Raw genomic sequence first — 980,386 nt, 5'->3', positions numbered from 1 at the left:
AATTCCTGTCTGACTCTTTGTGACCCCATGGACTGCAGCATGCCAGGCTTCCCTGTCCTTCACTATCTCCCAGAGTTTGCTCAGACTTATGTCCATTGAGTCAGTGATGCCATCCAACCATCTCATCCTCTGTCGCCCCCTTCTCCTCCCACCTTCAATCTTTCCCAGCATCAGCATCTTTTCCAGTAAGTCAGCTCTTCACATCAGGTGGCCAAAGTATTGGAGTTTCAGCATCAGTCCTTCCAATGAATATTCAGGGTTGATTTCCTTTAGGATTGACTGGTTTGATCTCCTTGCTATCCAAGGGACTCTCAAGAGTCTTCAACACCACAGTTTGAAAGCATCAATTCTTCGGTGCTCAGCCTTCTTTAAGGTCCAGCTTTCACATCCCTACATGACTACTGGAAAAACCACAGCTTTGACTATACAGACCTTTGTTTGCAAAGTGATGTCTCTGCTTTTTAATACGCTGTCTAGGTTTGTCATAGCTTTTCTTTCAGGGAGCAAGCATCTTTTGATTATTTTTATTTTTTTTCACTGTCCCCCCCCAATTATTTTTATTAGTTGGAGGTTAATTACTTTACAATATTGTAGTGGTTTCTGCCATACACTGACATGAATCAGCCATGGATTTACATGTGTTCCCCATCCTGAACCCCTCCCGCCTCCCTCCCCATCCCATCCCTCTGGGTCATCCCAGTGCACCAGCCCCGAGCACTTATCTCATACATCCAACCTGGACTGGCAATCTGTTTCACACTTGATAATATACATGTTTCCATGCTGTTCTCTCAGATTTGATTATTTTTAGAACATTGTTATTAAACAACCTATTTTAATTCTGTTGGTCACAAGCTCCAATGTATTATTTGGGAAAACTCTTGTCTCTATTAAAAAAATTAATAAAATCAAAGGGAAAAAAAAGGAGGGAGAACTAGGTCTGAGTGAAGGGAGAGAATCACCACTTGCATTTACTGCCCTGCTGTGATCTGCCCTCTGGAAAGTCCCTGCTCCATTTTATGAGAGACTGGTGTAATGTTTTTGTAAGATCCAGATAGCTGGGATAAGCAGAACCTGTGAGCCATCCAAAACTTCTCTGTGGGCTCCTGCATAAGCCTACTTCTATTTTACCTCCTGCAAATCACCTTGTCTGCAAGTTGTGATAGAAGGGAATAGTGGGAGAAAGGCTGGCAGCTGGAGAGTAAATTCAGTTTCCCTGGGCCTTTTCTTCCAGATCTTACGCACTCTGTCACTTGTTAGTCTAGTTAGTAAATGGGCACACCATTCCACTAGTTGTGTGAGTGACCAGAACACTGTGGGTCCCAGCTGTGCTTGGTCATGACTGTCTGTAACCCAAAGGAAAGCCAGGAACAGCCCTGGCTTTCCCCTCTCCCTCTTTGCTTGGTCTAGGGATGCTTTCCCTTTAGGAGAGAGCTCTGTCTCCAGTGTAGTCAGCTTCCTCAATGCTATCTCTAAGAGGGAAGCTAGACTGACCAACTGGCAGCATTAAGACAAGCCACCATGGTACTTGCTCGGAGAGGAGAGGAGAACCAGCCTTCTGGAAAACACTCCAGACCCGCCTGCCAGCAGCACGCCCACCAGCTCCCAGATCTCAAAATCTGGTCCTCTTTTAGTATCCAGGGATTTTCAAAGCTTCCATTTCTGGAGGATGGTTTCCTTTTTGCTGTCTGGCTCTCACAGGACTAGGGAAAAGCCAGCTCCTTCACAGTTACTTCTCATCATGTCCAGTGAGGTCAGTCCCTCTTGGCCTGGGCTCTCAGCATCTTTCTCCAAGTCACAACATTCTCTAGGCACTTGCTGACCCTGCTGTGTTCTGCCTGTTAAAAGGTCACCTGCGTTTTGAATTCTTTCCACTCTCCTCCCAGTTATTTGTGATAGCCTCTTAGAAGCTTAAAAATAACATTTATTTCCCTGGTGGTTTTGTATATTTCCATTTGGCAAACTCTATTTTGTTCCATGTGTTTCTAAGGGAACAGAAACCAAAATGGTTTATGTCCTACTTCCTACACTGGCCTGACTGATGTTGTCAGACTGGGACTGTCCTTCAGCCAGAGTGGGTACTCCCAACCATAAGCTGGACCTTGATGCAGAAACTATATAAACTACAAAGACAAAGGACATTGTTCGGCTGTTGGGAAAACTACTTCATTGTACTTCCTTTAATCAAGCAGTTAATTTTTTAATAGATAGATTCAAGCCACTTTGCATGGATATGACAATATAAAAGTGGGTTATACCAAGATACTGTGGTTGTGAATTCATTATTAAAACTGAGGGCAATATCAGACATCAAAATGGAAAGCAGCAGTTACCAGGAGAGGTACACTGGGGGACTTCTGGGGAAAGAAAATGTGCTGGAAATAATATATTTGAAGATGTGGGTGAATTATATGAGTGTGCTCACTTGTGAAAATCCAGTGAGCTCTGTAATTTATGATCACGTTTTTCTGCATGTATGTTCTACCCCAACAAAAAGCTGACTTACAAAAAACAGACAAACTGAGGGCTTTGGTTGAGGTAGGCAATTAAAGGAATGAGGACAACTCTTCTTTCACTTGACGTGTATTGTTTTGGTGCTCACACAGTGCTCGGTGGGAAACATAGACTTAGTACGAATTACAGAAATGAAAAAGTTAGTGGCCACGGGGCCTGACTTCAAGGAGTTTACAGTTATGAGTCAGTTACAATATAAATGAAAGTGCTCAGTGTATATACCAATGATGCTAATTAGTCGTGACAAATGCACCATAGTAATGTAGGATGTAGACGTTAAGGGAAACTAGCTAAGAGGAATATGGATTCCCTATACAGTTCTCACAACTTCTCTGTAAATCTAATCCTATTCTGTGTTTAAATTTTTTTAAAAAAATATGCAATGCCATGAGAATGACTGGAAGGAAGAGATTATTTTTGTACTAAGGGAATCAGAGATGACTTTGTAGAAGAAAAGATGTGATTCCTTTAAAGGAAGAATAGGCTCATAATCAAGGAAACTGGGGAAGAAGTTAACTGACAGGTGAAAAATGATACAAGCAACTCTGGAGTTGGATCAGGGGCTTCCCTGGCAGTCCAGTGGTTAAGACTCTGTGTTTCCAATGCAGAGTGTGCAGATTCAATCCCTAGTTGGGAAACCAAGCCATGTGGCCAAAAAAAGTAAAAATTAAGTAAATTAAGCAAAAAGAAAGACAGAAATTTTACAATCAATAGTCAATATATGGAGATAACCTGCGTCCATCAACAGATGAATGGATACAAAGATATGTATGTATATATATAATTCAGCCACAAGAAGAATGGATTCATTTAGCATACTGCATTCAAGATCCATCCTTAATGGCAACATGGACCTTGAATGCAGTATGCTATAAGAAATTAACTCAGAATAAGCCAGATAAAGACAAATACTATATGATTATTACATATGTGTGAACTCTAAAACAGTCAGACTCAAAGAAACAGAATAGAATAGTGGTTACCAGACACATGGGGTGGTAGGAGAGAGGGAAATATTGGTCAAAGAGTTCAAACTTCTAGTTGTAAAGTCATTAAGTTCCCAGGATTGAGTGCATAGCACGGTGATTATACTTAATGATACTATATTACATCCTTTACAGTTCCTAAGAGAGGGAATCTTACATGTTCTCACTGCAAAGAAGAAATGGTCATTTAGGACATGATGCAGGTGTCACACCCTACCCAGTGCTGTGGTGGTAAGCTTTTTGCAATATATAAGTGAATCAAGTCAACATATTATACACTTGAAACTTACACAATGCTACATGTCAGTTTATCTCAGTAAAGGTGGAAAAGAAACTGTGGAATGTATCAGGACTAGAACATGGTTCTGTCAGACTGGTGAGTTGGAAGCAGGAAAGAAGTGGTGTGGAATAGGACCAGAGAAGCAGAGGGTTTTAAAAGCAGATCGGGAACAGCCTTCAACTCTAAAACTTAACTAATGCACAAAATATTAGCTCTTGATTGCCATTAAAACTCACTATTGGGCTTCCCTGGTAGTCTAGTGGTTAAGAAGCCACCTGCCAGTGCAGGGGACACAGGTTTGATCCCTGGTCTGGGAAGATCCCACATGCCACAGAGAAACTAAGTCCGTGCACCACCACTCCGGAGGCCCAGACATTCTAGAGCCCATCTCAGCAACGAGAGAAGCCACCACAACGAGAAACCCGCACACCACAACCAAGGGTAGCCCTTGCTTGCCACACCCAGAGAAAGCCCGTGTGCAGCAGCGAAGACCCAGCGCAGCCAAAAATAAAATAAATGAATCTTTAAAAAAACACTCATTATTTTACAATGAAAGACAAATGTCAATTTGAAAACCGATGGATATTAATACAGGTATTACCCACTTTTCAAAACTTGACCTTATATCATTTCACTTTTACAAAAGGCCTGTTAGTACCTGTTTTTGCTAAAAGAAATCTGAAGAGGATTTTTTTGCTTTTATGAAAAAAGGTGAAAAACAAAAATACAGTTCAGTGTCTGACTTGTAGAGACTGACAGAGGTAGCACCCAGCTCATGTGGTAAGAGTGGCCCTGCCAACCTCCTTCCCCGGAAACTACACTCAGCATCTCAGCATCAAGATGCCATAGCTTTTGCATTCTTCTTTAGATTCCATAGATAAGTTATATCATATAATATTTATCTTTGTATCAATCAGAAACAGACTTGTAGATGGAGAAAACAAACTTATGATTAACAAGGGGGAAAACGGGGAGAGAGACTAAATTAGAAGCATGGCCTTAACAGACACAATCTGCTATACATACAACTGATAAGCGACAGAGGTTTACTGTATGGCACAGGGAACTATATTCAGTATCTTCTAAGAACCTATAGTGGAAAATAAAGTGAAATATATATGTATGTATGACTGAATCATTTGCTGTATATCCAAAACAAACACAATATTGTAAATCAACCAAACCTCAATTTAAAAAAAAAAAAGATGCCATAGCTTTGAACTGTCTGTGAGGATCTGTGCTTTATCTTGATTTCTTTTGTGCATCCTTAGCAAGATGTGTCCTAAGATAATTGCTTTTTTACTTTTTGACATTTCACCTTGTGAAATATTTCCTAGGAACTCTCTATTTTCAGATAGTGGGAGAAACCTATATTTAACTCACTTTCCAAGTCTTTATACATCTACCATGAACTAAAGGAATTAAATTTATTAAACATTCACTATGTACCTCATATTGTGAAATCACTTTATGTCTACTATCTTAATCATCTTAAAATCCTTATGAAGCAGCTGTTATTATTTTATTTTACAGATAAAAAAATCAAGAACGTGTTCATTTCCAACAAACACAAAAGAGTCATAAATGTAAAAAATAGATATAGGCACCTGAGATCTTCTTTGTTTCCAACAAGCACAAAAGTCATAAATGCCAAAAAAATAGACACAGTGCCTAGTGCCAGAAGGTGCTTCAGTGGTTGAAATAGAACTCGGAGTTAAAAATATGTTTACATTCAGATTGTATTTAAATTCATTTTTTAACTAGAGAGAGAGTCATCTGGGACTAATTTAAGTTCTTCAAGACTTAATGGTCTTGATAAACCCATTTATCACGTCGTTTCATGGAATAATTCAGACAAGTGTGTTTGGCAAGGAGTAATTATCACACAGAGTACCCAAAACTGATAAAGCCTGGCCTACACAGACTGGACTAGACATAGCACAGGAGAGCTGTTTTCCAGTTCAGTTGTATAAACTCTTGTTCTGTAGAGTCAGAGACAACACAGCCGTGCTGCATGGACCATAGAGTGGACAGCCCAGATCTGAGCTCTGAATGTTTACAAACAGTTCCAAAGGAAGTGAAACAGACTTAACCTTCCTATCTTGGGGTGGCTTGTGTTGTGACTTGCCTGCAAAGCTAAATTACTGTGTATTCGAGAATGATATGGTCCCATAGTTACTAATGCCATTTTCCCCTCAAATTATAAGATAGAGTGAGGAACAAAATAGGTTTCAGCTTGGCTCTTCTAAATCTCAAATCATGCAGAAATGAAAAAGTCATCAAAGATCCATAGTTTCTATTGAGGATTTCCTTCCTTTGTTTTTTGTTTTATTTTCTAATGAGATTTTCTCTCCCCGTACAAACACATAACAAATTTTACCTTCTTTATATTTGTTGAAAGAAAACTAAATTCTAATTCTCTAAATTCTCAAAGAGAAATCAATTCTAAATTTTGTTTTCCTCTAATTCCTGACAAACTGTGTTGTATACCTGACAGCCATAAGGTGGGAAGGCAGCTGAGTCATTCAAAGAAGCATTTTGTTCTTGATCTTGCCATTCAATATCACAGGGTGTGATGAAAACTGGAACAAATATGGAAATCACAGAGGTGCCAGAACATTACATTTAAAAAATGGAATTATTTGAGTCAATCTGGAATGTCTGGTTCTTTTAGTTTAGGCCTCATGGGTAGCATTGTGCTTCAAAAACAACTTGAATTGGCTACCAGGATTCCAGAAGGGTAACATAATCGTGTACCTTTGTGGGAGATGCTTATCTATGTCTCCTATGAGCAGAAGGAGGCTGGATTCTTCTACCTTTTCAAGTTTCAAAATGAAAATTATTCAAAAAAGTTCCAAACCTGAGTGGAATTTGGAAACAAATGGGAGGAGGCAATTTCTCAGATCTTTTCCATTTGTGCTAGTCTCTTTATTTGAAATAAACACCCAGCATGAATCAAATCCTCTACAGTTACAGACATATGGGGCTTGGGGGAGGTCCATCCTTACCACTTCCCTTATGTGATTTGGCAAGTACAGAAAAGGTCTCCAAGTTAATAATCCTGAATACAAAATTCAGACCTGCGGAGGAGACAGAGATACTGAACTGAGACCCAGGAGCTGGCAGCAGCTCACCTCCCCTTCTGAAAAATGCAGCCTGGAACCCCGAGACCCTCACCCTCTGGATGGACACTGCTCCTTCTGCAAAGTCCTCCACTGAGGGCTGTGAGCACAAGACAGGCCTCTTCTCCCCAGTCATTGATGCACAGCATTGTACGGGTGTTGTCAGACCTCAGAAAAGGGTTGGGGAAAACCAAAGGGAATTATAACATATGAAGGAAGGAATTTTCAGCTGTGTCATCCAACACAGGGGAAAAATTCTCCACTGAGTAAGGGGACACACCCAAACTCCTAACCTAGTCGCCTTGTCACACACTGGGAACGAATCCCCAGGCGCCTTTGGGATTGGAATTTCTTCCCATGGGGGCAGCCTGCCTCCACCATGGCTCCTCTCCTATGTGTAGTACCCATCTCCACATCTGGGCCATCCCATCTCGTAAAAGACTCTAAACGGCTCTAGCAGGACAATCCATGGTGCCTCAAGAGTCCAGTTCCCTTGAGGGCTTCACCTTTGGTCTGGGTTGAAGACATGCCTCTGAATGCGACTTGGATGACCCAGATGCGCCTCCCCTCTACACACACACAGAAGCATTCCCCTGACGTCGTAATATCACAACCAAGAAACGTAATACTATTCAGTCATAAAAAAGAATGAAATAATGCCATTTGCAGCAACGTGGATGGACCTAGAGACTGTCATACTGAGTGAAGTCAGTCAGAGTAAGACAAATATCATATGATATCACTCATTTGTGGAATCTAAAAAACTAATACCAATGTACTTATTTTCAAAACAGAAATAGATTCACAGACATAGAAAACAAACTTGTGGTTACAAAAGGGGATGAGGGGGAGATAAATTAGAAGTTTGGGACTAACATATACATACTACTACTATACATAAAATAGGTAAATGACAAAGACCTACTGTATAGTAAAGGGAACAATACTTAATATCTTATACTAACCTATGGTGGAAAAATAATCTGAAAAATAATATATCTGTGTATAACTGAATCACCTTGCTGTACAATCGAAACTAACACAACAATGAAAATTAATTGTGCTTCAATTAAAAATTAAAAATTTTTTACAAAGAAGTGTTAAACTGATTTAATAATATCATCTAATATTCTAACATAATGCTTCTCAACCTTTAATGTGCATACAAACAACCTGGGGTTGAAGCTGTGTTTCTAACAAGCTTCTAGACGCTGCCACTGCTGGTCAGCTGCCCGAACTCTAAATAGTAAGGATCTAATTAATATACAATCCATATTCAACTATCTTCAATAGTTGAAAAATATCTTTGACAGTTTTTTATTCCTAACTCAGGATCTGGTCAGGAATCATTCATTACACTTGGCTGTCATGTCCTTTTAGACAGAGGATGTGAGCTTTTTCTTGGCTGCTCACTTGGTTACACAAAGACTCAGTCAAAGTGTTGACATTTTCCCTAGTGAGACCCCCCTCACACCAATAAATACTTAGACACAGACCACCCCTCTCACACTCTCAGTGAGGGAGAGGCAGAGGAGAGTGAGATCTTGTCCAGTTGCATCTGGAAGGAATCACCCGGGGAAGGCACTCTTACGGTTAGGTTCTATTATGTGCTTTTTTAAAAAAATGCAAACCACATATACTGACCTGGATTTTCTGAGACAAGTGCAGGTATATGGTGCCTATCTCAGAATAGCAGCACAGCACTCAAACATAGCTGCAAAAGAGTTTTATTATCCTTGTTGCTAGCCTGAAAGGTCTTATCCATTCTCTCCAGAGAAATTAGAGTCCCATGCTACAGGCATGGTGAAACCCATTGGGTGTACAAACTTCATTTCCTATTTTTCAGAGCTTAGAGTTTAGATGAATTCAATCCTTTCTAGAATAACTCTTCTACAGGCTCCAGCAGGGTGGGCCATGGGGACTTGTCCAAATCCCACTACACTGTCCAGCGTGGGCTCTGCCATCCGCCCCCACCTCCAGCTTGGTGCACATCTCATTCACCTGTGCAACCTCGTCACAGTAGTATTTGCTAAAATGCTAAATAGTGCCTAGAAGGAAGGATGAAAGATGCATCCTTACGGCCAGGTAGCTATCGAAGACTTACCTGAAGAATCAAGATGGGTTATTTTTCAAGCTGATAGACAAAAGGGTTATGTGGCAATGGGACTTGACCAAATAGGAGGAAAGGAGAAGCAGGGAACCCAAATAAGCAGGCAGCACAACCAAACATCTGGCACCTGAGATGAGGATGAGCATGTCAAGAAAGGCAGTGGCATTGAAAGGGCCCTGAGCAGCCCCCTGCTCACCAGCCTCATTCTTTGTCCTCAGGTTCACATATTGTGCTCCCAGGCAGCAAAAGAATTATTTCACAGAACGGAAAATAATCTAAGATGATGTTAGATCCAGACACCCTTGTCCCCTCATGTCCCAGTACTGTATCCTCTTACAACATTTTAACAGTAGGAGTATTTTAGCCTCTGCTTGAGCACTTCCTATGCAGGGCACACAGCAGGCCTAGATTCCTACAAAACACTTAATACTAACAGTTAGTGGTGACCAACCTAGACAGCATATTACAAAGCACAGACGTTACTGTGCCAACAAAGGTCTGTCTAGTCAAGGCTATGGTTTTTCCAGTGGTCATGTATGGATGTGAGAGTTGGACTGTAAAGAAAGCTGAGTGTCGAAGAATTGATGCTTTTGAACTGTGGGGTTGGAGAAGACTCTTGAGAGTCCCTTGGACTGCGAGGAGATCCAACCAGTCCATCCTAAGGGAGATCAGTCCTGGGTGTTCATTGGAAGGACTGATGTTGAAGCTGAAACTCCAATACTTTGGCCACCTCATGCGAAGAGCTGACTCAATGGAAAAGACCCTGATGCTGGGAGGGATTGGGGGCAAGAGGAGAAGGGGACGGCAGAGGATGAGATGGTTGGATGGCATCACCGACTCAGTGGACATGGGTTTGGGTGGACTCCGGGAGTTGGTGATGGACAGGGAGGCCTGGTGTGCTGCGGTTCATGGGGTCGCAAAGAGTTGGACATGGCTGAGCAACTGAACGAACTGAACTGAACTGAGTGGTAACTGAGTGCATTCAACATGGGCACCACTCCAGGGGCTTTACAGAGTCATTTAACCTCCACAATAGCCCCAAACCTGTAGTTCTATTATAATCTCCATGTAAAAGATAAGGATATGAAAGGATCCAAATTAGACCAAGATTGGGATTATAGACCAAAACCAAGATTATGCATTCTAAATTGGAACAAGAAGTGGGATTCCAAGGCCAGTGATCTTAACCACTTCTCCAAACTGCTTCTCAAGAAGTCACAAAACAAAACAGTTGCTACCTTACAGAGGATTAAAGCCTAAAACATGTAGTACACATATACTATGTATTCACTCAACTTAAAAATTTTAAACTCATAATGCAATGTAATGATCAAACCAGTCAATCCTAAAGGAAGTCAACCCTGAATATTCATTGGAAGGACTGATGCTAAAGCTCCAATACTTTGGCCACCTGACTCAAAGAGGCAACTCATTAGAAAAGACCCTGATGCTGGAAAAGACTGCAGGCAACAGGAGAAGGGGGAGGCAGAGGATGAGATAGTTAGATAGAATCACAGACTCAATGAACATAAATTTGAGCAGACTACAGAGGAGCCTGGCGTGCTGCAGTCCATGGGGTTGCAAAGAGTCAGACATGACTCAGCGACTGAACAACAAAAACAATGCAATGCAATGCACTTTTCTATAAAATTTCTTGCTGTGGTTTTCTGTTTTTCCTATTTTCTATATTTTACTTGTGGTAGACTCAGCACAGACCTCCTGGGAAAAGACTTATGCCAGAGAGGAACGATGAAGATTCCTCCCATAACTCACCCACAACAGGAGGCTTCCCCCAAGGTTTCAGGGGGGATTTGGCAAGAGATTTATGGGGGAGAGAGGGAAGGGAGATGGCTAAATACTGTCTCTGAGATGATGACTTCCAAATCGATCATTCTTGCCCCAAACTTTTCCATTTTGATATCTAATAGACGTCTCCAACTTAAGTTCAAATTGAAATACTTGATTTACACCACTGCTCCCCAAACTGGCTCTCATCCACCTTGTTAAATCATACCACTGGTCACCTAATTCCTTAAGCCAAAAACATGAGAGTCATTCGAGATCTCCCTCTCCCTAATATCCACAGCAATTCCACTGGCAAGTCCCACTGGTTGTACTTTCTAAAGATATCCAGCATCCAAACATTTCTCATCACCCTGTCATTCTCATCACCTCTTGAGTCTAAGCTACCATCATATTCTGCCTGGATTCCTGCACTAGCCTTGCATCTGGTCTACCTTCTTTGGCCCTTGTTTCCTGAAGAGTCAACTCCAAATGGCAGCAGTGGTCATTAAAAGCTTAAGTGACATCATTTCACCCCCTGCTCAGAACTCTATAATGGCCTCTCATCAAACTTAGAATTAGATACAAATCCCTCAACAAGGTCAACAATGTAAACTCAATATGACTAGTCCCTGACCACCTCTCCAAAAGCAATTTCTATCACTCTCTTCTTGGTCATTTTCCTCTGCCCATGTAGTCCTTCCTGCTGTCCCTAAAACACCCTATGCTTATCTTCCCTTTGCACTGCTTCATTCAGATTGCTTCTCCTTGTCTTTAAACCTTTGTAGGACCTACTCCCTAATTCCTTTTAATGTCACCTCCTCAGAGACAACTTCCTGAACACCCTTTCTGAAATAGCTGTTTCAACCCCACCTCCAACCATCATTCTTTACCACTTTGCTTTGCTCTATTTTTCTTTGTGAACACTTATCATTCCAAAATCATATTTTATATTTACTTATTTATTTTTTACTTATCCTACTAGATTTTAAATTTTATGAAATTGACAATTTTATAATTGTCTTGTTTCCCTAGTGGCTCAGTTGGTAAAGAATCTGCCTGCAATGCAGGAGACCCAGGTTCGATCCCTGGGTCAGGAAGATCCCCTGGAGATGGAAATGGCATCCCATTCCAGTATTCTTACCTGGAGAATTCCATGGACAGAGGAGCAGGGCAGGCTACAGTCTATGGGATCACAGAGTTGGATCCAACTCTGCAACTAACTTTCATAATTGTATTATTCACAAGTGTTTCCCCAGTGCCTGGTAATTTGTAAGTGTTCAGTTTATATTAATTTATTAAACGAATATCAAGATTGCCAGGAGAAATATCAATAACCTCATATATGCACACAGAGCCACCCCAATGGCAGAAAGCAAAAAGAAACTAGACAGCCTCTTGATGAAGGTGAAAGAGGAGAGTGAAAAAGCTGCCTTTAAACTCAACATTCAAAAAACTAAGATCATGGCATATGGTCCCATCACTTCATGGCCAATAGATGGGGAAACAATAGCAACAGTGACAGTCTTTATTTTCTTGGGCTCCAAAATCACTGAAGATGGTGATGCAGCCATGAAATTAAAAGATGCTTGCTCCTTAGAAGAAAAGCTATGACAAACCAAAACAGCATATTAAAAAGCAGAGACATCACGTTGCCAACAAGTCAGTATAGTTAAAGCTATGGTTTTTCCAGTAGTCATGTATGGATGTGAGTGTTGGACCATAAAGAAGGACTGACGCTGAAGTTGAAGTTCCAAATACTTTGGCCACCTGATGCAAAGAACTGACTCATTGGAAAAAGACCCTGATGCTGGAAAGGATTGAGGGCAGGAGGAGAAGGGGACAACAGAGGATGAGATGGTTGAATGGCATCACCAACTCAATGGGCATTAGTTTGAGCAAACTCCAGGAGATAGTGAAGGACAGGGAAGCCTGGCTGCTACAGTCCATGGGGTCACAAAGAGTCAGACACAACTGAGGGACTGAAGAACAACAACCAGTTCACAATTTGTTTTAGACTTTCTCACTGATACCCAGATCCATATAACTTGCTGTCCCTGACCCACAAGTCCAAAAGGAAATTCAAACTCACTACTCCTTCCATTCATCCCCCGTCATTTCCAAGCATAATTAACAGCACTACTATTCATCTCGGCCCTCAAGACAGAATTCTGGGTGTCATTCTAGATTTCACCCTTTGTCTCACCCCTAGTCTATCACCAAATTCCATCATTTCTACTGGTATCAGATTGTGTTCTTGGTCACAAACAATAGAATCCACTCTAGCTGCTTTAAGAAAAATAAAAAAGAACTTACTAAACTATCAGGTAGCACACAGCACCTTCAGGAGGGCCGAAGGCCCAACGTGGCGGATCTGCAGACAAAAACAATGCCCAAGTCACCCTGCCGAGCTGTCCAGAGGAAACCCGTCACTGCCACTGCTGACCCAGGCCCCAAAGACCACAACAAACTCCAGAGTGGGAAATTACAGCTAGGGCCACTGTCTCTCAAAACTCAGTGGCCCCCACTCTCCTCTGCAGAATGTGTTCCCTGTTATCTCTTTCTTCACATCCCTCTTTTCTAAAATCAAGTACTAATGGGCAGAGCCTAGGTCACATGCCTGTTCCCCATGTGTCAGGAAGGCTTCCTGGGAAATTCCCAAAGCATTGGAAGAGTGTTTAAAAAATGCAGGGCAGCCGCAAGGCATCACAGATGTCAGCTCACACTGTCTCCCATTTCCCGAGCCCACCCACCGCTGCGGACTCAGCACTAGTCTTCATAGTTTGTGGTCTTGACTAATATGATCACCTCCTAACTGGTTTCCCCTGTCTCTTTTCTCACCTCTTCACTAATGCTACAGCAACATGTCTAAAAGCTTACCCTTACATACCATCCATTACTTAAAAACAAAAAGTCTCTCAAAAGCTCTCATTGCCTAGAGAAAAGTCCAAACTCCTTCGCCTGGCATAGAGAGCCTTTGGTAACATGGCCCTGCCCATCTTTTCACGATCACCTCCAGGTTCCTGTGCTTCCACTGTACCAAACTATTTGCCCTTCTCCAAACCTTGTTACCCATTCTTCCCTGCTTCTGCTTCTTTGTACACACTTCTTCCTGCTCCTTGGAATGGCCTTCTCCTCAACAAACTCTTACTCATCCTTCAAAACCCATCTCAAGCTTCACCTCTTTGCCTCTACCCTGATCCCTCATTGAGACACCCCAGATTTGGCTCTCCCTTGACATCTGCCTCTACCAGTATTTATTCTATTGTTTTGTAATTCTTTGCTTCCACATTTGTCTCTGTGACAGGAAGGAACTTGACTGTGAACTCCTTTTTTTTTTTTTGACTATGAACTCCTTGAAGGCAGGAACAACTGCCTTATTTTTGTATCCCTAACATGTTGACTGACTCATAGCAGACACAATAAATTTTGTGGATAAACAGAATTGCTGATGCCTCTGCTGCATGTAATCAACTCCATTTATGCCACTTCCTATGTGTCAGGCAATGTACTGGAATATTTATATATATTATATATGCATATATAGATTCCAATATATTGTTTATTAAATAAAGATAATGACTCTATGATTTAAGTATGATTATCCTCATTTTACAGATTGGGGAAAAAGAGCCTTAATGAAGATATAAAAATGAGAAGGGGGCGGCAGAGGATGAAATGGTTAGATAGCATCACCAGCTCAATGGACGTGAATTTGAGCAAACTCCAGGAGATAAGTGAAGGACAGGAAGCCTGGCGTGCTGCAGTCCACAAGGTTGCAGAGTCAGACACAACTTAGTGACTGAACAATAACAACAAATAACATTCCCAGGATCACATCACTAAAAACCAAGTGAGCTGAAATTTGAACTTGTGATTCCAAAGCTTATACTTTTAGTTAATATAATTGATAGCTGCCTGTGAATAAATGAAAATGTGGGAAAAAAGAATAAATAAATGAAAGTGTGAAGCTTCATCTTGCATTCTACTGTTGGAATTACTCTCCAGCCTAAACAACCAGAACAGTGTTCTTGCTTTTTTGTTATTTTATGTTCTTCATTCTGCTTGAAATACAACTGTTTCTTCCCATGCCCTTGGAGACAGTTAGCTCCGTGAGGGCAGGGAGTTTTATCCTTTTCATCTTCACGTCTGCCCATTTGTATTAGTTTCCTGGTGCTTGCCTGGTGGCTCAGACGGTAAAGAATCCGCCTGCAGTGAGGGACACCTGGGTTCGATCCCTGGGTTGGGAAGATCCACCTGGAGGAGGGCATGGCAACCCACTCCAGTATTCTTGCCTGGAGAATCCCCACGGACAGGGGAGCCTGGTGGGCTACAGTCCATGGGGTCGCAAAGAGTCGGACAGGACTGAGTGACTAAGCACAGCTCAGCCTGAGGTTACCAAATATTATACCACAAATTGGGTGGCTTAAACAACAGAAACACATTGTCTCACAGTTCTGGAGGCTAGAAGTCTGAGCTTAAGGTCTGGGCAGGGCCACGCCCCACTGAAGGCATGAAGGGAGGATCTGCTCCAGGCTCTCTCCTAGCTTCTGGTAGCCTCTTGGCTTGTAGCAGCAGAACACTAATTTCCACATGGCATTCTCCCTGTGTGACTGGTCTTTCTGTGTCCAAATTTCCCTTTTATAAGGAGCCAGTCACTTTGGACTAGCGCCCTCCCTCATGACTTCATCTTAACTTGATCACATGCAAAAACCCTATTTTCAAATAACGTCGCATTCATAGGGACTGGAGTTAGGACTGCAACACATTCAAGGGGACACAATTCAACCCGTCACACCACGCATCCAGCAAAGTGTCCTGAGGTTATCAATGCTCACTGAAGTTTGGTTAAAAGGCCTGGAGGGCCCACAGTGAGACCTGGCCTCCAGCCAGTGTGTTTGAGATTTCCTTCTGTGATGGCTCAGACAGTAAAGAATCTGCCTGCAATGCAGGAGATGCAGGTTCGATCCCCGGGTCGGGAAGATGCCCTGGAGAAGGGAATGGCAACCCATTCCAATATTCTTGCCTGGAGAATCCCATAGATAGAGGAGCCTGCTACCATGCGGTAGCAAAGAGTCGGATAGAACCGAGCGACTAAGACACTCATACATCCACGGTGAGGTAGAAAAGCATTGCCAGATGGTCACATTACTCCTTGTGAAATCTCTGCAGGGCTGGTGGGTGGAGAGGAGCTGCAGAGACTTCAGATCATCTTCTCTTAGAAAACAGTATTTTCTTCCAGGAAGGGTATAATGTCCTGGGGCTCATTTGTAGATAAGAAGAAAGGGATTTGAGCTGGCTGCTTTTATGGCAGTGGTGTTGGGCCAAGAGGTTGTAAACATGCCATCCTCTGGAATGTGTCTGCCTGCTTCACTTGGCAGATTCCTCAGGGACTGGATGAGCTCCAGCCAATGTCCAAGGCTCTGCATCCTTACTTGGGACCCATCAGACTCCCCTGCTGTCCACAGCCTACTCCTCTGTGCCTTCCGGCCCCACCCTTGCCAAGGCTCAGGGAAGAATGGTTTTACTCTTTTTTAAAAAAATTTACACACGTATTATATTGATCACTTTTATGCCTGGCACCATGTGTGTGTCATGGGTCATTTAATCTTTTTAATCTTTGCCATAACACCACAAAGCAGAGTTTTTATTTAATTGCAGGATGTATCACAGATAAATGAATGTTATCTGTAAATGTTTAAAATAATGGTGAAATGTGTAACCAGAATGTGCCCAGAATAAAAAACAGAATATTACCAAGTATCCTAGAGGCTTCTGTGGACCTCTCTCCAGTTAAACTGCCTCCACTCCCTGTACCTAAGATTTTTATTAATCATAGCCCTGCTCTTCTTTATAATTTACTAACTATGTATGCACCTCTTAGAGTATAATACTTAGTTTTGCCAGTTTTTATTTTTTATATAAATGGAATCATGCCATTTGTAGTCTTAGTAGATTATTTTGTTACATTTTTCATGCTTTTTTATATCTTTTTATCATTACTCTGTTTCTTGAAAATCATGTTATAGTAGTTCAATCATTTTCTCTGCTGTGTATTTTTCCACTGTATAAATAAGCCATAGTCTATCTATTTTACTCTTTATGGACATTTGGAATGTCACCAGTCAGAGCTATCATGAACAATGCTGCTAGGATATTCATCTATTTTTGTGTTGTTTAGTCACTCAGCCTGCCATGCTCTTCTGTCCATGGGATTTCCCAGATAAGAATACTGGAGTGGGTTGCCATTTCCTTCTCTAGGGGATCTTCCCAACCCAGGGATCGAACCTGTATCTCCTGCATTGGCAAGCGGACTCTTTATACCCGAGCCACCGAGGAAGCCTATGGGACATTCTTCTACATGTCTTTTAACACACATAAGCAGAGTTTCTCCAGGTTACATACTCTGATGTAGAAGGAATAGATTCAGGATATGCACATTTTAACTTTACTAGGTAATGCCAAAATGTTTATAAAATGTTTATACCAAGTTGTATTCTGCATAATTACATTATTCCAAGTTACAGTAGATTAGAGGGCTCATTATTCCATGGACTTGCCATCTGCATTTATCAGAATTAAAATTTTCACCCATCCAATGAGTAGGAAATTATAATTTTAATAATAATATATATTTCCTTGATTGTTAGAAAAGGATGACCACTAGTGAATTTGAGACTCTCTTCATGAAGTGCCTATTTTCATTCTTTTTTCTATTGGACCATGCTGTCTTTTTCTTATTGATAGTACATTTTAATATATTCTGGATGTTAGTCCTTTTTGGTACTTGATTTTATGTGTTGAAATACCTTTTTCATCTTTATGACCTCTTTTTACTCCTTATTTGGTATCTTTTGAAAGATATTTAACCAAATTGAATTTTTCAATTTTTCATTACAGTTTATGTTTTCATATTTTGGCTTAGAAAAACCCTCCTTTACCCTTAGAATACCATAAAGATATTCTCCTAATTTGCCTTCTAAAAGCTTTATACATTTGCCTTTCATATTTAAGTCTTTATTCCATTTGAACTTAATGTTTGTGTGCAGCTTAAGTTCAGATCTGATTTCAGGTTCTTCCACATGCATAACCAATTGTCCCAATACCATTTGTCAACTTCATGCAATCCACCATGGCCACTTTGTCTTCTTTCAAGCGTCCATGTGTACATGTCTGCTTGGAACCCTCTCTTCTATTCCACTGGCCTGTTTTATCTGTTCCTGTATAAATATCACACTGATTTAATTCCCATAGCTTTAGCAGATCTGGCAGGGCAAGTTTCCTAGCGGTCTTCTTCCAGAGAATATTGGCTATTCTAGGCCTCTGTACTTCCATAAAAATTCTAGTATCATTTCATCAAGTTCCAGGAAAACCTCTCAGATAATATTGACTGGAATTCTACTGAATCTCTGTATTTATTGACTTGTAAACTACTGTAACTTCGTACTGAAAAATCTGCTATATGGCTTCACTTATTTCAGTTCAGTTTAGTTCAGTCACTCAGTTGGGTCTGACTCTTTGCCATCCCATGAACTGCAGCACACCAGGCCTCCCTGTCAAATCACCAACTTCTGGAGTTTACTCAAATTAATGTCCACTGAGTCAGTGATGCCATCCAACCATCTCATCCTCTGCTGTCCCCATCTCCTCCAGCCTTCAATCTTTCCCAGCATCAGGGTCTTATCAAATGAATCAGTTCTTCGCATGAGGTGACCAAAGTATTGGAGTTTCAGCTTCGGCATCAGTCCTTCCAATGAATATTCAGGACTGATTTCCTTTAGGATGGACTGGTTGGATCTCCTAGCTGTCCAAGAGACTCTCAAGCATCTTCTCCAACACCACAGGTCAAAAGCAGCAATTTTTCAGTGCTTGGCTTTCTTTATAGTCCAGCTCTCACATCCCTACATGACTCTTGGAAAAACCATAGCTTTGACTAGACAGAACTTGGTGGGCAAAGTAATGTCTCTGCTTTTTAATATGCTGTCTAGGTTTGTCATAGCTTTTCTTCCAAGGAGAAAGCGTCTTTTAATTTCATGGATGCATCACCATCTGCAGTGCTTTTGGAGCCCAAGAAAATAAAGTCTGTCAGTGTTTCCGCTGTTTCCCCATCTTTTTGCCATGAAGTGATGGGACCAGATGCCATGATCTTAGCTTTCTGAATGTTGAGTTTTGAGCTAACTTTTTCACTCTCCTCTTTCACTTTCTTCAAGAGGCTCTTTAGTTCTTCTTTGCTTTCTGCCATAAGGGTGGTATCATCTGCATATCTGAAGTTATTGATATTTCCCCCAGCAATCTTGATTCCAGCTCATGCTTCATCCAGTCCAGCATTTCTCATGATGTACTCTGCATATAAGTTAAATAAGCAGAGTGACAGTATACAGCCTTGACGTACTTCTTTCCCGATTTGGAAGCAGTCCGTTGTTCCATGTCCGGTTCTAACTGTTGCTTCTTGACCTGCATACAGACTTCTCAGGAGGCAGGGAAGGTGGTCTGCTATTCCTATCTCTTAAAGAATTTTCCAGTTTGTTATGATCCACACAGTCAAAGGCTCTGTGTAATCAGTAAAGCAGATGTTTTTCTGGTATTCTCTTGCTTTTTCTATGACCCAGCAGATGTTGGCAATTTGATCTCTGGTTCCTCTGCCTTTTCTAAATTCAGCTTGAATATCTGGAAGTTCATGGTTCACATACTGTTGAAGCCTGGCTTGGAGAATTTTGAGCATTAATTTACTAGCGTGTGAGATGAGTGCAATTGTGTGGTAGTTTGAACATTCTTTCGCATTGTCTTTCTTTGGGATTAGAATGTAAGTTGACCTTTTCCAGTCCTGTGGCCACTGCTGAGTTTTCCAAATTTGGTGACATGTTGAGTACAGCACTTTCACAGCATCGTCTTTTAGGATTTGAAATAGCTCAACTGGAATTCTACCACCTCCACTAGCTTTGTTTGTAGTGATACTTTCTAAGGCCCACTTGACTTCGCACCCCAGGATGTCTGGCTCTAGGTGAGTGATCACAACATCGTGATTATCTGAGTCATAAAGATATTTTTTATATATAGTTCTTCTGTGTATTCTTGCCACCTCTTCTTAATACCTTCTGCTTCTATTAGGTCCATACCATTTCTGTTCTCTATTGTGGCCATCTTTGCATGAAATGTCTCGGTACCTCTAATTTTCTTGAAGAGACCTCTAGTCTTTCTCATTCTTTGTCCTCCTCTATTTCTTTGCATTGATCACTGAGGAAGGCTTTCTTATCTCCCCTTGCTATTCTTTGGAACTCTGCATTCAAATGGGTATATCTTTCTGTTTCTCCTTTGTCTTTCACTTCTCTTCTTTTCTCAGCTATTTGTAAGGCCTCCTCAGACAATCATTTTGCCTTATTGCATTTCTTTTTCTTGGATCATGTATTTAGGTCTTTTTAACCTCTTTCCTTTTGAAGGAGGTAGCCATTACTCAGGCCAAACTACAGGGAAGGAACACAGCCCCACCCATCAGAGCAAGACCTAGATTCTGCCACAGCCAGTCCCTCCCATCAGGAAGCTTCCACAAGCCTCTTATTCTTCTCCATCAGAGGGCAGACAGAATGGAAACCACAATCACAGAGAACTAACCAAACTGATCACATGGACCACAGCCTTGTCTAACTCAATGAAACTATGAGCCACGTCATGTAGGGCCACCCAAGATGGATGGGTCATGGTGGAGAGTTCTGACAAAACATGGTCTGCTGGAAAAGGGAATGGCAAACCACTTCAGTATTTTGCCTTGAAAACCCCATGAACAGTATGAAAAGGCAAAAAGGTTTGACACTGAGAGATGAACTCCCCAGGTCAGTAGGTGCCCAATATCCTACTGGAGAAGAACAGAGAAATACCTCCAGAAAGAATGAAGAGACACAGCCAAAGCAAAAACAGTGCCCAGCTGTGGATGTGACTGGTGATGGAAGGAAAGTCTGATGCTGTAAAACATTATTGCATAGGAACCTGGAATGTTAGGTCCATGAATCAAGGTAAATTGGAAGTGGTCAAACAGGAGATGGCAAGAGTGAACATAGACATTTTAGGAATCAGTGAACTAAAATGGACTGGAATGGGTGAATTTAACTCAGATAACCATTATATCTACTACTGTGGACAAGAATCCCTTACAAGAAATGGAGTAGCCCTCACAGGCAACAAGAGTCCAAAATGCAGTACTTGGGTGCAATCTCAAAAATAACAGAATGATCTTAGTTTGTTTCCAAGACAAAACATTTTCAGTACCACAGTAATCCAAGTCTATGCCCCAGCCACTAATGCTGAAGAAGCTGAAGTTGAATAAATTCTATGATGACTTATAAGACCTTCTAGAACTAACAACAAAAAAAGATGTCCTTTTCACCATAGGGGACTGGAATGCAAAAGTATGAAGTCAAGAGATACCTGGAGTAACAGACAAGTTTGGCATTAGAGTACAAAGTGAAGCAGGGCAAAGCTAATAGAGTTTTGCCAAGAGAATGCACTGGTCATAGGAAACACCATCTTCTAACAACACAAGAGAAGACTCTACATATGGACATCACCAGATGGTCAGTATCAAAATCAGACTGATCATATTCTTTGCAGCTAAAAGATGGAGAGGCTCTATACAGTCAGCAAAAACAAGACTGGGAGCTGACTGTAGCTCAGATAATGAGTTCTGTATTGTCAAATTTAGACTTAAATTGAAGAAAGTAGGGAAAACCACTAGATCATTCAGGTATGACCTAAATCAAATACCTTACGATTATACAGTGGAAGTGAAAATAGATTCAAGGGATTATATCTGATAGACAGAGTGCCTGAAAAACTACGGACAGAGGTTTGTGACATTTTACAAGAGGCGGTGATCAAAAGCATCCCCAAGACGTGCAAAAAGGCAAAATGGTGGTCTGTGGAGGCCTTAAAAATAGCTGAGAAAAGAAGAGAAGTGAAAGGCAAAGGAGAAAAGGAAAAATATATCCTTCTGAATGCAGAGTTCCAAAGGATAGCAAGAAGAGATAATAAAGCCTTCCTAAGTGATCAATGCAAAGAAACAGAGGAAAACAATAGAATGGGAAAGATGAGAGATCTTAGATGTCTTGAATAGGAACCTGGAAATGTTAGGTCCATGAATCAAGGTAAATTAGAAGTGGTCAAAAGGAGATGGTAAGAGTGAACATCGGCGTATTAGGAATCAGTGAACTAAAATGGACTGGAATGGGTGAATTTAACTCAGATGACCATTATATCTACTACCGTGGGAAAGAACCCCTTAGAAGAAACGGAGTAGCTCTCATAATCAACAAAAGAGTCTGAAATGCAGTACTTGGATGCAATGTCAAAAATGGCAGAATGATCTCAGTTCATTTCCAAGGCAAACCATTCATATCACAGTAATCCAACTCTATGCCCCAACCAGTAATGCTGAAGAAGCTGAAGTTGAACAGTTCTATGAAGACCTTCTAGAACTAACACCCCAAAAAGATGTCCTTTTCATTGTGGGGGACAAGGGATTAGATCTGATAGTCAGAGTGCCTGAAGAACTATAGATGGAAGGTCATGACATTACAGGAGGCAGTGATCAAGACCATCCCCAAGAAAAAGAAATGGAAAAAAAGCAAAATGGCTGTCTGAGGAGGCCTTACAAATAGCTGTGAAAAGAAGAGAAGTGAAATGCAAAGGAGAAACGGAAAGATATACCCATTTGAATGCAGAGTTCCAAAGAATAGCAAGGGGAGATAAGAAAGCCTTCCTCAGTGATCAATGCAAAGAAATAGAGGAGGACAAAGAAAGAGAAAGACTAGAGATCTCTTCAAGAAAATTAGAGATACCAAGGGAACATTTCATGCAAAGATGGGTTCGATAAAGGACAGAAATGGTATGGACCTAACGGAAGCAGAAGATATTAACAAGAGCTGGGAAGAAATACACAGAAGAACTGTACAAAAAAGATCTTCACGACCCAGATAATCACAATGGTGTGATCACTCAAATAGAGACAGACATCCTGGAATGTGAAGTCAAGTGGGCCTTAGAAAGTATCACTACAAACAAAGCTAGTGGAGGTGGTAGAATTCCAGTTGAGCTATTTCAAATCCTGAAAGACGATGCTGTGAAAGTGCTGTACTCAACATGTCACCAAATTTGGAAAACTCAGCAGTGGCCACAGGACTGGAAAAGGTCAACTTACATTCCAATCCCAAAGAAAGGCAATGCGAAAGAATGTTCAAACTACCACACAATTGCACTCATCTCACACGCTAGTAAATTAATGCTCAAAATTCTCCAAGCCAGGCTTCAACAGTATGTGAACCATGAACTTCCAGATATTCAAGCTGAATTTAGAAAAGGCAGAGGAACCAGAGAACAAATTGTCAACATCTGCTGGATCATAGAAAAAGCAAGAGAGTTCCAGAAAAACATCTACTCTGCTTTACTGATTACACAGAGCCTTTGACTGTGTGGATCATAACAAACTGTGGAAAATTCCTAAAGAGGTGGGAATAGCGGACCACCTTCCCTGCCTCCTGAGAAGTCTGTATGCAGGTCAAGAAGCAACAGTTAGAACCAGACATGGAACAACGAACTGGTCCCAAATCGGGAAAGAAGTACGTCAAGGCTGTATACTGTCACTCTGCTTATTTAACTTATATGCAGAGTACATCATGAGAAATGCTGGACTGGATGAAGCATGAGCTGGAATCAAGATTGCTGGGGGAAATATCAATAGCCTAGATACGCAGATGATACCACCCTTATGGCAGAAAGCAAAGAAGAACTAAAGAGCCTCTTGAAGAAAGTGAAAGAGGAGAGTGAAAAAGTTAGCTCAAAACTCAACATTCAGAAAGCTAAGATCATGGCATCTGGTCCCATCACTTCATGGGAAATAGATGGGGAAACAGTGGAAACACTGACAGACTTTATTTTCTTGGGCTCCAAAAGCACTGCAGATGGTGATGCATCCATGAAATTAAAAGACGCTTTCTCCTTGGAAGAAAAGCTATGACGAACCTAGACAGCATATTAAAAAGCAGAGACATTACTTTGCCCACCAAGTTCTGTCTAGTCAAAGCTATGGTTTTTCCAAGAGTCATGTAGGGATGTGAGAGCTGGATTATAAAGAAAGCTGAGTGCCAAAGAATTGATGCTTTTGAAATGTGGTGTTGGAGAAGACTCTTAAGAATCCCTTGGACTGCAAGGAGGTCAAACCAGTCAATCCTAAAGGAAATCAACACTGAATTTTCCTTGGAAAGACTGATGCTGAAGCTGAAACTCCAATATTTTGGCTACTGATGTGAAGAACTGACTCATTGGAAAAGACCCTGATGCTAGGAAAGATTGAAGGAGGGAGGAGAAGGGGACAACAGAGGCTGAGATGGTTGGATGCCATCACCGACTAAATGGACATGAGTTTGAGCAAGTTCCGGGATTTGGTGATGGATAGGGAGGCCTAGCGTGCTGCAGTCCATGGATCACAAGAGTCAGACACAAATGAGTGACTGACTGAATCTTTTTCCTAATAAAGTTCTATAATCTTTCCACTAGGCATTTCACATTTTCTTCTTAGATTTATTCATCGTATATATTTTGGTGTTTCCATAAAGTATTATTATTTTTAAATGCACTGCTTTTTGTAAATGGTATCCTGTTGTGAATGACTTTCTAGTAAAATACTGAATAGCTATTCAGTCTCCCTTTTTTCTTTTTTCCTGAATCTTATGTAGAACATTTTCAATATTTCCTTAAAAATTATAATGAATTCTGTAGAGATTTTAATGGACACCACTTTCCAAATTAGGTAAACCTCCTTTCTGTTTGTTTTTTAATCATGAATAAATTTTAAATTTTATCAAATGCCTTTTTCTGAGTCATGTGTGCCTGGCAGCTCTTTGTTTTTTTTGTTTTTGTATGTGGAAAGATTTTAAATTACTAATTCATTTTTTAAAAACTATTGTAGTAGAACTATTCAGATTTCCTACTTTTTGAGTCAGTTTTTCCATTATGTTTTTGTAGGACCCAATCCATTTCATCTAAGTTTTCAAATTTATTGGTATAAAATTGTTCACAATGCCATCTTTATATCTAGGAAATTTTTTCATAATTGAAGTTTTGTTTCTGCTATCTCTTTTTTTCTCCCTCATTCATAGTGTTCTGTTTTCCTAGTGTGTTTTGGGGTTTGATTTTATTGTGAGTTGCTCATTTTCCTTGTAACTTTATCTGAAAAAATTCTTTAAGGCTAGATTTGAAGGTGAGTTCCTCCTTCAGAAGATTCAAATTGCTTCTGCCAGTCTCCTGGGGGCACTAATCTGGTACTATTAGAAGTTGAATACTTTACTTAAAGTTGTTTTGACCCTGAAGGAGTATGAATTCAGGCTGATAGACCCTTATGAGGGCTCAGTTGTGGTTACATAATTCAGGGGGAGGAGTTGTTTAATCCCTTCACCCAGTAACCAGGTCAGTGCACTAATTTCTCTCTGTGGCAGTTCGTGCCAGGGTGTCTTACTCAATCTCCATGCTGAGCAAGCTCTGGGAGTTATCTCCAACTTCTTGAGTCTGACATATCCATCAAAATAGAAATTTGCTGGCTCCCCAGAAAACCTCAGGGTGAAAATTACCTCGTTTCTCATGACTCCTGGACTCCTGGGTTCTCAGTGACTGTTGTTTCCTTTCCTTTTGGGATTCACAGATTCTTTATTTTCAAGACACTTTAACAACATGTTTTGTTTTGTTTTTAAAGGCACTTTTTTTTCCTTCTTTCATTTTAGTTGGTTTAGTTGGAAGTGTCATTCAGTGTATTAATCTGTTATACTGCCAGAAACTAAAACCCAGATAATCTTTTTCCAGATGAGTAAAACGAGGTTTGATGAAGCTATCAGTACAGTTCAGTTCAGTCGTTCAGTCATGTTCGACTCTTTGCGACCCCATGAATCGCAGCATGCCAGGCCTCCCTGTCTATCACCAACCCCCGGAGTTTACTCAAACTCACGTACATCGAGTCGGTGATGCCGTCCAGCCATCTCATCCTCTGTCGTCCCCTTCTCCTCCTGCCCCTAATCTCTCCCAGCATCAGGGTCTTTTCCAATGAGTTAAATCTTCGCATGAGGTGGCCAAAGTACTGGAGTTTCACCTTCAACATCAGTCCTTCCAATGAACACCCAGGACTGATCTCCTTTAGGATGGACTGGTTGGATCTCCTTGCAGTCCAAGGGACTCTCAAGAGTCTTCTCCAACACCACAGTTCAAAAGCATCAATTCTTTAGCGCTCAACTTTCTTCACCATCCAACTCTCACAGCCATACATGACCACTGGAAAAACCAGAGCCTTGACTAGATGGACCCTTGTTGGTAAAGTAATGTCTCTGCTTTTTAATATGCTATCCAGGTTGGTCATAACTTTCCTTCCAAGGAGAAAGCATCTTTTAATTTCATGGCTGCAATCACCATCTGCAGTGATTTTGGAGCCCCAAAAAAATAAAATCTGACACTGTTTCCACTGTTTCCCCATCTATTTCCCATGAAGTGATGGGACCAGATGCCATGATCTTAGTTTCCTGAATGTTGAGCTTTAAGTCAACTTTTTCACTCTCCTCTTTCACTTTCATCAAGAGGCTTTTTAGTTCCTCTTCACTTTCTGCCATAAGGGTGGTGTCATCTGCATATCTGAGGTTATTGATATTTCTCCCGGAAATCTTGATTCCAGCTTGTGCTTCTTCCAGCCCAGCGTTTCTCATGATGTACTCTGCATATAAGTTAAAAAAGCAGGGTGACAATATACAGCCTTGATGTACTCCTTTCCCAATCTGGAACCAGTCTGTTGTTCCATGTCCAGTTCTAACTGTTGCTTCTTGACCTGCATATAGGTTTCTCAAGAGGCAGATCAGGTGGTCTGGTATTCCCATCTCTTTCAGAATTTTCCACAGCTTATTGTGATCCACACAGTCAAAGGCTTTGGCATAGTCAATAAAGCAGAAATAGATGTTTTTCTGGAACTCTTGCTTTTTCGATGATCCAGCAGATGTTGGCAATTTGATCTCCGGTTCCTTTGTCTTTTCTAAAACCAGCTTGAACATCTGAAAGTTCATGGTTCACATTATTGCTGAAGCCTGGCTTGGAGAATTTGAGCATTACTTTACTAGCATGTGAGATGAGTGCAACTGTGCGGTAGTTTGAGCATTCTTTGGCATTGCCTGTCTTTGGGATTGGAATGAAAACTGACCTCTTCCAGTCCTGTGACCACTGCTGAGCTTTCCAAATTTGCTGGCATACTGAGTGCAGCCCTTTCACAGCATCATCTTCAGGATGACCCCGCATCCAAGGACAGGGGCCGCGGCCAAGAGGAGCTACCCCTGTGTCCAAGGAGTGGCGGCTGCGCGGGCACAGGAGGGTCAAGAGGAGCTACTCCATGTTCAAGGTCAGGAGGGGCGGCCAGGAGGAGATACCCCTCATCCAAGGTAAGGAGCAGCGGCTGCACTTTGCTGGAGCAGCCCTGAAGAGATACCCCACGTCCAAGGTAAGTGAAACCCAAGTAAGAAGGTAGGTGTTGCGAGAGGGCATCAGAGGGCAGACACACTGAAACCATAATCACAGAAAACCAGGCAATCTGATCACAGAACCACAGCCTTGTCTGACTCAGTGAAACTAAGCCATGCCGTGTGGGGCCACCCAAGACGGACGGGTCATGGTGATAAAACTATAGCCAGGTCCAAAAGCCACTACATGAGTAGTGCTGACACCTAGAAGGAGCCACAGGTAGTGTGACCTCTCCCATAGCACTCTGGCTATGGACAGGTGCAGGAGATATGATTAAAGCCAGAGACTCTCAAAAGAAAGGTCCCAGAAAGTCTTCTGTCTCCCCTGGGAAGTAGAAGTTGTTGTTGTGTCATGGGGAGAGAGTCTGCCCCCCTGTACAGTCCCCTACTCCATGTCACCTGCCCTTTGATACCATCTTCACTCAGGAATCCGGCAATTCTGTGTACTATATAAGGTAGGAAGAGTCAGGGGTAGGAATGCTCACAGAATCAGCCAAGGTCAGAACTTCAGCTTAGAAGTCATCCCTTAGGGTCTTTCCTGGTGATCCAGTGGCTAAGATTCCATGGTCAAAATGCAGGAGACCAGAGTTTAATCTCCCATCAGGGAACTAGATCCCACATGCCACAACTGAAGATCCTGCATATTGCGGCTAAAAGATCACACATGATGCAATTAAAAATTCCACATGCCATAAATCAAGATCCTGCCTGCTGAAACTGAAAGATCCTACATGCCGGAACTTCCCTGATGGTCGAGTGGTTGAGACTTTGCCTTCCAGTGCAGGGGTGTGGGTTCCATCCCTGGCTAGGAAACTAAGATCTCACATGCCTCAAGGACAAAAAATCAAAACATAAAGCAGAAGCAGTATTGCAACAAATTCAATAAAACACTTTAAAAATGGTCCACACCAAAAAAAAAATTTTTTTAAAGATCCCATATGCCACAACTAAGACCAGGAACAACCTAAATAAATAAATATTTCTTTAATAAGTCATCCCTTAATTTCTTCATTTAACAAATGTTTATTGAATACTGTGCTATTCCTCGGGGATTCACCAAAAACAAGAGCCAATATTTGCATTTATGTAGCTTACAGCTGGTGGAGGAGATCTGAGGGATGCAGCAGGCTTTCTGAAGGCACAAAAATTGCTACAAAGCGGTAAGCACTGGATACTGTGGCAGCACTAATGAGTCAAGGGGTCAAGGAGTGCTTCTGGGAGAAGTAACTTCTAAGCAGAGATCTGAGGGCAAGAGGGGATTAGCCAGGCAGAGAGAGGAGGCGGCTATGGTGTTCCATGCTCAAAATATCCTGGGCTTGGGAGCTGAAGTGAGGAGCAACATGAGAAAAGTCTGGAAGGTGGGTAAGGGCAGCTGGGGGAAGGGTCTTGCCTGTTGCCTTAAGAAGTTTGGACTTTGTCTGGAAGGAAATAGAGAGTTAAGGAGGGTTTTACAGAGAGCTGATTTAGAACAATTGCTCTGCTGCATTATAGGGAATGGAGTGTTATAGGGAATGGAGGGTAGGGGAAATGACATCATGGTGGCCTGAGAGGACTGAGACACATTTAGCATTTAGGGCTTTGAAGCCAGACTGCCTGGGTTCCAATCCTACTTCTATCACGGATTGGCTGTATGACTTCAGGCAAACTGTCCAATCTCTTTTGCCTCAATTTCCTCATTTGTAAAGCAAGAGTATGACAGCATCCACCTTACAAAGTTGTGAAGCATAGATTAAAAGCTTAATATACTAACATATATTAAGAGCTTCATTTTACTGTTATTTAAATGGACAGGACTTTGTGGATGACTGGATAAAGGGAGAGGAGGAAAGAAGAATCAAAGATGGTTGAAGGGACACGGAAACCACGGAAGGACATTCGTGTCTAGTCTACAGCTGGACGTTCTTACTTTCTGGTTCTTACATATCCCTGAAGCCTAGCACACAAAGAGCCGGGAACAGTGATTCAGTCGCTGCTTTGGAGGAGCTAACAAAACAAAGTGATGAGTGTTTGGCTAGAAGAACCCACAGGATGCACAGGAATGGCTCCTGCCTAAGCTCAGGTGGGCAGGGAAGACATCCCAGAAAGACACTGGGCCGCACTATGAAGGACACGTAGGAGCTACTCAGGTGCTGGGAAATGGGGAGAGGAAAATGGCAGGAGATAACCCGGGGAGACGGACAATGAGAAAAGCCAGAGAACAAAAGGGAATGAAGCAGAGGAAGGCAACAGTGGAGGTAAAACAAGAAAACAGCAGTGTTATGACCTAACAGTGTGATGGAGTCCTTCTCAACTCCCTTTTCTCAACACCTACCATGAGAACTGACTTTTCTTTTTCCTTCCTTTATTTTTTCTGGGGAATGCTAACTTCTTAAAATGTTTGCAACATGCAAAATGCTCTTGCCCCATTGCTTGCACTTTTAAAAATAGCTCACAGCAGATCTATTTAATCAGTGTGGTAGGTCATTACAGTGTCTATGTGGCCCTGGGCATCTCCGTGATTCTGCATCCCGGGAGTGGGGCTGAGGCCTGGCTACCCTTCCCTCTGTAGGATGCCCGGAGCACAGGACAGACTTTGACGGTAATGAAAGCGCTTCTCTGCTCCTCTTCACGGGTCAAGTCCATGGCAACGAGCCAGCTAGCACCCTGGACCTCACTCACTGTCAGACTCTCAATATGATGTGTTCTTTCCACTTTCAAGGCTTAGTAAAGCCACCCAAAATTTAAGCCAGAAATGTAGCTGAAGGCCAACACTGACAGCACATCCTCGTGATTTTCCAACATCAGGAACACAGGTGTGCTGGTCGAGACTCTTTATGCCCCTCCCCCTCACTCTTCCCAGACCTCGGTTCCCGGAAACGGACTGCAGCAGCCCCACCAGGCGGCCTCCCCTGAATTCAGCCCCATGAGTCACAGGCTGCTGATTCCACATCCCCAGTGAAATTTCCTGAAATCCAGCACATGGGTGTATGTTTATAAAGTTGGGATACTGGGGGTGATGGTCAGTGCCAGGCGTGGCACTTCCCGGAGGGTTCCTCACTCCTGGGCTCATTCAAGACTGGGGAGACGGACCTGGGTTCAAATCCTGGCTCAGTCTTGCACTCAGACAAGCTAAGCCTCTGTGTCCTCACCAAGAATGGCCCCCAGAAAATGGAGGTGACAATAACTACTGTAAAGGGTTGTTGAAAGGATTAGAAACAATTATATAAGGATTCTAGCACACAGTAAGGATTCAGAAACCGATAGCAACTGTTAAAAATAACATTTTGTAGGATTGGAGGCTCAAGGTGTTAGACTGCATGATTTCAGAGTTTCAGAGAGCAGACTTAGGGGCTGATAGTTTCCTGCCAGGCCAAGCAAAGAGGATGGGTTGCTGGTGGGAGGGTGGGGAAGGGGTGATCAGACCCTAGACCCCAGGGATTCTCTGGATTCTCAGCCCTTGACCCATAGGACAGCAGGGAGTTAAATGGAACATCTTTTCTCCATGGTTCACCCCTTCTTTGGCAGAGGCATGAACTCTCCACCTTCAGGGATCCCTCTGTCTTCTATATAAGCCACTTTTACAACTTCCCCTTGGCTAATGTTTAATATATAATTTTATAATTAGCACTTCCTAGTCACTGTCTCCAACTGCTCTGCAAACCCCTTGGGGACTCTGATGTGATGAAACACACCCCACCCCGCTTTGCCACAAGCCCTCCCCAACCAGTGCTGGCTGAGAAGGGCAGAGAAAGAGTCTGTCCCCTCGTTTCTAGAGGGTCATTTCCTCACTCTCTGCAGGCTGGTATCTCAGTCCAGCTGCGGTCCTTGTTCTGGAATCATTCCACACAGACAGCACCAGATGTAATGCACACACAGTTCACCTCTCAGGCCTACAAGCTTCAGATCCCCTCCACAGTTCTGCCTGGACTGTAGGAGTGCCAGGAGAAAACAGGACTGAGGATGCGAGGCTCCTCAAGGATAATCCTTTGGGATTTGAGCAATCTTCCCAGCCAGACGTTACAATGTGCTAACACCCTTGTGAGTCATGAACTAACTCATGGTCAATTCTGTTTGGAGAACAGGATGAATAATTGAGAGTAACTGGGTGTTTGCTTGAATCTGGGCCTAACCCAGTATTTATTCTGTTTTCTTGTCTCTTTTTGCCTAAAACAAACATGTCTAGTTTCCCATCTTCCTCCACATTCCCGGTCTAATCCTTCACTGGCTCTTAGAGGAAAGTCAAAGCCTTTAACATGGTCTGAAGACACTGCAGGATGGCCCTGCCTACTTCTCCGGCATCTCTAGACTGGATGTGAGGGCACCCACATCCTTGGGGGTATGTGCCTGAAAGTCATGAACTTAATTTTCTTTAAATTTATTTTTTTTTTGGTGGAATAATTTTACAGACAAGTTGCGAAAATAAAACAGAAAGTTCCTCCATTTCTCTAAACCAGCTTCCCGAATGTTAACATCTTACATAACCACAGTCCAATGATCAAAACCAGGAAAATAACATCGGTACAATACTGCTAACTAAACCACAGGCTATATTTGAATTTTAACAGTTTTCCTATTAACATCTTTTTTTCTGTCCCAGGATGCAATTTGGGACCACACATTGCATTTAGTTGTTGTTACTTGTTAGTTTCCTTTAATCTGTGACAGTTTCTCAGTCACTCGTCTTTTATTTTTGATGAGCTCTGGGCAGTTATTTTGTAGAACGTCTCTCGGTTTGGATTTGCCTGATGTTTTCTCACGGTTAGACTGAGATTATGTATTTTTTGGCAAAAATGCCACAGAAGTAATGTCATACTCTTCTCAGCACATCATATCAAGGGGTAGGTGATATTGCTATGTTTTATTACTGCTGATATCAACCTTGATTACTGACTAGAATTACCTTCTTCATGCTCAGCCTCTAAACATACTCTTCCTATTCTCTATCGTAATTCCTTTGGTGAACTTGTCCTTTCTCGTTGGTTTGAGTATCATCTATCTATACCCCAAATATAACCAAATTTGTATGTTTGTTTTAGTTCTCCTCTTTAAACTTTAACCTATATGTCAGTCTATTCATGCTTTCAAATTGATTATCTAGTAAGGATCTCAAACCTAATATTCCAAATCAAACTCCTTAATCTCCAGTAGTCTTTTATATCTTAGTGAATGGCAATCCATCTTTTTAACAGCTCAAAACAAGAAATCTTGGTGTCATCCTTCCCTCTTTTTCTTGCTCACTACATCTAATCCATCAGAAAATGCTGTTGGTTTCCTGGTGGCTCAGATGGTAGAGAATCCACCTGCCAATGCAGGAGACCCCAGTTCAACCCCTGGGTCAGGAAGATACTCTGGAGTAGGCAATGGCTACCTACTCTAGTATTCTTGTCTGGAGAATTCCATGGACAGAGGCTACAGTGCCTGGGGCTGCAAAGAGTCAGACATATTTGAGTGACTAAGACTCTGTATTAAAAATCTGTCCAGGTTCACTTCTCACCACCATCTCAGCTACTGCCCTGAAGTAAGTCATCACCACCAGCACCTTCTACTTGGATTACTGTAACTGTCACCCACCTGATCTCCTTGATGTTAGTCTCGTCCTCCTAGAGTCTTTTCTCCATATAGAAAAAATCTTTCAGAAACCTAAATCAGACCATGTAATTCCTCAAAACCCTCCAATAACCATCCCATATCAATAGCATCCCATCTCGACAGCATCCCGTCCAAAGGTAAAATCCTTCCCTAGTGACCTATATCATCTACCTTCTCCAATCACACCTCTGATCTCATCTCCTACTGCTCTCCCCCATGCTATTCCTTGAAAACCATCGAGTTTTGTCCAATTCAAGGCTACCTTTGCTCATGAATTCTGTTCTCCTTTTCAGTGATCCCTCACACATGAGTGGAGCTCAACTGATCCAGCAGCACAAATTGGAGCCTCAGCCATCCTGGATGATCCCTTTCCCTTGAGTCCAATCCATCATCAAACCCTGTTTTCCCACATAGACAATGCTCAAACCTGTCCATTTCTCATCTCCACTGCTAAAGCCCATGTTCACTATGATCTCTCCTTCCTGAGCTCTTTGCCCACTGCCAATTAATTCCCCCCACTGAAGCCCAAGTGGTCTTTTTGAAATGCAAATCCAGTCAAATCACAGCCTGTTCAAAGGCTCCTCAATGGCTTCCCACTCCTGGTAGACAGCGATCACGATTCTAAACACAGTTTACATATCCCTCCTCCTGTGGCCTCTTCTGTTCCAGCCACAGCGACCTCCTCTCCATTCCTCCTAGGGCACCATGCTCCCCTCACCATGGCCTGCTACTCTGGAAAACACTCCTCAGCCCAGCCTGCTCCCGTTCCCCAGCCCTGCTTTTTGCCTAGTTGAGACCTACACCTACACATACACAACCTAATCATCACTTCTTCAGAGGAGCTCCCTGACTACTCTGTCCAATTGAGCTGTGCGTTCAGTCATGTCCAACTCTTCACGACCCCATGGATTATGACCCATCAGGTTCCTCTGCCCATGGGATTTGGCTGCCAAGAGTACTCAAATACTGCCATTTCCTCCTCCAGGGGATCTTCCCAACCCAGAGGTCGAAGCCACATATCAAGTCTCCTGCATTGCAGGCAGATTCTTTACCCACTGAGCCACCTGGGAAGCCCCCTTTGTTTTATAGGTACTATCAAAGAATCTTTCCTACAGAAATGCTCACCAATTTATAATTGTCTATTCAGTACTGGAATTCTTTGTCAAATATGTCTCTCCCTCATTAGACTATAAATCTTGTTACAGCAGGGAGCAAAGTGTTTGACACCTAGTTGGCACTCAATAAATATTTGTTGAATGAATGGATAAATTGATGGACTGATGAAAATAAAATCATACTTTTGAAAGACAGATCTGGCAAATCAATTAACAGAAGGAAGAGAAAGGGAATTCTGCACAATTAGGAGGCAGACTAACACAGGTCAGGAAAGAGGAACAAAATCCTAAAGTAGGATGCTGCATGTAGAATGGGAAGTAACTGCCTTGGGGGGCTGTGTTGTGCTGAATACCAGGTCACCCACAAATAGCCAGGAACACCATGCTCAGTGCCCATAGCTCACCCCCAACACGGGTGGAGGATCAACAGACATCTGGCATGCTCAGGAGGCTCAGGACTGAGGGAAGTTCCAAGGCAAGGACAAAGGCACTTTCTAGGACATCTCGTCCCTTCAAAAGACAAAGCTGTTTGAATGACAAAGAAATTCCAGTACCCTTTTGCCATCCTCTGGACCCTGGGAGTTCATAAATAGCCTGGTTCCTGTGTTTTAATAGCCTCTGATGTATTTGATTACATTTTCAATTCAAATGGTTCCATTACTACAAGAAGCAACTTCATTACCAGGAGGGCCCACAGCCCAGACTATACTAGCTCCCTGTCATATAATTTAGCCTCAGTCATACCTCAGACAATATTTATACAAGGTCACTTCTTCAAACCACGTCTAGCCTTCCCAAATGACAATATTATTTATGCCAAATGCTTCTCCTAAGGGGTGGAAAACTGCCAACTCTGGTTTAATAGGCTATACGGACAAGCTAGAAAAACATCATTTGTAGCACACACAGTTTATGCATTTAGTATATAACTAGAAGTACAGACTGATCATTGGAATCATGGCCGAAAGCTGGCCCCAGGAAAAAAAAAAAAGCCACAAAAGCAGTAAGGTTTGGATCTTTCCTCCCTGATATTAGTTTTGGAAGCCCTAGGCTTAGCCAGAATTATGAATGCACAAGAGAGAGCTGCTTCAGTGGCTACCTGAATATCCAAAATAGGGGGAAAGCCTGCAAAAGGAAATTTAACTTGGGCGTGTTTGCCCAGCAGCCATCCTCCTGTGGTTGCAAATTAATGTGACCATCCAGTGGAACAGGCAGCCCAGGGGCATTTGGTAACAAAGAACAGTCTAACCCATTGATGTTAATTTACCAAATTATTCACATCCCACAATCTGGAATAGAAATCAGCGGCCAAAAAAATGCCTCCTCTACACCTCAGTCAAAACACCTATAAAAATCTAGATACCAGGAGGCAAAGTCTGGAACATAAACTACTTCATCCTGTTGCCAATGAGTTATTAAAGTACAGAGCATTGGAGCTGCCAGCAGTGTCTGGGCCTCCCTTGCTTCCAAGCTCCACTCTTGGTGGTGTCTTTAATAAGACATTTGGGCAAAATATATTGGTGACAACTCCTTTCTCTTAAAATCTAGTTAAGGATACAAGTCATGCATTCCACTTAATCCCTTAGGGACCTCAGGAACTTGAAAATCTCTCTTGTAGAGAGTTGGCAAATGTTAGGATGCTGAGCTTTCTTCACATAAAGTGAAAATATCTGTCCAGATTTGCATGATTTATTGATGAAAAATATCACTAATAAACAATTGAAACATTATTGTCCTTTAAAGAGATGTTTACTACTCCTATGTAAAAATACTATATCAAATTTAAATTTTAGGAACAAAAATGTCAGATTATAAAGGAGTTTAAAAATTTTAAATTTTCCTTTGTATTGATCAACTTGGACTGGTTCTTGTGTCTTAATATGCATTTTTTTAGAGAATTTACATGTTGCATTTTTGTTTTCAAGCATTGTCTCCAGAGTAATTGCCTCCCATTGGACCAATGTTTAACAGGTCAATGTTTAACCAAAGTTAAACAGGACAATGTTTAACTTTATATCATTATGATTTATTAATAATAACAGAATTAACCCTTTATGATGACTACAGCCTTGACCAAGCAACTCCATGCCCAGAATTCATTTTAGGACAGCATTTAGAGATGTGTGCAAAGATGTGAATGTAAAGACATGCATGCAAAGACAATCATCACAGAATTATTTATTATTGGTAGTAAATGTACAACAATCGAGGACTGGTTAAACAAATTATCTATATGATGGAATACTATATAATCATTAAAAATGTAATACAAAGCAGGAGACACAACCCTCACACACTTCAGACAATACTACAAAACTACAGTAATCAAAAGAGTGTGGTATTGGCATAAAAAACAGCCATACGAAATCAATGAAACAGAAAAGAGAGCTCCAAAATAAATCCACACACCTAGAGTTAATTAATCTTTGACAAGGGGGCAAGAATATAAAATGTGAAAAAGACAGTCTCTTTAGCAAGTAGTGCTGGGAAAGCTGGACAGCTCCATGTAAATCAATGCAGTTAGAACACACCCTCACATCACACACAAAAACGAACTCAAAAATGGCTTAAAGACTTAAATATAAGACAAGACATCATAAAACTCCTAGAAGAGCTCATAGGCAAAACATAAAATCATACCAGTACTTTCTTAGATCAGTCACCCAGGCAATAAAAATAAAACCAAAAATAAACAAATGGGTCTAATCAAATTGACAAGTCTTTGCATAGGAAAGGAAAACATAAACAAAACAAAAAAACAACCTATGGAATGGAAGAAAAAGTTTCAAACAACACGACCACCAAGGACAACCAGTCTGTACAACTCAACAACAAAAAAACAAATAACCCAATCAAAAAATGGGCAGAAGACCAATATAGACATTTCTCCAAAGAAGACATACAAATGGCCAATAGGCACATGAAAAGATGCTCATCAATGCAAATCATTAGAGAAATACACATCAATACCACAATGACGTATCACCTCACACAAGTTAGAATGGCCATCATCAGAAAGGCCACAAATAATAAACCCTGGAGAAGATGTAGAGCAAAGGGAACTCTCCTACACTCTTGGTAGAAATGTAAATTAGTGCAGCCCCTATACAAAACAGTCTGGAAGTTCTTTTAAAAGCTAAAATAGAACTACCATATGACCCAGTGATCCCACTACTGGGCATATATATTGAGAAAACCATAATTTAAAAAGACACATGTTTCCCAATGTTCACTGAAGCACTATTTACAATAGCCAGAACATGGAAGCCACTTAAATGTTCATCAATAGAGGAATAAAGAAGATGTGGTGTGTGTGTATATATATATATATGATGGAATATTACTCAGCCATAAAAAGGAACAGAACTGAGTCATTTGTAGAGAGGTGAATGGACCTAGAGTCTGTCATACAGAGCGAAGTCAGAAAGACAAAAACAAATATTGTATATTAATGCATACATGTGAAATCTAGAAAAATGGCACAGATGAACCTAGTTCCAGGGCAGGAACCAAGATGCAGATGTAGAAAACAGATGTGTGGACGTGGGGCAGGGGGTCAGGGAGGGGGAAGTGAATCGGGAGATTAGGTTTGACATAAATGTACTTCCATGTGTAAGACAGACAGCTAGTGGGAAGCTGCTGCAGAGCGAGGGAGCTCAGCTCGGTGCTCTGAGATAACCTAGAGGGGTGGGATGGTGGGGGGGATAGGAATTCAGTAATGAAAGTGAAAGTCCCTCAGTCGTGTCCGACTCTTTGTGACCCCATCGACTATATAGTCCATGGAATTCTCCAGGCCAGACTACTGGAGTGGGTAGCCTTGCCCTTCTCCAGGGGATCTTCCCAATCCAGGGATTGAACCCAGGCCTCCCACATTGCAGGCGGATTCTTTACCAGATGAGCCACAGGGAAGCCCAAGAACACTGGAGTGGGCAGCCTATGCCTTTTCCAGGGGATCTTCCCAACCCAGGAATTGAACCAGGGTCTCCTGCATTGCAGCCGGATTCTCTACCAACTGACCTACAGGAAAGCCCCTAATATATGTTTACATATAGCTGATTCAATTTGTTGTACAACAGAAACTAACAGAACATCGTAAAGCAATTATACTACAGTTTAAAAAAAAAAGATACACGCACCCCTCTATTCATAGCAGCACTATTCACAATAGCCAAGATAAGGAAACAATCTAAATGTCCATCAACAGATGAATGGATAAAGAAAATATGGTACATACGTATAACAAAATACTACTCAGCCATAAAAAAGAAATAATACCATTTGCAGCAACATGGATGGACCTAGAGATTATCATACTAAGTGAAGTAAGTCAGACATAGAAAGACAAATATCATGATATCCCTTATATATGGAAACTAAAACAGGGCACAAATGAACCTGTCAACAAAACAGAAACAGACTCACAGGCATGGAAAGCTGTGGTTGCCAAGGGACAGGCAGGTGGGGGAAGGACAGACTGGGAGTTTGGGGTTAGTAGATGCAAACTATTATGTATAGAATGGATAGACAACAAGGTCCTACTGTATAGCACAGGGGACTCTATTCAATATCCTGGGATAAACCATAATGGGAAATAATATGAAAAAGAATGCATATGTGTTATATACAGATGTGAGAGCTGGACAATAAAGAAAGCTGAGCACCAAAGAATTGATGCTTTCCACTGTGCAGCTAGAGAAGGCTCTTGAGAATCCCTTGGACTGCAAGGAGATGAAACCAGTCAATCCTAAGGGAAATCAACCCTGAATATTCATTGGAACGGCTGATGCTGAAGCTGATGCTCCAAAATTTTGGCCACCTGATGTAAAGAGCTGACTCATCGGAAAAGATCTTGATGCTGGGAAAGATCGAAGGTAGGAGGAGAAGAGGGTGACAGACAATGAGATGGTTAGATGGCATCACTGATTCAATTGGGCGAACTCCGGGAGATGGTGAGGGACAGGAAAGCCTGGCGTGCTGCAGACTATGGGGCTGCGAAGAGTCGGATATGACTTGGCAACTGAACAACAACATGTGTATAACTGAGTCAGTTTGCTGTACATTCAAAGCTAACACGACATTGTAAGTCAGTTCAGTTCAGTTCAGTTCAGTCGCTCAGTCGTGTCCGACTCTGCGACCCCATGAATCACAGCACGCCAGGCCTCCCTGTCCATCACAAACTCCCGGAGTTTACTCAAACTCATGTCCATTGAGTCGGCGATGCCATCCAGCCATCTCATCCTCTCTCGTCCCCTTCTCCTCCTGCCCCCAATCCCTCCAAGCGTCAGGGTCTTTTCCAATGATCTTTGCATGAGGTGGCCAAAGTATTGGAGTTTCAGCTTCAGCATCAGTCCTTCCAATGAACACCCAGGACTTATCTCCTTTAGGATGGACTGGTTGGATCTCCTTACAGTCCAAGGGACTCTCAAGAGTCTTCTCCAACACCACAGTTCAAAAGCATCAATTTTTCGGCGCTCAGCTTTCTTCACCGTCCAACTCTCACATCCATACATGACCACTGGAAAAACCATAACCTTGACCAGACAGACCTTTGTTGGCAAAGTAATGTCTCTGATTTTTAATATGCTGTCTAGGTTGGTCATAACTTTCCTTCCAAGGAGTAAGTGTCTTTTAATTTCATGGCTGCAATCACCATCTGCAGTGATTTTGGAGCCCCCAAAAAATAAAATCTGACACTGTTTCCACTGTCTCCCCATCTATTTGCCATGAAGTGATGGGACCAGATGCCATGATCTTAGTTTTCTGAATGTTGGGCTTTAAGCCAACTTTTTCACTCTCCTCTTTCACTTTCATCAAGAGGCTTTTTAGTTCCTCTTCACTTTCTGCCATAAGGGTGGTGTCATCTGCATATCTGAGGTTATTCATATTTCTCCCAGAAATCTTGATTCCAGCTTGTGCTTCTTCCAGCCCAGCGTTTCTCATGATGTACTCTGCATATAAGTTAAAAAAGCAGGGTGACAATATACAGCCTTGACGTTCTCCTTTTCCTATTTGGAACCAGTCTGTTGTTCCATGTCCAGTTCTAACTGTTGCTTCCTGACCTGCCTACAGGTTTCTCAAGAGGCAACTATACATCAATAAAAAAGTAAATTTAAAGAAGTCATGTTAGGGCTTCCCTGGAGGGGAAGCTTGCCAATGCAGGAGACACAGGTTCAATCCCTAATCTGAGAAGATCCCACATGTTGTAGAGCAACTGTTGCACCGCAACTATTGAGCCTGTACTCTAGAGACAGGAAGTTGCAGCCACTGAGGCCCCAGCACCCTAGAGCCCGCGCTCCACAGCAAGAGCAGCCACCACAGTGAGAAGCCCTTGCACCATAACTAGAGCGGAGCCCCTGCACACCGCAGCTAGAGAAAGCCCGCAGAGCAATGAAGACCCCGCCCAGCCAAAAACATTAAACTTAAAAATGGATAAACCACTTAAAAATCACTTAATAGAAAATATCCCCTCATAGGAGAAAATTCACAGTACACTAAATGAAAAAGGGAATAACACAAGCAATATATACCAAGTGTATGTCCAGATGGAATAATATCAAAATATTCACCCATGCAAGACAGTCCTGGAGACGCCCCAAAATTATGTGGGTCGGGTTTTAGAGGGAGGCTAAGGAAGTAACACTGATGTGATTTCATTTATACCTGCAGGCAGGTAACACTTGGGGACATCTAGACAGTAAGAATTTTTATTTACACTTTTATTGTGGAAGTAATTTGCTTCCTACTTGTCATCATCCAAGCAAAGAAGGGAGAGCATGGGCATTTTTCACTGTTCCTAGCCCAGTGGTGGTTTGGATGGGGTCTGCATAAGATTCCATCTGGTTCTCTGTCTGAATCGCTTTCCTTAAGTCAAGAGTAAGAAGCCTGACTTCAGTCTCATACAGTGAGATCCCTGTGTCCTCAACAGTAAAGTGTTGCCATATGGTTCATAACATTACAACACTCATGGGTAACCCCTGAAACCGTCTTCATGTCCACATGATCCCAGAGCACAAAGATTTATTTAGGATATTGTAAATAAAACTTGGATAAACAGAAGCATGAAATGGGAGACCCCACAGGCTAAGGGAAAAAAGTTAGAAAAATAGACCTGCTTCATCACCCTCTCTGGCAAATAGATATGACCCATGATTTATTAAAACAGGAGCTTTTTCAAGACATAATTATAGGCAAGAGAAAAAGCCTTTTCCTAAGAGTGTCTCTGTATGCTTCTACTGAGACTTTTGTATTTGAACCTGACACATTTGAAAATCATTCTAATTTTTTCTTAGTGTCACTGTTTGGGTAGTACCTGAACAGAGGTAACAAGTAAAGCAATAGGGGGGACTAAGATCTCTGTGGGCAGGAGTATTATAAGACTGGGGAAGAGGACCAACAAGAGACTCTTGGGATAGACCAACATTTGAGGGAGAAGAGGAAAGAAGTAAATACAAAGGTATCATTCAAGAAGTCAGAGGGTGAATGAGTCCTCTCTGTATCGAACTATGTAAATAACATTTGCTTTAAGGTGGAAATTTTTAGTGAAAAATATGGTTTGAAGGCTATAGTTTTGCTTTGTTTGACGTGAATGGATTTTTGCCTGGGGTTAAATTAATCCAGATGTACTGGATAAAACAAAGCAAAATTATACTTAAATAGATTCAAGAGTTCTACTATTTTACTCGTCTGAAAAAAAAGTTAAAAATAAATAAAGGTTTTCAGGGAGTAAGTGAATTACAAGCATATAATCCTAATCTAAAACACTGAATGTATCAAGAAAAGTTTCTAAATGAGCAGACCTTGAAAGGGTCCTACTGGTTTTACAGACCACACTTTCTCATCCTCAAAGGTTCAACTGACATTTTTGCTAGAACATATTACTAAACAGAGGGGACTAGTGAGGGTTCACTTTTTGTTTCCCCGCCTGCGTGTTGCCTGGCTCCCTCTGCTCGGAAATAACCACAGGGCTTGCTCACTCAGTAGCAATGCTGACAGCATCCCCCACGACTGGAAGGTAGAAAACTTGCCTCTGTGGTTCCCGAGGCCAGGATCAGACTAGAGCAATTATGCAGTGAGTTTGGCCCACCTTGAGGACTTTGGCTCTCAAACGGCAGGGCTACGCAGACTAAACTGAAGGTTGTTTTACAAGAGACCATCAAAATCCTTATTTGCATGTGTGACATTCCTGTGGAGAGGCTGATTTTGAATCAAACTGGCTGGGCCAGATTACAGAACCAGTCTGCCTAGTGTGAATGTAAATAGCATCAGCTGGATCTCATCCCTCCCAGTTAGCCTTGGCCTTCTCTGACCCAATGCATGCTAAGTCACTTCAGTTGCATCCTACTCTTTGCGACCGTATGGACTGTAGCACACCAGGCTCCTCTGTCCCTGGGGATTCTCCAGGCAAGAATACTGGAGTGGGTTGCCATGCCCTCCTCCAGGGGGTCTTCCTGGAGGTTGACCCAGGGATCGAACCCACATCTCTTATGTCTCCTGCCTTGACAGGTGGGTTCTTTACCACTAGCGCCACCTCAGAAGCCCCAAATCACTAGCCAATTGAGTTTAAATACAAATGATCATTCATTGGAAGGACTGATGCTGAAGCTGAACCTCCAATATTTTGGCCACCTCATGTGAAGAGTGGACTCATTGGAAAAGACCCTGATGCTTGGAGGGACTGGGGGAAGGAGGAGAAGGGGACGACAGAGGATGAGATGACTGGATGGCATCACCGACTCAATGGACATGAGTCTGAGTAAACTCCGGGAGTTTGTGATGGACAGGGGGGCCTGGCATGCTGCGATTCATGGGGTCGCAAAGAGTCGGACACGACTGAGCAACTGAACTGAACTGAACAAATGATCCCAACACCTTCCAGCTAACAGGAAAACATCAAGTTTTCTTAGAACAATGGTTGTCAGCAGCCATCCCCACAATCATGAGATCCATTGGTTATTTACATTGTACTAAGTGCTTTACATGCATCATCTCCTCGTATCCTCATAGCAGCCCTGTAAAATGAAAGTGTGAGTCACTCAGTCGTGTCCGACTCTTTGTGACCCCACGGACTGTAGCCCGCCAGGCTTCTCCGTCTGGGGAATTCTCTAGGCAAGAATACTGGAGTGAATTGCCATTCCCTTCTCCAGGGGATCTTCCCAACCCAAAGATCTAACCCAGGTCTCCAACATTACAGGCAGATTCTTTACCATCTGAGCCGCCAGAGAAACCTTCATAGCAGACCTATGGCATGTGATGTCACTGTACTGTCACATGGCCATTTTTCAAGGGGGGAACAAAAACTGAGAGATTAAGGTTAACTCATCCCCGGTCACACAGGAAGAAGGCAACAGATGTGAATGCAGACAGTCTAATTTTCACATCTAAGCTTTCCACCCTTTCTGCCTGATGTCGTATTGCTTATAAGTAGCATGACTTCAGTTGACACTAGCAGCAATGAACTCTGACATCAAAACCAAAAGGCGATGTGATACAAAACAAATCATAAAGTGTGATTAGAAGCTGTGTCATTTTTGTCACACAGAGCTGTGTGAATCGTAGGGAGCCCTCCCACTTGTGGATGGCGATTCTAGTTCATTAAAAATCTGGACTGTATATGGAGGATCCAGACAAAGGATCTGCTCCATGCCTCTGTCTCCCAGGGGTAATAACTCTGTAATTCTGCAGTTCTTCTCTGTTAGGCAGCTCTGGGACTCAGCGCTTTCTCTGTAGAGGCCTGGGGGAATAGAAAACAATCCATAAACAAAGTCCCAAACTGGAGCTGCAGAGGGCAGGTGCCCATAGCAATGCAATTGCACAGACTACTCCCCCACCCCACTTTCAGGGTAGGTGCTGGGGATCATGAGGAAATGGGGACATTTACCCTTCAGCACAGAGATTTCTGGGAGTCATCAGGACACTCTCGGCCTTGAGGACACAAGGCCCTGACAGCCATGCCCAGGGAGAACGGAGCCCAGTAGTTACAAGCTTCCCAGCTCTCAGTCCCTGCGGAGCACCGTCCACATGTGGAGGGGGGTCCTCCACTCATCACCTGGACAGCAGTCTGGCAACCGCTGGCCAAAGTGGTTTATAACATCTGGATAACTGTTTCCAGATGGGGCCTTCCCCTGAAAGACTTGATTAAAAGTTTCACACTCAGCGTCTTGAAATAACTGACATATGCACAGAGAGTTTCTATCATCTGCACCCAGAGCGGAAGCAGCAAGCCAAGCCTAAGATGAGAGCACGCATCCTTCGTAGGATTTCAAGAGCCTCAGAAAACTGCAAGGCTGTTTCTACTGGGTCCACATCAAAGTCCAGCAAATCCAGCTGCGTAGGGAGGCAGTAAAGTGGACTGGACAGAATAAGAGCTCTAGAATCAGATCTGCATCCAAACCCAGAATCTACCCATTGCCAGCAGAGACTTCAACAAGGACTTAACCTCTCAGAGTCTCAGATTTCCTCTCTGTAAAACAGGAATGCAATAGTCCTTACTTAGAGGAGGACTGTGACACGCCTGCACACAGCGGGCACTCAATAAATGGTTTTCTTCTCTCTCCATTTTTTTTTATTATTAGCTGAGTCTATAAACACAATTCACTATCATACTTATTACAAAACTGTTAGCACAATACGTAGGACTAGAAGTTCCTTTTTCAGTCTTTATACAGAACATTAACATTTTAAAAGCATTAACAATAGTAGCAGATGTTTATAATGTGTCCTTTTGAGGAGGAGCTCTAACCATCTTCCATCAGGGAAAAAAAGAAACCCACTCTGAATTTGTCTTATAAACAGATTCAGACCAATCCTGACCCCTGGATTAAAATCCTGTGGTCCCTCATGTCTTCTGGAGCTAGACATCTTGATGTTGAAGAGAAAAGGAAGTCCAACTAGACCTAAGATTGGGGGCTCACGGTAATGACACCTGCAATGCGGGAGACCAGTGTTTGATCCCTGGGTCAGAAAGATCCCCTGGAGAAGGGAATGGCAACCCACTCCATTATTCTTGCCTGGAGAATCCGCATGGACAGAGGAGCCTGGGGGGCTACAGCTACAGTGCATGGGGTCACAAAGAGTTGGACACGACTGAATGTTGTCTTATCAACAGATTCAGGCCAATTCTGACCCCTGGATTAAAATCATGTGGGCCCTCACTTCTTCTGGAGCTAGACATTTTGATGTTGAAGAGGAAAGGAAGTGAAAAGGAAGTCCAACTAGACCTAAGATTAAGATTCACCAAATATGTGAATGGGTCAAACAAAATGATCCTCATTTAGTAGGTCCAGGGAGAGGCTTCCCTGGGGACTCAGTGGTAAAGAATCTGCTTGCCAATGCCGGTTCAGTCCCTGATCCGGGAAGATCCCACATGCAGCAGAACAATTAAGACGGTGGACCACAACTACCGAGCCTGTGCTCCAGAGCCCAGGAGCTGCAACTATTGAGTCCACGCGCCACAACTTCTGAAGCCCTCTCGCCGAGAGCCCGCGTTCCATAACAAGAAAAGCCACGGCAATGAGAAACCCTCAGACCTCAACTAGAGAGCAGCCCCCACTCGCCGCAGAAAAAAGCCCAAGAAGCAGTGAGGACCCAGCACAGCCAAAACTAAATAAATAAAATTAAAAAAAAAAAAAAGGTTCAGAGAGGTTAAGTGATACTTTATGGGTTAGGGTGAACATTTAGTACACATGAGTAAGCTAATTTTCTTCACTTTACAGCACTTCTCACTTATTTTTTTTTAAATTAATTGGAGGATAATTACTTTACAATACTGTGATGATTTTTGCCACACATCAATATAAATCGGCCATGAGAATACATGTGCCCCCCGTCCTGAATGCCTCTCCCACCTCCCTCCCCACCCTATCCCTCTGGATTGTCCCAGATTACTGGCTTTGACTGCCCTGTTTCATGCGTCTAACTTGCACTGGTCATCTATTTTGCATATGGTAATATGTATGTTTCATATATATGCATTTACATACAGTATTTGTCTTTCTCTTTCTGACTTACTTCACTATGTATAATAGGCTCCAGTTTCATCCACCTCATTGGAACTGACTTAAATGTGTTCCTTTTTATAGCTGAGTAATATTCTATTGTGTATATGTACCACAGCTTCCTAATCCATTCATCTGCCAATGGCCATCTAAGTTGCTTCCATGTCCTAGCTGTTATAAACAGTGCTGCAATATACACTGGGGTACATGTGGCTCTTTGAATTCTAGTTTCCTTGGGGTGTATGCCCAGTAGTGGGATTTCTGGGTTGTACGGCAATTCTATTCCCAGTTTTTTAAGGAATCGCCACACTGTTCTCCATAGTGGCTACACCAGCTTGCATTCCTACCAACAGGGTAAGAGGGTACTCTTTTCTCCACACCCTGTGCAGAATTTGTTTGTCGACTTTTTGATGATGGCCATTCTGACTGGCATGAGACAATACCGCATTATGATTTTAATTTGCATTTCTCTAATATTCCCCCACTTATTTTGAAAATTATCAATATAATAATGGCTATAATTTATGCAGCATGAATAATATTCCAGGGCAGTGATAGGCACTTTTCTTACACTATTTCCATGTAACCTTCTTTACATCACGCCTATAAAGCAGGCATAATCATCACCCTGGGTTTCTCTGGGTGAGGAAATTGTAGCTCAAAGAAGTTAAATAGCTTACCACAAACCATAAAGCCAACCAGCAGCAGACCTGGAATTTGAAGCCATCAGTCTAGCTCCACAGGCATCTGCCAACAGCTCTGAAATGATTTCACCTTGCCATGAGGTGAGCAAGAAAACTAGTGAGAATAATTTATCCTGCTCATCACCTGGAACTGCTATGACAGTTAACCTGTGGCATCCGTGATTACTGTGTCCACAATCTGGGCTCTGTCCACTATTCCTTATAGCTGCTATGAGCCCTCTTTTTTTTTCTGGTCTCTATTGCCGGACAGGTGTTCAACACAATAGCTCCCTTTTCCCTCCATCTGCTTCTCCTTGCTCAGTGAGGCCCTGATGCATTACGGGCGGCTGCTCCCCACATGTGCTCACAGCCCCACTGATGAGAAATGGCAGAAGCAGGTATTAAAGGTGGAGGTTCTGGCTTGTTGCTCTGAGTGTATTAAAAACCATTCCCAGACTCCACATAAAGAGTTTTACACACATACCCAGCACATGCGATATGAGGGAGACAGAGAAGCAGACGTGGGGATAACCACAGTGAGACAAGTAACCACAACAGAAGTCTGGAGAGATGGGCCCAAGGAAAGCCGCTTTCACAGACCGGGTGATGGATCGTCTCCTCAGCAGACAGACAGACAGCTCGAGGTACTTATTTTTATAAAAAGCTGACAGAAAGAACTCCAGACGTCCAGGCCCGCTCCCTGTTCAGTCCTGTCCAGAGCTGACTCAGCTCTGTTCCCCTTCGCAGGATGGTGAATTATTCCACGCACTCCTGCTAATCATCCCCATCCAGCTCCTTTCTTTTCTCACAGGTCGTTTAAACGTCTCCTCGTCTGGGTTAGAACTTGGGTGGATACTGAATTCCCTTCTGTTTTCCTCCCCAGGGATGAATTTCTCATACCTAGGGTATTGTTTGTGGGGAAAAATTCTTTCAGTTTAAAGGCCCTTGAGATGATTATCCCAAGAATTTGTCTCACTAGGCTCTTGAAGAGGATACTCACCATTTACTGAGTACACAGTAGGTGCCAGATAATTTCCGTACTCTGTCTCCTTTAACTCTCATAATGATTATGTAAGGTCTTTGTAAGTCCCATTATATAGATCAATAGCTTTGTGCAGTGGCAATATCACAGTCAATGAGGTTTATCCAAGGTGCAATTGTTGCTAATTGAAAACAGATCAAAAAAAAAGAAAAAGAAAACAGATCAATAGCACATGGGACATACATAATAAATGGAAGGGAAGATAAAGCCCCATAGCATACTGATTTCCTCAGTGTTTCTTTATAAACCAGAAGACAGTGTGATATAGTAAAAGGAGCTGATTCTGGACCAGGAGACCTGAATTCTTCTGTGAACATGAAAACCAACCAGCTCTCTGGTCTGGGCAAGACATTTTACCTTTGTGCACCTCTGTTCACTTAATCTAAAAAATGCATGAGTAGACTAGCAATTTCTATACACATGGCTCCTTCTTCCTCTAAATTGCTATGACTATTGCCTGTTTTCATACTGTAGCTAGTATTCATAATGGCAGACTCTCCAAGAATAAAGTCCTCGAACACAGCTAGCCCTTCAGCACTGAATTGACATCCTTCATCACCCAGCTCTGGAGCACATCTAAGCCACATCTGGATAACAAATTAAGGTAGCCATAACACTTTACCCTTTCCAGGCTAATTCAGCAAGCTGTAGCTTTTAGACAAGTTGAAGCAGAACTTCAAACCCTGTGGCATAATAACAGATTCCATTGTCTTACTACCCTGGATCTGAGAGATGTCCTGACAAAAATAGATACTTGATATCATAGTTAGTTATTTTTGCCCCCCCCAAAAACCCCAAAACTTAGTAGATGACAACAAATATTTACTATTATCTTTCATGATTCTGAGCCTTTAAAGACTCAGCTGGGTTTTTTTCTTCTGGAGTCCCTCATATAATTTTAGCAGATTGGAGGCAGAGGCTGGGAGTCTTAAGTTAAAGGTTTTTTCATTCACATGTGTGACAAATGAGCTGAGATAACTGTGGGCTTCTTGGTCATATCTCTGTCCACGTGACTACATTGGGCTTCCTCACAGCATGGTAGCCCTGGGGCAGTCAGATTTCTCATAACTGATTTCCCCCTAAAGTGAGCATTGCAAGAGAGTGAGTTAAAAGCTTTAAGCCTTCTTGTGAACTAATTTGACTTATTCTGTAGGTCACAGCATTCACAGATTAGCCCAGACTCAAATATGTGGAGGCATGAATTCTAGTGCTCAGTGTGAGCACACTTTTTCCCTCTAGGAATGAAGGGATGGCAGTCATCTTGGGGACAAGTTAATCTACTTGGCCTATCTCAGAGCAAAATGAACTACAACAAAGGTCAGTTAGATTCTCAACATTTCTCTCATGTTTCCTTACATACACACACATACACGCACACTTACACAAACAGTTCCAAATGATGCCAATTATAGTGCCATGCTTGAACCCCAAAGATGATTACATAAACATGAAGTAGGAATTACAGGTTTAATCCCATAAAGAATAGGTCACAGAAACCACTCTTCCATTTCTCTCTGAAATAACATTAAGCTCTGTCACTGATGGGAAAGGGAAAGCAACTTAACTGAGGAAAATGTCTTCAGAAGAAATAGTAATGGCAGATCAGTGATCTAGTCAAGTCCATCAGGATGGACATTGAATCCCAGTTATCTTAAGAGAAATCCAGATGTTCTCTTGAAACCATCCTTAAAGGAAGGTGAGCCAGCAGGATGAAGTTGCCAGACTCGATTCCAGACGTCCACACCGATAAGCAGGCCTGACGTGTGGCAGTGGAGATGGGCAGGCTTAAGAACACTAAGAAGCAAAATGAGGACCTGGACAGTATCACTATCAGGAAAGCATATCATAAACCTCAGCATGTGACACTGCCCCAAGAAAAACAGCAACCCAGAGGCCAGCTGAAAAACTAGATTCTGGAGTACAAAAGCAGGTCAGATAGGAAAGTGGTGGTGAGCAAAGTCTGGATGGTGTGTTGGAACCCAAGAGGGATGGCATAAACACTGGAATTACAGGCCCCTAAAGGGCTGAGATGATCTGTAAAAGAAAATACCAGCAGCTCCCGGGGAGGAAGAAAGGCTTAGGAGCCATCAAGGAAGCAGCACAGTGATCCTTTGGGTATGGATGCCAGAGCAGAGCTAGAATTACTGTGGCTTGGAGGTGACTCTAAAGGCCCCCAAAAGAAGCATTTCTTTCTCTTCATGACTCAGAGAAAGTCAGGAATGAATTCCCTAGACACGAAACTTAAGGAGGTTTCTGGCCTCTAATTGGAATATTTAGGATTTGTCAGTCTTGAAATCTGATTGGCACTGCAAGGAGCTCTGTGGATCAATGGGGCAGGAAGATGGAATAGAAAGTTATTTTCCTCTCTGCTTCTGCCTTCAGATGGGAACATGAGGCTTGTTCTTTAAGCTGTATAACTTTTAACACCAGAGGGGCCAACAGGTCCATCATAGTCCACCACCCAACAGAGGGCACTAACTGGACCAATCTTCAGGTTATAGTGCTCAGTTAAACCCGCCCCTCTGGCTCTTAAAGCACTCTCCCATAATTCTGGCAATCATAAAAATCTCTAAGTCTTTTTAATTTATAATCTCATTTCTGGGAATTGGATGTGACTAAACTATCCATGAGCAGGGGAAATGCATGTGCATGAAGATGTTCACAGCAGCATTATTTATAAGTAGACAAACTCAGAGCTTCTCAAACTTTGATGTGCATCTCTTAGAGGTTTTCTTAAAGGGCAGACGTAGTAGATCTGGTAGGTCTGAGTATGGCTCTCAACTCTGCATTTCTAACAAGCTTTCAGGTGATATCCATCCTACTCGGGCCACACTTTGAGCAGCAAGGGGCTTACCTTATATGTAACTTAAAAAAAAAAAAAATCAAACATGTACATTACTAAATAAATGATAGGTACACCTCCTCCATGAAATACTGAAATGGATGTTAAAATGATTTTAAAAACAAGCAATGTGAAAAAGTGTTTATGACATAAACTAAGAGAAAAACACAGGATACAAAATTGTATACATATTAAGATTGCAATTGTAAAAAAAGAAATAGGGAAAACACTGGAAGCAAATCCAAAATTATTAACTGAATGGTTCTTTTAGGATACTGAGATGATGTTTTTCCCCCTCATTTTCAAGTTTTCCATCATGTTGCTACATTACTTTCATAGTCTAAAAATGGTGGTAAACCGGGGAATATTAGGTAATCATACATCCTGCTTTGCTAGAATAGTCTCAGGTGCCTGTTGTCTCTACACAATTATTAATAGTGGTCCCTTCACTCCCAAAATGCTTTATGTAGTTTTATGTAGTTGATAAATTCTTTGGCCATATTAGATACAGGAATGTCTGGAGGCTAGTTCCGTGCTTTTTCTGTTACTCCAAAGCATGTGAAAAGCTGAACTGAAATGCCTGGAGAGAGTAGGCAGGGGATTGGGGGAGGTCTCTGATGTGTACATTGTTTTAATTGATTTTTTTAGAGCAGTTTAGGTTCACAGCAAAACTAAAAGGAAGATACAGAGATTTCCCTTATACTCCCTGTCCCCACACACGCACAGCCTCACCTATTGTCAACATGCTCCACCGCTACAACTGAACCTACACTGACACAGCATAGTCACTGAAAGACCACACTTCACATTAGGGTTCACTCTTGGTGTTGTACATCCTATGGGTTTGGACAAAAGTATAATGAATGACATGTGTCCACCATTACAGTCTCATACACAATCGTTTAATTTCACTCTCCTAAAAATCCTCTTGCACATTTGTTATAGGTGTATTTAGGCTGTGATATAAGACCTCAATAGTATATGCATTAAAAAAACATCTGACACAACCATGAAAGCTAGCAATTTTGAAACAGGGGAGAGATGAAGTCAGATAAATGTTCACTGTGCTTTTTAAAACTCTTGCTTTTTAGTTAGCTCTTTCTGATCTTTTCTCCTAACTGCACACCAGGAGTCATCTCATAAGATGAAATCCTACACATCTTAGGGCTGTGATTTTTCTCCTGCTGCTGCTGATCCTCTAAGACAGTAGAGTTAATGTTTGAAAAGGCTGATAATTTGATTCCTTTTTGCCGCTTTTGCTAATATGTGAAATTTTTAGAGCCAGATTTTTTCATTGCTGCCTTAAAACCACGTAACTTACTAGGTCTTTTACTTTATACCTTATAAACCTGAATCAAACTAATGCTACTACTTATCAGTTAAATATTTTTAAAGTATTAAGAGGAAAACTTCAAAACAATTGAATTAACTAAATACAAGCCAGATTTCCCTACAGCAAATTTTAAGGCACATTCCAATTTCACTGACTTGGAATTTTATCATACAGAATATTATCTTCAAAATGTAAGCAATCAAAAAGAAATATGTGAGCAAAAAAAAAAAAAGTAAGCCATCAATTGCAGCTTGGAAAATATCTTATAAATATACCTTCTGTTGTAATTATTTTATACAAATTGAATTTAACTTGCAATGTTATTTCTTTTGTCTTTATGAGATTAATTTTTTTATTCTTACAGAAATTAATATGTTTCTCTCTCTCACACACACGCACACCCTGGTGTGAAACACTCTAAGTCCTAGGCCCAAACTATTTGCTGTAAGTCCTTGTCTGCTAGTGATTAGGTAGGTGGGAGCTCAGAGAATGATGGTCTTTGTTCTTTTGTTCTCTCTGGTGTATATTCCATTTCACCTGTGTAGAGCTAAACTTACACCCCAAGGACAAATGACACTTAGGTAAATGACAATAGGTGATTCTAAATTGAGAACAGCTATTCAGTATGGGTGTAAGTTCTGATTGATGGTGCATTTAGAAGCAAAAAATAGGAGCCATGGGGTGGATACTGGACTTCACCTTTTAGGTCATTTTAAATAATAGTGAAAGAAAGACAGGAGAGTGAGAGGCAATACTTTGCCATTCCAGGAAAATAAAGGAAAGAAAAAGACAATAGATAAAGCTGAAAAGCAATGGCCTCAGAGCATACAAGAAACAGAAAAAGAGTGAAATAGAGTGTGAACAAACTCTAGGAAAAAAAAAAGTTTAAAAATGCTTAGGGGACAAAGTGTTACTAAAGAAAGGAAATCCTAGCTTGCGAGACTTAACGTGAAACAAGAAGATAAAAATCCTTTATACAATCAGCAAACAAAAGCAAGGAAATATAAATTCTCAAATCCCACGGAGAGCCTGGAAGGGAAGTCAGCGAGACAATGCAGAACATGCAGTTGAGAGGATAAATCATTTCTTTACCTCACTCTACACAAAAAGAAGATAAGGGTCATGGTGAGACATATTTTCCAGCAGAAGGGTAGGGAATTGCTGAAATGCTTTTTCCTTACCACAAAAAACTAACAGAACACCCAATTCCAATGAACAGGATTCTCTCAGAAAGACAAAATCCATTCCTATAGCAAACATGGGTGAGGTCCATCAAGGTGGAAGGAAAAGAGGATGCCCACTCTGGCACCACATGAAATATCTATCAACTCACTGTTGAAGGAAGATCAATAAGGACCTTAGAATTTGTGGGAGCAGCCTCTCTTGAGGGAAGACACTGGGGTTTTCTGGAGGTACAGTCTGAGTAATTGGAAAGTTGGATCATTGGAACACTGGGACCATGAGTTTCTCACCCATAACCACAATTTTGAGAGGGAAATTAAGATTGTTTAAAATAAAGAATCAAATTTACTTAAAAACATTTACTTAAATGTCTCGGCATGTACTTAAAAACAGTACGCACACACACACACAAAAGACCTGGATTCCAAGAAGTAGAAGTCCACCAAGGTCTTACAAACTTGAGGGAAAAAAGAAATGCCTGACATGATATTGAAGCCAAAAATATTTCCCCTTGGCCAAAAAGTATTTAAAGTTCATTTCTCATAATGAAACACAAGTTTGGCATGTATACAGAATGTTTATTTTTTCAAATGGCTGAAAAAGTAGGTAACCAAAACATACAATGTCAATGAACCAAGTTCATTAATTTATCCTGGCTATGGATAATCAGATATGGAGTACCCTGAAAGCAATCATGTGAGTGACCTGAATAATTGCATAGGGGTGTTTTTGTAGTTGGGCCTTAGAAGTGTTGCCCAAAAGGGGACCCTTTCCAGGGCCCGAAACTGGGCTCTTGTCTAACACTTGGAAATGAATTGTCTGAGGAGACACATGTGCTGACAAAGCAAGAGATTTTATTGGGAAAGGGCACCTGGGTGGAGAGCAGGAGGGTAAGGGAACCCAGGAGAACTGCTCTGCCACATGACTTGTAGTCTCCGGCTTTATGGTGATGGGATTCGTTTCCGGGTTGTCTTTAGCCAATCATTCTGACTCAGAGTCCTTCCTGGTGGTGCACGCCTTGTTCAGCCAAGATGGATGCCAGTGAGAAGGATTCTGGGAGGTGGTCGGACCTATGGTGTCTCCTTTTGACCTTTCCTGAACTCTTCCGGTTGGTGGAGGCTTATTAGTTCCATGTTCCTTACCAGGACCTTCTGCCATAAAACAACTCGTGCGAATGGTTACTTATGGTGCCTGGCCAGGGTGGAAGGTTTCAATCAGTGTGCTTCCCCTAACAGAACCACTAGTAATTCCTGTCTCTAACAAATTGTCCTCATTGTTCACTTGCAAAATGGACTCTGCGATAATACTGCTTTTCTCTATACTGGCTTTTTTTTTCAATGCTCCGAAAAAGATCTAAGCTTTTCTGAGAAGCAGCTTTGAAAACAACAAGAGGCTTGGCAATTCAAGTCAAATTAATTTATATACAAACTTGAGTTTCAATGATACAGACAAAAGAGGAAGTGTTTTTGGTTTTGCTTTGTGTGTATGTGTGTTTTAATGAGTGACTTTTCTTGAGAAATTTTTCCTAGTTAGAAAAAAGCCATCAAGGAGTTTTCACAAGCTGTAGGGAGTCTTGCCAACATCTTGATCTTCCTCTTTCTCTTCCTCCTTGGCTTCTGACTGATTTACAAATTTTCAACTTATAAAGGAAAGATGCAAGTACTATGGGTACAGGCAAATACAATTTGCATTTTCCCTAGTAAAATGCATATTTCCTTCCCACAGTTAGAGAGCGGTCTAGAGCATGAAAAGAAGGCCATCTCTCTGACTGGGGCACAAATAAATAGATAAATAAATAAATAGTTAAAGCCTTTTGATGTGCATGAGCAGACAGCTTAAAGAAGATTATTGATAGAGGCTACCGTGCTCTTTGATGCACTGTGTGGAAATAGCTTTTTCCTTAAACCAAAATAATAACAAAAAATAACGGTAAAATATTGGTTAAAAATTGAAGTTTAGGAGAATATTTGTACCTAAGTGGTTATGTTTCTTTAAAAATTTGTTTAGACTGTGTAAAGATCAGTTCAGTTCAGTCGCTTAGTCGTGTCTGACTCTTTGGGACCCCATGAATCGCAGCACGCCAGGCCTCCCTGTCCATCACCAACCCCTGGAGTTCACTCAAACACATGTCCATAGAGTCGGTGATGCCATCCAACCATCTCATCCTCTGTTGTCCCCTTCTCCTCCTGCCCCCAATCCCTCCCAGCATCAGGGTCTTTTCCAATGAGTCAACTCTTCGCATGAGGTGGCCAAAGTATTGGAGTTTCAGCTTCAGCATCAGTCCTTCCAATGAACACCCAGGACTGATCTCCTTTAGGATGGACTGGTTGGATCTCCTTGCAGTCCAAGGGACTCTCAAGAGTCTTCTCCAACACCACAGTTAAAAGCATCAATTCTTCGGTGCTCAGCTTTCTTCACCGTCCAACTCTCACATCCATACATGACTACCGGAAAAACCACAGCCTTAACTAGACGGACCTTTGTTGGCAAAGTAATGTCTCTGCTTTTTAATATGCTATCTAGGTAGGTCATAACTTTCCTTCCAAGGAGTAAGCGTCTTTTAATTTCATGGCTGCAATCACCATCTGCAGCAATTTTGGAGCCCAGAGAAATAAAGTCACCCACTGTTTCCCCATCTATTTCCCATGAAGTGATGGGACCAGATGCCATGATCTTAGTTTTCTGAATGTTGAGCTTTAAGCCAACTTTTTCACTTTCCCTTTCACTTTCATCAAGAGGCTTTTTAGTTCCTCTTCACTTTCTGCCATAAGGGTGGTGTCATCTGCATATCTGAGGTTATTGATATTTCTCCCGGAAATCTTAATTCCAGCTTGTGCTTCTTCCAGAGCAGAGTTCACCAAGATGTACTCTGCATATAAGTTAAATAAGTAGGGTGACAATATACAGCCTTGAGGTACTCCTTTCCCAATCTGGAATCAGTCTGTTGTACCATGTCCAGTTCTAACTGTTGCTTCCTGACCTGCATATAGGTTTCTCAAGAGGCGGATCAGGTGGTCTGGTATTCCCATCTCTTTCAGAATTTTCCACAGTTTATTGTGATCCACACAGTCGAAGGCTTTGGCATAGTCAATACATCTTATTAAAATGTCCTTTTTATATCCATTTATCTTTCTTTTTTTTGGATAGTCTGATTATGGCCAAAGAAATGGCTCTTAATTTTTCTATATTACCAATGAAAACCAAAGTTAATTATTTATATTCAGAATTATCTATGAAGGTTTTTTGCCCAACAGATGTGTTTCTGGCTAGCAAGCTGTAAATTTCTTTAAACTGCATGTTTGCCTGGTGTTTAGTTCTAAACTCCAACATATTAGTCTATTTCACTAAATCATAAAAACTTTTTGAAACAAGAAAAAAATTGCTGTTATTTCAAAAGAATAAAAGGTAAGAAAAGACATATAAAGTATGTTTTCCTTGTTTTTGTTAAGATTACAATTTTAATTTGTTATGGAACACTTCTGTTAAACCAGGAATCCTGTTAGAACACAAATTTGTTGCACTATTTGAGATGAACATACTTTTAGTGTGTAGTGAATCTCCTTATTCAAAAGCTATTTGGAATGAAAAATCCAGTCTAGAAAATAAACCTTATAGTTTGCATTTTTAAAATAACTAACTTGCTGGTAGGAAATTCTTCTTAGATAAACCACACTGACTTTTCAAATGCTATTTTTTGAGAAGAACCTAAGGGTCATTTGTCTGTAAAAATAAGAACTAGGCTGCCTCCAGGGGCTATGCCTTTCATCTACTCTTACCCAAGCATTCCAGTCAATCAGAGCAGGGCCCATCCTCTGGCCCCCTTTGCCTACAGACATCACACCTAATTTTGGCCAATTTCCCCTCTTCTCTTCATCTTCCCTTGTTCTTCCTTTGTTCTCTTCTCAGCTTTCTAAAGGAAAAACTGTAGCATTTAATTTGATAAGCAGATATAAATAAAATTCCCTTTCAGCCTTTAAAAACTGCTTCCCAAAGGTGCAGGAAAACCTTAAATTGTGAAATGTCAAGATGTCACTGAGATGACTCTTTAGCTGTTTAAATATATGTTATTTTATATACAGACACACATAATAAAGTTATACCCTATTCATTAGGAATTTACAATAATTCAACCTGGTTGAGATTAGAGTTTATCTTTCTAGTCTTTAGAAATGATTTTACATGTAAGTAATACCATAAAAGATAATAGCATTGTTTAAATTACTTAAGACTCTGTCTAAGGCCAAATGAATATTGTTTTCTACTCAACAGAAAGCATCCAATAAGAAATCTTGGTAACCTTTTCTTAGCAGCTAATGTGAGTTATTTTTTATTTTGAAAGCAAGACCTACACACCTTTAACCTGTGTAGCCAGTTAGACTGTTAGATCTCTTTTTCACAGTGTGATAAAAAAAAAAAAAAAAACAGACTTTGAAGTTAAATCTGTTTGACCCCCCCCATCACCCACTAGTTTAATAGCTTTGGACAAAAGACTACTTCAAGCCTCAACTTTCTATCTATAAATAGGGATACTAATACCTACGCCAGTGACTTGTTTTAAGTGTACAGTGCCAGATTCCTACTTTGAGATTAGTCACGTACATTTCCTGCCTGTCCCCCAGCTCTCGGTGACCAGTTTCTTCACAGTGATCTGAAGAGAGGAGATGCAGAAAAAGGATGGAGGAGGGGTAGCTTTTGTCAGCTGGTGTTAATGAGTTGACTCATACAGTTGAAAGAAGAGTGATACATCTACCTACCAACAGTGTGGCATTCCAGAATGTTTTTTCTCAACTGTTATTAGAGTTTCTTTTCCTTTCCAAGATGAGTTTTAAATGAATAAAAATGCTGAAGGGTATGGAAAGCTAGGAGATAATTGGCAGTGCAATTATTACATGCCCAACATATCTTGGGAATGACCCTTCAACACCAAGGTATGTGGGCTTCCCTTGTGGCTCAAGCTGGTAAAGAATCCGCCTGCAATGCAGGAGACCTGGGTTTGAGCCCTGGGTTGGGAAGATCCCCTGGAGAAGGGAATAGCTACCCACTCTAGCATTCTGACCTGGAGAATTCCATGGATTGTACAGTCCATGGGGGCACAAAGAGTTGGACAAGACTAAGCGACTTTCACTTCACTATGATCCTACTAACATAGGTTTATTCATTCATTCATCAATCATTCAACTGACATTTATTATGTGCCTGTCAAGTACCCAGCACTGCACTGGGTATTCAAAGCTTTAGCCCTCAGGCACATTACAGCGTCATTTACAGACATATAAACAAGCGCCCTAAAGTCCTGGCACTCAAAGTGTAGCCTGTGGGCCAGCAACATTGGTATCCCCTGGGAACTTGCTAGAAATTCAGCATCTTGGTCTCTTTAACTTTGGTTAAGAAATAAGTATTGTCTCACTGTGACTGATGATCTTATCTGACTAAGTATTTCAAAGTTTTTTGACAAACTTCCCAAATACCAAATTTTAATTAACATTCTTTTGATTTCCAGCTAACTTTGGGATGCTTTAGAGGGCATCTCAGAGAGAAATGTTTAACTAATACTATTTGGTATATTAAATTACATAAAGCTCATTACTACATGAGCAATAAACCTACTTAAGATATACTGTATAGATGAATGCTATTAATAAAGACATTCTAAAAATTATATAAAGTTTCTAAAATTTGGATAAGTCCTGGTATAATGCTATAGTTCTAGTCATTATCTTAAAAGGTTGCATGTCACAACAGTAACTAAGCTTCTATATCAATTACACTGTCATCAGATGTCTAGCCATGCCTTTTCAGTCTTTTGTCATTCATAGGCAATTATTATTTTACTCTGATGGTGTTACCAAAGTGCTTTATCTTCAGGAAGATTCATAGAAAGACTATGGAAGCAGTTACAACAGTTCCACATTAAGATGATGTCTGTGCAGGAATTCCAGCCCAAACCTACATAAAACAAGAAGTTGTCCTGCCCTTGGGGCCCCCAGATCAGGCATCCAAGGATTTTTACTTCCTGACAGGCAGAGTTGATGCCCCTACTTAGCCCTGAAGCAGCTACAGAAAATGGACTATCCCCCTCTGCTTCTCATAAGATTATGGGAGTAGTGGGGAATGAAACAGAAGGGAAGGGGGCAGGGCACACCTTTAAGAGAATGACAGTCATTGAGGACACAACATACACTGGCTAGAACCAACTAGGTCCAAGATGGTGGATAACTGATTTCCACAAAACCTTGAGCCTTAATATACTTCCATAATACATGAACAAGCTACCCACAACACACCCACAGGTGACAGGTCCAAGGCTGACCATAAAAGGCTAAAAAGTGGGCAGTGGCCCAAATTCCTGGAAATCTCTGTCTCTTCCCCAAAAGAGCTGGAATACTCTTCCCACTCATCAGCTTATGAAACTACCCACCCCCTATGAAAACTGACAACACCGTGCCCGCCTCCTCTCACTTTCTGAGATGGCCCACGCTCAGTCTATGGAGTGTTTATTTCCCTAAATAAATCTCTTTCACTTAATGAAAAAAAGAAATCAGCATCTGAGGCCTAAATTTAGGCCTAATGAATCAGAATCTGCATTTTAACAAGGTTACAAGGTGATCTGTATGTACATTATAACTTTAAAAGTAGTGCTTTAAATGGGACCTAATTAAACGCTTTTGTACAGCAAAGGAAACCATAAACAAAATGAAAAGACAACCTACAGACTGGGAGAAAATATTTGCAAACAATGCTACTGACAAGGGATTAATTTCCAAAATATAAAAAGTTTAAAATATATATAAAAAAACAAACAACCCAATAAAAAAATGGGCAGAAGACCTAAGTAGACATTTGTTTGAAAGAAGACAAACAGATGGTCAACAGATACATGAAAAGATGCTCAACATCACTAATTATTAGAGATGTAAATCAAAACTACAATGAAGTACTATCTCACATCAGTCAGAATGGTCATCATCAAAAAGTTTACAAATAATAAATGCTGGAGAGGGTGTAGAAAGAAAGGAATCTTCCTACACTGTTGGTGGGAATGTAAATTGGTGCAGCCACTATGGAGAAGAGTATGGAGATTCTTAAAAAACTAAAAATACAGTTACCATATGATCCTGCAATCCCACTCCTCAGTGTATATCTGGAAAAAACTCTAAAGAAACATGCACCCCAGTGCTCACAGCAGCACTATTTACAATAGCCAAGACACAGAAGGGACTGATGAAGATAAAAATAATGTGGTATATACATACAATGGAATGCTATTCAGCCATAACAATGAAATAATGCCATTTGCAGTAACATGGATAGACCTAGAGATTATCATGTAAGTCACAGAAAGACAAATATCATATGATATCACTTAATGTGAAATCTTAAAAAATGATAAAAACACACATTTATAAAAGAGAAGTAGACTCATAGACATAGAAAACAAACTGATGATTATGAGAGGGAATGGGGGGCTGGAGATAAATTAGAAGTTTGGGATTAATAGACACACACTACTGTATATAAGATAGGTAGCCAATAAGGACCTACTATATAGCACAAAGAACTATATGCAATGTCTTATTATAACCTATAATGGAAAAGAATCTGAAAATATATAGAAAAGTATAACTGAATCACTTAGGTGTACACCTGAACCTAACACAACACTGTAGCTCAGTTCAGTTGCTCAGTTGTGTCCAACTCTTTGTGACCCCATGGACTACGGCACTCCAGGCCTCCCTGTCCATCACCAACTCCCGGAGTTCACTCAAACTCATGTCCATTGAGTCAGTGATGCCATCCACCCATCTCATCCTCTGTTGTCCCTTTCTTCTCCCGCCTTCACTCTCTCCCAGCATCAGAGTTTTTTCCAATAAGTCACCTCTTCGCATCAGGTGGCCAAAGTATCAGAATTTCAACTTAAACATCAGTCCTTTCAATGAATATTCAGGACTTATTTCCTTAAGGATGGACTGGTTGGAGCTCCTTGCAGTCCAAGGGACTCTCAAGAGTCTTCTCCAACACCACAGTTCAAAAGCATCAATTCTTCAGCACTCAGCTTTCTTTATAGTCCAACTCTCACATCCATACATGACTACCGGAAAAACCACAGCCTTGACTAGATGGACCTTTGTTGGCAAAGTAATGTCTCTGTTTTTTAATATGCTGTCTAGGTAGGTCTTAACTTTTCTTCCAAGGAGTAAGCGTCTTTTAATTTCATGGCTGCAATCACCATCTGCAGTGATTTTGGAGCCCCAAAAAAATAAAATCTGACACTGTTTCCACTGTTTCCCCATCTATTTCCCATGAAGTGATGCGACCAGATGCCATGATCTTAGCTTTCTGAATGTTGGGCTTTAAGCCAACTTTTTCACTCTCCTCTTTCACTTTCATCAAGAGGCTTTTCAGTTCCTCTTCACTTTCTGCCATAAGGGTGGTGTCATCTGCATATCTGAGGTTATTGATATTTCTCCTGGCAATCCTGATTCCAGCTTGTGCTTCTTCCAGCCCAGTGTTTCTCATGATGTACTCTGCATATAAGTTAAATAAGCAGGGTGACAATATACAGCCTTGACGTTCTCCTTTTCCTATTTGGAACCAGTCTGTTGTTCCATGTCCAGTTCTAACTGTTGCTTCCTGACCTGCATACAGATTTCTCAAGAGGCAGGTCAGGTGGTCTGGTATTCCCATCTCTTTCAGAATTTTCCACAGCTTATTGTGATCCACACAGTCAAAGGCTTTGATATAGTCAATAAAGCAGAAAGAGATGTTTTTCTGGAACTCTCTTGCTTTTTCAACGGTCTGACGGATGTTGGTAATTTGATCTCTGGTTCCTCTGCCTTTTCCAAAACCAGCTTGAACATCTGGAAGTTCACGGTTCACATATTGTTGAAGCCTGACTTGGAGAATTTTGAGCATTACTTTACTAGCATGTGAGATGAGTGCAATTGTGTGGTAGTTTGAGCATTCTTTGGCATTGCCTTTCTTTGGGATTGGAATGAAAACTGACCTTTTCCAGTCCTGTGGCCACTGCTGAGTTTTCCAAATTTGCTGGCATATTGAGTACAGCACTTTCACAGCATCATCTTTTAGGATTTGAAATAGCTCAGCTGGAATTCTATCACCTCCACTAGTTTTGTTTGAAGTGATGCTTCCTAAGGCCCACTTGACTTCACATTCCAGGATGTCTGGCTCTAGGTGTGTGATCACACCATTGTGATTATCTGGGTCATGAAGATCTTTTTTTGTATAGTTCTTCTATGTATTCTTGCCACCTCTTCTTAATACCTTCTGCTTCTGTTAGGTCCATACCATTGCTGCCCTTAATTGTGGCCATCTTTGCATCAAATGTTCCCTTGGTACCTCTAATTTTCTTGAAGAGATCTCTAATCTTTCTCATTCTTTGTTTTCTTCTATTTCTGTGCATTGATTGCTGAGGAAGGCTTTCTTATCTCTCCTTGCTATTCTTTGGAACTCTGCATTCAAATGGGTATATCTTTCCATTTTTCCTTTGCTTTTCACTTCTCTTTTCACAGCTATTGTAAGGCATCCTCAGACAGTCATTTTGCTTTTTTGCATTTCTTTTTCTTGGGGATGGTCTTGATCCCTGTCTCCTGTACAATGTCACAAACCTCTGTCCATAGTTCATCAGGCACTCTGTATATCAGATCTAGTTCCTTAAATCTATTTCTCACTTCCACTGTATAATAGTAAGGGATTTGATTTAGGTCATACTTAAATGGTCTAGTTACTTTCTTCAATTCAAGTCTGAATTTGGCAATAAGGAGTTCATGATCTGAGACATCGTCAGCTCCCAGTCTTGTTTTTGCTGACTGTATAGCACTTCTCCATCTTTGGCTGCAAAGAATTTAATTGATCTGATTTTGGTGTTGACCATCTGGTGATGTCCATGTGTAGAGTCTTCTCTTGTGTTATTGAAAGAGTGTATTTGCTATGACCATTGTGTTATTTAAAACATTGTAAACAAATCATAATTCAATTTTTAAGAAATGGCTTTTTATTTTATTTTTTCTTCCATTTATTTTTATTAGTTGGAGGCTAATTACTTCACAACATTGCAGTGGGTTTTGTCATACATTGACATGAATCAGCCATGGAGTTACAGAAATGGCTTTTTATAAAGTACCGCATTAATGTGTTATGGCTGTTGGGATTGTGGGCTATACCAGGAACAAGCTGGGACATGATAGGTTGGTCATTTTTACTTTTTGTGGATCCAAAAAGGCTCTACACTAAAAATGATCTATATTAGTTTACTAAGACTGCCATAACAAAGTATTACAAATTGGGTGGCTTAAACAACAGAAGGGCTTCCCTGGTGGCACTATTGCTAAAGAACCCACCTGCTGATGCAAGAGACATAGAGATGTGGGTTTGATCTCTGGGTTGGGAAGATCCCTTGAAGAAGAACATGGCAACCCAGTCCAGTATTCTTGCCTGGAGAATCCCATGGACAGAGGAGCCTGGTGGGCTACACAACCCACAGGGTCACAAAGAATCGGGCACAGCTGAAGCAACTTTGCACACACATGCACAAACAACAAAAATTTATTTCCTCACAGTCCTAGGGGCTAAAAATCCAAGATCAATGTGTCAGCAGCCTTGGTTCCTTCTGAGGGCTAAAGGAGAATCAGTTCCATGCCTTTCTTCTGGCTTCTGGTGGCCTTTGTCATCCCCTGGCTTGTAGATGGTGTTCTTCCGTGTCTTCGCATGGTCTTTCCTCTCTGCAAGTCTATCTGCAACCAAATTTAGTCTTTTTATAAGGACCCCAGTCATTTTGCATTAGGGCTCACTCTAGTGACCACATCTTTTTTTTTTTTTTTCCATTTTAACAGTTTTTAATGAAAGCTGTAGACAAGATAACTTTATTCCTGCATCTTCTCAATTGTTTCTTCCTTATATTTGCCCTTTTCCTTTCCTACTTGGCGAGATTTGGCTTTGCATTCGAGGATCTTTTTGCGGTCTTTGTCCAGTTTTAGTCTGGTGATAACCACCTTGCTGGGGTGAATGCCCACATTGACAGCTGTGCCATTAGCCTTCTCCCGCTGCACTCATTCAATGTAGATGCTGCATTTCTTCCTGTCAACCTGGACCACTTTGCCATTTGCTGCCCTTTGTGGTGCTCTCATACTACCCGAACTTCATCATCCTTTCGGATGGGCATGGATCGAATGTTGTACTGTCTCAGCTCTTTAGAAAGAGGAGAAGACATAATTTTCCTGTGAATGTGGGAAGCCGCATTGAAATGCCTTTTTCGATTCTTGCTTCGGTCAGAAGTCACAAAGGGATTGAACTTCATTTTGGCCACTGGCGCTTCAGCGATGGCCACAGAAGGGAAGAGATCTGCAGGCTGCTTCCGGTTCTCTAGTGACCACATCTTAACTTGACCATCTGCAAAATTATTTCCAAATAAGGGACTGGGATTAGGACTTCAACATCTTTTGGGGGGACAAAATTCAATCCTTAGCATGAGCTTTGACCTCCAACTTGAAAATGATTAGGTATTAGTGAAACAAGCTGGGCATTTCAGGTGGTAGAACCAGAGTTAGTAAAGACACGGGCAGGTGACGAGACCAGCTTAAGGAATCACACCTCTCAGTAACCACCGTTGAAGGATAAGAGCAAACGGAAGGTGAGGGAAGGAAGGAGGCAGATTTACTAGAAAACTAGGTAGGTTTCAAAATGCTGCAACAGAACTGAACTTTTCATTCTGTAGGCAGTAGAGACCCAAAAGGAGGACTCCAACCTTTGGTGATGTGGCCAGATTTCCAGCTCCCTGGAAGCAGGATGCAGAGTGGACTGAGTTGGCCTCTGGAGTCAAGTTACCAGTAAAGGGGTCACTACATTGGTCTCTGTGAGAGATGAGGAGGGCCTGAGCTGGGGCAACTTCAAATAGGATGAAGAGTGGGGGAAATGAGCATCATGAGGAAATGATGATATCAGCCCTGGGTTTGTTGCTTAGTCTGCTTATGTGGGAAATACCTATCTCAGGAGGAGCGTGTTAGACTGAGGACTTGTATTCCTTGAAGAAGAGAGTTTGGCCCAATGAGAAAGCAAGACAAAGGATGCTCCCCTTCTGTAACCCCAATCCCTGGTAATCAACCTACAGACACATCAGCAGAGCTTCCTGGCAACATTCAGACAAAGTTGCAGCAGGAGAAACACTCATGACTCTTCTGGGATTCAGATCAAAGAATAAAGAGGAAGAACCTGGAATGAAAGGCAGTCTCTCTCTCACCAGAAACTTTAGGAATCAACTTAGAATCTTATCTTCCCCAAACCTTGGAGGTGAGCCAGCTCTTAAAGCAGGGTATTGGAAGAAAAACACCCAAGTATCAAATGGCTCAGACGATTTGATAAACACGTGTGCCTGCTGGGAGGCAAGGCTGCTCTTGGAGTCCCTTCATGACTGGGAAGTTAGAGAGCACTGCTCTAGTCCTCACTCAGTCTCCCTCTTTGTAAGCCTTTGGTTCTGCATCCACTTACCTGCGGAACATAAGGTATGGCAGCCTTGAACTGTGGTAAGGCATGCCTCAGAGTAATGCAGAAAGCTCCCCAACTACAGCTGGTTCTCAAAGGGTCCTGGAGCCAAAGTCCTCTCCTAAGCTGACAGACGACACAGACAACTTAAGGGACAAAAAGAAATGACACAGCAGCTAAAAATGAGAAATTTCCCATGATTGCACCCTCCTAGCTTAGACATTTTTTCTGTGAAAGTCCAGATAATAAATATTTTAGATTTTGTGGGCTTAGTGCTTTTTTCTAACAGCACTTTAAAAATGTAAAAAATCATTTTTAGTTTGTGGGCTGCACGATATCAGGGTACAGATGATAGTTTGCTGACCCCTGAAGCCACGGACGACAAGAGATACGAAATCTGTCTTGCTTAATCACTTGAGACATTTGAGTTTTTATTCTCACCTCTTTCTACCATAGAGTCTGATTAATTGGGCTCTTGCAGTTAGCTGACTTGAGAACTCTCCAAGAATTCAGAAGCAAGGCTTGTGTGGCCTGCCATCTTATAAACAAACACACTCTAAGGTCTGAGGTGCAAAGTGATTGATGCACAGGAAGCAAAAGGCCTCTAGTCTTCTACTCACTACCTTAAAACCCTGAGCATTATCTTTTTTTTTTTTTTAACTTTTTGGCCTCACCCTGTGGCATGTGCGATCTTGGTTCCCCAACCAAGGATTGACCAGTGTCTCCTCCATTGGAAGCATGAAGTCTTAACCCCTGGACCACCAGGAAAGTCCCATGAGCACTAGTAAGGAAAGAGGAGCCTCACTGAGAAGCATAAGAAAAGGCCTGCCTCTGAGATGGCATGACTTTACGTTCCCCAAATAGTCATGGGTTATGCTTCCAATTAGCTCCAACCCTCCCTACATCCTGCAGAGAAACTCTTGGCCAGTTCACATGTATTAGGTGTTACATTAGTAGCACACATCATGGTATCGATACAACAGGCCTGGGGTTTGCTTTCTGACTCATGGACATGGTTTCCGTAGAACTACAAGCAGGCAACCTCAACAATGCCCAGTCTGTTCAAGGTACAGACTACTTTAGGAGAGTCTGGTTTAAAGTAGAGTAGATTAAAGGAAATAATCAGAGAAAGAAGAATTACAAAAAAGATTTATGGATAGATCTCAGTTCCAAACCCAAATCTCTATTCTAACATCAAACAACGCAGATACTACTGTGTACTTATATGGATGCAATGGGGTGAATTGGAGTTAGTAAACTTTAGCATATATGCAAAGACAACAATATATGATGAACAATATGGCTCTGGGGGTTTGTGCTATTTTATCCTAGAAGCATTGATAAAACCATTTATTTGAGCATATGCTAAGACAGTTAGATATTTGCCTGATAATTCATAGAGTAAACACACACACTGTGTATTCTTCACACCAAGGAAAAGGACTGAAGACTGCTTGGAGCACTTTGTCATCTTCTCCTGTCCTTCTCACCCCCCAACCCTGCTCAGAACCCTGCTCTCAGGTGCTAAACATTTTCAGTTTACAGTAAGCATCCTGCCAAGAACCGAAGGGAAAACAATGTGCCTGTCATTAGACCATCTGTGAACTGTTCTGTCCCATGAGCCTGGACAAAGCCATGCTCACCACAGGTCAGTCTGCTCCTCGGCTGTATACACGGATGTTTCTCTGTGTGCCTCGGAATCCCCTCAGAGTGACCTCACCATCGTGTTGTCCAGAAAAGTATCAGGTGAAAAATAAAGGGCCACTTTTCAGCTATTGTATTGCTGGCTTGCTTTATGTCCAGAAATATTCTATTTAAATACAGCTTTTGTAGAACTTGGAAAATGCTCACTATAATTGCTAAAATATCAATGTAAACCTTCTTGGCTTTGGGATTTAAATATATCCATGAGCTACTATCAAACTGTGCAAGTTGAAAATTGTCTGCAAAGAAATGAAAGTGACAAATATGGTAGGCATATACAATAGTACAAATGATGAAAAGTAAATTGCCCTTTGAATTATGCTCATTTAATAACTGAAAACATTGTACTGCACAAGGGATTTTATGAGGCATAGCATTTTAACTGCTGTTTCTCAACGCAGCCTTCTATCTGTTCCATCTCCCTCTAAAATGCCATAACCCAATGTCCTGCAACTGTGAAGGAAGGACACACTTTGAGTTATAAAGCTGGGCTCTGCCACGCACAGCTGCCTTCTTAGAATAGTATAGCCCACTGCCAAAATAAATGAACAGCATCTTTTTGTGGAACTTACTGTCAGAAACCCTCTAGCCTCACGTCTACCAGCTTGATTGGTAACAGAAGCAACCCAAGGGAAACTATGTGATGCCTGCTCTCTGCTGAATGCTGCCGTCTGTGCATCTGCTACTCAGACCCAGCTTTTCATAGCAACCATTGAATATGCAAAGTTGAATTTAGGGATGCCAGAGTTAATTAACACCAGCTCCATTTGATGGCAAGCTTTGTAAACAGTCAGGATTCTAACTTCTCTAGACTTGAATTTGGGAGCCTGACAATTTTTAATCCCTTGGAGTTAGGAATTTTATATAAAGTATAAATAGATGATTTCAGGTCATACTTACTTGCCAAAAGATGGAACACAGATTGGTAAGGATGCCTGCACACCTACAGGCTACTGGATGAAGGAGGATTTTCATTTTTAATGGTTAGCAGTCATACTTCGTTTAAATTCAGAGGGAGGCCCAGGCTTTCCCTCTGTGGAGAGGCAATAATCTGAGGCAGGCTCTTCAGAAATCCTAGGTTGTGACTTCCTTTTGCTAATTTTCCTTGCACACACTTTAAGAATGACTACTACTTTGCTGTTCTCAAAGTGACCGTGCAGTTGGATGCAACAGAAGAGGGTTTCATTTTTTCCAAGTTATATGCTGTGCCCTGAAGATACTGCAGAGGTTTAGCATCTTGCCAAAGGCAAATTTCCCCCATATTCTCCCCAATCTACGTACTTCATAGCTCCATACAAAGCACTCCCCTCACACAAAACTCTGAGTTGCCACAGAAACACCCATCTCTTATCTGATACCTGGCATTTGAGGCTCAGCACTTCCAAGTTTAGAAACCAGGCAGCTTCTGCTCTCTGAAATGAAAGGAGACTCCAGTGAGCTTTCATTTTTCCAGAGGCTGAATGTCCAGGTTGCTGCTCTTCCTCTGGCCACTTGCCTTTGGCGTTTTGCTGCCCGTTGACACTGCCACCAAAGCCTGGGAAAGAGACGTAAAGGAAATTAGGATTCAAATCTGCCAATGTGGTTCCTCCTTAGATACTGCCTGGTAAGAGATGTGAAGAGAAGAAGGGTGACATATCTGAACCATTTTTTTTTTAATTGGAGGATAACTGCTTTACAATATTGTGCTAGTTTTCACTGTACAACAACATGAATCAGCCACATACATACACATGTCCCCTTCCTCGTCGGCCTCCCTCCCACTGCCCCAGCCCAGTCCTCGAGGGAATCACAGAGCGCTGAGCTGGGCTCCCTATGTGTCTAAACCATTTTAAAGCGTAAATTATCTAGGAGTTGTAGCCATTTGACAACTTGAAAGTCAGGGACTAAAACGATTTTTAAACCTTTTGTAAATGAACCACTTACTCCAACAAACTAGGAGGACTGTGGACAAGTCAGGAGCCAGAGAAAATGAATCACCGAATGTGAATATGGAGAAAGCTGAAAACTGTGTTGCTGGATGTAGACAAGGAAAGGCTCGGTGCGGTTTCCTGATTGCAATACGAAGGAGTCACATTGAAGGAGAGCTGCAGTTCCTTCCAGTTATGACTCTTCTACAGCATTTCAGCTGAGTGTAAGATTATTGTTTGTTTCTGTACAGAACGGCAATTACAAGGAAAGACCTGGGCACTCAGGGCAGGGCTATTTTGTTTTTCTTCTGCCAGGAGACTTCTCTTTCTAAGGTTGTGAAAGATATCCTGACAGTCACTATGAATCCACCTCTACCATATGAGCAACTGCTATACACCAGGCACTCTGCCAGGGACCCAGGGTACAAAGGTGAATAGGACCCAGACGCTGCCTCCTAGGAGCCCAGAATCTGGGGAGGCAGACAAATGTTTAAAACCACCCCAATACAATATAGTAAGTGCTGCACTAGGGATGACGTATGAAATATTATGAGTTACACAAAAGAGCAAAAGATCTTATCGGATAAGGCGAGGCAAAGAAAAGGATGTAAAGGCATTTCTGGCAATGGTGATGAGTGAGAAGTGGAAGGAACAGGAGCAGCTTGTGTGGCTGAAGTGGAGCAAGAAGGCAAGCACAGCAAAGTGACTGGAGATGAAACTGGAAACAATTTAAAGTAGCTTATACAGCTCGCTAATTAATGTGGATGTCATCTTCAAGGCAGTGGTTCTTGACTAGAGGTAAGTAGTCATGGCAAGAAGTCAAGAATTCATTGTCTACAGATTTAATGTATCTTATGTCTCTGGATAGATATTACCGCCAGTCAATTGCATGTCAATGCTTTATTTCTTAATAACAAAATAAATTATAAATTGTTGCTGAATTCAAAGTAGCTTTTAATTTAGGTAATCTCTCAATTAACAGGTGAAAAGAGTATAGCTCTCATGGGGGCATCCATGATGTTTTTTGACATGAAAAAAAAAAAAAAACCCATGCAAAAAGGATTGGGAAATACTATTTTGGGTGATTTAAAAAAATGTTACTTTAAATAAGGGCTGCAGCATGATTTAAATCATTCACTGTAGGAATGAATGAATTTTGGAATGATCACTCTAAAAGACATTCAAGGATGAATATGAGTACAGTGAAAGGAAGCTGCTCAAGTTGAACAACGATAAGAACTTTGACAGTAACAGGAAGAGACAGAGAAAAGGACAAATTCATGAGGTATGTAGAAAGTAGAAATAAAAGGATTTGTTGACAGACTGAATAGACAGGAGAGAGAAAGAGAAGACAGTAAGGACCACTCCCAGGTTTCACATTTGGACTGTGAAATGAAAGTGGGACATACAGGAAACAGAATTGTTGGAGAGACTAGGAAGCTTGATTTGGGATATATTCACTCAGAGGTGCCTGAGGGACAGAGAAGTGGAGTCCTTGATAGGAGATGGGGAATATGAGTTGGAACCCCAGGACAGAGGCCGAGGCCACAGATTAAGTGATTTCCACAGATACCCAGTGGAAATCACGAGAATAATTAGGAGAGGTAATTGACTCATTGGAAAAGACCCTGATGCTGGGAGGGATTGGGGGCAGGAGGAGAAGGGGACGACAGAGGATGAGACAGTTGGATGGCATCACTGACTTGATGGACATGGGTTTGAGTAAGCTCCGGGAGTTGGTGATGGACAGGTAGGCCTGGCATGCTGCAATTCACGGGGTTGCAAAGAGTCGGACACGATTGAGCGACTGAAGTGAACTGAACTGAATGGAAACCTCAAGAGTGGATGACACTACCCAGAGAGACTTATTGATTGTAAGAAAGGAGCTTAGAAAAGAATGCTATGAAACATCAAACTTTAGGGCTGGGCAGTAGAAGAGTGCTGACAAAGGCGACAGAAGACGCAACAGGATCTGAGGGGACAGTGAGACAGAAACTCAGGAAGAGATGGCAAAAGGCTAGACATCACAGAAGTAAATTAAAAGGCAATAAAAAAGAAGGCAACAAATTCTGGCCACCAAGGGGCCATGGTGACCTATAAGAACCCCTCAGAACAGGAATGGGCAGAGAATCCAGAGCACAGGGCATTGAGTAATGAGTTGTAAACGTAAGAAAAGGAAGCTAGGAATGAAAGGAAAAGAGAGAGAGATACAGGACAGTAGATTGAGGAAAGAGCAAACAAGGAAAGTGATTTCAGACCTGAGGAAACAGAAGTGTACAGGTTTCAACCAAGGAGAGGCTGTCAAGGGAGAGGAATTATGAAGATAGGGAAAAGGGTGTCAATTGACAGAGCCAGTCCCAGCACCAATGAATGGGTTGATTGTGATTACCTCTCCTCCCCAGCAACCTCGACACACTACTAGTTCTTCCCCTGGGCTAGCAGAGAATTTTCACACCACTGTGCCACTGCTGTGGTATGAAATCACTTAATCTGTGGCCTCACGCTGTTCTATCAGCTGGAAATGACTTGCCCACTTACCCTGCTTTCTCTATCTTACACTTGCACTCACCCTTCTGATCCACAGCAAATTCTGCCCTCCTCTGAGAATCCCACCTGATTTCCTCTGCAATTCCCTGTCCTACAAAACAGAGATGAACCTGCTGTGTACCTTTATCACAGACTTTATTTGTACTGCCATCATCATTTTCCTCTGTTTCCCCCAGTAGAATGTGAACTCCTGAGGGCAGGGATTTTGTCATAATATGCTTTGTATCTTAATTGCCTAGACTGTTATCTGATTGACAGGGGCAGGAACTGTGATTGCATACTCACTTTGGAGGATGCTTCAATCCTAGCAAACTCTGTTACACATGTAAGATGATCTTCCTCTTAGAGGAGGAAGCTAAAAATCAGAAACTCTAAACAACTTGCTGAAGGTCACATTATCAAAAGTAATAATGCGGGGGGTGCGCTTCCCTGGTGGCTCTGTAGTGAAGACTCTGCCTGCCAACGCAGGAGACACAGGATCGACCCCTGATCCAGGAAGATCCCACATGCTGTAGAACTAAGCCCATGGGCCACAACTTTTGAGCTTGTGCTCTAGAGCCCAGGAGCCACAACTACTGAAGCCTGTATGCCCTTGAGACTGTTGTGCTCCACAAGAGAAGTCACCGCAATGAGAAGCCCGTGCACCACAACAGAGTAGCCCCTGCTCACCACAACTAGAGAAAAGCCTGATAGCAATGAAGACCAGCTCAGCCAATAATAAATAAATAGAATTTTTTAAAAAGACTTCTTGTTTAAAAAAAACTTAAAATAACAGTAATAATGCAGTCATAGCAAATACATATCATGTTATTCCACCAGACACCGCTTTGGGTCCCAAACGAAAAAAAGATGCAAGATTCAATTGATATGGCCCTTACAGTTTCATGCCTTTTAGCCTCAACAAGCCCCACAATTGCATCTAATCAATCCTTTTATGCTTTTCAGAGTATCCCCTTAACACAATTCCTGCATATTTGACCAACACATTTTTCTTCCTCTCTTTGAGTAGCCATCCTCCTACCACTTCATTACTCTTAGCACATAATTACTGACCCAAGCTCAAAGGTAACCTCTTCTCCAAGCCTGTGTGTACTCAATTCTGCAATTTAATTTCACAAGGTGCAGTTAATTGTGGGATCTAAGTCACATACATATAGCCTATCTGTTACGAAGACTGAGGAAAAATAGGTGTGTTTGGTTATCTTTCTATACCCTGTGATAGAGGACACCTGGAAGGAAAGTGAATGGCTGTTGAAGAAGCTAATCTTCAGTTTCTTCCCTGTATGGACTGCTTCCCTCTCAAATTTAACAGATCCCAAATTAAAACAACATTTTCTGATAAGTCAGATTTCCAATCCTCTCATATTTTTGTGAGATTTTCTGATTTCACACAGAATTTCTGTCAACCCAAACAAAAAATTTAAGTCAACTCTTCTCTATCAGCTGTGCCCAGTCTTTTACAAAGACTCAGTGTTTCCTTTGAGAGGAACTGTTCGTGGACACACACTTTCTGCTCCATCCTTCACATCCCTATCCTATCAAGGGTCTCACTGCCCCAGTGTAAGACTGCTGCCATTGACTCCTAGCCTGTGTACATGCCTCCAAGCTCAATCTCTTCCAAACATCTTTTGTAAAGTCAGGCATCCTTCTGAAGCATGGCTTTCATGATCTCAACTTCTGGTCAAAAATGAATTATTAACACAGGGGAAAAAACATGTGATGTTTGATTAACAATTCCTAATGCTTGTATATGTATGAAAGACATACATATACATATGTACAAGAAAAACTAAAACCGAGATTGTCAATCCATTTCTAAAGTATGCAAGGACAATCTACTAATTACAAAACATTTGGAACTGAATTGAGAAATTCTATAGAAGGTAACAAGGGCTTCCCTGGTGGCTCAGTGGTAAAGAATCTGCCTGCCAATGCAGGAGACATGGATTTGATCCCTGGGTCAGGAAGATCCCCTGGAGAAGGAAATGGCAACCCGCTACAGTATTCCTGCCTGGGAAATCCCACGGACAGAGGTGCCTGGTGGGCTACAGTCCATAAGTCGCAGAAGAGTTGGACACGACTGATCGACTAAAAAACAACAAAAAAATAGAAGGTGACATATTTTTGCCACTTAAAATTGACCCTCATATCCTCAAAACTATCTTAAGCATGTCCCCTACTATGTCCTTCTAGGACTGTTGCTCCCAGACTACAATAAGGAGGGATACAGAAAAATGGGTATGGTGAACAGGCCTCCCATGATGCAGGGTGCTTCAGATTGGATGGAGGCAGAGATAACCCTACTATTGGTGTGGCAGAAACTTCTCATTGCCCCCCCACCCTGCCCCAATATCAATTCTTTCTTCTTCTCTGGTAACATTCTATGGCCAGATGACAGCTTCCAAGAAAGGAACCATCACCTACTCTTCACCTAGGTATCCCCACGAATGAAGTTCTCACCAGTGGCCTTTAAGACAAAGGTGCTCATGCATCTTTAAGAGACAGCTGATGTATTCTCTTTACCCTTTATTTTTCATCCCCTTTTCCACAAAACTTCCCAGGTGGCACCAGTGGTAAAGAATTTGCCTGCCAATGCAGGAGATAGAAGAGACATGGGTTCAATCTCTAGGATGGGAAGATCCCCTAGAAAAGGAAATGGCAACCCACCCCAGTATTCTTGCCTGGAAAATCCCATGGACAGAGGAGCTTGGTGGGCTATAGTCCATACGGTTGCAGAGTCGGACATGACTGAGTACACACACACACACATTTGTGCAAAATAAAATTGAAAAGCTAAAAATTGAAGGTTGGGCAATGATTTCTTATCTGCAAATGCAGATACCAAATCCAGGTATGACAACATTAATTTCAAACAATGGACAAAGTTAAAGCAAAAGACAGTAGGAAGGACAAGGAAGATCATACTCCTTCATAAGGATCAATGATCGGGATCTGCTACTAAGTAACAAAGCATCAAAATACATAAGATAGAAACAATTAAAAATTACGAGGACTTCCCTGGTGATCCAGTGGTTGGAGTCTGCCTGCCAATGCAGGGGACATGGGTTTAATCCCTGGTCTGGGCAGATTCCACATACGTCGGGGCAACTAACCCAAAGCACCACAACTGATGAATCCTGAGAGCCCTAGAGTCCATGTTCCACAACAAGAGAAGCCACTGCAATGAGAAACCCGAGTACCTCAAGTAGAGAGTACCTCCCTCTCACCACAGAGAAAGCCTGCACACTGCAATGAAAATGCAGCCCAGCCTAATAAAATTCAATAAAAAATTATAAGAAGTCAATAGACATAAAACTAGAATGACCTTTTTGATAAGTCAGGTAGACTAAAAATAAATGCAATGAATTCTGGAATTAAATAATTACATTAAAAATTAAACCATTAAAAAATCTAGGTGAAAAACTAACTGATCTGAGAATGGGTAAATCTAAAAACAATGAAGAAACAACAGAAGAAAGAAATGAAAGATTTGTCTGTGTAATTTTAAAATACGTAATCCAAAAAAAAGGTGAATGACATACTAGAAAAAATTATAACAGGTACAACAGACAAAAGGTATTATTCTGAATTTATGAGGGTCTCATAAATATCAGAGATACTAACATTCTATGCTGCTAAGTCACTTCAGTCGTGTCCGACCCTGTGCGACCCCATAGACAGCAGCCCACCAGGCTCCCCTGTCCCTTGGATTCTCCAGGCAAGAACACTAGAATGGGTTTGCCATTTCCTTCTCCAATGTGTGAAAGTGAAAAGTGAAAGTGAAGTCGCTTAGTCGTGTCCGACTCGTAGCAACCCGATGGACTGCAGCCTACCAGGCTCCTCCATCCATGGGATTTTCCAGGCAAGAGTACTGGAGTGGGGTGCCACTGCCTTTTCCAACATTCTAAGCTAGTTCTATACAATTGTTCTAAATCTGCACTGTCCAATAGGGTAGCCACTAACCACAAGAATACTTGAAACAAGGCTAGTGTCACTGTTGATAATATTTGGCGTATATTTGGCTAAATAAATTTTATTATTAAAATAACTTTTCATTAAAATTATTTCACCTGTTTCTTTTTACTTGTTTAATGTCGATACTAGAAAATTTTAATTACATACATGGCTCACGTTAGGTCTTTATTGAAAAGGGCTGTTTTAGAATAAAGACACATTAGGTCTTTATTGAAAAAGGCTGATTAAGAAAACAAAAAATTCACAAAAGAACAATAAACTAGGAAATAATTGTTTGTACCTCACTTATAATCCAAGAAATACAAATTGAAACAAGATACCATTTTTTCTTTGAAATTGACAAAGTTAAAAAAAAAAAAAAAAAAAGACCTCATTGTTGGCAAAGTTTCCATAAAATGGAAACTCTCATAGAGTGCTGATGAGAGTATAAATGAATTCAACCTTTCTTGAAAGCCATTTGGCAATATGAATCAAGAATCTTAAAAACACTTATACTCTTTGACCTACTGTCTCTTGTTTCTAGGAATTCAGCCTAAAGAAATAATTTTTAATGCAATTAAAGCTTTTGTATAAGGCTATCCATCACAGTGCTATTTCTAATACTGAAAAGTTGGAAACAAATAGACAACAACAGAGAAATTGTTAGGTATATTATGGTTCCACCTTATTATTCATATTCTATAGCCTTAAAAATTTTGTAAAAATATAGTGATGAGGAAAATGTTCACAATAAACTGAAAGCAGGACTTATCTTACAGTATAACCATAAAGAATATTGTATTTATGTACATATCATGCATATAAACACTATTTCATATCTTTAATACCTTAATTTCCTAGTTTATAACACATTTCACGAAGTTAGGATCAAAGTTAGATAATGCTAAAAAGGCTCCAAGTGGGTGTGTCTCCGGGTAGTAGAATTATTTTATTTTCATCTTTATACTTTCTTGGGTTTTCCCCTCCAAAATATTCATGAGTATGTACTATTTTAAAAATACGAAGAGAACAATCCCTTTTATGAAAACATCTAGGCCACATCAATCCCCACCCTCTCTCAGGTTGCAAGCCCTCTATGAACCAGAGCCCTTTTCCTTTCCAAATTTATTTCCCATGGCTGCCATTAGTCATGTCAGAGTTCCCTCCATGCCACGTCTGTCCTCGCCTCCCTCTCCCTAATGGGGTCTGACTTCCCACTGAGCATAGGCAGCTCAGAACATTCACAAACCCTCTCATTTATCCGACCAAACAATCCTGAAAGGTGGGAATTATTGTCTGCGCTGTAAAGAGAGAAGGGGGAGAGGAAATGGTGTTTTTTCCACTAACCTACAATTTCACCCACCCTTCTTACCTTCTGCACAACCGTATTTCACCTCCACTCGCTGAGTGACAGGGAGCAAGTTACTTACCTTCTGTAAGGGTGTCTTCTCACATGCAAAAGGCGGGCAACAACGGTACAACCGCCGCGGAGCTTCTGTGAGGACGACGGGATCCCACTACTCAGTTCTCTCGGGCCACTGCCTGGCCTCCTCCTACCATTACTGACCCTTTTCAGGTGGACCCCAACTGACCCCACCTCCTGCCGGTTGTCTCAGGCCAGCGAGAACTAGTCCGGTGCAGACACAAATGAAACCTTTCTTAGCTCAGAGGATGGAGCGCCAGAAGCTCGGGCTCTAGAGCACAAGCTCATGCCACACGTAGTGGGCCCGGCTGCCTTACAGGGATCTCGCGAGAGGGGGCAGAGTTCTCGCGGGGCTGGCTCAAGTGCGCTGCTCAGCTTCCAGAGAGCCGGGCTGAGCACGCCTCTCTGCACGCTGCCTGCGGCCACCGCGGACATCTTGACCTGAGCGTTGTGCTCAGCACTTTTGCACAGGCCTGGCCAGAACTGAGTTATGGGAAACAGCTATAACTCAGAAACTGGTCTAACGGGCTGGGTGCGAGGTCTCTGCATGTGGCCCCCTGTGAACAAGTGAAACCAGACTCAGCACAAAGGATTTTTTTTTTAAGTGTAAACCTTATTTCATTACTCAGATTCCTTTTTATATTTCCCAGGAATCGTTAATGGGCTTTGCCAGTGACAGTGCCAACTCAAGTCCCTCCTCGCCTTCCAACTCTCTCCAGCTCCTAAGACCCATGCCTTTCTCTGCCTTCTCTACTCTTTCTTAACACAGGGCTTGGTGGTTATCTGTGTTAGTTGTGATTCCTCAACTGCACCACAAGCTCCCACCAGGGAGAGGCAGAGCCCTTTACCCCGTCTCTCTCCCCCACCACATTGAGTGCTATGGAACATTCTAGACTTCAACATCTAATTGCTGGAATAATATTTAATTGCTTGAAAAGTCAGTAGCATTATTTCACATGTCAGCTCTTGGGCAAACTGAAAATTTCATACAGGGTGAGCAGCCAGTCACATGGATTTAATAGGCGTCTCCTAGAACATTGTTACAAGCCAAAGACTGAGGAGAGGCCCATCCACTTTACTCAAGCAAACCTAAAGCACCTGCATATTGCCACGATACATCCATTGCCTGAATTAGCAGGGACCCCCCCCCCCCCCCCCAGGGAAGTTCAGGTGGTGCTAATGGTAAATAAAACACCTGACAGTGCAGAAGACCTAAGAGACGCCGGTGTGATCCCTGGGTCAGGAAGATCTGTTGGAGGAGAAAATGGCAACCCACTCCGGTATTCTCACCTGGAGAATCCCATGGACAGAGGAGCTACAGTCCAGGGGGTGGCAAAGAGTCAGACGCTCCTGAAGCGAACTTAGCACACACACGGTGTCCCAGTTTTCTAGCTAACTAATTTCTTCTCCTTCCCATCCTGACCCAAAACATCATATGCTGGATCTCAGTGAGAAATGTCCTCTCCACAAAGCAGCTCACATAAGGGACTCCTTCAGATGAGCCACACCTGTCCCTGGGTCAGCGCATGCTCGGCCCATCACCCACAATGCCTCTGGCCGAGGACACATTCCCCACTGGGCAGACAAGATCCAAGATCAGGATGAGTCTGATATGATACCAAGTTATTAACCATCCAAGGAAAAAACAAACACACAAAAAAACTGTTAGTACACACCCTTAACTAAGGTAGTACTCATAAGAGATAGTTACTGAGATGAAAAGAGGAGTTAGTTTAGGGGAAGCAAAAAACTTAGATACCCAGGATATTTCATCTTCAAACAGATTCAACAAATATTTTCTGAGCGTCTGTTTGGTGCCAGGCATAGTCGGGACACTAGGCACACAGCAGCATTACTGTTACTAAACTCCCACAAGCCTACCCTGCTCCCTGCCACCCGCCCACCCCTCACCACACCCCACGATGATTCAGAACCCTACATTTATCCACAAGCCTGCCTCCCTCGACAGCTTGGTGAAGAGTGATGTGGACACAGAAGGAAACCAATAAATATTTGTTGAAGGAATGAATTGGCCAGGAATCCAAGTCTTTGGTTTCCCCACGCCTTAAGCACAGGACACACAGAGAAACATCCCCTGGGCCCCTGGGAGGGAGGATCCTGCAGAACTGCTCACAGCATCACCTGGAAGCGGGGAGGATGGAATTCTTTACTGGAGAAGCCTCACACACATGCACCAGGGGGCAGAGTGAGCAGTACTTTTGGAGTTGGCTAGGAGCTGGTGCCTTTTCAAGAGAGTCCTCCTGGAGCCGTCTGAGACCTCCCAGTAGAACAACAACATATTTTCTGGGCTTCTTGGCACATTCATGTTTCTAGTCGAAGTGTGGTATCTCTGAAATCCAGCGTGCGATGTCCGGTTCAGGATGGGAAGAGGAGGAAGGCAGTGAGCTGGAAAGTTGGGATTTCTCAGGAAAGGTGGATAATTCATCCTACCCTTTTGGTTGGGGAGGCTGAAGGAACAGTCGCTACTGCTGGGAGACTGTGTAACACAATTCCACTGTCTGAGGCACCTTCCACTCAGTGTCTGAATGGCCAGCCCCATGAAACTGACAGTAATCCAATAACTGGGAGGCATTCTTAGTTTTATGTCCCAAGAAGAATGTGTAACATTCAAAGGACAGTAAACCCCAGACCCACATTGTTCCATTAGACTCTTCCTTACTAGGCAGTATGCACCACTTGGGCACTCTAAGCCTAGCATTATCAGGAAATAATTGAGAAATACAAACAAAGAATTTTGCTACAAATGTTATTTACTACTTCAAAAGAGAGAACTGTTTTCCCTTTTATGGCATCGAAGATATCCATTTTTTGAAAATGTTTTCCTAGCACATTACAAATTACTTCAGAGTTGGGAAATGCTCCTTGCTAGGAAGAGGCTGTGTGCTCTGAGAATTGGTCCTGACTCCTGATTGAAAATATTGTTTATTTGGGCAAATACATTCTTCAGTCAGTAAGGCCTGGGGAGTTTACTATTAGTCCCAAATGTAAACCCCAGTTAGAATTGCTGCTTACAAAAGCTGATTACTATTTAACTCTCATGTTCACAGCACATCTTGCAAATGCCTCCAATAAATGAGAAAACAGTACTTACAAGCAACGCTGACTGAGGTGACCTGAATTACTGCCCCTTTGATCTTTTCTCCTACCTCAACTCTCTCCATTGACTGTCCCGGAAAACACCCGAGGGTTTAGCCTAAAGATGAACTGGCACCAATTTGGGGGGGTGAACAGAGGGGAAGACAGGAAGTTGTGCCTGACGGCTGGCCTGGAGATTGCTTGCTCCCTTCCTGTTTTAAAGAATTGCTGTCTGGACGGGAATTGAACCAGAAGAACCATAGATACACATGGAGTTAGCATTGCCAGATGTAGCAAAACAGACAAAAACTATTGTATGTGACATACTACAATATAGTCCCTGTTGCTCTGAGGTTCAACTTGAACTGGGCGTCCTCACAACTCTCCACTGAACAGATAACCCAGACTTGCAGGAGACAGGGGCCGTAGAAGGATGAGGCCCTTAAACTAAGAGAAAGGTTCTCAAGATCTCTAGGGCAGCCACAAGTACCCAAAGTAGAAGAAGAGAGTCTAAGACTCCTAGAGGGCAAGAGCTAGTCCATCCCATGAGCCTGGTACTCCTGGTCCCCACAGTCGCCCTGGCCAGCAGTGGGAGAGGAATCAAAGAAAAGGAGATAGCAAGCAGGGTATGTGCTTCCCCCTTCCTGCAAGCTCCTCTCTCACGTTTTCTTTTTCCTCCTCTCCCCTTCGACTCTCTTCCTCCTCTCCCCAGTATCTCCTAAAGCAAAACAAACAAACCCTCAAGAAAACAAAAAGTAAAAAAAAAAAACCCTTTGTTTCCACTGTGGTTTCACGTAGGTTGGTAGATTTTCAACCTACGAGGTGCAGACATGGTTGAAGCAATTAACCCTGAGGTGTGAGTGAAGCTTCACTGGGATTTGCAGTCACCAGTCAGGAGGCGAGTCGGGAGCGGGAGGGGCGGTGGGGCCCCAAGAGGAGGGTGCCCCCCAGCCGCCATCCCCGGGGGCTCCCGGAGGCCTCCTGCGGCCGCTGCTGTTTATCAGGCTGCTCACAGGAAGGGCTTCACAAAATAAAATAAAAATCAACTTTCCAGTCGCAGCCCGACGAGTCCCAGGACGGCCAGCTCCCGGCTCCCGCGGACGCACCCCTCATGCCCTCCCTGGCTTTCAGTTCCAACTCCCCATCCCAGGGGGGTCCCCACCTGCTGCCCCCCAACTGCTCTTCCTCTTGTAACAAGAACGTCCATCTCGGGTTTTATTTCCTCCCGAGAAGCCTGAGGAAGCCTCAGGTGGGTTTCCATGTCAACCTTCACTGAAATCCAAACATTTGACTTTCTCAAAGGCAGTTTAACCTCTGCCACCACATCCTTAGAGGGGCAGAGGATTTTTTCCCAAGGCTTAAAAAAAAAGACTAGAGCTTTCAAAAGACTCGGGCTTCTGGGGGACTCTATTCACAGAGTGATAACACATCTTGAAACAGGATATTTATAATTTGTTTGGTTTCACGTTTATCCTCGCAAAGCTAAACAATAATGGCTGAGAGCTATGAAAACACTTAGGTAACCAGAGGGGCCAGAGCAGAGATAAAAAGGGTAATTGGAAACAGAGAAGCTGCCTCCAAGTCGCACCTTCTTGAAGGCTCATAGCTCGGCAGGCTGGAAAGCTCAGGGCAGGCCGCAGCATCCATCCACTCTGGGCATTCCTCAGCCTCCCCTCTTCCAAGGTTTACTTATGCAAGCTTAGATGCAATTTTCCACAGATCCTTGGCCTGGTCCCGGGCCACCTTCCCAGGGAAGAAGCCCGCAGGGATGGGAGCTTGGGGGAAAACAAACACAGCTTCCAAGCTCTGGAACGGGCCACCTGGAAATGAAAGATAACCTGTCGAGATAAGGGATTTACCCGGGCCAGGGTGCGCTGTGGGAAGGGGGCAGGGCAGGAGCAGTGCAGCCTCACATGCCCAACCATCAGATGATGAAACTGGGAGGTAATAAATGGGTCTAGTGAGGCCACACGTGGAATACTATGTTCCTCACGGCCTCACAGGGAAGAGGCACACACTGAGTTGGCTGCCATTCAGAGAAGAGCAATTAGGATGATTAAGAGGCCAGAGGGAGTGACTTAAGGGGAGAGATTAAAAGAATTAAACATGTATACCTTGGCTAAGCTCAAAGCAGAGGGAATGTGGAAACTCTATAAGCATCCTCAGAACATAAACACGAGGAGAACATAGAATTGTTTCACATAGTCCCTGAGGGATGTAACTGGAAGTAATAGGATGGAGGAAAAGAAAACTGAACTACCTGTTGGAGAAAGCTTCTGAATAGGTCCAGATCAACTCTGACACTCAAGAAGTGTCAGGCACACCTAGTGCTCTTGAAACAAAGTCAACAAGGGGAGAAAGAATGTGATAGGAGAGAAACCAGTGCATGTAACACGGACTGGTCTGACAGAGACGCTGTGAAAGGGAAAAAATAACAACACAAGGCAATTTCTTTTAGGGCATAGTCAAAATCTTTGGAGGCTCCCTACTAACTAGAATTGATTATTGGATGTCTTAGCTTGCCATTCAAGGCCCTCTCCCACTGGCCTGAGCTTACCCTCCTAAAATGACTTCTCATCAGCTCTCAACGTTACGCACATCTCCTGAATGTTCCCGCTGTGTTTCCTCCTTTGTTTATGAAATCCCCCAACCTGGAATTCCTCCCCTGACTCCCACTGTCCAGCTATTGAAATCTTACGCAATATTTAGAATCCACTTAAACCCTGCTTCCTCTGGCTACCCTGATCGATCCCAGTGCTCTTCTCTCTCCCTCCTTCCTAGAACCCATTTTGGCAGCTGTGACAAACTACTTGTTTTGTCAGCGAATAGGTTCATGTAGCATTGGAGGCATCGTGAAGTGGAATGTGTATCTTCTCTCTCATCCTTTGCCACCAGCTTTTTGATGCTTCTTTGACAGTTCTTCCCTCCCTGGTGAACCAGAATTCACACAACACTAGGGTCCTGTCCTGCTTTCCTCCTTCCTACCACGCCTTAGTGTTTTCTGACTCTCCTGCAGATGCTGGTGCTCCCCAGAACGCCTTCTCAGCCATTTCTTTCCTTGCTCTGCATTCTCCCTGGAAGATCACTTCCAATCTTGGAGCCGCAAGGACTCTCTCAGCACTAATAACTCACAAGTCTCTGTCCAGCTCAGTCGCTTCTCCTGGGCACCAGGCTTCTCACTGGGCATCTCAAGGTGGAGGTTCCATGTGCTCCTCGACACGCCCCAGGTACAGATCTGAACTCAATGTCTTCTACTTCAAACCTGCTTCTCCTTTTTTCAAGAGAATGCCCCCAACTAGAAATCTCCCTGTCACCCCAAATGAAAATCTCCCAAGTGCCCTTCTTGGCTCATTCCTGCCCCTCCTCCACAATCAATCAATCAATCAATCAATCTCAATCAGTCACCAAGTTCAGTTTATTCTACCATGCCTTGTGTTTGCCCAGGCCTGCCCCAAACTCCCCTCTACTTACCTGGTGACAGTACTTACCTCCTTGACCACTGATGAGAGCACATCCCTTAGACACAGTACTTCTCCCGTTGCATCCAGAGATGAGCCCAGGTGTAAGCTTCTGATCCAGGCCTGGCCAATAACAGCTTTTCTTGGGCCGCTACATTCTGAAGCTGTTCTGAATCACAGAGAGCAGGACTCCTTGGTTTCATCAGACGCTGCAAAGACATGATTTCAGAGCCACCAACAGGTCATGTACCCAGGCCTGAAAGAGTGAACAGCTAACTTCCAGAGATAAGAACAAAAATAGAAAGAGATGGCAGGATGCCATTCCCCAAACCAGCTGTGGCAGGGCCAGTGGCTTCCTTACATTTACATGATTTGGTTACAGGAGCCAAAAAATTCCCCACCTTTAACAGCTTCTTAGAGGTCATTTCTGTCTCTTTGAGAGTTCCTATTAATGTAAAAAAAAAAATCAAATCTGACATACTTCTTCTCATTCTGTGCATATCACCATCAGTCTCACCCAGGCCACTAAGCCTTCCCACTGAATTCTGCAAACAGTTTTACTCCTTTCTGTGTCCCTCAGTGCAGCCACCATGAATTTTCTAGAACTCAAGCCTGATCAAGACACTCCTGACTTAAAAGCCTAATTTCCTGTGCACCCTTGCTCCTACTAACTTCTCTCTATTACATGCTGTGTACCCTGATGTAGACTCCATTCTGCTTGAATTGCTCTTCTCCTAATTTTGACTCATCCTTAAAGTCAAAGTGTAAAATGCCACTTTGTCAGAGAGACTCTGAACTCTAAATTGGATTGTGTGTTAGTCCCTCAGTCGTGTCCGACTCTTTGCGACCCCAGGCTCCTATGTTCATGGGATTCTCCGGGCAAGACTACTGAAGTGGGTTGCCATTCCCTTATCCAGGGGATCTTCTCAACCCAGGAACTGAACCCAAGTCTCCTGCATTGGTAGGTTCTTTATCATCTGAGCTACCTGGGAAGCCCTAAATTGGGTTAGGTATTCTGTTATTTCCTTGATCATAACACTACCTGTCACACTTCTTACAAAAATTATTTCTTAAATGTCTTACCCTTCCCCACTAGTTGATAAGCGCTTGAGAGCAAGTCCATGTCAGCTTTTCCAGAGAGTGAACAGTGGTGAACACTGTGAATTAATAATACTAGCTACCACCTTGCCATTGATGGCTTTCAAATGTATTTCTATACTTTCTCCCTTGGTTCCAGATGTGTATTTCCAACTGCATCCTAAACTGGTCCACTCTCTATGGTCCATGTCCTCCTAGGAAAACAATCTAGATGCCTGGGAGTCACTTTCTGACACCTCCTACCCTCTTCCCCAATAGGCATTCAATCAACAAAGCTTATCTGTTATCCCTTCTACTCTCTGGTTGTGCCAACTCTGCCTAGTAGAGGTGGTAGCCTCCCAACTGGTCGCATTGATTAACTGCCTTAATTCATTTCAATCTAGTCTTGACATTGTACCCAGAGTTGTCTTTAGAAAAATGCGAAGCCAATTGTGTGGCTCCTCTTAAAACTCTTATATGATCTACCCAAGATAGAGTTCCTCTCTTTTATGATCTGGCCAAAGCTGACACTTCTCCCTTCACTTTCTGCCCCTTCTATCTCAATATTGCTCCTGGGGGCTTCCCTGGTGGTCTAGATTTTAAGAATCCACCTGCTAATGGAGGGGACATGGGTTCGATCCCTGGTCCGGGAAGATACCAAATGCCACAGATCAATTAAGCCTGTGCACCGCAACTACTGAAGGCCGTGCACCCTCGATCCGCACGTGGTAGCAAGAGAAGCCTGCACACCACCATGAAGAGGAGCCCCTGTCGCCACAACGACACGCGCAGCAATGAAAGCTGTGTGCAGCAAGGAAGACTCAGCGCGGCCAAAATAAATGCATACAAGTATTGTCTGTGATACTTACATTATCTTTCATGCCTATGTACCTTGGCATATGTAGTTTCCTCTGCCTAGAATGTGCCTTCTCCTAAGTCAGCTTGGCCAGCTTAAGCCAAGCTGAGCTCTGGGAAGCTTACCATAACTTTCTTAAGCAGGTTTAGAGTAGTCTTCCTTCCATGATGGAAGGAAGATAATGATAATGGTAATAATGTATCACATATATACTATATACTTCTTTCTCTGCTACTAACCCATTAGTCTATATGGATTGTTATGTCCAATAAAGAAACTGGGAACTGACGTAAAGAGGTTAAATGACTTGTCTAAGTCTTCACGCTTAATACACTTCCAGCGTCAGGATTCAAACTCAAGTCTGATGGCTCCAAGGTCTATGCTCAGGTGCTTTATGCCATGCTGCTTTCTGTACCTCTGTTATTGCACACACATATTTTATCACTAAATACATTATTTGGTTTATTTCTGTCTGTCATATGAGAGAGTAACTTAGAAGCAGGGCCCATGGCATTTGACGTTTGAGTCCCAGTATGGCAGACAGTCAAAAATGTTTGTTGAATGAATAAATATATCAGTGAAGGTATGGTGAGAAGTGAGAACACTCTGTGGCTTATTCATCTCCAGATGTGGAGAAAATTGTGACAGGCAAGTTTCCCCTCAGTTCTTGTGTCAGCGCACTCATGTTTGCTTTCCACCCTTGGGAATGATGTGAAATTAGAGATAACAGGTGAAGGCAAGTGAGCCAGAGATTCCAGGGAAACTGTGCAGGCCAGTGGAGCAGAAATGCATGGGAATAAGATAAATAATATGAAATTCACAAGAAGCCAAAATTCCACTTAACATTTCCTCAAGAAGATGCTATGTCAGGACCCAAAGTCATTGCCTGTTAGAAAGTTTAATAAAGCCAGTTTTTCCTCCAGAGTTCTAATGCATTACTGTTTCTTTATTGAACCTTGATAACACAGTGAATGCATCTGGGAGTCATATTCAGGCAAGGGTACTTCTAATAAACATCCCGCATGGTAAGTTTTATCTGACCCTGCTTCCTAGAGAAATTGGTGCCAGGAGTAGTCTGGGAGCACAGATGGTAAGATTGGGTTTTAGAGCTGGGTCATTTATAGCCTGCGTGGTGGTAGGTAGAGCACAGATACCCCCCAGCACAAGGTGGAAGTCCAGCTGTCAGAGCTCCATTATTGTGAATGAAGATATTATAGTAGGAAAAAGAAATGACATGAACTGGGGCAAAGTGTCAGGCTTTTGAGGTATATGAGGCAAACAGTAAGTGTAAAGTCAATGAAACTGAATGGATATTGCTAAGCCCCACATCACTAGAAAAAGATAATGAAAAGCTAAAAGCAAAAAACAGGCAATAGACAGTGAAGTGCGAAAGCAAATGGCCTCCCAGGTGTCATACAAAAAAGGCTCCCAGATCCTTCAGGATGACAGAGAAAACTAAGGACCAGGTTTTAATCAGAAGAACAGGCAAACTCCAAAGAAGGTTGAGCTCCCAGCTGTGGCAGGTATGCTACGCCTGGTTGGAAAAGAATACAGCCCTGAATTAGTTATTGTAAACAAACTCATTTCCTTTTACATGGCCTATCATATTAATAGATTTGAGAAGACAATGCAGACATATACATACATAAAGAGTCTGTTCTTGTGCCCTGAGTGGAGAAATATGGTGGATGTCATTCATTCAGTCAACAGGTAAGTTACACAGTGCCAGGCCCTGGGCTAATTCAGTGAGACACCAGACAAATTAATCGTGGTAGAAAAGAAATAAGAATAGAATCCAAAAATGCCATTTGGTGAATTGATTTCTATCTAGAGGGAGGTTTGTAGTGGCATGCCACAAATCTCAAGCATTGTCCATACCTTATGTAATATTATTTATTAGCTATGATTTTGATAAACAATAACAGGAGACCTAGTTGTCACATTTTATATTGGCACAAAATTAAGTAGGTTAGAAAGTACAAAGATGGAAGGATCAAGACACAGCCAAGACTGGAAGCATCAAGGAGAAATGTTCAATGTAGACAAATATAAATTTTACATTAAGAATAAGTACAGGTTGGGGATGACATGGCTTGATACCAGCTCATGAGGAAGAAAGTTGGCTTTGAGTGCAACAAGAGAGTGGGCTCTGAGAGAAGAATTGGATTGTTTGGTACACAGGATGTGATCCACAGGGCACCTGGAATACCATAACCAGTTCTGGGCACCACATTTTAAAAACATTGATCCACTGAAGCTGGTTCAGCGGGTGGCAGTTAGGACATGAGAGGTCTGGAAATCATACCATATGAAAAGAGATTGACGGAACGGAAACCCAGAGAAGACTGAATGGAAACACAGTGGTTATCCTCAAATATGTGGAGGCATTTAGGTAGAAAAAAAGAATGTCTTGTATTTTGTTCCAAACAACAGAAATAGAATTCCGCTCTCCCTCAGACCTGTCCCATAGACAGGCTAGCATTGTCCAGAACAACTTATAAGACAGAATGTAGGACTAGGAGATCGGATTTGATCTCTTCTGAAGATTCTTGTGCTTCCTTGGCGGTGCTAGTGGTAAAGAATCTGCTGGCCAAAACAGGAGATGCAAGAAACATAGGTTCCATCCTTGGGTTGGGAAGATACCCTGGAGAAGGAATGGCAACCTACTCCAGTATTCTTGCCTGGAAAACTCCATGGGAGGAGGAGGCTGGCACACTACAGTCTATGGGGTCACAAAGAGTTGGACACAACTGAGTGTGCACACACACACAAAATTCTTTAGACTCTAACATTCTGTGTTCCCATCTATGAAAAGTGAAAGTCACTCAGTCATGTCCAACTCTTTGTGACCATGAACTATACAGTCCATGGAATTCTCCAGGCCAGAATACTGAAGTGGGTAGCCTCTCCCTTCTCCAGGAGATCTTCCCAACACAGGGATCAAATCCAGGTCTCCCACATTACAGGTGGATTCTTTACTAGCTGAGCCACAAGGGAAGCCCAAGAATACTGGAGTGGGTGGCCTACTCCATCTCCAGGGGATCTTCCAGACCCAGGAATCAAACTGGGGTCTCCTGCATTGCAGGCGGATTCTTCACCAACGGAGCTATCAAGGAAGCTCTTCAAGTGTTCTGGAGTGGGTTGCCATGCCCTCCTCCAGGGGAATCTTCCCAACCCAGGGATCGAACCCAGGTCTCCCACGATGCAGGCAGATGATTTACTGTCTGAGACACCAGGAAGGCCCCATCTGTCAAAATCTGCTCTTAAATACTTCATTCAGACTCAGGCATACACAATGGAAGACAAACTTGTAGCCTCCCCATTACCTCCTGGTAACTGGACTTTGATAGAGTTAAAGACACATCAAAGGGTTAATTTGCTTGCTCGTGGTGAGGCCATTCTAGCTGAGAGTTGTAGTGAACCCTAAAGGGTACGGAGCCCTTTCTGCTGCCTAGAATCTGCAGGGACAGGGCAGTGTTCCCCCAGGAAGCTCACAGCACTTCACTTCCCTGGCACAAGGAAAAATTCCGCCAAGAATAATGTATTTGTTGTTAAATCTGCTCTTCCAGCAGAGCTGTCATTGCTTCCCAGGGAACATCTTTACATCACAAAAGCATCGGTCTCCTTTTAAAATGAATGAATGAATGAACAAAAATGTCAATGCTTTCATTTCCTTTCATCAAAAGCCATGCTTACAGTAATAAAGGACAAACCCGGGTAACTGAGAATACATGAAAGCGGGAGGAAGTACCTAGTAAAGCTTACATTATAAAGGCTCCTTTGGCAGAAAGATTTGCCTGTCTGGATACGAAATTGGCATTTCAGAGCTATATAATTTATGTAAACGGTAGCCACAGAGATATTTTATCTTGGTCATGTGCATAATCTGAAAAGAAAAAAAAAAAACTGGACATCGTCCGGAGGACAACTTCCCGCTGGAGCTTTCTGGATGATTTATCAAGAGACTGCGCATGAGGTCACCTCTTTAGGTGGCAGACGCTTTGGAGATAATTATTATGACCACGACTGGAGACCCTCCTGAGCCTGGGCTCAGGACCCCTCCCCAGCCTCTCTGGGCCGGCTGCCTCCTCCGTAACCATGGCCCACAGCTGTCTGCACACAGTCCTGCAGTACCCAGCCCGACTGGGAGTCATCAGCCCATCTTGCCGGGGCTCTTTCCCAAACAGAGACTCGCTGGCAGTGCGTTTCTGCAGAGACAGCGGCTCCCCTAGAAGGTCGGGGAGCCCGGCCTGGGTTTAGAGCAGCACTCCAGAACGAATGTGTGGTTTTGGAGGATGTGAGGGTTGGAGGGTGTTTGTCTATACTCAGTGTAATTCCACACAGGAGTGAGGAAACTGTAGATGAAGTGAAGGGGTTGGTAAAGAAGTAGAATAAATAAAAATGAACCCCAAACAGTGAGAAGGCCCAGAGTCAGCTGGGTCCTGTTTCTTTGGTCTTGAGTCACATCAGAGAGGTGTAGGCCCTCATAGGGGTTCAGAAGACCTGCTTATGGCCAGTTTTGTTTTAGTATAGTGCCTTGTGAACAAGCTGGAAAGCAAAGACCACTATCAAGCAGAAGCCCAGCACTGGATCTGGATCTGAGGGAACGCTCTGGCAAAGGCTTGAAACTCACAGGGTCCACGTCCACAGACCCCGAGCATGGCTGTGGACAGACAGGCGTGGGGACCTGTTGTACAGGCCTGAAAGGTGGTGGCAACATGACCCTGGGTATTTCTCTATGACAAATTATTGTTTTTTTCCTTAAGGGAAGACTGGAAGTTTGCAGGCTGTTCTTGGCAATTCTGTGTTCCCAGCAAAAGAGTTACCTAAACCATGGATCTGTTTGGAAATCAAGAGATCCTGCTTATCAATTCCTTATCGAGATCTGACGACTCTGCTTCACTCTAAGGGAGGGCTTTCACAGTGCAGTTTCCAGATAGTATCTGAAAGCAGAGAAACAATAGGAGAGGAGAAGATAATTCGAGAATGACCTGAGACTATCAGAAGCTGATAAGATTCAAGAAACCTAAATCCCTAATGACACTGGGGGCAACTTGTAAATTCATTTAGTGACTCCAAAATGGTCTCTTTCTCAAACAAATGTTTTTTGTTATTGTTGTTTTACTTAAACTTCTTCACAGTTAGCAACTTTTTTCTAAATGACATTAGAGTCATTTTAATTGGTAAAAGCAATCTCTTGCATCAGGAGGAATGAGTCATCATAGGACCCAGACATCCCCTCAGTTTCCTCCACAAACACATAGGTGAAAAAGTGGGTCACAAGAGCCTGTCATCCATGTCATATTCTTTGTCGTATGTTTTATTCAACATTGTTTTGTACTTATAAGGAATTGTTACACTAATCATCTTTTTGCCAAATTGGCCACAATATAATCCACCTACCACTGACCAACTACAGAAGAAAAATTAAACAAACGTTTTGCTGTTGTTATCCTTTTTTTCCTAGGGGTTGAGCTTCTGAAGCCAGGAGGTCACTTGGATTATGTATACAATTTTGGTAATTGCATTCCTAGATTCTACAAAATGCCACGGCACTCGCTGGAGTCCAAAATAGCTGTTGCAAACAATGACAATTACTGCCCAGACATTTTCAAACACAGCAGGTTACTGGCTGAGGCCGTGATGGAAACCCTAAAAAATATATAAATATTTTGAAATGCTCTGTAAATCAAATTGATGCCCCAGACACAGAGTGGATTGTCTCGGAGCAGCTGAAATCATTTGTAGGCTGAGAGGCTTTGTGGAAGGGTGTTGGAAAACTATTGCGCTTGTTAATATTAAGCCCCAAAGTCATAATTAAATGATTTTTAAGTTTTTTCTCTCTCCAGGAACAGAGATCACAGTTCTGTCTGGTCACCTTCACCCTATAAAATCCTGTACTCTATTTAAAAAAAAAAAAAAAAATTACAACTTAAATTTCCCCAGTGCTTCCATATGTTCAGATTCCCACATCCAATGGCTGCTATTGGATGATGATTGGCACCTGTTTATGGAAGGGAGACCTGAGGCCCTGGTCCAATGGTGATCTGAGAGGCCTTGAGGATAGGCAGTTGGGGTCAGAGAGGAACAATGATGGCCACAAGAAATCTGCTAAAACAATTTCTGCGGCCCTGGGTCAGCCTATGCAGGAGTTGTGGTGTCTTCTGTTTTGAGTTGGGTGGGGCTAATTTTGTCAAGACTGATGTCCAGAGGGAAGCTTCCAAGTCCTGTCCAGTCGGGGCTAAGGTAAGAAATCTGACACTAACATAGTCACACAGCAGCAGGACAACCTGCCATGAGGCCCAGTCCCACCCCAGGATATGAAAGAGTCTGCTTCAAAAGCCCCAATATGGCAGGCTGCCCTTGGGGAAGTAGAAGGTCAGAACTTAACCCAGTGCACAGCCTTAACGAGGATCTCGTCTTCTTCCAAGAGGAAGTCTGGACCTTGAGTGAGACCAAGGAGAGTTTCTTTTCCTAATAAGTGTGTGTCATGGACAGAATGTTTGTTTTCACCCAGAATGTATATGTCGAAGCCTTAACTCTAGTATAATGGTGTTCAGTAGTGGGAATTTTGAGAGGTAATTAGGTTTAGATGAGGTCATGAGGATGGAGCCTCCATGATGTGATTAGTATCATTATCAGAAGAGAATGAGACCCTGGAGCGAGCTCTCTGCTAACGAGCACACAGATGGGAAGGTAGCTGTTCATAAGCTGAGCGCAGGGCCCTCAGCAGGAACGGAAGTGGTCAGCACCTTGACTTTGGACTTCCCAGCCTCCAGACCTGTGAGAAATAAATATCTGTTATTTAAGCGACTCATTCTATGGTATTTTGTTATAGTACCCCAGGCTAAGATAGTATACTTGCCGGTATACTGGATTTACTGGAAGTAAATCCCTACATTCAAGTGAGTCATTTCCTTTAAAAGCTGAAAACTATTAAAACAAATATCCACCTATATTCAGTTATTTTAAAAATGTTTGTTTCAGGTCCTGGGTTACAGAAAAAAACAAAACTTCCAAACCCCAGAAAGACACGAACCCTGTCCTCAGGGAACTTACAGGCCAGGAAGAGAGGTAGATATTCAAAAAAATGAGCTGAGTGATACATTTAAATTGTCAATGAGTATAATATTAATTTACCTACAGCATTTTCCTGTCTTTTTATTTTTTATGGGCCATGGACCATGTGTTATTTTCCTCTTGGCAGTGAATAAATCTGTGAAAGAAGACTTTTATCATTATTCAGTGATCAGGAAGCTGGAGGGATCAGTTAGTGCAGAGGACATCTTAACTCTTCACGTCCCCCAGTGTCCCCTTTAAGGTGCTTCTAGCCCTTCTGGGGGCCTGCCTCACTGTGGGAACTAACTGCTTCTTCTTGTCAGGCAGCCCTTACAGATCATGGGCACGACTCTCTCGGTTGCTTGTAGCATGAACCCAATTGCTACAGCCTGAATGTTTGTGCCCCCAAATTCATATGTTGAAATCCTAATCCCAAAGATGATGGTACTGGGGGGGACTGAGGCCTTTGGGAGTGCTTAGGTCATGAAGGTGGAGCCTTACGAATAAGTTTTTGGTTGTGCTGGGTCTTTGTTGCTGTGTGGGCTTTTCTCTAGTTGTGTTGGGCAGGGACTACCCTCTAGTTACAGTCCTGGGCTTCTCACTGTGGTGGCTTCTTTTGTCGCAGAGCACGGGATCTAGAGCGGGCGGGCTCAGTAGCTGCGGCGCATGGGCTTAGTTGCCGCATGCCAAGTGTGGGATCTCCCTGGACCAGGGACTGAACCCAAGTTCTGGATTCTTAACCACTGGACCAGCAGGGAAGTCCAGGATTAGTGCTCTTAAAAAAGGAGTCCCAGAGAGCTCCCTTGCCCCTTGCACAATGTGAGACAAGGGGTTCTGGCTATGAACCAAGAAGAGGGTTCTCACCAAAATGCAAAATGCTAACACCTTGATCTTGGAATTCTCAGTCTTCAGAACTCTGAGAAATAAATCTCTGCTTCTTATAAGCCACCCAGCCTGTGGTGTGTTATTATAGCAACGTTAACAAGCAAAGATACCAATGGAAAGGAAATTCCTGATTCACGTATATCAAATAAACAGGTAAGGCCAAGTCATAGGATTCCATGAATGGCCGTGAGGCCAAGCACAGCAGTTGCTATTGGCAGGAGTAGTGAAGCCATACCAACTGCCTAATACTGGGATAATAGAGCACTTTTTTGGGGGATGAAAAATATGCCCCTGTAGTTTCCTCCTCTGGAACAGCCTATGACAAGTCTAATTTCTCTCCAATTTGAAAGTCATCAAAATATTTAAAGACAGGTGTGAAGACTAAGAATCGATCTCCATGCCAAGTATTCTCTGGCCCAAAACCTCACTGCTTAATGTAAAGTACCCTCGTAAGGTGAATTACCTGTACATCTTCTAGTTGGTTCATGTCTGTCCCTCTTTGGTCCTCAGCACAGTCTCCAGCAAGAGGGTTCAGTCACGCTCAGTCATGTCCGACTGTTTGCGACCCCATGGACTGCAGCACGCCAGGCTTTCCTGTCCATCACCAACTCTCAGAGCTTATTCAAACTCATGTCCATTGAGCTGGTGATGCCATTCAACCATCTCATCCTCTGTTGTCCTCTTCTTCTCCCGCCGTCAATCTTTCCCAGCATCAGGGTCTCTTCTAATGAGTCTGTTCTTCACATCAGGTGGCCAAAGTATTGGTGAGAAGCCCTATATCACTGGAAAGGAAATGTCTAAGTTTTCTTCCTAGCATTTGTCTAATAATTATATGCATTTGGGAAACATCTTGGAAGTATTTTGAAGTGTAGATCTACCTGACTGTAATTACCATATATAAAAGAAGACTTCATAAATATTACCTTTCCTGTACTGTCTAAACACCATGAGGTGCCAGAATATACAGACATATTCTGAAAATATACTACTCAGAGGAGAAGGAGGCTCCCAGGTATCACTTCCCAAGCAACAGATCATTCAATTGTCATGATGATTAGTAAGAGTTATTAGCAATTTTTTCTCATTGTCTTCCTCTCCTTTACTGAAATAAAATAGTGGCCTATGCATGACTTAGTCCTATCCTGACTTGTAATTCAAGAACCATTCACTGAGTGGCTGTTATGTGAAGAATACATTTCAACATTTTCTCGACGTGATGGTTCGAGGAGCTATGGATTTACTGACTGTGCATGGAACCCATTGCTTGTAGAATGAAGTCTTATCTTCTTCAATTGATCAGTAAAGATTCTTTAATGCCTAATGATTACATTGTACAATTATATTATAGAATTACAAGTAATAGAAATGAGCTCAATCTAGTAAAAGTGATAAGCGGAGGACGTGGTATAAGGATTGATAAGTGTCTCATGGAATAGCAGGAAGGAGCTCTTTCACAAGGGACTGGGTGGCTGTCAGGAAATAAGGCAACCACTCTCCTGGGGCTGTATGGACTCACCTCTGTTTATTGATGTGTGTTTGCTTCTTCTCTGCTCTATATAGGTCCGCTTTCCAGTACCACCATGTGCATGGCAGAAGATATCTGCTTCACAAAGAAGGTTATACGTCCTGCAGGTCCAGCCATACCCAGGGACTGACCACATTCTTAAATTCCAACTCCACATTTTCAGGGAAACTCCATCAGCCTATCCACCCCAAGGCCCCACCTTATCAGCTGCATCAAGGCTGCAGGAACACATATAACAGATACGGCTCCGAAGGATGAGGGGCCCCTTCTCAGAGAAGAGTGGTTGAACAGGCACCCCATAACGTGTCGCGGCTAGTCCTCCTTCACAGTCTGATCTCAACTCACGGCTTCCATGAATTTATTTGTTTTCATGTATTCACTGTGGTCATCTAAATCTTTTCAACTCATTAAGTGCTCTATCTCCATTTTCAGTCACAGTTTCTTGGTTCCTTCCTCTAACGAAGAGATAGTCATGCTGATTCTCATGAGTGGTCAAACAATCTTCTGTAGGACTGATTCTTGGAAGCAGGTTTCTAAGCCTTGCTAGAATCTTCAGTATCTTTGCTTGGAGTAGAATGAACACTAGATTCTAGCAAACACGTCTGGGAACAGGGCACATGCTGGTTGGCAAATATCCAATGGAAGCAACAGTCCACAGGAACACTCAAAGATACACTCACACTCTAAGAATTAAGGGGGGAGTGGCAGTCCAGGCCCCTACCTGTGACTGAAATGACGGCACAGGATCACCTTGAGATTTACCACAAGCCCGAGGTGGTGGGGGAACAGCCCTGGGACAGCAACAACCTCAAGACCTGGCATTTTACACACAAGATGTCCTTGGAGCCTCGTATCAACACATGGGGTAGGGAAGTATGAGCTACACTCCACCCACAGGAAACTGAAGCAGCAACATCAGACAGGTGACAGGCAGGGGAGGAAGACAGCTCTTCTGACCCCTCACCTAATGCTTTCTCTGCCCCAGTGTCCCCTAGCGCCCTCTAGCTGACCTGTGCCTGAGGATTCTTCTCAAGGAAGGGCTGTCTGTGCTTCCGAGGGGGCAGCAGCTAGTTCCTGAGGCATGGGGCTTGGAATACAATGCTGTTTTAGTATTGTGAGGAACAGATGTAAACAACTGTGATCCGGCCATGGCAACACCATCCAAAGCCCATCTCCCTGGGGGCCTATACCCTTCAACAGCAATCTTATCATCTTGGACAGCTGGTCCACCCTGTTCAACATGCCAAGTCTCTACTGACTGGCACCTCCTGGCCTTGCATTTTATTCTTTTTGGTGGTGCCTGGTGAATCTTTTTCTTTTCTTTTCTTTGTTTTAAAGAACTAAGAGTCCTGCCTGTTTGGTGAAACTAGTTAGCTTCCATTTCATTTCTCAGGATAACTCAAGTGTGTTGATTTTTCCCTTTGCTGGTGATCAACTTGGCATCTATGCCTGTGAGGAAGCTGTTTAGTTTTCCTGTTGTTTCAAGTTCTAGACATTTCAGACTGCCCTAGACTAGCTGGACGGAGGCACTTAGAGGGGTTTTGCGGCCACATGCTCATTCTGAGAGGTCTCACCTGGACCAGCCAGGCGTGGAGTCTGTTCTTTGCCAACTGTTACCCACCGCCTCAGATGGTGATCTAAGGATTGGCAGGTGACTCTGTCCCGTTTGTCACCTGTGGGGCCACATGTCAGAGAAGCAGAGGTGTCTGGTGTCCATCTGCTTCCCTCCAGCAGAGGACAGCCTGGGTCATGCTCACTCCTGCCCCTTTGGGGAAAGGTCTCCATTTCATGTCGCCAACCACTGCCAACTTGAATTCAAAGCCAAACTATGTTGGGCTGTAGAACTTTTTGGATGTTTGATATTGTATCAGGAATACTCCTGAGAAGGAGGCAAGAAGTCTCAAAAGTGCCTCTCTTGGCTGGGAGGCAGGAAACTGATTCTGGAGCTATTTGTATGATACAGCCATGGAAAAGCTAACTCATATCTCCATCACTCAACTTCTCCTTCTCAAAAATGGGGATGATTCTGTCCCTTGAAGCTTCCTGAGGCCCCTGGACAAGGACAGGAGCTGTGTTCAGAAGTACCTGAGTCCTGTGGCAGGAATGCTCCCTGCTTATAAACAGGCAGGATCATCTATTATTTTGTTACTACTTCTCAAACAGGCCAGACTTTGACTTCTGGTGGAATCCCATTTCTCTCCTCTTGGACTGAGAGCTTGAACTCTTCAGGGAGCCAGTTTGTCCCCCATGAAAGACCTCTGGCTCATCAAATGATATTTATTGGCCAGCCTCATGCACAGGGCCCACCACTGGCAACTTAGACAGTGAACACTCCGAGCACAGACTGTTTCTAACTGTGTGTTCAGGACAGCAACTAGAAATTAGCAGCAATCAAGACTCAGTTGAGATCATCATCTTGGGCTATTTTCTGTCTGGCAAGTGTGTGCGTCCAGGCTTCTGCCACAAACCTTCTTAGCTAAAAACCCTCTCTGTCTGCTCTGCAGTCCAGGGAATAGCAGCCCGCACTTTGTGGGCAGGAACTGCTCTCATAACTGTACCTATTTTGGGCAGACACTGAGGGAACAGTCAAGAATTCCTGTAGCGTTAGATCGGTAAAGAAAGGATCTGCCTTGGACTTAACAACTTACACATCTCAAATAGGAGGAGAGAAATTCTGAATATTGAAAAAAATAAGAAAACCAAGAACCATGGAGGGTATATTTATATGAGCTGAGGAAGGAAGTTGAGGGATGGGGCTACGGTGATGAGCGTTCCCTCCACTCCAGGTCTGGACATCCCTGTCTGTCTGAAGCAATGGCCTGCCCTTTCTGAGGCTCTGGCAAGAGTGCCAAGATTTTCCCATGAGCTTATAAGGATGGGCTGTTTTCATTCCTCTAGATAAATTTGGAGGAAGACAGGTTTTACAATGGAATCTCAGAATAGTCATCTTCAGCTGGACCTGGCTTACAAGATTGGGCAGCCAGGCATGTGGCAGAAAAGGAACATTCTATCTGGGGCGCTGTTTTCAGGAAGCATCCCCCTAGAGGGGATGGGAGGGAGAGTGTTATGGAGAGAAGAGAAGGTACAGGAGGGGATCATGTGTGCTAACGTGTCAACATTTTCTTCTTGTATCTTAGTGTGGATGTGTGCTTCCAATGTACTCAAATGAACATCCAAAATAGAAACCACCTAAGTGGTGCTGTTTTGGACAAGTCAGTCTCATGGCAGAAAGAAAAAAGAAGGAGACAACCACCAATGGCCAGGACACAGAGTATGTCACATTTGCTCACATGCCGTTGGCTAAACATAGAAAGTCATATGGCCAAGCCCAAAGTCACCAGGCCAGGGAACAGACTTTATTCTGCAGCAGGGGCCCCCTCAAGTCACAGGGCAAAGGGCAAGGATGAGAAAGTAAAGGAGCAGCTGGGAAGAACAATATATTCCACCACAGCCCTGTATCAAGACCCACTTATGTAGCTAGTATATCCCCAGCCTGTGGGCTTGAGGGTCTTTTCCCAAAACCTCCACAGTGCTTTCAGTTCAGTTCAGTTGCCCAGTCGTGTCTGACTCTTTGAGACCCCATGGACTGTAGCACATGAGGCTTCCCTGTCCATCACTAACTCCTGGAGTTCATTCAAACTCACGTCCATCGAGTTGGGGATGCCATCCAACCATCTCATCCTCTGTCGTCCCCTTCTCCTACCGCCTTCAATCTTTCCCAGCATCAGGGTCTTTTCCAATGAGTCAGTTCTTCACATCAGGTGGCCAAAGTATTGGAGCTTCAGCTTCAGCATCAGTCCTTCCAATGAATATTCAGGACTGATTTCCTTTAGGATGGACTGATTGGATCTCCTTGCAGTCCAAGGGACTCTCAAGAGTCTTCTCCAACACCACAGTTCAAAAGCATCTTTGGCTTGTGAAAGTCAAAATTCTTTGGTGCTCAGCTTTCTTCATGGTCCATCTCATATCCATACATGACTACTGGAAAAACCATAGCTTTGATTAGATGGACCTTTGTCAGCAAAGTGATGTCTCTGTCTTTTAATATGCTGTCTAGGTTCGTCATAGCTTTTCTTCCAAGGAGCAAGTGTCTTTTAATTTCATGGCTCCAGTCACCATCTGCGGTGATTTTTGGGGCGAGCCCAAGAAAATAAAGTCTGTCACTGTTTCCATTGTTTCCCCATCTATTTGCCATAAAGTGATGGGACTGTATGCCAAGATCTTAGTTTTTTGAATGTTGAGTTTTAAGCCAACTTTTTTCCTCTTTCACTTTCATCAAGAGGCCCTTTATTTCCTCTTCACTTTAGGAGACAGCAAATCCTCATAGACTTTCTTTTTTAAATTGTGATTCAATATACACAACATAAAATTTACAACTGTCTTTTTAATGGAGGGTAACCCCCTGGTGGCTCAGATGGTAAAGAATCAGCCTGCAGCGCAGGAGACCGGGATCTGATCCCTGGCTCAGGAAGATCCCCTGGAGAAGGGAATGGCAACCAATCCAGTGCTCTTGCCTGGGAAATCTCGTGGACAGAGGAGCCTGATGGGCTACAGTCCGTGGGGTTGCAGAGTCAGACACAATGAGCAACTAACACTTTTTTCAATGAACACAATTCCGTAGCATAAGCACATGCACATCGTGTACTGCCATCACCATCATCCATCTCCAGAACTTTTTCATTTTCTTCAACAAGAATTCCAATGAAATATAACTCCTCACTCCCCTCCCCACAGTCCCTGGCAATCACTGTTCTACTTTCTGTCTTTATGAAGTTGACTCCTCCAGGTACCTTCATACAGTATGTGTCTTTTTGTGACTGTCTTGTTTTCTTTACCATAATGTCCTCAAGTCTCATCCATATTGTAACAGGCATCACAATTTCCTTCCTTTTTAAGGTTGATAATATTCCATTGTATGTACCACATTTTGTTTATCCATCGATGGACACTTGGGTTGTTTACAGCTTTTGACTGTTTGTAATAATGCCACCACAAACATGGCTGTACAAATGTCTTGAGTCTCTGCTTTCGGTCCTTTTGGTTATCTACGCAGATGTGAAGCTGCTGGAAAATATGGTAATTCTAGGTTGAATTTTTTGAGGAGTGTCCATAGACTGGCCATCCTTATCTCTGAAGTTGTGCTAAGCAGAGACTTCTGCTGTTGACGACTTAGGTCTGTTTTTCCCAGAGTCACTGATTCAGTCCCTCAAACTGCTTCTTCCCATGTTGGAGAATATTAGTAAGAATTTTTAGGATTTTGTTGACTCACCTTCTTTTCTGAGTACCAGTTATGATGGGTAAATTCAAAGGTAGGAGTTGCATGTAACTGTATGGATTGCACAAGACTTCCTTTCAACCACTGTTTTTCTACACTGACAGCAGACAATTATTCTGCCTCTATTGTTGGCTTGTTGGTGGTGATTTTTTTAGTCCTTTAAAAAATTCTCTTGCTTATTTTATTGGATTGAGGGAAGAGAGATTCTATATTATGACTTTATTCTGTCATTTAATCCTGGAAACCTGTTTCTTTAGTTTTTGCTTAAAATTGCAATTTATCTTTTATACAATTTCAGTAATGGCACATGTCTCAAGAGACTGGAGTTCCAGGCTAAGATGTTGTTTGAAAATTATCTGTGGGTTATCACATTTTCCATAGCTTGTCAAGAGAGTAAAACATTCATTTTAATGACACTAACAACTCTCACTAGGAGCTGTTACAGTTTCCTTTATGTAGCAGAGGAAGACCAGTTCTGTGGGTCTGAATATTTTTGCTTTCATGAATAATTCAATAAGGCAGTTAATAAAGATGAGTAGTTGTTCACAGGCAATTGGGGGTGAAATGATGGAAGATGATTCAAGCTTTTCTCAGCAGAGCTATGATATCATTTGGCCAGGTTTCTTCAGGCTCCCTTGAAATGCAGGAAGATTTTGAGCATTATTTACATAAATCTCTGCTCTCAGCTTGGATGAAACTAAGGAAAGCATTTCTTAGACTGTGGATATATGCTCAGCAGGCGCTGCAGGCCTCAGCGTGGGAAGCTCTAAGTGAAGAGCTCCCAAACATCAGGCTTCAGCCCCCGAGGAGGCTTTCAGAGATGTGATATTGTCCCTAGTTCCCTACAAACAGCAGATCCTAGGCGCCGGTAGCAGAGATACTATGAGTTTCATCTCTGCCTTCTTGGAGCTGGAGCATGGAGTGAGGCTTAGTACCAGCCTCTGTGTTCTCAGGGTCCATGTGTTACAGCTTCTGGGAGCACTCTGTCTCCATGACAGTGCTTTCCGCGAGCAGCTGACTCTTCTGCATGCGCCCCTGGAACTGCCACGGCCGTCTTGCACATGAGGGAAGCCACAGGCATGTGGAGACAGGCAGAGGGGAGAGGTAGAGGGAGCCCTGGGTCCTCCAGGACCCTGTGGAACAACGGACTTCCACCTGGAACTGGAACTGCACTGCCCTTAGTGTTCAAGTCACTTGCTTAGTGTTGTAAGTGGTAGGGGTGGTTGAGTCACTAAGTCGTGCCCGAATCTTGAGACCCCACGGACTGCTAGGCTCCTCTTTCCATAGGATTTCCCAGGCAAGAATACTGGAGTGGGTTGCCATTTCCTTCTCCAGGGGATCTTCCTGACCCAGGGATTGAACCCAAGTCTCCTGCATCGCAGGCAGATTCTTTACCAACTGAGCCACCAGGGAAGCCCTCAGTGTTGTATGTGTGTTGTGTTTAGTTGCTCAGCTGCGTCTGACTCTTTGTGACCCCATGGACTGCAGCCCACCAGGCTCCTCCATCCATGGGGATTCTCCAGGCAAGAATACTGGAGTGGGTTGCCATTTCCTTCTCCAGAGGATCTTCCCGACCCAAGGATCGAACCCAGGTTTCCCGTATTGCAGGAGGATCCTTTACTGTTTGAGCCACCCCAGAGAAGCCCAGTCATTAGTGTTGCATAGGTGCAGTTAAAAGCCTTCTTAGTTGAAAAGGAGGTTAAATGGAAAAATAAGAATAAGATGGTAACTTCCAGTAAAGAAAAATGTATTCATGTTTTTAGTGTTCAAATATACTTTCTCTTAGAAAGGATAGATTTTAGAAAAATGTCTTTGCTTGGCAGAGCAAAAAATTAGCCACTCTACATCTGTCTTCAAAGTAGTTTGAAATTTTACTGGTCCATGAAATCTGAAAGTCTGGGAACCGCTGCTCCAACTTGAGAAAAACTCATTTTTGGACCAAGACTCAGAATTGGGTTTTAGCCCAGTTGCTTTCCTCTCTGGCTACTCCTTACATGAAAGACTTGTGATTCCAAGTCCTGCTTTTCACTTGGTTTCCTACTCAGAAGGATGAAAAAGGGTAGGAAAGATTAATTCACTAAGTTTTCTTTTTTTTTAACTGAGATATCAATAAGCCATTGCTCATTCCTTCTCATGCTCTCTAAACATACACACACACACACACACACACACACGAACACACATATACATGTATACACATGCAATACATGCACACAGGCACACACATTCTGTGGGGATGAACATTCTTCCTATTTACCCACCACCTATATTCACCAATTATTAACATTTGCTATATTTGTTTTATTGTTGTTCTCTCTCTAAAACTGCCCCATTTAAAAAAATCGATTATTTGAAAGCTATTTGCAAACATCACAACACTTGCCTACAGATAACTTTCAATGACACCGCTGAACTTGCTACAGTTAATTACGTATGGTTACAGTCAGAAATTTTGCAGTGGAGTTGGAATTTGAGAGAAGTTTCATTAACTAGGGGAGCTTTTGACTCACTGATTGTAAAAAAAAAATATGGATGAAATCATTTGCAGCAACAAGGCAGTTACAGGAAGGCAACACTGTCTTACGAAGCGCAGTCTGGAAGCACCCATGGTCCAGAAGGTCCAGAGGAGAGGGATTGTTTTCTCCATGAGTTCCTTGTTTTTGGACCACTCTTCTGGGACCAACAAGCAGAGAAGGATGTTGGATGTTCCTCTTCCTAAATGTGATTTGCAACAAAGAAAGCTTTGGCACTGGCAGTAACAGAATTGTTTTCTCATAAATCCTGGTTTTCTACAGTCCTGCTGGGCACGACATGCCAGCGGATGAGTCTCTCAACCTCTCTCAGCCTCAGTTTCCTCTTTGATAAAATCAATAATTATTATGATAAGATAATGGACAGAAAGCCCCTACTAATACGACCTGACCTGGAATAGAGCATACAGTATGTGCTCATTAAGTGGCATATACAGTTTTTTTACTTTCTTAAGTTTGAGGACAACAGTTTTAAAAAGAGCAAATGCAATTTCACAATGAAAATATAAGTGTTTATAAAATAGTAGTCTGGTCTCTTTTCAAAGTCTTTATCTTTTAGGGCCATATTCTAAAATATTTAATGATGAAATAATTTTGCTTAAATAATCCACAGTAGAGGAGTATAGATGGAAAAAAGACTAGTCATGTGTTGATAACTGCCAGAACTTCGGTGAAGAAGGCTGAGTAGTTAAACAAGTCTCTCAGCTCTTTGCATATGCATGAAAATTTTCAAAATAAAACAAAATAAACAAAGCTGATACTTACTTTTTTGCCTAAAGCAAAAAAAAAAAAGAAAAAAAAATCAAATTAAATGTCTTCAACAGTGCGGGAAAGAATTCTAATTTCTCAGCACCCCTTATTTTTATAAAACATATTACATTAAATAAATACACTATCACTTATTATTTTCTTCATACACTTCTTAAAGGGATCCTATCTGTCTTGTCAGAGCTTTTCTCCTAGGCAATTATCAGCAACTTAATTACCATGAACTGGATGAAAAAGATCCATTTGGTTAGACTCTTGGTGGTGGGGGGAGGGGAGGCTGTAAGCAGGTTTAAAGTGAAGTTTTCTTTTTGATTTGGAGTGACAGTGGACTCCAAAAGTGTCCCTGACCATAGCTGTCATCACTAATTTTGAAGAACAAGAATTCCTGGCCACCCAAAGAGCCTTTTTGAAGCTGTTTGGAAAGAGAGGGTATGAATTTAAAATGACCTGGCTCTTTGGGGGTGGGGAGTGGAGTGTTGTGTGCCCAGTCATGTTCTCCTCTTTGTGACCCCATGGACTATAGCCCACCAGGCTCCTCTGTCCATGGAATTTTCCAGACTTTGGTGGGGGTCGGGGAGGGTGGGAAAGAAGATACAAAAATTGTGAATTTTAAGGCATGTTCCAGCAAAAATCTTTGAAAAAATTTTTTTTGGTTTGTGTCTTGATATTTACATGGGTATCTGTTTTATATATATAAAAAAAAAACTCATGGTAAAAATTCACACTTCAAAGTTAAATAAATAAGGGAGTAACTATCTTCTTCAAAAGACCACTTGGAATTCCTTACAGTAGCGGTCGACCCCATATGTTTGAGTATCTGTTTACACATCATTAACAACTTCCTTGAAAACTCTAGGAGGGAGGCAGACTGAGGGCGAAGACACTCAGTGCTGGCTTGTCAGCCCCACATGCAGCCAATTCAGTTCAGAGGACAAGGCTCATTTTGGAATTATCATTTAAGAAAATGGGAAATGACTTGAGCTGCAGGAATGCAACACACAGACAGTTGTGTAAACTTGTGGCACATCCCTACGGTGAGGAAGCAGAGCACCCAGTCTTGTGCACTTGGCGGCAGCTTCGCTAGCGGTGCTGATAGACCTTGGTTAATTAGCCCTCTGGAAGGGAATCCTGAAAGGACAGCTGTATGCTAACCTCCAGGGTCTGAGAGGTGGTTCTGCTTCCTGTATTTAAGAGTTAACTCAGTTCTAAGAGGTCAGAGATCTTTCTTCTCCCTAATAGATAACACATCAGGTTAGGTGGTCCAGGTTTCAGCTAATTTTAGAATTGGAAATAGGGACATTTAGCAAAAGCATGTATTATATCAGTCTTAAATTGTATTATAAAGTAATGCCAATAATTTTTAGACAAAACACCAGCACTTTTGCATCCAAATGAGTGAAATCCTTCAAAAAAGTCACTTGCTCAAAGCGTATTTGGAGTTGTTTTTGGAGTTGTTTTTGTGGTATCACCTGGGGTCAATTTGTAAGACAGAAGATATTTGTAACCAAAATGATTATATGCAAATTACTCATCAGATCTGGTTTTGAAATTTTGTGAAAATCAAATCCATCTTACTTGGGGAGATAGTCTAAACAAGCAATTTTAAGACCGCTTTGAGTGATGATTTTGCTCTTAGGATGAGTACAGAGTGCTCTCCAGTGCTTACATGGAAGGGAACAGCACTCATTTGGAGAGTTAAGTTCTTATTTTTTTTTTTTTTTTTTTTATTATTATTTTTTTTTTCCAGTGGGTTTTGTCATACATTGATATGAATCAGCCATGGATTTACATGTATTCCCAATCCCGATCCCCCCTCCCACCTCCCTCTCCACCCGATTCCTCTGGGTCTTCCCAGTGCACCAGGCCGGAGCACTTGTCTCGTGCATCCCACCTGGGCTGGTGATCTGTTTCACCATAGATAGCATACATGCTGTTCTTTTGAAATATCCCACCCTCACATTCTCCCACAAAGTTCAAAAGTCTGTTCTGTATTTCTGTGTCTCTTTTTCTGTTCTGCATATAGGGTTATCGTTATCACCTTTCTAAATTCCATATACATGTGTCAGTATGCTGTAATGTTCTTTATCTTTCTGGCTTACTTCACTCTGTATAATGGGCTCCAGCTTCATCCATCTCAGGACTGGTTCAAATGAATTCTTTTTAATGGCTGAGTAATATTCCATGGTGTATATGTTCTAATGTTTTGATTTTAAAAGCCAGACATAGGAGATAGCTGGTACATGTAGTTTCTGCAGTTGAGATTAAATATGGGAAAAAATGAAACAGCGGGGCCCCTCCTCCTTCCCTTCAGCAGGAGCTTCCCACGTTGGTGGGGACTTGGCTCCTGGGCACAGTAAATAATAACGTCTTCCTGACCCAGCCTGCATTCAGAAAATCCTGAAAGCTAAATGTGGCTGTTCCAGGTTATTATCTTGTTTCATAACTTCAACATACACTTCCTCTTTTAAATCTCAAAATAAAATGCATTTAGTTTCTCAGTTTTACTTTTTCTCTCTTTCAAAGTTTAAAGCTCTTAAATTTGTCTTTATTGCATTTAGGTCAGCTGTGAGAACTTTTTTTTCCCCTACCCATTTTAATTCAAACTTACATTTTAGTAATTTCTGGGAGTGTTTTTTAAAAATATCAAGCCATGCTTATTACTATCTAGATAATAAGTACATATTATCTCTTTTAACTTGGATGTCATCCTCCTTTGCCTTTATATTTGTATAGATACAAAGCATCAGGAGGTTTTTTTATTTTAACAACAACATAAGCAACAAACAGGAACTACATGCTGATTCATTTCTATTGGATTTGAATGGTTAAAAATAAAATACCGAAGTTGATGATATTGAAAGAAGGGGAAGAGAACAGCATGCTTTTTGCTTGCCTTTGGACCACAGAAGCAAGTCCTTAGTGTATGTACACTTCGGTTTTCCTTCTCCGCAGCCTGTTGAGTGGCCTGGCTGAGGGAGGAGCTGGGTGGAGGGCAGAGGCGCATGAGGTCCCTCTCGCTAGGCTGAGTCAGGCCGATGCAGCTGCTGGCCTGGGCACAAGCGTGGGCGGCCACCTGTGGCCCCCAGCACAGCTGTTTGGTAGGGGGCCAGCCAAAGCCCTGTCGGTGGGGTGGAGGCAGGTGGCCAGTCGGACAGCCAATACATTCTGGCATGGGCTAAAAGAACACCTGGTTCCACTCTGTGGACCCACCACAGAAGGTCAAAGAATGTGCTTTCTGGCAGCAGCCCCATGGCCTGGGCTTTCCAGTCCCTATGGTCCTGCTCTGACTGAAACACACTGAAACACCACCATCCTTCTTCAGAACTTACCCCAAAGCCAACACGGGACTCATTCTGCTCCAACTGAGTGGATGCGGGTCAGCAAGGCCATCTGGCTCATCTAGAAATGGCGTGGGGGGCTGTCAGGCAGGGACAGGCTCCGTGGTTCCAAACAGGGCGTTTCAGGAGCGGTGACAGCCTTTGCGTTGCTTGGCTGCCGCCACATCCTCCAATGTCTTTGACCTTCCTTCTCCTCCTCTTCCCACGAACTCTAACCACAGGCTTGGAAACCACTTCTGGTCCCCACCTGTAATTTTGTCACCAGACATAGGAATTTTCAGAGTGAACACCACCACCTACCAGACAGGAGCCCAAAGTTCACCCTTCGGTGACCCCTGAGGCCCCGCCCATGGCCTCGGGCCCACTGCTTCCCAGGAAGTAGGACCCCATCACCTCTGGCCTGGTGAGTCGTTTTCTCTTTGGTAGAGGAGCTTCCTTGTCCCAGAGGTGGGCCAGGTGCCAAAGAAGTGACATTTCCTCACTGGCCTGTGACTATTTGTAACTTACTCAACATCTCTGAGCCTCAGTTTTGGCATCTGTAAATGGGGATTGACAGTATTGTCCTCACAGATTTGTTGAGAGAACATTCCACGGGACAGCATATGCGAAGCGCCTAGCACAGAACCTGGTCACAATAGGGCCTCAGCAAATACTGATATAAATGCCCATGGCTAATGCCAATCTCCAGACACAGTGGGCACACCTGGCCTGGAATGGAACTTCCTGTGGCCATGTTTGCTTGGGATTTCAGGGGCGTCATCTTATAATTGCTGCTCTGTGAGCCCATACGGTAACCTGCTATCCACAACTGCCCTTGCCAGGGCCACAGAGCAGGCCTCCCAAGAACTACATCAGTCTTGGGCTGGTGGATGCCACCAACTTTTGAGTCACTGACCTGAAGAAGCACTCTGAATTCTAGGAGGACTTGCCCCTGTTTATGTGAAACCTCTTGGTAAGGTAAGGTATCCAAGTCAAAAATTTAAGAAGCACCTATAGAGTTCAAGGCTTTCAAAGTGCTAAGGAAAGCCACTGACCAAGAGACAATATAGGCATAACCTTGGTTTGCTCCACAGAGCTGAGCCAGCTCTCAAACCACTGTTCCATTTCTGGCCTCAGATATCATCTGTGGATGAAATGAGGGATGAACGAGGCTAGAAATAACCCTCTGAGAAAGAAACGGGAGAAGAAACCATTTTCCTTTTAAGTTCCAGCCTGAGGTTTTGAAGTCTAAGGCACAAAACCATTGTGAACAGCTGCTTTTTTTAAAACCATGTGTTCGTTTAGTCCACACATTCTGATGATATGAATGAGACAGAATTGCAAAAATAATATAACTTTTTAAATTCAGTGAGTGATCTCTTTTCTGTGACCACTAATTTAGAATTTTCCAGTCCTTCTGGGCTATGACTTTTTTTTTTTTTTCCTCCCTGAATTACATTTCTTTTCCCTTCTTTTAAAAGGAATGAATCTTACTCTTGCCACACAAATTCACGTTATTTTCGTTACCAAGATCAATACCCAAATTTCTTCCTAATTTACTTGAAAAAAATGTCACCTGGCCTCTTGGAGCATAAGGCTGAAGGGTCCCACTGCTCCTCCAGCAGTGGCAAAATCTTTAGAAAGGCAGACTGTCCTTGGGATCAGTACCCTAGGCAAGATAGTGACAGTGAGGTATTTCACAAGGAGAGAAACATTTAACCAGAAGCTTGAAAACAACTGTAGATGAAAAGACAGATTTGAATCTGAGGAATCAAAGCTAAAGCAAGACATTTCTTGGTTGATATTCCCCCTCCCTGACCCATAGTAGCAGAATTAACCTTTGCAGATGCAGTGGGAGGTTGAAATAGTTGGTGCCAGGGTCTTCTTATTAACTGAGCATTCACAATACTTCACGTGTTTTCAGCTACTAAGATGACTTTCAGGAAGCACCCCCTAGGACTATCTAATCACCTTATTTGATTCCTTCTAACGTATACAATTGAATGTGTAGGGTAGGGATATGGGAGTGAGTGGCTTAAAGCACAAACATGTTTTGGACAGTGCACATCTTTTAATATAATTGATGAAGTTGTCATTATGAAAGTACTGAAATAGCTAAGCATGCAGGAGGGACAACTTAATAGCTGCTAAGCTTCCTATTAACTGTTGCCTTTCCATACGATAGGGTCCCCCAGTTCAGCAAAGTGGCTCAGCCTAAGAGGAAACATCTGAAGGTAGCAAAGTATGCTTATCATGTTCCTTGTTCCTAGTCGAATATGAATAGAAAAACCCTTCAAGCCTAAACTCTTTGTTCAGCACCCTTTCTCCAATGAAATACCTTGTGTCTATGCTAAAGAGCTTACATGTAAGGCAAAAAGGAGAGGGCAGAAGAGTTGTGGGCCGTGTGACTAAAGTTACGTGGCAGGAGCCAGCCTGACTTCCCTTCTGGCCTTAGAGCAGCCGGCTGGTGGCATCTGGGGATATAGCCCACCAGAAATAACCGAGGCCTGCATTTAGATGTTACTGACATACAAGTAGGTGTAATCGTGAGGAGGGTAATAAGAAGGCAACAAGTGGGACTTCCCTGGCAGTCCAGCAGTTGAGACTCTGAGCTTCCACTGCTGGGGGTGCGGGTTTGATCCTCGGTCAGGGAACTAAGATCCTGCATTCTTCGCAGTGTGGCCAAAAAAAGAAAAAAGAATGCAGCAAGTTATCTCAATCCAGACACTTCCTGGAAAATTTAGACAATGTAGGGGCTTCCTTGGTGACAGATGGTAAAGAATTTGTCTGTAGTGCAGGAGACCTGGGTTTGATCCCTGGGTTGGGAAGATCCCCTGGAGAAGGGAACAGTTACCCATTCCAGTATTCTCGCTTGGAGAATCTCATGGACAAAGGAGCCTGGCGGGCTACAGCCCATAAGGTTGCAAAGAGTCAGACGTGACTAACACTTCCATTTCACTTTCACTGCAGTATGGTATTGCAAGGGAGAGAGTTCTCCTACCGTGAGTTTAATACCAGCTTTTCAGGGAATAGACAACTTCCATCTGAATCATTCTTACAAGCTGAATTTTTATTTTTACTAAATTATCTATGTTAAAAAAATCTGTGCCTGGTGTGGAATTTCACTCCATCAAGTGTTACAATGACTTTTTCATTTTCATTACAAGCAGGAGACTGAATGTAGAACAAGTGTTAGGAAACATGGCAATAAATTAGAATATAATTTACAAAGCAAAAAAAAAAAGTAACAGTGTACCACATTAATACTGAATATAAAATAAGCAACAACTAATCACAATAATACAAAGGTAATTTCATTCTGTATTATTAAGGATACCTATGTGACATTCACTCAAATAATAAAATTCCTAATGAAATGGACTGTTCAGGGAGTCAGTTGGCTACGCTTACCTTGCCTTTTTTGGTGGGTCTCTATGCAGTGGCAGATACTGCTCTCAGTCATGGGCTACCAGTTTCCTTAGGCTTCTCTAAGTAGCCTACATAGCTCACTCCTTTTGGAGGGCCTGCCAGGGTGGCGCAGCCTCCATAGAGAATCCTATTGTTAATATTTAGGAACAGGGCATCATGCAGCCACGTGATGGATGAGAGAGCAGCAGCAATGTTGTGATGTGATATGGAATATGACTTTCTCAGTCAGGTATAAATTCGAGGCCAATCGAAAGTTTAGTCCTGTTGTATATTCTGTGCTTGGATCTTTCCAGAAAGTAATCTGATGCTGTTTCCAGGTGCTCTCTGCCTCCTGGCCTTGCCGCTGCACAGCCCCCAGAGGGACACGGCTACCCTCCTTTCTAGCACCAGCTGGGGAGCTGCAGGGGGCCCAGGGTTACGGCCCTTACAATGTTAGTTCCTGGGTGAGGGGGAAAGGAGCCTCTAGTCAGCAATGTACGAAATCTTCTTGAAATAAAAACATAAGCTGGTATTTATGTTGGAAAAAAGCAAATCCTGACAGCAAACCTATGTCTAAAAGGTGCCACAGAAACCACCTGTCCTTTGTTGGTTTATTTTATTTCACCAGGCATGTTAGCACCGAGTTAACTGCTCTTTGCAAGGGACCAAAGGAAGTCAGTGCTTGCGGGCTGCCTGCCCTTCACTGATTGGCCGAGGTGGCACCTGGGCTGTCTTCCAAGGCAGCAGAGAGAGACACACTGGCCACTCTCGTCCACTGTCAACAGCCCTCTCTGGAAACTCAGGGACGTGAGCTGTGGTGTTGAGAGAGAAAGCAGGCGAGGAGACACAGACGACCATGACTGGGCATGCCGAGCAATAAACGTCCCAGGCTGCCTGTCCACAGCAAACCTGACGTTTAGGTTGGTTTTTGAAGAGTATGAGTTTCTCTTCCTTTCTGAAAAACCTAACCAACCACTCTTAGGTCACGGTGTATGATACACCTGACACGTCGTTTCAGAGCACAGTGAGGGTTTAAGTCACGCACACTCTTTAGCTGCAAGGAGTATCTTGCAAAGTAGCCATTTGGTTTGAGTTTGAGGTGTTGGTGTCGCATGGTGCACTCGTGTTTTGGATACAAAACACATTCGTCAAGATCCTGCTGCAAGTGTTCAAGTACAACATATTCATATAAGCAAGTACCCTCTTTTTGTTTCTCTTCTTAAAAAGTCTCACTGTCAAATCTTTTTAATGAGCGTGATGTGAAACTTGTGGACAGGGAAAATGTGAACTAGTCAATTTAATTTAGGTGGATTTGATTCTAGAATTTGAGCTACCCAAGAAACTGGGTTTCACATTTAATTGCCATTCAGAGTATCCATAAAAAATACAAAATCCTTGGTTAGGTGACTATTAAAATGATGCTTTATGATCTCTAGTCTTCATGAGTTTTTCTTCTTTGGTTATTGTCCCTTGCCTACCTTAGAACTCACAGAAATAGCACATCTATGTGCAAGCACACTCATCTACCCACACACTCAAAAGCGCCCACACACACACACACACACACTTGCTCTCATATAAATAAATGCCCCTCTGCCATATCAAAGAAGGGACATCTGGAACCCATCATAATTGTCAGCCAAAGGGTCTGCCTGGTTGTCACCGAGCCAGTCTGTCTTTTGCATGGTATCATCTCAGCAAGCTCAGCATGCATATGCAACGATCCAACAGGGCAGAAGCTGGTCTGTGGCTGGAGAGGATGTAAACACGAGTGAGTTGGGGTGACTCAAATGAGAACTGAGGCAGCCTGTGTGCTGGCAGCAAAAGGCCTGGTACTTCAGTCTCTACCATACCCCAGGTCTGCTTCTGCATGAAATTGACATATTTTTCTCTTAAAGTTTTAATGGAAATCTCAGCTTCACTTGCACAATGGCAAGTTGGCCACAGTCTTTGAGCAGTGAATTTATAGACTTGCACAGCCGCAGTAACTGATGCACTGCTTTAAACTAAGTCCTTCATTGTTGTTCAGTTTAATATAGTTTATATATGGCTCACAGCAGTGTTCAGAACAGGGGGATTATTCCTAAGGAAATTAAGTGGAATGAAGAAAAATAATACAAACTTTCATTACTTCTGATTTATAATTGTTCCTTAAATTACAGTTCAAAGCCCATTTTAGAATTTAAATTGTGGTGCTGTTGTAGTGAGATAAAGTATAGTAAATATTTTTAAGCTATGACTTAAGATTTCTGAATCTTCTTTACTTCAATAGTTGACCAAGTCAAAACAGCTACATTTTAAACAGTTTTAAACACAAATGGATTCAGTGTCATTGCTAAGTCCATAATAAAAATTATCTTAATGGTCCAAGGAGGTAAACAGGCTATTGGATTTACTCGAAAGAACACAAAGGTTCCACAGTAAGCAAGTCTCCCTGTGTTGTTTGGATCTCTCCAATCTGGCATTCCCTCCTACTACCGTGTCCAGCACTTTGGATCAATAAATCCCACTTCACAGAAGTTAAAATAATATTGAAATCCTGTCAGCTAGGGCTGACCAGTGGTTACGTTTTCCACAGGGTAATGCATTTGTAAGGACATCAATCCTCTTCCTCTGGGTGGCTCTCTGTGATGAATACATTTCCACGATGAAATGACAAGGCGCTCTCTCTGGCTTTCCGTGGGTCAGTGTCCTTGGCAGGTCTTACAACACATCTGTCTGAAGTATGCTCGACTACAGAACTTGAACTTCAGCACCAGTGGGCAATAAGCCACTTTGTTCACATCTTTGCACTCTAACAAGTGGGGGAAGAAAAGGGAAAACAATTAGAGACACATAAACAAGTACATAAACAATAAGCTTGGATGTTCTGCAGGGACCCCTCCCCCACCCCACCCCGCTGCGTCCCTGGGCCAAAGCACCTTGGCTTTCACATCCATGTGGTTTTTGTTTTCAAGCATACCCTGTCTGGTACACCCTACCAGAAATATTCTTTTGATACATTTTAACACGAATTAAAAAAAAAAATGATTTGCAAGGCTTTTCTCCCAGACTTTTATAAGTATGGTGCATGCCCACTGTGTCTTGAAAGAATTACCATTTGTTGGGATAAGTGATCACTTTAGACAGCTTGGAAACATGAGTCATTTTTCTTACAGAGCTTTTATTGCTTCTTTCTCAAGGGTTATTTTATTCAGCAGTGCAAGGTTATCCAAAATCAAACATGAGTTGCATTGTTTGATACCAGAGTACACATGTCTCCAGAGAATCTCTGCATCTGTGGGGTGTGGGGATGGGCCTTGGTGAATGAAAAGGACTGCTGACAGTGGCCTAGATTTAGCAACTACATTAGACAAAGAGGAAAACTTGGAGGGGGTTGGCCTCAAATGGCAGCAGTCTGTGGGTTATGGAAACATGTAGAAATGTCTTTTTTTAATTTGGAAGTGAGACATGGCCTTCTTTTTTCCTATGTGTGTTTTCTCCTCAGTGCTAGAACTGCCACAGTTGAAATCTGCAGTTCTTGCAGCCAGAAGGTGAATAAATGATTCTTTCTCCACTTCCCCTTGAGGCTGGTTGTAGAAGATGGGGCGGAGGGGCCAATGTAGCAAAATAGACACAGGCTTTTGAGTCTCAGAAACTCCCACCATTCCATATAACCCCACTACTGCTAATGAGGATATTCTTCTCCAGTCCTCTGGTCAGTTTTATCTGGGGGTTTTAAAATACTTTGTAAATCTAGTAATTAAATTTCCATATGCCTCCCAGGATCAAAGTTCCACCCTCATTTTTCCAGGTGGTTATACTGAAGCATCCTGGGTAAATTGTTTAAGGTAATTAGAATCAGGCAGAACACTGGGAAATGTTTAGTGTAACAGAACAGAGTTGTTGTTTCTTTATTTGCCTGTTTTTTTTCTTTGGCTTCATAAATCCACTAAAGTTCAAGAGATCATGTGCATGGTACATAAGCCATATGATAAACATGGAAAATTAAATGCAAAGAAATGGAAAAATTTCTAGTCATTATTATTAAAAAGTAAGGTAACAATTTTATTGACCTCACTTTTAAGGCTTTTTCAGTGAAAGACTTAAAATTTTAAACTGTAACCTTTAATCTTCTGAAAGCATAAGCTCTGCCACCATAGGACTCCCTTGAGTTCTGATTTTCAAAAAGAATAATTGTTATAAATTGGAATAGAAACTTTCTATACTAAGATTCTCAATAAATTTAAGTTTTGGCTGAAAAAAGGAGAGACATTAAAAATTTCTTTAAACTTTGTGCTAAAAAAATCAGATGTTTGGTGAATCAAGTTTGAATTTGAGGTGAAAGTATCTCCATATATTTTAATTTGGAGGTCACCTGTTATTTTCTTTTTCTTCTCTGTCACGATCAGTGAAAAGTAACCCCAAAATTTTAGACTAAGGATATTTTTGTGTTGTAGATTTTCCATAAAAAAGAATATTTTTGTTTTGTGTTGTACAAAAAGAGTTGTATCAGTGTTACCTAGAGGAATATATTATCCAGATAGTGAAGTTATTAAAGTGATGAGAAAAGCTAAGCATAAAGGATGAGGCAACCTAGACAGCATATTAAAAAGCAGAGACATTACTTTGCCAACAAAGGTCCGTCTAGTTGAGGCTATGGTTTTTCCAGTGGTCATGTATGGATGTGAGAGTTGGACTATAAAGAAAGCTGAGCGCTGAAGAACTGATGCTTTTGAACTATGGTGTTGGAGAAGACTCTTGAGAGTCCCTTGGACTGCAAGGAGATCCAACCAGTCCATCCTAAAGGAAATCAGTCCTGAATATTCATTGGAAGGACTGATGTTGAAGCTGAAACTCCAATACTTTGGCCACCTGATGCAAAGAGCTGACTCATTGGAAAAGATCCTGATGCTGGGAAAGATTGAAGGCGGTAGGAGAAGGACAACAGAGGATGAGATGGTTGGATGGCATCACCGACTCAATGGACATGAGTGTGAGTAAACTCCAGGAGTTGGTGATGGACAGGGAGGCCTGGTGTGCTGCAGTCCATGGGGTCGCAAATAGTTGCAAAGAGCAACTGAAATGAACTGAAAGGGTGAGGAAAGCTGATATAATATCACTCATCTTTAATTTCAAAACGCCATCCTAATAGGGTAGCCCTCCAGTGGAGACCATCACTCTCACGCACTGTAACAGGGTTTGGTGGGACTGCTTAAAGTTCCAAATAAACTTTGGCTTTCATCTTCTTTGCCAAAATATAGAAATGATTTAGTTGATAAATGGATAGAGGAGAACTGGCTCTTTTAACAGTACAAGGAAATAAAATTAGTAGTCAGACTACTTGGATTTAAGACCAGCTTTCTATTTACAAACTTTATGACTGAACAAATTTCCTAACCTCTCGGTGCCTAAGAGGTTAAGCATCCTCACCTGTGAATAGGAAAGATGACTGTTCCCACTCCCACATGTAGCATGTATATCCAATGATTCTGCCTAGCACAGTGCATAGAATGGTTATCGGCTCTCAGTAAGTGTAAAATATTGAATTACTATTACTACTATTAGTTATTACTACCTTTTACCACCAGATGACAAGTACGTGGTGCTCTGAATTTCTCAAGGATGCGATACTTAGATTACTACTTAGAAAATGCTGTCCTACAGACACAAGTCAGTATGAAGACAAAGAATATTTCCTGGGGTGCAAGTTTATTGGGAGGTTCATTACTCCCTTGTTGAAGAGTTTCTGAACCAGGAAAATTCTGAGATGAGCAAAATACAAGAAAATTTACAGATTTTTCTTTTAGATTTAGACTTTAGAATTTGATTCAATAGTAGATAATGAATGAAACAAAATATTCATAAATAAATTCTTCCTCCAACCAGTCACCCATTCAGGCCATTACAAATAAAATATTCAGGATTTAGCTCCTGGGACACAAAGGTCCCAGCATGGCCCTTTGGCTGGAGCTATGTGTAGTCTAGGGGCAGCCTGGAGGCCCACTGCCAGGATGTACCCCTCTGAACTTCCCAACACCTCTTCTGAGGTAGTTCTCAACTACCTTGATTCCAAGTAACTTGATTGAAAGCAGGAATTCATTTGGGTCCTAGGAGCAGGATCAAGCTTAGGGAGGCAGGGACATCCCAGGACCTGCGAGCATCACTGGTGAGAGTGGCAGATCCAGGGGTGAATTCCAGCATTGCCTCTTCCCAGTATTTGTTTGTCCTTGGCCAAATGACTTCATCTCTCTAAACCTCGGTTTCTTCATCTGTGAAACGAAGCTCATAGGATGTTGTGAAGCTCGTATGAGGTAACATCTACAACACATGTGTGACTTGGCACAAGAGTGAGCACTCAGTTTATCAGCTCTCATTACTGCTACCAATAACACATTTGAGAACAACCATCCTGTATTATTTCTCTGGGATCCCTGTCAAAAATATATAGGCTCTTCACTGGTATGAATATGTAAATTAACAATAAGATTTTAAGAGAGAGCAGGTAAATTATGATGAGGTGAGGAGTAATCTGGGGTAAGTACCAGGGTTGAAGACTGCCAAGCAGACAATGGGCCTTGATGAGATATTAAATGGTGATTCTTGGGCTATGGAAGGACACTCAGTTTTGATGGAGTGCCGGGGGCTCCCACGAAGAAGGGGCCCTGAGGAAGATTCCATTCCTATACTATGGTTTTACCTTCTAGGGATTGCTTCAGTTCAGTTCAGTCGCTCAGTTGTGTCCAACTTTTTGTGACCCCATGGACTGCAGTACGGCATGCTTCCCTGTCTATCACCAACTCCCAGACCTTGCTCAAACTCATGTCCATCGAGTCGGTGATACCATCCAACCATCTCATTCTCTATCATCCCCTTCTCCTGCCTTCAGACTTTCCCAGCATCAGGGTCTTTTCCAGTCAGTCAGTTCTTCACATCAGGTGGCCTAAGTATTGGAGCTTCAGCTTCAGCATCAGTCCTTCCAATGAATATTTAGGATTGATTTCCTCTGAGACTGACTGGCTGGAGCTCCTTGCAGTCCAAGGGACTCTCAAGAGGCTTCTCCAACACCACAGTTTGAAAGCATCAATTCTTCGGCACTCAGCTTTCTTTATGGTCCAGCTCTCACATCCATACATGACTACTGGAAAAACCATGGCTTTGACTAGACGGATCTTTGTCAGCAAAGTAATGTCTATGTTTTTTAATATTCTGTCTAGGCTTGTTGTAGCTTTTCTTCCAGGAGCAAGCATCTTTTAATTTCATGGATGCAGTCACCATCTGCAGTGATTTAGGAGCCCAAGGAAATAAAGTCTGTCACTGTTTTCACTGTTTCCCCATTTGCCAGGAAATGATGGGATGAGATGTGATGATCTTCGTTTTTTGAATGTTGAGTTTTAAGCCAGATTTTTCACTCTCCTCTTACCCTGTCATCAAGAGGCTCTTTAGTTCTTCTTTGCTTTCTGCCATAAGGGTGGTGTCATCCGCATATCTGAGGTTATTGATATTTCTCCCGGCAATCTTGATTCCAGCTTGTGCTTCATCCAGCCTGGCATTTTGCATGATGTACTCTTCATATAAGTTGAATAAGCAGGGTGACAATATATAGCCTTGACGTACTCCTTTCTCAATTTGGAACCAGTCTGTTGTTCCATGTGAACATGTTGTTCCATATTCTAACTGTTGCTTCTTGACCTGCATGCAGATTTCTAAGGAGGCAGGTAAAGTGGTCTGCTATTCCCATCTCTTAAAGAATTTTCCACAGTTTATTGTGATCCACACAGTCAAAGGCTTCGGTGTAGTCAATAAAGCAGAAATAGATGTTTCTTCTGGAATTTTCTTGCTTTTTCTGTGATTCAATAGATGTTGGCAATTTGATTTCCGGTTCCTCTGCCTTTTCTAAATCCAGCTTGAACATTTGGAAGTTCTCAGTTCACATACTGTTAAAGCCTTGCTTGAAGAATTTTGAGCATTACTTTGCTAGTGTGTGAGATAAGTGTAATTGTGCAGTAGTCTGAATATTCTTTGGCATTGCCTTGCTTTGGGACTGGAATGAAAACTGACCTTTTCCAGTCCTGTGGCCACTGCTGAGTTTTCCAAATTTGGTGGCATATTGACTGCAGCACTTTCATAGCATCGTCTTTTAGTATTCGATATAGCTCAGGTGGAATCCCATCACCTCCACTAGCTTTGTTCATAGTGATGCCTAGGGACTACCTACACTGGAAGAATTGGTCTTCAGAGACATGAAAACCTGCTCATCAAAGAAGATCAACCAATGACCAGTCTTTCATTCTTTGTCTTTTAAGTCCATGAGGGATTAATCTAGTAATGATAACACTAAAAATAATTTATCAGGTGCTTCCTTTATCCCAGGCATTGACTTGGGCAGTTTTACATATTTATATATATTTAATAATTTTAAGTGGGCTTCCCTGATGGGTCAGTGGTAAAGAATCCACCTGCCAATGCAGGAGATGTGGGTTCGATCCCTGGGTCGGGAAGATCCCCTGGAGAAAGAAATGGTAATCCACTCCAGTATTCTTGCCTGGCAAATCCCATGTACAGAGGAGCTTGGCGGACTACAGTTCATGGGGTCGCAAAAGGGTCAGACATGACTTAGTGACTAAACAACAACAATCATTTTAAGTAAGTAAAATGTCAGCTTTATACAGATGGAAAATCTGAGGCTCAAAAAGGCTACATACGAAACTCATTCTGTATCACACAGGTGGTTGGTCTAAGAAGTGGGACCAGAACTCAGGTTTGCCTGATTCCAAAACTACTCTATTTTGGCAGCATTCTTCTCATCTTAATGCAAAAGAGTTTCTGCCTGTCAATATTTATTCTCAGCTGATAACTCTGATAAGTCAATCTTTTGGGACATCATTATTAGGAGGTCTGCTCTTTCATCCAAGAGAAGGGGTAAATGTTTTAAAAAAAAACAATGACAGCTATGTTTTGACTGGATTTCTGAATGATCCTCAGTTGACATTGATTTCTAGCTAATATCTAAAATATCTAAAAATTGGTGTCTCTATACCCAAGTAATACATAATCTGACATAAACAATTATACTAGGAAAGCTACTGAAAGGAATCCTTTTTTTTAGGTAGAATCTTTCTGTAATATAATCTCTTTGTAATTGATCTACTTTGAAGGTCTGGTCTTTGCTATCAAGTTTTCTTCATGCAGATACACTTATATCTACTGCTTTTAAAGCAGTGGAATCTGAGCTAGCAAGTCAAAGATTTTAAGATGACAGAGTCTGATATTTTTCTTCTATTATCTTCATGTACCAGCTAAGCACTCTCTGGGGAGGAGAATGTGAAGACACTCTTTCTATCTTTTTTCTTCTGAGGCTATTAGAATGGTGAGAGGTCCTTACAGTGTGGTTTCTGGGAAATATTTTGTGAACCTAACTAGTCTCTCCTTTTTTAACATCTCCTCGCACGTCCATGTCTTAAAATAAAGTTTTACTTTATCCAAGGTGAGAGATTTCTGGAGGGACAATTTATGGACTATTTCTAAATTCTTCTCAGAGAGACTTAGGGATATATCAAGGGCTGAAAGCCAGCTTCTAGGCCTTATGATATGAATTAGACCCACTATTAGAATCTTAAGTAACTTGCCAGGTATGCTGGAGTGGGTCTCACTGGTAATCTGGGTTCTGGTAGAGTTGAACAATAAAATTAGACAACCTGTTTCATAGGCAACACATGAATTTACTTATCATTGATGTGCCAATGGTTTTTCCCCAGGTACTTTACATTAATCTTTCAAAACTCTGACCTAAAAGACATGATTTTGAACTACTCACACTGAACATAAGCTTATGAATTTAGGATGCAAATGGATTGAGATTCACTGTGACTTTGATGGCTTGACTTAATCAAGGAGTATAAGAGCAACTCCTGAAATGCAGTGTTCCTATATTTATTTCATAAAACACTGCCAAGCCTGCCTAAATCAGGCTTAAATTCTATTAATGGAGGAGTTGGGATACATAGGACATATTCTTCCATGACCAAGTTGGACCATTCAGGATTTTTCTCTGGAGAATGCATGTTCTCTATGCCTGTAAGTTCTTTATGAAATTCAGAGGGAGAATACAGTAAGCAGAATTATGACTCTCATCTAAGGGTCTATCCTTTGGACTACAAAAGTAAAACCAGCTGTACTTTTGTCAAAGAGCCCATAGAGATGCAGAGCCTGGTGAGAAGAGAGAGGCAAAGGCTATGCATGTACAGGTATGGTGCAGGAGTCAGGGGTAGGGGATGTGAAATCGGCATACTTTTCCTGATAAAACTATACTTGAGTCCTTAGTATTTTACATATTCAAACTGGAAAAGGATGAAATAGCATGTTTTGCTTGGGAATTTGATAGCATTCATTGTAGTGGGAACAGTCCACTGACTTTTACTAGTAGAGCAAGGTAATATCAACTATGGGACTTCATTTTGAGTCCACCTTACCATGGACTGAGCCATTTCTTTCTCTCTTTACTATCTTGGTTTCTTCTTACCCAGTCTTATTCTCTGGATGCCACCCACAGTCAACTTGAGGTGCTTTGATCCAATACAAATCCAGGGTTCCCTCCAAACTAGACAGCAGGAATGTGACCCTGAATGTTATGGTGGATTATGAGCTCTTTAAAATGGCAACAAAAATGTCTGGTCTTCCTCACCTGCTTGAACTCAAAGTCCAAATGACCTTCACCATTCATTCCTTTCACTGATTTTAATATATCAGATGCCACCTTAAAACCCAAATTCAGTAGCCGTTTTTGTTCCATGAATCTCAGGAGATTGCTGGAGCTGCTTAGGCAGCTCAGAGTCATTTACTTAAGGGGGACTGAGACCCGCCAAAGGCACCGTTAGACAGCCTGGTCTGGTAAACCAATGTTCACTAGCCACACCTTTCGTGCTCACCTTTCCACACCATGATTCATTACCTGGCAGCAATAAATACTAGATGACAGAGTGCTTTGTGCAACTGAGAAGCTGAAAAGACTCACCATATAAACTACAAGGGAATCTGAAACTGCATAAAGATGAATAAAATGGCATTTGGGATAGAATTTCAGGTGAGCTTGAGTAGGCTAGTCTCAGCTGCCAGACGCACGTTGAAAAAGTACTCTGAGTAGTATTTCAAATGCAGTGATACCCAGTGTGTCTATAATTCACTCTTAGCAGCAATGTAGTGTTACCCTCATCAGTGGCAGTCTGTCAAAATCAGACCTATAATGCCTTTACTCTTAGCCGAAGGTTTTTAGGAATAAAAAGCTAAAGCAGATGTTAAACGTGGCAAATTGTATCTTTCTTCTTCTTCCTCCTAGCTCCCTCTCACCATTTAATTTTTTGATGCTCCACTTCTGATTCTCTTTCTCTTACTACCCTTTGTTGCCTTAACCTTCCTCCATTTCTTCAATCTCTCTCCATTGTTTATTTTTATTTTTTAAAACTTTATTCAAATTCCATTATTTTATTATGGCTTTGGGGGACTAATGTGCTTAATTTCCATACAGATGCCTAAATTCCATACCATGATTAATAGTAACCAGTTCCCTAAATCTGACACTTGAGAGTCATATGTAATACTTCCACAACATATTCTTATTCCTATGTCCAATTGTTCATCAGTGTCTTTTTCTTCTCCTTTCTATTTTGTCCTTTTTTTTTTTTTTTCAATTCATTACCCTCTTTTTTTGCCACCTTTTTAAATTGAATGATATTGCTTTACAGAATTTTGTGGTTTTCTTTCATACATCAACAAGAATCAGCCATTGGTACACCCATGTCCCATCCCTCCTGAACCTGCCTCCCATCTCCCTCACCATTCCAGCCTTCTAGATTGTCACCATTGCCCTCTTTTTGATCCTTACCATATCTGCTTGAGTTCAAGCCTTCATTATCTCTAGCCTGGACTCTTGGCACAACTTTGTAACGCTTCTCCCACACAAGGCTATCTTCCCTCTGCCCCTTTATACACCTGTCAGTCTGTCACTCCCCAATTTCCTTCACTTGTTCCCAGAACTGGTAGATAGAGTCTTACCTTCCTTCCACTGCATACAGGAACCCTCCAAACCAAGTCCCTGTCTCTTTGTAGCCTCATCTCCACTGCCTGCTCATCTGCCACCCTCTGCAGCCATACTGAACTATGTTTGACTCCACCGCTCTGTGACTGCACACACTCACCTTCTGCCAGGAATGCCCAGTATCTCAACATCTTCTCGGCCAACTGTTTCACCTTCCAGTGCCCTGCCCAGTGATGCTTCTGCTGATACCCTCTTCCTCTCTGTACTCCTGGGAGCTTCTGTCTACCCCATCACAGTACTGATCATAGGGTTAAAACTATTTGTTTGCATGTTGTCACCCCTACTAAACTGTGCTTCCTTTGAGGACAGGAATCTTTTGTAGTCTCAGTGGCTGGCACATGGTGGGCATGTTTGCAAATTAAATGAATTTATTGGTTGGATGACTGGAAAGCACATTATTTAAACACCATCGCTTGACAAATGGACAGATATATTTCTATGTGATAAGGCAAGTTCAGTAAAATATTAATGATAGAATCTGATGGTGGATAGTCATTATAAACTTCTTTCAACTTTGCTGTATGTTTGAAAGTTTTTATTATTTTAAAATAAGATATCAGGAGGGGAACCATCTCCTAAACTTCAGTAGTTGAAACAATAATCAAGATTCTATTAGTGGTTCATGTTACCCATAGAGATCCCACTGAAAGATGGTCTTTTAGTTCCCAAGAGATCTTCCTCAGTCCTACTCTGTCCTGCTTGGAGTAGAGATGAACTAGCTTCTCACTAGCCCCTTTTCTAAGAAACAAGGGAACCTGACTCTGGTAGAAAAAAGCAGTCCTCTTTTACCCCCTGCGATAACCAGAACTTGACCTGGGTAACCTTCCCTCACAACTGGACCTTCCTCCCAGTTTCCCCTTTGTAAGAGCGACTTCCTCTCTCCTTGATCTGATTTCCAGAAACCGTATCAGGTCACTCTTACACATTACTTTCATGTAAGAGCCTTTTCTTTTTTGAAATCCATATTATCTGTGCATTTCATATCTCTATGGATGACAAGTTATGACTTAAATCAACTGTTTCATCTGTATTTTTCCAACTACAGATTACAACTGGCTCACAGACCACTTAGTCTATGAAGCTTGCCTTGATTCAAACATTAGAGTCATCAGTGAGCACTCTTAGCATTTGTGTAAATGGTTCCACATAACACATTCCATCTTGCTTGTTTTTTTTAAAGAAGTATCTTCCCTGTAAGACTATGAACTTACAAGCGCATTTGAATTTCCATAATAAATGGCAGAGGCTGGCCACAGCAAGCATTCAATAAGTAGCTTCTGATGGAATGAACAGATAGTTTCAGACACTTTAATATACTCAATATATATGCTATTGGGAAGCTAAGGAGAACACAGAACAAGTTACAACAGCTATACTATTTCTACTTTAATTCTAATTTTATCCTGTCTTAAATGAGTCAACAGCTTTAGGGAATAACAATTTTAAGATTAGTCATACTTTGCAGGATTAATAATTTCCTAAAAGTTTCCTTCTTTACTGAGAAGGCTAAAAATATTGTCCTAACTGCATACTTCAGATTACGGTGATCAAAAGGTGATTTGGCCAGACAGAAATAACTATGAAGTATTTTTCCAAATAATCCAAGAAATATCAGATTAAACCTATCTATTTTAAGAGGATGTTTTTAAGGCAGAAATAAGTACAGTTGCAAAAGATATTCTTCTCACTATAAAAACAGCCTTACATCTTCAGCTGCAAAGTTTATGTACAATAATTATCCACTGTAGAGAACTGTTTGGAGAAATTACTAAAATGGCCTAAAATAAAGTTATAAATATAATTTCAACACACATTATTGTGGGCATGTCAAAAAGCCAGGTCTTTCAACAATTATTAAGCCTTAATCCGTTGACAGTCATGCCAGAAGTCTCTGTACTTCACAATCAGAAGCTCTGTTTTCATGTTAAAATTCTTGATTTTAAGAGTAAATTACAAACAGCATATAAATGTAACTGAAAATGACATGTCCTAGGTAGGGCTCTTCCAAATCTATGTTCAAATCCTGGCTCTTCTACATCCTACTCTTGTAATGTGGGTAAGTCACTCTCTCTGTGCCTTAGTTTCCTCATCAGTAATACCAACTCTCAAAAGGTTGTTATCATGATTATATAATACACATAGATATTTATGTACATGAGATATATATAATGGAAAATAAATATAAAGGGCCTAACATAATACCCAACATACTTTACTATGATAGTTATATCCTCTTTCCCACCTTAATATTTTATCTTTCAACTCTGAAAAACAGACTCCCAAACCCACATGAACTGATTGATAGCCAATAATTTACAATAGATGAAGACTTGTTTGCTGCAAGGCTTAAAGAAATCTTTAAATTTTAGATCATTTAAGGAAAATAGTTTTGCTATGAAAAGTACTTCTGTTTGTCATAGATTTTTGAGCCCTTCTCAAGATAAGGAAAGCTAGATTTATAGAATATCCCTTACCAAAGGGAAAAAAGGAGATGGCATTACAGCCAGAAATTCTGCAAATTAAAATTGTGATTTTGAATTGATGTAGGGTAAAGCTATACTTCTTCGAAACAGTAAACTATAAAGTAAGTATACTGTATTGAGCCACTAGGGAGGTTCCTAGTGGCTCAGATGGTAAAGAATCTGCCTGCAGTACAGAAGACCCGGGTTTGATCCCTGGGTTGGGAAGATCCCCTGGAGAAGGAAATGGCACCCCACTCCGGTATCCCTGCCTAGATAATTCCATGGGCAGAGGAGCCTGGAGGGCTACAGTCCAAGAGGTCACAAAGTGTCAAGACATGACTGAACGACTAACACTTTCACTTTTCATATTGCTCAGATATAAGAAACGGGCCACTTGCAAAGATGCAAGTTTTCTGCATCTTGTCATGCAAGAGGCTTGCTCCTCCTAAAATGAAATTCCTCATGGAAATATTGAAAAATAAGATTAAAAAATATCCCTCAAACTGGATAGATTTTTATCAAAAGGTACAATCTCTTTTTAATAGATTAGTTACCATATCATTTTCATTTGATAAGTATTAACAAATTATAGTCAGCATAGCTCTTTATCTTTTTTTTTAAGTAGAGCCCTATAGCTGGGTTTCTTACATAATTAAAATTCATGGCTTCAGATATTTATATATGAGAAGGTAGTCTAAACTTCCTGACTATGCCCCAGTTGTCTCTGGACTCTCCAGTTTCTGTGATAGTGCCTTGCACATAGTAGCGTTCAGGAGATTTCAAATGGATGCTTGATCGAGTAAACAAAGTACATTCATTTAAATATGATATAAGAAAGTTCAGAATTTGGATGGGTATCTGCTGTTAATACAGAGACTTCCCCATATGTAACAGAAAATTTTCCGAGTCTGAAGACATTGTCCTCCTATATAAACAGCTATACAATAACTGTAAAAAACTTCTATTTTTCTTCAATGAGAAAATTAGTATTTGAAACCTAAGACGTTCCAACCATATGCTTTCATTATATGTATAACAAGCAAGAATTTAACCTTTCCAATAGCATAAATCCATTGTTATAGCCAAAAAGAAACAGAAGTTTTTACTTTCAAGCTTGGTTCATTAGAAATCATTTCTATCTTTCTAGCACAAGTCAAACATAAAATGCTAGGTTGGACAGAACCTTAGAGATTTTCTCCGTTCCAGTCTTTCATTGTATAGATAAGTAAACTTAGCTCCAGAAATGTTAAGTGACTTAATACGGTCAAACAGTTAGTGGAAGAGTCAGGAAAAAAAAAACAACTTAGGTTTCCTGATTATATATCCAGTACACGTGTAGCTTTCCCAATTACTCTATGCAAACACAATACAACAGTGGTTTTATGGGGCTCTCTGAACCCTGTAAATCAATACAGTTAAATCACTAGAGATTACAGTCCCCTTACCATCTGTACTGGAGGTACTGGGGAACTTACCTTCAGTACTGGAGATGGGGGTACTGTCACATTTACTTTCACACTGCTGCATTGATGGAGGTCTACTAGTTTCTGGACAGTCACCTGATGCCTGTCCAGTGTAGGAAAGACATTGCACAGTCCGCATTTGCTGTCCAAGGCCACACTGAGCAGAACACTAAACCAAAAGACAAGAAGAGACAAAATACTGTTCTCAACAATTTTCAGGAGAGAAAATAGATACTATGTCATTTCAAATACTATATATATTAGCTTTTCAAGCCCATATGTAGTTCATCTTGGAGAGGTATATGATTAAATCATTCTATTACATAGCATTGGTTTGGAAACTCAAGGATTGTGTCATTACCCTAGAATATAGAAGTAATATCGTTTCCAGAAGACAACAGATGGAGATTTCTTGGGCTGTTATTCCAACAGTGTCAAGCAGTGCCAGTGAAGTTAAACAAGAGTATAAAGAGAAAATACCTGTGATGAAGTAAAATAGTCAGGGACTCTAGGGCTGGGACATCACTATAGCTCCCTATTTATTAAAGACTTGTGGGAAGACAAATCAGTGATCTACTGCAGTGCTCTGAATCTGATTAAAATATTAGTTCAGTCTAACAGCAGTGACCATTGTGGGCCCTGGTGATGAGACCAGTTTGAAAAAAAAAAAAAAAGAAAAGAGACATTAAATAAGTACCTTGTTTTGTAAGGTATACAAATATGAGACAAATCTGAGAAGAGGTCTGTAGCTAGCCAGTTAGCATGTCTCCCTTTCCTTTTTCACCTACTTGGGATTCATTTACTTTAGAACTGAAGTGCTCTCTGAGGGCTTAGGATTCAGCTGGCCCTGATCAGCTATCCTGGCTGAAGAGTGAAGCTGTGGTCTATTTTCGGGGACTGCCACTCAGAATACTGGAAAGCCTTTGAGATTTGGGATCAAGGAGATGAGGAAATACTTGTGCAAAGATAGGTGATGGTGATATTTACAAGATAAATAGACCGAGGCCCTTGTTGGATTAATTTGCAAAAACTCTCAAGGCACTTATAGGACTTGCCATGATATTCACAGATACTTTTATTTTTAACTTTCTAAATACAGAATGATGAGTAAATGCACCATAAAGATGTAATAAAGCTGGAGAAGGAAATGGCAACCCACTCCAGTGTTCTTGCCTGGAGAATCCCAGGGACAGTGGAGCCTGGTGGGCTGCTGTCTATGGGGTGGCACAGAGTCGGACACGACTGAATTGACTTAGCAGCAGCAGCAGCATACCTAAGATTAATCCCATATAAATAAACCAAACTGCTTTGAATATTATTTCACTATAGTGATGATTTACTATTCCAAACTAAGGAATAGTGTCTCTTGTCTCCTGCCATACAAATATTTCTTTAGGATTAAAAAATTATCAAACACTAAAAAAAAAAAAAAGCAGTTGTAATCTAACAGAACATCCATGCATTTTGTCATTTAGGTATGTTTAAAACTGTGCAGTTAAATTATAGGCTGCTCAAGTTGTAGAACTGCAGAGCCACTAAATTAAACTTTTGAGAATTAACGAATTTTAAGAAATTATAACACATTATCATGATATAAATGAAACTGCAGATGCAGAAGCATGTAAAGCATCGTCTCAAATATATCAAATGCCTTTTATACACATGCACAGATAAACACTACTTAATGGACTCATTTATTTAACAAGTTGGGTACTGAAGATATAAAAGCGAATAGAATGGACAGAAATCCCTGTCCTCAAGAAATTTACTTTATGATGAGGAGAAAAACACAATTAACAAATAAGTAAATTAAAGTAAGAAATTAAAAAAAAAATATAGTGAGTGAGAAAGAGGCGAGGTGCCAGAATGAAGAATGAGGACAGTTATGGAAACTCCCCAAAATATTAGCAAGAGTTATCTACAGGTTGAGATATTGAGGGTGACGTTTTTTCTTCCTGACTTTATTTTCCAAGCTTTCTACAACTCAGGTGTAATACTTTTATCACTATAAAACTTGCTTTTCAATACACATTTCCTAAGAATAGCTGCAGTGTAGTTCATCTAATCTACCTTTGTACTAGAATGTTAACCATAGGGAAAGCTGGGGCTGTAGTCTTCAGTGGAAATGCACTGGTGCAAACAAGCAAGCCAATTCCAGTTACCAATTAGGCACCTAAGACTTCAGTAGAAATGCTTTTCAATGTTCAGTCAAGCCTTAGTTGAGAACATTTTTCCTGTTATGTTATACCCTGGACAGAAGGTGAAGTTATCAAAGTGGCAGTGACTTTAATATTTTATAAAGGTAAACCAAAGTTATCCTACAAGGTATCATACAATGAAGTTCATCTAAAAAAAGGCTGAAGGGTGAGTCAGTTACCATGATTACAGCCGTGAAATAAATTGTGAAAGACGTTGATGCAGGTCATTGAAATTGTCCTTAGAATCAAAATGAATAGAGGAAGACAAGTAAACTCAAGTGGTGATAAATTGTGTAATTTACTCCAGGGAAGAAGAGCTGTTATATATTGAACCTGTAACACGTCAGCAATAACGTGGTCTAAGGGATACGTGTGGGCTATAGCAGATGTGAAGACGAATGCCCCTGTGAAATGAAGTGACTCAGCTCTCAGAGAGCAGGATGCACTGCTGGGCCTTTAATGAGTGTCTGACGTATTATTACTGAAAAGCAATCCCCTAGGTTTGTTTCAATTTATAAATTAATTCTGGTTGGCCATCGTGGGAGGATATCTATAACTGAAATAAATGAAAGTTATTTTATATCAAGAAAAAAAAAAGATGTAATAAAGCATCTTTGAAAGGTATTTTCACTGATTAATTTCAATTTTAGGAAACTGAATTGAAAGTATAGAGGAGAAGAAAAGGACTTGACAACATTTAAAAGAATAAACTCAAACAGGGAAATTTGGTGAAATTATTAACATGCAAAAACTTCTACATGACCTCTATATAACACTACATTGCAACAAAGAATATATAAGAAAGGAAATTCCTACCTGATTTAAATAAAAATCATAAGAGTATGTCTGCTCTGATTCTTTAATAGCATAATATCAATTGTAAATTGTGAAACTATCACACGTCTACAGATAAATACTTAACTGCATTTAATTCTTACTTAAGCTTATGATATGTATTCCACTTGAGCACTTTGTAAATTAAACTAAATATCATTATATGAAAGAACATTATTAATTATTTGTTAGACAAATGCAAATGTTAATTATTTTATGGTCACACTTCTTTTACTTCCCCACAGGGCTGAGCATAGACCAAGAATATTTATTTGCCTTAATGGAGACTGAAAATCTTTGCCCACTCCCCAGAGAAGTCTGTAGATACAGCTACACTCTGGCAATAATGCATTTTGGCCACGGTTTTGGTAATTCTATGAAATGTCATTCCTACTAAGTAATGGCAGGCCCAGAGCACAGACAAAATCATGCTGGTGTAGTTATATGCCACTACAATTTACTTGGACTCTCAGATATTAGAAAATAACTAGCTACAAGGTTAATTGTAAAACCACAGGAAAAGGGCATTGAGTCACTAGAAATTTACTTTCTGGAGCATTATTTTTTAATATAACCTAAATAGGTTTCCTTTTCAACTTTCAAAAGAACAATACTTAATTTGCCTTCTATCCAAATATATCAATTTGCTTTCAAAGGGTTTAAGAGGACCTTCAGCAAGATAACATAATTTAAAACTGAGAAAGAAAAAAATAGGAATTGGAAGAGAAAATATAAATGAATCCTATCAATATAAAACCACAGGGACTTCCCTGGCAATACAGTGGACAGGACTCCGCCTACCAGTGCAGAGGACACGGGTTTGATTCCTGCTTCAGGAAGATCCCACATGCTGCGGAGCAACTAAGCTCATGTGCCACAACTACTGAGCCCAAGGGCTACAACTACCGAAGCCTTCGTGCCCGGAGCCTATGCTCTGCAATGAGAGATGCCACAGCAGTGAGAAGCCCTTGCACCAAAATGAAGAGTAGTGCCTGCTCACCCCAACTGAAGAAAGGCTGCTCACAGCAATGAAGACCCAGCGCAGCCATTAAAAAAAAAAAAAAAAAAGATAAAACCTAATTAAGATCCTTACATGTTTTCTGTGAAGTTAACAGGATTCATTTTCTTAGTGTGAAAATTAAGAAAATGGTGTTAACTGATTTGTTCTTGAAATAGTTGAGAGAGTTGGCAGTAGAAGCCAAAGTTCTGGTCAAATCTCTGGTCATCGAGATTACTTCTCTTTAAGTTAAAATGTTAGAACCCGAGAAGTAGGTGAACGTGGGGAGTGTGTGGGTGTGGGAGAAGCGTGGCTCAGGGACTCTACGTGACCGCTGCTGCCAGTGCACTGCTCACACTCACATCTCACGCCTAGTCTGTTACTCATGTCACGGGCCCCTATAGTGACCCAACCAGGAACCTCAGTGTCTCAAGCTGCTGCTTCCGCAGGGGCCCAGAGTCCAACTGCCTTACCTGGCCCCAGTCTCCTGTCACCCAGCGAGGAGGCGGGCAGCGGCCCAAACTGCAGCGGATGCGGACAGGGGGTTTGCTCTCCTCGGAACACTGTGTTGCTGGGAATGTTTTAGAAAGGTCACTGCTCTTGCACAGAACAATCCGATGCTTGAATCCTGGACCACATTTGGGAGTACACTGTAAATAAAACAAATACTAATGAATAATGATAGTCTAAAGATAGAGAAACATTTGAGGAAAATCTTTCTCCAGCTAAATGTGTATTTGAGTAAACAACATACACATGTACTAAATCTTAAGCAAAGTCTTAACAGATATGAAAATTCCTTAAGTTTTTAAATAGAAGAACTTCTATCTTTTGCCCTAAGGTCTTTAAGAGCTAAATCCAGAGTTTGCTTTTCTTGGCAGCTTATCTTCTGTTATTGTCTGTAGGTTTATTTCTTTTGACTCCTCCCTATCCTTGGCCATATTCAGTTGTGGTAAGATGCTGCTGATTTTTGAAATGTGGAATTCTTGGTTTCTTTTGAGAGTCCCTTGGACTGCAAGGAGATCCAACCAGTCCATCCTAAAGGAGATCCTGAGTACTCAATGGAAGGAATGATGTTGAAGCTGAAATTCCAATACTCTGGTCACCTGATGCGAAGAATTGACTCACTGGAAAAGACCCTGATGCTGGGAAAGACTGAAGGTGGGAGGAGAAGGGGACAACAGAGGATGAAATGGTTGGATGGCATCACTGACTCAATGACATGAGTTTTGGGTTGGTGATGGACAGGGAGGCCTGGTGTGCTGAGGTCCATGGGGTCGCAAAGAGTCAGACACGACTGAGTGACTGAACTGAACTGAGGTGTAGTCTTCTGAAAAAAATTCTTATGGGTACTAGTAGGCCATGAGAAATTACCTTTGTGAAGCAAGCTAAGGATTGATTTAGATGTGTACAGTTGGCCCTCAGTATCAGCAGGGGACAATTTCAGGACCCTGGAGGACACCAAAACCTGTTGATGATCAAGTCCCTTGTATAAAATGACACAGTATTTGCATATAACCTACACACATCCTCCTGTGAACTTTAGATCATCTTTAGATTACTTATGATACCTAATACAATATAAACACTATGCAAATAGGTGCCAGTGCAGCAAATTCACGTTTTACTTTTTGGAACCTTCTGAAATTTTTTTCAGAAATATTTCTGATCTTCGGTTGGTTGAATCTGTGAATGTGGAACCCGGAGATATAGCAGGCCAAATGTACTCTTAGTATGCGGTAGCTAAGAATACATGATCACAGGTAAAGATTTATTGCAGAGAATCTCTGGATTCTTCCTTGTCCATCAGTTAAACATAATGAATTTGATGATTCTTTATTTGGACCAGTAAGCTCTTACACACTGAGGAAAAGAGCCTTCTTCCTGTCACAAAGTCTATTATTTACCTCTTTTTGAAGTTAATTGGAGTGCTCTACAGTTACTGTTCAGGAGTTACCTACTCAACGTGGTGGCTGGCTGAAGTCCTCCAGCTTTCTCCCCTGAACATCTGAGCCTTTCCTTAAAATCTGTACTTCTCAGTGAAGTGAGACCCTTACCCACAATATTTTGAAGCCCTGTTTCTACATCTTTCATTCAAAAACTACTACCAAATTTCCTACAGGAACTACACTAGACTGTAGTGTAGTGTAGACTGTAGGGGGAAGGAAGACCTAAGAATGAATAACTCAGTCTGTATCTCAAGGAGCTCATGGTTTTAATGAAGGAGATATACATGTGAACATAAGAATAAGTAACATTAAAGAGAATGTAAGAATATATAAATTCTTGTGCCCTTAGTCATCATCTACCTATTTTATGATTATGAATTCATATGTCCTCTCATTCCTATCAGACTATAAGCTTAAAATCATTTCATCTCTGCTTCATCTTCATATACAACCTCACCCCATCCTCAGGGTCCAACAAAGGACTTTGAGAATGTACTCAGTAAAGATATTTGGAAATATGTTCAAAACATAAATATATTTGCAAAGATGATGGTTTTGATTTATTTTTAGGTAAATCAAGACCTACTAGCCGTGGGATGGGAATGTCTTAAGGAACAATGTACACTCCCCTGAGCGGCTTTGTCGGTGCAATCTTGAACTGGTCACATGTCATATAGAGAAAGAAAAATAATACAAATTTTTCATGTGTAAATCAAGGACCAACGAACACTCTTCATCATAATGAATGTAGTAACAGAGTGCATTTCCTCCAACTTAGATAACATTTAATTAAGATACGGTTGAAGAAGAATCACATCCAGTTTTTTCCAATATGGTTCCAGAAAAGGCTTTAGTTAGGGATTTAGAGGTCAAGAGAGAAATTCCTGATCCCTGTTATTATGTTTTACAGCCAAGTCAACATCCTTCTTTCCAGCTGCAGCTTCATTCTACCCATATAATCAATCACTAGGTTCTATTAACCGAAGTCCTAAACCTCTCTCACATATGTTGATTTCTGTCTCCACTGCCACTAACCCTACCAACAAACATCATTTCTTGCATGTAATATTGCAATGACTTTCTACCAGGTCTGTTTCTTGCTCTTGTCTTACTTCAATCCACTCTCTAAAGCACATATCTGATTATGTTCTATTTTGATTAAAAAAAAAAATCCTACAGTGGTCTTCAAGATATAAACTCAAACTCTTTAAATATGCTTACTATACACTGATAGGAAGGCTCTGCTTACCTTTCCAGATTCACTTCAATAGGCATAAAGCTAATGCTGCTGCTTACTGCTATGACTGTGTGTGTGTGTGTGTGTGTGTGTGTGTGTGTGTGTGTGTGTGTATTCAGGTGTGTCTGACTCTTTGTATCCTCATGGATTGCAGCTTGCCAGGCTCTTCTGTCCATGGAAGTTTTCAGGCAAGAATATTGGAGTGGGTTGCCATTTCCTACTCCAGGGGAATCTTTCTGACCTGGGGGTCAAACCTGAGTCTCCTTCATCTCCTGCACTGGCAGGCGGTTTCTTTACCACTGAGCCACCTGGGGAGACTTAGTCCTATGACTACTGCTGCTATTAATAATGGTAATTATGGTAGCAGCCGCCATTTAATAAATACTCTAGATATCAATGGCTTCCCTAGTAGCTCAGCTGGTAAAGAATTCGATTGCAATGCAGGAGACCCTGGCTCAACTCGTGGGTTGGGAAGATCCGCTGGAGAAGGGATAGGCATCAAGTGCTATGCTAAGTGCTGTAATCGACAAAGTTCTCACAAAAATCCTATGAGATGACAATTATGTTTAAAAGGAAGAAAAAAACCTTAGGGTAAGTGATTGGTACAAAGACATGCAGTGATTAAATGGCAGACCTAATGTTAACATCTATTGAGTGTTTCCTGGATGTCAGACCCTACACCATGAACTTTGTATATATTATGTCATTTAATCCTCACCACAGCCGTGTTACTTTATATTTCAAAATATTTTACTTTATATTTCAAGATATATTTACTTTATATTTCAAATCATTAGACATGCAACACTATCTTGCAATCATGCATTCTGTAGAATGAATAGAACCCTGATTTGAGTCTCTTGAGCTTGCTCCACTTGTGTTTGGTCCTCTTGACTTCACACAAGTCTTTTCTACCATTTATCAGAGTTAGAAGACACAACCTTAGAGAATTTCTGTCACTCTCTTAATGTTTAATATTATTACTGACAATGATAATCCTACTGCTTTATATTCCACTAGAGTTTCACAGTTCATTATTCTCATATATATTTTTGAGTCTTTTACAGGAAGCGTAAACAATTTAATTGAGGTTAAACAGATAGCAAATGGTAGAGCTGGAACTAAATTCTAAGGCTTCTGTTCTGATCCATACTTTAGCTCTTAGCATTCATAGAAACAAAGTCTCATGAATACATAAGTATTAATTATTATAAAAATAAATGTGGTGAAGTACAAGAGGAAAGAGGGGTACTTCAGACTTTAGGGATATGAGCCGAGACATATAGGATGTACAGGGAATTCCGATCAGTATTTAGTATTCAGTTTAGTGTTCAGTCAATATTTTGAGGCTATGATTAATTTTCTACATTGGGAAAATTTATTGAAAAATGCACTCAAGCCTTTCTCTTTCTCTCTTCATATTTTAAAAGCATATGTATGTATATTAAAGCCTCAGATAAAAGAATGTCTATATGGGTGTAACTGAGTCACTGCGCTGGATAGCAGAGATCTGCACAACACTGTTAATCAACGATATTGCAATTAAAAAATAAAGTTAATTAAAGCCTGGGACATAAGTCTCTTGTTTATTCTAATATCTTTTTATAGTAGCAAGAAGCTTCTGCTCTTATTTGAACACTGTAGTGATATCTAGCAGTCTTCCCAAAGAGCCTGTGCCAAAGTCCTGTTTACAATTAGGAGAAGCAGACAATGCAAAGACAGACGATTCATTCATTTGTCTCTGAGAAGTCCCCAGGGAACCAAAGACAAAACAAAACAAATGAGATCGATGACAATAGGGAGAAGAATAAAAAGAGAAAGCAACACTGAAATTTATTAAGTGTGCTAAGCTCTCTGCATATCATAATCTACCTAACCGTCAGAGAAACCTCACAAAGTGCTGTTTTCACACTCATTTTACTAGTGGGAAGCTGAAGTATTGAGTAGTGCAGATAAATTCACATGGCAGTTCTGAAAAAGATAATGATCTGAAAGATAAATGTACAAATCCTCTGTGGGACAATGTGAAGTTATATGCAAAGCTTAACATACATCTTCTACTGAGGCCAGGAATAATTTTAGAAAATTATAGCCCAAGCTCCACTAAATAAGCCACGGATATTCTATCCTATAGCACTGGAAATAAAGAGATAATCAATTGGATTCTCAAAATAGTGAATGACTGAGAACTACATTAAGATTCAATGAATACAACGGACCCAAGCCCTGAAGATCTAGCCATGAATATTACATGTCTATAGTCATAATCTCAACTCTTCAGAGGGTGATTGTAAAATTAAGTGTTTAAAAATTGCTTGTAAAAAATAATAAAGGCATGGGGATGTCACTCAGACTGGCTTTGATTTAAGTAGGGCTTCATCCTGCAAATTCTTCTGACCTTATGTCAGCGATGCTCAAGCAGAGACATCCCTCAGCTTGTTTTTATTTTTACTTTGTCCCTCTGCTTTATTTAGGCTACATTTCATCTTTGCCTCTCTAGCCTTCTGATGAATAAAGAAGTTTATCTATCTGACAGCCTCAGTTTTATTTAGTTACCAAAAAAAATAAGAAATCCTAGAAAATCAAGAGTAACCATGATTATGCATATGATTAGTAGGCAGTAAATTAATCATGAATGATTCAGAGCATTTTTTAGAGACAATATTAGTCTACACTCATGTAAAGGGCATATTTTTGCACATTTTTTGAGTATGCAGTAAAATTCATTAGAAATAATTAGAAACTGAATACTTAGTTCAGTAATAAAGTAATTTTTTAGACTAAAGTCTAGTTATAAATATCAAAATCCATTCAATTCATTCTTTTTTTTAACATGCTAAAATATGCAAACATGATTTTTATTGCTTTAGTAAATATAAACTTTACTACTTAGCCACAGTCTCCAAATGTAAAGCCTAACTAATAACTGGAGCAAAAAAAAGTCTGTACATAGGAGCTCAAGATGATCAAATCTAGAATGTCTATTCATGTTACTCTATGATGTCATCTTTGTCTCTCAGGTCCTCAGTTACATGGATCTACAAAATCTCAAAACAGAAGTGGACCAATCTCTAGAACCAGGCAGGGACCATAGCATGAATGAGGAGAACTTGCTTCAGGCTGCAGGGAACACATGGGAAGATTTAAAAATCAATGTTCAGTCATCTCATGATGCAGACCTTGTATACAAGAGACAACCTGAAACCATCTTTGTGAATTATTTTGGTACAACAGACTGAAAACAGTATCAGCCAAAGATTACATGGGTACTGTTTCTATCTCTTACTGTCTTCTGTTCAGCATAAGTTAATCAGTTCACTGGACAGTAAAGTTTGTAGCCAAAAATGTAACAAATGAATAATTTCCTCCAAATCACTGCTCATGTTGTCTGTTAACAACCATCAGTTCAATTACTACAGCATTCTATCAGACTGCTGCTGCTGTTGCTAAGTCGCTTCAGTCGTGTCCGACTCTGTGCGACCCCATAGACGGCAGCCCACCAGGCTCCGCCATCCCTGGGATTCTCCAGGCAAGAACGCTGGAGTGGGTTGCCGTTTCCTTCTCCACAATTCATTCTTATAATAGCTGGGTGGAAGGTAATTCAGTGGATAATGATTCTTTAGTAAAATTATTTCTCACTATTTCTCCTTATTGTATATACTATAAAACATCTATCTTTCTTCTTTTATTCATATAATCAGAATCTTACAATTATTTAAAATCTGATCAGACTGTTTGTTTTTTGTTCTTATCTCAATTGGATATAGACGGTGATTTTTACAAGAGATACATTTATACTTCAGTTTAACATTTTATGATTAAGAAGCAAAAACACATTTTGCAGAAAAAAATTTGAAACCACACCAGGGAAAATAATTTGGCTCTCACTTATAAAGGATAGAAACATTAATATTTTGAGGTTAGACTGAATTCTCTCTGGATAAGTGGGTTTAATTTACTTAGTTACGGCACCAGAGTAGAACCTAGGAGTAAACCAGGTGATAGCATAAGTATCTACTAAAACAAAGAATGACTTGGAGGTATATTTTCCCCCACCCCCATCCTCCTTAAGTAATGCTACCTAAATGTAAATCCCATAAAGTCAATTGAGTATGATGCCAGTCATCCACTTGTCAAAGAATAAGTACAAGAAACAGACCTTTTTCAATGGGTACTCTGTGGGAGTCAAAAGAAACCATTTTTATACATCAAAAGAATGGCTAAGGATTGCTGGAGTCCATCTATAGTACACAGCAATGCTTTCAGAGTCACATGCCAAGACAGGGCAAAAACAGAAAGCCATTTAAGTCCAACATAGCATGGGTGATCCCAGGAGTGAGGCTAGATTGTAGGAAGTGGGAAAGCCATGGCTTCATTAGTTCCACAAAAGACTGCAGAAAAGTCATTTTCCACGAAGGTAACTTGGCTGAATTTTTTTTTTTTTTTTTTGGCCATAAGCATGGGGTGGGATTCACTGATGGGGAAAATGGTTCCTGGCTTTGCAACAATGGAAATTTTATGTGAGAGCAGCCGGCAAAGAAAAGAAAAAGGTCAGAGGGTACATTCCTCTTACTGCAACATGTTTTCACCAGTTGAACCTCACCCTTGTGATTAGCAGAGCTCAGACAGCTGATAGTTGGAAGTGGGAAGGGGGCAGAAAAAGAAGGAAAGTTTTCATGGGCGTGTCAGAAAGCTATTGTGTGAAATATCTTTGCAAAAGTAAAGTGAAAGAGCCTGAACACTGCCTGCTCCTCTGCTGGGACCCCCTCTTTTCATTAGTGGGAGATGTTACGTTCCTCTGGGAAGATCAGGCTCCTTGTGCTCACTTTTTTCTCCATAGCTACTGAAACATTTTTTCACTTAATGTTATTTACTTTTACTTATCTTTAATTCATCTAGAGAAGAGGTAGGTTTTGTGGTAAAGGGAAGTAGAACAGTGAGAGTACACCCTCTCCTTTGGAAAATACACCGGAGAGACTGAATGGGGCAAAAATCCTCTTTCCTCCAGAACAAAGGGTCAACATGATGGTATTGATGATGTTCAACTGGAATCTTTGAGATGGTAATGGCAGGATTTCCTGACTCATGCTTACTCCAGAATAGTTTTCCTGCATTGCCTGTAGAGAGACAATAGCCCACTAATTTTTGGGGGGTGGGGGGAGTGGTGATAGTCCTAACATGTGTACTCCATGCCCTCTACTTCTCTCCCCTAAGCTTTGACTCAGCTATCTTAAAGAGATAGCAGAAATGTGATTAGAAGTCCCCTTCACTTACATATATTTCTTCAGGCAGATTCCAGGAGTGCCTAACAGCCTCATAGAATCATTTGAGCAAGTCACTTATAAGATTGGAGAGATGAGAATCGAAATGCTAAGAGTAGGGTAATTACAACCTACATGAGGTTGAATTAGGAAGAAAATCTTAAAATGGTATTTGAAATGGAAATATACAGTAGTTCACACAATCTATTTTTTTAAGGTGGTAATATTTGGTGTTTTATGTTAAAAATAAAAATATAATGACACAGAAAAATGTAGGTCCAGAGACCAATGTGAAGTGAGTCTGCACATGAGAAGGTTTTGCTGATTTAGTGATTGGCAGAAGTTTTTTTCTAGTTTTTGTTTTTGAACTTGTCTGTTTTTCTCTACTTTCTGCAGAAGAATGATGTGGTATAAAGTTCTGTATTCAAGTCTTCTTTAACCTATCACTACTTTTTCAATCTTATCTTCCACTTATTCTTTAAAACAAATCCTTTCCTCCCACCCTACTTTCACCACATATTCTTTGTGTTTTTGTTGTTTCTCTTATCAGGAACACTTCTCCAGTTTCTCAGTTCTCTTCCCAGCTTCAAATTTTACACTCCTACAATATTCAGTTCAACTCTCATCAACTAAAAAGCCTTCTGATTCTACTCCAGGCTATTCTGACCTTCTTAGCTCTGAATTTCTGTATCACTCATACAATCCATCATTGTGTTAAACACTGTTTTATGTTATTCTCCAGTTGTTTCATAGATATTCCTTATTTTCCCAAGTTTATGAGATTCTTTTGAATTCTCCTTAATCCCTATCCCAATAAGGTTAGAAAGCACCCAATTATACTTATTGAGTTGGCCTAAAATCCTTCAAACATTGCAGCCAATCATCAGGTCTCCCATTATGATTTTCCAGTAGCAATGTTGTCATCATTATCAACAACTATTTATGAATTTCTACAAGGGTTTTGGGCACTGACTTGCAAGTAAAACAACTACTAACATGTACAATTCCGTAAAATGTCTCTTCTTTATCAATGGATTTTATCTTCCAAATGAATTTAGGAGTTAATCCGCCCACTGTAGGTAACAGAAGAGTTCATACCTTTTCCATAATCACTGAGTGAATGATACTGGGAATAGCTCTACATTTGATTGAAACACAAATAAAAGTTATGTAGGCAGAATATAATTACTGAAGCTGGACTATGGCCAGGAAACTTGGGAGAACACTCCAAACTTCTCCCAAAGATTCCACAGATAACCACAACTGGTCAGAATCTCCGTTTCAATGTACCATCTTAAACACAGTCTCTCTTTCAACCCCAGCCCTCTAACAAAATAAGGCCACTCAAGTAGTAAGATTCACAGGGAGAAAAGTTACATCCATAGGTTCCTAAAGAACAATGTTTAATTATTTTTGTTTATTTTTTGACAAACTTATGAGGTCTACAGGAAATACCTAAAGCAAGTACCATAATGTTTGCAGCAGGAAATGCATCCTGTTTTGCTAACTTAGAAAAATGACCTTTAGTTATATAGCCAGATACTCATCCTTTCTAACACTAAACAACACTTGAGAAAGATTCAGTTCCTCTTTAGGAAAACTGGAGAATGGTACAATATGTATATGTGTATGTCTCATGCAGAATGAAGAGTCAATTAACTCTACCTCTTAGCTCATTTTTCATAAGACTGTTTCTCTGAGGCTTTGGGATTATATTTGACTCTTTACATGTATGTCACAAAAACATTATCTTAGTCAGCTCTTCCTCACTGATCATGTAACTGGAGGTAATGATAAAATCTGAATTTGACTTTTTGATATGTTATAACCCTCAACTCCATATTTCTTCCACAGAAGCAATTAAAATATATATAGATATATAACATGTGACAATAAATTAACAAATTCATATGTAAGAGTTAAATAGTTAGGCTTGAACATTACTTTGCAAAAAAGATAAACATATCACTCATTTTAAGCCTATAAATGCTGTTCAATAATAGCAAAGAAAAAAATATATATAAGGTATATATATGTACATATATATAAACCTTAACTCACTATAATAGTCTCTCAAATTCACTTCAGGTTTGTTTTTAATCAAATTGATTACTAGTTTCTCATTGAGTTTCCTGACCCCCCAAACCTTTAGTTCCTGGCAAGCAGCAAAAAAATATAACATGGCCAAATTCACTGTTATGCAGTCCTTACTTGTTAAGTTCTAAGATGCTCACACGCTCAGGTGTCCTTAATATTAAATGCTTTGGTATTGATAGTTAAGACATCTCAAAACATACAGCCTCAGATTTCCTTACTTCTGACCAGTCCAAAGCCACCCACTGAGGTGGACACGACTGGTTGTTGCAGGGCTCTTTTTCAATAGGCCGGTGTGTTAAACAACCACTGTAGTCCAGTGTCTCCTCCTCAGAAGGTCCAATCTTCCTGATGCAGAGTACTGCCCTTGTGCGCATCCCACCATCACAAGTCTTGCTACATTCCAACCAGTCCCCAATGAACCACCTGCAGCAGGAAGTGAAAGAAACACAGAAAAGCATTCCCTCAGTGCAGCCAGAGATTTCAGCAGAGTGAAGGCACGATATCAGTGGACTACCTCCTCTTCCCAGAAGAGCTAACATTTCAGTGTTTGTTGATGTGACAAATGACAAACAGAAGAACTTCTTCCATATACATAAGGAAAAGATAAACCACTGTTAGCCGCTTTCTAGAGTACAGTGCATGGGCTTTGCAGAAGGCAAATCCAGGTTCAAACAAGCAAAGCATTATGTGTTTTTAAACTTGTTTTTCTCCTTTTTTTTTTTTTTTTTTTTTACTAATTTCTAAAATGAGGATAACTACCAATCATGAGATTTTCATGAGGATTAAGCAAGGTACATATGAAGCTCCAAGCCACGTGCTGGTAAATGTTAAAAACCGGCTCCTTCTGGGAGGGAGAGAGTCCTGATCCATTGCATTTGCCAGTTTTTGTGATACAGATACTTCGTTATGGCCAAATTCAAGCTATCACCCTGAACATGACCAAGAGAAGATATGCTAGTCACAGGGTCTCAGGAGCTCCTGACAACATGTGACACACAACAAACAAGAAACAGAAGCCATTTTTATTGTTATATTGAGAGTGGTTCTCCCTCAATTGAGTGTTTGGTGATGAAACCACCCTGCAGGAGCAAGGGATTTGTTTCCTGACTCCCAGAAATGTACATCACGCTCTGCATAAGACAGAAGGTCTCTACTGTCCTTCTAGGGGCAGAGACGGCCCAGGTATCCATTCAGAAGACATGGGAGTGCTGAAAACTCTGCAGTAGGAGTAGAGTGCTGAGCCGGGCTGTGAAAACATGGAGATCCCTTGCTTTGACCTCCTTAACTCCTAAAAACAGCTTCTACAAAGCTAATGTGGGAAGAAACAGAAATGTCTTAATAAAAGAACATAGCTCATATTTGTAGGTATACCATGCCTGAAGTCATCAATGAACTTTCATATATGCAATCTCAGGTGTATGTTTGTGTCTGTGTCATATTTCTGCAGGACTCACTTTTTTGGGCACATTAATTGGTCCAAGGGTATGAATCATGATCCCAACCAAACCAAGAAGAATTCAGCTTTAGAATTTCTACATCTAAATGTAAGCAAAAGGAATACTTTCCTTTCTGGTCACAAGGGTGTATAAAGATATAAGAGCTGATGATGGCCATATTTCCTGTCAAGTGGAATTAACTGATCTGAAAGAATGCAGAGGAGGAGCTAGAGTCTTGAAAGTATTTGAGTGCTTGATTCCAGCCATTCCTGAAGCTAGGTCCACTTTTATACTTCCCTCAGCTTTGTTAATATAAACCAATAAATTCTCTTCAGTGCAGAAGCTAGCCAAAGTTGAAGTTGTGCTAGTTTCAGCAGAGTCCTGACTGATACATTATTGTATTTAATGTCATGAATATATGCTGAATGCCTACTATGCTAAAGGCACTGTGCTTTGTTTTATAGAAGTAAGTAAGACACTGTGTTAGGAAAGCAGTTTTCCAAAATCATGATAAGTGCAATGATGGAGCTAGAACTAGATCCTGCATCCACTGTTATCCACTGAATTTCACTTCCAACAATTCAACATTTCTAACAAATAGTAGAATCTAAACCAGAAACATGAGGCCAAAAGACATTTTCTTCAATCCATGCTTATAAATCATGCATACATCCTAAATGGAGATGCTCATGCTCTTGGGTAGGAGACTAACCAGAGAGAAGAGTATAAAAGTTAAGAACAAATGTCACCTCTTTCCATGAGCTTAATTCATTTGTGCCAATTTTGTATGTGGAAGATAATACCTTAGTGAAGTCAGAGTACTAGTATCCTAAATTTGAGCCTACACTCAGCCAAATAAGCCACAATGGCCTTTGTTCATTATTATTTTTATTATCTTTACTGACAGAGGGAAACCAGCATTTAGAAATATCATAATTAACCAGTTTCCCAAACTTAAAATATATTTTGTCAAAAATTTATAATTTTTCAATCTAAAATTTACTTAAAGAGTGACAATTTAATCTGGAATTTTAGAAATCTGACATTAACATCTTTTTTCTAAGTCATTTTCCAGAGGAGATTTAAAGTGATTTTCATATTCTTTCCATTTTGTTTTCCACAGATGAATAGGATCCTAAGTTGTTAGTACCATTTTTGGTAAAGAGGAAAATGTGTACTGAGAATAATAACTTGCATGCCAGCCATAGTGAAACTCTGATTCAATTCGAAACAATGATTTCATCACCAAGATTAGGGGATAAAACAGTAATGTGTATAACTCAGCCACAAAAAGTTCAGTCATACCACCTCCAGCCATGATCTCATTAGGTCTCATAATGTAAGAGGGATGGAGGCCTTCAAATTAAACACAGGTGCCCAGAGTAACAGCAATGATTCAGGAGGTGTTGCTGTTACTTTTGCTCACAAGGCCAGTGCCACCTCTGCCTTTTTATTCTTCATCCTCTCTCTTACTGCCAACCATCTCTTAGCCTAGATGTATCACTCTAGCATTTAACTCGGAATGTATGAAAGTAAAAACATCCACCCTCCTAATTTCCCTTCTGACTTTAACTTTGATTTCAGGCTTAACACTCAGTCCCTCCCTGTTGTATCTTTATTGCTCAGCAAATCATCCCTTCCCATGTCTCTCTAAAGGATTAAATCACCATCCAGATATTTAAGTAGTTTTGCAATTTTACCACTATATCTACTAGTCCCAGTTTCACCACTCTTCTGTCCAGTTTAAGACAGACTGTTTCCTCCATCATTTTCCATGTATTTGACCCTCTGATGACATTCTCCCTATTTCTCTTTTTTCATTCTCTAGATTCAGTGGTAAAATATGAGCATAAAAATTCTCAGAGATTATCAACTGCTGAATCATTATAATCTGCATAGTACTGGGGCTATTTCTTTCTGAGCTGAAGAACCTACAATAAAATTGTCTTCATTCTCACCAGGATGAAGAAGCTATACAGTTAGTGGGATTCATTTTTGAGTGTCTGAAATAAGAGTGGCTTGATATAGCCTGTGTAATCCAATCTACAGTATCTGTACATTAAGAGGATAAACAATAATACTGGGGGAAGGGAATGAGATGATGGGAGTTGACTTCTAGGATCCCTCCCAGGTCTGACATTTTGGAGTTTTATACAGGAATCTGATGATCTTTTCCTAAACTTATAACAGAGTATAGTTGTACATGGGAGTGAGGTGCAATGACTCAAAATAAAAAGATACTATTAAAGAAAACCTTGCCCCTGGGTAAAAATCTCTCTCCAGTCTGACTCCTTTCGCTTACAACTCTTATCATACTTAACATGTTTTGCCTTGTACTATAGTTATTTTTATAGGGCTTCCCTGGTGGCTCGGTAAGGAATCCGCCTGCAATGCGAGAGACCTGGATTTGGTCACTGGGTTGGGAAGGTCCCCTGGAGGAAGGCATGGCAACCCAGGCCAGTATCCCTGCCTGGAAAATCCCCATGGACAGGGGAGCCTGGTGGGCTACAGTACATGGGGTTGTAAAGAGTCGGACAGGACTAAGCACGGTACAGCACCATGTACTGTATTCTATCGCTTTCACCTCTCTGATTTTCACAAATTTAAAAATCAAAGTTACATACAGGTTTATATTCAGTATTTAACGATTCTTCACATGAGGTCATATACAGAAATATTATTGCTATTAAAAGACAGCATGGTCAAAACAGAACTCTTGGCCTTTCTCTTTGGATTCTAACTCAACATTACTTCCTTTTCCTATGGTGAGGCACCAACTTCCTGTCAGTCATGCTCTTTAATGTCAACTCCTCCCTTTTCCTTTTCCTAATGATTTCTGCCTATGTCATGAATCCCACCATTTTCATTCAAAGCCTCTAGAATTCTTGTTTTTTTTCTTCTCTCTCCCTAGTCACCTCACCACCTTGACTATTATTTTTTTTTTTTTCCGCTAAATATGTATGAATATATCTTAGCACAGAGATATATTCCATTTATTTTTTGGATGTTTCAGTAGTATTACATTATGTAAACATACCATAATTAATCAGTTTACTAATTTTGGATATGAAGGTTGGTTCTTTTTTGTTTTGTTTTGTTTTGTTTTTTTAATATACATGCTGTTCTTTCAAAACATCCCACCCTCACCTTCTCCCACAGAGTTCAAAAGTCTGTTCTGTACTTCTGTGTCTCTTTTTCTGTTTTGCATATAGGGTTATCATTACCATCTTTCTAAATTCCATATATATGTGTTAGTATGCTGTAATGTTCTTTATCTTTCTGGCTTACTTCACTCTGTATAATGGGCTCCAGTTTCATCCATCTCATTAGAACTGATTCAAATGAATTCTTTTTAACGGCTGAGTAATATTCCATGGTGTATATGTACCACAGCTTCCTTATCCATTCATCTGCTGATGGGCATCTAGGTTGCTTCCATGTCCTGGCTATTATAAACAGTGCTGCGATGAACAAAAATATGGAACGCTTCACGAATTTGCGTGTCATCCTTGCCATGCTAATCTTCTCTGTATCGTTCCAATTTTAGTATATGTGCTGCCGAAGCGAGCACCCACCTTGACTATTATTCTCATAAAAGAGTTGCTCCTCTAACCACATTACTTTTTCCCAGAAAGGCTTCCTTTGGCTTTTTAAAGTCTCTCAAATAAACATGATTATCAGTATTTCTTTATCAATGCCTCTTTTGTCTATTCTTCCTAGTCACTGTCATTTTCTTTACATAATATAAGGACAAATCTTATTGCCCTCTTTTTTTTTTTCCCATTCTCTACTTAAAAAGTCTCCAATATGACTAAAGGACATTTAAAATATTTCATTATTTGAAAAGATAATTTCTGATTAAAAAGTACCATTTAGGATTATAAATTAATGGTACTGGGAAAACAGTAATATTTGAAAATAAATATAGATCCTTTCCTCCAAGCAGGCAAATATATTTCAGATAGATTAGAGTTTACATTAAAAAAAAAAAGACTTTGAAAGCATAAATATAAAGTGGGTAAGGCCTTCTTAACATTATACCAATGAAAGAAATACAAGTTAAATAGCTTTCCTACATAGTATTTAAAAAACACTTTTATAAGTAAAACTAGATCATAACAAACTAGGAAAAAATATTTCCAAAAGAGTTAATATTCTTAATACATTAAGACTTCATACAAAACAATAACAAAATGATAAGCACTTTGATAGAAAAATGGCACAGGCCATGAAGAGCAAAAACAAAAAAGAAATGACCACTGAACATAATTTTTAAATGTTTAGCTGCATCAACAATTCTAGAAGTACAAAAAATTAAACAGCAATTAGATATCAAGGGTTTTTTCCCCTTTAAATAGTTAAAGATTATTTTAAAAATAATATTACCAAGTGTAGTTCAGGTTAGGGAAACAACAGTCTTATGTACATACTATCAGTGAGAATACACTTTTATACATTCTTTCTAGAGAGCGATATGACAATGTGTCCCAGAGGGTTACAAATAATTCCGTTTACACCAGAAATTTGAGAAGCAAAAATGGTTAATGCTGTGGAATAGAAAGGGATCAAAAGCTAGGACCCAGAGAAGATTGTTCTACAGTGGAAAGTCAATTCAAATAAACATGATGTATCTACTAAATGTTGTAGACAGTGTTTAATGTTCAGAACAACATAATGTTCAATATGCTGAGAACAGACTACAAGACATCATAAATAACTGTTGTTTAGTCGCTAAGTTGTGTCTGACCCTTTTGCAACCCCATGGACTGTAGCCTGCCAGAGTCCTCTGTCCATAGGATTTCTCAGGCAAGAATAGTAGAGTGGGTTGCCTCTTCTTTCTGCAGTGGATCTTCCCGATCCCCGGACTGAAACCACATTTCCTACATTGGCAGGTGTATTTTTTTTTTACCACTGAGCCACCAAGGAAGCCCAAATAATATAATACCACTTTGTTATATACACGTGCCGATGTAGACATTAAAAAAGATGAAAAATATTAACCATGATCTTACAAGTATTATTAAGTTTTTAAAATTTTCTTCTATTTATCTATATTTAAGGAATTTTATGCTTTAATGTGTATTACAAAAACCAAACACGATTGTCACATTGTCATCTGAAAAAACTTCTTTCTCCCACACTCATTTTAAGTCTTTTTGAATTCAGTAGTCTTTCAGTGAGCCTTATCTCTATAATACCAATGTAATGGGAATCTTATTACATATGATAACCATTCTGGATAGTTTATTAAGAGTTCCTTATTCATTTGGTATTGGGGTATAAAAAATAAAAATTAAATTTAAAAAATCCCTTTTTCATAGTCTGAATTCAAAGAAATAAGGAAGAAATTAAAAAGGAACTAACAAGAAAAACTACACTAATAAAGGATATTTTAAATATGTATATTAGCTCTTTTCAACAAAGAAAACTGACTGCATTTTCTTTTTCAAATTCCATTCTCTTATCTCCAAACAACAAAAAAGTTAAGAAGTAACTTTTTATTTTAGAACTACAAAAGAAAGGGAAATACAAAACAATTTTAATTGTTTAGGTTAATTCCAATATGTCAATTATCCTTAAAGTGTTACAAAAAAACTTCAATGTAATATACAAGCATGTAATATATGGGATGGAATGACCAACCACTGAAATCTCAAAGGATGCTTGAATAACAGGCATTTGAACTTAACTGAAAAGGCTGAGGCCCAAATAGAACAAGTGTGACCACGCCCATTCAAATGCCTTAAATGGCTTATCATGATAAACATAATACTCAAAAGTACTGAGTGTTAGGGAAGTAACTTAACTAGGCTGAGGTTCACAATTATATGGAAATACACTTAGGTCTTTAGAAATGTCAAAAAACAGCTTGTGCACTTTGGGCATCACTTTATTTTATATAGCTTTTCAGTTTCTGTTGAGACAAATTTACAAAAATAATTAGCAGAAGAAAGGAAAATAAAAAATAATTAAATATCTTGTCTTTGCAATACATACCATAGGTTGTATTTCTATACTTTCCCATGTCTGGATTTTAAGGTGTTAGTTACATAGTGATCACATTTGAAAAAGAAGAGACATGAAATTTCAAAAATAAAATAAATAAATTCTAAAATAAAAACTTCTATCACCCTAGATTCTGTGTGCTCCTTATTTGGCAGCCACTGAACTTTTCCAGAGACTGAAGTGAAGTCGCTCAGTTGTGTCCGACTCTTTGCGACCCCATGGACTGTAGCCTACTGGGCTCCTCCGTCCATGGGATTTTCCAGGCAACAGTACTGGAGTGAGTTGCCATTTCCTTCTCCAGAGGATCCTCCCAACCCAGGGATCGAACCCCGGTCTCCTGCATTGTACAGACACTTTACTGTCTGAGCCACAATTTCCCTTAAAGATTAAAACATTCAGGCAGATACTGACTCTGGCTATTGAAAGTTCAGAAGGTATTATTGTTTTGGAACACATATCAATAAATGTATCCTGATTTAACCATACTTTGTTGCTGTTGTTTAGTCACTCCGTCATGTCTGATTCTTTGCAACCCCATGGACTGCAGCATGCCAGGCTTCGATGTCCTTCTTCCAGAGCTTGCTCAAACTAATGTCCATTGAATTAGTGATGCCATCCAACCATCTCGTCCTCTGTTGTCCCCTGCTCCTCCTGCCTTTGATCTTTCCCAGCATCACGGTCTTTTCTAAAGAGTTGGCTCTTCACATCAGGTGGCCAAATTACTGGAGTTTCAGCTTCAGCATCAGTCCTTCCAATGAATATTCAGGACTGATTTCCTTTAGGATGGACTGGCTTGATCTCCTTGAAGTCCAAGGGACTCTCAAGAGTCTTTCCAACACCACAGTTCAAAAACATCAATTCTTTGGTGCTCAGCTTTCTTTATGGTCCAACTCTCATTAATCCATACATGACTACTGGAAAAACCATAGCTCTGACTAGACGGCCCTTTGTTGGCAGAGCAATGTCTTTGCTTTTTAATATGCTGTTCAGGTTTGTCATAGCTTTTCTTCCAAGGAGCAAGTGCCTTTTAATTTTGTGACTGCAGTCACCACCTACAGTGATTTTGGAGCCCAAGAAAATAAAGTCTGTCACTGTTTCCATTGTTTTTCCATCTATTTACCATGAAGTGATGAGACTAGATGTGATGATCTTTGTTTTTTGAATGTTGAGTTTTTTTTTTTTCCCCAAAAAATGGGCAATGTGTAGTGTTCTTAAAAACAGATTTTATTTATTTATTTAAAAATTTTTATATGTATTATGTCATAGGTATGGCAAAAACCATGACATGTATGTCATGTCAATGTATGGCAAAACCCATTACAGTATTGTAAAGTAATTAGCCTCCAACTAAAATAAATTAATTAAAAAAAATAAAAACATATAAATGAAAAAAAACTTAAATTAAAAATAAATAAAATAGGAAACAACATAGAGAAAGATTGAATGTTGAGTTTTAGGCCAGCTTTTTCACTCTCCTCTTTCACCTTCATCAAGCGGCTCTTTAATTCCTCTTTGCTTTCTGTCTATGCCATAGGCTTTTTTTAAACCATATTAGGGACCAGAATTCTTTATCCATTTTAAGTCTCAGATTTTTGTGACTCTCTCTTTTAGAGAAAGAATTACTTCATTATAGAATTTCTCTCTCCAGTTCTAGAGAGCCTGGAATACATAAATTCCTTTGCCTACTTTCTTTTTTTTAAATAAATTTCATGTTGGGAATAATTAGCTAACCTTGGGATAATGATTTCTCTGATTTCTGAAAGAAGAATGAAATGCCTTCCATACATGTTCTGTCTTCCATCCATGATAAGGATTAACTCATTATCTTCGTCTTTTTGCACATAATTATTGCCTTTTGCTCAATCAAAAAACCTTTCTTTCATATTATAGAGTGTGGCCACTGACAGCATGTCTCATATTTTTGAATTTTTTAAAAGTCATCATTAAGATGGATGGGCTCTCTTCTTCTGCCTCCTTTTATAGTAAGTTGTAATTGCTACATTAACCAACGGAAAGGGACTGAAGTACACTTCTATGCCTGTGCTCAACACTTAGAAGACAGGATGCCTTAGGATGACAAAATTTAAAACCAGGTCAGCAAATTAAAGCACTGATATTCCATTACAGAATATTTCTAAACAACTAAAAAAGTCTGTAAGCCTTTAAGATAAATATCTGGAAAAGATAGGACTGCATGCCAATCTTTCATAGTTTACTGAATCTAAGATATCATTATTTTATATACCATTAAACAAAAACAATGCTGATTATTACTGTAAGACACCATCAATTGCAAAATGAATCTAATTTCAGAGATGTTAAAATGCGAAAGATATGTGCTTTAGAATTAAGGAAATATGACAACTGCCAGCACTATGCCAGGATCAATCTACTGAAGTTCCTGCTCTAAAGGGGTTACTTACTAAATTTTGTGAATAAACAGGAATCAAAATCCTACCCTCTGTGCTGTTTTACTTGATTTTCTTAGCTTAATTTATTAATATCATATGAATGTATGTTTCCAGATAAGAATATCTAATGTTTTTCTCTTTCTCTTACTTACTCAGGTGGGCAGGGCTCAGTGTTGCAGGCTCTTTGATTTTCAGGTGGCTTACTATCAGGGTCACAGTAATTGTTCTGGACAATGGAGCTGTCATCCAACCTTTTACAGACCACCTCCTGTCTTTGGACACCTTGAGAGAAGGAGGACATCATTAATTGAAGAGTAGTTTACCTTCCAGCAAGTTAGGTATGCATAGCTTTCCTCTGTGGGGAATCAACCTCACTGGATCGATGCTGTCTTATCTGTTCCAGAATACTTGACTGCTTCTCTAAAAAGGAGAGAAGTCCTGGTCATTATATTGCAAATTTAGGCAAAATCACTGTTCTCATATTTAGAAACATAACTGTTTTCAAGTTCAGAAAAGAAACTATTGGTAATTTTAAACAATTGGTATATCCATATGTATATTCTTCTTCATGCTTTCCTTTAAAAAAAGAAACTTTATTTTCCCAAAATATCATCAGATAAAGTGTATGAATATACATTTCAATGCAAAACAATGGTTGTAGATCTATTTAAAAACAAAACATTAGGGACAAATTTACATTTTAATATTTTGTAGGACAAATCCAATCAATTTAGTCTTTGTTAGGAACACATAACATTCACACATTTCATTTTTCTCCCTTCCATTTAAAAAAGGTTTATTTCTCTGAAAGCCCACAAAGTCTAGAATTTAAAGACAGCAGTGAGCCTCTTTGAACTGCAACCCATTAAGTACTCTGTTTGCTTTTGTAAAGTTGGCCCTGTTGATCACACCATCGTCAAACAGATATATACATATTCCATCAAATATTAACTTACAGAATACTTTTCATCCTTAAATATTGGTCTATGTAACTTGTTTGCCACAACTAAAAATATTCTCATAAAAGTTGTAAAATTCTAAATATATGTTTATTATTTTTGGCAAAGATATCCACCACAACTTGTTCACATTTCACAAAATACAAGGACACACACAAACACACTCTTATTTGTAAGCATGCCTGGAAATAGACTTTGTGCAGATTCATTTTCTCTTCAGTGGGGAAGAATCAAAAGAAGCAAAGATAAGGTTTATCAAAGTCTCAGAGAAAAGTCAATCTACAAGACGATGCTAAATATTTCAGATCTTATGCACACTTTTAACTAAGCCCTTTGAATTTGAAGATGGGAAATCTATTTCCCTGATAGGGAAAACTATTAAGTCCCATAGTCTCCATAATGGTGGTGAGCAGTTGAAGAAGATGTATTTGATTACTTGCAGTGGTTCTTACTAATCATCTTCAACAAGTTTTTTGGTTTTCCTAAATTTAGAGCTTTAAAGCACAGCCAAACAACTTACTGGTAAAATGTCTCAGAGTATGTGTTGTATTCATTCCTTCCCAATCCACTGAACAGGCCAAACATCTCAGTTTATGCAACAACAGTTTGGAATTTTTTAACTATTAAACTTAAGATTTTTGAGGGAAGAATGATTCATATCAGGCATATCTTTGACCCATTCACAGATGTTCCACAATATTTACCAGATAGCTCCTCATTGTGTCATTCCAGTGGGCAGATAACTAAGTGCATGTGATTCACCTAGACAAAAATCTCTATTATTAGTCATCAGATTCAACTACCAAATGCCACAATGGCTCAGAATATATATCCGCCCGGCTTCAATACTTTGTTCCTATCAGGAAGAGCAGGAAATTGTTTTTATAGGTTAGCATGGTTATTTTTAAAAAGTCATTCAAATATGATTATACTTGAAGTGGGGGGACTCAAAATATCCATTTACACAAAGGACTTACAACTTTGACTAACTTTTATAAATATATTTAATAATTAAAAAAATACGATTATACTTGCAATAAGAAAGTTGTCATTCAATCTAGTATCTTGGGTGTTTTTCAGAAAAGGATAAGCTTTTAATTTTATGTTTATTGAGGGAGGATAAACATTTTCAACATTACAAAATGTGACTGATATTGCTTGATATCAGTGGCAGAAATATCAATTCAGTTTCTACAGGTTAAGATAAAATTCTACTTCCTTAAAAAATCTTAGAAATGTTGTTTGGTTATAATGATATTAGGTTTTAAAAGTAGCTTAATTATAAAAGCAAGGCCTCTGCAATTTGAATCACAGATGAGATACTAGTTATTAGAGGTAAGACTTACATTTGATTTTAAGATAAATTCTATCCATGTACGATCTTGAAAAAAATTCAACTACATAACATTAATTGTCAAAAATTTGGAAAATACACAAAAACAGAAAGAGCAAAATAAAAATTATCCACAATCTCATATCTTTGCTTTGGATCTTTATTTTTAAGGCTATTTTATTCTTTGGCGTGATCCAGTAATTAAAATTATATAGTACACAAACTAAAAAGGCCAGCTAAACATGGTTGGTGGGTCATTCATTCTTTAACTCATCCATTCATTCATTCAACAGAGAATAATTACTGAATACAAGGCACTGTACTTCTTACGAGATACTGAGCTAAGTGTGAAGAATTACAAATTGACTTAATTTTCTCATGTCCAGTTTCTTAACAACTGGAATTTAGGATATTTAGGGGTGCATTTCAGTTTCATAATTTCAGAATGCTATTTTTTATGAAAAAATTAAAGTTCTTGAATAAGCAGTTGAAATAACTGTATTTTACAAAGACACATTTTCCTTGCATTCATCTTTTATTAATTTTCTTCTAAAATGTCACATTAGACAGTGTGGTATTTCACACTCAAGAACTGACCATACCAGTAATCTATTCCAAATCTTCCTAAAATGCTGAACTGTCTTCCTTCAACAGCACAAATCTTCCAACTTATACCCCCACACTGGGCAGGTTTACAGATTTTTTTTTCTCTTTAAGTCACTAGCAACAGAGTAGCTCTCTAAGGCAATGCACTTAATTGAATGGATTTTTCAACACATACTTATGGATTAAGGAAAATGCGGCTTTTAGCGTTAGAAAATTTAAATCAACTGGAAATAATCTAAACTAAATCAACAAGAGAAATGATTGAGTTTAGAATCTTTTATATGATTAACCCTCTTATACATAGCTTCTTTTAAAGTAATCTGTAAAACATTGCTAAGAAATTGATTTAAACCTTTTTGGGAATAACTACATCCCATTATACAAAACCACTATGTTTCCAAATCTAAAGACGTATAGTTTATAACCCCAAACATAAAATGTCCGTATGACCAGTCAGTACATGCCTAGTCAAAAATAAAATTCTGGTGGTTTAGTGCCCATATCCCCTGGAGATATGCAGGTGTTCAGCAGAATTTAAATGGTCAAACTTAAAACTGCACTAATTGTATTTTATTCTTAAACACCTGAAGTTACAGGCATGCAAATTCTATACCTAATTCTGTTTTTAAACGCAATTCCTCTTCCATGTTTAAAAAAAACAAAAAACTTTTACTGCTTTCATATTACAAAATTTAAGTACAAAGGTATCACTGCCACATTTACTCTAAGCTCTCTAAAACGAGTGTATCCTGTTTAGAGTCTTCCGTCTATCATTTTGATTAGCAGTAGTGGTAGTAGTGTGAGTTGCTCAGTCACGTCCGACTCTGCAATTCCACAGATTGTAGCCCTCCAGGCTCCTCTGTCCATTCTCCAGGCAAGAATACTGGAGTGGATTGCCATTCCCTTCACCAGAGGATCTTCTGACCCAGGAATCGAACCCAGGGGTCCTGCGTTGCGGGAAGATTCTTTACCATTTGAGCTACAGGGCAGCAAACATGTTTCTTAACATAGAAACATAACCTTTATTTTTAGCTTGGAAGCTTAAATTTGACAGATCTTTTATTTCATTTCTGCCAGTAGTTAAAGGTTACAGATGATCTACTTGCCCATCAAAAGTTATGTTGTCCAATAGGAGGAAGGAGTACACAGGCTGAATCACTGCTCAAGGTACACATGAAGAAATGGCATTTAGTATTTGAAATGGCATATACCATAGGAAAATGAGCAAGAAGTCCTGGATGGAATCCTTCATCTTCTGTGCTTATTCTAGGAAATGGTGATGGTTCAAGAATACAGGGTCTTTTGCTCAGCAGTTGCAGTCATAGGGCCAACCCTGAGTAAAAACTTTAGAGAACTTTCCTACTTCTCATTTCTTGCATCCTTTTCAGTCCCTCTTCTATCCCTCTTATAAGCTGCTCGGAGTTCTTATGTCCCATCTCTCTTCTTTCAGATAATTAAATCATTTTATACATACATGTGTAAAAATATTTATCAATTTATTGCTTTTCTCAGGGCATTTTTTTCAAATGCCATGATCAACAAACTAAGATCTTGGCATCTGGTCCCATCACTTCAAGGCAAATAGATAGGGAAACAACGGCAACAGTGGCATTTGGGCTCCAAAATCACTGCAGATGGTGAAGCAGCCATGAAATTAAAAGACACTTGCTCCTTGAAAGAAAAGCTATGACCAACTAGACAGCATATTAAAAAGCAGAGGCATTACTTTGCCGACAAAAATCTGTCTAGTCAAAGCTATGGATTTTTCAGTAGTCAGGTACGGATGTGAGAGTTGGACCATAAAGAAAGCTGAGTGCCGAAGGATTTACATTTTTGAACCGTGGTGTTGAAGAAGACTCTTGAGAGTTCCTTGGACTGCAAGGAGATCAAACCAGTCAATCCTAAACGAAATCAATCCCAAATATTCATTGGAAGGACTGGAGATGAAGCTGAAGCTCCAATCCTTTGGCCACCTGATGCGAAGAACTGACTCATTGGAAACACCCTGATGCTGGGTCTTTGAAGGCAGGGGAGAAGGGGTGACAGAGGATGAAGTGGTTGGATGGCAACATCGACTCGATGGACATGAGTTTGAGCAAGCTCTGGGAGTTGGTGATAGACAGGGAAGCCTGGTGTGCTGCAGTCCATGGGGTTGGAAAGAGTCAGACACAACTGAACTACTGAACTGAACTGGGCAATTCATCATTTTAAAAGTAGAGAGAAGGCACTTAGTGCACAGAAATAACCACTTGAATTTCATTTAAAAGAGTGACATGTATTAAACTAAGAAGGATGGGAGAGATGTTAAGGGCAAGAGAAAGATATTTTAGGTCTTCTCAAATCTACTCATAAGAACCAGCATTTCAGTTTTAGACCATTCAATTGGTAAGTATGTAGTCTATAACTACATGTGAGTATAAGGGAAAGAAAGAGAGAAAAAGTGCAACTTTAGGATTGATGGGCTAATCAACATTTAGATAATTTAATCTAGTGGCAAAGCACATCATATTTACCCAAGCAACAGTTTTTCTGAAGAAGAGGGGGGAGGTTAGTAAATCAGAGCTTATAGTAAAAATGTGGTTGGTGGCTAAGGCAACAATTTGCTTAACCACAGCATCCAAAGTAGCTAACAACTAAGACAACACTATATAACCACAGTATACAGAACATATGGCCAACAATATTAATTTAATCTAAATCTTTAGTGCAGATAGCATCCAGAGAGCAACAAGTGCCAGGAAAAAAAATGTCTCTCTGCTCTGCTGGAATCTGGCTGCTGCGCTGTGATTATTGGCCAGACATAAGCATTCGTAGGGCAGAGCAAAGCCCATCCACCCTGGGTCTAACAGTTGGCATCAGGGTACCAATCAGCTCCACCCATTAGCTTCCTTCTTCTGAAGAGCCTCGTGCTAGTTTTTTTTATCTTCCAAAGGTTTCCTTTCTCTGTCTTTCCAGTGTCTTCCCTTCTGTCTTGAGGAAAATTAAACATCCTAAGAAAGCAGGATTAAGAAAAGGAAAATAAGGCTCTAAAAATATTTATTTTTCTAGAGCAACTGTGTTTAGTGATGGTTAGGTAGGGTGGAACACACAAATACTGTGTTTATTGGAAATCACATTATCCTTAGAGGGAATTCCTACTACTCATTACAAATTAACAGTAATCTCTTCCATGGAAAGACTCTAACTTAACTCATTGAATTCCTACTAAGTTTAAGTCATGGATTTTCTATTATCATAAGGGGGAAAATGAGTGAGACAGACTTGACTTCAATAGATTACGTTAATAACAAAGGGAGAAGATAAGGCAATTACAATTATATTTTGGAAGCTACCTTATCTAGTAAGATCATGCCTTTTCAGACCTGATATTGTTAATTTTATAGTCCTCTCATTTTGTTAAGTTGCTGTCTGATTTCTTTTTCCTTGATATTCGTGGATCTTAAGAATTCTCATAGCCAAATGTCTGTGTGATCATCTCCTTCCACTTTATCTTTTTATGATATATTTTTTTTCACTCCAATTTCTGCCATATTTAGTTACCACCTCTTTTTGAGTTCTAGCAGTGTAGGTAAATGATCTAAGGCAAGTTTTCATTCTCCTTTGTAGAATGAGATAAAAAAAATTAGATGATTTCTAATGTTTCTTTCAGATCCAAAATTCTATGAAAGCTGGCTTTTCTTTTTTTCCCCCCACAATTTAATTTTTCATTTTTCCCCCTTCTATGTCTGCTTTTCCCCTGTATTCTACAGAATATAAGTCTGGAGAACAGGCACTTGATAAGATTCCATTTGGTTTTGAGTTGTTTAAATGTCTCAGTTCTTAGCAGTGTGAGGTATGTAGCAAAGGAGTCAGACACATCAAGAGGCAGAACACTAGAAATAAAAGACTTTATGAGAGGCAAGTTTCCTAATATAAAGAATTAACTCATATTATCCTAAAAAGGTATTTCCATGAACTTTAGTAGGAGTTTATTTGTTTTGGGTATTTCATTAAAAATCTTAGAGGAATGATGCTGGAGTACAAGAAGATTTTGAGCTTCTTTTATTCATTCCCAAATAAAGAAGCTTTTCTTTAATTATATGTGAAATCCTTTTCTTGGAACCAAAAAGCAAATATTTCAGATCTAAATTATAACAAGGACACAATCATAAACAAGCTGTACACTTTTTAAACTAAAATCTTAATTTTGTTTACATAAAAAATGGGAGTAGTAATATCATAAGATCCTATAAAATTGTGATAATGCTTATCATTATAAGAAGCTTTATTTTTTTCCAAAAGTATTTTATGCACAATATCTTGTAAACATGCATAATGTTATGACTGTCAAAAATGAGATTTGGGACAAAATTTCTGTGAAGTGAAACATGACCTGTGACACATAGATCATTAATACAACAGGAATGCACTCAAACATTGCTTTCAGCCCTATCCAAGTTTTTCAATGAGTAAATATATACGCACACCTTATTTATGTTAAGGAAGAACACAATCTCTAAAGCAATAGAAACAAAATGAAAGAGGAAGGAAAACAGCATTAGGAGGAATATTTTAGGTTAGCAGAGATTTCTTGCCCTCAGTTATAAATCTTAACATTAGAGAAAACGCAAGCCACAGTATGCAAGGGTAAACAGTAAAAAATGTCAGGTTCTCAAACTAAACTTTCATATGCAAGATTTTTTACAAGAAGTTAGAAAGCTTAAGTTATATTGAAAATACAGAGTAGAATTCAAAGAATTTTTTAGAAAGTATATTCCATAGGGGAAGCCACATAAGAAAAATGATAAATAGAAATAATTAGAAAAATAAAAGAAAAAACATATTAGCTTCCAGAAGTGTGAATCAGCCAAGAGTATGAGTTTACCTAGCGGAATACTCCTCTGAAGGGCATGTTACATGAAAACTAAGCTAAATGCAGTCGATGGCTACATTTGTTGCTCATTTGCTCAGTGGTGTCTAGCGCTTTGAGACCCCATGGACTGCATGCAGTACACCAGGCTTCCCTGTCCATCACCAACTCCTGGAGCTTGCTCAAACTCATGTCCATCGAGTTGGTGATGCCATCCAAAAATCTAGTTCTCTGTCATCCTCTTCTCCCTCTGCTTCAATCTTTCCCAGCATCAGGGTCTTTTCTAATGAGTCGGCTCTTCACATCATGTGGTCTAAGTATTGGAGCTTCAGCCTCAGCATCAGTCCCTCCAATGAATATTCAGGATTGATTTCCTTTAGGATTGACTGGTTGATCTTGCAGTCCAAGGGACTCTCAAGAATCTTCTCCAACATCACAGTTCAAAAGCATTGATTCTTCAGCACTCAGCCTTCTTTACGGTCCAACCTCTCACATCTATACATAACTACTGGAAAAACCATAGCTTTGACTAGACGGACCTTTATCGGCAAAGTGATGTCTCTGCTTTTTAATATGCTGTCTAGGCTTGTCATAGCTTTTCTTCTAAGGAGCAAGCATCTTTTAATTTCATGGCTGCAGTCACCATCTGCAGTGATTTTAGAGCCCAAGAAAGTAAAGTCTGTCACTATTTCCATTGTTTCCCCACCCATCTGCCATGAAGTGATGAGGCTGAATGCCATGATCTTCATTTTTTGAATGCTGAGTTTTAAGCCAGCTTTTTCACTCTCCTCTACACAGCATAGGCTTTTAGGAGCTGTGATGTTCACAAGTGCCCTGCTATGAGCCTGGTACAACTAACCCCGTATGTTATCCTTCTCAACATTGAAAGTAAACTAAAAGAAGGGGATGATGAGAAAGAGTGAGTAGGGGAATGCCACAGTCAATACAATGATAGACTATTGTCTAGTCTAACAAATATTTTATTTTGCAAAGAGCAAAGCGAAAATTAGGGACTAATGAACAAAGCTCATGAAAATCTTTAATTCCTTGTAAGCTCAAGTCAGTTTTTACAAAGGCCTTGGATCATTAAAAATATCACAGTGATCTGCTTTATGTCTAAGTTTGGTATATACAGGAACCAAATGTAACAGGACCCTCATAGTTTCAAACCGAACACAATACAAACCTTAAACAAAATATCTTTTATAGGGAATTTTCCTAAAAACTAATTTTATATTTCTTCAAAGGGAAAGAAATGACAATGACTAATAGGTTTTTAATTATTTAAACTAAAATTTCCATCTCTTATCTTTTACTTAACTCTGAAAGTAACTTATGGATGGTAATTCTATATCAAAGGGAAGAAAACAATTATATGACTTATTAAAGTCTTTCACACTTCATTCCAGTCAAGTCTATCTTGAAACTCGAAAAATAATTGAATTTTGTTTTCTTCTGTTTCATTTTGGGACCCCATCCACTTTGAGTTTGTTTCCATGTTATAGTGTATGTGTCATTTACAAGCTGCAATACAAGTGTTAGTCATTATTATCTTTACTAAGTCTATAAAAGTCAAGTTTCAAAACCCTTGTTTGTATGAAGCATATTCTGTTAGTTCACTAATAATGTCAAATGACCATTATTAGTGATGTTAAATATCTTAGGCATATTTAACATCACTAACAGAATCAGCAAAGAAATTAAAAGGACATCTGTGAATATATAAAGCATTTGCCTTTGTTTTATCTAGTCCTTTGAGAGCTGGTCTCTTTCAGCCAGATATTAGTACTGGCATAAGGATTGCATCATATTTTTCTAATAATTACTTTTCAAAATTGTTATTTCAGAATGGATTTATTTTATTTTTAAGTGTACAATTATGGTTGTGTTGCATCATTCTTGAAAACAATAAAATATGTAACATTAAGTGCTTTTATAGAAACAAGGTAGAAATATTTAGCTTTCTGAAGGGACCAGGCAATCTGCACGAAAGATTCACTAAAACAATCTGAAAAATCTATTATTAGTAAATAGAATAGTGTATATTATTACATAAACTTGTTAGATAGTAAATTGCAAAGAGGAATTTGCTATTAGGGGCTCTTTTAAATATATATTTGTTTTTTTTTTTTTCTTTTCCCTTTCTCCCTTTTTTTTTTTCTTTTGTTTTAATCACTCGAAACTGAACTAACACAGAGGAAGGAAACATATTCAAGCAGGGCACATCAGAAAAAATAATACAGATATGAAGGAGAAATTTACATACTACTCAAAAGCCCTAGTTTCTTAATGAAAGTGCATAAGAATCTCCATTTTTAAACTCTGAACATCACTAAGACCCTGAATAAGGAGTTTTTATACATTTTTTCCTTGTATGAAATAAAATTCACCATCTACTGAAAGGAAGTGAGGTGACTAATTTTTGTCCAACTTTACTGATACTCATTTTAACTCTAAATTAAAAGTTCTCAGATTTTCTTGGTTCACAGCACCATTAGTGTCCCAATAATTTTTTCAGAGCTCTCCCAGGAAGAAAAAAAATAAGAGCTTCACTTATTAAATAGTTAGGTCCAAAGAATTCAAAAGTAATAATTTGTTTAGTGTATGACCTATGTCATTGTGTTTCCATTGGAAATGTACAATATTTAGCAGTGCCTCTGTGAGTTTGCTGTAGAGTCCTGGGGAATCACAGTGCGGTGTGAAAAATATGACCCTAAATCAGGAAAATACAAACTAGTAACTGGAAACTATGTAAAGGATCTTAAAAATCTTAAAAAGTAGAAACAGTTCCAATACATACAAGAATCTAGGTGAGCCAGGTAAAACCACAAAGAGTAAAATAAAAAAATCTGTCTCAGAAAGACGAAAAACATAGAATTTCTTTTTAAAATTTATATGCTATTCACATACACACACACACACACACACACACACACACACACACACATTAGGCTTAAGATGATATCCAGGGAGGAAAAAGAATAACAAGTAAAATAAGCATCTATATAAAATTTAGGCATCAAACATATAATAAAATTAAACAGACTATGTAAATGCAAAAGAAAAACTGATTAACATTTTAAATAGTCAAAGACAATTGATCAGAAACATTGCTGAAACATGCCATTGTATAAGAAAAATCCGTGCTCTTTGATCATCAAACAAAATCAAAATTGCCTCTAAAAATAAATCTGTCTCACTCTTCCAGTCCTCCATCTAAGCATAGCTTTAGCTTATCTTTTTCTTTTTTTCCCCTGAGCTGCTAAGTAATGAATAGCTAGCAGAGAGATGCTTTGTCAGCAGAAACCTGACCAAATTGGTATATAATTTTTGTACTTCAATACAAAGAGAAAGAAAAGCCTAGAAAAAACAATTTGAAGGACAGGATTGCAGGACAAAGATTGTATATTTAGAGTATAAATGTAAAACTAATACATTAAAATACATATGTATGGCTGACCCTTCTTGGCACAACTAAAGCATCCTTAAGACTTCCTGAATTGTAACAGAACAGGTACAACAGTACAGCAGCAACTCTGTTAACTGTTTTGGAATGTTTTGCTTTAAAGTCTTTGTTAGTTTCTCAGTCCTGTCCAACTCTTTGTGACTCAGGGACTGTAGACCACTATGCTCCTCTGTCCATGGGATTTCCCAGGCAAGAATACTGGAGCAGGTTGCCATTTCCTTGTCCAGGGGGACTACCCGACCCAGCGATCAAACCAGGGTCTCCCACATTGCAAGCAGGGAAGGTTTAAAGTTTAAGGGTTGTATTAAATAAAGGAGGACTTGGGGGGTGAGGTGTAAAGGGACTGGTTTGAATAGTGGGAAATGAGAATACATCTAGAAAGATAGGGGAGGAAATTATCATGAATACTGCTGCATTTTGCAAAAATCCATTCCCTAACAAAAACAACAATTTCCTAAAACAATAAAAGGCCTTCTCTGATTAGAACTTTTAGTCACAAAGAGAGAAAAAAAAGTCTGTTATCGGTATTGTGCGTCTAAATTAAAGTTGGTTGAGTATATATATCACTTATTCATTTTAGCTCCCTAAGTAACACAGAAACTTGAAATGAGAAAAAAGGGTTTTGGAAAATCTATTTAGTATAATTTCACTTGATCTTAGCCCAAAGGTCAAAATATGATATTTAACACAATTTCAGTCAGTTTTAAAAGCATTATTTAGATGCTTATAAATGATTTATTAGGTAAAGAAGAAAGCATGTAAATAAACTACAATAAGCTTTCTAAAGACAAGTCCAAGGACAATGACCACACTAAACAAAATTACAAAATTAATTAGTATTCTAGTACTCTTTTCATTCCCTTCTCTGATACCTCCAGTTACTTTTCCACCCCAGATACTTATACCAAAAGCTCATTAACCTTTGCATTCAACTAGTAGCCAATTAATAACAGAGATGTGAGTAATGCTTTGAGAGGTGTTTGCATCTGAATGCAATTTGAAGACTAAATAAACCTTCAATCAGCCTCAAAGGCAGTACTTAGCCATGGCTACACATTAGACTTAGCAATGGAGCTTTTAAAAATCTGATGCCCACGAAATATTCCTAAACAATTAGACTGGAATATCTGGGGGCAGGACTGAGTGTCAAAGTTGTTTAAAGCTCCCTAAGTAATTCCAATGAACAGTCAAAGCTGAGAATCACCACTTTAGGAAAAACATTTGAAAAAATGAAATTTCAAGCTAGTAAAGGAGAAATTATTAGTGGGGAATATATCATGCTGCTCTACTGTTGTTTGGTCACTAAGTCATGTCTGACTCTTTGCAACCCCATGGACTGTAGCAGCCAGGCTTTCCTGTCCTTCACTGTCTCCTGGAGTTTGCTCAAACTCATATCCATTGAGTCAATGAGGCCATTCAACCATCTCATCCTCTGTCACCCCCTTCTACTCCTGCCCTCAATCTTTCCCAGCATCAGGGTCTTTTCCAATGAGTCAGCCTCCAGAACGAAAACCACCATACGGAAAACTAACCAAAATGATCACATGGACCACAGCCTTGTCTAACTCAGTGAAACTATGAGCCGTGCTGTGCAGGGCCATCCAAGACAGACAGGTCCTGGTGGAGAGTTCTGATAAAACGCGGTCCGCTGGAGGAGGGAATGGCAAATCACTCCAGTATTCTTGTCTCGAGAACCACATGGATAGTACGAAAAGGTGAAAAGATATGACACTGGAAGATGAGACCCCCAGGTTGGTAGGTATCCAATATGCTACTGGAGAAGAGTGGAGAAATAGCTTCAAAAAGAATGAAGAGGCTGAGCCAAAGTAGAAACAATATCGAGTCTGGTGGTAAAAATAAAGTCCAATGCTGTAAAGAACAATATTGCATTGGAACTTGGAATGTTAGGTCCATGAATCAAGGTAAATTGAATGTGGTCAAACAGATGGCAAGAATGAACGTCGACATTTTAGGAATCAGTGAACTAAAATGGACAGGAATGGGCAAGTTTAATTCAGATGACCATTGTATCTACTACTGTGGACAAGAATCCCTTAGAAGAAATGGAGTAGTCCTCATAGTCAACAAAAGAGTCTGAAATGCAGTACTCAGGTGCAGTCTCAAAAATGACAGAATGATCTCTGGTCATTTCCAAGGCAAACCATTCAACACCACAGTCATCCAAGTCTCTGCCCCAAACAAAATGCCAAAAAAGCTGAAGTTGAATGGTTCTATGAAGGCCTACAAGACCTTCTAGAACTAACACCAAAAAAAGATGTCCTTTTCATCATAGGGGACTGTAATTCAAAAGTAGGAAGTCAAGAGATACATGGAGTAACAGGCAAGTTTGGCCTTGGAGGGCAAAATGAAGCAGGGTAAAGGCAAACCGAGTTTTATCAAGAGAACACACTGGTCATAGCAAACACCCTCTTCCAACAACATGAGAGATGATTCTACACATGGACATCATCAAACGGTCAATGGTGAAAGCAGATTGATTATATTCTTTGCAGCCAAAGATGGAGAAGCTCTATACAGTCAGCAAAAACAAGACTGGGAGCTGATTGTGGCTCAGATCATGAACGCCTTACTGCAAAATTCAGACTTAAATTGAAGAAAGTAGGGAAAACCACTAGGTCATTCAGGTATGACCTAAATCAAATCCCTTATGATTATACCATGGAAGTGACAAATAGATTCAAGAGATTAGATCTGATAGACAGAGTGCCTGAAGAGCTATAGACAGAGGTTTGTAACATTGTAGAGGCAGTGACCAAAACTATCCCCAAGAAAAAGAAACACAAGAAGGCAAAATGGTTGTCTGAGGAGGCCTTATAAATAGCTGAGAAAAGAGGGGAAGTAAAAGCCAAAGGAGAAAACGAAACATATACCCAACTGAAGAAAGCCTTATTCAGTGAATAATGCAAAAAAATAGAGGAAAACAATAGAATAGGAAATTAAGAGACACCAAGGAAACGTTTCATGCAAAGGTAGGCCTGTTGCTCTACTGATAATGTCAACTGATGAAAAAGCTCTGTTCAAGGTAAAGGACCATTTTTACTATAAGAGAAAATGCTACACTTAGGAAATCACTAGTTTGAAGTCTTGATTTTAGCAAGTTAAAACTCAAGTTTTACCTATCTCCTGGTGCTATTTAGAATGAGCAAATGAAACAGGGCACCAAAAAATGTTTCATAAACTGTAAAATTTTATTTGTTATTACATAGATGAGCTAGAACCATTTATCATTAAAAAGATTAGTTGTAATGTGATTACAACTGTAATATGGATTATTGTCTAAAAGATTTATCAGTTTACTAATTTACTTTATAAAATCTAAGCATCTAGCCCATTGTTTCTTGAAGTATGATTTCTTAAAGTATGGTTCACTGATACCAGTGAATGCTGGTATTACCAGCATCAGTTGAAAATTTGTTAGAAATGCAAATTCTTGGAGTCTGCCCCAGACCTACCAAATCAGAAAATGGAGGCAGAATCTAGCAATCTTGTTTGAACAAGCCTTCCAGGTGATTCTGATGCATGCTACAACTTGAAAACCATACATCTACCCAAACATCAGTAAAAAGAGAGCATATACAACTAAAATCAAAAGATAAACATATATTATTTATTGTGTGTGCTTAGTAACTCAGTCGTATCTGACTCTTCGTGATCCCATGGATTGTAGCCCACCAGGCTCCTCTGTCTATGGGGATTCTCCAGGCAAGAATACTGGAGTGGGTTGCCATGTCCTCTTCTGGGGGATCTTCCTAACCCAGGAATCGAACCCAGGTCTCTTGCATTACAGGCGGATTCTTTACCGCCTGAGCAAATATTTAAATAAGAAATGTTATTTATTACTTAAATGTTTAAAAGTCATAGCAAAGGCGTATCATCATAAATTGCTACTTAAAAAAAACTCCTAAAGTTTTGTATTTTAAAATAGTACAGTTCTCACTAACTGGCCAAGCTTTATCAATTAACACATTAATCATGAATACAGTAGTAGTATATAAGTTTAGAAGTCAGATTAATTACAGAGTATACAATACTTTGGATAAGGAATTCCCACAATAGTGGGAATAACAATGGTTTAGAAAATAGTCAAGTTTTAATTCTTTCAGAGAGGAAGAGTCACAACTGTATCTTAAAAATCACATTTATCCTGAAGACAACACCCCACCAGCATCTCAATGTTTTTATTCAGGCTAAGGAAGTGTGTCATCACTGACTCAGAGAAAAGACCATTTCTTGGACTGAATCACCAGTAATGTTTCCTGCAGTGTTAGATTTGTCATTGTGTCTGCTAAGCAACAGAAAAACAGTCTCAAAACTTCTTATCTTGAAAGATTTCATAAGAGAAAATACCAACATTGCTCCGAAACTCAAAGTCCAAAGGTCTTGCTATTAATCAGACATATGCAGGATAGCATAGGTGAGAACACTGACGAGTCATGAGCTGACGAGCAATAGAGAGTTCTTTGAGATCTTTCCTGTTCCTTTGTTTTACATTTTAAAAAGTTTTGGCAGTTTCAAGATACCTAGCACCACCTTGGAAAGATGAGCATAGAGTATTCCAATTAAAAACCCATGTTTAGTATTCATCTTTAGTTTCTGAGTGAAACTGAGAAGAAAAGACTTTCCCTGAAAGACTCCTTAACTACAGATGAAGTTCCATTTACCACCACTGAGCATATGACTCTGGCTCTTCCTTTGATCAGGATTCGTGGAGCCCTAAGGGATTTTCCTTCCCTCCATCCTAAGCCTCCAATATTTAAAGAACCCAGGGTTAAAAGCGGGGTTATGCGTAGGAAGAATAACTCTAATGATTGATATCTATACTCTATATTCTAGGGAATATTTTCAACCTATTCAAACAAAAGACTATAATCAAAATTATACTGTCTTTCTCTAGCAATTGCTTTGATCCACCTTACAAGAAAAACAGCAATTCTAAACTCTAATTTCCCCCACTGGAAAGAATAACACAAATATAAAATTATAAAAAGTAATTCACTCCTTTTGCTCATTCACTTACTATAAACATTTCCTGAGTTCCTAGTATGCTCCAGAAATTGTTTTAGATGCAAAATGAGTCTAGTGAGATGCATAGACTTCAGTGATAAGGATGTGAATTCTGTGTGTCTAGAGCCCTAGGTTTCAGATTCTCTGTGAACTAGGACCAGTGGTACTGAAATCTGAGTGAGTATCAGAATCACTTGGAGAACTTGTTAAAACAGAGTTTGGGGCCCCATCCAGAGAGATGTTATTTGGTAGGTCTGAGATGGGTCCCAAATTAGCATTTCTAATAAATTCTCAGATAACACTGATGCTGTTGGTCTGGTGACCACACTTTGCAAACTACTTAGCAAGAAATAACAGCTCATCACACTATGCCTGCCAATTTTAAAAACACTGTACATCTCTCTTCCAAAGAAGGCAATGGCCTTTTAAAGGCTTGTCACTCATAACTGAGCAGAATTCTAGTTTCCAGAACCACCTCAAATATCTGGGATGGTAGCCCCACAAGAGAAGAAAGAAGTACAAATAACAAAGAGAAAATTCTCTTTGCAATGGTTTTGCTTCCTCCTTGTTTTTCTTTTGTTTTATCTCCTAGCACAAGAAGTCTATCTTCTATTATGATTTCTCAAAACTAGGGTCATGGAAAAGGAGAACACACATTCAGATTTTTCATACTTCTTTACTTTAATAAAATCATAGTTTCTCTCCTAAATTCAGTCCCCTTTTTTGTTGGACTATCTCCTTTCTGAACAAAAGAATCAGAGTTAGAAGGAACATTGAGAATTTACTTAATCCCTCCTTGGCCTCAGACAAGACTATATCTAAACCATCCCCAAATATAGCAATTGTCAGTACAAAGATGAATAGGCACTAAGAATTTCCCATTCAACATTCTGTCACATACTTGAAGAAACTAATATACTTTCCCTCAGCCTTCTCTTCTCTGAGATAATCAACCTCGACATTTAAACTTCATTAGATTTCCTAAACTTAAATTCTTTTGACTCTTCTTTAATAAGCTTATCCCACCTTACCTCAGGGCCTGAATTATGTATTTACTGTTATCATGAAGATTTCTTTTTGGTATGTGAAAAGGGGAAAGTTAATTTATGGATTAAATTAAAAGGAATTTAATTGAAACAAAGAAAGATATATGTATAAATGCCACTATAATATAATGGCATTCACTTGAATGATTCATTTCAAATATTCTTTATTTTATTAAAAGAAGTAGTAATGCCCTATGGTTTTAAAATTTTATAAATCACCAGCCATTTCACACATAAAACGGATGGGAATTAGAGATCTTTATAAATATGCCACAGATTACACATAACCATGTTTCATGACACTTCACACAGAAGGAAAACATTATTATTATTCATTTGTTTTTTTTTTCTATGGTGCTTACTACAGTAGTTAGAGTTAATCCGTGATTTAATTCTATATGAGTTTAAAATTACTGAATCTATTATTGTGATTATTCACTTCTGTGAAAAATAATTTCTCTGATTCAAGCTTTGAGAATCAGAAGTATTTAGAGAATCAGTGAGTACAGGACTAGTAGGATAAAGTCCATGTAAACCATGTGTTTCTCAGTAGTTTAGAAAGGAAAAATAGGTAATTGGAACATGGGGTAAAATGGGATGATTCACTTTAGTTCCATCTCTCCCATTCTATATATCACTATTCAAAATTCCACCTTTGCTTTTGGAATGGTGAGGTGCTCTAGTCCAGCACAGACCTGAGGGATACGTTTGTTTCCTGGCCTATTAGGATCAAGGTGTACGGTGGAGGCGATGCATTTAGTCTCCAGAGAGAAGGAAGATGCTGCTTGCACAGCACTTCTACTCACCAGTCCATGCAGCAGCAAGGGTGTTGGCTTTGAAGGAAGCCAACTGTCCTGCTCTCCCAGCCAGAGGTAAAGAATTGCATTGGTGGCCACTAGAGGGAGGAGGATTAGGAATAGAGTAAATTGTGGGGAAAAGGCACCCATGAAAAACGCACATGGGACAACCAACACATCACCAACCACCGCCTAGCAGCTACCTCTCTGAGGGACTACCATGGGGTCTGCAAACACCATTAAGCCAGAGACCCAGACCAGTAATTATTGTAGTATCCCAGAATATAGCCCCTTAACTTGGATGGCTGCAGAAGGGAGTTTGAATAGGATTGTGGGAAACACACAAGCACACAAACACAAACATACAAGCACACAGACATACATTCTCATCCCCCATTACAAGATGTTGCATCTGTGCCGTCTGATTCTTGCTCATTTTCTTATTTAAAACTCTTGATGTTCTTTACCAAGAAAGTGTTCACGGAAAGCAAACAGCCCACCTTCAAGATAGTCTTGGGAGAAGCACCAGCAGAGACACTCATTGTGCCAAGATGTATTTTACCAACAAATCTGTACAAATTACATGAGGTTAAAAACAAACGGAATATAATGTAATTAAAGCAAAGTTTCTTTTGCTAAATTACAGCTTGAAGCAAACCTGCAAGAAATGTTTCCAATTAGCTTCTTTAGCAAACACAAAGCATAGCTCAGAATGTTTTGCTTTCCATCCTGCCCTCTGGGTGGGCTGCCTAGTGGGTGTCTTACCTCCAGCGCAAGTAGCCGAGCATTCTGACCAAGGCTGATGATTCCATGTAAAGCCAACTTCATTGTCTCCACTGCCCGTCCGGGTGATGGGAACATTGAATTTATACCTAATTCCCAAATTCTGTTCCTGAAGCAGAACCTGCCATTGAAAACAACTGGTGAAGATAATTAAAGTACAATGAGCCTGTATTCAGATATTTATTATTTCTTTTGAAGAAGAAAATGTCATAATCTAAGTCTTAAGGGAAACTTAAGACAACTTTTAGAACACATGTACTTATATTGAATATTCTCCTTCCATTTTCATGGGTAATTTGAAGCCATTTCTCTCATTTGCCTTGTTTGGTTATACAAGTATTATTCAAGCAAGTATTGAAAAGATCAGTCACATGGAAAGAGCAGCACAGTCTTAACTTTACACAGATTTTTTCACTCTTGGGCATTTTACCATTATTTAATTTCATCACTTTAATTTCAGATAATAAATCCTGCCCCATCCTACTTCAAAGGACAGATTACAAAGAGGAGAAATGAAGTGGCACAGGCATATTTACCATGACAATGAGATTTTCCGAGGTGGGACCTAAAGCTTCTAAGGATTCTGGTTCATCAGTTGGTCTCTTATAATGAAAAGCTGTCCCAGCAACATCAAATTTCCTCGGCCAGTCAATAGTCCAGGCACCATTAATATAGTAATCATCCCCTTCAGATTTTAAAGCTAAAAAAAAAAAAAAAAAAAAACACTTTAGCTAAAATGTGAAACTTCATTCACTACAATGTAACTGATTAATGACTGCACTGAAGTGTACAATGAATATTCATTTTCATTTAGATATGGGATTCTTGACTATTTTCTTAAGTACAATTTAAAATAGTAATTTTCCATGTGAATGTCAAGAAGATATTGAGTATCTATAATGTTATTGATAGAAAAGAATGAAAGGCTTATCTGAAAGAATAAAAATATGGAACAAGCAAGGGAAATTATGACTAAAGGATGGGAGTAAGGGTGAGGAGCAGACTTTCCTGTCCAAATGTTAAAACAGTAATTATACAAAGACAGGGGTGGGGCAACCTGTGGTCTGGGAGACAGATGGACAGAAAAATAGAACAAAATGGACAGCTAAGAAATAAACACAAGTACAATAGGGAGTTAATGTATAACAAAGGAAGCATCCTAAATTAGTAGAGGAAAGATAACAAGAAATGGAACTAAGGCAAAAGACTAGATTTTAGGCAAAAAAACAAAAAAAAATGCTGAATTTATCTCATTCTTTATATAAGAATAATAGCTATCACAACTCCATTCTAGGTATATATCCAAAAGAAATGAAAATTAGTACTCAAATATTTGTATACACAAGCTTATAGTAGTAATTCCCAGTAGCCAAAGGTGGAAACAACCCAAATGATCATCAGTGAATGACTGGATAAACAAATTGGGGCATATACCAGACAATGGAATAAAAGTTGGCCATAGAAAAGAATGAAGTACTATACATGACTCAATGAGGATGAAACTAAAAAAAAAAAATTACACTAAGTGGAAGAAGCTAGACAGAAAAGATCACCTATTTTACTCTTCTATTTACAAGAAATATCTAGAATAGGTATATCCATAGGGACAAGGAGCAAATTGGTCGCTGCCAGAGGCTAGGGGATGGGAAGTAACTGCTTAATGGACATGGGGTTGTTTCTGGAATGCTGAAAATATTTTGGAATGTATTAAATGCCACTATGTTGTTCATTTTAAAATGTTTGAATTCTATATTATTTGAATCTTTCTTCAATAAACAAAGTTTAAAGAAAAGGAGAGAAAAGAATAAATGCCAGATGTGTAATTATTTAAATGTAAATACAGTTAAGTAATAAAATGTTAGGAGAAAATGTGGGAATATTTAAAAAAAATAATGTTGGGGAATTGAAAGGCTTTTTTTTTTTTGAAAGGCTTTTTTAAGCATGATCAAAACCTCAGAAGGTATAAAGAAAAAGATTAACATCATTTTTTAAACCTCCTTAGGAAAAAATTGTATAAAAAAGTTTAAAAAGATGTAATACAAAAATGTTTATCAGCACTACTACATAAAAACTTGAATAAATAAATGAATGATAATTTTGATAATGATTATCATGCTTTGACAGTGACAAACATGTCAGCTTAATCTTTCTGTTAGTTTGATAACTTATTCAAAAACTTTCTGAGGCCAGGGAAGCAACCTAGACGCTCCTCAGCAGACGAATGGATAAGAAAGTTATGGTACATATACACTATGGAATATTACTCAGCCATTAAAAAGAATACATTTGAATCAGTTCTAATGAGATGGATGAAACTGGAGCCCATTATACCGAGTGAAGTAAGCCAGAAAGATAAACACCAATACAGTATACCTAACGCATACATATGGAATTTAAAAAGATGGTAATGATAACCCTATGTGCAGGACAGAAAAAGAGACACAGATGTATAAAACAAACTTTTGGATTCTGTGGGAGAAGGTGAGGGTGGGATGATCTGAGAGAACAGCATTGAAACATGTATATTACCAAGTGTGAAACAGATCACCAGCCCAGGTTGGATGAGACAAGTGCTCAGGGCTGGTGCACTGGGTAGACCCAGAGGGATGCGATGGGGAGGCAGGTGGGAGGGGGGATCAGGACGGGGAACGCATGTAAATCCGTGGCTGATTCATGTTAATGTATGGCAAAAACCACTACAATAATGTAATTAGCCTTCAAGTAATAAAAATAAATGAAAACAACAACGACAACAACAACAAAACTTCCTGAGACCAGATGATCATGCAGCACCAAAAGACTAAAAGGGTCAAGGTGCAGAGTCTCTGACTCTGGAAATCTACCACTTATCCTTAGGAGTATAGATCATTTTCATTCCCTAATCCCTAACTGCCTGGAAAATATATCTGTACCTTCTTGACTTCAAATATGTTGTAAATTCATTTGACTGTCAAAAAAAGTCTAAACTTTGGAGACAGGAACATGCTAGCTAAAAATTAGTCTTAAATTTGTCTTATATTTAAAATTGTTTGTTTTCAACTCTCAGAGTGATTCTGTCTCATTTGAAACATCAAAATTACCTAGGCAATGTAAGGACAAAATGAAGCAGGGCAAAGGCTAACAGAGTTTTGTCAAGAGAACACACTGGTCATAGCAAACACCCTCTTCCAAAAACACAAGAGACGACTCTACATATGGACATTACCAGATGGTCAATGTTGAAATCAGATTGATTATATTCTTTGCAGCCGAAGATGGAGAAGCTCTATACAGTCAGCAAAAACAAGACTGGGAGCTGATTGTGGCTCAGATCATGAACGCCTTACTGCAAAAATCAGACTTAAATTGAAGAAAGTAGGGAAAACCACTAGGTCATTCAGGTATGACCTAAATCAAATCCCTTATGATTATACAGTGGAAGTGACAAATAGATTCAAGGGATTACATCTGATAGATAGAGTGCCTGAAGAACTATGGACGGAGGTTTGTAACAATGTACAAGAGGCAGTGACCAAAACTATCCCCAAGAAAAAGAAATGCAACAAGGCAAAATGGCTGTCTGAGGAGGCCTTACAAATAGCTGAGAAAAGAAGAGAAGGAAAAGACAAAAGAGAAAGGGAAACATATACCCAATTGAACGCAGAGTTCCAAAGAATAGCAAGGAGAGATGAAGTTTTCTTAAGTGAATAATGCAAAAAAATAGAGGAAAACAATAAAATGAGAAAGGCTAGAGACCTCTTCAAGAAAAGTAAGAGATACCAAGGGAACATTTCATGCAAAGATGGACACAATAAAGGACATAAATTGTATGGACCTAACTAAGCTGAATCACAACAAACTGGAAAATTCTGAAAGAGACGGGACTATCAGACCATCTGACCTGCCTCTTGAGAAATCTGTATGCAGGTCAGGAAGCAAGAGTTAGAACGGAACATGGAACAACAGACTGGTTCCAAATAGGGAAAGGAGTATGTCAAGGCTGTATACTGTCACTCTGCTTATTTAACTTGTATGCAGAGTACATCATGAGAAACGCTGGGCTGGATGAAGCACAAGCTGGAATCAAGATTTCTGGGAGAAATATCAATAACCTCAGATATGCAGATGACACCACCCTTAAGGCAGAAAGAGAAGAAGATCTAAAGAGCCTCTTGATGAATGTGAAAGAGGAGAGGGAAAGTTGGCTTAAAACTCAACATTCAAAAAACAAAGATCATGCCATCTGGTCCCATCACTTCATGGTAAATAGATGAGTAAACAGTGGAAACAGTGACAGACATTATTTTTGGGGGGCTCCAAAATCACTGCAGATAGTGACTGCAGCCATGAAATTAAAAGACGCTATTCCTTGGAAGAAAAGTTATGACCAACATAGACAGCTTTATTTTGCCAACAAAGGTCTGTCTAGTCAAAGCTATGGTTTTCCAGTAGTCATGTATGGGTGTGAGAGTTGGACTATAAAGAAAGCTGAGCACTGAAGAATTGATGCTTTTGAACTGTGGTTTTGGAGAAGACTCTTGAGAGTCCCTTGGACTGCAAAGAGATCCAACCAGTCCATCCTAAAGGAAATCAGTCCTGAATATTCATTGGAAGGACTAATGTTGAAACTGAAACTCATACTTTGGCCACCTGATGCAAAGAACTGACTCATTTGAAAAGACCCTGATCTGGGAAAGACTGAAGGCGGGAGGAGAAGGGGACAACAGAGGATGAGATGGCTGGATGGCATCACTGACTCAATGGACATGAGCTTGAGAAAACTCCAGGAGCTGGTGATGGACAGGGAAGCCTGGCGTGCTGCAGTCCATGGGGTTGCAAAGAGTTGGATACAACTGAGCGGCTGAACTGAACTGAACAAAGCTGAAGAGATTAAGAAGAGGTAGCAAGAATACATAGAACAATTATACAAAGAAGGTCTTAATGACCCAGATAACCACCATGGTGTGATCACTTGCCTAGAGACAGACATTCTGTGATTGTGAAGTCAAGTGAGCCTTAGGAAGCATCGCTATGAACAAAGCTAGAGGAGGTGATGGCATTTCATCAGAGCTAATTCAAATCCTAAAATATGATGCTGTTAAAGCACCACGCTCAATATGGCAGCAAAATTTGGAAAACTCAGCAGTGGCCACAAGACTGGAAAAGGTCAGTTTTCATTGCAATCCCAAAGAAGGGCAATGCCAAAGAAAGTTCAAACCACCATACAACTGTGCTCATTTCACCTGCTGGCAAGGTAATGCTCAAAATCCTTCAAACTAGGTTTCAAAGAATATGATCCAAGAACTTCCAGATGTACAAGTCAGATTTAGAAAAGGCAGAGGACCACAGATCAAATTGCCAACACCTGTTGGATCAACAGAATTCCACATAAACATCTACTTCTACTTCACTGACTTCGCTAAAACCTTTGACTGTGTGGATCACAACAAACTGTGGAAAATTCTTCAAGAGATGGGAATACCAGACCACTTGACCAGGCTCCTAAGAAACATGTATGCAGGTCAAGAAGCAACAGTTAGAAGCAGACATGAAACAACAGGTTGGTTCCAAATCGGGAAAGGAGTTCATCAAGGCTGTATACTGTCATCCTGCTTATTTAACTTATATGCAGAGTACATCATATGAAATGCCGAGGAGGATGAAGTACAGCTGGAATCAAGATTGCTGGGAGAAATATTATAACCTCGGATATGCAAATGACACTACCTTAATGGCAGAAAGTGAAGAGGAACTAAAGAACCTCTTGATAAAAGTGAAAGAGAAGAGTGAAAAAGTTGGCTTAAAACTCAACATTCAAAAAACTAAGATCATGCCATCTGGTCCCATCACTTCATGGCAAATAGATGGAGAAACAATGGAAACAGTGACAGACTTTACTTTCTTGGGTTCCAAAATCACTGTAGCTGCTGAATGTAGACATGAAATTAAAGACACTTACTCCTTGGAAGAAAAGCTATGACAAACCTAGACAGCGCATTAAAAAGCAGAGACATCACTTTGTCCACAAAGTCCGCCTAGTGAAAGCTATATAGTCAGGTACGGATGTGACAGCTGGACCATAAAGAAGAGTGAGCCCTGAAGAATTAATGCTTTTGAAATGTGGTGTTGGAGAAGACTCTTCAGAGTCCGTTGGACAGCAAGAATATCAAACCAGTCAATCCTAAAAGAAATCAACTGTGAATATTCATTGGAAGGACTGATGCTGAAACTGAAGCACCAATACTTTGACCAGAAAGAGCTGACACATTGGAAAAGACCCAGATGCCAGGAAAAGATTGAGGGCAGGTGGAGAAGGGGGTGACAGAGGATGAAATGTTTGGATGGTATCACTGACTCGATGGACATGAGTTTGAGCAGACTCCAGGAGATAGTGAAGGACAGGAAAGCCTGGCATGATGAAGTCCATGGGGTTGCAAATAGTCAGACATGACTGAGTGATTAACAACAACAAATATATCTGAATCTGCACAATACAAAACAGTGAAAACAAAAATAAAAACAAGACATCTAGCAGCTTTGAATTCTCCTTCAATTTAAGCTTTCACTTTTCCATTTTCTTATCTACTCAGTTAAGGAATCCTAAGTCACCTTTGCTAGTATCATAATGTATTTCAGAGCAACACCAAACATTTAAAGGACTGAACAAAAATTTGGTAAGGGAGGAGGATGTGAGGAGGATGTGGCATTACAGACAGAGAATTATCAAAGGTAAAACATCTGATGTTAGAAATCTTATTTTTGTTTTGATTCTTCTGTTGCACAAAGGAATCTAAAATTATGCTGTAAAAATAAAAAAGTCTTCTTAAACAAAGAAAGGAAAAGTCTGATGATACTGATAGTCTATCTAAAGGGGCATTCTAGATATAGTCTTATTTTTTAAAGATTTAAGGAAAAAGAGGTGATATTTTAAGGGGAGTAAGAACTCATAAGGGCCATAACAGAGTCTACATCCATCTCAAGGAATCAAACATCAAGTAAATAGAATTTCCATTTTCTTACACGGGAAATAACCGGGATTGGGCTTACCCTCCAATTATAAACAACTAGAAAACTCATGAAATATATGAAGCAGTTGTTTTTAGACACTGGCCAGGATGGTGAAGGGCTGTGTCATGCAAAAAGGAACACAAAGTGAGTCACATCATTTCCCTTCCTTTCTGCCTGGAGGCACTTTCTGTCTGTGTAGACCAGGAGAACCAAAGCAGAACATGGTGGTCTCATTGAGTTAGGAGACAAAGATCAGAAACTAGGAAGGCTAAAATAGCTGGAATTTGCAGAACCAGAAAATCAGAGTAAAAGGAGGGAATCTGTTACTGAATAGTAGTCTATGTATACACAGGATAAAACTCCATGAGGCCAGACCTCCCCACCCTAATTCTAGACAATCATAAGCAGAAAAATTTCTAGAGCAAGAATTCAGAAGTTTCAAGCGCTAGGGCATTCATCAGAGAATAATGCCTTCTTAGTGGGGCAGAGCAACTCTGGACTCATCTCAACAACGCTCAGAAACAAGCCTCAAAAAGACCAAGCTCACCTACAAGTTTCTTAACACATCAAAGGAAAAAAAAACAACAATAAAAAAATCTACACTCTCAGTAAGAAAACATTCACAATGTACAACATCTAATGAAAAAACTACTACAAATGGCAAGGAGGAGGAAAATATGGTCTAAACCAAGAAAGCCAAGTAAAAGCAAGAGACTCAGAAATGACAGAAATTATAGAATTAGTAGAAAATAACTTTCAAACAACTATTATAAATATACTCAAGAACTTTAAGGGAAAACAAATCTAGTGAAAAAAACTGGAAGATATATATATATATACATATATATATATATATATATATATATTATAGATGGATGCTCAGGTCAACACAAAGAAAGAAAGTATGACAGATACAGTAAATATGTAGGTAAACAGAAAATAATTCTTATTTTAAATTTTTTAAAAGAGTAACTGACTCTTTAAATAAAAAATAACAACAATGAATTGTGTTTATAACATACAAAGAAGTAAAATGTGCTTTTAAAAAACAACACAAAGGATGGAGGAATACAATGGAAGTAATCTGTTGTAAGAGTCTTGTATCATACATAAATGTTGTAATATTATTTGAAGGTATATTGTAATAAAGATGCATTTTGTAAATTCTAGAGCAACTACTATTTAAATAGAACAAAGCAATATAACTAATAAGTCATTGTGTGTATGTGTGCTTAGTCGCTCAGTTGTGTCTGACTCTTTGGGAGCTCATGGACTGTAGCCTGCTAGACTCTTCTGTCCATGGGATTTTCCAGGCAAGAATACTGGAGTGGGCAGCCATTCCCTTCTCTAGAAGATCTTCCTGACCCAGGAACTGAACTTAGGTCTCCTGCATTGCAGGTTGATTCTTTACTGTCTAAGCCACCAGAGAAGTCCATTACTTGGAATACCATAAAACATTTGATAAGACAAAAAGAAAACATAAAAGGATAATAAAGGGGAAAATACAAGGACAGAATAGAAAAACAGCATGACAGACTGAAATCCAATGATTTTAATAATCCTACAAAATACAAATGATTCAGACATAGCTGACTGAGATAAAGTCTTCATGTCCTGTAAAGCTGGAAATATTTAACACGTGGCCCATTACAGAAAAAGTTTGTCAAGCCCCTGCATTCAGAGATTATATTTGAAAAACCAAAGATTGTTAGATACCATAAGAAATGAGAATCAAACAACATGTTGCCTGGAAGAAACATATTTAAGGTTCATAAACACCTACACATGAAAAGTGGATGAACAGAAGAGAATTTACAATGCAAGCACTAACAGAAGAAATCTGGGTTGCTAGATTAGTACCAGTCAAAACAGATGTGGATCAAAGAATACCATCAGAAATAAAGAAGAATATAGGATAATGATAAAATGTTCAATACAGCAATAAAATCTAACAATCTTGAACGTCTACACACCTAACAACAAAGTTCGGAAATAAATGCAGCAAAACCTTACAAACTAATGGGAGAAATAAACAAATCCACAATTCCAGTTGGACATTTGAACATGAATCTTTCAGTATTTGCTGAAACAAACAGGCAGAAAATAAATAAAAATGTACAAGACTTCAACAAAACTATGAACCAATTTAATCTAATTGACATTTCTGGAATACTAAACCCAAAACCACTATAATACATATTCTTCTCAAGGGCACATGGAACATTCACTACAAGAGTCTATACTCTGGGGCATAAAACAAACCTCAACAAAAGAACTAAAATCATACAAAGTATCTTATCTGTCCATAATAGAATTAAAATAAAAATCAATAATGACATCTGGAGGCCCCCCAAATATTTAGAAATGGAATAATACCTTTTAAGCCATGATTTATGGTAAATAAGAAAATATTTTAAATTGAGTGTTAATGAGAAAACAACATATCAAAAGTATATGGGATGAAGTTAAAGCAGTGCTTAGAGGGAAATTTATAGTGCAAACTGCTTATTTTAGAGTAGAAAACAGACTTTAAAAATCAATAATCTAAGTTTCCATCTTGATAAGCTAGAAAAATAACAAATTAAACACAAACTGAATCACTTTGTGTGACTCACACAATTAATAAAGAGAAGAAATAACAATAAAGAGATAATAAAGAGAAGAATGGGAATCAATATGATGGAAAATGGAGAAATAATAGGAAAGTCATTTAAATCAAAAGCCAGCTCTTTGAAAAGACAATAAAATTAATAAACAAAAACTACTAATCAATTTAATCTAATTGACATTTACAGAATACTAAATAATTTATGGAATACTAAAGCAAAGGAGAAAAGGAAAGATATTCCCATTTGAATGCAGAGTTCCAAAGATTAGCCAGGAGAGATAAGAAAGTCTTCCTCAGCGATCAATGCAAAGAAACAGAGGAAAACAACAGAATGGGAAAGACTAGAGATCTCTTCAAGAAAATTAGAGATATCAAGGGAACATTTCAGGCAAAGATGGGCTCGATAAAGGACAGAAATGGTATGGACCTAACAGAAGCAGAAGATATTAAGAAGAGGTGGCAAGAATACACAGAAGAACTGTACAAAAAGGATCTTCATGACCCAGATAATCACAATGGTATGATTACTCACCTAGAGCCAGACATCCTGGAATGTGAAGTCAAGTGGGCCTTAGAAAGCATCACTATGAACAAAGCTAGTGGAGGTGATGGAATTCCAGTTGAGCTATTTCAAATCCTGAAAGATGATGCTGTGAAAGTGCTGCACTCAGTATGCCAGCAAATTTGGAAAACTCAGCAGTGGCCACAGGACTGGAAAAGGTCAGTTTTCATTCCAATCCCAAAGAAAGGCAATGCCAAAGAATGCTCAAACTACGGCACAGTTGCGCTCATCTTACACGCTAGTAAAGTAATGCTCAAAATTCTCCAAGCCAGGCTTCAGCAATACGTGAACCGTGAACTTCCAGATGTTCAATCTGGATTTAGAAAAGGCAGAGGAAGCAGAGATCAAATTGCCAATATCTGCTGGATCATTGAAAAAGCAAGAGAGTTCCAGAAAAACATCTATTTCTGCTTCATTGACTATGCCAAAGCCTTCGACTGTGTGGATCACAATGAACTGTGGAAAATTCTGAAAGAGATGGGAATACCAGACCACCTGATCTGCCTCTTGAGAAACCTGTATGCAGGTCAGGAAGCAACAGTTAGAACTGGACATGGAACAACAGACTGGTTCCAAATAGGGAAAGGAGTATGTCAAGGCTGTATATTGTCACCCTGCTTATTTAACTTGTATGCAGAGTACATCATGAGAAACACTGGGCTGGAAGAAGCACAAGCTGGAATCAAGATTTCTGGGAGAAATATGAATAACCTCAGATATGCAGATGACACCACCCTTATGGCAGAAAGTGAAGAGGAACTAAAAAGCCTCTTGATGAAAGTCAAAGAGGAGAGTGAAGAAGTTGGCTTAAAGCTCAGCATTCAGAAAGCTAAGATCATGGCATCTGGTCCCATCACCTCATGGGAAATAGATGGGGAGACAGTGGGAGCAGTGTCAGACTTTATTTTTTTGGGCTTCAAAATCACTGCAGTAGTGACTGCAGCCATGAAATTAAAAGACGCTTACTCCTTGGAAGGAAAGTTATGACCAACCTAGATAGCATATTAAAAAGCAGAGACATTACTTTGCCAACAAAGGTCCATCTGATCAAGGCTATGGTTTTTCCAGAGGTCACGTATGGATGTGAGAGTTGGACTGTGAAGAAAGCTGAGTGCCGAAAAATTGATGCTTTTGAACTATGGTGTTGGAGAAGACTCTTGAGAGTCCCTTGGACTGCAAGGAGATCCAACCAGTCCATCCTGAAGGAGATCAGTCCTGGGTGTTCATTGGAAGGACTGATGCTGAAGCTGAAACTCCAATACTTTGGCCACCTCATGTGAAGAGTTGACTCATTGGAAAACACCCTGATGCTGGGAGGGATTGGGGACAGGAGGAGAAGGGGACGACAGAGGATGAGATGGCTGGATGGCATCACCGACTCGATGGGCATGAGTTTGAGTAAACTCCGGGGGTTGGTGTTGGACAGGGAGGCCTGGCGTGCTGCGATTCATGGGGTCGCAAAGAGTCGGACACGACTGAGTGACTGAACTGAACTGAAAGAATACTAGAATGATTAAGAAAAAGAAGACACCAATCACCAATGTGAAGAATGAGAGAAGAGCCATCACTGTGGATCCTATAGGCATTCAAAGAGGATAATTAGGTAATATTACCTAAAGCATTAAGCCAATAATTTCAACAACTTTATAGCTATTACAAAAACTGAAGTTTTCATTAAAAACTTCCCACACAGAAAACACCAGGCTTCACAGTTTATTTATAATTGGAGGATAACTGCTTTACAGTGCTGTGTTGGTTTATGCCATACATCAACATGAATGAATCATAGGTATACATATGTCCTCTCCTTCTTGAAATTCCCTCATATCTCCCACCCCATGCCATCCCTCTAGGTTGTCAAAGAGCACTGGGTTGAGCTTCCTGCATCATACAGCAAATTCCCACTGGCTACCTATTTTACATACATACACTGGTAAGGTGTATGTATCAATGCTACCCTCTCAATTTGTCCCATCCTCTCCTTCCTCCACTGTGTCCATAAGTCCATTCTCTATGTCTGCGTCTCTATTGTTGCCCTACAAATAGGCTCATCAGTACCAGTTTTCTAAAGATTCTATATATATGCATTAATATATGATATTTGTTTTACCCTTTCTGACTTACTTCACTCTGTATAACAAGCTTTAGGTTCATCCACCTCACTAGAACTGACTCAAATTCATTTCTTATTATGGCTGAGTAATATTCCGTTGGGTATATGTACCACAACTTCTTTATCCATTCATCTGTTGATGGACATCTAGGTTGCTTCCATGTCCTGGCTATTGTAAATGGTGCTATAATGAACACTGGGCTACATGTGTGGAAGACAATATTTGTAAGATATCAATTCTCCCCAAATTGATCTATAGATTCCAAATAATCTCATTTTGTAGAAATTAACAAGTTGATTCAAAAAAATACATAGAAATGTAAGGGACCTAGCAAAGCAAATGGAGAAGGCAATGGCACCCCACTCCAGTACTCTTGCCTGGAAAATCCCATGGACAGAGGAGCCTGGTAGGCTGCAGTCCATGGGGTCGCTAAGAGTCGGACACGACTGAGCAACTTCACTTTCACTTTTCACTTTCATGCATTGGAGAAGGAAATGGCAACCCACTCAGTATTCTTGCCTGGAGAATCCCAGGGACAGGGGAGCCTGGTGGGCTGCCGTCTATGGGATCGTACAGAGTCAGACATGACTGATGCGACTTAGCAGCAGCAGCAGTGAAGCAAAAATAATTTTGAGAAAGAACAGATTTGAAGACCTAATGCTTCTTATTTTCAAGACTTAATGGAAATCTCTATTAACATACAATGTGGTTTTGGTTTAAGGGGAGAGAACATCAACAGACCCATACAGTTATGTGAGATTGACCTCTCACAGAAATGTCAAGGTAGTTGAAGGGGGAACAATTGTCTTAAATAAATGTGCTATAGCAATTGAATATCTATGTGAAAATAATTTAACCTAAATCCTTACTTCATACCTTACATAAAGATTCAAAATGGACCAAATATCTAAATGTAAAAGCTAAACTCATAATTTATTTAAGACACACTGAAGACAGTCTTTGCAACCTTAGGGTAGGAAAAAATTTTAAGGTAAGATGTGAAGGCACAAATCATAAAAAAATTTACACATTATATCTCATCAAAACTAAAAGACACAATTAAGAACAAGCCACAGACTAGAAGAAAATATTCATAAAAGATATACTTGAGCAGGTATTTATAACTAGTATTTATAAGTAACTTACAACTTCATAAATTTTAAAAAAGTAAATAGGTAAAATATTAGTTTAGGTACTTCACACACAAAAAATATCTCTATGGGTACAGTTAAAAAGACTGACAATGCCAAGAATTGATGAGGACGTAGAACAACTGGAACTCTTTTACATTCCTGGTGGGAATATAAATGATACAATCACTTTTAAAACAGTTAATTCAATCAATTTCTTATAAGGTTTTCTTATTTGTTTTTGTTTAGTCACTAAGTCATGTCCAACTCTTTCGTGACCTCATTATAGCCTGCCAGGTTCCTCTCACAATGGGATTTTCCAGGCAAAAATACTAGGGTGGATTGCCATTTCCTTTTCCAGGGAATATTCCAGATCCAGGGATTGAACTCATGTCTCCTCCATGGGCAGGCAGATTCTTTACTGCCAAGCCACCAGGAAGCACTCTTAAAAGGTTAAACATGACCAGATATTTCACTCTTAGGCTTTTTATCCAGGAGAAATGAAAATACATGTCCATATATAGCTTGTCTGAGAATGTGCAAAGAAGTTTTATTCATCATAGTTGAAGACAGCAAAGACCCAAATATCCATCAACAAATGAGTGGATAAATAAATGATGGTATATTCATAAAATGGAATGCTATTTGGCAATAAAAAAGAAATGAACTGAACTATACACTTACAAAGAATGCATTTTATGCAAATTATTTTTAAAAAAATCAAACCACCCGTAAATAGTAAGGTGTAAACTGCTAATTTTTTGTTTAGTTCTTTCATGTGCAACTTCTTTTTTAACATCAAAGTGTTCTACCTCAAAGCAGTATGTCTTTTCCTTCCTGATACTGTGCTGCTTTTCCTCATTAAAATTTAAAATCTAGCAAAATATGCTACTTACCAATATAGTTCTTTGACATGGCAACTTCTCTGACTTCAATGTGAACAGAGCCTCTTGGTATCTGCACTACTTCCATGTAGCCTGGAACACAGAAGATGACCAGTAATAAGCAGCATCTGGAGCTTTCATCAGAAAATGAGTGTTTAGTAACCATTCAGCAGTTAAGTTTCCTTATTCTTCCATTCTTTCTATGCACTTTATTAAATTATAAGTAATGAGTAAATTCCCCTTTGGGCTCATGAATACATCTAGAGTATTATTTTTCTCTAAATCATCTCAAAATATCTTTAAAGCCTCAAAACATATAATATTGGTTCATGCCTTTTTTTTTCTTCCTCAACACAGGCTCTATGGGAATTCCCATCTTAAAGAAACATTACTAAATGAAGCCAAGTAGAAATGGAATAATATTTCCTTAAAATAACTAATCTGAAGCCACATTTAGTACTTAAAAGATTGAAAGCAATTTGGGGAGAAATCACTGTCTGCTTAAATAAAGAAATTTTTAAAATAAGGGGGAAATCAAGTAATTTGTCTATTTCAAGTACACCAGAGGTGTGAGGAAGAGTTCTTTCTACACACTCACCTCCTCTGGGCAACGAATCATTGAAGAACCCTTCAATGGCATCACATGTGCTTCCATCCCCTCCACAGACTCGACATCTATCTTCCCTAGCATCGGATCCCAAAATATTATCACAACCTACATGCTGAAAACAGAGAAGAATATTCAGTGCGCCAAAAAGAGGAACTCTTGGACCCACTAATCAAATGAATACAACTTACTTATCTACTTGCTTTTCCAGTAAAGGAAAACTAAACAGGAAATGTGAACCACTTCTACCTTCATTCTCTGGTAATTCTAGCTAACATTTCTCAACATATAATTTGAAAGAAAAATATTCTGATTCCCCAGGAATGTATACCTACATTTCTAGACTAGATTTCTTCTTCATTTATAGATACCATGCTTCAGTTCTTAAAATATTGTAATTTGCTGGCAATGGGCTCTTATTTATAACCTCAATTAACTAAGAAAAAATGGCATATGGTCCTATACAACATGGGTGATAACAACAAGAGTCTTTACTGAGCATTATGGTTTGCCCTTTCTAAACCACTGACCCTTTAGGATATCCAATTGTTAGTATTAGTGTCAAAGACTAGTTGTGGAATTGGTGCCTGGGTAAATCCCTACAAGTGAATACCTGTTTCCATCAGCTGAATAAAATTATCATAAAGAAAAAGATGTAAACATGTAATTTTAGAATCTGAAAGTCTACCTTTCTGTTTTGCATTTAATCATAGAAATACAGTTTGTATCTATATTTTTGGCATATTTGGGCACTTTATTTGTAACTTGTCTTTTAGCCATTAATACTAGGCATGTAGTCTCGGAATAAAACCTGTGCCAGGGTCTTTTTTATCTGAAAAACATTTTTATACTATCCCAGAAACAAGTTTTTCTTCAAGTAAATACATAAATACACACACACACACACACACACACACACACACACTGCATCATCTGATACATAAGATACATTCGGAGGCAAGTTAATAAAGACAGAATTTGCAAGAAATTATAACATCAATTAAAGTAGACAGTGGTTTTTGTTTGTTTTTAAATCTTATCTTTTTCAGTTTCTGGCATTCAGTTTATGCTTATCTTTAAGGTAAAACAAAAGCAGACAAGGAAAAAAGTTAAGAGAACAGTGGCTTTTGTGGCTTTTCTTACGATAAGATTCATACACAGTTCTAGGAAAACACCATGGATTTGCTCCTGCAATTTCCAACTGACTGGTCTGGCTAATTCTCTGAAGTAAACGCTTTAAAAAGGTAAGACTAATTCTATAATGAAAACCACTATAAATGCTTCAAAAGAAGACAAAATGAGAAGAGCATAGCTATTTTACATTTTGAGGAAATATTTTGCTATGAAATACATCAAATATTCTTTCATTGAGAACACACAGTGGCCATACAAATAAGAATTGAATCCTCACTCCTTCTCTTTTGCTATCATCTTGTTTATAAGCAGAACATAGGAATAATGAAAATTAAATTCCAAAATATTTTCATAGCTCTAGCAATTCCTATAACTAGAACACCAGAATAAATCACATTTGCAAGGTGCTTGTGAATGAATAATTCTACCTTTAACTGTGTACATTTCTTATAGAAAATCAAATGAGTCCAAAATACTGCACTCTGTATTAAAAATTAGCACAGTATTAATTAGGAGCTACTATCTGAGAAAAAAAGATAACAGCCTCAAAAACCCCAGCAAAAATGGAGTGAGATTCAAAATCTGAGCAACCTTGCATTCTCCATTGATACAGATATCCAGTGAATCCGCATTGCACTGAGTCCCATCAATCACCGCAGGGGCGCGTTCAGTGTAGAAATTGTAACCTTCAGCCAAGCAGTTCAACGCACAAGGTTTTACCCCACCTGGAAGAGTAATAAATGGAGAGATAGGAGAAGAAAGTAAATGGAGTGTTCCTAAGGAACAGTGATTCAATATTATCCATGGCAAATTTATGATTGATATAGACATCACTCTCTGTTCTATTGCTTTCTTTGCTAAAATTTCATGTTTATTTGCATTGCTTGTGCAACTTGACGGAGGATCTGCTGAGTAATATTATGGTTTTAAAATTTCAGGTATTTCCCATATATATTTTCAATATATTTCAGGTCTAAAGGGATCATAGTGGAGGTAAGTGAATATTGAAAAGAAATGGAGGAAATAAAAGCAATTTTTAAAAACTAAAAAAAGAAAAGTTTAAGAAGACCTTGAGAATGACCTCATAAGACAAATACAAATTTATGCAAATGATATCACTTGTTACTGAAGATGATACAAAAACTGGTACTTCAGGCAGAGATACGGTAGTTGTAAAATTAAACTTAAACCTGCTTTAAACATATCAGGGGCTTCCCTCACAGCTGGAGGTTAAGACTCTGTGCTTCCACTGTAGGGGGCGCAGGTTAAGTTGGGGGACTAAGGTCCCATTTGTCGCCTGGTGCTGCCAAAAAGTAAAAATTAAAAACATAAAAATAAATAAATATATTCCATGAATATGGCTTTAGCATGGAGATAAATTCTTATGAGATCAGTAAATCAAAGATAAAAATATATTAAATTTGAATAATTCTATGAGATCAATAAATTAAAGAAATATTGCATAGCATCATATGTATTTTAGCTTAAATAAACTGAATAAAAACTTAAAAATAAACTTTAAATAAAAATCTAAAAAAAAAAATCTAATTTTATACTGTGAATAAATGCATATAGTAACTCGAGCATTTTTATTTTGTAACTGAAATCTGTATTTCAATGGTTGTATGTATTTTTCAAGGTTGATGTGAAACAGGTAAAAATAGATATAAATAGTAGCAATTTAAAAAATAAGAAGAGTGCATATCATAACTTCTCAGTATACTGGAAAAGCAGCAATAAATATGAATTTATTTTATTCAAAACTACACATAAAAAAGCTATTAATAAATACATAATTATTTTAAAATGCTTTCTTTTGAACTCTTGCTTTGGTATTATTATAATGACCTTATAAAATTTATCTTTGAAATAAAAAAAGACTAGTTCTAAACAAGAAAATTAGGCAGGAAGATGACATGCCTAGGTCTTAGTGAAGGTAGAAGCCAGATCTCTACAGGGTGAAGTAAAAGAGAAGCCAGCTGAGTAGAGGAGACAATAAGAGAGAACAATCCATTAGAGGAGATCACTGTTGACGTTTGTCATGTAAGAAGATGGCCAAATATTGCCAGACCTTCTGTTTTTTCAAGAGAAGATAAAAACATTTTAAAACTATAAACTCTTCTTGGCAACTCATCTAAAGTTTTCAAAAATACTGTGGAATTTAAAACATGTATATAAGTAAAAACGGTTCCTGAACTGCCAGTTTACAACTTCTGGCTGAATTCCATGTTTTCTTCCATTTTCAATGTGTACAGGCTATAGAATTTCTATATAACTTATAATGTTATTATTAGGCTTAGGTTAATGATACATTTTGCTGTACTAAGCACAGAAATAACAAGTAATAAATAAAATAATTTCTTCCTGAACTGATAATCAAGGTATTATATTTATTTTTATAAGATTCTTGTGAATAAAATTGCTCTAAATTTCCACAGATCTTACTGGGAATTTTTTTTCATTACTACCCAATATAGTTCTTTCCCCATCTCTTTATTGCAATGCTTTGGAATTTAATACAGCTTTCATGCATCAGGTTTTAAAACGAGAACCTGAGTCTTTTATTTAGACAATTTTAGTATTAATTATGTAAGGCAGTATTTGATAGGCAGGACATATAAATGCTATGGTATATTCCTTAGCCCACTATGCTATATGATAATAATACAAATAAATTTATTCTTCTTTTATTGTTGAAAATGTGTTCAGCTTCCTCCACTACAATAGGTTTTTAGAGGAGGTATTGTTACTATTTCAAGAAGGGATTTAAGATGATTGAATGGAAGGTCACATTATCAGTTACCTTCATTTAAAGCTCATTATGAATTTAGGGTTAATTTACTAAGCACACAATTATCAAGATGCTAGTGATTAAATCTGTGAACTATTTCAGAGACTTACTTCTACAGTAAGACAAAACAATCCCAAATGTATATGTATCTAATAAAAGCAATTCAAAATACATGAAGCAAAAACTTCAACCACACATAAAAAGAAAAGCCATTAAATACTTGAAGATTTTAAGACACTTCCCTCAGGAACTAATTAAAAAACCAGAGCAAAAGAAAATCATAAGGATTATATAAAAGACCTGAACAATATTATGTCAACTTGACATGATGATCATATAGAACACAATATCCAAAAATTGGAGAAAATACATCCTTTTCAAGTATACATAGAACATTCATCAAACTGGACAAGAAGCTGTATCATAAAACAAATTTTAACTAATTTTAAAAATTTAAATCATGTAGACTATTACTGATCATAATATAAATAAATTATAAATCAATAGCCAAAAAATCTAGAAAATTTTAAATTATTTAGAAATAAAAATAACATAGCTTTAAATAATACATGGGCCAAAGAAGAAATCACAATTTAAATAAGAAAATATTTTTAACTGAAGGAAATAAAAATATATAGAATTTTGGGAATGCAAGATAGCAAAATAAACCCCTCAACCAAAATAATAATAAGAGCAAAAAACTAATTAGAAAAAAGGATAAAAACTGTTTTCCTTTGAAAAGAGTAATAAAATTGATAAACTTTAAGCAAGACTGATCAAGAAAAAGAGAGAGGATACATATTATCAATATCAGAAATACAATAGTATATATCACTGCAGATCCCACAGATATTAAATAGGATAATAAGAGAATGTTATGATAGTTTTCTGCCAATAAATTGGCAACATGGAAGTAACATACATTTCCTGAAGACAAACTCAAAAACTGACATAAAAATAAAAAATGTGAATAACTCTGTATCTATTAATGGAGTTGAGTTTAAAATAAAAAAAAAAAATTCTTTTCACAAAGAAAATACTGAGCCTAGATGGTTTAATTAGTAAAATCTGTTCTAAGGAGGAAATATTATCAACCCTACGAACACTTTCAAAGTAAATAAGAATTCTATTTCTGGAAGCCAGATTAACTTTGACACCAAAACTTGCCAAAACCATGAGAAGAAAAAATTTACAAATAAATATTCCTTATGAAGATAGATGCAAACATCCTTAATTAAATATAAGCTATTAAGCCCAATAACATATAAAAAAGGTCATCAACACCTGGGGTTTAATGTGAAAAGCAAATGTTGGTTTGGCATTATGAAATCTATCAACTAAGTCACTCTATTAACAGAATAAAGAAGAAAACACATAAAATTGACACATGCATAAACTGTACTGAAGGGCCAAGTCAGTTAATTAAGGGAAGAAAATAAAATAAAAAGGTAAAAAGATTGGGAAAAAAATAGTACCTATCTCCAGACAGCATGACTATTTACCAAGAAAATTCTAAACAATCTACAAAACAACTATTAGAACTTGTAAGGAAATTTAGAAGGGTCACAGAATATGTAAGTTAATATATAAAAATCAATCTTATTTGTATATATTAGAGCAAATTATTGAAAATGAAAAATTTTAAATCTTTATTTACAATATTGTCAAAATCATAAATTGCTCAGGAAAAGATTTACTAGAAGATGTGCATGACCTTAAACCTAAAACTATAAAGCACAGCTGAGAGAAGTTAAGTAAAACATGGAGAGAGATATCATGTTCATAAACTGGAAAATTCAATAGTTAGCATAGTAGTTCACCCTCTATTGATGCATAGATTCAACAGGACAACAATCATAAGTCCAACATGTTCTTCTGTAAAAATTAACAACTGACTCTAAAACTTATGTGGAAATGCAAAACCCTTAGAATATCCAAAGAGCTCTTGAAAAAAAGACCCAAGTAGGAGAAGCTTATACTACCTATGTTCAAGACTATACAGTTAAAGTAATTAAGTCAGTATGACACCAGGATAGGACTGACAAATACATCAATGAAACAAAATAGAGTTTGTAAATATACTACAAATATATATCATACCCCCAAATTATTTTTAGAGTGTTGATCTAAAGACCAAAAACATAAGGTTTTAAAAGAAAACATAAGAAAATATCTTCCTGAGTTAAGGGAGGCAAAGATTTCTAGGACAGGACAGAGAACACAATGACTATAAAATGTTTAAAAGCTGAAAAATTAGGTCATCAAAATTAAAATCTTATATTCATCCAAAATATTATTTAAAACATAATGAAAAGTAAAGTAAAAATAAAGAAATATTTTCTCCTAAGCTATGAGAAAATACTTATAAAATTTATAAATGAACCACTTGAAAATAAAAAGATAAACATCCAATTTAAAAATAAGCAAAGGGTTCAAACAAACATTTTATAAGAGAAGATATAGAAATGCTCAACAAGCACATGAAAATGTGCTCAACACATTGAATAGTCAGAAAACGCAAATTAAAACTTCATTGAGACAACATTATAATAGACCCAAAAGAAGACTGCGAACACCAAATGCTGGCAAGCGTGAGGAGCAAACAGAACTCTCATACATTGCTGGTAGGAGAGTGCTTGGTACAGTACTTTGGAAAAACATCTGCAAGTTTCTTTTAAAACTAAACTCACAGCTATCCTATGGCCTAGCAATCCTACCCCTAAATATTTACCTATGAAAAATGAAAACTATGCCCATAAGAAGACATACACAAATGTTTACAGCAGCTTATTGATAGCAGCTGAAAACTAGAAACAATACAGGTTTCCATCAATAGCAGAATGGAAAAACAAACTGGTTAGTACAATGGAATACTGCTCAGCAATAAAAAAGAATGAACTAATTACATTTGCAATGATATGGATGGATCTCAAAAACATGAGGCTTAGAGAAGCCTTACATGAGAGTAAATATGGCATGATTTTATTTACACAAAGTTCTGTGACAGACAAAACTAATTGACAAGGGGAAAAAAGTTAGAACTGGTTGTCTCTTATAAGTAGGTGGAGCCAGTTGCTGAATAAGAAGGATGAGGACTATGAGAATTTTGGAGGCAATGGTAAAGTTCTATAACTCAGTAAGGTTTTATAGGTGCACGTGTTTGTCAAAACTCAGGGAAAGTACAGTTAGGTAGGTTAAGATCTGTGTGCTTCATTGTACATAACCTTCCCTCAAAAGAAAAATAAATATTGAACTGCAGTTAATCTTATGCATGCTGAAGTATTTAGAGAGGAAAGTATACTGATGACTATAATTTACTTTGAAATGCACCTGAAAAACAGAATAAATTAATGAATGGATAAAGTGATGACTAGACATGTAATAAGTATATTAAAATATTAATGATAGAATCTTGGTGGGGCATATACAGTTGTCACTGAAAAATTATTTTAACACTGCTCTGTGTTGGAAAGTTTTCAGAGTAGGATGCTGAGGGAATTTCCTGGCGGTCTAGTGGTTAGGACTCAGCACTCCCACTGCTGGGGCCTGAGTTCAATCCCTGCTTGAGGAACTAAAATCCCCTAGCTGCATGGTATAGCCAAGAGAAAAAAAAAGTAAGATGTTGGAAAAACAATAAATAAAAGTTTTTTTAAAGAGTACATTTTATTTTTCTAAGAGAAAATTTGAACAAATTTTAGTTTGTGCTTTGGGAGCATAAGAAAACTTGTGCTTACTGAACAATTAGCGTCTGATGCTTGCCTAAATTAGAGCAAAACATGTTTCCCTAAAAAAGAGCAATAATCACCTGTGTAAAGATCCTTGGCCTTCCATTCAAAGGACTGGATTAATAATAAAAATAACAATAAAAATAATAGCCAACATTAAAAAAAAAAAAAGATTCTTGGCCTTTGGCCAAGAGAGAAACACATTTTCTTAGCTTCTTTTGAGCTGATTTATATCAGGGTGACAATTCCAAATATTTGATAATTATAAATTATTATAATGTCTATACACCTCAAGGAAGTCTCAAGAATTCAGAAATATTTGAATTTACACCCTTTCTAGGAACTCTGTATCTAAATAGAATTAGGTTTTAAAAAATGATTTCTGATCATTTGTACTAACATATTAACTTTACTACAGGGAAACTATTAATAAAACAGGAGACCTTTTTAGTACTAGAGCACTTTCCTGCTTTGATTTGTAAAGATTAATTTTTACTAGTCTGTATACGAATGTATGGGTATGTTTGTATGTATTTATATATTCTCTTATATTTGCAAAGCTCTCAAGCATAATGAAAACTCTGCCAGGTTATACATTACCTCCAGTATAGGGTTTCCAGTTATAATACTTTCCACGGAAAGGCATATTGTCAAAGTCTGCACATTGTTTCTCTCGAAAATCTCGGGCCCCCAAAGGACATGGCTAAAATAAAATAAAATAATAAATAGCATAATTGTTGAAAAATACCAAAACCAAGGGACAATGCCCCTATAATTAAAAATGTCTGAACTCCCAACACATTAGCTCACTCCCTTACTCTTGGGCTATAATTCTGGCATTTGCTTTACTGTTTCACAACCAGTATTCTGACTGAAGTGTCTGAATTGTAATCTTAGCCACAGAAGAAATAACTGAGGTAATTTAAACAAAGTTAAGTGTTAGACAGTTTCCATATAACTTTACACTCAGATGCATGTCACAGTCCACTTTGCAATCAATCAATTAGGTATCTCCTTATAAACAGAGGTAAAAACTAGGTGAAGAAACTAAAACACAAAATCCTTTTTGGTAACAGTATTTGAAAAGTCCAGTTGCCACAACTACTCCCAGCTCTTTATTTTAAGAAATCAAGAGGCAGGTTTGTAACATGACATTCAGCACTATTAATTGTGGTTTGGATCCCAACTACTATAGCTGTTTACTGTCTAGTCCTGACAAAAACCATATTTTGAGATGTGGAATGAACTGGGCAAAATCCTAGGCCTCAAGTCTAAACACCTTTAAATCAAGGAATTTGGACTTATTAAGATTTACATTTAATCTATTAACATCACGGAAAATAAAATACTAAATTTTCAAAGCATGTACATGTGTTGGTTGTTGGAGAAGAGAAGGATGTTGAGAGAGTGAAGAGAGGATTATTTGTTTTTAAAAGATTGGAATGCTTTTTCTACCTAAGTTTTTTAGAGAAGAAAATCTTGCCAATCTAGCTAGGTCTAGATTCCAAATTACACATTATTTAGGGCCATCCTAAACTTAAAGTTCACAAAGAATTAAAAATATAACTTCTCATAGTGTTGAGGAAATATGACCTAATTTGACTTATCTTTTAGAGTTCTGTACCAGTAGCATCTAAAAAGCTAAGTATTGCTTTTGAAACAGGGATGGAGAAAATATTTCCCTTAAACATGACAGAACAAAACAAGTCATTAGATGAAATTCTCAACTGTGAACAAATATGTTACATTCTCAGAGATCATTTTGAGGACATTTTACTACCCTCTCTTAGATCTCTACATTTCCTTGATTCAGTTTTCTGAGATCAGTACATTGCAAATGTCCTTTAAATCAAGTGCAAAAAATAATAAGGCTACAATGTGCAAACATGTGCAAGGTCATCATTACTTGCTACATACTGAGGTTTGAAATTCCACCATATCAAGTTTAAAGCCTCAGATTCTGAAAGTAGTGGCAGCAGGTCTACATTCTGTTATGAGCCTTGCATTTTAAGATATTTTCTGCACATTAAAATATGACACTGCAATGCTAAATCCAATGGTTTTACTTATCAAATTATCCTTCATATTTGCCCTTTAAAAAAATAAAAGAACTATTCACATAGGCTTTGCAATGCACCACACTAGAATGATATGCTTCCACCATCTTTTGTTTCATGGTGTGCTAGTTTTTGGAATAAAGAAAAGCTTCCCATTACAAGACATTTTCGGGAAACCCCAGAAAATGACCAAGGTTACCAGTGGCTTTGTATGCAGTGAGACCAGTTTTAAAGAAAATATCCTCAATTTTACAAAACACAAGTAATTTAAAATACAAAAAAAAAAAAAAAAGAAATACAAGTTTTCACACAATACTTAAGAATTTGTATTCAACCACCTAAAACTTCATCCAGGCATGTCTTTCAATCTATTTGGAGTAAAATATAAAAATGGAAAAACTATAATCCTATCTGAGGCAATAAGTATATGACAGCACATTATGTTGTCTACAGGTGCTGTATATAGGTGAAAGATTGAAGTGTCAAATGAATCAGGGAAATATTTGTTGAGGAAGAAAATCTTGAGTGTATCATAAGAATTATAATAAAAGTGTCATACATAGTTACTCTTTATAACATTATAAAATATTAAAATATTATAGGAATTGAGCTGCTTAAGAAAGAAAACAGACTTCTATTAAGAAAGAAGCCAGGACTTCTCTGTGGTCCAGTGGTTAAGACTCCACGTGCCCAATGGAGGGGAGCCAGGTTCAGGGAACTAGATCTCATATGCTGCAACAAAAGATCCCGTGTGCCACAACTAAGACCCAGCATGGCCAAATAAAAAAAAAACAAAAGAATTAAGCCAAGTAAAGCCATGGGGAAAGAAAAGAAAAGGTCAGTTTTGGGAATAGTTGGATAAAGGCCATCCTGGATGAAAGAAAGGAACTGTATAGAAGCATATAAGTTAACATTTCACAGATAAAAATTGGTTTAAAAAAAAAAAAAGCCCTGAAATAATAAATGAAGTTGAGGGACACCCACTTCAAAAAAAAACAAAAAAGAAACAAAAATCCTATTCTTGACCATCTTATAATTATTATCCTAAACAGCAGAGAAGTAAAAAGTCCAAAAGAAGAATATTAGTTTAATGACATATTTGGATAACATTTCATAAGATTTCTGACCTATTCTTTTCTTGTGATAACCACTCCCAGGGTTAGAATAATAAAAATATTAACAGTAACAACACATACTTACGTTTTTCTAAGCATTTAGTAAGTACCTATTCCATGGCACACTGTTCACAGGTCTCTAGATCTATTATAAGTTCTCTCACCACTCTTGAGGTGGTTATAATTAGAAATCCCAATTTACAACTGAATAAATTATATTTTATTACAGTCTGCTTAGTAATAGTTTCAATGTGCAAAGACACTTCCTTCATCTGAGTGGGGGCTTCCACTGGACTCTGTAAATGCTACAATAACAACATAGGTTTTTAGCTCTTACAATGTACAAAAACCTAATAGGAGTAACTTGGGTTCTAGACCTAGCCTTGTCTTTACCAGCTGCAAGTTTATCTGCTCCAACTACTTTTTTCTTATTTATAAAATGAGAGGGTTAAAATATGAATTTTCAGACAGAAGACAGACAGACTTAGATTTGATTCTAACTGATTTATTTCATTTACCGCCTTCAGCAATGTACTTAACTTTCCAGGTCTCATCTATAAACTAGGGATAATACTAGTATTTACTCTGTAGGTGAGGATTTATGTAAACTGTTTAGTTCTGTACCTGGCAGTGGCTCAGTTCAGTTCAGTCGCTCAGTCGTGTCCGACTCTTTGCGACCCCACGGACTGCAGCACGCCAGGCTTCTGTGTCCATCACCAACTCCTGGCGCTGGCTACCAGATGGTGGTAGCACTCAATAACTACTAGCAGTTGCGTGATCTTTGGTCTAGGCATCCTTAGACTCATTCCTCACCCTCCTGTTGGTCTGCTCTTTATTTCAGGGGAACAAATCTGCAGGCTCTATTTCATAGGATTCTGTCAGTTGACTTCTAGTTGAGTTCAGGCACTGGAAGGCACTAGTGGGAGAAGCTAGGGTATCTCATTTCTTCTCTACCTCCGGCAGCATCTTAAGCAGAAGCAGAGTACTTTTGTGGCTTCAACATCAAATAGCCACCCTTACCCTCAATCCTATGGTTCCAGATTCAGCTGTGTGATTTCAGTCTCTAGCATGTAATAAAACTACCTCCTTCCTGTTTCTTTGGTAGGAGGGGTGGTATCTTTCTGCTGATGCTGATCTATGGGCTTGTCAGCCTCTTCCATTATTCATGTAGCCAATCCTTTGCATTAAATTCCCTCGATTGAAATATTCAGAGGTTCGTATTATTATGGTTGGATCTTCACAGATACTACAGTTTATGATGATAATGATGATGAAGAGGAATAATGAGAAAAAAAAGAGAAGAAAAAGGAGGAAATGATAGTAGTGGTATTGGTACTTGGGAGACTGAATAGAGATATGTTTCCTTGGATTATATTTTGCAATTAATTGGTTAAGGGCAGAGATTGGCACACTTCTGTCAAGGGCCACACAGTAAATATTTCAGACTTCATGAGCCGTATAATCTCTGTTGCGTGTGTGTGTGCTTGGTTGCTTCAGTCGTATCTGTTGAGATCTGTGTCTGACTCCTTGTTACTGACCAAAATAAAAGATGCCCAGGGAATTTTACAAATAAACATTTTATTTTTCTAATTTACTAATCCAGTGGAATCTTCCCCTCTTTTAAAATATTTCAATATACACTGTTAGTCGCTCAGATGTGTCCGACTGGTTGCGACCCCAGGGACTGTACCACCAGGCTCCTCTGTCCATGGGATTCTCCAGGCAAGAATACTGGAGTGGGTTGCCATTTCCTCCTCCAGGGGATCTTCCTGACCCAGGGACTGAACTCGCTTCTCTTGTCTCCTTCATTGGCAGGCGGGTTCTTTACCACCAGCACCACTTGGGGAGCCTATATCATCTGTTATAACTACTCAAATGTGCCAATACATTTTTTAAAGAAGACATAGACAATATGTAAATGATAGGGCTGTGTTCGACTAAAATCTTATTTACAAAAAGAGGCGATGGGTCAAATTTGACCCAGCAGGCACAATTTGCCAATCCCTGATTCAGGATGTTAACACATAGATACATCTGTATGTCAGCATTGTGCAGAAGAACCAAGCTCAATTATTAATTTTTGAGTCAATACAGAATCATACACTTTAAAGAACTGATGTCAGATTATAAAATAATTTGCATAAAATGCTTAAACTTCCTGTACAATTATCCCCATAGGGGTCATACACTCTGTATAATCTACAGAAAGATACATAAAATACTTTTCAGATGACCACAATTATTATCCAGTTCTTTCTTTCAGCCAAAATCTCTTTTCCTACAATACTTTTCTTCTGAACAAATCTAATCCCTAACTGAAAGGTATCTAGACCTTGATGGCTTTCTTATGGGGACATAATAAATTATCATTAGTACTTTTAAAACCAGGCACCAAGAACTGGCCTTAAGGGTCTTTTTTTATATTCAGCAAATATATATAAAAATATTTTTATGTATCACATATGATCTAGGCTCTGGAGATAATGCAGTACATAAAACAGATTAGGTCCCTGCTTTCAGGAGCAGGAGCTCCTGTAGTTGGAGATGAGAAAGAAGAAAAACAATGCAGGGTACTAAGATGGTCGTTAGATGGAGGTTGGGGGAAGTTGTTTTAAATGGTAGACTAAGAGAAATTCTCTCTGATAAGGTGGCACTGAAGCAGAGAGTTAAAAAAACTGAGGACATGACTTATGTACATATCTTTAAAACAGTGTTCCAGGAAACATTAAATGCAAAGGGTCTGAGGCAGTAATGTGTTTGGGAAATTCACAAAATAACATGGAAGATGGAAGGTCTTGTAAATTGGAAACTGCAGCAGACTTGGGGACTTGATTCTATACCTTTCTGTTTCTAGAATTATCAGCTAGTGTTATGTTTTGATTTAATTGTTTCCTTCAGTGGATGCTCTGAATCTGTGTTGATTAGAAATAAGCTTACGAGGAGTTGTATATTCTGGTTGCAAAGAATGAGAGAGCAAAGAAAAGAGTAATTTCTTAAGGAAAAATTCCATAAAATATATTTTTGTTTTGTTTAAGAATAGTGGCGAGTTTAGGGAGCAATGTTTTTTATATTATCTAAGTATAATAAATGCTGACACAATGTCAAAACTGTAACAGGAAATAGGCATAGGCAACAAATTTTTTATGTAAAGCTTGACAGGTTTTCAGCTTCCTAGTGTTAACACTAATCAAGCATCCTCTCCTTCTAAAAAGCAACCAGCAGGGCCCCACATAAATCTAGAAAGCAACACTGCAGGTCTCAGTTATCTTTTGATCTTAGTATTTTCAAAAATACGAAAAATCTTAATATTAGCATCTTTTTCCTCACTTTTTTTTTTAGAGAAATGTGTATGTTAGCACATTCTATGGACTATCTTAGGCTTCCAATCATGTTGACAGATTACAAAAATCTCCTTTCACAATACTTTTTATTGGTAGATAAATCTAAAAAAAAGAAAAAGAGTAATTCATTGGGGCATAAAGTGTTATAAAAAGAAATCTCAGCTTTCGCTGACAAACCGTCCTGGGGTTTTTCTACTACTAGAGTTGAAATCTTCGTTTTATTCCAAAAAATGGGGTGACCTGGGAAATTCCTGGGATCTCTTTGTGCCTTCTTTCATTTGCAAAATACACCCGAAATGTCCTTACCTTCAAGAGCAATACATCCCAATATGTTTGCAAATGAGGAAAGTTCTGCAAATACTGAAGTAAGTCTTCTTGTTGTTGTTCACTCACTTGTGTCTCTTTGTGACCCTATGGACAGCAGCATGCCAGGCTTCCCTGTCTTTCACCATCTCCTGAAGTTTGCTCAAACTCATGTCCACTGAGTCAGTGATGCCATCCAACTGTCTCATGCTCTGTTGCCCTCTTCTCCTCTTGCCCTCAATCTTCCCCAGCATCAGGGTCTTTTCCAATGAGTCGGCTCTTTGCATCAGGTGGCCAGAGTACTGGAGCTTCAGCTTCAGCATCAGCCCTTCCAATGAATATTCAGGACTGATTTCCTTTAGGATTGACTGGTTTGATCTCCTTGCTGTCCAAGGGGCTTTCGAGAGTCTTCTCCAGCATCACAGTTTGAAGGCATAAATTCTTCGGTGCTCAACCTTCCAACTCTCACATCTATACATGATTACTGGAAAAACCATAGCTTTGACTATAGAGACCTTTGTCAGCAAAGTGATGTCTTTGCTTTTTAATACACTGTCTAGGTTTGTCATAACTTTTCTTCCAAGAAGCAAGTGTCTTTTAAATTCATGGCTGCATTCAGCAGCTGCAGTGATTTTGGAGCCCAAGAAAATACAATCTGTCACTGTTTCCACTTTTGTCTCCATCCATTTGCCATGAAGTGATGGGACTGGATGCCATGATTTTGAACACCGAGTTTTAAGCCAGCTTTTCCACTCTCCTCTTTCACCCTCAACAAGAGACTCTTTATTTCCTTGTCTTATGGGTAATAAAGAATGAGAAGCTAGCTGAGAATAAAAACTTGATCCTCTTCCCCCACTTTTCCCTTTCCTCTTTTCTTCCTAAAAAGAGATGGGAAGTCTAGGAAGACAGGAGGATTCCTACAGCCTCAGTAAAAACAACAAAATGAGCACTTTGTTGGCCTTTTCTCTTTTCCACCTTCTGTTTTGTCTTTCTTTCTTGCATGCATGACAAATGCACTCGTATTTCTTCACTATTACACTGGACCAACTTTATACAGTGCCCAAATTTAATGTTCTTTCTCTCCAAGATAGAAACATATTTTTAGCCACTATTACTTGAAGAAGCAGAAGTGGAGGTTGAAGTCTGACCCTTGCTTTACTTAGCAAGGCATGCACTTGACATGGGATTATGTAAAAGGGACATTATTTCTGTTCATTCATCCAGACAGGTGTCATATACATAAAGATACCACATGCCTCTCTTACAAGTTCCAAACAAAATTACTGATTTCTTAATTACCAGGAACTGTTTTATTCTCTCATTAAAAAAATTCACAAAGGCATTTCCAAGGTTAAATTTAGTGTTCAATATACGTAGTGAATCATTTCAACCCCAGTTTTTTTCTTTATTTTAATTGGAGGCTAATTACTTTACAATACTGTGGTGGTTTTTGCCATACATTGACATGAATCAGCTATGGATGTACATGTGTTTCCAATCCTGAACCCCCCCCTCCCTCCTCCCTCCCCATCCCACCCCTCAGGGTCATCCCAGTGCACCAGCCCTGAGCACCCTGTCTCACGCATCCAACCTGGACTGGCGATCTATTTCACATATGATAATATACATGTTTCAGTGCTATTCTCTCAAATCATCCCACCCTCGCCTTCTCCCTCAGAGTCCAAAAGTCTGTTCTCTACATCTATGTCTCTTTCGCTGTCTCGCATATAGGGTCATCTTTACCATCTTTCTAAATTCTATATATATGCATTAATATACTGTATTGGTGTTTTTCTTTCTGACATACTTCACTCTGTATAATAGGCTCCAGTTTCATCCACCTCATTAAGACTGATTCAAATGCATTCTTTTTAATAGCTGAGTAATATTCCATTGTGTATATGTACCACAGCTTTCTTATCCATTCGTCTGTCCTGGCTATTGTAAACAGTGCTGTGATGAACACTGGGATATCAACCCGTTTAAATGTAAACTTCTCATCTTTTCTCTCCCAAATAGTTCCTGGTTTTATGGGAGCAATTGCGCTATACTTTTACTTTTGAAGAAAACAAAAGTCTGATAATCCTACATTGTCTAGAAAAATTTAAATCTCAATCTCATGTTTGATATTATAGTCTCTTATAAAAGTTTTCAAAATTAAAGCTGTTTTTAGATGCCTTGTATAGCCTGTATTTTATTTAAATGCCTTCTATCCATAGCATGACCCTTTTCTCTAAGCCTGTAAAAAAACTTTTACTGTGTGATTTTAAAAATGTCTCTTTAAAGAACAAAATAAAAAGCAAGTTTTTTTCTATGCTTAAAGCTAGTCTTTATTTCTGAAAACAAGATACACACTATAAAATTCATACTACCCTAAAGGTTAATGACACTGCTTCTGCTATTTTTTGCCATCTTATATATATATAGACACATACATACATACATATACATGAAAGTAAACTTTTATAAGTATATTGAAGTGTACTTAAAAGAATAATGTGGTTGATACATATTTGATTTCTAATTATAACTTGGGACACAGTTATAACACTGTTAATTAATAGATCAACTCTGTACTTTGTCATCACTTACCCCATACCTTTCCCTGGGGCAAGGTCTGTAGTTTCATAATTTTCTCAGCTATCTGGTTCTGCTGCAGGTTAAGGTTAGACTGGAAGTAAGACAATGTCAAAGGTGACTAAATTCAGAGCTTACTTTGCCACACCCACCTCCCAAAGGCTCCATCTTTTTTAAGAAGGCTAGAGCAGCATCCGGAAATTCTATGCCTTATTGAATCCTTTCCATGGCACTAGCCTATTGCTAAGCTTTAGTTTCTCATTTAAAAATATTTAAAAAACCAAATAAACAAGGCACTTTTCTGGGCAGTTCAGTGGTTAAGACTGTGCTTCCAATGTAGCGGGCACAGGTTCCCTGGTTGGTGGAACTAAAATCCCACATGCCGCACAGCAAGGTCAGAAAAACAAAACAAAACAAAAAACCAACCCTATCTTTCCCTTTATGAAAGTGATTTGAAGGTTTAATGAGTACTTTTTAAAATATATAAAAGTACTTTGTAATCTCTAAAACATACATGTATACAGTAATAGCTGCACTGATTGAGTAAAGATTAAGTACTAGGAATAGCACTAGATGTTTTAAAGTGTTTGTGCTCCGTCGCAGCTGATTCTTTGTGACCCCATGGACTGCAGCCTGCCAGGCTCCTCTATCCATGGAATTTTCCAGATGAGAATAATGGACTGGGTTGCTATTTTCTACTCCAGGGGATATTCACAATCCAGGGATCAAACCGTCATCTCTTGTGTCTCCTGCATTGGCTGGTGGATTCTTTACCACTGAACCACCTGGGAAGCCTGATTAAAGTGTTACTTCTTTTAATTCTCAAACAGACCTGCAAGTTTGATATAATTACACTATATTTATACAGGTGTTCCTTAAAAATTTAGTGATGTTAGGTATCTTGCCAGGGTAAAATAGCAACAACCAGGATTAAATTTAAGTCAATTCTAATCCAAAGTCCATACTTCTTTCACTATAGTCTTACCTCCGAATATAGGCTATATTTTTCCTGTGTACCACAACCAGGGCAATAACACCATTTAACTGACCTTAAGCAATGAATGGAAGTAAAGAACTGCAGACAGCATGCACCTCTAGCAAAGCAGACTGAAAAAACACCCATGTACTACATAAACTATGTTTAAATTTTAGAACAAACCACAGGTGAACTGGAAAATCCTTTGTCTCCATAATTTTTTATAGTTTTGATGCATAAAATAAAGGAGGAAATGAGATACTTAAGATGTAAGAATAATATGATTGCATCCTAACCAAGGTGGAGCTTAGGTTTTTCACCAGAAGTTCTATCCTAGTCACATTTTCAAGCAGACAGGCAAATCACAAATAGTATGGAAAGAAAACCTTAAGGATTTTCTGGAAAATAGCTAACAATACCAGAACGCTCTTTTTAGAAATGTAGAAAAGTTCTTTGTACTGTAGCTAATATTTCCCCTTTAGGCTTTGATATAAAGTTTGGCTTAATAACCTTAATGTAGGTATATTTTTTACCCATGACAAAAACCAAGTTTGAGTATTTACCACACTGAGGTATAAATTCTTCTACTTAAAATACTATGTACACCAATTTTTACCTTCCTAGAACATTTTACATAATAGTTTTAAGTGACTGCAGTGAAAAGTTTCTCAGGAAAGCAGAAATGTCTGCTTAACAGTCAATATTCTTTTATGCCAATAAAAAGAAGATTCCATATACAAAATAAAGTATTTTTTGAGCAGTACTTGAGTAAACACTTTTAGAAGACTGAGTACCTATCTGGATCTTTATTTCTCATAATGGCACTACTGGATAATCATGTTAGCTCCTACCTGTGCTCATTTATAAACACTGTCAGGACCTTATCAATCATTTAAGTCCAAAGAGGGCAACTGTCCTCAACCAATGAACCCACAGCATCATAGCTTCCATAAAGCTCTGCTCTCCAAACCCAAGTTCCGTAAGACCATGTCTATTAGATTAGTTTATGATTCCAAATATTCTCTTGAAGTTCCTGTTTAATGGTGAGACCAAAATTCATCTAATTATCCTGTCTTTAATAGATGCCTTCTAGGGCTTCCCTTGTGGCTCAGCTGGTAAAGAATCGCCTGGCTTCAATCCCTTAGTTTCTCAGTAGCTTCAAGGCAAGAAGCATATTCATTGTTCCTGCCACAGCTATTGTCTTTACCTGCTATTCTGTCCTAGAAACAATGATGTGAATATCATAGAAAGAATCCTTGTCTAGATGTCAGAGGCTCCTAATACAGGGAACATACTACACATCTAACACACCCTGATGCAGCCAGCCAGCCTGAGTCTCTTGTGCGATAGCTTTGGCCTCTAGGCTGGTCATGCTGCTGTTGAGAGTGGTTAGACCAATTTTATAGCTTGCTTTATTTAAAAATCTTACAGACTGAGATTCTCTCTTTATAAGTTGCCTCTTTCAAGAAACATAAGACAAGTAAAAGACCTACACAAAATAAACACAAGAAAATTAACAAAATGGTAATAAGCTCATACATATCAATAATTATCTTAAATATAAATGGATTAAAAGTACTAACAAAAGACACAGGCTGGCTGGGTGGATGAAACATGTGCATGTATGTACTTCCACTTACCACATCACTCTACTTAAACCCCCAAATTATATGTAATCATCTTACATTGTTAGGTTAATCATGTTTCCATTATAGCTTGTGACTATAATTATCTTTTTTGTCTGACTATTGATTGTGAAAATTGCTAAATGTCTTTTACTACTGTGATTATTTAACTATTATCTGCTTAATAACACTGTATTATGATTGGTCAACAGAAAATAATATAATTCTATATCACTAAAACTATCATTTAATAGGAAAACTGGTAATCACTTTTTAAAAATCCAGATGCATATCAGAATTATCTTGAAATTTTTGAAAAATACAAATGTCCAGGTATTGCTTTTTTCCTCCAGAGCTCCAGATGTGTTTCTAATGAGCATCCATGTTTAAAAACAACTGGCCTATATGATGATTTTATCTAGTTTGTTTCATTTATTCTATTTCATATTCAGTACTCTCATTTTCATTTAGTTTATGTTTTCCAATTTTTGTGTCTCTTTTTATTGTTGTTCTTTCTCAAGCCTTCATCAAGAGTAGTAGAAAAGCTTCTGTACACACACACACATATATATAAATAGTATGTATAATATGATATATATATTAGAAAATCTATGAAATTTTGCCTAGCTAAAAAATTTATGATATTTTGATTCCACTTGTTTGACTTAGTATGAAAACAATGCTTAATTTCTAATTTATATTCACTCAAAAGTTTGATACAGTTCATGTATTCTGGCATCTAATATTACTGTTAAAAGACTAGAAAGTCTACTATCTTAGTGATCTTTAAAAGAAAATTTGAATGAGGCTGGAAACTTCTAATCCAGTTCTAAGAATATAAAGAAATACTGTTGTAAAAAAAACAAACAGGAAATTAACATCATATAGTATAATTATTATATTTTTCATACAGTATTATTAACGTGCAAATTTTGTTCCAATTTCACAAAATGTTACGGTAGTGGCCATTATTTGTTTTCATACCTTATTCAAGATTCCACGTTGTATTTAGTTGCATTAAGCAGCTTCAGCTGCATGTAACAAATTCTGGTCAATTCTCTTCTCATTTTTATTCCATTACAAATATTTTCTAATATTTTTTGCTATATTAATAGCTTCTTAGACATACCCATCATTTAAAAGTGAACATTTAATTTTTTATATACGTGGGGCTTTTAAGGTATCTTTGATATTAATTTCTCATTTTAATATTAATTTCTCATTTAAATGTTTTCTTTTCTGCAACCACCATCTGTGTTTTTTCAGTCTTCTAACTTTATTGTGGCTTTCAATGGCTAAGTCAAAGACCTCTCTTGCTAAATGTAACATTACACTTGAAAATATGTGGGTTATTTTCAAATATCTTTTGATATTGACTTCTAACATAATTCTACAGTGACAAGAGAACAGACTCTGTATGATTTCAATACCTTTAGACAATGAAATTTTTGCACCCTGTTTTATGTCCCTGGATATGTTCCAGTGTCTCCTAGTTTAGAGTCTATGTGTACCTGAATATAATTTGTATCCTACTGTTATAAGAAAATTGTATAAATCTTAATTATGTTGAATTGGTTCATGATGTTTTTCAGGTCTACTATGCCCTTCCACTTTTCTGTATATTCATCTTATTAATTTTTGAGAGTTTGATATTGAAACTCCAACTAAAAAAATCTTAATTTATCTACTTAAAAAATAAGTTTGATATATAGTAGAAATATATATAACCTTGTTCTAAATTTTCCAAGTCTCTTATAAATGTGTTATCATACTTTCATAATTTCATCTGCTATTCAGCTGTATAAAGTCAAAATGTATTTTGACTTCAGTAATGTATTAGTGGCACAAAATAAATCACTTATGAACTAATCTGTGTTGTAGAAACAAGGCTGTAAAAAAACAGACTATAATACAAGATTATAGCATGGTTTTTCTAGATTTCTACTGAACAAATGGAAATTAAAATTATCCTATAAGTGAAGTCACCACTAAGGAGTGGTGAGTACAGAAAATAAGGTTAAAATAATAGGTCTAGTATGTAGAAAGTGCTCAATAAATGTTAGCAGCAGCTACAGCTATTACTACTAGTGTTGCTGCGGGTACTGCTGGTATTGCTGTTAGTACTAGTCCTGATACTGATGCTACTACTTTTGTTGCTGAAAGATAGAAACTAAATGAGTTCTGCTGCAGACATCTGAGGTATACTCAACATCTATCACTCCCTACTTTCTTGCTTGCTTGTTGTTGTTGTTCAGTCACTAAGTCGTGTCCAACTCCTTGAGACCCCATGGACTGCAGCACGCCAAGCTTCTCTGTCCTTCACCATCTCCCAGAGTTTGCCCAGGTTCACGTTCATTGAATTGGTGATGCCATCCAACCATCTCATCCTCTGTTGTCCTCTTCTCTTTCTGTCTTCAGTCTTTTGCAGCATCAGGGTCTTTTCTGACGAGTCAGCTCTTTGCATCAGATGGCCAAAGTATTGGAGCTTCAGTTTCACATCAATCCTTCTAATGAGTATTCAGGGTTGATTTCCTTTAAGCTTGATTGGTTTGATCTCTTGCTGTTCAAGGGATTCTCAAGACTCTTTTCCAGCACCACAGTTTGAAAGCATCAATTCTTTGGCACTCAACCTTCTTTACGGTCCAACTCTCACATCCGTACATGACTACTGGAAAGACCATTATTGTTTAGTCGCTAAGTCGTGTCTAACTCTTTCACGATTCCAGGAACTGTACCCCTCCAGGCTCCTCTGCCCATGGGATTTCCCAGGCAAGTATAGTGCCATTTCCTTCTCCAGGACATCTTCCTGAATCAGGGATCGAACCTGAGTTCCTGCTTGGTAGATGGATTCTTTACCACTGAGCCATCAGGGAAAGACCATAGCCTTGACTATATGGACTTTTGTTGGCAAAGTGATGTCTTTGCTTTTTAATACACTGTTTAGGTTTGTCAGAGTTTTCCTTCCAAGAAGCAAGCATCTTCTAAGTTCATGGCTGCAGTCACCATCCACAGTGATTTTAGAGCCCAAGAAGAGGAAATCGGTCACTGCTTCCACCTTTCTCCCTTCTATTTGCCATGAAGTGATGGGACTGGATGCCATGATCTTAGTTTTTTTAACATTGAGTTTTAAGCCAGCTTTTTCACTCTCCTCTTTCACCCTCATCGAGAGGCTCTTTAGTTTCTCTTCACTTTCTGCCATTAGAGTGGTATCATCTGCATATCTGAGGTTGCTGGTATTTTTCCTGGCAATTTTGATTCCAGCCTGTAACTCATGCAGCCTGGCAGTTTGCATAACGCGCTCTGCACGGAAGTTAAACAGGCAGGGTGGACAACATGCTGCTTTGCTGTACTCCTTTCTCCATTCTGGACCAGTCAGTTGCTCCATGTTTGCTTCCAGCTGTTCTTGACCCACATACAGGTTTCTCATGAGACAGGTAAGATGGTCCCGTATTACCATCTCTTAAAGAGTTTTCACAGTTATGGTCCACACAGTCAAAGGCTTTAGTGTAGTCAATGAAGAAGAAGTGGATATTTTTCTGGAATTCCCTTCCTTTCTCTATGATCCTGCAAATGTTCCCAATTTGATCTCTGGTTCCTCTGCCTTTTCTAAACAGAATTCTAATTTTTGCTCAGGAATCTACTTCTCAGAGAAGATGATCCTAACCCCATTTTAAGGACTTATCTGTATTAGCTGAAACCAGTTATGGTAATATCGTTCCTTTTGCTTGTGATTGGGTTAAGGGTGGACATGTGGCGTCTTGACCAACAAAACATGAAGGAAGTCTGCCGAGGGAGCAGGGAAGAAGCTTTGGTAAAAACTTTTCATATACTTAAGAAAGACACACGGGAGTACTTTATCTCTTCTCTTCCTCTCAATATTGTCAGGGGAAAGTACCTTAGTTGTTCCGTTGCTCCCTTTTTGATGCTTTTCAGTTTCCTTCATAAAAATACGACCTTAGGATATTTTCCTTACTATCTGGTCAGCTCTTTGCTGATTTTAAAATGTTGAAAAAAAATCTTATTCAGCAATCTAAAAAAATTTTTCTGTCAGAGTAATGTCATTACCAAAAACAGGTTTCACATTTGTTTCTAAAATGAACTAAGATTGATTCGATTAAAGAATTTTATACATACTATTTATAATCTTTTTTATTGTTTTTTTTAAAGTCCATATTTACAATGCTTCAGGTGTACAGCAAAGTGATTCAGTTATATCTATCTATATATATATTCTTCTTCAGATTCTTTTTCATTATTGGTTATTACAAGATATTGAATATAGTCTTCTGTGCTATACAGTAGGTCCTTCAAACCAAAAATAGACTCAACAGACATAGGAAAAAAAAACTTAAGGTTAGCAAAAGAAGAAGGGAGAAGGATAAATCAGGAATTTGGGAATGACAAACACAACCTTCTTTATAACAATCAGTTTTCTACTGCAAAGCCAGACTAGCCTTGTGCTGTTCAATACAGCTGCCACTCGCCACATGCGGCTGTTTAAACGAAATTAATTAAAGACTCTGTTCTTCTGTTGCACTAGATGAATTTCAAGTGCTCAACAGCTAATTTGACTGTGCACTGGACGGTGAATATATAGAATGTTTCCATCATTGAGGCCCATTCTCTTGGACAGTGCTGGGCTAGATTATGTGTCTAGAAAGTTTAAATTTTCAATTAGATTAAATTTTAAAAGGCTCCAGCTTGCACAATTTATGCTCAGATAGCTTTATTAACTTGGATAGCATGAAAATAAATTTTGGTGTGGTAATTGTCTCAAATTCTGAACTAGTAGAGACAAGATTAAAGAAAAAACGTTATTTGCATATCCATTTTATATATATATATATATCTTAAATATTATCTCCTTAACATTTGATGAAAGCTGAAACAGAAGACAAAGATACTAATAGAAATGTCAAGTGACCAACAGCAAGCTTTATAAAAACTCTGAGCATATAAAATATGGGTAAAAATGAAACAAGCTTGGTATGTGTGTCTGGCATATCTTTATCTGTTTTTTTATTACCTACCATACATTATTCATATTATATAGCACTTGCGTTATTAGGCCCAAAATGTGGGCCCACCTCTACAACTATATAATAGAAATAGATGGGGATTGAGAGGTGGGTTTGGCTTTCACACTCCTATGTAACACAGTCTAACATACAGTAGGACTCCCTTCTTCTTCTCATGCATAAAACCTCTATTTTCCGAGATTTATGTTATTCATCCAAATCACTATTTGGTTTCATCATTGCTTTTTACTAACCTCATGATGACCACTTCCCATCACTGGTTAAAGAGCTTCATACCTACTTCACAGTTTCACTATATGCTCCAAGTCCTAATGTCACCCACATGGAAGACTCCCCAAACTTCCTACCCTTAACAATCCTTGAACTCTTTGACCTCCATTCAACATTGGGGGAGCACTCCCATGACCATACTCTAGATCTGACCTCAATGAGAACAGTCTCACTTCTCACATCTTAAATTCATATATTAATACATTCCACTCTTGGATCCTGTGACTTGCTATCTCTTTCACCCTGTTTATCCTGCAACCCTGGTTCTTTCATTTTTAAGGGTTTTTCAAAGTTAGAGATCTAACTTTCTCCCTGCTAGCCCTCTTTATAGACTCCTTGTCATTCCCTAGTGTGCAGTGCACGACTCACCAGTATCCTGAAATTCTTCTTGTTTGCTGTTCTGTTGTAGTCTCACCTTTCTCTAACCCATTTTCATCTAAAGCATAAATCTGAGACTAGATTTTAACCTACACACTTTGCACTTTATTTTATTTGTGCCTAGAAATCTCTCAATGTGTCTTCCTTCTTTTCTTTTCCAATTTGCCCTTCAGGTCTTTAGCTTCCTAAGGGAAGAAATCCTTAACTCCCTAATTAGGCTATGTGCCAATTCCACATGTTTTTATAGCATTCCATACTTATTCTATCATATCACTTGTCACCCTGCCTTGTGATTTTCTGTGACTTCCTAAGAAATTATAAAATCCTTGAAGGCATAGACTCTCTCACACTAGCATAGCCTGATAAAAGTAGGCACTCAATTACTTGTTAATTAATGCTGGAAATTTAATATAATCATTGTAATTGAAGCTACACCTAATTATTAAATTGAAGCTACATGTATTATTAAAAATAAGTTTAATAGAACTAAATATCATAAGCTATAAATACAAGTGTGTTAGCAATAATATGAGGAGAAATAGAGTAGGGTAAGGAATAGAGTAGAGTAGAGTAGGAATAGAGAAGAGTAGGAATCCCAGGGTTGTAGGGAGAAGGGAGGGTTGCAATTTTAAATTCAGTATTCTGATTAGGCCTCACTGAGAAGATGATCAGTTGAGTAAAGGTGAGGTAAGGGAGTTAGTGGTGTAGATATCTGGGTTGGAAGAGTATACAAGGCAAAGAGAACAGCTAGCGCAAAAGCCCTAAGGTGGCAGCATGCCTGGCATGTACAAGGAGGGAGACCGTGTGCCTGCAGCAGGGTGAATAAGGAAGAAAACAGTAAAAGATGAGTTCAGGGAAGTAACAGAAGCCCAGAATGTGCAGGCTTGCAGACCTCTGTATGAGTTTGGATTTTAGTAAAACAGAGAGCCATTGAAAGGTGTTGGGTAAAATACACCCAAACTCTGCCTCTTATATTGAGCACTGTAGGGAGCAATAGTAATATCGGGAAATTCACTGAAAAAGCTATTTAGAATAACCCAGGGAAAGATAGGGGACAACTTCCCTGACGGTTCAGTGGTAAAAAATCCACCTGTAATGCAGGAGACACAGGAAACACAGAAGAGCATATGAATGAGGAATAGTGTGGGAGTGTGGGTAATAGTCTCATGATACTATAACAAATTAAAAGCTGTGATTTTTAGATAGGAGAAAGGAAAAACTATTTGGAAGGAGTAATAAGATATAATGACTGGGTATGGGCCTCCCTGGTGGCACAGTGGGAAAGAATCCGCCTTCAATGCAGGAGATGCAACAGAAGCAGGTTCGATCCCTGGGTGGGGAAGATCCTCTGGAGCAGGAAATGGAAACCCACCCCAGTATTCTTGCCTGGAGAATCCCATGGACAGAGGAGCCTGGTGGGCTACAGTCCATGGGGTCACAGAGAGTCGGACATGACTGAGCAATTAACACACACTAATAAGATTTAAAAAAGATAGTCAATTCCCTTCTAGGCCCAATCAATCATGGGCTAGGGGAGAAAACACAAGTCCTTAATTTCAGAGGCCTGCAAAGGAAGCAGTATCTTCAGAGGAAAGCCAGTTTCCATTAGAACAAGAAGGTAAAAGGAAAGAAAATTCAGAGACTTCAAGATATAAGGGATTTTGCTGATGATGAATCACGAGTTTCTGGGGGCACAGAGGAGTTTCAGTGGTTGGGAAGGTATAGGTAACAGCAGGGATATGCAAAGATTTATGGAATTGAATGGAAAGAGACAAGGAATGATGTGGAAGTCTGGGACTTCTTGAAGTGTCAAACGTAAAATGGAATAAAGGCCATACTAAGATTAATCCTTATTTCTTGAACTCAAGAAAGATAGTGGTGGCAAGGTTATGAGTAATGAGGGGCTAGGAAGTTCAGCAGGTGTGTGTCTCTCTCTTGATTCCTTTTCAGGAGAGCACATTTGCTCCTAGTGCTGGAGCTTCCTCTTGACTCTTGTCGATGGAATTGATGGACCTAAAAGGCTGGTTCCATCCAATTTCAAAAATTCATGTGACCCTCACACACATGGATTTCTGATCAAACTAATTCACAGTTTAAAAAGTTTCCCTGCTCTAGGGGAAATGTAAGTTAACTTTTCATAGCAAAATTTGGTTTTACTTACATCTGTGTTGCAGGAGCGATACCGTTTCCTTTCCCCAAGGCAATATTTTCCACCTCCAGAAGGTCTGAAAACACATTTTGTTTAACATGTGAATATAATATATCTAACCACATAAAGAATACATACATTGCTTGATGAAAACATATTGACATTTAAGAAAATAAAAAATTTGACATTTTATTAGTTATTAAAATAATCATTGTGATAGCAATAATGATTATGATTGTTAAACAAAAATTAAGACAATTTACTATGAGTAATTTTATAAGTAATTTTATTAGGCTTTTAATTGTGATGATATATATATTCTTAAGAAAATGTGATTAATGTACTTTCTAATTAACATAGTAAACAGGTATTCAGTTCAACATAATGAGTTTAAAAATCATTTATAATGAAAAGCCATTTGAATCATATTCAACAAAACACATAATCTGATACTATATGTTTATCAAGTAGGAAGTGGAAAGTTTGTTTTTATAGACTAGAAATAAGGAGAAGACACTAAATAACTCTCTGGAAATAGCTTCAGTTCAGAGTATATAATGCAGAAATAAATCTCTATCTCATTTCAAATATTATATAAAGTTTAAAAGAATTAAATCTAAACATCAGATAGGCTTGTATTATATAGATACTTTATAGTACATTCAATTAGGGTGTTAAATACTTGTTTAATTAATTAATTAATTAAATTAATTTCTGGAGTATTTAACATTAGAGAAAGTCACATGCTATCATTTTGGCATGTAATATTTGAATGGAAAAACTAACTTCTTGTTTCAAAAGTGGTCCAAGTCATTCTCTTAAGTATTTTGGTATATTATTTACTACCATAGCGTTTTATACTTTTGGTTATTACATTACAGTAGCTTGGAGCTGAACTTCATTATTCTGCACTTGTTTTAAAAAGATCAAGTCTCAATTTATAATTTTGGTTCACTGATAACTATTATCAGTTTATTACATTATCAATTATCTCATTGATATTAATTACAAATGAGATAATTAAAGTTACACTTTGAATATATTTTGAATGACAGTGAATGCTGACTTTAAACAAGGGGAAAAAAATGGCCCAGTTTGAGCCAGGATGGGAGAAATGGGTTGGTCAGACAAAAACAAGGTAGTGGGAATAGTGGTGGCACTGTTGTGTTATGAGTGGGTGACAGTGAGCTCTGTTTAATAGAATGAAAAAACAGAAGTAATACAAAGGGAAACGATTTCAAACTAAAAAAGAAGTAAAGAGACGACACATTTAGAGGGAGGAACCAAAGACAGGGATACTAAGTTAAAACGGGAAAAAATAAAAATAGACCATCTTTTACCCCATCAGGGGGAAAAAGCAGAGGTGATATCATAACATCATTCTGCACCAAATAATTGTCAGCAAGAAGGCCCTTAACCTGAGTTCTAGACAAAAATGGGAGCACTTGACATGAAGCAGCTAAGGAGCAGTTTAGTCTCTGGTAGGACATAAAAGACCAACTAGAGAAATCATCCACCTGTAATGGGCACTGGTGGGAGGGAGAAGCAATACAGCTTAGCAAGGAATACGGATGGGCTGGCTTTATGCCAGGGGGACTCTGGCTAGAGAAAGAGTGGTGGGAGAGGAGCAGTCTGACCTGCATAAAACAGTCATGAGGAGAAAAGTGGTGGCAGTTCCGGAAGATGATTAATGGGGGCATGTGAATGGAAACTATTTTAACACATGGGCAGTATTCTTTTCATTGTGATTTGTGATGCGAATCAAGGCATTTCAACCCTTGAAGTGCTCTCATTGGTCTTTTTAATACTAATGTAGCAGTAATAATTTTATGTGACATGTGAAAAGACCTTAGGTTTCCTGGGAATAATGGTAATGTAGCTAAGACCAGACCTGGTTTCATCCATAATTCAGTAGTTTTTGGAGGAGGAAATCTATCTGATTATTACTAGATTAAAAGTCTACCTGTGATAGATACACAATGCTTTTCTTTTCTTTTTAGTTACACAGTAAGGTGAAAAGAAGAAAAAGAAAGTCTGTCTAACAAGGCTCCTCCACTTTCCAGTGCCTATTGCTTGTTCTGAAGACAAGCACTTGGCTCACTGGCGAAACGTTTTTACAGATAACATGTGAAACCACAGCTTTGAATCATTTCCAACTGTGTCTTTTTGTTGGCTCCGGCTTACTTTAGCTACTTACGCTGGACTGTCACAGTGTCTTAGGGATGAGGAGACGCCTCCCCCGCAGGTCCTGCTGCACTCTCCCCATAGTGACCAGGGACCCCAGCCCCCATCTATGCTCTGGGGCCAAGTGCCAAAAGGAACACAATCTCCCTGATAACACCACTGCAAGATTTCACAGAAAACACAGAGTTAGCTTTTAGGCAGACAGGGCTACCAGGATAGAAATAAATACATAAGGGTCAGGCACTGACCAATTATAGGCATTAGCATTCTCCCAATAGATAACAGACTGAGAGCTCTTTAACTGTGTTTAGACATTGGTAAAGGTGCATGTGATTTGCAAATTATCTTTAGCTAAGCAATGATTTATAAATCTCTAACAAATACCAGGCGTCTAAAAAACTTGACTTTACTTCTTTTTTTCCTTCTTTCTCTTCCTCCAGACTTTTGGTGTTTTCTCATTATAGAGACCTCAGAAGTCTTTTTTAGATATTTTAGTATTATAACATTTTTTTCTTTATATTCCACTATTATTAGACTCACGGAATGATAATGCAATATGGAAAGTTCCCCAGTAAGGAATTTTTATGATGGCAATTGCTTTCTCTTTAAAAAAAAAAAAAAGGCCGATTGAGGCTACAATAGTAAAAGAATGTGTTGTGGCATTTCATCTACATGAGTACTGCAGACATAATAAAAGTTATGCCAAGACACTAGGGACAGGATACAAAAACCCCTTATATACACTGACTAGCCATGTGTATAGCCCTTACATGAACATGTGAACTGGATTTCTTCTCAGCTTTACTCTCTGCAATAAACCACACATACTGTACATAAGTAGAAAGCCAGGAATAATTTACCGAGATGCAGACATCACATAATCAGCTCATAACTCTAACATGATAAATCTTATTTGCAGAATATGGTAAAAATGAGAGCCGTTTTTAAAAAAACCAAGCACTATGCAAGGCTTTTATTAGTGCATTTTTTCTGAGTTATCAAAATTTGATGAACCATGCTGATGCTTGGAGAAGGAAATGGCAACCCACTCCAGTAATCTTACCTGGAGAATCCCATGGACAGAGGAGCCTGGTGGGCTACTGTTCACGGGGTCACAAAGAGTCAGACACAACTGAGTGACTAAGCAGCATGCTGATGTTATGAAAGTTCTTTGCTTATATGGTGAATAACAATAGTGAACGTTATCAGAGTTGAGTAACTGTCAGCAATGTTAGACTGTTAAATAAAAATTCAACTTTATATTAAAATGTAAAGGGTTTATGACATGTGATGTTTTAAAAGAATCAATTTATTATATTAATTCCATATATCCAGAATTCTTTCACTTTCACCATTTGTACTGCTATCACTCTAGACCAAACTGGCAAATGGAATAGCTTGTTATCTGGTCCCCCTGCCTCACTTTCTTCTATCTATAATCTACCTATTCTCCAGGGAGCTAGCTATCAGAGAGCTCTTTTAAAACATACTATGGTATCATGTTACTCTTTTCCTCAAAAGACTGTAATGGTTTCCTCTTCCCCAAGGTCAACAGTGACTTTTGTGACCTTGCCCCTGCCTCCCTCTCCAGCCTTATTCTCTTTCTGGTACAGAATGTTCCAGACACACTGGCTTTCTTTCTGTTCCTCAATACACTAAACTTGTTCTCTGCTCAGGGTACTTGGATTTGCTGGTCCTCCCAGAAATACTCTTCTAATTCCTTCTATTGTAGTCTTCTCCTCATTCGGTCTCAGGTCAAGTGTTATTCAAAGAGGGGGCCATCTTTCCTTGACCACTCTTATTATGAAGTGGCTGTACCTCACTACCCCTGCCGCCCTCCCCTCCTCCTACTCCAGCATGTACAGAGATTACATCTTCCTGTTTTAGTCCCCTTTACCACTCATTTAAATTATCCATGGCAGAAGATGCGATGGGTTAGATAACATCACTGATTCAGTGGACATGAACTTGAGCAAAATCCAGGAGATAGAGAAGGACAGGGAAGCATGGCATGCTACAGTCCATGGAGTTGCAAAGAGTCAGACACGACTTAGCCACTGAACAGGAATAACTTATTTTTCAAATTATATTTTATTACTTTTATTGTCTACTCTCTTTAGTATACAAAAGCCTTAAGAACCACATGTGGCTATTCAAATTTAAATTAATTAAAATTGAAAATTCTGTTCCTGAGACCCCTTCTAGGATTCCATAGCCACATGTGTCTAGTGGCTATGATACTTGACAGTGTAGATACAGAACATTTCTGTCATCACGGAATGTTCTAATTGAAAATGCTGAATGTCTAGAATAGTGCCCAGAATGTAGTGGATATTTAACAAAGCTTTATTGAATGAATGAATACATTAGTTAAGTTATTGAATTCTGTGTCCCATTTTGGTTACTACATTTCAAGAAGGAACTGGAGATACTGGAGAGTAAAGAAAGTCAAATTCATCTTTGCGTCCTTGGTAGTTGGCATTCAGAGAATGTTTCAGTAGTTGTAACAACATAAGGACTTTTTAAGAAAAGTGCAAAGGAATTATCATTTGTCCATAAAAAATTAGGCAAGAGCAAGTTAAAATTTGGTTGACTATATAAGGCCAAACATTCTGATCCTAAATCGAATAAATGTTAAAGTAGTGCATTAAAAAAGATAATGAGTTTTGGGCAATTAAAAAGTATTATGAAGAGAAAAAAAACCATCTGTCAAAAATGATGTAGCAGAGGTAGTTGGCTGAACCGATAATACAGCACCAACTCTGGAAGCAGGGCCGCTAATTATGTACATGTGAGAGGGAGAATGTTCAAGGTGCCAGCTTGTGATTTACCTAATTGATCTTGAAGACCAACCAGTTTGTATAATGGTATATCAATTGTGTTAGACCTTCATCTTTATAAAAATCATAACAGTGAACCAAATATCCTCTGGTTTTATATTTTTGGTATTACAAATGTTATTTCAAGTAGCTACGTGTAAAAATATTTATGCCTCACCTGTTTTCCTATGAGAGTAACTGAGTAATGTAGTATTAATCAGCAATTACTGTTTTTCCCCCCTGTGGTCTGGAAGGACTGATGCTGAAGCTGAAACTCCAATACTTTGGCCATCTGATGTGAATAACTGACTCATTTGAAAAGACCCTGATACTGGGACTGATTGAAGGCGGCAGGAGAAGGGGATGAAAGAGGATGAGATGGGTGGATGACATCACCGACTCAATGGACGTGAGCTTGAGTAAGCTCTGGGAGTTCGTGATGGACAGGGAAGTCTGGTGTACTGCAGTCCATGGGGTCGCAAAGAGTCAGACACGACAGAGAGACTGAACCGACTGAACACTTAAAAATTCCAAATTTGCATATTTTTTAAGTCGGAAACTTAGCATTACTGATTTCAAATAAGAATAAAATTTGATTTTACATTTATCTTATATAATCACAGAGCTGCACTTAAAGCTCAAAGAGACTTTAAAATTTATGTGGTCTAAGCACTTCATTCTTTCATATGAGGCAACTAGAATCTAAGAAGGTTGACTTGCCCAAGATCACTTACTGAGAGAAAAGGATTTGCTGTCCAAATACACATAAAAAAATGTGGGGAAAAATCAATTGGAGGTGTAGGACTATATATCTGAAGACATTAAAGAATATGCTATTGAATATTTATTGAACTGTTTTTACTACATAAAATACAAAATAACACTAGAGATTTTTTAAAAATTCAATTAGCTGCAAGTATATACATATGTTTTTTCATACCTCCTTGAATATTCTTATAATTAGTAGAGGAAAAAAATTCCACTTTGTGCATTTTTTAGGGCATGAAATTGTGAAGGCCATAAAAACACTGAAAGATGTAGGTTCTAAAATATTAAATAATATTTTTTCACATGTTTTCTAGATGCTCACAAAATACAGCACGGGGAAAGAAATCACATAAAGTCTCTTGTTTTCCTTTTAAAATGTATACTTAAGGTACAAGATAAATACAAATATTCAGTTTGTAAAATGTTGCTCAGTTTTTACCATTAATTAATAATATACATAGCAGCAGTATTCTGTAAGCAGTTTGCTAAAACCTTTTATCGTTAAAATTCATGCTATAGATTATATCTATTCTACAGTCATAACATAATAAGACAATTATATCACAAAGTTAAATAACATAAATTAATGGGAAAGAATGAAGAATTCATAATAATAAGTATCAGCCATTTAGCAGTTGACAAGAGACTAGTGTCTAGTTTAATAATTAATTAACAACTTAGTCTTCAGTCAGTGTGTTGATTTTAGTCACTCAGTCGGGTCAGATTCTTTGCCACCCCATGGACTGTAGCCTACCAGGCTCCTCTGTCCATGGGGATTCCCAATGGCAAGAATACTGGAGTGGGTTGCCAAGATCCAGGGGATCCTCCCAACCCAGGGATCAAACCCAGGTCTCCCACATTGCAGGTGGATTCTTTACCATCTGAGCCACCAGGGAAGCCCACCAGGGAAGTCTGTGTGGAGCCTGTTACAAACTTCAGTTCTCATTTTAGCAACATCCTTCTTCGGTCCAAAGCAAGTCCTTTGTTTCTCTTCTTTAGTTTCCCTAACTACAAAATGGGGATTAATTCCAGTTTTTGATTATAATACGGCTTGGATTAGGATGACTACGGAAATTAGTTCTATACAAACATACCTTCAAAGAAGTTAAAAATCTATCAGATGACTTGTTTAGGTTTGCTCTCTGGCAAAATGTTCTTTTGTGCTTGTTTACTTTCCTCTCAACCTTGTGTTTACAGGAAAGGATGGCTGGAATTTTTGCTACCTCTCCTGGTAGTGTTATGTATCTTAATGTAGTACATGATTTTAAGAGAAGAAACTCATTTAACTTAACAAGTTTTTTAAGAAACCTATAGGGAACTACATGTGAATCAAGTTATTTGAGCTAATTTTCTAGATGAAGATATTAATCAATCTATACTAAGATTTTAATGTAAGTCATAATTAATATAATTAGATTACACCAAATAAACTTTAAGTATACAAATCCTATAAGCACACTAAAGGTGAGAATTCTGAGATTTGTATTTTCTATTTTTATCCTTTTTTAACCTGAAGATGCCCAAACTGTAAAAGTTCTATTTCCACAGGCATAGAGTTTTACTTCATTTCTTAAACTACAAAAGTTAAATATTCAGAGGGAAACTAGTTTTTAATTTTTATTTTCAAGGGTTATATCCAATCTAGTGATCTTGTACTATTCTAAATATCAGTCATATTACTTTAGCCTAAACTATCCAGATACAGTAGATAAATTTGACCTTCTTTTCGCTAATTCAGGTGTGTTTAACCAGATTCAGAAAGGTGAAAGAAGTGAAACTATCACATTACAAACATAAAATCTCGTACTGCTCATTCTTGCTTTTCACATTCCTTCTAAATAAAAGAAATATGTCTTTAAAACTATCTAGAAAGACGATATATTCCAGTGAGGCTTTTAAATTTTTCTTAAGAAACACTTATTCATCATTAAACATTTCTTTCTGTTAAGCCACCTAATTTTATTAATATTATAAATCAAACAATCTAACTTTGAAAATTTGTCAGAATTCTACAAAGTAAAATTTCAGAATAAGTACACACACAGTATTTTAAAATAAATTTTTTAAACTAGATATATTTTAGGATGTAATTATGGTAGATTTTGTACCATAGCCAGCACTGGGTCTAGCCAGCATCTGGAATAAGATAATTCTAAGGAAATCCTAAGATTTTAAAGGATGTAATATTGGTGATTCAATATAGAACATTCTTCCCAAATCAGAAAACCTGAGAGTTGGAGCACAGTGCTATTAGAAGGCTTATCTTTCGCTGTGCAGGTGTGGGAATGCTAAAGTTTATTTCAGCCCAAATCCTAAATCAGAACTTGTCATCCCATACAATTCAAATTTCTAGAGCAATTGGAAGAGTTATTCTTTCTTCACTTCCTGTGTTTATAGTTTGGGACCCAGTCAAAACATATTAAATTCTACTCTAAGAGAATGAAGATCTAAGACTGCAAATGTCCAATTATATCACTGGTGCTTTAAAAGGACATTTAATAATTCTATTCTAATCTAGTCTTGTGTTTATCATGCAAAAATATTAGGAATCAATGTCATGTATATGTAAGCCTAAATTCTGGACTGTGTCTCTAATTGGGTCTTGTAGAATCATTAATATTTTGGCAATAAACCAAGTATATGAAATGTTCTTTGTGGTCACCATCAGAGCTTACAAGAGCTGGGTTTTGATTATCCTTAATATCCTGTTTAGTAACAATGCCAACACTACTATCAGAATTTTTATAGTGTAGATCTTTGTTTACTATTTCAACAAATATGGCATCCCTCCGAGTTCTGTCCAAAGGGCTATTGCTGATGGCATGTCTAACGAAAACTCTTTTACTACAAGTTATACTGACTGATTTGTAGGAGTGTGACCCATGGACATACAGTACCAGTGCACTGTCTGGGCTCATCAAATTTCCTCCTTTGGTTAATGCTACTGTCCCAGAGCACATCCATTCAGACCATATGGTTCTTATTCAGCCCTTGAATGGCTTATTCAGGCAAACATCCAATGGCTGTAATAGCGATGTCAGACCCCCCAGGACTCACGCAAAGATCAGTTTTTAATTTTTTGGCCATATTTCTTACTCCATCTGCTAAATGTGCATGGAACAGTTCCCATACTTACATGGAACATTTGTGGAACTGCGCCCCCGGGCAAAGATCCCGTATCTTTTGCAGCCAGAGTTTGACGAGATCATTGTGGATCCAGTCCTCTGGATATGTCTATGCTATCACTTGAGCCATATTTCTCCCCTCCCCCAACCTTTTAAAAAAAAGATTTATTTAAAAAACTATGAGCAGCTTTGGTTTTATCTTGCTGGCTAGACAGGATATAGGTTCTTTCTTGTTCCTTCTGCTGAGAGTAGTTTTGAAATTCAGAATTAAGATCAGAGGTTGTGATATACTATTCATGCTTCTGAGACACACAAACTCATGCTTACAGTCTGTGATGCTCATTACTACCAGTTAAGACAGTCTGGCAAATAATTTTCTGCCCACCACCATCTAAGGTTGGCACATAATAATGACAAGTAATGATGATGTTCTAATAACATATATTAGCACCATTCCTCTGAGGAAGCCAACAAAAAGCTCACCAAGATAGTATCTCATTCCATTCTCACTCTATCTCTATGAAATATGTAAAAATAGATTTTCTCTCACTTTAAAGTAAGATTCATTATTTTGCCAATTCATTATTTTGCCAACTACCATATATATTTAGCTCAATGTTCTGTCCAGGGGCCTTTTTATTGTGATTCCAGAGATAACAAACTGTTACAAGTAAATAAATGAAAAATCCACTTAGTAATAAAGGGTAAAACATATTGCTAAACCATTTCAGGCTCAGTGACTCAGCATTCCTCTGACAGTGAAAATTTGCCTTTTATTCCATATAATTTCCCATTTGAAAGTAAAGTATAATCAGAGGCGGTAGAGAGGGACAGTTTTCAACTTTGGAATCAGAAAGACCTGGGCTAGAATCTCAGCTTTACTATTCAATTGCTATGTAATCTTAGGCTTTCAAGTTTTACTTTCTTCATCTGTAAAATGGAATTAAAACAGTACCCACTGTAGAAGATTTTTGTCAACAGTAAACAGAACAAATATGTGCTTGGCACAGTGTAAGTATAAAACTATTCATTATCATTTATAACCATTATTACTGATAATGTCAACTATGTATAGATGGCACGAATACAGACTGGTTACACAAAGTTGACCAGACCAACTGAAAACTTTGCTTTAATTTTGTTACTAAGTGTTTGCATGGCTATTTTTGTTTGGATTAAATTTTGGGCTCTTATTTAATATCCAAATTTGTGTGCATGCCCAGTTGCTTCAATCCTGTCCAACTCTGCAACCCTATGGACTGCGGTCTGCCAGGCTCTCTGTGCTTAGGAGCCATTCTCCAGGCAAGAAAGCTAGAGTGGGTTGCTATGCCCTCCTCCAAGGGATCTTTCCAACCCAGGGATTGAACCTTTGTCTCTCATGTCTCCTGCACTGGCAGGTGGGTTCTGTACCTCTAGTGACACCTGGGAAGCCCTAATACCCAAATAGGTATAGCTTTAAGAGGAAAATCTGCATTTGTTAATAGTACCATGCTTCTCTAAGGAAAAAAGCAGCTTGAGATCAACAACAATAAAAATTCATAAACAGATAACAAGGCAAACGCAGTAAGTGAAAAATAAAATAAATTCAGCTCACATGAATAGTTCTTTGTACTTTTCTCCCTTAAAAATGTAAGTTGGGAAAAAAATGTAAGATGATCTAGCTTTCAAAATTTTTTCATAAATTCAAAATTAATGATAGGGATATTTTGAGAGTCTTCTCCTAGCACTCTGTCCTTTCTATTTCTAAGAGTTTTTATGTTTATTTGTTTTTTTCATTCATTCATTTAAAAATTTCCTAAGGCTATTCTATCTATAGACCTTCCATGACTTTGGAAGAACAGCTAAGATTTGTTTTACATATTAATTTGAGATGATGAAATCCAAAGTATTGACTTTATGAAACTGTTGTGAATATTAATGACCTCTTGGGTAGGCAAACTTTGCTACACTTACAAGTTCTTAAATAGACTTTAACGGAGTGCAAGTTGTTGTGCCAAAGTCCACTGGAAGCTGAGACGATTATAAGGAGAGGATAAGGAGGCAGGCAAGGGGTTCTTTTAACCTAAGCATTTCAAATGTTTTCAAATGTATATAAATGTAGAATGCATTTAAACAAAGTATTTAACGATTAAAAAGTTGACAACCATTAGCCTAGATTAAGAAATTGAATCTTTAGAAATCAAATACATTTTTGCCCCATTTGATTTACTTTCTCTTGTCTGTGTTTATTCTTACTTATGCTTAGAAATAATTATATTTCCCTTCTATTTGCTAATCTAAGTTTAAATTCAATATTGTTAGCTTTGATATTATTTAGAACATTTTCTAAGTAGCCTTCAAAACTGTAATGCATATGTAAATGACATCTCTATCAATTATATGCACATAAGCTTTAAAATATGATATTTCAGAGCCCTGCTGTTAAGCACAAATTATGAGATATTAACTGTGTTTGCCATAAAGATGACTGAGTTGGGTTCTCAGATAGCCACTACTTGTGGTTTACCTAATTAGAGTGATCATATAATTTACAGATGCTTTCAGGAGAGCTCTTAAGTGTTTAAAAGAATGAGTTCTTCATGCTTTGGGTTAAAAATTAAAGTAAAATAAAAAGAGATATCAGGTCTAGTAACAGTATTATTACAGGCAAATAGAAACAGTGAGCTGCTGGTGTAAATCACAAGAATAATCATCAATGAATGGCAAGTAAAGAAACAGATTCTCACTGTGACTTTCCCTTTACACTTGTGTATTTCTTCTAAGTATAGATCGATGTAAATTGCTACTTGTCATTGACAAGAATTGTTGGTTCCAGAATAAACCTAGACTATTGTTTCAAGAACGTGGTTCCTAATATTTCTATTACATCTATGAAAAAACAGAAGGAATTTTTGATAGTGTGTGAAGGTCTCTGTATTTTTATTGGCTACTTACAAAAGATTCAAAAAAAGATTCTTAATCTTTTAAAAATGACTCTATCAATTTATACATTCAGCATAATTTACCAACATTTTCAAACTCAGCATGGAAAAACCATCAACATGGCACTAGGTCATGGGTCCTGAATGAAGCCATCAGCAAGGATTAATAAACTTTGACAGCTGCCCAGCTTTCATTCTTTTTATTTAAACATTAGATTTCAAGCCAAAATTTACTATAATCTTTGTTGAAACTAGACCAACTAACATGGAAGAAGTCAGAACTGAGAATAGATGATAGTGTAGTTACTATTGTAAACTCAGTCCATAGCAATAAATTTTAGAATCACATATATAGCAATTCCTAAAGAATTTCAAGAATAGCCTAAAATATTCTTATCTGTTTAAACAATTCCTAATAATTACAGTTTTTGAAAACTAGGCTGATGATACTAAAAATTATTTAGCAATCATTTCTATGCTCAATAAATTATTCTTCTACTATTAGAGCTTTCTCTCATATTACAATTTAAAAATGACTCATTAGACTACAGTTATAAAATCTATTTTAGGATCACATAATTTTCTCGGAAATTGTTGCAAAAAAACAGCCATATGGCTAAACAGACTCTATTAAATAAGAGTGCTGTTGGTCTTTTTTTGTGAGAATATAGCTCAAATGTATACATATAGAAAGATGAAACTGACTCACAAAATACTCAGTATACTTTCCTAAACAATGCATATTTGCAGGTATCAAGATAATTCATTAGGCTAGAAAATTACTATCTTCTCAAGCACATTTTAATTAGTATGCATGATTTTCTAGTGGCTGAATATCAAAACAAGAAATCTGTCAATTTAGTCTACATGTTAAAAGCTAATGAATCTTTTGAGCTTACCCCCTTTTCAATATTCCCAGTTTGACAGAGTGTTCCCTCGGCTGCGGGAATACTGTTGGTGACACAGCGGTTGCTTTTGCTGAGACACCAGAGCTCTCTACACACTTCCTAGGAAAGAAGGCAAAAGCAAGTTGATCAGAAGTAGAGACTAAAATCATATCCACTTGTCCATAAAAAATATCCACAGTATATAAGCCATATTAAGCATTACTTTTCTCTTGCTAGTACTGAAGCATCAGAGATGAGGATTTTAGAGGAGGTCCTTTTGGAAGGTAGGTTACCCGTTTCACAGAATACTTTTTAATATATGTCTTCATAATTCTTTTTTCAATAGATAAAGTATATCTTCATTTTTAATACTGATCAGACTCTTTTTAAAATAATGTACACAAATTCTATTAATAGAGAGTAGTGAGAAGGAAAGAATATGTGGAAAGGACACATATGTTTATTACTCCCCAAAACATACGATAGCACAAACTTTCAAACTAATAGAGTTGCCAAGTAGGTAATTTCCTAGACCTAATGAAATATTCTACTAAAGAGTATTTTTTTAAAAAGAGAGATTATGGGAATGTACAGGGAGTGATTTCTAAAATTATTATATGCCAAAAGAACAATCTAGCAATGTTATTTGCAGTTCATCAATGTAGCCCACTTTCATGAAAGGGAAATTTGGTTTTGAACAAATGCTGCTATTTATGTGCCATTTCCATAACTGATATATTTCCGATGTTATTTGGAGCTGTTCTGTCTTCTTGATTATGACTTCTCACTACCCCACTCCAGCACAGGAGAATTGCAGCATTTAACTGTAATGCTGGCAAGTTAAAATATCTCATTTGGTTCACACATCCGAGGTGGCTCAGTGGGTAAAGAATCTGCCTGCAACGCAGGAGACACGGGTTCAATCCTTGGGCCAGGAAGATCTCCTGGAGAAGGACATGGCAACCCACTCCAGTGTGCTTGACTGCAGAATCGCATGGACAGAGGAGCCTGGAAGGCTACAGCCCATGGAGTTGCAAAGAGTCGGACACAACTGAAATGACTGAGCACGCATGCCCATATTAATCTATCAGATTTTAAAATAAGCTGTCTAACATATACCAAAATAAAGCGTTTGAACAGAATGGCCAAAAAGATTACTTTGGAGAAAATACTGAAAATTTTTAGGTGTTTCTAATATATGCTCACCAACTAGCAGGAGGCAGAGATCAAAACCATCCCCAAGAAAAAAAAGGCAAAATGGTTGTCTAAGGAGGCCTTAAAAATAACTGAGAAAAGAAGAGAAGCAAAAGGCAAAGGAGAAAGGGAAACGATACCCATCTGAATGCAGAGTTCCAGAGAACAGTAAGGAGAGATAAGAAAGTGCTTTTAAGTGAATAATGCAAAGAAATAAAGGAATATAATAGAATGGGAAAGACTAGAGATCTCTTCAAGAAAATTAGAGAAACCAAGGGAACAGTCCATGCAAAGATGAGAATAATAAAGGACAGAGACAGTATGGACCTAACAGAAGCAGAAGATATTAAGAAGAGGGGGCAAGAATACACACAAGAACTATACAAAAAAGATATTAATGACCCAGAAAATCACAATGGTATGATCACTCACCTAGAGCCAGATATCCTGGAGTGTGAAGTCAAGAGGGCCTTAGGAAGCATCATTACAAACAAAGCTAGTGAAGGTGATGAAATTCCAGCTGAGCTATTTCAAATCTAAAAGATGATGCTGTTGAAGTGCTGCACTCAATATGCCAGCAAATTTGGAAAACTCAGCAGTGGCCACAGGACTGGAAAAGGTCAGTTTTCATTCCAATCCCAAAGAAGGGCAACACCAAAGAATGTTCAAACTGTTGCATAATTGCACTCATTAAACACACTAACAAAGTAATGCTCATAATCCCCCACACTAGGTTTCAAAGTACGTGAACCGAGAACTTCGAGACATTCAAGCTGGGTTTACAAAAGGCAGAGGAATCAGAGATCAAATTGCCAACATCCCCTGGATCACAGAAAAAGCTAGAGAATTCCAGAAAAACATCTACTTCTGTTTCATTGATTATGCTAAAGCCTTTGACTACGTAGATCACAAAAAACTGTGGAAAAATTCTTAAAGAGATGGAATACCAGACCACCTGATCTGCCTACTGAGAAACCTGTATGCAGGTCAAGAAGCAACAGAACTGGACATGAACAACGGACTGGTTCCAAATCGGGAAAGGAGTACGTCAAGGCTATTCACTGTCACCCTTACTTAACTTACACACAGGGTAATCATGTGAAATGCTGGGTTGGATGAAGCACAAGCTGGAATCAAGATTGCCAGTAGAAACATCAATAACCTCAGATATGCACATGACACAACCTTATGGCAGAAAGCAAAGAGGAACTAAAGAGCTTCTTGATGAAGATGAAAGAGGACAGTGAAAAAGCTGGCTTAAAACTCAACATTCAAAACACAAAGATCATGGCATCTGGTCCCATCACTTGAAGGCAAAAAGATGGGGAAACAATGGAAACAGTGGTGGACTTTATTTTCTGGGGCTCCAAGATCACTGTGGACAGTGACTGCAGCCATGAAATTAAAAGACGTTTGCTCCTTGGAAGAAAAGCTAGGACAAACCTAGATAGTGTACTAAAAGGCAAAGACATTAGTTTGCCTACAAAGGTTCGTATAGTCAAAGCTATCGTTTCTCCAGCAGTCATGTACGGATGTGAGAGCTGGACAATATAGAAGGGAGAGTGCCGAAGAATTAATACCTTCGAACTGTGGTGTTGGAGAAGACTCTTAAGAGTGCCTTGAACAGCCAGGAGATCAAACCAGTCAATCCAAAGGAAATCAACCCTGAATATTGATTGGAATGGCTGATGCTGAAACTCCAATAGTTAGGCCACCTGATGAATAGAGCCAACTCATTGGAAAAGATCCTGATGCTGGGAAAGACTCAAGGAAGGAGGAGAATGGATGAGAGAAGATCAGATGGTTGGATGGCATTTCTGAATCAACGGACACAAGTTTTAGCAAACTCCGGGAGATGGTGAAGGACAGGGAAGCCTAGAGTGCTACAATCCACGGGGTTGCAAAGAGTTGGACACGACTGAGCAACTGAAAAACAACAACAAACTAGCATCATTAGTGACATTAAAAGTTTTCAATTTAAACTGGAACCAATATATAATATATAAATTTGCAGTAAGAACATATTAATCTGGAGTGTAAAGATGCATTTATATGCAACATTCAATTCTATTGCTATTACTCCCCAACTGCTCTTTTATTCTCAAAGCATAAATGTAAGAACTTATGCCACATATCACAAGAAAAAAAATTGTTTATGGTGATACATATTAATATTTATTGTCACGATAATTTTGCAATATATACAAATATTGAATCATTATGTTGTACACCTGAAACTAATATTATGTTGTCAACTGTATCTTAATTAAAACTTTTAAAAAATAATTTTTGCCACATAAACACAATTCAGAAATACAGCAGTAACATACTGAATTCACTAGTTAATCATTGCTACAAACAGAGATGCCCTACAGAACATAGCAAAAGGGAAGGATTTTTTGGGGCCCCTCTTTAAGGTGTTTCACTCCACCAGGCAGAGAAAGAAGCAAAATTTATATTAGACTTTTAAAATACTCTAAAAAATTCATCTATTATACCTAACTTATCTACTTTAAATCCCATGTGGAGAATTATTGAGCCAGAAGAAAGTTAAAACCCCAGAAAAGAAAAACATGTGCTGTGGATCATAATATAAAGATAAAACTTTCCTGTCCTACAATCCAACATATTACAAATTCTTCTTTCTTTCAAAGTTTCAGTTTCTGTTTAAATAGGAAGCTATTTGTACTAATTTTTTCTTCCTTTTCCACAGGAGATGGTTTTTTACTATATGCTCCTAAATATATTCTCTTAGTTTATTTAAAAGCAGTAGGATTACTATTTTATGCTCTTAAAATATATCATACATCAAAAATACTCATTTCAGATATCAAATATATTATCAAAATATATTTTCAAAATATTGAGTATCAAAAAATACTCAATACAAATATAAAAATAAACTCTCATTTCAAAGAGAAATATATTCACAAAAACAGAAAGCATTGTTAGGATAATGATTGAGAAATTACTAACAATGTTATAATCCTTGACTATATTGATATTGATATTTTATCATTTTTATTAGGTATAAGAGATTCTCTGGTGACTCTCTTTACTCTCGTAAAGAATCTTTCTGCAGTAAAGAATCTACAGTAAAGAATCTGCCTGGGTTCAATCCCTGGGTTGGGAAGATCCCCTGGAGAAGGGAATGGCTACCCACTGCAGTATTCCTGCCTGAAGAATCCCATGGATAGAGGAGTCTGGCGGGTCATAGTCCATGGGATCACAAAGAGTCTGATACAACTGACTAACATCTTCATTAGGTCAAAATCTTACTTTAGACAGAAGAAAAGAAGCCTAAAATTTCTTTAGACTGGAGCCCAAAAAAATAAAGTCTGACACTGTGTCCACTGTTTCCCCACCTATTTCCCATGAAGTGATGGGACGAGATGCCATGATCTTAGCTTTCTGAATGCTGAGCTTTAAGCCAACTTCTTCACTCTCCTCCTTCACTTTCATCAAGAGGCTTTTTAGTTCTTCACTTTCTGCCATAAGGGTGGTGTCATCTGCATATCTGAGGTTATTCATATTTCTCCCAGAAATCTTGATTCCAGCTTGTGCTTCTTCCAGCCCAGTGTTTCTCATGATGTACTCTGCATATAAGTTAAATAAGCAGGGTGACAATATACAGCCTTGACATACTCCTTTCCCTATTTGGAACCAGTCTGTTGTTCCATGTCCAGTTCTAACTGTTGCTTCCTGACCTGCATACAGGTTTCTCAAGAGGCAGATCAGGTGGTCTGGTATTCCCATCTCTTTCAGAATTTTCCACAGTTCATTGTGATCCACACAGTCGAAGGCTTTGGCATAGTCAATGAAGCAGAAATAGATGTTTTTCTGGAACTCTCTTGCTTTTTCAATGATCCAGCAGATATTGGCAATTTGATCTCTGCTTCCTCTGCCTTTTCTAAATCCAGATTGAACATCTGAAGTTCACGGTTCACGTATTGCGGAATGCACATGGTGGTTGCACAGCCATGAAATTAAAAGACGCTTACTCCTTGGAAGGAAAGTTATGACCAACCTGGATAGCATATTTAAAAGCAGAGAGATTACTTTGCCAACAAAGGTCCATCTAGTCAAGGCTATGGTTTTCCAGTAGTCATGTGTAGATGTGAGAGTTGCATGGTGAAGAAAGCTGAGTGCCGAAGAATTAATGCTTTTGAACTGTGGTGTTGGAGAAGACTCTTGAGAGTCCCTTGGACTGCAAGAAGATTCAACCAGTCCATCCTAAAGGAGATCAGTCCTGGGTGTTCATTGGAAGGACTGATGCTGAGGCTGAAACTCCAATACTTTGGCCACCTCATGAGAAGAGTTGACTCATAGGAAAAGACCCTAATGCTGGGAAGGATTGTGGGCGGAAGGAGAAGGGGACGACAGAGGATGAGATGGCTGGATAGTATCACCGACTCAATGGACATGGGTTTGGGTAGACTCCAGGAGTTGGTGATGGACACGGAGGCCTGGTGTGCTGCGATTCATGGGGTCACAAAGAGTCGGACATAACTGAGCGACTGAACCGAACTGATGCAAAGAAAATCCTATCATTGTAAAGGACAAGATTCATAGTATCTATTAGGAAAACACACTATTTAGTCAAGTTATAGAAACTCTATTGATATTTTCCAAAAGTTTCTTAAAAATCTCTACCCTAAAATGGCAAGTGCTTAAGATATTCTTTCCAAAAATTTAATCACAAGATTCTACAATTGAGTCCTCTGATAAAGCACTCATATGCTTCAGGGAATAACACATTTTGAAAGTTTGATTCCCACTTTTAAAAAAAGATTTTATTATGTTAGTGGGCCCCTGGGAATTTGAATCTGCTAGGTATTAACTTTTCACATATTGCTGTTTAAAGTATGGGACAAGAAATCAACGTATGGGGAAATGCTCAAGATGTTAAACTAGTCTTGGAGGAGACTCTGCAGAGTTTTCAAATAGACCTCTCATCTAAAACACCAGCTTGAATAAGAAAGATTTTGAAATCCCAATTAAGAACACCAAGATAAAAAATACTGTCTTGGAAGACCAAAAAAAAAAAAAAACAAGGAAATTTTATTTCTTACTGAGAGAGCAAGAGGTACATTTTCTGAAAGAATTTGAGAACAATTTCACACTTTCAGAAATACCCTTTTTTCTCTAAACTGAATCCTACACCATGGTTGATATATTTGCATGTGAATATTAGTTCCAATTGCATATGTATATCAATTGCTGAATAAGCATCAAAATGTAGGTCCCAACCTCTAATTAAATTAAATGAATACTGAAACAATTTTACTCTTGGAGAAATTGTATAAGAATCATAGTAGGTAGGTTAATTTCCCTAAATAAAATATATAAGGTGATAGAGTATAGAACATGACTGGGTGACTGAACAGTGAAAAATACAGTACAGTTAGTGTGAGGCATTGATGACTTTTTTTTTTTGATTACCCACCAGCTTAGCTCTAGAAAAACATAGTTCTCTTTCACATATGCATTATTCTTCATGGGATAAGGTAAGATTTTTTAAAGATTAGCTAGCTTCACAACCTCTATGAACTAATAAATAATTGCCTATTTCTTATGGCAATCAATTCCCTTCAGTAAACCTACAATTCATTTGAGAAGGCTCTCTATGAGAAACTTGGGTCTTAATGTTTGCCGTTGAAATTAAGGAAGGAGAGAGAAGTCCTCAACAATCTCCATTAAGGGAAATTTGTTACATTACACAGAAAATTGGAAATAATATTTCTAACCTCATAGGATGAACATTTAACCAGTTAGGAGAATTGCATGGTAAAACAAGTAACAGCTTATTTCCCATTCATTCAAGAATATTTGTTGAGCATCCACTATTCACCAGGTAATATAGTTAGTGTTATGAAAAAATAATACTATAACTTAGAATTTATGAGAAACAGGAGAAGGTAGGATATAATTAGACATGTAACCCAATTGCCATGAATTGGTAATGCTCTGTGATAAAGTAATTAATACTCGGGAAAGAAATTAGAAGAATACTGTCAAATATGCTTAGATTTTTCACTAATTTTTAATTTTAATGAACTGTCCTTATTTATTAAATTTTATTATTTTTACTTTCTAAATTTCACAAAAGACTGTAAAATTTCTCAGTGCAGGGTATGTGTGCCTATGGCAATGTTTATAAAAATGTTCCTACTTGGCAAATGTGAGAGATAGCACCCCTATGCTGGTGTGTTAACTTCTGGAGAAAAATTTTCCTAGCATCAAAAAATCTAAGTTTGTGACCCTCCATCATTAACCAAATGTGTGCTTAGATATAGCTCTGTGTTTACCAATGCCTTTAATAACCAATTGTTTCTTATATCCTACCACTATATTCTGAATTCAACTTCTTTCTTCCAGCATACATTCTTCAGTAATTAAAATAGCATTTGGAAGTGGTCAAATAGGAGATGGCAAGAGTGAACGTTGACATTCTAGGAATCAGCAAACTAAGATGGACTTGAATGGTGAATTTAACTCAGATGACCATTATATCTACTACCGTGGGCAGAAATCCCTTAGAAGAAATGGAGTAGCCATCATAGACAACAAAAGAATTTGAAATGCAGTACTTGGATGCAATCTCAAAAACGACAGAATGATCTCTGTTCCTTTCCAAGTTTGCAAACCATCCAATATCATGGTAATCCAAGTCTATGCCCCGACCAGTAACGCTGAAGAAGCTGAAGTAGAACAGTTTTATGAAGACCTACAAGACCTTCTAGAACGAACATCCAAAGAAGATGTCATTTTCTCTATAGGGGACTAGAATGCAAAAGTAGGAAGTCAAGAAAAACCTGGAGTAACAGGCAAATTTGTTCTTGTAGTACAGAATGAAGCAGGGCAAAGGCTAATAGGGTTCTGCCAAGAGAACACACTGGTCATAGCAAACACCCTCTTCCAACAACACAAGAGAAGACGCTACATGTGGACACCACCAGATGGTCAACACCGAAATCAGATTGATTATATTATTTGAGCCCAAAATGGAGGAGGTCTATACAGTCAGCAAAAACAAGACCGGGAGCTGACTGTGGCTCAGATCATGAACTCCTTATTGCCAAATTCAGACTGAAATTGAAGAAAGGGGGGAAAACCACTAGACCAATTCAGGTATGACCTAAATCAAATCCCTTATGACTATACAGTGGAAGTGAGAAATAGATTTAAGGGACTAGATCAAATAGACAAGAGTGCCTGATTAATGATGGATGGAGGTTCAGGACATTGTACAGGAGACAGGAATCAAGACCTTCCCAAGGAAAAGAAATGCAAAAAAAGCAAAATGGCTGTCTGAGGAGGCCTTACAAATAGCTGTGAAAAGGAGAGAAGCAAAAAGCAAAAGAGAAAAGGAAAGATATTCCCATTTGAATGCAGAGTTCCAAAGAATAGGAAGGAGAGATAAGAAAACCTTCCTCAGTGATCAGTGCAAAGAAATAGAGGAAAACAATAGAATGGGAAAGACTAGAGATCTCTTCAAGAAAATTAGAGATACCAAGGGAACATTTCATGCAAAGATGGGCTTAATAAAGGATAGAAATGGTAGGCACCTAACAGAGGCAGAAGATATTAAGTAGAGGTGGCAAGAATACACAGAACAACTGACAAAAAAGATCTTCACAACCCAGATAATCACAATGGTGTGATCACTCAAATAAAGCCAGACATCCTGGAATGTGAAGTCAAGTGGGCCTTAGAAAGCATCACTACGAACAAACTTGGTGGAGGGATGGAATTCCAGTTGAGCTATTTCAAGTCCTGAAAGATGATGCTGTGAAAGTGTTGCACTCAATATGCCAGCAAATTTGGAACACTCAGCAGTGGCCACAACTGGAAAAGGTCAGTTTTCATTCCAATGTCAAAGAAAGGCAATGCCAAAGAATGCTCAAACTATTGCACAATTGCACTCCTCTCACATGCTGGTAAATTAATGCTCAAAATTCTCTAAGCCAGGCTTCAGCAATACGTGCACTGTGAACTTCCAGATGTCCAAGCTGGTTTTAGAAAAGGCAGAGGAACCAGAGATCAAATTGCCAACATCCGCGGGATCATCAAAATAGCAAGAGTTCCAGAAAAACATCTATTTCTTCTTTGTTCACTATGCCAAAGCCTTTGACTGTATGGATCACAGTAAACTGTGGAAAATTCTGAAAGAGATGGGAATACCAAACCACCTGACCTGCCTCTTAAGAAACCTGTATGCAGGTCAGGAAGCAACAGTTAGAACTGGACATGGAACAACAGACTGGTTCCAAATAAGAAAAGGAGTACGTCAAGGCTGTATATTGTCACCCTGCTTATTTAACTTATCATGAGAAATGCTGGGCTAGAAGAAGCACAAGCTGGAATCAAGATTTCTGGGAGAAATATGAATAACCTCAGATATGCAGATGACACCACCCTTATGGCAGAAAGTGAAGAAGAACTAAAGAACCTCTCGATGAAAGTGAAAGAGGAGAGTGAAAAAGTTGGCTTAAAGCTCAAGATTCAGAAAACTAAGATCATGGCATCCGGCCCCGTCACTTCATGGCAAATAGATGGGGAAACAGTGGACAGTGTCAGACTTTATTTTTTGGGGTTCCAAAATCACTGCAGATGGTGATTGCAGCCATGAAATTAAAAGACGCTTACTCCTTGGAAGGAAAGTTATGACCAACCTAGACAGCATGTTAAAAAGCAGAGACATCACTTTGTCAACAAAGGTCCATCTAGTCAAGGCTATGGTTTTGCCAGCAGTCATGTATGAATGTGAGAGTTGGGCTATAAAGAAAGCTGAGCGCCGAAGAATTGATGCTTTTGAACTGAAGTGTTGGAGAAGACTCTTGAGAGTCCCTTGGACTACAAGGAGATCCAACCAGTCCATCCTAAAGGAGATCAGTCCTGGGTGTTCATTGGAAGGACTGATGTTGAAGCTTAAACTGCAATACTTTGGCCACCTGATGCAAAGAGTTGACTCATTTGAAAAGACCCTGATGCTGGGAAAAATTCAGGGCAGGAGAAGGCGATGACGGAAGATGAGATGGTTGGATGGCATCACTGACTCAATGGACATGGGTTTGGGTGGACTCCGGGAGTTGGTGATGGACAGGGAGGCCTGGTGTGCTGCAGTTCATGGGATCACAAAGAGTCAGACATGACTTGCATGACTGAACTGAACTGAAAATAGCAAGGGACTCATTCTTATTTGTCTGAAAATATCTTTGTTTTACTTTCATTTCAAAAGTAATATTTTAGTCAAATATAGAGTCCTAGGCGCTGTGTATCTTACATCTGCCTTTGAAGATATTAAGTTCATTGACACCTGGACTTTACAGAGGCTGATGAAAAATCACTTGCCAGTCTAATTGCTGTTTCTCTCTGACAAAGTCTTTCTAGTTGCTTTCAAGAGTTCTCTTTGTCTCTGCTTTAGAGCAGTCTCACCACTGTAACTATGTGTTCTTTTTATTTCTCTATGCTTTGAGGATTTGTATCTTTGTTTTGGAAAAATTATTAGTTTAGTCATTAAATCTTTTAATATACCTCTTCTCCATTCTTTCTTCTAGAACTTTCTATTCAACTTACATTGGACCTACTCATTCTAACTCACGTCTCTTAATATCTTTCCATATTTTCCACATCAATTGATCTTTTGTAGGCTTAAACTCTGTGGCTTGTGATACTTCCTTTTTAGAGATGTAGGTCTTTACCTCCAAGAGATATCAGTGTCATAAATATTAGTAAGTGGCTTCCAGATATAGCTTCTATCAATGTTTTAAAAATAAAACAAATGAATGCATCTTTACAGATTCTTCACTTGCCCTAATGACTTCATCATCTTAGTTTTGGATATCAAGCTACTAAGCTATCTGTGTCCAGTAAAGAGGCCATTCTATAGGACTTTCAAATGTTTCTAAGAATCTAATGTTATGCTACAGATTTTTCTCTTTGTAAGAAAATTTGCCTGATAGCTTCATACCATTAATGCACTTAGAAACAATCTAAGTGAAGAAACAAGATTTATGCCTTATACTGGCATCATTCCACAATATATCAAATTTTCCTGTGCCTCTCCTCATCAGAGAAGTACATGCTGAAGCTAAAACCATGATATTTAATTATATTTTGCTAGTTTTGTGTGCATGCATGTTAAGCTGCTTCAGTCGTGTCTGATTTTTTACAGCCCTATGAATTGTCCATGGGATTCTCCAGGCAAGTGGGTTCTTGTGTCCTCCTCTAGGGGATCTTCCTGACCCAGGGATCAAATTGCATCTCAAATTGCATCTACTGCATTGGCAGGTGGGTTGTTTAACCCTAGCACAAACTGAGAAGCCCTTTGTTAGTTTTACTTATCTACTATTTTATGTTTTTGTACCTGAATAAGTGATTGTTACTTCAATCATGTTTTTGAAACATGACTTTAAAAAAAACATTACATATAGGATTGGAGATAAAATATGTATGCTGACTTAGAAGTCAGTTCAACTAATGGATAAAAGGTAGAAGGTACACAGGAAATTTGTTAAAAGAGTAGATCCTAAAGAACTTTCCTGGTGGTTAAGAATTCAATTTCCAATACAGTGGGTACAGATTTGATCCATGGTTGAGGAGCTAAGATCCCACATACCTCACAGGCCCCAAAAGCAGAAAATAAACAACAGAAGGAATACTGTTACAAATTCCATAAAGACTTTAAAAATGGTCCACATTAAAAAAAAAACAAACTTAAAAAAAGAGTAGATTCTAAAAGTTCTTATCACAAGGGAACAATTTTTTTCTTTTCTTTTTATTTTATCTATATGAGATGATTGTTGTTTTAGCCGCTAAGTCGTGTCTGATTCTTTTGTGACCACGTGTACTGGAGCCTGCCAGCCTCCTCTGTCCATGGGATTTCCCAGGCAAGAATACTAGAATGGGTTGTCATTTCATTCTCCAGGGGATTTTCCAAACCACGGGTCAAACCCATTTCTCCTGCATTGGCTGGAGGATTCTTTACCAGTGAGCCACCTGGAAAGCCCATATGAGATGATGCATGCATGCATACGCAAGTCACTTCAGTCATGTCCGAATCTTTACAACCCTGTGGACTGTAGCCCACTGGGCTCCTCTGTCCATGGGATTCTCCAGGCAAGAATACTGGAGTGGCTTGCCATGCCCTCTTCCAGGGTATCTTCTCCATGCAGGAATCGAACCTACATCTCCTCAATCTCCTGCACTGCAGATTCTTTAATGCTGAGCCACCGGGGACGCCCATATGAAATGATAAGATGCTAGCTAAGCATATTATAGTAATTATTTCACAACGTATGTAAATCAAATCATCATGCTGTACACTGTAAACTTATACAGTGATCTATGCCAATTATTTTTCAATAAAACTGGGAAAAAAGGTTTAAAAAAAAGCTGGGGACTATGCAGATCGGTTTAATGTACAGAAAAATCTTCCAAAAGTCAGACCTGAGCAATCATAATTTCCTCATCATTGGAGATAATGTAGCATACACTAAATAACTTCTCAGCAATGTTGTAGGCATGAAAAAAGAAAGAAACTAATAATTTTTCAGGGTATACTGGCAACTACTATGCTAGGCATCTTCATACCTGTATCTCATTTCATCATGACAATCTTTTAGAAAGTGTGAGAAACATAAGCTCAGAAAGACTTAGCAATTGCTTCAATCCTACCTAAACCTAGATTTCAATCAGTTGTCTAATATCAATGCCTAAAATATCTCCACACAATTAAGCTACTTTTCAGTTTCTTCTAAGTGTATCAAAACTGAATAAAGTCATTGGTCAGTTAAGGCTGATTAGTAAAGGTTTACTTACAACAACAACATCATACAAAACCCCACTCAATATTCATGTCCTTTATGAACATAATCATAACCCTACACTTTACCTGTATTTTAAAGGAAGATACTTCAACCTAATATTAATTAGCCTCCAATTAAAATAAATAAATGTGTACTAAAATATTATTATGTACTAAGTCATAATATATTCATTCAATATATGATTTTGAGGGCTTCCCTGGAGGCTCAGATGGTAAAGAATCTGCCTGCAATGTGTGAGATCTGGATTCGATTCCTGAGTTGGGAAGACCCCTCTGGAGAAGGGAAGGGCAACCCACTCCAGTATTCTTGCCTGGAGAATCCCATGGACAGGAGCTTGGTAGGCTACAGTCCATAGATAGGGCCGCACAGAGTTGGACACAACTGAGTGACTAACACTTTAACTTTCAAAGTATGAGCTTAGGCATCAACTTATACATTATTATTATTGGAACTTCTGAATGTAACATTGTCATGTACATTAGAATGTACATCTCCAATATAATTAAAGATCCTATGAACATACTCTTCAAAACTTATCTAAAATTTTAATATCAACTCCAAGATTTCTACTCCATTTGATTTTTCAAATGATGGAAGTTTGCAAACATTAATAACAATAAAAATATTAGCAAGTATAAATCATAATCAAAAATACATAGAGAGAGAAGAGTTTTAAAGTAATCATCTAATTATGAAAAATAATTTAGCTGATATCAAGAAAGTAACTTTGTAAAGGACTGAACTTGGGCTCCTTTGATCAAAATAGAATAATTGGTTATTTTATAGTCAAAGATATTAGAATTATCTCTCTTAGTGTTTCCATCCTTTTCAAGTAACTATAGTTGTTAAATGATGCTAAAGAAAAAGGGGGAAGAAAGGCCCTTTGATTTACCTGAGAAAATTAAAATTAGCAGCTGACATGGTGGAAAGTGAAAGTGAAAAGTGAAAGTGAAGTCCCTCAGTAGTGCCCAACTCTTTGCGACCCCACGGATTGTAGCCCATGGAATTTTCCAGGCAAGAGTACTGGGGTGGGTTGCCATTTCCTTCTCCAATAGGGGAAAGGGATATTATAAAAACACAAAACCATTTCATAATTATTATATCATTAAGAAATTAAAACAGTATAAGAAGAGAAAATGCTGTTTTTACTGCTAGATGGTTTTTGTTTTCAATTTTTTAAACAACTCTAAAGATCAATTAAGAGACATACACAAATTTTCTGCCCTTGTGAAATCCTAACCCTATGACATCTTGGGTCCCTGGTTCTGGATATGAAACATTCTCTTTGTCCTCATTATCCTATTGGTAAATCTCTCAACAGCTGTTTGCAATAAAAGATCCTAATGGCCAAAGGGGAGAGCAGAGCACTAAAGAGGTCAAGAAGGAGCATCGGTGATTAGAAAGATTACTTATCATTTTATCACCCAAAGGAAAACTGAAAATCAACATATGGTGACCCTGTGGCCTGGCTCCAGGTGTTTACTAACTATTTGAAGAAAGAGAATAATGCACCCTTATTTCAGCTTTAAACAGATTAATCCTGTTATGTGTGTAATTTAAGTGCAAGAGATCCTAAAAAGGTAAAAAAAAAAAAAAAAGCCATATATATATATATATATATATATATATATATATATATATATATATATATATATATATAGTTACTTGCGTATTTTATACATATACATTAAACACACACACATACATATAAACAAAAGACTAGCCTAGAAATTCAGATTAAATAACTATCAATCTAAAGGGATTAAAAAATATTAAATGGTTAATAAAAACACTTCTAAGAAGCAAGTCAAAGTGTCAGTCGCTCAGTCGTGTCTGACGCTTTGAGACCCCGTGGACTGTAGCCTGCACAGTCCCCTGTCCATGGGATTCTCCAGGCAAGAACACTGGAGTGGGTTGCCATGTCCTTCTCCAGGGGATCTTCTCAACCCAGGGATCAAACCTGGGTCTCCTGCAACACAGGCAGATTCTTTAGAAACCCAGAGTAAGAAGAAGCAAACCCAGAGTAGAAACTACTGATCTCCAAGAATACAAATGATTATAAACCTATGATTTGGGCTTGAAATTTGAGGAAAAATAAAAATTAAATCAACTCCTTGTCAAGTATATGCCTGATAAATACATACGTTTGCCCTCCAAAAGAATATTGAGGTGTTAAAAAAATTCCATGTCTTTTATTCCCTAAGCCCATATCAAACCTTATTGTAGAATATTTATGTCACCTTAAAACCTCAAGGAAAGTGATTCTACAATTTCCCTCAGTACAAAATTCCAGTATTTAATAACTTGAAATTCTTCCTACTACCTAATTGACAACCTTCCAGCTGAAAAATTAAGGCAACTGTGCTTTTTTATGCTCTTGGTGGGGAAGGAGAACAATTTGTTACCAGCAATCAAACTATAATAAATGTTCCAAAGCCTGAAAGTGATTTTGAAGCCAACATTTAGCTTTCTGTTTTATAGGCTACTCAAACTCAATTTCTTTAAATTTCCCTTATATGTACTTGTAAGTATTTCACTATTATCCTCTCTGAAGTTATCTGAATCTCTTAAAAAAATTATGGAGGTAGTCAAAAGTACCCAAAAAAGACTAATAAAAAGTATTTTTAGTGAAATGATTCTCAATGAGAAAGTAAAAATTACTTGAACCTTAGCTAACTCATAGTGATGAAATAATAAACAAAAGAGAGTGAGCATGAAAATATTAAAAAGTGAGTCTAAGAGACAAAATAAGTCAGTCTTAAGTACACTCCATGGAGATAATACCTTGATTAAATAACTCAAATATCTTATCTCTAGCAGGTTACCCTTACTGCAAAGAGCTATACTTTAGGCAGACACAGCTTGATGGAAGGCTTCTTAAAGATATTAATTACTACAATACTGTAAAGTAATTACAGTATTAGCCTCCAATTAAAATTAATAATTAAAAATATAAAGACATTAATTAATATGTTGATAAAAATAATTTATACTGTCCTATATAAAATTATATTTACTTCCTAAGATAATTTGTCTTTGAAATTTTGTGATCCTCTGTTCATCAATAAGTTCTCAATAAGTTCTCCTGGTCTCATTCATTAAAAATCTTTTGTTTTCTACTGCTATTAAGATATAAACCTAGAATTCTTAACAAAGGCTGGAAGTTTGATTTGGATCCTCCTCTTTTCTTGCCTCATGTACATGACAGCTGCTTTAAGAGTGTCAGTCACACTGGCCTTCTCAGCTCTTCAAATACACAGCCTCAGGGTCTTCACAAGTGTCTTCTCTCCTCCATCTCTTTACCAGATAATTTTCACTAATTTCAGTTCAGTTCAGTTCAGCTGCTCAATCGTGTCCGACTCTTTGCAACCCCATGAATCACAGCATGCCAGGCCTCCCTATCCATCACCAACTCCTGGAGTTTACTCAAACTCATACCCATCGAGTCGGTGATGCCGTCCAACTATCTCATCCTCTGTCGTCCCCTTCTCCTCCTTCCCACAATCTCTCCCAGCATCAGGGTCTTTTCAAATGAGTCAACTCTTCGCATCAGGTGGCCAAAGTATTGCAGTTCAAGCTTCAACATCAGTCCTTCCAATGAACATCCAAAACTGATCTCCTTTAGGATAGACTGGTTGGATCTCCTTGAAGTCCAAGAGACTCTCAAGAGTCTTCTCCAACACCACAGTTCAAAAGCATCAATTCTTCGGCGCTCAGCTTTCTTCATGGTCCAACTCTCACATCCGTACGTGACCACTGGAAAGACCATAGCCTTGACTAGACAGACCTTTGTTGGCAAAGTAACATCTCAGCTTTTTAATATGCTGTCTAGGTTGGTCATAACTTTCCTTCCAAGGAGTAAGCATCTTTTAATTTCATGGCTGCAATCACCATCTGCAGTGATTTTGGAGCCCCCAAAAACAAAGTCTGACACTGTTTCCACAGTTTCTCCATCTATTTCTCATGAAGTGATGGGTCCAGATACCATGATCTTAGTTTTATGAATGATGAGCTTTAAGCCAACTTTTTCACTCTCCTCTTTCACTTTCACAAAGAGGCTTTTTAGATCCTCTTCACTTTCTGCCATAAGGGTGGTGTCGTCTGCATATCTGGGGTTATTGATATTTCTTCCAGCAATCTTGATTCCAGCTTGTGCTTCTTCCAGCCCAGCATTTCTCATGACATACTCTGCATATAAGTTAAATAAGCAGGGTGACAATATACAGCCTTGACGTACTCCTTTTCTTATTTGGAACCATCCTGTTGTTCTATGTCCAGTTCTAACTGTTGCTTCCTGACTTGAATATAGGTTTCTCAAGAGGCAGGTCAGGTGGTTTGGTATTCCCATCTCTTAGAATTTTCCACAGTTTACTGTGATCCATACAGTCAAAGGCTTTGGCATAGTGAACAAAGAAGAAATAGATGTTTTTCTGGAACTCTCTTGCTTTTTCGATGATCCCGCGGATGTTGGCAATTTGATCTCTGGTTCCTCTGCCTTTTCTAAAACCAGCTTGAACATCTGGAAGTTCACGGTTCACGTATTGCTGAAGCCTGGCTTGGAGAATTTTGAGCATTACTTTACTAGCGTGTGAGATGAGTGCAATTGTGCGGTAGTTTAAGCATTCTTTGGGACTGCCTTTCTTTGGCATTGGAATGAAAACTGACCTTTTCCAGTTGTGGCCACTGCTGAGTGTTCCAAATTTGCTGGCATATTGAGTGCAGCACTTTCACAGGATCATCTTTCAGGATTTGAAGTAGCTCAATTATATTCCATCACCTACACTAGCTTTGTTCGTAGTGATGCTTTCTAAGGCCCACTTGACTTCACATTCCAGGATGTCTGGCTCTACGTGAGTGATCACACCATCGTGATTATCTGGGTTGTGAAGATCTTTTTCGTCAGTTCTTTGGTGTATATTTGCCACCTCTTCTTAATATCTTCTGCTTCTGTTAGGTCCATACCATTTCTGTCCTTTACCGAACCCATCTTTGCATGAAATGTTCCCTTGGTATCTCTAATTTTCTTGAAGAGATCTCTAGTATTTCCCATTCGGTTGTTTTTCTCTATTTCTTTGCACTGATCACTGAGGAAGGCTTTCTTATCTCTCCTGGCTTTTCTTTGGAACTCTGCATTCAAATGGGAATATCTTTCCATTTCTCCTTTGCTTTTCACTTCTCTTCTTTTCACAGCTATTTGTAAGGCCTCCTCAGGCAGCCATTTTGCCTTTTTGCATTTCTTTTCCTTGGGGATGGTCTTGATCCCTGTCTCCTGTACAATGTCACGAACCTCCGTCCATAGTTTGTCAGGTTCTCTGTCTATCAGATCTAGTCCCTTAAATCTATTTCTCACTTCCACTGTATAGTCATAAGGGATTTGATTTAGGTCATACCTGAATGGTCTAGTGGTTTTCCCCACTTTCTTCAATTTCAGTCTGAATTTGGCAATAAGGAGTTCATGATCTGAGCCACAGTCAGCTCCCAGTCTTGTTTTTGCTGACCGTATAGAGCTTCTCCATCTTTGGCTGCAAAGAATATAATCAATCTGATTTCGGTCTTGACCATCCGGTGATGTCCATGTGTAGAGTCTTCTCTTTGTTGTTGGAAGAGGGTGTTTGCTATGACCAGTGCGTTCTCTTGGCAAAACTCTATTAGCCTTTGCCCTGATTCATTCCATACTCTCACACATTTATCCACCAAATATTTTCCGAGCTCCTATTATGAGGCAGACACTGTGCAATTCACTTTATAAACAGCCATGAGCAAATAGGCAGGCAGCAGCAAAATGAACAAAATATACAGTATGTTAGAAAGTATCAGTAACAAATAATAAGGAAGGAAAAAAAAGTCAGGAAAAATTACACGAAGTGTGTTTGTGTATGTATGTGTGTGTGTGCAGTTTCAGATAAGGTTGTTAGGGCAGGCCTTACTTAGAAGATCACATTTAACTAGCTAACAAGTAATCAAATAAGTAAAATGAGTATGGACTAGTAAGTGCCGTGAAGGAAATAAAAAGCATAATTTCCTTTATGCTTTAACTGGGAGCATAAATGTAAGTAACTGGGAGAAGACTTTTCATATAGATGCATCAGACTAAGGCCAGCCTGCAGAGAAACTGCATGTGAGCTGAGATTGAAGGATGAAATTTAGTCAAAATGTGACCCTTAGAGTATGTTAACATACTCCCCAAAGTACAGATGGCTCAGACTCTCCTAAAGCACTACTAGCATACTAGTTATATAGGATGGTATCATGGATGACATAGATATTCATAGAGGAAAGGGAAATACGTATTGAATGTCTACCAGGAAAAAGGTAAATGAAAAGTATGTTTGTCATACTCTTTAGTTTTTTGAAGTCTTCAAGAACAAGTTAGCTGATGTTCACTGTAAAAAGTGGCTGAGTAAAATCTCTTGGTGGTCAATGAACATTTATGTTGCTTCCATGTCTGAGCTATTTTGAATAATGTTGCAATAAATATGACAGTACATACCTTCTTGAAGATCCTGATTTCAGTACCTCTGGATATACACCCAGGAGTAGGATTCCTAGATCATATGGCAGTTTTATTTTTAATTTTTTGAGAAAGTTCCATATTGTTTTCCACAGTGGCTGCACAAATTTACATCTTCACCAACTGTGTGTAAGAATTCTCTTTTTTCCACATTTTTGTGAACACTAATTATCAGTTTTTAAATAATAACCATCCTAACAGGTGTAAGGTGTTATCTCATTGCTGTTTCGATTTGCATTTTCCTGATGATTAGTGAGGTTTATACCTTTTCATATAATTGTTCATTTGTATGTCTTCTTTTGAGTCTATTAAGTTCCTTTGTCCATTTTTAAATTGGATTATTTGCTTTTTTTGCTAAAACTGTAAGAGTTCCTTATATACTATGGACATTATCCCTTCATCAGATATATGGTTTGCAAATAATTTCTGCAAATTCCATAAACTGGCTTTTCATTTTGATTTGCTGTGCGGAGCTTTCTATTTTGATGTAATCCCACTCATCTATAGTTACTTTTGTTGCCTGTTTTTCATATCAAGAAACCACTGCCAAGACCAAGATCAAGAAGCTTTTCTCCTGTATTTTCTTCTAGGAGTTTTATAGTTTTCAGTCTTACACTTCAGTCTTTAATCCACGTTGAGTTAATTTTTGCAATATGGTGTAAGCTAAGGTCCAGTTTTATTCTTCTGAATGTGGTTGTCCAGTTTGTCCAGAGTCTTTTATTGAAGAGACTATCCTTTCTCTTGACTCAGCTCCACCCATCAACAGAAAATTGGATTAAAGATTTACTAAGCATGGCCCCACCCATGAGAACAAGACCCAGTTTCCCCCTCAGTCAGTCTCTCCCATTAGGAAGCTTCCATAAACCTCTTATCCTTCTCCATCAGAGGGCAGAGAGACTGAAAACCACAATCACAGAAAACTAACAAATCTAATCACATGGACCACAGCCTTGTCTAACTCGATGAAACTATGAGCCTTGTCATGTAGGGTCATGGTGGAGAGTTCTGACAAAATGTGGTCCACTGGAGAAAGGAATGGCAAACCACTTCAGCATTCTTGCTTTGAGAACCCCATGAACAGTATGAAAAGGCAAAAGATAGGACACTGAAATATGAACTCTCCAGGCCTGTAGGTGCCCAATATGGTACTGTAGATCAGTGGAGAAATAACTCCAGAAAGAATGAAGAGACAGAGCCAAGCAAAAACAACACCCAGTTGTAGATGTGACTGGTGATGGAAGCAAGGTCCAACGCTGTAAAGAGCAATACTGCTTAGGAACCTGGACTGTTAGTTCCATGAATCAAGGCAAATTGGAAGTAGTCAAACAGGAGATGGCAAGAGTGAACATTGACATTCTAGGAATCAGCGAACTAAAATGGACTGGAATGAGTAAATTTCACTCAGATGACCATTATATCTACTACTGTGGGCAAGAATCCCTTAGAAGGAATGGAGTAGCCATCATGGTCAACAAAAGAGTGTGAATTGCTTGGATGCAATCTCAAAAACGACAGAATGATATCTGTTCGTTTCCAAGTTTGCAAACCATTCAATATCACAGTAATCCAAGTCTATGCCCTGACCAGTACTGCTGAAGTAGCTGAAGTTGAATGGTTCTATGAAGACCTACAAGACCTTCTGGAATGAACACCCCAAAAAGATGTCCTTTTCATTACAGGGGACTGGAATGCAAAAGTAGGAAGTCGAGAAGCACCTGGAGTAACAGGCAAATTTGGCCTTGGAGTACAGAATGAAGCAGGGCAAAGGCTAATAAGGTTCTGCCAGGGGAACGCACTGTTCATAGCAAACACCCTCTTCCAACAACACAAGAGAAGACGCTACATGTGGACATCACCAGATGGTCAACACCAAAATCAGATTGATTATATTCTCTGCAGCCAAAGGTGGAGAAGCTCTATACAGTCAGTAAAAACAAGACCGGGAGCTGACTGTGGCTCAGATCATGAACTCCTTATTGCCAAATTCAGACTGAAATTGAAGAAAGTGGGGAAAACCACTAGACCATTCAGGTATGACCTAAATCAAATCCCTTATGATTATACAGTAGAAGTGAGAAATAGATTTAAGGGACTAGATCTGATAGAGTGCCTGATGAACTATGGACAGAGGTTCGTGACATAGTACAGGAGACAGGAATCAAAATCATCCCTAAGAAAAAGAAATGCAAGAAAGCAAAATGGCTGTCTGAGGAGGCCTTACAAATAGCTGTGAAAAGAAGAGAAGTAAAAAGCAAAGGAGAAAAGGAAAGATACCCATTTGAATGCAGAGTTCCAAAGAATAGTTAGGAGAGATAAGAAAGCCTTCCTCAGTGATCAGTGCAAAGAAATAGAGGAAAACAACAGAATGGGAAATACTAGAGATCTCTTCAAGAAAATTAGAAAAGAAAAAAGAAAATTAGAGATACCAAGGGGACATTTCATGTTAAGATGGGCTCAATAAAGGACAGAAATGGTATGGACCTAACAGAAGCAGAAGATATTAAGAAGAGGTGGCAAGAATACACAGAAGAACTGTACAAAAAAGATCTTCACAACCCAGATAATCACGATGGTGTGATCACTCACGTAGAGCCAGACATCCTAGAATGTGAAGTCAAGTAGGCCTTAGGAAGCATCACTACAAACTAAGCTAGTGGAGGTGATGGAATTCCAGTTGAGCTATTGCAAATACTAAAAGATGATGCTGCATCTATTGATGATGCTACATCTGTGACAATATACGAGGCTATATATTGTCACCCTGCTTATTTAACTTATATGTAGAGTACCTCATGAGAAACGTTGGGCTGGATGAAGCACAAGCTGGAATCAAGATTGCCGGGAGAAGTATCAACAACATCAGATATGCAGACGACACCACCCTTATGGCAGAAAGTGAAGAGGATCTAAAAAGCCTCTGGTAAAAGTGAAAGGGGAGAGTGAAAAAGTTGGCTTAACGCTCAACATTCAGAAAACGAAGATCATGGCATCTCTTCCCATCACTTCATGGCAAATAGATGGGGAAACTGTCACTGCAGGTGGTGACTGCAGCCATGAAATTAAAAGCTTACTCCTTCGAAGAAAAGTTATGAGCAACCTAGAAAGCATATTAAAAAGCAGAGACATTACTTTGCCAACAAAGGTCCATCTAGTCAAGGTTTTTCCAGTAGTCATGTATGCATGTGAGAGTTGGACTATAAAGAAAGCTGACTGCCAAAGAATTGATGCTTTTGAACTGTGGTGTTGGAGAAGACTCTTGAGAGTCCCTTGGACTGCAAGGAGATCCAACCAGTCCATCCTGAAGGAGATAAGTCCTGGGTGTTCATTGGAAGGACTATGTTGAAGCTGAAACTCCAATACTTTGGCCACCTCATCCTGAAGCTGAAACCCCAATACTTTGGCCACCTCATGCGAAGAGTTGACTCATTGGAAAATACCCTGATGCTGGGAGGGATGGGGGCAGCAGGAGAAGGGGACGAGAGAGGATGAGATGGCTGGATGGCATCACCAACTCGATGGGTATGAGTTTGACTAAACTCTGGGAGTTTGTGATGGACAGGGAGGCCTGGCATGCTGCGATTCATGGGATTGCAAAGAGTCAGACACGATTGAGCGACTGAACTGAACTGAGCTGAAGCTACAAGTATATACAAAGATTGTGATTAAAGTTTGGCTTTTTCTGAGGGAAAAAGCAACCAAGGGAAAAAAGTAACTAAAACCATACAGAAACAAGAATAGAAGTAAAGATTCTTTATAGAGAGACAAAGTTTTACTTAAGGCTCTATATCTTTAGATAGTTGCACACAATCTTTAAATCTAATGCACAAAATGTGCTGCCAAAGCCTCGTAGGAATAATAATATACTTGTCCCTCAAAGACTATTTAAAAAATCACTTTCCTTTGTACTGCACCCAAGAAGAATAACTGGTAGAGTACAAAGTGTGTATCATTTAGTCTTAACTACCTTTTATCATTATTATTTTCTTAAAAGGGATTTTAAACACAGTTTACAAAAAATTGGGAGAAAGCCTTTAAACTTACTTTCAAAAATTTTTGACATACAATTCATCATTTAAAAATCCTATACATTCATTCAACATGTTTACATTGTGTATCTACTGTGAATGTCTCTCTATATTAGATACTGAAATCTTTCTCTATGAAAATTTAAAAAGAATTATTTTTTAACATCTTCTGTGGTAGATCCTTAAACTTTTTTAGACAGACAAGAAGAGTAAACCATGATACCTCCATTGTTTTCCCATAGCAATTTTCCTTGTTTCTCTATTTAGCCTAATGTCATTTTGTCCCCACTCAGTTAACTATGTTAGAATGTGGGCAACTTGCAATGACTTAATACTAAAAGTATAAGTTAAAAACTCTGAGTCAAAGTGAAAATGCCCTCAACCCAGTTATTATAGTACCAGAAAAGGTGGGAAGTGAGGGAGGTTTCAAAATCATAACATTTTAAAGACAAAAGTTGGCATTATAAACTCAGAACTTAAAAAAGAAATACACTGGAAAAATTTTAAATTCTATCTGCATCCCTCCCAAGACATTTGAAATTTATTTAATTAAAGGATTATTCAAACATTTAGAATAAATATTATACAAATGATTTCAGAAAAGGAGCAATGTCAAAGGCCATACTTGTGTTAATACTGATACCAGAGAAATTACATTCATCAAAATTCCATCTTAACAATTGTGTCATGAAAAAAAAACATATAAATGACTAAACAGAAGGTTTAAGACTTCTTACCCCATATTTACATTGGCGAGATGTTGCTCCATACTGGAAACGGCATTGTTCATCAGCATCATACACCTGACCTGGAGCCACAGCTGGATAAAGAAAGTCACGCTTGGGAGGCTCATTATCAAGGCAAGTACCACGGCCTGAACTGTTCAACATAAAGGATCAAAGGAGATTAGGTACACTGTGGACTATTTCAATCTCAGTCATGAAACCATGTATTGAGTTCTTTATTTTAATAATTGATGCATGAAAAACAATATATTCTATCAATATATAATCATGGCAAAATAGAATAACTTTACTAAAACTTGAATAAGACCTCCAATAGTTTTTTCCAGAACTAAGACACAATAAAAGCATCTTGCAAAATAATTTAAAAATGTCAGGTTGGCCTTTAAACACTGATTTAAAACTAATTTCTGGAGGAATCAAAACAATTTCATACTGCTCTAAGCTTCTTGTTTGTTTTCAGTGAAAACATAACCATATCTGGTAGTGGAATCAAAAACAAAATATGGGAAAAAAACTGGTTGTGATCCTTAAAGACCTAATCTATATACTTCCACCTTGGGTAGAACAAATAGATGGTGTGGTAAAACATGTCCAAAGGTTCTTGAAATATTTCAATAACAAATGGGCTGAATGACAGATGAGGCCAAGATCCAAATTCTCTTCTCAAGTATATTAAAAGTGTTTAGTCTCTCAAAAATTTCATATTTCATCTAGGACCATCAGAATTGGAAAAGAGAATGTTCTCCTCTCTATAATTTCTGCTTTTCAAAGTATGCTTCATTCAAACATAATATTTAATTCAGTGGAACAAATAACATAAAGATCGCCAAAAGTCAGACAGAATATCTTAGTTTAAGGAGCTTTATACTTTGCTAAATATAATTGTTCTTTTTATTTAGTCAGTGTGCATAAAATAGGACAGATGCTTTTTTACTTTCATTTCACATGTGAGTAAGTTAGAATTTTTAAAGAATTCCTATGCCAACATTTAAAAATTTTTTCCAACATTCCTGTCAATTGTGCCAGCACTTGTGTTTTTTTTTCCAAATCTTTTCCATCCACTTTGCCAAAGGAAAATAATTTCACAAGTAGAAGTTCCTCAACTATTATTTAGGACAGTACAAATTTTCACTTATAGGTAAGCAAGAAAAAAACATGCATAAAAATAAATTTCATATTCACTTCAAATTTTACATTCTTGTAATGCGAAAGTAAATGTTATATACTAATATATATTTGCCTAGAAGCAAATAAATACCTTTCAAAAACTGAACCATGCTATTCATAAGGTGATAGATTCAAAGACCCCTTTTTCTTTAATTTATGCCTCTTGATTAATTTTTTAATTTTGTTTTGCTTTTTTGATTAATTTTTAAACAATAATGACATTTAGGTGGAATAATAAATGTAGTACCGAATAGATGGATGTTATTATTGGCTATTATAATCATTTCATTTGTCACTGCTCTAGGTGTCTAGCTAATAGAGAAATTTTTTCACCCAGCTATCCATATTTCATGACAGAATGTTTTTTATTTTCTATTCACAATGCTTTTAGAAATTGACATATACTAAGAAAGACCATTTCGAGATGAATTTTAAAAATAGTAAGTTCTTTTTATTATATAAAATAGCTTCACATAGGTATACAAATTTTAGCCAAATAAAATTCTACTAGTAAATTCGAAATTTATATTAAGGTTAGTGATAAAGAGGTCAATGTGAAAGTATAACAAAAGAATTTATTAGATAATTCCATTAGTAGTTTTATTTCCTAATTTTCTTCCTAAGTTATAAATTTCATCTCTATCTACAACCAAATTATAAAAGTCTCTCTGAAAGGAGCTAAATATGTAATAAAAATAAAATATCAAGCTAAGTTCTATAAAATTAATGGAAAACTTTTAAACACTGACATACTAAGTACAGGATCCTACAGATATTAAATATTTGCCAATAGCATAACAAAGAAAGTATAAGATATATTCACTTAATTTGAGTTGGCACCAACTCAAAATCCATAAAAAATTAGTACACATAATTATTTTTAGTACCTAAAATTAAGCTAAAAACTTAAGAGGAAGAAGTATGTGGACCCCCCAAAAGTTTACAAACAGGATAACCTGAGGAAAAAAATAAAACTTGGAAAAAATTCTTTCCTGATAGCTTACAGAACTGGTTCAACCTAGGAAGAAACAACAATAATTACTTCATTTAAAGTTCTTGTTGCCAGGTATTAATGGTCTACAAATCATGGTTGGTGGGCCTTCCTAGTAGCTCAGTTGGTAAAGAATCCGCCTTCAGGAGACCCCAGCTCGATCCCTGGGTTGGAAAGATCCCCTGGAGAAGGGAAAGGCTAGCTACTCCAGTATTCTGACCTGGAGAATTCCAGTACAGTCCATGGGGTCACAAAGAGTCAGACACAACTAAGTGACTTTCACTTTTTGTTTTCACTTTCAATACTGGTTGGCATTCTTTAAAAACTACCAAATCAGATGACTATTGCAGGAGCCTCCAGACAATGAAGAATGCCAGGTACTGTGGTCCCCTGTGGGAAAATCTTTCTGAGAAAGTCTACCCCAAAAGTGATTTGTGTTTCAATTGCTTTGTATTGATGTGGTCTAGTTAGTTATCTAGACATGTGTCATTCTCTTCCCAATAGATATTTTTTTTTTTTGTAGAAGAAACACCACATGAAATACAAGTGAAAAAAATAACAGACCTTTAAATAATAAACATGTATTTAGGAATACAGCATCAACAAAAACCTTTTAAAATGGATTTGGCTATAGTTGTACAAAATATCAATGCTTGCAAGTCAAGTGTTTTAACCTAGTATTGGCTCTAGGATAGCAAGTGTGTGATATCTGCAAGGTTGATTTAAACTGTTTCTACATTTTGGGTAGAAAATGTACCCACATATTTTCCTTCTAGTAATGATAAATATTACATACAGTAAAACCTTGACTGAAGTATTTGAGGGGTAAGATAGTCTTCATACTTTAATTCTTAACTGAGGGTTAAGCTACAAAAACAGTTTTTGCATGATGTTACTAAAATCTGTCTGTTACTTTTTGGTTATTTTCAAGTAAGTTAAACCTATAAACAGTAAGTATTAATTAACTCTTTAGTGGCTCAAGCTGTGTCTGACCCTTAAGCGACCCTGTAGCCTGCCAGACTGCTCTGTCCATTGGATTTCACAGGCAAGAATACTAGAGTGGGTTGCCATTTCCTTCTTCCAGGGATCTTTCGCAGGGATTGTGCCTGCATCTCTTGCATTGGGCAGGCAAATTCTTTAGCCCCGAGCTACCAGGGAAGCCCTCAGAAGATAATAATTCTGGATATTTTCATGCCTCTGTGCCATCAATTGCCATTATGAAATATCACAGATATAGGTATAGAAAGAAGATAGAGGACATAAACCTGAGAGATGTACATTTAACTCTAAGATGTGTTTTCTTTGTTTTTCTTTCCCCTTAGAAAATTTCCAAGTGCTCAATCACAACTCTCTTTGTCTCCCAAAGAATTAATGGTTTTTTCTGTGTAATTCAAATTTCTAATGCCCACATATTACATTTTCATTCTCCAAATAAATAAAAGGTATAAAATCTGAATCTACAGGGAAGAGGATGCAATAATGATTTTTAAAATAATTATTTTTGCCTGATTTTTAAAATAATAATTTATTTGGTTTTCTCAGTAATTATTCATCTCTCAATTTATTAATCTGACAGTTCTTGGATTCTACATAAAATGAGTCATTTTGCAGGTTTTCTTTTATGACTTTATCCTTCTACTCAATACTATGAATGTGAGACACATCCATGTTGAGGTGTGCAACTGTAAGCTATTCATTTATATTGTCCTTTGATATTCCTTTTAAGACTATGTCACTTCTATTAACAAGTGTTTAAATTATTTCTAATTTCTGGAAATTGCAAATTATGCTGATATAAATCATTTTGTATTGTCTTCTGGTATAAATGATTTTCTTAAAAATATTAGATATGAGTTAATTACACATATTTTATAGTTGTTTCCTTTCAATAAAAAGAAGCTATGAGTAATTTTTACTTATCTAAGGTTCCAATTAATCAATATAATCATATAATTATGATACTGAACCTAATGTTATTTATGCTATTTTAAAATTAATAGTGGTAATATTATATATAAATTTTCTTGAATTTTCTCATAAAATGCCACTTTTAAACATAGCGAGCTTGTGCCCTAGAGTCTTGGTGAATTTTTTCACTCAGAAAACATAAACCTCACTCATTAATAAATGAAATGGAGAACACTGTACATTCCACCGACAAGATGTTATTACAACTTACTACTGCTTGGGACAAGATATACTTGTCCTGAGCAAAACTGTATACTCCATAAAAGCAGAACTATGATTAGTTCCCTAGCAGCACATATTTCACAACTAAAAGTCTAATCCTGGTTAATATCTACAGCAGTATAGGTAATTATTGAACTAATACACTCCACTTTTGTTTATGCTTCTAAGACAAGGCAAAAAATGTGTATTAGTTTGAGAACATGCTTTTCCCTTGATTATGAAACTCTCAGTAAATCAAAGTATATTTACATTTCCAGAAATCCTTACAGAATGATAGCAAAGTCATATTTTACGTATTCTACTTCTAATTTAGAGAAGTCTTATTTACAGAGTTCAAAAATTAGCCTTGAAAATAGGAACATGAGCCAGATTTGTGTCTTCAATTAAAATGTACAGATTCTCATGTAAAGTATGGTGTCTTGGCTTTGTTTCCAGAACACATGAAAACATAACTGCAATTTTAGATTTATTTTTCAGTTAAACAATTACACTATAAAGTACAGATCTTCAGCCTGTAACAGTGGGTCAATCTAAGAAATAATTCTTTCTATATAACCCTGAGTATACCTGAACAGTTTCTTAACAACAACAACAAAAAGTTAACAGATAATATAACATCTACTTTTTTCTATCAAGTTGTGCTAACATACATAAATTAAGCAAAAATGAATTGGGTGTCTCATCTATGGCAAGTCAAGTGTCTTACCTACTACATTTTCATAAATTGCTCTACCAATCTTCACAAAACTAACAATACATTACCTTTAAAATGAATTACTCTAAGTCAGATCTTTATCTCTTGCCCTCTATAGGACTGGGATACTTGAACACAACTGAACTAGAGGCTTCCATTATGCAAACACTATGCTAATCATGTTTACTAAGTTATGCTCTTTTTCTCCATATGTAATTATGACTTATCAAAGATATTTATGGGTTAGAGTGAAGTCTCCCAAAAATGTCAGATAGATGGAAGGAGGAGAAATTTGTTTTGCTAAGCTCTTTTTTGGCTCCACATAAAAAAGAGGTCCCATCTATAAAAGTTGTTTCTGTCTAATAGACTATTGATAGTGACCTTCAAAAGTAATTGCTCTAGAAGAATTGTTAAGTGCCTTACTTTTCCTGTTCATCTTATATCACTTCTCTTGCAGCTCTACCTTTCTTTCTAGTTCATCTTCAACCATAATATTGCTTCTCTTTTTTTCAGCTTCCATCCTTTCTGTGAAAATATTTAATTTGGAACTGTAGGAAATTTTGCTACGGATCTCTGACAGTTCAAACAATATAACAGACTTTAATTTAAATAGAGCAAGAGTTGATTCACAGAGGCCCCAGGATTTTTGAAGACTATATGAAATTACTCTGTACTACCACTAAGTGGTGGAAAATGTATGAAAAACTGGCCTCAATTACTTCTGGCTGCCTTCTACTGCCTGGTAAATTAGCCCATAGACAGCAATGAATGTGAGCCATAATACCAGGTTCATCTTCTCTAGTTTCTAAATAAATAAATAAATGAATAAATAAATAAATAAGTCCCGCAGGCAGATAGGAAGGACACTACCTGCAAAGCCGTCGTCGAAAACATCAGAAGCTGGCATAACACGTCCATTTTAACGGTAATGGGTTCTTTATTATTTAATCAGGACGGCTTCTGGGCGATTCATGAACCACTTATTGAATCACCGAGTTTAAGAAATCTGAAAAAAAATATTGGGAGTTGGTAAACACCATCTCCTGATTGATCAATAGCACCTAGTGTTTCAGAATGACACGAGAGACTTTTTTACTCTATTGGCATTTAAAGGCCATGGAATTGCTTTCAGTTGAACATAGTGAATAGTGAATCTCTATAAATCATAGAAAGCTTATTGTTAAAATCCACCATCATCTTTGGCCTATATAGTCACTAAGTAGAGAAAAGTATGCATTCTGTTGGCAGGGCTGCAGTTCCTAAACAATTCATCTTTCAAGATTTCTTTTTCTTGAGAAGAGAAACTAAAATAAAATGTTATGAGTCTTTTTGAGCCAACTATAAAACATAAATGTAACCTCAATCCCTAATCAAAATATCACTGGATTTTTATAAATATCACACAAAGCTGTTAAAGCAATTAAGTCCCCTGCATTAATAAAGAGGAACAAAGAAATTCAAGAAAGTTACTATTATATCTTTGTGCTCCAGTGAACTGACCTTTTTAAAGGGCCTTGTGTTTAAAAAACCTTTATTGCTTGGTCAGATTACAATCAGAGTTGTTTAGTTTACTATTAAAGAGAGGGGGAAAAGATGCCAACTTCTCCCCAAATCCCTATCCGTTGTCTTTCACATCTATCTTTTACTAATGGCTTTAACTTTGTGAGCATTCCCGTGAGGATGCAACAGAAATATTCTTATAAAATACAGGATAATAAACCCACTAGAACCCTGTCAACACTAATTATGCTTACACATAGAAAATGCAAAGAGGCAATAAGGCTTACATAATGCTTTTTGGATTAATTCTTTCAATTAATTCAGTGGAATGATTTATTGCAACTAGTAATAATTTTACATCTCTCACCAAACCAGTGGTGATTTCTTAACTGTATTTTATCAGCAATTTAGGGATTCCCTTTTGGAAAGTTTTAACAGCCTTAACACAGTTTTAACTACACAGGGTCTGGCAAGAGATCAAAACCAGTCCTTGTATTTAGTATAAAGAGATATTCCTAGCAAATGGGCTGTACAACAGAAACAAGACAGAGGAGAGAGAAATGATGTACTTGGGGAAGAAAAAAAAAAAAAAACAAGCAGAGGAAAGTCTTTAAAAATGCACAGGAATACTGAGCATTCATACAGTTTGTCTTTCTGGAGATAGACACTAAGATTCCATTATAAAAACATGAGCCAAGTCAAGGGAGAAATTCCAGATCTGGCTTGATTTCTGGGGAGAGTAGATCTTCAACAGTGCTTAAAATTTAGGTTATATGATCTTGTTAAAACATCTCAGAAAATGATATTGCTAGTGCTTTGTATTAAAAAACTACAAAAAGATGTCAAACAAATTTTCTATGGTCCTTCACCCAGTTTTGGCACAAGGCAAGAATTATAATTTATCTATTACAAAGATTAAAAATTGTTAGGTTATAGTATAGCTATTCAGAAGAGCTGCCTTCTAAATATACTTCCAATTCCTTCAATTTCATTATCACATTAATTCAAAAGAGCCCATTTTAAACACTTGTCTTTTGATCTTTGATTGAGCAAAGCATTTCTCTTGGTAATTTATTAATAAAATCTCTTGTCTGGGGCTTTTAAAAATATGCAATTATAAGTTTTAAGAATATAATCTGGTTCTTAGCAGATATGAACCAAAATCTTAATAAGTAATGTTACCCTACATAGTGTTTGAAAGATAATGTTGGTTGCTCAGTTGTATCCAACTCTTTGCAACCCATGGACTATAGCTTGCCAGGCTCTTCTGTCCATGGAATTTTCCAGGCAAGAATACTGCAGTGGATAGCCATTCCCTTCCCTAGGTGATCTTCCCGACCCAGGGATCAAACCCAGGTCTCCCTCTGAATTTCTAAAACGTTACACTATAATCATGTTAAAGTGAACTTTAAACAAAGACAGTTTTTAAAAAGAATTTCTGTTGCTCTCCTGTACTTTGTGTATGACCAGCTTTTTCAGAATACTTAATCTCTCTTCCTCAGAAAAAAATGGCAGAAAACAGTTGAAGGTAATGATAGAACAACAGTGCTTAAAACCTTGATATTATTTAATATCCCACATAATGAATGTCTATTAAGTGTTTTATATACTTATATAAATTATAAATATAACTTATTATATTATATTAAATTATATATAATATTAAATTATAAATATAAACTTATATAAATACACTCATTATAGTGTTATACATAATTATTTACATGACAACTTGATGATATGTGTATCATTACCTAAATTTATTCAACAAATGAATTCACTGAATATTAGAAAGTTTAAGTAACAAACATGACCAAGGTTACACTGTTAGAGAGTGAGACCTAAGTCTAACAGTTTCCAAAGGTTAATCTTAAAGTTCTACGCAGGTGAAATATAGAAAAACATCTGCTTTCCTAAATATAGTTACACCTGAGCTAATTTATAGTCTTCAAATTTAAATAACCGGACACTTAGAATATACGTTAAAGGACCAGCAAAGAAGTTCTCAAACTGGAGAAAAATGAGTCACTTTAATATATTTTCAAAGACAAATTTTCACTTTCTTATTTCCATTTCCTGGGTGTTTGGTTTTTTGTTGTTGTTGTTTGTTACTATTAGATACTTTGGCATTTCTACAGAACTCAGTTCTTTTTTTTAACTAACAAAATGAAATATGTAATCACTGAATTAAGGCTTGGCTTATGCATTACTAAATTATGTAAATATAAATTCTTTCTGACATTCCTTCCCATTTATTTAACATTTCTAACTCACATCATCAACCCCTTTTACAGTCTTACTCCAGTTCTTTAATCTGTTTGTGTCCCCCTAATTTAGTCTGTGTTCTATTTGAGTACAAATAAAAAATTAAAAATTTGCCACAATGATATGTTAAAGTATTTGGGGGAACAGTCTGAATTATCACTGGGACCTATAAAAGTTACTCATTATGCAAAGTTTGAAGCACTACATATGAGGCTTCTATCAATGGCTTACTTCTGGAGCAATTCATCATCACTCTCCAGAGATTACTTACTCTAGAAAGCTGGTGATATAGTCTCGACTGCAGGCAGACCAGGAAAAGGGATTGGTATTTGCAGTAATGTGAGCTGCCATAAGTTTTGCTGCTTCATGACCTTTTGTCCCACAAGAATTTCCAATTCCATCATGGTTCATACCAAAACTGTTTTGACAAGGAAGAAACATAAGAAACATAAAAGAAAAAATAAGAAAAAAATAAATAAAACAAACCCTCAATATGTTTTATTTCCTTATTGGATCATTTATTAGTCCTATCAACATATGGCTTCTATCAAGATAGACTAGATTCTCTAAGGAAATATAGGATTACTGTAAAGAGATCAAGGAATAATTCAATGATATAATGTGCTTCTAAATCTGTTTAAATTTATAATATACTCTCAAATGTTATCTCATATGATATAGTCTCTCCTTGAACAGACAGGGGATAATATAATTGACCCATAAAAATCATAGTTACTAAGTGTTGAAATTGTTAGTAGAACCTACCGAAAACCTGCTAGAGTTCAAGCTACTTCACAATGCTGAATCCAAAATGGAATTATGAAAAGATAGTTATGATCCATAGAGTTCTATGTTATAGGCCAAACATAAAAACTCTTTTTCTTATTAATATGTATAAAGGAGAATTCAATACATTATGTAATTTATGTTTGTGTGTGCATGTGCTTTCAAATCACCTTTTGAAAAATCTTGATACATTTAAGGATTATGAATATAGTCTTTTCTTTAACATGGCCTCTCTGGTTTTTTAAAGCTTTTCTTTGTTATTTTTTTTTCCCTGTGTCCAATAGCCATGCTGAGTGCTATCAATGTGATCTAAAAACATATCTCAATGATAAATCATAAAATTTTTCTGTAAAGGATCACTGCATATGAATAAATTTAAGTCTTTCATCACAAGTAGCCAGAAGTTTAGGTGAAATCACTAAAAAATATCCTTGTTCTGTCCACTGTGACATTCTAGTAAGTGCACCGTTATATCTGTTCAAGGAGATAAGTAATTTGTGTGACACAAGTAAAAAACAGATAAGAATAGTTGCTGGAGAAAAATTTGGAAAAGTAGTTGAGAACAGATAGTCTCAAGCTAATAAATGTAAGAAAATATCAACACTTTTGGAAGTGCACAGACTTTAAAGATTTGTCAGTAAGAGCAACTGAAGATTTCTAAGCAGGATAATATGGAATTGATCCAAATTTTAGAAAAGTTATTATAGTAATTTTGTGGTGGAGACAATGGAGTGGAAAGAGAATGGAGCCAGGGAGCACAGATAAAAGATGATAACCAGTTGAGAAATGATGTAGATCTGAATGAGGGCATGGGATAGAGAAAAGGGATTGGATTTGAGACATGTATGGGAAGGTAAATTCACAAATATAAAAGAGCTATCATTAAAACAGATATGGTGGGGAGATGGAGGAGGAACTAATTATTCAGGTGTAGGGACTAATGTAAGTAAAAGAAGAGAATTATATGAGAGCCCTAAATGAAACCACCAAATAACCTTCCAAGAATATCAATACCTAGTCTTGGGTTTGACATCAACACACTCAAGTCAACCTCTTCCAGGAACATAATGATGGAGTATACTGTTTGTTGAATTAGATATACATTTTGTCAAAACATATATAAATTTACAGCTATAGATTTACATTAAAAAGTTCCCTACTGTAAATTTATAATTCAATAAACTTAATAGTCTACATTTCTCACAAAGGTTGATGCTACTATGATTTTTTTGGAATAATGACAGCTTTAAAAATATCATTTCTGTTTAGCAGCAGTCTCATACAAATCCCTGACTTATGTTAAGACAGGTGTATGCAGGCATAGATGGCTTAAGAAAATCATTTTTTAAAGATTCCATAATTTCTTATTTACTCTTTTCTATGAAAGTAAAATTTCTTTTGAAATCATATTTCTCCCACCTTACAACAGAAAAATTTACCTTTCACTCATCCATAATTTTATAATAGTTCATTGCCTCAGGGTATAAAAACATGGGTGTCAAGGAAAGAGACAATTAGAAACAGTGTCAGCACTAAGAAGAAGAATGATTTCAGTGATTGAGTAACATACGTAGTTTCTTGGTTTCATCAAGTTTATAGGATGATATAATCAAATTAACAGCTGGTGGGTTGTTAAAAATTTTGATGATAGATCCCCAAGGTTATGTTTTAACAAATAATTCAAAAGAAGTTTAAAGAATTGAGTGATATTTCTATAATAAAATCTCCTCATCTCAACTACTTATGTGATCCAATTTTCTCAACATTCACATCTATAGAAAAAAAACAAAGAAACTGAATTGGTGCTGAAATCCTGTCTTATTCTAAGAATACAGAGGTAAATACAGTAATTGAATCTATACATTTAAAGATAGATCTTCTATTGCTTCTTGGTCTTTTGGCTAAAATCAAGTCTAGTAAAGATATATTTTCTAACATAAACTTCACTTTTATATTTAACTATTTATTAAAATTCATAATATGTATATATTCTTCTAATCAATTGTTAATAACTGTAATGCAATGAACATATAATCCAGAAAAAAGATTTTTTATGATCACAGGAAATTTTAAAAATGTATTTGTAACTTAAATTTTCTGTTGTAGATATTTTATATAATTGAAATACTTTTAAACATAAAAACATGTTTTAAAAAAAAATTAAGAAATATTAAAATTTGCATTAGAAATGATATTCTCGGAGGGAAAGGAGCAGCAGAAACACTGAGCTGAAGAAGGGGAACAAAAGATGTAAATTTGACTATAAAAGAAGAAGCAAGTGGATAAAGAAGCTGTGGTACACATACACGATAGACTATTTCTTAGCCATAAAAAAGAATGACTTTGAGTAAGTTCTAGTGAAGTGGATGAACCCAGAGCCTGTTAAATAAAGTAAGTCAGAAAGAGAAAAACACATATAGTATATTAATGCATATATATGGAATCTAGAAAATGGCACTTTTGAACCTATTTGCAGGGAAGGAATGGAGACACAGATGTAGAGAACGGACTTGTGGACACAGTCGGGACAGGGAGTGTGAGAGGAATGGAGAAAGTGGCATCAACATATATACACTATCAGGTGTAAGATGGATATAGCTGGTGAGAAGCTGTTGTGTAGCATAGGGAGCCCAGTCTGGTGCTCCATGATGACCTGGAGGGATGCGATGGAGGGAGGGGAAGAAGGCTAGGGAGGGAGAGGATGTATGTATAACTATAGCTAATGTGTGTTGCTATATGACAGAAACCAAAACAACATTGTAAAAATAAGAAACAAAAACCAGAAGAACCTATTAGTGTATTTTTAAAATGCATAATGATAGTTATCAAATAGCTATGGCATTTAGAGTCAATCAGGTATATTTAAGGAGGTTTTTACCTTTTACATAGTAATTTTTGCAGTACTCTAGAAATTCTATCCTTTGCAATTAGTTAGACATAACAAATTTTGGACACCAACTGAAAAATAACCAATAGGGTATATAGTTTTTTAAAATTCAGAAGCAAATAAGGCAAAAGATTTAAAAATTGATGAATTCAAGTATCTGAAGAAGTAAATCTTAAATTATATTTCTACACAATATTCATAGTTTAAGGGTCAGGTGCATATAGCTGTCTGAGGATCTTGGTTTCAGTTGTCTAGGAGAATGTATACTTTTACAAATTATATTTAAAATGTAAGAAATCTGAGAAATGATATGACTAATGTCAACTGGTTTACTGACAGCAACACAAAGTGAAATGGGACTTTACAACTGCCATTCATGAGGTCAGCTTCAAAATATCCCTCTGGTTAGTACACTGACCAGGCTGGAGTGTGTGTGTGTGTGTGTGCACGACTGCGGTGTGTGTATGTGTGTGTGTATTACAGAAAAGTTCCTTCCTGAGGAAACTCTATCAGTGCGGCGTTTGGCAAAAGAAATGAAACTCACTAGTGATTAGAGAAAATAAATGAGAGCAAACTTTAAACCACCATATTAGTAAAAATGAGAATGTTACCTAGGACTAAATATTGGCAATGGTATAGAGAAACTGAGATCTTTGTATACAACAGTTAAAGTGTGGTCAGGCAGCTGTTCCATAGGGCAATTCAGCAGTACTTTGATTAAATTAAATAGAAGAAACATTATGACCCAGCAATTCTACTCTTGGAGAGATATTCCAGAAATATTCCTCAAAGGAACATGTATGAGGATGTTAGTGACAGAATTATTTATGAGAGCAAGGAGTTGAAGACAATATAGGTGTTTGTCACTGGGGAATAGATAAGTAAATTTTGGCAGGTGCATACTATGGAAAACTAGGCAGAAGTTGGAAGTAACAAACAAGATAGACGTCTATACATAAATATAGGTGGATCTTAGAAACACTGAAAAATTGAGAAAAGGAACAAGGTCTACAGCAGTATATCATACAAACAAAAATTACATACATATTATCAAATAACAAAAAAAGATCAAGGAACTGTTCCAGAGAGTTACAGACTGAAGAGACATGAGCAAATGCAACAGAAACGTGACTGGAGGAGGGAAAGGTTAAAAAAAACACTTCTGAGACAATTGAGGAAATTTGAATATGGAATACATATCAGATAATAATAGTGTATCAATGTTAGACTAACTTGATAATCATACTGTGGTTATATAAGAGATTGTTTTTTCTTCTTAGGAAAGATACTGAAATATTTAGCGATAGAGGACATGTCTTCAACTTATTTTCAAATAGTACAGAAAAAAATATACGTACATATACAAAAAGAGAAAGAAATGCTGCAAAATATTAACAATTAAAATATATGACTCAAGAACATATGGGAACTCTTTCTACTATATCATTTTCTCCATAACTTTGAAAACATTTCAAACTTAAAAAGTCAAAAAATAAAGACATATATAAAACAATCTGCAATATTTTGCAAGGATACATAGGATTTCAAATATGCTAAGTCACTTCATTCATGTCTGACTCTTTGTGATCCCATGGACCGTAGTCTACCAGGTGTCCATGGTGATTCTCCAGGCAAGAATACTGGAGTGGGTTGCCATTCCATTCTCCAGGGTATCTTTCCGACCCAGGTATCCAACCCTCATCCTTTATGCTTCCTGCACTGGGAGGTGTTCTTTACCACTAGTGCCACCTGGGGAGCCCAGATATAGGTATCAAATTTATTAAAGGAAAGAGGGAAGAAATGGGAATGAAAACGGGAATATAGAAATATGCATTTACATATATTAAAACAGGGCTTCCCTGGTAGCTCAGCTGGTAAAGAATCTGCCTGCAATGCAGGAGATCCCAGTTCAATTCCTGGGTTGGGAAGTTCCCCTGGAGAAAGGATAGGCTACTCATTCCAGTATTCTTGGGCTTCCTTCGTGGCTCAGATGGTCAAGAATCCATCTGCAATGCAAGAGACGTGGGTTCAATCCCTGGGTTGGGAAGATCCCCTGGAGGAGGGCATGGCAACCCACTTCAGTATTCCTGCCTAGAATCCCCATGGACAGAGGAGCCTGGTAGGCTACAGTCCATGGGGTTGCAAAGAGTTGGATACAACTGAGTAGCTAAGCACAACACATATTTCAACAAGAAGGGTTCTTGCTGGGACTGATAATGATGATGTGTCAAGATCTAAGGAAAGATAGATAGATAGATATAAAATAAACTCAGCTCGCTGCTCCTGAGGTAAATAATAATTAAAAAAAAAAAAAGAACAAAGGAGAGTTGGTGAACCTGGTGCCCACTCCACTGAAAGAATAGTGATAGGAAGAGAACATTATCATGGTTGGTTTTATGTGTTTAATAAAATACTTCAGATTAGGTAATGATTCTCATTTGTTTGACAGAGAGAGATAAAGACACATATAGGTAGAGAGAGAGAAATGGGAGAGATGCTCTTGTGATTTTCCACATTTTGCTGAGTATGGTAAGTCTGCAAGGCTTGCTTTTAACCCAGGCCCCAGTATATTCCTCAGAATAACTTGAGAAATGAGGTTACATCCCCCTGGACAAACAGCAGGTTTACTTATTACTTGTCATAAAAGTATTGGGCTTCCCAGGTGGCCCTAGTGGTAAAGAACCTGTCTGCCAATGCAGGAGACAGAGACTCAGGTTTAATCCCTGGGTTGGGAAGATCCCCTGGAGAAGGAAATGGCAACCTACTCAAGTATTTTCTTGCCTGGAGAATCCCAAGGACAGAGGAGCCTGGCTACAGTCCATAGCGTTGCAGAGTTGGACATGACTGAAGCAACATAGCACACATAGAAGTATTAGATTCCCCAAACTCACTGTTTCTTAGTTTTGATATAAACCCACTACTTGTGTGGCATTTATCTGAGGCCATACTGTGCTGCCCATGTGGGATTTTGGGTTCCTTCCAAAAGGAACCAAAATAAGTATGCTAATGCTTATACTACTTGCTGTGCTTAAGTGTCTGATCCAGGAACTCATGCCTTTTGCTAGCATACATGCAACAGTAATAAGCTAACTTACTGACTTAAAAGTAAGGCAAAAATAAATCTCAAATCCAATGATAGAGGTTTATACTAGATTAGGATAACATCATTAGGAAATAGCAACCCACTCCAGTGTTCTTGCCTGGGAAATTCCATGGACAGAGGAGGCTGGTGGGCTACAGGCCATAGGGTTGCAAAGAGTCACACAACTTAGTGACTAAATAATAACAAGGATAGCATAGCCAATTATGGAAAGCTAAGTAATCCTGAAACCAAAGTACTACAAAATTATTCTTAACTTTTCAGAAAATGAAGTACAAAATCTATTAAAACAAAGTAAGCTTTTTGCTTTCTTTCTTTCCCAGGAAATAAATTGTTTGATGAACATTTTCAGCTAAACCTCTCCCAGGCGATACAAATGAAAGACTAGGAATTCCCTTTCTCATATCTTAGTACTTCTGATTGTATCTCAAAAGTTTAAAGAACACTCTTATTTCTACACTGTGAGTAAAACGTTTTCCCTTTTCCTCTAATATATCACTCAAAAGCAATAAAAAAATGGGAAAAAAGAAACATAAACTCCACATTCAATGAAAAGTAGAAAACTTGTAAAACCATAAACCACCATGTCATAATGTATGTGGAAGGGTGACTAAATACGGAAAAATCAAAGAAGAATGAAGAAGGACACAGAGGGGACAATAATAATTGATCTAAGCTAAAACGAGTAGAGTACGTTCTCCGAAGTTAAGTGCAACAACCTGAGGGATAGAACCAACAATACTTTCTTATAAACAACTGCAATAACAGTGCAAACTGTTGGACTATACACCCTTATTCTAGGTGTCAGAAGAGTAGATGGGGCTAACTGGGGAGTCAAACAAACCATATTTGTAGGAATCAGTCTGTCAGTGAGGAAAGGTGAAAGAGAGATTCTACCTTGCCAGTAGTTATCAAAAAAAAAAAAAAAAAAATACAGGGTTAAAGAATTTCAGTCACGCAACACTGTATATCATTAATACATTTCTGTTGACAAAGTAGCTCTGGTCCCTCTGCAACATAACCTTCTACAAGTAGTTTATCCAGAAAAATCAAACTCATTCAAAGATGTGTGGTTCAAAAGGAAAACGAAGTGTGTCTACAAATATATTAAATATTTAAAATAAAAAAGAACAGGAAAATACAAACAGAAAATGAAGGACATCTGGCAGAAAAAAATATTGCTACAGAAAAGATAAAAATTGGACACCTATGAACCCAAAGTTAACGAAGTCATCATTTCAGAAAAACAAGAATTCAATGTAGAGATAGAAATAACCAGGGATGATATGGTAAGACAAGAGATGAAAACATGAACTGTCAGAGGGAATAGATGGAGGAGGGGGAGAATAAAACTATTACAAGAAAAAGGCCACGCTGAGGTACCAAAAAGAAAAACAGGCAACTGCTAAAAATATTCCTCACAGAAGTAAAAAGAGCAGAGTTTAAGAGGATCAAAGTAAAAGTATCCAATATACGTATCACTATTATTCCCAAAGAGAAGACTCAAAATAATAAACACTAAGAAAAGTGATTTAAAAGTACAAGAAAACTTTCAAGAAATAAAAATGGCTCAAATATCATCAAACATGAATTATTCTACATCCTAGGAAAAACTGACACAGGTGCATCCACACTGGGTCATATCCTAGTAAAATTACTGGACATCAAAAATAAAATATATTTGGGGCAACTCAGGGCAAAAGAACAAATTACTTGTAATAGTAAAATAATCAGATGAACCTCAGATTTCTCCACAGTGACATTTAATACAGCTCACAACAGAGCAGTGCCTAGGAAAAGTCTGTATCCAGCCAAACTGAGTATAAAGTCGTTTTGAATAAGACCACAAGAAACAGAGGTCTTATGAATCATTCTTTTTTTTTTTCAATTTTAAAAATATGGAACGCTTCACGAATTTGCGTGTCATCCTTGCGCAGGGGCCATGCTAATCTTCTCTGTATCGTTCCAATTTTAGTATATGTGCTGCCGAAGCGAGCACATGAATCATTCTTATAACAACTGCTTTCAGGATAAACTCCAGCTCTGTTTAAAAACAATGTAAAGGTGTGATGGCTTATTGACTCTGAGTTTCATAGCAGGCAGTACATACAACACACAGGAATTTAGTCACCAGTCAGATCAACTCCCTTATCATATTTCTTAATCACATTTTCTTGTTTGCTGTTTTGTTTTTCTGGGGAGGTTAATTTTATCCTCTTGTGTTCATACTATATGATATAAGAGAGAATAAAACATATATTTACATTTTAGAGAAAAATTATAAAGCAAACATCCAAGATATCTCCACCAAATTTAAGACACACATTTTTCAGAATAATAAGAATTTGTCTCCTGTACTCACCTTAACAGTTATATACTTCTTTTTACCCTGAGAGAGAACCACTATCCTGACTTCTGGGATAATCATTCCCTATGCAACTCTAACACAATATATGTTAACTCTGCCTGGCTTTAAAATTTATAAAAGTGGAATCACAGTGTACATATTCTTTTATAACTTGTTTCTTTTATTTAACAGTCTGTTAGAAAGCATCATCTCTGCTGAGCTGCCTAGCTATACACACCATTTATTTTCACTGCTATATAGATTTCCACTGTAAATACACCATTTAATTATCCATTCAATGATGAAGAATTTGCTGTAGTTCTTGATATGGGGCTACTATGGACAATGCTACTATGAGGATTCTTAAATATCCTGGTCACATATGTAAGAATATCTCTACAATAGCTTCTTAAATTTTTGGTATCCTTTACACTCTTAAAAGTATGAGTGACCCCCCAAAGAACTTTTGTTTATGAGGTTGTGGGTAGTGATATTTATCATAATAAAAATTAAAACTGAGAAAAAATTTAAAGTTATTAATTCATTTTAATAATTAAATGATTAGATTCATTAATAATCCAATATATGCTAACATAAATAACCACTTTAATTTAAAAAATCTTCTAAAACAGAAGAATGTCACTGAGAATAATAGCATTGTTTAATTATATTTTTGCTAATCTCTTTAGTATTTGGCTTATTAGAAGACAACTGGATTCTCATATTTGATTCTTCATTCAATCTATTGTGCTCTTTTGGTTTGGTGAAGTATATGATGGAAATCTGGCCTTACATTAACATATAGTTAGAAAAGGAAATAGTATTTTCATTAGTCTTTTCAGATAATGGTAGTTTTTTTTTGATTCTACTATAAAACTTGACAACTAGAAATTTCTTAAAAAGTTTTAGTTGCAATGCAGATTTTGAAACCGTTATCAATGATCTCTTTGCATCCTGTTTCATCAATTATCACCAATCTCACTGGAAAAGTCTTTAAGTATTAGGAAGCTGTCAGGCTCACACTGACAGAACTTTTATTAAATTTGAATTTTTGCTCAAAAAAGTTCAAATTATATCATTGGCAATAAACAGGATTGGTTGTTTTCCTTGAATAGTAAGCTCTTTTGTTCATTTTTCAAGTGAATTTCTGCTAACCACCCATAGTTTCTCATTTGTTCTTTTAAATAAAAAAATTGTGTTCCGGGAAAAAGCAGCTAGTTCATCTCAAACAACTGCACAAGCGCTTTTCATTATAACAACCAACAGACTAAGACATGAAGCAAAACGAGGTTTACATACTTCCCATTTTGTGAAACAGATGATTTGTTAAAAGACATGTACTTAAGGGTCATGATTTAATAAAATTAATAATTCTTCTGCTTTATTAAAGACATTTTTAAGTGAAACTGGGGTGATGGTAACAAATACAATGACTATTAGTATATGGTTGCCTAGATTCAAGCTAAAGTGCCAGTACATACTCAGCACTGTTTTTGTACAATCAGAGGAAACAATAAAAATATTCTTAGTATTATTATGAAAGAAAAAAAGAATACAAAGAAAAGAATGAGTTAGAAGATGTTCTTGAAACAATCAAGAGTTGGAAAACTGATCAAGGAAAAGAGGAAAAGAGAGAGTGATAAAAAGACATGTTCCTTCAGAAGAGAAGACTGTTTTCATTATCAATGTATCCATAATACATATATATTTGGTAAATATAGCAGCTGCTCAGTAAATCTCTGGAATCAAATAAATTGTACATCAGTGAAAGAGTACATACTGATCAACTGTGAACCATAACAGACATAATTTGTGAAGTATCATACATTTATACCTCCCTTGATGGTGAATAATATACTGAAAGTATGTACTATCATATAAGCAGTAATAAATGGGCTAGAAGGCAGGTTTCAGGTCAAAATAAATGGCATCATCAGTCAGAGGCAAGGTGGTTGCTATATAGAGACCAAGAGATATGCAATAAAGGCTACCATTAAGTTTCTGTAACTGAGGAATTGATCATACATATTAATCTATTGTTACACATGCTTTTCTCAAATATATGTACATAGTTTTCTATGCAAGTGGTATTTTTTCATTTGAAACTATATTTAATAAAATAAATTTCCCCTTTCCATGATAGACAGATACGAAGAGATATATCTTAGGAAAGAATGTCTTCTGTTTCAAGATATATACAAAGCAGCTCATTTGTGATTACATTTTATGTCATGTCACCATATATTATATGACCATTTAACATTGCAAAAGTAATACAGTGTGTGTGTGTGTGTGTGTGTGTGTGTGTGTGTGTGTGTGCGCGCACGCGCGCACATATGCTCTCAATCCTGTCTGACTTTTTGTGACCCTACAGACTCTAGCCCACCAGACTCCTCTGTCCATGGAATTTTCTAGGCAAGAATACTGGAGCAGGCTGCCATTTCCTACTCCAGGGCATCTTCTCAACCCAGGGATTGAACATGCATCTTTTGTAACACAAAACAACAATTTACTTTTGATTCCGGTACACAATTAATACTGGTTCTTTTGGAAGATTTGTGAAAATGAAAAAGCGTAAATATAGACTACTGAGTAAAAATTTAATATGCATTGTCAGGATTTCTTCTAAAAATCAAAACAGATGTTTTCAAACCTAACAGAAATCTATATAGCTAAGGAAAATCTTAAAATGCTTAATTCAATTTTTTGTCTAAGCAGTTAATTTTGCCATGTTGCTAATATATTAACATCATTGTTCTTTTTAGAAAACCATGGTACTTTAAACTCTGCCTTTCATTTTATTAAATATAAATTCTTCACTAAAATAAGTAGATGACTACTCAGTTCTTCAAAAATAAAACACATTTACAATTACAAAAAGAATAGTTTCCTAACATTTTCAATATGATTAAATTTCTCTTCAGAAAGTGAAGAAATAATTATAGTCTAAATTGTGACAATTAAAAAATCTCAAAACTATGTCTTCTCATTGTAGCAGAAAAATACAAAGGAACAAAGAGACATCTTTCTTTACAATTATTTTCCATTTATTCTCTTTGATCTGTTCTTAGTCATAACTGATCTTGGCTATGAATCACTTGTTATAAAAAAGCAAAGATGAAATTTAAGGGATGTAGTCAGAAACTTCTCTATCCACATCTGGCAAACATTTTTAGATTTAACAGTTACCCACTAGGATAGCTATTACCATTTGTTCATGTGTTTTCTAAAATAGAGTTTGGAATTCACTTCTACTTTTGGGCTTTATATACAATTTACTAAACTAAGTGAACTCAAGATTCTGAACTTATTTAGGAAGATATTTAACAAGCAAGGTGCCTAAAAGAATCTAGGACCTAGACTCTTTCCACATGTGTAGAAAGCAATGTTCACATTTAGTATAAACACTTGAGTTGAAAGTTAGGTTTCTAAAGCCAATGATATCACTATAATGCATTTACATCTTTTCTACTTCTACTTCACACTTTTTTAATTTCATCTAACTGCAAAGATGGTAGGGGTCAGAGGAAACAAGCTATTTGAGACATACTAAGATTTTGGGCGAGGTGTGTATATGTACGTGCATTTGTGTGTGTGCATGCACAGTGAAAGGTAGGGAAGACAGAAAATCATGGCAAAGACAGGGAAGGTAGCTGAAACAAGGAAATCTTTGTTGTTATAATCTTCCATGTACTATGAGCAAAATGTAACTGAATTCATTATGGCATCTGAAATTTATGTCAACCAATTAGTACAATCATGTCTGCCTATAAATTCATTCTTTGTTTTTCTTGCAAAGTGAAGAGAGTGCCTTATCAAAGTTCTTAAAGTTGAGAGTGACTGAATTCTACTTCAGTAGGTTTAATATTTATATAACACACACATACATATACCTATTCTGTCCTGTAATTCTAGACATTTAATTCAGTAATTACCTGATTGGTTTTACCTACTTTTGTATTACTGCATGTCATAGCAAAGACTTAATCATTGAAATAATTCAATTTGTTAGAATTTATTATGAGAACATTTCTTTAAAATCTTAATGTTACTATCATTGTTTTAGCTATTATTGGGAGTATGTCTACATACGTGACAGCCTATATATTAAAATGCATATTGTATTGATATATATAACATATATATATATATATATATGTATGTGTACATCTGTGCATGTATGCATATGTAGACAGGCAGGTAACATAATTTTGGCTTCTTCCTAGCCCTGACAGTAATGGAGTAGCATTTTAATAATAATAGCAATATGTTCTAATTTGAAATATATAAAAATTTTATAGTAGATTCATAAAATCTAATACAAATAGGAAGAAACAGGCATATTATACCATAGATGATATTACTAGTTTAGGTAAATAACAATGGCACCATACAGCTATAAAGCTGAATCAACTGACAGAGTAAAATGTTTGTCATCTTCCATTGAATAAAATATTTCTATATTAGAAAAAAAATAAGTTCATTGCTTTTCCTAAAGGGTGTAAAACCTTAAAGGAAACACAACATTCATTTTAGAGTTAGACCTTGTAATATGAACATTTATCATTCAATCATTTATTCATTCATTAACAGTTATCAACAGAATGCCTATTACCACACATTAAAGTACTATTTACCTCAGTCCCTATTACCCAATACATCATGTCTGGCTTTAAATAAACAATGGCAAGACATGCTGAAACACAGTCAAAAGGGAAGAAACAATCATCAAAACTAGACTCAGATATTACACAAATTTTGGAATTAACCGAGTGGGAATTAAAGATAATTATAATTAATATTTAAGGGCTGTAGTGAAAAAAGTAGCCAATATAGAAGAAAAGACAGGTAACAGGCAGAAAGATGAAAACTCTAAGAAAAAATCAAAAGAAAATCAAGAAACCAAAACCAGTGTAATAGAAATGTAGAATTCCTTTGATGATCTCATAAGTAGACTAGACTAACTGAGGAAATAATTAGTGAGCCTGATGACAGCTCAACAGAACCTGCCAAAATTGAAATGCAGAGAGAAAAAAGAATGAAAGAGATGTCCCCCCCCCCTCGAAACAGAATAAAACATCCATGAACTCTGGAACAATATCTGAAGGTATTACATGTATGCAATGTAAATACCAGAAATAGAATAAAGAAAGACTATGGTCGAATAAATGTTTGAAGTAATGACCAAGCATTTTCTAAAATGAACAGATACCAACCACAGACTCAGAAAGTTCAGAGAATATCAAACAGGATAAATACCAAAAAAAATCAATATCTACTTATATTGACTCAAATTGAAGAAGACAAAAGACACAAAATCTTAAAGAAATATCTTCTAGAGGACAAGGATAGGAACAGCAGCAATTTTTCATCAGAAGATATCATGCAAATTCTATATCCAGTAAAATTATTCTTCAAAGGCTCTAAAGGAAAAATACTTTCTCAAACAAAAACTGAGGGAAGTTATTATCAGTAGACCTGTGCTGAAAGAAATGTTAAAAGAAGTGCTTCAGGGAAAAGGAAAATTAAATAAATCAGTTAATTAAAAATAAATAAATATATATATAAATTTTATATATATAAATTTTATATAAAATTTTTATGCTAAAACTCAAGAGAAACCATTAAAATTTTTAAAAGAAGCATAATTGACAGGCTATGAGAAGAGATAAAATGAAACCATGTAAAATGCTCAATTAAAACCAGAGAAAGGAGAAAAAGAGAAGGAAAAGAAACAAACTGCAACAAAGAGAAAAGTTACAAAAATAGTAGATATTAATTCAACTATATTAATAATCACTTTAAATATAAATGGTTTAAAAATATCAATTAAAAGAGAAACTATCAAGAGTGAATAAAGATATAAGAACCAATTATATACTGAATATAAGAAATCCACTATAAATATAAAGACCCAGTGAAGCTAAAGGGATGGACAGAGACAGATACACTTGCCCACATGAATCAAGAGAAAACTGGAGAAGCTATATTAATTGTAGACAAAGAACACTTCAGAAAGGAGAAATTCTCAGGATAAAAATATTACATAATATTTTAGAGATCATTTCTCCAAAGAGACAAAAAACTTGACAAGAATGTATGCATTTAACAATAGTGTCAAACATTTGAGTCAAAACTGATACAAAAGTATGGGGAAATAAACAAATCCATCACTATAATTGGAGACTTAAATATCCCTTTCCCAATAACTGTTAGATCAAACAGGAGTAAAAAATCAATAAGGATACAGTTGACCTGAAAAGCACTATAAACTGGATCCAAAGAAGATATACAGAGGGCCAACGAGCACTTGAAAAGATGCTTACATCACTAATCACCTGGGAAAATCAAAAGCACAATGAGACATAATTTTATATCTGTTAGAATGGCTAACAAGAGATTATACGTGCTGGCAAGGATGTGGAGAAAAGGGAACTACTTTACACTGTTGGTGAGAATGTAAATTGGTATAGCTACTATGGAAAACAGTATTAAGTTTTCTCAAAAAAATTGAAAATAGAACTATCATATGATCCAGCCATCCCACTTCTGGATATGTAGTCAGAGGAAATAAAATCTCTATTTCAAACAGATATCTAAAGTCTCATCTTCATTGCAGCATTACTCACAACAGCCAACATACGAAAGCATACCAAGTATCCACCAATGAACGAATGGATAAAGGAAATGTGATACACATCCCCTCTCACACAGTGGAATATTGTTCAGTCATAAAAAGGAAATTCTGCCATTCCCTTCTGTATAGCAAAAGAAACAATCAACAAAATAAAAGGGACTCTATGAAAGGAAGCAAATATTTGCAACATGGATGAAACTTGAGGCTTTATGATAGTGAAATAAGTCAGACAAAGACAAACACTGTTTGATCTCACGATATATGTGGAATCTAAAAAAGCTGAACTCTAACAGAGTAGACTGGGGACTGTCAGGGGGTTGGGGTCTGGAAGAAATGGGAAGATGTTGTTGTTCAAAGTGTACAAACTTCCAGTTATGAGATGAATAAGTTCTGGGGGTCTCAGGAAAGCATGGCTGACTATAGTTAATAATACTGTATTGTATGGGCTTCCCTTGTGGCTCAGCAGTAAAGAATCTGCCTGCAATGCAGGAGATGCAGGAGACACAGGTTCGGTCTTTGTGTTGGGAAGATCTCCTGGAGGAGGCATGGCAACCCACTCCAGTATTCTTGCCTGGAGAATCCCTTGGACAGAGGAGCCTGATGGGCTACAGTCCATAGACAGGGTCGTACAGAGCTGGACATGACTGAAGCAACTTAGCACGCATGCAAGCACTGTATATTGTATACTTGAAATTTGCTAACAGAATCATTCTTAAATATTCTCACCATACCCACACAAAGAAGCAATTATATGATGTGCTGGATCTGTTAACTAACCTTATCATGGTAATCATTTCGTAATATATACGTGTATCAAATCACCACGCTGTACACCTTAAACTTATACAATGTTATATGTCAATTATATCTCAATAAAGCTGGAAAAAAAGGAGAAAACACAAATTACAAATATCAAGAGTAAATGATGAAATGTCATTATTTATATTATAGACATTAAAAAAGACAATAATATTAAGAATAACTGTAAAACAAAATTGGTAATCTTGCTGAAAGAGTCAAATATGTTGAAAGACAAAGTTAACCAAAAAAAAAAAAGACTCAAAGATTTAAATAAATATGTTATCTCACATCTAATTTTAAAATTAAATTATTAATAATAGTCCTACAAATGAAATTCCAGGCTCAGATGGCTTCATTGGTAAAGTCTATTAAACATTAAAAATGAAATAATATCAAACTTATGTATACAAACTCTTCTAGAAAACAGAACACTTCTTAATTCAATTTATAAGACTAACTTTATTCTGATACCAAAACTACTCAAAGAAATTAAAAGAAAGCTACAAACCAACAATTTTTTGACAAATTGGACTGAAATAACTGGATCTTCCTATGAGGAAGAAGAGGAACTTCAACCCTTACCTCACATCATACAAAAAAAGTTAACTCAAAGTGCATTATAGATCTTAATATAAAAGCTAAAAGTATAAAACAGACAAAAATATTGAAGAAAATATTCACCATCTTGAAGTAGACAAAGATTTCTTAGGACACAAAAACACAAATCATACAAAAATTATAAATAAGATTTCATCAAAATTTTAAAATTCTACTTTTTCATAAGACATCATTAAAAAATGAATGACAAGCAAAAGACTTGGAGAAAATATTCACATTGCATATATATGATAAAGACTTTTATCCAGAATATATTGAGAACAATTGCGGCTCAATAAGAAACACCTCAGTTTTTTTTTTTCAAATGGGAAAAGAATTTGAGTAGACATTTCAGAAGATAATAACAAATATGCACATGAAAAGATGTTTATTATCACTATTTATCAGAAAATAGATAATTAACTAATTAAAGCAATGAGATACCACTAAAATGTATAATAATGGGTAAATCAAAAAGACATAATAATAAATGCCAGCAAGGATCTGAAGTAACTGGAATTCCCATAGACTGCTAGTGGGAATGCAAAATGGTATACAGCCATTTTGAATTAGAGTTTGTTTATCATAAAGTGAAACTCATATATACCATACTACCAGCAGGACTACCCAAGAAATGAAAACATATGCCCATACAAATTCTTATACATGGATGTTTACACCAAATCTATTTAAAATAGCTCCAGACGAGAAATAGCCTAAAATGTGATGTATGCTATTATGATATGGAATACTCTTCACAAAAAAAAGAACTATCGATATACACAACAACAACATGAAATGACTCTCAAACCTGTGCTGAGGGAAGAAAGCTAGTCACAAAAGGGTACCCACTATATAAGTCTACTTAAGTCTACTTAAAACTACAGGAAACTTCAGGAAAGACGAGTTTAGTCTATAAAGATAGAAACTAGATCTGTGACTGTCTGGGGCCAAGGAGAGGTGTAGGAGTGTGGACACTGACTGTAAAAGGGAGCAGAGGGACTTTTCTCAGGTAATATTCATGTTGATATCCTGATGGTTGTGATGGGTACATGGTTATATACATTTGTCAAAATTCATCAAACTGTACACAAAATGGATGCATATTTACTGTATACAAATTATACCTAACCGTTTTAAAACTTACTCATGGGAAAGCAAACACTTTGAAAAAATAGAATACTTAACTCATTTTATAAGACTAACACTATTTTGATACCAAAATTAGATGAAGACATTCAAGTACCAACTACCTTAGTGTGTGTTTATTATTAGCCTTCTATCAAGAAAACACCACACTTGTATACATTGCTATATTTAAAATGTATAACCAACAAAGACCTACTATGTAGCACAGGGAACTGTGCTCATTATGTAACAACCTAAATGGGAAAAGAATTTGAAAAAGAATAGTCATATGTATACGTATAACTGAATCACTTTGCTGTACACTTGAAACTACCATAACATTGTTAATCGACTATACTCCAATATGAAACAAAAAGTTAAAAAAAATATATATATATATAAAGAAAAAATAAAGTCTCTATATATTCTATATCCACCAAAAAAAGAAAAAAAAAACAACAAAACACAGCACTGATCAAACATTTAAAGATACTTAGGGGGTTTCCATGGTGGCTCATTGGTAAAGAGTCTGCCTGGCAAGGCAGGAGACACAGGGTCGATCCCTGGTCAGGGAAGATCTCATGCCACAGAGCGATGAGGCCCATGCACCACAACTACTGAGCCTGTGCTCTAGTCCAGGAGCTGCACCTACGGAGCATGCATGCCACAAATACTGAGGACCGTGAGCCCTAGAACTTATGCTCTGCAACAAGAGAAGCCACTGCAATGAGAGGCCCAAGCACAACTAGAGAGCAGCCCTTACTCACCACAACTATAGAAAAAGCCCGCATGCAGCAACGAAGACCCAGCATAGTCAAAAATAAATAAATAAAATTATTAAAAAAAATAAAATTAAAGATACATAGATATTTGCAGCAGGAAAGGGGAAATTTGGATAAAGAGAACAATAATAATAGCTTCCTAACAAAAGTAATCTAATTTACAATTTTATCCTGAAGTCTTGCTACATTTCTCTTTCTTTAAAAAAATTCATCTCCTAACCAATCTCCTTTAAAAAGTATCTCTCTACTGGAGACGAAATACTGATACTGATTTCCAAAAGCAAGACTTATATATCCCTGCAGCTTTCAATACAACTTTCGACAATTCTTCCAAAATTAGAATTATAGTTCACTCAATTGCTATTAATTAATAAATGAGTTAAGTCAAATCTAAAAGTTTTATGATCGCAAAACCTGTTCATTTTTTGTGAAAAAAAAAAAAAAATCAGACATATATAATGGTAGAGTAACATAATGAACTCTCATCCCAGCCACATACCATCAAGATTACAAATTCAAAATGTTATTATTTTTGTTTCATCTTTCTCTTTTCTTCTTCTTTCTTTAACAAGCAAATCTCAGATGTCCTTGCTACTTGAATCACATATACTTCAACATATATCTCTAAAAAACATTGATTTCTTAAAAGATTTCTTTTTAAGATTATCTGTTTTTGCACAGTATAAATATATTATCTAGCTTTCTCAATATATACATGCCTGGTTGAATTCCTATGAATTCTGTTCAACATAATTTTTTTCAATTTCTAAAGCCTATGGCAGTTACATAATTAATAAAAAAAAAATCAAAGAAGACTCTTTTCTCTAAGGTTTCATTAAGTGTTGATAGCTTATGCCCTGCGTTAAAGCCAGACAACTTTAAATAAAGCATACAGATCAGTTTTTCATTTGACAAGGAAGCTGATTTCTTGCTTGCATAAGGGAATGAACATGGTCTAGTCTTAGCTATCTACTGCTGTTTAAAATATACCATCCCCACATAAGTATGTGTATGTGCTCAGTCATGTCTTATTCTTTGTGACCCCATGAACTATAGTGTCAACAGGCTCCTCTGTCCATGTGATTTTCCAGGCAAGAATATTGGAGTGGGGTGCCGTTTCCTTCTCCAGTACATAAGTATACCCTGGGTGCAAAACCATATTCTATTAATACACAACCTAAAATTAGCACAAAATATTCACAGTCTAGTAACACAGTAGAGGCACTTCTCACTAATTCATGGTCAAAGATTTTTCATAGTCACTTAACATTTATCTTACTAAATGATAAAAATGATAAAAACTTTTTGTCTTATACTCATAGAGCTCATTATAGTCTGAAAAGTACCTGATATATTTACCATATTATTTTGTTTCAGCACTTTATTTTAATAATGACATGAGTTGTACCAGAGTTGACCTGCTAAATTTCTTAAAGTTCAACCCTATGATCTTAGAAGCAAGTAAAAGAATTTTCATCCATGAATAGGCAGTATGTTTAGCACACCCTACCTAGTTGTCTGAAGATAAAGGGATAAGGGGATAGTGATATAGGAATCAACATGGAAAGAAAGCTAATTTCTAGTGTTTCAAATAACGTTTTTGAATTGAAGCATTCTGGCTTTCAATACAAAGCATTTTGTGGATTTTCCCCCAATTTTCCCTCACATCATCGAACAAGAATTAGCTGTGAAATAGTTACTCCAAGGCACATACATCTTAAGAGGTATATTCTACTTTTCTTTTACGTTTCTTCTACATAGGGTACAAACCATTCATCTTAGGAAGAATTACAAGGATTTATCCATAAGGTCAACAAAAAAATCTAATAAGCTTAGAGTAGCTCAGTTAGAATCTAATAAAAAATACAAAAGAGATAAACCCTCACCTTGCCTATTTAAGTGCATATAAGAATGGGGCTTGTAATGCATATGTTGACATTGACTAACTTGTGATTGCATGAGGTAATAGTGCCCTCATTGACACATTATTCATCTGCTGCATGTTACTTGTCCTAACCTTTCAATTTAATTGAACCTAAAAGACCCTATTAAATTCAGTCTGGTTGCATAAGATTATGACAGTCATTAATGAGTCAGATTTTTAAGTGAGTTCAAGATAAACTGCCTGGTTAAGAGGGTTTTTCCCTTTTGTTTCCCTGCTGTTACTGCAATGGAAACTAGAATACCAATATTTTTAGGACTTCATTAAAAGTGTAATACTGACTTTTCCTTGTGTCTGAATTAAGTCAGGTTTGAAACTTCTTGGTTTCTTGAATTCACACATAAATCAATACCAATGTGGTAAAATTTAAATTGCAACTTTCAAAGTAACACAAGAGACTGACCCAAGTTTACTCTTCACCTAGGGGAAAAAAAATGAACTACAGATTTATCTCAGGAATGACCTCTGAGGCAAGTATACAATAAACATTCATTTTGTTTGTTCTTTTCCCGCATCCATTTTTCTACCAAAAAAAGCAGACTATAAAAAATTTAAGTCATACAAACAACATCAGAAGTTCTTGCAAATAGCCTGCTTCTTTTAGTTTAAAATGTTTGACTATCTTTTTAAAGCAGTCAAACTTCTCTCTCTCCACATCAGCAAGCTTTTACATTTACTATTGCCTGTTTCTTGAAATAAAGTAAGGGTTTTATTGTGACTGGGTGGTGGATTGGGGGAGGGGAAAGTTATAGGATAGTTTTTGGCACAGATTTCTTGAAAACAAATATTAAAAACCCCAGATCCTCCTAAAAAGTAGTGAGAATGATATCTCACTACTCCTGTAATATCAGGATTTTGCTTTTTACTGACACACAAGTATACCTGAAAATGCAAATTGCACAGCAGTAATTACACAAACCTAGAAAAGGCCATGCTCATAGCTGTATGAAAAGTGAAAAATCAAAGTACACTTTATGATAATGATGTCAATAATGATTTTTAAATATATATGTATTGTCACTTAAGGAAATGAAAGATCATTTAAACAATTTGACTGTAAGAAATTGGGTGTTGAGTGGATCATGGTAAAGCTAAATTGTTACAAACGTATATAAAAAAAACAAGTGTAGTGCATTCACTACTCTGAGGACACTAATCACTGAATCAGAGAGACTATTTAACAAGTCTCCAATTCTTAAGATGATTTATCCCAATACCTTAAATGATAACACTCTCTATTGAAATCAGACAAAAAGGCATAAATATGGTTGAGTACGGGCATTTCACACAATAGTTATTTATGAATTGCTCAAAAAAGTGGAGCTCTGAAATTTATTTTGATTTTCTTAAACTCACTCACTTGTGGCCAATCTCATGTGCAATGGTAAAAGCTGAACCCAGGCCAATGTCTTCATTAATGCTGCAGCTCCTTTCAGGCTCACACATTCCAGCCACAGAGGCCAAGCCTGAATAAACAGAAGGAGACACAAAGGGTCAAGCCAAGGTGTTTCAGTCTTAAAAAGCCCATACTTATAAATGCCTGGATTCTTTTTAATAACCTCCATGCACAGAAGGAGCAGTTGGCAAAAGGTTAACTTTCTAGTCATTTGCAAAATCACTGGGGGGAGTTTCACTTTGCCGGCTAGACATTAATATTTTTTGAACTGCAGTCAGTGCTGGAAAATGTCTAGACTAGGGGTTAGATTTATAAATTTTACTTCTGGTAACTTGGGACCACCTAGTAACTTGAGCCAGAAGAGGGAATTCAAGAAAGCATTTCTATTTTAACATTCTTCAGGCTGTAGAAAGCAAAATATATCCACATTATTTTTCTAAAGAGATCTGTTTAAGTTTAGTGGGTTCATAAAAATATACAAGCAACTTTTTAGTTACCAAAAAAAGGGAATCCCAAATGGTTTTTTAAAATGACATTTTTATAAAAACATAAATGAATGATTCAAAACAGAAAAAAGAACTGTTAAAGATGGGAGGTTTTTGCATTGTTTTAAAATTTTCTGAAATTAGTCCTGCAAGTGATGCAACAATTTCTTTAAGTATTTTAATGGACAGAAAGTCATTCACACATTCGTGTGGTTCTCCCCTCTCTCATTCCCCTAAATGAAGTAGTTTTAGTAATAAAGCAAAAACTATGGTGTTAATTCACTGATTCTGGTGAAATGTTGTTACTGAAGGCATTCTTCTCTTGGGAATTTTATTATGTAAAATTTTTAATATTTATTTCCAAATGAATACCATGCTCTGTGATTAGTCCATAACTTTAAACAGTGCTAAGAAAAAAAAAAAATTTGTGTGAAAGATAAAATTTCATGTGTTATAAGGAAATAGATGCCAAGTCATACTTAACACACATATGTACTTAAGTTATTTAGAATAAACTGAAGAAACAGTTAAAAAAAAAATTTCATATATTAGTAGTCTACTATCATCACCCAGGTATTAATAATTATCTTCCCACAAAAAGTAATTTCAATCTAATTTCAATTAATACTTACTGAATGCAATAAACAATGTTCTGTGCTAGGAGCAATATCCCAGTTGCACTAATTTGGAATGGTAAAAGCTATCCAATTCATATTCTTACTGACAAGAAAACTCTAGAAATTGCGTTTCTATTGTATCCATTAATATGAAATATCAACACTTACTACCATATTGGAACAAAGTTGAGGTTAGTATTAGATTTACTAATAGACTGTTTGCTTTTCTTACTGTTTTATGTTGGGGCCTAGGCAGGAACTGGGGAAGGAGGTAATTTCTGTCTCACAGAGTTAATAGTGATAACTTTGTTCTGCTCTTCCATTCAACTAGAAGTCTTGAGACTTGAAGAAGAGGAAGTAAAAAGAGGGATTAGTTGGGCAAGATGACTTAATTGTTTTTTTTTGGTTAATCAAAAAAATGTAATGAATATTACTTCTAAACTCTACAGAGAGAAAAAGAGAGGGAGGGAAAATACAAAAAAGTTTGCAGTCCATTACCTTTTTTAAGCTATTGTGTTCAATATGATCCATAATATGGGAAAAATAAAGCCACTCTATTTGAATATTGTTTCTCTTTTGAAGTTTATGAAATCTGGTTTAAAAAATTGCTAATATTTATTGCTAAATTAACATTATTTATATTTCCCAAATATATTATTCAAAAGGTTATCTTTTTTTTGTTATTGTTGTTCTTGTTTCATATGTGCCATATAGCCCTATTTTTAATTGAGAATTCTAAATGACTCCCCAAGGTGTATTTGCAAGCATAGATTTACTTCTGCATCTGCTATAAAATTGTTAGCTCTACTAAAAGAACAATCTAAGAAAGAACAGTTCTGCGAAATAACTACAATTTATTGAAAATACAAGGTATATCTTCACTAAAATAAATAATTTAGATGCTAATATATTTTTTTACAACTCCCCACCATTTTTTCTATTCTTGTAAAATTGAAGCTGTCAGTTTTTATGTGTGATTGTGTTAATAAGGGTTTGATTACCATCAGGTCATTTAGATTTCCTCAGTTTGATGGCCAGTTTGCATGCTTAAATCTACTTAGCCATGTCACAATTAGTCACCAGCAGTACTAAGCAAGACAATATCCAAGAACTGGCATAAAACCAATATGAAAGTTACTAAAAAGACCACTCAAAAAGAAAAAAACCTGATCAACTGTGCTGAGAACATATTTGCCACATATTAAAATCAACACATGTATATATAATGCAGTTCATTCAATTTTCAGCATAAGAGAGAGCATAAAAATAAATTCATAATAGTTTATAATTTGAAAAATATAATTTATATTATGATTGAAAATACATTGACATGTACCCAAGTATTAATATATTGATTCTGGACATTAAAATATCCCAAAGCATTAGGCAGTGTTATTATTTATGTACCAATGAAGAATGTATCTCAAGTATAAATAAACTGCTTTTAAGAAGCAGAATAGACTAGGTACAGATCCTACATATGAATACAGCTCTACATATTTATTTCCTCACAGTATATTCGTTAGAGAATACAAGCTGTAGCTGGTATCCTCTTTGGGACTTAGTGGATACTGTACCTAAAACTGATTAAGCACTTAATAAAGGCTTACAGAATCTGTACAATAATGGAGGGAATAAGTTAAACAGTATAGATAATTTCTACATTAAATAATACCAGTTTGTTTCTATAGTAAACACCCTTATATTTCCTTAAGTGACTTTAACAATATCCTTACAGCATAAGGGCAGATATTACTCTTAACTTCATAGACAAGGAAATTGAAGAACAAAGAGCTAAATAAACTGTAAAAGGTAATGTACTAAAACTGTCAAAGCCAGTGGTTGGTTTTTAGCTCAGGTTCCCTTCCTTTGGATTATTGTTGGTCTTGTTAACCTAAAACACTATGAAGAAAACCTTTCTGATGTGAACTTTCTCAGAAAAAAGAGCTCTTTCTCTGTTATGATTTTAACTAGCAAACTTCTCCACCATAATACTTGTCATTGGCAAACTGGGATTTCTTTCACCATAAATCCTGAGGGAAATGGCCTGAGGGAAATGGTGAAGGAGAAGCCTGGGAAAGCAGGTAAAATCATCAAGAGAAATTTTAATTTCTAAAGGGGTATTTCACTGACCTCCTCAGGGAGTTGGGTAATACCTTTTCTCCCACCTCTACTTTAAATTTGATCTTCTCAAAATTCTCATGAAGTGCACAGGAACAGATTTATAACTATTCCTTTACAGATAAGAAAAGTGAGACTTGTTAGACAGTCTAGAGAATTCACCTTCAGTTGCTTAACTTCTAGGTCTGTAAAAAGTCACTATGACACTGAAAAAAAAAAAAAAACATAGAAAAGACTCCTTTTTTAAAGTAATTCTAGTTGCTTAACAATTTAGTTGACTTGAAAGCTACCATTTTCCCTCATTTGTATTTGCAGTTAACTTTTAACCACTATGAAGTTATGCTCCACAACAATCATACTTTTTTAAATTCTAGAATAGTACAGAACTGCCCTAAAAATATGATATTTGGGAAGAACAAGGAAGATAATTTTGCTCTCTCTCTAAGTGGATTTTTCTCTGTACAGGTAATAAAATTTTCCAATAATATCTTAATTTATGAGGACATAATCTTTCCACAAAATTGGACCAAAAGAAGTACTGTTCTTAATGTCTCTGCATGAAGTATCTCCCAAGTTTCTTTTTCCTTTCCTTTCCTGAGACTTGAAGGTGCTTTAATTTGCCCTCAAACTCTCAGTATTTTTGGAAAATACATTACAGAGATGGACTATATGAAAATGAGTGGTAACTTCTGATTTAGTATTACTGTGTGATAATTTTGAAACACCTTCTAATTTGTTTTTAATCATCGTTCTACTTGTTTCCTAATCAGTGACATATCCACAAAGGTCAGGTTTAATACTTTATAGGAATAATTTCAGATGTGCCAGAAACGAAAATTACCAAATTAATAATGATTAAAAAGTAAAACTATTGGACCAAAAAGACAATCTGAACTATCCTCCCTTTATAAAAAAACTTACCCAGTGTTCCACAGGGCTTATTTTTATAAGTGCAGATATCATATCTATAGAGGAGAAAAAAGAGAAATGAAATTTGTAATCTGATCAAATTTTTTGAATATTTTGTATATTCATCACATTTCTTTCAGGTAGCTCTGGTTGTCAGACCACAATCAGTGCAATTATAAACAGCCAGCTGGAGTGTCGCATTTTCAGCACTCTGGGGGACACGCCGGCTGCACTACACTCACAGCCTCTGGCTGCGAGCCAGTGGGACACCTGCCAGTAAGAAAGAAAGGTTAAAGTGGATTTCTGTAATTGCAAGTTCCATAAAACCATCTACCATACTGTTTTGAAGCTAGAATAGCTTGTCTGCAGATTGCTACTGCTTCTACAAAAAGCAAACGGGTGGCTTTTCTCAATATCTTTTGGACCTGCTGGAACATTTTGTTTTATTATAGCCACAGACGGTATTTTATACTTCTGAGCTATAAGCAATATGTGGAATTCCTTCAACTCTAACACAGGTTCTTGTTTTTTTTTTTTTAAATAGGGCAAAACAACAATGGGAATAAAATTGATATCATATAGTTTTCCTAGTGTATACTAATAATTTAGTGTGGTTAAAACACAAACATTTTACAAAGAACTAAAAAAATAGCTCAATAGAAAGCTTTCCTAATGTTGGTCAGATACTTATTCCAATGCTGTACTACATTAAAACTCAATACAAAAAATGGAATCCATAATACTGCATATTTTAATGTATATTACATTTAGAATGCTAAATCAATATTGATGCAGACATTTAAGTACTTTTATAATATCTTTTTAATCTAATCTCTTAAATCAAAAGTATTCAAAGTACTAAAAGGAAAATAAAAATAAAGTTAAAAAGACTGAACATTTTTGTTTGCCTACAATTTATGCTAGAAATGAAAAGCTTTTTTGGAAAAAAGAATAAACTTTCACCAACTACAGTAAAATCTAAGTTGGAAAAGTGTTTTTTTATTGTATATAAATGTTTAGTCCATATCACTTGAAGAAGGGGTTAATAATCAATCTCATTCTTGTTCATCAGATCAAAATGTATTTTCAAGAAACAAATATTATACTGTTGGTTATTTCATTAAAATCCCTGAAGATTCCTTTTGCCTACTTTTGAATTTCAAAATCTTGATCTTGATGACTTTATATCTGAGAAAAGGGATTTCTTCTCTTCTTGCATAACTTTATGTTCTGACCATTCACACATTCACGCCCTCTCTTTTCCTGTAATTAGTAAACCACAGGATCGCAGTATCTGGTACACTCTTAAATATGAGATAGATACCAGTACCTAGTACACTCTTGAATATAAGACAGAGGGTACTCAGTGTACTTATCAAAGCATCAGAAAATATATTCTGGGTGTCACAATCAATTTATCTTGTGATTATATGTGTAATGCCTATGACATTACATAGACACCACCCAAACCAGCAGTCTTCAACATAACATAAACAGACGTCTCATTGGTAATGCAGATACAAATGCATTACCTATTAGTGAAGTGAAGCCGCTTAGTCATGTCTGACTCTTTGCGACCATGTGGACAGTAGCCTACCAGGCTCCTCCATCCATGGGATTTTTCAGGCAAGAGTACTGGAGTGGGTTGCCATTTCCTTCTCCAGGGGATCTTTCCGACCCAGGGATCGAACCCAGGTCTCCCACATTGTAGGCAGACGCTTTACCGTCTGAGCCACCAGGGAAGTCCATTACCTATTAAACGGAGCCTATTTCCAAATCATTAGTTTCCATTTGTACCCTTTCCTAAAGTTGATTTGCTGAAAATGCATCTGCAAGTCACCAATATACTGTCCCTCTTTCACTTTTCATAATTATCCTGTTTCTACTTTACAAAAAAAAAAAAAAAGCATACTTCTCACCCATCCCAAACCTTGTCACGGTGCATTGTTCCCCTGGGGATAAAAGTCTCCTGAGTATAATGCAAGTGGGTAATTCAAGAATGCATTGATCCTAGAGGACAATCCTTTATGTGAAAAGCAAGAAAAACTGAAGGGGATGATGCTTGTTTCATCCTGGGAAGATCCTGTGTCTGTCAGTCTGACTGTTTATAAGTAAATCTATCTACCTATCTCATAACTAGAATTCAGAAGTGAGATGGTTGTCATGGAGTGTATTAACAGGCTGATTTGATCTAAAAAATAAAGACATCGAAGTTTGACTTAGCTAAGTAGTTTGGAGGCTAGGAATGATGTGCTGCTGCTGCTGCTAAGTCACTTCAGTCGTGTCCGCCTCTGTGCGACCCCATAGACGGCAGCCCACCAGGCTCCCCTGTCCCTAGGATTCTCCAGGCAAGAATACTGGAGTGGGTTGCCATTTCCCTCTCCAGGAATGATGTAGCCAGTTAGATTTTACGTAGACATTTTTTCATGACAATGAAACAGGCACCTCCAAGGTTTTGAAAAAATTTACTTGAAGCATATGCACAATATATGTTTTTAGCTATAGTCTCTGTAGCTACTTAAACTTGCAATTAAAAGTATTTTAGATTTAAAATATGAAAAGTGGTACATCATTTCTCAAAATTATTTTATGGGTCAAATTAAGCAAAAAATTTGAAAAGCACAAACAACTTATATTTCCACCTCTTAGCAGTCCTTTCTTATCTTCTTTCCTTGTTCTCATTTTGCCTATACCCTTTATATTACACTCATGATGAATATTATTTCATTCTGTCATGACTGCAAAAATACTTACACAAAGGCTAAAGACACCAATAATAAAAGCTAAAGCATCCTAGACTAAGATATTTCTATTTGCATTTTCTTCAGCTTTCTCCAATCCTTTAATATATCTATAGAATTTTCTATAAGCCATTCTATAGAGAAAAGACATCATTTCTTATTGGCTTCTTCATTCAATTCACACTCTATCCTTCTCTATTGTATACTCACAGAGAACAATTATGACCTATGCTTCATCTATAATATCAAGTACTAAAAGCAACATTTTTATATTCATTCTTTTATATACAGATGTACTGAGTACCTAGCATGTGCCCAGATATAGTGCCATATACTTGAACCTGAAAATGAACAAGTAAGCTATAGTCTATTTGGGAAAAGACACATAAGCAGATAAGTTGCAAAATGTGAAAAGATGATTAAATAAATGTTAAAAAGCTAAACTTACACATAACAGAGCCAATATTTGCTAGTTATTATAATTAAGATTATTGTCACTATCAAGTTATAAACAAAATACTGTGGAAATACAGGTGAAGGAAAGATTCCGTAATAGAAAACTAGGAAACAGATGCATATAGAACATAACATCTGAAATGGATTTCAAAGATCTAGATAGATAAAATAGAAAAGTAAACACGTTCTAGGTAGATAACAAAATAGTCAAAGAAGCAGAGTTTGGAAAAGGTATGGCATGTGCAGGGAACCATGAAAAGTTGAGAGAGGCTGAAACACTCAAAATATAGGGTAAAATATCAGAATATGAATTTGGGGAGTTGCTGTGGGAAGGCTACAGTATTAAATACCCTGAATGCCAAACAGGTTTTTTTTTTTTTTTTCATATAGGCAGAAGAAACTTAAAAATAAGTTTGCACAATAGGAAACATTTTTAAGTATGTTTATATGAATGTGTATACAGATTAAGTTTGCATACAGATAAGTGTGGAAGGTAAATGGTGGGTATCTGAGAGTGGGAGGTGCAAGAGTGGGGAGAAAAAAATGATTTTTACTCTTTTTACTATGTGTGTGTGTGTTGCTCAGTCATGTTCAACTCTCTGCGACCCCATGGACTGTAGCGCTGTCCATGGAATTCTCCAGGCAAGAATACTGGAGTGGATTACCATTCCCTTCTCCAGAGGAACTTCCCAACCCAGGGATCAACCTCTGGTCTTCTGCCTCTCAGGCAGATTGTTTATCGTTTGAGCTACAGGGAAGTCTCCTAAAAAAAGAAAATATGAGGCCTTAGCACCTGAACAGGGACATGAACTCTGGACCCTCCGATTAAAAGTCTGATGCTCCAACGACCGAACTATCCAGGCAATGTATACTCTATTACATCCTCCCTAATTATTAGTCGCTGAGTCATGTCTGACACTTTGAGACCCCATGGACTGTAGCCCACTAGGCTCCTCTGTCCATGGAAATTCCAGGCAAGAACAGTGGAGTGGGTTGCCTCTCTCTTCTCCAGGGATCTGCCTGACCCAAGGATTGAATCTGGGTATCCTGCACTGCAGGCAGATTTCTTTACTGTCTGAGGCACCAGAGAAGCCTAATAAATTTTTATTTAGCCAAGATTTAATCAGATTTTGGCTATACGGGCCTCTGATTATCAACACAAGAGATAACTGATAACTAGCCTATTAATGTTTAATACATGTTACCTGCCTTCTGAGAAACCTGTATGTAGGACAAAAAGTAACAGGTAGAACTGGACATGGAACAATGAACAGGTTCAAATTGAGAAAGCAGTATGTCAAGGCTGTATACTGTCATCCTGCTTATTTAACTTATATGCAGAGTACGTTATTTGAAATGCTGGGCTAGATGAATCATAAGCTGGAATCAAGATTACCAGGAAAAATATCAATAACCTCAGATATGCAGCTGATGCCACTTTAATGGCAGAAAGTGAAGAGGAACTAAAAGCCTTTTGATGAAGGTGAAAGAGGAGAGTGAAAAAGCTGGCTTAAAACTCAACATCCAAAAAACTAAGATAATGGTCCTATCACATCACGGCAAATAGATCAGGAAAATGTGGAAACAGTATCAGATTTCATTTTCTTGGGCTCCAGAATAAATGCAGATGGTGACTGCAGCCACGAAATTAGAAGACACTTGCTCCTTGGAAGAACAGCTATGTCAAACCTAGATAGTGGTGAAATGTATGGAGAGAGTAACATGGAAACTTACATTACCATATGCAAAATAGATGGCCAATGGGAATTTGCTGTATGACGTAGGGAACTCAAACAGGGGCTTTGTATTGGTGAGATGAAGATGGAAATGGGAGGGAGGTGACATATGTATATCTATGGCTGACTGATGTTGATGTTTGATAGAAAACGACAAAATTCTTTAAAGCAATTATCCTTCAATTAAAAAATATATTAAAAAAAAAAAAAAGAAAGAAAGAAACCTGGACAGTGTTTTAAAAAGCAGAGACATCACTTTGCTGACAAAGGTCCATATAGTCAAAGCTATGGTTTTTCCAGTAGTCACATATGGATGTGAGAGTTGGCCCATAAAGAAGGCTGAGAGCCAAAGAATTGACGCTTTCGAACTGTGGTGCTGGAGAAGACTCCTGAGGGTCCCTTGGACTGTAAAGAGATCAAGCCAGTCAATACTAAAGGAAATCAACCCTGAATATTCATTGGAAGGACTGATGCTGAAGCTGAAGCTCTAATACTCTGGCCACTTGATGCAAAGAGCTGACTCACTGGACTAGACCCTGATGCTGGGAAAAACTGAGGGAAAGAGGAGAAAGGGGTGACAGAAGATGAGATGGTTGGATGACATCACTGACTCAATGGACATGAATCTGAGCAAATTCATGGAGATAGTGATGGAAAGAGAAGCCTGGCTTGCCACAGTTCATGAGGTCGCAAAGAGTTGGACATGACTTAGCAACTGAAAAGCAACAACAAATGTTGAAAATGTGTTTTTCATTGAAAAAAAAAAATTAATGATGCTCCAGATCTGTAGATTGGTCGAAAGATCACAGAAGTACTCTACTACTCTTCATGAACACTTAAAATAATTCATCAAACTTTGCAGGCTGTACACTAGGGTAAAACTTCTAAGATTTGTCCTGTGTGTCCACTCAGTGGTTTGAGTATTACAGTGCTAACGGACAACTCTAAGAGTAATAGAATTCTGTCCCTAAAATATGTTCATGCACACATGCAATTCATTCTTTCACACAAAGAGCACCAAAACAACAGCTGAAATGTCATCCAACATATAACACAAGGAGTATGAACTATTTTTTGACTCCTTGCTTACTTTATAAATATTTGTATGCTTAATGAAATTTGATCTAAAACTTCCCTTCATTACAGTTGATACCATACACTCACCAAACCCTAAGAGTATGCCTTATCATATTAGCTTAGGTCAGTCTGACAATAAAAATTCTTGGCTGATGGAAGGACGAGGTGATACAGTAACACAAAAATAATACTCTCAGCACCCTTATCAATCTCTAATAAATCTTGACCAACCCAAATATGGCAGGAGTCCCCAAACTTGGGCCTTTGTCTAAACTACAGGCTAGGCTAAGAAATACACTGGAGTCCTAAGCAGTGAGAGAAAAGCTGAAATACGATTAGAAAAGGTTTTCCAGATTCTGAATTTAGATAGAAAAATAGCACTTTTTCACTATGGTATTTTTTTCGTTGTTTTCTTTTCATGAAAGAATAATAAAGGGCTCAATCAAGGCAGGTGAAAAAGAGCTAAGAAAAGTGATCAAAAGGATTCTAGATAAAGCCAGATACCTAAAGGAAATCAGGGATCTTTTTGAATGAGTAGATGAATGCATACACTGTCATTTCTTTACCCTCAATTCATCAGGTTGAACTGACTAAGCAAGATCAAAACCAGAGTTAGCTAAATATCTGTTACTGTAACACTGGTATACTTTTTTTTGTGGATACTTTAAACTGTTTAATCTTCTAATCACTTTGGCTAGACAGGGCTATCAGAGGAAACTGACCAAAACACATCATGAAGCTCCATTTTAAAGTCTGTAAAATATAGCACGACCTTACAGTGATGTAATACCTGGGTGGGTTCTTCAGACCTTTCTTCAAAAACTACATTTCATTCTTATGCAAGTGAAACACTTATGCAAAGAAGCATTCCTTTCAATGATTTACTTTTGAAAGTGAAATGAATCAAAATCTAAACCTTGAGTCTCATTTGTTTAACACCAAATCACAGACTAACTTCCAAAGAGAACGTCCTATGTACTGTGCTGTCTCATTTTGTTCTCTTAGATGTGGTGGCAAAAGCCAAGTGATGGTGACACAGCACTTTTCAGCTTTCTTTTCATGTACTAAGGCTTATTATAAAAAAATGACCTCAGTTCTAAAACAAACTGTAATAAAATAATGAGAAAAATTATTTTAATCTAATATATGTGAGAACCTGGGAATTCCAAGGTCAAGGTAGTTGCAGATTCACTGTCTGGTGAGAGCCCACTTTCTAGCTCGTACACTGCTGACTGTTCCTAGTGTGTGCACATGATCTTTCATTGGTACTTGCTCATGAAGAGACAGAGAGCTCTGTGTCCCTTCCTCTTCTAATAGAGCACTAATCCCATCATGAGGACTCATGACCTCAACTAAACCTAACTACTTCACAAAGGCTCCACCTTCAAATATCATCATACTGGGGATTAGGACTTCAACACTGGAATGAGGGGTGTGGTTCAGGCACTCAGTCCTGTCCAACTCTGCGACCCCATGGCCGTGGACTACAGCACTCCAGGGGGGACATACATTCAGTCCATAACATTTCACTCCTACCCCCAAAATTTACGTCCTTCTCATGCCCAAATATGTTGATTCTATCACAGCAACCTCAAAAGTCTTAATGCATTCCAGTATCAACTCTAAAGTCCAGAGTCTTACCTAAGTATCGGCTAAATCAGATATGGGTGAGACTCTAGGCATAATTCATCCTGAGGCAAAATTCATTTTCAATTGTGACTTTTGAAATCAGAAAAGTTATGTGTTTCCAAATGGAAGGACAGTCATAGAATAGATGTTCTTATTCCAAAAGGTAGAAATCAGAAGGAAGAAGGGGGTGATGGGTCCCTAGTAAGTCTAAAATGTAGCAAGCAAATGCTATTAGACCTTAAGGCTTAAGGATGATGCTCTCTGATATGATGTTCTCCCTTCTAGGACCACTGGGGTGGTGGTATCATCCCACGGCTTCCTGAGGTGGCCTCACCTCTTCAACTTGGCAGAGTGCCGCCCACCTGGCTTCACCCACTCAGCTTTCTGTGAAGGCCCTCCCATGCAGCTCTGCAGGGCAAAGCCTTGCCCTTTGAAACCAGGTAGAGGCTGTCTTGCTTCCCAGGATGCACAGTCTGGGCCTGTGGTGGGAGTAGTAGCCCTGCTGGTCTCTGAATTGTCTTTAGGGTCTTTCTTCCCTTTTCTTGAAGGATAATTCACATTCACAGCTTTCCTTCATTCCATCCTATTTTCTGTTTCCTTTTGTCCCCGCTGGCAATTTTTTCCTGGTATAATCCCATTTCTATTCCTGACTGTTTAGATGGCTGAAGAGGTCTGTAGCTTATAATCACACTACTCTGTCAAATGGTTCAGTCAGCCACACACTTAGTGTTCTCTTTTGAACACGTTTCCTCACTTTTTGCAATTTGGACAGGATGAGGATTTTCCAAATCTTGAAGTCCAGATTCTTTTCTGTTTAATAATTCCTTCTTCATTTCTCTCTTCTTATATTTTATTTTAAGCAATCAGGAGGACTAAGGCACTCCTTCAATGCTTTGCTTAGAAATCTTCTCAGCTAAATATCCAATTTCTTTTCTCACAAATTCTACCTTCTACAAAACACTAGAGCACGAACATAATTTGGCCAAGCTTTTTTGCCACTTTATGACAAGTTTCAGTAAGATTCACCTTTTCTCCATTGTCCAATAACCCTCACTTCTGACAGAGACATTGCCAAAATGGTCTTTCTATCCATATTTTTATCAACATTCTGCTCACAATTATGTATTCTCTAAGAACATTGAAGCTTTCTCTACAACTAACTCTCCTCTTTTTATGAGCTCTCACCATAATCACCCTTAAAATCCCCTTCATAGCAACTTAGCTTCTTCTAGCAGGCACCTTAAAACTTTTTCAGTCTTTACACACTACCCAGTTTTAAACCTACCCCACTTCTCAGTGCCAACTGCTGAATTAGTCAGCTTGGGCTGTGTAACAAAATACCAGAGACTGAGTGGCTTTATCAACAAATATTTATTTCTCATATTTCCGGAGCTAGCAAGTCCAAGATCAAGGTGCTGGCAGATCCTAGGTCTGGTGAAGGCCCTCTTACCAAATCCCAGACAACCACCTCTTTACTATATCCTCACATGGCGGGGGGGGGGGGGGGGGGGGGGGGGGCGGGGGGCGCTCTGGTATTGCCATCTTATAAGGGCACCAATTTCATCATGGGGGCTCTACCCTCAAAACCTCATCTAATCTAATTGCTTCCTAAAGGTCTTACCTCTTAATACTATAACCCTGGGGGTTAAGATGATGACATATGTATTTTAGGGGACCACATTCAGTCCACAACACTACTTTAAACAGCAAATTTGATTCAATTTATGAACTTCACTTCACAAGTTATATTTTTTCCCCAAGTTGCATGTTTTATAATCCTTATCTCTTTATCCAAATGACCTTAACTATCTTGGAAAAGTTACTTGCTAATATTTTTGAACTCCTAAAATGCAAGACTAACCATATGTATGTTATCTGATAAGGGGACATAATTATTATTATGTGAATACCTTATACATTAGTCCTCAAAGATATGTCAGTTATTTGTTTAATAAATATTAGACATATTTAGCTACTAATTCCTGTCTTATGTCACAGGTTACCCATGTTTTTGTTCATGGGATGAAATAAAGATTTATCTTCAAACTGTAAAACACAACTCTGGTTATTCACATTATAATATGAATTTTCCATTCAGTCTACTAGGATTTTTCTACTGGGAAGCATAAAGATAGTTAGCAAAGAATGATTTTGCAAAACAGTCTCCAAACTATTATAGCAAAATGTTGATCTACCTGACAAGATTGAAACTTTCTATGTAAGTTATAAAAGGCCTACCAACACAGGATTTGTATTACTTTACAATCACCAGTAGCCTCAATTCAAAAGATCATCATTTTGGTCCTCCGGGTCTATCCTCAATAGCATTTCAATCTATCTAACATCTCCTGGTTAACTGACAAATTTTCTCCTTGATTGTTTTGTCACTAAAATCATGATATATTATTTTCCATGAATAAACTGTTTCTATATTACTACACATTCACAAAAATCAGGATATTGCATTGTTTGCATTCTGTCTGTTAGTTAACAATGTATTTTGAGCATCTGTTTAAGTTAGTAAAGAAATATGCACGTCATTTTAATGACTTTATCAAATTCTACTGTAACAAAATTTATTTAAACAATTTTCTATCATTGACAACAAAAACGGTTCCTAAGTTTTTGCTGATATAAACTTAACTGCAATGAATATCACTGTGTTTTGGCACATTTATCTGATAAGTTTTTTCATATTAAAATCCTAGAAAAGAAACACATTTAAGGAGTATCATTGATATTGTAATGATCTCATCCTTGCTCACCTCAATAACCTTAGGTCTACCTCTGTCCCCTCTCTACACTCAAGTTGTATTTGTCTTCTTTTGGTTTCCTGAACATATCATATTTTCCCCCATTTCACGAACTCTGATCTTGCTCTTTCCTCTATTTGAAACACTGTTCAACCAACCCTGCTCTCTTTGCTGAGTCACTCTTACTAATCTTTCACATTCCTAGTCAGTACAGTTCCTCAAAGAAGTCCTCCCTGACTAGACGAGGTTCCCTGACCAGTACCCGTGGGACTCCCTAAAGTTGTCCTCATGCCTTCCCATACCTTCTCTTTTCCATCAGATGGGTGTTTCGATATGTATGTCTTCCCACTAGATTGCAAATTCTTTGAGATTAGAGACTAGACTGTTTGCTCACTACTGTATCCCGGTACCCAGCAAAAGGCCTGGCACACAATAGGTACTTAGTGTTTACAGAATTAATGTCCTCTAGAAAAATATCCCATTTTTGTGAACATGTAGAAATACAGAAACAATTTATTCATGGTAAATAATATATCACAATTTAGAAAGAAAATCAAGGAGAAAATTTATTCATTTGTCAGTTTATGCTTCTGCAAGCATATTTCCTAATGCACTTGCCACTAGTTAATGAGGAGAAAGTTATTTTAAGGTATTATTTGAATATTTGAAAGTTAACTAATGAAGTTCTTGTGTGTTTGTCAGGGAAGCAGAATTTTTTTAAAGGTACATTTAACATAGAAATGCCTATATAATGGAATAAGTTTGATTCATTTAAAAAATTATCTACTAAAAGATTCTCTCATATTAATAAATTTAGAAAATTAACTCATTTTTTGAACAAATATTTACTGAGAGTTTACCATGTGTTGGGGTAGGGAAAAACATGGACAAGACTAATGTATTTCTCATTTGAAGAAGCTTAGAAGCTTTTCTAAGATCAGTAAAAGATTAATCAGGCATCACCAAAAAAAGCAAATCATTTCAGTCTTTTACATCAGTGGAGTACAATTTATTGGACTCAACTTTAGTCATTTTAGTTATTTTTGTGCCCTACTTTTCCTTTGTTTTTTAATGAGAAGTAGATAACCTTTTCTCAGGTTTGCTATATTCTTCCTTTGAGTTTCAACTCTACTCATAACTCCCTAATTTATATGCTATGTATCTTTTGTTGGGGTGAATGCAAATATCTTTATCCAACTGTACCTTATATTATTATTATAATACCTAAAGCTTAGCTCTACTCATACCATTCTCCCACTCAAAAACTCAGTTGTCTCCAAAAAATCTAAACACTTTAGCTTGGAGTTCAAGACCCTCTACAACTACCTTTTACTTCTCCCTACATACGTCTTTTATTTTAGCTAAATTTGACATGATATTCACCACTGTCTAAAAAGTGGTAGGAATGTAAATTGCCACAGCCACTATGGAGAACAATATGGAGGTTTCTTAAAAAACTAAAATTAGAGCTACCATACGACACTGAAATCCCACTCCTGGCCATATATCCAGAGAAAAACATGAGCCAAAAGGATATATACACCCCAATGTTCATGGCAGCACTGTTTACAATAGCCAAGACATGGAAGCGAGCTAAATGTCCATCCACAGAGGAATGGGTAAAGACGACGTGGTACATATATACAAGGGGCTATTAATCAGCCATTTAAAAGAATGAGATAAGGCCAACTGCAGTAACATGGACGGACCTAGAGAGTGTCATACACAGTGAAGCAAGTCAGATAGAGAAGGAGAACTATCATATGACATTTCTCATATGTGGAATCTAAAAAGAAATGATACAAATGAACTTACAAAACAGAAAAAGACCCACAGACTTAGAGGGTGAACCTATGGTTGCTGGGGGAAGGATGAGGGCAGGGACAGTTAAGAGAGTTTGGGATGTACATGTACACACTGCTATATTTAAAACGGATAACCACAAGGACCTACTGCATAGCACATGGAACTCGGCTTAGTGTTATGTGGCAGCTTGGATAGGACAAGAGTTTGGGGGAGAATGGATAAATATAAACATATGGCTGAGTCCCTTCACTGTTCATGTGGAACTATCACAATATTGTAAATTGGCTATAGTTCACTACAAAATAAGTTTAAAAAATATTTTTTAAAAGGCCCTCAACTTTCCTGTAACCCATACTTTGATGATGCAATATTCTCTCCCATTTATACAGTGTAATTCTAGAGATACTTTAAGCTCATTTCAAATATCTCATCCTGCATTATGCCTGATGTGATCTATTCCTTATCTAATTATTACAGCATGTTTATGTTTTACATTGGTGCTTTACACCATAAATACTTATATAAACTTCATTTTCTTCCCAAATACTGTCGTCAGTATTGAGGAATTATAATAAAAATCCACCCATCATTATACCCCTCCAAAAAAAAGAGAGAGAGAAAGAGAACAAAAGACAATAATGATGAGAATTTGATGGATTTTTTTATCCTTGGGATATCTGTATCTATCACTGCAAAATTATTAAATGGTGCTCAGATTATGATTAAGCTTTTCATGTGATTTAGCAACAAGGAGGAAAAACTTGTTAACTTGTACAGTTTATTCATATTTGTTACTGTAAATTAATAATAAATGGGGCACTTTTATTTTGTATAGATCAGTTTCAAAACTTTGGTCAATTGTGAGTAAATCTTTAAAAGTGGAATTGAATGCTGACAAAAATCAGCTTTTTAAATCTCCAAGGTTAAGCACCAAGTTCTAGAGTATCTAAATTCATCTAATTAATAAATGCCACCCTGAGATATATACTTTCTTCTTTAGAAAGTAAATACAAATTTCAATATTCTCTTGCAGTTGCAAGGAGATCCAACCAGTCCATCCTAAAGGAGATCAGTCCTGGGTGTTCATTGGAAGGACTGATGTTGAAGCTGAAACTCCAATACTTTGGCCACCTGATGTGTAGAGCTGACTCATTTGAAAAGACCCAGATGCTGGGAAAGATTGAGGGCAGGAGGAGAAGGGGACAACAGAGGATGAGATGGCTGGATGGCATCACTGACTTAATGGACATGAGTTTGGGTAAACTCCGGGAGTTGGTGATGGACAGGGAGGCCTGGTGTGCTGCAGTTCATTGGGTCACAAAGAGTTGGACACGATGAGTGACTGAACTGAACTGAATTTGCAGTTGCATGAACAAACACGTCATTTCTTTCTTCGCTTTTTTTCTTGCTATGTGATATGTGGGATTTTAGTTCCACAACCAGTGCCAAATACACACCCCCAGCAGTAGGAGTGCAGAGTCTTTACCACTAGACCACTGGGGAAGCCCCCCACATCATATACTTTCAATATTAAAATATTTAAAATCATTATAGCACCTAGAACAAAAAGGGATAAGATTGTTGAATGAAAAAAAAAGGTTGGTTTTCCAAAAAATAAAATTTCTCTTTGGTTAGAAAATTAATTAGCTACCTGTAAAAAACTTCCTTTAGTACTAAGAAAAAAATTACTTTTGATATCTATTTAGGATGAAAATGCTTTATAAACAATGAAAAATCCATCAGTCCATTTTATATTATCTATAATACAAGGACACGTTATACAAATAACTTTACATACTTACTACATCTGAAATGTTTTTTCTTTCTATATTTTTACGACAGCATCTTTTTAGTTTTATGGAACATGATAGACCACAAGAGCTCTCTGCCTTAAAATAAAGTACATAGCTTATTTTGTCTTTTTCCTCAAAAACCTCAAAACCAAAGAAGCTATTTAAAGCAAAAAAGGAAAAGCATAATATACATGTAAAGCACTGCTCAATAGGGAGAAGAATTTTTCTGTTGTTAGTATGTGGGTCTTTTTATATCTAGCCACGAGCAACCAATAGTCTAGTTCTGTCTGTCAGTACTTTAGTAGTTGATTGGCAAAGATAAATAATATTTATTTATGGTCAGCAAACTATTTTACGTCATTGATTTTAAAAGTCTGACTACATTTTCAAAATATATATGAAAGGGCTACTCTTAGAAAAAGATACCACCGTAGCATTTTATCATTTGTAAATATGTATATTAAATAGAAATCTATTTTAAAACTTCAAACTAATCATTTCTCTCTTTTATTGATATTAACAATAAAACCAATGAACAGCTGTCACTTGTCTTCTAAAGCATGGTCTAGTTAAAGAAAGTGGGCGAAGAGGTCATATTGACTATTCTGATTTAACAGAACATTATACTACACTGCTATTAACAGAATTGATTATAACTTGAATTATATTACCTCTATCAAGTCAATTAGAAACATTTTCCAAAAGACTGATCGTTAAGTCAGAATTAACTGTTATATTTCCTTAGGGAAAAAAAAAACAAAAAACCAAAAAGATGCAGGCTTACCTAATAAGCTATTGTGATCACAAATGCCTCAAATGCCCTTTGATGTAATCAATAAGGATCTACAGTGTTGCAAAAGGTTTCACATATACTATAGTCATTTATTTTATCATTCTATCTGTAAAATTTTCCTCATATCTAATCTAAACCCTTCATGACACAGTTTAAATTGATTTCTTGTTTGACCTTCAGTGAAGATTGAGACAATCTGTTCTCTATACTTTAATGCATAAATTAAATATCTCTAAGTCATCTCTGGAATAATAAAAATCCCTGCTACTTTAAAATTCTTCTTTTAGGTTTCTTTTTCAACCCTTTAATCATCTTTGTGGTCCCCCTCTGAACTTCCTCCAAGTTCTCCATGTCCTTCTTTAGTGGTAGAGCCCAGAACCAGAAACAATGCTCTCAAAACGTTCTGACCATGGCAAGTACAATGGGGAAATAATCTCAAGTTTCCCACATTTTTTATTCTTATTTATATGACCTTATAATGTGCTTGCTTTAACCACAACATTACATAATGTTAACCCATAATTGTTAACCCATAATAACCTTATTATTTCTTTATTACTGAGGGGCCTTCTAACTTTACTTAAATTCAGTTACTTATTCTTTGGAGTTCATGATATTTTTCATCTCTAATCACATTGCTTTATATCTGTCCCCTACAATATTTCATTATCTTAGTTTCTAATCTATATTCCATTACTAAATTATTTTAGTCTAACACTACTTTCTAACTCTGATATAGTAAGGTACTGACGTCTCTTGCCATATTTCTCACCAATTTCAACTTCCAATATTTTATCAAGAATATTAAAATAAATAATCACTACATATCTGTAAGAGGGGATGAGGTGTTCTTAAAAAAAAAAAATGCCAGAATTCATCCTCTTAAAAAGTATGATCACAGAGATCTTGTCAAGTTTGCTCCATCACCTTCAGGTCCCAGGCTCAAACTGTCCATCTCAGGAGCTAGAGGGTAGAATATATGATGGACCAAAATGCTTTCATAATTTCCAAAGGTCTCAAAGAGCTACGTTAAAATTTTCCCAATATACTGACCAGTTCCTTTTGCAGAAAACAATAAAAAGCTTTCAGGATCACAATACATTATAACTATTTGGGTTTCCTTGCTCTCTACTAGGCAGGCTTTCCATTCTGTCATTAACAGAACAAGATTTGCTTGAATAAGTTTACTAATAAAAAAAAAAAAAACACTTTCATAATGACCTTATTATATGTAGAGCTGTATCAGATAAAATGCCAAGAAAATTAAACTGACCTGGTTTCCACTGGGTAGGAATTTATTATGATGGAAGTATATATAGCCAGATAAAATTCATCAAGTCACACAGACATGAATTATATATTAAACACTGCTGCTGCTGCTGAGGCTAAGTCGCTTCAGTCGTGTCCAATTCTGTGCAACCTCATAGACAGCAGCCCACCAGGTTCCTCTGTCCCTGGGATCTGCCAGGCAAGAACACTGGAGTGGGTTGCCATTTCCTTCTCCAATGCATGAAAGTGAAAACTGAAAGTGAAGTCACTCAGTCATGTCCGACTCTTCGAGACCCCATGGACTGTAGCCTACCAGGCTCCTCTGTCCATGGGATTTTCCAGGCAAGAGTAGTGGAGTGGGTTGCCATTGCCTTCTCCATATTAAATACTGTTGAAAAGTAAATGTACTTAAGAGATGAAAAACAAAGATTAGTACATAAATGCCACGAAGAAAAATAATCATGGTATTTTATGCTTTATCTGAACAAAGCTGTTCCACACAACTTTTAAAAATATCAAATGGACACAAATGCTGTCTTCTACAAAGTGCAAAAGCAAAAGACATTTAACTTTTCAGTTATAAATAAGAAACAAAGGTTAACTTATTGTTTAAATTTAAAATGATTATATTAGGAAGATGGGAATAAAGTCAGTGGTTTAAATCAGTGAAGTTATTATCCATAAAAGAAGCAAATAAAAGAGAATATCAAATTGACAAATCAAAAAGCTATCATAAAAATCATATTTTTTATAGACAGAGCACTAACTCTCAGAAGTAACAGCTGAGAAGGAAAAGGACAAAAGACAATTGTTTAGTACCAGAGTAATACATTACTTTGGTGTTAAAATTTTTCATCTCTTATTAAAACTTAATCACAAATTCCAAATTTCACATCAGTAAAAGCTGCATAATCTAAAAATAACAATAACTTTTATTGACTATTATGAAGCAATTAACAATATTTTACTTTCTGCAGATTCCCTCTTAACTGAATTCACAAAGCATCCATTGAAAGATGATATTTATAAAATTATAATGTAACTAATAGCAAGCTAGGAACCACCTTGAAATTTATTCTGAATATTCAACAAGGTTTCCTTGGAAGTTGCCAAACTAAAAAATTATTAGCCCTAATGCAGTTAAGATAAATGAAGTGTCAAGAAAGGTTCTGTGGCAAGTATGAAGGCCTGTTTGGCTGGTAAATTTTTTCTATCTGCCAATTTAAAGAATACTTCACCTTTCTTTCAAAACCACTATTCTTTTAGTCTCGTGAGCAATGTAAACATAGTCAGCTTTTTTTCTAGAAGAGGTATAAATCAAATTTTAAATCACCAAAGTGCTCTTGCTGTTTTTTTGGCCAAATCTAGTATATCTTCTAGTATTTTCCTCTTGTTCTTTGCCGCTTGTATTGCTTCCAAGACTAAAAATTTTTATGAGCAAAAGTCCTAATGGCCACTTTTGTGGATTCATTATAACCCAAAAGGTATGTCACAATGTAATGTGGTAATGTTCTGTCACAAAACAATGATAGTGATGTGAATATGAATTTAACACGAAAATGAATCACTGTGTAAATAGTTAAAAGGTATAATGATAATGTTATGTTAAAACTATACAAAGACAAGGCAATAATCAAACGTGGGATCATTTTTTAGAGACAAAGAGTGAAATTCTAGAACGAATAACAATCTTCAAAATACCAAGATAGTTAAAAAATGTCTCTTCACTCAAAGTTTCAACTTCCATTATGAACTTATGCTATATAGGACATGATTCTACTCTCACCAAGGAACTATTATGGCAAAAGGAGGGCAATTGAACTGTGACATTCACATTTGGCATCAATGAACCAAGAAAAAAAGGTTTAACCAAAGTAAAGATAGTATTTTACTCACTGAAATCAAATGACTTCTCTAAATCCTTCTTTAGCCTGGCACCAAGCCACACAGGTTTAAAATTAATGACCACTTGAGACATAAAACAAAATCACCTTGGATAAACAGAACTGGGTTTACTCGATCCAAGGGAAATGAGTAAACAAGGAAATCAAACACCCTCGCCAATGCATGGCCACAAGGATATTTTAATAAAACTATCAGCTTCAAATAGGTCTAGGAACATTTTAATGATACTAACAGTACATACTCTTCAGGTATGAGAGTATTTCATAAATATGTCTGGAGTAATAATTGCTGTCAAACGTTAAACTATATATTTTAATTCAGTTTATTTTTTTAAAGTTGCTCTCTTCCATCCCCTAATCTCATCATCACATTTCTCAATACTAGTTCAAACACACACACATTCATACAACAAAGTGACGCTAAGAAACCATTCATGTAATATGAGATTTTTTAAAAAATACCAGAGCTCCTACTTTTAGTAGACATATTATTAGCTTACATTTAAATAATTAAAAATGTATATACCTTTTTTCAGATTTTGTCAATATATTTCATACTTCCAATTCATGGATATATTTATTTTGCAAGCTTGATAGCCAGAAAAATAAATCACAAAAAATTAAAGCAAGGCCCATTTCAATAATAATCCACTGAAATAATCTCAGTTACAAACATTTTATCTTGAAAATAAAACATTTTTGTAGGTCTCTTTCTAACTAGTGTTCTCAAAAAAGCTCTGATCTGGGCAAATAGGAGGACTACATCCTGTTCTTGATTGTGGTGTGTCAGTGAACCTTTCCACAACTATGTCAGATGAAGAGTGCTATTCTTTCCCTCTTGTTACCTCAAAAGCAGAGTCTATAATAATGGAAGGCATGCAGTATGAGAGCAAGAGGCAAACAACAGGACCCTACCTCCCAAGATCCAGAGAGCAGCTGGCCAGCCCCAAAGAGCTATGCTTTTCAGTTCTTGTCTGAGAGAATGCATTTTGCACTTTTTCCTGTTTAGTATTTAATATCTTTTCTTCAAATATTTCTTCATCCCTGCCAAGGATACCCCCTGTGTATGTCTCTTCTGATTAATCCAAGCCAATGATACCATACTAACATTTATCACTTTGCTCAAATTCTATTTTGCTGGCAAGTTGGAATTTATGAGAGATTTTAAGTTCCAACCAAATATTGATGCAGCTGCTCCCTGAAATTTTAAGGGTATGTCAAAATTGTGTGTTTTGGAGAATGAAAAATAAAGGTGTTCAGGTTCCTTCCTCTGCTTTCCTTCCATATCTGAACACACTTTAATTAGCTTTCAGTTTTAAATGAAGATAACATACATTTTTCAGGAATGATAAAATTAAGAATGTAATAGCTTCTATTGCAGATTGGAAGGAACTAACCTGGTTTGGCATGGAGTTTGCTGTTGAGTATGGTAGCAGTGAAAGTAAAGAAGAGTGTCAGATAATCAAATAATAATTAACAGAAAATATTACACTCAAAGCTATGTATAAAACTACTCCATGACCTACATATTTATAGTCAATTAAACTACAATAAAGGAGGCAAGAACATCCAATAGAGAAAAGGCAGTTGCTTCAGTAAGTGATGCTGCAAAACTGGACAGCTACATGCAAGTGAGTGAAATTAGAACATTCTCTAACACCAAATATAAAAATAAACTCAAAATGGATTAAAGACCTCTATGTTAGACTGGAAACCATAAAACTTCTAGAGAGAAACACAGGCAGAACACTACTTGACATAAATCATCACAATATCTTTTTGACCTATCTTCTAAAGCAAAGGAAATAAAAAATAAGCAAACAGGACCTAAACTTAAAAGCTTTTGTATAGCAAAGGAAACCACTGAGAAAACAAAAAGACAACCTACTGACTGGGAGAAAATATTTGCAAATGATATGACCCTTATCAGGGGTTACTGTCCAATATATCTAAACAGCTTATGCAACTCAACATCAAAAAATGAACCACCCGATCAAAAAATGGGCAGAAGACCTGAACAGACATCTTTCCAAAGAGGAAATGGAGATGACAAACAAGTACATGAAAAGATACTCAACATCACTAATCATCAGGAACATGCAAATCAAAAGTATAATGAGATATCACCTAACATCTGTCAGAACGGCTACTGTCATAAAGAACAAAAGCAATAAATGTTAGTGAGGATGTGGAAAAAAAGGAATCCTCATACTCTGTTGGTGGGAATGTAAATTGGTGAAGCCTCTGTAGAAAGTGCAACCTCAGTAGGGAGGTTTCTCAAAAACTAGACAGCTACCATATGACCCAGCAATTTCACTCCTGGATATATATCCAAAATAAACAAAAATACTAATTTGAAAAGATATATGCACCCCAACATTCACAGCAGCATTATTTACAATAGCCAAAATATGGAAGTAACCTGAGTGTCCATAAACAGATGAATGGATGAAGGAGATGTGTTATATATGTGCTACACACAAACACATACACACACACAATGAAATACTATTCAGCCATAAAAAGAATTAAATGCTGCCATATGCAACAGCATGGAAGGACTTGAAGAGTATTACGCTAAGTGAAATAAGTCAGACAGAGAAAGATATACTGTATGGTATTACTTACATGTGGAATCTAAAAATACAACTAACTAGCGAATATCTCAGAAAAAGAAGCAGACTCACAGATGCAGACAACTAGTGATTACCAAGGGGAAAGGGAAGCGGATATGGCAAGGTAGGGGTAGGAAATTAAGCAGTACAAACTGTTACGTATAAAATAAAGTACAAGAACATATACTATACAACACAGAATATAGCCAATATTTTATAAGTGTAAATGGAGTATAACTTTTAAAAATTATAAATCACTATATTGTACAAATGCAACATACTGTACATCAATTAAATTTTAATAAGGCTTGAAAAAAACAAAAAAGCTCCATGTGTTATAGCACATGAGAAGCAATTAGATAAGATGGTCTTGTAAAAAATTAATGAAATTGTAGATTTTAAGGCACTATCATATTTGTAATTCAAAACCATTTTCATTATTTCATTCACACATTGAGAAATTACCATAACAATGCACTTTGAATAGTCCTTTGTCCCAGAGACCTAAGAAATACAGTGAATGTTAAAGAGAATTAAGAGGAGAAAGACAGTATGTCATCAAAAGAACTGCAAATTTAACTATACAGTCCATAGAATTCTCTAGGCCAGAATACTGGAGTGGGTAGCCTTTCCCTTCTCCAGCAGATCTTCCCAACTGAGGGATCGAACCCAGGTACCCTGCATTGCAGCTGGATTCTTTAACAACTGAGCCACAAGGGAAGCCATTTCATCTGTAGAAGATGTTAAAATACAACCGTAATGTTGTGTCTCTTTTATTATATGTTTTATATTTTTTTGTAGTTAGCCATGCTGGCCTCATATTCCTTTAAAGTAAGCTTTTGGAAGGTATTGATAATATCTTCTCTCTATGATGTAAGCTCTTCTAAGAATTTAGTGAAAACTATGAATCTTCACAAACAACTTGCAAATAAAGACTATAAAGTATGTAACCAGATAGCATAGCATCAACCTCCTTAGGGACCATCTAGAAGTGATTCATCAGACCCTTGAATATGAATCCCATAGTGAAAACTGGAAGCTAGTCTTAGACACAAAAACTACAGACCAGAGGAAAAAAATTTCAGTAAGAGCAAGATGGTTTAAAATAGTTTATACAAACATGAAACGAGTTTTGTTTGGATTCTAAATTTGCAGTGAATTTATAAGCCACCCTGCTCCAAAATTCCTCTTTAAAAGATGTACAATTATGTCAAATGCCTCAGTATTCCAAAGACACTCAAATAGCCACCACTGCCATCTACCTTAAAAAAAATTGTTTTAAATATATACACAAATTTAGTACTCAAAGTTCAGTACCAATACCACTTCATAGAACTAGGCACCTCAGTTTCAACCTACAACTCCCAAATTGTTTCCGTTTCTACACCACTGCAACTAACAATCCTGCCAGACTGCACAAAACCATCCAGTGGTTTCGTCTGATGTGGAAAAACATCCACGAGGGACTAGGAGGTGCCACCAAATTCATGCCAGGATAAAGATCTAAGTTGGTTGTGCTAGAAATTGGTGCCTTAACCAAAGGCATCACCTTATTTCCATTCTCTATCTTTTTGAGCAAAAATTATTTTTACCATGGTAATTTTGTATTTATCACTCAAAAAACCTGCTTTATATGAACTAATGGTAGTGTACCTAAAGGAATCATGCTGATAGATTTTTGAAAGAGTGAATTTTTATAATGGTAAAACTTTAGAACACAGTGATCAATAGGCTACAAAAGGAGGCTGTGATTGGCTAAAGAGAACAAGAAGTTAGCCTGTCAGAAGATCTGAGTTCTAGTTCTGGTGCTATCAGCATCTAGTTATAGTCCCTTGACAAGTCAGCTCACTGTGCCATAACTTTCTCATACTGGCTCTCTCAACTTCACAGTATCCTGCCAGGAGAGCCAGATGAACTATTCCACATGTACAGAAAAGTACTTAATGAATATAATAAACAAGTGAATCAAAATTAATAAAAGGTAACTGCATTTTGTTTTTTTAACCCAGAGAGAATTCTGTCAATGAATATTATTTATTCTCCAAAAAATTTTCCAAGGCTGAGTACTTTTCTAAGGTGGTTTCTCAAAAAATCAAATTATAAATCTAGAAGAGGAAACACTATTCAAATCATATTCTGTAGATATTTATTATATTAATTCAACAATAGAAAATAGACCTTGAAGAGTATCCCACATGTTTCATATGAAAGTTAACATAAAAAAAAATAAATAAATAAAACATAAAAAAAAAATAAAAAATAAAAAAAAAGAAAGTTAACATAATACCAGGAATTACTGGACTCAGTTCTTCTAATCACATATTTTATTTCTCTCTCGCTAACTTTTTCTTGACTTCAGAAAAGATTTCTGCCTTCAGTTGAGGAAGAAACAAGTTGAGGAAGAGACAAACAAAGCCCAGTCTACGAATTTCCAGGAAATAAGTCATTCATAAATGTGATTTTAAAACCAAAGATAATTATCCTGTTTCAGTAGAAAACTTTTTAAAGAAGGAATATTTTAAATATCACTGAATAAAAATAATTTCTTTCCAAAAATACGACATCACAGAATGCAGAAGGAATACATAACAAATCCCAGTTATCCAAAATCCAACAGGTAAAATTAAAACAACTAGCATTTTCCCATAATTTTGTATAATATCTACAATTCAAAAAGATATACCCAAGACAATGCAGGAGCCTATCAAGGTTTCTGATGCATCATGTATTAAAATATATTCAAAGGAATTCTCATACAAGTATTTACTGTAGCCTAGTTTTATGAATACATATTAATCCATGGATACATGCATGCATCCGTATGCGTTCTGTCGCTCATTAATGTCCGACTCTTTGCGATTCCATGGACTGTAGTCCACCAGGCTTCTCAGTCCATGGAATTCTACAGGCAAGATAACTGAAGTGGGTGCCATTTCCTATTCCAGTAGGTCTTCCTGACCCGGGGATCAAACCTGCATCTCTTGCATCTCCTGGATTAGCATGAGGATTCTCTACCAACTGTGCCACCTGGGAAGTCCCCAATGCATAGAAAAAATATAATTCTCATATAAATAAAATACTAAATACTCCATCTTTTTGAAGAAAGAAATAGAGAATACTCTAGCATGCTACTGATGTAATAGGCGATTCAAATAGAAGAAGCACTTAAGGTGCTTCAGTTACTGGTTTCCCAGTTTTCCTACTTATAAGTCAAAATGAGATACAAAGATAGTAATCAGTGCCAAAAAGGTTGTAGCAAGAACTTCAACCTCTTTTATGGTAGCAAAATTACATATCCTTTATGCCCAGACAGCAAATAATGGTATTTTGGCAAATTTTAAAGTTAGCATTAGGAAAGCAAAAGAAAATTTTAGCATTAACATGAGTTTCTAAAAATTAAATTTTTCCTCCAAAATGATACTTTCTGATATAAGATACAAAGTTTATTGCTAATTCATTTCAGACCAGTATTTCTTATTCTTTCGGCAATGCATGTTTCTGCATCTTGATTAGTGCACTTTTATGCTATGTAACGTATTCAATTAAAGGTAAGAGACTTTTAAATAATCTTTATGGAGAGCCACCTGCCAAACCACACAGAGTTCCTGGTAAAATTATCTTTGAGATTTGTAGTTTCAAATCAAAATAAATCATCAACTATTCAAAAGGAAAAATTTTCTGTACCAAATAGAAATGTTAATATCACAAAAAGCTTGTATCTAATTATGAATCATTTAAAAATCATCTCAGGATACTTCAAGTTGATCTAAGCCATAACAAAGTTCTCAGAGCTAATTGAGAGTTACCTTCACAATCTATTTTGAAAAATTGAAGCGCAAACATCACACAAATATATGGTAAAGATTCTGGTGTTCTGAACTCTTGTCACTTTGACAAACAGTTCACCATCTAAAAAGTCAACCACTCTGTGTTTGGAAGGGGCATACATATTCTCAATTTAACTATAGGGAATGGTTCTCTCTCTTCAAATATTGATATGAAAGTCTTTTGGCAAACTACAAGGACTATTTTTCCCTGGAGAAACTGCAGCTGTGAGAGTTGACCTCAGTCTTTTAAGATCAAAGGATTCTGTCTGGGAAAATGATTTACTGATTATCAGAGTTAGCCAGAATAAAAGACCTCAGTCTTCAGAGCATCCTCACCAAATAACTACTGTCTTTTAGTATTCCTAATACATCACGGAGTACTGCCATGTTGCACAACTCTACAGGATAACATTCAAAGAGAATACAATATGAATGAGAATTTCCCTTGGAATTTCAAAACTCAGCCCTGATATTACCATCATTGTAAAATCTGTTTTGACGCCCTGATAAGCTCCTGATTATGAAATCCTGGTTTATTTTGAGATAATCTATCTACCTTAGATATGCTGCCTAGATTAGACCACCTTATCACTTTATACTTCTTGGGAGCTTCATAAAGACCTACATCTCTTATAACCTACAAAACTAAGATCATGCCATCTGGTCCCATAACTTCATGGGGAAAAAGTGGAAACTGACACATTTTAGTATCTTGGGCTCCAAGATCACTGTGGACAGTGTCTATAGCCATGAAATTAAAAAACGCTTGCTCTTCGGAAGGAAAGCTACGACAAACCTAGGCAGCATGTTAAAAAGCAGAGACAGCACTGTGCCAACAAAGGTCTGTATAGGCAAAGCTATGGTTCTTCCAATAGTCATGTATGGATGTGAGAGCTGGATCATAAAAAAGGCTGATCACCAAAGAATCGATGCTTTTGAATTGTGCTGCTGGAGAAGACTCCCAAGAGTCCCTTGGACTATAAGCAGATCAAATCTGTCAATCCTAAAGGAAATCAACCCTGAATATTCATTAGAAGGACTGGTACTGCTGGTGGGATATAAACTGATACAGCCATTATGGAGTATGGATATTTCCTTAAAAACTAGGACTAAAAATACCACATGATGCAATCCCACTACTGGGCAAATATCCTGAGAAAGCTATAACTGAAAGTATAGACACATGTATACTAATGCTAACCGAAGTATTATTTACAATAGCCAGGACATAGAAGCAACCTAGATATCCATCAAGAGGTGAATGTATAAAGCTATGGTACATATAAACAATGGAATCTCACTCAGCCATTAAAAGGAATGAATTTGAGTCAGTTGTAGTGAGGTGAATGTACATGTTATGCAGAGAAAAGTAAGTGATAAAAACAAATGTACATTAACTCATATAGATGGAGTCTAGAAATATGGTACTGGGGAACCTACTTTCAGAACTGGAATAGAGACTCAGACATAAAGCACTTATAGACACAGCAGGGACAAGAGAGGGTGGGACGAACTGAGAGAGTAGCATCGAAACATATACACTGCCATATGTAAAACAGATAGCTAACGGGAATTTGCGGTATAACACAGGGAGCTCAACCTGTTGCTCTGTGACAACCTAGAGGGGTGGAATGGGTAGGAGGTGGGAGGAGCTTCATGAGGGATGGAACATATGCATACTTATGGGTGATCCATGTTGATGTATGGCAGAAACCAACACAATATTGCAAAACAATTATTCTCCAATTAAAAATAAATAATTTTTTAATAATAATGAAATAATGCCATTTGCAGCAACATGAATGCTCCTAGAGATTATATGTAACTGAATCACTTTTCTGTATACCTGGAAAGAGGAGAGTGAAAAAGTTGGCTTAAAACTCAATATTCAGAAAACTTAAGATCATGGCATCCAGTCCCATCACTTCATGGCAAATAGATGGGGAAACAATGGAAACACTGAGAGACTTTATTTTCTTGGCTCCAGTATCACCACAGATGGTGACTGCAGCCATGAAATTAAAAGATGCTTGCTCCTTGGAAGAAAAGTTATGACAAACCTAGACAGCATATTAAAAAGCAGAGACATTACTTTGCCAACAAAGGTCCATCTAGTCAAAGCTATGGCTTTTCCAGTAGTCATGTATGGATGTGAGAGTTGGACTATAAAGAAAGCTGAGAGCCGAAGAACTGATGCTTTTGAACTGCAGTGCTGGAGAAGACTCTTGAGAGTCCCTTGGACTGCAAGGAGATCAAACCAATCAATCCTAAAGGAGATCAGTCCTGGGTGTTCATTGGAAGGACTGATGCTGAAGCTAAAGCTCCAATCCTCTGGCCACCTGACGTGAAGAACTGACTCCTTGGAAAAGACCCTGATGCTGGGAAAGATTGAAGGTGGGAGGAGAAGGGGACGACAGACGATGAGATGGCTGGATGGCATCACCGACTCGATGGACATGAGTTGAGTAAACTCTGGGAGTTGGTGATGGACAGGGAAGCCTGGCGAACTGTGGTCTATGGGGTCACAAAGAGTCGGACACAACTGAGCGGCTGAAACTGAACTGAACTGGAACACTGTAAATCAACCATACTTTAAAAAAATTTTTTAAGTCTTCTCAATATTATTTGAATATAGCAATGTTAAGTAAACTATTTGGAACAGAATTTCCAAGAGTCTATTTGTTCTAAGTACTGGGGTTTCCCAGTTGACTCAATGGTAAAAGAATCTATCCATTAATGCAGGAGATATGGGTTTGATACCTGGGTCGAGAAGAACCCTGGAGGAAGATGGCAACCTACTTCAGTATTCTCGCATGGGCTTCAGCCCATGGAGTCACAAAGAGGTGGACAGGACTGAGTGACTGAGCATATATATGCACGTCACATACTAAATTTAGGGTCTCTTAGATGGGTCATTTTTTATGTAAAACAAGCTCAAATCGAATTAAAGAAGCAAGCATTGTCACTCTTTCTACCAGGTAGAATAACAATTACTAGATTATCATGCACAACAGTGTTTTTACCTGCTAATTGTTTTACTTATGTACAGACTTTAGCACATTAGAGATTTACTGTATCTATAATTTCAGGGAATAAGCATTCCTATATAAGCAAATGCTAGTAGACAAACATCTAGTTCTGCTTTTGGACTTCACAGTCATCACATGAAACGAAAAACATCTCTTTTAATGCCATAGGCACAAAGTCATCAACTAAACTGAAAAACCAAAAATCCACTTTCTCCAAGTTTAAACCAGACTATTTCATCAGATTTACGGAAACTAACCTGAAAAAAGGAGCTAACTTCATAAATGCAACCTCATAAGGAACAAAGGGATACATAATTTTTCATGCTACATAAAGGCAGAAGTTGAGAATTATTATTCAGAGAACCCTACATCAGTTAGTCTAAATTGCTTGCTAATGGTAATGGTAAAAAGTTTGGCAGGCCTAAAAAAATAGCATCTCTGTAACTCCCATTCTGATTGTGTCTTCAAACTGCCAAAGAGAAAGAAGAGTGAGAGAAGGAAGAAGAAAATACTTAATATAGAAAGTCAGGCAAAATCTACCAATCTTATTTGAATCCCAGAGTACAAGAAGAACAAAGCCAAAGGAAGCTAAGTAAAATGATGCTTAAATCATTACTGATTTTTTTTGGCCTTGTGGATTTACACTCCAAAAAGTGTAACCTTGTTATTTAAGATGTGTAAGACTCTCTTATAACTAGTGTGTCTTGTTATAAAAATCCATGTTCATAAAATTATTTTACTGATCCCATGTTCTCACAAACTGGTTATAGACTTAAAGCCCACGTTATTCTAAGTGTAAAATCTGTGAAATCTAAATTCAATCCATCTTATTGCTGTCATTGTAGTCAATACAAGATATCCCCACCCTCTACCCCCTACTAGGTTCAGTAGTAAGCTGCTCTGTTCTATAAATACTGTTGCTTCTGGATGATTTTCAGGGAAAGTCCAAAAGAAAATAAATTATAGCAGCTTAACCAAGAGGCAAGGAGGGTACAGATAACAACCAAAACAGAGTCTCTCTTTTAAGCTTCCATTCCAAGAAAAAGAATGGGAAGCAAGAAGGGATTCTTCTAATACAGGCCAGTTAATTTATGAGGCAGGAAAAGAGAATGATGTCAAACATAATTCTTAAAAATACTACAGAGATAATTATGGAAATGCACTAAAATGAATATTCCCATGAGTAGATTAAATTTAAAACTAAAAAAATTGAAAAACAAGTCACTATTCTTACTTAGTATTCAACATATGCAGAATGATATTACAAATGTGATTTAATACAATTAACATTTCTGAAGGCAGGGGAGACTAAAGTGAAGTTCATACTAATCTTAAAAAAAAAAACCTGTTTATTAGAATAAGTCACTTTTTAATAGTTCAAGAGCCTTAAATAAAAGCACATATCAGTAAAATTGGCTCAACACTGCAAATCAATTCTACCTCACTTTTAAAAAGTACCTATATCTGTAGATTTTGCACTTAGCATGGGTAATATTTCTAAAAACTGTAATGTAAAAAAAAATTTATAAGTTAAATCTGATTTTCTCATGGTTACAATGTTAAATTTGAAGAATTTATTCTGCAAATGGCTATTAGCCCTCAACTGTCAGCCCTCTCCAAGAATTTCTCTCAGTTCTACAGATAACTTTGTTTAAGATTACACCACCTCTTGGTGGCAGCTTACATCAAATGACTTACCAATGTAGGGGAACAAAGATCCAGCCTGCTTACTTCACCCTACATCAGCTCTGAACTGCCTCCCTGTAGGTTTGGCTAAGGCTATTGTTCTGATTGAAGCAGCACAGCCCTATTTCTCCTTCAGCCCAATTCTGCTTCCTTCCCTTTAACCATTGGTATAAATCCCAAAAGTTCTCACTAACAACATCCAGCATGTTGATCCTGCTTCCAGGGAACCAACCTGCAACTACTGTAGATAAATCAAACAAGATTACTTATATAAATCAAACAAGACTACATATATAACCAATCACATAAAATCCTATTTATGATCATACTATATCACATCCGAGTACACAAAATTCTTTTTTCTTAATTAAGGCTTTTTTTTTTTTTTTTAAGTAATCACAAGGGTATGGAGTAAGCAGATCTTGAACTTACCTCCTCCCACAGACACACCAAAACTATAACTACATAAAAGACAACTATCTCTGAGAGCAAATTAAAGACTAACAGAACAGATTTTCCACAAAGAAGGATATAAAGAAATGGCCACATCAAGACAACTAAGAAGGGCAGACACTGTCCAATTAGAATCTACACTCCTAGTGTGGCAACCCACAAGGAGGAGGGATGTCACAACTATAAAAGTTGCCTCTGAGGAGTGAGTGGTCTGAGTTGTACATCAGGCTCCCCAGCCTGGGAGGAAAAGGAGTCCTGCATAAGGAAAAGGAGTCCTCATAAACCTGGCTTTGAAACCAGTGGGGCTTATGTCCTGGAGAGTCAGAGAGCTGTGGGAAACAGAAAATCAATTCTTGAAGAGATCATGCACAAACTCACAGCACAGGGGCAACAGCTTGAAGAGCACATGGTTCATACAAGAAGGAAATTCATTTTAGGACATGTGCCAGAGAGGCAGGGATCTGGTGGAACTCTGTGGATGAACCACTGGTAGGTAACATTTTTTCTTCTTTTTACTCTTCTTTCTCCCCGTAGGTCCTGAGATGGCAGGCATCATTTCTGTCACTCACTATCAACCTAGCTAACACAGTGAACATAAGTTAATGCCCCACTCTAGCGTTCCAGAATTAGCCCTGCCCAAAACACCAACCCCAATACTTACAAAGTTGCCCCTGCCTCATTCTATCTGGTAGGCCACCTCAGCCAGCACTATCAGTCAGTCAGTTCAGTTGCTCAGTCGTGTCCGACTCTTTGCGACCCCACAGACTGCAGCACGTCAGGCCTCCCTGTCCATCTCAAATTCCCGGAGTTTACTCAAACTCATATCCATTGATTCGGTGATGCCATCCAACCATCTCATCTTCTGTCATCCCCTTCTTCTCCTGCCTTCAATCTTTCCCAGCATCAGGGTCTTTTCCATAGGGTCAGTTCCTTGTATCAGGTGGCCAAAGGAATGGAGCTTCAGCTTCAGCATCAGTCCTTCCAATGGAAATTCAGGATTGATTTCCTTTAGGATGGACTGGTTGGATCTCCTTGAAGTCCAAGGGACTCTTACGAGTCTTCCCCAACATCACAGTTCAAAACCATCAGTTCTTCAGTGCTCAGCTTTCTTTACAGTCCAACTCTCACATCCATACATGACTACTGGAAAAGCCATAGCTTTGACTAGATGGACCTTTGTTGGCAAAGTAATGTCTCTGCTTTTTAATATGCTGTCTAGGTTTGTCATAACTTTTCTTCCAAGGAGCAAGCATCTTTTAATTTCATGGCTGCAGTCACCATCTGTGGTGATACTGGAGCCAAGAAAATAAAGGCTCTCAGTGTTTCCATTGTTTCCCCATCTATTTGCATGAAGTGATGGGACTGGATGCCATGATCTTAGTTTTCTGAATGTTGAGTTTTCAGCCAACTTTTTCACTCTCCTCTTTCACTTTCATCAACAGGCTCCTTAGTTCTTCTTCGCTTTCTGCCATAAGGGTGGTGTCATCTGCATATCTGACGTTATTGATATTTCTCCCAGGAATCTTGACTCCAGCTTGTGCTTCACCCAGCACTTCTCCTGATGTACTCTGCATATCAATTAAATAAGCTGGGTGACAATATACAGCCTTGATGTACTCCTTTCTCAATTTGGAACCAGCCTGTTGTTCCATGTCCAGTTCTAACTGTTACTTCCTGATGTGCATATAGATTTCTCAAGAGGCAGGTCAGGTGGTTTGGTATTCCCATCTCTTGAAGAATTTTCCACACTTTGCTGTGGTCCACACAGTCAAAAGCTTTGGCATAGTCAATAAAGCAGAAATAGATATTTTTCTGGAACTCTCTTGCTTTTTGGATGATCCAATGGATGTTGGCAATTTGATCTCTGGTTCCTCAGCCTTTTCTAAATCCAGACTGAACATCTGGAAGTTCACGGTTCACGTACTATTGAAGCCTGGCTTGGAGAATTTTGAGCATTACTTTACTAGCATGTGAGATGAGTGCAATTGTGCAGTAGTTTGAGCATTCTTTGGGATTGCCTTTCTTTGGCATTGGAATTAAAACTGACCTTTTCCAGTCCTGTGGCCACTGCTGAGTGTTCCAAATTTGCTGGCATATTGAGTGCAGCACTTTCACAGTGTCATCTTCCAGACTTTGAAATAGCTCAACTGGAATTCCATCACCTCCACTAGCTTAGTTTGTAGTGATGCTTCCTAAGGCCCACTTGACTTCACATTCCAGGATGTCTGGCTCTACGTGAGTCATCACACCATTGTGATTATCTGGGTCATGAAGATCTTTTTTGTACAGTTCTGTGTATTCTTGCCACCTCTTCTTAATATCTTCTGCTTCTGTTAGGTCCATACCATTTCTGTCCTTTATTGAGCCCATCTTTGCATGAAATGTTCCCTTGGTATCTCCAATTTTCTTGGAGAGATCTCTTAGACTTTCCCATTCTATTGTTTTCCTCTATTTCTTTGCATTGATTGCTGAGGAAGGCTTTCTTATCTCTCCTTGATATTCTTTGGAACTCTGCATTCAAATGGGTATATCTTTCCTTTTCTCCTTTGCTTTTCACTTCTCTTCTATTCACAGTTATTCGTAAGGCCTCCTCAGACAACCATTTTGCCTCTTTGCATTTCCTTTCCTTGGGGATGGTCTTGATCCCTGCATCCTGTACAATGTTACAAATCTCCATCCATAGTTCTTCAGTCACTCTGTCTATAGATCTGATAAACAGCCAGCACTGATGCCCCTACAAAATGGCCCCCAAACTACCACACCCAGTGGGCATCACTGGCCAGCACTGGCACCTCAAAAGTGTCTCCCACTTCAAGGGTCCAGTCACCACCACCAGCCCACCTGCAGCAGTCACAGTCCAATTACAACATAAGCGGCACCCTGCTCACATACGGGATATCACTTGAGAGGACCTGTCTCTCATGAGCATGGGGTATTTTGTTACTGGGTCCCACAGGACATCCACTGCATAAAGTCATGAATTGTAGCTAATATACCTGCTACACATAGAAGAGCATTAGGGAAAATGAGACAAAAGAATACTTTTCAACAAAAGAGCAAGATAAAAAGAACTAAATGAAATGAAGATAAGCAATTAACCTGAGTTCAAAGATACAGTCATTAAGATGTTCAACAACTTGGAGGAAGAATGGATGAACTCTGAGTAACTAAAAAAGAGGTAGAATATATAAAAGAGAAATAATCAGAACTGAAGAATACAATAAGGGAAATGAAAAATAAACAAGAGGGAATCAACAGTAGATTAGAGGATGCAGAAACATTTGATTAGTGATCCAAAAACCGAGTAATGAATATCACCTAATGGCAAGGGCAAAAAGAAAAAAAAAAATTGTTTAATGAAGATGATTTAACGACCTCTTGTATAACATCAAGCATAGTAACATTTGTACCACAGAGGTCCTAGAAGTAGAAGGGAGAGAAAAATAGGACAGAAATTCTACTTGAAACAATAATGGCTGGAAATTCTTCTAACTTAGTAAAGGGAGCAGACATCCAAGTCAAGGAAGTACTGAAAGTGCAAGCAAGATGAACTGAAAAGACTCACACCAAGACATATTATAATTAAAACGCCAAAAAATGGGGACTTCCCATAGTCCAAAAGTGAAGAATCCACCGTGTAATGCAGGGGACATGGGTTTGATCCCTGGTTGGGGAAATAAGATCCCACAAGCTACAAGGCAACTAAGCCCATATGCAGCAAGTGCCTCAAGTATGACTCGATGAAGCCAATCAATCAATAAATATTTTTTTAAATGCCAAAAGTTAGAGAATCATAAAAGCTGTAGGAAAAAAAAAAATAGCTAGGTATATACAAGAGAATTCTATAAGACTGTTAACTGATTTTTCAGCAGAAATTTTACAGGCCAGAAAGTACTGGCAATATATATTCAAAGTACTAAATGGAAAAAACTTAGAACAAAGAATACTCTACCCAGCAAGATTATCATACAGAATTTAAGAAAAAATAAAAAGCTTCCAGACAGACAAAACCTAAAGGAGTTTATCATCACTAAGCCAGCTCATACAAGATAAAGGGACTTCTTTAAATGGAAAAGAAAAGAATGAAATGGAATAGAAACAAGAAAATTATGAAAGTGGTCAACACCGAAATCAAACTGATTATATTCTTTGCAGCCAAAGATGGAGAAGCTCTATACAGTCAGCAAAAACAAGACTGGGAGCTTACTGTAGCTCAGATCATGAACTCCTTATTGCCAAATTCAGACTGAAATTGAAGAAAGTAGGGAAAACCACTAGACCATTCAGGTATGACCTAAATCAAATCCCTTATGATTATACAGTGGAAGTGAGAAATAAATTTAAGGGACCAGATCTGATAGACAGAGTACCTGATGAATTACGGACGGAGGTTTGTGACATTGTACAGGAGACAGGGATCAAGACCATCCCCATGGAAAAAGAAATGCAAAAAAGCAAAATGGTTGTCTGAGGAGGCCTTACAAATAGCTGTGAAAAGGAGAGAAGCGAAAAGCAAAGGAGAAAAGGAAAGATATACCCATTTGAATGCAGAGTTCCAAAGAATTGCAAGGAGAGATAAGAACTTCCTCGGTCTGCATTTTCACTAAAAAAATAAAAAATGTGGCTTAGGCATGAGGAGTTCCAAAAATGCAAATGTTCACATGCACTTAAAAGTTTTAACTTTCCAAATTACTTCAGTTATTTGGTAGCCTAACTGACCAATCTCCAAAATGTAACAAAGAAAATAAAAAGAAGGTATTCCTGCTTGGAAGACATATATATCAGAAACCAAGTCAAAAAAGCAGGTCAATGGGAAAGGGAACAGTGTCTAAAATTAGATGCAACCTTTATATCATTTCAATCATTAAAAAATTGAATTTGTCAGTTAAGACAATAGCACTAATACACAGGACCTCTTCAGAGAGAGTGACAAGGACAAGCATTTACTACACTCTCCCTTTTTTTCTTTTATTACATCAAGTCCCCAAAGCATCTGAGCATATGCCATTACCCACATGCTCTGTGACTCACGCTCTCTTTCCTCATTTTGTGATCCCCATATTCTCCCCACTTCATATGGCTATATTTCCACTTTATTCTGACATCTGATATTCTTGAAAATGTAGGTAATGGGATTTTAGATTGCCAAATAAGCTAGAAAGACTTATTACCTTTATTCCCTAAAAGCATATGCACATATCCCAGTGACATATCCCTGCACAACCCAACAAGATGACTTGGCCCACATTAAAATCCCATTTAAGAATGATGATATTAAGTGAATAAAATACTAACAAATGAACAGATTATTTTAAAAGTTAACAAACTGTTCTAAGTTTGACTCCATTTACTTATTTGTATTTTTGTACATTTTTCCCAAGGAGGAAGTTAGGGGAAAGGAATAGTTAAAAAGAAGAATCAGGGATGACCCTTGTGGTCCAGCGGCTAAGACTCTGGGCTCCCAGTGCAGGGGACTGGGTTTAATTCCTGGTCAGGGAACTAGATCCCATGTGCCACAAATAAGACCCAGTGCAACCAAATAAATCAATTAATTGAAAAAAAATCAAAGAATAGCATCAGCATCTGTATTAGTTTCCTGTGGCTGCCATACCAGAGTACTGCAAACTCCATGGCTTAAGACAACAGAAATTTATTGCCTCATATTTCTGGAGAATAGAAGTTTGAAATCAAAGTGTGATCAGGGCCATACTCCCTCTGAAATCTACAGGAGAGAATCACTCTTTGCCTTTTCTAGCTTCTGGCATTTGCTTGTGATCCATGGGGCTCCTTGCCTTGTATATATATACCTCACTCCAATATCTGACTCCATCATCACATGGCCATTTTCTCGCTGTGTATCTCTATCTCTTTGTCTCTTCTCCTCTTATTATAAAGACACCAGTCATATTGGATCAAGGGCCCATGTTATTACCACAAGAATTCATCTTAAGTAATGACATTTGCAATGACCCTATTTCCAAGTAAGGTCATTGGGGTACTGGTGGTTAAGACTTAAACATGTCTTTTTAGGGGGATTCAATCCAACCCATATAGCATATGACAAATGGATATTGCAAATTAGATATCTAATTATCCCATCAAATATAAAATGCAGTATTTTCTCTTACAAAATTTTTCCATGCTCCCAGACGTCGTTAATTTTTGACTTATTCTTTTCACATCTATCAACCTTTCTTTCAAGATGGCCCTAATTCAGTTTAATCCATTGAGTCAGATTTGTTTCAATAGTCTCTGAATTGGCATCCTTCTACTTTCAAGGTCTCCTCATTCAAACAATCCATTTCAAATATACTGTTTTCTTCACTTCTTACCAACATGTGAATCCTCTTTAAAAACTCCATTAAATATATATAAAGTGCTTAGCAGGACTAGTTCATAGTATTACTTAGTAAAAAAAAAGAAAAAATCCATTACTATCATTTTACTGTATTTATTGTTACTCACATTTTTATTAATTCTTATAGTATTCATATTTTATGAACAAGTCTTTCCATATAAAGATCAATAATTTCTCAAAACTAATTCTGATTCCCAATAAATTTTAAAAGCATCAGGACAGAAGGATGCTTGTTATTCATATTTACTATGGCATGATACTATACCCAAGTATTGAATATTTTACAAAAAAAAAGGACAAATACATCCAGTTCTATACCTGAGAAGGAGTGGTTGTAGGAATTTAAAAATTATCAAAAGGAATAGTGTAGTATGAAAAATATCTCAGAGTATAAGACTGCGCATTTAAGTTTCAATGTGGTCCTTAATAGTTACCACTACTCATTTTGGCTGAGCATAGAGGAAGCACTAAGAATTATGGGACAGTGATGACCCCTATGGTCAGAAAAATGAGAAGCTGTTTATGGTAACCAGATTTTATTTTATCAGAACTCCTCTAGTCTGATATTTGAGTATTTTCACAATAGAGGCTCTGTAATTTACTAATTAAGCTATAATTTACCAGAGTCATGGGTACTCTACAAAAATTACAGCATTGGTGTCTTGGCTACATCTTTAGATATGTTTTTTCTAATTGAATTTTAACCTATATACTATTACATTTTCCCTGAGGATTGAAAATATCTCATTTTTTAACAATAGGTAATGAGTACATCTACTCTATTTTTGTGTACATTTGAAATTTTACACTTAAACATCCTCCTTTACTTGATTTTTAAGTTGCATCCTATTTTTTTCTATATAAATAATATGGTAATGAATATGTGTTTTTCACAAATCTTTAATGACGTATCTGTTTACATCCTTAAAAGGGATTCCAAGAAATGCATTTGATGGATCTAAAGATATATAAATGTTAATGCCATTAATTCATATTGATAAAATGCCTTTTGGTAATCTTAAACCAATTTATACTATCAAACACAGGGGACATGAGGGCGATTGACACAATACCTTAATAAACATTGCTATTAGCTTCTTTAATTAACATCTTAACAAGCAATTACTATTACCTTTTAGGTCTTGATAAATATAAAATGATTAATGAGAAACAAAGATGATTTCATTGGATTTGTTATGGAAGGGAGAACAATAATGCAAGCTGGTTTCTATGTTAGTCATTTGGAAACTGTACAACTTTAAAATTATCTCATGTTGTCCTTCCATGGTACCTGAAGTTCTTCCTTCAGTAGAGTTACTCTTTGGTTCAAAACATGGGGCAGTATGTATGATAACTGACATTTATTGATCTCAGCATAGGTGATCTATTGATTCAGAAAAAAATTATCAGTGCTAAGAAACAAAACCTATGCTATTAGTCTGAATTTTAGTGTGAAAGCTGTACAACGAGCTGCATATATATATATGTACACACACACACACACACACACACACACATATATGCAATTACCCTAAACCACAAAAAGCATATTCGTAGTCATGTCATCTAAAGCATATTCATAATAAGAGATAAAAATGTAACTCATAGATTAGCTAAAGACTTCACTCCTTAGTCATTAAACTATTATGAATAGATGTTCAGTAACACATTTTTCAAACTTTATAATTCTATCTCCAGCACAGGACAAGAATTTTATACTTTATATATGGTGACAGTGTACCTTTTAAATCAAAGGTTTTAAAGTGTCTGACAGATTGTCAGTAAGGTCACTGTAAACTTCAGATTCATGGTTAAGTCAAGCCAAACTGATATCTGAGTGGTGGAACAGGGCACTGAACAGCATGAACAAATTTCTTAATTTCCAAGCATGTAATCATCAGCAGTTTTATAGAAGTGATATATATGATCTCAGAAGGTTATAATGAAGGAGACCATTATTAATAAGTTTTTTGATGTGCATCTCATATGGATTAAACTCATGAGTTACCCTGAAAATTTTCATAGTGAGGTTTGTTGGTAAATAGTTTACCATATGCTACCGTATAAGACTATTCAGAGAGCTGAAACAATATTTAACACCACACTCTTTTGCCTAGGAATACTTACATAAGGTAGGAGACCAAAGAAGGAAATAGATGGTAGAAATTGTACAATAAATATTGTAAGACTGGTATAGTAAGCAAGCATAATATGCAAGTGTATACAGTAAGATAATATGCAATCCAACCCTTATCACTCCTCCACCACCACCCTTCTGTAGTTTGTTGCATCTAAGGGTTCTCCTAAATCTACTTTCTATGATATGATTTAAAGCAAGTTATTTAACTTCTCTGAACCTCAATCTCATCTATAAAATGGTAAAAAATAATATCAACCTAGGGTTTAAGTAATGATTAAATCTGATAATGTAGTGTCTCTCATCCTGGGAGTGCATAAACTCCTTCTGGTCACAGATTTACTGATAATTGCTTTTGTTTTATATTTTCATTTTGAGGACAATCTTTTAAAATAATGAACCCAAGTATGATAAAAAATAAACACAAGTATGATTAAAAAATAAAAAATAAGCATGTAAAGTGAGTGAACATCTTAAAGTACCAGTATGTAGTGTCAGTGCTGCTTTGGTATTTGTGTTCTGGATCACACTGTCCCCCCAAATTGTCATAGCTTTAAGTGAAAAAAAAGTCACCTTTAATGACCATTCTTGAAAAATTATCATTACATATGTATGTCTTTGGTTCAACGAAAAGAATAGGATGTCAGGTATTCAAGGGAACTCTCAAAGCTTAGACTCAAAGCATAGACTCATAGACAATTTCTTAGAAGCAGCAGCAATTAGGGCCTAACAGGTTACAAAGTAACTCTAGCCCTAACAATCCTGAAAGTAGATGTAGAAAGTCACTGACAACAAACTTGTTTTATTCATTTAATTATAACCTCTTCCCATAAAGAATTTGATATAAGCATATTAAAATTAACAAAGCCATAGATTTGACAAATTTCATCACAGACCAGGTCTCCAGGTCTAATGCAGTGAGAGATATCACCCTGGTGTTATGACTTGTCTAGTCAAGCATTTTAAAACTGCTTCAGTTGGTCAGAATTCCTCCTGACTAGTTCTTAAGAGGAACTTTTACCACTGGGGCAAAGACAAGAGGGGAACATAAGTAAGAAAGGCATTGACAGAGTAGGCTGCCAGAGATTTCAGTAAGCTGGAGAAAATTAGGGTAGATTAGAAAATTAATGATCTAATTACAGGGCTGCAGAACAGAAGCAAAGGGAGCTTTCAAAGCAAGATATAAGCAAAAGAATGGTTAATACGGCAGCACAGATTGGCAAGCAACTATTTTCACAAGTAACAGCATAAATTCATAGTCATTCAGGTCACTGAAAATAATACATATTCTCTAATTCTACAATTCTAGAAGAAAGGATAATAGTTTGAGTTTCTTTTTCTTACTTACACATTTGAATACCTCAAAATAATAGAAAAAAGTTAGGACATTACCAATCAGCTCACTTTTTCCTTGATCTTTTCTCACAGCTTTGATTATACCAGTTGCCAAAATCACAGAAAGAACCATAGACAGAAGAAAAAATTCCATCATATTGTTCACTTTGATACCTTCATGAAATGATCTCTTTAATATCTTTGAGATATAATTTCAAATGTCTCAAAGTAATAGATCTCCTACTAGCTTATTAAATGAAATTATTTCATTTTGCTTTATTTTATCTTTTAATTCTAACAACAGCTAGGTTTTCTGTTCCCCAAAAAACAAACAAAAACAAATCTTAATTGAAAATTTCAAATTTACACAAAGCTACCAAAACAAAAGGAGCACAATGAACACATATGTTCAGACTCCTCTATTGTTAAACCTTTTACCCTATTTGCTTTATTATTTGCACCAAGCTCTCTATACACATATATAAAATATTGTTTGAACTATTTAATGGTAAGTTACATACACCACGGTCCATTACCCCTAAAATTTCAGTGGGTATTTCCTAAGAAATCTACTTATGGATACTCTCTTACCTAACCACAAAAATTATAAATTGTATACATTATAAATTGATAAACATACTTGTATCTAATATTCTAAATGTTAGTTGACTTAATAATGCTGTTTATAGTATTTATTTTTCTCTCTTCCGGTACTAGAAACAGTTTAGGGTTAGGTATTATATTTAGTTGTCATGTCTCTTCAATCTCTGAACATTTCCACAGTCTTTGTCTATTTGACATTGACATTTTTAAAGGACACAGTGCTCACTCCTTTCTTTAAATAAAACATTCCTCATTTTGCATTTGTCTGATGTGATTAGGATGAAGTTAAGCATTCTTGACCAGAATGTCACAGCTGGAGACATACCAGGTCTAACTGTCCTTCATTCATTCTGTAAATTTTAGTCACATGGTCAAGTTGTTGCATGATTTCTCCATACATATTATGGATATTTTTCTAATTGCAGCCTACTAAGTAGACTCACACTTGAAGTCAATCAAACATCCAGCTTCTCATCCAAATTGTGCCCTAGATTTATCATCCATACATGATCCTTCCCTGATCTCTCTTTACTGTGATGATTTTCAAACTCAGCTTGTGGTATTTACAATTAACCCTTAACATTCTATTATAAGCAAGAGCCTCTCTTTCTCTTCTATTTACGGTAGTAAAACTTTACTGTAAACCTGAAAGTTACTAAGAAAGTAGATCTTGAAAGTTCTCTTCACAAAAAGAAAAACAAAAAAGGTAGCTATATGAAGTGATGGATGTTAGCTAACTTTATTGTGGTAATCATTCTATAATATATACATATCAGATTGTTGCATTGTACATCCTGAACTTACACAATGCTATAGGTCAGTTATATCACAATAAATTTGGGGTGGGGGAGAAACAGAATAGAGTAGGTATTTAGTGTGGGTAAACTACCCAGTTCATCTCTGAAACAGAAAGTGAAAATGTTAGTTGCTCAGTCGTACCTGACTCTTTGCAACCACATGGACTGTAGCCTGCCAGGTTTCTCCGTCCATGGGAATTTTCAAGCAAGAATACTGGAGTGGGTTGCCATTTTCTTCTCCAGGGGATCTTCCAGACCTAGGGATCGAACCCAAGTCTCCCACATTGCAGGCAGGGAGACTATCGTCTAAACCACCAGGGGGGTTTCAAAACCAGAAATGGGCTAATAACTAATGTTCTTTAATACTGAATAACTGTCACTACCTATGGGCACTAGTCATTGGTTGTAAAGGAATCAGGATGTTCATCTCTTATCCCAAAAGCTATTCCTGTCAGCTCCCTGAAATACAGATTATCAAATTCAACATTTATCAATTACCTACACAGTGATAAATCAGCAATTAATTTTACTTATAAAGAGATGACAACATATTCTGAAGACAATATGCATATAACTATAACATAGTATAAAGTAACAAATATGATAACATGCACATAAGGTAAAGGAAATAAGAATAAACATCATCACTATCTATCATAGTACAAACTGTTCTCCCCAATAAAAGTGTCTGGAGTTTCAATGCAAGCCAATGGCAATGCATACTTTTAACATGTGCTTTCCAAACTAATATTTAATAGCACACTTTTAATAAATAAATATGACTCCAAATAAAATTGAGGGTTTTTTCCATTAGCTCTGTCAATAATCTTTCCAAAATGATGCTGAATTTAGATTTAAGAGTGTTTTAAGAGAGTAGTCCTATTACTGCTACTTAGTTTTTGTTTCTTCCTTATTCATATGTAGCAGGAAATTTGTTTAATTACAAAAAAAAAAAAGTTGAAACTAAGTCATTCAATATTGTGGTTCCAGAGAAGTCAGGATAACAGGTGGCAAGAGCTATATATGAAATAATAGGTCAATCATCATTCATGTGGCAGATTATTTTTTCCAAAGATGGTCATAATAACATCTCTAATGTACCTGTGATTTTGACACTCCTCTCAAGAGGTGAGATATGTTTCTTCCTCTGGAATCTCAACAGGTTTGTGACCTCAGAGGTGAGGTCATAAAAGGCATCACACTTCCTCCTGTTTTGCTCAGGACACTATCTTTTGGTTTCTCCTGTGAGCAGGATGGCTGCCCTAAAGTCAGCATGCTGTGAGAAACTCCCAAGAGATCACAAGGAAAAACTACAAGAGGTAACAAAGATGCCCAGTCAGCCTTCAGCTGCATCGACTGCCTTTATCAACTCTGGCCACAGTCTACCTGCAAATGCACTAGAGAACAAGTAACGACTGCCCAACTGAACACTTCTCAAATTCTGACCCAGAGAATCAATGAGCAATAACAGAAATGACAGGTGCTCTAAGCCGCTAAGTTGTGGGGTGATGTTATGCCACATAACAGGTTTGCATTCCAGACAGTGAATAGTCTGGAATAGTGAGTCAATAGTGAGTAACACCATGGCCTGGTCAGAAAAGGAATGTCAGGTAAAGAATTGAAGGTATGAAAACCATGCTGCATGGTTATTATAATTCTCATTCAAGTGTCCATAGGGCTCTCAGTTTTCCTCAAAGTTCATTCAGTAATGTTGATCTGAGCAAAAAAAAAAAAAAAAAAAATCATGAATAAGTGGTAAAGCTAACTTTGGTCTGCTAGAAAGAGTTAGCAGCAGCATTAAATAGAGTTATGATTCCAATAACTGGATCTACTGCCAAAGTTCCAGAGACTTAGATTCTGATTTACCTACTCTAATATACTAATATGATATATGTACTTTGTAAATAATAATTCACAAAGTGCTTTCATGCACATGATTTCATTTGATCTTATAAATAATCCTGTGAAGTAGCAGAGCCTCACAGTGAGAAAATTGAGACTCAGAGAAGATACACAGGTTGCTTAGAATTGAAGAGCTGGGGGGTGGGAAATTTTTTAATCCAAACAAGTAGAAGACTTGATCTGCTAGCCTGACCTGGGATTCAAGACAAAAGTACATGCATGGAGCAACATGATATGATAGACTCTAATTGTCACTGACGATGTGGTATATGCTGGAAATGTGCCACTCTCCAAAAAACGAAGACTCAGGTGTATATTAAATATTATGCTCTTAAATGTTATACTCCTTTTGCTTTAAAAAACCCTCCCCTGAAAAACTTACTTTTTTTTTTATTATTCTCTGGATAATCACCAAAGGCTATTCCAAGGAATAGTCTCAGGAGCCTTATAATTTTTTAAACATTAAACAAAGTAGGTGCTATTTCAAAGTCCAAAGTTTTGATTTAATGAATGCCAAGCATCTCAAATCCACAGGAAATTTTTTTTAACACAACATTGCTGGAGATCCTCCAAAAAGGAAGATTAACATATGGACCAAATGGAAATCTCCTAGAACTCCAAGTACTGCTTATCAGGATGGAAGATATTTGTTGCTACTGTTGTTTCTGTTCAGTGTACCCAAACATTGATTGATTATAGGAAAAAAACAAAGTTTTTTTATTCTTTGCCCTACTAACCACCCCTCCCTCACCATTGGAATAGTTCCATCTCCTTTTAACAACTTCCCATTAAAACTCATGAACCATATCCTGTACTTAATGGGCTGTTAATATTTTAAAGCTTCTGTAGTTCTACTGTAAATCCCTAGTCCCTTTTGCAACATTGAAAATATATACCAAAAAAATTCCTCCAACTGATGGTACAAAGAAACCACACATCTTACACTTTGATAGTTAAACAATAAGCTGTACTATTACAACAGATACATCACTGGCTTCAAGTTACATGTCATGTTAGCCCATCACAGGCCACAATGCACTGGCTTAATCATTAGAATGGCACTTCAGTGCCTAAAAAAATAAGCAATAAATACAATCAAGGTAATATGCCAAGAGAGTTTAACCTGATTATTTCCCTCTAGAAAATTTACATAGAAAAAAAGATACAAGGTAAACTATTTCAAGGAAGTAAACTAGACCTCTAAAAACATTTTGTCCCTCCCTCCTTTTTTTGGAAAATACATAAAAACAGTTGAGATGATGTCATTTCTAGTTTCCGTGCCCATTTTTATGCATGCATACAATCTTTTAATAATTCTTGCCAAGAACTGGGATGAGATAAATTTTATCTAAGTAAAACATTTATCAGAAAAAGAAACATTATGATAAAATTTATAGGACTTAAAATGTCTTGATTTGAGATAAGGAAGAAAACTACACTACTATCTGATTGGAGCAGACATTTCCTATCTACGGCCACCCAGTTTATCCCCTGGTCACTCCTGACCTAACCCATCTGGTTCATACTGTCAACCTCTCTGCTGTTTCTATTTTTAGCTCTCCAACTTCCTCTTCAACAATTAGAGATTTCAGAGCAGAAAGCTGTGAATTTTATATAAATAGCATATGTCTATGATGAATGGGACATCATTCTTCCTTAAATTCCAATGGATGCTTTTTTTTGATGTACCACAACCATTCTTGAAATTTAACTTTAGTTTTGTTTTTTTGTTTAACTCCTAAAAATTTTCTCAAATGTTTAACTACAATGCTATTTTGCCTACTAAAATCAAGACTTGTGTATCTTAACATTTTCTCTTGGCTATATAAATAAGCCCCTGAGTCAGTTCCTCAAAACTCCAATACTTTGGCCACCTGAAGAACTGACTCATTTGAAAAGACCCTGATGCTGGAAAAGAGTGAACATGGGAGAAGAAGGGGATGACAGAGGAGATGATTGGATGGCATCACCAACTCAATGGACATGAGTTTGAGTAAACTCTGGGAGTTGGTGATGGACAACTGGCGTTTTGCAGTCCATGGGGCTGCAAAGAGTTGGACATGACTGAGTGACTGAATTGAACTGATACAAACAAGCATCTTAAAATTAGTAAGACCAAGAACTCTTGGTTTTCCTCTAAAAACCTTCCCCACCCCTTGTAAAAAAAAACAAAAAACAAAAAACAATTCCATTCATTCACTTAGTCAGCCTAAAACTTTGGAGCTTTCATTTACTCCTTTCTTTATCTAATACCACTGGCCCCTATACAATACACTGGCATAATTCCATTAACTCTGCCTTCTAAGCACTTATTTAGAATGTGATTCCATTGCCACAATACTGGTTCAAGCTCCTATCATGTCTTATTGGAAGTGCTGAATAACTTTTAACTGGTAACTCGACTTTCACCCTTGTTTTTTAGAGCATGTTATCCACCTAGACCGAGAAGGCAATGGCACCCCACTCCAGTACCCTTGCCTGGAAAATCCCATGGAGAGAGGAGCCTGGGAGGCTGCAGTCCATGGGGTCGCAAAGAGTCGGACATGACTGAGCAACTTCACTTTCACTTTTCACTTTCATGCATAGGAGAAGGAAATGGCAACCCACTCCAGTGTTCTTGCCTGGAGAATCCCAGGGACGGTAGAGCCTGGTGGGCTGCTGTCTATGGGGTCACAAAGAGTCGGACATGACTGAAGCACCTCAGCAGCAGCAGCAGCAGCAGCAGCAGCAGCAGCAGCATCCACCTAGAAGTCAAAATTATTTTGCAGTGCTTTTCTCTCTCAGAGCAAATATTATCTGTACTTTGGTCTCCAAGTTAATAAGTGATCTAGTCCCTGAACCTCTCTGATCTTGCCTTCTACCTCTCCTTATTCCTATCATTTAATCAACTCCTGCCACACTGGTCCCTAGATTTTCCCTTGAATATGTTTAACTTGCTCCTGCCTCAAGGCCTTTATTCTCCCTATTTCACTTGACCTGGTGCCTTTCTCCTACTATCTCCCAATATCTACCTGGCTTACTCTATCACTTCGACTGAGTCTCTAAAATTAAATCTCACCTTAAGAGAAGCCTCCTGACCACATAACATAAAATAGCAATTCCTACACACATACACAAACACATACTGTGACTCTCTTGACTCTAATGTCTTCACACATTTAGAACTAGCAAGTTATTCTGTATTTATCTTGCTTTTCACCTGTGTCCCCAATTTAAATGCAAGCTTTCCCAAAGGCAGGAGGAATTTTGTTTGCTCATCATTGTACTTCAGCTCTTAGAATGCATGGTACATAAGGGCTCGAAAAAAATAATGAATATTACACTTTATCCCAATTTAAAATCACTGTTTAAGAGTCTTTATCCAGGTTGTCTATTATATCCAGATGAGATATAATAAATCCTAAAAAAATTAGAATAAAGTTTCACATTTTAGTATTGATATTAATTAATCAATGAATTAAGAAACTATATTTGACTCAGTTTTTAATATAAACACGTAGGTTACTTAAATGCTTTGGCCTCTATGAAAATCACATACTTGAAGAAGAGAAAACATAGTATTTGTAATTTCAGAGGACTGCTTACAACTCCATTTGGTTGAATTTATCATATTATTTCCTAAAAATATACTTGTAGTCCCAGGTAACAGTAGGAGCAAGGAAAGAATGAGAAAGGGCATCAAAAAGAGAAACTTGGAGCCCCACTGACAAAGTTGGCCACGTCATAAGTGTTCAAGTCCTGGACATTACTGGTAACCAATTAAGAAACATGTCTGTTTACTATAAAAAATAACATTTATTCTTATATAAATTATTATTACATACAAATCCAATCATGTAACAGTTTATTGGCCCATGCATAATTCATTAAGTCAAACAAATTATGGATACAAGTTAGAGCTAATAATAGTTGCTAGCATTCTTTTTCTTATGTTGTAGATTGAATATTTGTGTCCTCCCCAAAATTTATATGTTGAAGCCCTAACGTCCAATATGATGGTACTTGGAGGTTGAGCCTTAAAAAAGCAATTAGATTTAGTTGATGTCATGAGGATGGGTCTCCATGATAAGATTAGTGTCCTCAAAAGAAGAAGAAGAGACCACCTCTCTCTCTCTCACTCCCTCTTCCTTTCCCCCATTAGGGCACAGCAGAATAGTGGCTGCCTGCAAGGCAGAGCAAAATCAGGGAACAGAACTGACTGTCACCTTGATCTTGGAACTTCTCAGCCTCCTGTGAGAGATAAATTCCTGCTTTTTAAGCCTCCCAATCTGTGGTATTTTGTCACTTGCATCTTGAGCTAAGACAACTTAAATGGAAAAAAATATATTTAAAAGTTAAATTTATATAAATAACTCATAACAGAATTCTACTATTTCTTTCATAAGCATTTTATTCCTATTCCAACTACCTCCTACCTTTTGCTACCAATCTGTCCTCCTCATAGTCTATCTAGTCTCTGTTACTTCTCAAACTGGAGTATGAGTAATGAGAGGAGCTTGGCAGGTTGCCATAAAGTATACAAAGTCATAAGCTAAATATGGTGCCTCTTCCTGTTCATTCAATTTTATTCAAAGATAAGGGTACACTGGGGAAAGAAAAAAACAACTAAAAAGTTAACAGAAAACATTTATTATTAAAATAAACATGGATATTAAAACTGCAGTACACAGAAGCCTTGAAAGATATTATGTATTTCTTGAAGGCTGTCACAAGCTAGAAGTTGTAGGTTCTCCTGTAGACCACATTACTATGCCCTTAAGGGTAGGGAAGTAGGGAATTAGAGCTGTTCTACAATATATTCCATTTGTAAGTCTCCTACTAAATCAATTAACCTCACTAGGGTGCTAAATATTAATAACAGTTGTCATTTATTGAGTGCTAATTTATACCAACCAAGCACTGCTCTAAAATACAAGAATTATTTAATCATCATAATCACACAGTGAGGTAACTCATTATTACAATCCCTATTTTATAGGTGAGAAAAGTAAGCACAAAGAAATAATCTGTCCAAGGACACACAGGAAAGCAAGCGGGATCTTTAACAAATGATTATGATGTGACATATATTCTGGGAGAATATATATTTTCAAAGGTGAAAATACAATTATCAAAAGCTAAAAGCTTTTAGAACCAAGAAATGATGTTTTAAGAGTAGAATGACAAAGACAAATGCAGAGTCTCAATTATCAACAGTTGGTCCTTGGTGGGGTGTCACATATAAGCATTTTGAGTACAAGCACACATACATACATTAACCATATACACATAATTTCATATTGTGTAACAATGTCCTTTAAATATTTTAAAGCAATAATTTTATTACTCTTACCACGAGAGTATGTTGTAACCTGTTTTCATGTTACACATTCATAGCACATGTCACCAATAATATATGCCTACATAAGTAAACTTTGAGTAGAGGGTAATTTACATACATCTGCTTTAGCAATAAAGTTACTTTAGCAATAAAGATGATTCATATTGAGATATGATAGCTAAATTATTGGGATATTACATATAAAAAACAAAAGAAAAGACTGTTCATGCAAAACATATACTTGGTATCAAACAACAAAATTAAATAAAACTAAATAATGTAATTGAAAACAATGAATTTACTGAAAACTATTCAAAATAACACTGATATAATGTTTTCTGAAAATTAAACTATATAGAGCTGGAAACTGTTCAATGTTAAAATGTAAGTCCCTAATCATGTGTATCTTAGTACTTTCTACTGTATTGCTTAATTTTATGAATACTAAGTTTTCCCAAATCTCTATAACTTGCTTGTGTGTGCTAAGTCACTTCAGTCATGTCTGACTCTTTGCAACACTATGGACTGTAGTCTGTCAGACTCCTCTGTCCACGGGAATCTCCAGGCAGAATACTGAAATGGGTTGCCATGCCCTCCTCCAGGGGATCTCCCCAACTCTGGGATGGGATGTACATCTCCTGCATTGGTACATGGGTTCTTTACCACTAGCGCCACTTGGGAACCCCTATAAAGTGCTATGTAGTTTGCTAATAAACAGCCCTAATCTACATATTAAAGATCAAAGTTCACAGAGCTGTATTTACTTCTCTGTAGCACCAAAGGAAGAATCTATAGTTTTGATCAATTTGTAGCCTCTGAAAATGACCTTATAAAACCTGACAACAGGCCTCTATATCTTCTTAAAGAATCACTGGCTACAACTATAAGCAGACTCAGCAGGATATCCTCTCAGATGACAATGGTTTCTCTAAAGAAACTTAACCCCTATATATGCTGTCTACAAGAGACGCACCTCAAACCAAGGAACATATACAAACTGAAAGTGAAGGGCTGGAAAAAGATATTTCATGCAAATGGTGACCAAAAAAAAAAAAAACAAGAGTAGCAATACTCATATCAGATAAAAGACTTTGAAATAAAGACCATGGAAAGAGACAAAAAAGGACACTACATAATGATCAAAGCATCAATTCAAGTAGAGTATATAACAATCATAAATATATATGTACCCGACATAGAAGCACCTCAATATAAGGCAAATGCTAACAAGTATGAGAAGAGAAATTAACAGTAACACAATAAAAGTATGAGACTTAGGTACCCCATTCACACCTATGGTTAGATCAACCAAACAGAAATTAGCAAGGAAACACAAGCTTTAAATGATACAATGGACCAGTTAGACCTAACTGATATCTACAGGGCAAATCACCCAAAGGCAATGAATTTCACCTATTTCTCAAGTGCACACAGAACATTTTCCAGGACAGATCACATTCTGGGCCATAAATCTAGCCTTGGTAAATTAAAAAAAAATTGAAATAATTTCAAGCATCTTTTCTCATCACAATGTGGTAAGATTAGATGTCAGTTACAGGGGGAAAAAAAACTATTAAAAATACAAACATATGGAGGCTAAACAACATGCTTCTGAATAACCAACAGATCATGGAAGAAATCAAAAAGGAAATCAAAATATGCATAGAAACAAATGAAAATGAAAACACGACAACCCAAAACCTATGGGATGTAGTAAAAGCAGTGCTAAGAGGAAGGTTCATAGCAATACAAGCTTACCTCCAGAAACAAGAGAAACATCAAATAAATAACCTAACTTTATACCTAAAGCAACTAGAAAAAGGAGAAATGAAGAACCTCAAAATTCAGTTCAGTTCAGTCGCCCAGTCATGTCCAACTCTTTGGGACCCCATGAACCGCTACACGCCAAGCCTCCCTGTCCATCACCAACTCCCAAAGTCCACCCAAACCCATGTCCATTGAGTCGGTGATGCCATCCAACCATCTCATCCTCTGTCGTCCCCTTCTTCTCCCGCCCTCAATCTTTCCCAAAATCAGGGTCTTTTCCAATGAGTCAGCTCTTACCATCAGGTGGCGAAAGTATTGGAGTTTCACCTTCAGAATCAGTCCTACCAATGAACACCCAGGACTGATCTCCTTTAGGATGGACTGGTTGGATCTCCTTGCAGTCCAAGGGACTCTTCAAGAGTCTTCTCCAACACCACAGTTCAAAAGCATCAATTCTTCAGCGCTCACCTTTCTCTATAGTCCAAATCTCACATCCATACATGACTGCTGCAAAACCATAGCCTGGACTAGACGGACCTTTGTTGGCAAAGTAATGTCTCTGCTTTTTAATATGCTGTCTAGGTTCGTCATAACTTTTCTTCCACGGAGTAAGCGTCTTTTAAATTCATGGCTGCAATAACCATCTGCAGTAATTCTGGAGCCCAGAAAAATAAAGTCAGCCACTGTGTCCACTGTTTCCCATCTATTTGCCAAAGTTAGTAGAAGGGAAAAAAATCATAAAAATCAAAGCAGAAACAAATGAAAAAGAAATGAAGGAAACTATAGCAAAAATCAACAAAAATAAAGCTGGTTCCTTGAGAACATACATAAAATAGAAAAACCATTAGCCAGACTCATCAAGAAAAAAAGGGAGAAGAATCAAATCAATAAAATTAGAAATGAAACTGGAGAAATCACAACAGACAAAACAGAAATACAAAGGATCATGAGACTACTATCAGCAACTATATGCCAACAGAATGGAAAAACTTGGAAAAAAAGGACAAATTCTTAGAAAAGTATAACCTTCCAAAACTGAACCAGGAAGAAGTAGGAAATCTTAACAGACCCATCAGAAGCACAGAAATCAAAGCAGTAATAAAAAATCTTCCAACAAAAAAAAGCCCAGGACCAGATGTGAATTCACTTCGCAGGTGAATTCTATAAAAAATTTAGAGAAGAGCTAACACCTATCCTACCCAAACTCTTTCAGAAAATTGCAGAGGATGGTAAATTCCCAAACTCATTCTATGAAGCCACCATCACCCCAATACCATCACCAGACAAAGATGCCACAAAAAAAGAAAACTATAGGCCAATATAACTGATGAACACAGATGCAAAAATCCTCAATAAAATTCTACTAAACAGAACCCAACAACATATTAAAAAGATCATACATCATGACCAAGTGGGCTTTATACCAGGGATGCAAGGAAACATCAATATTTGCAAATCAATCAATGTGATACACCATATTAACAAATTGGAAGATAAAAGCCATATGATTGTCTCAATAGATGCAGAGAAAGTCTTAGACAAAATTTAACACCTATTTATGACAAAAACCCTCCAGCAAGCAGGCATAGAAAGAATATACCTCAACATAATAAAAGCCATCTATGACAAACCCACAGCAAACATTATCCTCAATGGTGAATAATTGAAAGCATTTCCCCTAAAATCAGGAACAAGACAAGGGTGCCCACTCTTACCACTACTATTCAACGTAGTTTTGGAAGTCCTAACCACAGCAATCAGAAAAGAAAAAGAAACAAAAGGAATCCAGATTGGAAAACAAGAAGTAAAACTCTCAGTTTGCAGATGACATGATCCTCTACATAGAAAACCCTAAAGACACCATGAGAAAATTACTAGAGTTAATCAATGAATATGGTAAATTGCAGGATGTAAAATTAATACAAAGAAATCCCTTGCATTCCTATACACTGACAATGAGAAAACAGAAAGCGAAATTAAGGAAACAATCCCACTCACCATTGCAACAAAAAGAATACAATATTTAGGAATAAATTTACCTAAAGAAACAAAAGACCTATATATAGAAAACTATAAGCCACTGATGAAAGAAATCAAAGATGACACAGATAGATGGAGAAATATACCATGGTCACAAATCAGAAGAATCAATATAGTGAAAATGAGTATACCATCCAAAGCAATCTACAGATTCAATGCAATCCCTATCAAGCTACCAATAGTATTTTTCACAGGACTAGAACAAATAATTTCACAATTTGTATGGAAACACAAAAAAATCTCACATAGCCAAAGCAATCTTGAGAAGGAAGAATGGAACTGAAGGAAGCAATCTACCTGACTTCAGACTATACTACAAAGCTACAGTCATCAAGACAGTATGCTACTGACACAAAGACAGAAATATAGATCAACAGAACAAAATAGAAAGCCCAGAGATAATTCCACACACCTATGGACACCTTATATTTGACAAAGGAGGCAAAAATATACAATGGAAAAAAGACAATCTCTTTAACAAGTGGTGCTGGGAAAACTGGTCAACCACCTGTAGAAGAATGAAACTAGAACACTTTCTAACATCATACACAAAAATAAACTCAAAATAGATTACAGATCTAAATGTAAGACCAGAAACTATAAAACTCCTAGAGGAAAACATCGGCAGAACACTCTCTGACATAAATCACAGCAAGATACTCTATGACCCACCTCCCAGAGTAATGGAAATAAAAGCAAAAATAAACAAATGCAACCTAATTAAACTGAAAAGCTTTTGTACAACTAAGGAAACTATAAGCAAGGTGAAAAGGCAGCCTTCAGAATGGAGAAAATAAAAGCAAACAAAACAACTGACAAAGAATTAATCTCCAAAATATACAAGCAGCTCACGCAGCTCAATACCAGAAAAATAAATGACCCAATCAAAAAATGGGCCAAAGAACTAAACAGACATTTCTCCAAAGAAGACATACAGATGGCTAACAAACATATGAAAAGATGCTCAACATCACTCATTATCAGAGAATACAAACCAAAGCCACAATAAGGTTCCATCTCATGCCGGTCAGAATGGCTGCCATCCAAAAGTCTACAAACAGTAAATGCTGGAGAGGGTGTGGAGAAAAGGGAACCCTCTTACACTGTTGGTGGGAATGCAAACTAGTACAGCCACTATGGAGAAAAGTGTGGAGACTGCTTAAAAAACTGAAAACAGAACTGCCATATGACCCAAGCAATCCCACTACTGGGCATACACACTGAGGTAACCAGGATTGAAAGAGACACATGTACCCCAATGTTCACTGCAGCACTGTTTACAATAGCCAGGACATGGAAGCAACCTAGACGTCCATCGGCAGACAAATGGATAAGAAAAGTTGTGGTACATATAAACAATGGAATGTTATTCAGCTATAAAAAAGAACACATAGGTAGGTTCTAATGAGGTGGATGAAATTGGAGCCTAAGATACAGAGTGAAGTCAGAAAAAAAAATACCAATACAGTATACTAACGCATATATATGGAATTTAGAAAGATGATAATGACGACCCTATATGCAAGACAGCAAAAGAGACACAATTGTGAAGAACAGACTTTTGGACTCTGGGAGAAGGTGAGGGTGGGATGATTTGAGAGAATAGCATTGAAACATGTATATTACCATATGTGAAATAGATGACTAGTACAAGTTTGATGCATGAAGCTGAGCACTCAAAGCCAGTGCACTGGGACAACCCAGAGTGATGGGATGGGGAAGGAGATGGGAGGGGGTTTCAGGATGGGGGGACACATGTACCCCTGTGGCTGATTCATGTCAACATATGGCAAAAACCACAATACTGAAAAGTAATTAAACTCCAATTAAAATAAATTTTTTAAAAAAGTGTACAATTCTGTCATTTTACTGTATTCAAAAAATGGTCCAGAATATTTTCATCATCATAGCAAAATAAACTTTGTACCCATGAGCAGTCACTCTGCATTTCTTCTTAGCCCTAAGCAACACCTAATCTATGATTTGTTTCTCTATTTTCTTTTATTCTGGACATTTCATATAAATGGAACCATAGACTATATGGTTCCATATATATTCTATGGTTCCATAGAATATATATATATATATATATATACACACACACACACACAGAGCCTTTCTATTTGACTTCTTTCACATAATATAAAGCCTTCAATGTTCATTAATACTGCACCATGAAACATTTCTTCATTCCTGTTTATAAATGAATAATATAACAATGAATGGATATACTACATTGTGGCTTTCATTGATCTGTTGGATTTTGTGATTTTGTATCCTTTTTTTGATTATTATGAATAATGTTGTTATTAGTAATAGTGGACAAGTTTGGACATTAAATTTTCAATTCTCTTAGATTTATGCCTAAGAATGGAATTATTGAATCATACAGTAATTCTACATTTAACCCTTGAATAACTGTCACATTGTTTTTTTTCCAACAAATTCAAACTGTTTTCCAAAAGGACTGTACCACTGTGCATTTATATCAGCAATACAAGAGGATTCCAATTTCTCCACACTATCACCAAAACTTGTTCTTCTGTCACTTTGATTACAATCATCCTAGCCGGGTGAAGTCTTTTCTAATTGTAGTTTGATTTGCTTATCCCTAATGACCAATGATGCTGAACATTTTTTCATGTGCTTGTCGGCCATTTGCACATCTTCTATGAAGAAATGTCTACTGAATATTTTACCCAATTCTTAATTGAATTCTAGTGCAAAATTTCAATATTGTTTAAAGAACAAAAGATTACAACTGAAGATAATAGTAAGGAAGTAATCAATAGGTTATTATTTAAAAAAACCAAATTTCCTCTAAATAAGCATCAAAGAAGTCACATGAGTTAATGAATTAAAGATAAAATTCTGTTTAGGTTCTCCAATTTTCCTAATACAGTCAAATTTGGATAAAATCCTATTGGTAACTGGTCTTTAATATTAAAAACAATTATCTTAGTTGCTTTTAAAAGTGAAGTGAAAGTGTTAGTCACTCGGTTGTGTCCAACTCTTTGTGAACCCATGGATTGTATCTTGCCAGGCTCCTCTGTCCATGGAATTCTCCAGGCAAGAATACTGAAGTGGGCTGCCATTCCCTACTCCACTGGCTCTTCCGAACGCAGGAATCAAACCCGAGTCTCCTGCATTGCAGTCAGACTCTTTACCGTCTGAGCCAAAAGGAAAGCTGTTATTTGTTTTAAATACCTGTACATTGGCATTTTAGATTAAATTTCTGAGAACCTCTTTTGACTTTTGCGTTCTCTTAAACCAAACTCATAAGAATGTTTTAACCAAGGTTTAATATCAGACATAGAACAGTGGTAACCAATTCATTTCTATAAGATAAAAAAGCATTTTAGAAATTCATTACCAATCTTTCATCCAATGTAACTCTTTCTTTCTGGTGTCTTTACCCTAATATCATCTCCAAGAGTCCATCCATCCAATCAGTCAGTCCCACCAGTCCTCACAAAATTCTTCCACATAAATTTCTCAGGGTCTCTGACTTGTCTCCTTCATTATTACCTTCATTCTCCCACAAATGTGATGATACTAAAAACTCATCAATGTAAAACTGTCCAACTATTCTCTATTCTCCTTTCTATCTTAATTGCCCAGTGTTTTTTTAGCCTCTAAATCTGAATCCCACTATATATGGGTCTTGCTCTCTGAGCTCTGTTTCTTAATCATTTCTGAAGCTCCAGCAGAGCCCTTACTAGGATTCAATACATTTATAATGCCGATTTATAAATAAATCTTAAACAAGTAATTTAAAAACCAACATGCAACATTATATGAATTCTCAAAGCGCCTTCTTCATATCAGTGTCCACTCTTTATCACTGAAGTCATAAAATCACTTAAGTAAACCAAAAGTTTTAAAAGTCATAGTTTTCCCATAACAACTGCTAAAATTGGTTCAGAATCTGTTTGGAAGTAGCTGTGAACTGCACAATAAGCTTGGACCCATTTTTCCTGATGTCAGCTCTAATGTGTGATCCTGTCAGGAGAGAAATGGGATAAGCTAGCCAAAAACTCAAAGTAGGCTTATAATGAGGATGAGGAAGAGAAAACTTTCCAATATGGCAGAGTAGGAGGACATGCAGTTCATTTCCCTACACACACATCAAGAAAACATCTACAAATCAAACAATTCTCACAAAGCACCTGTGGAACACTAGCAGAGGGCCTCAGACACTTAAAAGATCCCCACATAACTGAGTAGAATGAAAGAAAGAAGAAGGGAAGAAGAGGAGAGGAAGTAGGACAGAACCTGCTCCCCTGGCATAGCACTGAAGGTAAGGAAAGGCTCCTGAATCTGGGGAAGTTTCTTAACCAGCAGGGAGATCAGATGGGACAGAAGGGGAACTTCAGGGGCTCAACAGAAGAGAGCTTATTGACAGTGCAAATATCATATTTAGTATACAAAAAAAAAAAAAAAAAAAACCCAAAGTTTAAATTAAAAGTATATAGATCGCCAAATACAGCTAAATGCAGGTGTAGGTGAAAATGCCAATATGACTCAGAACAATACTTGAAAAAAAAATTTTTTTCTTTAACTTAAAGCTACACTCCTAGGGTAAAAATGGTAAGTTTTGAAAATGAGAAAATATAACTAGTCAAAATTCTAATCACAATTAAGTTAATACATGAATTTTTATTACAAACTTCTCTTGCTCTAAGAAATTATTTATGAAAAAGGAGGGACTTCCCTGGTGGTCTAGTGGTTAAGAATCTGCCTCCCAATGCAGGAGAAATGGGTTTGACCCCTGGTCTGGGAAGATCCCACTTTCGTGGGGCAACAAAGTTCATGCATCACAACTACTGAAGCCCACGTGCCCTAGAGCCCATGCTCCTCAACAAGAGAATCCACTGTAATGAGAAACCTGCGCATTGCAATAAAAAGTAGCTCCCATTCGGCACAACTAGATAAAGCCCATGCAGCAATGAAGATGAAGAGTCAATAAATAAATATAATTTAAGGGAAAAAGGAATTATTTATAAAAAGGAATTGTAATATAAAAAGTGTACTTCAGAAGCTCAAAAATCATGATTTGTAAAGTCATTTTAACCATTGTCTTTATTCCCACTGGTTCCAAAGAGTTGGATATGACTGCCCAACTATTTCCTACAGACAGTGTCAACTACAAACTGGCATTTCCCATGAGCACTTGCCATCCACCTCTACAAGGATTACATTAGGTGCTGCTGCAGTTGCTGACTTCCACCATTCCCTGAAAGAAGTGCAGGGTAAGAGCAGAAATGAGGTACTCTGTACTTGGGGGTGGGCAAGTATGGATGACAAGACAGGTCTTCAGATAGTTATATATTTCCAGGAGCAGTTTTAAGAGCCCAACTTTTATATGTCCTCTTATCTAGAAAAGCACTAAAATCCTTCATGGTGATGACTATTCCTCATGACCAGCAAAAAATTTCAGGAGACTAGCAGAAACTTTTTGGAAAAATATGTGCTTGATTGCATGTATTCCCATTTCACTAAAATCACATATATACTGATCTTGCCCCCTGCCTCTTTGGAGCAGGTTCTCAGAGCTATCTGAGGAGCTGTCTTCTAGACTGCAGTCCTAATTTAGCCTCAAATAAAACATAACTCGCAACTCTCACATTGTTCATTTTTTTTAAAGTCAACAAAAGGTTCACTAAGCACACAGTAAGTGTTACTATTTTTAGTCACTTTAAATAAAACATTCAGCATCAAGAATATAATCATTATCCTTCCACAAACTCTATGGAAAAGTAAAAGGACTTACATGCCAAAGGAAGAAAGCCAGAGAGAAACAAAGGGCTTCAAGGAGTACCTGCCCAATAAGCACTGAAATGACTCAGTAATTTACATGTTGTACCCACATTGGGTTAAAGTGAAAGAGGAGAGTGAAAAAGCTGGCTTTAAACTCAACACTCAAAAAACTAAGATCATGGCATCTAGTCACATCACTTAACAGCAAAAAGAAGGGGAAACAATGGAAACAGTGACAGACTTTATTTTCTTGGGCTCCAAAATCACTGCTGATGGTGACTGCAGTCATGAAATTAATAGATGCTTGCTCCTTGGAAGAAAAGCTATGACAAACCTAGATGGTGTATTAAAAAGCAGAGATATTACTTTGCCTAAAAAAGGTCCATCCAGTCAAAGCTATGGTTCTTCCATTAGTCATGTATGGATGTTGGACCATAAAGAAAGTTGAGCACCGAAGAATTGATGCTTTTGAATTGTGCTGTTGGAGAAGACTCTTGGGAGTCCTTTGGACTGCAAGGAGATCAAACCAGTCCATCCATAAAGGAAATCAGTCCTGAATATTCATTGGAAGGACTGATGCTGAAGCTCCAAAATTTTGGCTATTGGATGTGAAGAACTGATTCATTAGAAAAGACCCCAACACTGGGAAAGATTGAAGGTGGGAGGAGAAGGGGACGACAGAGGATGAGATGGTTGGATGGCATCACCAACCTGATGCACAAGAGTTTGAGCAAGTCCCGGGAGTTGGTGACGGACAGGGAAGCCTGGCATGCTGCAGTACAAGAGGTCACAAAAAGAGTCAGACATGACTGAGTGAATGAACTGAACAGAACTGAACCTTCACTGTAGATAAAGTTACTTGTTTTTTTCTGAAAATTATTAACTTATTTTACATATTTGAACTTTCCTAAGGACTATGTTACACATCAAAGTACTTTACTAGCAACCCTGATGATTTTCTAGAGTTTACCTGGCAGAAATCCAAAGGGATGCTCAGCCTATTCTGAATTGACCTCAGCACAAACAGTAGGAAATCAAAGCTTTCTTTCTAACTAGATTAAGTATCATAACCAACTACTTAAGAAAAAAACTGAGGAAGTGAAAAATTGTCATCGGAAGGAACAGAGTCAGTGGGAAATAAAAATAAATTTATTATATACATATTATTTATCATCATACTACTGAATGATTACTCAGAATTAAACAACCTTAAGTAACAAGACAAAATTAAATCATTAAATTGGATGTGTTTTTTTTTTAAAGTCAATAAATGGAAGGCTAGTAATACATCTGACATGGAAAAAATACAAATTAATTCTATTTAAATAATCAAGATTTTATAAACAAAATTATAAAATACTACAAACTATGCACTCCAATCATGTTTGATTTTATAGGCAGTATTTTAAGAAAGTAGACATTTTAATACCTGTTTACTCAATGATAGTTTCCATGAAGTCACAAAACTATACTTAATATTAACTTATCTCAAAGTTAACAAATTTTGTCTATTCCACATACTTCGTTATCAATATCACTTTAAGTGAAGTGAAAGTTGCTCAGTCATATCTCACTATTTATAACCCCATGGACTATACAGTCCATGGAATTCTCCCGGCCAGAATACTGTAGTGGGTAACTGTTCCCTTCTCCATGGGATCTTCCCAACCCAGGGATAAACCCAGGTCTCCTGCATTGCAGGTGGATTCTTTACCAGTGAAGCCACTAGGGAAGCAATTATCATTATGATAGCCAACTTCAGCTATCATTATCAACATTTGTTCTATATTTCTGAAAGATTTAAATACATTATCTTTGCAAAAGGGAAGTAGGAAATTAAAAATTAACCATCTCTAGGACTTCCTTGGTGGTCCAGTGTTTAAAGAATCCACCTTGCAATGCAGGGGACATGGGTTCAATCCCTGGTGTGGGAACTAAGATCCCACATGCCTCAGGGCAACTAAACCCCTGTGCCACAATGGAGAGCCAGCATGTGGCAACTACCAAAGAAAACAAAAAAATTAACCACCTCTGAAAGGACTGAGACAAGAGGTTGAAAACTAGGATTGGTACAAAATCTGTACACAAAAAATTAGGTATTTCTACAAGTCTAGAAAATAGCCCTAACCTCCAGTTTTGTTATATGAAGAAACAAAAATAGAGAGGCTCAATTTCAAGCATATCTTACTCAGTGGAAGGCAAAGGTAAAGCCTAAAGGCTAAAAAAAATGAGAATGTGCATACATGGAATCTTTCCACTCCCTCCATCCATCTTGCTTTCAGAACATGTGCAAATGGGCAGGAACTCTTGGTTATTTTGTGGAGAAAAAGAATGATCTCAGAGAAAAGCCCTCAAAACACTGACACTTTTGCTCCCACACACAAAAAAAGTTAAACAACTTGAAATCACCTTAAGGAAGCCCTCAACAAGCCCGACCCAATGTAAGTAAGGTTCCCAATTAGCATTTTTTCAATATAAACAGACAGCTAAGGGTGCTCATGGAAAGATAAAGCACAAATAAGTGAGAAAAGAGTTAGTGTGCTTGTACTTATAGGAAATATTCTCATAGAAGCTAAACTCTTTACCACTTCTTTTACTTGCTGGTGTTTATTATTTGCATGTGCTGTTTCCTTTGCCTAAAACATATATGTGCCCTTGTCATTTCCTCCTCCGGTAGGCTTCATCCTTCAGAACTTTTAAATCAAGTCACCTTATTAATGAGACTTTTCATAGTTTATATCACATGCATTTCTTTGTTTACTTATTTATAATCTATTTCTCTCTGCAGAATATAAGCTGTGCCCAGATTTTTAACTCAGTCACTGTGATCCCAACAATTTACACACAGTAAGCACTCCATAAATGCTGAATATATGTTAATGTTGTAGAATGTCTTAGTGAATGAATAAATGCAGCTTTAAGATATTTCTTAGAAGAGATAACAATTTTTTTACACTTCAAGAATATTTTTAAATTGTTTACTTATTTCTTTTTCCACTGCAGCCCTATAGAGCCCAATAAACATCTCTTCTTAGTTTTTGCTTTCTCAATTACCCTTTGTCATCAGTAAAATGGAAAAAGTTTATTTTTTGAAGAAAACTTTTGAAAAGTTACTGTATTATTTCAAGTGTTTCTTTTAGGCCCCTAAATTCATTCAGAATTTAAACCCAAAACTTCAGAGAAATGGACTGGTTGGCAGGATCCCCTGAATACATCATTTACCTTTACAAGAACCATAATTCATCTTCTTTCCTCTTAATAGTGTTTTTAAGTTTGTATATTTTGCTAATATAGCTCATGACATACATAAACTATGAGGAGGCAGGAACAAAGATATGCGAGATTAGCAAACAAAAAATATCAATTTAAAGCAAGGAAATAGAGGAAATGCTTGAAAATTCTGTAATAGCTAAAATATATTAATTTCCCAGTATCATGTTATAATTTCTCAATATTAGTTCCCTAATTGGAACCTCATTCACTTTTTATGACAGGAAAAAATACTATTATTGCCATTCAGGGACAACCTGAAATAAGAAAAGTTGCAGAAAGAGCAGGTTTAAAGGAAAGACTGGGAATCTGGTTTAGTTTGAGACACATGGAGATGTCAACTATGCAACTTCATAAAAAAAAAAATACAGAGTTTAGGGGAGTGACCCAGCTGACGATGTATATTTAAATATAAGTGGCGCTTAAAACTGTATATATACCTAACTCTATAGATGGTACTTAAAATCATGGAGGAAAAATAAATAAATAAGATCGCTAAAAGTAAATGCAAGCTGGGAAGAGACTGTGAGAGAAATTGGTAAAAGACGTAAACAGTACTTTTTCTTATTCCAGAAAAGCTTTTCAGAATTATTTTTATCAACATTTCTTTAACATAGGCCTATTATTACAGTGCTGAGAATTTATGAAATGAGAAAGATATCATTTATAAGGATGCTGATTTTTGATAACTTTTGGGGGAGTGGATAAGAAAGATAACGCCAATTTAGTAAATATTGTCCCAAAAGAATCCAGTGTAAAATTACCAAAAAAGAGGAAGAACCAATCGTACACTTCAAGTGGAGTTTTCCCCTTTTTTAAGCCCCAAATCTCCTTTTTCTCTTTCTCCTTCACCCTTGTACGTCACTCATCAAGAAATCCTCATCTTCCAACACCAAAACTCAAAGATTTTTGCCTGGCATCCCATTCTTCAGGATAACAAAAAAAAAGGGAAGTGAAATGCTAATTCAAATGGCTCTAAAAAGCCTTTGTAAACTGGAGAGAAAAGAGGCATTGAATTTTTTTTCTACCCATTTTTCACTGCTTTGCATATATTAGCACTTAGGTCTCTCCCCCCCCCCCCCCCCCCCCGCCCCGCCGTCACTCACACACACACACACACACACACACACACACACAATCTATCCTCATACCCCTTCCAGGGACATATTTTGAATTTGCTCATGTCACTTTTCTGCTTAAATTTCTACAGTATCATCCATTACGTAAAGAAAATAGAAGCTAATTCTTTTTTTTCTCAAAACCTGATCGTTTCTAACACACAGTTAGTAACAGCTCCAAATTACTACTATGCCTCCCTACAAGGTACCACCTACTTAAAAGAATTATGAAGAATTTTGTCAATACATTCTACAATTTAGATGAAATATATTTCCTGAAAGACTGAAACTACCAAACCACACTGAATAAGATAGTCTTAATACCCCCATGGATGTCTCTGGTGCTCCAATGGTTAAGAATCCACCTTCCAATGAAGGGGACAAAGGCTTGATCCTTAGTTAGGGAACTAAGAGCTCATATGCCTCAAAGAAAAGATTCCACGTGTTGCAACTAAGACCAGATGCAGCCAAGTAAATAAATAAACAAATACATGTATATTTTTTAAAAGCCTATATCTCTGAAAGATTTGAACTGGTAGCTAAAAATTACCCCACAAAGAAAATTCCAGGTCCAGAGAGCTTCATTTGTGAATTCTATAAAACATTTACAGCGAAACAATATTGATTCTATGTGAGTTTTTCCAGAAAATTGAAAAGGAAACAATGTTCTCTAACTCACACTGCAAGGTCAACCTTATCCTCTTAATACCAAGACCAGATAAAGATATTATTAACAAACACTACAGGACAACATCCCTCAAACATGCATGTGTGCGTGATAAGTCGCTTTAGTTGTGTCCGGCTCCTTGCGACACAACGGACTATAACCCGGCAACCTCCTCTGCCCACGGGATTCTCCAGGCAAGAACGCTAGAGTGGGTTGCTGTGCCTGCAGCTTCCACACTGCAGATTTTTTACCCCTGAGCCACTTGGGAAGCTCATCCGTCATACCATGTGGGAAGCCCATTTTGCATATAGATGCAAAAACTATAAATAAAATTTTGGCAAATCTTACCTAATGGTATACTAAAAAAATAACATACATCATGACCAAATTGGGCTTATCTCAGAAACTTAAGTTGATACAATGTTCTAAAGCAATCAGTGCAATTCACTGTGTTAAGCTAAAGATTGAAAAACCATATATATAATCATCCCAATAGATGCAGAAAAGAGTATTGACAAAATTCAACATCCATTCCTGATAAAAACTCTCAGAGAACTAGGTACACAAGAGAACTTTGCTAGCCTGACTGAAGGGCATTTACAATAACCCTACAACTAACATCACACTTAATAATGAAAGATGAAATGCTTTCTCACTAAGATCAGGAAGGAACAAGACAATGATGCCTGCTTTTGCCACTGTGGGGAGAAAGCAAACTAGCCAAGATGGCATGTTTAGGCTCTCATGCTCCACGTTTTGTAAATAATGACTATGTAACAGCTGAGATCATTTAAAGCACTGAGCATGAGCGTCACATGGTACTCCCTTGGACACAGGCTACCTCTGTTACATGGGCTCCACCTAAAAAGTGGCAGCAATACTGCTGCATCACGACTGTGTCCATTGGGTCAGCCACAAGAGGAGAGAAGACAGCCTGTCTACTGATATGGCTGCTCTGTCAGCCAGGAGAGAACACTGTTATGGCTGCTCTGTCAGCCAGAAGAGAATAAATGTGTCTGCAGTTCCTACAGCTCCTCGAATTTTCTTCGAGTCTCTCAGATCACAGCCTTGCCTACCATAGTTCAGTGAACAGTGCACACAATGAGATACAGCAAGACAACTGGCGCTGCAATACAGCCAGCTTTGTTCCACATTGTACTAGAGAGTATAGCCAGTGAAACAGGCAAGAAAAAGAAATTCATGATTAAAAGAGAAAAGTAAAAATATCTCTAATCTCAAAAATCATTATCATCTTTGTAGAAAATACGACTAGAATCTTTTAAAAAAAAAAAAACTACTTTAAGTAATAAGGGCTTCCCTTGTGGCTCAGCTGGTAAAGAATCTGCCTGCAATGCTGGAGACCTGGGTTCGATCCCTGGGTTGGAAAGATTCCCTGGAGAAGGGAATGGCTACCCACTCTAGTATTCTGGCCTGGAGAATTCCATGGACTGTATAGTCCATGGGGTTGCAAAGAGTTGGACACGACTGAACAACTTTCACTTAAAGCAATAAACTTAGCACGGTTATACAAAATCAACTGCATTTTTATATACTGAAAGTGAAAGTAAATATACTGGTGATGAACAATTAATAACTGGATTTTAAAAAACAGTATCATTTACAATAACATCAAAAAAGGACAAGAGGTGTGAAAACACTGAAAACCACAAAACATTCCTGAGAAATTAAAGACCTAAAGAAATGAAAAAATATACCCTGGCAGTAGGTAGGAAGAAGTCTCATTATTAAGATATCACAAGGTCCAGCTCAAATCCAAGAGAAGTTGATTGCACAAAGTCATGAACATCAGGAGGCAGAGATAGCTGGGAACCATCTTAGAAGACTGCCTACCACAGGCACCAATATTAGTAAAGTATCTCCATATTAATTTTTGTTGAATACCCTTGTAATTCCTCTACAAGTACTCTGGAACCAAACTACCTGGTTTACATTCTAGCTCTTCTAACTAATGTGTGAGCTTGCCAATCATTTAACTTCTCCATGCCTCAGCTTCCTCATCTATAAAATAGAGATAATGATAGAACCTATCTCATGCAGTTGTTAAGAAGTTTAAATGATTAAATATAATTCTGTAAAGCACCAAGTATTTGGCACATAATAAAAAATTGCATAATACATCCATACAAACAACACGAAAATTTACTTACTATTAAAGTGTTGATTATAACATATCCTTCTTAGATTTAACTATTTAATGATGCCTATTATAAATAAAACACAGTTTTAGGCAAGATGTATACAAAGACAATTTACTAAATTGCATGCTATTTAATCTTCATGGACTGAAGAAAAGGTATCTTTTTATTTCCATTTTTTAACCAAATTTTAACAAGCAAACATACATAATGTCTGGGATGACCATAATCCTGTTTAGCTGGTACTAGTTTTGTGCCTATTATTTAGCCAAAACTGTCAATGGTACCCTCTTTTACTCTTAAAGTGTCCCAGAATGCACAAAAATTAGGGTCACACAAGTGTGTCATAATCCTCAAATGGAATGGAAACTGAATCTAGATAAACACATCTACATAAGGGACAAACAAACCAGGGATAAAGAAAAAAAGAAAAAAAACAACAAAAACCTGAAAAAGGAGGAAGAAAGGTAGGCAGCAGGACAGGTAAGAATGGTAGAGCCAGGGTGGTAAGAGAATAATAAACACTTCAAAATGTCAAAACAAAAAAATCAACATACCCACAACATGAAATCAAGATTCCTTTTTTGCCTGTAAACACAGCATATTCTTAAAAGCTTAACAATACTTCATAAAAAGCATAGCTGGCATTTCCTTAAGGATTAAAAAATCCACAAATGAATACCAAATAAATATTAAGGTGCCATATTTAATTTCCCTTTCCTCTGTTTTTAATGTATAATCAAAAAGTCTATATATATAATTCTGAAAGTCTTTAAAATTTTTTTAAAATTTATTTAAATCTGTATGCTACAGGCCAAGTTTTCAAGAAACCATTTTTATAGTTATTTTTAATCTCCCACCTGAAAACATTAGTTGACTTTGGAAATTCTAATCCCTTTAAAACCCAGCAGCATCAAAGCAAACAGTCATGATCCCTTAAGAGGATAAATATGCTGATTTTAATTAAAGACTAAATTATGTCACTTGGTGTATAATTTTTGCATCTGTACTTTGAGTAGTATTTATATATCATGTACATTTCATTAATGAAAAATTGAAAAGAAAGTATATGTTTTGAAGAAAAGTCTATTGACAGAGACACTTTTAAAAGAGCTGTACCTTGAATTTTCCAAGAATTTAAGATAATAGGAAAAAAGTCCTGGTATGTGCTACTATAGGATGAACCTTGAAAAAACCACACAAAGTAAAAGAGTTCTTCAGTCGCTCAGTTGTGTCCAACTCTTTGCAACCCCATGAACTGTAGCCTGCCAGGCTCCTCAGTCCGTGGAATTTTCCAGGCAAGAATACTGAAGTGGGTTGCTACTTCCTACTCCAGGGGATCTTCCCAACCCAAGGATCAAACCTGCGTCTCCTGCTTTGGCAGGTGGATTCCAGTAATTGTGGTTACTTATTTTAAAAAGCAAACATACTGAATGGTATGACTAGGCTTATTATGCTAGTTTAAAAATAGGCCAAGGACTACCACTGCATTCTCCTCATACTAACAATGGTAATTTAAAATAGTGAATATTAAACATGTGGGCTCCATATCTAACCCACAGAATCTCCACCCCAAATCTTAATGCTCTGTGTATCAAATATCCACCCTGTGTGTACTATGAAAGTTTTATTTATGCCAGTCACAAAAGACTATACACTATCAGTTCAGCTCAGTCACTCAGTCGTGTCCAACTCTTTGTGACTCCATGGACTGCAGCACACCTAGCCTCCCTGTCCATCACCAACTCCCGGAGCTTGCTCAAACTCATGTCTGTTGAGTCAGTGATACCATCCAACCATCTCATCCTCTGTTGTCCCCTTCTTCTCCTGCCTTCAATCTTTCCTAGCATCAGGGTCTTTTCAAATGAGTCAACTCTTTGCATGAGGTGGCCAATGTATTGGAGTTTCAGCCTCAGCATCAGTCCTTCCAATGAATATTCAGGACTGATTTCATTTAGGATGGACCAGTTGGATCTCCTTGCAGTTCAAGGGACTCTCAAGAGTCTCTCCAACAGCACAGTTCAAAAGCATCAATTCTTCGGCACTCACCTTTCTTTATAGTCCAACTCTCACATCCATATGTGACTACTGGAAAAACCATAGCTTTGACTAGATGGACCTTTGTTGGGAAAGTAATGTCTCTGTTTTTTAATATGCTGTCTAGGTTTGTCATAACTTTTCTTCCAAGGAGCAAGCATCTTTTAATTTCATGGCTGCAGTCACCATCTATACTATACACTGTATGATTCCTTTTATATGAAAAGTTTATAATAAGCAAAGCTAAAGTAAATTACCACTTGCCTCAGGCTGAAGCTAGGGTGGGGAGGATGAAGGGAATGGGGAAAATGTTCTAAAATTATGTGATGGCTGTACAACCCTGTGAATATACTAAGACTACTGAATCATACACTTTAAATGGATAAACTGTATGGTCTATGAAATATTATTTCAATAAAGCCATTACCAAAAGGGGAGAACTTAGATTATAATACCTATTCAAAATATATACTGTTATATAATATCTTAAAGATGCAAAATATGAGTCCGATGCATGTTTAGGGGAGAAAACCATGAAATATATGCATTAGTCATGTTAATTTGCTCAAAACAATGATGCAAGTACACTATATGTCACGAAATTTTCTACTTATTTTCAGACTATAAATAGATTTCTTGAATGTCTTTGACTCAAGATAAATTTAAAAATTGACTTGACTTTAAATTTATGGTGGATATTTCCTGAGTTCATGTAGAAATATAAATAATTTTTTAAAAATTTGTCAAATTGTAGAGTTTTACTCCTAAATAGCATTAATTAACAATTTCGATACCAATAATAAGGATTATCTAAAATTTTTGTAGCAAGTGTAACATTTTAAGTGTACACACAGTTCTATGTTATCTTCTTAAATTCTGTTTCTAGAGTATCAGGTACAAACTATTAATCACTTCTTGAACTAATTATATCTAATTATATCATGTCATACTCCATTATAACTCTTTCAGAGTTAATAAATGTCAAGTTGATTTAGATGAGCACTAATAACTGTCAGATAATCCAAATAGATTTAGCCTATAGAAGCAAGCAATGTAAATTACTACTATTCTATTTTAACTATAAACAGATCACAAAAATGGAAGATAAGTTTCAATAATGCACCATTATTCAAAAAAGCATCACAGGGTCATATTTTGACAAATTTATACATTACAGCACTTTCTCTGGTATTCAAAACTAAAATGTCAGGTAGTTGATATACCATAGAGAAGTGATCAATGCAAGTATATCAGTTCAGAAAGTGACATGAAACTGCTCTTTGATGGGACATAATGTTAAGATTGAATAAAGCAAGGACAGTAATATCAGCAAGATGGTGAAGTAGGAAATATCAACCTCCATCACCCAACAGAAGACAATTAGATAGCAATCCACAAATGAAAATGGTCCTGAAAGGGCTTGAGTCTAATTAAGTCTAATTAAGAAACTACAGTAACATAATACGGCAAAAAATAAAGGGTAACTGCATAGAAAGGATCTCTGGGGAGATCAGCTTACTGAAGATGTCTAAAGGCAACTAGGAACAAAGAGGAAAGGTGGAAACTATCAGCCACAAGACTGAAGAGCCCTCACAACAGCTGCTCCCGAGGAGACTGGCAGTTTTTGCCGCCCAAGTAATTAAGCTATTGCTGTCACAGATCTTGGGGAAGGAGATGTCACTGTGCTTACCCCAAAAAAGAGCCACTATTATGCTGGCCTGGGAAAAGAACTTCCAGCACTCCCCGACCCTGAGCACATCCCGGACACTACAGGGTCATAGTTGCTCCCCTTGTTCCCACATGCCAGACCTGGATCTAGGGCCACTTTGTGGCACCCATGCACCAGACTCCAGCTCTGTCACGGGTCCACACATGACCACTTCTCAAGACTTGGAGGCACTGTCACTTCCAGCTAGCCAGCACCTGGACCCAAATGCCACCATTGCTCTCTAAGTGCCATGCTTCAGACTTCATCTACATGGCTAATTCACACACATCTGCAACTCATACATCACTGCTGCTGTGGTATAGCCAGCACACCAACCCCAGAGCCGCTGTCACTCTGCAAGCACCAGCATTCCAGTCCCCAGCTCCATGACTGCTCCACAGGTGCCCACACATCAGACACCAACACTGGTGTAGGCTCTTCCAAGCCAGACCCAACACCAAGAGGAATCCCTTGCACAATGATATCCCCTGTGAGAGAAAAAGAGATCAGCTGGTCTCCAGCAGCCTTTGCTGCTGCTGCAGGGGTCTTGACCACTGGGGACCCCTGAAATCTTCACCAATGCTAACTGCAACTGATAAAGCTGCTGAAGACTACACTGCTGGACCTTCTCCAGAGCCAGAAATGATTTAGCTCTAAGGATACATACAGACTGAAAGTGGAGGGAGGGAAAAACATATAAAAGATATTTCATGTAAAGAGAAAAGATAAACTTATATTAGACAAAACAGACTTTTTAAGTCAAAAGCTGAAAAAGAGACAAAGAAGGTCATGATATAATGATAAAGGGATTGATTCATCAAGAGTATTTAACAGGAAATATATACGTACTTCAAAATCAGAGCACGTTAACACATTAAGCAAATATTGGAAGATCAGAAGGCAGAAATAGGAAGCAATGCAATACTAGTAGGAATTTTAATATTTCACTTTCAACAATGGATATATACATATATATATCCACAAATATATATATCAGCTCATAATGTATATGTATATCAAATCATCACATTGTACACTTTAAATATACATAATTTTGCTTGTTGTTATACTTCAGTTTTTCTTGTTCATTTTGGACATGCTGCATGCCTTGTGGAATCTTAGTTCCTTCACCAGGGATTGAACCAAGGCTCTCCCAGTGAAAAGACCAAAGCCTAACCACTGGTGCATGCATGCTAGGTTGCCTCAGTCATGTCTGACTCTTTGTGACCTATACATGGGATTCTCTAGGCAAGAATACTGGAGTGGGTTGCCATGCCCTCCTCCAGGGGATCTTCCCAACCCATGGATCAAACCCGCATCTCCTACACTGGCAGGCAGGTTCTTTACCACTAGTATTATCTGGGAAGCCCCACTAATCACTGGACTGCCAAGGAATTCTCAGCTTCAGTTTTTAAAAAAAAAGTTAGCTAAAGCTAGTTGAGGTATAACAAATTTCACTATATATTATATATACATATATGCTTACACACAAAAAAAGTATATAAACATTTTAAAATATATGTATATATTAATCATTTTTAATATGCTCTTTAGTGTTATTAATTCAATACTGCTGATACCAGATAAAACAGCAAAATTTTATTTTTTAATTTTCTTTATTTTCTTTCTGTCTACTTATGGTAGTCTGATAGCTTTGTATAGTGGCTTGTTTTAAATTTATATCAATAAAAGATCATTTGATAAGAGAAGATAACATTTTGAGTTTTTATACTTTTTTTCCAAAAGTAACTATTATACCTATATAACTAGGTTCCAAATGTTTTTCTGATTAAAACATTTAAATCCCTAGAACAAAATTTGGCCTAGTAGAGATAAACACATACGTCAATTTTTCTCTGGAATTCTCGATGAACACATTATACACTCTCCCTAGTGAGCTGACATTTCGAGCAAGCATAAATCACAATCTTACCTCCAAATGGTGGAGTCACAATCCTGAACATGTCAACAAATGAGTTACATGAAGCAATTTTCAAAGTTAATATAAAATCATCTAGGTAAGTGTCATAATTATTTTTATTAAAAGTGGCACTATGATATAAACATATATTCAATTTCTAAAATCAAAAATATACAACAGAGAGTCAAGAACTGGTAAAACTTCCAACCAGTAAAAAAATCTAAATAATATTCAGAAACTCATTTATATAAGTCACTCTGTGGCCCTAATAAAGATAATTACAGATTTTTAATTAAGGTGAAAGTTATTTTGAGACTTTAGTAACAAATCAAAAAGGTATTCTATGCAGTCCTAAAGGGCATTTTCCTAACCTCCATTATAAAACCAATCTAAAATAATACTATATACGAATTCTTTGTAGTATTGACCTTTAAGTCCTGAGATCATTTCTAGTGCTTTCTGAACATTAGGAGGAAAATTTTAAAAGAAAATTTTGTGTTCAAATCTCAGACATCAAACAGGCACTCAAAGTAGCTTATAGAAGCAAAGAAGAGTTCTGCAGAGGATCGCAAAAATATCCGGGCCAATTTAGAGTAAAAAGTCAGACAGTTGAATGCTGTAGCCAGTGTAAAGATAGGGTGGCTAACTGCCCAGATGTATTTCCCTACTTGAATACTTATAATTTTGCACTCTTAGTATAACTCCTGTCATTTGATGGAAAAGTTAAAAATCCAAGAATTCCTTGGCAGCCTAGTGGTTAGGACTTTGTCCTTTCACTGTGGAGGGGCCAAGGTTCAACCCTCTGGAAGGGGAACTAAGATCCTGCAAGCCATGAGGTGTGGTACAGTAAAGTAAATAAATAAATAGATTTTTTAAAATGTTGAAAATCCAGCGCAGACACAATAGCAAAAATATGAATCATCAGGAACCTTTTGGGGAGAGGTAGCATTTATAAATATAAGTACTATGAGTACAGATACCAATGCAAGTATCTGTGATCATTCTGCTAAACATATACAATAAATATCTTCCTCTAGTAATTTCATAGAAACCAATCATATCATATATACCTTTACATAAAAGTTTCTATATTTGCACAATTCCTAGTATATTTTTAACTCCTCAAATATATTTGGAAATCACACCAGACCATAAGACTCTGAAGAACTGAAGAATTTATCAGCCTGATGAGTCAACATATATGAACACAAAACTTTAAAACATAGAACTTTGGTTTTATTCAGCAAGCATATCATAAAAATTTTTTTTGGTTTACAATGTGAGGTAGATGAAGTCGATTGTAATCATAAAGAAAGGTGAAATCAAAAACTTGACAACTCTATTAACAGGAATATTTTTCGAAAAGCTAAAGTCACATTATCACATTGGGCCTCACAGTTCTGATCCTACATACTTTTTACTCCCCCTCTAGAGAGTCTAACGTGGAGTCACTGGGTATACCACAGATGATGTTGATGTTAAATATGGCCTTGCAAATTAAAAAAAAAAGTAATCCACTTGCAAAGATAAAATAATGCTTCCATTTTGCTTAATTGTCTATTTGTTAAACTTATTTTGTTTTCATTTTTAAATACTAATAAGAGATCAAAAGAAAAGCATCTTTAGTTGATTTAAGTATGGTTCTAACCAACCATAATCCAAGTATTACAAAACTAAGACAGACAGCCTGGACTTGAGCCCTTCTCTTTTACTTAAATATTTTGAACTGGTTTCCTCATTTCTTACATGAGAAAAATAATAACAATATCTACTTCACAGAGTTTTTGTTGAAGACTAAGGAATAATGTGGATCTGAATATAGGTTTATAAAACTGGAAAGAAATATATGAATTCATTGAGTTATCATCAAATAATAATTCTGCCTGAAAGACAAGCTAGTCAACATACAGTATAGCAAGTATGCCTCTTTATGTATCTCTTAATTAAAATGTTTAACTAAATAAGCATTCATCTAAATATACTGTGTAACTACTGAAGTCTTCCCTTTTAACAATTTGGAGGTAAGAATAATTAATATATTTTATAAACAAGAGTAATGACCCACTTTTATGTTTAAGACAGATTTTTCTCATACTTTTCAATCTTGCTTTAACAAGTATTTTGTTCAATTAACAAAACATGTATGTGTTTCCAGTTAAAGTTTATGAACAGACCTTAATAGAAGAAAGATATTTACTAAATTTCTAAGTCAACTCGAAATCTTTTCTTTTCTCTTATTTGGTTCACTCAATGCAAACACAATAACAGTGTAATATATTCTTTCTCAGTGGTGAATAACAAAGTACCATTTTGCTTTCTCTACACTCATTACCTGAATGAGGCTTTAGACAGAACCAATTATAGTTACAATATCAAACACACAATCAAAGGTAAAATACTTTCAACAAACCATACCTAGTAATAAGAACTGCATTATCGTGGTGGGCAATCCCATTTTCTGGAATGGTGTTTCCATCACTTTGGTGGGAGAGAATGGATTTCTGCCATTTACAGAAGCTATCGAGGGACTTGTCTGCATGGTGGTTTATCTCCAAGTTTGGCTGCAATACAACATGCATACCAGAAATGTTCCAAACAAATTACTAAGGTCAGTTGTTAAAACTTTTGAAGACTAAAGTGGGACTATAATTAGACATAGTGGTTTCTAGGAATAACCTCTTGCCAATTTTCATCTCTGTCATATCTGGCCTAGAATTAATTTAGTGTATTATTGAACAGATATTCTTTCCAGTTTCAACTTTAAAGATAATGTGATTATCAGCCTACAAAACCAAGCAAAACCACTGTTATAAGGTCTGCCATACAAATGCTCATCTTTATACTGAAATATATAGCTAACACACACATATATACATCTTGTACATACGAGGTATATTCTTATAAACTATTTCAAATTTGCTTAAAATATTAAGTGCTTAGAGCTGAAGGTCATATTCAGCTAGTACTTTCTTAGAATAGCAACAATAAAATATACTTTTTAATATTTCTACAGTCTGTCTGTTAAGAGTTTTAGACTTATAAACTAATTCATTCTTACCTGATCTTCTGTGAGAACAATTAAACGGGCCACTATAATATTCACAACGTTTCCTAGGCTGGAATCACGGTAAAGTTTGGCAACCTGACCTCCAGAAAATAAGAAAAGACACAAAGTCAGACAAAAATCACAAAGTGATTGTTCAATTTTTTTAGAGTGGTAGAACAATTTTTCATCAAATTAACCACTGTGTGTATAAAAAAGTATTCTTCTATCTCATATCACTTGGAACTCTACCCTCAAGACATCTTAGTAAAAGGTTTGCTATACAAATCTACTTCAAGAAAAATTTTCTTCTAAAGATGAACTACAACATAGTAATTAAGAGGGTGAGTCAATCTAAATGAATAATAAAGTAACCTTTAAATTCATCTTCTGTAGAACTGAAACACTAATAGATCAATTCTAACTTTCGATGAGCTAGTTCTCAAAATTATTTCACAATAAAAATCCATGACCTTAGTCAAAAATCACAACAAATTATTAAGTTAAAAAATTATATAGAGGGATCAAACTTACAATATTCATCACACTCAAAATGTAATGTTCAATGTCTTTGCGGCCATGGTAGCCCACCATCATTTTGTCTGCCACTACTAGTGTCTCCACAAACCGCTCAATGCTTACTGATCTCTTCTGTCTCTGGTGGATATGTGTGCCATTATTTGGTAGTGAAGAAGGAAAAGCAGATGTCTCATTCAACCACCAAGGTTTGCCACTTCTTAGGAGGTCTACAATAAAAACAATTACATAGTTCACATAGGTTAACTAATTTAGCCTACTTATTCATAGAACTTTCATGCAGACATGCTTCTCAAATTCTCTAACATATTAAGATTTTTCAAAGTGAGGGAAGGGGATGAGGAAATGAAGCAGTGAAAAAATTAAACTCTTGAAATTTTTCAAAATAATCTTATCTGAAAAAATTAATAACCTTAAATTGTTCATGAAAACAAAATAAATCTAATAGTTAACTTTAAAAAAGGAATCTTCAAATAATCAGTTCATATTTTTCCAGTGAGTGATTATGTCATAATACTTTTAAATTTAAAATCTATACTTTAAAACATCATTTCAAGTTGTTTAAAAAGCAACTATTAAGCATTAACTTTCTAAACAACAGTTCTGATGAAGAATATTAATATTGCAAAAATCTATTCCTAAAATGCTCTGCAAGCATTTATTTTAAAATAAGATGCCTTTATTAAACTATTTTAAATAGAGCAATTTTACTGCTCTAGATAAAGACCCTGACTCAATGGACATGAGTTTGAGCAAACTCGGAGATAGTGAAGGACAGGAAAACCTGGTGTGCTACAGTTCATGGGGTCGCAAAGAGTCAGACATGACTTAGTGACTGAACAACAAATGCTCTAGAAATCTCAGTTCTAAAAAGATATGAATTATCTTTTTCATTTAGTTTCACAGTCTAGAACTCTTTATCCTGACAAAGTATCCAATATATTCCTTTTCCAAACTCTAGAGGTAAATGGGATTAGAATCAGAGTTGAAAGACAATGATTCCAACATGACTCACTTTGAACCAGATTTCAGTGTGGATTGTAGCTTTTCTTTTGATTTCTAGATATTTGGTCCTTCAGCACAAAGGAAACCCTTTAGTACTATGGCATTTGTAAACACTTGCTAACTTATATTCATCTTCATTTAGTAAACTTGAGCAAGTACAGATCCTTTGTACACATTTTCTTTTTCTTTTAAGGGAAGACTTTTAACTATAGATTCATTCTTTTTTATTATTATTATTTTGGCTGTGCTGGGTCTTCACTGAGGCTTGTAGGTTTAGTTGCCTCACAGCATGTGAAATCTTAGTTCCCCGACTAGGGATTAAACCTGTGTCCCCTGCCTTAGAAATGCAGATCCTTAACAGCTGGACCACCAGGGAAGTCCCTATATACCCCACTTTTGGATCCTCAGACTGAACAGGAAATCTTTCTAACCATCACTTATTGAAAAATTTAGTGAGGAAAAATTAGAGTAATCTACTTGATGAAAAGCAGTGGCATTACTCTGTTTTCAGCTTTGCCTTTTTAAAAATGACTTTGAGAGAAGTTATAAATTTTAAGAAATAAGAGAAATAACCACAGGAAGTATCAGTCAAATACTTTGAAACTCAAATAAATTAAATGAGTATCTATTCCTAAAGGTCAAGAAAGAAACATTCTACTTCTTAATTCAATAGCATATCCCCAAGACACTCAGTAAGTATTCCTCTATGTCCATTGTGGCAGACACTCTTGAGGTAGTTCCCATAACCGCCTGTGTCCTTATCTCCTCACTTGAGTATGAGCTGGAACTGTGACTAGCTTCTAACAGAAAACAGGAAAAATGATAAGATGTACATGATTACATGTATATGCCTACATAGCTATGTTATATAATATTGTAGCATCTCTCTTACTACAGTTGTTTCCTTGCTGACTTACAGGAAGGAACCAACCAAGTTGGTAAACTGTACATGCTGAGGCACTGCAGGTGGACTCTGGCAGACAATAAGCCAAAACTAAAGCTTTCAGTCATATAACAGCAAGAAACTGAATGCTGCCAACAACTATGGGAGTGAGGAAGTGAATTCTTCCCCAGTAAAAACTCTGGATGAGAACCCAGGCCTGGTTGAAGCTAAATAAATAACCTATCCATGCACAAACTTCTGGTCCACAGAAAATGCAAGATAATAAAAGTATATTGCTTAAGCCATTGGGTTTGTGGTAATATCGATATGAGACAGCCAAAATCTTTTCTGCATTAATATTACTCCCAATTTCTCTTGCTCAGTCTTTTGTGATCATGAAACCACTCAGGCATTCAAATCATGCTTAGTTTTCTTCTTCCTCTGGCTGGACAGCTTAAAGGTCTAAACACAAGACAGAATTTCCATTGTTTTTATCATTTTCACTTCTCATTCAATTTCTCCTTATTTTCATTTAAAGTATTATATAAAGAATTAGACATAATTGGGCAAAATAAACATTAGCAACAGTGTTTCTCATTTTATAGTGTTTAGTATAAGGTAACTTTTGTTATTACCATTTTCACAACTTTCAACTTTTAGGGTTTTTAAATGTTTTTAAATGTTTGTTTGCTTGGCTACTGCTCCATCAGAAATATATATTCACAATGTCCTTGATGGACATTCATAAATGAAAAAATGTAATCCTTATACTCAAAAGACTTGTAGTCTGATAAATACATGTAATAAACATGCATGTATTCTGAATGAATAAAATTTAAAGATTAATTAAAATCTCTCCCATGTGATTAGATCATTACAAAACATTATCTACATTTTACAATTGTCAACTGACTGCTTAACATTAAGTTAAATGATCTGTAATCAACATCCTTTTTAGTGTGAAGTAGAACACACAACTGACTTGTTTTGTTTCAAAACAGAGATAAGTAGTTTTTCAAATGATACTCATTACATGTGGCTTGCTCAGTGTAATCCTGGATTGAGTATAGAATGTTAAAGAAAACATTCTTCCACAAACATATATTGTACAATGAAGAACTTGTACAATATATGTACAAAGCCAAATACATAGATCTCTTCATTATCTAAAGTAGAATTTTAAGTTTTTGATCAATATCAAAACATTTTTAATATATACAGCCATGCAAAATTATCTCATTGATCTGCTTTATTTTTCATTACTCACTACTTCTTGATGGTTGGCCATGTAGTTATTTGTTTATTTAAATGCTTATTTAGTAACTGTCTCTCCTCACTGGGCTTCCCTGGTGGCTCAGACGGTAAAGAGTCTGCCTGCAATGCAGGAGACCTAGTTTTGAATCCTGGGTGGGGAAGATCCTCTGGAGAAGGAAATGGCAACCCACTCCGGTATTCTTGCCTGGAGAATTACATGGACAAAGAGCCTGGTGGGCTATAGTCCATGGAGTGGCAAAGAGTTGGACACAACTGAGTAACACTCTCCTCACTAGAATATAAGATTCCAGGAAGCACGAACTTTTTCTGCTTTATTTGTTGCTGCATCAAGACTGAGAATAGTCTTGTGCATGCATGACAAACAAATATTTACTTAATAATATATATTAGTAGATAATGCAGGTATAAAGACATATCTGTATGAACAGACTATAAGAGCATTCAGTTATCTCTGGGTAGTGGTATAAGAGCAACTTTTTTTTCTTTTCATCCTGTATTTTCTAAAATTTCTACAAAGAACAGACATTTCTTTCACAAAAAGTTTTCTTTTTAATTTTTAAAAATTTAATACAGTTCAAATTAACGTGTGTGGTTCATTTTAGCTCCTTCACTGTCAAACCTAGGGGCAAGGACTGCTTCTTTTCCTTCTCTTTGTCTGTGAAGATGAAGGTGTAAAAGTATCTGATGCATTGAACTTTAAACTTTGCATTATCCTTATTTTTCTTGATCTTGACAGATCTGGTGTCCCTTCACCTGGCTGTGAGCAGAAAGTCCTTGATTTAATTTGGTGAGGCATGGTGACTAAGCGCAGGGAGCGGGACCAGACATGAGAGACTCACTTTGAGCTCCATAAAAAGTTTTTTAATCAACAGCTTAAATCTAACTAGAATGGGAAAATCCATATTTTAATTTGAGATAAATATACCCACTGTCAACAGTTTTTATACATTTTAATATAAACTTGAATTCCTGATAACAGGCAGTGTATACCTGTAAATGCACATCTCAGTTTACTGAACTATACCATTGAACTAGTATTAAAATTAAAATCAGTAGTTCTTAACCAGACATTTCTCAAACTTATTAAATGCAAAATGCTTTTTTCCCCAATAATATCTAGTGACATATCCATGGAATTTAGGGAAATACTACTACTACTATATTCCCACTATTGGGATGCCAGTGGGAAGGTATGTAAGCCAGAATTAGGAGACAAACCTGACAAAAGACAGAAATGGACAAACCTGGAGATAGGAAGACTAGATAGAAACTCATTACAATGGTCTAAGCAAGAGATAATGAGGGTTCAAGCTAAATGGGCCAGTGTTAGAGGTAGCAGAAACGTCTAGTGAAACGATGCATTTAAAAGCAAAGACCATTTGGGAAACAATTTCCATAATCTAGGTAAAGAGACTGTAGAATATAAAAATCTTCTCCCAAGAGGACAGAATTTTATGATGATGAAAATAGAATTGCCTGATTCATGTCTCAACCATTGAAAAATAAGAATCTTCCTGGTAAATATCAATTAGTAACAAAATAGGCACTGCAAAAGTCGATAATTTGAATCTCAGATAGTTAAGAGATACTTTTCAGAATATGGAATTTTTAAATGTTTTTGCAAAGGTGATCTTTACAATCATGACGTGGAGAATGTCATGTTAAGGAAAAAATGGTGGGAAAGTTATATCACAATAAACAGCTAAATATGTGAATCCTGCTTTTTAAAGAATTTATATAAGGTTGTCACTTATACCCTAAATTTTGTTAACTATAAGATAAATAAATGATTCCCATACTGTTTAGTTTCATTATTCAATCCAAAGACAAATTCAACTTTTTTTTTCATTATTTACTATGATGTTGTATTTCATCTCTCAGGTAGATTTACTTTAAGTGATCTTTTTTAGGACCAATTATTCTTGACCAATAAGAATCTCCCACAATTAAAAGCCTCAGAAATTACTCAGGAAGAGAGTATGGAGAACAAGAACAGTAAGCTAAGGAAAGAACTCCAAAGAAAACTTGTACTTGAAGCAGAAGAAAAAAAGCCTATGAAGGATACAGAGAAGAAACAGAGGGTGATGCATTCACTAACTCACAAAGTAAACTATTCTACTTTTACAGATCTACCTGTTACTGGTTGGTGAACTCTTCCTTGTATTAGGCTGAAAGCTGTCTCTGAAATACTCTGCTCCTACTTCCAGCTTCCAGAACTGTATACATGGAACAAATCTACTCTTTTTTTTAAATATAGTGTTCTCAAAGGTCATCCCAGTAATAATGATGGCTGCTGCCACTGGACTGAGTAACTAATGTTTGCTGAGAGGAGTACTCAGAAGGTTGGGTAATTTGTCCACAAATATGCCACAGCCCATGTTCTTTCTACTATAGTATGCTATATCCTCTATTTCTCCAAGTTCCTAATCTTTAGACTAAATAGCCTCCTAGCCCCTTACCTCTAGTCTTTCTCTTCTGCCCAATTCAGTCTCCATAAGGCTGCCAGAGTAAGCTTTTTAAAACCCAAATCTAATCATCTGATTTTCACTGCGTAAAACCTTTCAGTGGGATAGAGTACACTTAAGACAAACAACTGCTACTGCTAAGTCACTTCAGTCGTGTCTGACTCTGTGTGACCCCATCCCTGGGATTCTCCAAGCAAGTACACTGGAGTGGGTTGCCATTTCCTTCTCCAATGCATAAAAGTGAAAAGTGAAATTGAAGTCACTCAGTCGTGTCCGGACTCTTCGCGACCCCATGGACTGCAGCCTACCAGGCTCCTCCGTCCATGGGATTTTCCAGGCAAGAGTACTGGAGTGGGGTGCCATTGCCTTCTCCTAAGATAAACAAACTCTTCAACAAAGTTTACAAGCCTTTTGTGACCAGGCCACTTCTTTACAGTTTCACCTCTCACAACCACTCACCCCAGACCACTATGAATCTCACCCCTTCTCTCCAATCCATATTCTAATATCCAGTTACATCAACTGTCAGTTTCAGGAATGTGATGTTTTCTCTTTTGGTTTACAACCTTTGTAAATGTTATTCCTTTTATATGGAACACTCTACCCATTACTCCCTCAGCTTAAAATTCACTTCCTCCATGAAGCCTTCTTTAACCACTGAAGTCTAGGTTTGTTGTCTCTCTTATGTATCTCCATAGTACCTGAACTAACACCATCTTTGAATACTACCTTTAAGACTCTTCAAGTTTTATTCAAGCGTTTAGATTCTTATATCAGGTAAACCAAACAGCAAAGAGTACTACAGAACACCTGTGCATGAAAGCTGTAACTATTAGCTGGATAAAATAAGGTTTCCCCTTCAAAGAAACAGGTTTCCCTAGTGGCTCAGACAGTTAAGAATATGCCTGCAATGCAGGGTTCAATCCCTGAATCAGGAAGATCCCCTGGAGAAGGGAATGGCTACTCACTCCAGTACTCTTACCTGGAGAATTCCATGGACAGAGAAGCCTGATAGGCTACAGTCCATGGGGTTGCAAAGAGATGGACATGACTGAGCAACTGACACTTTCAGAGAAAAAAAATGCCAACTTTTATAGAGACTTGTATTTTACAGGCTTCTTAGAAAGCTTCCAAAATCGACTTGAAATTATTGACAGGTGACATCTTTTAAGTAAACTCTGGATATTATCATTCTAACTGCTCAAATTCCTATTTATTTTTTATTATTAATCTTACCATATGTGCTAGAAGAAAGTGGCAATACAAGACTATACTTTCTAAAAGCCACACACTCACCCGAGACCCCACAATGAGAGTGATCATATAGATGCCTTTGCTGCAGGGTAGACTTTTTGTAAATGACATGAGGATGGCCATTTTCATAACTAAAATGTTTGGAATCCGCTGTGGTATTCTTTAATGGTTCAATAAAATATTCTTCATCTTCTGTAGCAATAACACCATGCTAAAAGAAAAAGAAGCAAAGAATTTAAGAAGAAGAATCATTTTAAATATTAATTACTACTACTGCCAAGAGTCAAAAATAAGGTGATAACTCTCCAAAAAGGAGGCTAAAACACATGAATTTTGCTATTCTTTAAAAAGGATGCTTAAATATCTTTACATGCTTTGCCTTGTACTAAGCATAAAACATAAATTATTTCCTCCAATCTTCCCAATAACAAAGTGAGATAGTAGAGATCTCTGTATATTCGTGTGGTGCAGGCTCAGTCACTCAGTTGTGTCTGACTCTTTACAACCCCATGGACTATAGCCTACTAGGCTCCTCTGTCCATGGGATTTTCCACTCAAGAATAGTGGAGTGCAAATCAAAACCACAGTGAGGTACCATTACACGCCAGTCAGGATGGCTGCTATCCAAAAGTCTACAAGCAATAAATGCTGGAGAGGGTGTGAAGAAAAGGGAACCCTCTTACACTCTTGGTAGGAATGCAAACTAGTACAGCCACTATGGAAAACAGTGTGGAGATTTCTTAAAAAACTGGAAATAGAACTGCCATATGACCCAGCAATACCACTTCTGGGCATACACACCGAGGAAACCAGATCTGAAAGAGACACGTGCACCCCAATGTTCATCGCAGCACTGTTTATAATAGCCAGGACATGGAAGCAACCTAGATGCCCATCAGCAGATGAATGGATAAGGAAGCTGTGGTACATATACTCCATGGAATATTACTCAGCCATTAAAAAGAATTCATTTGAATCAGTTCTAATGAGATGGATGAAACTGGAGCCCATTATACAGAGTGAAGTAAGCCAGAAAGATAAAGAACATTACAGCATACTAACACATATATGTGGAATTTAGAAAGATGGTAATGATAACCCTATATGCAAAACAGAAGAAGAGACACAGATATACAGAAGAAGAGACACAGATATACAGAACAGATTTTTGGACTCTGTGGGAGAAGGTGAGGGTGGGATGTTTCGAGAGAACAGCATCGAAACATGTACATTATCTATGGTGAAACAGATCACCAGCCCAGGCTGGATGCATGAGACAAGTGCTTGGGCCTGGTGCACTGGGAAGACCCAGAGGGATCGGATAGAGAGGGAGGTGGGAGGGGGGATCGGGATGGGGAATACATGTAACTCCATGGCTGATTCATGTCAATGTATGACAAAACCCACTACAACATTGTAAAGTAATTAGCCTCCAACTAATAAAAATAAATGAAAAAAAAAGAATAGTGGAGTGAGTTGCCATTTCCTTCTCCGGGTCTGTATATTCACTAAGACTTATTTCCTTTCCAAATTGTGCACACAACTTAACTAAATCCTATGTGCTTAGGTATGTCGAATTGTGCTTTATAGTCGAATTGTGACCAATAGAAAATAGGCAGAGCATATACAACTTTCAGGTCAAGCCCCTATGAGCGTCTCCGCTGGAATTCTCCACTCTCTCTAAGAGAAAACCTAGGAAAAGTGGAAGCCAAAAAAGAACTTGGGTCCCTAAGTGACCTCATGGAAAGCTGTCCAGTCTAGACACATATACGGGAGAAATAAACTTTTATTGTGATAAACTTCTCATATTTAAAGCTCTATGTTACACCAATATATATGTCCTTAATTGATATACATGCCATACATCTCCATTTTGCAGATGAAGTACTAGGTTCAGAGGTTAAGAACCGGTCCAGTATTAGACAGAGGTAAGTGAAGGAACTGGCAGTCACACAAAGCTCTGCTCTTATTTGCAATATTATATTGACTTACATCTGTTTATACTTAGTCATGTCCTACTTAGTTCAGTCATCATTTCTCTTTAAAACGTCTTTGAGCCCAACTGGAGTAGCTTCACTCTCTTCTGAACTCCAAGAGAGCTTACTCTTGGTATCATTTATGCTTAATTAATTCAACACTGCATTGCTACATTTCAAGTCTTGAATCAATTTTTAACTTTTCAACTGCATGTTTTCTTTTCCCAAGCATACTATGTGCTCTCTTAAACAGAGATTGGGACACTTCTTATCTCTCCAATCCCCATCTATTAAATGCTGGAAAAGGGTTTCTTGTATCAGTTACAGGCAAAGAAAGTGTTCCATATGTAGTATATATAGCAAAAAAAAAATAGCTGATTAAAAGCAATGTGATAGTAAGTTATCTGCATCAGAAATAAGAACTTCCAGCCTTGTCTAACAGTGTTTTCCTAAGAATGGCACATGTAAGGACTGTTCTTAATCCAACTAATTTACCCTGTAACATTGGATAAAACACAAACTGAGTGTATTTCCTCAGCTGGAAAAATGAAAGGGTTGCTGTAAATTAGTGCTTTTAAAACAGCACTCTAGGGAGCCCTAAGGGTTCCAAGGAAGTGCCTTCAGGAGATTGCCACAGACAACAAAGGGAGACCTACATGACTTGGATTGCTAGGCTTAGGAATCAGCTGTGCTTTTATTAATCTATATATTAAGTTTCCACATAACATTTCATTTGAGAAAAGAATTTTGCTGCTTTAAAAAGAAAAAGAAAAAAGCTGAAAGCCTCTGGTGCAGATAATCTCTAAGATCCCTTTGAATCCAAACCTCCATGATTCTGTTTAGGGAAATTCATGCTAAGTACCACATGCTGGAAGAGAAAAATAAGACATAATCAGAGCTACTCTAATTAATAGATGAAACTGGCTGTCACCTACATGAAATGAGCTAAAAGAAATGAGTTAAAGAAGAGAAGCAAAAAGCAAGTGAAAAAGGGAAAGATATACCCAACTAAATGCAGAGTTTCAGAGAATAGCAAGGAGAGATAAGAAGCCCTTCTTAAACAAACAATGCAATGAAATAGAGGAAAACAGAATGAGAAGGACTAGAGATCTCTTCAAAAAACATGGAGACAACAAGGGAGCATTTCATGCAAGGATAGGCATGATAAAGGACAGAAATGATAAGGACCTAACAGAAGCAGAAGAGGTTAAGAAGAGGTGGCAAGAATACACAGAATAACTAAACAAAAAAAGGTCTTAATGACCCAGATAATCATGATGGTGTAGTCACTCACCTAGAGCCAGACAACCTGGAGTGTGAAGTTAAGTGGGCCTTAAGAAGCATTACTACAAACAAAGCTAGTAGAGGTGATGGGATTCCAGCTGAGCTATTTCAATTCCTAAAAGATGATTCTGTTAAAATGCTTCACTCAATATGCCAGCAAATCTGGAAAACTCAGCAGTGGCCACAAGACTGGAAAAGGTCAGTTTTCATTCCAGTCCCAAAGAAGGGCAATAACAAAGAATGTTCAAACTATCTTACAATTGCATTCATTTTACACGCTAGCAAGGTTATGCTCAAAATCCTTCAAGCTAAGCTTCAGGAGCATGTGAACTAAGAACTTCAAGATGTACAAGCTGGGTTTAGAAAAGACAGAGAAACCAAAGATTAAACTGGCAACATTTGTTAGATCATTGAGAACACAAGGGAATTCCAGAAAAACATCTACTTCTGCTTTATTGACTATGCTGAAACTTTTAACTGTGTGGATCACAACAAACTGTAGAATTCTTAAAGAGATAGGAATATCAGACTATCTTACCTGTCTTCTGAGAAATCTCTTGCAGGTCAAGAAGCAACAGTGAGAACCAGACACGGAACAATGAACTGGTCCCAAAATGGGAAACAAGTACATCAAGGTTGATTGTCACCCTGCTTATTTACTTCTACGCAGAGTACAGCATGCCAGACTCACAAGCTGGAATCAAGATTGGCAGGAAAAATATCAACAACATCAGATATGCAGATGATACCACTTTAATGGCGGAGAGTAAAGATGAACTAAAGTGCCCCTCAATGAGGGTGAAAGAGGAGAGGCAAGTGAAAAAGCTGGCTTAAAACTCAACATTCAAAAATCTAACATCATGGCATCCAGTCCCATCACTTCATGGCAAATAGAAAGGGAATAGTGGAAACAGTGACAGATTTTATTTTCTTGGGCTCCAAAATTGCTGTGGACAGTAACTGCAGTCATGAAATTAAAAGGCTCTTGTTCCTTGGTAGGAAAGCTATGACAAACGTAGACAGCATATTAAAAACAGAGATATCACTTTGCCGACAAAGGTCCATATAGTCAAAACTATGGTTTTTCCAGTAGTCACATATGGATGTGAGAGTTGGACCAGAAGTAAGGTTTAGTGCCAAAGATCTGATGCTTTCAAATTACGCTCGAGAAGACTCTTGAGAGTCCCTTGGACTGTAAGGAGATAAAACCAGTCAATCCTAAAGGAAATCAACGGTGAATACTCATTGAAAGGACTGATGCTGAAGCTGAAGCTCTAATACTTTGACCACCTGATATGAAGAGCCCACTCATTGGAAAACACCCTGATGCTGGGAAAGATTGAGGACAGAAGGAGAAGGGGGTGGCAGAGAATGAGATGGTTAGATAGCATCACTGACTCAATGGATAGGAATTTGAGCAAACTTCAAGAAATAGTGAAGCACACGGGAGCCTGGTGTGCTGCAAACCACAGGGTCACAAAGAGTCGGACACAATTTGCGACTGAACAACAATAACAAAAGAATGCAAAAAAATAAAAATGCAGCCTAGTCACTTCACATCATTTTCACTATTGTTGGCTTTATTTAAGGATATCAGTCCCTAAGTTAAATAGAAATACTGACAAGAATGCTTCCCTGGTGGCTCAATGATAAAAACATCTGCCTACCAATGTAAGAGATATGGGTTCGATCCTTGACTTGGGAAGAACTCATGAACAAGGAAATGGCAACCAACTCCAGTATTCTTACCTAAGAAATCTCATGAATAGAGGAGATTGGCCCTCTACAATCCATGGGGTTGCAAAAGAGTCAGACACAACTTAGTGAGTAAATAACAACAACTGACAGGAATAACAGAATAGAACACTAACAAATTCTAATATGTTCAAGCTGGTTTTAGAAAAGGCAGAGGAACCAGAGATCAAATTGCCAATATCCGCTGGATCATCAAAAAAGCAAGAGAGTTCCAGAAAAACATCTATTTCTGCTTTATTGACTATGCCAAAGCCTTTGACTGTGTGGATCACAATAAACTGTGGAAAATTCTGAAAGAGATGGAAATACCAGGCCACCTGACCTGCCTCTTGAGAAACCTGTATGCAGGTCAGGAAGCAACACTTAGAACTGGACATGGAACAACAGACTGGTTCCAAATAGGAAAAGGAGTACGTCAAGGCTGTGTATTGTCACCCTGCTTATTTAACTTATATGCAGAGTACATCATGAGAAACGCTGGGCTGGAGGAAGCACAAGCTGGAATCAAGATTGCCAGGAGAAATAACAATAACCTCAGATATGCAGAAGACACCACCCTTATAGCAGAAAGTGAAGAAGAACTAAAAAAGCCTCTTGATGAAAGTGAAAGAGGAGAGTGAAAAAGTTTGCTTAAAGCTCATCATTCAGAAAACTAAGATCATGGCATCCGGTCCCATCACTTCATGGCAAATAGATGGGGAAACAGTGGAAACAGTGGCAGACTTTATTTTTCTGGGCTCCAAAATCACTGCAGATGGTGATTGCAGTCATGAAATTAAAAGACGCTTACTCCTTGGAAGGAAAGTTATGACCAACCTAGATAGCATATTAAAAAGCAGAGACATTACTTTGTCAACAAAGGTCCGTCTAGTCAAGGTTATGGTTTTTCCAGTGGTTATGTATGGATGTGAGAGTTGGACTGTGAAGAAAGCTGAGTGCCGAAGAATTGATGCTTTTGAATTGTGGTGTTGGAGAAGACTCTTGAGAGTCTCTTGGACTGCAAGGAGATCTAACCATTTCATCCTAAAGGAGATCAGTCCTGGGTGTTCATTGGAAGGATTGATGTGGAAGCTGAGACTCCAATACTTTGGTCACCTGATGCGAAGAGCTGACTTATTTGAAAAGACCCTGATGCTGGGAAAGATTGAGGGGAGGAGGAGAAGGGGACAACAGAGGATAAGATGGCTAGATGGCCTTACCGACTCAAAGGATGTGCGTTTGGGTGGACACCGGGAGTTGGTGATGGACAGGGAGGCCTGGCATGCTGCGGTTCATGGGGTCGCAAAGAGCCGGACACAACTGAGTGACTGAACTGAACTGAAACCCTAATATCTGATTATGAATTACTTTACCAAGAAGATTAACAAAGCAATAACAAACTGAGCAAGTCTCCTGAAGAAAAGAGGGTGCATGCAGAAGGGAGGGATTATATAAGACATTTTGATAAGCATGAAGTGTAGGAAGCAGGGTCTAGATGCTGGACTGTGAGTAGATGTCAAAAACAAGAAACTCAAGCTGCTGGAGAAGAACAGTCAGAAACCTGGTAAATAAAATCTCTAATTTCAAGAAGGTAAAGGTCCTGGAAGAAAATCCAGAAATCTGATGTGTTAAGTAGTCTGTAAAATGTTTATACACATTATCCCATTTAATCTTAGTATCTCTATAAAGTAGGTACTACTATTTGGCAGATAAGAAAATTATGTTGAGCAAAGTTCAGTAACATTCACTCAACTATCTTTGAAGGCTGAAGTCTTAGTCACTAGATTATAATGCCCTTAGTCTGAGGGTTGCTTTTAACTTCATCTATTTATTTAAAAAGTATGCTTTGAGAGCCTACCACATGACAGGTACTGTTCTAGGTGGTAGGAGTACAAATGTGAAAAAAGAGTTTTGGCCCTTTCATGAAGCTTATATTCTTTGGGGAAGAACTTGAAAAAAAGTCATTCATTCATTTTATAAATAAATGAACAATCAGGTAGCAAGAAATATCAAGAAGAGAAATAAAGCAGTAAGAGGACAGAAAGTAATCAGAGGACAGAGAGAATTATACAAACTATTTAGGATGGTCAGGAACATCCTCTATATTAAGGTGGCGTTTGAACAGCAACCTGAATAAAGTGAAGGAGTATGCCAGACATCTTAGAAAAGAGCCAGTCAGACAGTGGGAATGGCAAATGCAGAAACAACAGGACAGAAGCATGCACACAGTATTTCAGAAGGAGTTCTGTGGATAGAGGGAGGGAAAGGGGAAAGGATTATGTGCTGGAGGTCAGATGATGGAGTCCTCCTTTCCCTGACATGCCAGTCCCTCCAAAAACCCCAAGGCTCATCCCCTGGATTCCATTCCCCATATGGTTAGGTACATATGGCTTCATCACATTTTGTGATCTCATCTTCTACTTCCCCCTTCACCATTAAAACACTGCGATTATATCCTCTCAAACTCAAGGTCAATTACATATAATTGATATATACCCTCTGCCTCATCTGTGAATGTTCATTTCATCATGTTCAAACAAAAGCCTGAATCTCCCTAAATAACATTTTTCCTTCCCTGTAATCTTCTGGAATGGTAGCTACTTTCTCTCCTACATGCCTCCTATTGGACCTGGAGGGAGGGTTAAGATTTCTTGTACTCAATGCCATTTCTAAGCAATTATCACCCTGCTCTCAAAAAAAAAAAAAAATCCATACCCTTCAAATCCCATACCATCACCTTTTCCCTCTACAAGTAGCAGTTGACAACTACTGACCCAAAGTCACTTTCATCACTCCTCAAAGACCTTAGCTTCTGGATTATTGTCACTCACTGCAATACCATTCCTGAATAATTGTTGACTTGAGTATTTTCTTATATCATTGGTTCTTAGTATTTGTATTTGTGTATGTGCCCTGAATCCCTCTGGAGGTCTAGGAGAGAAGCCACTGATAAATTCAATTATTGGTCTTCAGTCTACTCTTATTTTGACTCAGCAGCATATTTCCCTTTAAATACTTCCCTCTATTAGCTTTTAGGATATTTGCCTGGTTTTTCTTCAGCCTTCTTGCTCCACTGTTCTTAGATGTCCCTCCACATCTTTTTGATCTCCCTAACCTCTTGGAGCACCCAAAGGCTCAGTCCTTAGACCTCTAATTTATTCTATATATACTCTCTCAAAGCAAGTTCATATTACCTCCTGGCTTTAAATGCCATATATATAGATAGATACTGATACAGACACACAAATAGATGACTCCCAAAATAAGTTCACAACTCACATCTCTCTCCTAAACTCCAGGCTTGCATATCTAGCATCCTATATAGTATCTCAAGTTCAACATGTGAAATTATGATATATAAAACCCCCCAACCTAGTACTCCGACAGCTTTCCATCTCAATTAATGCCTACATCTTTCTCATCTCATTAATGGCTGCTATTAATATAGTCTAGTTGCTCAGGCCCCAAGCTTGGAATCATCACTGATTCTTTCCTTACTGTGTTCTCTAAAGCCTAACATCTGCCACCAGTTCTCTTTCTAACTTCACCCTCCATTACTCTTGCTCTCTCTCACTTAGCTCTAGCCATGGTAATCTTGGTGTTCCTCAAACACTCTCAAATCAGACCTTTGTATTTAAAGATTTCTACCTGGAAATCTTATCCCTCAGATGTCATCATTTCTTTTCTTATTCCTTTTAAGGTCTTAAGTAAATATTTTTTCTACCTTAGAACTTATCACTATCCAACATATTATGATTCTTACTTACTTAATTGTGCATCTCCTCCACTAGAATGCAAGCTATATGATTACATGGATTCTTGTTTTGCTCACTGTTATACTCCTATCACCTAGAACAGTGCCTCTTACAATGATAAGTACTTATAATCATTTGATGAATGGATGAATTAATAATGAAAAATGTAGAGGCAATTGTGAATATAACTAAATGAACAGAAAGTCTAATGGGGTTGTTAGTCTTTTCTAACTATGTGTATAGTATTTAGTCTCTTATAGAGATAAAAGAAAATAATTTTTCATGAAGTAAGAACAAAATACAAAGAAAGAAACAATCTGGAAAAGATCTGTTGAAAATAAGAAATATGACTGCTATAATTTTTAAATAAATTAAAGAAAAAGAAAGCAAAAGTGGGAAAATTTCATAGACCTTAGAACAAAAATGAAAAAAAAAAGGGCGGGGGTAGAAAAGAGGAGAACCAATTACAGAATGGGATGGTGGGGGATAAGGAGAGAAAGTTACTAAGAAATTTTTTTTTATATATCTCTTAGTTGAAGGAGAGTCTTTAAATTGAAAGTGCTTATCAAATACAAAGTCGGAGTAAGGACAGAAGACCCACAGCTCACCACATTATTATACAATTCCTGAAACAAAGAGGGTAAAAAGAAAAGCATACCATTTTGAAGAAAGAAAAATTTTTAAAGTAAAGAACAAGAAGCAGACTTTTATCTGCCACCAAAATAAATCAGTGCTAATTTTTTTAGACCTTTAAATCTTTTCCTAAGATATAAAACCATAGAGATAAGTTTGATACCCCATATTTCCCTTTTCCAATTCTACCATCCATGGTCCTAAAGGAAAACTATTTTTGAACCTAGAATTCTATATATAGCTAAATTATTAACCAAACAAGAGGGCAACATAAAGTCACTTTGAAACAGGCAAAGACTCAGAAATTTTACTTCTCAGGCACCTTTTCTGAGGTAATTACTTAACAATGTTCTCCAACAAAACAAGTATGCAAATTCTGTAAACAAAAAGAAAATGTGGAACTAACCTAGGAAAAAAGAAACCCCAAGATCTTGAGCTATTACTAGCTTAAGAAATTGATTAACCCATATACTCCAAGAAAAATGCCTCCAAAGAAGAATGGAATATATTCCAAGCAATAGATACAAGGGCTAAGGAAATGGACGAGTGGTATAAGCATTGTAAAATTGAAATTATGGGTAAGGAAATATGATTAGAAGCACCAATAATCTCCACATTGAAAACTATTTTATATAGAACAATTAAAAACAAAATTGGTTAGAAAGGACCTTAGAAAAATGGGATTTTAGAAAAACTTATTTATATATTCCATTTGATTAAAAATGTAACATGATATAGGGCTTCCCTGCTGGGTTAGAAGGTAAAGAATCCGCCTGCAATGCAGGAGACTCAGGTTCAATCTCTGGGTTGGGAAGATCACCTGGAGAACAGAATGACTACCCACTTCAGGATTTTTGCCTGGAGAATTCCATGGACAGAGGAAGCCTGGCAGGCTACAGTCTATGGGGTCACAGAGTTGGACACATTTTAAAAATAACATGATGTAAAAGAAGAATAAACGTGAGAATTACTAAAACTGGCGAATGAAAGTGTGATGAGAAAGGATATTTACATAGTATCTGCTCACAAATTTCTTATTAGTTGCCAAAGAGAAATGGAAACTTCAGTTATAAACCTGGTAGACCACCCCTAAATCAAGAAATCAAAGTGAATCAACACCACACAGTTTCAATAGGAAGCAAAGTAAAACAGGTGCTAAACGTGAAAGTGAAAGTCGCTCAGTCAGGTCCGACTCTTTACGACCCCTACAAGTCCACGGAATTCTCCAGGGCAGAAAACTGGAGTGGGTATCCTTTCCCTTCTCCAGGGGATCTTCCGAACCCAGGGGTCAAACCCAGGTCTCCCGCATTGCAGGCAGATTCTTTACCAGCTGAGCCACAAGGGAAGCCCAAAACAGGTGCTAATGAATAGGAAAAAAAAGAGAACGAGAGACACAGAAAGTTTCAATGAGGATGAAAAATGGATGAGTGACACTCTGCTATTCCCTTAAGTACAGATTCCCTTTAAAACCTTCTTCTCACCTTTGCCTTATCAGCGTCTTTCACCATTCCATCAGCAGTCACTTATATCAGCAATTCTCAAATTATTTGTTTCCAGAATAAAATTCTTTTGTAAATTTCAAAGCTATATTTTCCAAAAGCCAACTGGAATCTTTAACCTTTATTTCTTCAGATTCTTCACATTTACTATATCAAAATCACTATCTTCATCTTCCTTTAGAATCTGGCATTCCACTATCATGACTTTTCTCTATTAGTAAAATTCATATACGGCCCCATCCAAAAGTGAAATCTCAATCATCTTCAATTACTTTCTCTCCTCCATTTCACATCCAGTTCAATAATATTTCAATTTTTTAAAATATTATTAAATATCCACTATGTACTATATGCTAGGGAAGAAAAATCAATAAGACACAAATCCTATAAATTTTCTCCCCCAAATGAGGTTCAAATTCATTCTAACTGCTCCATTCCCAGTGCCATAGTCTTGGTATAGACCTTCATTATCTCCTATACAATCTAACTCATCTTCATATCTCCACTCACTCCTCTTCCCTCAACTTTCACAATGGAATTAGCTTTTTTACTAAATCTCAGATCTGTTCATTTGACCACCGTGTTAAAATGATCAATGGCATAATTAATGTTAATGCCAAATTTAAAGAGCTTGGTTAATGACTAAGAACAGTATTTTTCTATCATATTTAACAGTAAATATCATAAGTTTTAAAATATTTTAGATAATTTATTCAAAAAGAGGAATCTCTTTTGTATATAAAGTTTAACACTGCTTAGAGACAAAGAAACTAGTGATGAATATATTCAATGTGTCTATATTATAGGAATTAACCCAAATATTAAAATCTAAGTAATCATTTTGACTTATTAACATTACAGAAAATTGACATTTGAGCAAATTCTTATATATACCTATAGCAAAATTTTTTTTCCACTATGTAGTTCTTAATACTTCTCTGAAATTTAAAACCTATCTAAACTCGACTCCATACACTTTTTTATACTGAAATAAGACTGAGGATATGGATATGATAGAATAAGGAAAAAAAAACAGCTTCTGAAAATGTGAGTTGAGCATCAAAATGTCTGTACTCTTTTAAACCAATAAAGCTTTAACAGAACATCTACACTAGCCTGAAAAGCAGTAGATGAAGTGTGAAATACAGGAAGTAGAAATGGAAGAATGTGCTTTGTTCTATAATCATTACTATGTGCAACCTTGAACTGTGTATTTACCATTAGACTAGAATGGACTCAAATGCCCAGCATAGAACCTATACTCTTGAAATCCAGTTTCAGGATAAAATAAGATTATCAATTATCAGATAAATGTAGGAAAAAAATATTTTCTAAAGAGACACTGATTGATACATAAGATTTTGCTTCGAGGACTTACAAACCTAAATAGGTCATAAGTAATTTTAAGTTATGTTGATGAAAGAAACTTAAAGAGGTAATCAGTGTCATGGTTTCCTGCATAATACAAATACATACATACACACAATACCCTTAAGTTCCTCATCAATGACTGAGTTTTGTCTATGCATTAAGCATATAGTATTTGATCAGAAAAATATAACTCTAAAAGGAAATGAGAGGTTTCATTCACTCCTCTACTAATAATACAGGGTTTTAAATATTGTTCCTACTTTGAAAGTTCAATGCAAACATTATGAAAAAGATTATCAAAAGCAAAGGCAATAGAAATAACAAAAATTTTTAGAATGTTTCCTTCCCTAGATAAACCATATAAATATATGTGTGTATATTATTAATCTGAGAAAAGACATTTACATTGTGAATTTATTTCCCCATCAGAAATTTAAAATTATAACATCTACTTACCAACCCAACACAATTGCTTAAAGCCACTTTAGTTGTACTACGTTGATCTTGCAAGTATCCTGTGTAATGACAGTTGTCTAAAAAATCATGCTTCCACTGGGGTCCATCTTTTCCCCAATATTCTACTGTAAAATGTTTGGACACAAAATCTGTGTTGAGAGTCAAGTTTAGGTGAAAGTGCTTGCCATAGGCTGAAAGTTTAAAAAATAACTTAGATACTGCCTGTTGTGGATCAATAGGGTCCATACTCCGTCTTCTCCTGGAGTGTTTATCATTTTTCACAGTAAAGCTGAGAAAAGCTCCATTTTGATCAACTCTTATTGGAATAGTTAGCTGGTAGTGTTCTAGATAAGTCAGGAATTCCTCTTTGTAATCACAAGGCAGAAAATCCAGAAAAAACACATGGAAGAAAAGAAAATTTAACAGATCAAAGAAGTAGCAGTATAAGCAACTATATTCCTTAAAACTATGCATCATTATATGTGAAGTATGGGAAAACATATTAAGCAAAAACGAAAAAGCAAAAGTTTAAAATCTCAAGATGAATTAAGTTCCAAATATTCCATTCCTTAAAAAAGTATTTTAAAGTTTTTTGAAAAGTGCTTTTTTTTTAAAAATTTAATTTGAAAACATGAATTCTAACAGCTAAATTCTATAATACATAAGAATATTGGTAAAAGTACACATATGTAAAGCAACAGAATTTCATAAAGATAAAATGTTGTGAAAGTTACCCAAAAGAGTTTACACAGAACTTCTACAACCTTGTCGAACTTTTTTTTTTAATTATCAGTCACAATGTAAAATACAGCAACCACTTTGGAAAACAGCCTGGCAGTTCCTCAAAAAGTTAACCATAGAATGACCATCTGACCCAGCAATTTCACTCTCAGGTATTTTTACAAGAGAAAGTAAAACATACATCCACACAAAAACTTGCACAAAAATGTTCACAGCAGCATTATTCATAATAACTAAAAGTGGTAAATAACCCAAATGTCCATCAATTGATAAATGAGTGAATGGATGAATAATATGTGATGTATTCATACAGCAAATTATTATACAATAAAAAGGAATACTAAGACATGTTATGACATGAATGAATCTTCATAACAGCCTTCATAATCAAAGTTCATTATCTAATACTATAAAAACACTAGGCTAAATGAAAAGAACCAGTCACATATGATCCATTTATACCATTTATATAAAATATACAGAACAGGCAAACCTCTATGTGACAAAAACAGACCAGAGGTTGCCTAGGACTGGGGATAAGGTGGTCTGGAGAGAAGTGGGGAGTGACCGTTAATGAGTTCAGAGTTTCTTTTGGGGTTGATAAAAATGTTCTAAATTTGATTGTGATGATAGTTGTACAACTCTGTGAGTAAATAACTATAAACCAAGGAATTGTATACTTTAAATGGGTGATTATATGGTAGGTATATTACAGTACAGCTGTTTAAAAATTACTAGATCAATAAACAATTCAGAAGACTATTAAATATATTTTCCTCACCTAGATGCACTAAATATTATCAATTTACCTTCTTAACCATATCTTCCTTTAGCTAAGTTTATCACTAAGGCAGAACCAAATGTCTGCACATTGCTTCACTGCCTAATATGAAGTTCATCCACAAATATAAACTCCCATGAAACCATGACCAAATGGAAAAAAATTTAAAAATAATACTTATTTCACTTATAAATAACAGTTTATATTAAATGCTATGGCTTTGTTGATTTGAGAGCCACATTTTGTACATGTGGACTTCTTAGATATATATATCAATCCATAATGGTCCTGAAAACCTGGCTTATCAGGATAAAAAAAAAAAAATCTGTTACTATACATTCATGGGAGGACAATTCAAAAAGGTATGCTTTCAATAACTCTTTAAGAATTGGACTGGTCTGTGGAAAACAAAATTATCTTCATTCCTAGGACCTCTGGTAACATCTTTTCTATGATAAAAAGTTCAATTTTATGGACTAAAATTATGGGCTTCCCTTGTGGTTCCGTTGGTAAAGAATCTACCTGCAATGCGGGAGACCTGGCTTTAATCCCTGGGTTGGGAAGATCCCCTGTGAAAGAGAAAGGCTACCCACTCCAGTATCCTGGCCTAGAGAATTCCATGGACTGTATAGATCACGGTGTCGCAAAGAGTCTTGACACAACTGAGCGACTTTCAAACATGGATTAGAACTTGACAAGTTGAACTTCTTCTAATTCTTTTATCTAGCTTCTAGTCCTTAGATCAGAATTCTTAAGTTTGGAAACACATTTTTATATTAAGGGTCCACAAGGATCTTATGTCAGAATTTGGTTTCTATTCTTCTATAGCAATAACTTTTGGATTCCTTTTGAACATGATCTTTACTGTAAACCCTGACAGTGAGTATATTAGTAAAGTTAAGAATCAAAAGAAGAGGCCAGGGTCTTCTGAGGAAGACCAGTCAACTCTAAAATGCACTAGATGTTAAATACCAGTAGGACAAGTTAAAAGACTATTATAGTCATTAACATTTTGGAAACTAGCACTGAATTGACACAGTAGGTCTCTGCTCCTACCATTATACATCTCAAAGAAAATGTTCATTCAACTAAATATTCAGAATCTTTCCTTGTTAGATTAATAGCAATATTTTTTTGTCAGTTTCAAAAGCAGGAATCCTACCTTGAGAACTGTATGAAAGCCTGTAGTCACTCTGAAATTCCGATGAAGCCATGACGAGGCTCAAAATCCAGGTCAACGTCTTCCACAAAATTTCCATAATTTAGATAACTGGATGATTTTTTAGAGGGCTACCTATGTTCTAGAGAGTCAATACCATACCAAAATCGAAGCATAACAATTTTATTTCTTTACCACTTCTTGCAGATTAGTTATTAGATGTTCCACTATTTAGCAGGTATTTTTTCCCAACATCTCGTACTTCCTTCAATATTTGGATTCATTTTCTCAATCCAAAATGAAAAAAAGAATGATGGAAATTTTCATAAGCAGGGCATTAGGCTGAATAGTCACTAAAGTATGGCCATTTTTTAACCTAGGAAAAAAAAAAATTAAGGTTAATTGATAAACATTCTGAATGGACAGATCAATATTGCAGAATGCTTGCCAAAGGACATATACTACAAAATTACATAATTAAATCAGACCACTGTTGTCCTTCATAGTGTAAATAAACATTCACAAGACTAAGTACCAAACTGGAAACCTAAATGTTTAGAAGGATAATACCAAAGCTACTTAATAATCAAAGAAGGAACCTAAAGAGGATCATAAAAATTCTCTTCTTAAAACTTTGAAAATAACAATGTATAGTGACTAACCTTTTGATATAAACCAGGCTGACTTCACAAAGTTCATTTTATGAAAGTGATAAACAGTATGTGACTGTATTCTTTAACATTTAGTACACCTCTATCTAGAGTTTGATTTGTTGACTATCATTTTATTCTTAGAGAGTAGATCTACAAATACACAGTGGTATTAAGCAGCTATTTGTGAAAATTCAGACTGTAGCATAAATTAAACTTCTGAAAAGCTGAAGCATATTTACTGTAACCCTTGACCTTATCTGAAAATCTTTTGACTCATAAAGCAACACATATGAGACAATTTATCTAGAATATAAGTATAAAGAAAAGTAATTTGTTTTCTGAAAAGAATTTTTAAAAATTCAGTTCAGGTAACACAACAGATTTCATGTCCTATCTCATGTACTTTTCTTCTGACTTAACAACTTCAGTCAGAGGCCATGATTTCACATTTTACACAGAACACTGGCGTATTTGGCTACCTGAGTTTCTAGCACACATCACTTTAGAATAAGGAAACAAAAAAAGGACTAAAAAGTAGCTCAGTAAAGACAACAAAAGTTAGCCCAAAAAAAGAGGAAAAACCAAAAAGTAGCTTTAGAAACCCAAAGTAATACATTGAAGGTAGAGACAAATGGTCCTTACATAGCTTAACAGTTCATATTGTGTGTATGACTGTGTTATAGCTAAATATCTGATATTCAAAAGGTTAACTGTAAAATTAACTTATTTGGAATATTTCATCCCCTATAGTGCTAGAAATATTGGTTATTACAATATATAAAAAACCCATTATCATTTCAAGTTTCTTAAGTCTGTCTATAAATTATTAAATTGATAAACCTTGAAAAACTAATTCAACCAATCAACAACTGTTGCGTTACATGTTTTAAAAATGATGCTATAACAACATGGAGATAAGAAAAGATTAAGACACAATCTTTAGGCAATCATAACCTAAGAAAAAAGAAAAAACTCAAGACAAACTGACATATGCCATAATAAACTTACAAAAGTATTTATAAGAGATCAGATGAAGGGGATGACTTACGAGTCAAAGAAAGATAGGTGAAGGAAATGTTATGAAAAAAAATAACATTTGAGATACACCCTGGAAGATGAACAGAATTTGACAAGTCAAGTTTCTGGGGGCAATCATTACAAATTAAAGAAACAGATTCCACAAAGTATAGATGGCAAGAAAAAATGGAAAATATTATTAGTAATGATAGTAAGTTTGGTTCCTATGCAGAAGACAGGTATTATCTAGAAAGGTAGTTTAAGGTCAGGTCTAAAAACAAAGAGAACTTTAAATATATGTTACTCCTTTTAATATTCATTATAATCTTATAAAGTAGGTATTATTGCCCCTGTGTGAGGAATGGCCCCAGTGATCCTGCCTCCTAATACCCATGCCATTTTGTAACCTCCTTCCTTGGAGTAATTTGATTCTAACTAATATAACACCTCAACAGTGAGAGGATGTCACTTCCATGATTAGATTACAAAAGATTCTGACTTCTATCTTAACGGTAGACTCCCTTACTGGACTTTAATGAAACAAGTTGCCATATGGATAGGCTCACATGGCAAGGAACTGAGAGCAGCCTTCAGATAATCACTGGTTAAGAAATGCAGCCCTCAATGCTACTGCTTGCAAGGAACTAAATCTTGAATATGTGAGCTTATAAGCATATCCCTCCCCACTTAGGTGTTCTGCGGTGCCCTTAGTCCTTGCCAACACTTGAACTACAGCCTCTTGAGAGACTCTGAAGCACAAGACAGAGGAAGCCATGCTCAGGCTCCTGACTCATAGATACTGTTAATAAATGTGTGTTCTTTAAGCTGCTAAATTTATGGTGATAATTTTTGCACCAACTGATAACTAATACAGCTGCTAATTTACAGAAAAAGAAGTTGAAGCTCATAGTGGCCACATAACTCGAAAACAGCAGGGCACCGAGTCATATATAATATTATCTGGCTTTAAAGTCTAAATTCTTTCTATTATATCACATTTCCATTTTAAATTATTCTAACTTAATATTCAATAGCAATTGCATATGACCAGTATCAAACTAAATATTCATAAATGATGTTAATTAACATGAAATTTTAAGCAACTTGATACACAATAACTGTTTTATCTCAAAATTTCTTCTACAGTAATTTAGGCAAAACAACAGGCACTATATATTCTTTCTAGGCAAAAATCTATGAAGAGATTAAATTACACCATCATTCAATAACAGCACAACGGACCTTTGAATAATGTGTGAGCGGGCAGTACCCAGTTTCTGCAAAAATGTGAATTATAAACTACAGGAGGACCTCTACATATGTGACTTCTCCATAATAGATACAACTAATCAAGGATAGTGTAGTACTATAGTATTACTATTGAAAAAAAAAATTCTTGTATATGGGACTTGCAGCTCAAACCTGTGTTGTACAAGGTCAACAGTAAAGAAAATAATCCAGTTATGTTGACTCCCAGCCTATTTATGTACAGTCTCCAACTGCTTAACTGTTGCTTCATAAACATTTACTCTTCGTTATTGTTTTTTCAGATTACTTGAGTGTTGGGCATAAAAATATATGACATTAAGTGTGTCCCTCATATACTTTAATCTTCCTTTAAAGAGGAATATATAATAAACATATTTGAGTTAATTTTTTAGTAAGTAATGATAGATTTGTATTTAATCATATTTATCCTTTTTTTCCTATTTTCCTAGGCTCTAAAAATGACAAACTTATAATGAGCCAGGTTTAGGAAACAACTGTTTTTTCCCCTTGAGAAATTTCCTGCTCTTCACAGTTTTTTAACCTCTACTTTACCATCACTAGCACTATCTTATAAGTGCCCAAGTTAAGTAAGCAAGTATAACATTCAGAGAAAAAGCAGTATGAATTACCTGACCAAAAGTACACTAACATTTGATTTAAGAACTTGTAGTAAAAAAGAACATTGATGCATAATAGAAAGAGCAGAAGTTTTGAAGATAAACAAACCAGTGCTATAGTCCTGGTTCTACCATTGGCTACAGTATTTGGCACATAGGCACTCAATAAATTTCAGTCTCTTTCTCCATTCTCATTCATTCCTTCCCTCCTCACATTTTTCAAGCTTCCAGTGCCAGTGAAGAAATTTAATAATTAGTAAATTAGTGGGCTCAAGTTTAATTAAAGTCAACAACAACTAATATATCTAACCACTCTTAGTCACCTATACAATAAAAATGAACAGCTGAACTTACTTTCTGACACCTACTGGAGAATTTAACCTGGACATCATAAGCAAATATGTATAGGTACTAACTTTTCCAGATATAGTTTCCAAAATTCAGATTAATATTAAAATAGTACATAATTATCCAAAAAGCATAATGGCCTTACATTAGACAGCAGAAGCATTATGCTGTGGAAAAATACAAAAGGTTTTGAGTCCTGTTTTGGCTGCGAGTTACTTAACTCTAATAGATGTTTCCTCGTCTATAAAAACATGATTATGATATCTACCTTACAAAGGCTTGCTGAGAGATTAGATTATACATGATGTAAAGTGTCCACATGCTTCACTTCAATAGTTAAATAAATATTAGTCCCCTTCTCCTCAATATCTGACTCATCATTTTTCAAAGGCCTTCCTTCAAGGAGTTTCATGTTCCTCCGTCCCTTAAGAATGTGGAACAGTTGGATATGATGATGGAATCAACTAGGTCATATCATCTATTAGAGCAAACAGTAAAGAATTTAGGTCACGATAACTGGACTTACAACTACTTTAAATTTGAAAACAGAATCAAAACTTCCATTTTACATTGATTTTACATAACTTTTTCCCCTAAGACAAATGCACCAATCAGTAGAGTTAAGGGATCATTTACCTGCTTCCATCGATCAAAGCGACACTAAGTAGAAATAATTTTAAACAACTTAAACTTTACTGATTTCCTCACTAGTTCACCCTGGTTGAAGGGTACTTGCTTGTCTTTTTCCTCTATCATCTGTACTTCCGACTCAAATGATCTAGGAGTAGCCAAAGTAATAATTTCCTCTCAAGAACTATCATTATGGAGCTAAAGAACACATATGACATCCTTCTTGACTTCTTTCATTCATCTTAATTCTGATTATATTTTTAAAGCCGATTTTATCTTCACTAAGGAAGCAATAATACTACATTTCCTTCAGGTACTTAAATTTTTACATGTGAAAATTAATTTCTTATTTCATTTTCCAATTATTCATTCAACAAATATTTAGCTACCCTGGTGACTCAATTAGTAAAGAATCTACCTGCAATGCAGGAGACACGGATTCAATCCCTGGGTCGGCATGATCCCTGGCGAAGGAAATGGCGACCCACTCCAGTATTCTTGCCTGGGAAATCCTATGGACAGAGGAGCCTGGCGGGCTGCAGTCCATGGGGTTGCAAGAGTCAGACACAACTTAGCAACAAAACCATCACCATTATATGCTAAGGCTTGAAATACAAAAGTTTACAGGTCATTTGTAAATTCTGTGAGACTGCTTTCCAAGGAAAGGTGTAGTTAAGGAGACTTAAAACTTACCTAACAAGAAAAGCAAATGAGCCAAAAGCAAAATTACACAATATTATTCTATAAAAATCAAGTCCTAAATTACATATAGTGCCCAACTGTTTTTTCCAGATGGCAAGTTAAATATGTTATCTGTATTATAACTTCTCTCCTGAAAAACAGAAACACCTTTTTCTCTTGACATTAGCTCAAAATGTTGATAATCCTTTAGTAGAACCAAGAGAGCTATCCACTTCTTCCACCTTTTACTCTTCTCCCCAGAAATGTTCCAGAGAATGTGCTATCAACTCTCTTAATATGTTAACTCTCTTTATTCTCTCACAAAAGTCACACACAGCATAAGATTTGGCATAGAGGACCATCCCAAAGCACCAGCAACTACTAATGGTTGCTAAGGAAATGAAGAGGAAGTAGTAAGAATAGACAAGAATAAGAATTAATCTTACATGCAATGGCTCAGACATGAAAAGTATTAAAGTATTTCAAGTCTTGAGGTTAGAGAGTTTTGCCCTTGAGAATCACAAAACTATTCATACCACAACACAGATTTCATTTGCTGCCATTTGTAAGAAATTGAATGAAGTTGATTTGTTTGAAATCAGCTTATTTGCCTCTATAGCTATTCTTCAAAAATCTAAAATACCAATGATCACATATAAACACTAAATTAATATAAACTGGAACTGCAGCTACCACTTCGGCGAAACACAGGAAAACAATTATCTCCAAAATTAATTTTCTCAATTTCCTTTCAACTACACCAGTCTTATGTTACATTTATTTTCCTGTCATGAATTTTGAGAGCTGTCATTCACACATCTAAGTTTCAGTCTAATCAACATAACCTAAAAAAGGAAAGAAAAAAAATTGTCTGAGAAATTTGAACATAAGAGTATGTTGAAAATCACACTCCAGTGTGTTTTTAAAAGTTCCAAGCAATAGTTCAGTTTCCCCTTTCCTCCGTCATTCTGCTCAGTCTCGCCCCCCCCCTCCAGCCCCCCCACCCCCACCCCACTTCACCCAGACAGAGGGTAACAGTCTGAGCTGCCCTGGTTGAGTTGATCCTAAAGTTAACATTCAGCAGCCCATTTCCAGACAGCAGCGCTAAATCTATTTGGATAAAACGCGTGTGACCCAGACAGTTGGCATTTGGCCCAAACGCGTTGCACCGGCAGCTCAAATAAAAACAAGAGTAAGAAACTCACTCTCTTGTTCCCTCTCAGTGCGCTTTCTCACTCTCTCCCTCTCTCCACTACAACAAGGAAAGAAATTACCAAAGACAGGAATTATAGTAAACATTATCTGAAGGCAGCTTTCCAATAACCCCACCAGCACAATCCCCTCTCCAGTCTCTGAACTTTGATCCCATATACCATACACACGGACATATCCCGATATTCAAGGCTCCAGAAGGTTATGAGCCTACCATGTCCCAGGTGGCCAAAAGTAAATCAAAAACACACGTTTCCATCTCTTTGATTAGCCTATTAAGAGCTTAACATATCTAGAGCATCGGGACTATAGCTAGCACATTAATTCTGCCCTCTGAGCCCAGGCATAAAATATGCACTTGTCTGACTACTTAAGACACTGACTTGAAACTGTAAAATGCAGGTCTTTTTTTAAGAACTGAAAATCAGATTAAAATCACATCATTATTACTTTCCCAATTACTACTTGGTGATCAAAGACCACAAAAATCATAATCAAGTCATAATTCACAAAACATGTCTATTTGTATAATAAACATATATTTCTTTTTGCATCATAAAATATTTGCAAGACCCAGAATTCTCCAACCCCCGACTAGTCTGGAGTTAAAAGATTTCTATCTGTAAAATGAGTTCAGTCAAGCTCACTCATTGCCATTAAAAAAAAAAAAAAAAAAAGAAGAAGAAAAAGAAAAAAAAAAAGCACACACAGAAAAAAGTTTTCTACGCGTTATTCGGAAGACAAGCAAAGCACAAGTTTTAATTTAAAAAAAAACCGGTTTCATTGAATATTGTGAACTCTTCCTTACCGTTTTCATCTTCAAATTCTGATAAAAAGTAAGTTTCAAACAATAGAGATTGCACTGGACGACTCACGTACTCCCTCTCCTCTTTTTTTTCTGCCCCCCTTTGCAAAGCCACAGCAGTGAGTTAGTTATTCTGCAGCCAGAATAAAACCCTATAGTCTGGCTAACCCGGGCTTTAGAGAACGGACTTTCCGATTTGGCAGAAAAAAAGATGCCTTCAATACATCCAGGCTATCATCCTGAGATGCTGCCTTTGCAAACCCCCTTTCTCTCCCGCACCCCCTCCCTCCAAAAAAAAAAAAAAAAGGAAAGAAAAAAAAAAGAAAGGAAGGAAGAAAAAAAAAAAGACTTATTGGGGGTGGAAGTGGTGCCCTCTCTTCCTGGACAGCTTAGTGCCTTTGCTATGCAAATAACATGTGAAGAGCATCAAAAGGTATCAGGAGAAAAGAAGACAAGAAGAGCAGGAAGGGCAGCAAAGTTTTGTTGAAGTAGCCCTAGATCTCACTACCGGCCCCCAGCCAACTTGAATTGCAGCAGTAGAAAATTTTGGCAGCTTTTCCTCAGAGGCAGAGCACACTGACGTCAGTCTGCAGATGTGCCGGGCTGCGTCGGGTGCGCATGTGTCCTGGGCCGTCACGTGGAGGGGGAGGGGAGGTAGAGGTACAATCGGGGTAACCAACTACCAGCCATTCAGAAGGGTGTAGACAATGTCAACTTTTCCACCCTGTGAATGAGAGAGATCCTGGCCCTTCTAACCTCAATCCCCTTCCCCACTCCGTCTCGTTTCCTCCTCTTCCTCTAACCTCTTTTTAGAAATTCTAGCTTGGTTTGTGATTAGTAGTTTCTTGGAAAAGGCAAGGGGGAGGGAGGATGAATGGCTTTAGATGAACTAATGTCACTGTTAAGATCTCTGGTATCCTTCTTCGTGTATTTTTTTTTAAAGTCCACGCAACAATGTTAAAAGTTTCACATAAACAGTGTCTCTGAGGAAACTATAGTAAACATCAGTCAGTGGCAGATTTCAAGACTCGGTAGCTACAAGTGCACAAAATGCCTGTGTGTGAGCTTTTTCTCCCCCTTAATATACCTCAACAAGCAAAATTGCCAACAAAAGGGAAAGTAGATTAAAATAAACTAAGACCAGCACATTTTCCATCTGATTACTGACTTCAGGTTATGTGGGGCTTTAAAAGAAAAAAAAAAGTGGGGGAGGAGAGAGCGGGGGAAGCGAGAGAAGCTTGCATTATTTCCAGATGAGGGTGAGACTGGATGGTGTTTTAAAGTGCAACCGGGGAAAGCTACAAGTATATATTTTTTAAGGCAGTATATTGAATGAAACTTCAATGACTGCCCCAACGAAAATAAATCCCAAGTCAGACCCCAGAGTCGGGGGAGGGGACAGATGCCCTCCTGCTATCTCAAGATAAACAAACAAAACCTGAAAACTGGTTCTTCAAGTTTCCTAATCCAACCCCTCCCCCACCAACGCCATACACACCAGCTGCCCGTCCACACTTTAAGGATAAAACAAGGCTACAACGTAGCACTTTCACTTTCATTTGCTGGGGAAAAGTCACTGGCATTAAACTGTGAGTGAAATGCCCAAATATGTTTTCCATGTCCTAAGAAAGCAAACAAAGTCTGGCACACAAATCGGAAACAGGAAAAAATGTGAAAATAGCTCAGGACAAATGTTGCCTTTCAGCGGTGTAATCTGCTGCATCATTTATCTGTCTCTACCGTTAAGAGGAGGGTAGGGAGAGGTTTAAGAGTTTCCGAGGGGAGGGGAGTGCGGGGTGGGGGAGGGAGGCTGGGAATTGACGCCTCGAAATTCCAGTTCGCTGTTAATGCCAAGTCAATTTCCGATGGCCAGAACCAGAAAGGGGAATTGGACCGGGGGGAAGGTGATGGGGAGGAGGGCGTTTCTGAATACCAGCTCTTAAGTTTCAAGCTTCTGTTAACACTATTGCTCATTTGATTTTTTTTTCCTTCCTACACCGGAGGTAGTAGGTGTAATACTTCTGGTGAATACATGAATAGTTGGCTAAAGAAGGCATGAATCAGACTGAGAACATCCAAGAATACAGTTATTTCTATTCTTCTTTGAGGACTGAAAGGGGAAAGCATCTGTCCACAGTCAATAGTTTGCATCTTGACCTCAATCAGTTATATCTGGCTCAATTCCATTTAGAATGTAGAAACATGACCTGAGGTTGGAACTGACAGTTTTAAATAAAGATGATTCATATGGAGATATATAGATATAGATAGATATTTGCATTAAAATATACAGGTTGGCAGTCCGTGGGGTCGCAAAGAGTTGGACACGACTGAGCGACTGAACTGAACTGACTGAATACAAATTGGCTAATCTCTTAGCAATAAATGTAAATACTAAAAATAAGAGTGGGCACAGAGCTGGCTTTGCATCAAACCACCTTTGAAATAGTAGTTGAAACTTATCCTTAATTTTTCAAAACCTGGTAGTAGACACAGCCAGCAGAGAAAATTTAAAGTTAAGGTATGAGTAGTAATCATGTCTATAAGCTGACTGGAAAGTTTTTACTCTCATCTAAGACAAACTGCCTTAGAAACAGCAGTACTGTAAAGGAAAGGAGCTTATTTCAATGAGAAGTGGACTTTGGCTAATTACTTATTCAAAGAGTGCCATCCTGCGTCTAAACAGAGTAATGAAAAATTTCCAAGAAATTCCTATCTTATCCTTCAAATGACCTAAGAAAAATAGCAAGAATAAGGGTAAAAAATTATCAGCATAAGAAATGATGAATTCTCAGTTTAACTCTGTGTGTGTGTGTACATTTTCACTATATGACAGAAAATTCAAACACATTCAAAAACAGAAAAATAGTACAATGAATCCCAATGTATCCATTATCCAGTTTTATTAACAAGTATCAACTCATGTCCACTTTTCCTATCACTGGTTCCACCCCACTAGATTACCTTAAAGCCAAACTCAGATAACATCTCATTTCATTCATTAAATATTTACTGTATTCCTAAAATATAAGGACTAAAAAAATAGCCACTACTACACTACTGACTTAAAACACCAATCCCTTAATTTCATTAAGTACTAGATTTCCTCAATGGCAAATAAAGGCTTAAAAAACTTATTGGAATCAGATCTATACACTGCATGAGGTTGATCTCTTATGTCTCCTTTTTAAAGAACTTTTAATGAAGTAGAATATTCATAAATAAAAGTACATAAATATATCTTGATGAAAGTGTTATCCTAATGTATTTTCACAAAAAGAAGCTACCCGTGTAACCATGTAACTTTTAATCTATTGGATCCCCCTCATTTCTTATCAGGCCTCCCTGGTGGCTAGGCTGGTAAAGAATTTGTCTGAAATGCTGGAGACCCAGGTTCGATCCCTGGGTCAGGAAGATCCCCTGGAGGCTGGAATAGCTACCCACTCTAGTGTTCTTGCCTTGAGAATCCCATGGACAGAGGGGCCTGGGAGGCTACAGCCCATAGGTCCCAAAGAGCTGGACCTGACTAAGAGCACATGCATTCCTTACCTTGCAATGTAAACACTGTATTAATATTTTGCCCTCCTAACACTATACATACCACTTCCATTAGCATGGAAATGTTTTAGTGCACTACCCAGACATTATTTTTTAGTTGAATCATATGTAACAAATTTAAATCAAACCCTGAATGAATTTAAGTTGCAACAGAAATTCTTTAAAATTTTTATAACGAACAATCCCCTACTCTTAGACGTTAAGTTTTTGCTCCAGCTTTCTTTCTCTTTTCACCGTTTCATTTTAAAATGACGGAGGAATTGGGGTAGAGGAGAGATGGAATGGGAGTTTGGCAAATGCAAACTATTATATGTAGAATGGATAAACAACAAGGTCATACTACATAGAACAGGGAACTATATTCAATATTCTGTGATAAACCATAGTGGAAAGGAAGATAAAAAGAGTGTATACAAAGCACTCACTTCTCAGTGGGAGACACATTGGCTTTAAAAAATAATAGTAAAAATGAATTTTAAAATTTTAAAAAGAAATAAAGATTATGGGCAAAGTGGAATTGATAGCAATCTCCCTACCTAAAAATATCTTTGCTATCAGTTTTAAAAATATAATTAAATGTAAATAAATGGACACTTTCAGGAAATCAAAGATGAAATGAATGGAAACATGGGAGAGGAAGAAACTTGTACACTACACACATATATTGCACACATGTGTGTATTTATTTCAGAGACTGAAAAATAAAGGTAGAAGAGATTGAGAGTCAGAGAAGAAGGACCAAGGGAATTTTAAGGGTAATAAAAATTGTAAGGTAGTTTATTAATGTATTATTAGCATATAAATTAAATTTAATTTTTTTAGTTAAAAATCAAGCCATGTCTTAAAGTTACTGTGTTTTCTTGTATTTTCAGAAAAAAATGAGATGAAGAATTCTGATTTTGTGTTTGTTTGAAATTATTAAATTGAAGCAAGTGACTATCTCTAAAGATGATGAGTTTTAAATTTACCTCACAGACATTAAAACCAGATTCCATACACTTTCTATACAAAACATTTTATTCTTTCAATAGGACTGGATTTGAATTTGACATAGTTAAAATAAATATCTTCTAATCTTTGAAAGACTACTTTAGGATTTCTTAGTTAATGTACAAAAGTTCAAAGCAATAAAGGAAAAGATTGGTAAGTTTAAACTTATTAATGAAAAATTTTAAAACATTTAAAAAAGCATAAACCAGAAAGTGGGAGAAAAATTTTAACAATATAACTGAAGCATAATAAATATAAAGAATATTGAAAGAACTCTCATAAATCTATAGAAAGTGAAAGTGAAGTAACTCAGTCGTGTCCAACTCTTTGTGACCCCATGGACTTGTAGCCTACCAGGCTCCTCCATCCATGGGATTTTCCAGGCAAGAGTATATAAGGGACAGGTCAAAAAAATTTTTTAATGGTATAAACAGGAAAGTAGCAGGAGAAAAAAAACTGAGGACCAATAAATGAGTAATGAAATGTTCAATCTTGCTAGCAATCATAGAAATGGAAGTGTTTCTTTCATCAGAGTGACAAAAATGTTACAATTTGATAATATCAAGTGTTTGGGAGGACTGGGCAAACTGGACATATAATATTTGGGGTTTTTTCCTCTTTTTTTTAAATTATTATTTTAAAAAATGTTTTATTTTATACTGGAGTACAGTTGATTAACAATGTTGTGTTAGTTTCAGGTGATTCAGTTATACATGTACATGTATCTATTCTTTTTCAAGTTCTATTCCCATTTAGGTTATTACAGAATATTGAGCAGAGTTCCTAATGCTACACAGTTCATCCTTGTTGGTTATCTATTTTAAATAGCAGTGTATATATGTCAATCCCAAACTCCCAATCTATCCCTCCCCCTTACACTTCTCCCTTGATAACTATAAGTTCATTCTCTATGTCTGTGAGTCTGTTTCTGTTTTATAAATAAGTTCATTTGCAACTCTTTTTACAGATTCCACATATAAATGATACTGTATGATATTTTTCTTAATCTAACTTCACTTAGTATAATAATCTCCAAGTCCACCCATGTTACTACAAATGGCATTATTTCATTCTTTTTAATGGTTGAATAGTATTCCATTGTATATATGTATTTACACACACACACACACACACACACACACACACACACACACACACCATGTTTTCTTTATCCATTCATCTGTCAATAGATATTTAGGTTGCTTCTGTGTCTTAAATATTGCAAATAGTGCTGCAATAAACAATGGGATGCATGATTCCTTCTCAGTTATAGTTTTCTTCAGATATATGCCCAGGAGTGGGACTGCAGGATGATATGGTAGCTCTACTTTTAGAGTTTTAAGGAACTTCCAGGCTGTTCTCCATAGTGGCTGTACTAATTTACATTCTCACCAACAGTGTAGGAGGGTTCCCTTTTCTCAACACTCTCTAGCATTTATTGTTTGTAGATTTTTTCATAATGGTCATTCTGACTGGTGTGAGGTGACATCTAATATATTGTTGATGAAAGTGTAAATTAAGTGCAAACACCACAAAGAGCAAATTTGGCAATATCTAATCCAGAAGAAGACGTGCATTTTTGACTCAGCCATTTCATTTAAAAATATATAACCCTAAGAAATTCTTGCAGATGAGCATCCACAATAATAAGTAAGGGAACATTATTTGTAGCAGTGAATAAATGAAATAACCAAAATGGCTATCAATAGGGAAAAAAAAAGTTGTAATCTATTTCTACATTGGAGTATTATATAGCAGTTAAATGATGGACTAAAGGCACATACATCAACATGGATAAATTATATAACATTAAATTGAAATGCTGCAATAGGATACATTATGATTCAAATTGGGATAGAATGTAGATATATGACTATATGTATATAAAGCTTTATTATAAATATTTTTAACACTAAATATATATCTCAAACTTACCAAAGTCCAAAGAGGAAGAACACAGTATCTCAGGGATCATACTAACCTAGGAGAGAAACAGGATGGAATTAAGGAGTACAGAGTGAGCATCAGCTAATCTATAAAATTCTGTTTAAAAAACAAAACAACTTGAATTACCACAAAATGTTAACAGGTACTAATTCAGGGTATTGAGTGTACATGGGTATGTATTAATTTTAATCTCTATATAATTTTAAAAAATTGCAACTTTATAAAAAAGGGAAAAAGATTACTGTGATTTATTGTTAGCATTTACCTGGCAATTTCAAAAATATTTTAAATTTGCAATCAGCAATATAATGATACATTACGGGTGAGCAAAGCTCACTAAAATTCATGTACTGTGTTTTATTTTATAATTTCAGTCTTTATATACAAAACTTTTTCTACAGATAGTGACAAAAAAATAATTTCACTTTAACTTTTCTTTCTTTATTTAACTTATTGAGTATGAGATCAATTGCAGGATTTTTTTTTAACTTGCTAAGAAAAGTGTGTGTATAACCAATTACTTTTAACTGTATTATACAAATATCTATCATTCAGAAAGGAGAAGAAAAAGTCAAAGAATATCACTGAGCTAACAGCAAAGGCCTTGATGTCAGGAAAGACTGGGGGCAAGAGAAGGGGATGACAGAGGATGAGATGGTTAGATAGCATCACTGACTCAATGCACATGAGTCTGAGCAAAACTCTAGGAGATACTGAAGGACAGGGAAGCCTGGTGTGCTGCAGTTCATGGGGTTGCAGAGTCCAACATGACTTAGCGACTGAACAACAATAGCAAAGACCCTGATATGCCAATAACAACTGCCTACTCTTCAGAGGGCAAGAGTATAAAAATAAAAGGCAAGGTTCTTCCCCTCAATGAAGTTACAGATGGACTGCAATAATTTACATAATTTAATGAGTAAGTACTCTGGGCTTCAAACAAGATAACTCAGTGCAGCCTAAATAATGATTTTTTTGGACATGAAAGTGAAAGTGAAGTCGCTCAGTCGTGTCCGACTCTTTGCCACCCGTGGACTGTAGCCTACCAGCCTTCTCAGTCCATAGGATTTTCCAGGCAAGAGTACTGGAGTGGGTTGCCATTTCCTTCTCCAGGGTATCTTCCCAAGCCAGGGATTGAACCCGGGTCTCCCACATTGTAGGCAGACGCTTTACCCTCTGAGCCACCAGGGAAGCCCTTTTTGGACATACATGTAGACAAATTTTGTGGTCGATTTTTTAGTTCTCACTTGAACTCCCAACAACATTCAATTCAGTTGATTGCTCCCAACTTCTGGAAATCCTAATGCCTGATGTGACTGTATTAGGAGGTGGGGCTTTGGGAAGATGCTTAGGTCATGAGGATAAAACATTCATAAACAGGATGAGTCTTCTTATAAAGGAAACCATACAGAGGACCCCTCAGCCCTTCTATTTTTGCAAATGAATGATATAATTGCTATTTTTGTCTTTGTAAACTATCTTTTCTCTTTAGTATCTTTGAAAATTCTTTTTCTATGATATTTTACAGCTTTATAAACTATTTCACAGTGTGGCTTATCCTGCCCAGTATTCAGTGTACATTTTTCTGAGGCTTTTAGTTCTTCTGCAGAAAAGTTTTCAGCTATTATCTATTCAAATATTGCTTATCAATCATTCCTGCTATTCTTTCCAACAGGAACTTCTATGTTGAAGTGCCTCAATTTGTTTTTTTTTATCTGCTCTTCATAATTTTTTTTTTAATTTTTCTGGATGAATTCGTCAAATTATCTTTCAATTAACTAATTCAATCTATAACTCTATCCAATCAAGAGTTTATCCTACTTGTAGAATCTGTATTTAAGTCACTATATTTAATCATATATGGGACATACAATTAATTCCTATTTACAACCAAATGTTGTTTCATTTGTTCCTATTTTTGTATTACAATGTAAATTAATTTCTCCCAGCAACCTCAAAATACACATTTTAAAGTCTTTGTCAGACTGTTTCATAAAATTAATTTCAGCAAGTTAAAGTTCTATTTGATGGTTTGGTTACATTGGTAGAATGTCTTCAGTTTCAAAAAACAAACAAAAAAAATCTGCCTCAGAAGGAAAATGTATTTTCTTGTAAATCATGCTCCCTAGTACCGCAGCTCTATGGTCAATTACCTGGTTCAATAACATCAGGATTTGTTACTTTTTTGAGATACTGCCACACTAAATATGCCAGATTCTTCCATGGCAGCTCTCCAAATGGTTACAAAATGGCTAAAGACTCATAGATGTTTCATGCAGATGTAATAACATCCACCAGAACACCACAAACCGTTTCATGTTTATTTTTTTAAATCAGTAAGAAAAATCTTTCTCCAATTCCTCAGTTCCCATATACTTCCTTTCCTTTGCGCATTGTTTCCACTATCATTAACATCTTATATTTGGTGTTACACTTGTTCAAACTGATGAATTAATATTGATACATTATTATCAACTAAAGTCCATAGTTTACATCGGATTCATTTTTTGTATAGTTCTATGGGTTTTAATAAATGCATAATGTTATGTATCCACCAATACACTTATCATAAAGAATAGTTTCACTGCCCTGAAAATCACCTGTAATTCACCTATTCATCCCACCCCTCCTGCCCTACCCACTACCAGTCCCCTAAAACCACAATCAATCGTCTTTCAACTGTCCATATTTTTGCCTTTTCCAGAATGTCAGACAGCTGGAATCATACAGTATGTAGGCTTTTCAGAGGCTTCCCTGGTGGCTCAGAGGTTGAAGCATCTGCCTCCAATGCAGGAGACCGGGGTTCGATCCCTGGGTTGGGAAGATCCCCTGGAGAAGGAAATGGCAACCCACTCCAGTATTCTCACCTGGAGAATCCCATGGACAGAGGAGCCTGGTAGGCTACAGTTCACGGGGTTGCGAAGAGTTGGACACGACTGAGTGACTTCACTTTTCTTTCACTTAGGAATATGCATTTAAGTTTCCTTCATCCTTTTTTGTGGCTTGATAGTTCATTTGATTTCATATCTGAATAAGCCATTGCAATCCATTGTCCCATGATTTGTCCATTCAATTACTGAAGAACATGTGGATTGCTTCTAATTTTCGACAATCATGAAAAAGGCTGCTAAACTCATTGGTGTGCAAGATTTTGTGTGAATGTAAGTTTTCAACTCATTTGGGTAAATACCAAGAAGCATAATTGGTGGATTGCATAGTAAGAGTATGCTTAGTACATTTTTTTCCAAATGACTGTATTTTGCATTCCCACCAGCAATAAATGAGTTTCTGTCGTTCCACACTGTCAGCATGTGGTCATTCTGATGAGTGTTTAGTGGTATCTCATTGTTTTTCAATTTGTATTTTCTTGATGACATACAATGTGGAAATCTTTTCATCTTCTTACTTGCTGTTTATCTTGTTTGGACAGGTGTCAGTTTAGATATTTTGCCCTATTTTTTGTATATATATATTATAAATGCTTTATTTTTTTTAACACAGAGGAAGCTTGGTAGCAGATCTGTAGCCACTTGATTTTGTTGTAACTAATTACAGTTCAGGCTCTCTTATAGAATGTAAAGGTACACTAACACATGTATATGTAATTGTTACGAAAATTAAGCTTAGTCACTAAAAGAAGATTTGTTATCTGAACTTTCTTCTGTGTTTTTTTCACCTTCACCATCAGGCACTGGAGCATCTGGCCTCTCAAGAAGATCTGGGTCTAGTCCTTCCGATATCATTGTTTCTTATTGCCACCACTGGAACACCCACTTGAACCATTTTGAGATATCTGGCATATCTTGGATCCTTGGCTACAGTTAAGATACTTTCTGGTGTTACTTCACTTTCCTGTGGTCCAGGGTCTTGTAAACTGTTCTGCTGTGATTGCTCTGAAGTGGCTTCAAAGTGTGTTCCGTTTGTGATCCTAGCGACATTTACAGGAGATACTTCAAATGTGACATCATCTAGGCCCGGGATAGATGATAACTTTGCATCTAAAATATTGAGAGTTGTTTCAATTTGCTGGATACGAAGAGAAAGGTCTGCTAGTTTCTCCTCACAAACTGTAGAAAAGCGGTTGAGGAACTGTACAGTGTGCACCACAAACTGGTTTAGAAATGCCATAGTTCTTTTCTGTTGAATAGCTGGCACCTTAGTCAGCTCTATGCCTGAGCCCATGAGGGAGCACATCCTCACCCATCTCCTCCCTGGGGTGGGGTACCCAGGGCTCATCCCCAAACCCCTCCCCAGCCCGACCCGCCCAACCCGGTAATCTGCCCTCTTTTTAATTGGGATGTTTGTTCTTATTGTTGAGTTTTCTGTATTTTGGTGAGTTCTATCTTTTATCTTTTTGGTGTATGTGTTCTGCAAACAATTTTTCCACTTTGTTTTTAACAGAACAAAAAGTTTTAATTTTAATAAAATCCAGTTTATCAACTTTTTCAGTCTTCACCAAACTCAAAGTCACACTAGATTTTATATTATTTTCTAGAAGTTTTGTAGTTGTGCATTTTATATTTAGGTCTATGATTCATTTTGAGTTAATTTAAAGGTGTAATGTCACTATAGCAGTGCCCAGCTTTCTTTCTTTGCATATGCATGTACAGTTCTATCACCATTTGTTGAAAAAGACAGAGCTTTCTCCATTGGATTGCCTTTCCTCTTTGTCAAAGATTAGCTGATCATATTTGTATGGGTCTACTTCTGAGCTCTCTATTCTGTTGCAGTGATCCATTATCTGATTTTGCACCAACTTCACAATATTGGTTACTACAGATTTACAATGAATCTTAAGGTTGCTGTCAGTTCTTCCACATTGTTCTTCTTCAATATGACAGATATTCTGGGTCTTTTGTCTTTCCATATAAATTTATTCAACTTCCAGTACAATGCTGAATAGCACTGGTGAGAGGACATATTCTTGCCTTGTTCCTGGTCTTAGAGAAAAAGCATCTGGTTTCTCACCATTAAGCATGTTAGCTGTACGTTTTCTATAATTTTTTTAAAAAGAATAAGTAATAATGTACAAGATTGTGGATGCTCTTTATCAAGCTAAGGAAGTTTCTATTTCTAGCTTGCGGAGAGCTTTCACCATGAATAGGTATTTGATTTTGTCATATAGCTTTTTAATAACCTATTGGTGTCATCATATGATTTTTCTATTTTCTATTTTGATAATATGATGGGTTACATTAATTGATATTTGAATGTTGAACCAGTCTTGAATATTTGGAATAAATACCACTTGGCTGTGATGCATAATTCTTTTAATATATTGTTGAATTTGATTATTCTGTTGAGGATATTTGTGCCTGTGTTCATAAAAGATCTGTAGTTGCCCTTTCTTAAAAAGTCTTTGGTTCTAGTATTAGGATAATGTAATGTCTGGTTTTGGTATTAGAGTAATGTCAGCCTCATAGAAAGAATAAGCTTCTATTTTTTGGAACAGATTGTACAGAACTGTCATCATTTTCTTCTCAAATATTTGATAGAATTCACCAGTGAAACCATTTGGGTCTGATGTTTTCTGTTTTGAAAGTTTAATAATTATTGATTCAATTTCTTTAATATATAGGCTTATGCAAAGTGGCGATTTTTCCTTGTGTGAATTTTAGTAGGTTGTGTCTTCCATAAAATTGGTCCAGTTCATCTAATTTATAACATTTATGAGAATAGTTATTCATAATACTCATTACCCTCTTAATGTTCCTGGGATCCACAGTGATGGCCCCTACATACAAGTTTTCAAAAACTGAAACATTTTCTCCAACGTACTCAAAACCACACACACACACACACACACAAAAACAACAACAAAAAAACCCTTCAAGGCCTGTAAGCTTAGATGGGGTACCAATCAAGACTAATTCTACTGTAATTTACTTTATGATTGAGATGAAAAGTGGGCAAAAAACTGTGCTATATAAGAAGGCTGGATTAGCAAATTAAAAAGTAGGATGCAATCATCATAGTTTTCTTTAAAACTTTACACAAGCCCATGCACCCTAGAGCCCGTGCTCGGCAAGAAGAGAAGCCACCACAATGAGAAGCCTGTGCACCACAACTAGAGAGGAGCCCTTGCTTGCTGCAACAAGTAAAAAGCCCGCACAGCAATGAAGACTCAGTACAGCCAAAAGTAACAAATAAATTAAATTATATAAAAAAAATTTTACAAAAGATGCTGTGATAAAAAGATCCAACTTAATAAATGTGAAATCAAGACTTACCAAATAAATCATCAAATTGTTTACTGCTTTTATCTATTGATTTCTGTAATTCACAACGCAGAGAAGTTCACAGACAACAGTATTATCTGCTCTGTAGAAATACTGTCAAACTTATTCTGCCACCACCATTTTCCTTTCTCTAGTAACTTCAAGGAATAGTAAGTTGCTCATTCCTTTGAATCTCAACTAGAGTATTCTAGTAAGGTATTTCTGTATGTCATCTTCCTGAAAAAGAACTTACAAGTTTTCTAAAATATAACAGCATTTGTATTTTCTACAAAAGGGACACGGTTTACTTGGAAGTTTTTGCCTGTTTTAAGAGAGATTTAGTATTCAAGGTAAATAAACTTGAATAATACAGTGCAGTAGAAATCAATTTCAAAAAATAAAAATATACACCAAGTCCACTCTGAAAACTAATGATACAAAAAGTGTTTGGAATTCTCCAGTTATATGTATATACTTATACATATATGTAGGTTAATTATATTGTCACTTATCTACCTATGATAAAGTCTATTTATTAAAATATCATGCCACATCCCCAAAAAAGCTAGAGAATTTTAAATGAGAATTTTATTTACAAAAATGTCACAGAGGATTAAAAAAATTTTATGAACACAATATCATTAGTAATAATTAACAGAATCAAGAAAGGTTTAATATATATATCACTTGTAATATAATACACATTAAAATAGTTTTCATGCTACCTTTATTCATTATTTTTTAATATTGCAATTTTTAACAAACCTAGAAATATTGTAGTATACATGGAACAGATGTACTATATACTTAAAAATTATGCTACATTATACATTAAGATACTAAGTCAGTTTTGTAACCTCCAGCAAACTATGGCCTTTCACCATAATTTATAAATTTAAAGGATGTAAGCACCAAATAGAACTTGAAATGCATAAAATAAACTGGCATATATTTTAAGAGAAAAACATTACATTAGGAATATAATTAACAAAGAATTTTCCAAAGAATACTGCAGAAGTAAGGTATATTTAAAGTATTATAATGATTAAGTCTAGAATGTTTTTTACTTATTCTTGTCAACTCAGTTGAAAACACAAAGCATTGACTATGAAGCTATAATTTTTAAGTGAATAGTAGATGGCAGCATGAGTCATTTTAAGCCTGAAAGGAAAATGGACTATATTATGTGCTTTGATTAGCAAATAACGTTCTTTATCCAAGTAATTCTCAGTGTTTCCATTATCCTTGAATGACAAGATTCTTTATGTACTGTGTGAAAAAAACACCATCTTTTTACTGATGGAAGGCTTCTAATCTTATTCGGGTTGGATCTTCTGGATGTCTCAAGGCAATTCCATTACGCAGGAGCAGCTCAATATAAGGTGGCCAAAAAGAATCACTAATTTTGACATATGGGTCATGTGGAACACCAAATAATCTATTTAAAAGAATCTAGGAAAAAACATCATTCAAGATATATCTTACTTGGAAAAAAAAATTGATACAGATACATTAAAACAGTTTTTTTTAACCAAAGAATGTTGATCTCTTTTCTCTTTGAATAATCGTTTAATCGTAATTTCTATGTATTAAATAGTTGATTCTCTTTTTTAAAAAACTACAAATATTACTGAATGGAAATAGCTTTAAAATGAATCTTTGCACCTGAATTTTTAAAACATTTCCTAAAAACTTGTTAAAAAGCATTTACAATTCTCCCACTTCTCTCAAGATTAATAATTTATGTTAGAAATTTGGTTATAACCATTTCTTCAAATTGAAAAACAAAGTTCAAAAAATTGTACACATCTTAATATTTCAGGGAAATAGAAAACACCAATCTTCCCCCTCCACTCAAAGCCACTTATTCATCTGATAAACCTTCAAAACAAAAATTCTATCATCATTATTTCCTTCAAATTATCTCAAACATCTTTGATCTCTTCACTAAGGATATTGAGAAGTTTTCAATACCTGTAGTAAATTATATAAGACTAACATTTCTTGAACCACATTCCATGAAATTGGTCTCCCTAGCAATGCTCTCAGCATGGAGTAACAGGGTTCTGTGGTTAAATAAGCTCAAGAAAGATGCTAATATGCACTGAGAATGACCCATCTTTCCCAGATTCAGGGCATTAGAAAAGTTTTGTAAGAAACACACATTAAATATTTGAACATTAATATTCTATGAGATATAATGAAAAATGTTAAATATGTATCAATTATTACTCTACCTCCTCAGTTCCCACAAAGTGCCTTCAAAAATTACAAAACCAGGATTCATAAGGGTTAAAAGATTCCTCAAGGGGTACATAATTAGTAAAAGATAATAGATTACAATCCATATCTTTGAACTGCCATGCCAAAGTTTTAACTTAAAGATATTATTTTTTTTAAGATATTATTTTAAGAAACACAGAAAAGGAAAAATAAAATTTATATCATAGCAATAAAGAATCTGCCTGCAATGCAGGAGACAGGGGTTTGATCCCTGGGTCCGGAAGATCCCCTGAAGAAGAAAATGGCAACCCACTCCAGTATTCTTGCTGGAAAATCCCATGTACAAAGGAGCCTGCCGGGCTATAGTCCATGGGATCATAAAAGAGTTGGACATGACTTAACAGTTAACAACAGTAAAAGTGTCATAGAAATATAATTAAACTACTAAGTTCTCATCTCAATCACATTTCATGATAATATCAACACCACAATTTTTGTTTTTTAACATTCCAATTCTTAAAGTAAAATTTCACCTGTCATAAATTTTAGCTAATTCTTCTTTTTTTTGGCTGTGACAGTGCAGAATCTCAGTTCCTCAACCAGGGACTGAACATGGACTGTGGCAGTGAAAACCCAGAATGCTAACCACCAGGCCACCAGGGAATTCCCTAATTTTAGTTATTTCAAGAACCACATCCTGGAGAAAAAAGCTATTGGTCTCATTTGTTTTAGGTATGATCATAAGAGAATAAGATATTATTCCCATTTTAGAGCAATTTGCTCAAATTTTAATATAATTTAAAATTTTACTTTTCATTGCTACATAAATAATATCAATCAAAATCCTACTAAATGCCAGAAATAATTAAATGTTAAAAATTCTACTTTAAAGTGAATATGTATATATTATTTTACTTTTCATTGAACAGCAGTATAAATTTAGTTTACAGTTATCATTGATAATACAAGCCTTGGTATGTAATGGCTCCTAAATCTAAGCTTTATATGGTATCCCACAGTGCACTATTCAAAAATTACACATGTATTTTCCGAGTTAACTGTCAATACTTGCCACACATATGACAATCTTTATTTTAAAAAAAATCAAGTCATCCATGAGAAATGGTAGTTTTAGTTTCAGTATAAATTGGAAGTAAATTGGAATATGCTGAAAGATTCAAATTACAATCTAAAAAAAATCTGTTGATGGGCATCCAGGTTGCTTCCATGTCCTGGCTATTATAAACAGTGCTGCGATGAACACTGGGGTACACGTGTCTCTTTCAGTTCTGGTTTCCTCAGTGTGTATGCCCAGGAGTGGGATTGCTGGGTCATATGGCAGTTCTATTTTCAGTTTTCTAAGGAATCTCCACACTGTTCTCCATAGCGGCTGTACTAGTTTGCATTCCCACCAAGAGTGTAAGAGGGTTCCCTTTTCTCCACACCCTCTCCAGCATTTATTGCTTGTAGACTTTTGGATAGCAGCCATTCTGACTGGCGTGTAATGGTACCTTATTTGCATGAGACAAGTGCTCAGGGCTGGTGCACTGGGAAGACCCAGAGGGATGGGATGGAGAGGGAGGCAGGAGGGGGGATCGGGATGGGGAACACATGTAAATCCATGGCTGATTCATGTCAATGTATGGCAAAAAACACTACAATATTGTAAAGTAATTAGCCTCCAACTAATAAAAATAAATGGAAAAAATAAAAATAAAAAAATCTGTATTTTGCTTTTCAAAATAATAATATTCTATATTAAGATATCCTGAGGTATCAAAGGTACATGCTTTCTCTGCCTGACATTTACTTTTTTGTTTTTTTTCACAAATATCTTTGACCCTTAAAAACAGTTTTTGAACTTTGGCCAAATTATCAACTATATTAAATACTTTAGATCTTGATATGACAACCTATTGCAAATTGGGTGAACAGGAAAGTAGAGGTACCATAACCACTTAGCTAGATAAAGACTTTAGTATTCAAAAACACTAAATTAGATAAATGAAGACTTTAACTAGACAAAGACTTTTCATAAAATTACTATGAAGCAACTTTTCTGAAATCACTTTATTCTAAGCTTATCAATTATTTTAAAAAGTCACATTAATTGTTAAACAGCTCTTCACAGACCATCTACCTTCCTGTTCACCCAATTTGCAATAGGTCGTCATATCAAGGTCTAAAGTATTTAATAAAGTTGATAAATTGGCCAAAGTTCAAAAACTTTTTTTAAGGGTCAAAGATATTCATTAAAAAAAAAAAAAGTAAATGTCAGGCAGAGAAAGTATGTATAGATTACGTAACAGCAAAGGGTTTCACTGTGTAGATACTAAATAACATCATAAAAATTTTCTTAAAGTAATAATCTGGAATACAATTAAGGGTAAGATTTTAGTTTCATCTTCTCTTAAAAAATATTCTTTCTTACTACACAGAAAATAGAAACTAATTTTATACTAAAGATAAATTAATATATGTAATAAAATTTGGTGTATACCTTAAAAACTAAAGCAGCCTTTTTTTCTTTTTCAAACCTGAGTATGTGCCTGTACTCAGTCACTCAGTTGCATCCAACTCTTTGCAATCCCCATACACTGTGGCCGGTCAGGCTCCTCTGTCCATTGGAATTTTTCAGGCAAGAATACTGGAGAGGGTTGCCACTTACTCCTCCAGGGGATCATCCCTGTTCAGGGATCAAACACTCATCTCCTTCATTGGCAGGTGAATTCTTTACAACTGAGTCACCTGGGAAGCCCCAAGTTTGTGTATAATTGTCGATAAATCACTAATCAAGACAAATCTTGAAGACAAAACAACTACACAAAACACTTACCTCTAACATTTCATGCAGTGTTATCAGCTGTGCAGTTGATTCTTGAATGTCTTTCTTTGAGGGAAGTGTGAATAATAAGGAATTAAAATTTCAGTTCTGACAATGGCAAGCTATTAGACTATTAAAAATTTTTTTAAATCTTTTAAATTAATATCTCTCGATTGCAATGATACAAGATATACTAAAACCAAACATTTAAAATGAGATGACTTTAAAAGAATTCTGTGGGGAGGGAGGTGGGAGGGGGATTCAGGATGGGGAACACATGTACACCCATGGCAGATTCGAGTCAATGTATGGCAAAACCAATACAATGTTGTAAAGTAAAATAAATTAATTAGTTTATATATAAAAAAAGAATTCTGAAAGAAAACAACCTGTTGTACTAAATATTAAGGTTCATAAAAATACAGCTGAAACATTCTCTAAGACAGGGAAATCTTCTGTAATTACTAAAACATACAATTCAGACTACCTACCTACCTATCTATAAATATATAATGGGTAAAGTATATTACACATATTATATATACTCATATAAAGGAAAATCTAATTTTTGAACCTCCCCAATCGAAATATCCAAGCAAATGACATTTTAGACTGAAATGATCCAGTTTCAGGACAGAAAACTTGCTTCCTGGGGAGACTGGCTTCCTAATATTAACTCAACTCACTAGTTCTTTTTTTCCTGGAATGACAGAGAATAGATCTCATTCCAGTTCCATTCTAGAGTTTCATTGTATCTAGCTAAGATATGTCTCCTTTATTCTTTAATGTTTTAAACCCAAGAAAGATATTTTATGTACCTCCACTAAATATCGTTCTATTTTATTCAGACTATACTATTTTATCATGGCAATTAAAAAATACAGTTTTAATTTTGTCATCCAAAAAATTTACTCTCTAGTCCTCTTCAGTTTCATATCATTTACAAACTTTGATGACTATGTTCTCTACCTCTATCCAAATTACTGCTAAAAATGTTCAATAGGATAAGGTTCTATGGGAAATCTTCCAAGACGATGTACTAAGTGAAACCAGGAGCTTTTGAGTTCAGATATTCAATTAACTACATTTCCTACTATAGTGAAATCCAGTACTCTCCTGACAGCAGTCAAAGATAACCACAGAGTCCTTATAAGGTCTTATAGAAATACAAATATATAAAAGAAATAGTAAAATAATCCTGACAAAAACAAATGTGATTACTGAGTAAAGATGGTAAAGCTGGAGATCATCATCTCCTGTCCCCCTAATACCTTATTAAATGGAAGAGAGGTAAAAAGCAGCATATGATTCACTAGTGATGAAAGCAAATACAATTACCAAACTGATAAAGAAGTAAGAAGCAGCTGCTGCTGCTGCTGCTAAGTCCCTTCAGTCGTGTCCAACTCTGTGCGACCCCATAGATGGCAGCCCACCAGGCTCACCCGTCCCTGGGATTCTCCAGGCAAGAACGCTGGAGTGGGTTGCCATTTCCTTCTCCAATGCAGGAAAGTGAAAAGGGAAAGTGAAGTCACTCAGTCATTTCCGACTCTTAGCAACGTCATGGACTGCAGCCTACCAGGCTCCTCTGTCCATGGGATTTTCCATGCAAGAGTACTGGAGTGGGGTGCCATTGCCTTCTCTGAAGCAGCAGCTAGGTACAGATAAAAATATAAAGGTTTGAGACAATCAAAGAAAATGCAGAGAAAAATTATAATGAAAGGAAACAAAAAATGTTTAAACATCAAGATATGATAAGCATATAATAAAGGACAGAAATGGCAATATAATTCTATAATAAAGGCAATATAACAAAATATAATAAAGTACATAAACAGCAAGGACCTAAAGGAAACAGAAGAGATTAAGAAGAGGTGGCAAGAATACACAGAACTTTACAAAAAAGGTCTTAATGACCTAGCTAACCACAATGGTGTGGTCACTCACCTAGAGCCACACATCCTAGAGTGTGAAGTCTCATGAGCCTTAGGAAGTACCACTATGAATAAAGCTAGTGGAGATGATGGGATTCTAGCTGAGCTATTTCAGATCCTAAAAGATGATACTATGAAAGTGCTACACTCAATATGCCAGCAAATCTGGAAAACTCAGTGGTGGCCACAGGACTGGAAAAGATAACTTTTCATTTCAATCCCAAAGAACGGCAATGCCAAAGAATGTTCAAATTACTTTACAACTGCTCTCATTTCACACACTAGTAAGACAATGCTCAAAATCCTTCAAGCTAGGCTTCAGCAGTATGTGAACCAAGAACTTCCAGGTGTATAAGATGGATTTAGAAAACAGGCATTTCTCCAAAGAAGACATACAGATGGCTAACAAACACATGAAAAGATGCTCAACATCACTCATTATCAGAGAAATGCAAATCAAAACCACAATGAGGTACCATTAACACACCAGTCAGAATGGCTGCTATCCGAAAGCCTACAAGCAATAAATGCTGGAGAGGGTGTGGAGAAAACTTACACTCTTGGTGGGAATGCAAACTAGTACAGCCGCTATGGAGAACAGTGTGGAGATTTCTTAAAAAACTGAAAATAGAACTGCCATATGACCCAGCAATCCCACTTCTGGGCATACACACTGAGGAAACCAGATCTGAAAGAGACACGTGTACCCCAATGTTCATCGCAGCACTGTTTATAATAGCCAGGACATGGAAGCAACCTAGATGCCCATCAGCAGATGAATGGATAAGGAAGCTGTGGTACATATACACCATGGAATATTACTCAGCCATTAAAAAGAATTCATTTGAATCAGTTCTAATGAGATGGATGAAACTGGAGCCCCTTATACAGAGTGAAGTAAGCCAGAAAGATAAAGAACATTACAGCATACTAACACATATATATGGAATTTAGCAAGATGGTAATGATAACCCTATATGCAAAACAGAAAAAGAGACACAGAAGTACACAATAGACTTTTGAACTCTGTGGGAGAAGGTGAGGGTGGGATGTTTCGAAAGAACAGCATGTGTATTATCTATGGTGAAACAGATCACCAGCCCAGGTGGGACGCATGAGACAAGTGCTCGGGCCTGGTGCACTGGGAAGACCCAGAGGAATCGGGTGGAGAGGGAGGTGGGAGGGGGGGATTGGGATGGGGAATACGTGTAACTCTGTGGCTGATTCATATCAGTGTATGACAAAACCCACTGAAATGTTGTGAAGTAATTAGCCTCCAACTAATAAACAAAATTAAAAGAAAAAAAAAGAAAAGACAGAGGAAACAGAGAACAAATTGCAAAGATCTACTGGATCATAGAAAAAGCAAGGAATTTAAAAAAAAAAATCTATTTCTGCTTCACTGACTGCACTAAAGCCTTTGACTATGTGGATCACAACAAACTGTAGAAAACTCTTAAAAAGATGGAAATGCCAGACCACCTTACCTGTGTCCTAAGAAACCTGTGTGGCAGGACAAGAAGCCAACAGTTAGAACTGGATATGGAACAGGGGACTGGTTCAACGTTACTGAGAAAGGAATACGTCAAGGCTATATACTGTCACCCTGATTATTTAATTTACATGCAGAGTAAGTACATCATGCTAAATGTCGGGCTAGAAGATTCACAAGTTGGAATCAAGATTGCGGGGAGAAGTATCAACAAACTCAGTTATACAGAGGATACCACTTTAATGGCAGAAAGCGAAGACAAACTAAAGAACCTCCTAATGAATGTGAAAGCAGAGAGTGAAAAGGCCGGCTTAAAACCCAACATTCAAAAAATGAAGATCACAGCATCTGATCCCATCACTTCATGGCATATAAATGGGGGAAAACTGGAAACAGTGACAGAAATTTCTGGGGCTCCAAAATCACTGCAGATGGTGATTGCAGCCACGAAATTAAAAGATGCTTGCGTCTTGGAGGAAAAACTATGACAAACCCAGACAGCATATTAAAAAGCAGAGACATCACTTTGCTGACAAAGATCCATATAGTCAAAGCCATGGTTTTTCTAGTAGCCATGCATGGATGTAAGAATGGAACCATAAAGAAGTCTGAGCACCAAAGAATTGATGCTTTCAAACTGTGGTGCAGGAGAAGACCTTCGAGAGTCCCTAGTACAGCAAAGAAATAAAACCAGTCAATCCTAAGGGAAATTAACCCTGAATATGCATTAGAAGGACTGATGCTGAAGCTGAAGCTTCAGTACTTTGGCCACCTGACGTGAAGAGCTGACTCTCTGGGAAAGACATTGATACTGGGAAAGATTGAGAGCAAGAGGAGGAGGTGGTGACAGAGGATGAGATGGTTGGATAGCATCACCGACTCAATGGACATGAGTTTGAGCAAACTCAGGGAGATAGTAAAGGATAGAGAAGATGAGGTCACACAGTCGGACACTACCTAGCGACTGAACAACAAAAGCAGTATAAAATATAATAAAATTTTCATGAAATGAAATGTGACCTAAATCTGCCCCAAGAAACAATATATCATCAAAGCAAAACTGATACTGAATGATCAACATGGTGACATATCCTCATTAAGTTACTGAAGATCAGACATAAAGAATCTTTCAGGCAAGTAGTCATGCCAGAAAACATCTGCAGGATGGCCTCAACTTCTCCACAGCACATTTCTATCTAAGAAAAATGGAGAAACCCACTACCAAGTCTTGATTTTTTAAAATCTCTGCCAAAGATAAGCCTCTAATTATACAGCAAACTATGTCAGCAGTTAAAATATCAAAAATAAAACACCCAGGAATTCTTCTTGAACAAATTAATTGTTAAAGAAACCCATCATAGGAAATAATGGATTAAACTTAAAAACTCAAAAATCAAAGGTAAAATATGATAAGAATGGAATCTAACAATGTACAATAAAGACTAAATGTATATACATGAATGATGGTATAGAACAAAATATAAATGCAATAAAACTGGGAAAGTTAAAAATAAAAAATCAATTTACTTATTTTAAATAAACTGAATGCACTTTAGATGTCTGGCCACCAAAACTGTGAGAAAATAAATTTCTTTTGTTTAAGCCACCTAATCTTTGGTATTTTGTTATAGCAGCTTGAGACCACTAATACACCCATTTTTCTAGCTTGACAGAGAAAGTAACCTATCATTTTGTAATATGTATCAATAGTTCATATACTTCATTTAAAAAAACTGAGCTTATCCAATATGACTTAACAAATTCATGATAACTTCTGGTAATGAATGCTTCTTTTTAAGAATATCTCAAATCTCTGGTTCTATTAGTGGAGAACATTAAGAGGTTTAAAAAAACCCAAAAAACAGTTAAAAAAAGGGAGACTAGAATCAGGAAATAAATCACTGAGTTAAGATTATGATTATTAAGGGGTTCAGGATGGGGAACACATGTAAATCCATGGCTGATTCATGTCAATGTATGGCAAAAACCACTACAATATTGTCAAGTAATTAGCCTCCAACTAATAAAAATAATTGGGAAAAAAAAAAAGATTATGATCATTAAGACGTAACGGATCCTAAATTAACTGAAATGGTTAACAGAAGCCTGTCAACAATTTCAGAAATGACTAATGGGTATAAATAATAACAGATAGAATCAGAAAAATATTCCATAACAAATGTAAAGCCTACTGATGATTACAAAGAAGAAAGAGAAGAATAAACAAACACAGATTATAAGAAAACAAAACTTTCTCCTTTCCCTAGCATGTGCACAGTAATTCAAGAAACATGAACTCAGAGGTACTACAATAGGTATGAAAGACAGACAGTACAAATACAAATATGAATTAAACAAGCAAGCAGCTCACAGAGCATGGTAGGTGAAGAGAGAGACATAAATTGTTACTATAAAATCATGTAATAAATGCTAGTAAGATGACACCTAACCTTCATTCAGTGCCTCATACAAAAGGTGTTTGAAAAAAACAAAACAAAACAAAACAAAAAAAAAAAAGGTGTTTGAGTTGCTTTAAGAAGGAATACTATCCTCATCAGATAGGAACTCTTTTGTAACCAGAGGGAGTAGCACGTATAAGGCACAAAAAAGTGACAGGTCAAACTGTACGTCTGCTCCAACAGCATGGATGAATGGACTCATGCAAGAGATGGATAAAGATGGAAAGGAGGCTACAGAGATGGATAAAGATGGAAAGGAGGCTACAGAGACAGACAAAATTCAGAATACAAATTCATTACTCGAAGGAGTTTATAGACTTCATCCCAGAGGGTGGGATCAAAAGTTTTATGTTGGGAAAAAAGAAAGTTGTATGTTAAAAAGATTAAAATATGTATATTTTTAAATATATGATTAAATAAACTATTAAATATGTAAAGTTTTAGGAAGATCATTCTGGAACCAGTTTCAATGCCTATCCTACGCCCACAAGTTCTTGTTATTTATACCCCATTTTACTTTTTAGAAATGAATTAAAGTGCTTGTTTCCAACTTTTTGTCACCCAATGAAATATTTATTTGCTTCTGTGAAAAAGGTTTATTTCATCAAAACTACTATTAAAATAGTCAATAACTTACCTCAGCTATAGGTTTCTTCTGATTTTAAGTTACATATGTTTATTATAGAAAATTTGGAAAATAATGAAAATGAAAACAAGTCTCACCTACAATTTTAGCCCCAGGCATAAAGCAATGTTACATTTTTTGGTACCAATTAGACTTTTTGGTATACAATTTAATCATCTATGCTTTATCCTCTCACAAAAATTTGTTAGCATTTCATCAATTTCTTTGATATTATTATTATTTTTTTTCAATACATTATTTTTAAAAGCTCCATTTTCTCCACTATATGAATACAATGTAAAAAAAATTATATTTACAGTTTATTGAATAACTAGATTCCTTCTAATTTTTCAATAAATACCATAACGTGATGATGGAATACTTCTGTACATGTACCTATCTGTTTATATCTTTGAAAAGAAAAGAAAGAAAAAAAGAAAGTGAAGCCACTCAGTCATGTCCAATTCTTTGTGACCCCATGGACTGTAGCCTACCAGGCTCCTCCATCCAAGGGATTTTCCAGGCAAGAGTACTGGAGTCGGTTGCCATTTCCTTCTCCAGGGGATCAGAAAATTTACATTTGAACTTACTACATCAATTTCATATCTGAATATCTACAAGAATGTCTTCTCTACAACTTACCTTTTTCTTTTTAATGTTTCTATCAGGCAGAGGAAAATGGTCTTCAAGAAACTCACCCAGGGTAACCAAGAGTTTCTCCTTATATTCTTTTATATCATGCATTTTTGTTTTCAGCTCATTAAAAATTCTAGAAAGATTTTTTTTAATTAAGATAATTAATTTGTTGATAAAATACTTAGATATAAAGAATTGGTTACTCATAAAATTAATCACTCTATTCAATCTTCATTGCTCAAATCAAATAACTAGCTTTATGAGATAAATAGTCTATTTAACATAGGAAAACTAAAAGTCAAATTATTAATAAAAGATTATGTAACTTTTAACAATTAGTAAAAGTCAGGGTAAGACAATTTCTGGTAAAATTCACCTGCTTTTCATCTATGCATTTCATATAACATAAAAAAGGAAATAATTCCTCCTATTTTGAAAACCTAGAACACAAAATCAATACCTTGATTCAGAAAATGTCACAACCTGCTGTTTCAATTCATTTTGTAGTACATTAAGAGATTCCAGTATCTGCTGCTGTTCATCCAACCATTTTTGCTCCCTTTGAACATGAAAAAGCAAAACAAACAATAGTCAAATAAAACATTAATGCTAATTCAATACATATAAAAGACTAATGGTAATTATAATATAAATATACCTTTCTAAGTCTTCCTTTAATTTTTCATTATTTGACTGAATAGTAGATAGCACCAATTCAAGATCATGTCTCAATTTTTGGAACTAGAACAAAATAATTAAAATTAATTGTTTAATCTTTAATCTTGTAGATAGCTGTATGTCTGAACAATAGTGAAATTTACATACTAGGATATATATTCAGAAATCAACAGCAAAAAAAGGCTAGCAAAAAAGTCTTTGAAAGGGAAATATACACCAGGTACTAAGTTCTATGTAATATTGCACTGTTAAATTAAAAAATATAAGAGGTTTTGAGCAATAAATTGTAATTTCATACTGAAAGGCAATTCTATGGAAAATTTTCAGTAACCAGGCATATTAGGTCTCTTTTCTAAGGAGACTATACTAAACAGACACAGATGAGTATCACTCATTCAACAAATATTTCTTGATCAATTGTTAACATTAGGTACTGTTGAAGGAGTCAGGGATGCAAAAGTGAACAGAACAAAGAGGGGAATCCAAATAAAGAAACAAACTTGAAACTCCAGAAAGGGATAAATACGATATTGTAAAAATCGGTCAAAGCAAGAGTACAGAAATGAGGAGCAGGGATGGCATTTTTAGGTATGATATAGACAACAGTGATAGTACATCAAATATGGTCCAATAATGGACTTAAATTAATAATCATATAATTTATTTGAAAAATGTGAAAATTTGGATGCTAAAAATACACTTGCAAATAATCCATGGGTCAAAAACACAATCCTCAGAAAAATAAGAAATTATGATAAACTATTTTGAAAATAAAAGTGAGATTAAACTTTCTGGAATAAAGCAAAAGAAGTATTCAGATAAGAATTTACACCACTAAAAGCCTGTATTAGAAAAAAGAAAGCTCTCTAAATCCAGCTTGAACATCTGGATCATCAAAAAAGCAACAGAGTTCCAGAAAAACATCTACTTCTGCTTTATTGACTATGCCAAAGCCTTTGGCTATGTGGATCACAACAAACTATGGAAAACACTTAAAGAGGTGGGAACACCAGATCACCTTACCTGCCTCCTGAGAAATCTATATACAGGTCAAGAAGCAACAGTTAGAACTGGACATGGAACAACAGGCTGATTCCAAATCAGGAAGGGAGTGGTCAAGGCTGTTTGTATATTGTCACCCTGCTTATTTAAATTATATGCGGAGTACATCACGCGAAACACCAGGCTAGATGAAGCACAAGCTGGAATCAAGATTGCCGGGAGAAATATCAACAACCTCAGATATGCAGATGACACCACCATTATGGCAGAAAGCAAAGAACTAAAGAGCCTCTTGATGAAAGTGAAAGAGTGAAAAAGTTGGCTTAACGCTCAACATTCAGAAAACGAAGATCATGGCATCTGGTCCCATTACTTCATGGCAAATAGATGAGGAAACAATGGAAACAGTGACAGACTTTATTTTTGGGGGCTCCAAAATCACTGTAGATGGTGACTGCAGCCATGAAATGAAAAGACACTTGATCCTTGGAAGAAAAGCTATGACCAACCTAGACAGCATATTAAAAAGCAAGAGACATTACCTTGCGAACAAAGGTCTGTCTAGTTAAAGCTATGGTTTTTCCAGTAGTCATGTATGGATGTGAGAGCTGGATCATAAACAAGACTGAGCTCCGAAGAATTGATGCTTTTGAACTGTGGTGCTGGAAAAGACTCTCGAGAGTCCCTTGGACTGCAGGGAGATCCAACCAGTCCATCCTAAAGGAAATCAGTCCTGAGTATTCACTGGAAGGACTAATGCTGAAGCTGAAGCTCCATTACGTTGGCCACCTGATGTGAAGAACTGACTCATTTGAAAAGATCCTGATGCTGGGGAAGATTGAAGGTGTGAGAAGAGGACAACAGAGAATGAGATGGTTGGATGGCATCACTGATTCGATGGACATGAGTTTGAGTAAGCTCCATGAGTTGGTGATGGACAGGGAGGCCTGGTGTGCTGTAGTCCATGGGTCACTAAGAGTCAGACATGACTGAGTGACTGAACTGATGAACAATGAGGTGCATGTATCTTTCTGAATTAGTATTTTTGTTTTATTCAGATATATACCCAGGAGTGGAGTTGCTGGGTAATATGGTAGTCTAGTTTTTTTGAGAAACTGCCTTACTGTTTTCCACAGAGAATGCACTAATTTATGTCTCCAAGAGTGTTTGAGGGTTCCCTTTTCTCCATGTCCTCACCATTTGTTATTTGTATTCTTTTTGACAAGTAATACTGACAAGCGTGAGATATTATCATTTTAATCAGCTTGTTTTTATTCTGGGGGGATTGTTTCCATGTGGCATTCAGGATCTTAGTTCCCCAACCAGGGATTGAACCCAGGCCCCATGCAGTGGAAATGCAGAGTCTTAACCACTGGACTGCTAGGGAAATCCTAGCTTTTTTTTTTTTTTTTTGGATGTTGACTTGTATAAGTCATTTATATAAGTTGGATATTAACCCCTTATCAGTCATAGCATTTGGTAATGTTTTCTCCCATTCAGCAGGTTGCCTTTTCATTTTGTTGATGTTTTCTTTTGCTGTGCAAAAGCTTTTAAATTTAATAAGGTCCTATTTTCCTTTACCTTAGGAGACAAAGCTAAAAAAACATTGCTACGATTTATGTCGGAGTGTTCTATCCATATTTTCCTCTAGGAGATTGATGGTTTCTGGTCTTACTTTTCTGTCTTTAATCTGTTTTGAGTTTACTTTGTATATGGTGATAGAGAATGTTCTAGTTTTATTTTTTTATTTATGGATGTCCCAGCACCACTCACTGAAGAGACAGTCTTTTCTCCGTTGTAAATTCTTCTCTCCTTTGTTGTAGATTAAATGACCAAAAATGTGTGGGTTTCTTTCTGGACTGTCTTACATGTCTACATTAGTTCCTTGTTAGTGTAGAGAAAGGTAATATATCCCTTTGTATTAATTCTGTATCCTGAAACTTAACCAAATACACTGAAGTGTTCTAGTAGTTTTCTAGTAGTGTCTTTAGGATTTTCCATGTATAATATGTCATCTACAGTGATAGTTTTACTTCTTCCTTTCCAATTTAGCTTCCTTCTATTTCTTTTTCTTGACTGATTGCTGAGTCTAGGACCTCCAACACTATGTTGAATGAAATTTGGTAATTCACATTTAAAGCTCAAAAACAAACTTCATTCATAAATTACTATTTGATGAACATCCACCCTGCTTTCCACTGGGAACCCCCCTGTATTAATACTTATAGACCTTTTTTCTAGGGCCATTACATTTTCCAGAGGTTATTTTAACTCCAGTTTGAGGCTACTTTTATACCATACTGTAGGACCCCTAAAGGAAATCAACCCTGAATAGTCATTGGAAGGACTGATGCTGAAGCTGAAGCTCCAATATTTTGGCCACCTGATGTGAAGAGCCAACTCAATGGAAAAGACCCTGATGCTGGGAAAGATTGAGGACAAGAGGCACAGGGGGTGACAGAGGATGAAATGGTTGGATGGCATCAATGATTCAATGGGCAAGAGTTTGAGCACTCAGGGAGACAGTGAAGAACAGGAAGGCCTGGCGTGGAACAGTTCATGAGGTTACAGAGACTGGGGCACAACTTGGCAACTTAATAACAACAAGGGAACCCTGTAGATAGATCAAGGGAAGGGGCTGGAACTTCCACCACACAGTATTAAAAATGTTAACTTGAACTTTCTGACTTTTGACCTCATACCAATCTTATTAAACCTGGTGTGCTGAGGTCAAAGCCTCAATAGTTTAATGTCTTCATATAACATACCTCCAGTTTCAGGTGTGTGGGTGAAAGTTAGCCACTTGATTGCAAGAAAAAGAGAAAAGGCCTAGAGGTCTGTTCTTACTTTAAAAAAATCTTATTTTAAGCTCTACAGTTGAACCCTGAATTTTCAAGTACCAGGTTCCTTCAAATCCAAAGCCTTTCTTCAGTTCTATTCAACAGATTCTGTCTCTAAGAATATAGATATTTATCTATTTCAATGCTCTACAACTTTGTTTAAAATTCTTGTTTGCTTCTATCTTACCTCCTAAACTTTGATCTAATAAACTGATGCTTTAAAAAACATCTTTATTGACCTTTATGTTAGGCTTTAAGGACAGATGTTTATGTATAATCATTTAGTTATATTTAAACTTTTAGCATTTACTATGAAGTTTAACCAACAAAAATTAAATACAAGAGTAAAGTTTATATATTTCAAAATTCAAATAATCTGAAGAATCCTATTCAATAAAACATAATTAATACAATTTTAAAATAGTTTCATCTCACTCGCTATGGCATGAACTTATCCAAAACACTTTTTGTCATAAGCTATTCTGGATTACTACAAATTCATTCAGTGACTTACCTCTTCTTTTCCTAATGTTACCAGAATTTCTTCATTCAGGGGAATCACTACAGTAACAAAACAAACAAAAATTATACATATGCTTAGTTATCTCTCAAAAATTAAGAATTTGATTTTGTAGTTTCTAAGATACTGCTTTCCCTTTTCATTTATATACAATAGAATGTTTATGAGATGTGTTCAGTTTTTATAAACATTTTTATTTAACACCTTTGCATATATAGCCAAATTATATATCACATTAGACAAATGTCATATTTTCACATTTTGTTTTCAGTGCCTTTTTCTCTTATTTTCCCAATCCATCAAAAACAAAATCAATATTCTACAGTGTGTTTCTTAAATATTTCTCACTGGTTAAATGATTCTATGCATACAAACATAGATCCAATGTATACAGTCTATGCATATTTGTACATATACAAACAAAGGATGATTAATTTTGTCATTCCCAGTTTTACTAGAATGAGATCATACCATACACATTACTCTTATTTTCACTCAACGAAACCCACATGGAAATCCTGTACATTCATCAGGAGTAAGTCAAATTCATAATTTTATTTTTTTTATTTTTTTTTTCATAATTTTAAATCACTGCATAATATTCCACAGGGTAAGTTCATCAAATGTGCTGAGCAATTTCACTATTGATTGAGCACTGACTTTGTGTCTAGAGTTTAGCCTCAAAAAACAATGATGCAGGAAACATTCTTTTATTTATGTCCTTATACATTGATTCTTTCATTTCTGTGGGATAGATTCCCAGAAAGTGAATTTCACAGAAGAAAATGTGTATTTTGAATTTTAAAATAGGATGCTAGATTCTTTTTTTTTTTTTTTTTTTAATTTTCTGGAAGCAATGACTACGAAACAGCAAAAATATTATAAACTCTTCTAAAAATTCTGCCACTCTGATGAATATAAATTAATATTCTATTTTCATATAACAAAATCAAATCCTTATACTTACAAAAGTTCAATTCTTATACTTAATTTACTTTTCCTAATAAAAGTGTTACTAAAATTTCTCAAATGATACGCTACCAGAAACTTCCTAAGCTTTCTTCCATGCTAGGGGGTTTTCTAACAGAAAAGAACTATGTAATTCATAGGCCCTGTAGAACTAAATAGGACTAACTATAGGCAGCCCTGGGATAGCTATACAATGAAAAGGATTCTAAGAATATAAAGTTTAAAAATGTCCCTTTTGACAAGTGTGACTAAAAGTAGCACTTCATATTCATACAAACATTTCAACCAATATGGCAGGCTCTAAGAATATAAAGATTTTAAAACTCTTTCCAGTGTGGCAGCCTATGGGATTCACAAACTTAGGCAATGTGGGTATTTGACCAACAAGTCAGTGTGTTCAGTGCTAGCAGTACAAGGTCTTTATGTAAGATTGTAAGACATCTGGAAGGTAGAGAGATATACAAGTGTGATGTTACAGAGAAGTCTGCTATGGATATACAGATATGAAAGCTGTGGAAATTTTGTGTCCTCTCCCTATCCTTCCACCCATTCCCACTTCACCAAAATTCATATTTTGATGTCCTAAGTTCTAGTACCTCAAAACATGACTGTATTGGGGCTAGATCATAATTAAGTTAAAATGAGGTCAACAGGGTGGACCCTACTCCATTATGAATGGCTTATACAAAGAGATTAGAACACAGATGGGTGACCATGTGAAGACATAGGAAGAAGATGGCAGGCAGTCTACTGGTCAAGAAGAGAGGCCTCAGAAGAAACCAACCCTGCCAACACTTTGATCTTGGACTTCTATCCTCCAGAATTGTGAGGGGGGAAAAAATCTTCTGTTGTTTAAGCAACTCGGTCATGCTACTTTGTTATGGCAGCACTAACAAACTAATATAGAAGTCATTAATACAGACATAACACATTAAAATAGGAGCATAAAAATATAATGTTGAAATAGCATATAGAGTAAGAAGCAAAAAGCACTGAACACCAACATTTTAATAGCAGAGTGTGAGTGGTCTTTGAGATGCCCAATATAATGCTAGAGAAGGCAACAAGATATAAGGTTGAACGTAAATTAAAATCACAATTGTATATACATACATATCAGAGGTGCTGAAATTAAAAGGTGGTAGTGAAGACATAAAACAATGGTGGACATTGGCATGAACATAATATTAGGTTGAGCAAATGTAAATGCAGCTTCAGACCGTGAATTTTAAATCATTATAACTAGGCTCAAACATATCTTTATTAATCAAAATAGGAAGCATTACAATCAATACATTTTTGCCAATGAGAAAAAAGTTAAGTTTACTCCTGTAGCATAAAAATTCAGGCTTCAGGATTCGACACTCTTGGAAAGCATTTTCTGCCTCCTGCTGGTTGTTTTCCCTGCAAAAGTTGTCAAGATGCTTGAAGAAGTGGTAGTCCATTGGCAAGAAATCAGGTGAATATGGTGGATGTGGCAAAACATCGTAGCCCAGTTCATTCAACTTTGGAAGCACTGGTTGTGTGCTGTGCAGTCAGGTGCTGTTACAGAGAAGAACTGGGCCCTTTCTGTTGATCAAAGCCAGTTGTAGGTGCACAGTGCATCTCATCAATTTGCTGAGCATACTTCTCAGATGTAACAGTTTCACTAGGATTCAGCAAGCTGTAGTGGATTAGACCAGCAGCAGACCCACCAGTGACCATGACCTTTTTTTGGGCAAGTTTGGCTTTAAGTGCTTTGGAGCTTCTTGTTGGTCCAGCCACTGAGCTGGTCATCACTGGTTGTCATATAAAATCAACTTTTAAAATTACACGTCACAATTCGATTGAGAAATGGTTCATTGTTGTTGCATACACTAAGAAAATACTTAGAACGACGATTTTTTTTTTTACTTTCAGTCAGCTCACGAGGTATTCACTTAACGAGCTTTTTCACTTTTTCAATTTACTTCAAATACTGAACAACCATAGAATGGCCAACATTGAGTTCTTCCACACCTTCTTGTGTAGTTGTAAGAGGATCAGCTTCAATGATCCTTTCAACTAGTTGTTGTCAACTTCTGATGGTTGGCCATGTGCTCCTCATCTTCAAGGCTCTCATCTCCTTTGCTAAACTTCTTGAACCACCACTTCACTATACGTTTATTAGCAGTTCCTGAGAAAAATGCATTGTTGATGCTGCAAGTTATCTCTGCTGCTTCATCACCATTCTGAACTCATATAAGAAAAATCACTAGAACTTCCTTTTTGTCTCACACCATTTCTCTAGTCTAAAATAAATGTAAAATAAGCAGCAAGTAATGCCATTAGCAATAAAAAAACCCATAAAGCTAGAAATGTGCATTAAATGTATAACATAACCAATTTATTTAAGATTATATTCCAATATTAAATGGCAAGGTTCAACACTGCAAAACTGCTATTACTTTTGCATCAACCTAATAGTTTAGTTTAAAACAAGATAGTTTAAAACAAGAATGCAGATAAAATTGTTTAGGAAGAGAATGAGAAAAAAGAATCCCGATAACTGGAAGAAAATGGAGAGGAAACAAAGAAAGTTGGAAAGGAGACAGAGGGGTAGAAGAAAGCAGAAGGGAGACCTAAACGAAACAAGAGAGTACAATCCATATGGAAGATCGAATACAGACAGACATACCACTTAAAGGAATGCAATCTTTAATAACAGAAAAATATCTCCTAGCTGGGTATTATAACCACAGATTTTTAAGTAATTTTCTGTTTCTCAACTAAAGGCAAAAATACTGTTGGACAAATCAAAAGGCAACATAAAATTTATGTAGCTTTTAATGCAAGTATCTAAAATAATTTCTCTCTTCCACTATGTAAGTTTCATTCATTAGGAAACAATACAGTTTCTACTGAACATATAAAATAGTGTCTATAAGGATAAAGTGATAGCTATAATAAAGTCTCCATAATCAAGATTACTATATTCTAATGTGAGGCAGACATGCTCATCTATAATAATAAAGAAGTATGAAATTCTGTGTGTAAAAAAAGAAAATTAAGGTGACTTCCTTATAGCAATGGAATTTAGACCAATTTCAAGAAAGTTAAATACATCTTGAATTCTTCTTGTGATCATTAAATTAATTCAACATTAATTTGCTTATAAAAATATAAATCTAAAATTAAGAATCTTACTTTCAGGAGTTTCTTTTTGCCACTGACTAAGTTCAGCAGTCAAACATTTCACTTGCATAATTAATAATGACAGCTATTTAAAAAAAAGAAGAGAATAAAACAAAGTTATTTCCTATGGAATATTCATATCTATTCATAGATGAATGTGTAAACAGTCTCAATACTTTAATACAAGTCCCTAAAATAAGTGGCTAATGTAACAGCCATCTAAACTATAAAAAATTATTACTCCCAACATAATTTTCCTTTAAATCACATTAATTATACCTATAAATTGCCATTATAGCAGCAATACAGTCCTAAAAATGATCATTTCTAATTTTAGCATTCAACCTAAAACTAAGTACATTAAGTTTATTCTCTGAAGTAATACTCTTTAAAAAAAAAGTTATTTCTTGCCAATTTTTAAAGACAAATTTGCTTGAAAGATGCTTTTTTCCTCTTTCTATGCCCTTTTAGCAAAATTGCAACTAGTTTAACTGAGCAGTTAAAAATAAGTTTAAATACATATATAAAAAACAATTATAAAATGAGACTTATTCCACAAATCATACAGTCATACACAAAAAAAGTTTTACTATACCGAAGTTTGTAAATTGTATATCCCTTTAGCCAAAAATAAATTAAAATAAATGTTTCTGATATTAGGTGATTCCAATCATTTTAATCTTGATAAATTACAAATCTATGTGATAAATCTGTTGCCAGATCAGACCAAAAAATTAACATCTATGTATGCTTAAATTTCTGGAAAAGGAAATGGCAACCCACTCCAGTATTTTTGCCTGGGAAACCCCATGGACATAGGGGCCTGGTAGACTAAAGTCCACGGGGTTGCAAAGAGTCAAACGCAACTGAGTGACTAACACATGCTTAAATTTCAGAACATTTTTATCTCTTCTACATAATTTTTATAGGTAGACAAATAGATCAAAACCTTACATTTCAAAAATGCAATAGGGAGGCTTCCCTGGTGGTCCAGTGGTTAAGACTTCGCCTTGCAATGAAGGGAATGCTGGTTCAAACCCTGGTGAAGGAAGATCCCACATGCCACGGAACAACTAAGCCCATGTGTCACAACTACTGAGCCTGTGCTCTAGAGCTCTCAAGCCACTACTACTGAAGCCTGTGTGCCTACAACCTCATGCTCCACAACAAGAGAAGCCACCATAACAAGCCCACATATCGCAACTAAAGAGCAGCCCCTGCTCTGCACAACTAGAGAAAAACCCTCATACAGCAGAAGACCCAACACAGTCAAAAATTTAAAAAAAAATAAATATTTTTAAAAATGCAATAAATATTCCTGTAATAACTATATTAAAAAGTTACCAAGTACTCTTTTTTTTTTTTTAATAATTAAAATGTACGTATTTGTTTTTGGCTGTGCTTTGCTTTGCCGTGGTGCGTGGGCTCTTTGCTGCTGAGGCTTACTCTAGTTGCAGGGACCAAGAACTGCTCTTGTTGCTGAGCCTGGGCTCGACAGTGCACTAACTTCAGTAGCTGCAGTGCGAGGGTCTAGCTGCACTCTAGCAGGTGGGATTTTAGTTCTGGACCCACAGATCAGACCACAGATCAAATCCACAGCCCCTGCATTGGCAGGCGAATTCCAATCACTGACCCACCAGAAAGTCCCTCAAGTACTCTTGTTTAATCAATTTTTAAAATACAGATCAGGAAGCTTCAAGACCCTACTCCTGATCATAACATTGGCTGTTGAATAGTCAGATGGAAAAACCTAGTCTCTGAAAGATGTACTTAATTATATAAAAATGCATCTGTAGGTATTATAAATTTTTACCAAAGAAGAGTATAACATAATTTTCTTAGAGATAATTAACAATGTAAAAAAGTTTTTGAGAACTATAAAGTCACTTATAAATGCTAATTATTATTATTACTATAAAAGCATAACAAATTCTTAAAAAGTAAAATTTAAACTAGGCAAAACTATCAAAATGATAAGGGCTCTATATCACTTTTCCTGAAAATATTAGATCAAAATACATAAAGTTACCGACACTCGTTTTTTTAACCTATTAAAAAATATAATTTAACCTCATACTATACTGATGAAACTCAGCTCTTACCTTTTACAGCCCAGCTAAGGCAAATACGCAAATTACATCTGATACTGCTATAAAATTAAACCCTTTCTAACAAAGAAAAAAGTAGTATTTCTAAAGTGATTTTTAAAAAATTTGAGAAATCCTACCATTTTCCCATTTAATTTCTTGCTTTAGAAAATGGACTGAGCTTTAATATTGAATGTTTGAAATGAATAGATATGCTGAAGAGAATAAACTAAGCAAGCTTGAAATTATCCTTAAAGGCCTGCTTGCAAGGTTGGCCCCTGGCATCTAGGAACCTGGATCTTAAGTAGGTTCCCACCAATCTGACAAGAGTGGCTCTCTGTGCCCAAACTGTGAGAAAATACAATTTATACTGAACACCTGCTTTCCTCCTAAGAGTCTGGTATTTTGATAACTGACAGGCAAAAGGGTGCCTATGTAACTGCTGCTGCTGCTGCTAAGTCACTTCAGTCGTGTCCAACTCTGTGCAACCCCATAGATGGCAGCCCACCAGGCTCCCCCGTCCCTGGGATTCTCTAGGCAAGAACACTGGAGTGGGTTGCCATTTCCTTCTCCAGTGCATGAAAGTAAAAAGTGAAAGTGAAGTCACTCAGTCGTGTCCAACTCTTAGCGACGTCATGGACTGCAGCCTACCAGGCTCCTCTGTCCATGGGATTTTCCAGGCAAGAGTACTGGAGTGGGGTGCCAATGCCTTCTCCGGCCTATGTTAACTACCTCCTACAAAAAACTTTGGACTGAGTCTCTAATAAGCTTCCCTGGTAGACAATGTTTCACACTCGTCACAATTCACTGGGGTATTTAAGTATGTCTTCTGTGACTCCACTGGGAAAGGGTCCTGAAAGCTCATGCCTGGTTTCCTCTGGACTTAAACCCATGCTTCTTTTCCCTTTGCTGATTTTATTCTGTGTCATTTCAATGCAATAATTATCTCAGTCATGAATATGATGACTATAGATTGAGCCCTCTGAATAATTGTAGAGAATCATCAAACCTGGGAGGAATGTTGGAGACCCCCAATACAATAGGAAAAGACATTTTGTGGAATCTTTGAATAATGTTATTATTGACTATCTCAGGATTCTGATTATTTACCACTACCTAAGCACTTCCCTCAAAACTGAGGTTTGGCTTATTGCCTGAAAATCATTCAGGAAACTTAACTAGTGATTCTGATTCAGTAGGTCTCAATTTCTACAAGAAAAGAATCACATTTCCCAAGGAAACTAGATAATTTATTTATTGTACAATGATTTCCCAAATATAATTCAGTTTTACCCTGTACAAAAGAACATTATTTACTTATTGATGGATACAAACCTTTTTACAAAAGATGACTTAATTTTTTATGACCAGTTTTCAAAGCTCTGCTGTAATAAGCACTTTTCAAAGTGACAAATTAGCATTTTCCTTGTCTCTTTCTCACTCATTCTCATTTATTACTTAGGAGTATTATGCTCATAGCTTTTAATGTTTTCATAGTTATAATCAGCTGAAGCCTTTATTTTTTTTGATGCTCACCTGATACCAAATACGGACAGCTGAGTGCCTTCAATAGGTTCCAATGTCTTTTGACATGCTCCCAGTATTTCTGGAGAACTTTCATTGGAATTATTTGCATATTTAACTGTCCTTAGAGATTTTATTATAATAACATTTTTAACTTTTTATATGGTCAAATGCATCTAAATTTTCTTTTACCATGTCTAGATTTCTATTATTAGCCAAGCCATTTTCTTTTGTCTCTACCAAGACTGCACAGTCTCCAGCTTTTCTTCGGTTTTCATAGCAATTCATCTAGAACTTATGTTTCTATAATAAAAGACAGAAGTCCAATTTTATTTTCTCCAGATGAATATCTAGTCGTACCACTATTCTTTACTAACTAATTCATCCCTTTCCCAAAGATTGTGCTGTCATCTCTGTCACACTTTAAATTCTTAACCTGTTGCACTGAACCACTGGTGTATTTCTAAACTAATTCCATAGGTCTTTGATTATTCAGATGAATAGTTTAATCCTTTTTATGAACCTTAGGGTAAAATTAGTTAAAGATTCCACACAGAAAGTAAATAACTGTGGCTAGCGCACCTAACACAACATAGGACAGTCTTTGTTCTAATTTTTAACAAGGTATCACGATAGCAGCCAATGAGCAATTCACTCCATGCTGAATGCATGCACAGTTGTTAAAACATAAATAATAAATTTACTTAGAACAGATTATTCAAAAAGTTTTTAGAATATTTCTCTTAAATCAGAAAGAAGAGAAAATTTTCCAAATCATTAAGTATACAGGTAGTAACAAAAATGTTATACTTGGCAGAAACACAAACACATTTTGTACCTAAAACACAATGTATTCTACTTTTAGGAAGGACAAAAGGAATCATACCTGAGCATTTGAATCAGTGAGTGTCTCAGTTCCAGTAAGTGATAATTTGTTTTGACACTTGATTTAAAAAGTAAAGAAAAACAAATCACACAGTATATACCATAGACAATTTCTTTCCTCTATCCTTTTATACCAATGTAATATTCCTCTAAAACAATATACAAATATCTTATGTATGAGAACAATCTTTAAAATCCTTACTTCCTAAGCAAGAGGATCAAGAAGGAAGCCAAACAGGTCCCAACATGAACACAACAAAAGTACAAGTGGACTCTTGACTCAACACAGAATGAAAAAATGAGCATAAAAAACCCAAAAATAGCTAGGGTGAATCAGAAACTAGATAATGGAAAAATGGGAAATAATAGAACAAGGGGGAAAGCACTACAGAAAGATAACAAGAAGACAATTAAAATCATAAGAAAATAAAATCATCAGGAGACATTGCTACTATGCTATTGAAAAAAGAATTCACAATTGTTAATATTGATTATATCTAAGTAAAAATATGGGCAACTTAAATTTTAATTATGCTTATTTCCAGTTGCAATACTTTTCCATAAAAATGTTTTGTTACTTTTTAAATTCAAACTTCTATATTGAAAATATTTCAAAAACAACACGAAGTACCTTAAAAATTCAGTAATCAGAGTACCAAGGATATATGCTTAAAAAATAATTTTTTAAAAAGGAAAAAAATAAAAAAACCATTGACCTGCCTTAATGTAAAATTTTACTGGGAATAAGATGTAAAAAAAGTCTATGGCTTGTATCATATATCACACTATTTTGAGTAAAACAAATTTTTACCAGCATACTATAGTGCACCAGAGTGATTCTATCTCATTAACTCAGAAATGTACAAATAATTCAATCAAATTTTCTAAATTAATTCATATTTTCACTCAAACTCCATTAAGTATAAAGTCTTCTTACCCTTTCTATTCTCTATCTTGGAAAATAAAAACCACTAACCACTCAATGGCCCAAGCAAGGAACCTAAAACTATCTGTAATTCCCCATCACCATTTCACAACAATTAACCTCCAGGTCCTTTAAGTCCAATCTTCTTAGTACCTCTTGAATCCATTCTTCTATTCGCAATGACAAGACTCTGGCTTTAGTACTTCTTATAGGACCACTACTAGAGCCTCCTGAATATTCTTTCCTTCTGTAGTCTCCCTTTTCTACATTCCATCTTCTTCAATACCACCAGAGTTATTTCCTCAAACAAGGTATCTCATAATGCCACTTCATGTTTATAATCCTTTAATAGTTCCCCATAATATTCATTCAACAAAATCCTTCATGTGCTTGCCCCAATTACCTCTCCATTCTCACTCTACAAATCCTTCTTCTCCTAATTTAAATGTCACACTATTCTACTTAGAGTTCTCTAAATTCTCCCAACATTTATATATTTTGTTCTTTATACTTTGTATACCTCTCCCACTTTCACAGGCTAACTCCTATTTATCCTTTTGAAATGAATTCAGTATTATTTCCTCTTTAAGAAAGCTATCTTTGACACTTTCAGGCTAGGCTTAGTACTCCTCTTAAGTATAATCTTTAAACTTTACCACCATATTATAATTTGTGATTACCTGCATTAGATGATAATCTCCTTGAGGGCAAGGACTGCCATAATTTTTTCTCTTTCTACAGCTCATCTAGTATAAAATTTATAAAATGAATGCTTATAAGTCTAAAAAATATGTAAGTATTTATCATATAATATAACAGCTTTCAGGCTTCCCTGGTGGCTCAGCAGTAAAGAATCTGCCTGCCAATACAGATGATGCAGGAGATGCGGGTTCGATCTCTGGGTCATGAAGATCCCCTGGAGGAGGGCATGGCAACCCACTCGAGTATTCTTGTCTGGAAAATCTCATGGACAGAGGAGCCTGGCAGGTTCATAGGGTCACATATGGCTACAGTCCATAGGGTCACAAAGAGTCGGACACAACTGCACACATGCACAATTGCTTTCAGAAACCAGTGTAATTCTTTCTTAAGTCTATTACTGAAATGGAATTCAACCTTACAGTAATTAATTAGTATATCACTTTTATGTCTTGATACTTACTTCTTCCATATCTTTCCACATTTCTTCACATTTTTTAATAAGTTCTTCTTCAGCATCGGCAACATCTTCCACATCTGTAGTACTATCTGGATCTAAATCTTGCTGATTCACTGACATGTGCCTTATGATATTTGTTAACCTTGTAAGAAAAACTAAAGTTAAAAAATATTCATTTAACAATATTCATTGATACCCACTACCTGCCAGATACTCACCTAGAAGCTAAAGGTGTAACAGTGAAGAAAACAGGCAAATATTCCTCCAACCAAGGAGCTTACATTTCACTTGAGGAAAACAATATAAACTCAAAAAAGAGTAAAACAAATATAAATAAATATAAACTATAAATAAAATAAAAGATTAACTATACATATGTGTTATATATCAAATAGTTTAAAGTACTATGAAGAAAAGCAAGACAAAGAAGAAACAAAGGGAGTGCTCAGACAGGGGCAACATGATTTTTCACAGGGTGGTCATATAAGGTCAATGAGACAACTTAGCAAAAATACGGAGAGAAGGAAGTAAGACACATCGATATTTAGGAGAAGAGGCTTCAGGCAGAGGGAACTGTAAGTACAAAGGCCCTGGGGAAGTAACATGACTGCTGTGTCCTAAAGCAGTAAAGAAGCCACTGTGATTAGAGCAGAGTAAGGCAGAGAAAACAAGATGAGGTCAGAGAGATAACAGGCATGAGATCATGTGGGTTTTACAGGTCATTTTAAGGACATAGGCTGAAATGAGAAATGATCAGAGTTTTGAAAAGAGGAATAACAAGATTTGAATTATATTTTAACACTGTTACTCTGAGTAACTACAGCCAGTAAGGAGAGAAGTAGGAAAACCAGTTAAAATGCTACTGCAATGATCCAAGTAAGATGGGGACCAGGATAATATTGAGATGGTACAAAATGTCCAATACTAAATGTATTTCCAAGACAGAGCCAAAAGAATTTCCTAACAGTCTGTTTATAGAGTGTCAAAGAAAAAGATGAATCAATTATTATTTTAAAAGTTTGGGCCTAAGCAATTGGAAAGATGGAGTTGTCAGTTACCAAGATGGGGAAGATGATCAAAGAAACCGATTTAGCAAGACATGAGATAATGCTGATTAAGAATCCAGTTTGCTGCTGCTAAGTCACTTCAGTCGTGTCCGACTCTGTGCGACCCCAGAGATGGCAGCCTACCAGGCTCCTCTGTCCCTGCGATTCTCCAGGCAAGAACACTGGAGTGGGTTGCCATTTCCTTCTCCAATGCACCAGAGTGAAAAGTGAAAGTAAAGTCGCTCAGTCGTGTCCGACTCTTCGAGACCCCGTGGACTGCAGCCCACCAGGCTCCTCTATCTGTGGGATTTCCCAGGCAAGAGTACTGGAGTGAGTTGCCATTTCCTTCTCCAGGGTATCTTCCCCACCCAGGGATCCAACCCACATCTCCTGCATTAGCAGGTAAACTCTTTATCACTGAGTCACCTGGGAAGTCAGGGAGAATTTAAAGTTTAGGGGAGGGGGGGAGCCTTTAAGAAGTATTCCCTATGGGCAATTATCTCCCTGTATTTTGGGTCTGTGTGTGCGTGCGTGCTAAGTTGCCTCAGTCATGTCTGACTCTGCAACCCTGTGGACTGTAGCCCGCCAGGCTCCTCTGTCCATGGGATTCTCCAGGCAAGAATACTGGAGTGGGCTGCCATGCCCTCCTCCAGGGGATCTTCTCCCACCCAGGAATCAAACCCATGTCTACTGTGACTCCTTCATTGCAGGTGGATTCTTTACTGCTGAGCTACCAGGAAAAGCCCATCTGGGGTCTACCACAAAGCAAAAGCAAAGAAGCAATTTATCTGGTTTGAAACAGGCAACCAGACGTCTTCTGAGTGGGCTTCTGGAGGAAGTGTTTTAGGGAGACCATTTGACAAGTTATATTTATTGAATAAAAAAGATTAAGATGGCAAATTTTACACATAGGTCAACAAAACAGAATAAAGAGCCCTGAAATAAACCCACACATATAAGGTCAATTAATTTTATGACAAATGAGCCAAGAATACATGACAGGGAGAGTCTTCTCAATAATGGTGTTGGAAAAACTGGACAGCCACACACAAAAGAATGAAGCTGGACCACTATTTTATACCATACACAAAAATTAACTCAAAATGGTTAAAAGACTTGAATGTAACACTTAAAACTCTAAAACTCCTAGAAGAAGACATAAGTGGCGACTTCCTTGTCATTGGTCCTGGTGATGATTTGGGGAGTTTGGCAAAAAAGCAAAAATAAACAAGTAGGACTATATTAAACTATAAAGCCTCTGCACAGCAAAGGAAACCACTAACAGAATGAAAAGGCAACTAACTGAATGGGGGAAAATATTTGCAAATCATATATCTGATATGAGGTTACTATCCAAAATACATAAAGAACTCAGACAAGTCAATACCAAAAAGTAATGTGACTTAAAAATGAAAATGTTCCAAAGAAGACTACAGATGACCAAGTTACATGAAAAAGTACTTATTATCAAGTAATGCAAATCAAAACCACAATGAAGTATCATCTCATGCCAGCCAGAATGGCTGCTATCAAAAAGTCTACAAACAATAAATGCTGGAGAGGGTGCAGAGAAAAAGGAACCCTCCTACACTCTTGGTGGGAATGCAAACTAGTACAGCCACTTTGGAGAACAGTGTGGAGATTCCTTAAAAAACTGGAAATAGAACTGCCATATGACCCAGCAAACCCCACTGCTGGGCATATACACTGAGGAAACCAGAATTGAAAGAGACACGTGTACCCCAAAGTTCATCGCAGCACTGTTTACAATAGCCAGGAGATGGAAGCAACCTAGATGCCCACAGGCAGATGAATGAATAAGAAAGCTGTGGTATATATACACGATAGAATATTACTCAGCCATTAAAAAGAATGCATTTGAATCAGTTCTAATGAGGTGGATGAAACTGGAGCCTATTATACAGAGTGAAATAAGTCAGAAAGAAAAACACCAATACAGTATACTAACATATATATGGAATTTAGAAAGATGGTACCAATTACCCTATATGCGAGACAGCAAAAGAGACATAGATGTAAAGAACAGTCTTTTGGACTGTGTGGGAGAAGGCAAGGGTGGGATGATCTGAGAGAGTAGAGTTGAAATGTGTATATTATCATATGTGAAGCGGATCACCAGTCCAGGTTTGATGCATGAGACAGGGTGATCAGGGCTGGTGCACTGGGATGACCCTGAAGGATGGGATAGGGAGGGAGGTGGGAGAGGGGTTCTGGATGGGGAACACATGTGCGCCCGTGGCTGATTCATGTCGATGTATGGCAAAAACCATTACAATATTATAAAGTAATTAGCCTCCAATTAAAATAAATTAATTAATTTTTTTAGAAAAACCACAATGAGATGTTAGAGTGGCAATTATGAAATAAGTGTTGGCCAGGATGTGGGGAAAAAGGAATTCCTTGTTCACTGTTGGTGAAAACATAAATTGGTGTGGCCACTATGGGAAATATTATAAAGGTTCTTCAAAAAGGTAAAGACAGAACTACCATATGATCCAGCAATTCCACTTCTGGGTGTTTATCCAAAGGAAGCAAAAACATTAATTCAAAAATATATATGCAGTCTCATGTTTGTGGCAGCATGATTTACAACAGCCAGGACAACCTAAGTGTCTATCGACTGATGAATAAAGAAAATGCCTTATAATATAGACAGACATATATCAGTAAATTTTATTCGGCCATAAAGAAGAATGAAATCTCCTCACCTGCAACACCAATGGAACTTGAGGGCATATGCTAGGTGAAATAAGTCGGACAGAGAAAGACATACCACATGATCTCACTTACATGTGGTATCTAAAAATAATAATAAAACAGACAAGCTCACAGATTAAAAAAAAAACAGATCGGTGGTTGTCAAAGACAGGCAGGTGGGCCATGCAAATGGGTGGAGAGGGTTGAAAGGTACAAACTCAGTTACAAAATAAGTCATGGGAATACAATGTATAGCACGGTGACTACAGAAAATAATACTATATGAAAGCATATATGAAAGTTGCTAAGAGAGTAGACTTAAAAAGTTCTCACCACAGGGGGTAAAAACCATTCTGTAAATATGTAGAGTAATGGATGTTAGACTTACTGTGGTGATCATTTCCCAATACATACAACAGACAAATATTAAATCATTACACTGTACACCTGAAACTAATATATGTCAATTATATCTCAATTTTTATGGTAAAGTTTGTATATTTACATAGTAAAAAAATTTTGTATATCTACACAGTAAAAAAAATTTTTTTTTCTTTTTAAATAAGAGAGCTTAAGTCCAGAAATCCACTAAGAGACGGAAACCTAGTCCAGAAGGTAAATGGTGCTGCCTGGGTCACTTCGGCGTGACTGGATTTCTGCCCAGTCCCTCCCTCCCCACTCCCCACAGCCCCACCACTCAACCCCCACAGTAACAAGCGCTCATTATCTTCTTCAGACTGTGTGTGAAAGAATCAAGAAGCTCAGGAAATAAGATGTTTGGCAAACCCGAAGGGAGGCCCGAAAGTTAACTAGTTCTTTCAAATTCCCCACCCCTATGTCTTTCTCTCCTAACAGGTGGGATTCTAGAGCCGGAGAAGAACGGGACTCAGGCCTGGTGGGACGACAGGGATCCGGTTTCTCGGAGGTAAGGGTCCCACCGTGGGGGGTCTGCAGCTCCATATCCTAGGAGTTGTCAACCCCGGGAGTAAGTTTCAACCGTTAAAACCCTCTCCGGGCCAAACGCTTACCTCCTCCACACCTCAGACTTCAGGTCGCCTCAGCCTACTCGAGAAGCGGCTCTACGGCCCAGAACCCGCGCGCGCTGATTGCTGATTGGATCTGCTTCCACCCACTCCACCCAATCCTGGAACTTGCTCGGCCGCTGACGAGCAGGCCGCGCCGCTGCTTCGGGATTGGTAGCCGAGCAGCTGTGAGTGTCGCGCATTTTCTGACGGTTAGGACAACATGGCGGCCGAGTGTGGTAGCGATTCACAGCTGAGGAGAAGAAGGCACCGGGACCCGGAGGAACCGGAAAATACGGAAGTCAGCGCTCGAGAGCTGGTAGTGGCAGTGCCTCAACAGAACGAAGAGGAAAATGAAGAGCGCTGGGTTGGGCCTTTACCTGTAGAGGCAACATTGGCGAAGAAGAGGAAAGGTAGCTACAGAGACAGGCACAGGGCGAGATGAAATACTGTGTCCTCCGAGTGGGAGAGTTCAAACCAGACCCCAAAACGGAGGGTGTGTGATTGTGGGGATTTATGTCGAGGGTCGTCTTCTCACTTCTGGCCGTTCTCTACTCCGAAATAGTGATTTGGACAGAGTAAAGCTTCTTTTTAATAGTACCTAACAATCTCTGGTTTGTTACAATAGAGGCTAGAGCTAATTTGCCATAACTTACGTGTTTGGCACCGCTCATTTAATCCGTACAGCTGCCGTATGAGGTTGGAAGTTTTAATCCCGTTTAGCAGACGTGGAAAAGAAAACTTTCTATTTAAGATTTTTAGTTGAAGAGTGGTGGTAGTGTATTTGGCCACTTGGGAAGGTGGTGCCTATTTAGAGTCTTAAGGAATAGATAAGAATAATTTAATTCCTGACTCCATCAGTAATGAGTTTTCTGACAATTACAAAACTTTCCTGGATTACAAGTTTTTCATCCAGAAACCAAGATCTGTGGTTTTCAAACCATACTCATGAGATATCATGGCCTGAAGCATTTTGCCACTAGCGTGTAATAGTGACAAAATTTTATCAAATAAAAAGGGTGATCCAAAAAAAGGGGGAGATGTTGGTGAAAGGGTCACATTAAATTTTCTTATTTTTCAGGTTCTTTGGAATGTTTTCCTTAAACGTATAAGACCATTAAAATGTGATCTTTCTGAAAGCTCAAATCTTTATTACTCTTCCAACTTAAAAATTTTAAGTGATTTCTGATTATTTTTAAAACAATGTCCAAACTCCCTAATATAGCATGTAAGGCCCTTGATATGATTCCTCCTTCAGCACATTTCCATTACTTCCTCGGCCAAATCCTTGATCCTCCTTATTCTTTGTCCAAGCCATACTATAACACTAGAGAATGGGGCATGCCCTTTTACAACTGCGAATGTCTACGTGGGTGTCACAAGGTCTACCTGGAATAATTTTCCTCACCCACTTAACTTAATCTCCTGTCTTTCAACCTTTAGCTCAGCTGTTACTTTCTCTGGAAAACATACGACTTTTCCAGTCTGGGCTGAGTTTCTAAAGTACATTGATCTTAAGTATGAGATGTATTTATTAGAGTGAAAATTTTATGTATCCAAATTTTGAGTACAAGTTGGATACAGATACAGCAAAATTTTATGTATCCAAATTTTGAAGAAGCTACTTTTTTGAAAATTGTTCCTTAACACCCTTGAAGTGCTGTTACCTTTTTTACTGCTAAGTCTTTTAAGTTAAATGTTACCATAGCAGTTGTTTCCTCATTGCACTTGCTACATTTTTAAATTGTATGTTTGTTCATGTGATTGTCTGATGAATGTTTCTCTTTACTGTTAAGACTGTAAGCATATAAGAGCAAAGACCATGCCTATTTTGCTCCAGTGCTTGGTACAGTGCTTTCCATATAGTGAGTACTCAGTAAGTATTGAATGAATGAATATTACTATGTGTAGGTTTGCAGTTATTTTCTTGCACTTGATACAGGTCCTTTTTTGTGGAAATGAGTGGGAATGGAAAAGTCCAAAAATATCAAAGTGCTGATATTAGCATTAACAAAAAGCTTATATTAGCATTAACAAAAAGCTTATAATCTTAATACAGTTGAGACAGTGAGATGCTTATTCAAATTAGTGTATTCAGTTTGAAGAAAAAGTTGAAATTCAAAAACATGTATAAAATATTAGAAAAATATCACTGAAGATTTTATCTAAAAGGATAGGGGTTTAAAACTTAGTAGAAATGGAGCCATCCCCTTTAACATGTTCTTTGGACATTGGACTTTTGTACACATTTTCAGAAAGATACTATAAATGGTTATATGGCTCTACCTTATATTATATGGTGCTCTCTCTATATATGTATTATATATTATATGGCTTTACCAATGATGGTTTTCTCAAGACAGTGTTAACTCTTCATGTCCATGTCCCTTGGAACCTAGTTTGTTTTCAGTAAATATCTGTTCACCAAGTGAACTAACAAACAGCAAAAGGAATATGCATCAGGATTAAATTTAGCTGTATATTACAGAAAACTCCAAAGGACAATAAATAAAGAAAAAAATCCAAAAATGACAATAAAGATAAAAGTCCTAAAGTAGACAGTCTGGGATTGGTGTGGAGGCTCCAAAGGTTCTTCCTTCCTGGTTTTCTGCCCCAACATCACTAGGATATGGACCTCATGTTTGTCCTTGATGGTTATCTCCCAGTTTCAAACTGTCAGACTGGGGAAAGAAAGAACGGCACAACTCTTGAGGGAGACTTCTTGACTGTTACTCAACACTTCCACTTTTATTTCATTGGTGCTTAGTCACTCCTAACTTCAGAGAAGGTGAGGAAGATACTATAGCTGGATGTCAATACTCACATATAAAAACGGAGGTTCTGTTACTGAAAATGAAGAGAGAAGTAATTTGTTGGACACAACTTTGAGCTTGCTAAATAGCAGTGATGAAAAGCCATGAAACGATCATGCTTAATTTATGAACTTTTTATGGGCATGTTTGGCCTTCATTGGATTGTTTTTAGGTACAAGTATGTCATTTTTTTACTAGTATATTTTTTGTAGCTCATATCATGAAATATTTTCTCAGATTACCACTCTTAAAAATGTTTTGCCCTTGGAAAAAGTTTGAGAAGCACTCAACTGGACATTCTCTAGGATTTTCTCAGCTCCAAAAATCTAAGCATTTATTACATTTACTCAAACCTAGTATCAGTTACTTCAAAGATGATCATTGCCTTCAAGATAAACTGGGATGTTCTGGATGGCCTTTGACCTCGTACTACTTATTTAAATTAGCAGTAATAATTGGATCTACATGGTTGGAAAGTTGGTTGTGATATGTTCATGAAACTTAAGATTTTTGTCTTTTAATGGAACTTGTATGTTAAGCCAGAGCCACTCAATTCTTAAGTTCTGGGACACAGTTAAGCATCTGTATAATACCTGTATAATACCTGTATAATACCTGATTCATGACCAAATAAACAATGGTTCTATTCAGTACCATGAAATAATAAGTTACAACTGACATAACAGACCCTGGATGTTTTTCATTACACATGAATTGAGAGAAGTTAAAATCTAAAAGAAACTATAAAATAGTATTTAGTTCCAGTTGTTAAAAAATATTTTTCTTTACTTTTTCCCCTTAGTTCTAGAGTTTGAAAAAGTCTATCTTGATAATCTCCCCAGTGCATCCATGTATGAGCGCAGTTACATGCATAGAGATGTTATCACCCATGTGGTGTGCACCAAGTAAGTCTGTCTATATTTTTTTCTGAGAAGTTTGTTGTTTTTTTTAAAAATACTTCAGTTTTGAGGTGAATTGTAGAAGTAGCTTTAGGATATTGAGGATTTCTATTTTATTCCATAGGTTTTTAAATAGTTTGTTAAATAAAGACCTACAGGCTCTTTCCTATATCATCCAAAGATACATTCTCTAAGACCAAATTCCCTACTTTGTGTACATATCTTTTGAAGACAAATGCCAATAGGGGATAATCCGGATAGTATCAGAGCTTCCGTGAAGGAGAGTGTGTTAATAATTTGGGAGTAATTGGTAGCTGGCCGTTTCAGTACAAGTGGGGAAAATGATGAAATCCAAAACATTCTGGAAATGTCACAGAACCTTCAAAATAGCTGAATAGGGTTTTGTAGAAAGAATAGTAATACTCTACTCTTTGCTGAGCTCATATTATGTCTAGGTCCTGTGTCAAGGCTTTTTCATTAAAAGATTTTAAGCTTTTTCATTAATTATCCCATTTATCTTAACAGTCTTACAAGTAGTATCCATCTCCTTTTTATAGATAAGGAAACAGGCTTGTGTGTGTGTAAACTTCAAAACACTAGATTTCGATAAAATCTTCAAAAATCTTTCCATTGTAGTCTGCTGCCTTAGGTTAAACAAAGAAACCTGGAGTGACAGAAAGCTAGTCCTATATGCTGCCTTATTAACTGATAACTTTCTACTAGGAAAAGAGCTAATATTTGGTCAAAATTATTCCATAAAAGGAATATAAAGATATTTAATTTAAATAGGCATAAAGTGATTTTTGCATCTGTTTTAGAAAGTAACTCCTACAATTTTATATTCAGGACAGACTTTATTATTACTGCTAGTCACGATGGACATGTTAAATTCTGGAAAAAAATAGAAGAAGGAATTGAATTTGTTAAACATTTTCGTAGTCACCTAGGTAAGAATTTCACTTTTTCTTTTTTTTTTTTTGGCTGTATTTCAACTGTATTGATTAAAGTTTCTTTTTACATTTTTTTCCTTTTAATTATATCCATTTCTTTGATGTTTACTAGAATGTTTTGATTTGGTTTCTTTAAATAGGAGTTATTGAGAGTATTGCAATTAGCTCTGAGGGAGCTTTATTCTGTTCCGTGGGTGATGATAAAGCAATGAAGGTGTTTGATGTAGTGAACTTTGACATGATCAATATGCTGAAGCTTGGGTGAGTTTTTTTTTAAGTGTGTGTGTGTATATATATATATATATATATATTTTTTTTTTTAACGTAATGAAAGAATTCTTGAACTAAACTTCACCGTTTCATAGGTATTTCTAAACAGAATATATTACCATTCCATTAAAAAATGTGCCTTTATATTTTGCTTGGGAAAATTTATTATGACTCTTCGTTATGATGTTGTTTGTGGGCTTCTGCTGTGAGTTTTGTTGTTAACTGCAACAGAAATGTCCAAGTAGCACCATAACAAGGATTAATTATATCCATTTTACACTACTTAATAATTTAATGAGTATCCATCATTTCTCATTTACTGGCATTTAAATTAACTTCCTTGTAATGCTTATTTCAGTAATATAGCATTGTGTTTTTATAAGGCTTATGCTTATTTTTGGAATTGTTGGTGATTTTAAGCTTTAAAGTATATTGATAGCCAAACTATGTGGTTAGACTGTGCAGTAACAAAATTAAACAGAAGACGATGGGCTGTGTAGCTTAAGCAACAGAAATATATTTTTCTCACGCTTCTGAAGGTTCAGTTCAGTTCAGTCGCTCAGTTGTGTCCGACTCTTTGCAACCCCATTGACTGCAACGTGCCAGGCTTCCCTGTCCATCACCAACTCCTAGAGCCCACTCACACTTATGTAAATCAAGTCAGTGATGCCATCCAGCTATCTCATCCTCTGTCATCCACTTCTCCTCCTGCCTTCAATCTTTCCCAGCATTAGGGCCTTTTCCAATGAGGAGATTGGAAAGTCCAAAACTTCTGGAGGTGGAAAGTCCAAAATCAGTGTTCCAGCAGTGTGTGTTTTCTGGTGAGGACTCTTCCTGGTTTCACACTTTGTCCTCATTAAGTACAGGGGAAAGAGTGGAATATCTTGCTCTTCCACTTCTTAGAAGGCCAAAGGCCTGTTGGATTAGGGCCCCACCTTTCTGACCTCATTTAATTACCTGTTTAAAACCCTTTCTCCAGATACAGTAACTTTGGGGATGAGGGCTTCACCATGTGAATTGGAGAAAGGTGAGGATTAGAACTACATAGTTCAGTATGTGACAGTACTTTTTGGGAATTTCCTTCAAAACCAGTTTATGAACCACTAAAAGAAGTCAGTCTCATTATTTATGACTAAAAACTTACTTTTTTGACTACAAATAGAAATACCTATTGATCATGTGTCATATTCCCTGCTTTGTTTCCCCCAGACTTTAGCTGTTTGTTTGTATATTTTTAATCAAATATATGTTGAACATTTGCCACCTTTGAGGGTATTGAAAGAGAACAGGCATATCTTGTTTTATTGCACTTTGCACACACGGTTTTTTTTTTTTTTTTCCAAATAACAAGTTTGTGGCAACCCTGCTTGGAGCAAGTCTGTACTCACCATTTGTTCCAATGGCATTTGCTCAGTTTGTATCATTTCACATTTAGTAATTCTCATAATATTTCATTTTTCATTATTATTATATTTGTTACAGTGATCAGTGATCTTTGATGTTATTGTTAGAAAAAGATTACAACTTGCGGAAGCCTCATATGATAATTAGCATTTTTTAAGCAGTAAAGTTTTTAAATTAAGATATGTATATATACATGTAATTTTTTAGACATAATGTGATTGCACACTTCAATAGAAATACAGGTAGTGTAAACAAACATTTATTGTGCACTAGGAAACCAAAGAAAATCCGTATGGCTCACATTATTGCAATTTTCAATTTTTGTGATCTGGAACCAAACCTGGAACATCTCCAAGCTATACCTGTGTCTTTTAAGATTTGATAGGAATTCTGAGAGTCCTAAAAAAGTTTTGAGTGTTAGCTCTGTCATTGGAGTAACTGTAACTTCTCAGACTGATAATTTTGAAGGAGACAACACACAATTGAATATATAAGTTTAGTATGTTGATTACATCTGTCCAGTTTTTTACACTTTATCAGGTAACATGTTAAAAGCTCACAGTATTAAGATCAAGCTACTGATAATGAGAGAGTGATATCAGAATATTTTTCTTTTGAGCAAAACCATGACTAAAATATTTTGACCTTAAATATTTCAAGAATGGATTTGTAAAGTATACTAACATGCTAACCTATTTAAAAATAAGGTATACATAGACAGGGGCTTCCCAGGTAGAGCTAATGATAAAGAACCTGCCTGCCAATGCAGGAGACATAAGAGATACATGTCTGATCCCTGGGTAGGAGAGGTCCCCTGGAGGACATGGGCATGGCAGCCCACTCCAGTATTCTTGCCTGGAGAATCCCATGGACAGAGGAGCCTGGCAGGCTCCAGTCCATTGTATCCCAGTCGGATACAAGTGAAGTGACTTAGAATAGCACATACATAGACAGAGACATGGAGATTAAAAAAAAAAAAAAAAATTGCCTCAGAATATTTTAAGAACCAGGTCTGTTTCAGTTTCCTTGTAAATACTTGCTGTATGAGTTCTCTTCTTGTGGTTTGATCAGTCCTCAGAAGTTATTATCATTCATTTATGAGATCAGAAAGAGGAAAAATTAGTAACTTTTCCTATTCTTCCCCATTCTGTATCTCACTGCTACTTTTGATCAAAGAATCTAAAACTGGCTAAATCACTGGCGCGGACATTTTTTGGTGATGGGAATGAGTAAGGATGTTTACAACTTGTTTTGGCCCCTTCTTATCCCCCTCAATTCTTTACTATTTTAGGTATTTCCCTGGACAGTGTGAGTGGATCTATTGCCCAGGGGATGCCATATCTTCAGTTGCTGCTTCTGAGAAAAGTACAGGAAAAATTTTCATTTATGATGGTCGAGGAGATAACCAGCCACTGCATATCTTTGACAAACTCCATACATCACCTCTTACTCAGATACGGCTAAACCCAGTTTACAAAGCAGTAGTGTCTTCTGACAAATCTGGAATGATTGAATACTGGACCGGTCCTCCTTATGAGTATAAATTCCCCAAAAATGTGAACTGGGAATATAAAACTGACACAGATTTATATGAATTTGCCAAGTGCAAGGCTTATCCAACCAGCATATGTTTTTCACCTGATGGGAAGAAAATAGCCACTATTGGTTCTGACAGAAAAGTTAGAATTTTCAGATTCTTAACTGGAAAACTCATGAGAGTCTTTGATGAATCACTAAGTGTAAGTACCATATAAATTTAATCAGATTTTACTTTTCTGAAAATGTCTTTAGTTTATGCTGTTTCTTAAAAGATTTTTTTTTCTGGACATGGACATTTAGATTGATGATTAATTTGCTTATCACATTAAAGAGACTGTTTGTCTGCTGTCTTGCATTGTTACTCTTCAAAACGCTCTTCTCTAGGTTTATGATGTGATATTTTCTGAGCCAGTTTTTCTTACACTTAGGTGGCTGTTTTTGTAGTTTTGTTGTTTGAAGGCTCATTCTTCTGAGATCCTCAAAACCCACGCTGGGCCTCCTTCTCTTCTCATTCTCTTCACTCCTGCCTTCCGTATGACTACTTAAAAATTTATTTCTCCAGCTTTCTATTATAAACAGACCTGGTCCTATCCTTTTAATTTATTTATTTATTTTTGCTGTCTTCATGAATAGCACCAACATGTATCTGCTTGCACAAGCCAGAAATCTGAGTCATTTTTAATTGTTTTTCCTTACCTGTCTATTTAATCCATCATGAGTCCTGTCAATTTTACTTTCTACATATACTTTAAATACATACATTTCCTTTTAGCACAGCTGTGACTACCCTAGCTCATAATCTGTTGCCTGGCCTATTGCATGGCCTACTCCCTGTATCTATTCTAGCTTCTTCCTAACCTGTTATCCATGCTCCACCCAGAGGAATCTTTTCAAAACACATTATCTTATCATGTCATCCTTTGAATCTTTCAGTGACTACCTGTTGTTTTTAGGATTGAGACCAAAATCGTGGCCTACCATATTGTACCTCTCACTACCACTTCCACCTACTATAATTCACCTCCCTCCTTGCCTCTGCTGTACCCAGTCAGGCCTTCTTTCAGTTTCTTGACTACGTCTCCCACCACAGCGCCTTTGCATGTGCTAACCATCCTGCTTGGAGTGACCCCTAGTCCCGTTAATCCTCATTCCTCCCCTTACCTATTGAACTCATCCTTCAAATCTCAAAGAATCATTTCCCCTGGTGATCTTCCACTATTCTTCCAGCCTCAGACTACTTATATTTTTTTAATATATCACTATTTGTTTTCTTTTATAATATTTGGTCTTATTATTTGATTAATGTGTGCCAACCCACCACCCCCCCGCCCCAGTAGATTAAACTGTGTGTCATTTATGGTCTTCTATCTGTTTTGCTCGTGATTGAATCTCCAGCACTAAGAATGATACCTGACACGTAATTACTGCTAACAAGAATTTATTGGGACTTTGCTAGTGGTCCAGTGGTTAAAATACAGCACTTCCATTGCAGGGGCATGGGTTCAATCCCTGGTTGGAGAATGAAGATCCTGAATGCCTTATGGCATAGCCAAAAAACAGGGAGAAGAAAAGAAGTATTTATTAGAGCGTGTAGCTGTAGAATGAGTTTTTATCCGTGCAAAGATAATTGGTTTTGTGGATATTTGAGTCTCATCACGTTTCCATCTTGTGGTTCTCTAACTGCTATTGGTATGTTGAATTCTCCAAAAGTCTGTGGGTCAAACGTTTGTAACAATAGTGTTTATTGTACAACAGTGTCAATTCTACAGCCTTTGTAGTCACCAATTTATAATAGATTCCTTGCATTGAAGCATTCCATGCTTCAAAAATGCTGTCACCTTATTAGTGATGTGGTAATAAGTTGGGTGAATTAGCTGCCTGAAAGAATAGGAATCCAGACAAAAGGGAAGGTTTGTATGCTAGTCAAATTATCCTCATAACTCATTTTCTTATTGGAAGAATATAGCTTTCCATTATGCTTTTGGGAAAAGGAGAAACCTGATGTTTTCTTCTTTAATCGTGGCTTCAACTTAAATATAATTTTAAAACTCTTCACAATTTGCAACTCTTCCTAGATTCCTTAAGAAAACAAATCTATTCTCTGGATATAAATTGTTTAACACATATACATATGTGAGCTGTTGAATTCACTCTATTTCATTGTTGTCTTTAATATTTGTTGAAATTATAGGATTAGTGTGATAAGATCAGTAGCAAAGTATAGGACAGAAGTTGAGATTCAGGATGAGGGAGTTTGCCAAAAAAAAAAAGTTTGCGCCATTTGCAATTGGTGCAAATGCCAATTAATTTAGTAATAATGCTAGTGATTAGTTAGTTAATGATCTCATAGTTCCATGTTAAGGGTTCTAACTAGTTAGAGTCCTAGTTTAATGGACAGATTTAATTGGATGGTGTGAAGTTGTATCTTTTGGTATTTTATTAGTCAGGAGTACTGCATATGGCCATACAGAGATGATGAGATGACCAGAGATGCAGCTGTTAAAGCTAGAATATTGTAAAAAAAAAAAAACACCAATACAGTATATTAATGCATATATATGGAATTTAGAAAGATGGTAACAACAATCCTATATGCAAGGCAGCAAAAGGGACACAGATGTAAAGACTTTTGGACTATGTGGGAGAAGGCGAGGGTGGGATGATTTGAGAGAAGCGCATTGAAACATGTATATTCCCGTATGTGAAATAGATGACAAGTTCAAGTTTGATGCATGAAGCAAGGCCCTCACAGCTGGTGCTCTGGGACAACCCAGAAGGATGGGATGAGAAGGTGGGAGAGGGGTTCAGGATGGGGGGACACTTGTACACCTATGGCTGACTGATGTCAATGTATGGCAGAAACCACAATATTGTAATTATCCTCCAATTAAAATAAATTAATTTTTTAAAGATATTGATGTGCTTAAAAGGTTAGATTAGCATTTATTACTTTTACATGGGCAGATGACCATCTATAAACTCTATTTCTTGAAAATGAATCTTCTTTCTAGCAAAAATAATCAAGGCTCCCATGCTACAAAAATGTAGTCTAGCATCTAGGCTATTTCTGGCAAATGAATAAAGCAATAATAGTTCAGAGACTGGCAACAAGAAACCCTAATGTTCCCTAACATGTATACCTCCTTTTCATTTTTGGAGTTACATATATTGTTGTTCTTTCCACATCTAAAAAAACCAGAGATTTTGTTAATGCAAGCATGAAAAAAAGTAGTAGATGGTACATAAGCCTGACTGACTTCTTTTCATTTGCAATAGAGAGCCACTTTTGATTTCTGTGGTTTGATGCCCTAAATGTCAGGAAAACTGAATGTAAAGACCACATCTTTGGGGAGGCTGGTAGTGTGATTGTACATAGTAACTGAGATATGACCCTTATCTTGAAAGTTGTGTATTAAATATCAAAAGAAAAGTAAACCAAATGTCCATACTAAAGGGCACTCATAACATTCATCCATCCTAAATCACATTTACTTAATGATAATCTAAATATATAGTGGTACTCCAAAATAACTTGAAACATTTTCTGAAATATGAAATTGTTATAAATTAGTGAAATCATAAAAAATAAAATTTGGGTGCTTGTTAAATGGCAGGTCCATGATCCTGGAACAAGAACTCACAGTCCATATCTGCATTGTGCAGCTTAATAGCCACTAGCCACGTAGGGTTGCTGAATACTTGGCATGTGACTAGTCCAAATTGAGCTGGACTAAAAGTATAAAATACACACTGGACTTCAAAGACTTAATATAAGAAGGAAAAAAGATCTCAATTTTTAAATATTGCTTAATATTTTAATGTCTTTATGTCGCTTTTTTGTATTATTGATTTTGCTTAATGTCTTTGATAATATTTTAGATATATTGGGTTGAATAAAAGATTAATTTCATGTTCATTTTTGCTTCGTTTAACATAGCTACTAAAAAATTTAAAATTACATATGTGTTTATACTGGAAAGTGCTAATCTGTGGCTTATAAAATGCAGCAGATATATTGTTTCTGCAGAAAAAGCAGTATCTTAACTCTTTTTTTTTTTTAATTAGAAGAACCAGCTAGTATAACCCACTCGTGTTCTTGCCTTGAGAATCCCAGGGATGGGGGAGCCTGGTGGGCTGCTGTCTATGGGGTCGCACAGGGTCGGACACAACTGAAGTGACTTAGCAGTAGCAGCTAGTATAAATACTATGTTTTTTGATTGAATTTTCTAATTCAGTTCCTGCTTATAGTGTTTATAGAGTACTCCTTAAGAAGATATATAAGTACATAAACTGTCAGTGGCTATTAATGGACACTCTGCTTTTTTTTAAATTCTCCTTCCCTTTATCATGTAACATTATTTTTGTTAATAAATGGTTTGTTTCCTAGATGTTTACTGAACTGCAGCAGATGAGGCAACAGCTACCAGACATGGAATTTGGTCGACGGATGGCTGTAGAACGTGAATTGGAGAAGGTGGATGCAGTGAGATTAATTAATATAGTTTTTGATGAAACTGGACACTTTGTGCTGTATGGAACAATGCTGGGCATTAAAGTTATAAATGTGGAAACAAACCGGTAAGCTTTAATATCACATATGCTTTTTAAAAATTTACTTCTAAAGGACCATTTCCTCCTTTGGGGAAACAATGGGGGTTTTGTTTGTTCCAAGACAAGTGGAATGGTCCCAGATGTCTAAACTTAACCAAATGTTTTGACTGGATTTTTCTGTGGTCTTTTGGTTGTTTATAATCTTATGTAAAAAGTTTCCACTCATGTTTGTTAAAGAAATGGAAGAAAGATATGCATAGTTTCAAGTTTATTTTTTTTTTTTTAACAAGTTTCAGTCTGTCTTTTGCTTATTGATTTAAATTAGCCCGTTTCATGTTAAATGTTGCCAAATATCTTAACCACAGAATTCAGCACTACATCCTGCTAGACATAAAATCAGAAGTTAAAATGCATGAAACCACAATAAGCCTTTTGTGCAAATAGCCCATTTGGTCTTAGAACAAAATTGCTATAATCAGATACTATCACTCAATGTAAATGAAAAGAACTTAAAGTATATTTAAAGGAAAAAAATCTTGTGCTGTACATTTTCACATATAAACAAATTTATATTGTAGTTCTTGGCAATACAGAATCTTTGAAGGCTTGAAGAAAGATTAAAATGATAGGGATAGGTTAAAACTGTTTAACTGAATGATTATATTTTTTTTATCTGAAAATTATAAACACCTACCAATTTAAAATAACTTTTTGTGGGGAGTGGGAGAGGCAGAAAAATACTTTTTAAAAACCTTTTACTGGTTATTTTGTACAAAAATAAAAGATAGTTGATTCCTAGCTTTTATCTGCAGAGTTGGTATAGTTGGAGTTAATCCTGATAATTTTATTATATGTATTTTCCAGGTGTGTGCGGATTTTAGGCAAGCAAGAAAATATTAGAGTGATGCAATTGGCTTTGTTCCAGGGAATAGCCAAAAAACATCGTGCTGCAACTACTATAGAAATGAAAGCTTCTGAAAACCCAGTTCTTCAGAATATTCAAGCTGACCCAACAATAGTCTGTACATCCTTCAAAAAGAATAGATTTTATATGGTATGTGGAAGTATCAATACCAGGAGATAGTCTTTTATGTTTCTTCCAGTTTGATTGGAGTTTTATTTTTTTAGCTTGTGCTTTTCCCTGGTAGCTCAGAGGTTAAAGCGTCTGCCTGCAGTGCGGGAGACCTGGGTTCAATCCCTGGGTCAGGAAGATCCCCTGGAGAAGGAAATGGCAACCCACTCCAGTATTCTTGCCTGGAGAATCCCATGGACGGAGGAGCCTGGTGGGCTACAGTCCACAGGGTCACAAAGAGTCGGACACAACTGAGCCACTTCACTTTCACTTTCAACTGAAGAGAATGTTGGCCATAATAGCAGACTTTCTAACAACCAGAATACCATCTTATAAAATTAGTATTGTAGAATCTTTAACTAGGGTTTGATTTTAAGTATTTCTGTACTGTTTTACATCCTGTTTTTAACTAGTTTTCAACCTAGCTTCTACAACTATTTGTGTTGTCTAAGACAATAGGAAGTAAGTGGCTGTGGTAATAATTGCATCCAAAATTGATTTTTCCTGTGGACTTTTAAAAATTCTTCTGTTTTAGTATTATTCACACTCTTCAACATGACTTGCACATTTCCTTCTCTAGATACAAATCTTTTTTCATCTTTTGATTCCATTGTAATGATGCTACCGTGGTGTACATTCCTGAGAGAGATTTTTCTTCTGGAAAAATTAGAAGTACTTTGCATGTTAAGTAAGATTGGACTGAAAATCAAACTACTAAGCTATCTAGGAGTAACACTGTTTTAACTTTGTTCAGTCAAGCAGAAAAATCTGAAGTGTAGAGACCTCTGCCTCTGTATCTGTCTTTTATGCGTAGCGACTTTCTAAAACCCAGGTGTGATTATTTTTTTGCCTAAAATCCTTAAATGACTCCCCAGCTGTCTATATTAACCACTTTCCTAGTTTATCTTTCTTCGTTTTTAGTTCATTGGCTATACTGAACTTGATCCCACTTGCAGGACTTGATGTGATTTTTACTTGGTGGTATTTGCCCAGGTTATTCCTTCTGTCAGCCACAAACCTCTCCCCAGTTCCTTTTCACACTTCAGGTCTCAGCTGGGAAGCCTTCTTCTGACATCAAGTCTGGATTAGGTGTGCCTGCTTGTGTACATGTCACACTTTTGGGAATAATTTGGTGATTTTGGGGCGGGGTGGGAAGGGGTCTCTGACACTGTCCTCTCTTCCTCAAGATAATATAAAATCCATAAATACAGAGCACTATGTTTTCTTCACATACCAAACTCCACAGAGTTTGGTGAATTGTCTGACCTATTATAGGATACTCATTCATTGATCTGACAATTTACAAGCAGCTGTGGTGCTCTGAAGGTTACCAGCATTTGGTAAATGTGGGAAATGTCAATTTATCTACTCCAGCCAAGCTTTTAGCCTAAAATGGATATATTCTTTTAAGATAAGAATTTTGCTTATAAACTTTCAAATTCACTGCTAAAGATTTATTAATATGTATGGTAAAGAAAAATACTTGTTATTACCTATAATTTAACTGTTTTGAAGGTAAAAAGAAATCATCAGAGACAGTTCTTAATATACACTAAATTTAATTTTCATCCACTTTATTTAAAAATTGTCTTTCCCCAGAGTTTGTTTGTTGATTAAACCACACATGTTCCTTAGAAATTCTGAAGAAATAGAAAAATAAAAAATTAAGTCACTCACTGAGTATTTATACTGCTAACATTTTCATGATTTATTAGATGTACATATTCTTAAATAAAACTAAAATGGTATTCATACATACAAATTTTATGTCCCTTTTTTCAAATCCAGTACCATAAAATTGTATAAAATTTGAACTTTAATAGTTCTATATGTGAACTAAATCAGGATAATTTTAAAAATTCATATAACTAACTAGTGGAACAAACATGTCACTCTTTGGTAACTGGAGAATACTGTGTTAAAGCAGTGACATGCTGGCTTAGTTGTTTCCTCATCTGGAGTTGACCCAAGTAGGCCAAGGGCTGACGTTAGGGTCAGAGCATGGGCTCCAGATTTACCTTTCTGGAGCTGAGTGAGCATCTACCTCTCTTGGGGAGAAAGGATTTCTGCTTACTGAGAGTCAAATAAAAGAGTAGGCCTTTAGAAGTCCAGAATTTTAACAACTGAAAGTTTTCTCTCAATTCTCTGTAGACTTGAGGATCCTGAGATTTCTGCTTCATTCAAAATGTACTGTACATCCTTTCTTCCAAGCTTCAAGGTTTAGATAGGTCAGATGGGACTCTGTCCCAAAAAAAAGAGGAGGTCAAGGTCCACTACTGATTCATCTTTGAATCCTCATCCTACCAGCACCAGGTCCTGTTCATAGTAACAACAATTATTAAGATGTATGTATTGCCTTCTGTGTTAGGCACTATTCTCTAAACACTTTATACCCTTCATTTAATCTTCATATCAGGTGTCATTTTGAGGTAGTTTTTATTATGATTCTCTTTTATGAGTAAGGAAATGAAAGTAATGAATTTACTTCCCCAAAGTCATGTAACTAGTTAAGTGGCAAACTACAATTCAAACCCAGGCAATCTAAATTGTGAAAAGTAAGCAATAGATGGCAGGTTAGGTAGGACATACTAGAAGACAGAAGCAGAGAGCTACCTAAAAACTGCCTATTTTTTAAATGGGTACCCCAAAAAGTTTTCACCAAAAAAGATATTAAATTCCATTTGAAATCATTCATCTTCATCATATGAATTTTCTCATTAGGCAAATGTATAAATTTAGTTGCCTTGCACATCCTATGATTGGAAGCAATTCCTGAAATAAGCATTTATTCTATAAATGTAAATTCTTAGTTTCCTCAAATACTTCATTAGAAATGCAATTTTCTTGTTCATAAATTTTAACCAGATGAAAAATTTAATTCATTTACTTACTTTTTATTTTCCTCCTTGAGTTTACTAAACGAGAACCAGAAGATACAAAAAGTGCAGATTCTGACCGAGATGTTTTTAATGAGAAACCTTCTAAAGAAGAAGTCATGGCAGCTACTCAAGCTGAGGGACCCAAACGAGTGTCAGATAGTGCCATTATCCACACAAGCATGGGAGACATTCACATCAAACTCTTTCCTGTTGAGTATGTACTGTTTCTGTTGTCATAAATAAATAGCAGTGTAAATGTGTATATTTGAAGAAACTGCAACTTCTTGTAATTTTGAAAAATTGAACTGTGTTGGATAAAACATCTTTCCTGAGCTCTCTGATAATTGTTACATTAGAAAATGTGAAAATTTTATACATACATATACATATTTCATAGGTTTATTATTATGAGGACAAAATATAGTAGATATGACAGTGCTGAATGTAAACTATAGATTGACATACAATTGTATATTACTGCTACCATCAACTACACATGCCAACTATAGGTTTTGTGGTTCACTTGTTATAACTGGCTTTCCTCTCAAATCTTTAAGGGGAGGATAATTATTTTTCCTTCCTGACATTTGAGTTTGCAGAATGAACATACAGTCCCAAATACAATGCAATACAACTGGTTATTCTTGATCCAAAAGAAGACATCTTTTACAGTGCCTTGATTTAAAGTACTTTTGTTATTTTGATATGAATGTTTTATGTCCAATATTTTACTGTATCTTGACACTGGACAAAAAACTAGGCAATTCTAGACACCTGGACTATCTCATTTTAAGTAGAGAACCCATGCATCCACTAAGCCTGTTCCTTGATGTGCTTGGTACAAGATTCTCTTGATTCTCTCTGCCATTCTCAGTGTTGGGAGCTATTATATGATAATATACAGTATTAAATCATCTCATGAGATTAGTTAATATTATTTAGAAAATGTATCTGAGTGTGTGACTATCATTTAAAGTTTATTAGATTTAGTAGCTATCATAGCAGTGAATAAGTCCTTGGTCAGGAAATGTCACCATACTATAACATTGTTTTTATAAGAAAATTACCTTTCCCAGGACTATATACAGTGGGTTATGGTGCTATGGTTATATTTTTTAAAAATACTAAATGACTTTGGGACCTAAATACTCTCAAATTCAAGTAAAATAAGCAGTTGTGATCTAAAGATGGTATATTATATAAACTATAAGAACAGGCTACTGCCTATATGCCCTGTCAGCTCTTGCTTCTGCTGAGATCAGAAGAAATGATGAAAAAAAAAGACTGTCCTGAAACATTGAAAAGATTCTGAAAATACCATTGGGAAGGCAAACTACAAAGAAAACTTTCCTAAGATGCTCCATTAAATTTTCCTATTTTTAATATATGTCTCACTAGGTGCCCTAAGACAGTGGAAAATTTCTGTGTTCACAGCAGAAATGGTTATTATAATGGACACACATTTCACCGCATAATTAAGGTAAGTTATGCAAATTTTATATGATTGAAGGAAAAGTATGTTATTGTATAACAAGAGGTTTAGAACCTAAGGAATCTCATTCACACTTAGCACTTTATTAGGAATAGGAAAAATGGACTATGGAAGTCAAAAGAATAATGGATGATCATGAAAATCAGATATAAAATCAAGGATAGGGACAGTAGCATGGTAGCCTTTTTAGAAACACTGCAGCAGTCTTTTGTCAGCAGTTGAAGGAAAGGATCAGGTAGTGAGTAAAGGGTCTTGCTGAGATAAAATCAATAGCCAAGGTAACCTGTTTCTAGTGGCTAGATAAGGTCTAGATCTAGAAGATTAAGTGTTAGAAGAGCCATGTTGCCACTTTATCTGTGAAAACTACCACTAATACCTGATGAATAGAATGAATTCAGCCCAGGTTTTTGTTGAGCAACATTCCATGAAATGTATGGAGCAGTGAGGTAGTTCTTGATTACTGGCAGGTCAGAAATGGCAGAAATGTCAGACGGAAAAATTTGATTTCAGAGTTCTGAAGGAATTGGTGAAATGACTGACTAGGACATTCAGAGTGTCTAGGGAAAGGGGAGAGAAAAGAGTGAGCCAATTATATAAGGCCTAACACATTAAACAAGATCCTAAAACTTACCTACAGTATTAATTGGCTTTAATTAAAGATTATTGAGTGAGATAGTGTCTGTCTATAAATGGAAAGACTTTTACATTTTTGTTTCCATCATTGAGATAAGATGGCAGTTATGCAATGAAAATATATAATCTAAATTAAAGTATAACCAAGGGTTTACTTTAAAATCACTTTATAGAATAACTGTTAAGATTTTATTGACTATAAAGCACTCTTGACAAACATATGACTCCAAAGCATACATATATGTAATATGTGTAATATTACTTTGTCTACTTTCTGTTAAGGGCTTCATGATTCAGACAGGAGATCCAACAGGTACTGGTATGGGAGGAGAAAGCATATGGGGAGGAGAATTTGAAGATGAATTTCATTCAACATTACGACATGACAGACCATATACACTCAGCATGGCCAATGCTGGATCGAATACTAACGGATCCCAGTTTTTCATAACAGTAGTACCAACAGTAAGTAGAACATGCATGTGTGTGTGCTAAGTTGCTTCAGTCATGTTTGACTCTTTGCAGCTCGATGGACTGTAGCCTGCCAGGCTCCTCTGTCCATGGGATTCTCCAGTCAAGAGAATCCCAACTCAGGGATCAAACCCATGTCTCTTATCTCTCCTGCATTGACAGGCAGTTTCTTTTCTACTTGCGCCACCTGGGAGGCATTTTCTGTAAGCCAAAGATGCATGGGTTTTGATCTAAGAGAGTGAATTCAGTGGAAAAGAGAGCTTTATTATTCTCTATTATTTACATATGCTAGGATATAAAAATGAAAACAATTTAGAAAGGAAAATGGAAAATTACCTAACAAATAAGACTTTACTTTATAAACAGTACTTTTGTAATTCAGGCCACGTGAGTTTAAGTCAGCTTTGCACTATTTGTTGGACAATCCAAAACAAATTATTCTGCCTCTGGGCTTGTTTCCTCATCTTTAAAATAGTAGGATTAGAGTGTAAGAATTCCCGATTTTAATACATTTTTTCCCCACATTTTTCTCTCTCTGAAATCAGAATGCATTTTCCAGCTCCCTTTGATCTAAAAGATGCAGATATTAAACATTAAGCTTTTTTATTTTTTATTATAACATAGAACTACTCTTAAAAGCTTCTAAGTGAAAATACATCTTTTAATTATATTTTAAAATGAAGCCAAAGTTTAATTCTTTTTAATGAATGACACTGTAGCTTTCATGAAATACATGTAAGAATATCTAGCTCTATTGCTATGCAGTTCTACAAAATTACAAAAACACTTTTATTTTTTAGAATTAAATAAAGAAAACAATTTATAACTACTGTCTGCCAGGTACATGATCTCATGTAATATTCACAATACTTCTAAGTATTATAATGAAAGTGAAAGTGTTAGTCCCTCAGTCATGTCCAACTCTTTGCAACTCCATGGACTGTAGCCCATCAGGCTCCTCTATACATGGGATTCTCCAGGCAGGAATACTGGAGTGGGTTGCCATTTCCTTCTCCAGGGGATCTTCCCCACCTAGGGATCAAGCCTGGGTCTCCTGCATTGCAGGCAGATTCTTTACCTTCTGAGCCACCAGGGAAGCAAGTTTTAAAAAATAGATGAGGAAACAGTGAGACCTGATGAACTTGCCAAAGGTCAAGTAAGTAGCAGAGCCAGAGTCTGAACTCCTATCTCTGATGCCAGAGCACATGATGCCTAAAGTATTCCAGACTTCTTGTGCAGGTAAGGTTACTACAAAGAAACTTAACCTTCAGCAAACATCTCCCAGCTCCCTTTGATCTAAAAGATGCAGATATTAAATATTTAACTATGTTTTTTTATTTTTATTATAACATGGAAACTACTCTTAAAAGCTAAGTGAAAATAATCTTTTTAATTATAGTTTAAAATGAAGCCAAAGTTTAATTCTTTTTAATTTGCTCATCCAGTGGATGTGATTTAAGAATTTAGGGTTTACCAAGATTTTCTATTTGTCCTCCAACACAGCCTTGGCTTGATAATAAGCACACAGTGTTTGGACGAGTGACTAAAGGAATGGAAGTTGTACAGAGGATCTCCAATGTCAAAGTCAATCCCAAAACAGATAAGCCCTATGAGGATGTCAGCATCATAAATATTACTGTCAAGTAAAATAGATTTGTCTCATTGTCTGTATAAATAAAAATACACATACATTAAACACAGGATTATTTTACATAAGGAAGGTCAAGATTTGCTGAATGTACAAATCATGTTTCAGGGATTCAGTATTATATTTGTGTATATATTTTTTCATTAAAGGCTATTTTTTAAAAGCTCTGCCTCTGAGTTTTCTTGCAGTATTTCTCATCCTAAGAGGTGATAAATGGACTAAAACTCAAGCAAATAGCACTTTATACATAATTTCTCAAGAGTCTTAAAAACGATATTAAAAAATGAGAATGGTATGCATTTGTTCCTCAGCTTTTTAAAAACATGCCAAATAGTCTGCCCTCAAATGTTTCTTTAGATCTTAATAAAGGGCATCTTTGGTGACATACCACTTCCTTTTTTACAAGGTTTGTCTTTCACACCAAATAGTTTTGTCTTTTGAGCACTCACAGTTCAGTCACTCAGTTGTGTCCAACTCTTTCCGATCCCGTGGACTGCAGCATGCCAGGCTTCCCTGTCCATCACCAACTCCTGGAGCTTGCTCAAACTCAAGTCCATCGAGTCAGTGATACCATCCAACCATCTCATCCTCTGTTGTCCCCTTCTCCTCCTGCCTTCAATCGTTCCCGGCATCAGGGTCTTTTCCAGTGAGTCAGTTCTTTGCATCAGGTGGCCAAAGTGTTGGAGCTTCAGCTTCAGCATCAGTCCTTCTAATGAATATTCAGGACTGATTTCCTTTAGGACTGACAGGTTTGATCTCCTTGCAGTCCAAGGGACTCTCAAGAGTCTAAGTAAGTGGTAAGCAAAATTTCAATAAACAGCAAGTTCCTGTGGTCAAAAGTGTTAAATTCCTGAATAATTATGAAATATTCTTCAAATAAAAGAATCAGAATAAATGAATATACCTGAGTCCATGGTTTTATACAATAGTTCATTTACTATTTTCATATCGTTTCTCTAATGTAGCTAAACAACTTTTGTCTTCAGGTTATGGTATCTCTTCTTATCTTACAAAATATATCATCAAGAAAACTACATATTGAGTAAAAATGTTAATATCTAACAAGGGAGAGATTAGTAGAAATCAGAACAGTGTGAGTTTAAGTCTTAAACTGATTTCTTCACCCACCCTCATAAATTATTTCATAACTTCAGAATCACTGCTTCTACTTTCCAAACAAACTCTTAGGAACTTACAGGAGGAACATGTTCAACAGACCTGTTTAGGAAATTCACATTCTCATGCTTAATATCTAAGCTTATACTTTTCCTTCTACTGATCAGCAGGATTATTTCCTTTACCCATTTTGTACCACAAACTGATGGAAGAACATGCCTTAACTCTTAATATTGTGTCCTCCTTTTAAAAAGAACTAAAACTGGGACACAAAATGACTTTCCACTATGACACTTACCTTTTTCCCCTAATTTTAGGTGTTTAGACTTACCTATCAATTCATTCATAAAAGCTTAATCCTAAACTTTGGGTGATAACTGCCACCAAGTGGTGGTGGTGATGCCTCATCCTCCCCAAAATACAATTATTTTTGCTTTGAGAGGAAATCAGGTTTGATTAATGAATTTTTCCATTCCATGTCACAAATTTACCATAATCAGTAGACCTAAAAAATATATATTGCTATATGTCTATTTTAAAGCATGTTTTAAACTATTAGCAAGATACTGATGCTTACTCATTAGTCCTTTTCATTTATTACTCTTTATAGGGAAAAGTACAGCTATTTTCTTCCTTATTACCACCTTGCAAATTGAGAAGTATCTCAGTGTTACATAAAAAGTCTTTCTTTTAGCAATATTAGCTCAGGATATAACTAGGTTTTCCAAGGCCTTTTCTGAAAACAGTTATTTAAAATATGATATTCTGTGTGAAACAGGTTAAATTAAAAATTTTAAAAGCAATTATTTCACTTTAGTCAGTGCAGAATTTTAGCTCTCCTTTAAAAAACACTACAGTTTTAATACATATTTAAATGTGACGTAAGTTGCAAATAAAGAATAACATTTCTAAACTTTTAATAAACTATCTCAATTTGACATTGAAGTCAATCCCTATCCCATTTTGTTTTGTTTCTCCTAACCACAGCACAAGTATGACTTTAACTGGTTACCAGCAATACTACTATATAGATAATTCAAGAATTTTTAGAAAGATGATAGGATTTCTTTAAAGTGATCTTAACATTTTATTGCTATCCATTCTGATGATTTGTATAATGCAAATAATGGCTTCTGGTGATTATAAAGCATTCCAGAATTACAGACCAAGACTATACACTTGAAAAACCTGCTTTACGTAAACTATACAATAGTATTTAGCTTAATACAGAAATTCAGTGCCAGGAGGCAAATCCAAATAGACTGTATTTAAAACCTCTCAAGTTTGACATTTCCCAGAGGGAACTAGCGCAGTCTTGCTAATAATTAGTGAAAGTACAACCAGAAATAGAAATAAGAGCCTGAAAAAAACTTCTTAAAAAAATAATAACTACTACTACTAGATACATTATAATCAGGTCTAAGCACAATTTTTAAATTGTGTTGTAGAAATATGCTAGGAATGTGATTTAAAAGTCAAGCAAAACTGGTAAAATAAATTTACAGAAGAAAGCAAGTTTACATATTAGTGTTAGACTGTTTTTGAATTACTTAGTAGACAAAACAGTTCAAGGGCTCACAGGCAAATGTAACACGTTTTTTTATTTTTCACAGTTACTGCAATCAAATATTAATTTAATTCAGAAGTATTATATGCACAAACTATACTTCTAACAGCATGACCTTTTACTTGAAAAATAAAGGATGAGATATTACATTTACTTATTTACACACTGCCCACAACTGATGGATTTTTTTTTAATGCTTTGTTTTCTAAAAGTTTCGTTGTTTTTAAATGAAATATATTTGAAAAGACAACCAAAACAGTGCCACCCAGAAGTCACATCTTGTCATCAGCCATCGTAAGGATTTAACCTCATCCTAAAGTATGTGCTCAGTCGTGCCTGACTCTGTGACCCCATGGACTGTAGCCCACCAGGCTCCTCTGTCCATGGGATTCTCCAGGCAAGAATACTGGAGTGGGCTGCCATTCCCATCTCCAGGGGATCTTCCCAACCCAGGGACTGAACCCGTGTCTCCTATGATGGCATGTAGATTCTTTATCAAAGAGCCCTCTAGGAAGCACTTCATCTAAAGTATAAAGAGCATTAAAAAAAATATATATATATAAAACCCAATCTAGGTATTTTTAAATATAAAATTAGACTGCCATAATAAGGGAGTGTCCTTAAAAAATGAAAAACAGTAAAGAGCACACACTTTAAATTTTTTACTCACAACCCTGTAATAAATGTGATATAAACTTTTTATACATTTCTTCTTTTCCTTTTGTAGACATGTTTCTCTCAAACCACCTCTTAAGGCCTTGTCATGAAAATCCTTGATCACCTTTTATTGTTTAAATAAATGCACTTATTTTGGGAAAACGTTTTAAGGTATTCATTTCCACTACTTAAATAACTTCTCTTGAGGTAGAGGTAATTTCTACTTAGATCTCTACCTTTTATGTAGACCAACACTGGCTTCTGCGTATAACTTACTACATTTTACCTATAGTCATTCTCCTTAAAGATGCAATATTATTTTTAAAAAACACACTACTAAGTACTTTATATTGAAAAATAGAAGGACAAATTTAGAACTCTGACCCTGGAAATAATACATCCAGGTTCAGCTCTGCAAATCAGTCTTTTCATAAGTGAAGATCAACTAGAATATAACTGACTTTCACAGTTTTTTATTAATTGTTCTTCAGTGTAGTACTGATCTGACAACATCAGGCCTAGTTGGATTACATTTCATTCTAACTTACTGGGTTTTATACAAAAGGCTTTAAGAGAGCTTTAATAAAATACTGTATAAAATATTAATCTTCTATAGCTTATAGTTCTTAGCATTAAAGATGTTCTGTTATACTGAACATTAAAGTAATCCTATTACCCAAAGATGCAGTTTGGATTTTATTTCATTAAGCCACTGCCTTTTTTGCTACCGCATACTGCCAAAATCCAGTGAAAAGGCAAGTTAAGAAGCCATGCTTCACCTGCTTCATACAGAGGGTCCATTAGACACTTGGTTGGCTATTCTTTCTTTGAATGAATAAACCTTCACCTGCTCTTTCACTGTGACTACTTACTTCCCAATGCTGGATCGAATACTAATGGATCCCAGTTATTCATACCAGTAGTACCAACAGTAAGTAGAACATGCATGTGTGTGTGCTAAGTAATCTGTGTGTACACACGTAATCTGAAAAACTTAACAAATGTATGTTTTAAAAAAATGCATATCCAGTAAGTCCCTGTTTAATCCAATTTAATCTGCTCAATCAGCTATTTAAATTTTACTACAGAGTTTTTAAAAGCAATATTGTACTGAATTCCCAATCCAAGATTCCTATATATACATCGTAAATTAGCTATCTTTCAGATGTAGAATTTCTTACATCATGTTATGTGCAAAATAACTCTTAACCACAAAACTTTAAACAACTGCTACACTTAAAATCAGGCAACATCCAATACTCCAGCAGCCACAAGTTGGCGTGAGAGCCAGTCCAATCCTTCATACAGTCCCATACCACTTCGAGCATCACAGCCCTGAATATACCAGCTTCGGCCACAGCACAATTTATGGAGACTAAGAAGCTCAGTGATTTCTTCTACTGACAGAGCTCCAGCAACATCCTAAAAGATAAATACACATCAAAAAATTTTTTTCATAAGTCTATGCAAATTAGCATTTTTGTAATTATTGCTGTATACAGTTCTGCTGGTATCACTTTAACAGAAGCCTAAAGTTAAAACCTAAATTCAACTTTCAGTAATTATTCAGAGATTAATGAGAACAGAAAAAGAATTGTTTTGGCTATAACAGTTTGTAAGAACAGTCTTTAAAAAAAAAATATTTGGCTGCATGAGCTCACAGGATCATCACTGTGTCATGAGGGATGCTTCACTGGAGCACAGGGACTGTAGCTGTGGCACAAGCTTTTAGCTGCTCCACAGCACTGGGGATCTTAGTTCCCCAACCAGGGGACCACACCAGCATCCCCTGCACTGCAAGCCGGATTCCTAACCACTGGACCGCCATGCAATAGTCTTGCAATGAAATCAATGAGGCTGTGCCCCCTGAATGAAAGATACTGCCCATGTCATTATAAGGCATCTACTTAAAAGGAAATTAATACACGTATATCATAAGAAATGGCTCTTACATAGGGTTTATAAAGAGTTTATTAAACTCTCCCAGGAAATTCTCTGACGGTCCAGTGGTTAGGACTCACTGCTTTCACTGCCAGGGACCCAAGTACAGTCCCTAGTAGGGGAACTAAGATCCTGCAAGCTGTGCAGCAAGGCCAACAACAACAAAAATCTCTCCAAACAGCCCTGAATACCCTTCTTCCCAGAAGCAACCATCAGTAACAATTTCTTTCATATTTTCCCAGAAAACTTCTATGCACACTCATGTAAATGAACAGGACACATTCTAGTTTTTTTGGTTTGTTTTCTTAACACATATATTGAAAATAAAGATACCTTTCCATTGTCAGGACAAGCAGAAAAAATTTTCCACCAGTATTTTTAACTTCTGTATTGCATTCCACTGTAGGTGTAACATAATTTTCTTAACCAGTCCTATACTGAATATTTACATTGAAAATATGTGCTTATGTGCTATTACATATGCATATACATGGAGGCAAACATGTTTTTAAATACATACACTTGCAAAATTATCTCCAAGACAACCTTAGGATATCTGTCTACAGAATACATTACTAGAGAATTACAGGGTAAAAGGGTATATGCATCTAAAACAGTACTTTTTATATGCAGTACTTTGACAAAGTACTGCCATATTGCCCTCCAAGAAAATATCTCACATTAATAACCACACCAGCAGTGTATCCATGTCTGAGGATTATCAAACATTTTCATCTTTAACAAGATGATAAGTGGAAAATGGTATTTCACTCTGCCTTATTTGCATATCTTTAATCATAAAGTGAAGTGTATCAGTTCTTAATAGCTTGCCTTTTTTTTTAATTAAGGGGAAAATCCTTACTGTCTATCCAACTCTTCCTTCTTATGACATCTAAGCTACTTTATCACTCTAAAGAAAAGCATTCTTATCCTCCTAGAAGCTGTCTCAAAATCTAAGAATCTTCACCTGCCACAGTTTGAAAGTATCAGTTCTTTGGCGCTCAGCATTCTTAATGGTCCAACTCTCACATCCGTACATGACTACTGAAAAAAATCATAGCTTTGACTATACGGACCTTTGTTAGGAAAGTGCTATCTCTGCTTTACTAAGTCATCTAGGTTTGTCATAGCTTTTCTTCCAAGGAGCAAGCATCTTTTAATTTCGTGGCTGCAGTTATTGTCCGCAGTGATTCTGGAGCCCAGGAAAATAAAATTTGTCACTGTTTCCACTTTTTCCCTGTCTATTTGCCATGAAGTGATGATCTTAGTTTTTTGAATGTTGAGTTTTAAACCAGCTTTTTCATTCTTCTCTTTCATTCTCATCAAGAAGCTTTTTAGTTCCTCTTTGCTTTCTGCCATTAGAGTGGTATCATCTGCATATCTGAGGTTGTTGATATTTCTCCCATCAATCTTGATTCTAGTTTGTGAGTCACTCAGCCCGGCATTTCGCATGATGTACAACATACAGTTTGGCATACTACTTTCCCAATCTGGAACCAGTCCATTGTTCCATGTCTGGTTCTAACTGTTGCTTCTTGTCCTGATACAGGTTTCTCAGGAGACAGGTAAGGTGGTCTGGTATTCCCAGCTCTTTAAGAATTTCCACAGTTAGCTGTGATTCACACAGCAAAGGCTTTAGCATAGTCAGTGAAGCAGAAGTAGATATTTTTCTGGAATTCTTTTGCTTTTTTCTATGATCCAGTGGATGTTGGCAATTTGATCTCTGGTTCCTCTGCCTTTCTAAATCCCACTTGTACATGTGGAAGTTCTCAATTCTCGCTACGGATGAAGCCTAGCCTGAAGGATTTTGAGCATTACCTTGCTAGCATGTGAAATGAGTGCAACCATATGGTAGTTTGAACATTCTTTGGCATTACCTTTCCTTGGGACTGGTACGAAAACTGACCTTTTCCAGTCCTGTGGTCACTGCTGAATTTTTCAAATTTGCTGGCATATGTTGGTCTCCATGATGCTCTCTAAAAATATTCATGTTTTTATTTTTTCTGTCTGTAGTTGTTCTTTGCTTCACATACTAATTCAAAGTATTACCTATAATTTCAATTCAAATCCTACTTTTTATAAATCTTAGAAAATACAAACTTTAGAACTACTCTCTAATTTTCCATAATACTTTATATTAATATTACTGAAGTCACTTAGCAGTCTTCTTATTAATCTGCACTTAGCAGTATTAGAAATAAACACTTAACATGCAAACCTAAATACATAGGAGTTTCTGGTGAGTATCAACTACCTTATTTCTTTCTGTATACTCCAAGGTACCAAGTACAGCACCTTCCATATAGACTGCATTCAAAATACAATGCAGAAACTTTGTATCTTCTGAGTTATTTCTCTCAAAATCTTAACAGTTACCTTATAATGTGGAATGCTAAAATAAATATTCTGAAATACAAATGTATTACCTGTTTGTTAGCAAAAATCAGGAGTAAAGCATCTCGGAGTTCTTTTTCCGTTAACAACTTTGCAAGTTCACTGTGTGCTTCACTAACTCTGTCTCTATGACTGCTATCAACAACAAACACAACAGCTATCAAAAAAAGACAAAAATATTCATTTAGTCACTTGTTTAATTTCAGTAAGTGGGCTAAATATTTTAATGTTATACTATGGTGAGTCTACCATCATTATTTTCACAGGAAGGCTGCCTATTATAGAAGCACCTAGCAATAATTAATGATATGATCTCAAGCAGTTCACCTAACTTTTGGTCTATTTTTTCCTCATTTATAACAGGATTTACAACATTTGCACTACCAAACACATATTGCTTTGCATATCATTTAATATTTTTCTCTTAATGAATGAAAATGTACCTCTCATGATCTACCTACTGATGCTCCTTCTTTGATTACTTTACTTTGATTACTCTACTTCCTTTACCAAAAGATAGTCTTTTAAAAATAAATAAGTCACCAACTTTATCTCTCCAAGGTATTCTCTTTAGGTGCCTGGCACAGCACTTTCCATAAATTGTACTCAAAATACATAGCAGAAACTTCACGAATATCTACTGAACTGTCTTTTGAAAACTTTCCAGCTATCTAATGGCAGCTAAACATCCTAGGCTTTCAACCATTCCTCATGTTCAAAATTCCATTTCTTCCCCTTAATCACTGGCTCATACTAACCTACTATCAAAAATTTCAAAGTAAAAATTATCTGGTCTTTCTTCTAGCTGGAAAACAGGACGATATATGGAACAAGGAGCATGAACATAAGCTTTATGCTGGGGTACAGGAGGCAAAATGTACAGTTCATTTATGTTAATAAATGCTAAGTGGCACGTATGTCACATAACACAGTTTGGTTAAAATCAAACCACTATGGGTTCTTCTGCTGATGACAACTAATTGTGAATGGAAATAAAGGAGTGGAGCTATTTAGAGATTATAATGGGACAAATGTTGAGTTGAATTGAATTGAATAGAGCAACAGAACTATACACCACAAATTCTACCCTATACCACACTATTGCCAATGATTATACTCATATGAACACTAATACTACTCTTTGTTAAGAATACCAAGAAGATAGTACCCTTAATTGCTTACATGTATAAGATAAATATTATGTTATCATTTTTCATGAAATATACCAGAGTACATATCCCAGTCTATCTAGCTTAATTTTCTTAATAGTGTGGGGCGTGCTACCAATATGTAATAGTATGGTCATGTATTTAATCAATGTTAAAATATCAGTTTTATTAGCTAAATCAATGCACTGAAAACTGAACTGACATTCTAAAAATTTGAAAAATTAAGATGTAATTTTTACACTCTTACCTTGGGTATTAAGGTAATAATGTTTCCACAATGGTCTTAATTTGTGTTTTCCACCTACATCCCAAATGGTGAACTTTAGATTTTTATATTCTACAGTTTCCACATTAAAACCTGTTTTTTGGGAAAAAAAAAACTTACTTTAATACTGACTGTGGGAGAAGGCGAGGGTGGGATGTTTTGAGAGAACAGCATTGAAACATGTATATTATCAAGTGTGAAACAGATCAACAGCCCAGGTTGGATGCATGAGACAAGTGCTCAGGGCTGGTGCACAGGGAAGACCCAGAGGGATGGGGTGGGGAGGGAGGTGGGAGAGGGGATCGGGATGGGGAACACATGTAAATCCATGGCTGACTCATGTCAATGTATGGCAAAAACCACTACAATATTGTAAAGTAATTAGCCTCCAACTAAAAAAAATAAATGGAAAAAAATAATAATAAAAAATTAAAAAACTGACTTATGCGTGACACACCAAAAACAGGCAACCCCATTTGTAGCTGTGACTTACAAATCATCTTCATACCGCACTATCTAACCAACTCCACTTGTAATAAACACACATGGGGAAATGTATGCCTTTAACCAGGGCTAGCCCCCTAACCCAGCAGGGTCCTTAGACCTTGACAGCCGAGTACCAGCTCTGCAGCACTGCCACCTCCTCATCCCTAATTTTCAGCCAGAGTCATCAATACTTTCTTTATTCCTTCCAGCTGTCCCACCAATATTCTGTTCTTTCTTACAATCCCTCCTCAATCCACATTTCAATCCCACAGTCACTGAACCTTGCATTTTTCCTCTGAAATGCTGATGTCTTACAGCCAATCTCCACATCAGATGGGCGTAAAGTAAGGTCCTGAGAACTCATCTGTAAGTTAGGGTTTTTTCCTATAAAATATTCATTAAGGTAAAAGCAATACGCATACTTACCAATTGTTGGAATAGGCTGCATGAACTCATCCTGTTTTAATTTAAACAAAATAGTAGTTTTTCCAGCACCATCCAATCCTAATGTAACAACTCGAATTTCCATTTTGGGTCCAATGTGAACTCTATTGTCCTATAATTTTTAAAAAAATAAATCTTTTAATTTTGATACAGAGTTAAAAGTATTAGCACTTACACTTTTATTTATAAAATACCTTTGCTAATTACTTTGTCTCCTACTCATTCCTCAATCCATTAAAATCAGAGTTCTATTCCCATATTAAAATACCCTGATTCTGATATATAGAAAGAGGAAATGTATCCTCACTGTTTTGTTAAATCTTGGCTTAGTAAAACTTACTACATACTATGTAAGCTAAAAAATACACACACACACACTTATTTTTCCCAGATTTTTTAGCTCTATTGAATCTTCTTTAAATAAAATTTTTCATGCTGTGCTAAATATATTAATTAAAATAAAGATATATAAAGTATATAAAGATATAATTTGTGACATCAATAACATAAAGTACAGGGGGTGGAGCTGTGGAGAAATAGAATTTTTGTATGCAATTAAAGTTAATTTGTTATCAAGTTAAAACAGAATGTTACAACTAAGATATTTTATGTAATTGCAATGGTAACCTCACACACACACACACAAAATCCATAGAATATAAACAAAAGGAAATGAGAAGGAAATCAAACCATGACACTATAAAAAAAATCAATAAAACACAAAAGGCAATGAAAGAGGAAAGGTGAAACAAAAAAAACTTATCAAGTTAGGCAGAAAATGAACAAAATGACAACAGTAAGGGTTTACTTAACAATAATCACTTTAAATATAAATAGACGTAACTCTCCACTTGAAAGACATAGTGTGACCTAATGGGTGAAAAACCAAGATCTAAAAATATGCTGTTTACAAAAGAGACTCACTTTATATCTAAGGAAACACACGTTTGAAAGTGAAAGGATGGTAAAGATGCAAATCTCTTTGGGATGCAAATCATACCCAAAAGAAAGCAGGGCTGGCCATCCTAATATCAGATAATATAGATTTTTAAGTCAGAAACTGTTATAAGGGACAAGTTCATTATATAATGGAGAAATGGAAGGTTTATAAAGAATATAAATAATTCTAAATATCTGGATTATAAATAAATAGATTAAAGCCCTAAACATAAGAACCAAAGCTATAAAACTCGTAGAACAGCAGAAAAGCTTCACGACACTGGGTTTGGCAATGATTTTCTTAGATATGACATGAAAAACAGTCAACAGAAGCAAAAACAGATAGATGGGACTAGATCAATGTTAAAAGCTTTTCTGAATCAGAGGACACAATCAAGAGAGTGAAGAAGAAAACTATAGAATGGGAGAAGATACTTGCAAATCATGTATCTGATAATGGGTTCATATCCGGAATACATAAAGAACTCCTATAACTCAACAACAAAAAGACAGAAACAGAAAAATAGGCAAAAGGACTTCTAAAAAATTCTCCACAGAACTGACCAAGAAGCATATGAAAAGATGCTTAACATCACTGATTATCAAGAGAAATGCAAATCAATACCACAATAAGATATCACTTTACACCAATCAGGATGGCTACTAACAAAAACAAAAACAAAACAAACAGAAAATAATAAGTGAAAATGTGGAGAAATTGGAATCCTCATGCACTTTTGGTGGGATTTATATCATGTGATGCAATTGCTAAGGAAACAGTATGACATTTCCTCAGAAAATCAAAAACAGAACTACTATATAAATCATTAGTCCCATTTCTGGTATTTATCCAAAAGAATTGGAAACAAAGCCTGAAACAGATGTCTATACAATCATGTTCACAGCAGCACTATTCACAATAACCAAGAGGTAAAGTAACCCAAATATCCAGCGATAGATGAATGTATACACAAAATGTGGCATATACAAACAATGAAATATTATTTAGACTTAAAATAAAAGGATATCCTGTCACATACTACAACACAGGTGAACTCTGAGGACATAATACTAAGTGAAATAAACCCAGTCACAAAAAGACAAATACTATCCACGTATACACTAAATTTAGAGTAGTCAAATTCAAAGAAACAGAAAGTAGAACAGTGGTTACCAAGATATGAGGAGAAGCAGTGAATAGGGGAGTGGTTGCTTATAAGGTATAGTTTCAGTTTTTCAAGATGAAAACTTTCTGAAAATGTTTCACACAGTGTGAATATACTTAACAATACTGAACTATACACTTAAAAAATGGTTAAGATGGTAAAAAATTTTGTGTTTTTTACCATAATAAAAAAAATGTACATACAATCAAGAACCTTCTAGATGCAAAAGGAAATGGAAAAGGTCACTATATACTGCTATGGAGTGACCTCTAGGATGTACCCTCAAGTTAAAATGCAAGGTGGAGAAGTGAGTACAGTACTCTACCTTTAAATGGGTGGAGAGTACATGCAAACATATTTCTCTATTTTTTTTAATGATGAATAAAACTAAGAAAAATTCTTAATAGTTTTCTATGGCGAAGGGAAGAAAAGGGTGGAGGGGCCAGGAATTTAAGTTAGACTTCACTGAATGTACTTTCCTTTGTAGATATGACTCTGGACCATGTGAATGCTTCACATAATTATAAAACAAGATTAAAAACAATTTTAAAGCCACTCAAAAATAGAGAGCAAAATGAAACACATGTACCTTTTTAAATTCGGGGGAATCCACTTGAAAAGAGACCAAAACATATAAAAAAATGCCAAATACATACCTTGTTGGATTCAGTCTCAGACCTAAAAAAAATTCATTTAGCAATCTAGGAAATCTGAATACTAATTTGATAATGGGTAATATTAAAGATGTATTTAATTTCTTAGGTGTGGTAATGGTATTTTTATTGTGTTTTAAGAATGATTTGATGTTGGGATGAAATAACATGTCGAGATTTGTTTCAAAATAACCTGGGAGATTGTAGGTAGAAAGAGACTGGGAGAAGGGTAGGTGAAATAAAAAGTTATTAACTGTTCCGGTAGGTGGTGATGAGTATAGAAGATTCATTACACCACCTTCTATTTTCCACTGATAAAGTTTTCTTTTTTAATCCTATGGTTCATTAATTTTTTAGTTGTCTCTTCAAGCTAATTACCATGGAAGGTAAAACAATTATGATTTGTTCAAAAACACACCTAAAAATGAAGTACAGAATATATTACCTTTGTAAAAGTGACAGGGATGCTGGCATCCAGCTGGATGTGATCTGCAACTTCTGTAAACTGCTGCTGCTGCTTTTGCAATGTTTCTAGTAACCTCGTAATTTCTTGTTTTGCCAAGACAACTCTACAATCATCCTAGAAAGGAGAAGATGATATTTCTTATAAACCTTTTAAAGAAATCAGAAAAAAAGAGATATCACTAAAACTCAAGAAAAGCTCATTTAACATTACAGTATTCAAAGTTAGCTGCTGAAGATCTGATGCTTTTGAACTGTGGTGCTGGAGGAGAAGACTCTTCACAGTCCCTTGGACTGAAAGCAGATCAAACCAGTCAATCCTAAATGAAATCAACTGTGAATATTCACTGGAAGGACTCATGCTGAAGCTGAAGCTCCAAAACTTTGGCCACCTGATGCAAAGAGTTAATTCACAGAAAAAGGCCCTGATGCTGGGAAAGATTGAATGCAAAAGGAGAAGAGGATGGCAGAGGATGAGATGATTAAACAGCATCACTGACTCAACAGACACGAATTTGAGCAAACTCTGGGAAACAGTGGAGGACAGAGGATCTAGGCATGCTACAATCCATGGGGTCGCAAGAGTTGAACATTCAACAACAACATTCAAAGTTAACTTATGTGTAAATTTGACTAAGATAACAATAGTCAGACATTAATAACTAATTTAAGAGCCCATCAACATAAGAACAGATAAATAATTTTATATCCACAAATGCAACACTATCACAATAAAAATGAACTACAATTACATTTTGACAAAATGAATTTCACATGAAATAAGGGTAGAAATGACATGAAGAGTTCTTATTGTATGATTCCAACTTTTATTAATTACCAAAACAGGCAAAAACAAAGTATACATTAGAAATCAGGACAGTCGTTTATCCTTAGGAGGAAAGGCAGGTAGTTACTAGAAGAGAGTCTGAGGGTCTTCTGGGGTCCTGGTAATGCCCTGTTACTGGATCTGAATGCTGGTTACATAGCAATGTCCAGTCCTAAAATACAGCAAGTTGAACGTGTATGCACATATTTCTATGTGCGTGTATAAATATACACACACATATATAGTACTCCTATAAGAGTTTTTCAAAATAATGTAAGATACACATATTGGTTCCAAAAACAAAGGACTAAAGGTCAAACTGTGATGTCTCTGTCTCACTCTAGAGTCCCAGGCTCTTTCCTTCAGTTGCTCAAATATTATTCCAGAAATATTCTATACATATGCCAGTGTATTCTTCATAAGATATAGATTTTCCAACAATATATAAACCCCATGAAAGAAATAGCATTGTCAGTTTTTGCTCACTGTTGTATATTCATATGAAAAGAAAGAAAGTGAAAGTCATTCAGTAGTTTCTGACTCTTTGCAACCCCATGGACTATACAGTCCATGGACTTCTCTGGGCCAGAATACTGGAATGGGTAGCCTTTCCCTTCTCTGGGGATCTTCCCAACCCAGGAATCGAACTGGGGTCTCCTGCATTGCAGGCAGATTCTTTACCAACTGAGCTACGAGGGAAGCCATATTCATATGAGGTGACAGCAATCTGGCTGTTCCAATCCCCAGAACAAAAACCCTGAAGTCCTTCTTGTCTTCTCCTTCCTCATTTTCACATGTATTTGTCAACAAATCCTACTGGATTTCCAAAATCTGGGTACTTCTAGCCCCTACTATCCAAGCTACCATTCTCTCTCACTTGGAATGCCACAATAGTCCCTAACTATTGAACGCCTTCCTTCTCTTTGGCCTTTTCACATCAGCCAGATCCTTTTAAGTAAGATTAAATCATTCTTGTGCTCAAAACCTCACAATGGTTTCTCCAATTCAATCAGTAAAAGCTGAAGTCCTTCCAATGGCCACAAGGCTCTCCTTATATAATTCCCTATTTCCTCTCATTTCAGCTCCTATTACTCTCTCCATCACTTATAGCTGCTGGTGCTGCTGCTGCTAAGTCACTTCAGTTGTGTCTGACTTTGTGCGACCCCACAGACGGCAGCCCATCAGGCTCCCTCATCCCTGGGATTCTCCAGGCAAGAACACTGGAGTGGGTTGCCATTTCCTTCTCCAATGTGTGAAAGTGAAGTCGCTCAGTCATGTCCAACTCTTAGAACCCCATGGACTGCAACCCACCAGGCTCCTCCAGCCATGGGATTTTCTGGGCAAGAGTACTGGAGTGGGGTGCCACTGCCTTCTCTGCCATCGCTTATTACTATCCATCTATTCCAGCCATAGTGCCCTCTTTTGCTGTTCCTCAAATACATGTCACCCTAGGGTTTTTGCACTAACCATTTCCTCTACTAAAATCTTGTTCACTAAGGTGTGAGATAGTTCCCTTCACCTTCTTCCCTTTTGAGTCTGATTAAATCTCACCTTTTCTCAATGATGCTTACCCTATTTCAAAATGCAATCTGCTGTACCTTCACACATTTTCCGTTTCCCTTAGCTCTTGTCACTTTTTAACATACTATATAATTTACTTATTAGAAATGGTTATGGCTTATTGTACTGTCTTCTTGCTAAGATGCTAATTCCACAAAATTATGGATTTTGGCCTATTTTGCTTATTGACGTATTCCATGTACCTAGAATTTACATGGCACATAGCAGGCACAAAAAAAGATGTATGCCTCATAAATAAATCCTAACAAAGCAGCATCATGCCTTAGTTGATGCATCAATTATTTTGGAGGGGAGGGATGATTAAATTTTATCCTCAAAATTGGTAATAAATATGTGATGTTTCATCCATTCCTCTGTTAAGGTATCTCTGTGGCAGGAACTTTTAAGACTACTGGCTGAGATTACGGTTCTGTGGCCATAAATCAGAATGAAACTAATAAGTACGTATGAAGAATGAATCCAAGACCCCAATTTCATTTGCATTAACCCCAGGAGATAATACCCTGCCATTAACATTTATCAGTCACGTTGACAAAATGCTTCAGAAACTCTAAAATACTTCTGAATATTTCAGTAGCCATAAGCATACTTTTAAATTAAATAAATATAAAAATATTTTGAAGTAGTCACTTAACTATGATTTAGGACATGCTCCGTTTGTAATTCTGCTGTGTAGCTTGAGCTGAACAAGTATTTATTAAGCTCTTTCTATCCAGATACAAATAATTTAGATACAAAGATACATTCAGCCAACATTCAGAAGGACAGTTGTGCGTAATGTATCATTAGACTCAAATCAGGAGACAAAAATGCCAACAATCATGTGAACAGAAAAACTAATATGAAGAAATGTTAACTAGGTGTAGTTATTAACAAGGCAACTGAAAGTGTAAAAAGAGCTCGGAGGTCTCATGGAGGGAACAACTGTAAGAAATAGCTAGCACTCTCAGGGCTGGGGGAATAAAGGAGAGATGCTAGAATTATTAAAACTTAGACACTTATAGGAGGGATCCCATGGAGCTGAAACTCAGATCTCTAAGGAAAGTGGTCTCCTCGTGTGAGCAGTGACATTCACATGAACCCCAAGCAAACCGGAACCCACAGGAAATCACGTCCACCTTTCAGCCTCCCCCTACTGGCAGAGCCTAAAATAACATGGAACCAGCTGGCAGAGCAGGTTTTCAGCGTTCCAATCTCAGCATCACAAATGAGAGGACAGAAGAACAGGACTGGAGCAAGAAAACAACTTAATAAATGGCTAAAACATCAATTATTACAATTCAATGTGACAAGGACTAAAGGACGCAAGGCTGATGTGCTTACAGCCTAGCCTATCAGATTTTTAAGAGAAAAAGCTCTACAATGGTAGAAAGTTTAGCTCTCTAATGATCTGATATCAACACAATCATCAGCAATATATCAAAAGATGAGAGTGTCTGCAGCATATTAGGATTCCTAGGGCAACAGTAAGTCTTAATTTGCACATTTATGAAGGCAGATCGAAAACAGTAATGAGTAAGACTGACATTTTTGTTAGAATAACCTTAAGTCTAATTCATTTTAAAAGCATATTATCTGCAAAATGGGTAACAAATTGCTTATAATACATCATGCATCAAAAAAAAAAACATGGATTTTCTGTGACATCAAAGTTAAGAACCAATAAATTAGAGCAGAGATGGGTAGTTCGTGTTACAGATGCACTCCCCATCTCCCCCCACCAAAAACCAATGAACAAAAAGAGCAAGAAAAAGGAACTTCAAACAACAGTAAACATTTGAAGAAAGATTTCCAATATTAAAAAAGGGAGACATAAGCCCACCAAGCTGAAAGAATAGTATACATTTGGAAAAAAAGGGTTAAAGGACTTGGGATGAATAAAGAATGACAAAAAGTTAAAGAGGTTCTAGAACCTATGGTTTTATGGTGGGATGGACACTCAAAAGAGAGGGCATTGATATGGCTGACTGGAGCAATTCAAGGTTAGAGATCATGTCCTAAGCACAATCCACATTAAAGCCCACAGTAACATACAGTAATAATATAAAAATATTTATTAAATTAATAAAAAAGACTAGTATGTACTTCTGGTAATGATTTGATTAAGCTTACAAATTCTCCTTCTTAAACTATGTCCTAACCATGTTTTAAACCATGTACCTGTTGCAAAGTCTTTTCACAGTGGAGACAGGCTGTTGAAACCTGAGATAACAAGATAGTCATATCTTCTTGTTGCTGCCTGAGCCAAATCAACTTTTCTCGAACATGAGCATCAACAACACTTAGAGCCATTTCTTCTTGACGACACAGAGTTTCATGCAGATCAGAAAAATAAGCTCGGACACACGATCGGGCATTCTCTGCAGTACCTGGTACCTTGGGCAATAAAAATAATTTCAACAACTGTAACCTTAAAAAAGATTTTTTATGTGAAATAATGAAAATTTCAATACCATCTATATAACCTTAAAAATCCCAAAATGTATATCTCCACAGAGGACTTTTCCCCTTAAACACAACCTTTGGATATCCAACTGTTTAAATGACATTTCAAAAAAACAAGTCTCCCTCAACCGCAAACCTAGTTTTTTCTATCTCAATAAACAGCAACTACAACTTCCAGGTTGTTCAAGCTAAAAAAACTGGAGTCACCCTTAACACTTCTCTTTTTTATCTCTCAACTAGTTTCTTACTGAATTCTGCTGACTTCAAAATATATCTAGAATCTGATCATGCCTCACCATCCCTACCTCTACCAACCTAATCAAAGCCATCGTCATCTCTCACTTGATTATTGTAATAGCCTTCTAACTCGGCTCACTAGATCCACCCCTGCTCCCTGTAATGTATTCTCCATCCAGAAGCCAGACTGATCATTTTACAATGTTAAGTCAGAATGTTAATTATTACTTTGCTCAAAACACTCCGTGGTTTCCCACACAGAATAAATGCCAAAGTCCTTTATATGGGATGTTCAATGACAGAATCCCTGAGAAAAAGACATCTGAGCTAAGACCTGAAGGAGGTAGGAAGAGGGAACCACAGGAACATTTTGAAGAAGAGCATTCCTGGAATAAAGTAAAGCAAGTGCCTATTAGGCCCTTTCTGACCTCAATTCCAGCTATGCTTTCCATCAATCATTCTGTTTTAGCTACACTCAGCATCCTCTAAGTTTCTTAAGAACACGAGGCACACTCCAACTGCAGGGCCTCTGTACTTGATCTAGAATGTTCTTTCCCCAAATATTAATATGGTTCCCTTCTCTCAGCTCCTTTAGGTCTTTGCTCAATGCCCCTTCTCAGGGAGTCTGTCCTCAAATACCACCTTTTCTGGATTTTTCTCCAAAGCACCTAATAACATACTTCTGCCGTATTTTACTTATATATTGTCTCTCTTCCCACATTAGAATGCAAACTCCACATAGGTGATATTTTTGACTTGTACAGTGGTGTCTCCTTAGCTAGAATAGTGTTTAGCACTTGAGATATGTTCAATAAATATTTATTGAGGGCATAAATATTTCCACCATAGTACAATAAGATCCAATAGAATTTTATGTGATGACAGACATGTTCTATATCTGTGCTGACCAATATCGTAGCTACTAGATACAGACACATAAAATGTACTTCAAATGTAGCTAGTGAGACTGAGGAAGTAAATTCTGTATTTCTTGGGATTGATAAATAATTTAAACTTAAATAGCCACATGAGGCTACTGGCTACTAGTTTGACGGAGCATTATTCTAGCAATTATTCCCTATGACTTCACTTTAATTTTTATTACCAAAAAAAACCACTATACTTTGTCTGACCCTGTGTTTTATATTCCTGTCTGAAAATATCCCTTTCTTCTCTACACATGTGTGCTAAGTCGCTTCAGTCATGTCCGACTCTTTGTGATGAGGACTGTAGCTCTCCAGGATCCTCTGTTCATGGAATTCTCCAGGCAAGAATAACGGAGTGGGTTGCCATGCCCTCTTCCAGGGGATCTTCCTCACCCAGGGATTGAGCCCACATCTCTTAAGACTCCTGCACTGGCAAGCGGGTTCTTTACCACTAGTGCCACCTGGGAAGCCCAACGCTTCTCCTCTATAATTCAATTTTTAAAAGCAACTACCACCATTGCTTAAGTCCCTTCCTTCTCTTCATAGCCAAACTCTTAGAAGTTAGACACACTCACCTCCTAATACCCACTTACTCTTCACCTTGCTGTAGGGGGTTGGGGGTATTTCTGTTTATTTCACAGACATAACAAATTCAACATCCAAATTAAACTTACCACCTTGGTCTCATCATCCCCTCCCAAATTCTTCTTCCTCCCCGTTTAGAGCACAACCATCCGCCAGGCTGGGCAAGGTGGAAACCTAGGCATCATGCTTGACCCTGCAAGTTACCTATCAATCAATATTACCAATCAATCACTATGACCTACCTATTCTACTTCTTTTAACATCTCAAAGCCATGTGCTTCTCTCCATCCTCAATACTGCAGTATTATGGGCCACAAACAATTCTCAAGCAGATACTTTCAGCAACCTCACAAGAGGTCTCCTTGCTTCCAATCTTGTTGTTCCTCCAATTCATTTTTTATATTAAACAGCAACCTTTCTTAATGCAAATTTGATTACGTTATTCCTATGACAATTCTTCAATGGCTCATCACTGCCTATGAGATAAAGTCCAAACTCTTTAACATAGCTAACAAGATGTTGCACAATTTGGCCCTTAATTCTCCAACATCTTTTCTTACCATGTGCCACCCCAATACTCAAAGCTTCAACCACAGTGAACTTAGTTAAGTTTCTACAATATGTCCAATTCTCACATCCAGGTATTTTAACATAGGCTTCCCTCTCTGGAACAACTCTCTCCCCACCTCACTCTTCTCCCTGACTAAATTCCTTCAAATCTCAGTTTAGACATCACATCTTCTAGAAAGCCTTCCAAGACTTACCTAAGTTAATGCTGTTTTTATGCACACTGCCAGGGCATCCTGCATTTCCCCCACAAAGTAAACAGTTACCACACTTGAAACTCTTCCATGATGGATTATAAATTTCCGCAAAGACAGAGACTTTTCAAAAAATTTATTTCCACTGACTAGTGCAGTACTGGCACAATGGAATTGCTCAATAAATCCTACAAGGTGAAAAAGTAAGAAGGAGAAAGGGTAAGGAGGAAAAAAATCCATACATGTTCTGTGTGGGCCATTCCAATTCCATCTTCTACTATTTGTTCTCCTCCTTCAATGTGCTGAACGATTCCAACTAATTTTCTGGAATAATCTGAAATTTCCTCAGTGAAGGTCCGTATGCAATGAGCCATATCTAAAATTGATGCTCGGATCTGGTTAGCTTCTGGTTCCAATACTGAATGCTATAAGGTGCAACATAATTATAGAAAAGAACTCACAGTATTGACTAATGATATAAAATGCTACTTAACTGGCTCCTATTAATTAAAAAACAAAGCATTAGCTGCAAGTGGGTTTTATAACATATTTATAAAATCACAGCATGAAGAAATACTAATCTGCCTTCATTCCAAAATTATTTATCCTTCAAAGAAATAATTTTAAATTTGGAATTCTATATACTGCTAAGAAACCAAGAAATCTTCTCTAAAATTTGATCACAAGCATTAGTTCATCAACAGATATATTATCAACACAATCCAGTGCTTTACAAAAACATGCACACAAAGAAAAGAACTTTTTGTTTCCTGCTAGAAAGCCATTTTCAATAAAGAATGAATCATAAGGACTCTGAAATTTTTGATAAGTCATTCAGAAAATAAACCTCTCTCTTCTTTTCATGCTACCAAGCTCAACTCATTTATCATTTAGCTCTTCTTCAGTTTCTACTTTTACTATAAAGAACCAAGTCAGTGAAAATAAACAGTAGGCTGGTAAAGCAGGTGAAGTTATCAAGTTTAACTACACTCATACCTTGTGACCTTGGTGTTTTCCATATTCTTTGCAGACACAACACATGAGTGGGCTAGTTTGACAGCCATCTTCCAAGCACACAAACTCAATGGCATGCACTTGATGCTGAGAGCACATGGTCTTCTCATGAGGTTTATCAGCTAGAGGCACTCTCCTGTGCTTTGCTAGTGTCTTCGTAGAATGAGTAACTTGGGAACACTCTGAACACAAATGAGTTGCACATACGGTGCAATATACAGATGCAACATGAGCTTCATCTTCATCACAACGAATGATGCTCTGATAAACAAAAAAGTAATGTATTAAAACTGAACCCCTTTACTAAACAGAAACTGACTGAGACACAGAAAATAAACTTAGGGTTACCAAAGGAGATACCAAGGGAGAGAGAGGAGAAATAAATTACACACTACTATATATAAAACAGTTAAACAACAAGGACCTACTATACAACACAGGGAACTATACTCAGTATCTTATAATAATCTATAATGGAAAAAAACCTGAAAAAGAATATGTGTGTGTGTGTGTGTGTCTGTGTGTATATAACCAAATCATGTTGATGTATGCTTGAAACTAACATAATATTATAAATTAACTATACTTTGATTAAAAAAAAATTTTAATTAAACCCCAATCATTATAACATGCAAAATTTTGAAATATAAAAACCCATAATCTTTATATACATATAAATAAACAGATAATTAAATAAAAAAGTCATTCACTACTCACTTCTATAGGTAAGTGAAAGCTATTTCCAAAATTGATCATCAATATATGCTATGAATTTGAGGCCAAAAATACAACCACTGTTTTAGATTCACTATCAGTGCAAAGGTATCTACTGCAAAATCCCCTCACTTGACACACAAGAAACGGACAACAGAGGACAGAAATTAGTTTTTAAGACTGAAAGAACTGACAGTAAATACTTCCCCCTGCTTTAAATATACTTGTCAGCATAATGTAGATAAAAAAAGAAGCACAAATTTTATTATTTAGATAACCAAGTGAAGCTTTTAAAAACATAGATGCTTAGACTCCAACGTGAGAAATACTCCTTTCTCAATAAGGGTAGATGAAGTCCAACCTGTGTATTTTTTCTAAAGCTCCATAGTTGAGTCCACTGCACTATCCTGGTTGAAAATCATTAATTTAAGAAAAAAATAAAATAAAACCCTATGTTACATGTAACCTTTTAAATGTTTATTATTTTTATGAATTAGTAAAAAGCATTCCAAGTTGTCAGTTTTACATGTCAGATAATCAAGAATGCTTTGAAAACTTTTTCTGAATACTAAAAGGCCATAACTAGAAAGGGAAAGATTTGGTATAAATGTCTGTAGAAATAAAAATTAGAAAATATACCAATGGTGTCATTAAGTAGTATCACAGTAAATAAAAAATGAATCCAAAGTTAAAAAACTTTGTTTGCAACTATGAGAAATGCATATGTATAAAATTAAAGAGTCATGTCTTCTGCTTTCTAGAGTTGACAAATTTGTAAGATCAACGTCAGATAATCCTCAATGTCTTTCAAAATAAAGGTAAAAGATAAATCATGGGAAAGAACTGCAAAATTTTTAGAAAACAGTGCTTCAGTTTGAGATTACTTTCACTGATTCACTTTATATAGGAAATCATGATCTAATAAAAGAGAAGTAAAAAGTCAATCTGACATTTTCCTTGATACTAAACATGTGGTTCTCAAGGTGTTCATAAAAATTATTAACTATTTACTAAACAACTATTCCTATATTCAGAATAGTCTATAAGTTAAGTAGATAAATTTTATGCTAAAAATGTATTTTAACTTGTGTTAATGGTTTTCTAATAATTATTGGACTCTAACCTGTCTAGATAAAGAGAGTACATCTACATACAATTTAACTTTTCATGAAGATATTTAATAGTAATTCCCTCAGGAGCTATCGGAGAAAGCAATGGCACCCCACTCCAGTCCTCTTGCCTGGAGAATCCCAGGGATGGGGGAGCCTGCTGGGCTGCCGTTTGTGGGGTCACACAGAGTCGGACACGACTGAAGCGACCTAGCCGCAGCAGCAGCGGGAGCTATGGCTCCCTGTAAGGCATTTTGTCTCTACGCTAAAAGGTCCCTTTCATGGAGCTCCTCTTTATTTCTCTGTGCTTTAACTGTTGAATGATTCACTTTTGCATCCTCTGCTTTAATGTAGGCTACATATCCTTCGTATTCATCCATAATCTTACTCTTTCACTTTACCCTTATGTAGAACTAATGATGATAAGGAAACAAGTTTATACAAAAAACACAGTTTGCGTATAGTATTTTCAGAGAATTCAAGCTTCAGTTTTGCTTTTGTTCAGTTGGGGATTCTGTTGCCTTCAGAATTATAATGTAATGAAAAGTTGTATCTCTGGAATCCTACTTTATATGGTAAGTGAGGTAATATTGGGCATATAATGGCAAATATTTTAAATTAAAAGAAAAAATTCAGGGTCATAACAAATATTTCAACTGTTCAATCAATACCTCTCCAGATATCCCAATGGCTTCTTCTGCAGCTCCATACTGACCAATATGTCCATTCTGCAGTCGTTCCAAAAGCTCCAATAAAGCAAAATTTTTTTTCAATCCCCAGACACCTGAATCTCCTAGAATATAAACATATAAACTAAATATAACAAAATGGAATATTATTTATTTTACCCCATATCCTGATAGTAATTTCAATGTCTCACAGTTCAATCATTAATAATGTTTAAAATTTGAAAATTCAAATTTTCTCCATTTCCTGTTAATGCTATAACAGCAATCTTAATATTCTCTTTAAAACACAGAACTCCTTACCATTCTAAGTAGAAACGTTTTTTAAAACTCTTATTCTTTTTCTATAATTTAACTTCAATATAATTTATAAAGCCTATTTCCTTACTGATTTTTTCTATATATACTAAAACAAGTGCTTTAAATATTTTTAACAGAACCTACAGTAAGAAATACATTTTACATTGCAACCCACTATAACACACACACACACACACACAACTGAAACAGAAGATTTACAAACCAAAATTCACCCTCACAGTGTGCAACACATTGATAAGTTTTATCCTATTTCTTTTTTAAAAACCCTATTCACAGACAATTAAACTGATTTTATGACCACAAATATGGTCATAAAATATGATGCATGTTTGAAAACCACAGTATGAAAGATACACTTAACCTAAAATAAATCCATCTCTAAACTGGAACTAGAGCAGCTACAGATATTTTCCCCATCTCATCTAACCTAGAACCCTAAGAGCAATCAATATATAAACTCCTTCTCACACACAAACACGGAGTTTCACACTAAAGTCTGACGATACTCCCTTTTAGGTAGATAAGACTTTAGGGCACATCTGAATAAGGACCAATGCCTTTCTTCCCCAGAACTGACCAGGTGAACATACATATAACATAAAAGGCCAGGTGAACATACGTATGTGCATGCAAATGTGGCCACACACATAAGCACACACAAACACAAACTCTTCCTAAGACTATAAATAAAAGATAGATCCTCCAGAAATTAGAAGGAATATGTTATGCTGAGCTTCTATACAACAAATACCATCTGACACAAAGCTGCCACCTAATACATATTCACTGTAAAAACAAAAGAATGATTAAGTCAATGGTTACAAGGCTTCCGTCCTTCTTGGCCCCTCTTTTCTAAGGGAGGGAGAGAAGGAAGAAAAAAAGGAAGGAAGAAGGAAAGTTGGAAGAAAAGGTAAGGAAAAAAGCCATTTCTAGTTATGGTTCTCCAAAAAATTTTTTTAAACTAGGCTAAATATCTTTACCCTCCTCTCTGATTTCTGTGACCTCCTTTCCCAAGTATCTTTATGCAGCCCCTACCCAGCATCTCCACCTGTCTTGCCACCCTAGCAAGGCTTTCTCAACTGATTTAATTTTTCACCCATATTCTATCCCAAACTGAGTTCTATCCACTTTGTTTATAAAAGATTAAGAAGTACACTAAGTCCTTTATTTAAAAGTATTATCTTGACAGTATCCAAATACTTTAATTATATATTAAACACAAACACAAAAACTCTTAGTAGTATTTAAACAGTATGTATCTACTGCCTAAGATATGACTTAATTTTTCTGTGACTATCAAAATAAATCTAATATCTCAATGACTTAAAACAACAAAGATTTGCTTTCTGCTCATATAACATCTCAGGGGTTGGTGAAGACAAGAGAGATTCTGTTCCCTACTGTCCATGATCAAGGACACAGGCCACTGAGGCTCCAACCACCTGTATCACCTCACTGTAGCAGGAAAAACAATTTACTACAAACTATCATAAATCCATTCTTAACAGCTTCTACCTGGAAGTTAACATTTCACTTCCACTCATAATTTCATTAGTTAAAGGAAAATCACACAGCTCTGCCTACCTAATCATAAGAGAGCAGGGAGGTATAATTTTACCATGAGGAAAGAAAAGAAGAACCATAAATAATGCTGACCAGTACTAATAACTATGATAAACAACTACTGATACTAAAGAAGAATTCTAATTTTTGATTCTTTCATATTAACAGCAGTTCATGGGGACTGGGGTGGTAGAAGGGAGGGATGGCTTGGGAGTTTGGGATTAGTAGATGTAAACTATTACATATGGAATGGATAAATGACAAGGTCCTACTGTATAGCACAGAGAATTCTATTCAATATCCTGTAACCAGTCATAACAGAAAAGAAAAAAAAACAGTAATTTGACTTTATAAGCAGGAAATACAAATGATTTTTTTGTTATACTTTTTAATAGATTCTCCAAATTTTATGCAATTTATATATATATATATAATTTCTATAATAGATTTTAAACACAAATTAAAACATAATGACATCAAACTATATCACAGGTCATTAACACATATTCCATAGGCTCGAATTAGAGTAAAATTCTAAGCTACAAGGTATAGTAATTACTATACATCATGCAAAATGCCAGACTAGATGAATCACAAGCTGGGATCAAGATTGCCAGGAGAAATATTAACAACCTCAGATATGTGGATGACAGCATTCTAATGGCAAAAAACGAGAAGGAACTAAACAGCCTCTTGAGGGTGAAAGAGGAGAGAGAAAAAGCTGGCTTAAACTCTACATTCAAAAAACTAAGATCATGGCATCCAGTCCCATCACTTCATGGCATACAGATGGAGAAAAAAGTGGAAACAGTGACCTATTTTATTTTCTCAGGCTCCAAAATCACTGCAGAGTGACTGCAGCCATGAAATTAAAAGACAGTGGCTCCTTGGAAGAAAAGTGATGATGAACCTAGACAGTGTATCAAAAAGCAGAGACATCACTTTGCCGACAAAGATTCATATTGTCAAAGCTATGGTTTTTCCAGTAGTCATGTACAGATGTGAGAGCTGGACCATAAAGAAGGCTGAGCGCTGAAGAACTAATGCTTTCAAGTTGTGGTGCTGGAGAAGACTCTTGAGAGTCCCTTGGACAGCAAGGAGATCAAACCAGCCAATACTAAAGGAAATCAACCCTGAATATTCATTGGAAGGACTGATGCTGAAACCGAAGCCCCAATACTTTGTCCAGCTGAAGTGAATAGCCAACTCACTGGAAAAGACCCTGAAGATGGGAAAGATTGAGCAGAGGCAGAGAAGGATGAAATAAGATGCTGATGAGGATGAGATGGATCCTCAACAGAGGATGAGATGGTTGGATGGCATCACCAACTCAAAGGGCATGAGTTTGAGCAAACTCCAGGAGATAGTGAAGGACAGGGAAGCCTGGTGTGCTGCAGTCCATGGGGTCACAAAGAACTGGACATGACTTAGTCACTGAACAAGAACATAGAAATCACAACCTATATTCAAGGCAAAGTTATTGGTTTGATTGATTTCAACTAGGATATCAGTAACCATTATCTGTCACGAATTCCTAGTTTATCACAGTGAGGGTAGTAACAACCCACACTGTGGTATGCAGTGCCCTTAAAGAGAAAGAAAGGGTCCATCTTACATTTGCAAAGTATTACTACGTCTATACAGTTTATAAAGAAGATGGTATGATATATATAAATTACAGAAGAAAAGGACAAAAAAAAATGTCAAAATAAAGACATCTCCCCCCTGAACCTTATATGCTACCCATAACACTACTAATACTGTCTCGTATTAGTTTTCTGGCAAATGAGCATACTACTTAGTTAGATCAAAGTCTACCAAAATCTTAAAAAAACCATTCTATCCTACCCTTATAAGAAAATATTTTACAACAATGTTTCTTAGCATTTTAAAGCTGTCTGGTCTAAAAATGTGGGTACTCTTGCTTGTTTTCCTGGTGGTTCAGTTATTTCAAATGTGTTCCATGTGATATACAGACTGAACAGTCTTAAACAGTGCCAAAAATAAATGACAACCTTAAACTATTAATTTTGGAGAAAATTCCACCATTAAAAAAAATAAACATAGAATTTATGGTTGTCAGATAACTGTTCAAATGTTAATAAATGTCATTTCCAAATCTGGTATCCTATAGTAATAACTCATTTTGTTGTTGTTGTTTTTTGTAATAACTCATTTTGAAAACTATAAAGCAAAGTTTTAAAAGCATGCAAAAAACTGAAAAAAATCCACCAGACCTTTAAATACATTTTAACAGAGAACAAGAAGTAGTTAGTAGTTATCAAATGCTAAAAATACTTCTGTCTTTGATATCAATAAATAACATGTTGAAACTCCAAGTACTTATCTGTATTTCCCTTAATAGCCTATCCTTGGCTAAGGTAAACCCTGTTTTACAGCAAAGTGGAAAAGGTTAGCATATCTTTCTCAGGTGTCTTAAAACTATTGATCTATAAGTACTGAATATAAAAATCCCAGAAGATGAAATAAAGTTAGTCCCTAAGAGTGGGTTAGTTTATAGCTTCAGGACTACTGGTTTTAAAAGAAACTGAAAGCTTCTTGGAATTTTATGTTTCTTTTTATTTTTTGGGCCACACGTTAGCATGCTTCCCGATCAGGAAAAGACCCCATTCGCTCTGCAGTAGAAGCACAGAGTCCTAACCACTGGACTGCCAGGGAACTCCCAGAATTTTACAATTTTTAAAATCAAGCAGAAAGAAATTGTCTACTATGACATTTGTGTTACACGAACAATTATATGTATGTATTTTTTCCTACCTAGGTCTGTTACTTGCCGATCAAAAGGGCAACGGATTGCTCTTCCATGAAGAGGCAGTCGAGTGAGACAGTCGTGACAAACTGTGTGGCCACAAAGCAGAAGGCGAGGAACTTTGTCTCCTTGCAAAGAAAAGACATCTTCACAAACTCCACATTCCAGCACCTAATAATGGGAAAGAACATATGTGCTCTTTAAATGACTTCAAAGCACAAATATTTTAGGCTAAAAAAAAAAGTCTGATCTTATTTAATGAATCAATCTTCTTAAATTACTTTATTCCTCCATGAAAAAAAACTGTCTAGGTGTAAAATCTTAAACCATCTTTTGTCACTTCATCTGATAGATCTCACCAAAATTACATCACAGTGAAATCTCCTTGGAAGGATAAGTGTCAGGGATCAAAATAATGTTGTAAGTTAACATCTTAAGTTTTGAAAATTATGACATGATTCATTATATGTGAATCCCTAACAGTATATAACTCTACCAAAGGTGGGTTCTTAAACAATTTCTCTGCAATTAACTAACTCTCAGAAAACCCATCATTAATATGGACAAAAATAATTTGATAAATGTGCTAGGATGACAACTTAACTTGTAAATGATAAAGAAGTTGTTAAGACAAGACTATGAGTAATTTTCAAGTATCTTCTAACATACATTTACATCATACAATATAAGAATGCAGTTAGACTTAAATTTCAATTCCTTGTTCTCAATTAATAATGTCCCTGGGTTAAAAAGTTTTTTGTTTATCTAGTTCCAATCACAAGTACCTGACTTGTGAAAGTACATAGAGTCAGTCATAGGAAAGATGACAAATCAACTATACTTCAAGTAAAAAAGAAAAAAAAAAGGTATACTTCAATAAAAAAAGAAAAGAAGGGTGACAAGAATTGGCATACTCTAATTCTTCAGCCCATGAGTTTGTTTTATAATTAGTCGACAAACTATATTTATATCAATGAAGGTTACTTCTTAATATATTTGAAGTTTCTCACAATTTAATAAATGTTTTAAACACACCCACACTGAACTGTTTGATTGTACCCCAAATTCCAGGACCACCATCTGTGACCTAACGCAGCACAGCTGCTGTTCTATTGCTTCTCTTCTCATCCAAATTCTATTCTCAAACTGTATCAAATAACTTGCAGTTCACAGCACATACCAAAGTGTTTTTGCCTCTTTCTTTACATTAACACTGAAGACACAGCTAAACAGACATTTTCCTAGGGATTCTTTTTTTACATTAATAAACAAACAAATTCCTAGATAAACACACTATCTTAGGGTTCCCATGTACCATGGATAAGTGTTAATCTCAATACCCAAAACACTTTTAATACTTTAATTGGCTTTCCAGCCTGTCTTACCCTGTTAGACCAAAGCCCTCAGGAATAGGGTATTCCAAATACCAAGCACCAATGTGCTTAGGTTACTAAAGTCCAACAAAATAAAAATTTTAAAACAGTTCAGCCAACCACCACCCCAAACAAATACATACTACAAGGTTAAAAACACACACACACACACACACACACACACACACAGAAAAATCAGTGAAAATCAGACTTAATCCAGTAAAACTTTAATATTAACTCTACAATCAAGTTGGAGTCAGCACATGAAATGCTAATGTTTTTCACTGTAAATAAACTGATAATTCATGACTGGCTTGCATCCCAGTATGGTCCAAAAGAAGCTTAAATGTAATACATAGTTCACAGAAAAAGGCAATGAAAACAGATCTTTAATTATACGAAAAGATGTCCAATCTCACTCAAAACATTTTGAAATCAGTCGAAGCTATACCAATATACTTTTTTCAGATTATATTTTAAAAAGCGGGTAACACTTTCTACTGATGAAAGTGTGGGAGAGTAGATAAACTGCCGGTTGCTGTGAACTGTGTATTGATTGATATAGCCCCCATGGAAGGCAATTTGACAAAACCTATCAACAATATGAATAGCTTAGTAATTCTACTTTCAGGAATTTATCCTATAAGTATCACATATGTATAAGAATCTATATTATTCCTTCAAGCATCTTTTGCATTAGCAAAATACTGAAAACAAAGTAAATATACACAGAAAATAAATTAAGCAACATTCATATACTGCAAAACTATGCAGTCTAGTGGGGAGATTCCCTGATGGCTCAGCAGTACAGATTCCACCTGCAATGCAGGAAACGCAGGAGACGCAGGTTCAATTCCTGGCTTGGAAAGATCCCTTGAGGGAGGAAACAGTAACCCACTCCAGTATTCTTGCCTGGAAAATCCCATGGAGGAGAAGCCTGGAGGGCTACAGTCCATTGAGTCGCAAAGGGTCGGACACGACTGAGCACGCACGCACACATGCAGTCTAGGGAGGAAAAGTCAGGAAACTTTTTACGTATACACAGTATGATTCCATATCAATAAAGCAAAGTGAAAAATGACATATAAAATATTTAACTTCTGCATGATGGAGAAGATATAAAAGAGGCATATTTTTTATATACACTGTTTTGCAAGTATACTACTTCGGGGAGCTAAAGAGAATATATATTTATATATATATTGTTTTACAAGCATACTATCTTTCTGGCATGATACACAGGAAACATTACATTGGAACTGTAGTTCTCTTTGAAGAATGGAAACAGCTGGGGAGTAACTACACATAAATCACATATATATGTATGTTTGAATGCAGAGTTCCAAAGAATAGCAAGGAGAGAGAAAAAAGCCTTCCTCAGAGATCAATGCAAAGAAATAGACAAAAACAAAAGAATGGGAAAGACTAGAGATCTCTTCAAGAAAATTAGAGATACCAAGGGAATATTTCATGCAAAGATGGGTTTGATAAAGGACAGAAACGGTATGGACCTAACAGAAGCAGAAGATATTAAGAAGAGGTGGCAAGAATACACACAAGAACTGTACAAAAAAGATCTTCACGACCCAGATAATCACAATGGTGTGATCACTCACCTAGAGCCAGACATCCTGGAATGTGAAGTCACGTGGACCTTAGAAAGCATCACTACAAACAAAGCTAGTGGAGGTGATGGAATTCCAGTTGAGCTATTTCAAATCCTGAAAGATGATGCTGTGAAAGTGCTGCACTCAATATGCCAGCAAATTTGGAAAACTCAGCAGAGGCCACAGGGCTGGAAAAGGTCAGTTTTCATTTCAATCCCAAAGAAAGGCAATACCAAAGAATGCTCAAACTACTATACAATTGCACTCATCTCACACGCTAGTAAAGTAATGCTCAAAGCCAGGCTTCAGCAATATGTGAACCGTGAACTTCCAGATGTCAAGCTGGTTTTAGAAAAGGCAGAGGAACCAGAGATCAAATTGCCAACATCCACTGGATCATCGAAAAAGCAAGAGAGTTCCAGAAAAACATCTATTTCTGCTTTATTGACTATGCCAAAGCCTTTGACTGTGTGGATCACAATAAACTGTGGAAAATTCTAAGAGATGGGAATACGAGACCACCTGACCTGCCTCTTGAGAAATCTGTATGCAGGTCAGGAAGCAACAGTTAGAATTGGACATGGGCCAACAGACTGGTTCCAAATAAGAAAAGGAGTACGTCAAGGCTGTATTTTGTCACCCTGCTTATTTAACTTCTATGCAGAGTATATCATGAGAAACGCTGGGCTGGAAGAAGCACAAGCTGGAATCAAGATTGCCGGGAGAAATATCAATAACCTCAGATATGCAGGTAACACCACCCTTATGGCAGAAAGTGAAGAGGAACTAAAAAGCCTCTTGATGAAAGAGGAGAGTGAAAAAGCTGGCTTAAAGCTCCACATTCAGAAAACTAAGATCATGGCATCCGGTCCCATCACTTCATGGCAAATAGATGGGGAAACAGTGGAAGCAGTGGCAGACTTTATTTTTGGGGGCTCCAAAATCACTGCAGATGGTGACTGCAGCCATGAAATTTTTAAAAGACGCTTACTCCTTGGAAGGAAAGTTATGACTAACCCAGATAGCATATTAAAAAGCAGAGACATTACTTTGCCAACAAAGGTCCGTCTAGTCAAGGCTATGGTTTTTCCAGTGGTCATGTATGGATGTGAGAGCTGGACTGTGAAGAAGGCTGAGCGCCGAAAAATTGATGCTTTTGAACTGTGGTGTTGGAGAAGACTCTTGAGAGTCCCTTGGACTGCAAGGAGATCCAACCAGTCCATCCTAAAGGAGATCAGTCCTGGGTGTTCATTGGAAGGACTGATGCTGAAGCTGAAACTCCAATACTTTGGCCACCTCATGCGAAGAGCTGACTCACTGGAAAAGACCCTGATGCTGGGAGGGATTGGGGGCAGGAGGAGAAGGGGACGACAGAGGATGAGATGGCTGGATGGCATCACCGACTCAATGGACATGAGTTTGAATAATCTCCGGGAGTTGGTGATGGGCAGGGAGGCCTGGCATGCTGTGCTTCATGGGGTCACAAGAGTCGGACACGACTGAGTGACTGAACTAACTGAACTAATGTATATTTACACACACATATATACAATATACACACTTCATATTATCCTGCATTTTTTAAACCAGTCAGTAAAAAAGTATCACTTAAATATCTTCATTTTAAAAAAGAACAAAAGAAAAAAATCTTCAATATCAAATTACAGAAACGATAGTCACAGTAGAAATTAGATATTACAAAGTGCAACATTTTAAATAAATGTTCTCACTACAGAGACACCATAATATATTAAATTATATATGACAATAAACTCCAAAGAACCAAATTAAAATTTTACTGTTCTCATTCATATCTTGTTATCTTTAACAGCATCATCACTCATATTACTACCATAGGTTTTTTTCAAAAAGCACTAGTAAAATTCCACAGATTAGTAAATCACAGTTACTAGACTATTCTGCATCATCTCAGTAAATAAAAGAGTAAGAAATTTTTTTCTTCAGTATTTATGAATAGGAATTGTGGCTAACAGCATAAGTATTTAAGTCCTAGATAGGAAAAAAGCTCTTAGTTTTACAAACTTCACAATATGCCAAAGAGGGCTTCAAACTTATCACATGTAAATTAAATTTTAATAAAGCAGGCCATATTTTCAAAGGACTAAGGCAGCTCACACTTCTTTTGTGAACATAAATAATTTCATACCCAATTTTTGTCTGTTTTTCCTAACGAGAAAACTCTATCAATATCAACTTGTTCATTAAGCAGGAAGTCATTTTACATATGCAAACATTAGCATTCTAAATTTCAACTTTTAACTTCCAATGAACACTTCTTGCTTTCATCTGTAACAATGGCCATGAGATTTTTTAAAATTTAATTTGTAATTTATCTTACAAATTAAACCATGAGGATCTTGCCAAAAAGGACTATCCTACTGCACATCTCAGTCACATTTTACATATAAAAATGAAAATTAACAAAATGAGCCTCTAATTTATCAAACTCTGTGCATTAATAAACTGGAGTTACATCAGGTTTTGGTATATTTTTCAGATTTTAAGGCAAACAAGGTAACAAAAGCACACATAGCAGTAATATCTATTCCTATTACTTCTTAATTCAAGTTATTTCACAAAATAATCTTCAGGTATTCTCTACTTAGAAAAAGCACAATTCAATAAATAAAATCCCAACCATACAAGCCAAATAATGAGGGCACCTTCACATCTCAGATATGCTATGTATCTTCAAAATAACTTTATTAATATTTAAAAACAGATGAATCAACAACCACCAATACTGATCGATAATACAGTTGAAGGCAAAAATGTATCATTCGCTGTCATATGAAACCAACATTAGATGAAAAACCACAGGTGCCTATTACTCAAGACCTTAAAAGAACTTCAAATATCTCCTCCAATGGTTTTGAACCCTAGTTGCACATTAAAAGCATTCTGGGAATGCAAAAAAAATACTGATATCAACTTAAGCAGAACTGGGGGATTAAATCGTTTGTGTTTTTTTTTTAAAGTCTTCAGTAATATGTAACCAGGAATAAGAATTACCACTATCCGAGATTACAGGGGATTCTGAAGGTTATTAAAATCAGTTCTCCCTTCCAGATCTATCTATATACGGAAAAGTGAATTCTACGTTATTTCAACTGAATTTTTGGTAAACCCATTTTAGAGCATTTAAATATGGCAGAATTTCAAACTTCAAACATAGGGTAATTCATATTCCCGAGCATTAACGGGTCTGTCGACACACCCGTACTACCAAAAGAGGACAGGGCAGGTCAACCAATAACAGAGGTCTGATTACAAAGTAGTGCAGTAACGAAAAGAATGCTTTATAGAGCAGTCAACTCTGGTTCAGCTACAGTGTTAACCGAAACCTGAGTTTCCTCACTTGTAAAACTAGAATCAACAATTACTTCATAGATATTAACGAGGTAAAATATCTAAAATAGTGTCAGTCAATAATAATGGATCAATTTCATAAAAATAAGCTCATTAATGCCTGTTGGGCTTAGCTAAAAACAGAGGGCCTGGGGAAAGATCAGCCCAGGTCACTCTCACAGGCCTATCGGCTCCTTTTCACAAAAGTTCCCGTTGGCGACTACAGAAGACTAGAATGACCAGGAGGCCAGGTAACCTCAGGCCTGCAGGGATAAAGGTCCGGAGGGGAAGCATAGGCTTGTAAAGCCGAGAGGGACCCGAGTCCGCGCAAGCCGCCCAAAAAAAGCCAGATCTCCGGGATGAACCGAAGAGAGGCCGATGGCGGAGAACAGAGCACGCAAGGTCCCTCACCTTCACCACGGCCGTCCCCCGGCTGCCCTGACGACCACTGTCTAGTCCCGCTCCAGGCTTGTTTACAACCTGAGCAGCCATCCTAGGAGGAGCCTCGCCACTGAAGCAGCCGCGAAGGCCTTCACAGGAGAGGCGGGGTAAAGCCACCTACCCAGAAGCCTCGGCGCTTGCGGCTAGCGCACAGGCGCAGTACGACGCCGGGCGCAGCTGAGGCGGCTTCTTCGCACCCCTTCACGCCAGCAGGAGCTTGCGAATGGGAGCTTTGTTTTTATTAAAGAGTCTGGAGATTTTCAGTCTCCGTCAGACTTCCATCAGATTGATGGGAGGAGTAAAATTAAAGCAAAAAATAAGGGCTAAAACAGAAGTAAGGTTTGGGGGTGAAATTCTTGCTCCAGTAACGACCTTTTCTCCCTAGTTGTAAAATGGACTGGACGAAAGGGGACTGCATCTCCCTGCATGCCATGCGGCTTTTGAAACTACAAATCCCAGCATGCCGCATCTCCAGCATTTACTCGGAGATGTAGGTATTTGCAGGGCCGCGTATTGTCTCCGAGGAGTGGTTTCTTGAAGTCGCGGTGTGTGATTGTGGCTGGAAAATAGAGAAGTATTTTATGTATAGTCTTTAAAGAGGCAAGAGATGGCTTTGGTAAAAAGAAGCCGTTGAGTCGCTAAAGGACGTGGTAAGAAGAGAATTTAAGGCACCACCGGCAGAGAAGAAACTATTGGGAATGTGATGCCCTGGCTTCCGGAACGTGCGCTTTCTGTTTTCTTCCGAGCGAAGTGAACCTCTTCAGCCTCCGTAGGCAGTGGGCTCAAAGTGCCGGTCAAAATGGAGGTGAATCCCCCCAAACAGGAGCACCTACTGGCCCTGAAAGGTAAATTTTTGCGAAACCGGCTCACTCTACACTGTTTTCTCCCCTTTTCTCACTAGTTCTTGCAGCTTTTGGCACGTAGACCTGGCCCCTGGGATGTAGACCTCGTTCTTCTTAAAACAGTCAGTGCTCGCCCTCCTGTTCAGTTTCTTGCCGTGGAGCGAGAGGAAGCTATTTTCTTCTTCGCTTTTTAGGTTTGAGACCCCCTTTCCTCCCTGCGACGGGATGGAATATGTGTGCTAAGTCAGCCAGTCATGTCCAACTCTTTGCAACTCCATAGACTATAGCCCGCCAGGCTCTTTATCCTTGGGATTTTCCAGGCAAGAATTCTGGAGTGGGTTGCCATGTCCTACTCCGCTTAGAATGAAATAGATACCTGGTAAATTACTTACCCTGTTATATGTTGCTGAAGCCACCAAACAGATTTTAGCCGCAGATGCTGAAGTTCCCCCCCCCCCCCCACCCGGGGAGAGCCGTGTGTGAACCGAGATGATTAATAGTGGGTATCTAAAGTGGGTGTTCCTCCTGTTTCTTGTCTCTTCATTGGCAGTGACAAATTTACCAGGCTTCAGCTTTACCTGTGAAATTAGTCTAGTATTGTGCCAAGCATTTAGAAATGCGTAGTACTACAACATATAATTTAGGTTTGTTAAAACTCACTGCAGTTTACTTCAGGGTATTGTGTACGGGAAAATTGGTATCAATTTTCATTTTCTGTGTACAGCATACAGTTTTGAGTAAGTTTGATGATTTGATTGGGTTATTATTTAGGGAGAACCAGCATGACATACTTTCTCTAAAATTCCTGAGATCTCTGAGGAATTGTTCTGAGGATCTCAGATTGTTCTCTGAGATCTTTTATTTGAAATGCCTTTAGCTTTATTTCATCTGTTTTTTAATGCCACATATGCACTTATTTCTTGGGTGCACTATGTGGTTACCAATATCTTCTTGGACTGAACTGAAAAGATGCTTGGTAGACATGTGAATTCAACTGAAGTGCACTTAACCTTTCTTGTGGTATCCATTTTGAGGGATTCTTACCCCCTCACTTATGCTGTAAGCATCAGACATTCCAGAAGCTCATCAGTTTCATTTGTACAAAAAGCGTGTACTGATAGTTGGGGTCATCAGAACTGTCTCTGACTATGGAACTAAGAATTTGAAATGTTAACTAATAGCAGTAAGACCTGTGAGCTTAGCCTGAGCAAGTGGCCTGTTCTAAAATGGCTTATTTCTGAAAGAAAGAAGAGAAATTGTCATGTTTTTTAATCTCAGTCTTATATCAGATATGTAGAACATATATTGCTTAACTCCCAGTTAAACTTTTTCCAGATCACAGAGCTAGTAAGTGATTGAGGTAATATTTCAACATTAGGCCTTCATCTTTCCAAGACTCCATGTTGCCTCCAAATGAAGGAAAGAGCATTTTCAGATGCTCTCATTCCCTTAGTATTTTGATGGGAATTTGGAGAAGTTCTGTTAGCTACTAGATGTCATTTTATACACATTCAAGGATATTATATACAGTTAAATTCCAGTGATGTGGAGGCTAACTGCCATTGTCATTTTAGGCTGCTACAGCAGTCTTTTCCAGGTATTTTTTATTTTCCAAAACAGAAGGTTCCTGAGAAGGAGTATTTTGGCAACCTGAAAGGACAAGTTCTTTGAAAGTCACTGTTAGTTTCAGCTTTCTTAAAGCTCTTTGGACCCATTTTCTCCATTGTCCTAATTATCCAAGAATTTTCACAAGTTCTAATCATTGAATGGCAAATATATCAGTTTGCTTTCATATATATGTAAAATATTAAGGCGTTCCCACAACTTCAGTGTCCCTGGAATACAACACTGGATAAGCTCAGACAACAGTGAAAGAATTCTCAATGCCATATCTTGAAATGTAAAAATGAAAGGAAGTAAAACTAAAAGCATTGTTAAGTCGTGAAAGAATATGCTATCTATATTTAGAACCATGTTGAAAATGGATGTTAGATTGGTTACTTTTGACTTTTCAGAACATTGGTCAAATGAGTGTTGTGACGTCATGACAGGGAGCCTCCACTCACAGTCATCGTGGCAGTGGGAGAACCGTCATCACGTAGTTCTCTGATGATTTTTGGAAGAAATGATTCAACCTCTTTTTTGTTGGTTTTTAAAATTTTATTTATTTATTGCTGTGCTAGGGCTTCCCTCATAGCTCAGTTGGTACAGAATCTGCCTGTAGTACAAGAGACCCGGGTTCGATTCCTGCGTGGGGAAGGTCCCGTGGAGAAGGAAATGGCAACCCACTCCAGTATCCTTGCTTGGAGAGTCCCATGGACAGAGGAGCCTGGCAGGCAACGGTCTGTGGGGTCGCAAGAGTCGAACACGACTGAGCGACTAAGCACACACGCACGGTTGTGCTGGGTCTTCATCGCTGCTCGGGCTTTTCTCTAGTTGCGGCGGGCGGGGACTGCTTCTAGTTACAGTGCGCGGGCTTCTCCCTGTGGTGGTTTCTCTTGCTGCAGGGCACAGGCTCAGTAGTTGTGCCATTGGAGCATAGTTGCTCCACCATACATGAGACCTCCAGATCAGGAATCAAACCTGTGTCTCCTGCATTAGCAGCCAGATTCTTTACCGCTGAGCCACCAGGGAAGCCCCAGCCTCTTGCTTTTAGCTCCAGAAGCTAAAATTTAAAAGAGCCTGCATTATAACTTACGCAGCTTTGGGCCCAATTAGGAAGTCTAACTTGCAGATCCAGAGAAGGTTCCATTATTGAACCTGTGTGTTGTGTACTGGCACTTACTTTCGATGACTTGATTTGGTGTAACTTGAAGACTTCTGTGTTCTAAGAGAAACTCAGGCTGTAAGGCTCTAGCTTCTTGTTCATCCTCCCAACTGGAATTCAGGAGCCATGCTGCTAAAGTTTTGACACTGCTAAAGTGCCCCAATTATATAGATGAGACTTTGTCATGAAGCCAGTTCCTAGTCTGATTAAAATGCAAGGTTAAACCATTTTCATGTTTTAATTTGCATTTCCACTTCAAGTGTTTACTTCTGAGAATGAAATAAAATCATTTAAGTATTCTATTTGGTAGAATTCATGTAATTTTAAAGTGTGAGAGGATCCATTTTCTTCAAGGTAGATTAAAAATTACAGTCATTTTTGTTGTCCTCAATTCACATTTCAGATTTTTAAGTAGTATTGCACTTTTGTTCATTATCTTCATATGACTCTAGTATTTTTAAAATCTTAATTTACCTTTTGTTTTTGCTATAGTGTTAAGATTAAAGATTATATATTAATATGTTAATAGCAGTACTTCCAAATCTGTTACATCTGTTCAGTTAAATATGTTGATTAGTAAAAGTTTTAGGCTAAAAGGATGTTAAGGGTGTGTAATCCAGATTCCTTATTTTCTTGAGAGAAAGGACTTCCAGTTTTGTGGACTGCATTCACATTTACCAGTAACACTTTGATAAAATATATTAGAATTGGTTTTGTTTTTTTCTTTTTTTCCCTGCCTATCTGTATATAGGCTCTCCCTGCTATATCTTATTCTTTGTAATACTTCCACTTTAGGTCCTGTTTCCCTCTGATTTGGAAAGAGAGAGTCTTGTAATTATAAATTACATTCTAGCTCTGAGGAGCTCAGCTAAGAAATTTTCTCTTCATTAAGAATAGAAGGATTACTGCAGAATGACTACAGAAGTAATATTACATTATCGACCATATGAGAGTGATCCCACACAACTGCCAAAAATTGCAGAGAAAGCAATTCAAGACTTTCCTACACGTCCGCTATTGAGATTTATTCCTTGGTTTCCACATGATGGGTCCAGACTTCCACTCAAACCTAAAAGATCACCGCCTGGGATTTCTGAAGAGGCAGCTGAAGATGTGAGACAGTACTTAGCCATTTCAGAACATAGTATTAAATCACAGAGTTATGATTGCACAGTAGATCTGTTGGAGTTTCAACCCAATTTGAAAAGAAAGAAGCACTTAATACAGTCACACACGCTGAATGAACAGACTAATTCTGGAAGTCTGGAGAAACAGGCAGAAAAAGAAAAACGGCACAAGAAAAGGTCTTGGAGTGTATCATCACTTCCCAGCAGTAATTGTACTGAAAATGTTTTTCCTTTGTCTAAAAAATTGCAAGATAATCTAAAGGCACTAAATTTGCACTCATTTTATAGAGCAAGATGGACAATAGATCACACTATTTGTAACAACCAGACTCTGGAAGACATTTGGGCAAAACTCAATCGAATTATCAGGCACAATGAACTTCCATCTTGTAATGCTACAATTCAGAGACATTTAGGCCAGATATGGGTGTTCTGTGATATTATGTACTGTGAATATGTGGGGAGTCTTCTTAAAGGAAGATTAGCTCTTACTGGGAGAATTAATTTATTTGTGCATAAATATGGTGTTATTTTTAGTATGTAATGAATTACAGTGATTGTCCAAAAAAAGAATATTCTGAATGAACCGAGTAGGAAGTGAAACAGATGAATAAATTTTTAAGTGTGTGGTTATGTATACAATTTGAGTCCCAGAAGTAAATATCAGGTGCATTCCTAGGCTTTCCAATTAAGTCAGGAACTTTCTGGGTTCTACTTTGAGCAGCTTTCCTTTCAATGAATTGTGATGAATTATTATTCAAACTGAATTTAGAGATAAAATGTTCTACTCTTTTTGTTCTGTTACTGCTTTTCCACTAGTTCAGTTAGATATTCCTGTGAATTACAGTGAATGGTTTGGATTTTGGTAAATTCCCAGAATCTAATTTTACAGGATTTTTTCCTTAACTCGCCTAAAGTGTAATGATTTTTTTTTTTTTAAATAAAACTAAAACCAGTTCTGTTGGGAATGATACTCATGTGGCATAATGTAATTCAGATTGAAAGACCAGCCCATATTCTGCTTATTATGGCCAAAGATATGTAATAGACAATAGCTGATGTGTTGTTTTGAAACAAAAGTACAAAATGTATAATTTGTCTAAGACCGTAATATATATTTAAGGCAATAAACATTTTTTGAAGTGAAGTATCAAATATGGATAAGAGATCAATTTATTCTTTGTTTAATACAGATAATTCAGTCTAATATTGGTAATGCTAATCACTAGTTCTCTGGGTCTTGGGTTCACTGTGGGTTTCCCATAGCAAAATGTTAATGGATTTACACATCATTTTATAAAAATCTCCAAAATGGTTATATAATAAAAGTTTTATTAGAAAGTATATTTAACAAATTTGAATGCGTACCATGAAATAGGTGCTAGAGTAAAGTGGAGAAGGGACAAATATGGACCCTGCTCTCACAGAGCTAACATAGAGACACTATTATCAATATTTAAACTATATCTGTAAAAAAATCAGTAAGACTATATTCATTAGGAAGGCAAAAACATGCTTGCCTTGTGGCAAAGTGCCTGGCAAGGTAAGTGTGTCCTTTGGAGGGTTTCTCATAACATGCCTCTTGAGGTTCCTTAAAACCTGAGAAGTCTACCAGTTTTTAACTGAAGAGGTTATCTTTTCTAATTAGGTTTCACACTGTTCAAACACTTTTTTCTTTTCAACTATTAGCACCTTTTTTATTGTCTCAAAGGAGACTGCTCTGTAGAAAACAATCATCATGTACATGAATGCTTCCAAAAATCTTCAAATGAAAAAAATCACCAGGTATAGAGGAAGTTTCCAAGATAACTTCTTCAGTAATTACTTCCTCTTTCATTAGTCATCTTTACAGTCAAAACTGCTGGTGAAAAGTCAGAAATTATTAATTTTTACCAGCGATCTTTGCAGGTGGCTCAGTGGGAGAGAAACTGCCTGCAATGCAAGAGAACAGGGTTCAATCCCTGGGTCGGGAAGATCCCCTGGAGAAGGAAATGGCAACGCACTCCAGTATTCTTGCCTGGAGAATCCCATGGACAGAGGAGCCTGGTGGGCTACAGCCCATGGAGTCACAAAAGGGTCGGACGTGACTTAGTGACTAAACAGCAGCAACAATGTTATTAGGCAATCATGAACATTTTTGTTGTTGTTGTTCAGGTCTTAGACAGCATTAGGTTGGTAATCAAGGGGTAAAAGTTAAGTAATCATAAGACAGGGTCACTTACATAGACCACAGTGTTTCTTTTATAATACATTCTTATTACTTTAAAATGATGATACACAGAACTGAAAATATTCTTAGGAATATTTTCTTATGAGCTTCTTATGAGCAGCTCTTTAATTCAAGAATCACATTAAAAAGAGTTTCTTCGTCTTATGTGGCAGATGTAAATTTCTCTAATTTACTCTATATAAATTGCTTTCTTCCCCTTTGAGAAACAATGAAAAGGTGAATCAGAACTGGGAAAATGAATTTTACTGCAAATAGTGTCATCTTGAAGAAGCAATTCATGTCTCATCTTCCTAGACAATACTTAAAGGTTTGAGAGTCCACTGTCACATCTTTGAAGCCTTCTTAAGAGTATTTAAAGCCTTGGGACTGATGATTCTAGCACTAATAGTACAGCTCAGTAATATTTGTAGGTTCCACTGTTAAGTCAACAATGTAAATAAATTGAGGAAACAAAAACATGTACAGGAAGGTGAATCTGAGGGCATTTGGTGAAATGCCAAAGCATTTAGGGCTTCCCTGGTAGCTCAGCTGGTAAAGAATCTGCGTACAGTGCAGGAGACCCTGGTTCGATTTCTGGGTTGGGAAAATCCCTTGGAGAAGGGAGCAGCTACCCACTCCAGTATTCTGGCCCGGAGAATCCCAAAGCATTTACTCTCTAGGAAAGAGGCAACAATACCATAATTTTATTTTTCTCTATCAATGTTATAAATGTAATTCATTCCAAGAAAACAGATGTGAAGGGTATCACATGAATTTCTCAGATGTGTTCCTGCATGATTCACTTATTTAATCTGCTCAAAAAATCCCAGATTATTCCAAGGTTCACAAAATTGAATGCCTTCAGGAACTAGACAAGTAAAACTAAATACAGTAAGAATTCTAAGGATTCGACATAATTTTTTTTAATGTTCTAGCCAAGATAAATGTATATGCAAGTTGAAGTAGCCTCATTCATTAATTAATAACATCAAGCCTACCTTTTTTTAATATTTTAGTTTATTGAAGACTTTAAAAAGGTTTTTTTTTTTTTTGGAAAAATTTAGCTGAAATCTGAATTTCATAATCAAGTGTAAATCAAATGCCTGTATCCTCTTCAGGTTTTAATCTGTTTTCCTAGTTAAAAGTAAGAGTGAAAGAGGTTTGAAACACTTCCACATTCACTTCTTTTCCACGTCACTGATGTGCAGCTCGTTAATGTTCTGAGAGAGAGAGATGGACTTTGAATTCCCATGAGATGTTTCTAATAAAGCTTGACATTCCAGGTTTATGACCCTGGGCTTATAATTAATAATAGGGAAAATTATTTTCGAGCAGAATGAAGTCATCAGAGTCTAGTTCTGGCATCTATCCGCTTTACAATCTTTTATATATAAATTATCTTCTCAAGGCACCATCCTTATCTGTTATAGGAGGATAATGATAATTTCAACCTTATAGTTTTGAGAATTAAATGTGTCAGTACATTGTATTTAGCATGAAGTCTGGCACTAGTAAATGTTCAGTAAATATCAATTACACAAGTGGCTTTAGAAATTTTAAGGTTAGCTTTTTTTTTTTTACTATCTCAGCAGCCATCTATTCAATATAACATTGTTTAATGGCCTCAGTTCATGAAAGTTAAATCTTCAAAAATACCACTTACCTGAGGATTAGGCATAAGGTGCTAATTCTGCCAGAACCTGTGGCAAGGCTGCACAACTGAACATGATACATAAGAGCTTAAACTACAAGGAGTTTGAATAGGAGTGCTATAAACTAATAAGTGAGTAAACATAGTTCATGATAAATATAAGGTGCTATGAGAGATGCGCGGAGGCCTCAGTAGTTGCAGCTGCAGTTCTCTAGAGCACAGGCTCAATAGTTGTGGCACATAGGTTTAGTTGCTCCATGGAATATGGGATCTTCCCAGATCAGGGATTGAACCGATGTCTCCTGCCTTGGCAGCTGAATTCTTCACCACTGAGGCACCAGGGAAGCTCCTAGGTCAATAAAGTTTTGGGTTTTAGATTTGAATGAACATTTTAATAAAAGTTCTAGGATTCATTTTCTGTAGTAGAGTTTGTATGATTTTTACTTCTATATATTTGTCTTTATTTTGATGTGGTAAAAAGTCAATCTTTGGAAATAATTGAAAAAGATTTTTTAATTAGAATGTCCTATCCTTGCTAGATTAGGTGTAATAAATTTTCACTTTTTCTGGTTCTCTATTAATTTTTGTCTATTATTTGATACATAACAGTATTTGATATTTAAAATGTAAACTAAATTTCATTTTTCCCAGATAGTGAGCCAGTTTCCTAATACTATTAGTATTGATTGGTTTGGCTTAAAATTTTCTAACATATCTGTAGAGTCTTATATTAATAAGCCTATTAGTTGATTATGGACTTACATGTTTTGCTATTATGTCCATTTTTTTCTCATTGTTTCCTATGAATTTCTATAGCTTATTTTTATTTGTTTTTCTAGATAAACTTTAGATACATTTTGTCATTTTCCACAGACAAATACTAGTTTTGGTTGGAATTCTATAAACCTACACATTTACTGATACTTTCATAATGTTTACAGAGAATTAATATTACTTAACTGAACTTCAGTGATCCATGATTATAACACATGGATAAAGTTTACAAAAATCCTTTTGGCATAAAAGTATTGTTTCATATTCAAAATGGTGCATCCTGACTTTTTTCCCTGTCAGACTAATATTGGTTAATAATAATTTGTTGGTATTGTTTACAGTGAAGTCACTCAGGATCTTTTTAAAGTCTATTCTCCTACTATACGTTAAGTTTTCAAATTCTTTTATTTTCTCCTTTTTGTATAATGAGACATTACATTTGCATATGATTTTTATAATTCTTTAGATTGTAAGTAAAAGCAAAATTGTTTTTGTCATATATAAAATTCCTCTTGTTACATATTAACATTTTTAGTAAATTATTGCTGTATAGTAATCTTGGGAAATAATAATATACTAAGTTTAGGTAGTATTTAGATTATATTTTACTGTAGTATAAAATTGATTAATATCATAGATTCAACTTGGGAACACTGGCATAAAATATTAATATTTTCTTTCTTTTTTTCCCTACTTTTCTAACTGACAGTAATGCGGTTGACCAAGCCTACTTTATTCACCAATATTCCAGTAACATGTGAAGAGAAAGACTTACCTGGTATGACACATACTTTATTCTTCTTGTACCTAGGAAAGAGTTGTATTACTTTGGGGATAAGCCTAGCCTTGCCAATCTTACATTGACTCTTTGCTGTATCCTTCATTGCTTGTTTTTTTGCATGTAAATATGGCCATCTGAGCAGTAAGTCTCACTCATAATCTATAAATCAAGATACTATTGATATCCCATGGCAACAGACACTTTTAGTAAAAACACATTCCTTGTATTAATGCTATTAAAATTTTGTTTATCCTCACATGTTCCATCAATGTATGTTAGCATTCCCCTTGTTTAAAATTATTGGAGCTTCTGTATTTTATATCTCATGACCTACATTTTCCTTTGTCCCTAAAGGACAAAAAAATTCTGTAGAAACAGAATTTTTTGGTGTGCATTGTTGTAATGAAGATTAGAAATTAGATTTTTTTTAATATAATTTTTGCTGTGAGATTATTTTTTAAAATATCTCTCAAAACTATTTCTTCACATAAATAAAAGTTATTTACAAGGTCAATGTTAGAATTTGATGTTTTTGTCTTTCTACAGGAGATCTCTTTAACCAACTTATGAGAGATGATCCTTCAACTGTAAATGGTGCAGAAATTTTAATGTTGGGAGAAATGTTGACCTTACCACAGAATTTTGGGTAAGAATCATATGCTCACATTTGAAATACAGTAGCACTCTGAAGCCATCACAAATCATGTTTTCAAAAGATAACTAAAGGATGGAAAAATGCTCATGATACATTTAAGTGGTTGAAATTATACTATGTGATTCTGTTTTTCTTTTTTAAATAAATGCATACCAAAGTATTAATAGTGGTTTCTAAGGTGGTAGAATTTTAACTTTCTTCTTTGGTGGTGGTGGTTTAGTTGCTAAGTTCAATTCTTTGTGACCCCATGGACTATGGCTCCAGGCTTCTCTGTCCATGGGATTTTCCGGGCAAAAATATTGGAGTGGGTTGCCTTTTCCTTCTCCAGGATATCTTCCCTACCCAGGGATTGAGCCTGCATCTCCTGCATTGCAGGCAGATTCTTTACCCACTGAGCCCGTAGACAAGCGTATAGAGCTTTTTAAATGCCTGTGTATTCCTTTCATTTTAAAGGGTTCCTTCTCAGTGTCTTTCAAAATCAGCTCTTTTTCTTCACCTTCACAGCCCTTTACCAACATAAGTTATTGGACTTGTCAGCTTATTAGGAACTCTAAATGTTTTATTCCTTCTCTTGCTCTTAGTTATTCTCTTATTTTAGATTATTACTGAGGTAAAAGCCCCTGGTTCCACTCTTTTTGCAACCAAGATAATTTTTAAAGGTTTATAGAATTTGGTCATTGATTAGTGTCTTGAGAGCTTAGAAATATATTCATGTAAAAAATGTTCATATTAAAATATTTTTATATAAACCTACATACATTTATATGTTAATATGCATCATATATAATATATACTGAGGCTTCCCTGGTAGCTCAGCTGGTAAAGAATCTGCCTGCAACGCAGGAGACCCCTGTTCCATTCCTGGGTCGGGAAGATCCACTGGAGAAGGGATAGGCTACCCACTCCAATACTCTTGGGCTTCCCTGTGGCTCAGCTGGTAAAGAATCCGCCTGCAATGGAGGAGACCTGGCTTTGATCCCTGGATTGGGAAGATCCCCTGGAGAAGGGAACGACTCCCCACTCCAGTATCCTGGCCTGGAGAATTCCATGGACTGTATAGGACATGGGGTCGCAAAGAGTTGGACATGACTGAGCCACTACTTATAAAGTAATGCCACTAGTCATTTTAATTAGAATAAGTTAGAAAAATAAAATAAATTGTTAAAATTACTCTGATATCAATAACTTGATCCCTTCTTGATTCAGGGCATAAGTTATTTCAAATATTGCCTTTTGTAGCCTCCTTATTAACAAATCTTAAGACTTTTAACGTGGATCTGATTTCAGTGACTTATTTTTAGGAGGGCTGTTAGTTTTGGCAGTAGTTGAGGGTCAAGTTATATAGTATGCTTTATAGATTAAATCTGTATTTTGAATTGCACTAGATAATGAGTGAGCAGCCTAGTGTAAATGAAGAAATATTGAAATAGTATTTCACCTGAGTTACGGAAGCCACTCTGCCATGACAAGGCTGTAATCCATGAAGGGATTACTATCCTTTAGTAACTTCTCCATTTGATATTCTCAGTGGTGCATAATTAGAATATTTGTGATAAAACTTGAATGGATTTCTGTCTAAAAATTTATTTTACTTCACAGGAATATATTTTTGGGAGAGACCTTTTCCAGTTATATCAGCGTCCATAATGATAGCAATCAAGTTGTAAAAGATATATTGGTTAAAGTAAGTGGCATTCTTTTTGGGGATAATTTTTTTTTTTACTTTTTAATTTCTATTCTTATGTTTTGAGACTTCATTAAAATACATGTTTGATACTGACTTTTTAATTGTTATTAACAGCAAGCGTTAATTGAAAACCCTAAGTTATAAGATATGCTATGCATAGAATCATTATTCCTTACCCTCAAAGTTTGTGATAGCTTGGATGAGAAAATATATCAAAGGTAACTAGCGCTTAAATTTCTGTTAATGATTTATGATTAACATAATAAAGTTTGAAAGAGGAAAGATCATCACTGGAGATTGCATCATTCGGGAAGGGCTATTGAAGGAGAGGGAACACAAGGTCTTGAAAGAATGGCAGGGTTTACAAGAAAAGAGAGAAGAGGGGCATGGTGATTGGAAGCAGAAACATAGGAATATGTAATGTATTCTTGTAGCAGTGAACAGAATTCACTTAGTAAGAGCAAGTAAGGTTGTGCAGATAGATAGGTAGAAACCATACAGTAAGTGAACATCTTAAAAGCCAGACTAAGGCTGAGGTTATTTTAAGACAGTGTGCAATCAGTGGAAACTTTTGAGCAGAGATTGGTGTTGGAAGGCTGACACGAAAGCATTGTATGGGATGGTTTGTAGGAAATAAGCCAGTTAGAAGAATCTTACAGTTTTGAGAATCAAGAGCTAGAATATGCTAGCTCAGTTAAACACCTTGGATATATTCACAAAGAGAAAGAGCATGAAAAAGAAAAAAATTCATTGTCAAATCTGTATTCACATGGCATTTATAATAACAATACTAATACATACCCCACTTTGAAGTCCCTGCATTAAGAAGTATTAGGTTAGAATTTACTGCAGAAAGCTTGCTAACTGATTTTTTTTTAAACAAAATCTTTTTAAAAGTCTTAGCTCTTACAGACAAAACCACTGCCACTCCCCATGACTTAATGTGATCTTTGCTTTCTATGTATTTTTCTTGACATTTGCCTTGAAGTTTTATCATAATTTCATTCATTATTTGACAAACATTTATTAATTGCCTACTGTGTGCCAGGCTCTGTGTTATAGTGGTAAAGAAGAGAAGACATCCCTTTTTAAATCCTGTTCATCCAAAAACCAATTTGGAGCATGAAACCTACCCTGTAATTGTATTCCCCTTCCTCAAGCCAGCCAGCCATTCCTCCTTTACTCTGTATTATCTTCCCCAAACATTTAAATTCCATAGGAACAGAGATTTTGGTCTCTTGTGTTCACTGCTTTATCTCCAATTCCTGGAAAAGTCCTGATGGTAATTAGGAAATAAATGTTAAGTGCAGCAGTTATAACATGGAAAAGGAAAAAGGTAAAAGTGTTTAGCTATATATATAATGCATACTGTAGTTATGATTAATGTTTAACAGATAACACATAAGGAAACAAATTGGACAGAAAGCCCATGGGTTTGACTGTTGTTTTTTTCTTCCCCTCCTCCTTTAATGCCTAAAATGTTAAAGAATTCTGAATCTTAGTTTCATTTCTTATTAGTTGTATAACCTATGGGGAGTTGTTCTTTCTGTGTTCTTTCACTTGTATGTAAAACAGGGATGGTACAATTACATGCTTCAGGGTTTATTCAGTCACTAACTTGTGTCCCACTATTTGCGACGACCCAAGGACTGCAGGACACCAGGCTTCCGTGTCCTTCACTACCTCTTGGAATTTGCTCAAACTCATGTCCATTGATGGAGAAGGCAATGGCAACCCACTCCAGCACTCTTGCCTGGAGAATCCCATGGACGGAGGAGCCTGATGGGCTGCAGTCCATGGGGTCACGAAGAGTCGGACATGACTGAGCAACTTCACTTTCACTTTTCACTTTCATGCATTGGAGAAGGAAATGGCAACCCACTCCAGTGTTCTTACCTGGAGAATCCCAGGGACGGGGGAGCCTGGTGGGCTGCCGTCTATGGGGTCGCACAGAGTCGGACACAACTGAAGCGACTTAGCAGCAGCAGCAGCATGTCCATTGATTCAGTGATGCGATCCAAACATCTCATTGTCTGTTGCCACCTTTTCCTCCTACCCACGATCTTTCCCATCATCAGGGTCTTTTCCATTGAGCCAGCTCTTTGCATCAGGTGGCCAAAGTATTGGTGCTTCAGCTTCAGTCATCAGTTCTTCCTAAATGAATATTCAGGGTTGATTTCCTTGAGAATTGATTGGTTTGATCTTGCTGTCCAAGGGATTCTCAAGAGTCTTCTCCAGTACCACAGCTTGAAAGCATCAATTCTGCATTCAGCCTTCTTCATGGTCCAACTCTCACATCTGTACCTGAGTACTAGAAAAACCATAGCTTTGACTGTACGGACCTTTGTCAACAAACTGATGTCTCTGCTTTTTTAATACGCTGTCTAGGTTTGTCATAACTTTTCTTCCAAGAAGTAAGCATCTTTTTAATTTCATGGCTACAGTCACCATCTGCAGTGATTTTGGAGCCCAAGAAAATAAAATCTGCCACTGTTTCCATTTTCTCCCCATCTATTTGCCATGAAGTAATGGGACCAGATGCCATGATTGTAGTTTTTAGAATGTTGAGTTTTAAGCCAGCTTTTTTACTTTCTTCTTTCACCTTAAGCAAGAGACTCTTTAGTTTCTCTTCACTTTCTGCCATTAGGGTGGTATCATCTGCATATCTGATGTTGTTGACATTTTTCACAGCAATCTTGATTCCATCTTGTGATTGCCCTAGCCTGGCATTTCACATGATGTACTCTGCATATAAGTTAAATAAACAGGGTGACAGTATACACCTTGATGTACTCCTTTTCCAATTTTGAACCATTCTGGTGTTCCATGTCTGGTTCTAACTGTTGCTTCTTGACATGCATACAGATTTCTCAGGAGGCAGATCAGGTGGTCTGGTATTCCCATCTCTTTAAGAATTTTCCAGTTTGTTGTGATCCACATGGTCAAAGGCTTTAGCGTAGTCAATGAAGCAGATGTAAATGTTTTTCTGGCATTCCCTTGCTTTTTTTATGTCCAACGGATGTTGGCAATTTGATCTCTGTTTCCTCTGCCTTTTCTAAATCCAGCTTGTACATCGGAAAGGTCTCAGTTCACATACTGTTGAAGCTTGTAGCAGGCATCAAATGAGTAATGTGCTTAAAACAGGGCCTTGCACATGGTAGGGGCCCAATAAATGTGAGCTACTATTACTGTTTAGTAACTGAATATAATAACAAAAGAGAGGGATATAATAAATATCCCACTTTGAAGTGCCTGCATTAAGAATGTTAGGTTAGAATTTACTGCCAAAAACTTAACTGAATTTTTTTAAACAAAATCTTTTTAAAAGTCTTAGCTCTTAAAGACAAAACCACTTCCACTCCCTGTGACTTAATGTGACCTTTGCTTTATCTGTATTTTTCTTGACATTTGCCTTGAAATTTTATCATAATTTCATTATTTGACAAGCTTTTATTAATTACTTACTGTGTGCCAGGCACCATGTTATAGCAGTGAAGAAGAGAAGACAAGAGGTTCCTACCTCAATAGACCTTACATTTTTGGTAGAGGAGATGGAAGGAAACAGGTGGACAAAAAATCATAAGGTAATTATAGATGGTAATAAATGTTACAAAAGAAATTAGCAGGGAATATGGTAGAAAGTAACTTAGTGGGGGCAGGTTGCTAAGTTAGAGAAACTGGTTCTTTCTTAGTTGATGACTTGAATGTTGATCTCTACTTCTACGAATCAGTTGGTTTCTGACATCTAATGTTGTTTTGAATGACTGTTTACCTTTTAGTGCTATATACTAACACATGTGTACACATCTGTATATATTCCTGTAATATCCATCTGTATATATATATAACTTTTAAAACCATAGGTTCATATGGATGCCCCAAATTCCAGTCCAGTACCAAAGGTTTCATTGTAGCCTTCTCACTTTTCTTATTGTACTTTTTTGTCTCCAAAGATCAGAAACCTGTTTCTTGCTACCCATAATGTGTATATTTTTTGTTTAATCCTGGTATACAAATAGAAGTTTTAGAATTGCTAGTCTACATGTACCCCTGCCAAAAAGCACATGTTCAAGAGTAAAACATTTGTGTGCCATTATTTTTGTTTTTAGTTTTTATTTGCCAAACTTAGATTGGTTCTTACTTTTTCTTTACTCTTGGTGTGGTTGGTTTCATTTGCAGTAGAGTTAGGTTCATTTGATGCTGTATGGATTCCATTTTGGATTTCCCCCCAACTTCATGGCTGATTTTATTTATTTTTAGGTGTGCGTTTGTCTGAACCATTACTCTTTTCTAAGCATCAGAGAAATGTGACATCTATACAGAGAGATGTGTACAGAGAAGTGCTGCTGTCCTTTCATCCCTACTGCTTTGTTCCTGTTCCCCTGTTCCTTCTACCCATGCTCACCCACAGCCTGTAGGTAACCAAGTTCACTTGTATTTTATTCTCTCTTTCTTTCAAGGCTGATCTTCAGACAAGTTCTCAGCGTTTGAATCTTTCAGCCTCTAACGCTGCAGTGGCCGAACTTAAACCCGATTGTTGTATTGATGATGTCATACACCATGAAGTAAAGGAAATTGGAACACACATGTAAGAATTAATTTTACTACATTTCAAAGGCTTTTACTTATAAAAGGCTTTATTTGAAATTTTTGCTTTATTTCCACTTATTATCAAGCCTGAAAAACTACTTCAGAAGGAGTTTTATGTGCCATGTTTATATGTTTGCCAGAAACAGACTTTAAACAAAATATTTATTGTGTAAGGGAAAAAAAAATCTTCATTTATCTGTAGTTTTATTTTTGCATCTGCAATCTGACTGAAAAGTAAAAATCCATGCTGCAAACCTTTAAAACCCAGGTGGTACTCTTTTGGAATGCTAACAACTGATGTTAATAACATTTATTTTTAAATTCACAGCTTTTCAGTTCTGGGTTTAACTATATAAATACACTCTATCCTGAGAGTTCAAAAGTAGTGAACCAAAATAAAACAAACTATGAGGGAAAAAGAAATGTCAAATTCTGTATCCCTGGCGTGTGTAGGTATTTGAATGTGAATGCTCTGTTTTTCTTTGAGAGGCGAAAATGAACATTTCAGAGCCACCTAAAGTAATTTTAGACTTCTGTATCTGCCTTACCACTCCCAAATATAGTTGATTCACAAAGTCCTATTCTTGTTAATTATCTCTCAGCAGCCTCTCTCCATCTCTTGTTACATCACCATTTCTGTTTCTCTTTCTTGTGTTATAGAAGTACATATGATATTGTCTATCATTTAATTCATTTTAGTGACAGGCTCTGTTTAGGCACTTTTTGAAATATATTCTGGGCTTCCTTGGTGGCTCAAACCGTAAAGAGTCTGCCCGCAATGCAGGAAACCCAGGTTCGATTCCTGGGTCTGAAAGATCCTCTGGAGAAGAGAGTGACAATTCACTCCAGTTTGCTTGCCTGGAGAATCCCATGAACAGAGGAGGCAATCCATGGGATCGCGTCAAGTTGGACATGACTGAGCAACTAACACTAATATATATTCTGTGGTTGGTATAAGTTTTGGTGTCAGATTTTCTGGAATTCAGATGTTAGCTCAATGCTTTATTTAACTATGTGATCTTGAATCAGTCACCTGACACTTCAGTGCCCTTAGGAAATTCTGACTTTATGTAGGTTTTGCAGAGCTCTCCATACCTAATCCTTACCAAATACTCTAGTTCCACCTTTCGTCATACTTTGCTCCCGCTTGACACTGCAGTTATGTTGGATTCTTTTACCTCCACAACTTGAAATGTATTCTTCTCTTATAAAGGAATGCCTGTGTCATTTTGTTTAGTTTAATTCTACTTCTTCAAATATTTTTCTATGTCTTTTGTACTTGAAATCACTCACTGAGTGCCTGCTGATCTCATTAAAGTATGAATTGCACAAAGTTGGCTGTATCCTCGGAATTTAGCAGAGAAATAATGGTCAACACTTGTTGAAATTGAGTTTATTGAAACGATAATAAAAGTGTAAAATCCCCATTTTACAGAAAATGAGACTCTTGTAGAATTAAATATCTGGTAAATAATGACATGGAGCTCAAATCTAGCTTCAAAATCTGTACTTTGTTTCCAACCGTGAGCACTAGGAGAGCAGGTATCGAGTTTTGATCAACTCTAAATCCCTAGCACCTAGTTTAGTACTAGGTACAAATATAAAAGAGAAATTAAATTACCTATAATGTCACCACCTAGCATAACCACTATTAAAATAACTGGTATACTTCAGTCTTTTTATGTGCATATATAAGAGATATGTATAAGTAAATAATATTTTATAAAATTTTGATAAAATTATCTATGGCTTAATCTTTTTTAATGCACTAAAAACATTTTCCCACTTGAGTCAGTAGTTTTTGAAAAGATTCTTCTTAAAGTGATTTTATCTACACACTTGGACCATGTACTGTAATTTGTTTACTTACTCTGATGTTAAACTTTAGATTATTTCTACCTGTTCAGTGTTATAAATAACACAGTGATGAACACCTTAATATTTCCTGTGATAGATTGCTTCAAATGGGTTTACTATAGGAGCATATAAACATTTTTAAGACTCCTTTCCTGAAGGATTGTTTTCTCAATTTTTATAACCAGTAGCAGTATAAAGAGAGTCAGTTTCTCTAAACCCTCAACAACCCTGTTATTTCTTGGAAAGAATTTTTGCCAGATCCTAAGATGGGGAAAAATCTTACCTCATTATTGTAATTTCTTTTTTTTTCTTTTTTTGTAATTTGTTTCTTTGACTACTTGTAAGGGTGAATATTTTCACATTTTTGTTAGTAAATCATGGTACTGGGATATATATATATTCTTTTCTCCTATTTTGAGTGAGATATTAACGTTATTCCTACAAAGCTTGATATTGTTAGAAGCCTTTTATCCCAATATGTTGTCCTTTTTTAAATTTTCTTTTAGTGTCTTTGATTTATCCAGTTTGTAAATTTGTAGAGGTCATCCTTTCCATTGGATTAAATTAAAAAGGCTTTCCTCATCTTGGAATTTTTAAAAAATTTGTATTTTCTTCTAGTTTATGTGAACTTATTTTTAATATTCAACTGTTTAGTTACCCTGGTATTTATTTTGGATCATGCTTCACTTTTTGAAGAAAAAGTTTCTGACTTCCGGCTTTAAAAATGGTGTATCTTATTTTACTAATCATAGCTTTCTTGTTCATGGAATTATATCTATATCTACTGAAACTTTTTTTCCTGCTCTAGGCTCATTTGACTACACTTTCACGTCATTGGTATATTTTCCAGATTTGTTGATAAGAGTTGAAATGTAGTAGATTAACTATTGAGAAACAAAATTGAAAATGATTCAGAAATCATTAATACATCTTTCTGTTTCAGCTTGGTGTGTGCAGTGAGTTACACAACTCAGGGTGGAGAAAAAATGTATTTTAGAAAATTCTTCAAGTTTCAGGTATTAAATCTGATGGTGGTAAATTGTGTATAGATGCCTTCCCCCTGCCACCCCCGCCCCCAGGAAATTACACCTATTTATCTGCAGTAAAAACAGACTCCAAACAAAGCAAATACCCTAATGTTTTTGAATTTGTCATGTTACTAGCAATCTAAAGTCAGACTAAGTTAAATGAAAACAGAGAAATTATCATTGGCAGTATAATGTTTTTATTTAAAAAAAAAATTGTTTGGTTTTCATGCCTTGACAAAACGCAAGAATTCAGAAGATGGATAAAATGACTGGAAAGTCCAGACAAAATAAGTGTAAATAATATCAGATTTCTAAAGACATATTTAAATGATTATTGATTTGGGTTAAGTGGACCAAGCTTCCTTCAGAGAAATCATGAGTCACTGAAATTGCAGTTAGAAGTTTTTATTTATACACAGTTTTCAAAGTCCATAATCAAAGAATAATTTAAAACCACTGTTTTAACATATCTGTGTGTATAGATAGGGAAATAAGATGACCATATACAGTTATGTAGATCTAGATATGACACTATATATATTTTTCATTCCTCTGTATGTGGAAGAAAAAGTACTATCGATAGGAAGAAAAAAATTGCTATTGCTTTGTTGTTATTGCTTTTGTTATCACTCATCTCTTTAAGATTTTGCATGCCTTTTAAAAGAAAATAACAGGTTTGATTGCTTATTTTGATATAGAGAAAAATACACAAACATATATGTGTTCAGTTTAGCAAATACTGTGAAGGACAAATCCATATAACTCATGTAATTGTCACCCAGTCAAGAAATTATGGTAGCTTTTTTTAAAGATGCCTTTGGGATTGTTTTTGTTTGTTTTTGTTTTTACAAGAATATTGCATACCCATTTGAAAAGTCTATTACAATTAAAATTGGAAAATGCCTTTGACAAGCTTAAACCCAAGATTTAAAACAAATAAGCAAAATAAATGGTCAAATGATAATAATCTTCTTTGATTGGTATGCTTTATTCAACTAGGTTCTCAAACCATTGGATGTGAAAACCAAATTTTACAATGCAGAGGTAAGTGTTGAGCACTTAATGGGATTTCATGTTCAACATTAAGGTCTTACCTGACTAAAATTCTCATGTATTATACTTCTTTTCATATCAGAGTAAATTGCTGATATGACTACAAATTACTTGTGAAAAATGAGCATAAACTTAAATCACAAGTGATTAATTTCACTGCAGATCTCTTTTAATCTGCTATTTTCAATTTCATGGAATCAATATGCCTTGATTTTTATTCTCATTAACTTTGAGGCTTTTACCTCCTTTCATTAAATGACGACCCTGTGCTTCCATTTAATAGTTGTTCCTGTCTAAAAACATTAGCAAAACTGTTAAATATTTATAAATGTGGTTGTGATATTATAAAAATCGAAGTATTAAATCTAAACCTTTGAAAAATATTTAATATTTATATAGAAAAATATTAAGTAGAACTCAATACATTAAATTCTTTGTCCTGAAAAGTCAGTGTGAGATTGCTAAGTTTAGTGAATGATTTGAACGTCTCCTTAGGAGAAACAAATTTGGCAAAAATATAGAAAGGAGTAACTTTTAGAATAGAAGATTATCTTCTGTCCTAACAAAAGATATAGAATAGCATTTGTCATAAGGAAAAGTTTTTATTGCTTGAATTTCTTTTACAAAATTCTATTTTATTCTGGTATCTAGAATTCCGGAAAAAACAGATTTCCTAATGGGCCTCTTACCCCTGTAAAATCATGTGTTTCAGATCATAATGATAAACTCAGAGATATTCAAATACAGCATTTTGAAATGCACATTATGTCTGTTACTCCAAAACCAGGTGATAAGAAATTTGTAGTCACATGTCAAATTTGATAATATTATTTTTACCATCAGCATCTCAGAGTTTGTATTCACTATAAAGTTTGTGCTACAGCTGGGCATACTAAAACATCTAAGATAAGGAACCTAACCTTGAAGTAAAAACCTATCAGGAGAAAAGAAAAAAGTGCATAAAATAAAAAAGTTACTAGTATAGTGTATAGTGAGACTAGAGAGACTGGTACAAAAAGATGTGATACAGGAACTCTGGGAATGAGATTTTGGAGTAGTCTTAAGAAAGCTTCATAGTCAAGAAAGAGAACTGCCTCAGAGTCTAGAAGTAATAGGTGCTGGAAATGTAGTGTCAGAGCAGTGAAGGCATTCAAAGCAGAGTTGCAAGTGGAACATTGAATATGTAGTGAAGTGTATACATATCAGTATTTGATGGGAGGATTCAGTCTCATCAAGGAGATTATTAGATGTTTAAAGAGTTGATGTTTCTTTGTGGGGAGGGATAGGAGGATTGGGATAATACATATTTGTTCTACCTTTCTTTGTTATTAACAATATATCATTGATTAATTACAGTATAGCTCTGTACTTAAATAGTCTTAATTTATTATTTTGCTGGGAAAGATTTCATTCATAGTATGAGGGGAGACTGGTAACTATTATATTAGAAAAAGTAGTTTGGAAAATTAAAAACAAATATGTAGGTGGGTCTTTTTTTCCTGTAATCGGTTCCCAGGAAAGCACATACTAAACTATTTTTAAGTTTTCTTTGTTGAAATATAGTGGTACATGAGGGTACTTGTCAAGTAGTTTTATCACACCAATATTATGGGTGAATTGCAATTTTTTTTTAAATTGCTAATAATTCCATAAATAACATAAAAGTAACATACTCCCCAAGAAGAAAGGAAGAAACCCACAATTCTACCACAGCAAAAAGTAATTGGTTCTTCATTAAACAGTTTTCTCTTTCATGTATATTTCTCTTCCATTTATATATAATATTCTGTTCTTATAGTAACAATTTTGCTTCTTCAGTTAACATTAAATATAGACATAATCTTTAATGTAGACTTTGCCAACCAACTTCAGCTAAAAAATTTTCATAAAATTCTGAACTTTTGAAAGTGACATTTCTTTAAAAATGAGAAGTGAGCAAATAGCATTTAGGATCTTTCTAATATATTTGGTATTACCTACTAGGTAAACTAATTCTGTCCTGCCTGTAGCATAAAGCAGATTCTATTAACCCCAACTAGGAAATTTGGGAGTTAGTTAAGCACACTAGTATCAATAGTTTATTACACTATTCCATAGACCTTACGTGACAACTATTGTTAGCCCCACATTTGTCACAAACATGTTTTTTTATGCTGCATCTAAAAATTTTAATACTATGTGCATCACCAAAAGGAAAACAAGTTTTGTGAGAAACTTTGTTGTAGTCTTCTAAAATAAGAAAGCTTTGCTAGGAAAAAAAATGACATAAGAAGCTAGGCTTCAAACCTTTGGTCACCTGCTGAGTACAGTGCTCTGTGCCAGGTATGGAGGAGAAATAAATATAAACTGAACATCTTCCCTATCCTCATAGCACTTAGATGTAGTGGAGGAGACATAACAGTGCTTCCCTGGGGGCTCAGATGGTAAAGAGTCTGCCTGCAGTGCAGGAGACCCAGGTTCAATCACCTGGGTGGGGAAGATCCCCTGGAGAAGGAAATGGCAACCCATTCCAGTATTCTCGCCTGGAAAACCTCAGGGACAGAGGAGCCTGGTGGGCTACGATCCATGGGGTCACATGACTGAAGTGACTTAGCACTTGATATGACTTCATATCACAGTGTATGCACCCCCACCCACCCTGATCATGAAGTGTACTTATACTCTGGGAACACAGGTGAAAAATGATTTCCAGCTTGATGTTTGATGAAAGAGCTGACATTTGAGATGGCCCTTGGGAAATAAGTAACTTTAGCTATATGTATATATATATATGAAAAGAAGACGAACTATGAAACTGTTAACTCTCAATTGTTTGATGGTCTAGTTCAGCATTCCCTAAGTGTAAGATCCCATTATTAGATAAATTTAGAAGAAGCTATACAGTATCTGTCCTGACTGTGGCAGATATTTGTATACCCATCCTAAGTAATCTATGAAGAATTACAAAGTGGGTAAGAATTTAAAGAATTAGAAAGGCATGGGATATGCCTCTCTCCCCCAGGATATGCCCTTGAATATTGCTCCTGTTTAAGTGCCCACCTGCAGTGTTCTTCTCTATTCATTTAACCTTAGCAGTTTCACCTTTTTAGAAAAATGATTTGTCATATTTCTTTGTGTTGCTTTCTGTTTACGTCCTTGTTTTACTAATGCTGTCTTGTTTAGTAAATTTAAAAAATGCAGAAATGCATTTTATTTTAAAGTTATTCTTTTCCTTTAACATTTAATCTGATTTTTCTAATTTTTCTTTTTATTTTTCCATTAGAGTGACCTCAGTTCTGTGGTAATTTGATTTTTTATTATAAATTTATATGCTTTCCTTACTTACCACTTTTTGACTTTGCTTAATTAATCTCTCCATACAAACATAGTGGAAAAACAAAGTTAGTTCTGAATATACTTATATGACTTTGAAAATATGTATATAATTTGTACTTTTTATATTGATTGTCTTATCATATGAGAAAATATTCATCAAAGATTAAATTGTCATATTGAAACAATTATATTCTTATTTTAGTGTGTTTTTCTGTAGATATTTTTTAAGAGGCCTTGTTAGCCTTGTTTAAATAGCCTTCAAATTATCAACATCTTAACAAAATATCCTGTGATCCTTCACGTCTTTGAATGAACTGTGTAGTTGAAATTCATCTTCAAATGCACAGTGGTTTTAGTCTTAATTCTGGGTCAGGTGAAGATGGCCCTTTAACAGCAAACTGAAGAAAATTAAATTTTCCCAAGTTGGTTAAAATCATATTTTCAAATTTCTGTTTAATATAAGCAACATTTGCTTATAACATATCATATACACAATAAAAACTGCCTTAGCACTGAATTCTTAAATTTTTATATGTCAAGTAACTCTATACTAACTGTTCAAACTAACTTAATTTTCCATTATGCTGCTTGTTTTTCCTTTCATTTTATCTAAGCTCTTCTAAACTTAAGCAGAAATTGAATTTTTAAATTTGAAATGTGGGTCTATGGTTATTTTTTTTTTAAGCAATGGATTGATGGGATATATTTACTTTTTGTTTTTTTGAGAAAAAAATTACAAAAGGCCTTTGAATGTGTACCTTCTTTTAAACTGATAAATCATTGTATTTCTATTTTATTAGGACACATGTACCCAGGACAAAAGAATCTGTTTTGTTTTAGATAATAATATATTAAATTATAACTCCATCATTATATTTTTGCAAATAATTTCCATTTTTCTAGATTTAGTGTTAAAAAAGCTAAGTGCCAACATTTTTTGGTCATAGTTTATTTTGTTTTATTTCTGCATATATATATTACTATGAAACTTTTGAATAAAGTAATTCTAGAATATCCTTAGTATACCATTTTATATGTAAATTTGTATCAAAAAAGAGGCAAGTTGTCTGTTATCCTATTTATATACCCCCCAAAATAACACAATAGCATAAAAGGAAGAATGTTTAGCATAATTAGGGAATTTTAAAAATTATGTAAAAGTACGTATGTAAATTACCCCATGATTGAAATACTGCTGTATCTGTCAGTAAGACTACAAAGTACCTTTTCTTTGATTTAAAAACTCAAAGATTTCAAGTATAATTCACTTTTTTTTTTTGCCCTAAATATACACTTAATGAACTGGGAAATCACTAACGAACACTATAATAATTGCTTTATAAAGTTAAATCCTATAAGATTATAAAATAGATTATTCACTATACTATCTAATTTGAAATAATATGAAAATTAAATTATGCTGTAATATTATAACAAAGACCTAATTATCTTAACACATTTCTGAAATGCTAAGTGCACAGGTATATTCATTATCCTAGATTGCATTTTCACATTTTAATGACTTACCAGAAAATTTAGGATATATGTGAATGAAATTCCAGTTAAACATTTTTGGATGTCAGTACAAAAATATTATAGTTATCCCCCATCCATTGTTTGATAACTTATCAGTTGACTAACACTTCACTTTGCCCCTGTTAATTATGTTAGGATAAAGATTTCTTTTCTTGCATTAATTATGATAACTTTGATTTGCAGGCATGAACTAATCACATTTATGGTTAATGTTTTTTCTTCATATAAATCAGATATTGTTGTTGAGGTAAATACTTTAAACACCATCATCCTTTGGTGGATTTTTTTTTCAGACTGATGAAGTATTTCTTGAAGCCCAGATTCAGAATATTACAACCTCACCCATGTTTATGGAGAAGGTTTCACTGGAGCCATCTATAATGTACAATGTAGCAGAATTAAATTCAGTCAACCAAGCTGGAGAATGGTAAATATGAATTGTGAACTGTTTATTTTTATTTTAAAAGACATGAACTTTTCTATCATTGTTACTCTTGGGTGATTTATGATTTTTTTAATTAATAGACTTTATAAGAGAATTTTTAAATTTACAGAAAAATTTATCAGAAAGTGCAGCATTCTTACATGTGCTCCCCACTTACAGGGTCCCATATTGTTTACATTTTAACTTGGTGCATTTTTTACAATCAGTGAATCAATATTGATACTTACTATTAACTAAAATCCAGTTTACATTCATGTTCACTCTTTGTGTTGTGCATTCTGTGAGTTTTGACAAATGTAATGACATAGCCATCATGACTTTACCTTATAAAATAATTTCACTGCCCTTAAAGTCTCTCATGGTCCGTCAAGCTCTCCCTTCACATAAAAATAAGATCTTCACCATTTGTACCTGGAGCACTTATTCTTTCAATTTTCATAATAATTCAGTGAGATAAATATGGAACATTTCATCCTTTATCCTGCAAATGATAAAACTGAGGCATGGGAAGGAATGATGGAGAAGTTAAAGTGAACAATGAGTTTCAAGACAATGTATTCTCTCAACATCAAAAGGAGCGAGCATAGAAATAGATGATTTAATTTTTTAGAAAAATGAAATAGACATCTATGAGTAATTTAGTAAAAGAAGAATAAATAAATGTCAGATTGACATTAATATAGATAAGAAGGTAATAGCTGGAGGAATACCTGATTTTATTAATCAAGAATGGAAATTTTACTTTTATTATGTTAGAATACAGTAAAGTTTGTAGCCTCTCATACCCCCACAGAGGAAAACAATAATTTTCCCCTCTTGGCCTGATCCTTTTATTCATTTTGAAAATGATTACTTAGTTTAGAATGGTATGTTTATTTTCTTTCATAATTTTAGAGAAAAGGGACAGGATACTTAAGGTTCTGAATTCTCTTGCATTTTTTCAGTTAGTTGATGTATGTCCAATACTTTAGGTAATATATTGCATTCTATTATAAAGAATCTGAAGATTTTCCAAATCAACTGAAAAAAGTTAAAGGAAAGTAAGTCCTTTCAGTTCAAGTTCTTTTCATTTGTATCGAAACCACTGACCTGTTGTATTCTAGATCTTTGGATGGTAGATCATTCAGGTCCTATCCAAAGGAACAATCACAGCTATGGTTTTTCTTTTAAAAGATTCGAGAGAATTTTTTCCATCTCTGTCTTCACCCCTCAGTGTAACTACATTTGGGTCAAGAGCATATTTGCAGCCAATGGATACACGCCAGTACTTATACTGCCTAAAACCCAAGAAGGAGTTTGCAGAAAAAGCAGGCATCATTAAGGGAGTAACGGTAATTGGAAAATTGGATATAGTATGGAAAACAAATCTAGGTGAAAGGGGAAGATTACAGACCAGCCAGCTTCAAAGAATGGTGAGTCTAGAAAATGCATTGATGGGGGTTTTGGTGTATTGGGGGTCAGATAGTTAGAACAAGTTAAATTTCTCTAGGTCTGTCACTAAAAATCAGAGCACTATAAAAGGCATTAATATTACCAGAGAATGAAAGACAAATAATTTCACTGATACCTAGGTAGAAAATTGGTATTGATATGAATGGGAAGTGTTCAGATGTTAATTTATCCATCATACATGATTTTCTACCTTGTAAAGAACTTTTTTACTTTACCAAACAAATTAAAATAACTGCATATCAGTTGTTTCCTTCTATAGTAATTCATGCTCATTGTTATCTGACTTCCACTATATTAGAGTTATCTCTTTCTTTTTGCAATGTCTTGGAACTCTTAGATTTATACTGCATTTACCTACTCAGTTCATTCCTTCTTTAAAGATCTTTAAAATGTCAGTCATCTGAAACTCATGTGAGTCCCACTCAAATTATTTTATAAACGCTGGTTGGATATTTTATCTAATTTCTACTCTGAGAGTATGGATAGCGAGCGACCAGCCTTCTTTTTCTTGTGCTAGTGAAAATATACTATAGAATCCTCTATTTATACTGAATATTACCTGCTGAGATACGTTCTAAAATTCACTTTTACTTTGAGGTAAAATTTACTTTATTTGAGGTAAAAATTGAAAAAAGAGAGAGAGATTACCACTGGGCCTAGTTTAAAACATAGCCATTAGCTATCATCCTGCCATGGCATTTTGATTCTACTGTCTGTCCATATCAGTGTATCTTGTGAAACAGACGTGATTTGCTTCTTCAGTTATTTCAGTGTCTTCCTCTACCTGTTTAGGTAATAACCTTATCTATGCAGAGTTATGTTTCTATAAGCTACAGTATCTTTGGAAGCTTCCCCTTAAGATCAGACCCCCTGAAATTGGTTTCCTATTTGCCTGTGAGACTCATTTCAACTTTACTAAACATGGAGTAATTATAACAAAAACAGTCAGGGCCTCTAGTGCTATTTTATAAATAGTAGCAGCAAAAGAAGTTAGAATGGATAATAGTAGGACTGTAGTACTCTCTTAAAATGGAAAGATTTTTATAATAGATATATGTTAACTGTATTTCTTTTTCTCATAGGCTCCAGGTTATGGAGATGTTAGGTTGTCTTTGGAAGCAATCCCAGACACTGTAAACCTAGAAGAACCTTTTCATATTACTTGTAAAATAACAAACTGCAGGTAATGCCAATATTTGTGGATGAATATCCTTTCTTTTTTACCTAAGAGAGACTTCTTAAAGCTTTTAAATATGCTATCTTCTTGTAAGTTCCCTCTTGCCATATAGTCATCTCTGATGTTGCCATTGAATACTGTAAAGTTCTTCATCTGGTAGCTAATATTACATATTTTAGAGGTCCTACTGTATTAGGCATTTTTTAATATTTTATTTCCATACCTGTGAGGTAGGTGTTAATTATTCACATTCTTTGCAAGAGCAAGCTAACCCAGAGCTTGTGGCTTATTCAGTCTCAGAGAGCTAGAAAAGATGGGATCAGAATTTGAAACCAGTGTATTTGACTTCAAGGTCCGTGTTCGTTTCATTATTTACACTCCTTTCACACTTCAGATTACTAAACATGAACTAGTAGGTTCTTATCGAATAATGCATTATAGATTTACTGTAATAAGGTAGATTTTTCTGAGCCATATTTATACCTGAGCTGTATCTTTAGTATTAAGAAACTAAAAAGTAGTTATGAATTTAATATAAGGGATAGCCACAGACTGGAAAACAGGACTTTGATAAAGAGTATAATCTGGCTGTTGAGAGGTAAAGAGCACAGGGTTTGAGGCCAGAAAAATTAGGATTAAATCCCAGTCCTATCACTTCGCTACTCCTTGTAGTACTATTTTTGGTACATTTATGCTAAGTCATTTCAGTTGTATCCAACTCTTTTTCAGCCCTATGGACCTTAGCCCGCCAGGCTCTTCTGTCCATGGGATTCTCCAGGCAAGAATACTAGAATGAGTTGCCATTGGAGCATTTTGATAATATCACAGTAATGAATCCAAATCATCATAGCCTGAATGTACAATTCTATATCCCTTACAACTTTATGGTATTAGGAAGATAAGAAGTATTTATCCTTCAAAATTACAAAATACCTACTTACCCTGTGAAGCTTCCTAGACCTTCTCACACATAATCATAGCAAATTGTAATATAGTTTTTTTGTGATACTGATATATTCCTATAATTAATCACTAGTCTCTTCTGTATTGAATTGCAAATAATTTAAGAGAAGAGATCATGTCTTACCAGCATTATAAGTGCAGTGCCTGCCACATCATAGGAGCTCAGTAAACAACACACACAGGATAAAGACCGTGTGCTACATGTACCCTTTATGGGTGTGCTCTTGGATTATTTGTTGTGTGTTTCTTGAGTTATAAAAAATCAGTTATTGACCAAATGACAAAGTGCTATAATAAATAAAAAAATAACAGTTTGAGTATTAACTTTACCTTTTGGTAATTCAAATAAGTTTTCTCAAAAGCACTTACTTCTTAGATCTTCAGTTTCTTCATCTATAAAAGTGGGATTACCCTTAACCCACAATACACACAGACACATACATGCAGTCGACTCTTACTGGATTTTTGTGAAATGTAATGAGGAAATTCATGCATTGCACCTAAACTGGTCTGGGGCACACAGTGAACATTTCAAATTTTAGAGGGGAGACAGAGACACATAAAAGCTAAATATCATTAAATCAATACATCTAAAATTCAAGTTTAAAATTTAAATTTTAAATGAGTATTTTAAATGTGGAGCCAGCTAAGGAGAGAAAAAGAGCTTAAAGAGTTGAAAGCAAGTCAAGCATGGTGGTAGAGTAGCAGACCATTTTTCATTATGAAACTTTTGGTTTTGTTTTGTTTTAAAAACAATGCACATACTTTCACTAAAAGTGTTTTTTTAACTTAATAAGTTTAATTGAACTGGTGGTATCAATTATAAGGAGAAGCAGTCTTTTTCATGTCAAGTGAATACCTGAATAGTTTTACTTGTAAATCTTGCCAGTCATTTGCTGTTATCTGCGTGGTAAGGGCTTCCCAGGTGACTCAGTGGGCAAAGAATCTTCCTGCAGTGCAGGAGACACGGGTTTGATCCCTATGTCAGGAAGATCTCCTGGAGGAGGGCACAGCAACCCACTCCAGTATTTTTGCCTGGAGAATCCCATGGACAGAGAAGCTTGGCGAGCTACAGTCTATAGGGTCACAAAGAGTCGGACGCAGCTGAAGTGACTGAGCAAACACTGCGTGGTAAAGGAACATAGATTAAATAGACCAGCCTCAGTTTTTCATTCTCTTTCCTACAGAGCATCTAACAGAAATTGGAAGGATACACAGCAACAAAATTAGACACAGATGTCTGGAAGTCTCCCAGAGAAGGCCAAACTATTTTTAACAGATGAGCATCAGGGAGCCAGTGTTCAGTAACAGAACCAGAAGGCCTGCATCCAGACAGGCAGATTAGTCTTAATGCTACTGTAAACTCCAGAACAAAACCATCTTTCATTTTCCTGATTCTGTCTTAAGAGAAATAAAAACGATGTGATGGATTTTCATTTCTGTTCCTGGTTTGCAGCTGGATACCATGAAAAGAAATTCACTGGCAACAGTGCTTTAGAAACACTGCAGTATCGCTTTGTAAAGAGAACAAGATTTATTCCTGTTTTTCTGATTCCTCCAGCAATGAAAGAACGATGGATCTTGTTTTCGAAATGTGATTTAGAAATATTGCAGTATCCCTTTGTGAAAGGAACAAGATTTATTCCTATTTTTCTGATTCCTCCAGCAGTGAAAGAACAATGGATCTAGTTTTGGAAATGTGCAATACCAATTCTATCCACTGGTGTGGCATTTCAGGAAGACAACTTGGAAAGCTGCATCCAAGTTCCTCTCTCTGCCTTGCCCTCACACTACTGTCTTCAGTACAAGGACTGCAAGTATGCTGTCTTTTCAGTAATTTCAGTATTTAGGGGCTATTAACCCATAGTCATTTATTATATCCATTCTTTCTCTGGTCATTACCAATGAATGAAAACTTGGGTCTATATTTTTCTCTCAATAGAGCGTCTCTGGCTTAAGACTAACAGACACATTCTTAAAGAGAACATACGAATATGATGACATCGCACAAGTCTGTGTGGTATCTTCGGCCATTAAAGTGGAAAGTTGAAGAAAATGTCCAATGTTACACTTTTCATTGAGTTGCCCAGAATTTTCTGCATTTTTGCCACCTTTGTAAAATGATCAACAGTAAAAATAAGTATGTTATTTAAATTTCTTTCTATAAAAGTTAAAATATTAAATATTTGTTTTGAAAAGAACCATCTACTGATTTTATCTTGTGAGTTATATTCCAAATGAACATTTGTATATTTTCTACACACATGTGATTTTGTTTCACTTTAAATGACCACTGGACTTTGTTCTCCAAAAGCTCTGTATTTGAGGCCATGTGTCCCTAGCAAGTATCTTGAACAACGGTCAGTAAACTTTTCATGTAGAGGACCAGATACTTCATATTTTAGACCTTGCAGGCCATGAGGTTTCTGTTGAAATTACTCTGCGGTTATAATACAAAAGCAGCCAGTAGGCTCTAGTGACTCAGACAGTAAAGAATCTGCCTGCAGTGCAGGAGACCCAGGTTCAATCCCTGGGTCAGGAAGATCCCCTGGAGAAGGGAATGGCTACCCACTCCCGTATTCTTTCCTGGAGAACTCAATGGACAGAGGGGCCTGGCAGGCCCATGGGGTCGCAAAGGGTCGGAAACAACTGAGCGACTTTCACTTTAGGCAAAAATTGTACCACAGCATTTACAAAAACAAGCAGCTGGTCAGATCTGACCTGCAGGCCATAGTTTGCTGACTTCAATCTAGAAGATACAGTTGTTTCTTAAAACTTTAGAATTCTCATCATACTTTCTTTAGAAGTATTTTTGTTAACCCCAGGCTTTTTTCCTCAGTCAACAAAAAAAGTTTAAAACAACTGGGGTGGTCCTTATATAATCTTGTATTTGCTAACACACTATGAATTTTTCTAGTTGTTTTCAAAATTATCATATTGGCATCTGTATTTTTGTGTGCATACACATACATCTAACTTGCAGCTACTAAAAGCAGATCAGAATTTATTTCTTAAACTGTCAATTACTCTGATAACTCTAAGCTAAGAAGCCAGATCATTTTCTAATTCTAAGCCAAGAAAGTCCTGTTTTTTTCCCATTGAAAAATAAACCACTTTTTTTTAAAGGCATACTTAAAGGATTTCCAGCTTCTGATACTTGATTTTGAACTCTACATCATGTATTATTATTACAAAACTGTTTCTGCATGTAATCACATTAATTTACTTATGTCATATACAAAACAGTGAGGAAATTAAGACTATAAACAACTTTGCAACATGGATGTAATAAAAGTTTCAATATTTTGAAACAAAACAAAAACCAATACCGTTAAATAAAAACTTAAGTTGAAATTCAAGCATGTGTATATAACTGCTTAAATGTAAATGCATTAAGTCAAATACAAAAATTGGTTTTTCTTAAATGCATAATTATTTATTGCCATGACAAATTGTTTGGTCCAAAATGAAAGCTGTATTCAGAATGAGATTTGCCCTTAAATTGAAGAGGTAATTAATGAAACGTCCGTGCAAAATAAAGTGCAAGCAGTGTAAAATTGTCTTTGTCCAGAGACAGTCTTTTCTCCAAAATGAGTACAATTGATTAAATGATGAAATAAGACTTTATAGCCCCTGCACTGGATACTTCAGTAGCTTTCAAGGTGTCTTCTCATGACTGAACCTTCTGTTTCATTCCATTCAAATTTTAAAAGTAACATATGATGGTCATTTGGGATTCTGCTATATAATTTGACTTAGTTACAAAGACTCCCTTTTTTATAAGCAATAACCTAGACACATATTGTTCCTTCCTTAAGTAAAGGTTACATAATGTCATCTTAGGATCTGTTTAAACCATATTATAAAAATTAGATAAACAATTTGGTACATTAAGTAGAAATGTTATTTGCATACAAAGGACATTGTAAATTTTACATTTACAATGGAAAGGACCCTGATGCTGGAAAAGATTGAAGGCAAAAGGCGAAGGGGGCAGCAAAGGATGAGATGGTTAGATAGCATCACCAACTCAATGGACATGAAGTTGAGCAAACTCCAAGAGATAGTGAAGGACAGAGGAACCTGGCGTGTTACAGTCCATGGGTTCACAAAGAATCAGACACGACTTAGTGACTGAACAACAATAAAAAATTTTACATAGCATCATAACAATTACAGCTACTATAAAGAAAAGTGGTTAATGGAAATCAATCATTCCTAAGTAGAGTGTATATAAAGATTTACTTTAATGCCCTCTTGTTTCAGACAAGCAAAATAACTTTTGGAGCATTCTTTATAATTTTAAGAGTAGCTAACACAATACAGCTACACAAAACCTTCTTGAAATAGCATGCAATGAAGTAATTTCCAAGTGATGAAAGTACTTAAAAAGCAAAAGTGGCTTGAATAGAATGGAAATCCAGGTAAGTGGATACATTACCTAGATGTGTTATGGGAGATACATTAGAAAAGAAACAAACTAGAAAAATGAAATGGAAGAAATACAACCAATTCACATTCCTTCATGTAAAAAGAATGGCTACTTTACCTACAGATATTAGTAAAGACATTGTAAGTATTTTTGCTTATAATGTCTGATTTTGTATCAAAGTTGGCAAAATAAAATGAAGTTGGGAAGTGTTTCCTCTTCTCCTGGAAGAGATTGTGTAGATTTAGTATTAAGTGTTTGGTAGAATTCACCATTGAAATTGTCTGGGCCTGTGGTTTTCCAGAGGTACCTTATTTCTCCAGTGAGTTATGGTAGTTTGTATCTTTAAAGAATTTGCCTGTTTCATGGATATAGACCTACAGTTGATCATAGTATTTTCTAATTATCTAATTGTCTACATGATCTGCAGTGATATCCCTTCTTTCACTTCTCTTACTGTTGATTCATGTTCTCTTTATTTTCCTACTCAGAGGCTTACCAGTTTTATCAATTTGAAAGCATCTGTAATGCATTCAAGATAATTATGCTAGGAACCTTTTCTTATGCAACACCAGCAAGAATTGACTTTTTTTTTTTTTTGTCCACACCATAGGCTGGCAGAATCTTAGTTCCCTGACTAGGGATTGAACCAGCATCCTCTGCATTGCAAGTATGGTGTCTTAACCACTAGATCACCACCCAAGTTCATTTAAGTGCAATATAGGAGACAATTCAGAAGGCTGAAGTCCTAATTTTCCCTGGAAAAGAACTGTAGGTTCATGTAGCTCTTCCTTGTATCCTGAGCCCAGGCATTTTAGATATTTGCTGACCTAAAAGAGGAGACATCTCTAACCTAGTGTTGCTTTCAAATTAGAGCCCTTGGGACCTAGATCAGAATCACTTGGTGTGCTGTGTGGAATGGTGATTCCCAGACCTCATTATAGGACCTGATAAAGTTGAAAAGTATGCCCCTGAATCTGGATTTTTTAATGAATTCCAAGCTGATTCTTATAATAAAATTATTGAACTGTTCTAATCCAACAAAGGGAAAGAAGGGAAAGTAGGTTTTTAAATTTTAAGATACCAAGTAATTAGCCTTTTGAGATGAAGAGTTATAGTAATACAAAATTAAATCAGTCATCAGTATTACTGATTTAATTTTGTATTACTGTTTTAGTTTTCTTTCACAACATTTGTGAAATTCATTATGTGTCCACCAGCTTTACCAATTGTATAATTAACAAACCAAAGAAATTTCAACTGGAATTAGAACAGTTTCATCCATCACTCTAGTTAAAGACATTCCAATACTTAATGCCACTTCTCTTCACTAACTAATATGTATTCTAATTTCAGTACAATATTTCAAGTCCCCTGTTATGTTTAAGCTGCATCAAATTAAGAAGAAGCATAAAAGTTGACATGCCAAGCCAAATTATAGCAGAGGATGAACATGAACAAGAAGTGTTAATGACAGATACTTTTTGTAACCCATCAAATAATTACAAGTTTAAAAAATCAGTGTCTGCAGGCACATAATTAAATGCCACTTAGGAAATCCTTAAGGGCCAAGCTATTGGCTTATTTAAATGTAGATATATTTGAAAGTTTCCATGGTAAGGTCACTAGATAAACTGTGCTAGTGGAATTGAATAGTTATACAACTGACCTAACCAATATTATTAAGGATTTCTAAATGTATTTTATTATGTACTTAGCATAAGTGGCCATGCTAATGTTATCTATACCAAACTGTAGGCAAGATTAGTTAAGAACTATGCAAAGAACCTGAGCACCCTGCATTCACTTTCTATACATTCACAGCATCTATTTTTTCCTTTTCTAAACAACACCGAATACTGCTTTCTACCAGCTCTTAAGATTTTGTCACCCAACAAAAGAAGCAGCATTAAAGACAGTACTGGCCCCTGTCATATCTTCACTACTGATAGCACTATCAAAGCTAAACCCAGGAACGAATTTCTTCTCCAAAGACGCTACTCAGTGGCAAGTATATTTCTCCTAAATCAGCATGAGAATCCTTTCCTCTTAGTTATCTCCCCTTTCAAAAAGTTTGCTTATGGGATTTTGGTGCTAGAGAACTCACCAGTAAACAGCCCTACTGTTCAATAAATATACTCTGCTATTAAGTCTAGTATACAAATACAATGAAGATGTGAAAATGGAACCGTGTCCAGTTAAGTGCTATAACTGGCACTTAACAAGGCTACTGATCACCTGCTTACAAAGGAATCATGTTATGGTCAAGTCAACATAACATAGTCATGTTATCTGTTTGTGACACACCTATTGTCTAGACAGATTATGTTTTAGATTTGTTTTTGTTTTGGCCACTATCTACAGCAGACACTTGAGAGCCATCACCAACTGCATTCTGGGTGAGGGGCCCCGGTCAGGTCAGGAGTGTTCTTCAGCGCTGCTGCTGAATGACCTGCTCCGGATGTGATTTCTAAGTTGCTCTATGAGTTCAGGATTCTGTTGCTGTATCTGCTGAGCAAACTGCTGTCCCCTGTAGTAAAGAAGCAAAGTAGTATGAATTAGGGAATTTCCAACCACACAATACCAACACAAAAAGAACTGCAAATGATGTGGCTATTACCCAAAGGGAATGTTTTCTATAAAAACAAGTTTTAGATTCATGACTTATCTGCAAGTGTACCAGCACCCCCATATACCATTAATACAGTGCAGTGTTCTTTATAAGAAATCAAACACCCAAGCTAACAAGTGAGTTCCTGAATTGAGTGAAATCCACCCCTCCCCCACCCAGTGCTTTACCACAGATACGCAAAGGGCTAAAAAGAATATGCTTTTTATTATATGTGTGCAAATATAATGCAAGGTATTTGTTCTTGTAATCAAGTCAGTCTCTCATATGGCAGGTGTCACACCTATCTGGGAATGCTTATGAAGTCACGTAACAGAACTGAGTTTTCGAAAGGCAGAGATTTAATCCAAACTACTGAGTGTGAACCTCCCAATTGCAAGTGTTCAGTATCACTAAAATCATGCCACTTAAAGATCACTCTAAAAATGCCATATTGCAAGTGGGTTTACACAGTTGTGATCACAAACAAAAAATGATATTTGTCACTTCATGCAACATTTCCAGTAACAGCATCACACAGATTCAAAAAGCACAGTAGCCTAAGCAACTTGGATGGAGGTAGAAGTAATGTGTTCAAATAATGAGAAAATAAAATGAGTTCCTTTAGCAATGACATGCACTGCAAAAGTCTGAATTAAAGTATCCTATATCCTATGCAATATATGATTTTTAAATACATATGTGTACATAAAACTCATTAAGTAGATATTTGTCATCTGATTTGCTTAAAAAGTTTTTCTTGGATCCAATCTTCTGGACACCTGCCCTTCAGGCAGAAAATTTCAATTTATGAACCACTTCTAAATTTAATAACTAATGAGGTCACTGCTAACTAACAGTAAAAGATAAAAATTTAAAAAGAAAGCCTTGGTCCCCTTACCTTAGAGACAAATGGTAAAACATAAAGTACTCAAACTGTAAAACATAAAATACCTTTTTTGTTTTTTTAACTATTTCTATTTTAAATACAACTTACGCTTGGATGAGGCTAGACAGGTCAGTTAGGCCCCCAACACCAGCAGCAGGCCCCCCAATAGCATTTGTCATCATTCCTGACATTCTAGAGTAGGCAAGAGATAAGTCAAATTGGCATATATTCTTTTTTTAAAATATTTTTAATTGGAGGGTAATTGCTTTACAATGTTGTGTTGGTTTCTGCCATACATCAACATGAAACCAGCCATAGGTATACGTATGTCCCCTCCCTCTTGAACCTCCCTCCACCTCCCACCCCATCCCATCCCTCCAGGTTGTCACAGAGCACCCGAGTTTGCAAATTCCCACTGGCTATCTATTTACATATGGTAATGTATATGTTCCCATGCTGTTCCCTCCATTCGTCCCACTCTCCTTCTTCCACTGTGTCCACAAGTCTCTCCTCTATGTCTGCCTCTATTGCTACCCTGCAAATAGGTTCATCAGTACCATTTTTCTAGATTCCATATATATGTGTTAATACGCAACATTTGCTTTTTTCTTTTTGTAACTTCACTCTGTATAACACGCTCCAAGTACATCCACAACATTAGAAATGACTCAAATGCATTCCTTTTTATGTCTGACTAATATTCCATTGTATATGTGTACCACAACTTCTTCATCCATTCATATGTCAATGGACATCTAGGTTGCTTCCATGTCCTAGCTATTGTACACAGTGCTGCAACAATGAATTGGCATATATTTTTAACAGGCAGCATACCAGCCAAGGAAAAAAGGTAGATATACCCACACTGGGTAGGCCAGATGAGTGTGACTTTAAGTGCCAATTGACTGACAATTAGGTATCATTTTGGAGCTAATGTGCTCAAACTAGGAGCCTGACAAGTGGAAGGGAGAAATGTAATATACTCTTTCTGTATACTTACAGCTGTTGTACTTGAGGATTCTGCATTAAACTTGCTGCCTAGAATTGAAAAATGGTACCTCTCATCAAAGGCAGTTAATATTTAGGGATCTTTAAAAAAGTTTTTCTTTTTCAAGCAGAGAGAAGCTAGATCATGTATATACTAACATTTTACAGAGATTTGGTGTGCTATACAAAGTGAGTGGGAATGTAAAAAAGAGGAGGTACTAGGAAAAATGGTATTAACATTACACTGCACAATAAAGAGATTACAAACACTATAAACTAAGGATATTGGCAGCACTTTACTTCCTCCTACTGATCAGACAAATAAAGCCAAGAGAGCTTAGGAAACCACAATAGCCAAAATCCTCAGACTTCAAATACTAGATACCTTCCTAGGGTCACTTTCACCTAAGAGGGTAGTTTTTAGCTTTCTGTAGATTTGCAGATCCCTTTGCCAATCTCATGAAAAATATGGTTCTCTCCCTAGAAAAATGCACATATCCATATGTATGCAAAGTTTCATCTACAGCTCCAAGGAATCCATGGGCTTCCTGAAGCTCTCCCATGGCTTTTTCACAAAACAGTGCATGAGTAGGTTAAAAACTTCAGCGATAACATACCACCACTGCTACCGCAAAAGTTCTCTTTCTTGTTTCTAAACACTTTGGAACTATATAGTTCTAATGGGAAATAGAGCCAGCAAAGCAGAAAAGGAAATATACTCACCATACTAATGAAGGCTGGATTATTTATTAAGCTAGCCATGTCAAAGCTCAGTCCAGTTCCTGTCTGTAAAACATTTATATCTGAGAATTACTCTTAAACACTACAATTTGATAATTGTGAATGATAAAATATTTCACTTGTTTGGCATTAGTAACTTACAGGACTAGATCCCTCTCTTAACTTCTGTTCTGCTATTTTCAGATTTGATTTATAGGAATCATTTTCAGGGTCAAGATCTAATGCCTTCTGATAACTTGTAACTGCTTCTTGAAATTTATTCATGGCAGTGAGGGCCAGCCTGAAAAGAATACATTTTGAGAGTATAAGCTGTAAGACTGAAGAACATTAGGACACCACAAATGTCATCAAAGTCTATCTTGGTATTCAGTTTGAGTCCAGATCACAATTTATTTATTCATTGTACAGTTGACCCCTGAACAGCATGGATTTGAATAGCAAAAACCCACTTATACGTCAATTTTTTCCAACAGTAAATACTATATAGTACTGTACAATCTGAGGTTGGTTATATCTGCAGACACAGAGGAACCATAGATGTGGAGGAACTGTGGATACAACAGTTGACTAAGTTACACGCACATTCTTGAACGCAGAGGGTCAGTATTCCTAACATCCACATTGTTCAAGGATCAACTATAGTATGGTTCACAGGAGTATCACTTCTTTTTAACTCCAAGATTCTGTAAGTCTGGATTCTCTCCATTCTGCTTGGTGCCAACCTCGGTTGTCCTACATGAATCAAGAACTTAATGATTAGAATTCCCTAGTGGCCCTGTGGTTTCACTGCTGAGGGCCTTGGTTTAATCCCTGGTCAGGGAACTAAGATTCTGCAAGCTGTGCAGCATGGCCAAAACAAAAAACCAAAATAAAGCAACAACAAAAAATAAATATTTATGTATGTATAAGTGAATCACATATAACTATATAACTGGACATGGAACAACAGACTGGTTCCAAATAGGAAAAGGAGTATGTCAAGGCTGTATATTGTCACCCTGCTTATTTAACTTATATGCAGAGTACATCATGAGAAACGCTGGGCTGGATGAAGCACAAGCTGGAATCAAGATTCCCGGGAGAAATATCAATAACCTCAGATATGCAGATGACACCACCCTTCTGGCAGAAAGTGAAGAGGAAGTAAAAAGCCTCTTGATGAAAGTGAAAGAGGACAGTGAAAAAGTTGGCTTAAAGCTCAACATTCAGAAAACTAAGATCATGGCATCTGGTCCCATCACTTCATGGCAAATAGATGGGGAAACAGTGGAAACAGTGGCAGACTTTTTGGGGGGGGCTCCAAAATCACTGCAGATGGTGACTGCAGCCATGAAATTAAAAGACGCTTACTCCTTGGAAGGAAAGTTATGACCAACCTAGACAGCATATTAAAAAGCAGAGACATCACTTTGCCAACAAAGGTCCGTCTAGTCAAGGCTATGGTTTTTCCAGTAGTCATGTATGGATGTGAGAGTTGGACTATAAAGAAAGCTGAGCGCCGCAGAATTGATACTTCTGAACTGTGGTGTTGGAGAAGACTCTTGAGAGTCCCTTGGAATGCAAGGAGATCAAACCAGTCCATCCTAAAGGAAATCAGTCCTGAATATTCATTGGAAGGACTGATGTTCAAGCTGAAACTCCAATATTTTGACCACCTGATGCGAAGAGCTGCCTCATTTGAAAAGACCCTGATGTTGGGAAAGATTGAGGGCAGGAAGAGAAGGGGACGACAGAAGATGAGTAGTTAGATGGCATCACTGACTCAATGGACATGAGTTTGGGTAAACTCTGGGAGTTGGTGATGGACAGGGAGGCCTGGCATGCTGCAATTCATGGGGTCACAAAGAGTTGGACACGACTGAGCAACTGAACTGAACTGAATCACTGCTATACACCTGAAACAAACACAACATTGTAAATCAACTATTGTTGTTTAGTTGCTAAGTCGTGTGTGACTCAACTATACTTCAATAAAAATAATTATTTTTTAAAAAAGAAATTATTATACAGAGTGATGTAAGTCAGAAAGAGAAAAACAAATATCATATTCACACATATATAAGGAATCTACAAAGATGGCACTTATGAACCTATTTGCAGAGGAGCAATGGAGACACAGACACAGAGAACAGACTTGTGAATATGGCAGGGGTCGGGGGATAGACAGTGGGACGAATGGAAACACATACACTACCATACATAAACCAGAGAGCCAGTGGGAATCTGCTGTGGGATTCAGGGAGCCCAGACCGGGGCTCTGTGCCATTCTAGCGGGGTGGGTGGGTGGTCACATGTATGCCTGTGGCTGATTCATGTTGATCTACGGCAGAAACCAACAACACTGTAAAGCAATCATCCTTCCATTAAAAATAAATTTTTAAAAAAATGATTAGAAATGAATCTTACACACCCTTCCACTTTTAAGCTTACTGTGTGAACTAATTTGCTTTATGAATGATTAAGCTCCACAAAAATGTGGGCTGACTAACAGTTCTGTGGTCATGTAACTCCATGATGCTAAAACTACTTTAAGAACTCCAAACTAAATTTGTCCTTCACTACGGCCCACTTTCTTCCTTCTTAACAGAGACACTGGACCACAGTAAATATCACTTTACCATAAAAAGTAAAAAAAGTAAGCTGTGATGTGTCAGCTAATTACTCTTGAATAAGACATGTTAGTTTTTTAATAGATAAAACTGGCAATCCTTATGCCTCAAATAACACACATTATCCCAGGCACAAGTCAAAGAGTTAATTACTAAATTTAATGTTTTCCTCTACCTAGTTAGGATTTATTTACTGGGAAATTATTTCAGAACTAAAAACTAATGGTGTATATGGAGAGAGTATTGAGGGTTTTATTTTTTCTAAGTTTATTTTTAACAAATTACTCCAAATCTTTCTTTACTCACTTACCTCACAGACTTCTGATCTAGATAAAATATAATGCCTCATCATAGAGGAAAATCTCTGAACCTAATTAGTTTTCTCCCAGTCATGAAAGATACTTTATCACAATCCTCAATTAATTAAGTCAATATATGCTTATTGGAATCGTACTATGTACCAGGCGTTATTTTAGATTCCTCAGTGAAAATGGTAAAGTTCTTGGGTTTAAGAAAATTTTATTCTATCAGGGGAGGACAAGCAATAAACATGCAAATAAAAAAACATAATATTAAAGAGAATGAATAGGGGCACTAAACAATGAGAAGAAAGCAGTCATAAGCAAATTAGAGGAGAAACATTTTAAATGGAAGCAACAAAGAACACCAAGGCCCTGAGAATGATGCAAGTTTAGTATGCTTAAGGAAAAGGACAAAGGCTGAGGTGGGAGCACCGAAAACAAAGTGTGGGAAGAGATGATGTCAGGGAGTATTATGGGACCACAATTTGGAGTCTGGATTTTATCCTGGTTGCAACAGAATGACATAATTTGATTTATGCTTTAAAAAGCTCACTCTGGCTTCTCTGCAGAGGATCGACATGGGTGGAGAGAGTAGAGTGAAGGCAGGGAAATGAGTTAGGAGGCTACTGCAGTGGCCTAGATAAGAGACGGTAATTTGGACTAGAGTTGTAAACAAGACAGCAATCAATGCTTGAATTCAAAAAATATGTGGAAACTAGAATTGGTAAGACGTCCTGATAGGTTAGATGTGTCAGGTATAATAGGAATGAAGGATGATTCCAAGGGTTTTGAACTAAGTTCTGGGTAGGTAGAATAACAGTATATTTACTGAGAGAAGAAGGATTTAAGGGAACAGGAGTTCTGTTTGGGACATGTTAAGTTTAAATGCTTATTAAAAATCTAAGTGGAGATGAAAAAGAGCTGATTATATGAGTATGGAGTTTAGACGTATAACTTAAGAGATCCATAAACATATACAGTTGATTTTCATTATCTATAGTAATTATGCGCTACAAGGATACCGCAAACACTAAATTAGCAAACACTGAACAATTGCTCCTAGGGGAAATGTAATGTTATGTTCCTGTGAGCCTCTGGTCACAACATTTTCATCAACCAATCAATACACAACTTGTTTTTATGTGTGTTTCTGTTCAAAGAAACCTTATCTAATTGATTCACAGTCAGTTGTACTAACTCATGCCTGAACAAGGCTTATCTAACTCAGGTATTTTCTTGGGGCACACTACAGCCTCTTTGCACACAGAAACGCTAGACCACACTTCAGCCTATGTCTGGGCAGCCACTATAAATAAAAACACAAACATGCAAAAAATATAGCACTAAACAGACTGTGAAAAGGACACTCATTTTAGAGCATGAGAGCTGAAACAAAAAAGACTGAGCACTGCCTTATCTGACCTCAACTGAGATCTTGTACATCAGGTGACTTAAGATTTTCGCCATTCAGCAGATGCCCACAAAGCATACTGAGTACAGATTTGGATCCATTAATACAGAGTATTGGCAACAGATGAAATTTTAAAACATGGGACAGGATGAAATCAGAGAGAAAATACAGACAGAGAGAGAGCAGCAGCAGAGGAAAGAGCCCCATGGCATATCATTATTTCGAGGTGGCAGAGGAGGAAGAACCAGTATTAGCGACTGAAAAAGAACATCCAGTGAAGTAGAAGGAAAACCAGGAAGCATGGTGTCCCAGAGGCCTAGAGAATGAAGAATTTCAAAGAGAAGTTAATCCTGGGAATTCCCTGATTGACCAGTGGTTAGGACTAAACATTTTCACTGCCTTGGCCCAGGTTCAATCCCTGGTCGGGGAACTAAGATCCCACAAGCCGTGCAGTGCAGCAAAAAAAAAAAAAAAAAATCATGCCACATACTAAAAGATGGGGTAGGATGAGAATACAGAACTAAATACTGACCTTGGAAAAATACGGAAAACTGGTAACCTTGAACAGAGTTCTCAACAGAGTGATACAGATAAATGTCCTACTGGAGTGAGCTGAAAGAATAAGAGATGAGGAAGACCAGACAGCAAGTACAGACAACTATGAGGGGCTCTGCAGAGAAAGAGGAACAAAGGAATGATGTAGCTGGGTAAAAGGATGGTTCTAACAGATGATTTTTTATGATCTTTTCATATGTAGTCATTATCGCTGTTACAGACGGGAAAACTGGTATTGTAGAAGATACAGGAGAAGATTACAAATGTAAAGTGCTTGGTCCAAAGGCATGAGATCTAAAGCATGAGTGAATGCATTAGTCTTAGATAAGACCCCTTCCATTTGAATAGGAAAAAAAGGCTATCTGTGCAAATACACATGTGGGTAAACTGGTGGATTTGCAAGTAAGAAGATGAATTTTTTTCTAAATGCATCTATTTTATCAGTTTAGTAAAAGGTTGGGAGGACCATGGAAAATGCAGTGGAAATTTGGAAAGAGTATGTGTGAAACAGTCAACTCAGAGAGGGGTAAGGTGAATTTAGAAGTGTAGTAGGATTAGCTGCCAAAATACTGTGTGCTTGAGATTTGCAACCTTGAATATGAAGTAGGCCTACTCAGTAAGGTTGTTATGATTTTCTACAACAACCACCCATTCATCATACACTAATCATCTCCCTCCCAAGACAGAATCGCAGTCATTTCCTCCCTCAATGTTACATTTATCTTATTAGTCCAGAGGGTGCATATGAAGCAGGAAATTCAAAACCAAGCCATTAAGAACAGCATATCTGATACTACTTGGTAGTACTTTGAACATTCTCCATAACTTACCCCATTCTCCCATAGGCCTTGCTGTACTTTGAATCAATCGCTATTGCTTTTTCACAATCCTTTATTGCATCTGTGTAGTGACCTAATTTACTCTGAGCAGCAGCCCTAAGAGAAAGAGAAGAGATTTTTATTATAAGAAGCATTCAAGGCACTAATGTAGATTTCCAGGTGCTATAAAATTATATTTTCCTTGTCCCAATTTGCGTATCACTCCCAATAAATATCTAAATCAAACTAAGATAATTCTATAATCAAGTGAAAATTCAGAAACAAAATTCAGAGAAAATATATACTTTGCTTCCCCCAGTTTGCTTTGCTATAGAAAAGGTAAAATATGAGAGCCCTACAACTGGTTTGCCTGCTTTCTAATTTGCCCAAACAGAAACTGAAAACAGCAGGACATTTGGGATTACTTGGGAGGCATAGAGAGTGATGGCTGTGAATGGCCACTCAGAGTGTTGTGCTGTTAAATGATCACATAAGGTTAAGATCATCTACAAGTCAAAGATGAAAAATGAAACTTAACCTATGTGCCTAAACCTGACTGTAAATTGAGTATGACAATGTATTCAATCTACTTGGCATAGAATCTCAGAGAGATTAAGGACTGCAAGTCCTTCAGACTGAATGGTTCCATAATGTCTCCTGCCCTCCATCCCAACCATTACCCCATACCTTCTCCTCCAGACTAAGTATTTCTACTTTATTCGCTCAACTAATCTATCTGTTAAGGGCAAGCTAATGCATATCTATTTTTCTAGACATAATGGACAGAACAGTAATCATAATTATATTCTGGTGGGGAAGGGGGGCGCTGAGGGCTAGCAGACTATAAAAGAAAGGCTGTGGTGAGTTCAGATTTCCATCAACCTTTGTTTACACTGCATGAATAAGACTACTCAAACTAAGGTTATAAAATTTGAAAAAATAAACATCGTCTTCTTTGCTTGAGTTAAAAAAATATAAATATGAAGGTAGAGGATTCAACAAACCTGTTTTGGTGGTTCATGTAAAAAAGTGGTATGGTTGATTTGACTGAATACTCACTACAAAACTAACAGGATGACAAGAATGTCCATTACAAATGACCATTAAGGGCTTCCCTGCTGGCTCAGTGGTAAAGAATCTGCCTGCCGATGCAGGAGATGCAAGTTCGATCCCTGATCCAGGAAGGTCCCACATGCCATGGTAAACTAAACCTGTGCACCGCAACTTCTGAGCCTGAGCTCTAGCACCCCGGAGCCACAGCGACTGAAGCCTGCGTGAGGAGCTCCTGGGCCACAACTGAAGATTAGCCCCTGCTCGCCCCAGTTAGAGAAAAGCCCTCACAGTGGTGAAGACCCAGCACAGCCAAAAGTAAATCAATAAAATTTGAAAAAACAATTAAAAGAAGAGATATAGAATGCTATCACTTCCAAATAATTAGAGAAAATCAAGTAAAACTAACAATCAATAGAAAGCAAAAGAGAAAACAGTGAGGGAGGGGGAGAACAAAACAAAATAAAAGCTAGCAGGAAAAAATTCAAAAATACAAGGAAGGACAAAATTGCCTAGATGAACATCAATTTCTCAAGCTGTATACATATCACTTACAAAATAAGCACGCACAAGTTGAAGTTAAAGGGATAGAAAAAGACAGGTAAACTAAAAACCAAGCAAAAGAAAGCTGTTACAGAAACATTAACAATAGACAGATGGCAAAGGACCTTATTAAGGCTACTAAGTCATCATTTATTAACATTCTTTCTTAGTTCAATTTTACAAAAAAATGTTTACATGACTCAGAAGTCAGACATATATTAAAAGCCTCATGTTCATCTTCCAGAGGGTGGTTGACAATGGGGTAGATGGGATAGAAACGAGAATGACACTTCAAAAAGGATGAAAAACTAAACCTTCAAACAGAATAAAACAGAAGCAAATAACCCTAACTATATATCAAAAGCAAGAATTCAAGTAACTCAAACACAGTATTCTGAGTATACAGCCTTAGTAAGATGCATTTTAAGAATAAAAAGTAGACTGCGAAGAAATTCTGAAGTTTCCTTAGTAAGCCTGCTAGAGCGTGTTGATAGCATGTGTGTGCGCTCAGTCATGTCCAACTCTTTGCAACCCATGGACTCTAGCCCGCCAGGCTCCTCTGTCCATGGGATTTTCTAGGCAAGAATACTAGAATGGAGTAGGTTGCCATTTCCTCCTCCAGGGGAATCTTCCTGACCCAGGGATGGAACCTACGTCTCCTGCATCTCCTGTACTGGCAAGCAGATTTTTTACCAGTGAACCACCTGGGAAACCCAATACCAGTTGAAGAATAGAGCTTATCGGGAAGTACACTGGTGCTGTTGGAAAGCAGGGCTCTCTTCTGGAGAGAGATACAAATACAAAATGAGGGAAGGTAAGGAAAATCTCTGTGACACTAGATGTGAACTGAGAACATCTGGATAAAATGATGACTTTTCAAAAAATATTATTTTCTAGCTCTGTCCTTTGAAAGGACCTGAAGCAGTAACATTTCAGTAGAAGCTATCATGCCTTGCAATCAGATCTCGGTTTCTAAATACAATTTTCCACTAAAAGGAGTTCCTTGTAGAAATAGTTGAGCCCAGGTTTAAGGACAGAGAAAGTACAAGGCATATCTGGAATACTTTGTTCTCCCAGAAAGCAAGAAAGTGTTCAAAAACAAATGAAGGTACATAAAAGGACAACCAGTTAAAAGGCTCCCACTAGACAAATATAGGATAATTTAAGGGTCAAAATGATAAGTAGGTAATTTATTAGAACACACGGAATAGTGGATTTTTTTAAATTCATGAGTCCATATGATACTTTGAGAAGACAAAGGAAGAGAGAAGCTGAAAAAGGTGAAAAGGAAAGAAAACTCTTCTTTATAAAAATACGTGAGGAAATATATGTAAAGGAAAAGACAAAATTAGAAAATTACTATTTTGTAACCATTTATGTAATAATGATTCAGGGACAGTTCATGAATGGATAACAAAACACTTGGTAAAATATTGTTGGTGAACAGGATATTAACATGATTTGACCGTATAGTTTTTACCTTTTTTAACTGAAATATAATCATGCACAATTTTATGTTTCAGGTGAACTACATAGTGATTCAACATTTATATTTGTTATGAAATGATCACAATAATTCTAATAATTCTAGTATACAACCATCCCTGTACAAAGTTATGACAAAATTATATACCACATTCCTTATGCTGTATATTATACCTTCTGGCCTATTTATTTTATAATTGGAAGTTTGCACCTCTTTTTTTTTTTTTTTTGGGGGGTTTTGTCATACATTGATATGAATCAGCCATGGATTTACACGTATTCCCCATCCCGATCCCCCCTCCCACCTCCCTCTCCACCCGATTCCTCTGGGTCTTCCCAGTGCACCAGGCCCGAGCACTTGTCTCATGCATCCCACCTGGGCTGGTGATCTGTTTCACCATAGATAGTATACATGCTGTTCTTTTGAAACATCCCACCCTCACCTTCTCCCACAGAGTTCAAAAGTCTGTTCTGTACTTCTGTGTCTCTTTTTCTGTTTTGCATATAGGGTTATCATTACCATCTTTCTAAATTCCATATATATGTGTTAGTATGCTGTAATGTTCTTTATCTTTCTGGCTTACTTCACTCTGTATAATGGGCTCCAGTTTCATCCATCTCATTAGGAAAGTTTGCACCTCTTAATTCCCTTCATCTATTTCACCCAACCCATCATTCCACTCCTCTCTGGCAAACACCCATTTGTTCTCCATATCTATGAATCTATTCTCATATTGTTTGCTTATTTGTTTTGATTTTTAGATTCCACATACAAGTGAGATCATAGAATGTTTGTCTTTCTCTGACTTATTTCACTTATTTGATACCCTCTAGATCTAGCCACATCATTGCAAATGGCAAGATTTAGAAGTATTTATGGCTGAATAATTTCCATTTTATATATATAAAACCATATCTTCTTTGTCCCTTCATCTATCAATGGACACTTAGGTTACTTCCATATCTTGGGGACTGTATATAATGCTATTAATACAATGAATACTGGGCTTCATTTCCCCAAATTACTGTTTTTCTTTTCTTCATATAAATACCTAGAACTGAAATTGGTGGACTGTACAGTAGTTCTATTTTTATTTTTTTGAGAAACTTCCATACTGTTTTACAGAGTGGATACACCAAACAGTGCATGAGAATTCCCCCTTGTATACGTCCTCACCAATACTTACTATATGGGCTTCCCTGGTGGTTCAGAGGCTAAAGCGTCTGCCTGCAATGCGGGAGACCTGGGTTTGATCCCTGGGTCAGGAAGATCCCCTGGAGAAGGAACTGGCAACCCACTCTAGTATTCTTGCCTGCAGAATCCCATGGACGGAGAAGCCTGGTGGGCTACAGTCCATGGGGTCTCAAAGAGTCGGACACGACTGAGGGACTTCACTTCACTTTTGCTGATAGCCGTTCAATACCATTGTGGTTTTGATTTGCATTTACATGATGATTAGTGATGTTGAGTATCTTTTCATATGTTTCTTGGCCAACTGTGTCTTCTTCAGAAAAATATTTATTCTGGTCCTCTGCCCCCTTGGTTGGTTGTTTTTATGATGTTGAGTTGTATGAGTTTTTTATGTACAGTAAGCAATTGTCTAATAAACATATAGTTGCAACTCTCTTCTTCCATTCAGCAGGCTGCCTCTTCATTTAGCAGTTAGAATTATTCCTAAGTATTTTACTCTTTTTTGCATGCTAAGTCACTTCCGTCATATCCTCTGCTGTATAACAACTGTTTAGTTTAATACAGTCCCATTTGTTTATTTTGCCTTTATCTCCCTAGCGTGAAGAGACAGATGCCAAAAAATATTGCTAAGACTTATATCAAAGAGTGTACTGCCCATGTTTTCTTTGAGGAGTTTCATGATTTCAAGTCTTACATTTAGGTCTTAGATTGGAAAAAAAAAAAAAAGTCTTGGATTCATTTTGAGTTTATTTTTGCATGTAGTATGAAAATTGCTATTTCTTCTTGAGTCAGATTTAGTAAGCTACAACTTTTAGGAAACTGCCCATTTTGTCCAAGGTTCATAATACTTATATTCACTTAAGGTTTTTAAAAAGTTCTGACTGTATCTGTAGTTCTCTGTTTTACTCCTGATTTCTTCCTCCCCCACCTTTAATCTCACAAAATCTTTTTTTCTTGCCAATCTTCCTCCCTGCCCCACCCCACCCCCAAACTTTGTCTCTGCTATTCGTACACTGAAAGAACCAACTCTGGTATTTTTTGCAGATTGTCTCTGTTTTTAAACATTACCTTTTGTTTGGGGCTTCCCTAGTGTCTCAGATGGTAAAGAATCTGCCTACAATGCAGGAGACCCAGGTTTGATCCCCATATTGGGAAGACCCCCTGGAGAAGGGAATGGCAACCCACTCCAGTATCCTTGCCTGGAGAATTCCATGGACAGAGGAACCTGGTGGGCTACAGTCCATGGGGTCACAAAGAGTCGGACACGACTGAGTGACTAAACACACACATAGTGTGAGAAACTGGTCCAGTTTCATGCTTTTGCATGTGGGTATGCAGTTTTCCCAATACAATATTAAAGAGACTGTCTTTTCTTCACTGTGTATTCTTACTTCCTCTGTTGTAGATTAACTGACCATGTAAGTGTGGGCTTGCTTCTGGGCTCTTTTCTGTTTCATTGATTTGTGTCTGGTTTTGCGCCAGCACCATACTGTTTTGATTACTTTCACTTCGTAGAATAGTTTGAAAACAGGCAGCATGATGCCTCCAGATTTGTTCTTTTTTCTCAAGAATGATTTGGCTATTTGGGATCTTTTGTGTTTCCATACAAATTATGGAATTGTTTGTTATACTTCTGTAGAAATTGTCATTGTTATTTTAATAGGGATTGTACTGAATCTGTAGATTGCCTTGAGTAGAATGATCATTTTAATAGTATTAATTTTTCTAATCCACGAGCACAGTGTATCTTTCCATCTGTTAGTGTCATCTTCAATTTCTTTCACCCAGTGTCTTATAGTTTTCTGAGTACAGGTCTTTTATCTCCTTAGTTAGAAATATTTCTAAGTACTTTATTCTTTTTTGCATGCTTAGCCACTTCAGTTGTATCTGACTTTTTGCGACCCTGTGAACTGTAGCCTATCAGGCTCCTCTGTCCATGGAATTCTCCATGCAAAAATACTGGAGTGGGTTGCTATTCCCTTCTCCAGGGGATCTTCTTGACCCAAGGATTGAACCTGGGGCTCCTGCATTGCAGGTGGCTTCTTTATTTTTTTTTTATGCAACTGTAAATGGGATTGTTTTCTTAATTTCTCTTTTTGTTAGTCTGTCTATAGTGTATAGAAATGCAGCATATTTCTATATATTAATTTCATATTCTTCAACTTAAATGAATTCATTTATTAGTTACAGTAGATTCTGGTGGTGTCTTGAGGGTTTTTTATATACAGTATCATGTCATCTGTAAACAGTGACAGTGTTACTTGTTATTTTCCAATTCAGATTCCCATTATTTCTTTTTCTTGTCTGATTGCTCTGGCTAAGACTTCCAAAACTATGTTGAATAAAAGTGATAAGATAAACAAGTCCTTGTCTTGCTCCTGATTTTAAAAGAACTGATTTTAGCTTTTTACCACTAAAGATGATGCTGGCTATGGGTTTGCCATGGTTCAGTTCAGTTCAGTTAAGTCGCTCAGTCATGTCTGACTCTTTGCGACCCCATGAATCGCAGCACACCAGGCCTCCCTGTCCATCACCAACTCCCAGGGTTTACTCAAACTCATGTCCATCGAATTGGTGATGCCATCCAGCCATCTTATGCTCTGTTGTCCCCTTCTCCTCCTGACCCCAACCCCTCCCAGCATCAGGGTCTTTTCCAATGAGTCAACTCTTCGCATGAGGTGGCCAAAGTATTGGGAGTTTCTGCTTCAGCATCAGTCCTTCCAATAAACACCCAGGACTGATTGGATCTCCTTGCAGTCCAAGGGACTCTCAAGAGTCTTCTCCAACACCACAGTTCAAAAGTATCAATTCTGCGGCACTCAGCTTTCTTCACAGTCCAACTCTCACATCCATACATGACCACTGGAAAAACCATAGCCTTGACTAGACGGACCTTTGTTGGCAAAGTAATGTCTCTGCTTTTTAATATGCTATCTAGGTTGGTCATAACTTTCCTTCCAAGGAGTAAGCGTCTTTTAATTCCATGGCTGCAATCACTATCTGCAGTGATTTTGGAGCCCCAAAAAAATAAAGTCTGACACTGTGTCCACTGTTTCCCCATCTATTTGCCATGAAGTGATGGGACCAGATGCCATGATCTTAGTTTTCTGAATGTTGAGCTTTAAGCCAACTTTTTCACTCTCCTCTTTCACTTTCATCAAGAGGCCTTTTACTTCCTCTTCACTTTCTGCCATAAGGGTGGTGTCATCTGCATATCTGAGGTTATTGATACTTTTCCCGGCAATCTTGATTCCAACTTGTGCTTCTTCCAGCCCAGTGTTTCTCATGATGTACTTTGCATATAAGTTAAACAAGCAGGGTGACAATATACAGCCTTGACGTACTCCTTTTCCTATTTGGAACCAGTCTGTTGTTCCATGTCCAGTTCTAACTGTTGCTTCCTGACCTGCATATAGGTTTCTCAAGAGGCAGTTCAGGTAGATGGCCTTAATTATGTTGAGGTATGTTCCCTCTATACCCACTCTGTTGAAAGCTTTTATCATAAATGGATGTTGAACTTTGTCAAAAGCTCTTTCTGCATCTGTTGAGATGGCCATATGACTTTTATTCTTCAATTTGCTGAGTTTTATCTTCAGTGGTGTATCACATTGATTGATTTGCAAATATTTAACCATCCTTGTTGCACTGGGATACCCACTTGATTGTGATGTATGATTCTTTTAATGTATTGCTGAATTCAAATAGCTAATATTTTGCTGAGAATTTTTGCATCTATGTTCTTCAGTGATGTGCTGTGCTGTGCTGTGCTTAATATCATCAGTTGAGACTGGCCTATAATTTTCTTTTTCTGTAGTGCGTTTGTCTGGTTTTGGTATCAAGGCAATGCTGGCCTCATAAAATAAGTTAGAAGTATATCTTCCTCTTTAAATTTTTGAGGATAGGTGTCAACTGCTCTTTAAATATTCTATACAATTCACCTGAAAAGTCACCTGGTCCTGGGCTTTTGTTTGTTGGGAAGTGTTTTGTTGTTGTTGTTTTTAATTACTAGTTCAATTCCATTACTAGTAATTGGTCTGTTCATATTTTCTATCTCTACCTAGTTCAGTCTTGAGAGGCTCTTCAAGATCGTTCAAGTGGGTCTAACGCAGCTCCCTTCAAACAACTGCCTCTGCACTGGGACTTGGAGACTGTTAGATTTTCCCTGCACCCGTTAAAAGTAGAGCCTCTCTTTCCTGGAGTGCTCTGGCTCTCCTGAATATAATCCCTGCTAGTTTTCAAAGCCAGACTTTCTGGTGACTCACCTAGCTTGTGCAGGACTCTGGGCTGAGGAGCCCAGGGTGGGGCTTGGACCCCTCACTCCTTGGGGACGGTCTCTGCAATTACAGTATCTTTCCTGCTTGTGGGTCATTGACCTAGGATTGTAGATCCTGCCTATATCACATTTCCACCCCTCCTTCTTTATATCTTTACTTTATATCTTTTCTGCTAATGTTCAGGTCATCCTCTTATATATTCGCTCTGTTAGTACTTCTAATTTTCGTATGCCACTAGGAGGAGGTGAGTTCAGCGTCTTTGTACTCAGCTATCTTGAGGAAGCACCCCATATCTTTAATTATAAAAGAGTAATAGAGGGACTTCCCTGGTAGGCAAGTGGCTAAGACTCTGCACTTCCAATGCAGAGGACCCACATTCGATCCCTGGTCAAGGAACTAGATCCCACATGCCACAACTAAGACCTGGCACAGTCAAAATTAAAAAAAAAAAAAGAAGAGTAATAGAAAGGCATGTTAGTCACCACCTTAAGATATCAAACTCAGAATCACTATCAACAGGACTGTTTGAAATTATGGGCCTCTTAATATAATGTAATGAATAGTATGCATAATTATTTATGTAGGCTTTATGTCAAAATGTGACCTAAATTTAATCATGAGGAAGCAATCACACACATTGAGAACATGATACATTCTGTAAGATCACTGGCTTAACTCTTTGAAAAAATCCGTCATGAAACATAATCAAAAAAGACAGGGATACTTTCCAGATTAAAATAGACTGAAGTGATATTAAAAAAAAAGCAATGCATGATTCTTGATTGGATTCTGAATCAAAAACATAACTATAGATGGTATTTGGGGAACAATTGAAGAAATCTCAATATTAATGCTAATTTTCTTACATGTGAATGACATGATAGTTATACACAGTATATCTTATTCTTTGTAATACAACTGAAGAATTTAGGATCAGCAAGAAATTTCTGTGTGTGTACATACATCTATAGAGAAAAAAAGACAAAGAGAGAGGAAGCAAACATGGCAAAACGTTAGCTACTGTTATCTCCAGGGTAAACATATATAGATGTTCATTAACTAGAAGTAAGTTTAAATTGGTTTAAATTCATTTACCTAAACTAATAAACATAAATACAAATAGTATATATAATAAATATTATTTACAAATATATATATGCAGTATGCTGCTATGTCACTGTCTCACCATTAGAAGTCTTCAACTAGAGGCAATTCTGCCTTCTAAAATTCACTGAATCAACTCAACTCAAAATTTTGTTGAATACCTACAATATGTTAACACAGCTCAAAAGCAAATATACAGAACTAGAGAGGATATATCTTTGCCCTCTAAACATTCACTCTCTAATAGGGAAACAGGTATGTAAATAAATAAACAATATGGTAAGTGCAACAATGGAAATATCAAAGGAAGAGGTAATATAGAGTAAGGTATGATTAACCCTATACAGAGCTGTCTAACAGAACTTCTTTCTGTCTAATAGAACTTTCTGTAATTGACAAGTGCTGCCCAATACAGAAATCCCTAGCCATGTATGTCTAAAGAACATTTGAATATGTTAGTGCAATTAAGGAACTGAATATTTTATTTTACTAATTGTAATTAATTTATATTTGAATAGCCATATGTGGCTAGGAGCTACCATACTGGACAGCACCACTCCATAGGCCATGGCAGAGAAGGAGAGGTTGAGGAGAGAAGAAATTAAGAAAAGTCTTCCCCAAATATGCAACATCTAACAGGGTCTTGAAGAATGACTAGCATTTGACCAATTAGATAAGGTGGGAAGTATTCTCTGCAAGGAAGAGCGCATAAAAGCATGAAGAAATATCCCAAGATGGCATTTTTAGGAAGTCAGTAAATTTCACATTACATGTGCATAGAGAGTAAAGAAGAATTGGGTAAGAAAAGTGAGGATAATAAAGTTAAAAGAAAAGAGAGAGCCTATACTATAAAACATCTGAAGCGTCATTCAGAGAAGCTCAAATTTGATCATGTTGGTAATCTGGAACTAGTGAACACAAAGCAAGAGGTGGATGATTAATTTCATATTTTAGAACAATCCTTTTGGTAAAAGACTGGAGTAGAGAATGGAAATGGGAAGCCAACTGCAGTTACTAGTGTACTAGTTTAGCCAAAGTTAAGAATCTGGATGCAAATGAAGGAAGGAGCGAATGAGCTACTTGGGAGGTGTATGATAAAAGAAAACAAAGAGGTATGGGAGAAGGCGAGGGTGGGATGATCTGAGACAACAGCATTGAAACATGTATATTATCAAGTGTAAAACAGATTGCCAGTCCAGGTTGCATGCATGAGACAAGTGCTCAGGGCTGGTGCACTGGGATGACCTGGAGGGATGGGGTGGGGAGGGAGGTGGGAGGGGGTTCAGGATGGGGAATACATGTAAATCCATGGCTGACTCATGTCAATGTATGGCAGAAACCACTGCAATATTGTACAGTAATTAGCCTCCAACTAATAAATGGAAAAAAAAAAAAAAAGAGAGAGAGAGAGAAAGAAAACAAAGAGGAAGATTCCCTGATACTTACCTTCAGATACTGGTATCAGGGAATAAAGCACAGAGAATCAGACCCAGAAAGAAAGAGTGGGCAGAAAGAATGAGTGTGACTGTATTTCAATCCTGATAGCTTGAGCTTTAGATCACAAACTGCAAGCTGAGATGAAAGATTTGTGTAGTTCACAAAAGAAAGAGGAGAAGCGCCTGAATCTGCAACTAGGAAAGGAAACAGAAATCAGGCTATATTTGACTCTTCTGAGATGCAGCCAAACACATCAGTGTCTGAACTGAATAACAATGTGGTCTGCTCTCTCTGGCCCTGCTGTCTGATTATCAGGGCATAACTAAAGAAACTCCAACAGAACAAAGCAGCTGGCGTCCTCATGTTTTCAGACACCCTCACTTTCATTACCTTGTTAGAGCAAGAGCATGAATATAACTTGTGATCTTTTATAGGAAAAAACAGGCAGAAAAAAGTTTACAGGTATCTAACATTTCACATACTGTATATTATATATATACATATATGTTATAGCAAAAACCTATTCTTACAGCTAGGAATTACACTGTTTTTGAAAAAACAAATATTGAAAACCTAGAACTATAACTATATATATATATATACACACACACACACACACATACACATACGTATCATTACTCCTCACAACTACTCTATGAAATGGTTAGTATTACCTCTACTTTACAAGTGAGGATATTGAGGCTCAAAACAGTTTAGTAAGGCTAAGCAAGGTCACACAGCTAGTTAGTGGCTTAACTGAGATTCAACTCCAAGTTCAACAAACCATCAAATCCACCTTCAACTTAAATTCCCATCAAGTGAGAGGCCTTCCAGATAAATTTTCTCCATCATGCTCCTTCTCTTTCCTGATATTTTTAATTCCAAGTCCCAGGGAACCTAATGACTACATGCTGCTTATGGAGGTGGAAGAAAACAAAATGTGTAACAATGTGGTCTCCGTTTCCATCTTTCTGGGAGCTCATGCAGTCTCTAAGCATTCCTTGGTACAACAACCTGATGCTTTCTCATTTTCCTGTTAAACTATGCTCTCCAACATAAAATACATTTCCCTCTTCTCTGTTTACCCTTGTTCTACCTGTCCATCAAATCCACCTTCAACTCAAATTCCTATCATGGGAGAGGCCTTCCCGATGACTTTTTTCCATCATGCTCCTTCTCTTTTCCAATATTTTAATTTCATTTATTGCTTCAGTCATTCAACCACGTATCCATCCCCAAAACATGACACGACCCTGGGTAAGGTAATGTACTTAGCCATGAGGCTGTAAAACAAAAAGACCTGTAAGAATACAGATGGCCCTGATTTACAATGGTTTAACGTACAGTTTTTGACTTTACAATGGGGCAAAAGCAGTACCCATACAGTAGAAACCATACTTCAAATTTTGAATTTTGATCCTTTCCTGGGCTAGTGATATGTGATATGAAACTTCCTCGTGACCCTGGGTAGTGACAGGGAGCTTCAGCTCCCAGTCAACCCTGTGATCATGAGAGTAAACAGCTGATAAACTTAGAGCCATTCTGTACCCATGCAACCATTCTGCTTTTCACTTTCAGTACAGTATTCAATAAATTACACAAGACATTCAACACTTTAACTATAAAATAGGCTTTGTGTTAGATGATTCTACCCAACTGTGAGACTGATATAAGTGTTCTGAGCATGTTTAAGGTAGACCAGGCTAAAATGGGTCAGTAAATTAGGTGTATTAAATGCATCTTCAACTTATGACATTTCCAAGTTTATTGGGATGTAACATCACAAGCTGAGAAAGATCTGTACTCTTCAGGGATGGAAAACAGAAAACTAGCCAGTTTCATATGAAATACCATTTCATATTATAAAGTACGTGGAAATGTTTTAGACCTGTAAATCATTTGCTGTTTTATGTATACAACTGTTAATCTAAGTGTCTGGTCACTTCAACATTACTGGAAATTCCTTTTATTTTTTCTACAGTCTTCCATGCATCTGACAAAAACTGGCTAAACTCTGGTGAGGTACAATGCTGAGTATTATAGGGAATATGAATAGATAGAATATCTGCCCCTCAGCTGAAGTAAACAAGTATGCATATAATTGGGGCTTCCCTGGTGGCTCAGTAGTAAAGAATTCGCCTGCAATGCAGGAGACACAGGAGATGCTAGTTCAATCCCTGGGTTGGGAAAATCCTCTGGAGGAGGGCACGGCAACCCATGCCCGTATTCTTGCCTGGAGAATCCCATGGACAGAGGAGCCTCGTGGGCTACTGTCCACAGGATCACAAAGAGCTGGACACACTGAAGCGACTGAACATGCATGCATGCATATAATTACAAGGCAGAACATATATGATAAACTTGTGTAAGTGTTATACATCATGGCAAGTGCTAGGGACATAGGCAAAAAAAGTAAAACTAAATCATAAGTTTTCAAGAAAGGACTCATGTTTTCCTGGTATCCAAGCCAAGCCTTAAGCATCATTAGAATCCTAAAAGGCCCCAAATAGACAATTAAGTCTAGAAAACAAAGACATGCTTAAGAAATAGACCAAATGATTGTTTTCTAACATATAAAAAAAATCACTTTTATAAAAAGTAAACTTTGGTTCATCCTAGCAAGTTTAACATGTAAACAATATTTTGATTAATAATGAACTGTGAAAATGAAGATCAAAAGAAAGATTCAGATCTCCTATTCTGAGCTTCCAACTTTTGGCAGTCAGCTGGCTGAGAAAAATGGCAAGGAGTAGTTGGCAACACTACAGGCTACTGAGATATTTATAGCCACCAGAGTCTAAAAAAAATCCTAAAGCTTTCACATTTGTAATAAAATACAAATAAAGTTTTCTAATTATTTAATATTAAATTTCATACACTATTACTGAATTTCTCAAGGAAGAAGATACTACTCAAATGCAAAAAAGGAGCATAATTATTCATTTCAATTTAACAATAATTAAATGAAATGCAAGATAGGAACTGCCAAGAATTTCTCCTATTACAGAACTAGTGGACATAATGACTATTAACAAACAGTAATCTCATTAAAAATAAATCCTTTATTTTGCCTCCAATTCACCATATTTATGGTTAAGAGTACATGCCTTACTGAGCTCTATAAATAATCTATTTTACGTTAACATTTATATCTGGTCATAATGTTCTATGACAGTATTAAATGTATTTATTTGAAGATTTCATATGCTAAATGAAAACTTGTCCAGTCATCTGACTACAAAGAATAAAATTCAAACATCAAAGTAGAGTTTGGGGAATTAATTCTCCACAAATTATTTGGATTTTCTATTTTTCTGATCTGAATTATGAGAACAGGTCAGTAAAGCAATTTTTTTATGGAGAGAGAAAATGTAGGCTTTAAGTATGGCCAGATGAAATTCCTTATGGATCCAACTCTCTCAAAGGTAACAACTATAAATGCTGGACAATACAAAACCAACAACAACAATTAAAGGTGGCCCAGATGCCTATGAATAGGAAAATGCCTAGACAACCTGTGATGCATTCAAAGAAACAATACTCAGTAGTTAAAAAGAAAGAACCACGCAACAATGAGACTGAATGCCAAAACCATTATGCTGATCAAAAGAGGACTCATACAAAAGGGTATGTATGGTATGGTTCCTTTTTTATGAGATTGTAACAGAGACAAATATTATCTATGGAAAAACAATAGTTTTCTCCAGTGAGTGTTTTAGGCACCTGACTCTGAAGGGCAGGTGGAACTTCCTGGGCTTGGGGTAATTTTCACTACCATGACAGGGGTGCTGAGTTACATAGGTGTATGCACTTGTCAATACTCAGTGAACATGTAGTTAAGATTTGTGCTTTTTATTGCGTGTAAATTTTACCTCAAAAGAAAAGAAGGTAAAATACTGAACTCTAGTTAATGATATGCATATAAAATATTTAAGGGGAAAGTATACCAATAGCTGCAGTTTACCTTGAAATGCATCAAAAATAAGAGAGGTACAAATAGATGAATAAATGGGATACAGCAAGTAAACTAAAATATTAATGGCAAAATCTTGGTGTGGACATATGCATATTCACTGTAAACTTTTAATTTCATAAATTTTCACTAAATATGTTTGAGATCCCCAAAAAATGGAAAAAAACAACAACACTAGATTAATTCAGAACAAGTCCTATAAGACTAACATCATTTCTTTTCTATTTTAACAGGATTACTATCAGACTGGTAACTCAGAGAAAAATAACTGACAACATATTTGGATCCCGATAAATTTGGCTCTCTCTTCATATTCTGATTAAAGCAAACCCCCAGATTACACGAACAACAATGATAATAGCTATTGCTGTGTACAACACTCTTTACTAGACACTATTCTACCACTTCATATGTACTAACTATTTAATCTCTACAACAATGTGATAAGATAAATACTATTATCCACAATTCTACCAATGGGGAAACTAAGATGTTAGGGTAATTTGCTCAAGGTCACATATATGTAAATGGAAGAGCCAGAAAGTAGAACTCAAAGAGTATGGGTCAGAACCCCTGTTCTTAACTACTTCCCCATGACTGCTCCCCTAGCTGACTCTGTAACTCATATAATGTAATATATGGTGCTCTTCTCAAGTTTGTGGATGACATGAAGCTAGGACCAAAAGCAGATACATTACAAATTATCCTAAACAATTAAGGAACATATAAATCGAAGACTAGAACGAGATAAAATTCTATAGGGATAAAATATAAGATCCTTTATTTGAGTCCAAACAACCAACTTTACCTCCTGAGACAACACTGATGCACAGCACGTGTTGGGCAAGAACCTGTCAAACGAATATACAACTGAGTGGCAGGACAGAGTGTGTGAAGGAGGAGGACAGGATTCAATAAGCCAAAAGCAAAAGATAAATTTAATAAAGAATGCTACAAAACACTAATATATAACTATCACCTGGAAGTAGATTAAATGAGAACCCTAGAAGACTGTTTCAGTCAAGCCAATGCTGGATATGTTAACTTCTGACAAGTACAGAGTAATAGATACAGGTAAACCGGAAAAGTTTAGAGCAAAAGTGCAAGATTTAAAGCTGAACTATGTGAGGTAAAATTGAAGAAGCTGTGAACATTTGATGTGGAGAAAAGAACTCAAATGAGTATAGTAACAAAGTTAAAAAATGTAAGGGTACTGTCATGAAAAAGAAGAATCATGGTTATTCCGAAACTGCCATTAGAATAAAAATAAAGTCAATTGAGAGAAGGTACAGAAGCTACAGGGAAAATGAAATCAGCATCAAAAAGGAAGAATTTTCTAACAGAAATAACCACAAGAGAAAAGGTGGGGGAAAACAGACATCTCAGAAGAGTATGAATACCCTAAGTATGACTAAAAAAAAAAAAAAAAAAAACTCAATGAAAGATTGGGCCAAATTAACATAAAGATTGCTTTCAAGTCCAAGTACTTAAATAATAAAAGGTAATTTTTATAAATCTCAGTCATGAAAAGCTTCAAACTGATTCAAATGGTTATACCAGTGACCAAAATAGACTTGGCATGATAAAATTTAAATGTAAAGGAAAAATAAGAAACTAGAAGTTATCTGCCAAGTCTGTAAACAGAGCTGTCAGCCTAAAAACACTGTAATAGAATTCAAAAAAAAAGAAAAACAAATATATCTATATAAATATTTAAAACGCTTACACGTGAAAAACATTAAAAGGCAAACAATAGGCTGTGCAATTAGGATAAAGAGGTTTTAGCCTTAAAACTTAGTGTCCAATACGGCAGCCAGAAGTCACAGTGTGGTTGCTGTTCTTCAGTCACCAGGCTCTGTCAGACTCTGCGACCCCAAGGACCACGGCATGTCAGGCTTCCCTAACTTTCACTATGTTCCATAGTCTGCTCAAATTCATGACCGTTAAGTCGGTGATGCTATCTAACCATCGCTGCCTCCTTCTCCTTTTGCCTCCAATCTTTCCCAGCATCAAGGTCCTGCCCAATGAATCAGCTCTTCCCATCATGTGGCCAAAGTACTGGAGCTTCAGCTTCGGCATCAGTCCTTCCAATGAATATTCAGGGTTGATTTCCTTTAGGATTGAATGGTTTGATCTTGTTGCTGTCCAAGGGACTCCCAAGAGTCTTCCCCAGCACCACAATTGGAAAGCATCAATTCTTTGGTGTTAGCCTTCTTTATACTCCAATTCTCACATCTGTACATGAGTACTGGAAAAACCAGTAGTTGCTCTGATTATCGGACCTTTGTCAGCAAAGTGATATCTCTGCATTTTAGTACACTGTCTAGGTTTGTCATAGTTTTTCTTCCAAGGAGCAAGTGTCCTTTAATTTTATGGCTACAGTCACCATCTGCAATGATTTTGGAGCCCAAGAAAATAAAATCTGCCACTGTTTTCACTTTTTCCCCATCTATTTGCCATGAAGTGATGGGACCGGATGCCATGATCTTAATTTTTTGAATGTTGAGTTTTAAGCCAGCTTTTTCACACTCCTCTTTTACCCTCATCAAGAGACTCTTTAGTTCCTCTCTACTTTCTGCCATTAGAGTGGTGTCATCTGCATATCTGAGGTTATTGATATTTCTCCCAGCAATCTTGATCCCAGCCTGTAATTCATCCAGCCTGGCTTTTCGCATGATGTACTCTACATATAAGTTAAATAAGCAGGGTGACAATATACAACCTTGACGTAGTCATTTCCCAGTTTTGAACCAGTCTGTTGTTTCATGTCCGGTTCTAACTGCTGCTTCTTGACCTGCATACAGGTTTCTCAGGAGACAAGTAAGGTGGTCTGGTATTCCCATCCCTTGAAGAATTTTCCACAGTTTGTTGTGATTCACACAAAAGCTTTAGTGTATGAATGAAGCAGATATTTTTCTGGAATTCCCTTGCTTTTTCTGTTCCAAGTGATGTTGGCAATTTGATCTCTGGTTCCTCTGCCTTTTCTAAATCCAGCTTGTATATCTGGAAGCTCTTAGTTTACATACTGCTGAAGCCTAGCTTATAGGATTTTGAGCATAACCTTGCCAGCATGTGAAATAAGTGCAACTGTACAGTAGTTTGAACATTCTTTGGCATTGCCCTTCTTTGGGATTGGAATGAAAACTGACCTTTTCCAGTCCTGTGGCCACCACTGAGTTTTCCATATTTGCTGGTATACTGAGTGCAACACTTTCACAGCATCATCTTTTAGGATTTGAAATAGCTCAACTGGAATTCCATCACCTCTACTAGCTTTGTTCATAGTAATGCTTGCTAAGGCCCACTTGACTTCACACTCCAGGATGACTGGTTCTAGGTGAGTGACCACATCATCATGGTAATCTGGGTCATTAAGAACTTTTTAGTATAGTTCTTCTGTGTATTCTTGCCACCTCTTCTTAATATCTTCTGCTTCTGTTAGGTCCTTGCCATTTCTCTCCTTTATTGTGCCCATCTTTGCATGAAATGTTCCCTTGGTATCTCTAGTTTTCTTGAACAGATCTCTAGTCTTTCTCATTCTATTGCTTTCCTCTATTTCTTTGCATTGTTAACTTAAGAAGGCTTTCTTATCTCTCCTTGCTATTCTCTGGAACTCTGCTTTCAGTTGGGTATATCTTTCCCTTTCTCCTTTGCCTTTCACTTCTTTTTTCAGCTATTTGTAAGGCCTCCTCAGACAGCCACTTTGCCTTCTTGCATTTCTTCTTCTTATGGATGGTTTTGGTCACCGCCTCCTATACAATATTATGAACCTCCGTTTATAGTTCTTTAGGCACTCTATCAGATATAATCCCCTGAATCTATTTGTCACCTCCACTGTATAATCATAAGGGATTTGATTTAGGTCATATCTGAAAGGCCTAGTGGTTTTCCCTACTATCTTCAATTTAAGTCTGAATTTCACAACAAGGAGCTCATGAACTGGGCCACAGCCAGCTCCAGGTCTTGTTTTGGCTGACCGTATAGAGCTTCTCCATCTTCAGCTACAAATATAATCAATCTGATTTTGGTATTGACCATTTGGTATTCACTATGTGTAGAGTTGTCTCTTGTGTTTTTGGAAGAGGGTGTTTGCTATGACCAGTGTATTCTCTTGGCAAAATTCTGTTAGCCTTTGCCCTGCTTCATTTTGTACTCCAAGGCCAAAATTGCCTAGTATTCCAAGTACCTCTTGACTTCTTACTTTTGTACCCCAGCCCCCTATGATGAAAGGACATCTCTTTTTTTTTGGGGGGGGGGTGTTACTTCTATAAGGTCTTGTCAGTCTTCACAGAACTGTTCAACTTCAGCTTCTTCAGCATTAGTGGTTGGGTCATAGACTTGGATTACTTTGATGTTGAATGGTTTGCCTTGGAAATGAACCATGATCATTCTGTTGTTTTTGAGACTGCACCCAAGTACTGCATTTTGGACTCTTTTGTTGACTGTGAGGGCTACTCCATTTCTTCTAAGGGATTCTTGCCCACAGTAGTAGATATAGTAGTTATCTGAATTAAATGCAGGGTTCAAATCTGGTTCTCCTGCATTGCTGGCAGATTCTTTTACCATCTGAGCCACCAGGGAAGCCCAGACAACATAACACAAACTACCAGTCACATATGCCTATTTAAATTTAAATTAATTTAAACTCATCTTAAATTAATGAACCATTAAAATTTTAGTTTCTCCATTGCACTAGCCACATTCCCAGTGCTCAACAGCTACTATACTCGGTGGCTACTCTACTGGACAATGCAGATACAGAACATTTCCATCACTGCAGAAAGTTCTATTGGAATTTTAATATCTAAAACAGAATAATTTAGTGCAGAGAATTCATTACATAGCTAATAGAAGAGCTGAGATACCTAACAGGGTGTTGTGCAGGAATCCAGAGATTAGCAACAGCAGGAAGCCACCACCATCCCTAAGACAGGACAGAGTGCAGAGCCCAGAACCCAATGTCACCTGGTACAAGCTGGGACCGTGGCAGATATCTTAGGGGGGAGCTGGAGACAAGGAAGAGAAGCAGCCTCTGCTGGATGAATACCCTGATGGAAAAGAGGGCAAGAAATACCCAACTTCTCCCTTCCTTCTGCCCTCCATTTCCTGCTGTGCCTCGCATGGCTGAACACAGACAAAACCCAGGTGTGAGAGGGTCCTAGGAAATGCAGACCATCGTGGTGAAACCCTCATGAAAAAGGAAAGAACAGGGGAGGAAACAAATAAATCTGAGGCCTGCCTGAGATACAGGTAAACAAACAAAAAAATACAAACAAACAGCCTGGGCCTGCCACAGATACAAATAGATAATTTAGAGGGGGGAAAACCCACAAATGGCCAATATTTGAAAAATGTCCAACCTCACCAGTAACTAAATGTAAGTAATAACACTCTTAAAACAAGAGTATTATTATGTTAATAATAATAAATACTAATTCAAATACACAGTGCTGATAAGGGTGTGATAAAAACAGACACATTCATATATCCTAGGGGTGGAAAAGAATTTTCAAATATTTTCAAAGAAGCTGAAATAATTTTGAAATTAGCACCAGCAAATTTTTTTAACATTTTACATACTTTTATATATCGTTAGACCAACTGAGTATATTTCCAAGGACAGATCCAAAGTCTAGAAAATCTTAAGTCCAGAAAATAATTTTAGAAATAAAGATGTTCATTGCAGCTGTGTAGTATTGGGAAAAAATGGACAATTTCAATGTCCATCAGTAGGTCAAGAGTTAAACAAAGTAAGGTACATTCATCCATTTATCAAAAAACAGTCTGTTTGTTTGCCAGCCACAATGAAAGGTGTTGGAAATATAAAAAAGATTAGGAAGTAATAGCCGACTAATTCATATCTATTTAAATAATGTTTACGAAGGATTTAAATAAACTAAGGACATGTTTGTGATATGCCCAGTAAATAAAAGATGAACCTGAAATTGATTACACTTACATCATACAACATATGCCAAAAGGGTATTAGTAACAGCAGTTGCCTGTAAGTGGTAAGGTTATGAGTTTATTTTCTCCCTTCTTTATACGTTTCTAAACTTTCAAAGTTTTCTAAATAAAAAAACAAATTTTACAGAGCTATTAAAAAACTCCTTCAGAGCTATTAGTGTAAATGTTTAAGAACTGTAAACTTGCCACAATCATGCCAGTTTACCTGTTACAATAATAAACTGCATTATTTGGATCCAATTCTATCGCTTGTGTGTAACAATCCACCGCAGCAGCATAATTTTCTTCTTTCATGTGATTATTGCCTAAAACAAAGTAATCAACAGGTACAGTAAGTGCAATATACAGGAAAAAATGGAAGATAAATTTTAATCATAAAAATTACAATAATACAAAGGACAATAACATGATTTTTCAGTCACACTGGAGATAAATTTTATATAGTACTGTAGAACTGATACTCCTTAGCCTTCAGTATGTTTGAATGATTTTGAAGTGCAGAGTCTTTCAAAAATATTAATGTTTGACTATCTTATAAAAACAGACTTCAGTAAGTGAGTGAATGCTACAGTAATGATTATCTCTTGGCAAAATCTAATCTCTTCTCACTTTCCTTATCTTCATCTCCTTCTTCCCTTTTGGAGCTGCCCAACCCCCTTCCAGCTGGACCACCCTCTATAATCACTATCTCAGTCTGGACCTGGTTCTCCATTCCTGCCCTGTCAAAACATACAACTGCTAATGAGCAAGCCCTCCAAACATGCTGTGGGGGTGAGCTAGAAAAACTAACTGTGTCAATAGGTTATTGGCAGATAATATTTTTTTTTTATGTGTTATCCTTTCCAGAGATAGATTCTTTTTTAAAGGAGATTATGGGAGATTAATTTCTAGAAAGACAGCATTTCAGATACCACAGCTAGCCCACAGGATGCTGAGCTTCAGGAAGGGCATCTGCAGATACATCTGGTAATAATTTAGCTACGTTAACAACTCGTCAGCAAAATAAGGGATTTTTCTGTGGCTGTCTTCTGTATTCCATTAAACAGAAAAAAAGCGGCATGCTCACTTATAATAACCAATGCTCAAATGGAAATTTTTAAAACATTGGGATTACAGGGAAGGATTTATATAACAAAAGCCTGTATTACTCCTTCCAGTTATCTCTAAACTAGAAGCTCTCCTATTAGCCTTTTTTTTTTTTAGCAGATCATTACATACTTAATAGTATGTAGAAGAATGTAAATTTGCAGAGAACAGGAAGATTAAAGGAAAGACATCTAAAATCATACAAAAGTTACTGCAAATTAAGAAGCAGAAACGGATATAAAGAATGATCACTGAAGGGATATAAAGTGATTTCTATATGATTTCTCTTTGGGATGAGAAAAATGTTCTATAGTTGTGGTGATGGCTACACGACTCTGTTAATCTACTAGAAACCAATGAATTAATACATGTCACAGCATATCTTGTGGTATGTTAATTACAGCTCATTAACGCTTTCTTTAAAAGTCAAAAAATTAAATTAAATCCCACCTTCCATAAGAAATGAGTATAAAGCCTCTAAGGAAGAGAAAAGGATTACATAGTTTTTATGATTGGGTAAGAAATTACTACATTAGTACTTTAACTACTCAGTACTTAAATAGATTAGCTTGTTCCATGTAAAAGATTTAAATTTTCTGGGTTATGTGGATTTTCTTTTTGTTGGATCTTTGTGCCCAACATGGATCATGTATCCATGACCTTTCTTGGGTTGTATTAAAACCTATAGTATGTCTTTTCCCATAAGCCACATCAAGTGTATAGATACTAAAATGTATCTATGTCTAGATAGACAGATAGTGATATTAATGATAAAAAGATTCAAGTCAGAAAATATTCAATATACAAAAACTCAGGACACAGATATTTGGGAAGCTAACTATAAGCAGGCACTGCACAGCACACTTAAACACTACTCTCCTGTCCCCTTTATTCCTCAAGACAACCCTCTGAGATACGTCTTTACTTCTGAAACAAGGCAGGAAACGACAGCAATGAACACTTACTGGTTTTGTCTGATCTTATTGCAGCTTCTCAGAAGCAAAGCACACAAAAATATTTGAAAGCAACCTTCCAGGAAGGTACTAGCTAGCTAGAAACCTTGATTAACACAGGTAAGTATAACACGCAGCCTAGAATAACTATGCTTGACCATCTACCACAGCCATCTATTTTCACATGAACAGCAAAATCTGTAAGACAGCTGCTTTAACTTTATGGGTAATGTGTCTTAGACGTGACATGTCCTAGGGAAAAGCAAAGGATAGAAGCTTTTGGTTAGAGGTGAAAGCAGTTAAGTAATTCAGTCTACCCATGCTGCCATGGTAAATGAGCCTCACTCTGCAGCTCCTTCCAACCCTCAACTTACTAATGTTCATTATATCAAAATAAACTCGAGGAAATGCATACTTCTGGTGTTCTGCCATGCAGACGGAGTAAATATGAGGGACAAAAAATAAAACTTCAACTGGCCGTTTAGTACTAGAGCTAAAGCAAGAGAGCTACAAAAGCAAAATGTTTAGCGAAGCATATAATATTATATATCACTGAGGATTTCGCACACTACAAAAGTCTAAGTGCAAGGAAAAAAAATCGGATTAAATTGCTTCAATTAGAATAATATATCAAAATGCATTTGTATCTAGATAGTTTAAACTCGGTGTTTGGGGAACACTGCAATTCAAGCAGCAATGAGGATTTGACTGTTACTTTATTCTATGGGTACTTTATGAAAGTCCTAATTCTAAAATTTTAAGTCACTGTAGTAATAAGATTTCTTAGAGAAAAATAAAACATTGAAAACTGAACATAGCACTTTCTAAGGTAATCCAAAGAAGATAATCACACAATAGTGAAAGTAAATATAGACAAAGATACAAAGACAGTGTTACTTAGGATTAAAAAATTATCTATCTAGGTATGTAAATCATGGTATCACAGTATCATGAAACACTATGCAGCCATTAAAAACACGATATAGTGTAATTTATAGACCTAATAGAGAGAACCATGCTTGAAAAATGGGAAAGGCATATTCTTTTTCATATCTACTTTTTAGACACCAACTGATTTTTTAAAAAAACTCAACAGTCCTATTCAGAGTATGAACTAAAAAAAAAAGACCAGAAAATAAAAACATTTTTGTACAGCTTCTGAACATTACAAATTCCCTAATAACTCTCTGCCCATTGGACAGGGTCTTTTCTGACTCTCATTCACTGGTGAAGATCAGGGATCTGCCCTACAGCTCCTTACTACAAATCTTATAGGCCTGACCTGGCTTGCCTCTATAGCTTAACATAACTGACCATGATGGAAAAATTGAGCCCAGATTCTCAGTGCCGACTTATTTATAAAAATCAAGTATGCTTCAATAGCTTCCCTCGTGGCTCAGATGGTTAAGAACCTGCCTGCAAAGTGGGAGACGCAGATTCAATCCCTGGGTCAGGAAAATCCTCTGGAGAAGGAAATGGCAACCCACTCCAGTATTCTTGCCTGGAGAATTCCATGGACAAAGGGGCCTGGCAGGCTACAATCCATGGGTTTACAAACAGTCAGACATGACTGAGCAACTAACACTTTCACATTCATGCTTTCTAGAGCCACTATTAGAAAATTTAGTAACATAGTAATCAAATGTGCTAGCTAATAAACCCTTAAGTGCCATATACATACATTAACACATGTCAAAGAACTCAAAAACACTAAATACAGGAAAGTTAAAAACGATACTGAAAACCATTTTTATGTCTTTTATTTAGCATAAAGAATTTGCGATCCTAGAGTACACATAGCAAACGCAGGTACAAGAATCACCCCTTAAGTGATTTGTTTTGCAAGTTTTCCTCACAACAGATCTGCTTCTCTTGAAACAAGCCATACTTGTATCGTTCACAAGCTATTCTGTATTTCCAGGCTTCTTCCCTATCACATTCATTCTTGTTTCACAAATGCCAGGAGGACTTATGACAATCCAGTCTTGGCAGTATAAACCAGAATCTTACCAGTTCATAGTCACTTTCCCTACCACTGCAGAAACTTTTACTAAATAAGTCATTTTTCTATGAAATATCTACCTTCATCTTTTAATTGGTCAGCTTTCCCCATATCTTCAGGCACTGAGTTTGAGAGAGGCAGAATGTCATTCTGAAATTAAATAAAATACAATGTACTTCATTTAGCTACATAGAGTCATCCCAGAGAACTATAAGTTACAGCAATAATGACTTAACTATTATTTAGTACATCATCTATAATTTCATGTCACGAAATTTACCATCTAAATAACAGTATTTACAAGAAATAAGAAAAAAGTCCCCTCACATACGTTTATTAGAAAAATGAATATGTGGAATTTTCCTAGAAAAAAGTGAACAACTATGAATCAATTGTTTTTACTTGCTTTCACTAAATCTAGAAATCCTACTTTATGAATAAAGAATGGAATCAATATACAAAGAATAGTAATAAAAATATGTTCAAGGGATTGTTTAGTGAAAATTCAGAAACATAGTGCTAATATTCCAAGAGAAAACCCACTAAGTCAAATTCACAGGTACCAAAAAAGCATTTATAATATGATCCTATTATTTAAATACATACACAAATATTCATAAACATGCTGGCTGAAAATCAAAGAATGGTAAGGTACACACAAAAGGTTAACAGTAGGAATATTTGGAAGTAAGATTCTCAGTCTCTTTTTTATATCATTCCATATTTTTTAAACTTTTAAAAACAATGGTCATAAATTCCTCATAAGATAAAAAACAGTCTAAGATTCCTGCTTTTAGCACCTACTATCATCCTCAAACCTCTTTTGCAATAATAAACTTCAAACCAAAGTACTTATGAAAACTAAATAAAAATTTAGAAATGAGGCAGGAGACTTAAGCCCAAAACCTGAGAACACCAGAAAACTCCTGACTACAAGGAACTTTAAGTAATAAGTGACTGTCCAAAAGCCTCCATACCTACACTGAAACCAACCACCACACAAGAGCCAATAAGTTTTAGAGCAAGACATACCACGCAAATTCTCCAGCAACGCAGGAACATAGCCCTGAACATCAACATACAGGCTGCCCAAGGTCACACCTAACACATAGACCCATCTCAAAACTCATTACTGGGCACTCCATTGCTCTCCAACAAGAAGAAATCAAGTTCCACGCACCAGAACACTGACGCAAGCTTCCCTAACCAGGAAATCTCGACAAGCCAATCGTCTAACCCCACCCACTGGGTTAATCCTCCACAACAAAAAGGAACCACAGACCTCCAGAATACAGAAAGCCCACTCCAGATACAGCAATCTAAACAAGATGAAAAGGCAAAGAAATACCCAACAGGTAAAGGAACATGAAAAATGCCCACCAAGTCAAACAAAAGAGGAGGAGATAGGGAATCTACCTGAAAAAGAATTTAGAATAATGATAATAAAAATGATCCAAAATCTTGAAAACAAAATGGAGTTACAGATAAATAGCCTGGAAACAAAGATTGAAAAGATTCAAGAACTGTTTAATAAAGACCTAGAAGAAAAATTTAGAAATGTCTTGAGTGGTAATAGGAACACAATGTATTTTCCCATTTTTGTAAGATTCTTTTTAAATTATGTTGTTTTTAAACTTGACTCTGAAGTTCATAAATGTTTATAATTTTCAAAAAGGCATAATTTGGAGTCAATATATCTATGTATCATATTTAAAATATATTCACCATTACCTTTGAGTAAAATGGCAATAAACTTGATAGCTCTAACACTGGAAATACACTTTCTTAATTATACACAAATCTTCAAAGGTACAAAATCACTATAAGGTATGTAAGTTGTGCTTATTTTTTTTAATCTTTATCAATCATTTTTTCTAAGCAAAGTATTAGAAAAAAAAAGTACAGAATCAAATAGGAACATTAATAAGTAGACATCACTACTTAAAATGGACTGTTTCAGCTACTCAGGATGTAAGTGCAGTTCAAAGATGCATTGTTGCCTTGCAGTACTTGCTTTTAGAGTTCCTTCCATTTCAGATCTCCTAATAAGCCTAGGCAGTTTATGTGTGAAAAAGTGACTTTGGGGGGGTCAAAAAATGGCATATTGAAAAATGGATTATAGTCCATTCTGTCTTCTAAATCCTTCTGAATGATTTTAATGAAATTGCCAAAGTTTCACAACTTTGAAAATTAATTCTCATATTCATGAAAACATTTGAGCAGTCCACAGTGTGAGGACAAGTGTTATCTACTTTATATAGAAGGAAAGAATCCATTTCGTATATGAAGTTAATTGGGGAGGAAAGCAGTATCCTAAAAATAAACTGTCCAACATAACAACCAAATACAATGGGAATAGCAGTGATTTCTCTAATTATAACAGTCTCGCTGCTGCTTCAAACAAGTTTTAGACTTTCTCCGCCACACCCTGCTAACAGACACCTACACAATGAAGTCACACCTGTTAATAGGACTGTGAAAGGACTGATACCACAAATAACCCCATGTAGATATACTATGGAACCAGTTTTAAGAAACTATATATTTAAAATAGTAAGCAACAAAATTTTACAAGTAAATCCAATCAGAAATAGAAAAAAAAAAAAAAGAGCTCTATTCAACCAGAGGGTAAAAATCAATCTGAGTTTCCTGGGCAGAAAAAGAGTCTTGATCTCTTCAGTACTAGTCAGTGATGACAGGAGCAAAAAGAGTGAGCAAATCCAAGCACTGTCTCAAGCACAAGCCTCTCCTGCATGCTGGAGTAAAGGTCAGCCCTGCCACTGCCATGCCCAGCCTCTGAAATAGGGCTCCCAGAGGAGGCCGCGAGCCCAGACAGTGAAGGAACCACAGAAACCAAAGAGAAGAAAAGCACCACGGAGACATGCCACTATCTCCTTACATCTTCTCAGATAATTGGAATTCATCTATTTGATGAATTAATGTGTAACTGTGTTATCCTATTTCCAAGTATAAAAGGAGGGAGCAGCTCACTGCCAAATCACCATTTTCAATGCAACTCTAAGGACCTCTTCCCAGTGAATTCTAGAAACAGTTTGTGTGGTATTCTCAGCAATGTCCCTGCCAGGCTGAAGATACCCTGCATGTTTCAGCTCCTCTCCTGAGTTCCTCAATCTGTACTGAAGCTTGAATACCCAGTGAGAATACTAAAAGAGATTCACGTGGCACCAAAATGTAATGAAAAAACACATGGGAGGTCCTGCTGGGGCCCTAAACTCACCAACCTTAAGAGTTTTCAATCTTATCATCCATATTTCCTGCAAAGGTCAGAAACCAGAGACCATATAAACAGTCCCAGGGAGCAGGGAGCAGCATCCTTGGATTTCAGTCTTGGTTTTGCACACGGACCACAGAACCTTTCCCTGTTTAAAGAGCCCCATTAACGGCCAAATTTGATAAAAATCTGTCTCAAAATGATGATGCCTTTTTTATATAGTTTCTTCTTAAACATTAAGATTTTTATTTTTAATTTGTATTTCACATTTTAGGGGAACATTAATTCAGATGTCAGAAATTTAAAAACACCCAAATACTATAAAAGACTTAAGAAATCAACTAAGACATATCATTAAATATAAAAGAAGGTGACAGGATGAGTAGAGTTACTAATATTAAAATCTAATGCACATTAAAGTTACATTTTTAGGTCCCAAATCATCCATGTGGACCAACTATCTTATACCCAGGAAGAAGTTAGTTACCTAAGCCTGGCCCCTCAAATATTAACAATCCAACATAATATTGTAGTCACACTTAGATAATCCCACACTAATGAGAAAAGGATGAGAGCTTACCTTACAGAAGGAATTTGTGAACATTTCTGTCAAAGGCTGTGAAACTGCTAGATGTGTATCTTCTGCACTGATTTTAAAAACTGTCTCCAAGCACTGAATTGCAACTTGAAATAAAGTTTAATAGTGAAAAAAAAATTAGCAATATAAAAAAAGAAACAAATTTTTTTTTTCTGGTAGAAATCTGCACTCTGCAATCTGTGGTAATTCAGCATTTTGATCACAGAACATAAGGAAAACTAAATGGTTCAGCTGCATAGAGATTTCTGTTTATAGACCAGCTACTGAGGGAAGACAACTTGGCTTCTTTTTCTTCACTTTAAGAAAAATGTTACCTAGAATATAATTTCTCAATATGTGTATTACATCATATTCTTTTTAAAGCAAGTCATTAACATATTCCCCATTACCAATATCTTGAATAAAACTTTAAAAAACTATCTTTTTTTAATGTGAAAATTAGAATTCTCTATCTGACTAAAAATAGTAAGAGAAATAGTCTCTGGCATGTAAGAACCACTAAATATTATCCTGATGTACTTAATTAGGTGAAGATAGTTTGGCTTTTAAAAACTCATTCAGGTATGCAAATTTACCAAGCACCTACTATGTGCAAGGTGCTCTTATAAGGTGGCAGAGATACAACAGTTAGCACGAAAATCACAATCCACATGATGAAGCTTACCCTTAATAGAAGGAGGCAGATAAACACAATTGTTTGTTTTTAAACCACTCTACTGAAACATGATTGACATGTAAGAAAGTGCACATTTTAATGAGCTTGTCCCGTTTACTGGTGTGTGTGTGTGTGTGTGTGTGTGTGTGTGTGTGTGTGTATTAAGAACACTTAACATAAGATCTACCCTCTTATCAAATTTTTTAAATTTATTTCTAATTAGAGGATACTTGGTTTACAATATTGTGTTGGTTTTTGCCATACAACATGAATCAGCCAGAAGTATTCACATGTCCCCTCCCTCTTGAGCCTCCCTCGCACCCCCGACCCCATCCCGCCCCCGAATGTCATCACAGAGCACCTGTGTTATATAGCAACTTCCCACTAGCTGTCTATTTTACAGGTGGTAATATACATGTTTCAAAGCTACTCTCTCAATTCGTTCCCCCCCTCCTTCCTCTGCTGTGTCCACAAGTCTGTTCATGTCTGTGTCTGTATTCCTTCCCTGCAAATAGATTCAGCAGTACCATTTTTCTAGGTTCCATATATATGCAACATTTGTTTTCCTCTTTCTTACTTCACTCTGTACAACAGGGTTCATCCACCTCACTAGAACTCACTCAAATTTGTTCCTTTTTATGGTTGAACCTCTTACCAAATTTTAAGTACAATCCAGTTAGCTATAGGCCCTATGCTGAAAAGATCTCCAGAACTTATTTATTTAGTATAGCTGAAACGTTGTACCCTTTGACCATTACTTCCCCATCTCCTCTTACCCCAGCACTGGTAACCACCATCGTGCTCTCTGTTTTTACGCTTTTACGCATTTGACTGTTCTAGATTCCACATTAAAGTAAGCACAGTTGTTTTAATAAGTAAATTTGCTGCCAAAATGTTTAGTGTTCAACACTAACACATATTTAGAGAGACATATGGATTAGTAAAAAAAAAAAAAAACCACCGCAGCCTTGGAACTCAGGACTCTCATTATCATTATTAATCCAGAAAATTAAAATCTAATAACCTGGGTACAACAATTTATCTCACTTTTACCTCAACATTCTCATTTATGAAACAGGGATTATTATATATGGTCCTTCTTTCAGGAATAAATCATAAAAATCTAGAGAAATTCTGTATACAAGTTTGCTCCACTCTTACACCAAACAGTAAGAGTCTGATGCTGATGATGATAAGGAAAAGCAAAGAATTCTATTCAATGATACCACATCCCATCTATAAAGCACCCTATACTAAAGCTTCCATATGCCAAACACCTGCCACCATCAATTCTGATTCTTTTGACACATCTATTAGATGAAGCAGGAAAAGAATGCCACCTATTAGAAATTAAGATACAGACTAACTAGGATGTCCAGGATCACTGGATTTAATTCGTCAGTTCAATTCAGCAAATATTTATTGAGTACCTACCATGTGTCAGGCCCTTTTTAAGGCCCTTTTTATATATCAGTGAACAGAAAAAAACTCCCGACCTCTCGGGAGGTCATTCTACTGGGAGATGGAGAAGAAGACTGTAAACAAAAAATGATAAAAAGTACAACAGGGCGAAAAGGATGGGAATGCAGAAGGCAGAGGAGGAAAGCAGGTTCCAGATTTAATGGAGTGCTCAGCGAAGGCCTCATTCAGAAAAGAGGACCCAGAGATGGGGATATTACTGTTATCTAGGGGAAGAACATGCTAGGCAGAGAAAACAGATGTAACAAAAGTCTTTATTTATTTATTTTGATATGGACCATTTTAAAGTCTTTGTTGAATTAGTTACAACATTGCTTCTGTTTTATGTTTTGGTTTTTTGACCCCAAGGTATGTGGGATCCCAGCTTCCAAACCAGGGATCAACCCACACCCCCTGCATTGAAAGGTAAAGTCTTAACTACTGGACTGCCAGAGAAGTCCCTGCAAAAGACTTATGAAACAGGATTTGGTGCTTTCAGAGCGAGAAAGCTAATTTGACTAAAGCCAAGTGAGAAAGAGAAGGAGTCTATGAACTGACATAGATCTGACATAGTCTGTTTTAAAGGATCACTGGTGGCTGCATTAAGATGAGTCAATGAAGCAGCAAATATAGAAGCAGAGAGACTAGTTAGAGGCCATCACTATAAATAAGTATTTAGTTCTATCCATAGGTAATATTGGTGGAGGTGGGAAAATGTCAAAATATATTTGGAAGGGACAGCCAACAGGATTTATTGAATAATTAGATGCAGAGTCTAAGAGAAAGAGAAGAGTTCACAATGATAAGAGAACTTCTAGCCTAAGGACTGAAAAGATGGAGTTAGGGAACTGAGTTAGGGAAGTTGTGAAATAGAACAGATTTTGGGTGGGAGGATCAGGAGTTCAGTTTTGGAAATATTCAACTTGAGATGCCTGTTAGACATACAAATGAAGATAGCTAGTAGGCAGTTGGATGTAGAAGCCTGGAGTTCAGAAGAAAGGTCTGGGCTGAGGGTATACATTTGTCAGATAACAACATATAAAAAAAGGATAGTTAAAGTCAAGAGGCTGAACTATAACACCAGCAAAGTGAGTGCACATAATGAAGAGAAGAAGATCAAGCACTGGACCCTGGATATATCCACGGATCAAACCCAGGTCTCCCACACTGCAGGCAGATTCTTTACCAACTGAGCCACCAGGGAAGTCCAACAATACTGGAGTGGGTAGCCTACTCCTTCTCCAGGGGATCTTCCCGACCCCGGATCGAGCCAGGGTCTCCTGCATTGCAGGCGGATTCTTTACCAGCTGAGTGACCAGTATATTCCAGGGCAGGGAAAAGAGGAATCAGCAAAGGAGACAGAGAAAGAGCAAACAATGAGATCAGAAGAAAACCAAGATGAGTATGAGGTATCCTGGAAGCCAATGGAATAAAGCATAACGGGGGAGAGGGAATGAGGGAGCCATCATCAATTTTATCAGAGACTGCTAATAAGTGAGATGAAGACTGAAAACTGACCGTTTGAACTACATACCACAGAAATCACTGATGACCTTAATGAGAACAGTATGAGTGGAGAGATGGAGACAAAGGCCTGTCTGAGGTGAGTTTAAGAAAGAAGAGGAGAGGAATTGCAGAAAGCAAGTATGGACAATTCTTTCAAAAAAATTTCCAGCAAAAGGGAGACAAAAAAAGCAGGCACTAGTTTAGTGGGGGAAGGGGTGGGTAGTAGTCTGGCAAGAGTAATTAGTTGGGTTTTGATTTTTTTAAGAAGGGAGGAAGTTTATATTCTGATGGAAATGATCTAGAAGAGATTGAAAATTTGCTCATGTAAGTGAAGGAGGGTAAAATAACTACAGTGAGAGCCTGGAGTAGGGGAGACAGGATGAGATCGAGTCTGCGGGTAGAGGGGTTTCATTTAGAAAGGACAATGGATAGTTCATCTATGGTGTTCTGGGCTTCTATGACAGAATACCACAGACCCGGGTGGCTTATCAGTCTGGAGATTGGGAAGTTCAAGATCAAGATGCCAGGAGGTTCAATGTCTGGTGAGGATCTGCTTTCTGGTTCACAGAGGGCACCTTCTTATTTTGTCCTTACACGGTAGAAGGAGTGAGGGAACTCTCTGGCGGCACTAATCCCAGTCACGAGGACCCCACTTCCTAATACCATCACACTGGGCATTAGGTCTCAACATATGAATTTTGGGAGGACACAGATATTTAGTCCATAGTATATAGTAACAGGCAGACAGAGTATGTGTGGATAGATGCTGGTGGCAGGTAGATGGAGCAGAGGGAGTCTATGGAATTTTCTTATTACTTCAATTTCTTGATGGAGTAAGAAGCAAGGACATCAACAAAAAAAATGAGTACAAGGGAGAAGATTTGGGGTTTTGAGAAGGCATGAAAAAGTGTTAAAGTGGTCATCTAGGAGAGCACAAATGTGAATGAACTTGGAACAGAGGGCAGCATTAAAGGTTCCCTTGAGGCTTGTGGTCATGAACTCAAAGTAGGACTAGTCAGTAAGACTGTGTCATTCCATCTATACACAGTCACACAGATAGGGGCAAGGAGTAGGTGGAGGGTCGGATTCAAACAAGGCAGGGTTTTGCAAGAAAGGGAGCCATGTTCACCAGCGTGATTATAATGATCAACCACGGACTTTAAGCTGGGGGAGTGAAGTAAGTCAGAAAGAGAAAAACGAATATCATATATTACCACACATATATGAAATCTAGAAAAATGTTACTGATGAACCTATTTGCAGGGCAGGAATAGAGGCACAGATGTAGAGAATGGACTTGTGACCTGGGGTGGGGAAGGAGAAGGTGGAACAAGCAGAAACTAGCAGTGACATATACACACTATCATGTTGAAATAAACAGCTAGTGAGAGCCTATATAGCACAGGGACTCAGCTCGGTGCTCTGTGATGACCTAGAGGGGTGGGGTGGGGGGGTGGGAGGGAGGCTCAAGAGAGAGTGGAGATATATACATACGGTTGATTCACACTGCTCTACAGCAGAAACTAACACAACATTGTAAAGCAATTATATTCCAATAAAAAAAGAAAGCAAAAAAAAAAAAAAAAAAAGAAGAGGGGTGTGGAAAGGTAAGGGATCAACAGCTTAGAGGTATTGGTAGGGTCAAAGAACTGATGGAGTATGAATTCTATAAAGAGTGAGTTGGACAAACAGGCAGCAGAAGTGAAATGTTTAAGGCAGAGTTTATGGAGAATAACAATAACAAGGCCTAGGGAAGAGTTTCTCAACCTTGGCAACTGATATTTTGGACTAGACAACTCTTTATTGTTGGGGTCCATCTTGAACACCTGTGGTATCTTTATTTGTGGCCTCTACCAACCAGATATCACTAGCCCCACTCCCATCACAACAATCAAAGTATCTCTAGATACTATAAAATCACCCCAAACTGAGAACCACTGGTCTAGGTTATGACCAAGCAAGTGAGTGGTGAGATCACTTGGCGTAGAGAAGGTCAAGGAACTTAGTGGGAGAGAACTGAAAGCATTATGAATGAATGTATTACAATCATCAAGAATTAAGACAGGATAGTGTTAGAGAGACAGTGAGCAGGAGCCAGATAGTCAAAACATGAAGCAGATGTCAGCAGATGACAATTAAGAGGAGTGGGTGACATAATCAGATGACAAGGTTCAAAGCTGATGCTAATATACTAGCTTCCCTGTAGTGGTAAAGCTAGTATGAGAACTCAGGCTCCTCTCCGAGAGCTTTTTTAAATGTCTAGAAGGTGGGCAGACATTACCACATGATTTTATGTTCAATTAAATTAGACTCACTGAGTCAAAAATAGGGGTCGGTCAAAAACAACTGGCACCATTTCTGACTGCCATATATAACACGCAGCTGAAGGCACATATTTTTGGCTGAATACTACCCTCAAAATAGGACACAACATCTTGATTTTAAAAAAAAACTCTCGATTTTCTTTCAGGCCCTTAAAAGTATTATACTGCCTTTGATGAGAAAACAAACATCTTTAATTAAATGATTCCATTATCTGTTTGCTACAGAGTAACTATAAACAACATTTTCCTTAGATAACCAGTCCCCTTTATCTTCACATGGTCTAACATCCAAGGAGGACAAAAAGACCTTAATGGACTGATTGCAATCTCCAACTGCGAGTCACAAGCTCCTCTCACTGCCACCTGGAAAGATTATCTCACCAGATTGCAAGCAGATTTAGAGCAAATGTTCAATTTTCACCCCCACTTCCTAAAGCATATTCACAGGGGAAGTACTTGTTGAAATTAATAGATGTGTCCCCCTTTATAGGAGAAACAGCTCAAGATGGAAAATTCAAATTCTACTGTTATGTATTAAATTCTCCCCAATGCACTATCTTATTGAAATAATTAAGTCTTTAGGCCACAAGAAAGCTGGCTCACTGAACCTTCATGAGCCCATCTGCAGAATTCTATCTTCTTACGGTTATACTGAGTTTAAATTTTCTAACGCATAAGCATGAAGCAGAAAAGATGGTGTCAAGGAAACATGTGATGCTATCATCCAAGTCCTGCTCAACTTTACAGATTACCAAATCTAATATTTAAAGCTAACATAAAACAAGGGTGATATCCTCTTATTTCAAGTCCCCCAGTAGGAAGTTATCAGAGATTAATAGTTATTAGACTTTTGCATAGTGCTTTAATAATGACTAAGGTGTTTTCAGATACTGATTCTAAACTGGATGCTTTTCTATTAAAAGAGAGGATCTTCAGAGTAAGAACCAGGATTTAAATCTCAGCTTTGTCACATATTAGCTGTGTTAGATTACTTAATCTATCAGGTTTCACTTACTTCTCTGTTGAATGGGGATAATAACTAATTCAACAGTTACCATGGAGAAAAATTTCCCTATAATATGAATAGCATAGTTCTGACACATAATAGTTGTTCAATAAATAAACAAAAGTCCTCTTATCTTGTTGTTAACTGAAAAAAAAAAAAAGCCTCAGAGGATGAAAACATTACAACCTTACCATAAGATCTCTCTTCTTGAAAAATCAACAAGATATTCTGATTTTGAAACAACAGATCATAAAGTCAGACTTATAGATATTTTAGTCTTTATAATCATAACACAAATGAACACAGAGAACAGGAGCCTACCTTCCAAACTTTCTTGCTCATCTGAGGTGTAAGCATCCATCTGACTTTGTTCCCGTAAGAAACGAATAACTGCATAAACTAGGTGCTTGATGGATGACATGTTTAAAGCTTAAACTTTTCCTTGATTAGAAAAAGGAAAACACTGAACTAAGTAATTTTAAAGAAGCAGTGAAGATTATAAATCACACAGGTTATAAATTATATTAAAGGTAAAAAGCAAAAACAAAAGGCTGTATTACTTTCACTCCTTTCTTTTAAAGTCAAGAGAGCACAAAATATTGATATGGTAATATATAACATTTTCATTTACACCTAGGAATACTAGGTTATGTTAAAACTTGCAAAAGTAAATTTTTTCTCAAAACATGTACAACATAAGCTGACATTCTCACTGAACAGTTCACTATATCTTAACAGTTTATATGGTACAGATAAGGATAGGGGTACAGATACAGAAATCCCCAAAAGGCTTTAGTACTATTTTGAGGGAGATTTCATACTGCTGACTCAGAAGCCAATCCACGCAGGGCATCTTCCTTTATTCCATGAGATTTTTTTCAAATGTATGCATAATTTACAGTCCACCTACTTTTGTAGGTGGAGACAGTTACGGGATGAGGAAATTCATTAGTGAAAGGTTGTTCAACGATTGAGGGTCATTTTTAATAAAAATGCCATTTCTATTCAATCAACAGACATGTCAGATAATCACTGCCCAAGTCGATGGATACTACAAGCCGGCCGATGCTCTCTGCAGCAGCTGTGCTCTCGTGGACAGACTGAACGCTCCGGGTCATGTTCATTCACATGGAATACTATCGCATCCAAACAGTGGCGCAGGGCCAGCCGGCATTAATGGCTTATTTCCACTAAATCGCATCATCCATCTGCTTCCCAGGTTCCCTAATTCAAAGCCAGGGTGTGGTACCCACCGCGAGGACGTTTATTACTCGTGTGCTTATTTTAAAAGAGAGCCCAGCCTATAGGCCACGGGGTTGCAAGTCCTAAATAAGGACCCAGGGCAGAAGGGTGCAAAAAGAATGGGGAGGGGGAGAGGGGACGCGAGGCAAAATGAAGCAGCCCAACCTCCTCCAGGCTTCTCCCCGTTCCTTTCCCCGGAGCACATCGACCTCCTTCTCCCTCCCTTCGTTACCCGGGCCTCGCCTTAGCCTCAACAGCGTTTGCTGCGGGTGAGCCGTGCAGGCCCGGACTGGGGCGGCGGGAGACGCACCCTTCCCAGACAGCAGCCCCTTACCAGGGAAGAGGATGCGAAACGGTGGCAGCGGCCCGAGGGCGTCCGTAAGTGTGTCCGCCTGCCCCCTGGTTCTCCGGGCTTCAGCCTGGCTCCGGAGCGCAGCACCGCCGCCAGAGGTGGCCCAAACTTCCCCGGCTCCCAGACCGCCGCCGCCCCTCAGCCCACTCCTCGCTGCGCCGGGCTCCCAGCCGCGGTCTCGCCAGAACCGCCCCTGGGGCGGTGCGAGACGCATGGGGCGGAGCCGGGGCGGAGCCGGGGCGGGGCCGGGGCGGGGCCGGGGCGGGGCCGAAGTGGGCGCCAGCGTGGGGCTGCCGCACGTGGGAGGGTTCAGGCCCTGCTGGCAGCCGCCGCCACGGTTGCCTCCTGCGCTAGGCCACCGCACCGCTTCCCGGCGCCCCGCCACCCCCACCCCCAGACCGGAGGACACCGCGCCCGCAGCCACCGTCGCCTCCCGGCTCTCCCATGATCGTCCAGTGCCTTTTGGCTGTGCGAGGCCTCCACAGGTACCTCCCGTGCGCGGGTTAACCTTGACCGTGGGCGGGGGTCTTCTGCCTGGTCAGTGCCAGGCGCCCCGGGCCCAGCCTTTCACAACAGCACCCCTACGACGCTCTTGGAACCTTCCCTCCCCACCGCCCTCTTGGTCTACCCCAGGGACACCTGGCGCGGGAACGTGGGGCCACCTTTCCTTCCTCTGCTCCCTCGGGAGGGCATCCATTCCCTTTGTTTGGGGCTGCCTCGACTGCAAGCAGTCAGACTGGTCACAGGCCCGGCCCGAAGGAGTGCAGAAAGATGATGGGGTAAAATCGTTGGACTTTCGCCCCCATCCGGAACTGCAGACCTGTCGTTAAAAGTGAGGGCAGCTGTAGACTCAGATAACAATTCTCATTTACTCCTCGTGTGCATCGTTGGCACACAGATCGTTTAACATCCATGCAGAATGGAATCGCAGTGATTTTGCCGCTTATTTCTGTCCATGCTTTCTAATTTCCTTTTCATTTACTTCTTCCGTATAAAACATTCTGCTTCTTGCCGGGGCAAATTGACATGGCCCAAAATGGAGGAAAAGATTGCTTGGACACGGTTTGGGGCAGCTTCAGCGCTGTTTTGGATAGACTGCTTAGCGCCTAACCACACCCCTCTGCAATAGACCAGTAGCAAGATGGTGAATGAGAGCATGAAATTCTTTTCCCCGCTGAGACAGATGGAGTGGTTTTCAGAAACAATGCGACTATCACCCGCATTCCCAAATCTAGCTTTCAACTGAAAATCCGAATGAAGAACCAACAGAAAAAGGGAAATGTGTTTCTCGCTAGGTCCTTATAAACCCACTTTAGAACATAGCAGTCAGCGTGTAAGCTTTTTAACAGTTTTCTGTTGTACGTTGTCACCCATCTTACGCTGTTCAGTCTTCATAGTTTTGGTGCATTGGGAACCATAAAACAATCATAAAGAGTTCGTGTGATGGTTTTGGCCATATTTCAAGCTGTCCTTTTAGTCTGCAGGCTGCAGGTGGTAGAGCTGTCAAATGAAGCTATACCAGCAAATGAGGAAATGTAAGACAGGGGTAAGAAGAAAGAATAAATTTCATATAAGACAGTAGTTCTCAAACTTTTTAGTCTCAGGATCTCTTTACCACTCAAAAATTACTGAAGACCTAAGAACTTCTGTTTATATGGGTTATATCTTTCTATATTTACTGTATTAGAAATGAAACCAGGGAGATTTAAGTTTTTATTAGTTTTTTTTTTTTTAACCATAATACATTTGTTACATGCCAAAGATTTTTTAATGAAAAATAACCATTTCCCAAAATGTTTCCTAAAAAAATCACTGAGAAGGGTGGCATTATGGATTCCCCCCCCCCCTTGGGTTTGTGTGTGTGTGTGTGTGTGTGTGTGTGTGTGTGTGGTAATATATAAATAAAATTTACCATTTTAATCATCTTTAAGTGCATAATTCAGTGACATTAAGTGCATTCACATTGTTATGTAACCATCGCCACTATTCATCTCCAGAACTTTTTTATTATTCCAAACTGAAACTCTGCATAGGGATTAAACAATAAGTTTTCATTATCCCCTTTTCAAGTCTCTGGTAATCACTATTCTGTCTCTCTCTTTGAATGTGACTATTTTAGTTTCTTTATACTAGAATCTTAGAATATCTGTTCTTCTGTGAGTGGCTTATATCACTCAGCAGTGTGTCTTTAAACTTCATCCATGTTGTAGCATGTGTCAGAATATCCTTCCTTTTTAAGGCTGAGTATTATTCTGGAGTACGGATTTTATTTGTCCAGTTACCCATCCACGGACATTGGGTTGTTCCTACTTTCTAGCTGTTTTGAATAATGCTGCTGTGATCATTGGTGTGCACGTATCTGCTTCAGTGTCTCTTTTCAGTTCTCCAGGATATGTGCCTAGAAGGGACTGAATCATATGGTAATTTTATGTTTAATTTTTGAGGAACCAGCATACTGTTTTCCACAGCAGCTATATCATTTTACACTCCTTTGGCAAAGCATAGGAGTTCCAGTTTTTTTGCATCTTCATCAACACTTATTTTCTGTTCTGCTCTTTTTTTAAAATAAAAACCATCCTAGGAGTGGCACTGTTTTGTACTTTTGCAAGACAAATGTATGACTTAATAGAAGATAGCTGGATTCTTACATCTGCTTCCTTCCACATTTTTTCTGTTGTATTGGTTTTTTTTTGGTTTAAGAAAATTGAGAAAATCCCACCCATCATGTGTAGTAGTAAAAAGAGAAGTATTTTAATAGAATTTTTTAGATAATCATGGCTATTCTTTGATATCACATCAGTTTGACAAGTGGTAGTTTTTGAAGGGTGGTTGCCATGTGAATTATGAAACTATCAATGTACTTTTTTTCTTACTGTTACATTAAAATCCATGGGTCTGTCTTACACTTTGAATGAATCTTTAACTATACATGATTTTGTAATATCAGACACTTATCATTAGGAAAATGTGGCTCACTGTATTACACATATCTTTCTAATATTCTAAGGTGCCTAGAGTTTTATCTACCATTGCTTTTCACTATCAGTGCAGATGTCAACCAAGTGAAAAAGGCAGATAGTGTCTTAGTATTTTTATGAAATTCTTTCAACCTCACGTACTCCTTAAAATGGTCTCAAGAACTACTGCCCATATGCTCATCCAGGAATGCAGACCACATTTTGAGAACCACTGATACGTGTTATGCAGATTCTTTGTTTATGCATGGAAGGAAATAAACCTAAAAAGCCATACAGTTGTTACTTTTTTAGGAGCTAGCAATCTACCATGAGTGTATCAACTGTTTTGTTACTCAAGGGCATATATTGCAGTTAATCAGTGTACTCTATGATGGTCCAGTAGTCATCAACCCCAGGCTCTTAAAAGTGACTTAATAACAGAATCTCTGTTTCAAAACCTGTATCTTCCTTAAAGAGTAAGTACTTGACCACATGAGAGGCCCTCTGTGTGCCCCTAATCTTTTTCCTGTTCCCTCTGACACTTGGGAATTCATTTTAGTGTTACATGAGTAACTAGGTAACTGGCTTATGATTTCTCTTGGGTTTTCCTGAAGCCAGAGTTATTACAGACCCCCTTCCCAAAGTCAGCATGGCAGCCAGGATCATTGATGTGGGTATTTAGCCAATTTCTTGGGAATAAGTAGACTGGGAATCTGGAGATTGAATTGTAGTTGCTGTTCATCTAACCTTGTGACCTTAATTAAATCACCCAATTTCTCGGATTTCTCTTGAATTTCTTATTTTGTAAAATGAAGAGTAGGTTAAATGATGTCCAAGATTTCTTTCAGCTCCTGTTGTCATTGCAATTAAACCAGGAGAATTTCCCCTCATGGAGGCCAGATTGCAGACAGAGCATGTGAGCCAAGCAAAATCTGATGTATATTATAAAGTAAGAGATGGTTGAGATGGTCAGAGAAATGAGAGAAATGATTCAACAGTGCTTAGTCCAAATTATAGCTATGATAGTGCTAATTTCATCTTTCCATTAAACAAAGAACCTTTATTTGTAAAATTATGATAGCAATACATGTTCCCTGTAGTAGTTGTTGTTCAGTCACTAAGTCATATCTGACTCTTTGTGACCCCATGAACTGTAGCACACCAGGCTCCCCTGTCCTTCACCATCTCCTGGAGTTTGTGCAAATTCAGATCCGTTGAGTCGGTGATGCTATCTAACCTAACCATCTATTGATAAGCAAAAGAAAGTATACACAATTCACCTATCCAGAAGAACCAGTCATTAATAGCTTCTAAAATATCTTTTGTATGCAGACATATTTTTACAAATATGAGATTATATAATACTTATTCTATAATCTTTCTGTAATATAAACATCATTCCATAATACAAATACCTATAATGTAGTTCATTTGTGGGAGATTTGGTAATCCAATAAACCCTACGTTTTGGACATATCAACTATTTCCAACTTTATACTATGTGTAATGGTGCTTAGATCAACATTCTAGCTATCAAATTTTTCTTAAGTCCTTAATTATTTCCATAGCAAGAGTTCTTAATGATGGAATTTGAACATCAAACGGTATGCATGTCCTTCAGGTTTTTGGTGCTTGCTACATATTCTCCGCCAAAATATTTCCACCAAAGTATGCTTTTATCAGCAGAATGTGCAATGTTAGTTTCCTACACCTTTGCCAACACTGAGCATTTTAGTATTTTTTATCCTTACCAATTTGATAAGTGGAAACTTATTATAAAAGTTGTTTGCTTTCTGATGTGAGAATTTATTCATATGGGAAATCTTAGAAAGTCAGACAAATTAAATTACAGCCATCCATAACTTAAACAATATTTATGTATCTGATTATAATTAAATAAAATTGAAGTTCTCCCCCCAAATCCAGTATACACATGCCCCAAATTTTTAGAGCAATGGTGCTAGAAAGAGAAAAATTGACTAATAAAAGGAAAGGTTAATAGTTAACAATTATCAAAGGCTAGACTGAGATTATTTATAAAAATGGATTTTTAAAAGTTGGAAGATTTATTTTGACCTTTGTTGTTTTTGTTCTGTCACCTCTTTGATTAAGACAAAGCACAGAACTTTCCTGGAGAAGGAAATGGCAACCCACTCCAGTGTTCCTGCCTGGAGAATCTCATGGACAGAGGAGCCTGGTGGGCTACCGTCTGTGGGGTTGCAGAGAGTCGGATGTGACTGAGCAACTAACACACAACACACAGAACTTCCATAGGGAGAAGCACCTAGATTAAAGTCTGAAGAACCAAGGAAATTGATGTTTATTGAGTACATATTGTACAATACATCCATAAGCCTCTGTGTTAGGAATGCCTATGGCCAGGCAGTCTAGACTAGATTATGCAGGCTATAGTCATCTGGAGCCAGGTTGCTTCAGTTTGTATGCTGGCTCTGCCGCTCACTAGCACTGTGATCGCAGGCAGGGTTGCTTAACTTCTCTGTATCTTTTTCTTCATCTCTTCATTGGGAATTGATTGGCTGGTTTCTTCACTCACCAAATATTTACTGAGCATCTAAATGTGTGCCAGATAGGATTCCAGTCTAAGGATACAACAATGAACACAGCAGCCAAAATACCCTGTGTTCATGGAGCTTACCTTTGCAGAAGAGATTACTGAGGAAAATATAGAGTGTGTTAGCTGGGGAATTGTGCCAAGAACAAGAGTAGGGACTTCCTGGTGGTCCAGTGATTGGGAGTCTGCCTGCCAATGCAGGGGACATGGGTTCGATCCCTGGTCCAGAAAGATCCCACGTGCCAACTAAGCCCGTCTGCCAGCACTGCTGAGCCCACGCTGAGAGCCTGTGCACCACAAGAGAAGCCAGAAGCCACTGCAATGAGAAGCGTGCGCACTGCAACAAAGGGCCACAACTGGAGAAGGCCCACGTGCAGCAATGAATGAATAAAATAAAATAAAATAATTTTTTTTTAAAAAAAGAGCAAGAGTAAAGCCAGAAACAGGGCACCCCAAAATTACAGAGATGACTAAAAAGGGCTCACCGAGAAGGCCATTCTGTGCCTCAAATACTATGTTTGAAAAAGCAGAGAGGCCATTGTGACTAGAATGGAATACATTTCAGATAGGAGGGCAGGGGATGAGACAAGAGGGGGAAATTGTCCTCAGCTGGACTAGAAGACATAGTTCTCCCTTCTGCTGAGAGTCTCATTTACTACTCACACAGAACAGTTCACTCCCAACGCTTCTGGTCATGATGTGTGTGAGGTATTTTACCACAACGAGCAATTCTCTTATGCCAACTAGGTATCCAGTAATTTAGCTCAGTTCTGCCCCTTCCTACCTGGAGATAGCATCAGATTCCACAGCTCAAGGACTCAGTCCCACAAGACCGCTCCCACCCTCCTCAGAATGTAGTTGCACGTCCATGTTCTCACCTCTGCTTCTGACCGATGGGCTGTAAATCTGAGGTTCCCGCAACCGTCTCCTTGGGTTTTATTAATTCGCTAGAGCAGTTCACAGCATTCAGGGAAATATGTTTACCACTTTATTAAAGGACATTTTCAGGATACAGATGAGCAACCAGAGAAGGAGATGCATAGAGCAGGGTCTTCAAGAATCCCAAGCCCGGGAGGTCCCGTCCCCTTGGAGCTGGGGTGTGTTCCCCTCCCAGCGTGGGTGTCTTCACTTGTGGAAGGCCTCCAAAGGGGTTTTACAGCATCTTCCATCAGGTAGGCATGATCGATCACTAACTCCATTTTTCAGTCCTTCTCCCTTCTCAAGAGAATGGGGCCTGGGGCTGAAAATTCCAAGCTTGAAATCATGGCTTGGTCTTTCTAGTGACCAACCCTCATCCCGGAGCCCACTCAGAGTCCCCTCATGAGAACAAAAGACTCCAGGGCTTCAGGAGCCTTGTATCAGGAACCAGGGTCGGAGACGGAATATTAGAACAAAAGAAGCTCTTACCAGCTTAGAGATTTACAAGTGTTTTAGGAGCTCTGTGTCAGGAACCAGGTCCAGAGAACAATATGCATCTATTTTCTGTTAATTCACATCACCTTTTTAGACTGAGAGAGAATACATGTAGAGGGCTTTGAGCATTGTCAGGCTAAATCCATTACTATGGCCCCAATAATGCATATAACAAATTAAATCTCAGTGGAGGACCAGGATAAATATTTATTTTTGCTGACAGATCCATATGTTTGTTGGGCAGTTTTTCTGGCCCTGACTGGGCTCATTCTGCACCTCGAGTCAGCCACGGGTTGTGTAGGCAGTTCTGCTGATCTTGGCCAAGCTCTCTAACATGTTTGGGGATCTAGGGTGGCCAAAGCTGAGGCCACTTGGCTCCCTTCCACATTATCTCTCATCCTCCAGGAGGCTAACTGGCTTGCTTTCATGGCAGGGCAGGCTTCCATGAGCATAGGATTATATAAAGACCTCCTGAGGCCTAGGCTTAGAACTGGAATTCTGTCAGCTCTGCCACAGTTTACTGGACTGGCCAAAGCAAGTCATAAAGCCATCTCAGATGTATTTTGGGGGTTTTAAATTGAGATTAATAATTTGTAAGAGCCCTTCTAGATGTCGCAGTTCTTTTTGTCTTTGAATTTTGGGGTGGGTTGTTATTGCTTTTTGCTTTTTTGCCCTATAGAAGTTTAAATTTTTACTGTAATAAGACATATCAGTCTTTTTTCCTTTATGACTTCTGCCTTGGTCTCATGCCTAGAAAGCCCTGTCCTACCCCAAGGCTGGAAGTTTTTTAGATTACCTACATTTCTTATAGTACTCTTACGTTTCATTTTTCACAGTTAAACCCTTTCTCTGTCATGAAGACTGACCTTTTTTTGGAAAGACTTTTTCTAATTATTAAGTGAACCAAAATGGAAATCAGCACAGAAACTACAGTAAGTATAAGAGAAAGGCCAGCTTACTAAATATGGGTTTCTGATTTACCATAGCTTACTTTCGAAGACCCTGTCCTTTTCTACCTACTCTGAGATTATGTATACCTCCTGCTTAGCATTCAAAAGGATAGTCTCATATTTCTTGCCACATGTAGCTGGTATCTTTGATACCTAATCTTATTTGTCATAAAGACCAGCAGAAAATTCTTTTTCTGCCTCACATTATTGGCAGAGCTATGAGGACTGAAATAATCATAGCTTTCAGGTAACACCTGCTTGCCACAATGGATGACATATATACCATAAAGCTACATTGTCAGATCTTATCATTCTAACACTGAGAATTATACATTTATACAGCATTCAGATTCTCATAGGCATTTTCTGCCAAGGCACAACATAAAGAAACTCTTAACTATTTAAGTAAAAGAGACGATGAATGATATTAGATTCCAACTACAAATTTGACAGCTTTTTTGGAGGTCTCATATTCAGTCATTTTACAAATATTTATTGAGTATCTGTTACGTTACTGTTTAATCTCAATGCCACTTTATCCTAAACTATATTTACAACATTCCTATAAATCCTCTCTTTGGCCATTGTCCTCTGTCTCAATGTATGTCACCAGTTACCCAAGTCAAAAGACTTGTTCCTCACCTTTTTCTCTCTAACTTTCCTATCAACTCCCAAGTCTTCAAATTCTTTCTCTTCTTTATTTGAGGTGCCACCACTATAATCCAAGTCTTCATCATCAGTCTTAGCCACAGCTTTTGCTTCTTACTTATATACTTTCCTTATGAAAACCAAGATCTTTATGAAATGTGAATGTGATGCATCACACTCTTAAAATTCTTCTTTTGATTGCCATGAATCTTAGGATAAAACCAAAACTCACTCACATGGTTTATAAAGCCCTATGCAGTCTGACCGTGACTTAGCTCTCCTGGCTTCTCTTACTCAGTATTTTAGCCAGAGAATTCATGGTGTTCCCAGAGTGGTTGCTTAAAAAATATATTTAGTGAATGGATGGATGAAAATATGTCATCAGTGATAATGACTTAAAATTCAGCATTCCTTCCTGATATCTAAGGAATATAGGCCTAGATTGGAGAAGGAAATGGCACCCCACTCCAGTACTCTTGCCCAGAAAATCCCATGGACGGAGGAGCCTGGTAGGCTACAATCCATGGGGTCGCAAAGAGTCGGACATGACTGAGCAACTTTACTTTCACTTTTCACTTTCATGCATTGGAAAGGGAAATGGCAACCCACTCCAGTGTTCTTGCCTGGAGAATCCCAGGGACAGGGGAGCCTGGTGGGCTGCCATCCATGTGGTTGCACAGAGTCGGACACGGCTAAAGCGACTGAGCAGCAGCAGGAGCAGCAGCAGAGGCCTAGATTTGGCATTTTTATATCGACAATGACAGTTATAACTTCCACTAGAAAGTGAATATTTCAAACTCTTTATGAAATAGCTCACTGTGAATTTCTTTATGCAAAAAAAAAAAAAAAAAATGTTGCCAGAGGAAATTTCTATTATCTAGTTGTGTAATAAAAAAGTTATAGTGTATAGTAGTATGCAGCAGGAAGCTAACCTGACCAGCAGACTCATGAGAATTTTGAGTGCATACCAGTTGACTATGAGGCCGAAAAGTAGCTACACATTAAAAGACATGATCTTTGTCATATTCTCTTGTCACCACAGGGGACATCCAAATAGTGACTCCGTGCCTTACAAACCCAGTTGATGGCTCTGTACAGTAATAGTCTAATTAATGAATACTATATATATTAATATGGGCTTCCCAGGGGGCTCAGTGGTAAAGAATCTGCCTGCCAGTGCAGGAGAAACAGGTTTGGTCCCTGGGCCGGGAAGATCCCCTGGAGGAAGAGATGGCAACCCACTCCAGTATTCTTTCCTGGAAAATCCCAGGAATGGAGGAGCCTGGTGGGCTGTAGTTCATGGGATCACAAAGAATCAGACACCAGTGAGCAAGTGAGCACACAATATATATTAATATACTTTAATATATTAATAGCAAAGCTTATTCTGCATATGTCAACCTGGATATGGAAGAAGTTGAAGACGGTACCAGGTTCTGCAGTACTGGGTCAGAAGCAACCCGCCTGACGAGGAACAGAAAGTGAACTTCTTATGAGTGGGTCTGGACCGGCCCAGGCCAGGGAAGCCAGACTCTCTGGACTTGTATGACCTGGGAGCTGCTCGGGCCTGGGGAAACTCATGATATTAAGCAGAGCATAATCCTGGGAAAAGCCAAAATACTTACTTGTTGTTCAGACCAAGAAGGTAATAACATGCACTTGCCCTGCCTGGTGGACAAAGTACCCAGAAGAATGAGGAGGAGACCGGATGTGGGTTCATGTCCCGGAGCCCGTCTCATTCCTGCTGCACTAGATCTAGACCCTGCGCTGTCAGAGCTGTGCTCCCATAACTGCACAGAAGTAGCCGAGGGGACGTAAGAACAGAGTAAACCTTCTCAGAATGGTAAAAAGGACCCAAGGCTACTCAGTAAGGTGTTTAGCAGCTCATCAAAAATGTTTTTAATGACGTTGAAAAATTATAAAGTTACAGAAGGGATACATAGTAGAATGTGGTCGATTGAAACCTATATATAACTTTCAAACCTTCATTCCCTCATGCCACAAATATTAACTGAATGCAGTTACTCTGTGCCAGGACTGTGCTACATACCACGAGGAATGTAGATGTAACAAACTTAGGTCCTATTTGCAAAGGACTTAGACTGTATTTGCTAATACAGTCTTTATCATACTTAATTCATGATCACTTGCCTAAAAAATACACCTTAAGATTAATAAAGGGAAAAGAATATTAGGCAACAAAAAAAAAATTAAACATTAGGGTCAGTCTAGTTCTTCTGACTGGGCTCAGAATTGTAATGTGAGCTTTCTGGCAATAAAGACAGAGGGAAAACAATCATATCATTAAAAATGATCTGGAACAGAGTTTTTCCTGGTACTGTTTGTGGGATACAATTTTCATGTGGTGAAATGTTCATGATATAGGGGAAATTGTGTAAATGCAGTGAATACTTACATAGTATAATGTATGTATTATATATGTGTATAAGCAGATTTTTATGGGCTATTTCTTATTCTGATCTTTCTTAAAAGGCCAAGTTATGATCAACCTAGACAGCATATTAAAAAGCAGAGACATTACTTTGCCAACAAAGGTCTGTCTAGTCAAAGCTATGGTTTTTCCAGTAGGCATGTATGGATGTGAGAGTTGGACTACAAAGAAAGCTGAGCACTGAAGAATTGATGCTTTTGAACTGTGGTGCTGGAGAAGACTCTTGAGAGTCCCTTGGACTGCAAGGAGATCCAATCAGTCCATCCTAAAGGAAATCAGTCCTGAATATTCATTGGAAGGACTGATCCTGAAGCTGCAACTCCAATACTTTGGCCTCCTGATTCGAAGAACTGAGTTATTTGAAAAGACCCTGATGCTGGGAAAGATTGAAGGCAGGAGAAGAAGGGGACAACAGAGGAGGAGATGGTCAGATGGCGTCACTGACTCAATGGACATGAGCTTGAGTAAACTCTGGGAGGTGGTAATGGACAGGGAGGCCTGGCGTGCTGCAGTCCATGGGGTCACAAAGAGTTGGACACAGCTGAGTGACTGAACCAAACTGAACTGAAAAGACCAAGGCAATACAGGCTAGTAAGGGTGATAAGGCACATACATAAATAATTAGAATCCAAGATAGAAGGTGATAAGTGCCCTGGAGAGTAATAGAGAAGTTGATATGGGAGTTCAGGGGAAGGAGAGATTTCTTTCAGGATAAAAGAAAGTGCAAAGTCATAATTGGTCCTTGAAGGTAGGATCTGGACATCGGAAGACCGGGAGAGGGAGTTCCCTTCCTCTAAGACTATTTGCCAGAATTTAGGAACAGGCACATTGAAGTAAGTTGAGTATCTAAGGCAAACATGCTAAAACTAATGAAATGACTCCAAGAAAAAGAATGTTGCTACACCTTAAACTTACACTGTGTTATACGGGAATTATAGCTTAGTAAAGCTGGAAAAAGAACAAAGTTCAATGTGTAGAGATTTACCCCTCCCCCCCAAAAAAATAGAAAAGAGAATGTGCAAACAGCATGACTTTGGAGGCAGACCTGGTTTTAGATGCTAGTATAATCTCACAAAGCCTGAGTTTCTTCAACCCTAAAATAAAGATAACATTTACTACCTCTCATAATTTTTGTAAGGCATGCAGGAACTAGTGTAGATGAGAACTTCTAGCACAGTGGTTGATACCATGGTACATAGTAACTTATCATTTTCTCCCCGCCTTTCAAGGTAGAAAAAAGTAGTTCTAAGGACCCACATAATTAAGGACTGACTACGATCTTCAACTCATGGCAGGGTCACGTCATGATGAATGCATAGAAAGTTGAAAAGTCAGAATGCTTTTAATACACCTAATCTACCAAACATCATCATGTCATCCTAGACCACCTTAAACATTCTCAGAGCACTTACATTAGCACAAGCCTATTTTATAATAAAGTGTTGAGTGTCTTGTGTAATTTACTGAATACTATACTGAAGGTGAAAAACAGATGTGTGGGTATAGAATGATTGTAAGTGTACTGGTTGTTTACCCTTGTGATCACATGGCTGACTGGAGGCTGCAGCCTACTGCCCAGCTCCATGACAGAGTATCGTCCCGTGTAGCACTAGCCTGAGAAAAGGTAAATATTCAGAGTTTGAAGAATGGTTTCTATGGAATGCTTTTCACACCATCATAAGTCAAAGAATCTTAAATCTAGCCGTTGTAATTCAAAGGCTGTGTATATTCATGGATATTGAAAGTTACAACTGCTTTATCTGTGACTGAACAGGATATAAAGACCTACTAGTGAAACCTTAGTAGTGAAAAATTAGAATTCCTGAGGATCTCAACTCCCTGGGACACCATTCTAAAGAGGAAAGTCTTAATAGTATCCGAGATGAAATCTTATATGTAAGCTAAACACATCACCTGTATGAGAGCAGGATGATGTAAGAGCAGCCCGTGGGAAAAACTTAGAACCTTGACTTGTTTTTCGGTTTCAGTGTGAATCAGTCGCTTGATGTGGCTGCCGAAGAACAAGAGAGGAAGGAGCTGCTAATCAGATGACTCTCTGAGTCTGGGGTGTTATTGCCAAATGCAGTGCAAACTTTTCAGTCCTGCCTTTGCTCTGTCTCCATGTAACATTTACACTGTTGGCCATGCATTCTTTCTTGATTTGCAGAGAAACAAATTCCTAATTTTATTCTGTTGTGAACATTCCTCAAATTTCCTTCAAGCTTTATTTTCCTGACACTTGCCTCTCAAACTCTAGTCTTTTCTCTGCTGTAAATCTCTTTTCGGACACCTTTCCTTGAGCAGACATACATGCTGGAGTCTCTCCCACACACATTTCCATCTGAAACATTCCCTCAGCCCACCAGGTAGGCAGTCTTCCTTACCCTACTTTTTCTGCTTCCCCAGTGTTCTTATCTACATACTGTCCTGAGAGGCCCCAGTCCCTTCAAAGATTTGTACATCTGAAGACATCTGTAGCTGTGTCTCCCACCTGAAGCCCTCTGCTTGCCTTTAGGTTCATATATCGAATTGCCAGATCACCAGACTTTAACACCCTGGCGTATCTCATAGGCACTTAAAAAATCAACATTTCTGAAGCTTACCTAGTAATGTTTCCCCAAACCTGACCTTGTATTTTCTGTTTTCAGGGGTAAATTTGCTATGTTAGTTTGCTACTGTCCCCACCAAACCCACCTAAACTAGGAACTATGACATCCTGCCTTTCACCAAGTCCTGCCGGTTTTACCTCTTGAATATTTCTTGAACCCACTGTTTCCTTTTCCACTGCTACTACCATTTTAACTTAGTTGTTTATCTGGAATGAAGCCTCCTAACTGGTTCTCTTTTGCCTCTTAAAATGGACCTTTCACAGTTCCCACAGCAGATAGAGTACCTAGTTAAAATACAGGTCTTATGCTTGCACACCTGTGTTCATAGCAACACTGTTTACAATAACCAAGACATGGAAACAACCTAAGTAATAATTCCATTGTATATATGTAACACATCTTTTTTATCCATTCATCTCTAAATGTCCATCAACAGATGAATGGATAAAAAAAAAGATGTGTTACGTATATACGATGGAACATTCTAGCCGTAAAAAGAATGAAATAATGCCATATGCAGCTACATGGATGGGCCTAGAGGTCCACCCTTCATACTAAGTGAAGTAAGTCAGAAAGAGACAAATACCATATAGTATCACTTATATGTGAAATCTAAAATATGACACAAATGAACTTATCTACAAAACAGAAACAGACTCACAGTCGTGGAGAACAGGCTTGTGCTTGCCAGGAGGGAGGGGCGTGGGAGAGGGAAGGAATGGGAGTTTGGGATTAGCAGGTGCAGTCTCTTATATAGAATGGATAGCCAACAAGGTCCTGTTGTATAGCACAGGGAACTATTAATATCTTTAATATTCTGTAATGCCATAATGAAAAAGAATATATATGCAACTGAATAATGTTACTATATACCAGAAACTAACACATAATTGCAGTTCAACTATACTTCAGTAAAAAATAAAATAAAAAAAGATCTTACCTTCCCACTCAAGGCTTCCCATTGCCTTTGATACAAAGTTTAAGGTCTCCAGCATGACATAAATAAACCCGTGGAATCTTGCCTATCAACCTCTCCAACCCCATTTCTAATTCCCATTTCTAACTTCTAAATTGATTGTCATTCTTGTAATACGCTAAACCAGTGATTGAAAATGGGCCTTTGCTAATCCTATTCTTTGTTCTAGGCTTGCTGTATTCTCTATTCTGTGTTTCTTCACACACACCATCCCATCCTTTTCTGGATAATTCCTATTCATGCCCCCTCCGCAAGAAGCTTGCTCTGACTCCCCAGTCTGAGTTGAGTATTGGTGTTCTGTCCATCTTGTATGTAATTCTATAATTTCATTTTTACTATATTGTTATCTGTGTGCGATACATGTCTGATCAATGAGTATATGCTACATTCATTCTAATATGTTTTTTTTGCCAGATTAGCCAGTAAGGTCCTTGAGGCCTTATTCATCTTTTATCTTCAGTAGCTAGCTCTGTGGTCCCTTCCCCCTGAGCCCCAAATGCATACTCCACATCTCTATATGGGTATCTCACCCTCATTACTAACTCGGTATGTCTAAAACTGAATGTCAGTGAACCTCCCACATCCCCAACCTTCTCACTCTCCCCGCCAAAAAAAGAAAAGGAAAGGAACTCTACTTTTCCCGAACTCTCTAGCTATCACCCACATCCGGGCGAAACCAACATGGTCATCTTAGACTCTCTCTCTCCCCTCACCCTCATTTCACCAAGGCTTGTGTGGCTGCTATAGAAAGATTGAGTCTAGGTGACCTCCAGTTCTGAAACTCTGTTATTCTATTGGTAAGCAGCAGCTTGACTTACACAAAATAATATAACTGTTTTAGGTCGAAAGAGGCAGCTTAGTAAATATTGATAGTTAAGATTTCAGACTCTGGAATGAGATTTCCTGGTTCACATCCCAGATCTGCTACTTACTTTGCTGTGTGACTCTGGTAAGACTAACTCAACCTTTCTCTGCCTTGGTTTCTTCGTCTGTAGAATAATGACTAAATGAGATAATGGATAAAAAAAAAACCCAGCACAGTGCATGGATACAATTAAAGACTTCATAAGAACACAAATGACTTTATATTATACTCAGGTAGGTGCTTTCCTTTGCTTTCAGTGTGACTTCCAAATCTCAAGAACCTAAGGGTGGCAATTCATCTTTCATCTTTGTTAGGAAATGTTTTAAGAACCTGCCCTTTAGATGGATGAAACTGGAGCCCATTATACAGAGTGAAGTAAGCCAGAAAGATAAAGAACATTACAGCATACTAACACATATATATGGAATTTAGAAAGATGCTAACGATAACCCTATGTGCAAAATAGAAAAAGAGACACAGAAACACAGAACAGACTTTTGAACTCTGTGGGAGAAGGTGAGGGTGGGATGTTTCAAAAGAACAGCATGTATACTATCTATGGTGAAACAGATCACCAGCCCAGGTGGGATGCATGAGACAAGTGCTCGGGCCCGGTGCACTGGGAAGACCCAGAGGAATCAGGTGGAGAGGGAGGTGGGAGGGGGGATCCGGATGGGGAATACGTGTAACTCTGTGGCTGATTCATATCAATGTATGACAAAACCCACTGAAATGTTGTGAAGTAATTAGCCTCCAACTAATAAAAAAATTAAAAAAAAAAAAATAAAAGTAAAAGAACCTGCCTTTTTATATTTTATTGGTGAGGAAACTCTCTTCTCTGCTTTAAAGAGTAGCTTTTGGGTTGGGAAGATCCCCTGGAGAAGGGAACAACTACGCACTCCAGTATTCTGAGCTGGAGAATTCCATGGACTGTATAGTCCATGGGGTTGCAAAGAGGCGGACACAACTGAGCAACTTTCACTTTTGATATACAGTCTAAGAATTTGAAATCATTTTTATCATCTTGAAGTAACTTAAATACAAGGTATCCTTGTTGTTTTCCTTTCTCACATAGTCTGTCAAGGGTTCGATCCCTGGGTTGGGAAGATCCCCTGGAGAAGGGAGAGGCTACCCACTCCAGTATTCTGGCCTGGAGAATTCTGTGGACTGCATAGTCCATGGGGTCGCAAAGAGTCGGACACAAATGAGCGACTTTCACTTTCACAAAAGTAAATGACGTTTGAATTCCCCGTAGAAGAAGGGCCAGACCAGCAGGATAATTGGAACATGGCATGGGTCAACATAGAGCCACATGGCCCATGTCCTCTGATTATGTCTGCCTGTCTCAATTAGGACAGGAGGGAATCAAGAAATGGGTGTTGGGTTAATAACTATGGGTAACTTGAAGAGAATGGCCGAATTGCCAGAGTGACTGGTGTGATTGCTGGTATGTATTTAACAGCATTGATGCTGGAGTTACCTTCGATGAGTGATCTTAGATAAGTGATTTGACCTCTCTGTGCCTCAGTTTCATTTCTAAAAATGAAGATAATAGAGTCTCTGTCACAGTGTTCAAAGATTAAATGAGTTCGTGTATGTAAAGTAGTGCCTGCTGTGTAAATGTTTGACGTTGTTTTTATTGATGGTAATGGCCAAACAGCAACGAGAGGTTTATTCATTAACTGGATGATGTCGCAAGCCAGCCGCCTAATACTTGTGCTCCAGCTTGTCAGCCTTAAGTTGTAGATACACTAGAAAGCGGTATCACTTTGAGGCTTCTCTAATAATCCATTTATAATGTAACATTCACTGTATCTGCAATGATTACTTCCTGACGTAATATCACTGAGCTTTGTTCTGAATTCAAGAATTTGAACCAGCTGATTTTTTAGGCCCCTTCCCACTGTGAATTTATGAATCTTCATTTTCTGGTCAAATATATTTTGTGCTCTAGTTTCTTCTTAGGTGTGTGTATGCGCAGTCACTCAGTCCTGTCTGACTCTCTGTGGTCCCACCAAGCTCCTCTGTCCATGGAATTTTCCAAGCAAGAATACTGAAGGGGGTTGCCATTTCCTTCTCCAGGGAATCTTCCCTACCCAAGGATTATAAGCCGGATTTCTTGCATCTCCCACATTGGCAGGCAGAGTCTTTACCATTGTGCCACCTGGGAAGTGCCTCTAGTTTCTCCTTATATGTGCTTTAATTTCTTCTTGGGGTGTACTCCATTTATTATCCCTTTTAATCTGCTTATCAGCTCGTGTGGGTTTTTTAATGTTAAGTTATCATGTTTTTCCAATCACATGTCTGAGTTTAGAATAGCAACTAGAGCTATTTTTAATTTTTTTTTTTTTTTTTACTTTTTAGTGTGTAAATTTTCAGTCATAACTAAAAGTCATGAAATTAGGATAGCTTTAAAATGGTCAGTTCATTGTATATAGAATCTAGATAGAAAAATGGCAGTGATGAACCCATTTGCAGGGCAGGAATGCAGACACAGACATAGAGAACATACTTGTGGACACAGTGGGGGAAGAAGAGGGGGGATAAATTGAGAGCGGCATTGAAATATATATACTACCGTGTGTGAAATAGATAGGTATTGGGAAGCTGCTGTATAACCCAGGGAACTCAGCTTGGTGTTCTGGGATGACCTGAAGGCGTGGGATGGGGGTGGGAGGGAGGTCTAAGAGGGAGGGGATATGTGTACACTTAGAGCTGATTCATGTTGTATAGCAGAAACCACCGCAACATTGTAAAGCAATTATCCTCCAATTAAAAAAATTTTTTTTGATTGTCAGCTCATGGCCAAACTCTTTCCATGTACCTCTTCACCCTCCAATTATTTTGAAACATATGCCCAATGTTACTTTGATCATAAGTATTTCATGTAGCTCTGAGATAAACTTTTTTCAAAAATATATAATCACAATCCCATTGTCACATGTGAAAATAATGAACATTCATTTGTGGTTGAACCAGTCTTTAAAAAGAAAAGCAAACTAGTTATTACCCAAGCCTAGGAAGAGGATTTAGACATCGTTGTTCACGCAACAAAACCCACACATAGATGACCCCAAAAAAGGACTAAGTACTAAGCAATGTACTGAGGAGAGAAATCTCTCTCCTGAGTAATTTATTAAGGATTTCAATTCTGAAAAGTATGCCCCAAACACCAATAAAATGTGCCAGAAGCAATTTATTCATCCTCCCAGAGAAAAATAAAAATGGAATGTCTTTTTGAGTTGTGGTTTTCCATGTATGTGGTAGACCCTTTACTATTGAATTATTGAAGGTCTTGATTTCATTTGTGACAGCACTCTATTCTAGATGCTTCAGAGTCTCAGGTGGCTTTTCTTAGCCAGTTAAAAGATTTAAGAAAAAAAGTCTTTGCGTGTCCATTTATAGTAACTTTATTTAAAATTTATAATTAGGAAACCACTGTCCTCTACACGAAACTAGAAGAAAGTCAATTTTTACTATTATTCTATTATTTTTCTTATTTTTCAGAATCTGCCACTTTCCTATTTCATCCTATAAAAACTTAGTGATAGGAACCTTTTCTTAAAGTTCTGTTTATTAAAAGTAGAAATATTAGAAACATCTCTAGTATCACAGTGCTTCATAATACTTTAAGCCATTTCTTTCAAACTTTTTTTTTATTCCTGTTTCTTGGAAAAGATGACTTTGAAGAGTCCTTTTTTCATTTATTTGCATTGAAATTTGGAAACAAGGACTTACTTCCATTACATTCCAAAATCTAAAATAAAATTACTTTTTCCATTTTTTTCTAAATGGCTCCCTAACATTTTAAGAAAGAGTTGGAAGTGAATCCTTCATTCCCAGGGGAGCCTTCATATAATATAATTAGGTCTACTCTTAAGCCTTGTTGATAGAGGAAATTGTACACACTGAGATTATATGCGGTACTGTTTCCAAATAGTATGTTTTCACTGTGTAAGACGGAGATTGAACCATCATTGTTTCCCTGGTCACTTTAGTCATCAAACTTAAGTGCTATGTTTGTGAATATAAAAATGGGATGGCATAATGAGAGAAAATGGATAATGCTTTTGACTTCATCAGCTACTGGAAGTACTCAGAATAAAGACCACTGGAAAATCTCCATGTTTAGGATAATTCTGCTCTGTACTCAGTATGTTTGTAGCTGAGTTCATGGTGTACCTTTTTGTAAATGGCTGTTTATAGGAAGCATACTGTTACCTTTTCAAGAATACTTTGAAAATTCAAACTTTTCATATAGTTTCTTTCTAGAGGTGCTTAACATTTTCTGCCCAATCTAAAAATTACTTTCCTATGCCAGCAGGTGGAAGCAAGAGCAGTTGAATTGTAAGACTGCTTTCTAAGTGTACTGGCATGTCCCGTAGATAATCTGTCCATGACTCAAAGTATCTTTATGATATATCCCTTATTTTAATTACTTTTCTTCAGCAACTTTATTATCCTAGAAGTTTCTCTTGATTGTTTTATCAATGTATTTACTTAGTGTCTGGGGCTGAATTTAATAATCATTATAAGGCAGGCTAATTTAGATTTTGTATTGCTTTCTTATACTTGATTTAACAGTTGCAACATATATGCTATGTGCCGATACATTCTTCCACATTTGCCTAGAAGTAAAAAGATAACTAAGATACAGTCTTCATTCTCAAAGAACTTACTTTCTAGTGGAATGAGAAGGAGGATGTTTTCTTCATTCTTGGCCTTGCCTGGGAAGAACAGATCACTCAGCCATCCTAGTGTATCTCCAACTAACCTATGACTGGCATTCAGTATTCACACAGATGTTAGTTCATTCAACAAATATTTACCACGTACTAGGTACTATAGAGGAGCTTAATTTATAAACTTGTGCTGTTTTCCTAACAGAACTTAAAAAAAGAGAGAAAAGACCAAAACACTCTTCAGGAGAAGTATCATTTATTTTTAAATTTTTCAATTCAGATTTTATAGATGCAGTTGACATATAGACCCTAAAACATTAAACTTAGAATTTAGAAGTTATAAGCAACTAATATGAGTAACATTTCCTAGAATATACTTAGAAGACCTTCCATAAATACTAATCAAAATAAAATAAAAGTAAGCTATTCTAGGGGTTTCCCCAGGGGCTCAGTGGTAAAGAATCCACTGGCAATGCAGGAGATACTGGTTCGATCCCTTGAACGGGAAGATCCCTGGGAGGAGGATATGGCAGCCCACTCTAGTATTCTTGCCTGGAAAATCCCATGGACGGAGGAGCTTGTTGAGCTACAGTCCATGGGATCGCAAAGAGTCAGACATGATTGGAGTGACTGAGCACAAGCTATTCTATATAAATTCTATTAACTGTTTACTGACAGCTAATAATAATAATAAAGTATTTTATACAAAGAATATAAAAGAGGAAAACCAAGTTCTACGGTTATGTGTGTGCACGCTTAGAAATATAAGAATCTCTCCAAGGTAGAGTTACTTGTTCTGTCTTACAAATTCCCCATTACTTTATTCGTATAAAATTTGCTGCCTGACGTTCTCATCTATCTCTGTGTCTCTTCTTCACAAGTCTATAAGCTGAAAGGCAGGAACTGTGATCTTATTCATCTTCCTAATCTCAGTATTTACTAAAGGAATGAGCAAATCAAATAATTTATTTCTTGGGAAAGTCCTTTGTAACGAGCCCTTTTGGGAGTGGGAGATATAATCTGCAATGGAGGCATATTCACAGAGGATGGTAACAAATCAGTATCTTTACCTGAGAAATCACCAGGGATTAAAGAACTAGCATTCATTGCATAGGATGCCTCAACTGAACCTTGTGTTCAAGAAATGTGTATTATAGGTTTGCCTGAGTACCTTAAGAAAGCATTTGGAACTTGCTAGGCATACACTTCATCAAGTGGTATACTTGCTTACCTAAAAATAATCAAAGGACTCTGGAAGAAGTGAGGCCTGAGTGCAAAGGGTCGCCATCAGCTTGTCTCAGTTTGAGTTGTTTTACTTTTTTGATGCCTTCAAACTGTGGTGCTGGAGGACTCCTGAAAGTACGTAGACAGCAAGGAAATCAAACCAGTCAGTCTTTTTTTTTTTTTTTTTTTTTCATTTATTTTTATTAGTTGGAGGCTAATTACTTTTCAATATTGTAGTGGTTTTTGCCATACATTGACATGAATCAGCCATGGATTTACAAGTATTCCCCATCCCGATCCCCCCTCCCACCTCCCTCTCCACCCGATTCCTCTGGGTCTTCCCAGTGCACCAGGCCCAAGCATTTGTCTCATGCATCCAGCCTGGGCTTGTCAGTCTTAAGGGAGATCAATCCCGAATATTCACTGGAAGGACTGATGTTGAAGGTGAAGCTCCAGTATTTTTGTCATCTGATGCAAACAGACAACTCATTGGAAAAGTCCCTGATGCTGGGAAAGGTTGAAGGCAGAAGGAGAAGAGGGCATCAGAGGATGAGATGGTTGGATGGTATCACCAATGCAATGAACTTGAACTTGGGCAAACTCTGGGAGATGGTGAGGGACAGGGAGACCGGCATGCTGCAGTCCATGGGGTCACAAAGAGTCTGACATGACTGGGCGACAGAACAACAACAACAACTCTTTAGACATAGGTAACTAAAAGGTGCACAAGCCTGCTTGGTCTGTTTCTCAGAGCTGGGTGACACCTGAAGTGGGGCACCCTTCCACAGTCCCGACAGAAACCCTTCAGAGAGTGGTACAGAGAAATCAGACAAGTGATGTCAGTGTATATGCTTTAGCTACCTACCTACCTTCTCTCCTCATTACGATCAGGATGGAAAATCAGGGAGATACAAATAGTGACAAATCTGATTTTTTTTCCCCCTAAGATTCAGGTGCAACATGAATATAGCACAGTAGTTAAGAACATGGGCTTTGTAATTAGGGTTTAAATTCCAGCTCCATACCACCTGTGTGACCTTGAGTGCACTATTTCTCTGCCCAAGAAAATTGTGTTAATAATGCCTACATCTTAGCTGCTTTAGTCAGTTGAGTCGCTCAGTTGTGTCCAACTCTTTGTGACCCCATGAATCACAGCACGCCAGGCCTCCCTGTCCATCACCAACTCCCAGAGTTTACCCAAACTCATGTCCATGGAGTTGGTGGTGCCATCCAACCATCTCATCCTCTGTCGTCCCCTTCTCCTCCTGCCCCCAATCCCTCCCAGCATCAGGGTCTTTTCCAGTGAGTCAACTCTTCGCATGAGGTGGCCAAAGTATTGGAGTTTCAGCTTCAGCATCAGTCCTTCCAATGAACACCCAGGACTGATCTCCCCTAGGATGGACTGGTTGGATCTCCTTGCAGTCCAAGGGACTCTCAAGAGTCTTCTCCAACACCACAGTTCAGAAGCATCAATTCTTTGGCGCTTAGCCTTCTTCACAGTCCAACTCTCACATCCGTACATGACCACTGGAAAAACCATAGCCTTGACTAGATGGACCTTTGATGGCAAAGTAATGTCTCTGCTTTTTAATATGCTATCTAGGTTGGTCATAACTTTCCTTCCAAGGAGTAAGCATCTAATTTCATGGCTGCAATCACCATCCGCAGTGATCTTGGAGCCCCCAAAAAATAAAGTCTGCCACTGTTTCCACTGTTTCCCCATCTATTTGCCATGAAGTGATGGGACCAGATGCCATGATCTTCGTTTTCTGAATGTTGAGCTTTAAGCCAACTTTTTCACTCTCCTCTTTCACTTTCATCAAGAGGCCTTTTAGTTCCTCTTCACTTTCTGCCATAAGGGTGGTGTCATCTGCATATCTGAGGTTATTGGTATTTCTCCCTGCAATCTTGATTCCAGCTTGTGCTTCTTCCAGCCCAGCATGTCTCATGATGTACTCTGCATATAAGTTAAATAAGCAGGGTGACAATATACAGCCTTGACATACTCCTTTTCATATTTGGAACCAGTCTGTTGTTCCATGTCCAGTTCTAACTATTGCTTCCTGACCTGCATATAGCTTTCTCAAAAGGCAGGTCAGATGGTCTGGTATTCCCATCTCTTTCAGAATTTTCCACAGTTTATTGTGATCCACACAGTCGAAGGCTTTGGCATAGTCAATAAAGCAGAAATAGATGTTTTTCTGGAACTCTCTTGCTTTTTGGATGATCCAGCAGATGTTGGCAATTTGATCTCTGGTTCCTCTGCCTTTTCTAAAACCAGCTTGAACATCTGGAAGTTTATGGTTCGTGTATTGCTGAAGCGTGGCTTGGAGAATTTTGAGCATTACTTTACTAGTGTGTGAGATGAGTGCAATTGTGCAATAGTTTGAGCATTCTTTGGGATTGTCTTTCTTTGCGGTTGGGATGAAAACTGACCTTTTCCAGCCCTGTGGCCACTGCTGAGTTTTCCAAATTTGCTGGCATATTGAGTGCAGCACTTTCACAGCATCATCTTTTAGGATTTGAAATAGCTCAACTGGAATTCCATCACCTCCACTATCTTTGTTCGTAGAGATGCTTCCAAAGGCCCACTTGACTTCACACTCCAGGATGTCTGGCTCTAGGTGAGTGATCACACCATTGTGATTATCTGGGTTGTGAAGATCTTTTTTGTATAGTTCTTATGAGTATTCTTGCCACCTCTTCTTAATATCTTCTGCTTCTGTTAGGTCCATACTATTTCTGTCCTTTATCGAACCCATCTTTGCATGAAATGTTCCCTTGGTAAGTTTCTTGAAGCCATTTCTTTAGGCCATTCAGGTATGACCTAAATCAAATCCCTTATGACTATACAATGGAAGTCAGAAATGGATTTAAGGGACAAGATCTGATAGAGCGCCTGATGCGCTATGGACTGAGGTTCATGACATTGTACAGGAGACGAGGATCAAGACCATCCCCATGGAAAAGAAATGCAAAAAAGCAAAATGGCTGTCTGAGGAGACCTTACAAATAGCTGTGAAAAGAAGAGAAGTGAAAAGCAAAAGAGAAAAGAAAAGATATTCCGATTTGAATGCAGAGTTCCAAAGAATAGCAAGGAGAGATAAGAAAGCCTTCCTCAGCGATCAGTGCTAAGAAATAGAGGAAAACAACAGAATGGGAAAGACTAAAGATCTCTTCAAGAAAATTAGAGATACCAAGGGAACATTTCATGCAAAGATGGGTTCAATAAAGGACAGAAATGGTATGGATTTGGGTGGTTGGGAGGATTAAATAAGAAAATGCATGTAAGCTCTTGGTATAGTGCCTGGCATATTAATAGACTTTCAATAAATATTAGGGGTGATGATGATACTCATTCACATGTGTGACCAGTTTCTAGCTTAGGAGAATAGGTGAAGAGTGTTAAACTGAGGCTGAGAATTCAGAAGAAAGATCATGTTTTGAGTGTGTTGCATTTGAGATATCTATGGGTCTGGAGCCCCAGCTTGACATCTGGATGGACTCATGGAAAACACCCAACTTTTTTTGAATGGTTACAGGAAGAGAAGCCAGCAAAGGAGACTAAGAAGAAATGGTCAGAAAAGTTGAAGGACTAGGAAAGCAGAAAAGCGACATTGCCAGAGCTGTTTTGGTAGAAGAATCAGTGATAAACAAGGCAGTGTAGTCAGTACATGAGAAAATTGCAAGAATTCAAAAGCTGAAGACCATGAGTTAGGGGACACATCATTCTTTAAAATTCAGAGAAAGAAAGTGGGAATAAGTGGAGATAGAAGTACCATTTTTTTGTATTTTAATTATATTTTCTGTAAACTTAAAAACCAAGCCAGAATGGTCTTTCTGGACATTAATTCCACTAAAAACATCAAAAGAAACAATCTTGGCCAAGAATGTGATTTCTCTGTTTACTGTTAAAGTTGACTTATCCTAAGGCATTTAATTCCAGAACATTCTGTTCATAAAACATTTTGATCCTAAGTCAAATTAAAAGGTCTGCAAATGTAAAAGCTGTTGTCTGGAACACTAGTGGCTCAAATACCAGGTGCTTAACTTTGTTAGGGGCTTCTTCTTGTTGTCGTTCAGTCGCTAAGTCATGTCTGACTCTTTGTGACCCCATGGACTGTAGCAGCCAGGCTTCCTTGTCCTTCACTATCTCCCAGAGTTTGCTCAGACTCATGTCCATTGAGTCAGTGATGCCATCTAACCATCTCAATCTCTGCTGCCCTCTTCTCATTTTGTCTTCAATCTTTCCCATCATCAGGGTCTTTTCCAACGAGTCAGCTCTTTGCATCAGGTGGCCAAAGTATTGGAGCTTCAGGATCAGTCCTTCCAATGAATATTCAGGGTTGATTTCCTTGAGGATTGACTGGTTTGATCTTCTTTCTGTCCAAGGGACTGTGAAGAGTTTTCACCAGCACCACAATTTGAAAGCATCGATTCTTGAGCACCCAGCCAACTCTTTCATCCATACGTGACTACTGGAAAGACCGTAACTTTGATTATACAGACCCTTTGTTGGCAGAGTGATGTGTCTGCTTTATAATATGCTGTCTAGGTTTGTCATAGCTTTCATTCCAAAGAGGAAGGGTCTTTCATGGCTGCAGTCATTGTCCATAGTGATTTTGGAGTCCAGCAAAATAAAATCTGTCACTGCTTCTGCTTTTTCCCCTTCTATGAAGTGATGGACCAGATGCCATGATCTTAATTTTTTGAATGTTGAGTTTCAAGCCAGTTTTTTTACTCTCCTTTTTCACCCTCATCAAGAGGCTAATCTTTAGTTTGTCTTCGCTTTCTGCCATTAGAATGTTATCATCTACATATATGAGGTTGTTGATATTTCTCCTGGCAATCCTGATGTAAATATGCAAAGTGGGAGGCTCAATAACTAACTGGTAAATATTACTCCTGAATCTGATTCAGGAGTAACAGTGGCATCTGATTCAGTGGCAACAGTTCATTCAGAAGAAAAATTATTAGCAGTATTCAGGATACTTAAGTATCCAATATCTGCCATTCTGTCTAGTCTCCATGAGTGTGTGCACATAACAACGTAAGTTGCTTCAGTCATGTCCAACACTTAGCGACCCCTTGAAACTGTAGCCTACCAGGTTCTTCTGTCCATGGGATTCTCCAGGCAAGAATACTGGAGTTGGTTGCTATGCCCTCCTCCAGAGGATCTTCCCAATCCAGGGATCAAACCCGTGTTTCTTGTGTCTCCTGAATTGGCAGGTGGTTCTTTCCCACTCGCTCCACCTGGGAAGCCCTTCTATCTGGTCTGTATTCCCTAAATGCAAAATAGGGATCTGTATAATGCTTCATGGACGTTAAACACTCTCAGATGGAACTACTTTTATATTAAACATGTGGATAGAAGGAAAATATGAATCAAATAACTTTAAGAGAAAAATTTTGGGTAAACTTGTCACGGTTAAAATGTGCATGTACCATGAACTATGATAGGTTCAGGGTCTACAGATATCACTAAAACCCAGTCTCTGCTCAGAGTCTATGGACGACAGAGCTGGGTATGTAGGTGAATAGTCTTCGGCGTGATGAGTGCTTTTGTTCACTGGGCATGTAGAATAGATTAAGAGCACAGAGAAAGAAATTCTAAAACAGCTAGAGGTGGTCAAAGAAGCCTTCCTGGAGAAGATGAAGTCTGAACTGAGATCTGAAAGATAAATGAGACATGGAAGAGGTGTTGCTCCTCAGGTAAGGAAGAAGAAAGGTGTTCCAAGCAGAGGGAAAACACTGCAGAGGCCTGAAGAGAGCCTAACAATTTTAGGAGATGCGAAAGTAGTTACTTATGCCTAGAGCAGAGATTTGAGGGCAAAAAGATGGTTGAGAAAGCCATGAAAAGGGGACTGATCCATGGGGCCTTGTATGTTAAGCAGCTTGAACTTGATCCTGAAGCCTATAAAGTCAGAACTTGATCCTGAACCATGCCACTGAAGGAGCACCATGATCAAACTTACCTTTTAAGAAGATTATCTGCAGACAGTCTGGAAAGTAGATCAGAAGACATCTGTAGAGTCTGAGGTTTTGGACTTGGGCAACTGGATGCACACTGGTGATCTTCATTGAGTATACCCCTTTTACTAGTTAGGAGTACAAGAAGAAAAGTTTGGTTGTGGGACCTAAAGAAGATTGGTCTCTTTAATTTTAGACATACTGGATTTGAGGTGACCATTGACATCCAGGTGGAGTTATCCAGCAGGTATTAGATATATGGGTCTAAGGGCTTCTCTGGTGGCTCAGTGGTAAAGAACCCTCCTGTCAATGCAGAAGACCTGAGTTCAATCCCTGGGTCGAGAAGATCCCCTGGAGAAGAAAATGGCAACCTACTCCAGTATTCTTGCCTGGAGAATTCCATGGACAGAGGAGATGGGTGGGCTACAGTCCATGGGGTCAGAAAGAGTCGGACACGACCGAGTGAATAACACATACACAATCTCATAGGAAGTGTTTTTTATATTTTAATTATACTCTTGGTGTCTTTTGGCCCTGCCTGCTTCTTGTGGAAAGAACTATAAGGTCTTTTCTTCTGCATTAATGCTCTTGAAAATAGTGCTTCCTCAGACGTATTTCTCAGAATGTTGTTAGTTAAATAAGTGTTTTTAACATTGCCTGACACATAGGAAGTGAAAGTCACTCAGTTGTGTCCTACTCTTTGCGACCCCATGAATTATACAGTCCATGGAATTCTCCAGGCCAGAATACTGGAGTGGGTAGCCTTTCCCTTCTCCAGGGGATCTTCCCAACCCAGGGATCAAACCCAGGTCTCCCGCATTACAGGCGGATTCTTTACCAGCTGAACCACCAGGGAAGCCCGAATCTGCCTGCAATGCGGGAGACCTGGGTTCAATCCCTGGGTTGGGAAGATCCCCTGGAGAAGGGAAAGGCTACCCTCTCCGGTATTCTGGCCCAGAGAATTTCATGGACTGTACAGTCCATGGTGTCGCAAAGAGTCAGACACGTAGAAACTACTCAGTAAATGACTCCTCCTTTCCTCATTGTCTCTGTTCTTTCTTTCCTCCAAAGAAGACACCAGGGAACTGCTTTGCGAGTCGAAAAGAGAAAGGATACCAATAGGAGGGTACAGGCATGCGTCTCATTCCTGAAAGGCAATCACCTAGCGCAGCACTGTCGTGTAGATCTATCTGCTCTGATGGGAATATTCTCTGTCTGTACTGTCCAGTATGGTTGCCACTTGCCATGGTGGCTACTGAGCAGTTGAAATGTGCCTAGTGCAACTAAAGAACTAAATTTTTTGTTTTGTTTACTATAAATAACCACATGTGGCTACTGTGTTAGAAAGGATAGATGTAGGGGATAAAGTGCTGCTTGGCTCGAGGCTTCAAGGTAGAAGAATGCTAGGTGCCTAAAGGAACAGGTGAGCCTTGGGGAGTTGCACGGCTGGGATTTGGCTTTGTTGAAATCCAAAATTAAGGAGTCCCGTATGCTCTGCTGAAAGGAACCTGGACTTGAGCTGTGGCTTCTAAGTTGTAAGGCGGAGGTGATTTAGTTAGATCAGTGGCTGAAAAAGACAACTTTGTGACTAATGGGAATCAAGGTTGAAAAGGCATGGTTCTGACAAAATAACCAGAGAAGAACTAACTAAAAGAGACACAGAAATTCCAGTTGAGAGGTTCATGAAATGCAGCCCTCGTAGCTTGTAGAGAAGCATTAGTTCCAAGGTAAATACTAGGAATACTTGCCAAGTATTTTTAAAAGATTGGGACAAATTTCAGGAAATGCCATGCAAACTGTAAACTACAACACTATATGGAAAGGATGGGAGCATGGATTAAATATAAATTCTGGGGAAATGGAAATTGTGACATTTTACGTAGTGGAGTTTCACACTAGTCCTGGCCCTAATAAGACACACTTTCCTGTATGGATGTTTATTTGTGACAATGAAGGGAGACAGTGTTGTGGTAATGTTTCAGCCGTGTCAATACCATCTCGTTTCAAATACATAAAGCATCTACAGTGTGCTAACCAACATGGTAGGGTTGTGACACCAGATAAGTACAATGGTTATTGTGCTAGAAAAGTCCTAGTCTGATTTGGCGTACAACACAAGCCAATTGAACAAGTGGATGACAGTTATTTCAGTGTCTAAAATGTATGCCACAGCTAAAAGGTGATACAAGCTCAGAGCTGTATGAACTGACACAGTCAAGGACACCTTGTGGAAGGACATCGAGGCCTTTAAACTATGCTTTGAAAGAAAATTAACCCAGTAAATTAGAGTATTTCTTTCTTTATAATATTTATTTATTTTTGGCTCTGTTGGGTCTTAGTTGCAGCACACACGATCTTTTATTGCAGTGCATGGTCCTTTTTCTCTAGCTGTGACATGAGGATTTAGTTGCTCAGTGGCATGTGGGATCTTCCCGGACCAGGGATGGGACCCGTGTTCCTGCATTGACAGGTGGGTTCTTAACCACTGGACCACCAGGGAAGTCCCAATCAGAACATTTCTGAAAGTACATTCCATAAAATATTTTGCTAAACTTTTCCAGACAATTATTAACTCACAGTAACAATGGCATGCTCATTTGTCAAAACAAAATTCTTTAGCCTGGTAATCTCAATCAAAATCTGTGCTGCTTGCTTTCTTTGCCTAAATATTTGGTTTTTGGACACAGGAGACTAGAGTCCCAGCAAATGCATCTTCCTATCAATTCTACTATGGTATTTTGTATTATTTCTTGGTTAGAAATTCAGAGCCGTGTGTTGAAAGTGCGTCAAAGACAGAGGAGAAAATGAAGGTGTGGTTGGGACTGAAATAATAGACAGCCTGGGAGTTTGTGGAGAGGGGGCGGGAAAGCTCGAGTTTAATTAGACTGTAGGAATCTTGGATTTAATCTAGATTTTCATGTTCACATAACTGTGTGTAATAACTCCTGTAGAGAAAGACAAGATCATGGTGTGTTGCCAGCTTTCAAACTTTGTAGCTCTCAGTTGCAAAAAGTCAATAAAAAATCCTCACTCGATCCTCATGGGTAGAAGCACAGTTGCTAGGAAGACTGCAGGTGCACTGGTTTTCCTCCCAAGTGCAGTTCCCCAGGGCTGCAGAGACACTGAAGGGAACAGATCAGCGTACCAGCATCCACAGCACCCAGTGAGACTGAAATCGTAATAAAGGAGAGAAGAAGGGATACTCAGCAAAGAAACAGTGGAAGAGAGAAAGCAGACACGATGCAGGGAGGAAAATTCTCAATAGGTCAAAATATTTTAGTTAGAAGTATTAGGGAATCCTTCTGTCCCCATTCCTTTTCTTCAGTAACAAGAATTATAAATCCTGAATGGAACTACGACAGAATCCCAGACGGTGAGAAAGGAAGGTATAAGATTAAAATTGTCATGTGTTCTGTTGACCATGAAATCATGATTTCTAACTTCTGTTCCTTTCTTCTTACCGCATCTACATTTAGGAAATCATAGTACTTTAAGGTAGCTTCTTGTTAGTTGCCATAGAAGCTGTACAGGGGTGGTTATGGGTATAGGCATTCAGCCAAGATAGAGCTGCTGACGTCTTCATCAGTTTAACCAAGTTAAGATCAGGTGTGCTGTGACCAAACACTCCATCTTTTGATAAATGTTAGGAAATAAATGAAAACCAGTGGAAGTCATCATATCAGTGAGATGTTTGACATAATTTTCTTTTAAAGCTATTTAGCATTAATGAAAACTTGTCCATAGTAGTTAGTTTGTACTAAGAGGAGTGGTGAAAGGAGCAGAGTATTGGGATGTAGAAGTCTTATGTTTTACTCATCATTGTCCCTCTTACTATGCCTTACCTCAATGATCCCATGACCAGCCTCTTCATCTGTCCTGCAACTTCCTTGGAAGTCCAACCAATCAGGGCCATGGCTCACTCCTTCTTCAAGGCCTCAGTTCTGTGTATCCATGAGGGATTGTGGGAATATGTATTTTGGAAATTTTCAGCCAACACACTGCATTTCACCTCCCTATTATTTTAGGCCACCACCAAGCCTGGGAGACCCTCTAGGCTTGGAAGGTCTTGTACTCTGACCTCTGTATGTCTTGTTTTTTTCTCTGCTCATTTCTTCTTATTTTTTTCTCTGCTCATTTCTTTATCAGTTTTCATTCCCTTTTCAGCTAGGATCCTGTTTGAGGCAAATAGCATAAAACCACATTCAAACTGGCTTTCAACAATAGACTCGCATAACTGGAAAGTCTAGCTGTAGGTCAGGCTTCAGAATTAGTTGTTCTAAGGGATCAGTGATGTCAGTAAATATTTGGTTTACTTCCTTTATTCTTCCAGTCACAGTGTTTATTTCATTGTTTAAGTCAGGTTCCACTCATTCTCTAAGATGGATGCCACCTGTGGTCAAGGACAGCAGCCTGCTCAGTTACATTCAGGGGGAATGAGACCTCTTTCTCTACAGCAGTGCTGAGGGTCGGGGATGCATGGGGCCTGGGAAGAAAGCGTGTATATGATCAGATAGGGGGAGAGGTGAATAGCTGGACAAAAAAAACACATGCTGAGCTATTGGTCATACTTGGGCTCATCCTTTGTTATTTCCAGAACCCTTGTCCCATGGGAAACAAACTCCTCCATTTTTTCATATTCTCTGGATCCTCTTTTCTCTTCCTGACCTTTATTGAAATCCATTTAGCTCTGAGGAAAGTATTTCCCCACATCCCTCTTTCTTCCACACCTCATATCACAAAGTAAGGAGGAAAGGTTGATATCTTCTCTGTTCCCGATTCCCTCCTTACCCCAGCTCTGCTCATAGGCCAGCACCTCTTCACCGCAGCGTAAAAATGCCTTTGAGGCTCACAGTACCCTGCTTGTGATGTCCTCTCCCACCCACCTGGTTGGTCCCCCCCGTTCTTTGACAATTTTAGTTCCTGGTTCAGCCTTCCTTTCTGCTCCCAGGCCCAGCCATCAAACTGCCGACTCCAGTGTTCACGAAGACCGTCTGTCCAGTACCAAGCTGTCGGTTCTTTGCACTCTTCAACTCATTTATATCAGCCATCCAGTTCCAGGAAAATATCCTTGTCAGGGTTAACCTTTGGTTTCTTAAATTCAGACATCAATCGTTTTTACTGTAGCCTAACTACTTCCATATTACCTGTTTCATTGATTTTGCTGAGACTGTCGTCTCTCTTCCTGTATCATACAAATTGCTCTGCCCAGGGACAGATGACACTTCTTCCTACCTCCATTAGCACCTTGCTCCATATGTCCCCTTTTTTTTTTTGGCCAGCCGTACAGCATGTGGGATCTTAGTTCCCCAACCAGGGGTCAAACCCATGCTTCTTGGAGTGGAAGTACAGTCTTAACCATGGGACTGCCAGGGAAGTTCCACTTCGTATGTCATTTAATAGTGGCTGAGTGAGTGAAAGTCGCTCAGTCGTGTCCAACTCTTTGCGATCCCATGGACTGTAGGGATGGGCTCTCCTCTGTCCATGGGATTCTCCAGGCAAGAATAGTGGAGGAGTGGGTTGCAGTTCCCTTCTCAAACCAGGGATTGAACCCAGATGTCATTTAATAACTAATTTAAAAAACTGGTTTCACACAGAATCATTAAAAATGACAAATTGCTCAAATAACATATTCAAACAAAACATAAATGAGCATTTTAAAAATATTTTGATGTAATAGCAAGGCCTTTTTGTTAAATGTGAATCACCTGATCGGCATTCCTCACTGTCCTTGAGTAAACTCTACCAAAAATGCATTATTTTTCATTTCCAGTTTCAGTCTCTTTAAAGTGGAGCAGGAACACTCCAGACACACATAAGTGATCTGAGTTAAGAAACCTGCTGGATCTTTGTAATTCTGTTTTAAATCTTCTCTAACAGCAGGTTTTTGGTTGGTTTTTTAGTAACTGTCATGTTTAAAGTATTCCCAAGATAGCTGACCGAAACAACAGATCATTCTTTTGGCACACATTTAATCAGTTAAATACTTCAGTTACATGAAAATGAGTATAATAAGTATAAACAGTTTTGTAACAAATAAACTTGACTCTTGGTTAATATATAATTCAGCTGGTTGAAGGAGAAATGTGGAAATACATTGGAAAATAGTCTGCCAGTCTTGAGTGTAACCATCAACCAGTATGTTTCATCAGTTATTAGGAGAGACGGTTAAGGGGGTCAGACGGTTAAGGCTTCTCGCGTGTTAATAATGTACCTTTCTGTGTCTCAGCCCCTTACACTCACACCCCTCAGTCTCCTTGTTCTCACAGCCAGCTCCATGGAGAGTTGCTGAAGTGCACGCTGTCCGCTTCTTCACCTTCTCCATTCCCTCAGTCATGGTAATCTGACTTCCACCCCTGCCCCCTGGCTGACACTGCTCTTACCAGAGTCATCAGTGACATTCCTGTTGCTGAATTCAACAGAGACTTTGTGTCTTCTTGAAATTCATACATTTCATACTGTCATTCACTCCTCCCTTTTTCAGTGTTCACTTTTCACAATTCCTTGAACCCTTCCTATTTGGTTTTCTTTCCTTCTACTTCAATGATGAAACTAGAGTCAGGGTCTGGTTGGTCTGTTCTCCCTCTGCAGATTCCCTTGGGCCAGTTCAACCACCCATGTCACTCCAGTTACATTCAACAGTAATGAATTTTGCTGACTTGCACCACAGCCGCTTCAGACTTGGTGCATCCAAAACCAAATTTCTCTGTGTCCCACCAGAGAGCCTCCTCCTTTGTCTAAGTTCCCTATTTTAGCAATGGTGCCTCTGTCCGTCCCTCTAGTTCAAGAGAGAAGGCTAGACACCATCTCACCTCTTCCTAAAATACGTTCAGTACCAAGTCATAGTGATTCTACTTCCTGAATATCTTCTAAGTCACTCTAGTTCCCCCTGTTTCCTAGTGAGGTATTCCATAATATTATCCCCCAGTTCCCATCACAGCTTTCCTCTGGAATGAGCCCTCTTTTCTAAACGTTTCAACTCATTATAATTTGAGTGATTTGTTTAAAACACATATCTTTTCTCATCTCTCACCTGATTAAAACCCTTCAGTGGCTTTGTCGTGACCCTTGGAGTAGGTCTGAACTCTTAAATGATTCCCAAGGCTGTTCATTCTCTAGTCCATACTTAAGCTTTTCAGATTTTTCATTCCTTACAGTCTTTACTTTTGGATAATTTCTATACATTGTTCAGATCTTGGCTTGCTCATTGTTCCTTTTAGAAAATCTTTCTAGAAAAGCTCCTTCTGTGATATTTCAGAGTTTTCCCTGTTTACCCTATAAAACTCATCTCAATGTAGTACAATTGCCTATTAATCAATTTGTCTTCACTATATTATAAATTATATATATTATAAATAGAAGGGTCCCAGTCAATTTGCGTTTTTATCTTTGGTACCTGTAACAAGGAGTAGACATAGTGTATGCGTATAAGTATTTGTTGAACAAATGACATTAAATCAGTCACTTAGCCTTTCTGAGCCTCAACTGCATCATCTGTTAAAGGGGAGTATTGTCCTGCCTACATCATAAGGTCGTTTTGGGGCCTTGTAAGATAATAGGAATTAAGTTTAGTATTGTGGTTAGGAGAGTAGGTTCCGGCTCTCTACTTCTTGGTTTTTAATCCTAGCTCTCACTATATCGCCAGCTGTGTGACCTTGGGCAAGTTACTTAACTTTTCTGTGCTTTAGTGACCCCGTTGGCTAATAAAAATAATCACAATATCTACCTCATAGGGTTATTGTGAGTTTTAACTGGAAAGCATTCAGTATAGTACCTAAACACAATAAATGTTAGCTATCATAATATTTTTATTTATAAGCTCTAGAATTACATAACTATATATATGCAAGCATGTGGCATCAATTTTTAGTTTCAGTATTTAAAGGGTTAAAGGATTGGTATAATTTTTAATTTTTTTCCCCCTTTATCTTTTAGGATAATACCATACCAGATTTTATTTTTTAAGTCATAAATTCAAATCAACATAGTTGATTTACATGAAATTTTGGTAATACATTTTTTAAATTGTTCAACATAAAGAGAATTTTGAAAATACTTCATTCCTGAATATCAAAATATTGAGTTTACATACACAGTGGGTGAATATTAGCAAAAAAAAAAAGTTTAAGAAAGACTACTGGTTTAATTTATAAAGGACAATTATCGATATTATATCTTTGACACCTAACTTTATTTCTCTATCTGATTTAATTACATAAGTAATTCAGTGTTTGAAAAGTCCAAATTCCATTAACTCTGTAACTAGTCAAGAAAACAAGTAAATACAAGAGCATTTAGTTTCATGAATATGTATTCACCTGAAAGAAATTTGCTCAATTTGAGTAAACAGTTCTTTCTAATTTAAAATTTAATTAAATAATACACATTTGTCTGTTGACTTTGGACCAACAGAATGCCTAATTTTTATCCTTTTTCTGATTCTTTTTAGAGTTGGTGGTTCCAGAATTTTATTCAGAATGACTTTAGGAAGAGAAGAGGTGTCTCCCCTTCAAGCAATGTCTTCCTATATGGCAGCTGGTAGAAATGTTTTAAGATGGGATCTTTCACCAGAGCAAATCAAAACAAGAACTGAGGAGCTCATCTCGCAGACCAAACAGGTGTATGATGCTATTGGAATGCTTGACATTAAGGAGGTAACTTATGAGAACTGTTTGCAGGCACTAGCAGACGTGGAAGTGAAATATATAGGTGAGTAGGATGGAAAAGCATATCAATATTTCATTTTGTGGGCATCATAAGGCATTTTATGCTTCCCGACTCGACAATTCATTTTCCAATTGTACAAGACATTGATTTTTACATAATGATTTGTAATTGCTTAAATGATTAATGATTCATAATTGCTTGGAATTATATTACCTAAGTTAAAAAATTTTATTATGTGGCCTGAGGTGCTATAAAATATACACTCTTGTTACAGCTGCTTTCTGGAGAGCAATATCTATCAAAACTTTTTAAGACGTGCAGGCGGATTCTTTACCAGCTGAGCCACAAAGGAAGCCCAAGAATACTGGAGTGGGTAGCCTATCCCTTCTCCATCGGATCTTTCTGACCCAGGAATTGAACCGGGGTCTCCTGCATTGCAGGCAGATTCTTTACCAACTGAGCTATCAGGGAAGCCTTAAGAAGTGCATACCCTAGCCCAATAATTAATTCCCTATTTAGGTATAATCTAAGAAATAATCAGATATAGGAAAAATCATGTATAAATTTATGTATAAACAGGTACTCTATCATAGCAAAAGCTTGGAAACAACTAACTGCTAAGTGTCAACTAGTAGAATAGCTAAATAAATTATGGTACATTCACCCTCTGTAACAGTAAACAGGCATTAAAATCATGTTTAGGAGCAGTATTTAGTAACATTAAAAGGACACAGAAAGAAAACAAATTTTAATACTGTCCAGTGTCTTGGGTACTAAGTTTATAGTTGATTTTTAATTTACTCTTTATACTTTTCTCTATTTTTCCATATTTCCTACACTTAAAATATATTATTTTTGTAATCTAACTATTGTGTGTTCAGTTGCTCGGTCATGTCTGACTCTTTGCAGCCCCATGGACTGCAGCCCACCAGTCTCCTTTGTCCCTGGAATTTTCCAGGCAAGAATACTGGGAAAGGTTGCCATTTCCTACTCCAGGGGATCTTCTTGACCCAGGGATCGAACCCACCTCTTGCATCTCCTGCATTGCTGGCGGACTCTTTACCACTGCCCAACCTGGGAAACCCCCAATATAACTATTAGACCCTTTGAATTATAAGGAATGAAGAATCATGCCAGTTATCACAAAGAATTTTGTAGGATAATTATGGCTAAACAATCTTGACTGTGTGGTAACTGGGCTTTCTAAGAACATAGGCTATAACTGAATATCATAAACATTTGTATGAATTCTGGAATTTGGAAGGTTGTCCAAAATCTTAAGCGGCCCTAGTGAGCAAGTCATCTCTTTACCCATACCACGAGCTCCCTACCCTGTGTCCTACTATTATATAGGCACTCGACTACTTTCTCTTCCCTCTGCATTTCTGTTCCAGTTTCTGCCGCTTACTACCAGCTTCTTCACTCTCGTTTCTGTTCAGTCGCTCAGTCGTGTCTGACTCTTTGCGACCCCATGGACTACAGCACAACAGGCTTCCCTGTCCTTCACTATCTCAAGGAGCTTGCTTGAATTCATATGCATTGAGTTGGTGATGCTATCTAACCATCTCATCTTCTGCCACCCTCTTCTGCCTGGTGGGTCAGACGGTAAAGAATCTGCATACAATACAGGGTTCCATCCCGGGGTCAGGAAGATCCCCTGGAGAAGGGAATGGCTACCCACTCCAGTATTCTTGCCTGAATTCCATAGACAGAGGAGTCTGTTTGGCTACAGTCCATGGGTTCACACAGAATCATGACTCAGTGACTTTTTTTTTTTTTCACTCTCATTAATGGCCACTAAATTTTGCTATGAGCCTTGAACTTAATCTTCAGTAAAGAAAATCTGATTGGGCTTGTAGTTAGTCGAAAGAAGGGAATTGGTCCCCATTCAGCAGAACTTTCTCAGCAGGCAGTTTCATATTCCCCTTCTACCCTGTAAGTGGTTTGTCCTTGGTTCACACACTCACATTTTCAGTCACTTATGGCTATGATGGTGTGCCACGGTAACAGCTTACGCATTTAAGAAATGTAAAAATAGGTGGGGAAAAAATCTTTTAAAACAGAATGATCTTAAATTCTGCTTTTTCTGCCCAAATCATACATCTTTTAAATATAACTTTAGTTTTGTGATATTTGTTCTCCCTCTCCTGTGAATTTATTTTCATGGGTTAATCATAAAAATGTTTGAATTTCAGAATAGATTTTTTAAAAGTTTCTCTTATCTGTGTATGTTCTCAGCCTCCTGCAATAGCTGTTAAAACCGCATTTTATCTAACATCACATAATGGGCATCAGCATTGTTTGTAGTTTGAAAGTGAGAGCTTAAGTCTGGCTCCTGGTCTTTGTAGGAAAGTAAGGAAGGAAATGGTTTTCAGTATTATTGTTTGTTTAAGAATGTTTCCAGTTTCAGACTCTTCATTTCATTCTGCTCATTTAAGTTCTTGAGCAATTTTGATTCCTTCTTAGTATCTTTTTGAGCTAACTTTAAAAAGTATTAAATAAACAAAAATTATAACTCTCTAGTTAATTCACTTAAAACAAATGCTCTATGTATTAATATTAAATGCTACATCATATGTTCCATTCATTCTTTAACCAAGGGACAAAACATGATATATTCAGTCAAATCTTAAAATAATAATTATCTAATCTTTTTAAAAACAGACACTATAAATTTGTTTAGATATTTGTGGCATTTTTATAGCTTTCTTTGTAACCATGTTTTAAGAGGACTGATATGCATAAGGTAGCTTGTTTAACTGGACAATTCCTTGTTATGTAAAGGGTAGCTTTGCTGTCTACCATGTATCACATGTGTAAATTTTACCTATTTACAATACCTTCAAAGTGCTAAAGAGTAAAATTAAAATATATTCATTGTCACAGCCTAGCCAAAACTTCCCTATAAATGATACTCTTTTTTTTTTTTTTTTTTGCTGTAGTATGGATTATTTCAAGACATCAGATTTTTGGCTAATTAAAGTCAAAATACAAATGTTTGAAAAATCCAACAACCAAGTTTGATATGTGAAAGTGAGAACAGAAGACATTACCACTATCATTTAACAGGAAGGGCCCCAGTATTCAGCTGCTTATTGGATATGAGATTTCTGAGGATCATTTGAAATTATATGCAGCTTTTTATGTTTGTACGAATGCTTGCATTTGGGGGAGGGTTCATGACTTTGGTTAAATTAAAAGTCTATTGTGGGGAATGCAAACTAGTACAGCCACTATGGAAAACAGTGTGGAGATTTCTTAAAAAACTGGACATAGAACTGCCATATGACCCAGCAATCCCACTTCTGGGCATACACACTGAGGAAACCAGATCTGAAAGAGACACGTGCACCCCAATGTTCATCGCAGCACTGTTTATAATAGCCAGGACATGGAAGCAACCTAGATGCCCATCAGCAGATGAATGGATAAGGAAGCTGTGGTACATATACACCATGGAATATTACTCAGCCATTAAAAAGAATTCATTTGAACCAGTCCTAATGAGATGGATGAAGCTGGAGCCCCTTATACAGAGTGAAGTAAGCCAGAAAGATAAAGAACATTACAGCATACTGACACATGTATATGGAATTTAGAAAGGTGATAACGATAACCCTATATGCAGAACAGAAAAAGAGACACAGAAATACAGAACAGACTTTTGAACTTTGTGGGAGAATGTGAGGGTGGGATATTTCAAAAGAACAGCATGTATGCTATCTATGGTGAAACAGATCACCAGCCCAGGTGGGATGCACGAGACAAGTGCTCCGGCCTGGTGCACTGGGAAGACCCAGAGGAATCGGGTGGAGAGGGAGGTGGGAGGGGGGATCGGGATTGGGAATACATGTAAATCCATGGCTGATTCATATCAATGTATGACAAAACCCACTGGAAAAAAAAAAAAAAAAAAAAAAAAAAAGTCTATTGTGAAGGTTAAGAACTCCTTTTCTAAACAAACCCATCCCTCTAAATCACCTGCTTGTTTCTTAAACATGCTTTGTCTTGCCAGTCCCCATGCTTGTGGTCTCTACTTCTGCAGTCCCCAGGTGAGCTCTTCCTCTCGCCCGGCCCATCCTCTAAGGTCCAGCCTTCTCCACGGGCATGGCTTAATGCCTCAGCCCTTGGTATTGCTGCCTTTGAGTTCCTGTCCCATTCATTTCACAGCTATGCTGCTCTGTCCTGGTATTGTTTATCTTTTCATGTACTGTTGCCTACCCCCAACTCCCAGACTATAAAATGCCTCAGTATGAGAACTATATCTTTTAAATTGGAAGATTGTGATTGATGTATACACTGTACTATATATATAATAGATACTATTAAGAGCCTACTGTATAGCACAGGGAGCTCTACTTAATACTAAGTAATGGCCTATATGAGAAAAGAATCTAAAAAGAGTGGTTATATGTATATGTATAACTGATTCACCTTTTTGTACTCCTGAAACTAACACAACTTTTTAAGTCAACTATACTCCAATAAAATTTTTTTTTAAAAAAAGGATATCTTTTTCCCCCTACATTCCCAGTTAATAAATTATATTCTAACCATACTTCATTAATTACTCAGTGTACACCCTTATTGTTCTTAGCAATGCCCCTGGAATAGCAAAGTCCTGTTTTAGACACTGTTTCTCAAAAGCCTTAGGAGCCTTTAGAGAAAATATGTAATGAAAGACTTATATTGGGATAATCATTCATCTGTGTATGAGGTATTTTTCTTAGTACTGACTTGATGAGTCCCTGTGGTTTTTTTCCTCTGTTAACAGTGGAACGAACCATGCTAGACTTTCCCCAGCATGTCTCCTCTGACAAAGAAGTACGAGCTGCAAGTACAGAAGCAGACAAAAGACTTTCTCGTTTTGATATTGAGATGAGCATGAGACAAGATATCTTTCTGAGAGTTGTTCATTTAAAGGTAAATGATCTTACAATTCCTTTAAAAGGAAAAAACCCAACAATAAAGACATAAAAGCGTTTGACCAATGATAAAAAGTATTTGAATGCACTTAGATTTTGTTTCTAATTATTATAATAGAGGGCACATCATACTGTTATATTATGCCACTTAGGTTTAAGTTGAGCTACTAATTACATTCATTTAAAAATTTTAAGACCAAGTATAATAAAAGAGTGTACATCTATAAATCTAAGACTTTTTAACTATCATGAAATTTAATAGTTTAATGAAAAACTTTGAATTTTGAAAAAATTGCACCTCAAATGGAGTTGAGTTGTCTATAAAAAATCATGTGGTTTTGGCCATAAAACTGATGACTTACTGTTTGATTCTGCATGGCAGAGCCATTCCTCTCTGTCATTCTTACATTTCTCAGGACTCATAGAAATTACGGATTATGAAATCTCTCGGTGGGTCTGCGTTGAGTGTTTTGACTCTTTTCATCACCAATGTTGATTTGCTTCCTAGCATTTTCATCATGTCTTTGCTTTGAATTTTCATTTTCATGGTTCTCAGCGATTTGTTTGGAAAACAACCAAGGTTTTACAATCCTAGGCATTTTTGTTAATTTGCATGTTGCATATGCAACATCTCTAAGGTTGTTTTCTTTTTAGCAAATTATGACAAGAATTGAAATAAAAAGCCATTTTATTTCAAATGTTTTATTTGTACCTCACTGTGGCATGTGTAATCAAAAATTTATTTAGACATGTAAGACATATGTGCTATTTTTTCATGTCAGACATTTTTCACCCTTAATTTGTGTTCATCTATGATGACTCATAATTGTTCATCTTTGGCACTTCAAAAATAACATAAAATAACTCTATGACTATTTTTTTACTAAATTGTTCTCTTTTCAACTTTTGATTCCAGTTGTTATTCCATACAATTCAAATCATGGCCCTTATAATTTCTGATTTTTATTTCATCCCAGAATAATCTAATTTCTTTTGTATCTGGATATTATATATGTACTATAGAAATTTTCCCTAGTATTTCTAGTTTTCTTTGATTAAGTAATTTTTTTTTTGATTAAGTATTTTTTTATCCTGACTTCTGAGTTCTCATTTGGGATTTTCTAGCCTCAAAAAAGTATTGCACCTTAATGTTATTAATTGAGTCTCCTGTTTTTGTTACTTTCCACCTTTTCTGATTTCTTATAAATATTATCAAGATCTGGGAGGCTTGTCATTTTAAATTTCTTTGTTAAACTTTTATATTTTGTATGTATTGGCCTCTGATCCCACTAAATAACTATTGTGCTTGTTTATGTACTGGACCTTATTTGGTGAATTTAAATACCTACCTTGACAAATATTAATACTTTTCAGTTGGTATTTTTAAAAATCTAGAACTATCAGTTTCAGTTCTTTGCTTGAGTTGGATACTTGAATAGATGGTAAATCTCACACCATTCATAGCTAACGAAGTTAGATGTATCTAAATATTCTATTTATTTTTTCCTTTAATTTTCCTCTAAGTGAAAATAGAGCAACCATGATATAATTCATAAAGCCTTCATTAGACTGAGTAGTAGGATTTTAAATTTATGTAGAGTCATCAATTTTGGGCTTGCTCTACCTGAACAAGGGTGCTCTAAATAATAATCTCAAGGTACCACCAATGTAGCCAATAATCAAATGTATTATCTTAGTTAGACATAAAATGCTATTTTAGCTCCTGTGTTATTTTTCACTTAAGATTGATGTATAGAAGCATGAAACTACTTTTTTTCACAGTTCTTTAATGCAGAATCTGTGCCCAGTAAGCATTCTAGTTATCTGTTGATGTACAACATGTAACTCTAAAACTTAGTGACTAAAGATAGTAGCAGTCATTTCCTCTTCTCTCATAGTTTGTACAGGCCAGGAATTCAGGAAATATCAGCCCTGGCTTGGAGTCTTGCATGAGATTTCAGGCCGTGGTGACGGAACAGGTAGACCAGCCAGATACCTCTATCTTCGTGTCCCCTCGGGGCCCTTCCGTGTAGTGTCTCTACGTGGGCTAATCTGGACTTCCTCCCAGCATGGCAGCAGCAGGACTTCTTTTCCTGGAGACAGAGGGCTTCAACACGATGTTACAGCAGTCTGCACAGAAGCTGCACTGCATTTTATGACCTGTCTCAGAAGTCACATAGCATCACTTCTGCAGCACCATGTTGACTGACGAGTCATGACTATCTCCCGGATTCAAGGGACACTGCATTACAGTCTAGGGAGTATCATCTGATTCACAGTCTCATTTCACAACCTTTAAAATCAGCAATTTGTTGACTAAATGGATGGATGAAATCATAGTAGGGCATGAGACTAACCAGAGTGCTGTAGTCTTCATACTTCCTTCCCAAGCATGGCTAGTAATGCTACTTTACAGTTATACAGCAATATGGTTATGTAGTTTAACTCTCATACCAATCTTGTGAAGTATCCCTTTTTACAAGTAGAGAAACTAAGGCTCAGAAATGGTAACTTTCCAAGAGTCATGGAAAGAAAGTGAAAGTGTTAGTCTTTCAGTCATGTCCAACTCTTTGCCACCCCCTAGACTGTAGACCACCAGGCTCCTCTTCCATGGGATTTCCCAGGCAAGAATACTGGAGTGGGTTGCCTTTCCTTCTCCAAGTCATGGAAGTGGATGGTAAATACTTGCCAGAAGTCATGTAGACTTTATGTTAAAGCCCTCAAGGGAAAAAGGTGTCACATTTGATTTTATTTTGCATCTTTGGCAGAGTGCCTGGTACAAAGTATAGTAAATATTTAGTAAATGTTCCTGAAACTAGAGTGAGAAATGGTGACAAATTAAAAAAACAGGCCTTCAGTAATTGATGCAAGGACATGAGCTATCCATGTGGGGCAAAAAATATCATATTGCTTCCTCACAACCAAATGGAAAACAATCCCTGATGGATTAAAGTCTTAAAAAGCTAAACTTTAAAGCTTCTGGCAGTTTATATGGAAATAAAACTTTATGATATCTGAGCCGGGAAGTATTTCTTTAAAAAAAGACACCAAAAGTGCTAACTGTAAGTCTGATAAACATGACTACATTAAAATAAAGAACTTCTATTAATAAAGTAAAAAGACACTGACACACAAAAAAAACCTGAAATACTAAAAAAAGAAATTTGCAGAACATGAAACTAGCAAAGCATTAGTACCTAGGATATATAAAGTGATACTCTAATCAGTAAAAAAGACAAGCATCCCAATAGAAAAATGAGCAGACAACATGAAAGGTGGTTCAGATGAAACACAAATGGCAATTAAACATGAAAAAAATGTGTAACCTCGTTAAGTCAGGGAAGTTCAAATAAAGACTGCAGTAAGATTCTTCACTAACTAGATTGACAAAAATGAGTCTGACAATGCCAAGCATCTGTGCAGACAGGAATCAGTGGGAATATTTGTGCACTGCTAGGACATGTGTAAATTGATTTTTAAAATAATAGTAATAACTAATTCAGAAAAAAATCTAATCCTATGAAGTTGTATCTTACATTCTCTGTAATGTAGCATACCCTCCCCATCCCCAGTTCAGTATTTACCTAAAAATATGTTTGCATTTGTCCACAGGTGAAATTGGACATGTATTCATAACAACATTATCTATAATAGCAAAACACTGAAACAACTCAGATTTCCATCAAAAGGAAAATGGGTCAATACACTCTAGTATATTCACAATAGAATGTTTTACATTAGTGAAGAAAATAAACTACAGCAACATTCAATAATATGATTAAATCTTCAGTTCAGTTCAGTTTAGTCACTCAGTCATGTCTGACTTTGTGACCCCATGGACTGCAGCACACCAGGCCTCCCTGTCCATTACCAACTCCAGGAGTTTACTCAAACTCATGTCCATAGCGTCAGTGATGCCGTCCAACCATCTCATCCTCTGTCATGCCCTCCTCCTCCTGCCTTCAATCTTTCCCAACATCAGGGTCTTTTCAAATGGGTCAGTTCTTCAAATCAGGTGGCCAAAGTATTGGAGTTTCAGCTTCAGCATCAGTCCTTCCAATGAACACCCAGGACTGATCTCCCCTAGGATGGACTGGTTGGATCTCCTTGCAGTCCAAGGGACTCTCAAGAGTCTTCTCCAACACCACAATTCAAAAGCGTCAGTTCTTCAGTGCTCAGCTTTCTTCACCATCCAACTCTCACATCCATCCATACATACTGGAAAAACCATAGCCTTGACTAGACGGACCTTTGTTGACAAAGTAATGTCTCTGCTTTTTAATATGCTGTCTAGGTTGGTCATAACTTTTCTTCCAAGGAGCAAGTGTCTTTTAATTTCATGGCTACAGTCACCATCTGCAGTGATTTTGGAGCCCAGAAAAATAAAGTCTGCCACTGTGTCCACTGTTTCCCAATCTATTTGCCATGAAGTGATGGGACCAGATGCCATGATCTTAGTTTTCTGAATGTTGAGTTTTAAGCCAACTTTTTCACTCTCCTCTTTCACTTTCATTAAGAGGCTCTTTAGTTCTTCTTTGTTTTCTGCCATAAGGGTAGTGTCATCTGCATATCTGAGGTTATTGATATTTCTCCCAGCAATCTTGATTCCAGCTTGTGCTTCCTCCAGCCCAGCGTTTCTCATGATATACTCTGCATATAAGTTAAATAGGCTGGGTGACAAGATATAGCCTTGATGTACTCCTTTTCGTATTTGGAACCAGTCTGTTGTTTCATGTCCAGTTCTAATTGTTGCTTCCTGACCTGAATACAGATTTCTCAAGAGGGAGGTCAGGTGGTCTGGTATTCCCATCTCTTTAAGAATTTTCCAGAGTTTGCTGTGGTTCACACAGTCAAAGGCTTTGGCATAGTCAGTAAAGCAGAAATAGATGTTTTTCTGGAACTCTCTTGCTTTTTGGATGATCCAGCAGATGTTGGCAATTTGATCTCTGGTTCTGCCTTTAGAAAAGGCAGAGGAAAATCTTAGTAACAACAAATGAAAAAAAAAAACTACGTAACACTGCATACAACAAGATATCATTTTAAAAGGCCAAAAGGAGCAAAAGTAAACAATGTATTTAGTGGGATTTTAGTGTGTAGTTCCTAAGTCTGTCCAACACTTCTGTGACCCCGTGGACTGTAGCCTGCCAGGCTCCTTTGTCCATGGGGTTTCCCAGGCAAGAATTCTAGAGTGGGTTGCCATTTCCTTCCTCAGGGGATCTTCCTGACCCGGGAATCCAACCCAAGTCTCCAGCATTGCTGGAAGATTCTTTACTGCTGAGCCACTGGGGCAGATCCAAACAATGTAAACGTAAGTGGTAAAACTAGTAGAAAATATTTAACACAAAATTCAAGAGAGTGGTTACCTGTTACACAGATAAAGGCAGCAGTGTTTTAATATTCTGTTTCATAAGTTTAAGGGTGGATTTAATTTGTTTCCATAATATATATATGTAGTTATAATCATTTGTAAATTTCAGACATTACATTGAAATATAACATTTAATGTATCCTTATATCTTTCAGAAGAAAAAAAAATGAACACGTCCCTTTAGCTACAAAATGTCCAAATACCAAAAGCCAGCAACTATGGCCTCAAGTCTTAATGTTTCCCTGTCCAGACAAAGGCTTCTCAATGATTGGCTAAAAAGCCTACAGAGATAAAAAAAAAAAAAGCCACATTAGTGAGAAAAATGTGCAATGTCTCTAGGCATATAATATTTTATTATAGTGGCCTGCTGAGTAAGAAGTACAGGAAAAGAATTCTTTAGTGAAATTAAGTGAATTATGCTAAATTGAGAAATGCAATTATCTATTATAATATTATTTATATTTTTTTCAGAGCTGTGGGCTTTGGTCTTGCCAGTTTGTTTTAGCCAATTAATGATTTCAATAGGAAAGTTTTAAAGATAGTGTAAATGAATAGGTCACAGGATTAAGTATAGATGTTTTTAAGCATTATGTGATCTACCAGCTGTGGAGATTTGGTTCCAAATTAAAATACAAGAACCAGTATCTTAAAACCATGGTTTAAAAAAAAGGAAAGAGTGCACATACAAATAAACATTTTAAAGAGGAAAAACTCAGCCCAAAATTCAACATGGCAACGGTAATTCCCTCTGCTTACCATGCCTTCTTGATTTTGAAATGTACAAGTCTAGTCATTGGTCATGATACTACTGAAACTTGGACCTTTGTCAGACTCTTAAAAGTCAGTAGATCCAATATAAAGCATCAACTTCCTTGCCTTAGTTTCCCCATTAGCCCAATGTCCTCTTGTGCTTCCCTCTCTTTTCACTCACTGCAGATTAACATTGTTTGCTAACGTATCTTTTCTTCCTCTGTGGGACTTAAAGAGCTTCAAGGAGATAGTCTGTCTTGTTTCCCTAGTGCCTGATGTTAATTGGAGCTCCATAAGTGATGTTGAATAGAACAGAACTATTCCCAGTCAAAATGTGTCCTCATGGGGACTTCCCTGGTGGTCCAGTGGCTAGGACTCTGTGCTCCCAATTCAGGGGGCCAGGGTTGGATCCCTGGTCGGAGAACTAGATCCCACATACTACAACTAAGACCTGGAGCTGCCAAATAAATACATAAATATTAAAAAAAAAAAAAACTAGAAAAAAATAAATGGAAGTCTAAAAGAAATAAATGTGTCCTCATGTAGTGCGGTTTCTCACTCTGTCTGTGGCCCACACAAATGCAGACCCTTGTGACAGCATATAGGAGTCGGCAAGCAGGCCTTTCTGCAGCCCGCCTGCCCAGAGTGCAGGCAGCTGCCTGCTCTCTTCATCTTAGTAGGGCAAAAACCTGACAGTGAGTATCAGTGCAGTTCAGTTGCTTAGTCCTGTCCGGCTCTTTGTGACGCCATGGACTACAGCACGCCAGGCTTCCCAGTCGACCCATCACCAACTCCCAGAGCTTGCTCAAACTCACGTTCATCAGTCTGTGATGCCATCCAACCGTCTCATCCTCTGTCATCCGCTTCTCCTGCCTTCAGTCTTTCCCAGCATCAGGGTCTTTTCTAATGAGTCAGTTCTTCGCATCCAGTAGCCAAAGCATTGGAGCTGCAGCTTCAGCATCAGTCCTTCCAATGAATATTCAGGACTGATTTCATTTAGGATGGACTGGTTGGATCTCCTTGCAGTCCAAGGGACTCTCAAGAGTCTTCTCCAACACCACAGTTCAAAAGCATCAATTCTTTGGTGCTCAGCTTTCTTTATGGTCCAACTCTCACATCCATACATGACTACTGCAAAAGCCATAGCCTTGACTAGATGGACCTTTGTTGGCAAAGAAATTCCTCTGCTTTTTAATATGCTGTCTAGGTTGGTCATAGCTTCCCTTCCAAGGAGCAAGTGTCTTTTAATTTCATGGTTGCAGTCACCATCTGCAGTGATTTTGGAGCCCATATAAATAAAATCTCTCACTGTTTCCGTTGCTTCCCCAAGACAGCAAGTAAAAGTGATTGAAAAAAGAAACCAAAATGAAACGCAGAAGAAAGGGAAAGACACTGCAAATACAGAAAAATTTATTTCTATCCCCACTTTTATAGCTAACCAGCTGTGGGATATTGAGGAAATCATTTAACCTCAGTTTTCTTGTCTGTGAAGTGAGTATTTTGTTATTTAGTTAAGTCAAGTCTTATCCGACTCTTTTGCAACCCCATGGACTGTAGCCCACCCAGGTCCTCTGTCCATGGGATTTCACAGGTATTTCCAGTATTCACAAGAATATTGGAGTGGGTTTCCATTTCCTTTTCCAAGGGATCTTCCTGACCAAGGGATCAAACCCATGTCTCCTACATTGGCAGGCAGATTCTTTACCACCAAGCCACCAAGGAAGCCCAAAAGCATACATGTAAGAGTATGTGTGTTTGTGTGCTCATACTTGTATATAGAAGTTCTTAGTTACAGGAGGAAGTTGGGAAAACTAAATCTTGTTACCACAGAGTTTAAAATAAGATCCCCTGAGAATGGATACATGCGTATGTATGGCTGACTCCCTTTGCTGACCACTTGAAACTATTACAACATTGTTGTAATTACAACTCCAATATAAAATAAAAAATTTTTAAATAATACATTTTTAAAAAAATAATAAAGCAAGATCTCCTGCTGTCAGATTATATAAATTTGAAAATGACTTCGGAGAACTTTAGCCCCTGCCTGCCCACACCAAAGAGGCCTGAAGACCTGGTTCAAGTTCAAGGAGATTAAATTCTTTTTCAGGAAGGAAGATACAACTGGATCAGAGCGGTCCAGAAGTGTCGGCTGATTCCCTCTTAGAAAATCCTTGGGCAGTAATTCTGACCTTGCCTGGAGATTATAAGGGAGAATATTATTATGATCAGCTTTGGGAAAGGAATGTGCTTTCAAAGCACATTTTAGACGTGCTTTACTCCTACCAGAGACGTCCGGAAATTTCCCAGGACCTCAGAGTCTGAAAGGCAAAGGGTGTCTGGTTATAATCGAATCAGACTTTTGTTAAATGTCATTTTTGTGATAAGTCAAATATTTTAGTACATGTAGTTTGGTCATTTTTAATTATACCTAATTCAGAAGTGATTTTTCTCAGAACATCCTTCTACCTGTTGACACGTGGGTTAACTATTTGGGGAGGATATGTAGTTACCTAATTTAGATCTTGAGTTTTGAGTTGACTGCTGAGTGCCCTTTCAGGCTCTCTGAGCTAGCACCCTGCAACCACCAGATATGTCCAGTCCAGCCCTCTGAGTGTGAGGGCACCTCCTGATCAAGCACCGTAGGAGAGGACAAATTCTGCTTACATCCGCGGGCGAGGCCTCTGATGAGCCTCTGTCCTGAGCTCAGGGCCACCTGTGACCAGGTGAATGCCAGGAACCTGAGCACCCACGCGGCTGCCCAGCTCTGAGCCTTGCTTCTGTCTTGGCCACTGCCCAGATGGGACGGCCCTCTGCCCTGGATCTCAGCCTGCCCCCTTGGGTTCTTCACCGTGTACCTGGCCCTTGCCAGGCCCTTCTCACTAGGGACTGTTTTTTCCTCTCTTCCACTGCACACAGCTGCCACCTCGATTCTCCCCAGCCTTACAACCCGTCGTGTCCTCCTGCCTGGGGACTCTTGTTGCCACGCCCCACGTCTCAGGACAGACTTCCTGGCGCTGTTAAAGCCAGCCTCAGCCAGCCCACGTTCATCAAAAATCTGCATGAACACTGTAATTTGAGCGATTGGCCATCTCGGGGGAATCAGCCCCCAGCTCAGCTATCTCCCTAGCCGTTCCGGGGGTCTTGCCCCTGAGCCACCTGCTGCTGGTATCCCAGTGTGTGCCGATACCAGCTGGGAGGGTTCCACCTCCACTCATGCCAACAGGGTCAGGAATTCTCCAGGGACACAGAAAGGATTATTGTGGAAAAAGAAGTCTAACTGTTCTCTGCCTCCACTGAGAATAAATTCAGAGGAAAATGTGAGTGATGTATGCACAATAAGTACTTTAGTACTATGGCACAAAGTGCTTTTTGGTAGGTAAAGTGAGATACAAGCTGCTGTATTAAGTATTGGGTTGGACTGGATTCACACCATCTCACAGGAAAACCTGAATGAACTTTTTGGCCACCCCCAGTCGTACCCTCGGTTAAAGTACAACTCTGTTTACCTGCGGCAAGAGGATGTAAAAAATTACAGATGTGTTGCAGCAAGAGCTCTTTACCAACAGTCCAACATGCAGGCTCTAAAGCTGAGCATTTTAAAGACATGATTAGGTGGGAAAATACAAAGCTTGAGGTGAACAGCCCAAGTCTTTCAGGGAGAGAGAATGCAGCCCTCTTCGGTCTCTGAAGCTGAGAGGGTGCTAAGGCCGTCCAGACCGCAGGCCCTCGTCAGCTCTCAGCCACGCTGGAGCCTTCGCACCTGCCGAATCTGTCTGGAGCCTGTTTCCTCCCAAGAACCAGAAACTAGCCAGCCACCCAGATGCGCCATGTTTTAAAGAGACATCTGGTGTGTTTATTACCGTGCTGTGGCCAGGGGCGTTTTCCGCTCTGTCTGCAGGGCCCTCGGTCCTTTTTAGCGAGTGCTGTGTGCATTGCTGCGTGCGGGTTCACAGGTGTTGTCTAGCGCTCCTCCTCTTTGTGCTGTGCTAGCTCATTTTCCCCAGGTACTTGTTCATATGCAGCTTGTTGTGGTCCCTTGATCTTTCTTGCCAAACGATAGTAAGGCATTTTTGAAGCGCTGGAAGCCTTTTGCTAGTGTTCTATCCAGCTGTCCCTGTTTGGGATGTTGGAGTCCTACCTTCCATCTGTGCGGAATTTGCCCATTATTTCTATTCTTGCCTCTCAAGTGGAACCAGGTTAGCAAACGATAGAAAATTAAATCCAGATGCTTTGTGATAAGAAAGATGTTTTGTGAAAAAGACCACTCAGTCATAAAGAACACTCAGAATGAGATTATGCAAATATTCCTATTATCATATTTTCTAGTGGTACAGCACACTTGATTCTGATGCAAGGCAGGGAAATTCTGGTTAGCTTTTTATTTCATTTTTTCTGTTTTAAATGAGCAGAAGAAGCTCACTAAAGCATAAAAGAACTTAGGTTTTCCAAAAGGGCTGCCTCATAATCACCTGTGTGCTTTCACAGCCCACCAGAGATGATGAATAAATTTTACTTTGGCCTCATAGTTTATAATTTACCCATACACTATTGTAACAGAAATGAAAGAGGTTGTCACACTATTTAATTTCAGGAAACCTGTGATCTGGAAAAGATAAAGCCTGAAGCCAGACGATACTTGGAAAAATCAGTTAAAATGGGAAAAAGGAATGGGCTGCATCTTCCAGAACAAGTACAAAATGTGAGTTTATTTCTTTTTATTAGAAAACAAAAGAATAAATTTTTTAAAATGCAATGAAAAGACAGGAAATTAGGAAACACGTGTTTATAACGTGGAAAATAACTCATAATACAAATGAATTTACAATGTATTTGGTAGTCAATGATTTTAAATTCCACAACTCCTATTAACCTCGTGTTGACTGTCAAACAGCTGATGACTTAATTGTTCTTTAATTCTGTGTGGATTTTATTTGCTTTATGTGTGCCGGGTTTATCTCCCCCCATTCTGCTGTACATCCTCTGATAGCAAGTTCAGGCCTTAATAGTCAACTTGTATTGTCATTCCTTTATGCATACAGAGATAGGGCACTGGTAATAAAATCCTTATGATGGAAAGTTTTAAAACCAGCATTTTGGAATGAAACCCTCTGAGTAATATACGCACCATAAAAATGGAGAGATTAGCTTCTCAAATGTTCTCCTTTGTCTAATACCCAGTGAGATCTTCCAGGTTCAGAAGCTCAGCTACAGAATTAACGCATTCTTCAGGATAGGAGGACACTGCACAGTATGTGTTAAGTCAGCAGTCTCAACTTTAGTGTGCATCCTAATCACCCGGAGGGCGTGTTAAAGCTCTGATTTTACAGGACCCGCCTCCTGAGAGTGTGGGCTTCAGCAGGCATGTGTGGGTCTCCAGAGTGGGCATTCCTAACAAGTTCCCAGGTGATGGTGATGCTACTGGTGAGAAGCATGCTTTGAGAAATTGTGTGGTTTATGTAAGTTTTATAATCTAGAATTTTTAGAAGAGTGGGACAGGTTAATAAATTATCTCATGTGTTTTCTTGTGATTTCCTGCCTATTGCTTTCTTTGATCTCCCACCTAGTACTTTCTGCTCCCCCCCCAATCTAGTACTTCTTATACAAATGTTAGGGCCCATAAATCACCTTTATTTGCAAATGCTGTATAAAACTAAAACATAGCCTGTTTTCCTAAGGAACCATGGAATTAATTACTTGGTTCTTACCGCTTCATTTACTTCAGTACCCAATACTGATTTACTAAATTAAATTTTTGGATTGGAAAAGATTAAAAGTGTTCATTATCAATAGGCTACCAGATTCATTCATTTACTCAGCAGCTAGCTACTTACTGTAGATGTACCATATGCCAGACTCTGCTTTCACTATACCTCCTAAATAGATTTAGTTCTTAAAAATTTATGCTTGATGTCTAACACATTACCAGGATTACCTTTCTGTACATATTACATACAGGTTCTCATGGACACAATGTAGAAAATTGCAGAAAACTGTGTTATCAGGCATATCTCTAAGAAAGTACTTCCTGAGAGTTGGGTACAGAACCTAGTCTTCATATAAAAGTGAAGCTTCCTTGACTGATGGAAATAAGAATGAAAGTTGCATTTTATTGTTATTGTCCTGTATTTGTATCTTTGTTTCAGGAAATTAAAGCAATGAAGAAGAGAATGAGTGAGCTATGTATTGACTTTAACAAAAACCTCAATGAGGATGATACCTTCCTTGTATTTTCCAAGGCCGAACTTGGTAAAACTTTGTTGTTTTTTTAAAATAAGTCCATAATTTAGACAAATAATGTCACCCCACAGTTTACCAAATCAAAGTTAAAAGAATTCTTTAAAAAATGTACCTTCTGCAGAACCCACCACCCCCTGTAGAAAAAGCACAAGCAAACCACACCTAACTTTTAGGCTACAAGAATATATACTGTTTGTAGAGACAGTCTAGAAGAAATTTTATAATCTTGCTTGACAATTTATGCTGGTGTTTAACAGCCTTCAGCACTTTTAAAATTTTTTGCCTCACAGTGTCCTCTGCATTGTAACTTAAACTGGCATTTTGTTGCTGAGTCGTGTCTGAGTCTTTTGTGACTCCATGTACTATAGCCCACCTGGCTGCTCTGTCCATAGGATTTCCCAGGCAAGAATACTGGAATGGGTTGCCATTTCCTTCTCCAGTGGATCTCCCCGACCCAGGAATCAAACCCGCATCTCCTGCATTTACAGGCAGATTCTTTATCACTGAGGCACCTGGGAAGCCCTTGTCACTTAAACTAGCCTTTTCTTATTTGTTACAGATTTGCACGGGGAGGTGGGGGGTGCTTAATTTTGCCTGCTCTTCATCAAAATGCCGTCTGTGCAAGTGCATTGAGGCCTGCTCATATTTGGAATTACCATCTCCCAGGCCACCAACCTCTAACCACCACCCCATTCCAGTAACATCAAAGCAATATTATGAGGATTGTCATTATTTTACTTGAATTTCAGTTACTCCACAAAATCCCTGGAGCTTCTTAAAGGCACCATGCCAGTGCTAAATAAACCAACCATGAGTGGAAAAACTGATGTGTGAGAAAATGATTTTTTGCAGGTGCTCTTCCTGATGATTTCATTAACAGTTTAGAAAAGACAGATGGTGACAAGTATAAAATTACTTTAAAATATCCACACTATTTTCCTGTCATGAAGAAATGTTGTATACCTGAAACCAGAAGGAAGATGGAAATGGCTTTTAATACAAGATGCAAAGAGGTATTATAAATGTTTGCCTTTCCTTTGTTTTTACGGAAGATGTTAAGAAAAGGGTTTGCTCTGTTCGCCAGTGTTCAAGTTAGCTCAGAAGTGGCTTCCGATTTTTCCATGTAAACTATGTTTGTGTGAAGGTCATGACTCCTAAATCCTCAGACTTACAAGACTTAGCTTTTGGCTTGTTTCTTTGGCAACCTTCTTAGTGTGGCCATAGGTTCAGCGGTTCTAATACAGACTGAATGGGTTACAGAAGCTAATGGTCGTATTCTTCTTCCAAGTCAACAGTCCAGGGCTGGTGGAATAACTCTCTTCAATAAGTGACTTCTAAGGCCAGTTTGTCACCATTTTCAAGCCTGTTGGGAAGTGGGAAAATAAAATACAGAGCGAGCATCTTTAAGAAGGCCTGAAAATGACACATGTCAACTCTGTTCACATTCCATTGACCTAAATTCCATCATATAACGGTATCCAACTGCAGGGGAGGCTGGGAAGTAGAATCTTCAGTTGATAGCCATTTGGTCAGCTAAGGGCACTCTATTACTGAGAGGAAAAAAGGAAGAATTAGAAATGAATTCTAGGAGTCAGCTAGCCAGCTCCACCAAACAGTCTGCCTCTCTGGCTATCCAAATAATCATGAGTACCCTTTTTTCTTTCCCCCACACAGAAACCATTGACCATGTGTCAGATCCCAACCAGTTAACTGTCTTTAGACCAGAACTCTGAGTGTCATATAGTCTTCCCCAATTATAGCTTCTCATGACCTGGCCACCTGTGAAAGGGTGGAATACTTGCCTGGCCCGCTCAGCTCCAACACACACACACCCCCAGTGGTAGAATAGAAACAGAAAACCACACTAAAGACTCCCTTTAGTGAGAAAGGAAAGAGTGGGAAACAGCAGGCCCATACCAATTCTCAGGAACAGTCTGGCAGAAACTGTAGGGATTTCGAGCTCTGTGAAGTTTCCCGGGATCGCCCGTTGGACTTACTTGGGTCTCCTTTCTAGCAAGAATTCCTTTAGCAGTTGTATGCGGTGGCCCCTGGTTTTACCTGCAGGGAATTCTTTCTTGTCCATTATCCTCCATGACTGTATCCTAGATGGCTACTGGTATACATTCCTACTGATGCCAGTTTGAAGTCTGAGGGGTATTTTTGTAGGCCAGGCTCACTTATCTTTGGTAATAAAATGCCCTCAGAAACTTAATAGTTTTCTATTCTGTTTGCGCACAACCAGATTCGTGTTAAAATAACAATATCCAAACCTGCCAAATTTTTTCTCATATGTGGGCTTCTATACGGTGTCCATCCTCTGGTCCTCAGTCTAACAGCGTCTGCTTCAGGGCCCTCCAAAACCATAGACTTGAGGAGGAAGGCAGCACCCTCACCGCTAATCATAGTTCAATAGCGCTGAGTGTCAGGCGAACTGAGCAATTGCCTTTCCAGTCATCTAATGCCCCAGATCAGGGTCCACGGGCAAAATTCTCTTAGCAGGACTCTTTTCCCTCTGTCTTTGCCAACTGACCAGTTCTCACTTAAGCTCATCTCTCTTGTGTAATCTTTCCAAAAGCAGCACATATCAACAAACCTACACCAACATTATTAGTTTTCCCAAACAATTCCCGCAGAGCTAAGACTTGGTAGGTGACTGGCTTGCCTTCCAGGTTATGGTGAGCAACAATTTTTTAACAAATGTTATCTATGGTATACTGAGTATTACCAGCTTCCTACATGACAGCATCTGTGTCCTCACCTTCCATTCCTGTAGGTTTTTCATTTCTGTTAGAGCAGCACTCTATTCCTATGTTTAGTCTCTGTGGGTGTCAGGGTACAGGTTAAACCGATGTACAAAGTCAGCTGAAAGCACAGTGACTCAAATAAGATAAAAATTATTTTTCTTCAGGAAGGATTAGTGGATACCAAGGGCCAGGGAGACTGGGAGATTATTGTTACCAAGTTTCTGTTCAGAAATGTCTTAGAAACAGATAGTGGCAATGGTTGCACAACAGTATAAATGTAATTGGTGCCATGAATTGTACACTTAAAAATGGGCTAAAATGGTATATTTTGTGTTGGGTGTATTTTACTACCTTTTTTTTAAGGTTTATATCTCTTGCAACTAACAGTACAAAGGTGAGTGGTCCAGAGCTGGAAGATAGCTCTGCTATCCTTAGTGTGTGGCTTCAAGGTCATTGTTCTCACTTTCAGGTCACAGCTAGCAAGACAGAGATCTATAATGACCCAGAAATTCCACTCATCACCTCATTTATATTCTGTTGTCCCATTGTGTATCACGTGGCCACAGCTAGTTTTAAGAGGGGCTGGGAAAGGGAGGCAGGTGACCATGTACCCAACAAAAGCTCAGAGAATTGTGCTACTAAAAGGAAGAATTGGGGAGTAGTATTGGGGAAAAATTGGCAGTCTAAGGAGACTGGAAAAGGTGAAAGATTCAAACTAGGTAACTTTAGAACTTATGTGTTTCTCATATCCATGTTTCCATTCTAGTTTTAAAATAATAATAATTATAATGCATAATTATGTGGTGTTTGCTCTTGTACCAGGCATTTTTCTCTGTGCTTTATTTATATTCTCCCTTGAATCTTCATGATCACTCTATAATGTAGCTACTTTTATTATGTTCGTCTGCCAGATGAGAAAACTGAGGCTTAGGAAGATTGAGTGACTTGCCAACATTTTGACAACCAGTAAATGGTGGAGCCAGATTTTGGTAGTGTGATCTTCCTTAGAAACATGTCTATAAATGATGATTTAATAGCAGTTTTGCTTTGACCTCAACACTTATTTCCTTTCTCTGGGAGATTATTTTTTCCTTTATTGTTAACAAAACAATAAAGCAGTATCACTATTTGCATTTTAATACAAATAAAATATGTAAAACGTGTGTAATAATTTGAGAAAATCCCTAAAACATTTTTAAGCATAGAGTTCTGTGGCATTAAGTATATTCATATTGTTGTGCAGCTATCGCCATGTATCTCCAGAACTTTTTCATCTTTCCTGACTGAAATTCTGTACCCATTGAACACAAACTTCCCTCTCTCCCCACCCACCAAGCCCCTGGCATGTATCATTCGACTCCTGGTCTCCATAAATGTAACTACTCTAGGAGCTGCATATAAGTAGAATCATACAGTGATTATCCTTTTGTAACTAACTTACATTACATAGCACAATGTCTTCTAGATCTGTCCATAATTTGGCATGTGTCAAAATTTCTTTCCCTTTTAAGGCTGAATGATATGTAATATGCACTATATTTTTTTAATCATTCATCCATTGATGGACATTTAGGATGCGTCTACCATTTGGCTATTATGAATAATGCCACAGTGAACACAGGTATACAAATATCTGTTTGAGTCTCTGTTTCCATTTCTTTGGGATGTATATCCAGAAGTAGAATCACTGAATCATATGGGAATTCTTTGTTTAATTTTTTGAAAAATCATAATACTGTTTTTTATAGCAGCTTTACCATTTTACATTTTCATTAGTAATATACAAAGGTTCCAGATGTTCTACATCATCAATGCTTATTATTTCCCTTTTTTTAAAGGGAAATAAATTTAACAGCACCTAAAATTTTGTTAGGACCCTCATTGCTATTTCCTGAGATTTAAAAAGTCAATTATAATTTCAGAAATAAAACTGGATCATGAATCCAAAAAAAGTCTATAACACTGAAATGGAATAACTTACTAGTTGAGATGTCTAAAAATATTTGACAGTCTTACCAACCTGAAAGTAATGTAATAGCCCTTCTTTTTAGTGCTTTGGATCCAGTTAATTATTAACCTTTATTTTGATTTTTATTGTTGTTGTTTCTTACTAGGAGAACACTGTAATCCTGCAGCAGCTACTCCCACTGCGGGCCAAAGTAGCCAAACTGCTCGGCTATAGCACACATGCTGACTTTGTCCTTGAGATGAATACTGCCAAGAGTACAAGGCATGTAACAACCTTTCTCGGTTAGTCTTCTTTTCTTAATTTCTCATATGTTCCTGTTTCTTCTTTTTTTTTTTTTTATGACTATTTTGCTGCATGGCACCAACTTGACAGAGGGCCTCAAAACCTAACATGCCCTTGAAAATATTATTTTTCATTCATGCAAGAGAAATGTGTTGATCACCTGTTATGCATTAGATACTGTACTTGGTTCTAAGGTTTGCTCATGGTTTATATTTTGGTTATAGTCCTTATCCTTGCTTCATTCTATCTGTATCTTGATGGGGATTTCTGTATTAATTCCTAGCAAGATACCTAGAGACCTACAAGAAGATTAGCCTTTGGCTTTATTCAGTATCACTAGGTGTTTGTTAGTTACAGCATGGCTGCTTATGAATTTGTGTGAAATAAGCTGCCAAAGAGGACAAAAATGACAAGTAGAACATACAGGAACAAGAATATTTTATGTTCCAGAAGCCACTTGTTAATATATAAAAGAATATAAAATAATAGGCATCAAAACTGTTATTTAATAACTGTCTTCACATTCATTTAAAATCACTTTTTCATCAGTCTTTTTAAAACCACAGTTCTTACGTCCTTGACATTTAGTCTCTGGCACTCTGTCACACTTACTCCTCTTATCTCAGTGTCCATATTCCAGCAGTCACTGATTTTTTCTTTCATTTTAGTGAAAATGGTTGAATAACATAACCATTGTAAAGATACTAATTTTTGTTTTTATCTTCTCTTGTCAGAGTTTACCAGAGTATGATTTATTTTTCAACTTTCTCTTTGACCCCATTCGACTTTATTTACTTCTAACTACTAGTATATAATTTTATTAGCTTGGTTAAGTTGGAGATGATGAATAATGTATCAAGATCTGCATTGAGCCTGAAATTTAGACCTCTGTGTTCTCAGCGGCAATACCTTGAATTACTAATGTATATGCTGGCATCAGATATAACATGTAGCAGGTGTGCCATAAATAGTAGCTATTCATTATTATATTATTCATTCATGAGACATTTATAAAATAACTGCCGCTAATGGAGTGTATGCTACATGGTTGGAAGATAGAAAAGACTAAGATGAGGTTCTTTTCTTAATGAATTTTCCGCTGAGTGGAAACAATAGAATGTGACCTGGTAATTGCCATATGTTCTGATGTATTTTATACAAGAAAATGGCTCAGGCAGTTAACAGCTTTGGCGAGAATGTTTCCCTTAGTGGTGGCGACTGTACATACTGAACATTTTCCTTAAAGAACTTAATTTTTGAAAGCAGTTTCCCCTCTTTTCTAAAACTGGCATATTCCTGTCTGATTCTCTAACAGGCCTAATCAGAATGACATCTCTCTCTGTATCTTCCATGAGTTTCCTCTTTTCACCTCACAGCCCTCCTCAAGCCTCTGCATTCACTCATTATGGGTATGCTTCCCAGACATCCACATCCCTTATAGAGCCAACATTTTTTACCTTACATACATAACAAACTGTGGAGACCAAACACATAATAAAAGCATACTGCTTTAGCCAAATACAGTGACATAGTCAAAAACTGACCATAACATTAAATTGCAGTGTCCACCTAAAAAGTAGAAATGCTGTGTCCAAATAGACCTTCTTCATAGGAATAGTGGAGAAGGCAATGGCAGCCCACTCCAGTACTCTTGCCTGGAAAATCCCATGAACAGAGGAGCCTGGTGGGCTGCAGTCCATGGGGTCGTGAAGAGTCAGACAGGACTGAGCAACTTCACTTTCACTTTTCACTTTCATGCATTGGAGAAGGAAATGGCGACCCACTCCAGTGTTCTTGCCTGGAGAATCCCAGGGACGGGGGAGCCTGGTGGGCTGCAGTCTATGGGGTCGCACAGAGTCAGACATGACTGAAGCCACTTAGCAGCAGCAGCATAGGAATGGAGTAGTTATTAACTGAGTCCATGACTGTCAAAGGAACTGAGCAGTTTCCAGTAATTCCAATCGTAGGTCACATCCGATTTGTCTTCCCTAGCTCTGAGGAGCCAGCAGTGCGGGAGACACAGGAGACTCAGGTTTGATTCCTGGGTCAGGAAGATCCCCTGGAGTAGGACATGGCAACCCACTTCAATATCTTTCCTAGAAAATTCCATAGACAGAGTAGCCTTGTAGGCTACAGTCCATGGGGTCACAAGGAGTTGACACAGCTGGGCACATGGAACAGAACAGAGGAGCCTCACCTCACCGAAAAATAATCATGTTCATGAAGAGTAATTTAGTTTCACTATCACTTCCTTGAGTTCTGTGAGATAAATTTCAGCTTTGTTGATGCTGTGAGGAAGTTGTGGCCTGATTTGGGGGGTGCCCCCCCCAAAAAAAGAGAGCCATAAAATAAATTACCCTGAGGAGAACAGCAGCGCTGTCATAATGAAGCCTGCTTTCCTCTCTCCCTCCCTCTTTTTCCTTCTCCTTCCTTCCTTCCTCCTGATTTGACAAAGGAGGAAGCACCATGCTGGACTACTGGTGGTATGTATGGTTATGCTTGCTCCCAAGAGCAATGGATTGCTAACTTTTCCCTCTTCCTCACAGATGATTTAAGCCAGAAATTAAAACCCTTGGGTGAAGCAGAACGAGAGTTCATTCTGAACTTGAAGAAAAAGGAATGTGAAGAGAGAGGTTTTGAATACGATGGGAAGATCAATGCCTGGGATCTCCACTACTACATGACTCAGACAGAAGAACTCAAGTACTCTGTAGACCAGGAGACCCTCAAGGAATACTTCCCAATTGAAGTGGTCACTGAAGGCTTACTGAGCATCTACCAGGAGTTGTTGGGACTTTCATTTGAGCAAGTGACAGATGCTCACGTTTGGAATAAAAGTGTTACACTTTACTCTGTGAAGGATAAAGCTACAGGAGAAGTATTAGGACAGTTCTACTTGGACCTCTATCCAAGGTACTGAGGATCACAGTGGTGAAGGGACCTTAGAGATTCATCTCCTACCCAGATTGAGACTCTTGTCTTTCATAATTCTCATACGTGATTCCTAGTAAAGGGATTAAAAATGTGGGCTCTGAAGCCAGAATGTCTAGCTCCATCACTTACTAGGCAAGTTACTTAATTTTTCTCTGCCTCAGTTTCCTTATGTATATTATAGGTCCTATGGGAATGGGATGGGAATATCAATCATACCTGCTTTGTAATGTTGTTGTTAGGATTGAAACGGTTCATTACATGCAAAGATTTTAGAAGACTGCTCAGAACACAACAAGCGCTTGATAGGTGTGAGCTACTTCCATCATCACCATCATGATCATCTAGTTTGTGTGCTGCATTTCTTAATTTACTTATTTATTTTTATAATTAGATTCTGGTTTTTTGTTTTTTTTTTTACTGTGCCACATGGCTTGTGGGATCTTAGTTCTCTGTTCAGTTCAGTTCAGTTCAGTTGCTCAGTTGTGTCTGACTCTTTGCAACCCCATGGACTGCAGCACACCAGGCTTCCCTGTCCATCACCAGCTCCCAGCACCTACTCAGACTCATGTCTGTCAGGTCGGTGATACCATCCAACCACCTCATCCTCTGTCATCCCCTTTTCCTCCCACCTTCAATCTTTCCCAGCATCAAGGTCTTCTCCAATGAGTTGGTTCTTCGCATCAGGTGGCCAAAGCATTGGAGCTTCAGCTTCAGCATCAGTCCTTCCAGTGAATGTTCAGGACTGATCTCCTTTAGGGTGGACTGGTTGGAGCTCCTTGCTGTCCAAGGGACTCTCAAGAGTCTTCTCCAACACCACAGTTCAAAAGCATCAATTATTTGGCACTCAGCTTTCTTTGTAGTCCAACATTCACATCCATACATGACTACTGGAAAAGCCATAGCTTTGACTAGACAGACCTTTGTTGGTAAAGTAATGTCTCTGCTTTTTAATATGCTGTCTAGTTTTGTCATAGTTTTTCTTCCAAGAAGCAAGTGTCTTTCCAATTTCATGGCTGCACTCACCATGTACAGTGATTTTGGAGCCTAAGAAAATAAAGTCTCTCACTGTTTCCATTGATTCCCCATCTATTTGCCTTGAAGTGATGGGAATAGATGCCATGATCTTCGTTTTCTGAATGTTGAGTTTTAAGCCAACTTTTTCACTCTCCTCTTTCATTTTCATCAAGAGGCTCTTTAGCTCTTCTTCGTTTTCTGCCGTAAGGGTGGTGTCATCTGCATATCTGAGGTTATTGATATTTCTCCTGGCAATCTTGATTCCAACTTGTGCTTCATCCAGCCTGGCGTTTAACATGATGTACTCTGCATATAAGTTAAATAAGCTGGGTGACAATATACAGCCTTGATGTACTCCTTTCCCGATTTGGAACCAGTCTGTTGTTCCATGTACAGTTCTAACTGGTGCTTCTTGACCTGCATACAGATTTCTCAGGAGGCTGGTATTCCCATCTCTGGAAGAATTTTCCACAGTTTATTGTGATCCCACACAGTCAAAGGCTTTGGCATCATCAGTGAAGCCAAAGTAGATGTTTTCTCTGACCACGAATCAAACCCAGGCCCTTGATAATGGAAGCACAGAGTCCTAATCACTGAACTGCCAGGGAAGTCTCTGCATTTCTTAATTTAAAATTGACCTCAGAACATTTATTTTTCAGGTACTCTGCCAATACTCTTAAACCTGTCACCTCTCCCTTCAGTCTGGCTGAAAGGCAGCATAGTATTAAGGAATAGGAAAATCTTGCCAGTCATTCAAATTTGAGGTGGAATGCTTGAGTGACATAACCTTTGTGGGTCTCTTTATCCACCTCTGTAGTACGGGAATGATGTTCCCTTTTCAGGATTGTTCTGTACATTAGATTATTCAATCAATGGTAAGAATTAAAAATATTATTATTATTATCTTTGTAGCGTGTTGTAACTATGGACTCCACAGTATTTCATCAGACTTGAAAGGATTTAGGTTACTCTTCGTGGGCTGCCTTCCAAAACAAAAACCACACTGTTGCAATTTTCCTAGATCAGAGTAAGTAATAGCATATCTTTAGGTCAGCAACACATACAAGTTCATAATCTACTGACGAGGTGGCTTCAAGAAGGGGCTGGATAACTCCCATCAGCCAGACAGGAGGCAGAGTTGTCTTATCCGACTGCTTTATGAACTTTCTTTCACTTCTGGTATGATCTAAAGATAAACCCATGTCAGATGTGGATAAGTCTGTTTTTAATTGAATGATGTCAGGATATATAGTTTGAGGCCAAGAATTCTTCAAGGGGAAATCCTTCAACATCGGAGCCTCCTATAACCGTGCCTCAGTTTGCCTTCTGCGGCCAAAGGTAGCAGTTCTTGCTGCCCATCCTGCTGTTCCTTTGTCCCAGATATAACTGCCGTCTTCTGTATTCAGAGATCTGGTTATTGCTACCAGCACTCGTGTGGGGACCAGAGAGTGATGTTCGAGTGATGTTCCGTGAGGGTAATGACCTAGTTAACAGTCGCTTTCTGTCACCTGACATGCTTGCTTCTCGTTTTCTTTGTCTACTTGACTCAAAAAGAGGATATTTGTAGTAGGTTAGGAAAGATCAGTTTCCTTTTTTTTTTAAATCACATATCAATTTTAATTCATCAAACCCTGAGATTCTCAAGCAATAGAAGAAACAAAAACTCAAATAGTTCCAACGTAAGAGTGCCAGGTAAGGGCATCTTTTTAAATCACCGTCCTTTTATAAACAAAATGTAAAGATGTAATCTTGGAGTAAGGAAACCTCTGAAATTAAGTGAATCAAGTTTATTTTTTAAAAGGAAAGATTAAACGCCCCTCAGTGGCACTGATTTTTAAATTAGTAGCAGTCTTTATGGCTTTTCATAATGGACCAAGAGGTATAAAGTATACCACAATAAACACTTTCCAGATTACTTTAGTTCATTTTCCCCTGTTAAAAATAATATTTATAGATCTGTTTGCCTGTTTAAACAATTGAGTCTAACTACATGAAATCATTGTAGAAACACTGATTGGCCCTTTGAACATCCAGAGACTGGCTGGCTGAAAATGCTATGAAATTCGGTGCATGGTTTCTGGTGTATATGTCCATGGATTCTCTTCCTTCCTCTCCGCTTCTGTCTGCCTCCCCTTCCCATTGCCCTGCTCGCTCCTAGCTCAGGCTTGATCAAGTTCTTTTTGTTGTTGTTGACTTACTTCTACTTATTTATTTCAAATAGATTTTATCTTTTAGCGCCCTTCTAGATTCACAACAAAACTGACCAGAAAGGACAGACATTTCCCATATATTCCCTGCCCCCACACGTGTATAGTTTCCCCCATTATCAACATCCCCCACCAGAGTGGTACATCTGCTAAGAACTGATTAACCTACATTGACACATCATTATCACCTAAATTATATTCGGGTTCACTCTTGATGTTATACTTTCTCTGGATTTGAAAAAGCATATAATGTCTATAAACCATTAGAGTATCATACAGAGTAGTTTCACTGCCCTGAAAATCCTCTGCTCTATCTATCCATTTCTTGCCCTGCCACACCAACCCCTGGAAACAACTGCTCTTTTTGCTTTCTCCGAAGTTTTGCCTTTTCTGAAATAATGTCATATGTGCTTAGTTACTCGGTAGTGTCTGATTCTTTGCAAACCCATGGACATTAGCCTGTCAAGCTCCTCTGTCCATGAGATTTTCCAGGCAAGAATACTGGAGTGGGCTGCCATTTCCTACTCCAGGAATATCATATAGATGGAATCATATAGCCCTTTCAGATTGGCTTCTTTCATTTAACATTATGCATTTAAGGTCCCTCCATGTGTTTCATGGCTTAATAGCTCATTTCTTTTCTTTTTAGCACTAAATAGTATTTCATTGTCTGGATGTACCACAGTTTATTCATTCATCTACTAAAGGGCATCTTGATTGCCTCCAAGTTTTGGCAATTATGAACGAAGCTGACATAAGCATCCTTGTGACATAAGGGGCTTCCCTGGTAGCTCAGTGGGTAAAGAATCCACCTGCAATGCAGGAGACCCCGGTTTGATTCCTGGGTCAGGAAGATCTTCTGGAGAAGGGATAGGCTACCCACTCCAGTATTCTTGGGCTTCCCTGTGGCTCAGCTGGTAAAGAATCCACTTGCAATATGAGAGACCTGGGTTTGATCTCTAGGTTAGGAAGATCCCCTGGAGAAGGGAACAGCTACCCACTCCAGTATTCTGGCCTGGAGAATCCCATGGACTGTATGGTCCATGGGGTCTCAAACAGTCGGACATGACCGAGTGACTTTCTAATTCTAATCTAAGCATCCTTGTACAGGTTTTTGTGTGGATATAAATTTTCAGTCCCTCTGGATAAATACCAAAGAGTGCAATTGCTATATTGTTTGATAAGAGTATGTTTAGTTTTGTAAGAAACTACCAAACTGTCTGCCAGAATGGATGTACTATTTTGCATTACCACCAGCTATGAATGAGAGTTTCTGTTGTTCTACATCCTGTTAGCATTTGGTGGTGTTGGTTTTCTGGATTTTGGTAATTTTAATAGGTGTGTAGTGGTATCTTGTTTTAATTTGCATTTCCCTGATGACATATGGTGTGGAATAACTTTTCATATACTTAATTACCATCTCTGTATCTCCTTTGATGAGGTGTCTGTTAAGGTCTTTGGTATATTTTTTAATCAGGTTGTTTATTTTCTTATTGATGAGTTTTAAGAGTTCTTTGTATATTTTTGATAACAGTCTTTTATCAGATATCTCTTTTGTAAATATTTCCTCCTAGCCTATGGCCTGTCTTATCATTTTCTTGACAGTGTCTTTCTCAGAGCAGAAAATTTTCATTTCAGTGAAATCCAGCTTATTAATTTTTTTTCTTTCATGGATTGTGCGTTTCTTGCATCTAAAAAGTCATTGCCAAACCCAGGGTCATCTAGATTTCCTTCTGTGTTGTATTCTAGGAGTTTCATAGTTTTGCATTTTACATTTAGGTCTGTGATCCATTTTTTGAGTTATTTTTTGTGAAGGGTGTAAGGTCTGTGTCTAGACTCATTTTTTTTGCATGTGGATGTCTAGTTGTTCCAGCACCATTTGTTGAAAAAAATTGTCTAGCCTTTGCCCTTTTGTCAAAAAGAAGTTGACTATATTTATAGAAGTATATTTTTAATTTCCAAATATTTGGATATTTTCCAGATAGCCTTCTGTTATTTCTAGTTTGGTTCTGTTATTGTTGGAGAGTGTACTTTATATCTTTTCAGTTCTTATAAATTGTTTTGATTTATGTCCAGCATATAATTAGTCTTGGTGAATATTCCATGTGTACTTGAGTATTGTTTTCTGTTGTTGAGTTGAGAGTTCTACAAATGCCAGTTAGGTAAAGATAACCGATAATGTTGTTCAGGTTTTTTGTATCTCAGCTGATTTTCTCTTGGCCTGTTCAGCTAATTACTGAGAAAGGAAGCCTCTGACTGATTTGTCTGTTTCTTCTTTCAGTTTTATCAGTTTTTGCTTTGTGTATTTTTTTAAATTGAAATATAGTTGATTTACAATGTTGTGTTAATTTCTGCTGTGCAACAATGTGATTCAATTATATATATTCACACATTCTTTATATGTACATATGCATTCTTTCTTTTCTATTATGGTTTATCATGGGATATTGAATTGCTTAATATATTTTGAAGTTCTGCTTTTAGATATATACATATTTAGAATTGTTATATCCACTTAGAGAACTGTCCCATTTTTCAGTACATAATGTTCCTTATTATCTTTAGTAATATTCTGAGTTTACAGGTATTTTCGTTTAACGCTTTAAAGGTGGCATTCCATTGTCTTCTGGCTTGCATAGTTTCTGACAGGAGATGGCTGTAATTCTTATCTTTGTCCTACTACATGCAATGTGTTCTTTCCCTCTGACTGCCTTCAAGATTTTCTCTTTGTTCATCATTTTTAGCAGTTTCATACACTTAGGAATATGGGATTTTTTTTCCCCTGGTTCTTTGTTTTGTGTTTGTCTTCCTTGGTGTTCTCTGAACTTATTGGATTTATGACTTAGTGTCATTAATTTTGGAAAATTCTCAGTTATTCTTTTGTTTTGTTTGGATTTTTTGGCCTGTACTGCACAGCTTGCAGGCTCTTAGTTCCCCAGCCAGAAATTGAACCCAAGCCCTTGGCAATGAAAGCGTGGAGCCCTAACCACTGAACCGCCAGGAAGTCCCCTAATTTTGGAAGATTCTCAGCTATTCTTCAAATATTTCTTCTGTCCTCTGTCCTCCTTATGAAACTCCAGTTACATATTTAGTAGGTCATTTGATATTGTCCTATAAGTCTTGATTCTCTGTTCTTGTGTGTGTGTGTGTTTATATGTTAGTAATTTCTCTTGACCTATCTTTGGATTCAGTGATTCTTTCCTTGGCTGTAAGAAGTCCCTCAATGAGACTATCACAGGCATTCTTCATCCTTATTACTGTGCTTTTCACGTCTAGCATTTTCATTGTATTCTCATAGTTTCCAGCTCTCTACCAAAATTATCCTTCTGACTGTGCAGACTGTCTACCTTTTCCTCAAGAATGTTTAACATTTAACAATTTATTTTAAATACTCTAATAGCTCCAACATTTTTGTCATATGAATCTATTTTTCTTGCTCCTTTTGCCTCTTGACATTGTGTTTTTTCCTTGTGTCTTCATATGCCTTACAATTTTTTTTTTTTAAGTCAGGTATCTTATATAAAACAGTAAAAACTAAGATAGTCTTTATACCTAGCAGTGGGCACATACTTGCTAGGCCTTTAATGTGAGTGTCTGATTCATTCTATTTAGTACTGGAGCTGGATTTGGGCCTTGTTATTGCTATGGTTAACCTCAGTGAACCCAAAGCTTCAGCTCAGATTCCTGTATGTGTTTAGGATGAGAGCTTATTTGCCAGAGTTTTTTTTTAGTCTCTGTTCCCCATGCAATGTGAGTTTGTCCATGTGTTCTGTGCTTTAAAGAGGTCTCTTTTCATGCTCTTGCTCCTCTTCTTGCAGTAGACTGCTGTTACTTATTACTGGATTCCTATTAGCCTTGTTAGGGGAGTGTCGATTCTGTTGTTCAGATTAAAGGTCGGTCTTAGGAAGGCTCTGGGTCCCTGGGTGTTAGGAGTGGGCCTATTCAGTGAATCTGCCCCATCCTCAGCTGTAGGTCTGGGCCGAGGATGTTTTCCTGCCCCACCTTCAGAGTAGAGTTTTTTTGTTTGTTTGTTTTTCTGTTACCACCCCCCAGTAGCAGTGAGTTTTTAGCATTGCTCTTAAGGCAACAGTGTTTCTTGCCTTTAAGGTCCAGGCTCATGTTCTCTAGGAGGAAGATGAAACAGACCTGGGCAGGGCTCCCTTCCACCAGGCCTGCGTCAGCACTGATTCTTTCTCAGCGTTCTCATCCTGCCCCTGACTTTTTCATGTGTACCCAGTAAGATCTGTGGAGAAGACCTTGCAAATGGATGCAAAATTTCCCTTATCTAATAACTCCTAGTGGTTCCCTACTTTTGCTGATCCACCATCAATCTTTATCAATTTGTTAAAAATTCTCTTACTGGTGTCTACAGGTTAAAAAACACACACATACACACAAGCAAAAAAAAAAAAAAGTGCTTGCTTCCTTTCTCTCAATCCTTGGAGGCATCTGTCTTAGACTGTAGGTTGGTTGCTCTTCAACTTTCACTTTATGATGGGTTCAAGAAAAGTTGTGATTTGCAGGTTGTCCATCATGTTGCTGTAAGAATAGGATCAATGCCCTGTTCAGCTTGATTCTTAATCAAGCTGTTTCTTAATGGGAAGCTGTAAAGAGACTAGTTTGTTTTTGTTTTACCTGAATAACTTCAGCAGGAAAAAAAACAGTTATGAGTCAAGAAAAGTTAATACAGAAAAAGACTTAAAAATCAAAACATCAAACTAAACTTAAATGTATTTTAGTGCTCTGAGCAAAGAAAAGAGGAGGAAACCTATTCCTATAACAAAGTCTAACAGCCCTTAGCTTCTGGAGAGATCATCACAGATATCACATTGTCCTAGCATAGATGACTTTATAGTATAATTTATGCTTTTTTTCCCAGGCTAACTAAAACCATTGTTTCCAAAAAGGCCTGTCTGGTTTATAAAAGGAGCTCATTTAATTATGAGTACTGATTCTCCCCTTATTGAATAAAAGAACAACTTTACTATCTGGATTTTAGTTTTTATCAGTTTTTTTAAATCAATTTTAATTTTAAGGAAAAAGTGCCTAGTAAGTCAAACTCTGTATCTTTTATCTCATATTTGCATCAACGCTATTTAGTGTTTAATGACTCCATCTTTGAAGATGAAAAGCAGGAGCACGTTAAAATAAATTGGATGTTCAGCTATACCCTATTTGAGGTATATATTAATTCTAACATTAAGATTTCAACACAAGAAACCTTGGAAATATACCTCATATCAAGTGATAGTGGGTTTTTTGTTGTTCTTTTTTCAATTTTCATTGTTTCATTTTGACAGAACGTTGACCTGCTTCATAAAAGGTGAGTTAAATGTTTCAAAGCATCTTCTGTTATCAAAAGACTGAGAGAGGCCATGCCAATGTTGTTGCTAAAGAAGAGTGTGTGAATCTCACCAACTGTGCTTCTGGTCCCTTAGGGAAGGGAAGTATAACCACGCTGCCTGCTTTGGTCTCCAGCCTGGATGCCTCCTGCCTGACGGGAGCCGCATGATGTCTGTGGCTGCCCTCGTGGTGAACTTCTCACAGCCACTAGCAGGTCGTCCCTCTCTCCTGAGACACGATGAGGTGAGGACTTACTTCCATGAATTCGGTCATGTCATGCATCAGATTTGTGCACAGGTGAGTGCTTGTTTGTTTGTTTTTTTAATGGTAAACCTACTAATTGCTTTTCCAGAATTTTTTTTCCCACTGATGTCAGATTTCTCAACGTTTCTTAGCATGTTTTTCTCAGAAGCTGAACATGTTCAAAAATGTCATAGGCCTTCTACAAAACCACAACATTTTTCTGATTGTGTCCTCTTTCACAACATATTTTTACTCCAAGATCCAGCCACTGATGAAAGAGCTTCATTGAATCCCATCCTGTGGCGTGAGTGCATGCGTGCTCAGTCATGTCTGACTCTTGAGACCCTGTGGACTGCAGCCTGCCAGGCTTTGTCTGTGGACTTTTCCAGGCAAGAATACTGGAGTGGGTTGCCATTTCCTTCTCCAGGGGATCTTCCCAACCCAGGGTTCAAACCCTGCATCTCCCTGGTGTTTCCTGCATTGCCAGGTGGATTCTTTACCACTGAGCCACCTGGAAGCCCCACCCTTTGGAAGAAGAAAGAAAACTATTGTTAAGGAAGGGTGTCAAATTTTTTTTTTCCCTTTTAAATCTTTTCCTCAGAGGACTTTGGTGTAAGCTTCAGAGATAAACTGTGCTGTAATCTGTCTCTTATGCTTATTAATGCTTTGTTTAGTTCAGTGGTTTTCAATCATCCAGACTTTATACTCCTTTTTAAATAATGAATAATTTCTTATACTGTCCTTTACTAGCCGTCAATTAAAATCACAGATAACATGGTATAACCCTGGGGGGAATTTACCAAGAAAGAGATGTGTGTGTGCAATGGATTGCAACTAATTTCTCTTTATTTCTAAAAATGAAAAGTATATTTATTCTTAACTTCATAACACAGTCCAGTAAACTAGGCCCAGACTGTTCTAGGATGAACCATGTGAACTTGCTGATATTTAACCACTGTTGATACGAAAACATCTAGTTCAGTTGTTCAACCTAACAGTTTTTAAAATTGATATTTACATAAATGGAGGGACAGCTTTCCAAATTGGAAATCTCCACTCATCTCTAAAGGTGAACTTTTTAGAAATAGCCTCTTTATTAGAATAGTTTTAGATTTACAGAAAAATTGCAAAGATAGTACTCCTCACCTTGTTTCCCTTACTGTTAATGTCTTACAGTACATTTGCCAAAACTTGGAAGCTAACTTTGGTGTGGTACCTCTAACTAGACTCAACACTTTACTTGGAGTTTTCTAGTTTTTCCCAAACTGTCTTTTCTATACCGATTTTTTTTTTCAAATCTAGCTAACATCCTCACTAAACATAAATGAAAGCATTTTGTTTATATTTTTCAAATTCTGGGCCCGCCAGGTTCTTCTTTCCATGGGATTTTCAAGCAAAAATACTGGAGTTGGTTGCCATTTCCTTTTCCAGGGGATCTTCATGACCTGGATCGAACAAGGATCGAACCCTCGTCTCTTGTGTCTCCTGCATTGCAGGCAGATTCTTTACCCATTGAGCCATCAGGAAAACCCCTTAATATCCTCACTGCACATAAAAGAAAACATTTTGTTTACATTTTTCAAGTCCTAGGCATGGTTGTGTAGTATGACATAATGAAGAGTTCAGGTTATATGTGAATAAACTTGAATCTTGCAGCAAAAACTGCAGACTGATACGTAAGTGGTTTTGTCAACTCAAGACCAAGAGTAGTATAGCCACTTGTCTTAGTTCAGAGTGCTATTAACATAACAGAATACCATAGATTGGGTGACGTATAAATAGCATGTTGTCCTGACATGTGCATTTCAATGCTGGACATCCAGCATCCCACACCTAGAGTAGCCCCTAATCGTTGTAATAACCAAAAATGTACCCATTCTTTTCCAGAAAACGACTATCACTTTTGTTAAAAGAAAAAAAAAAAAAAAAACTATTTAGTTCTTTCAACATTTTATCTTTACCTCCTGGTGCTTCCATGTTCTATTTTTAAAAGGCAGAGGGGAATAGGATATGAATCTGTTCAGATAAATAAATCCTGGTACACTAACACAGCCATTTCTGCTCTCTATTTAATCCAAAGAGAATAAAGCTTTCAGAATAACATAAATTTTCTTCCTTAGATAATTTTAAAGTCTTATTTTCACAGCAATAGGGTTCCTGAAATATTTATTTTCCATCAGTGTCCGGCATTTCCTTTAAGTAGAATAAAACTAGATTCCATTTTTCTAAAACATTTTTATGAATAATTTGGAAAAGTCAAATATTTTTCTTAATTTCAGACTTATGTGACTTAGATTATCTAAGATCCAGTTATGTACTTGTACATAGATAAACAGGAGATCTTCTTTGGATCTGAGAACCTGTGAAAATCTGATTTAAGCTATAGAAGTCTCTTCGAGAAAAATGGACATAAATTTACACAACCAAATTTTTACATGGAATTTCAAAGGGCTGCTAACCCCCTAAAGCCTAGGTCGTACTGAATTCCAAGTTAAGAACTATTTCCTCCTTTGTCTGGATGTTAATTATCAGCTAATGATTTCATGAGGAAGTCATTTGGTGTCTTAATCACATTTATTAAAATAATACTGATCCTCAAATAGGGTTTTCTGTGTTTTTGATGCATGTTCTTATTTTGAAATACGACCCTCATTTAACCTTAATATCGTATGCTTATCATGTATTCACAAAGCAGTTCTCTACTATTCTGTTATTCTCATTATTTCTTATATTAATTTTGATCCTTTGAAATACCCACTTTAGTACTGGAAAATAAATTTCTTGGTACTGTTTCATTTTAAAGCTCTGTGACTCATGACTGAAATATATATACACTGATATGGATGAACTATATGTGAATATATAATTATATATGTGACTGAACATGCTTATGAATATATATATGAATCAATATGTATACCGATGATTGTATATATACTGATGATCAATATATATACTGATGAATGAAATACATGTATGTTCATATATATATATACATACATATATATGAATGAACTATGTATGCATGTATATAATTATATGTGACAACTATCTATATATGAATCAGTGAAGAGCCGACTCATTGGAAAAGACTCTGATGCTGAGAAAGATTGAAGGCAAAAGGAGGAGGGGGTGGCAGAGGATAAAATAGTTAGATAGCATTACTGACTCAATGGACATGTATTTGAGCAAACTCTCAGAGTTAGAGGAGAACAGAGGAGCCTGGTGTGCTGCCTTTCATGGGGTCGCAAAGAGTCAGACACAACTTAGCAACTGAACAACAACAAATATATATGAATCAGTATATATACTGGTATACTGATGGTGAATGATATCGCTTGAAACAGTAGACTATATTCAAAGACTTTGCCTAACCTCCTTCATGAACATAAAATGTGTCATACAGATGAACAGTGTATGTAGTACAATCCCTTGTTCGGTCATCTCCTAATGAAATTATCATTGAAAAATCTCTTGTTTGTTAATCCTTTCAAATGTCCTGTAATATTTTAAGATCTTTTAAAGTAATGTATCTGAAACCAGTGATCATTGCTTTTGTCTTAAAAATCACAGACAGAGATCCACATATTTGCAGCTTTATAATGATTTTAAAACCTTTTGTACTGACCTAAAGTAGATGGAAATGAAAAAGGAGTATAATAGTTTCTGTGTGCAATAATACTTCTGGCTTATCTGAGAAATATATAGTGAATTTATTAATTTACCATATATATTGAGTAGATTGGTTTTAAGATATGGCAGCCAAGTGTTTCAGTTCTCCAGGCAGGCAGTTTGCAAGTTTGATGACCAAAAGAGCTTGCTAGAGCTTGTCATAGTAATATTTAAATAGGTCAGCAGGAACATCCAGTTTTCAAACATGTAGATGGACTAGTTCAAGGTGTCTACTATATCTCATCATTCAGGAGATGAGTTTCACTCATATCTTTGTGTTTACACTACAGGGTAGATAATTTTGACGATAGCAGTCAGGAGGTGGCATCTCTAGTATCTGTTCCTGTTTCATGACTTTTTTGTGGTTTGGGCTGTCAGTAATTGCTGGCCTTTTGAACTTCTGTAGAAAAGAAGAGTAATGCTTCTTAACAGCTTCCATTGTGCTGTCTGTATTGGTTGTGCATTAAGAGCAATAATGAGTTTTGAACTGTTAGAGGTCATTATTTTAAAGCAACACATAAGAATCACAGTAAAGCCTTATTAAAGTGAAAGAAAAACTTCACATTTCAAATAATCTGTCAATTTCATTTAAAAACTAATAGAGTATTTTGTCTGCTTTAAATATTTTGGATTAGACACTATTTTAAATAAACATAGCCTATATCAGTTAGGAAGCACCCTAGTGTTATAAAAAGAGTACTAGATTAAAAAATCATTCATGTATTTGTGGGCCTGGCTGTTGGCACATTTTTCAGGCAACCCACTCCAGTATTCCTGGGCTTCCCTGGTGACTCAGCTGGTAAAGAATCCGCCTGCAATACGGGAGACCTGTGTTCGATCCCTGGGTTGGGAAGGTCCCCTGGAGAAGGGAAAGGCTACCCACTCCAAAATTCTGGCCTGGAGAATTCCATGGACTATATAGTCCATGGGGTCACAAAGAGTCAGACACAACTGAGAAATTTTCACTTTCAACCTCCTTGAGCCATCTCTTTTTTTGTTACTTATAAAATGGGAACAACAATTCTCATATATACTTCCCTGGAGTGCTGATGTGATTAAATAATGTGTGAAAAGGTACTTGGAAAAGAATAAAGTGCCATACATATCTGAAGTGTTCTTGTAACTATGCTTATATATAATTCAGCTCTTTTGAAATCAATAAGTAGCACACAGGTCATAATTTAAGAAGATTATAAAAATTGCCATGAAGAAAAGCACTGTCACTTCAGATTTAAGAGAGTTCACAAATGCCTACCCTCCATGGGTATTGGGTGAAGATCTATGGAAGGTGATTGGAAACCATCACATTTGTCTTTTTGTTTTGTTTTAATGATTCCTGCCTACTTAGAAGTTTGGTTCCTAGAGCTTGAGCAGAATGAGCACTTTGTTTATTCATTTATTTGTTTTTTAAAAGTATCTTTTTTTTTTTGGTTGTGCGTACAGCTTATAGGATCTTAGTTCCCTGACTAAGATTGAACCCAGGCCCTTGGCAGTGAGAGGGTAGAGTCCTAACCACTGGACCAGGGAGTTCCCCTGTTTGAGCAATTCAGAGTATTGGCAGAGGTGGAAAGGAAATCTGGGTCCATTTATCTTGAGCATTAACACCAAGGAATAGGTGCTTGGAGGAAGCTAAGGAGAGGCTTGGTCAGACCAGCCAAGACTATACTGGGCAGGCCAGGAAGAGAGATGGCGGCCAAGATTTACTGAGCACTGACCATGTGCCAGGCATTGTAGTCATTGCCTTACATTCATTCTTTAATTTTATACATACAATATTCTCAGAAGTGGGTTGACCAATCTACTTCTATTACTAGACTATTATTGCCCCTATTTTCTTTTTCTTTTTTTTTTTTTTAAGTTCTACTAGTTTATTGCAAACAACCCACCTCCCTCCACCCGCCTCATGCATGCGGGCTCAGTCATGTAACCCCATGGATCGCAGTCCACCAAGCTTCTCTGTCCATGGATTTTTCCAGGCAAGAATACTGGAATGGGCTATATTGCCCCCATTTTCAAGTGGAAAAAACTAAGACTTAGAAAAGTTAAATGTTCACCCAGGATCTAACCACCGTGCCCCTTATCCCTCTATTTTATTGCTTATAACTGTTCTTTGCACCCCCATCCTTGTGATGGAGAGAGCATTATGTCATGGGATCTGAATTTGGGCTCCCAGATATGTATTCCTGTTGGATGGACCTCTTCTGAGTTTCTTCTATCGAATTCCCTCTAAATCAATCTCCTGTAAATGTGTGTGGAATGATGAGGTTATCTAGTTTCACATTTCCCTTTGTGTAAGTTGACCTCTTTGGTCTCGGTCCTGAAGTCCACTGAACACCTATCAACAACCTTTTAGCCTCTGCTCCCTGCTCGCAACCCTGCACCATTATAGTTTCCAGCATCAGTGTTAGAAGCAGTTTCTTTCAGGATCCATTTTTGTTATTTGAATATTTGTGTGTTTATACATACACAAGCACATAGACATACGTACATAGAATAAATGCTGAAGTCATGAACCAAATGTGATGCCATACAACATCATTTGTTTCTCTTTGGAAACTTTTTTTTTTTTAATTTCCTTACTGTGTTTTCTGTGTGTGATTTCTGAAAAATAATTAGAAAAATATGTTTAAAAGAGAAATGTTTTATCGACTACTTAGAAGCAGTTATTATATATTGGGTCTGACATGTTATAGTAGATATGATAGAATGGGGTTCAGAGGATATAGTATCTTGAATGCCTAAAGTGTGAGGATATGAAATGTAACAATTAAAAAATTAAAATCAGAATATTATTAAGTAAAATGATATAAATTATATACTGATTTACTGATTGAGTATTGAAAGAAGACAAAGTGGAGAGGTGATGTTGGGTTGGGAGCTAAGAGGTCAGGTCAAGTATAAGACCAAGAGAAATCTCATAGGGTTGTTTCAGGTTTGGGCTTCATACAGAAACATTCTCCTCACACCTTCATTTATTTCACAAAGATTAATTGACTATCCACCATTTTCTGAGCATGTGCTGGATTTTGGAGGTACAGTTGTTAGTGAGGGATTCATACATATAAGGTTGTTCTTAGCATTGACTTTGAATGGAGTAGAGTGCTCAGTCGCTCAGTCATGTCCGACTCTCTGCGACCCCATGGACTGTGGCTCACCAGACTCCTCTATCCATGGAATTTTCCAAGCAAGAATACTGGAGCCGGTAGCCATTCCCTTCTCCAGAGGTTCATCCCAACCCAGGGATTGAACCCCTGTCTCCTCCATTGGCAGGCAGATCCTTTACCACTAGGGCCACCAAAGAAGTACTTTATATGTGAACTTAAGGTGCAGTATTCAGGACTTCTGTAGGGAGTTTCCTGGTGGCGCAGTGGCTAGTACTTGGCACTCTCACTGCTGGGACCTGAGCTCCGTCCCCAGTCGGGGAACTAAGATCTCACAAGCTGCACAACACAGCCAAAAAAACAGACTTCTCTAGATAATGTGTTGTTTCATATGTCTTAAATGATGATGGTAATACTGACCGGGGGAACTGTAGGGCTGTTGTGAAAGTTAACAACGTGTTATTCAGGTTCTCTTTATTACTATTATTATTACCAATGATTGCTAGGTATATGCGAAGTTAAAAGTATGACCTTTAACCCTCTGTTTATGGCAAAGCCTAGGAGACAGTGGCACTTTTCTTTTTTTAATGCCTTATTTCTTAAACTTCATCATCCCTGGATTTAGGGTTGGATCAGACAGGTCAGGACATGGAATGACTGCTAGGAAATCATTAGGGGATCACCTCAGACAGGCAAAGTCCACTCTCCTGAGCCCTGTTCTTTTCCCTAAACAGAGTACACCTATTGATTTCAGCAGCTGCCTTTTCTTTGAGTTGAGATTTGCTCTCATGAAAATAACACTTTACTTGTAAATGCTAAAAGCAACAAGTGAGTCTCTTAATTAGAATAATAGCCTATATAAGATTTGGTCCTTAAATATAACAAAAGCTCACATAACTTTGAGCTTGAGTTTATATAATTTTGTTCCAGGTCTTACTGTGTTATATCCATTGAGAAACAAATGTCTGTAGCATCTCATAGTTTTAGACAGCTTTCTTCCTCTCAAAAACTTCTAACCAAACAGGAATCTAAGTTTACCTTGTTTTCTAGGCTTTTATTGTTAAAGTATTTCCTGTAGCAATAATGCTCCTGAGATCTATATTCAACACCATTGAATTATTCATGTTGAAAACTAGAAAGCACTTCTTTGGAACCCACAGTTGAAAACTGGAGTGGGAGTGGTATTTGTTGGTCGTCAGAGAGTAATATCACTCAAAGCCAGGCTGTTTTGCTCACCAGGCCCCCAACAAGCTGCCGGTTCCTAAGACTTACCCATGGTTTCTTTGTGAATGGACACAGTGACTGACTGTGGATTCCTTTCCTTTTCAAATTTAGCTATTTGCAGGGAAATTGAGTTTTTGAATTTTATAAGTTCTTTGTCCTCCTCATTTGAAAAATATTTAAATGATCTTGCCCAAAGGGCACACAGAGAAACAGCGTGACTTTCGGGAAATTAGTAAGCAGTAGAGTTATTTTTAGCTTTTACTCCTAGCAAACATTTCCTTTTGTTCTTTAGAAGACATTGTTGATCTGTTCATTCATGTGCTGTGGTCTTTCCCCAACTGGCTTCAGATAGAATAAGCCTTCTCTTCTCTACTCTGCGTGACGGAACTAGTGTTATTTCTCGTTAATTTTAACTCATGACTTACTCATTTGTTCATGTTTTTCTACATTCTGGAGCACCACCACTAACACATATATTTCACTGTTGTTTGGGGTGGATTTTCCCTCTTCCCAGCAAATACTAACCAAAAAAGTTCACACATGCAGACTGTACAAAATGTATTTATTTTTTGGTCAAAATACTGTATAGTAATATCTGATGGTGTAATTTTGTCCTTATTTTCTCTGTTAGTACTTATTTTGCAGTTATAGATACCATCATTACAAAGTTATGCGGTTAGTATTACAGAATCCCAAATCCAGGATAGATGGTTACAAAGGCTGACCGTTACACTTCAATGTCATCATGTTTGATCTTTGAAAAATCTTCCAGTACTTAGAGGAAATCAGGTTTTTAAGGAAGTACACTGACACTTCACTTTTACTCTTCACATAAAGGCAAGTTTGATATAAGACTAGATCCAAAATGATTTCACCATTTTGTAAAATCATAATTTAACTTTTTTTTTCCTTTGATTTTTTTCTGTAAGAGAGGTATTATAGTATCTGTGATTAAAATTGGAGTTCTGACTCAGACCACCTGGTTTAATATCCAGGTTCTACCATTAATCTCAATGTGCCTCAATTTCCTCATCTCATAAATGGAGATTGCAATTATTATACAGTTGTTTTGAAATTTAAATCAGATAATCCATGAAAAAGCCTAGCAAAACACCTAACAAGGTAAAGTCTCAATAGATGTTGGCTATTATAATTATTGTATAGAATTATTTTCTCTATAGTGTAGGCTGTAGTTATTTTTAGAAGATTATATACAAGAAAGAGGCAAAAATATTCAGTTTTTCTGGAGCCCTTGACTTTTTCCCTGTAAGAATTTTTTATTGGGATGTCCTCAAACAGAGGTTACCCAATTCCATTGCTTAGTGAATTTAGTTTCCCTTGGCCCATCAGTATTTGAAGCTCTTCATATCTAGAATCAGCACAGTTATAATAGGAAGTCAAGCAGAACATTTTTTTGCATAAAGAGAGGGAGGCCGAATGTGAGGTGGCATTGACATCTGTGGCTCTGCCCTGGGCCAAAAGCAGAATGGCCCATCTGCTGCCTCCTCCGCTGGTGACGCCCCCTCCTCTCCCTTCGTTCCATTTAGAGCCCTGGGGATGATGAAGTCAGGGAGAGAAGACCGGGCTGTGAAGCATCTAAAGAGGGAAGCAGGACAGAGGTTCAGGGGAAGATAATAGAATCACCCCCATTCTGCAGCTGACCCAGTTGGGTAAATGCTAAGTATTCCTCTGCCAATAGTGATTTTACGTGAGTTCTCTGGATGATGTGAAGGCTGAAAAACACCAGCCTAATGAATTCCCATCTTTCTGGTTGAGAGCTTTCCTGACATCTGATTCAACAATTTACTAAACTTTCCGTTTTTAAATAAAACTTTTTTTTTTAACGCTTAACCCACACCTTCAGAATAAGTCCTTTAGTTTTACAAGGGGTACTTTAACTTCTAAATATATCCTTTGTTTCTCTTATAGCTGCATTAAACTCACCTCACTTACCAACTATTATACGATGCTAACTCCTATTGTAGAGGCTTCTTGTTTTAAGGTAACATCTTCTACCCAATCTGAGAGGTACAACTCAGGCTTTCTACAATATGGTTGTTTTAGAAAAACTTATTTAAAGCTTAAAGCACAAAACATCATACACCTGAAAGGGATATCAGTCTATAATGTTGTAATTTAACTCTTTAACTGATTTTGATGAAAACCTGAATAGTTAAGTAATAATAGATTGATAAATACGCCAGAAAGGCATGTACTGAGTAAACAAAAATATGCAAATAGCAAGGGGAACTAGAGAGAGATTGTCTTAGGTTATGAATCTCTTCAATTTTAATGGGAAACTCTTTTTTTTCTGGCCAAACTGCTCAGCTTGCGTAATCTTAGTTTCCCCAACCAGAGATTAAACCTTCGCCCTTGGTAGTAAAAGCACTGAGTCCTAAATCACTGGACCACCAGGGACGTCCCTGGGAAATTCTTTTAAAATATTTTTACTTTCAAAGCTTAAGGTTTCTTTTAACTTAAACTAGTTTTTTTCAGTTATGATTTCCTGATGATTATTTCAAGTGAGTCTGTGATTCAGAAGAGTGAACTATTATTTTAATGTAGATATTTGGGGACTATTTTTCAGGCTGCTTGGCTACTTGTTATATTTTCATTTAAATTTGAGGTTATCCTCATCTTCATCCAAAGTTGACTCTGATTCTGACTTAAGTTTTGGTGAGTCGATTGTAAATCATCATATATGTAGTTTTCATTCACTGCTTTTTAAAAAAGATTTTTGTGTTTACTTTCTAGACTGACTTTGCACGATTTAGTGGAACAAACGTGGAAACTGACTTCGTAGAGGTGCCATCACAAATGCTTGAAAACTGGGTGTGGGATGCTGATTCCCTCCGAAGACTATCTAAGCATTATAAACATGGAAGCCCTATTACAGATGATCTGCTTGAAAAGCTTGTTGCTTCTAGACTGGTCAACACAGGTATGACTTACCATTTTAGAAAATAAATTAGAATTGCTTCATGGAGAATTGGTGGCATCTTTTTTAGGTAAAAAGTGGATTTATTTAGAGAAATACAGTTTCCATAGACAGAATGTGGACCGTTTCAAAAAGCAAGAGTGGCTCCGGGGCCTGGGGTCATGTCAGAAAGTGAGAACAGCAGTGAGAAAAACACACTCCGCAGACAGAGTGTAGGCCATCTCAGAAGACAAGAGGCCTGCTGGCGTCTTCTTCTATAGAACTTATTTCCTCTTTTGTAATGATAGCACCCCAGAGTGTTAACATGAGGTGGGAAGGCCACTAAGCATATTGGAATACTGAACACTGGAATTATATCCAAGAAAAAAAGATGCATCTCCTTTTAAATCTTAAATAGAATGAGGTGTCTTGCTCTGACCTTGTAATGAATACTATTAGAATCCGTTTATGAAATCTCTGATCTTGTGATATTAGAACATGTAGTTCTCTCTTCTCCCAAACATGCCCAAACATTCTTATGTTATTAGGTCTCCTGACCTTACGCCAGATTGTTTTGAGCAAAGTTGATCAGTCTCTCCACACCAACACTGCGCTGGATGCTGCAAGTGAATATGCCAAATACTGCGCAGAAATTTTAGGTGTTGCAGCCACTCCAGGTATGTAAATATACTCCCTGCAGGTTCCTTCTTCCTGGGAAGCACAGGGTATGCTCAGCACTGCTAGAGAAGGCAGAGTGTGTCAGGCAGATTACCTAATATAATTTATTTCTGATTTCTGAAACCAGGCCATGACTTTCAGATAAGCATACTTTTGTCCTTATGAGTTATCCTGTCCAAATGTGCTTGAAGGGAAGGCGGCTCCAGCTCTGCAGCATTTTAGTGTAATCAGGCGTGAGCAATTGGCCTCCACCCAGAGCAGAGAAAGCCATTCAGTTTGGGAGCATGGCCTGGCCCCACCCTCCCTGTGTGCCCGTGACTTCTGTAGGATTTCAGTAAGACACTGGCAGGAGGGATGTTTTAGAGAAAGGCACAAACTTCTATCTTGTGTCTGATCCTACTTCCGAGGTCAGTTCAGGCAGTTTGACTTTCTAACCTGATACGATTTATGAGACTCATGTGAGCGGGTGGGAGATGGTCAGACATACGCATTACATTTATATTTATTTATTTCAAGCAAACATGTAGCTGTGCATATAAACATAGTTGGAAAGGTGACTTTTTTCGATCAAAGAAGCTATTGTCTAATTGAGGCAGTCACTTTTCTAGTGATAATAAAGGTCACAACAGCCCTGAGTCTGTCCAGGCCCCTCACTTCCTTTTGTGATCTAGTACACTGAACAGCAAACTTTGGGCCTCAGGCTTCTCTGACAAAATCCTTTCTGTAAAGTAGCCCTGGAGGTGGATTGAATCTACCTTTTTTTAGCTTTGCAAGTAAAGAGTTCTTTTTCAGTAATTATGAACCTCAAGTAAGTACCATTCTGACCCATTTTAGATATAAATGGGTGTGACAAAGAGAAGGCTCAATATTATTAGAATATTTATAAGACACATATGTGTCTAAGGGACAAGAAAGGACTGAGTTGTCTCGTGGGTGTGGACAAAGCCTCTGAAACTATTGTTAGGCATTCCAGAGCATAGGGCCGAAACCAGCTCTGAGGTGGAGCTGTCAGAGGAGAGAAGTTTGTAAACATCTTGGCCACAGACACCCATAAACCCTGGGAGTGCTAGAGGTGACTAGATGTGAGGACCTAGCACTGTCTCCTCCCATAGCTAAACTCCCCATAGGGAAGACTTAGCTAGCTGAGAACCTGATATTCAGCTTCTGACATCACACTGTTTGAAATGTATCTTTTTTTAAAGGCACAAATATGCCAGCAACTTTTGGACATTTGGCTGGGGGGTATGATGGCCAATATTATGGATATCTTTGGAGTGAAGTATTTTCCATGGACATGTTTTACAGCTGTTTTAAAAAAGAAGGGATAATGAATCCTGAGGTATTGTATTATTTTTTTTCCTCCTTTTTTAACTTCTATACTTGCCCTATCCCCCTTAACTCCTAGTGTGAAATATTTTTTACACCTAGATTTTGAGAGTAAGAGACCTGGTAACAACTTTTAACTTTAAAAGTCTAACATGTTCTCACATCATCATACATCATACATCATACATTTGCTTTGTATAGGTGATTAATTCTGTAATTTGGGAAAAAAAAAAAAAAGCCTACTGCATTTTCTTGCTTATTAGCATTCCATTATATTGCATAATTAAAATTCAAAGCTTTGTTTATGCATCTGTGCATTTATAGCTGCTAGTTTTGACATGCGCGCTACAGTGTTTTCGTTTTATAGGTTGGGAAAGAAAGGTAAACTCCTTCCTGATATAAATGATCTGCCTACGCTTTGATACACTCTACACACTTTCATTATACATTTTCTGTGGAAGTCACCCTTTTTTCTGTGACTGGTACACGCCACCTACAACACAGAGAGTGTAACCTAAATGCCTCTGAGTACTTCAAGCTGCTTCATTAACTGAGCCGTTCCCTTCCGTGTACAGTGACTTGACTGCCAGGTGGCTGCCAGCCAAGCCTTCCCGAGTTACAGTCCCTCTGTCTCCATTCTTGTTGAAGACTCAGCTGTCAGATTATTTCCAGGGCTGATGATTTTCCAGTGTGTTTTTCATTCTGTTTGATGCAGAAATTAGAAGAACAAAGTGTCAAAATCAGATTCTCTGTGTGTATTTCAACTGACTTATTCTCAAAACTTTGTGTTTCTGGATTGCATACTGCCTTACACATGAGCTCTGAAATGACAAATGTGATGTAGACCACCATCCCTTCTCTCCACCCTTCGCCCCCAAAACACCACCTCCAGGGCAGCTGCATTCTGTTCACTAGCCTTTCCAATCCCTTCATCTTCCATCTGTCCTACCCAGGCTCTTAGGTCCCTGCAAGTCTCCTTCCATCCCCTGGCAACCCCACTTAAAGAACGTTCAACCACTGGCCTGTTCTCATAAATACCCTGACTTCTGCATGACCTTCAGCCAGTGTCCATCCCTGGATTCCTCTACCATCTCATTTAGAGATGGTACCCTTGGGGTTCAGATTCCCCTTCTGCAGAATATCCTGAGGCTCCATTTGATGCCCCACTGCAGAGTCCGGCTGTCTGGACCCCCAGCGTAACTCCACAGTCCTGCTCACTTCTCTAATTGGCGTCCCCACCACCTGTCTCCCACTCAGCAAATGCTCTGTCCTCTCTACTAAGGACATTAAGAGCATGTAAAGTGAGTACCTTCATCTTCAATATTTAACTTCTTCCCTCCTGTCTCAGAAGACAGGTCTGTAATACTAACACTCACTGGTTTACCATCTCAGGAAAAAGACTTACCCCTGACTGATAATCTCAGTGCTCCCACTGAGTCATTCTTCCTTTTACAGCCTACTGTCTAGGTGTAAGAAACAGTTTCTGCACACCTCTGCTTCCTGCCTTTTGCCTCCACCAATTGAATTGGAAAGTTGTTACCCTCCCCTCCAGAGTAACCACTGATGATCCAGTTGCCAACTCTCAAAGGCCCTCGTCCACCTTTTGTCTTGTTTTATGCCTGCTTCTTGGTATTCCTCTTTGTCACAGCCCTTAGCTAAGCAAACAGATCCCGTCTGTACTTCCCAGAACTCTCAGCCTGGCAGCCAGATTTCTGTGTTCCCTGGGGGTCTTTCCTCCTTCACAAATTTATTCATTCTGCTTTTTCCACCTAAAATCTATGCCTTCCTTGTCTGTGCCTCTCCAGAACTCTGCCATTCATAAAGGCCCTATTCAAACGGCTACTCGTTTATGAAGTCTTCCAGATCACTGAAACCAGAAGTGATCTTTCCATCCTCTGAACAGGAGAGTGAACTTGGGCATGGGGTATATGGTTTCAATAAGCTTTTCTTGTGTCTGGAATGTTTAATATAATTATCTTACAAAATGACAAAATCAGGTTATAAAATATTTTACACCATAGAATGTGAATTCTGATTTTAAAATATGCATTTAGTGCTCGCTTCGGCAGCACATATACTAAAATTGGAACAATACAGAGAAGATTAGCATGGCCCCTGTGCAAGGATGACATGCAAATTCGTGAAGCGTTCCATGTTTTTCTAATTCATGTCAATGTATGACAAAAACCACTACAATATTGTAAAGTAATTAGCCTCCAACTAATAAAAATAAATGGAAAAAATAAAATAAAATATGCATTTAGAAAAAAGTACATCAAAATCTTTTCCATTATTATCTTTGGTAAGTTTATGGTTACTCAGTATTTTCCTGTACTTTTTATAGAGCTTTTCCTTATGTTTACATAGAGCATGGATTATTGTAGAAATCAGAAAACAGTGTTTAAAGAGACACAAGGTCCAGGTATGTGAGAGTGTAATTGTGACCTCCACCGGCTCTCAAGTCATTGGCAAGGCTTCCTGGCGTAAGTACTACGTCGCCTCTTTCGCCTCCTCCGCTCCACTCAGGTGACCACACCTTCAGGAGCCTCCACTGTCTGCCCGTCTCTCTCAGCTGTCACAGTAACAGTCAAAGGACTGATTCCAGTGGATCCCAAGGAACTTGGAGTTCCGGCAGGAGGGATCCCTGCCATCGCCTCTGTGTGCCTCCTTTCTTCTCAGGCTTCACTGCTTGGCAGGCAGCCAGACTGCTCTTAATTCAGACAGAAGGGCAGGGTTGAACGTGGAGGAAGCAAGATTCCCTATGACCTGGAGTTGTTGCCTTGTGGTGTCAAAACCTGTTTTAAGTTTGAAATTCTAGATTCAGCTATGCAATATATTATTACTTATGCCAGGAAGTTGGCTTTAATCCCTCCTTTTCTCCTTCCTGTTAAATACTCTGGAACATCATGTCGTTTCCTGTTCCTCTGCTGTAACAGCAATAGTGAGTCCGGCTCCAGAGGCCGAGAAGAATCCACTGCACCCACCCTCATACTCTTCAATTCAAATACCCATTTATTTAAAAACTGACACTTTGGAATAACAATCCTGGTCTACAGAAACTTCTGTCATTATTACAACTATGTCATGATGAAGGGAAAGAATTCTTGTGGGAGGAAGAAGTGCTGAATTTGATCTGAAGCTATGGAAATCAGAGCAGACACAATATATCATACAGTCTTGTTGTCTCAAGACCCCTCACCCTCCCTGGTACATATATTTGGAGCATTTTGAGAAAATAGCAGGATGGCCCTTCAAGGAGTCAGTACCTGCTTTTCTTAGTCCCCAGGTTCTAGAGAGGCTGGGAGCTGAAAGATCATGTATTGACATTATTGTTCATGGTCATTAGTATCAACAGTAGAGCATCTCCAGGCCTTACCTCTAACCTCTTACCATCCTGCAAAGCCTGGGGTCTGAGAACCATTTTAGATCTCAACAAGCAGCACTGTAGAAAGTGTGCTACTCACTGGGATAACAGTAGTAGGAGGGGTCAAATATAAGCCTGCAGTCTTCTGTGCCCTACAAGTTAGCAACAAAAATTTTATAGTACAGTTGTTTGATAGCCTCTATCAAAGGTTTAGAACTGGCTGCTTACCTGAAATAGCCTGAAAGTTTGCTACCTCTGGTTTTATCTCTAATTTTCTATGATCTTCATAGTAATTAGGTATAACATCTTAACTGTATAGTTCGTTAAATATAGCAGTATCTTTAGTTTTTACTTTTTCAACCCACCTCTTAAATATCTTTAGCTTTTACTTTTTCAACCCATCTCTTAAATAACTATGGAAGGGAGCTACTTGGGAGTAACAGTTTCCCAGCAAACTCTAGGAGCTCTTTAAGGATCCCTTTAAGGTTCCAAAACGTGGTTTCAAAATCCAGCAGCTAATCGTAGGGTTGAAAGAATGAGGGCATTTTAACAAGGGCCATTTCTTTTTATAATGCAACTTCATTGTGGGAAAATTTCCTAAAAAGTAATAGACATGCAGATTCAAAGGCAATTATATTGTTAAGCTAGAATTATGTTCCTCCTCTTCTGCATTTAGAGTAATTGCTAAGCTTTGTTTTTTTCCATTAGTGAAGAAGAATTACAGCCAAGTATCACATGCAGAAAGGAATACTGAGAAAGTCAAAGATAGTTGAGTATAACTGTCCACAATGCCATAAGGAAGTACCTAGATCTTGCATACAATAATGGACAGAGAAACAAAGAATCTTGGCTAAACAGGAAGAAGAATTGCGTGACAGGGAATTTCCTGGTGGTCCAGTGGTTAAGACTCCATGCTTCCGCTGCAGGGGGCACAGGTTTGGTCCCTGATCAGGGAACTGAGATCCCACATGCCCCACAGGGCTAAAAAACTAAAGAGAAAAATTACCTGATAAAGTGTATTATAAAGCTAAGTATTCCAGGGCCTAGGCCCAATTTCTGCTTAAATGTGTTGCTAGGAGAGAACATGAAATTTGCTCTCCTGATGGGCCTTACAAGTGGATTAAATTCTGTTTCAGCTTCTCTGACCTACCACCCCAAAGCTAATTTTTCTTACACTTCAACTTTTTCTAACAGTGTTAAATTCTGCCTGATTTAAAGGAAAAGGAAAGGAAATGGGATTGATGTTCAACCTACTTCTTGAATATTTACAACGCCAGACCTTCTAAGCTTTGAATTCCAACCAGCTGGAAGCAGTTTTTCTTTCTTTTTGTGTTCCTCCAGCCCTTCTTTGTGTTTCTGTTAGAGCTCTAGTAATCTGCCTTGCTAATTATCTATTTCTTTATCTCACCTTCTGGATCATAAGGCTCTTGTAATAGGAACTGTTTTATTCATCTTGGTGTTTGTCCTCTGCATCAAAATACTTATATTGCTGGACCCAATTGGTAGCTCTCCAATCTGCTTCCTCTCATCTGTTCCCCTAATACACAGGACTAACCAGGCTGCCCTTTTTCCTCCAGGTCTCCTCCTTCCCAATAAATATTTACTGATCCCTCCTCACAAATTGAAACTTCACTTAAGTTTTCCAGAAGACCTCTTTGAGTCAAGGGGAGATTCCTACCCTGTTCTGACTACCAATATCAGTCTTTCACCTTCTCCCCCCTTCCTCTTTGTCGTCAAAGGCATTCTTTTTCCCACTCACAACCTCCCCACCCTCATTCATAGAAAACAAAGGAAGTGCTGTGGGGAAGAAGTGTACAGATGAGCTATGGAAGGACAGGTTTCAATACCCACTGTAAAAGCGGGCTGGTGAGCCTGTTAGGTGCCTGACTGTTGTCGCTTGTCCTTGGGCGGACGCTCTCTGCCCTGATGCCCTTACTCAGAGCGGGAAGGAGACACCTGGCTCTACTGCCTAGACTCAGTCACAGGAAGGAGGCGGAAGGGAGGGCTGGAAGGCCGGGGAGATTGCATGTGCTCCTCCAGAGATGCCAGAGGTGGCGCGAGACCCAGACTGCTCCCCATTTATGTGTTCTCGTTACTGGTAGACGACGGGTGTCTTTCACTCAGATAATTATGAGTGCTCAAATAAAGGGAGAAGGGCATGGCAACGCACTGCAGTGTTCTTGCCTCGAGAATCCCACGGACAGAGGAGACTGGCGGGCTCCAGTCCATGGGGTCACAAAGAGTCGGACACAACTGAGCGTCTAATACATAAGGGCTTCCCTTGGTGGCTCAGACGGTAAAGAGTCTTGCCTACAATGGAGATCTGGGTTCCATCCCTGGGTCAGGAAGATCCCTGGGGAAGGGAACGGCTACCCACTCCAGTGTTCTTGCCTAGAGAATTCCATGGACAGAAGAGCCTGGCAGGCTACAGTCCATGGGGTCACAGAGTCAGACATGGCTGAGCAACTAACACAAGATTGTTGCATATAGTGAGTGCCTTGTCTCTCCTGCTTAGTATTCCTGTGTGTGCATGCTCAATCATGTCTGACTCTTTGCGACCCCATGGACTGTAGCCCACCAGGCTCCTCTGTCCATGGAATTTTTCGAGTAAGAATACTGGAATGAATTGCCATTTTGCACTCCAGGGGGCCTTCCTGACCCAGGGATTGAACCCCCTCTCTTGTGTCTCCTGCATTGGCAGGTGGATTCTTTACCACTGCATCACCAGGGAAGTCTACTTAGTATACTATTGTATCCTAAGTATACACTACAGTATACTAGTATACTTAGTATAATATTTTATACTAATAGTGGAGATGAAGTCTCATGTGCTTTTTTCTAGCTTTATTAGGAGACAGAACTAATTTTAAGGAAATGCTGAAACAGGAATGCATTTGTTTCCCTGACTATATATGAGTAACTGAACTTAGGGACAGTATGAGAAAGAAAATGAAAGGAGGGATAGATGACGAGTCAGGTTTGTTGAATACCACCATATAGCAAGAATGATTCTAGGGAGCAGGCAAGGTACTAAAACCATTGCTCAGATTCCTCATATACTGAGGGAGGTAGGCATATTCCCACCTTACAGATAAGGGAACTAAGGCCCAAGGCCACATAGCTGAGGATGAAGCCACGATTTTAACCTGGGCCTGACTCCAAAACTCCTGATCTTGCTTTAAAAAACATCAGTGTTGAGGACTTGCCTGGTGGTCCAGTGGTTAAGATTCTGTGCTTCTACTGCAGGGGACATGAGTTCGATCCCTACTTGGAAAACTAAGATCCTGCCTGCTATGGGGAGCAGCCAAAAATAAAGAAATCTGAACATATTTTTTAAAAAAGAAAGAAAGAAACCATCAGTGTTAGAGAGGGTTTACACAGTTGCCAAAAGATATGTATTAACCTTCCAGGAGTAAAAACCACAAAGGTGACCAATGATGATTTTCCCTTCCCTGAGTGACTAACAGGAGCGCTTACTCAGTACAGACCCTCCTGCAGGGTTTTTCGAGCATGGAAGTTTCTAGTGGTTGTCTTAGAGCTTCTCTTCCTGCTTTGCTCACAGTTATGGTTCCTCCATTATATAAACAAGAGGAGACCCACTCACACCACAGACTCTGTCTACCTGTAGCATTTGTCTCCCAGACAGCATTCTCTCACCCAGGGAAACAGTACCTTCCTAACACACAAATTCACTTAACTGTTGTTTTTTTTTTTTTTAAAAGAAAAGCAAGATCCTATTACCAAAATGACTCTTAAACTCTTCTCCAAATTTCATTGCCAAGGAAATGAAACTATTAAGAGGCCGTTGCTCTGTAATTCAGGAAATTGAATAAAGTTGTATGGAGCTGTAAGCAGGGGAGGACCTGCGCTGTTCTGAGCCACGTGCTCTGAGACTAAAGAGTGCCCGGCTGTACAGTGACTTTACCGGCAAGGGAGAGGAGAACCGGCTCTTCACAGCGGTGTGCAGCCCCTCAGCCTCGCTGTTCTTCACCATACACAGTTACAGCTCTCGGTGCAAAACAGGAATATTCTGGCAGACGTCCACATTTTGGCAATTTTCTTTAACTATAAAATTTTCATTATTTTTCCTATAGTTGTGCAATGAAATACGCCCTTTTAAAAGACTCTCAGATCTTGAGCATTAAGAATTTCTGCAGGTAAATACTAGTAATTGAGGCTGCGTGATAGGTTCAAGAGGGTTGACTATCCTCTTGTCTCGATGATTACTATGTATTGAAAATACTTCCATAATAAATGGCTTAAATTATTTTTATGTTCAGATCAATTTAATTCACATTTTCTAAGTTCCTATACTGCTTCACCCAGGGAGGACAGCCCTTCCTTCCCCCCTCCTCAACCCCCACCTACGGATTTGTTGTTGTTCAGTTGCTCAGTTGTGTCCAACATTTTGTGACCCCATGGACTGCAGCACACCAGGCTTCCCTGTCCTTCACCATCTCCCGGAGTTTGCTCAGACTCACGTCTTTGAGTCAGTGATGCCATCCAACCACCTCATCCTCTGTTGTTCCCTTCTCCCCTGCCTTCAGTCTTTCCCAGCATCTGGTTCTTTTCCAGTGAGTCAGTTCCTCGCATCAGGTGGCCAAAGTTTTGGAGCTTCAGCTTCATCATCAGTCCTTCCTGTGAATATTCAGGGTTGATTTCCTTTAGGATTGATTGGTTTGATCTCTTTGCTGTCCAGGGAACTCTCAGGAGTCTTCTCTAGTACCACAGTTCAAAGGCATCAATTCTTTGGTGCTCAGCCTTTTTTATTTTTCAGCTCTCACATCCGTACATGACTACTGGAGAAACCATAGCTTTGACCATATGGACCTTTATAGGCAAAGTAATGTCTTTCCTTTTAAATACACTGTCTAGGTTTATAGTTTCTTTTCTTCCAAGGAGCAAACATCTTTTAATTTCATGATTGCAGTCACCATCCAAAGTGATTTTGGAGTCCAAGAAAATAGTGTGTCACCGTTTGCATTGTTTCCCCATCTATTTGCCATGAAGTGATGGGATGCCATGATCCTCATTTTTTGAATGTTGAGTTTTTTTCACTCTGCTATCTCACTTTCATCAAGAAGCTCTTTAATTCCTCTTTGCTTTCCTCCATAAGGGTGGTGTCATTTGCATATCTGAGGTTCTTAATATTTCTCCTGGCAGTCTTGATTCCAGCTTGTGCTTCATCCAGCCCAGCATTTCGCATGGTGTACTCTGCATATAAGTTAAATAAGCAGGGTGACAATATACAGCCTTGACGTACTCATTTCCCAATTTGGAACCAGTCTGTTGTCCCATGTCCAGTTCTAACTGTTACTTCTTGACCTGCATACAGGTTTCACAGGAGGCAGGTAAGGTGGTCTGGTATTCCTGTCTCTTAAAGAATTTTCCAGTTTGTTGTGATCAGCACAGTCAAAGGCTTTATCATAGTCAATGAAGCAGAAGTAGATGTTTTTCTGGAATTCACTAGCTTTTTGTTGATCCAATGGATGTTGGCAATTTGATCTCTGGTTCCTTTGCCTTTTCTAAATCCAACTTGAACATCTGAAAGTTATCAGTTCACATACTTTTGATGCCTAACTTGAAGTATTTTGAGCATTACTTTTCTAGCATGTGAAATGAATGCAATTGTGTGGTAGTTTAAAGATTCTTTGGCATTGCCTTTATTTGGGGTTGGAATGAAAACTGACCTTTTCCAGTCTTGTGGCCACTGCTGAGTTTTCCAAATTTGCTGACATATTGAGTGCAGCATTTTCACAGCATCATCTTTTAGGATTTGAGATAGCTCAACTGGAATTCCATCACCTCCACTAGCTTTGTTTGTACTGATGCTTCCAAGGCCCACTTGATTTCACACCAGGAGGTCTTCTAGGTGAGTGATCACACCATCATGGTTATCCAGCTCATTAAGATCTTTTTTATATAGTTCTTCTGTGTATTTTTCCCACATTTTCTTAATATTTTCTCTTTCTGTTAGGTCCATACCATTTCTGTCCTTTATTTGCATGAAATATTCCCTTGGTATCTTTTATTTTCTTGAGATCTCTAGTCTTTCCCATTCTATTGTTTTCCTCTAATTCTTTGCCTTGTTCACTTTAAAAGGCTCTCATCTCTCCTTGCTATTCTCTGGAGCCCTGCATTCAGATGGGTATATCTTTCCTTTTCTCCTTTTCCTTTTGCTTCTCTTCTTTCCTCAGCTATTTGGAAGGCCTCCTCAGACAACCATTTTGCCTTTTTGCATTTCTTTTTCTTGGGGATGGTTTTGATCACTGCCTCTTGTACAATGTCAGACCTCCATCCGTAGTTCTTCAGGCACTCTGTTTATCAGTTCTAATCCCATGAATGTATTTGTCACTTCCACTGTAGAATCGTAAGGGATTTGATTTAGGTCATACCTGAACCGCCTAGTGTTTTTCCCTACATTCTTCAATTTACATCTGAATTTTGCAATAAGGAGTTCATAACCTGAGCCACAGTCAGCTCCCAGTCCTGTTTTTGCTGACTGTATAGAGCCTCTCCATCTTTGGCTACAAAGAATATAATCAGTCTGATTTCGGTGTTGACCATCTGGTGATGTCCATGTGTAGAGCTGTCTCTTGTGTTGTTGGCAGCTCTATAGGTCTGGGACCTAGAACATAAGGTGACCCTTAGAGGGGCTTCTTAGACAATGTTCTAGTATGACACTGAAGAAGTGGTAGCAACCTTCTTGCCTTATTTACAAGTTTTGAATAAATTTTCTTAAAAAGGAGGGGCCTGTAATCACTGATAATGGACTTCCTGAAAACCCTGGTAATGACAGTTTAAAAGATTTGTCATTTCTTGCTTGGTCTGCAGCAATTAATTACTGTTTTAATAGTGACCTAGAACCTAAAACACGAGTGATGGCTATCCTTATTACAGACTTTATTGTTCTAAAAAGTAGCAAATCAGAGATCTTGAGCCCAATACAGCTTGCCCCTTCCCTTTCTTTCATTGCCCAACATGTCTAAATTTGACCAGTGTTAAATCAGTGGATTAGGTAAGGTTTAGTTAGTTACACTCCTGTTTTAGGTCCTAGATCACTATTAAAACAGTAATTAATTGCTCCAGAACAAACAAGAAATGACACATCTTTTTTTTTTTTTCTTTCTAAAGAAAATTAAACCTAACTCTAAACTGTCACTACCAGGGTTTTCAGGAAGTCCATTATCAGTGATTATAGGTCCCTCCTTTTTAAGAAATTTATTCCAAACCTGTAAATAAGGCAACAAGGTTGCTACCGCTTTTTCAGTGTCATACTAGAACATTGTTTAACAAGCCCCTCTACGGGTCAGTCATCTTATATTCTAGGCCTCAGCCCTGTAGAGTAGCCACAGGTAGCTACTGAGCTCTTGAAATGTGGCCAGTGCTTTTGAAGAATTGAGATGTGCTGTAAATGTAAAAAACACACTAGATTTTGAAGACATACCACAAAAAATAAATCCCAATAGTTGATACGTGTTGAAATGATAATATTATAGACCTCCTGGTTTAAATAAAATTTTAAAATTAATTTTACCTATTTTCTTCTCTTTTTAAATCTGATTACTAGAAAATTTTAAGTTATATATGTGGCTCACATTATGTTTCTACTGGACAGTGCTCTCTAGAGTTTATGGAAAGTAACTTCATTTCACTAATTGTTTACTCCTGTTTAAGACTCATTTGTGAAGTTAGCTGTGTGCTTATAGATCATTAATAAGTTTCAGATGATTTCTGTTTATAATCAAAACCTGAAAAGTTTTTTGTGTGTGTGTGACCCTTGTAGGCCTTTAAGTAGTTTTGTATCTAACTTGGTACTAACTTTGTATCTAACTTGGTACTTAGATTTCCTTCATCAACATTTTATTTTCTTTAACAGTTTGACTAGACGTCTCTGATGGTTGTACCAAACAGAATCATTGTCATAAGTCAAAAATGAGATTACTTTTGTTTCTGGAAATTCTCAAGCTATTTATGTACTCAGGGAGGCTATTAGTCGCTGTTCAAATGATATAATGGATATAAATTTGAGTCTTAACCCTGAGCTATTTTATACATAGATTTAGAATTAAGCTTCATTGAATTGTCTTGCCTTTCAAAGGGACAATGAAAAGGAAGTGAAAATATTGAAAAATGCTGATACTGAATTTCAGTTGTTTTCTTTCACTTTGTCTGCTTATGTGTTTGTGTAAATAAAGGCAGAGGAACTGTTGTATGCTTTAAACTTCTAGACCTTGTCCCCAGCAAATTTACAAAGGTCCTCCTTCCTCGTGTTGAGCCCACAAAACTATCTACCCTCCACCATGGGACATGGGTTGTGGCCTTACCCCCACCAATAAGGAAGAAGAGTGTTTTTATGAGCCCTTCATAAAGTTATGGCAGAAACTGTTTTGACAGTAGTAGCCGAGCTACTGTTTCCAGGTACACAGAATCCCTGTTTGTAGCCTAATTGAACTCCTGTTTTGCTAACCCTTTCGAAATCGCATTTTAGATGGGGTAGCAAATAGAAGACTGTCCCAGCTTCCATTTGGCTATTTTTTGTTTGTTTGTCTGTTTGCTCCTACTGTCAGCATGCTGCTGTGGATCTAAGGAGACAAGACAGTAATAAAGGGAAGTGTGGAAGACCGGAGGTCTAAGCTCCAGATCTCTTAGCTACCAAAGTAAATAAATACTACAAAGCTGTAGTCTGGGGGAAGGAGAACATCCAGAGTAAAGCTAAAATCCCTTTTTTTTCTCTCTTTTGCATCTGGAGATTTGGAAAATTGCTATAACCATGAATTATTAGGCATGCTTTATTTTATTAGGTTGGAATGAAATACAGAAACCTGATCCTGAAACCTGGGGGATCTCTGGACGGCATGGACATGCTCCAAAATTTCTTGACACGTGAGCCAAACCAAAAAGCATTTCTAATGAGCCGAGGCCTGCCTGCTCCGTGAACTGGGGCTCTTTGGGAGCCGTCCATGTCTGGAGGATAAGCCGACATCACCACGTGTTACTGGCCTGGAAACTGAAGGGAGTTTTGCAAATGAAAATGTAGATTTCTATTAACTTCCTTTGTTTTTTAATTTGAAAAATTATACAGATGTAAATGGAATTCTAAATACTGTGACCTAAGAAAAGATACATTAGAAAATAATTGTACTATAAACTTTCATAAAAATGGATGTGATTTCTTTTTATAAAAGTTTCATATGAATGCAATTTGATTTTTTTACTATTATAACCTAGATAATATAATGTAAGAGGGCTAAGAATTTTTTAATTGAATCATATACATTATCTACTTTGATCCTTCTTATATCTCAAAGTTTTGTACTTGGGATTCTCGGCTGATAAATGAATCATCATATTCCTCTGATAAATATTTTCTCAGAGCTTTGCATCCACTTTAACTCTCTGTCTTCCAGTAAAGTGTGACCTCTTTGCCTGCATACCTCCGGGCCAGGGGACTATGCCTCAGTAATACATGTATCTTTGTATTTCAGGCCTCATGATTTCCAACTTTCTGCCACACTTGATTAATGTTCCTCCAGTTGGTTTAGTCTTTGCTGTCTGATGTCCAGTCAGAGAGTACCAAAAAATGAGTTTTAGCTGAAATGGCCTAATGTATACTACGAGTTTTAATATCTCATGTTAGAGAATTTGAGATCTTGGCTTAGAGGTTCATTTCCACTTCAGCATGTACGATTGTCATATTTACCAATTAGAACACTAAAGCAGATCTAAGATTATTTTTCTCTTCTCGGGTTTCTAAGAAACAGCAAGGTCTTTGCCTGCTTTACTGGGCTCCTCACCTGAAGTGGTAGGTAGATTGTCACAAAGACCGTCTCAAGTGCTGCAGGAGGAGAGCAGAACTGAAGCATGAAAAGCCCAGAAACCCCAGGAAACGAGTGGATTCTGCACAGGAGTCTGTGAGGACGGCTGCTCCCAGTGTTACGTGTACTTCAGCTCAGCCATGGGGAGGAGGCTCCTCCGCGGCTTGTTTTATCTGGTGATTTTGTGAGCCTTTGGAGCTCTTTAGCTCTCTTTACTTTGGGCCTAAATTCCAATTCTGCAAACCAGGAAACTTACATACTTACTTTTCCTCTAGGAGTCTACTCAATGAGGAAACCAAAATAGGATAATAAAAATTTTTTTTAATTAAAAACTAACTTGGAGTGTATGCATTCTGCATAGGACTTCTAATTGTTTCCCAGTGTGTACTGAGGTATGACTTCACTGGCCAGGAACAAAATTAGAACCTTTCCATTCTCTAATCCAAATGGACTTTGTGCTAAATAAAAAGATATTATGCTGCATAGCCAAATTATAGACAGCAGGAAAATCAAGAGCTGTAGTGACACAGAAGAAAATTCAGATTATTATTGTCAAGCAAAATACCCTAAACATCACAGGAAATCCCACCCTCCCTTCTGAGACAATTGCCTGGCCCTCTCGCCCCCATATTCATCCCATGTCATCATCTCCGGTCCTTAAAGCTGGTGTTTTTGTTTTGTTTTGGTTCTTTTTTTTTTTTTTTTTTTGGTCTTAGCAACGTATGGTACTTTTTTCATATCTTTTTTTCCCCAGACTGTTCTGTTTTCCAGTTTCAGGCAAAAACTCTCTTCAGCTTTTTCTATTGCCCAGTGTGTCTCATTAACAACAATAACTTTTATCATTTTAAATCTTAACTTATTTCATGTGGAAAAACTAATATTTGGTATGGAAAAGTCTACACACAATAAAATTACATTATTATCCAAGAGAATGAATTCACATTTCTTTTATACTTTAATGTTAAAACTGAAATGCATAAGAAAATGGAAGTACTGTGGTATTCTTTTTATTTAGGGTTCACATCTGATATTTAAAATCTATCAAAGAACGTAATGTCTACCAACAGATGAATGGGTAAAGAAGATGTGATACACACACACACACACACACACACACACACAGAGTGGAATATTATTCAGCCATAAACAAGAAAAAATAATGCCATTTGCAGCAGCTAGAGATTATCATACTAAGCACAGCAAGTCAGGAAGAGAAAGACAAATACCAAATAATATCAGTTCAGTCACTCAGTTGTGTCCAACTCTTCACAACCCCATGGACCACAGCATGCCAGACCTCCCTGTCCATCACCAACTCCCGGAGTTTACTCAAACTCATCTCCATTGAAGTCAGTGATGCCATCCAACCATCTCATCTTCTGTCGTCCCCTTCTCCTCCTGCCCTCAGTCTTTCCCAGCATCAGGGTCTTTTCAAATGAGTCAATTCTTCACATGAGGTGGCCAAAGTATTGGAGTTTCAGCTTCAACATCAGTCCTTCCAATGAACACTCATGACTGATCTCCTTTAGGATGGACTGATTGGATCTCCTTGCAGCCCAAGGGAATAATAGCACTTAATCACTTTTAGGTTGTGAAATCTAAAGTATTATGCAAGTGAGTCTATCTATGAAACAGAATCATGGATATAGAGAACAGACTAGTGGCTGCCAGAGAGGAAGGAGGATAGAGATTGGTGGGGGGACAGAGTGGGAGATGGGGGTTAGCAGATGTCAGCTCTTATATATAGAATGGGTAAACAACAAGGTCCTGCTATATACAGCACAGAGAACTATATTCAATGTCCTATGATAAACATATTGGAAAGAATATAAAAAAGAAATATATATATATATATGTATAACTGAATCATTTTACTGTACAGCAGAAATTAACACAAGTAACAAATCACAACAAGTAGTAAATCAACTATACTTGAATAAAAATAAAAAACAAAATTACCAAATAACAGCAATAGAAGCAAACAGTCATCAAGAAATATTCTCTAGCATAATTCAAACTAAGGACCTGGTTTTTAAGCCTTTTTGAATGTGGCCAACCATCTGGTTGTTCTTTTTTTCCCCCTAGATCTGCACATAGAGTGTTGGTGAGTGTTCTGAATGGTGGAAAACTATAAAAATTGTAATTGACAACCTACACTTTAGATTTATGGACTAAGACACATAAAATAAGGTATCTCTTAGTTAGTGAAACAGGAGATTTGGACCTGTTTCAGGTTTTCAGGGGTCGTTAGTTCACTGAGGGCAGGTTCTTAAACATCTCAGGTGTAGTGTGCCTGGCTCCTAACGTTTAATTTTAAGATGCAACAAAGAAGACAAAGAAAAGTTCTAATGTGATGCCACTTAATACAGATTTTTTTCCTCTAATACAAATGTTGCATGTTACCTAGATGAACTGAAAATTATCTTGAAGAGTAGTTACACCAAAATCTTGCCTTCCTAAAGGCTCCTATAATGAAGGATAGGTATCTGTAGCTCTTTACCCTTGACAGACTGCATTGTGTAAGAGACCAAAATCAAGAAAGTAGCTCTTAAACATTTTTGATACGATTTTGTATTTGTAGCTAATTGCCTTAATTAGTAGGGAATGACAACTTTCTACTTTACCATTTTACCTTTATCCTTTGGGTGTGAACTAAGGTGTATAGGGATCCAGCTTTCCTAGCGAATGTGTTGGTTCATTCATGACTATTTTTCATGTTTTCCTTTTCTGTCATTCACAAGAATGACATTTTTCATGTTTAGAGGAAATTACATTAAAATACTAATCCCCAAAATTGGGTTTTGGCATAGTTAGCTGATCCCCAAAAGTGTTAAAAGAGAAACCCTATTCCATCTGACCAGATACAACGACCAAGGTTTCTTTCTTCCCTCAACATGACATTATTACAGTTATGTCTCATCTGAAATTGTATAGCCCTTCAAAACTGACTATGCCTTCTCTCACGAACACTTGATGAGAATAAAAGCAAAAGAGACATACATGCTTTTATTTTCTTTGAAAAGTAGTGAATATCCGGTTTACTTTTTCAGATTATTATTTTTTCATTCAATCAACAAATTTTTACTGAGTACCTACTATGTAGCAGCTCTCTTCTAGCTTCCTGGATGATAACAATATAGAGCTTACAGTCTGGGAGTAGGGATGGGGGAGACAATAGCAATGGGTGGGCAGAGACAGTAAATGCAATAGCAACGTGAATTCCATAGGAAGGGGCTTCCCTGGTGGCTCAGAGGTAGAGAATCCACCTGCAGATGCAGGAGACGCAAGTTCAGTTTCTGGTCCTGTAAGATCCCACATGTCTCAGAGCAACTGGAGGGACCGTCCTGAAGGCCAGGGGCTGGCTCAAGTGGCTTCAAACCTCATGGCTGCCTAGCTGGGGCTTGGCCTGCACCTGAAGCTCATATTTCGTGTCTGGAGTGAGATTCTCCAGAGAGATCCATCGCTGGTTCTGCCTGAGCGTCAGCAGCAGGGCGTCCTCTCAGCTGTGGTCTGCGCACCTTAACCGGACCTTGAATTCCATGTCGTTTTGAATGTAGTGGGATACCTAGGAGACGGTCCAGATTTTGTTTCACTTATGGGTCTCTATGTGGATGACTTGGAGAGAGTGGGGCAGAATCAGATGAATGTAACCAAAGGGCTTGATATCCTGGGTCATCATTCTCCACTCCCCGCCTTCATAGCACATCACCATCAGTTTCATAACATCCATTGTGGTCAGTTTCTGAGCTTCTGGAGAATGTCCTAGGACCAGCTTGCATGCCCAGGAGCCTGGCTGCACTGGTTGCAGCTCACAGGTGTGGTTCCACTGTTTTGTAAGAAAAAGCACCTCTCTCATAGGCTGACAGCTCTGCAAGTAGCAGATGATGGCTCGTAGAACCTCATCATGGCTCCGGATGGAGGAGACATTGGCTCTCGAGTTATAGAAGCATGTGATGAAAGTAGGGAAAACCACTAGACCACTCAGGTATGACCTAAATCGAATCCCTTACAATTATACAGTGGAAGTACAAATAGATACAAGGGACTAGATCTGATAGACAGAGTGCCTGATGAACTATGGACAGAGGTTTGTGACATTATACAGGAGACAGGGAGCAAGACCATCCCCAAGAAAAAGAAATGCAAAATAGCAAAATGGCTGTCTGAGGAAGCCTTATAAATAGCTGTGAAAGAAGAGAAGAGAAAAGTAAAGGAGAAAAGAAAAGATAGACCCGTTTGAATGCAGAGTTGCAAAGAATAGCAAGGAGAGATAAGAAAGCCTTCTTCAAGTGATCAATGTGAAGAAACAGGAAAGCAACAAAATTGGAAAGACTAGCGATCTCTTCAAGAAAATTAGAGATACCAAGGGAACATTTCATGCAAAGATGGGCTCAATAAAGGACAGAAATGGTATGGACCTAACAGAAGCAGAAGATATTAAGAAGAGGTGGCAAGAATACACAGAAGAACTGTACAAAGAAGATCTTCACGACCCAGATAATCACAATAGTGTGATCACTCACCTAGAGCCAGACATCCTGGAATGTGAAGTCAAGTGGGCCTTAGGAAGCATCACTATGAACAAAGATAGTGGAGGTGATGGAATTCCAGTTGAGCTATTTCGAATGCTAACAGATGATGCTGTGAAAGTGCTGCACTCACCATGCCAGCAAATTTGGAAAACTCAGCAGTGGCCACAAGACTGGAGAATTTCAGTTTTCACTCCTATCCCAAAGAAAGGCAATGCCAAAGAATGCTCAAACTGTGCAACACCTGCACTCATCTCACATGTTAGTAAAGAAATACTCAAAATTCTCCAAGCCAGCCTTCAGCAATACGTGAACCATGAACTTCCAGATGTTCAAGCTGGTTTTAGAAAAGGCAGAGGAACCAGAGATCAAATTGCCAACATTCGCTGGATCATCAAAAGCAAGAGAGTTCCAAAAAACATCTATTTCTGCCCTATTGACTATGTCAAAGCCTTGGACTGTGTGGATCACAATAAACTGTGGAAAATTCTGAAAGAGATGGGAATACCAGACTACCTGACCTGCCTCCTGAGAAACCCGTATGCAGGTCAGGAAGCACCAGTTAGAACTGGACATGGAAAAACAGACTGGTTCCAAATAGGAAAGGAATATGTCAAGGCTGTATATTGTCACCCTGCTTATTTAACTTATATGCAGAGTACATCATGAGAAATGCTGGGCTGGAGGAAGCACAAGCTGGAATCAAGATTGCCAAGAGAAATATCAATAACCTCAGATATGCAGATGACACCACCCTTATGGCAGAAAGTGAAGAACTAAAGGCCTCTAGATGAAAGTGAAAGAGGAGAGTGAAAAAGTTGGCTTAAAGCTCAACATTCAGAAAACTAAGATCATGGCATCCTTTCCCATCACATCATGGCAAATAGATGGGAAAACAGGGGAAGCAGTGGCTGACTTTATTTTTCTGGGCTCCAAAATCACTGCAGATGGTGACTGTAGCCATGAAATTAAAAGATGCTTACTCCTTGGAAAGAAAGTTATGACCAACCTAGACAGCATATTAAAAAGGAGAGACATTACTTTGCCAACAAAGGTCTGTCTGGTCAAGGCTATGGTTTTTCCAGTGGTCATGTATGGATGTGAGAGTTGGACTGTGAAGAAAGCTGAGCACCGCAGAATTGATGCTTTTGAACTGTGGTGTTGGAGAAGACTCTTGAGAGTCCCTTGGACTGCAAGGAGATCCAACCAGTCCATCCTAAGGAGATCAGTCCTGGGTGTTCATTGGAAGGACTGATGCTGAAGCTGAAATTCCAATACTTTGGCCACTTCATGCAAAGAGTTGACTCACTGGAAAAGACCCTGATCCTGGGAGGGATTGGGGGCAGGAGGAGAAAGGGATGACAGAGGATGAGATGGCTGGATGGCATCACCGACTCGATGGACATGGGTTTGGGTAGACTCCAGGAGCTTGTGATGGACAGGGAGGCCTGGCGTGCTGCAGTCCATGGGGTCACAAAGAGCTGGACTGACTGAGTGACTGAACTGAACTGAACTGAACTGATGTTGGAAGCATATGTGTTCACTGATGTAGATGCCCAAGGGATGGCCAGAGGCAAGAGGAGGACAAGGAGGGACAGACAGCAGGACAGAGCCAGAGCCGACATCACATCCATAGATGGGGGCTGGGGGAGGGAGCCCTGTGTTTAGGACCTAATAAAGCTCAGATTCTTGATATCTCAAGAATGGGTATAGGCCACCTCAGAAGGCGAGTGATCAGATTATTTTTAAAGGAGAAATTTCCACTAGAAACAAATCCACCTAAGTCATTATCTAATACCGACTGTATCAAAGTAAAGGTTATATAATCTAAATACCAGGTTAATATAGCCTTTTCCAACATAACCACAATGGTGGTTTAATCGCTCAGCAATGTCTGACTCTTGTGACCCCATGGACTGTAGCCCACCCAGGCTCCTCTGTCCATGGGATTTCTCAGACAAGAGTGCTAGAGTGGGTTGCCATATCCTTTTCCAGGGGATCTTCTCCCTCCAGAGATTGAACCCAGGTCTCCTGCATTCAGGCAGGTCTCCTGAGTTGCAGGCAGATTCTTTGTTAACTGAGCCATAATAATGCTATATTAACAGGTATTTTGTAGAAAAACTTTTTTTGAAAAGTTGGAGTAATGAACACAATAGCCCTTCAAACATCCACTCCAATGAATGATTCTTGAGTTTTTATTTCACTACATTTACCTTGTAGTTTCCTTTCCTGATAAAATACAGATCCAATGCATCAGGTCCACTATGTGTGTACAAGAAAAGGGAAAAAGTGAATATGACAAGCTATTTTGTTCCTGCCCATATGAGTTGACATTCTAGCTGCTTATTTCATAGAGCTTGAAGGCTCACCTAAAATTTTACTGCCATGATAAAATGTTGTTAGCATTTGTTGTCAAAGAAACTGTATGGCTTAGAATGTTTTAAAGGTACGTGTTCATTGAATCCAACAAGACACTTGACATGTTTATTGATGTCTTTAAGGCTAAGATGGAGGATATGACAAGATAATTGTTAACCAGGTGGATTCCTAGCTATTGAAACAAACTGAATGAGTTGAATAATAATTTACATTACATTGAGGGAAATCATGGCAAATGGATGGGGAAACAATGGAAACAGTGACAGACTTTATCTTTTTAGGCTCCAAAATCACTGGAGATGGTGACTGCAGCCATGAAATTAAAAGACGCTTGCTCCTTGGAAGAAAAGTTATGACCAACCTAGACAGTATGTTAAAAAACAGAGACATTACTTTGCCAACAAAGGTCGGTCTAGTCAAGGCTATGGTTTTTCCAGTGGTCATGTATAGATGTGAGAGTTGGACTATAAAGAAAGCTGAGCACCGAAGAATTCATGCTTTTGAACTGTGGTGTTGGAGAAGACTCTTGAGAGTCCCTTGGACTGCAAGGAGATCCCATCAGTCCATCCTAAGGAGATCAGTCCTGGGTGTTCATTGGAAGGATTGATGCTGAAGCTGAAACTCCAATACTTTGGCCACCTAATGTGAAGAACTGATTCATTGGAAAAGACCCTGTTGCTGGGAAAGATTGAAGGCAGGAGGAGAAGGGGATGACAGAGGATGAGATGATTGAATGGCATCACCAACTCAATGGACATGAGTTTGAGCAAGCTCCAGAAGTTGGTGATGGACAGGGAGGCCTGGTGTGCTGCAGTCCATGGGGTTGCAAAGAGTCGGACACAACTGAGTGACTGAGATGAAATGAACTGCAGGAAATTTTGGATGAAGCCATGAGGAATTCTATAGAAAGTATTCTATTGAAAAGTGAAGTTGCTCAATCGAGTCCAACACTTTGTGATCCCATGGAGTGTAGCCTGCCAGGCTCCTCCGTCCATGGGATTTTCCAGGCAAGAACACTGGAGTGGGTTGCCATTTCTTTCTCCAGGGGATCTTCCTGACCCAGGAATGGAACCTGAGTATCCTGCACTGCAGGCAGACTCTTTACCATCTGAGTCACCAGGGAAGCTTCTATATTCTATAGAAGGTATTATCAGTTACAGATAACAGAGCTAGAGTGGTTAAATATGATATTATTAAGATTTAGAGCTATTTCACTGCTGAGACAAATTTAAGATAAAATTTGGCACATTTCATGCCTATGTCAAACTTGACTGGATAGTGGTATACTCAGGAAAAATGTCCTGGAATTTTTATCTGCCCAAATTCCAGTATAAGCCCACAGTACTGCACACCTGGGGAGGGAACAGGAGGCGAGAGCTAAAGCTTCGTAAAAGTGTGTCAGTGGAAGAGTGTGTCCAGGTCCAAAGAATAGTGCCACTGGACTCCAATATGTTAAGATCAGTCATGGTTAGAATATCGTGTTCCAATAGAGGCGTCACATTTTAAGCAGATTTGGGGTGCATATTACAGAGTGTGGAAGGATAAATAACAGGAGGGTGATGATTTGACTTCTCAAGAAGACTACATAAAAGAATCAGGGAAATTCAGTCTGGAGTTGAATTCACACATACAAGTGATACCTGTTTTCAAATACTTGCAGGGTATGAAAGAGAGAATAAGGTTACTCTTCATTGCTTCAGAAGCCAAAGCTTTAGCGAAATAGTTGAAAATTTTAAGGAGACTTTAGCTCAGTATGAGGAACGAGTTTCTAATGATTATTGTTGACTACAAATACATTATGTTACTGCTGTTAACGAATGTTCAAACAAATCCTGTGGCTACCAAGAGTGTTAAAGAGAGAATCGCTCCTTTGAGTAGATAGTCATGCCAGATCAACTTTGAAGTTTCCTTCTGAAAGTTTAAGATGCAACAAATAATCATCAGAAAAACATCACTGAGATGAAAGAAACTCGTTTACAATGCTGGATCTTAGAAATGGCATTTAGATAACTGCAGCTCCATTATACTGTAGAGATATAGTTGAAGCATTGTCTTCCTCCTCATTCATGATCAGCCTATGTTTATCTAGACATTATTGTTTCCTGGTGGTTAATCTGTTAACTGAGAATGGGAGGTTAAGAGCCGTATGTGACCATAAGAAAGCAAAGCCTCTTACAGAATGAATAAAAATTATTTTTCTTCCTTTTGAGAGTTAACAGTTGCTCTCTGTCCATTCCGCCCACCACTCTTCATCAAACATACAAAGAGGCAAAAAATCTAACTCAAATACTCAGTTTATTATGCATGCACTCCACCTCATTGCCATCTCTTTGGGTCATTGTTTCTATCTCTGTCTTCCACAGTTCTTGATTCATAGGGAATAGTCCATAAACGTTTGTTAAATAAACACATCTTCTTTGAGATTACTTTTTGCTATAAATCCTTATAGCATTTTTTCTACTATCTAATTTATAAGTTAGATATCTAATTTATAAATTATCTAATTTATATCTAGATATCTAAATATAGTATCTAATTTATAAATTAATCTAAAATGACATAGATCAATTTTTTTTTTGCATCTTCCACAAGAAAAGACCCCTTTCCATAGTGTCCTGAGAAAGTTTCTGTGTGAATTAGGTGGAAGAAGCATGCTGTTTGAAAAAAGAAAACTTAAGGAGTAGAGAATGTTTCTGAAGATTCCTCCACTTTAGATTATGTTCTAAACCTCAGAATGTCTTAATCTAGAATCCCCAGTTCATTAGAAGATCTACAAAACGAGGAAGAGAACACATGTCCACAATTACCCTAAAATTATGTTGACATTTTTGTGTACATGAATAAGCGCAGACTTTCTGGGGGAAGTGTCCCTACCGGTTATCAGAAACTTTTAAGAACTACTATCTTAATTTTTTTTTAAGACTTTTGTTTTTATGATTCAACTTGAAGGCTACAAAGTACCCATTATGTATCAGGTGCTGTGCCTGGTACTGAGGATACAAAAATGACAGACGACCTTGAACTCAATTTGCTCACAATGTATGAGGAAGGCAATTAAGTTCATAATATGTTGAAAAATTATAGAAGAAAGTTCTGTTTAAAAGCTTTTCTGCTGTTTTTCTCCAACTCTGGTTGATTTCATTATACAGTTAGATCTTTGTGCCACAAAATCCCAGGTGGATCAGTGGTAAAGAACTGCCTGCCAAAGCAGGAGACACAGGTTTGATCCCTGGTGTGGGCAAATCCCCTGAAGAAGGAAATGTCAACCATCCAGTATTCTTGCCTGGGAAATCCCATGGACAGAAGTCTCGTGGGCTACAGCATATGGGGTTGCAAAAGAGTTGGTCACAACTTAGCTACTGAACAGCAAAGCCACCCACCACCAGAAACTTCTTTCTAACATGATGATTGACTTTCTCTTTTCAGCCTGTTGCCAGTGAGATTCAATGGTGTTCTCACCTGGGATGGCTCAGATGGTAAAGAAACTGTCTGCAATGCAGGAGATCCAGGTTTGATCCCTGGGTCAGGAAGATCCCCTGGAGTAGGAAATGGCAACCCACTCCAGTATTCTTGCCTGGAGAATTCCATGGACAGAGGAGCCTGGTGGGCTACAGTCCATGGGGTCACAAAGAGTCAGACACAACAGAGTAACTATCGGTTAAACCCAGGCGTTTTTAAGACTCTGTGTCTAAAGGACTCATAAGCAATATATGAAAATGTTTACTTTAACTATTTTTACATATTGTGATCAAACCTCTAGCCATTAGAGGAATGGTATGGGATTTTTCTTGACCTGATAAATATTATATACCAAAGAGGCAGCAGTACATCCTATATATCTAGAAGACAGGCTAAGACGAGCTTTGAGCTATGTAGAGAAGGTCCAAGAGTAGTCAAGATTCCTTCCTTCCTTCTTCCGTCCGTGTTGTTAATGTTCGTTTACTACCAATAAAAGCCAAAGGAAAAGCACCCAACTCTTCAGTCCCTCACTGTCAGTATTTGTAGCCTCCTTATATGAGGATGACAACTATTTAAGCATTAGATCAGTGAAGGACTATAAAAGCTTCAGAGTTTCAGGTTCATGAGAAGGACCGGAACTAGACTTTCAACTTACACCTCATTTCCTTGTGTAAATGTGCATTAATTTATTTAATCATTTCCCTGTCTATGAACTATTCGGTCATTTTCACTGTTTGGACGTTACAAACAATGCTTCCAGGATTATCTCGGTAAATATGTCATTTTCCAAATCTGTTAGTTTAGCTCTCAAATTCTCAAAAGTATAATTCCTTGCTCAGAGGGTAGAAACATGTTAATAATGTTGAGATATATTGTCAAAGTAGCCATATTTCTTAAATAATGTTTATAATAATTGTTTAACATTGAGGCAGTCACTAGAGATAACTGAGGAAAAGTGATCAGCAAACAAAGCAAAATATCTGGTGTGACATCATTTATATTGCTTTCTTTCTCAATTGCTGATGAGGACTAAAGGTTACTTCTTTTAGAAAATGGAAGGAGTGAGTCCAGACAGGAATTTTCTTTCTCTACTAATGATTGGGTAGGTCCCCAAAGGAATGTAAGACTTTATCCCAGAACAAAGCCGTCATCAGTCCCTTTGTATTCGGGGCAAAGTAGAGAAAACCAAAAGATCCATTTTGTCATCCCCTGTCTCAAATCAGATGCCTTTCTGTGGTCTTAAATGTTTGTGTGACTGACAAGTGGGACTTCTGTTATAATTCACAATGAAATCACTGTTCTAAACATGCACATGGCCCACTCTGTCTCAGCTTCAATTATAAAATCTTCAGCCAGAGGCTATTATCCTCTGTTTTGTTCTGTCAGCAGCACAGCGAGCCAGTGAATTTCCAACTGGGATCAGGTGGCAAGAGAGAAATTTCTCACACTTCATCAAGCCTTTATGCACCCCAGTATATTTCCTCCTTTGGGGAGTGGGGCCCTGATTGGGGAAGTTCCCTTGATGTCTGTACAGAATCTGCGAGAGCGCATAAAGCTTTGGCTTCTTTCATAACTCATCGACTAAATTTTAAATAAGATTATAAACTTGTTCTAGGAAAGCCAGACAGCTACCTGGTTGACCTTTATCTGCTGAAGTTCAGATGAAGGGGGGGAAAACTGCTAAGCCCTGGTTAAACTTTTTAAGCCCTAGTTTAACTTTTCCCTAGTTAAGAGCAACCTGTGTTATAAGGGTGGTGTGCAATTGTGTTCAAGTCTATAACGATCTTATTAGTTGCTCTGACTACCTAGTCAGTTTCTCAGAGCCCTATCAGAATTCAGGCAGGGCGTGTTAGTTCAACAACACACTGTTTTCTATGGTGCCAGGAGACAAAATGTCAATATGCCTGCTGCATTCCTCTGGGATAATAGAAATGAAGTCACTGCATTAGAAAATGAGTCATGGGTCCAGGTACACGTCTCACCCTGAACACACAGCCTCTCCCAGTTTAAGGTCATTAATCCATCAGCTGGAACAGTTCTAATACCCAGGGGAGAGTGAGACAGAAATGTCACTTAAGGAGCATTGAGGTTTATGATATTTGAGATGGTAATAACAGTGGTTGCTGATAGACAATGTGTCTATCAGAAGGTAAACGCTGAGAGGTCAGTGCTGAGAACTTGACAGTTCGAAGGACTGTCTATGAACTGGGGCAATTTTGGGAAAAAGGGGGAGCAGAACTAACATTCAAGAGAAGAAAATGTCGTCTTTCAAGGACCTACTTGATTAACAAATGATTACTTTAATTCAAGAGGTGTAGGGGGAGTTTTACTTTTCAAAAACAATATAGCAAATATCTAACCACTTCCAAAATTTTTTCAGGTCTTGCTAAGCTTTCATAATAACAGGTGTGAAATTAGAAGGAAACTCCTAGATACTTCCTTATTACCTGCTATGTATTCAAAGCTTTATAGTCATATTTTAATGGAACATTACCAAAGGTGACCTTTACTGCGCATGCCAGAGAAACCTAGCTGTCACCTTGAGACTCTAGAGGAAGCATAATAGGAGCTGTTTGGCAAACGTAACAACAGTTTATAACATTCCTAAACAGCCTAATCAATAAATAAAAGGGGGAAAATGGTATTGCTCCATCCTCTAGGAACCTAGAATCAACATACAAAAATTGGAAATTATCATTTTTATCCTGAATGAACACTTCCTTGTGCCCACAAAACTCACTCTGCACCTCCACCCTCTCATACACTTTCTCACTCACACCACATTCTTTGAGGAAAGAAAATACAGTTTTAGGTTGGAGGTTTCCTTTGATGCTAAGACACTTTAAAGGTAAGTATAGAAAAATTAGAGAAGTAAATGTTTATTCGTTTCCCAACTGGATTTTGCAAAGCAAACTGCAAGAGAAACAATCCATCCTCAGTCGGTGTGCATTTGTTCCCTCCCATCTCTCTCTCACTCTGCTCAGGATTAAATGTTCCCCTTGTGCTCGACCAAAATGGAAATATGATCTCATGTTTGTTTATTGTGTTGCCTTTCTATTTCACAGGCCAATACGATACGGGGTAAATTTTGATTTATTGATGTTACTTCGTCCCCCAAACACAGGGAAACTCTTCAGGGAGCTTGCTGTGAGCGTCTCCGAGAGCAGCTGAATCGCTAAGGTAGACAATGTATAAAAATAGAGTGATGCTTTAAGGTGCTAAAGAGACATCATTCAGTAACGTCACTGTCATTCTCCAGGTGCAAGTTCAAGAATTCTACTAGACATGGTTGCCAAATATGAATCAAACTAATTTATTATCAATGCTCTTCTTAAATTTTCTGATCTGGGGATTTCTCCAGTGAGAAAGGGGGCTATTTTCCATTCCCCATACAAAATACAAAAATTCCGATCACATTATACACTTAGTCAAGTGAGCAGGAAATCATCAAGACAAAATTATCTGTCTCAAATAACAGTTTGGAGAGAAAACGACAAGTGTCTGAATATATGTATTTATTGTTTTTCTCTCACTGTCATTTCTTTATGTCCAATAAGCAATAAAATATATTTCAAAGGACAAAACAGGGTAACTTACATAACAAAATGAAGGGATTCATAATAGCTTTTGCAATTGCCCATGATAAAGGAAAGAAAACAAATTTTCAATATTGAAAATGGGATTAAATGTTAGAAGCTGATGAGTTTCAAATGCATATGAAATATCACAGAAAAAAAAGAAATTATTATATTTCCATTCACACCATCAGACTTGCAGCAACCTGACAATATCTATTAAGATTGAAGTTGCACACATCCAGTAATTTCACCCCAACATAGGTGCCACCAGAAACTCTCCAGCATGTGTACCATGACGGTCTTCAGGAGCATTCACAATATCTTTGTTGGGAATTGTGTAACAGTGAAGATCACCAAAATATCCATCTACATAAGAGTGAATAATGCATTGTGGTATATTTGAACAATGGACTATATTGCATTTAGGATGAGTGAACTCAACTATATATATCAATATATATGTAATTCAAGAACAATGTTGAGCAAAAAGTGTCATTGCAGAAGGATATGTCTGGGGGTACCATATATATGTGTGTGTGTGTGTGTGTATAAAACCTTATTTATATACATATTCAAAGCAATACTATGTATCTTGGATCTATTCTTAGTAGTAAAAGCATAAAAACATCCATGCAGGGACTTCCCTTGTTGTACATTGGTTAAGATTCCGTGCTTCCACTGTAGGGGGTGAGGATTCAAGCCCTGGCAGGGGAACTAAGAACCACATGCCAAATGGCAGGCCAAAATAAAAAAAAATTTAGGTTAAAAAACAAGCATCCACATGAAAATGGAAACCAAATTCAGAACTGTGTTTCCCTGTGGTGAAGCATAAAGAAGAAGGGGATTTGCAAAACATATTCAGGGAACTTCAACTCTAACTGCAATTTTTTCTTAAAAAATCCAGTGCAAATATTGTGTGATATAAGATTTTCAAAGTTTTGTTGTTTATTGCTTGAAATATTTTATAAATAAAATATAATAATACTTATGCAGAATTTGTAAGAATGTAGCTTTCAAAGCAAATTTCTGCCAGTCCATCCAACTTCAGTTTTGCAAACTCAGTCATGTAGAATTCCCACAGTTAAACTTTTTGTTTAAGAATGTCCCTTGCCTCCATAAAAGCCAAAAATGAGCACCCTACTCTAATGAAAATCTGAAACAGTTGAGGTTGTTATATGAAAAGCATGGGAGTTAGCACACCTGAGTCCTGCCACCTTGGCCTCAGTGGTACGCTTGGCCCCAAGACTTAATCTACAGGAGTTGGGTTAGATCCCTTACTGCTCCTTCCCAGGTTGTAGTGCTTGACCCATATTCATTAGCAGCCCCCTTTCTCCTTCTTCTTAACACAGCCCAGATTTTCATCAAGTACCTTGATTTATCTAAGGGTTATCACAAGACTTTTGCCAATAACTGATTTGGGGATGGTTATACAAATTAATCTGTGCCAATAAAAAGTAAGGAGAACTTTACTAAGGACCTCCAAGGACACGTCCCTACTTCTCAAGATAAAGTTACAGAAAGAAGGGGTCTTTTCCTCTGTCACTGTTCTATATAGATTTGAGACCCAGAACTGTACCAGCCACCTACCTATCAAGCTGAAGTTAACTATCAAGCTAACTACCTACCCTGAGTGAAGAACAGAACCAAGAGAGTTAAAGTGAACAGAGTCAGTGCAGCTAGATTATGTCAGCCCTGAAGAATACCTCACCTCTGGGCATCCAAGTAAGCGAGTCAGTCTATTTCTGTATTGTGTAAACCAGTTAGAGTTGGGTTTTTGTTACTTGTGGCCAAAGACATTGTTACTGAATGAAGCACACATGTATGATTCAGCTTCCTCAACTGTGAGCGGGGACATTAAGGCCTGCCCTGCCTTCCGACTTCACTCTGTGGCTTTGGAGATCAAGATGAGTACGTGAGTTTGCTTTGTAAGCTATAAATTACTGTTCAAGGGCAAACTGGTAGTATCAATAATGATTTTGTTATACATAAAAAAGAATGAAATAATGCCACTTGCAGCTACGTGGATGGACCTAGAGATTATCATCACACTAAGTGAAGTCAGAAAGGAGAAGATAAATACCGTATGATATCACTTACACATGTAATCTAAAATAAGACAAAATGAATTTATCTACACAACAGAAACAAACTCACAGACATAGAGAACAGACCTGTGGTTGCCAAGGGGGAGGGGAGCGGAGGAGAGATGAATTGGGAGTTTGGAATTAGCAGATATACACTGTTATATGTACAATGGATAACAGAGTCCTATTGTATAGCACAGGGAGCTATATTTAATATCCTGGTACAAACCATAATGACAAAGGAAAAATAACTTTGCTATGAAGTGTGAGGTTCAAATTATTTGTTCACTATAGGAATTATGTATGTCTTAGAATATATAACCATTCAACTTATTTTAAATTGATAGCTACTTCCAGAAACTCTATGAGAATTTACACATCACTCTTTTATATCATATAAAATAGTTACACATTTACAGTATCAGTTGAGAACATTTTCAGCAATGAGCTTTTATACAAGTACAATAGCTATTTATGTTAAAGGATTTAAAAGACATTTGTCTGTAAAATATGGTCTTCTTACTTAAAAACCATGTGATCTTTGTCATAACCTGTCTGAGTCTCAGTACATGTAGTATCTGTAAGGACTAAGGGAGGAAACACCTGTAACAAACTGAGATCAGGGCCTGCCGCATAGCAACAAGCAGAATAATAGCAGCCAACAGTTACCTAGCACTTACCGTGCTCCAGACATGTTCCAAGCACTTCACACTCATCAGTTCATACAGCAGAACTCTATTGCTGCTTTGTTGTAGCTTTAATTTTTTAAATAAAGTGACTATTTAAAAAAATTATATTCCTATTAATTTAAAAAAATTCAAACAATACAGAAAAGTACAAAAATGTAACAAAAGTCACCCAAAATTACATCTTATTACTTGGATGCAGGATAAGCTACTAGACACTTCTCTGTTTAATATGGCATGTACACATATGTACACATTCGAATAGAAGAGCATATATGTGTGTGTATATGTTCGTGTGTGTATGCTTAGTCGCTTCAGACATGTCCAACTCTTTGCGACCCCATGAACTGTAGCCCTCCAGGCTCCTCTGTCTGTGGGATTTTCCAGGGAAGAAGACTGGAGTAGGTTGCCATGCCCTCCTCCAGGGGATCTTCCCAATCCATGGATTTAACTGGAGTCTCTTTCATCTCCTCCATTGGCGGCAGGTTCTTTACCACTAGGCTTCCTTTGTGGCTCAGCTGGTAAACAATCTACCTGCAATGTGAGAGACCTGGCTTCAATCCCTGGGTTGGGAAGGTCCCCTGGAGAAGGGAACGGCTACCCTCTATAGTATACTGGCCTGGAGAATTCTGTGGACTGTATAGTATTCCAGTATTCTGGCCTAGAGAATTCCATGGACTGTATAGTCCATGGGGTCGCAAAGAGTCGGACAAGACTGAGTGACTTTCACTGTGTTCCACTGTGTTCTTTACCACTAGTGCCACCTGGGAAGCCTGTATATGTACATTACACAGACATATATGTCATTTACATAAATGTACACTTTTTTTTTTTAGAAAGACAAAAAGAAAAAATAGCAGTACTTTTAAAACTGTATAGCCAGTTCTACATCCTAGAGGATAAAAGAGGTAAGTCTTTTTCATATTCTTTGGGATATTGCTTATAAGTGAGTAGAGTCTAGACAGGCAGCAGACACCTAAATACACCTTTACATACACAGGAACGTATGGTCTTTTTTTTACTGGTCTCAATTAATTTTACAATTCCATAAAGTATACTCATATTGTTGTGCAATAGATGTACAGAACTTTTTCACCTTGCAAAACTGAAACTCTCCACCCATTAAACAACTACTTTTCATTTTCTCCTTCCACCATCCCTGGTACCATTCTACTTTCTATGAATCTGCAGCAATCTTATCTTTCATACCTCACTTTTATTACTCAGCACCTACTATATTCATACTTGGTGAGTAAATGAATGAATCCATATTTGCACTACACAAAAACAAACAAACAAAAAGAGGTCATAGTATCATTTGTACTAGGAAATCAGTAACCTCCAAACAGATAAAAATTTTTTGAACATTTACTAGCTATCAGGTACTTTATGTTAATCATGAACTTTGCCCCTACAGTCAATTCCCAACACAGTAGCCAGAGTGATCTTTTTAAATATATCAAATGATGTCACAACTTTTCTTAAATCTCTACAGTGGCTCCTTTTTACACTAAGGTTAAGAGTCAAAGTTTTCACAGTGGACTACAAAACCATCTCATACCTGGACCCCTTTTCTTCTCTTATCTTTTCTGTTATCTGTCTCTGTCCCTTCATTCCAACCATACTGGATTCTTTGCAGTTTCTCAAACATTCCAACAACACTCACCTCTGGGTCATTGCCCTTGCTGTTCTCTCTACCTGGAACATTTTTGTCTTAATATCCACATTACTCATGCCTCACTTCCATCAGATCATTGTTCCAACGCACTTTATGTCCAGTCCATGCTGAAGAAGGACTCTGCCCCTCACAGCGGCCAAGATTGTACAAGCCACGCTCACCCACACTGCCCTTCTGTGACCTCTAATGTGTGGAGCATCTTTTCCCTCTAACGTGGGTCCCGGTGACGCACTCTCTGCCTTTCCATCTTAAGGATTCTCACAGTGATTGCTTTTTGGAAGGGGGAAATTGCGAGAGAAAAGAACATTCAAGTCAGTGTATTCATTTATTTGTTTTTGTAAGAAAAAAACAAATCCATCTCAAGCTGAAAAAAAGTAGTGATGTGATCCCGACTGCCCTTTGAAAAGAGCAACATGTGTCCCACCCCACCCTGACTCTCTACAATTACTTCCCATAATTTCTATAGAAGTTTTCATCATGTGACCTACCATATACTTTTTACATACTTAGTTTGCTTTTTGTTTCCCTCTGCATGATGGCAGCAATTTTTTTCTGTTTTATTCACTACTATATCCCAGCACCAACACCTAAACATAATAGGTGCTCAATAAATATTGTTTGAAATGAATACATTAATAAATAGGGACAGAAAGCAGATCAGTGAGTAGGAGGATTTGACTGGGAAGGAACACAAGCAACTTGTTCTATATTATGTATATAGACTATGCAGGTGTAGAAATATGTATATTTCTACATATGTATATTAGAATTATGGATATGATTATGCAGGTGTAGAAATTTGTTAAAACTCATTGACATATACACTTAAATAGGTACATTACTATTATATGTAAACTATATGTTAATAAAGGGAATTTTTTAAAACTAGCAATTTTTTAAAACCAGTCAATCCTAAAGGAAGTCCTGAATATTCCTTGGAAGGACTGATGCTGAAGTTCCAATACTTTGGCCACCCGATGAGAAGAACTGACTCATTGGAAAAGATCTTCATGCTGGGAAAGATTAAAGGCAGCAGGAGAAGGGGACGACAGAGGATGAGATGGTTGGATGGCATCACTGACTCGATGGACATGAGTCTGAGCAAGTTCTGGAAGTTGATGATGTATGGAGAAGCCTGGCGTGCTGCAGTCCATGGGGTCGCAAAGAGTCGGATACAATTGAGCAACTGAACTGACAGCAATTTGCTTAAGGTCTCAGTATTTGCAAAGTAGTAAAGCTCTAATTCAAAGTATGTCTGGTGGGTCTGATTCCAGAGTCTGTCATCTTTTTAAGAAATTATGCCACATCCCGTCATCTCTGCCCCACCTAGTTTCCAGGACTGGCCCCACTGAGTTCTCAACCAGAAAGCTTAGTCTCACTTGTTTTCAGATTTATACATCTCTGAGCTATGCAATACATCTATGGTTCTGTCTCTCCCACACATTTAAGATCTTAGGAACACTAATCATACAGATGATTAAAATGTATTTGTTCCCCTCTGGAAGACATGCTGCTGCTGCTAAGTCGCTTCAGTCGTGTCCGACTCTGTGCAACCCCATAGACGGCAGCCCACCAGGCTTCCCCGTCCCTGGGATTCTCCAGGCAAGAACACTGGAGTGGGTTGCCATTTCCTTCTCCAATGCATGAAAGGGAAAAGTGAAAGTGAAGTCACTCAGTAGTGTCCGACTCTTAGCGACCCCATGGACTGCAGCCTACCAGGCTCCTCTGTCCATGGGACTTTCCAGGCAAGAGTACTGGAGTGGGGTGCCATTGCCTTCTCCATCTGGAAGACATAGTATAACGCAAAAAAACCCACGGTCATTACCTTTCAGAGGCTCAAATCCAAAGCAAAAATCAGACACTTGACACTACTTAATGATATGTAACTGGTGTAATGGTCCAATTTTATTTGTCAACCTGGTTAGGCTATGCCTAATTTTTCAATCAACTACTAATCTAGGTGTTTTATGAAGATATTTTGTAGATATGATTAACATGAACAATCAGTGGACTTTAAGGAAAGATTATACTCTATAATCTGGATGTACTTGATCCAATCAGTTGAAAGGCCTAAGGAAAAAACTTAGGTTTTCTGAACGAGAAGAAATTCTTCCAGTGGACTGAAGTGTCAACTCCTTTCTGAGAGTTTCCAGCCTACCCTTTCTGATGGCCTGCTCTGCGGATTCCAGACTTGCCTACACAGCCCCCCAAGTTACATAAACCAGTTCCTTGCAATAAATCTCTCTTTGCCTGTGTGTGTGTGTGTGAGAGAGAAAGTTTGTGTGTGACTTACAAAAAGCATGCAGGAGTGCTGAAAGAATGTGAATTCTTCCAACTATTAGTGTTCTAATGTTAATTTCTGGGGCTAATTATTCCCTGGGTATTCATATTGTTAGCTGGACTTAGGGTGTCTACATGAATGATCATGGATATATTACCATCTCTTCCCTCTCCACGCCTATGACAGGCTTTATATTGATAACTATACCCAAATTATACCAGACTTAAGCCCTTCCCTATCCTTCTAACCCTTTCCACTATTTCACCCTTTAGTCTAAATCCTGAGTAGTGAGTACCATCTGAATTTCCTACTACTGTACCCAGCCTCCTTTATCAGGAAGCCAGAGGTCGCCACATCTGGAATTAACATGACTGTGTCCTTTGGACATGGTGTAAGTAGCTTTCCCTGTCCCAGCTGGCTAAACTTCTGGAGTCAACTTTTGCAGCCAGGTCCATCTTGCTGTTCAACCATGACAGGCAGATCTTAAACCTTTCCCACCTTACCAGTTCCATGCAGCCACAGCAAAGCACCAAGCTTCCAATATTCATGGCATACACTATAAAAGGTGGTTAGAAAGACCAATTTCAGTTAACCATGAATGGCTCGATCATAGAGAATAAGGCCTCTTCCAAAAAGCAAGTAAGACCCAGTTTTCCAATGATGAGACTGAAAATTCTCTGTGTGTGTACACACCTAACTTTGTGACTTTATTTTCAGAAATTAGATTATTTTTCAACTGGCTATTTTGCTGAATAACCCATAGCACTTTATCATAGAAGCTAATTTTAAGTATATGCTAAATTCCGTAAACTCAAATATCAATGAGAATGGGAGCATTGAAACTGTAGGTGATGATTAGACAAATATATTTCACCTGCTTTCAGTAATCAAGGTCATTTTATGATTTGCATGTCCTCCTAACATGGCACATGACCTCCTAGGGCACATAGCCTAAACAGATATATGAAGCTGCTGTTTTCCAAGAACTTGAAGTCAGCTCAGCTCAAACTAGATAGAACAACTGATCCTCCAACTGGGTACCATCTGGAGGGATTTTGGTACTTTTGGCAGAATATATAAAAGGTTACTCTGCCAAGATATTCCATACGTGGGTTAGAGACCCCTGGGCTTTGGTTTTGGTTTTTCTTTGCTTTTTTTTTTGGGGGGGGGGTCTCGTTAGTCCATGTCCATCTATTTCTGATTGTCTTAATTGCTAAGAATGGGCTGTTGGTGACTGAATTTCTTCATGTCAGTAGCAAGGACCTATAGAGAGAGATTGCTTTACATCAACCACCTGGAAGCAAACCCCTTCAAAATGGGAAAAGTTAATTCAGGTCTCTCTTGCAGCCCTCTAGGCTTCATTCTCCAGAACTGAATGGCTTTCAGTTACAAGCCCATAGAGAAGAAAATGATGGTATTTTTTGCTAACCCTGCATACTGTTTAGACTCCAGAGAAAAATGACCTGAAAATGGACCCTTAAATTACAACTTTTGCAACTAGATTTATTTTTTAAATGGAAGAAAAATGGGATGAAATACATTGTGTACAGTCTTTTACGTTGTTGTGTCAGAATAAACCTGTGCAGAGAAGACGGAAAGTTGTTTTCCTGTTGTGCTTGACTCTAGAGAGAAGAAAGAGGGCTTGTGGTTCATTCAAACACTCAGACCAGGCCTCCTGCACCCCCACGCGATGGCGATTGCGCTGCCGCTCCTTCGCTGCAGCGGCTGAGCCACAGCCTCAGGCTCACCCCCGACCCCCGCCTCAGGATCTGAGGCTCAGAAATATAGAAAAGGTCTCCTTCTCTTATACCCACCAGGGCAGTGTGGCCAGGGAGCTCCCCAAGCTCATGGAGCACAACATCCATTAAGGCAAGTGCCCAGTGGGGGAGTGAATGCTGAGACCCGGCGGCCAATAGGATCGATCTGGGTCCCACGTGCCCTTTTCAACGTCAGGTTTATTTAATTAGGAGAACGCTAAGCCAACCTTTAGAGGTGATTCAAAGAGACTGCAAAATCTTTTTTTCATTGATTTTTGCAACCCACAACTGGACCTGGGCAAATTTTAAAAATTTATTAAATACCCTCACTTCAGAAGAATGTAGAATAGTGCTGGATAAGGCCAGGAGGAAGCAGATCGGCTACGTTCAAAAACCCCTGGCAACCCCATGGGAGCTGCAGCAAGCGTAGCGATACCGACAGCTGATCCTCATTGAGATGTGAATGCTGGGGATAGGCCAAAACTTGAGCATTATCAAAATTGCATTCTTGCAGGATTGCGAAAAGAGATGCCAAAAGAAAGAAGCCTTAATAAAGCACAGGAGGTATAACAGGAACAGAATGAGGATTCTTCAGAATTTCTAGAAAGGGTTTTTAAAGTCTACAGGATAGGTATAAGCCTATAGGCAACATACAGATATAGATTCTGAGGCCCCAGAGAATTTAAAGATGGTCAGTATGACTTGTATTGGTCAGAATGCCTCCAACATACCAAAGAAACTGCAAAGGGTAGAAGGAATTTAGGGATGCCCACATTTCAACTTGAAATTGCCTTCTAAGTTCTTAGTGGCAGGGACCATGTTCAAGAGAAAAGAGGACAAGAATAAACAACAGGCCACTCATCTGGAGGCTGCCTTCACACAGGGAAGAACTGAATCAAATCGAGAACCTCTGAGTCAGACTCAGCAAAAGGTAGGAAGCCCCACATCAGTTTCTGAGAACTCCAGGAGTTGTAGTCACTTACAAGCCAGACTGCATCGGGTGGGCTGCAAGAGCTGACATAATTGGAATACATCTCTGCCTGTCACTACCCCACAAGCTCTCCTCGTCTTTCAGGTATCTGGTGCAGTCTGGAAAAATAAGGGTCATATATAAATAAACCTAATTGGATTGAGGCAAATAAAGAGGATTAACTCAGTTCCTATTGATTTGGATTAATGTCACATGTCTACCAATGTAGGCCAGTGTGAAAGAGAATATGAATTGAAATGAATATATGTTTTCTGTTTTTAAAGTCTATAGATACTTTTCTGACGAGTTAGATCTTCCTTAGTCATGATGGAAATAAACACCTCTATGTAGAAAACAACTTTTTAAAATATATTCTTTTTCAGATTCTTTTCCCTTACAGGTTATTACAAAATACTGAATATAGTTCCCTTCTTTCTTTTTAAATTGTGGTAAAATAATACATAACATTTAGCATTGGAGCTATTTTTAAGTATTCAGTTCAATGTGTTTAGTATATTCACATTGATGTGCGACTGTCACCACTATACAAGCTAAACAGCAACTCCTCATTCTACCCTCCGTCAGCCCCTGGCAGCTACCATCCTACTTCTGACTCTAAGAATTTAACCGCTTTCTATAGCTCATGTAAGTGAGATCATATAGTATTTATTTTTTAGTGTCTGGCTTATTTTACTTAGCATAATGTCCTCAAATGTCATCCATTTCATAGCATGTATCAGAATTTCCTTCCTTTTTTAAAAAGGCTGAATAATATCCCGCCATATAAATATGTCACATTTCATTTATCCATTCATTTTGTTGATGGACATTTGGGTTGTTTTCACCTTTTATCTATTGTGAATAATACTGCTATGAACTTTAACGGGTGAATATTTCCCCAGGTTCCTGGTTTCAATTCTTTTGGTTATATATTCAGAAGTGGAATCGCTAGATCATGTGTTAATTTTATGTTTCTTTTTTTTTTTTTTAACTGCCATATTGTTTTCCAGAGCAGTATTTCCCATCAGTCATGCAGGATTCCAATTTCTCCACATCCTTACCAACACTCGATATTTTGTTTGGTTGTTTATAATGGCCATATTAATATGTGTGAAGTGATACCTCACTGTGGGTTTGCTTTGCATCTCCCTAATAAGTAGTGATGTGGAGCATCTTTTCATGTACTTATTGTCCATTTATATACATCTTCTTTGAGGAAATGTCTATTTAGGTTCTTCACCCATTTTTTAAATTGGGTGATTTGGGGATTTTTTTGTTGTCGAATTGTAAGAGATTTTTTATGTATTGTAGATATTAATTTCTTTTCAGATATGAGTTGCAAATATTTTATCCTGAAAAACAATTAAGTTGATGTGTTTTAATTTTTTTTCAAGCCAGAACATGTATATTTTATGACTAAATAATGACACATGTTCATGGTGTAGTTTCAGAACACTTCTCAAAAAACCACAGGAATAGAAAAGTAAAAATTGCTCAAAACCCCACAACTCAGAGATAAAAGCATATTTTGGTTTTATAAAAGCATCCTTCCAGGTTTTATCCTAAGCATGTGGAAAATTTTTTTACAGCACAGATTATATACTCTATTGTATAACTTTTCCTTAACAATACACACAGATATTCATATTATTCTAATGCACTACAAAGTTCTCCATTGAATAGATGTATCATAAAGTATTTGATCAGTCCACCAGTGAGAAAAGATTTAGGTGGCTCCTAACTCATCATTGTTGTAAACAGTGCTTTATGAAAAGCTTGTATGTAGGTCTTGCATCTTTGTCCAGTTTGTTCACTTGGGATAAATTCCCAGAAGTTGAATTTCTGGGCCAAAGGATATGCATATTTAAAATTTTGATAGCCTGTACATTGCCAATCTACCTTCCGGAGAGGCTGAACTAGCTGACATTCTGTGTGAGAATGCCCATTGTTCCACACGCTTGCCAAACTGGCATACTTTCAACAACGTTAAATATTTGTTCTTGTCTGTTTTTCTCCTATGAATCTTGCCAACGTGCATGATGTGAAACTAAATGAGAGGAATATGAAGTTGACAGATGGGAAGTATTTTGGTCGCTATACTGTTTTATCTGAAACACACCATTTTCCCCTCAAAGCAAATGTGACAGATAAGCCCTCTTCATTTTCTAGTATAAGTTCAAGGAAGTAATTTCCCAGATGGATTGATTCTTTAGAGAATGTCTCTGAGTATGTAGAAATTACTCAAAACAAATGTGCTTTGGGTTGATAGAGGAGATATATTTTTTTTTTTTTGCGTAACAGTATCCATCTTTCTTTAAAAGATGTGAAGTGTTTTTATACTATCCAAAGTGTCATACTATAGCCTATTCTGAATGTACTCATTTATTTGTTGGAAATTCCTACAGGGGAGTTTTCTCCTAACTTGGTTTTATGATTTTAAAAATTTTAAGTTGAGACATAATGTATGCTCAATGTGAATAAATTTTTCTCTTTAAAATCTGATTGTAAACAACTGCAACATTTTAAGATAGCCCTTTCACCACAAATTAAGGAGAGAGGAATATATATTTAAACATCCTCTCTTTGAGAAAGCACACAAAAAAAGAATAGAGCTTTGAATTCAACTATTTCACATTCTGAATATAAGAGCTCAAGCACATAACATAACATGATATGCTCATCTGATAACCTAGAAATGTGAAATCTTCAGCTTTCTCCAGAGAGGTGTTGAAAAGAGGGGGATGTCCCAGTACTCTAGTGATTTGAATTATACATTTAAATAAATATGTGTCCAGTCAAATATATTGAATTTACTTGTGTCTGACCTTGAAGTTTTGGTGCCCAAGGGAGGGTCTTTTTCAAATGAAAACATACAAGTCAGATGCATGCTTTACTATGTGAAACTGTCCTCTTGTTTTGGCATTAATATCAATTAAAAGCATTTTGAAATTGTTCAGCTTCGCTGACAGCATTAATGAATATGACATGATAAAAAGCCAGAAAATAGTTAAGATAATTATGAAATGCAAACTGTACATTAATAATCCCTTTTATTTTTTCCTTTTCAGCCACTTAATAAATTGAGTGTATTAGATAATTATAAATGTGGTATTCTCAATGTTAGCAAATTATATTTTTTAAAAGGCATACCATGTATACCTATGACTGATTCATGTTGATGTTTGACAGAGAACAGCAAAATTCTGTAAAGCAATTATCCTTCAATAAAAACTAAATTAACTTTTTTTTTAAAGGCATGCCAATTATACTGTTTTGAGAAAAGAAAAAGATCACTTCAAATTCTGTTATCGTAGTAACCAAACTACAAAAACGTCACAGTTTTGTATATTCCCTCCTAGTCTCTATTCTACTATGTTTTTCCTGCATTGTACTGGTTAGGAGTGAAATTGAGGGAAGGAATTATAGTGTTACTCAGTCCTTCTTTCTTTCAGAGTGGCCTGTCCTTGAGGACTTTGTGATAAGCCATGTCCTTTGAAAAGGCCTGATGTTTAAGGAAATTTATTTTAATTCAAGGAAGTATTAGTGAGCCCATATAACTGCAGATCTATGTCACATTCTCCGACTAGCTTTATTAGTAATGAAGCTGACTTTTTAAAAAATTTATTATGATAAAAAAGCCCATAACAAAATTTTTCATTTTAACCATTTCTGAGTGACTGATTTAGTAGTTTTAATTATATTTACATTCTTGTGCAGTCTCCAGAAATTATTTTGTCTCGTAGAACGGAAATTCTCTACCCACATTAATCAACAGCTCCTCATTTCCGCCTTCTCCCAGCACTGACAACCCACCATTATACTTTCTGTTTCTGTTAATTGGATTCATATAGTATTTGTCCTTTTGTAACTGGCTCATTTCACTCAGCATAATGTCTTCAAGGTTCATCCGTACTGTAACATGTGTTAACTTTACCATCCTTTTTAGGGTTAAATAATAACGGAGAAGGAAATGGCAACCCAGTCATGTCTGCTGCTCTGTGACCCCATGGCCTGTAGCCCACCAGGCTCCTTTGTCCATGAGGTTTTTTCCGGTAACAATACTGGAGTGTGTTGCCGTTTCCTCCTCCTCCAGTGGAGCTTCCCAACCCAGGGATCAAACCCACATCTCCTGTGTCTCCTTGTTTTGTCTGGCCAGTGTCAAATAAAGCACAAGTATGAACTGAGGTAAGGAGAGACTTAACTCACAAGGATTATTGCAACAAGGGGTGGAGGACTATTGCATAGGGAGAGTGCTTCGATCATAGGCTGTAAGGTCTGCAAACAGCTCAAAGGTCTCTCTGATCAGTCCTTTTTTTGTTTTTTTCTAGTTGCTTTACCAATGCTGTGTTAGCTGCTTCCGTACAGCAAAGTGAATCAGCTGTACCTATAATATATCCCCTCTCTCTTGGATTTCCCTCCCATATAGGTCACCACAGAGCACTGAGCAGGGTTCCCTGTGAAAGGAGTGAATGAGGATGGAAAGAACCAGGTGTGGGAGATTGGGATGGTAGATGGAGTCATCAGACAGTCAGTTGGTCAGGGAATTTTTCCCCAGACATCAGCTGATTGTCAGAAGGGGCAGTTAAGGAGGGGTTATTCCCTATTCTCATGCTCAATGGTAGGTGGAGTTCTGGGACCAAGTTCAGGGGGAAGGAGATAAACTTGACTAAAGTTTGCTCAAGTTGAGTTAGCTGGTATTTTGCCCAGCTTAGCCAGTGGAACTAACAGCTCAGCTAATCGGTTTGAGACAAAGAATAGGAAGTTAGAGAGTCTATGTCTGGCCTTGTCATAGGTAGACAAGGGAGTCCTGAGTCCTGTCTAAGTCATGTGGGTAGGGTTTCTTTGCAGTAAAACATTCCCTGCAACACAAAGGTGAGTGGGTGTGTGTCCGAGGAGTTAGTGTTCCAAGAGCAAGGGGCTTAGGTGATTTCAACATTGTCACAATACCCTTGGCCACTGCATATGGTAACAGAACATCCATTGTGGTGAATCGACTTCTTCACTTGGTTTGAGTGAAGTGGATACCACTTGGTTCCTTATATGGAAGGGTATCCAGCCCAGGCTTTGCCCATGCCCTGCCCATTCAAGTATCTTATTTTTTGGTTACCATCAGTGATCCAACAAAGCTAGTGGAGGTGATGGAATTCCAGCTGAGCTATTTCAAATCCTAAAAGATGATGCTATTAAAATGCTGTAGTCAATATGCCAGCAAATTTGGAAAACTCAGCAGTGGCAGCAGGACTGGAAAAGGTCAGTTTTCATTCCAGTTCCTAAGGACAGTGCCAAAGAATGTTCAAACTACAGTATAGTTGGGCTCATTTCCCAAGGTAGTAAGGTTATGCTCAAAATTCTTCAAGCTAGGCTTTAGCAGTACATGAATCGAGAACTTTGAGATGTACAAGTTGAATTTAGAAAGGGCAGAGGAACAAGAAATCAAATTGTCAACATTCAATGGTTATAGAGAAAGCAAGGGAATTCCAGAAAAACATTTACTTCTGCTTCATTGACTATAATAAAGCCTTTGACTACACGGATTACAACAAAAGATGGAAAATTCCTGAAGAGATGGGAATACCAGACCACATTACCTGTCTCCTGAGAAACCTGTATGTGGGTCAAGAAGCAACAGTTAGAACCCAACATGGAACAACTGACTGGTTCACTACTGGGAAAGGAGTACATCAAGGCTATAATTTTGTCACCTTGTTTATTTAACTTATATGCAGAGTACAGCATGCAAAATGCTGAGCTGGTTGAATCACAAGCTGGAATCAAGATTGTGGGGGAAAATATCAAAACCTCAGATATGCAGATGATATCACTCTAAAGGCAGAGAGTGAAGAGAAACTAAAGAGCATTTTCATGAAGGGGAAAGAGGAGAATGAAAAAGCTGGTTTAAAACTCAACATTCGAAAAACTAAGATTATGACATTTGGTCCCATCACTTCAGGGCAAATAGTTGGGGAAAAAATGTAAACAATGACAGACTTTACTTTCTTGGGGTCCAAAAATCACTGCAGACAGTGACTGCAACCATGAAATTAAAAGATACTTGCTCCTTGGAGAGAAAGCTTTGACAAACCTAGTTCAGTGCAGTTCAGTCACTCAGTCATGTCTGACTCTTTGTGACCCCATGGACTGCAGCACGCCAGGCTTCCCTGTCCGTCACCAACTCCTGGAGTTTACTCAAACCTAGACAAACCTAGACAGAATATTTTTAAAAAAACAAAGACATTACTTTTGCAACAAAGGCTCATATAGTCAAAGCTATGGTTTTTCCAGTAGTCATGTAGTCTGAGAGTTGGACAATAAAGTAAGCTGAACACCAAAAAATTGATTGTTTTCAAATTGTGGTGGTGGAGAAGACTCTTGAGAGTTCCTTGGACTGCAAGGAAATCTAACCTGTCAGTCCTAAAGGAAATCAACCCTGAATATTCATTGCAAGGACTGATGCTGAAACTGAAGCTCCAAGATTCATTGGAAAAGACCCTGATGCTGGGAAAGGTTGAATGTAGGAGAGGGTGACAGAATGAGGTGGTTAAATAGCATCACTGACTCAATGGACATAAATTTGAGCAAACTCTGGGAGAGAGTTAAGGACTGGGAAGCCTGGCATGCTACAGTCCATGGGGTTGCAGAGAGTTGGACAGGACTTAGCAACTGAAAAACAACAACATCAATGATCCAGCATAGAGTACATGATCCAAGCAAGACCGTTGGGTCTCCTAGATTTGATCACATGGAAGTTGAGAGAACCCTGATGTTGTGAAAACCTCTGTACCCAGCGTCCAGTATAGTTGCTCCTCCAGACTTCCCAGTTATGTGAACCGATAAAACCCCCTTTTGCTTAACTATGTAGCATTTTTTCCCCCAAAATAACTGCATTGTAGCCTCTGGAGACCTTGGTTGCCTTGGAATTGTTGAAGGGCCCTGCCTACCTCTTATGAAAGATTGCAAGGGTCTCATTTTAATTCCAAGTGAGGGAATGTTGACTACAGAATTCTGGCTACATTTTAACCTTGAGTAATTCCATCTGCCCTCCCTAAAAACTTTTCCTACAAGAATATTCAATATTCTTAACTTCCTTTACTAGACTTCTAAGCATCATGAAATCTTCTCCATCATTTTTCCCTTATTCAAAGAAAAGTCCTAAATATGGGGGGGGGGGTTGGAATATAATATTCTGACTCAAATTTTGGAAAAGAAACCCTGGTTTTCAAGAAAAATGCAGCTACAAAGCCCCAAATGTTAAATTGGTTTTTAATAAGTTATGTGGGCAATAGATTAACCTAAGGAACGGAAGGAATTGTTTCCATGAGTATTCAGGGAGAGTGAACATTAAGACATTACAGAAGAAATGCAATGTGATGTTAATATGAATGATGAAGTTTGCTTACATTTTCCTAAACTTCAAAAGACATTTTCATTTAATAACTGGCTTGCTCTGATAAAGTCATGAAAGAACATGAGAAGAATTTTAACTGCTTTATTAATTAAGGGGAAAAAACAAGTAGCAGCTACTCTTCATAAGTAAATGTGGAAAAAAATATCTAATTCAACAAATATTTCTGGAGTGTGAGGCACCAGGCTACAGCCATGAACAGCACAGACAAAAATCTCTGCCCTCACAAAGCTTCTAGTGAAAAAAATGCACCAGTAAAATAACAGTGCGAAAGCTCCAGTAATAAATTCATCTGGGTTCCTAGGGCAGGAGGATCTCCAGTCTGCTCTTTTTTTTTTTTTTTTGCATCTCTCTGCCAATTAAACATTGTCCCACACTGAAATGTTACAATGATCATCCCTTGAGTAATTTTTGGTTTCTCCTTAAAATTTTTTTGTATTTTCTAAATATACGACAATGAGGCTTTTTATTTAATGGCTACACTGGGTCTTGATTGTGTGTGCGTGGCTTTTCTCTAATTGCAGTAAGTGGGCTCTTCTCTTTCTTGCATTGTGTTGGCTTCTCACTGTTGAGGAGCATAGGCTCTAGGTGCATGGGCTCCAATAGTTGTGGCTCGCAGGCACTAGAGAGCAGGTTCAGTAGTTGTGGCTTGCCCATGGGCTTAGTTGCTCCAAAGCATGTGGAATCTTCCCAGACCAGGGATCGAACCTGTGTCCCCTGCATTGGCAGGCAGATTCTTATCCACTGTACCACCAGGGAAGTCTGGGGCTCTTTTTGATTAAAAAAAAAAAAAAATCCTTATTAAGAAAGAAAAAAACCTGACAAATTAGATGTTCAAATTATTAAATCTTGGGGAGGGGGAGGCTGACCTAAACACCTTCTCTCGGAGTCTTACTGCCTCTCCTGAACTGAAAAGGACTCTTTTAAAAAAGAAGCAATGTTGCTTTCACTTTGGGAGACTCTCCCCCTCCAATCTCTTATTCTTGAGCCCACCTGAAATATTCTAAAGCAGCTTCTTTTACAGCTTCACATACCTTTTAAAATTCCCTTGTAAATATTTAGAATGCCTAGAGACCTGTCTCTTCCTTGCTTCTTTCCCTTTGTCTTATCTACCTGGTTCTTCTCTCCTTTTACCTACAAAGATCACCACTGTTCTGCCTCTTGGCAGACCACATAAACCTTATTTACTCAATATTGCCCCTGTCACTTCCATTTCTAGCTTCCACTTTCCCTCAAATTGAACTCTTCACTCTGAGTTACGATGGCATTTCCTGATAAAATGCCAGTCTAAATGGAATCATATCACATATTTATAAAAGCTGATTAATAAATTTGTAAAAGAACCTTTTGCCCCTGGTGGGCTGAAGCATTCCGTTACAGACTTTGAGGCCGTATGGTCATCATAGAAAATTCTGGAGTCTTTTTGTTTGTTTTATAATTGCTTCCCTGGTAGTTCAGCTAGTAAAGAATCAGCCTGCAATTAAGGAGACCTGGGTTTGATCCTGTGTTGGGAAGATGCCCTGGAGGAGGGCATGGCAACCCACTCCAGTATTCTTGCCTGGAGAGTCCCCGTGGACAGAGGAGTCTGTGCTGTGCTGCGCTGAGTCCCTCTGTCGTGTCTGACTCTTTGAGACCCCATGGACTGTAGCCCTCCAGGCTCCTCTGTCCGCAGGGATTCTCCAGGCAAGAATACTGGAGTGGGTTGCCACGCCCTCCTCCAGGGGATCTTCCCAACCCAGGGATCGAACGTAGGTCTCCTGCATTGCAGGTGGATTCTTTACCGCCTGAGCCACTGGGGAAGCCGTCGGGTTGCAAAGAGTTGAACACAACTGAGGGACTAAACACAGCACCCAATCAAAAGTTCATTCTTAAAATCAATAGTTGCTTCAAACCATTCTCTTTTCTCTTAGTTTAAAGAAAGTTTTACCCTTCTCCCTATTCTTTTTTTGTTTAAATTGACCCCCAGTATGGAAGTTGCATTGACTTTTATCAAGGCAAAGGGAGAATTCATTTTTTTAATTATTTTATCTACTTTTTTTAAATTGGTTATGTACATTCGTTATGCTTTTTTAAAACTTTGAAAGTGTTGTCAATATACATACAGTATGAAATATGCTAATCTACAGTGTAAAGCTCAATTATTTTTTTACCTAGCTCCCCATGCCCCACCTTTGCCTGAGGTAATCACTTCTCTGGTCTCTATTACAGTTGACTAGTTTTGCCTGTCTTTGAACTTGAAATAACTAGAAACATTCATTATTTACTTTTTTATGTTGGACCTTTTAGCTCAACACTCTATCCCTGATGGATTATATCATAGTCTGTTCTCTTTATTGCTGCGTGGTTATTTCATTAAATAAATATACTTTAGCTTATACATGCTTTCTCTCACTGAGGGTCTTTCAGGTTGTTTTCAGTTTTTGTCTATTATGAGAAAAGCGGCCATGAATATCCCTACACATGTTTTTTTGGTGGACATATGCATTCATTTCTCTAGGGCATATAACAAGGAGTGGAATTGCTTGGTCACAGAGGGGACATATCTTCAGCTTTAGTCAAATTGTTGGTGTGTTTAAATAGCAAAAAATTGAAAAGGCACAAACTCTTTGGTCAACAACTGTGAATTAATCAACCCCAGAAAGAATGGTCAAGGTATTTCAGGCAGTAATTTGTTCAGAATGGACTATAAATCTGCAGCTAGATAGTTCAAGTAGCTCGGTGGACTGACAGGTGAAGTCAGGGAGTGTTCAGGGGCTGCCGACAGAGGATACTGAAATGGTAACTATATGCCAGATCCTGAAAGGCTTTGAATGCCGTTCTAAGTATGGATGTTATCCTGAAGAAAATAAGGAACCAGGGAATGATTTTGAGTGGAGGGAGGTGGGACAGGAGGATGGAAGGATTGGATTTGTGATTTTTTTTATAAATCCTTTTTCTTCTTTTTGTTGGATTTGTGATTTTAAAGATCTTTGTGGAGGATTAAAGGGAGGAAGAGGAGACTGCTGACTATGAAACGATAGTCCAAACATCACTTGTTATGGTGGTTTAGTCCCTAAGACGTGTCTGACTCTTGCGACCCCATGGACAGTAGCCCACCAGACTCCTTTATCCATGGGATTTTCCAGGCAAGAATACTGGAGTGGGTTGCCATTTCACAGTATGAGAATGGTGACAAAAACATATTAAGACTTGATTACTAGTAAAGGTAGGTGGTAAGGAAGAATTGAGAGATATGGGTGTATTGAGTATACAACTGTTTTGGAAAGGGGAAAACAAAGAATTCAGCTCAGACATTTTGGGTGACTCCCAAATATGATTTTCAGAGATGCTGACTTTAATTTTCCTGAAGTAATGAAAAACCATGTTGATATAGTTAATTAAAACTGATTTGGGTAATTTCTAAACCTTCTCTTCAATGTTCACTGATTTCCTGGGAGCCGTGTTGCACCAACTCTGACCCAGCCACACTTACACGTGGATGCTCATAGGAAAATTCCGCCCGGGATAGGCAGATTATTGTCTAATTTGATTCTCATATCTTTTTCTCCCAGCAGAATTAAGGAGGAGATTAATGGTCAAAATAGAAACAGCTGTAAGAGAGTAAAAAATAATTTGAAGCACACATAATTGACCTTAGAATAATTAGATTATTAGAAAAAATAAGCTTATTTATTTTTGAAATATAATTTTACCCCAAAATTGGAAAATTAAGGCATGAGGGGAATTATAACCCAGTCACTTCAGTGCAACCACTGTAAATATCATGAAATACTATATCAATTTCTTTCCTAGCCCCCTTTTCACATAGCTATAAACCATACTATAATCATTAATAGAATAAAATATATAGTGGTATCCTAGTGGCATAAGATAATATTTTAAAGGCCTTAGAGGAAATTGACTATAAAGTAAATTATCCTTTACCCTTACCCTGGTATAAAGTGTTACTCTCTTTAAGGAGAAAGAAAAAAATGTGGGTACATGTTGCAGTTACCTAATGTATAAACAGAAAGTAGCATAGTCCCTGAGACAGCTTGGCTTATTAGCACTGAAATGGAACCTACAATTATTTTTTAAGTTAGTAAAAAAAAATTTTTTTAACTAAGTTATGTGGTATAATAATAGGAAAAGAGCATGGGCCTTGAGTTACAGTCCTAGCTTTGGCATCACCTGTGTGGTCTGGAGTTTACTTTAACCTCTGTAATAAATCAGTTTGGATTCCGCCTTGTGCTGCCCCTGAATGCTCTGATATCACCCCGTCTGTCCATGCCTGCTCTGTGCCCACCCCTGGAACTAGGGGTGTGATTGGCCTTCTCCAAACCCAAAGATCATGAGTCAAGGAGGAATACCAAAGAAAATTCCATGGGTTGGAATTTATTATTACCAGAAGGGGAAATCGATTCTGGACAGACAAAAACACTAGATGTCCATCATATCCAACTGGGGTCTTAGTTTCTTTATCTGAAAAATGATGGGTGTGTGCATGCTTAGGGGTTTGGTGTCAAAGGGTCTATTCCTTCGTCTGTCTAGATCAGTCTTCACAGGATTGAAAACACAGTGTTGTTGAGGTTGGAGTATGAGAAAAACTGTGTTCCTCTCTTTGACTTCTAATGTGGGGTACCTCTTCCTTGTGACTTTAGGGCAGTTTCATGAGTTTAGACCAGGAGTTTTATAGCAGGTTCCTGAGTGACTTTCCTGTTTTTGTGAGCTGTCTGTGTATACTTCCTGCAAAGAGACTGCTTTATTATTAGCAACACATGCCCTGAAATAACATCCTTCTTTGACCCTATCACCGTTTTTATCTTCAGAAAGTCTATTAAGTGATACCAGGTGTTAAGAATAGTTTATTCTTCATAATGCAGTTGCCAAACTGAATTTATTTCTACTCAAACTGGATAGGGCCTGACTAATACAATGACTCCCCCAAATTCAAGTTTTCCACAAACTGTCTTTTAATTTACAGCTCTGGGAGAGGGGATTGTATCAAAGTGATGCGCAAACACGCTTGAAACATAATTTTAACCCAACAACTGTTTCTTTCCTATCTCTATCTCAACGATTATTTTTAATGGGACTGGGTCTAGCAAGATAATTCTGGCAGGACCTTTAAACTCTATAATACACAGAGATAATGTCTCATAAAAAGTTTCCTGCGCTAAAATTCTAACAGCAAATTTGTCTATATATTATCATTATTGACAAACTACAATACTAATAATAATAGTGGCTCCCTATCTCAGAAGTTTGTTGGGTTGAGTAAAATGAGGTTTTTGTTGTTGTTTAGTCGCTAAATCATAAGTGAGATTAATGGATGTAAAATACTTGGCACAATATCTGTGACAGACCAAGTGGTCATAAATGTTGGCTCTTGTGATTATCTGTGAAGGGAATATAATACCTACCATAGAGGGTTGTTCTAAGGTTCAAAAAGGGTGGAACATATAAAGTGCTTAACGTAGTGCTTGGTTCACAGAAAACATGTGGAAATAGTTGCTGCTGCTGCTACTAACAAATCTGTGGTTGTTTTCAAGGTATAATAGTGTTGCCCAAATCAGTAGCTAGCAATATTTACCCTGTTCATGAATGAAAAAAATCTTATGACTAGAATATCAGTTTTGATCTATTTATTAGAAATAACACAATGAAAAACACACCCTAACTCTTCCATGTAGCTGCTAAGAAAATTCTTAATTCAATTTCTTATCTTTAAAAGGGGCTATAAAAAAAAGGGGGGGGGCTATCATAATGCATACATTACATACTCAGCATGAAACTATTGTAAAAGATCGTGTGACATTGGTTTAATTAATGAACTTTGCAAAAGGTCAAAAGAATAACTATATAAAAATAATAATTTCTTGATTATTGTGCATCTACTAAATATTAAACCTATGTTAAGTGCTTCATTTACATTATCTCATTTAATCCTCACAATAATCCCATGAAGTAGTTACTATTTTTATTTAACAAATAAGGATGAAAGTTGATAGTTGCCTGTAAAATTGATATGTATAGCTGATGTGTAAAGCCAAGATGTGTTGTTAGTATAAAGTTCTTTGGAATTCTTAGGATACAATAACTTGCTTGGCTGAGCAGTGCCTGAAACATGCTGTTGTTTAGTCACTAAGTTGTGTCTGACCCTTTTGTGACTCCATGGACTGTAGTCCACCAGACTCCTCTATCTATGGGATTTTCCAGGCAAGTATACTAGAGTGGGTTGCCATTTCCTTCTCCAGGGGGTCTTCCTGACCCAGGGATGGAACCTGGGTCTCCTGCATTGCAGGCAGATTCTTTACTGCTGAGCTACCTGTGGAAGCCCACAAATGTGGGTACTGATTTACAAACTGAGGATGCAAGTGAGGATACAAACTAACATCTGTTCAGATTCCAAATTACTCTTAACGTCTCTGCACATGCAAGGTATTATTATTATTTTGTATGTTAATAACATAAGTGAGTTTTATGACATGGTGATATAGAAAGAATATCTGTATAATTATTTCAAAGTTATTGATTGACATGTTTTACACATTCATGTCTTATATTTTTATGGGAACAGTACTAAATAAAAATAATGACTACCTCCTACATGTGTGTGTATAAAAATGATCATTTTCTAGGAAAACATGGGACTGACTCTTTTTTTCAAACAGGAGCCAGGCCAACCAGTGGCTCTTGTTTCTAGTCTAGAAGCCGTCCATTTGATGGACATAGACTTTCACAGGAGAAACGGAGGAGTCCTTTCTTCCAAGGAGATTGCAACTCTTATTTGGGTCAAATAAAATGGAGTCTGGAAGAGCTGCTCACTCCTAAACAAGCCTTTGAACTTTATGAGAAAAGATGGAGCGTGGTCAAGCATATGGCAACCTTCTCGTTACTCCTGAGAAAAGTGATTTAGTTATTAAGTTAAATATCTTTTAATTTTCAATCCATCTCACTGTGCCTGTCCAAAATAACTGTTTTGGTTTAGACTATAATTCTTTCTTTTTTTTTCACTTTCTGACCCCACCCCTCAGAGGTGGGATCTTTGTTTCCTGACCAGGGATTGAACCAGAACCCCTGCATTGGAAGCACAGAGTCTTAACCATTGGACCACTAGGGAAGTCCTTAGACTTTAATTCTTATACTCTTGTAAATAAAATGTTCCACAGTGCTAATGACTGAGCTTTCACACTGCTGGACCCTTAGAGTCTTTGAAAGTAGATGCTGTGAAACTTGTGATCTAGGTGGGTACTGAGCTTTGCCGCTCGCTTAGGCTGAGTTTTGAACAACAGACAACCTCAAGTCTAATAACTATGCCATGTTTTAGCTGTCAATCTATAATTACCCACCAGAAAACCAAGACTGTTGGTTTTTATTGAGGTAGAACCAGTAGCATGCTTGAGCAGCTGGAGAGAGACAATTGTTAAATATTTGCAGTTTGAGTGCTGATTTTTAAAACTTGGTAGCCTAAAATTAGCCACAATGGGAGTATTTACACCACAGAAGTTGGCAAACACTGCAGATTCACCCCGTTACACCTGGTTTCCATCCCAAAGCTCTGGCTTGCCTTCACACCTTGGGTCAAGCTATCCTGTATCCAGTGAAATGTCAGGAAACTAACCCCAAGCCTGATGTTCTGACATCATTTATCAGCAACCTGCTTTTCATCATACCTAGAAAATTAGCAACCGAGGTAAATGTGAAACTCAGAATACCAATATTTAGAGCTCAGTTTTCATCTCTGAAAGGGAGAAGTTCACTTTAAAGTGTCAGCTGCTGCTTGGCAGTGATGGGTGACATGGAAAACTAAAATATCCCAAGGTCTAAGGGAAGTGAATGACTCATTCCCCTGGTCAGCAAAGTGAGGAGACATTCATCCCTCAAAATATTATGGGATTTTCCTTCCAGTATTATTAATCACAATGAATATGTTTAAAGATTATGATTTACTAAGATGGGAGAAATTAGACCTCATACAACTGAAATAACTGAAGAACAGTTCTCCACTGGACTGGGTTATTCATTATTCTAATAGTGCCTTGTGTAAATCCTGCCCTCTCTGTATATCAGCCAGGCCAAAGCTACTTTAACTTGTACATTTCATCTTCCAGAAACTGTTCTAAGAATGATGTTTATTTTATTTGTTTTCTGCAGACTTACCAGGCTTCTATTTAATTCACCTGAGGCTTACCTACTGTTTGACTCAAGTCCATGAATACTTACGTTTCTTTGTCTTTGTGGTTTAAGGTATAGAAATGAAATCAAGCCCTGAGATACAATCCAGTGTCTTTGCCAAGAAAAGAAGTAAAAATTCTTTCAGGCTAGTACTATAACGCTAGTGAGACATCCCCCAAATGTAGAATCCATATCATGCTTTCAAGGAGCCTCAGAAAAGCAAGCTACCTCAGACATCTTTATGAGATGGATGGGCATGGAGTTCAGGAGCTTTTAAAATTAACATTTAAAGCAGGAACTCTTTCCCCTCCAGAGTGACACAGGTATTCTTACTTGAGCTAAGTGTTTTCTGTTGGTTTGGTTTGGGTTTTGGGGTTTTGTTTTTGAAGTATAGTTGATTTACAATGTTGTGTCACTTTCTGCTATACAGTAAAGTGATTCAGTTATACATATAAATATACACATTAAAAAATATTCTTTTCCATCATGGTTTATCATAGTATATTGAATACAGCTCACTGTGCTATACAATAGGACCTTGTTGTTTACCCATTCTCTATATAATGGCTTAACCTCCTAACACCAAGCTCCCAGTCCATCCCTTCCCCAATCCTCTCCCCTTGGCAACCACGTCTGCTCTCTATCTCTATGAGTCTGTTTCTGATTCATAGTTAGGTTCATTTGTGTCGTATTTTAGATTCCACATGTAAGTGATATCATATGGTATTTGTCCTTCTCTTTCTGACTTACTTCACTCAGTATAATAATCTCTGGGCCCATCCATGTTGCTGCAGATGGCAGTTTTTTTTCTTTTTTGGCAGAGTAGCATTCCATCATGCGTATAAACCGCATCTTCTTTATCTATTCATCTGTCAGTGACATTCAGGTTGTCTCCCTGTCATGACTATTGTGAATAGTGCTGCTATGAACATAGGGGTGCATGTATCATTTTGGATTATAGTTTTGTCCAGATATATTCCCGGGAGTGGGATTGCTGGATCATATGGCAACTTTATTTTTAGTTTTTTGAGGTACCTCCATACTGTTTTCCACAGTGGTTACACTAATTTACATTCCCACCAATAGTGCAAGAGGGTTCCCTTTTCTCCATATCCTCTCTAGCATTTGCTATTTGTAGAGGTTTTTTAAAAAAATATTTTATTTATTTTTAATTGATGGATACTTGCTTTACAATATTGTGTGGGTTTCTGCCACGTATCAACATGAATCAGCCATAGGTGTACATACAGCCCCTCCCTCTTTAACGCCCCTCCCACCTCCCACCCCATCCCACCAATGATTGCCATTCTGACCAGTGTGAGGCGGTACCCCATTATAGTTTTGATTTGTGTTTCTCTAATAACTAGCAATGTTGAGCATCTTTTCATGTGCCTATTGGCCATTTGTATTTCTTTAGAGAAATATCTATTTAGGTCTTCTGCCCATATTCTGATTGGGTTGTTTTTTGTTACTGAGTTGAATGAGCCTTTCGTATATTTTGGAGATTATGTGCTTGTCAGTTAAAGCAGGAATTCTTGATCGTGGTTCACGTTAGAATCATGTAAGGGGGCTTTAAAAAAGAAATCTCAGGCTCAGACCAATTAAATGAGAATTTGGGGCATGGGACTCAGACACTGATAATTTTTAAAGCTCTCTAGATGATTTATATGTGCACCAAGGTTTGAGAACCATTGACCTAAAGCAATAAGATTAGTTTTCTGCCAGGTGAGATTTGCTCTGTTTAGTCACCTTCCTAATACATTAGAAACCTTCATTTCCTTAGTGTCTGATTACCCAGTTGTTGGCTTTAAGACTTTAAATAGACAATGAATCATGCATTACAAAGAATGATCTAGAATAAGCCAGCTACTTCACATACCACAGCTATGATCATGTCACATTCTCACTCAAAAAGTTTCTTTGTTGATAAGACCTGGTATTGGTGAAGTACAGAGAAAAAAGCATTTAAACACCTTCTTTGAAAGCATAAATTGATACAATTTTCTCAGAGGAAAATTTGAAATTTTATATCAAGTTTTAATATGAATATATTCAGCAATTCCACTTTTAGGAATTTAGCCTAAAGGAGTAATTTGGCAAGTGTAGGAAGATAATCAAAGATATGTATGGCAACATTGGCTATGTTAATGTATATTTTCTAGATTTTTTTTCATTTTACTGCATCTAAGTTTTGAAATGCTTGAGGCTGTACAAAGGTCTTCATGGCATGTATTAACATACAAAACTATTCAAGATATATTACTCAGTGAAAAAAAATCAAGTAACCAAAAAGTATGTATAGTGTAATCCACTACTGTTTAAAAGTAGATCTATATTTTTATTAATTTTTAAAGGTTGGAAGGTAATACCCAAACTATTAACAGTGATTATTTCTGAAAAGTAAAATTATGGTCTGATGCAAGGGAGAAGAACTTTTGCCTCTTCTTTCTATACTTCTGTATTGCTTAAATTTGTTTTAATGTACATGTTACTATTATAATTTAAATAATTTAAATGTGTTAAATCATTTATGACTCACCATTTTCTGTAAAATAAAGTCTAAACTCCTTAGCTTTATGAGCACTCGACAACTTGTCTCCAAACCACTTTTGCCAATTTTTAAGGAAGTTTGTGGGTAGAATTGAGTTTTACCTTCACTCTCCTAATTATACTCACTTAAGCCCAACTATTCTCGCCAAATTTGCATTCATGTTTTCAACCTTTGGGAGTGCCGCTTTCTTTGCTTGGAATGTTCTCCTCTCTTTCTCTCCATTCACTAAAATCCAATTGAACAATGAAGCTCAGATCAAGTAGAACTCCCCCTCCTATGAATTCCTACATTATGCAATATCTGATCCTCGACAAAATTGTTATTGAATAGTTATTGAAGAAATGAATCTTCACAGCCAATTTCAAGTTTCTGTTTAGTTTTCTCATTTGTAACATGGGGACATACAACCCATTATATTAGATTATTGTGAGGAGTATGATAATTATGAAAAGTACTTAAGACAACACCAGAACATAGTAATTCATAGTTCGAAAACTGTCATTATGATTATCTTTTTTTCATCTACTGACATGTCCTCTCTCCATCTAGATGGTCAAATCCCAGATGGCAGAAACTGCACATCATGTATACCAGAATCCTTCTCCAAACCCTGTGTAGTAGAGCTCTATATGAAACACACTTTGTATTTACTGTTAATAGTGACAGAGAAGATTATGAAATACACATAACCTTCTAACCTTCAAAGAAATAAATCACTTAGTTCGGAAAATACTATGACGTCATGGCACCAAGAATAACGTGGTAACATGGAGTTATCATAGTAAAACATTACTGAGATGAAATATACAAATAAAACAATATGTTCTTTCTTCAGTGAAATCACAGAAAATAGGAATAGATCATTCCTTAAATTGTATTTCCACAAACATAGCCAATACATACAAGATGCTAGACAATACTAGTGAATTATTTACAGAAAACACCAGATGAATTTGGTTTATTTAGTCTCTTGGCAGATAGCACATCGTGCTTCTGCAGAAGGCTCCATGTGTTCTAGAATTTTAACATAATGGGATTTTATACACTGTCATAGAGATAGAATGCTCTAGTGCAGAGACACAGCAGGAATGACCAAGTCTTGCTATGTTTCGTTCCTCACATTGTCCAGTTCAAAATCACTGCTGGATTACAGCCTTCACATTTCAGTCAAGGTGCTGGCAGCTTGATTGGAACAGTTTCTGTCCCCACTTAATCCCACCGGACAGATATGATCTGTGTGGCGCGGCAGAGTGCCACTGAAACAACTGCAGTCACCTGATACAGTGCATTAGCCTAGAGCAAATAAAGTCAGATTGTTATTTTCTCTTTGGAGGCCTAAAAAATATTTTTCTGAGCACGGCTTCTTATTTGGTTTGTGTGTTTGCTCAGTACTTTATAGTTAAACGGACTTTGTCCCTCAGCAGTGTGTAACTCCAATTGTGTCCAGTAATCCAAAAAGTCAATCAAAGTGCGAAAAAAGGATACAAAGAAGCCTTAAATATTTTGTTTAAACTTCAGTCTTGGACATGTGTGTGTGTGTGCGTAGTCGTGTATGACTCTTTGCAACCTCATGGACTGCAGCCTTCCAGGCTTCCCTGTCCATGGAATTTTCCAGGCAACAATACTGGAGGGAGTTTCCATTTCCTACTCCAGGGGATCTTCCCAACCCACATCTCCTGCATCTCCTATCTTGGCAAGTGGATTCTTTAACTTGAGGACAGGGATAAATTGGGAAATTGGGATTGATGTTTACACACTACTGTATGTAAAAGGGGGCTTCCCTGGTGGCTCAGATGGTGAAGAACCCACCCGCAATGCAGGAGACCTGGGTTCAATCCCTGGGTCAGAAAGATCCCCTGGAGAAGGGAATGGCAACCCACTCCAGTATTCTTGCCTAGAGAATCCCAGGGACAAAGGAGCCTGAAAGACTATAGTCCATGGGGTCGCAAAGAGTCAGAGACAAGTGAGCGACTAACACACGCGTATATAAAATGGATAACTAATGAGGACCTACTATATAGCACAGGGAACTCTGCTCAATACTCTGTAATGATCTAAATGGGAATTGAGTCTAAAAAAAGAGTCACTTCAGTCATGTCCAGCCCTTTGTGACCCCATGGACTGTAGTTTGGACTGTGTATATGAACTGTGTATACACACACACACACACACGTGTGTGTGTGTGTGTGTGTGTGTGTGTATATCTATCTATAAAATGGATTCACTTTGCTATACTCTTGACATTAACACACCATTGTAAATCTGCTACACTCCAATAAAAATTGAAAAAATAACTTACAACTTATATTTGTAACTAGTTCAGCAACCTTTTGATTGAGAGTCAAAGCCTTCATATTTGGTCTGTTGATTATTCACAATCATTTTTTTGTTTCTCTAAGGAGTGAGGCACTCCAACAAACCAATCAAATAATCAGGAAACCAAAGCCCCAGCCAGCATAGAAGATTTGAGATCATTTATGTAAAATGTATATATTAGGAAAAAAGACAGAGTTAGGGAAACCCTTAATAGGCAGGTAAAAAAAAAAAAGTTTGCACAATAATGTCTGTAATAGTCTATTCCAGTGAAGGCCAACAATTCACAGACCCACCCCTGCCTACAGGTGCCCATGGTGAATAAGCAAGGAGACAAGCGCAGAAGGCTGGAAACTCAGGAAGACAAAGAATATGGAATATGGCAGGGGAGGAGGAAAATAATCAGGTTTTTTTTTAGGTATTTTTGTACTATAATGGGCTTTCGTGATAGAACAGTTGATAAAGAATCCATCTGTGATGCAGGGGACAAGGAGATGTGGGTTTAATCCCTGGGTCAGGTAGATCCTCTGGAGGAGGAAATGGCAATTCACTCCAGTATTCTTGCCTGGAGAATCCTATGGACAGAGGAGCCTTGTGGGCTACAGTCCATGGGGTCGCAACGAGTCAGACACAACTAACTGAGTGACTGAACATGCACTATTATAATGAATTAGTATTGAAACATATTGCTGTCAGTTTGACAATATGGAATAGATAGATTACTAGAATACTAAAAAGAATCTACAGGAAAGTTATTAGAATTAATAAAATAATGTAGTAAGATTTCTAGAGAAAAATCAAAATGTATTGTATTTGTAAACACCAGCAGCAAGTTGTTGCAAACACCATTCACAATAGCAGTAAAAATTATAAAATACCTGTATGGAGGTGATTATAAACTTACTGAGCGACATTAAGGAAGATCTCACTATCCAGAGAGATAAACCTTTCTTAGGTAGAAAGACTCAATATTTTAAAAATATTCTCATAAAATTGATCTGTAGCTACAGTGCAGGAATACTATTATGACAACACAGTGTTGATAGACAGACAAATAGACCAGTGGAATAGGGTGGAGAGCCCAGAAACAAAACTGCACGTTATGACAAAATGTGGTAAAACAGCTAAAAAACCTTGTCTTGCCCTGAGTTATGTACTCTCCCTGATCCAGTGGGATTATAAAGATCTGGTCCTCTGGTCCAAATGGGTCAACTCTAAAGTGTCTCAGCTTCTCAGTTCCTTCCTGGCCTGGTCAGCCGAGGCTTTTCTTGAGATTGTATCACGGTCCGACTTCTCCCTCTATCCTATCCCACTTCATTCCTTTCCCCTTACACGCGTGTTGATTCTAAGAGTACTCCCTAAGAAACTTTCCATACAAAATCTCTACTTCCCTGGTAGAAAGTAAATTTATACCAATATTTTATAAAACAGTTTGAAATTACTTGATAAAGCTGAAGTTGCATACGCTTTACAATTTACTATTCCATTCCTAGGTATATACTCTAGAGAAACTCACAAAAATTTACTACAGGGTTTTTCTTGGTGAAAAGAGATAGCCATATGGGGTTTCTCAGGTCCTGGAAAAGACTACCTCAAACAAGAACAAAACCCAAAGATTATTCCCATAAAATGAAGGGTTAACTTGTCTGGGAAGGCTAAGGGCTGAGGGATTTGATGGATTCAGTGAATGTTGATTGAATCAACAACAGTTGCACGTCCGTAGAAGGGGAATCTAGACGTGGGTTCTGCACCCTGCTCAGGGGTTGAACAGGTGAGAAGGAAGCCGAGAGGGTGCTCCAAGTAAGGAAACAGCACCAGCAAAGGCTTTCTAAGCACTGGCCAAAGCAGGAGTCAAGTAAGCAGTTAGAGTATCGCTACAGAGAATAAGGCCGGAAATGGAGTATCCCGAAAAACATTTAAAACGATGCAGATTTGATATGTCAGAAAGAGGAGCCTTGAACAACTGTGAGCAGAGGAGGAACATCCTGGAAACGGTATTTCAGGAAGGGAAATCCAGCAGCAGTTCCTGTCCCTAGGCGAAGTATTTTCACCTTCATAAACGGGTACTCTTGGACAGGCTGAAAAGAAAAATGCTTCCAATAAATGGCATTGATGAATAAGACCAGTAGGCAGCTTGGGACAATTTCTAAATTAATTACTGGACTTCTATTTGCTTGCCCGGTTTGGTGCTGGTCTTTGCTGAGTAGTGCGGTCTCTGATGCAGCCGTTGTTTCCGACAGCATTGTTCTCTCTGCTTGCTAAAATGGTTAACGTTGTCCTTAAATGACTACATGGAGAGCCACTCTATCCTTCTGGGCACAATAGCATCTATGTCTGAACTGAGACAAGCCTTGCTTGTATTCATGGGTCTACCGATTGCAGGGAGGGTCCATCTGGCCCTCCTAGAATATGCACTATGCCAGTGACACATGTTTTTCTCAAAGCTAAAAGCTATGAATGTAATGAACAAGGTCGCAGATGCTAAAAAGGTTCAAAATTGCTTTTGTTTTGAGTGCCTATTACCTCTTTGGAAGACACTTGATTAAAGTACAATGCTAATGGGTCTAGGGTTTCAGGTTAATCCCTTGGTGAGAGTTAGTTTCCTTTGGTCTCTGTGGCTGCAGATGGTATTTCTAATGACTACTCTGGCTCCTTTCACAAAAATGGGGCCACAGAACAATTCTTAACTGTAGTCTAATTCCACTGCAGATTCTGGAGCTAATCCTGTTTTTAGACCAGGGGAATCACAGAACCTGGCCTATTAGCTTCATGGTATTCCACAAAAATCATTGCTCTTTCTGATCCTTTTTTGTTCTGGCAACTTCCAGGCAGGAAAGAATTCTGGTCTAGCTTTTTGTGGCCAAGTCTCTTTAGTCTCTATAAGTATCTGGTCTTGTCTCTGTAGATAACCCTTTGCTTTTGGGCTCCAGATATGCCCCTCTCATTCCCAAATTTCAGGAAATGGAGTTCCGTCTCTACCCAGCCCCCTTGTCTGGGACTGTCTTATGTGCCACTGCATCCCTGGCACCAAACACTGTGGCAAAGGCAAGATTGCCCCTCCCTACGGGGGTTTCCTGGGGAAGAGGAGGGCAGACATAAACCGGCCAGGGTATTTGGGCTGCATAACTTGTGTGCTGTGAGTGTACGTGTATGTGTGTATGCATAAAAGAAATGGGGTTAAAAATAAGTAGATTCTTTGTCTACTTCTTTTTGATATGTCTTATACATAAGGGGCTTCTCTGGTAGCTCAGCTGGTAAAGAATCTGTCTGCAATGCAGGAGACCCCAGTTGGCTTCTTGGCCCAGGAAGATCCCCTGGAGGAAGGCATGGCAATCCACTCCAGTATTCTTGCCAGGGGAATCCCCGTGGACAAGAAGAGGCTGGTGAGCTATAGTCCATGGGGTGGCAAAGAGTCGGACACAACTGAGCGACTAAGCATAGCACAGCACATAGATAAAGTCTGGCACAGTGATAAAGAATCCACCTGCCAATGCAGAAGACATAGGTTTGATCCCTAGGTCTAGAAAAGGAAATGGCAACCCACTCCAGTATTCCTGCCTGGAGAATCCCATGGACAGTGGAGCCTGGTGGGCTACAGTACATAGGGTCACAAAGAGTCAGACATGACTGAAACATGCATGCATACATAAAGCATACAAGTTTAAATGCTTGGTTTAATGAATTTTTGCATATTGGAGACACCCAGGTAATCCCTATGCAGATCAAGATATGGAATGCTTCCCACACCCCAGAAGGATGTCCTGAATTCCTTCCCAGGCAGTGTCTAACACCCCCACCAGCCTTGACTCAGAGATCACTGCTATTCTGACTTTTATCACCATATGTTAGTTTTGCTGTTCTTGAACTTCATATAAATGGAATCACACAGTATGCTCTTTTTATGTCTGGCTTCTCTTGCTCACTGTATGTCTGTTGAGATCCATGTTGTTAGTCTATGTTCTTTTAATTGGTTCATTTCCTTGGGCTTATCTCCCCTTGGTTCATTTCCCCATTGGGGTGGTGAAACCAAGATTCATCTCTGAGACCAGAGGAGAGAGCATGCTTTCGGGGTAGACCTTAGGTCAGAGGAGAAGTGGTCTCTGGCTCCCCACCATTTACCCAGCTGTAGGACTTGTGGTTCCAATGTAGACTTAGGACCAAAGCTTGATAGTGATTCTCCTGGAGTGCTGGAGGAGGAGCATGGATGGTAAGCACATTTTCCATCTTGCCTTGATTAGACTGTTTCACTTATCTTCTGGCATCTTCCCTTATTGCATTCCTCTGAATGTGACACATGCTCAGGGTTCTCCCCAGAGCATGTGACTTTCTGTGAACGTCTAACTATAGATCCTGCTAATTCCTAACCTATTTACTGTTGTCACTCCTGACCAAGAAATCAAAGAGCATAACTGGTTTAGATAAAATCCGCTATTATTCATCGAAGAGCAAGTCCTACTGAAAGGGAGTGGTGCATAGCATCCTTATTGTGGACAAAAGGCAGCACACTAATTTAGCAAAAAATTTATTATCTTGATGTCAGCTCTTATGCTAGTTTTCCAGAAGATGCATTAGCTTTCTGACACTTCGTTCTTTTTCCATGTGTAAGTAATTAATTCAGATCCTGGTAAAAAGCTTTTTATTCCTCCTATCCTATGCATTTAAACTCTGTTAGATAAAACTATTTTGATAGCTTCTCATCTTATAAGAAGGAGCTATCATTCCACTCTTTTCTCTATCCCCTGTTTGCACATCCCCCTCAAAGTGGAGCAGAGAAAAAAAGAACAGGAGCCTTCTGGCATCCTCTATTCATCCTTTAGTTCATCTTTGGTTCTTCCTGAGCTTCTGTTGCACAAATCCCTCACTGTCACTTCTTCACTGAATTTATTTTCCCAGTAAGTAAGCAACCCTTTCTACACATATTTCTGCTGTAAAGGTTTGTGACTCCTTAACTACTTACTCATGGAGAAAAATGTATATGTGTTGAGGAGGTGAGGGATGGTTGTGGGTATGTGTATGTCTTCAATGGAACTCTAGTTATTGTTCGCTTTTATTATTTCATTTTGAAGAATCCTTCACATTTCACTTCCATTCTTGTACTGATGCTGTCACAAGTGATTTAAGAAGAACTTGGCTAATCTACACCCAAGTTGTACAATATTTACTCATCTGTCTTCCTCATTAGCCTTCCTAGAATAGGACTGTCTTTCCTGTCTGACTCCTGACCTAGCCATGTACTTGGTGAAAAATCAGCTTCTCAGTACAAGACAGCTTCTTGTGTCAGCAGAAAGGCAGAGACTTCCAGGACATGGACCAGAGGAGCAGACAGAGCTCGTTTACCCTTTACCCTGGCTTGGAAAATCTATGGCTGCTCTGCTGCCAGTACCCATTTGTCACTTGATTCATACCCAACACGATGGGAAAATAAATTCAGTATAACTTTCCTTGACACAGAGTCAAATAGGAAGGATGTTCTAATGAAGATTTTTTTTTTTTTTTTGGTCACTGTTTTATAAAGAGCTTAGGACTCCAAGAAGGAGTGATATAAAAGCCTTGTTGAAAGATAAGGCTTTTCCCTTCATTCATTACTATTCAGCCACGTTGTCTGAGAGCTGATTGTGCACTGGGCACTGGGAAGACAAAGGTTAGTGAGGAAAGGATCCTTGGTTTCAAGAGGGAGACTGACAGTCTGGAGAGGCAGACTGACGTGCTGACACAAGTGACACGTTCAGCACGACGTAGTGAGTGCTACAGTGGAAAGAATAAACTGAAAGCTATGGTGACTCGGAGAGGCCAAGGGCCAACTCTGCCCGGGCCATCGATAGGCCTCACGTGGACACAACTAACAGAAGAAGTTGGTGGGGACTTCTCTGATGGCCCAGTGGCTAAGATTCCGAGCTCCCAATGCAGGGGGCCCAAGTTCGATCCCTGGTCAGGGAACTAAATTGCACATGCCACAGCTAAGACCTGGCACAGCCAAATAAATTAATTAATTAAAAAAAAGAAGTTGGCAGGGACTTCCCTGGTGATCCAGGGGCTAAGACTCCATTTTCCCAATGCAGGGGGCTCAGGTTTGATCACTGGTCAGGGAACTAGATTCCATGTGTTGCATCTAGGAGTTCACATGCTGCAACTAAAGATTCTGCATCCTGCAATGGAGACTGAAGATCGTGCTTGCTGCAACTAAATAAACACACAGCCAAATAAATAAAAATAAATATTTTTTAAAAAGTAAAAAGAAGTTTGCAGACCGAGGAAGATTCAAGAAAGCAGATTCCCAATAACCAGTATTCACAGTTTGGGAACACTGGGAGGTGCACTCTGGGACAGAGCTTAGTGTTTAGGGATATTCACTAGAGGAGAGAAAGGAGGGTTGGGCAAAGAGGGAAGTCAAGCTGTGATGCAAGTCTGGCAGCTTTAGCCTATTCCTTGGGGAGCTCTGGAGCAGAAACCATTTTCCCAAGTTGTCCCAAACTGGGCCACATTAGCCAGGCCTTGATCTCCCCTCCATCAATTACTGGATATGGGTACCCATAAGGATGGGGGAAAGTGGATCTCTGCAGCCGATGCAACACCTAAAAGACCTGCTAGCTGCATGCCCAGACTACCCCTTGTGCTACTTGGATCCACTGCATCCTGTGTGTCCAGTGGGCCTCTCTCCCTTAAAAGGGGAAAGCTGGTGGAACAAACAATACCCCTTGCTGATAAGACTGGTCTTGGTCCTGTCACTGATATTCTATTTTAATTTCTCCTCCACCTTTATAGAAAACCCTAGTTCTCAGCTAGCATCTCTGATGGTTTGGGTGACTTTCATGGTGGCATGATCCAATTCTCATTCCTGAGGGGAGCGAGACCCTCATCTCTATGCCCTTCTCTTGTCTATTTTCATCATACTTTGGTGACAGCATAACAAGACATTCTCAAGGAGAGCACCTAAGCTCCACAATATGTTCCTCCATGCCCTGGTTGTATAGGAGCAGCCCTGTCTGCTCTTGACCATCAGAGTTAATTGGTGGTTTAGTTGCTAAGTCGTGTCCAACTCTTGCAACCCCATGGGCAGAGGAGCCTGGCAGGCTATGGTCCCTGGGATTCTCCAGGCAAGAATACTGGAGTAGGTTGCCATTTCCTTCTCCAGAGTTCATTATGCTTCCTAAATAGGGACTCCTCTTCTTACTTGCTGGTCTCTCTACACAAGGAGCTTGAAATGCTCAGGCATAGCCTCTGTCTGGTTCAATGGAACTCTCACTGTGTTTCCTAGGGGAACTGTTCCTCCTTTGAGGATCAGGAGCTCTGATCCTGCAGAGCCACATGTAATGAGAATGAACAGCATGAATTCCCTAGGCGGGTTATTGTGAGTGATGGTGACTAGGGTCATTCCTGCTTTGATTCCTTGGTTCCCAGTCCCATGAATTTTCCTAGTAGAGATGTTGAACCCTGGAGGAAAATTCCCCTCTCTTATAAAGTATTGACTCTGAATTGGCACTCAAGCATGTCTTTAGCAAACCATTTCAGTTCTCTTTCTGGTCAGCACCTGATGGTTGGTGTAGTAAGTGATAAGTAGTTTGGAGAATTCCATGGTCATGGGCCTAGTCTCACATTTCCTTTGCTGAAAAGTGGGCTGTCCTGATCTCACAACTGTTATGAGGAATCTCTTGTTGGTGGAGCAAACACTCCATAAACTCTAAGAGAGTTATGCTGACAGAGGCTGTGTAAGCAGGAAAAGTTAACATATAACCAGAATATTTGCCTCTTATTAACAGGAAAATATTGAGTAGAAGGGGCCCAATGTATTCAACTTCTTACTGAGTGGCTCTTTGGTCTCTTTGGGGATAGTCTTGCCCTGGTGACTCTTGGTTTCTGTTGCTGACATGTTGCCCATTTGTCAGTGACACTTAGATCAGATCTGGCAAGTGGCAGTGCATGAGACTGGGTTCATACATAGCCTCCATCTTCCTCCAGGACTCTGTGTTCCTGTGCCTGTTACATCGGCACTGGTCTGGCAGATGGCGTAGACTGACTGATGTCAACCAGCCAAATCATCTTATCTCTTTGGTTGCTTAGAATCTCTTGCATGGTGAATTGTCCCCAGTGGGCATTAATGTGTGGTACAAAGATCTTTACATTCATGCCCATTCTCATCTGTCCATTATGTATAGATGAAAATTTGGTCAAGACACCCCAAATCAATTACTTCCACTTTAACCTCTGGGAACTCATTATTCAAACTTTCCCAATCTAACCTTTGGATACTTTCAAATTGTGCTTGAGAAGACTCTTGAGATTCCCTTGGATAGCAGGGAGATCAAACCAGTCCATCCTAAAGGAGACCAACCCTGAATATTCATTGGAAGGACTGATGCTGAAGCTCTAATACTTTGACCACCTAATGGAAAGTGTCGACTCATTGAAAAAGACCCTGATGCTGGGAAAGATTGAGGGCAGGAAGTGTGGATGTGGGTGGTGGAGGAAGAGAAGATTGGATAGCATCACTGACTCAATGGATATGTTTGAGCAAACTCCAGGAGATAGTGAAGGACACAGAAGCCTAGAGTGTTGCAGTCCATGGGGTTGCAAAGAGTTGGACACGACTTAGTGACTGAACAACACCAACAAACCTTCGGATAACTTTCTCCACAAGAGCTACCACCAACTTGATAGCAGAATTGAGTGTCAAGATTCTTTTCAACTGTTTTTAGAAAAAAAACACCATTTAAGCCTGTTCTGTATAAACGGTCAGTAATTTACTACTTCTACTTTGTCTTCAAATATTCTCAAACCTTTGTCCCTAGTGTTGTTTATCTTCGAGGAATGTCAAACTGTATTTGATTTTTAGAATGTGTAACTTGGCAAGGCAGACAAAAGTATTACACCTTAGATTAATATCCATTATAGGAAGGTGCGTGAAAAACCAAGTGTTCTTATTTTGAGGGAAGACGTTCAACATGAATTTTGGGGCCATTCAAAAAATAATGTGAATCAACCTTACCTTTTATGTTTTTGTAAATATCTCATGTTATGTAAATGTTTCTAATATTAAAACTATTAAAACGTTATAAATTTCATTGCTGAAAACTAGTCTCCCACCTCATTTTGTACTTGAACAAAAGATAAAATTATCTCTGACACCTGCAATAAAAAATATACTCTTGTAGAATAAAAGGTTGTTTATTGGAAAGAAGTTATCCAACCAGTTAGGCCTGTGGTAATTGCATAAACAGGACCATGTTCCCTTTTAATGTTAGTATCCTACAAACCCTGTGGCTCATGGGGAAACCAAAAGTACAATCCACCTTGGCGTGTGAATTTATAAGGGTATTCTCCCTCGTGATCTTGTTTTGATGTATAACATGAAAGATTTCGCCGTTGTCAGGAGTCTTGATGATCAGCATCTCCCCATTTTAGCTACTTTCACCAATTAATTCTATAATTATTAAAGCAAAATACTGATAAAGCTCATTATATATGCCTTGAACAGAGGTATAAAGAACTTTCTGTAGTTGTTTATTTCCTTCAAGAGATCCTGGGTAGTATAGAAGTATTTTCTGAAATGCGTGTTTAATTGTATTTCTTTTTTCTTGGTTTTGGACCATTAATCACAATACTCCCCCTCTTGTTTCTACCTGACTCTTTTTTTCTGTTTTTCTCTCCTCTTTGGTTTCTATATCCCATCCCCGCTAAGTTGAAGAAATCCCAAGACAGTAAAAGAAAAGGCTCAGTTGAAATGGTGAAATACTTTGTACTAGAGACAGAGGTCTATGTGCTGTTCTATTGATGTTCCCTAGTAGTCCACCTGTACTATTTCCTTTCACTATTTGCTGTTGTTAGAAATAAAAATTCAGTGCATGAATTTCAGCATGAAGAAAAATCATGAATACGATTCATTGAAATTTAACCTAATTGGACACCAATGAGTGTATCTAGGATACCAACCCCTTGTCAAATAAAAAGAAAAAATTAGGAATTGATTTTCTTTAACCTAGTAGGCTTAGTTGATGAAGAAAGGTTCTTCTTCACAGAAGAATTTCTATTAATAAATGTAGAAGAAATGATAAGAAATAATTATTTGAAACACATGAATAACTAGTTCAGGCAAAGATCATCTGTGGTTACTACCGTTAGTTGAAAAGCTGATGGAGAATTTTACCATGGAGGAATCAGGCTGTCACCATATGAACCCTTTAGTAATCTTGGCATTACTAAGAATGGAACAATCAGACATTGTGCGCCTCCTTGCATGATGTAATAGAAGACTCTCAGTATCTCCCATGTCGTGTTCTTGCAGCAACATTTTTCTTTATTGAAGTTGGATATAAACAAGGCTCTACAAGTTAGAAAATATGGGAGACAGAGAAATAATTGAATAATACCACAAAGAAGCAAACAGATAATTTCAGAATGTGGGATATTCTTCACAGCAACTAAACTCATTTTCGAAAGTACAGTCTCTTGGTATCGTCAGAGGATTGGTTCAAAGACCCCCACAGACACCAAATTTAAGAAAGCTCAAATCCCTTATATAATATGGTAAAGAATTAGCATATAACCAACTTATATCCTCCCATATAGTTTAATTCATTTCTAGTGCAAGGTAAATACCGAGGCCAAGATAATCCTATGTGAATAGTTGTAAATGCTATGTAAATAGTTGCCAGTGCATGGAAAATTCAAGTTTTGCTTTTTGGAACTTTCTGTATTTTTTTCATAGATATTCTTGATCCTGGTTGGTTAACTCCAAGAATGCAGAACATACAGATATGGAGGGTCCACTGTAGTTAACAGCAGTGGATGAAGATAAAGGGGAACAGCTGGAACAATAAACAAATGCCATGTGTTTGGATCCTGATTTGAACAGTCTGGGAATTTTATTAAGGAATGGATTTTAGATAATATGAAGGTGCAATTTTTAAGTTTTTGGTTATGGTTATGATTTTAAACTTTTATTTTTAGAGTTTCATAGGTAAAGCACACAGGAGTGAGACTTACTTTTTGAAAGTTTGGCAGATGCAAAAAAGATCACAAAGTTTTTATAATTATAATTACATATAACTGTAATCAGAGTGTAAATGGAGGTTTATTGTACTATATTTCTATGCTTATCTGTGTTTGGAACTTTTTACAATAAACGTTCAGATGTGGAAGAGAGAGAAAAAGGCAAAGTATGAATATATACTAATATGAAAGAGCATATAAACTTTGAAACCTGAAAACCTAAGCTTGCTGCTAAGTCGCTTCAGTCGTGTCCCACTCTGCGACCCCATAAATGGCAGCCCACCAGGCTCCCCCATCCCTGGGATTCTCCAGGCAAGAACACTGGAGTGGGTTGCCATTTCCTTCTCCAATGCATGAAAGTGAAAGTGAAAGTGAAGTCGCTCAGTCGTGTCCAACACTTAGCGACCCCATGGACTGCAGCCCACCAGGCTCCTCCGTCCATGGGAGTTTCCAGGCAAGATTACTGGAGTGGGGTGCCATTGCCTTCTCCAAACCTAAGCTTAGACAACTTTAATTTTTTCCAGGAGCTCACAAGTTCCAATATCCTATTATGGAGGAAAAACATTCCGTGAGAAAATGAAACAATGAAATTTGTGTGTGTGTGTACATATTTTCATATCTCTAAGTCCTTAAACAGCAGGCAACAAATGCAGTCTTCATAAAATGATAACGCTCATAAAGCCAGATAGGTTCCTAGCAGACAGCCCACATGCAGTATATGAAATAAATATTTTAATCTTACTGCATTTTTTAAGATCCCTCAAATGTAGTCATTTAAAAATAACTCAAAGAGTCATTGCCAATGTAAACACCAAACAAATATAGAGATATACCCTAGAACAGATGTCTTATTATTCAGTTCAGTTCAGTTCAGCCGCTCAGTTGTGTCCGACTCTTTGCGTCTTATTATTAGTTTGCTATAATTGTATACATGTAAATATAAATGTACCAAACCAAAGAAGAACTGGTTTGGTACCTTGCCCTACATTACAAAATGCCAGATCCCTGGGAATTAGAAGACCTGAGATTCATCCCTCCCATGCCTCTGACGTATTCTATGACCTTGGGCATGTTCATTCATTTCTCTTGGCCTTGTTCCCCCATTTTTGAATGCGTGTAACACTTTCCATCTACTTACCTTGGGGAAATGGTGAGGACTAAAGAGAAAACACTGGTGAAGTGCTTTGAGCTCCTCAGGAAAAAAAAAATATTTTTTCAATACATCAGTATATTACATTTTTATTTTGACAGAACCATACAGAGTTTCTGAATTATAGATAACAAACCAAGTTTTATAATCATCAACAAACACTATGTTGATAACATTTCCTAGCAAGGAATGCTGTCCAAATAACTTTAATTGCACTCAGATTCAATTCACCTTTAAACCTAACAGTTTCACTAGAAAGGCTGTATAAATTGTAATTAAACAGAGAAGATTTGCAAGATTTCAGTTGTTCACTTAAAGGTCTAGAATGAAAGGTTTTAAAACCTGAGTTCTGGTTGGATGTGATTGTTATAAATTCTGATTTTAATTGTGATAACCACCTGGGAGCAGAATCGGTTAAAATTTGTAATTAACTTCAGTTCTTAAACAAAATTACTTTCTAATCTCCCATTGGGTAGGAACAGTGAAAAAATAAAAGTGTGCAGGGAATATTGGTTCTTCAGCTAGACTCACTAATGCAGGGGATGTTTTTAAGTTTCCTTCAATTAAGGAAATAAAATGTATAATAAATGCATTTTAATAAGTCAGCAATTCATTTTGAGTACTGAAATGCTGCAAAGCACAGATGAATGAACTAAAACGTTTAAGGAAAAGAAGTTTAAAAACTTTTCCTTTTTTTTTCACTTTTAACTCCTTCCTCCTCAGTCTATACGTTTAAGGATATTTAGGTAAAGTCAATTACATGGGAGAACCCTCCACTGTCTTCCCAGAGTGCTGATGCTTAAACCCAAACTCCCTAGCACTGGCCACAGGCCTTACATAGCCAGCCCCCGCCACCTCCTTTGCTCTCATCTCTACCCATGCTCCCTTGTTCACATTGTTCTTTCTTCCGTCTCTCGAACTTGCAGATTTAGCCTTTTACTTGCTATTCCTTCCAACAGGATTATTCTTCCTTCATTTTTTACATGCCCATCTCCTTTTCACCATTCGGATCTCAGTTCAGATGTCACCTTAGTTCCGAGGCCTTAGCTGACCCCTTATTGTCAGCAGCCACTTCCCACCCCTACCTCCTAGCACATCGCCCTATTCAGACATCATAGCATCGATCACTTTCTGATTTTATTTTATTGATTTATGTGTTTGTCGTCTGACCCTTCTCTTTTATTCAGTAGGGGCATTGTCTCTTCTTCACCTCTGTTTCTGAAACGTTCCTGTAAAAATATTCTAGCTATTCAATCCATGCATTCAACAACTCGGTCACTGCATTGTTCTCTACCAGTAATCTTTATCTCTTCTTGCCTATCTGTTTTTGTGGACTCTAAGATTGAAACCATCTAATCCCTAGAGGAATGCTCCAAGGAAGAGAACAATAGGAAACTCACTTTACCTAGTTACTAGCCCATTTTAAAGAAGAAGTTTCTTCTGTCAGAATTGGGAATTAAGGGCTTTTAAAGTAACATGCTTCAGTCTGATACAGGAACTTAATCTAGATTAGGCCCTCCATCAAAATTCAGAGTCGTGATTTTCCCTGATCTAGCCCACGTCTGAAGGTTTACTTGCTAATGCAAGTGGTCAGAGTAAGTGTGTTAGTCTCTGAGTCGTGCCTGACCCTTTGTGACTCCATGGACTGCAGCCCACCAGGCTCCTCTGTCCATGAGATTTTCCAGGCAAGGATACTGGAGTGGGTTGCCATTTCCTTCTCCGTGACAAGCTTTATTTACAAATATTCTAGCAGCCAGGGAAACTGTTACTCCTACTTGAGCTAATGAATACATTAGCTCAACAAATGTTCAGTTCCGTTCAGTTCAGTCGCTCAGTCATGTCTGACTCTTTGCGACCCCATGGACTGCAGCACGCCAGGCTTCCCTGTCCATCACCAACTCCTGGAGTTTACTCAAACTCACATCCATCGAGTTGGTGATGCCATCCAGCCATCTGATACTCTATTGTCCCCTTCTCCTGCCTTCGATCTTTCCCAGCATCAGGGTCTTTCCCAATGAGTCAGTTCTTCACATCAGGTGGCCAAAGTATTGGGAGTTTCTGCTTCAGCATCACTCCTTGCAATGAATATTCAGGACTGACCTCCTTTAGGATGGACTGGTTGGATCTCTTTGCAGTCCAAGGGACTCTCAAGAGTCTTCTCCAACTCCACAGTTCAAAAGTATCAGTTCTTTGGCACTCAGCTTTCTTTATAGTCCAACTCTCACATCCATACATGACTACTGAAAAAACTGTAGCTTTGACTAGATGGACCTTCGTCAGTAAAGTAATGTCCCTGCCTTTTAATATGCTGTCTAGGTTGGTCATAGCTCTTCTTCCAAGGAGCAAGCGTCTTTTAATTTCATGGCTGCAGTCATCATCTGCAGTGATTTTGGAGCCCAAGAAAATAAAGTCTGTCACTGTTTCCATTGTTTCCCCATCTATTTGCCAAGAAGTGATGGGACCAGATACCATGATCTTCATTTTTTGAATGTTGCATTCTAAGCCAGCTTTTTCACTCTCCTCTCACTTTCATCAAGAGGCTCTTTAGTTCTTCGCTTTATGCCATAAGAGTGGTGTTATCTGCATATCTGAGGTTGTTGGTAGTTTTCTCCCAGCAGTCTTGATTCCAGCTTGTGCTTCATCCAGCCCAACATTTCCCATGATGTACTCTGCGTAGATGTTAAATAAATATTGTGACAATATACAGCCTTGACGTACTCCTTCCCAATTTGGAACCAGTCCATTGTTCCATGTTCAGTTCTAACTGTTGCTTCTTGACCTGCATACAGATTTCTCAGGAGGCAGGTAAAGTGGTCTGGTATTTCCATCTCTTTTCCACAGTTTGTTGTGATCCACATAGTCAAAGACTTTGGCATAGTCAACAAAGCAGAAGTAGATGTTTTTCTGGAACTCTCTTGCTTTTTCTATGATCCAATGAATATTGGCAATTTGATCTCCGGTTTCTCTGACTTTTCTAAATCCAGCTTGAACAGCTGGAAGTTCTCGGTTCATGTACTGTTGAAGCCTTGCTTGGAGAATTTTGAGCATTGCTTTGGTAACATGTGAGATGAGTGCAATTGTGCAGTAGTTTGAGCATTCTTTGGTATTGCCCTTCTTTGGGATTGGAATAAAAATTGACCTTTTCCAGTCCTGTGGCCACTGCTGAGTTTTCCAAGTTTGCTGCCATATTGAGTGCAATACTTTAACAACAAATGTTAATTGAGAGCTTACTGGTTCCAGATCTTTACTGGTTTCTTTGTAAGACAAGATCATTTTACAAGAGATATAAAAGTAAAAGATACTGTATTTGTCCTCAGAGGGCTAAAAATCTAGTAGGGAAACACACAGAAGTAAATATAAATATATATATATATAGGAGTAAGTATGGAGCATCAGGAGTAAGAAGGGGCCCCTGACTAAGTCTAGCAGGGATGCAATACTAAAAAGGCTTCCCAGGGAACATGGCACATACCAAGCTCTGAGACTGACTGTAGTTGATAACCAATGTTAGGTGATACAGAAAAACCAGAGTGTTCCAAGTGGCGAGTGTAGTATGTACAAAGACCAGGAAATTACAGAGCCAATGAAAAAGAAACTCACTCGCTATAGCAAGGCCTGAGAGGAGGGGAGGTAAGAAGGGATGAAGCTCAGAAATAAGTGGGGACCAGATAATGAAAATTTTATAAACCTAGGTTCAGAAATTTGGATTTATTTCTGAGGGCAGCAGCTACCTAGTACATTATTTGTAGCAGGAAGGTGACATGATTCCATGTGTTTTAGAATGATCACTCTAGCCACAATTCTATATTAGAGCTTCAAGGATAGACACCAAAGGCAAGGAAATGATTTAGAAGCCTTTTGCAGTAATTGAGGTGAAAAATGTTAGTGACCTGGACTATTAGTGGCAGCGGTGATGGAAAGAAGTGATTTGGGTTATGTTTAGCAAGTAAAAGCTGCAAGACTTGGCATCTGGATATGAGAGATGATGGACAGGGATGGGTCAAAGATGATAGGTGGCTGGCTCGGGAAACTAGTTGCTGGTGAGGCCATTCGCCTAGGTAGGAAACTAAGGATGAGAGGAGGGTATGGGAAGAGAATAAGTTTTGAATATATGGTGTGTGAGGTGTGTTGGGATATCCAAATTGAGATGTCTAGCCAAGAGTTGATCATCTTGGGCGTAGAACAGAAATCTGAGCAAGAGATGTAGATCAGCAGCCCCTGCAGAGAGATGGTGGCCGGAGCCATTGAAGTGGATAAGAGTTACTGTTCTTCATGGAGGCATGTTGGAAAAAGGAACTGGTTAATTTTTTAAACACCAGTCTCTTTCATGAAAATAGCTAACAATATAAATGTGTTATCAAAAAGACAACACTGAAGCAGTGTACCATTATTGCTATCAGAATTTGCAGTCTTTTAAGTTCAAGGCTAAGTGCCCAAGATTCGGCAAGTATAAAATGACCATGTGGCAAGTAGGTAAGAATATTTTCTTGCACAGAGAATATAGCCACTATTTTATAATAACTATAAATGGAGTATAATGCTTAAAAATTATGAATCTCTCTGTTGTACACCTGAAACTTAAATAATATTATACATCAATTATGCCTCAATAAAAGAAATCAACAAAAGTACACTTCAAAAAGATACATGTACCTCTATATTCATAGCAGCACTATTTATAATAGCCAAGACATAGAAGCAGCCTAAATGTCCATTGACAGGTGAACGGATAAAGAAGAAGATGTGGTGTGTGTATATGTGTGTGTGTATATATATATATATGTGTGTGTATATATATAACATTTCATTTTATGTGTGTGTATATGTGTGTGTGTGTATATATGTATATATATGTGTGTGTGTATATATATATGTATATATGTGTGTGTGTGTATTTATGTGTGTGTATATATATATGTGTGTGTGTGTGTATATATATATATATATATATAACATTTCATTTTATATATATGTCTGTGTATATATATGTGTGTGTGTATATATGTGTGTATATATATATAACACTCCATTATATATATGTGTGTATGTGTATATATATGTGTGTGTATATATATATAACATTCCATTATATATATGTGTGTGTATATAACGTGTATATATATGTGTGTATATATATATAACATTCCATTTTGTATATATATATATATATATATAACTGAATGTTGGCCATCAAAAAGAATGAAATAATGCCATTTGCAGCAACATAGGCAGGCCTAAAGATTATCATACTAAATGAAGTAAGTCAGAAAGAGAAAGACAAATACCATATTATATCACTTATATGCGGAATCTAAGATATGACACAAATGAGCATATATACAAAACAGAAATAGACTTAAAGACATAAATAACAACCTAGTGGCTGCCAAGGCGGTGGGAGGTGGGGGAGGAAAGGAGTGGGAGTTTGAGATTAGCAGATGCCAACAATTATATATAGAATGGATAACAACAAAGTCCATCTGTATAGCACTGGGGACTATATTCACTATGATGTGACAAACCATAATGGAAAAGAATATGAAAAAGGGTAAATATATATGTATAGCTGAGTCACTTTGTTGTATAGAAGAAATTAATATAACATTGTAAATCAACTGTACTTCAATAAAATTTTTAAAAAATCATTAAACAACAACAACAAAAAGTTTTTTCTTTTTGGAGAGCTCTATACTACTAACTGGGGCTTCCCTGGTGGCTCAGATGGTAAAGAATCTGCCTGCAATGTGAGAGACTTGAATCCAATCCCTGGGTCAAGGAGATTCCCTGGAGAAACAAATGGCAACCCACTCCAGTGCTCTTGCCTGGAGAATCCCATGGACAGAGGAGCCTGGTGGGCTATAGTCCATGGGGTTGCAAAGAGTCAGACACGACTGAGCGACTCCTCATACATCATACAATGCACTACTAAAGGTGGGAGTCCATGTTTCTTCTACTTAATTAGCTTTTTTAAAAGTGCTTTGAGACATTCAAATGTTGATCATATTGGCTCTTTCTCCCTAAGGTAAAACCTCTGTCCTGTCCCTTCAGGGAATTAAGTGCTCCTATAAACCAGTAAGGCAGCTCTGAGGCAAAACTGTCAAGAACTGAAGTTAACTTTGCTATACTCAAAGTGCCATTTTCCAAGAAGCTTGTTTATGTGTTTATAAAGAAAAGGGATCCATAAGATCTGGAGAATTTTGTTTGCACAAGAAATGTTACGGACAAAAGAAACAGAAGGAAAAAGCTATTCTTGAGTCGTTTTGTTTTTTCTCAGGCACCATGAGCCTGAGAAGGAAAGAACATTTACTGAACACCCCCTAAGCAAGTTTCCCATCATTAACAAATAAATTTAATTAGCCACCAAATCTAGTGCCATCTGCCGACTTTCGGAAAGTGATTTCTATAATGTCCTATTTGTGTTAGAAAGTGCAGTTATGTCAGAGACACTAATTCATTTTCTGATTATACTAAAACACATAAGAACAGGTGAAAACAAAAGGAAGATAGCCTCTACGTTAAAGCTTTCTATGGAATTTCATCTGGAAGGAAGATTGGCAATCTTGTGCAAAGACTAGAAGCAGTCATTAATACCAGGCTCAAAGAAATGGAGGATGGGCCCCAAAGTTAAGACAAGAATGTGTTAATGCAGTTCATAAATTGAGAACTCAAAGACTTTAAGCATCTAGCGGAGAAGCAGAAAATGTGTTCAATACAGCATACTTTCAAAAAAACTTATTTATTTATGGCTGTGCTAGGTCTTCAACGCTGCCTCGGTTTTCTCTAGTTGGGAGGGGGGAGATACTTCCTAGTTGCGATGCATGGGCTTCTCATTGCGGTGGCTTCTCTTGTTGCAGAGCATGAGCTCGAGGTGCGTGGCTTCAGTAATTTAGTTCGTGGGTTCAGAAGCTGCACCTCCAAGGCCCTAGAGCAGGCTCGGCTGTTGTGGCTCACAGGCTTAGCTGCTCCATGGTATGCGGGATCTTCCTGGATCAGGGACCAAACACGTGTCTCCTGCATCGTCAAGGCAGATTCCTAACCACTGAGCTACAAAGGAAGCCCCACAACATGCTTACTTTTTAAAGTTTACTAATTTTTGGTGATGATGTAAAAAAAATATAGCCCTCCCTCTTATAGAAACACTGGGGGAAAGTAAAAGAAGAAAAGAAAAATTAATCATAATTCCGTATCCCAGCAACGTTAATATTTTACAGTATTTTCTTTCATTTTTTTCCTTCAAACGAATGCATGTTTTTGTGGGTATGCATGTACTTACAACACAGATTCTTCCATATTATAATGTATCTGAAATTATGATGAGTTTTAAAATTGTTGGCTATTATATTCTTATGTTTGCTTCTGCCTTGTAAAGAAAAGAGAATCTCTGTCATCTTAAAATTGAGAAACTACAAACTTATGATTTTATAGGAATTGAGTTTCAACTATTTTATTCAGAGGTAAAAGTATGTGAACAAAATACAGTAAACTGGAAAGAGGTTATTTTGGAGTATTTTGGGGAGAAGTATAAGAAAAAGAGTGATGGGTAGGGCTAGACTGGGAGTTTGGGATTGACATGTACACACTGCTAAATTTAAAATAAATAATAAGGACCTACTGTAAAAAAAAATTTTTTTTTCAAAAGAAAGAAAAAGAGTGGTGGAGAGTAAAAGGTAATTTCAGGAAAATTTCATGAAGTTCTAGTCAAATACAATTAGATGTCCAGGTATTCTTATACCATAGAATTCTCTAACAGCAGAGCCAGCCTTATTAATACATGTTCTGGACACAAATATATCCTCAGTGGGGAGGAAGCATTCTAATGCTTTCCTTCCAGGAATTCACCAAAGACAATATTCATGAACAAAACTATATTAACACAATTTAATAAATTAAACTGATAAGATCCCTCTTATCTGATGTTCCTGTCAGGCAAGTCTCTGTTACCAAATATGACAATCTTATTTTTCAACACATGAGAAAGTATAGTTCCTCTCTCCTGAATATTCCTCTAATTGACTGAAGTTTTTATCAATTCTGAGATTTGTTCTAAGGCCTGGGGGTATAACTGTGAGCACAAGCAAACAGCCCCTGTCTTCATGGAGGTGATAGTCGTGTGTGGGAAACAAGAAAAGTAAAATAAGTCCAGGGTAATGAAATAAAAGACAATGAAAGGAAGTACAGAGGACTCTGGAGATACCTGGGAGGGCTTCTTAGCCCAGAGTTTGGGGGTTGAGAGGCTTTCCAGGGGAGGTGATATCTATAGGAACTCAAGAATAGGAATAAGCCAGCAAAACGATATAACAGAACTTTCCAGGAGGAAGAGAGGGCCAAGGATAGGAAGACTGGAGCATAGAAGTGAGAGTGGCAAGAGATGACGATGAAGAGGCAGGAGATGCATCCTGAAAGACTTGGGTCTGGACTTCTTCCTAAGGACAGTGGTGACATGATTACATCATTGGCCACAATGTGGAGAATAAATTGGAGAGAAACGAGACTAAAGATAGACCATTGAGGAGACTGGGGAGGTAACCACGAGAGGTTAGATGATACCCCAGGTTAAGGCAGTCGCAATAGAAATGGAGAAAATTGGACACATTGAGAGGTAGTCACTTACACTGTGAGTCACTCAGTGGTGCCTGACTCTGTGACCCCACCAGGCTCCTCTGTCCATGGAAATCTCCAGGCAAGAATAATGGAGTGGGGGACTTCTCTCATGGTCCAGTGGCTAGGGCTCTGCACTCCCAGTGCAGGGGGGCATGGGTTCGATCCCTCGTTGGGGAACTAGATCCCACATGCAGCAACTAGTATAGCTAATCCCAGCATAGCCAACTAAATGATCTGGAAAAAAAGTTGTTTTTTTTTAAATAAGAATACTGGAGTGGGTTGCAATTCCCTTCTCCAGGAGATCTTCCCAACCTAGGGGTTGAACTTGCATCTCCTGCATTACAGGCAGATTCTTTACCATCTGAGCCACCAGGAAAGCCTTGTCAAAAGGAACATGTTAAAACAGGATCCAAATTATGTGGGAAAGGAGGGAAATTAAAACAGTCAGATGGATGGTAAGATGTATATAGAGTCTTTCAAACTTTTGATATTGATTTAAACAGGAATAAAAGATTGCTATTTTATTAATAATTTTAAGTTGAATAAGTAGTGCATACACATGTTATAGAATTGCAAGTAGTTTCAGAAGGTATAAAATGAAAATTGTCTTTTCCACCCCAACAACTGTCCTTTAGGTCTCCCTCCTAGGCAATTACTACCAATTTCTTGTATCTTTTTCCAAAGATATGCTATACATAAAGAGGCATATATTATAGCATAGTATCTTGATATTCCATATTTTCTTTAGAAATTTCAGGTCTGTGAATATCCTCATTAAAATTTTGGCAAATTATTCAATGATATGTGAAATTTTCATATCAGTATATTTTTGAAAACTATAATTCTTTTCTGGATAAGCAGATCTTATTTTACATTTAAATAAACATTTAGGAACTTTTAGGAGTCTATGACCTAAAATGTTTCATAAATACCTTAAGAATTAGAAATAGACTTACTTATCAGTTGTCCTGCCACTGTCTCGAATTTCCTATTCTGTCCCTCTTCTGTACACTTCTTGTTAAAGTCTCGTCAAACAGAGGGCCCCTCACTACACCCAATATTCTCTTCTCTCAACCCCAGCTGTATTGTGTGTGTCTGCCATTTTTCCCCGAAAATCATCTCTGTTCTTTTCTTCAAAATACTTACAAAATAAACCAACCTCTTTCAAGAAATTGACCCTAAAGCACTCCAACCTTTGGAGATACTTTAAAGTGACTCATGGATATTGTGAATTCCTTACCTCTGTTGTACTTTTGCTCCATTTTCTTCTCAAGTCCAAGAACTCTGAATTTTTTGAAGAAAACTACCTTCTCTTCAGTGTGTAGACATGACTGCAATAGATACCTCCTAATGGTTGAGTTCTTCCTCTCAGCAACCCAAGGTGCCCCCTAGAAGTTTCCACCCATTTGCATTTCTTCCTTACAGAATGAGTAATTCCTTTTTCTGTATAACAGCTATCACGTGTGGCCCACAGTCGGGCCCCACACACAGTATTGCCTGTTCATGTCCAGGTAAAACTCTTCTAGTTTCTCCAGCTTTTTCTTGGATAACATATTCTTTTTTAGTCTTTTGGCTAAGATCATTTGTGTTCAGGTGTTTCTAGATAATTCATTGTCTTGATTATCTTATATCCTCACTTATCAATACCTGTGCTAGCAGGACTCCCATAACCACATACAATGTTCCATCACAGAGTAAATCCCCTTTCCTCACTAGTAGTACCCAGGGCTGGATCCAGGCCAGAATTTTTAGGTTGGCCGTGGGAGTGAACCTTGCTGGCTTGTGTCTCTGAGTCATAAATAGACATTCAGTGGTCACTTTCCATGTAAGTATGAACAGAAGAGACAATCCAAAATGTCAAGTAAGGGGATTAGTCAGAGGGCAAGAATTGGACCTGAGATAAAAGATTAGTAATTCAGAATGGTTACATGGGAGTTCCTTAATCTGTTCACTTCTTGTCTGTATGAAGTGAACCCTATAGGTTTCCAGTGACAATAAAGCACAGAAACACAGGTACAAGGAGCTGAACCTTTTTTACAACATCTTCTCCAAGACATTGGTCAGGGACAGAAAAATGAAAGGTGCTGAGCTGGTTTGAACAGGACTTTTACTTCTTCAAGAGAGAGATTCTGCATTGATTAATGTAGCCTTAGATGGTAGTCACTTTTTTAGTAGTACATCACACAATGGGCTCAGCTGAGATTGTGGTCAGCCAGAGCTATCAGGTCTCTTATTTGAACTGTGACTATCAGCAGTACACAATTCTGCAGTTTTGCAATTTATTTTTCCTCTTAAATTCAGGAAATTATATTCATCCTTATTAGCATTTCTTTTCCAGTCATTCTACCTGGTTTAGAGGTAAAGTGCTTTGAAATTAGACAGCCTGAGCTCAGAGCTCAGCTCATCCATTATCTGGCTCTCTTTCTTGGGCAAAATACTTTACCTTGCTAATATTATTTTCTTAAATAACATTTTTTTCTTACTAATGGTACTGATTTTGTCCCATTTTTGCCATCCATCCATTAATTTATTCACCCCTTCAACAAATACATGCTTTCCTTGCACCAGTTACTGTGTTAGATGCACAATAGATGCTCTTTCCAGAGGTCTTCATTAATTCACACTTAAATTCAAGGATCAACCTCTTGATATGGTAAGACATATCTCTTAACCTTAACTTTTTCTCTAGGTGGGTAAGTAAATAGAAATCTGTTACTGAACATGCAAAGAGTATGATTGCTGGATCTGATATAAATACAACTAAATAAAGATTTTCCCAGTCCACAGGCACATCTATGCAACATTTTGTTAAATGCTTTGCACACAGCAGAGTTCAGGATCAGTCAGTGTGACTAATGGAAGAACAAGAAGAAATGCATTAACATATGTATTCTCCCAAAGAATGTATGTTTTCTAGCCTGTGTTGTATTCAGAGAATCATTGTTTTTAACAATCCTAAACTTGAAACAACCGAACGGTAGGGAAATTAATTGTGATATATTAACTCATTGAAATAATACATAGCAATGAAAAGAAGAAATTACAGTTAATACACAACAACTTGGATGAATTTCACAAAATAATGTTGAGTGAGAGAAGCCATACACAAAATGTGCGTGCACGCTAAGTCACTTCAGTCATGTCTGACTCCTTGTGACAATAGCAGCTGTAGGCAGCCAGGCTCCTCTGTGCATGGGATTCTCCAGCCAAGAACACTGGAGTGGGTGGCCATGCCCTTCTCCAGGGGAGCTTCCAACCCAGGGATCAAACTCTCCGTCTCTTACGTCTCTTGCATTGGCAGATGGGTTCATTACCACTAGCACCTCTTGGGAAGCCCCAGACACAAAATAACACCCATTAAATTTTTCCACTTAAAGCATAAAAACAGGCAAAAGTTATCTGTAGGATGGAAATCAGTCTAGTGGTATCCTTGGAGAAGGTCGTGACTGAAAGACGACATGGGAGGTTTAGCCTATACTTTGTAGCACAGATCTTCAGGGTACGGATTCGTATACCATCCTGCTTAAGACTTTCAGATGGAAATAAGATTTTTTCCCCACAAAATATGTTCAAGAAATGTAAAGAAGACTAAACCATATTTTGCCTACATGAGTCAGCAATACCACCCAATTTATATTTAAGCTAGAAGTAATTATTACTTCTTTCTTAAAATCCTTTCTCATCACCAATTTATCTTCTCAGGCCCAATATGCTTTTTGAGATTTGGTTGCATGGGCAAAGCATCTGGCAGCCTTTCTGCTGGACCAGCTGTCAATGAATGAAAAACAAGCAAGCTCTCATCGCACGATGTGTATCAAGTCATTCCGTTCTATAAAAGGAATACTGATTTGATCTTCAGTGGCTGGGGTCTGGTGGCAGGATGGTGATTGTAACTATGTCTGGTATTTATATCAACCTTAATCACTCTCTGTGTACCAGTGGAGAACCTTGCTTCTAATAAGTTGGTCCCAGCCCTATATTTAATTTCTGTAAATTACTTGTTATCTCCACTGCAAATTAACTGCAATAAATTTTCTTATTCCTGGGCTAGCTTCTTGTTATAGTCTCTTAGGTCACTCTCCCTCCCATCTTGCTGGTATGTGCCAGCAGAAATAACACACTCATTTTGATATTGGTATAAATCAGCGCTTTTTAATTGGGACTGACTTTGTTCCCCCTGGGGGACATTTTTGGTTGTCACAGCTAACATCTGGTGGTAGAAGCCAAGGATGCTGGTAACATCACATAATGCACAGAGTACCCACAAAGAATTAGGTCAATAGTCTTAAAGCTGAGAAATTCTGGTAAGTAAGGATAAAATAGGGAAGTGATTACAATTAACAAATACATGTCAAACTGAAGTGTGAGTAAGAGGAGTCGTCCTCTGTTTTGGATTCTCTATTCCATAGCTTTCCTCTATGAACAAGGAAAATGAATACAGACTATATGTTCATCATTCCCTGTGCACACCTTTCAGTGGGAGACACCCTTTCTTTTCAAATGAGAATGTCTAATGCTGGGCATTTGCATGATGGCTGAGGCATATTTATGGGCAGTGGAAATTCACATGAGCATTTCATAGAGCCTTAACCAAGAGTGTGGAAAATATTCTCAATATTAAGTCTTTTGGACTTCAAAAAGGTCAATTCTTGGATACTTTGGTTTCTGAACATTCATCCAATTTTTATGTGTTCTTTCTATACCCCCAAAGACCTTTTTCAGTCTCCTCTTTTGACCCTGATTAACTGAGTTTCTTGCAAGCTCAGACTTCATTTCTGCCTGACTGGACAAATTCCTGGAATGAGGCTAACCTTCTCACCCTCCTTCTAAAAGTGTTGTTAATATTGAATAATTTTTAATGACTTTTCACATTTCTTTCAGAAGTGAGCTTGTAGTGCTCTTAAATTAACATTTATCTCAACAGTTCTGGAAAGAGCATTTCTTCTTTTAATTGAATAAATCAAATTTTATTTGGGAAAATTAAGTCAATACAATGTAAAGGTATAAGCAGGCTACTTGTAGAGACCTTTTTTTTAATTTGTGGCTGTTTGCACTTCAAACCCTAAGTAGCTTACTGCATTGCAAAGTTGAGTCTTCAGTGTCTGAAGGCCAGTGAAAAGTCCCAAAGAAATGTGCTGCTATTAATAGTCCCTGCAGGACTGGTTCAGATTTGACATTTATAACGGCCTCTAAAGGAGGGGATCGGTTCTAGGATTCTTGCGGTGCAGTGTGTGTGCTCAGTCATGTTGGACTCTTTGTGACCACATGGACTGCAGCCCACCAGGCTCCTCTGTCCATGGGATGTTCCAGGAAAGAATACTGGAATGGGTAGCCATTTCCTATTCCAAGGGATCTTCCTGATCCATTGAACCCCCATCTCAGGAGCTCTAAGCCATGCCTGGAAAAAAAAAAGAGGGGGCCCACGTGTTACAAACTCTTAACCAGAGCTCACATCTGATGATTTTGGAGTATGAGCAAGAAGTAGGGAGTAGGTTTTAGAGCCAGTGTGCTGCCCTGGGAATATACTAACACACCACAGTAAGCTTCTAAGTTGGAAGGAGAATATGTGAGTTGACTGTGTTTCTTTGTTTGTTTAATTTATTGACGTATATATAGTTCATTTAAAATGTTTTGTTTAACTTCTGCTGTACAGCCAAGTGACTCAGTTGTACATATGTTAATATATTTTTTCATATTCTTTCCATTATGGTTTATCACAGGATATTGTATATAGTTCCATGTGCTAAATAGGACCTTGTTGTTTATCCGTCCTATATACAAAAATTTGCATCTGCTAATTCCAAACTTCCAGTCCTTCTCTCTCCCATCCCACCTCCCACTTGGCAAATCTAATCTCTATATCTATAAATCTGTTTTTGTTTCATAGTTATGTCCATTGGTGTCACATTTTAGATTCCACATACAAGTGATATCATATGGTATTTATCCTCCTGACTTTCTTTTCTTAGTAATCTCCAGGTCCATCCACGCTATGTTTCTTAAACTCAGGCCTAACCCAAACCCTGGTCCTCTCCCTAAACCCTGGATATGCAGAAGGTACTGGGTATAGAAGAATAATCATGTGATTTTTGTTTTCCAGCATTTCCAGAAACCTGCTGACTCCATCTTGGAAAAAATGTGTTCAGAATCCTAAATTGTACCTTCTTGTCGACATTTTCTCTAACTGAAATAGAGTAAGTGTACCATGATTATCATTATTTGACATGACTATAAAAATAATTATAATCATGGCAATGATTTCCATGAAAGCTCAATTAACCAATTTTAAACATAGCAGAAACACAAAAGTTTAAAAGTAAACGTGGGAGACTTCTTAAGTAAACTTATAGCTGGAAAGTTTTGAAAGACTTTTTATAACCACAAAGATGCTGTGTTGTAAGTTCCATATGGCAATGCAGAGCCAGTAGAGTCAAACTGTTATAACTTGGTATTGAATGCAGTGATTTGGTGTCAGATAGACCTTGGGTCAAGCCTTGATTTTGTTACTTACTATCTGAGTGATCTTTTATAAATGACTTCAGCTTTCTGAGCCTTAACTTCACATTCAAAATGGAGACAATAATGGTACTTATCTCAGGGAATTTTGAGAATATTAAATGACTTACTGTGTATAAAATCCTATTCAGTCCTTTAGTATTAGTTTATATTTATTACTCCTAGATACCAAGCAAGTAATCATGCTTTGGACACCTGTTAACATAGCATAACTGAAGTATGGCAAAATCATGGAATTTAGTAAGTTTAATTTAATGACTAGAGATAATCTGGAGTAATTTTTTTTACCCCATTTATTTATTTATTGTAGTAAAATATACATAAAACTTACTGTTTTAACTGTTTTTAAGAATACAGTTCAATGACATTAATTACATTCACAATGTTGTGCAACTATAATCACAATCCATTTATAGAACTTTTTCATCATCCCAAACAAAAATTCTACACCTGTGACAACAATTTGGGGATTCCCTAGTGGCTCAGACAGTAAAGAATCCGCCTGCAATGCAGGAAACTCAAGTAAGGTCCCTGTGTCTCGAGGATCCCTTGGAGAAGGGAATGGCTACCCACTCCAGTATTCTTGCCTGGAGAATTCCATGGACAGAGGAACCTGGTGGGCTACAGTCCATGGGCCACAAAGAGTCAGACACAACTGAGTGACTAATACAACAATGACAATAATTCATGTATTCATTTTAAAGTGATTTTTAAAATATTTTATAAAATGGTAATCACATTTTCTTTACTACTGTATATGTTCAGTTCAGTTGCTCAGTCATGTCCGACTCTTTGTGACCCCATGAACCGCAGCACTCCAGGCCTCCCTGTCCATCACCAACTCGTGGAGTTTACCCAAACTCATGTCCATAGAGTCGGTGATGCCATCTAACCATCTCATACTAACCATACATACATACATACACACACACTAACCATACATACATACTGTGTATGTATATCATCACTATAGAAAGTTAGGAAATATAGGTAAAAATGAAAATAAATCATTGGAAATTTCATTCTTCACAAATACATAACATTAATATTTTAGTATATCATATCACAAGTTTTCCTCTTGCAAACATATATATCAGTTCAGTTCAGTCGTTCAGTCATGTCCGACTCTTTGTAACCCCATGGACCGCAGCACACCAGGCCTCCTTGTTCATCACCAACTCCGGGAGTCCACCTAAACCCATGTCCATTGAGTCAGTGATGCCATCTAACCATCTCATCCTCTGTCATCCCCTTCTCTTCCTGCCTTCAATCTTTCCCAACATCAGGGTCTTTTCAAATGAGTCAGCTCTTCGAATTAGGTGGCCAAAGTATTGGAGTTTCAGCTTCAACATCAGTCCTTCCAATGAACACTCAGGACTGATCTCCTTTAGGATGGACTCGTTGGATCTCCTTGCAGTCCAAGGGACTCTCAAGAGTCTTCTCCAACACCACAGTTCAAAAGCATCAATTCTTCGGTGCTCAGCTTTCTTTATAGTCCAACTCTTATCCATACATGACCACTGGAAAAACCATAGCCGTGACTAGACGGACCTTTGTTGGTAAAGTAATGTCCCTGCTTTTTAATATGCTGTCTAGATTGGTCATAACTTTCCTTCCAAGGAGTAAGCGTCTTTTAATTTCATGGCTTCAATCACCATCTGCAGTGATTTTGGAGCCCAGAAAAATAAAGTCAGCCACTGTTTCCACTGTTTCCCCATCTATTTCCCATGAAGTGGTGGGACCGGATGCCATGATCTTCATTTTCTGAACGTTGAGCTTTTCACTCTCCTCTTTCACTTTCATCTAGAGGCTTTTTAGTTCTTCTTCACTTTCTGCCAGAAGGGTGGTGTCATCTGCTTATCTGAGGTTATTGATATTTCTCTCGGCAATCTTGATTCCAGCTTGTGCTTCCTCCAGCTTAGCGTTTCTCATGCTGTACTCTGCATATAAGTTAAATAAGCAGGGTGACAATATACAGCCTTGACATATTCCTTTCCTGTTTGGAACCAGTTTGTAGTTCCATGTCCAGTTCTAACTGTTGTTTCCTGACCTGCAAACAGATTTCTCAAGAGGCAGATCAGGTGGTCTGGTATTTCCATCTCTTTCAGAATTTTCCAGTTTATTGTGATCCACACAGTCAAAGGCTTTGGCATAGTCAATAATGCAGAAATAGGTGTTTTTCTGGAACTCTCTTGCTTTTTCGAAGATCTAGCAGATGTTGGCAATTTGATCTCTGGTTCCTCTGCCTTTTCTAAACCAGCATGAACATCTGGAAGTTCATGGTTCACATATTGCTGAAGCGTGGCTTGGAGAATTTTAAGCATCACTTTACTAGCATGTGAGATGAGTACAATTGTGCGGTAGTTTGAGCATCCTTTGGCATTGCCTTTCTTTGGGATTGGAATGAAAACTGACCTTTTCCAGTCCTGTGGCCACTGCTGAGTTTTCCAAATTTGCTGGCATATTGAGTGCAGCACTTTCACAGCATCATCTTTGAGGACTTGAAATAGCTCAGCTGGAATTCCATCACCTCCACTAGCTTTGTTCATGCTTCCTAAGGCCCAGTTGACTTCACATTCCAGGATGTCTGGCTCTAGGTGAGTGATCACACCATCGTGATTATCTGGGTCGTGAAGATCTTCTTTGTACAGTTCTTCTGTGTATTCTTGCCACCTCTTCTTAATATCTTCTGCTTCTGTTAGGTCCCTGCCATTTCTGTCTTTTATCGAACCCATCTTTGCATGAAATGTTCCCTTGGTATCTGTAATTTTTCTGAATCTTCCATTGTTTCCATTTATTTCCCCATCTATTTGCCATGAAGTGATGTGACTGGATGCCACGATCTTAGTTTTTTGAATGTTGAGTTTTAAGCCAGCTTTTTCATTCCTCTTTCACCCTCATCAAGATGCTCTTTAGTTCCTCTTCGCTTTCTGCCATTAGAATGGTATAATCTGCATAGCTGAGGTTGCTGATATTTCTCCTGGCAATCTTCATTCCAGCTTGACTTCATCCAGCCCAGCGTTTCTCATGCTATGCTCTGCACAGAAGTTAAATGAGCAGGGTGACAATATACAGCCTTGACGTACTCCTTTCTCAATTTTGAACCAATCCATTGTTCTATGTTCAGTTCTGTTACTTCTTGACCTGCATACAGGTTTCTCAAAGAGGCAGGTAAGGTGGTCTGGTATTCCCATCTCTTGAAGAATTTTCCACAGTTTGTTGTGATCCACACAATCAAAGGCTTTAGCAGAGTGAATGAAGCAGAAACAGGTGTTTTTTGGGATCCCCTTGCTTTTTCTATGTTCCAGTGAATGTTGGCAATTTGATCTCATGTTCCTCTGCCTTTTCTAAATCCAGGTTGTACATCTGGAAGTTCTGGGTTCATGTATTGTTGGAGCCTATCTTGAAGGATTTTGAGCATTACCTTGCTAGCATGTGAAATGAGCATAATGGTACAGTAGTTTGAGCATTCTTTGACATTGCCCTTCTTTGGGATTGGAATGAAAATTGACCTTTACCAGTTCTGTGTCCACTGCTGAGTTTTCCAAATTTACTGACATATTGAGTACAGCATTTTAACAGCATCATCTTTTAGGATTTTAAATAGCTCAGCTGGGATCAATCTTAGCATCACTAAAAGTGAAACAACTAGAGAATTCCCTGGTGATTCAGTGGTTAGAATGCTATGCTTCCATTCTGAGAGGCACAGGTTTGATCCTTGGTCAGGGAACTAAGATTCCATAAGCCTGGTGGCATGGCCAAGAGTAAAAAAAGTGGAACAACCAGACATCACATGCCTCCTGACGTGATACATTGCTAATAATACAATACTTATCAAGTATCCCTGTGGAGGACAAAAAATTGACCCAGAATCTAGTTAATCCTTTTGATCTAACTTTCATTTACAGGACTACAGGGGATAAAGAAGCCAGTTAAATGACACTGCAAGGAAACAAGCATTCCTAAGACTGCTTATCTAGTTTCTGCAACTAGTTAATGGCAGAAGGGAAGGGGGAGGAGTGGGAGTGACTGTTTAGACGAAGAGGCAAAGAGGCACAACCACCAAATACTGTGTGTAGACATTATTTGTATCATTATTCTAAGAAATCATGTAAAATCATGTTTCTGAGGCAATCATCACATTTGACTATGCTCTAGATTTTAAATGATCCCAGAAAATTATTGTTAATTTTGTCAAGTGTGATAATGACATATTGGTTACGTAAGAAAATGTCTGTTTTCAAAGATATTCATACTGAAGCATCAGGCTCCCCCAGTGACTCAGCGCTAAAAGAATCAACCTGCAATGCAGGAGACGCTGGAGATGCGGGTTTGATCCCTGGGTTGGGAAGATCCCCTGGAGGAGGAAATAACTACCCACTCCAGTGTTCTTGCCTGGGAAATCCCATGGACAGAGGAGCCTGGTAGGCCACAGTCCATGGGTCCACAAATAGTTGGACGCAACTGAGTGACTGAACATACACACACACACTGAAGCATCATATGACACTTGACATGACGCAATATCTGTGATAAAGTTTAAAATATTTCAGCAAAGAAAATATAAAGGGGGAAAAAGTGAAGCAAGTGTGGGAAAAATTTTAATGTGTTGAATCTGGGTAATTACACATGAAAGTTCATTATGTGACCTCCAGAATGTATTTCAAAATTTTCAGTACCCCCGCCAAAATTTTTAACTAAGAAGTCTTTATCTGTTTTGGTTACTGTTGCTATGTAGTATACATCCTCTGAGCTGGAAGTCTGGGAAGAGCTTGTCTGGGCAGTCGTGGCTCTCACAGTTTCTCACGTGTTGATGGCTGGAACTGAACCAGAGTCGGGGTGGGAGATGGGGGCAGTGCAGGGCAAGAGAGGCTGGAGCAGCGAGAGACTGGCCAGGCAGCTCTCTCTCTTTCTCAATTCTTATGTGTAACCACAGGGCCTCTCCATGTGGTCTCTCCGTGTGGGAGAATTTGACCTTTCTCACACTTCATTAAGTGTGAGGGCAGATAGAGTATTTACTTGGTAGCTGATGTTTTCAAAAGCCAGTATTTCAGTGAGCACAGTGGAAGCACACTTCTTTTTATGCCCTCACCTGGGAAGTCTCCGGAGTGTCATTTCCTCTGTATTCCAGTGGTTGAAGCAGAAGAAAAAGCCAGCCCATTTTCAAGGAGAAAGTTCATAGATTGCATTTTTTGGTGAGAGGAATGTCAAAGAATTTGTAGACATATTTAAAAACTGCCACATCATCCCACACATCTGGTGAACAGTCCTCAACACAAAAGACCACAAAAGAATTGACAGTCGCTTTATGATGGTTATTCATAAGTAGGGACTTTTTCTGATTCCTAAGACCATGGAATGGAACAACTGATTCCTTTTGAAATTCCCATATAGCTTACAGAGTAATCTTAAAACTTCATAACTTGGAATCTTTTAAATTACCTTATGAGGTACTACATGTGAAATGTTCAGCCCACTAATAGGTCCACAGATGCTGGTGACATCTGATACATGTTTAAATTACTTGGAAGTTTTTACTGCATTTATTAATGGTGAGCATACCATCAGTAAGTTATAGTTGAGGTGACCTCGTGATTTTCTGAAAGACTTGTCATCCTTACAGTTTGTAGGAGAAATGGAACCTCTGGTAGAAACTAAAATTCATTCTAAAATGTTGCAATTGGGTGATAGTTGGAGATAACAAGAAGTGAGTTGTTTCACAGTCCAGAGTGCCTATTTTCTTTTCCATTTTGTTTTTACTTTCTATCAGTTTTCTCCTTCCCCTATTGCCTTTTTAAAAACTTTCCTGAGCAACAGAAAAACAGGAGCATCTCCCTTATGTGAAGTATGAATGTGTCATGCCCATGCTTTTTATGGAATACTAATGATGTTTGGAATGCAATCTGTTTTAAAATATTTCTGAAGATTAAGCAAAACATATGCCAGATTTCTGTGTCTATAAGAAGCTTCAGTTTTCTTTTTAAATTTTAAAAGTCAAAGATGACTTTAAATTATGGTGAAATTCATTCATAATATAAATTAATGTGTAATTTCTCAAACTGATAGAAGCAATACAGATAATTTCTATAGCTATGCAAGGAAAGAAAATCTAATATTCTCTTTCCCTTTAAATTTAATATTTTTAATATTCTAATATTTTCTTTCCCTTAAAGGTCCTTTAAAATTATAAGTCACATGGGCTAACATATAAGCAATGGGCTAACTATAAATTATGATTATACATTTATTAAAATACTTTTGTTAATTTTCATTGACATTACTGTTTCACTTAACAAAAAATTATATTGTGTGTTCATACTCTTCATTATTATAGACTGCCTATCCTTTCAACCATTATATAAAATTCAGTGCTTTCACTTTTCCTATTTAGCTGACTTTATTTACCTAGGAATATCTGTGCAATTGATATTTAGTTCCACATATCTTGGTCTAATAAGTTTAAGAACTCCATGCTTCCAATCAATGATATATCATAGGACATAAAATTTCAGAGGGTCAAAGCCTTCTGACTGAATTCAGTTGTAATTTTTATATTGCACACAAAACTCTCTCTCTTTATATATATATGTATATACCTATATGCATGCATGCTAAGTCGCTTCAGTTGTTTCCAACTGTTTGTGACCCTATGAACTGTAGCCCACCAGGCTTCTCAGTCCATGGGATTCTCCAGGTTCGAATACTGGAGTGAGTTGCCATGCCCTCCTCCATGCTATCTTCCCAACTCAGGGATCGTACCCAAGTCTCCTGCGGCTCCTATGTTGCAAGCGGATTCTTTACCACTGAGCCACCAGGGAAGTCTATGTGTATATATATATATATATATATATATATATGTATATATATAATTGCAAGCAGATGAGTTTAGAATGATCTAAAAGTCTCTCCATTCTCTGCAAAATGTCTTATTTACCTTTTAAATCATGTTCTATGAGAAAAATGCATTTTTGTAGATGACATTTTATTGAAATAAGGGGTAGACCTAAAAAAAAAAAAAGAAGTGCTACATATATTGTCTTTGTTACAATCTTTGTAGGATATGTTCTGGCAAAATAGAAAGCATTACAGAAATCACTTAACTGAAGAAGACATTCTACTCTGCACAAAACGCTCATTGATGTCAGTGGGAGTTCTGTGAATGGAACAAATGTTGAACTTGACCCTGTAATGTTTAAACTGCAATCCTCCCTACTCTTGGCAGAGCCTGGCTTCCCACTGAAAAGTGTTGTAGACTGTGCAGGGATTACACAGCGGGTTAATAGTCTAGTTTTTCGCTTCTTTTGGAACAACAGATGAAACACATAATACCTTCTTTTAGGACTATTACAAACTTTTCAACACAAAAGACTTTAAATGAAGTGGTGTGAGAAAGTTAAAGGTAGAGTCTGTAGATGAAAATTTACATTGATAATGACTTTTAAACTATCTTCTCTACTACTGACTCAGAAGCATCAATGAGTCATATATACATTGAAGAAAAAGAGAACACCAAGATGCTGGACACCACTTAGCATATCAGTATTGGAGCCATGCTCACTCTTTATTTTATTCCATTAGACATATGTAAAGAATGATTATCAGTAAGATTCCAATGCAAATGTTTTTTGGTAAAATGAGATGGAATGATTATAGATGAGCAGAAAACACAGTCTGATAAACACATCAAGGTAAATTACTGTAGTATCAAATTGGAATAGCTCATTTTTTATTCAGTCTCACAAATAAAGAATGTGTGACAACTCTAGTTATGGATCTAGCACAATCATTTTATTGATGCTACAAAATAATGAGCATTATGTTCTGGAGAAAAGTCTTTGAAATCACCTAGCCTCTAGAGTTATGCCCAGGCAGTTGAATAACACCATTATCAGGTTCTTATTTTTAGTAGTTTGTACTTGATAGGATATTTTCCGCTTATTTTGTATGCTTTTCAGCAATACGTACACATTGCCTTTGTAAGAGAAAGAAAAAAGAGAAGAAAAGCAAGAGACCAACTTTTGTTTTAAAGGAGCAGAGGAAGAGGAAGACAAAGAAACAGGAAGTATTTCGAGATGAAATTAAAGCTGCTTTTGTTTTTATTTTACAGAAGGTTGTGAATTACAAGAGAAAAAAAATCCCCTGTGACTAAAAGTGAAAATGTTGGCTTTTATATGATGTGGAAAATCTACTGGTACAGGTATTAAAAGTACTTACAGTACTGCATAGAACTGAATAGGTGGCACTTAACACTTTAGTCTCAGATTGCAGGGTTCATATTCCAGCTCGACAACTTCCTACCTATGTGATCTTGCAAGAGGTTATCTACTAACCAGATACATAATTTATTATTCTGATAAGGATCTATTCAAGAGGAGGAGGGAGTGGAGAGCTTGGGAGAAGTTTTCAGAGGCCAGGCTGTGCTGCCTGGACCAGCTGCAGGAGTCAGAAATAGTCACCCCTTAGTGTCTGCCAGGGGCGGGAGTGGGGGTGGTTGGCGATTGGTTCCAGGCTGCCTGCAGATACTCAGATCTGCGGATGCTCAAGTCCCTTATATAAAATGGCACAGGAGAGTTGGTTCTCCCTGCCCACAGATGTGGAACCACAGACACTGTACTTGCTTCCACAAGTATCTGATAAGGACACTTGGGAGCCATAAGCCTCCAGGTGTCCCAGGACACTTTCAGAGTATCCCTTGGTTCCAGGACTATTCTGCCTGGGGGGCTCCTGGTGCGGTAGGACCCCATTTCCTGGGAATATCAGACTCACTCAGAAACTGAATGGTCTCTAGACGTTTTCTTTCTTTTTTAACCAATTCACAACTGTTGATTGGTAGATGGATAGAGGGATATATTACAGTGTTTTTTTTTTTTTTTAATTCTTTTGGCCACACCGGTGGATTGCTTGTGGGATCTTATTTCCACCACCAGGGATTGAAGCCCTGCCCCCCTGCAGTGGAAGCTCAGAATTCTGGACCACCAGGGATTGCCTAGACTTTTATTTTAGTTTACCCACGCTCCTCTTACTGTCAGTGTGATTTTTTTGTTAAGTCCCCCCCTCCCCACCATATATAATATATTGAAATGAATCTGATTTTCTGGCTTTTAGGAAAGTTTAAACAAAAAAATTTTTTTCTCTATTTGCTCTTTCTAGTGGTTTTTAACTCTCATTTTTCTTCTCCCTTAATCTGTTGTTTCATATAAACATTTCAATCTTTTAAAAATATTTTACTTATCCCTAGCATTCATAGTTTTAGGTGTGCATTTGTCTTTTTTTAAAAAAATTATCTATTTATTTATGGCTGTGCTGGGTCTTCATTACTGCTTAAGCTTTTCTTGAAGCGGCGGGGAGCGCCGAGTTGTAGTTGCGGCGAGCGGGGGCTACACCTAGTTGCAGTGTGCAGGCTTCTCATTGCAAAGGTTTGTCTTGTGGAGCAGGGGCTATGGGGCACACAGGCTTCACTAGCTCAGCACGTGGACCCAGTAGCTGCAGCTCCCGGGCTCTAGAACACAGACACAGTAGTTGTGATGCAGGGGCTTAGTTGCTCAGCAGCATGTGGGATCTTCCTGGACCAGGGATGGAACCCAAGTCCCCTGCCTTGGCAGACAGATTCTTTACCACTGAGCCACCAGGGAAGCCCCTGCATTAGTCTTTTTAAAGAAATTATTTTAAGCCTACTTTTTTCTCAGTTACTCCTACCTGATTCCATATTTTGTCTCTACCACTTGTCTTTATAACTGTCGGCAGGAGGCAAGTTCAAGAAGTGTGAATGGTCGAGAGTCCCCCTTACAGAACAGGAGAGAGGCTTCCTTTCGTTCCTTTCCTCTCTCCTGTGCTATTCCTGCACTTGCATCAGATCCTTCACAGGATTCTCCAGCCCCAACAGAACCTTATTCCAGGGACCTGGGGGGAACTGGGGATTAATTTCTTTCAGGGCTTTAAACTCACTACACAAACAGCACTTGAATTTTTTTTTTTGAAGTATAGTTGATTTACAATATTGTGTTAGTTTCAGATGAACAGCAAAGTAGTTCGGATATGGATATGCACATATATTTTTTCCTTTTTCAGATTCTTTTCCGTTATAGTTATTACAAGATACTGAGTATAGTTCCTTGTGCTCTGCATTAGGCCCTTGTTGATTATCTGTTTTATACATAGTGGTGTGTATATGTTAATGCCGTGTGTGTGTGTATGTGTGTGTGCTCAGTCATGTCCAACTCTTTGCAACCCTGTGGACTGCAGCATGCCAGGCTTCTCTGTCCATGGGATATTTCAGGCAAGAGTACTGGAATGGGTTGCCATTTCTTCCTCCAGGGGATCTTCCTGACCCAGAGATCGAACTCACGTCTCCTCTGTCTCCTCCATTGCAGACAGATTCTTTACCACTTGAGCCACCTGGGAAGCCTGTTAATCCCAAGCTTCTAATGTATTACCACCAGCCCAAACAGCACTTTCAATTTGCTAGGACAATTTGCTACCATCTCACCATGTTCAGCCCGTATTTGCAGAAACTAAAATCTTAAAATCCATGGTTTCCAAAGTATCTAATCTTTCAAATTTGGCAGCCTGTGGCAGATACATATCCAGAAGTCTGGTGGTCTGGCCTAGGGGAATATGCTGCAAGAGGGGCTTGCGAGTGTGTGCCGAGGCCTGACCCTTTTGTTGTGGTGATGCTGGGCTTCTCAGCACACGTTCATGGACAGGGATGCCAGAAATATTGTGCCTAGCTTCTGGGACCATGTTTCCGTGAGCTTAATGCCCATTTACTTGTCATTAGATTGACTCAAGGTCAAGGTCACAGGAGCACCCTTTGATGCGTCCAACTGGAGTTCCTTTTGCTCACTGAGATTGCTGAAAAAGAACTATCACCCCGACTACAATAACAATAGCAAAACCTAGGTAGGGTTTCAGTTATGCTGGTTTTTAATTGGAGTTTCTCTTCACCTGCTTTTAAAGGCCCTTACATGTTTCAAAAGTTTATTCCTTTTTGTATTTTGTGTGTGTGTGTATTGGTGGGTTTATATATTTTGTAAATACTTCTACATTGGATTGTTACTTTCTTATAGAATTGTAAGAACTCTTTACATATTATGGATGCTAGTTATTCTTCCTTATATATATTTTCTCTCAAACTGTCATTTGTCTTTTAACTTTGTTTATGGTGTCTTTTTTTTGATGGTTTCTGGTTGTCCCATGTTGCAATTTCTATGTGCTGCCAAAGTGATATACACTAAACATATACTGGACAGGAAGAGAACTGGGTTCTGATTATGGTTCTGCTACTAGTCTTCAAATCTAATCTCATCTATAAAATGGAGCTGGACTAGATATCAGATGACTTCTAAGGTCTACTTCCTGCATATTCAAACACTACTGAAAATTCTTAGATTCTAAAGTTTTAAAAGCTTATTTTCTTTAAGTAGGCCAAACATTCTCCCTGAAACTATCACTTCTAATTTGCCTAGCAACATTTTCATAGTGTAAAATCTAGCCAGCGTCTAAACTATTAGAACTTCTGAATTTTTGGCATCTGAATTAATGTCTTAAATTTTTATATAAAATTTGATGAGTTTATATCTACCTGCTCTTATAGGATATAGACTTTTATTATTTTTTTTTCTTCTGGTTGTCAAGTGATCCTTTATTTTTCTTTTTCCTTTGCAGTTCTTAACTAGCTGGGCACTCCACTGCACCACTGTTGATATCATCTATGATGTCATGAGGGTGGCGGCCATCAACATTGCAGCCCACAGACTGGGCGGTCCCCAGGATCTCTTTAATGGTTCCAGAAAGTTCTCTAGCTAGAGACCGATGCCGCATCTGCCGGGCAATGTTGACGATCTCTTCAGAAGTGATGTTTCCACTGTGCTTAATGTTTTTCTGCTTCTTTCTGTCCCTTGGTGGTTCCTTGAGGGCTTTGATGATCAGGGCAGAAGCAGAAGGTACCACCTCAATCTGGGCTTGTCTGTTCTGAATGGTCAGTTTCACTGTAATCCTCAGATCCTTCCAATCACCAGTTGCCTTGGTGATGTCATCACCGAACTTTTTTGGAGACAGGCCCAAGGGGCCGATCTTGGGGGCCAGGGAAGACGTGGCACCGACTTCCCCACCGGTGCACCTCAGGTACACGACTTTGATCTTGTTGGGGTGAACTTAGGCGGCATGGTGGAGGCCGCTGGTGTCGGATGAACCCGGATTCGGGACGACCGAAGAAAGTTCCACCTTCGCCTCCTCCTAGCCGAAAGCCGAAAGGAGGATATAGACTTTTAAAGAGAGTATGTGTTTAGTCGCTCAGTCATGTCTGACTCTTTGTGACCCTTTATACTATAGCCTGCCAGGCTCCTCTGTCCATGGGATTTTCCAGGCAAGAAACCCAGGTGGGTTGCCGTTTCCTTCTCCAGGGGATCTGCCTGACCCAAGGATTGAACCTGCATCTCCTGTGTCTCCTGCATTGCAGGTGAATTTTTTTTATAGAGAATAGGCACTGCATTTAATATGTAATCTAAAATATGCATATCATAGAGCTACTAAGCCCATGGACCCTGAATATGGCTTATGACATTTTATTTGATGATAATGATGAAATGTATCACTATTGATGTAAGAGAAAAAAATACTTTTGTTTATATAGTATGCTTTCAAGTCCACCATCCATTTGGTGCCTGCAATAACCCTATGAGGTAGATAAGACAGAGCTTTATTTTCCATTTGATAGATCATGAACTATTGCACATGATTAAATGATTTTTCCAAGGTCACCAGCTAGTAAATGCTAATGCCTCTGCCAGAACTTTTCTGAAAGATGACAATATTGACAAGAAAGAATCTATAGTCTAGGTTTCATTACTAAGGAAGACAAAATAGAAATATCAGTTGTCTATGACTAAGGGTGGCTAGAAATCAGGTAAATGACAGAAAATGTCAAGAATGAAAAAGAAAAATTACATTGAAAATTATAGAATATTTGAAGGCTATTTCTTCTCAATATATTTACTTCTTCATAAAGAAGTGCAAACCTTTTTAAAAGAAATGACATTTTTATTAGTATTTTGGTATGCAGTATAGCAGTAAATATGAAAAATGTACCATATAAAGTTTGGTATAGGAAAACAAAAATCCTTAAAGGGAGGTTCCCAAGATAGAAGAACGAGAAATGTAGCATCTGTTTTAAAGGAAAAAAAAAATGGAAGAACAAGAAAATTAAAAGTAATTAAAAACTAAGAGAACTAGAATATTCTATGATCTGATGGTTGACATAAATTTAATGGCATAAAAACAGAGATTGGACAAGGAAACAGAGAGGAAGCATTTTAAAATATGCTATTCAGATCAGCATTTTTGAAGGATATTTGCAGTCAATTCCCAGAAAATAAATTTCTTTCTAAAGGAAGAAAGTATGAGTTAAAGTATATTCAGAATTATTATAGAAAATTCAGTTGAGATGTATTATTTTCCAAATACTGACTAAGCTAGAGTTAGGTGAGATTTATTCAGTATTCTGAGTATATGGCCATCATCAACAAATAGAGATGATATTTTACTTTGATATAGGAATAATTTGCTGCTTAACTAAAAAACAAACGAAAACAAGGTTTTATGAAACACAGACGGCATTTCAGAGCAGGGCATTTAGCCTTATCCTACATCTCAAGTTATGCTTAATACCCATGTACTGGCTACTTTTTTTTTTTGGCATATGTGATGTTAAACAGTTTTTTTCTTAAGTACTATAGAAAAAAAGGGCTTCCCCGGTGGCTCAGCGGTGAAGAATCCGCCTGCAATGTAGGAATAGCAGGAGACACAGCTTTGATTCCTAGGTGGGAAAGATCCCCTGGAGTAGGAAATGGCAACACACTCCAGTATTCTTGCCTGGAGGATGTACAGAGGAGCCTGGCAGGCTACAGTCCTCGGGGTCGCAGAGTCAGACACGACTGTAGCGACTTAGCACGCACACATGCATAGAAAAAAATGTAAAGTTATAAGTGGCCTTAAATGAGTAGGAGAACAGCAATTTCATTACCCAAAGGAAATATTAAGTGAAAGCCTGCATGGAAGGACAATAAGCAGCAGTATTTAATCTTTTCTTTTGTTGACTTAACACTGTTATCATTTAGAAAAAAAGTGTGCATATTGTGATATAATTGAAACAGATTGTGATTCATATCAGGGAAGACTTGACAGGGGAAGTGTATCAGGATATGGTAATAAAGTTGGAAATTATTAGGGTGACTATTTGCCTCAATTGGCCCAGGACAGTCCTGGTTTTAACATTTCTTGTCCCCATGTAATTATTATTGTCTGTTTTCACTCTCAAAAGTGTTCTATGTTGGATGATACACTGTATGGTCACCTTAGAAGTGGGGGCAGCATGGTAAATATTATCAGTGCATTTTAATTGCACTACTAGTAACAGCTAACACTTTTGAGTCTGCCTAGCAATTTATGAGCACTGTCTGACATTGTCCTTCCAAGAGTCTATGAGACAGTATTATAGTCCCCATTCTAGAGATGAGGGAGTTCAAGCTTATGTTTATAGATACTCAGTAACTTGGCCAAGGTTATACAGTAGCCATTCCTAATTCAAGCAGTCTTATTTCAGAGGTCACAAGAATAATCACCATGCACCATTTATTTTCTCCATACTTTTAAAAATTTCATAAGACATCTGAAAATTTAACTTAAGTGGGCTACCAAATGTATAAGACAGAAAAAAATTATCAAGCATATATTGGGGGGAATACTTCAAAACCTTTTCATAAGTTTAGGCAGACTTCCCTGTGATTCATAAAATATTATTGAAAATAGGTCTGAAAGAAAGAAATATGCTATGGGAGGGATGATTCCATTCCCTGTATATTATAAAATTCTTAATTTTGCTTCCTGTATGTACTTCCTCTTTTGAGCCCAAAGTCCTTTCTCACACACTTGCCACCTTAACCTCTTGCCCTCTCTATCTAGGCACTAAGATGGAAGTGAAAATAGGAAAGTCAGTTCCTACTAAAAATACGTGTTATAATGCATTTTGATCTACTTCATCTAAGGATTCTAGACAGCTTTCCCCCCAAGTATAACACTATTCTAGCTCAAAAATTAATTTTTCCCAAAACTGCTATGATAAAAACTTTGGCTTTTAGGTAACCAATTATTTACAGTTGTTGAGAACAGGAGAAAAAAATGAGCACCCGAAACTTTCCCTCACCTTCTGCTGACATTGTGCCCACAGTGCTTTGGCACAGCTGCTGGGCAGGCCTGGGGGAAATGACAGGGGAATTCTTTCTAAAACAGTGGGTAGGCTCTCTGCATCTCCCCCCACACCCCCGCCCTGCCACCAAGCCGGTGATGTGCATTCCCTGGAACGTTTAAGGCCTTACAGCTCTCCTTCAGCTATGTGGCTTATCTCTCATAGACCTTTCCTGAGCCCAGCCATTGGGAAGAGGAATCCCTAAGAAGGAATTCCTGCTTTCACAGAGAATTATTTAGAGAATCACAATGGGGAAGATTGAGCTACACTATCAACAAATATTTATTAGTTTACTCTCTAAGGTGGTCCTGGAGTTCAGTTAATTATTACAGAATCACAGGCACTCTTATTTAAAGTGGGATTTAAGTTCTCCTTTTAATCATAAATTGAAATGTTAAGTCCATCTTAGTTCAACTATAGTACGACTTTCAAAACAAACTAATCTGTATAGCACAGAACAGGAATGGAAGAACATTTAGCATGGAACAGGAATGGAAGAACAAATGGAAGATTTAGCTCCATCTGTATGTGCTGCTCATATGAGTTAGAACTACATAGTCATCAATGAATAACAAAGATGAATCATTATTTTTGATTATTGAGTACCGTGATCATATGGCTGTCTTTTCACCTGTGTGAATTTCTGCTGAAGAAACTTTGCAAAGGGGCTATTAAAGAAATAAGTCAAAATAGGTATTAAAAAAAAAAAAAATGTCTGTACCACATGGTTTGTGGGATCTTAGTTCCCCGACCAGGTATGAAACTCAGATCCATGCAGTGCAAGTGCCAAATCCTAACTACTGGACCACTAGGGAACTGCCCCAAATGGGTAACATTGATAAGTGTGTCCTGGCTTCCATTCTGTTAAGGCTAGTGTTTTGGGGCTCATTCTAACAGTATGAGTAAGTACGACTTATTTAACAGCCAATGGGGATAGGGGCACTTTGTCTCTACCTCTCTACTCTCTGTGGATGGCCCCAAAGAATGAAACCACATTTCCCTCTCCTACCTACTAGCATCAGCATATGCTCTCTCTACATTCCCTTCCATCAAAAGCTGCTTTGGGGAAACAATCTGATGAATTGGTATAAATGACTAATAAGGCTTAAAATATTACCTTTCTCTCGGATTATGGCTTTGTGCTAGAGAAATAAACCACTCAAAGGGATTAAACTCTAGTGGCAAAACTGCAGGTGAGTTGGAGGAGGGGTTTTGGGTTATAGGTACTTTTCTAAGCCTACACAGTAATCTCCCAGATAGGTTCAGATTGGAACCTATTGGAACCAGTAGCAGTCTAAGGTTAAAAAAAAAAAAAAAAAAAAGAGGCTAGGGGAACAGGACAGGTTCTAACCCACAGACTGGTCTGGTCCTATTTATTTAGGTTGAAGATTGGGATGGGGAAGGGGAAGTTAAGTCTACCCGAATCTATGATGCCACATTCAAGGGGGTTTTGAACCAGCCTGAGACCAGATGCAACACTGGAATCCCAGAAGCCATCCGGTCTCGCCCTGGTCTGGGAGGTTCTCCATCCTGGCTTGCTTTAGGAGAAAGAGCTCTACCACTGAGTCTGGGCAAACTTAAATCAGTTTTTGAAAGTGGGGTAGGAGATCTTTCTTGTGATGATTAAAATTAGTTTATATAATATGGTAATTTTTATACAATGGCCCAAATGGATAACTAGCTTGGTATTACTAGTATACCCCGCTGCCATTTCTCTTCCTAACTTCCAGTTTAATGCTTTTACCATCAGTTCAGCACGGAATAAACCTGAACACTTCGGCACTATCTGTGAACCTTCAACTTCTGCTCTTAGGCTAAGGCCCTAGGTCTGTTAATTCTAGCAGTCCTTAAGTAGTTAATAGCTCCCCACCCTCATAGAATGTCTTGAACGTCTCCCGAGTTATTTCAACTGTTTGTCACTAGAGAACAACTCACTTTGGTAAATAATTCTTTGATGGACTTTATCAACTCCTTCCTTTGGATCCAAGCCAAAATCATCTGTAGGGCATACAGCTCTTTATTCAAACTTGGTTATAAATAATTATCTCTGGAACACAGAAGGAAGAACTGGAGGAATGACTTCAGGGACACAGAGTTAGACTAATTACCATCCTTGTACGCTGTTAAGTACAGCAGAGACTGGGGGCGGGGAATGGTTTGTTTCGTAGCTATTGCGTTCCTTCTCGGGGTAAAACAAGGCCGTCTTGTCTGTTAACATATGTAAGGCAGTAACTGCAAAAACTGTGCAATGTTATGGTTGAGGCGTTTTATGCCATATGTGTTGATAGAATGCCTAAGCAGCTCTCTCCGCAATAAACGCAAACGCTGCCAGGCTGAATCACTAGGGCTAGCGAAATTCAACGACTGCACCACCGAAACCTCCAGGGTTGGAAGCCTACGTCGCGTATCCGAGTTTCCTCTAACAAAGGCATTATCTTGAGGCAATTTCGCGGGCCATTTTTCCCCTCCCAGGGCCAGCTTTGTCTCCCCGCCGGTGTGAGGCTGAGACTCGGAGGAGCTGCGTTGCTGAGCGAGCAAGCTCGGAGCAAGGGCCGGCGTGGGAAGCTTCTCCGAGCTGCCGCTGTGGTTTCCTGCAAACCGAGCGTGCCATTAGAGGAAGTTAGTGTGCTGCAGTTGAAAGAGATACCTGCAGCCTTGAAATCGGGGTTGGACTTGAACCGATCACTGTCGTACAAAGAAACTCAATCGGCCGGGGTGGCGGAGGCCTGGAGCCTCTCGGTCTCCCAGGCTGGGCACCGGGCAAGCCGGGCTCCACTTCGTCGGAGTGCCCCACCTTGGGGAGCCGGGGAGCGGCAGGCAGGCCTCCGGGGCCTGGGCTGCAGCGGGCCTCACCAGCGAACCCCCGGCCGCCACCGGCCCCGCCCCCCGGTCCCCGGCCCGCCGCCCCCCGCCGCCGACGTCGGCCCGCACCGCCCCCGCGCGCGGTGACTGGCTCGCGCCGGCCTCCAGCCCGGCTGTGGGCGGTTGGGGCGAAGCCCGCGGGAGGCCGCCCCGCCCCCGCCGCGGAGCCGCCGCCGCGCGCTGCTCTTCCCCCCTCGCCGCCGGGGCGGTGGCGCTGTTGCCGCCGCGGCCTGTGAGGCAGTGACTCCCCGGCGCCCCAGCCCCCTTCCTCCTCCTTTCTCTCCGCTCCCTCCCTCCCCTCCCCGCCCCTCGCAGTCTCTTGCTCGAGTGAATGTGGCGCGGCGGCGCGGGACGCAGCCTCGGCCCCTGCCGCGGCCCCGCGAGCTCCTGAGGAGACGAAGCCGCCGCCTGCCCTCAGCCTTTGCGCTTCCCGGGGGAGCCACCGCCGCCTGGGAAGAAGAACGAGGAGGGGCGCGAGGGGACGGCGGCGGGAAAACGGGAGGAGGAGGAGAAGAGGGCTCGAGGGCGAGGAGGGAAGGCGGGGAGGGACGGACGGAAGGACGGACAGCCCGACGGACGGCCCGGGGAGGGGGCCGCCATCGAGCCAGCCCGGCCGCACGGCTCCGGCTCGGGGCGGCCGCGGCGGCGGCGGCGGCGGCGGCGGCGCAGGCGAAGGGCGCGGCAGGCTCTATCGAGACAATAACCCCGCCGCCCGGCTCCGGGGGGCGGCGGCGAGGAGGAGGCGGCGGCCTAGCGCGACCGCGGCTCTCCCCGCCCCGGCGACGTCTTCGCCCCCGCCGGCCGCGTTCGGCCGCCGTCGGGTATCGGGGCGCGCGGGTCGCCCGGAGTCCCAGGCTCGGGGCGGACGCCCCCTCCCCTCCCCCTCCCCGGCGCGCGTGGAGCTGGTTTTCCGGGTTCCCCTGGACCGAGCTGGATCCTGCCGTTCGCCAAGGCAGGAAGTGAGTTTCGCACGGTAATTCCGGGCGGTGTCACGAGTGAAAAGTTTTTTTTTTTTTTCGGCGGAGATCCTAGTTGGGGCTGGGAAACTCCTGCAAAACTCGAGACCGGGAAACCAGCCCGCGCGTCCCAGCCCCCACCAAAGCCACCTACTCTTCCTACTGCGGGAGGCCACTCCACATCCGCTCTCACCGGAGAGAGAAATTCATCTGGATCCGAAGTGACTAATGAAGGGAAGGAAATCATGTCAGGCGAAGCCTTGAAAAAGCTGCCTTGAGACACTGCCCGACCGAAAGGTAAATTTCACGAGAAGTGTCTACGAGCCACAAAGCTCCCGGGCCAGAAAAGAGAGGAAACTTTAGTAGTTTTTCAGTTTTTTCTCAAGTTCCCTTAAATTCTCCTTTTCTGATGTTGAACGGGATAATGTTTTAGGTGCTGAATAGTAAGATGTTACTCCCTCTTTGGTTATTTTAGAAGAGGTTGTAAGAATGAGGTAGGACGAAAAGTTTTAAGCAATCCGAAGAAAGAGTGCCTTTGTTCGGCACAAGGTCCAGAACTCATAGATTCCTGGAACATATACAGTGTGTATATTTCTGATTCATTAAGTTGCTGAACCTGGCAACTTTTGTTTCGGGAGAAAGTTAGCTCACTGCGGGGAGCTATTTGCTGCTGCTGAGATGGCTGCCACATTTGTTTATACTGTTACCGATTACTTGGCCTTTGCGTTTAATTGTATCTATATAGATTTGTTTTTAGTAGCAGTCTTTATGGACGTATTTCATTGGGTTTTATAAAACAGAAACCTTTGCCATTCTTAGTCGTTTTTCTAGGTGGGTAATAAATAGATTCCTTCAATAACTTGTTCCTTTCAGACATTTAGAACTCGATTATACTTGTTTCAATTGAAAACAACTGTCGGCTAGATTTCTCTTGTTACTGACAGTAGAAGGAAAAAGGAGGGAGTAAGTATTGTCGATAAAGAGTGTTAGAATTAAAAACACGTAAACACCTGTGAAGTCGTTTCGTTTGTTGGGACTTAGGTGCAATTCAGAACAGGACACAGAGGAAGGAGACCAAAACGCTTACAACAATTTTCATGGGCATCACAGTGATTGTGATAAACATCTGTGCTTTTGGAATAGTACAGTATTTACATTTTTGTGTTGGCCCGAATGTTTTGGCCGCCTAAGAGGTGATGAGTATCTACGGTGGGGGCAGGGGTTATTGAAGCATGGGAGACATTCCACCAGTCAGTCATAAATATAAACACTTCTAGACCAATCGGTAGTCTTTATAGATCAAATCAGCTTTGGTCGCAGAAAACACAAAACGGTTTCTTCAGTGGTGTTTTAAAGTGTGTCTTTAAGGTTGGTTTTTTTCCGTTTGTACTTTTGTGGTAAAGGGAGGTGAAAGATTATACTATGCTTTTGAGTAAATATTAAATAAGTTTAGTTGGTAGGCATATCTTAAATATAAATGGAAGTTTAATTGCCCATGCTACCTCAAGAAAGAATAGTTGGCTTTCTTTAGTTTTAAGGAGAGAAAAGTTAGGTCGTAAAGGACTGGATCAAATTATTTCACAAATACATTTCAAAATAGGAATCTGTTTCGCCTCTGTTTTGAATTTTTTTCCCTAAAGCTTGATCTCTAGAGCTCGTTTAAAATTTTTTTTAATTGTTGCTAAGATTTGTGAACCATCAGGTAATTTCTGTTAAGTCAAAGTAACTTTATCAAGGAATTTAAAGTACCTAACTGATCTACTTTATGATTTTGGAACACTTCATTAGGCAACGAAAGAGGTTATTCTTGGGCATCTGAAAGAGGGGAACAGAATAAATGGCATTGAACTTCAGTCTCCTTATATGGTTTATACTTGGCTTCAGAGCAACAAAGCCTTAATAGAGCAAGTCTTTTATAGAGAGCTATCACTTTGCAAAAATGTTTCTCTGCATTAGTAAATTTTACTTATAAAAAGTATTATAAAAAAAAAAGTATTATAGTCCTGGAAAATACTTATTTAAATCCCTGTTTTTAGATACAGTTCTTGATTTTTCTTTTTCCTTTGGGGGAGCAATAGTAAGTTTAAATGCAGACTCAGTTTGATATTGAATTAACTGAAATGAATTTTAGGTTTTAAAGTATTATCAAACTATATTTTTCAAAATCTTGTTTAAAATGTGACAGTGGTTTAAAAAGATTTAAAAAAAGATGATAGTTAAAATATTTTGAAATGGCTTCAAGATTTGGATATTCTTAATATTCTAAGAGTTTTCTTGGATTAAATTGGCAAATCTAGAGTACTTCCAAGGTGTCTGCACAAAATGCACACTGAATGGCACTGGTTACTGAAGGTACTTAAGAGTTTTCCATGGCGATAAACTTAATCTTTCAACTGATTGATTCAAATATTATGTTATGAAGTCTGCCTGCTGTTTCAGAACAAACTATTACAAATTTTTCATGTCTAAAAAGCTTACAGAGGTTCAGATACAGAAAGCAAATTTTTTATTGCATGTTTTTTCTTAATTAAGTGGTAACTATAGTTAGCGATATTTCATATGTATTGTTGGCAGATCTCTAAAATTCAGCTATTTTAGTGATATTGGTATTGAGCTCTTGGTCTAGAAACAATACCTTACTGTAAGAAACACATGAAAATTTCAGAAAATTAGGTGCATATTTGGCCATTTATTTTAAATAATTGCTTATGGATGACACAGTTTAGAGTTTAAGTTGTTTTTGGTTTAGAAATAGATTATGGCAGTTATAAAGTATTTGGGCTAATGCAGATTTTAGTAATGTTGGATAGGAAAGTAATTTTTTCTTTTGTAATTGCTACTTATCTAGATTGTCTTTAAACAGACTGTTGCTTGCATTTTTATTTTGACTCTTACCCTTGCTCATCCATTTCTCTATCACATGTCATGTCTTTTTTGGGGGGTGTGGTGAATACCTGTGTTATAAACTCCTAAAGAAGCCTTTCTCTTTTCCTTTCCTGATAACATATATTGTACCTGTGTTTAGTTTTTCACAAGAGATTATTCAGTTTTTGAATGCACACTATTTACCATGAAAAAAATCTGTGTGTGAATTATGCTGTATAATACCTACTTTTGAATTGTCTAAGGAAATAAACTCAGCATTTCTGCTTTCCACTTTTTCTGTGATTTTACTCCCTATTATTTTTTATTTCTTTGTGCCTCTAATCACTTGAATGGTAGTACACCTATTTTTTTCAGCTTTAACTTAACTTTTTCTGTCTTGTTTCCTAATTGTAAGGGAGAAATCTAGCTTTACTCAGCATTCTTCTCTAATTCCTTTATCTTCCTATTTTTATAGTTAGCTTCATTTACTTCCCCTATTCTCTACATGTTCAGCTTCTGTTTTTTTAATTATATTTTGCTCGTCTCCCGTTTTTGAACTTTACCAGTTTATGCTGACCACTTCAAAAATTGTTTAAAAGATGAGTAGAAGACATTTATTTGGTCAGTTCCATTGAACTTTCAACATCCCTTTTCATTCCCACTCAGTTTACATGCCAATATTTAACCTAATACTCATCAGTATATTTTGTTTTACTTTTACATTGTTTCATTTCTTTTTTCTCTTCAATATGCCTAAAATGACCTCTGTTAAGATAATATCACGTTATTATGTATTCTTATGTTAATTAACCCCGTTACCTTCTTGCTTTATTATGCTCTTGGCCTCTTACAGCACTAAAGCTTGTACTTCTCTATCTCCCTTCTCTGTTCCTTTCCTTCTTCTCAGATTAGGTGTCATATTTGTCAATGTCTCAATTTTTGAAATTGCCTTCTTCTATCTTTTTATGAAATAGCATGAAATTCTATCACTTATTTTATTCTTCTCACTTCAAATTTTTCCAGGTACCATTGGATGAAGGCCATGCCAGCCTTTATAATTGACAGTGTATGAGACAATAGAAAAGAATATCTAAAAATTAAGTTAATAAAAGAAGATTCTACTCATCTGGAGATTATTTACCTATAGAATGTAGTATAAAAATTTGAAAATAATAAAGATATTTAAGTAATTAAAATGGATGTACTAAGATCTGGGGGCTTCATTCATAGGGGTGTCCTTATTCACAGCGCATTTGTTTTTGATTATACCGAGCTGTTTCCTGCCTTTCATGTACTAGAAGAGGTGGGAAAGCACGTTGACATCATCATGAAGCTAGGGACTGTGATACAAAGAGAGAACAGAAAAGTGGAAAAAAGACTGACTTAGAAAACAGAGTCGTCTCACATTGCAAGGAATATAGCCCATGTTTTGTAATAACTAAATGGAAAGTAACCTTTAAAAATTGTATAAAGATAAAAATTTAAAGAATAGTCTCAGCTTGCTTTAGGAAAGAATGCTGTATACATTTTATTTGTCATTTGGAGGATTCACTCAATTATAGCATAGTAAAATTACAAGTAATACTAATTAGCCCTAAAGCAGCTGTTTTCAAACTTTTTGTTCTTAGGTTCCCTTTATTCTTAAAATTGGCTGAGAACCCCACAGAGCTTTAGTTTACATGGGTTATATTTATTTCCTGTATTACAGAGTTTTACAAATTAAATAAACCAGTGTGTGTTAGTGTAACACTTTTAACAAAGATATAACTGTTTTCCAAAACATATCTTTAGCAAAGAGTGGCATTATTATATGTATTTGCAAGGCTCTTGTGTCTGGTTGAATAGAAAACAGTTTGATTCTCATATCTGCTTCAGCATTCAATCTTGCAGTATACTGTTTTGGTTGACGTATATGAAGAAAATCCAGTATCATACACACATATGGTTGGAAAAGGGAGAGATATTTTAGCCAAAACTTGGCAAGTGGTAGTTTTTTAAAGGAGACCTGCAGTGTTGAATCTGAAATCATATCAATGAATTTCCATTTCTTGTTTCCTGAAAGTCCATGGTGTAGCTTGCACTTCAAATGAATCTTACACCATGTATTGGTTGTTTGGGAAATACTGGTTCGTTAATACATTTTTTCCCCAAAAGTTGACACATTTCATTTTGCAGTAACAAAACCAAAAAAGTTGTTAATATCACCAGTGATCTCATTAGTTATGAAGCTGTCAAGCTCAGTATGGCAGATATAAGTTTTCCACAATTCTAGATTTTCACTTGGAAGCTCAAATATTAATCATTGGTAACAAAAATGTCAGTGTTTTCCCCTTGAAGTTATAGGCTTACTTGGTTTATTTTTGAGAAAATGTCTGCCAAATTCCTAAATCTGTATAACCATAGTTTCTCATTCTCTTTAAGGTCAAAATGTTGTTCCATTAAAAAAAAAAAAAAGGCCAGTTTACTTCGTAAGTCTAAGTCCTTTTCCTCAAGATTGCCAATTCTCTACAGAATATGAAGAAGACATATATTGAAGAGTTGAGATTTAATAAAATTTATTATTTTTTTGGAGGGGAAATTCTGTGGCAGTCCAGTGGTTAGGACTTCATGCTTTTACTGCGGAGGGTCCAAATTTGATCCATGCTGCATTGTCAAATTTTAAGAAAAGTTTTTTTTTTTTAATTGCTTCATTAAAAATATCCTTAAGTGTTTGAAAAGAAATCTGTGAGTATATAATGCTGCTTGTCTAGCTTAATATTCATGCCTTTGTGCTAAGATACTAGAGATTTTATCTACTGTTGCTGTTGATATAGTGGGAGGGAATTGATTTTTATTTTTTAAGTGTTATTTTTGGTCGACATGTATTTGAATCTCTGCTATGTATATATATATAGTGTGTGTGTGTATATGCGTGTGCACTCAATTGTGTCCGTCTCTTTGTGACCCCATAAACTACAGCCTGCAAGGCTCCTCTGTCCTTGGAATTTTCCAGGCAAGAGTACTAGAGTGGGTTGCCATTTCCTCTGCCAGAGGGTCTTCCTGACCCAGGAATCGAACCCATGTCTCCCGTGTCACCTGCATTGGCAGGCAGATTCTTTACCACTGCGCCACCTGGAAAGTCAAGATATATGTTACTTTTACATTATCTTCTTTTTGCTCTATTAAAAATATAGGAAGTTTGTTCTTATTGTGCTTGGGATTTATTTATGTCATGCTCTTGGTTTTTCCTCAGATGTTAGATTTTTCAAAAGTATGTATTATGGTCCAGGCTATACTGTATTGGTTATTTAAGTGTATCTCCCCAGACCTAGTGAATCCCTGTTGTGTCTTTGGTCTGTTTAGCTAATAAGTTTCTCCTTAGAGTAGCTTGTCCTCTCACACGTATTTCCTGTCCCGCAGGAGATAGCATTCCCCTCTTTTCACAGTTAAACTGCCCAAGTGTCGTATAGAGGGAGCTCCCTGGCCGGAGGCCTTAGCCATGCAGCTGTTCTGCTGTGGTTTTAGTACCTGGCTCACTGCCCAGGACACACTTCTCCCAATTCTTCTTGCTAAGAAAACTTACCCTTTTTGGAGATCCCACTTTATGCTTGTTTTGTGTATCTGGTTCTTCAAATGTGTTTGTTGTCTACCCTACCCCCTGACCAACCCCACATCCCAATCCACTTTTTCTTTTGTACAAATTCCTTTCTGTTCTTGTCTGAAGATGTATGAAGATGCTCCTAGGTTTTTTAATACCACTATAGCTATTTTTAGGCTTTGTTAAATTTTAAACACCTTTATCAAAATAGGAACCATTGCAATCAACACATTTTTGCCAGTGACAAATAAGTTTGTTTATTGCTGTAGCGTGAAAATCCATGCTTTGGGAATTGGCAGACTCTTGGAAAGCCTTTTCCTTTTTTTTTCCTCCAAACTTGAAACTTTTTATTTTATATTGGAGTACAGCTGATTAACGATGTGGTTGTAGTTTAGGTGAACAGGGAAGGGACTCAGCCATACTTGTACATGTTTCCATTCTCCCCTAAACCACCCTTCTATCCAGGGAATTTTTTTTTTGTATTTTTTTCATATTTTAAAATTTGGAACAATGACAGATACACAGAAAAGTTGGAAGCATAGTGCAAATAATTTTTTTGTTCCTGTCAACCTGATGCCTCATCACTTACTTCTAAATACTTTAATGCTTATTTCCTACAAATAAGGGCATTCTCCTACATAATATCATAACTGTCAAAATTAGAAAGTTAATAATCCACTAACATCTCAATTTGACAAGTCACTCTAAAGTCTTTTAGATTAAAAGTATCCAGTTTAGAATCATACATTACATTTAGTTATATTCTTTAGTCATCTTTAATCTGGAACAATTTTAATTAATCTTTACTTTCAGGGGATTTCATACTTTAAAGATTACAGATCTATTTTTTAAAATCTTAATTTGCATTTTTTCTGACATTTTAATTTGGTTTGATTAGAGTTTCATGGCAGGATTATCATGGAAGTGATTTTGGATTCTTGTATCTTATTAGGTGGCAAGCAATTTAAGTTGTCCTATTACTGATAGGAATTGGTAATTAAGATTGTAACTGTTAGACATCTCCTATGTCAAGGTACTCCTTTTTCATTTGTAATTATTAAGTATTTTGGCACTGAGTATTGAAACTATGTAAATATTTTGTTCCTCATCAGATTTTTAATTTATTTATTTACATCTATCCATGATTACCTGTTATATTCACTGATTTACAATCCATTATTATTTACTGTGATGCTCAAATTGTTGTTGATTTTGCTAGTGAGAACCCATTCCAGCTGGTTTCTTTTTGACATACTTTTATCTTCTTTCTTCCTTCTTTGAGCACTTTTTTGTATCTAGCACAATATGCTGTTCCAGACTTACCTTCAAACCTGCTGCTTCAGTTATTTTTAGTGGAAAGTGGTACTTAGAAGCCAAAATCAAGGTACTTCTTATACGTGCTGCTCTTGGGGTGTTGCTGCTCCTGGCCTTCTTAGCATATAGAACTAGGGAATATTTTTATGTGCACAGACATACGCATTCATATCTATATTTCTGTGAATACAGAATGATTTCACAATGATACTGTCAATTCTAGTCTAGTACCACAGAGTTCACGCTAGTGTTTTCCCTTTCCATATTTTTGTAACCTTTCTCTGCTAGGGAGAACTAGTTTTGTTTCTTTTTTTTTTTTTTTTGGTGAGGGAGATGAGGTAAGCATTTGATAAGACAGACATTTTTAGCTACAAGTCCCTGTAGTTCAGTTAATCTTTGAAGTATTTATAAAGAGATAAAATTCTAAAATGTAGCACATTGTAAAATACACTTGGGTGAAATATTTCATTCCAGAGTAATTCCAGGTTACTGTATGACAGGGGGATGGTATGAATCAGTACTTTTATAGTGTAGATTGGATAGGTTACTTGTGGAAATAATGTTGGGGCTTGATTTTAGTCTGAATGCAGTGATTTTGGTGCAACTGTGTTTTTCCATATGAAAGTTTTATTTTTACATAATTCCAAAGTTTGGAATTACCTTACCTTCTTGATAATCGTGTCCTTGGAATTTCAATCTGTAGACCAGTAGACCAATTCTAGATTCCTGTGGGGTGGGGTGAGGGAAAGTTGTGTCATTTGTATTAGGGCTAGCACAAGAAACCTGTAATCTCAAAATCTCCTTACCAAGGCTGTCACCTAGTCTAGAATAAGTTAGTTTGACTTGCCCCATCTCTGAAGATTATGGAAGTGATTTTAGAGGTATATTGGGATATCATCTTGTGACTAGAATAGATTTACTCTCAGTCTTCTAGGAAAAGATAAGGATCCTGGCAGCAACAAATGGATTCTTTGGGTGCCCTATTAATCTCTGGAGACTTCAAAAGATTTAGTTGATTGTGCTGGGGCTAACTGCAGAATATTAGCGTGTGTATAGTAGATGCAGTTCGACCCATCAGATAGCAACATAATGTCCCGTCTGCTCTTTCTTTTGAAAACTGTTCCTAAACCAGAAACTGTGGGAGTCTGTCTTTATCTCTTTGAACTTGATTACTGAAATGAGTACCATTTCTATCAGTTCTGTCTTTTAGGTATGTGTAGAGTGAAACACTTCAGGGTAAGGCTTCCCTAGTGGCTCAGACGGTAAAGAATCTACCTACAATGCAGGAGACCCAGGTTTGATCCCTGAGTCAGGAAGATCCCTGGAGAAGGAAATGGCAGCCCATTCCAGTATTCATGCCTGGAGAATTCCATAGAGGAGCCTGGTGCACTACAGCCCGTGAGGTCTCAAAGGAGTCGCACACAACTGAGCAATTAACACTTTGAGGCTTGGAGGGCTGGACAAGGTACAAGCAGCGAGAGACTGTTGTTAGGCAAAGCACTAAAACAATTACCTTAATTTTTTTTTATTTATAAAATGCAGAAATTTATAATATAGAAGGTGAAAATTCCCTATACTTCCATCTCCCAGAGATTCTCAGTGTGTTGTGTGTTCTTCTGAAGACTTCTATATGTATTCTAACATGTAAGTGCATATATGTACATGTCTAAGTATCTTTAGATAAAAATGGAAGATGAAATATTTCAATGTAAGAGGTTATAGTAGGTATGTATGTATATATGTTAATTAGCATTAACATTTCTAGGTTGTTACACATGTCGATGAAAAATTACTCAGGCAGTCTAAGATTTGGAAAATTTTATTCTCACCAAATTTAAGGACTGTAACCCAGAAAGAGCATCTCCGAAAGCTCTGAGAACTGTCCCGCCCATTAGAAGTCAACACATGGTTTATATAAGCTTTTTTGAGACAGAGGGCTCTACATTAAATGAAGTATTATTGGCAGTTTACATAATCCAGATTTAAGCACCATCGTGGTGGGTCATGTGACCCTTTATAAGATCAAGAAGTAATATTATCCTTTGAGCTGTCCTGTTGTTGGGATAATGGTTTTTTCCCTTTGGCTACACTGGGTCTTCATTGCTGTGCATGGGCATTCTCTAATTGTGGTGAGTGGAGGCTGCTCTCTGGTTGCAGTGCATAGGCTTCTCGTGGTGGTGGCTTGTCTGGTTGCCAGGCACAGCCTGTCAGACTTGCAGGCTTCAGTAGTTGCAGCCCATGGTTTAGTTGCCCTGTGGCATGTGGAATCTTCCTGGACCGGAAATCAAACCAGTGTCCCCCCGCATTGGCAGGCTGATTCTTAACCACTGGACGTCCAGGAGAATGTTGCTGTTTATGGTTGAGCAGGTGTGCCTGTTGATAGGGGAGGTTTGTTCAATGCAAAATGAGGATCCACAACGCACAGAGGAGACTAAAGGGTAGAGAAATTTTTATGTTTAAATTTTCCTTGGCATAAATATGAATTTTATTTCATATTCATGGCAGTGCTGTACAGAATATAGGTTTATTCTTATACTCTTTTGAAAAACAATTGCACTTACTTTTTTTTGGCTGTGCCAGGTCTTCGTCATTGCCCAGGCTTTTCTCTAGTTGAGGCGCGCAGGAGCTACTCTGGCTGAGGTGCATGGGCTTCTCAGTGTGGTGGCTTTCCTTGTTGTGGAGCGTGGGCTCTAGGTGCACAGGCTTCAGTACTTGCAGCGCATGGCTCAGTATTTGCAGCTCCGGCCTGCAGAGCACCGGCTCAATAGCTGGGGCACGTGGGCTTAGTTGTTCCGCAGCCTGTGGGATCTTCTCAGATCCGGGATTGAACCCGTGTCTCCTGCATTGGCAGGTAGATTCTTTACCCCTGAGCCCTCAGAGAAGCCCCTATTCTTGTATTCCTTGTATGTAAATTTTTACATTGTTACATAGAATTTTTTTTTTTTTTGTGGATAAATACCAAAAGTGCATTTGCTGTATGTGTAGTTGAAATTGATTGATAGATTCTCTCTGAAGAGTTTGTGTCCATTTATACTTCACCAATAGCATATGAGAGTACCTCACTATAAGCATTCTTGAACAAATTGGATATTAGCTGTCCTGAAATATTTGTATAAATCTGAGACAGGCAGTGTAGAATGGCTTATATATAATTTAGGCTTTGGAGTCAGATTGCTACTTACTGATTGAGACTTTGCCAAGTTAAATGTAAAAATTATTTTAGAAATACTACGTATTTGTATGTGTTTTGTGTTCTACATGAATTTAGTTGATTTGTTGCTTATATACTTCGGTTGTATTGTTTGCTATATAGTAGTTTAAATTTTAATATAATCAAGTTTGTCAGTTTTTATGCATTTTTGGGTTTAATGGTATTCTAGGAAGGATTAATGCAAGGATTATAAAAATAATAACTTGTTTTCTTACTTTGGCTTAAGGAGTGAAGTAATTATCTAGATTGATTCTCTCCACATTTCTTTCCAGGTGTAACACCATTAGTTGAATAAATCATCTTTTTGCTTCTAAAAATTCTATCTTTATCAATAGTAAATTCCCAAATACACTTAATCATATCAGAGTTTTCTTTTTTTATTTATTTATTTTTTAATATTATGCTATCTTGATTCTCCCCTCCCCCATTATAGTATTCTTAATATCTGGAAGTGTCAGTTTATTACTCTACTTTTGAAAAATTTTACCAGGTGGATTTGAATCATTAAATTCTAAAAAATACTTCTTGTGTGTATGTTGACTGAGAATGCTTGAATTTATAGGTTAGTTTAAGAAGTAATTGATACCATTAGAATAGCATAGCTCTTTCTAGGAAAGTAAATTTTCCATTTATTTGACACTTGATGCTCTTCAGTGGATTTTACTATTTTCTTCTTGTTATATCCAATTTTTTTTTAAAATTTTTATTAGTATGTATAATACTGTGAGGAATTATGTTGGGTTTTGTTGTTAAGCTTATTTCCAAAAACCTGAATGGAGGGGAAGGTGAGAGCTGCTGTTCCTGTGAATGGGGCTATTTCTTTCATTGTATTCTTATCTGGATACTTAAATAGAAGGAAGAGATTGATTTCTCATGTTTATTACCTATTGCATTCTCCTGAAGACTTTAAAAAATCACTAATAGATTTTTAGATGTATGCTTGGATTTTCTAGATATATAATTATAAATGAACCAGTATAGCACTTTTTAAAAAATTGAATAATAAATTATTAAATTGTATATTCTCATGTTTCATAATTTAATATGGATACTCACAAGTATTTAATAACCTATCTTTTTAACTGTAAAATTCTTTCCTTGTTTTCTTTCATTGCTTGAGAGCATCCTCCAAGATTAGGATTGCAGTCTGATTAATCTTCGAAAGGGGGATTTTTATTATTATTCAGGAGTTTCAATTTAATCATACTACACTTTCTTTCTCAAGATTGTCTGACTTGGGAATGGGAAAGTGAACGAGAAAACTTGCTAAACTCTTGAGGTGGATTTAAGTAGAAGTTGGTTCCTTCTATCACTGTTCTGCCCTTTAACTGCCTGTTGACGGGGACTTCAGTGGTATGAGAATGGCTTCTTGAATATTGTTTTTCCTTGACTGCTTTTTGATTTATTTCTGAGAAAAATACTATGACTTATAAACATTTCCCTTGAACTCTTGGTATGTTACTGTGATGCACAGTAGTAATTATGTGTATCTTTTAATGATAGTTACTTTGGTCCTTCATTTGATTATAATACTAAACTCCAGCTTTGTAGTTTATACACATAGTAAATGTTTCCCAAGAGATCTTTGCCACTGCTTACTACACCCTAGGGTAGCAGCCCCCAACCTTTTTGGCACCAGGGACCAGTTTCATGGAACACAATTTTTCTATAGACTGGAGGGCGGAGCAGGGTGTTTTCAGAGTGATTCAAGGCGTTACATTTATTGTGCACTTCATTTCTATTACTATTATGTTGTGATATATGATGAAATTATTATACAAGTCACCATAATGCAGAGTCAGTGGGATCCCTGAGGTTGTTTTCCTGCAATTAGACGGTCCCATCTGGGGGTGGTGGGAGTCAGTGACTCAAAAGTGTGGCCAGTCTTTGTCCAGTCTACTCTGTAATCTCGTTTTGGTTGCTGTCACTGCAGAAAACCCTGCTTCACAAAGATAGGATGTTTAAAGTGGAAACAGGCTTTTCTGTGTTTTTGCAGCAATCTAAGGATATTCTGCCCTGACTTGAATCCAGAATGGACAGATTTGAAGTTGTCTCATACTTTTAGGGCCACTGTTATTTGCGGTCTCAAGCAGTTGATCCTTTTCTAGCTTGGACAAAGTCAGTTTGCCTGGCTCATTCACAAATGGATTGTGGATCCATTCTTTTCTAGTAGTGGGGTCATTTGTGGTTGAGAAGTAATGCCCAAACTCTTTTGAAAGCTGACATAGGTGATAATGCAGCTTGAGAGAAGAAGGCCCAGGCTCAGTATCTTTCAAAATCTCTACTAATGTTTTGAAACGTGAAAAATCCCAGTGTCCACTCATCACCCCATAATTCCAGTTTGGCTTTGAGTACAGCCAGTTTATCTGCTGACTTGAACACAGTTGTTCTCCCCTGAAGTGACAGATTGAGTTCATTGAGCAGGTTGAAAATGTCACACAGGCAAGTTTTGCGACCCATTTTATGTCACTGAAATGTGCTGCAGTGGTGACTGTTTTTCTAAAAGAAATCTCTGGAGTGGCTCTCGTAATTTAGAAACTCTGGCCAGTGATCCACCTTAAGAATGCCATCTCACTTCTGTGTGTAAGAGAAGATGTGTATGCCGTGCATCCATGTCCTCTCAGAGCTGCATGAACAGACGTGAGTTAAGGGTATACACTTTAAGGTGGTTGACAGTTTTAGTTATATCTTGCAAAATGTTAAGTTCAGGTGACATTTTTTGGCTAGCCAGCATTTCTTTATGGATGACACAGTGCATAGACTCTCATTCTGAAGCTACCTCTCTGACCTGAGTAGTGCAACCAGAAAACCGTCTAGTCATGGCAGCTGGTCAGTCTGTGCATATACTGACACAGAATGACCTATTCAGTTTTCCTGATATCTAATCATTCAAAGACTTAAATGGTTCTGCAACTGTGGTGTTGGTTGGCACAAAAGTGCATATAACATATCCTTGTGCACATCCTCCTGAAAATATAGCTCACAGAAACAAGTGTTGTTGTCTTGTCAACATCAGTAGACTTGTCAACCTAGACTGTGTACCACAGTGACTCATTAAACCTCTCTAATAGTTGTCCCTCAATATCCCCTGCTGTTTCATCAGCTCATCTAGTTATGGTGCTAGCCAAAAGAGGGACGCATACCACCTTTTTGAATTGCATTCTCTCCTAAAAAGTTCTCTTCGCTAGTAGTAAAAGCTTCTTTGCTTTAATAAGGCAGTTAGGCACTAAGAATGATGCTCTCAGTGTAGACACAATTGATGAAGTGGTGGACTTCGGTAATTGCTTCTGTTCATGATGTTTATTTTTCTGTATTTTGAGAAGTTCTTTGTATTCACATTTTTTACTTTTGAAAAACTCCAAAGGTTTGTCTTTCAATGCGGAATGCTTGGTCTCCATGTGGTGAAGCAGTTTTGAAGGTTTCATGGCTTTGTTGGATAGCTGGTCACCACATATTAGTCAAAGGAGCTTGGAGAATGTGAATCACCTGTTGCAGTGAACCCACAATTAAGTAGGACTCTTGGTATTTTCTTTTAAATCCAGCTTTCTTTTTGTTGGCAGTCTTAGAGTCTTTTGCTGTCTCATCATCAGATCTTTCCTTTTTTTCAAAGAAGCTTGCTTTGTGTTTTGCTCATTTTGGCTAGAGTTAGCTTGTGGGCTTACAAAAGCTGTGACTGAGATAAGTATGCAGTGCAGGAGAGAGGCATGGACAGAAATGGTAAATAATTGGCGGGCCATGCATGGGCTAAAGTGTTGGATTCTGACTTAAAGCCTGTCACCAGATGTAGCTGTATAATCGAAGTACATCAACTCACTTGCCACTGTAAAGTCTGCCACCAGATGCAGCTCAGTTGTGACTTGCCATTCATGGATAAAATTTTGGTAGGAGTCTACAAGCAATTGATTTATTATGGTCTCTGTGCAGTCACACCTCTGTTGATGATAGTCCGTATTTGGAGTCGTTCCCCAGAGTGACCCACCTCCAGCTCAACTCCATCTCATATCATCAGGCACTGGATCCTCAAAAGGAGCGTGCAACATAGACCCCTTGAACGCATAGTTCACAGTAGGGTTTGTGGTCCTATGAGAATCTAATGCTGCCACTGATGTGACACGAGGCAGAGCTCAGGTGGTAATTTGAGTGATGGGGAGCAGCTGTAAATACAGACGAAGTTCTGCTTGCTCGCCTGCTGCTCACCTCCCGCTGTGTGCCCTGATTCTTAATGGGCCACGGACCAGTACCTGTCATGCCCAGGAGTTGGGGACCCCTGCCGTTGGATTTATTTTTGTTAGTTTTCATGTATCAATGACCTTGATCTAATCCTTTCTTAAAATATGTGTCTAATAGGTAATTTGGTGTAAATAAAAGACGTCCCCAGAATGATGGTATTTTCCTCAGATTCAGTGGATTTTATTACTGAAAGTGGCTTAGAAACAGTCTAATCTAGGTAACCATTCTTTTATCTTTAACAGAAGAGGAAACTTTAGGTCCAAGGGGGGAGGGGGGGATGAAATCCTAGAGGTCATGTAGTTTATTACTGACATAATAAGATTCAAAAAATAAATCTAGGGAAATCCCTGGCAGTCCCTGGCAGAGGTGCTTTCACTGCTGTGGGCCCAGGTTCAGCCCCTGGTTAGGAAACTAAGATCCCACAGACCACTTGGCACCAAAAAAAAAAAAAGAATCCAAGTTCCCTGACTCTGTGGCTTTCTCTTATATCAGAGTTTTCCTAGATACGTTCTGAAATAGACTCTGTAGAAGAGCACTATTTTTAAAAAATTTGCCAAATGTTTATTTTTGCCTTGTTTCAGTTCTCATCTTCCCTGTCCCTCCCCCAGCTTTACTGAGATATAATTAAAATGTAAGCTTTTTGATTTGATACACATACATTGCAATATGACTACCATCTTGGAGTTAGCTAACACCTCCATCACTTCTTGTAATTACCTTTTCCTTTTTATGTATTTAAGACCCACTCTCAGCAATTTTCAAGTATATAGTACTTGTCAATTATAATCAATCACAGTGCTGTGCATTAGATTCCGCCAAACTAAATCCTTTCTTCCTACTCACTAACCCCACCCCATCCTGAGAGACCCTGCTTTCAGTTCTTCTGGGTGTATACCCAGAAACAGAATTGTTGGAACATAAAATAATTTCATTTTTAGTTTTTTGATGAACTGCCATATTTTCCACATTTGGCTGTACTATTTTGCATTTCCACCAACAGAGCCCAAGTGGTCTAATAAGAGGTTTAATTTCAGTACATCCTTGTCAGCACTTACTCTCTGTTTTGTTTTGTTTTTTGGATAGTAGCCATCCTAATGTGTGTGGAGATGGTATCTCATCTTTTTTATTTACATTTCCTTAATGACAGCAATATTGAACATAGTTCCACGTGCTTATTTATGTTTTCTTCAGAGAAATGTCTTTGTCCATTTTTGAATCATGTCCTGTTGTTGAACTTTAGGAGTGCTCTGTATTCTGGATGTTAATCCCTTATCCAGATACATGGTTTGCAGATACTTTGTCTCATTTTGTAGGTTGCCTTTTTTTGTGTTGATAGTGGCTTGAGGCACAAACATTTTAAAATTTTTATGAAATCCAGTTGCCTGATTTTTCCTTTGTTGCCTCAGCTTTTGGTGTCATAGCCAGTAATTCATTGCCATATCTAATGTTGGGAAGTTTTTGCCCCATTTTTTCTTGCAAGAGTGTAGTTTGGATTTGTAACTTTTAAAAAGGGCTTAGCTTAAATAATATGGACTGTTTCGTATTGTTTTCTATTTATTTTTGGATATTTGGTTTGCCTAACTAAATTTTTTCTTTTGAAAGTCAAAGTAAAAATGCTAGCATTCTTCTCTCTCCCCCTAGTTTATAGATACTGCTTTTTAGGCTTATCTTTGAATTAAACCTTTTATTTTGAAATAATTGTAAATTCACCTGCAATTTTACAAAATAACATAGTGAGATTTTTCCCCCTTGAGGCAGTATCTTCAAGAATTATACTACAGTATCACAACTAGGATTTTGAAATTGATAGGATGCAAAATAGATCCATTGTCACAGGAATCCCTGTTGTTGTCGCCCTTTTATTATTACTATGACTTCCTCCTCCCATTCCTCTCCCTCCATTTTTGTCTTTTCAAAACTGTGTGAGTGGAATCATATATAACTTTTGGGATTGGCTGATAGCCTGAGTCCTGGAGAATTCATCAGACTTGTTGCTTATAGCAATAACTCATTGATTTTTATTGCTGAGTGGTATTCTACAGTATGGATACACTGTTGTTGATCAGTTGTTTAGTCTTGTACGATTCTTTGCCACCCCATGGACTATAGCACGCCAGGCTTCCTTGTCCTTCACTATCTCCCAGACCTTGTTCAAACTCATGTCTGTTGAGTCAGTGATGCCGTCCGACCATCTCATCCTGTGTCATCCCTTTCTCCTCCGGTCCTCAATCTTTCTCAGCATCAGTGTTTTTTCCAGTGAGTGGGTTCTTTGCATCAGGTGGCCGAAGTATTGGAGCTTAAGCATCAGTCCTTCCAATGAATATTCAGGGTTGATTTCCTTCAGGATTGACTGGTTTGATCTCCTTGAGTCCAAGGGACTCTCGAGAGTCTGCTGCAGCACCACAGTCTGAAAGGACAACCGGTTTGTTTAACCATTTCACGTTGAAGGACATCTAGGTTGTTTCCAGTTTGGGGCTGTTAGGAATAAAGTTGCTATGAGTATTCGTGTATGGTTTTTTCTGTGAAGGTAAGTTCTCATTTTTCTGGGATAAATGTCAAAGAGTGTAATTAATGTGTTGTTTTAATTTTATAAGAAGCTGTTAGCCTGTTTTCCAGAGTGGCCATACTGGTTTGCATTATTCTCACCAGCAGTGTATGACAGATCCAGTTTTTTCCACTTTTTTTTAAACCAGTATTTGATGGTGTTACTATTTCTTCCTTTCTTACTATTTTTATCTTAGCCATTTTTTTTTTTTTTTTGGTACATAGTGGTATCTCATCATATCTTACTTTTAGCCTAATAGCAAATGATGTTGAATATCTTCCATGTGATTATTCATCATCTGTGTATTTCTTCAGTGCAGTGTCCATGATTTTTGTCCACTTTGTAATTGGGTTTGTGTTTTACTGTTGAATTTTGAGAGTTCTTTATAATTCTAGAACTGATCCTTTCTTAATACGTGATTTGCAAATATTTTCCCCCCCATTCTATAGCTTGTCTTTTCATTTTTTTTTAAACCAAGTCTTTTGCAGAGCAGAAGGTTTTAGTTTCACGAGGTCCAGTTTGTCACTCTTTATGGTTTGTGCTTAATACACTTTGCCTATCCCTATATTCTGAAAATTTTCTCATGTGTGTTTATCATTTTACATTTAAATCTGTAATCCATTTTGACTCAGTTTTTTTTATAAGGTATGAGATTTAGGTCAAGGATATTTTTTTGGCCTCTGGGTGTCTTAAGTGCTGTAGCACCGCCTCTTGAAAAGGCTGTATTCTTCCTCTCTCGAATTGCTTGGGAATATATGTGTGTGACATAAGGAGAGGTACAAAATAGAAAATAAAAATCACATGCAGTTTCGCCGCAAAGATAATTACTGCTAATATTTTTATGTGTGTGTTTCTAGTCTGTTCTTAAGCCTGTGTATATGTACATAAGATTATATACTTTGTGTTTTAAAAAAAATTGTTCCTTTGTTCTCTTTTAATTATGAGTAGTTTTCCATTGCTGCATAAAAAGACACCATTTTAGTGATTTTGTAATTTTCTTTTATGCGACTCTGGTGTAGTGTATCATTGATTGGATTTTATAGTGTTTCTATCCGTTATTTTCATAGCATAGTATTTAAGACAATAGATTCTCAGCATATACTTGATAAATGAATTTAGCCCTATTCATCATACCTTAAAAAGAAAAAAAAAGTTCCACTTTTTGAGTTACTGTCTTCTGCCATGCATTGGATTACAAACTAGTATTGAGCCCTTTCTTCAGAATAGTGTGTTTATTCTTTGAATTGTGTATAAGGTGAAAAGGTTCCAGTGTAGCAGTTTATGGAGTACAGTTTTTGTCTGCACTGTACTGCTTCTCCTATAGAGTCTGCTCACCATGTAGGAGCAAGCATTTGAGGTGGATATTTGGTAGATAATATAAAGTCTAGATTATGTTTTCTTCTAGCTTTAGATATTAGATATAACTACACACATGAGCATCTACTTTGTGCTAAGAATAAGAACTCTTGTAAGCTCAGGAGAGGACAAAGAACAAATATTTGAGGTCCTACTTTCCTAGTCTATAAGTAGCCCTACCTGTGATCTGGTAAACAGGTGAGCTGAGGCACATAGGCATTGTTTTGCCTGGATTGTTTAATGTCATTCAGCCTCTGTACTTATGCCATTAGTTTTCTTTGTGACTTTCTAGCATTTTGTGGATCTGTTTGGGGATCTGTTCGAATGATAATTCAAGGGCAGCCTTAACATTTTTTTCTTTTATTTTTTTCTCCATATGAAATTATATCATATTAAGATCCCTGTCTGTTTAGGTGAACCTTTCTTCTTCTTTTTTTTTTTTTTAACTATTTCTTCTTAAAAGTAAGATTTGAGGTGACTTTTAATAAGATGTGAATACTAGATAATAGAAATAAAAAATCAGATACAAAGAAAGGAGTGAGGAAATATATAACTTTAAGGTAATTTAGCTGTGATAGAACATCAGATTTAGCTAAGCTTCCTAGGAGCCAAGGTTCTCATTATCCTAAATAAAGAAATATTGGAAAAAACTCTTTTGGTGTTTTAAGTACAAATAAAAGATACATTGTTCATTTTCATCAAGAACTTTATTGAACAATATATTCAGCGTTTTGTTCTACATTCTGCCATTTTTCAGGCAACTTCATAATTCCATCGTCCCAAAACTTTTTATTATTTTGAGCAAAGACCTCTTCCAGGTATCAAATTTTAGAGTCTTTTGGGAGTTGAAATTTATTCCATTAAGAGAATTTTGTAAAGACCAAAATAAATGCATATCTGAAGGTGCAGTGTCTGGTGAATATGGCAGATGAATCAGAACTTCCCAGCCAAGGGGTAACAGTTTTGCCTGGTTGCCAAATCAAAGGTCTTGGAGTATTCTGATGGAATATTATGTTTTCTGTTGACTAATCCTGGACGCTTTCATCACATACCGCCTTCAGTTGATCTAATTGAAAGCAGTACTTGTAATTAATTGGTTTTCTAGAAGAACTCATAATAAAGGACTCCCTTCCAGTCCCACCATGCATCATCTTCTTTGAATGAAAACTGGCCTTTGGTGTGGTTGTTGGTGGTTCATTTCACTTGCCCCATGATCTTTTGTAGTCCACATTATTGTGCCCACTTTTTATCATCCGTCAAAATTTTTTTTTTTAATGGAAAGTTTTCATTATGTTTCACTAGAGAATCACATGTGGAAACATGGTCAAGAAGGTCTTTTTCACTTAACCTACCTGGAACCCAGCCATCGAAGTGAGTAATCAGGCTGGTGCAAATGATTTTCAGTGCTTGATATGGATATTTTGAGTGTGTTGGCTATCTCCCTGTATGGTATAATGTTGATTTTTCTCAGTTAATCTCTCAGTTTGATCACTTCAACTGGCGTACTCAACCATGGAGAATTGTCTAGTGAGAAATCTCCAGCAAGAAACTTGGCAAACCACTTTTGATATGTATAGTCAGTAACAGCACCTTCTCCATACATTTCACAAATCTTTTTTTTTTTTTTTTTGCATTTCAGTTGTGTTTTTACCTTTCTAAAAATAATAAAGCATAATATGCTAAAGTGTTGCTTTTTCCCCTTCCATCTTCAATATTAAAATGACTATACAAAAATTCACCAGTTGATAAGTTTTTTTAAAAATGTACACTGCTCTGACAGCTGTCGCAATACAGTCTTAACAAAGTTGTTTTGAGTCAAGTTAAAGACAACTAAGCACTAGTAGAGCCATTTTATGGAAAAAACCAAAGGCAACTTTTGGCCCACCTATCACAACCCAGTACATCACAAATTATCCAAAGGATTGGAAGATTTTCCTTGCATTAAATTCTAAATGATTTCTAAAATGTGAATTCTCTTATGTACGAGCTATTGAGCAATGAATGTACAGTATTGTTGACAGTAATTTAATAGCACATATTCTATAGCTCTCAGACTTTTTTTAATATATATATTTTAATAAAAAGGGATGTTATACCAAAAAATCTTGGTAAAGATGGATCATATATGAGGGTGGGCTAATGTGGTTCAAAATTTTATACATGCATAGGTACACAAACACACAAAGCATATACATACACGTGTATATATACATACATATATTTTTGCTACTTTTAACTTGATAAGGTCAAAATATACATAGGTGCAGACAGTATTTCTTATACTCCTCTTAACCATCATTGTTCTAATTTGTAGTTTTGCTAGTTGAATAGCAGACAATTTCAGGATTTCTCTTTCTAATTAAATAATGGCATATCAGAATTCTATATTCTTAATGCTTCAGAAATCATTGAAAAAGTGGTATGTTTATTGTCAGATTAAGAAAGTTCATAAGCGTTTATATCTGTCTGGCCAGCATTCCTTCTTTACAAGGGGCACGTGCTATTACAAAGCTTGTAGTTTCCTCAGGAGGCAGGTTTAGAGCTGTTATTGGCATCTAATGTAGGTGCTTTACTGAAACCACTTAAATACCAAACAATATTGTACAGATGATTTAGACTAATGGGTTTTCAAGATTCCTAAGTATAACCAATCACATGTCTACTGTAAAAGAAAAAAAAATCCTTATAGTCTCAGGGAATGTCAGATTTGGGGCAGCATGGTGTCTTGTTGTTGTCTTTAAAAAAGAGGCAAATTTTTCAGGTAGTTGAAAGAGGTGACTTAGAGTCAGGTGGCATTACTATGATGGCTTTATTGACTACACCAAAGCCTTTGACTGTGTGGATCACAGCAAAGTGTGAAACATTCTTAAAGAGATGGGACCACCTGACCTGCCTCCTGAGAAATCTGTATGCAGGTCAAAAAGCAACAGTTAGAACTAGACATGGAACAACAGACTGTTTCCAAACCAGGAAAGGCGTACATCTAGGCAGTATGTTGGCACCTGCTTATTTAACTTATATGTGGAGTACCTCATGCAAAATGCCAGGCTGGATGAAGCACAAGCTGGAATCAAGATTGCTGGGAGACATCGCTCATTAGTAGAGAAATGCAAATCAAAACTACAATGAGATAACACTGGTCAGAATGGCCCTCATCAAAAAGTCTACAAACAATAAATGCTGGAAAGGGTGTGGAAAAAAGGGAACACTCTTGCACTGTTGGTGGGAATCTAAATTGATACAGCCACTATGGAAGACAGTATGGAGATTCCTTAAAAAACTAGAAATAAAACCACCATATGACCCAGCAATCCCACTCCTAGGCATATACCCTGAGGAAACCAAAATTGAAAGAGACACATGTATCCCATTGTTCATTGCAGCACTGTTTACTATAGCTAGAACATGGAAGCAACCTATATGTCCATCAACAGATGAATGGATAAAGAAGTTGTGAGAAATATACACAATGGAATAACACTCAGCCATAAAAAGGAACACATTTGAGTCAGTTCTAATAAGGTGGAATAACCTAGAACCTATTATACAGAGTGAAGTGAGTCAGAAAGAGATAAATACCGTATTCTGACATATATATGGAATCTAAAAAAATGGTCTGAAGAATTTACTTACAGGGCAACATTGGAGAAACAGACATAGAGAATAGACTTTATGGACATGGGGAGAGGGTGAGATGTATGGAAAGAGTAACATGGATACTTATATTACCATGTGTAAAATAAGCTTCCCTGGTGGCTCAGACGGTAAAGCGTCCGCCTACAATGCGGGAGACCCGGGTTCAATCCCTGGGTTGGGAAGATCTCCTGGAGAAGGAAATGGCAACCCAGTCCAGTATTCTTGCCTGGAAAATCCCATGGAAGGAGGAACCTGGTAGGCTACAGTCCATGTGGTCCCAAAGAGTCGGACACGACTGAGCGACTTCACTTTCATTTATATTATTGTGTAATTATATACTTATATTATATACTTATATTACCATATGTAAAAGAGATAGCCAACAGGAACTTGCTGTCTGGCTCAGGAAACTCAAACAGGGGCTCTGTGTCAACCTAGAATGGTGGGATGGGAGGGAGATGGGAGGGAGGTTCAAAAGGGAGGGGATACATGTATACCTATGGGAATTGATGCTTTTGAACTGTGGTGTTGGAGAAGACTCTTGAGTCCCTTGGACTGCAAGGAGATCCAACCAGTCCATCCTAAAGGAGGTCAGTCCTGGGTGTTCATTGGAAGGACTGATGTTGAAGCTGAAACTCCAATACTTTGGCCACCTGATGCAAAGAGCTGACTCATTTGAAAAGACCCTGATGCTGGGAAAGATTGAGAGCAGGATGACAAGGGATGACGGAGGATGAGATGGTTGGATGACATCACCAACTCAATGGACATGAGATGGGGTAGACTCCAGGAGTTGGTGATGGACAGGGAGGCCTGGCATGCTGCGGTTCATGGGGTCACAAAGAGTTGGACACGACTGAGCAACTGAACTAAACTGATGGCTGAGTCATATTGAGGTTTGACAGAAAACAGTAAAATTCTGTAAAGCAATTATCCTTCAATAAAAAATAAATTGATTAAAAAAGAAAACACTATGGTTAAAAGATTGCTGGGAGAAATAGCAATAACCTCAGATATGCAGATAATACCACCCTTATGGCAGAAAGCAAAGAACTAAAGAGCATAATGATGAAAGTGAAAGAGGAGAGAGAAAAAGTTGGCTTAAAACTCTACATTCAGAAAACGAAGATCATGGCATCTGGTCCCATCATTTCATGGCAAATAGATGGGTAAACAGTGGAAACAGTGAGAGACTTTATTTTTTTGGGCTCCAAAATCACTGCAGATGGTGACTGCAGCCATGAAATTAAAAGACACTTGCTCCTTGAAAGAAAAGCTATGACCAACCTAGACAGAATATTAAAAAGCAGAGGTGTTACTTTTGCAACAAAGGTCCGTCTAGTCAAAGCTATGGTTTTTTGAGTAGTCATGTTTGGATGTGAGAGCTGGACCACAAAGAAAGCTGAGCACCGAAGAATTGATACTTTTGAACTGTGGTGTTGGAGAAGACTCTTGAGAGTCCCTTGGACTGCAAGGAGATCCAACCAGTCCATCCTAAAAGAAATCAGTCCTGAATATTCATTGGAAGGACTGATGCTGAAGTGGATCCAATTCTTTGACCACCTGATACGAAGAACTGACTTATTGGAAAAGACCCTGATGCTGAGAAAGATTGAAGGCGGAAGGAGAAGGGAACAACAGGAGATGAGATGGTTGGATGGCATCACCGACTTGCTGGACATGAGTTTGGGTAAGCTCCGGGAGTTAGTGATGGACAGGGAGGCCTGGCGTGCTGCAGTCCATGGGGTCGCAAAGACTGAGCTGCACGACTGAACTGAACTGAGTCAGGTACTCTTTAAGTGTTTGCATGTTGGAATGAGGACCACTGACAGAGATTGTAATTGTTCTAGTTAATGTACCTCCATTCTTTTTTCCATAGTAAGTAAAACATCAGGACTAGTTGTTCTTTTTTTAAGATAGATTTTTTTTTTTTAAGAGCAGTTTTATGTTCACAGCCAAATTGAGCATAAGGTACAGAGATTTCCTATATACTGCACGTTCCCACACTTGCATAACCTCCCCTATTATCACCATCCCCCACTAGCATGGTACTCTGTTATGGTTAGTGAACCTACAATGACACATAATAATCACCCGCAGTCCTTAATTTACATTTGAGTTCACTGTTCGTGTATTGTGCATTCTAAGCATTTGGTCAAATATATAATGGCATATATTCATCATTATGGTACCATGCAGAGTAGTTTCACTGCCCTAAAAATCCTCTGTGTTCTGCCTTTTCATCCTTCTCCCATGCCCAATCCCTGGAAACCTCTAATCTATTCACTGTCTCCGTAGTTTTCCCTTTTATGGAATATCATGTGGCTGGAATCAGATGTATGTATATAGTCTTTTCAGACTTCTTTGCAGTATGCCTTTAAGGTTCCTCCATTGCTTGACAGCACATTTCTTCTTAACCTCTGAATAATCCATTGTCTTTGTGTACCATTTACCTGTTGAAGGATATCTTGGTTGCTTTCAAGTAGTGACAGTTATGAAGAAAGTTGCTATAAGTGTCTGTGTGCAGGTTTTTTTTCCTTTGTGGTTGTAAGTCTCCAGTACCTTTGAATAAATACCAAAGAACATGATTGCTGGACTGTATGGTAAGAGTATGTTAAGAGTAGTTTTATAAGAAACTACCAAACCGTCTTCCACAATGGCTGTACTATTTTGCATTTCCACCAGTATTGAATGAGAGTTTCACATCCTTGCCAGCATTTGGTATTGTTGGTGTTCCAGATTTTAGCCATCCTAAATAGATTTATAGTGGTTTCTTGTTTTAATTTGCATTTCCCTGATGACTTGTGATGTGGAGCATCTTTTCATATGCTTATTTTTCATCTGTGTGTCTTTGGGGATGTGAGAGTGTTAGGATCTTTGGCGATTTTTAGTTGGGTGGTTTGTTTCCTCACTGTTCAGTTTTCAGAGTTCTCCGTGTGTTTTGGACGACAGTCCTTTATCAGGTGTGTCTTCTGCAGGTACAGCCCTCCCACTCACATGGGTTCCAGAGCCCGCCCTCCCCCCGGGATACCAAAATCTGAGGGTGCTCCGGTCGCTTATGTACAATGGCACAGTATTTGCATGTAACCATGGCATGTCCTCGCCATATACTTTAAATCATCTTGGGTTACTTATAATACCTAATACAATGTAAAAACTGTGTAAATAGTTGTAAGTACAATGTAAATGTTATGTAAATTGTTGCCAACCTGTGGCAAATTCAGGTTTTGCTTTTTGAAATTTTCTGGACTTTTCTTTTTTCAAATATCCAAGGTTGGTTGAATCTCAGAGTACAGAAACTGTGAATATGAAGGATTAGCTCTGTTTTCTGCCAGTCTGTTGCTTGTCATTCATTCTCTTCACATTGTCTTTTGCAGAGCAGATTAGTAATTTTAAGGAAGTCCACCTTATCAATTATTTCTTTCATGGATTGTTCCTTTGATGTTGTATCAAAAAAAATCATCACCATACCCAATGTCATATAGGTTTTCTTTTATATTATCTTCTAGGAGTTTTATAGTTGCATATTTTACATTTAGGCCTGTGATCCATTTGGGGTTAATTTTTGTGACAGTTGTAAGGTCTGTGTCAAGGTTCACTCCTTTGCATGTGGTTGATTGTTCTGGCACCATTTATTGAGAAGACTGGTGTTTTTGTATCACCTTAAGGGCCATATTATTTAAATTGCATGAAGGTAATATTTTATGAATTTGTGGTTGCCTTTTTTTTGGAGAAAGGAAGGGTCATTGTGAACTGTGAGATTATTTGACTGGCATCTGCTGTGTCATTTCCCCCATCATCCATTTTGATAGAGAATATTTCTATTGAAATTTTAGAATTGTTTCTACCCTTAGGCCATGGGGTTTTATTGCAAGAGACTCCCAAACTCTTATAACTGTAAGTGTTTTCTTAAGAATATTGAAAGTGTAATTCTTATATCATGTCTGTCCTTGACAGTTTTGGACCTGAGGTGTGTTTACATTCATTGAGAATCATTGATGAAATGAAACACTATTACACTTGGAGCTTTCAGACTTGCCTCTTATCTGTCCTGTAACCTTTGTTTATATTTAAATGTGTATATAATACCTAATTTGTAGGGATGTCAGAGTTCAATATGTGAATGAACTTGGCACAAAGCACCTGGCAGTCCTTAGCTGTTCTAATATTTTCCCACTTTATTTTCTACAAAAAATTTTAAAGAAGTTTGTTACTTAAAACAGTATTTTTAGGACTTCCCTGGTGGTCCAGTGGCTAAGACTCTGCACTCCCAATGCAGGGGGTCCCAGGTTCGATCCCTGGTCAGGGAAACAGATCCCACATGCTGCAGTTAAGACCTGGTACAGCCAAATAAACAAATAAATATTTAAAAAACAAAACAGTACTTTAATACTGTTTGAAAACCTAAGGCTGATTTCACACATTATATATTAGATAAGCCCAAGAGGATTTAGGTATAGGTAGGACAGTACTTTCAAAAGTAATACCTTAGGTCTCCTGCATTGGCAGGCAGATTCTTTACCACTAGTGCCACCATATTAATAATTAAACTTAAAATCCTCTGTTACAAGGTGTTAAGACTGATCTGATTTTCTTTGGAAGGTTTGTCGTGGTTATAATCATAATCAGGCTAAGTTAAACACATTAGCTTTACAGAAAAACAATGATTTCAAACTGGCCTCGTGTGTTTATAGGTGTGTGTGTTTGCTGATTTCTATCTTTTTCTGCTCTTTGCTCATGGTTCTTTCTCTAAAGCTTCTTTTCTCTTGAACTTAAGAAAGAATATAAAGAAATTACCTTGAGTTAGGGCCTTGTCTTTACTAAGTAGGTTGTATTATAATAGAGATTGTTTGGAGAAAGTCCAAAATATAATAAATAACTAATGGTGGAATTTCAAGCACTATGGCACTTGTGTCCAGGATTCACAAATCAGGTCACGCTTTTCAACAGATTTGACTTTGTTTCTAGGGCAGTGTACACATTGCATAAAAACATTTTATTTATAGACAGCTTTATTTAAAACACCACTTAAAGAACCAGAGAAGTAATTAGCATAGTGAAGTATTAGGTGGAAAAGAGAAGTCAGTAGTAAGGTAAAATGCCTCCTCACCTGAGCAAAGCTTTGACTCAGTAAAGTTATAAATTGGGATTCGATTAGAGGGTTGCATAGAAGTAACTGAAGTTTTTAAAGGGAGGAGGAAGGTAGGAAAATAAATTTCTGTGGAAAGAAAGATCCCTTCCAGATTTAGGGATTGAACCTAGGTCTCCCGCACTGCAGGCAGATTCTTTATAGTCTGAGCCACCGGGGAAGCCCACATAATAAATGAAAAAGTTCACCTGTTTATAAAGTGTACACTCCAGTAATTTTTAGTACATTTGCAAGGCCCTGCAGCCCTCATCATCTAATTCCAAAAAATCTCATCACTGCCCCAAGCCCCATACATGTTAGCAGTCACTCCTGTTTTCCTTTGTCCCTAAACCCTGGAACCACTAATCTGCTTTCTATTAATTTGCCTGTTTGAAACAGTTCATAAAAATGGAATTATAAAATATATGGCCTTTTGTATCTGGCTTCTTTACCATGGCATAATGTTTCCAAGGTTCATCCATATTGTATCATGTATCAATAGTTCATCTTTTTATATAATAGCTGAATAATACACATTTCACTGTATGAATATAAAACATTTTGCTTATCCATTCATTACTTATGTATATTAGATTATTTCCACTTTTTTGTCCAATATGGATAATGCTGTTATGAACATTAGTTACAAGATTTTCTGAAAGCAGATGTTTTCAGTCCTTTTGGTTAAATACCCAGGAATAGAATTGATGGGTCATATGATAACTATGTTTAACTTTTTGGGAGAATTGCCAAATTGTTTTTCAGAAGTGACTGCAGTAATCAGTGATGTATGAGGGTTTTAATTTCTCCACATCGGTTCTGATATCTGGCTTTTTTATTAAGCTATCCCTAGTCGGTGTAAAATTTTAATCTCTGTGTGGTTTTAATTTCTCTTTCCCTAATGACTAATGATATAGATCACCTTTCCATGTGCGTATTGGCCATTAACATATCTTTGGTGACATGCTTCTTCAAATCCTTTGCCCATTGTTAAGTTTTGTTGATTGTATTTTTAGTGAAAGTGAATAACAGTGATTTCTGTGCTTTGGGAGGCCGGCTGGACAAGAAAGCAAGCAATAGCTAGCAGTTTGGGAAAGTTAACACCCATAGAAGCAGTGCTTAACTAGTAGGAGACAGGAGCAGATATGTAACAGCTGCCTCTTATCTTATAGACAGACAATTTTGAGACCCCCATGTGCTTCTCAGAGAATTTAAGTAGAATGAACCCCAGTTGTCCTTAGGTTAGGGATGATTTCAATAATATACTGTTTCCTATATTGGCTTTTCTGCCCTATCACATACTCTAACTGCTCTTTAGGTCATTTCTTAGATGGACTATCTGCATTCAAATCCTTATCTTAGCCTCTGTTTTTGAGAGAACCCAAAGTAAGACAGGTATCATTAGAGTGCTTAGTATTGAAAGAGTTGGTAATATTTCAACATCTGAAACTGGATCATCAACAAGAGTATGAGTATAGATAGAGGATAGGGCTAATATCTGCATTCTCTATCACTATAATGTGTTGAGGTTGATATAAAGCAGAACAATTATCGAAGGAGACTGTGGTGTGGCCAGTGGAGTAGGAACAAAATCAGGAGGATGTCGTGTCTTGGAAGCTAAGTGAAGAAAATACCTGAAGTAGTGGGAAGTAATGCTACTACTAAGTCAATTGAGAGAGAAGCTTAGAGTTGTCTGTTGGATTTGGCAATAGGTAGGCCATTAATGTTTATTGCACACACAAAAAAAACAATAAAAACATCTACAGAAAAACATCTATTTCTGCTTTAAAAACTATGCCAAAGCCTTTGACTGTGTGGATCACAATAAACTGTGGAAAATTCTGAAACAGATGGGAATACCAGACCACCTGACCTGCCTTTTGAGAAGCCTGTATGCAGGTCAGGAAGCAACAGTTAGAAATGGACATGGAACAGACTGGTTCCAAATAGGAAAAGGAGTACGTCAAGGCTATATATTGTCACCCTGCTTATTTAACTTATATGCAGAGTACAGCATGAGAAACGCTGGGCTGGAGGAAGCACAAGCTGGAATCAAGATTGCTGGGAGAAATATCAATAACCTCAGATATGCAGATAACATAACCACCAGATATGCAGACAGTGAAGAACTAAAGAGCTTCTGGATTAAAGTGAAAGAGGAGAGTGAAAAAGTTGGCTTAAAGCTCAACATTCAGAAAATGGAGATCATGGCATCTGGTCCCATCACTTCATGGCAAATAGATGGGGAAACAGTGGCTGACTTTATTTTTCTGGGCTCCAAAATCACTGCAGATGGTGATTGCAGCCATGAAATTAAAAGACACTTACTCCTTGGAAGGAAAGTTATGACCAACCTAGACAGCATATTAAAAAGCAGAGACATTACTTTGTCTACAAAGATCCGTCTAGTCACTATGGTTTTTTCAGTGGTCAAGTATAGATGTGAGAGTTGGACTATAAAGAAAGCTGAGCGCTGAAGAATTGATGCTTTTGAACTGTGGTGTTGGATAAGACTCTTGAGAGTCCCTTGGACTGCAAGGAGATCCAACCAGTCCATCCTAAAGGAAATCAGTCCTGGGTGTTCATTGGAAGAACTGATGTTGAAGCTGAATTTCCAATACTTTGGCCACCTGATGGGAAGAGCTGACTCATTTGAAAAGACCCTGATGCTGGGAAAGATCAAAGGCAAAAGGAAATAGGAGTGGCAGAGGATGAGATGGTTGGATGGCATCACCAACTCAATGGACATGGGTTTGTGTGGACTCTGGGAGTTGGTGATGGACAAGGAGGCCTGGTGTGCTGTGGTTCATGGGGTTGCAAAGAGTTGGACACGACTGAGCGACTGAACTGAACTGAGGCCATTAATGACCCGGGAAGAACAGTTTCCATTGAGGTAATGGGGACAAAAGTGTGTTTGAGTGAGTTTGAGAAAGGTTGATGAAATAATTGGTTAGAGTGTATATAGACAACTTCTTTGGAATTTTGTTGTAAAGGAGAGCAGAGAAATGGGTTGATAACTGGAGAGATATCTCAGATGAGATCCTTTTTAAGACGAGAGGGAAGATATACCTACTCAGTGTCTCATATTGATGTGTGTGGTCAAAATCAGTTGATTCTTAGGATATCTTAGAGAATCAAGATTTTCTTTGGTTTATTTGACCATCTTGTTCTGTCAAGGCTTACAAATCATGTATAATAAGTTTGCAAAGGAAAAGAAATTGTTACAAGTCATTAGCAGAATCTAAGAAGATTGGGATTTACTCTGGCATAGAGATGAATACTAGAAAGTAAAGAGAAATAAGGGAATACATACAAGGAAGTTAGTCCTGCCACAGGATTGTGTTTGGAAATAGTTTAGAATCTGGTCAAGGCTATATGAAAAAGTATTTCTAGGTTTGAAATAATGCCCAGATTTAATTTATCACATTAAGTGCAATGTCATTGTGAGTATGTTTGTGGTGCCTATTGCCACAGTGTCTCTGTGCACAGCTTTTATTGACCTGTTGTTGAAAGAACCAACTGTGTGTTATAAAAAGTTGAAATTTACTCACAAACCTTCAGTATTCCTTTTTTTGGCACAGTTTTCACCTTCTCTAAGTTTGGTTCTGAGCCATACTAAAACCTCCCTCTACTTCCTCCTTCTGATTTTAGAATGATCTAATGTTAGGTTTTCAGAGTTAAATAAATCAATTCTGTCTGGGATGTTTGCATTTGTAGTCTTATTTCTAATTGTGGAATGAAGATCTTTCTGTAAGAATAATTAGGCCCTCTTTTTGTTTTGTAAATTGTAATTCCTTCTAAACTGAGATAGAGGAGAATTTTGAAGATTGTTCTTCTACCTTTACCAAATTGTTTCACAAAAGGGTGAAACAGACTGAATCTCTTCCCTAGGAGTGTCTTATCTATAAAGAGAACTATTTTATCTACACTGGACATCTCGTTTTCTGCTTCTAGTTAGCGTGTTGTTCAGTCTCAGTCTGACTCTTTGCCACCCATGAAAGTGCATGTGAGTTAGCATATGGGAGTGCACAAGAACTTTCTCGTCCCCTGGTAAGAATAAGAAAAACCTGTAAAGAATAAAAATTGAGTTAAAAAAAACTAGAGGTAGCAAAAAATCAGTGGAATCAAGGAAGCCTTGGTGAACTGATTTCCAGAGATACATGAACTTCTCATAGGTGAGTCAAGAGGGGCAGTTTCCCAGCCTGGTTTCAGTTTAGGATGAAGCAGGACATGCCATAAATGGAAAGACTGAAGGGCTGAAGATGAATCATCCAATCTTCAAGAGACACTTTGGGCTTTTGGGAAAGGGTGGGTATCTGACAAAGCGGCAAAGCAAAATTAAATCATTAAGCCTGATAGTTTTATCTACTTTGAATTTTGCCATAAAGAGGAGTACAGGAGGGGTTGAAAAACCTAAAGAAATGTATAATTCTGCAAATTTTAATGGTTCCTGAATTATGGGACACTGCTGGAGTTGAATCTAAAGGTAAACCAAACCAAAAATATGTAGAACTACAGCCCAATTTCTTCCTATCTCAGATTTTGACAAGATCAAAAAGATATGACTGTGGTTGAGGATGAGAAGTTGGGGATCGAATTGATCACAGAAAAATTCAGTCTGATTGAAGGCAGGAGGAGAAGGGGACGATAGAGAATGAGATGGTTGGATGGCATCACTGACTCAATGGACATGATTTTGAGTAAGCTTTGGGAGTTGGTGATGGACATGGAAGCCTGGTGTGCTGCAGTCCATGGAGTTGCAAAGAATCGGACACGACTGAGCGACTGAACTGAAAGCTGCAGCCAGTTTCAGCTCAAATTGAATTTGCTAGAAATCTGAATTATCTGTGACTCATTCTTACTAGGGGTTTCCATGTAGCTCAGTAGTAAAGAATCTGCCTGCCAATACAGGTGACACAAGAGTAGGAAATGGCAATGAACTCTAGCATTCTTGCCTGGAAAATTCCATGGGCAGAGGAGCGTGGCAGGCTGCAGTCCATGGGGTTGCCAAGAGTCTGACATGACTGAGTGAGTGAGTGAGCACGCGTGCATGCATCCTGCCTGAAAGAAGGGCATAGATTCTCTGAGAAATAAATAAAACTTAACAGTTGTACACTCATTTCTCAACCACCATTTTATAAAAAGGATCTAGAATACTATGAAAAATTATGAAACATAAAAAGAGACAGGGAAACATGATTATATAATTAAGAGAAACAGTTAACAAACAGATGACCCAGAGTTAGGAGTCAATGAGTTAGGAGACAGTGACTTTAAAGCAGGATAACATGTGAGGGATCAAATATTTCAGGAGAGTGATGGAAACGTTGAAAAATTACCAAATGCAAATTCTAAAACTAAAAAATGCAATATCTTTTAAAAAAAAACTGCTCAAATGGACTTGATAGCAAATCTGTTATAAGAAATAGACCTTAATAAATGGTGAATGTGTGAATAAATACAGAAGTCTTTTCTGGTCTTTAAATTTATATAAATGACAGTGAGCGTGTGTGTGTGCGTGCACATGCGTGCACACTCAGGTGTTTCCAACTCTTCGTGACCCCATGGACTGCAGCCTGCCATACTTACCTGACATGAAATTTTCCAGGCAGCAATACTGGAGTTGGTTGCCATTTCCTACTATGTCTCCCGTGTTGGCAGGCACATTCTTTACCACTGCACCACCTGGGAAGCCCTGGGATTTGTGACATGTAGAAGTAAAATTTATGACCATAGCATGAAATATGAGAGTATAAACAAATAAATTATACTCTTTTGCCTTTGTTATATATAAAATTACATATGTAATTAGAATAGTATAATACTATTTGAAGGTGGACTATGATGAATTAAGAAAATGTGCTGTACATTCCTAGAGCAGCCAAAATACATGTGTTGTGTGTGTATGACTTAAAAGTCCGCACAATGAGATTAGGAAAATAGCTATATTTGGCGGCAGAAAAGCAGGAACAAAGAACAAATTAAAAATAAATAGTAATGCAATAAACTTAAGTTATACAAATAATTATATTAAATACAATGGTCTAATCCAAGCATTGAAACATAGAAATTGTCAGGTTGGATAAAATAGCAAGAACCAACTATATACTTTGTACAGATGGGCAATTTAAAGACAAATTTGGTTAAAAGCAATAGTGAGAAAAGGTGTACTAACACTTATCAAAAAAAAGTTGCTATAGCAAAATAAACTTCAAAACAAGGATTATTAGTAGAGTAAAAGGACATTTTATAGTGATAAAACGATCCATTTATCAAGAAGATATAAGAACCCTAAATGTATATTTACGAGATATTCAGAATACATGAAATAAAATTTGATAGAAATAAATGGAGAAATAGACATTTATACTTAGAGATTTCGGTACTTTTCAGTAATTAGTAGAAAAAGAATACCGTAAATTAGGAAGGGTATGGAAGATTTGAACACCACTGTCAGTCAGTCTCACCTGACTTTTTTTTGAATACTAAGCGTAAGAGATGCAGAATGTGACATTTAAATATACATGAATCACCAAGGTAGATCTCATGTGAGGATGTCAAAACTTCAACATACTGTGGAAGACTTGAAATTATAATTTTTTCTTTGACTACAGTGAAATTAAGTTATAAATCAGTAACAAATGAGAATTCAGTTCAGTTCAGTGGCTCAGTTGTGTCTGAATCTTTGTGATCCCAGGGACTGCAGCACGCCAAGCCTCCCTGTCCATCACCAACTCCTGGAGCTTACTCAAACTCATGTCGATCGAGTTGGTGATGCCATCCAACCATCTCATCCTCGTGTCGTCCCCTTCTCCTCACGGCTTCAGTCTTTCTTTTCCAAGGAGTCAGTTCTTTGCATCAGGTGGCCAAAGTATTGGAGTTTTCAGCTTCAGCATCAGTCCTTCCAGTGAATATTCAGAACTGATTTCCTTTAGGATTGACTGGTTTGATCTCCTTGCTGTCCAAGGGACTCTCAAGAGTCTTCTCCAACACCACAGTTCGAAAGCATCAATTCTTTGGTGCTCAGCTTTTTTTTTCTTTATAGTCCAGCTCTCACATCCATACATGACTACTGGAAAAACCATAGCTTTGACTTGACGGATGTTTGTTGGCAAAGCAATATCTCTGCTTTTTAATATTCTGTCTAGGTTGGTCATAGCTTTTCTTCCAAGGAGCAAGAGTCTTTTAATTTTATGGCTGCAGTCACCATCTGTGGTGATTTTGGAACACCCCAAGATTTTCTCTCATTGTTTCCCCATCTATTTGCCGTGGAATTAGGAGATCCCTGAATGGTGGTGGTTTTTGTTGTTGTTTTTAGCCATACCATGAAGCTTGCAGGATCTTAGTTTCCCGACCAAGGATTGAACCCCAGGCACTTGGCAGTGGAAGCTTGGAGTCCTAACCACTGAACTGTCAGAGAATTCCCAATCTGAATGTTTTACAATTAAGGTGATTCCAAATAACTCATGGTTAAAAGAATAAATCAAATGGAAAATGAACATTTTAAACAAATGGAAAGACAACATATCAAAATTTATGAAGTGAACTTCAGAATTTATAGGTTTAAATCTTGAAGAAGAAGGTATTAGAATCAATTACTTAGTAAGTTTTAGCCTAAGAGAAAAAGACAAATTCAAAACAAATAAAAAGGCAGAAAATATAGAGAACACTGAAATGAGCAAAATGGAAAATGCCCCATAAGTAAATGAACAAATTGTAAAATTTTCTCTTTAAAAAAAATCAGTTTAATTGGTAAACTTAAGTTTAGAGCAATTTATATAACTCTTGAACTTGTGAATCAGCTTGTGGTCCTTTATCCCTGGTTTCTTTATGGCATCATGTCCTCAGGGCTGCATTCAAAGAAGGTAAAAGCAGTAGTAGTAAATCTTCTTGGGGCAGAGGCACTGTTACTTGCTTAACTTCTGCCACATTGAGTTGGTATAAGCAAGTCATTGCTGTTTAGTCACCAAGTCATTTCTAACTGTCTTGTGACCCCATGGGGCTGTAGCCTGCCAGGCTCCTCTGTCCATGGGATTTCCCAGGCAGGAAAACGAGTGGGTTGCCATTTCCTCCTCCGGTCAGCCCAATTTCAAGTAGTGGGGAAATAGACTCTGGGTCTCTTAATCTTGGTGGTGAAATGACATTGTGGCCATGTTTCTTAATTCATAGTGATTAAATCTCAGGTCAGGGGTCTGGGATTTTACCCTACTTACAAGCTACTGTGTTAACTTGCCAGAAAACACAATCCAGAGACAAAGAAAGGGTTTATTACTCCCTGGAAAGCAAGCAGCCACCAGGACAGTACTTGTGTTGGTTACTTGAGCCTGAATCTTCATAGGGCGTCACAGTGAGGGTCAGATGGGACCTGCACAGGGAGTCGTGTGCACTGAAGAAGGGGAAGCCTGACCGCACGCAGGACCACTCATGAGCTGTCCTCTCCTCAGGAGAGTGAGAGATAGAAACCTCATCTTTACTCTGGAATTTAAACAGATCTTCTCCGGCGGCAGATAGCATCACCAACTCAATGGACATGAATTTGGGCAAACTCCAGGAGATAGTGAAGGACAGGGAAGGTGTGCTGGTGTGCTGCAGTCCATGGGGTCACAAAGGGCTGGACATGATATAGCGACACTAAACAATGAGCAACCATCTCTGGAGAGAAGACATTGAACTGTCTGAGTGTCGCTAAGTGTTATTATCTGGAATGTATCCTTATAGAAACATATTAAATTGGCTGTAAATGACATGCTCAGAGAACCCAGGCTATGCAGAAATGTGAGATGTTTATGGAGAATTATTTTCTTATATAGTGTATCCTCTTGCACAATAATATGCATTCTTCCCATATATATCAAAATCTTATCACTCTTCTCACTAGAGTGTCATGTCAGACTTGAGTCCAATATCTTTATCATCTAGCTGAGGTCCAAATACAGATAAGGCTCTGCTATGCCATTTTGTAATTTGAGAAATGTAAAACAAAAATACAATGAGATACTGGTCTGCACCTACTACATACGTTAAAATTAAGAAAGACTGAGAGTATCAAGTGTTGGTGAGGATTTAATTGGAACTCTGGGAGTGGTAAGTGATAAAACTACTTTGTAAAATGATTTGTTTATTTTTTAAGAATAAAATTAAACATGTTTATAGACTCAGTTCAGTTCAGTCACTCAGTTGTGTCCCACTCTTTACAACCCCACAGACTGTAGCACGCCAGGCTTCCCTGTCCATCACCAACTCCTGGAGCTTGCTCAAACTCATGGCCATTGAGTCAGTGATGCCATCCAACCATCTCATCCTCTGTTGTCCCCTACTCCTCCTGCCTTCAATCTTTCCCAGCATCAGGGTCTTTTCCAGAGTCAGTTCTTCACATCAGGTGGCAAAAATATTGGAACTTCAGCTTCAGCGTCAGTCCTTCCAGTGAATATTCAGGGTTGATCTCCTTGCAGTCCAAGGGATTCTCAAGAGTCTTCTCCAACACCACAGTTCAAAAGCATCAATTCTTTGGCACTTAGCTTTCTTTATTAACTATGATCTAGCAATTTCACTCCCCTTTACTTACCTGCAAGAACTGAAGCCTACATTCTCATAATACTTGTACACAAATGTCATAGCACTCCTTCTGGGATAGATTGCCTTGGTGAGGGTATTGACTGGAAAGTGGCACACGGTAATTTTCTTGGGTGAAGGACAGATTTTATATCTTGATTGCTGTTGGTTATATGAATGTATGCATTTGCCAAACTATACTCTAAAGGTCTATTTTATTGTATAAATTATGTAAAAACATAAAAGTGGAAATTTCTGCAAATTTGGTAATTCCTTATAACTTCAATATGTGTGTCAACTGCTTTATTCCACATTAAGATTTTTTTAACATATATATGCTAACCATGGTTTGATATAAAAGTTTGTTTGGTTAACGTTGTTGGCATTGAAGAAACTTTCTACTGAATTAGAATTAGGCTAGCAGGGGTCAGACAGCAATGCTGACCCTGAGAGTGTGACATGTAGCTATTTTACCAGCCTTCTTTCCTCATCTCTTGCTATATGTGTTGTAAGGCATAGCGCATTTTATACATACAGTTGTTTTCGTCCTTCAGGATCAAGTGCTCCTTTACAGTATTTGTTTTTTTCATTACGTAAGTTTCTTACCTTTTTATTCTTATTCTTTTACATATAACTATTTTCATTGTTTACTAGCATATACTTACAGGTAATGGGTTAATAATGTCCATAAAGTTCCTCAGAACTAAGCACAGGTTGTATCAAATACAGCTTAGCAAATATGATAGCTATGATTAAACTAAAATCTTTCAGAACAACTAAACACCATCTAATAGCTATGGGCATGCCTGAGGAGCCTTTGTTGTGCATTTTAACTTGAACTCTTATTTAGAAAGATCATTCCAACATAAGATTTCTCTTAAATCTAACCAAGTATAACTTGTGATCTCTTCAGATCTATAGGGAAATACACATACTATATTTTTAAAAACTTTTATAGTGATTTCACTTTTCAGTTACAAATATTTCCCAAATGAGTGTTTATCAAAAAAGAATGGGAAGGGGAAAAGATGGTAGTTTGAGTATAGATGACTGTGGATTATTGTTGAAACTGTTAGGAAAAAAAAATCACATCAGCATTTTCTTTATGATAAAGAATCTTGAGTTATAGCTAATCTTCTAAATCAGAATCTCTAAGGGAGAAGCTACAGTAATCTGTAGTTTTGAAAAATAACCCTAAACTGTACCATGGCACCCAAGGTTTCTTTTGGGTCCATGAGCAACTTTTTCCTTTTAACTGGCTGGAAACTTTGTTGGATGGTCTATGAGTGGTTTTCCAAATCTGTTTATAAAAATGTGTCTTTGTCTTACTAGATTATTCCCTACACATCCACTATTATGAGTCTTGACTCACCATCTATTCTCAATCCCCTATTTTCCCAGTGTCGTTTATAACTGAACTACCTGGGTTGTCTGTATTTGCTATGATGTTATCCTTTCCCTGTTTCTTGAATCCCCTACAAACAGTGTTTTGTCTCTATTACTCCTCAGTAAGATAATCAGTGACGTACCTTTATCTTATTAAACAGTGGCAATTAAAGTTCTTATTAACATAGTCGATAACTTCCTCCTTGAAATAATTTTTTCCATTTAGCTTTAAAAATATCATCCTGTGGGCGAATGAGGGGTGGTTTCTCTTGACACTGACTGCTCTTCAGTGTCCTTTGCTGGTTCTCTTCTCTTCTTTATGACCTCTGTTTTTATAATGTCTCAGAGCTCAGCCATTGAATCTGTTTTCTTCCTTCATTCCTTTCTTTTTGAACCTGTACTCTTCTATTCACATTGATGCCCTTGATTCTTTCATGTAATTTCATCACTTTATTTATATTTTAATATTTATTTATTTATTTGGCTGTGTCAGGTCTTAGTTGTGGCACTCAGGATCCGTGGGCTCCAGAGCATGTGGGCTTAGTTGCTCAGTGGCATGTGGGATCTTAGTTCCCTGACCAGGGATTGAATCCGTGTTTCCTGCATTGGAAGGCAGATTCTTAACCATTGGACCACCAAGGAAGTCCCTAATTTCATTACTTTAAATATCTCTAAACAGATAACTTCCAAATTTATAGTCTCAGTTTGGATTTCTTTCCACATCTCTGAATACTCATGCAGCTGTCTGCATAGGCTCCCACTAGGACAGCTTTCAGGTTATTTCAAACTAAAGTCTCTAAACACAAGCTTTTCTTCTCTCTAACCTCCTTCTGTAGCCATATTCCATGTTAGTTCATTATCAGTCCCATTTTATCAGACTACCGTGTATGTGGGAGTATGTTCAGTGACAAAATAAGTGGCCGTCTTTGCTTGATTAACACAGAAGGTATTTTTTGTGGTATGTGCTATGTGTAGAATTTGTGGAGAAAGTTAACTCAGCAGTCCTAAACAATTTTTTATAAAGACGAATAGTCTAATATATTTAAAGTGACCCTTTAAAATTCTGAAACACGTATTTATTGATATCACTGAGCTTTTAAGAAAAAGATTATTCGTGATATATGTACTTTTAATTCTGCTGTTTTGGGTTTGGGGCTGTCCTATTTTGGAATGTGTTGGTTTCAGGTACAGAAAACCTAGCAGTGGTTTAAGCAAACAGAAGATTTAATTTTCTTATACATCAAGAAATCCAGATATTTCTGTGGTTAGCATTGGCTTAGCTACTTAGCAGTGCTGTTAAGAGACCCCAGCTTGCTTTGTCTTTCTGTTTTATCAGCCTTATTGGTAGGCTTTTAATCCTCATGCTTGTTGATTGATATTCATCATGTTCACACCCATCCCTAGATAAGGAAGCAGATGTTTTCCCAGAATCCACTACCCTTCTATCCCCAAAGTAGACTTTTAAGTATGTGTCATTGAGCTTAACTGTGTCATCTGTCACCTGTCCACCCTTCTTGGAAAGCTGAAAGTGGGTATTTAGCTAGGTCCATTACCACCTTGAGTAAAAGAAACTTCTGAAAAGAGGGAAAAGACTGATAAGCAGTTAACAGTGTTTGCTACAAAGAACCATCAAAAACTACTAGATTTAAAAATAATTGGTGATTAGAGTTTATTTGCTTGGAAAAACTTTTATTATTTCTCAGCTCAAATAAATGGGATTTTAATGGTAGATAGAGTGGTATCTGTTACTTAATATAGGTGAGGGCTCTCAATAGTCCACAAATGCATTATCAACAATAAATCCAGTGACTATTGAGAAATTAGCGATTTGCTGTGTGTCAGTTTATGTGACTGATTTATAGAGGATTTTAATTTAGATTTTGAGATAAGAAATTGGAAGAGATGTTCCTTAAAGTCATAAAAATTATTTTTATTGTTAATTTTGTTTCTTTTTTTGGTTTTCATAGAATGTTGGCTCAATTAAGAAACATCAGGGAGATAAATTCAACCCAGTGGTAAGTAGTTTTAATTTCTTCTGTTAGAAAGTGTTTGCATTATTATTATGGCTTTTATTTGGTTGGCGCCTCTTCCTCCACTGTTTTTGTATCTGCCATTTTAAGCCTGATTTATCACGTGACTCTTAAATCACAACACTAAAATTTTAATGAACAGTCCCCATGTGGATCACTTCCTGTTCAGATCAGGTCAGTCTTTCCCCCTGTGGTTTACTTCCTTGCAGTATTGTGTAAGGGAGGATCTCTTTGGATTTTGTTACTCATTTCTCTCTCATGTGGTGCTTTCCTCCCCTGATCTCAATAATTAAGGCCCCCCTCCTTTCTTATCAATCAGCAGTTTTAGTCTGCTAAATTAGGATCCATTTTTGTATTTGTTCAAGGACCACTGAATTTATTCTGAGGCCTCAGTTGCTCTTTTCACTGCCTCTGTCCACAGGAAGTTCTGTTTTGGTGTTTGTTTGTTTTTTTTAAATTCTGAAAGTTTTCATTTGAGATATAAACTCTTTCTTTGCAGTTTCCTAGAGCTAAGTAAGTTTTTTTTTCTGAATTCACATTCTTTTCTGAGAAGTTCTGCAGTATGATTAGGACTACAGAAATGTCTTAGAGGTCATTTTACTTCCATTAACAATTATTCTGCTCTGTAAGTTGCCTTCTACCTCAAGTGCCCTGCACATATGATTTAAATAACATACTAAAATAAATAAACTCTTGTTTTTTTCTGACCACTCTGTGTAGCACATGAGATCTTAATTTCCAGACCAGGGATTGAACCCATGCTCTCTTTATTAGGAGTGTGGAGTCTTAAGCACTGGACCACCAGGGAAATCCCCACACTCTTAAATCATTGTATTTGGTAATAGCGTGTCATGTCCATTATTCTCAGCTGGGAGTTATGCTTTCACCTCCATTATGATTTCTGGAAAGTGGACTTTTTTAAGGCCATATTTTGTGAATTATTGAATACTATCATATATAAATATAAGCATACAGTACTTATAATATGAACCAGAGTAATAGTTTGAAGTGTTTTATTAGTGCTGTCTCTGCAGTAATAGAAATGTTCCTTATCTTTTTTTACTCAGTATGGTATCCATTAGCCACCTGTGACTATTGAGCGTTTACAATATAGTCAGTGTGACTGAGAAACTAGATTTAAAATTTCGTTTGATTTAACTTGAATTTTCAGGTTAAAATGCCATTCTGTCTACCATATTGGACAAAGCAGATAGTTTTTTCCCATTTTTCTTAAGTGTCCCCCTAAGTCATTATCAGTTGCAAAAGAAAGTGTATATTCATTTTTAGAATCTTTTTTTCATTATCTCATTAAACATACAAGTATAAGCTAAATTCCCCTTTAGTGATTAAATTCTTATTAGATCAATAAAACTGCTTATTCTTAATAAAATGCACCTTCATATAAACATAGGTTAAGCATATTCAGTAAACTTTATTGACAAAGTAATTTTTTGTTTTTTTATTGAGGTATAGTTTATAAATAACATTATATTAGTTTCAAGTATATGACATAATGATTAGTATTTGTATATGTTGCAAAATGATCCTTACAATATGTCTAGCAAACATCCATCACCATACATGGAAGCAATTTGTGTGTGTGTGTGTGTGTGTGTGTGAGTATGTGACGAGAGCTTTCAATCTACTCTCTTAGCAACTTTTGAATATGCAATACAGTATTATTAGCTGAAGTCACCATGTTGTACGTTACATCCCCATGACTCAGAAATTATAGATAGAAACATTTGATGTTTGACATTAGTGTAGGGGAGGAAAAATTTTCCCTTCCCCCTGTTAGGGTTCCTGGCTGGGTCGGAAAATTTAACTGACAGAGACAGATTAATAGGAGAAAAATGTATATATTTATTTAATGTAAGTTTTAAAGGACACAGGAAGCCTTTGTAAGGGAAGGAAGACCCAAAGAAACAATATTTAACATAAAATGTGATGTTTGATGAAGTGGACTGTTGTGTGGAAATACAATAGGTCAAAGAGTAAATGTAGTAAACGAGGAGATTTAGCAGGCCCTGTTCATTAGAATTTCTCTCCCTTCGTCTTTAGAGATACCTTCCAGTATAAAGAGGACACCTTTCACAGAAACATTTTTATGACCTGTTTCAGGGGAGAAAGGCACAGAGATCAGAGTGACCTTCCTGCTTCTGCTGTTTTCTCAAACTCCTTTAGTTTAAAATACTAAGTATTCCTGAGTACTGTATTTTGTCCTGAACTCCATCAGTTGTTTGTCTCTGTAAACCCTAAAGGAGAAGTATGTAGTAAAGACCTATTGATGTTTGAATTCTGAGATGAGTATATCCTAATATATTGAGAAATAGTATAGTGCAGTATGAGTACAGAATCAGTTTCTTTATGGAAAATGGGGATGATAATAGTACATGTCTTAAGATACATGAAGATGAAATGAGAATAAGCATATAGTTTATATGAAGCATTTAGCACAATGCCTGGTGCACATGGTGATTAAGTAAGAATAGTCAGATTTTTTTTTTCTTTACTTGCTAGGGAAATACTTACCCTTATTGTCAAACACTTTAAGAATATGATATAATTTGAAGAGTTAGAAGCAGTGCCTTGCAGATTCATGTTGGAGCCTGAGGCAAAAGAGAAAAATTAGTCATACTGATTCTGTCTTTATTTTTAAATGAACTATGGATTAATGAATTATTTTTCCAAGAGTTTGATTTTTTACAAAAATGTTGCATTAATATATTTAATTTGATTTCTGAAGGGTTTTACTGTGTCTGAGGCATTTGCCTCACTGGCTTTAACCTAGTCTTGGCTCTGGGCAGAAGTAATCTAATACTCTAATGGAGCCTTCTGCCTAGGGCAAGAATTTATTATTATTTTGCAAAGAATTGATAGCATTAATTAGAAGTCATTCTTACTCTATTGAGGTGGGCCTTTTTTTTTTTTTTTTAAGGAAATTAATGTTAGCCTCCTATGTATGTATGGGCTTTTTTTTTTTTTAATGTGTATGTATTCTTAATAAAACTAGCCTTGAGAATTTTCACTAATTCAAAATTGAATCTTTCCCCCAGTTAGATTGAAATAATGAAGTCTGCACTTTATTGAAGCAAGTTTCTTCTCTAGTGTGTAACCTTAAGCAAATATAAAATCTGTAAACTTTAGAAAAATTAAAAGAACAACATTAATTGAAACAAAATATGCTTAGCATAGATTGGAATTTTGATGGGGGAGAGTTACAGGAAAGTTAAACGGCTGGTTAGGGAGACCTGAAAATATCTTTGCACTCCCACTTTTCTACTTAAAATTGCATATAGTCAAGTTCTTAATTAAGAAACAGCTCTTAATCAGAAATTAAATAAATATCTTTGTTATATTAGGGTTTTTCTTGTTGATGAGCAGACTTATAAACCATAGTTCTTTTCAGTTCAGTTCAGTAACTCAGTCGTGTCCGACTCTTTGTGATCCTATGGACAGCTTCCCTATCCATCACCATCTCCCAGAGCTTGCTTAAACTCATGTCCATCAAGACAGTGATGCCATCCAACCATCTCATCCTCTGTCATCCCATTCTCCTCCTGCCTTCAGTCTTTCTAAGCAACAGGGTCTTTTCCAATGAGTCAGTTCTTTGAAAGGTGGCCAAAGTATTGGAGTTTCATCTTCAGCGTCAGTCCTTCCAATGAATATTCAGGGTTGATTCCCTTTAGGATTGACTGGTTGGATCTCCTTGCAGTCCAAGGAGAAAAGTCAAGAGTTTCTCCAACACCACAGTTTAAAAGCATGAATTCTTTGGTGCTCAGCTTTCTTTATGGTCCAACTCTTACATCCATACATGACTACTGGAAAAACCATAGCTTTAACTAGATGGACCTTTGTCAGCATAGTAATGTCTCTGCTTTTTAATATGCTGTATAGGTTTGTCATAACTTTTCTTTCAAGGAGCAAGCGTCTTTTAATTTCATGCCTGCAGTAACCATCTTCAGTGATTTTGGAGCCCAAGAAAATAAAATCTCTCACTGTTTCCATTGTTTCCCCATCTATTTGCCGTGAAATGATGGGACCGGATGCCATGATCTTAGTTTTTTGAATGTTGAGTTTTAAGCCAGTTTTTTTTACTCTCCTCTTTCACTTTCATCAAGAGGCTCCTCAGCTCTTCTTGGCTTTCTGCCATAAGGGAGGTGTCATTCTAAAATGGTTCTTATTAGGAGCATATAAATAGTTACTTTGAACTGTGGTATGGGAGAAGACTCTTGAGAGTCCTTTGGACAGCACAGAGATCAAACCAGTCAATCCTAAAGGAAATCAACCCTGAGTATTCATTGGAGGGACTGATGGTGAAACTGAAGCTTCAGTACTTTGGCCACCTGATGTGAAGAGCCAACAAGTTAGAAAAGACCCTGATGCTGGGAAAGATTGATGGAGGAGAAAATGAGAGGATGAGATGGTTGGATGGCATCACCGACTCAATGGACACGAGTTTGAGTAAGCTCTGGGAGGTGGTGATGGACAGGGAGGCCTGGTGTACTGCAGTCCATGGGATCAAAAAGATTTGGACACAACTGAGCGACTGAACAAACAACAACAATAAATGGTTACTTTCAGGATCATTTTGTGAAGTACAGAAGTGCTTGAGTTTATTTTTAAATTCACTATATATAAAATTTGAGTAAGAAGGGAAGTGGGCCTTAAGAAGCATTACTACGAATAAAGATAATGGAGGTGATGGAATTCCAGCTGAGTATTTCAAATCCTAAAAGATGATGATGTTAAAGTGCTGCACTCAGTATGTCAGCAAATTTGGAAAACTCAGCAGTGGCCTCCAGACTGGAAAACGTAATTTCATTCCAATCCCAAACAACATTCAAATTACAGTGTAATTGTGCTCATTTCACATGCTAGGAAGATTATGCTCAAAGTCCTTCAAGCTAGGCCTCAGCAGCAGTATGTGAACTAAGAGCTTCCAGATGTACAAGCTGGATTTAGAAAAGGCAGAGGAACCAGAGATTAAATTGTCAACATTCATTGGATCATAGAAGAAGCAAGGGAATTCCAGAAAAACATCTATTTCTGCTTTATTGACTGTGCTAAAGCCTTTGACTGTGAATCACAACAAACTGTGGAAAATTCTTAAAGAGATGAAAATACCAGACTACCTTACCTGCCTCCTGAGAAACCTGTATGCTGATCAAGAAGCAATAGCTAGAACTGGACAAGGAGCAACAGACTGGTTCAAAATTGGGAAAGTAGTGAGACAATACTGTATATTGTTACCCTCCTTATTTAACTTCTGTGCAGAGTACATCATGCAAAAGCTGGGCTGGATGAATATCAAGCTAGAATCAAGCTAGAATATCAAGCTAGATTGCCAGGAGAAATATCAACAACCTCAGATATGCAGATGATACGATCGTAATGGCAGAGAGTGAAGAGAAACTAAAGAGCCTCTTGATAAATGTGAAAGAGGAGAGTGAAAAAGCTGGCTTAAAACTCAACATTAAAAAAGCTAAGATCATGGTATCCGGTCCCATCATTTCATGACAAATAGAAGGGGAAAACGTGGAAGCAGTGACAGACTTTTTTTCCCTTGAGTTCCAAATTCACTGTGGATAGTGACTGTAGCCATGAAAAAGACGCTTGCTCCTTGGAAGGAAAGCTATGAGCAGCCTAGACAGCATATTAAAAAGCAGAGACATCACTTTGCCAACAAAGGTGCGGGTAGTCAAAGGTATGGTTTTTCCAGTAGTCATGTGAGAGTTGGACCATAAAGAAGACTGAGCACTGAAGAATTGATGCTTTTGAACTGTGATGTTGGAGAAGACTCTTGAGAGTCTCCTGGACTGCAAGGAGCTCTAACCAGTCAATCCTAAAGGAAATCAGTCCTGAATATTCATTGGAAGGACTGATGCTGAAGCTGAAGCTCCAATACTTTGGTCACTTGATGCAAAGAGCCAGCTCATTGGAAAAGACCCTGTTGCTGAGCAAAAGGAGAAGGAGGGGGCAGAGGATGAGATGTGTGGATAGCATCACTGACTCAATGGACATGAGGGAATCTGAGCAAACTCCAGGAGATGGTGAAGGACAGGAGAGCCTGGCATCCTGTAGTCCATGGGATCACAAAGAGTCAGATAGGATTTAGTGACTGAACAACAACAACACATATAAAATTTGATAGGAAAGCAGTGTAAATGCATTCTGTTGAGTGTGTTTACAGAAGGGGATGTTTATCTGTGATGTATAAACTCTGAGAATTGAACGGGAATAGTTTGTTTTTAAAAATTGTTACAATGCTTTTACTAAACTTATTTTTGTTTGCATATTTCAGTGTCTAAAAATGACTACAAAACGAAGTTTATTTGTGCGGTTGGTACCATGTCGTTGTCTACGAGGAGAAGAGGAGACTGTCACTACTCTTGATTATTCTCATTGCAGTTTGGAACAGGTTCCCAAAGAGATTTTTACTTTTGAGAAAACTCTGGAGGAGCTCTACTTAGATGCTAATCAGATTGAAGAGCTTCCAAAGGTATGTTAATCTGGTCTTTCAAGAATTGCCTTTGGTTATTTTTATGTCTAGAAGTATGATATTCCCAATGTTGCCATAATGCTAATACATATGTATATATTATTGCCCCTGTTTTGGTTTAATTTCATCTTTAGGATATGTAACACAATTCAGATTTTTAAATTGAATTTTTAACCTTTATCTCTTCAAGTTAGTTGCTTATTAATGCAAATAATTTAAAATTTTATATTTAATTCCAGGCTTGTTAGAGCCACTAAGGTAGATAATGAAGTGAAGTGAAAGTCACTCAGCCATGTCCAACTCTTTGGGACTTCATGGACTATACAATCCATGAAATTCTCAAGGCCAGAATACTGGACTGGGTAGCAGTTCCCTTCTCCAGGGGATCTTCCCAACCCAGGGATCGAACCCAGGTCTCCTGCATTGCAGGCAGATTGAATTCCTTACCAAATGAGCCACCAGGGAAGCCCCAGAATACCAGAGTGGGTAGCCTATCCCTTCTCCAGGGGACCTTCCCGACCCAGGAATCGAACTGGGGTTTCTTGCGTTGCAGGCAGATCCTTTACCAGCTGAGCCACCAGGGAAGCCCGAGGTAGATAATAAGACTGTACAGTTTCTGCAGCCAGCAGATTTACCTAGACAAAGAATTGAAATGAATGTTTTTCTAGTTTTCATGAGACTTTGATCTACATTATAGTAATTGAAGATAAATTGTCCTTTTAGTTATCACATCAGAATTTGGTTTTTTTAACAGCTTTGCAAAGGTATTTTTCTGTTTTCCCCATTTCAGTTTTGTTTGGAAAGGCTTTGGAGAACTTAATATTTCTGAAATGGAGGAACAACTAGCAGGAGAAAGTTGGTTTGTTGCCATGAAACATCCTCTCCCATTAACAACTTGCTTGCTAAAATATTTTAGTGGTTACTTCTTTTTTTCCCTTAAATTCTAACCCAACTTCATCCCCTACTCAGTTTCTTATTTTTGCAGAAAAAGTTGCAATAGTTTTGCCACCGTAACAACAGTGTTTTTTAAGCTGTGGGTGTAGACTCAATAGTGGCTCATAAAAATCTATTTAATATATGAGGCATTTCCAAAAAATAAACTCTTATTTGGACTGGCGGATTTAGAAGACAAAAAATACAAGACATCCAATTAAATTACAATTTTCAAATAAAGAGTAATTTTTTAGTATAAGTGTGTTTCATGCAGTGTATAGGACATCTCTCTCACTAAAAAAATTATTGTTTATCTGAACTTCAAGTTTAACCAGGCATCCTGTATTTTATTTGGTAACCCTAACTATCATAGAGTAGAAAATAGAGTGTTGCATGTATCTATTGCAACATAAAATATTTGTTTTAGATTTATGTATGTGTTTATGTACATCCTGGATGGCAGCCTTGTTTTGGAAGAGTTGCTCTTTGGGTGGCTAGTATAGTAGTAAAATCATTCTGAAAGCCAGCACCATCCAAGATTGTCTTATAAAGAGCTCTTTATATAGCTATGGATAAAATATTAGAAGTTGTGGATTGTATGTTCATGACTTTCTTCCCTAGGTTGTGATAGGGTGCTTTGTAGTTGACTGTTTGCTTGCATGTTATTTTTCAGCAGGGAATTTATCTTCCTTAGCTAGGTCTCCTAGAGAAAATGGAAGACCAAAATTAGTCCCATTTTCTAATCACCGCCAGTGAGGTCTCATTTTGGGGACTGTGTTGAAAAGAGAGAGGGATGCTTTGATGGTGCAAATAACTGAATCACTTATCTTGCCTAGCAATTTTCCATTTTGGGAAGAATTCTCTCCCTAAATAGGATTTATTCAGTGCCATCCTGCAGACACTTTTGTTTTTTCCTAAAGATTTTACTTTTTAGAGCAATTCTAGATTCACAGCAAAACTAAGAGGCAAGTATAGAGATTTCCCAAGGCCACATAATGGCTCAGATGGTAACGAATCTGCCTGCAGTGCAGGAGACCCAGGTTCGATCCTTGGGTCGTCGGGACTATCCCCTGGAGAAGGGAATGGCAACCCACCAGTATTCTTGCCTGGAGAGTTCCATGCACACAGGAGCCTGGCAGGCTACAGTCCATGGGGTCACAGTTAGACACGACTAGGTGACTAACAGATGCACATAGATTTACCAAATATGTACCCTGTCCCCACACATGCATGGCTTCCACTGTTATCAACACCCCCCTTTGGTACCAGAGTGGTTAAACCATCACAGTAGTTAGAACTGATGAACCTGTGTTGAAAAATCAGAATCACCCAAAGTCCATAGTTTACATTATGGTTTGCTCTTGGCGTTGTGCATTCTGTGGATAGCACAGTGCATATAATGACATGTATTCATCATTATGCAATCAAACATAGTATTTTCAGTACCCTAAAAATCCTCTGTACTCTGCAAAGGTTTTTTTTGGTGTAAAGCTTAGAAGTAGCCCACATACTTACTGCCTTTGGTTAAATATATTTAAGTCACATTTTCATTATTGTGATTTTAGCATAACAGTATGTGTGCTCCCTTATTTTATTTTTCTCTCTCAAATCAGAATTCTATATTTTAATTCATTTAAAACCAATTTTACATATTTGAATTTATATAAATTATAAACTTACATTTTGGAATAAGGATGCTTGAAACATAAGATTCAAAGTGAAAGTGAAAGGGTTAGTTGCTCAGTTGTGTCTGACTCTTTGCTATCCCATGGACCATAGCCCACCAGACTCCTCTGTCCATGCAGTTCTCCAGTCAAGAATACTGGAGTGGGTAGCCATTCCCTTCTCCAGGGGATCTTCCTGACCAAGGGATTGAACCTGGGTCTTCTGAGTTGCAAGCAGATTCTTTAGCATCTGAGCCATTGGGGAAGCCCTTTTAGTTTACTATATTTAGCAGCCACTTATTTGTTATGACCCTAACAGAATATACACCATATGGTAGATTTTGTTAAGTGCATGTTGCCTAGGGTAGAAGTGTGAGGATATAAATCATTCTGAGTAGTCCAATTGTATTCAGATCTGTAATAGCATAAAATAATAAGAGATCTTCTCTGGTATGTGTGTAGGTATAATTCATTCAGTTTTAATGACATTGATAATATTTGTCTTTCTAAAGGTTAATAAATGACATATTTAAGGAAACTGAAGGAATAATCAAAATCTTTCTCTACCTTGTTTCAACAGCAACTTTTTAACTGTCAGTCTCTACACAAACTGAGTTTGCCAGATAATGATTTAACAGCATTACCAGCATCTATTGCAAATCTCATTAATCTCAGGGAACTGGATGTCAGCAAGAATGGTAAGAGTCTTTCTTTCTAACTTTTGTGCTTGGGGACATGTTAAATAAATAAAATTTCTTTTGTATTTTACCAGATAAAAAAGGATTAAAAAGTCAGATTGTAGTCAGTTATATTAGGTTTATATATATATATGTAGAAATCTATGAGAATTTAAAGCAAAGTGAAGAAAAAGTATAAATATTTTAGAATAGCTTTAATTGAAATGCTGTGCATGTACGTATTTATGTGTCCTTAAATCTGCTTTTTTCATGTATTTATTTACTGCCTTGTTTGTGATGGTGAGAAACAAGTAACAACTAACTGTAATGTCTGTTGTTGATCACACATTTTGAATGATCTGTAAGCATGGACTGTAATGTAGCTCCATATGATACTGACATAAAATACTTACAGTGTAGTGTTAAAGTTTAAAAAAAAGTTGTGCTACATTAATGAATTGAACATCAGCAAATACTTATTGAGAGACCACTCTGCGCCAGATACTTTATTAGGAGCTTGGACTACAAATTAATGATGGAAAGTGAAAGGACACAGTCACTGTCCTCTTGGGGTACACTGTCTTGGTTTTGTGTGCCTAGTTTGATAAACATTAGAGTGTGGAAGAGATGTTCCAAATTGTTAACTCCTTACCTTGAAGTGAGCGAGAAGTAACACTTAAAAATTTTAGAGTGAGCATATTATAATATATTGGAATAATATTAGAATAAGCATTTCCCAAGACCAGAGAAATTCTTATACATAACCACAGTATCATTATCACCCAAGAAATTTGACACCATATTTTCCCCTGTTGCCTAATAATGCCCTTTTTAGCTATTTGCCCAGCCTATGCCAAGTTAAAAATTACATTTAGCTTTCAGTTGTGTCTCTTTGACACAGCTTGCCCCTCTTTTTGTGACATTGTTGTTTTTTGTAGAGTTCAGATCAGCTGGTTTTTAATTGTTAAGAGTTTTCCTCTCATGATTTTATTTGAGGTTAATTAATTTCTTCAGCTTCTTCAAGGGCAGTTTGAAATTTGTTTCCATTCCTCATGCTTAATAGAGTGGCAAGTATTGCGTAAATTCCAAAGTAAATGAACTTAATCCATTACCGTTGTAGCTGTACATACACTGACAGTTAAGTAGCATTGTTGAACTTTGGAATTGTGACCTTAGAAGTCATTAAGTGTAACCTTCCACTCTGAAGGGTTATCTCTTCTACTTTTTGGTGTTACTGATAAAATTACATACACCTGGGAAAGGCTAGTAAGCAATGTTATTAGTCTTCATAGTATGAAACTATTCCTTGGCTCAATAATGCACATGCTTTATTATCCTCCTGAAAATGCACTAATTCCAGACTGACTTCTCTAAACTGAGAATTGTGCAATTATGCCCTACAACATCATTCCATCAATATCTTAGACTTTCACACAAAGAATAGCGTGTTTGAGTTATGACAACCCATTGGACTATATAGTGTTTCTCTGTTTTTTTCATTCTAGCTTCAGCAATTCTTTGTGGGTTATTGAAAACCTGCTTTGTACAATTCTGTCAGCTTGTGAGTTTTTTTTGAAGAGTTAGAGATAATTTCTATGTGACCAAAAGATTTAGGATAAGCACTTAGGTATTCTGCTTTGAAAGAGAATGGCATTAGTTATAGTTGTCAATAAAACCTTACAGTTTATTTCACTAAAAAGCAAGTTGATTTTGTCTATTCTTTTCTTTCTATGTGATCTCATCTATTTTTTAAATGGCAGAATCAGCCCCTTGCCTTTTGTTTGTTTTCTTCTCTTCTTGGTCTTAAACTAATGTCTCAATGCAACTGCATTTCATTGATGGTGAACAAAGTAAGTGAGGAGAGACAGGAAACTATGATTATGTCAGAACCATTACCTTGACTGACAAAAATTCTAGTACTTCTAATTCCTAATCTGATAGTCATCATTACAGCTGATGTAATTAACCCATTTTACTTTTATAGAGTTGAGACTATTTTAATTAACTGTGTAATCCTCAAGTATATGCTTATACAAGTCTATGTTACTATTACTTTTTGGCTGTACCTCATGGCTTGTGGGATCTCAGTTTCCTGACCAGGGACCCAGGCCACAGCAGTGAAAACCCAGAATCCTAACCACTAGGCCGCCAGAGAACTCCAAGTCTACATTATTGAAAATAAGAATACATTATGCATATTATAGGGTGATGTGGTTGATTATGAAAAATTTGATTTTCATTAGTTGTATATTTAACAGCTTGCTTAAAAGAAAGGATAGCATGCTAAATGAAAGCAGTGTTTTTCAAATTATGGAATTAATTACATTTAGTATTAAGATGGCCATTATGTTAGAGATGGATGAGTTTCATCTTTTATTCTGAATGAGGAAAATTGAATTACCCTTAAATACACCCCTAAATCGGAGAAGACAATGGCAACCCACTCCAGTACTCTTGCCTGGAAAATCCCATGGACGGAGGAGCCTGGTAGGCTGCAGTCCATGGGGTTGCTGAATCGTACACGAATGACGCAACTTAGCAGCAGCAGCAGCAGCAACACCCCTAAATATTTTCTCTATTACAACATCTCATCATGTTAAATGTTGCATAAGATGCTTTAATCTTGTATCAAAGTTGTAGTATTCTTCTTTGAGGTGTTTTTATCAGTTCAATCTAACTATATTCTATTATATCTTAATATAACATTTTTCTCGAGTTTACTATCTATGTGCTCCCTGCTTGGAAGGAGGCAGGAAACACTGTGGCATACTTTATTAGTGTTTCAGCAAGCTGTATTTATTTAAAAGCACTTGTTTTAGGGTTCGTTCTTTTCATTTTTCTTAGTTTCTGATATTTTGATATTTCTTCCAGTGTTTCTCACTGGCCAAGTAATATGGCTTAGTGATTAAAATATTTATTTAGAAAGAGAAAAATTGAGTTGTATTCTGATCGTTACTTCTTTGTTTATTTGCCATGTTGCTATGTTTGGAAATTAATCTCGTTCTCAGTTAGACTATACATAATTTCATCAATATCACCACTTCCCGTTCTGCCTCATGTGACTGCTAACCACACTGTGAACCAGTGTGTGTACAGGAAGTACATAAATGTAAGGTGTTGATATTTTTCTTCGTTTTGTAAGGAATTCACTTTTTACCATTTATATTTGATGATAAAACTAAAGTCTTAATTTATGAGTCAATTTATTCTTTTTCTTGTCTAAAGTTTTGATTTATTGTTAGCTTTTTAAAGAAAGGAAAAGCTCACCAAACTGCTATGCCAAGCCACTGCAAATAGCAACTGGTGTTAGAGAAATTAACATTTAATATCCATTGTGTTCAAGTGGCTGCTGCTGCTGCTTTTTTTTTCTTTTTTGCTGTATTATGTAGCATGTGGGATCTTAGTTCCCTAATCAGGGATTGAACCTGCGTCTCCTGCATTGCAAGATGAATTCTTAGCTGCTAGACTGCCAGAGAAGTCCTGGCCTGTTTTCTTGAGCAGACTAATAGGGATGATGATTAAAATAATTTGCAGAAGGGGTTGATAGAGAAAGCTGATGGAGAGAGAAAAGAAATGAAGACTATCTAGCTGTCAATTCTCTCTATATAAGCAGACTGAATAAAAACTAGGAATTTTAACAGAGACAAGCCAGAAAGAGTAGCTCAGATCTTTCTGTCTGATATGGGAATGCTGGAGAGGTTAATTATGCCTTTTTAAAACTGAGTCAAAACATTCAGAAAGAATGGGTTGAAAGTTTATGGGTCAAAACAGGAAGCAGTTCCTTGAATCTGAGAAAATCTGATGATTGGGGACAAAATACTGTAAAAGGCTCTTCACTTTTAAGTTCAAAGAAGTTATATTGATTACAAGGAAAATTATCCATTGCTGGGGAAGTCACTTATTTTTCTGTTTTAAAATTTCTAAAGTTGCTGATTTGCTTAGTAGTTAATGTTGTTTAAATTCAACTGTTTTAATAAATCAGCTTATTTAAGATAACGAAAGAAGAAAAATCCTGTGTTAAACTGACATGGAACTTAAAAAACACAGTCTGGTGATCCCTGGTCACTGCTAAGTGTGTTGTTAATGTAGACCATAAGTGGGGTGTACAGTCACTGTGCCTTACCATAGGCCTTAGCACTCACTGTGTTATACCTGATGCTAACCATACATCTGTTATCCCCTAGCCAGTATAATCATTTAAGTTTGCAATTTCTGGTTCAGACTCTTGACTGGAAATCAGTGTTACATCCTGTACTATTTGTTACCATAGCCTTTAAAATACAGAAACAGTAAAGAACCACTATTAACTTATGTACATTTGGGTCATTGGAGGGATATTGATGCCCTCCAAACAGAGATCCCCAGGGTTACCTGTGATTGAGCCATGGGAATGGAAGGGGAGTCGCAGCAGGTGCTAAAGGACTATTACAGGATTTGGGCTTGTACTTGATGATTGGAAGAGGATTTAAGAATATGAGTGTTTGCTATGAATGGAATGCTGTCAAGAAGTATAATTATGTGATTGAGAATATTAATAAATGTTATCTATAAGGAGGGCAGATTAGAGCAAAGCTAAAGCTATAATCAATAAAGTAGCAGCAGTCACACGTTAGAAGGGATGGCTTGGACAAGATTCACATTTTGTCTTTGTTAAGTTGTGAATACAAATACGCTTTTGTATTGATCTTGATTGTCTTGTATTGTCTTGTATTGTATTGATCGAGATTGTCTTGATCTCTTGTGGTTAAAGAATGGCCTCCTTAAATATTGGTATTATGTGAAATTGCTTAGTTCAACAGGGAAATACCAAGGTCTCCCTTTAATTGCATCTTGTTCATAGAAAGACCAAGGACTAGCTGATAGTACCAGGCCAGTTCTTAGATTAGATTTCAGGAGGTATTTTCTCTTTCTCAGCAGTAAAAAGAGAACTCTTCTGTATAACCAAAATAGATTAATCTGAGCAGGATAGCCATGTTTAATAGTATCTTCATTTTATTAAATTTTAGCAACAGAGTTAAATTCTTATGAAAAGAGTATATGACAAAGAAAGAACACTGTTGAAGTCAAGTGCGAATGAAAAAGGAACAGGTAGTTGAAATTGTTAATGAAGAAGTAATTCATGATGAAATTCAGGTTATGCCCGCTTTATGTATGAGGATGAAAGAACCATCTTTGGAGACAAGCTAACGCAAGCATTGAGGTTAGTCCTCATTGAGAAAGTGAGAACAAAGATTTGGTGGAAGTGAGGAAGTTAGGGATGCATATGTCTAAGGTAAGAATGTACCAGAAAGAAGAAACAGCCAGTGTATAGTTTGTAAGGTGAGAGTGTCCATGGCATGTATCAGAAACAGAAGACTATAGTAGTTAAAACATAGTGAGCAAGATGGGAGTGATTGGAATAGAGGTCAGAAAGGTAGGGATTTGGTAGCAAAAAGGTAGAGTCTTGTAGGCATTTGTATGTACTTTGACATTTACTCTCATTCAAGTGGAATCACTTGGAAGGGTTTGAGTCAGGTCATTCAGAGAATGATCTGACTTGCATTTTATTTTTATTTTTTACATCTAAAAAAATTTATTTAATTGGAGGCTAATTACTTTATACTATTATAGTGGTTTTTGCCATACATTGACATGAATCAGCCATGGGTGTGCATGTGTTCCCCACCCTGACCCTCCCTCCCACCTCCCTCCCCGTCCCATCCCTCTGGGTCATCCCAGTGCACCAGCCCTGAGCACCCTGTCTCACGCATCAAACCTGGACTGGAGATCTGTTTCATATATGATAATATACATGTTTCAGTGCTATTCTCACAAATCACCCCACCCTCACCTTCTCCCACAGAATCCAAAAGACTGTTCTATACATCTGTGTCTCTTTTGCTGTCTCACGTATAGAGTTATCATTACCATCTTTCTAAATTCCCTATATATGCATTAGTATACTATATTGGTGTTTTTCTTTCTGACTTACTTCACTCTGTATAATAGGCTCCAGTTTCATCCACCTCATTAGAACTGATTCAAATGCATTCTTTTTAATGGCTGAGTAATATTCCATTGTGTATATGTACCACAGCTTTCTTATACATTCATCTGGTTGGATGGACATCTAGGTTGCTTCCATGTCCTGGCTATTGTAAACCCCTGCGATGAACATTGGGGTGCACGTGTCTCTTTCAATTCTGGTTTCCTCAGTGTGTATGCCCAGCAGTGGGATTGCTGGGTCATATGGCAGTTCTATTTCCAGTTTTTTAAGGAATCTCTGCAGTGTTCTCCATAGTGGCTGTACTAGTTTGCATTCCCACCAAGAGTGTAAGAGGATTCCCTTTTCTCCACACCTCTCCGGCATTTATTGTTTGTAGATTTTTGGATAGCAGCCAGTTAGACTGACGTGTAATGGTACCTCATTGAGGTTTTGATTTGCATTTCTCTGATAATAAGTGATGTTGAGCATCTTTTCATGTGTTTGTTAGCCATCTGTATGTCTTCTTTGGAGAAATGTCTGTTTAGTTCTTTGGCCCATTTTTTGATTGGGTCATTTATTTTTCTGGAATTGAGCTGCAGGAGTTGCTTGTATATTTTTTAGATTAATCCTTTGTCTGTTGCTTCATTTGCTATTGTTTTCTCCCAATCTGAGGGCTGTCTTTTCACCTTGCTTATAGTTTCCTTTCTTGTGCAAAAGCTTTTAAGTTTCATTAGGTCCCATTTGTTTATTTTTGCTTTTATTTCCAATATTCTGGGAGGTGGGTCATAGAGGGTCCTGCTTTGATTTATGTCAGAGTGTTTTGCCTATGTTCTCCTCTAGGAGTTTTATAGTTTCTGGTCTTACGTTTAGATCTTTAATCCATTTTGAGTTTATTTTTGTGTATGGTGTTAGAGAATGTTCTAATCATTATTTTACATGTAGCTGTACAATTTTCCCAGTGCTGTTTATTGAAGAGACTGTCTTTTCTCTATTGTTTATTCTTGCCTCTTTTGTTGTAGATTAATTGATCATACGTATGTGGGTTTATTTCTGGACTTTCTATTACTGTTCCATTGATCTCAATTTCTGTTTTTGTGCCAACACCATACTGTTTTTATTAGTGTAGCTTTGTAGTATAGTCTGAAGTCAGGGAGATTGATTCCTCCATGGAGGGGAGAGGGACCAGTTAGGGGCATGAGATTAAGAAATATAATCTACTATGTGGTGATGCTAGTGGTAAAGAACCTGCCTTCCATTTCAGGAGACATAGGAGATGTAGGTTCAATCCCTGGGTTAGTAAGATCCCCTGGAGGAAGGCATGGCAACATACTCCTGTATTCCTGCCTGGAGAATCCCATGGACAGGGGAGCCTGGCAGGTTGTAGTGCATAGGGTTGCAGAGAGTCAGACATGACTGAAATGACTTAACATAGCACACACACATGTATAAAACAGATAAGCATCAAGGATATATTTTATATTACAGGGAATTATAGCCTTTATCATGTAATAACTTTTAATAGAGTATAATCTGTAAAAAATACTGAATCACTATTCTGTACACCTGAGATGTAATATAGTTTATCAGCTATACTTAAGTTTAAATAGATCAGTAAATGTGAAAATGTGTTCAACTCTAGGAAATAGCTCTCAGTTGGCAAAGAATCTTCCTGCAATGCAGGAGACCCTGATTTGATTCCTGGGTCAGGCAGATCCAATGGAGAAGAGATAGACTACCCACTCAAGTGTTCTTGGGTCTCCCTTGTGGCTCAGCTGGTAAAAAATCCACCTGTAATGCAGGAGACCTGGGTTCGATCCCTGGGTTGAGAAGATCCCTTGGAGAAGGAAAAGGCTACCCACTCCAGTATTCTGTCCTGGAGAATTCCGTAGACTGCATAGTCCATGGGGTTGCAAAGAGTCGAACATGACCGAGCGACTTTCACTTTCTAGGAAATATCAGGAAAATATCTAGTTTTAGTTCATATCTCATTTATGTCTGTGAGGTTCAACCCTCTCAGAAAGTGTTTATTGGCAAAAAGTAAAGATATCATCAAATGTCGGCAAGATATAAATAGACATTGTAGTATGAAAATTGATACTGCCCCCCCCCCCCCCCCCCGGTAAAGAATTTGGAAGCTATTGAGTGATGCTGGTAACTATGTACCATGTCCTATTCCAGTAATGCACAAGAGAGGCAAAGATTCTCCCCTCATAGAATAAGTACTCTTTGTGGTGCCTAGAAAGAGACTTCTAAAGATAGATAAGTACGTTAATCTGTTTGACATTGTCCCAGGTATCACTGGGTTTCTTTACTTTTTGCCCTTTGTGTTTCAGAATGGCTAGTTTTTGTTGCCATGTCTTCTGTCTCATTGACATTTTCTCCTGCAGTGACTAATCTTTAAATCCTATCGTGTGGTTTTTTCATTTAGATGTATTGTTTTTATTGTTTGTAAAGTTTCCATTTCTTATATTTAATCTTTTCCTCCCCATCATTTAGTTAATTTTTTCCCTTTAAGTACCATGGCTGTTTTAAAGTCCTTTTTTTAAAATCTTGTTATCTAAGTAGAGAATAATACAGTAAATCTGATGTGCCTATCAACCAGAAGTGTAACATACCAGTATGTTACATGTATACCTTATACTTTGCCAAACAATCTCTCTCATACATAAATATTTCAAGATGAAGCCACTCTACTATTACCACAATTTATAAAAAACAGCTGACAGTAATTCCTTAATATCATTAGATATTCATCAGTGTTAACATTTTCTGATTTGAAGCTTTACATGAACTTTGTAAATTCTACCAAAAGTTCTTTAAAATGAATCATGTTGAAACCTTTAGGGAAATTGACTTTTAATAACAACAACAATGATAAAAACCTTTCCTTAAGGAACCATTGAGCCCAGATTTTTGAAGTTGTTATTGAGATGATTGTAGAGTTACATGCGTTTTTAAGAAACAGTACAAATTGGTACCCTTGTACTTACACCTAGTTCCCCTCACTGGTAATAACGGCGGTTATTATAGAACAGTAATGATGCTGACATTGATGCGGTCTCCCAGGCTTCCTCGGGTGTTTTCAGTTTATGTGCGTGCATGTGTGTGTGGTAGTGATAGTAGTAGTGGGTTTAGATATTGACCATAGCTAGTTCTCTTTCATCTTCTCTTATCTGGGTAGTTATTCAGTTTTTCTTTGTCTTCAACTTTTTTAAACTGGGTAGTTTTGATGATTAGTGGCCAGTTTTGTAGGATTTCTCTTCATTTGGATTTGTTTGATATTTGCTTATGATTAAATTCAGGTTGGTGTTTGGGGAAGGAATATGACAGTAGGTGTTGCACCCCTTCCCAGTGTATCTTAAGATGAATTGCACTATAAGGACACTGGTAACTGCTAACTTTTAAATAGCTGAAGTGGTTGGTGCCTAGGAGAGTTCTTTACTCTTTCCCCTCTTAAAAATTAATATGCATTTTGCGGGAGAAGCTTTGAAACTATATTGATATACTGTTTCTCTTCATTCTTGTACCCACTAATTATAGTATCCATTGATAAGTTTTGACTGATCAGTTATTGCTATAGTATTTGCCAGTTGATGATTTTGTATCATTTCATTTTTCATCATCTGAAATTCTGTGGTTGGCTCGGTAATAAACTTGCTTAGAATCGTACATTCATGAAGTTGACAGAGCCTTCAGTGACCCTCCAGTGTCAGCCCTCTTGAATAGTCATGTTGTGTTGGTGAAGGAATGAGTTTTCTATTAATAGAATTTTGGGAACATTTTTTTAAAGTTATTAATTTGCATTCCTCTAGTCTGGATTACAACAGTGCTACTTAAGGTTGGTCTATGAATTGTTGCTAACTTAATTATTGTTGCTAACTCAATTATTGTTGCTATATTTTTGCTGAGGTAAGTTGAGGTAAGATTAAGTTCCTAGAAACTTCTACCATAATTTGACTTGTCACGGTTGTGTTGTATTTTGCAGAAGTATTGGTGTATAACTGCCTCAGGCGTGTGCATTGGCATATCTGGTGCATATTCTCTATCAATACCTCTTCTGTCCTCAGCTTTGCTTTCAGCTTTGTTACCCTATATGTATTAGAGGCCAGCTCAATCTGGAACCCAGGATATTAAAAGTAATGCCTCTTTTATACACTACTATATAAAAATTATATAAATAATAAGGACCATAAGGACCTCCTGTATAGCACAGGGAACTCTTCTTAATACTCTGTAATGACGTATATAGGAAAAGAACCTTTTAAAAAATGAATGTATGTGTATGTTTAACTGATTGACTTTTACTGTGCAGCAGAAACTAACACAGCATTATAACTCAACTCTACTCCAATGAACATTTTTTTAAAGTAGTGCCTCTTTTTATGTGAAGACACAGGAAGAATGCTGATTATTCTGCATTTTGTGTCCTTACCACCACACAGAGAAGGCACTGATTTTCTGATGAACAGAGAGAAGGAAAGGAGAGTAAAACTAAACAAGATGGTTTGTCGTTGTTGTTTAGTTTCTTAGTCATGTCTGATAATTAGCAGTTGTCATAAAGAGGCCAAAGAGAAGAGAGAAATTGTTGTGGAGGTGATTCTGTTTGGTTGACATTGGTGTTAGTTTATCAATATTTTACTCTGTTGATAAATTTTGAATCTGTAAAGTGTACATTAATTATTAATATTGTTATGATTTTCTCCTTTGTAATAGATTCTTTACACTTAATGATTATTTGTTCATCTTCTAGGAATACAAGAGTTTCCAGAAAATATAAAAAATTGTAAAGTTTTGACAGTTGTGGAGGCCAGTGTAAATCCTATTTCCAAGTAAGTTCTTCTCCTTTGAATTATAGTTACCTATGTGAATAAAGCAACTCTGATAAAGTAGAATACTGCTTTCTACATTTGAATCAACAGTTCATATCAATCTTAAATCTATACAAAATTTTAGTTTTAGATTAAAAAGGAGCCTTTTTAATATTCTTTCCAACCCCATATATTACAAAGGTGAATCTGACATCCATACAGATAATGCAAGTGGTGTTCTCCAAGTCCCATGATTAGTTAGTGTCAAAAATGAGACTAGAACCTAGGCCTGCTTAGCTCAGTGCTACTTGTGCAATATAAGAATGTCTTCACTTGCACATCCAATGAGTGGCACACTCAAACTTTTGAAAATAATAAGAAAAACTGAAAAGTCAAAAAGCTAAAAACAAAAAAAGAAAAAGCTAGGTGATTGGTTGTATTATATATGAAAGGTCACACATATTCCTTTGTGATCATAATGGCTTGAAGCAGAATGCTTTCCTAGTAACAGAGCTGTTAAATTTTGAAAAAATAGAACGACAAAGCAAAAGATGAATATTGTAAAGCATAGCTTAGTATAGCTAAAATGAAAGTTGAAACCAGCTTTCACATATTACAGTAAATCCCCTACATATGAACGAGTTGCATTCTGAGAGCACATTCATAAGGCTAGTTTATTCATAAGTTAGCCTAGATACCCAATACTGTAATAGGTTTATAATACTTTCCACACAATACATAAAAAACAAACAAAATGTAAAGATAACATTTTTAATCTTACAGTGTAGTACCCAGAAAAATGCAGTACTACCAGCTACATCAGTGCTGCTTTTATGCTTGCTTCTGCACATCCTGGGCTTGAAATAAAGCTACCATACTACTTCTTACTGTATATAATACTCGTCAGTAAAGTACACAGAAGCACAAGCAGTTGCAGAGGACACATGCCTATGACAGTGTATTCCAGACACGTGGACCTGTTTGAACCTGTAGGTGCAGGTGTGCCTCTTTGAAAGCTCACAACTTCAAGGTTTGCATGTAGCGGACTTACTGTACAAACTTAACAGGTTTTTCCAAACAGAGACAAACATGTAAAGGAAAACGTGTAAAGATGATGTTTTACCTTTACCTGAAAATACTATTCTAGCATCAAGTTCTAGATGTGTAATTTCTTTTGTTAGCCAGAAGAAATAAAAGCAAAGTTATTTATAGGTTCTTATATGACCCTAAATGTCGTTCAGCTTTTCATATTAGTTCTCATTTGGTCATTATAAAATTATATGATCTTTATTTGATTTTTTAGGGACCAAATATTGAAATGGAAAATAATTGAAACCAATAGTTCTCAAATGGGAACAGTTTTGCTGTTAACAGTTATTTGGTAAATTCTGGAGACATTTTTTGGTTTACACAACTTGTGGTGGGCAGTGCTAGCTTCAAGTGATTTAGAGGCTAAGGTGCTAATGCAGAAGACAGCCTCCTGGCAACACAAAATTATCCAGCCCTAAAAGTCAGCTGGCTTACCAGGCAGCTCAGTGGTAAAGAATTCACTTGCCAGTGCGGGAGTTGCAGGTTCAATCTCTGGGTTGGGAAGATCCTCTGGAGAAGAAATGGCAGCTCATTCCAGTTTTCTTGCCTGGGAAAATCCCATGGACAAAGGAGCCTGGCGGGCTGCAGTCCATGGGATCACAAGAATTGAACACAACTTAGCAACTAAGCAACAACGAAAGTCAATACTGTCAAAGTTCAGAATTCCTTATTTAGTCCTTTCAGTTTCTGGTAGATAAGGTGAATTTCAAGGGTGCCTACTGATGTCATAGTCATGTCCTAAATACATTTCTCTGTGTTGAGGTTCATTCATAATTGACTGTTATATGCAGATTTTATCTTATTGAGACAAATACTGCTTTACTTCCTTTTTACAAAATGATGAAGATACAAACATTGAAGCTGTAAGTTATTATAAAAGGTAAATCTCAATTTGAGGATCACTCATAAAAGAGATAGCTGTTATCTGTTAAGAACATCTGTTGGTTAGACTTGTTTCTTCGATTTTAATAGGAGACTAAATTCTGCATATGAATTAAATTTAAATCCTGGTTTATTTTATATAGGCTTCCTGATGGATTTTCTCAGCTGTTAAACTTAACCCAGTTATATCTGAATGATGCTTTCCTTGAGTTCTTGCCAGCTAATTTTGGCAGGTAAGTTATAGTTTCTTCTAAAACCTTCTCTTGTTAGCTCTTAACAAAACTTTTGCAAAGTTTACCAAACTACAGGTTGCTTTAGCAATACTGTTAATTACAGTTTCGTGGGCTCTTCTTTTGTAATTATTTCCAAGCATTGTAGTTTTTATAGTTTCTTCAGCACTTGTTATTTTGACTTGGAATCTATTTTCCCAAATAAAACTAAGCAGTGAAAATTTAAAAGAAAGAAGTAATTTAAGAGTTGGTTTTAAAGTACGTAAGAATGAGTTTAAATTGGAATAATTTTTGTATATTTGAGATGGAATGCTTTATTCTCAGCACTTACATATTTTTTAAATGATCTAATTACTGGTTTATCTGTCTTCACTGGAATCGAAGTTCTAGAGAAAAGAAAAATGTGTTTCTGGGGTCCAGCCCATTGCTCCCTCCTTAAATTTGTGCTTCTTGTTGTATTATAGTCCCTGAGTAATTTTTCTAATGAAAAGATGAATCAGTAAATGAACAGTAGGTATTAAACTATTATTGTGTTCAAATTAATTACTAGAGAAAGTGCTATCCAAATATGTGTTAATATGGCAATGTTCTTTTTTTTTCTTAAAGAGAGATGTATCATATGGTCTCACTTAAATGTGAAATCTAAAGTAACCACTAAAACCCCAACCTCATAAATACAGAGAAAAGATTGGTGTTTGCCAGAAGTGGAGTAGTGGGTAGAGATGGGCAGAATGAGTGAAGGTAGTCAAATGATACAAACCTCCAGTTTATAAAATAAATCATGGGGATGTAAGGTCATGGTGACTATAGTTAACCATACTATATTGTGTATTTGAAAGTTTCTTCAGAGAATAGATCTTAAAAGTCTTCTCAAGAAGAAGCATTTTTTTTTTTTTATAATTAAGTATAGTGACAAATGTTAACTAGACTTATTCTGGTAACCATTTCCCAATGTAGTTGACCCTGGAACAATGCAAGGGGTTAGGGGTGCTGATCCTCCCAACATAGTCTAACTCTGCATGTAATTTACAGTTGGCCCTCCATATCTATAGTTCCTTAGTATCCAGGGTTCCAAATCCATTAGATTCAACCAACCACAGATCATGTGGTACCATAGTATTTACTATTGGGAAAAAAACTCTGTATGTGAGTGGATTCACACAATTGAAACCCATGTCTTTCAAGGGTCAACCGTGGGTTAACTTTAGCTCAAGGGGTACTCCATCTTCTGATGCCCATGTTCAGCGGTCAGATGTATATACAGGTATCAAATCATTATGTTGTATACCTGAAACTAACAAAATGTTGTTTGTTATTTGTACTTCAATAAAGAAAAATGAATTTGGGGCATTGTTGTAGCCCAGTGAACTGTGGGACCCACATTATAATACTTTGTATTTTTATATACATACACATATATATGGATCTATGTACACACATATATACATACATTTCATGTACTTGTTAGATTTCTGTGTCTGGCATTTGGACCACTTTTTTAAATTGAAATATATTTGGCATGTAACACTCTGTAAAGTTTAAAGTATATACCCTGTTGACTTGATATGTTGTATATTATAATATGGTTGCCACTTGTAGCATTAGCAAGCACTTCTGGACCAGTACTTCTGCTCATTTATCCTCTAATTTTATTGGAACGTGCATCACTGAAGTGCCAGAGGATTTCTCTCTTTCCATGTCCTATTGTGTTTCTTTATTTTTCTCTCTTAGACCTCAACTCTAGACTTAAATTATTATTCTCTAATCTACTAATGACTAATAAATTGGGGGAGGATTTCATTAAAATGCTGGAAGTTTATTAGGATTGACATTAGGGGACCATTACTTTGTGCTTCGGATATGTTTAGAAATATTTACTGCAGCTTCTCCCCCATTAATTCTGAAGAGCAAAACTAGTCTTTTCTGTCTTTATATTTTTGTGCAATTTTTAACACTGGATGCTACACATTGTAATTACACAATAAATATTGGTTGCTTTAAAACTTTAGAGGATGACATTAATTCATTAATTAAATTCTTCATCTTTGTCATAGGTGCTTGATTTATTTTATTTGTTTTGCAGATTAACTAAACTCCAAATATTAGAACTTAGAGAAAACCAGTTGAAAATGTTGCCAAAGTAAGTAAAGGTGTTATCTTTTCCAAAATTTAGTTCAGCATTTTAAATTCTTAGAGAAATATTAATTTTCTATTATCTAAAATATGAGTACAAGTTATTTTAAAAGACTGACATTTGTGGTCATTGTATTTTAATTAGTGGTGTTCAATATAACAATCTATACATCTCTTAGTATTTATTAGTGATTTCGTAGCTTTCTGGAACTCAGTCTTGTGTGACAAAAGTCAAAACCACGTAAAGCCCACCTGAGTCCCAAATAAAGGTCTCCATTTCCATACTACAGTTATTTCTTAGTACTCCTTAGAGAGATCCATTAAGTCTTCCGTGTGAAGTCTGATAACTCTAGTTCTCAGAACTTGTATGGTTTAGTCAGATGTAAATTAGAAATGGGATGGAAGGCCCCCTACTGGTAAGCTAACATCAGGAGGAGATGATAGTCCAAGAGCAAAAACGAAAATGAAAACAGATCTACAACCTCAAAATGCACTAGTCTGTGTCCTATATTGAAGATATATCTTAAAACATCCTGATTCACTACTGCGTTTTTATAGTTTAGGCAGTGGCAAGCTACAGACTGGTTAAATTTGGCCCAGTGCCTATTTTTTCCTAAATAAATTTCATTAGAAGCTCATTCATTTCATTCACTCTCATGTTGTTAATAGCTGCTTTTGCTCTACAGTGGTAGAGTCAAGTAGTTGTGACAGAGACTGTATGCAGAGCTTAAAATATCTGACCCTTACAGAAAACTTCCCAGTCTCCTGTTGCAATTTATTTGTCAAGAGTTGTCACCTCTTGATAGAAGCATCTCCCATTTTCCAGGAGTTAGTTGTTCTGTGTACTCAACTTCTGTAGCATCTTGTTTATATCAGTTCTGACATTTACCACATTAGTCTAATTTTTAAAATGCACTTTACTCTCTTCCTACCTGGCTAGCATATTCTCATGTGCACATGTACTTGATCCTTCTTCTTCCCCACTCCAACCCATGAGTATAAATCTCTGAGGGCAAGAAGGTACATGGTTTTGATTCCCAAAAGACTGGAATGATTACAGTGTATATTGTTGGTTGTTAGTATAAATTAAAATGAGAATTATCCTTATTAAAATTCAAAAAGGTTTGACTTTTTGGAGATTTGGTATTGGCATTGATGAATCATTAGCTCAGAACTTGACTGTTAAGAGATTTGAATAATCAGGGTATAAATTGTTTACTGAAATAGCTAAGCCTACAGTTAATACGGTGTCTCTGATATCATAGGTAATTCACTTATTTTATCTTCTTATATTTTAATTTTTTTTCTTATATTTTAATTTTAACCTCAGATTGGACTCTCTCATGTATTTGCATATATAATTCTTTATTGCTTTTTTAAAGACATGTTTACAATATATGAGGCCTCGTAAATTAAAAAGAGGCCATAGTTTTATGTGTCAGGAAAGTCATGTGCATTCAGGTTATGTGAGTAGATCTTTTTTGTGTGTGTGTGTGTGAGTAGATCTTTTTATGATCAAAGATTCGAACAGTGAAAAAGCTGTTTTAAGTATATAGTTCAGTGAAATTTAATACCATGTTAATCCTGGAGGGCCCAGTACCAAAAACACAAATGATGTATATTTTCCATCTGAGACAGGAGAAGAGAAGGTAAAAATGAGTTAAATATGAAGAAAGTTTAGAGATAAGCAGGAGGAAATTTGAGGGATGGTTGCTTTTACTTTCTCCTTGAAGTAGGAAGCTGGATCTTAAATGAAGTAGGACCAGATATGCCCATGTTAGCTATAGCAAGTTGAGATGGAGACACTTTTAAAATTTTACAGTGTATTTCCTCTTTTTTATTACATATCTGTGTCATTTGTGTTTTCCTAAATCAGTTTTAAAACTTAGATTTTTAAGGATATTGTTTGTAATTAAGTTTTCCAGTGTAAAATTTTTTATACCCTTTTAGAAAAATAATTTACCCTTGTTGATATAAAGTGAATTGCTACATGAGAATTTCTGTGTTATCATTATAACAATATTGAATTAAGAAAAATAGAGCCATATTTTCTTTTTTCAGTCTTACTCCCTCCACACAGCTCTCTTTACCTTTCTCACATATCACCCTGGTGTAATATTATGGACATAGGAATTAGTATCTAGTCTTTCTTGAGAAAGATCCTGGAAACACCTTTTCACTTTGTAATAAAGCAAATTGGAACTGAATTACAGGTTTTCTGGACAAAGACAGATGTGAGTAAAGGAAGTCAAATTTTTATATCTCATAGAACCTGAAAATAGGCACTCAGAGAATCAAAGTTAAATAAAGCAACTTTGAGAAAAAGTGGTACTGGGAAATGAATTAAATTAAAGGAGTGTTGATAAAATGGCATATTTAAAATGAAGGGGTTTGGGAAAATTAGCTTTCTGTAATATTAGGTGAGTAACATAATAATTGGGCTTCCCAGGTGGCGCTAGTGGTAAAGAACCTGCCTGCCATGCAGGTAGACATAAGAGACCCAGGTTTGGTCCCTGGGCCGGGAAGATATCCTGAAGAGGGAAATGGCAACCCATTCCAATATTCTTGCCTGGAGAATCCCATGGACAGAGGAGCCTGGTGGGCTGCAGTCCATAGGGTCGCACAGAGTTGGACATGACTGAAGTGGCTTAGCATGCATGCACAACATAATAAATTGCTTTACAATTATTATATATATATATATTTTTTTTTTTCACTAAAAAGCCAGAGAGATTTAAGCTGATTTTGTCTTACTTTCTATTACGAATTTGTTGAATGTCAAGAGAAGATAGAAATAATATGTGTTCTTATGTCATAATTTAAGGAGTCTGTTGGTTTTTAATGATGTTAATTTCCCAGTTAACACACTGATATATTGATATTATAATGATTGTATTTTGCCATATGCAAAAAAGATTTAATATAGTTCCTAAGGAGTTCCCTAGTGTAGTCTGTGGTTAGGATTCAGCACTTTTACTGCTGTTGCCAGGGTTCAGTCGCTGGTCAGGGAACCTCCTGCAGGCCATGTGGGATGGATGGTGCGCCCCCCAATTTTTTTTTAATTTAATGTAGTTCCTTAACTGGGTACCTGGTAGCAATCTATTAAATATTAGGTTTTTCTAAAAATAATAATTTAAGAGTATAAATATATTTGAATTAATTAACAGTTCAGTTTAAGAAGTGCTTTTACTGAAGGAATGTAAAATACAACTTAGTTTATTTCATCATGAAATCAGTTTGTACATTCAGGTTTCTGTAACGGCAGAGAACTGTTGGTATTGAGTTGAAAGTTTGAAAATGGTATATTGTAGCTTTAATTTAAAATAAATGCAGTCTCCTAATTATATTTTTGATTCATGTAAAACTTTGTTGTGAATTGTATTGAATTTAATTTGAAAGTGTGGAGAACAATGTAATATTTACTGTTCTTGGAATTTTCAGTTAATTATCTTAAAGTTTTTTACAAATACACCATCAGTCTTGAAAAATGGTAGTAATTAGTATGAAGCTACCTAACAATCTAATCATTAGTTGATTTATACTATCTGAGAAGTTATTCTGTGAAAAAAACAAAAAATGTAAAGTCAGTTACTGGCATTCTGGACTGTGTAATTACTGCAATTACTTCCTAAGAATATAAATAACCTAGGATTTCCCTGACGGCCCAGTGTTTTAAGACTCCACACTTCCAATACAGAGGGTGCAGGCTCAATCCCTGGTTGGGGAACTAAGATCCCATATACTGTGTGGCATGGCCAAAAAGTAAAATAAAAACGGATAGAAATAACCTGAAGAGAATTAACCAAAGAAGAAATAACCAAAATCAGAGAATAATTAATAACTTATTTCATTTTTATTTAGAAATTAAATCTGACTTATTTCTTAGAAAATCATTATTTTTATTTTGTCAACATTTGAAAGCCTGTATGTTATTAGGTAATACATAAGAATATTTTACAAGTTTCCTTGTTGTTATTTTTGTATACTTAATTCCTTATTACTCCGTTGTGCATAGAACCATGAATAGACTGACGCAGCTGGAAAGACTGGACTTGGGAAGTAATGAATTCACAGAAGTGGTAAGTTCTCACCAGCCTTACTATCCATAAGTCATTCATTTGATCAAGAAAAAAATGTGAAAATTAAGGTATTTATTTCTTTGCATTTTTAAAGTATAAAATCAGATAAAGATAGACACATATTTTGGAGAGACAAGATATAAAAGTTTTTGACAGGATAATTAAACAGATGATAACATCTAATAGGAGTGAGGGTAAAAATGTAAAATTAATGAGAAGCCCATGGAAAAGGTAATTAAAAGTTTTTGGCACAGAAAGTAGAAATTCTGAAAGATTATAAGGGAAAAGCTTTCATCAGACTAGAATGCATCAGGAAAAGAACTTGAGTCAAAAATAACTTCATGGGAATATTGCTTAGGAATTTATTCAGTGGTAGTATACTTCTCTATAATTTTACTTAATAGCTAAAAGAAAAACATTGAATGAAACAACTGTTATTTTTGAGTTGATAATGAGACGTCTGGATTGTGTTTTTGCTTTGTTTCCAAAGTAGTATGCTGAATCATAAAGAAAAGAATATAAGCAATTTGTTGTCTTCAGTCATTGCTCCAAGAGAACTCAGATAATAAGCTAGATATTTGTTTTTTGAAGAAAAGCTCGTTAACTTGAGAAATCATCATTAAAAATTTTACACTATGTTTACAAGTTTTTTTTTTTTTAATTGTTGCAAGTTTCAAGTGCTAGTCTCCAGAACAAGAGTTTCTCAGCACTGGTGCTGCATAATTGTCCTGTGGGACAATTATTAGCTCACTAAATAGCTTTTCAGCTGGTCACTGGAGGAGCATGGTGGTTTTGGGTATCTCATATTTTTTCTAAAAGACTATCTTTCATATTCTGTATTTTAATTGAAGCTGATATATGATGACTCTTACTGTTTTGTAGATGTTTTTACTCTTTTTTAAACAATGCATGTTCTGTGCTTTGTAAATTATCTGTCACATATTTTCTCAGTGTTTTGTCTTTACATGTATTAATCTATTGCCATATTAACTATTTTAAGTTTCTAAATTGCTGTTAATTTTATAAATCAGAGCAGAATTCAAAATCATTAAATTTTGGACCATTTCCTTCTTCAAGCATTACACATTTTAAAAAAAATTACTATTACGGTTGTAACAGATAATGCACAAAAGGGGCTTCCTAGGTGGCTCAGTGGTAAAGAATCTGTCTGCCAGTGCAGGAGACGCGAGTTCAATTGCTGGGGTGGGACGATCCCCTGGAGAAGGAAACAGCAACCCACTCCAGTATTCTTGCCTGGGAAATCCTATGGACAGAGGAACCTGGCAGGCTACAGTCCGTAGGGTCACAAAGAGTCGGACACAGCTGAGCACACACACAATCAAAGCACAAAGAGAGATATTTTTAATCCAAGTTAAACCTAGAATTCTTACTTATATGTTAACAGTAAATCTAAATGACATGCCTTGTATGTGTTACTTGTGTTATAGTGATAAGATATGATGACACCTCAATGCCATCATACTGTCAATGATTGGACACAGGTTTGTGGGTTAACAGAAATATCTTTAAAGGATTCATTCAGAAGAGCCTCCAGGGGTGAATAACCTAAGGGTAAATTTTGCCTGAATACCAAGTCCACTAAGTCACTTTAATTTTTTGGTCCTCAACATTTTATTATAAACAGCATTCTACTATGTAATTACTAGAAGTTTAAAATAACACAATAGGTTTATCATATGATTATGCCTTGGTTTACTTACTTTTCCTTATTATTGGGCTTTTAAGATGTAGCTTGCCTTATTTCTTTCTTCCCCCCTCTTAGTCATCAGGGAATAGCTTTTTTTTAAGGTTTCCTAAAAGTCTACATCTTTTTGTGGAGAATGATTGAGAGTATACTTTGATTGTATTCTTGAAAGTAATGGATCTTACTAATTGTGTAAATACTTTAACCTGTTATGTAATCAAAAGCTTAATTTATACAATCTGCTATTATGGAATGTCTTTAGTAATATTTGTGTAATAATTATAACACAGTGGAAAGACTTGAGTTTTGGCTCTGCTTTTTTCCCCTTGTAATTTAAAAAAAATGTCTTTAAAACTGAAAGTTATTATTAAAGTAGAAATACCCAGGGGAGCTTCTTTTGCCAAATAAATATATTCAAGTAAATTAATGTATCTCCCCCTCCACTTCCATCTAAACAGCCTGAAGTACTTGAGCAGCTAAGTGGATTGAAAGAATTTTGGATGGATGGTAATAGACTGACTTTTATTCCAGGGGTATGTATATCAAATTTTAAAGACTTTGCTTATTGCTGTCTGTCTTTCGCATTTTTACAGATCATATGTTTTTAAGTACGATTAATCAATTTAAAATGATTATTCTTAATATTGTTAGATAGAAGCAAATTATATTTTTTTATCATCAATACTTTTTTTTTTAACTATGTTGTGTTTTAGGTGTACAATAAAGTGAGTCAGTTATACATATTCATATATCCACTCTTTTTTAGATGTGTTTCCCACGTAGGTCATTACAGGGTATTGAGTAGAGTTGCCTGTGCTCTATAGCAGGTCCTGATTAGTTACGTGTTTTGTATATAGTAGTGTGTGTATGTCAATCCAGATCTCCTGATTGATCCCTTGGCCCCTTTCCCCGTGGTAGCCATAAGTTTGTTTTCTACATCTGTAACTCTTTCTGTTTTGTAACTAGGCTCATTTGTACCATTTTTTCTTTTTTTTAGATTCCACATACAAGTGATATCATACAATATTTGTCTTTCTTTAACTTACTTCACTCATTGTGACAGTATCTAGGTTCATCCACATTGCTGCAAATGACATTATTTCATTCTTTTTGATCGCTGAGTAATATTCCATTGTATATATGTACAACATCTTTATCCATTGCTCTGTCGATAGACATTTAGGTTGCTTCCATGTCTTGGCTATTGTAAATAGTGCAGTAAAGTTTGGGGTGCATGTATCTTTTTGAATTGTGGTTTTCTCCAGATATATGCCCAGGAGTGGGATTGCTGGATCATATTGTAGTTCTATATTTAGTATTTTAAGGAACCTCCATAGTGTTCTCCATAATGGTTGTACCAATTTACATTTCCATCAGCAGTGTATAAGGGCTCCCTTTTCTCCACACCTTTTCCAGCATTTATTATTTATAGATTTTTTTTTAATGATGGCCATTCTGACTGTATGTGAGGTGATACTCATTGTAATTTTCATTTTCATTTCTCTGATAATTAATGATGTCAGGCGTCTTTTCATATGCCTTTTAACCATCTGTATGACTTCTTTGGAGAAATGTCTATTGAGATCTTCCACGCATTTTTTGATTGGGTTTGTCAACACATTCTTGATTAAAATTTTTATATTTCTATAATAAATTTTTGTAAAACACAGTTGACTTGTGTACAACTCAGGGATTAGGGGCACCAACACAGTGAAAAAAATCTGTGTGTGTATAATCTGTGTGTGTGTAATTTATAATCACCTTTCCCTATTTGAAATTCCTTCATAACAAGGATTCCTCCTCAGGGTCTGATGTTCTGCATCTACAGATTGAACCAACTACAATGGAGTACTGTAGTATATACTGTTGAAAAAAATCCATGTGTAAATGGGTCTGTGAAGTTCTGTGTTGTTCAAGGGTCAACTTTAAGTCTCTTTCTAATGTCATGGAGCATGTCCTTCCCAGGGGTTGCAGTTGAGCTTATATCCTGTTTCATTTTGCCCAGGGAATTGTTGAAATAGGCTATTTTAGCAGCTGACAATTGTGTTCATTCTCAGACCTAAAGCCATATGAATCCCCATATGTGCTAACTCCCTTGCAAATGGTGGGCAACTAAATTCCCAAAGAAAATTATGTACTTGTCACTCTGCTAGGCTAAAATAGTAGGGGCTCTTAGCTTTTACTGACTATATCACTAATGGCATTAAAAATTATGAATCCTCTCATATAAACATTTAATTATAAATTATAATTTGTCGCTAAGTTTCTTATCTAAACTTTCCACAAACTGCTATTGACAGAGTCCTTAGATTTCCTTTTTTTTTAACTTACAGTTTATTGGTAGTTTGAAACAGCTCACATATTTGGATATTTCTAAAAATAATATTGAGATGGTTGAAGAAGGAATTTCAGGATGTGAAAACCTTCAAGATCTCCTGTTATCAAGCAATTCACTTCAACAACTGCCAGAGACTATTGGTTTGTATTGATTTCTAATTCATGTGATTAAAACTAGTATACAATCTGAGAAACTTATTGCCATTGCTTGATTCAAAGCTTCCATATATCAAATTTTATTTATAAGATAGTTTTACTGTATTCTGAAGTCACAGATCCTATTTGAATTTTTCCTGTTGTGATCAGTTTCTCAGTTTACTCTTTTGTTGACATTACTGTTTTTAAGGAAATACCATTTTTATCACTGTAATAAAGTTTGAATTCTTTAAAAAAGATTAATTGACCCAAATTCGCTTTAACTCTTGATTATGGCCCTTACCTACTAACTTTTTCCTATCTTAACTTCATTTTATACTTACAGGAAGACAGCCAGATGAGCAAAATCCTTTGAAAATTATACGGTTGACCCTTCAGCAATGATGGTGGTTAGGGGGCCAACCTTCTGCAGTGGGAAAATCTCATATAGTTTATAAATGTACTTTTGTATTCACATTTACTTCCTCCCTATCCATGGTTCTGCATCTCTGTATTCAACCAACTGTGGGTCAGGTAGTACTGTAGTAGTAAAGTGAAAAAAGTTCACATACATGTAAGTGGATCCATATACTTCAAACCTGTGTTGTTCAAGGGTCAGCTGTATTTATGTAGTTACTTATCTGGTGGTGCATCAAGGGAATTGAATTATCAAAAACCAAAAACTTACATATTGGCATCTTCATGATGTTTGAATATAAAAATCAGAAATATTTTTACATATTTTTCAGTTGAATTACATAACTGTTATAGCTCAGGTTGTGTTTTGCAAATCTACTATAATTTTTCCAACACTTTTTATTTTAAATTAAACTCCATTTTTATTGTTTTAGGATTTAGTACACTTAAAGTATGCAGAATAGCTTGTTAAACTCTTAAGAAAACTCCCTTAGGACTACCACTTCTTTAATCTTTGATACCATAAGTTTGTGCTGTGTATCCTCAATGTGATGTCACAGAATTGTTTCAAGGAGCATGGCTACAACAGTGAGCAGTGGAGACAAAAAGTACATATTCTTTATGAAGCTTACATTTTAGTGAGGCCTAAATGGATAAGTATACACTAATGTTAAGAGAGAATACGTATGTGAAAATTGTAAATGCTGGGTAAGGGCATGGAGAGATGATAGGGTTGGGGTGGTGTTTCTATTAGATAGCTTGGCTTTTTAAAAGTTCTTTATGATTCATGTCAAATGTAATATGTGGCTCACTTGACTGTTGATTGACTTCTAGTTCAAGATGAAAAATTGTTTATTATTTCTTCCCTTAATAGGTTCATTGAAGAATGTAACAACTCTTAAAGTAGATGAAAATCAGTTAATGTATCTACCAGACTCTATAGGAGGGTAAGATTTTTGTGTGTTAAAAGAACTAGAAGATTTTAATTTTTCAGATAATTGTTAACATCAATAGGAGATTCTAAAAACATTTAAATAAGCAATTGGCTGCAGGTTGGGTTTATTTATAAACAAGATAGGCCAGTTTTTCTACATGTGAACTTTAGCTTAGTAGAAATAGATTTTCTTCTAGATTTGTTAAAGTCAAGTTCAAACGGTCATATGTTCTTGAGTTTTGGATTATATACAGGAAATTTTTTGTTAAAATATGTGTTTTCTTTTTTAATTAAAGGTTAGTATCAATAGAAGAACTGGATTGTAGCTTCAATGAACTTGAAGCTTTGCCTTCATCTATTGGGCAGCTTACTAATATAAGAACCTTTGCTGCGGATCATAATTACTTACAACAGTTACCCCCAGAGGTACTGTATTTACACTTTATTTTGAATTTTTATTTTTTCTAATTATTAATTATAGGTGTCCAGTGTGGTTTTCTTTAGTTTCTTTCAGAGATAATTATGTAACTAAGTTATGTATTTTCTGGATAATAATTAGTTATATTGATTTGCTAATACTTTTATTCATATGTGAAAGTCAACAATTGAAAAGGAAAACTGTAATTACTTTTATACATGAGAAGAGTACTTTTATTACTTTTGAAAATGATACTTCACTTACATTTATTAAGCAGTAGGCTAAAGTTTTAATCAATAATTCTCTGTTTCTCTTTCAGATTGGAAGTTGGAAAAATATAACTGTGCTATTTCTCCATTCTAATAAACTTGAGACACTTCCAGAGGAAATGGGTGATATGCAGAAATTAAAAGTCATTAATTTGAGTGACAATAGGTTTGTAACAGTGTAATGGCTTATAGAAGACATCTATTGGATAAAATTAAAGTTCCATTATATGTGATAGAAAATCTAATACATGTTTTTCTTTGCATATGTAGTTTTGGGTTTTGTGTAGAATTTTCATTTGGAAGACTAATTTTACCTGATGTTAATTATCATACAGTGGTTGTTATGGTTTATTTTATGTTGACTTTTGCTGTATAGTCTTAATCATCTTATGATAGCCATTTTTATTCCTAAAGTCAGATTTTTGCTTTAATACAGCTGTTGAACAAAGCAGCTTTTAATCTTACCTGCTCCTTGTATTAATCTGGGCAGACATGTGACTAGACACCCACTCAAATAGTTTGGACAACACAGCCAAGGTACAAAGCAAATAGATCACTAGGGATGCTAAATTGAAGCAGTGTTTAAGTTAAGAACAAATGTCTATAATTTTTTCTGGTGTAAAGAGGCTAATAGTGGTAAAAGAATATTTGTAGAGCATTTTTTTTTTTTTTTTTTTTGTAGAGCATTTTTATGTTTTGTTTTTGTTGTATCTTAAAAATACTCAAAACAGCCCTAATAATAAAACAGGTATTCCCATTTTATGGAGGGGAGAAAATTAAGGCTCAGATTTAAGGTGATTCACATTGCTTATAAAAGAGAGCTTTTAGTGTAAACTTGGTTTTCTGACTAGGGTATTCAGACTGTTCACACCTTCCTCCTTTTAAATTGTTAATTATAGCTATGCAGTGTGGTTTTAAACTAAATCCCTTTTAAAATTAAATTCTTTCAGCTCATACTTTATACCCTAAAACTAGAGCCCTAAGTTCCAACACCTTGAGTTTCAGAGACCTAGATTCCCTAGGTTCCTTTGAAATTAGGTATAGAAGAATAGATAAACATAAGATGGAAAGTTTAAGTAGTCATTTTGTTTTAAACAGGGTCAAGTTAGCATTCTACTAAATATCTCCATTACTCAATTTTCACTCATTATAATGTTAAAATAGTCTTGCATATGGAAGTGCTGGCTCACAGTGAAATAAAAAGAGTGCCATATTTATAACATAAACTCTTATTAAGAGTGGTTCCTATAGCAATTTGTTCTCTCTAAATGCAAATAAAACATCCAAATCAATTTTATGAAACATTGTTTAATTTGTCCTTGCCTTTGCATTAAAGTATGGATAGTTGCTAGATTTTCCTAGGTAATTTTTTTGAGGTTATTAAATTATCCAATTCCCCCCCCCCCAATCAAATTGACTCAATGGAAGATTTGTATTTTTAAAATTAATTCTTATAAAATTGGATAGTATTATGTCCTATTCAAAGACCGATAATTGATTTTCTCCTGAATTAAATGTTTTTCTCCTATTTTCATATGCAATAACATAGCATTATTTAGAAGACCATTAGATCCAGTTCTCATTTTAACGTTTCTCATTTTTAAAGTTTAATTTTTGTTTGCATTTTTTCCCACAGATTAAAAAATTTGCCCTTTAGCTTTACAAAGCTACAGCAATTGACTGCTATGTGGCTCTCAGATAATCAGGTAGGCATTCTGATTTTGTAAATTGATTATGCATTCTCATTTATTTAGGACTATTTAAGAGTAGTTCTAATCTGATACACATGTAAAAACATACAGATGCAGATCATTTTTGTGAAATATGTGTAGATTATGAAGTCCTTTTTGGCCTGACTTCTCCTAAATCTGTAAAAAGGTAGATTAGGACAAAATCCTCCCTAAATTTTAATGTTTTTATAGAGACTCTCTGTGGTTTATATCTGTATACATTTGATAATTTAAATTATATTTCTAATCAAACAATTTGACAAACCTTAGAGAAGTATTTCTAACGAATTAAGAGTTGTTCCTTGAACTTTTCTTTGACATTTATTGAAAACTTATAGTAGAACGTGAATGACTCTGGGAGCCGGAGTTAAACTGATGAAGCAGATAGAATCTTCTTACATTCTCATTGAGTTTACATTCTCATGGGAAGCACTCGAGACAAATTAATAACTAAGTAATAATATTTCAGAACTACAGAGAAAGAGTTTGCTAGGCGTTGGAAAAGTAGCAAGGTTGGAGTAAATATACTATTTTAAATCGAATGATTTAGGAAATACCTGTCTGAAGAAGGGAACAGTAGAGCAGTTTCTCAAATGAAATTAAGAGTGAGCCACAATGTGAGTTGGGTGAGGGGTGCATTTAAAGACTACTAAGAATAAAGATGCCAATACTGGAATGAGCTCAGTGTGACCGAGGAACAGATGAAAGGCCAGAGGACTGGAGTGTAGTGAGCAAGGGAGAGACGTATACAGTTAGATCTGGGGAGGGAGACTGAGGTTAGGTCCCCTGGGACCTTGTAGGCATACTAATCCCTTGGGGTTTCACCCTGAGGTAGAAAGAAATCTGTTGAAGTATTTCATTCCAGGAAATAATGAGATATGATTTACATTTTTAAAAGATCATTCTGGCTGCTTTGTGAAGAATGGACTGTGGGTGCTGAGGGTGAGGGTGGGATATTCTGTATTGGAAGCAAAAGTTAAATAAGAAAGCTATTGCAGTTAGTTTAGAAGGACATGTTGCTGGATTTCACCTAATAGGATAAGAGTGGAGATTGTGAGGAGAGCTCCGATTTGGGATGCATTTTTAAGAAAGCTGTTGCCAGAGGGACTTACTGATGGACTCAATGTGGAACTTCAGAGAAAGAACTGAAACAGTATGACTTTTAGGTTTTTAACCTAACGAAGTACAATATTGGAGTTGCCATTTTCTGAGATAGGAAAGATGGGAGAGGAGTAAGTTTGGGGATAAACTTAATAGTTTGATTTTATGAACGTCAAGTCATTAGTTGAGTGTCTATAATTGCAACTCAAGTATTGGCTGGAGATAAAATTTGGGAGTCAGGATTGTGCAAAGGGAATTTTATACCATGGAAGTGCATTCAGTTACTAGAGAAATAGAGAAGAAGGTCAAACATTGAACTCAGGAATGAAAGGGATCCCAGAAAGAAAATAAAAACCACCAGCCAACAAGAGAATGTGTTATCTAGAGAGACATATGAAGAAAGTGCTTCAGGAAAGATCAACTTAGTCAGACGTTGTTGATGAGTTAGGTATATGAGGACTGCTAATTAGCCATTGGGTTTGTTAAGACAGAAGTAATTACTGATGCTGAGGAGTAATAGTTTTAGTGAAATGGTGGGGGTTAAATTTTGATTTAAGTGTATTATAGTGCATGGAAAGAAAGAAGGTTGGGGCAATGAACATATCTTAGTAGCCTAGCTAAGTTTCATTGTGTAGACTGTTGTTAAGCTTGTTTTAATGGATAAGAAATCTCTTGTATAATGTCACCATAATAATGGATTGTAGGTTCTGATCAAAAAGAAAAGAATAAGGACTACCTCATCTGTAATTATGAGGGAACCATTTTTTCTGTATCTATTCTCAAGTATTTCTTGCTAGTAAATGTTTTTAAACAAAACAATATAACATTTACTGATCACTTTAATAAGTTACAGCTTTGTGTTTGAGCAATACTTTATAATTTATCTAAAGCTGTGTTTTCCCAGGGAAAACACAAGGTTTAGATACACAAGTCTCATATAAATAGATAGTCCTAAATTCCATCATCAAATTCGCTTGGGAGACATGTTATATCCCTCTTTTGGATTATGTTAGCAACCCTGATGTGTTCTGATAGTAAAGAAACCATCTTGTCTATATTTCAGAATTCTCTAAACTTCTTAACTAAGAAACCCTTTTGCCCTAACTCTTAATAATATCTTAAAAACCTTATGTTGATATCGCTCCACACTTATGAATCAGTCTGTATATCTATTTGTTCTACAAATTAGAGAAAGAAATATTAAAATAATGATACTTTTGTTTTCATTAGAACTTGAACACAAGTGATTACTACATCTATTAAATGTGTCAGTTCATGTATATATACATGTGTGTGTGTATATATATATATCTCTCTTACTTGAATATTTACATTTTAAGTCTGATATGAAGTTTAGCTGCTGGATTCACAAAACGTTTAAACATCTGCTGGGCTCTGGCTCAAGTACCTATTACAATAGTATGAATGAGACATGGCTCTTGGTCTTGAGGACTCTGAACTGTTAATATATTAGAACTGCTGTGGATAAATCTATGCCAGAAAATTATGCCAGATGACTTATTAAGGTGAAATTAATAGCATAGTGTCTACAGTGTTCTGTCATTCACCTCTTCTTGCACCTCATTTGTAGATTAAAGTAAAAATTATGATGATATGGGGCTTTGTTTTTCCTAGTGTAGCAAAGTAATAAATAGTAAAACATACGTGATGTAGCTATAAAACCTCCCTTACAGTATGAGGTAGTCATTTCCATGTAAAAGGATGAAATGTAGGGGAGAAAAATATGTGAAAGTAGTTTGATTATAAATTATGAAAATAAATTGCTTCTGGACATTTCACTGACCATGAAGAATATAAACCTATAGGCAGTACATGCAGTAACATAATCTTTCATAAGTCTCTAGAAGGTTCAAACAGAACAGTTGATCGTTCATTCCTCATTCATTTTGTCATTCTTATTCAGGAACCATTTATTGAACAGCTACTCTGTGCCAGGCAAACTAAGATGGGCCAAATAAGGATATTAAGAAAGTTGTTTTAATATGGTATGGTAAAAGACTTGATAGGCTTCAGGATCAGAGAAGGGGCACTTCACTTGGGGATAGCCAGTTTCCCAGAGGAGGAAATGCCTGCTGTGCCTAAAACAGGAATACATCTTCTCAAGAGAGTAGTAGTATTAAATGATGAAAGAGGAAGAGTATTCTGGTTAGAAGGAATTTCAGCAGCCTAAGCACTTATTAGTAAAGCAGTGTAATCAGTGTCTGTACAAGTGGTTTTATGACTAGAGCATAACCTGTAAGGTGGAAGAGTTGGATATGAGGCCACAGAGGTAGACACAGACCAGGTCATGGAGGATCTTATATGCCATACAAAGGAACTTGCATTATATTTCAAGGATGACAAATAGATTTTTAAAATTTTACATGTCAACTTTGATAAATTATAATTTTTAAAAGGATTCTAAAGCCATATTTAGGCTCAGAGGAAAATTGTTGTGCTTAGGTTCAGTGTAATTTATTGACTTTACTAGGACACTTGATAGTGAAAGGGTCCTCTGTGATAATTGTCAGAATGAATAGTAAGTGTAAAAATAGGAATGTCCCAGGCAAATTGAATGTTTGGTCATTATAGTCATAATCAATTATTCATGTATGTAATCAGATCATGGCATCTGGTCCCATCACTTCATGGGAAATAGATGGGGAAACAGTGGAAACAGTGTCAGACTTTATTTTTCTGGGCTCCAAAATCACTGCAGATGGTGATTGCAGCCATGAAAGTAAAAGATGCTTGTTCCTTGGAAGAAAAGTTATGACCAACCTAGACAGCATATTAAAAAGCAGAGATATTACTTTGCCAACAAAGGTCCGTCTAGTCAAGGCTATGGTTTTTCCAGTGGTCATGTATAGATGTGAGAGTTGGACTGTGAAGAAAGCTGAGCACCGAAGAATTGATGCTTTTGAACTGTGGTGTTGGAGAAGACTCTTGGGAGTCCCTTGGACTGCAAGGAGATCCAACCAGTCCATCCTGAAGGAGATCAGTCCTGGATGTTCATTGGAAGGACTGATGCTGAAGCTGAAATTCCAATACTTTGGCCACCTGATACAAAGAGCTGACTCATTTGAAAAGACCCTGATGCTGGAAAAGATTGAGGGCAGGAGGGGAAGGGGACGACAGAGGATGAGATGGCTGGATGGCATCACCGACACAATGGACATAGGTTTGGGTGGACTCCAGGATTTGGTGATGGACATGGAGGCCTGGCGTGCTGTGATTCATGGGGTCGCAGTCGGACACAACTAAGCGACTGAACTGAACTGAATCAGTTTAAGAGAAGTGATCCCGGGATACATGCCAGCACTACTATAGGAGATAAGGAACCTGTGTAACATACAGGCAGGCAAGTGACATGGTCAGATGGATCTACTAGAAAGGCTTTGGGGCCTGCATTATGGAAGATTTAGTAATGGTGATGCCCATGGGAAGGCCTATTGAAGGCCATTGCCATACTCAGGTCAACAGAAAATATTGGCTGAAGTAAAGTGGTGATGACAGAGCCAGTGAAAAGACTGTATTTAGGACGTAACTTTAAACATCACATTAGTAGAATGTGTGGAAAATGCATATATGTGAGAAGAAAAGGAGTAAAGGCAAAGATCAGCCTCAGAGGTGTACCCTGAGTGACTAGGTGGATATTGATTCCATAACTAAGAACCACAAGAGAAGGAAATATCTTTATATAAAGGTATTAAGTTCTAGTAAGGTTTATTGGGTTTGAAGTACCTTTGGCATATCAAGTAGACATGCAGAGAACAATTTGACCTTGAACCACTACCATGACCACCCCCTGCCACCTTGTTTTAAACTAAGGTTTCTGTGCTCTTGGTTTCTCCATTCTTTTAATTTTTAACCTCCAAGGATTTCTTCAAATTACTCTTGAAGACCTAATTTCTTTTTTCATAGTACTGCTATATATTTATTCCTTTCATTTGTAAAATTTATAGAAGACTTGTAGTGTGACAAGAGATAACAGCCCATCATCTTAATCACTTGTTCTTGGGAGTGGTTTCATAGTTTTTTATTATTTTCTCAAAAGGGATTGTTGTCAGATTATTTTTTAAATGTTGCTGCTGCTGCTAAGTTGCTTCAGTTGTGTCCGACTCTGTGCAACCCCATAGACGGCAGTCCACCAGGCTCCTCTGTCTCTGGGATGCTCCAGGCGAGAATACTGGAGTGGGTTGCCATTTCCTTCTCTTTTTAATGTTAGGGGTGGATTAATCCTGTGGAATACTAACATTTAAGTGGCAAACAAGTTACTAGGCTTCGAAGGAGTGGCTATAGAGGTAGAAGGAGAACTATATGATAGTGTATTTTAAGATAAGGATGAAGCAGCTGGCCTGAAGAAAGGAGTTGCAACAGGATAAATCTAATGAGAGGTTAGTTCAAATGAAGTCTGAAAAACATCAATTATATTTTGGCAAGTCATAGCTATCTTGCCACTTACCTTGGCTATAGCTAATGCAGTTTTAGAAGTATATGTCAAATACCAGATTGAAGTGGTTTAAGGAATAAATAGATGACTGAATGGAGGCCTATGGTTATTGATTAGTCTTTTAAGAAGGTTGGATAAGAAAGAAAAGGAATAGAACAGAAAGAAATTGGTAACTAGGGGCAAGGTAAGAGAGCATTGTTTATAAGTTGTTGGAAAGAGGCTCTATGGAGATTGGGATTAGAGAGTGATGGATAACTGGAGTGGAAGCTGATGGAATCAAAAGCTCTGGCAGGTATTCTTACATTCTTGAAGGGATCTTGGATGTGACATTTGTGAGAGGAAGGGCTAAAAATGTTCACGGTAAAATTCTTAGAACGTAACATTTTCCAAACTCTTAGCAGTTCTTGAATCCTATTTTTGTTAAAAATTTTTTTCAAAGATGCTATCTTCTTCAAAATTCAATTTAGGAAGTTTGGAAGAATTTTCAAGCAGCATTGGGAGTCTGTTGAAGTTTTTACCACAACCTTGTTGTTAATACGAATTTGCTCAACTGTGTGATATAGAGAAAGCATGCAGTTGGAATAATTCTGGGTTGCATTTTGTCAACCCAGGTGCAAGAGAAGGCCAATGCAATAAGGAGGTCTGGTAACTGGCAGGAAAGTGGTTATAAAGAGATAAGTTGAGGTATGAAAAGAGAAGCGAAGACAGGAAAGAATGATAGTGATAAAGTTGAAAGTTGAAGAGAGTGACAGTCTTGGTGGGATTGATGAGCAAGTATGTAGGAGCAATGAAGTGAGGAATCTGCATGAAGTCTATGTTACATGCTCTGCTGATTGCCTTTTTTTTTTGGTTTTTTTTTTTTTTTTTTTTCGCTGATTGTCTTTTGACTGAGCACTCCTTAGTTTCCTTTTCAGGGATTTTTTTCTGCCAGTATCTTATACGTTGAAGCCCCTCATGGTGCTCTAGGCTCTGCTTTATTTACTTTCTCTGTACCAGTTACTGACTCTCTTAGTAGTGTTAGTGGCTCTGTCATGTTCGACTCTGTGATCCCATGGACGGTAGCCCACCAGGCTCCTCTGTCCATGGGATTCTCCAGGCAAGAGTACTGGTGTGGGTAGCCATTCCCTTCTCCAAAGGATCTTCCCAGCCCAGGGATCAACCCAGGTCTCCTGTGTTGCAGGCAGATTCTTTACCATATAAGCTACAGATACCACTTACTGACTGTATCATCATTATTCTTAATAATTGTCTTCAACTCAGTTCTGTTTCCTTAACTTTACACTCACTGTCTGTTTAACACTGCGCCTTAGATGTCTCAAATTCAACCAACCTAAAGCTGAACATTTCATCTTCTGCTTCAGATCTTTTTCTTTGCTAGTGTTCCCTAGGTCAGTAAAAAGTACTTGCTGGATACAGAGATCTGAGAATGTAATTCTTAACTACTGAGTCTCCCTATACTTCAGTGCAGTGAATCACTAAACTCTGTCTAGGCTTAACCATTAAATACTAATATATCAGATGTTTCTATGCTTTGCTTTATCCCTGCTCCTCCTTCCCTTAAATAGAGTTCACCATCATCGTTCAGTTAGACCTGCACTGTCCAAAACAGTAGTCATTGTGAGTAGTCCAAATTGAGATGTGCTATCAGTGTAAAATACACACTAAATTTTCTGCACTTAGTATGAACAGAGTGTAAAATCAATCAACAATTTTTATTATTGATTACACATTAAAATGACAGTGTTTTGAATAAGTTTAGATTAAATACATTGTCAAAATGAATTTAATCTCTTTTTAGAAACATGTGGCTACCAGAAAATTGTAAATTATCTATGGGTCTCATTTTTTATCTCTTTATATTTCTGTTGGATGGTGTTGACTTAAGATCATTGAGATAGCTTCCTAAGAGGTCTCTTCCTCCAGTGTTGCCACAGCCCCAGTCTTATATCACCCAAATTCCATTCAGAACCACACTGTAACTCATCTGGCCCTTTACTCTTGTTATTGCCTAGTTTTATCTCCTCCCCTCACATCTTTATTCTCATTCCCCAAGTGAGTTCTGTGCTCCTGGAGCAGTCTTCCTCCCTTTTCTTACCTGTTAGTGTCTACTCACCCTCATCTTGGAGGAATGCCTTCCTCATCGCTCAAGATGTTGGTAAGCAGATACCTCCTTCTTTGTGTTTCCTAGCGCCCTGTGCCCTCTCTACCTAGGTCTGACGTTACTGTATCGTATTCATTTTGTTGTCTCTGCCCCTCCTCTCGTGTATTGTGAGCTCTGCAGAATCAGTAAAGATGGTTTGCTCACCACTCTATACTAGTGACTATCATAGTGCTTTGCATATAGGAGGCACTTAGAAAATACTTGTTGAACAAGTAATTTTAGGTTTCAGAGAAAGAACATTTAACAGGCTATGTTAGAGAAATTATGACAAAGGAGTAGAATGAGTATCCAAAATGAGATAGATCATTGGAGTTAAGTATTTAGGGAATGGAGAGGCTCAATAAATAGTTCTCAATCTCTTTCTGTCTTTGCTCTCAATAAAAGATGATTAGTTTTCTTATAGTGCCTTTATTGAAATATAAATCACGTACTACACAGCTCACCTAAAGTGCAAAATTCTTAGGTTTTTAATATATTCATAGAATTGTACAACCATTGCCACAGTTACTTTTGAACTTTTTTAGGAGTGTGATTAGTTTTTTAGAAGCCTCTCATAATTTTTTAACATAAGTTTCACCTTTAAAAAATTATTTATTTATTTAGTCCATCACATAACATGTGATGTTCCCCAACCAAGGATCAAACCCAGAACCCTGACCACTGGACTGCTGGAGAATTCCCCCTCCAGATAATTTTTTTTTAACTTTGTCTTTTATGTAACTCCCTGTGTAATTACATGAAATTGTAGTTAAATTTAGTTGTGTTTTTTTTTTTTTTTTTTTGCCATGCCACACAGCTTGCATGATCTCAGTTCTCCAACCTGGGACTGAACCATAGCAGTGAAAGCCCAACATCCTAACTACATGGCCACCAGGGAAGTCCCTCCCAGATAATTTTGATATGTCCACCTAAGTAGACTTCTTTCCTTCTTCCAACCCACTCCTCATCTACTGAGAAATCACTGGGCTAAAAGTATGGCTGTGTCATTTTTATATCTATGGAATTACCCATTACTATTGAAGGATTTGGCATAAAAGAGTCAGAAGTGGTTGGATACTACTAGAAAGTCATTGTATATTAGGAAAGGAAAGGAGCTTGAGAGAAGCAGGGCTTAATCTTTCTCAAAAGATGGGGTGTTTATACTTGAAAGAGGAGTAATGATCTTGTAGCCTTTGTAAACTATCTCCACCTAATGAACTAGGATTTATGCAGTGTGGGAGAAGAAGCAACTTGTATCTGAAAAGGCTTCAGGGAACTGCTGTCTTTGGGAAGGAAGTACGTCTACCATTGCTATTATCTGAGGAGGTCAGGAAAGTTCTCACTGATGATGATTGAGACACAGGGCAATATCTTTACTGTGGAACAAGGATAGGGGCACAGAGGAAATGTCTGAATGGGAGTAAGATTATAGGATGACATCGCTAGTGGCACAGTTTTCACAAGAGTAAGTCCAAAGATTTAATTGATGGAGTGGCAGGTTGAGGGGCGAATTGGGTAGTTCCTGCTTGTTTGGAGTTAGCCAAGGCTTGGATTGGTAGAATGTTGGGTCAATAGGCTGGCAAAAGTATTAATTATTTTAAGGAGTAAATTGAGAACACTTAATAACCAGTTAGGGAAAAAGTCTTAAGGAAAAATGAGATCTGAAATAATTGGAGTTCCCAGCTCTGCCAGTGAATAACTTGGTGTTGCATTAATGGAGAAATGAGACACAGGGGATAAGAGAGAAGAGAAAAGGTTACAGCCTAGTGTTTGTACTCTGTTTTCAGCTAAAATAAACCTGCAAATAACTAGACTAAACCTCTTAACTCGTTTCTGCAAAAGCATCTTCTCATAGGATAATGCTAGTAGGGGCAAAATAACATAAAATGAAAGAGGCTTAGTTTTTGGTGTTACTAAAATCACTGTGATAAGTAATTATTGGACTGTGGATGTACTTAATGTACTTAATATATGAGAACTTTTAAAACTATTGATAGTGATAATTGCAATACAGAATGAGTTTGCTTTGTGTTAAAAGCTAAATTTTATTCTTTAGTTTTGTACAAGGTTTCAAATCAATGTTTAAAGTTTTATTATGTATATTGATATTTTTTGTAACCTACACATTGATACTTAATAGAAAAAATGGTGAGTACTTACTCAGAAGTATTGCTCGATATGTATTTGCTATAGGATTATTGAAAATTAAACATTTGTTTTCTTTCCCTAGTCCAAACCCCTGATACCTCTTCAAAAAGAGACCGACTCAGAGACCCAGAACACGGCGCTTACTAACTACATGTTCCCCCAGCAGCCAAGGACTGAGGATGGTAGGAGTTTAAGAATCTCTTTAAAAAAACTAATACTGATGAAGTATAGCAAAGATGTGAATTGAATTTTAAGTCTCAGAGACTTTTACTAGTTTGAAGAAAATTTAGCGAATTGGTTAACGAAGTTCTCTGAAAATAGGAAAATAAGGCAGCATCTCAGAGTTATAGATAGTTGAATTTAGAGGTATGTCTATAGCATGTTTCCTTAAATGATTCCTTTGATTTTGTTGGATGCATTTTAGTGTGGGGAGACTTCACCAGAAAAGTATAAGTTTATAATATTCTGAGTCCTCTTAGAGTTCATATGTAAAGTATTTCACTATGGGTATTATGGGAGCACTATAACTAGTACACAGTACTGAATCAGAAACTACAATTGGTATGGTCAGGCAGCTGAATTTCTATTTAACTGCAAGAGAAGCATCTTCCTTTATCACAGTGTCTGAGAAATAAGTGAGTCAGAAAACATAATGTGCTTTAGGTGAAATTTTTAATACTTTGAGAGTAGACACTTCACATTTAATTCATTCTATTTTTATTACCACACATGTGCCAGGCATTGTTTTAGATCTAAGTATGTAAGATCTTGCCCCACCCCTGGCTGCTTCTTGAGGCATGTGAGGTGTTTGTTCCCCAACTAGGTATGGAACCAATGTCCCGTTCATTGCAAGCACAGTCTTTTAACGACTAGATCGCCAGGGAAGTCCCAGATCTAAGTAGTTAAGATCTTAGATACTTACTTTCAAGAAGCTCATGATGTGAAAGGGGGATAATGATGGATAAATTTGAAAGAGAAGGTGGGGGATAATGATGGATAAATTTGAAAGAGAAGGTGTGGTATCTTGAGCCTAGTTAGCGGAATCAGTCTTAAACAGGAAAAAGGGGAAGAATGGATCCATATAACAATAAATTTATAACTGGAGAAAACAGGATATTGGGAAGCAGTATCCAGTCTGAGGGTTTTTATTGTATTTACTTTCTCAGTGAAGTCAAAGAGAAAATTGCCTGTAAAGGTTGGGGGAAGGGCATTTGAAGTAAGTGGTGGTGATTTTGTGTGGGAGAGCAGGCTGACTTGGAATGAATTCCTGAGCAGTGTTGAAGATGGAACAAAGAGTAGGGAGTACCATAAATTTGTAGTGGTTCCAAACCACAAGGTTATATCATTTTTCTCTGGTTGAATTCTAGGGCAAAGAAGGTAGGTGATTGAAATACCATGTTACAGGAAATATTGGGTAGTTATGACTTAGGGAAAGGGGGAAAAAAGATGAGAGTGGTAGAAATAATATGTCATGAAATCTAAGGTGAATAGAGAAGGGAGTAAAAGAATGCTTTTACAGGAAGAAAAGGAAATGAGGTTAAGGAATTCAACATTTACCAGCAATAATAAATGAATGAATTAGAAGGACAAGTTGAGTGGTCAGGTATTACACAAGCTAAGGTCTTGAGGAGTACCATGATTTTGAATCACATGGGTGAGATGCAGGTGGACATTGAAATTGAGGACATCAAGAAATTATGAAATTGTATTGTTGGGGTCATCACACATCGTCATCATTCAGGATTTTGACAGGTCTTAGGTATGTAGGCCTTGTCTGATAGCTCAGTTGGTAAAGAATCTGCCTGCAATGCCGGAGACCCTGGATTGATTCCTGGATCAGGAAAATCTCTGGAGAAGGGATAGGCTACCCACTCCAGTATTCTTGGGCTTCCCTGGTGCCTTATTTGGTAAAGAATCTGCCTACAATGTAGGAAACCTGGGTTCGATCCCTGGGTTGGGAAGATCTCCTGGAGAAGGGAAAGGCTACCCACTCCAGTATTCTGGCCTAGAGAATTCCATGGACTGTGTATAGTCCATGAGATCACAAAGAGTTGGACACAACTGAGCAAGTTTCACATATTACATATAGGTAGAGAGAAACATGCTAGGCAAATGCTAGAATCCCAAATGAATATGCCAGTGTGATCAGATCTAGTAGCCTCTAAAATGCAGAAAAAGTAATGTTACTACCTAATGCCCTTTATCTCAAAAGATGTGAGATTTATACTAAAGGATAGAAAGTATAGGTGACCAGAAGTTGACAGGAGTGAGAGGAATGGTTAAAGTTATTTTCCTTGGGGTTCTGAAAAAATTCTGATGTAATAGTGCTTTGATAAAATCTAAAACTCTTAGAGATCTTTGGACTAGGCTGATGATTGGTAGTCTTAACCCTCATCCCCACCTCTAGTACATAATGAACAGTATTAGAATTAGGAAGACTAGTTCTGAATGCCAAATCTTGAATGAAATATTTATATAATTACCATGTTACTTTTTGTAGGGAATTGCACAAAGTCACACATCTGTAGTGTTTTATTAGATTCTCTTCAAGAATCCTTCTGGTAACAAAACAATCCTAAGATGGGAGGGAAATCCTCTCTCTCAATCCTGGAAGTAGACTTCGTTGGAAATACTTGCCTTTCCAAGTATACCACAAAAAGTGTGTCAGTAAGGTTTCCCAGGAATTTGAACCTCGTTGCACAAACAAACACTGTAATTCATTTAATATTAAGCAACAACACAAAGCAAGTAAAAAATTTTGAACTGAGTAAAGAAAAAGGTAAATAAAACTTTATTCCTTTTGTTAGTATTTAGTTTCATGGTATTCTTCCTGTGGATATGAGCTTAAAGAAGGGTAAGAAGCCGAAAAGAAGGACTAAAAATAAATGATAATTATGCTGGTTTTGTGGAAATAATCAAGCTGACTGTATTTGGGTTTTCAGTTTTTCTATTAGCTAAAAAGGTGCTTTTAATATCTTTTGTTGTTTTCTTTTAATGGGCAGAAAATAAGTTGTGATTTTTTTTTAATTGTACAAACTTCTGTAAGGTGATATATAATAGTCAAATGGATTAATTTTTTAAGCCTTACCTTTTGTTTTGGTTACCTATTAGGAAGCAAAAAACTTTGACAGCTGTTAAGTCTTTAATATTGTATCAGATAGCAGGATATGTAAGTGTTGAGTTTGTTAAATTTTAAATTTTCCTTAGTTTTGATATAAAGAATATCTTGCAATCACTTTGTTTACATAGTCAAACTATGTATAATGTTTAATGCAAGTAGGGGCCATCAGGGTAGTCATTTTTTACCAAAATACTTCCTTATTTCTGTGTTAACTCTCCTCCTCTAGTACATAATAAACAATATTGGAATTAAGATTTCTGAATGCCAAAACTTGGATGAAATGATTGCATGAAATAACACTGTAGTACCGTGTTATTTTTTGTAGAGAACTACACACAATTATGTATCTATAGTGTCTTAATTATATTGTATTCTCTTCAGGAATCTTTCTCATTAAAAAACAAGACAAATCAACTTTAAGAAAGAAAAGATGTGTGATCGCTATTGTGAAGAAATGTTAGAAATACAGCCTAGTTGTTAGTGTAGCATTGATAGCTGCTGACATTGACCGGTCTTAATTTATTGTAATGAACATCTCATAAAATTATGAGCAAGTAATAGTTTTTCATACTTATAGTAAAATATAGTGGGGCTTTGTTTGTTTTTGTTTTTCTCTAGTTATGTTTATATCAGATAATGAAAGTTTTAACCCTTCGTTGTGGGAGGAACAGAGGAAACAGCGAGCGCAAGTGGCCTTTGAGTGCGATGAAGACAAAGATGAGAGGGAGGCGCCTCCCAGAGTGAGTCTCTTCTGCTTTCCTTCAAATTTTAAACCAGTCTCCTGATATTTATTGGGTGCATGTATGCTAAATCGCTTCAGTCATGTCTGACTCTTTGCCACTGCGTGAACCATAAGCCTGCCAGGCTCCTCTGTCCATGGGATTCTCCAGGCAAGAATACTGGAGTGGGTTGCCATGTCCTCCTCCAGGGGATCCTCTCAACCCTGTGCCTCTGTCTCCTGCATTGGCAGGCGGGTTCTTCACCACTAGCACCACCTGGGAAGCCTGCATTTATTAGGTACTATGTAGCTCATCTGTGCTATTTTCAGGGATACAAAGAAGTATTTGTTTCATTTCTTACCCTCAAGGCACTTGAAATTTTATTGATCCAGTACATTTATGATGTGCAAGTATTTGAGAACAATATAAAATTGTGTGAATAAAAACCAAATTTCATAGTGTACATAAATATAAGAGAAAAACAGATTATTGTTTCCCCTTTCCTTTCTTTAATAATTTATTTGTATATTAAAGGGATGAACAACTCTTTGAGGTGAACATTTTGTTTCTTTATGAGACTGTGTTGTAGTCATAGAAGTAGCAAATACACATTTCCAAGTTAGTTATGGATGTGATTATTTTTTCCTTGTATAATAAAGCTGGCTGAATTCTAGAAAATGATGATTAGGCTGATCTTAGAGGTGTTTGGTTTCTGGCACATAAGTCATCATAATGTAGGAATTTTATGTCTGTTTGCATAATTATCTAGCTGGAAAACATGTATCTGTTTCAAAGCCAAGTGACAGTGTTGGCAATATCCATACCATATATCTCCAAATGGAATATATTTAAGTCTACTAAAAAAAGCTTTTAAAACATTGAAATCTGTAACTGTGAAGTTTTTTTTTTTTTTACTATCAATAAAACCATACATTTATTGATCTAAAATGCTTTCAAAGACCTATCATCTGTCTTCACAGTTACCTTATGAGCTAGGTATGTAGTATAATTAAGATGGACTATTTATTAAATTTTGAGATTGATGTTAGAAATATTTATCTGTAGATAACTAATAAGAACCTTCTGTATAGCAGAGGGACCTCTACTCAATACTCTGTAATGGCCAATATGGAAAATCTAAAAAAGAGTACATCTATGTATAGATTTAACTGATTCAGTTTGCTCTACAACAGAAAATAACACAACACTATAAATCAACTATACTCTAATAAAATTTTTTAAAAAAAGAAATACCTGTACTTTGAATTGTGAGATAATTTAAAATTATCTCTTACTTTATTTCTCCAGGAGGGAAATTTGAAGAGATATCCAACACCATACCCGGATGAGCTTAAGAATATGGTCAAAACTGTTCAAACCATTGTACATAGATTAAAAGATGAAGAGACTAATGAAGACTCTGGAAAAGATTTGAAACCACATGAAGATCAGCAAGTTGTAAATAATGATGTGGGTGTGAAGGTTAGAAAGCTCAATTTAAAACATTGACTAAAGTCTATTTCCAGTTCTTTAAAATTTTTAAATGATAATTGATATGATGATCCTTTTTATATACACCAAAATACACTCCCAGACTTGGTGAGTATTCTCAGACTGTAGCTGTTGTTCAGTCATCTCCGACTCTTTACAACCCCGTGGATGGCAGCATGCCAGGCTTCCGTGTCCTTCACTGTCTCCCAGAGTTTGCTCAAACTCATGTCCATTGAGTCAGTGATGCCATCTAACCATCTCCTCCTCTGCTGCCTCCATCTCCTCCTACCCTCAGTCTTTCCCAGCATCAGGGTCTTTTCCAGTGAGTCGGCTCTTCACATCAGGTGACCAGAGTCCTCAGATACCTGAACTAAAAGCTGTCATAGTGAGCAAACTGAAATGCTATTATTACCACTTCAGTTGTGGTTACAGACTGTCCAAATGGGCAGGAGAGTGTCAGCATAGCTTTTGAACTAACATTGCCTGAACAAAGAAGAAGATAATAGTGTCAGAAAGTTCATGGTTATAGAAATACTTTTTCCCCTGGTAATATTGATCCATTCTACCCAGTTTTAATTTTAAATGTAATTACTGTGACAGATCATTGACATTTCCCTAGGATGTTTCTGAAACCTACACAAATCCCTAAATTGTGTGTTCCTTTAATGAACTTTCCCCTCTTCACCTGTATCACAGAAACAGAAGTTTTTTCCTGTCCCTGAAGTTACTATACATTCCACAATGAGCAGGAGAAAATCGAGCCTTCCTGAGTTTGCACATGCCAAGTGACTCACTCATAAATACCGGCTTTGCACCTTCTAGGATGAAACAGAACCTTAGCTAAATTGTAAAGTTTAATGTGGCTCATGGACCTTTGTGACTGCCTGTTCCCACAGTGAACGTTTTCTCTCTCAGTGCTACAGATTTCCATGTTTAAAACTTCTTCAGTTTACCCATAATAGGAAGATACTTTTAAATTTTCATCTGAACTTTGATACAGTAATAGGTGTAAAGAATGTGAGTTCTTTATCTTTTCTTTTGCTTAGACTTCTGAAAGTACCACTCCAGTAAGAAGCAAAGCTGATGAAAGAGAAAAGTATATGATAGGAAACTCAATACAGAAGACCAGTGAGCCTGAAGCTGAGGTCAGTTCTGGAAATCTGCCAGTGACTGCAAATGTGAAAGCCTCTGAGAACTTGAAGCATATTGTTAATCATGATGATGTTTTTGAGGTATGGCTTTATGATTATTCTGGAGTAATGTTAAATGATAAGAATTTAACAGTTCATTGTTGCTCACTAGAGGTAGGGGAAGCCTGATACCAATAGCAGAAAATGTGCTAATACAATTTTGCTATTGAGAAATTTCATAATATTTGTTTTACCACTCATTTATCACTTAAGCTTCAACATTGGAGTACAGAGGTTATAAAAATTTTTACTATTTAAATTAGATTGTGGCAGTTCTAATTCTGTAAAATTTATAATAGCAGTTGCTTTAATCTCAGTAACTTAAAAATGAGAAAGTTGCTGTTGGTTTACCAAATAATAAGTCAGTTATTTGACTTATTTAGGCATTTATCATTGATTGTAAAGTTTGTTTTTTTTTTTTTTCTTGAATATCTGAGACTTTTTAAAGAGATTTTCCCCTTGGATCAGTAAAAGCTTTTTTTTTTTTTTTAAAGCAATTTTACTGAGGTATAACTCATATACTATACAACTCACTTATTTAAATAAAAGGTGCAGTTCAATGGCTTTTAGTGTTAAAAGTTGTGCACCCCTCACCACAAACACTTTTAGAACATTCTTATTACCCTAAAAGAAAGCCCATACTTCTTAGTTGTCTCCCTACAACTTCTGTATCCTTCTCCCCAGTCCTGAGCAACTAGTGGTCTTTGGCCTCTAGATTTGGCTGTTCTTGGCATTTCATATAAATAATCACACAGTATGTGGTCTTTGTAACTGTTTCTTTCGTTTAACATAATGTCGTCAAGATTATTCATATTGTAGCACGTATCAGTACTTCATCCATTTTTTTTTAATGTCTATATATTTCATTGTCATCATCCATTATGAACATTTGAGTTATTTCCACATTTTGTCTCTAATGATGAGTGAGTATCCTTTGAATATTTGTATACAAGTTTTTGTGTGGATATATATTTTCTTTCCTCTTTCCTATAACTTATACCCAAGAGGAAAGAAAATACATCCTCTTTCCTCTAGAGTTGAATTGCTAGATTGTGTGGTAACTCTGTTTAACTGTTTGAGAAACTGCCAGTTTTCCCAAAGTGATTGTACCATTCTACATTCCCCTCATACACTGCTGGAGGAATTAAGTTTTATAGCAATTTAGAAAGAGGTTTTTTCTGGCTATAAAGAACCACAGATGCTTTAAGATGAAGGAATTGTTTAACTTGTATTTTGAAGTATTTCAGTTAACAGAAATAGGAGAATTGAATGAAATGTGAAAAGAATAATGAGAGCAAACGAATGGCCTTTAGAAAATGTAGGAAAGAGCATTGGTCAGACCATCTGACCAAATATATCAGAGGATATAAAATTAGTAGAGTAGATTGTTTCCTGATAGCTATGCTGAGAAGTCTGGACTTAATGTTCTATACTATAGTCTTTAGGGAGCCACTGAACATTTTTTAGCAGAATTATCTACATTAAACATAATCATTGTAACTTCCCTGGTGGCCCAGTGGTTAAGACTCCATGCTTCCAGTGCAAGGGACACAGGTTTGCTTATTGGTTGGGGAACTAAGATCCCACATGCTGTGGGGCATGGTCAAAATAAATAAATAAAAAGTTTTAATTAAGAAAATAAGCATAATCATTGGAAAAAATGCAGTAGCTGGGGGAAAGAGTAAGAAAGGAAAGAATATGAGCAAACTGCAGGAAGATTAATTGACATGAGCAAAGGAAACAGAAAGGTGGTAGGAGATTTAGGAGACTATAGTTTGCAGAAGCCCCAGGTATAATATAATTTCATGAAGAAGAAGCTGTGGTCAGCAGTTTAAATGCTGCAGATATCAAAAGGCTGAGACAGACCTCCTTGAACTGTTATCTCATTCTTTGTATTCATTGTACCAGTCAAGTTCTGTTAATGGTAATAAAATTTCTGTCCAGTTCTTTTTTTTTTCTGTACTAGCTATTACTGCCATTGCAAGACAAATGTAGTCTTTTTTTGTTCAGGACTATTGCTATACCTAGTTTTCTTTCTGTTAGTCTCTCTTTCCATAAACCTTTAATATCAGAGTTACTATTTTATTTTATTTTTATTTATTTATTTTTTTCAGAGTTACTATTTTAAAAGATAATCTGCCTTGTGAGTTTCTAGCTTGGCAACTTTCAGTAATGAAAGCATGTACTTAGTTGAGTTCATACTCAGAGCATAACCTTTTACTATGCAATCCAGTCTGCCTTTTCTGTCTCTCCTGCCCTTTTTTCTAAATTTCAGCTTCATGGAGCTGACTTGCCATACATTTTCTTATTTCCATGTTTTCCTCTACTCAGAATGTTATTTACCTCTTAACTTACCCTTGAAGACTAAACCCAATTTACATTTCTCTCCCTTAACTACTTAACAGTCTAACTCCATTGTAGTACAGTCTGGAACAGGGTTGGCAGATTATGGCCTGTTGTCCCAAGCTGGCCCACTGCCTATTTTTATATGGCTTGCAAGCTAAGAACAGCTTTACATTATTGAACATTGAATAAAGGTCAAAAGAAAAAGCATATTTTGTGAAATATGAAAAATTAGATGACGTTTAGTTTCACTGGCACACAGCCATGGTAATTTGCTTACATATTGTCTGTGACTACTTTTATGCCATAGCAGCAGAATTGGTTGGTTGAAACAGAATGTGTGGCTTGCACAGTATAAAATATTTACTGTCTGGCCTTTTTATTGAAATAGTTTTCTGATTTCAGTTCATATTTTGTTGTGACACTTAAAGCACTTAGAAATCTTAGTATTTTTAATAGAATACTGTTTTAAGACCTTTTATTTATTTACATTATATTATCTAAAACTGCAGAAGCTCTGATTTTATGTCTATTATATACAGTGTTAAAATCTTTCTATTAATACTTGTTGACAAGAGTCTCTCTGTGTGTGCTAACAGCACTCAATGGTAAATTGCCTGGGACAATTGCCAAATATCAGAGAAAAAAATCATGGAGAGTAATAAAAGATTCTGTCTTCAAATTGGGCAGAAATTGCCATTAATTTATCTTGGTGGAAGAGCATCTCAGTCCTTCTGATTCCTTGGAACCCGGTGATCCTTGAAGGAATAAATTTAAGAATTAGGAATAGACTTTTTGTTAGAGCATCTTCACTAAACTGAGTTTTTCACCAGCAGGGATTGTTTTACTCATTTTTGTTTCTCTGGCACTTGATATAGTACCAGGTACATACTAATCATTAATACAGTTGAATTACGGACCACACAGAAAATTATACCTTAGACACTTTGGTGTAGTGTTAATAATTTCCATAGTTTTATTGCCAATGCCTTGAAAAATTTAAGTCACCTACTAGTTTTATTCAGTTACCTTAAAAAGGTTTTATGCCTGTGTCATGTATTTTCTCTTTGAAGTTCATATAACTTAATATTTATTCATTTAAAGAAACCAAAATTTATTTTTGTGAATATTTTTCTCTTTTTTCTTTAAATTAGGAATCTGAAGAACTTTCTTCTGATGAAGAGATGAAAATGGCAGAGATGCGACCACCATTAATTGAAACCTCTATTAACCAGCCCAAAGTGGTAGCACTTAGTAGTAACAAAAAAGGTTAGATGTCAAAAGAAAGCTCGCTAAGAACAGAAATGGACTGAATAAAATTTATAAATTTCTTTTTCGAATAAATTTCACTAAATGTTACTATGTTATTTAAAATAATTTTTGGAAGCAATTTTTCAAACATGTCTTCGTAAAGGGTCTATTCCTTATCTCTTTGTTTTTAAAGAAAAATCTTGATGAATCTCTTCCTTCATTCATGCAAGTTTACTTACAGGACATGGATTTTTTTAGGCAGATAAGCCTAGATTATGATTCCATCTCTACCACCTATTTGCTATATGATCTTTGAGCTCCTTAATTTTGTCCATGTGTATACATCTAACTGGGCTTTCCAGATGGTGCTAGTGGTTAAGAACCCACCTGCCAATGCAGGAGACATAAGAGATGTGGATTTGATCCCTGGGTTGGGAAGATCCTCTAGAGGAGGACACAGCAACCCACTCCAGTATTTTTGTCTGGGGAATCCCATGGACAGTGGAGCCTAGCGGGCTACAGCCCATAGGGCTGCAAAGAGTTAGACATGACTGAAGTGATTTAGCACGCATACATCTAACTAGACATACAATGAAGCTAAGGAAAGATTTTGAGAATTTCAAATATATTGGTTTAGTGTACTCAGATCTAGCATAGTACCTTATGTATAACAGATGCTTGTTGTTATTTTATCTGTTAAGGAACTTTTTTTTAACATACCCCCTTACCCCCACCTAACATAGAATCTCAGACTCTTAGAAATGAAAGACAACTTGGAGAGTAGCTATCCCTTCCTTTTATCCTTTCCTCACTCTTCTCCACCAAATGTCTGAAAATGTCTACATTATCTCCACCAAAGATTTATCCAGCCTGTACCTTTATGGCATTGATGAAACTTATTGGTAAGGTGGCCCTTTAAAGGATAGCTTGGGGTTTCATAATAATGGTACTGATATTTGTTACTAATTGTTACTTACTATCCTAAATAGTTTACATATTATTATCTAATTGTCACAGTTACCCCATGAGAAGGAAGTAGGAGAATATAAATAGAGAACTTAAGTGCCTTGTAGTTTAACAGTGTCTTAAAAATTCAGATTCTCAGACCCAAACTCCTTAAAGCAGAATTTACAGAGCCCCATGTGCTACCATGCCTGTAGGGTTGTAAACATACTAAGTTATTATCTTTTTATCATTATCTATTTACTTTTAAAAAATGGTACTTTTTATTACTACCTGCCTATAGTGGAATATGAATATTAGCTATTTGTTTATATAGCCATCTCACATATTGAGAGTTCACTATTCATATATAGTTCTTTGAAATGATATTAGAAAGGGGAAAGCTGACCTTGTGAAAATTTCTGGATTTGTTTGGTGTTTCTATTTTGGTTGACTATGCTGCTCATTTTTATTATCAGAATAGGTGAAAACAATTCCATACACATGTGAAATCATTTATACCCCAGATAATAAATTTATTGAGGTTATGAACTATAGTATGTATTTCTTACTGTTACAACTTTTTAAAACTAAATTCATGGAAAAGTATATTCACTAAAATGGCCTAAAATGGCCTTAAAAACATGTGATAACATTTGTGTCAGTAGTTTAAATCAGATTCTGGGTAACTCTATCGTTGTTCATATTAAAAAAAAAATATAGGTATCACTAAAAACTAACTGTGAAGGTATCACTGTTTTTAAATTCTTAAATCTTTGTATGTATTAGGACTGAATTTTCTGAGGTGAGCCTCTGGTTATCTTCTATCCAAATAATTCCTTATCTTATATATTGAACCAAGACAATATAAATGCCATTTGTCATTACTGGAAATTCTTTGTGGCTTTATCAATAGCTTAATTTTTTTTCTTACAGATGATACAAAGGATACGGATTCTTTATCAGATGAAGTTACACACAATAGCAATCAGAATAACAGCAACTGTTCTTCTCCATCTCGGATGTCTGATTCAGTTTCTCTTAATACTGACAGCAGTCAAGATACCTCACTCTGCTCCCCAGTGAAACAAACTCATATTGGTGTTAATTCCAAAATCAGGTTTGTGACCATCTTAATGAGATAATTTATTTGTACAATACATAGAGATGGCAAGGCAAATAAATATATACTATTTATAGTACATTATTAAATATATATTATTAAAACATAAAAGACTTTGCAAATTAATATTATAGAACTGGTTCAGACAATATATAATTTCTTCCCCAGTTTATTTACTAATTATAATTACTTAGGTTTTATACATTTCCCTGGATTGGGAAGATCCGCAGGCTAAGGGCATGGCAACCCACTTCAGTATTCTTGCCTAGAGATTCTCCATGAATGGAGGAGCCTGGTGGCCTACAGTCCATGAGGTCGCAGAGAGTCGGACAAGACTGAGTGACTCAGCACAGCACAGCACATACATTTTCACCTTAGTCTTTTAAATGAAAAGGCTTAAAATATATTCTAATTCTCTTCTTTAAAAGGTTGAACAGTTTTATAATGTTTTTTAATATAGCCTGTTTAGAATAATTCAAGTTAAAGGGTTATGCTTGATAGAAGGATTTGGATTACTGCTGAATCCAAAGCTTATTGTATGGATATTGTTAACTGATTTTTAGAGTTATATAGTACTTAAATTCTGGGTATATTTAAGTCAAATTTTTCTATATATTGATTTGCATTACTTTAAAAGGAAGATGAATTTTATGTCTCACATTGAGTTTTAACTCTTATGTAGTTGTATTTAAGATTAATCACTTATACCGTTTGAATTTGAGACTAAAATCTAGTGTGGTAAAATATTACTTTTATAACCTCTTGGATGTTAAAATAATGGTTAATTTGTTGAAAAGTAAAATTTGATATAGTTGGCAAGTAGTTCAGCATTTTCTAAATCATGTGTTTTGTAATGAAATAAAGGCTAAGAAAGGGATATAGTCATACGTTCTTTGGTTGTAATTCTAGTATTTTCTGTTATCTAATCAGAAGATCAGTATTAAAAAATATTTGTTGAAATGTAACTTGCATATTTACACAAAAGAACACAAATATGTTTTCATATTATCAAATAGAAATAAAATATCTTCTATGATTTTGGAATGGCATGTTTTATAAATATTTGCCAAACACAATGTAGTCACTTAAGAGAATAATTAGGTTTAGATTCTCTTTTGATCCTCATACTTTGTAGATCTTTGAGTGATTGTTTAGTTTTTTGTATAATTTCCTTATATATATTTGAATCTAATAACACCTACTTAATATAATTAATCAATACTGTGAGGTTTTGAATTATTCATAAAAATATTCTGTGCTCTTACTCCGCTATTCAACTTATTGACCTTATCTCCATGTATGTGCCTATCTTTCAAGCATTTCATATTTTAGAACATTCATGAAAAGGTGAAGCAGTAGAAGAGAATTATTTCATTACAAAATATGCATATTTTTCTTCATTGTTTAGCTCTATTAAACTATTGTGATATAGTGATTATGATAGTGGCAATAATCTTATCTGTGCATTTTGATTAGTATGTTTTACTTGTCTCTATTTAATATAAATCTCTATTATTTGACTGTTACAATAATATTTAAAATTACATGCTTGATACTAAATGTCTTTTTTCTGTGACTCCTGTCAACACTCTTACCTGTGTGTATCTACACAATAGCTAGTTGTTAATGTTCCCCATTAACTGGGCTTTATGACGTTTGTGATAAAATTATCTTTCTTTTAGGCAAGAAGATGAAAATTTTAACAGTCTTTTACAAAATGGAGATATTTTAAATCATCCAACCGAGGAAAAAATCAAGGTTCCTGATAAAAAAGATTTTAACTTAACTGAGTATGATTTGAATATTGAAGAGAGGTTAGTTCTTATTGAAAAAGGTGTTGACTCAACAGCCACATCTGATGAATCTCACAAATTAGACCATATCAATATGAATCTAAATAAATTTGTAACTAATGATACATTTCAACCAGAGATAGTGGAAAGATCAAAGACACAAGATACAGCGCTTGGAATGGGCTTTTTAAGCAATAATGCCAAAGGAGAAGCTGAGCACTTGGAAAACGGAAACAAGTTTCCTAATGTTGAATGCATAAATAAGGTAAATGGACATTCTGAGGAAACTCCCCAATCTCCTACGAGGACCGAACCACAAGACACTGATTCTTCTGTTGATGTGGGTCATTCCAAAAGCACTGAAGATCTCTCCCCTCAGAAAAGTGGGCCAATTGGATCTGTTGTGAAATCTCATAGCATAACTAATATGGAAACTGGAGGGCTAAAAATCTATGACATTCTGAGTGATAATGGACCTCAGCAGCCAAGTGCCACAGCTAAAGTAACATCTACTATTGATGGAAAAAATATAGTCAGGAGCAAGTCAGCTACGCTTTTATATGATCAACCATTGCAAGTGTTTACTGGTTCTTCTTCATCTTCTGATTTAATATCAGGTGCAAAGGCAATTTTCAAGTTTGATTCAAATCATAATCCTGAAGAACCAAATATAATAAGAGGTCCCACAACAAGCGGCCCCCAGTCTATGCCTCAGATATATGGCCCTCCACAGTATAATATTCAGTACAGTAGCAGTGCTGCAGTCAAGGACACTTTGTGGCACTCCAAACAAAATCCCCAAGTAGATCCTGCCAATTTTCCCTCACAGCGCTTTCCTAGATCAGAGAGTACAGAAGGTCACAGTTATGCTAAACATTCTGCCAATATGAATTTCTCTAATCATAACAATGTTCGAGCTAATACTGGGTATCATTTACACCAGAGACTTGGTCCAGGAAGACATGGGGACATGTGGGCCATCTCACCAAGTGACCGACTCATTCCTGGAGCAACTCGAACTACAGTTCAGCGACAGAGTAGTGTGTCCTCAACAGCCTCTGTAAATCTTGGTGATCCAGGTCCCACGAGGCGGACCCAAGTTCCTGAAGGAGATTATTTGTCATACAGAGAGTTAAATTCAGTGGGACGAACTCCTCCAATGATGTCAGGATCACAGAGACCTCTTTCTGCACGAACCTACAGCGTTGATGGTCCAAATGCCTCAAGGCCTCAGAGTGCTCGACCCTCTGTTAGTGAGATACCAGAGAGAACTATGTCAGTTAGTGACTTCAGTTATTCACGGACTAGTCCTTCAAAAAGACCAAATACAAGGGTTGGTTCTGAGCATTCGTTATTAGATCCGCCAGGAAAAAGTAAAGTTCCTCATGACTGGCGAGAACAAGTACTACGACACATTGAGGCCAAAAAATTAGAAAAGGTAATTAAACATGAATTTTTCATTTGCCTCTTTATGAATTTACTAATTTTCCTTTAAAATTTTTGGCATACTTTGTTTTTTAAACAAGATGAAATAAAATACTCTGAATTATTGAATACATACTTATTATATTCTAGAAGTTTTTTCCTTGGTAGTGAGATTAGAGGTCCAAGTTGAGACTTACCCAGAATCAAAACAGTTGTGATAGTGATAGGAACTTCTTTCCTGTTACTCCTTAAAGTTTTCTGATGGGCTTACATTCATTTGTGTTTCTTAGATTGTGCCACACATACTACACATAATACATGTATCTATATGTTTACCTCTGTTCAGTATTTTCTGACCTGCTCATCTATTAATAATTAATTATGTAAATATGTGTATAAAAACAACAGTTTACTATATAGTTAACAGAATAACAAGAAATGTAAATGTATATCTTTCACCTAAGATTTTTTTTCCCAGTTCATGTTGTATAACTAACACTGTCACTGACTCAGATGGCTTCTGGCATGGCATTTACTATTGACTCTCCTATATTGCATTTCTGGCCTATTTGAACTCAGGTGTCTGTGGCTCTAATATAGTTAGAAGACTGTTGTTAAGTAACTTAAGCTCATATGGATGAGCTTTTATAACTTTATATGTAGATGTTACTTTTTTGAAAAGAGATAAATGTTTTTAAAAAATTAACCTTAAAACTGATATATTAGGACAGTTCTGTGGCCCAAATATATAAGGCATATTTATTCTGCAAGATTCAGCTTCCTATCTTTCAGCGTATTTTACCCAAGAATTATTTCAGCTTTATTTATTGATATAAGATATTTTTAAAAGGAGCTAAGTGTATACAACCTCAATAAATTCTTTAAGTCAAAATGTTTGGAAATCAATGCCTAAAATAAGGATCAATACCTTATATCAATTTACATTGAACCTTTGTAATAATTAGCTCTTTTAAATTCTGTAGCTTTAAATAGCTGAGCATCTGTAGCATTAGGCAACTTCATTGTAATATATCCATTTTGTTTCAACTGTAATTCTGTACATTCTGTGGAGGCTCTTGAATTTGTGTACTTTATCTGAGGAATTTGGAAGTTTCTTAAGTAAAGGAGTAACATAGCTGTTTTATAAATAAACTTCTGGTGATGGTGTGGAACTGGATTTGAGGAGGAAGAAGCTATAGCTATAGTTACAGTTAAGTTGATTGAGTTATGAGACTGTCTGACAGTCCTGAGAATAAATAGAATGAGAAATGTATCAGTGGAATTGAGACAAAAGAGCAAATTCAAGAGGCAGTTCTGAGATAGACTTTTAAGGGTTTACTCTGAAGGGAATATTCCTGTAATCATTCATTGAGGAAAATGGATTAAACTTGAGCTTGGTACCTTGAATAATTGTTTTTTGGGGAATGCCCAAAAAAGTAGATACTGATGAGGAATAGCAGATTTGGAGGACCAGATGAGTTTGGTTACCTCGATGTTATTAGTTGACATCTCAGATGGCTGTTCTCCACTACTTTCCTGCTGGTCAGAGATTTGCCTGGACTTTTGTAATTATGAAGCAAAGATTAGCCATCTCATTGTTCCTTGCACTTTTCTGCTTTTTATGTTTAGAATTTATTGTATAATGGCTTGGAGAATACATGGCAGGAGTTTCCCAGTTGTGCCCACTGGTAATTTAGAGATGAGAATTGACTCATTGAAATTAGGAAAAAGCTTTAGAGGACACAGGGCAACATAATTTAGACCCCAGACTTGAAAGCATTGGCTGAAAATGGTGGAGGGTGATGGGAAATTTCTATTTGTTCCTCTGCATCTCCCCCTCTTCTTTAAACATAATTCTAATGGCATGGTGGGCATTTGAAAAATTTCCTCAGGGGAGTTCACAACGCCTGCCTGACCTCTAGAGGCAAAGGTGCTGCTCTGCCCAGCTGGGAGTTTAATAGTAAAACAGAAAGCGATTAGTTATTGAAGCTTACTTGGCTTTTTTAAGTAGTAACCCCTCCTTCCCAACTTCCCCCACAAACTGTACCTGGAACACAAACAAGAAAATAGATCTCACCTCAGAAATCTCAAGACTGACTCAATTAAACTTATCAACAGATATTGCAAAGAAATAAAAATTTGTAAAGTTATTCCTAATGTCAACATTTGCCAGTATTCCTTGTTATATTAAAAACTGATAAGCACTCCATATGATTAACACAATATGATAATTTCCATTTTCACTTGCTGTTATACAACTATTAGCATGTAGTAAACAATGTCCAGGACATATGTTCAGCACTTAATTGAACTTTGCACAATGTGTTGATATGTTTTGATAGGGTGCCGTTTTACGTGGATGTATCTGTACAGGCCTAAATTCAAAGTCAGACCTATTCTGGACTTTAGCCTTCTTACCCAGTGAGATATTTACGAAAACCTCATATATGTTCAAAGATGACAGCAAAGACTTTGTTCCAAGATATTATTAAAAAGAATCAATCAGACCACTCAAGTTAACATGTAAAACTGTGTTATAATGCATGAATGTGTGTTTTTTATATGTTTCTGTGTGTGATTATGTGTATAATTTATTTTTACTTTCTAATCACATGTTTGGGGAACCTATGAATTGCTTCTGCCAAATCCTTATTCTTTGTGAAATGCTTTGAGAAAGTACTGAGCCTGGCCTATTCAGCTTTTTCCTTGATATTTACTTTAGAATTCACAAAATAACTAAATTTGTTCATTGTAGTTTTATAGATTCCTTTCTTTCTGAAATGTTATATTGTTTCTTTGTATAAGAGATCAACTTCATATATGAAGAAAGTAAATACTTCCTAAGAGTAATACAGAAATGCTTATTATGGCCATAACAAGCATTTGTGTATTTCTTACTAAGAAGCCATGTTCAAAATGAGGTTTCTCTTGGTTTGACCATCAGACCTTCAGTGTTCAGGGACATGACTACAAGCATCCACATGTGAAAGGACAGTAGTGAACTCCGGGAATAACCAAGCAAGAACAGGGAGAGTCAGGTGGTGCTTTTTTGAAGTACATTTTTCAGGCACCTCTGAGATTGGCGATTAGGCATTTATGTAAACTCAGTCATGGAAGGCGTCTAGCAGTGAAACTTGAAGGCTTCTTCAAGGTTAAACAGTAGAGCCACTACTGACTTCTAAAAATACAATTACTTTTAATATCTATTTGAATGAGAAAAAGAGTTTTCATGTACATTTTCTAGATTTATTGGATTTTTTTCCCTGATAATTGCAGAGCAGTAGGAGCCTTTTAAATATTATACCCCTAAAAGTCTGTGTTTGTGTTAAACTTTTCTTTAAGACATTTTTTAAGTGTGAAAGGTAATTTTTATTAGAAATTATAAGAGCCAAGTATTTCCTTGCAAATACATTTTGTGCTATATTATGTATGTTTAAAGTCTCCATTTACTTAATAAGACAATTCATTTCTATAGAATGAAGCATTCTTTCTAGAAAACCATTTTGACTTAGAAATAACTGAGTGTTGGTAAAGTTTGCCTTTACAAAGAAATTAGTTTGTATTCTGTGTGTAACCATATACATACAAATACTTCTGGATGTGACATCAATTCCTATTTTCTGATGAACTTCTAATAAGATAGATTAGGAGTAAAACAGAATAGCCTAAGAGCAGCTGTATGTTTGCACTTTCTTTTTTGGTGTTTAAACATGTAAATGGTTGGGTTTACATATAATTTATGTGCGTATACATATATGTTTTCATGTAAATATATGGTAAATAGTGCCAATTTCTTTTAGTGTCTCTGAAAATTCAGTGTTGCATGGTATTCCTGCGTAATCTGGGGGTTACTTGTATATATGTCTATGTGTATAACGTGTCTTGTGAATTTTGCATGCTACACTAATCTCTGTTAAATCTATCCCCTCTTTATTCAGAGCATGCTGTCAAGGTCCTTTAATTCCAATTTTACTGCTGTAAGCAACTTTCACTATGGCAGCTCTAGGGATCTGCATGGCAGCCAGGGCAGTCTCGCCTTGAGTGTTGCAGACGGAAGAGGTTCTGGTGGGCACACTTTTCGAGTGAGTACCTGCAGTAGATCAGTACTTCAGTACATAGATGAGAAAGAAGCCCACATTTCATGTTACCCAAATGTTACTGACCAGAGTGTTACCACTTACATAACAAATCACCTGCCACAGGCCTCAGTTTCTGCAAAAATCCCTGGGTCAATAATGTGTTAACAGTTCTAGAAAATAAATCTGTACTGTGGGTTAAATACCTTGATTACCTCCCAGTTCTTGCATGGCTTAGTTGTAAAGCTCTGCAAAGCTGATTTAGACTTCACCTCTTAAGTTTCTGTGGTCATAACTTAAAGGTGTAGTCAGCTCTTATTTATGTAAAAAGGGGTGAGCAATAGGAGTTGAAGAGGTTTTTTTAAAAATTCTTTTTCTTTGCAGTGCTCTCTCTTAAAATTAGCTTGCTTCCCCTAACTCAGAATGTTAATGCTGTGCCATGCATAATACATAGAGGGGTTGTAGGAAAGAAGAATTTTCACTTTAGTGACTGAGAGTTGGCAAATAAATACCTGGAATTCAGTTTAATCATAATTTGCAGAATATGATTAAATGTGAGGCTGGAGAAATTGCAATAAGTACCAGTGAAAAGGCAAAACCCAAATCCATTAACACCCACCTAATCATTTGTGGGAAGAAGGAAGGTTTATTCTTAATGAAAGTTAAGGGTAGGAGATAAGAAGGACAGAAAAGGAGAAAGACCAGAACAACTCTGGCTGTTATAAAATTTGTCTTTCCATGACAACTTGAGGTGGTAGCATGACCTCTAAGTAAATATTTCCTCTGCCCTTCTGCCATCCTGGAAAGACCTTTCTCCCTTTGTAAAGCTTATTCTCTCCCACATAGTTTTATTTCCATACTGACCCTGCTTCTGGGTCCTTTGCTTTTTACTTGAGCGTCCCCTTTCTCACCACCCCCAGTCCCCTCTGACTTTTTATTACCCTCCTGGCTTGAGTCTGTTTTCTCAGGAGCAGTGTCCAGGGTTCACTATGCTCTGCCGGGACCTCCCTCATCTTGCTGTCCTCTGTCACCTGCGGCCACTCAGTCTCTGTGTCACATGTTAGTGGCAGCAGTCATTTTGGAACTTAGCAGTTTAAACAGGGAGAGAGGGGATGATGGCTACTAAGTCCTGCATTTCTGGTGCTCTTTCCAGCTGAAGCCATGGGGTTATTAACTCAGGGATAATCTTTATAGTCATTGAGAGCAATTTTTTTTTTTTTTTTTTACAAATTCTTGATCAGTAATATCTTTTGCTTCTTATTAAATTCAGAATCTTTGGGTCTGTTGCACTTTAACTTTTTCATCTGTAATGTACATGTTCATTTAAAGATATAGTTGTACATTCACACTTGAGTTTAAACTTCAAGCTGTGAGTTAAGTTGATTACACATTTCTGAAAACACATCTCAAAAATGGAAAAGGCAAATAAAGTATTCACTGTATAAATACACAAAATCAGATCAAGCTACATCTAAAAATACTAAGCCAGGACTTCCCTGGTGGTCCTGTGGTTAAGACTCCAGGGAACTCAGATCCACATGCTGTACAGCCTGGCCACAAGAGAAACAAAACAGCAGAAACCAAACAAAAGCCCCCTAAGCCATAATGTGAACTAGCAACACTGCACATGATAGCTTTGTTGCAGATACGGTTCCTAAGACTAAATTACAAACACTTAGATTTGTTTGTATCCTGTGGCATATAATAATGAAGTAGATTTCACATTATTTTTCAACATGATGATATATTGAGTTGGCCAGAAAGTTCGTTTGGGTTTTTACATAACACCTTTTGCAGTAGTTTGTGTATCTGTGTTGCCACCCATAACACTTTTTTGGAGGTAACAATACTGCTATTTATCAGAATCTGTTTAGTTTTCTAAAATATAACTAGGTGTGTTTAGAACTAAATTAAGGTGAAAAATAGGCACATAAGACTGTATATTTACTGATATTGCTCATCATTAAGAAGTAAATCCTGGATGATGCTGTGCTGTTAAAAGAACAGCAGTTAATATTTTTCTTTTTAACTGAAACTTTTTGCTGTACTCAACAGGAGTACATATGTTTTAGTTGCTCTTAAAATTTGGGCCTCTTAATTTGGATTAATAACTAAACTTATTGCTGCAAATGTTAAAAGTTAGGTATTACTGTAAATAAAATCATAAAAGCATCATAAAGGAATATCTTAACAATATATATTCAGATGTACTTTTTACACATTATAAGAATAAACATTTTGCCACGTAACTTTGAAAGACTGTTAAAGGTACTAATATTGTTTCCAGTTTTAGAGATATAACTGACATACAACCTTGTTTTAGTTTAAGGTATACATCTTGATGGTTTGATACATGTATGTGTTGTACAGTGATCACTACAATAAATCTAGTTAACAGCCCTTATAAAGGTGCAGTTATGATGGTAATGTTTGATTTAGTCCTTCATCTTTCCATTGTCTAGCAGTATCTCCTCTTAAGTGTCGTCACTGTTTTGGTTTCACATCTTAAAGAGCATTATTTGTTTATTTTTTATTTCCCCCTCATTTGAAGCATCCCCAGACATCTTGTCCAGGAGATCCTTGTCAAGATGATATATTCATTTCAGGACAGCAGAACTACCCATCAGCTCCAATTAGTCACAAAGATGTTCTTCCAGACAGCCTGATGAAAGTAGGTGCTCAGGGAATGAAGTAGTATCTGTGAGCTTACTGTGTTTTACAGCTTTTGAACTGGAAATATGTTTTAACACTGAAAACGCTTTTGTGAGGACCTTTCCCTCTTGATTAGTAAGTTTTTTAATAATTGAGAAATAAGATATAAAATTTCACTCTGCTGTTTCTTAGTTTATTTCATGATTTTGTCCACACTGAAGAATCATTTTGTTAATTTTGGATTTCTGTAGTATTATCACCTTGTCATTTGGATCAAAGGCTTTTTGGCGTTCCTGATAGTAAACTATTTGGAGAGTTAAAAATGAACTTGTCTCAAGTTCATCATTGGATGATGAAGGCATTTTAACAGATAATACTTCTAATGTAGTTGGAAATCACCTTGAAAGACTTTTGTATATGATAAAATAGATGATGGTTGTAGTCTTACTACTTTTATAACTAAAACATCACTCATTTAGAGAGTTTACTTTTTTTGTCACCAGTGCTAGATACGTAATTCTTTTCTTTAGTATTTTCCTCAGTTCTTTTATCTTAACTAAGCCTGTATCCCTAGTATAACCAGATATAGTTGTGAAGCACAGTTATATAAACTTTTGCATTGTTCTTGAGAGTAGGAACCCAGCCATTTAAGTTTGTACATAGTTATTTATTTTACCTGTTTTTGGTTGCTTTTCTTTTAATTGAGCACTCCTATCCAGTTTCTTTTTAATATCCATTTTGTAGTTTTGGTTGCTGAGTTTGTTTTATGTGTTTTGTTCTCCTGAGTTACCTGCTAATCATAGTTTAGTATATTCCATGGCTGTGTTTAACACTGATGTAGAATGTCAAGTATGCGTAAGTTCTATGTGTCAAGGAGTCTTAAGAATGGGTCAGAAGTAGTTATTGTCTATAGTGTTCTCCCTGGGAGAAAGGTATTGAATCTGGCCATAGGAATAAATTTTATTAGCATGGAGAAAAACAAGTGCTGTCTACAGAGCGTGCCTGAAAAAATAGCTGCAATCTTACGGACAGAAGAGCCTGGCGGGCTATAGTACGTGAGGTTGCAAAGAGGCGAACACAACTGAACACAAACACACACACACACACAGTATTTAATATTTAAGTGCTCCTGGACAGATTAATTGCTTCAAGTCTAGTGACCAAGTGGGAAACAACCACAGTTTAAAAAAGAGAGAGAATATAGCATCTCTTTCTTCTAAGCGATGTAAGATTTGTGATAGAGGGTTATCTTTGTGCCCTGTCATAAAACACCCAGACTTCATATTTTACTAAGTTCTCAAGTATAATACAGTGAAAAAGAGAACTTTCTGTTTAAATAAAAATATCTTCACCAGAACCAGTTTGTATTCCTCAGCAAGATGCACATAAGAAGATAAATAGTTCTGAAATTGTTGTCATGATCTTTTCCCAAACTTTTCTACTTTGGGTAATTTTAGGGAAACGGGACTCAAATAATTTCCCTCACAGTTTTTCTGTAATTTCCTTGTGGGTTAAAAGTTAACAGTGAAGTTTTAAATGATTGAATAGCTTAAATGTATTTATTTCCTCTTATACACAAAAATCTCTTTATATGCATATATTTGTAATATAAATAACCTTTTATTTTTCAGATAGATTCCTCACACTAACAGAATAAGCTATTATCACATTTCCACAAAGGTTATTTTTAAGTCTAAAAGACAAGAGTCTTTAAACCAAGATAATTCTTTAACAGCAACAGAATAATCTTGACTTTTTTGTTTAGTCTGTGAAAAGTAAAATGTCAAGGTTTAATTTTTGTGGCTCACATTCTATGGAATTAGTATTTAGAGAGTGTAAAATTTCATAACTTGACACACACACACACACACACACACACACACACACACACACACACACACACACACACACACACACACGGAATAAATCCGTTTCCTCCTGCATTGCTGATTGGCTTTTTAGTTCTGGAAAGGAGAGAATGGAGGTACAAGAATATACTCAGGTTATGAAAATGTTCTACCACAAAACAGCAACTGCGTCTTTGGAGTGTATGTGAGAGACTAAGTATAGGAAAAGATTCCCTTTTAACGGTCTTACTTAAATTTTAAAATTTTGGCATACTGTTTATCATTTTAACATTGGGTTACAGTTAGAGAAAAGCAAATAATTTTAAATGTAGACGTGATTAATTTGAAGCTTTAAAAGAGTGAATCTTATCAGCAAGCATCAGGCAAACTTAGAATTAAGACATTAACAGGGTTCTTCTTTTCCTTTTAAAAGTGTAAAATCAGAGAAAAAAAAAAGGCATACATGGAATGATAATGTGATTTAGAATGTTAAACTCAAGTGCTTTTGTAATGCTCCAAGAAGAAAATCCAAGTGTTTCTTATAAGGCATTATTGGTCATTTTAAGACACTTCATGTTTTTCTTAGATGCCTTTGAGTAATGGACAGATGGGCCAGCCTCTCAGGCCTCAGGCAAATTATAGTCAAATACATCACCCCCTTCCTCAGGCATCTGTGGCAAGGCATCCCTCTAGAGAACAACTAATTGATTACTTGATGCTGAAAGTGGCCCACCAGCCTCCATACACACAGCCCCATTGTTCTCCTAGACAAGGCCATGAACTGGCAAGGCAAGAGGTAAGAATGAACAAGAATATTTGGAATATGAGACTAAGCTTTTAATGTATTTTATAGGTGATTTAATTATAGCAATAAATCCATATAGAATTTTAACATAGTTTTTACCATTTTGTTTAATGGTTTGGTTTCATGTTAAGTTTATAAGGTATTAAACTTTGTGGTTTAACTTGATTATATGATTCCCCCTCCCATTCTGATAAATTGACATAGGATGTAGCGTTGAGGGCATGATTTATTTTCCCTAAGGTGGTTGTTTTTCCAAACTGGTTGATGATGTTCCAATAATCAGACATTCTTCAGGAGTATAAATAGTAGACTTTTAAACTTGAAAGGTGTATTTTATCTGCTAAGTGTTATTTGATACTTGGTTTCCGAAACTGGACTATAGTCTCCAAAGAGCTTTGAGAATTGAATCTTAAAAAGTACTTTGAAAGCCAACAGTCATATATTCATGTATTTTAATAGCTTATTAATAAAATAATATCATTAGAAACTTAGAGAAATAATATCATTAGAAACTTAGAGAAATGTATCATTCATTTCGTTTTAGTTTCTCGAGAAAGGGAGTGTTTTACAACAAAATTTAGCTCTTGCCTCTTTTTGTATAGCTTGGTTGTAAAAAATAATACCAATTGATCATCAGTCCTAGCTCCTTTGAAGGGTATAAACAGATTCAGGAAAGAAGTTAGCCTCCCAACAACCACCCAGGGATCTTTTTATATGTCTTATGAAACATATTATAGTAAGAAATACTATGTAATTTAGATGTTTGCAAATGGAAATTGATGATAAAGTCCATGTTTTGTGTGCATACTCTATGTCATTAGAGTGTGTGATGTCCAAAATATATAAACTCAACTTTAATTGGTTGTATAATCCTCATAAGATAGCAATAGATTGATTTAGGAGCTGTGCTTTATAATCTTAGCTGTGCCTTTAACTCACTAACTCATTAACATATTATTTACATTATAGTTTCATTTCATCTGCCCAAATATTTATTTTAGGTGAATTCTTACATATTTATGTTTTCTTGAACTTAATTTACCAATATGAATATTGTTGTAACTTTTTCTGATACAGCAGTAACTTTATTTTTGTGTTAACTCAGATTCGAGTGAGAGTTGAAAAGGATCCAGAACTTGGATTTAGCATATCAGGAGGGGTTGGGGGAAGAGGAAACCCATTCAGACCTGATGACGATGTGAGTTTTGTTTATATATCCTTGAAATGCCCATTAGTTTTTATTCACTAAATTAATGTCTTTTATGCATAAGTAAAAATCTAACAGATATTTATTTAAATCTAGACAGACATCACCTAATGATTTCCCTGTTCAGCTTTTAGTTTTGAAATGTGATCAGTACAAATTAATTGTTTGATGAATACAAATTTAACTCCAAAATTTTAATGTTCATTATATTGTAAAGTGACATTTTAATTGTTAATACTTTTCTACACAGCTGTATATGTACTTTTTTTTATTACTTTAACAAAAAAGTCACTGTACTACTGTAAGAATAACCAGAAGCACAAATAACATAGCATTATCACAATATTAGAAAAGACAGGGAGAAAACTTGTACCACAGTTCAAATATTTGCATACTATAGAAAAGATTGCTCCTTGGTACTCTCTTTTTATGCATACTTCTTTCCAGTAAATAATTATCTTTTTTGTTGTTTAAAGGGTATATTTGTAACAAGGGTACAACCTGAAGGACCTGCATCAAAATTATTGCAGCCAGGTGATAAAATTATTCAGGTAACTTAAGATACATTTTTCAATATTTTCTTTTTTTAAAATAATATCTGATCTCATCAAATGCCAGATTAGAAAGTAAGCATTTTATGAAGTTATCTTTAGATACTTTTGGATGAACAGAGGCATTTCTTATGGGTTACTCTCTAGTGCTTTCATAGCTTGAAATATTTCTACCTTATACCTTGGAAAATCATACTAATAGTTTTAAATACACCTTAGCATTTTTGAAATATATCTTAGCCTTTTGATTAAGTTTATGAATGTTGTTCAGTCATGTCCAACTCTTTGGGATCCCATGGACTGCAATACACCAGGCTTCCCTCTCCTTCACCATCTCCCGGAGCTTGCTCAACTCATGTCCATTGAGTCAGTGATGCCATCCAACCATTAATGGCAAGAACAAGTTGCGCAAGTTATAAATGTTAACTTGTTCTAAAATAAGATGAGAAAGAATCCCTTTTCTGTGTTATGAGAATTGAAAGATTTAAGAAGCACTGAGAGGCATTTAGAACTGTGTATCTGGTGTATAGTAAGACCTCGTTAAATGTTTAACCTAAATCACAAAAGGTGTAGTGTTCTTGCTCTCATGACTCCGAGGCAAGTGGGAAGACTGGACCTCAACCTCTTCTTGGTTCAGTCACTTCAGTGACCCAGTCACTTCAGTCGTGTCTGACTCTTTGCGACCCCATGGACTGCAGCACGCCAGGTCTCTCTGTCCATCACCAACTCCTGGAGTTTACTCAAACTCTTGTCCATTGAGTCAGTGATGCAATCCAACCATCTCATCCTCTGTCATCCCCTTCTCCTCCTGCCTACAATCTTTCCCAGCATCAGGGTCTTTTCAAATGAGTCAGTTCCTCACATCAAATGGCCAAAGTATTGGAGTTTCAGCTTCAGCATCAGTCCTGTCAATTGCTAACTCATGTCCATTGAGTCAGTGATGCCATCCAACCATCTCATCTTCTGTTGTCCCATTGTCCTCCTGCCTTCAACCTTTCCCCCCATCAGGGTCTTTTCAGATGTGTCAGTTCTTCGAATCAGGTGGCCAAAGTATTGGGTTTCAGTTTGAGCATCAGTCCTTCCAAAGAACATTTAGGACTGATTTCCTTTAGGATGGACTGGTTGGATCTCCTTGAGTCCGAGGGATTCTCAAGAGTCTTCTCCAACACCACAGTTCAAAAGCATCAATTCTTCGGCATTCAGCTTTCTTTATAATCCAACTTTCACATCCATTCATGACTACTGGAAGAACCAAGGCCTTGACTAGGTGGACTTTTGTTGGCAAAATACTGTCTCTGCTTTTTAATATGCTGTCTAGGTGGATCATAACTTTCCTTCCAAGGAGTAAGCGTCTTTTAATTTCATGGCTGCAGTCACCAGCTGCAGTGATGGCTGCATCTCTACCATCTGGAGCCCAAAAAAACCAAGTCTGCCACTGTTTCCACTGCTTCCCCATCTATTTGCCATGAAGTAATGGGACCAGATGCCATGATCTTAGTTTTCTAAATGTTGAGTTTTAAGCCAACTTTTTCACTCTCCTCTTTTACTTTCATCAAGAGGCTCTTTAGTTCTTCGCTTTCTGCCATAAGGGTGGTGTCATCTGCATATCTAATGTTACTGATATTTCTCCCGGCAATCTTGATTCCAGCTTGTGCTTCATCCAGCCTGGCGTTTCTCATGATGTACTCTGTATATAAGTTAAATAAGCAAGGTGACAATATACAACCTTGACATACTCCTTTTCCTATTTGGAACCAGTCTGTTGTTCCATGTCCAATTCTGTTGCTTCCTGACCTGCATACAGATTTCTCAAGAGGCAGGTCAGGTTGTCTGGTATTCCCATCTCTTCCATAATTTTCCACAGTTTGTTGTGATCCACACAGTCAAAGGCTTTGGCATAGTCAATAAAGCAGAAATAGATGTTTTTTGGAACTCTCTTGCTTTTTCGATGATCCAGCAGATGTTGGCAATTTGATCTCTGGTTCCTCTACCTTTTCTAAGTCCAGCTTGAACATCTGGAAGTTCACAGTTCACATACTATTAAAGCCTGGCTTGGAGAATTTTGAGCATTACTTTACTAGCATGTGAGATGAGTGCAATTGTGTGGTAGTTTGAGCATTCTTTGGCATTACCTTTCTTTGGGATTGGAATGAAAACACCTTTTCCAGTTCTGTGACCACTGCTGAGTTTTCCAAATTTGCTGGCATATTGAGTGCAACTCTTTCACAGCATCATCTTTTAGGATTCGAAATAGCTCACCTGGAATTCCATCACCTCCACTAGCTTTGTTCGTAGTGATGCTTCCTAAGGCCCACTTGACTTCACATTCCAGAATGTCAGGCTCTAGGTTGGTGATCACACCATCATGATTATCTGGGTCATGAAGATATGTTTGTATAGTTCTTCTGTGTATTCTTGCCACTTCTTCTTAATATCTTCTGCTTCTGTAGATCCATACCATTTCTGTCCTTTATTGTGCCTCTTCTACCACCCTTGTAACTTGGCAACCTCAGTTTCATCGTAGTGTGAAACTCAATGCCATGTCTAACACTGTGTCTTAGACAAGTGCTTCCTAATATCAGGATTGCTACATAAGAATCATCTGGAAAAGTGGACAAGATCCAGGTTTCTAGGTCCTAGCTTTAGAGCTTTTATTTCCATAGAGATGGGATGGAGCCCAGGAGTGTAGATGTTGTTTTAAATTGCCAAAATGATTCTTATTTTCTGCCAGCTTTGTGGACTACCTGGCAGAAATTTAAATGTGCAAACACAAATTATTATGAAAAAAATTTTTAAGTCTTTTTCTTCTTTCTTCTAGGCTAACGGCTACAGTTTTATCAATATTGAACATGGACAAGCAGTGTCCTTGCTAAAAACTTTCCAGAACACAGTAGAACTCATCATCTTAAGAGAGGTTTCCTCATAAGAGCCGTGGACTAAAAAAATGGAGAGACAGCAAGATTTATTGGAAGATACTTGCAGGGGAAATTAATATTTTGACTATTTTTATATATAAAGAAGAACTCAAAAAATTATATTCAAATTTGTACATTAATGAAGTAATGGACCTTGTGGTTAGAGGGAAAGAACCACTGTACAGTATATGGGGGAGACTATTGAATTCATACCATATAAAACTTCTCGTTAGGTTTTTAAACATAGCAGTCAAGGCTACAAAAACAGATGTATGTTGTTTTTGTATAGAGTGTAGGTTTATTTTTGGATTTCATACACATGATTGAACTCTGTGCAAGGCTCTAGTTAGCCTTGATTGTAGCCCAGAGACAGATGGCAGAGCTGTCTATCTCATAGCTTTTATGCCCTTATTTTTATTCAACTGGTATTAATGTTTTTCTGCTGAAACTTTTTTTTTAATGTGGGCAAGAGATTTGAAGTGTTGGCTTTTGCTATGTGCATATTGAGTTGAAGAGTGAGTAGGTGAAGGTGGTGCAGGTGGGTTCACTTTCCAAGGCCAGATTAAAACAGTTATTTTCTATAAAAATCTGGAAGCAAAGAATGAAAAAAGTTGTTAATGTGTTCTTATTAATAGAATAAATAAAATGTGATGTCTTTTTAAAGAAATAAAAAAGACAATAATTGTGTTTTATGAGCTCTATAGGATTTGTTCTTGTCATAGCCCTTGACTATACAGTTGCTACTAGTGAATCAATTTTTAATTTTTTAGTCAAAGGAAATTTTTAACTCTCCTGTAGATGCATGTCCATGCATTCTCTTTCTTTCTTTTTTTTTTTTTTGGTCCATGCATTTTCTGTGTTGCAGAAATCTCCCCCCCCCCTTTTTTTTTTTGCAAATGGTGGTACTTGCAATCTGTTTTATAATTAGTACTCCATTTTAAACTTAATTTATAATTTTTACCTTAAGCAACAAGTGAAACTAAAATGGCCAGTTTTGAGATTGTGTTGCTGTAACAGAAAATGTAAGAAGATTTTGGAAGGCCTCTTGATGTTGTTTGGCCTCACATTGCCTTGGTAAAGTAAAAGGAAGCTGTGCATGGAGCTAGGAAACCAAAGTGAGTCTGTGAAACTGGCATAGTGATAGAGAACTGCTGTGGAGAATTGTAGAGCAAAGGAGTGGGCCCTTGAGGCCTACCAGTGTGTAATGGTGTTCAAAAAAAGGGCTGTTCCTACAGGTAACATTAAATGTGAACTCGACACTTCAGAGTCTTTAAAGGGTTTCTAAGCGTATCAGTGTAATAGTGTTTTACCACCAACTGCCTTTGTTCCTCGTTAGTGTAACAAATATTTGATAGAGGTTTATGAATTTTTTTCAGACCATTACTTTTCTTTTTGTTCTGTCTATGTAATCAAATAAAATTTGAATAACATGCAATGGTGAGAATTAACGCATAGTTATTTGGACCAGAAAAAAGTGCCGTAGAAGACCAAGAACTGGTTTTAGTCGAGGCTAGTCTAGAGCCTTTCTTTAGAGCAATATTCAGTTATTACAATTCATTTTTAATTACTAAGAATATAATTTTGGAATTTTTAATCTGTTATGCTTTGTTCTTCAACCTTGTTTGAAGGTTAAGTCTTTTATAGGACTAGCAAAAATAGTAATCGACATTATTTTTGCAAAAGTGAGTTGAACTCGTTTGTTTCTTGCTAGTCATCGTAAATAGGCAGTACTTTTTAAAAGATGTGAACTCCAATACTGCACTTCTTTCAAGATGTTATCGATTATTGTACTGTATAGTTTTAATAATATTGATTGAAACCCTTTAACAACTCTTTGTAAATTTTAACTCGTTTTAGTTGATTTTCAGTACTATTTGCATAGGAATTGATTTTTATGAATATAGTAGAAAAATGTGCTGTATTTTGATAAAATTCATTTATTGTATGTGTGTTGTAATCTCTAAAAAAATGACAAACAGCTTCTTTAAGACAAGACTTGGTGTCCCCTTTATTCATAGTTTATTTTAAAATACTAATTTTGGCATTCTAAAATTATTCCCATCTTGTATTGGTTTCAGTCGATTTTTCACAGTCACATTCTGTTCGCTGGTAACTCAGCTGGTAAAGAATCTGCCTGCAATGCAAGAGACCCTGGTTCAATTCCTGGGTGGGGAAGATCCGCTGGAGAAGGGATAGGCTACCCACTCCAGTATTCTTGGACTTCCCTGGTGGCTCAGCTGGTAAAGAATCCGCCAGCAATTTGGTAGACCTAGGTTCGATCCTTGGATTGGAAAGATCCCCTGGAGAAGGGACTGGCTACCCACTCCAGTATTCTGGCCTGGAGAATTCCATGGACTGTACAGTCCATGGGGCCAAAAGAGTTGGACACGACTGAGCAACTTTTGCTTTTCATAAAAATAAGTATAATTATGACATTTTTTACTTCTTTACCTTGAATCAGATACACTGACTATGATTTTGGAAAGGGAAATAACCCACAAAGAACAATTGATTTATCAGTGATTAAACTTAAGTTAGTTGTCTGCATATTATATTGAAATATTACAAGTGCAACAAGTATTATATGCACTAGTATTCTATATGCACTAGTATTCTATTCTAGTTAATTAAAAATTTTTTTTAATGTTCTCATAACACAAAGTCAAGTAAGAAAGTTTGTTACCAAGATAAGTAACAGGACATATAAAAAACTAAAAGTAGTTTTGTACTTAAATGGATAGCCAAAGTTTTCCTCTAAACTCCTGGAAAATTAGAATTAAATAATAACGCTTCATTAGAATTTTTGTTTTGATAGTGATAAAATTTCAAAATTTGAATAAAATTAATAATTTAAATCTTCTGAAGAAATAGGATGAGTAATTTGTAGTTAAAGCCCATGCCCATAATTGACATTTTTAATTAGTATTATGTAGCAAGTCATTAAAACTAAAACTATCTTATTTTTAGTAACAGTGTTTAAAATTGACCACCCTAAAATTTTAAACAATTAAAAATTATATGTCCAATATAGAATTGTTTACACAAACTACAGTTTTATGCTGATTCATTAAAGAATCATTGTTTCCTCTGAGTCCATGAAATTCTAAAATTCCCTACATACTTATTTTGTAAATATTTCTCTGATCTTTGGACTTAAAGTTGTATATATACTTGAAAAATTCTTTAAACACAAACATCGCCATGAACAGAAGTAAAGTTTTAGATAATTGCTATGCTTAAAAGCAAATCCTATTAGCATTTGTAAAACATTCTAAATTTTTGTTATACATCTAGATTGTTAGAAATAGCACAATGAATAGATAATAAACTATAATAAATAATTATAAATTATAACAAATTTAATAAATAAATTATTTTATAATAAATAAACTAAATCAATTAATGCTATTTAAAGTGTGATTTAGAAATTCAGGGTGAGAAAAATTGTGATAAAAAGACAGCTATTTTCTTTAACCATTTAGTCCCTTGTATTCCTGGGTGTGAAGGAAATACAGGTTTACCCTACTGTTTTTTCACTTCTGAAGGAAGCCATGGGGATGGAAATGTTTTTTCACTTAGTTCAAGATTGGTGATCAGTCATATCTATTTGAAAAGATTTTGTTTTCATTATTTAACGTTCTTATTTGCTATCCTTCTTATCTAATGTATAATAAATAGGTTTCTTATGAAAGAGAGTGAAGTTAAAATTAATTTTGTTTTGTCAAAAGCATTAATAAATATACATAGTTGATGTACAGAGAACAAGAAACTACTTTTAAAAGGTACTCTAGATTATATAAACAGCCAACTCAAACCTTTAGGTAATCACTTTGTTTCTAAAAGAGAATTTAGACAAGGTTGACCATCTTAACATCTAAAGCTATAGTTTCTTTACATCTGCAGAATTTTTAAGCACAGTCATTTATAGCTTTGGAAAATGTGTAAGAGAATGCTATCTTCTTTTTAGGACTTTGTGTTCTCTTTGTGAAGCAGTTTGCAAAATTAAAATTTATAGTTCCCAAAAATGTTCACTGGTGGCTCAGATGGTAAAGAAACTGCCTGCAGTGTGGGAGACCTGCGTTTGGTCTCTAGGTTGGGATGATCCCCTGGAGAAGGGAATGGCTATGCACTCCAGTATTCTTGCCTGGAGAATTCCATGGACAGAGGAGCCTAGCATACTACAGTCCATGGGGTCACAAAGAGTCAGACATGACTGAGTGACTGATGCTTTCACTTTCAGAAGGTACAGTTCTAAAATTTAAGCAAAATTCTAAACTGTGAAAGTTTATTTGGGAAAAATACCTCAGTAGAATCTACTCAGGTTTTATTTTAGAGAAAGATTAAGGTACTCCTGAACCTTTCTGTGGGAGTCTTAAGAAAGAGCCTGCAAAATGATATAACTGATAGCATTCCCACTTCAAATATAACAAGGAGGGACAATTACAATGTCTCATGGGATTTCATCTGGCCAATATAACTTCTAAAACAGTCCTCGGTATAATTTCAGGATGAAGTATGAGAAGCTCATGTATCATTGGTGAATTAAATAGTATAAGCTATAAAATTATGTTCTCTTCCCCACCACCCTGTGAGTTAATAGAGCTATTTTTATTTTCTATGAAGAACATTATTGACATATAGTTTTCCTAACTACCTTCCTTAAATCTAATCAAACAAATTTTGTTCCTCCAAGGTAGAGCTTTAGAAGGATCTTTTTTTATGTGTTCTTCCCAACTAATTGCCTTGATAGAACACTAAGGAAAAGTAAGAATGAAAAAATCAAATAAAAATTAAATTTGAAGAAAAATTAGTATGTGGAGCATGAGTTTTTAGGATGGGTGATTGTAGGGCTCCCCTTCTTCATGAAGGGCAAAATCTAATGCTCAGAACTAATGCCATCCTGGAATGGATATTAAAACATTTCTTTCATATTAGGATTGTCCTTCAAGAGAGCGTTGGTTTTCCCTAGAACCATGTTCAGGTTTATCTCCCAAAGAAAATTGTTCACGGTTGCATATTCACTCATGCTTCTTGCTTCCCCTCCCATCCACAACCCTAGAAGTCACAAACATTATTTAATACTCCAATAGGTGAAAGTATTTAAATTTCCAAAGTTTGGGGAAACAGGAGTGCAGTGGACAGATAAACTTTGAAGAGTAGTTGGAAGACTTAGGGCAGATAGAGACAGAAGACTACCATGGAAGGTGAATTTGATATCAAGGAAACCTCAAAAGTAGAGAGGGACAATGAAGAAAGAGTTCTTGTAATGACTGAGACTCTTTAGGATAACGGCCTTTTTTTATGCCAGGCAGTGTGTAGGAGAGGTCTGACTCAGGACAGCAGCAGTGAGTGTGGATGCATAGATTAGAAAGAAAACAAGTGAGGTCATTTTGAAGTGGCATGACCTACCCAGTTTAATGTCCCCTTCACCTACCATCAGTGTGGGTATTTTGAGAAGGTTATTCACTTATCGCAATCAGATACTATGATGACAACAATAGTTAGCAAACAACTGAAAAACAACACCATGAAGAAACTCAGCAAAGAAATCAATATTTGAAAGCAGTGTCTTCTGATTGATAAGTGAGAATGTTGAATTTACAAAACAAGCTTAGGAACATTTAAATATCTTTATAGTGTAAAGTAGAATTTGCCACAAGTTCAACAGTTGTGCTGATAAGTAGGAAGTATACATCTAAAGAGAAAATCACCCCGTCTAGATTTGGATCCCATAGAATATAAGGCAAAATAATTAAATAGTGTGATGTGAGACGAGAAGTCTTCATGTTCCAACTTGGATCCAATAGGAATTTAAAGGGAAAAGAGAGGTGATAGATACAGAATGAGGAAAAAAATTCAAAAGTTTCCTAGTTCTGAAGCACAACATAGGTCCGCAGATCAAATTTGGTCCATTCACAACGCAACAAAAGCTGTAACTTGCACACACTTCTAAATACATCTTCATGACATTCAGAGCAGGTATAAAGGACACCATGCAAAGTTCCAAAATGTGAAGGAAGTTACTTGCAAATTGAACAAAATCAGATTGACTTTAAAGTTTTTCACCAGCATCGTTGGATGCAAGGATACAGTAAAGCATTATATCCAAAACTTTTAAGTTGTTTGAGTCTGAGAACAAAATACAGTTTCAGAAATCCAAGGTTTCAAAATTTATCTCCCATATAACCTTTCCAAAAGGTGTACCAGAGGATTGGACTCCTGGTGGTCTCGTGGTTAGGACTCTGCTTCCTCTGCAGGGGGCATGGGTTTGATCTCTGGTCAGGGAACTAAGACCCCACATGCTGTGTGGTACAGACAAAAAGAATTTTTTAAATGTAAATGAAAAAAATGTACTAGGGAATATACTGGAATAAAATGAAAATTTAATCTCAAAAGTAGATTGGGATCCAAGAAATAATGGAACCAAAACCACTTGTAGAGCAGAGATAAGTGTACTTAGTATTGATAATAATGTGGATATGAAATATTAGAAGATTCTAAGTTGGAACTCATGTGGTGAATAGTGATAACACAAAGAATAGACATTTAGTATTATGCGTGTTTGTGTTTTCTGTTTACACAAGTAAATGCCACAGGCTCTTGATTTTTTCTGTCACACATGATGTGTATACATACAGTTTGACTCCACTACCTTTGACTTATCCATTTTTATAGTGAAGGATGCTTCTGATGCCTCCACATCACCTCCCTGCTGCCATAAACGCCACAATGGTGAGTATCTGCATTCATTTCATTCTTTTGAAACTGTGAAAATTTGTCTAGAATATATACCTAGGAGTATAATTGCTTAGTCATAGATACTGTTAATTTCACAGAATATTGCTAAAACTATATTCCATAAAGTCTGCATCAGTTGATACTCTCACTAGCTAAATATGGATCTCATTTCCCCACATATTTGCAAATAGTATTATGTGACTTTCTAACTTTTGCATGTTTGATGAATATAACATTCTATTTGACTTGGCTTAAATTTCATTCCTTTAATTACTTGTGAGTTTGACAAGTACATAGACTTCTTAGCCATTAAGGTTTACCATTATAATAATTATCTATTCCCTTTGCCCATTTTTCTGATGTCTGCAAGACTGATTTGTAGTAGTTCCTTGTCTGTCCTAAATGTTCTCCTTTCATTTTAGGCGTTGCAAATATCCATTCCCCGTCTAGTTTGTTTAACTTTGTTTATGATGTGTTTTAGAAAAAAAAGTTTAACATAGATAAAGACAAATTATCATGCTTTATTGTTCTTAGGTCTTCCCTGTTGCTGTATCAAAAAGCTATTTTCTCACATTTACTTCTGCTGCTGCTGCTGCATCGCTTCAGTCATGTCCGACTCTGTGCGACCCCGTAGACGGCAGCCCACCAGGCTCCTCCATCCCTGGGATTCACCAGGCAAGAACACTGGAGTGGGTTGCCATTTCCTTCTCCAATGCATGCATGCTAAGTCGCTGCAGTCATGTCCGACTCTGTGCGACCCCATGGACAGCAGCCCACCAGGCTCCTCTGTCCACTAGTTAGCTATTTATTATTAATATTCAGATTTTAATCCTTTGAAATCCATCATGGAATATGATCTAATGTTGGGACCAGCCTCCTTGTTTACATCATTTACTAAACAAACTTATGTCTTTCTATTGATCTGTGTTGCAGTCTTTATTATATATCAGATATATCTTCATACACAGACTTTCCAAGCTCTCTATAGTATTTTGGTCTGTTTTTCTGTTCTTATACGTACACCTTTTTCTTTTTTCCAGTAAGTGTAAAAGCTTTTAAGGAACATACATCATCTAGATTTTTCCATTAACATTTTTCTATATTAGCTTTTATGTATTTTATGTACTATATTTCTTTATTAACTAAAATTATATATATTAGTTTCAGTCCCTGATAAAAACCCAATTAATATTCTTGGATTCTGGGAGTTTCCTCTAGATCCACACTAAAAATTCTCTAATGTTTTCTGAAGCTCACTTGAGTGGGTTTCTGTTTTGTACAACTCAGTGACACATAAAACTTTCCAAACAAAGGCTGAGAGATGTGGGGCATTCAGGGAACAATGGAGTGAAACACCAGGGAATCTAAATGTAGTCATTTACTCGAAAATAAAATCTTTGGTCAGAGCCTGCCTCATGTACTCTTAGCCTTTGTCACATCCTTGGTTAGTGAGAGAAGAGACTGGCGTTAGAACAAGAGTTCCATTTTTACCTTTAAGAGGGTCAGAGAACACTTCTATGCCAAGATTTAATATAGGTCCTGGAAGCACTTCAGGTTAGACTCTAGCATCTCTGTAAGTACCCATATCACCAACTAAGATGTGACTAGTGTGGTAGGCAGAATTCTCACAAAGCATCCATGATTCTGATCCCTGATATATGTGTCTTTGTATAATTCCTTCCCCTTGAATATGGATAGAACCTGTGATTTGGCTTCTAATTAATCAAATGTAGCAAATTGTAAAGGTTTTATGGATGAAATTAAGATACCTAATCAGGTTCCTTTAAGTTCCTTTAAGAATCAAAAGGGAGATTATCCTTTATGGACCCAGCCTAATCAGATGAGAACTTTAAAAGAGGGTCAAGCTCAGAAGTAATGGGTTTCCCAGGTGACCCAGTGGTAAAGAATCTGCCTGCCAATGCAGGAGATACCAGAGACATGGCTTCGATCCCTAGGTCAGGATGATCCCCTGGAGGAGGAAGCGGCAACCCACTCCAGTATTCTTGCCTGGAAAATCCCATGGACAGAGGAGCCTGGTGGGGTCGCACAGAGTCAGACATGAGTGAGTGAGCACGCACACATACAAAACCAGAAAAATATCAGTAAAGTGGTAGAATAGGACACCCTAGACTCTCATCCTTTTGTGGAGGCACAACAGTACATAGGCCAAATACTTACATGAGAGAGCAGAAAACAAGTTAAAAGGCTTCTGCACCCCAGGCAAGGTGCAAAAATAACCATGTCAAACCCTGGTACGAAAATCTGGGACACTTAGGGCAGAAATCAAAGAAGAACTAAAGAGCCTCTTGATGAAAGTGAAAGAGGAGAGTGAAAAAGTTGGCTTAACACTCAGCATTCAAAAATTAAGATCATGGCATCTGGTCCCATCACTGCATGACAAATAGATGGGGAAATAATGGAAAAAGAGACTTTATTTTCTTGGGCTCCAAAATCACTGCAGATGGTGACTGCAGCCATGAAATTAAAAGATGCTTACTCCTCAAAAGTGTTGTCTATGACCAACCTAGACAGCACATTAAAAAGCAGAGACATTACTTGGCCAATAAAGGTCCATCTAGTCAAAGCTATGGTTTTTCCAGTAGTCATGTATGGATGTGAGAGTTGGACTATAAAGAAAGCTGAGCGCTGAAGAATTGATGCTTTTGACCTGTGGTGTTAGAGAAGACTCTTGAGAGTCCCTTGGACTGCAAGGAGATCCAATCAGTCAGTCCTAAAGGAAATCAGTCCTGCATATTCATTGGAAGGACTGATGGTGAAACTGAAACTACAATACTTTGGCCACCTAATATGAAGAACTGACTCATTGGAAAAGACCCTGATGCTGGGAAAGATCGAAGTCAGAAGGAGAAAGGGACAACAGAGGATGAGGTGGTTAGATGTCATCACTGACTCGATGGACCTGAGTGTGAGCAAGCTCCAGGAGTTGGTGATGGACAGGGAAGCCTGGAATGCTGCAGTCCATGGGGTTGCATAGAGTTGGACACGACTAAGTGACTGCACTGAACTCAACTGATTTTGCCAGAGCCCTTTATGCTGTGCAGTGTGATTTGGAGAAAACCCTCAGATCCCATCTACTGCGTGGGGAGAGAAAAGAACAGAACATACGTCTAACATTCTGACTTTTATTAACTTTTTGAAATATTTATTTACTTGGCTGTGCTAGTTCTTAGCTGCTGCATGTGGGATCTTTAGTTGTGGCATGTGAAGTCTTAGTTGCAGCATGTGGGATATAGTTCCCTGACCAGGGACCAAACCTGGGCCCCCTGCATTGGGAGCATGGAGTTTTAGCCATTGAATCACCAGGAAAATCGCTTCTCGGCCTTTTGACTAAGATCAAGTGACTCACCAGGAAAGTCCCTAACATTCTGACTTTTAGTGGGTGCTGTGTGAGGGACTGATTACTGTCTCGCCTGAATCTAAGCACAGGCAGGAACAAGGTGCAAGCTTGTGAGTCTTAGAGAACAATCAGTATACACCAGAGTGCAATACTGTGGAACAGACATGTGGAACTGCAATAAGCAATGATATCACTGCTTACTATAGCACTAGAGAGTCCCTAGTGTGGACAAACGTGAGAAAACTCCTGAGTAGAAACCAGCTAAGTCCTCATTTAGGAGATTACATAGATAAGCCCAAAGAGAATGCATCCACAGAAAAGGTTTGAGAGGTCTCCAGAACCTCTAATCAGGTTGAGTGGAGAAAATCCTCTCTATACAGAACCAAACTGCAAGTCTAACAGAGATTGCTGATTTGTCAAATGCCAAAATCCCAACAAGAAACATGCAGAGAAGCAAAGAAACATGGCACATTTAATGGAACAAGTGAAGTCTTCACAAAGTGACTTAAAAGAAACAGGAGATATACGAATTACCAGACAAATAATTCAAAACTATCATTATAGGGGTGCTCAATGAGTTAAAAGAGAACACAGGTAGACAACTAAAAAAAGAAAAATGATTCATTAACAAAATGAGAATACTGACAAAGAGAAACAATGAAGAAGACAAAAATTCTGAAACTAACATATGATAACTGAATTAGAAAATTCACTAGAGGGACTCAAGAGCAACTTTGACCAGGCAAAAGAAAGAATCAGCAAATTCATAGATAGGATATTGAAATTATTGTGGCAGAGGAGAAAAAAAAAAGAAACGATAATGAAGAAAAATGAAAAGAGCCTGGGGGACTTATGAAATACCAGCAAGCAGAAAAACATATGCATTATTGGAGTGCCAGAAGGAGAAGAAAGAGAAGAAGGAGCAGAGAATCTATTTTAAGAAATAGTGGCTCCTAAATTCCCAAATAGGAATGGATATACAGATATACAGAGTCAAGAAGCTCAAAGAACTCCAAATAGGATAAATCTGAAAACTTACCAAGACACATCATAAACTGTCATAGGACACTGACAAAGAATCTTGAAAGCAGCACAAAAATATGACTCATCACATACAGTTCCTTTAGATTATAAGCAGATTCCCTAACAGAAAATTTGCAGGCTAGAAGGGTGTGGGATAATATATTCAAAAGTACTGAAAGAAAAAAGTCTGCAACCAAGTACTGTCCTTTAAAACCAATGGAGAAATTAAGACTTTCCCAGATAACCAAAAGCTGAGTGAGTTCATGGCTATTAAGACTGGCCTTATAGAAAATGCTTAAAGTGAAGTGCAAGTCACACAGTTGTTTCCAACTCTTTGTGACCCCATGGACTGTAGCCCACCAGGCTCCTCTGTCCATGGGATTCTCCAGGCCAGAATTCTGGAGTGGTAGCCGTTCCCTTCTCCAGGAGATCTTCCTAATCCAGGGATCAAACCTAGGTCCCCCACATTGCAGGAGGATTCTTTACCAACTGATCCACCAGGGAAGCCCAGAAAATGCTTAAATGAGTCCTTTAAGTTGAAGTGAAAGAATGATAAGCAACACCACAACACCATATGATAATATAAAACTCCTGGTAAAGGAAACACACAGACAAATAGAGAATCTTGTAATATTTAATGTGGGTGTGTGAATAACTGTACTATCTGGTCAATATTTTTTTAAAAATAGTCATTTTAAATCCCTGTTAATGGATGCACAGTATTTTAAAGAAGCTAATTTTGTCATCAGTAATATTAAGAAGGATGACAGAAATATACAGGACTCTGTGTGTGTGCGCTCAGTGGTATATGACTCTGTGACCCCCATGGACTGTAGCCTACCAGGCTCCTCTGTCTATGGAATTTTTCAGGCAAGAATACTGGAACGGGTTGCCATTTCCTACTCCTGGGGATCTTCCCGAACCAGGAATCAAACCCATGTCTCTTGCATCTCCTGCATTGGCAGGTGGATTCTTTATCACTGTGCCACTTGGGAAGCCCAAGCTTTTTTTTTTTTTTAAGCCCAAGCTTTTATATGAAATTAAAGGTGTTATCAGTTTAGGGACTTCCCTGGTGGCCCAGTGGTTAAGAATCTGCCTTCCAATGCAAGGGACATGGGTTAGATCCCTGGTTGGAGAATTAAGATCTCACATGCCTTGCGGAACTAAACCCATATGCCACAACTAAAGAGAAGCCCATGCATTGCAACGAAAGAAGCCACATGCTGCAACTAAGACTGAACACAGCCAAATAATAAATAAATGAATTAAAAAAATTTTTAAAAGGTATTATCAGTTTAAAATTCATTGTTAAGACTTTTATATTTTATTTTATTGCAATGTGATCACAAAGAAAATATCAGAGAAATGAGAAGGGCATCAAAACATAAAAAATTAAGATCACTGTGAAAAATTGAAATCAATGTAATAGAAAAGGTAGCAAGGAGAGAAAGGGATAAAGAAGCTATAGGGTAAATGGGAAACCATTAACAAAATGGCAGTAGTAAGTCTTCTGCTAGTAGTTACTTTGAATGTAAATGGATAAAATGCACTGTTAGGGAAATTAAAAAGGAGAAGGTCTTTTTCAGGCTTCAGAAGCAGGAGAGTGGGCCTCTGACCTGCTCACCTGCCCAGACACTGTCCATATTCCATGCCTGCCTGCACGCACAGTAAGTCAATTAACACTTTAAATAAGAAAGGAAGTGGTTCTTGGAATTCTTGAGCCCTTAGAGGTCTGGTCAACTCCCTGGGGTCTAACAAAATCCTATGACTCACAAGGTGAAAGAAACAGCACTGTAAAAAAGGTTAATGTAAAACCAGAGCTGCATTTTTGCTTGCAAGCTGGTAATATCATTCTACAACCTGGGATTTTAAGCAGGAGCCCCCAAAACTGCAATTTTGAAGTCTCACCCTTGAGATGGATATACCACCTAGGACTCTTTCTCAACTGGGACTCCAGATTAAGCCAAATAACCTTCTATGATAATTGAATTTGTCTTTTGTGTAACAAGTGGTTTATCTTGTTGATGAATCCTTCAAACATAAAACAAAAGTAAAACTTTCAGCAATACATGCAGCAGTTAAAATACATAGATGGGCTTAATGGATAAAAAAGATACAGCTACATGCTGTTTACACTTTAGATCTAAGGGCGACACACACAGGCTGGAAGTAAAAGATATTCCATGCAAATGGGAACCTAAGAACAGGAGTTAGTTCAGTTCAGTCACTCAGTTGTGTCCAACTCTTTGTGACCCCATGGACTCAGGCACACCAGGCTTCCCTGTCCATCACCAACTCCCAGAGCTTCCTCAAACTCATGTCCATCAAGTTGGTGATGCCATCCAACCATCTCATCCTCTGTCATCCCTTTCTCCTCCTGCCTTCAATCTTTCCTAGCATCAGTGTCTTTTCCAATGAGTCAGTTCTTCACATCAGGTAGAATCAGCTGGCCAAAGTATTGAAGTTTCAGCTTCAGCATCAGTCCTTCCAATGAATATTCAGGACTGATTTCCTTTAGGATTGACTGGTTTCAAAGAAGAAAGAAAGCATGAGGGTTTTTTTTTGTTTGTTTTTTGTTTTTTTACAGTATGAAAAGGCCAAAAAAAAAAAAAAAAACCAGGAGTGGCAATACCTTTATCAGACAAAATAAACTTTGTGACAAAAAAAAATCATGAGAGACAAGGAAGAACTTTATATAACCATGAGAGGGTCAATTCACTAGGAAGCTATACCAATTATAAATAGATATGCCTCTGTTATTCAAGCTCCCAAACATTGAAAAGATAAATAGCAAAACAATAATAGGAGAAGACCTCAATACCCTGCTTTCATTTATAGATAGAACAAGATCAATAAGGAAACAGAAGAGTTGAAAACCATCATTATGGAACAATCGGACCTAAACAGACATACACTGAAAAATGCACTTAACAACAATAGAATACATTCTTCTCAAGTGCGTGTATGTTCTTCAAAATAGAACACAAGATAAATGATAAAATAAATCTTAAATCTGAGAAGAAATGTTCAGAAATCAGAAAAGTACCTTCCCTGACCCCAGTGGAATCAAGCTAGAAATCAACAGCAGAAGAAAAACAGGAAAATCCACAAAAATGTGGAAATTAAACAACTCACATTTAAACAACCAATGAGTCAAAGAAGAAAGTATGAAAAAAATTTAGAAAATATCTGAAGTCAAATGAAAACAAAAACAACATATGAAAACTTACAGTAAAACCAGTACTAAAAGGGAAGTTTGTAACAGTTAATGCTTACATTAAAAAAGAATAAAACTCTCCAATCAACCCTAATCTTACACTTCAAGGGTCTAGAAAAAGAACAAACTCAAAGTTAGCAGAAGGAAGCAAATTAGAGCTAAAGATTAGAGCAGAGACAAATGAAATAGAGAATAGAAAAAAGGAATTAAGGAAAAAGTCAATGAAACCATGAGGTGTTTTTGTTTTTTTTTAAAAGAACAATGAAAAGAGCAAACCTTGACTAAGGGAAAAGAAAAAGAAGATTCAAGTGACTTAAATTAGACATGTAAGAGGAGACACTACAACTAAAGCCATGAAATAAAAAGGATCATAAGATATCTTATCGGGGCTTCCCAGGTGGTGCAATGGTAAAGAATCTGCCTGCCAATGCAGGGGGATGCAGGTTCTATCCCTGGGTCAGGAAGATCCCCTGGAGGAGGAAATGGAAACCCACTCTAGTATTCTTGCCTGGAAAATTCCATGGATAGAGGAGCCTGGTGGGCTGCAGTCCATGAGGTCAGAAAGAGTTGGCCATGACTGAGTATGCACACACATAAGATAAGTATGAACAATTATACACCAACAAATTCAATAACCTAGAAGAAATAGATAAATTCCTAAAAATATACAATTTATCAAGACTGAGTCATGAAGAAGCAAAATCTGAACAGAGCTATAAACAGTAATTGAGATTATAAACTGAGATTGAATTAGTAATAAAAAAACCTCACAGTAAAGTAAAGCCCAGGACCAGATGGTTTTACTGGAGAATTCTAACAAACATTCAAAGAAAAAATTAACACCAATTCTTCTCAAACACTCCCAAAGAATCAAAGAGGAGAGCACACACCCAAACTCATTCTTTGAGGCCAGAATTATCCTTATATCAAAATCAAAGATATCAGAAGAAAAGAAAACTACAATCTCCCTGTGAATATTGACACAAAAAATCTTAACAAAATCGTAGCAAACAAAATTCAACAACATATATAAGGTTTATATACCATGACTAAGTGGGATTTATACCTGGAATGAAGGATGTCTGAACATATGAAAATAATCATTGTAATACACATGTAATTTTATAAAACAGACCAGAACCATTTGATCATCATCATAAATGCAAAAGAGTATTTAACAAAACTCAATACTCTTTTGTAATTAAAAAAAAAATTCAACAAACTACAAATAAAGGAAACTACCTCAATGTAATAAAAGCCATATATGAAAAGCCCACAGCTAACATCATACCCAGTGACTCAAAGCTTTTCATCTAAGATGAGGAATAAGACAAGGATGCCCATTCTCACTACAACTAATCAGCATAGCACTAGACGTTCTAGCCAGAGAAATTAGACAATAAAAATATATAAAAATTATCCAAATTATAAAAAAGAATTACCTCCATTTGCAGATGGCATAATTTTACATATCAAAATCTAAAAATCACACACACACACAATCACAACTAACAATTTCAGTAAAGTTGCAGAATCCAAAAGTCAATCACATTTACTAAAGTATCAAAGGATAAAAGAGGAATAAATTTTACCTAAGGAAGTGAAAGACTCATACACTGAAAAGTATAAAATATGCTGATTTCTTTTGGTGCTATGCTTGCTTTATGTTCCAACTCTCACATCCATACATAACTACTGGAAAAACCATTCAGTTCAGTCGCTCAGTCGTGTCTGACTCTGTGACCCCGTGGACTGCACCACGCCAGACCTCCCTGTCCATCACCAACTCCTGGAAAAACCATAGCTTTGACTATATGGACCTTTGTCAGCAAATTGATGTCTCTGCCTTTTAATGTGCTGTCTAGGTTTGTCGTAGCTTTTCTTCCAGGGAGTAAGGATCTTTTAAAGTGTAATATTGTTAAAATATTCATACTACCCCCCAAAAATCTACAGACTCAGTGCAGTCCTTATCAAAATCCCAATAGAATTTTTCACAAAAATAGGAAAAACCATCCTAAAATTCATATGCAACCTCAAGAGACCTGAATAGTCAAAACAATCTTAGAAAAGAAGAAAAAAGTTGGAGATCTCAGACATTCTGATTTCAAAACATATTACAAAGCATTAGTAATTAAAAGACTGTGGACCAACATAAAGATAGATATAAAAACCAGTGGAGGAGAGCAGAAAGCCCAGAAAAAAAATATTGCATATATGGCTAAATAATATTTGGCAAAGATACAAAGACTACACATGTGGAAAGGACAACAAACAGCTAAGGAAAAAGTGGATATTGACATGCAAAAGAAATGAAGTTAGATGGTTTACCTTATACTGTATAAAAATTAACTTGAAGTAAAGACCCAAATATAACACCTAAAACTATAAAACTTCTAGAAGAAAATAAGGGACAGCTTATTAGATTTGGCAATGATTTCTTTGATATGACTCCAAAAGTACAGTCAACAAAATAAAAAATTGACAAATAGGACCTCATCAAACTTAAAAACTTCTTTACATTGGAGGAAACAATCAGCAGAATGAAGCGGCATCATATGGAAGGGAAGAAAATTGCAAATCATGAATCTGACAAGAGGTTAATATCCAAAACATATAAGGAACTTCTACAAACTCAACAGCAACAACAACAGAAAATAACCCAATGAAAAAATGGACAAAGGGCTTGAACAAACATTCTCCAAAGAAGATATGCAGATGGATACTGAGTGCTTAGCTGAGCTACTCCATGGTATTGCTGCCTCAGCATACATTTTGTTTAGTCACGTGACCTTCAGAGACCATAAATTCTGCTTGCCTATGAATGCAAGCCCATGCCCTAGGTTGTGACCACAAACTCACAAGCTAATACAAGTCCTAATATGATTTTCCCAACAGCCTATAATTAGGTCGGCTCTGCGCCCCAGTGTCTATATGCTTTATGTGCCCCTTACGTAATACAACCCCTGAGAGGCTTATAAAAACCACACTCCTTTAGTTTGAATTAATCAATCCGTCCTTAGCCCGAGAAACCCAAAGCACTTTACCCAGTTCTTAATAAAGGCAGGTGCTCCAAGTTCTGCCTCCCTGCACACGGCCGTGACCTCCCTCTGTGACCTCTGGGGGCATGCAGTATACTTCCCCCAAAATCTGTAATAGACTTTTCTGTTTCAATTTCTCTTGCTGAACCTTGGCTCAGCATTCTGTGATCCACTTTAAAAATGTTGATTAAACAAAGTTGTAACAACGGCCAATGAGAACATGAAAAGATGTTCAATGTTACTAATCATTATGGAAATACAAAACAAAACCACAAATCAAATACCACCTAATGTCCATCAAGTGGTCACTGTCAAAAGAACAAAAAAGAACAAGTGTTGAAGAGGATGTGGAGAAGTTGGAATTCTGTTGATCTGTTGGTGGTAATGTAAAATTGAAGGGCCATTATGGAAAAGAGTATGGAAGTGTCTAAAAAACTAAAAATAGAATTACCATATGATCCTGCAATCTGGGGGAGATATATATATATATATGAGTGTGTGTGTGTGTGTATGTCCCTGGATATATATCCTAAGGAATTCAAAGCAGGACTTCCAAGAGATATTTGCACACCCATGTTCATCACAGCATTATTCACTGTAACCAAAATGTGGAAGCAACCAAAATCTCTACAGACAAACGAATGGATAAGAAATGTGGCATATACAAGCAATGGAATATGATGCCGCCTTTAAAAGGAAAGAAACCCTGTAATACCATGGATTAATTTTGAGGACATTAAGCTGAGAGGAATAAACCAGTCACAAAAGGACTAATACTGTATAACCCCACTCATATGAAGTATCTAAAGTGGTCAAATCATTCAAGTCATAGAAACAGAAAATACATTAAAAGTTACCAAGGGTCACAGGAAGGGAGGAGGGCTAATTTAGTGCTGAGTGAGTATAACATTTCAATGTTACGAGTAAAATTTCTAGAAACCTGTTGTGCAACCATGTAAGTAAACACTACTTAACTGTACACTTAAAAAGGGTTATATGATTTAATTTAATCTTTCCATATCCCAGTTGAATGCAGAGTTCCAAAGAATAGCAAGGAGAGACAAGAAAGCCTTCCTCAGTAATCAACGCAAAGAAACAATAAAATGGGAAAGACTAGAGATCTCTTCAGGAAAACTAGAGATACCATGGGAACATTTCATGTAAAGATCAGCACAACAAAGGACAGAAATGGTATGGACTTAACAGAAGCAGAAGATATTAAGAAAAGGTGGCAAGAACACACAGAAGAACTGTACAAAAGAGATCTTTATGACCCAGATAACCATAATGGTGTTATCACTCACCTAGAGCCAGACTTTCTGGAATGAGAAGTCAAGTGGGCCTTAGGAAACATCACTATGGACAAAGCTAGTGGAGGTGATGGAATTCCAGTTGAGCTCTTTCAAATCCTAAAAGATGATGCTGTGAAAGTGCTGCACTCAATATGCTAGCAAATTTGGAAAACTCAGCAGTGGCCACAGGACTGGAAGAGGTCAGTTTTCATTCCAATCCCAAAGAAAGGTAATGCCAAATAATGCTCAAACTACCTCACAACTGCACTCATCTCACACACTAGCAAAGTAATGCTCAAAATTCTCCAAGTCAAGCTTCAACAGTACGTGAACCGTGAACTTCCAGATGTTCAAGCTGGTTTTAGAAAAGGCAGAGGAACCAGAGATCAAATTGCCAACATCCGTTGGATCATCAAAAAAGCAAGAGAGTTACAGAAAAATGTCTATTTCTGCTTTATTGACTATGCCAAAGTCTTTGACTGTGTGGCTCACAACAAACTGTGGAAAATTCTGAAACAGATGGGAATACCAGACCACCTAACCTGCCTCTTGAGAAACCTGTATGCAGGTCAGGAAGCAACAGTTAGAACTGGACATGGAACAATACACTGATTCCAAATTGGGAAAGGAGTATGTCAAGGTTGTATATTGTCACCTTGCTTATTTAACTTATATGCAGAGTACATCATGAGAAATGCTGGACTGGAAGAAGCATAAGCTGGAATCAAGATTGCCGGGAGAAATATCAATAACATCAGATATGCAGATGACACCACCCTCATGGCAGAAAGCGAAGAAGAACTAAAGAGCCTCTTGATGAAAGTGAAAGAGGAGAGTGAAAAAGTTGGCTTAAAACTTCAACATTCAGAAAACTAAGATCATGGCATCTGGTCCCATTACTTCATGGCAAATAGATGGGGAAACAATGGAAACAGTGAGAGACTACTTTTGGGGGCTCCAAAATCACTGTAGATGGTGACTGCAGCCATGAAACTAGAAGACGCTTACTCCTTGGAAGAAAAGTTATGAACAACCTAGACAGCATACTAAAAAGCAGAGATTTTATTTTGCCAATAAAGGTCTGTCTAGTCAAAGCTATGGTTTTTCCAATAGTCATGTATGGATGTGAGAATTGGACTATAAAGAAAGCTGAGTGCTGAAGAATTTATGCATTTGACCTGTGGTGTTGGAGAAGACTCTTGAGAGTCCCTTGGACTGCAAGGAGATCCAACCAGTCCATCCTAAAGGAAATCAGTCTTGAATATTCTTTGGAAGGACTGGTGCTGAAGCTGAAACTCCAATACTTTGACCACCTGATGGGAAGAACTGACTCATTTGAAAAGACCCTGATGCTGGGAAAGATTGGAGGCAGGAGGAGAAGGGGATGACAGTGGATGAGATGGTTGGGAGGCATCACTGACTCAATGGACATGAGTTTGAGTAATCTCCAGGAGTTGGTGATGGACAAGGAAGCCTGGCATGCTGCAGTCCATGGAGTCACAAAGAGTCGGACACAACTGAGCTACTGAACTCAACTGAACAATTAAGAAAAGAGGTCAAGTCCCAAGGTAGAACCTTAGATTTATTACTCTTAAATTTCTCTTTGTAAGCTGAGGTTTATCACTTGTACCTATTGATATCTTTCTGAATCCTCCTTCTGAAAGCCAATGAAGTTACTATTGTTAACCAAATCAGGTCCGGCAACTCGCTGCGCTTGTTGCTTGAAAATCAATACCCTAGAGAGAGAAAAATGTTAAGAGAAAGGAAAAGTGAATGTGAAGTTGCTCAGTCGTATCTGACTCTTTGTGATTCCATGGACTGTAGCCTACCAGCCTCCTCTGTCCATGGGATTTTCCAAGAAGAGTACTGGAGTGGGTTGCCATTTCCTTCTCCAGGCGATCTTCTCAATTCAGGGATCAAACATGGGTGTCCTGCATTGCAGGCAGTTGCTTTATCATCTGGCTCTCCTGAGCCACCAGGAGAAAGGAAAGTTGCTTTTAATCAGAATGCATGAAAGCTTTCAAAGGAAATAAGAGAAGCAGTCTCAGAGTGATCTCCATCCCGACTGTGTGCAGTTTTGTCAACTTGCGATTTTTCTTTGTATACTATCTTGTTTTACATTGTTTGTTCACAAGATTACTAAAGGGGAAGCTAAGAAAGCGTTCTGGTCATCTGTTAGTTACTTATTTTTCATTTCTACTTCTTTGATCTATAGAAAAAACCAAGTTAGACAAGTATTGTGTGATCAAAAGATCTGAAAGATGTGCTAGGGGTGGAGATGAGTAGAGCATGCGGGTGCCTGGTTTAAAGTTTAGTGAAAAGACAAAAAGAGCACCTCCTGCAGGGATTTCTTTCCTATGAAGATCACTTGGCTGCAATGCCTGCTCACAATGCACTCCACAAGGATGATGTACATGCCTTTTTTCCCCTCCCTAGGTAATCTGAAAAACGCAGTTTTGGGCTTCCCTGGTGGTCCAGTGGTTAAGAATTGGTCTGCCAATGCAGGGGACATGGGTTCAATCACTGGTCTAGGAAGATCCCAGACGCCATGAGGCAATTAAGCCTGCATGCCTAGAGCCTGTGCTCTGCAACAAGAGAAGGCCCACATGCAGCGACAAAGACCCCGCACAGCCATAAATAAATAAATCTTTTTAAAAATGCAGTTTTGTGCTTCATAGTCCCTCTTTCATTCCAAAAGGTGGGCTTCTAGATCCTTCATTGAACAAGAGCCTCACATTAGATGTGAACTCAATGTCTGTGTCATGTAGATCCTGTCTGAATGGCAAGCACCAGTAACAGTTAGTCACATTTCAAAGGAAATCCCAGGCTGACGTTATTACTGTCAGTGACCTCTCTCCTGACACCTCTATGGAGAAAGTCAGGTTCTGTCTCCAGCTACTTCTTCCCAAGCATTCTTGCAGAGTCACTGTGAGTAGGACATAGATTACCCACTGTACCCTCTCCAGCTCTCTTGAATTCTAGAGCTACCGTTTAGCCAGCACTGGCTGTGTGAACCTAGGGAAGTTCTTTAACATTTCTGTACCTCATTTCCCAGCCTGTGAAATAGGAATAGTAGTAGTTAATGGATGACATGTTATTCAGTCAGTAATGTTATCAAGAAAGAAAGGAAAGAAAAATTCTCTTTTCATAATGTATTTTTATAGCTAGTATAAGAGACAAAGAGATAATAAAATGGAAGAGTTACAGATTTGAAGAGATTTGTTAGAGACAGACAGACAGCTAGATTGACAGGCAGGTGGACACCAGGCCTTCTTTGAAAAAGAGACATGAAGCAAGAGAGATGCTCTCCTGTTGACCTAGAAGTGGCCACATTGTGAACTGCCTATGGAGGGGGCAGCCTCTAGGAGCAGATGCCTTAGTTCGACAATTGCGAAGAACTGCATTCTGCTGGGAACCTTAGTGAGCTTGAAGAGGACACCAAACTTCGGATGAGAGGACAGCCCAGCTGCACTGACTGCAACCGGTGGGCCTCCTGACCCATAGGAACTGTGAGATAGTACGCGTGTGGTGTTTTAGACTGCTAAGTTTGTAGTCGCAGCAGTAGAAACCTAATACATCTAGCCATAGTTCAGTTTCTATGTCTTCTTTTCAAGACCCCTCTACCTCTACCCAGTAGAGCTGGAGAGGAGCCTGTTTGAGAGCCTAAGCCCTGGCCACATTTCCAAAGTCATCCCCCACCCCTCCCCACTCCATTCGCTTGGATCAGACCCTCTTGATTGATACTAGCCCTGGCAGGCCTTGTTAGGTGTGTTGATAGGGAAAGCACCCTTCCATCAGACATGAGAGCATCCAGAATATCACCTGGGAAAGACATATATAACAAGCAGGACCCTGATGCTATGCAAAGGATTTTATTTGGAGAACAATAGTGAGTGACATAAAGAATTTGATTTGAACTTTAGAAAGTTTACTTTGTTGTATATAAAATGGATGTAGTAGCAGTGGTAAAGAACCCACCAATCAATGGAAGAGATATAAGAGATGCAGGTTCAATCCCTGGGTTGGGAAGATCCCCTGAAGAAGGAAATGGCAGCCCACTCCAGTATTCTTGTCTGGAGAATCCCATGGACAGAAGAGCCTGCCAGGCTACAGTCCATGGGGTCACAGAGAGTTGGACATGACTGAAGCGACTCAGCATGCCACAGCAGCTTAGAGTTAGTGACCTGGATAGGTGGTTGTTGTAAAACCCAAAACAGAGGTGACATTGACACCAGCCAAGGTACTGGAAATGGAAGTTAGAGGAGGGGATCTCTATATACAACATACTTAGGCAAGGCCAGGTTAAAATGTGGATGGGGAGACGAGGCAGTTAGAAGGCAAAATTAAGGGTGACTTCCAAGTTCTGACTGCAGTTGGAGGATAGGTGGTAAAGCCACTAACTGAGACCAGGAATAAGAGATTGTCTTGTACTTGCTTAGTTTGGAGCATTTAGAAATGCCACCTGGTACTCAGGAAAAGTAGTAGGAGAGAGAGAGTGTGTTAGAGGCCTCCAGTTTGTTATTGTCGTCATGGTGTCTGGACACAAGGAAACAGTCCCCATCATGCCTTATCTGAACTCTGACCTTTCCAAGAATTTCATATTTAAAATTTATATCACATAATTTAGTAACAACTTATTTATTCTCTTATTATCATGTGTATTATTTAGTCTTGTTTCCAAAACTATTGGAAACTCCTTGATGGAAGAATCTTTTCTATCCACTCTGGTATACTGGTATTGCAGCAGATACTGTGTTTCTACTTCTACACAGTAGAAGAGACTGTTGTCGATCCACAGTGGATTTTACACTTTATCCATGCAAGAGAAGAGTCAGAGAGAAAGAGAGAGAAAAGAGGTCAAGAGATCAGATCTATATGGGATGTTTGTGTAGGGCCTATTAGACCATTGTAAAGATGTGTTTGGTTTTTACTGAGGGAGACAGTATGAAAAGAAAGTGATAAATGCCATGGAAAGCGATGTAGGAGAAAGAGCTATGGGCATTCACTGGAAGCCCCAAGTTGACTTGCAGCATGATCAGTCATGCTTTGAAAACAAAAATTTTGTTATGTACATATTAAAGCACTCCATGTTTCAGTTCAATAAATATTTGTAGATGATGAGTAAATTATGTGGGTGCTGTTCAGATGGTGACTTGGTATCATACAAGTTGCAATATTTCACATTAGCAACATTTCCAAGCATGAGAATATATTCATGGAAAAACTGACATCAGCCGACTGTCAAAAGTGAATCCAAAATTGGCTGTTGAGCCCCAGAGAGGGTTATAATGAATCTGCTCTTGGCTTTAAGAAAAAGTAGTTAAGATGTCTTCTGACAGGCAAATCCTGGATGGCACTTCTTTAACTGATTGAGGTATTATCAGCACCGTATGCTAGAGCATTAGCCAGCTCCTGCTGCCGACAGTCAGACTTGCCTGCCCTGTGCCAAAAATCCCATCTGTTCTCTATCCTCAGTTTCTTTACAACCCAATAGCGTGTTTCGTTTTCTTTAGGAACAAAGGCAAAGACTCTCTACTTTAGCTACTATATTCATGGTTTAAAAATGGATTGGATTTAACTGATTACATTTTTCAAGTATTATTTACTGATACAGATGCTAGGGTACAGAATATCAGCTTTTCTCCCTCAGTAAGGGGGGTGTGTGTGTGTGTGTGTGTGTGTGTGTGTGTGCGCACCAGGTCTTTGTTGCAGTGAGCAGGCTTTCTCTAGTTGTGGGCGGGAGCTACTCTAGGTGCAGTATGCAGGCTTCTCCTTGCGCCGGGTTCCCTCTCGTGGTGGAGCATGGGCTCTAGGGTGCGCAGACTTCAGTAGCTGCAACTCATGGGCTCGGTGGCTGGGGTTCCTGGGCTCTAAAGCACAGGCTCAGTAGTCATGGTCAACAGACTCAGTTACCCCAAGACATGTGTGATCTTCCTGGACCAGAGGTCCAACTGGTGTCCTGCATTGCAAGGCAGTCTCTCAACCATTATTGGACCACCAGGAAATCCCCCTCAATAGTTTTGAAAACTTTCTTGCTGCTGTGTTAAGAGAATGTTATAAAGAAGTACGTAATCTTCCATTTTTAAGTATCATTATTTGCGCTACCACTTTGAAGATACTACTAAGAAGCTAAGAATTTCATTTGTCAAGCATTTATTATAAAATACAGCCCTGGATCAGGAAGATCCCCTGGAGGAGGAAATGGAAACCCACTCCAATATTCTTGCCTGGAGAATTCCATGGACAGAGGAGCCTGGCGGGCTACAGTCCATGGGATTGCAGAGTTGGACACATCCAAGCGACTAACACACAATGTATATTGAAACATTTTAAAAGAGGGAAAGATTCCACTGGATTAGTACATTAGAAAAATAAAATGTTTGTTTGCTTGTATTTAATAAATTCCCTGGGCATCTTTTATTTTGGTCAGTAACAACAACAAAATTCTAAATTCTTCCATCATTCTGAAAATCCAGAAAAAGAAGCATTCTGTAACAAAAAGAAATAGTCTAGATATTATTTATTTCTAGACAATTTTCAAAAACCTTTATTGCCTAATTTGCTTTAAATTCTGCTGAATGTAAAAGAGACAGGTTACAAATTAGCATTTTGGCTTTTTAACTGGTTGTTGTCAGATGAAAGTGAGAACCATGATGTCACTGAACCTTACGAAATTCTTTTGGTGTTCATGGCAGTACTATATGTAAAGCAAAATACTGTAGCTGCCCAAGTGGGCCATAATATGAGAATAATTAAATAAACCAAGTACTTGGTCTATTGCATAAATCATTAAAATGATAATCAGGAAGATAAGAAAATAGCATAGAAAAATAGGAAGGCAACATAGATAAGCATCATGTTAAGTAGGAAAGACAATTTATAAAATTATATTTATATCCCATGATTGCCCACTACAGAAACGTTATATAAAGGTCGGAATGTGGCTTTGTAGAAAGTCCTTCCCCTATTATCATAACTTTTGGTAATTGTTGTTTTTCTAAATGTTCCAGGGAAAAAGTCTCGAGTCAGTCATTATCAAACATGATAGCAAATATTTGAGCACCAGTAATTAGCAGAGGAGTTGAGAGCAGGAATTATAGGCCCAAATGGTGATGTAGGAGACTCCATCCACAGGCTCCCTGCCTCCCCCAACCAAACCCCCAGAAAGAGAGTGCATGAACAAGGAGCGCCCTGGACTTCACTTCAGAAATTTTAGCAACACAGTGGAACAAAAGCCCTGAGAATAACCCCATAAGGGGGAGGAGAGACAGCTTAATTTTGCCTGCATCATTCCCTCCATTAAGCCAGCACAGCTGACCACCAAGAGGGAACTGGCCAGCTAGAAAGAGTTCCTCTCAACAGGCCAGGAAAAAAAGAACAGGGTGAGCCCCCTGCTCCCTCAGACTTTCTGGACACTGCAGTTCCCTCTTCCAGACTCTATGAACTGACTTGGGAAAGAGAAGAATAATCATATGCCGACAAATTGGGTAACCTAGAATAAATAGATAAACTTCTAGCAACATAGATACTATCATGACAATTATGAAGAAACAGAAAATCTGAACAGATCTACAACTAGTAAGGTGATTGACTTAGTAATTCAAAGCCTCCCAATACATAAAGCCCAGACCAGATGGTTTCACTAGAGAGTACTACCAAACATTTAAAGACTAATTAACATCAGTCCTTCTCAATCTCTTCCAAAAAACTGAAGAGGTGGAAACACTCCTAAATTCATTTTGTAAGGCCAGCAATATGCTGATACCAGAGACAAGACAAGGACACTACAAGAAAAGAAAATTACAGACCAATATCCCTGATGAGCATAGATGCAAAAATTCTCAACCAAATATCAGTAAACCAAATTCAGTCCAAATTCAACACATTGAGTCTCCTATACTATGGGATTATTCCTGGTATGCAAAGATGGTTCAACAAACATAAATCAAACCCATCACATTACAGGATGAAAGATAAAAATCATATAACTATCTTGATGTAGAAATAGCATGAGACAAAATGCAACATCCTTTTATGATAAAAATACTCAATAAATTGGCTATAGAAAAATGTATCTTAACATAAGATCATGCATGACAAACCCACAGCCAACATTATACTCAATGATGAAAGGTTGAAAGCTTTTCCTCTAAGACAAGACATGAGTACCCAAACTCATGACACCTATTCAGCACAGGACTAGAAGTTCTAACTAGTACAATCAGGCAAGAAAAAGAAATAGAAGGTATTCACACCAGAAAGGGAGAAGGGAAATTATTTTTGTTTGCAGATGGTATAACCTTAAATATGGAAAATTCTAAAGATTCCACCAAAAAAACTGTTGGAACTAATTAATGAACTAATTAGTATAGTTGCAGCATAAAAAAACCAACATACAGAAATGAGTTACATTTCTGTCCACCAACAGCCATACATCTTAAAAAGAAATAAAGAGACCAAGCTCACTCACAATATCATCAAAAGCAATAAAATATTAATACTTCGGGATAACTTTAACCAAGATGAGAGATCTATACACTGAAAAATAAAATACTTTAATGAACAAAAGGAAGACACACAAAAAATGGAAAGATTTTTTTCAAATATTAGAAAAATTAATTATTTTATGTTAAATAAATATTTAAGATAATATCTAAAATATTCAACCAGTCCATCCTAAAGGAGATCAGTCCTGGGTGTTCACTGGAAGAACTGATGCTGAAGCTGAAACTCCAATACTTTGGCCACCTCATGCGAAGCATTGTCTCACTGGAAAAGACCCTGATGCTGGGAGGGATTGGGGGCAGGAGGAGAAGGGGACGACAGAGGATGAGATGGTTGGATGGCATCTCTGACTCAATGGACATGAGTTTGAGTAAACTCCAGGAGTTGGTGATGGATAGGGAGGCCTGGTGTGCTGTGATTCATGGGGTCGCAAAGAGTCGGATATGACTGAGCAACTGAACAGGTCTGAAAACATTCTAATACTAAATATTAGAAAAATTAATATTGGTAAAATGTTAATCCAAAGTCATCTATTGATTTAATGTAAACCCTATAAAAATTTTAATGAAATTTTTTCACAGAAATAGGATAATCCTAAAAATTTGAACTGAATCACAAAAGATTCCAAATAGCCAAAGTAATCCTGAAATAGAAGAACAAAGTTGGAGCCATCACACTTCCTAATTTCAAACTATACTCAGAGCTGTTATAATAAAAAGTATGATGCTGGTACAAAAATAGACACCGAGGGCACTTCCCCTGTGGTCCAGTGGTTGGGAATCTGCCCTGCAATGCAGGGGACATGGGTTTGATCCCTGGTTGGGGAACAGATCCTTCATGCCTTGGGGCAGCTGGGCCTGTGCGTCACAATTACTGAACCTCCACACAACTAAGACCTGACACAGCTAAATACATAAATAAATATTAAAAATAATAGACCAATGGAACAGTATCAGGAGCCCAGAAACAAATCCTCACATACTCAATCAGTTAATATTTGACAAGGGAGCCAAGAATACGCAATAGGGAAAGGAAGATCTCTTCGATAAATAGTTTTGGGAAAAGTGGATACTCTCATGCAGAAGAATGAAACTGGACCCTTATCTTACACCACTCAAAAATTAACTCGAAGTAGATTACTTCAAGACTTAAACATAAAACCTGAAATAATAAAACTGCAAGAAGAAAATATAGGAAAAACCTTTTTATATGGGTCATGGCAGTGATTTTTAAAATATGAAACCTAGATCATAAGCAACCAAATAAAAGTAAATATATGAGACTACATCAAACTAAAAAGTTTTTGCATAGAAAAAGAAATGATCAACAAAGTGAAAAGACAACATACAGAATGGGAGAAAATCTTTTCAAATCATGTATCTGATAGGGGTTAAAATGTAAACTATATAAGGAATTCATACAACCTAATTATATATATATATATTATATATATATATATGATTAAAAATGAACAGAGGAACAAAATAGACATTTTTTCCCAACAAGACATACAAATAACCAACAGGTACATAAAAAGATGCTTAACATTAGTAATCATCAGGGAAATGCAAATCAAAATCACAAGAGGATATGACCTTACACCAAAAAGATAAGAGATAATTAGTGTTGGTGAGGATGTGAAGAAAAGGGAATCCTTGTGTGCTGTTGGTGGAAATGTGAATTGGCATAACCACTATGGAAAACAGTTTGGGCATTCCTTAAGAAATTAGAAATGATCCAGCCATCCCTTTTCTGGGTATATACCCAAGAGAAATGAAATCAGGATCTTGAAAATGTCTGCATTGCCATGTTCATAGAAGCATTATTCACAACAACCAAGATATGGAAATAACCTAAGTGTCTGTCAATGGATGAATGGATAAGGGTGTGAGATAATGTGTGTGTACTGTATGATATCACTTGTATTTGTAATCTAAAAAGCTGAACATGCAGAAACAGTAGAATGGTGATTACCAGGGGCTGAAGGGGTGGAGGAAATGGGGTGAAAGTCACTCAGTTGTGTCTGACTCTTTGTGACCCCATGGGCTATAGCCTGCCAGGCTTCTCTGTCCATGGGATTTTCCAAGAACACTGGAGTGGGTTGCCATTTCCTTCTCTGGGGGATCTTCCTGACCCAGGGATTGAACGTAGGTCTTCCACATTTCAAGTGGATCCTTTCCTGGCTGAACCACCAGGCAGTTTCCCTGGAAATGGGGAGATGCTGGTAAAAAGGTAGAGACTTCTAGTTATAAGACAAATAAGTTGTGGGTTGGGCTTCCCAGGTGGCTCAGTGGTAAAGAATCTGCCTGCCAAGCAGGAGACACAGAAGATGTAGGTTTGATCCCTGGGTCAGGAAGATCTCATGGAGAAGGAAATGGCAATTCATTCCTTTATTCTTGACTGGCAAATCTCATGGACAGAGGAGGCTACAGCCATGGGGTTGCAAAGAGTTGGACACGACTTAGCAACTACACCATCACCACCAATTTTGCTGTGTTGCTAAGTCATATCCAACTCTTTGCAATCCCATAGACTGCAGCACGTCAGGCTTCCCTGTCCTTCACTATCTTTCAGAGTTTGCTCAAGTTCATGTCCATTGAGATGGTGATGCCATCCAACCATCCCATCCTGCCCTCAGTCTTTCCCAGAATCAGGGTCTTCTCCAGTGTGTCAGCTGTTCACCTTCCCCAAGTGGCCAAAACACTGGAGTTTCAGCTTCAGCATCAGTCCTTCCACTGAATATTCAGGGTTGATTTCCTTTAGGATGGACTGGTTTGATCTCCTTGCTGTCCAAGGGACTCTCAAGGGTCTTCTCCAGCACCACAGTTCGAAAGCTTCAGTCCTTCAGCACTCAGCCTTCTTTATGGTTCACCTTTCACATCCACACATGACTACTGGAAAAACCATAGCTTCGACTACACGGACCTTTGTTGGCAAAGTGATGTACACCAGTGTATGGTATGGTGATTCTAATTAATAAAACTGTTTTGCATACTTGAAAGTTGCTAATTTTTTTTTAATGCTAAGTTCAAATGTGTTTTTTGATAATACAAAAAAGTAATCCTTGAAAATCTGTATACTTACCAGGAAAACACACAATAACTTAAGTATTAAATATCTATATGAAATAACTTGCAAAGCTTGACAAAAAATGTACATTTAGGACATGTGGTTATTTAAAGAAAACAAAAAAAAAGGAAAAAACATAATAAAGAGGGTCAATCTTAAATGTTCTTACCACAAATAGAAAAAAATAATTAGGTGATATTATGGAGGCTAGAGCTAATGCTATGGGAGAGAAATTACACAATATATTTGCATCAAATCAATGCTTTGAACACTTTAAATGTACACAATGTTTTATGTCGATTGTAACTCAGTAAAGCTGGGAAAAATGAAAGCAGGCATTGTGTATAATTCAAAACCAAATATGATATTTAAGGCAGTTCTTTTGAAAAGGATTGAAATATTAACATAATTATGGTTTTGAATTTGCTATACAAGAAAGTTATTTTCCATATGCAATGATTCCTCTTAATTTCTCCAATGTTCTCTGTCTGTAAGTTAATAAATATATCCATTTTGAAATTCAGTGTGATCATCTTGAATGTTTACACAAGCACCCTTTGTGATGCATAAGGTGACCTTCGGTTTTATTGTGGTCTAATTATAAGCCCGAGGGGTCTCTGCCATATGTTGTTGGGAAATTGTTTTCCCCTAGACTTTCACTAGATCCCAGATCCTATCTGACCCGATTGTTTGTAGTAAAAGTTTTCCTGAGGTTGTTTCTAAACTTTAAAAAATGTAATTTATCTTAACTTAATTGTGCTTCATAAGATTCTAGAACACAGCTAAATACTAAATGGGTATTTTTCTTTTTTTGGCTGTGTCCCATGGCTGCAGTGAAAGCACAGAGCCTTGACCACTGAACTGCCAGGAAATTCCCTAAATGTGTTTTTAAACTCATCTTAAACACTGAATTAAGAGATCTCAGTTTGGACACATGTTTTTTAAGCAAACTCCACCTTTGACACAGTGTTGAGCATGTGTGCATGATAACCAAACTTCACAGATACCTAAGTTGTCAATTTAATAAACTAATAGTGGAAAAGCATTTCATTGGTAAAACATTTCCTGAGCTCTCCGCTCTTTTGCTTGCTTTAGATGATTTTTCAAATTTGTAACAAATTTCTCCTTAGCAAAACATTTTTTAAAAATTCACTGAAATGAGGATCACAGTAACCATACTCATTTTTTGTTTTTTTGCTAACAACAAACATAGTACTGTCATATAAACAGATAAATTAATACTATTAAATTAAGTTGTGTCTTTGAGAAAAGACTATCTCCTTGAGATTAGCTTATTGACCAAGACTGTCCTACAGGACTTACTGAAATTATGCCCATATTTTATATCTGTGGCCTGCAGCATGGTAGGCACAAAGTGGTTATTGAACATTAAAATATGGCTAGTGTGACTGGTGAGCTGAATCTCTTATATGTATTTAATTTTAATTTATTTACATTTAAATAGCAGTAATGATATTGGATCGGTCTAGATCAATGAGAGTTTATTTGTGTTGAGGAACAGCATGGAGTTGTCTCAAATGCTGAGCACAATTGGGCAAGTTCCCTGTGTTCACTTCTCTGTTTTTTGAAACAGATGCTGAGGATTTAGCTTGTTTTCCTCTCCTATTTGGGTTTCCCCGATGGCTCAGCAGTAAAGAATCTGCCTGCAATGCTGGGAGACGCAGAAGGCTCAGATTTGATCCCTGAGTTAGGAAGATCTCCTGGAGTAGGAAATGGCAACCCATTCTAGTATTCTTGTCTGGAAAAAATCCCATGGACATAGGAACCTCACGGGCTACAGTCCATGAGGTCCAGAAGAGTCGGACACAGCTGAGTGACTAAGCACGAGCAAGCCTCTATTTAAATTGGCCGAGGCTTCCCTGGTAGCTTAGATGGGAAACAGTCTGCCTGCAATGTGGGAGAGCTGGGTTCAATCCCTGGGTTGGGAAGATCCCCTGGAGAAGGAAATGACAACCCACTATAGTATTCTTGCCTGGAGAATCTCATGGACAGAGGAGCCTGGCAGGCTGCAGTCCATGGGGTCACAAAGAGTCAGACACAACTGAAGGACTGACTCACTTTTTTCACTTTCATACTCAATTCATCCATTCAAAGAGCAAATATTTACTTAACATTAATTATGTGCTATGCACTCTGCTAGATGCTAAGGGGTGAAAAATGAGCAAATGCCCACAAGCAACTTATAGTCTAATAGGGGAAGAAAGAAAATACATTAAATGTGATAGAGGCAGCACAGGGCCCAGTGTGGCCACAAAGGAAGGGATTGTTGAAAGTCCCCAGAGAAGATAGGAAAGACTTCACAGAGGATGTTGTGAGCCATGAAAAATGAGCAGGCCTTTCCAGGTGAACAAATGAGGGAAGGCCTTTGTTATGGCTTGAACCATGTGCCTGCTGAATTCATAGGTTGAAATCCTCATCCCCAGTACCTCAAGGTGTGACCTTATTTGCAAACAGGGTCACTGTTGATGTAACTAAAATGAAGTTACACTAGAGGACGAACCCCTAATCCAATATGACTGGTATTCTTTTTCTTTAATATATTTTTTTAATTCTGTAAAAAATTTTTAAGTTTTTAAAAATATTTATTTTAATTAATTGATTTATTTGGCTGTGCTGAGTGTTAGCTGTGTGGGATCTTTAGTTGTGGCATGTGGGACCTAGTTCCCTGACCAGGGATGGAAACTGGGGCCCCTGCTTTGGGAGCATGGATCACCAGGGAAGTCCTGACTGGTATTCGTATAAAAAGGAAAAACCTGGACGCACAGACACACACAAGGAGAATACCATGAAGATTTTGGACTGCCAAAAGTCAAGGAGCTACCAGAGTCTACAGGTGATGCTTGAAATAGGTCCTCCCTAGTGCCTACAGAGGGAGCTTAGGCTGCCTGACATGTTACTCTCGGAATTCTAGCACCTAGAACTGTGAGATGATACATGACTATTGTTAGAGCCACTTATTCACAGTTTATAATATGGTTGTCCCCCGTTATCCATGGGGGATACAGTCTATCTGCAGGAGATGCCTAAAACTGAGGACAATGCTGAACCCTATATGTACTGTGTTTTTTCCTATACATACACACCAATTTTAAAGTTTGGTTTATAATTAAGCATCATAAGAGATTATCCAAATATCCAGCATCACTAATCTTGCACTTTGGGGCCATTATTAAAGAAAATAAATGTTACTTGAATACAAGCACTGTATTTCCATAATCGTTGATCTGTTAGTCAGTCTGTTAGTCAATAGTCAGTCACTGTTACTAAGTGACTAATTGAGTGAGGTATGCTGGACAAAGAAATGATTCAGGTTCTGGGTGGGATGGAGCAGGATGGTGTGAGACACCATCATGTTACTCCAAATGATGTGCAATTTAAAATTTATGAATTGTTTGTTCCTGGAATTTTCCATGAAATAATTTCAGAATGCAATCGACTGTGGATAACTGAAACCACAGATAATGGGGAAACCACTGTGCTTTGCTGTAGCAGGCCCATGAAACTGTTATGGCATTCCTGATTGAGGAAGCAGTATTGTGAAAGCAAAGCAAATAGGCTGTGGAAGATATTTTTTAAAGTTCTGTTGTTTGGTTACCTAACTCAGCATTTTAGAAGGAAAATAAGCAAGCAAGCATCAGCCTGAGTATGACTATTTCTTTTATAAACGTTTTCCTTCTCTTGGAAAAACAAAAGCTAAGAATGTAATAATGTTTGGGGCAAAACTGGGAGTATATTTCTGCTAAAACGTATCATGAATCAGAAAATGTTTACTGGCCCTCATAAGTCAGAAGAAAGTTTTTCTTTATTAAAAATTGTCTCCCTACATAAAGTAGTTATACCATTGCTAATGAGACCCCTTCCCCCCAATTTCCTGTGTAGATCATATAAAAAATACAAGAAAGCAACATTTTCTATTTTTGATGTATCAGCTTTGGGAAGAGAGTTCATGAGCAGGAGCTGGGTGGCTGCAGTCAGAACTATAATAATCTTGGCTAGATGGTGCCCTAAGATCCAATTTCACTCTTCCTGTTATCACTGGGATGAGGGAGATTAGGATCTGAGAGACCAGAGTCCAGAAGGCTCAAGTAACATTTTAACTCCTGGAAGCGCATCCCTTTTGAAGGAAGAATTGTCAGAACACAGTCTTCTAGCCAGGATTCAGCAGTGAGAGAATGGGTGACTGAGTGTTTAGGACATGAGTCTTTTCCTTTGTGTTCATGCAGCAGTAAGTGCCAAGTATTCATTGACTCACCAGAATGTCTGGGACAATGAACTGTGAATTACATTAAGTCATGTATGTGGTGCAATTGTCATTCTACAATAAGTGTGAATAATAGTAGGATACCTTGGAGGAAACAGATGTAGCCTAACAAGCCTAAAGCATAACATGCAAGACAGGTGAGGGTTTGAAGGAATATGTACAAGTCAAGGGCCTTCCCAGGTGACTCAGACAGTAAGGAATATGCCCACAGTGTGGGAGACCGGGGTTCAGTCCCTGGGTCGGGAAGATACCCTGGAGAAGGGAATGGCTACCCATACCAGTATTCTTGCCTGGAGAGTTCCATGGACAGAGGAGCCTGGGGGGCGGGGGTGGGGGGGATCCTAAAGTCCATGGGTCATCAAAAAGAGTCGGACATGCCTGAGCAACTAACTAATGCATATACAAGTAAAGAGATTGAAAAGTACAAAATTACAGCAGGTTTGATACAGGCAACAGTAAATAAAAATGGATCACTTTCAGACATTTTGAGTTTGAACAGTTTTTCGGACATTCAAGGGGAGATGACCAGAAGGCAGTTAGGGTAGGTGTGATAGTGTGATTTATAATGAGAAACATTTGTTTTCTGGCACAGAGCTCCAAAACCATTGGAATCTCTTAAGTGATGAGAGACATAAAAGTGTCTTTTTTTATGTTACTGTGGTGACTTTGAGGAAAGCATCTAGGTAACCTAAAGACTGGGGGGCGGGGGGTGGGGGGGGGTGGGCTGGTTGCCAGGCAACTCAACTTTAAGATTAGAGGATTGGAACTGTCAGTGCCCGCCCCCAACCCCTTCACTCACCTCTCGGGAGGAGACAGGGGCTGGACCAGTAATTCAATCAATCATGACTATGTAATGAAGCCCCATAAACCCCCAAAGCCTCCATAAAATCCCCAAAGAATGATTAGCATGTTGCATTCCTTGTACTGAATCCATTTCTAGCAACACTACTGACAGCAAGAGTGAAGAGCCTTGGGCGTCTCATAGTGGAAGATTCTACTTCAATTCTTTTTATTCTGTTAAGATTTTAAGAAGGACAGCTAGGTCTAAATAGTCAACCTGGGAAAGACTATAACATGACTGCTCTTAAAACTTGCAAATATTCCTAGGAATCCCTGTGGAAATAAATTCTATAAGAATGTTTATTCCTTAAAAGTTTGAATAAATGTTTCTTTGATGTTTCCTCAAAACTTATTAAAATAGATCAGGAAAAAATTTTTCTTTAATTTGGTTCATTAGAAGACCACATTCTATACTAAAGGCTAAGAAACTGTCTTGCATGTCAGATTTTATTAATAGACAATGGGAACTACAGTGAGCAGAATTCCCTGGAACATAGGATAGATAGCATGATTGAGAAATAAACATAGTTTTAATTAAAAAAAAAAAAAACCTCTCTTTATATTGGTCTTAACACTGTTCTGTGTATATGTCAGTTCAGTTCAGTCGCTCAGTCGTGTCTTACTCTTTGTGACCCCATGGACCACAGCACGCCAGGCCTCCCTGTCCATCACCAACTCCTGGAGTCTACCAAAACTCATGTCCATTGAGTTGGTGATGCCATCCAACCATCTCATCCTCTGTCGTCCTCTCCTCCTGTCTTCAATCTTTCCCAGCACCAGGGTCTTTTCTAATGAGTCAGCTCTTCACATCAGGTGGCCAAAGTACTAGAGTTTCAGCTTCAACATCAGTCCTTCCAATGAATATTCAAGACTGGTTTCCTTTAGGATGGACTGGTTGGATCTCCTTGCAGTCCAAGGGACTCTCAAGAGTCTTCTCCAACACCACAGTTCAAAAGCATCAATTCTTCGGCGCTCAGTTATAGTTCAACTCTCAAATCGATACATGACTACTGGAAAAAGCCATAGCCTTTATGTAGTTACTTTGAAATTCTTTTGTTAGGACCTATTAGGCAACTTAAGGGCTTCCCTGGTGACTCAGATGTGAAGAATCTGCCTGTCAATGCAGGAGATGCGGGTTTGATCACTGTAGGAGGAACCGGCAACCCACTCCAGAATTCTGACTTGGGAAATCCCATGAACAGAGGAGCCTGGAGGGCTGCATCCATAGTTGCAAAAGAGTTGGACACAACTTGGCAACTAAACAACAACAATTAGGCACCTAGCCAAGTATCTGACCAAGAGGAAAGTTAAATAAACAATGTAACTTTTTCTCCCTTGAAAGGGAAACTAGGTGGCTGAGAAACAGGGATTGGGAAAGACTGCAACTGTATCTTCTCTTTTTGAATACCTACTTAAGCAGCTGTTAACTATATTCTCTTTTGAGAGATTCATAGATGAATCAGAGGAAGTAATAGTGACACTGTGACCTTTGCTTCTCTAAACTAGTTCATGTAGTTTCTGTCTTAGTAGTCACATTATATCTACACATAGGCACATTTTATTCCTGATTTTGTCATCCCTGCAGAATTTGACTCTTTTTAATCATTATTTCCTCCCTTCTTCTCATTTTTTCCCATTAAAACTTTTTCCTCCTTTAACATTTGTGACTATCCTCCCTTCTAATTTTCCTCCTGGTTTGGTTTTGGTTGTTTGTTGTATTTGTCCTTTTAATGTTACTCAATGCATTTCTCTTGCCTGGCTAACTGTATATACTTTCAACTTTAAATCACATACCTGGTAGCTCAGACAGTAAAGAGTCTGTCTGCAATGCAGGAGACCCGAGTTTGATCCCTAGGTCAGGAAGATCCCCTGGAGAAGGAAATGGCAACCCATTCCAGTATTCTTGCCTGGAAAATCCCATGGACAGAGAAACCTGGTGGTCTACAGTTCATGGGGTCACAAAGCATCGGACACGACTGACTTCACTTTCACTTTTTCACTTTATCTTTGTTCTAGACATTTTTCTTAAATTTCATTTCAGGAACTTGTCCATGATAGATTTCAGTATTTTTTTCCTTCTTCTCTACAAATCTGCTCTTCCTTTTTATTTCTGGTCCTAAACTATGGCACTATTACACAGTCCCTCAGGCCAGAAACAAATTCCTCCCTCTGCTTTACCATCAATGGTAGATTACTAAATCTACTAAATAATGTTTTATAACCTTCTAAACCAGTAGTGCTCAAAATGGGGTTCTTGGATCACTGGCAGCCCCATCACCAGGGAACTTGTTGAAATTAAAATTTTCAGCACCCCTCCCCCCATCCCCAGATGTACTGAATCAGAATATCTGGGGATGGAGCCATCAGTCTTTTTTTTTTTTTTTTTAATATTTATTTTTATTTATTTATTTGACTGCACAGGGTCTTAGTTGTGGCATGTGGGATCTTGTTCCCCAACCAGGGATCAAACTCAGGGCCCCAGCATTGAGAGCTCGGAGTCTTAGCCACTGAACCACCAAGGGGAGTCCCCATCAGTCTGTTTTAACATGGCCTTCAGGTGATTTTGATGCACATGAAAGTCTGAGGACCAGTGTTCTTAACAAGTGGTAGTTAATCCTGGGATCCATTGTTGGGCTTAAGGAAGATCAAAAAGCACTTGTAATTGTATCTAAAACCAAGTATATGTACATATATACTTTTCTGAATCAATGGCCTTTATTGCCCAGTCCCTTTTATCTCTAGTTTCCATCTTTTTCAACATATCTCCATTTCGAAGTGATGGCAATCACTCTAGGAATCTGATATATTCACACTTTTGTTCAAACATCTTCAGTGGCTTCCAACAACTAGTGATAAAGGACCCTCTCGGCATGACAAACAGCATCTTCCCTGAAGGCTTGTTCTTTCATGTGTATCTCTAGTCATTCTTCAGCCTTTGGACAGCAATACTAAACCTTGAATATTGTGGACCTAACCTGGCTCTCATATCTTTCTATTTTTGCATATTCTTCACCTCAGTTTAGAAAGTCCATCACTGCTCCTCCCTCCCTCCTTGCCTGGCTAATTCCTATTTGTTCAAGATTAAGTGCAAGCAGCATCTCTTCCAGGGAGCCTTCCATTGGCACTGAGTTTAAGCTGCCTTAGTGTATGCGCCCATCTCTCCCTGTGTTTATCCCTCTGGTAGTAGTTCTCAAACATTTTGGTGTTAGGACCCCTTTATACTCTTAAAAATTATTGAAGACCCTAAAAGATTTATGGGGTATCTGTACATATTTATATTAGAAATTAAATCTGTAAAATTTAATATTTAAAACCCCATTTAAAAATAATTATAAACCCATTATGTACTTATATAAATGATAAATTTTTTAGCCTGCTCCCAAATGGCTGTGGGGCTAAATTATGCATTTTTATGGTAAAGTGATATTTTCCAAAAAGAATTTTGGGAAGAGTGGCATTGCTTTACATTTTTCAAAGCTCTTTGATCTCTCTGGCTTAATAGAAGACAGCTGGATTTCCCTATCTGTTTGTGCATTCAATCTGTGTGATATGTTTTGGTTGAAACATATGAAGAAAATCTGGTCTCACACAGATAAGTCGTTGGAAAAGGGGAAACTATTTTCATTGTCTTTCTAGATGATACGAGATATCTTGTTTGATAACTATCCCAAATTGGACATGTGATTGTTTCCTAGAGTGCAATTACAATGTGGATTGAATCTGAAACCATATCAATTAACTTTCTGTATTCTGCTACAGTAAAATCCATGGGTCCATCTTCCACTTTGATAACTCTTTTTAATTTTGTAATAGCATGTATTGGTTCTGTTGAAAACTGCTTCATTGGGCTATAGAGATTTTCAAATGGTCAATTATAATCACTATATAATGTGAAAAAACACATTTGTTAATATCACTGGTGTTTTTAGCAGAAAAGTTTAAATACTGGAAAGCTGTCAAGCTCCAGATGGTGGATACAAATTTTTAAAAATTTGCATTTTTGAGTGAAAACTCCAACAATCACACAAGAGCATTTTCTGGAGATGTCCATCCTGCTTGGGCATGCAGCAGAAGTACTTCCCAATTCTTCACATATTAAAAAGAGATGGGGGACTTCCCTGTCGGCCCAGTGGTTAAGACTCAGAGCTTCCAGTGAAGGGGGTAGGTGGATCTGATTCCTGGTTGAGGAACTAAGATCCTACATGCTGTGCAGTGAGGCCACCCCCCATAAAAAAACTAAATAAAAAAAAAAAAAAGGGTTTTATAAAAAGAAAATAGGTGTATGCTAGGGTGAAAATTTAGTAATATTAATAATTTTTACTCCTTTGTCAAGGACAATTATTTATTTACTTTTGCCTGCGCTGAGTCTTCATTGCTGTGCCTAGGCTTTCTCTGGTTGCAGAAAACGGGCTATTCTGCAGTTTGGGTGCATGAGTTTCACACTGCGGCAGCTTTTCTTGTTGCAGAGCGTGAGCTCTAGGGTGCGCAGGCTCAGCAGTTTTGGCGTTAATGCTTTATTGCCCCACAGCATGTGGACTCTTCCCCACCAGGGACCCATGTCCCCGGCATTGGTAGGCGGATTCTTAACCACTGGACCACCAGGAGGTCTGTCAAGGACATCCTTAAATTAAACTAGCTTATTTTAAAAAAAAATCATATATTGTGTATGCTAAGAGTGCAAGGAGGTGAATACAAAACACCACTACAGTAAGTCCCCCAATTAAGAACAAGTTCTGTTCTAACAGCGTTTAAGTCCAATTTGTTTATAAGTCCAGCAAAGTTAGCCTAGGTACCCAACTAATGCAATTGACTATATAGCACTGTACTGTAAGAGGTTTATAATACTTTATGCACAAATAATACATAAAAAACTAATAAACAAACAAACAAAAAAAATTTCAAATCTTACAGTTCAGTACCTTCTAAAGTGTAGCAGTACTGCCAGTATCGCTGGCATTCACGGACACTTGGCGTCTTTCAGTTTGTAACTCAAAAGCTCATATATAGACGGACTCACTGTAGTTGTGCAGTTTGACACCACTGCCTTGATTTCTGCTAAGGTGTTGGCTTCACACCAACGGTGCAATCCTCAACAAAATGAAGAAAATCAAGTCTTCATATTGTGAAAATGGTTTTGACCTTACAATTTCACTGAAAAGGCCCCTGAGGACCTTCCAGGTTTTGCGGATGGCATTTTGGGAACAGCTGCCCTGTTTTCACATACTACTGTTACTTGTGCCTCGTTAGGTTGCAAAGTCTGGGTGGATCTTCTGTAACTGTCCTTAATGTGTTCGTGTCTGTCCGGTACATAACACTCAATACCTGCGGAATGAGCTAAAAAATGTTACGAACAACCGCATAGGCTTCATCATACTGCCTTCTTCCTTAATTCCGTCTAAATTTACATGTTTCGTAAAATTTTCTAAGTTTTTTCATGAATAGGACGCCGGCCAACTTGTTTTTTTATATAGGTGGGGAGGAGGAGCTGCGTGAATATGATACTGATACGTTATAGTTCAGCCAAGTATTTATCTGCGATGCTCGAGTCATTCCTTCTTAACAGCTTTGCACCAGCAGGCCTTTTGACTTCCCAGTCTTAGTTACTATAAAGACTGGATAGAGGTGGGTCTCTTGTATTTACAGGAGCACAAGAATTTGATGGAGTCGGAGCCAGGGAAACCTTCAATCAAAATCTTGGCGGGGAGAAGTGCAGCAGGACCAACAGCCTTACACACCCGGGAGCGCCAGGCTGCAGCCTCGCGAGAGCTGCCCGGTTGCCAGGGCGACGCTTCCGGCTGGCGCGCGCAGCCCGGAGAGCAGGGGAGTTGTGAAATGGGCGGCTAGACCTGCCCGTTGCCGTGAATTCGCCAGCGGGAGCGCGCTCGCGGCCGCGCGATCTCCGCTTTCCCGTCTCCGTCGCTGACGCGTTGTAGACGTTTGGGAGGGAGGCAGCGGCAACGCGGATCAGGATGAACAGCGCCGGCGGCTTCGGCTTGGGCTTAGGCTTCGGCCTCACCCCTACGGCGGTGATTCAGGTGACAAATCTGTCCTCTGCGGTGACGAGCGAGCAGATGCGGACGCTTTTTTCCTTCCTAGGAGAAATCGAGGAGCTGCGGCTCTACCCGCCCGAGTAAGTGCCCGAGCTCGACTGGGGGAGGGGCGCGGGCCCGAGCGAGACCTCGGGAACCCAGGCGTGGGGGAGAGCGCGGACGGGGGCGCGCTGCCCCCGTCACGTGACCACCGGGTTTACCTTGGTGCCCATGTTTGATTGGGGCACCGCGGCCCCAGCCCCCGGCTGCTGTTTTCCTTGTTAGTCGACATTTCGGGGGGATTCTTTGCACAGAATCCTTACAAAGGACTTAGAGGGGTTACCTTCTCGTGCCTCCCGGCCAGTGGTCGTCGCCGAGTACTCGAATTCAGTGCCCGGCTCCCCCCGTTTTTTTCCCTAACTTAAGATGGCCGCAGGTGGGCCCGGAATAGTCCTCATGGCAAGCGCCTGATGGGGTTTTTGCAATGGAAAATCGCGGAGACTGCGCCTGAGAAACTGTCCGATTCTTAGGGCCTCAGTGTCGGGCCGTTGTTGCCGACAGGGAAGCCTGCGGCTGATGACAAATAGAATTAGGGTCCCTAGGCCTGTGTTCACAAATATAGCATCTTCAGAGGTTAATCTAACCGAGCCCATCCATGTTGTTAAAGATTCATGTCTGTTCACCCATTTGGCATCGGATTAAAATTTCCTCCTAGAAGGTCACACTGCCCTAAACCTTTCAGAAAAAACAGTAATCTGTGCAGGATTATTCCTGCTGTATACTTCTAGAAGTCCAGATTTGGGATGGCATTCCCTGTTCTCAGACACTTCCCAGGTGCTGTACTTTGAAGTAAGATTTCCCTTGTACGGTAGTATCAGCTCACAAAATTTGTAAGAGGTTTCTGGGTTGTTTATTTTCTTACGGGCATAAACTTTTAAAAACTAGTGTCCAGAATATGAAAATTTCTCAGTGTTTGTTCATTTTGTCAAAATCTTTTTAAGAAAGGGTTAGTAGTTGCCTAAGATTTCTCTTTTTAAAAAATTGTGTTTGATTTTTTGGGGTATTTCATAGTGATGCATGTAGATCTATTTTTCTTTAGTTTTCTAACTATACCGCATTGCTACTGCACAGACAGTGATAAAAGTTGGTGTTTGGATTTTTAAATTTTACTTAAGTTTTTCTTCTCATTTTTGTTTCAGAGTATTTCATGCATACAGAAATGCCGAAAGAAAAACTCCCATGTTCCCTTAATCTGTATTTATAGTTAGCCACAGATTTCTGTCTCCCTCTCCCCACCTCTGTACACACACACCCATCCACCCACATCCCTTGACTATTCACTCCTCAACACTTAAATGTGAATCTCTTATGTATATCTCCTGCTTTACCACAGTACTGTTAATGCAGCCAAGAAATTTGACATTGACAATATATAACATCTAAATTTTTTCAGTTAGTCTGTCAACCAACGCCTTTTCTCCATTTCCTTTTTCTGATCTAGAAATAATCAGAGATCACTCAGTAGGTTTGATTGTTTTCTTTAATCTAGGACTACTCCCCCTCTGCCCCCTCACACCCCTTTTTCCCCCCAATCATCTTTTTAAAAGTTTTTCGTGAAATTGATATTTTGTCTTGTAGTTTGTGTTGTAAAATGACTCATCTTGGCTATATAAATTGTTTCCACCTGAATAGATTCAGTAATACAGTTTTGCCAAAAATAGTTCATAAGTGGGTGCACATGCATCTTTATTGATTCCTCATCACATATATAGCTTTGGCTATCTTATATAACTTTTGAAAGTGCTTTAAGCTTTCTCTTCATTTAGACACTCAAGACATTTCTGAAAAATTGAGAACTGTTTGGAGGGTTGCTGTATTCTGAATGAATTGGAATCAAATAGTAAAATATTTTGTACATAAATCTTTGTAAACTAACCTTGCTTTCAGGGTTGTGATAATGTGTCTTATGGGCAGAAGAAATATATCACAGAATATTCTTCATTGCGAACATAACACCACTCACATGGTTGAAAAATGCGTTTGGGTGGCAGTATGCTGCCAGTTAACTGACATTTAGTAAAATGGGCTATTTTTTGAAATCAGATGTTAGTTGCTTGGAGTTTAAAAGTGTAAGGGAATAAAAAAACTGGTTACTTAAACAGTGCATTGATACAGAGTTACTGTGTCACCAACTGTAATGCATTTTGCAAAATTGTAGCATAAATGTAACACATCTAGGCCAGGCAAAATCTTTGACCAGTTATTCTATATTTGCAGTTCCTATTCCTGTTTATCACAAGTATTAACATGCTTTTCTAGTGGTGTGTTTTCTGTTTGCTCTGTAGTTAAGTTGTCATAATCTATGGTCCTTACATTCTGTTTGCAAACTTGGGCTGAAATGTATAAGTATGCAATAGTAGTAGGTGTTTTGAAGACAGAATTCTTTTTTCAGTGTTGTGGAAACAGTATTTTATGATTAATCTTTGGAAGCTGAGTAGAAATTGATTTGTTTTAAGTTTGGAACTATATTTCTTTAATAGAATGTGAGAATAGTTTCTCATTTACATTTTAAGGATGCAATTGCTAATATGAAAATTCAGATTTTAAATTAAATTTTTTTTTTGGCATGAGGCCGTAATTCACTTTCTATTTAAACATTTAAGAATTGGAATAGACATTCATTGTAAATATTAAAAATTCTTATTTGTGCTGCTAGATGACAAATATCCAGACTTTCTATTTTAGTACAGTTTAGTACTATTTAGTACTAAATGAATCTCACACATCTTGAAAACCTATTTACAATGGTAATACATTTTTGTCTTTTTTTCAGTAAGCTCTATATAGAGGTATAATGTGTAGAAAAATGCATAGATAAGGGTATACAGCTTGATGAATGTTCACAAAGGGAACACATCCAGCACGTGGATAGGATTCTCTGCGCCTTAGAAGTTCTCCTGTGGCCCCTCAAGTGCGTAATACCTGTAGGGTAATCCTAGCCTCATTTCTACCATCAACCCTGTGTTGATTTTTTTTTTGGCTTGCAGGTTTTCTTTACGTCTCTGGTCTTAAAAAGCACTGATAAGGTAAAAGCTGTCAGTTAGCTAAAAGTATAACCTGTATAGTCACATTATGAAAAATAGAGACAATGAAACACTGCCAGTGACCCTAGGGCCCTATCAAAGCCTTTTCCATTTCCATGTGTTTCCCTTCAGTCCTTTTTATATGCATTTATCTTAATATGAATGAGTTGAGTGAAAGTCACTCAGTCTTGTCCAACTCTTTGTGACCCCATGGACTATACAGTCCCAGTCCATGGAATTCTCCAGGCTGGAATACTGGAGTGGGTAGCCTTTCCCTTCTCCAGGGGATCTTCACAACCCAGGGATCGAACCCAGGTCTCCAGCATTGCAGGTGGATTCTTTACCAGCTGAGCCACAAGGGAAGCCCAGGAACACTGGAGTGGGTAGCCTATGCCTTCTCCAGCGGATCTTCCTGACCCAGGAATTGAATCGGGGTCTCTTGCATTGCAGGCGGATTCTTTACCAACTGAGCTATCGGGGAAGCCCTTATCTTAATCTAGTGTAGTCAGAAGAATATATACGCTGTTACTGTCAAGTTTTTTTACTCAGGCCATAGTACGCATTTTTCATATTGCTGTGTTTTATTTATTGTAATATTTAAAGTCTCAAGTGTATATGTGTGTGTTTGAAATTGTCATTGGGTTTTAGCTAGAAGTATTTGAAAATGTGTATTTTTCATCGTCCACAGTGATTGGAGGGCCTCTGGCATTTAGTGGGTGTCAGTAAATCATAAGGAAGTCTTATAGAAAGCAGAATTGTGCCATCCAAAGTATCACTGGAGACCTGTTGAGAAATTATTATGTATCAGTTAATATTTTCGTACATAAAACTACATACTTTGTCCATGCTTTGCATTATATCTTTTTTGATAGATTCTCAGAGGATGTCTAGAAATACAATAAAGTGTTGGAAAATCATAATGTTACCACATTGAGTTTTTTTTTCAAGATTGTACAGTGCTATCACCGTGTTTAATGAAAAATTAGATAACCAGTTATGTGTGTGCATGCTTAGTCATGTCCATCCCATGGACTGTTACCCCACCTCTGTCCATGAAATTTTCCAGGCAAGGATACTGGAGTGTGTTGCCATTTCCTACTCTAGGGGATATTCTTGACCTAGGGATTGAACCTGAGTCTCCTGCGGCTCCTGCATTGGCAAGCAGATTTTTTACCACTGCGCCACCTGGGAAGCCCAGATAACCAGTTAGGGTCCAAGAAATTTAACTGATGCTCAAAAAGTTGGTTCTGTGATTTTTGCATTAAACTCTCAGTGAAAAATTCTGATTATTTTTTGAAAAGTAATTGTAGAACTTTTTTAAAAAAACAAAACTTGATTTAACAAATGAGGTCAATATAAAATCTGCTATATTTGAGTACTGTTACTTTCTTTAGAGAAATATTAAACCAGTATCATATGTAACCCCTTTTCAAAATTAAAACTGTAGGTCAGAATTACATTTGTAATGATAATCGTATTTAATTTTTTAGAAAGTAAACCTTACTTAACAGCATAGATATACTAGAGAGGAAGATCTAAATATGAGATTTGGAAATATGCTGCTGCTGCTAAGTCACTTCAGTCGTGTCCGACTCTGTGCGATCCCATAGACGGCAGCCCACCAGGCTCCGATGTCCCTGGGATTCTCCAGGCAAGAACACTGGAGTGGGTTGCCATTGCCTTCTCCAATGCGTGAAAGTGAAAAGTGAGAGTGAAGTCGCTCAGTTGTGTCTGACTCTTCGGGCGACCCCATGGACTGCAGTCTACCTGGCTCCTCCGTCCATGGGATTTTCTAGGCAAGAGTATTGGAGTGGGGTGCCATTGCCTTCTCTGTTTGGAAATATATTCATTTATAAATATAAATACAAAGTTGTTTGCTGAGATATCTGTATTTAGGCTTGCCACTGTATCATTTTTTGGCTTCCCAGGTGGCTCGGTCGGTTAAAAATCTGCCTGCAATGCAGGTGACAAAGAATACTCAGGTTCGTTCCCTGGGGTTGGGAAGATCCGTGGAGGAGTGCATGTTAACCCACTCCAGTATTCTTGCTTGGAGAATCCCATGGACGGAGGAGCCTGGTGAGCTATGGTCCATAGGGTCACAGAGTCAGGCATGACTCCAAACTATTGAGCATGTACACACACTGTATCTTTTTAGCTTATAATATTCAAAATAAAGTAGTGCTGCTACTACTCCTGAGAAGCTTGTGTGTTTACATTTTTATAAAGTAGATACTGTGTTGATCTTACTCTCCATTTAAGGGAGGTAGTTGGAGATTGTGAAGAAAATTGCTTTTAGCGCAAGGATCCATTCTTTGATGTGATGCTGCTCAGAACAGACTGGCCTCTTGTAACCAGGTTTGGGCTTCTGAAACCTCCATAGCATATGGTTTACTAACCAGTCCCACATTTCTTATTCCTGTGGGTGTTTTAAATTTGAAATGATGTGAGTTTCAAGTAGGGGTATTTGGAAATGTTTGTAGTTTACAACAGTGATGATTTGGGTTTCCATTCTTTTACAGAAGGATCTGTCAATTTAGGAAGTGTGGTTTCAGTGGTAACTTGTTAGTTTCTTCAAGTGCTAAAAGAGATTATACTTGTTGCAATTGCTAGGGCCTTCTTAGCTCCTTGTCATAGATTTTTTGTGGGGGTGGGAGTGGGGGTGCCAAGGACAGAAGGTGTTACTAATCTAGCTCAGGAAGAGACATTGTTAAGAAGATGAAGATTTCCCTAAGTAGTAAAATATAGACTAGGCCTCATGGAAACCGGGACTGGGAACCAGAAAGGTATCAGCAGCCAAGGTGGCGATCTGCTTCTTCCTGTCAGGATTTATTGTCAGTTTGGTTTGTCTCTGTTTATCGGCTCAGTTTCTCTGCAGACCTATTCTGCGCTCACTCATCTGGCATCTGGCCCAAACCCTCACTCTAAGTGACTTTCCAGCCCGGGAGAGGGTGGTTGTTCAGGTCCGTTTGGTCAGGCCTCCCAAGTTACAGGTTTGGGTTCGCCAGTGGAATGGGCCCCGTGTCATGTGATTGATCAGTTGTGGCTTAAAGCTTGCTAGGTCTGTTCGGGGCTTCACAGAGGGAACTGCTGAAAATAGATAGGATGTCTTGGTAGCACATGTAAGAGGGTACTTAGTTACATTGATATTTTGAAATGACTTCCCAGAAGACTTTGAAACTTGAGCCTTGAAGAAAAGTGGAAGGGGAGTAAGAGCACATCATAGCCAAATGAAACAACATGTACAAAGATGGCTCTGTTGGTTCAGAATGTGTCCTGTGAACAGCAAGTATTTTTAATGCCTGGATTTTTTAAATGATGAGGCAAGAAGAGAAGGATGTCTCTGAGGAAATTTAAGCATGACATAAAGAAATTTAGGGTTTAGAAAGATTATCCTAACAGCTTTTGTGGAAGATTGTTAAATAAAGAGTTGAGATTGGAGGCAGTGTGATTGGTTAGGAGCCATTACAGTAATTCCAGTGAGAAATGATAAGGACTTGAATGAAGGCCTTGATAATGAGAGTACTGAAAGAATTTGTTTTGTCCCTCAGACGTGTCTGACTCTTGGCAATCCCATGGACTGCAGCCCAACAGGCTTCCCTGTCCTTCACTATCTCCCGGAGTTTGCTCAAATTCATGTCTGTTAAGTCTGTGATGCCATCTAACCATCTCATCCTTTGTCGCCCCCCTTTGTCTCCTGCCCTCAATCTTTCCCAGCATCAGGGTCTTTTCCAATGAGTCGGCTCTTCGCATCAGGTGGCCAAAGTATTGGAACTTCAGCATCAGTCCTTCCAAAGAATATTCAGAGTTAATTTCCTTTAGGATTGACTGGTTTGATCTCCTTGCTGTCCAGGGGACTCTCAAGCATCTTCTCCAGCACCACAGTTCGAAAGCATCAGTTCTTCAGCACTCAGCCTTCTTTATGATCCAACTCTCACATCCGTACACGACTACTGGAAAAAACCATAGTTTTGACTAGACGAATGTTTGTCAGCAAAGTGATGTCTCTGCTTTTTGATATGCTGTCTAGATTTGTCATAGCTTTTCTTCCAGGAAGCAAGTGTCTTTTAATTTCATGGCTGCAGTCACTGTCCAGAGTGATTCTGGAGTCCAAGAAAATAGTCTGTCACTGTTTACATTGTTTCCGTATCTATTTGCCAGAAAGTGATGGGACTGGAAACCATGGTCTTAGTTTTTGGAATGTTGAGTTTTAATGTGACAAATACTTGGGAGGCCATTTTCATAGGATATAAAGACCAATTGGATGAAAAAGAAGGAAGAAGGATCAAGGATGGAAACAACCCACAAATCTCAGTAGTTTAATAAAAACAGAAGATTATTTCTTACACTAAATTGATGGGGTTGGTGATGAAGCTGATGTATCAGCCACCCATCTCTTTGATGTTGCTGGTCACTGTGGCAGAGGGACAGAAGGGAGCAATGACCCTTAAAGCTCCTGAATAGGAATACATTTCAGTTCTGCTCATATTTACTTGACCAAACTGCACAGCCATATCTAACTTCAAGGAAAAAAAGAAATAGAATTTTATTATGTAGCCAGAAGGAAATTTGGAAATATTTGGTGAACAGTGGTAATGATGGTCACATTAGTGACTCCCAGATTTCTGACTCAGGTGATGTGGTAGTATCCTTAACTGAGATATGAAATTAGGACAAAGTGCTGGATTGGTATAGAAGGAAGATGATGAATTTAAGAATAAATTCAGTGGTGGGCCCTGTGACCATTACCATGAAGTATTCCAGCAGGCACTTAGATATAGGAATTTAGAGCTCTTAGAAAGGCCTAAATTGGTGATTTGATAATACAAAGGTGAGTTAAGTCTGGATGCAGATGTATTTGTTGTTGCTGTTTAGTCGCTAAGTCACGTCTGACTCATCTGTGACCTCATGGACTGTAGCCCAGCATGTTCCTCTGCCCATGGGATTTCCCAGGCAGAAATACTGGAGTAGGTTGTCATTTCCTTCTCCAGGTGTCTTCCCGACCCAGGGACGCAACCCGCATCTCCTGCTAGCAGGTTTCTTACCACTGCACCACCAGGGAAGCCCGCAGGTGTGTTTATCTCATGACACATGCATACAGTGCTTCACTTATATGTTCAGTAGGGGGAGGTTGAAAAGGACTGGCTTGAAGCTTGAATTGGATGACCTTAGGCCGGAAAGTATTGAATTCAGTTGGGTGAAAAAGAGGTAGAGTTTTATTTTCATTTTAGCTGCTTTAATTAGCCTGATTAAGTTACATTAATAATAATATATCAACATACAGTTTCAAGTTCTAAGTGTAGATATATTTTATCTCAGTGTTTGGTTAATATTGTAACTACATTTAGCCATTATCAAGGTGGATTTTTTGCTGTATTTAAGTTTTTAATTTTAAGAAGTGATGGATATTTATGGAATTACAAATTAGATAGTACATTAAAGTGGCTTTAAAATTCTTGATTAACTGAATGATTAAGGTTACATGAGATTTGGAATTAGATAATTAGACTTTAAATCTCATCTTTGCCTTTTACTAGGTCTAGATTGTGGTCAACTTCCTTGACCTGTTTTGTCAACTAAAGTAAATTACTGTTATTGCCCAAGTCATATTTGGTATTTTTCAAATGATCTTACTCTTTTAGTGTGACAGATTGAATGTTTTCAAGGATTGTACATTTATGTTAAACATTAGCTGTGTATCTAGGTTGTGCCTTTTTTTAATTGCTAAAGACAATTACAGATTTTAATTGAACACAGTTATGGGTAGATTGAGAAAATGATTCTTTATGAGGATATAGTGTATTTTGAACTCTAACATGATGGATTTACATTATGGAAAAATTGCTTTCATCTGTGCTATGTCTGGCTTCTTTTTAATGTAGTCTTGCCTAGATTAAATCTAGTAGGACTTGTAAGAATCTTTTCTCTTTTGCCTATAAAATATATAAATTTTGTTTGTAAAATTGTTTGTCTGGAAAACCACAATGCTGCCTAGTCTGAAGTGGTCTAGTATATGTAGAAAAATTTAATTTTAATTCCAGGTTACCTGATTGTTTTTAGATGTTTGTGAAGTTTTTAATAATTTAAATGTCAGGAATCACATTAAGGAGGGTTGGAAGTAGTTAAAAATTTGAAGTCTTGAGAGTTGGGGCTATTTTTATGAAAGAGATTTTGCTGATTGATGTGGATGTACCAATTAAACATCCTTGGGTTAAGTCAGCTATTTTCTCATTTCACTGAAATTAAGAATGTGTAAAGTTTCAGATTTTTAACAAGCAGGGCTATAGGCCTGTCTAGATTTCTCTTTAGTCTTTTCAGCAAATCACCATCAAAAGACTAAGTTCTGGTATTTCATGTCTTAGCAACAAAAATTCCTGTCTTGATTATGTAAGATTATGTAAAGATCTAAAAAAGAAATGGTAAGTGAAAATGACAAAACCAACCTAATGTTTATTAGTCCAATTGTTTTTCTTTTTATCTTGCAGCAACGCACCTCTTGCTTTTTCTTCCAAAGTATGTTATGTTAAGTTTCGTGATCCATCAAGTGTTGGTGTGGCCCAGCATCTAACTAACACGGTTTTTATTGACAGAGCTCTGATAGTTGTTCCTTGTGCGGAAGGTTGGTATCTCATATGATTTTTTAAGTTATTTTAATCTCTGTCCTGTCCATTACTACCACTGGCTTTCCTAGAAATTGGCAAGTAGATATGGTATGTTGTGTGTAAGAATGAAATTTGGAGATGGAAAGAATTTTACCTAATAATAAAATATATTAAAATGGTTACTTTATTATGTATATTTGAGATATTATAGTTAGACATTAAAATTTTTTTTAATTGCTTGCCTTCTTTGGTTTATTTTGCTTTATTGTATTTAATTTGCAAGTTTAAAGCAAGCTTTCTGAAATTAAGTTGGTAGCGGAAATTATTTAAAATGTGTAAATAAGTGATCCTTTGCCCTTGTGTATACAATATTAATGAAATTTTATAAATAAAAACAGTGTACATTTTGCTAAGTGGGGGGTTAGGTGGTAATTATGTTAAAGAAAAATATTCATATTTTAAGGTTTACAGTATCTTCTTAAGGTAATTTACCTTTTTAATGAAACCATTATTTCTTATTCACTGTAATTGTTTGCTGTGCAACTGAAATTTATTTTACTGACTTCTTTTGCTGGTGGGTTGGGGGTGGAGCTAGGGTTGGGGGTGGTGATGGCAATTAAAGAAAAACAATGGAAAACAATTTTCCAAAGCGTCCATCAAGGAAATAGTTGTTTGAGGGGGTAACAAGGCCAAGGCCTTATAGTAATTCATTAATTTATGACTTAACCTGCTTTAAGAGTTAATTATTATTAATGCTTATTTTTTTTTAGTAATTTATGTTTACAGAGCCACTAACATATAATAGGCTGTGCTGAATTTGAAAGTTCTGGTGTGTAATTAACTTTTATTCAGAGCACTGATTGTAGCATATGTACATGGATTTTATAATTGGTTATTACAATTTAAATGTCTTTAAAATATATTTTCACTGGTGGCTTGTAACGGTTTTACAACATAAAATTTTTACCTGAAACAGTCTAATGAGTTTTCGTATGTAATGTTTTAAAACCATTTTTAGAAACCAGGCTAACATTAAAATAGTGTGTAGTAAACAGTTTGCTGCACTTTCAAGTTTTTTTGCATATTTCAGAATGCCTGTTCTGGGATGTCAAAAACATTACAGTAAGATACAGTGATGTTATTTTTGAAGTCCCAGAATAGGACCTTCTGGAGATTTTCAGATAAATTTGAAAGTGTTTTTCCCATGCCTGGGGATTATAGTGGGGTAGGGAGAATAAAAATGAACTGAAGTTAATCATTTGCTTAAATCTATTCTTATCTACTAATCTGTAAGCGTACAACGACCCTAAAATTGGAGAACAAGGTGAGAAAAGAGCTGGTAATGGTTTAGTTTGCATACGAAGTTCATACCAATTTTATACCGAGTAAACTGCATGGGAAAAAAATAAGTAGAAGGTTTATTAATGGGAATATTAATTGTATAAAAAAATTATGCCACCAGTAGCACAGATCTTGTGTGATTTTAGCTTATTATTGAACTGGAAGGAATTTTGTTAGTGTGGCTCTGCTGGAACCTTGCTATATTCCCATAGAATTTTTCAAATATTTGAAAAATGACCATTGTTTGTTATAAATGTTCAAGATTATGGGCATATAGAGGTTCCTTTTTTTGTCTGTTTTACTTGATAGAATTAACTGCATATTTATTGTAATGACTTGAATATTTTTAGTATTAACATTTTGAGACAAAATTTTGCTATTTTTGAACATGAAAATTCATATTTTTATTCTAGTTTAGTTGTAGTTTAGAACATGAACCTATAAAATAATTGGTATTGGAAAAACATTCAGATACACATTTTTCATTGAACTAGTACAACAGAGACGAATTCATAGAACCTGAAGAATGGCACAGTGAGCTATTAAAAGATCTGATTATGCACTGCAAGCAAAGTAATAATGTATTGTATTAAAAAAGATAGGGAAGTAAATTTGAAGTAAATCAAAGGAAAGAGTTCCAGTGGAGTAAGTTCTGTAAGAGGAGATGTACTGCATTGCTGTAAGCAGTCTTCTATTTACTTCACTGATTGTATTCTTTCCTTGATACTACAGAAACGGCATAATGAAAGAAGTGAAAGAACCATAGAAAAAAGTTGTAAGACTTTTTTTTTAGTTTCTTTCAATTTGCTGGGTTTTTTTGTTTGTTTTTAATTCAGACGGTAGTATCGTGAGAAGATCCTAAGCTGTTTAAATAATGTTGGATGTGTAATAGTTTCATACGTATTAAGCATTAGCTATTGTTAATAAAACATGCCACTTCAAAATAAAATGTTATATTTTCATTATATTCGTCCAGCTATGACCTCTTTTTGTTGTTGCGTGCATCTCAGATTTCTTTTTATAAATGTTAACACTTAGAAAAAGATAAGGTCAAAGATAGGGTGTCAACCTAATCATCAGTCATAAGTTTATGTCCACATTTTCTGGTAGATGGATTTTGACTATTAATTTGGTTTTGTATGTTTTCTCTATGTGATATTTGTGCATTATTAGATGACTAGACTGGCCAAGGCAGACCTGTTACACTTGCCTGAGTTAGGCATTGTTTGCCATGCCACTAAACCTGCCGTCAAGTGAAACCTTCATTGGGGAAATGAGATCGGAGTCTGAACCGCAGAAGATGGACGCCCTGTCTCTGTTTTTTATTGTTTTACTTTAATTTCATTTCTTTTTCTTTATTTTGTCCCTTTTTTTTTTTGTTTTGTTTTGTTTTGTTAAATCTCTTTCACTTTAACTCGTGAGCTGGTTTTCCAGTTCTTTGTAAATGGTATTCCATTAAGAGTTCATAACATTGCGTTGCAAATTATATTGGGAGATGATTAGTAGAACTCATCCTTAACATAAGTTTTCACAGTAAATTAGTACACAGTTTCATGAAGCTCAGTGCTAGTTTCAATTGGTGTTTATAAACTGATCGGGTACATTTTGTTCCCGAAACACTAAAACAGTGGTGAGATTCTTATTTAGGAGCACGTTTTTGATCTCAGTGTAACTTCTTTGCAGTTTTCTCCCAAGTCTGCAACTCTCATAAAGACCAACTGATAACTTCTAATTTTCATCCTTGTCCCTTAGAATTTTAGGCATACACAATCATCAAGGAAAATAAGTAAATTTCTTATAACATTCTGGGGGTAGAGAACAAGAAGAGACTTTTCACTTTTATGATAGTTATTTATTATAGAAAATAACATTGATTTAAAAACAACACTTTTAGTTGCCTATGTGGGGAATGGATACTTGAGAAACTGTTTAATATTTACTTGCGTGTGTATTTCTTGAATTTTTGATTGAAAAATGTTCAGAGATTACTTGTTTCTAAATAGATTCTGAGATTAGGATGCATGAGAGAATTGTTTTCCTCTCAGTAGTCTTTGATGAGTACAGTTTGGGATAAATGCCAAGTACTTAATTTGCTTTATGCTTTTATACATTCTGATAGTATTTGGAGGATAAATTTGGTAGAATTTTATCTTGGAAATTAAGCAGTGGGACTTTTAGATTACCTTTAATGGTAATAATAATAAATATTGTGCTTTTAGTTAGACTTAATACTTACAGTAGTTCATTATGTTGTGAGAGGCAGTGAGAGTCAGATATCCTACTGACAACTATTTTTAAGCCAAGAGTGAATGACTTGAAGTAATCAACTTTTGGCCTAGGTTAAATACCCTTTTTTGTTGGTATAGTCTTTCTGCACTGTTTTGTGTGTATAGTTTTGCTTATTTAATCAACAATTAATCTTAAATTGGGACATTACTAAATTGGAATTCTTTGTTTTTTAGGTGCATGAATTAGGGTAGTAAAGCATAGGATTTGTACCTTAGGACCTCAGTTGATTTATCAACGTGTTCAGGTTTTACAAATATTTAAAAAAGAATACTTACTTTTAACAGATAAAACAGGTTTGATAGCAATGTAAATAGTATAGTATATATGTGAGTATACAGATAGATGTCTTAATGCTAGTAACTAATAAATACAAAATAATTCGATGTTTTCAAGTAAGATCCTCCCACCTTTTAATAATCTTTATGCATGTTAAAATCTGTGCTTACGCAGAATTTACTGAAATAATAAAATGACTTTGTTTTTGAAATTAGTAAATTAAGCTTATATAGAGTTAGAATAAATAGACATTTGCTAAAGCTAAGAAAGTGTTATTTTTCTATTCCTGTGAATAAGGTATAACCACTATTTAAAGCAAATTTTAAAATTCATCTTGAATTCCATCCACATTTAGAAGTGCATCCAATAATTTTTTTTAGAGATTTATCCCTGCACATCTGGTTGTATTAAGTAGAATTTTACCGCTGAAACCCAGTGTTACGCTTTCTTGAAAATTTACTCCATATGCTATTTGCAATTTGTTGTGACTTTGTACAGTGTTTTAAATTACTTTGAAGAATTCATAATAGAAATGTTTGGTCAAATAACAGATAATTATGTATCAGTAGTTCTTCTGAAATTGCTGTGTATAGTCAGTTTTTCTTAGATATTTTATTTTTCAAAGGGTTAATAGAAAGCAGAAAAAAGTGTGTGAAAGTCATAGTCCTTAATCAAAACTGATTGATTAGAATTCAGTAATTAAATGTGACAAATTGATGGACTTAATTCAGAGTAAATTTTCATTTTTTTACTTGTAGGGATTTCTTCTTAGTGTCTAGGATTATTTTAATGTTATTGTTATTATTATTAGGCACTTAAGCTGTTTATTATAAGGAAGACATTTAGGCATTAACCCACCCCTCTTCAGATAAGTATACGTAAATTGGTTCTAAAAGTTAGTAATTTAAGAAGTTTCCTGAGACCCAGGAAAGTTTTTTTATTTTCAAAAATGATAGTTTCCCAAGGTATATATATTCTTTGGAACTGGATTCTTTTGGTCATCTCTGACATTGTTGGTGAGATGCCTCGTTAACTGAATGGGTGTAGGCTTCCTTTTCAATTGAAGCTGGTTACATGCAGTAGCTTTTGTTTTTTTCTGTCTACTTGAAATTAAATGGAATCTATTAGAAGATTATCAAAATTGTTTGCATCACAAGTAGGTAGTTTAAATTAACAGGATAGGGACACTCGGGAATAAATTTCAATTCGCACATATTTGTTTTTTTCTTTTTCTTTTTTTTGACTAATTTGGTTATTTGCCATTTCTGGGGATTAAACTTTAAAAAATGTTCTTCTTTTCTGTATCTGATGTTCTGTGTGCTATTAGTGATGCAGCCAACACGAACGGTTGTCATGTGTAACACAACTTTCGATCACCGCGAAAACACCGTCCTGGAAAAGCGTCCATGCTTGATATCGTTTGGTTCATGAACATTAAGTTTCCAGTACAGGTGACCCATAGCTCAAAGTGTTAAATAATTGTCTACATTATTCAATTTTTAAAATAATATTCCATTAATGAGATTGTTAGTCTTTGAAATTTTGCTCACTTTTATTTTTCCTAGTAGAGCAGGGTAAAAGGAAAGACTTAAGTTCTTATTTATTTCTTTATATGGATCTGATAGATTCATTTATTATTATTATTTTTTAAGTGCAAGGGTAATTGTAAAATCATAGTGTAAAGTTGTGTGGTGTTTCTGCTTTCTGTAATGTTTGGAACTTGCCTCTGCAGGTAAAATCCCAGAGGAAGCCAAAGCCCTCTCTTTATTGGCTCCTGCTCCAACCATGACAAGTCTGATGCCTGGTGCAGGCTTGCTTCCCATACCGACTCCAAATCCCTTAACTACAGTAAGTGTGAGACGATACGCCCTCTTCCAAAAGGGGTGAACATTAAACTGTGTCATCGGCTAAGTAAAGAGCTTAGAATTTTTTTTTTTTTGTAAAGAGCTTATAAAACTATTTCTATTTTACTTTTATTAATTTATTTTTGGGTTGCGTCACCCAGCATGTGGCGTCTTAGTTCTCTAACCAGGGGCTGAACCTGCACTCCCTGCATTGGGAGTGTAGAGTCTTAACCACTGGACCACCAGGCAAGTCGTTATTTCTATTTTAAATACAGTTTTTTTAATGGAGAGGATTTGATTGAAATGTCTGCCTAATTTTTTCCTCATGTTGTCACTGACCTGAAATGCCTTTTGGAATTGCTTATGAAGTAGTTGGGGATTCATTTAAATTTGAGAACTGAAGTATATTATTCATTAGTAAATCAGTTACTGGAACCCAGCACTGTAGATAGCATGAGGAATTCTGAGAGTCTAGGTACCTGTATTTCGCAGTTCAGGGGGACTAAATCCATTTGAAAAATATGAAATAATTTACTGTCTTGATAATGGGGAAAAAACATCTCAGAGAAGCTTTTTTCTGATACTGAGAAAATGTAACATGGTAAAAATAGTTTCTTGTTAACTAAGCGTAATTTAATGCCTCCTTTGTGATTTCCAAGTGGTGTTAAAAAAAAAAGACATGCTGTTACTGAATTCTTGGATTATATAAAAGAATCTGGTCTTTTATTTATTTATTTATTTATTTTTTTGGTTGTTTATTTTAGAAGAAGAGTCATTTTTCTGTAAAAATAAACCCAAGACAAAATGCAGAACTAACTTTAATTGAAAGTTGTATTTAGCTTTGTGGTACTGGGTTATTAAGGAGTGAACCAGTAAACTTTATGATTATAGTTACTTAATTTATCCAAGTTTTAGAAGTGATTTTTGAAACTTGGGAAGTGCTAGATTTTAGGATTTTTACATGACATTGTTCTACTGAAGACCTATGTTATGATCCATGGGGGGAAAGTGCTTTTTACTTTAACATCTGATCATTTGAATTGCGCTTTTTAGAAATTTGAGTTTGGGTATGTTTTGACATATTTGAAGATTAATTCCTGAATCACCATCTTTTTTTCCCCTCTCCTCAGAAAATATTGTCTTGCTATTGTGAACATTTTTAGGTTTATTTGTCAACAGTATAACATCTTTATTATTTAACTTGTTGCTTTGACGGGAAATGATTGCTTTTAATTCAGCTGTAGATGTCTGTTGTTATATAACTTAATTCATGAAGTTATAAAACACGGGGAAGGTGGCCCATTGTGATCCGGCTCCTGGCTGCTTCTCTGACCTTTTTTCCCTGCTTGTTCCCCTCTACTTCAGTCATACTGGCCTTGTTTTTTGGATATGCCAAATATATTTCTGCCTTGGAATATTTATTTATTCTCTGCCTAGAACATTTCTTTTCTGGACATTAAAAAGATTCACTCTTTGGTATGAGTGAATGAAACCTTTTTTTTTTTTAATGAAACCTTTTATAAGGTTTCTACTTAATAGGGAGATTAAGATTAAGTCTATAAAATCTTCAGGGAGGCTGAGGTTTCTGTGTCAGAAGGCAGAAGTTTTATATTGGGAGTCCAGATCATCTTTATCCCCTCAAAGACCGAAAGGGCACTCCTGAGTATTGTGTTGACCAAATAGTTTGTGTGGGTTTTTCATAACATCTTAAGAAAAAACCTGAACGAACTTTTTGGCTAACTCAATATTTAGGTGGTTTGGACCAGGGCCAGAATAGAGACTAACCTAAAGAAGGGTAGTTGTATTGTTACAGAGAAGCCATATCCAGTAGATCTTTCTGCTATGATGGAGATGTCTGAATCTATACTATGTAGTATAAGAACCATTAGCAGCATGTGGCTATTGAGCACTTGAAATTTGACTGGTGTGACTGAGGCATTGAATTTTAATTAAAATTCAGATAGCCCTATGTGATTGGTGATTACCATGTCAAATGGCACAAGTGTTGAAGAATGGTATAGGGCAAAGAAGAGAGACAAAGTTTCTAAAGAAAAAAGACTGAATGATCTTTACATTTGAGAAACAAAGGGGTTGGGTTAGATGATTTGGAAAAGCCCATTCCAGATATATAATTATATGTCCCAGTGGAGAAATTTCTAAGTCAAAGGGTGGACAGCTAGGAATACCTGGAAAAGTCTGTTTTAAATCCAGGCAGAACTAACAAGACTCATATTTGTAATTTAGCTTAGTTGTATATAATAATTCTCTAGCACCGTAGGAAAAAACTTGAAGGTGTGACCCTCAATCATCTGAATGTTAGACTGTCAGAGGTGAGATAGAAAAAGTAGTGTCATTAGAGGCAACATATGGAAAAAGGCTAGATCATTCATGTGTTTTGAACTAAAGATATTTTCTACAATGTTATGATAACTTGATGATAGCAACAAAGCTAAAGTCTGTTAGCAGCAAGATACCACAGATTATGTTCATAAAAACTATGAAGGAAAAAACGGTGATGCAGTAGAGAGGAAATGTGGCTCTCCATAAGGTCAGGGAGAACTTGGAGAGGATGACTGACCGGATGGTTGAAGAATTCAGCCAGCAGAAGCTCGGGTAAGAGCTTTTTAGGGTAGATGGAATGCCAGGTAAAAAGCCCTAAGTGAGAAAAACGTGTGTGTTCAAGGTACAGAATGGCTTGGTTTCAGGGTAGGGGTTTAGGGAGGTAGGGTAGAAGTTGTTTTGAGATTAGAGGGGCAGGTAGGGCACTGATTATGTAAGGTTTTTAGGCCACAGAAAGAAGTTTGAATTTTATTCTAAAGGGTTTTAAGCAGAGATAAAACTTGATATGATGTTTTAAAAAGATCACACATGGGTTGCTATGACAAGTGTAAGTGATACTGATTTCATAAAGTAGTTTTGCCTTTAGAAAGTATTGTTAAAATTTTAGTAGATTGGCAACAGTATAACAATATGTAGTTGGTTAACTTAATTGGCTTAAATTGCCCAGGTGAAAATGAAAGTAGCAGTGTTTTTGTTTCTTAAAAAGTCTTTTCTTGAATCTGCAGAATGTTTCATTTTCAAATTCTCAGGTCTATCTTTTCAAGTTTAAATTCACACTAAAGCATGTTTCTTAATGTTTGAACTAAAAACTACTGCAAATAGTAAGAATTGACAGGGTTTCCAGTTCAAGATGGCAGAGTTAAAGAACATACACTCATCTCCTGCAAAAGCACCAAAATCACAGCTAGCTATTGGACAGCCATCCACTGGAGGATCCTCAGTTCAGTTCAGTTCAGTTCAGTTCAGTTCAGTCGCTCAGTCGTGTCTGACTCTTTGCGACCCCATGAATCGCAGCACGCCAGGCCTCCCTGTCCATCACCAACTCCTGGAGTTTACTCAAACTCATGTCCATCGAGTCGGTGATGCCTTCCAGCCATCTCATCCTCTGTCGTCCCCTTCTCCTCCTGCCCCCAGTCCCTCCCAGCATCAGGGTCTTTTCCAATGAGTCAACTCTTCGCATGAGGTGACCAAAGTATTGGAGTTTCAGCCTCATCAGTCCTTCCAATGAACACCCAGGACTGATCTCCTTTAGGATGGACTGGTTGGATCTCCTTGCAGTCCAGGGGACTCTCAAGAGTCTTCTCCAATACCACAGTTCAAAAGCATCAATTCTTTGGTGCTCAGCTCTCTTCACAGTCCAACTCTCACATCCATACATGACTGCTGAAAAAACCATGGCCTTGACCAGACGGACCTTTGTTGGTAAAGTAATGTCTCTGCTTTTTAATATGCTGTCTAGGTTGGTCATAACTTTCTTTCCGAGGAGTAAGTAGTCTTTTTAATTTCATGGCTGCAGTCACCATCTGCAGTGATTTTGGAGCCCAAAAAAATAAAGTCAGCCACTGTTTCCACTGTCTCCCCATCTATTTCCCATGAAGTGATGGGACCAGATGCCATGATCTTAGTTTTCTGAATGTTGAGCTTTAAGCCAACTTTTTCACTCTTTCACTTTCACTTTTTCCTCTTTCACTTTCATCAAGAGGCTTTTTAGTTCCTCTTCACTCTCTGCCATAAAGGTGGTGTCATCTGCATATCTGAGGTTATTGATATTTCTCCCGGCAATCTTGATTCCAGCTTGCGCTTCTTCCAGCCCAGCGTTTCTCATGATGTACTCTGCGTATAAGTTAAATAAGCAGGGTGACAATACACAGCCTTGACGTACTCCTTTTCCTGTTGGGAACCATGTTGGTCCATGTCCAGTTCTAACTGTTGCTTCCTGACCTGCATATCCTGGAACCCACCAAAAAAAGATCCTCCACGTCCAAAGACAGGAAACCACAATGAGACGGTAGGAGGGGCACAATGACGATAAAATCAAATCCCATACCCACCAGGTGGGCAGCCCACAAACTGGAGAACACTAATAGCAAAGAAGTTTTCCCACTGTTGCGAAGTTTCTGAGTCCCACGTCAGGCTTCCCAGCTAGGGGATCCAACAAACGGACTAGGAGTCCCCAGGGTATCTGACTTTGAAGGCCAGCGGGATTTGATTATGGGACTTCACAGGACTGGGGGAAACAGAGACTCCACTCTTGAGCAGAAACAAAATCCTGTGTATGCCAGGACCCAGTGAGACAGAGCAGTGACCCCACAGGAGACTGAACCAGATCTGCTGCTAGTGTTGGAGGGTCTGCCGTGGTGGTGTGGGCTGGCAGTGGCTTGCCTTGGGGATGGGGAGACAGACAGCAGCGGTCCTGGAAAGGGCCCTTTGGTGTAAGTCCTCTCGGATGTCACGATTAACCCAACCACAGAGCCTGTGTTTGGCTGGGTCATCTCAGGCCAAACAACAAACAGAGAAGGGGTGCAGACACCCCCATTGGCAGATAATTGGATTAAAATTTTACTGAGGATGACTCTGCCCACCAGAGCAAGTCCCCGTTTTTCCCGCCACCAGTCCTTCCCATCAGGAAGCTTCTACAAGCCTCTTAGCCTCATCCACTTGAGGGCAGACAGATGAAGCAAGAACAGAATACCTCAGTGGCTAGAACCAAAACCACACCATGGAAAGTTAACCCAGATGAAAAAGCAGAGGGTTTGGTCTCACGTGAATGGACAGTGTAAAACTCCAGAAAAATAAGCAAATGAAGTGGAGATAAGCAGGCTTCGAGAAAAAGAATTTAGAATAATGAGAGTGAAGATGATCCAGGATCTTGGATAAGAGTGGAGGAAAAGATTGAGAAGATGCAAGAAATGTTTCCCAAGGAACTAGAAGAACTAGGATAACTGATGCAGAAGAATGGATAAGTGACCTGAAAGACAGAATGGTGGAAATCACTGCCACAGAACAGAATATAGAAAAACAAATGAAAATAAATGAAGACAACCTAGGAGACCTCTGGGACAACATTCAGTGCACCAACATTCTCATTATAGGGGTCCCAGAAGAAGAAAGAAAGGACCTGAGAAAATATTTGAAGAAATAATAGCTGAAAAGTTCTCTAAGATGGGAAAGGAAGTAGTCAACCAAGTCCAGGCAGCACAGAGAGTCTCAGGCAGGATAAACCCAAGGAGGAACACACCGAAACACATAGTAATCAAAATGATGAAAATTAAAGACGAAGGTAAAATAGTAAAAGAAAGGAAAAATGACAAATAAGATAAAACGGAACTCCCATAAAGTTATCAGCTAATTTCTCAACAGAAACCTCTTCAAGCCAGAAGGGAATGGTGTGTACATTGAAAGTGATGAAAGGGAAGAACCTATAACCAAGAATAGTTTACTTAGCAAAACTGTTGTTCAGATTTGATGGAGAAATGAGAAGCTTTCCAGACAAGCAAAAGTTAAGAGAGAATTCAGCACTACCAAACCAGCTTTACAACAAATACTAAAGGAAATTCTCTAGGCAGGAAACACAAGAGAAAGAACCTACTAGAATAAATTCAAAACAGTTAAGAAAATGTTAAAAAAAAAAAAAAATGGTAATAGGATCATTGTTGTTGTTCACTAGCGCAGTCCTGTCTGACTCTTTGTGACCCTGTGGACTTTAGCACGCCTGGCCTCCCTGTCCCTCACCGTCTCCCAGAGTTTGCCCGAGTTCATGTTCATTGCATCAGTGATGCCATCCCGCCATCTCATCCTCTGACGCCCTCTTCTGCCCTTGATCTTTCCCAGCGTCAGGGACTTTTCCAGCGGGTCGTCTGTGCGTCAGATGACCAAAGTACTGTAGCTTTAGCTTCAGCATGGAGGAGGGAATGACAAGCCACCCAGTATACTTGCCACGAGAACGTCATAAACTATAAAAGGCCAAATAGGATCATACATAGTGATAATTACCTTACATGTAAATGGATTAAATGCACCAACCAAAAGAGACTGGCTGGACAGATGAGAACATGTGCATGTACGCACTTCCACTTAGCACATCACTCTCCTTAATCCCCCAAGTTGTATGTAATTATTTTATATTGTTAGGTTAATCATGCTTCTATTATGGCTGGAAGTTGTAATTATCTTTTATTTTTTGTCTGGCTATTGATTGTGAAAACAGATCTTTTACTATTGTGACTATGTAACTGTTATTCAGTTAATACCATTGTATCTTGGTTGGTCAACAGAAAAGAATAGAATTCTCTATCACTTAAACTCCCATTTAATCGGAAAAAAAATAGTAAGAATTCACAGTTTGTTTTTAATGTTAAGTTTAGAATTAAAATACCCAGATAGTTAAGAAATACATTGTACTTCTTGTTACATTGAAAACCAGCGTGACCTTACTCTGAGTAATTCAGATGTATACCTGGCTTAAATTAGGAGTCCCTAGTCTCTTCCCAGGCTTACTGAATTGATCAGTATTGTTCAAGATGAGAGACTGGTAATGTTTGTTTGTTTGCTTGCTTGTTTTGTTTTTGTAATTAACTTTTATTGGAGTGTAGTTTCTTTATAATGTGTTTCTACTGAACAGTAAAATGAATCAGCTATATGTATACCTATATCCCCTCTTTGGATTTCTTGAGAATGGTAATTTTTGACACTAACAGAAAATGCATGCTGTGTTTATTTTTTATAGCTGGGCGTTTCCCTTAGCAGTTTGGGAGCTATACCAGCAGCAGCACTCGACCCCAACATTGCAACCCTTGGAGAGATACCACAGCCACCACTTATGGGGAATGTGGATCCTTCTAAAATTGATGAAATTAGGAGAACAGTCTATGTTGGCAATTTGAATTCCCAGGTAACTAATATAAGAAGAAATTGAGTGTTGGGGCCTTTTATCTTTTTCCCTTTCTTAAAAATCGTATCAATTGGTAAAGTAATATTTACCAGATTTTTTTTTTAAGAAGAATATACTTTATTAAAACTGTTACTTTGTTTCTTCAGACAACCACAGCTGACCAGCTACTTGAATTTTTTAAACAAGTTGGAGAAGTGAAGTTTGTTCGGATGGCAGGTGATGAGACTCAGCCAACTCGGTTTGCTTTTGTGGAATTTGCAGACCAAAATTCTGTACCAAGGGCCCTTGCTTTTAATGGAGTTATGTTTGGAGACAGGCCACTGAAGTAAGAAACACTAAACAAAGAAATTTTAATGATTCTGGAAAATTTTTAAGTGTTTTTTATGTAATTAAGTTTTTTTTTTCTTTTTAATAGTAATTGGCAATTTGTGGAAAGGAAGACTGTGTTAAGTATAAATGAAACATGAGATATTTACCATTTTAGCTTTTAAATTAAAGTTGCATTTGAAGACATGTTACTTTCTAGTTCATAACGTCTAGGTTAATATTAGCATATTTATACGGTACATGTTGACTGTAGCTCTTTTTCCATAGGCTTTAACAGGTCAGGTTAGTTTTGCATTATTATGCTAGACTTAGGTAGTCTAACATATGGATTGAATTTACAGTAATATAGAAATAGAATTTTGGTAAATCCAAAATCTCAGAAATGTTTAAAAATAATACATTTTAAGGTTTGCTTGCATTCTTGTTTGCAAAGTGAAAAATTGATAAAGCCTTTTAGATACTCAAGACCAGAAATTCTATTTCATATAGATTATTGAGGTGACAGTTTTATTTGAATTCTGTAGATAATGATCTTAACTATGCAGTTTGGTCAGGAGTCTGCTATTAGAGGATAAGAAATGATGTTCTTAGTGAATGCTTGTCTTTTCACCATGCTAAAGTGAGACACACCAAATTCATTTATGTGCCTCAGAGAAACCACTCTTAGCCATGAAGGGAGAGTTTTTTATAATCTAAGAATAGAAATGACTCATTTTAATACTGGTGTTACCATTTTAATTTATTTTAATTCTAAGCTGTGTGGTAAAGCTGTTGTCCTGGTCTGTTCAGGTTGTTAAAGAAGTTAGCTAGGGTTCAGTTTTTCTTTTTATTTTTCCCCTTGCTTTTGCCTTTGTTAGCAAGAGATGATGGCAGATGGAAATGAGATGAATCATGGTTTTGAGGTTTTGGTTATTCTATATTTAGCTATATTATTCTTCATGTGCTTTTGAGATGTCCTCAGATTTGTAAATATGTGTACCTTATAAGCAGTTAATTGTTTCAGGTTTTGTAAAATATGGTGTGTATTTGTGATATGCTAATATTTTTAATTTAGAATAAATCACTCCAACAATGCAATAGTAAAACCCCCTGAGATGACACCTCAGGCTGCAGCTAAGGAGTTAGAAGAAGTAATGAAGCGAGTACGAGAGGCTCAGTCCTTTATCTCAGCAGCTATCGAACCAGGTAAGGCCACAGCGTTGTTACATAGGTCTTAGTTGATGATCATAGACTCTTAGAACTGGAAGGAATTTTAGAAATTATCTGTTAAGTCCCTTCATTTTACAATAAGAAGACTGAAACTCAAGAAAGTGTAAGTGACTTAACTAGCATCAAAGGTTGAAGAAGTATTTAGCACAAATGTCTTTTTCCATGATACTGAATTGAGGTATATTAGCTTGAGTTAAATCAGTTCTTTATATTTTAATGGCAAAATCAGTGTACAGAACTGATTGCTTAAAGCAAAGTATAAATACTATTTGTGAGACTAAAGACAAGAATAAATATATTTTAAATGTTATGATTAAGCAGATTTCATTTTTCCTTCAAAGTTTTAATTTTAAAAATAGACAACAGAGACCACAATTTAGGAAAAATAAGAGACTATTTTAGCAAGGTAAAGGAACATCTTTTCAATCTTTTGTGTTGCTAACTATAAAAATCCAACCTAAAAATGTCTAGATGGTTTATGTTTGAGCAAATTTTCTAAATTAGCACTCAACTTAAGCTTCAATTCTAGGAAAATAAATGGAAAAAGGAATTAAAATCACTGTCATAGGAATTACAGACATGTTATAATCGTACATTAGGGCAGCAACAAAATACTACGAACAGCTGTTTATAATCATCTGGTTTATATGTACTGCTGCAGGGTGGCTGCACTCAACGAGTTTATGCAATGACTTTCTTGGATGTTTCTGAAGGATAATTGCACAGGAGGAGGATGTACAGAGAGTAGGCCCCTTGCACTATATGTGGTACATTCCACTTGTGCCTGATTATTAACTGGGATCTTTAATTGTTCTGAGCTTACACTGCAAAGTGGTTTTTTCCTCCCAGAGTCTGGAAAGAGCAATGAAAGAAAAGGCGGTCGATCTCGTTCCCACACTCGTTCAAAATCCAGGTCTAGCTCAAAATCCCGTTCTCGAAGGAAAAGGTCACAGTCAAAACACAGGTGAGAATTCCTGCTGTCATATTTTGAATGTTTTTTGTTTTTGTATTTACCGTGGCTAAGATTTTCTTGAGTTTTTGTGTTAAGTTTCAGAGTTTAGAAATTTCACTGGTGTTCACCAGAAAGTATGGTTACTCTTAGATATTGCTTTAATTATAGCACTATACTTAAGAATGAAGTTTTATCTAGTAAATACATATTTTCAACTAATTTTTAGTTTTAGAAGTTGGTTTTTTATCTTAAGGTGTTCTGTTCTTGATATTTCTAAGAATTAACTTGTTATAAAGAATTGGCAGAAATTTTTCTTTCTTCACATTGGGAAAAGGGAACATATGGTGCTGAAAGTACTGGTAAAGTTGCATTTTTGTTTTTTTTTCCTCCCCTGTTCCCCTCAAGGTCTGGGAAGTACTACCCCAGATCTAGATTTCAAGTAGAGTTGCTTTTCTCCAGTACTCTGCGTCAAATGAAGTACTTTAAGTCTTTGTACTCTTGATGATAAGAGCTGCCTCCACCCACTTTGGGACCTGAAATGTAACTTGCAGTTTTAATGGCAACTATTGTATTGTGCTGAAACTTTATTTCTATTCTGTTTATCTTATTTTTGAGCATGGCTCTGTCATTTTAATGTTCTTTTAAAAATATGTTGTTTGTGGTGCAAAGGGGATCTCAAAATATAAACTTGGAACACCATCTTGATTGAAAGTAACCTAAGAATCAGGTCTAACAAGATAAGTTTTATTGTCCTCTTTAAGATGAGGAGGGAGCTGTTACTGAAATGTGAAAATGGATACAGTAGATCCTAATTGCATGTTATATGTACATACATATTCATACTCTCTGAAGAGAAGAGATAGAGAAAAGTGTGTGTGCATGTTTGTTGGGAGGGTTAGAGAAGGAGGATTTCAGGGGAGGGCAAAAAGGACCAGTATGTTCTTTGTTGAACTTCACCAGCAAGCTCAGTTCAGTCTTAATTTCCTGTGCTAATCAAGGAGATTGAGGCAATGAGATAGGAAAATACGATATTCTTTTTTAAAATCTGTTTTTTATTGAAGTGTTGTTGAATTACAATGTGTTAATTACTTCTGTACAGCTGAAGTGACTCAGTTATGTATACATTCTTTTTCATATGGTTTGTCACAGGATGTTGAATGTAGTTTCCTATGCTATACGGTAGGATCTGTTTATCCGTTGTAGACATACCAGTTTGCATCTGCTAATCCCAAACTACCGCTCCTGCCCTCTCCCACCCCCTTCCCCTTGGCAACCACCATACTGTTCTCTGTGTCCCTGATTTTGTTTCCGTTTTTCATAGATAGGTTCGTTTTTATCATATTTTAGATTCCACATGTAAGTGTTATCTTACGGTATTTGTTTTTCTCTTTCTGACTTATCTCACTTAGTATGGTAATCTCTGATTGCAGATATTCTTAATTAGACTAGTAAACTATACTTTTAGCTGTACTGGGGTATACTTCCCTATTATTATTAGATTGCAAAACTCCTTTTGGAATATGATTTTACTCTCCATCCAAGGCTGTACAGTAAGGCAAATTCATGTCTCCGAGAAGGAAATTGTCTCATGTACGAGGAAGAAGGCAGTGTAGCAGAAACCGGAATTAGAGGAAGAAGTGTATAGACTCAGTGGTACTAGGTTATGGATATTTCTATAGGTCAACAGAGTGGTAAAAGGAAAGTATAGAAGTGAGTGAAAGAGTTATAACTTTCTGAGGAAGAAAAAGACCAATGACTTGACTCTTAGTTTGTGTTAATAGAGCCATACTCCAAATCTAATATGTTAGTGGTATTCTGTAACTGGAAAAAAGCAGAACTTAATGATTAATATCATTATTTTCTTGATAATTTCTGTGAAGCTTTCTCTGTTGGGACATATAATTTATCTATTTTAAGGTTTTTACTCATCATTTTAAGTGTATTTGGATATTTTCCCCTTCCAAGGATTAGTGGAGGGTTAGAAATTTGTATAATCCATGGGAGTGGTTTCATGGAGGTCTGTGTAATGATATAGAGTGAGAAATTAATTGTTCTTGGCTGGCTCATAGTCAGGCATACCTCATTTTGTTATACTTAGCTTTGTTGTGCTTTCACAGATATTGTTGATTTTAACAAATAGAAAGTTTGTGGCAGTCCTGCATTGTCAGATGATGATCAGCAATTTTTAGCAATTAAGTGTTGTTGGCCAAAAAGTTCATTCAGGTTTTTCTGTAAGATGTTAGGGAAAGACCTGAATGAACTTTTTGGCCAACCCATTTTAAATTGAGTTATGTACTTTGTTTTTTGTAACACAGTGCTGCTGCACTCTTAATACACTACACTGTAAATATAACATGTATATGCACTGGGAAGCCAAAAAGTTCTTTGGGCTTGCTTTGTTGTAATGTTCCTTTTGTTGCTGTGGTCTGGAACCTGACCCACAATCTCTCTTGAGGTATGCCTGTATACCTTTTTTATCAGCATATACTGTTCTTATATAAGAAGCTTTTACTAAAATCATAAAGAAATGCAAAAGAGGATGAATTTTGTTGAAAAAAAGTTCCTCAACCAAGAACATTTGACTTAAGGAACTCCCTCCCCCTCTCCACTGTAGGAAATGCCAGACATTTCGTGCTCCCCGCCACCCCCACCCCTAGTGGGCTTGGAGACCGTCAGCTCTTTCTCTGACCCACTAGACCTAGCCAGGAGTGGAGGTTGCAGGATCCCCTTTCTCAAAGGCCCATCTTTTTCTACCTTGTTAGTGTTCTGATACTTCTAGAACCTTCCCCTGATCTTTTTCCTGTTCCCTCCCTTCTCTCTGTAGGAGGGAGGAAGGAGTTATTTGTTATTATCTTGGCTAGAACTGGAAAGATGTGTTTCCACTCTGTCCAGATTTTTATTGTGTTTTTTTCATAGGGGCAGGGTTAGAAAAGGTGGGTAGTACTCTATTGTAAAGTTAAGTAACTTTTACAGACCAGCATAGGAACTGTAAGACATTTTATAATATTTTAATGGGAAGCAACTGACTTACAAATGAACTTTGATGCCACATAATGGTAAGTTGCCCTTTATTTACAATTTAACCTGTAAGTGCAATTTTGTACATTTATGCTAAAATGAGAGCTGCTAATGATGGCTCACATCTTTATCTTTGATTGGATTCATTTTGCTCTTGACTTAAAGCTTTTAGCTTTCCTAATCGGGATACTTAAAGGCAACTAGTGGGTGACACAGACATGAAATATTTATTGTCAAAATTAAAATGCAGTAATCACTCTTGAGCAGTGAGTTTCAGACTCTGAGCACCCACAGTGTGAAGTGGGAGCCACGTGGTCGTCACTGTTTTGTGTTTTGTTTTTGTTTCTTTGTTTGTTTTTTTGGTGAGTGCTTTTTTATTATTAACTTTTATTTGTTAGGACTATGGTTAATTTTTATTAAAAGTTTCTTAATTAAGACTGGAAAGCACTATTTGAGGAAAACAAAATTATTGTTTTTTTTTTTTTTTTAGCAAAGTTAACAGGACTATTAAGTACATAGATGCAAAGGCCCTTTAAAACATTACCCTTATGTGGATGTCTGTAAATGGACTTAAAAATGTTGTAAGTTTTGCAGTTTTCCCCTAGTAGCTACTACTTGACCCTAGTGTCTCATAGGTTATTAGTGATAAAGATTTCAACAAACTAATAATTATTTTCTTAGATTAGATTGTGGTATGAAGATAAATGAGTTGGTTAGAAAGCATCACTGACTCAACTGACATGAATTTGAGCAAACTTCAGGAGATAGTGAAGGACAGGGAAGTCCAGTGTGCTTCCCTGTGTCACGAGGAGTTGGACACGATTTAGGGACTGAACAGCATAAAGATAAAAGTTTAATTTTTAAAGCCATGTAGTAGATTTAGTTGAAAATTAACTGTTGGAGAACAAATTTTAACTAACTGAAAAGTGTTTTATGAACAAGATTTCATTATTAATTGAGGATTGTTTGGAGATTTTGTTGGTTTCATAGCATACTACCAGCATTTAACTATATGTATTTCTTTTATAAACTTGTTTTAACCTAATTCATGAAAATATTACTATCAAGATGAGTTTTAATTATGTAAGGCACACTTATAGAAGTTCATTTTACCTTCTTGGAATAATTTTTCACTTATATTAATTGTTGGTGATGTAGATATTGAGAGTAGGAGTTTTAAGCATTTATTCTGCACCAGAAACTGTTAGTCATTTTTCCATACATCATCTGTTTTAATCATGAGGGTCATAAGAGGTGTAGGTATGGTTTTTACTCCAGTTTTTAGATGAAGAAACTCAGGCTTAGCGAGGTTAAGTGATTAACCAGAGTTCTCTCTTCGGTTGTGTGGCAGAACTGAGTGTCAGAGCCAGTTTGTTTGTCTCTAGAGCCAGTGAGTCTCATCACTTGTTGTATGCATTCAATATTGTCATATTTTAATGAATAGTTCTAGGATGCCTCAATATGAAAAATGTCACGTTATATATGCTATTTAGTTGGGAGAAAAGCCTAGAGAATTTTAAAATTGGAAGAACAGTCATTTTTCCTCCAAGAATTCTAGGAATAATGGTTTCTTTTAATAGGTTTGTATATGTAATTATAAAATCAAGGCCTTTGCAAATTCAGTATTTGATTATATTTAGCTTTCACTCATGAGTAAGATGTTTGGTTTCCTGTCACACTAGCACCATCATTAGTACTGTGCTTTCTTACACATTCTTCTTAATATGTGTTATGACAAACAGCACACGGCTGTTTATAGAAACCATTGAACCATATAACCACCACTCCCTGTCAAGATAAGTTATAACCACAAGCAGTCATATTACATGCAAGTCAAGAGTTAAAGATAGGGATTTCCCTGGTGGGTCCAGTGGTTAAGACTTCACCTTCCAATGCAGGGTCTGAGGGTTTGATCCCTGGTCAGGGAGCTAAAATATCACATGTCTCGCGGCTGAAAAACCAAAACATAAAATAGAAGCAATATTGTTAACAAATTCAATAAAGTTTTTAAAAATAGTCCATGTCAAAATAAAATCTATTAAAAAAAAAGAGTTAAAGACAATTTATGATATGAAAATATGGACTGAGAGAAATCGTCTGTACTAATTGAAGCACGTAATACTTAGCAAAGGAAGGTCACACCTGAAACTATCAATTTAAATCTGACGTAGGAAATAACTTAAATTCCTTCTCTATTTCTGTCTTTGTATTCTGGGCAATAAACTGGTAAAGTTTCCAATAAATTACATAAGCTATCGGAAGTGTTATGTAAAGAGAGTTTTAAAATACTGATAAATACTGTCAAGTTTGGTGTTAAAATTCTCCCATTTGAAAGATCTTAAATATTTAGAAGTTGAAATTCTGAGACTAAGTTTTGATACTCTAACAATTTGTCTTTCTTTAGGAGTAGATCCCACAATAGATCACGTTCAAGACAAAAAGATAGACGTAGATCTAAGAGCCCTCATAAAAAACGCTCTAAATCAAGGGAGAGGCGAAAGTCAAGGAGTCGCTCACGTTCACGGTGAGTTTTTTGAATTTAAGGGTAGTATTCTCATGACCTCATTTGTTAAAAATCTGTTGTGGTTTAAAATTTTAATGAAAGAAATTAAACTTTTTTTCTGATTGTTTAATAATTTAATGTCGATTGTCATTGATTTGAATATGATGGTTAGTATGACTCATGAGATTTCCAGACTACTTAATTCAGCCTGGTAATTGTTTCATTTAGCTTCATGTACATAGAAATTATGTAGACATTTGTATGTAATGTCTTATAGCTGTTATCAGTTGTTTTGTATTGATAATTGTTGAGGAAACAGTGAGGTCCTTTTTGGGGAGTAGAATTATTTTAGTTGTGAATTTATTTATTTATTTTTATTTTTAAAGGGACAAAAGAAAAGATACCCGAGAAAAAATCAAGGAAAAGGAAAGAGTGAAAGAAAAAGATAGAGAAAAGGAAAGGGAAAAAGAAAGAGACAGGGAAAAGGAACGTGAAAAAGAAAAGGAACGGGGTAAAAACAAAGATAAAGACCGAGATAAAGAACGGGAAAAGGACCGAGATAAAGACAAGGACAAAGAGAAGGACAAAGAGAGAGAGCGGGACAAAGACCATGAAAAGGAACGAGACAAAGAAAAGGAGAAGGAACAAGACAAAGAAAAGGAACGAGAAAAGGACAGATCCAAAGAGACAGATGAGAAAAGAAAGAAGGATAAAAAGTCCAGAACACCACCCAGAAGTTACAATGCATCAAGAAGATCTCGTAGTTCCAGCAGGTTTGATGATGCTTCAGCTTTCTACCAAGAGGCTCACTGATGACAGTTTTAAGTGAGAGGGAAAATATTGTTATACATGGAACCAGTAGAGTAATGGTAGAACGTTTCTCTGGCAGAGGGATTGCTACAGCAGTGAATCAGTGAGGAGGAAGAGGAGGTATTGGGCACAGTTATTGGAAGGGTTAACTGTCCCTGGTAACCCACTGCTGTAACCTGGCAGTGGCGCCGGTGACTGCTGTTGCTGTTGCTTATTATTTTCTTGGAGGGTGGGATGGCAGGGCAAGCTTTTTATTTTGGATTTGATTTTATGTGGAAAAGTTGACTGCTCATTAGGCTTCTATATTTCTTTGGAATGAGCAGTAATAGGAGCACTGCCATCAGGGCTTCCCCGCTGGCACTAATGGTAAAGAACCCACCTGCCAATGCAGACGACATAAGAGACACGGGTTCGATCTCTGGGTTGGGAACATCCCCTGGAGGAGAGCGTGGCAGCCTACTCCAGTATTCCTGCCTGGGTAATCCCATGGACGGAGGAGCTTGGTGGGCTACTGTCCAGAGGGTTGCAAAGTGTCAGATGTGACTGAAGCAATCAACACACACGCACACTGCCACCAGGTGGCAGCAGGTTGCCATAGTAACAGCAGCAAATGAGGACCTTCCTTAGTTCAAGATCATCTCAACCTGTATCCCTTGCTCCAGATGATATTGTCACTATAAACAAATGAAAGTTCCTAAGTTGTGTTAAAAACTGTATCTTAAAAATACTTAAAAACATATTGTAGCAAATTTTCAAGATATTTTTAAAAGGTTTTTCATAGAGAATAATTTGAGACTGGCATGTGCATTTCCTAATGTTTTTGCTTTCTGTTTTAGTAGCTTATTCTTAGTGCTGGTCTTTGGTTACTTAATAGAAGATAATTTTCTAGCATTTATTGAGTGCTTTACCATATGCCAGATTTTGTGTCTTCCGCGGAGTTTTTCATGACTAATCTTATTTAATCCTCACAGTAAGCCTGTGAGAAGACTGTTATGGTTTTCAAACATGAAGAAACCAAAGCTCAGAGGAAATTTTCCATCTGCTCTGCACTTTAGTTAGAAGCATAGTAGTACAGTAGCTCTTTCTCTTCTGTGATTGTTTAAATGAAGACTCTAACTAGTACTTGGTACTGGCTTTTTAAAAAATGCCTCAGAAGTATAAAGTTGAAGGCAGCAGTATATGTTAAAATGGAACTTCAAATTAGTAGATCTTTGCTATATTCAGCACATTGAAACAAAACCTAAATAATTTCACTCATTTGCTGTGGGTATCAATTATGGTGTCTTCACTGCAGTTATTTTATTGGTTGTGTTTCACACATTCCTTGATGTTTATGTTTATGCCTTTCACAACACCAAATAGTGTCCTGATTCTTTTCAAATTCATTTGAATTTACTTTTTCTGATGACTTCAAAATGTTTAATTTTTTCATGCTTGATGTTTAAGAAAGTGTAGATAGTCACATTCAGTTCTTAGATAACCTCTGGGGGCCTGGAGAATAAATGCTGACTAATGTTGGTTCCTAAAGGTTCAGTCGTTTGAAATGATTCATGCTTTCAGAAGAGCTTAGTGAAGAGTTTAAAAATTTCTTTTAGCATTTTTCTTCCTTTCAGCTGCTCTGATTTGTTTAGTGAATAGGAAACCTGTTAACTGCTCAGAAAAATAGTCTACTTGGTGTTTTTATTTCCAACATTGTCTTCTGAGCTATGTTTTTTAAAGAAAAAATTTTGATATTTAAGAATAATGCTTGAAATTATAGTCAATAAGGATTAGACCAACAAAGGGAAAGAGAAAAAATTTGTTGAGCACCTCCTGTGCACCAGACATTAGGCTTGGTACTTTACAGATATTATCCTAATCCTCATAACAACACAGTGAGACTTGAGTTATTATCTCCATTCATCCATTGGAAAAACTAAGACTCAGATTAAGTAATATGACCCCAGTCATGCAGCTGGTTAAGTGTGAAACTAAAATTTAAACGTCAGCCTATTTAACTCCAATTCTGCATACTAGCACTGATAGCTTCTTTTTCAACTAACTGACATTCTGGATGGCTGTCTATCAAGCCTGTCTCTCATTACCACTAACCAGTAGTTATTAGAAGTCCACCCATACATAGTGTTCCTGAAATACAAGTAAAGAGACACTGATGAAGATGGAGCCATTTTATATAAAATGGGATACACTGACATTCTTATGCTATGAAAAAAGTTACTCCTAGTGTGTGAGGTAGGGGGAGGGGTGCTGCTACAGAATGGTATTGATTGAATGGAATAATGTCATCTAATTTCCACAGTAGGAAGTATAATTTTAGGTGACTTGGAGATAAAATTAGGTAATGGAAGCAAGAACCTTAGGTAGAGCAGAAATTTGTGTACTCAAAGTTCTTGAACTCTTTCAGTCTTCACATCTACCATGTATGACACATATAAGCATTGTCTGGTTTTTTATTTTATAGATGAAAAATGTACACAAAATATTTTACTAGCCTATTTTATTAGCCTAGAATCAACTTACTGACATATAAGGAGAACTTGAAGTCTAGAGGATTTGGTTGTTTCAGTTCTGTGGCCACTTATCATCAAAGCTTCTTGTGGATAGATCATTGGCTACATTAGTCATTTAAGAAATAAATCCTCAAAAAAAAAAAGAAAAGAAATAAATCCTCATACCTCATCACCCGAATAATAGACATCTTGCAGTTCATTGTTTCTAAGTTGACCACTCTTAGAAATGAAGTAATTTGTTAGATAGTATCACTGACTCAGTGGACATGAATTTGAGCAAACTCCAGGGAGATACTGAAGGACAGGGAAGCCTGGTGTACTACAGTCCGTGGGGTTGCGCAGTATTAGACACAACTTAGTGACTGAACACACATAAAATTATTATTAAAAGTATGTGTCATTCAGTAATATGTGAAGCAAAACAGTTTTTAATAAAGTTTTTAATCTTGTTAATCTATTTAATAATTATTTTTTACTTTGTCATATTTAAATCCCAGTTTTTAAGTAATTTCCTTATATCTAAGTAACTTGTATGCTTAATTTTAAATGACTAGAACAGTAATGAAGTGATAGGTGGTTGAGGGGGTAAAAGCAGTTTCTCTGTGAAGTGAACTAATGTAAATACTCCTTAAAGAGGCATTCTGCATACTTGGGTTTAGAAAGTCTGTATGTTGCAAGCCTATTTATCTTTCACTTCTTAAAAAGGGCCTATTAACTTGTTAAAAAAAATAATCCACAGTGGGGCAGCAAGGAGCTAGATGCATGGCGGATCTGGAAAGCAGCATGCTTTAGGTGTTGAGGAAGAAAATATGTTTAACGTAAGAGAGAATATGAAACATCCATTAATATTTTCTCTGCTCTAGAAATTGCTGTCCAAATAAATAACGTGTAAAGGAGATCATCTTTCTAATATGAAATCTTAGAGATATTTTCACTGGTCTGTTGAATTTATGGTTCATCATTTGACCTGTACTGAAATTAGGTGATAGAATATTTTCATGAAAGACATTAGTTTAAACTGACCTTTACAGAATACTCTTCACTTGAGAGCATTCCAGACCCTTTTGCTTTTGTGTATTTGAATTAATATTACTGGAATTACTGGTTTTTAAAATGACATATTTTTTACTTTTAGGGAAAGGCGTAGGAGGAGGAGCAGGAGTTCTTCCAGATCACCAAGAACATCAAAAACCATAAAAAGGAAATCTTCTAGGTCTCCATCCCCCAGGAGGTAGGTTGAAAGCGTGTTCTAGAACTGAGGAGGAAGCAGGAGGAAAATTTTCTCTCTTCAGTCTATTATTTTTATAACTTTATATTTTGAATGAGTAACAGTATGTTAGTTTGGTTTAGAAATCTGGAGAATACAAAAGTTATAAATAGATCTTAACTTCCATGATGGGTCCATCTATCCTGTCCACACTGTATTAGTTTTTTTGGTATATCCTTCCAGTTTTGTATATAGGAGCAGATGAGAATATATAATTTTTTTTTTTGAGAATATATAATGTTTTTTTTCATCTTCTACAAAAGGTAGTGCCAAATGTACACTGTTGTATAGTCGCTTTTGTCATTTAACTACCAGAAGAACTTTCTGTATTCATCAGAGTACTGCTCATCCCTTTTTACAACTGCATGGTCTTTTGTTGTCTGTTATGAAACCAGCCTACGGTAGAATAGGTTCTCTTAATTTTCTTTTTATAAATTATGTAAGTCTGTAATGAATAGCTTTGTATTTACATAATTTTGTAGTGTGCCAGTGTCAACTTAAAAAAATGCACAATGTGAGAGTTGTGAGTTAAGTTTTGTTTGGGGCAACATGAGGACTGCAGCCTGGGAGACAGCACCTCGGATAGCGCTGAGAGACTGCTCCAAAGAGGCGGGGAGGAGTACAGAATATATGTGATTTTGATAAAGGGAGAATGCATGCAGTTAAGCATGTTTATTTTTACTTTTTTAGAAAGTTTCTGCTGGTCTTGTGAAACTTCTGCTAGTCACAAGAGACAGTCGTCACCATAAAGGGCTTCAGTGCTTTTCTAGATATGAGTAGATATTGGGCTATATGAGTAGAACTGGGCTCATAAAATCAGCTCCTGAAAATATCTTACTCTATGAAGATCTGTCGTGTCAGTTTTCCCAGAGCACAGAGTGCCTCATTTCTGCTCTCCACCCTGGGCTTCCTCAGAGGGTGTTGGAGGTCAGCAGCTGCAGCAGAACATGATTTAATCCTTGTAGAGGTAGATGGCAAGCACCCATGGCAAGTGCCAATTTGTGGATGACACCAGTATGCAGAGACAGTTTCTGTAAATGGTATTGGTGGGCCAGAGGGTGAGTGTTTTTGTAGTTTTGAGATCCTTCCGTATTGTCCTTTATAAAGGTTAGTGGCAGCTTGCACTTTAACCAGCTGCAGTTTGAGTTGCTTGTTTCCCTATAGCTCCTGCAGATTGTTTCCAAAGCTGTGGATTTTGGTCCATCTATAGATGAGAAATGGTACCAGTATAAAGTAATTTTCATTGCATTTTTCTTAAGAGTGAAGTGACCATCTCTTCATATATTTGAAGGCCATTTGTATTTCCTTTTCTGTGAATTGTATACATTGCCCATTTTTTATGGGGTCTGTTTTTATTTTTTCTGTTTTCAGGAATTTATTCTGTATTGCAGAGGTGATTCTTCAGTGACTTGGTTTCAAGTATTATTCCTAGTTTGTCATTTCTTAGAAATTGTTTATGAGACTTAATTTTATAGAGATTTTTGATTTATATAGTTTTAATTCCTCAAGTCTTTTTCTTTTGTGACTTTTCCATTTTGAGTCTTACAGGTAGAAAAGTCTTTCCTATTCCAAGATTATAGTAAAATTCCTTCATTGCTTTTTTGTACTTTTATACTTTTAATTTTTGCATTTACATCTTTGCTCCATTAGGAGTTTATCCTTGTTTGCAATATGGCACATGGATACGATTTTATTTTTCCAAATGCTTCTTTGTTTTCCAATATCATTAAAAACCCAATTTTCTTGACACTTATTCCATGTTTCCTTTGTCATATACTAAACTTTCCTGCTTGTGTTGGCATCTGTTTCTGGGCCTTATGTGGTATTGGATTGGCTTGACTGATGATTGCGTACCAGTAGTGCCTCATGCTTTTAATTATACGTATTGTGTAGTATTTTAAAATATTTAGTAAGGTCTTTATTTCCCCAGGTGGTACAGTTGGTAAAGAATCTGCCTGTCGGTGCAGGAGACATAAGAGACGTGGGTTCCATCCCTGGGTTGGGAAAATTCCTTTGAGTAGGAAATGGCAACCCACTCCAATATTCTTGCCTGGAGAATCCCATGGACAGAGGAACCTGGCGGGCTACAGTCTGTGGGGTCACAAAGATTCGGGCATGACTGAGCGCGCGTGTGTGCGCACGCATACACACACACTTTTCCATACCTCTCATTTCTCTTTTTTCTGAGCTTTCTTGATCATTCTTACATGTTTATTTTTCTGTTTGAGCTTAAGAGTTAGTTTGACTGTGTTCTAGAAGTAAAACCTACCGATAATGTGTGTTATAGTATGATTAAATGTATTAATGGGGAAATTGATGAATAGATTTATTAATAAATAAAACTTTATGAAGGTGAGTCTTTCTCTCCAGGAACATGGCTTATTCAGGCCATCCTTAGTGTTTTTCATGAATGTTTCAGTGTTTATTTCAAACAGATTTTATGCATTTTCAAGGTCTAATTTTAGATATATGTTGCTTTTTTGTTCTTGTAAGTGAAGTCTTTCATTATGTCATATAATTGGAGATTAGGTTTATACATAGGAAGGTTAGTTATTTCTGTATATATATTTTTTCATCCCACTATCTTCCTAATGGGTCATAGTTTTTCAATTGGTTTTCCAGGTAGATAAAAGAGAAATTTATAAAAAGTTTTGCCCAAAAAAAAAAAAAGTTTTGCCCAGAGTAGAAGGAACATGTTCCCCAGCAGAGATCTTTTGTTTATTTGTTTGTGGGTTATTATTTTTAGATGAGAATAAAAGGAAGGTGTAGGATATTGAGGAGGTGGGGCAAATTTTTAAAAAATACTTTGCTATAATAAAAATAAATGGGAAAAAAAATACTTTGCTCATGAAAGTAAAAACTTTTATCAACTGTAAACTCTAATTAGACAAAAAGATATATTTAGAACATTTCACTTCCTTCAGGATTTCTTCTACTTTAACATCCACTTTCTGTAAGTGATAAATTATTTTATCCTTCTTTGTGTTTCGTTTTTGCAAAATTAAGCAGATACATGCATTTGAATTTTCCCTTGTCTTCCAAAAGATAGCGTTCACTATATATACTGTGTGTGTGTGTGTGTGTGTGTGTGTGTGTGTGTGGTCAGTGACTCTACCCAACCTCAGTTCCATTTTGACTTAAAATTTCTTAAATTAAGAAGTAATTTACATAACATAAAATTCACCCTTTTAAATGTGCATTTCTGTGATGTTTAGTAATTTTTGTTGCATTTTTCTCAAGAGTTCACAATTTTGTGTAGCCACTGCTAGTTCCAGAACATCTTTTTCACTTCAGAAGAAAGCCTGTACCCATTAGCAGTTACTCTCCATGACTCCAGACAGCCACTGATCTGCTTCTTGTCTCTGGATTTCCCGTTATGGCCGTTTCATATAGACTCACATAATGTGTGGTTTTGTATCTGACTTCTTTGATTGGATGTAATGTTTTCAAGGTTCATACATATTATAGCATGATTAGTATTTCATTCCTTTTTAATGGATGAGTAATATTCCAATGAATGGATAAAACCAGGTTTTGTTATTTAACCATTCATTAGTTGATGGACATTTAGTATTATTTCCGGTTTTTTGCTATTGTAAATAATGCTGCTATGAACAGTTGTGTACAGGTGTTTATTTATTGATGGCTGCTCTGGGTCTTCGTCGCTTTGCTTGGGCTTCCTCTCGCTGGGGAGAGCGGCAGCTGCCCTCCAGTGGCGGGGCGTGGGCTTCTCGTGGTGGTGGCGTCTCGTTGCGGGGCACAGCTCTCGGTCTGCAGCTTCAGTAACTGCAGCGTGCAGTCTCAGCAGTGCTGGCACGTGGGCTTAGGTGCTTCACAGTGTTGTAGGATCTTCCTGGACGAGGGATCAAATCCATGTCCCCTGCATTGGCAGGCAAATTCTTACCCACTGTACCACCAAGAAAAGTTCTGCTTACTATAGTTTTGTAAGAAGTTTTAACATCAGGAACTGTCTTCCGATTTTGTTGTTAAAGATGGTTTTGGCTATTTGATGTCCCTGGAGATTCTATATGGTTTTTAGGATGGGCTTTTTCTATTTCTGCTAACAATGCCGATGTGATTTAGATGGGGATTGCAATAAATTTGTAGATCACGTTGAATACTATTGTTACCTTAACTCTATTTAAGTCTTCTGATTCAAGAACATGGGTTGTGTTTCCATTTTATTTATGCATTTATTTCTTTTGGCAAATTTTTTGCCCTTTTGGTTAAATATATTGCTAAGGAATCTCGTTCTTTTTGCAGTTGTTTCCTTGACTTTTAAGAGCTATATGTAAAGATAAACATATATACATAAGTATGTTGTGAATCTATTTTTTTTTTTGGTTTGTCATTTTTCTTTTGAATATGCTAGCAGTGTTTTTTTGCTTTGCTTTGCAAAAGTTTATGTAGGCATATGTATGAATCTTCTATTGTACTTGGAATTTTAGTTATGGTTAAAAAATTTTCCCTTTCATTTAAATTAGAAATTCACTTATGTTTTCTTGTAGTACTTGTATTATTTCATTTAAAAAATTTAGGTCTCTAATCCATTTGGATTTATATATGTGAATGAGACATGGACCCACTTTTATCACTTTCTGAATAATAATCCGATTGTACCCAGGTCTTTTATTTATAAAAGACCATCTTTTCCCCTATGATTTGAGATGCTTTATTCAATTTTTATATGTACTTGGGTCTGTTTCTTAAGTGTTTTTGTTCATTTACCTGGTCTTTGTATTTATTTTTAAGTTACTCATAATTAAGACAAAGAATTCTATATTAGGGTTAATTATTTTGAGTTGAAGATGTCTTGTTATGCTTCTGATATGAAGTGCATCATTTTTTCCCCTCTGGTTTTAAGGATATGTTGTTTTTGCAAATGGAACGTGTTCAGTCCATCTTCTGCTTAACTTTTGCTCTTGAATTGGTGGGTGGGACTTTGTGAATGAGAAAAGGGCACATGGTGTCATTGATTATTTGAAGTTCCAGGTTTTTGTAAGTCATAGTCTTGCCTGAGAAGTCATTCGGCCTTATCTGATTATTTTATCTTTTTTATTATTTTCTGGTTATTCATTTTTTGCTTTGAAAAAAATGGGTAAAAGTATTATGTATTTGATTTTGTTTTATCCTAATTACAGTAGATAAATAAACCTTGAATGTTTAAAAACTAAGAAATTGGTAATACAAAATTGTGCCTCTGCAGAAATGATTGTGGGTCTTTAAAAAGTTAACTGGATGTGGGATTGAGTTGGTGAGTTTCAGGACTCATTTATGTTACTTGGTCTACCAGGTTACTGATATGCTTGTTTACAATGCGTTATTATTAGAGTATTTAGTTAACAATATACTGGGTGTTTACTTTTTGAGATGTTAACTGACATTATTAATACTCTTATAGCAGAAATAAGAAGGATAAAAAGAGAGAAAAAGAAAGGGACCACATCAGTGAAAGAAGAGAGAGAGAACGTTCAGCTTCTACAAGAAAGAGCTCTAATGACAGAGAAGGGAAGGACAAGGTGGAGAAGAACAATACTTCACTTAAAGTAAGCAAGTTTTTGCATGTTTAGGGTTTAAATAATTAATATGAGATTGTTCTTTATTTCATAGAGATAGTAACTTTAGACAAAGCTCCTTGAGGGCAACAGTGTTTTTGGTACTACTTGTTTAACATTTGTTATATCAGTAGTTGTTTCACCTAGGTTTTGAAGATAAGAACTAATTAATGTTTACTAGTGTAAACAATTGCGTTCCTTATCTTATTCACAGAATGGCATACAATAAAAATTTTAACAGTGTACAGGAATATTTCTATTTGTTGCCATTTTCCTCACTGCGTTTGTTTTAGCAAATTTGACAGATGATGTTATCATTGGTTTTGTGATAATATACCAATTGTTAGGTTTGTTGAGTTAGAATAATTAATGGAAACCAAATTCCATCAAGTAAGGATTTTTGGGGGGAGAGAGGGATAAATATTGTAGATATTTGTGAATTAGGTTATTTTCCTTACGCTGGTAAGTAATATTTGTGTTTTGTGAGTTCTGGAGCTTTCCTCTTCCAGTGTTATTTATTCCCATACGGCTAGAAGTTTATCATCATTGTCAGTAACAGTGATAACATCTCCTGAACACTTGATACATTCCAGACACCGTTCCACATGTCCTCTTTAATTCTCGGTTGTTGAGGACTGAATCTGGACTGTTCTTGAACAGTCTTTGGTAGGGAGAACAGTGACTTCCTTTTCTATATTCCCTTGTTTTTGCTTATTTGGTATCCAGATTACAAGTCTGTCCTGGCCTCTATGGGAATTATTTTACCTTCAGCAGATCTCTTCCACTTTTTCAAGTCAGGCAGCAATGTTCGTTGAGTTCTTCTGTAGAATTTCTGTGTACCTATTTTATTCCATCTTATTCCATGGATTTATTCCATGGATTGTCCCATTTTAGAAGTACAAAGGACATATCAATACATGTTTGCATGTACTATTTATTTGAAAAGGTAAATGGGGAAAATACCTAGTTTGACTAATTCACAAAAGGTAAAGTTACATATTTTAGCCAGAACTAAACGTAACAGCTGGCAGCTCTTGAGAAAAATATTAAATGTTTACCTAAATACTCATTGTAGGAGAAGGAGAACAATAAAGAACCAGATTCAAGCGTGGGCAAAGAAGCAGAAGACAAGGATGCACCAAGGACTGAGGAGAGCAAAGTGCAGCAGAATGGGAGTTGTCAGCCCAATGAGGAGAACCTCTCTGCCAAAGCAGAAGCGGTATAGGCCTGGCAGATGCACCTGAACACACGCTGGGATAGAATCCAGAGCTTTTCATTCTCTCAACAAGATGTTAGACTGAAGACATCCGGTAGAGCATAAAGATACGAGCTAACGGCTTTTCTAGTTGTTAGGTGACTTTGTGGCCATCTTGTTACTGAGTAAGAAAACAAAGCATGGACATCATGAAAATAACAGGTGTGACCCAAACTCCTCATCTTCTAAAATCTGTGCATCTCCATGGTGGCTGACACAGGTGTCATGTGGTTTGTTAGTGTTTGCCAAGAACCATTACAAATAAATGGGACATTAAAGATCTAAATTTGTTATACTGTCCATAAAGACTGGAGATAAGCTTTGGAGGCTCTTTTAAGAAATGCTAGAAACTGATTTTGTATTATTTTACTTTTTTTTTAATTTCAATATATACAGATTGATAATGTGCTTGAAATCGGTGCAAATATGTACACACCCTTGTAAGTGCAGAGTTTGTAAGAAGTTTTAACATTTACTTCACAGGATTTATAGTGATTGTGTTAAATTCTCACTGTTGTGTTTTCTTTTGCTCACAGTTTAGGACAGTGGTTTTTCTTTAAAATAATTCTACAGATTAAAGTTGCTTAAATAAGTGGAATACAAACCAACTGACAATGCATGCTACTGTTCTCTTTTTAAAGGAAGAACAACTGTGTTGAATACTAATGACATATTAGTATTCAGTGTTTAGAATCATTGGGTCTCCCCACATAGTAAGCATTTCTTTTTGAACTTTCTTGACATTTCCGAGCTTATTATGAACAATATTGCAGTGTGTGTTGTCAGCTGTAGGTGGTAAAGGTGCCATTTATAAAAAGAAAGCTGGGTTTTCAAAATGGGCTATGGGAGCACAAGCTGAAGCTTTAGTGCCTTCTACAATGTGGTATACTGTTTTCTAGAATTTTATATGAGCAAGTCATTCTCAATTCATATGGAATTTAGATGGGTATTCCATTCCCTCCCATAGAAAAGTGTGAAAGTGATATGTCAGAAGAGCTTCTTACTTACCTAATATGAGAGGGAAGTCTGTTTTTAAGAATGACTTCAGCGCTTAAAACAACAGTGCAGTTTCGGGACCATCAGTTTTATACTGTGATAATTGAAAATGAAGCAGCATGTTCTTATTTTACTTAAAGCAAGACCCTTTAGTTGTCTACATTGGATGGCCTTAATTATTACCTCTCAATCATCTTCTCATAAATGATGTGCTGAAATTGTGCTTAAAGGAGAGTACATGCGGTTATTTGTTTTATGTGTTAAGTATGTTTACTTAAGCTTAAAATATAGGTCATCCTACATTGTTAGACACACTTTTTGCAGAAAGTATGCAAGTAGTAAAATGACAACATTGCTAATACTTTCCCCCAAACCACAACTTATATTTCAGAACTCTTTTCATTGTTATATTTCCAAAAGTTATGCCTTTTAATTAGCATGTTATTTAAAAAAAATCAAGTATAATTATTTTAATGCAGTCTAATACAATCAAATTACTCAGTTGCCTTACCTCATGGGAAGAGTTACTTATGGATTTAAAGAGCTGAGTAGCACATCAGTTACTTGGTTTCAACTTGAGTTTTCTTTTAATGTTAATACTATTGAAACTTAAGTATTTGGCAGAGAATGGAAGGAATTGCCCTTATTGCAAATAATGAAGCCTGGTTTGATTATGAAGCTGCTTAACTACTCTTCATGTGTTCACAATTACTGTGTTTTTTTTTTTCCTCTTTGTCACTATGTACATTAAAATTTTTGAAAATGCTTTACTATGTAAAGTATAGATGGTCATTTTAATCATTCAGCCACATACGGTTGGCTGGTAAACAGCTTATTTTGATACAGGAATGCTTGGGTGCATATGGAAAGATGGAAGGAGTGTGTGTCTTGCATCAAAGCTTCTTATTTATGATATGTAAGTAGAATAGAACAAATGTTGTTTGAATCTTTGTTATTTTTAGTACCATTTCTCTAATAAAGCTAAGTATTTTAGAGGAAAATATTTGTTTATGCATTTCAAAACAGCATCTTAGGTTTATCCTGTTCTTGTTTTAGTTGGCATAGCTATGGAGATTGTTTTGGTATGCATGTTTGTGTGGTGTCTATAAAGCAGTCATTTAAAGTTTTGAGTATTTTCTTGTACTCTGTACAGTGTTTGGTTAGTTGGTAATTAACATATGTAATTTGGTTCCTGATGCCAATTATTTTTCTTCCTGATGATATTTATTCAGCTTTAAGATAACCATACTAATCTTAAAAGACACTGATTTATAAAAATTGGGCATGAGTAGGAATACCAGAGGCCCAGAGAACGTGAAGTCATTTTCTTAAACAGGCCTAGGGAAGCAAAACTTTCTAGGGGTCTAGAGGTAAGGAAGGGAGGGTGACGGGGAGAGAGAGAGAGAGTGTGTGTGTGTGAATGAAAAAGATTTTCTCTTTGTTCACTTATAAGGGCTGATGTGTTTTCATTTGTTTATTCTTTTCTTTTAAGGTACTTCATTGTTTTTTTAAAGCTGTCTTTTTCACCCCAGGTAGATGTCAGGAAAACTTGAGGTAAGGCCAAGAAGACAGCATTTTATACTTGATGCCAGCTGTAAGTTATCTGTTTCAGCTTGATTACATGGCGAGTATGTTCTGTCCCTTAAATTGTAGTTGCTCTTCATCATTCTAGACAAATTCTGTTGGTCCTTCTGTTTTTGTTCTTCAGCAGTGTACACTTAACTGGTAATAAAAGATGTTCCTTTATAAGCTAGCCAGTTTCATGTGAGGAATCAAGTATAAACCCTTAACTTCTGCAGCTGTCTCATTATTTTCCATTGAGTCTAATTAATACATAGTTACAAATACACTGGTCAGCTTGTGCTTTTCTGTTTAGAATTATTTTCCAAGGTATTCAGTATTTGCTACATTGATCTTGAGAAGTATCCGAGAGTTAAATTTTGACATTGAAAAGTAAACACTGGCATTTAGAACCAATTTTTTTTTTTTTGGTCAAGAAAATAATTTCTTTTGTGATATTAGTCATCCTCAGTATCCTCATTCATTCTTATACGTTATATGGGTTTCTGTGTTTAAAACGAATCTGGAGGCAAATTTGGTCCCAACTGAAGCTATCATTCAAATTTAAGGAATATAGTATGTAATAATAGACTTTTAAAAGTTTAAAAATTTGGAACAATTGTTGTTCAGTCACTAAGCCCCATGGACTGCAGCACGCCAGGCTCTGCCCTTCACTGTCTCCCAAAGTTTGCTCAGATTCATGTGCGTTAAGTCAGTTATGCTGGCTAACCATCTCATTCTCTGCCACCTCCTCCTCCTCCTTTTGTCTTCAGTCGTTCTCAGCATCAGGGTCTTTTAGTATGATTTGATTTAAATCTTTCTTTAGTAGTTGAATTAGCAGTTAAAATGAATTCTTTTTGAGCGTTGTATTGAATAACATTTCAATGAGATATTTCTTATATTTTTATTGAAAGGAGTATCTGGTTTTAATTGGGTCACTTATGAAGTAGAGCCATTTCCACAAAGTAATTACGTTCCTTAGGGTGTTTTAAAGATTTTACAGGAACTTTTACTACATATATACTTAGTATTTTCTCATGTTTATTCAGTAATGTAACAGTCACTTAAAATTAAATTGTTGATTTTTAAGTTTCAGAGGTTAGTGCTCTCAGAAGGGCTAAGTGATATTTCTGGAAGCAGGAGTCAAGTATAAATGTAATAAAATAATCTTTTAAAAATAAAATTCACTTCCCTACTTAATCTTGGGTTTGTGGGTGAATTTGTTTTTCTTAAACACACTTTTATTGGTGATTCTGCCAAAGATTGGTACATAATTTTTAAAATAAAAGCTAAAGCTATTATTACTAGGTGGGATTTAGAAACTAATAACTAGATTTCTTTCTATTTCATTTTAAGGTACTTTTATAGTTTCTAGCAATCAATTTATTACAATTGTTAGTTTATATATAATGCAACATTTCTTAACATACTGTTCTTAGATTTTTAGTCTGTTGTCTGAGTTTTAAATTTACTTTGTAACATTTTAATTTTGAGACTTGCCAACTTTTATAAAACTTCACAAATTTTACTGGTAAGATTTCCTTTCTGAGGATTGGAATAGAATAATAGTTGCCTTCATTCTTGATTAACTTCTATTTGCTAGGTAGATAATTTCTTAACTATATCTGTAAGTTCAAATTCATGAAATTCATGCTGAAAGAATTAGAGTTGAAGAGATTGTTCTACCATTTAAGGTTACTGGTAGGCAAAAAACTGTTGGGAAACTACAGAATTCTCTTAATTTCCACAGAAGGTTATATTTGCGTGTACTGTGTAGTTATATAGGTAGGCCAGTTTAGCAGTTAGATATTACTTTTCTCCATCTTAACTAGGTTTAATACAGTAATGCTATTTTTTACAAAATGCTATATGGATTATCAAGGGAAGGGTTTAAAATGTAAAAAATGGGTACTGCATAGGTGGTGTATATTTATGTGAGTAGGACTACTTCCAAATGGTACTAGTGAAGATTTATCAGATGCTGCTGCTGTTGTGTTGCTCTATTTTTAATAAAATGAAAATCTTAAAGTTGCCACTGTTGAGTAGTAATTTCATCTAAGACATTTAATTACATATTTACAGTGTACTTTTATAACTGAAAGGTTGACAATGGCCTCTTCAGGGTAGAGGTTTTCGATCATTGGGTATTCTTCATGTTGTGTGGTGGTCTCGAGTCAAAGCTTTGCATCTCTAATGTTTTGCAGTGTTCCAGTAAGTGACAGCAGCTCTTTGAATCTCCCTTTTATTTTCAGAACCACCTCTATTTACTGGAGGATAATTGCTTTGCAGTGTTGTGTTGGTTTCTGCTGGATAACAGTGGTGATCAGTCATATCTATACATCGCCTCGCTCATAAGCCTCCCTGCCCTCTCCCATCCCACCCCCTAGGTCAGTGAGTGCGAGGGCGGGCTCCCTGTTTTACACAGCAGCTTCCCACTAGTTACCTGCTCTACACATGATGGTGTATATATGTCAGTGCTACTTTCTCAGTTCATCCTACCCTCTCCTTCCCCTGTTGTGTCCACAAGTATGCTTCCCACGTCTTCATCTCCATTTCTTCCCTGTAAATAGGTTGATTAGTACTATTTTTCTAGATTCCATATATGTGCCTTATATACGATGTTTGTTTTTCTGATTTGTTGTTGTTCAGTTGCCAAGTCGTGTCCGACTCTTTGTGACCCCATGGACTGCAGCACGCTGGACTGACCTGTCCCTCACCATCTCCAGGAGTTTGCTCAAGTTCATGTCCATTGCATCAGTGATGCCATCCAACCATCTCATCCTCTGTCGCCCTCTTCTTCTGCCTTCAGTCTTTCCCAGCATCAGGGTCTTTTCCAGTGAGTTGGCTCTTTGCATCAGGTGGCCAGAGTATTGGAGCTTAAGCTTCAGCATCAGTCCCTCCAGTGAGTATTCAAGATTGATTTCCTTTAAGATTGACTAGTTTGATCTCCTTGCTGTCCAAAGGAGTCTAAAGAGTCTTCTCCCTCACCACAGTTCAAAAGCATCAGTTAATTCTTTGGTGCTCTTTATGGTCCAGGTATCACAACCATATGTGACTACTGGAAAGACCATAGCCTTGACTAAACAGACTTTTGTCAGCAAAGTGATGTCTTTGCTTTTTAACACACTGTCTAGGATTGTTGTAACTTTCCTGATGAAAAGCATTCGTCTTCTAATTGCATGGCTGCAGTCACCATCCACAGTGATTTTAGAGCCTAGGAAGAGGATATCTGTCACTACTTTAACCTTTCCCCTTCTGTTTCCTGTGAAGTGATGAGGCCGGATGCCATGAACTTAGTTTTGTTAATATTTAGTTTTCAGTTGGCTCTTTCACTTTACTCCTTCACCCTCATCAAGAGGTTCTTTAGTTCCTCTTTGCTTTCTGCCATTACACTGGTATCAGCCGCGTATCTGAGGTGGTTGATATTTCTCCCAGGAATCTTGATTCCAGGTTGTAACTCATCCAGCCCGGCATTTCGCATGATGTGCTCTGCATCTAAGTTAAGTAAACAGAGTGACGATAAACAGCCTCGTCAGACTCCTTTCTCAAGCCTGAATCAGTCAGTTGTTTTCTATTCTAACTGTTGCTTCTTGACTAGCATATAGGTTTTTCAGGAGCTAGGTAATATGGTCTGGTATCCCCATCTCTTTAAGAGTTTTTCAGTGTTATGATCCACACAGTCAAAGGCTTTTAGCATAGTCAGTGAAACAGAGGTGGATGTTTTTCTGGAATTCCTTTGCTTTCTCTGATGCAGTGAATGTTTGCAATTTGGTTTCTCTGCCTTTTCTGAACCTCGCTTGGACATCTGGAAGTTCTCAGTTCACGTAATCCTGAAGCCTAGCATGCAGATTTTTGTGTATAACCTTACTGGCATGGGAAATGAGTGCAATTGTCTGGTGGTTTGAACGTTCTTCAGTATTGGCCTTCTTGGGAATTGGGATGAGGATCGACATTTTCCAGTTCTGTGGCCACTGCTGGGTTTTCCAAATTTGCTGACATACTGAGTATAGCACTTCGATGGCATCATCTTTTAAGACTGTTAAATAGTTCTGCTGGAATTCTGTTGCCTCCACTAGCTTTATTGACAGCAGTGCTTCCTAAGCCCACTTGACTTTGCTCTCAGAATGTCTGGCTCTGGGTGAGTGACCACACCATTGTGGATATCTGGGTCGTTAAGATCTTTTTTTGTGCAGTTCTTCTGTGTATTCTTTCCATCTCTTCTTGATCCTTCTGCTTCTGTTAGATCTTTACTGTTTCTGTCCTTTATTGTGCCCATCTTTGAATGAAATGTTCCTTTGATACTTCCAACTTTCTTGAGATCTCTGTCTTTCCCTTTCTGTTGTTTTCCTCTATTTGCATTTCTTTCTGATTTACTTCACTCTGTATAACAGGCTCTGAGAGGTTCATCCACCTCACTACAACTGACTCAAATTCATTGCTTTTTTTGTGGCTGAGTAATATTCCATCGTATATATGTACCACATTCTCTTTATCCATTCATCTGTTGATGAACTAGTATTTGCACAATGAAAACTGCCACTTATTGTAACAGCAAGTGGAATGCCTTCTCCCGTATGTCAGAAGTTTAACTCTCCATTTGGTGAATGAACTGTGTACTTGCAATGGTCATTTAAGTGAGACAGACTATTAGGGGTGTCTCTTAAAAATAAATTGGCTATCAAATATGTAAATTTACAACCCTATATGATCTGGTGGTTTAACTGGTCCAGAGGTGGTGAGGCTGTTCACACAAATTTCTCTGTGTAAGTCTTCTGTCCTTCTGTGGTTAAAGGTCATGAGCTGCTTCGGTTTCCAAATGTTGAACTACATGTGTGAGGACAGGTTGGAGGGGAGAGAGGAGAGACCCTTGGCAGTAGTGAGTTTGAACTTTTCCAAGTTCACATGACTTCCTAGAGGAATGACGCATTTGACCTTTAACTTTTTGACTTCCAAAGTGTCTCTTGTATTATTTTTATTATGAAGGATTTCTAAATAGTAATTACTTAAGGAGTATAATGAGAGTATATTTAGTTTTTATAATGCTGATTTTCTTACCTGGGGAAAAATACCCTAAGATCCACTGACAAGAGAGTAAAATCTCTTAGAAAGTATGCTCCTCTATTTAACATAGTAATAGCTACAGCATGATATCAGAGGTGGTACAAGCTAAGTCGCTTCAGTCTTGTCCAGTTCTGTAGCCCTGTAGAGGGTAGCCCACCAGACTCCTCTGTCCATGGCAAGAATACTGGAGTGAGTTGCCATGCCCTTTTCCAGGGGATCTTCTTGACACAGTGATTGAACTTGCGGCTCCTGCATTGTAGGCAAATTCTTTACCACTGAGCCACCGGGGAAGCCCCATCAGAGGTGGTAAATGGAATCAATTATATAGACATGACGTCTAGTACTGTATTTCTTTATATTGAGCACCAGTCCAACCGCCTTCTGATTAGCACATGGCACAAAAGAACTTATTGATTCTTAACTCCTGAATACTGGATGTCTTACCAGCACCGTAAATTTATTCTGTTCCAAACAAAACATTCCATTTCCAATATCAAGTCTATACCTCTGTTCATTGGTTTCAGCCGAACTGACATCTTTTTAGTTCTGCATTGCCACTGTTCATTTCTGTCTTGACTTCACTGTCAATCGTATTTGCTAAATCCTCTCAATCCTACTTTTCCTCTGAAATACTTTAAATGTGCCCTTGTCTCGGTTTTGATTCCCAGTCACACAAAACAGAATCCACTTTAGCAGAAAGGTAATTATGGTGTTAGAATTAAGCCCCTTCTCCTTTGAGCCTGTTTCTGTAGCTTGCTAATTGGTTTTCAAACCTCAGGCCTTTTTCTAAATTCTTTTAAGCATAACTTGGCTACTGGATTTCTAATTCCTTTAAATTGGTCTGCAATTTTATAAAAAACTTTTCTAATTTTAGTGTGTCTATGTGAAATTCTGAGTCATGCTGGCCTGATAGAATGAGTTGGATGTTCCCTTTGGAGTTTTCCGAAGAAATTTGTGTCGTGTTCACTATTTCTTCCATAAATATTAGAATTCCCCAATAAAACCAACTTGAGCCTGGAATTTTCATGCTACAAATCCAACATTAAAAATAGAATTAGGACTATTCATGTTATTTAATCTTGAGTGAGCATTAGTTCTGTGTGTCGTCTAAGGAATTTGTCCATTTTATCTAAGTTGTTGAATTTGTCAACATAAACGTGTTCATGATGTTACCTTCTTATCTTAGTATATATGTAAGATCTATAGTGAAAGCCTCTCTCATTCCTAGTTAGCTTATGTCTTTTTCACCTGATGAGTTTGCTAGTGATTTATCAATTTTATTTTTTCCAGCAGTCAGATTTTTTTCATCATATTTTCTCTGCCTTTTATTTCACTGACTTCTACTCATTATTTCTTCTTATTCTGCTTGTTTTGAGCTTATTTGCTCTTTTCTCCCCCCTAAAGTGTGAGGTGGTATCACTGACCTCAGACCTTCGTTTGTTTTCTGTCATTAAAAAAATTGAAGTTAATTTACAGTGTTGTATTTCACGTGTACAGCAAGATGATTCTTTATACATGTAAACATAAATATACACACACACACATATGTACTCCTTTTTAGATTCTTCTCCATTATAAGTTACTACAAGATATTGAGAGTCCCTCTCTTCTAATAGAAGTAGCCTGTTAGACTGTAGCCTGCCAGGCTCCCCTGTCCATGCAGTTCTCCAGGCAAGAATACTGGAGTGGGTTCTGTTCTTTTCATTCTTTTCTTCAGGGGATCTTCCAGACTCAGGGATCTTCCCGACTTAGGGATCAAACCCGGGTCTCCTGCATTGCAGGCAGGTTCTTTACTGGCTGAACCACCAGAGAAGCCCCAGAAGTATTTTAGTACTATAAATTATACTAATTATAAATTATACAATGAAGTATTGCTTTAGCTGCATTCTCACAAATTTTGATATGTTGTGTCTTCATTTTCATTCAAGATACTTCATAAATGGGGTTATCAACGAAGAAAACAATAGATTAAAAGACAGCCCTCAGAATGGGAGAAAAATATAAACAAAGCAACTGACAAAGGGTTAATCTCCAGAATATATAAGCAGCTCATACAACTCAACATCAGGAAAGCAAACAGCGCAATCAAAAAACGGGCACAAGAACTAGGCACGTATCTCAAAAGAAGACATACATCTGGCTAATAAACACATGGAAAGATGCTCAACGTTGCCTCTTAGAGAAGTGCAAATCAGAGCTATGATGAGGCATCAGCTCATACCACTCAAAATGGTCATCATCAAAAAATCTACAAACTAAATGCTGGAGGGTGTGGAGAAAAGGAAACCCTCTTGCACTATTAGTGTTAAAATGACACAGCCACTATGGAGAACAGTATGGAGATTCCTAAAAACCTAGGACTAGAACTACATGCTTTCTTTTATTACTATATTTTTGCAAGGTTATAGTGGGTTATGAAAATGAAAATTAGGGAGTAATGGAGTAATAGAAGACTTAAAAAAATTTTTTTTAATTTTTTTTAATTAAAAAAACAAAACAGGAAAAATATATCTAGGAATTTCTCTGGAGCTGTTGCGGGCAGTGTGGGTTCAGTTCAGTTTCAGATAGCTCCTTGTTCCAGCTTACATTTCTCGATGTCTATAGGCCCCTTCCGGTGTAGTCGGAAGGGATTTTACCTACAGGGATTTTAATCTGTTGCACCAGTCCCTTCTGAAGCGGTTCCCTTTGTTTATTTGGCTTCTGTTTGCAGGTCTCTTCAGTGTCTAATTTCTGCCCTGACACAGGCGGGCGGAGGTGGTCTCTTGTTTAGGTTCGCTTGTTCAGTCCCGCTGCGGGGAGGGAGGGGCGCTGCAGACAAATGTCACTGGCCTGTGTGGGGAGCGCTCAGTGCTCCGGCCTCACTGGGTTTGCCCCTGCTCGCGGCGTGTGCTTCCCCGTCTACACTGCTCAGGCTCCAGGCTGCTCTCCAGGGAGCAGGCCCTGAGTTGCATGCACTTCCCAGGCCTAAGCCACTCAGGTTCAGGTTTCCCGGTACTCCACAAAGGCCCAGACTCGGTTGGGCCTGCGTTTTGTGCCTTTCCCGTCCGAGCAGCTCAGGCAGCCAGGAGCCGGTTGGGTGCGCCTTGTGTCTGTTCTGGGGAGCTGGTCTCTGGCTGTGAGCCTCCCGGTGGATGTCAACCATGCAGAATCTCAGGAAGTCTTTGTTTAGAAACTGGAGACCTGTTTGCAGTTTGGTAGGGGTGCCGTCTCTGGGGCAGAGTTTGCCCCTTTCCCCTCCCCCCTGCCTCCTGCCTCCAGCGGGGGATGGGCTGGTCTGCCGCCTTCTAGCTCTTCTCTAGGATCACTCAGTTCTTCCTTTGTTCTGTGAACAGGCCTGCAGTGTCTTTGGTTAGGGCTTTTCACAGGTTAATTTTCTCTCTCTCTATTGCTATCCCACAGTTTAAGTTGCTATCTCATGTTAGCTCCCTCTGGTTGCCCTCAGGGCATTTGGGCCTGGTCCTTACACTGAGCAATGCCGCCCGCTCCTCTCCGTTCAGCCCCTACTTGATGGTGGTGGATGCGGGCGTCTGGGGTACTTTTCTGCTGGGAGTTGCTTTTAGGCATGTAATCTGCGGGTTTTATTTATTTTTCCTCCCAGGTAGGTTGCCTTCCGAGATTTGAAAACTTCCCCAAGACTCGCCAGTGAGAGGGTTTCCTGGTGTTTTGAAACTTCCTCTATTATGACTCCCTTCCCGGGACGGGTCTCCGTCCCCAGCTCTTTTGTCTCTCTTTTTATCTTTTATGTTTTGTCCTACCTCCTTTCAAAGATGATGGGCTGCTTTTCTGGGCGCCTGATGTCCTCTGCTAGCGATCAGTAGTTGTTTTGTGGAGTTCGCTCAGCATTCAAAGGTTCTTTCGATGAATTTGTAGGGGAGAAAGTAGTCTCCCTGTCCCATTCCTCCACCATCTTAGCTCCTCTCCCTCTTTTATTATTTTGACAGGGATCCTAGCAAAGCTGAGACGTTCTCAAGGACCTGAGAATTAGTGCCAAGTTAAGTGGGCCTTAGGAATCATCACTACAAACAAGACTGGTGGAGGTGATGGAATTCTAGTTGAGTTATTTCAGATCCTAAAAGATGCTGTGAAAGTGTTGCACTCAATAGGCCAGCAAATTTGGAAAACTCAGCAGTGGACACAGGACTGAAAAGATCAGTTTTCATTCCAATCTCAAAGAAGGGCAATGCCAAAGACTGTTCACACTACCACACAATTGCAACTCATCTCACATACTAGCAAAGTAATGCTCAAAATTCTCCAAGCTAAGCTTCAGTGGTACATGAGCCAAGAACTTCCACATGTTCGAGCTGGATTTAGAAAAGGCAGAAAAACCAGAGATCAAATTGCCAACATCTGTTGAATCATAGAAAAAGTAATTCCAGAAAAACATCTGATTCTGCTTCATTGGCTACACTAAAGCCTTTGACTGTGTGGATCACAACAAGCTGGAAAATTCTTAAAGAGGTGGGAATACCAGATCACCTCACCTGCCTCCTGTGAAACCTGTATGCAGGTCAAAAAGCAACAGTTAGAACTTGACATGGAACACTGGACTGGTTCACAATTGGGAAGGGAGTACGTCAAGGCTTTTTATTGTCATTCTGTTTATTTAACTTACATACAGAGTACATCATGCGAAATGCTGGACTGGATGAAGCACAAGCTGGAATCAAGATTGCCAGGAGAAATACCAATAACCTCAGATATGCAGATAATATCATGCTAATGGCAGAACGTGAAGAGGAACTAAAGAGCCTCTTGATGAGGGTGAAAGAGGAGAGTGAAAAAGCTGGCTTAAAACTCACCATTCAAAAAAAGTAAGATCATGGCATCTGGTCCCATCACTTCATGACAAATAGATGGGGAAGCAGTGGAAACAGTGACAGATTTTATTTTCTTGGACTCCAAGATGGTGACACCTGCAGATGGTGACTGCAGCCATGAAATTAAGACACTTGCTCCTTGGATGAAGCAACGGACAAAGAATCTCAAAAATATACAAGCAACTCCTGCAGCTCAATTCCAGAAAAATAAAAGACCCAATCAAAAAGTGGGCCAAAGAACTTAACAGACATTTCTCCAAAGAAGACATACAGATAGCTAACAAACACATGGAAAGATGCTCAACATCACTCATTATCAGAGAAATGCAAATCAAAACCACAGTGAGGTACCATCTCACACCAGTTTGAATGGCTGCTATCCAAAAATCTGCAAACAATAAATGCTGGAGAGGGTGTGGAGAAAAGGGAACCCTCTTACACTGTTGGTGGGAATGCAAACTAGTACAGCCACTATGGAGAACAGTGTGGAGATTCCTTAAAAAAATGGAAATAGAAATGCCATATGACCCAGCAATCCCGCTGCTGGGCATACACACCGAGGAAACCAGAATTGAAAGAGACATGTGTACCCTAATGTTCATTGTAGCACTGTTTACAATAGCCAGGACATGGAAACAACCGATGAATGGATGAGAAAGTTGTGGTATATATACACGATGGACTATTACTCAGCTATTAAAAAGAATACATTTGAATCAGTTCTAATGAGGTGGATGAAACTGGAGCCTATTATACAGAGTGAAGTCAGAAAGAAAAACACCAATACAGTATACTAACGCATATATATGGAATTTAGAAAGATGGTAACGATAACCCTGTATGTGAGACAGCAAGATAGACACAGACGTATTGAACAGTCTTTTGGACTCCGTGGGAGAGGGTGAGGGTGGGATGATATGGGAGAATGGCATTGAAACATGTAAATTACCATATGTGAAACTAATTGCCAGTCCAGGTTCGATGCATGATACAGGGTGCTCGGGGCTGGTGCACTGGGATGACCCAGAGGGATGGGATGGGGAGGGAGGAGGGAGGGGAGTTCAGGATGGGGAACACATGTACACCCATGGTGGATTCAAGTCAATGTATGGCACAACCAATACAATGTTGTAAAGTAAAATAAATAAATTAAATTAAAAAGAAAAACTATGACAAACCTAGACAGTGTATTAATATTAAAAAGCAGAGACATCACTTTGCTGACAAAGGTCTGTCTACTCAAAGCTAGGGTTTTTTCTGGTAGTCATGTATGGATGTGAGAATTGGACTATAAACAAGGCTGAGTGCCAAAGAACTGATGCTTTTGAACTGTGGTGTTGGAGGAGATGCTTGAGAGTCCCTTAGATAGTAAGGGGATCAAACCAGTCCATCCTAAAGGAAATCAGTCTTGAATATTCATTGGAGGGACTGATGCTGAGGCTGAAGCTCCAAAACTTTGGCCACCTGATGTGAAGAGCTTCACTGGAAGAGACCCTGATGCTGGGAAAGATTGAAAGCAGGAGGAGAAGGGGCTGTCAGAGGACAAGATGGTTGGATGGCATCATTGACTCAATGGACATGAGTTTGAGCAAACTCTGGGAGATGGTGAAGGACAGGGAAGCCTGACGTGCTGCAGTCCATGGGCTCGCAAAGAGTTGGACATTACTGAGCGACTGGACAAAAACATGACCCAGCAATCACACTATTGGGCATATACCCTGAGAAAACTGTAATTGAAAGAGACACATGTACTCCAGTGTTCATTGCAGCAGTATTTATAATAGCTAGGACATGGAAGCAACCTTGATGTCCATCATGACAGATGATGGATAAGGACGTTGTGGTATGTGTATAAACAGTGGAGTATAACTCAGCCATAAAAAACCTCATTTGAATCAGTCCTAATGAGGTGGGTGAAATTAGAGCCTGTTATACAGAATGAAGTAAGTCAGAACAAGAAAAATATCATATATATATATACATATATATATATACACACATATGTGTGTGTGTGTGTGTGTGTGTGTGTGTGTGTGTGTGTGTGTGTGTGTGTATGGGGCTTCCCTGGTGGCTTGGACAGTCAAGAATCCACCTGCAACGTGAGAGACCTGGATTCAATCCCTGGGGTGAGAAGATTCTCTGGAGAAGGGAATGGCTACCCACTCCAGCGTTCTTGCCTGGAGAATTCCATGGACAGAGGAGCCTGGCAGGCTGTATGATTCATGGGGCCACAAAAAGTCAGACGTGACTGAATGACTAGCATGGTGGTAATTAGAAAGATGGTGCTGATGAGCCTGTTTGCAGGGGAGCAGTGGATATGCGGACGTAGAGAACAGACGTGTGGACGGTGCGAGGAGTGGGGCAAATGGAGTGATCATGGACATAGAGCTAGTGGAAATTTGTTGTATGTTGCAGGCAGCCTAAATCAGGTGTTCTGTGACATCCTAGAGGGGTGGGATGGGATGGGAGGTGGGTGGAAGGTTCAAGAGGGAGGGAACATATGTATACCTGTGGCTGATTCATGTTGATGTATGGCAGAGACCAACACAATATTGTAAGACAGTTATCCTGCAATTAAAAACTTAAAAAATAGGGTTAATTTGCATATTTACCTTTCTATCATTATTAAATTACTCTTTATTCCTGGTAACATTCTTTGCTTTGAAATATTTTTCTTTTATTTATGTTAGTAATCTAGTTAAAATTAAAAAAAATTTAGCATGGGGTTATCTTTCCTCATTCTTGCACTGTTATATTTAAAGAGTACTTCTTGTGGGCCTTGTATAGTTTGGTCTTGCTTTTTTAAAATCCTACTTAGTTGAAGTGTTTAAACTAGTTACGTTGAATGTGGTTATTGACGTCATTGGGTTTAAATCTGTTGTCTTGCTATTTATTCTCTATCTCCTTTGTTTTTGTCCATGTTTTCCTTCTTGATCTGCCTTCTTTCGAACTGAGTACTTACTCCATTCCATCATCTTTGTTGGCCTATTAGCCATGATTCCTTAATTTTTAAATGATTTTAGGGTTTATTGTACGTGCATATTTTCATTCATCACTGTGTATGTGTAAGTTTCACTTCACATATATCACTTCATGTTTAGTATAAAAGGGTTTCCCTGGTGGCTCAGTGGTAAAGAATCCATCTGCCAAGCAGGAAACATGGGTTTGATCCCTGGGTTGGGAAGATCTCCTGGAGAAGGAAATGGCACCCCACTCCAGTATTCTTGCCTGGGAAATCCCATGGACATAGGTGCCTGGCAGGCTATGGTCCATAGGGTTGCAAAAGAGTTGAACACAGCTTAGTGACTAAACAGTACAAAAACAATAGTATAAAAGCCTTGCAGTGATATTCTTTTCTTTTCCCACTCACAGGTTTGTGTTACTTTTGTCATACATCTTACTTAGTACATGTATTAAAATCCCCACAATATGGTGTAATCTTTTTTCCTTTAAACAATCAGTTTAAAAGAGATTTTAGAAAAGAAGAAAAGCCTCTTCAGTTTCCCCACAGATTTACAATTCATGGTGCTCTTCATTCCTTTTTGTATATTCATATTTCTGCTTGGTACTCTGTTCATTATGAAGGAAGACATCCTTTAACATTTCTCATAGTTCAGGTCTGTTAGTGATGGATGCTTTCACCTTTTGCATGCTAAATTTTATTTCAGCTTAGTGTTTTAAAGGTATTTTTGCTGGATATAGAGTTCTACCTTGGCTTATTTTTACCCCAGTGCTTTAAAAATGTGACCCCTCTGTCCTTTGGTTTTCTTTGTTTCCATAAAGATGTCTGCAGTCATTTTGATCATTGTTCCTCTACATAGAATGTAGAGGCCTCTCTTGTGGCCACTTTTAAGGTTTCCTCTTCATTCACTAGTGTTAATCAATCTGATTATGATGTGCTTTGGAACTGTTTTATTTTTGTTTTATATGCTTGTGTTTCCTTGAGCCTTGTATGTTTCAAGTTTCTATTAAATTTGGAAAATTGCAACCATTATTTCTTCAAATATGTTTTCTTTTTCTTTGACACTTTTCTAGTCTTGAATTACATTTATATTGCCACCTGAAGTCCCACAGCTCACTAACTGATGCTCTGTTCTTTTTTTTTCAACTTTTTTCTTTGTTTTACTTTGGATGGTTCTCTTGCTATATCTGAGTTTGTTAATATTTTCTTCTGTAAAATCTAATCTGTTCACTTTATCCAGTATATCTTTTAAAAAGATCTAAGATATTATTTTTTGCAACTCTGAGTTCAGTTTTGGTCATTTTTGTATCTTCCATGTCTCTATTTTACATATTAAAATGTAATTTTTACATATAAAATATATTAATAACTTGTGATTTTACCTTTTTTGGTTCTGAGTATTTTTGCATCTTATTGATTGATATTCTTTAGTTTTGTTCTGAGATGCACTTAAGTTACTTGGGAACTGTTAGAAGGAGCAGATTAGCCATTTAGGGCTTCCCAGGTGGTGCTAGTGGTAAAGAACCTGCTTGCTAATGCAAAAGACATGAGAGATGTGAGTTCGACCCCCGAGTCAGGAAGATCCCCTGGAGGAGGGGCAACTCACTCCAGTAATCTTGCCTGGAGAATCCCATGGGCAGAGGAGCCTAGCGGGCTACAGTCCATGGGGTCACAAAAAGCTGGACATGACTGAGTGACTTAGCACGTAGCACACAGTGTTACCTACCACAGAAGCGATGCTCTTTTGAGTACTTGATGCTCTGTGAATTACGCTTCCCTCCAATCCCCACCCAGGCTCATGGGAATTCCAGCAGTTTCTGTCTGCTTAAGGTGCAGATCTTCCGCGCTTTTCCTCCGTGCGGCTCTCTAATCGGCCCTCTGCTCCGTCATCCGTGGCTACCTTGTCCTCAGCACACCCCCAACATTTCAATTCAGACTGCTGGATTCTCCCTGGTTTCCCCTTCTTTTGCTTCAGCTTGTAAATGGGGGCAGTCATAGGGCTCACCTTATTCATTGATCAGAGATCACTGTCCTTCACTGTTGGATGTCCAATATCTGAAAATCCCTGTTATGTATATTTCTCCAGTGCTTCAAGTAAGATGGTAAACATGTTTCTGTGGTTCCATCTTGGCCAAAAGTGGACATCTTTAGTTTTCAACCAACATTTTTTGACCACATAGTTTTTGCTATAACATATATTATGTTATTCTATGCACATAGTGACCAGATTTCTTGAAAAGGACTGGGTAAGTGATGGGTATTGAAGCTTAAACATCATTATCTTCCTTAGGTCTTACTTAGGTAAAGAAGGACAAGCTTTGGAAGGATGGAGGCTTCAGTCCAGCCTGATCTGACTCTTCCTAAGTGCAATATGGCCAATGACAACCAGTGAAGGAGGTAATATTTACAAGGGCTGATTTCTTGGTAGGTTATAAAAACTCATTTTCTTAAAGATTCAGGGAAGCCGCTCAGCCAGTAACTTGTACCCAGTGGATCCACCTCTGCCTCCAAGGAGCCATCCATCCAAGAGGCCGTCCACCTTCATGAGAGAAATCGCACTTTACAGTATGACATGAGCTAAATCTGTATTGCATACCCTTATCTTTGCTGTCCTAACTTCAAGCTTCTACAAATTACACGACGTGAGAGCAAGCTAATACCATATATTTGATTAGAGGTTAAACTAATATCCACCCTAGTCAGGAGAATCTGATTCTAGGACAAATCACAAAGCTAACAATTTAAACATTTTTTCCCAAATTTATTTATTTTTAATTGAAGGAAAATTGCTTCACAATATTGTGTTGGCCTGTGCTGTATATCAGCATGAGTCAGCTATAGGTATACATGTGTACCCTCTCTCTTTAAACTTCCTCCCACTTCCCACCCCTTCCCACCCCTCTAGCTTGTTACATAACAATTTAAACATTTTAACTGAATCACAGCTAGCAACTTAGATTGTTGTCATGTGTAGATTAGAGTATTATAAGGGCAACTAGAATTTGGAAATTATTAGCCGGTCTATGGCTCCTTGGGTCTACAGGAATGTAGGCTGTTCATCAGTTTTTAAGAACAGTAATGATAAACAGTAATAAATTAGTAACTGATAAAAAGTGAGTATACTGTTTAGCTGCTTTCTCTGAAATAAGGAAGGAATCTGCAGCCTTTCAAAGAAAGTATGAAATCCAGGGAGGTGGGAGCCCAGCAACCTTGAGCCTCTTTGGGGCCTTCGTTGGGGTTAGGAAAAGGTGCTGTCTCCAGGAGATGCCACCTCACGGCTGCCATGCACTAGGGCATGCTTGGGTAATAAACAGACTACTCAGTTGTCTGGGGGGCACCAGTGGCAGGAGGTGGCTTCAGCAATTTCCTGACTGCAGCCCTGGCCTCTGGCTGGCCTGTCTGGCCGGTGGGGGGACTGAGAGATGAGTGAGACATTTATTGGCTTAAAAAAGGGTGGAAGGCTAACCATGAAATCCTGAGCCCATATAAACATGTTGCAGGGGAATAAGAATAAAATGTCCATGAACAAGGCTATTTGAGAGCTTGGATGGATTTTGGAAATGATCTAGTTCTTCCCTTCCTACCCTTTAACAGATGAGGGCTCACAGGGTTCAAAGGTGAAGTAAGTAGCCCTAGATCTCACCACTACTAAGGAGCAGAGTCGGAAGAAGGCTTGAACGCCATGATTCCAGGTTGTGTTCCTTTCATGACCCACTGCCTGGCCAGGAGCAATTTTCTTTCAATATTTAACTGCCGTTTTTATAAATTAAAATTTGAATAGTTTTTTTTCCCTTAAAGTGCTGCTTACAACCCATCTTGAAAATACAAATAAAAAGATGACTTTTATTATTCAATAATTACAAGACTTCCAAGCATCATCATTTATAGCACTTGAAAAATACAATTTTAATTTCCATGGAATCATGGCTTCTGGCAGTAATAATTTCATTAATCTTGATGAACCAACGGAGACATCCGCGGTAATGTAATTTGTGTTCAAAGATGTCCTAAAAGGCTGATGTAACTTCATTATCAGTACATGACTTTAAAAAGTATTTTATCTAGGAAAACAAACAATGAGCACATCTTCCAACATTAATATGATTTTCTTTTCTTCCAGGTCAGATGGCAAAAGTTTAATGAGCAATTTAATTGCTTGATGAATCAAATCTGTCTCATTTTTGGCTCCAAGGGCTGGGGTAACACTGATTCAGAGGAACTATTAGAGTTTTGGTTAGGGTATTTTACCTTCAAGGAATAAAACCTACCCGAGAACTCATATCCGGGTCCTCCAAATTGTATGTTGTACCTAACTTCAGTGTCATTAATTACTTATCATAAAATCCACCAACTTTAGAGCTAAATTTCATTTTAGAAATTATTTATTATCATCTTCTCATGTTACTCAAGTGGCAGATAACAGGACTACTGTATGTATCAAAATACCACAAACTGGGTGACTTAAAACAAGAGAAACTCATATTCTCATGAGAACATCAGTTATATTGGATCAAGGCCCCTTCTTACTCCAGTATGACCTCATCTTAACTAATTACATCTACAATGACCCTAATTCTAACTGAGGTCGTTTTCACAGGTACCAGGGGTTAAGACTCAGATATCTCTTTCTGGGGACACAGTTCTCACGCTACTACTATGAATATCAAAACCCTTCAGACAGTCATTCATTACCCCACCATTTGGGAGGGCTCTTTGAGTTAGGTGAAAGTGGGGTTCAGGGAATCAACATTTACACAGATCATTCTTGTCCTCTCAAAGCTTATAGTCTCATGGAAAAACTGATGATAAGCAAGTCAACTCGTAAGTATTTGTTAGAAAAAATGACTGTGTAGAACATGGTTTACGAAGTATAGTCAGAGGAGGCCTTTTTGAGGATGTGATATTTATAGAGATTTGAAAGATGACAGTGAGCCAGGCATGGGAAAGATAAGGAGAAGAATGTTCCAGGTGGAGGGAACAGCAAATATCCCGAGGTGGGAAAGATCTCAACACTTAAGGGAAACAGAGGGGAAGGTGATGGAAGATGAGATCAAAGAGGTGGCAGGGGCCCTGACCTGATGGGGAATAAGTGGCTTGCAAACATGTTTGACTGCAACCCCACAGCTAAGGAAAACAGGTTCGGAGATGAATATATACACACCTGCATGGTGAAAACAGAAGGGAGTGGACAGTAGTAGTTAGGTTTCAGTTACAGTTTGGAGGCACCCTCTCAGGATGTTTGCCTGGCATTTTGGCTCAAGCATTCGGGTTGAAGGTAGTGACAGAAAGTGCAATGATGAAGACTGAGGTGAGAAATGGATTCTGCTGGAGAAGGAGGGGCTGACAATAAATAGGTCAGTATTTGACATTTTCAGTTTCAGACACCTGCAAGTCAAAAGTGGATGTATCTCTAAAGCTCAGAGACAAGCTCTGGGCTGACAGTATGAATTTGGAAGTTGATGACTATAGATAGATGGAATGTAAAGCCATGGAAATAGATGAGATTTGAAGAAAAGTATTGGAGGGAGTCTTAAGTAAGTGAGAACAAACCATGCGGTCATTTGTGTGTGTTAGTTACTATTTTTCTGTGCATAGCACAGATGTGCTAGGTGAAATGATTTGTCCTACATGTGTCACTTGAGCAAGACATTGAATCTTTCTGAGCTTCTATTTCCACATCAGCAAAATGGGCACAATAGGGGTTTATTAAGTGTCAGTTTCCTGTTCTTTTTTTTTTCAGGGCATGTGCTTCAGGCCTGGGACCTTGGGGAAGAGAAGAGAGAACAAAAGAAAAAAGATGTTTCAGGACTGCCTGAACATATTTAGTGCTTTGCTTAAAGCCATAAAAAATTAAATTGTATAGGCATTTAATTTCATACCTGTTTAACTCCCCTGTCAAGGGAATGTGTGTTTGCTTCAAGTACCTGATGGAGCCATACAATTTTTGCATGTTTATTTAAAAGCCACCAGTAATAAAATAGATCACAGTCTTTGTTCTGTTT

The 980,386-nt window shown here is 37.5% G+C and overlaps 10 protein-coding genes, 4 non-coding genes and 5 pseudogenes across 47 annotated transcripts; 10 read left to right on the top strand and 9 right to left on the bottom strand.

Annotated features, from left to right (window-relative positions):
• Nucleotides 1-47,785: 47,785 nt before the first annotated feature.
• LOC133046903 (U4 spliceosomal RNA) lies at nucleotides 47,786-47,868 on the top strand (annotated as a pseudogene).
• A 15,191-nt stretch (nucleotides 47,869-63,059) lies between these two features.
• On the bottom strand, nucleotides 63,060-83,772 carry LOC133046547 (large ribosomal subunit protein uL24-like; annotated as a pseudogene).
• Nucleotides 83,773-110,004: 26,232 nt separating this feature from the next.
• ADAMTS6 (ADAM metallopeptidase with thrombospondin type 1 motif 6) lies at nucleotides 110,005-388,399 on the bottom strand. Of its 7 annotated transcripts, none has more exons than XM_061129691.1 (25): nucleotides 387,926-388,399; nucleotides 380,694-381,066; nucleotides 378,010-378,374; nucleotides 365,344-365,512; nucleotides 358,417-358,628; nucleotides 357,898-357,981; nucleotides 357,255-357,400; nucleotides 284,389-284,432; nucleotides 280,209-280,314; nucleotides 258,113-258,259; nucleotides 249,026-249,167; nucleotides 224,740-224,847; nucleotides 214,221-214,366; nucleotides 212,036-212,099; nucleotides 192,794-192,896; nucleotides 186,269-186,402; nucleotides 184,535-184,658; nucleotides 183,949-184,029; nucleotides 170,188-170,351; nucleotides 169,634-169,772; nucleotides 150,940-151,069; nucleotides 141,153-141,357; nucleotides 130,864-131,040; nucleotides 126,374-126,530; nucleotides 110,005-113,157 (listed from the first exon to the last, which is right to left on the bottom strand). In XM_061129691.1, the coding sequence occupies exons 2-25, from the start codon at nucleotides 380,788-380,790 to the stop codon at nucleotides 113,048-113,050; spliced, it is 3,354 nt and encodes a 1,117-aa protein (XP_060985674.1). In that variant the 5' UTR covers nucleotides 380,791-381,066; nucleotides 387,926-388,399; the 3' UTR covers nucleotides 110,005-113,047. The 7 variants fall into 7 exon arrangements, 5 of the variants coding, with proteins under 5 accessions (XP_060985674.1, XP_060985675.1, XP_060985676.1 ...); XM_061129692.1 differs by lacking the exon at nucleotides 387,926-388,399 and adding an exon at nucleotides 385,643-386,670; XM_061129693.1 differs by lacking the exon at nucleotides 214,221-214,366 and having other exon boundaries at nucleotides 224,740-224,843.
• LOC133046923 (U6 spliceosomal RNA) lies at nucleotides 145,843-145,941 on the bottom strand (annotated as a pseudogene).
• On the bottom strand, nucleotides 266,507-266,613 carry LOC133046904 (U6 spliceosomal RNA). Its single transcript, XR_009690599.1, has one exon. It is a non-coding gene; the product is annotated as a U6 spliceosomal RNA (small nuclear RNA).
• A 9,614-nt stretch (nucleotides 388,400-398,013) lies between the features above and the next one.
• Nucleotides 398,014-398,611, bottom strand: LOC133046471 (WASH complex subunit 3-like; annotated as a pseudogene).
• A 2,594-nt stretch (nucleotides 398,612-401,205) lies between these two features.
• CENPK (centromere protein K) lies at nucleotides 401,206-433,507 on the bottom strand. Of its 6 annotated transcripts, none has more exons than XM_061129680.1 (12): nucleotides 433,360-433,393; nucleotides 428,786-428,874; nucleotides 428,571-428,709; nucleotides 426,485-426,541; nucleotides 422,000-422,072; nucleotides 417,860-417,906; nucleotides 413,484-413,566; nucleotides 413,286-413,384; nucleotides 412,832-412,958; nucleotides 407,259-407,333; nucleotides 405,695-405,748; nucleotides 401,206-402,087 (listed from the first exon to the last, which is right to left on the bottom strand). In XM_061129680.1, the coding sequence occupies exons 3-12, from the start codon at nucleotides 428,685-428,687 to the stop codon at nucleotides 401,929-401,931; spliced, it is 891 nt and encodes a 296-aa protein (XP_060985663.1). In that variant the 5' UTR covers nucleotides 428,688-428,709; nucleotides 428,786-428,874; nucleotides 433,360-433,393; the 3' UTR covers nucleotides 401,206-401,928. The 6 variants fall into 6 exon arrangements, with proteins under 6 accessions (XP_060985663.1, XP_060985664.1, XP_060985662.1 ...); XM_061129681.1 differs by having other exon boundaries at nucleotides 428,786-428,854; nucleotides 433,360-433,380; XM_061129679.1 differs by lacking the exon at nucleotides 428,786-428,874 and having other exon boundaries at nucleotides 433,360-433,506.
• A 56-nt stretch (nucleotides 433,508-433,563) lies between these two features.
• PPWD1 (peptidylprolyl isomerase domain and WD repeat containing 1) lies at nucleotides 433,564-454,141 on the top strand. 2 transcript variants are annotated; one of them, XM_061129667.1, is made up of 11 exons: nucleotides 433,564-433,766; nucleotides 436,969-437,071; nucleotides 437,912-438,012; nucleotides 438,156-438,276; nucleotides 440,981-441,428; nucleotides 445,616-445,806; nucleotides 446,644-446,833; nucleotides 449,763-449,944; nucleotides 451,129-451,210; nucleotides 452,138-452,320; nucleotides 453,830-454,141. In XM_061129667.1, exons 1-11 carry the CDS (start codon nucleotides 433,577-433,579, stop codon nucleotides 453,971-453,973), a joined length of 1,935 nt encoding a protein of 644 aa, XP_060985650.1. In that variant the 5' UTR covers nucleotides 433,564-433,576; the 3' UTR covers nucleotides 453,974-454,141. The 2 variants fall into 2 exon arrangements, with proteins under 2 accessions (XP_060985650.1, XP_060985651.1); XM_061129668.1 differs by lacking the exon at nucleotides 433,564-433,766 and having other exon boundaries at nucleotides 437,020-437,071; nucleotides 437,912-437,934; nucleotides 438,230-438,276.
• Nucleotides 454,142-456,672: 2,531 nt separating this feature from the next.
• TRIM23 (tripartite motif containing 23) lies at nucleotides 456,673-489,682 on the bottom strand. Of its 3 annotated transcripts, XM_061129670.1 has the most exons (12): nucleotides 489,532-489,682; nucleotides 482,780-482,942; nucleotides 478,103-478,224; nucleotides 475,591-475,869; nucleotides 474,837-475,019; nucleotides 471,801-472,016; nucleotides 467,217-467,351; nucleotides 463,996-464,125; nucleotides 463,066-463,176; nucleotides 461,682-461,806; nucleotides 461,162-461,231; nucleotides 458,565-458,736 (listed from the first exon to the last, which is right to left on the bottom strand). In XM_061129670.1, exons 1-12 carry the CDS (start codon nucleotides 489,610-489,612, stop codon nucleotides 458,699-458,701), a joined length of 1,653 nt encoding a protein of 550 aa, XP_060985653.1. In that variant the 5' UTR covers nucleotides 489,613-489,682; the 3' UTR covers nucleotides 458,565-458,698. The 3 variants fall into 3 exon arrangements, with proteins under 3 accessions (XP_060985652.1, XP_060985654.1, XP_060985653.1); XM_061129669.1 differs by lacking the exon at nucleotides 461,162-461,231 and having other exon boundaries at nucleotides 456,673-458,736; XM_061129671.1 differs by lacking the exons at nucleotides 461,162-461,231; nucleotides 474,837-475,019; nucleotides 475,591-475,869; ... (1 more) ...; nucleotides 482,780-482,942; nucleotides 489,532-489,682 and adding an exon at nucleotides 474,076-474,801 and having other exon boundaries at nucleotides 456,673-458,736.
• Nucleotides 489,683-490,264: 582 nt separating this feature from the next.
• Nucleotides 490,265-522,829, top strand: TRAPPC13 (trafficking protein particle complex subunit 13). Of its 4 annotated transcripts, none has more exons than XM_061129673.1 (13): nucleotides 490,265-490,406; nucleotides 499,641-499,709; nucleotides 500,259-500,358; nucleotides 501,967-502,051; nucleotides 506,515-506,642; nucleotides 509,445-509,517; nucleotides 510,529-510,573; nucleotides 513,845-513,862; nucleotides 515,727-515,860; nucleotides 517,092-517,290; nucleotides 518,413-518,513; nucleotides 521,140-521,287; nucleotides 521,413-522,829. In XM_061129673.1, the coding sequence occupies exons 1-13, from the start codon at nucleotides 490,361-490,363 to the stop codon at nucleotides 521,518-521,520; spliced, it is 1,254 nt and encodes a 417-aa protein (XP_060985656.1). In that variant the 5' UTR covers nucleotides 490,265-490,360; the 3' UTR covers nucleotides 521,521-522,829. The 4 variants fall into 4 exon arrangements, with proteins under 4 accessions (XP_060985656.1, XP_060985655.1, XP_060985659.1 ...); XM_061129672.1 differs by having other exon boundaries at nucleotides 521,137-521,287; XM_061129676.1 differs by lacking the exon at nucleotides 513,845-513,862.
• SHLD3 (shieldin complex subunit 3) lies at nucleotides 490,270-495,452 on the top strand. Its single transcript, XM_061129686.1, has 2 exons — nucleotides 490,270-490,406; nucleotides 493,966-495,452. Exon 2 carries the CDS (start codon nucleotides 494,083-494,085, stop codon nucleotides 494,839-494,841), a length of 759 nt encoding a protein of 252 aa, XP_060985669.1. The 5' UTR covers nucleotides 490,270-490,406; nucleotides 493,966-494,082; the 3' UTR covers nucleotides 494,842-495,452.
• A 55-nt stretch (nucleotides 522,830-522,884) lies between the features above and the next one.
• SGTB (small glutamine rich tetratricopeptide repeat co-chaperone beta) lies at nucleotides 522,885-572,410 on the bottom strand. 2 transcript variants are annotated; one of them, XM_061129677.1, is made up of 11 exons: nucleotides 572,241-572,409; nucleotides 570,986-571,105; nucleotides 563,698-563,801; nucleotides 559,966-560,035; nucleotides 556,050-556,149; nucleotides 534,832-534,936; nucleotides 529,266-529,404; nucleotides 529,107-529,169; nucleotides 528,397-528,434; nucleotides 527,505-527,588; nucleotides 522,885-526,429 (listed from the first exon to the last, which is right to left on the bottom strand). In XM_061129677.1, exons 2-11 carry the CDS (start codon nucleotides 571,083-571,085, stop codon nucleotides 526,318-526,320), a joined length of 915 nt encoding a protein of 304 aa, XP_060985660.1. In that variant the 5' UTR covers nucleotides 571,086-571,105; nucleotides 572,241-572,409; the 3' UTR covers nucleotides 522,885-526,317. The 2 variants fall into 2 exon arrangements, with proteins under 2 accessions (XP_060985660.1, XP_060985661.1); XM_061129678.1 differs by lacking the exon at nucleotides 534,832-534,936 and having other exon boundaries at nucleotides 572,241-572,410.
• Nucleotides 572,411-572,616: 206 nt separating this feature from the next.
• Nucleotides 572,617-667,745, top strand: NLN (neurolysin). Its single transcript, XM_061129666.1, has 13 exons — nucleotides 572,617-572,743; nucleotides 608,023-608,282; nucleotides 613,015-613,163; nucleotides 623,878-623,985; nucleotides 625,430-625,532; nucleotides 626,376-626,536; nucleotides 630,382-630,517; nucleotides 633,065-633,431; nucleotides 642,112-642,313; nucleotides 653,011-653,197; nucleotides 653,722-653,850; nucleotides 655,054-655,190; nucleotides 667,346-667,745. The coding sequence occupies exons 1-13, from the start codon at nucleotides 572,703-572,705 to the stop codon at nucleotides 667,478-667,480; spliced, it is 2,115 nt and encodes a 704-aa protein (XP_060985649.1). The 5' UTR covers nucleotides 572,617-572,702; the 3' UTR covers nucleotides 667,481-667,745.
• Nucleotides 657,231-657,337, top strand: LOC133046912 (U6 spliceosomal RNA). Its single transcript, XR_009690607.1, has one exon. It is a non-coding gene; the product is annotated as a U6 spliceosomal RNA (small nuclear RNA).
• An 83,311-nt stretch (nucleotides 667,746-751,056) lies between the features above and the next one.
• Nucleotides 751,057-751,632, bottom strand: LOC133046556 (large ribosomal subunit protein uL11-like; annotated as a pseudogene).
• Nucleotides 751,633-758,524: 6,892 nt separating this feature from the next.
• Nucleotides 758,525-876,960, top strand: ERBIN (erbb2 interacting protein). 11 transcript variants are annotated; one of them, XM_061129655.1, is made up of 27 exons: nucleotides 758,525-758,792; nucleotides 799,263-799,310; nucleotides 805,630-805,827; nucleotides 809,005-809,122; nucleotides 819,817-819,895; nucleotides 821,989-822,078; nucleotides 824,159-824,215; nucleotides 828,224-828,287; nucleotides 830,451-830,525; nucleotides 832,326-832,470; nucleotides 833,756-833,828; nucleotides 834,112-834,241; nucleotides 834,553-834,668; nucleotides 836,139-836,208; nucleotides 846,157-846,256; nucleotides 849,814-849,935; nucleotides 851,223-851,384; nucleotides 852,452-852,637; nucleotides 856,093-856,207; nucleotides 858,068-858,251; nucleotides 859,937-861,485; nucleotides 865,411-865,554; nucleotides 868,100-868,219; nucleotides 870,634-870,843; nucleotides 871,958-872,050; nucleotides 872,536-872,610; nucleotides 875,429-876,960. In XM_061129655.1, the coding sequence occupies exons 3-27, from the start codon at nucleotides 805,639-805,641 to the stop codon at nucleotides 875,534-875,536; spliced, it is 4,374 nt and encodes a 1,457-aa protein (XP_060985638.1). In that variant the 5' UTR covers nucleotides 758,525-758,792; nucleotides 799,263-799,310; nucleotides 805,630-805,638; the 3' UTR covers nucleotides 875,537-876,960. The 11 variants fall into 11 exon arrangements, with proteins under 11 accessions (XP_060985638.1, XP_060985639.1, XP_060985637.1 ...); XM_061129656.1 differs by having other exon boundaries at nucleotides 851,223-851,396; nucleotides 870,715-870,843; XM_061129654.1 differs by having other exon boundaries at nucleotides 851,223-851,396.
• TRNAC-ACA (transfer RNA cysteine (anticodon ACA)) lies at nucleotides 781,340-781,411 on the top strand. The gene has a single exon. It is a non-coding gene; the product is annotated as a tRNA-Cys (tRNA).
• On the top strand, nucleotides 785,466-785,539 carry TRNAG-CCC (transfer RNA glycine (anticodon CCC)). The gene has a single exon. It is a non-coding gene; the product is annotated as a tRNA-Gly (tRNA).
• A 39,742-nt stretch (nucleotides 876,961-916,702) lies between the features above and the next one.
• SREK1 (splicing regulatory glutamic acid and lysine rich protein 1) lies at nucleotides 916,703-961,557 on the top strand. 6 transcript variants are annotated; one of them, XM_061129651.1, is made up of 14 exons: nucleotides 916,907-917,017; nucleotides 924,988-925,067; nucleotides 926,482-926,615; nucleotides 931,832-931,955; nucleotides 932,237-932,352; nucleotides 939,415-939,579; nucleotides 939,726-939,904; nucleotides 940,961-941,091; nucleotides 941,965-942,079; nucleotides 947,490-947,609; nucleotides 947,975-948,361; nucleotides 952,044-952,139; nucleotides 957,577-957,721; nucleotides 958,806-961,557. In XM_061129651.1, exons 5-14 carry the CDS (start codon nucleotides 932,290-932,292, stop codon nucleotides 958,953-958,955), a joined length of 1,551 nt encoding a protein of 516 aa, XP_060985634.1. In that variant the 5' UTR covers nucleotides 916,907-917,017; nucleotides 924,988-925,067; nucleotides 926,482-926,615; nucleotides 931,832-931,955; nucleotides 932,237-932,289; the 3' UTR covers nucleotides 958,956-961,557. The 6 variants fall into 6 exon arrangements, with proteins under 6 accessions (XP_060985631.1, XP_060985630.1, XP_060985634.1 ...); XM_061129650.1 differs by having other exon boundaries at nucleotides 929,113-931,955; XM_061129648.1 differs by lacking the exons at nucleotides 924,988-925,067; nucleotides 931,832-931,955 and having other exon boundaries at nucleotides 916,703-917,017; nucleotides 957,580-957,721.
• Nucleotides 961,558-980,386: the final 18,829 nt, after the last annotated feature.

The sequence above is a fragment of the Dama dama genome, chromosome 25, assembly GCF_033118175.1.
Source record: "Dama dama isolate Ldn47 chromosome 25, ASM3311817v1, whole genome shotgun sequence".
Lineage (NCBI taxonomy): Eukaryota > Metazoa > Chordata > Mammalia > Artiodactyla > Cervidae > Dama > Dama dama.
The sequence above is the reverse complement of the archived record's forward strand: the minus strand, read 5'-3'. Positions and strand labels throughout refer to the sequence as shown.

Coding starts and splice junctions, on each gene's coding strand:
- NLN (XM_061129666.1), top strand. CDS start 572,703: ATGATCGTCCAGTGCCTTTTGGCTGTGCGAGGCCTCCACAG. Junction 625,533..626,375: donor ATTTTCCAAGGCCGAACTTG/GTAAAACTTTGT, acceptor GATTTTTTGCAG/GTGCTCTTCCTGATGATTTC. Junction 642,314..653,010: donor TGCATCAGATTTGTGCACAG/GTGAGTGCTTGT, acceptor TTTACTTTCTAG/ACTGACTTTGCACGATTTAG.
- SHLD3 (XM_061129686.1), top strand. CDS start 494,083: ATGACTACAGAAGTAATATTACATTATCGACCATATGAGAGTGATCCC.
- SREK1 (XM_061129647.1), top strand. CDS start 916,857: ATGAACAGCGCCGGCGGCTTCGGCTTGGGCTTAGGCTTCGGCCTCACC. Junction 917,018..926,481: donor CTGCGGCTCTACCCGCCCGA/GTAAGTGCCCGA, acceptor TTTATCTTGCAG/CAACGCACCTCTTGCTTTTT. Junction 942,080..947,489: donor AGGTCACAGTCAAAACACAG/GTGAGAATTCCT, acceptor GTCTTTCTTTAG/GAGTAGATCCCACAATAGAT.
- SGTB (XM_061129677.1), bottom strand. CDS start 571,085: ATGTCATCCATCAAGCACCTAGTTTATGCAGTTATTCGTTTCTTACGG. Junction 563,802..570,985: donor TGAGCAAGAAAGTTTGGAAG/GTAGGCTCCTGT, acceptor CTTTATTTCAAG/TTGCAATTCAGTGCTTGGAG. Junction 526,430..527,504: donor CTGTCTAGCCTCATCCAAGC/GTAAGTTGTATT, acceptor TCTTTACTACAG/GGGACAGCAGTTTGCTCAGC.
- TRIM23 (XM_061129669.1), bottom strand. CDS start 489,612: ATGGCTGCTCAGGTTGTAAACAAGCCTGGAGCGGGACTAGACAGTGGT. Junction 467,352..471,800: donor GTGAAAAGACTTTGCAACAG/GTACATGGTTTA, acceptor TCTCCTTTCTAG/GATGATTGTAGAGTTGTCTT. Junction 464,126..467,216: donor TCCCTGTCACTTTTACAAAG/GTAATATATTCT, acceptor TAAAAATTATAG/GACAATAGAGTTCACATTGG.
- PPWD1 (XM_061129667.1), top strand. CDS start 433,577: ATGGCGGCCGAGTGTGGTAGCGATTCACAGCTGAGGAGAAGAAGGCAC. Junction 438,277..440,980: donor ATCAATATGCTGAAGCTTGG/GTGAGTTTTTTT, acceptor TTACTATTTTAG/GTATTTCCCTGGACAGTGTG. Junction 452,321..453,829: donor TCATAACAGTAGTACCAACA/GTAAGTAGAACA, acceptor CCTCCAACACAG/CCTTGGCTTGATAATAAGCA.
- TRAPPC13 (XM_061129672.1), top strand. CDS start 490,361: ATGGAGGTGAATCCCCCCAAACAGGAGCACCTACTGGCCCTGAAAG. Junction 502,052..506,514: donor TAAAAGATATATTGGTTAAA/GTAAGTGGCATT, acceptor CTTTCTTTCAAG/GCTGATCTTCAGACAAGTTC. Junction 506,643..509,444: donor AAGGAAATTGGAACACACAT/GTAAGAATTAAT, acceptor TTTCTGTTTCAG/CTTGGTGTGTGCAGTGAGTT.
- CENPK (XM_061129679.1), bottom strand. CDS start 428,687: ATGTCAGTGAATCAGCAAGATTTAGATCCAGATAGTACTACAGATGTG. Junction 413,385..413,483: donor TTAAAGGAAGACTTAGAAAG/GTATATTTATAT, acceptor TCATGTTCAAAG/GGAGCAAAAATGGTTGGATG. Junction 402,088..405,694: donor CACTGCATGAAATGTTAGAG/GTAAGTGTTTTG, acceptor GTTTTTTCCTAG/ATTCTTTTAAATAGATTATT.
- ERBIN (XM_061129654.1), top strand. CDS start 805,639: ATGACTACAAAACGAAGTTTATTTGTGCGGTTGGTACCATGTCGTTGT. Junction 830,526..832,325: donor GACTGACTTTTATTCCAGGG/GTATGTATATCA, acceptor TTTAACTTACAG/TTTATTGGTAGTTTGAAACA. Junction 872,611..875,428: donor CAGGTGATAAAATTATTCAG/GTAACTTAAGAT, acceptor TCTTTCTTCTAG/GCTAACGGCTACAGTTTTAT.
- ADAMTS6 (XM_061129691.1), bottom strand. CDS start 380,790: ATGGAAATTTTGTGGAAGACGTTGACCTGGATTTTGAGCCTCGTCATG. Junction 280,315..284,388: donor TAAGCCCTGTGGAACACTGG/GTAAGTTTTTTT, acceptor CTGTTTATTCAG/GCTTGGCCTCTGTGGCTGGA. Junction 184,030..184,534: donor TGATTCGTTGCCCAGAGGAG/GTGAGTGTGTAG, acceptor TCTGTGTTCCAG/GCTACATGGAAGTAGTGCAG.